The sequence below is a fragment of the Miniopterus natalensis genome, chromosome 20 (genome assembly GCF_054644295.1).
Source record: "Miniopterus natalensis isolate mMinNat1 chromosome 20, mMinNat1.hap1, whole genome shotgun sequence".
NCBI lineage: Eukaryota > Metazoa > Chordata > Mammalia > Chiroptera > Miniopteridae > Miniopterus > Miniopterus natalensis.
The window spans coordinates 16,427,922-17,581,354 of NC_142100.1; the positions used below are offsets into that span (position 1 = coordinate 16,427,922).

General features: G+C 43.3%; 16 protein-coding genes, 1 non-coding gene and 4 pseudogenes across 41 annotated transcripts; 10 read left to right on the forward strand and 11 right to left on the reverse strand.

Annotated features, from left to right (window-relative positions):
* Nucleotides 1-430: 430 nt before the first annotated feature.
* AP1B1 (adaptor related protein complex 1 subunit beta 1) lies at nt 431-45,961 on the forward strand. Of its 3 annotated transcripts, none has more exons than XM_016198599.2 (21): nt 431-510; nt 16,125-16,187; nt 19,154-19,259; nt 20,586-20,721; nt 21,487-21,732; nt 22,899-23,089; nt 23,927-24,148; nt 26,622-26,742; nt 27,203-27,298; nt 28,300-28,415; nt 28,736-28,901; nt 33,006-33,104; nt 33,542-33,801; nt 34,433-34,634; nt 36,022-36,165; nt 40,276-40,421; nt 42,161-42,290; nt 42,587-42,671; nt 43,387-43,473; nt 43,566-43,720; nt 45,285-45,961. In XM_016198599.2, the coding sequence occupies exons 2-21, from the start codon at nt 16,151-16,153 to the stop codon at nt 45,357-45,359; spliced, it is 2,820 nt and encodes a 939-aa protein (XP_016054085.1). In that variant the 5' UTR covers nt 431-510; nt 16,125-16,150; the 3' UTR covers nt 45,360-45,961. The 3 variants fall into 3 exon arrangements, with proteins under 3 accessions (XP_016054085.1, XP_087684807.1, XP_016054087.1); XM_087828681.1 differs by having other exon boundaries at nt 21,559-21,732; XM_016198601.2 differs by lacking the exons at nt 43,387-43,473; nt 43,566-43,720; nt 45,285-45,961 and having other exon boundaries at nt 42,192-42,290.
* Nucleotides 40,962-41,058, forward strand: LOC148090803 (small nucleolar RNA SNORD125). Its single transcript, XR_015716261.1, has one exon. It is a non-coding gene; the product is annotated as a small nucleolar RNA SNORD125 (small nucleolar RNA).
* Nucleotides 45,962-56,470: 10,509 nt separating the features above from the next.
* Nucleotides 56,471-58,818, forward strand: RASL10A (RAS like family 10 member A). The gene is made up of 3 exons (XM_016198662.2): nt 56,471-56,689; nt 57,710-57,834; nt 58,113-58,818. The coding sequence occupies exons 1-3, from the start codon at nt 56,471-56,473 to the stop codon at nt 58,378-58,380; spliced, it is 612 nt and encodes a 203-aa protein (XP_016054148.1). The 3' UTR covers nt 58,381-58,818.
* A 286-nt stretch (nt 58,819-59,104) lies between these two features.
* GAS2L1 (growth arrest specific 2 like 1) lies at nt 59,105-64,303 on the reverse strand. Its single transcript, XM_016198663.2, has 6 exons — nt 64,208-64,303; nt 62,635-63,283; nt 61,225-61,332; nt 61,033-61,129; nt 60,774-60,945; nt 59,105-60,234 (listed from the first exon to the last, which is right to left on the reverse strand). The coding sequence occupies exons 2-6, from the start codon at nt 63,262-63,264 to the stop codon at nt 59,199-59,201; spliced, it is 2,043 nt and encodes a 680-aa protein (XP_016054149.1). The 5' UTR covers nt 63,265-63,283; nt 64,208-64,303; the 3' UTR covers nt 59,105-59,198.
* Nucleotides 64,304-71,260: 6,957 nt separating this feature from the next.
* Nucleotides 71,261-96,798, reverse strand: EWSR1 (EWS RNA binding protein 1). Of its 3 annotated transcripts, none has more exons than XM_016198603.2 (17): nt 96,732-96,788; nt 93,020-93,056; nt 92,837-92,888; nt 91,450-91,573; nt 86,626-86,812; nt 84,265-84,432; nt 82,373-82,584; nt 81,227-81,407; nt 78,415-78,449; nt 77,852-77,884; nt 77,459-77,577; nt 74,498-74,627; nt 73,768-73,890; nt 72,935-73,097; nt 72,401-72,498; nt 71,826-72,078; nt 71,261-71,665 (listed from the first exon to the last, which is right to left on the reverse strand). In XM_016198603.2, the coding sequence occupies exons 1-17, from the start codon at nt 96,742-96,744 to the stop codon at nt 71,626-71,628; spliced, it is 1,968 nt and encodes a 655-aa protein (XP_016054089.1). In that variant the 5' UTR covers nt 96,745-96,788; the 3' UTR covers nt 71,261-71,625. The 3 variants fall into 3 exon arrangements, with proteins under 3 accessions (XP_016054089.1, XP_016054088.1, XP_016054090.1); XM_016198602.2 differs by having other exon boundaries at nt 78,415-78,452; XM_016198604.2 differs by lacking the exons at nt 71,261-71,665; nt 71,826-72,078; nt 72,401-72,498; ... (4 more) ...; nt 77,852-77,884; nt 78,415-78,449 and adding an exon at nt 78,459-79,590 and having other exon boundaries at nt 96,732-96,798.
* An 86-nt stretch (nt 96,799-96,884) lies between these two features.
* RHBDD3 (rhomboid domain containing 3) lies at nt 96,885-102,716 on the forward strand. Of its 3 annotated transcripts, none has more exons than XM_016198612.2 (7): nt 96,885-96,990; nt 97,513-97,656; nt 99,573-99,762; nt 100,440-100,823; nt 101,770-101,929; nt 102,019-102,306; nt 102,392-102,716. In XM_016198612.2, the coding sequence occupies exons 3-7, from the start codon at nt 99,615-99,617 to the stop codon at nt 102,567-102,569; spliced, it is 1,158 nt and encodes a 385-aa protein (XP_016054098.2). In that variant the 5' UTR covers nt 96,885-96,990; nt 97,513-97,656; nt 99,573-99,614; the 3' UTR covers nt 102,570-102,716. The 3 variants fall into 3 exon arrangements, with proteins under 3 accessions (XP_016054098.2, XP_016054096.2, XP_087684769.1); XM_016198610.2 differs by lacking the exon at nt 96,885-96,990 and adding an exon at nt 97,243-97,347; XM_087828643.1 differs by lacking the exons at nt 96,885-96,990; nt 97,513-97,656 and having other exon boundaries at nt 98,007-99,762.
* Nucleotides 102,717-103,496: 780 nt separating this feature from the next.
* Nucleotides 103,497-137,747, reverse strand: EMID1 (EMI domain containing 1). 5 transcript variants are annotated; one of them, XM_087828639.1, is made up of 16 exons: nt 137,647-137,747; nt 131,878-131,991; nt 131,283-131,386; nt 123,438-123,521; nt 122,311-122,372; nt 120,510-120,630; nt 120,211-120,261; nt 120,052-120,141; nt 119,089-119,235; nt 118,018-118,107; nt 117,686-117,738; nt 117,172-117,234; nt 117,022-117,066; nt 113,821-113,865; nt 104,329-104,586; nt 103,497-103,558 (listed from the first exon to the last, which is right to left on the reverse strand). In XM_087828639.1, exons 1-15 carry the CDS (start codon nt 137,745-137,747, stop codon nt 104,365-104,367), a joined length of 1,392 nt encoding a protein of 463 aa, XP_087684765.1. In that variant the 3' UTR covers nt 103,497-103,558; nt 104,329-104,364. The 5 variants fall into 5 exon arrangements, with proteins under 5 accessions (XP_087684765.1, XP_087684764.1, XP_087684766.1 ...); XM_087828640.1 differs by lacking the exon at nt 103,497-103,558 and adding an exon at nt 107,983-108,073 and having other exon boundaries at nt 104,366-104,586; XM_087828641.1 differs by lacking the exon at nt 103,497-103,558 and adding an exon at nt 108,988-109,072 and having other exon boundaries at nt 104,366-104,586.
* A 31,518-nt stretch (nt 137,748-169,265) lies between these two features.
* On the reverse strand, nt 169,266-218,634 carry KREMEN1 (kringle containing transmembrane protein 1). 2 transcript variants are annotated; one of them, XM_087828361.1, is made up of 9 exons: nt 218,538-218,634; nt 202,122-202,284; nt 198,161-198,252; nt 182,148-182,272; nt 181,641-181,794; nt 177,290-177,622; nt 176,204-176,362; nt 174,933-175,017; nt 169,266-173,436 (listed from the first exon to the last, which is right to left on the reverse strand). In XM_087828361.1, exons 1-9 carry the CDS (start codon nt 218,632-218,634, stop codon nt 173,268-173,270), a joined length of 1,377 nt encoding a protein of 458 aa, XP_087684487.1. In that variant the 3' UTR covers nt 169,266-173,267. The 2 variants fall into 2 exon arrangements, with proteins under 2 accessions (XP_087684487.1, XP_087684486.1); XM_087828360.1 differs by having other exon boundaries at nt 176,201-176,362.
* Nucleotides 218,635-220,420: 1,786 nt separating this feature from the next.
* On the forward strand, nt 220,421-228,462 carry C20H22orf31 (chromosome 20 C22orf31 homolog). Its single transcript, XM_087828636.1, is given in 3 exon segments — nt 220,421-220,462; nt 226,576-227,025; nt 227,977-228,462. Coding segments are annotated over 3 exon segments (927 nt in total). The 3' UTR covers nt 228,412-228,462.
* A 550-nt stretch (nt 228,463-229,012) lies between these two features.
* On the reverse strand, nt 229,013-363,286 carry ZNRF3 (zinc and ring finger 3). 2 transcript variants are annotated; one of them, XM_087828634.1, is made up of 10 exons: nt 362,987-363,054; nt 310,127-310,412; nt 283,227-283,352; nt 241,613-241,687; nt 241,078-241,209; nt 239,637-239,747; nt 238,530-238,697; nt 236,633-236,735; nt 234,133-235,872; nt 229,013-232,458 (listed from the first exon to the last, which is right to left on the reverse strand). In XM_087828634.1, exons 2-10 carry the CDS (start codon nt 310,193-310,195, stop codon nt 232,415-232,417), a joined length of 2,568 nt encoding a protein of 855 aa, XP_087684760.1. In that variant the 5' UTR covers nt 310,196-310,412; nt 362,987-363,054; the 3' UTR covers nt 229,013-232,414. The 2 variants fall into 2 exon arrangements, with proteins under 2 accessions (XP_087684760.1, XP_087684759.1); XM_087828633.1 differs by lacking the exon at nt 310,127-310,412 and having other exon boundaries at nt 362,987-363,286.
* A 41,911-nt stretch (nt 363,287-405,197) lies between these two features.
* XBP1 (X-box binding protein 1) lies at nt 405,198-410,070 on the forward strand. The gene is given in 6 exon segments (XM_016198664.2): nt 405,198-405,453; nt 406,494-406,590; nt 407,369-407,497; nt 408,498-408,533; nt 408,536-408,643; nt 408,957-410,070. Coding segments are annotated over 6 exon segments (1,161 nt in total). The 5' UTR covers nt 405,198-405,220; the 3' UTR covers nt 409,515-410,070.
* Nucleotides 410,071-413,085: 3,015 nt separating this feature from the next.
* CCDC117 (coiled-coil domain containing 117) lies at nt 413,086-423,565 on the reverse strand. Its single transcript, XM_087828369.1, has 5 exons — nt 423,296-423,565; nt 422,554-422,604; nt 418,875-419,099; nt 418,265-418,402; nt 413,086-416,034 (listed from the first exon to the last, which is right to left on the reverse strand). Exons 1-5 carry the CDS (start codon nt 423,475-423,477, stop codon nt 415,797-415,799), a joined length of 834 nt encoding a protein of 277 aa, XP_087684495.1. The 5' UTR covers nt 423,478-423,565; the 3' UTR covers nt 413,086-415,796.
* A 611-nt stretch (nt 423,566-424,176) lies between these two features.
* HSCB (HscB mitochondrial iron-sulfur cluster cochaperone) lies at nt 424,177-439,794 on the reverse strand. 3 transcript variants are annotated; one of them, XR_001602134.2, is made up of 8 exons: nt 439,559-439,794; nt 438,415-438,511; nt 438,003-438,092; nt 437,302-437,446; nt 437,008-437,055; nt 428,189-428,211; nt 427,846-428,005; nt 424,177-424,616 (listed from the first exon to the last, which is right to left on the reverse strand). XR_001602134.2 is itself a non-coding variant. In XM_016198625.2 (6 exons), the coding sequence occupies exons 1-6, from the start codon at nt 439,792-439,794 to the stop codon at nt 431,080-431,082; spliced, it is 708 nt and encodes a 235-aa protein (XP_016054111.2). In that variant the 3' UTR covers nt 431,033-431,079. The 3 variants fall into 3 exon arrangements, 2 of the variants coding, with proteins under 2 accessions (XP_016054111.2, XP_016054114.1); XM_016198625.2 differs by lacking the exons at nt 424,177-424,616; nt 427,846-428,005; nt 428,189-428,211 and adding an exon at nt 431,033-431,171; XM_016198628.2 differs by lacking the exons at nt 424,177-424,616; nt 427,846-428,005; nt 428,189-428,211; nt 438,415-438,511; nt 439,559-439,794 and adding an exon at nt 431,033-431,171 and having other exon boundaries at nt 437,998-438,087.
* Nucleotides 439,795-440,044: 250 nt separating this feature from the next.
* CHEK2 (checkpoint kinase 2) lies at nt 440,045-469,248 on the forward strand. 6 transcript variants are annotated; one of them, XM_016198621.2, is made up of 17 exons: nt 440,065-440,099; nt 440,437-440,498; nt 440,915-441,068; nt 441,668-441,998; nt 443,912-444,036; nt 444,155-444,302; nt 446,950-447,040; nt 451,201-451,309; nt 453,180-453,233; nt 457,551-457,612; nt 459,138-459,237; nt 461,098-461,184; nt 461,995-462,158; nt 462,390-462,505; nt 463,537-463,622; nt 467,469-467,549; nt 468,375-469,248. In XM_016198621.2, the coding sequence occupies exons 4-17, from the start codon at nt 441,674-441,676 to the stop codon at nt 468,459-468,461; spliced, it is 1,635 nt and encodes a 544-aa protein (XP_016054107.2). In that variant the 5' UTR covers nt 440,065-440,099; nt 440,437-440,498; nt 440,915-441,068; nt 441,668-441,673; the 3' UTR covers nt 468,462-469,248. The 6 variants fall into 6 exon arrangements, with proteins under 6 accessions (XP_016054108.2, XP_016054107.2, XP_016054110.2 ...); XM_016198619.2 differs by having other exon boundaries at nt 440,093-440,112; XM_016198622.2 differs by lacking the exon at nt 440,437-440,498 and having other exon boundaries at nt 440,045-440,112.
* On the reverse strand, nt 451,029-451,099 carry LOC148090804 (U6 spliceosomal RNA; annotated as a pseudogene).
* Nucleotides 469,249-474,099: 4,851 nt separating the features above from the next.
* Nucleotides 474,100-937,452, forward strand: TTC28 (tetratricopeptide repeat domain 28). Of its 6 annotated transcripts, none has more exons than XM_087828508.1 (23): nt 474,100-474,192; nt 493,597-493,875; nt 690,856-691,003; nt 700,449-700,721; nt 701,658-701,788; nt 788,733-789,240; nt 837,755-839,096; nt 840,379-840,902; nt 844,496-844,605; nt 846,333-846,462; nt 848,587-848,805; nt 850,749-850,914; nt 890,530-890,670; nt 904,327-904,471; nt 915,708-915,887; nt 918,065-918,785; nt 921,225-921,349; nt 923,651-923,882; nt 924,524-924,600; nt 926,170-926,193; nt 926,970-927,099; nt 930,058-930,165; nt 931,720-937,452. In XM_087828508.1, exons 1-23 carry the CDS (start codon nt 474,109-474,111, stop codon nt 933,342-933,344), a joined length of 7,422 nt encoding a protein of 2,473 aa, XP_087684634.1. In that variant the 5' UTR covers nt 474,100-474,108; the 3' UTR covers nt 933,345-937,452. The 6 variants fall into 6 exon arrangements, with proteins under 6 accessions (XP_087684634.1, XP_087684635.1, XP_016054116.2 ...); XM_016198630.2 differs by lacking the exon at nt 474,100-474,192 and adding an exon at nt 623,488-623,609 and having other exon boundaries at nt 493,791-493,875; XM_087828509.1 differs by lacking the exon at nt 926,170-926,193.
* LOC107526214 (RNA polymerase II subunit A C-terminal domain phosphatase SSU72 pseudogene) lies at nt 516,471-517,054 on the reverse strand (annotated as a pseudogene).
* Nucleotides 630,917-631,388, reverse strand: LOC107526216 (large ribosomal subunit protein eL21 pseudogene; annotated as a pseudogene).
* LOC107526219 (small ribosomal subunit protein uS5 pseudogene) lies at nt 727,932-728,613 on the reverse strand (annotated as a pseudogene).
* An 18,545-nt stretch (nt 937,453-955,997) lies between the features above and the next one.
* Nucleotides 955,998-1,017,132, forward strand: PITPNB (phosphatidylinositol transfer protein beta). Its single transcript, XM_016198633.2, has 11 exons — nt 955,998-956,056; nt 961,806-961,836; nt 965,039-965,184; nt 973,653-973,744; nt 974,533-974,540; nt 975,037-975,111; nt 976,741-976,824; nt 996,471-996,548; nt 1,008,687-1,008,797; nt 1,010,403-1,010,525; nt 1,015,166-1,017,132. Exons 1-11 carry the CDS (start codon nt 956,037-956,039, stop codon nt 1,015,214-1,015,216), a joined length of 819 nt encoding a protein of 272 aa, XP_016054119.1. The 5' UTR covers nt 955,998-956,036; the 3' UTR covers nt 1,015,217-1,017,132.
* Nucleotides 1,017,133-1,049,453: 32,321 nt separating this feature from the next.
* Nucleotides 1,049,454-1,092,062, forward strand: MN1 (MN1 proto-oncogene, transcriptional regulator). Its single transcript, XM_087828371.1, has 2 exons — nt 1,049,454-1,054,020; nt 1,091,245-1,092,062. The coding sequence occupies exons 1-2, from the start codon at nt 1,050,285-1,050,287 to the stop codon at nt 1,091,424-1,091,426; spliced, it is 3,918 nt and encodes a 1,305-aa protein (XP_087684497.1). The 5' UTR covers nt 1,049,454-1,050,284; the 3' UTR covers nt 1,091,427-1,092,062.
* Nucleotides 1,092,063-1,153,433: the final 61,371 nt, after the last annotated feature.

Genomic DNA, 1,153,433 nt, shown 5'->3' on the forward strand with positions numbered 1-1,153,433 from the left:
CAAGCACTAGGCTAGACTTGCAGCTCTGCTTTTGACTCTTCAATTCATAACGTAAGTGATCTTGAGAAAACCCAGCCCCTCTCAGAGCCTCGGTTTTTCAATCTGTAACACAGAAGGAAGAGATGGACCTCAAAGTCTCTACGACTTTTTCCATCCACGTTAAATTTCTTAGCGGTTAGCTGGCTGATTTTTCTAAAAATCAAGGGGACGCAGCGGCGAAACAGCGCTGCGGCTAAGAAGGGGTTAATTCCTATTGGCCCCGCCCCCTCCTGGCCCCGCCCCTCCGACCTCAGCGCTCGCTCCGTTTGCACCTTTGACACCGCCCCCAGGCCGTGCGTCCACCGGAAGTACCCACGCGCAAGCAGTTCACTTCCGCCCGGCAGGTGACAGCCGCGGGGCTCGGAGCTGCGGGCTGCACTGTCGCACCGGGAGAGCGGGAGGACGAGGCCGCGGACATTTTGCTGCCCAGCTGAGCCGCGCTGTGGTGCCGGGAGCCGTTCGGACCTGCGGGTGAGGAAGCAGGGAGTCTGGAGAGGCAGGAGAAGACGTGGGGCAGGGAGTCGGGGGTCTGAGGTGAGGGGTTTGTGGAGTCAAAGGTCATGGAGGGGTCGGGGAGCCAGAGCTCCGAGAGTGGCTTCCGGGGCCCGGACGGGGCTGGACTGCAGGTTCATTCATTCACGCCCACTTGGCCGCGGACCTGCGCCTCAGCCGCCCCAGTTCCACAGCTCCTCCTGAGGCGTCCTCCAGGACAGACTCCTAGACTTTGGCCCAAGGAGCTTGCGCTTGGCCAGAGGGGAAACTCCTCTTCGCGTCCTAGTTTCCGCCTTCACACTAACTCCTATGGCCATCCTGAGGCCTCCTGGTCCTTCAGGGCTTTATTTCTTTGCCAAGGATCGAAAAGAAAAAAGAAGAAATTCAAGAAACAGCCGCCTGCTCAGGGGTATACGTGGATTTGGTCTGTCTTTGGTGCCTCAGGACCAAGTTAACTGGGGACACCTGTAATAATGCTAAAAATACTGATGCAAATGCTCAGTACCGGTTATTGGGCCCCTACTGTGTACCAGGCACAGTGCTAAGCACTTTACTTACAATGCTGCATTGAAACTCCACAACAACCCTGTGAGATAGCTACTGTTGTTATCCCCATTTTATCAACCAGTAAACTGAGGCACAGAAAGGTTACATCACACATGTAAGGTCAGTCAGGTAGACAGAATCGGGGTTCCTACCCAGGCTGCCCAGGCTTTTCTGGGACCTGCGAAGTGCAGAGACAAAACAGAAGCTGGAGCAAGGTTGGGGTGTAGGTGCTATTTAATATCTTTAGCTGCCATTATATTTATTTGCAACTAGGTAAAGATGTAGCCTTACTGCTTCCCGTCTAATCTTCACAAGAGGAATTTGATTCACTTTCTTTAGGATGAAACAGTTTTGCAGGCTATCCCTAAAAGTGATTACCTTTCAGGGCAAGAGTGGAAGTTTTTCTTGACTCTTGGGAAGTGTGAGACACACAACAGTCTATCCATGAAGCTAATTTAAGAATATTCATAACCTTTCTTGAGAGTGTTTGAGTTGCATTTCTTTTGGAATAAAGAGGAACCACATGACCTCTGAGAAAAGCACAGGCCCCATGACTTCTTGGCTGGGGAGATCACATCTTGCCTGGGGGGTGGTAACAGCGTTTGATGGCCAGAGAACTAGACTCTGGGAGTCTGAGCCTCATTCCTTTGCAGACATTCACTTGCTCCAGTTCTACCTCAGGAAGACCTGCTGCTGCCTTCTTACCTACTTGGATGTTATAAGACTTAATGAACCCGGGAAAGTTTCCACAAGCTTCTGAAGAAAGCTGTGATATAAATATTACTGTACTACATTTTTAAAAAAACTCTACGATCTGTTCTCCTAGTTCCACTGAATTCACAGAAACTTAATATTGTCACTTTATCCCCATCCTTCCAAGAGAGGATTCGAGATGAAGTGACTTGTCACAGATGGTAGGAACATGAGCAGAGTTCAGAGCATCTGGCTCCCTGTACTGAGTTGAGCCCATCAGGCTCCTCTGACCTCTTACAAACTGTCATAAAGAGTAGCTTCACTAGTTCTGAAAGAATCATACCTTAGAGGTTATGTAGAGATTATCTGTTGAGAGTGGGTTGAGCAGAGGCTTCACCCTGAGTGGCTTGAAGGGCTCAGAGGTATAATGGAAAAAGCACTCCTGACTCCCCGTCAGTCAGCCCTGGGTCTCAACTCCAGCTCAGCAGCTTCCCGGTAGTGTAACCTGGATAACTTACTTAGGCTGGGCCTCCTTTACCTCAGCTCTAAAATAATATTCGCCACCACCTTTCTTTGTCTGCCCCCAGCACTGGTGTGTGTTGGGTTAGATGAGGAAATTTGTGCAGAACCTGTTATTGTTGTAGTGGGTGCCTGCAGGGGGCCTATGTCTGAGGAAAGCTGTCCCCCCTGGTTTGTGGAGTGTTACTTCCTTCTGCAAACAGACCTTTATATACATAGAATTTCTCCCACCCTCTCGTTTTCACTTCCTAAAAGTGTTTCCGAACAAGTTCAGTTTGTTGGTCCTGCTAGCTTTGAGCTTGGACTTTCATCTTTTTCTAGTCATCTTCTGAAACTGTTGCATGTCTTGACTGCTCACTTTCCCAGAAAACCCTCTGCCAGGCACCAAAGCCTGAGATGCTTTGGCTTGGGTATGGATTTTGCACTTTGGTGTATTTCTAAAAGCTGAGGGGGCATCTGTTACTTGAGGATGTTTCTTTTTCTGAATAGGTCTTTTTGCCTAAGATAGGTCACTGAGAAATTATCACAACCCAAAAATGGTGTTTGTGTTCTTTTTCTCTTCACACAGAGAGGAACAAATAACTCGAGAGAAAATGTCGCTTGAGCAGTTGGGGAATCCTTTTAAAAAAGTCCTGCTTGAATATCCATCAGTGGCTCCTCATTGCCTTCAAGCTAAAACTTACATTCCTTCGTGTGACATCCAAGGCCTTTTGGGCTCTAACCCCTGCCTGGTTCTTCTGCCTCATCTCTCTACCTCCTCCCAAGCTCTAATTAAACATTTGCTTTTCTGCAAAGCTCCAACTCTGTATCTCTGTTTTGCTGTTCCCACTGCCTGAACGCCATTTCCTGTCACCATCCTCCCTTTGCTGGACCACTACTTGGTGCCTCCCGTCTGATCATTTTCTCCAGACCTTGCAAGCCTGAACTAGATGCCCTTTTTGATGTCCTATAGCACTGATCACAATGGGTTGTCGTTGTCTGTTTACTTGGCTCTCTTCTAAGTAAATGGCTCTTAATTCTTGGAGAGGACTTATTTTAAGTGTCTGCATCTCTAGCACCTAGTGAAATGTCTGGCACACAGTAGGTGCTCAGTAAGTGTTCAATGAATGAACAGATGAATGGATATTGCATTGAATTGTCAGGATTCCTTGACTCCTAAGGAATTCAGAGCACTTTCCATATCTTCTGTCTGTCCTCATGTCACCAGGGGGATAGGGGAAACATGTCACCAGGGGGATAGGGGAAAATCTGACCAGTGCTGGAATTAACTACTCTCAAACTACTATTGCTACCACCCACCCAGCCATGAGCATGCCTCCAGAGACTTGGGAGCCTCCAGAGACTTGGGGGTTGGAGAGCAGCAGGGAGGTGCCTGCGGTAACCTCTCTCCTTGTGTAGTAGTAATAGTGGCTAACATAGTGGCACTTCTGAGGGCTTTGTATGTATTTACATGTTTTAGGTCACAAACCCCTCAGGTATTTGACATTGTAATTCTCATTTTACAGTTGTATGGTTGTGCCTGTTTTGTTGTAGACCTCTGGAGAGACCCCATCCTACCTGCTGCTGTGGCCACCTTTCCTTTCCCAATCCCTTGTTCTTGGATTATCTCCTGTTAATGGAGTTGAGGAGGAGCTTGGATTTGGTTCTAGACTCCCAAGTCTCATGCTTTTTTGAGTTTTTAGCCTTGGGCTTGACTTCTGACCTTCATTAAGAGGGCCTCCCTGAAGTCGAAAAGCGTCTTCTGTTTATGATAAGAGTATAGCTGGTTGACTCCAGAATACCCAGTGTTCATCATCAGCCAGGATGCCTTAGTCTGATCCCCCAGGTTACCATCTCCTCTGTTGACTTGAGCTGGGAGATGGTAGATTTGGAAGTCAGGACTCAAAACAGGGTCCCTTTTTAACACTGAAAATGTTAGTTACAGCTGAGCTCTGTAGACTTGGGTAGCACATTCTTTTTACAACGCCTTAATTGCTTTGGGGGTCTTAAGCATATTGAGAGCAGAATGACAAAATTTTATTACAGGCAGCTGTTGAGTCTGCCTCTATGGTCTTTATTCTGTGATCTCTAAGGGTTGGGTGGCTGGATATTGAGATACTGAGGACAGAACCTTCATATATCCAGCATTCATTCATCCAGTATTTATTTCATACCCTGCTCTGTTGTCTGGCACTGGACTAAGTGTGAAGGTAGGTAAACAAACCAGACAGTTTCTGTCCTTGACTTGCTTCCTACATTCTAATGGGTGAGAGAGACAAAGGAGAAATAGAAAACAAATGTAATTGGAAAAACTGATAAGCCATGAGGGAAATAGAAGCACAGCCCCCAGCACCTGTTGAAATGTAAGTCAGATCTCAGGACTCCTGCTCAGAACCCTTAGTTGGCTCTCAGCTCACTAAGAAAAAGCCAGAGTCCTTACCTTGACCTGGAAGGCCCCCTCCATTCTCTTCTGACCTCATATCCCCCCCCCCCATTGCTCACTCAGCTTGAGCCACATCACCTGCCTGCTGTTCCTCAAACTGGCCAGTTACACTACCACCTTTGCATTACTTCTTATGCCCAGACAATGTCACCCTATCACCTTCTCTAGGAAGCCTTCTGTGGCCACCCTGGTTAAATTTCAACCTCCCCCTCCCCCAAGCTTCCTATCCTCCTTCCCTGCCCTCTCTTTTTTTTCTTTTTTCTTTTTTTTCTCTGCCCTCTCTTTCTTCATAGCATTTATCACTATCTGAGATACTATATATTTTACTTATTTATCTTGCTTGTGGTTCCTATCTGCCATTAGGATGTATACACCCAGAAGTTCCATTCACTGTTGTATCCCCATGATGTAGACCTGTTTATGGCAGCACGTGGGAGGTGGTCAGAAAACATGAATAGCACTACTGGGGAGTGAGGACAGAAAAGTTCCACTTAGTGCGTGCAACATGGTATCTTTGAAACTATGTCATCTAAACTGAGATTTGAAGGATAAGTTGGAGCAGCCACTCTAGAAGCCAGAGAAGATAATCCAGGCAGAGGATCAGCAAGTGCAAAGGCAGTGAAGAGCTTGACAGTTAGACGAACACTGAAGGAGGCCTGTGGACCTAGAGGGTTATAGGCAGAGAGAAGGCTTAGCTGTCCTCACATCATAGCTTGTGTCAGAGCCCCCTCCTCACCCTTCCCTCAGCATTTGTAACCCCACCTCCCACAATTCTGGTCACTCTATGAGCTGATGCCCGTGGGAGCAAGAGATGGTGGTCTGGCCTCACTGAAGAAAGTGGCCTGAACATTTCTCTCATTGGAGATGTTGCTACCTGATCATCTACCTTTTGCCCTTTTCTTTTCTCTCTTATTGTGTATTTACTTACCTTACATTTATTGGCTGTAAAATGGCCTATGGGGTTTGGCATTTTCAATTTTGATTTTATCAAAATAGCTTGACTACGAGAGCAGATGTAGCTCTGATGCTGGCTAACCCTGTTCTCTAGCTCAGGTTGGTTTACAAAGCATAAAATTTCCCTGGGAGGAGAGTTGAACACTAGTCATTCAAATATCTATTGAGCACCTACTATTTTTCAAGTACCAATCTAGGAGCTAGGAATACAGTAGTAAACAAAATAAACAAAATCCTTGTCCTCATGGAATTTATATTAGGGAGAAAAAATAGACAATATAAATTTTATTCGATGTTAGTGATACATACTTTGAAGAAAAACAAAAGGGGGAAAGAAGGAGGATGGGGGGGGTGGATTGGTTGGGTGTGAGTACACTTTAAATAAAGTGGTCAGAGAAGGAGTCAGTGAGAAAGTGACATTTGAGCCAAGACTTAAAATGGATGTGGGACTGCCCTGGCCAATGTGCCAAAGTTGGTTTGGCATTGTCCTGTGCACCGAAAGGTTGCTTGTTCGATTCCTGGTCAGGGCACATTCCTGGGTTGTGGCTTGATCTCCACATGCATGCATAAGGGAGCATGCATAAGGCAGCCAATTGATGTTTCACTCTCACATTGATGTTTTTCTCTCACATTGATGTTTCTCGCTCTCTCCCTTCCTCTCTCTCTCTAAATATCAATTTAAAGATCTTTAAAAAAATAAAAGGCTTAAAAAAAATAAAATAGGAAGCAAGGGTAAGCCATGAGGCTATTTGGAGAAAGAATCTCCCTGGTAAAGTGAAACATGTGCAAAGGCACTGAGGTGGAAACATGTCTGTTTTGTACAAGGGTCAGCAAAGAGGCCCATAAGGCTGGAACCAAGGGAGTGATAGGAAGAGCAGGGGAGAAGACTTCAAAGAGGTAATGATGGGGAGGGTGTGTGGGAGACAGAAGGGGGTGTACATCTCGTACAGGGCCTTATAAGCTATGAGGACATATTAGGGACTTTGGCTTTACTCTGAGTGAGACGGAGAGGATTTTGAGAAGAGGGGTGGCATTGTCTGACTTAGACTATAATAGGATCATTCTGTCTTTCATTGAGGTAGGTTGTAGGGGACAGTGTGCAAGTAGCTTTGTAGCAGTCCCAATGGGAGGTGATAGTGGCCTGGAGCCTGGTGGTAGTGATGGAGCTGGTGAAAGGCCGCTTCATGGATTCTGGATTCATTCAGAAGGTAGACCCAATAGGATTTGCTGGTAGATTAGATATGGGATATAAGGGCGAGGGGGTATGTTGTCAAGGGTAACTGAGATTTTTAGCCTGAGAACCTGTTAAAAGATGATGTTGGCAGTAACTAGGTAATGAAGACTGCAGGATGAGCCACTTGGGGGTATGGAGGAAGCAAGTCAGTTTTTATCTATCATATTAAGTTTGAGCTATCAACCATATAGACATTCAAGTTCAGACATCAATTAGGCAGTTTAGGTATATGATTTGGGAGTTCAGGGGAGAGGTTGGGGCTGAGGATGTAAAGTTGTGAGTTGTCAGCATTTAGATGATACTTACAGCCTTGACACTGGGTGAGATCACCAAAGAGGTAGAGTAGATGGAGAAGAGGTACCAGGCCAGACCTGTGGAGCACTCCAGTGTTGAAGGAGAGGGAGAGGAGGAGGAACCAAAATAGGAGACTGGGAAGGAGAAGACATTGGGGTAGGAGGTAAAGCAGAGAGCATGGAATCCTGGAGTCCAAAAGAAGAAAGTGTATTGAGGAGGGAGCAATCCGCAGTGTCAAATGCTAGTCAGCGTGAGACTTCCCTTTAGACTGGATCACTGCATCTTCTGCTGGCAAGATCTAACACTCTGGCATCCAAGACCATCTTTGAATTTCATCCTTCCTTGCCTTCAGCCAAGTAGGAGGTCTCGCAGACTCCTAAACATGCATGCTTGTTTTGGCCTTGGATAAGTCACTCCTCTCTGTGTCTCTTAATTCCTCATTTAAAATTACCTTTTAAAGGAGTTAAAGGAGGGAATATAGATCACTTAGCACAGAGCCTGCACCCCGGCCAGTGTTGCTAGTGGTTTAGCTATTCTCTATTCGCTCTGTTAGGCTAGCATATTGTGGGTCTTCTCCATGCCAAATCTGACCCATCTTTTCACATTTAGGTAAGTCTTTCATCTAAGAGGGCTTCCATTTATGCTCCACCAGTGTCCAGAACCCTCCTCCTCTGAGCATTGGTGACAGTTATCAGGAAGGCATGAACACTCTGCTCTTCACCTGCAGTCTTTTACCTGGCCTCTGAATCTGTAAGAACTAGGGAGAAAAGACTGTCCTTTGTCTACTGTATGCATACCCCTGTGTGGGGCACAGTCCCAGTCTCAGAGCTGACAGTTCTCCACACTGTTACACATGCTGAATGGATGACTGCTAATCCCTAACAGATATTCAGAAAGTGTTCCCTTTGTATAGGTGGGAAAACTGAGATATTGAGCTTTGTTCTGTAGTCTTTGGCTTCTTTCTCCATGTCTTGATTAATTTAAGTATTGTTCAGAAGAAGCCCCTGTTACCTTGTTTTTTCCAAGTCCAGAGGATCTTTTCTTTTTCTTGACAGCAGATCTTTCCACATATTACTACTTATAGATAGTTGAGAACTGGCACCTGAAATTAGGTTCCAGAGACTCAGTGTTGATGTAGGAACATTTGCATGTGGTATTTGCCTGCCTTAGGTGTCTTTTTCATTTGAGCCTTTAATTGCTAGTGGGTCTTAGGAAATTGATTTTGACCAATCAATTTTCATCCAAATCCCAGGAGGCCCATATCTTAGCAAGCTCATCTAGACAGACTTTCACCAGGCATGTTACCAAACTTGACATTTCTACTGTCCAAACTGGATGAACTGGTTCTAAAATAACCTGTCATTCAACATTTGAGAGATGTGTGGCAACATAGTTTACCTACCCTTTAGCCTGGAGTGTGTGTTTTCTGCCAGGGCTTCTTTCAGAGTGGAGAAGTTGCCTCACTTGACAGAATGGGAATGTGGGGCCTCCTTATGGGGCAAGGGTGGAGAGTGTCAGAACTACCATTTTCTAGCTGTGTGACTCCAGAAAGATGCCATGACCTCTCTGGGCTTCAGTTTCCTTATTTGTAAACTTGTGATTTTATCAATACCCTTTACATGGTGTCTAGCTCATACTGCATATCCGTTTGCCATTACTGCTGCCACTGCCATCTGTGTTCTGAATTTCATGCCAAGTCTGAAGAACAGCTTATTTTCTCATAGCTATTGAGACACTTGAAAGAGTCTGTCTGTCTGGGTTTGGTGACTGCATTTTCTCAGAGAATAGGTCTGAAATCTGGTTTCTCTACTGCTGACTCACCTTTTAATCTTCAAGTTGGCCTTACCTGTTTCCCTGTCTTTAAAGTGAACTTGTGTACTTACCTGTGAGGATCTTTTTCTTTCTAAAAGGAGACTGTCAGACCAGTGAGGAGTAGCCAGTAGAGTTACAGGGTGGTGAGTAGAATCATTGTCTCTGTTAAACTCTAAGCTGCATAGGGGCTGGGGCACAATCCAGAGCATGCTACAGAGTAGGGGGATATTTGTATTCATGGAATAAAGGAGCCTCGCTCTTGAGACAGAACGGAAATGGCAAAACATGTGGATGATCAAAGTTGTTAGTCTTTTCTGTTCTAAATGAAGAAATGGTGGCACCACCCTAGCCCATTTTATTCATTCTTCCTAGCTTAGTCTTGACTAACATGTACCTTGGAGCAGATTTCTGAATACGTATTCATTAGGCAAGGGTATACAAGTAACAGTTGTCAACACTGAAGTTGGAAGCCACCAACACAGACTTTCAGGGATCACTTTTCCCTGCCTGAATATCCTTGAATTCAGAGATATGTCTTGGCAGGTGGATCAGACCTTGCCAAATATCTCTTTTCCCTTTTACTTTCCTAACACTTCTTCTCTGGCTGATCTCACAATACTAATTGTCTCCTTGTTAATTTACTGCTAATTTACTGAGCATGCAGTGTACTGTGCTAGTGCTGCCAACTTCATGCCTCTCATCCGATTGCAGAGCATGGGCTGCTCTGACATGAATCACTGTCCTGAGACTAGGATAGACCTTACCCTGTCCATTGGCTGGCCTTTTGAAGAATTGCTTGGTTTGTTACTATTTTCCTTCCTACTGAAGACCTAATAAGGTTTGCCAGCCCTGGCTGCATTCTGAATTTTTCTCTTTTGTCCTCTTGGAAATGTGTCTTGTCATGCTCTGAGAATAATCATGCTCCATTTCCTCGTTTCGTACCCAGGAAGAACACTCATTGGTGAGGAAATAGGTTTGTCATAGAATGTGAGGTGTGGGAGGGACTTTATCTGTCATTTAATAGACTAGTTTTCAAACTCTGTCCCATGGAACAGTGGGTTGTCTGAAGCCTGGAGGAAAGGGGAGAGTGGAATGAGCCTAGCTCCCTCTAGGCCCCCAACCCAAGTCAACCAGAGCAGTCCCACTTTTGTTTCTTAATGAGAATTTATCTTTATTTTTTAAATATATCTTTATTGATTTCAGAGAGAGAAAGGGAGAGGGAGCTAGAAACATCAATGATGAGAGAGAGCTGACTGATTGGCTGCCTCCTGCATGCCCCTGACTGGGTACCGAGCCCGCAACCTGGGCATGTGCCCTGACTAGGAATCGAACCGTGATCTCCTGGGTCCTAGGTCAATGCTCAACTGATGAGCCACGCCTGGCTGAGCACCCACCTTTGTTTTTTAAACAGTTTAAAAGCAAGGAGGGGCTTGAAAAACCATTAATCTGGTTGAATTTTTGTTTGGCAGTTGGTAAAAGTAAGGCTCAGAGATGGAGGGATTTGCCCAGGATCACGCAGCTGTTAGTAGCAAAGCTAGTTAGCAACCTGGCAGCCATCTTGGCATTGGATCAGCCTTGCCATGTTTGTTGAAAGTTAACTGCAAAACCTTATGTTCCTGGTCTGTCCAGTCATTGTTGTCTGGCACTCATCAGGGAGTCCTCGTCTTGATCTATTATGGGCCCTTGGTTTTGCAGCTTCTCTGAGAACCTGTCTTTTCATTCATTTTGTCAGCAAACATTTGGTGAGCTCCTGGAATGTGCCAGGCATAGTGCCAGTCACTGGGTTGACAGCATTAAACAGGACAGATCCAAAATTAGAGTTGTGAGGAAGGCTGTGGAGAAGTCCACAATAATTGAGTCGTGTGTTGGGGAGGCCTCAACCGTCTGGGTCCATAGAAGGCTCCTCTGGGCCTGATACCAGTGTTTGAGCAGAGACTGAAGGATGAGCACAGAGGTAGGAACAGTGCTTTGGATAGATAGATGTACCATTGTTAGGTGATACGGGCACAGGATATGGAATTCCCAAGATATAAAAAGGTGAATGATGAAAGTTCGGTCTCTCATTCATCCCTTGGTAGTCCAGTTTCCTTTCTGGAGGAAACCACTGTTAACATTTCTTATTTACCCTTTCAAGGATAGTCGATGCATGTGTAATCATGGTATTTATATTTTTATTTTTTTAATAGAAATGGTAGTAAACTACATATACTTTTAAATATGTTTTCACTGATTTTAGAGAGAAGAAGGGAGAGGGAGGGAGAGAGAGAAACATCAATGAGAAACATCAATTGGTTGCCTCCTACACACCCCCTACTGGGGATTGAGCCTGCAACCTGGGCAAATGCCCTCACCAGGAATCAAGGATGATGCTCAGCCAACTAAGCCACACCAGCAAGGGCTAGCTGGGGAGATTTTAATGAGTTTTTTCCCCCTTCCCTTTTCTCCTAGGGCCTCATTTTTACACGCTTAGATTGCATTACATCTATGTCCCTGGCCAGTATGTCAGTGATTCTCACCAAGGACTTCTTTTATAACTCTATAAAACATAAGAGAAAATTACTCTATTTTAGGCTTTATTCCTCAGTTCCTGTTTTTAAAACCTAGTGGCAGGAGGAAGCAGGCATGTCAAATGGATTTTTTTTTTAAAGTGAGATTAACAGGAACTGGTCCTGTGATTGTGGCATCAAAGTCATCTTCCAAGGATGGGTGTGGGAAGGTAGACTTAAGGTGAGAACAGCAGCAGTTGCTCCTGAAAGACAAAACCAGTCCTTCCAGGTGTGCTCCACTTTTAACTTGGACAGTGCCATCCTCTTGAGCCATTCTGTGGCCTGTAAATGCCGCAGTTTAGGGGTGTCCCAGCCCAGAATGCTGTCTTAGCAAAAGTGACTCATCACACTGGCCAGAGCAGTTTCCAAACCAAAAATTCCCTCGTTATTGCTTTTTTGAATGCGTCCCAAAGATGGAATCCAAACCCTAAGCTTTTTCTTGCCTTAGTGGGCAGCTTGCTTTCAGTGTGGTTCATGTACACAGTCAGATTCATCAAAGAACAAGGTCTTAGCCCCTTTGGCTTCCATTGGTAGGTATGTGATGTATGGTGACAGCTGAGCGAGCAATGCCAGCCCGGTCTTTTCTGTGGCATCTACAAGTCTGAGCTCCTTTAGGATTGAACTGTAGGGTTTTTTCCATTCTTGCAAAGAGAACGCAAAATCTCTTGCACTGACATCCAAGAGGCAACTGCAATGAAAGGACACAAGGAGATAGCCACCCTCGGTAGATCAACAGGGTGCAGGTGATCTTTCACAGTGAAATGAGGTTTTGAAATCTGTGCCCTGGGATGGCTTTGCAAAAGCATTTTCACTTCTCCCCACCTCCCCTTCCTCCTCTACTTTAATTTCCTGTATATAAAATAACTTCAGAGGGATACAGTTTCTGCATCACCAGTCCCATCTGGCCTCTGCAGAGAGATATGCGAAATAGATACTGCAGAGAAGTGGCAGCCAGACACTGGGTGGCAGTTTAAGTTTGTGAGTATGTAGTTGCTTAGCACCTATAAAAGGAAGTGTCATCAAAAGCTGTAGGGGTATCAGCTGCTGTGGTGGTTTGACTTGACTGACCCTACAACTCTGTTGCTTTGTTTAATCCCCCAAATTTCCCACCCTTTCCTCCACCTGGGTGGTGGCATACAACACAGATTCGGCACCAGCAGGTTATGTTCTGGAAATTTAGTGCCCCCGAAATATTGTGTTGTGTCTGCAAATCAGAGGAAAGCCCCTGACAGCCTCCTCTACTGGAGAAGGAAGACTTTCTGGGCAGTGCTAAAGTTAGACATCTAAGGTAGTTTTTGCCTTGTTCACTTTGATTTCCTTCTAGATTTAACATTGAAGGGATTTGTATGTTACTTTCTGTGATTCTTTTGGCCTGTGGTTTTTAGCCCTGTTTGCCTTCATTGATCTCTCTTAGACTAAACTTAACCCTGAGAAACAGGATACTCTGCCGGTTATGCTCTCATGCCTGTGACTTCTGAAGCCATGCAGCCCTTTATTGTGTGATAGATATCCCATTATTTAGTTTACCTGCTCATTCTCAGAGCTCCAAAAAGAATCTCTAGGTTGGTGAGGCTTCTCTGAGAAAGTGGCTTTATGTGCGCTCAAAAGAAAATTGTTTTTAATATAAGTAAACTCCCGTGGGAAACAAATGCCAAATAGTTACATAACAGAGCTGTCAGAGAGCAGTTCGAGGCTCCCTGGGATTTTCAGCGCTTCTTTTTCATTTCCTCCAATAACTATCAACTGAAACCCTGGGCCAGGCATGAAGGGGGAGGATGGATGCAGCTGTGGACCAGACCGATGTGGTTCCTCCCTTTGTGAATCTGCCTACACCCCTGACTCCTGCTGCCAGGACTGGCAATTAGAGTCCCTACTGCGGACTAGCATCATCAGATGCAGTGGTCTCTCATGCACTTTCCCACAGAAAAGTACCATCATCCCTTTTCAACCTCGCAAAGCAAAAGGAAAGTGGAATTCTGTCTTTTTCGTTATACCATTTGGCAGCCAAGCCTTTATTCCATTATCATAATGAGATCCACAAAGGACTTAAGGAAGCCCCAAGACAGTACATACTTGTTTTCTGCTGATCACTGAAACAAAATGTATGGGCATTTCATTTGGGGAACAGCCTTGTTGCCATCCTGCCATAGTACAAGCTTAGCCTGGAAAATTACAGCTGGGCTGAAGAGGAGCTATATTAGCTTTGTTTCCCAAGACTTTTGAAATGATCCTTGACCTCTCACATTCATCCGACCAGAAACCATCTCCCACATAGCAATGAAAAAAGATGTTAATGGGTTACATGTTTGAGACTCTTCCATAGAGGCAACAGAAGGGACAAAATGAGTAAGTTTTCTCCATTCAAATGTCTTTCTGTTGGGTTTTGTGGTTTTCTTACCATGTGAAAGTACATGTGGGACTGGAAGGCTGCACTTGAAAGTCTCATGGTTTTTTGAACTGCATCCTTAGTCACTGTCAGGATTCTGTCCTCCCTGTCAGATGGGAAAGCAGAATTACTTCATCAGTAGAGCACAGGTGCCTGGCCAGTGTGACTCAGTGGTTAGTGTTGGACCGCGCACCAAAGGGTCTCAGGTTCTATTCCCATTCAAGGGCATGTACCTAGGTTGCAGGTTTGATCCCCTGCCTGGTCGGAGCGTGTGTAGGAGGCAACCAATCGATGTGTCTTACATCGATGTTTTTCTCTCTCTACCCCCCTCCCCCCCGCCTTCCTAAAAATCAATGGGAAAAAATACCCTTGGTTGAGGATTAACAGCAACAGCAACAAAAAAATAGAGCACAGGTGCTGAGCTCAGGTGGACCTAAAATGGTCTCTTTTTCTAGCCACTTACAAGCCATGTGACCTTGGGCAAATTACTTAACATCTGTTAAAATATGGTTAAAATCAGTTACCTTTTTGGTAGGGTTAAATGAAATAATGTGTGTAAAAGCTCCCGACTCTAATAGGATCTCAATTAATGATAGCTTCTTTTTTTTTTTTTTTTTTTTTAACATATCTGTTGATTTCAGAGAGAGGAGGGAGAGGAATAGAGAGATAGAAACATCAATGATTAGAGAGTCATTGATCAGCTGCCTCCTGCACACCCCCTACTGGGAATCAAGCCCAGAGCCTGGGCAGGTACCCTGACCAGGAATTGAACCTCGATCTCCTGAATCATATGTTGATGCTCAATGGCTGAGCCAAGCTGGCTGGGCAATGATAGCTTCTTAATAAATGTTAGAATAATCCCAGAATCCCTCTGCTATGTATCCAGGGCACTTGGCTCCTTTTTTTTTTTTTTTCTCTCTCGACAGGTTTATCCTGGCCCCACCCTGGGCTGCCACTTTTTAAAAAATATGTTGTTAATGATTTTTAGAGAGGGGAGAGAAAGAAAGAGAAACATTGATTGCCTACCTCCTGCATGGCCTCTACTGGGCATCAAGTCTGCAACCCGGGCATGTGCCCTGACTGGGAATCGGACCAGCGACCTCTCAGTGCATGGGACAACACTCAACCAACTGAGCCACACTGGCCAGGATGGGCTGTAGCTTCTTTTATCTTTCAGCTGTTGACCAAGAGGAACTAGTGAGGTTAGGTGCTCAGTAAATGTTTGTTGAATAAACAAGAGGGCCTGGGTACTTTCTTTGTTCTTTTGCTTTAGAGCAGCACTTAACACTGTTTTACACTAGGAGGTATCCTGAGAGATGCATTGAGAAAACTGGCCATTCCTCATTGGGAGTGCTATAGAGCCTGCAGTGTATAGATTCCAGTCCTCTTTACAGACGAATACTGCATATCTCTGTTAGAGAAACTTGGAAAAGTTGGGGAGAGAATAAATCTCTGTAGCTTTTTAAACTTGGCATTTTCCAAGCTAATTTGACTTTATGGGGCAATGATAGTACTTCTATGAGACTGTGGTGAGGCTTTAATGAGTTAACATGTGTGAAGAACAGTGCTGGGCAGAGTGAGCACCACGAAGGGATTGCTATAACCATGATCGTTAGGTGCTTTTTAATCTGCGGACTCTTTCAGAGTATGTTGCCAATCCCTAATTAGTGGACATTTAAGTTATTTCCAGTGGTTCATTGGTATGGACAGTGCTGCAGTAAAAACCCGTATATCTTGTGCAGATTTTTCTATGGGAGAGATTCCTAGAAGTAGAATTGGGTCAAAGGATATGCACATTCAAACATTTGCTAGATCCTTCAGAATTACCCTCCAGAATATGATCAGCCCGTTATATAATAGTTCATTTGCCCAGTAAAGAGGTAAGAAGCTATCTTTGAGGGGTGTAGGAAGATAGAAGATATAGGGGGATAAATGATGATGGAAGAAGAATTGACTTGGGGTGGTGAACACACAATACAATATACAGATAATGTATTATAGTATTGTATACCTGAAACCTATATAATTTTATTAACCAGTGTCACCCCAATAGTTCAATTTAAAAAAAAGAAGCTATCTTCCTATAACACATGTGTGCTGGATCCTTTTCTCCTCCTCCTCCTGTGCTCTGTAACTGAAAATGGAGTGGAACACAGTGGAAAGTCACCCCTCTCTTCTGTCTTGCAGAGTCTGGCCACCGATAAGGGACCAAAATGACTGACTCAAAATATTTCACCACAACCAAAAAAGGTACAGTTTATTTCATTGTGGGGTCTTGACCTATTTTTTCCCTGTCCAGCCCTTCTGCTTGCTCCCTGCAGGGGTGGGGCATAGTGGTAGGGGTTGTGGAGGCCTGGAATCAAGTGGTGGGAATTATCCAGAGCATCTTTTAACCCTGTGGATCCAGAAAATTGAACTATTGATGGTGTAAGAAATTGATTACTTCTTTTAGAATTCAGGAAGGGAAGAACATTAGCTCCAAGTATAGAGGGAAAAAGCCCTCTTTTGTTCCCTATGGCTTAAAATTGTTAAGTATGATTTTTTGTTTTGTTTTTCTTGGAAGAAAGAAGGCACACAATGCTATCAGCAGTCCCACAGCAATATGTGTGCCTGGTCCTTATCCTTGGACACGTTTTATGTGGTTGAATTCAGAGTTTATATCCTGTTTTTCATTTGACATTATCGTAAACGTTTCCCCACAGTTCTGACGGCTCAGGCCAAGTCTATTGAGTTCCTGCACCGAAATTTGCTAAACTCGTCTTACATTGTTGCATATTGTGGTTGTTTCTGCTTTTTGGGAAATGGAGGTTGTGTAGCCGCTGACAAATATGCTTTGACCCTGTAAGCATTTACTGACTGGCCCTTCCTTCCTCCTTCCTTCCTTCCTTCCAAGTAAGATTGATACATGACTGTTCACCAGATGAAAAGAGTCTGTTGTTGGATCAGCTGAACCAGGACCTAAAGTCTGCCCCTCCTCAGGCATTTCATTTATTGATCCAGCCAGTTTTTATTGAACTCTTTCCATGTGTAGTAAAGGAGACAGGCAGTCTCTAAACTGGCTTTGCTTGTGGTTGAGTAGAGAAGACAGTTTATTAAGCAGCAGTTACTCTAAAGGGCTGGTGGTGCTATGATAAGGCAAGTGTTAGAGGCTGTGGGAGGGTCTTGGGTAGACCTAGCTTGATAAAGAGGGTGTGGGGGAGGGGAGGGGAGCTCAGTAAGTGCCCTGCCCATGGTACAATCAGGGAAAGGAAAGCAGTTGGGCACAAGTTACTGAAGAGTGTGATGGGAGGTTGGAAAGGTATGCAGGGCCTGGTTTTCTTTTGATGACAATGTCTGTGCCTAGATCCATATTTGACATCAGTGATGGTTTTAAGCAAGGGAAGTTCCAAGGCAGAAACTAATAAAGGATTGAAGGGGGTAAAGCTTGGCAGAGTCAGGGAAACCAGTACCACAGCTCTGATGAGAGATGGAGATGATGGTGCCTGAGCTAGGTGGGTGGCAGTACAGTAGAGAGAATCAGATACCTCATATGTGATTGAGGAGGTAGACTTGGTCACTGAGGAAGGAGATATTCAGGTGCAGGTACATCCCAAGTTTGTCTCATCAGCCTTCTTGGGGCCAAGGTGACTCAGGCCTGGATCCATCAATTTACAGCCAGTTATACTGTAACCGGCCAAAGGTTTCAAGCAAAGCAGGGGCAGCCCTGCAGCAGGGCCCCCAGGGTCAAAGTCATCATGGTCTGTTGGAATCCACAGCTGGAAGTCTGGGGCCCCACAGTCTCTTGGAGGAGAAGGGTATGGGTTCCTTCAGCCCTACAGAGCTATGAGTTTGAACTGCAAGGTGTGCAGATTCCTCCTGGCTTTGTTGAGCAATATCCTCAGCGTGGCCTTGGCGTGTGCTGTGCTGTTTGTTCTTAATTAACCTTGTTTGTGAGCACATTGTTCACTCGTGATAAAAACCTGCTAAGTTTTCTTTTCCTCGCTGTAAATCCATCTAGAGCTTCCTCAGCGCTTACATTCCACATGATAGTCTGCTTCACCCCCACCCCAAGTAACTTGAGAGGGAAGCCTGGGACTCTTATTTCTTCAGAAGAGATAGCCAAGACAGAGGGTCACGTGGTAAATTAATCATAATAGTGGCCACCCTTAATGCAGGCCACTGAGTGCCATGCACTGAAGTGAGTGGTTCACATCGGAGTGTTAAATGAGAGAATTCAGTGCCCTGGTCAAAGTAGAGAATACGGACAAGAAAACAGGTCCAGAGAAGCAAAGGCAATGTCCTGGGTCAGTCCAAGCATATGAGCTATGGAGCTAGCAGAGCTGGTTTTGAATCTTGGCTGTACCTCTTATTAGCTGTGTGTCCTTGGACAAGTTACTGATCTTCTTACAGCCTCTCTTTGCTCATCCGTGAAATGGGGGAAATGCAGAGTTGTGAGGATGAAATGAGAAAAAGTGTGGGAAGAAGTTAGTGTGGCAGGCTTAGAGAAAGGCTCAGGAAATGCTGGTGGCTGCTATTTTGAGGGCTGAAGGCCTGTCACTCCAAAGTCTGCCCTCTTAACCTTTTACTAGGGTTATTGGGGTCCTGATTATCTCTCCATGGCAGGGCCCCTAACAACCCTACTTCCTCATTTGCTTTTTCCAGGTCATCAAGTTCTTAATAGTTTATTGCATGTTAGAGCCCTCGTGGGGCAACTGAATTCCCATTTTCAGAGCTGAGTAACCACTTGTGGCTCAGGAAGTGAAACCCTGAGTGAGCTATTTTAACTGGAGGTTCTAGGAAAACAGAAAAGCCAAGTGTGGGAATCGAGCAAATCCTACCCTCTCCCCTCAAACCTTAAGTCCCCAGATTCCATTGCATGCTGCCTTGAGGGCTCTGGGTAGGGTGGCTAAGGAGGACTTTGCTGCCCTCTGTATGTTTTTAGCCATCTGGCTGAGCAGGACCTGCCTTCATGCTTTTTGTCTTTCTCAGAACCCTTGTAGCTTCCACGGTTCCTCTCTCCTCAATCCACTGTGACGTCTAAGCTTTCATCTTTAATATCTCTCCTAACAGTTGCTTCTCTCTGCTGCCTGTTCCACCCGAGGCCAGGGGCCTGAAACTGTCCTCAGCTGGCAGCATGCAGCATCTTACCCTCCTCCCTCCCACTCTTAGAAGTCGGGGACTGGGAATCACCCTCCGGCAGGTGGGAATGGATCACTCATGTGCACCTCCTTTTTCAGGGGAGATCTTTGAGCTGAAGGCAGAGCTCAACAGTGACAAAAAGGAGAAGAAGAAGGAGGCGGTGAAGAAAGTGATTGCGTCCATGACAGTGGGCAAAGACGTCAGGTGTGTGGGTGTAGGCTGGGTGTCAGCTGGGTCCCCTCAGATCCCTCCTTTTGGGCATTTCTAGGGATCCACGCCTCCCCTCATCTGCTCCCTTCATCAACCTTTCCAAAGAGAAGGCTTTATTTGCAGAGGGGTCCCCAGCTCAAATGTTGACGGGGTCAGGCAGTAAGGGAGTGAGTGAAGGGGACTAGGATGAAAGGGCAGTAAGCGATAACGTGGATGTGGCGCATGCCCTGTCAGACACTCCGGAGGATTGCTGCCAGCTGAGGAAAAGGAACTCAGTGTGGCCAGGTCCTCTGGTTTTTCAAAAGAATGGAAAGTTGGGTTTTTCATTTTAAATCTCCCTGCTTTAGATTATCAGGTGATAATAAATGAAATGAGCACTGCCCACATAAAACACACCTGCAGATTAAACTTGTTGAATTTGGCTCCAGTTTGCAGCCTCTGGTTTGCATCAGATCGCCTGAGCAGATCATGGGACTGTGGGTACCATGTTGGGAGGGGTTCACCCAGAATAAGAGCAGTCCTAAGCATGGGCTTTGGAGTCGGATCTGGTTCCTCAGGCAGGTTATTTGACTTTTATGAGCCTCATATTGTCTTCTGTAAAATGGAGATAATCCCCTGGCTTCTCAGGGCTGTTAAATGAGATCAAGTACACATGTAAGGACCTTAGTGCCAAGCCTTGCATATAGAGCACGCTCTGTGAATGCTGGGCTAGTTTTTAGTGGGCACCTGTGCTGGCCCCTTGTGAAAACAGCATGGCCCATCCCTGCTTCCCTACAACCCTCCAGAACCAGCAGCCCAATATAAGGGACCACGTTCAGTGTGAGGGGAAGGAAAAACAATCATTTTCATTTATTTAGCACCTCCCAGATGTCAAGGACCAGATACCTTAAGTATGTTGTCTTCTTTAATTATCACAAGGACCCTGTGAAATAGGGTTTTGTTGCACCTTTCTTGCAAGTGAGGAAACAGACTCAGGGTGGGCAGGGATGAAGGAATTTTCCCAACTTTGGACAGCTAACAAGAAACAGAGCTGGGTTTTAACAGGGTCTGATGGACTCCAGAGCTCAACTTTGAACCCTGGGAAAAGAAGAGAGAACTTTTATTGCTTTTAAAATCATCCTTTGGAATTCCCTTTCTACCAATAGGTGGTCATGGTAACAGCATAGTTGATGTTCTCGCTTTTACTAGGAGGTCCTGTTACCTTTCTCTTTCCCTCCTATTCACTGTCTCCCTGCATCCCCCTCCCCCATTATCTGCCTGAAAAATCTTCCTCTTCCTTTGTTCGGCCTTCCCCACACTGGTGCCATTTTGACCTTCTAGTGCCCTCTTCCCTGATGTGGTAAACTGTATGCAGACAGACAACCTAGAGCTGAAGAAGCTGGTGTACCTGTACTTGATGAACTATGCCAAGAGTCAGCCTGACATGGCCATCATGGCTGTCAACACCTTTGTGAAGGTGAGTAGGAGCTTAGTGAGAGGGAGCAGTATGGGTGCTCACTGCTCCGTCTCCCGTTGATCTCCTGAGAAGAAACACTCGGGCTCCTTTCCAGTCAGCCTCCTCTGACTCCTAGACTGAGGGCTTCATCTTCCAGCAGAGGGCTCCCACTCTCCAGCAAGTCAGATGGTACAGACCCGGCTAACTCATTCCATGTGAAGTTGCACAAGGCCTGTTGATACCTGAGTGCCACTGGGTGAACCGTTGCCTCCATCCTTTACCAGGGCAGGATTCAGCAAGTGTCTGAGAGCTTCTGTGTTTCCCTTCTAGACTTTGCTCCTTTCTGCATTTTCTGTCCTCCAAATTGAGGAGCAAGCGGCACTTGAACTGTTAACTCTGTGCACCTTTAGAACCTTACCTCCCCTATCCCCATTGATGCCCAGATATGGGCAAATGAGGGGTTCTGTGGCCCAGTGGAAAGACTGAAGGTTGTATTGCTAGATGGATGTGGGTTTGAATCACAGCTCCCCTCTGTGACAGGGTGAGGCTCGAAACCTTCCTGAGAGCCTCAGCTCCCTCACCTGCAAAACAGGAAGAGTATTGTATGGCTGCTGTGAGGATCAGAGGTGACAAAGCACAAAGACCCAGCACAGTATCTGGCACATGCTGGGTGCCCGTACACAGCACTTTTGATGCTGTTGACTGCAGTTGATGGGAGATCCCACAGCAGCCATCTGGTGTTGCTCAGCCCACTTCCGCCCCTGGCCAATGGCTGGTTCCCCTCAGGACTGTGAGGACCCCAACCCCCTGATCCGGGCCCTGGCTGTGCGGACCATGGGCTGCATCCGTGTTGACAAGATCACAGAGTACCTGTGCGAGCCACTCCGGAAGTGCCTGAAGGATGAGGACCCATATGTTCGCAAGACGGCGGCTGTGTGTGTGGCCAAGCTTCACGATATCAATGCTCAGCTTGTAGAGGACCAGGGCTTCTTAGACACACTTAAAGACCTCATCTCTGACTCTAACCCCATGGTAAGCTGCTGCTACCCACTGTGCCACCTCTACCACCTCCTGGGTTGCTTGGGAAGACCTTGGCTTGACCCTCTGCCAGACAGTCCCCAGTTCCTGGAAGTCAGAGCCTTGCTGGGTGGGGTAATTGTTTTTGTGCCTGCAGTGGTTTAACCACCACCTTTGGAGTGAACTAGACCTGGATTCCTTTCTTTGCACCCTCTCTGACAAGCTGTGTGACTTTGGACATGCTACCTAACCTTCCAGAGCCCTCTTTTCTTCATCAGTAAGATGGATCTAATTCTGCATAGTTGTCAGGAGTGCTGTGAGGCTTAAGCTTTAAAGGTAATGTGTCTGATAGCCTGGCACATAGTGGGCATGCAACCAAGACTAGTGCCCTCCTTCCAGTCACTATCATTGTTACTATCTTCTCAGCAAGACCATCGGTGAGCTCTTATGTGAGGTACTTTTCCCTTTTCCCACATGGAAGTAGCATAGCCTGGATGGTAGGCACCAGGGTGTAGCTGGGAGTGGAACTCGTCTCTCACACATGGAGGTGGCAGCATTTTAGAGGGAAGTTCACAGGCCCTGTTTGATATGAAATGCGCACACCTCTCAGCCCAGCCAGCCCACTCTGTGGGTGCTGAGTGGCAGTCCGGGAATGACCATTGGAGTACTTTGTCATAGGGGAAAGTTGAAAACCATGCAGAATACACAAAAAAAAAACAGCTGCTCTGGTGAAAATGGGTTGAGGGTCCAGAGCTTCACCTGGCAGGCCTCTCTGTACTCTAGCCCCCATGTGTTCCCAGCAGCCCCAGGGGCTCTGCAGGGATCTTCTAGCTCAGAGAAGCACTGTTGACAATCCCTAGAAGTGAGCTGTTTTAGCTGGTAGATAGGGGCTGTGTGTTAGGTAGCTGGGAATGCTTTCTATGGCCAGGCACCAGGAGCTAGATCTTTCTTTTGTTTGCCCTCTTCTTTCTCTTTAATGGCAAGTACACTTATTTTAGTTTCAATTTACAGAGGAGTCAATAGGGTGAGTGCTTAGAGTGGGTCTCTGTGCTCCAGATCCTGCCCATCAGGTCATTTTTTTCAGGATATTCAACCTCTGACCGACCAGCGTCATTAGCCCCACTGCCTCCTGGCCTGTGAGCAGTACCCTCAGCCCTTGCCCCTTCCACCCTTTAAACCAGGTGGTGGCAAACGCAGTGGCTGCCCTCTCGGAGATTGCCGAGTCTCATCCGAGCAGCAACCTCCTCGACCTGAACCCTCAGTCCATTAACAAGCTACTGACAGCCCTGAATGAGTGTACTGAATGGGGCCAGATCTTTATCCTGGACTGCCTGGCCAACTACACCCCCAAGGATGACCGAGAGGCCCAGAGGTGAGCAAGTTGCCCCTTGCCTGCCAGTCCAGCCAGAGCTGGTCCTCGGGGTGGCGGGGGGAGGCTCTAATCACAAGCTGGGCCTCAAGCCTCTAGTGGGCTCCTTCCCAGGGCCTTGCCCCACAGACCATCAGACCACAGACCTCAGATGCACCTTGGGGGAGGCCAGAGCCAGGCTGTCAGTGGTATTCCTTCAGGCAGTCAGCTCACTGCTCTTCCTGGGCAAAGAAAAAAGTCAGGACCTTACCTGGGAGCTGACAGAGACGCTGGTCATCTCGGGCTAAGAGAAGGAGGCAGATAGCATCAGAGCCACCATTCACTGAACTCCCCCTGGGTACCTGGGGCTCTGCTGGTGCTTTCTATGCATTTGATAATCTTTAAAGCAGCCCTATAAAGGCAGTCCCATTATTGTCCCCATTTTATAGGTAAGGAAACTCCCCTTAGAGTGATGGAGGAAATTGTATAGGTCACCAAGCTCGGTCTCCCCTGACCTTTTGTCCTAACCAACAAGATACTCTGCCACTTTTGAATGCCCTCACAGTGGGGAAAGGGAGGGAGTTGACATTTATTAAGTATTTGCTACATACCTGACACTCTGCTGGTGCTTTACATGTGTTTTCTCATTTAAGCCCCAGCTACTCTGAAGTTGGCATCATCTCCATTTTCTAGTTAAGAATACCGAGGCTTAGAGTAGTTTTCACATACTTGGGGCCAGTTTACAAGCAGCAAAACCAAGATCTAGATCTTCCACTACTGAAGACGTGCTATTTTGATAACTAAAAACAGAGTGTTTCCCTTTGTCTGTCTCTCTTCTTTGCCCCGTTGGAACGGACCTAGTATCTGTGAGCGGGTCACCCCCAGGCTCTCCCACGCCAACTCTGCTGTGGTGCTATCTGCTGTGAAGGTGCTGATGAAGTTCATGGAGATGTTGTCCAAGGACCTGGATTACTATGGCACACTGCTCAAGAAGCTGGCCCCGCCCCTGGTCACGCTGCTGTCAGCTGAGCCTGAGCTGCAATATGTGGCCTTGCGCAACATCAACCTCATCGTGCAGAAAAGGTACCAGACTGCCACACACATGCAGTGTTGTGTACTCCTGGGGTTCTGCTGCTGAGAATAGGGCTATGAAAGAAAACTGACATGTTCCCCATGCAGGAAGTCTCCATAGCTTACAGAGGTTCTCAGCCAGGGACAACTTTGTCCCCCAAGGGGCATTTGACAATGTCTAGAGACATTTTTGGTTGTCACAGCTGGAGGTACTACTGGCATCTAATGAGTAGAGGCCAGGGGTGCTGCTTAACATCCTGCAATACACAGGACAGAGAACTATTTTGTCAGTAGTGCTGAGGCCGAGAAACCCTGGCTTAGCTTAACCAGGTGGCAGGCCAGGTAAAGGCTAGCATGGAACTTCTTAACCACAGACAATAGATGGCTCCACACTCCACAGAGCCCTGTGGACACTGAATGGGGTGTAAGATTTTGTGTGTGTGCATGCATTTTTCCTGGGGGCAGAGTCTGTGGCTCAGTCAAATTCCCAGAAGTTGGAGAACTCCCGGTGGTGAGGTGGTGAGGTGGTGAGGCTCCGTGTGGACTTTGCATCAGCCTTGGGGCTGGGGGAGGGGTATGTCAAAGTTGTTCAGAATGGTGTGCAGCCTGATTCCATCTGCCCCGTGGAAACAATTGTGGCAGGAAGCCGCTGCTCCCAAGGGAAGGCGCCTGATGCCCGCATTGCTTGGGGCTGAAAAGCAATTAGTAGTGCCACTTCAAGGGGCCCAGAGTAGGAGGGGCTCTCTGGAATGATCCAGTGAGGAAGCCCAGCAGCTCTGCAGAGTAGAGCTGGACTCTGGAGTTCTACCAGCTTTTTTGATCAAACGGCTTCCTCAGCAACTAACTCACGATCATCTGTGTTACCACAGCCCCATTGGTGAGTGAGGCTACATGAACAGGGGCCTCATAGACATTCTCTTTTGGAAGACAGCACATGCTCCTTGTCATTCTAGCATCAGTCTGGTTCTTAGGACATTCTTGGGAGCCGAGATATCAGTGGAATTGGGACATTTCAGGTTTGGGAATTAAATATGGGAAAGCTCTCTGAGTGCCTAAGGGGTGAGATAGAGTCTCAGATGCAGGGTGGAATTAGTAAGGTGTAGTGATCAGCGAGAAGGGCTCCCTGGGCTATATTTAACATGGCAAATCTCTTAAGAAGTTGACTGTTACCAAGACACCACCTGGCTCAATCCTGACATGTGGTTAGGCAGCTTTGCCAAGTCCTAACTGCAGAAATCTCGTCTTCCTGCTCCCCCCCAGTTTGGATCCTGCCTCCCCCACAGGCACGATTGGAGGCTCTCTGCTTTGCCAAGATCTCCCTGCAGCTTGCACAGCAGCATGGAGTACCCAGGGTCCCTCCTTCTATCTTGTGTCTTCTCCCTTCATCATCTGTTCTCATTCCTTTGCCTTCCTCCTTTCTGTTCTGGAAAGGGCATAGGAGTAGTTGAGGGTGGTGACTGTCATCTTGCTCCCATGCTGTTAGCACTAAGTGTGTGACCTGGTGCAAATCTCTCCACCTCTCAGCTTTCCTTATCTAAGAAAAATGTGGATGGTGCCAGAGGAGCAGTGACACTGGTAATAGCACCTATGTAGCAAGTGCCTTCTCTGAGGCAGGCTGTTGGTCATGTAGATGCTTCACAACAGCCCTGCTATGTAGGTGTCTGTGCCGGGGTCCCAGGACCACCCCACATTCAGAGGCACTCTAGGACTCATGGGAGTCAGCATGTAGTTGTCCTCACAGCTAAGATTTATTATCGATGTAGTGAGGATATATAGCTGGGTTCTGAGGGAGAAAGACACAGGTGAAATCTGGAGGAATTCATGTACAGGTTTCCTTGCGCTCCCTTCCTTCCATGGGGGTGGGGTCACATAGAGCACGTTCCCCCTCAGCAACAAAATGCAGCAATATGAGTGTAATGTTTCTGCCTGGGGGTGCCTCTTTGAGAGTCATGTAAGTAGTCTTTGCCTGGCACCTCCCAAATTTCTGGACTCCTAGAAGGAAAGCAGGTATTTAGCATAGACCATATTGTTTATACAAACAGTCAAGGCATAGTTAATCACCTTTATCATTTAGGGAATGGTGAGAACACTCCCAAAAGCCGAGTTTCTGGACTCCGGGCCTTTCTAAGACTAGAGACTCAGGTCTGCAGTGGTAACACTTTCCAGCACAGGGTCATGCTTGTTTCATGGGTGAGGTAGTAGGGGCCTGAGTCACAGGCTGGGATTGGAACCAAGGCCTGATCCCCAAGCCCATTGCCTGGTGCCTACTGCCTCTTGAATGCAAACTGTCTTTTGCTTATATTCTCTCTTCCCTTTCTGGGGACAGTCAGAACTTTGCTCAAGCCAGTCAGTAGGCCCTCTGCCCAGAAGTGGATGTCAGGGTTCATCTCACACCCCAGAAATGTCCCAGCAAATGTGGAAGAGGTTTTCTCACAGGGCTTATGACTTGCTTCTTGCTCTTCGGGCAACCCTGCCCCGCCACCAGGCCTGAGATCCTGAAGCACGAAATGAAAGTCTTCTTCGTGAAGTACAATGACCCCATTTATGTGAAGCTAGAGAAGCTGGACATCATGATCCGCCTGGCCTCCCAGGCCAACATCGCCCAGGTCAGCAGAGGGTAGTGGCTGGGGGCATGGGCTTTGGTGTTGGACAACAGCACTGCCAATGAGCTGTGATCTTTGGGAAGGCTGCCTGGTCTCACTCTTGACAGTTCATCCATGAACAGTGCTTAGCACAGAGCATGGAGCTCTGTAAGCAAGCATGTAACAAATGTTAAGTAATAAAGAATTTTTTTTCCTGTTATTACTTATCCATCCATTGAAAAGTGGTAGTTAGGTGGATATGTTAGCTAGACAACTTAAACAAGGGCTGTCCAGCCCTACCAATTAGTTCTTCCCTGCTTTTCTCTTGGGATACCTGATAGCTTCCTCCCTCAGGCTTTCCATCTCCAGCAAGATGCAGAATCTCATTCTTCTAGGGGTCTGTGCATACCCATTGCCCAGGGGTGTTCCAGGTGATTGCCCCACTAGATCCCCTCCAACCCCATCTTCTCTATTTGGGCTACAGGTCTTGGCAGAGCTTAAAGAGTACGCGACAGAGGTGGATGTAGACTTTGTACGGAAGGCAGTGCGAGCCATTGGCCGCTGCGCCATCAAGGTGGAGGTAAGGCTCTGGGACTCTGTCCTCAGCTGGGGGAGGGGAGAGGAAGGTAGCTGAAACCAGGAAACCAGTCTGATTCTAGCAGAATCTGCCAGCTTCTTGTGGTCCAAGGCCTGAGGATCACTGCTGGAGTCCCCATTGTGCAGATTTGGTTGGCCTTATTCTCACTCTGAAATTTCCTTTAGCTCTTTGAGTTTTCCAAATAAAATGAACCCATGATAATCATGGATTCTCCTGCCTCATTAGCTAAGAGGATGGGGCAGCCCCAGCTGGTGGTGGTCCTGGTAGACTCAACTTTCACATTATAGAGCTTTGGGTCAGGGGCTGTGCCTGTCAAAGGTTCTGGCAAGGGTCATGATTCAGCCAGCACCTTTCTCCAAGCTCCTAAGTGCTCTACAGACCCCCGTGCCCTGACATTTCATCCGTCCCATTCTCTACATATGGAGATGTTTCTTAACCACTGAGCTGACTTTCCTTAAATGGGTCTACTGGAGGCTAGGGGATCCTGGGACAGCTGGTCACCCCAACCCCTTATGGCATTTTCCCCTTGGCACCTGTGATGACATCTTGAGAAGTCTCTCCCATAAGGCCATTAGCACAGCATATTGGAATGGGGAGGGGGATGTCCAGACAGCTTTTCTAAGCATTTTTGGTCGCAGGAGACCATTTTAGGAAACAAGTAGAAACGAGGTGAAGTCAGGCTGGAGTATGGTCATTCTGTCCTCAGGACTTGGCCTGGAGTTGCTCCAACGACTCTCCCCACTCTCAGAAGCTCTACTGGCCTTCTCCTCAGTCTAATTCTATCTCCCTATGTCCCTGCCGTCCCGAAGCCTTCAGTTTGTACTCATTCTTTCACCTGTTACCTGGGGTCAGTGTTCTGTTCTCCCACTGTGACAAGGAAGGTGGGCAAGGCGTGATTGAGCCCTTGGCCAAGGCATGGTTATTAGAACTTCTATTGGAAATGGGTGCAGGGGCCTTACTCACACTCTCCTCTTCCCACACAGCAATCTGCGGAGCGCTGTGTGAGCACGCTGCTTGATCTCATCCAGACCAAGGTGAACTATGTGGTCCAGGAAGCCATTGTGGTCATTAAGGACATCTTCCGCAAGTACCCCAACAAGTACGTGCCCATCCCTCCCAGTGAGGCTGATGTGACTGCTGGGAAAAGAGGAGCCTCTCTCTCCCCTCTCCTTACTTCTCAGCCACAAACAGCGTTCTCAAAAGAAACCCTTGGTTTTTTATTTCTCCCAAGCTGCCCCTTCTCTGCTCTCCAGACCAAAATAAGAACTAAAATGTAACAGATAAAACTCAAATCCCTTTACTCACCACCCTCTTGAGGTCTTGTGGGACATTTGCTTGTCTCTCTTGGCCCCTGCTGGGCCACCCTTGACTTACCCTGGCTCCTTCAGTGCTCATTGCTGGCTGTGTGCTGGTCTCCAGGTATGAGAGCGTGATTGCCACACTGTGTGAGAACCTGGACTCCCTGGATGAGCCTGAGGCCCGGGCTGCCATGATCTGGATTGTGGGCGAGTATGCTGAGAGGATTGACAATGCAGATGAGCTGCTGGAGAGCTTTCTCGAGGGCTTCCATGATGAGAGCACCCAGGTGAGCCTTCAAAGCAGGCCAACTTAAGCCAGGGTGTGGGTCATAACTGGCAGCAGCACCACTACAGTCCATCCTGCTCTGAAACCCTCCCCTCAGCCAGCAGGCCTCGGGTCCCTGCCCCTGCTAATACTGCATTGATGGTGTGGACAGACAGATAAGTGCTATGTGGGTGACAGGTGTGGCCTCTTTTTCTCCCACACTGCAGTACCTGAGGGGGATGTGTGAGAATGTTCTGTGATTCTGTGCACTGAAAGCAGGCAAAACTTTCTGGTTTTGTTTTCGTATTTCTCTTTGGATAGTTAATACATTGATTTGGTTCAAAATTGAAAAGGTACAAAAGAATATATAAAGTGAAAATTCTCTTTCCTACCACTTTCCTGACCACCAGTTCTCCCAGAGATCGCTAATGTTATTTATTGGTTTCTTGGGGATACTTCCAGAGATAGTTTAGGAATACACTAGCAGGCATACACATACCTCTATACATGTAAACATACACATATGTGATCAATTATTGTTATTTGTGGTGGTTATGTTCTGTTAGTCACCACAAACACTGAATTAGCAAGCACTAAATCATTGCTCCCAGAAGAAATTATAGAGTTGGGTTCCTATGAGCCTCTGGTTTCAACATTTTTGTCTGCTGGTTAATACATAACCTTGTTTTACTTGTGTTTCTGTTTAAAGACACCTTATTTAATATGCATTGTTGATTCATTCACATTGAAATAAAGGGAATACAATGAAAAGTAATCCCTTTTTTGGGAACTGTCTGGTCATGCATGGGGGCCTTTAAAATATCTGTCTGTAAGCACACACAAAAATCTCTGCTCTCCCAACTGAGGCATTGCAACCGGATGGATCAGAGCACAGGCCTTGGAATTGGAGATCTCAGAGTTCAAACCCCTCTTTACACCAATCTTTCACCCCCCTGAGGCTCAGTTTCTTATTTATAAAATGAGGTTTATAAGACTATCCCTCATCTTGCTGCTGTGAAAGTTGAAAAGTCCTTAACATAAGCCCAGCCCATGATAAGCATTCATTTATGGTAGTATTGGTGTTGGTCACAATTGGTTTAAAAGCAACTGGTCCAGGCAGAAAAGGGGACCGACTGTCCTCTGTAGCTGGTAAGTTCCAGGAGTGTGCCCTCCTGCACCCATGGGTGAGGGTGCTCAGATGGTGGCATCATGGCTGCCTCTGCCTTTCTGGGGTGGCTTCTCCTTCAGGCAGGCTTCCATAAGTGGGGCCTTTGAGGAGTCAACAGTTCCAGGCTACAGCTTAGAGACTCCTGTAATTACTTACCCCTCAGTAGTTTCAGCAACAGTCCAGGCCCATTCACATTGTCCTGAGCCAATCGCTATGACTCTAGTCCTGTCAGACACACACATCCCTGGACTGCAAAGGGCAGGGAGAAGGACGATTCTTTGAAGGAAAGCCAGCGTTTCTATTACCAGAAGACAGAATAGCTCCTGGGTGAGCAAAAACAACAGATGTTCATCACAAAATAATAGTAATAATTCCCACCAACACCCACTGCCACCTGTCAAGTCCAGCTGCCAGCCTGCCCTGAAGCTGCCTTCAGTTACACCACATGAGCCTCTCTCTTGTCTCTGAGAAGCAAAGCCCTGCCTGGGACGGTCTCTGCTCCTGTAATCAAGTCCCTCCTGGGATTACTGCAGAGGATGTCCTGAGGGGGGTGTTTCTATTCATATATTAGAGTAAATCTTTTGCAGCCTCCACTACAGAGCCAGGATTAGAGAAGTCAGACAAGGGAGAACTGAGCAGGAGACTGGGATGGGGAACTGATTCAAGGCTCCTCCCCTGTTGGGTGTCCTGAAGCGAGTTCAACTTACCAAGCCTGCTTCCTTGTCTCTGGCACAGGGCTCCTGCAAAGCTTACTGGGTAATGTATATAAACTGCCCACTCCATTGCTCAGCAGTGTGGTGGTGGTGTTTTAATTATGACTGGCCTGCTCTCTTTGTCTCCTGTGTTCATGACACAGTTCAAAGCTTTTATAAGAATACTTGTTTAGTATTTTGCAGTTTGGGAACTTATTTTATCTTTTAAAAAAAATTAATTTATTTTTTAGAGAGAGAGGAAGAAAGAGGGAGAGAGAGGGGAACGTCTGTGAGAGAGAGAAACATCAATCGGTTGCCTCCGACACTCACCCTGACGGGATCAAACCCACAACCCGGGTATGTGTCCTGACCAGGAATCAAACCAGCGACCTTTTGGTACACAGTATGATGCTGAACCAACTGAGCCGTACCAGCCAGAGCAGAAACTTATTTTAGATTGTCTGTTTGAGCCCCCTTGCAATAGGCTCCTTGGCCTCTTTAGCCATGGATGGGAAGCTCAGAAATTGTTAGCCAGGGTGGTATGTCAGCCCAGCGTGCATCTGGCCCCTATTTGGATGGCATCATTGTAGGAGGGCTGCTGGTAGAGGAGTTGAGCTTGTGGCCAGAGTTCCTAGGCAGCATAGCACAACAGACAATGATGAATGATTCTGGGCAACCAGCTGATCTGGGCTAGGAAGAACTTGGTAGAGTCCCTGTGTGGTGGTCATCCTGATATTGATGATGACAGCTGTTGTGTATTGAACAGAATACACAATAGGTTCTTTACCTTTGTTGTCTTATTGACTCTTCCATTAACCCTGTGAGGTATTATACTCATTGTATAGATGATGAAACACACTCAGAGAAGTTAAATGACTTGTACAGGGTCACTCAACTGAGAAGTGATAGAACCAGAGTTCAACTGAAGTGTGATCTAACTCTAGCTCCAAGACAGCTGCCAGAAATTGCCCTTTTCAGAGCTCACAAGAACCCCCTGAAGTAGGCCATACCTCTCCCTCACTGACAGGGTAAATGGCTTTTGCTATACTGTCCAGCCAGGGGCTAGAGCCGGGGCTGGAAGCCAGTCCCTGGGCCACCTCCTGCTTTACAAACAGCCAGCCCACTGCTCCTCTGCCTTTGGCCCACATGTAATCAAATCTCAAGGACTTGGGATCATCTAATCCCAGAAACAGACCACATCCCCTTCACCCTGCCTTCTGCTGTCAACCCACCCTGTGTACCTGGGTAATTAAACCATTTGTTTTTGTAAGTGCCCTCCTGCCAAACAGGCCCAGGATGTGCCGCCAGCCCCATCCCCACCCTCTTGCCCCAGACCTGTCCTTGGCACAGCCCTGGCTCAGGAGCCCTCAGGCTGCCCTCTTGTCCCAGGACTGACAAAGATGAGATGTGGCTAAGGAAGGACATGTGCAGAGAATTTTTTCGGAGATGTTTTTTTCAGTCAGCAAATTTTTCTTTAGTGCCTGCTTTGCATTGGGCACTAGAGTGCACAGTAAGCAGTGATACAACTGTGACAGACATGATCTGCCTGCCCTCAAGGGGCTCTCTTCATGGTATGGCCCGGTGACTGGAAAGCATTTCCAGTACTGTGGGACAGCGCTGGTAAGGGTCTGTAGGAGGCTGCAGAAGCGTGGGGTAGGGGCTAGGGTCAGCATAAGATCCAATGGGGTGAGGAGGTATTGGTCAGGCTGAGGACAGCAGGAGGCAAATTTAGGTGAAGGCAGCAGCCAGGTAAGAGGTGGAGGCTGAGAGAGGGCTGGGCAGGGACAGTTCCCACCCTCTGGTAGAAGCACAACTCCTCAACAACTGACTGGCTCTATGGGCCCTACTGACTTAGTCCACTGGGCTTCACTGGCACCATCTGTTTATTGACAGATGGTCCCTTTAAGAAGCATACCAGCTACATATGTTGCCTTTTTAAGCTGTGAGCTCCTTGAGATACTGTGAGGCCTGGAATTCTGATAGGTTTCTGGGACCCTAGGGCAGGGCAGCATCCCCTGGCCTGCCTAGTGTTGCCAAATAATACAGTGGCCAGCTTCTTCCTGAGTGGTCTAGGCTACTCAGCACTGTCAGCACCCTCTGCTGACCTTAGTCTGTGTTCTGTGGCCACCCCCAAACCTAGGAAAGCTGGTCTCTGCTTCCAGGGTCTTTAAACCCCCTCTTCCCTCTTCAAGGCCCTCACTTGGTTTCTTACTATCCCCACATGAAGCCCACACTTCTTCCTTGCCATTTCTCTGCCTTCCTGCAGGTCCAACTACAGCTACTGACAGCCATAGTGAAACTCTTTCTGAAGAAGCCAACAGAGACCCAGGAGCTGGTGCAACAGGTCCTCAGCTTGGCCACTCAGGTTGGTGCCCCAGCTTCGCTGCTGTGACTCTCACTCCACAGGGAGCGCTTCTGTCTAAGCAGCCAGACCTGCGTAGTCCTGCCCCTAAGACTGGTACCTTTGTGGGTTTGGCCCCAGAGTAATATATAATCCCTGCTCAGGGAGCTCAGTCACAAACCAATCACGATGGAATGGGGTCAGGTGGTGAAGTTGAGACAGACTGTAAATGAGAGAGGAGAGGGAAATCCATGAGAACCAGAGTGTTTATATGCATGCAGGGAAGGCAGACTGCCCAAGGAGGGGAGTGGGGAATGGAGATAGGCATGGGTATGGCCTGCTAGGGTGGGCTAGAGTGGAAAATGGGGGGGCAGGGAGCTGGGCCATGTTCATTTAAACTTCCCCTTCTCCTGACCCAGTTGCTGTGCTGAGTTTCATGAGCTTCTCCTTGCTTCCCCAAGGATTCAGACAACCCAGACCTGCGGGACCGTGGCTACATCTACTGGCGCCTGCTCTCCACGGACCCAGTGGCTGCCAAGGAAGTGGTGTTGGCCGAGAAGCCGCTCATCTCAGAAGAGACAGACCTCATTGAGCCCACACTGCTGGATGAACTCATCTGCTACATCGGCACGCTGGCTTCTGTCTACCATAAGCCACCCAATGCCTTTGTGGAGGGGGGCCGAGGCGTTGTGCACAAGAGCCTGCCGCCCCGCACTGCCTCGTAAGTGAAGTGGGACAGTTGCAGGCTGAGTGTCCCCACCCGGTTTCTCAGTTCAGTAGCTCAGGTGCTCAAGCTATATGTGGTGTCCCCCAGCAAGGCCTGAATCTGAGGAAAATTTTAAATAGCTACCTTTTATTGATACACACCAGGTGTTGACTCATTTGATCCTTGCAATAGATCTGAGAGATATCCCCATTTAACAGGCAAGGACAGTAGGCATAGAGAGTTTGAGTACCTGGTACAGCATCCCACAGCCAGCAGAGCTGGGCTCAGACCCCATTATGTCTGATTCTAGAGCACTGTTCTCACTTTCCTCCTCTGCCGCTCCAGGTGGTTGGATTGCCATTTTGCCCAGTCATCTGGGGACTGGCATCCAGTCTTCTCTGTAGAGTGGGCTGAGTGGTGGAAATACAGATGGCCCCTCCCTTCACTCATCCCCATGAAGCTGCATCTCTTGGAGAGCTGAAAAATGGATCAGGCAGGGGAGTGGGAAGGAAGAGGAGGCATGTAGAGGAGCCCCTATGGGATAGTGGAGACCCAGTGCCTATCCTGGGAGAAGAGACTGGGGACTGACCTCCCTGAGACAGTCTGCCCCCACCCTTCTGATCCTCTCCCTCCTGTGTCCTTGAAGGAGCGAGAGCACGGAAAGCCCTGAGACAGCCCCTGCTGGAGCACCCTCTGGTGAGCAGCCAGATGTCATTCCTGCCCAAGGTGACCTACTGGGTGACCTCCTCAACCTGGACCTTGGCCCCCCGGTGAGCGGCCCACCCCTGGCCACCTCCTCAGTGCAAATGGGATCTGTGGACCTTCTTGGTGGCGGCCTTGACAGCCTGGTATGTCCTGGGAACCCCTCTAGATGCCATTGATAATGATCTCCAGAGGAGCAATCATTGAATGCCCTCTCTGTGCTGGGCACCTATGCCTGTGAAGGTGATCATGTAGCTGCCTACTTATAGGTGAGAAAACTGAGACTTAAAGAGGTCAGGAGACTTTCCCTCCAAGAGAGCACAGCTGCTAAATGACAGACACAGTACTTAGACCCTTGTTGGGCCACTGTGCCCCAAGAGACCTGGGGCAATGTAGGGCCAGTCCTAGTCCCTTCTCCCGAGTCTGACCTTGCAGGTACCTTGGCCCTATAAAGCTGGAGGAGCCAGATCTTAGAGGTCAAGGATAGTTCTCCTCCCCTGTAGAAAGATAGTGGTGAGACTGTCCTGGGTATCTCCCTAGAACTTCTTTAGGCAGATGGTAGAGCCAGGTAGAGGGGGGAGAGCAGAGCCCATGCCACTTAGCCATGCCCAGCTCAGGTCCCCAAGGCTGTGGCACAGGGTGCGGGTGGGGGATAAGACCAAGGGACTAGTGCTCATCATAGAAACTGTGTAGGCCCCTCCTAGGCCTGGCACATCCTTGTACCAGACTCATCTCGGATGGGGCAGCAGTAACTAATCTTTTCTCTCTTTCCCTCTTTCTACCCCCCACCCCCAATCTTGTCTCTCTCTGTGTCTTCCTTCCTGGCTTTTCTCTCTGCATGTGGCTGCCTGTTCTCTTCACCCTGCCTGCTTCTGCTTGGAGATGGGGGATGAGTCTGAAGGGGTACGGTTCAACCCTTGCGTCACCAAGCCTTCGTCCCTGCTCCTCCTGAGAGCGCTGGTCTAACATCCCAAGGGTCAGATGATGTCAAAGCAGTCCCTCCCTGCTGAACCCTGGCCTCTGTCCAGTGTCATGGCAGCCTCTGCTTTGACCGCCTGGCGTCCAGCTGCCTCCAGGCCCCCAAATCCATGAATTTCTCGTTCTGTCCTCACTACCCTATGACAAAGTTGCCTTGTCATCCTGAGGATCACTGGCCCTCTCTGTCCCCATGGGCCCTCTCTGATATCCTGGAGGGCAAACTTCCATCTCCCTAGCATAGCCTTCTCACAGTAGTGTGCCTCCAGTACCCCTTTTATCTGTGGACTGAGTGTTAGTTTACAAGTGTCCCCAGCTTTCCCAGAGGTCACCCCTAAAGCTCAAGATTTGCAGGGCATAGGAGGGCTCAGCCTCTTTTCTCCACTCACCTCCCTCTTTCTTGTTTCTGCCACTTAGAGTTGATGTAACAGTAGCCTTGTGGGACCCCTTCCTTGCCCGCCCACCCTATTTCCTAGAGCCAGGTGGCTACACTCATCCCCAGCCCCTAATGACCCTGCCTCAGGTGCCTGCCGCTGACCCCTTCCCTTTCTTTTCCAGATCGGGGGCTCCAATTTCGTGACACCACCAGCAGCAGCAGTACCAGCTAACCTAGGTGCACCCATTGGCAGTGGCCTGAGTGACCTCTTTGACCTGACCAGTGGTGTGGGTACTCTGTCAGGATCATATGTGGCCCCCAAAGCAGTAAGTACCATGCCTCCTCTCGTGGCAAGAGCAGAGAGAAGTTAGAGACCTATGTGTGGCTCCTTAAATAGCTCATTCTGTGGAATCTACTCAGGCCAACAGATGGGCTCCAGGAACAGCAGTTTGCCAGCACTATGCCAAGGGCAGCTGGGGGCTGTGGGAGCACAGGGAAGAGATGCTGAGTCAAGCATGGGGGTGGGCCAGGGAAGGACACCCCAGAGGGAAACTGGAGCTCACGCCTGCAGATCAAGTCAGAATTAGCGAGGCAAAAGCGGGGAGAGTGCTCCAGCCTGTAGGAAAGCATGGAGGTGAGGGAGAACCCAGCACCTTCCAGGGAACTAGCAAATGTCCCATCTAGTTGGAGCAGCACTTCTGAGTGCTGTCCAGCCGAATGCCTCTCATTGATAATAGACATAATAAGATGCTACCACTGCATAGAGGAGACAAAAAAGGAAGAAAATAAAATTATATATTTTGATGTCATGAAGGCTTGGGCACACACACCCCAGAAGACCTGATGGAGCTGTCCAATGTTGACAGCAGTGCAAAGTCACTGATGGCCCCAGTTGGGTGCCATGAGTGGTGTGGCCAGTGGTGCTGTTAGTTTCTGAAACGGTGACTGACTTCTAGTAAAGTTCCAACAAAACAAAGGATGAGCTTCCCTTGATTTTCACCAGAGTTCAGTTCTGGTAGTTTTAGGGCATGTTAAAATCATGCAGAACATACTCAAGAGATGCAGGACAGTACTCATTGTGGAAACTGTTGTACCCTGACAGCATGTCCAGCATTCCTGACCCCAACCCACTGAATGTAGTGCCTCCCCCACATTGTGCCACCTGAAGATGCCCCACAAATGCCTCCTGTGCTACTAAGGGGCAGTACCTCCCTGAGACTCCTGGCTAGACAGAGATTAAGGAAGGAGGAAGCTGGTGAGGTCAGCCACTCCAGGCTGTAAGGAGTTTCTCTCAATCCTGGTGCAGTGGGAGCCATTGGAAGGTTTTAAACAGATGAAACATGTTTACACTTGAGAGAGATGCTCCTGGCTACAGTGTGGAAGCTAGGTTGGAAGGATAAGGCAGAAACAAGGAGCGCAGTGAGGACATTGGCAGGAGTTGATGTGTGCTGATGGCAGCCTGGACAAGGAAAATACCTTGGGGGATAGAGGCAAGAGGCTGGACTGGAGAGCTTCATAGGAGGTAGGACTGGACAAGGAGGGGGTGATTCTGGCTTGTGCATAGGGTAAAGGAAAGTGTGATTTTCTGAGATGGGAAGGGCAAAAGAAGGAGAGCTGAGTTTGGGGTATGAGAATATGCGGGCTTGGCACTAAGGAATGCACAGTGTCTCTTGCACTAGCATCAAGGAAGCTGCCAGTGGGGACAGACCTGACCTGACTCCCTCATAACACTCAAGTCAGACACTGTGTCTGCCACTTTGTTCCCAGCCAGCGCCCCTCTTTCTCTTCTAAGATCCCCTCCTCAGAGCAGCTGGCCTTCAAAGGTTCAGTGACATCTCCAGCATGAGTAGGGAGCTGTGAGTCAGCACCTGCCCTGGCTTCACCAGGTATGCCAGCTATACCTGCAGCAATGGTGGCTAGAGCCCCCAGGCAGGATCTGGGCCTCAGAGGCCCACAGCAGACAGCACATCTAGTGCTGACAGCTGCACACGTCTGTGCCAAGGACTGCATGAGCATGGCACAGCCCCATCCCATCAATCCTCCCAGCAGCCTTATGGTGCTGTTATTCCCATTTTGCAGTTGAGAAATCTGAGTGCTCTTGCCTAAGGTCACATAGCTGATAAGTGACAGAGACAAACTGAATGCAGGGAGGTGGCACCAAAGTCTCTGCTCCCAACTCCTATGTGATCACATCCCAAAGTGTTTGAGAACCTCCTGAGTGCCTGCCTTAATGTCATGGGTTGTCAGAATAAGTAGAAGTGAAGAGAACATACAGGTAAAAATGTTCAGTTGACTAATTACTACACACATGGACTCTACTGATGCATGAGACTGACGTGTATGTTAGAAGCCCAATATAAGACACACCCAATATAACAGGTATAAGAGCAGCAAAGACTCCTGTAGCCCTCTAGGCATTGCAGAATGGCCAGGAATATAAAGCCTGGAGCTGGCGCCTAGGGAGTTGTGTGTTCATTTTAACAGACGTTATTACCGCTTTGTCTTAGTGGAAGGCCAGATGGGTGTACCAACAATGAGTTCTGGAAGTGGGAGGTGAGGGGATCATGAGGTTAGGAGGAATCAGGGCAGGCTACCTGGAGGAGGATTCCTCACAACATGGGCTGGACTTTCCCCACTACCATAGTCACAGGAGGTTCTCAGACGTGGGTGTTCTCCTTTCAGAAGAAGTAAGTATGTCATCTACATTTTCCTAACAGCACTGTGACTACCCAGAATTATTGGTCCTGTGTGACTACCTAGAATTGTTTGTCCCCCCTGCCTGTGGGGATAAATATATTCTCCAACCTTCCTGGTCAAGGGGATGAGGCTCTCTGTGTACAAGAACTTGGAATTCCTCAAGCATGTGTACTAGTGGATGGTGACAGTACATTGGCTCCTCTAGTAAACGTTGAGGGTTAGTTCTATGAGGAACTGTGCTAGACTCCATGAATCCACAGTGAGCAAGAGAGATGAAGTCCCCACCCTCAGCAGTCAGGCACGGTGACAGAAAGAGAGCCAGTTCTACAAGAACCTGGGAAAGGCCTGGTGGAGGGGCAGGGCACAGCGAAGTCACCATACTCCAGCCCTCTGAGTTCTGTCTGCACGCCAGGTCAGAGCGGAGAACTAAAGCCATGTGATTCTACCCTCACAGTTTTGTCCAGGGGAAGCAAAGGATGATCAGGGTTAGCAAGTACAATGGAGTGGGGATGGGCCTCAGAAAGCACTCTCCAAACAGAGGGAGCAGCGAGTGTGGGCACTAGAAGAACAGGTGCCAGCTGAGCCTGAGTATGGCAGGGCACCACGCTGTGGCAGCCATGGACAGTGGAAGTCATTGCAGAATTGGAGGGGCTTTGAAGGGTGCCATGATCAGATTTGCATTTTAAAAGATGGCTTTAGCTGCTGTGGAAATTGGGAAAAGAGGAATTGGGGCAGCTGCAAGGTGGCTGCCATCTTACCTGGTAAACTCTGATGGCAGCTCAGGCATAGGTGGTGCCGGTAGAGAGGGAAGAAGCTGAGGACTTGGCAGCATATTGGAGGTGATGGCATTGACAGAACTTGGGCTTCATGATGGTGGCGTAGGGGTCAGGGTGGGCTGAAAGCTACTGTCCAAATGGCTCTGAGGTTCCTGGTGACCACTCGAGAGATGGTGGGACATTTGCTAACATAGGATGTGTTGGGGAAGCTGTCGAAGGGGCCTGAGCCTTTTGTCCTTGCTGTGAGCCATCTGAGTGAGAATGACAGACCTGAAAAACATTTGTATATCCACAGGATGACGCCAGCAGATGTCCTTCATGGGCAGGGCTTTAATTCAAGCTCTTTGCTCAGCAAACACTCCCTGAATGCCACTAGGGAAGGAGCCTGGGGGTGGGCTTCTCTGAGGAAGCAGCTCTTAAACTGAGACTTGGATGACAAAGGCAGCCGAACAGCAGAGGACCTGCCAGGCAAGGGGTCCTCTTAGGTTCTGTCCTTGGTCAGACCAGTTTCTACAATTAAAGGTTAGCCCTGCCTTCTGTGGGAGAGAACAGGCTGTGACAGCCAGGGAGGCCTAAGGCCCTGGCTGATGCCCAGGATGGCCTTGGGCTCTCCACTCTCCTTGGCTCATCAGGAGGCTGGCAGGGGCCTGCTTGTGTCCTCACTTTCCTCAGCCCTACTTCCTGTGGTCCTTCTTTGACCTCTGAAGATTTGGGTCAGCCTTTGGGCACACCAAGCACCTCCCTACCCAGAGCTGCTCCAGTGGTGGCCGCCCCAAGTGGGAATGGATGATTGTTCTCGTGCCAAGATGCACATGGTCATCATCCCCTGGTGGTAAAGGCAGGTGCAGTCAGTCTGGGAGGCACCTTCAGGGGGAGAGAGGAGAGAGGAGAGACCCTCAAGTAGGCTGTCGAGTTTTGGGGAAATGGCAAACTCCAGCCCCCTCCCCACTGTCTTCCCTGCAGGTCTGGCTCCCGGCCATGAAAGCCAAGGGATTGGAGATCTCGGGCACCTTCACCCGCCAGGTGGGCTCCATCTCCATGGACCTGCAGCTGACCAACAAGGCCCTGCAGGTCATGACCGACTTTGCCATCCAGTTCAACCGCAACAGGTGAGCTCCCCAAGGCCAGCCTGTTGCGAGCCCACTGGTGACTGCCTGTGGGAGCTGAGGGCTGCCAGGGGTCTGGGTCCTTTTTTCTAGTAAAGGTGGGTATTCCTCACCACCATACCTTAGGCCAAAACTCTGATTTCTCCCCCAATATCCTTAATGCGGACTCCAAAGTACCGGGCCAAGGCATAGGATTTCTCCCCTTTTATTGCCTTCCTCCCCTGCCCAAAGAGGTGTTTTACTGACAAAAATCCTAGGAGCCTACCTTTGGTAAGCACCCCACATAACAGGAGCTCAGAGCCTCCTTTCCAGCCCTGATTTGCTCCTAGCTGTAAGAAGCCTGATGGGGAGTAGGCCCACCTGCCAGCCTCCCCCATGCCACCAATAATTAAACTGTCAGACAGGGCCTATGGGAGTGGTGACTGCTTCAGGCTCCTCATCCCCACCGGGTCACCTGCACTGGGGGGTCAGTGGGGAAGGTCTCCTGTCTGGCACCATTGGGGTCTTCATGGACCAGGCTAGCTAGGCCCAAGCTCTCTGGGGAACCCAAGCAGCCTCTCCTGATGATTCTTCTTCCTGAGCGGCTCTAGTGATGAGCAAACTGAGCCTCTAAGAAGTTGACTGAAGGGGCTGCTTCCTCAGGAAGAGCCTGCAAGCCATTGGGTCCCAACCCTCTGTCAGACTAGAGAGGGTGGCACTGCTTTACCACTTACCCTCACATGACCCTAGAGGCCATAGAAACACTCTAGGCTCCAAGGGGTGGTCCCAGTGATCACTCATACCAAACTTACTGTGTGTTGAGAACTTCCTAGGTTCTAAGCCCTGTGCCAAGGGCTTTCAGAGTACTGTCTCACTTGAGCCACCTGACAGCCCAATGAGGTCAATGCCATTATTCCTCTTTCAGTAGGTAATGACACCTGGGCTGAAGTTACACAGCAGCAGTAGTAGAGCTCCCAGGAAAGCCTGGAATGCTGGGCCACCACAAGGGCGTGAGGTTCGCCATGTCATCTCCTGCTGTATCTCAGGCAGGCCTGATTGCCATTGTAGGTTGGGGTCAGATAGCTTAAGCTCTGGATCTCAGGGTCTAGGCATGGGCCTGCCCCTCCCTGAGCCTCCTTTCTGGAAGCTGGGAGACTATATACCTGTCACTCTTTATGAGGCTAGGAGTTGGTATAATATCAAATGCTCAGTTCATGGTCCCTGTCAATACTGTGGTGACACTGCCCCAGAGCCTGTGGTTGAGGTGTCTCTCACACTCATGGAATCTTTTTGATTTGCCCAAGTTCTGCTTTATCAAGAAGCAGGGCTTGTGTGTCACTTGAGATGGTCAGCTCCCTCCTGGGAGATGGGAATTGGCAGCAGTGACTTGGGCAGTCACAGAGTTTTCAGGTTCGAAGAAGCTTATAGACCCCTGGTATTAGATGGAACTCTCTGAAAGACAGGGCAAGGCTATGCTTACCTGGGTCTGCCCAGTGCCTAGCCCAAAGGAGAAAGAGGAGCAGAGATGGGCTTCAGGCCTGCAGCCAGCCTGAGACCCTGTCCTCCTGTCTATATGGCCATTAAGGGGTGGAGCGTGAGGGTCAGGAGTTTCTTTCTGGCTTAGGCCTGGGCCTGGGCCTGGGGTGAGGCCGGCTGGCTGGAGAGGCGTCTTGCCAACCACTGCTCCAGCTCTAGGGCCCGAGGAGCCCACGTGTCAACACCTATTCCTCCTGCCATCCCTATGGGGACTTCTCTCTCCCCAGCTTTGGTCTGGCCCCCGCCGCCCCCCTCCAGGTCCACGCGCCGCTCAGCCCCAACCAGACTGTGGAGATCTCCCTGCCTCTCAACACGGTGGGCTCAGTCATGAAGATGGAACCTCTGAACAACCTCCAGGTGTGTTCCGGGCAGGACCAAGCATCTCAGTCTTTACATGTGCACCCACCCCAGGGGAGGAGCCTGGTGGAAAGGTCTGGGGCCTGGCCTGTGTTGGCAAAGTGCTGTGTCTGTGGAATTGTGCTCTTGGTCACAGATCTGCCCGGGAGGCCTAACCCGCGGGGACACATGGGTGTGGCTCCAAGGGAAGGCATGTAAGGGAATCTGCTCATGTATTGGGCATAGGGCGTGGGCCCTTCCTGGGGCCTCAGGTGGAGCCAAACATCAGGGACTGACTCGGGGCCCCCTGTTCCCAGGTGGCTGTGAAGAACAACATTGACGTCTTCTACTTCAGCACCTTGTACCCACTGCACATCCTCTTTGTGGAGGATGGGAAGATGGGTGAGTCGTGAGGCACCCTGGGGTCCCTGGAATAGATGGATTAGCTTTGCCCATCCAGAGTCTGTGAATCACCAGCTTCTCTGAAGAACCTGGAGTGATGGGCACACTTCCATGGGAACCCTAGGGTCTCGTCAGGCCAGCTGTGTCCCACCAGGGGGCGTGCCATGCAGGAGTTGTCTCACTCCTTGGTTCTCTAGCTCTGCCATTCAGCCTTGCCTTCAGCCTCTAGACAATTGTCCCCTGGGCCCACTGAAGCAGGGATCCCATGCCATGCCTCAAACCTGATGCCTATCTCTTGTGCCCTGCGTGGAACCCCTAAGAGGACTCGTCCCAAGGCCCAGAGGACTCACTTCCAGCTCGGCGCTGCATGGAGCACTTTGCCGCCCCCCCCCGCCCCCCCCTCCCGATCTCTGTCACCACAGAAGCCCTGTACCACAGGCTAATGAGCAGGCTGCTCGGGGGCGGAGAGGGGGAAGGCCTGTATGGGTGCTGGGGAAGAGAGAACTAAGGCTCTGAGGCAGGAAGCCCAGGATCTTTTGGGAGCAGCATGGGTAGCCACCTTCACAGAGCTGAGGGTTTGCTCGGTAAGAAAGTAGCTGCTGTGGTGGAGCTACTGCCTGTCCTCAGCTTCAAGGCAGACCCATTTCCTGCTCAATGTTATTGAGCGGGGCCATGAGTTTATCAGGGTCCCATCTTTTTTCCTCCTTCCTCCCAGACCGGCAGATGTTCCTGGCCACGTGGAAGGACATTCCCAATGAGAACGAAGCCCAGTTCCAGATCAGAGACTGTCCCCTCAATGCGGGTAGGACTCCTGAGCACCCCCCACCCCATCCACACTGCCCCTCACCTGTACCCAGTCCCTCCCGTCACTGACAGGGGCCTTCTGACCCCCAGAGGCCGTGAGCAGCAGGCTGCAGAGCAGCAACATCTTCACAGTTGCCAAGAGGAATGTGGAGGGTCAGGACATGCTCTACCAGTCCCTGAAGCTGACCAACGGCATCTGGGTGCTGGCAGAGCTGCGCATCCAGCCAGGCAACCCCAACTTCATGGTGAGGGCCCCCGCTCCCGCCCTGCCAGCCCTGGGGCCTCTCCCTCCCTGTCCCAGGCAACCTCTCTTGCTCCCGCCCCCTCCCAGGCCCGGGGGCAGCTCTAATGGGGGATACTCTAGCCCAACTAGGCTGGAGTCCCTTTGAACCTGTTGTGAGCGAGCATCATAATTCTGTCCCTATAAAGGACCTTAGAAAGCTTTCAACTCAGTTCCATCAAGTTACCCAGGTAAGGCACCAAACTGGGTCTCAGAACAGTGAGTTGGACTAGAAGATTCTGTAAAATTGGGCCCTGTGAGGCAGCACAGTTGTCCTGCCTGAGTGCCCACCTGGGAGGATGGTGATTCCAAGCAGCTTGTCCTTCCCAGCCTTTGAGTCAGATCCCAGTCAGGACATGGCTTCCATGTAGTGCATGGTTGTCCTGGAGGCCAAGCTGCTGTTCCAGGCCCCAGAAAGCACCAGGCTTTGCTTCTTCCCCTGCACCCCAGTCTCTGGAAGGCATGGCCCTCTAGACACTGCTGCCCAGGCCCCACTGGCGGCGTTGGCTCTGTGGTTGGGTGGAGGCTGCAGCGGTGGCTTCGGTGATGGTAATTTCCGTCTCCCTGTGTTTGGTTGCTGCATGTCCACCTTCCCTGCTGGTGCCCGTGATGCAGGACTTGGAGGTTAGCAGATTGCTTTTCTCTTCCTCTTTCCCCTCCATCCCCCCCAGCCACACCTTGCACACCCCACCTCCTAGCTTGGCTCCAGTGTACCCCAGCTCTCCTCGCCTCTCACACCCTGCTGCTCCCCAAATACAGGCAGACATGCATGCAGACTGCAGGGAGGAGAGCAAACTGCCCTCTGCTGATACCCCTATGCTTCCCAACCAGGTGGCCCCCATTGAGGAGGTGGTGCCCTCACTTCCCAACACACACGGTGCACACAGAACCCTTCAGAGGAAAATGGGGCCCCTTGAGGCCACTGCTGCTGATTTCTGAGGCTCCACCTGCATCTCCCCCTTCCTAATTGCACCTTTAGAAGCAGCGATTTTGGCAGAAGGGGTGGTAGCACTTTCTCCTCTACCTGTGCTCTCCAGGCTCATATTGCAGTCAGAGCTGAGGCGAAGTCTTTGATGTGCCTGCTTCCTGTGCAGGAAATCAGGCAGAACCCCCAGTGCCCCCACCATCTCCCAGAGCAGAAACCTGCTCCCTCCCAGCCCCCGTACCTCCTCAGGAACCTTAGTCCCCCCATGGGCGAGACAGCTCTGCAAGGGTGGGGGCTGGGCGCTCCCTCATAGCCTCCGGCTGCTGATTCACGCTGCTTGCCATAGGGCTGTGGTGGCTGGGCTGACAGCAGGTGTGTGGGCTGCAAGTATATTTGGTCCACACCCGGCTGGCTGTGGCAGCCACCCCCTCTCCTTCACCACACATCTGCCCAGCCACACTGCTGCCACCAGGCCACGTGTGCACACCACACTTCCATCTGGTCTCACCCTGTCTGTCCTCCCCATGTGTTCCTTCCCAGCCTGGTAAGTGACAGCCTTAGAGAGGAGCCCAGGAATGAGTGCAATACTTCTCTCCCCCTGCAGCTGTCCCTGAAGTGTCGAGCACCAGAGGTGTCCCAGCACGTGTACCAGGCCTACGAGACCATCCTCAAGAACTGAGGCCCCAACCAGTGCCCGCCCCAGCCTTCTGCCAGCCCATTGAGGAGCCCCCTGTGGGATGACAGCATCTCCTCCTCCCAGGGGGGCCTGGCAAGGCTCCTAGCCACCCATAGGGCTCCCTGGTCCTGACTGCAGGGTCCGCCTGGGTCCTCAGGGCAGGGCGGCACCCCACCTGGAGTGAAATCTCAGTGTGCTCCCAGGCTCAGAGGCTCCCCTCTTCTGTTGCTGCTGACATTTAGGGTCAGTGAGGAGGAGACCAAAGGAGACAGAGCCAAAGTGGTCACAGAAGCTGGACAGGGAGACCCAGAGTTCTTTCTTTTCCTAGTGCCTGAGGGCAAGTGCAAGGTTCCCTTCTCAGGCTCCCAGCCTGGGAAACGCCCTGCCCCTCAGTCTCTCTCGGGTTGTTGTTAGCAGCCCTTCCCTACTGCCTACTCTAGTGGGATGGGCCCTGCTAGGCTGTCCTGGTGTGTGTGGAGGGTCCTCTTGGTTCCAGGAGAGCTGCTCTGTCAGGGGTTCCCAGGACCTGCACCCCCACACCCTCTCTCCCTGCATTCACCCAGAGTGGGGCCCAGCAGTCATGTCAGTCAGGCCACAGCCTCCCAAGAGCTGACCTGCATGGGGAAGACCAGGCAGAAGCTCCTAGAGCCCTGCCCAGGCTCCTGCTCCCCTGGCGTATGCTCCCCCCCTCCCCCTCCACTTGCTCCCTCTCTTGCCCGTGAGGATGGTCACTGCCTATGATACATTCCTTGGTGTCCCCTGAGCTCCCAGAACAAAGGGGGGCTGAAGTATGGGGAACACAGGCAAGCAGGGTGCCTCCTGCCCAGGGTTTCTTTGGGGTTTCTCCTTAGTGTCTGCTACCATCCTCCTGGCCTCCCAAGTGTCAGTTGTGTCTGACAGAGCATTAGGTTTTCCTGTTACTGCTGTTTAATAATAAAGAGTCTGCTTTTGGCAATCATGGACATTTTTTCCCTTTCCACCAAATGTCAGAATTGAAAACTGCCTCCAAATGGTTGAGGATGGTTTTCTGAGCCCTGCAGTAACTATATCTAATATATATAAATAGAGGCTATTTATTATATGTTTACTCTTATTTTCAAAAAGAGAAAGTGAATAAAAATGATGACATCAAGCATGTCCCTGGCCAGTGTGTCAGGTCCTGCCTGAGGATCTTCTGATCAGGGTCCGGAATCCCTGGAGTCCAGGGTCAGGCACTCCAGCTATGTGCCTGGCTCCTCCCCTAGCACTCAGGACAGTACATTTCCCTTCACCCTGTTCTTAAATACTGGCTTCTGAGGCCTACTGGTCTCCCTGGCACCTCTCCCACCCTTGATTCCCACTCTACTTGAGCAGACGCCGTCTGGCCTTTTGATGTTGGCCAAGAGGGCTGACATCCGTTTTGGTTTTCCTCAGCTTCCCACCACCAGGGCAGCTCCTGGGAGCGGCTTCAGGAGACAGCTCTGGCAGGCAGGCTGCACACCAGGCCTGTCTGGGCATGCTGTTCCCCACCTTGCAACTACAGCTGGCTGACTGTAGGTACTAAGCTGCCACCAAGGACTCCCCATGTGGCCTTAGCCCTGGCATTGTCCTGGCTTTCAAGGGAGGGCATCCAGACCCTGGGCAGGGCTTTGACAGCAGAGCTGCCCATAGGTTCTCAGTACCTTGTGGCTGGTCGGCCTTCAGCCTGCTTCTGAGGGAACAGCAGCCTGGGTGCCCTTGCCTGTTTCAGCCTCAGCTACTCCCTGCACCCTGCCCTCCTCTGCCCCACCTCTGACCCCTGGATATTGCCATGCTGTCCTCCCTAGGCCCTTGATTGCACAACCCTAGCTCCCACTGCACCTGAAAGTCTCCAGGCTCAGAAGGCCCTGCACAAGCAGCTGTAGTCCCCTCTGGCTGTGGACTAGAGCAGGGTTTTGAGCCCTGGAGGGGAGAAAGAGAGACTCATCCTGGCCTGCTGTGTGGCCTGCTGCCCCTGATGCATTGGGGGGCCCAATTTCCACTCAAACACCCTGTGAGTTCACTGCTGGCTCAGCCATCCAGGGACCTCACAGAGCTTTCTGTTCTCACCCCTCCTACACTGAGGTCAGAAGAGTTGAAGTGTAGGATAGCTGTCCTCAGTGGGGAATGATAGGTGACTTGAGACCCAGGACTAAGCACATGGGGTGAGGAGGAAAGTTGATGAGAAAAGCTGGCCTGGTTGGACAGAAGACCTTAGACTTTACTGGACATCTTGGATTTGCCCTCCTTGAATTAGCTGTGGCCAAGCCTAGGGCAGTTGTGAGCAGGACCTTGCCATGATCTTGCCCTCTCCCACCCACACAGCACCTGGTATGATTGGACCCAGCAGTCTTTATATACAAAGGGAGAAACTGAGGCAGATAGCATTCTCACTCCCAGTTCCCCAGGTCTGGGCTTTACCACATCACTACATCAGGAAAACATGCACCCAGGGCCATCATCATAGGCTCAGGGAATATACAACCTGTGCCTTCAGCTTCCTGTCCCTCCGTCACCTCAGTGAGAACCCATCACCGGCCTCCCTCCTCTCGTGGCACTCGCTGGTCCTGATATACTGAGGCTCCCCACTTTCAGGCCCTGGCACCTCTCAGGGACCTTGGCATCCTGCAGAAGATTCTCCAGCATCTTGCGCCTTCCCAGGCAGTTGGGGAATTCAACAGCCCCTGTGTGCCAACCACTTACTAAGGCCTGTGGCGTGACCTCCCTCATTTTACATTTTTTAATTTTTCACTAGTGGTTTGCTGTTTTTGTTATTTTATGGAGTGATCCTGGACCATGGTAAGATAGCCACACAGAGGATTGAGGTCTCCCTCCCACTCTCCCCTAGTTCTTAGTCTCCCCCCCCCCCCCGAAGTAAATTTCACTGCTAGATTTTGGGTTTCTCCCAGGAGTTTTCTGTGCATAGATGTAAGCAAATCCATGGAGATACTTACTGAACAAGCAGTCACACTCTAGACACTACCAGCACTGCTTTTCTTACCTATCTGTACAAATGGACCCACTTCAGTATTCCTTGTGTGGAGGGGCTGCCATTAGCCAGTGCCAGCTGATGGCATTCAGGCTGTTTCCATCTGCTGCCAGTCCAAGCAGCGGTGCAGTGACTATCTTCCCACATTCATCCTTGTTCGAGTGCACCCATGTCGCTGTAGGATCTAGCCCTGGAATTGCTGGACCAGGGGGTGTAAGCATTTCACATATTTTAGTTCTCATTTTGAAAAGGTAATGTATTCACATGGTTCAAAACCTTAAAAGATAGTGAAAATTTCTCATTTCCCCCCAAAGAAACCAATGTTACCTTCCAAAGAGACTCAGTGATATCTCATATGGTTTTTCCCCTTTTAATTCACAAATGGTAGCATGGAATACACCCCATTCTGCACCTTGTATCTTGGAGACGTTTCCATTATCAGTCCATCACAGAGTCCTAATGCCTTTTTATAACAGCTCCATGGTTTTCCAGTGAATGGAGGTACCATCATGAGCCAGTGCCCCCGAGGTGTCCATTAAGTTGTGTCTACACTGTTGCTAGTGATACTGCAAAAACTATTCACTTTCATACTTCAATAAGTTCCTGAGATGGGTATTGCTGGGTCAGAGATAGTCTCATTTGTAATTTTGATACCTAAAAATTCTCCCACTTACATTCCCACCAGCCAGGAATGAGATGCCTGTTCCCCTGTGGCCTCACAAACTCAGCGTATTGATATGTGCCAAACTGACAGTGAAAAATTGTACCTTACTGTGTTTTAAGCATACCTCTGTTCACGTATTTTAAATTATTATTACTTTAGAGAGAGAAAGGAGAGAGAGAGAAACATGGATTTGTCGTTCCACTTATTTATGCATTCATTGGTTGATTCTTTTATGTGCCCTGGCTGGGGATCGAACCTGCAATACTTGGTATATTGGGACGATGTTCTAACTAACTGAGCTACCCGGCCAGGGCTTGTTCATGTGTTTTTGAACCATTTATATATTTTTTTCTGTGAGCTGTTTTCATATTTTTTCTCATTTTTTTCTCTCTTTTTTAAAGAATATGTTTTTGATTTTTTTAGAGAAAGGAAGGGAGGGGGGAGAGAGAGAAACAGCTATGAGAGAGAAATATCGATTGGCTGCCTCCTGCACACCTGCTAGTGAGGATCAAGCCTGCAACCCGGGCATGTGCCCTGACCGGGAATCAAATCAGCGACCTCTCCACGCATGGGACAGCGCTCAACCAACCGAGTCACACCTGCCAGGCTTGCTCCTTTTTCTATGATTGTCCTTTTCTTCCTGCTTTGTCATTATTTCTCCCTATTTTGTTACTGTTTTTTACTTTTGCTGAAATTGTTTCTCTATGTAGCCCTCTTTTAATTTCTTCTTTCTAGTACTTACCTGATCTTCGTTTTTGCATTTTGATACTATTCCATGTGGGCTTTATGTTAGGGACAAGGGAGGGATCCAACTTCCTCTTTTCCCAGATGGTTACCCAGTTGTCTTCACACCATTTACTGAATAATTCATCTTTCCCCCACAGATTTGAAATGTCATCTTATCATATACTAAATTTCCACATATATATGAGTGCTTTTGTGGATTCTGCTCTGTACCAGAGAATCTGCCTATCCATGGGCCGCTGCATTTTTATCTTTATATTTTCATAATTGATGTTATCCTCTTATTTGCCCTCTTTGTTCCATTTGAACTTTAGAACTAGTTTGTCTTTTTGGTTGTTGTCATTAATCCTCACCCAAGGATATTTTTTCCATTGATTTTTTTAGAAAGGGGAAAGTAGAAGGGAGGGAGGGAGGGGAAGAGAAAGAAAAAAAGAGAGAAGAGGGGAAAGAGAGAAACATCAGTGTGAGAGAGACACATTGACTGGTTGCCCCTGCATGCCCCCGACCAGGGCCGGGGATCGAACCTGCAACCCTGTTTGTCTTTTAAAATTTGATGGTATTATTTTTATTTGGATCACATCAAATGTTTATATTAACTGATAGAGAATTGACATACTTATAATGATGTCAATAATAACTTTATATCTAAACACGGGAGTAGATGCCTTTCCATTGGTTCATGCTTTCTTTGATGTCTCTTTATAAGTTTTATTCATTGAAAGTTCTTGCGTGCATATTTATTCTTTTAAAAAATGTTTTTATTGATTTCAGAGAGAGGAAGGGAGAGGGAGAGATAGAAACATCAATGTTGAGAGTCATTGATCGGCTGCCTCCTGCACACCCCCTACTGGGGATTGAGCCCGCAACCTGGGCATGTGCCCTGACTGGGAACTGAACCGTGACTTCCTGGTTCATAGTTCGGCAAGGCTGCATATTTATTCTTTAAAAAAAATTTTATTGCCCAGCCGGCGTGGCTCAGCAGTTGAACATCAACCTATCCCATTTCAATTCAATTTCTGGTCAGGATACATGGCCAGGCTGTGAGCTCAATCCCCAGTAGGGGATGTGTAGAAGGCAGCCAATCAGTGACTCTCATCATTGATGTTTCTATCTCTCTCCCTCTCCCTTCCTCTCTCTGAAATCAATAAAGACATTTTAAAATATTTTTTTATTAAAGTGTAGTTGGCATACAATATTATCTTAGTTTCAGGTGTATAACATAGTGATTCAGCATTTATCTGATACCTTACGATGTGATCAGCACACTAAGCCTAGTAACCACAAAGTTATCACAATATTATTGACTATACTGATTTATTCTTGCATAGACTCGAGTGTTGTCTATTTTTTGCTTCTTTTTATAAATGGACCCTTTTTCATTCTTTTCCATATATAAAATATTTGTGACCTAAATCTATATTTATAAATATATAATATATAAATATAGGAATAATATATATTTTGAATGTAAAATAACGCAAATTATATAATACATAATTTCTGAACAAAACTATCGATTTTCTTCATATTTCACTAGTTTTCCCACTCACGTTCTCATCTGTTCCTGGATCCCACATTCCATGTGGTTGTCATGTCTCCTGAGTGTCCTCTGGTCTGACAGTTTCTCAGACTTGCTTTGTTTGTTTTAAATATGTTTTTATTGATTTTTTTTTTTTTTTTTAGAGAGGAAGAGAGAGGGAGAGAGAGACATTGATCGTTTGCCTCCCGTACGCCCCTTGACTGGGGATCGAACCTGCAACCTGGGGATGTGCCCTGACCCAGAATCAAACTGGCAACCTTTCTGTGCATGGGTTGATGGTCAACCAACTGAGCCGCACCAGCCAGGGCGACTTTCTTCATTTTTCATGACCTTAATAATGTTGAGGAGTACTGGTCAGGTATTTTGTAGACTAACCCTCCATTAGGTTTGTCTGATGTTTTTCTCAGGGTGAGACTGGGTTTATGAGTTTTTAAGACCAAAGTGGTGCCCTTCTCATCATATCACCTTAGGTACATGCCATCAACATGATTTGTCACTGTCACGTTAGCCTGGATCATTTGGCTAAGGTGGTGTTTGCAGCTTCCTCTACTGTGAAGTTACTTTCACCCCCCCCCCCCCATCTGTACTCTGCTCTTTGGAAGCAAGTCACTAAGTGCAGCCTACACTCAGGAAAGCGCGGGGGCAGGGAGTAGCTGCATAAATTATTTGGAATTCCTTTGAAGGGAAGATTTGTTTCTTCTCCCATACTTGTTTATCAAATCATTTATATTAGTTTGGAGTCATAAATATGTATTTTGTAATTTGGGTTTAATCCAAAACCACATTATTTTGTTGCTTAAATTGTTCTAGCTTGGCCCTAGCCGGTTTGGCTCAATGGTTAGAGTGCTGACCCATGGACTGAAGGGTCCCAGGTTCGATTCCAACCTAGGGCATGTACCTCAGTTGAAGGCTCCATCCCAGCCCTGGTTGGGGTGCGTGCGGGAGGCAACCAATTGATGTATCTCTCTCACATCAATGTTTCTCTCTCTCTTCCCCTTCCACTCTCTCTCTGAAAAGTGATGGAAAAAAATATCCTCAGGTGAGGATTAAAAAAACAGAAACTGTTCCAGCTTCGGCCATCGGGAGCCCTTTCAGGTAGTCTCTGTTCCTTTAACATGCCACCATCCTTTTGTTCCTTCTGCAACTTCCTTACTTTCTGGCACTATGAGATGCTCCAGGCTCATCTTGCATTTGTCCTGCCCCAAACCTAGAATCAGCCATTTGTCCAAGGAGTCTGGCTCATTTATTAGTGAGTGGAATTAGAAATCAAGGTCTGGGTAGCAGGTCTTGTTGCTCCTGGAATGGCACTTCCAGGCCCTCTCAGCTGACAGGCCAGGCAATGTCTGAGTGTATCCTTACCCAAGCATACAGACTTCCACTTCCACTACGTTCTGTGACTAGTAATCAGTTGCATATAAATATAAAATTGTTTTATATGTACAAATTTTGCCCCAGCCTTACTAAGTTGTCTTGTTTTTCTCTTTGTATTACCTCGTTTCATCCCACAACAACTCTATGAAGTTAAGACCATTGTTATCCCCTTTATAGAGAAGAAATCTAAGGCTCAGAGAGTTTAAGTAACTTGCACAGATAACACCCTGGGAGGAGCTTCCAAACTTGGGAGGTCTCACCTCAGAGGCCTGGAAGCCCTGTCTGTACTGCTTCCTTGTGTCCTGATGGCTGTAAGATCCTGCTGGCCTTCAGGAGGCTGACGAGCTATACTCAATGGGCAGCAGCAGCATTATGATGGTGACCAAGGACCCACTATGTGCCACACATCTGTGTAGTAAGGGTACCACCCCCCCATTCAGGGCCCAGGGAGGTAAGTTACTGCTGGGACAAGTGGCATGGAGCTGTCATTCATGGTCAGGAGAGACCATAATTAATGGTTAGTGAAGTGGCCCAGATGGCTGTGAAGTGGCCTAATCCTCTGAGGCCCAGAGGATTCCAGAGCAAATGCCCCTGGGAGCTGGATGCAGTCAGGGAAGGGCTGGAATTAGGCCAGTTAGGAAGAAGCTGTGTGGCAAAGGCCAGGCAGTGAAGTGGGGGTGGCTGCCTTTGGGTGATTGTCAGCAATGAACTAGGGGATGCAGAATTCCCCACCTGGTGCCTGCCCTGGCTAGGCCCTGTCAACCGCCTCCCAGCTCACCCTACTTTCTGTGGCTAATCCTCCAGGGCTCAGCTTAGGTGTGTCATCAGGCCCTTCCTGAACCCCCACCCTCAGCCAGGTTGGTGCATTCCCTGGGTCCCATCAGCCCCCTAGGCCTGAACCAGCCCAGTGCTCCTGTTTCTGTGTGTGCCTGGCTGCATGTCTGTCTCCCTCACAAGCCACAGACGGAAGACCGTGTGCCCAGCACCAGGTCTCGAGTGCTGAAGGAGCACATGCACAGGTGCTTGGTGGGTGCTCCCTGGAACACCCTTCCCGCATGGGGTGGTGCCACAGCAGATAGCAGCCTGGCTGCCTCTCCTTAGGGAAGGCGGGAGCAGACCAATGAGAGAAATTTTGAAATGTACATCCCAGGCAGACAGGCAGTCCAAGGTCTCTGGTTTGCTAGTCTTTGGGAAGCCTGTAACCAGCTGTTCACTCCTGTCACAGCTCAGCTCAGCCCCCACGGCGAGAGGAGCTTCCTCAAAGTCCCTCCTGACAAGACCACAGATGACCTGCTTCTGAAGCCCCCCTAGCTCCTGGGCCCAGACAAAATTGGGCTTCTCAGAAAATCAGGCTCAGTGGACCAAGGTCCTGGGTTCCAGTGCCTGTGCTGCCACTTTCCTGCTGGACAATGTTGGGCAAATCATTGCACCCCTCTGAGCCTCAATGAGCACGCAGCTGTGGGTCAGGGCTTTGCACATCACAGGTCCTTCATAAATAGGAACTGCTGATGTAAGAGTTTCCTAGGGAATATGTCACCCCTGCAGAGTCTATAGGACTTCACGGGAACTTTAGGACATTTCCTTGGTTCAGAGTGTCCTCCATCATTCCAAAACCATGAACTGAGAAACTATACTGGGACCTACAGATGCTGCCCCTTTTTCCCCAGCCCTGTTGATGGTTCCTGAAGAAGTCCTGAGCCCTGCCCAAGAAAGCACTCGGTCAGAAAGTGAAGTAACACAGGTTTTCCAGGACTCCCAGAGCTGACTCCCAAGGGTAGGCAGGAGCAAGAAGAAAGGGTGATCCAAGCAGGGGAGCGGGCCCCACTGAGGGCCTTAAGGAAGACCAGCCCTATGTCCACTCCACACCCTGCTGAGTGCCAAAAGGGAAGGGGGACTTAATTTACTCCCCGCCTTGTTCCCCAAAGGAAATGAGATGGTTCACAAAACCCAGAAGCCTGAAAAGTTAGAGTGAGAGGAAAAATTGGGTGAAGGGGAAAATCGTCACAAGAAAGGAACATGAAGCCAGGAGTCCCCATTCACTGAACTTGAAGACCTGGGACAACTGCCCAAGGCAGCCACAAGTCTGGCTCTGAGCTCCCTAGTGGCTGAGGAGAAGAGTGAAAACAGACCCAGGTCCCTCATCCAACATGGGTCCAACATGGGAGGAGGAAAACACACCCATGCTCCGGAGAAACAGCCTCTGGTTTCGATCATCTGCTCCCCGGAGGGTGTAACCCTCTGAAGGACAGGGTTTAGCTCCTCCTCCTTCCTCCACTTTTCCCAACCTGAGGTGTGCACATTTGTATTCGTAAAGCTCCTGGATCCCATGTGTTCTAGAACCTTCTCTCCTAAGGTAGGAACCCCCCCCCCCCCTTTCTTAAATTCATCTCAGCATCCTGGCAAGCAGTAAGTGAAACCCTTGGTCAGCGCAGAAACAGAAAAGCCTGTGCTTTTCACAGAGTCCCTGGGCATCTGGTCAGAGATGTGGGAGCCCCCTCTGTAGGGAGGAGGCAGGCAGAGGTAGAGGAGAGGAGAGCTGGGCAAACCCAGACTTTCCAAGCCTGAAGGGGAAGGAACCTCTCACCAGCTCCAGGCAGGGAGGATTTGGGCTTTGAGGGAGCTACAGGTGGAGATTCAGGCAGAAAACTTGGCCTTACCAGTGACGGAGGTGGTGGCAACCATTTTCTGAATCTTTCGGCCTTGTTTGGACAGGGATTTGGGGCTGAGCTGCTGTGACCTGGTGTGTGCTGGCTCAGCACCCTCTGCCCGCCCTCCCTGATGATTGCCATTTGACATATTGTTTAGCACTGACCATTTACTCATGTGGGCAGAAGAAGGTGGGAGGGCTCCTCAGAGGAAACCCCAAGGCTGGTCAGGGGTCACCCACTGCCCTCCCAACTTTGGAGAGTCTTCTCAAAAGGAGATACCATGTTGAGGCTGTAGATTCAGGGATCACTTACGTAATAGCTTAGGAAAGAGCCCGGCCCGTAGTAGGTTCTCAAGAATGATGTCCACTTTTGATGGATGCGAAGCCGCGAGCCAGCGCAGTGCGGTGACTCGCCCAAGGTCATACAGCTGGGGCGGGATCCGACCCAGGGCGGCCTGAGTCCAGCGGGCCGGGGTTTGTCTGGAGCCGGCTTCGGGGCGCGGTGTGTGGAGGAGCGGACGCGGATGTGGGCGGGAAGGGCTTCTATTTTGGGGCGGGTGAAAGGAGTGCGGCGCACGGAGGGGGCTGGGTCCCTCCCCGGGTTCGCTGCGCCCCAGTCACCTTCCCGCGACCCTTCCCGGGAGGGGCGTCCGGGGCGAGTAGGGGGAGGTGGGAGGGGCGGCGGGTGGTTACCTCATCAGCTCGCTCGCGCCGCCGGCTGGGGCGGCGACTCCGGGCGCCGGAGCGAGAGAAGGACAGAGGGACCCAGGCGCGAGAGGCAGCACGGTGCCCCGCGCCCCGCTCGGCGGCGGGACCCTCGCGGCCGGGAGGCCGGACCTCGGCGCTCCGCGCTGCCGGCGGCGCACCCAGTCGCTCCGCGGGGCGGAGGCGGTGTCTGCCTGCGGCGCGTCGGGTCTGTTCTCTCGGAGCTTCGGCGCTCGCCGGAGCTGCTCGTGCGTCCGCCGTCCGCCTGCTCGGCTGTCTGTCTGCCCTCCCGCCGCCCGCGCGGTCCTCCGACCTGGGCTCCTCCGGCCCCGTGTGCTCCGCGGGGCGATGAGGAGCGCGGTGGGGCCGGGACGCACCGGGCAGGGCGCGCGGGGCGCACAAAGCGGTGCCAGCCCATGAGGCTTCGCAGAGCGGGGCGCGGCAGCGCGCGCCGGCCATGGGGGGCAGCCTGCGGGTGGCCGTACTGGGAGCCCCAGGCGTGGGCAAGACGGCCATCATCCGCCAGTTCCTGTTTGGTGACTACCCAGAGCGCCACCAGCCCACGGACGGGCCGCGACTCTACCGGCCCGCTGTGCTGCTCGACGGCGCGGTCTACGACCTGAGCATCCGCGACGGTGACGGAGCTGGACCGGGTCAGAACCCCGGAGGTCTAGAGGTAGTGGCTGGAGGGGGAAAGAGGAGTGTGACGGTGTGTGTGTGGGGGAGGCGGGGAGGTGGTGGTGTCGGTGCACACGAGTGTGTCCGCCTGGACAGACCCAGGGTGCCCAACTGTGTCCCTGGGTTGAAGGATGAATGTGTGTCCTGTCGTTTGTGTGTCTCACCCCTTCTCTTTGGCCTGGAGGCGCCCAAGACCAGGCCCGAGGCCGGGCGATGTTGCAAAGTGGCTTTTTCTCGCCAGCGTAAGTGCCTCCATGTTTGCCTGCCTTGCTGGTGAGTGATCAGTGCGTGGTGGAGCATAGTCGTGCCTCCGCGGAGGCTGAGCTCTGTGTGTTTGGGGCCTTGAACAGAGCCGCAGTGGGAGAGTTGGGGCCAGACACAGGGGTGTACTTTGGGGGGGGTGTCATTCTCTGCTCCCTCATTTCTGTGACCTGCAACAAAGACTCGTGTAGTAATTTGTGAAAAGTCCAGGACAGACTTTGAATCCTTGGAGCTGGGTGCCTCGGAGGGGTGAGGTGGCAAGAGCAGGCAGGATTAAGCAGGGTTTCCAGGTGTGGCATTTGGGCTGAACCTATAGGAGGAGTGAAATTTTGAGTAAAAGAAATGGCAGAAGCATTGCAGGTGGAAATAAGAGCACGTGTTTAGGCCCCGAGGCCTAAACTTTTACAGCTGCCCCCAACAAGCCAGGTGCTTTGGATTAGTCTTAGGGGCAATAGAAACGAGGCAGGGCGTGGGAGGGGAGGGGCCTGACACGAGTTAAAAGCTGCAAGAACGGGAAGAAAGTATTGGGTAGGCAGAGAGGAGACGTAGAATTAAGGTGGGGCTGGTGGCTAACCAGCTTCTGGCACGGTTTGGAAGTTTTTACCCTGGTGGCCATGAGGACAGTCGGGCCCAGGGAATTTGGGGGACAGGGCTCGCCGAGGAAGAACTATGGGTTTAGTGTCAGGACCCCTGCAGAAGGTCAGGGCGCAGGAGAGTGGGAAACGGGCTTGGGCAAACCCTGGCCTCCCGCCCCCAGGAGTGGCCGGAGCCTAAGGACTGGAGCTTGCAAGACACGGACGCCTTCGTGCTGGTCTACGACATCTGCAGCCCAGACAGCTTCGACTACGTGAAGGCTCTGCGGCAGCGAATTGCGGAGACCAGGTGAGGACGCGGCGGGAGGGGGAGGGGGTGGGGGAGGAGGCGAGCTTTTGCCAGTCTGGCCTGGCCTTTACCCGAAGGGAGTGGGTGCGCTCTTTGGCCGTCTTCGTCGTCGGGTCTCTGGCCTGCTGGGCCAAGCCTTTGTCCATGGAAGGGTCTTTGGCCCATACGAGTCTGGTGTTTGCTGGGGGACTCTGGCCACAGGAGAGGATGCTCCTGAGTGTATATTCCCAGCGTGGGGGTCCCTGGCACCGCCGCCCTCATTACTATCTGGCCCCCAGGCCGGCAGGCGCACCCGAGGCGCCCATCCTCGTGGTAGGCAACAAGCGGGACCGGCAACGGCTGCGCTTTGGGCCTCGGCGGGCACTAGCCACCCTAGTGCGCAGGGGCTGGCGCTGCGGCTACCTCGAGTGCTCAGCTAAGTACAATTGGCACGTGCTGCGTCTCTTCCGCGAACTGCTACATTGCGCTCTGGTGCGCGCGCGGCCTGCTCACCCAGCCCTGCGCCTGCAGGGGGCGTTGCATCCCGCTCGCTGCAGCCTCATGTGACTAAATTGGACCGGGAGGCTGATAAGGGAACAAGACAGTTTAACTGGAACCGGGGACCTGGATTGGACAAGCTTGCCCAACTCCTTTCGGATTGGACAGGACAGTCTCATCCCTGATTGGATGAGGAAAGCTCCCACCCAGCTCCTGGGCAACAGGCCTCTCTTTGAATCTCATTGGACCCAGACAGGCCCCAAGGCCCATGGACAAAATCCTTTCTGGGACATCACGGAGTCACGATCCCGTTGGATGGAAGGGACTTGACCATGAATCTGATTGGAAGCTCTCACACTGCTCTTGGAGCCTCATTGGACAAAGACTTAAGTCACACCTTTCCGGAGCTAATAAAAGGGGAACAATTCAAGCGCACCTGGCATTTCTGGGATGGGAAGGGTAGTCTTATATCTATAAACTGGAGTTGCCAGGCTTTGCCCCTGAGTTAGCTCCAGAATCCCAACATGTAATGAGAGCTCCCAAAAGGGTGTGATGTCCCCAAGAATGAGTCCCCAAGAAGCAGACACAAGTGGCTGGAACAAAACTTTACTGTCAGGCTCTGCAGGGCCACAGGTCCTCAGGAAGGGTCCTTATTGGCCTGGCGCAGGATCCTCTAAGGCATTCAATAATATTAGTAATTAAATAGCAATGCTCATCCCCCAACTGGAATGTACAACAGAGGTTCCCATTGTGCCATGTAAGGGGTCTGGTCCCATGAGGTCTGGTACCCGAGAGGTGCAGGAGTGGGGGGTGTTCCCTGATGCGGAGGGGTTAAGGCCACAAAGGAAAAGGAGAAATGGGGGTCTGGAGGCAGCTGGGCTGGTCCATCACATCCAGGAATCCGGCTCCGCCCTTGGGCTGACTGAGTGCAGGGCATGCCAGGCTCCAGGCACTGTGGGTTCAGATGAGCGGCGGGGGCCCCTAGGTGTCGGAATTCGTGAGGGTTTTCGGTCTGGCTGTGTGTCCATCCGGCCCCGTGCCCAGGTCCTCGGGGGCTCAGGGCCTGCCAGGTGACTCCCAGATGCATCTGGCTGCCCTACCACACCAGGGCAGGGGCTGCCTTCATCGGAAGAGCTGGACAGAGCTAGACCTCGGCACCCGGGCAGCCCATTGGCCATCCGGCCAGAGTCTCCTGGTTGGCCACACTTGCCACCCAGTACACTGAGGGATGAAGAGGAGGAGCTGGAGGAACAGTAGGCTGAGTCAGGAGCTGGAGGGTCTGGGGCCCGAGCCAGGTCAGGGGCTGGTCCAGTGGGGGTTCCACCAGCAGTAGCCTCAAGGGCTCGGGCGTTGGCCAGGAACTCCTCTTCCAGGCGCTGGAACAACTGCTGCTCATGCTGTGGATCAAGCTGCAGGGGGGTGCGGAAGACACTGGCAGGTGTGGTGCCCAACTCTGGACTGGGGCTGGAGACCTGGGGAGGCCGGGGGGCTGCAGGGCTGCAGGCACGGGGAGTATGTGGGCTGCTCCTGCCAGAGCCCCCACTGACCCTACCCCGTGGCACCCAAGAGTGTTGCCCGTCTCGGTCCCTACGCACAAGCAACACAGCCTGCTGCTCACGGCTCTGGCTCCGGGCCCGCCGGGCAGGGCTGGGGGTTGACAGCTGGGCTCCCCTACCTCCTGGGGCCTCCCGGGACCGCCCCCGATCTAGCTGGTCTCGGGACTGGCTTCGAGGGGCAGGGGGCCGTCTAGTAGAGGCTGGGGTGCCTGTGGTCAGCCGCCTGCTGGGCCGCTCCCTCTGGGGGCCAGTGCCTGAGTCATCACTTCGGGCACCAAGGGGGCCGCTCTGGGCTGAGGAGGCTGAAGAGTCGCTGTCCCCAGAGTATCGTCGAGATCGGGGATGAGGGGGCAGTTGATCCCGGGCCCTGGGGCAGGGGAACAAGAGAGATGGGGCATCATGGAAAGAGGATTGGCATGCAGAAAGGGCAGGGAGAGGAAGGAAGCAGCAGATTTGTGGTTGGTAGGGGGTGGGGAAGACACCTGTGGTGCTGTGGGGGGTTTTGGTGGGAGTTGTCAAGAGCTTGTGTCGGTCCTGGGGACTTCCAGGGAGAAGTGAGAGGCTCTGCAGCAGCTTCCTGTAGCCAGGGCCCCTACCCCCACCCCTACCCCAAGGCAGCGGAAGAAGCTAGGCCTCCGGGACCCTAAGCTCCAGCCCTCCTGTTTCCTGGGCAGGCCAGAGGGAAGCAGGGTTGGTTGAACTGGCTGCCACCCAGCCACGGCCCGCCCCAGCTGTGTTGTTAGTTTGGTTGGGTTGCCATGGAGATGGGAAGCTAGGCCTGCCCCCACCCACGGGAACTATTCCCAGGGTGTGAGTCACTCCAGAGCACAGGCTCCTTCATCATCCAGGCCAGGGCTCAGGCCCCCACCCCCACCTTCTAGACCTCCATGTCCTCCTGCCTCTCACCTGAGCGGGGTCTCAGGACCCTCTTTTGAGCTTCGTAAGCTAATGGGTGTCACCTCTGGCCGGGAGCCTCGACGCTCACCCCCTGGGGCTGGGCTGCCAGGTCGGGGGCTGGGGGTGGGTGACACCCTCTGAGGGGAGAATGTTCCCGTCTTCAGCTGGGGTGGGCGGTGAGCTACAGGGAGAGAAGACAGGTAGCATATGAGGGGTGGAGCCACAGAGATGAGCCCCCTGTCTGCCTGTCCTCGCAGAGGGCACTGACCTGTGGAAGAACAGCGGCAAGGGTCATGCTTGTCCAGGTAGTGCTCCAGGGTGTCCCAGCCACCACCCACACGAACCATCACGTGGCTCCTCAGCACCTGTGGAAGCCCCCAGAGGGCAGGTTACAGCCCGTCCCATGGGCCTCAAAGCCCATCCCATGGGCTGCGGCCTTCTGGTAGCCCCTCACTCTTACCCGCACAAAGATGAGCAGGCTGGAGTCTCCCACGCGATACTTCCCCTCCGAGACCTTGATCATGGGAAATTGGTCTGGGCAGGTGCAGTGGCCCAGGATCTCCCTCACCTGAGGCCAGAGAGGAAAGGCTGGAGGTCAGGGGTTAAGTCCCTCCTGGAGCCTGATGTCAGCCACTCCAGGGTCAGGAGGAAGTAAGTCCTTCTGGGGAACAGGAGCATGGACTGTGTTGCCCTGGACTTGGTACAGCCTCTACACTTGACCTTTCACCAGCTCTCCTTCCCCTTCGGCTATTAGGGGCCAAGGAGATAACCAGATGGTGGGGCTGTGGTCAGGCCAGAACCTTGGGCCCCAATGAGGCACATCTCCAAAGCCCCAAAGCCTGGGGGAGTCCTGGAGCCATCCTCACTCCCCCTTTACCCACTTTACAGACTTCAAGACTGAGGCCCAGAGAAAGGCTAGGTCCTGGGAGGAGGCAGGTCATAGGACTTAAGTGCTGGGGACTCATACCACACTAAGGCAGGGGTGCCACAGACACACCAACATGCATATACAGGCCACCCACCCAGTGAGTGTACATCTGCCCACATATCCCTCCAGGCTTGGAGCTGCCAGGCTGGCTATGTGGGCGGCACCGCCTGCCTCCCTGCCCACTGCGTAGCTGGAGGAAATGAGCAGGTGGAGCCTCGGGTGACCCTGGCCCAGGACGGGTGGGGTGGCAGCCTCTGCCCACGCCATCCGGCTATTGCCCTCCAGGAGTGGCACATCATAGCCCCAACCCCTTGATAAGAAGGAAACTTTTGGCCTGGCTGTGGGGGCGTCAGGGACACCCAGGGCCTGGGAGGAGGAGGGCGCTGGGGGCATGGTCTGGCACCTCCTATGCTCAAAGTAGAACTAATTCTGCAACTCCCAGCAGCAGCTCTGGGCTTGGTTTCCCAGATAAATGATGTGCACAGAGTCTTGAGGAGTGGAAGGGGCCTGTGGAGCCCCTGGGGGCTTATCTAGGCATCACTGAGTACCTACTGTGTGCCAGGCACCTTGTCCAGGGCCAAGTGTCACAGGCACACACTTAACCTTGAGCAACATGCATGCAACTGCCTAGCACTCGAGTGAGGGCACACAGGAGGGGCTCAAATCATGTGGCCCCTGGATGAAGGAATACACAGCACTGATCTGGTGAATGGGGCTCAGGTTTTATCCCAGGCCAGCTGGGTCTTGTGACCCCATCAACACCTCTCCCTCTGTAGGCCTGCTCATCTCCTTGGGGCCAGGTATACACTTGGTGCTCAACATATGCACCCTTTCCATGGGATAGGCTGTCCTACAGAGGTTCAGGGACCAGTTGTGGGCACTGACTCTGCTGTCTGGTCCCTGGTACAGTGCAGGGTAAGAGCATAGCAGGACCAGACTCACCAGCTCGTCAAGGTTGCGTAGGTCCATGGGCGTCATGCGGGGCCCGCGGGTGGGAACCCCTGGTACAGCAGCAGTTCCGGTTGTGTCCTCAGCAGCGGGGGCATTGGGGGCCGAGGGTGCAGCGCGCAGCTCCTGCTCAATCTCCTGTTCAAACTGCACAAGGCGAGGGGCGAGCAAGCCGAGGCGTGCCCCACGCCGCGCCACCTCCAGTAGGCAGAGCACCACGCTTTTCTCGTTCTTCCGAAGCACCAAGTCCTCAGTTTCAAACATGAGCACTTCGGGCACACCCAGTTCCATTCGGCACCAGCCGATGAAGGTGGCCACGTTGTCTCGGGCCATGAAGGAGCCGGGCACCACGCTGTGAGCCTGGAAGGCCACACCTCGGGCAGGACGGGCAGCAGCCAAAGTGCGGGCAGCCTCAGTGACAGCGTTGGCATGTTGGCACAGAGTGGTGCCTGTGGCCAGCCCCATCAGGAAGCCATCACCACCACCGGGCAGACCTAGGCCGTACAAGGCATTGAGCCACTCGGCCAGGTCCTCCTTCATGGCTTCCACATAGGCCTCACTCGAGCGGAACGGCCTCACACTCTTGGCTGCCGAGCCTGCAATGCTTGCCACTGGGTCTGCCATGCCCAGGCCAGCAGAGTCACTGTGGGCAGGGACACAGATCAGGATTGCTGTGAGGATCCAGCAAGCACTCAATATACATTAAGTCACTGACCACCTGTATCACCTGTCATTTCAGGCCAAATGCCTGAGTTTGAGCCCTGTGAGAAATTTCTCTGTACCTCAGTTTCCTCATCAGTGAAATGGGCAAAATACTACCTTCTTCCTTGGACCTAATAAATTATTTAGTGTCCATAAGTGTTTGCTGTTTGGCTATTTGGGGAAGAGTGGATTGGGGGACCTGGCTGAGTCTTCCCTCCCAGGCAGGGAAGCACCCATCCTTACCGCCCTATGTGATAGGGTTAGAACTGAGCCCTACAAATGAAGCCCACAGCCTCAGACTCATACTGGGCAGGAGAAGAACCCAGGTCCTGACTCAGGGGTTAGCTCCATTGCTCAGGGGTGCTTTGGCCACCACCACCTGCTCTGGGAAGGTCCTGGGTCCTCCCTCAGCCCCTTTCCCTACGGACTGTGTTGTTATTACAAGGACATAGTAACAGTAACCGTACTGACCGTTGGCCGGCCATGGCTGAGAGGGCCATAAGAATTATCTCCACTTTACAGATAAGGAAACTGAGGCACAGAGAGGGTAACAACTCCATCAAGGTTGCAGACCAGTGGGTGTTGGAGCCCAGGCCCAGGGCACCTAGGTGCTTATCCCAAGCGTGACCGGGCAGCCCGCTGGCCCCGGCAAGGCCCCGCCTCTGAGGAGCCTCTCTAGCGCCCAGGCCGGTGGCTCAGGCCGGGACTCCGAATGGCCTCCTCCAGTCCGACCTGTCCTTCCGGACTTCGGCCCAGAGAGGGTGCGGGGCTGCCCAAGGTCACACAGCTCGGGGGAACTGAGGCTGCCCAGTTCCCCATCAATGCGCGGCGGAGGGCAGGGGTTGCTGGGGGTCCCCGCGCTCACCTGGCTCATCCCGCGGCCTCGGGAAGCATCGCCCCGGCAGGGTCCGGAGCCGGCCCGGCCGGGCCGCCGCAAAGAGGCGCCGCCCGAGCCACCGCGATCCGGCCCGGCTGCTGCGCCGCTGTGGCCGTCTCCGCCCCGCCTCCCTGGAATTCGGATCCGCCGAGGGGGCGGGTGGGGCTGCGCGCTCTTAAAGGAGCCGCGCAGTTCCCGTCCTGGCCGGGAGGCTGGAGGAGGAGCTGGAGTCTCCTGACTCTGGGCGGGCCTGGCCCTCCCGCCCTGGCAGAGGCGTCACCAGGGCCCCCAGGCGATCCTACCACCCCAGATGTCCCATCCTCACGCAGGCTAGTCCCCACAGTCCTTTCCACCCTCCTTGGTCTCCAGGGAAGGGGTTTGGGTGCTCCTAATTGCACCCCTCCCCCTTTCTGGTCTCCCTGGAGAAGGCAGCAGGGCCTGTTCCTGAGATGAACTCCGGAAGCGATAGAGGCTGGGGGACTGCAAAGTCACCTCCGGCTGGAATGACCTCCCTATGTCAGATAAATGATGCCACCCCACCCAGGATTTCAAGCTTTCTATTCGCAGTGCCAGCCTGAGAAAGTGGGAGGATGGCCCCCATTGTGCCCACTCAGTGCCCTGTTCTACACTGAATGTTCGTTTTTAACCCTGAGTTTAGGGGAACCTGTTTCTTGGATTGGGACACTGAGGCTCAGAGGGTGGGGGGCGAAGGCCTGCGGATCTGACCCTGTGATTCCAGCCCTGCAGGCAGGGGAGAGGCCAGTCCCAGCCACTTCCGTCCACTTCTGTTTGCCTCGATGAGGCAGAGTATTAAGGGGAGGAGGAGGGTATGAAGTAGCCTGATCAGCCTAGCTCAGGAGGGTTAACTCCCCCCCCCCCAGTCTCTTTTCAAACTGCAGAGGAGGGGCCTGGCTTCCATCTTCGGGAAATCCTGCCCCCTGCTGCTGCTGCTGGCTGGGCGGGGACACCAGGCCTGGCTGGCTGAGCAGCAGCCTGGCTAGCCAGGCCGGGCCAGCTTGGGGGTTAGGGGGTGGGGGAAAGCACTGTCAACAATAGCCAAGACTTAGAGCTTTAATAAAGCTCTTACTGTGTGCCAGACCAGCTCTGTGCCCTTGACCTGAAGTCACCTCTATGAGGGATACTTTTATGCCCAAACTAGAGTTCAGTCAGGAGAGCAGTTGGAGCTGGGGGTTTGAACATTATTATTAGGGGAATACCCTCATTCTAGGATCAGGGGCAGTTTTTGAGTACCTACTGTGTGCCAGACTTCCTGGTGCCAGGCTGCTCACATGCATCATCTCATCAAGTTCTCGACTTTCCAAAAAATGGGCTCTCATCCCAATGCCCTGGATACCTAGGTGGTGCAGGTCCCACTCTACCCTCTCCCCCCCTCCCCCCACCACAGAATGAGAAAGGCTCATGCTAGTTATAGTAATGGCTGACACTTGTGTCACCTGCTGTGTTCTGAGTCTCTTAGTACTGGAGCAAAAAGCAGGGAACAAAACAGAGCTAATTCTCAGGCTGCTGGGGAGAAGAAAGAGGTGGAGCCAAGTGAAGGGGAACAGGAGTCCAGAGTGGATTGGGGGTCGGTGGGATGGGCCTGCAATTTTGAATCGGTGATCAGTTAAGGAGGTAAGGAAGGGAGCTTTGTGGATATGTGGACAGAGGGCTCTTCAGGAAGAGGGGATAGTAAGTGCAAAGTCCCCGAGGTGGGCATGCACCTGGTGTGTTCAAGAAAAAATGAGCCCCGCCAGCATGGCTCAGTGGTTGAGCATCGACCTAGGAACCAAGCAGTCTTTGTTCGATTCCCGGTCAGGGCACATGCCCGGGTTGCGGGCTCCATCCCCAGTGGGGGGCCTGCAGGAGGCAGCTAATCAACGACTTTCTCTCATCATTGATGTTCCTATGTCTTTCTCCCTCTCCCTTCCTCTCTCTCTGAAATTAATAAAAACATATTTAAAAAATAAAAAGAAAAAACAAAAAGGCCTGTGAGGCTGGAGTGAAGGGAGGTGTAGGGAGGGATGAAGATAGAAAAATTGGAGGCAGACCAAGTAGATTCTGTGGGCCATGCCTCTTTGGAGGGACCTGGGAGCCATGGAGGGGTTTAGAGCAAGGGAGGGGTGTGACCTGACTTTGGTCTTAACAGGTTCCCTGTGGCTGCCGTGGTGGGCAGGGCAGGAGCTCCAGGGCAGGCTTGGATTCTGGCTGTATTTTGAGGGGAGAGCTGAAAGAATGTGCTGATAGACTGAGCAGGAATGTGAGGGAAGAGTCAAGAATACCTCCGAGGTTTGGGATTGCTAATACCTGAGGAAGACAGGACTGCTGGAGATGGGGCAGGGAACACAGGTTTCAGGGGGAAAATCAGGGTGTGGATACTAAGTAATTTAATCCTCAATAATCCTATAAGATATGTTTTTATATGTTCTCATTTCACAATTTAAGGAACCTGAGGCCTAGAGGGGACAAGGGGTGTGTGTGGTCAGCAGCTGTGCAGGCATTTGACTCCTGCGTGTATTTACCTCGATGCTCTGCAGGGCTCGGGACATAGGTTCACTACTCTGAGGAGGAGGGGACAAAGCGGGGATTTGCTTCTCCCTATCTCCAGTCCCCTGAGTTGTGGCCTGAGATCACAGAGGCCTACTCCAGACTATAGACTTCAACATTCCGATTCTAGAGCATGTAGCAGGTGTGATGCTGACTGGTGTGGCCAGACTCCTGGCCCAGGTTCTTGACTTTGACCTCTTCTGTTGTGTAGCAACCTCGCCTCTTCTTTGCAGGACCAAGGAAAGCCACAGAAACTGCTGGGGGGACAAGAGGTTTAGGCTAAGGTTGTCCTGAGCTCGTCCCAACAGATCCCAGAGGCCACCTTGGTGTACTGAATGCCGTGGCTCCAACGCAGGCTTGGTCTGGTGCTTGGCCAATGGGCACATGGCCAAATTTTTTGCTCCCCACTGCTGGATACTAGGGAGCAGCCTGCTCAGCCTTGGTTGCAGCCAGAGGTCAGATGGTGGCCATGCAATGTTCAAGCAAAGCCTTCGCTAACAGGCCCTGGACCTGGTGCTGGGCAGCTGGGGTGCTGGGCAGTTCTGGTGCTGGTTGGGCCCCCTCGAAGCTCCCCAGGCTAGACTGAGCTTGTGAGCACAGCCCAGGACTTATGAGTAACCCAGAGGGGGCTTCAGGCTGCTCTGTCCAGAAGTGGGTCCAACCATGACAACTGTTTCTGCCCTGGCTGTGGGACAAATGACCCCAAGGTTCCCTGAGCTGCCTCTTGTGCCCTCCATTAGAAGCAAAACCAGAAAGCCCTAGAGGACCTGTTTTCCAACCTGCCTCGTCACACTGTTACTGGAAAGGGGACCTGGCCCTGAACGGGTCTGCCTAGGGCCAGCCGGTAGTGTGTGGGTTCTTGACTTCATGCAGGAAAAATTTTAACGAGTCCAGGTGAATTTTAGAGGACGTTTATTAAAGCTGGAGACAGTGAAACAAGAAAGGGCTGGGGAAATGAGCCTAGGCTGGTTTGCTTTGGCTCACTAAGAAGTCAGAGAAAAGGGGGCCTTATGGACAGGTTCAGGGGTTTTGTCTGGGACAAACTGCTGCTGCCCATTGCCGCCCTGGTTGCAAGCCTTGTAGCGTCCCTCAGAGTTTAGGAGATGCCCTCCTATGGGGGAAGAAGGGGGGTGGAGGCTTGGGAATACTCCTGGGAAGCAGAGTGTGCACTGGGTCCTTTGTCTAGAGGGGTTTTAAAGGCTGGGAGTTTAGGGGAGGCCTTATGGGGAGCGTCAGTAGAATATTCATCAGTTTTATGCTGATGCACCAAAATGAGATTTATTCTCTTCATCTATCCTTGGGTGTGGTTGGAAAATGGCACTAGTTGCATTTCTGTTATCTCTCCCTGAGTTGGGTGATTTAAGTTATTTACCCTCTGGTTGGGGAGGAGAAATGCAAACCATTTACTCTTTTTTTTTTTTTTTTTAATATATCTTTATTGATTTCATAGAGAGGAAAGGAGAGGGGGAGAGATAGAAACATCAATGATGAGAGTCATTGATCAGCTGCCTCCTGCACGCCCCCGACTGGGGATCGAGCCCGCCACCCGGGCATGTGCCCTGACTGGGAGTCGAACCATGATCGCCTGGATCCTGGGTCGATGCTCAACCACTGAGCCACGCCCGGCTGGGCAACCATTTACTCTTGTGTCCTTGGTTTAGGGAAGATGGGATTTTCTAGATGGCTGTAAACTACTATCTGTTCCTGGCTTGCTGGCCTGTCTTAACACTGTTCACTGCTTGATCACCCAGTACCTGGCAGCTCTGTAAAGAGGGGGACAGGATTGGGACATCTTGAGAGCCAACTGTCACCCAGTGTCCTGGTGTCTGGGGGCTTGGCTCCCAGTTGCATTGGCCTCTGGCCCTGGTCACTGCTCTGTCCTTGGCCCCACAGCTGCTGCAGCTGCAGCCCTGGGGCCCCAAGTTCCTTCCGTGGAGCAGGTGAGCCACTTCCTTCGGGCCTCGGGCCTTTGTTCATGTGTGGAGCATAGATTAGTCACCCCACTGACTCCATAACCTTTGCGCAGGCCCTCTGGGTGTGGCTTAGTGGGACTGTGAGGCTGTGTTGGAAATTTTTATTTTCTGTGTGACTGACCGGGAGCTAAGAGCTTGGAGCTGGTTGTGGAAACTAGGCAAAACTTTTCTTCTGATCCCTCTCTCTCACCTCTCCTGCTTTCTCCCGCCCCTGCCCATTGCCCCCATCCTGGTCCCCAGGCACCAACCAGCTTTATATGGCCCTTTGAGACACAACTTGAGTGCTACCTGAGGGCAACTGAGGCCAGTGCAGTCCAGACGTTTCTTTTGGCTGAGAGAAACTGGCCTGGTTGACATAAACACCCTCCACCCTAGGCCTCGGCACCTAGGACATAAACACCTTTCTTACAGGGCCATTCATTTAGTGCTACTGACAAACCCCTCTCTAGGCAGGGACATGAGGCTACTCCTGGGACAGCCTCAAGTTCTAGGTGGGGGACAGGCAATGCCTGTCACATGCCATCCAGGAAGGGCTGCTTGTCATCTCAGCACTGGCTGCAGGCCAAGAGGTGGCTGATCCATACCCATTGCTGCCAGAGCACCCAGCCTTTCAGAAACAAGAAGCCCATGTGGGGAGGCAAGAGGGTGAGAGAGCAGGCTCTGGAGGGAGACTGCCCTCAACTCTCACTCTGGCCCCTCGATGGCAAGCCAGCCCCATTCTGAACAGCGTACTTCCTTTCTCCAAGGGTTATTAGGAATTAAATGTGCTGAGGCGGTGCTTGCACGATGCAGGGGTTAAGTTTGGGCACTTTTAACCCCTGCCACAGCTGAGGTGGGAGCATCCTTGGGTTCTTGAAGGAACAGCACTGGCCCATGTGGCTGGACTGGAGTGGGCAAGGCAGAGTGGGGCCCTGTGGGTCAAGGGTGGTGGGAGCCCCCAGGTTTCAACAATCACGGTGTCTTGTGGTGTTGAGAAGTCACTCTGGCCTCTATGGGGAAAGGGCTAGAGGGGAGAGAAGCAGGGAACCCAGCGAGAGGTGTGCAGCCTGGACTGTGCTGGGTGTGGGTGATTGGTGCTGTACTGTATTTTGAAGAGGACCTGATGGGTTGGGAGGGGCCTGGGGTGGTTTTGAGAGAAAAGGAATCAAGGACTCTTGAGGTTCCGAGCAAGGGGACAAGTGCTTATTTGCTGTGATGGGGTGGAGGGAGGGTGGAGGAAGGAGTGGAGCAGGATCCAGCCCTGCTTCAAGCCCAGCAGATAACCAGGAGCTAGCACTTGGGAGAAGGGTGCACCGTTAGTAGATGGTGGGAAGTCAGCCAGGCAGTGAGGGGGGCGTGAAAGGAGCCTTAACACCAGCTTGGGGCCCCTCCTATGTTTGGAGGTCAGAAGAGGGGAGGCAGCAAGTGACGGGAGAACTGAGAAGGAACAAGCATTTGATTTGGCAAGGCGTATGTGCAGGAGGGCTGGGGAAAGTGCACAGGACGGCGCCTGCCCACCTGAGCACAGGCGAGCAGTGCAAACCCAGTGGGCAGCAGCGAGCGGTGCGCCAGCCCCTCAGATGCTTCCCAAAGCCCTGCTCCCAATGGGGCAGGGATGGAAGGGAAGTAACTTGTTCCAAATTCTTGTTCCTTCCCCTGGCTAAAGGTGACACTCTCCCCTTGAACCTTTGGACACGAGTTGGTGTTTTTTCGACTCGATGTTAAGGCCTGCTAGTTTCTTGAACATGTGTCTAGTGATCGTCTTTATTAGACTTGGGAAAACCTTTTCCCAGGTAGGCATGCCAGGGCCTCAATCTTGAATGATGAACTAACACATGCACAGGTGGTAAGGCTTCAATCTACTGGCCAGGACTTGCGTCAGGTCAAGACTGATCAAAAAGGCCATGAAGGAGGGTCTGGGGCTCTTCTCATCTTGTGCCCGATTTTAGAAACATGCCCATTGGAAAAAGCCGACATTTGACCCTGCACAAGGCAACTAGGGACTAGATCTTAAATGTGGCCTTTTAGTATCAGGCTGTTTACCAAATTTGAAAACTCCAACCCTGTAACATTAAGGAAGCACCAGTGTCACGGAGCAGGAAGAGAATGACCCCTTCTTGACCTTTCCCTAGGTCTCCTGCAGTGCGCAGAGCCCGACTCACTGCCCATTAAGCTACACCACTGCCTGGGAGTGGCACCCGGAGGCCCCTGTGAAGTGAAAGGGCTTGGGAAGGCTTCAAGCCACAGCCACAGGTCGTCCAACACAGCAGCCCTCACTGCAAACGGCAAACCTGGGTGGTGACATTCCCTCAAGGTAAGGTCCAGGGTCAAAATGACCCGCCAACAACACCCCCCCCGCCCCGTTCCTGGCTAGCAGTACTGTGACCAACATGCGGTCTCGCTTTTTCATGTCAGGACCATTGCAGATTTTCCCTTACATGACACTTTAGTGAGCCGTTTGTCTGGATGGCACCCCACTCCCTGGTGGGACAGGGGCCTGCTCCAAGTAGACACGCAGCAACTGCAGAACAGAGGCCGAGAAGGATGACTGTTTATAAACATTTGGAATTTTATTTAAAAAAAAAAAAAAAAAAAGAAATCACAACCATGAACATTGTTACAGTTAGTTCGAGGCCCTCTTGGTTCTCCACAATGATACTGAGCATGCTCACAAGGGGTTCCCGTTTAGTCTAGTTAAACAGCCATCTTTAAAAGGAAAAGAAAAACTCGGCACACTACCATTGAACTTGTTTTAATGTTTCTTCACAAATGGTGAAAAATACTAAGTACAGACAAGGAATAATCATAATGTTGTGGCCAACATTATAAATATGGAATTATAAATTTAAAACATTTTCTGGTTTAAAAAATAAATCTGGTAGCCAACGCAGCTCTGTGGGGTCTCTGCATCTAGTAGGGCCGGTCTCTGCGTTCTTGACGGTGTTCGCCTCTGCAAAGAAAAAAAAGGGGTGTGTGTGCGTGATGGGTTAAAATGGGGAAGGAAAGGAAGCCCTTCCACAGACCTGAGTCCCGGGGGAAGCTTCCCGCCTGCTCAGAGCCAGGCTGCACCTCGGCCCAGTAGCCCACAGCCAGTTTTCACCATCACATACTTATCCATCTTTCCAGGTCCTCCACGTCCACCTCTTCTTCCTCCCATCTGTTCCATCAAAGGTCCAGGAGGACCCCCAGGGCCACCTCGCCGTCCTCCACCAAAACCGCCTCGGTCCATGCCCCGGCCGCCCCGGAAGCCACCTCTGTCTCCGCCACGGCCACCTCTGAACATTCCACCAGGACCACCACGGTCCATGAGGCCGCCTCTTCCTCCTCGCATGCCACCAGGTCCACCTCTTCCACGGTCACCGCCTAAGGTAAGGGAAAGTACAGGAGAGAACAGATCAGCCGCAAGACAGAATGGGTGGGTGCAGAGTTCTGTGAACACGCCTCAGAGGGTGCCTGGGATCTGCTCTCCTCCCAGAGCAGAAACAAAGTAGATCCTTTATTTGATCTGAACATCTGGGTTGGTCACCATTTAGAAGTGATGAACTTAAAGGGCCCCAGGGTTGCACTTACTGAAACCACTGACCTGGTTCTTAGCAGTGGGAAGCTGTAGTTTACCAAGCCCACCAAGTTAATAAAAGGTTTAGTACCAAGAAGCTGAGGGGATGCTCCCCAAACCTGTACCTACCCGGGGGTGGAAAGGGTGGCGGGAGGAAGCCTTCAGGCTTCGGGGCCTTACACTGGTTGCATTCTGTTCTCCAGGCGAAGTTCTGGTTTCCACACCCCCTATTATCAACAGAAATCACCAATTAATTGAACTAAGGAAGTTGAACGAGCAAAGGTGACATGTAAGCAGGCACACACTGCACTCCACTACCACAAACAATGGGTCCTGGGTCAAACACCAGTAAGAGGATGTGACCACAGAAAATGGCTTTAGATCTATAACCTCAGGCAGCACTGCACCCATAGGACCAGCGTTGGGTCCAGCAAAATGTCTGTACATCCACATACATGTGGACCCTGGAGTCCAGTGGAACTGACCTTCTTTAGAAGGTTCTGAAGCAGCTGGTAAATGACCGATTAGCCACCCTCCCCCAACAGGTCAGTGAGAATGATCATGCTCCTTTAGACATAGAACCCATTCCTCCTCTTCAGAATGGGAGTGGGGCAAGGTGTAGGTAGAGTGACTTCACTACCATTTGCCAAGAGAAGTACATACGGATTGGGGCACTGCCAGTCTCCAGCTCGGTGTTGGACGTTTCCTCCTCCGGAGGGGTTCCCTCGGGAACCCCGGGGCCCTCTTGGGGGAAAGCCTCCTCTGTCTCCTCCACGGCCTCCCATGCGACCCATGGGGCCCCCAGGACCTCCTGGGCCCCCAGGACCTGCAATAAGAAAGAGCAATCACTTCTTTATAGCACCAGATTTGGTACAGGGAAATGCATCACTAAGAGAATTCAAGGAGACGACAGTTGTCATTGCCCCACACTTTTCCACAAGCCCAAGGACCTAACTGCACTTTGCATGGATACAGCTGCCCCATGAACAACACGGATATGAACTGTGTGGTTGGGAATCCATGACAGTGCAGTCAGTGTAACCCCTGCGTTGTTCAAGGGTCGACTGTACAGTATTTCAGTTAACTCTCAACAGTTGTAGGAGGGCAGGCAAGTTTTCATAGAGATGAGACCAAAGCAGCACAAACGGCAACAGCCCCAAGGTTGACACCCAGGCAGGCCAGGTAGTGTTCAAGGGGGAGTCCAGCCTCTGACCAACCAAGCCATGCTCTCTGCTTCCTTTTACTCCCATAAACTTTTTTTTAAGAAAGGAAATAAGCGAGTGAGAGAGAGATACATTGATGGGTTGCCTCCCACACATGCCCCAAAAAGGGATCAAACCCTCGACTTTTCAGTGTACAGGACGACAGACACTCCAACTGAGCTACACCGGCAAGGGCACTCCCATCTATTTTTACTGTCAGCATTCAGTAGTCTAATTTGATTCTACACGCCTTTTTAGTATTTCTAAATAACAAAGGTACTAAACTTTGAATACCTCCACGGAGCGGCGGCGGCATCCCCCTGCCCTCTCGGGGTGGCATCCCCCCACGCATGCTGTTCATTGGAGGCTTCTTCCGAGCAAGGGAAACTTTAAGTTTGCTCCCTTGAAAATCTTTTCCTGGAACAAGATAACAGAACATCAAATTACTTCCAACCTCCAACTCTTCCTTCCTTGGGGGACTAGGCAAGGCTATACCACCCCTTTTCACCTACACCACCCATCCCTGCTGCACCAGTGTGCCCCTGCCCACAATCTTCTCTAAGAGCTTACTGGAAGGGCCACAAAAAGCCTTTAAAACATACTTAAAAACCTTTCTACCCTAAGGAGGAAAGTAAGCTGGGGGGAAATGGAGTATACACTGCACCCTTATCTAGTGCAGAGTGAAAAGCAGGGACAGAAGAACATGAAGTGGCCGAAAGAGGAGTCTCTGACAGTTTCAAGTTGGTTTTGTCTGAAGTGAAATTCCTTCCAGGATCAATATCAAGGCCATATATAAATTCAAATGTATAGTAGCTAAAATGTTTGTGGGGCTTTCTGTACCTTCTGATATCTGTGTTTAGAGAACCACTTCATAGAATGTCTTAACAGTCAGAGTTAAATATGTTAGCAAACCCTCTTTACCTGTAAGCTGACACATGCAACATCTGCTACTAGGCCTTCCATGTGCCCTGCAACAGGCAGCTAAGAATGCCAGTGAGCACACCCTTGATGCTAGAGCACCTACCATCAAACCAGTCCACGGCAGCCTTGGCAGTCGGCGGGTCTTCGTAGGACACTGTAGCATCGCCTTTGGGCTTTCCTGTTTCCTTGTCCAAGTAGATATGGATCATGGGTTGTCCAGTTCTCTTGTTCATCTAGGCATAAAATAGCATAGATAGGCTGTGATCAGAATATACTAGGCTTTTTGGAAAAAAGTCCACATGAAATTCAGAGAAGTCCTTCAAGCTGTTAAAAGCAACAATTTTTCACAGACACACAATCGGTAAGATGTTAATTTATCTGAGTAGTGCAGTTATGGGTGACTTATTTCCTACATTGCTATAACAACTATATGCTTAAACGATTATTTTCCCTTAGAGACTCAAAAATCCCAAAGTGTGTAAGCAAATAGTATGGGCCCCATTCCTTCCCTAGCATCCATCCCAACATTTTCTACCCCCACACTATAGCCACCTAGTGAGAGCAGCCACCTCTTGGGAGGTGGTCTGGCATTGATACCACCACCTAAGACATGACTCACACAAAGTTAAAAATAACCTTCAAATCATTAAGTACAGTATACAGGGCTGTGAGTGCGCTAAAAGTATTCTTAATTAAGTGCAACGCAGCTAGTTTTCCCTCCAGAGCTAGAACAGATCACTAGTTTTTCAGCTGAACACCAGATGCAGTTGGCTTGAATTCAGGACCCTCGTCGTTCAAGAATATGGCTTCATGTATGTATTGCATCAAATGTGAACATGACCCGAGTCTAATCTATGCACTTGTTTATATACCTAATGATGTGTCAGAGTCTGAGCACCGGGCTTTAAAAAAAGGGGGTGGTACTTACATATATGTAACTTGACACCTATGTTTTAATAAGGGACATATACATAAAGACTGAGAGTGGTATGAATGATGGGATATACATTTCAAAAACTTCTTTATAAAAATATAAATAAATGGAGACAATGTTCATGAGAAAAAAAAGACCATTCAGTATTATAAAAATGTCAATTCTCAAACTGTCTTACAGATTCAATAAACACCCATCTGGGGTTTTTAAGGACCTTCATAAACTGATTTCAAAATGTATATAGCAGTAAACAGCAAAACAGAAGAATTTGCCTTACTAGATATCAAGATTTAGCATGAAGACATAGTAATTAACTGTGCTACTGACACAGGATCATACAAATTAACCAAAAGTATGTAAGACAGCTAAGAAATAGATCCAGGTATGGGTGGAACTTTCTATTCAGCATTCAAACAATATAAAGAACTATAATATAAATCAACAAATGACAACCCAATGAAAAATGAGTATAAGATATGCATTTCATAGAAGACGGTGTACAGATATAATTAGAAATCAGGGAAAAAGCAAACTGAAAAACCACATTTCCATTTTCTTTTACCATGTCAGCAAAAGTTGAAAGACAGGATTTCTAGTAGTGGTGGGATGTGGAGAATGTATCAGTAATACTGTCGGGAGTCTAGGTGGTTGGCCATACCATCATCTTGTGAAGTTCAACATGACAAGATACCCTTAAGCAATTTTATGCCTGGGTATAGCTGATCATCATTCATGGGTTTAGTATCTACAAACCTGCCTACTCGCAAAAATTAGAATTTATAAACTCCAAAATCAATACTACTGGCACTTCTGTGGTTATTTACAGAGATGCACAGAGTGGCAAAAATTTTAAGTTGCCTGATACACATGCTCACTCAGCTGAAGTCACACAAGACAATATTCTATCTTCTCATTCTTGTTCTCTCTACAGATGACCAGAAGATGGAGACTACAGGGGATAGGCAGGCAGTACAAGAAGCTCCAACTGAGCCCAGCTGGGTAAATCTGAATACCAACTAAGGCAATCAACGATGCTCAATCTCCTTTTCTCTTTGTAAAACAGAGACTCTACTGGGATGAATTGTTTTTAGGATTTGATTATAACTTAAGTGAGATATGTGTTCATTAACTCAGTATTCATAGCAACTTTTAGAACTTAACCGTGAATGGCAAAGAACTATATACACACTAGAGAAACTAGTGCACTGTGCAGCAGCAGATGTATATAAGAATGCTCACTGCAGCATGGCTCACATACTAAAAACCTAGGATCAACCCAACTGTTTTTAAGAGAACGTAAGCTATCAATAACTTGGGATGTATTTATAAATGAAATACAGGATTCCCAAACTTTTGAGCTTCTGACCTAGGGACCCTACCTTCCTATCTCAAAATCCATTTTTTAGTCTTCCCCATCTAACAACCCAGCACTATTCCAGTAGCTTGGACCAAAACTTTCTAGTCATGCATTCTTCCTTGAGTTTGCCAGGCAAGCCCTGCCTTGCTATTCCTTCCATTATTCTGAAATGCCTTCTTCACTTCCACTCTGAGCTTTATGGATGGCTCCACTCTTTTTAAAAGAAATCTCTGCCCTTCTTGCTATATTATTTTCCTCTATAACACTCATCATCTAACATACTATATTCCTTTTTAACTACGTTCCCTGCTATATGTAAACTCCAAGGATTCTTTTCTGGTTGTTCCTGGTATATTCTCAGAATATACTGAGTTATCAATATGCTTAAACCATGTTTAACATTTTTAAAAAATGGCTTTTGCCCTGGCCGATGTGGCTCAGTTGGTTGGGTGTCATCCCGTGCACCAAGGGGTTGCAGGTTTGATTCCGTCAGGAAACATGCCCAGGTTGAGGGCTCAATCCCGTGGGGGGTGTGGAGGAGGTAGCCGTTTGATGTTGCACTCTCACATTGATGTTTCTCCCTCCCTCTAAAAATAAATATGTATATATATAAAATGTATAAAACTTTTTTTTTGACATGTTGTGTAAACCACAATACATCCAGAAAGAAAAGTCAGCCAATTTCTGAAACTACTTTTAACAGCAATTCATTCTCTTTAAAATGCTCTGTGGTTGGAGAACCTGCCAGGTTCCATGGTTATGCTTTTACTTACCTTAACAACTCCACACTGCTTAAAGAAGTCTGCCAGATCATCTAGAGTAACATTGTCATTTAACCCTTGCACATAAATTGCACTGTTGTCAGAGTCTTCATCTGGATCAACAGGTGGGCCTTCCAGAAAAAAGAAGGCATAAGGGAGTTACTGTCATGTATGTATAGCGGGGCTTATTAACCAATTGGTCCCTACTGCCTACTACTATTCATCACAAAACTAAGAGAACTACCAATCAAAAAACCATGGAATTTCTGGTTTACTTTGTTTAAAAACTGCCCTTGACAGCAAGAATATCACATTAATCTATCAGGCTGCTGAACTCTAACACACACTTACTTGTGTGCTATTCATGTGCAAAACACAATGTAAAAGACAAGAATTCAAAATTACCTAGATCAAGATCCGGTCCTTCGTCCATGGGTCCTGCCAACCAGGAAAGATCATATAAAATATTATTAGTGCACGTCTTGCAAGCTACAAACCTTACAAACACACATAACTATCTACTACACCACCATTTGATGGGGCTTCATTAAATTCAAAATGACCCGCACTGCTAAAATGGAGCAGTGCCCCTTTAACATTTGTGAAAGGTTTGCTAGGGTTTGTTTTTTTGCTGGTTTGCTTTTAAACCATTAACCAAATACACTCTCAATGCTTATGTGCCAAATTAATGTTAAATATAAGTCAAAAATTTTCCTCCAAATAAACCAAATTTAAAAAATGTATTCTCCCCCATATTACAGAAGCAGTTGATCAATACTTCAAGTTACCCTTCGTTTTGTAACCATAGGTTAACCTTATTACCCCTAAGACAATGCCGGCAGTACCCATTAGTCTCTTTTGTATAGATCATTTTTAAACCGCTTATGAAACTAATAAAAAATTATAGTTTTCTAAAAACTGACTGTATTTTTTTTAAACACTATCCATGGTAATACTCAAAAACTTACCACCAGGCTTATTGAAGCCACCTCGCTCTCCAGCGCTGCTGGGGGGATAAACGAAGAAATGAAGGCCTTTCCCTTTAAAAGCCAGTACCGCTCTGAGCCTTGGGGGGGCTCGTGGGGAAGAAGGGCACTGGCTAAACATCTCCAAACAACGCATCTCTCTCATCTTGTCACTATGCCTTTCTTCAGGGCAGCTCGCTCAAATTTCCTTTACATACAACCTTGCTTGTCTGATTGCACACCAGTGTGGCTGGTTCCTTTCATTTCGGGGGCTGGTATTAATAGTGCAATACTTGGCAAATGAGAGGGAAAAATAGATCCCAAACACCCACCCCACCAGCTGAGAAACAGAGAGAGCTTGGTGTAGAGAGAACAGCGAGCTGGGCACTGCTGCGATGGACCTTTTCATGTTCGTAAAGGTGCACCCTCAACCTCTCCCAAGGGAGAGCCAAGTGAGCCCCAGGCTTCCTAACAAGTAACAGTATAATAGAGCAGGAGACAACTACATTAAATGACTACAACACACACCAGAGGACGCATCCAGCCAATCTTCAGCATAAAGCCATACATTTCAGGGCACTAATGAATTTACAATAGCTGTGAAAAGAAGATTTACAACCAATTCCAAGGCTAAATGGACTGGGGGTGCAACTTTACAGACATATCAGTTGAGAATAACAATGGCAGTATAAAGTTACTGCCTTACATACTTTAAAGGGGAAGGAAATATAAATTGGGCCTTTTTTTTCTTCTTCTTTAAATTAAATAAAGGCAGCTCCTCAGTGGTAGGCCCTGAGCTTTTTCTAACCAGTATTGCACCTTTAATACCTCGATATACAATTTCAAGCTGTTGCATGCAGCTTTGTCTCCTTTTTAAATTACACACCATAAAATGTTCTCCCTCTTTAAACACAAAAGTTTACACTTTAATGTTACACAATTCTAGAGTAGTATTATACCTCCTCTGGTTTATTACCAAACAACAAGTATGCAGTTACCAAAGTTACAGAAGGATTCCATTTATACAATGAAAACATTTTGTTAAAAATATTCTATGTATATTTTTCCTCTCCATATGGACACCGTGTCTAGTCCCACTTTTCATTATGCTGCCGGCTGAGTACTGAGTACGGGTACTTTTTAAGTATTGAAGTGTATACAAGGCTCTCACTTTGTAACCTGTAGCATATAAATGCGACAAAGCATGTTAAAAAGTTTCCACGTTTAACAGCCAATGAAAATATCAAAATACTGAGGCAATGAAAAAGGGCACGTTAACAACATTGAGTGCCTTACCTGCAGAAGACACTGAAAACCATCACCACACCACAATAAAAAAGAGGGGAGGGGGGAATGCAACTATCCTGTCCCCAAAGGATCCAACTGACTGCTTCACAGTCTGTTGAAAAACCTACGGGGAAAGCCATGATTTTTTCTATGGCTCCAGGACAGACTTCTCATCCAGGAAGAGTGGACCCCTCTACTAGCAATGTCTAGCAAAATTAGAATTATTACTTCTGAAATATTAAAATGAATAAATTTGAAATTGTTTTTGCGATTGAAATATACTAATACTTCTGGGTGATTGGAGACGTGATGATAGTAATTTCAAGTGTCTATGTCTATTTTAAAACATCCATAAAGAAGTGAAACCTTTATAATGGAACGACATTCTCCAAATCAGAAGATTGATTTTACTTTATACCAAATTATTCAGAAAATTTTGCATGTTGTAAAATGATTGTTTCTTCCAATAAAGATTTCACCAAAGATTTTTAAGTTATGCAGAATACGCAAAACAGTATTTTCAATCAGTATCTTTCAACAGTAAACAGATTTAATACAAAAATTAGATAAATTTTGAAAAAACACTCTAATTTTGAAGCCCACTTCTGTGAAAAAGAAATCCTGTTCAATTTTTACTTGAACCAATAGTGGCATCAAATCCAATTTATACTTAATGTAACATTCTGCATAACTTTTTTACTAATTTATATCGGGACAGAACACACACACAACTAAGCCTTCTGGATTATGTTAACCACCAACATTATACCTCACCTTCATCAAGTACAGATACCAGAAAGGAAAGAGGGGATGGGAGAAGGGAGGGGAAGGGCAGGCACAGGTAGCAGGGTTATGTTATTGATCTAAACAAAGTTTTCTAAACCAGATTGTGCCATCAATCAAAATGGTCAAACCGATTTAGACTTCTCAAAATCTCCAATAAGGAGTAATCCTATAATTAATTATATACATTACTCTGCAAAAAGCTACTGGATTTTCCTGTGTACCAGGTGCACCTCAGGCTGTAGTTCAAGGGTTATGGGACCAAGATCTTCAGCATTATGTTCAACAGTTCCGAGTACAAACAGAAGTTGGGGACAAACATTGTGGAAAACAGCTGCATTCCTTTTCTGCAGTATATATACACCAGGTATTTCAAGACAACCATTCAGAGACAATTAGTTAAAAACCTAAATTGTTAGAAGGGTTGTGTGTGTTCCATCCCAAGTCTATTACCCATAGAGGCTTTTGACCTCTGGAAACCATGAAGGGAACTGAAAGCTCTAATTTCAAAACCATTCTTTGTTCTCCCCAACCCAACCAAGTAGACTGGCAGGGAAAAAAAGCAAACTGCCACTTAATATATGCCATAAGATGACATTTCCATGTTTTAGAAGATGACTTGTGCTCAACAGATTGTCCATGGAAATGTAGAAATAAATTTCTTATGTCTTTCAGTCCCTTCTTTCCACTGAAAATCCTATGGATGAAACAAAATTAGGTAAAAGGAGAAAAGGTTTGCTCTTACCCCATTCCACCGCGTCCTCCTCCCCGCCCACCTCTGCTCATGCCTCCACGATCAAATCCCCCTCTTCCCCTGCCCCGGTTATCAGGGCCACTCATGCTCCGGTTCTCTCCTGGTCCGGAAAATCCTCCAGACTCCTGCCCATAAACACCCATGCTACTGGGGTGGTCCTGTCGGAATGAACCTGAGGAAAGAGTCACATCTGTAAGCCATGGACCAGCATTTACAACCACTGCCTGTTGTACTCTCTCCTGGAATCAGAGAATTCTCAACTGCAAGGCACTAACCAAGGCCTCTTTACACTTGATAACGCACCCCTAATCATAGGCTCTTTTAAGTTCAACAAAAACTGCTGGTTCATCAAGGCTGAAGTAACCTTATACAGTCAGCCTAGAATAAGCCACTTCCAAACAACCAAAAGCCCCCTGGCCAAAAGTTTGTAGGGTTCTGGATTCTAAGATGTCTCCAAAAGCTGCTTTTAAAAACTACACTCAATAAACAAAAATAGAGCCAGGTCTCTTAGGGTTTTAGCACGTTGCTAAGGGTTGGGCTTCATCAAGCAGCACCACTCATTTCATAGTCATAACAAGACATGCCCATGAATGGAATTAAAAAAAACCAAAAACCCCAACCAAACAACAATAATAATCCATGTAGAGATTAAAGTGTAAAGACAGTTTGAGTTTTTGATTACTTCTCCACATGAATAAAACTACTGTGGGAGAAGATCTTTTTTCTTTATGGATATAAACAAGACAAAATCAAAACACAGATAGCATTTACTTGACTATCAAAATTGCAGTAGTCTTCAATAACTACCTGCTCGCTGTCATTGAGTTGGGGTAGACAGGCCATAAGGAATGATGGCATAACTTCCCCAAAAAGGGCAGGGATGAGTGCAAACCATTTTTTCTAGTCAGTTATGAAATATCTTATCTCTCTTTTTATTTTTTTTGGTAAGGTATACTAATAACAATTAAATTGAAGAAAAGCATTGAAGTCTTTATTGGGATATCCTAACTATCAGCCAGGATGTTATGCCCTAAAGATGCATCCTGGAGTCCAAAAGTAAATGATGATAAAAAACATCTCCCCATGTTCAAAAACTCCAAACACAATCACTCTTGTTTTTCTCTCTTAGCAACTCACTCTGCTGCCCGTAGCTGCTGCTCTGTTGGCTATATTGACTTGGAGCCTGGCTGTAGGATCCAGTTTGGGGGGGGTAACTAGTGGGAGGCTGCTGCCCATAGCTGCTTTGTTGACCATAGCTACTCTGCTGTCCATAGCTGCTCGGCTGCCCATAGGTGTTCTGCTGAGAGTAACTGCTCTGATCATAACTAGTCGGCTGTGTAGAGGAATAGCTGAAAGAAAAAAAAAAAAGCTTTTTAGGAAGGAGAGGCTTATTTCTTCAAGCCCCCTAAACACAAAAGACATTCATAGCTTGCACCATAGAAACCCTTAAAAATGCAGTTACTTTCTACATACCAACAGTTTAAATTTAAAATAAGCAACTATTTTTATATTCAGAATAAAACTTTAAACAAGAGGGAGGAGATAATTTTTTAAAAACCCATCTGTACAACATGCAACCCTCAGAGAGCCTCCCCTTTGACCCTCTAACCCATTAAAATAATTTATTCTCAACTAAATTTAAGGCAAATTTGGGAGTATTAATGGAAGAATATACACTCAGCAAAGGGTGCCCTAGTGAAAAAGGCACCGAGAAAAAGGAAGCAGAGTCAAGCGCAGCATTCATTCTAAGTCTGTCTTGAATGATGAGAGTGATTTTTCTGAAGGTACCAGGATGGTTGGTGTGTGTATGTACACATAAAAACAGCAATTTTCTCTTGAAGATTTATCTAAGTTTCAAATTGCTTTGCTCTATATATGTGTGTGTATATATATGTATATATATGTATATATATGTATATATATGTATATATATGTATTTTCAAGCTTTCAGAAATGCCAATCATCTAGGAAATCTAGGCATTCATAAAAATGGATAAAGAAACTTCAGAATCAAGGCATTGTATGAAATATGAATGTTAGATTGATACTCATCTTTTTGATATGAAAGGGAATCTAACCAAAGATACATTCTTAAACAGAAATAAAGCTTTAAAGAACTGGTATTAAACTCCTGATGAACCGTGATAACGAAAAACAAAACAAAAGCATTTTTTAAAGTACAATTAAACTAAACCTTTATCACCATATCCTTCACCACAGCTATATGGATTTCAGAGCCTCTCTTCACCAAGTGTACCTATTCAACTCCCTAGATTAACTGCTCTCAGCATAACAGGTACAGGTGGGATCTGTGGAAGTCCTGCCCACTGTTATCCAAGCTGTAGGGACACTTACCCCGTCAACTGTATTTGCTCCTAAACATGTTTATGCCTGCCGCACTGTAATGTGTAAACCAATGAAATGAGTGTAAAAAAGGAGAGCTGTTTCTTCTAGCAAAACTAAGTTAACACTTTAGCCCACAATTCAGGAAATTCGTTTGAAAATTTGCTTCAAATTGTGAGAGAAACAACTTGCAGTTCTTCCTACACTTTAAAGAAACTAAACCTGGACATTGTAGATGCTGGCGTGGTTAACATAAGACAAAGAATGCACAATAAACCCGTAATCAAAATAAAAGGCCTCAGCTCAACCATTAAAAGACTAGTGCATGAATGGACCTCTGTGTTAAATATCAAATGCTAAAAGGTGAAGTTTTTTTTAAAATAATGCCCTGCACTTCATCTGCTTTCAAATACTTCTGTTTCTCAGCCATCTGAATTAATAGAGAGCAAACTTAAAAGAATCTAGAGCAGTAAAAATAGTTTGTACTTAGAAGAGTTACTGACTGCCAAGCACTGCTATAGGAAGCCAGGACTAAGGTTTTAAGGTTAACAATATGTGGTCAGGCTTATCACTGAGAGTCAAGATAACATATATCACCCGAGGAAGCAGAAGCAAGCTAGTCCATGGCCTGAAAAAAACTTTTTGTTATTCTTCAAGCTCACCCAACACGAGGAGAAGAAACTGACCTGGTAGGAGGATAAGATGGTGGTGCCGTGACTGGCTGCATGGGGTAGCTCCCAGGTACCTGGGGATAACTGTAGTTACTCTGTCCATATCCCAGGCTGGGCTGGTTGTAACCTCCTGTGCTGGACTGAGGCTGACTAGTCTCAGCGGGTTTGTTACCATCCTGTGGTCTAAAAGAAATAAAAAAGTGAGAATTTTCATCCTTAACCACAAAACTCTTGGGTAAGAGCTCTAAATTTAAGAGCAACATGCCATGTTAGGAGAGAGTTTGGAAATAAGTTCAATTGTAAAGCAAACTACATCAAACCCAGTGTTGGCCCAACTATATTTGCTGGAAGAGAACACTAAGGAAGGCGATGAATTAATCACATCCATAAAACTACATGCTCCTTTAGTTCCATATTAACAGCTATAAAAGGTAATTATAAGATTTTGTGTTGCCAATTTAACTGATCTGAGAGAGGAGGTAGTTTGTCAGGAAAGAAAATGCTATTTCTTAAAAATGTCTAATGAAGACAAACAAGAAACTTGTAACAATGATGCAAGTTTTAGGTCAGAGTAATATTTATATAAGTCCATTGCATTTATAGATCTGGACTACCTGTAGATTTGTTTCTCACTTATTAAGAACAGACTTGAAAAAACATTGAACTTGGACTGCCATAACTTGCCTCAAAACCTCTCTATGGAAATACCATAGTAGGACAAACACCCCTCCGGCCCTCCTGCTCAGATGAACTGGGAAACAGCCTTGGTAAGTGAGGAAAACCAATTCCAATCCCAAGGAAAAAACCACAGTGGTTTCTATTACCTCTTTGCCCTAACATTTTGCAATAGGGCTGTAGCAAAGTGAACTTGAGCTATTTTAAGCAAAGCCCCAAGAATCGATAGGCAGACCAGAGAGGATGGGGAAGTACTGGTTTCTCCAAAGAGCTAAAATGGGTTACAAACTCCCCCTCTTCTTTCCAGTGGAAAAGGGAATAGTTGTCATTGATCACAAGACAGACAACTGTTTTAAAATGGTAAAGAATGAAAATTAAGAAAAAGGAACCAAAACGGATCATTCATAAAAAGACCAATTAATATATATAAAACCCTCCAGCTAAGGCTCGGGTATCCTGTTGCAATGGAGCATCAAATGGGACTTCAAACATTTGATAACACTCTAATACGCATAGGTCAACTGAAACAGGGCCCTATAGGAATCAGTTTACTTAACTACTGCACAGGCTGTCTAGCATATTTAAACTACCAAGTAGCCCTGACTACTCACAGTGCATTTTACAAGTAATTTCATGAGTGTTTGCCAAAACTAATTTCTTACCTCTACAGCAGACAAAAAGTCTAGGTTACAAGTTGATTTCTTGTTTATTCCCTAAAAAATCTTTCAAATCAGAATTCAATGTTCCTTCAAGATTGTATGCAGAAACCACCTAAGTGCACTGCCTAAAGCAAAAACCTAAAATCTTCGATTAAGTAATAATTAATATTGTTTACCTGCTAACCAGTCATGGAGTATGAACTCTGCCTGAATATTAACCTCATAGCAAGATACCCAGTTAAGAATTTATACTCGCCTGTGATTTTTAGGTTACCAAGCCACTACATAATACAGAGAAAAATCATGTCAACTCCTTAAGCTGACTTCCAGATGTGGGCATATCCTTTACTGAACACTGGATCACACGACAGTTTCTTAACTGTCACATTCCCAGCCCACCTTCAATTTTGAACTATGTTTTTCCCAAAGAGAAAGCTGTTATCCATTTATGGGGCCAATAAAATCAAAGGTAAGAAAGCATCAAAAATGCAATTCTATCAGTCGTTCTGTTGCGAAGGAAACCACACACTTGATTTTTTCCTGGGTTTAGAAAAGTTAATACAATAGCCTCCTCCTACCCTAGAAGGTCTCTTCTGAAACTACATCAACAATCCTTATTTTGGCCCCTGGATAGTACCACTTCTCTACTAGATGGAGAATAACATGTGGTGTGTTCTAGCGCATCATTTTAACAACCGTAAGGACACAGTCAACACCTAAGAGCACCCTGGCTGGGTAGCACAGTTGGTTAGAGCATCATCCTGATATGCCAGGTTGTAGGTTTGATCCCTGGTCAGGGCACATACAGAAAGCAACCAATGAATGCATAAATAAGTAGACCAATAAATTGATGTTTCTCTTTTTAAAAAAAATCAGTAAATAAAAACAAACAAACAAGGGAAAAAAACACCTAAGCATATATGAGAGCAACTATTAAAAAGAAACTAAGCCATTGATTCTCTAAGTGTGCGTAGTTGTCCTCTCTCCTGAAAACCCGAGGCTGATGCACTGTAGAGTTAGGAGAAGGTGAATGTGGCTTTACCTTGCAGGTGCAGTGGCTGCCGGCTGTTGCCCATAAGCTGGGTAAGCAGGCTGAGTGCCATACGCAGATTGAGCTGCATAGGACGCCTGGGTGGTAGTGACCGTAGCAGTGGTGGTATCATAAGCACCAGTGCCATACCCCTGGACAGGCTGACTGTATGCCTGGGGGGCAGTTGGAGTAGTATAACCTGGAAAAAAGAGAATAACGTCAGATTTCTGGCTCCTCAGAGATCTGCCTACACATCATTATCAGAACAATTTGTAAACCATCTACTTTCATTCATTACAATATTTAACCTCATTAAGTATTTCCCCTTCAGTAGGAGTAGCAACAAACTAATATTTAAAACATAAATTCTCTGAAAGTACAGTCTTCAGTAAAGCACTCTCATTTTGCTCTAAAATCTCACCTAACAAAAAGGAGAAGACATTGCACGATAAAAGTGTTGGTATAGAAAACAGGGTTCCCCTCTGCCCTCCTCTTCCCCAAGACTGCTTTTGCTAATTCTACACTGGTTTTGCTAACAGGCCTCTTAACAAGTTTCTCAGCTACCCCAAAAACCTCTCAAGCAGGAATAAAATGTCCTAGGAAGGGAAGTAAAAGGCAATGACGTAGCATCTTAAAATAGCTACAAATAAGGATCCAGGTACTAGTATTAAAACCTACAATTTGAAATTACTTGCTTTCAGTCCCAAGCACTGCATCATTAACAGTTCATGTTTAACTTAAGGAAACTGGAAATTCCAGCGAATGTTTGATTTTTAGTGGAAGATGTTAATGATTGAATATTTCTAAGAACTGCTAATTTTGTTTCAGGTAACAAACAACTAAAAAAAAAAGCTTATCATGTTAAGATGTGAAATGGCACAAGAGTTATAAAGATATACTAAAAATTATATTTGCTTAAGTATAACAAAGGTAATCCTATATTTAACTTTTTGTGGGAAATTACTTAAAAATTAAACTTAACCCCTCCCTCAACCTTTAAAAAGTAAATGTTTTTCAGATGATAAAACCATGAGATTCTAGGCTGGTCATCAAATGACCCAAACCTCCATTCCTCTCTTATTTACCTACCACAAGCAAAAAGGTATTTTTCTTGCTCATCAATACTGGAGTTAGACCCTAGAGCCCCCTTACTATTTCCCTAACCAAGTGTCACAAGACCTGCTCTCACAAACCAAGACAGGTTCTCTGTCTTGTTTCTGCCTTTGTGGAACCAGGCAGGATCCATGTGACCTTTCACCTGGAACTTGGGCTTGAAGCCTGACACCTGCCCCCAACGTGCAACTCCTAACTTGAGTCCCTTTCCTATGAGAGGTGTTACAACCTTTTCTGGTGCTGGGCTCTCCTCCCTCCTCCTGGTCAGTAAGCACAAGCAAGCCATACAATAAAAAGTTAGGTCTAGCTGTCAGCATTTACACCCATGAAAGGAAAATCCAAATCTCACTAAAAAAGTTTGATCAGTGCTAAAAACAAATCCTGAATCAAGACTGCTGATTTTAGTTAAGATTTAGGACCTTAAGTTTCACAGGGTACAATAACTTTATTCTACATACCAAACAGTTCTGGGAAATTCTGAAATTAACTATACACAAAGATAGTAATTTCGTTCTCAATACAGGAAACCTCATACAATGGAAGTTTTTTGAGTTGGCATGTTGTTCAGTTGAATGTTTATTAAAAGTTCTGTGCATGCCCTAGCTGGTTTGGCTCAGTGACTAGAGCATCGGCCTGCGGACTGAAGGGTCCTGGGTTTGATTCCAGCCAAGGGCATGTACCTCGGTTGTAGGCTCGATCCCTGGACCCGGTGAGGGGGTATGTGGGAGGCAACCAATTGATGTGTCTCATATCAATGTCGTCCCCCCACTCTCCCTGAAAAGCAATGGAAAAAATATCCTCAGGTGATTAAAAAAAAAAAGATCCTGACCAAATAAAAAAGAGGGCTCCACATCAAAGTTGAGAGTGAGCAAATATGAGACTATGTATGGGGTTGGGGAAGGTGCATTTTAAAGTTAAAAAAAAAAAAAAAAAGTTCTGTGCAGAGTCCTCTTGTCAATCATATAAAGCACTCATTTATTTACATTTAACTGGAATCTAATACCACCTACACTATTACTCCTACACAGATTTTTTTTCTCCCTACACGACAGGCCATCTATAACATTTACAAGAAGAGCAATTAAAAACAAAAATAACAAAAGAAACTGATCAGGGAAATAACTCATGTCATAAAACTACGCAGCAACAGAGCCTTGTAGTGCTAAGATTACAGTAAGAGACACCAGGTTAATGAATAATTTTTAAATTAATCTGTAGTACCAACACAAGCAGCCAAGCAAAATGAGCAAAATTGAATAGAGCAAAATAATTTAATAACAAAAAAAAGACCAACAGCAAAAGACAACATATCTATGTGCTGACAACTTTAAGGAAAAAGGTACTAAAAACAGTACACAAATCAACCAAAATTTTTGTCAGCCTGAATAGTAAAAGTTAGATTTCTATTCCAATTAATGAATTGAGATTTATATAGCCCTTTTTCATGAAATAATTTTTAAAAATTCTAGAAGAGAAAAATATCTCTTTATATATTCCTTCCAGTAATTATCCAATGACTTTTACATGTGAAGCAGTACAAGGTTAAGGAAAATAGTAAGTGTGCTTGAACCCACTTACTACCTATAAGGGTCCTACTTAGTTTGGTTCAGCTTCAGTTTGCTCATCAGATTTAAATTTGGTTCCTACACACCAAAGGTTCATGAGAGGATTAAGGGAGGTATGATGGTTCCTCCATAAACTATAAAGTCTATATAAAATTCCTTATTATTATAAAGTACAATCTCTTGCTCATCGAAGCTACTGGTTTCTGTATTAGAATGTCTTATACATTTTGTGCCCACAGACTCTAATAAGACTTTTTAAATTAATGACAATGTAAATACATGAGCCTACAAGACCATTGCATTTCCTAGAAATGATTTTATCCCTCAAATGATCTAGGGACTCCAAAGGCTAGATCTAACCAGTATTATTTATTTTTAAATGATACTTGTTTTTAAAATGGCTGAAAGTGGTAAAAACTTCATTATAAGATAAATAAATTATGGTGATGTATACCGTGGTGATTAATAATACTGTACTGTATATAGCTGTCCCTCAATGTCTGTGGGGGATTGGTTTCGGATACCCTGTGATCTGAGGATGCTCAAGTCCCTTATATAAAATGGCATAGAACAATGCATATATATTTAAAAGTTGCTAAGAGCACAGACCTTAAAAGTTCTCATCACAAGAAAAAAAAATTATAACCATGTGTTGATGGATGTAACTAGATTTACTGTGGTGATCATTTCACAATACGGTATATACAAATATAAAATTCTTATGTTGTACACTTGAAACTGTATGTCAATTATATCTCAATAAAAAAGTAACAGTTTAATACATGAAGTTCATCTCTCAATTTCAAAATTCTCAGCCAAAAATCCAACTGCATAGTGTTAGTTCCAACTTTTCCTAAAGTTGTAACTATAACTAACAGAAAGTTTAAACATTATCCAATCTATTCAAGATACGTATTAGATAAGATTAGCAAGTACTTCCCATAAAATCCAGCACACTGTCAATAAGGTAAATTACAAATAGGTTCCCCTCTACTAAAGACTGATAGGCTATATATAATGTACGGAACTGAACACAGTTCGAAAGTAAGTTTTTACATCTGTAAGACTTCTGCATTAAATATCCTTTAATAATAGTAGCAGTAGTAATAATAAAGATGTGAGTGGGTGGGAAGAAGGTAGGGAATCCTAAAACATTTACACAGTGCTAAACATAAAAATTACTGTAAAATTTTCATACTCCACTCTCAACTCCAGTATTAGGATATAGTTTATTCTAATTCTTAGAATAGTTTTTAGCTCCCTGGAATGCTGTTATATATATGACATACTATGAATTAAAATGATTCATTAACACTTAAGTAGAAAATAAAATGTGTCTGGACAGACAGACAGACATAATTAACATGCAGGGTGGCAGTCTTCACCTCTAAATAAATCTAATCATGCATCTATCTTTCAGGGAATATGGGGAAATCAGCTGGGGAATAGTCATCTGAAATACCTTTGGGAAGGCAAACTATTATTAAGGCTTGACACAGAAAAATGTAAAATAAAACAAAAGCAGAACCTCTCCCCAAATCACATAAAGAAAAAGACATGGATCTGTGAATGGCACCTGAAGCAGTTTTCCATTAGCACCTTGTTGTGTGTGATGTTAGAAAGTTTGAGGGTTAAACGAATGAAAACACCTAAAGGGTTAACATTACAGGGTTAAACGAGATGGAAAGCATTTCCCATGCAAGAATGAGCAGGATAGTCAAACCTGTACTGGTCCCTTCTACTGTGGAAAGCACAAAACAAAAAGTAGAGGGTACACTATCAGATGAAGTAAACAGCTATGAAAATCAGTTTGATTTTTTAGCAGCTCAGTTTAAGAAGGCTCATTCTTACCCAGTATTAGCATTAGCACAAGCTTTTATATATTCTCCATTTTGTTGTGAGATTATTCAATACACTGTATAAAACAGTTAAAAGGAAAAGTTCTTTTTTCCCTTGGAATTTATTCCACCCACATTCTATTAGTGATCTCTCAAGGAGAATATATGGGAAAAGGGGGAAAAATAGCTCCTCCTAAGAATAAAGGATCCCCAGATGCCAAGATATGGACCAGAATATACACCAAAGAACACAAGTAACAAGCTTCTTAGCAAACACTCTAGTTGATGTGACCCAAAAATATCTCCAAGGCAGGCTTTACCTGTGGGAGGCTGTCCATAAGAAGTTGCATAGGCTGTCTGCCCATAGGTAGCAGTGGTCTGAGCCTGGGTATAGCTTACATCAGTGGGCTGTCCATAGGTTCCATAACTTTGTTGCCCATATGCCTGCTCAAAGAAAACAAATGCAAAAACTTCAGATATATAAATGTTGTATTTGGGGGGGGGCGGGGGGGGGGAACACCACCACCCCACACCCGACTTACTTCTAAGTTTCTAAATTGGAGAACCAAAGTTGAAAATACTGCTTTCAAATAAAAAGATTTTTTTTTTAAAAAAAGACAAGTGATCACAGTATGGTACCTGTTTTCCCTTATCTGATTCACTCATATTTTCGTTAAGTTTAACCATAAAAAAGTTCCTGAGATAATTAGGCAAAATTGCAGTTAACTATATAGGACACTCTCAAGGGATAAGCAATAAGGGAATAGGTGTATAATTGCCAGCACTAAGTGTAGCAGTTTTAGCAACTGGAAACAAATGTTAGGAAGACAAAATGAACAGAGGGAAAAGGAAATGAAAATGGAGCTAAAATCTGCAGACAATTTTGAAAACCAGATTTTCAGTAGGACAAAGATTTCACTTCCAAGAAAATGAACTAGAACACTGCATGTCTCCTTAAGGTTAGCACATCAACAGCATTGTCTTTTGAACTTGGACATCAATAATACAGAAAACCTGGCAAGGAATGAGGTATTCTTTCAGATACCATGATCACATTCTAGATCTGAATGACCAGTTATGTAATATCTGCCAGAGACATCACATTCTGCTTGTTCTAGAATGCTTCTATGGCAGAGTTATTAGTACTCATTTTTATGCCACAGATAATTTCAGAATTTGAGGTGATCTAGAGAACACTAGGAAGCTAATTTCTAGAATCTGCTGGCTAAGCTTTTTAAACACAGACTCATGTACTGAAGAGCTCAGAAGTTCCATAGCTAGGTAGCCATAAGAGCCGACCCCTCCACTTACTGTGTGACCACTGGAAAATGCCTTAATATCTATGCACTGCAATTTTTTCATTTGCGAAATGTCATATTGCCTTCCTCTACAGAACTTGTATATGATTAAGTTAAATAAATTTAAGCATAATAAACTACATAAAAGGACCAACCATGGAGCAAGGTACCTAACTTGAGAAATGATACTAGAAAGGTATGGAAAGCTAGCACTCCTGGTTTGGGGATGGTTTCATATATAATGGCATTCCCACTGTGAAAGTTTAAAATATCTAGTTATTTTAGGATTACAAGCACATTACACTTTCTTATTAATTTTTGAAAAAGATCTGTGCTGGCTATTGTTTTAATGGCTGATAGAAACATTTTACTTGGGGATGCAGCTACATATTTTTATCTTAAAGATTACCTGGGTGGTCTGTGCATATCCTTGAGTGGGCTGGGCGGTGTAAGCACTATAGCTGTAAGAGAAATTAAATGCAAAAACTGGTTATAGAACATTTGATTCCACTATTAAATCCTCCACATTTATAGCAGGCTCTGTATCATTAATCAATCAAACACAACATACTATTGTACAAGACTGACTTACCCCTGCTGGGCTGCAGCTTGGCTGTAGGTACTGTAATCTAGAGGAAATAAGGAGAGAAAATAGTGTGAAGTCAGCAAAGACAAGAAGGGAAAAAGGGGGGAAGGAATCCAGCTGGCAGAAAGATGAATTCTTTAAACTGCTTAGAGAAGACCTACAGGCTAGCAGAAGTCCAAATGAGTACCTCTTGTTTCTTAACACCAACCCAAAAAATAAGTCTAAGCCAGTTCAACTCATAAAGTTTGAATACAGTGTCAACTAATGAGGTCAAGATCAGCTGATTTGGCAGAGATGCTTTGCATGTTCCCATGACCACAACCCCCCCTTAACCACAGGCTGTCACTTCAAATACATAATCGTCATCCTAAGACTAACAGAGAACAAGACAATCCAATAGGATCAGAAGTTCTATCTTCATATAAAATGGATGAAAGTGACATTACAATGCTCAACACCAGACTAATTACATTAGTAGCTACATCTCCTCAAAGACTAGTTTCTCTATTGCTCCTTCACTTTATCAAATTCCTCACTTCACCAACCTTAATTCCCTAGTAGGACTGCGAAATGGAATGGCAGAAAACAGAACAGTCACCTCAATCCAAGGTTTTAAAGGGTTTGCTGACTGATTATACCAGGGCTACATCTGTACAATAACTCAAAAGCTAGAACACTATAAATCCCAACAAAGCAGAGTGAAGGCAGAATCCTGATAATTGGCAGAGAAAGCATTTACTCTTTTGGGGAAGAATTTGGTTTTAGGTAAAATCATCTTTTAAAACTCAAAATGATTTCTACTTTTTAAAAAACAATTTCTCTGCCTCTCTTTTTTTTCTAGGTAAAATTTCCTGTAATTTTTCTTTTCATATAAAATTTACAAAACGGGACTAAAAATTCTGGCCCAGTAAAGGTGTCTACAAGCAGTGAAAAAAAGGAGAAAACCTTTCCCTGCACAGGACGACGCTCAACCAACTGAGACACTCACTCCACTCCAGCTGGGCCTAAAATAGTTATTTATAAAAATTCTGCCCAATTCTTTGCTTTCCACAAGAAATACATATCTTATTCTATGTTAGAAGACAGTACTGCCATTAGGGCCAAACAAAAGGATCCTTTCTACTCCATTCAGAAAATAGCCTCTCATCTGAAAGCAAACAGTTTGACATTACAGCTCTACATAGAGGGGTTTCTACCCCTACTCCACCTAAAGCCTGCCTCAGTCCAACTGGCCTGAGAGCATTTTGATGAATCCATTTGTTTTAAGTTGGCTCATCTTTCTACCTCTACTCTTTGACTACTTTCTTTCCTCGGTACAAACTCAACTCAGAACCGAGAATCATCAACATTATCAAATCAATTGCCTTAAAGCTATGAACTGATTTGCTCAAGAGAACCTTAAGATATCTGAAGGTTAACCGTTAAGGCATTTTCAATAGCACTACAAGTGTGCTCTTGATGTAGCAAATAAAAAGTAAAGGCAAATCACCCTCCCATGTGGTATTCACAAAATAAATACACCAACGAAGCATCAACAAATTGAATCAACCTACATTTTGCTGAGGTTTCTGTAAGAAATGATACTAAATCGCTGACATCTAAGTTCAATGTTTGCAAGAGGACTTTTATACAAGAACGGTTATATAAAACATAAAATTGGCAAAGCTGATATGTAACAACCAATGCTCTCAGTGTGAAACCAGAGCTTTAGCTCCACATTAGCAGTCCAAGGAAGGTAGCAAATTTGTTTCACGTTATCTACCTACAGCACACAAACACTAGATGGCCTCAAAAGTGCTAGTCACACACTGGTGAGATTATTTAGCAATCAGTTATGTTTTGTTTTTAACCCCCAAATAAGCAGCTGAGTATTTCACTAAAAATGGACGTGTAGAGGAGAGAGGGGGTTGTGTGATCCGAGTGGGCCTTTAGAGTGTGTGCAATGTTCTATTTCTTGGTCTGACTGGTAGTTAATTAGGAGTTTGCATTGTAGTTCTTTGTTAAAATGGACATATACTGAACTTTAGATACTTTTCTAATATATGATATAAATGAGGAGAAAAAACATCTAACATTACTCAAGGCAGTGGCTTTTAAATACTTTATTGTGGTCACTATCCAAACTGTAGAGATTTAGAGCTTCAGACTACATAATGAGTGAAAATCAGTATGGGGCAATTTTGTGGGAGCCAAAATGCTTTGCTTAAAGGTCAGAAGGGCTCAAAAAGCTCTTAAAAGGCCTAACCTAACTCCTTTATTTAAAGGAAAGGAAGTCAAAGTCCAGGTAAGTTATGTGAACCCCCCACCCCCACCCCACAGTCCCCCAACCGGGTCCACACATAAACAGCAATTGAAATTCTAATATAGTACATGGTGGGTAGCAGTAACAGAGACTGAACGAAGTAGACCAAAAAACTGGCGTATCTAGCCACACAATCTTTTCTAGGGGCATCCTGTACCCTGGCACCAACAGCCAGCTGGGCAGAGTTCTTAAACTGCCATTAAGATGCTGGATTCTGGGCTCTTTGAAATTACAACTCTGAAAAACTAGAGCGTTTCCCCGTCTTTCTCTTGTCTTCCCCCACTGCCTTCAAAGCCTGGGGTTAGGCCGCCTAAGAATACCCCCCACCAACAACCTCAGGTTAGTGCAGGAACTGGCTGCAAACTGCAGGTCACGTTTAGGCTACATTCTTAGAAACACCCCTCGCATCGGGGACCACCTTAGACACCACATTCGGCTCCTATCCCGGAGCTTGCTTTCCACTACTCGCCTCCTTCCCTCTCCTGTATGAAGCCGAAAATTAACAAGCCTCTCAGCTTAATTTAGGCAAATAAATGTGTGAGACGCCTGCTCAAGCATAATTCAAATGCCGACTAGGGCCTTTTGTTTCTCCTAGGTCAAAGCCGCCAGAAATTTCTTTCGGTGGAGCCCGCGATTCGGGCGGGTCTTATACAACGGATCTCCCTCGGCGTTGGCTGAAATATTGCCATGGGCAGCTACTTAATTGCTTTTTGGGGCACGAAGGAGGTGGGATTAAAGATAAAAACGAAGAAGCCAGAGGGAACAGCTGATTGGGGGCGGGGGGCTTTCAAAGGGGGCGCTCAACCCGTATAAAGCGCAGTAGGGTAGAAGTTCGGCCTAGGGCTGACGGGGCTCTCGCTCATAGGTCGGCGCCCCTCGGCTCACAAATCCGCTTGCCTTTTTTTGTTTATTTGTTTTCCCCCCGGGCTTCTAGGTGAAGCAAAACCACTCTCGGGTTTGGGCCGCCTCCCTGAAAATGGGCTGAGTGAGAGACAGCAAGCTCGCGGCTTCACGAGCCGCCGTCGGCCCCCCTGCAGTTTCGGGGTGCCGGGCCCTCGGCCTGACTGAACCCCCCCACCACGCGGGGCTCCCGAGGCCGCAGGCCCCGCCCACGTGGCGGGAGGCCCCGAGCGCGGGGCCGGCCAGCAGCCACACAATGGAGGCCAGCCGAGGCCCCGCGCGCCCCCGCCGCCGCGAGCCCCCCGCGCGGCGGGGGCGCTGGAAGGTTCCAGAACCGGCCTGCCAAGTGGGGGAGGGGAGGAAAAAGCGGGCCCTCGAGCTTGTTGGAGTGTGGCGGGTACCTCACACCCTTCTCAAAAACTCCACTCAGTCGTCCCGACCACCCCCAGGGACGAGCAGCCCCCGATTTGGGCGTCCTGACCGTCGACGGTGCGACCGCGTTTTCCCCACACTCACCCGTGGACGCCATTTTCTCTCCTTCCTTCTCGTTCTCTCAACGTCCGTCTCCCTCTCCCTTTCCCCCCTTAGGCGCCGCACTGCGCAGGCGCGAAACCCGCAACCTCGGGTGCTACCATCGGGCCAGGCCACGGGGGTGGGGGGAGAAGAGACGAACCATAGTTTCCTCTTCCTCCCGCCCGCAACTCTTGCCCTAATCCTCGCTAAAGAGCGCCGGCGGCGACGCGCGGGCTAAAGTAGCACCAAAGAAATAAGAGCGGTGGGTGAGCTGGTCTTGGTATCAAGGCGGAGTGATTCTACGCACGAGGCTAAATTGTTCGAAGTGGTCACGTCCGCTGGCTCTAGGGACCGTCTCTAAAGAGTGTGCCTTGAAGGGAAACGGAGGCCGGCGGGAGGGCTGGGGGGAAGGGACCTCGGCCTAGAACAACTGCTGACTAATTCGCGGGCGGAGAGGGTGAGGGTGGGGGTGGCACGCGGGCGGGTCGACCGGGGTCACGCGTCCGGGTGCAAGCAGAATGGGCTTAGGGTGCCCGGGCCTCGCGGGAATCGGGAGTCCCAACTCTCAGCCGGGGCCCTGCGCGGCTTTCGCGGGGCGGGGGGCGTGCTGCGCTCCGCAGTGAGTACCCCGGACACGTGGCCGGGGCGGGGGTCGGGGCCGAGGCCGGTGGGTTGGATGGGAGGCCCCCCGAACGTAGCGCCCGGCTCCGAGAGCCCTCCCAGTAACGGTCGAGGTCGAGAAAGCTCCTTAATCATCCCTCATCTAATACCATTGTTTTTACAGAAGGGGAAACTGAGGCCCAAGGACTTTGGGCACTTTTCCTAAAGTCACAAAGCTGAGTGCGACCCATACTTCCACTCTCCCTGTCGCCTGGAAGAATCTTCCTGGTCCTTGCCTTCCCATTCCGCTCTCCGTCTTCCCAATAAGGTAGGCCGGGCCTGATGGTGCACAGCCCCATTTTATAGATGAAGAGATTGCGGCCCTGAGGGTTCGAGTCCCAGTTCTGCTTGTCCTGGGGGACGTCCTCTGCCCTTGCTAAGGTCCCCGGTGAGGGTGGGAGGGGTTGTGAGGATGCAGGAGGGTGCCTGGCTCCTGGCAAAGGGAGCCCCTCTGTGTCTCCTTGGACTCAGCCTTCAGCCCAGTCTCACCCACCCCTCTCAGCCGGGTGTGGTGCCAAACCACTGCCTTTCTTCCAGTGAACACATACAAAGCACCCGCTATGTGCCAGGAGCACCGTGGGGAACTTGGGGATGAGTAAGAGGAGCACCCCCCATACACACACACACACTCATTCACTCACTCACTCACACTCTTCCAGCTCAGACTCCCCACCTCACTTGCCAGGGAGAAAGACAGGCTAAGATCCATGATGTAAGGGCCAGAAAAGGGGATGGGGACATTTGAGCTGGGCTTTGAAGGGTGCAAAGGAGTTTGCCTTTTGAATATGGAGGCAAAGAAGCTTTCTACATTTTCCTGCAGGAAAAGGTGGCTTTTGATGCCGAGGATCCCGCTGGCAAGGGAGCAGATGAGGCAGCCTTGTTGTCTCTCTGGGATTTTGCTTCCTGCCCTATGAAATCAGTTCAGTGGGACTCCTGAGACTGACAGGCCTGGCCCGGGGTGAGGGGGTTGCAGCAGGGCCTGGAGGTCAGGCTCGATGTGAGGAGAGAGAACAGGAGAAAAAGCCTTGCCGTATGGGCAGGGAATGGGCGTGTTTGAAAGAGTTTTAACCAGCAAGTTAGGAGCAGCTGCCTCGCTGTTGAGGCCTCCCCTTGTTGGGGAAGCTAAGTGGTTACATCTGCCTCCCACAATTAGCCCCGATGGCTACAGTTAAATGAGCAGAAGCTGTGGGCCGTCTTAGTCATTCATTTTTCTCATCCTTTGAGGAAAGGATTTTCTTTTCTTTTTTAAATAAGTTTTTATTGATTTCAGAGAGAGGAAGGGAGAGAGAGAGAGAAACATCAATGATGAGTCATTGATCTGCTGCCTCCTGCATGCCCCCTGCTGGGGGTCTATCCTGCAACCAGGGCTTGTACCCTGTCTGGGAATCGAACCTCTATCTCCTGGATCATAGGTCAATGCTCGACCGCTGAGCCATGCCAGCCAGGCAAGAAAAGGATTTTCTTAATCCCTATATTACAGAAGAGGAAGGAGAGGCTCAGAGGTTGGCAAGCTTGCCCAGGAATACACAACAAGAAGAAGGGAATACTAGAACGTTCCTATGAAAAGGGGGGCTAGGGCCAGAGGGGCTGTGCTTAGGACTTTGTGGAAGGGAATGTCTTAGTCTAGGGCACTTTGTATGTACTCAGGGTGCAGGGCTTCTGCTGCCCCTCATCAAATCCTTCTGCCCCACCCCCTAATCTGCCTGTTAATTGCTGGTCTCTACCCCTTGGTCTAGGGCAGCTGCGGCCATCTGGAGGTCTAAGGCTGGGCACAGTGGAGGGGAGGAGAAAGGAAGGTAGTTGGTCTGCAGCCAGAAGGAAGCTGAGGAAGGTTGGAGATGGCCCTGAATTTGTCCTGGGAGGCTGCATCCCTCTTTTTGAAAGTCCAGGACCCCAGTTCAACTTTCTTGCCCGCTACTTCCCACACCAGGCTCTTCTTCAGGTCCCATCAGTGCTCAGGTCCCTTTCAGCCTGGCTTCTCCCCATCCTCACACACAGATCAGTGGACTAGCAAGATGGCTGAGCACATGGTTAGGATCTGAGCTGCTCTATGGCCAAGTTGTTGGGCCTTTCTCTCCAGCCTCTGTTCCTACTTCTGTAAAATGGAGATGTTGATAGGGTAGTTGAAAGGAAGTCAGATAAAAGTGCAGTAGTAACTGTTTTTTTTTTTTCCTTTACCCATAGCACACAGCTTCAAGACTGCCTTTGACCACCTTCAGCCAAGCTATGTATGACAAAGACCCCCCTGGCCTAGTGTCCCCAGCGCTGCCTCTTGCCTCCTCAGTGCTGATGCTGCTAATGAGCAGTCTGTGGTTGGTGGGAGCTGGTCCCAGCCTTGCCTTGGCCCCGGAGCTGCTGCTGGACCCCTGGCAGGGTGAGGGCTGGCTACATGGGCCTTGGAGGAGGCAGGAGACTTGCTGTAGGGCCTGAGACCAGTTGGCCAGAGCAGCATGCCTCTTGCAATGGTCAGGCAGGGATAGGACCCAGTGCCCTGGGGAGGGGCAGCCTTGAATGGGAGCATGCCCAGCTCATCCACAGCCAAGGAGGGCAGAAGAGCCAGCAAGAGGGATGGGAGCCTGTGAGTAGGAATTCTTTTCAGAAGGCTTCCCATTCTAATGGCTTTCCCTTGAAGTAGGAACTAAGGCTTTCACCTAAGCATGAGAGTAGGGGAGAGGTACTGGGAGTTTAAGGAGTGACCCCAGCTGAGTGCATGTTTCCCAGTAGTAACAGTAGCTTCCACTTACTTTTGAGGAACCCAAATGATGCTCTCAGAGTTTAAGTGAGTCACCCATAGTTGTTTGCTTTTGAGAAGCCTGAGTGGTAGGTCTGGCTTGTTCTGTTTAATGTAGCAAGGAAGCAGCCATAGTGTTTGGAAGACCTTGGTTCCCTCTACAAGTGATTGCTGGTGGTGGGCAGACTTTGGCTTCTGGGGAGGGGAGGCTGGCTTAGGGGGTGGCCCTGGTAGAAGGTAATTCCCAACCTGGTACACATGGGACAGCCTTGGGGGTTTGGAGCCACTAACCTGGTACCAAAGCCCATTCTCTCTCCCAGCACACCGGTTGCTGACCCATGCTCTGGGCCACACAGCCCTATCCAGTCTGCTCCTGAGTCTGCTGCTCTTGCCCTTGCTGGGCTGGAGGCAGGAGTGCCACCTGGGCACACTGCGGTTCCTACATACCTCCACCCTGCTAGCCCTGGCTGCCGGGCTAATAGCTGTACTGCTGGCAGGCCTCGGGGTGTCCACTGCAGCCGGTGGCTGTGGGTACATGCCTGTCCACCTGGCCATGCTCTCGGGACAAGGTTACTGCCCTAAGGAGCTCCATGGGGCACTGCCGCCGTGGCTGTTGCCATGGTTGCTGCTTGCCCTGACACCGCTGCTCACCTCTGAGCCACCCTTTCTGCAGCTTTTCTGCGGTCTCCTTGCTGGCCTGGCCTGTATCCTTTGCCTGGACCCTGGGCCTGTGTGGATATGTGGGTTGTGGCTGGGCCCCCAGGGTATGTGGGAACTGGCACAAGTGGGTCAGGCCCCACAGTGCCAGAAAGCTGTGCACACACATTCCAGGAGCATCTCCGAGTCCTCCTCTAACCAGGTTCGGGGCTGCGGCTTAGGGGCCTTGGCCAGGTGGAGTTGCCAATTATAATTTAAAGGGGAACTGGGAGGGCTGAGGTGGCCCAAGGAGGCAGCTAACCCGGACCTCCTCAGTGGAGGTGGCATCTAAGCTGAGACATGCAGGATGAGGGGTTTAGGTAAAGAGAAGTGAAAAAGGAGAGTGGCCCGGCAGAGGGCGCAGAAAGTCAAAGGCCAGGGGTGAGAGTGAGCTGGGGCTCTGGACACCGCAAGGGCGAACCACCTGTGACTGGTGGTACATGTGCATTCAACACAGGCTTTGGTTTCAAAGATACTTAATGCCTATTGGGGAAAACAGTGGACACAGGCAGACACCCTATAGTTTAGGGTTGAGGATGCTAGCTGCTGAGGCCTTGCTGAATCCTGGAGTAGGGAGCACGCTGCCCTGGCTGAGGGTGATAGGGGATTGTGTCAATGGGCCCAAGGGTACGCCTTGAGTCATAGACCTGAGCAGGTAGATAGGGTTCTGGGAACGGAGTGGGGCAGCAGTGACTGAAACAGGACGAGACAGGTTTTTTGGGTGAGGCACAGCCAGCTCCACCTCTTACTGGCTGAGTAGCTTCAGGCAGGTCCCTTTTCCTCTCTGAACTTCCACTGCTGACTGGAGTGATGTCACATCCCTTGCAGGGCTATAGTGAGGAGACATGAGGGAATGCCCATCATACACTTGGCACAGGGCCTGGCATGCAGTGTGGGCTCACTCCTGGCTGGTTTTGGTTTTCCTTGACCAGCCGCCCTGCCCTGGGCAGACAGACACAGCCGGGGCCTTCCGATGGCTGGAGCTCTCTGAGCAGCGGCTGCAGGAGCTGCAGGAGGGCTTCCTGTGCAGGGTTTTGGCCGGGTGCTGGCCGCTTAGGCTCCTTCCCACCCCGGGCAGTGTGGCTGAGCTGCCTCTCACCCATCCTGGAGTGAGGTGAGGGTGATGCCGAGGACACCTGCCCTGGTGGCGGAAGCTGTGGCAGTGGCCGGCAGTCAAACTCTCTTTTGCTTCTGTTCCTCCAGACTTGCCACCCCTGGACCTCCTTACATGGCCTCCTCTAGCCTATGGTCCCACAGTGAAGGCTCAGCCCCATTCCCACCAGGCCTGGGGCCTGCGCAGCCCACCTGGGAGGGCTCCTCAGAGGTTGGCCTGGCCTGGAGCGGGCCCAGCTTCCCTCCAGGGACCCAGCTGTGGGCAGCCCTAGATGAGCAGATGCTGCAGGAGGGGATCCAGGCCTCGCTCCTTGAGGGGCCAGCCCAGGTTCCCAAGAGCCCACTGTGGCTGCCCAAGTCCTCCGTCTCTTCTCTACGGTAGGGCAGGGTGGGCAGGGGTGGGGTCCCCTGGTGTGGCGGCTGAGGTGACCCTGACAATCTCCTTGTCCCCTCCATCTCACAGGCTTCAGCAGCTGGAGCGCATGGGCTTCCCCATGGAGCAGGCAGTGGTGGCACTAGCAGCCACAGGTCATGTGGAGGGTGCTGTGTCACTGCTGGTCAATGGGGAGGTGGGCGCTGAGGCCCTGGTGACTCAAGGGAGGGGTGGGCCTGCCTATCCCGAGGGTCCTGGGCCCCCCTAGCACAGGCAGGCTGTCCGATGACAAGAGGCCTGGCCTATGAGCGGGTAGTCTGAGTCCCAGCCCTGTGGACTGACAGTGGGAGCAGGAGAGGCCCCTCCAGCACCCTGCAGTGGCACTGTTTAGAATAAAAATCAGTTTACTTTTCAACCTGGACCCCCTTGGGGGCAGCAGTTGTATCTGACTCTTCTGTGTTGGCATCAGGTGAGGGATGAATGAATGAACAGTGAACGAACAGCCAACTGCAGGAGAGCAGCTCCCTGATGTCCAGACGCAATGTTATTCCTGCACCATGCAGCCTCTTTCTCCAGGAAGCTATGGCCTCTACCTCTACTCTTGCTGGGCTGGACCCACTGTAGAGGAGCATTCTTAATCACCTATTTCCCAGCTAATTTCTGCCCATCACAGAGACAGTCCTCCAGGAAGCATTCCCTGATTACCCAGGAATACCATTTCTTCACTCCCACAGCCCCCAGTGTGGACAGGGGCCAATTCAGTCGGTCTCCTAGGCCTGGCCCGGAGCAGGCTAGGAGGCTGGTGGCTGTGTGAGCAGGAAGCAGTGGGTGGGGGGGTGGGGGGGGGAGAGGCTTCCTCAGCTTTGAAGCAGTAGCTCCTCCCTCCCAGTTCCCCTCAGTCCTTGGCCCTTCCCAGGGAGGGGAGGTGCAGACAGAGCTAAGAGGGCAGAGGGTTGGGTGTGAGTGTGTTTCCAATGGGCTGGGGGGAGGGGTAAGGCAGAGGGGCACCTGGGACGCTGGACTTTGAGGGGTGGTGCAGGAGGCTACAAGTCCTGGAGCAGACTACACTCTGCTTACCTGGAGACTGAACCTGCTGTTGATCACCAGCTGGGGGCCAGAAACAGACTGGGAACTCTGAGGGCCACGCCATCGGTTTCATTTTCTCAGTTGTGCAAACAGGCTCAGAAGAAGCTGCCCTCAGGTTTGGCAGCTCCTTGCTCCCCTGGCCTCTCAGAAGCCATAGCCATTGCTGGACACCTGGCCAGGGAATGGGGGTGGCCTGAGTCTCTGTTCTGCTTACTTACCCCCTTGCCCCAGCTGCCCAGGTAATGGCCAGGGGAGCACTGGCCCCCTCAGCTGTAGGCATGCCAGCCTCAAACCTGCTTTGCAGGTGGGCAGTGAAGGCCACTGAGAAGAGGAAAAAGGCCCCTGGCCTTGCCCTGCTCCCCCCCCCCCCACGCCCCCATCAAAGCACACACTGAGACCAGGCTCGGTGGGGAATCAGGCGGGGGGCCTTTATTGGCCAGTAGATATCTATCTCCTGGTGTCTGCCACAAATTTTATTGGAGCAGGTGGCTCCTCCCTTTCCGTACCCCTCACCTGGGACATAGGAGTAGCTTGGGACTCCAGGGACAGAATTGAGTCAAGGAGTCCACAACATGGTCAGCTCAGGCAGCTTGACCTCAGGGTTGGGAACCCAGCACCGGAAAACAAGAGGAGGGGTGGGGGTGCTCCTCTGAGGTTTGATGGGGAGAAAGGGAGGTACCCCTCCCTCACCCTCCCTGCATGTGCTGAGGGCTGGGCAGAGCTCCAGCTCCTGCAGTGCCTGCAGCCTGCACGCCTGGGCAGCTGATGGGAAAACAGAAACCCTGAACCTACTACCCCCTCCCTGCAGGCCTGCATCACCCCATTTCATGAGGGGAACAGGCCCTGGGCAAGGCCCCACCTGCTGCCTGGGCCAGCTCTCCCTCTCGGGCCCCAGCTCCTGCTCAGCTTCATGTTGCAGCGTGCCTGGGGTGCCTGCTTACCCCAAAGGCCTAGGTGGCAGAGGGACCCTGAGGACATTAATAAATATGGTCGGGCGGTCCCTGGAGGCAGCTGGCAGAGTCCAGGCTGGGAAGGGAAGCCTGGCTGGCCCACCCCGAGGGGCCGCCACCGCCCTCAGCCTCTCTCGTTTCGGCTCCTGGGGGCCACGATCTGGTAGTTGGTTGTGTGTCCTCCCCTCTTGCCCCGAAGGAGGTTGGGGGTGCCCATGCCGGCAGGGCCTGCCCCTGACCCCTCTGGTTCTGCCGAAGGGAAGGAGAAAGGCTGGGTTAGTGAGGTCTATGTGAGGAACCCACCTCCCCTTGGCCCTCTGGGGGTGGGGGGACTGGGCACTCGGCCAGATGCACTCTGCCCTGGCATCCAGGAGGCAGAGCTGTAGGGAAAAAGGGGGTCTGTAAACTGGTTAGTGCCCCCCTCCCCAAGGAATTTTTGGCTCCCAAGTCAATGAAATTTTGATTTTCTGTCAAGTGGGGATGAATGAACCCATCATGTTCCTGAAATGCTTAATGTGTGGTGAGTGCTCCATAAAAAATACAGAACTTTTTTCTATATTTTGGGGTGGTGTGCCCTGAATCACCCCCAGTTCACATCTGGGAAAACTAAGGCCTAGGAACAGACTCACTTTTCCTTTCTCCTCTGATTAGGCCACTTATATTGGGGAAGGGTTTAGGGAGGCCAGGCTCTGCCATTGACCTACTCTGTGGCTCTGGACTTCTGTCACAGCCTCAATTGTCTCCTCTCTAAAACCAGGGGGACAGTTCCAGACATACTCTGAGGGCCTGGCCAGCTCCCATAATTATTGAAGTCAGTTCTAACCTGGCTATGGTGAGATATGCCCCAACTTGGAAATAAGCTGGACCCCAAGAGTGAAACGAGTAACTGGCATTCTTGCTATCTAAAAACCTACTCATCCTTCAAAACCCAGAGCATGACCTACCTCCTCTAGGAAGCCTTCTGTGACTATCACTTCAATCCCTCGCAAAGCTAAATGAACAGGTCAGGCAGGTCGGGAGGATGGGCTGTTCTTCTAGGGGGAGAACAGCACTCAGGGAAAAGCCCCAGGATGGAGGACTTGACTAAACCTCCAAAATCCTGTTCACAGGAGAGACACTTGGCCTGTGGTGAACACCAGCTTCCCCCCGAGGGCACTGCCAGGACAGTGGGCTAGACCCTCATAATCGTAACTGTTAAGGGCCCTGGCGCTGTGTGCCCCAGCCTCCCATGTACCTCTGGGCTGAGATTTGGGGACCCTGGGCAAATAAGCATGTGCCATCACAGTCAAGGGGACATTTTATGCCCTAATCGGAGCATAGGTAGGAGGGAAGCAGAGCTCAGGTTCCAACATCAGCTAAGACCAAGTCCTGGCCCCATGTCCCAGTCATGTAGCCTTGGGCAAGTCACAGACCTTTGAGCCTCATCTGGAATTCGGCCTCAGTGGTGGTGGTGGTGCTGTGTTAACACTCCTGTTGTCACACCCTTGCTGTGTTTTAAGGACCGGGAGTGGAAAGTGGTTTTCACAGTACATGCTGGATTATTATGGTCACTGGGATGGTAAGCTTTTGGCCCAGGTCTCCTGCAGGCCTGGTCACTGAGTTGGTCACAGACGCTGTTCTGACATAATCAAATTCAGGGCCTTGGTTTCCTCTGGGCCCCACTCAGTGCCTAATAGAGTGGAGGTGTCAGTGAACCTTTGCCGGTGGAGCCAAAAGAGCCAGGGCTTTAGAGGAGACACCTGGAGTGGACTTTACCACTATGTTCCTATGACCCTGAGGGAGTCATATGAGCCCTCTGAACCTCTTTCCTCATCTGTGAAATGGGAATGGCATTTATCGCCCACCTGGCAAGCTTGTAAGGACTGGACATGACTGTAAACCCTCCAGCCCAGGTGGGCTGGATGTGTGACAGCTGTAACTGTTGTCATTATGGATTATATCCTAAACATGAGTCCCATCTCGGCTTTTAGCACCTGCTGTGCATGATGGGCCAATGGGGATGGTTCCATCTCCTCTGCTCCCCTCCTCCCACACCACCTCTCCCAGGCCCACAACCAGAGCTAGCCCGTGGGATCTCTCTTCTAGGCTCGTGGCCAGGGTGGGCGTGGGCCTTCCTAAGTGACCAGCACTTCCTCCCTGGGCTGCTAGAGACAGAGCTGGCTGAGGCCCTCCCTCAGGCCACAATGTGTCCCTTCTGGCTCCTGCTGCGATCTTCCTGAGAGGAGCTGGGCGGGGGGGGGGCACCTGAAAAGGTTCTGAGAGCCTGGGATTGGGTCCTTGGTCCCTCCTCTGTGAGAGATGGCCAGTTATGTTTCTAGAAGTTAGGAAAGCCATGTGGTACGGTAAGAGGAGCTTGAAGCAGACCAGCCTCCAGGCCTTTGCCCATGTAGGACTCTGTGAGGGCTGCCCTTCCCACCTCCTCTTGGCACACTTGTTCGGATCTTCTGTGACCTAACGCAAGTGTCCCATCTTCCAGAAAGCCTTCCCCACCCCTAGTGAGAAGTGACTGTTCCTCACCCACGTCCCTTGGTGCTCCTGTACCCCATGGCCCTCATCTCCATAGATACTAAGGATCCCCTGCCACTCGACAGGCAGCTCCCCAAGGCAGATACCCTTGGGATCTGCTAAGTACCTGCTCATACCTGGCATTCAGTAGGTGCACCCTAGAGTTTTGCTGAATGAAGGAGGCTTGGCTCTACCCTTGGCCCTTTTTGCTTGAGGGGCCTCAGTTCCCCCATTTGTAAAATAGATGGGAGGTTGGGCATGATGTCCGAGACCTGTGTGCATTGATAAGTTAGGACTTGGCTGTGAGATGGGGTGGAAAAGGGCAGCTGTTGAGGCCTCCTTAGCAATAGGTAAGGAATGAAGCTCAGCCCTGAGGGCAGCTAATTCCTGTCTCTCTCCAGGGCCAGCCACAGACTCCAGTTTAATGGGGACAAACCTCCTTGGCCCCACCTGGACGAACCAGGCATGGGGAGAGATAATATCCACTTGGTATCTAACCTCCTTCCCTGCCTCCCTGACTTGCCTTTTGAGGACTTTCTCAAATTGGGCCCTGCCAGATCCTGTAGCCAAAGCATTCACCTCACTAGTCTAGGCGGAACAATCCCTCTAGGCTCTCTTGGGCTTCTTGGCTTTTGCTTATGCTATTCTGCTGTTTGTTCACTTGCCCCTGATCCTTGCCCTTCAGGGCTCCACTTAGCCAACACCTCCTCCAGGAAGCCCTCCCTGAGATGCCCTCCTCCCCTCTACCCCGCCCCAGCCTGTGTCAGGGGCACTTCTGTGCTTTCACAGCTGCCTGTACTCACTCCACTGTGGTATTCCTCACCTTGGGTTTAATGGCCAGGTTCAGGGCTCCCTGTGCACCCCCATAGCCTAAACTCCATGGGAGCAGGAGTATGTCTGTCTTATCTCTTGGAGCCTGTGCCAGCAAGATGCCAGGAACAAAGGAGGTGCTCATTCACACAAGAAACTAGTTACCAGAGTCTTCTCTGTGCCAGGCACTGTCTGCCAGCTGGTTGGAAGGACTAAAGAATGAGTGTCCACTGGCCTGGGTCCAGTACTGGGAGTTGCCTTCTGTGACCCCAGGCCCTTCCCAGGCCCTTCCTGGAAGGGGCTGCCCCTGCCTGCCCACCCTGCCGTTACCTGGCCAGATGATGGCTTCCAGCAGGGTGACCCGTCTGGCCAGGAGCTCCAGCTGAGCCTGCTGCTGCAGGAAGCTCTGTAAGCTAGGAGCCTGATGGGAGATCGAGAAGAGCAGACGGTGCGAGTCCGGCCTCCGAGGGCTGGGCCGGGGAGCCAAGGGTGGGGTGTACTGGCCAGGCACCAGCCGGCTTCAAGGCAGGAGCCCGGGTGTGAGTCTCTAGGGGACAGGGCTTGCCTGGCTCCTCAAGTGACCACATGGATGACGGGTAGAGAATTGGTGGGTGAATTCCTGAAGTGAGGGTCTGGCTCTCTCAGGCCCCTAAAGGGACCCTCAGGGCATGTTAGGAGGACCAGAGGGGAAACAAACTGTCATGGGGATGCCTGAGGCCAGGAAGGCCTTCTGTGAGCGCCTCTGGGGGGTTATGGGTGAGGGAGGATCAGAATTGGTGGGTAGTATATTACCCAGAGTCCCCTCGGGCCTGAGCCTGGTTCTGTCACTCACTGTCCCCTGCATTTCTGGAGTCCAGCTCGATAACCTATTGTCCCTGTGGGCCTGGAGACTGGCTCTGTTACCGACGCTTTCTGTAAAGCTGAAGCCTGATTGAAGTCTGGATCGATTACCCACAATCCTCCTGTGGGTCTGGGCTCTAACTTTGTACCTACAATCCCTTGCACTTTTGTAGTCTGGCTATATTACCCCAATCCCATGCTGGTCTGGAGTTTGGCTTCACTGCGTATAATTTCTTCCAAACTCGAAATCTGTCACCTCTGGTTTCCCCTGCCGGCCTGGAAACCACATTACCCACAATGCCTGGAGGCCCAGGTCTGACCACAGAGGTGGGGGCCCCTTCACCTGTGTAGGAGGGACCAGTCATTGAGGGGTAGGTGGTCTTAGCCTCTCCAGCCTCATGACTGGGCCCAGGCAGCTCCACCCTGGAGGGCCTGGGGAAGGCTGGTGGGCAGGGGCTGGGCTGTCTGTCCGTCTGTCTGTCTGTCTCTACTCACCATAGAGCCCAATCATTGTTTCCAAGATTAAAACCCTTTCAGCTAAAATCTTCAAAGCCTCGCGTAGTTGGTGCAACCCCTCCCCCTGCGGAGGAAAGAGACAGATGCAGCCGTGAAGGGGGCAGGGGAGGGGGCCCTGCAAAGCCTGTTGGTGGCCCATGCCCCACCCTGGTCATGCACCTGCAGCCTGCACCACCTACCACAGCCCAGGGTCCATGGACAGCCGGGACAAGACCAGGAGAGGACAGGAGGGGGACAAAGCAGGCAGAAGCAGCCCCTCAATAAATCCTGATGGATCCCAGCTAGCTGCTTTCTCCCTATACCCTTGCAAATCCTGCTGCCCTGGGGGTGAGGGGATGCCAATCCCCAGGGCAGCGGTGCGGTCCCAGAGCCTGCCATGGAACCTGTCCCCTTGGGGGTTGCCACAGAGCCCTGCCACCTATCTCTAATATTCTTTAAACTGATATACTTATTGTCCACATCCATCAGTGGGATCAGACTACTTACCCATATTCTTTCCATTCACGTCAAAATGAATATATACAAGTAAAATGAGAAAATGTTTGAGTAACAGTGCTGTTGGAAAGCTGTGTTTAAGATGCTGGCAAAGCTGAGTTTCTGGCCCTAGGTCTCTCTCCCCAGCCCTTCTCATTTTGGGCTCACCCCTCCCAGGCTCCGACTGCTCCATGCCCATATTCTGCAGGTTCTGGATCCAGGCCCTCAGCCCCACCCTCTCTTTTAAGCAGCTTCTCTATTTCCCAGGCCCAGGGATGTGGCAGCAGGCCCACAAAGCCACCCTTGTCCCAGGCCTCCCTGATCTGGGGCTCCCCACTCACAAGCAGTACCAGCTTGAGCCCAGGGCTCATGTCAGAGCCCACCAGCTGGCACTCACTTTCACTTGTTCCCAAACTGTCTGTCCTTTCCTTCCCCAGCATAGGGTCCGTGGTCTTGCCCAAACTCATACTCCCTTACTCCCTTCCTAGTCCAGACTTAAGCTAGTTCTGGGATGTAGATAACAATTCCAACAGGGCACCAGGACAGCAAACAGAACTATTTCACAACTACACATTGGGGGTCTCTGTCCTTTCCCCAGTATGAAGTGAAGGGGTGATGTATACTATGCACACTGTTGTAATTACAATCCAGCCCTGTAAAGCAGCTGCTACTCCCCAAATATCTAACAACCAAGAGGCCTCCCAACATATTCATGAACCCACTGTGGTCTTGCTGTGACTGTCTGTTATGATCCAGGTGTCCCTGTCCACATCACATGGATTGAGCTTCCCTCAAGCCACTGACTGGCCATTGTAGCCTGGGGAGTCACAGGGTCACTACAGGCTGTACACCAAAGTAATCCCTCTTCACGTATTATAGGACGAGGGTCTAAAAATGGATGACCTTCCAAAATTAGGACTTCACTCCTGGCATGGACAGTGGGGCAAGCTGACATCATGAGCCTCCTGATGAGATGTAGTGAGAGGGCACCACATCCCCTGTAGGTGCCCCTGACAAGAGTATTGAACCTGTATCCCATCACCAGGAAACAATCAGACAAATCTAGATGGTGGGACATTCACAAAAAGACAAAGCTGAGAAAGAAAAAAAGGCAGGGGGCCCATTCTAGATTAAAAGAGACTAATGCATGAATCTTGATTAGAACTTTTTTTAAAAAAAAACAGCTATAAAAGGATTTTTGAGGACCATTGATAAAATGTGTATGTGTTATGTATTAAATGACATCATTTCACTGATTAATGTCAGCTTTCTTAGGTGATGTGGCTCTATGGGAGACTTGTAGTTTTCTGAGATACACACTGATTTGGTAGGGGAGATGTGGATGAAGTTTGAAACTTACTTTCAAATGGATTAGAAAAAAAAGATCTGTGAATATGTAAAGAAAGAGCAAATGTGGCAAAGTACTAATTGGTCAGTCTAGAGGAATGAGAGACTATTCATTGTACCAACATTTCTGCATATTCGAAAATTTTCAAAATAAAAGTCTTAAGGAAAAATGTAAAAAAGGATTCTGCTATTTGGATCCCTCCCTAGATGGGGGACCTGCTGTTTGCACTGATGACGCCCCCCCCCCCGAGTGGCCAGGGTCTGTTGGACACCTCCACTCGGCCATAATACAGACACCTCCCATTTTCCATGGACAGAACTCAGCGGGCCTGCTTCTTCCGGCTCTCCTTTGCTACTGTGTGTCTCCCCATCACAGCCAAACTAGCACCCAAGTGCTCTTAGCTCCACTGACATCTGCCCATCCTCACTGTCCCCACTCTCAGTTCCAGCCCCACAGCCTAGTCTGTTTCTGCTTTTCCCATCCATTCCCACACAGCAATAGAGGGTTCTTCTGCAAACAAAAATCTGACATCATCACTTCCCTGCTCATAATTATTACCTGACTCCCCACTGCCCATAGAACGAAGTTCAAGTCCTCAATAGGTCCTGAAAGCCTTTGACCGCTGTCCTGTCACACTCTGCCCCTCCAAGGGTTTGCACACGATGCTCTGCTCCTCTGCCTGAACGCCCGTGGCTTGGCGAATGTATCTTTCAGGCCTTAGCCCGCGTCTCCATCGGGAGGGGGCTAAGTCCTCCCCCATCCCAGCTGAGCTACCCAGGTCCTGTCGCTGCTGGTTATTAGTCTGTTTCTCCCACCCCACTGTGACCACCCTGAGGGCGGGGACTGTGTCCCAATTGCATCTGTGTCCTGGGGCCCCACACCCACCGAGGAGGTGCTTGGGGGATGCATGCCTCAGTCCTGGGAGCTGAGAAGCCTGGGCTTCAGTTCCAGCTCTGCCAACAATTCGCTCTGCAGAGTCGGGCCTCAGTTTTTCGTGTCTAAATAAGGGGTAGAGCTTTGTTCCAGATAAGCTGGCTCAGCTGTCACTCCCTAGCAGTGCCTGCACATGGCCACTGGGTGGCACTGCTGAGCCACAGGAGGGCCGGCGGCTGGGGAAGCTGCATTACGTGGGGTTGGTAGGTAGGGTGCCTGTAGGAGTCCTCAGGGCCATTCCTCACCCTGGACCCCATTCCCTCCTGCTCCCTACAGAGCTGCTCCCCCAGCCTGCAAAGCCTCATGCAGCCCCCAGCCCCGCAGGCCCCTCCCCCAGGCAGGCAGCAAGCAGGGGCAGAAGTGCAGGTGGGTGAGGAGGAGGCAGGTGGATGGGCAGGGGCCCTGCTACCTCTTGGGCGCCCCTCCCACAGGTGGTCCTGAGTTTGAGGCCTGACCTGGGATTCTTCAGGCATCTGCTCTGCTGGGATGGGGCTGCTTAGCCTAATTCAGACTTCACCTCGCTCTCCCAACCTTTCCTGGGCTGGGTGGAAACTGTGCTGGGAGAGGCCAGTGAAGGGGCTGAGGGGAGGCAGAGGGCTGGGCTCACACAGGTCTACTTGACCCCCAGCCCAGCTCATGCCCACACTGCCAGTATGCTCTGGAGCCACCCGGGAGGGTGTCGGGGAGGGTGGCGGAGTGGCAGCAAGGAGCTGGGAGAGGCTCGCCGGAAAGGTAGCAGGACCCCAGAAGTCAAGGAAAGACATGGGGTTGGACTCGTGCAGGGTGGGGGACTCCCACGGCTGTATCCATCACTGACCCCACAATCAGGAGCAGAGAGGGCAAGGCAGGCGCTGGGTGCTTCCTGTGTCCTCACTAACTAGTGCCTGCCAGGAAGTAGGACATCCCAGCCAGACTGCACCAGGGAGAGGGGCCGGGGGTGGAGCAGGAAGGCACAATACCAGTCTCCAAAAGAGCTTCCCTGTAGGGGTGTCTCTCCTTAGGGGTGTCTGCCCCTACCCCGCCCATCTGCCGAATGTCTCCTATGTCAGTGAGGGCTTCCAGGTCCCTGCATTTTGGGTTTTTTGTTGGGGTTTTTGGTCCTCCCCCAAAGTGCCTCTTGGGTGGTTAGATTTCTAGGCCCTGAATTTCATTCACTGCAACTATCTCCAATGATTGTGATGGTTTCTAGGACCCCACATGTGGTTTCTAGGTCCCCTTTCCCATTTACTCTGAATTCTGTGCATGTGACCTCCCTTCCCTTTCTTCATGAGCTTCCTTTGTGTATAGTGCTTTCTAGACCCCCTCAGCTAATTTTTCTTGGTTCTCCTGTGCCTATAACAGTTTCTAGGTGTCTCCGCCCACTCCTCCTGGGTCTCCTATGTATGTGATGGCATCTAGGACTTCATGTTAATTACAGATATTTTGGGCATAGTGGAGTCTAGGTCCCCTGACCTCATTTACCATGAACATTATGTACATGACAGTTTCTCGACCTCTCTTTTCATGCTTCATGGACTTCCTATGTGTATGATGGTGTCTAGGTCCCCTGCACCTTTTACCACGGGCTCCTGTGTACCTCAGCATTTCCATGCCTCCTATGTTCCTATGTTTCATGGCTTCCCTAAGGCCCCCGTGCCATTTTTCTGTGTGGATACTGTTTTCATGCTTCCCTTTCTTCTGCAGACAGGGGAGCAGAAGCCAAAGCCCTTGCTTGGAGAGGGCTATGGAGGCAGGGGATGCAGTCTGGACTGGGTCAGCCCACACTGCCCAGGAGGGACAGGCAGGGTCACCCTGGCCTGGAAAGGCCACAGAGGGAAGGGGGAGACAGGGATGTGAAGACAGAGACAGAGAGCGCGGGGTCTGCTGATAAGGCTGGCCCTGCCCAGTTGGGAGGGACAGGGTAAGGGAGGGGGCTAGGGCTGAGAACTGTCCAAGCTCCTCCCTGGGAGACCAGGTGGCAATGGGGATTTGGCTGGGGTGCCCCCACTCCAAAATAGTCTCCTGAGTGCCCAGGGCAGGAGGGGATAGTGGAAGATCAATGCTAGGCTGGAGCTTACCCAGTGGCTCTTCTCGCCAGGGTCTCCTTTGGGGCCAGGTTCTCCCTACAAGGAGAAATAGAGGTAGAAGCAATGAGAGAGGAAAGGAGAGAGGGAGGGAGGGAAGGAGGAAAGGAGGGAAAGAGAGAGACATATTGAGGGAGGTGGGGAGATTGAGAGGCAGAGACAGAGAGTAGCTTGTATTGGACTAACACTAGATAAAATGCAGACAACAACTGTTGGAAGGCAATAGAAAGTGATAAAGAGCAGCCAGGAACTGGAGGATATGTGTCCTTTGAAGGAGGAAACTGTACTGGGTAAAATCCATACACTTACAGCTTTTCCTCTGAAGGATCTATGTACCCCAGCCCCCTCAGTCCAGCAAACAGCTCAAGCAGAAAGCTTTAGTTTTACTGGCCTGAGGAGTCAGAGGTCAAAACTGATAGAACTGCAAGGAGACATAGATAAACCCACTATTATAGTTGGAGGCTTTAACCCTCTCTGTCAGGAATGGACAGATCCAGCAGGCAGAAAATCAGTAAGGACAGAGTTGAACTCAACAGTACCATCAATCAACTGGATATAATTGACATCTATAGACGACTTCATCCAAAAAAAACATTACACTGTTCTCAAGCTCACATGGAACATTCATCAAGACAGATCACATTCAGGGCCACGAAATATACCTCAACACACTTAAAAGCATAGAAATCATACAGTGTTTGTTCTCAGACCACAATGGAATTAAACTAGAAATCAATAACAGAAATATTGGAAAATCCAAAAATACTTGGAGATTAAACAATATACTTCTAAATAACACATGGGTCAAAGAAGAAATCTTAAAAAAGTATTGTGCACTAAATGAAAATAAAAATACAACATATCAAAAATTTTGGAAAGCAGTGAAAGCGGTGCTTAGAGGGAAATGTATCACATTGAATATATGTTAGAGGGAAGAAAGATCTAAAATTAATCACCTAAGCTTCCACCTTAGGAAAGCAGAAAAAGAAGAGCTAATTAAATCCAAAGTAAGCAAAAGAAAAGAAATAATAGAAATTAGAGAAGAAATCAATGAAAAGGAAAACAGGAAATCAATAGAGAAAATCAACAAAACTAAAAGCTAGTTCTTTAAAAAGATCAGTAAAATTTAGAAGCCCCAAGGCAGGATAACTTCTTTAAGAGAAAGACACAAATTACTAATATCAGAAATAAAAGAGGGAGCCCCGGCTAGAGCATCATCCTGATACACAAAGGCTGTGGGTTCAATCCCAGTCAGGGCAACTCATATAAGAGTCAACCAATGATGCATAAATAAGTGGAACAACAAATAGAGATCTCTTGCTCTCTCTCTCAAATCAATAAATTAAAATTTAAAAAAAGAATGAAAGAAGGCACATCACTAAAGATCCCCTGGACATTAAAAGAGTAATAAAGGAATCTTATGAACAACTCTGTGTCTACAAATTTGACAACCTAGATGAAACAGACCAATTCCTTGAAAGACAACCTGTCAAAACTCACACAAAAAGAACTAGAAAAGGCCTATACATATTAAAGAAATTGGATCAATAATTAATAACCTTTCAAAACAGGGAGCACCAGGCCCAGATAGGTTCACTGCTCAATTCTAACCAAACATTTAAGAAATAAATTATGCCAATTCTCTAAAATCTCATCCAGAGGATAAAACTTATTAAGTTTAGAGAGAGGAAAGGGGTGGGGAAGGAGGGGGGGGAGAGAGAGAGAGGTGGATTTGATGTTCCACTTATTTATGCATTCATTGGTTGATTCTTGCATGTGCCTGACTAGGGGTTGGCATATTGCAACGATGCTCTAACCAACTGAGTGCTTTTTTCTTTTTTTTAAAAAAATTATTTTTCAATTACAGTTGAAATTCAATATTATTCTATATTAGTTTCAGGTGTACAGCATAGTTGTTAGACGATTATATAATTTATGAAGTGATCTCTCCTCTAAGTCTGGTACCACACGTAGTTATTACAATATTGTTGACTATAGTCCCTGTGCTGTACTTTACATCCGTGTGACTATTTCGTAACTGCCAATTTGTAGTTCTTAATCCCTTTACCTTTTTCACCCAGCCCTTCAACCCCCTCCCACCTGGCAACCCTCAGTTTGTTTTCTGCATCTATAGAAGTCTTTTTCTGTTTGTTCGTTTATTTTGTTCTTTAGATTCCACATATAAGTGAAATCAAATGGTATTTGTCTTTATTTGACTTATTTCACTCAGGATGATACCCTCGAGGTCCATCCATGTTGTCACAAATGGTAAGATTTCATTCTTTTTTGGTGGCCGAGTAATATTCCATTGTATATATGTGCCGCATATATACAATGGAATATTACCCACTCATCTGTTTTTATCCACTCATCTATTGATGGGCACTTGGGTTGCTTCCTATCTTGGCCATTGTAAACAGCGCTACAGTGAACATAGGGGCGGCACACAGAGGATTTTTAGGGCAGTGAAACTATTCCATATGATACTATGATGGTGGGCACATGTCATGATACATCTGTCAACAGCCACAGGATGTACAACACCAAGAATGAACCCCAAGGTAAACTATGGACTTTGGGTGATGAATGACATGTCAGTGTGGGTTCATCAATTGTACCAAATGTGCCTCTGTGGTGCAAGATGTCAACAGTGGGGGCCGATGTGCATGTGTGGGGACAGGGAATAGATGGGAATTCTCTGTACTTTTTGCTTAATTTTGCTGTAAACCCAAAATAATGCTCTAAAAAAAAATTTAATTAAACAAAACAAACAGGAAAAACAAAAAGCAAACCTTACAGATCCAGGAATCTCAGTGAACCCAAAGCAGGCTAAACATAAAGAAAATTACACTCAACCACATCATGATCAATCAGCTGAAAACCAAGAGTGAAGAGAAAATCTTAAAAGCCAAAGAAAACATATACAGGGGAACAACAATAAGAATGACAGCCAATTTCTCATGAGAAATTGTAATGGTCTATGTAAGCCAGAAGACCATGGGACAATATCAGAAAGGGGAGAAAACTGCCAACCTATCATTTTATAGCCAGTGAAAATTTCTTTCGAAAGTTAAGATAAAGACAGCTTTAGATACACAAAAAGCAGTGAGGATTTGGCCACGGAATGGAGCCAGAGCAGGGATCTGCGCCTGTGGGGTCCTGGGGGGGGGCTCCAGCGTGGACAGCATCACTCACCTGCTGTCCCATGGAGCCTTGCGGGCCTGGCTCTCCACGCAGTCCCTGTGTGGGAGGGAGGAGAGGTATGGAGTCAGCTGTTGGGGTGTCTGACTCAGGGCCCCCAAACCTTCCCAGAATCCTCCACCCAGGGGCCAATTCAGTACTCACTCTCTCGCCCTTTTCTCCTGGTTGGCCAGAGATTCCTTTGGGTCCAGTGGGGCCTGGGGGTCCCTGAGCAACAAGACAGGGCCTCAGCCTTGTGCTGGGGCAGGGTAAAGTGGGCAGGGGCTTGGGGGGCAGAGGGGTCGGGAAGGAACTCCAACTTGGCCTGGGCCTCTGGGTCCTTCACACATCCAATGACAGGCACACAGTGGGAAGTTCATACGGCTGTTTCCCAACTACGGCCCTGGAATCAGTCCCCGCCTTAATCTGGAAGTTGCCATGTGCTGGCCACAGCCCTAGGGCAAGTGTCTCCATCTTTCTTGACCTTAGGTGATAATAACACTGCTCCTTGTTACAGGGACTGAATGAGAAGCTTTATGGAAAGTATTTTGCATATTCAGTACTCCATAAATACTTGAATAAATGAAGAAAGGATGGATGGATGGATGGATGGATGGATGGATGGATGGATGGATGGATGGATGGACGGATGAGTGAGAGTACTTGGAGAGATACTCACTATATGTCCAGGATTCCCAGGGATGCCCATGGGACCAGGAGGTCCAGGGGGACCTGGAATAAGACAGAATATCCTAGGAGACTTGACTTGAGGTGGTGAACACTTAATACAAAATACAGATGATGTATTATAGAATTGTACTCTCGAAACATGTAATTTTATTAAGCAATGTCGCCCTAATAAAAAAATGAAAAAAAAGGACAGGATATCCTCAGGACCAAAACAGAGTACAATGGCAGGAAGTCTACCATCAGTTCCCTCTTGATAGCCACAGTTCTAGTCTCTGCCATCCCTCAACTCCACCCCTTACCCCAGACCAGGACTCAACTTACCCATAGGCCCTGGGGGTCCGGGGAGCCCAGTTGGTCCCTGGGGCCAGCGGCTGCTGGTCTCAGTGAAGGTGTTAGACAGAAATGGGTCCCCTGCAGGAGGAAAGATGATGGGTGGGCGGGGGGGGTTGGGCAGAGAGGGGCAGTCTTCACCTGCTACCTGTGCCAAGCCAGCTATGACTGCCCTGTGGGACAGCCTGCAGAGCGGCTGGGGCCACCCCGCATCTGCTCCAAGGGTGGGGTGTGGGAAGAGTGTTGGCCACACAGGCCCAGGAGGCAGAGAGACCTGGGTTCTAACCCTGCCACAGTCTAGCTGGTGATACCCAGTAAGACTCTCCACCTTGCTGAGCCTGTACTGTCACATGTCGAACAGGAATAATAATAAAAGCTACCATTTATTGATCACCTACTTTGGGCCAGGCTTCTGTGCATGAGTGTCACAGAGCTCTGTCATTATCTCCATTGTACAGATGAGGAAACTGAGGCTCGCAGAGGGAGAACGAATGGTGAGATGGAATGAATGGGAAAATAAATGGATGGTGCCCGGTCATGCACTGATGTGACCCATATGGGGCTGAAGCTGGCACTCCAAGCTCTGCCCTCTGGCATCACACATGTAGGTTAGCCTGGGAAGAGGTGAAGGTTGCACCTCAGGGCCTAGCTGGGTGGAGGGGGCTGAGGCCTCTGTTAACACAGGGGCAGGCCTGCAGCCCTGGGAGCTCAGGGCTCACTTCCTGCTGCTGGGCCGTGAGCTTCCCTGTGCTCTGAGGGCTGGATCCTGGCCAGCTCCAAAGCTTGGCGGGAGGGCCTGACGCCCTCTGGTTCCAAGAACAGGCTCAGAGGCCTCCTAGGTTTGAAGCCAGCCCCCCATGCCCTGGCTGTGTGTTCTCCCCTCTCTGGCCCTCATCAGTGAACAGAGAAGGACAACAGTGCTCATCGGAGGACTAGGTGACGTGGCTGACCAAGGGCAAGCTATGTAGAAGGTGCCTGGTAGACAGCAGTGACATTGGGGTGATGGTTATGCCAGCCTCATCCCACCCCTACCTGGACCTGCTGTGCCCCTGAGGGACTCACCATGCTCAGAGATCCGGGAGTGGGGTGGTCCAACGGGGGCTGGGGGGCCAGGGGGGCCAGGAGGCCCTGGGGGGCCCGGAGGTCCCCTTTCTCCAGGGATACCCACAGCTCCGTCCTGGCCAGGGCTCCCTGGGGGGCCCTGGGGGCCTGCAACAGAACCAGGGGGGTGGGAGGGTACGCAGGAAGCAGAGAGCCCCAAGGTGGCTGCAAGGGGCAGGAAGAGGCAGCCCGGTGCAGCAGGTCCGAGGGAGCTCTGGAGGCCACAAGTCAGGGCAATTCCTGGCTCTGACTTCCTGGGCCATCTATTTAGGAGAAAACAAAAGAGCCTTCCCTAGGGGCTTTAGGACAATGGACACTTGGTGCTTAGTAAATGTTGTCTCCCAGAATGTTTCCAGAATGTTCTCTCCTCTCCCTTCCAGGCTTTTGCATGAGCTGTTTCCTCTATCAGCCTTCCCTTCGCTCTGCTCTGCGTGGTGTACACTTCAGGCCATCCTTTAGGCTTCACCTAAGATGTCACCCCCACTGGGAAGCGCTCTCCATCCCCCACCCTATCCAGGCTGGGTCTGAGATTCCTTCCTTGGGGCTCCCATACCTGCAACGGCCCCTATAAGAAGCCTGGTCACATGGGTGGGCGCTGCTGTTTCCCCTTCTGCCTAGCCCTACCCTTCCACCCATCTGGGAGCTCCAGGAGGGCAGGGACTGGTCTGACCCCACCCCAGAGCCCAGCTCAGAGCCTGTTGGGAGGAGGGTCCCAGAGAACATGGGCCAAGTGAACATAAAAGAGGGTTTTGAGGGGCCCAGGCTTGAGTGGGGCACCCTTGGATGGGTGGTGGTGAGACAAGCGAGTGGAAGGGGCCCAGGCCACCTCTGGCTATGTCAGGGTCGGGGAAGGAAGATTCCAGCCTGGGTCCACCTAGGGGTCCTGGCCAAGAAAGTTGGGGGGGCAGTGCAGTGGACACTCACCTGGCGGGCCTGTCATTCCTGTTGGGCCCCGGCTGCCAGTGTCTCCCTTGGGGCCAATGGGCCCAGGAAGCCCCCGGGCACCAACTCGGTCTAGGGGAGAAATCTCATCAGCTCTGGCCTTCCTCCTGCCCCGACCCTGGCCCCCCAGCCAGCACCTACCATCTCGAGGGAGCAGCGGGGCCCTTGTGTTTTCTCTGGCTCCTGGCAGCCCTGGAGTTGGGGGTGGGTGGGAGGCAGGGGTCTGTGTCATCCAGAGTCCCTGCCCCCAGCTCCACTGGAGGAGATGGGAGGCAAGGTCTGCTGGGCCTCCCAGGACTTCAGTGCTCAGGGGCCCCTGAGATCTGGGAAGACCCAGGCCCACAAGGGGGTAAGCGGGGACTCAACAGCAGAGTGGAGACTGGTATGCCATTCCCCCAACTCATTCCCACAGGGAGTGTGCTCCCCACTGACCAACTCACCTCGGAGGTCTCCATCGCCAGGGCTGCCCTGGGCAGCTGGGGAGCCCCAGAGTGGGGCCGGGTCCTTGGGGGCAGCTAGGGTTGGGGGCACTGTCTGCTCGGTGACAGTCAGCACTGCCACCTGTGGAGGAAAAAGAAGAGAGATAGGGTGGGTGCCAGGGCCTCACCAGGGACAGGCCGGCCGATGGGCCCCAGTGTGGGGGGCAGGAGCCCAAGGAGACAGCAGAGCCCAGTTCGGCCCAGAACCTCATCAGAAGTAACTGTGGTTTTCAAACTGCACAGTTCACGCCATTTGTTGTAGAAAAGTCATTACACACCACCACTGCCACCCGAGTTGAGTTCTGTCACTGTCGCCATGTGTGCTGGGCTGTGTGTTTTTTTCTTATGCCTGCCTCCATAAATCACGTGAAACTTCTCTTGGTCTGTTAAAGCACCACGGGCTGGAAGGATTTCTACTGAATTTGGAGGGTAGTTTGGGAAGGTCTGACGTGAAATACCACGGGGTGTTTGGATGTCGTGTGTGTTGGAGGGGCCCTCTCACAGGTCGGCAGTGCCTCCTGAGCCACAGGCTGGGGATTAAAGAAAGGCCCGGATGTCCGCTGACGGGGGGGGGGGGGCGGGGGGTTGTGTGGGTCCGTCCAGGGAAAAGCTGAAACTCTGGGGCAGACCCGAGAACCACACCTCAGATGTGGGCCTGAGCTGCTCTCCTGGCGGCTTCTCCTGGGGGGAGCATGGGCAGTGTGTGGGGTTCCTGAGGCTCCCACAGCTCAAAACTGGGGTGATAGTATATGCTGTTCAGAAGTTTGGCTTTTCCACCTGATACATCAGGGGCATCTTTTCAAGTTAGAAAATGGAGGTGTTGCCTGGCCGGTGTGGCTCAGCGGTGGAGCATCGCCCTAGGACCCAGGAGATGGTGGTTTGATTCCTGGTCAAGGCACATGCCTGGGTTGTGGGCTCGATCCCCAGCAGGGGATGTGCAGGGGGCAGCCGGTCAATGACTCTCTCACCAGTAATGTTTCTCTCTCTCTCTCCCTCTCTCTGAAATCAATAAAAATATATAAAAAATAAAAGAAAGAAAGAAAAGAAAATGGAGGTATTGTTCACAGCCGTCTGATATTCCACTGTGCCTTGCTCCCTCAATATGCGACCACCCATTCTGTTCTCTGGTTTCAAATTTCCCTGTGAATAGTTAACACTTTGGTAAACATCTTGACATCTAACCTCCTTAAGATAAATTCCCAGAGGAAGGAACAATGGAGGGAAGGATATGCAGACAACGGGTATATGCCAGACAATCTGGAAGGAAAGGTGCTTAAACGTTGACAGTCGCTCTCTCTGGGAGCACAGGTGACTGCTGCGAAAGGTTTTTTGGTAGGTTTTTCACAGTTCTGAGTTTTTCATGTTTCTGAAAACACAAGTGTCTTACTTTTTAATTGTCAAAACTGTTTTATCTTCAAATAATTTGAGACGTGCCATAGATGATTTGCTTTTGAAACTGGGAGACGGGAATAAAGGGTGAAGGTGACAGGGCAAGGAAGGGCCTAGCCACGAGCTCTAGGAGTGTCTACAAATATCTGACTGGGATGAAAATGGGGGTGCAAGTGGGGGGAACTTCATGGGACTCCTAGAGGAAGAGCAGGCTTCCCAGGAAGGGGCACTGGGGAGCAGTCCAAAGAGCTGGATGGGAACAGACAGGAGGGTGGTGTATGCCTGGCAGGGACACTGCCCGCCCACAGATGTGGGCATGGTGTGCAGAGAGGGGGTGGGGAAGCTGGGTGCGAGGGGACAGCTGCTCACCCACCTTGGCCTCTAGCACCTTGAGCCGCTCTGCCAGGTCCAACACTTTGCTGCAGTTGACACAACCTGCGGGAGGGAGGAGGCTGTGGCTGGGGCCAGGGGTCACCAGGGTCCCCTTGGAGCCCCTCAGTCCCTGGAGGCAGGATGGAGGAAGCAAACAGGTACCTGATGACTCAAACCCACAAGATGGCCCAGCACAGGGAAGATGCTGCAGAGAACAGCCTGTCCAGGGGGGACCATGCCCTGCAGGTTTCTCCCAGAGCAGGACCTGGGAGCCAACCCCGCAGCCTCGGGATCCAAAACGACTCCTTTCCGGGAAGTCAGGGCAGGAAATCCTGTTGCTTCCCACTGGGCAGGGCTGCCTGGGCTTGCTGGCTTTGGGGACTGGCACATTATAGTCTGGAATGGGCTGGCTTCAGAGGTGCCACCCCCTGACCCTTCCTCTGGCCTCAGCAATACCCTTCAGTTATTCTTAACAACTGGCCAATTGTGGAGCCTCCTGGCTGCCCGGCACTGCTGAGCACTTTCCAAGCCTGTCTCTCCAGTCCTCTCTGTGATCCCGTGTTTTAGGACAAGTGTCACCCCCCTTCACACCTGAGGACAGGAGCTCAGAGCAAGGGTGGACAAGTGCGTAACAGGCATAAAGCCTGGGGTCGAGTCCCAGTGCTGCCTCTTCCTGGCTGTGAGGCCTCAGGCAGGGAGCATCCTCTCTCTGACCCTCAACTTCTTTCTCTTTAAAATGGGGACAGTGATGCCTTCCTGGGGGATAGGGACACAGCTGTGAGGTTTAAACAAGTTGACGATGAAAGCACCTGGCACAGTGCCTCCCATACTGCAGATGCTCAGAGAAAGGTAATTTAAATAAAAAGAGAAAATGGGGGGGTTTTGACCTGTGTGGGCAAGAGTCTGGGGATCATGGGTCTCGGGGTGCCTGGGCCCAGGTCAGACTCTTCTCTGGGGCTCTTCCTCTCCCCCTCGAGGTTTTCTTTCCACCTGGGGTAGGCAAGGGCAGGGCTCTTCCTGACCCTCCACTGCTGGACTCACATGGCTTTTAGGGCAGTCACATTGCCCGTGCCCCCTCCAGGCCCCTCCTAGCCCAGGGGCACCCCAAGCAGCTGCTCCAGGACCGACCTGAGAAGGCTGTGGGCCGAAGAGTCATCCGCCGCATGGTATTTCCTGACCACCTGGGCTCCGCGAAGCCAGAGGAGCCTGCAACTGAGGGACAATGGGAATGAGAGCCCTGCTGACCTGCGCCATCCTTGTTTGGTCAGACCCCCTTGCCCCACCTGCCACTCTAGTCCCAGCAGGGATCTCTACTCTCTTAGTGTAGAGGAAGACAGAGGCCCAGAGAGGTGGGGCAGTTTACCTGGGTCACACAGCCTGAACTGTGTTGAGCTGGAACAAGGCTGCCAGCCTGATGGGGCTGGGGAGAGGGAGCTGGCAACGGGTAGGAGCCATGGGTGAGGCTGGGGGCTTCCCCAATGATGCCAGCAAGCTGCATGTGTTAAAAACTTAGAGGTAACAGATGCAAGGTTGGGTCCCAGCCCTGTCACTTGCTGACCTGTGTGACTTGTCCTCTCTGGACCTATTTTCCCATATGTAAACTGGGGTAATAATGCCACTACATCTTCCAGGCTGGTGTGAGGGCTGAGGCCTGTGATGTGTGCAAAGGGCTCACTGTGCACACACAGGGCCTGGCATACAGCAGGCAGTCAATAAATGGCATCTGTGACATTGCTGTCCACCCTCTCCCTGCCACACTTGGTAAGAAGACACTGAAGTGGATCCAGACCTGGTTTTAAATGAAAAACAGAGGGAGGCTGGCTGCCTGGGAGGGCAAGGGAAGCCTGTTCCAGGAGCCCACCCCTGTCACCACCCCTATGAGGAGTAGGCTCCCTGGCTGGTCTGGTTTTGGGGGCCTGGTTTTCTCCACAGCTGGAGGGATGGGCTGGCCAAGCCAGGGGCGGGGGTGCAGCTGGTGAGGCTCTGGAGCCAGCAGGGCAACTGCTCCCCTCTGCCCCCCAGACCTGCCTTTTAAGGCCACGAAGTATTGTCGGGGTGGGGGAGACAAGATCCAAATAAGGCGCAGGCCTGGCAGCTCGGAGCCAGGCTGTGGGTTCGTGTAGGGAGTGAGAGGCGCCAGGAACTCAAACCAGACTGGTCCCTCTGGCCAGCCCCCAGCAGGGAGGCTGCCAGACCCCGCTCTAGGTCTCACAATAGGGCCTGCACTCAGGCTCGACCTGTGTCGCCAGCATCCCCTCCCCAGGGACCTGTAACTTGACTCGGTGCAGGGGGTAAATCTCACCCAGGATGGAGGAAGGTGGGTTGGCAGCCCAACACTGAGGCAGGGGTTGGGGGCTCTGTGGGCAAGATGGGGGGATGCCACTGTGAGCCACGGCCAGCGCTAAGTGTTTTACGTAGCCCAGCTCGATCCTACAAGGTAGGTAATACTAATAACAGCTAACACTTGTTTGGCACTCACTCCGGGCCTGGCACAGTCTAAGCACTTCACATGCACAGCCTGAACTCATTACCCTCAAAACCCTGTGTGTGGGCGCTAGTATCGCCTCCACTTTACAGATGGGGAAACTGAGGCCCAGAGCAGATGGGCATTACCACTCCTCTGTCCCCCACACTCAGATAAATGGATGAGAAAAATGTAAATATTTCCCCTTGGGGGAAAGTGAGGCAGAGAAGTGAGGTGACTGGCCCTTGGTTGTCCGTCTGAAGGCTGGAGTCTGGATTCGAGCCCACATTAGTCTAACTCCAGGGCCCAACCTCCTCTTTCCTGGGCCACCTGGCACCTCGAGTCAGCCCCCAAGTCCCACTGGACGGAAGCCAGGAAGCCCAGCGGTAGCAGGAAAGCTGGTTTCTGAGGAGACCGGCTCCACCAAGCCCTCCTTTCTCTTTGCTCCCAGGTGAAGATGTCAAAGGCCATTTTCTTACTCTTTCCAGGAAGTTGAGCAAAAGAGTGGCCAACCCTCCAAGCCGGTGGAAGCTTGGATTTTCTCTGGAGGAAGCTTTGGCGCAGCCTGGCCTCCCCACTACCCTGCCATGGCTTTCCTTTTTTCTCTATGGCACTTTCCACTCCCTATTAATGTCACTCACTGTGCCAGTTCCCCAGTCTCCTGCCCCTTGTCTGCCCCGCTGGCTGGAGCCTGCACCCCACCAGGGCAGGGACTCCTCTGTCTTGTGCCTGGCCTGGAAAAGGGCCCAGCACACAGTAGGGCCACAGCAGCCTGAATAAACCTTCTGTTGATGGATGCATGAGTCACTGGTGGAAAATGAATTTAAAGCAAGCAAACAAAATAAAGGGCAAAATAATGGGACAGCAGACACTGTCCTGAAAATGAACATAAATGTTCTCATGTCCCATTAGGGTGCCCTTGAATTATTAATCTGTGAACTTGTGGTTGAAAATTCTTTTTCAACCAATTTGCTTTCGGACATTTCACGGGGAGCCGGAGAGAACTCGAAAACCTAATGGAAATATGGCCTGACCAGCAGCACAGACATAACTGGCTCAAAGTAATTGTGAGTTAAAATTAAAAGGAAAATACGAAGAAATAACAAAACTGTCAAAAAACCTAGGAAATGTTGGCTTTGGATTCAGGATTCACAAAAAATTATCCCCCAACTCCCTCAAATTCTGATAAATGGATAGAAATACTTTAAGGGACAAACCAGGTTGTGAAAGGGTCCTATAGCTCACAAAATTCCAGTAGGGAAAAGCCACGGGTTAGGGGGAGGTCTCTCGTAGGACAAAAATGTCACATCCCTCCCACTGGTGTTGGGCCAGGGCCCCTGGAGCAGGCCCCCCTCATCCCAGCCTGGTGGTCCATCCTAAAGAGCCTCTTCCCAGCCCCAATCTCACCCTCCCAAGAGCTCCAAGCTGGTCCCAGCACCACAAACCCCAGCTCCACTCTGGGAGCCTGACTGCAGGCCACTTCCCACCACCTGGGAGGTCCCTACTGGCCACACACACACACACACACACACACACACACACACACTGCCTCCCCACCTTCATCCCCACAGCTGCTGCTCCCATGTCATCTCCTCCAGGAAGCCTTCCTGAACAGACCAGGGCACCCATCCCCCGAAGCTCTCATCACTCACTGTCTTGATCTCCGTAAGGTCAGTGCCATCCGCAGTTTCTAGCCCTGTGGCCCCATAAACAGCTGCCTTTCCTCTGCCTAGTGCAGGGCCCGAGCTAAGAAGCCTTTGTGCCTCTTTTCATTGGGTCCTCATGAGAACACTGAGGTCCAGAGAGGTGCCCGTCCACATAGCAGGACTAGGGGAGCTGGGATTCAAACCCTGCCCTAAGCTGGGAATGGGTATGAGATGTTGAGTGCTTGTGGGCTCCACTTCTGACTTTCTCTCCCAGACGAGGAGCCAAGAGAGGGGCTTCCTTGTTTGCAGGCCACCCTCCAGGGCAGCTGGGTCCAGTAACCACAGGCCACAGGGGTACAGCCTCCCCAGCCCCAGCACAGGTCTCCTCCAGGGAATTTACTTTGCAAATGTAAATATTTGCTGCTGTTGGCCAGAGCCAGGGATTAGGGTCAGGGCTGGGGCCGGGAGCTCCAAGAACCCTCCAGCAGGCCTCTGGGAAGCTCTAGTCTGTAACTAGCCAGGCCCCTTCTTTGGGGTAAAATGAGGTTCCTATTCATTTCCTGTGCGCCCACTTTACGCCAGGCCCATGCCAGGCACTGGAGATGCAAGCATAGTGATGGCAGGGTGGGGTCCATCATAGCCAACGAGGAGCTCTAAGAAGGTCACAGGCAGAGAGGGGACAGCCATTGCCGATGCCATGTGTTGGGGGAAAAGGCCAGTGTGGGCTGGGAGTTAAATGAAGAGAGGGTGAGGCTGGGGTCGCTGGGATGGCAAGAGGGGACTGGCCTGGCTGGGGGTGGAGAATGCACTGGCCAGAAGTTGGGAGGTGGGGCTGCCAGGCCTCCCAGACAGGAGTGTGTGGTAGCACACATGGGCACATTCGTGCAGGGTTTAGCCCCAGGAACTCTGAATCGGCAGAGTAAAGCACAGCTGTGGCATCTGGTGAGTGTGTGAAAGATGTGTGTGGGACGGGCCCAGCCTTGGATGGCGCAGAGACAGAGGGTCAAGGCTGGAACCTCCAATCTGCTCTTAAGCTTTTTTGCTATGTGACCTTGGGAAACTTCTTCCCTCTCTGGTTCCCCATCATGGAAGACAAGGGCTGTGGTGGTGCACAGATGGGGAAGGTACATGTGCACTGAAGACAGTGGGACAGTGCGGGAGAAACAGAGGCAGCCTGGCTCCAGGGGGGCCCATGGGAGAGGAGGGCAAGGGAGCCCCCAATTCCTCTTTCTATCTGGGAGGGGCTGGGGCTGAGACTGGCTTCTTCCAGCCTCATGGTGCCCCAGAACACACTCCCCCTGGAAGTCCTCAGCCAGCGCTGCTACAGAAGATAGATCTTGGCTCTGGGTCAGACTGACGGGACTTTGAATCCCGCTGTGACCATGAGCAAGGCATTCCCCTCTCCCAGCCTCAGTTTCCACATCTGGACCTTCTGCACGGTGACACCATGACATGATGCAGGTGAGTACAAATCAGGCTGTTTAGCATGGAGGGTGGGGGCCACTTTCCTTCCCCTCGTCATTACTGCAGTAGGGTCTGAGGCAGGGGGATACTGCAGACCCCAGGAGAGAGCCCTGCGGAGAATCCTGGCCACGATGCTAACTTGCTGTGTGACTTTGTATGAGACCCACACCCTCTCTGAGCCTCACTTTCATTGTCTGAACAATGGGGCTGGTGGGCAAGAGATCTGTCTGCAGAGAGCTCCTAGAGGCAGGGTGAAGCTACAGCAGAGCTCACTAGCCAGGCCACTCAGCAGGTCAGGACCAGCCCACATAGTACATTAGGCCTTTGCTCTTCTTTGCTCATTGTTTTTGGAGGAATAGGCAGCCAGGTGAGAGCCTCGGCCAGGCTCCCTCTCTGCCATCCAGCCCCACCTTCCAAGGCCTGGAGGCACTGACTGATGCTTGGTCAGGCAGGTCCCAGTCCTGGCTTTCATGTGCTGAGTGGCCCCAAGCAGCCCCTTCACCTCTCTGTGCCTGCTTTCCCATCTATAAAATGAGGCCCATTCTAGTCCCTTCCTCAAGGGTTATCATGAACATCAAAGAGACCATCCTCCCACATCACAGTGAACATTCCCATCATGTAGATGGGAAAACCAGGGCTAAGAGCCGTGAAGTCCATGGTCTCATGGTCAAGTCTGGAGACTCGAGGCCTGTTTGCCGAGCAGCTGAGAAGTGGGATCTCAGGGGTGGGAGGCAGGGCAGTCCCTGAGAGCCACCACAGAAGCCCCAGCACAGGTGCCGAAGAGGAGAGGAAGAGATTTATGGAGCACCTACTATGGACAAGGTGTGAGTCTGGTCCTCATAATAAAGTACAAGGTGGGTATTTTTCAATCTCAGGTGACTTCCAGATAGAGACGAAGTTCAGAGAGGTGAAGTGACTTGCCCCAGCTCACACATCAGAGTGCAGCTGATCCAGGGGTAGATTCTGGAATGGTGGCTGTTCCCTCTCCTTCAGCTCACCATAGGCTGCTCTGAGCCCTGTCACCCCTGGTGACGCAGCTCTATGGCTCCAAGGTCATGCCACAGCACTGTGCAGACCACGAGAGCAGTCACCAGCAGGGGAAACAGCTGGGGGAACCTGGCCTGAACCTCCTGTCAGAGGAAGGGCAGGGCTAGGATGGGCCAGCAATGTCCCCATGCTTCCCCACCCCATTCCCAGGGCCCCAGCAGAGCAGTTTTCCAGAACATCCAGGCCTGGGCATCCCCTTACTCAGTCCCACCCTATGGGAGGGGAGAGGCTGACCCTTCCTATCCCATCAGATATCACCTGGTGTCCACCATGGGTGCCTACACCATCTGCAGGGGCTTTACAGCTTCATTTCACCCTCACAACATCCCTGGGAGGCAGACTCTACTATCCTGACCATTTCATAGGTGAGGACACTGAAACTCAGTGCAGGTGTGCCCTGGGCTGCTGCAAGAGCAGCTTGGTGCTCATTAGAGGAGGCGCCCTTCCCTCTGAGTGGGCATGAGCCAAGTGCTGCTTGAACTGCAGCCTCCCTGCCCCCCTAGACAGGGCCCTTGCACAACGACTTGCACAATGCATGGGGAGTCCCCGGCCCAAGGCCACACAGCTGGTGTGTGGTAGAGCTGGCCTGGCCCATGAAGCCTGGGATAACCCCTCCCCAGGCTGGGGCCTGAAGGCCCTGCAGAGGGAGCTGGCAGACATCAGGGCTGGCCTGGCCCATCCCGTCTTGTACCCCTGCCTCACCATTGGCAGAGCTCCCAGCCCTCAGCCTGGTGCCTGGATGCAGGGCCTCCAGCTGCTGGACTCAAGGGCATGGGTGCTGTCCCCACCTGTCCTCTGCCCTCACCCCCTCCATGATGGCCCACAGCCCCAGGAAGGTCTGCCCTTGAGACCGGAGCCAGGAACAGAGTGGCCTTTGTCTGGGCAGGCCCTGCCTGGGCTCAGGCTCTCTAGGCCCAGGTGGCCCCCACACCCTGGGGATTTGCCTCCTCCCCACCACCAGCTCCTCTGTGGCCTCCTTGGCAGCAGCCCCTCCTGGCTAGCTCTCCTCCTGGCCTCCAGGGTCCTGCCTTCCCCTCTTCCTCTCAGCAGGGAGGGGAGGGTGCTGCTCCTGGCTCCCCTTAACACCTGCCCCTTCTACCCTCCCAACACTGGCCTTGGTGGCTGCCTCTCTGTACAGGACCCCTGCTGGGCTTGGGGCTGCTTCCTTCTCCCTGGCCACCCCGCTCCTTCCCATTTCCACTGGGGACTCCTCCACCCCCATCAAAATCCATGAGGCCCTCTCCCTCTCCACTTTGTGGAAAGCCCTGCCCTCCACCCCATGGGACGGGATTCCACTCCACATGTCTGGGCCTCTGTTGACCCCTCTGTGAACCGGCGCTGTCGTGGGGTTCCAGGGAGGTGAAGCATGTAAATCTTTCAAGAAGCACCTACGAATAGTGACTCCGGTTAGCATCACGGTCCCTTGATTTGGAGTCTGTGTTTCACACGTTCATGTTTCTGGCATCAGAATACGTCTTGCAGCTGACGCTCACATTAACATGCTGCTTTGGGGCCCTCAATGTCTTTCTATTGAGGTGCTTACAGGCCTGGTTCTCAGGCTGGTTCTAGGCCAGCCCATCCTCTTTAAGGCCATTCTTGAAAACACAGCCCCCGGTGCCCCCAAACCTTCCTCTCACTGGGTTCAGCCAGGCAGCAGGGGTGGGAGTGGCCTGGACCACTTACCACAGAGGCAGGTGCCCTCCAGGAGAGGTCTCGCCGGGTAACCGTGTGGCCAGGCTCCAGGGAGGCTCAGGCTGCCTCCTCTGTGCCCCTGCTGGGTGCTCAGCCCCGAGCCACCCTCATGGCACAAAGAGAAGTAGGGTGGAGTGAGCAGGGACCCTCTGCCTGGGACACACCCCACACACTGGGTGACCATCTGAGTCCTCACATCCCTGAGGCTCTCGGGAGCCAGTAAGACCAGGGTTCCAGTTCTCACTGCCACTTAGGAGCTATGTGCCCATTGCCTTCCTGAGCCTCAGTTTCCTCCCCTGCAGGAAGGGTATAACCATCTCAAGCTTGCTGACCCGCTGACCTCAGTGGCCCTTTGCTTCTCATGCACATGCCCGGGTTTTCCCCATGTTTGGAGAAAAGGCTTGGGATAGTGCGACTTGAGCTACACAGCATGCATTAAATCTCTCAGGAGTCTTGAGAGTCTCCCACGAGGCAGGTGGTCAACACTGTGGGACAGCAGGCACCAAATGTATCTGAGCCATGCCTCACTGGCAGCTCTGTGCAGGGCACCACAGGGTGCACAGCACCTTACACTGCAGTGTCCACTGACTTAGCCACGTTTACTGCTCCCTCCCATGCACCCTCCAGGAAGCACATGGCCCAAACCTGGGGCAGTCCTACCTTCTTCGCAGCTAGCCCCCGAGTGCCCGGGGCAGCACCTCCACTCCCGAGCAGTCACTGTCTTGTACATCACCTTGTATGTGGGTCTCACCACGGTTCTGTAGCTGAAAGAGTGCCCAGGTGGCCCAGCTGAGACAGGGTCCTCTGCTGTTTCTCCCACTGTCTGTGGGGACAAAGCCAGAGCCCCCAGGGTCTTCTGCCCCCTCCAGGCCCCTTTGGAGCCTCTTTCCTTCTGCATATTAGGATTCAGCCCTTCTTTTCCTTCCTAACCTTCCCGCCGTGGGGATCTGGATACCAACTGGACAGGCAGCCCCTGCAAGCTGAGCCAGCCTATCCCTAGCAGTGAATGCTCACTGGGTGAAGGCATGTGGGTGAATGGTGGAACCCCTCCCCCAGGAAGCCCTCCAGGGTGTCCCAAGAGCACAAGGGGAGGGGCTGAGAACGGGCACAGGGCCAATGGTCCCTTTGCTCCACCCACCCTGGGGTCCCAGTCTTCCCCTTGCACACCCAGTGCACTCCCACCACTAGGCTTTCCCCCCTGCTGTGCCTCCACCTGGAATGCCATCAGCTCCTTCCCTACCACGGCCTCACTCACCTGTTCCCGGGGCAGCTCATGGGCCAGGGGCAATTCTGCAGCACTCGCTGAAGGTACGTGCCATTCTGCACATGGCATGAGATGGTGCGGGTCACTACATAAGAGCACCAGTTCCTGAAACAGACCCAGAGAGGAAGCTCAGGCGCCATGCGCAGCTCCCCGCCCCGGACCCCCGGAGAATGAGCGAGGGGGTCAGTGTTCTCTCCAGGATCCCCGGCTCTCCAGGCAGACAGACCTCTGAGCTCTGAGTCCTTTGGGCCCCAGTGGGAGTCTCTGTGCTGCTGTGGCTGAGGAGTGAATTGCACAGCCCTAGAGGGGGTGGCCATGCTGGGGGCTCTTGGGAGGTCTTGGGGAATGGGCTTTGGGGGACAAGATGGGAACAGGGCATTTTTGAAGCGACTCTCTTCTCAACATCTCTTTTCTCCAACCCTGACCAGTCCAGGCTGCCATTGCCTCCTGCCTCCCAGCTGGATAATAGCAGTGGCCTCTCCATCCTGCCCTTCAGTCTCCCCCCAGTAGGAGTATCATGAAATGGAAACCTGGGCCTGCCGACCCCCACCCTCAGCCCTCTAGATCTCCTGTGTCCATGTGTCCTTAGGTCCCTCCCTGCCATGCCTTTGCTCATGCTGGGCCCACTGCCTGGAGCACCCCTCCTCCACTTCTCCATTTGGCACCTCCTACCTTCAAAGCTCTACTGCGCTTGTCCTTTCCCACCTCCACTTCCATCTGAGCAGAACTGATGGTTCCCTGTCCCGGATCCTGCAGCACTTGGTATAGTTGTCACGCTGAATTAAGCTGGTGATTCATGTCTGCCCCCTCCCTCCCCTGGCATGTGAGAGGAGAGGCCCTCTCTCACTTATCCTTGTGTCCCCTCTGCGTGACAACCAGGATGTACAATGTCCCAAGCACGGAGGCCTGACTTCTCCAAATGCTAATAATCATATTGTGCTGCATATATTGAGCACCTACTGTATACTAAGGGTATTTACATCATCTTCCCACAGTGATCCAGGAAGGCACCCCCCATTTTTCAGAGGGGTAAACTGAAGCTCCAGGAGGGAAAAACACTGTTCATGTCCCAGAGCTGGTGCATGGTAGAGCCGCATTTGAACCCAGGAATACAGATGGCCCAGCTAGGCTCCCAACTCCATCTTGAAAGTCTCAGCTCCTGTCTCCTCTTCATCTCCTGAGCCATGGTATGTGGCTCTGTGAAGCCTCCAGCCTGGGAACCTGCTGACCCCGGGCTCCAGGCCACAAAGGAAAGTCGGGTGGGGTGGGGTGGGGGCTCAGGCTGGGAAGGGTCACCTGAAACGGTCCCTCCTTTCCCAGCCCCAACAAAAAACGCAGGGTCCATGACCCCGTGCAGGGCTGAGGGCCACTGAGCACCTGGAATGTCCCAGCCAACACAGAGGTGCCTGCCACCACTGAAATCCAGCCCCCTATCTACTGCCCCGCCCCCAGCCAGGCCCACCTGAAGGAGAAAGTCCTTGGCCAGGACCACTCTACTACCTCCATGTGGGACCCTGGGGAAGTCCCTTCACTGTTCTGTGCCACGCTGGAATCAGTCCAGCAGGAGGAAACAGCTTAGCCAAAGGCATGGAGGTGGGAAAGCAGGGAGAATGGATGGCAGAAGCTCAACAGAGCCGTGGGCCACACACTCCATGGAAGGGGTGACAGGTGCTTGCTGCAGTGCCATCGGGAATGGTACAAAGCAGAGAACAGCTTAAATAGGACCACTAGATACGGATGCTGTGAAAGTCTATCACAGTAAGAAAGGAAGAGAAAGCCAAATGGCTATTTATACATGTGTGCACATATATAGCTTTGTGTGCATAAAGTCAGGGGAAAAAATCACATGCTCACATCAAATGGCCACCTCTGGGGGCACGGAAGGGCTTTCCATAGGTTCCATCTCCTGTGCTCATGGCAGCCTCTGGTTGTGCTTGCCGTATGCCAAGAGCTGGGCCAGGTGGGGTTCAAGGTCATCCCCAGGGAGAGGGGGAGTCACCAATAACCATGCCTCAGCCCTCCCTGGCCTTGAAACCCTACCTCCGCTGCCCCCAGGATGAGCCTGAGCTCCCCCACAGCGTCCCAGCCTGGCCCCACTGCCCTTCCCACCCCTTGGTCCACTTTCCAGAGGCAGCAGGAGCTCTTTGTAAAGCACAGACCTAACATTGCCACTGCCCACCAAGAAGTCCGCAGCCCACCGTGGCTCCCCATCGCCCTGTGAGCCCTGACTGCTCAGTCCCACATGCTGCTCCCCTCTCCACACACTCCTGCAGCCCCCCTTTGACATCCCTGCCCTCCCTCCCACCTGCTGCATTCTCCGGCACCTCAGATCTTTGTACACTGGATTCTCTCTGCCTGGAGAGCCCTCCCGCTGCTCCAGCAAACTCCTAGTTATCATTAGGGTCTCAGTCCTGAGGACCCCGACAGAGTTGGACACCTCGCAGCAACCCTGAGTGTTTGGGGGAAGGACATGAAGCCAGGAGGGGTTCAAGTGAGGGAGCTCAAAGAGAGGTTTGCTGAATGACTGAGAGTCGTGGACCTGGAGAGAGGGGCCAGGACTCAGGTTCCCAGAGATGTTTGCAGCCCCTGGAAACCCTGCCTCAATCCTGCAGCCCCGGGGGGCTTCCTTCCTGGGGTGTGGTACGTGATAAGCTGCCCAAGAACCTGGTGAGGCTGGGCCACCTCCTATGGGATGGGGCAAGGGCAGGGGCTGGGAGGAGGCATCCCTTTTCTCCTGGGCCTGCCACTTCTGCCCACTCAGCACCTTCTGGGCCCCCAGCATGTGGGACTCAGCACCTTTCTCTCCCACTGGGGGAGAGAAAACAGGCCAGACCAGCTCAGCCTGGCACCAGCTGCCCCCACTAGTCCCCCCACCAACCTGCCCTCCACCCCCTGCCATGAGGGGCCCAGGGGACTTCGTCTCTGCGGGGCCCAGGGCTGTGATCCGGAACAGTGATAGGGGCTAATTGCAGGAGGCAGCCAAGCGGGCTGGGGGCCAAGGGCAGTTATGAAAAGGAGAGGAAAGAAAGGAGATGTACCGAGTGGGGGTGGAGTGACTAGGGCTAGAACCCTACACTAGAGGCGAAGTTCCAGTCCTAGCTCTGCTGCCTAATTCGGTGACCTTGGACAAGGCCCTGAACCTCTCTGGGCCTTACTTTGTCCATTTGGAAATAGGGACAGTGGATTCTCGTCTGGTAGGGGAGGTTTCACGCAAAGTGCTTAGCATGGTGCTAAGAGCTATTGGTAATTCTTGTTCCTGGACTATGACAGGGGCCCCACAGCCCACAACTGTGGTTCAGGGCCTTCCCTGGGGCTTGGGGACACCAGCACAGCATCTTCCACATGAAGTCCTTCCCTTGACTACATGATAGGGATTGTCAGGCTCTGTATTTACAGAGGGGAAAACTGAGGCTCTGAGAGAAGTCACCTATCTAGGTCACCTATGTGCGGGTGGAGCTGGGATTTGAGTTCTCTGGAGAGGGGCTGGGAAGAGAATTCTCCACTCTCCTTGATCCTAGGAATTGCCCACAGGAAGCTGGTATTGCAGGGGGAAGAAGCCTGGGCCAGGAGACTGGTGGTGGCTTTGAGTCTAGACAAGGATTCAGGCTGGAAGGGACCTCAGAGGCAGGAAGCAGCCCCAGCAGGGATGGGGGGACAGACAGGGGTAGGGGTGAGCCAAGTCAGCTCTGCACAGCCCCGGGGCACCCTGGTTCTGGGGGGGGGTCTCAAAATCTCACCACATTCCTGGGGCTGGGGGCGGCCCCTTGGATGCCTTCCCAGGCCTCCCCCTCCCCAGGCACAAAGCCTCTTTTCTGCCTCTTGTCCCTTGGCTGCCAAGGGGCGCCTGGGGCGCCGGGCTGGGGGTGGAGGGAGGGCTGATGGGGCGAGACATCCCCATGCTGTCTCCAACGATGCTGGGATGGGGCCACAAGGGGAAGTCCTGGCAGCCGAGGACTACAGATTCCTCCAGCTAGGGTCCCTTCCCCCACCTAATGCTGGTGATAGCAGGAACCACTATATGTCAGGGCCCGAGCTGGTCCTTTGTCCATCCTGACAGCAGGCCTGTGAGCAGGGGGGGATGAGGGAGGAAAGAGGGAAACAGTGAGGAAACTGAGCAGGAAAGTGAGACCCAGGGCTGTAAAGTGACCTGCCTGAGGTCACACACTCACTGAGTGGGTGAGAGAGTCAGGGCCAGAACCCTTAACTTCTAACCATGACCTGCAAACCTTTACCAAACCTGCAAGCTGACCACCTCTGCTGGGGTGCAAAGGACGCTGGATTTGAAACTGGCTGGCCTGGATTGAGGTGCTTCTACTCCTTTTTAGGCCTCAGTCTGTATCATAGAAGCAACAGCAGTGTCCTGGGGCTTTTGTGATGCTCAGGCCCCTGTGAGCCTTCTGTGAACAGGTAGGTTGACAGTCCTCAGTGACCACCAGATACCTACCCACAGCCACCATCCTGCTCCCATTCAGGAAGCCCTGAGGGTGAGGAACCCTGGTTGGGAGGCCCTGTCCTGGACTGGCTGGCTGGAGGGCAGTCTGGACCTTAAGTCCTCTCAACCATCATCCTGATCCTGACAATGAGAATTCCCACTTTAGAATCTTGGTCACCTTAGCATCTGAGATTCTAGGGGTTCACATCCATGTCCCAAGCAGGTTATATCCCCTCTCTGAGCCTCAGTTTTCTTCTCTAAGAAACAGGGACCATAAAAATGCATGCTTCCTAAGGTAGTTGGGAAGATTCTGAAAGCGATGGATGCAGGTGAAGTACCCAGCCCAGGCCTGTGGTGGTCAGCATGCAGTAGATGGTGGCTGTGACAGCTGCTACCTGTTGATGAAAAGGCCTGGATACTCCATACTGTCTGCTGGGTGGGCCCTTAAGAGGGGACCCCAGCATGGGTAGGGGCTGCAGCCAGGATAGGGGCCAGGCAGGTTCAAACAGTGTCATCAAGGTCAGAAAGACACAGATCTGGTTCCTAGCTCTTCTATTAATGGCCCATAGACCTAGAAGATTATGTTTATATTCTGGGGCCTCAGTTTGCTCATCTACGAAATGGGAATAAGTGCTCCCAAACCTCATTTAGTCTTTGCAGGATTAATGAGGACACTGCATATAACCTTACTGGTACTGCAAGATGCTCCACAAACACCGGCAGAAAGAATGTTCCCAGCTCCTGAGAGAGCGGCAGGAAGACAGAGTTCTCCCTCCTATCTCTGTCCGAAATGCCATGTCCCTGGGGGCCGACACTGACCCAGGGGCATTGAAACTCCACCCCAGTCTTTTTCCTCCCAGTGAAATAAATAGCCAGTACTAAAAAAAGCCAGCCAGGAGCAAGGAAAAGGGAGGAGAGTCCCCAAGTGTCAGCTAGGGGATGTCCTGGGTTTTCCTATGTGCAGGGCTGGGGAAGGAAGAATAAGGGGGGCTTGGGTTAGGGGGAGGGAAGTCCTGGGGGTTCTCCCCGTTGTTCTCCTTCCCCCTCCTCTGGGGCTCTGAGGGTGAAATGGGAGTGTGTAGAGGAGGCTGCTGGTTCCAGACACATGGAATAGGGGACCCCTGCACTTCTGGGAGCCTCTGCCAAATAGTGGGGCGGCCCCGGGTCCCTATCCCGCCCTGGGCTGGCACTGCGGTGGGGGACCAGGTCCCTTTCCCAATCCCTGGCTTGCGTGAAGGTTGCGAGGGGTGGGGGGACAGGGAGTGCCTGGCGTCCTGGCCCCCAGCCCCGGGCTGGCAGGGCGCAGAGGTGGCGGGGCCAGTCCTTACCTGCGTCCCGAGAACTGGGCTCCCCCGACGCTCCACGCGGCGCTGCCTCCCGGGAGCAGGAGCCCGAGGCAGAGCAGCGCCCAGGCCCGTGGGCCGCCCATGCTGCGCCCGGCGCCCTCCGCGGCCGCCCCTCTGTCGCCGCCCCCAGCCTGTCGCCCGCGCCGCCAGCCGCCCCGGACGCGCGGATCGCGGTTCCCAGCGCCGCGGCGCGAGGGCGGGAGGGAGGCGGGCGCGGGGCGGGGGCGCGCGTCCCGGCCTCGGCCGGCCCCTCGGCACGGCCCCCCGCCCCCTGCGCCTCCCCTGCCAACCCGGAAGGAGCCCCGAGGGGCCGGGCGCCCCCGCCAGGAGGCCCGCCAGGTGCCCACCTGATCCGGGCGCCCTGCGCCGCGTGGTCCTTTTGGGGGCGGGGTGCCGGTTCCCAGATGCCCTCCCACGGGCTGGAGGCTGGAGGACCGAGTCCCAGACGCATCCGGGCCGAGGCCGCCAACCCTGAACTAATGGTGCGGGAGCCTCAGCCCCTCTTTTTTTTTTTTAAATCCTCACCCGAGGATATTTTTCCCATTGATTTTTAGAGAGAATGAAGGGAGGGAAAGAGGGAGGGAGGGAGGGAGAGAGAGATATCGATTGGTTGCCTCCACTGAGCCAGGTCCAATCTGCAACCCAGGTAGTGCCTTTGACGGGGAATGGACCCTGGACCCTTCAGTGAACCAGGGCCAGGGCTCACCCCTTCTTTTTTGAGGGATCCAGTTCCTGAGGCATGCGGGAGGTGGGTCCGTCCATCCATGCAACAAAGGCTTCCTGAGCAGTAAGTGCCCCTGCATGCAGGACACTTCACCTCTGCTTCACATCCCATTTCGGTTTAATTTTCAAACCACGCTGAGAGAGGTGGGCACAATTATCCCCATTTTACAGAGAAGAAAACTGAGGCCCAGACACTCATAGTCTCCCCGGGAGGGGAAGACCTGGGTTGATCCCATAAGGTCAGTGTCCACTCATCACCATATTACAGATGGAGAAACTGAGGCACAGAGGGGAGACATCATTTGCCTAAAGCCCTCCATCAGTGGTTGGAAGAGCTGGGTTTTGAACAGAGATCTCCTGACTTTAGAGGGGGTCAGCTCTTAAGCCAATTAGGAAAGTGTGCAGAGAGCACAGTGGTCTGGGGCTCAGTTTTCCCATCTGTAACAAGGTATGGAGAGGCTTAGAGTGGGGTTCCTTCATCTGGGGTACATAGGTGAGCAAGCCATGTACCTTGAATGCCAGAAAGGTGTATGCAAATATGTTTTTGTGATGCACACGTGTGCGCGCGCATGTTTTTGTGTGTGTGCATGTGCATGTGTGCAGGTATGATGGGTGTGTGTATTTATGGAGAGAGACCACAGCTCTCATCAGAGGGGCCCAGAGCCCTCCAAAACTCCCGGACAGGCTCTAACCCCTTTCTGCCTGGATTGACGTGTATCGGGCAGTCCTGAGCTGGGGATTCCCTGTCCAGCTGGATGGTGCACGGGGGGCCTGTCCCTCAGAATCCTGCCATGGGTTTGTCCAGGCCCAAGATCTCTGCTGGGATACGCCAGTAGGAAGGATCTGCCAGCCCCACCTCTGCCTTCTGAGGACCGCCTCTCCTGGACTCACCGGGGCTGACAGCACCAGGTCCCCGGGCTGAGTCTGGATGAGGGAGGGTGTGCTGACACAGAGGACCTGACCCCTGTGCCCCTGAGAGGGTGGGTAGGCAGTGAGAGCTGGGTACAGACCCTGCTTCTGCCACCTCAGCCCGTTAGCTTGGGTAAGTCCTGCCCTTCTCTGAGCTTCATTTTCTCTTTGTAAGGAGGACATTGCACAGTCCTTATGGGTGTGTGGGCAGGAATGAGAAAATGCAGTGCTGCCCTGACACCCACTCTCCCCTGCTTCATATGGTCCCCCAAGGGAAACCCGCTTGCTCCAACAACATCATCACAGTGCCAACTTTGCCCCCTTGGGAAGTTCCCTCCCTCCTTCCATGTGAGAGTTTTGGGCATCTACTTTGTGCCACCTACCTGAACCCCAAGAAATGCAGCTTTGTGCCTGTCCAGTTAGCCCTTGTTTTTGATACAACTAGATCAGTGACTTAATCCCTTGGATGACTTGTTATTCTCAAAAGGCCATCTCCTAAGAGGCTCCCAGGCCCACCTTCAGCCTGGTCAAGTGGCTGGGATCAAAACCCATCTTTCCAAAGGGCACGCTGAGGGGCATGCAGCTCTTTAGGAAAGAGAAGAGCTGGGCAGTCTCTTGGCAGGCCTGTGAGGTAACTGGGACTCCTGATGGGTACTACAGACTGAGGAAGCACTGCCAGGTCTGTTTGCAACATGTTTGAGATGCCCCTGTAATTAAAGGCATACAAGATTTCTTTACTACCAAACTCATGGGAGCTTCAGGCTACTAAGGGATTTCTCCATCAAGGGACCATCTCGGTAAAAGCTGTTACCAACATTTTGATATCAGAGGGGATCCTGTCCTTGCTGAGGCTGGGATCTCTTTGTCCAGGGTATTTATTTATGACTACAGTCACATCCTGTGACATAGCCTGGTGGTTACTGCATAGGCTCAACACCCCATAGGCCTAGATGTCAATTCCTGTGTGACCTGGGATAAGACACCTCCCCTCTCTAAGCCTCATTTCCTTGCCGGAAAAAAATAAGTCATAGGACCTTTTAAAGATCCCTTTGGCTCAAGGGCCCATGCTTCTGGGAAAGATTGAAGGCTTTGGGTCTCCCTATGGGCACAGCCCAAAGCCCCCTTTTAGGGGCGCACTTTCCTGATGGATGTCAGCCTGTTTTCTGGTCTTCTTTCCTCCCTGAGCAAGAAGGGCAGGAAATGCCTCAGGGACCTGGGTCTTGGTCATTTGAGGTTTCAGTATTTGCTGAGACAGGGAGGAGAGGGGCCCGCTGGCTTGAGGTCTCAGGCCTGTCCCTGTGGGCGGGGCCTCCTCCCTGGGGGCTGGTCCTCTCAGCTGCCAAGACCAGACCACAACCGCCAGTAAGGACAGCAGCTTCCGCTCCTGAGCTCTGCCTGTGCCAGGCGCTGTGCTAAGCAGTTTGCTTGCATTGTCTCCTGCGCTCCTCTCCAGCGCCCAGGGGTTGAGGGTGCCTTATTACCCCCAGGTGTGGGGCTCTCCACAGGTCCACAGCTGGTGACTGATGGTTACCCACTAGGCCACACTGCCGCCCTCTGGCTGAGCCCCTCAGGAGAACTTCTTCAGGGGAAAAAAATGAGAACTCAGTTCAGATTTAGACTACCGTCTGGGAGCTGATGAGGTGAGAGAGAACACATGGACCACACAGGGACACGAATTGGACATGCAAACTACACACACACACCCACACACACACACACACCCTCCCCCAGCAGGCCTTCTGTTGAGGACTCACTGACACATCCACCCTGGCCTAGTCCAAACAGGAAATGCTGTTCTCCCCATAGCAAACAAACCTGGGTCACAGCCTCCTTCCCCTGTCACCTCCAACTGGGCCCGCACCAAGTGCCTCTTTCCTCTGCCTGTGTCCCCCAGGACAGCCTCCCCAGCTCAGGGTGCCCAAGTCAGCCCTCTTCACACACCAGTTTGTGTGAGCTCAGGCATTCCACCTGATCTGTACCCACATCATGCCCATTCTATAGGTGAGGAAGCAGCCCAAGAGGGCAGAGTGTTGCCCAGAGCCCTTGGTGGCAGCCCCCAGGGACCCAGAGCCTGTGGCAGCAGCCCCGGATGTCATGAAAACGAAGGGGCCATGTAAACGTCAGTGGCCTTCAAAGCCTCTGCCCAGACAAAGGGCCGGCCGGAGGGCGGGGCCTTCTAGGTTTCAGAACAATGCCCGCTTTCTGTGCCTTTGATCTGGAGGCCTGGCCCTGCTGCCCCTCAGTCCCAGAGCAGGGGCCACCCCGTTGGGCCACAGCAGGGGCACTGGGGGTCCCAGAGAGCCTGCAGCTGCCGGGCCAAGTTATTTATGCTCCATGGAGCTGCCCTTCTCACCCAGCTCATTCCTTCCTCACGGAACTGGGACTGGGGCTGGAAGGGAGTGATGGGAGGAAGGAAGCTGCCGGAAAATCATTAATTAGGGCTCTGAGAGGGCCTTCCTGCCCTCCCCAGGAATCCTCAGGCGGAGAAACTTACGCCGTTGGGGTTGGGGGAGGACAACAGCGGACAGGGCAGGGCACAGCAAGTGTGGCAGGACAGGGTGCCTGTACTTGGAGTCAGGAGACCTAGATGTTCAGTGTGATCTAGAGGGAGTCCCTTCTTTCCAGGCCTCAGTCCCCTATCTGGAAAATGGGATGATACAAGACTTGGGGACTTTCCTGTGACTGCTTTGCTGACTGTAAAGGAATGGACAATGAGAGGCCTTCTCCTTAAAGTTTGTCCCGCTTCCCTTCCTCTGGTCCCTTCCCCCAAATCCCCTGCTTTCTGCCCCACTTACCTTTGTCGGGTCCCTTATTCTGCTTCTCTTTCCACGCCTCCCCTCCTGCAAAAATGGACTAATGAAGTCTCCGTAGGCAGCATCCGCTTAGCTGGGGGATAGAGGGAGGAGCTGTTGGCTCGTTCATACTAAAGTGTTCAAAACTGATATGTTAAATGTTGGGAGGCAGTTAACAGGGATTCTTCTTCATTTAAGCCCTAAATCACTGATAGTGGAACTTCTGGGCTGGTAAAGGGGATGCTTGGGGAGCAAGGGCCTAGAAACAAGGTCTGAGAGGACCTTCTGGGTGGGAAGGTGTCCATCTCCCAGCCCCAGTGAGGTGAAACCCACCAGCTGCTGGATGCATCTGAAGCGGCAGCCAAAAGTCCCTCTGGGTTAGATGGCTCTGGCAGGTGTAAAGGACAGGCAAGAGGAGCCACTCGAGCAGATACCTTGGAGCAGCCCACCAGCCCTGCCCATGTCAGGAGGCACCTGCTGGACCAGGAGCACATGGGCCTATCCCTCCTGCCACCCCCAAATGAATGGGTTTCCACCTCTGAGGAAGTGATTCTGAGGGGGAAGAGGGGAATGAGAGGAGTAGAAGATGGAAAGAGTCAGGAAGAGAGAGAGAGAGATACTCAGAAAGAGAAAGAGAGCCAGCAAGTCAGAGATAGAGCGAGATAAGTGGGCCAGAGAGATGTAAGAGAGACAGATGGAAAGACACAGAGAGAAGGGCACTTCGGGAAGAGGACCCCAGGTTGTTGTTCTCTGCCCCTGTGGGAGCTGGGCAGGGGGGCAGGAAGGACCAGGTGTCAGCCCAGCACCACACCAGGGGCCTCATCCATCCCTCTGCCTCCCTCAGACCTGCTCCCCGACAGCCCCAAGGATGGGAAGCTGTCCTTCCTCCATCTCCGGCCCATGCCTGGCACTCGCTGACCAATGGGTTCTGAACTGCCGCAGGTATAAATTATGAATGGGCAGCCCTGTGAAGCAGATGGAGCCACTGGAGAAATGGATTCCTAGCCTGGAGGTTGGGCCGAGGACTCTTAAGTGGATGGACAGCCTTATGGGGGGATGTGCATTCCTCAAGCACCTGGACCCCAGGCTCTCCCTGCCCTGCCCTCCTGTCCAGCCCCGCAGGGCTAAGCCTGAATCCTCTCCATCTGCTCATTCCTTGGCTCCATCCCATCCAGCCTCCACCCCTTCCTGGGATGTGGCCTTGGTGGTCTCAGTGGCCTCTCACCTCCTCTCTGATCCTTCCAGTCCTTCAGGATCTTCCCAAAGGAAAATAGAGCCAAGTAACCCTATGAGGTAAAGCTTCAGCCCTTGCTGCTCACAGGTTGAGAACTGAAAGTGGCCTGGCCTGTTCATCAGCCCTCTGTCCCAGACCCTGGACATCAAACATCTCTCAGTTCCCCAGCCCACCCTGAGTTCTCCAATCGGTCTCAGGGCTTTCCCATCCTATCCCCTCTGCCTGCCAATACCCACTTACTCTTCAGTCTCAACTCAGACATCACCTGCCCCCCACCTCTAGGAAGGTGCCCCACATCCCCAAGACTGGGTCACGTGTCTACTGGGCTTCCCCACTCACAGCACTCTATGCTGGAGCCCTCTGTTGATTTGTCTGGTTTGCCTGATGGACCATAAATAGGTATAGATGCCGGGCCCTTTTTGGAATTTTCCTAGGAGTTTTAGGAAAGATACATACACCAGGAGCCATAAAAGATAGATTTGGGTACATAAAAATTTCTTCACCAAGAAGGAGTAATACGATTAACTGGAACATTTTGCAACGTATCAATCAGATAAAAAGGCTAATTTCCTCCTCATATAAAAGAGCTCTTACAAATCAGTAACATCAATCAGTGGCCTAACATAATAATAGACAACAGTTATGAGTAAATAGCTTGCATTATCACAGCCACCCATGCAGATGTATTTTGCCCAGGAAAGAGAGGCCGGGGAGACTAATAAATTGCACAGCTAGCAATAGCAGAGTAGGACTCAAAGTCTGGCTGCAGAACCCTGGAGCAGGAGGCCAGGATAGTCCAGGTCCAGAATTGGCCCTGAAACCCTGCATTGTGCCCATCTCCCTTCTGACAGGGGCGTGTTGGCCCCTCGGCTGCTTGTGCCCAGCCCTGGTGGGACATTCCTAGGAGCACAGCTTGGACTGCTCCAGCAAAAATAAATAAGCCCAACGTGGGGCTAACATTGTGGGGTCTGTAGCCCCAGCTTGGCCAGGAGGAGGTTTCAATCCTACTTATGTCCTCACTGTGTGACCTTGGCCAAGTTGCTTTCCCTCTCTGAGCCTCAGTGTTTTCACTTGGAAAATGGGGATAGCAGCACTTGTTAGGCAGGTTGCTATGAGGAACATTTAAATGAGCTCCTTGCTCAGGAACACATACTGCTCAGAGAAACGTACCCATGTTGAATCCAAAGAATGTTACATACAGTTGGCAGAATGAGAAATCTTGGCAGCCTCGGGATCTGAGGCCTGGGACAGACAAAAGGCTTGGTGTTTGGTGAGTAGAATATTAGGTAAGGATCGGGGGGTTCCTAAAGGCCCTTCACTACTACTAATTGTTGCCTGAAATGCTTCTGTTGGCCAATCACTTCACATAAAGCAAGGAAAATCCATGTTGAAATTCAAAACTCTTTTCTAGGAGGGTTATTGTATTTATGCAAGGCTAGACAGGATCGTTCAGTTACTGTCATTTTCGGCTTTGCTGGCTCGGGGAAATGTCTTCTTTCTAGGTACTCTGCCTGCAATTAGGAAGCTTCGCCACTAGGTGGCGCCTTTGGGCTTGTATCGCAAAGATGAGATTTTTGTTGTTTTTTGGCCTCTGATCCACAAAGGAGAATACAGAGAAAGTCTTCAGATTGGTGGAAAAGAGTGCTGTGATCAGTTAGAAATGTCTGCCCAGGGTGAATGAGTAGAAAATAGCAGCTTCTGAGCCAGGCATCCAGCCACCTCTAGACTGTGCTTTTGAGCATATAAGTATGTGTTTCAATTTAATGGTACTTTTTAGAATAAGTAGGACTCTTTTAAAAACACTTGAGCATTGCCCTAGCCGGGTGAGAGTATTGTCCCTACTCGCCAGAGTATTGTGCCCTGACCAGGTTGATTCCTGGTCAGGGCACATATAAGAATCAACCACTGAATGCATAAATAAGGGGAACATCAAGATTGATGTTTGTCTCTCTCTCTTTCCCTTCCTCTCTCTCTCTGAAATCAATAAATAAAACAAATAAACACTTGAGCATAAATGTTAGAATTACTAATTACTGTTTAAGAAGGGATGCTTATAAGAATTATTTTTGTAAAAAAGAACATGTAATTTGGGAACAAATAGGCAGCAAAATACTTAAGAAAGCAAACAGCCTTTCTCACTAGTCATGAGTGGTTAGGAATTTCTCTTTTTCTCACAACAGTTTTAAAAAGAGGAACCTGTAATACCTTTTTTTTGGCCGGCTTTCCCCCACGTGCGTTCATAAGCAACTCTCGTTCTCGCAGTTGAGACTCACAGCTTTGCTCGGGTCTGTGGCTGGCTGCTCGCTCGGCCTCTGTCTCAGTGAGACAGTTCTTGGGATAAACTATAAAGGAGCAAGAGAGCCTTTGGGCTGCATTCTTCTCAAGAATTGCTGAGTTTTATAAAACATTCCTTTTCATCAGTAAACCCTCAAAGGCTTCTTAGACTCTTTTTAGTGGTAAAACATTATAATAATATACTATCATTAAAATTTTTCTGAAAGAAATCACTTGTAATCCATTAACCTTGATATAATGATTCCCCAGGTTTTTGTTTGGGGTTTTTGCCTCCTTTCTTTTTAGTGCTGTTTTTTGTTGTTGCCAAAAAAAAGAGAGGTTCCACCCCCTCAAAAATCTTTCCCCTACCTCCAGGCACCTGAAAATCCTTCTTTCTCTTACTCTTGGCTGTTCATCCTTTGAAGTCAAAGCTGTCTTCATTTCTAATCTGCACTGAATGGTTCTTTATTGATAGTCACACGAGGGATCAGAGGGAGCCAGACACACAGGCTGCCTTCCGCAAGGGTAGGGAGCTGTCACAGTTTCCGCACACACGCTCCATGCAAGTGAACGTGGCTACAGGGCCAGATACCAGGTATCTTCGTTGGTGGGAATTATGGGTGTGTCAATATTTTCTCGTTTTTAACTTGTCGCTTTGGTGATCTGTACTGTATCAGGTGTGTAACTTAAAATATAACATATTTTTAATTTAAAAAACACATTCACCACTCTGAGGCTTATACCCAAGAGCAGTGAAAACATATATTCACACAAAAACTTGCAAGTGACTGTTCGCAGCAGCATTACTCATCATAGCCAAGAAGTGGAAACACCCAGATGTCTGTCAGCTGATTAATGGATAAATGGTCTATCCATACAATGGGATATTATTCAGCCATACAGAGGAATGAAGTGCTGCTGCATGCTACAATGTGGATGAATCTCAAAAACATTACGCTAAGGGAAAGAGGCTGATCACAAAAGGCCCCTTGCTGTGTGAATCCGTTGATATGAAATGTCCAGAACAGGGAAATCTGTAGAGATGATGGAAAGCAGATTAGTGGTTGCCGAGGCCTGGGGAGGGGGCATAGGTGGAGGGAAATGGGAAGCCACTGCTAATATGTATAGGATTTCTTTTCTGGATGGTGAAAATGTTTTAAAGTGGATTGTAGTGATGGGTGCACCACTCTGAGTTCACTAAAAACCATTGGCTTGTGCACTTTAAGTGGGTGAATTGTATGATAGGTGAATTACATCTCAATAAAGCTGTTGTATATAAAACACACACATACATTCAAACAGAACTTAAGATTTTAAAGGTGAGAAAAAGTGTTCCCCAAGACTCTGAGGAAGGAAGGTGGGCAGAGGTGGAAGGAAAGGTTCAGCCACGTTTGACCTTCATGCACCCTGTGGTGTGTGTCACCATTTGGTGGTAAACAAGATGGATTTGGAGACATGGGCCCTGCCCTGGCTGAGCTGCCAGTCCAGACAGCAAGAACAGGTGAACCCACATTATAATCCACTTGGAAAATTCATGGCAGTGACAGCCCAGGGGCTGAGGAGCCCTGGCCCCTAACTCGGCCTGGGCTGTCAAGGAATGGGGGAAAAAGGGGCATCTAAACTGTGGTGTCGCAGATGAGCAAGTCATCCAGGGGAAGAGTCCCAGGTAGAGGGAACAGCATGGGGGAGGCCTGAAGGCAAGAGGAAGCTTGGACTCCTACAGGAACCAAGGGGGAGGAGAACAGAGAGACCAACAGAGCCAGGCCGTGGGAGCTTCGGAGGCCAAGTCTGGGCTGCTTCCTGAGGCCCTACGGATCACTGTGATACCTTGAGGGAGGGACATGGGTCTGGTCTTTGCTTTTGAAAAATCCCTCTGGCTGCAAGGACTGGAGACCGGGAGACAGGGGTAGTTGCAGGGGCCCAGCTTGGACTATGGTGGCTGGGACTATAAGGAGGGGTTGAATGGTGGTTCCCCAAAAGATATGTCCATGTCCTGGAATCCATGAATGTGTCCTTATTTGGAAAAAGTCTTTGCAGATGTAATTAAGGATCTTGAGATGAGATCATCCTGGATTACCTGGATGACAAACGTCTCTATTAAGGACACCCAGAGGAGAGACCTAGAAGGCCATGTGCAGACGGAATCAGAGATTAGGGTGATGAGGGCCACAAAGCAAGGAACACCTGGAGCCACCAGAAACTGCAATAGGCAAGGAAGGACCCTCCCCTGGAGCCTTCAGAGGGAGCTCAGTCCTGCTAACATCTTGACTTCAGATTTCTGGCCTCCAGAAGTGTGGGAGATGAAATTTTTGCTGTTTTAAGCCACCAAGTTTGTGGTAATTTGTTATGCCAGCCCCAGAACACTAATACGGGAAGTCACCATGGGGATGGAGAGAAGTCACCAGATTCTAGAGATTTTTAGGTGGTAAAAATAAACTTCCTCCCACACATCTCCTCTCCTGCTGGAATTCCCACGCATTGCCTTTTGCTCCAACTGCAATCATCTGAGCTTCATTCCTCCAACTGAGAGCTGTGTCAGTCACCTGTAAGATGGGATGTTAACAGCTGCCTGGCAGCTAAGGGCTGGGGGAGTATATCCCTAGTGCCTGGCACACAGCACACATTCAGTCCATGACGGCAGCAGTTATAAATCCACAAAACCTTAGAGAGTACGTGAAATACCATCTCACTTTGCAAACATCCCTGACACTCAGAGCCTTCCCCACTGGCCTCCCAGGAGGCTGAGAGGAGTAGCAGCATCATGGAACTGAGTTATGGGATGAATTGTGTCCCCCCAAAATGCTGAAGTCCTAATCCTGGTGGCCTCTTATTTAGATATAGTCTTTGCAGATGCTCAAGTTAACGTCATCCGGTCCTGTGGGCCCTAACTCAAAATGATTGTGTCTTTATAAGAGGGGAAATTTGGACACTGAGAGAGATGCAGGCCAAGGAATAGGTGAGGCCGCCGGAGCTAGGAGGCAGCTGTGGGACCAATTCGCCCTCACAGCCCTTAGCCGGACCAATCCAGCCAATACCTTGATTTCAGACTCCAGCCTCCTGAACTGTGAGACAATGCATTCCTGTTGTTTAAGCCACCCAGTTTGTGTTCCATTGCTATGGCAACCCCATAGCACTAACATGGGCAGCAATAAGATGAGTCTCACCATGTGAGGAAACTGGGCATTCCAGGGCCTGCTGGTGCCACCCTCCCCTGCCCCCCACAATGATCATTGTCAAGGCCTGTGGTCAGGCTTGGCTGCCTCTCTGCCCCCCACTGCTCCAGCAGGAGGGCACCAGACACTTCCAGGACAGAAGTCTGGGATGCATTTGGAAATCCTGGCAGAGGGGTTTCAAGTTTAGCTCCATCTTGGTCAGCGGGGGAACCGCCATCTGGATCCTGTTTGCTGTCCCTTGGCAGGAAAATCTGAGCAGAATTGTGGAAAATGGTCTGGGAGGGGATGGCTCCCTCTGTGGCCTGGGCCCTGAGTGGGGAGACAGCAGGCCCTGCAGTCAGGCCCTGAGTTGGACCCTGGCCCTGCCACTTACTTGCTGGGTGACATCAGGTTGCTCATGTCACCTCCCTCATCTTGGTTTTCTCACCTATAAAAGAAGACAATAGTAGAATTTATCTCCAAATGTTGCTGCCAGGATTCAATGAGATAATGCAAATAGGAGGATGCTTGATGAAGGGAAACTTTACATAATTTTTATTCTTTTTTAAAAAACTTGATTTTAGAGAGAGAGAGGAAAAGCGAGAGAGAAACACTGATTTGTTGTTTCACTTATTTATGCATTCATTGGTTGATTCCTGCATGTGCCCTGACCCGGGATTGAACCCGCAACGTTGGCATATGGGGGTGATACTCTAACCAACTGCACTACATGGCCAGGGCCTAATTTTTATTATTCTTTTAAAAAATTGTGGTAAAATATACATAACATTAAATTTACCATTTTTACCATTTTAAAATGTGCAGTTCAGCGGCAGTAAGTACATTCACATTGTGAAATATCACTTCCATCCATCTCCAGAACGCTTTTCCTCTTGCAAAACTGAAACTCTGTCCCCACTTAGCACTAACTCCCGCTCCTCCTTCCCCCAGCCCCTGGCAACCACCACAGCACTTTCTGTCTCTATGAATATGACTACTCTAGTCTCTCATATAAGTGGGATCATGCAATGTTTGTTCTTGTTTCCTTAGCATAATGTCCTCAAGGCTCGTCCATGTTGTATCGTGTGTCAGAACTTCCTTTAGATTTTTAAAAAAATGAGAAACATATTATTAGCTGCTTTGTGCTGTGGAGAGCTCCCAGTCACCCTGGGTGGAGGTGCTCAATACCCCTCTGTTTATACTGCTGAGGGACAGCAGGTGACGTGGGCCTGGAGGAAGGAGGTCCCGTCACAGTGTCTACTCTTGGGGTGCCTGCTTCCCTGTCTGGGGAGCTGAAGGGAACTTTTTCATAAAGGTGCCAGACTCCTGACTGATTTCCCTTTGAGTTTCTAAAGTTTCTAGAAGGAGATCCCAGGGTTCTAGGGACCCACACTGGGCTGTGGGCACAAAAGTTATGAGTATAAACCTGTGTGAACTAAAAAGGAGGAGTGGCTAAAATGCTGGGGGGACCCAGGCTAATTTGGTTACATCTGATTTCAGGTTCTGCCCTAAGTGCAGCCAGGCTGGAGCCTGTCTGAGAAAACCCTGAGGTTCCCAGATATACGATGGAGCCCCTGGCCCCTGAGTCACCCCCTGCCTCACACATGGCTGGGCTTTCGCTGCTCCCTCCAACCTCCTGGCCTCCAGGGCCCAGTGGAGCCTCGTTCCCTGGATACTGCCCCAAGATGGAATGGTTCTTGGACGGATGGTGGACTCAAAGGCCTTGGGGTCATCCTTCCGCACAGCAATCTTTGCTGCCCGGGGAGAAAGAGATGCAGTGGAAGGTGGGGCCAAGCATGGGGCCTGGAGGTCAGGTAGGTGTGGGCCACCCACTGGCCTGAGCAGGGCCATTCACCTCCCTCTACCAGCTGCAGGGTTCTCACCTGTCAACTAGAGATAATAACTGTGGCCGCCTGATGGCAGGGCGAGGATTCAGCGGGGCGATGTACCATGTCCAGCCTGTGCCCGGTGGGTTATGAGTAAATGGTTCTGTTACCATTAGGAGGGAGGAGAGCTGCCCGGACTGAATGTGTGTCAGGACACTCCCTGGAATTTTTTTTTTTTTTTTTTAGCCACTGGCCTCTTCTAGAAGTTGCACACAGATAAAAGGTCCCAGTTAATGAGGATCCTGGTTAAAGTTTTAAAATTCACAGCAAGCCCACTCCGCATAATAATGTATCAGAAACACAACAATCCTTTAATCTAGAAGGAATTAATTGCTGGGCCCAGAAATTCAGGGCACGCTAACAGAATCCTTAATTTCTTGAGCTGATGGTTTCAAAAAGGGACTGATTTTAGACTGCTTCTCTCTACGAATAAGTGAGACTCCCACAGTTCTGACAAAGGGTGAGATTGTCTTGATGGCTTACTCAGTAAGAATCGTGTATGTGGGGTCTGAATTAATGTCAGCTTTGAATTTCGCCTGCTGGGTGGAACGTGGCAGACTTCAATCCCCAGGAGATTCAATGCCGGCTCTGTAGCCCGAGCATACTGGGCACTGTGCGGATAATGTCCTCACTCGTCCCACATGACTTTGCTGAGCCCGATTGGAGCCCAAGCTCAGGTTCGGTGTTGGCGATGCAGAAACAGGCACAGCCAGCCTCGAAGACAGACCAGAGGTAAACCCACGGTCAGATAACTGTAATGGCGCACTGTGATAAGGAAATGATGGGGAAGAATGAGGCAGGGTATATGAAAGAGAATGTGGGCCTAATTTAGACGTCAGGGCTTGGTGGGGGTTGGGAGGTAGAGATCAAAGAGTCTTTGTAAGCTGAAAGCTGAAGGATGAGGGGCATTAACTGGTGAAGAGTGAAGACATTGGTCACTCTGGGTGGTGAAACACCCTGTGCAAAGGCCCTGAGGTAGGAATATGCTGTTATAGGAGCTAGGAGCTGTTCTCCTAGCTTACAGTGATTGAGGCACATGGGACAGGAAAAGAAAAATGATCGTTCTCATCATAGTCAGATGAAGGTGAAGCACCATAACTGCTTCATATGGGCTCATGTGCTCTGGGCGCTGTGCTATGCCTAGGGGAATCTGAGCTCTGTTAAGACTCCAAAAAGGACCATCCTTGGTGCACACTGGAGTAGGAGACAGTTAAGGACACAGGCTCTGGGTCACATGACCTGGTTTTGTCTCCTAACTCTCCTTTTAAGGCAGGAGAGAAGGCCTCCAACTCTGATCACAGCATCTTCTTTATTTTAAAATTTATTTTATATTGTCATATATCACTCGGCATTATTATCTTAAACAGTTTTAATGAGATATAATTGACATACAATACACCGTACACACTTAGAGTGTCCAATTTGATATTTGACATATGTCTACACCTGGGAAACCACCTTCACAATCAAGATAATGAATCTATCCACCTCCCCACCCCTGAAGTTTCCCTGTGTCCTTTACAATCCCTTCTTCCCACCCTTCCTACACCCCCAGGCAACCACTGATCTGCTTTCTGTCACTACAGATTATTTGCATTTTCTAGAATTTTATATAAATGAAATCATACCATCTGTGTTCTTTTTTTGTTCTGGCTTCTTTCACTGTACATAATTATTTTTAAGATTCATCCATTGTTGTATATACCAATAGTTCATTACCTTAAAAAAAAGACACACAACTCGGGTCTTTCTTTCCTTCTTAAAATTAATTAATTAATTTTTAAATTTCACTCATTCCCCCACTTCTCCCTCTCCTTTGGCAGGCATCAGCTTGTTCTCTGTATCCGTGGGTCTGTTTCTGCTTTGTTTTTTCATTTGTTTTGTTTTTTTAGATACCCCATATTAGTGAAACATGTGGTATTTGTCTTTCTCTGCTTTATTTCACTCAGCATAATACTCTCTAGGTCCATCCATATTGTTGCAAATGGCAAGAGTCATTCTTTTTTTTATTGCTGAGTAATATTCCATTGTGTATATATATACCACATCTCCTTTACTCATTCATCTATCGATGGACACTTAAGTTGCTTCCATATCTTGGCTATTGTAAATAATGCTGCAGTGAACATAGGGTGCATATGTCCTTTTGAATTAGTGTTTTGGATTTCTTCAGATAAATACCCTGAAATGGGATTTCTGGATCATATGACAGCTATATTTTTAATTTTTTGAGGCATCTCCATACTGTTTTCCATAGTGGCCACACCAATTTACAGTCCCACCAACAGTAGACAAAGGTTCCCTTTTCTCCATATCCTTACCTTCTCATTTCAAAATCCTTATCTTAATGACACCTACAAAGAACATTTTCCGAAATAAGTTAACACTCACAAGTTCCAGGAATTAGGATATGGACATATCTTTTTTTTGGGGGGGGGGGGGCACACACTATTCAGCATATTATAATTGTCTCAGCACCATTTGTTGCAAATCAATTGACCATATACTTATGATTCTATTTCTGGACTCTGTTCTGTTTCATTAACTAGTTGTCTATTTTATACCAATGCCACACTGTCTTAATTGCTGTAGCTTTATAATAAGTCTTAAAGTCAGGTATTTAAATCCTCCATTCTTAAATACCTATTTAAGTCCTCTGCATTTACATATACATTTTAGAAAAAATTATCAATTTCTACAAAAAGGCCTGCTGGAACTTTAACTAGAATTATGTTGAATCTATAGCTTGATATAGGAAGAACTGACATCTTGACAATATGGAGTCCTTCAATCCATGAACATGGTATACCTCTTCACTTATTTAGATTTCTAAAATTTCTCACAATAATGTTTCGTACAATATTTCACACTATCTGTTGTAATTATCCCTAAGTTTTAAAATATTTTTTGTTATTGTAAATAGTATTTAAATTTTTTTTAACCCTCACCCAAGGATATTTTTTCTATTGCTTTTCAGAGAGAGTGGAAGCGAGAGAGAGAGAGAGAGAAACATCGATGTGAGAGAGACACATTGATTGGTTGCCTCCCACACATGCCCCAACTGGGGCTGGGGATCAAGCCTGCAACTGAGGTATGTGCCCTTGACTGGAATCAAACCCAGGACCCTTTAGTCCACAGGCCGATGCTCTAACCACTGAGCCAAACCAGCCAGAGCTAAAATTTTTTTAATTTTCAATTTTTGTTGCTAGTAATACTATTGATTTTTGTATAGTGACCTTGTATTTGCATCCTTATTATAGTTACCTATCATTCCAGTAGCTTTTTTAGTACATTTAATCAGAGTTTCAACATAGAAATGTTATTTGCAAATAAAGGCAGTTTTTATTCTTTCTCTCAAATATGGATGCCTTTTATTTCTTTTTCTTGCCTGGTTATATTTGCTAGAACTACCAGTACAAATATAAATAGAAGTGGTGAGAATAAACAAGCTTGTCTTGCTCATGATCTTAGGGGAAAAGCATTCAGCCTATCCCCATTAAAGATGATGTTAGCTGTATAGCTTAAAAATTTTTTTTGATAGATGTCCTTTATTAGGTAAGGTAGTTCTCTTCTATTTCTGGTTTGCTTAAAGTTGTTGTTGTTGTTTTAATCAGAAATGAATATTTTCCTGAATTTATTGAGATAATCTTATAGTTCTTTTTAAGTCGGTTAATATGTTGAATCCCACTGATTGATATTCTAATGTTAAAGCAACTTTGTATTCTTCAGAGAAAAATCTCACTTGGTTGTGATATATTACTTTTATTATATATTATATATTCAGAGATGGCTTCTGGAATAGTGCTGTGAGGAGCTCTATGGTCCCTCTTCCCAGAGAAACAACTATAATTGGTAAAAAATTATTTGGAAAAAAACCCCCAACATTTAAAGTCCCAGGAAATTTCCCTAAGGGTATACAACAAAGAAACATTAAATTAAGAAAATCCACTAAATCTTAGCACAGAAAGGGTTGGTGCATTAGAGCCATTCCTCCCCTCCCCCACTCACTTCAGCTCAGAAATCATCATCAAACTTGAGGCTAGACTGATAGAGATTATGCAATCTGAAGAACAGAGAGAGAAAAGAATGCAGAAAAATGAACACAGCCTTAGAGAAATGTGAGACACCATTAAGCGCATCAACACATGCATAAGGGAGCCCCAGAGGAGAGGAGAAAAAGGAGAAGGAAAACCATTTGAAGAAATATTGGCAAAACACTCCTCAAATTTGATGAAAACATTAATCTACATATCCAAGAAGCTTCATAGGCTCCAAGTAGAAAAAATGCAAACAAATCCACACTCAAATATATCATGGTAAAAATGTTCAGATAAGAGAAACTATTGAAAACAGCAAGAGAAAAACGAGTTATCACATACAAGAGATTTTAGACTAACAGCTGACTTCTCATCAGAAACAATGGAGGTGATAGGGCAAAATGCTGAAAGAGAAAATAAGTTAACCAAGCATGGTATGTTAAGCAAAAACTATCTTTCAAAACTGAAGGTGAAATAAAGACATTTCCAGATAAACAAAAAACAAGAGAGTTTGTTATGTTAGTGATTTTGATTTGCCAAAATTCTGTTAAGAATTTTTGTTTGTGGATGGAAAAGGTGAAAGGGTCAAGAACAAATTGGTGGTTACAAAAGAGTCACAGGGGTATAAACTACAGCATAAGGAATAGAGTCAATAATTTGTAATAACTGTGTATGGTGCCAGGTGGATACTTGAAATTTTGGGGGGATCACTTTGTAAATTATATAATTATTTAACTACTATGCTGTACACCTGAAACTATAATATTGAGTGTCAACTGTAATTGAAAAATAAAATTTTAGAGAAAAAACAAGATGGCGGTGTAGGTAACAGCTGCACCCGCCACCTCCCGCAACCACATCAAAATTACAACTAAAATACAGAACCACCATTACTCAGAGCCTCCTGAAATCTGGCTGAAAAGAAACCCTACAAGCAGGGAACTGAAGAAGCACTGAGACCGGTAGGAGGGGCACAGACGCGGTCGGATCGGGGCTGAATCCTGGAGACGAGGCCGAGGGCCCACACCCAGTGCTGTGGTTTAAACCCCGGAGGACATCTCCATGGGGGGGATTTCCCAGAGGAGGGAAGGGTCCCAGCCCCACATCAGGCCCCCAGCCCAGGGCTCCAGGGCCAGGAAGGGACATCCCCAGAACTTCGGGCTGTGAAAACCAGCGGGGACTGTCGCTGAGGGTTGCAGAGGCTGCGGGAACCCCAGGCAGCTCCAGGCAACTCCTCTTGAGGGGCCTGCGCACGGACTCACTAGGACGCGCTCCCGCTGAGCCCAGCGCCGGGCAGCAGCCTGAAAGGACCTGGGACACTCGGGGAGGAACTAACCTGCCTGAAATCCGGGTGAGAGTTGGAGGGGCGGCTTTCTCCAGGCAGAGAAGCTGGCGGAGGCCGTGGCTCCTTTGGCGAGTCCTCCCCGTACACAGCCGGCAGGCAGGCGCCATATTTGAATCGTCAGCACCTGACTCATGCCTTTGGCCCCGCCCCATGATTCCCCCAGGCCCTGCCCCTCCCCACCCTCAGGCTCATCCAGGCCATTTCCAGTGGCTTTTCTGTGCAAGTGGCCTCTCCAGCCTTATGCTTATGACTTTCCTAAAATCTCTCAAACAAGCAGCAGTGGGCCCCATAAGGCTTGATAAGTGGCCCAGGCCTGGCACTAGTGGCAGCCTGCATTGGTTCATAGCTTGGCCTCTCCTGGACATCACCAAGCCCAGCACAAGTAGCAGCCAATTACAGTTTGCAGTGTAGCTCATGCTGGGTGGTCCTGGACAAGGCACTGGCATAGGCTGACTTTGCACCTCCTGGGAGGCCCCAGAGTCAGTGCACCTGGTGGTCAGACTTGACCACACTGGATTACAACCCTACCACATCCATGAGTGACACTCAAGGGGTGCACTTGGTGAACACCAAAGCCCCACTGAAGTAAATCCTGCTCCATAGGGGTGTCTCCAGCACAGCAGCTCTTTGGCTGTAGTTGCAGCTGGTCCTCCCAGCTGACTGGCCGGGAGGTCAATTCCTCCCAGTGAAGCCAACAGCAACCAAGGCTCAGCTACAACAGGACAGTGCACACAGCCCACACAGGGGAGCACCTAGAAGGCCCAGCTCAGGTGACTAGGGAGGCTGAGCCACTGGACCCTACAGGACATCTACTACACCAAGCCACTCTGCAAATTCCAGGAGACATAGCAGCTCTACCTAATACATAGAAACAAACACCAGGAAGCAGCCAAAATGTGGAGGCAAAGAAACATGTCACAAAGGAAAGAACAGAAGAAATCTCTAAAAGAGGAACTAAATGAAATAGATCCAAGCAAGCTAACAGATACAGAGTTCAGAATTTTGTTTATAAGGGATGTTTAAGCATATTATTAGGGAAATAACTGAGAAAATCGATAACATAATAAAGTACCAATTTGAAATGAAGGCTACATGAACTGAAATGAAGAATAATTTACAGGGAATCAACAGCAGAGCAGAAGACGCTGAGAATCAAATCAGCAATTTGGAACATGAGAAAACAAAAAATACCCAACCAGAAGAGCAAAAAGAAAAAAGAATCCAGAAATATGAAGATAGCATCAGGAGCCTCTGGGACAACTTCAAGAGGTCCAACATTCATATTATTAGGGTGCCAGAAGGGGAAGAAAGAGACCAAGAAATTGAAAACCTATTTGAAAAAATAATTACAGAAAACTTCCCCTATTTGGGGAAAGAAATAGACTTACAAGTCCAGGAAGCACAGAGAGTCCCAAACAAGAGGAACCCAAAGAGGCCCACAGCAAGACACATCATAACTAAATGCCAAAGGTTAAAGACAAAGAATCTTAAAAGCAGCAAGGGAAAAGCAGTTAGTTACCTACAAGGGAGCCCCCATATGACTGTCAGCTGATTTCTGAACAGAAACTTTGCAGGCCAGAAGGGAGTGGCAAGAAATATTCAAAGTGATGAAAAACATGAAACTACAACCAAGATTGCTCTACCCAGCGAAGCTATCATTTAGAATAGAAGGTCAGATAAAGAGCTTCACAGATAAGAAAAAGCGAAATGAGTTCATCACCACCAGACCAGCACTACAGGAAAAGTTGAATGAAGGGTCTTCTTTAAGAAGAAGCTAATGAACAAAAGAATCTGACGAACTAAATAGATCCAGAGACATTGACGCATGCAACAGATGATCATATTTCAGAGGAAAGAGGGAAGGGGGGTGGAGGGTGGGAAGAGATTAACCAAAGAAGTTATATGCATATACGCATAACCCATGGACACAGTCAACAAAGGGGTGAAGGCCTGGGGAGGGGGTGGGAGCAAAGTGGAGGGGGTCAATTGGGGGGGAAAATGGGACACCTGTAATACTCTCAACAATAAAGATAAAGAAAAAAAAATAATAAATAAAATAAAAATTTTAAAAATAGAACTACCTCCCAAAAAAGAATTTTTGTTTTTATGTTCATGAGTGATATTGAATTATAGCTTTTTTATTCTTATAATACTCTTGTCTAGTTTTGGTATCAGTAAAATAATGGCCTCATGGAATGAATTGGGATATATTTCTTCCTGTTCAATTTTCTGGAAGTTTGTTTAGAATTGATATTGTTTCTTCCTTAAATGTTTGATAGAATTTCCAGGCCAAGTGAAGCCATTTAGTCCTGAAGTTTTGTATGTAGAAAGGTTTTTAACTACAAATTTAGAGTCTTTAATAGACAGGGAGATATTCAGGTTATCTCTTGGTTCTTGAATGAGCTTTAGTAAATCATGTTTTTCAAAGAATTGGTCCATTTCATCTAATTGCCAGTTTTATTACCATAAAGTTCTTTTAAATTCCATTTTTGTCTTTTAAATATTCATAGAATCTATAATGATGTCACTTCTGTAGTGGATCTTTTTCTACTGGCTGATCTGGCTAGAGGTCAATAAATTTTATTGATCTCCTTGGAGAACCAGCATTGATTTCAGTGATTTTCTCTATTTTTTTCCCCCACTTTTCATTTATTTGACTTTCACTCTGATTTTTATGCCTTTCTTTGACTTATTTTGAGTCTTTCTAATTTCTTCCTCCTTCCTCCTTCTAGTTTCTTAGGGTGAAGGGACCCACAGGGTAGGTGCCACAGACCTGTGACCTGCGCAGTCACGCAGGGCCCCATGCTCAGAACGGCCAGCCACATTCTTGGTTTAATGTTCTGCTCTTGCTATATTGAAATTCTTCCCAATTTTTGACTAAGGGGCCCCTCATTCTCAGTTCATACTGAGCCCTGCAAATTATGTAGCCCTGGGTCCTGGGGACCCAATATGGATGGATAGGCATCTAAGGACTTGGAGTCCTCAGACCTGAAGCAAATAAGTGTCACAGTAACCCAGGCAGAGCTGGAGGAAAGACTGTGTCTGAGAGCCCAGAGGAGAGAGAATGTGGGCTGTGCAAGGATTGTAGCTGGTGTAAGGTGGGGTCTCCCCTATCCTTGTAGAAGTTGAGAAGATGAAGTGAGTTAATAGATTTGGGGCATTTAAATAGTGCCTGGAGCCTGGTAGGTGCTATGTAAGTGTTGGCAATCATCATCATCATGTTGTTGTTATGATTATGATTATTATTATTACTATTAATGAGGTTGGAGAGGTCAGTTGAGGCCAGACAGATCATGGAAGTGTTAAGGCAGAAAGGAGCTGGTCAGCCTTGGGTTCAGGAAGGTCACCGCTGTGGGAGGGTGGAGTGTGTTCAGGACAGGGAAGATCATTGAGGACACTGCTGTGGTCACCCAGCAAGGGATGGTTGTGGCTTGACCTTGGTCATGGCAGAAGGATAAAGGGCTGTGGATGGGATTGAGAGAGTAGTGAGGACGAGGCCTGCATTTCTGGCCCAATAAGAGTCCAAAGATTGGATAGATGAGAGTCACACCTGCCAAGTGCAGGAGCAGCTGCCTCGAGAGGCATGAGCTTCCTCCCCCAGGAAGGTGCAAGCAGGGGTTGAGGGCCACCTGCTCAGGATGCTAGAGGGGTGCCTACAGTACTGGGACAGAGGGTGACTTCTGGCTCTGACGGGCAGACTTTCTGGATTGTGACTTTCAATGACCTGGCCTTGGCATTTAGGAAGACACCTGTAACCAGAGTTAACTTAGGGAGCCCAGGCTACAGATGAGGTGACGAGCCTCCCTCAGAGTCTCAGTGGGTAGTCTGAAGGTCATGAAGCTCTCTCACTGCACACATGGCCCCACCTACTTGTGCATGCTCTAGCTGGCATCACCCACCATCCTCATGTTCTGCTGGGTGCCCAGGCTGCCCAGTGGTGTCAAAGGCCTGTGGTTGAAGTCGTTGTGGGACCATGGTTCTTAGAGCTGCTATTCAGCTGGGAGCTCCATGAATGCCCAAATCCCATTTCCCGTGAGGTCCCCTGGAGTGATATACGCACAAGGATGTTGACAAATAGGAAATCAATATGCAACTTGGTTCTGGGACACTCAGAAAAGTCTGCACTGGGCCCAGGGCCCTTTGACATCACCAAGTGACAAGCCCCCCTTTGGAATTAAACGACTGTGACCACTGAGCCTGAGCAAGCCACACAAAGCTCTATGGTCACCTTCCAGATGGTAAGGCATATTGCAATCAGGGCTGAATTCCTGTGGGATGTCCCTCCTTCCGCCCTGGCAGCTGTGGCTTGCTGTGTGTTGTTTCAATGAAAGAACAAAGCAGGACTCACCTCTGAAGGTCCCAGGGGAGGGAAGAAAGTAGTGACCTGCCTCAGTGAGTCATACAGTTGGGACTGGCTGCTCTGAGCCCACCGTTTCTGTTGGAGGGGGTATAATGAAGACGTCCCCTCTGTCCTTTGAAGCTGACACCGGTGGTGCCCACAGAGCTTAGCTGTGGAGAGCTATGTCACTGCCGATTCCTGCATAAAGAAATCCCACAGCCAGCAGAAGGCAGGAAGCAGAATGAGTCATATCTAAAAGCTGCTTAGCACAGTCTTGGTCAAGGAAGGAAAAAAACAATAAAAACCCTTTGATCTTTGTCAATGATTTCTGGAAAGTTCCATCTCATTTTGACTTAAAGAGTCAAGAGAGGATGGGCATCTCTAGCTTTGGCAGGCTCTAAAATCATGGTATCATCAACTAGGCTAATGATCGATTCCATACTGTGGACTTCTGCCTTGAATCCACAAGGTCATAGAGCTAAAGCTGGAAGCAGTCCAGGGCCAAAGTTGCATAAGCAAGAAACCCCCTTAGCAACCGCAAGATGCCCTCCTCCCAAACTGAGGGCCAGGGAACACTCCAGGAAGGTCAGCTTTCTCCCCATTTTCCCATTCAAATTCTTGCCACTTGTTTCTTCTTCATCTTTGTTTTTTTAGGACCCTCCATGCAGCAATGGAAAGCACATTGACTGTGGAAGCCAAATCATGGCAGGACCTTGGGCATGAGTCCTGCTCTCTGGGCCTCAGTTTCCCCATTGGAAAGATGGAGGGGGCTGATTCTCTCAGGCCCCCCAGCCTCTCATGATGGGATTCTAGAGCTAGAAGCAGCTGACAGTTGCTCCTCTCACTCCTTCTGGCTACACCCAGGAGGAGACCTGATTGTGATCTTTGCCCTGAGCTCTCATGGATCAGCTCCTTTGAGCTTGGCATTGCTTCTGGAAGTCTGAAAGGTGATAACTGTCATTTGTGTTTGTGAACAAAAATGGATAGGGACAGGCAGCTATGACTTTGAAGGCATAAAGCCCTGGGTTTCAGTCCTAGCTTTGCCACCACTCACCAGCTTGATGACCTCGGGCAAGGGGCACATTCTGTTTGAAGAATAGAACCTACCAAGCTGGGATTAAATGATGTCAGCTGCAGACTTTATTTCTCTGAGACTCAATTTCCTCATTTGTAAAATGTAAATATAACCATACCCATCCCATGGGGTTGTTGAATTATCAAATAAAATAACACACAATGTGTAGAGTTTAGCAGGGCCCCTGGTCCTTAGGCATTTAATAGATGTTCGCCATTGATATGACCAAGTACCTGCCGTTCAGCAAATGTTAGTCTGTGGCAGGGCTGGCTTCTCCCAGCTCTGTGTGTAACCGCATCACTGGGGGGTCTCACCCAGAGTAATTTGAATGCTGTGGCTGCTCACAACCCTTCACCTGTAGTGAGTGCTGGAGAGTCAGAGGCTTTCTGGGGGTGGGTCCCTAGTGCCTAATTCAGAGTTTAAAGATGTAGCAGGTGTCCTTTCCAGAAAGCATTCCAAGGCCTCAAAGGCCCATCAAATACAGTTATAGCATAAGCCCACATCAGCCAGCCAGCCAACTTGCTGCAGACCCATTGGCGGAAGATCAGACACCCAGTTGCTGAAGGTTAATTACTGACTTGGCACCCATCTTCTTGGGGAGCCCTTGCAAGAGTCTCTTTTTTCTCTTTCCAAAGGCATAAACATTTGTACGGCAAGTAGCCCAGGGGGCCTGGAGATGTTTATTTTGTAGTTAACAAAGAGAAGGACCTTTTTGCTTGGGGACCAACTGTCTTGCTGGCCCAGGGGAGAAGCCTTTAGGAGACCCCCTGCACTACTAGCAGGTGTCTCTGGGGGTGATTCAAGGTGGGGTGGGACAGCTTCATTCCCCATTGATGGAATAAGTTCCCTCAATCAGCAGAAATAGGATGCTGTTAAATAAACATCTTCCTTTTGCTGGGTCCAGTGGGGCCAGAGCCCAGAAGACTCACCTTCTGGCAGAGTTAGCAAATCAGAGAGCTTCTAGGTGCCATAGTGAGAGTGAGAGTCCTGGGTTGATAACCAGGCTTAGGGCCTGGAGGGCTGAGTGGAGTCAGTGGTTCAGGGCCAACCTTCTTCCACAGCTCTCTGTTCTGACCACTGGGCGGTGCTGGTGAGCAAAGCTGCACCAGGATGGCTCCTGCGGAAAGGTGCAGGAGGCAGGGTCTGTGGTCTGTGTGAAGGGAAAAGCCAGCTGGCAGACAGCTCCTGCGTGCCTTCCCTCTGTGAGCTAGGCCTGGGGGCTTAACTTGCCTATTTGCCCACCTTCGGCCAGAAAGGAAATATGAGGACATCCAAATTCTGCATTTGCTCCTGACCTGAAGCAGCAGATAAAGAAATCCAATGCAGGCTGGACGCCAGCAGAGAAGGGTATCTTCACCCAATAGATATGTCCCTGAGAACGTGAAGGTCAGTAGGTACTTTTATAAAATAGGGCCACATAATGGATGTATTGGGCCAAACTTAGCCAGGAATTATTTTCTAAGGAGAGAACCACCCTTACTTTGTGCAGTATGTGCTTGGAGTTTGATAAATGGGTCCTCAGCTCCAAAGGCAGAGTGCACTGGAGGTCCCCCATACTTTTGGTGGTCCCTGTGAGGTCTGGTGAGAACCGTGTAATTCAGCTTCTATTTGCAAAGTCAGGACTATGGACCAGGCCCTTGACATTTTGACTCCTCTCCAGACCCTTGTGATTACGAATATCACCACCCTTTGTTCCCTAATAAAAGTTATTAAAATGCCAGGAACAGAGCTAGACACGTTACCTTTATTATTTAATCTTCACAACAACCCTACGAGAAACTACTGTTACACCTATTTTATAGATGGGTAAACTGAGATGAGAAAGGTAAAATAACTTGCCTGAGGTCTGGGAACTACAGATGGTAGCAACTGCATTGATCCCAGGTCCCTGAGTCCAGAGCTCATAGTTTCAAGGCTCCTCTGATGCAGAACCAAAGTTTCCTAAGTGAAGCCAGATGGCTTGGCCAAGGTTACCTACACATGGTGTGACATCAAGCCTGCTCCTTCTCTGGTCCCTTGTGCGACCACCTTCCTCAGCCCCAGCTTCCAGGCCCTGTCACCCTAAACAATACACAGGTACAGCCTGGAGTATGTTTCTGGAGTAGAGAGTTTGTTCCAAAGCCTTGGGCCTACGTTGCAAATAACTAAGGCGGGAGTAGAGAAATGGTGAAGTGCACCGAGAAGAAAGACCATCCTTGGCCATCACCCTGAGCCTGAGAGTCAGCCAGGAAGGCAAGGAGTTGGAGAAAGTTAAGCAGGTTCTGTCACCCTCTTTGCTAAGAGATCTGGATGGTGAATCTCAGCCGAGCACGGCAGCATGCAAAAGGGCGGGACTAGACCACCTCATAGGACTGAGAAGAAAGGCAAGCTTCTAAGAGACTGGGGCTCCCTACACGGGAAAGGGAAATGATTTTAGCTGAACGTTTGGCTGGGCATCTCGCTCACAGTTCCAACTCATGGGTATTAGCAAGGGAGAACAAGGAATTGCTGAGGGTGGCAAATTGGTTATAATTAAGAGAACCTGGGAGATGCAAAACAATGTCAGGGCCACCAGCTGTCCTGGATCTGGGTCTCTGTCTGGAGGAACAACAGCTCAGGAAACCAGCCGCCCTCCCCCGCAGTGCAGGCCATTCAAGCAAAGAGCCCCTCCCCGCCCTCCCTTATGCTCCCGGGCCCTGAGTGCTGCCATGCGTTAGTTAGGACCTCCCTTCCCGCTCCTCGAGCATCTTTTCCTTTCCTTTCTCCACAATTGAAACTCACCAGGTCTTGTCCCTCAGGAAAACAAACAGGCTTGGGGTGGGTTCAAGTCCTGACTCCTGTGCTTCTCACACGAGTTATTTAACCTGAGTCTCAGTATTCTCATCTGACAAATGGGGATAATAACAGTGCTTAATAGATACAGTTGCTGTGAGCATTAAATACCATGTGTGTAAGTGGCTGGCACACTGCAGGGGGCGGGCAATGATGGCCTGTGGGCTTGCCACCTATTGTGTATGGCCCATGAGCTAAGAACAGTTTTTACACGTTTTAATTGTTGGTGTAAAAAAAAAACAAAACAGAATGATATTATTTGCTGACATGTAAAAGTGATATAAAATTCAAGTTTTAGTGTCCATAAGTTAAGTTTTATCAGAACACAACCGACCATTTGTTTAGATATTGTCTGTGGCTGCTTATGTGTGGGCCCTGGTGTCTCCCCGTCCCCCAATGCCAATCCCTCACCTCTCTTGGAGTCACCTGTACGGCTCCAGGACTTGCAGTAATGGGGTCCTTGAGGGTCCCAGTGGATGGGCACTGACTCTAGTGGTTGGCCCCCAACAACCAGTGTGGGCAGAGTTGAGTAGTTGTGACAGAGATCGGAGGCTATATTGTTCAAAAAGAGTAAAATAGTTATTATTTAGCCCTTTGCAGAAAAAATTTACCAACCCCTGTAATAAGTGCCTCACACTTAATAAGTGATCAGTTAAATGTATCAATGGTTACTATTATTATATTAATACTCTTATTGTCCTCTTTTGGTCTAGTTTTAACTTTCAGGTACCAATGCTTATGGCTTCATGGAGAGATTCTAAACCTAAAGTCCATGGAAGGGTTTTAGGGAGGTCTTTAAATCTCCAGAATTTCTATGCAGATTTTTGTAGTGGGATCTTTTGTGGGGAGGGGCTTGATAGCACTCATCTCATTCTCAAAGGGATTTGTGTTCTCAAATAGGTAAAGAAGTGTAGGTTTGATGCCTTCCTCGCCCCAGGCAAATTGATCTGTACTTTCCCTGGGCTGTCTGGAGGCAACATCTGTGAGGGTGAGATATTTGGGGGCTTTGGGGTCTTCCTCAGAGTCCATCTGCCTGCTCTGAGGGGCCTGAAGCGCAACAGGAATAAGCTGCCCTGGCTTTGGAGCAGGCTGAATCCTGGCCTTGCCCTCCACTGGCTGGGCCCCTTGTCTGAGCCTCCATTCCCAGGCTGGGCTGTCATATGGGTGAATTCAGCGATGTCTGAGTGCTCACTAGAGTGTCTTGCACACATAGGTACTGCAGAAATGTTAGCTGCTATTATTATTACTATTATGACCCCCATCCTTGCATATTCAAAAGCTCTTTCCTCAGCTTGCCTGGGGCCATAGAAAGATGCCCCATAATTGGTTAAATATGAGGTCTGAATACCCCTTGAGAGCTCTTGATCTGACTCATCTGTGGCACTAGCAATTAAGACAGGTCCATTAAACATATTCACATGATCACTGTGCAAAATAGCAGGCCCCCAATTAAGTTTTTAAAAGTCCAGTGGCCTCACTTGAACAGGGACAATGGTAAACGTTCCTAAGAGTGAAACAAGTGAAATCTGAAACTTCTCTGTTGCAAAAGCCTTGGCTGTGTCAGACTTTTCTCCTTTTTTCCCCCTAAGGAGTGAGCCTGGACCTCAAACTTGGATCTATTTTCCTCCTAAAATGCTTCTCCGTGGAGCCTGGCTCCCCAGTCCAGTCATCCACAGCTAGCAGGTTCATTCCAGAGCCCAGTGTCCAGTGTCAGGAGGGCTGGGGGCATCCTTGCCCCTGGGCTGTCCTGGAGAAGGGCCCCGTGGACACAGTCTGGTCCATGGCCAGCCTGGCCGGGTGTTGCCTGCCCCCAGTTGCCGGGTGTAGTCCCATTCAGCAGGGGCCTGTGGCTCCAGACAACAGCTGGAGACCAGAAACGAAGACTTCCAGTTACAAGCAAATGTTGCTGCTTCCTGAGGTTGAAATAGTCTATCCCCCAAGTGCCCCTTTCAGCCAAGCAAAAACAATTCCCCACAGGGACCCGACCCTGCCACAGAGGAACAAAAGTTCTCCAGTTCTCAGAGTCCCATAGACTGTCTGCAGTTTCAGGCACTCACAGCCCAGGGGGGAGAGGAGATGATCATGTGATTTCCAAGCTTGGAGACAAGGTCACCCTTGTCCAGCCCTTTTTGTCCCCACAGGAAGAAGAGCCTTTGATTGCTTGACAAAGGATGAGGCTGATGCTGCCCTGGTGTTGGCTCCCAGATGGGTGGGTTTTACAATGTCCAAAGCTCTCAAAACAAGTAGATGAGGTCAAGGCCAGTGGTCCCCAAAGTCCACTCAGGTGGGCTTGGGGGCTCTTCCACATCCCACTTGAGGCAGGACAGCTGCACATTCTGGCTGCATTCATTTTTCTGCTGTAGGCTAATCTGTCTTTAAGAAACTCACCAGTGGGGCAACCCCATTTGTTTTCTACCAGCCATTAAAAATATTTTCCTTCAGAATATATTTGCAAATGATACATCTGATAAGGGTGGGTAACCAACATATATAAGGAACTCATACAACTCAATAACAAAAAATAAATAAACTATCCAATCAGAAAATGGGCAGAGGATATAGAGACATACATACAAATGGCCAACAGGCATATGAAAAGATGCTCAACATTACTAATCAGGAAAATGCAAATCAAAACCACAATGAGACACCATCTCCCATCAGTCAGAATGGCTATTATCAAAAAGTATACGAATAACATGTGTTGGCGAAAATGTGGAGGAAAGGGAACCCTTGTGCACTGTTGGCGGGACTGCAGATTGGTGCAGCCACTATGGAAAACAGTATGGAGATTCCTCAGAAAACTAAAAATAGAGCTGTCATATGACCCAGCAATTCTACTTCCGGGTATTTATCCAAAAACAAACAAACGCTAATTGGAAAAGATATATGCACCTTTATGTTCATTGCAGTAGTATTACAGTAGCCAAGATATGGAAGCAACCTAGGTGCCCATCGATAGATGACTGGATAAAGGAGATGTGATACACACACACACACACACACACACACACACATACACACGAAGATTGCTCAGCAATAAAAGAGAATGAAATCTTGCCATTTGTGACATGGATAGACCTAGAGAGTATTAGGCTAAGTAAAATAAGTCAGACGAAGAAAGACAGATATCATATGATTTCACTTACATGATATCTGGAATCTAAAAACTAGCACACAAATGAACAAAGGAAACAGCCTCATAGAAACAGATCAAACTGATGGTTGCCAGAAGGGTGGAGGGTGGGGGGAACCGTGAAGGGGAATATAGTCGGCAATGTTGTGATAACTTTGCATGGTGACCAATGACTACTAGACGTAGTGTGGAGATCACACTGTAAGGTATATAAATGTTGAATCACTATAGTGTACACCTGAAACTAATGTAATATTGTATACCAACTATACTTAAATTTTTAAAAAGTCAAAAAATATTTTCCTTCAGGGAAGGAAAGAGCTTCTGGGAAAGAGAGAAAGAAAGCTCAGAGAAGAGAAACACTCAAGTGAAGCCGGCCTTTCAGATGCCATCATATTGCAACCGCCACAGCAGGGTTAGGGCAGGCTGGTGTGGGTGCAGGCCAAGGTCAGCTGGGGAGAGGACAGAGGGGAAGAGGGGGCACAGACACCATGTCAAGGGAATGTGCCTGCCAGAGAACTACAGTAAGTCCTCACTTAACGTCGTTGGTAAGTTCTTGGAAACTGCAACTTTATGTGAAATGAAGTATGAGGAAACCAATTGGACCACAGGCTAACTGATACAGAATTAAGTTCCTATGGCATATTTCTAGTCACAAAAGCATCACCAAACTTCTAAATAAAGACCTTTCCAAACACTTCTAATACTGCACATTGAAATAAATGTGTACCTTAGGTACTTCCTTGTTCTTAACCCTTGCATCTACTCTAGAATAACAAGGAATAGCTACCATTTATTGAAACTATAGTACAGGTAATATAGTAATATAGTTTCAATCACAACCCTATGCGCAGGTACTATAATCGCCCCTGACGGATGAGACCGTAGGCACACAGGCTGAATCACTCACCCAAGGTCCTCTGGTACATGGTAGGGTTGGGATGTGAGCCCAGGTAGTCGGACCCAAGTGCCTACTTGGGGTCTATGTGTGTAGCCAGCTTACTCTTGCCTAGGTCCTCCCCTCACTCCACAGTGCTGGTTTGGGGGGCTCATTTATGCATCTATGAGCTTCTGATTAGCCCCCTCACCCTTGGTCTTACTCCACTCCAATCTGTTTTTCCTATTGCAAGTAAGAAATCCTTCTAAACTAGGAATCTGATGTCACTCCTCCACCGAAATCCTTCAAAGTCTCCCTGTTTTACACATCCTGGCCTCTCAGCAAATGCATGGTGGGAGCTGAATCCTGTAGGCTGACTCTAGGGCTGTGCTCTCAACTGCTATCCCAATGCTCTTCTCTAAGCCTCAGTTTTCTCACTGGCAAAATAGGGGCAACAGTACCTGCTGAAAGGGCTGTGAGGTTATGCACAGTGCCTGACAGGGGTGCGGGGAGCAGGGCAGGCAGCTCACACGGAGCTTCCATCAGTGTTATTGAAAAGGAAAGGGTGGGGAAAGGGAGAACTGGTCGCTCTGAAAGGCAAGACGAATTCCACGTGGGACAGTAATTACGTTAGTGCTTTAGATACATGTTCTCACTCTTCATCACCTTCTGAAGCACAGATATCATTACATTTTACAGGGAGGGGAAACTGAGGCTGAGAAGTGGACTGCTCAACTCAAGGTCAAATTCAAGCCCAGGTTTTTCTCAGTGCAGCCTCGTGCTTGTCCCCTAGAACTGCCCCCGTCTCCACTGTATGGGGTGTTGATTTGGAATGCCAACTCTTTCCGATCTTACTAACTGAAGAACAACTGTGGGCCAAAGCTGCAGAGAGGCTTGGCACAGAGTTAAGAACAGCAGAGGACTTTCCAGTACGTGACACCATCCTTGTTTGGGGGGCTCTTGGAGCATGCGCCCATAAAAACAACAAGCCAGGGCCCATCGCCCTGTATCTACAACAATGAGAATATTTATTTTCTCCAGGCAGTAAAAATAACATTTTTCTCTCTTTTGTAAAAGTTAAGTACCATTACATTCCATTTTCTTAAATAACAAAATCCTAAAAATATATATTAAATTGTATACAGTGCGTCACACTTCATTTTATATTTTAAAATACATGATGTTTCTATTTTATTCTCAAAGTTGCATATTAAGAGCATATTTACAAATAAAGCCTTGTCATCCAGAGTCAAGTTCCCCATGGGAAGGTGAGTCTGGACATGGGCAGGTCTGGATGCTGCGTGAACCCTGCGGCAGCAGCTCCTCACCACGTGCTCCTGAAGACACATCCTTTCTGAAGCAGTAGATTTGCCTAGGACTTCCCTCCATACCCCACTTCTGTCTCGTTGAGTATGTTGGACTCGGCAAGACAGAGGAGCCTGTGCAATGGGCACCCCCCTGGTGTCTGCAGGCAGAGGGTGAGGCCCTGTCACCCCTGAGCCAGCCAGCCTGAGGGGAGGCAGCTGTGGCTGGAAGGTTTGAGAAACACCCCACGCCAGGGCAGCTAAGCTGAGAGACCTGGCCAGGAGGTAGAAGGGTAAGGAAGGTAAACAAAGACACCAGAGGAAACGATAAAGGTTAAAAATTCCCAAGGTAGTAACAAAAGCAGATATCAAACACCAAATAGGAGATTCGAAACCCAAGAGGGTGCCAGCTGACTGGGCTATGGAGTAGGGAGCTGGGCTCGCTCTGTGTGGGACATGGGGTGGCCTCGTCAGGCAGGGGAGACGGGATCTCGGAGGCTGGCCACTAAGTGCTCGTGAGGATTAAGTGCCAGGACACACGGAGGCTTGGCGACACCTGCATGCCCTGTTGTGTTGGGACAGCCTGGCCAGATCCTTAGCTGGGTCAGGCCAACTCCTGCCTTGGGCTGACAATGGGCGTGTGGGTGAGGCCTTCCCCACAGGTTTGGCCTGAGGTCCAGGATAGCTGTATTCATTAGTGCTTTGATCTCTGTGGGTTTCTGGCTGATTGGAGTCTTGAGCCAGAGCCCACACTCCAGAAATTACAGCAACCCAGTTACCTCACTTACACCCAGAGAGGCCTCACCCTGTTCTGACATGGGGGATGTGAGGGAAGGAACCCGGGGTTCCCTCCTACTCCTCTGCTCTGTAAGCAGTGACACGTGGGGAAGAACACAGAGCACCGAGTGCCTTCTAGAGGGGCCAAGGACACTGTGAAATATGGCTGAGAAAAGGCGCATTTGCCATGGGAGGAAACAAGAGCAGCCGCCAGAGGCCTTCCCTCATGTTGGGATACACGCTGAGAGGGCCGGCCCTGGGTGACAGCAGGGAACGGGATGAAGAGGGCACACAGGTCCTGAGGCGCCCACCTACAGCATCCTCCACTCACCTACCTCAGGGCAGAGGCTGTGGACAGGGAGCCTGCTGTCCAGGGTGGTCCCCAGAGCCCCCCCCCTTCCTTTCATAATCTTCTGCTATGTGACCTATAATGGACTTTTCTCAGGGTCACCCTTTCTAATCACTTCCAACCCCACTTTCTCTCTTCTAAAGTAGTGTCTTAAAAGATCAAGCGCTTCCTCCTTCAATGCTCCTGAAGCACACCTCACCTCTTCTGGGACAATTTATTTCTCAGGTGTTTACTTAGCCACAGGGGACCCTCTGTGGGGTGTTGTTGATAGGTTCCAACCAAGACCATGCACAGGCTGTGGCCAAGGAGTGTGTGGAGGTTTGGCCTGAGACAATTTACAGCTCTCTCCCCCCATGCTGCTGAAGCTGGTTTGGGCTTCCCGTGGTCCCTCCCTGGACAGTAAGTCGATCCTGGTGGCACTGGGTTGTTCCAGGACCAGCCAGAAGGAGTACTGGGGTGTCACCAGCACTTCCAGGATCTCTGAGGAAGGGCTGATCCTGCTGCAGGCTCAGACAACACACTAACTTGGGGCTTGGCCCCTGTGACCAGTGTGAGGTGAGCAGGGCAGGCAGGTGGCCCCAAAGGCCAGTGATCACAATAAGCCTTGGGCAGCTGAACAATTGGCTCTCGGCTGGGTGAACCCTTTGCGAAATTCCACATTCCCTTGGTGCCACGAGTGGGTCTATTCACAGCTCAGTGCCCTTTGTGACTCCACACCTGACACTTTGTGTTTGAGAGGAGATTCCTCAAAAGCCAGGAATAGCTTTGAAGGGAGACAGCACATGTCAGTGTATATCCAGTGGTCCTTGTATGGGACAGACCTCTGTCTCCAGACCCAGGGGCCTGCAGACAGCTGCTCCCAAGTAATCGCCCTTTCCAGATCAAAGTGTGAAGACAGCACCAAGCAGATCCATGCTCATCGTGGGCGCCACATGGTGCCGGGGGCAGTGCCCCTACCCTTCTGTGGACACACTGCCCCATTTCCCTCTTCTGAAGGCCCCTCTGCTTGCCAGTTCTTAGCATCTCTCCTGGTTGCCAAGTGTCACCTTTCCCTGCAGACACCTCCCAGCTGTCCCCATTCGGCCCTCTGTTTTTCTGGAAGCAGCCAGTTAATGGCAGAACCCCAGGAAGTGCTGGGGCAGGCACTTGGGGACTTGGGGAATGTAGGCAGAGTGCTCCAAGAGGGAACCTGTGAGGCCAGAGGCACAGCAAGACCCAAGGCTTGAGCGCCTTAGGGAGAGTCATGTTCTGACCAAGGATCAGGCCCAGCCTTCAGAGGCACAGGCTGCTCTTCTCAGTTGCCGTTGACAAAGCCTGCTTTTGGGTGGTGGGCACTTCTAAATTGGAGATGGCACTGACTCTCACAAGCAGTGGCCACTGCATTTGCAGCTCTCAATTTTCAGAGGCCTATCTTCAGGGGGTCTCCAGTTACCAAACCCTCCCTCTCACTCCTCATGTCATCTCTGTGATTCACCTCCCCACCTGAAGGACAGGGTAGTGTAGGACTAGGGGTAACAGCCCACTCCTTCCCCACCAAGTCATTCCAAACCCCACTCTGTTCCCATAAGAAGGGGCAGGCTGAGGGGTGACTTTCATCTTTTACAAAGAGGGACAGCTAAAGGAGGGGCTGCTGGCATCCTGACTCACATTATGCTGCCTAAATGCCACACCATGATATTTATACTCCCTGTTCTGAACTGAGAGTCAGCTTAGAGAATCATGGAGAGATGAAGGCCAGGTTCAGGTGCCACAGGACCCCACGCTGTTTTGGGGCAAGGCCAGACAAATCCAATCCAACAAGGAATTACTGAGCACCTATAAAAGCTTCTAGCAAAGTCTGCTGTGTGAATAAATCAGTGGATGTTTTATAGGACCACTCCACAAGCTGGCTGTGCTGGTCACCAAGCTATGGAAAGAAGCCCAAATGTGGAAGATTTCAGGTTTGACATGAGTGGGGGTCAGCAGACCTAATTCACAGGCTGTCCAAGGTTGGAGGAGGCCTCTTCTCATCTAGCACCTGGAGAGCAAAGCCGCAGTCAGCACAGAGCACAGGCTCCCTTGAGGGTTTTGGGGATGCTAACACCCAGGAGTAGAGGACCAGGCCAACCCTCAAGAGAACCTCAGAATTCTCCATCTGGTCCTTTTCCAAACCATAAAGACTGGGAAAAAATGATCTGTGTGTGGAGAGAACAGAGAAGAAGCGAGTATGACTCAACACACACTACACTTACCCACCACCCGACAGTCACCTAGAATGTACCCGAGACCAGTGCCAGACACGGCATCTTTGTAATCTCAGCCCCCATGCCCTGACACGCCCACTCCTGGATCAGAGAGAGAGACACACGCACAGGAGGGTCCGGACCTGGGACCCTGAGTCTCTCCAAGTGCAGCTGAAGAAGCAGGATGGATCCGGGCTACGCCTACCCTGAAGCAGGGCGCCCCTTCCCAGTCCACTGGCAGGTGCCTCAGAAGAGGCCAAGGGAGGGGCAGGGAAGAGTTCTTCAGGAGACACCATGGGAGGGGTGGTCCCTGTGGCCTTGAGCTCAGAGGAACCTCCTGTCCTGGGCGTGGGGGGAGCTTTTAGTCACTCACAAGAGGGTTACGGTCATCTTGTTGACTCTGACCCTTGAGCTTCTTCTTAAAGATGGAAATCGAAGTAGAAGGCTTATAAAAAATGCTCCAGATTTCCCCTGACGTCCCTGGTTGATGACAATCCCTAAGGTCTCCTGAAGCAGGAACACGGTGTGATCTGTCAAACAAAAAAAATTGGAGTTCTCTGTGTCCAATAGAAAAAGCATCCCAAACAACCTACCATCTCATGAGACACCTGTACCTGTGAAATGGGACTCTCAGTGAGGCGAGGTCATGGGAAAGATCTAATAGCTGCCTTTAGAGATCTGAAGGACTATTGTGCCGACAAAACATGTCCTGTGGGGTGGGAGTGCAGCGGGGCAGATTCCAGCTCAGTTTAACAAAGAATTTTCTAACTCGCAGTATTACTCGAATCTGGAAAGGGCTGTATTGAGACACATTATGAGTTTTCAAATTCTTGGTGTTTTTTAAAATAGAAGAACTCTTTCTTTAAATGACATTTACCCAGAAGCTCACCTAGTTAAAACGGGACAAAGGCAGAACCACTCTGCTTGAAGTGGGTCCTGCTTTACCACCAATGCTGCATGGCAGGGAAGCTGCAAAGGGATTCCAATGTCAGATGGGAGGCAGACATGTAATTTAGGGCCTCAGCATGCTGTGAACTGCTGGGTCCTATAGGAAGCCTCCTGCTCTCCTGCTGCTGTAGGAGACATGTGGTCAGGACTGTGCCTGAGAGGCTTCCAGAACACGTGAATTGTGACTTAAAAAAAAATCATATATATAAATTGGCATGTGAGTGGGCTCAGTAAACAATAATGACAGTGTTTCCACTGAAAAATGTAAAGCGCAGGGTGGAGAGGCCTATGGGTGGACCCAGTGTGACCAAGGGCAGCCTTCCCAGGGCAATGGAGGAGCCATCATTTAATGTATAAAATGGCAGAGGGCTAGTGAGAAGGCCTTGAAATGCAGATAGCCTGTATATCAATTATATCTCAATAAAACTGAAGAAGAAAAAAAGGAAATGGAGAGAGCCTGGACAGGGAACCACAGGAAAGACAGAGTGGAAGTCTAGAAAAAAATTAGAAAGGACTCCCCTCCATAAATACACAAACTTCAGGAGCCCCTTCCTTCCCTTATGACATGTTTTTTTCCAAATGTTTTTTTCCAAATTGGTCAGAATTGAAGGACAATGCTTCCTAAGCTTCTTTAAAAAAATGCCTTAAAATGACTATTAAGCAATAGTTAATAAAATGTTAGAATTCTCTTCCTAATAATGTTTCCCAGTTTTTAGAAGGCATCAGGATATATGCATGGTATTGTCCTAGCAATCTTTGCTCTTGCATCAAGAACTCTTCAAGGCAGGAGGCAAAAAATGGAAACTGTTGGTTTTTATGTCCAGGCTATTTCAATCCTCCTTGAAATTGTATCCTTTGGATACAGGAGCAAACACAATCCTTCAAACCTTAGTGACATTTGTCCAGTTGTACATTTCACTCTACAGAGAATGAGAAATGTCTACTATCCGATGTTCCCTAGGACTAAGGGCTTTCGGATCATGTTCTGATGTTACACTTTTACCCAGACAAATGAAGCACAGTAGACAAGGAGCTCTGAGCCTTCACTCCTGGAATTGGGCAGCTCTGTCGTACTCACTTGAATGTGACGTGAAGAAGTATCTTTGCTACAATGGCTGTGACTGTGAGGATGAGGAGAGTTGCCAGGCCATACACGGTCCATCCTGCAAGTGCAAAAGACAAGGTTCATCAGACCTCTTTGAGCTCAGCTTTCAGAAGGAAACCCTGAGTGAACGCTGGCAGCCCCAGAGAGGCAGGTCTGGCCAAGGAGCTCCTTGCAGGTGGGAACAGCCACCAAATGTAGCTAAGAGCCAGGTGGGCATGGAGTCCCAGCCTTCTGAGCACCTTGCCTGGCTTTAGAGCTCCCTCTTGGAGAGAGGCAGGTGGTGTGGTCCAAAATGCACTGGACTCAGAGTTGAAAGTGGTGGTGCACATTCTGTCTCTACTACTAGATCCACTGCGAAACCACAGATGAGTTACATAAACTCTGTGGGCCTCAGTTTCCTCATCTGAGGAATGAGATGTGTTACCTGTGAAATCCTATCAGGATACACAAACAAATGATGTGGGGCAAGCAATGGAGAGGCTCTCATCCCTGACCTTCTGTGGAGGGTCCTGCAGAGGACCTGGAGAATAGTCTGAAAATCTCTAGGCTAACTAATTGCTAACAATACACTAGAGATCTTTCAGCTCATAAAGGCCCCAACTTCCTTGGCAGAAAAGAGAATAGAAGACTGTCCCAACCAAATTGGCCAGCTTAAACCACAAGACCATCATCCACTCTCTGTCCTTCCCCTGCATGACTTTTCTTCATAGCTCTTACCACTATCTGACTTTTAATTTTCCTTCTTGTCTTTCTCTTCCCACTTATAAGCTGCTGGAGAGCAGATTTTGTTTGGTTCATTGTATAGTCCAGTGCCTAAGACAGCACCTGGCACCATTAAAGCACTTACATATCTTTTAAATGAATGAATGAATGAATGAATGAATGAATGAATGAATGAATGAATGAATAGAATGCTTGAAATTGCCAATTTAGGGAGCTACAACTTGGGGCTCTAGAAAAATATTCTCAGTGTGATAAAACTCTGGATTAGCTGATTAACCACAATGTACAAAAGGCACACATGTTGGCTCTATGGAGGTGAGCACTTTTCCTAAGGACTAAAGAGTCAAGCTAACGAGAACATGTCTCTCAAAGGCCAGGACAAACATAGTGACAGAGCCAGGACCCCCAACCTGCCTTGGAATGAGAAATACTCAAGAGCTCTCTAATTCTGTAACTGCCAAGAAAGCTGCCTTCCAGCTCCTTGGCTTCCACCCCCTTTGATGGTGTTCAGTAACTGCTACCTGGGACAGTCTGTGGTGGGTGGCTGGGGCTGGTGGTGATGACGTAAAGGACTTTGGAGGACCGGGCAGCACTGATGCTGAGGTTTGCCTGCTCCGTGATCACTTCGGCTAGTGTCTGGTTGGCAGTGGGCCTCTCTTGTGGCGGTTCTTCCTTGATGGCTGGAAGATCAAAAGGAATTAACTGTGGAAAAGCTGATAAAGACAATAAAGAGCTATGGAGGAGGAGGCATTGGTTATGTAGAGGAGCTATTGGTTAGGTAGAAAGGTTGTTTTCATTGATCCAATTCTGGGTGCAATTCTCTCTACTGTTCCCCAAACAGAACCTATCAGTCCTTGGCTCTGAAGGAGGCAGAAGGAATGAGCTGTTAACTTCTAATCATTTGGTCTGTTTGTGGACATCTGAGCCTACTTTATCGTTTTCCAATCCTTGTACTTTTGCAGCTATGGCTCCTTCTGCCTGAAGCCCTCTTCTTTCCTATCTATCGACCCAAATCCTCCTGTTCTTCAAGACTGTCCTGCCTGTGGGGAGGCCTCCTCCCTCTGACTCCTTGTAGCACACGCTGACTGAGCTCTTCTTGAAACCCTTGACATCTAGGACAAAGACTAGGTCTTAGACACCCTGCGTTTCTCAAGTGCTGGCAGAGACATGCCCAGAACATGTGTCCACATTAGAGAGGCAGAGAGTGGGGTCCATCTAGGAGGATTTGAAGAAAGATGGGAAACCACTCTTTTGGGACTGGCTGAGATCCTGAGAGGCAGAAGGAAGGACCAAATGATCAGGAGAGGCAGAAGGAAGGACCAGCTGACCTCCTTAGAGCCTTCCAATTCTACCAACTTCAGCTCTTTCTTTTGGTTGTTCTTTTAACCCTCCCATGAAAACTGTCATTAGAACTACTAACATGGCAAAATTGACAGGCTTTACGTCTTTTCTGTATCATGAAACGTATACAAGTTATGAAATAGGAGATGGGAAAATCTGGAAGTTAAGTCAGTAGCTCCTGACTAAGACCTCCTGGCAAGAACTGCCCAAGGTCCACAGGTCACAGGGTGTGCAAGAGGAGCCTGAGGCATGCAGGGAAGTCTTACCTTGGTACAAGACAGCAAATCCTTGGGCCTGATTGATGCGATCAGAGAAGAAATACAGAATGACAAAATCCAGAGAGACATTAAAGGACAGAGGTGGGCGGTTCCTTCCATTGAAACGGACCAGGACTCGGTGGGTGTAGCCGTCCAGTAGCTCCACCATGTCTGCAGAATCCCTGATGTCAAATAAGATGAAGTTGAAGTGGATGTGGGAGGCTCCTGGCACCCTAATGGTCCAATAGCAGACCCTCCCTGTGGCGTAGGTGTCAGGAAAGTCAGGGGAATAGACAACAGATGTCATGGCCGAGTAATTTCCACCGCAGGCGCCAACGAGAGCTGTGGAAGACAAAAGGATACCGGCCCTCAGCCTGGGACTCAGCCACAGGGCTCACTTTCCAAAAAGTTACAAACAAAACTCTTCTGAATGAATGTGATCCAGCTTAGGATATTGTTTTTTGTCTATAAAACCAGACCGTCTTCTGTTTCAGGATCAAATCACAAAATGAATCACTTAAACCCTGAACAAATGACTTTGGAAGCTTTTTTTTTTTTTGCCCAGGAGATCTTAGAATTAGCACACAGTACAGTGGTGTGACCGAGGTGGGGGCCAGGCTGGAGTCAGAGAGTCTGGGTTTGGGACCAGCTGAGCCATGTGATCCTTCACTTCCAGGCCTGTCGTTTCTCTCAGTTTTGAGGATGGAGAGATCACCACCTGCTCTTGTATCACATGAATATGTGAGGACAGATGAGATAAAGCACATGAAAACACTGGGACCTCTTTGCAGAGGAGGAACTCCATGAGGTAAAATCATGAAAAGAGAAGGGCTTTACAGCACTGGGGCATCCCTGATACCTTAGAGGTGAAATGCACACATGAGGGTCCACACGAAAAATTACTTCCTGCCTGGAGGAGACTCACTTGGTTCTGATCACTCTGTATTAATTAGCACATCTGATTTCTCTGGATTCTTGTTTTTGACCTGCAGGTTCTAGGAAGGGTATACACCCACTTGACCGTATCTTAGGTGGTGAAGTGTAAACAAGGCCCTGGAAGTGAACGTCCTTGAGAGGGAGTGTAGGGCTGGGATTTAAAAAGCTTTGGGGGAGTTCTGCTTCCCTTTAGGATGTAGAAAGCAGTAAGAGGATGCTGCTTCCATCCAAACAACAAGAAAAAGCTCAAAACTTTACCAACCTATCCGAAAGCTGAAGTCTGCAGACAAAGGGAATTTAATTCTAAACAGTAAGAAGCCCCTCCAAGCAGAGTCAGGCCACACAAAAGTGTTTCATCTTTGACAGAGCAGGAGAGGAAGAGGTAGCTGCCACAAAAGCAAGTAAGAAGAAAGCAGCTAAAATTTTAACAAATTCCTAAAGTTCGAGTGTGGGCCAGCCTTTTAGTCTAGAAAACAGGGAGCCCCAGACCACAGGGGTCTGCACTCACTGCAGGCAATTCTGGGCAGGCCTCCACCCAGAGCCCACCAGAGTCCCCCTCCCAAAGGTACCAAAGCCTTACGCTACTGGGAGAGGGGCAGCAAACCCTCTTGCTCCCAGAGCCAAGGTAGAAACAAAACCTGTTTGCCCCTGGGGAGGAGGGAGTAGGAAACTCTCTCCTTTCTGCCAAAGCAACCAGGCAAAGATCTGCTTCTGGGGGAAGAGCAGAGGCAAAAACCATCAGCCCCTGGTTGCCCTGAGCCCCAGGATCCTGCACCAATGAAAGCAGGGGCAGGAAACTCTCCTTCCCAAGAGCCACCACAGATGCAAGACAGTGTTTAGCTGCCAAGGAGAGGGAGGGAGTGCAGGGATGCTGAAAAGGTCCCACCCTGAAGCCCAGTAACATGTCCTGTCTAAGACTGAGGATGGACAGGAGAACCAAGACAGTCTCCACCCCCGGCCTCACAGAGTAACAGCAGTCTACCATTGGTGGGGGAGATCCTCTCTGTGGCATAGGCATATAGAAACTGCTCAAAGCTGAGGGTGAAACAGGAACACTGAAAAAAAACCCACTGGCATCTCAGGCGCCACACTAAGCACACAGCAACAGCAGCTCATCACTGAAGGAGTCTGAAGCCTCATGTGCGTTGAAGGTGATGACAGAAACAAGAAAACCCAACCCAGCTCACCACTGACAGGAAGGCTCAATCCCCACTAAGCAGGCCTGTCCCTTTTCAGGTGTCAGTTCTATTTACCCTAGTCTCTGCTTTCTTCTATACATCATTTATGGCATAAAATATTACAACACACACTTAAAAGCAAGAAAGTCAGCAAGCAAGAAAGAAAAAGGGGAAAAAGACTCATTGTCAAGAGACAAAACATCTGGTAAATATATATATATATATATATATATATATATATATATATGTATATATACCTCAAATCATTATGTTGTAAACCTAAAACAAACACAATGTTGATTACATCTCAATTTTCAAAAAGGAGAGAGAAAACAATCCACAGAGCCAGACTCTATAATGACCCAGACATTAGGACTACCAGAGACTACATGATTAATACATAAAGTACCTAGTGGAAAAGATGGACTTTGTGCTTGAACAGATTGGAAATTTCAGCAGAGATATGAAAACCATAAAAAGAGTCAAATGTAAAGGCTAGAAACAAAACAAACAATTATCAGAGATTTTAAAAAATTCCTTTGATGGGCTTATAAACAGACTACACAAAGCTGAGGAAAGAATCAAAACATTGGAAAATAGGTCAATAGAAATTATCCATAATGAAATACAGAGAAAAAAAACAAGTGAAAAAAGCAAAACAGCATCCAACAGCTGTGGGACAATATCAAGTGGTCTAACAATATGTAACTGGAGTCTCAGAAAGAGAAGAAAAAGATAACAGGGCAGAAGAAATATTTGAAGAGAAAATAAATGGCTGAGAATGCTCCAAGGTCAATGAAAAGTAATTTAATAATCTCAGCAAACTCCAAGCAAATAAATAAAAAAATAAACATTAAGAAAAACAGCCTAAACACATCATAGTTAAATGTTGAAACCCCAAAACAAAGATAAAATCCTGAAAGCAGGCCGAAGGGAAAAGACCATGTACAGGGGAACAAAGATAGCGCAGACATCTCTAGAAACTATGCAAGTCACAAAGAAGAAAATTTTTTTAAGTACTAAAAAAAGAAAAACTGTCAGTATAGAATTCAATATCCAGCAGAAATACTTAAAAAAATTGAAGGTGAATTAAGGCTTTCTCAAAGCTGAGAGAGACCACTGACAGCAGACCTGTGTTAGAAAAAATGCTAAAGAAACTTCTTTAGGCCAAAAGAATTTGATACCAGATGGCAAATAAGAACAAGAAAAGATGTTCAACATCATAAATAATTATGGAAATGCAAATTAAAATCGCAATGAGTTACCACCACACACCTGCAAGAATGGCTAAAATTTATTATTATTATTTTTTAAAAATATATCTTTTATTGATTTCAGAGAGAAGAAAGGAGAGGGAGAGAGAGATAGAAACATCAATGATGAGAGGGTCATTGATCGAGCCTGCAAGTGGGCATGTGCCCTGACAGGGAATCGAACCCTGATCGCCTGGATCCTAGGTTGACGCTCAACTGCTGAGCCATGCCCAGCTGGGCTAGAATGGCTAAAATTTAAAAAAGAGGCAATACAGAAGTTCATGTGAGAATGTAGAGGAGCAACTGGAAGTCTCATATGTTGAGAATGCAAAATGGTATGGATAGCCACTTTGGAAAACAGTTGGCAGTGTCTTATAAAGGTTAAACACTCACTTAGCATATGACCCAGAAATCTTGGAACTACTATTTACCCAAAAGAAATGAAAACATATGTCCACATAAACGCCGTACACCTATGCTTTTAGCAGCTTTATAGCACTTCTATCATAGACAGATCAATGTTTATCAACTGTAAATGGATGAAAAAATTGGGATGCATTTGTACAAAGGCATGCTTTTTAGAATAAAATGGAACTACCGAAACAACATAGGTGCATCTCAAAATCATTAGTTTAAGTGAAAGACGCCAGACACACGTTAAGTAACGTATGATTCCACTTATATGACATTTTCAAAAGACAGCACTATACACATAGAATACAGGTGCCCCAACAACTGAGCCACGCTGGCCAGAGCAAGCGTCCTTTTAAAAAAAAACAAGACAAAACCAGAGGGGCCCTAGCCAGGTAGCTCAGTTGGTTAGAGTGTCATCCTGATACGCCAAGGTTTTGGACACAAGAAGCAACCAGTGAATGCATAAACAAGTAGAACAACAAATCGATGTTTCTCTCTCTTCCTTCCTCTCTCTAAAAAAAATAGATTTAAAAACATACACAAATAAACAAGAGATCTTATTTGACAGGGCATACTCACTGTCAAAGAGGATGATCCGGCCATCCCCACCACAGGGCTGGGTGTGATCCCCGAAGCAGACGCTGTTGCACTCAGTACTGGCTGCCTCCCCATACTTCCAGTAATCAGGATTGTTTCCACAGAAGCAAGCATAGCCTGACTCCATCCCAGCGAACTGCCACAACAAAGACATAGTACTTAGTAAGTGTCAATCAGGGATGTCAAGTGACCTGAAGGAGCCCAGCAAGGTTGGTCCCCAGCAAGCAACCAGCCTCATCTTCCTAGCCCACCCATCCCCTGAGACCTCTCCCTTTTCCCATTCCTATGATACTGTATTACACACTGATCAGTAACTATGCATCACCACCGTGTTTCCCCTTCAGTGAACATCCCTTTTAAATGTCTGCAGTTCTTCTGAATTCAAGTAAGTTTTAAGGGGGGAAATCCCAAAAGCTTGAAACATTAATAATAGTAACAGTAAACATTTTATTGAATGTTTCTATAGATAAATAGCCACAGAGCAACTACCTTGAACCTCTGACTCCGACAAAAACTGATGCAGGTTTGTATGGTGAGTTTGTTAGATGTTTTACTGGCACCAGTTAGAGGAGGTGGGTTTCCATGATCCTTGTAGCAGCCAAGGTTTCCAGGCACTGGAGAAAAAAAGAAAAACAAAAGAATTTCACAACATCTGGCTGTGAAACAACAAGAAGGAAAAGCGTTTTGTGCCAGGTACTTTCATCTCAGCCAATATTTCCACTCCTAAGGCACAAATAAATAACAAGCAACAAGCTTTAAAAATGGAAGCCTTAGTATCTTCTGCTAAATGCCATGGTTTTGTTTATTTTGAAGAGTATTTGAGGCCTATATAACTAACCCTATGACATTTTTTTACCTGCTCATTATTGATAGAATTTAGTATTAAAGAGAACTAGAAACATTTTCCTAAAAATCGAAGCTACACTATGTAAATTGTTTCAGAGTCGTTGGAGGGCAGGGAAATCCCTTGGAAGCCCATCGTCCTATGCCTCGTGCCTCCCCTTGATCCTTAAAAAGCTCCCCAAGTAGGTTTCCTCAAGGCCTTTTGGTAAGTGTATTAGTTTCCTATTGCTACTAGAACAAATTGCCACAAACCTAGTGGCTTAAAACAGCCACTCCTTATTATCTTACAGGAACATTTAGGTCAGAAGTACTAAATGGGTGTTATGGGGCTAAAATCAAGGTGACAGCTGATGTTCCTTCTCAAGGCTCAAGGGAAGAGCCTCTGTTCCTTGCCTTTTCCATCTCCTAGAAGCTGCCCCTATTCCTTGGCTTATGGATGCACCATTCCAGCCTCTGCTTCCATCATTACAACACCTTCTCTACCTCTGATCCTCTGCCTCTCTGTTATAAGGACCTGTGTAATTACATTGGGTCTTACCTGGATAATTCAGGATAATCTCTCCATCTCAAACTCCTTAACTTAATCATACCTGCAAAGTCCCTTATTCCCTGTAAGGGATTACATAGACATTTTTTCGGGGAGGGGGGCACATTTTTTGGCCTATCACAGTAAACATATTATTGTTTCACAATTGCACAATCAGATGGTTTGGTCTAGTATAAAAAGCTGTATCTGACAGTAAAGAAACCTGAATATAGCCCGGCCGGGTGTGGCTCAGCGGTTGAGCGTCGACCTGGGATCCAGGCGATCGGGGTTGGATTCCCGGTCAGGGCACATGCCCGGGTTGCAGGCTCCATCAATGACTCTCTCATCATTGATGTTTCTGTCTCTCTCTCTCCGTCTCCTTTCCTCTCTCTGAAATCAATAAAGATATATTAAAAAAAAAAAAAAAGGAAACCTGAATATATGTACCAACCGTGGTAGATGGCTTTTAAAGATGGCCCTCAATGATCCCCACCTCCTGGTGGTCATCCCCTTGTGTAATCCCTTCCCCTTGTGTATGGGTTGGAGTAGTGACTTGCTTTTGATCAACAGAATGTGGCAAAGTTGATGGAATGCCACTTCTGTGATTAGGTTACAAGAGACTGTGACTTTTGTCTTGCTAGTAACTCTCTCTATTGCATTCTTGGCTTATATAGTTTGATGAAGCAATATGCCATGTCAGAGAGGTCATGTGGCAAGGAACTGAGGATGCCCACAGCCAACAGCCAGCAAGAAACCAAGACTTTCAGTTTCCCCAAAGACTGAATCCTACTAATGATTATGTATGCTTGCAGTAGATCCTTCCCCAGTGGAGCTGTCAGATGTGACTCTAGCCTAGCAGATACCTTGACTGCAGCCTAATGGAAGACCTTGAAGCAGGGAACCCAGATAATGCAGATTTTCTGACCCACAGGAAGTGTGAGACAATAAATGCATGCTGTTTTAAGTCACTACATTTTGGGGTAATTTGTTATATAGAAAGAGCTAAATAATACATCAATATAATACATATTAAATATATGTTTATTGAATGAAGGAATGAATTTATTGTAGCCCATGGACATATCAACCTCTCTGGACCTTAGTTTTCCATCAGTGTTATTAATTTATGAACCACTCGACTATCAGATGAAGCCCTTTTCCTACTTTCTCTGTTTGGCTCCCCGCAATTTATATAACTGAAGCTATAATAAGACATGAATGAGGCCTGGTCCTAGAAGCACTTCTAAGTCAGTTAAGAGTCATATGTTATTCAACTCCAAAGTAAGCCATATAGACTCTAAGAAAGTTTTTTCCCTTTGTGTTCAAGCCTGGCAAACTGCATGGTCCAGTTTAATAAGCTTTATATCCACATTAGTCTTTTGACATCTAAAAATATACACACATATATGTGTGTATGTACACACACACACTTTTAATTTCTGCCACCATCTACATCTAACCAGCTCCTTTTAAATTGGCAGGAAGTTTCTCTGCTAACCCAGAGAGCCCCCCTCCCCGTCTAAGCTAAATGGTTACTCTTCTTCCTTACGTCACACGTGGTTCAAATATAACAAATGTGGCTCACCACACAAATGCTAAAATGCATCTTTCGGAAACAAACCAAATCTCTATAGTAGCAAATGTAAACAGAAAAACTCTGGCAGTAGAAACCTAGTGTTCAGGGGGCCTGGTTTGGGAATGGCTGGGTTTTAGAGTTTAAACAAATGTAGTGAGTTAAGCATCTTTAGTGGGGAGCGTATCACATAAGCCAAGTTTGTTAAAGGGACCTTGCATATGAAAACCCAAGCCATGCACTTAATGGTTCTTAATAAGAGCTACTTGATCATGATTATCTTGGTCATTTACTTTGATTTTTGTCTCATTTATTCCATTATGCTCACCAGAAAGCATGTTATTAGGTATTAGTTTATAGAGAGCCCAAGGCACATAATCATAAATGTGAAGATTAGACATAAACAAGGCCATGGGTTGCATTTATGCAGCTGGAACCTATTCACAACAATTCAGCAAGCAAATCCAGGCAGCTCATGTTCCACGCAAGCAGTGAGGTCCTAAAACACATCGTGAGGTAGATCACTGGAAATCAGATCACACCAGGTTGCTAATCCATTTTTGGAATATCAGTGGCCTGAGGTATCATCCTTGCCATTCACGTCAATCACTTGCTGGACACTGTCAGTTCTACCTCCTAAAATATTGCAGACATCTGTCCATGTCTCCCTGTCCACACTGCCACTTACTTGCCCAGTTTAGATCCTCCCTCTTAGATCGTTGCATTGGCCCCCTATTCAATCGCTGTTTCTAGGCTCACCCTACTCTAACCTAATTAGTACACTGCACCCAGAATATCTTTATAGTATATTCCAGGCAGAAGCAGTGGCAAGAGGCCTAAGGTGAGAATGACCTTGGCCTTTGCAGGAACAAAAAGAAGCGAGTATAACCAGTGACAGAGAGAGAAAAGAAACAGGAGCTGGAGAGGTATGCAGAGGTCCTGCTCAAAACCCTCAAATATCCCTGGCCGCCCCTCGGGGTGAAGTCCAAACTCTCTCACATGTTTCACAAGGCCTTGCCCCATCTGTGCTGCTCCCCTTCTCCTTCCCTATCCGGATCACCCCTCTATCCCTGGGCTCACATTATATAAGTAGGTCAAAATAAATCACAGTGTATTTGCAAGTTTCCCAAACACACATTGGTTTCTGGCCTCTGGACTTTTGCACATGCTGTTCCCTCTGCATGGAATTCTCTTCCCTACTTATGACTGTAACCTGAGCATCATTTCCCTGGTGGCTTGAGATCATCAAATGTACTTCAACAAATGGCCCCGACTGGTGTACTATTTTCTTATATTTTTAATCCTCACCTGAGGACATGCTTAGAGAGAGGAAGGGGGAGAGGGGCAGAGGGGGGAAAAGAGAGAGAGAGAGAGAGAGAAAGAAACACTGATCATTGCCTTCTGTATGTGACCCTACCTGGGATCAAACACACAACCCAGGTACGTGCCCCGACCAGGAATTGAACCGGCAACCTTTCAGTGCACGGGGCGATGCTCAACCAACTGAGCCACTCCGGAGGGGCCTGGTGTCCTATTTTAATGTTGCTGTGTCTGACTTTAATATTTAATCTGTCTCCTTGGTTACTGTCATAGCTGCTGAACTCTCAGAACATTTGAACTGGAAGGAGTCTTAGCACCTGCTTCTTGCTGCTGTCAGTGCCCGAAGTCTTTGCTTATGCTCTTCTTAATTTGCTGCTTCTTAGGCTTAGAACAAAACCAAGCTTATCAGAATTGTGTGAAAAATAAGAATAGTTTCTAAAGAGGACCTTTTTGCTCCCTACCTTCTGCCATCCATATTAAAGCTCAGGAGTTGTTTTTCCCTGTTCCCTTCCCAGTACCTGGCACTATCTTGAAGGGCAGTAGTGCTATCTTCATCTGCCCAGAAGGTGACATCTGTCCAATGGTGACAAACGTAGGCTTTGGAATCAAACCCTAGGTGAATTGTAGCCCCTTCACCACAGCCTTTCCAAGCTGTTTTATCAATAGTGGAATGAGAAACAATACAGGCCTCAAAGAAAAATTAAAAGAAGATAATATAAATAAAGTAGACACCACAAGACCTGGCAAGATAGTATGTGCCAAGTAAACAGTGTTTATTATCATTATATGGAATAAGGCTTTCATCATTTGCCACACAAACAGGAACAACTTGCTTAGTAATAGAAACATAAAACAGTGTTGACTTAAAAGACAGAAATCAAAGGCAGCCACTCCAGAAAACTGGGTTTGATTCCAGATATTCAAATATTAATCTCTTATATCTATCTGGCCGGCAGACAGCGCACTTTCATGTAAGCATCTTGCATGAAGCCAGAGCCCTTCAGGAAGGCAGGACAGAAGATACTATTGCTGTGTGACAGAGGAGAAACTGGTTTAGTGACGTTAAGGGCCTTGTGTGGGGGCATACAAGATGGAAATGCAGTGAAGCTCTAGGGGTGCAGATTCTCACACCAGGGCTTTTTTCTTGGTATTCCTGGCCCCTTTTCCTGATAGGCCCAGTCTGGGGAGCTAAATGAAAACAACTCCCTGACATTAAAGACAGAATCCTCAAACACGTTAGTCCTTCAACACTCTGCACCACAAAGCCAGCCTCTGAAACAACGGCCAGCCTCTGTGCAGATGCCACTGCCCTCTGAGTTGCACTGGAAAGTGTGGCTCGGAGTCTCGCCGGAGAAGACACGTCATGTAGTCTTCAAAAGCATTACTGGTCAACTGAGTGGATTTCCAGGCTGTAACCCACCCTTCACTCTTCCCAGAAGCAGGGAAGAAAACTCCATTTGAAAAAGGATATTTGTTCTCAAATTCCTTTTCACTTCCAAGACCACTGTAAAGTCCTGTGGCTTGGTGATGCATTTTTTGTCTTACCAAAGAGGCTTCATCACTTTCAATTTTTAAAAAATCATCTTAAGATACAAACAGACCCCTTGTTTATCATAGTTGATGCTTTAAAACTCATGATGGTTAATTACCATCATTCTCTTCAGATGTTCAGAGTTCCTGAAAGACAAGTCTTAGAGGCGGCTGAGGGGAGACGGCCCTCTATTCAGATCAACCCAGAAACTATTGTTCTTTGACTATCATAAGGACCTGTTGGGAAAGCAACCAGGCAGGCTTATTAAACACGTGTTACATTTGAATATAACTATGGCCTCACTGTGAAGGTGCTACACACATCTCCCTGGGGCCTCCAGAGCTGACAGCCCTTTTCTGAGGACCACCTATTGCCCACAGCACCTTCTCAGAGGATTTGCTCCCACAACTGCTGCTTGTTGGGGACAGACCAAAGAACCCACTCCTTTGGCCACCACTTACTCCCACTGGGGCCACCAGATTCTCTCTCCCAGGAAGCTGGAATTGGGATTCCCGTTAGTGAATTGCAGACACTGGACTTGTAGGGTTCTGTCAAGTAGGGATTAAAGTGACCAGCCGTGCCTGAGCTGCGTGAGTTGATGGGTGAGCTGATTCTGCTGGTCCACAAACAGGAAGAATGGATGCCATGCTGAGAGAGAGGCAGAGGTGGGAGACCATGTGGCCCCAGAGAGAGTTGGCAAGAGTGGAAACTTTCTTCCCAGGTTCTTGGGACTCTGGGGTTGGATTTTGTGATGTGCTCCTAATGTCCTTCCAATAAATCCCTTTTGCTCAAGTCAGCTTGAGGGAGTTCTATTCCTGGCAATCAAACAATTCCTAACAAAGACATAAAGCTTGCCCATTATGGTAAAAGCTCAATTTGAATATGCATTTGCAGATAGTAATTTGTGTAAGAAGTTCTGACTGTTACTGTGTTTTCTATTCTAGGGCTCTGGCCAGATGTGGGACATTTATTTAAGAAACTAAAAGCGAAGTTCTTGTCTTGTGTTTTAGAAAACTCTTCCCTGGGTCTACAGAATATCTTTTATTTTTTCTCATAAGTAAAATCTGCTTCTTCAGAAATGATGCAGTGACTCTGCTTATTTTAAATGTCATTTAACCTTGTGTGGCAGAAACCACCTTCTGCCCCAGGCACTCAGCATTGGTGACTTGGTGGCATATTTCTTCCTTCTGTGATAGGCAGACAGACGTGGGCAGAACAAAGAAGACAGGCCAAGTGCAGAAGGCCACCAGGGTGGAAACCCTGGGTGCCTAGCAACAGGCAAAACTGGGAAAACAAGGACCTCGCCCCCAGGGTAACCTTTTCTTCCCTAGCATATCGCTGTTCAGGCGGTTTGGACCCTTCCCTGACCTTTCCTCCCCTGGCATGTTGACAGTCATGTGGTAGACCCCCTTGAAGAAGGAACAAGGGGCCAAAGAGTAGCCTCATGAGCCTCCCATGTGGGCCCCTTCAGGACCACTCCTTTAACATTAACCCCTGAAGATGACATCTAGGCCTCAGATGTGTTTCAGCTCTAAGCCCAGAAAAGCAGCAAAACTAGACAAGTGATGCCCTGGCATCGACCAATCAGTGGAGACCTCCACCCTGAAAGGACACACATGGAAAGCTGATGAATATTCTACTAAGATCCTCCCCTGGGACCTTCCCTAAAGTCCCCACTCTTAAAAGCCCTTAGGATGAACGACCAGTGAGCTCCCTCCCAGGAGCAAGACTAGGCCTTTCCCCTCCCTGTCTTCTTTCCCCTCAGTCTCTTTACCTTTCCCTCTCTCTCTCCTAAGCTCTAAGGATCCTTCTTTTGCGTCTGTAATTTGTTTTCTGAGCCCATTTCTTCTATTGCTCACTTCTACCTCTGTGACTTCCTAAATAAATTTTTCTTATAGTTTGAGTCTTAGCTCTGAATTCTTTTCTAGCCAGAACTCAGGTACTGAGGTTGTTGAGCCAAGGCCCGGTCTGACCCCACCAGTCTGACACCTGATGCCATTCTCGACATGAGCACTTCTGTGGGAACAAGGACTGAGTACACACAAGACTTTGCTGCTCGAGTCTTATCACAGGACCAGTCATTTAGAACACTTCCATCAGAGAATCAGTTTGGTAAGTGTAGGTTTATTTACATTCTTAGCCTGTGACCCTGAGCATACTGCGCCCTATCCCGCCCATCTAAAACCATTCCAAATCTGCCAGCTGCCATCTTGGTCCAAGTCCTATAAAAATATGGCCCCACCTAACACCTATCAATTTATTCCTAAATACCAACTCTCCTTTTCAGTCACTCTGAATCTTCAAGCAGCCCCACATACGTCTTCGAGTCTATAACAACTCACCCAAATAAATAACCACCTTTTCTCCCCTATAAAATTTTAGCTTTAGGGGAAGGTAGTAAAGAGTTCCTAAGGATTCTGATCCCCATACTGCCCTGATGTGTCACAGTGGCACTTCTCTTCTGGTGGGAGTTCCTCTTCGAAACGTAATTTCTGGTTATTTCATGTGGTAGACAGTCTCCAAAGGAGGCTCTAATAATTTCTTCCCTCCCACCATACATGTGTGTCATTTCCTACTTTAATAGTTGGAATCAACTTCATATACTCTTGAATCTGAGCTGGCTTTTTGACTTGCTTTTATCAATAAAATGGGGTGGACTTTTGAGTTCATGCCTTAAGAGAACCAGCAGCTTCTGCTTCCTCTTCCTTGGAAGCTAGCCACCACAGAAGAGGTCTGAATTTGCTGCTGAAAAGAATAGTCACCCAGGTAGAGCCTTGAAGCCATTCTGAATGTCCTGGCCCCAACAGAGCCCCTGATGAATGCAGCCACCTGACTGAGCCCATAGGAGAGTAGCAGAAGAACAGCCTGGCAGAAAGTCAGCCAACCCACAGAATCAGGAGAAATGATAATCTGTTGTTGTTTTAAGCCACTAGGGTTTGGGGTGGCTTGTTAGGCAGTAATAGACACCTTACGTGACAAAAGGTCAGTTCAAGTTCAAGAGGAAATACTGCTGTGTCTCTGGGAAGAAGAGCTCAGTTTGTTGACTTGAACTTTCTTCCTCAGGGACACCACAAATGCCCGAGGCAAGGAACCACAGAGTCATCTTTTACTTTTTCTGCTGTTTCATCTCTTATATATTCCACTTGTCATCAAGTTCGGTCTTCTTCCTTAATGCATCTTGGATTTAACCCTTCCTGACTTATTTCACTGCTGCCATTATAGCAGTGAAAATGACCAGGGCCCCTATCCCCTGGATTTAGAAATCCATACCCATCTTCTCCTTTCCAAACTTCCTTCCTCCAATCCATCCTATAAATGTACCCTGGGCTCATCTTCCCAAACCAGGGCTTTCAGCATGTCAGTCCCCATCTAATCAACTCTAGCTTTCAAGGTCTGATCTGGTTCCTCTCTGTCTACTTTTCTACTTTGGCAGCTTGGTTCCCAACCCACAAGCACAACAATCCTGTGTCCTTCCTCCAAGTCTCTGTCAGCCTGTCCCTGACCGGGTGTCCCCTAACCCATCCAGCTCCATCTGCTTTTCTCCATGACAATGCCTCTAATTTCCACAACCCACCCTGAGCCCTTTCATCTTCAAAAACTCAAAGCACTCTACCTCATAATTCAAACTTATTTATATAATTGGTGGGCTGGTCTCCAATTTTCTCCTATGTTTATAACTCAGATTCCTAATTATATCATAAGATTGAGGGTAGGGACTACTTCTTATGTTTATACACATCCTTTACAGGCAAGTGCTGGTGTGAAGATTTTCAGTAAAATCATCCCTTTTTAAGTTATTAGTATGCTTTATACAACTGTGCTGTGGAACATTTTAGAAATACAGTATATATGTCATTGAGGAAAATGTCCATTTGGTTCAGAAAGCCTATATTTTTTAATGGAAAATTAAATAATATCCACTGCCCAAAACAAAAACTAATTGAGTAGATGCCAGATCTGAAACCATAAAACCGCCTGGCCGGCGCTGCTCAGTGGTTGAGTGTTGACCCATGAACCAGGAGATCATGGTTCCATTCCCAGTCAGGGCACATGCTTAGGTTTCAGGCTCAGTCCACAGTAGGGTGTGTGCAGGAGGCAGCCAATTGAGGATTCCCTCTCATCATTGATGTTTCTATCTCCCCCCCTCTCCCTCTCCTTCTTTCTGAAATCAAAACAAAACAAAACAAAAAAAACATTTAAAAAATAAATAAATGAAACTATAAAATTGCATTGTAAGAACAAATGCTGGGCCTCTTGTGTCCCCGGAGTGCAATGCCACCACAAATGCTGCAGCATGCTACTGAGCCCCATGGTCAGTCAGGTGAAAAAGGAATGAATGGAAATAACACACTGGTTAGGAATGGCCTATTTAGGAACTGGATGACAGGAACATGCCAGTGGTAGTCTTTTCTTGGGGGAAGACAGAGGCCACCTCAATACTGCCAGTACTTCCCTGCCTACCATGCGCTAGGTCCTGGACTGAGGGTAATGTATATTTTACTCATTAATCTTCAAAATAACCCTGGAAGACACAGATGAAGAAACCAAGGCCTGGGGAGAGTCATTTTGCCTAAGCTGGTGTGATTCTCAAGTCTGCATTCTTTTCACTAGTTTGTGTTTCCTTTCTTATTGGAAGACGCATGGTTTCACATCATCAAGAATATTTATGAGCACCTGTTATGGCCTCCACTGTTCTAGGTGTTTCTCCACTGTGGAAAATTGTTAATACGGCTTGACAGAGGAAAGCCTCCATAAATTCCACCAGCACCCCTCCATAAGTAGCATACAACCCAACTACAATGAGGGTGCCTGCTACGCAAATACAGCTTTGAAAGAAATCCTTGAGTCCTCCTTCCTACCTTAAGCCTCTCCTTCACAGAAATTCCAGAGCTACCCCTGCTCCTATCTTTGAAAATCTTAGTTTAGTTGGGAAAACAAAACTACTCGTATAAATCAAGAACAAACAATAAAAAACAGGATTCTGACAATGCTAACTTGGGCAGTCTAAAGGGTTCAATTAAAAACATTACGTAATTGTAATGGAAAGACAGAAGAGGTGAAAGAATTAGTATACATAATTTATATTATTAATGTTCACTTCAATATTGCTTTGGCTATTGGTAAAGTGTGAGGTTTTGTTTTAGCTGTACAGTGTTGACGCACAGTATCTTTCTCAAGGTGAACTTCAGCTCATACCATGAAGACACTGGGAGACCCTGACGCCTGGACAAGGCTGCTTGATGCAGTGTTTCATGCAAAGGGTCCGACTCTGGGAGCCCTTTCCCAGCTGAGAACAGCTGGGCTAGGAACACCCGCGGAGACAGTCCAACATTCTACAGAGCCGCTCTGCTGCGCAACAAATGCTTCCTGGATACCATTGCAGCCTGCTTTACTCCTGGGGCTCGGGAATTCCCAAACCCAAAGAAGAAAAGAAAATGACTTAGAGCTAACAGCTTGAACTGCAGACCCTCTGTCGCCACTGAGTTAATCCTTTGGTTTCCACAATGTCAAAAAGGCAATCTTAATAATTCGGCATACTATCAGAATTTCAAACTCTAATTCCCAAACAATCCACAAAGAAAATTCTCAAGAATGACCTCAACAGTAGCCTGGATCCATCCCAGGGCCCCTGTTTTCAAGGAAATAAGAGAAATGGGGCTTGAGTACTGGAAGGAAAGGGCACTGGTCTTGCCATTATGAGTCCTAGATTCAAATTCTGCTTGGCTCAGAGTGCAGTCCTCATCAAGTCACTTAACTACTCTAGCCTCATATTCTCATTTGAATGGGGGCGGTGGTTAGAAGAGGACAGGGCACTCGCCTCACAGGACCATTGAAAAAGTTAAATAAGATCATGTGAATCTAAGGGCTTTGTACATGGCAGGCACTCAATAACAGCTCAAATAAAAGCTAAAACATACTAAAAATCAGTGCTGACAGTAAAATGCAGAAAATGCTGACAGAAACAAAACATTTCCTATAACTGAGAGACTGCCTTGACCACCACTGCCAAAGTGCCCTTGGCTTTTCACTCAAACTCTGAACATAGCTTTAAAAACTCTTATTAGGGATCACAACTGGAAGCTTTCAAATCCGTTTTTTGGGCTGTGTTTTTGTAAGGAACACAGACCTGTTTTAACAAGGCCATGGTGCTATTTAATTAAAAGGAACTTGAGCCAGTGAGGTCACTGCCAGAGATTGACCAAAGGCCCCATATTGCACAGGTGCTATCACTGGCATCCTCGCAGGGATGGTCTGTGTGAATGATACAATCACTAGAGAACGTCTCACAGATTAACAGGAAGAAGTTTCGCCCTAAATCCTTAATATGGAGGCTTAGGAAACTATGGAGAAAAGTCTCCTTCTGACACTCCATGCTCCTCAGCCTCATCACCATCTACCTGGGTCAAGTCCAGGCTCCAGACGCAGACCATAGACCTTCCATTATCAGGCTCCACTTAATTCTTCTCAGACCTCATCTCCTGCCTTCCTTCTTAAAATTTCAGTCTCAGCAACAATGACTTTGCTTGGGAATTTGTGTGTCTGTGTGCACACGTGTGTGTGTGTGCGTGTGCACACAAACCGTTCCCTCTGCCTCCAATGTCCTCCTTGCTCGACTTGACCTAACATCTAGAGCCTGGCTACTAAAAAGTGTGGCCCTGCAGCTCCAGCATCCCAGGGGCTTGTTAGAAATAGAGAGTCACCAGTGGATCCCAGGCCTACTGAATCAGAATCTGCTTCTGAGTAAGATCCCTGGTGACTGTACGACTACATTTTTATAAGGAAACTTAATGTTGGAGAAGCCCTCTGTGACAAACAGATGTCAGGGCAGCTGCCCCTCTTTGGTGCTCCCAGCCTTTTGCTCAGCTCACTTATTATAGAGTATCTTACATATGCCTATTGTTTATGTGCCAGTCTTCAGTTCTAGACTAGGGGCTTCCCACCACAGGCTGCAGACCATGCCATCCTTGTATTCCCTATGCTGTATAAGGTTTCACATACGGTCAGAGCACAAAATGTGTTATTTGTCACAGCCAATAGCCTCTAAAGTCCTTGTGATTTTAAACTTTAGTAACTAACTTTAAATAACTATCTTTAATAACTAGCTTTAACTTTAATAATAACTAACTTAAATAACAGTTTTAGTAACTTTAAATAACTAATAGCTTTATTAACTTCAATAACAAAAACTGTAATCACTAATTTTAATAACTAACACAGATGCCTGTGAGCTACATGTAAAAGTATTACCTTTTAGGTTACTCTTGTTACACATTTGAATCCAGATACTTTGAATGTTGTATGTACGTATTTTAAAAAAATACATATTATAAAATTTATATTTTGCAATGGAAACTTTCAAATATACACAAAAGTAGGAAAGAATGATGAGCCTGTCACCCCACATCAACAAATGTCTACTTTTTTTTTGATTCTCAGATTATTATTTTTTAAATAGATTTTTAGAGAGGGAGGGAGAGGGAGAGAGAGAAACATTGTGAAAGGGAAACATTGATCGACTGCCTCCTGCACATGCCCTACCAGGGATCAAACCCACAGCCTGGACATGTGCCCTGACTGGGAATCGAACTGGCAACCTTTCAGTGCCACACCGGCCAGGGCCAAATGTCCACTTTTTTAAAAAAACATTCTTGTTACATCTATTTCCCTCACTCCACCCACTTACTTTTGGGGAGGCTGGACTGTTTTAAAACAAATCCCAGATATAATATTATTTCAACCACAAATATTTCAGTACGTATCTATAATTGAAAAGAACTTTATTATACCTAATAAAATGAACAGTGATTGCTTAATATAATCTAACAGTCTATATTCAAATTTCACTAATTATTTCAAAGATGAATTTTTATAGTTGGGTTTGTAGAAATCAGGTGAATGTTTTATAGCAAACGAAAACTAGCTCTCAGAGATGAGAAGGTAAGTTTCTCATGCCTGTGGCCTAAATCAGCTGTGTGTGAAGAAAATTATACTTGTCTTTAATGCCATTTGCAGGTTCCTCTCCCTGCTCACAACTAGATTATTTACTTAAAAAAACACACCAAACTGTTATAAAGAACCCATAGATAAAATAGAGCAAAGCAAAAGCAATGCTGAGGTCCATACAAGCATGTCCCTCAAAAGCAGTGAAATAAATGGAAATTAGAATGGTGCGGATAGTTTTTTACAAAAGAGAGATATGCAAAGGATAGATTTTAAGTCAAATGATTTCCCCCTCAACAGTCAAACCAGCAGGACTTACAGATTTAGAGTGGAATCTAGAAGGATGATAAATTTGATGGTGTTGGAATTTGCTTTTAAAAATCTGTGTTTTTTTGCCTGCACTAAAAACTTGGGGTTTCTGAGAAACACATGGGCAGAAGTGGCTTAAAGAGCAAATCCAATTACCTCAAAGTGTTATCCTTTTAACAGTAAGTTCTGATCTGTGCTCCGTAAGTCACGAGCAGTTCAAATTTCCCTGGGCCCCCTTTTGAGTGGTCCTGCCTCTCTGCCTCCCTGCCCGTTTTAGCTCTCTACGTAACACGCCAAGGGGCAGAGATTCCAGTCTTCACACAATGGCCCACCATTCAACCACAGTCTGCTTTGTCCCTAACCATTCACTCCCCCTGGCTCCTGCTGGGTCTGTTATATTCAGATATGAACTTTCCAGGAGTCTGATCATGTCACAGGCCTTTTCCTGTATGACAAGTTCAGTGCTAATCATGAATAGCGGGCTTCACACAGAGGGTTAGTATTATTCATGAAAATTATGACTCCACATCCAGAAATAGGGCAAAATGTACTAAAATAGGCAGGCTGTATCTCAGTTGAGCCCACTAGGCAATTACCAAGGTCTCTTGCTGCAAATATCACAGGAGTTTTTCTCAACTATGTTAATCAGATACACGAGATGCACAATGTCCTGCCAGACTCAAGGTTTGAGGCTCAGCTTTGGTGGGGAGCCGTGGTGCCCACAGGGTGAACGTAAGGCTTTTCCAAAGAACCAAAGCCAGCCATTCCCCACTCCCTCAAACTAGGTACTCCCCAGTTCTTATTCCCAGTTTCTGTAAGTCTCCCTACTCAGACCATTTCAAGGCCAGCTTTAGAAGCTTTGAGAGGGTTACCAAAGGGCCATAAAAGAGGAAATGATATTAAATTTTCCTTTTTTTGGAACAGCAAGGCACATCCAACAAATATTATGAATTAGAGGGGTACTAGGTGGCTTGTACCACTTTTGCTCTAATTCTCTCTTCTGAAACTTAGTTTTCAGTGACCACATTGAGTCAGCTCCCATTGGCCCAAATTATATTTTATAAATGCAAGTTGAGGATTATCTTTCCAAATAAAAGTGCCCAGATTGAAATCCCCTCTTTGCCATTCCTGAGAGAATGACATAGGCTGGTACTAAAAGACTATCTTTGTGTCGAACAAATGGACCGAGGAAAATCTGCTTTCCTCTCCCCCTGCCCCTTTCTTCTTTACATAACTAGGGCCAAATGAGATGTTTTTCATTTAAAAAATTTGATTAAGCCGACTGAGCAAAAGCCTTTTCTTCTGGTCTTTACTGTTTTCTCAATTCTGGGACTGAATCAAGACATACTCAGGTTGGAAGGATAGGGAAGCTAGGGCCTCACTGCCAGGAAGGGGTGACATTTGGAAGTTTAGCTTATGAAAGGTGAGTACTGGGCCTACAGCACTAGTTTAGGGGATGCCCTTTCCCCTTGAGGCACCAGAATATGGATTGCTGCAGTGAGAGCAAGTGAGGGGGTCCCCGGTTCCATGCAAACCACCATATCCCTCTATATACACAGACTCTTGACCTGAGGGGTGAGGAAGGAGGCAGGGCAAGGAGCAGGTTTAAATAACAAGGAAAAAATAACCCAGGTAGAATTATTATGATTATTATTATTATTGTTATTATGTCCTGCTCTTCAGCTCTAGTAACTCAGAAACCCTGCCCCTTTGGCATATTTAGAAAGATATTACAAACACTACATTTGTAACCTCCTTATAGTACCATGTTTAGTTTTGGTTTCTGTACTTTAAATCTTCCCACAATATATTCTATCTTGTTTTAAAGTACCTTTCTACGATTCCCTGCCACATCCTATATTTTCTGAGGGTCAGGGCATCTTCCTGCCTTTGTATCTTGCCTATCATAAACACGGAATATAGGAATAAATGAGTGAAACTGTTAGAAAACAGGCCTCATAATAAAAGACTGAAGAAACTGGGGGTTTTTTGGTAGTAAAAGGGACAAGTTGTAAGTTTTCATGAAAAACAACAGAACCTCTTTATGCTAATGTAAGGAAAAGAGCTATCACATTGGCTTTGGAGGGTATCTAATTAAATATTTACTAAATATCATTTTTCAGGGGATATATCACATTAAATCCAAATAATAGGTAGTGTCATAAGTTAGTTTTACTGTCTTCATTCATTCTAAAAAAAATTCATTCACAAAAGTACACGGTACTTTCTTTGGCTGCTACAGAGCTACTGTTGCCACCTCTACCTGTGAAATAAGAGCAAGGAAACTGGGGAGAAGTAGACATTTCGGTTGAGTTTATCCATCAAGGAAATGGGATCTCCCTTCACCTGCTTCATGAAATCCACCTGCCTGAACTACCTGCCCTCCGGCAGCAGCTTTCCACTCTGCACTCTTAGTGTTCAGTGTCATGAAACTTGCAGGTGGTGCATTAGGGTCTTACTCTGGCAAGCAGGTATCTCGCAGTACTTCCAGTAGACACCGTCCTCATGCTCTGCCACGTAGCACCAGGGGCTCACATCTCCATCTGGATTTCTGTTGGGGTAAAGAACATACCAGTAACATTTCCATCATTTTAATTCAGCTGGCTCATTGCTTTTCCATTTTACCAATAGGAATATTTCAACTTTTGTTATTTCTCATAATTGGTATGTATCTCAATGCCACCTCTTATGAAGAAAAAATTGGTAATATCTTTCTCCTCCAACATATACTTCAAAGTTTGGGGGCAGGAGGGGATAGGGGAGAGTAAGCAAAGGTGATACATGTTTATACAAATTCAAAACAGTGTAACCAGGACAACTGACCACTGAACAAATCATGACAAACAGCATTGGCACTTTAAGTATGAACATGGCAATTCCCACGGCTGAAAGGGCACAGGTGCTCTCTTGATACTGTGGATAGAAATGGGAATGATGCGAATGGTCAGGATGGTGATTTGGTAATCAGAGTGAAAGGCCCTAAAATAGGCAAACCCTCTTTACTTGGCAATTTCTCCTTTAGTACTTTATTCTAAGAAAATCTTTATTATTTATAAAGATGTTCACCACAGCATTTTTATAATACAAAAAAAAGTTAGAAAAAACAAGTAAGGATTGGTTAAATAAATATGTTATAGCCACATAAGGGAATGCAAGGCGCTAGTTAAAACGTGGTGTAGAGACACATTTTATTAATATGGAAAATTTACATAATGTAGGCTCTATTGAGGAGCTTTCACCAGGATCAGGCTGGTCAACTTATGTTTCATAGAAATGGGTCCCTGGGGTGGTGAACACAATACAATATACAGAAGATGTATTAAAGAACTGTACCCCCGAAACATATATAATTTTATTAACCAATGTCACCCCAATAAATTCAATAAAAAAGAAAAAAGAATGGGTCCTATTCCTACCCTCAAAATACTAACTTCTCAGAGAGTTCTGAAGAAAACTAGGCCAAAGCATTTCAATCAGAACCTACAATCCTGTAATCCTGGTAACGACTTCTGATATAGCAATAATATTTTTAAAAGGTTAATTTCACATTTCTAAATGAGTGGCTTGGAATAAATGCCCTTTAAGGTCTTTTCAACTCAGAGATGCCATGACAATAAACGGCAACACCGAAGAAACAGAACAAAAAGGGGCAGGGGTTACTGGACACACAGAAAAGCCTCCCTCTCTTCACTGCTTTCCAAGCTCCCTTTATTTAGACTCAGAACACTGGAAACCTGACACTCCGGTTAGGCCGGAAATGGGCATAAAGACCCAGCAGCCGGAGCTTTGGAGCAACCCCTATCAGGCCCGAGAGGGATAAGTCTATTGTGTGGCCCAGAAGATAAGCCGCGCCGAAGCACAAAGGGTCCTTTTATTTTTTGTGCCCAAAGGCAGGTGCCAGTGCCAATTCTGCTCTTCCCAGTCTGTCTGTCTTCCCTCTAATCCAGATATGTCGAGCCCAGAAAAGTGCGTTCCCATCACTCGCCATCTCTCAGACATCTCAACTGTGATGGATCTGGAAACATCACACAAGACAAACAGTGTCGGATGTCAGCTGAGAAATCAAAGCAGGAGAACTTGTACAAAGCCCTTCTTCAAACAGTATTTCACTGTCATTTTCCTCCCTCTATTCAGTACTCAGCTTTGATGTAGTATTTGGTAAAGGCCTTAGAAAACAACTGTTTGTTATCAATGTCAAAACCATTCTGAAAAGCATCAGAATAGCTTAATAAAGAAAAAGCGAATTCATCTTTGACTTCACTGCAGTGCTAAAAACAAAAGGCCCAGACTCTCTGATGTGATAACAGTCAACAATGTCAGCCTCTCTTTTTTGAAGTATAAACTGGGAGATCAGGTCTGGTACATTCCATCAAATCAATGCAGGAGAGGGCTGCAGCCAGCTAGGGCTAAGGAGGAAGTTGGTCGTCCCTGGCTCTCACTGCTCTCTTAATGAATACTACTGAGTTTGTGGGAGCCTATGGGGAGAACATGGTGCTGATCCATGAAAAAAGATTTTTTTCATATAAATTAAACCCCATTGGAAATTTCAAATTTACCTTAATGTCAGACTTAAAAACAGGAGCTCTTATGAGAAGACTTGCTTGATAGAAAGCAACAGAATAATAGGACAAACCAGTGGCCCACTACTGAGATACACTTTAGAACAAGAATATATAAGTAAGTCCCCAGCTGGCATGGCTCGGCGGTTGAGCATCAACCTATGATCCAGCAGGTCACGGTTCAATTCCCTGTCAGGGCACATGCCCGGGGTTGTGGGCTGGATCTCTGGCAGGAGGCAGTCGATCAATGACTCTCTCTCATCACCGATGCTTCTCTCTCTCTCTCTCCCTTTCCTCTCTCTCTCTGAAATCAATAAAAATATATTGAAAAAAAGGAATATAAGTAACTATGTAAAAACAAAAAACAAACACTGGTTTCTCTTCCTAAACACTCTTCCCAACCCAACTGTTCCTATGAATAGAAAAACTAGGGGAAGGAAATAAACCAGAATGGAGTGGGGTTAAATTTTTAATTATGAAAAAAGTTTTAATGAACATGTATAGCTTTAAAAATAAATTGTAAAAGAATTTCTTAATGAGCACGTGTAACTTTAACAATAAAATACAAGAGACAGCAAAATGTGAAGCAGCATATATACAAATTGTTACCTCTGGGAAGTGGGGCTTGGTGGGGGGAATTTGCGGGGAAAGACGTAAAATGGGGGACTTTATTTAAACAATATATGCCTGTAGTTTTTGATAATTTTTTTGGAAAAGCTTTTAATATTTTTATAGTAACAAACTAGAAAATAATGCAACACAACTATGGGAGAATGGCCAGTTGGTACAAGTTAGGACAGAGGTGAAGGAAAGAGCTGAATGCACAGGGATAATGAACATGGACTACAGGCCTGGTGACTTCAAGACAACCACAAGGGTCCTAGAGTGTTAACAAAAACATGTAGAGAGGGCAAAAGGTAAACAGTGTGGCCTATGCAATGCAAGTATAAATAGTTGGCTCAGCTGGGTCAACATGCCATGGGTGAGATTCTAACATACTGGTGGAACCAGGGACACTGTGTATAGCTAGAAGTGTAGCTCAAGAATCATTTTTCCCTGTCCCAATGGCTCAAGAGGCTGCCTTTGCACCTGTCCCAATAATAATTAAATTCAGCACATTCCTGAACCATGAGTCACATTACCAGGATCTTGGGTATAAACATCTAAAACAAAACTATACCCAAAAGTGCTTAGAATTTTTGCTCTGGTCCCTACAGACCAATAATTCTTTACTTGTTTTGGATCCCTAATAACTGAGAATCTGATCAAAGTCATGGATCATCTCCCTGCAAATTGCAAGTACACACTCGAAGCATCGTGGATCTCAGGTTAAGAGCCCTTGCTAGAGTTAAACAGGTGAAAAGCAAAGAAACACCTGTCTATTGAAAGGAAGGAAACAGCACAAATTTGATGGCTTCCGCTGCTCCCAGAGAAAGGCTATCCTGGGCTGGCAAAAAGTGGATAATGCAGGGCAGTTTTTTTGCTCAGAAGCAGAGGGAGATTTGGGCCACAGATGGTGCTTTTGCTTGATGGCAACATTCACAGCAGCTTAAGAAGCTTTGCTGTCTGTGATTGCCCGCTGGTGGAGGGGCCAACTAAGAAAACCGTCCCAGAGAGACATATAAGTGACCAGACAGGAAAGTAGAGCTCTGGAAATCAGTGTCAAAGCAACCCAAGTTGAAACGAGTGGGAGGTTGTATGTGTGGGTGTGAGAGAAAGATTTAAAAAATCGTAACAAGAAATGCCTCTGAGTTGGCCAAAAGGAGACAAAGATGCTTTCCCTAGTTGTGAGCAAGGTTGTAAAAAATTGGAAGAGGAGACCAGAGATTTATCTTTTAAGTACTGTGTGGCCCCATCTTACCTGCAATAGTTATGCTCGCCAAGGCCCCCCTCCCCGTTGGGGTATTTCAGAGTATTGTATGGATGCTGGAAAGTCTCGTTCCAGAAGAGACATGGCTTCCCGCCTTGTAGTGCCGTCCAGTTCTGCGTTCCCCTATAATCTGCACCATTGGCTGTGAAACATTCTAGGAGAAAGAAAAGACAGAGCAAACTAATTTTTTGGCAACATCTATGGTCTCCTCCCTCTCTGGTTGATGTTTTATTTGTTTTGTTTGGACCAAGCTGGAAATGGATAGTGTCTTGCTAGATCCTGGACATAGCAAAATTAAAATTGCTAGGGCTGAGTAAATCTGAATCAAGGTGCCTTCCAAATGCTGGGCTAATCTTGGCACTAGTTTGTCTACATACACTAGAACATTTTCCCTTAAAGTATACAGATTCCAACTAAGATATAAACATGTAGTTGAAATGTATTGAAGCCCACGAAGTGAACCAGGAAACCCCCAAATCTGGGAACAGTTGGTAACAGCCATCCATGAGGAATTCTGGGTGCTCGGAGGGGGTCACTGTTCTCGCCAGTGTCTCTGTGTGGTAACTAGAACCAGGTCACCAGCTGTAACTGAGCTCTCCCCTACAGTCTGAAAGGCTGCACTGACACTTGGATTTAATAAGACCATCGGATACAGCAACGCTTTGGAATCCCAATCACACAAGTCTGGGAATGACTCACATTCCCTGGTAATGAAGAACAGTCCTCCCCATGCTGTTTGAGACAGAAGTGCAACAAAATAGTCAACAGCAGGGAGGCAGGGCCGAGTTGGCATTTTCTCTCACCTGTTTCTGAAATTCCTTCCTACAAGACACACTGAACAGGGTCTCAGGTCCATTTTGTAAAATGACAAAATCCTTGCAGGTGCAACAATGTACTTCTAAATAAAATCTGCTTCTCAGACTTTGGGGGGGGGGATGGGAACTGAGGCTGATAGGATTTCCCCCCACATATTGCATGCATTAAATTCACAGAGGTTCATGAGAAAGGCACAGTACAAAGAGCAATTTTTAAAAATTAGCTTAGTTGAAACTGACAGATAGAAGCACTTCAAACACTTCTTTAAGATGTATCACTAGGAACCTGACAATATAGGGGAGTTACACTAACATTCTGAGCTTTATTTCTTCCCTCCCTTGGCATGCACTGACCTATAACTTCCGGTGTGAAGGACTCCTGTTGCAGTAGATGTGCCTGCTCCAGCCTACGCATGTACATGACATGAGCATATCTATATTCTAGAAGATATTTCTTTTAATATTTAAAAATCTCTCTTCCTGGCCTGGCTGGCATTGCTCAGTGGTTGGAGTGTCTGCCCGAACACCAAAGGGTCATTGGTTTGATTCCTGGGCAAGGGCATGTATCTGGGTTGCAGGTTTGATCCCCAGCCCCAGTCAGGGCATGTACAGGAGGCAACCGATTGATATGTCTCTCTCTCTCTCTCTCTCTCCCTCTCTCCCTCCCTTCCATTCTCTCTGAAAATCAATGGCAAAAATATCCTTGGGTGAGGATTGATGAAAAAAAATCTCTCTTCCTGTACCCCTTTCTCTCACTATCTGGGCCCTGTGTTTTGTCTGGGATAACATGGTTTATATGGAATAATATGGAATTCTGGGATGCACAGAACACTTGAGTAATTTATCATGTTTGTTGCGACATTCATGTTATGATGTGTGACTCTTTAAGTACCACAACAACCAAACCCTCTACCAGAGTCTGCAAAAATAAAAAAGTTCAAAGGTAATTGAAGGAGGCAGCTCAGTGTAGCATAAAATACAATGAACCAAGAAACTAAGCCTTGGCTTCTAGTCCTGGACCTGCTGCTGACCAGCTGTGCGACCTTGGACGAATCACCGTCATCCGCATCACCACTAATACTTACAGAGTGTTTTACTGTGTGCCAAGCTCTGTTCTAAGTGCTTTACAAATATCAATTCACCACTGACCCAGTGGGGTGGTCCCTTAATACTGCCATTTTACAGATGAGGCGACTGGGGTGCTCAACCACACCCTATACTGCCTCCAGTAGAACCCCCTCGGCATCATTGTTTCCCCCACCCTCTCCCTCACCCACTCATCAGAAAATTCTGTTGACTTTCTTAAACTACATGCCCTGAAACCACCCTCTCCTCTCCATCTTGGGTGCCAGCACTTTAGTCCCCTTCACCATCAGAGGACAGTATAGTCTCACAGCTTCCACTTTTGGGCTCCTGCAACCCATTCTCCAGGCAGTGCTCAAAGTTCTCAGGGAGACATGAGTACTGGGAACAAAACCCAAACCCTTCAACCTTGTCTGCAAACCTTCTGTGATGTGGTCTGTGTCCTCCCTCCCGCCACACCCCAAGCTCTTCCTCTGGTCACTCCTGTGCTCCAGCCACACTGGTCTCCTTTTAATTCCATCAACACTCCACATTATGTCCTGCCCGAAATGTTATTCCCCTAATATTTGCCATGGCACACTAAATGTTACCTCCTCAGAAAACCCTTCCCCAACATCTCCCCTCCTACTTTTCCTGCCCTTAGTTGGTTTGCTTCATAACATTATACAAGATCTGCTAAAGAAAGAGAGGAGATGGAGTGAGACTGTGTGTATAGATGTGTATACCAACCACACCACAGCTCTTTCCTAGCCGCAAGGTTAGAGAGAAACCTGGGAACCTGAATTTCTCTAAAGCTGCCCAGGTGATTCTGTTAACTAATCAGGTCTGAGAACCACTAGACTAGATGATTCTAAGAACATCAAGCCAATCTTTGCCAATTACTAGGATTTTAATTACTATGTGTTATGACATCTTTTTCTCCTACTAGCGGTTGAGGAGTGGCCCAGGAGCCAGAAATGCAGGCCTTAGCAATAGACAGCAACCTGTAGGGTGGTGGGGTCAGTGTCCCCAGAGGTTCAGATGACTTGATTTGTAACACAAAAGAATGTGGCAGCCATCCACACATGTGTCAGTCCTCATGAATGGGGATGAGGTGGCATCTGAGAGAGAGAATGGGAAAGTATAGGCTTGTCTGCTTTAGTCTACTTCTCCCAGGCCCCATCTTGTTCTCATTACACTAGGGAAACTGAGGCAATATACAAGATTATTTTTGAACAGACTTGCCCAGAGCATGTCAATTGTGAAAAACAAGAAAAACAGACTTGAGTAGTTTAGATCAAAGTTATGAGTGCATCTTGATTTCATCAGGATACTAGGGTGTGGTACTAGGTAATGAGGACCCTGCCTCCCTTACTTTCTACTGCTATGAAATGGCATAAGCTTTGGCTAGATAGTCAGGGAGTAGCTTAAACCAATAAAAAATAAAATATCACATGGCCAGCTGTACACTTATGCATTCAGTGAAAGAATGAGCAAAGGCAGTAGATCTAATCTCTAGGACAGTAGTCATTAATTCAGTCAACAGATATATATTCAATACTTACTATATGCCTTGCAGTCATGGAGCTTACATGCTAATTGCAGACATGCTCATAATAAACAAATCAACATCACATAGTGAGAAGGGCTATAATGAAATATGGAGTAAGTAAGGGGATGGAGATTGAATGGTGGGGGTTTTCTGGAAAGGAGACATTTGAGCGGAGATGCGGACGAAGGGAGGAAGCAAACCACTTAAGTGATTTGGGAAGAGTGTTAATGGCAGAGGGCACAGCAAATGCAAAACCCCTGCAAGCAGCAATGTACCTGGCAGGCTTGGCAAACTGTAAGGCAGCTCCGCTAATCTGACTGGAGTAGGGTGTGCGGTGGGGAAGGGTGGGTGGGAAATGAAGAGGGGGAAGTGGGCAATGGGAAGACGGGTAAGGTCTTGAGGGTTATGTAAATTAGGTTTTGGCTTTTGTTCTAAATGTGAGAGGAAGCCATTGGAAGGTTTTGAGCAGAGAAGTGACAAGATATGACTTATTTTTTAATAGAACTGTCTAGCTGCCGGGTGGGTAAAGAACAGTAGAGAGGCAAGAACTCAGCAGGGAGAACAGTTAGGTAGTTACTACAGAAGACAGGCTAAAAAGAAAGGATGGCCTGGACCAGGGTGGTAGCTGAAGGGTGGTGAGAAGTGACTGGATTCTGGGTATATTTTGAAGCTGGGGGTTTGAAGACAGGGAAGACAGGGTCTGAGAGAATGTGGAGTTGGGTTCAACACCAGGGATTTGAGTCTGCACAACTGGGTGAGTGGTGACACCATTTACTATATATAGTGGGGGGGGGGGACACAAGAAGGGCAGAGTATCTTGGGGTGGAATCAAGGATTTGGTTTTGGATCAGTTAAGTTTGAGACACCCTTCAGAAAATTGGATGGAGACAGAGAGTAAGCAGATTGTTAGATAAGCCTGGAGTTAAGGAAAAAGCCTGAGGCTAGAGCTAGAAATGTGGCGGTAACAGCGGTTATGTGTAGAAAGAACAGGATTACTGTGTGTGGAGAGCGAAGACATCTGGGGCTGAGCCCACGGCCCTCCAACATTTCAGGCTTGGTAAGAGGAGGGCCTGGCAATGAAGACTGAGAAAGTATAGCTGGGGAGGTAAAAGAAAAGTTAAGAGAGTGTGTGGGTCTTGGAAGACAAGGGAGAAGGTGTTTGAAAAGAAAGGAATAATAAACTGTGAGAACAGGAACTTTTATTCCCTCCCTATCTTCTCTAGCTAGATCCCAAACACTTCACAGAGTTAATCTCTGTTTGACCCTACCTTTCCATCGAAAAACCAAATCTTTTGTTTTGGGGATGAATGAAAACAGCCCTTTAGTTACATATAAGCCTGGCAGAAACTTAGTAATACAGCAGAAAACTTCCCTGATAAAAACTTCCAAGGCTGGCATCAAAGCATTCAGAAGATTAATTCTACCTTTCCAAGTTGAAAATTCTTATCTTTTCCCATCACCAAAATCCTTCAAAGTATGGCAGATGGCATTCATTTTAAAATTTGGAAATGCTAATTTTATTAAAATTCTGAGATAAGTAGAATCACATTAGGGTATACAAATCATCAGTTGAGAATCTTGAGCACATGGTTTTGTGTAGATCAATTGTTTTCTGTAGGACCTGCTACTAGAAGGCCTGGAGGTCATTCCCCTGGGAGTTAGATCTGAGGGCAAAAACTACATTTGGGTGAAAGCTCAAACTCCTTCATGGCTAATAAAAGCTAGCTGGAGTTTTTCCTCATAAGACTATTATTGTTCATTATGCTTGGAATTTAGAAGGGTTGGGTATAAAGAAAAGACTGACTGACTGATGGCATATATATTCTAAACTTTTATATCTATACTTAAAATTCTGTAGGATCTCACACACTCACATGCTGTATGTAAAATTATGTGAAGATTTCAATTAATTTACAGGACCGGCCTACAGAAGACTTAGAAATTTAATGGCCAATTGTTTAACGTTTATAAAAATTGCACATACTGAAATAGAGGGCTGCGGCTAGTACCTTGTAAAGGGACAATAGTTTTTAAGCAGTGAAACAGGCTTGGACTCACACTAATATGGCTGTCTGACTGCAGAGCTTAGCATCACCTCTCTGTCAGGATAGGAAAAGCACTCATGGTCAGGAAAGAACACTGATGAGTGAGAGGTCTGCTCTGCTCTGCTCTGCTCTGCCTCTGGCTTGGCCACTCTCTGGGGCCTTTGTGCACAGCACGTCCTTTCTGCAACTCATGCTTCTTAATCTCTGAAATGAGGGGGCTGACTAGATCAGGAATCCTAATTATTTTAGGTACACAGACAGGCCTCTAGGAGAATCGAATGAAAGGGACCTACTCCCGGACAAATATCACATTCACAACATTTTATAACTTCAGAAGTGTTCATGGAGCCCTGGAAGCCCTTTTATGCAGCCCCAAGATCCATTAAGTCTAATTTAAAGACCCCTCTGAGCAAGTGATATTTACAGAATACACACACACGCACACACAGAGAACTTAATAGGATTGAGTATTTAATTTCAAGAGTTATAAAGAAGTTTTCTTCACAGAAAGCTTCTAGCAACGATATGGTACAGTATGGAAAGCACATATTAGGGGTTGGAGTCAGGCCTCAGCTTTGTGGTTTACAACTATTGGTTTCAGAGAGAGGAAGGGAGAGGGAGACATAGAAACATCAATGATGAGAGACAGCCCTTGATCAGCTGCCTCCTGCACACCCCCTCCTGGGGATCAAGCTGGAAACCCAGGCATGTGCCCTGATGGGGAATTGAACCATGATCTCCAGATTCATAGGTTGATGCTCAACTACTAAGCCACACAGGTTGAGCTAAAATCACATTTTTGAGAAACAGAACATTTTTCTCACTTTGAGTCTAGAATATTCCTAGTTTTCTGGGAGAATTAGTTTGAGTCTTTATATGTGGTGCTTATGAGAGTCACTATTTTTAACCCATCAAAGTCAAGTCTCTGTTCTACATAGGACCACTCAGCATTCCTATTGATCCTATGTTGGAAGAATCTGCCTAGTTTGGAATTGACATAACTAGATAAACATTAAATTCAATTATGGCATCTTAAAATAAGATAGCTGAAAACATTTTCCAATGGGACTATTTTCTATTCTCTTAAAGATGTCTCTAAAATTTGGTAGTTAGGTAGATTATAGACATACAAGGCTTAGGTGGAAAGAGTACCTTTTAATATTTAGAGGACTACGTGACAGTGTTGTCAGTGTTTGCACAACACATGTGCTGCTCTGCTGGGTTTCCAGTACAGACTGGTGTCCAGTGGGAACTTGTGGTACATCTTCAAAGCCTATGCTCCTGTACAAAATTGCCTTTTGCCCTCACACATTCAAAAGCACTTTAGAAATACTTATTTCAGTTATGTATAACCTTATAGTAAAGAGGCACAGAGCCCTGGGAAGGCAGTAGTACCCAACTTTTTCTCACCCCAACACGGCTGAGGCTATAAGACCCATGAAAACACTTCAGAGAGGGGTCCTTATTACTTGTTATATAAAAATTTGAAAACCACATAATTATCAAGGCAGAGAAGCCCAGAATACAGTGCTCCTTGGGTACCACTCTTTTCCCATCTGGCTCTCATCTTGAATACACTTCACTTCTACCCAGGCAGGACCTATTGGACATGGTCATCACTATGAAGTACTACAAGTGTTTTTGTCAGGTACAGTCACCACAAATATGCAGTAATGTTTGAAGAATTTATATTTACCATTTAGGATATTATAAACACATACAATCATCAAATTGAAAACCAAAAGGCAGTTTTCAAGAAAGAATTTAGCTCTATAACATATACAGAGAGACTAGGGCAAGACTCAGTTAAAGAATGGCCTGGCTGGGCGTGGCTCAGCGGTTGAGCGTCGACCTAGGATCCAGGTGATCAGGGTTTAATTCCCAGTCAGTGCACATGCCCGGGTTGCGGGCTTGATCAATGACTTTCTCATCATTGATGTTTCTGTCTCTCTCCCTCTCCTTTCCTCTCTCTGAAATCAATAAAGATATATTTAAAAAAAAAAAAATGAACTCAGCAGAACTCTATGGATTTTACTGCCAATACCACCAAAACATTTTCTATCACACTTTGGTGATGGTACCACTCTTGATATAATATTTGAGTACAAAGAGATCTATTTCATTCTTGAAAAAAATTCACACTAAAAAAACTCACACTAGTTTTCACATAAAGAAGTAGGAACCATAGATGTTTTAAAGCCCAAAGTTCAGTTCTGATGGACAACTTAGTGCATTTTGTAAGTCAACTCTAAAGGAAACAAAAAAACTAAAAGTAGACAAAAGATGGAGCACTTTGAAAGCACAAGATCTAGAATAATCAGCACTATTCTCCTATAGAAACCAGGGGCTCTAAAACTAGTCCTGATGCCACAGCTCTTAATGACTTGATCACCTTGAACTGTAATTGCTCAAGAAGCACCTGGCCCTGCTTCCACTAGCTTGTGAGTTTCTTGAGCATCTCACTCATCTTTGAATCCTCAACAACTACAGACCACACAGAATGTGCCTGGCAAATGCTAGTTTAATGAGGGAAGCGGGTGTTTGGGGAGCTAGAGGGTAAAAAAGACAAAAACCATTACAGACATATTCAGAGTGCCCCATTTTCCTTACCAATTTATATCTCTAAGCTAGTAATCATGACTTACATAGCAATGACCTATGAGAAGTGCCAGGGAAGTTTATGTAAATTAAGTATTTGAAAGTAAAATACTTGCTATTTAAACTGGGGGAATCTGCTATTTAAAGGAAACCGATGGCCCCACCCGACATGGCAGTTGAGCCTAGGATCCAGGAGATGGTGGCCCCATTCCCGGTCAGCATACATGCCCTGGTTGCGGGCTCGATCTCCAGTAGGGGGCGTGCAAGAGGCAGCCAATCAATGACAACTCTCATTATTGTTTCTCTCTCTCTCTCCCTCTCCCTTCCTCTCTAAAATCAATAAAGATATATTTTTAAAAATTAAAAAAAAGAAATTCAGATATTTTTTTTAAAAAGAGAAAACCTGTGAAGCCACTTGTAATAGGGAACCAACAACCCTTTTGTAATGAATATGTATATTTATATTCTGAGTTTGCTTTAAGGCAAAGACACCTGGCTCAAATCTACACTTTTCCTCGCCATCTCTTGAGCAACCCTATTTCACACTGTCTGAAGCTCTCAATCCGTCTAAAAGGAGATAAAATAAACTGATATAATCCAGCTTCTGGGCAAGTTCTATCAGTATTGCCTGTGCTCTATTTTTAATTTCAGATGGCTAGAAATTTCCCCAGTAGTGGTGTCCTGGAGGGCAGCCAATGCTCCATGGAAGCCAGCCTCTGGGCTATTCAGCTTCCCTTGGTTGATATGAGATGGCCAAATAATACAAGAGTTCTTGGGTGGTGAGCTGACTGCCAGAAAGACAGCATATCTCTAGAGCATGTCTTTAAAGTAAAACCTAAAGCAACAAAGTGTAGTCTTCTGTGAAAAGGCAAAGGGATGAGTCCTAGTCAAAGATATTGGGCATGTAGTAGGCATTTGATAAGCACTTGTTAGTTGGTACCAAGATAAAATGACTTAAGTGACAGGTTTCCAAGTTCTGACCAGGGAGACAGCTTGGGGCAGAAGGGAAGACTCAGTTGTAGCAATGACTTATAAACAGGAACAAGAAGTGCTGTCATCTCTAGCCACCCAGAGCAATAAGGGCAGCGATAGCCAACAGTTTGATTTGACAGTCAAAGGTTTCAAGTTTCATGTAATGTTTCATGGCTACAGAGTAGGGTTGCCAGATTTAGCAAATGAAAACACAGGATGCCCAGTTAAATTTGAATTTCAGATAAACAACAATCATTTTTTAAGATGTTTAAGTTTCACCACATAGGACAGGCTTATAAAAAAAATGATTCACTCTTTATCTGAAATTCAAATTTAACGGCGTGTCCTATATTTAATCTGGCAACCTTAGTCCAGAGAGTAGAAACATACAGTGAATCACAGATCTCCTTATTCCTTTAAGATTTCTGAAACACTGTTCACAGAAACGCTTAAGGAGCTTAATATGGATAATGAAGAATCTACTTTCTTGTGTGAAAAAAAGATGTTGATCAGAGTTGCCTACTTATGGGTCACGGTGAAGGGACGGGTTTAGGACAGGGTTTCTCAACCTCAGCATTATTGACATTTTGGACTGGACAATTCTTTGTCCTGTGCATTGCAGGATGTTTAGCAGCATCCCTGGCCTCTTACCTGCTAGATGCCAGTAGCACATCCCACTCTACCCCGAGCTGTGACAACCAAAAATGTCTCCATTTAGTGCCAAATGTCCCCTGGGAGCAAAATCTCCTCCAGTTGAAACCACTGAATTAGAAGAAATGGTCAAATATACAGACAATGTCATATCCACTAACCAGCGATCATATAAAAGATCCTTCTCAAGGGAGAGATTTTTCGGCTTGCCCCAGATCCCTTCAAGCTCCTAACAAGGATGAGAAGGCCTAGTGGCTTCAGCTAAGACAATCAGAAACCCTTCATCTGCCAGAAGTGCTCAGGAAGAATCTTTGGTGAGCCAAGCCAATGAAGTTCTGCATGGCAGTGCACACATCACAGCAAGCAGGGCGTCGCACCCAGCCTTTGAAGACGTTCCTTTTAAGTTAACTTCCCTCCCAACTAAACTTTTTCCAAATCTCTTCCTGCCATTTGGAAGTTGAGTGATTCTCAGCTGAAAAGGCCTGTATATACGAGGTGCAGATGGCAGCAGTTACGGCCCTCACCAGATGCTGCAGTCTCTAATTTGATTGAAAGGATATAATTAGACAACAGAAACACTTTAATGAAAGAGCAAAACATGGAGGGAGGGAAGGATTGAAGGCCCTTAACTGATGCCAAAACACCCACCAGTAATAGAGGCTTTGAGTCTGGGGAAAGGGAAGGGGAAAGCCCCTTAAAAGGACAGTCCCCATCCTGTTTATTTCCCCATAGAAATAGGAATAGGGATTTTATTATTGTAGATTTCCACTGTATTTTATGTGGGAACAATCTGATTAAAACCAGAAGGGTCTTCGGAAGAACATCAAAGAAAAACAAATATGGCTTCTGTGGTCATTATTAAAAATATTTTTACCAGCCCAATAATTTTCTTTGAAGATGAATTTTTATAGATTGAACAGCAGCAAGTAATTTACATACTGTGATGGCATTGGTTAACAAGCCCTGCTATTCTAGATGAGGACTACTCAGTCGCCATATTTTTATCCAACTTTAGGACACTAAGGAACATGGACAGCCACTTAACATAAGTTTGGGAGGTATACAGAAACCATGGAGAGCTGAGTCCTACATATGCTGATGCTGCAACCTTTTTTGAATCATCTTTAAAAGTTGTCTATGCTGCTTTCAGACTTTTAGTGTGAGTAAACTGTTCTGGTTCTAACCAAGAATGTAACCAAACTGAAAGAAATCCAGCCCTTGAAATCTGAAGTTGCTAATGTGGTGTGACACTTGGTTTGGAAGCAGCTGCAGCCTCCTCAGCCCACTAGAAGCAAGACCCCACCCTTGTGGCAAATTGAACAATAAAAGTTTAATGCTTTGGCTACTTGCCAGGGATTAAATCAGTGGCAAAAGAAACTAGACACTGGGCCCAGCAGAAGCGCAACCCTGAGAGGGTCCTATTATCACTGGGAGGGAGAAGGGCAGCCTTGCATGTGAGGTGGCCGAAAATCTTCTGTGTGCCAGGTGCTTCCTAGTACCCAGCTTCATTCCTCTAACTCTAACCCTCTTCAGACTGGTGCAAGTTCAGGCTAGGGAGATATTTGCCTAGAAAGAAGATTAAAGGGAAGGGGGGCTTCCTTGCAGGAGGAGAAGGAAAGTTTCTGTAGAGTGGCTGTTTTTGAGTAGTATGAACACCCTTACGACATTTCTACAATGGCCTCCTTCCTTTCCCTGTTCAGTTCAAATCCAGGATATCTCAGAGGTGAGGTCTGGGGAAGCACTGTCATATTGACAGGAAGATACTGAAAACAACAGAGAGAAAAAACACACAGAGTAACTTTGGGCTGCTTCTCCTAGATTAATACTTCCAGGTTCCAGCTGATTCTCAAGGTTTAACAGAATATGGAAGGAATGTCAATCATTGATCCCACCCACTCAGGGACTGCACAGTGAGCCAGCCAGGAATGGGGGACTTGAGATCTCACTTCAAAACTTGCACAGGTAGTTTTTTAAGGGACAAGTTCACTTCCTCCTCTGTTGTCCTTATTCAGGGAGGCCACAACTCAGACAAAAGCTACAGATCCAACTTCCGGCCTTTCTCAAGTGTTTTGCATTAACTGTTCCACAGTACAAACACAATCAACTTGGTATGTTTGAATGTTTCATTTTGGTTTTTAAAAAATGTTTTAATTAAAACAGAATAATCGGCCATGCTAAAGAACATTGTTGTTTTTTAAAGGCCACTTCAAAAATGATGATAGACCCGTGGAAATAAAATTCAACTGTTTAGGAAAGTGATAGAAGTTTGTTTTCTTCTTTTTTCCTTGGCTGTTTCTCTAAGTCTCGGGGCTGGTGCCACCTGCTGCCTGGGCTTTCCTCTGAGAAACAGATCTCTCAACGGTTTGTTCCAAGCAACATCTGCATAGCTGAACAAACCATGGGCCTGTTCCAAGGCAGGCACTATTTTCTTTAGGTAGTGTACACTGAACCATACTGAATTTCTTTTTAATGCATTTTTTTAAAGTTTTATTAAATATCCAAATGTATGTGAATGAACATCCCCCCACATGTATCCTTTTAAAAAATTGGTGGTAAAATATACATAACATAAAATTTACCATTTTAACCATTTCTCCCATATGTCTTTTAAAGTTAGCTAATAGTAAAAGGTAAAGGGGTTCATTCATTCACCAAAATCAAGACTCCTTGTCACCTTTCCAGCCCAGTGAAAAAATCAATACATATGGACCTAGAACAGGACTTGGCAAAGTATAGCCTGTGGACCAAATCTGGCCCACTGCCTGTTTTTGTATGGCCTATGAACTAAGAATGGTTTTAAAATTTTTAAATGTTTTGAAAATAATCAAAAGAACAATTTGTGTAACATATAAAAATTACATAAAATTCAATGTCCATAAAGTTTTACTGGAGCAAAACCACACTGATTCATTTACATTTTGTCCATGGCTGTTTTGTCCTACAAAGTCAGAGTTGAGTAATTACAACAGGGAGAGTATGTGGCCCATGAAGTCCAAATTATTTAGTCTGGCCCTTAACAAAAAAATATTTGCCAACGCCTGACCTAGATTGGATTATAGGCTCAAAAATTCTAAACTACAGTTGGTTATAGCCTACCACCAAAAATCCCTAATCTGTATTATGAAGCTATCTGAAGCAATATATTTTATCTTTATTATTTGTTGCTATTGATTCAACTATGCTAAATCATATGTAAGTGTATCAATAATATCTATATTAAGTACAACTTGCTGTTTATTAGTAATGAGCCTAAGTGGAACTTCTTTTTGTGTTAAGATTTATAAAAGGTCTCATTGCATATCTCAAACATTTAAATAGTTTTGTCTAGGGGCCAAACCAAATTTTCACAAAAAGACCAGGGTTCTTTGGTATCAGGTGAGTTTTGACAATTTTGTGTTTCTTTTTCCTTTTTTTGTTAATCTTCACCCGAGGATATTTTTGTCATTGATTTTTTAGAGTGGAAGGGAGCGGGAGAGACAGAGAGAGAGAGAAATCTATGTGAGAGAGACACATCGATTGGCTGCCTCCTGCACATGCTCCAACCCCGGGGCAGGGGGTCTGCAACCAAGATACGTACCCTTGACCGGAATCAAGCCCTCAACAGCTTCTGTCCATGGGCCGATGCTCTACCCACTTAGCCACACTGGCTAGGGCACAGTTTTATGTTTCTTAAAATAGTCAAAGCATAAAAGTAACTGGTATGCATGTCAGTCCACTCAGGCCCTATGTTGCATACAGGTAATTCTATTAACATGAATGAAGTCCCCAAGAGGGACAGGGCTCTGTACAGTGTGAAGCTCTCACTGTTAACTGAACTCATAGGCAAGACATACTACTAGCTAATGGGGTGAATTCTAGATGAGGACTTAGAGGAGAGTGAGCAGCAACTATAAAACACTGTTCACAGCAAATGTAACCTGAGTTGAGAAACTGCTACTGCACACCTGATAGTCAAATGTAGTGAAACACCCAAGCAGGTAGTTTGCCTTTGGCAGAAAACTCAAATAGCCGAAGTCTACCCAGGCTTCTCTGTTCTTCCTACCTCTTGGCTCTCCACTGCAGGTCAATAAATTCCAGATGGGAGCTCAACTACGAAAAGCCCATCAGCCCCATGACCCTGGCTGCTTTCCTCTTTGAAAAGGGAGTCTTGATTCCATCATTAACCTCTATCTTCCTCCTTATCAGCTGTGAAGGAAAGAGAGAGTCTCAAAGGAAGAATGGAGAAGAGAAGGGAGATCATTTGGGGTTGGCTACACACTGTAATTAGAAGTAGCATTGATGGGGAATGAGCTAACTGTTTTTATAAAGTCAGCATTCAAAAATGCAAACCACCAGTAATTTAAATATTACAAAATTGTACAGAATATAAGACTTGAAATAATTTTTTCCATCCACAAAATTCTAGAGAAAATTACAGTATCAAAAGTATAAAATGGTAAGTTTGGCATATCCTCAGAATAAAACGTGTTTATTGGAAAGGATTTTAAAAACTTGTGGGCAGGCTCTAGATAGGATGTGATGCTTAAGGCCACATGGTATCTCCCTAAAACTTTTTTCTGGAACTAAAAAGGAAAAGTCACAGAAGCTCTGATATACCAGGATAGAAGAAAAAAGAGCTGATGAGGTTCAATGAACTGGGATTTAGGGCCACTTATCATAAATCATTTCACAATGATTTTTTATTTGTCCCTATCTCAGACTCCCAAATAAAAGCACACCAAAGTTTGAGGTTCAAACCTCTTCAAAGCTACTGCATTTGACCCTTCCTAGGAAAGCAAAGGTGCCTGAGGAAAGGATGCCACCTTCTAACAAGTGTAAGCACAGAGTTGGCTCATTTAACACTTTTTAGAGCTATTACTCTGCCCTTTCCAGAAGGGGAACCAGTTTATTTCCACCAGTACCTCTCTCTCCTCAGAGGACATTAAATCCTGACCACACAGATGGCAAAGTGGTGCTAAGGGGTTACTAGGTTACAGTTATGTTGACATATCCTGGCTCTTGGAAAGGCCCTCCTTCATTCCTCACATATGGCAAACAGTAGAAGTGATCAAACTTGTGTAGAAGTTTTTGTAGAAGTCCCCTAGAAGGCCACCACCAATCACTCAGAAACCACTTCCTAAGCCTAAGGTTTACAGTACTTGGAGACACCCCCTCTTTCCCATCTAGATCCAAGCTTTGCTTTTACAGGGATTAATCGGACTGCAAGCTCAGAGCATTCTCAGGGCAAATGAGGTGTCTAGCACTTGGTGAACTGTGAAGCACTATAAAAAGTATTAAAATATGTTTATTGACTGCCTTCTATATGTGGGTGTGTACCTGCAATATATCATTTAATCTTCACAACACCACATAAGGGAGTTATCATTATCCCACCTTTACAGATGCCGTGAGCAAGCCTCAGAGAGCTGGAGGCATGGCCCAAAGTCACACTGTAAGTGACAACACCAAGTCCTATCTTTTGCACTAATCCAAGCTGGTAAAATAAACAGAACAACACTGAGTTTTCTTTCAGCAGCAAAATCCTGTCTTTCCAACATCACAGTCTGCAACTTTGGGTGGACTTCCTACTTGGGCAAACCGGCAATGAACTCTTACCTTCTTTTTTGCTAATGCCCAAGTCTCAACACCCAAACAACCTGCAGAGAAATGCAACTGGGCCAGACAACGCCCTCTTGCCTGCTCTTCAATTTGGAAAGAGTTCTGCTGCAAGGAAGGATATGTACGGAAGCTAAGCAAAGTCCCAGCTTCCATCCTGGTCCAGGGCCCCACTTCGGGAAGACCTGCCCTTGGCCTTGACCTGGGAGCGGGTTACCCTGTTCAAAGCGCGGGGCTACCCGGGAAACGGAGCTCCGCACGGCACCCTCGGGATAAGCACCCTAAGCTCTGGAGCGGAGTTCCCATCACCCCTTCCTTTCTTCTCTTTCCGAGCATCTGAGTCACCGGGAAGTTCAAAGCGGCCCCGGGGGTAGGGAGGGGGCGTTCCGGCTGGTACGGCAGGTCGTCCGGGGACCCGGATCTGCGTCCTGCAGAGCCGGCAAGTCAACTCGATTCCTCGCGAGGCAGAAATTACAGTGTTGGGCCAGAGGAGCCGAGCGCCCGCTCCTCTCCCCTCCGCCCCCGCCCCTGAGCGGGGAGGCGCTGGGTCCACGAGTGTAGGGGGCGCGGGGGTGTCTCTGAGGGGCTTGCGGAGGAGATCCTGGCCCGGGAGGGGGTGTCGCTGAGGGACCTGGGGAGGGGGTGCAGTGTCTTGAGGCGGGGTGAGGGAGAGTCCCGGCCCGAGGTGCGTTGGTGAGAGACTGAAGGACGCGCTCCCAGAAGCTGAGGGGGCGTCTCGGCCCGGGGGGCAGGCGCTGAGGGGCTCGAGCAGGGGACCCCGGGTCCTGAGACAGAGGAGACGTCCCAGCCTGGGGGCGTCGCTGAGAGGTTTGGCGAAGGGGTCTGGGGAGGTACTGAGGCACAGAGGGAGCCCCCGCCTGGGGACGTCGCTGAGGGACTCCCAGGTCCCCAGGCAGGTGGGCACCAACTGGGCCCGGGGGCGTCGCTGAGGGGCCTGGGGGAATCCCGGGTCCTGAGGCGGGGTACCGGCCCGGCCCGAGGGGGCGTCGCCGAGGGGCTTGGAGAAGGAGTCCCGGAAGGTAGTGGGGACTGCGCCCCCCAGGCGGGCCACTCGGGCTGGCTCTGCACAGGGCCGGCGTCGGGGTCCCTCACTCACCGGGTCCGGGGCCGAGGCCGGGGCTGGGCGCGGGCCGGGCCGCCAGCGTGAGCGCGGCGGCGGAGAGCAGGGCGAGACGGGCGGCGGGCGGCGCCATGGGCCGTCAGTGCGGGGCCCCGGGGCGCGGCCCGGGGGAGAGGGGGCAGCGCCGGGAGCCGGGGGCGGCCATGGGAGCAGGACGCGGGGCTCGAACGTGGCCCCGCCCCGGCCGCCCGGCTGCCCCGCCCCGGCCCGCCCTCCCCAACGCCGCCGCAGCCCGGGCCGCCGCCGGGCCCGCCCGGCTACTCCGTGAGGCGCGAGAGGCGGAGCCGACTGCGCACGCCCGCTCCACCCCCCCCGCGCCGCGCCTGCCACTCACGCGCCAGGCCCCGCCCACATTCTCCCCCTCACCTGGGCCTGCCCGGGAGGAGCATTTTATTGGTCCGATCCAGGGGCGGGGCCAACAGGTGAGGGGCGGGGTTCGGGACCCCGCCTCCGAGTCTCTTCGCGAAGGTTTGGCTGGGCTGGAGCTGGATGGGCGCCCAGTGACCCCTGTTCCACCCTCACTCGGGTTGTGACCCAAACGCGGGCTCAACCGCAGGGGTAGTAATCAGAACAGCAGTTTGCAAACCGCTTTTCCCTGCTTGGCTCATCGTAGTGGTTAAAGAAGGGTGCTCTGGGGTCAGCCTGTCCCGGTTCATATCCCACTCGGTCACCTGTAGGACCTTGGGCAAGATTAAAGGGAAAATAGCTCCCTTACTTCAATGTCCTCATCTGGTAAATGGAGGAGTTGATAGTAACTGCTCCCAAAGCGGAGGTACTAAATGAGGCGATGCGTGGAAACTTCCACACGCGCACAGTGGGCGCTTGGAAAACGCTGAGCTCCTTTCATCATCCCGATTCTTGCGGCCACAGAGGCAGCATACTGCTGAGCCCGGTTCCGAATCCTATCGCGCATCATTTACCAAATGGAGCAAGTTCCCGACTCTGTCTGAGCCTCAGTCATCTGAAAAATGGGCATCATCGAAGGCCTTCACAATATGAGCTGACATAGAAGCAAGTAAAGCGCCCGACACATGGAAAGTCCAGACCCGTGGATGGGGCAATGACTTTCCTACAGACTGAGGCTCAGAGAGCGCAGGTTCCTTCCGCTCTCGCCTCCCCTCCCGCCCGTGGCAGGTCCTTTACCCTCGCCACTCCCCCAGGTCTTCCCCAGCTGCACTCGAAGTCTGCGGTGGGCCTCCCGCCTCCCCCGCACTCCCCCAGGCGGAGATTTTCCTTCAGCTCCCGCCTAAAGTGCCGCGGTGACGCCCCGCGAGGCAGGTCCGGGCGGCGCGCCGGGCGCTTTCAAGTCCCGGGTCCCGGACGGGCAAGTGCGGGCCTGCGCCCCGCGCGGTGGCGGGAACATCTGCGCCCGTGCGCCGGCTCGCCGCGCCCAGAGCGGGGCTGGCCCGGCCCGGCCCGCCGCAGGCGCACCGGCTCCTTCGCCCCCTCGCCACCCCGGAGCCGCCCCCTCGCCCTCTCTCGGGGTCCGCCTCCCCCACCCCACAAGCTGTTCCCAGGGCTGGGCCTCAGCTACCTCCCACGAGGCCTCTCAATCTCTGTCTCTTTCCACCCGCAGGACCCAGAGCGGCTGTGGCAAGAAGCATCTTGTTCTGTCATTGTTTTCACTGCGTCTCTCCGGAGTTCCAGAAACCTCGGGGCTCCTTATTGGAGCAGAGGGACACCCCCCACCAAGCGACACCTGGTCCCTGAGGACACACCCTCCGCATCCCACCTGGCTCTCACCCTCTCTTCTCCATCAGTTTGGGCCCCTCCTCCTTGGGCAGGACCTGGGAACTCTACCTTTAACTTGGGGCTCGGGGGCGCAGGCAGGACACGTGGAGGGTGAACGAAATGAGAAGATGCAGGTGACGCCATCAGCACAAAGCGAGCACCCAGTGAAGGTGAACCTGCCTCCACTCGGCATCCGTGAAGGGAACGGCAGGAAAGTAGACTTTGGGTGGTGAGCATCAATAGAGTATATAGATATGGAAATATAACGTTGTATAGCTGAAATTCATGTTATTAACCACTGTTACTGCAATACATTTAATAATTTAAACAAAAACAAAAACAACCTCAGTGAGGAACATGCCAACAGCAGAAACAGCACAAGTTTACATTCTAACAGAGGGGAGGGGGCCAGCCAACCAACATGAAAATCCCATGACTTTCAGAGGGCTTAAAGTACTGCAAAGGCAAGAATATGATGTTGACAGAGAATGACCTGTGGGCTGTTTTAATTAGAGAGCTGGGGAAGGGTTTCAGCAAAGCAGGACACACGCCGCTCTACAATTTACAAAGTTCTTTCTCATCCCAGTATTTGAGGGGGACGTAGGAAGGGGCGGACAGAAGGTTCAAAATAAGGTTTATTTGGCCAAGTCTGGGGATTCATGCCTCATGATAGTAGCTTTGACCTGTCTTGCCCCACTGCAGGAAGGCACCCCGGCTGGATGGGTACCAGCCGCCTTCCTACCTTTGGCTCTCTTGGCTTTGTGTACAAACAGAAAGGGCTATGTGATTTGCAGGGCCCAGTGAGACATGCAAATGTGTAGGGGGGTGTCCCTTGTTCAAAATGATTAAGAATTTTAAGATGGCAACCACAGGGTATTAAACCAAGTGTGGGGCCCTTTTAAGTTTGGGGACCTGTGTCACTACAGAGGTTGCGTGCCCATGAAGCTGGCTTGTACAGCAGAGCTCAGAAATAGTGTGCAGGCCCCTGCCCCCACTGGCTGCTATGAGAAGCATCCCTCATGCCTTCTCCAGGCCTCCCTCCCCTCTTTTCCAGCTTAAAGCCCAGCACAGGTGATGGAAACAGTGCACAGAAGCTAAAAATACAGCCGAGCCAGTCTAGGTCAGGGCACTTAATGGCTCAAGGTCTTTTGCTTAGTTATGTGGTCCTGGCCCCTGGCAAGGAGCAGTCTAAGATATTCATTTCAATGCTTCACATACCTCTGTCGGTTAGCAGCTTTATTTCATGGAAAGAGTGAGGACACTGGCTATAGCCCCTGGGCCTCCAGGAAGATGTTGGTATTTGTCTGTTTGCCGCTTGTGTTCTGCAGTTGGACACTTGGATTCCTCTGTGCGCAGCAGGATTTGCCAAGAAGCTGGGAGAGCCCTGGCCGGGTGGCTCAGTTGGTTGGAGAGTCATCCCGTACATCAAAAGGTGTACGGTCTGGGTGAGTACAGGAGGTAACCAAACCATGTTTCTCTCTCACATCCATGTTTCTCTCCCTCTCTAAAAAAAAATCAATAAACACATCCGAGGATTTAAAAAAAAATGCTGAGAAATCTCAGCTGGTAGAGTTGGGTGATCCTAGTATCTTTGAAACTCCAGTTGGGGTGACTCCTGCTCACAGGGCAGTCATGTTGTATATCGAGCACTGGGTGATGAGCCTGATTATAATAATAACAACCAAAGCAAACATTTACTGAGGACTTGACTAAACTCTAGGCAGGGTGCAGTGTTTGCCATTGCATTTCACATAATCCCCCCAATAGCCCCCATGAAGGAGGCATCCTTACCACTCCCCTCATACAGAAAAGTTAAGTGGTTCATCCACAGGTCATATAGTAGTGGAGCTGGGCTTTGAACCCAGGCAGTAGAACTCTAGGAGTACACTCCTAGTCCCCGTGGTGATTTGCCTTCTTGTCCTTAAAGGGTTCTGGTGACAAATGTTTAATGAGTGGTCCATGGCCAAGATTAGGCTGAGGTGAGTGAGACATTCAACTCAGGCACAAAATTTCAGAAGGCCCCAAAAACTCAGTAATCAAGATAAAGAAATAAATATCATTTAATGGGTTTTTAAAAATATATTGAATATACTTAGTAAACAGTGTCTTAATTAAATATCTTTTAAAAAATCTAAACGAGTGACAAAAAATTCAAGATGAACAAAATATCAAAATTTTAAATAAAAACAGGATCTAGATTTCTGATTTTCCTTTAGCCTCAGGCTCAGCTCAGCATAGTGCTGTTACTGATCCTGTCTCTCAGGTTTCTGGGCCAGGCAACTAATGATGGAAAGTTCAAGAGAAGCAGTAGTTGGCTTGTTCTAATGGGGGTGGAGGGCGAGAGAACTGGGTTTGAACATAATGAGTTAGAGGTGTCTGTGGGACATCCAGGTGGCCGTGTCTGAGAACTCAGTCAGGTGATGAGGGATAGCAGGGTGGGTGGGGCACCCTTATTTCATATGCTTGGCCCACGAGAGGTGTGTGCTCAGCACATGTGGTCTAAATCACTGGTCCTCAGAGTTTGCATCATGGTTCAGGAATCTTTGCAAATTTTCTCATCCAAAGTTTTCCTCTTCTTTCCCAAACCTTCTACATCACAAACCTCAGCTATGTTCCCATATGGGTGTGGAAGTTTACTGCTTGGGTGTTAAAATAAAAACATCTTCTGAGAAGATTAAAAACAACTAAATTCCACTAGAATTTGGGAGTGGGGCATGAAGGAAAAAGACAAGAATTAATATAAATTGGCTCGGTTTCCTCTTTATTAACTGATCCTCCAGAAAAAGAAGAGGAGCTAAGAGGAACTAAAGAGGAGAAAGGTTGTAGGAAAGGAAAAAAGAAAGAAGAAACATTATAGGAGCTAAAAATACAGTGAGGAGAGCTTGGCTAAGCATCAAAGAAGGGCAGATGTGTTTCCAAATAGAAGCGGTGGTTTAGAGATGTCAGGAAGCACAGCTCCAAATGATGGGTGGAAAATAAAAGTTATTTAGACTGAGCTCAGCAGAATAAAAAAGGTTCAATGGCGAATCAAACTGAGGAACAGGCCTCTGAGCAATATGGGAGCCCTACTGCCTCAATCCCAAGTTCGTGAATCAAGTGTTGGCACCAACAATGGAAACTTGCCATGGTGTCAGAACCCTGAACCAAAGAGAGTCTTTCCATCTTCACTTTGTAATACTGAACCACCTTTGACGGAACAACTTCTATTAAAGACTAGTCACTTTCCTTAGCATACACTTGGGTACCTGCTTCCCTTTCCGTCTAATGAAGCACGAACCACGCTCATAACCAGGGGGAAATGTTCCTCCTGTAAATATACCGCTTCTGTGAAGTCGATGAATCTGACAAACGCTTAGTGAAGATGGTTCACAGGAAAAGAAATGTCGGGATACTCAAGACAGATCAGAGTCACTCCCCACTTCAAGGGGCTCGTTGCTTGGCCAGAGGATGGGCAAGAAGGACCTGAGACAAAGTCCACATCAAATGTTGGGTTGCATCACTTAGACCATGGGCAGCAGGGGCTCAAGAAAGAGTCAGACGGGTAAATGGGCCACAATATTAACAATGTTAATAAGAACATTATTTATTGAGTGCTTATTATGTGCCAAGAGCCATGCCAAGTGCTTAGCGTGCATTGCCCCATTTCATCCCAGTGATCCTGGAGTAGGCACTATGACTATCCTCATTTCACCGATGAGGGAAATAAGGTTCAGGGATGCGAATCCACTTGCCCATAGAGAGATGGATCTGGGATGCCGACTCAGGCAGACCAACTCCTCGGCCCAGAGGAAGTCTCGTGTCCAGGATAGGACTAGAACTGGGCCCGGGTGTGGGATGTGGATGGGCTGACCAGACAGAGGCAAAGCGTCACAGTAATAGCTGGGGAAGAGCACAGCAAGAGCAACGGTGGCGCAGTGTACACCTTGGTTGTGCCCAGCCTTTGTTGGTTACTAGCTTTGGGGCATGGTTCTTGAGCAACTTGTGCCTCAGTTTCTTCATCTGTACAGTAGGGATGGTAACGGTATCCAAACTCGTAAGACTGTTGGTATCATTTCATGAGATGATGCCTGTAAAGTGTCTGAAACGGTGCTTGGCCTATAGTAAGCATTCAATAAATACAGAATCTACTGACATGGGAGAACTGCACAGGCCGAATTACACCGTGTTATTTCTAAGGAACATCAGGGTCTCTTGTTGGGGTAGAGTCCATTGAAGGGAGAGAAGGCAGAATTTGGTGGAATTTGAAGAGTGTGTGTATCAGCAGCCGTCCACATGAACAGGAGATTGAGTGTGCTCCTCGGAGCCAGAGCAATGTCATTGAGTGAAAGGCTAGGGAAGTGAATACAACAGGTGAATGAATGGGAAGGCCAATCTCAAGGTGGGGAAGGAGAGAAGAGAAACAGAAGAGCTACTCCCAGGATGCCTTTCTTGTCCGACTTTTCCCTTCTGTCCCTGCCCTGCAGAGTAAAGGGAGACAGTAGCCCAAGAGCCTGGTGCCACCTCGCTGGGATTCTCCGGCTTTGAAGGGATGCTTGCCTGCGCAGTCTCCAGACGTTCGCAAACCCTTCCCAAAGACAAGCCCTTTCCAACGCCCTGCTCTAAAACTGACCCACCTCTCTGGAGGTGAGGCCAGGGCTCGCCTCTGAATGGGCCCCATTGTCCTCGCAAGCGCCTGTGGGTCCAGATGCCGTCGGCCTGGAGGTGGTTCTACCACGGCTTGCGGTGCGGTCTGCCTTCAGACTTTGATTCACTCCAGGGACAACACTCGAAAAAATCAAACAGGCAACACATGCGATTCCAGGAACGCCTGCCAGGCTCACACTCTGTTTTTCCATCATCTCGCTCTCCTCCCCCTCGGGAGGGAGCCTCCTTTGGCATTTTGTGTATGAAAAATCGAAACCACCAACAGGACAAGCACCTGATAAGGAGCTAGGCATTGCCCAAGAGTTCCCAGGAAGAGGCGCCTTTGTTCTCGTTTCAAGCCCTTGACACTGCTAACAGCTCTAATTACTGCATTTGCCATGGGATGTAAAATAAAACCACATTCCAGAAACCATGTAGTCTCCCGGGGAGAGACACGAAGGGAGAGGTGCCCAGGGCTGCAGGAACGTGTTCTTTCATTTCTGGTCCCTAACCTTGGCAGCTATTCTGAGAATCCAACAGTACCTTCTTTATGTGCACGAAGGGCACTTTTGCACATGTAAGAATGCATCTCACTACCTGTATCCACAAATCTGGTCTGCATATTTGACTGCGTGGCGTGCAAGGCATACTTCTTCAGAACGTTCGGACCTTCCGAATTCACTCAAGCCACTTTTGGGGGAAATGAGGACTTCAGAAGTCCCTGAGGCTGTAAACCCAACAAAATAGAACTTCTTCCAACTTAATTTAACTATAAAATTAGATGATGTAACACCCACCTACACCCACATCACAAAACAAAGTGACATCACAAATACTAGAGATAGTGGTTCAAAACTGCCTGTATGTGAGCCAAAATCTAAACAAACTGCAATTTGCCCGTACGTGACTGAGGCAGAGAAAGATAGGTGACTAGAGCTATCCAAAAAAATAAAATAAGAGAGAGAGAGGGAAAAAGGAAAAGAAAATACATATTTTTTCCCCCTACTAAGCTAGCTAAAATAAAATTTAAGGCAACAGAAATATGGTAAGGTGATTTTATTTTTTATAGATGACATTTCTTAGAAAGCTAGGTTTCTCTCAATGTGTGATTCTGATCTATCCAGATTGCTCTCTTGCTCTTGGCTGGTCCCAGGAAATGGAGGCCAGCTTCCTTTACCTCTGCTTGTGCCTTTATGGACTCCAGCGTGTAGGTCCCTATTTAGTAGCTTTTCTTGGCTCACGGCAGTCTGGTTAGAAAGTGTGCTCGGGGTTTGGCAGGACTTTACCTGCTGTCATTTCTGTGAGGCAACATGGCTGAGGAGTGACTACAGCTCCTATAGGAATCTCGAGTGGTCCTCTCTGCCACCCTTTTCCTGCCCCTTTCCAGCAGGTAGCAATTGTTTTGATTCGTTGTAAAGCTCCCTGACCCTCCACTTCCAGCCCTAGCCTGCTGTGCTCTTTGAGAGGCTGAGTATCACCGTGACCATGGTACAGAAGGCTTTGGTGAGCAGGAGAGAGTATGTGTAGAACGATTTTTAAGATGGGTGTGGAAGAAATAGTCTCTAAAAAGATGTTAATACTTTACCTCCAAAATAGACCTTCTGGTCTCTGCTTGAGAATTGGTCTTTTTTGTTCCCCTTTCCCTTCCTTATGATTCTAGCATCCAATCTATGTGAGACGAGACCCCAGCATCCCCACCTATGGACTCCGACAGTCTATCTTACTGAACACCAGGCTTCAGGACTGCTACGTGGATTCGCCAACTCTCACCAACATCTGGACAGCAAGGACATGTGCAAAGCAGAACAGCAATGCCCCAGCACCAGGTACCACCTCTTCTTGGGAAGTTGTAAAGAACCCGTTCATTGCCAGTTCGCTCTCCCTGGTCAAGCTGGTGCTCAGGCGACAACTGAAGGATAAATGCTGCCCAGTACCATGCAAGTTTGGAGAAGCAAAACCCTCAAAGGGATTAAAGCCCAAGGATGATTCAGCAATGAAAGCCACCCGGCGGGGCAGGATAAGAAACTCCATCAGGTCCAAGAGCAAGCAGCCCGTGGGGCAGCAGCTGGGCTCACCTAGGCGCAGGAGGCCTGCAGGAGGCATCAGCGAGGTAGATGATGGCTGGTGGTGGAGAAAACGTGAGGGGGTGGGGAGAGGGAAATGTCATCTAAAGAACACTTAACGCTTAAGAGGTTTATATGAAGAGAAGGAGATCCTAAAGTTGAAGACAGGATCGAGGGAGGTGGAGTGGGGAGTGGGGAGCAGCAGGATACGTGGAGAGAGCACCAGAGCATGTTATTTACGTTCTGCCTACACCCTGACTGCTAGGATTGACTATCTGTAGGAGGGTGAAATGGTTCTCATAAACACAGATGAAAGGAGCTTGGCATGAAGGGAAAGTGAGGGTGGGAAAGGCCAGGCTACGGTTAGAGCACACAGGCATGCACACTGGCACAGCAGAGGTGACCACGGCCTGGCTCTGAACTTCCATGGAGAACCTGGCTTCTAGAGGCCTGATCGGAGTCTAGCTCCAGCACTCATGGTGGCCTGCAGAGCTCAGAATGCGCCCTGGAGCTAGCATGTTGGGTTCAAAATCTCAGCTTTGACTATAATTAAGGCCAAAGGTGGGCTTAGCCTCTTTCTGCCTTGGTTTTTGTCATCTATAAAATGGGGGATAATAGCCCTTTCCTCATGGGGTTTTGTGAGGATTAAATGAGTAAATACATGCAAAGGGCTTTTGAGCAGAGCCTGGCACAGACTAAATGCTTAGGATCCTGTGTGGCATTCAACAGACGACAACTGTGGTTATTAACTTTCTAGCTGTGTGGCCTTGGGCAAACCAATTCCAGTTTCCTTGCCTTTAAAGCTGTCTCCTGCTGACCTTACAGGGTTATGGGGAACGCACGCAGTGGTATACATGAAGGAATTCAGTAAACTAGAACACACTAGACAAATGTTGGTTGTGGCTGTAACCAAGACTCTGGGACACAAATCCCAGATAATTATTCTGAGCTCCCTTCTCAAGTTTTAGCTTTGACTTCTCTGCTTTCTTCCTGGCTAGAGTAAAGAAAGTTCAAAGGAGAAAAAAGTAACAGTCAGCCAAGATCTTGAGAACAGATATGCTGAACATGTGGCTGCCACCCAAGCGCTACGCAGGGACACTGGGACAGCAGCCTGGAAGGGCCAGGCGTTGCTTCCTGAAGCCAGAAAGAGACAGCAGTTGTCAGACATGCTAACCATCCACGGCCTCCCCACAGAGGGTTACCGGGCTCTGTACCACGCTGTGGTCGAGCCAATGCTGTGGAATCCTTCAGGGACCCCCAAGAGGTACAGCTTGGAGCTGGGCAAGGCCATCAAACAAAAGCTCTGGGAGGCTCTGTGCAGCCAGGCTGCCACCCCCTAAGGTGCTCAGGACCCGCTGCTGGGCAGGACGTGGCTGGAGGTCGACAAGGAGCCTGTGCCCAAGAAATGGCCCAAGTTAAAGAGAGAGAAATAGAAACAGGAACTCACCGGATGAGGCTATTCTCTCCTAGATGTCTAAAAAATAAACACCACATTGCACCTTTCATGCTATTTTGAGTGCTCTACCAATCAGTAACCACCCTCCCTGGGAAACATGACAAATGGGTACGAGATTCATTTCAGATGAAGGACCCCCTCCACTCTCATGAGCAGACCATTTTGAGGGCTAGATGCTTGGGGCTTTTTTCCTACAAGCCCCTTTCCCTTGGGGTTTGAGGGTCTCTCAGCCTCCCAGGTAGGAAAAATCCTGGCAGATGAAGCCAATGGTTTACATCAGCCTATGTTCCCAGTTTTTAAAAAGTGGACTGCTAGGACTATCACTTCCCTCCCTCCATCCCTCCACACAGGGGTGAGTAGAAAAACTACCGTCACCTGAAGGACATAATCCCACACACACTCTATTGGATGCTCTCCCGTGACGCCACCTAAATCCCCAATAACCTGAACTCTACGTTAACAGGAGAGGAAATTATATGGGTGCTCCCATGAGTGGGCTGAAGTTAAGGCACCGCTTCACGCAAACCTCTCCTTTGTGGAATGTGTAGACCTTTACCAAACAGAGCAATGACAACATATAACACGTACTTGATAAAATTGTATTTTTTTTACAGTCATTTGTACAATTTGTTACAAAACCATAGAAGACTACAACTTGTTTTAAATCATTTTTGGTCGGCAAATATGTAAAATCTGTGTGCAATTATCATGTATTTACAGGGCCTCATGTTAGTCATTTTCAATGATTATTCCAACAATGTCACACTCTCAACATAAGACATGGCTTAAGATAAATATATTAGTAAATAAATATTCTGAGAACATATTTCCATAAATGAAATGTGCTGCTATACATATACAGAATATACATAAGTTGTTTTCTAGCCTTTAAAACATTTTTTAAAAATGGTAATGTTGGAGAAGGAGCCCTTAAACCATTTTATTACAAAATCTTTACAGCAAAGTCTTTACAAAATATCTTTTAAGTGCTATGGGAGAAATTTTTTAAAAACATTTTAAAATAGTGCCTTGTTAGACCAACACAATAGAGTTTATATAAAGAATAGAAAAAGGCAGTTCTGTTTAAAAAATAATACTCTTGATTAGTAATTATTTTTTAGACCTCATTTTAAAAGCATTAGTCCTGCAGGAACTTTGAGTAGAAACTAGCAGCACAAAAGGGAGGGTCTGAGCAGTGGGACAGCAGATGGGGCTTCAAAAAATGGCTTGGGTTCAGAGGAGAGGGGGCAGAGACTGAGTTAAAGCCAGCATACTGGGGCAGTGTCTACAAAGAGGTACCTTGTTGATCAGAACTCCCAACCCCCCATTTGGACTGGTTCTAGCCCTCTTCAGTTTACATGGCTGTCACGTGAGGGCTGGGCCACGGAACCACACCCAAAGGTCACACCCCGGCTGGGGTGGGGGGTGAGGACAGATGTTCTCAATGGAAAATGTGATGCTCCCAGTTTCCACAGCTACATAAGCCCCACACGCCACTAAGAGGTCACCAGAAAAGGTACTTATCAAGATTGGAGTCTTACAACTTCACAGAAGGTATTTTGATTTCAACGGTGAGGCAGTAATATAGTTGGTTATACTCTATTCTGGTGACCTTCCTGTCTGATAAGCCAACACAAATTTAAGACAGTGGCTGATATTCAAAGTTTCAAAATTTCATTTTTCTGTTCCTACCACCCTGTAAACTACCAACATTAAATGTGCTTCTTTTGCCATCTGTAGCTTTTGTTCTTTGAAATGAAAATTGGACGCATTTATTTTAATAAGCCCAGTTGAAGCCACATTCTTTACTCATCTATTCATTGCTTAAGGCTCTTGAGGAGGGGTTTTTCCCAGCTGGGGCTAAAGAAAGCCACTTTGGGGGTATGGTTTCAGACAAGGAAGACAATATGCATTCAAAGGCATTAAAAACAAACAAAACCACAAACAACAACAAAAAAATCTAAACAATGAGAAGCTGCTTTTTGCAGTTCATGTTAAAAGCCATACCCTCAACCCCCCTTCCCCAAAACCACGTAATGCAAGCTGTTGTCCTCAGCAGCTGCTAGTCCTGGCCCGAGAAATAAAGGCGGCCCAGATCACATGTCAACAGCTTAGGCGCTTCTCACACCCTCGCCAACAGGTGTGCTGGGCACAGGCCTGGGGGGGAACCACTCCCAAGGGACTGCACCTTAAAGGCTGGAGGACAAATCTCACCAAATGGCAAACGGGTAAGTTTCTAAATGGCAAATGGCTCAATCATCTGACACTGGAATTTCCTTCTGTCAAATCCTGGCTAGAAGTAAGTAAATTTCCTCATCACAGGCCGCGGTTTTTAAGAAAAAGGGATTCTGATACAGTGAGATTCTCATTCAGAATGTTCTGGTCTGGACCCTGGGCTGACTACCCCCAGCCTTACTGGAGAGGAGTAATCACAGTCTCCTGGCAACCCAGGGTGGCCTCTATTTCCCCACCTATAGGGGGCCAGCTCCCAGGGTTCCTATTTCACAAAGGAGCTTTTCAGGTGGCACCAACTATCTGCTGAATAAATGAATAAACATAAGTGACCAGAAGAGTTAGTGAACACAGGGCTAATGTGATTAGTTTCTTCTAGAAAAAATTTTTTAAAAAAAAACAAGAAATACACTGGACAAAAAGGATGACAATCCCTGATCTGAAATAGCTTTAAATAGATTCTCCCCTTTATAATGGAAACATCGTTTAAAAAATGGGTTGGGTTTTTTAAACTCTCCCTCCCTCTTAAAAAAATAACTAAAGGCTGGAAAAATATACAAAAAACCTACCCTTTGGGTCTAAACTATCTGATAGTCTCTTTCTCTGTCTCATGGAGAATCAATACATAATAGTGCATTAGGTAGAAAGGATAGTAGACATTTGCAGGCGAGATGAGCAACTTCAGCCATGAGCAGAGAGCTGAATAACCCTGAAGCAGTGCTTCCATAGGGAAATGGATGGGAAATGCATCATTCAAATGAAGCTTGGTGCAGACCCGACGGGGTCCTGGCCATGCGCCCCCAGGAAGGCAGCCCAAGGATGCAGCAGGTCCGGGGCGCCCTGGGTCCCCAGCCCCTTCAGACACCAAAGCCGCAAACTACATTCCTCCTGGGTGTTTGTCCCCACATACCCCGTCAAACCATTTTTGTAGCCAGTGGCAGGAAGCCCAAGATCATGACTGTGAACTCTGTCCTTTACTTCAGGATGATTCCAGAGGACAGACTGAGGACACTGGGCAGAGCCGTCCCTGTCACCCTGGGGCTTCCGCAGCAATAGCTTGTCCCAGCTCCCCAGTGCTGCAGGCTTTCTACCCTATTTCCAGCTGTTCCCATCAGCTGCCTACAGGTGTGGGCTGGGGAAACATGGCTTCTAAGAAGACCTGACATTCTGTACGTTGGGATTTGCCATGAGAAAGAGGCAGCATTGCATCGTTCCTCAGAGTTTGTACCCATATCGACTAGCTTTACTTCAAGTTTCTGGTTCATTTTCTAAGGCAGGTGTAGCCCTGAGCTTTTCAAAGGCCTGAGCTCCCTCCAGGGAGACAACAGTATCTACACATGATGTGGTTCAATTAATGCAGCAGTGATTTTTCTTTTCAGCAAAAGTTGGCGGTTAGGGTTCTTTAAAATATATATATTTAAATAACTTTTTACATTTACATATAATATCTTAAAAAACAAAGCCGAGAACTCAATCCCACACACCTTGGAACCCCAAGCACACACACTTTACAAAACAGAGTAACATGTTATCAAGAGGCAAAGACTCAGAGAATTTTGTCTGTTGGTTTGTTAATGGGAGGGGGGTTGCCACAAGGGGCTCACATTTTGGGTTGAGGAGGGCTCTCTTTATTACCACTTTTGTGTGTTTGTCAAAGCTAAAAAAATTTTCTTTTTTTAAAAATTTCTGAAGAAGTCAGAGTTTGGAGTCTCCGTACAGTTCCCATTTCCACATAGTTCCTTCTGGGCTCACGCTCCTGTGCCGCTGCTGTCTGCTGGGCGAGATCTCTGTCCTGGGAGAGAGAGAACAATCATCAGGAGGGAGCCAGCACCGGGGCTTCGGGCACAATGCACAGGGACCAGGCAAGGGGACGTGGGTGTCCATCCCCGGTATGTGGCAGGCTCTCAGGAGGTGCCAGGTCACAGCACTGGATGGACTGTGCATATGGTAAAAAGCAGAACTCATTCTGTACTGAGAGCACAGGTGCCTCCTAGAAAGCGAGCCTCCCTCATCTAGACCTACAGAACCTTCTGGAAGCCCTTAGGTAGCATGGAAACACAATGCACAGATGTGTACCAGGCACTGTTGCAGGTGCCGGGAAGAGCAGGGGAGAAGACACCTCGCCTCCCACAGAGCTTACAGGCCTCAAAACAAAGTGATTTTAGGTTGTGATGACCTGGGAGGGAAACAGGGTGTGAGAGTAATCTCAGGGGTAGCTGGAGGGAGCCATTTAAGCTGAGATCTGGGGGAGAGAAGCAGCAGAGAGGTCTGGAGGCTGGAATGAGCTAGAGGAATGTCGGAGGAAAGGATGGAAGCCATGGGGCTACAATTTCAAAAGTCCAAGGTCATGGCAAGTCATTAAAGGGCTTTCTAGTGCAAACACAGACTTATGTTCAAAAAAGACCACTCTGGCCCTGGCCGGGTAGCTCCGTTGGTTAAAGCACAGTCCTGATACACCAAGACTGCAGGTTCGATCCCCAGTCAAGGCACGTACAAGAATCAACCAATGGCCCGGCCGGGCGTGGCCCAGCAGTTGAGCATTGCCCTGGGATCCCGGGCTCGATCCCCAGTCAGAGGCATGCAGGAGGCGGCTGATCAATGACTCTCTCATCATTGATGTTTCTCTCTCTCTCTCTCTCCCTCTCCCTTCCTCTCTCTGAAATCGAGATATATTTTTTTTAAAAGAAATCAACCAATGAGTGCATAAATAAGTGGAACAACAGATGACTGTTTCTCCAAAAAAAATTAGAAAAAGTAGGAAAAAAAAGACCACTTCAACTCCCATGCAGAATAGAGAGCAAGACCAGCAACAGGAGACCAGTCAGGCGGCTACTGCCTTCACCCTGGGGAGAGGGTAGCGCCTGACTGAGGGGACAGAGGTGGGGATGCAGAGGAGACAAATACAGGGTATACGCTGGAGGTGGAACTCACCACAGTCCTACTCAAAGATGCTGGATTGCATTGTTTATTACTGAGACAGAATGTTTGGAAACTTTATAGCAATCTGACGATGTCAGCTGAATCTAATACTAAGAATTCTGGAGTTGGATTTAACGCATCTTTCGCGAAGTTTCATTTTTCTGGGAATTAGATTTTCTGAACAATTCTCACAGACAGGCTGACAGGCCCAGGACACAAGTATGAGGGGCAGGGCTGGCTCAGGGAGAGATGGTGCCTGAGCTATGGGTGGAGAGCCTTGAAGAAGGGGGTTCAGAGGGAGGAATTTGAGAGGGCTGCTGTGGACATGACAGGCTGGGATGCTTGTGTGGCATCTGGGGGCAGATCCTGGAAGCAAAGGGCCCAATGGGTCTGGAACTCAGAGGAAGGGCTGAGTTGGGGAGTAATATTGAAGTCATTAGGTACAGATGGTGTTTCAATTCAATGGCACAAAGGGAGACCCTTAGAAAAAGACTGCGGAGAGAGAAGAGGACCCTGGCTCTGGCCTACTGTCATCTCCTGCTCTCACCTGCAGCCTCAGTGGCTGTGGCCTTGGACTCCTGAGTGTCCTGGGAGGCACTGGGGAAGCTGGCCCTGGCAGCCCCTGCCTCCTCCAGAGGGCAGATAGGTGGCAGTGGTGCCCTGGGCTGGCAGCACAGAACCCGCTCTTCTTCCTGGGCTACTCCCAGGCTCCTGTGGGGCTGCAGGGTGTCAGGGCCCAGCATCCCACCCCAGGGGCTGAGGCCATGGGTCCCTTGGCAGTCTGAGGGCAGGCCCAAGTCACAGTCCACATCCTCTGGAATGATGGGGATGCGCTGGCTCAAGTCCCGGGCTCCTGGGTGGCAGCTGGGTGGGGGCTCTTGGGCAAGCGTGTACTGCACGCTCACAGAGCAGTCCTCAGTGTAGCAGCCGCTGCCCCCTCCGCTGCCGTGGGCCACCTGCTTCTCTTCATAGAAGCAGCAGGGCAGGCCCTCATATTTCACCCCATCTGTCCTGGGCAAATGGTCTGGGTGAAGGCCATACAGGCCCTGGGAGCTTCCTGGCTGTGACTCCACACCTGTGGGGCCACAGCCCTCACAGAGGGGGGGGCCCAGGAATAAGGTGCTGCCCCCGGCCGCTCCTATGCTGGGCTCCAGTGCGGAGGGCTGGGGCTCGAAGCAGCAGGCACATGAAGGCCCCTCACGGCCCCCCTTCCAGGTCCTCCTGAGGTCTGGGGCGGCCCCAGAAGCCTCGAGCCCCACTTCTGAGGTAGAGCTGTTGGGCCCCCTGTGCTCCAGGGAGGAGTTGCTGCTATAGTTCATCTCCAGGCTGCAGGTGGACAGCTGGTCCCCCGAGGGAGAGGCAGGGCCAGGCCAAGGCTCTCCTCGCCCAGCACCTTGACTGTGGGCTACTGGGAGCTCCTCAGGTGGTGGGGAGCCCTCGAGGTGCACGACAGGCCCCCGGCCTGAGCCCCCCACGTCACTAGTGCGACAGGGGCTCCGGCTGCGATAGATGAAGGGATCATAGTCGCTGCTGAGAGAGCTGCGGAACGTGGAGCAGCTCCCATACACCCCCTGGTTGCTGACCTCAGTGCAGTCCACCACCGAATCGCTGGAAGAGCAGTGGCACTGGCCGGAGCTGCTGCTGCTGCTGCTGTCGCTGCCTGGGCAGTCAGCCAGGTAGCCACTACACACCGAGCGGTGGCCATGGTAGCAGCTGAAGCTGGACGTGCTGCCACTCTCCAGGTGGGAAGGTGGGGCCATGTGCACCACGGTGGGGAAGAGCAGGCTGCCACTGCCATTCGGGGGAAAGGCACGGGACGGGCCCCTGGGAACGAGGCTAGGTGGGGCCTGACCCTCCTGCTCAGGGTAGCTGAGGCCCTGGAAGTAGTAGTGTTGGTACATGGTCTCATACTGGGAGAAGCAAGCTGCCTTGGAGAAGCTGCGGCTGCTGAACTTGGGCCTGCGGAAGGGGTGGGCTGGTGAGTAGGCCCGGTGCTCTAGGCCACAGCGGTGAGGGGCCAGGGTGTGGTCCTGGTGGAGGGGTGGGTAGCCTCGGATGTAGGTGGGGGTCTGTGGTGAATAGAGGCTCTGTTCCCTGTGCCGGTCCACAGTCAGCAGGGTGACCGGGTTCCCATGGGAGTCCATGCTTGTTCTCGTGGGGTAGGCTGGGATGGCGTTGGTCCTGTGCACACGGCCGGGGTAGTGCACTGGCAAGATCACCCTCTGCTGCCGGCTGCGTGCAAGGTTGCTGGTCTCCACGCATACAGTGCTTGGGTTTCCCTTTTGCTCTGGGGAGAGGTGGAGGAAACAAAGTCAGCAAGGCTGAGCACAACTGGTGCCAGGGTCTAGAGAGACAGATAAATCAGGGCAAAGACTGCAGCTGCAGGGTTGGTCACATGCCAAGGTACCCAGTTTCACGACCCTGACCTGCTCTAAGCTGTCACCAAACTTGGCCGTGCCAGCAGAGACTGACCCACTTCTCTGAAAGGCAGTCACTCCTGTTACGGTTCATCTCCCACCTCCCCACTGCTCCATCTGACAAAGGCACAACAGGAGTTTGCAGAAAGCCACATGGCTACCAAGATGAAAGGCACTGTTCCTCATTGAAAAATAGCTACCTGGAGTGCACCCTGCATTCCAACTCCTCATCCAATACCAGTGATGCAGGAGCAACATCACAACCCTACCAATCACAGTCATCATCTCCTATGGTCCAGGAACAACTCCACAGTACCAGGCATGGGCAAGCACTGTTATTGTCTTTCCCTTTAAAGAGATTGTGAGCCTAAGGCCTGGAAAGGCCAGGACTCTGACTCATGTGAAAGCCAAAACTCAAATTCAGGGTGATTCTTCATGCTGGCCTCTCCTAAGAGTTTGGAGGCCTGGTGACCTTCAAAACCTGAGGCGCCTACACCACACCTCCAAGTCCAGACAGCGATGCTGTGATGGTTCTGCTCGCTCGCCAGCCTCTAGCAGGTGTCACCCTCTTGCTAGGCACTTGGTAGGGGCAATGACTCTTCAGCAATGACAGAGGTAGGTGACAATTACCTATGATGTTGTGCCGACAATGGGGGCAGGTGTGGTGCTGCAGCAGCCATGGGTCCACGCACTTCCTGTGAAAGCGGTGAGTACAGGGGATAACCCGCAGCTCCTGGGAAGGGAGAGAAGACACACAGGTTGAAGGCAGGGAACAGGTAAGGGCAGTTCTGTCTTCAGCCCCGCATGTGCTTCTCCCTGTGGGGCCCAGCACATACCGAGGAGCCCTCCTCACCATGCCAGTACCCAGAGGCTCCCTCCCCGCCTCCTCCATCTCTAGCTACAGGTGGGCTCCATTCCCTGGAGTCAGAGCCCACGCATGGGTCCTAGGGAAAAGGAAACAGGGAACCATCCATGGCCCTCAATATTGAGAGAGGAAGCACAGAGAATGGCACATTCATGCAGCACACAGGGGAAGACCAAAGCCATGTGCTAATGCAGATAGATGGGCAGCCTGGGGGTGTGGAGAGAGGACTGGGTACACCCCAGTACCTTTTGCATCTCTGGGATGGTGCTGCCTCTGTGTACTCTAATGGGGACAAATAGAAAGAAGCCCGGGACTTGTGACTGACAGGTGGGGCAGCAAAGGGGCAAAGCTGTCTTATCCTCTCCTTTGCTGGACCCTGCACACTCACCTGGGGGCACGTGATTTATAACAAAGCAGCCTGTGTGGAGAGGAGGTGATGAGGTTTTCTGAGGCACAAGCACCTCTGGAATTCCTGAGCCCAATCACCCTCCAAACTTGCTAATTTACTTTGTTTTTCCATTCTCTGACCAGCTCAATACAATGATATTCAAACTAATACCTAACACTGAGTCTGACCTTGGCAAAATACCTGTATTTTCTCATATAACCCTGTGATCACCTGGAATGCAGGTCAGTCTTGGGCCCATGTCTTGGGCCAGGATTAGAACCCAGGCAGTATGCATCCAGAGACCATGCGAGACTCTTATTAATGTAAAGGTCTCTGCAAAAACTCCTTTTTCATCCAATAGTCTACACAGCAGTGGAACACATTCATCAAAGGGCTGTCAAATGTCTGCAACTAATTCTGAAGTGGTTCACTCCCCATACGTGTAGGTATGTATGCCTCAATCTGGAAAGAGATTGAGCAAACACGGCACAATGTTAACAATAGGTGACTCTAGGTAGATGGTACAAGACTCATTGTATGGTTCATGTAACTGTTCTGAAGGCTTGAAGTTTTCAGAATAAGAAACTAGAAGAGAAAAAGGGGACATCACATCCCTTTTCTCTTTATAAGTAAAAACACCAAATGTTCCACACAACTTTGTAGGAAACGTTTGTATCAAGTCAGATTTTAGACACTTCAGAACAATTCTAAAATTAAGTCAACATGTGAGAATGTTCTTAAAAACAGACATTTTTTTGGCTTTCCATATATTCCTTTTATTTTTTTTTTAAAGTTTTAAAATTTATTGATTTTTAGAGAGGGAGGAATAGAGGGAAAGAGGAAGAAAGAGAGAGCCAGAGAGAGAGAGAGAGAAAAACATCGATGTGAGAGAGACACATCTATTGGTTGCCTCCCACACATGCCCCAACCAGGAATCAAACCCACGACTGTGTGGTGCACGGGATGACACTCCAACCAACTGAGCCACAACGGCCAGGGCTGGCCTCCCATATATTTCTGATCAACTTCCAAAATCACCTACATTCAGCAGGATTCTCTGGAGGGAGTGTCTCTGTACCATGGCCACCCCCTTCCAGGGGCAAACAGCAGTTAGAATGTCTCAGGCCATCCCCTTGAGATGTAGGTGTTGAAGCCCCTCTGCTCCTGCAAGGCTGTGGGAAAGGATATGGAGCCCTGTCCTTTTAAGTCCTGTGTTCGGGTGCTGACCTATTTACCTCAACCCCACCCAAGATGGGCCCAGCCTCTGCTGTTACCTCTCCGTCGATGTACTTCTCAAGGCAGATGGCACAGTCAGATGTGGAGCTGCTGCTGAGCGTGTCCAGGGCCCCACAGCTCCCCTCCCGGCGCCCCTTGTTCTTGGAGTTGAACTTTCGGGTTTCCATCTTCTCCAGAGCCTGCACAGCCAGCCTGTTCATGGAATTCTACATGGCAGAATGTGGTCCATGTTAGGGTCTGGCACATATTAACAGTTGTAGTTACCCCAAGGGCCACAGCACTTGATAAATCAGGACAGACAAATGCTAGTCTTTATTAGGCCAGAGCAGACTTTTGGGAAACTGCTAAAAATTCAGACTGCTACAGCACAGACGTGTCAGACTCCCAAGTGTCCACATCAGCCCAGGCTTTTCCCAGTGGCAGGACCAGCAGAGGTCTACTTCAATTACTCTGCAAGACCCTGCTCTATGTCAAGGGTTCCTCCTTTTTACCCTCAAGAAAGTTCTAAGGGCAAATGAGACAGTGCACGTGAGGGCTCAATACTTGGCAAATCAGACGTGCTCGGCAAACACCAGCCACTGTTCTGTTGGTGATGGCCACTCAGCCCTTGTGAGAACTTGGCGATCCTACTCTCAACAGATTGCCTGCCAAGGTCCACCATCGCTCCCTTGAGAGAGCACACTGCTACCCATTTGAGAGTCTAGATTTCCGCTTAGCCTCTCATCACCTTCTACCCCCAAATCCTTCCTACACAGTGATGTGCCAGCTGAGGCACCAGAGTGCCCACTCCGTTTATTGAGAATCACCTAGAAATCACAGAAGATGGAGATTTAGATTCAGCAGGTCTGCAGCGGGGCCTAAGACTGCATTTCTACCAAGCTCCCAGGTGATACTGATGCTGCTGGTCTCCAGATCAACACTCAGGGTTCCACATTAGTATTTAAACATTTCTTTGGGAAAATGTCTGCCTGGCAACACCCCTAATGCTTGGCCTTTGTAGGACTGGACCTTTCAGAACAGAGAAGACACAGTGCTATAAGCTTTGCTCTCATTTTTCTCTGCCTTTGCTGTTTCTAGGCCGTTAGGATTTTCACTAGTGTCAGGGCAGCTGGCACCAACATTCATGGGCTGCTCTGAGGTATTACCTGACTGCGTCGCTGTTTCAGCTTGATTTTGACAAGGAGGATGAGACAGACCAAGGAGACCACGACAAAGAAAGCCAGGAAAATCCCCATGTCAAAGTACTCCGTGGGTTGCTGGAACAGAACACAGACACGAGTCACAGCTCTCCTTAGCCGAAGGTTCGGCGCACGGGCTATGTGGGCTCAGGTAGGGATAAGGACAGGGCAACCGGGGTGCATTATCCCCATCTGCAGGGAACACATGGGGTTCTGCTAACACGCACCCAGCGTGCTATTCAGGCCCAGGCAGTACCCTCCAGTGTGGCAGGGGGAGGCCTGCGGCGATCTCAGCAGGCCTCCTAACAGCCGAGAGAACTCAGTTCACAAAGCCTCGCTCCCTGTGGAACAGTGCAAAGTTCGCTATAACCGGTAGGAGAGGCCCTTCCAAATAAACACAAATATCACATTTTTGGGACAAAGGAATGAGTGTCATGTTTTGAGGGAACAGTGATTACTAACCATATAATTAATGGTTTACAACAACTCAGAAAATTGTACGCTGCTTCCACAAATATCAGCTTCCACTACAATGAGTCATATTTACCAAAGCGCTCTTTTTTCCTTTAAAAAGAAGCCAGCATGTCAGCTCTTCTGCAAACTCCCTCTAGTTTTAGCTCTTACCTTTCCTCATGTCTCACTGCCTCCTAAGACCTTGAAGTCACCTCATCTAGGACATGCCTTCACCAATAGGAAAAGAGTTTTGCTAACTGAATGCTGCAGGTATCCAGATATTATGTGCATGGAAAAGAATCATCCTAGACGTGACTATCCCGATATTTGTGAGGAGGAAATAAACCAGATATGGGGCACCTGTCCCAGGTTCCTAGAATCTTCAGAGGTTTGGGCAGAAGATGCCAGACAAGAGTTAATGGTCAGCAGTGTCAGCACACTTAAGAGAAGCCTTAAATACTATTCATTACCACCTAGAAGTCATGAACTCCAATCCCAGTTGAAAGCTAACTTTTCCAGAATCAAATATCAGGGGGTTTTAATGACGCAATTGACCCCACGGAAGAAGGAAGCCCTGGCTTTTTTCTCTAGTCTAGGTCACATGGAAGGAGGAGACATGGGAGGCCCAGTGCTGGGTATCCCTTCCCTTCAATCCTCCTCAGTTAGCCTTTCAGAGGGAGATGGGACAGAAGAGAAAGAAGAGTTTCCCAAGAGGGAACACTGGGTAGAAGAGACCAGAGAGGTTTTAGCACAAATCAGCTATTGCTGACAGGACTTCTCAAATCCCTGCTAAAGGAATAGGCAGCCGTTTATCTGACCTAAACCTACAGGAACCTGAGGTGTATCAGCATTTTATCAGAAAGTAGAAAGGAACAAAAGCCCAAAGCCTAAAGGGAATAAAGGTTCAGGCTGCAGCACAGAAGGGGCTGCATGGCCGGCCAGGGTGGAGGCTCACTCGAGGGGGGCGGTGCTGAATCCTTGCTCGAGCCACTTTCTGTTTGTTGACGATGTTCATCAGCTTGATGGCATCTGCGCCCTTGACATACACCACCGGCCTCTTGAGCGGGTCTTCCGAGCCCTGGTTTAGCTAAGGAAGAAGAGACGCTCCTGGTTAGAAGATGTGCTTACTTTAAGAAGCAGGAGAGAAAAAGGAAAAGGACACTAAATACCCATTTGGAAATCATCAAACTCCTCAAGCATTACAGAATTGGAGCTCCCAGATGGCAAGGCTGAGGATGATGCTTGTTCTAGGATGGACTAGGCATACTGAAGGGTCTTTGGAGATGTCCCCCAAACCCCAACTTTCCTGGCTTTTAACCCCTCTCAATAGTCTTGCCTTGGAGTATGATACCCAAGCACGGATAGCTAACATTGGCAGACAAGTGCAAAAGGCCCTGAGATGAGGGTGACGTGACTATGACAAGCCAAGCTAACTAAAGGCAGTGATTCTCTCAGGAAAATGCAGTGTTGGTGTGTCCTGAGGAGTTTACCTGGTCGATAGCTTCTGGGTTTTCAGACACATCAAAGATGACTGCAGTGGCTCCCCGTTGCACTGCTCGCTTGGCCTGGCAGAATAAAAAAGAGCAGGTTGACATTCTAGTCCTCTTACCTTTCCAAAGCTGGCCTTGGAAATAAGACCTATATTCAAATACAGAATCTGACAGTTACCAACTTATGTGACTTTGGGTAAGTTACTAACTTTCCTAAGCCTCGGCTTTCCTACCTGTATAAAAAGGGACAATGCCACCTACCTTAGGGTTCTCCTGAGATCCAAATGAATTAGAATAGGTGAAAATAAAAAACTGGGTACTCAATTAACCTTTGTCCCCTATACAGCTTAACTAAACATTAAAACTAAGCTACAAACCAACAACCTGCCCAGTCAGCATAAAGGTATTGGTTTCAGTATTTTCTGCTATGAACACAGAGCCACTGGCAACCAAAGCAAATGCCTCTGGTCCCTCTCTTGTGGTCCTTCTCTCTTCCCATGTCACCCAGCACTGCAGTTAAAATAGCCTATGGAATACTTCTGAAGGAATCTCAAGATGGTCAATTTTAATAACTGACGCATGATGAAGACCTTTGGAGACACTGTCACGAGGGAAAAGCTACAAGAAATAATTGTAAATGGGGATTTAGAGCAGTTGGCTGCCAAACCTGGCTGCACATCAAAAACCACTTGGGAAGTTTGTAAAGCAGATTTCCTGGCTCAAACCACAGAGACTGATTCAGCAGGGCTGGAGTAAGGCCCAGGAAACTGAGTTCTGAAAGTTTTCTGAGGGATTCTGATGATTTAACCACTTGGGAAACTATTGATCAGAGAGATGAGATTAGAATGTTTTAGGAACAAATGAGAAGTGGTGAGATTCTTTTTTGGGGAAAAGGATTCCTTTCCATCCCAACATACCTTCTAATTTTCTGTCCAGCTAAGTGGACAATGGGGTAGAAGCTACAGAAGAAAAAGACATAAGACATAACTTTTGCTTTTAGAAACCCTAGTCTTTTTAGGGAAGTAATACAACCTCTAACACAAGGGGGGAGAGGGGGGAGTGACAAAGACCAAAACTTCCTATAAGATGGGCAAATGATGGCTAATGCTTAGAGGTCAAGATAGTCCCTAGGGCCAGGGTGCTTAAGAAAGAATATAATTTGAATTTCTTCCATAAGAATAATCACTCTAAGCCCTGGGCAGTAGTAGCTCAGTAGGTTAGAGCATCATTTCAATCCCCAAGGTTGAGGGTTCGATCCCCAGCCAGGGCACAATGAATGCATAAATAAGTGGAACAACAAATCAATGTTTCCCCCGTGCCCCCCCAAATCAATAAATTTTTTTAAAAAAAGAATCATCACTCTACATGGGTGCAATATAACTGGGTGAGAATGTGACTAGACCAATGGCTCCACCAGCCCACTAGAGGGCAGTCTTATCCCACCGTTTTTACAACAAGTCCCTTCCCTGTGCTTTGTACTGAACAAGCAGGACAGTGAAATCCTCAGGGATATTGCAAAGTCCCCTTCAACTAACAAACTCGGGCACCCTGGGTGCTGCAGAAGCTGTCTTAGTTCTGCTGAGGGCTCTCTCTTGTTGATCTCAGACCCAATTTATTACTTTTAAATACATAAAGTCTCCTATGCCATTTGTTCATCCCACCCCATTTCATCACCACGCTGCAATCAGGAGTGACTGAACTGCTTTCAGCTTCAGCCTCAGTTTCCCCACCTGTAAAAGGACACAGCCTATGTCATTAAGACCAGGGCCCTTTCCAGTTCCAGTCTTGGGCACTCAACTGACTGTCCAGAGCAATGGGGAAAGAGCCGGAGTTGTCCTATCACCTGCCTCCAACAGGAGAGGGCAAGATGGCACAGTGGAGTCACTTTCCTCCATAAAGCTCTTTAGGGGCACAGACTTCTTTGACTGCAGCCAACAGCTCATGGACCCCAGAGTAAGTTAGTGCTTGTGTCTTTCACACTCTCCCAAGATGTAGAAGCGCCCCAAGGAACAGCACCAAATGTGAGGTAATAAACAGGACCTCTCATTCCTTTATTTGGCTTTCATTCCACGATCAAACACATCAAACAGCACCTGAGGGGAATGTGCCTCCAGAAGCATCTTGATCAGGAGCACCTCGCACCTCCTGCTTTGATGCCGGCGCACCTGGAGAGTCTAATGGCTATGGGACAAAAGCCTGCAAGATTGGGGAAATGTAGCGCCTTCAGCCACGTGGCTTTCAGGCTTCCCTGCTCCACAAGAACGTGGAAGTCTTAGAGCTTTGGTGGTGAGGCAATGGCCCATTTGGGCAGGCACTTTCAAAAAGACATTTTAAGCATAATCTAGGAGGGTGGCCAGTCTCCTGGTTTCTACAGTGAAGAGAGCAGGTCAATATTAAGGTGCTTAAATCCCATTTATAACCTGACTTCAGAAACAACCAGGCTCATGAATGGGACCCAAGCACAAATATTTAGTTTGAGAACATGATCCTTCTCACAGTTGACTTAACTTTAAAAATCATGTTTAATGTAAGCTGCTATTAAAAATAAGGCTGCATTTCTGCATATACCAGGACTGAGCAGGGTCCTCCTGGGAACTTGATTGTTAAGAGCTGGCTCAGGATTTAAAATAGGCCACAAATAACCCGTATTTAGAAAATGACACATGTATTATACTATTCTCAAAGCAAATTAAAAAACACAGAATACTACTTGGTCACACTTTCCCCTCGCCACGTTTTCAGTTTGATTGATGATACATATTCCTTAAACCGATCTTCCTATGTTAAATCATTTACCATTTTACCCAGTCAAGCTTGGGCCAGACCATTTTAAAACCAATCTTAACCATAGTTGGGAGACTACCAGTCTTTTGATTGCCAGAAATCCTATCTTTATAACACCTAAAATTCTCAAGGTAAGAAAGGATGGGAAAGATGCACCCTGGAGGATGTTGCTAGATGAAAGTCCCTGGAACACTGGGCAACACTAGCAGAGGGCAGTTTCCACTGGACTGTGCACAGAAGGGAACAGAAAAAAGAGTATGAGAAGGGTGTGAGCCGCAGAAAACAGGTGGGGAGTCTCAGCAAGTCCTTCCAGAAGCAGCCAAAGGCTTTGCCTTACTGACCTCTGCATGCCCTTCCCCTCCACCCCACCCACACAGGTATTTTTCTCATCTTTCATCAGCTTTGCTGCTTTGATCAGGCCAGGGCAGGTCGGCACCAGCCAGTAGGTGACCAGAAGCCCAGCAGCAGAATGTAGAATAAAAGGCTGTCAAGGTTCTTTATTTACCTTTCCAGGCCTGCAAGGCCCGAGGCTAGACAATGCCCATAGCCACTGAAACAAGTATCAAAAGTGCAAACATCTGCATGCTTATAGTTTGTAAAGTACACAATTTCAAGCCCTAGAAGACAGGGTCCTACTATGGTTGGCACTTACAGCAATGCAAGACCCCCATGATTATTCAATAAATGTTTATTCTAAATGAAAGAAAGCCTCTCTGAGACCATACTCTTGGGTTATTGCTCCCTGAATGTGAATGTGGTTTTCCCCAAAGAAGTGCTTATATCAATCTGATTGACTCTTAAATTTCTAGATGTGAACGGGGCATTCTGATGATAGTATTCCTGTTGCTACCTGTGGATGGGAAAACAGTCTAGAGACTGCTTTAGTTTTAATTAAATTCAGGAATTCCAATCAAGAATGGATCTGGCACTCTCGGTATACTCAGACTTAGTTTGGGGCTGGGTCCCACTCTATATTTACTCCCTGGAGGCCCTGGGCATGGACTCCAGTTTTCTTTTCTTTTTTTCAGATTCTCACCTGAGGATATTTTTTCCATTTCTTTTCAGAGAGAGGGGAGGGGGAGATGTGAGAGAGACACATTGATTGGTTCCCTCCCGCACACGCCCCAACCAGGGCCAGGGATTGAGCCTGCAACTGAGGTACGTGCCCTTGGTCGGAATCAAACCTGGGACCCTTCAGTCCTCGAGCCGATGCTCTAACCACTGAGCAAACAGGCTAGGGCAAGAGGCCATTGTTCACCTGTTATTTCTTTGTCAAGCACTGAATGTGTTGTCCCCAGTGCCTAATCTTTATTGTATGAAAATTTTGACAAAATACAGCCTTAATGGGAAATAACACAAGAGATGACTAAAAATGTCCTTTGTCCCAAACTCCTAACCATGGGAAAAGCAAGGAAACTGGAGTGTTAGCACTGATATGAAGACATGGGTCTTCAACCTCTTACAGGAAGTTCTGATATATAGGGGCTCCAAGTAGACTTTTTTTTAATTTCATTCTATTGAATACAATTTTTGTGGGGGTTTTTTGTTGGTTGGTTTTTTCTGCACTTATCATAAGCTTCCAACAAGTCATTAAAAATTCTTTGTAAATATTTTAAAGGCTGTGATATACCCCTTCACATACTCTACTTACGCATGTGTTTTAGATATTTGGGCTATTTCAGATTTTTATATTAACACTACATTAAATAAATCTTAGCTTACATTTTCAATTTCCTTAGGGTGGAGGTCCAGAGCCAAAGAATATGAAGATTATTAAGAATCTTAATATTATTCACATAGGATTTTAATGCCCCTCCTTATAAACTCACACAACTCAATTTATCTGCAGTAATGACAAGAGAGGATGGCACAGGCAATACAAGACAAATTTATCAAGAGATTTAACTTTTGGGTAAACTGACCTGTTGGTAAGCTGGCTAGGAGAGGGAAGTCAGTTTGTTAGTATTCTGCATGATACTTTACATGCAGAAAAGATAATCCAGAGTGAACTATGAGTTGGTCATACCTATCCTACTGATTCAAGGTCAAGTTCATGTGCAACCCCTCCCATAAGACTGACAAGTACTTCTCTTTAGTCAAAACAGCTCTTATCCCTTTCTAAGCTCTAATATCTCTAAGGATTTCTCCTCTGCTTACCACTTTCTGTGATGCATTTTCCCCCAAATATGACCATCTTTAGTGTTTTTGCTACTTACAGAAGTAATATGTGCTCAATGTGAAAATTTTAATACAGCAGGTCCTTGAATGACATCATTTAGTTCTAATGTCGATGAGAGAAAAAATTTGATTCCCAGTTGGGGCTGCTGTGTGGAGTTCGCACGTTCTCCCCATGTCTGTGTGAGTTTTCTCTGGGGACTCCAGTTTCCTCCAACATTTCAAAGAGGTGCACAAGGTGAAATGATGTGCCTGTGATGTCCCAGTCTGAGGGGGGGTGTGCGCGCACATGCACTTACACCCTAAAATGGATGGTGTCCTGTCCAGGGTGGGTTCCTACCTTGGGCCCTGAGCAGGCTCTGGCCACCTGCAACCCTAAACTGGAATAAGCGGGTTGAAAAAGAATTATCTTCTTGTTTTTATTCATCTTTCTTAAATGTTTATTTCAATGATTAATATTAGAAGTGTTTTAGGTCTTTATTTAGAAGTTGGGTGGTGTTTTGTGACCAGAAATATGCTTTAGGAGCTTAGTTAGCTCTTGTTTATATAAATTAGCCGATGGTCCAATTAGTTTTGTTATCTGTCGTTTGGCTTAAAGTTGTAGTTTCCAAGACCCTATGGATGACGTTAAGCGAGGACTTACTGTGATTCTGAAATTAAAGCAAAATATAGCTCACCTATACCCGTTTTATAACAACAGTGTGGTTTATATACTTTCATGTGGTTTTTTTTAATCCATACATTAGCAGTAATAAAATGCATATGTACATATCAAAATAACACTTAAAAATAAATTGAATGTATATACTGTTCTGTACTCTATTTCCCCCCTTAATGCAACAATTTACTCAACAATATTATAAGCACTGATGTAGAAAAATGTTCATTCTTCTTACCAGCTAAATATATCATTCTATTATATGGTTGTACCAGAGTTTAAGACTTGCCCCCTGACAGGCATTAGAGGATTTCTAACTTTTCTCTATTATAAACAGTGCTGTATTTACATTCTCATACTTACATCCTAGTGGCATCCATCCTTAAAATAAATAGCCACAAGAGATCCTGCTCAGTCAAAGGGCACAGACATCTTACACGTGAATGCCTCATGTTGGTGCTAGGCTAACCTGCCCTTGGGGTCTAATGGAGCCAGGAGGTAGCTCTTCTGACCAGTCTGTGTGCCCCATAAAGCCTAGCAAAGCAGATTGCCCTGGGACTGTCCATACTAGACCAATTAACATAGTAGGTGGGAACAGAGGTTAATTCTATTTGTAGCGCCATTTATGAATTTATTTAACAGTAGTAATTAACCAGTTACTATGTGTGCTAGGCCCTGGGGATACATACAGCAGTGAGCAGCAGGGTGGCAGACCTCTCTGAAGAGGCCAAGGGAGTCATAAGGAATAGTTTTGACAGTTTAGTTTCATGGACAAATGAGTAAGATATTACAACTATGGGATCACTTAGTCCATGTCCCTATAGGAGCTTTTCCCAAAGTACGATCAGGGGATGGCAGATTTTCTTGGTTAGTGTCCTTTGAGAAATGCTGAATATTCTTGAGTTGTTACCTCTGACACTTACAGAGTACATTAGTATGCTAGAGGCTCTTTGTACCTGGCATCCCCAATTTTCTGGACATAGATGCTTCTTACAGCAACTCCCATCAACACCCTTCCTCCCATGGGAGACGTTTTGAGACCCACTGTGTATGCTTCATGGTACACTAAGATAAGAGGAACTATCATCCCCCAATCACTCCGCTGCTCTAACTCACAGGAAGAAGACTGAGGGATGTGACAGAGATCTACATTTTGATCTGGAAAACAATGATGTGTAAAGAATATACACATAGCAATTTTAATGAGATGGTTATTGGTATGAAAACATTCAATTATACAGTTCAATCTGCAAGTATTTAAGAGGGCCAACTGTCTGCCAGGCACCCCAGGAAAGATACAAGCCAGGACCTTCTATAAGTGTCTGTCATTACACACCTGCTGCTGTCCTATAGGGAGAGAGAGATCTTGCTTAGCATTGAGTGCGCAGAAAGGTCTCTCCCCTTCTTATCCAACCGGGAGTTCACTTGTGGCTCCCCTCTGACATGCTTCTAACAGTATGACCCAAGGTGGCAGAAACCATAATTGTGGAGAATCCAAAATGGCACCAGAGGCCAAGGTCTTGGTTCCTATGACTTGGCATCAACATTTTGCTTCAACTTGGGTTCCCAAGTTCTTTCCATGGCTATTCCCAGAGCAGAGCAGACTGTCCCAGACATCTATGGGTCATTTCTTGCTCCGGCTGATATGGATGCATGGAGTCTTGCAATGAGCTTACCCTTCACCCAGTGCTTACCTTCCTGCAACCTGGGCTCCCTCCTCAAGGAAGTGTCCTCCCCCACCCCCGGAGGGGGCCAAGCAAGCTCTCTGTCCTCACCCCTACGCTCAACTGCTTACCACGTTTTGCTGACTCCATCTTCCAAATCCATCCACTGTTTTTCCATCCCCACTGCTGCCACCCTGTCTAGGACACCAAACTTTTCACATGACTCACAACATCCTCCCTGCCCATCCCGCCTGCCCCCAGTATGGTCTTCATTCAGCAATAGAAGGACCTTTCTAAGTCACTGATCTGACCTGTACCACTCTCCTTGAATGACTCTGCGCTACTCTTAGGATAAGACGTGACCTACTCACTGCTTATCACAAACTCAACACTCCAGGCCCAATCTAACTAGGCTGAGCTTCTATGAGTTCTCTGACCACCTGCATCCTTCCCACTGAGGACTGCACAACCTCCCCTGCCCCGACACTGGCCTTTATCTCTTCTCCTTCGGCTTAGTTCTTACTCCCTCGGCACTGTCAGTACCTGCGCCCCACCATTGCGGCGCTTATGACATCACACTGTAATTGTTGACTTAAAGGGCCTCCCTCACTAGAGGGCAGCCAATGTGTCAGACTTCTTTCCAGCTGAATCCCCAGAATCCAGCAAAGGGCCTGGCAGAGGGTAAAAGGTCAAGAAATGTTTGTTGATTAACCTAAAAAGGATCAGCTTTTGCCCTCGGGGTTAGCATCAAACACCCTGGGCCCTGGCCTCTAAGCACAGACTATCACTCCTGGCCACCTGATCTTTGACTCTGAAATTGAGAAAGTCCATTCTCTACCAGACCTTCTTGGAAATCAAGATTGTCTGCACTTCAGATTTCCAGGATTTGCTTTCTTGTTAACCAAGGCAGATCTTCTGCTATAGTGTTTGCTGGTGGGCCTTTGATTGGTGGTTGGTTCTCATGCAGGTTTCACTGTCTCCAGGCAACTTTGGGCCCAGCCACTGAAAGTGTCTGCCTGGTTGTAGATCTTTATCAGGCCCCAGGCCTCTGTGTGAGCACATCTTTGAATTCAAAGCTCATAGAAAACAAGTCTGTGCACTTGCAGTGTTTGTTCCTTCCACTCTTGGGAGGAATGCAAGCCCCCTTTAGAACTCTCACCAAAGGAAAGTCGACAAAATGACCACCCCTGGGCATATCCACAGGAATGAGTGGCACAAGATGTGGATTTTTAGTTTCCTTCCATTATCACTTAGGTGACCTAAAAGACCAATGGAGTCAACCCTGAAACTTGTGGAGAAAGATGACCTGCACCAAATAGGCCCATCCAGGAAAGTTCTTGGACGCTGGCCTGCCTTCCCCACCTGATGTGAAGATCTGGAGCTTGGCTTTCTGGGTGAACTGGTGGCAGATTCCAAACTCCCAACTCAATGGTTTGGGGTAATGAGACTAAAACACAGGCTTGAGAGGCACGTCGCCTAAGGCCTGAGCCTTACACACATCATTGCTATAAACGCAGGGAACCAGTAACAAGCCCTGCTTATGCTGCCACTGCAGGAGGGCCTGCTCCTGTGGTCTGGGAGAGGCAAGGGACTGTGAACACCGATGAAGGCCAACCAGCCAGTCCCAGAGACTGGCCACGCCTGACGCCCATCAGTCCCTCTTGGCTGGTCCTAGCCAAGTCCAAAGAGCGGGGGCTCACAGGGTCCCTTTATACCCCTCCCTCTGGAGGCCACTAAGTGGATTTCAAACCCTCTCTCCTCACTTTTTCCTTTCCTCCTCCCCCATGTTCTTCACTTAGTGACCACCCAGGCACCAGGCTCTAGATCACTCTGGTCGCTGCTGTTCCCTGAAGCATGAGTCACTGTATGACAGGGGACTCTCCTGCCTGGTACAGGGGCTTGTAAGGCCCGTCTCACCCAGGCCCTGTTTTCCTACAGAAACCTTTCATTCCATAGGAAATGAGGTCACACACCACAGCACATGGGTAACTGGTAAGAAAATCCTGGTGCCCAGAATGGGGCGGGTGTCAGAAGAAAGTGGGAGGGGAAGGACCCTAACACACACAAACCACCAGGGGAACCACCTGCCACTCTGGGGGAATTTGGATGGAGGGAGTACACACAACTTAAAAAATAACCTGGTTTCTTTTTTACCAAACCAAACTTGTAGGGCGTTTGCTTAGTTTGCTTTCATGACTTGGAGCCTCTAATCCACCACCTAAAGGAGATCAACACACAAAACAGTCGCAGGAGAACCAGGGCATGGGTGGGGGTTTGTTGGGTGGCCTGGCGGTTTCACTTTCAGGGGGGGAAAGGAGCTGGGCTCAGGGTAAGGGTGGGTGGTGCAGCACTGTCCGCTCCACTGGTTCCTCGCTCCGGGGCTTGGCTACAGCCCGGCCTGACCTTCCAGGTTTCCCTGGCAGAAGATCAAAGCAATGAAGCCACAAACACAGCTCAGAACTCCGAGGCCCCCACGGCCTCCCCCGGGGTCCCTCCTCCCCTTCCACCTCTCCAGCCAAGCTTCTCCACGCCCACCCCAAGGTCCCTCCCCCTCTGCTTCCCCACGCCCCCCAGTCCCTTCCCCACCCCGTGGGGCGGTCTTTGGGGGCGGGCTCCCATCCGGCCTTCTATGACCCTACCCGGCTGGCCGCACCCCTCCCACCAGGGGAAGGTATTTCTCGGCATAATTAAAGTCATTAAGCCTCCAAAGGCTCCTGTCGGCTGCTGGTTCTGAGCTCCGGAACGAAGATGATGCATGTTAAGTCCTAGTTAAGATTATGCTGATCTATTTTGGAGACATGTAGCAGCGAGAATTCAGCGGTTAAGTTAGTGGTTAAGGCTGCCTAAGTTTAAATAGTGTTATTTATTCTCAAAATATGTAGCAGCCCCACTTAATTTCTCCTAATTAAAGGAACCGGCAGAAGCGGCTGCAGTCCACAGCCATGTCACGGCGCCATTACACAGGTTGGTACCCTTTTCACAATCAGAAAATACTGGGTGTCAAAAGGAAATGCGTTTCCCTAGATCTTAATCTTAAACATAGACATTTAGACTAGTTCCAAAAAACACAATGATCCTCTTTGTTTTAACACCTGACAAGGAGCACCAAAAACCCAGGAAGCCTGTCCACACCCTCCTTTCCACTGCCACTGCTGGGTGAAGGGGAAAATGTCTGCAGTTGGGTTGTTTCATGAGATGTCTGTGCCTGGAAGAGAAACTTCTGGAAGAACTTGTTTGCTGCTATCTTGAGTTCAGTTTCCAGAAGTCCCACTTCAGGCCAAATTGTATAAAGTCAATTAAAAACTTCAAAAAGGACCACCCCCTTCTCTGCATATGGCAGCTAACACTTGTTTTATTATAAACAAGTGTTAATTAGGTGGCGGAATCAGGCTTAACAAGGAACAACAGTGTCTGCAAAGTCCCTAGTGTAGCCTCCCTTTTGCCATGAGAGGTGGAGGACAGGCTCTCTTTGAAGGCTGAGGACTGAGCCCCTCCCTGCTGGAGCCATCAAGCAGGGCAAACTTGGTTCTTAGCCTTGGCCCATTGAGGAGCCAACTGGGGAGATTTAAAAAATATCCAGGCCTGAGCCCTGCCCCTAGAGATGATGATTTCACCTATGTGGAATGGAACCTAGGCAGCAATATTTTTCCAAAAATTTCTCAGTTTTAAAATTTAGGTAGGGCTGAGAACCACTGGGCCCCAAACTGCGCGAAGCCTCTGGGATGGGTGTCAAATGCACAACCTGGGGACCCTCTCCTGATGCAGTTGGACTGGTGTAGGTCCAGAAGCTATCTGATCAGCACCCCAGGCAATACATATCATGCTAAGGCAAAGGAAAACATTGGAGAATTCCTGAATCAGGTGGTAAACTGGAAGAAAAAAAAAGGATTATTTTGATTATATGATATTCTTATTTTTATTAGAGATAGGGAATCTGAATGAAAAAACTTTTGCATGTCCAAAGTAGGCTTGCTCATAACATTTGTGGGACTTCGGACAAGAGCTAACAAACCATTAAATAAAATATATCCTACCCTTCTATCTTGATATATATATATGCCCTTATAAAGACCCGAAAGGTCAGGTTCTATGGGATTTCTCTCCTTGGAGCTCCTCAATAGAACATGTCAGTGCGGAGAAAGCTGACCTCCTCACCATCACTTTCAATAGGGACTTAAACATGAGTGGACCCCCCAGCCTAGAGGCCAAGGTCTGTCTACCCTTTTTGGGAAGAGGGGTATGCTGCCAGGCAGTCTGCCCCCAGAAGGGTGTCCTGGAGAAGTGGTCTACAAGGTCTGCAAGCCAGCACAGGGTCATCTTGGGGGACTTTGGGGATCCTGGGAATGGTTTAGAAAGGGGCTTCCCCCTTGACCTCTTCATCGGGTGAGCCAGAAGTTTTAGAAGCCGAACCTTACAGCAGGGCCTCTCTTGCCTGGTCTTGGGGCAGTACTGGCCCAAAGCATCAGACTCCAAGAGGGGAAAGTAAGGAAAGGACCTGTTATGCACCATGCAAGGCAGTGAGTGCTTTCAAATGGCACTGAATCTGCACAGCAACTCTGCAGGCACGGTGGTGTTGATCCCTACTTGACAGCTGGATGCTCAGAGGTTATGTTGCACAGCCACGAAGTAGAGAGGTGACATTTGACCTCAGTCTCTCTGTATAATCCCAGGCTAGAGAAAACTCGTGTTATCCTTGGGGTTTCCAAAATCAAGCATGATGGAGATGTGTGCACATATATAAATATGAATGCTGAAACTCCAAGCAGTCCATTAAGCTTATCTAAGTGTTGCATTTCCCAATCTCACAAGGAAATTCCAGATCACTCTTAGCCTAACCCATTTGGATTCTCATTTTTAAAATTCCCTTTACAAATGTCGTGCAGCTCATATATATAGTCAACATAAGGAGGGTTGGCAAGGTGGAAAGTTCTGCTTTTGTCCAGGATTAGCTGCTGAAAGCTCAGGTCTGTTTCGTCGGAGGTTATTCCATTCAAAGAAGTTCTATCAATTGCCATTTTAGCCAATGCAAGCTCACAAACAGTACAACTTCCCCTCCTATACTTCTTAAGGACCTATCTAGATTGTTTCAAAATGGTCCTCCATGTATCCTATTTTATGGATTGACTCTCTGTATCTGTGACTTTGTATTATTAGAATACAAATCTCTTCACAACAAAATCAGTAACAGCAACAGAACCAAATCTCTCTCCCCCTCCCTCCCTCCCTCCCTCCCTCCCTCCCTCCCTCCCTCCCTCCCTCCCTCCCTCCCTCCCTCTCTCTCTAACAGCAGAGTTGCAAGGCCCCTCTCACCTGCTATTCTAATCTGGGTGCAGTTTGAGGACACCCCTAACCAAGGTGAGCTTGAGGAAGAAAACAGCCTGAAGGTGACCCGTGAATAGGTGGGCCAACCCAAGTTCTTTCTAGCACTGCCATGGTGGTTGGGCAGGGGGAGGAGTTGTCACCTGGCATTGCTTGGGCTGAAGTCCTGGCTCACCTTACTAGATCTTGTGACTGAGCAGACGTGATGATCTTTTGGTGCTTCCATTTGGTCACCTGTACAATGGGATAATACTAATAGGAAGTGCTCTCACAGTTGTTGGGAGACTAGATGAGAAGATGCCTGGCACATGGTAAGCATTTAGGCACAATCTTCCTCCTCTGGACATGGCATATACACTATGTGTGTCTCCTTTGGGCACTGGGCCCTTCCCTTGACTGTGTGAGTACAGGATTTTTCTCTTCTCCAGGAAGGAGAGTTGAGGCACCGTGTCACCTCCTGCAGGCCCAATTCCCAGAGAGTAGCAGGCACTCAAGAGTCACAGTGACTCTACCTTCTGAAGGGTTCTGGAAGATGATGTGACTGTGCTGCACTTCATATACACACAGAGCATCAAGGTTAGGTCAAGAAATGATGCCATGGCACAAAACAGGAAGAAGGTGGTCAGTGGCTGTCATCCCAATGGCATATGGGAACATCCTGGGGAGTTTTTAAAAAAATACAGGGTCCGACCCCTCCCTGGAGACTGAGAGGCGCTGAGATGGAGGTGGACCTGGCCTCTAGGTTTGAAAGCTCTCTGGGCTGATTCTTAGGCACAGCCAAGATGGGTAACCACAATACCAGGACCCTAAGGAAGTCAGGAGACAGGGTGACAGAGAATGTACTTTCTAATCCCAACTCATCAATCCCTTGTTCCTCCCCTCCCAGAATTGCCAGATTCCTTTCTCAGTTATAGTACTTGGTTCTAGAAACCCACTAATGCTATTCTAACTCAGATGTAAGGAAAGCCCTTTTTTAGAAGAAAAATATGTTTCAAGGCAGTAAAAAACTGAGGTTCTTGTGATGTGTGGCTGTGGGAATGATATCCCCTAAAGCAAAAGCTTGGGTTCCTCACAATCTTGGAGTCTTGGGGTCAGCCCCTAGCATGGCACCTGGAAGCCAGCAGGTAGCAAATGCTGCAAGGCACAAATGCTGGGGGGAGGGGTTGAGGGCACAACAGCCATTGTCTGTCCCATATGGGGCAAGATTTTGGGGTTCACAGCAGAGGTTCCCTCGGCTAGGCCTTTGGCTTCAATGATGTTTGACTCCACAGGGGTCCCAGGACCTTGAACAAGGGCAGGACAGAGCAATAGAATGCAAGTTCCAGAAGTCTTCTGTGATAACAAGACGATAAAAATTCAAAAAGATGAGAATCTGAAGGATACCATTTTCAAGTTTAAGTCCCATTTTCTTCACAAAACACATGCTTTCAAACATACTTTGAACTGAGTTAACCAAGTCACAGAACTTGGATGCCAACTGCTCAATTAATACCCACTTCTCTGCAATAAGTTATGATAGCTTTTGCCCTTGGGAACAATTCTAGTGACAGGGACTGGGGATGTGGAGAGGGGATACTGGCTCTAGCAGCTGAGATCATAGGTTAGGCTGTTAAATACAGTATGAGTTAAACCCAGAAAGGCCATATTTTAGTGTTTAATTAAAAGAAGCAGCCCTAAATCCCATTTCTAGAGGCCAACAAATTGAAGACCATAATGAAACTACAGTCTTTATTTTTTCCAAATGCATTCCAGTCCTGGTACTCAATAAATAGTCATCACAATGGTAGTGATGATGGAAGGGGAAGGAAAAAAGCCGAACAAGCACCAGGCTGGCCTTCCTCAGGCCAAGAACGGACATGAGCTGGAGAACCAGATGTTCTTGGGCATCTCTACCAGGTGTCAGGGTTATAGCAATAGTACTTTCTGTTCCTGGGTTAACAGTCCCATCCATGCCCCTTTGCCTGGGCTGCAAAGCAGTTGGGGGGAAGGGGTGAGTTCTCACCTGTACAGAGTGAGCAATCTACTGATTTAGAGAAATGGAGTTAGACCAACAAGGAAAACAAATGAACCAAGAGCTAGAATTGTGTGAGACCACCTTGAAAGATGCTCAAAACAGGGCTGAAATAGATGAGCTTGGATGGGCGTGATGTGTTATGGGCTGGCATGGTCAGGAAGGGCTTCATAAAGACCAAGCTGCCTGAATGAAGGGAAGGCTGGCCAGGAGCTGGGTACACAAGGTGCTGCTGAGGCTGCAGACCCTTTGGTCACACACCAAGTATCAGAAGGAAAGAGATTTGCAAAAGGTGGTACTTGATTATGTATCATTAGTCCATTCTCAAGGCCATTATATAAATGTTGACTGCTATTTATTGACTAGCCTTTTTTTTTTTTGGTAGCAGTCAGCATGCCCACAGGTTAGTTTCTGATACACAGCATCCAAGCAGCCCCTGTGGTTTACTGCAATTTTTTCATCACTAACTGAAATTTTATTTTCTCTGGAAGGGGTTTCCTGACCCCTATACAAGGTTCAGTCTGGGAGCTACATTGCTTCTAGGCAAGACACTTAATTGTAAGTGATGTCTTTCCCAGGATTTGTTAATTTAGCATGTATTTACTGAATACCTACCCTGATGGTATAGTCGTATGCTGAAAAGACCCAGTCCAAAAGATCTAGTCTCTCTTTTCAAGGAGCTCCAGTAGTCACACTAGGGGCCCTGTGAGCACAACAAATACTCCTTGAAGAGAGAGGGAGAGAGGGTGAGGAAGAGGAGGAAAGGTACTTGCTGACAGAGCCCACATGTCTCTACCTTATGTCAGATCTCAATTCATCCTATGAATGGCACACCTCAACAGTACAGGCATGCTGCCTCGGAACCCTCACTCAGCAAATATTAAAACATCTACTCAATATGAACACTCACATCCAACAACAAATATACAGGCAATTATTATTTCAAGAAGACAGATTAAATTTTTTTTTTTTTAAATATATCTTTATTGATTTCAGAGAGAGGAAAGGAGAGGGAGAGAGAGAGACAGAAACATCAATGATGAGAGAGTCATTGATCGAGCCCGCAACCCGGGCATGTCCCCTGACCGGGAATCGAACCCTGATCACCTGGATCCCAGGTCGACGCTCAACCGCTGAGCCACCCCCGGCCGGGTGAGACAGATTAATTTTAAAGTATAGTTTGCTAGCCTTTAACAGTGCGGAAAATTGGGGGGAAAAAAACAAAAACACCCAGTTAATGCCTTTAAAAGTCATTACAGTGAAAGATACTAAAAGGGACTATGAACCACAGAAAGGTGGAGTTGGGCTAGATCACTTCCTTTGGTCAATAATAGGTTGATGACTGTCATTAAGAAAAGGACTTCTTGTTAAGGAACACCTTAATCCCAGGAAAAGGAAAGAGTAAAAAGGTTATATTAAGGGAATCAGGGATAATCTCTATCAATTACCCAGAGCCTTTCCTGTTGGGGAAGTCTCAAAAAGAACAGGAAAAGAGCTGGGTCATGATCCAGGTGCTTACCCTTTGTTTTATGATCCAGGAGTTTGGCAGTCTGGTTTGTGGGTAAGAGGAGACAGCTAAAAGACTACAGGTGCTGTGTAACCCCCCAGAACACAGATAATTGAAGACTACGCCAACTATCATGAGGGCATGGGGACTGGCTGGCATCATTTTGAGGCTAAACAAGTCAAAATGCATACCCTCCAAGTGGCTGATGAGCCAAAGCCAGAAGAGAGACTGATCCTACTTCTGGCCCCAAGAGCCAAGGTGGCCCCCTGAAGAGTCACTGCAGTCCTCATGCACAGGGACAAAGGGGGCCGCTTAAGCAACAATGACCTCGACTATGGTCCACCTGAATCGATTAAGGGCCTCTCTGTCCTGGAATGGGATTAAAGAGCACCTAGTCCCATGTCCTAGCTTTTCAAAGGATGCAGCGACTTCCCAAGGTCAGAATATGCTGGCAGCAGGGAAGGGTGTTCAACTCAGAACTGACTGTATCCTGTGAACCCTGCCCCCACTACTTTATAGTCCATTAAGTTTTGTCATGTCCAAGTTTTTACTTTTGGGGGGGAAATAATAACTTAAGGGAATCAAATGTTAATTTTCCATAAATATTAAAAGGTATATTTAACCAGTGCCTATTAGTAAGAACATAAATATTTTGTATATTATTTTAAGCAACCGTTGCTAAAACATTCCTATACTAAGAGATCTGAAGCAGAACATTTAAGGAAAGAATTTTAAAAGATGATTTGTGAAAGGAAGAAGGTTGACTATAATGGTCATGCTTGAGGACAGGTGTACCTACATTAGCTTAGAAAGATAGAGTCTTGAAAAGTAGTGTAAATTTAAATGATTTCAAGTGTACCAATTGAGTTCACTATAAAATAAATCCTCAAGTAAGTACTTTTGAAACAATAACAGAAGTCCCCTCATTTCCCCCCCATATACTGAGTTTGCTTCTACTGAGGTTAGGGCATAATTCAAACTTCTAAAACACAGAATTAACTGAAGCCAGAGCCTTTCAGAGAGCACCCAGCCCCTGCTATTTTGCGGGTAGCACCATCACATACATAGTCCTATTCTCATTATGTCATGAACATATGCTACATTAAGATATGATGGTGGGCAAGGACCAACTAAGACTTAGAAATACTAGGTACCCCGGGGCCCCAAGCCCTACTTCAGTTTTAGCCTTGGGAGAAAGTATCTCCAGGATCAGGGTCTGACAGTCAAGAAGAGGTAAGGTTTGGGGGTCACGTTAACAGCTAACAGATGAAGTTATAGATTAACTCATCACTGGCATTAGTTGGTTAATGTACAATTTTGTAAGTAACTTCAACAGTCCTGGCCCAAGTTCAGAGTAAAAAAAGCAGTGTTCCCTTTTCTTATTTAAAATTTTAAAAGTAATAAAAAGGAATAAACTACTGATACAACCAACATGCGTGAATCTCAAGGTAATTATGCTGAGTTGAAGGAGCCAGATAAAGAGTAGGTATTGTATAATTTTACTTATATCAAACTATAGTAGGAGAAAGAAGAGAATGGTTGGGGATTGGTTAGGGACAAAGAGGAGAGGGAGGGAAGGGCTTCAAAGGCACTTGAGGGAACTTTTTTTGGAGGGATGGGAAGTTCAGTATCTTGATGTGTGTCAAAACTTATCAAATTGTACACTTTAAATATGTGCTGTTTATTATTATCTATTATACTTCAATAAAGAACTTTTTTAAAAAAACGGGTGGTGGGAGACAAATAACTATCATGTGAATGCTGTTAATTTTAGTTAATAGAGGAAAATTCTAAAGAGGGGAACGGAGAAGGATAGACAGAAACATCGATGAGAGAGAAACATCGGATCGGTTGCCTCCTGCACGCCCTCTACTGGGGATCAAGCCCCAAACCCAGACAAGTGCCCTGACAGGGAATCAAACCGGTGACCTCTTGGTTCATGGGTCAATGCTCAACCACTGAGACACTCTAGCCGGGCGGGTCCTCATAATTTAAATTGCTCCATTGTGATCTTCAGTTCTTCCTGGCTCAATTGAGAGATATAGGATTGACCCAAAGAATCACATAGCTCCTGCTGCCAAATGTTACAAGAAATTCACACCTGTCAGAGCAGACTGGGGGGGGGGGGGGGGGGGGGCGCACAATACTTTGCAGCTCCTTCCATCAAGAGGTGGAGTTTATTTCTACAGCCTCTGAATCTGGGTTTGGCCATGTGACTTTGGAAAATGGTTCATTAGCAAATATGATGCATGCAAGGGCTTGAAAAGTGTCTGTGTATTGGGCTTGTCCTCTTTTGCTGCTGGGAAGCAAGACTACCATGTGATGAAGCCTGGGCTAGCCTTTTGGATGATGAGAGACCACATGTCGAAAGGGCACAGCTGTTCCAAGTGAGGCCCCAGAAAACCAAAACAGATCACAGAGATCAGCCAAGCTGGCCCAGACCAGAACTGCCAGGCTGACCCACAAAATCATGAACAAATGAAAACCATTGCTGTCTTTAAAATATGAAGTTTCACAGCAGTTTGTTATGCAGCACAAACTAATTGATACACTTGTTAACTGAATGCTCAACAAGATCATGCTACCTCACTTGGGTTGTCCTCTGTGCTATTCCACAATCCTGTTAACACTGCTTTGTGCTCATGAACCTGTTTCACTTCTCTCTCGGATGTTCAGGTTCCCTTTGCTGACTCTTACACGGCCCCACTCACTCACTGCTTGCCGCTGGACATTTCCATACACTAATGTCCTATTTACATCTCTCTCCTTACCTCCTCCTCAGTCTCTATTGGCTTTCTCCTCTCATCGCCCCTTGTTCCAAGCTTTCCTTGAAGCCCTGGGCTGGTCCCCTTTCTCTTCCTAGTCTACACTTTCTTCCTGGACAAGCTCACTCAGATTCTTGGTGTGAATACACACTCCCACCTAATGATTTCCCAACTTCATCTCAGCCCTGACCCCTTCCTTGAATTCTAGGGCTCCATTCCATCCAACACAACCAAAATTGGTCACCAAGTTTCTCTCAAAGCAACATTACTTGTCTCATATTAATGGAACAGCCCTCATGCTAATCCAGAAACCTAAGTCTTCTTTCCTTCCTCTCACAGACCTTTTCTCTTCTGCCCTCCACTTCCAATTTGCTTAATTCTGCCTCCATAATGGATCCCTCTTCAGTAGGTTCTCCCTTTGCATCTATGCTACCCTGAATCGCAGGAGTTTCCCTGCCTCCAGTCTTTTTCCAGTTCATCCCATACATAATATGCCCGGTTACTCTCTTGCCCTTTTCAGATTCTAGTCCCATTTCCTCTCCTTAGTGATCAAAACTCACCTTAGTTTGGATTCATTCTACCTGGCCTACCTCTTCTCCCACTGTATACCTCTGAGCACTGTGTGCTCCAACCAGTTACCCCATTTCTGAAAATTAAGACACACAAACACTTTCTTGCTTAGGTTATTCCTTTTACCTTAATTGCTCTCCTAGACCCTTTTCTATCCTTCAAAGCACTTTTCATGCTCAAGTACTCACCGAACAGTCTTTCTCTGGATAGCCCTGCTCAATTTTTCAGAATCATCTCTATAGCACTGTAGCCTCCATGGGAGGCCCTCTTTCCTTCTTCGTATTTGTGGTTTGACCATCAAAAAATACTGGTCTGTGCTCACACTTGATTCACTCAACCTTCCACAGACAACCTTGATGGTATTTCCCCAACAGTTTCAAATCATACAATGGTGATCACAAACTCAACTGCCCACAGGGGCCAGGTGTAAGACTGATGGCAATGGATATGTTTCTATAGCGTGAGGAAAACAGCAGAGTGGTGGGGACTGTGGCAAGCCGGACAGTGCATGGCTGTCCAATGGAGGCAGCTTCCACACAGCTCATGCTACCTTTATCAGAGGGATGGGGCACCAGCATTGCCAGACTTTCTGATTTGTCAAGAGAAGGTAGAAATGTGGGTTTTTATATTAAAGCTTTCAACGTTAGTGTTTACAATTGATTTATACTTCAGACATTGTGCAGGTATACCTCGAGTGGTCAATGTCTCACCTCTCAGACCTTCAACAAGCCCACAGATCTCTGCCTGGAAAACATCCCACCTTCAGGAATGGAAATCAATGAGTGGGCTCCAGAAGAGGGCTGAGTCTGTCTCTGCCACACACCAGCTCTGCCCCAAAGATCAGTTTATCTAGAATACAAGGAACTAGATAACCTTTCTTTCTAACGAAGCATTACTTTTCTTTCCCATTTCAAGTTTCTTGCATGAAACATGTTGCAGAGGTGGCTTAACTGTCCCACTGGGCACAACCCCTAGGACCCTTTGGGGAGCTTCATATAGGAAGGAAGTTTCTCCAGCAAAGTCACAATGATCTAAGATACAACAATCCCACTCTGCTCACAGCTCACCCCAACATGAGCCAGCACTTACTCAGCTGGGGCAAATTCTTTAAATCAGAATATGAATAACGTCTCATTTGAAACTCCCTGGTTAATCGGTAATCACCCTTAAATACTAAGAGGTCACTCACATACGAAGGAACAAATACACTTCTGTTTCCATTGCCTCTAACAGGTAATTTGCAAAAATCCCTAAATTCAAACTCTATCTCAAGTCTCATTAAATTAACCCTTAAGTTTAAGTCCCTTAAATTAACCTTCATTGAACAAGTGAAAGGATGGCCTCATTTAGGCTTTTCCTACTATAATTATTCAGTGTTAGCAAGACTTTACTTAGTAGAACAAACAAAGGAAATGGGTTCTAGTATAATCTTTTATTTGCTAGAGTTCCCACCTCTTGCCCTAGCAAAGCCTTGTTTTTTCATTCACTTTTTTTCTAAAGAGAAAGTTCTCTAGCCCATTACAACCTATCCCCACCCTTTCATCTTCCTTAGGTGGTCAAATAGCACTTCACCTTCCCAAATGCACCCATCATGGGCTGAGAGGACAATTCATTCCTCTGTTCTCCAGATTTTCATGGGAACATGAGGTCAATGCACTGGGAAGCTCTGCGTGAACTGTGACAACGACCTTTTAGTAATGATCAGTTGACCTCTTGCAACATTATTTAGTTTGGAGTATAAAATACAACCCTCAAAAGCCAAAGCAGCTTTAGTTTTAATCATTTCTCCCCCTTTCCTTCCTTCCTTCTTAAAACCACTAGGCGAGGGAAAGAAGTCTAGAAGGAAGGATATTAACCCAAAGCAAGACACTAAAACCCAATTTTGATTAAACTCTGGATTTCTTAGGCGACAACTAAGCATTAAAAAAAATCAAGTGGTGAGTCTTAGCAATTATTAGAATACAGGTTTTGCATACATGTCCTTTTACATCACACAGCATATTCTATTAACTTTCAAAGAGTTTAAAAGCAATTGCCACAAAAGTAAAGTAAGATAATATTTAACAAGACACCTAAAATAAGCAGTTAACTTTGGCAGAATTTGTGTGCCCTCATTTTATTACTTAACAGATAGGATATAAATGCTTGCATGATGGTTAGAAAAATGACAGGAAGCACAGGAAACAAGAGAGCACACTTCACAGATGTGCCTGAGGAACAGATGACGGAGCTGGTAGATGAGCAGAGGTAGGCAAGCTACGATGTGGTAAGGGGTGGGGACAGTCTTCTCTTCTTCCAGGAGCCTTGACTCTGGGCTCTCAGCTCCAGGCAGCCTACGCAGAGACTCCCCACATACCCTCTTATCCATTTATTTCGCACTACATACCACAATCTGCAGTTAGCCTGGTGTGTGTGTGTGTGTGTGTGTGTGTGTGTACTTGCTATATTGTCTCTGCATCCCTGGTGTGTGTGTGTGTGTGTGTGTGTGTGTACTTGCTATATTGTCTCTGCATCCCTGGTGTGTGTGTGTGTGTGTGTGTGTGTGTGTGTGTGTGTGTGTGTGTACTTGCTATATTGTCTCTGCATCCCCTCTACTGACTGTGAGCCCCATAAGGGCAGGGGACTTGTCTATTTGAGTCACCACTGTATCAGCAGCATCTAGCACATGACCTAGGACATAAGAGGTACTTAATGAATGTAGCATCTAAAAATGAATTCCAAAGAAGTAGTCCGTTCTTCTACACGGAGCTACAAAAGGGAACTGCTTAGAGTCAAGCTCAATGCATCTTTTCAGGGAATTCTGCTTCCTGTCAAATGAAGAGACTGCAGTAAGACGGTCTGCAAGCTCTTGTCCCCACCCTGGCTTTTGTGCAGTGCTGCTGAACTGCCCTTGGCTCAGGGATCCCATATACAAGAGTCACATCACTGAAGCCTGTCTTATAGCTCAAGCAGACCAAGGGGCTTCTGCTACCAGGAAAACTGCTGAGGGCTTGTGGGGAATTAACAAATGACTTCAGATGACTGAGTGACATCAAAGATGCCACTACTATTACTTGCCTTGTTCAAAATAACAAAAATAAATGCAATTTTTTTAAATGGGGGGGGGGGGACAACACAACCCAAAAGCAAGAAAAATAACAGTGTTAATAAGAAGCACATTTCTCAGCTCTTCCTGGGTACAAGGTTTTGGCTAGGATCCTCACTGTTGTCTGTTGTCACAGCAGCACTTGAGATATCTGTATAACTTTATGGCAACATGGAAATGACCGGGGCAGAGGAAAAATACAGGGAAAAGATATTTAGGGAACAATATAAAGACTATTAAGACTTTTGCACAGTTTTGTTTGTTTTTTTCCTGAGCATGGAGATAATTTTTACCATTTTTTACATGCTCGGCTGTACTGGAAAGCTACCACCGATATTCTGTGATCCCCCCTGGTTGTTAATGTTGCTTATGGCCTCCACAAGCAATCTAAAAATCTACGATAAAATTTGGTTCTTGTCATCTGCGCCCCTTTCCAAACCCACTGTCATTACAAGTTTAACAGGTAATGATCCAAGCTGTTCATTAGGTATAAGTGCAAGCTAGCAAATTATCAGATCTTCACCCCCACCAATTTCAGTTCAATACAGCTTTAATTTAGCTATGTGTAAATTGGCAAAGATTTTTTTATAACCACAAAAGTAAAGTTGCTACCACACCCTGCCGTTAAGAACCACACTTCCCAAAGAACAACAGAATAAACAAGGACATATTGGCAAGGTTTTCTTTTGTCGTATCTTTTTAAAAGGATCAATGTAGCATCTAAAAATTCAGTTTTCTTTTTACTCCCAGATCTACCTGTTTCCTAATAACTCTAAGTAGTTTCTATGAGCCCCATTGAAAATTAAACCAAGAATGAGAAGTTGGGACAGGGACAGTTACTAACACTAAAAGGATACTCTTCATAGTCATCATTTTGCGAGGCAGCCAACAGATTGGCCATTTTGCTCTAAAAAGCTGCAGCAGCCTAACCACAAGCATAGAGCTGAAAAAGAAACATCTTGGGATTCCCTGAAACCTAACTTCAGACAGTATGAGCAAGCTGGAGACTTCTGGGAAATAAATGCAGTGGACACATCCATCTGGCATGTGACAACCAAAAATGGGTGGCTCTTGGGCAGCACTGGGCTTCTTAAAATGGTGGGGTAGACTGTTGGTTAGAATCTGTTAGTCTGTCCTTTTACATATGTGTAAGTGGGACAACCACTATTTGTAGGCTTAACTTCTAATTCAAAGGACAGAAGAATTGAGGGGGCCCAGAAAGAGCAGGTCTGAAGTTCACTTGGGGCCTGGACAGAGCCATGTGTGGTGGCTGCAGCTAAGTCTCTTCTCCCACGACTCAGTGTCTTCCTCTTAAAACAGAGTATCAACCAGCTCATGAAGTTGTGAAGATTAAAGAAGACTCTACCTGGACAGAGCCCACCGGTCTCAGCAGGGATCAGCTGTTCAGAAGAAGCATCCTTTCTATATTTGACTCAAAAATGTGTAACTTCCCCTCCCAAATTTTGAAGTCATTTGGGTACAAACATCCTGTACTAAGCAGTGAACTTAATGACAAGTTAACAGCCCTTGATAAAATACTCAGAACCACAAAATTCTCATGCTCCCTTTCACCTTTACCAAAGTGAAGGACGACAGATGCCTCAGAGAAGACCAACTACCCTGAAAGGCTGAAAAGACACATCACTAGAATTGTCTAAAATTGGTTCTGAAATTTACCGACAGCCCGATACTCTGGGCCCCCAGAACAGTGCTCATTTGTCTTTCTAGGGCAAAAGAAAACTTAAAATGAGCAAGATCATGAGTTCTAAGCCCCTGAGGGTACCTGGGTGAGTTGATGATGTACCCACATCAAAACAGAACAAAACTGGTATGTGCAGGTTCTCCACATATGTGATAATTCTGGATATTTTGAAAACTAAGTGGTGATTAATTTGAAATGAAAAAACAACACACAGCCCGTTTCACTGTCTAGATCTAACAGGCAAAGAATCATGTGGAAAGCTGAAAAGATAAGAGGGTCCCGCCACCCTTTTCAAACTCAACCTTGGCCTTGGCGTCTCACAGCTGCAATTCTCTCTTACTGTTCTCTGCATTTTGTTCACACTTGGTTCTCCTTTGGGACTTAAGAAACTTTACTTGCAGTCTAAGCATGGATTTGAGTGTCTCATGGGGTGGCGGGGTAGGGGGGTGGGGGGCAGGGAGGTGCATGAGATCCAGCTTGGCCAACAACTTCAAACGACCGGCCAATCCAGGTGACCCAGACTCTCCGGCCCAGACCAAGCTCTTTGTTTTGGGTTAGGCTGGTGGCAGGGTCCCCTGGCTGTGGTGGGCCCACATTGTCAGCTTGTTGCTTCTTTCCCAAAAGAGGATCTTGTTACAAAGAGAAGCTGGAAATTTCTTTGCACACAAGCAGAGACATGGCGGCCCTGCAAAGGCCCCAGGGTAAGGATTAAAGAAAAACAAAATAGAAACCCTTCCATCTCTAATTAGGGTCTTCATTTGCCAAAGTGCCATTCCCCAGCAGGAGGATTTACATTCAGGCCGTTGCTTGGAGTTACTTGGAAAACGTCTCCCAGCAGGTTGGTTCCTCGGTTCAGGCTCCTTTGAGCCAACAGTTTCTGGTTACTTGGAGGAGAGCTGCCTGCATATTGTTTTAACTGGCCTGGCTTCTGCAGCCAGCTTAGCTGTGTGAACAATCTCCCATTCAGAATTCAAAGATAAAAGCACAGTTTGGTTGAAAATCTTTTTTTAAAAAAACTTGGGAATTATAGGTTTTGGAGCTAGCATTATTTCTCTCACACACAAGAGTGTTTTTTCCCCCCTCTGCCTTGGTTCTATGCCAGCAAAGGCTGCATCCTGGAGCCCAGCCAGCCGCCAGCCCCCATTTCCTCACCATTCACACCGTGGGGCTGGTGGCAGCTGGCCATGGAGGCGGACAGGAGCTCCTCATTTGCAAGAGGTTGACCACAGAATAGTGTAGTCAGTTTGCTGGCCCCCTGCGGCCAGCCTAGGGCACCTTCTGTGCAGTTCCTTATCATTCGTTGTATCCATAACAGCACATCTTTCTAACATACCGACTCCTAAGAGTCTGGCCCAGGATGTAAGAATTCTCTTCCTTTCTGGAATTCTCAGGAAAACAGTAAATTATAAACCAGACTTAGTAGTAAGATATGTTTGTATAACCTTCTATATGTTAGGTGAGGATGAATTAAGGTGCAAACATAAACAAGAGAGAAGAGACATCGAAAGAAAAAAAATAAAGAAACTGAACTTCATCAAAATTAAAAACTTTTGTTTTAGTCAAAGGATACTACCAACAGAGTAAAAGGGACTCACAGAATGGGAGAAAATATCTGTAAATCAGTTAAGTCATTAATATATCAAATTAGGGATTAATATCCAGAATGTATAAAGGACTCCTACAACTCAACAAAAGAGCAAACAACTCAATTAAAAAATGGGCAAAGGGCTTGAATAGTCCTTCTCCAACTAGATATACAAACAGCCAGTAAGCACATAAAAGGATGTTCAACATTTCTAGTCATTAAGAAAATGCAAAAATCAAAACCACACTGAGGAACTGCCTCAAAGCCCTTAAGATGGCTATTTTATATATATACAATCACACACATACAAAAAACAGAAAACAAGAAGTACTGATAAGATGTGGGGAAACTAAAGCCCTTTTATACTCTTGGTGGGAGTGTAAAATGGTACAACTGTTGTGGAAAACAGTATGGTGATTTCTCAAAGAATTAAGCATGAATTACCAGGTGATCCAACAATCCCATTTCTGGATATATACCCAGAAGAACTGAAAGTAGGGTTTTGAAGAGACATTTGTATACTTGTGTTCACAGTAACATTATTCACAATAGCCAAAAGGTGGCAACAACTCAAAATGTCCATCAATAGATAAATGCATAAACAAATGTAATATACATATACAATGGGATATTATTCAACTATAAAAGGAAGGAATTTCTACTACATGCTACATGGATGAACCTTGAAGACATTATGCTAAGTGAGAAGTATATAAAAGGACAAATATATGATTCGACTTATATGAGGTACTTAGAGTAGTCAAATTCACAGAGACAGAAAGTAGATGGTGGTTGCCAGGGGTGGGAGAAGGGGGGGAATGAGGAGTCGGTATTTGACGAGTACGGAGTCTCAGCCGAAGAAGATGAAAAAGTTCTGGATACAGATGGTGGTGATAATTGCACAAGGATATGAATGCACTTAATGCCATAGAATTGTACTCTAAAAAATGCTAAGTTTGGTAACTTTCATGTTATATATACTGAACCACAATTTAGAGAGAGGATTTAGGGTGAAAAGAATTAGCACCACAGAGAAGGTAAATTAGAGCCCTGCTTATGTTTTATGTTGGCAAGTTCTACAAAGTAGCAACTTAGTCCATTCGTGTAAACACTCTCCTTGATTTTATATTTTAAGGTCTCTAATATATTAAGTTTTATTCTCCTTTACTTAAATTGCCATAGAACAGCAATTTCAATGAACTGTCCAAACTGACCATGTATTTCTGAGCCTAAGCACATCCTGTTCCCTCTGCTGGGAACCCCCTCCCCTCCACCGTACGCTCCTCTTTTGCACACCTCTTGATGAATTCTCTGGAAATGCCTTCCCTACCAGGGGGATCTTCTCCTGCCCACTGAAATGATGAGCCCCAGTTAAGTCACTCCTCCTGACTGGCCATGGGACATACCATGTGATATTTCTGCCCCTGTTGGCCCCACTCCTGAAATTTCCTTCTCCATCCTTGCCTTACCAAGTACAAGTCCACCCATTTTTTTTCCCACCTTTTTTTTTTTAAGGCATCATGCTTTATTAGTAGTAATGCCTCTTAAAGGTAATGCTTCTTATGTGCATATGACAATTTTGGTTTCTTTTCACCAATGGTCCAGCAAATCATATTTAGTAAAACTGTGAAACATTATAAGCTTGATGTAATGAATATCATAATACCCAGTACTGTATGAAAGTGTAATCTCATTTATGAATGGCAACTGATAATTATAACTTTGCTAACAAAGATAATAAAAATACTGCCAATGCTTTGAAAAATTACCTTGGCCAACTTGTAGAAAGTTATATACTAAACTATATATGTATTAAATATAAGTTATTATATTATACGTAAAGTAGGATAACTATTTCTTTTATCAGCCTATTATTAATTAGCTCAGTAAACCCTTTATAATAGAATTTAAAAGGCACATTTTGGCCAAAATGTTATTCGTTATGTTAATGAGGTTTACTGTCCACCCAAAAGTTCCCCAAGCCCACTCATTCTAGAAAGTTCAGTTTCATCTCCTCTGTGACACCCTCCCAGCAAAGACACTATTCGTCCAGGAAGACTTTCAGGAGAAGGTGATGTCTAAGCAAAAACCCGAAGGAGCCTGTCCCGACTCTTCCCCCATGATGGCTCTGCAGTGCCTTGAAGGGTGATTGGAGCACTGTGGACACTCCAAAGCTGCCTGCTGAACATCAAGGAACCAGGGCAACCACGGCAAAGGAATGTTTGGATAGCTATAGTTCTGAGATATCAAGTAAATTTAACATCCTGTATGTGTCCATACCTTAAATTACAAACCCTAGCCCAATAACTGAATAAACATTCTTGGTTAACAAACAAGATAAATTGGTTACCGAGATTATCACAGCCAGAGAACCTGGACAAATAATAGACATGAACTGGAGATTCAACTGCAAATGGTGAGAGAACTCCAACTTCCCTAATGCTTTTATTACAGCTGCCAACAAAAATAACCATTAGTGTAACTGATGAAAAACCAATAACCTTACGAATTAAATTCAAGTCAAGAGCCATTACCAATATATTTTCCACCTGCACGGATCTGAGGGAGACCCGGGCTTTCCCATGCCCCTCCCCATTAAGTTCTGTCCCAAGAACACAGAGAAAGAAAACGATGCTCATTCATTCAGCCTTGAAGAGCTATGTCGTAGTTAGATAGGCTTGACAGTGGGGAGAAAGAAAAGAAATAAAACCCGAAAGGTTCAAGTGAATCAGCCCCTTTCCTAGTCCCTTCAAGACGTGCCGGACACTCAAATAAGCCAAAGTAAATCAAGCCACTATTAATTTCCGCATGTTAAGTTAGATAAAAATCTCAGGGGAGTGAGCTCAGAACATGGAACGAGCAAAGCCATCACCTCCAGGGTGAGCACAATCAGGGCAGTGGGCAAACTTGTTCTAAGAGGATTCCATACCCGGCTCGGTGCTCTCAAACACATGGCCATGATGCCCCAGCCAGACCCTAAATAGTTCAGGGTCTTCAACTCCCACTAATAAGGATTCAAGTTGGAGCATGTACTTTGCCCACCAAAGTGGGACACAATGGTGAAAACATTTTTGAATATAGAAAAATTGTGCCATCCTCATATGTCCTTCCTCATCGTCTGAGCATACAAAGGAGAGAAGTGCAATTTCAGGTAGTTTTGTACAAGGAAAGAAATATGAGTTTTTATAGAAGCAGCAAATGAGCAAAAGAAAAGAAAGAGATATAATCAAAATATTAACAAAAGGTAGAGATTGGTAGCAAATTTACTGAAGAAACTGTAGTTCAGTGAGCCCAAGGCAGATATTAACATCTTAAGCTCCAAGCCAAGGGGGCAGCTTGGCATCTAAAATGTAAGCTCTTTAAAGGATATTCACCTTTTAATTCCATCATCATCACGTAGCAGCCCTCCAAGATCCTTAAAGCACTGGTTCTTTCTCTCCAATCAGATGTGAGAGGTTTCATTCATCTGCATTACTCAACAAGCAAAAACAAACTTCAAATCTGGTGGGCGACTGCTCAGGCATCCGTAGCCCTGGAGGAATGAGCAGATACCACCCTCACTACCCCAGATCCTGGGACATCAACAGTGCCACCTGTCTCAGTTCCATTCTCTACTGGCGCAAAAGACAGGTCTAGCTGAGAAAGTCCCACCATAGCTTCCAGGTCCCACTACTTTCCTCAATCCAAGTCTTCTTCCTTCCCCTTTCCCACACCAAACGAGGCTACCTCTTTTCCTATAAGGAGCTTAGGCTTTGTTTGCTCTTTTCATCAGTTTCAGAAAGGCTCCCAAACTGTCTCACCAACCTATAATCTCAACATCCCATCCAAATCTGCAAGGGGGCAGGTGAGACTCATGTGCCATCAAGTGCGTGTCTATGTGTGCCTGCTCTCTGTGCACTTCCACATGCTTTGCTAAAAGGTTATGTCTGTGAGGTTTCAGAGCCTCACTCAGCAAAGGCAAGGTTTTCCTCCTGGCAAGCAAGGGTCAGAGGCCTGGCTCCGAGGAGCAGCTTATTGTGTGGCCGCCTGGGGCAGGCAGCGGCAGTGCTGGGAGGGGAAAGGTTCCCTTTGAAGCACATGGCGCTAAGAGCTTCCCAGTGACCATGGAAACAGGCGCAGTGGGTTCCCAGCCTGAGAACCAGGGAGAGCAGCCATGATTCAAACACAAAACACACACAGGGTCTGAAAACCGGAGACAGGAGGGGCTGGGGTGAGGGGCAGGCAGCCCAGGCTGGCAGGAACTGAGCGGCTCCCTGGTAGGAAAATCCGGCCAATGAAGCTGAGCAGGTTCACGGGGTTTCCTTTTCATTCCCGAGGCTTTCTTCTTGCTCCCGTCATTGCCCCTCGGGTCCTATTCAGCACCTCATCAGATCAGTAGAGCCGGGCCTTTGGCTGGCCTGCTGGCGGCAGGGCCTGGAACCGGACGGGAGGTGATCAAAGGAGCCGCCAGTGCAGCCGCCACCCTCCTCCCCTCCTCCCCGCCCGCCTGCTCTCCCTCCTTGGATGAGGCCCTGCCAAGGTGATCCAGTGGAAGCCACTGGGGGAGGGCGAGGAAGAGAGGCAGCTTTTATGTCTGCCTTTATGTTAGAAGAGACACAAAGCACAGCTTGAACAGAGACATGCCACTAGCAGGTCGGAACTCCCTCCTCCTGGGATGTCTCTGTTCTTAAACCAGGCAACAGAGAAGTGACCTAGTCTGCCCTGCTTGGGCTACACTTGGATGCCCAGATCCTAAGCCCAAAAGACTAACAGCCTTGTCTCAAGCTGCTTCCAGGTCCTCTTTCATAGCTATCCACCTCCCAACCCTCACACCAAAGAAGTTCTCTGAGATACTGTGCCCCATTTCTTCAGGGTTCCAATTTAACGAGAAAAAAGCTATCTGGAACTTTTTCAGCAAGGAAGAGGAAGCAATGTGACTGGAGTCTGCTAGGGAGAAAAGATCTTCCACTACTGATGAGTATCTTTTCTCTCAATCAGACTGAACCAAAGTCCAACAGTGTGCTGTTGGGCATAGGGTCAGGACCAGTGAGAGAATAGAGCCCACTTCTCAGCCAGGCCTTGCTGCCACTGTGGAGCAGGCTTCGACCTTGACCAGCGTCTCTTAAAGAAGGCAGTGTTTGGACAGGCCTGTAATTCGAGAAGCCCATTAGGTGCGTTCTCCCTTTCTTACCTTTGTTGGGCTGCCAAAATATTTACTTGACTTCTTAACTCTAAATCTCTGAAACACACCTGCATTGCCTAAAACAGGCAATTTTCTTATTTTCTTGTATTCATAGAAGAGAGCCCAACCTAAGCAAAGATGACAATAGCACAGAGGGATAAAGAGGGTGGGGGCTTGGTAAGAGATGCAGGCTTATATAATACAATCACTTCTTAAGAGATGAGTGTATACTGCATTTGTCTCTTTTGGGGGGGTGTGGGGTGGGGTTGCAGGGCAGTGTGGACAGTTGAAAGCAATTCTACAGGTAATCCTTTTGCAAAACAAACTGATTCTATCTTGACCTTTAGGGAAGAGCCCATTTCCATGCCAAGTAAAAATTCCGTGTGACAGTCAACTTCATTTATGTACTTATTTTAACACAACCATGATATAAAAGCCAATGCACTATAATATCAGCAGACAGAGTAAAGAATATATAATAGGAAAACTGGGGTACTTAAACAAGAAACAGTATTTGCAGGGTTTTAGGTAAATTTCAGATGATATAAATGACCAGAAACAACTGCAATTTTTTTTTTCCCTTTCCCAGTGCTTCTGGCATAATGAAAAAGAACTTGGGAAGACAGTCTCAGGTCTAATAAGTGTGAAGCCACTGTTCAACCATTTCCCCTTGCCACGTGCTCCTATCAGCCTGTTTCTGCGAGGAGCTTTCTGAAGCACACACTTGCCAAGGCTGAGTGGTCCAAAGCCAGACCTTCCAGACAGGCTGTGGTTTGTGGGTAGAACTCAACGAATGGTCCCTGCACTGCCTGTTGGTGCTGTTCTTCGGAGCACAGCATCCTCGTCAATGACCCTCACCCCAAGAGTGACATAGACCTCCACTTTCTGAGAACAAGGGTTTGGCCATCAGTTAAGGGAATAATTTTCAGTTGGGTGCTCATCAGCAAACCTTTGAAAGAAAGATATTTTGGCTGTTTTCAGATCTTGGCTGTATGTAAATAATGCTATGAACATAGGGGTGCATATATTCTTTCTGATTGGTATTTTGGGATTCTTAGGATATACTCCCAGAAGTGGGATCACTGGATCAAAAGAAAGTTCCATTTTAAATTTTTTGAGGAAACTCCATAGTGTTTTCTACAGCAGCTACACCAGTCTGCATCCCCACCAACAGTGCACTAGGGTTCTCTTTTCCTCCACATCCTCACCAGCACTTGTTGTTTGTTGATTTGTTGATGGTAGTCATTCCGGCAGGTGTGAGATGATATCTCATTGTGGTTTTAATCTGCATCTCTCTGATGATTAGTGATGTTGAGCATTTTTTTCATATGTCTCTTAGCCTTCTGTATGTCCTCTTTGGAGAAATGTCTATTCAGGTCCTTTGCCCATTTTTTAAAAATATGTTTTTATTGATTTCAGAGAGAGGAAGGGAGAGGGAGAGAGAAACATCAATGATGAGAGAGAGTCACTGATCGCCTTTGCCCATTTTTTAATTGAATTGTTTGTCTTCCTGGTGTTAAGTTGTATAAGTTCTGTTTTTTTAAACGTAGTCAATTTTATTCTCCTTAAACCACAAAATAGAGTCTTTGGTTATAAGTTCGTTATATATTTTGGAAATTAACCCCTTATTGGATGTGTCATTAGCAAATATGTTCTCCCATACAGTGGGTTCCCTGCCCAAGTGACCATTAGTAGATGAGTGGATAAAAAAGCTGTGGTACATTTATACAATGGAATACTACGTGACTATAAAAAAGAAGGAACTCTTATCTTTTGTGACAGCATGGATGGACCTGGAGACTATTATGCTAAGTAAAATAAGCCAGTCAGAGAAAGACAAATACCACATGATCTCACTTATATATGTGGCATCTAATGAACAACATAAACTGACGAATAAAACAGAGGCATGGATACATGCAACAGACTGACAGTTGACAGAGGGAGGGGGAGGGGGGACTGGATAAAAGAAAGTGAAGAGATTAGCCAAAGAATATATATGCATAATCTACAGACATGGACAACAGTGTGGTGATGGCCAGAAGGAAAGGGGGTGGGGGCTGGGTAGAGGTGGGCGGGGGGGGGGGGTGAGATCATCTGTAATAGTGTTAATAAAAATAAAATTTTAAAAAGTATTTTGGAAACATTTTCCAGGTCTTGAATATACTAAAATGGAATCTTTGAGTTATCTTTTCAAAGGCACCAAAAGCACTGCAAGGGTAGAAGCCTTACTGACAGCTGTCACTCACCTATATCCTTTCTGTAGCATTTCAAAAATGGCACCTCTCGTGACTGTATTTTGATAGACTATCTTGTCTTCCCTGCCTAGACCTGACAGAATACAACCATAAGCCCATCAGAAATTGGGTTCCTAAGGCTGGCAACAAGAGCATCCACAATTCATGGGCTCTTGCTGAGATTCTAGAAAGTTCTTCCAGAATCATCATTAGGAAAAAAAAGAGGAGGGAGATGGGCAGTAGCTCTGCCATTTTTCTATATTTTTAACCCAGTTATTTAGCTACTAAGCTAGAACTGAGGAGTTATGACCACTGGCATGTCTAGTGATCCACCATCATGATAATTACATTGGAAACATGGTCCAGGGAAGCCTGGAAGGGAGTAAATCAAGCTAGCAGTACTTGGGTTAAGGGTATAGATTAAAGGTCGTTTTCTCCTTCTATTTTCAAATTCTCCATAATTAATTGTTTCATGCAATAAATATGTACTGAGTGCCTGCTATACGTGTTAGGCACTGTTCCTGGTACTAGGAACGTAAGAATGTGGTAAAGACTATTATATTGCTCACACACTTTTAAAAATTGGGTATACCTTTAAAAATTAGGGTTATAAAAAATGTTAAGATTCTATCAGTTGAAACTTTAAAAAAAGAAAATAACCCATTAAAAAAACAAACACCAATCTACTGTTTACAAATGAAAAAGAAAGCTTTTGAAGCTAAACACTTCAAAAATTCTATTTCTAAAAGTCAAGCCAAGGTAACAAAAGTTCCTTGCATATTCCACATTCTTTTCTCTGAGGTTCATTTAAGAGTTGATACATTTGTGAAAATCTACCAGCAACAGGTTAATGTGTAATACTGAAGGCCAAGTGCCTTTGCACGTTCCAAAAAATAGCCCACACTCTTAAGACTGACCAGAGCTTTATTTTATCCGGCAGTGCTTAGAACAACTGGAATTCAATGAATTGCTTTTATTATTTTTATAACTAGCAAAAATGATGCAGAATTTAAAGTATTTCAGTATCCCAAAGGAATTGTTTAGACTGCCTCAAACTTAAAACAGAGCACAAAAAGCATTAGTCAGAACACGTAACTGAATGTTTGATTGGAAAACAAGATCACCAAAGCAGACGGGTACCTTTTATCAAATAAAAGGTAGGGACTTTTCCAAACGGAAACAAACATAAAAGACAGAACAAGGAAAAAAAATTGCATTTGTCTGCAGTCTGAGAGTCCTATGACCAAGGATAGCAGACAGAATCTTGCCAATGTACCCATTCCTCCTACTTCTGCACCCAGTGGGAATCTCTGCCCAGGCTGGGGTGTGCCACTCTCATACACAAGTGCAACTCAAGTCCTTTAACAGGTGCTTTAAAAAAACCTGGTGTGTAGGATTTCCGGGAACTTGGCAGATAGTGAACCAATTAGTTACACAGAGTCACTGTTAAGACAGCCCCCCAAATCTGAAATGCCCATGGACGTGATAGCCCACTGTTGCTCATTTGGATTAATTCACGCTGATGGTCAGGCGTGTGCAAGACCCCTCTATCTGAAACAGAGAGAAGATGGGACTTTGGTCCTTGTACCCAGGTATGAGATTCAGTTCACCTGACTCAGTACTGATACTATACATATTACAATGACTTTATATGTTAGGTTCTAACTTCTTTCATACTTTAAAATGGTCTCTCAAGCCTGGCCAGGTGTGGCTCAGCAGTTGAGCATTGACCCAGGATCCAGGAGATAGCAGTTCAATTCCCTGTCACGGCACATGCCCAGGTTGCAGGCTCGATCCCCAGTCGATCCCCAGTCGGGGGTGTGCAGGAAGTGGCTGATCAATGACTCTCTCATCATTGACGTTTTAACTCTTTCTTTCCTTCTCCCTCTCCCTTCCTCTCTCTGAAATCAATAAAGATATATTTTTTAAAAAAAAATTTTTTTTAAACGGTCTCTCAAAGGTAGACAAGGTCATTAACTACTTTTGATGGGCTTTCCTGCTAGCCTGTCACACCATTCCTAGTTTCCTAGGACAGCCTCATTTGTGGCCTTGCTCTATTGAGAGCCTGGTTCAGTTGGCAAGGACAATGGCCAGGAGGAATGTTACGAGCCAGGCTTCCCCCAGGCCCAGGAGGTGGCCAGGAGGTGCTCCTTGGGTTGGCAGACATTATTTGTTCCACTCACTCACTCTATCTTAAAAACTCCCTTAAGCCTCTCAGTGGACTTCAAATAATGGTTTTGGTTAGCCTTTTATAGCTGAAAATGTCTCAAATCTAGAAAAAAAAAAATATTGTGCTTAATATGGCCTTTTAACCAAGAGGTTCCTAGAAGATTTAGGTGTAGAAGAAAGGCATCAAATTAAAAGATTGTGACTTTCAAATCAGACACATGACCTTAGAAGAAAAGTGGCGTTCCCTAAGTTTTTCCCTTTTCCATTTATATCATGTCAATCTTTTCCTCCTGATCCGATTTCTCCTAAGTTCCTTTCTTGGTTTCCTTTTTAACCAAATATGGGAAGTATTTACCCAAGTGCTCCTTAAAATAAATCTGAAGAGCGTTCCAAACTTCCTCTGCAACAAGAAAACCACCTCAGCTCACCTTAGAAAAGGGATTCTATCTGTTTAGTAGAAGTATGCTTACAGAGGGGAGGAATTTGCTAAGCTGGGTAATCACACATTCCAAGAACTTAACGTACATTATATTTTAATCATCACGACTATCTTTACAGAGGGGGTGGAGAGAAATGGAAGCAAAGAGAGGCTAATTGGCCCAAAGTTACCCAGCTAATACCAAAGTAGAACTACCATTTGCATCTAGGCCACAGATTCCGAGATCTGAGCTCTTTATACTCCTCACGTGGAAACACGAACGTGCTCTAGCACTGATCATGCACTTCAACAGAACATACCACAAAGGCTGCCACGAACCTGTCATTATACTGAAGGGCAGTGGGGCAGAGAAAGGAATGGAGGAGGAAAGAAGTGGAATTTAAGGTCTTCTTGGGGGATAAAACTTGTAAGTCATGGTAAGACAGGGTTTCTCTACTGAGACACTACTGACACTTGGGGCCAGATAATTCTTTCTTTTTTTTTAAAAAAAATGTATCTTTTATTGATTTCAGAGAGAGGAAAGGAGAGGGAGAGAGAGAGAGAGAAACACCAATGATGAGAGTCATTGATCAGCTGCCTCCTGCACACCCCCTGCTGGGGATCGAGCCCGAAACCCGGGCATGTTCCCTGACCAGGAATCGAACTCTGATCACCTGGATCCTAGGTCGATGCTCAACCGCTGAGCCACACCTGGCCGGGCTGGGGCCACAAAATTCTTTGCTGTGAGGGGTTCTCCTGTGTTGAGCAGCATCTCTCGCCTCTACTCACTAGATGCCAGTAGCACCCTCACACCATGGCCTCCTGGATATTTTTGTCTAAAGACCAAAACAAAAATGTCTCTCTCCAGACACTGCCAAATGTCCCCAGGGCCTGGGGAGGGCAGGAGATGAGAAACAAAACACCCCCAGTTGAGAACCACTGCAATTAGAGGACTCAGATCACATGCCCTGGGAAGGTTTGACACAGCTAAGTGTCCCAAGCACGGGGTGCTCCCAGGAATACCATAGCAGTGTCACAGTGCCCTGTGCTCAGGTATGTGGCAAATATCACACTCACTTCACTGACTGAAGGAGGACAATGCCCGTGATGTGGAGCAGCTGCCTCTGAGACCCCTTTCCCACAGCAAGTCAGAATCCAGGATTCAATTCTACCACCCCACTTGAGACGGGAATCTCATACTCAGGAGTGCTAAGCTGGGCTCAGCATAAGGACCAGGACACTCAGGTATCACAGGAAACGAACATCTGTGACCAAAAACCCAAATCAGAACAGCATAATAAAAGATAAGCTCCCTTCCCCCTCCACACCCACGTGGCTCCTAAATAACTCAGCAGCTTTACCCAGGTTCCCAGAGTTCCTGCCTCAAGTCCTCCCATCCAGATCAGCCCTGGTCAAGAAGGTCAAGGCTGAAGGTTAAATCCCAATGCAAGCCTCAAAGATACTAAGATCCTTTTCACTTAAGTTTTTCAAATTCATCACTTGGTTATTTGTTACTAAATGTGGAAAACAGCAACCTATTGGCTTTATTCAGATTACTAACACTTCAGAACCAACAATCTTTTGGCTTCAATACTGCCAAACACAGTAATTTCATGACAACACATTCACCTTTATGTCCTGTATTGTTCCCTGCTCATTTCCACTAACTTTATAACAGGATTTCTCTCTCTCCCAAGCTCTGTGAAATAAGAATAGTGGGAACACAGTGCTAGTTTGGTGCACTCAAATCTCTGGTCAACTTTCACATTCTCAAAATTTAAGAACCCCAAAGCACTTCTGTTTCTGTGAGTTATATCTATTGATATTTTCCATATTAGGGTTTAAAAGTTAGAAATCTTTAAAACAGAATATATAAGCACACTTCCATTAGCTGTCAGGGAAATGAAGTCACCATACAAAATGATGCCACCATACACTTGAGAGAGAATGAGAGAAAAGCAAGTGACATTTTAGTGTTACGAAAATAGCTCTGATCTGGTGGGTCCCCCTGGGAAAGATCTTGAGGCTCCCTAAGGGTCCCCCAACCACACTTTGGGAACCACTGTGCTACATTAACACTTACACCATGATTTTACCCATCATTATGGATTATTCCCAAGCCTTTTTCTTCCTTTAAGCACTCACTATCATCTATCACTGTACTTCATCTCAGGTTCTAGTTAGTATTTGGTGAAGTGCAAACATCTTTGGATTGCAATTAGTGTCGTTTTCCTGTTTTCCATTCTGTCATGAAAAGAGGATACAAATAAAATTCTGGTTTTCCTTCACTCAAATTCTCTATTATGGCAGCTGTTCTTTGAAAGGTGAGAAAGACATTTTCCTAATGGCAGCTAAGGTGCAAAGGAGGCTGTGGTGTCTGTCCGAGCTGCTCCTGTAACATGTCTTCTGGGACAAAGGCTTTTCTTCCCACCAGGACTCGGCAGAAGCAGTCATTATTCACGATGGGACTATACTCCATCATTTCCACTGACAAAATGCTTACTTTATAGGAACAAAATGCAGGGCGGGGGGAGTCAGTGTTTAATGGGATCAAAGTTTCACACTGTTGTGTAATCATCACCACCATTCATCTCCAGAACTTTGTCATCTTCCTCAACTGGGCCAGGTGGGCTTTGTTAGAAACTCCAGCACATCCTGTGTGCTCCCTGCCATGACTCTCCAGGAGGCTGACAGATCATAGAAATAGGCTCCTGCACTTTGGGGATGGTTTAAGAGCCTTACTTTCAATAGTGACCTGCTCAGAAATGTCAATTTTATTCTATTTTAATTCCCTAGAACTTAAATTGTCACAGGAAACAAAGTCTGTCTTTCAATGCTGCAATTCCACTCTCCCCAAACTAGAATAGCAAGGGACGGTTTTACATATGATACAGCAGCTCAAAACATTAAAAGAGCAAGGAACCCAGGAAAGCCTCTTCACATTCAGTGAAAAAGGCTCCAAAAAGCTAAGATTTGCTCCGAGCCTGGGGGGCTCACCCTCATCCTACTTCTGCCTCCCTAGCTGATCCTACTGTCTGTCCCACTCCTAAAGAATCAAAAAGGTTATGAGGAGGGGATCATAAATCACTTTTCTCTCCTGAGTTTACAGTGTTCCTTTTTGAGGAGTTCAAAAGCACTCAGTAATAAACGAAGGTGATGAGTTTATGTCTTTTGCTTTTAAAATGAAACTTTATTTGAACTCCTGGAGAGGCATTTACGTTTTTTTAATTTAGAACATTCCTCTCTTAGTCCAACTTTTCGCCCCATGGCATTTTATGTGGGCGGGTGGGTAATGAGGGTGGGTTATGGGGGAGGGAGAGGGGTTTGTGTCTGGCCCTCCCCTACTCTCCCACAGGCTTTTCCGAAAGCCTGGAAGACAGAGTCTTCTCTTCTATGGTTTCTAACAAGTCTCAACATCCATGCAGAGAAGTCCCTCCCCCCACCCCCACACTGACTTGGCTGTTTCTCCTTTTGCACCTCTCTCCACTGCCCACCTCCTAGCCATAGCCACTGAGAGCAAAGAAATGATGGGAAGGTCATGCTATCTGCAGGAGATCAGGCTGTCCATGAGGACCACTTTGCTTTTCTTTACCCTAGTCTCTCAGCACTGCCCTTGGGGGATCGGGGAAAAATCACAGTTAGCAAAGTTAATAAAATCGAAGCTGAGAACAACTATACTTCAAGAAGATGAAACAGAAAAAGAGAGAGGGAGGGAGAAAAAGAAAGGAAGGCAGAGAGAGATGCCTGACTTTTCGCACCTCCTGCACAACTCATTCTTAAACAAATGCAAAATTGTCTTGCCCAAGCATTTTTGCTAATGATTTTACTCAGGTGTTAAGCCAAATTTCAGAAACTAACCACATGTAAATACCGCCTGGCCACCACACCACCTTTCTAAACAGAAACATGGGGGGGGGGGGTATTGCTTGTAAGCAGGTAGAACCACACGCTTAGATTTTGGGCCCCTGCATGCAATAAATATTTGGTGAATGAATAAACCCAAGAAGTACTTAATGATTCGATATATATCTGGGTTTTTATTCCCCCTGGGTTCACAGGCCAGCAGGCCAAACCACATAAAACTCTCCAAGTAAGACCACTCACTACAGGGCTGTTTTAGGTAGAGGAAGAAACAATGGGACAAGAAGATGGGGGCGGGGGCGACAACAACATGACGGTGTCCTGGGAGCTCTGTTCCCACCTTACAGACACAACAAACACAAAGGTAGAGTCCCACTGAACTGGGGCAAAGCAAATTAGGACAAGCTGCTGAGCCCTGCATAGCAGCAGCTTAAGTAAAGGAGAAAATATTCTATTAGGAGGGTAAAACCTACAAGGAAAGCACTGTTCCTACAGCCTTTGGATATAGCTGGCATTTCTCCTAGGAAAACACTAAAATATTCTCAAGGGGGCCACTGCTCTCCTAGCATCATTAAGCAGTTCTGGCCAACTATTTAAACGACGAAGCATCAGGGCCTGGGCCACCTAAAACACCTTCATTTGACTTTGTGAACTGTAAACCAAACAGGTAATAACTTCTGTGTTTGTTTGTTTGTTTTTTCCTATAAAGGGGCAAAAGAACTTGACAGGTGCTGGGAAGCTACCAGAAGACAGGTGGGAAGCAAAAAATCACAGATTAGACGCATGAGGGTCTCCTGGGCCAAAAGTCTTTCAGGAGTCATTGGTTGGGACATCTTCAAGGCTAGAAAAGGCTCCCTCTCAAGTACCCTGCATCAAAACCACCTCTTTTCTTGCCTGGATCGCCAAAAAAATCCTCAAGAGCCCAGGGACTAGTACAGTTTTTCCCCGCAGCTGTCTCCCCACGGTACCTAGAACAGCAGCTTCTGAGAACATAAAAAATATCCAGGCAATAACACTACCCTTAGGAGATACCACCTTTCCTCCAATCAAAATTCTAATAACTTCCTCCAAACCTTTCCCTTTCACAAAATGATCCAGTTTAAAACAGGTTGTTACCTGACATATTTTAAGATCACTGATGAATGGTTTTACAAAATAAATTTATTTCTATCTTACACTGCAGTCAGAGGTAATGCTGATACTCTTGGCTAAAAAAAAAAAGTCTTTTTTAGTACTTCTAAATGGGATAACAGCGGCCGCTGGTAGCAAACATGTTTTGGGAGGGTACTCTGTGCTAGACGCTTGCTCCCGTGTCCCCTCCTAACCATCCTATGAGGTAAGTTCTAATACAGGAGCATAATTGCTGTCTGCCATTCCAAAACCAAAAAAGCTCTAAGACCCAAAAGTTTTTCCATAGCTTACTTGGCAGCAAAACTTAATGGACCTGAACTCATTTTGGAGGCAAAGCTGCTCTGAACTAACATGAGGCTATTTAGATTTCAGTTAGCCCACTAATGTGAATATCCATAAAGTTTGTCCCACAAATATGTGTTTGACACCTTAATACCTTTCTAAACCCTCAAAGTCTCAGAATTCTGAAACATCTGGCCCCAAGGGTATAAGTTAAGGTATTTGTGAATCTCTATTATCAACCCATTTCACAGATAAGAAACTGAGAGTCCTTGAGGAGAAGTAACTTGCCTAAGGCCACAAAGTGGACAAAGGCGGAGATGACTGAGGCTGGCAGTCTCCATCAGAGTCCAAGCTTGTAATACCATGGTGGGCTGCTACAAGACGTCTTAGTGCTCAACCCACTCAACGTCATCTAGAAAGGAGCACTGTGCCGGGATTTTCTCTGTAACCAACTATCTGAGGAATTGAGGAGATGGGAGAGTGGAGAACACCAATCAGAACTGGAGTGATTCAGAGGGCCTGGTACTTACCTTGCCCAGGACAGTGAGGCATGGTTTCGGGTCCAATTCTGGCTGTTCCAGCTTCACCACTCCTACCCAGCCATATTCATACAAGTCCTCTTCATCATTGTTATTACACAGGCCCAGTGGGTGCATCTAGGAAACAAAAGGGAAAGAAAACTTCAATACACAGGCTGCAGTTTGATTGACTCACACTGTGTATTTTTCAGACTCAGTGGTCAAAAATAACCTCAACTTAAAATTATATGGTGGGGGGGGGGTGCATCTTTCAACCAATGGGGAATTCTATCTCGGCACAATGAGCTGAGCACTGGGGAGAAAACAACAGAGTCACTATAAATATGTTTTATGAACGCTTTCTCACTGCTTTGTAAACAGTGGTCAGCCAACGTGGACATCACCCCATGGGATGTCAGGAAAAATAGCATAGCACCCATGCGAATGCCAATCTAATTTGCTATGTAACACTATAACATTAAGTAGAAGTTACAAATGAAACTAGTTAGGTTAGTATCCAAGACTATTTGGCTTCTAGACCTTAACAATGGATCGGCTTCAACTTATGCAAGAGGACCTGCAAACACATTCAGGCATTTACAGAGAGACCAATAGAAATAGCAGAATCACCAGTAGAATTACTAAGCTGTTTAAAGACTATCCCAGGTTACTGGGAAACAGATTACATTCTTTGAGGCTTTTTCAGAACTTACAAAGCACAAACATCAAAGATAGGTAGAGGAGCATCATCAAATTTTTGCTAATAAAAGTACAGTCCATGGAAACCTAAGAACAGAACAATCCTGAGGTTTGCACTCAGTTCTATTACTGAGTTGTATCAGGCCCTAGAATCCCTAGTAACAATCCGAGAAGACAAAATTCTCATGGAAAAACATAATTAATCAGCCTAGTATAATGCTAAAGCTCCTTAAATAACTAGGAGAAATCTGTCTTTAGATTCATGGCATGGCAGAGATACAAGAGGCCTAAAAACCCATTGTGGTAGACAGAATAATGGCCCTATGTCCAAATCACATCCTAATCCTCAGAATCTGTGAATGTGTTACCTTACAGGGCACAAGAGACATTAGAGATGTGATTAAATTTGAGGAGGGGAGATTATCCTGGATTAACTGGGTGGGTCCGATGTAGTCACAAGCGTCATTATAAAGAAAAAAGGGAATCATGGACACAGGGAGGAGATGAAGCAATGAGCTTTGAAGATGAAGGAGGGAACCATGAGCCAAGAATGCAGGCAGTGGGCCTCCAGAAGCTGAAAAAGACAGGGAATGGATTCTCCCTAGAGCCTCCAGAAGGCATGTTGCCCTGCCAAATTATTTTTGACTTCTGACCTCCAGAACAGTAAGAAAATAAATTTGTGTTGCTTTAAGCCACTAAGTTGTAGTAACTTATTATAGCAGCAAACAGGAATCTAATACACCCTCCTTAACCCCCATTCATTTTAAAGATGAGAATGAAAGTTCAGGATAAGTAGTTTTGCCAAGGTAACACACAGCAAGAAGCTGCACCCAGAGGTGACCTGGATCTTGAATTCACAGTCCAATGCCTTCCCACTTTATCTGCTTAACTTTATTGTCCCTTCCTCCGAGAGCAGGTCATCTAATTGGGAAGAAAAGATTAAGTATATAAAAAAAAAGTTGCCCACCAGCTCTAAATCCTATGGTGTTAGAGTGCAACACGAGTTTAGTATCAGAAGCAAGGGTTGCTAGAATGTTTGGGAAGCTTTGTGCAACTGCTGAACCTTGAACTGAGCTAGGTTACACTGGTCAGGGAAGAAATGAGAGACACCAGGCAGTCATTCCAAGCCCAGGGAGGAGAAGCTAAGGGCTTGAGAGAGAAGAGGAATGAGACCAACCTGATCAGTATGAAGGGAGGTAGTCTACACCAAAAAGGAAAGAGATGGACTAGAAAACTAAATAGGAATTTAGACACCAAGACAATAGTACAGACTCTTCAGTAAAAGAATGGCACATTGAAAACAGTGTATTTTAGGCAGATGGGTGACACACCTGGTAGTACTGTGCCTGGACTCGAGGCATCAATGAATGGAAGACTGAAGGGTGCAGCTCAGAGAAGAGAGATCCTGGGCAATTCGATGGAACCAGGAGATTGCACAAGCTTGTAAGGCAGATGAGCACAGGATGCTACAAGGGGAGGCCAACAGCTGTCTTTATAGTAGATGAGGGATAACCAGCCCCTGGGAATTCCAACACTTGAGACAGAGAGCCCTGGGACCTCCAATTTCTGCATGAGCCCTCAGGCTTGAAGGGTGTGCCCAAAGGCAGGTTCTGCAATGCAGTGGATGGCACAACCTGCCTGCCAGCTGCCCCTGAAGAACCAGCCCACTCTAGAATGCTCAATGGTTATTAAATGACGAGAAGCTTGAAATGTAGACCTCACACTGGAGAGAGGATGGGGTGAGGGTGGTAAGCCAATCATACCAACAGCTCAGTCACCTCTGACCTTCAGGAAAGGGCTCCCAGCCAGGCTCAAGTCAACTTCCTGAAACCCCAGGTCAAGTCATGTCAATGGCAACCATCCACACTATTGACCCTTTCTACAGCATTCCACGATATTTTAAGCCTAGCCACATGACTTGGAGGTTTCCAGAGGCAGAATTGCTTTTTTACTCAGTTCTATGGAGTCTGGCTAATAATAAAGAGATGTGTTGGGGGAGCAGAGGTATTACACAGTCTATGACCTTATACTTCTATCGAAGAAGCCAGATACAAAAGGCCATGTTTTATATGATTTCACTGATACGAAATATTCAGAATAGACAAATCCAGCAGATTAGTGTTTGCTGAGGCCAGGGAGGAGGGGAAATGGGGAGTGACTGCTTTGGGGTGATAAAATCACATGATGGTGATAGTTGCAGAGCACTGTAAATGTACTCAATGCCTCTGAACTGTATACTTTAAAGTGGTTGAAATGGTGAATTTTAGATCAATTTTACCATAATAAAAAAGTTTTTAGAAAGTGTCCCAAGAGTTTTCTCAGAGATGACAGCCCTCAGCTTATAACAGGGAAATCCACAGTGGAGGGCAATGTGGTTTCCACCCTTCCAGAATCTAAGCCAATTACCACAGCCCTTCTGCAAATGGTATCCTGCAGAATACTAGCCCTGTAAGATGAAAAACAGGTTCCTATACAAGTAAATACTTTGAGAAACACTTCATAGGGATTCAGGATTTACATTTATAAATTAAAGGTATGCAGAGGCCTAAGGTTTAACAAAACCAAAGGTTTTTAACCTTTATTAAAACCAGCATTTCCTACCCTTTGATTACAACCCATTGGGTGTTTAATTTGATCACACTGCTTCATGGCACAGGCTTTGAGAAATGCATACACGCATGACAGAGTAAACCTAGAACAAATATTACTCAAATGCTGAACACCCATGATGCAAAGAATAAAGGCTATGGTGAAAGACATGGAGGGACAGTCGTGGGCAGCTGGAGGCAAGGGGAGGCCTAGGAGTATGTGGACAGAGGGAAAGGAGGCGGATCAGGAACAGACACCAAAAGCAGGAGAAGCAGAAGGCAAAGCTGAGAGCCGGCGCTTTCAAGCCACTGTGAGGAGGAAGTGGGTCTGATCAGACCAGAGGCTTATACTGTGGAGAACAAAACTCATGGCCACATTCAAGAATGTCCCTGAGTATATAGAATCTGAACGATGTAAGCCTCAAGCACACCTGCTGGTCCCCTCGGGTCTAGCAGGCCTGGTGCCCTGGCTGCACTCTATGGCAGGCCCTCTGTACCTCCTCAGCAGTCGCGCCCTCCATTCTCCTCCAAGACTCCCCTATCAAACCATCCACTGGCGCTGGGGTGAATGTTAGCAGCTCAAAATGTCAGCCCTGTCAAGGGTTTGACTTCTGAACAGAGATCAAAGACTTAAAAACCAAAAGGAATTTTTCTAAAACGCCAGTGGGTGTGATTGATTGGCGTGGGTTGTTTATTTTCCCATGGAGGGCAAAAAGGCCACCAAAATCACATTTCAGAGGATCGAAAACCTACCTCACAATTTCCACCACCTTCCCAGCTCCACTTTTGAGTTCCTTCTCCAAGTTTACATCTCCAGCTGCCCAAACTACCAGTCCTGTTAATTTAATCTCAACTAAGTTTCAAGTATAACTGGCCTCTTTGAACCATATCGCAAATATCGTATGATTCAGATCTCTGTCAGCTCACCCTGGTGGCAGTATCAGCTTCTAGAAATGCCCACCACCCCACGCCTCCAACCATTTACACGCTAGGGTTCTCTTTTCCCAAGGGCTCTAAGTTACAAGCTCATAATAATGTTTTATAGGAAAGCACAAGTAGCCATAACATGAAAATATTCCTTTGTGAACTGACCTGTCTCAAAGGATGGAAGAGTCTAGGCAAAGGCATAAAGTGCAAATGGATACACAAAGTCTGGGGAAAGTGAAGAAGGGGATGGCTTTCCCGTTAATTGAGCATCTACTATGCTACTATGTTTATATATTTTATTTTATTTTATTTTATTATTTTATTTTATTATTTTATTTTATTTTTATTTTATTTTATTTATTTTATTTATTTTATTTTATTTTATTTTATATTTTATTTATTTTATTTTATATTTTATTTTATTTTATTTTATTTTATTTTATTTTATTTTATTTTATTTTATTTTATTATTTTATCCTTTTAGTGACCTCTTGCAAATTGTTAAGATATCAGATGGTATAATGACTAGACCAAGTAAATAAGTTGCAAACTAGAACTGCAAATCAGCCACTGATACAGAATACAATGGGAGTCCACAAAAATCATATCAGTCAATGACAGGATTCCACTCAAAGCCAATGACAACCAGTCTAATGAAGAATTAAAGAAGAAGAAATCCACACGGGAGTTTCCATTGAGAATGACCAAAGGAGTAAAACAGAACTTTGGAAAAAGTGAGAGTCCTCTAATATTTTTGGAAAAATGACTTTTGATGATTCTGTAGCTGAAGTCAAACATAAGAAGGATGCCACATCCATACTCTCATACAACTTTGCTGAAAATATCCCAACACTACCCACATGGGATTCATTCTTTGTTTATTCTCAGAAATCAGTGCTAAGCTGCTATTATAATTTAACTTGTTAAATTAAAATACAAACTATCATTTTCAGTTTAATGAGGAATTTCTACATATGGAATGCATAGACTCTCCGGAGTGAAGATTCAGCTCGATACTGCTTCCACACTATCACTAGCAACAGTCGTCACACAAAAACCGGCTTGTTAATTCATACACGTTAACATCAGCTGATGACACATAGGCAGTGACTACATATAAGATTTGTGTGCACTTTTGAACATGTGATCATTCAAAATGAATCTTAGGATTCTTCAATGAGTGGTGTTCAAGCATGTTAACTTTGAACTTAATGTGGCATGTAAGCATTTAAAAATTATAGGTATTTCTTAGTTTATTTTCTTAAAATGTTTGACTGTATGGGGTTTACCTGATCAGATGTTTGAAATTTAAGAAGTTTTTGTCTTAATATTTTTAAGAAGGTTAAAAATGATTGACCTGTGTATAAGAACTCAGGGATGCCAGAAAGAATTACTAACAAAAACATAAAGATAAAAATCAAATAAACTTGAAAGTCTAGAATGGATCTTGAGAAAGACTCTACTGGACAGAGATCACGAAGAAAGGGAAGGATGGCCTGAAATGAGAAGACAAGCAAAATCTTGAGACAGACCCACAGAAGAACAACATAAGTAATTAACAAGATACAATTAAAGTATAAGGATATAACAGAAAATATGTCCTGTGTTATACCTTTGGCCTTATGCTATGAAACAGTAACTTCAGATGCTCAACATCCTTGCTTGTCAGTTGAAGGGACATGCCCAGTGGGTTCTTTATCATGAAGTTTGACACTATTATAAAGCTATGGTTCCTGCTCTCTTCCTCCTGATTCTGTTCCAAGGAGTGTTTGGGGATGAAAAGAATAAGAGATTTGGAATCACATAAGCTGTGTTTAAAACTCCTGCCTCTTATGAGGCACATCTCCTTAGGCAGATGATTCAATTTCTATAAACCTTGACTTTCCCATCTATAAAACAGGGACAACAGTATTTGGCTCAACAGGGTGCTGTTGCAAGGATTAAATAAGATAAAAATATATAATCACAGTAGCAGAGTAGAAGCTCAATCAGTGGGAAAGCCCTTTCCTCCTTCACTTTCTCTAGACTTGTCACGTTTGCTTGTCTTTATGGCTTTGCTTAGAATACTCTGTCCTTTGATACCAGCTTAAATGTCACCCCTTCCATGCACCAATATAGCTAGTTGCTTCCACCACTATGACACCAATTGCTTTGTTTGGTGCTTACCACAATTCTTTCAGCCTCCCCTCTAAGATGGGTACCTGCTTCTAGAAGGACAGTGCTTCCAAGAGGTCCCCTTATACCCCACCCAGAGCCTTGTGCCCAACAGCTGCTCAATAAATAACTGCTGGGTGAGCAGCCTTCGGCCTGCTGCCCTGTCTCATGCTTTGTTTTTAGTAAGCCACTTGGATCTCTGCTCAGCTAAATGAGGGACCACAGTAAATAGGTCAAGATTAATTAAACTGCTGCATGAACTTCAAAAGACCCAGCTCTTACAGTCACTGATGACCAAGTCACCAAGGACATTCCTGGGACAAAAAAGACTCCCTGGCAATGGCACAGGAACAAAGACTGATCCTTCTTGGTCCTGCTGTCGAACCATAGAACCTGGGCATGCAGAGGCAGCTAGCACTTTCTACATGAAGAGACCACCACACAGCTGCCCTTTACTCAAGCAGGCTCGTGACAGTGCTTTGTAAGGGCAGTGGAGGGGAGAAAAGAATAGAGGATGTCCCCTGCTAAAATGCAAAACCTCAAATTTTCCCTCCCATGTCCGATCTTGGAAGCTGCTATCAAGTTCCAAAAAACAAACAAAAAACAAAAAAATAAACCAAGGAAGAGGCAGGCATGGGACCCAGGACACAGGGAATCCAACAAAGAAGAGACATAGAGGGAAATCCCAGGGTGACTGTCGTGCAACTAGCCTGCCCGGTGACCAGTCCCACTGGGGCCACAAGGCTCAGGGCTGCAGCAGAGCCAAAACAAACAAACAAACAAACAAACAAATAAACAAACAAGCAAATAATAGTAACCTGAGTCATTACATAGTGGGTTTTACAGTTCCAAGAAGAATGTTATAGTTCTGAACAAGAACATGAAATGTGACAGTTATATAGCAAACTAAAGTAACGGGGGGGGGGGGGTGCAATTATTAACTCCAGGAAAAAAAATACAGAAAGTCACACCAGAATTATAAGTCATAATCAAAGTATGGCCTGCATGACCCAGTTGAGAAGAGTGACAAACATAATAATGTAAACCCTGATCTAAGCAATAATTGTGATTTAACTATAATGCAAAAGTGTAGAGATGGGAAGTAGGGTGGGAAGGAAAGGGGAGCAAGAGGAGAATAAAATCTTCATCCTTCACAGAAGAAAGCCAAAGAAATTTTTCATGGACTAAAAATATGAAGCAGCGGTATAAACATGTTATTTAGAAATCACTCACAAAAAATTTAGAAATATTCAGAGGTGACTAGCAGAAGAAACTACTAAATAATTGAAAATAGTTGCCTCTGAGAAGAGCAGACAGGAATGGCAAAGGGTGGAAGAGAAGAATGCTCTTTTTAATTATAAGCCATGACGTACTCTTTGCCTTTTTATAAATATATACATGTATTATTTTGAATAAAAACTTTGTATGTACTGCTGAACAGAAGTCCCTTCCTCCAGGTGTTCCAGTAGATTCCATGGGGCCTGCAGGAAAGCATTCTGTTAGGCCAAAAAGAGATGCCCCAGGCTCCCTGCATAGGACAGTGGACACTTGGAGGGAGTCTGTCTGGGATGGCTGCTCTGGGAGCCATCCAGGGTCTGGGCTGGGGATGGCTAGGAACAGCACAGGGATGACTCAGGGAGACATGCTGTAAGAAAGAACCAGCAGCCTTCACCACCCCCACAACCAAAAATAACTTTCAGGTGGCACCAGAGTGTGATGTGGATTTGGGCGTTCCAGAGATGACAGACACAATAACCAGGGTGATTGTTCTGAGATGCCCCAATTTTCTCCCAGACACAGACAGGTCCTATAACCTCTAGAAGAGGCACTGAACACCCTACTTGCATTTCCAAATAGGGAGCTGCTTGGGCAAAGTGGCTAACAACAAGGCATATACCTGACTATCATCAGTGCCAGGTATCCAACATCTGGTTTTATGTTGAAATATGAAGGTAAACCGTCTTCAAATTTCCCTGAGCCCAAAGAGGTGGGCTCTCATGGTTTCAACTGTTTTCTTAATGGACAAAAAAATCTATGGGAACTTCAAAGCCAAAGGACTATGTCAGACAAGGTTAAATATCTGAAGAAACAGAACTATGTTCCCTTGAGTACAGGACATCAAGCCAAGCTTTGAAACCAAGACCCGCTCTTTAAGAAGCTTTCAGTACAAAATCCTTGAGATATACTGGTGCACTTTCCACATGTTTGAAAGGGCAAAACTGAAACCCGGGCTGGTAGTGCTCTTATCCAAGGTTACAATATCTCTACACTCCACTGAAAGTTTAAAATAACTTCAAAAGGGCCGCCTGCTTCTAAGTGGGTTACTGTTACACAAGGAGCCAAGCACAGAACTAATAGGAGGAGAGACATTTCACTCTGTAATATTATCTCATCAAAAAATTCCTGGGGATTTAAAAGGGAAACTTCCTTCCTTTTGTCCTTTTGCCGCTGTCGGCCAGGGTAGGGTGTCACTGTGGTACAGGGTTTCACATGAAACAACAGTCCCAGATCTTAAAAGGTGTGGTGGCTAGATCGAGACTTGTAATTTATGTGGAGGAATGGAAAAGGATAGCTCCGCCCATTTTTCTCTTGAATCATAAGGATTAGTTTTTTTCCTCTTCTATGTGCAAAGAAAGACAACTCTTTTGCTTCTCGAACAAAGAGCCTGAATGTTTTTCTGGATCCAGAATCCAGAAGTACCTGAATATAGTTTTTCCCCATCATCATAGCAATGGGGCGGAAACTGCCCAGACACAGAAAAGGAGCTGGCGGTTGCTGCTTTTTGCTGGGAACATCCAAATGGGAATTGCCTGAGGATGAAACCAGCATTTCTTTGCTGAGGGCTCTGGTTTTCAGAACACTAAGCTGGACTCTCCCACAGTGGGTGTCACCTTTTAGAGAAAAACCAAGAACAGCTTCTATCCTATTTGGTTCCTCTGTATCAAAAGAAAAGCCAAGAAGTTGCCTGTCACCTGGGTATATCAGCAAGTATTTCAAATCCACCTTCTCACTTGACCATCTCCCATTCCCTGAAACTTCATTTTTGACAGATAATTATATGGGAACTTAGATATGGCCCTGCGTATATCTCATGTCTGACGTGATGAACCTCCACTTAGAACTTCCATGTCTAATTTCAAATAGGTTAGGAGATGTTTCCTAAGTTAATTTTTTTGGGGGGTGGGGGGAGAACCTAATAAACTATAGAAAAGCATCTGAAAACATTAAACAAAAGCTGATTCTAAATCCAGTCTTAAAGTGACTCATATGGCTACCAGATGATAAGTATTGATCTGTGCGTAGAAATTCACTGACACAGTTTCACTACAAATTGCAGGACAACTTAATAAAGGACACTCGATCTTGTTTTTAAAGGGTGAGGCCTAGGTGCTTACACACACCAAATAGTTATTAAATTAAGAAAAAATATGCTGGAGGGGAAAGGGTAAAAGTGGAATCTTCATTCTCCTGGATTTAAAAAAGAATACCGTAAGACAACACGTCAATAAAACTACATGGTGCTGGCCTGAAACTAGAAAAATGAAACAAGTAGAAGAGAAATTCCAAAAAATACATTTCAATTGTGGTAAGGTCTTACCATGACACAAACCAGGACTAACATATGGATATATAAAGGATTCATTTAATAAATTCTGTTCAGACAGGTGGTTAGCAATGTAGAGAAAAGTTCAGTCTGGCCATCCATAAATTGTTCTGAGAAATGACGAGGCAACACGAGTTAAGACGATTCCTATAGGTCAATTATCATGCTAGACAGCAACGAAGGGCACAAAAAGAACAAGGTGTTTTTTGTTTCTTTAAAAAATACATCTTTATTGATTTCAGAGAGAGAGGAAGGGAGAGGAAGAGAGAGATAGAAACATCAATGATGAGAGAGTCATTGATCAGCTGCCTCCAGCATGCCCCACACTGGGGATCGAGCCCCCAACCAGGGCATGTGCCCTGACCGCGATCTCCTGGATCATAGGTCGATGCTCAACCGCTGAGCCATGCCCAGGCAGGCAACAAGGTGTTTTTAAAATTTCTCCATATGATCAGTAACAAAAAGGAATGAAATATATATATAAATAGTTTACAGTAAGAAAACAGACAAACCATCAACCTTGTTGATGATTAATGCATGGCAAGATCACCAAAGTAAACCCAACTGCTAAACCCCACTGAGGAGGGCTGCAGGGAAAGATGCATATGAACACACCTGGCCAGGCTGCAAATAGGCTCAATTTGGGTGGAACTGGTCAGGCAAGATGCGACAAAGCCCAAGATCCTTATGTCCTTCTTTTCCCATAATTCCATTTTTAGAATAGAGTCTGAAGAAGTAATCTAAAACAAAGAAGAAACTTCATATGATGAAATCTTAAGTAGTCCTCCTCCAAACCATGAAAATGTAGAAAGAAAGAAAAATGCCAAAGGCTACACCATCAAGCAAAAAAATCAATGTACATAACGTATGGGATATATAGTCACAAGAAGATAATAATGAACATACCACTGTATAAAAAGTACCACACACAATGAAGTTTGAAGTTTATGTGTGAAACAATACTCCCTGCCCTTTTTTAAAGAATACCTATTTTTAAAATATTATTTGCAGATGTGTCAAAACTGAAAGAAAATGAGGAATTTAAAAAGTTAATGGGTTAGAGAGGAGGACGGCGGGAGATTTTTCTTTTGTGGATTCCTGTTTTCATTCAAATCAACATTTGCTGAGCAGGAGCCAGACAGTGGACAAGAAAAGGTAACTAAGGCCTGGGTCTTCCCCTTGTTGAATTGTTTGATCAAGATTTTTAAAATAAATTCTAAAATGTACGTGCATATCCTGACACAACAGATGACTGAAACTTGAAGCTCACTAGGGATTTTACCTACTAATCAGCTCTATGTATAACACAATTTAAAAGTAACAAAAACAGCAGTACTAGGTGGTAACATACATCCTCAAACAGATGTACTCCTTTTCCACAACACATCTCTAATGGACTGTCCAACCAGGGCTGAGGGAAACCACCGTTGAGAAAGCTCTCTGTATGAGAAGGAAAGCCAGGCACCGTGAGCATGTGCTAGATGCCACAGCAAGTACAGGCTTCCTACAAGCGCTTGGCAAGAAGACACAAGAAAAGGGTATAAATCAGCATAGGGTGGATCAACAATAAATACTATTTTAATTGATGATGGCAGCAGTTTAGCTCTGGTTACCCTAACACTTTGAACTTGCTCAAGAGAACCACCTGATCATAGAAATACTTTATGAGGTTACACCATAATTTTGTTTTATTTCTTCCACATACAAAATGGATGGACAAAAACACTCAAACCAGAAAGCTAAAAAATCCTTTTACCTTAGGCCTGAAAACACACATCTCCAAATATTACAATTAAGTATAGGTCAGGGGTTCTTTATAAAGTAAAGATAATGACTCCTGAAATTTGAGAATTTCGCACAAGGAACCAATGAACATAATAAGCCTGGCTTGCTGTAATCTTGAGTAGTTTTCTGAATGCGGAGGAAGGCAGGCTTTTGGAGAGGGCACTCTAGTGTCCAGCTTCAGAGCAGAGCCTGTCATTCTACAATGACACCATCATGGAACTGTGGCAGTGCCTCACTATGTCGGACCTGGGCTTTGAGCCACTGGCTGGGGGGGATCCTGGCACTGCCACTTAACTTCTGTGTGGCCTTAGAAGAGTCATGTAATCTGCAAGCCTTGTTTCCCCATCTGAAGGACAGAGCTGATCCTGCCCACCATGCAAATATTCCTTAGAATAAGTTACAAAGTGGGCCTGTGGGCCTGGCAAGTGGAAAGTGGGGCAACAGAAAGGACACCACAAGCACAAGCAACCAAACAGAAAAATAGATCAATTGGACTTCCACCAAAATGAAACACTTTTGTGCTGCAAAGGACACCATCAAGAAAGTGAAAAGACACCCCATAGAATGAAAGAAAATATGTGCAAATCATATATCTGATAAGGGACTAGACTATAGAAAGATTTCTTATAACTCAATAATAGAGAGACAAATTATCCAATTTAAAAATGGGCAAAGGATCTGAATAGATATTTCTCCAAGAAAGATATGCAAATGCAAATAAGCACATGAAAAGCTGCTCAACATCATTAGCCATCAAGGAAATGCAAATCAAAACCACAGTGAGATACCACTTCACACAGCTAGGATGGCTGTGGAGAAATTAGAAACTTCGTACACTGCTGGTGGGCATGTAGAATGGTGCAGCTGCTTTTGAAACAGTCTGGTAGTTCCTCAAATGATTAAACATAAAGTTACCACTGACCCAGCAATTTTACTCCTAGCTATATAAAGAGAAATGAAAACATACGTCTACACAAAAACTTGTACACGAATGTTTATAGTAACATTATTCATAATAGCCAAAAGGTAGAAATAACACAAATGTCCATCAATGAGGTGAATGGGTAAATAAAATGTACTATTATTCATACAATGGAATATTATTTGGCCATAAGAAGAAACAGAGCACTGATCCATGCTACAACATGGATGAACCTTGAAAACATTATGCTGAGTGAAAGAAGCCAGTCACAAAAGTCCACATCTTAAATTACTCTATTCATATGAAAGTCAAGAATAGGAAAAATCTACAGAGACCAAAAAAAGAGGAGCGATTTACTTAAGGCTGGAACATAGAGGAATGGGAGGATAGGGAGGTAAGAGCTCAAAGGTACAGGGTTTCTTTTTGAGATGATTTAATTGTTCTAAAATTGACTGTGGTGGTGGTGTACAACTCTGTGAACATACTAAAAACCATTCAATTGTACACTTTATATAGGTGAATTGCATGGAATGTGAATTATATCTCAATAAGACTGTTATTAGAGTTATGCAAACAAAAGGCAAGTGAGGGGGGGAAAGGAAAAAATAGGGCAAGATTCTAATTATCAGCTGGCATCGTGTGATGAAAAAAAACACAGCCCGAGGTTCAGTTTCTTCACCCATAAAATAGAGACGGTGCCTTCACCACCTGAGTGAAATGGCACAAGTCAATGTACTTAATACATTAGGATTCCAAGGTTGGGGGGTAAGAGGGATAGATTAGGGCAGACAGCCTAAGAGGCAAAGGGCTCTAGCTGGGGGCCCAATGCCACCATGAATAGAGTAAAATCAGGAGGATCAGTGAAAGGGAAGTGAGGTGAAAACTGAACTACCCCCATTCAACACCCCAAGAGCATGTAATCAAGCAAGAAACCCATCACAACGAAGGAAGGAAAGCAAGACACAGTGATAATCCAGAGAGGGCAAGAACTGCCAGGGAGGGGAAGGGCACCTTGGGTTCCTTGAGGACTCACTAGCTACACCCACAAGCTATAGATTCACCCATTCCATCCCTGCTTTTCTGTAATTGCCCTGGTGAGTTTCCAAACCAGAGCACTTCAGGAAGGGACACTTGATGAAAATCACCTGATTAAATATTCCTGCGTAGTCTGTTAATAGCTGGGGAAGTGGGGAGAGGGTGGGGAGAAAACCACAGGCTCAAGCATTAAAAGCAATAAATTGTATGCTGGGCTTTGCCACCCTATATGACCTTGGGCAAGTCGCATAAGGGCCCCATTCTCTCTGATCCTGAGAGCAAGGGGAATGCCTGCCACCTGCCTGCCCCATGGGGGTTTTGGGAGGATTAATGAGATAATGTCTGAGCTCTGCCTCAGGCTCCTTGGAGACAGTCACTATATATCAGGAATTATTAGCACAAGCTAGGACAGTTTCTTGCCCATTCCTCACCTCATTAAGCTACCTATGCTTTATTACGTCTGCTATAAAAGCTCTTGCTCAAAGAAGAGTGGGCTGGGGAGGTCACAACCCAGGCTGGGTCTGCCCTGGCCAATCTTGTTATAGCCACTCCTTAAACCCACACTTGTCATCAAGAGGGTACCTTGAAAATTTAGCACTGCGCAGGACATTTGATATCAGAGATGAATGACTAAAAAAGGTCCTCTGGACTTTTTGTTTTTAATTGAGATCCTTTGTTTTGTGTTACCACTCCCTATTCTCACCCCCAATATTCTAGGGCACTAGGGTGGTGGGAGTACACAGGGGACAAACTCCTGGAGTCTTCAACTACTCAGTTCTTAGATGTAAGACTGATGGACGGGTTTTTGCTGTGTCTAATTTCAAAGAAACCAGGTGGCTCTCAGTTCACCTACAAAGAAACTTATATTTATGGCGTTTCTAAGTGAAGGCAAGTCCTTGTGTGTGTATACTAGATACAAAAAACTCTACTCAATGTGAGTCTCCATCTTCAAGGGTCTTTATTCAGTTGGGTGAACTTGACATTTATTCCTAGAAAGCTTACTAGCCTTGGTATGTACGAGGAGAAAAGTCAGAAAAGGGGGCCCAAGAGCTTCAGGTCAAAAGATGAGAGACTGTGGGCCTGTGGGCCAGAGAGGAGAGGGGAATGGCTCTGCCATGCCACCCTCACATGTATCCACATGGGCTACACAGGCAAAGGTTTGGACGACGTGATCCTCAATGAACAGAAAAGGATTTAAGGGAAGGCAAGATCTTGAGATGCACTTCAAGGCCATCTCCCTCTCACCTCTCGTCTCACCTGAGAGGCTGTCATGAGACAGTTTCTCATCACCTCCCAAGTTCTGATTAGGAGGAGGCTTTCTGTCCCACCCACCTCAGAACTTACCCATAATCTAGAATTGACTCCTCAGCAGTAGGGTATCCCACAATTCACAATGCAGTCATGCAACCCCTTCTGTTTCAGTGTTACACTTTCTTGGTGTGTGGGACAAAGACCATGGGGAGCTGGCACCTTTGGCTACTCTTCCTTTTACTTCTGTGTAAGTAACAAATTGTGTGACTCTGAAAGTGGCTCACTGTACCTTTACCAGTTGAATTGGTCAGGCCCTGGCCTTGGCCTTAGCTTGCTTTGTCATGTGTTCTTGACTAAAGAGTGGATCTACCTCACTTTGATTGCACCAAAGCTTTAGGTCAAGAGGACTTCCCAGGACCTGTCAAAAGAGAATCCAGGGTAATCCAGTGGAATCCAGGGTAATGAGCAAAGCCTTAGGCCACACAGACCAATGCCTCCTCCTAGCACGGATGAATTCTTTCCATCTGTTTTATCATCCCCACAGAAGGATTCCTATGCTGACAGCACATGTTGAAGTTCCAGAGCAATGCTCGGCACTAAACACCAGTGATAATAATAATAGCCACTAACACTTAAGTGCTTGCTGTGTTCTATGCACTATTTTACTAGTTTCACAGGTGTTAATTCACTTGATTGTAATTTTAAGGTAGGTGTTCTTAATATTCTCATTTTATAAATGAGGAACTCAAGACAGAGAGGGTCAGTGATTTGCTCAAAGTCACACACGAATAGGTAGCAGAGCTAGAATTTAAACCCAAGCAGCCTGTGAGCATGGCTCTTTAACACCCTGCCACAGTAGACATCAAATACAGGGTGGGGCAAAGGAAGGTTTACAGTTGTTCTTATGGAAAATAATACAATAATAAATAATAATACAAGAATAAACTCTGTGTTTTGCATACTCACAACTATAAACCTACATTTGCCACACCCTATATTCCTATTACTTTCTTGCTGCTGAAAATATAGTATGTTTTATCCAACCAACTGCTAATTATGGTTCTTGTCCTAATATCTCTTCAGTTATTGGATTGAGCCTGAGAAAAACAAAAAAACAATGAGAAAAAGAGAAGGGCTGGCAGGGATCTAGAGAACAAGGAATTCTAAAAGTGATGGGTGATCCTGTCTAGGGGGTGGCAGTGTATATACATCAGGTTCACAGTTAAGGAGAAGCCCAAACTAAGTTTCATGACCCCCTGCCTCCACAGGTCAAAGGCCAAAATTTAGGACTGTGCAAACATCCATAATACATTCAGCCAAATGCTGGTCCAATTAGACTAGATGCAGCAATGGAAATGAAAATACCAAATTCAAGATAGTGATCACATTTTGTAAGAAAGGAGAGGAAAATATTATTTATAGGCTAATTCTGAATACCTAAGTATATGATATATTGTTTTATATCTCAATCTCTTGATTTCTTAAGAAAGCATAAACTTGATGTCTTTATGACATAATAGATCCACCCATAGCACCATCTTTAAGCACATTCTACCTACTTTATAAACCAGTGATCTTCCTAACATGTCTCCAGTCTACTTGCAGGTATTTTCCCCCAAAGCCCTGACTGGCAAAAGCCTAGTTCCTACCTCTGCATAACTCTTACATCTTTGCTTAACTGAAGGGAAAAGATGTAAAAATTAAGTGTCTGAAATTCAACAGGGTATCAAAAGGTACTTTGGAAGGAAGAAAACTACCAATCTATGTCAATATTCCTACCTGAAGAAAAAAGTAATACATAATAACAAATAGTAAGTGTATTAACTTGGTATAGCAACACATTAATAAAGGAAATAGGTCTTTTTTTTAAAGCTGGGAGGTGGCTGAAGAAGTAGGGAATATGCCAGATATTTAGCTAGTCTGTTGGTACCAGAGAGATAACCAGCCAATCTTTCCATCTCTATCATCAGGATACAGCTGACCCGTACCCAGAAGCTAGGAAACTACTCACAGCTCTGGCAAAAAAGATCATCCGCCACAATAGAAGCCCCAGCAAGAGATCTTTAACTCACACCCTTAGCTCAGAGAACAAACTCCCAATCATTCAGGACATCCGCTTGGCTGGTTTACCACCCTCAAGAGAGGTGAACAGAGCAGGGCTCTGGGTCACAGTCTCTTTTAGCAGTGGCCTTCAGCCTGTCATTTAGCCTCTTTGAGCCTTGAGGTTCTTCATTTATAAAACACAGGAAGAAACACCCTAATTTGTATAATTTCCAATAAATGTGTAACAGAAGATGCCCACTCAAATGCAGGTCCCCTCCCTACGCAATGGGACTAAATTTGTGGCTGCCTATGAGCAAACCTTTTAATTGGGGTGTAAGCAAAAACCTGTTGCCTTAGTATGTAGGAGGTAAAGCTAGCAATGAAATAGAACTATAGACAGACTGCCTTAAAATACCTATTTGTAATTATCTGTCTTCTCTCTTTTGGTAGTTTTGGAGATTTTTGTTTTATGCCTTGTTGGGCTATTTCACTACAAAATGTCTGGGGTGGGCTTGTGGGTTTATTTTAATTCATCTTGTTAAGCAAAGCACTCAGAGAACAAACTGGTGGAAGCCAGAAGCAGGGGGCTGGAGGTGGAAGAAATGGTTCTTCATGTTTCATAAATCCTAATTTTGGTAGAACAGAATACAGACTAAAATCTAGAGAAGAGCCCTGAGACTATCTCATCATGCACTCAGAGGCAATGTGCATGCTGAGACACAAGAGCCCTCCTTGCCTCGCCCTTCCAAAAGGGTATCCACAGTATAAGCAACTGAGCAAAAAATGACTTAACTTGATGCACTTGAATTAAGAGCAGTCCCTCACCTGTAATGGGGTTTTATTCTTACAGACCCAAAGAACTTACAAACTGAACTACAGTCAAGACCAGCAGCCACAACAGAGAACATTCTTAAGGGCAGAGACAGCAACATGGCAGCTCATTCCTTCATGCAGGAGCTTTTCCAGCTGCAGCTGTCCTCCCTACCAGGCCTCCCCAAATGCAGGCATATATCTTCACACTTAACGCACTGATTCATCCACACATGACCGTGTAAATATGCACCACTACTAGCACATGTAGCACACCACATGTAATTGTGGAACAAATTGTAACACCCTGGTTCTAGATTCTATCGTGGCATGCTGCCCAACCACAGGAGCACCAGTGGAAGAGTTGGCACAACAGCTAAAGTTGGAGTTTTTCCCTCTCCGTGAAAAGCAAGTGACTGATCATGTCTTTTAAGGAGATGAACCAGAGAGTGTAAGAACATGGTCTGAGACATGTCTCTACCGCAGACAACGTCATCACATCTCTCCGCACCCCAAGCCTACTTTGTAAGATTAGAGGTTATGCAGAAGTTAGAGGTTAGAGATTACAGAGGGGTCAGAGGTTAGGGAAAGATCAGTGTTGTCCAGCAGAACCTTCTGCAATGATGCTAATGTTCTGTTTCTGCACTGATGATCTAGAAGCCAAGAACCACATGTGACTATTGAAACTGGGGCGATTGAATTTTAAGTTTTACTTAATTTTAATTAATGTAAATGTAAGTAGCCACATCTGGCTAGTGACTGCTATGTTAACTTTAGACTCTGAAATCTATTACATCCCTACAATCTCAAAAAAGGAAAAAAGTCCAAACACACTCATACTCTGTCCTTCTCAAGTTATCTTAAAAGAATCAGATTAAAGTCAGGATGTGCTCAAACCTAGATTAAAAAGAAAAAGTGTTTGATGCTACAGGTTACAGGAGAAATGTTTTAAATAGATTTTGTTTTAATAGCACCGTGCAGTGTAGAACAAAACAAAACACAGCAGGAAACCAGCAATGAAGGTGTTCTGGGGTCAGCGACCAGTGCATTGTCAGGTGACACAGGAAATTCAAGATAGCAAGGGTCAGAAGCTCAGGCTACCATTAATCTCATTGTGTAGTCTTGAGCAAATAACTATTTCTCTCTGGTCCTCAATTTCTCAACAATACACAGGATTTAACCACCTGCCCCATCTAATTCACAGAAAAGGTAAAGAATGCTAAAGAGTATCAAATACTACCTAAAATCAAGATATCATCATAAACTCACCTAAATCATCTGAAAGTCTTTATGCTCCACTTCCTGGCCCCGCCCACTTTGTGGTCCACTTCTAGCCTCATACCCTCTGAGTGATCTTTCCAGAATCCTTCAGTTCAACGTCACTGTCCCCACCTCTAAACACCTACCTGCTTTGGACTCTTCTAAGCTTAACTACTGCATGTGTATTCTCTCCCAAGTTGGAAGAGGGGAGAGGGGAGGTGCCAATCACTGGCTCTGGATCAAATAAGATAATGCATGTCAAATGACAAACTCTTGTATTACAAAAAATAAACGGCGACATCAAAAACGAAGGGAGACAATGCACTCAAGTGAGTCACCAGGCTGAAGCCAAGAATGATATTGTCCTCTATACTTAGAATGACTGGAAACAGCCACAGAAAAGAAGCAGGTGGGAAATCCTAACCATGGAATTGCAGGGGAACCTCCAAGAGGGGGGTCAGAGCAAGTAGGAGCCTGACAGACAATGGGCTCTACTATGGTCTAAATGTTTCTGTACTGCAAATTCCTATATTGAAATCCTAACCCCCAAAAGTGATGGTATTAGGTGGGACCTCTTGCGGGGGGGGGGGGGGGGGGGGGAGATGTGCTTAAGCCATGAGAATGGATCCCTCATAAATGGGATTAATGCCTTATAAAAGAGGCTCCACAGAGCTCCCTAGCCTCTTCTATCATGTGAGGATACAACTGGAAGTTTATAACCTGAAAGAGGGCCCTCATCCAACCATGCTGGCACCCTGATCTCAGACTTCTAGCCTCCAGAACTGTGAGAACTAAATTTCTGTTGTTTATAAGCTACCCAGTCTGTGGCATTTTGTTATAGTGGCCCATAGGAGCTGAAACTGAACAACAATGTAGGCTCCACCAGAACTGAAAACACCCTGATTTCAGAAGAGACAGAAAGGCGGGCCCAAAGGTGAATTTCCTTCTAACCAAGCTGCCAAAATATCTCTTCTTAAAATATATCTTATCAATCTGATCCAAGATCTACAGAATTCAGAATGGTAACCTCAGTCCCCAGCCTTCCCTGCTAGATCTAACTTCTGAGCTGTGTTGTCATTCATTAACAGTGACTCTGGTTTCAGCCATTATTAATAAGAAGCCCTGGGGCACTGTTAAAAAGTGGGGATTGACTGTGAAAAGGCATGAGGGAACTTTCTGTACTACTTGGTCAAGTTGTTCTTTATATTTTTCTTTGTTTTTTTCCTTATCCTCACTGAGGCTATTTTTTCCAATGCTTTTTTTTTTTTTTTTTAATATATCTTTATTGATTTCAGAGAGAGGAAAGGAGAGAGAGAAAGACAGAAACATCAATGATAAGAGAGTCACTGATCGGCTGCAGCCCGCAACCCGGGCATGTGCCCTGACCTGGAATCGAACCCCAATCACCTGGATCCTAGGTCGAAGCTCAACCACTGAGCCACACCCGGCCGGGCTTCCCAATGCTTTTCAAAGAGAGTAGAAGGGAAAGGGTGGGAAAGAGGGAGAGAGGGAGAGAGGGAGAGAGGGAGAGAGGGGGAGAGGGGGAGAGGGGGAGAGAGAGAGAAAGAGAGAAACATCTATGTGAGAGAGACACATTGTGGTTGCCTCCCGCACACAAACCGACCGGGGCCAGGGATCAAGCCTGCAAGAGAGGTACATGCCCTTGACCAGAATCTTACCCAAGACCCTTCAGTCTGCGGGCCAATGTTCTAACCACTGAGCCAAACCAGCTAGGGATGTTCTTTCTATCTTGACAGAAAAGATAAAGGTTGAGTTACACAAGGGAAACATTTGTCAAAACCCATGGGACAGTATATTTAAGATTTGTACATTTCACTCCATGCAAATTTTACCTCAAAGGAAGAAAATGTAAACAAACAAAAAAAGCACAGTCAAGCCACACGCACTACCCCAATCAGAATTTCTGGGGCTCGGACACAGACTTTGAGTTTTTAACATGCTTCCCAAGTGATTCTGATGAAGGTGAACCCCTGACAATACTCTGAAAATTACGTGCCTAGAACAAAGAAAACAGGTCCAGTATAAACAAGGAACATACTCAAATTAGGCTTTCCACTTTCTATCTGAAATTGACTGTATGACAGAAATCATAACTCAACGCTCAACAGGTGGCAAGAACAATATGAAAAGGTCACTATTTGCCAACTTTATATTTGCAAAAAATGGCACTTACATATGGTTCTAATATTATTATGGTAATAAGATGCTATCACTTCTAGACACAAGCATGCACCTCGGTGAATGGGTAACATCTTAGCCATAGAAAAGCATAATCTTATTTGAGAAAAGTCCGCTCAAGCCAGAGGTTTATGTCCATCCTGAACTATACCACTCCTCCTGGATAAGGAGAAGAGGCAGCAGCTATGGGGTATGACAGTCAGGGCAAAGCATTCATCTACCTGCCTTGTTCCACAGCTAAGGGGTCACTTCCCATGTGGGGGAGTCTTGCTGCTGGGTCAGAGGCTTGTGTAAGGCTTCCTACTTCCTCCAAGAAGACCAGCTTGTATTTTCTTGTTTCTGAGCTTCAGCTTTACAACAAAATCAGAATTCTCACCCCAGTGGCTACAAAACAAACTTGAGAAGCAACTCAACCCTCCCTAGGGAAGGATAGGACAGACAGTGAGTACACAAAAGGTAATTTTCACAAGCACTTGTGATAAGTGAGAAATTCCCTTGAGAGGGAAAGGGTGATCTCCTCCAGGGCTTGGCCTTCCCATGCAACTATGTTCTTCTCTGGTGGTGAAGCTGGTGCTCACTTCACCAAGCTCCCAGAGAACGATTTAGTCCTTACTGTGAAATGCAAAGACAAAATGTACCAGATGCAATTCATTCAGTTTTGAACAGACAGTAACTTGTTGACCTTGAGCTAAGAGAGAAGCCAAACTGGGAAATATGCCAAATGAAGGAAACTGGGTGAACTGGTACCCAAGGAGGACAGGAGAACCAAAGGCAGCTAATCAAAAGCCTGAGGCTCTTGGGATGTCCTCTGTGACCCAGAGAGCCACTCTTAAGTTCTCTCCCCCTGTGAGTGGCAACCACTTCAGGGTGGACAGTCTTTAAAAAAAAAACTCTTAATGCAGGTCATTTCTGGTTCATTCTCTGTGAGGTCTATAAGGCAGAGATTACTGCCCCTGTGTGATAAGGAGGAGCCTGGGCTGAGGAGGTCACCTACCCAAAGTCACCTGGACCAGCGTTCAAACCACCCACTCTGCCCCTACTATGCCCCTGAGTCACGGTATCATACATCCTTCCCAAAATAAATTACTTTTTAATCATTCTCTGGATTTGAGGGAGACAAAAGTAAAGCCAACTGTTTTATCCATCTCTAAGTCTATCAATCACTGACTTCCGGCCTACCTAGTAGGCACTCAAATAGTTGTTGACAGGTCAACTGGTTAGTACATTTCAGCAAAGACAAAACTCATTCCAATGAATTGTAACCTCAGCTCTTATTAACAACTGGACAGTATAGTCATTCACTTTTCAATGCATCCATTTTGACGACTCCATCCCCTATTCTCCATACTCCCAAATTGAACACAACAATGTGTTCCCACCTGTAAACGTGGCACAATCTCAGGGGATGCAGCGTACAATCTCGCTAGACACAGCACAACGGACAAGGTCTCGGAAAGACTGAGCATTATTGCCTAATCAGAAAGCAATTTGTTAACTTTATAAACTCATTAAACAAATGTGCTGAGCACCCTCTGGGGGACATGCACTGTGACAGATGCTGTGAATGACACAGTGAAGAGTCAGACCAAGGATCCAACTCTGGAGTGGCTCCAGATGATAATTGTCAGCTTGGAATTTTGTAACTGTGAATCTTATCTTGTAACCAGTGCCACCAAAGCAAAATCTCAGAAATATAAAGACCCTTGACAAAGACAGAATTTAGAAAGCACTGTTCTGGCTCCAAATCATACGCCTGGGGTTGTAATAAATCCAAAGATGCTACATGTAAATCTACACTGCTCTATAAATTCAACTTCCAAATGCAGGCAGCCTTGAACAAAAACCCCTGTATCCTGCACAATACGCACATTACTTTCTAGACCTAATTGAAATCCACCTTCTTAACAAATCAAGATGTATTTTAAGTGGGTAGTGGCCCTGACCCCACTTGGCTGCTAAGACCCTAGAGCTAAAGACATTTTGGGGTGGAAAGAGGTCGTGGCTGTAGGCCCCATCTTCCCTCCAGAATTGACCTGGACTGATTCCAAAGCCCTCTGGCACTATTTATATCCCAGGCCTGAAGGGATGGAGCCCCTCCCTCCTCTACAGGATGCCTTCATGCCCAGGGAGGTCTCCACAGCAGGAATGCCTCACTCAGTTCTCAGCGCTCTCTGAGATAAAGTTAGAGAAGGAATGTGTGAAGTCTTCCATACTAACCTCACATACTGCTTTGGGCAATTAAGCAATTTTTTGCTCAGTTCAAGGTTCAAGAAGCTAGCAAGGTGACTTGAAAGGACTGAAAGACAGGCCCCTTGCCCTGTAGATAAGCTCTCTTTCCTAGGAGAAAAGGCAAAACTAGCTTCCTCAAATTTGCTAAGCTGTACCCTCGGTCACAGAGAAAACACCAGCCCCAGAAAAGGGAAGGGAAGAAGAAACAGGAGGTCCCTTTGTTTCTAGGACACTCAGAGTTTCATCCAATGTAAGAAGCTGCTGCTTTAAAAAAAAAAAAAAAAAAATCAAGAAAAAATAGAAGCTGCTCAGAAAATCTGAAAAATGTCATCAGACATTTCCATCTAACAGGACGGTCTACAGGTATTATTACAGGAACTATCAATCACCCCTCCCTACCTTATCTGTACTACATACCTATCCAGTCCCTTCTATTTGGGGGTAGGTCTCACACATCACTTTACCAGCTCACCTCCACCTCAGAAAGCAGCCTGCAAAGAACACACTCCCCCTTGAAGGCACCCTTTGCCAGCCAGACATCCCTGTCTCTAGCCATCTCTGTATTTCTTAATAGGATCTACAAGTGGACAGAGCTTCCTCCCATCAGCCAGGTGGGCCAATGTGCTCTTCCTGTCCTAGGGACGGAGAGAACGTGCACTCCCATCCTGCCCACCCTGTGGGACCTCAGCACAGGAAATAGAAGGATGGCTTACTGCTGGTTTTCAAGTCACGCTTAGTACCGGGTGTCCTTTCCATAAACCAATGCTTAAATAAAACTCTAATACGAACGACAGGCAAAAAGCAGGGCCACACTGGGTAAAGAGGATCCGAAGCTATTCCTTTAGTTTCCTTGCTTCTGGCACAGGCCCTGAAGCAGCTCCACAGAACGTGACTTGAAAACCATCCATGGCACATGGTGCTTCCCAAAATGCAGGCCACGAGCCACTGCCGATCCACAGAGGATTCTAGGTGGTACACAGGGGGACTTTTAAAAACAATAGACATCTACTCATTTTAGTGAATTAGAAAAGATAACCAGCACAAATTATTGATAAAATCTCCTTCAAAAAAATTGTAGATGTCATCAAATCTAAAATACCATCAACCATAACATCTTTGAATGGACAAGGGAAAAATTAAACTAGGACATGCTGTGGACTTTTAAGACATTCCAATTTCAGAGATGATAAGATACCAAAAAAAAAAAAAAAAAAAAAAAGCATCTAAGAATCAACAAAATAAGTTATTTCTGTTTTTAGAATTGTAGTAACTTTAAAGAAAAATAAATGACTAAATAGGTGGCAAACAAATGTGGCAAAAATTGAGATGGTGTCTTAAGAATGAGTAAGTAAGAAATAATAGTACACAGAGTGTGTGTGCTGTGCCCTACTCTACGTGCTTTATATACCTGGACATATTTCATCTTTAACACAGCCCTACAATGTGGTACCACAATCATCCTCATTTTCAGAGAAGTAAACTGCAGTACAATGAGGGTGGGTGACCTGCGCAATGTCACACACAAGTGCCCAGGCAAGAATCACAGCCCAGCACAAGGCATGTGGGTCTCAGCTTCCTGCTCTTCATAAGCCTCTCTAGAGAACTCCTGGTGGGACCAGGAGAAACTGCCAATATTCAACCATTTCTGATTTGCAAAAACATCAAGTTCATAGGACCCAACCTAACAGACATATGTGCCATTTGCTAAATGTCTGGTTAATGACTGACAAGTGCCTGGCTGAAGAGAAACATCCTTTCAGAATACAGTGGAACCTGGGTCGCCAGTGGTGCATCACTAACCTCAATCCAAGATCTGAAACTATTGAAATATTCTAGAATGTCTAGTCAAAGCCACCTTCATCTTCTTCACTCAGATTCCTGTCTCCAGAATCAATGAAGGTCAGGGATACTCCTAGCAGAAAGGTGAGAGATGAAGAAATATAAACACACTCTTTTCCTAAACTTGAGGGTTGGCCCTCAAGCAATTTTAAAGCAACCTTAAGAAACAACTAATAATTCTCCAGATTGATCTTTCACCGGCTGTGGCCTCACCCCTGTCAAGCTGTGGCTGAGCCAGCGGCTGGAGGGCAAAGCCATAACCCAGAGTTGGCCAAATACTCCTCAAAATAAATGATTTGGATGAATGATTTGGGTTAAGGACACAGAATATCAGGGGTTATGGCTAGGGTCAGTTTCTAAAAATAATCATGTACTAATAAACCCAAGAAGCAGGGACCTCCACCAACCATGCCTTGCCTGTCAGCACCTGTGCGCAGGGCCACACACTACTCAACTCTGTCCCATACCCTTCACACCCCGGTCTAATCCATGCACTCTAAGATGAATGGGGGCCCTGGAGTTGTGCAACATGCTGGCCCTTCTTGCATGTATGTAGAAGTATCTCAGGTTTCTAATAACAATGGGCAAATGCCCAAAGAAGATCTGAAGTTAAGCAGAAATCTGATACACACTACTGTGATCATCTAGGAGGAAGACAAGGAAAAAACCTGGATCTTATTTTAGGAAAATGCAATCTTATTCTGACATTTAACTCAAAATACCTAATAGTCAAGGACTTTGAGTGGGTTAATACTCCTTCTGGTTTATTTCTTTGAAACTTCCAAAGCTCATTCTCATTACTCATATAACTCCATTAACTCTTAATTCCAAAGAAGTTTTAAATACACACATTCTCAAACATGTTATTTTTTTTTTTTAAACCATCAAGCTCTGCACAAGGAAAAATTAACTCAAGCCAAAGAAGACGATCTTCCTAAACATTATGTTCCTAACAGAAGTAAACTGCTCTTTCCCCTTAAGCAAAATAGAACATAACCATGCAGCGCCTTTTGTACTTGGTTTCCAAAATGTGAATGGGGACACTTTTCTGAAGTCGCAAATATACAAAAGAACCAAATAAAATCACAAAAAAACATGGAAATGAAAAACTTCACTCTGCTGAAAGGAACTATTCTTTGTTGGTAAAGGGAGGTTCAAACATATTTTAAATATTTTTAAACAAAGGCCTAGCTGATGTCCCTTAATCCATCCATCCAGCTCAACTTTCTGCTCAGGCAGCTGCTGCAGCCGAGCGCCCATCCAGAAGGGAGGGCCAGAGGCATTCCCTTAGCATCCCACATTCCTGGGGGACATGGGACTTAGCAAAGTTAACAGCAATTTTCAACCTCCAATGCAAGTAGAACAACATCTTCATAAAAGTTTTACAAGGACATCCTGGCAAGAACCAAACTACCACAAAGGGTAATGTTTCGGGGCCCTGAGCATTCCAGCAGCTCGCTTTTCTTGGCCACCTCTTCTAGTTGTGTGGTGCAAATAGGCGGTCAGCTGGGAACCCGCAGGAGGGTCCCATGGAGAAAGCACTTGGAGAAAATAAAGCCAAATATACCCATGCTGGCTCAATGCTCCTTGCCCCACAGGGAAGGGGAGCAAGTGGAGGCCGGTCAGATTTCAACATCTCCAATCAATGCAGGGAAGAGGAATGGCAGAGGGATGGAAGCAGATACACGGAGCCGCCTGCCTCCGGGTCCGATACCATCTCTCCATCCTTCCAGAAGACACCACTCTCACCCTTGCATTCCTCGTTAATGTGAGCATTAACAGAGCATTGCTCTGAGCAGGACTCTCACACAGTGGGGGAACAGGTCACTCTCAGAGACTATCCGTGGTGTGACCTGTAAAACAAAGGTCCAAGGTGAGTAACAGAACCACGAGGTCATAAGAGACAGCAGTCAGCCTTGAGGCCAGGGTTAGTTTCCCAGGGTTGCCGTAACAAAGTACCACAAACTTAACAAGAGAAATGTACTGTCTCACAGTTCAGGAGGCTAGAAGTTGGAGATCACAGGCTGAGAGAGAATGGTTCGAACGGTTCCATGGCTCCCTGGCTAGCTTCTGGTGGGTTGCTGGCAATCTCAGGCATTTTGTGGTCTGTAGATTCATCACCCTTATCATTGCCTGCCATCTTCACATGGTTCTCTCTCTCTCTCTCTCTCTCTCTCTGTGTGTGTGTGTGTGTGTGTCTGGGTCCAAATTTCCCCATTTTATAAGGACAGCAGTCATATTTGATCAGGGTCGACCCTAATGATCTCATTTTAACTTGACCACCTCTCTAAAGACCCTATCTCCAAATAAGGCCACATTCTGACCCCTCAGGTACTGGTGGGATAGGACTTCAATATATGAATTTTGGGAGGGCACAACTCAACCCATACGAGGGCCATAAGGAAAACCACTGGTGGTTGAGAAAGGAAGGGTCCTATATGAAGATACTAGCATTTTCATTCTTCAGCAACTCTTTCACAATTAAGTTAACTATAGAAGCCAAAAGTCTACATCACAATGCAGGAATAAGTTAAATGAATAATTTTTAAAGTGGGTGGAAAGATGTGGGAGAGAAACACAGGCAAGGTGCCATCACAGGGGGAAACGGGGAAAAATGAGGTGTAAAATGATACATTCATAGACTGTTTTTGGCAGAGGCCTGTTGCCAGTAGCTATACAGTAGACTCTCAGAATTTGGCAAGATATAAAAGAGGACAAGGCCCAAAATACATTAATGGCCCAGCTATGGCTTTAGATGGAGTCATAATTGGCTGGGAAACAGGGCTCACCTTACAATTCCATGAACTGCTAAGTTTGAGTCTCCTGCCATTCAGTGAGGATTTACATGGCAAGGATTGGGTCCCTGCCAGCCACTGGCCTGGGCTTGAACTAGACACCAGTCTAGGGTTTTCAGAGTAAGGAGTGTCCTGAGAAATAGATGTATAGAGGAAGGCCCTAAAGGGCCACTACCTTTCCAAACTCAAAACATGAAATAAGGGAAACACCACATTTGGCAAAGGTAGGTGACGAAGAGGGTCCTTTTCTTGGAAGAAAAGAAAAAAGGAAGAAGAAAATGGGAAAGCACTTTATTTTCCAAGAAGCCTCAATGGTAATGGCTTTGTGGTTTTGAATATTGCTGAAGACTGGAAAGAATGATGTAACTACAAGGTGCACAGTATTCTCACTCTCTCTCTCTCTCACTCTCCCTCTCTCTATATATATACATTTAGTCTTTATCACTATACAAGTTTATGCTAACATTCTCACATATCAAGCACCTTCAAAACATTTTTTATCCCAATTTCCATTAAATGCCATCTAACTCAACAGTTCTCAAAGCCATCTGTCACTGCTCCCTACCCCAGGGTGGGGGGCAGGTAGGATCCTTAAAACCTTATGAGGGAACCTGTGAGGGCAAAACTATTTTTATAATAATACTAAGACATTATTTGCCTTTTACACTGTGCTGATATGCCCACTGATGGTGTAAAAACAATGGTGGGAAAAACTGTTGCATGAATCAAGGCAGTGGCATCAAGGTGCACTCTTGATTATTGTATACTTGCAATTAAAAAAAGAAGTTTCCTGGCCCTGGCTGGGCAGCTCAGTTGGTTAGAGCATCATCCTGATACGCTAAGGTTGCAGGCTCAATCCCTGGTCAGGGCACATACAAGAGTCAACCAATGAATGCATAAATAAGTGAACAACACATCAATGTTTCTCTCTCTCAAATCAATTTTTAAAAAGAAAATACAACTTAAGAAATAAAAAAATTACAAAAGACGTTTCCTTAAGAATGTTGCTGAAGCAATATTGATGAAGAATACTGATGAAGTAATTACTTAATTGTATTAGCGCTCAACTCCTGAATACATGCTCATAACTATTCTGTGTAACAAAATGAGAAGTATGCAGAGGGCACTTTCACTGCATTGAACAATGGTTGCCTCACAAAAACGCACTTGTATGATTGTGAGTTGCAAGCCAAACTAGCCACTTTTTTATGGAACACCATTTTTACTTAAAAGAACAACTGACCAAGTATAGCTATACAGACAGACATAGGGCAGACATTTTTCTCAACAATAAATGAAGTGAGTTTGTCACTTCAAGGAAAACAATTGACAATATTTGTTACCAATGATAACATGTGAGCTTTTAAGCAACATTAGAATTTTGGGAAATTTGTATTTATCACCATAAGCTTGAAAGAATCCTAATACTTAAAGACTTTTCTATTGAGATAGATGAGGGTATTGACAAAAGTGATTTTTTAAAAATACTGTATAATGAAATATCTCAGCATTTGGAAGAGCTGCCTGACTCGGTGAATCAGTATTTTCTAAACAGTCAATGCATGATAATATAAAATAACTAACTAGTAAAAGATCCATTCAAAGTGCAACAGAGATCAGTGGATTTCAATGTAAAAGGGTATGAAGCATTCACCCATATGGCTTCAGATTACACATTACAACTAACCTTTAAGAAACTCTCTCTTGTTGATGAGTTTTGATATGGTATTAAAGAATACCACAATTATCTTAAGAAGCTAATAAAATATTCCTCCCTTTTCCAAATGCGTATCTGTATAAGGCCAGATTTTCTCCCTATACTTCAGTCAAAGTATTTCGAAGCAGAATGGGTACAGAAATAGATGTAAGAATCCAACTGTCTTCTATTAAGCCAGGCATGAAAGAGATTTACAAAAATATAAAACAAAGCCACTCTTCTCACTGTACTTTGCAAAATAAATATTGTTTCATAAAAAGTGTTAGTTTTGTTAACATGTACTGGGTTTGCTATTATTTTTAAATGTATTTTTAAATTAAATGTTTTTAAAGTTTCTGTTGGCAAATATGGGTAGGTATAACCCACATAAAGAAAATCTATTGTGGTCTTTACTACTTTAAAAGTATTAAGAATTCTTACAATAATAAATTCAATAATAAAAAGAATAATCCAATTTAAATGGGCAAAGGATCTGAGTAGGTATTTCTCCAAAGAAGATATACAGCCCAGCCAGGTGTGGCTCAGCAGTTGAGCATTGAGCTAGGATCCAGGAGATCGCGGTTCGATTCCCAGTCAGGGCACATGCCCAGGTTGCGGGCTCAATCCCCAGTGGGGGGCGTGCAGGAGGCAGCCGATCAATGACAACTCTCTCATCATTGATGTTTCTATCTCTCTCTCTCCCTCTCCCTTCCTCTCTCTGAAATCAATAAAGACATTTTTTTTTTAAAAAAAGCCTTCATTATTCAAAAAAAGAAGATATACAAATGGCCAATAAGCATATGGAAAGATGTTCTATATCATTAGCCATCCCAGAAATACCAATTAAAAACACAGTGAAATACCACGTCACACCTACTAGGATGACTATAATCAAAAAGGGTAACAATAAGTGTGGATGAGAATGTGGAGAGAGAGAAGGGTTCCAATGTAAAATGGTACAGCTGCTTTGGAAAACAGTCTGGCAGGCCCTCACAACATGAAACACAGAGCTACCATATGACCTAGCAATTTCACTCACAGGTTTATAGCCAAGAGAAATGAAAACATGTCCACACAAAGACTTGTACATGAATGTTCATAGCAGTATTGTTTATAACAACCGGAGTGGAAACAACTCAAATGATCGTCTATTGAGGAATGGATAAACAAAATGTGGTATCCATACAATGTAATATAATTCAGTAATGTATAAATTATTACTGAAGTTTCCTGAAAGGAAAGAAAATTCCTTTCAACTGGTACCCTGTTAAACTTAACCCTCTCAAGAGAGCCAATACTAACTTCGCCAATCCTTCCCACATGATGAACCAAATAGAAGCCAGTTTTACCCACATTCCAGCATTCTGGGCTGGCCTCTCAATGCCTTCCGAGGAGGTGTCTGCTATATTCGCCATCCTCACAATCTTACGGATTTCTCAAGTAATGGGTGACAGTGAGGGCTGAAGAAGCATAAGGCTTGTGAGCCCATGATTTCATAGGTACTTATCCCTCTAACTCAACCAACCTCAAAGTCAAGTTCACCTCAACAGACATAGTACAGGCCATTCTACCCTCAACAGCCATCACCTACTACTGCCAAAGACAAATGAAACCCATCCTCCAGTCCCCAAAATCCTCTCCCTCCATTGCCCCTAGAGAACCTGCTCATAAAAACCATTATCTATTAACATGTCTTATTCTTCCCGTATCACAAATTTTTCCAAATAAAGATAGGGTCCTTAACTAGTGATTTCTACCACTAACAAGCAGAAGGGCTCGCAAAGCCCACTGCCATTCATTCACCTTTAACAAATGAACAGTCCATCAGGACTGTGCCAAAAACAACTGATTCGAACACCAACACCCATATACTAGTAAGTCATTTGGAAGTCAGGCATCACTGCATGATTACAAAAGATGGTATATTATTTGATTGAGTCCCTGCTAAGGGGTATAACTTCCTTTTGGCTAAAACTGCAACTTCTTAAAGCCGCAAAGCCATTTCTCTCACACAAAGAATGATGTTGGCATTGATTTAAAAAGAAAAACAACCACAAGCACATTCTAATGACAAAAAAGCAAAGAAGAGAAGCATTTTCTTGGTTCACCTATTAAAAAATACTTAGCTTTAAATGAAAAATTCTCAATGTAGTTTTCTGGAGGTGGGGAATAAATTTTTTAAAAAACTTTCTTATTTTAAAAAAGTAATGCTTGATCATTGAAGAACTTAAAATCTGAAGAAAATTACTGTACGCTAAACTCTCATTACCAGAGAAAAACTGGGAGGTAGAATCTCATTATAGTTGTTTTTTCTCATTTTTAAATTAAAATTAGTATTCTATGATACACTGTATTAAATTCTACTTTATTCACTTAGAGCATTTTCCTTTGACATTAAATACTTTCCTCAAACAACTGTAATGTATGCATAGTGCTCTATATTCATATCACTATCGCTTAGCCAGCCCTGATTGCTAGATATTCTCAATGTTGGCAATTTTCTATCATAAATACATGTTAGTGAACATCCTCACACAAAAATCTCGATATACATCTCTGGTGATTTTTTTAGGCTAAGTTCCTAGAAGAAAAACTGTTGAGTCAAGGAGTATGAATACCTTGATACATGTATTGCTACAAACAATCCTCCCACCAGCAGTGCATAAAAGTGTCTATTGTCCTTAACTTTTTACTAAAATGGGTGCTAATATTATTTTAGCTTTTACTACTTGGATAGGGAAAAAATAACTAGTTTTTGTTTTAATCCAGGGTTCTTTTGGCATCCCTGCTGTCCCATAAGATCCTTGTTTCAGCTTTGTCCCCACCTCATCCAAGGCAAGTCCACTGAGCTAAACAGAAATCCACACACTAGCAGCGCGTGCACATCAGGAGCTGTTTGAGCAGGATGGGGCCACATATTGGGGATCCTGCTGTTTAAAAATAAAGAGAGAGAAAACTTGGGGAGAAATAGGGGTGTTCAAATGTGTGGAGATTTCGGTAATTTGGCAATTCCTAGAGCTCAGAGTACATCAGGAAGCAAATTTAGTGCCAACACACAAACACTCAGGGAACAGAGCAAATGATGCCCTCCCCCTCCTATGTGTGTTAATCACATTGTAATAAAAATGAGAAATCAAATAGCTTCAATAAGGAATGACTGCAGCATCTATTTCCAAATTATCTCACAACTTGGGCAACCCTACACACTTAAAACTATGTTTGAATCAGCATAAATATCCCCTACACACGCACGCACACACGCACACACCCTCCAAACCTCATATTCTGGAAAGAGAAAACAGGCTGGGAACCCTAAAAGAAATGTGCTAACAGCGGGCCCCTACCCCCGGCCTGGTAAATCTCTCATCTATAATCCAACATGAGAGACAACAGGCAAACAGCAAGAGGTCATCTTCAAAGAACCGGTTGCTACGGGAAGCAAGTGTAGAGGCAGCAAGCATGTCCCCATCAAAGTCCGGCAGCTGCAGAAGAACCACAAAGGTACAGCTCCCCTCAGAGCAGAGCAAGAATGGGGGGAGGATGGGCCTCTGGGGGAGGGGGGCAGGGGGAGGAGGAAGGGATGAGAAAAACATCGGACCAGCAGCAGCTGCCCAGTGGGACATAAAACCTGGTAGTTTTGTGTTGTTCAACCACTGGAAAAGCAGAAGGGAAAAGAAAATACATAAAATAGCATTTCCTGAGGTTGCCTTTTTAAGTGCTAGTCAAATCCTTTGGCACACGGAAAGATAAGGCCCACAGCTATGGAAAGAGAAACACAGCCGTTGATACAATGGCAAGTACCAGGACAAATATGATCATCTCTTGGTAGAAAAACCTCTAAAATCCTTATCTAAAATGACCCCTTTCCAACAGGACTTCCAATCTAAACAGGGGAATCTGAAGGTGGCCCTTAATTTGGGTAGAAGCTGCCCTTATTTTTCCAGGTGAAAAACACTAGAGTCAATAGATTTCATAGCCCCTAATGGACTGCTCAAACAGTCTCTTGCACATTTGAGACCTCCAACCCCAAATGTAGCACTGGGCCCTGGTAATCATGCAGAACTCAAGGGGAAGAGACTGCTAGAGAAGCAAGTCCCACTCCCTCATTCTGAAGACCTTAGGTGATTAAGAGACTTGCCAAAGGTTACCCAGCTCGACTAGAGTCTGATCTCCCAACTCCCAGGCTGAAATTCTTTCCACTGGTGGGCAAAAGCCATAAAGGTTAGGGACAAGAAGAGGGGCTAAAACCTTGGTCTTCCCTCTTCACTTAGTTTCTGGCTGCTACTAAATGGCTTGATGTACTTATGTGAAAGTGCTGGGTCTCTCTTCTCTTCCAAAGAAGAACTGTCATCTGTTGTTTTTAGTGGGTTTTCACAGAAGTCAGGCCCAGGCAGGTGGACACATCTGTATGTCCTCGCCCCAGCTCTCTGCTGAGAAAGTGCTCAGTCTCTCAAAGAAGGTATCATTTTGCTCAAAATGATTTTCTGCAACAGGTGAGAGGTTCATAGGGCTAGATGTACACACACAAAGGGTTCAGGCTTGTAACTGTATCACAGAACCAGAGACCATGTGAAAGGGCAAAGCTAAAATAGCAGGAGTGATTTCTCCCATCATAAACATTGACAAATCAAAGACTTATACAATCTGATTTTATCAATGGATCTGTGTTCACTACATTTTGCAGATATAAAACATCCCCTGTGTTAAAAACAGAATTTAAATGGCTCTTTCAATAGGCCAAGAATTGATATGCATTTGTCCTCAGCCAAATGGAAATGTGTAAACATGAAATTTTAAAAATATATAGAAAAACTTCTCTGAATTAAAATCAGTAAGTATACATTTGCACTTACTTCAGACACCTTACTGCCACACAGCTAATAAACAAGCGAGTACACCAAAGCAAAGGCCTCATAACTTTCTTCCTTGGCCACCACTGCCACCGTCACCACCATCACCACCATCACCATCGCCTCAAGCTAATCCTTCTTGCAGTGATGGGATTTCTAAGAATCCTATTTCTACTCTTGTTTTTTAAGTGTCAGAGGAAAACAGAAGTTGAGGAGAGATGCAGACACTTATTTACATGAAGAAAGCCTTCCTAAGGCTCTTCTACTTCTGTCACTAAATTGTTAGAAAACTAAAGACAGAAAAAGAGGGAGGGAAAGCAAAAGAAAGGATTTCATGACAGTGATTCAAGTGTCTGAAAACACACACACAATTGTCCATAAAATGAACAACCTCGGTGAAATAAATTTCTGTTGTATTTGTGAAGCTTCTGGCTGCAGTGGTAAATTATGGAGAGGGAATCCCTGCTGGTGGGTCTCCTTCACAGTTCACAACTGGAGATTAAGAGACCCAACCCAACCCCCTATCCAAAGAATCAGACTTGTTCCTGCCCTCTTGAGCCTTCAGGCTGAAGGCAGAAGAGGAAGACCTCCGTGGCCCCAGGTCAGGCACAGGCAACCTCTGAAGCAAAGGGCAAGGGCCTCTGAATGACCAGATTAAGTATGAATGGGAGAAGAACCTGTGATTAAGTTTTCTGAATAGTTGGCTCTCTGAGGGGGAGCAAACGCCTTCAAAAAGGGGGGGAGGGGACAGGAACCTAGTGTGGCTCTCTGTTACTGCCCCTCAGAAAGGGGCAGCCTGCTTTTAGAATCTAGGAGAGTGGGTTTTCACATACTCAACAAGTCAAGCCTACTTTCCAACCAAAGTGTGGAGTTCAGCTGATTTTCCAGGGGAAGGAGGAAAAAAATAACACTGTCATACTTCTTCTCAGGATTACTGTTTAGACAGTTCAGGTTGACATGAAACATGTTTTAACCACCAAATCCCCCAGGACAAACTTAGAAACTTGTCCAAGCCATTACACAGCAAAGAAACTAGTCTTTCCTTTAGCTCAGCCTCATCTTCTACCAAAACTTCTTTATAAGATTATTCCAGCTTTGCTGGCACAGAATCCTTGCCAGAATGCTCTCTACTCCAAGCATGGAAATGGAAGGAAAAGAGCAAACGGCATTTTATCTAACCTGTGGCAGCTGGGTCAGAATTGTGCTGGCTACACAACACGTAGGCCTGCTGAGATTTTGTTCTGCTTCTCTAAGTGGGGGGGAAATATCAACATAAATCTTTCCTCCCAATGAAAGAGCCAAGGATTAAGTTAATTCATAATGCAGACTACTCATATATCAAGATATAGTTCATTAAAAATCTTGTTAAACAAAATGTTCAATGACCCGTCTATGTTAAAAATTCAAGTTTGGGTGTAAAAGGCTAATAATCTCTAAAAAACCAGGGGGGTAGGGTGGCTGGGATAAGTGGGGGGGAAAAACTCTTCAAAACCCTGTTTAAACTTGACCTGTCCTGGCATGTAGGATGTGAGCCCCTTCTACAGCATCTGGTTCTGCAACTGATATTTAATGTGTTTCCATTAAACTGCAGGAGACTCAAGAATGAAGGGCACAGATTCTGCCCTCCAAAGAGACTGTAGTTACACAGAGAGAAGGCAAATAAAGGTATATGGGAGTGAGGGTTAAGTGTCAAGAGTGAGACCCATCAAGAGAACGCTGTGAGAATGCAAAGATGGGGCCATGAGGGTTTGTGGGAGGGCTTCAGGTCTTGGTCTTAAGAGGTAAACGATAAGAAAGAAGACTGTGCGATTTGGTTCCATACTTATTTCTATCAGGAACTTTCCAAGGATTTTTAAAGGCAAGGTTCCACTCAGCAATTGATGGAGCAGAGATTAAACATTTATATTTATTAAACCCATTAAATACAGGGTGGGGGCAAAAGTAGGTTTACAGTTGTTTGTATGGAAAATACAATAATTAATAAATAATAATACAAGAATAAACTGTTTCACGTACTCACAACTGTAAACCTATGTTTATCTGACCCTGTATATGAAATATATAGAATATATTTATGTATTTATTAAGCATTACAATAGCTACTTCTTTTTTTTTCCCAGATATCCCTTTTTTCCCCCATTGATCCCCTCCCCCCCACATCCACCCTCCCCCCAGGCCTTCCCCATACCAATGTCTGTGTCCATAGCTTATGCATATAAGCATATAAGTTCTTTGATTAATCTCTCCCCATCCACTCCCCCACCCCCACCTTCCCTCTGAGATCCCTCAGTTTGTTCCATGCTTCTATGTCTTTGAATCTATTTTGTTCATCAATTTATTTTGTACTTCTTAATATGTATTTCTTTAATCATAACAACCATAAGAAATATTTTGAGATATTCATAATAAAAACTCAGAGAAGTGAAGTGCCTTGCCCAGAGTAACTCAGCTAAAAAAGTAACACTCAGAATTCAAATTCAGGTCTGATTAAAGTCTGATGCTATATTTTCATTTCTTAAGGCATCAAAAACCCACCAGCAACTTAAAACCTCCAGTATAATACTTATGTAACAATTTATTTATAAGTATGTCTTCTTAACTAGATTAAGTTCCTTCGGGACATCCGTCACCTTCATCTTCCAGCACTGGGCATGGCACATAGGAAAGCTGAACAAACAAACAATGTTCACATTAAGCTAAGTGGCTCACAGCACTGGAAATGCCTGAGAGCCTGCTCCAGTTAGAAAGTAATCAAAGGGGGGAAAAAGTCATCAGAGGATTTTCCTTGCTTAACCTCCCTGACCCTCAGGTTTCCTCATCTGTTAATAGGGATAATAATGACACCTGTTTCATAAGGTTGTTTTGGTAACTGTGTTAGATAATATATGCTAAATGCTTGGCAGTGCCTGGAACATGCTAAGCACCCCACAAAGGAGGGCAAATAATCTCTAACCTCCAATGCAAGATAAAAGGAAGGTGTGCCAGGCCTCACCTTTAATCTACTAGATTTAAAATCCGGAAACTGATAAGATATTATTAAATTCTGAAAGGGTACAAAACAATGTATGCTACCCATTAAAATACAGTGGGAGAGATCTAGATATACTGATATAGAAAAACTTTCAAGACATATTTAAATGAAAAACATGTCCCAAATGTGTGTGTGTGATATTACATGTGTATACGGTGTATAGAAAAATACTCTGAAATATATAAGGAGTGGGATGGGAAGAGTGAAAAGGTCTTTCACTTCTTTCTCTATGCAACTCGAATACCTGAATATGTATAGCATAGAATTCTCTTTGCTTTTAAGAATATGCCCAAAATATAAGTATTTACACTCTAAAATGTTAACATTGTTCTGAGTGGTAAGACTAAAGATGATGCTCACTCCTTGTACCTTCTAGATCAGTGGTTCTCAAAGGGTGGTTGCCAGATCAGCAGCAGCATCTGGGAACTTAGAAATGCGAACTCTCGGGCCCCACCCCAGAGCCACTGAATCAGACACTCCAGAGGTGGGGCCAGAAGATTTTGATGCACACATAAATTTGAGAACACTGTTCTAGATCACAGAAACTGGTTTTGTAACAAGTGTCACTTTTATAATCAAAACAATAGAACAATGAAACTTGAAAAGGGGTCAGTATGTTGATGGATGAATAGCATTTTAAACCAGACACATGCCCTGACTGGTACATGCACTGGGAGGCAGGCACAGACCAGTCCCAACTCAAAGGGAACTGTTCTGTCCATCCCCCTCTCCCCGCCACCCATCAGCTTCCGTGGGGGCCCCTGGGAGACCTACAGAGACAAATCTCAGACAAACACGTCTGGCATGGGTTTTTTTCTTTTTAAAAAAAAATTTATTGTAAGAGAAAAGTTTTGTTGGCAGCAGCTTATCATCTTCATCTTCAAATTTATGGCCTCCAGCCTCAGTTTTATATTAACAGCACCAGCCAGGGCATGACAACTAACAGTTTAAGAGGCAGAGACTCTCATCTTCATAAGAAAATAAATTTAAAAACCTAAGTCTGTATGTAGTAGCAGCTCAGGTGAACAAGGTGCCATGCCCTGGCTTTGGGAGGGCTCCTCAAATCCTTCTTTGATCCTATGGAATAGAAGATCTGTAAAGTTTGTACTTCAGCTCCATTTTCAGAGGTACTCAAGGGGCTGCTTTTGTCTGCTGGCTAAGCTCTATGAAAGCCACGGTAAAGGGGGAAAAAGGCACAGAAATTCAACTTTAAAAAGTTACTTTAAAGATTACCACCTCTTAGAGCCAAGTGGGTTGGAGTGGGAAAGGAGTAAGAGTAAACTGATTGGAAGTAAGCCAGCCATGCATGACCAAGCAGCTACTTGGGCACCTTCATGGGCCCAGGGAGTGGGGGGCCACATTCTCAGGTACTGAGCCTGCTGCTCTGCGCCAGGGCAGCTGGTGAGTTGGCCTCAGGAACCCAAGAGAACTGATGTACTCCTGGGCTAGGGGACAGTTTGCCATCAAGGTGGGAACTGCACAGGTGTGCATGTTACGTGGGCAGGACAGCCACAAGACCCAGGCTGTACAGGTAGAGGTGAGAGATCTGCTAAGCCAGAAAGACCACCATGGGTCATGGCTGACTCAGGTCAGGACTTTCATCCAGAGGATAAGGAGAATAAAGCTGGAGTGCAGACAGACAGGAGACTGTTCTTGATCAGTCTGAGCACCTCACCCTCAAATGGGTTCAGCAGCAGATAGGCCAGCTTCTAAGGGTACACAGGCAGCAGTCTTGACTTCAAGCAATGGAGCCTGGTGAGTATGCTTCAAGTGAAGAGCCCAGAATGAAGAGAGATGAACCAAGGACATGGGAAGAGCACCCAAAAACCAAAGCCGCAGGACAGAAATGCTAAGGTCAGGACAGAGTGACCGGAAACCTGAAAACAACATGGGACACTGAGGTGGGTTGCCTGCAGGATCAGAGCAGATCACATGACCGGGGCTCTCACAGTGGTGCCTCTAGGAACAAAGGGTAGACACACATGGGCAGGGTCTGTGTGCTCCTATCTGAGGTTGAAGGAACTGAAATATTCAGAAATTTCATTCTAGAAGAGCCTCATTAGAACAACACTGGAAGACTCAAGACTCTGTTAGCCATATCAAAAAACGGGGCAGTGTCTGAAGCTTAAAGAGAAGTGAAACCTAGGAGCTTAAGATCAGTGCCATTCCCCAACAAATGGCTCGGAGTGTGTCCCTCCAAGTGTGTCCTGCCTCACCCAATCTAAATAATAAAATATGATTGGGTTTGGTTTTGGTTTTGGTGCACCTAGTGCATCCTACTATAAAGATGAAATCAGAGAAGTGCTGGGTCAGCAAGTCAAGGAACAGGGTGCATAGATAAATGTGCAGAAAAGAAAACCAGATACCCAGCTGGTCACAGTGGTATCTACAGGAAGAAGAGTATGGTGAGAGGGCTTCTCCTTTTTAATCTAAATACTTTTAATGTGTCTGTCTTCTTGCATTCCTTTAAGAGTAATTCCTTAAAAACAAAAAAAAATTTTTAAACAAAATTTAAGGCCAAAAAGTACAGGGGAACCCGAGTGATGACTGTCAGTGAATGCTTTTGATACCAAGTCTCAATGCACCTCATCAGCTCTTTTTCCAAAGGGTATTTAAGAGTAAATAAGAGGCATAGAGAAATGGCCACTCCAAAGCACTCTATATAGAAACAGGCTAAAATTTTATGGGGCCCGCTAGGCTGAGAAGCTATTAGACGCCACAGCTCCAAAGCAGCTAGGTGGCAAAGAAAGCACTCCAGAGGAGCTATTCAAGGGCAGCCAAGGTCTTCCCATTTGTAAGTTTGAAAGTACTTTTGTTCTTCTCTGGGTTTAAGTTTCTGGGTCACCCAGCCTTTTGTAATAACCAAATGAACACATCTGCAGTAGAGCAGTCCCCCCTTTATTTGTCCCAAATATGAGTGACCTGGAGAGCATTAATACCTTCGGTTCTTAAGCAGAAGCATTGACTGTGTTTAACTGCACCTTGTCATCACTCCATCTCCCTGAAACAACTTTAATGACTGTCCCAAATAGGAAAAGAGGTACCATTTATCATTACACAATAAAATAATTACTACAGCCCTCTCCTCTGGATCCAGGTAAAGGCAGTGGTGGTGCTGGGGAAGCAGGGGATGTCGACAGGAGTTTACAAAATGTCAAGACAACAAACTCTATGTACCCAGCGTTTCTTTGGACATAATCAAGAATCTTCCTTGGTTGAGGCCTAATGTCTATTTTCTCATCCTGTTCTAGTATCTCCTTGGAAGAAAAACAAAGCTCGACTGCCAGAAAATGTTCCAAGTAATTGCTGATAACAGATAACAGCAGAGGAAGCCCTCTGGTTAATGTTTAAACATGGCAAAGGTAATGTTAACTCCTTAATAGTTATGATGCCCACCAAAGACTCGAACACATGCTCAGTGGGCCAGTGGTTCATCAGGAACACTGCCTGCTTCATTCAGGTTCAGGAACACTCTTATAAAAAAATCAGAACACCTAAAACTCCTTTTAATTATCATACTGCTAGGCTTGAATTGATTCATTTTTTAACAATTATAATGTGCAATGCCCCAGTTTTTATAAGTAGATTCCATTAATTTCTAGAGAAATTAGGAGATTAAGAGAAGATCATGGTAGAATTGGGGTGTAATTGAGAAGAATTATTTGTTCATGAGTTTAGATGATAGTTTTAAAACCACAAGCTATTAAAATAGAGCTCTGCTAGAAGTCTATATACTTCAGTCAGATGATGTACTTTGAAAGATTTGGCCACTATTATAGGTGAAGCACACACATGCTACTAAACCTTGGCAATCTTTGTTTCCATATAGATAGAAGTTTTGATTGCTTTCTTTAAGGGAGAGGAAGGAGGCATGGGGAAGACAGAAGAGTGGGAACAGTTTATCTTGGAGAGACACATACCGAAGATTTACTGTTGGTAAAGAGAAGGCTGCAGAGCTCCTGATGAGCAGATAGATATCTGGTGCGTTTCTTCTATGAGGGTTCTTAAGAGGAGCCAGCCACAAGATGAGGATTTAAAGGAATATAGGTCAGCCCTGCCCAGGCTTTCAGGGTTCTAGTGGCAGAGGCCCACTGCTCTGCTCAGTCTTGCCTCTCAGCTGGAGTTACTGCAGAGCAGAGAAGCCTGGTGACAGATTACGAGTACATTCACACAGAGACCCAGGGTCGCTACTACACTCACACTGCATGAGATTCTGCACACTCGGATAGGGAACCGGTGGTCTGCAAAATACACATTCTGCATTCACTCCAAAGACAGTGGAAACCAGGAAAAGCCAGGTCCCTTCCACTCATGCGGATCACTAATCAAAGATCAAAGAGGCAACTGGTTACGTTCTTAACAATGCTAAGATTTTTTTTTTTTATTTAAATTCAAACCAAGAGACTTTCGTGATGCAGGCTTCATTTTACAGATGAGGAAACCAAGCCCAGGAGAGGGGACAGAGCTCTCCCTGGCTAAAGTAAACATCAGCTCTTCCACCTCCCACTGCCCCAGGTTGACCTCCCTGCTTCCATGCTTTCATCTTTTATTTCAAATAGGCACTCAGCGATGAGTGTGTGTTAGCTAAACTGGTCCCCTCCACGCTTGAGCAGGGAAAGTTATCTATCAACTGAGCCTCAGCTACAGGTACCACACATACCTGTCCCTTCCATAGTCTTTGTTCCAAATTGGCCCAACGCCTAGCTGATGACCTGCACTGTCCTTACTGTAGTTCTCCTAGGCTGTCTACAGTGATGTGTCACTGAGCTCAAGTGTGTCCCCATCACGCCTTCTGCCTTTTCTGACCATAGGAACCTCACCTGTATTTTGCCATTTTACCAAAGCTTAGCTGTTCCTCAATCATACATTGTCTTTACATGTCTGGCCTGGTGAAACTGGGCAGAAACAGTCCCTCTGACTCCAGAATGACAATGTGCTGAGACCTAGATGAGAGCAGAGATTGTTGTCTTTGCCTTGCCTGGCATGGATGCATAGATGGATGGGTGGGTGGGTGGATGGGTGGGTGGGTGGATGGGTGGGTGGATGGATGGGGTTCCCTAATAAAGCAGCAGCCTCCTTGAGTGTTTCTCCTTTAGTCAATTCCCATACCAAAACAGTAATGCTGGTTTAAGGGTAGAATTTGTGCTATACAAATAATTTGTGTTAATAATCCCAGAGTTCCCCTGATGCTAAGTGCTACATAATTTCAGCCTTCTTCAGGTGACACAAATACACACAAAGTAATGTCTTCATCTACTAGGTGGATTCTAACTTTCCTTGGGGGGCAGGGGAGGAAGGTTACAAAGAGCAACTAGATCCACTCCATTTATGCAGGCTCCATTTCTTTAATTCACAAAAACAAAAGGTCCTTCAAGGTATGAACATCAGTGCAAGATTTATCTAACCATTCAATGGCACAAGACTGGCAGACAGTTCCAACCTGCTGGTGAAAGAAAGAAGCATGCTGACAAAAATAAATAAAATTTCTTACTTTCCAGAAGACTCTAAAATGTGGAACTGAAATTATTTCTTCTTTTCCTCCAGGGTAGTGCAGTTCTCACAAGTCACTCACTTTGCATTCATGTCAAAGCATGGGTAAAGGACCTGTGATGGGCCTGGCTGCCTCTCACACTCCAAGCCAAGCCATCGGTCCTCCTACCTCCTGCCCCCTCACCCCGGCATACTCTCTAGGTTCATCACTGAGGAACTAGAAATCTCTATTCAAGCAAGACCTATGACAAAGACCCAGCCATGCCATATGGCTTCACCATCAGTGTGGTCAGGAATGGGTATGAATGTGCACTGGGCAAAGCCTCCTCCGTTTCCTATTCTCACCAAAAGCTCTCACTGGGATTATGCAGGTGCTCTGTGGTCAAAGAGCAAGAAGCAGCCAACACATCCCCAAAAAAGCAAATCCATTCTCGGGCTCAGCAACAAGCTGGCTCATTAATAATATACTATTGTCCCAAGGAACATTTACAAAGGCATGTCCTGTTAAGTGACCTGCATGTAACCTGCAGGTTAACCTGCTCAGCAGTTAAAACAAGCATTACTATCATTACCACTTGACAGACGAGCAAGCAGAAGCCTGGAGCCACTAAGGGGCTTCCCCCAAGACTTCCAACTCCTAAGAAGGCACACACTTAGAAGGGGTACCACCTTCCTCTGGAACCTCTCCACACATTTCAGAATATAGTAGGAACTATAAACAGACCTGCCCAATGAACCACTAACTGGTACCTGCTCCCACCACAGACGTCTGGCCAGGAAACTACGGTACAGCGCTCATACCAGCCAAGATGCACGTGTTTCTAGATCTGTTTAAGTTAACTCTATCTGCTATAAGTATGTAACTAAACTAAATCTTAAACCATGTAAAAACTGAAGTTTTATCCTAGGAAAACTAAGTCCAATATTTTGGGAAGAAACATCAAATGAAGGCAAATAACTTTAAAAAATGGCTGAGAACTCAGTGCAACTTTTAAACTGGATTGGGGGGAAAGGCAAAATTCTAGAATTCTGCTGATAGCTTTACAAGTGTCTATAAGTTTTTTCTTCACTTTAAAAAAAGAACCCAGGACTGTAATTTTAAGTGATAGATCAATGGTAAGGCTAAAGGAAGACTAGGGAGTAGAAATCAGCAGTCCCATTCAGAAAGGCCTGGGCTTGAATGCCCACTTGTAGGCTTTAATTAAAGCATAATTTTAAACTATCATTCTTTTTAAATCATTCCCTGCTTCAACTTAACTGACCTTTTTCAATTTACCCAACCACCTACAGGCCCCAACAGTATCAGATAACAAGGCTCCCGCTAAAGTGTGAATCATGAAAGGCACACACTCAGTTGTCATCTGTTAACTGATTTCAATCCCTTGGCCAGTAACATCTAGAAATTTCTGGGTTCTCAAATGGGAACAGGGCTTAACATAATTTAATTCTCATTATAACAGGAAGCATTCCTCCTCAGAAATTCATGAGTAACACAATCAAACTCAACTCAATAATTAAACCTAAAGGGTTTCTAGAGCAATGGTTCTTAATGAAGGGCAATTTTGCCACCACCACCCTGCCCCCATTCAAGCAGGGGACATTTGGCAATGACTGGAGACATGTCTAGTTGTCACAACTGAGAGGGGAGTCTGCTACTAGCATCTAGTGGGTAGGGGACTGGGATGCTACTCAACATACTCCAATACACAGGACAGCCCCCCACAACAAAGAATTAGCCAGCTCCAAATGTCAATGGAGAAGCCACCTTGGGAAAAAGGAGTCCTGAGACCTACAGACAATGATACATTATCAAAAAAGCTAGCCTTTGAACAAACAAAAGAAAGGTGACTGTTCACTCTTAATTCAAACTTTACTCAAAGGCCACCAGCTTCCTGGTATTCTTAATAAAACTCCAAACTTCTCAGCAAAAATTTTCATAGATCACAGTTTTTGGTTGTGTGGTGAAATAGCATAACAGTCTTGGTCAGTTTTTTTTTTCTTTTACATTCCACAATACCTCCAATTATTTCATGGATGGTTATAAAAATGAACACCAAAAAAAAAAAAAATCTGCCCAAAGCTTCATTTTTAAGGAACATAAAAAGAGATGGAAAAGTGCAATTGGTTTGGTTTATTATGATAGTAGGATTATGGGAGAAGCTTTCCTTTTATTTTGCTTCCCCTTAGCATTATAGTATCTGTGCATCTATGCAATATAACTACTTCAAGTTAAATACAGGAGGAACCTTGAATGGATCCTGCATTTTTTAAAAGCCAGCTACGAAAGATACTTCTGAGACAATAAGAGAAATTGAAATATGTCAAGTTCATAGGTGTGATGATGGCATAGTGGTTAGGAGAATGCCCATAATCTTAGCAGATGTATGTTGGAGTATTGAGGGATAAAATGCCAAGATACTGGCAACTTTCAAACGGCAAAGCCACACACACACACACACTCTCTCTCTCTCTCTCTCTCTACGTGTGAGAGTACATTGTTAACATATGGCCTTAAAAACTCCAAAATGAAAAATAGGTGGGCAAAAATGAAATACTAATCAAGATAGTGGGAAGGGCCCAGGCCGGGTGGCTTGGTTGGAGCATCATCATGTACCCCAAAAAGGTTGCTGGTTGGAACCCTGGTTAGAGCGCATACAGGAGCAAACTGATTGATGTGGCTGTTTCTCTCTCTCTTTCTCTCTCTCTTTTTCCCCTTCTCCTCCCTCCCTTGCACTCTCTCAAAAAAAAAAAAAAAAAAAAAAAATCAATGGAAAAAATATCCTCGGGTGAGGATTAAAAAAAAAGTCCCTAAACAGAATCAAACTGGAGATGGTGGTCTTAGCTTCATTATTAAAAGACTGTGTAGCTGTCTTCCATAGCTACAGCAAAATAAAATAGGTACACCACCAGCATAAAAGGCACAGCCAGCAGGTCCACTATATAGCCCATGTCACAGAACTCTTGGCACCCTGGAGGCCATGGGAGGCCACTGCAAACTCAGGTCATTTTTCTGCACACACATACACACCTAAAACTGAGACCTATCCAAGCCCAAGTCCCTTAAGTAGGGAAGCCACAGGTTGGAATAAAGTATGGTTGTCATTCAAGAAAGGAAGAGCTTACCCATTCAAGGAAGAGAAGGAATCAAGCTTTTGTGGACCTTGTCAATTTCCTGCTTAAAACCATGAAAGAAAATGATTCTTCTCTAAAAGACTTGACACACACACACCCAATTGCATCTGCTTGTTTTGGAGGAAATACAAATCAAAGCAAATCAAAGAAAAAGAAAAGTTCATGGGAAGCCAGTCTAAGTGCAACAAGTTGTGGTTTATCTTAACTTTACAAAACTTAATCATTTTTACATATATAATAAGCCAAAAGATTCAAGACTCCCAGGATCCTCTGAGCAGATTTACAAGTCAGAGCTAAAGCCTTTCTATGAATAGGATAAGCTGACTTTGCCAATTCCAATGAAATTTCCCCCAAAGCACAAGTTCATACTGATATTTCAAGAAACGTGACTTGTCTTACTCACTTAAGAAAAAACACAATATTGTTCAAACTAGAAATTTTTCAAATCAGTTTGTTTAAAATCTACCAGAAGTTCCACCCAGCTGGCTAACTGTACACCCTACAGTAGAACAGTTGTACAAAAATCTCTGAACAAAATGAGCCCAAACTCACTGCAGCACAAAGCACACCACCAGAAGGCAAAGGAAGGGACCCAAGATGAAGGAAGGGCAATGGGCTCTGCTCCAGGAAATGCGAAGGGGCAAGTCATTCAAACACAACAGGGTTGCCAAAGCAAACTCCATGCCCCAGGCGGTCCTCCAGCCGTAACCTCCTCCCCGGTTCTCCTTTGAGTGTCTGAATAATGAACTGAGATCCCTAGGGCTGTTCCCAACTTGAGAGATAGAAATTTAGATAGAAAGAGACAGATATCTAGACCTAAAAGTAGTAAGAAACAGAATAAAAAAGGAAATCTCAAAAAAACCATCACATCCATTAAAACATCTGAGCACCTACCATGTACAAGGTATATGTGTGCCCAAGTCTCAAAAACTAATGAAAGACACATCACATGCACAAATGGACAGTATAATAAAATATTCATGGTAGAATACAGGTGGCGCGTATATGAATGTTCACAATAAAATTCTCTCACTTTTCCTGTATAACTAAATTTTTTCATAATAAAATATGGGGGAAGAGCATTTTTGTAAAAGATGTGGAAAATCTGATTTGTAGTTTAAAAAAGGAAAAACAAAAAACCTTCCAGTCTTGCCTTTAAGGAGCTTACAGATAATTTGATGTGCACAGACAGAGGCATCTTGGGGCCAGAGGAGGAAAGACAGTCTAGAAAGACAACAGGTATTTAGCTTGAGTAACAGACAAAAACCCACGAGAAACAGATTTAAGGAGGGAAGAACAATTTGGCTTTACATATTGGGTTTGGTTGGATGCCTATAAGATGCCAAGGTGGACACTGGTCACCATGACTTAAGACTCGTGAGCACCTCGGATCACATTGATCCTGAACTATGATGTGGGGAAGATCTTGGGAAGGAACTCAACGTCCAATAAGCTGACTCAACAGATAAAGGGCTGCTTTGTCTGTATAGGTATTTGTTTATAAAACTTATTAAGAAAGAAAAGGGAATATGACTGACTTTGCTCAAGAAGGTATACATGGGTGCAGGGTTTCACCAATGGGTATACTCAACAACTACTAAAGGCAGGGACACCAGCTTAAGCTGGGAACACCCGGATCGAGCACAAGTCTGATTTTTATAAAGACTGGGAGAATATTCAGGCTGAGGTAGTGAAGATCCTGGCATTCAGCTATATTCTTGGGACCACCCCCAATGGGATGTCCCTACTTGCCAGCCTCAGCAAACCTCTCACACCCCCTGGAAAAGGGACAGATGAGCTTCCTTTCTAGGGGGCAGGGGCAGGAATGAGTAAAAGGAGCACAAAGACCCCTTGCCTACTTCACCAGGTGTGCTCCAAAGCCTGACTCACCCACCAGAGGACACTGCTTTCAAAACCTCAGGAGTCCCTTGGGAACAAACCCCACCACGTTAAGGGACAAAATTAGCTGCTCTTAACAGAAGCAGTTTGTCTTTCACGGAAAGTCTGCAAGTCCATCAGACAACTCCTGACACTTGCAACATTCCTGCTCTACCGCGGATATACCAGCCCAGAGTAGAGCCCCTCCAGATGCCGCGTGCCCTCTGCGGCACACGCTTCACCTCTCTAAACAAACAACGGGTGTCTTTGTTTAAACTTTTTTTAAAAAGAACCTGTCTCACAGGCTGAGATTACATCAGCAGAGTGCTCTCATTCTCTGCATCAATCCCGGCTGCTCGGGCGGCTTTGAAGCGCGGCGCCCTTTGATCTTGAAGTTCCCGCCCCGGGCAAAGCCGATACCATCGCTGCGCCCACGCCGGGATCCACCATCCACAATCGGATCTCCGGCCAGCGCCCTGACCATCCCCACCAGCCCGTCCCCACCAGCTCCGGCTCAACCAGGACGCTGACCTCTGAACCAGGCTGCTAGTGCAGGGGCACCCCAGTGCACACTCGCAATGGATCACTTACACAGTGAGGAAGGGGGGGCACGTCCCTTGGGAGGAGACATCACTAACTTTAACACTGTTGTGGGAAGAGCACTGGGATTTTTTTTATAGGAATCTTTATCTTTTAGAGATACTGAAATATTTACAGAAAAAACTGATATGGCTCACTTTGCTTCAAAATAACATGGGGATGGGGTACAAATGAAACAAGGGAGCCAGGAGTTGACAACTCTTAAAGTAGGTGATGATGAGGGTGACTGCGGAGGTACACTGTGTACATGACACAGTTCTGTTAATACATGTAACATTTTCTATAATAAGAACCTGAAAAAGAAACTAACCTCTAACCCTTTGCTATTTTTAAAGGTTATTCAGCACAGGCTTTTAATTTAAGAAGGAATGTGACACTGGATGGGGTGAGGGTAGATCATATCTGACTTTCCTCCTTGCCCCCAAAAGCAGCCACTAGTGCTACCAGGACAGCATGTGGCCCAAAGGGCCAGCTTCTCCAGTGCAATCCCTGCAAGGGTTGGGGGACCCCTATCAGGGGCTCTTTGCCTATTTTGGAATCTCAGATTTCTTTAGAGATGCATATGAGTCCACCTCCAGAAAAGTGCCTACAAACATAGCAGAGCCTAGAGGAAATACCAAACCCACTCTAAAAATTCATTACTTTCAGAAACTGGATAAGACATAGTCCCTGGAGTAATCACTGCAGGTTGCTTCATTTGGGCAATTCCTTTCGTCAAAGAGCTACAGGCACTTGACTAACCAATAGACTCCCAAGGCTGCCAGATGGGGCCATGGCACATCCCTGGGCTGCCTCCCAAGGCCAATTTTGCTCCTTACTGGCCCTGTGGCCTTGGATAAGTCACCTAACCTCCAAGCCTGTCCCCACATTTTATAAACAGAAAGCTATTAATGGTCCCCTGTGCTGCCACCACATCTTCTGCTATACCACTTAACTGGAATAAAGTGGAAAAAATGCCAAGAAGGAAAAGGTATATGGGATTCTACCCGCAGCTGCAGCTGAGCAAGCCACACAAAGATCAGGCACACAAGAGTTAACTGGGAAAGAGACATGGTCCAGGACTGTTAGGTGTGTTCAAGGCCAGAATTTCATACACACAGGCCAGAAGGCAGAGGAAAGAACTGGGAGGGGGTGGGGAAGGGAAAATAAATCCTTCCCATACAGGTGGCTCCACCTTTGGAAGGTCAAACTAAAATTCCAGTGAAGACCATCAATTTACCTGAACCCCTCAATCAAGAACACAACCACAAACTATGGAAAGGGTCAAGGAAACAAAACACATTATAATAATAGCTAAATAATTAGAGATATTTTTAAGAGAAGAACCCAGTTTTAACAGTATGATAGAGATTCAAGAAATGAGTTAGGAGGAGAAGTTTTAAGAACACTAAAATAAAAGCCTAAAAATAAAAGAGCAACTAACTGGGGAGTGAAATATCAACAATAAAAGATTTTAAATAGCATGTACAGTAGCTTTCAGCTTGAAGGGGTCTAGGTCAAAAATCCCTACTTTAGACTGTTTCCCAGTAAAATCACACATACAGAAATGTATACTAACTCCCTGGTTCATTTAAGGATTCCTGATTTTAAAAATATATTAATTCTGGCACAGCACAGACCCTATAAAAATCTGTTACTCATTTTCTAAAATTTTTTTTAGAAACTCATTTATCAAGTCTTCCACTGATCAAGTCTTTCATTCTTATTAACAGAAAAATGACAGTGTTTCAGCCCCTGGTCCTTATATAGCATCCAACCTAGGCTCTAGGGATATAAATACTGGTGGAATACAAAACAGTTCATAATGCATGCCTCTGACCTCAGTAGGTTTACAACCTAGTGAGGAGATAGACACATCTAAAAATTAAACAACAAAAAATATTATAAAGTATCAAATGAGTGTCCAGACCAGGTTGTCTCAAGTTCAGAGGCAGCAGAGACGACTGGGTGCTGCAATGGTCCAGGGTGAGCTCCCTGGAAGTAGTAGCCTAGAAAGATGGCAGAATGTAGATAAAGATACAAATAAAAGCCAAAGCCTGTTTGGAAGAGCCATTTGACTAGAGGTGAGGGCTTCTGCAGTAGGATACCAAACTACAAAACGACTAGGGACAGCATGTCAAGGGCTTTAGAATATTAGGGTAAGACACCACCCTATGAAAAGTAAAAAAGCTCTTAAAGATTTGTCAAGAGGAACGTGACATCTGGCAGTGGAGTAGCTGAATGGGAGAGGGGGTTTGGGCCCTAAGTGAAACAGATCACTGGAGGATGGGGGACTTCCTGCCAAGAGAGAAATGACTGCCCCTCAAAAAACTAGAGCAAACCATGTGCTCAGGCTACCAGTTGTGGGGTTTTTGGTGTGTGTGTTTCTTTTTTTTAAACAAAGGGATGAAGATCAAAAGAAACTTCGAAAATGCGAGCCCTCCTACTCCTCTGACGTGTCATTTCTATTCCTTTCATCTGCCCTCCTGTTTGAAATCCAGGTGAAAAGGCGAGGCATGTGGCCGGCCAGTGGACTGCCAGCCTGGCCCTGGGTCTGGCCCCATGTGCAATGGGGGCAGATCATTCAAGCTTTCCTGATGCCCTCCCTCCCCTGCAGCTTAGGAAGGTCAAGGATGGGACCTCAAGTCTCTTGAAGTAAGTAAGTGCCAAGTCTGGATCTAGGCTGGAGAAAGACCAAAGCCTACAGCTAAGGTTTCCTAGAGGTGCAGGCGACCCATCCATCCCCATGACGAAGATCTTCCGCTGTAAGAAAGCCCTGGTTACAGAGCCCTGCAACCATCTCCCCTCCTTTCCAAGAAGAGAGAAAAAAGCATTTGTGTTATGAAGATAACATAGAGAATTCGAAATTAGAGCCCAGCCGGGCATGGCTCAGCAGTTGAGCACTGACCTAGGATCCAGGCAATAGGGGTTCGATTCCTGGTCAGGGCACATGCCCAGGTTGTGGGCTCGATCCCCAGTCAGGTATGTGCAGGAGGCAGCCAATCAATGATGACATCCTCACTGATGTTTCTATCCCTCTCTCTCTCTCTCCCTTCCTCTCTCTGAAATCAATAAAGATATACTTAAAAAAAAAAAAAAATTAGAAAAGTTCTGTTTCAGAAACCACAAGGCAAAAGCATTTATATTTATTCAAATATAACTGATCAGGCAGGAGTCAATTGATGAACATAACATGGGTGAAAGCTGCCAGAATGAAAAGGTTCAATGTTCTACTTCTTTCCCTAAAAAATACTTCTGATCACAGAATTAAATGTAATCCTCCATCACTTACTGTAACTTGTAATTATTAAGAGTAAAGGGTCTAAAATCAGCTTGGCTGCTATTAGTAGATAGCAAGACCTTGGGTATGTCATTTAACTTCTTCGAGCCTCAGTTTCCTCACCTATAAAATGGGGACAAGAGCACTTAACAGCACAGGACTGTTATGAAGAACAAATTGAGATCATTCATGTTGGGTGCTTAATGTAAGGCCTGGTACAAGTCATCAATAAATGTTAACCATGTGATATTTTAAATCAGTGGTCCTCACCCCTTGTCTAAGAGAAATAGGAGGTAGTATAATAAGATGCACGAAATCCATATAATAGCATTTCCCAGGAAAGAAGGGACTGCAAACCCCAGTTCAGAAAGAACTTGTGTGGCCCCATCTGTGGGGAGAAACAGGTTGGCATTCTTCTCGAGAATATAACAGCTGCCTCTCCTCCCATCTCACCCCAACCCCTCCTCGGCTGCAAATACTCAAGGATTAAGGAGACATTCAAGCTTTGTTCCGTCTCATTTCTGCTCTGGCATTCTTCTCTTTGGCCCCTTTATCCTAAATGCCATTTCTGTTCAACAGCAGGCCCTTCGTTAGAGCAGTGTCTTGAACTTTCTCAAGGTGCTCCCAACCCTTTATTTCCCCTGGTCCTTACTTTACCTAAGGGGAACCCGAGATTTTAAAAAAAGTCAAAGCATCATACTGGGTCTCAGCAAGTCCCAAGGGTTAGAGCCCAGAACTTCGGACTCCAGAGATCTTCTGGGCTGCTATGCTCCGATCTGACTAAATCAAAGATGGGATCAGCTTTCCCACTCCAGCAGGGGGGCAAGAAGCAGGGCTGGCCGCTTTAGGACCAAGTGGAAACACTTCAGTTTCACACATACCCCGGGATACCACCCCCACTGGAGCGGCCCCAGGGAGCAGTGCGGTCAAAGGGATTTCAGCCGCCAACTTTGGCGGCTGCCTTCTAACTCTCTCTCTTGTTGAGAAATACTCTTTTTGGGGAGACTTTAAACACAAACACACATACACAGAGAAAGCCAGCTGTGACTGGGCTGAAAGCTGTGAAATATGTGAGCAGAACCAACCAGCCCAGTGGTTACAATGAAGGCTGGGGGCTAAGTCTCACAGCAAACTCCCTGGAAGAGAAGTGCATTCAAACCCCACTCCAGGTTTTATGCTTCACCAGGTTTTACCCTTCACCGCTTCTCCCAACACTTCAAAGGAAGTATTTTTGTACAGCCCAGGGAGGAGTGTAAACTGGCCAGCTGCTTCCAAAGCAGAGATGTTAACCCTGAAAGGGCCGCTAGCCTCACAGGGGAGGGGGTGAGGAGAACAAGGCCGGGGAGCCTAGTGTAAGTCCCCACACTCGGCCAGGCCTGCCCTTTCAGCCCACACCAAGGGCACGGCTCTTAAACCACTACAGAAAGGCAGGGCCTCAGTTCCTCTAAACACGCAAACAGCTAGTTATAAATACCCTCCCAGGCTGGAGGTTCAAAGGATCTAGCAGTTAGCACTTCAATGGAAACTCCAGCTAACAGAACAGCCCTCTTTCTCAATGTCCCTCCCTGAACCATGCAAGGAACTGAAGCGCCCAAAAGCTAACACAACAAAACCTGCCCCTAAAAGTCCTACTTCAGGCTTGGCAGCCAGGGGAGAGCATTCTAGCAACTGAGCCCTTTCTAAAGAGTGCCTTGAAGAGGGGGCTAACCCTTCCCATGTACTCTGAATGGCAGGCCAGGAAATCTTCCTCAAGGGGGGGCAATGGGAAGATTAAGACACTACACCCTAGGAGTCCTTTTTAAGAGCTTTTATATACTCTTAAAATTCTTTACCTTACAGAGATTCTATCATATCCATATTTAGATTCAACATTCTGCAGTTACCTTGTTGAAATTCATGGGGTCCTGCCTGGTCAAATTAAATAGGCACAGCACTAGAGCCTCCTCTGTTCACCAGTGATTTAACTTGACAAACATTCCTGCACAGACCACCAAAAACACAGCCACCTGTGGAGCTGGCCATTAGATCAGCATGGGCCTCTCTCAAGAGCACACATACCTTGGCGCCTTTTTTTTTTTTTTAATTCCCAACGATTCCATCTCAAAGCACACTGACTTTACTAGAACCCCCCGGGGCATCCCTGCAGGCCTTGGCCCAGTGAGGCCCTGAAAGCTCTCAGGTGGGGCTCAGCTCCTACCACCTGGCTCTAAGCTTCTTCTGGGCAATGGGAGAGAAGCATGCAGGTGGGTGTTCGCCCCATCCCACTGGCAAGAGCATCCTATAATTTACTGACACTGAAAAGTATACTATAAATAGTTGGTGTTTGTAATGTTGTCGGGCCTCCAGAACAGAAGGGGCCTAACAGCTGTGTGGGGCCAGAGCTCTAGGCATCTCAGGGCTACAATTTGGAAATCCTGGGTGGTGTAGTCAAAGCACCTTCAAAGAAAGGAACTCCAGGAGTGTCACACGCCATCTGAAGAGACTGAAGTAGAGGGAGAAAGTCTGTCAAAACTATCAATCAGGATTTACAAACCATAATTTAGCAGGAAAGTGAACAGCACTAAGGGTCTTTTTGCTCCATAATTCAACAACAAAAGAGGAAGTGGCGAGAATAGCCCCCTAAACCTCAAGATGCCATTTCTGACACATTTGCCTCTAAGATAAAACAGGACGCTCCTGATTAAACAAGCACAAGATAATTAAAAGAACTCGTTTAGTCATTCAACAAACTTTTTTTTTGAACTTCGCTCTAAGTACTGAAAATACAAAGAAAAAAAGAGATGTGCCCTTTTTGACACAATTTCTAGTGGAGGAGATGAGCAATAAAGAGTAAAACAATCTCCAAAAGTGAAGAGGATACCTTATAATTTTAAATCTAATTACACTACAGTTTGGCATAAAAGTAAGTTCCTAAAAGAAGTTATATTCAAATAACTGAGTTACTTCTAGGCTCTCAGACAGCAATTACACTTCAAAAGAATAAATACATCTCTACATTTATTTGTTCTTTTGAAATAACTATCCCCACTGGCCTTCCTAAAACTGAAGAAGTATGAAGATGAGCAAAAAGTGGTGAATAAACTTAGATCCTGAGCACTTGACTCTAAACATAAATGCCTGAGTCAGAAAAGACTAATGGTTAGCACTGATCTCATGGAGGGTGAGGGGGTTGCATGCGTGTATTTGTGTACATGGATAATGGTCACGATTAAAAGGCAAAAGTTACTTTACGGGTCTATTTTTAAATCTTTTAATTTTCAGAAAACCATCAAAACCACTTGCTGGCACAGATATTAGAATGAATCCTATCTGGAATGAATCCTATCTGGAAACAGTCCAGGGTACTCTACTTTGTCTCTCTTTAACTGAAGCAAGTCCAGAAGACTCCAAGGGTAAGGGACCTCAAAACTATCTCATATAATCAACTGAAAGAACTGGGGGTGCTTAGCAAGGAGAAAACAAATTTTTTTACTTTTACTAGTAGTGTGGAGCAGAGGATAATTCCCTTCAAAGCTCTGAAGAGCCACCATGTCTCAGTGGCTCTATGTTATGGACTGAGTTGTGTCACCCAAAAATTCATTATGTTGAGGTCCTTAACCACAGGACCTTAGAGTGTGGCGATCTGGAGACAGGGTCTTTAAAAAAGTGATTAAGTGAAAACAAGGTCATTCAGATGGGCCCTAATCCAATATGGCCAGTGTCCTTATAAAAAGAGGAAATTTGGACACACAGTTAGAGGAAAGACCATATGAAACCACACTGAGAAGATGGTCATCTATGAGCCTCAGAGGAAATCAACCCTACCAATCGCCATGAGCTCAGACTTTTAGCCTCCAGAACTGTGAGGAAATACATTTCTGTTGTTTAAGCCACCTAGGCTGTGGCAGCCCTGGGACACTATTACTAATACACTGTAGAAGGCACAACGAGAACCAAGGAGCAGAAGTTTGGTACTGTGTAAGGAAGAACTTTCTGACAATCAGCACCCAGCAAAAAGAGGATGTCTCCTTGGGGGGGTGGGGTGGTGAGAAGAGACTGAGCCCCACCTTTAATGCAATAGCAGAGCCTGGGGCCTCATCAAAAGCCAATGAGGCAAAAGGCTGGATGCCCCAGGCTAGGGAGAGTTTAGCTGCTGACAATATCTATCTGGTAGGTCAACCCCAATTTAAAAAGTTTAAAAAAAAAGTCCTAAGTCAGCACTCTATGAAATATGACACAGAGTTAAAGAATTTATACTCCTCATCTCGGAGTCTCCTCTTAGTACATCACAGGGGGGTTATCTCAGCCCTCCCTGTTCATGTCACATTCTTCCTACAGGCAACTATAGTCATTAACCAAGATAGACAAACCTAAAAAAAATGTATGTTCATTCAGCTCAGCCCAGTACCTCTAAGACAGCAGGCCCCCAAAACCTGGCAGCCAAATTCATAGCCTACGAGTCAAGATGGGGGAGCACAGCCATCCCAAAGCCAGGATGTTAACCCAGCAGAGGGTGGCTGGCAGATGAGCTAGAGAGCTAACAAGCATTTTATCCAACACAAACATGCCAACTTTTGGGGGAGTCTAAGAGACGTACATGTGTAAAACATAGGGGTAAGCCTAACTAAGTGTCACTTAAGACTTCCCAACTACTCAGGCACTCCTCTATCTTATCTTTTTCCCTTGCTCATAGTCCTCATGGTCCCCACAGCTCACCAGATCCCCACATCCACTAAATCCCAACAGAGGTGCTCCTTCCTGCCCTCCTCCCTGACAAATGCCCATAGGACAGGCTCTTTGGGGCTGGGGCTGTGCTTGCTTTGGTATCATTTCATACCCTCTTGGAGGGTATTTCTGTTTAACTCTTTCATGACACCTCCCCCCCCCCCCAAGAAATTAAATTCCTCAGAGAGGCACTGCTTCTTGGTTCTTTTATACAACTCCCTACCCCAATATCCAAGTACAGAGAAGACCACAAACCTGCTAAGCTGAAAAACTAAAGAAATAGTCCTCTCACAGTCAAAAGGCATTCAGGCCATTTTTACTGGCGATGACTATATCCCAGTGCTCTGTGGGAAGTTGTAAGTTAATGCGGTCTTGGCCTTCCACACTCGTAATTCAAAGGGACACCAAACGGACAAGCACAGACCCTAAACCAACCTAGTACCAGCTAGCTGGAGCAGAATTTCCCCCAGCACCTTGGGGCCTTTGAGAGAAAGGAATTCTGTGATCAAACGTATTTGGGAAATAACAGATTAAATAGAGTTCATTTATATTTCTTTTCAGCAGGATGTCTCAGAACCATGAATTCACTACTACACAGCAGGAATCTCCAAGAGGGAATGTGGATAAACTGCGCTCCCCAAGTGAGTTCACCAAGGAACCCTTTCCAGAGCATTCTGCAGGACTGGCATTCTTCAGAAGATGCTTTGAGAAAAGCTCATCTGCAGGCATAATCCAGAGAAATCTGCATCTGGCTTTAGAAAGTGTTCTGTTTTAATACAGGTGTGCCTGAGGCCCTAAAAATTCACAACATTCTCAAGCCAAAAATAAATCACAAGTCACTCAGTAAAGATTCAAATCAGCAAGAGCTGGGAAACTGTCCCTGAGCCTGATGGTCTTTGTCAATCCTCAAAAGAACTGTCTTACTGGGACAACAACAAAGGCAAGGTAGAATCAGCCTCCCTTCCCAGGAGTGTTTACTCTGCACCTGACATCTTTCCTAGGGACAGAGAAGCAATAATTGAGTGCTCTGGTTAAGAGGAGGGCTTCTTGGTGCCCAGATGCAATCCAACATAGCTAAAAGATAAGAGATAGGAATCAAGCTTTAAAAAAAGCCTACTTAAGCAGAAAGGAATAAAGGTCACAAGAAGCTGGAACTATGAGAAGCAGGGCAAGATGAAAGCAGAAAATTAAACATCCCAGGGAAAATTTCGCCTGGACTGGCCCAGTTCATTCTGCACCTCTTGCCCTAAATAAAAAAACTGACACGTGCTTTGGTCCTGGCTAGAGCAAGCAATGTTTTCTGGAACAACTTCACCTTGGTTACATATTTCTACTTTAAACATTCCAAAGCTGCTAAAGGCCTCCCAGGAGCATCTGCTCCTGTTTCTTGGGAGGGAGTTAGTTCCTGTGGAAAGTGTTTGTTTAGTTTGATTACAACTTTGAAGAGGGGCAGGAATTCTGGCCCAGAAGAATTTAATGGCCAGGCTCTTCTCTTACATAATTTGTAAACAAACAGAGTTTATCCCAGTGTGGCTCATTTGGCTCAGTGCTGGATTTAGAAAAATATATTCCTCATTCATTTGGGAGAACCCACAGTAAGGCCTGTCAATAACCAGAAAAATATCCCAACCAGCCGTCACTCTATTGCCAAATCCTAACGGACCTCGAAATCTCTCTTCTGAAACCCTGGACTATCAACAGACGGAGCCCAAACTAAAGGGTGATGGGCAGAACCTGAATAGCAGCTGAATTGCTCCCCCACGTTTCTACACACTTGGGGTATATTAAAAACCCTCAGAAAAAAAGGCCACAACAGCAAATTTCCCCAAGGTGTCATGAATGGTCAAGTGTTCGGGTAGAGAGCAATTTGTTACTAATAACAGTTAAAGGCTAAAGTTGGCATGTGATTTATTTATCTTTAATAAAGTGAATCCAAGGTTGTCACTAGAAAGTCACTTACTCCCTCACATTCCAGGCTGCTCTCGGGAGAGGAGAAACTGCCAGGGCCCCAGACTGAGCCCCCTGGCTGCTGTGATTACAAACCACGGCTGCTGGGGAACATGGGAGCAGGGGGAGATAGCGTCATCAAAAATCCAGCCATACACATGGACATCACCACTCCTGTGTGACTACAGGACTCACTGGTCTCTATAATAAATGTCAAATGCCTTTCTTAGCATTCAAAGACCCTCCCTTAGTCCATACCCTACTCACTCTGAAGTCTGGTTTCCGCCCTGATTCTCCAGTTAAGAGTGATTCTCCCTTTCCTGTTCCTGCCCAGCCCAGGCATGCAAATCCTCCCTACTCCCTTCCAGGGATTGCACCCAGCCCCCACGCCCAGCTTACAGATGCAAGGGCTAAAGAAAGAGAGTGGCTCCCCTAGGGTCGCACTTAAGTGATAGATCGAGAGCAGATAAGGTCTCTTGTCTCCCAGCCACCGCTTCACTCTGCCACTAGCACATTACACACATGGCAGACTCTCGGGATCTAGTCGTTATACCCAGGAAAAGCACTGTCAGATGCCAACCCAGCTTGGCTCTCAGAAATAAGAATGCCTTCCCCCCCACCAAGGACGGGCAGGGGCAAATCTAAACACCAGCCTTCTTTAAGAACCCAGCTGGAGACCGGCCCTCAGGATGATTCTCAGCATTCCAGGTACTCTCAGTCTCAGGCTTTTTGTGGTGCTCACCATCTCAGCGACACATTCTGTCTTTCCCACTGGCCCGTAAGCCCACCCCTACAGACACTCAGGAGGAGGCCAGCAGTGATTCTATGAACACTATCCAGAAAATGTCAAGCTCCACATCCATCAAACCGCTCCAGAGAGGAAGGCATTGAGCACAGCCAGAAACACCTTTAAAAATCCAAAGCCTATTGCACACACTTTCACCTTCATACCCATGAATACAGTAACCAGCAGATCACATCAAAGAGGTCAGGGTTGCTCAAATCCACAAGAGGAAAAGAAAGCACTAAATTACTTTGCTTTTTCTTACTATCTTTCAGATACAAAGTCTAATAGAGAAATTGAGGCTCCCCGATACAAACCAGATTTCATCAAATTCACTATGTAAATGAGGAAATTACAAGGGTAAGGTGTGCTTTCTTCTTTTCCTTGGATGACATTTCTAGGAACATAAGCATTTATAACAGCAGGAGCAAATTTCAGTTTGATTTTTTTCAGAGAAAAGAGATACAGTGAAAATCATCCTGCTTTAAAGGTAGAGTCCACAGAAGGTCCAACAGGAAACCCCCAGGACAGATCAGTGCTTAAAGGTACTGGCTCCTAGTTGATGCTCATCCCAGAAGGGCAAGTTTTCCACAGGCGGCAACCAAAAGCTACAATCAGGAAGGGCTGTGAAGCTTTGGAAAGTGATTCAAAACCACTTTCAGACGAGTGTGCCTAAAAAGCCCAGCTGAGACACTAGGCCCTTGCCGGGGAACTAGTAGTCTCCACTAGACTATTAATTTCATCTTTGCTCCCCACCCTGACAGCTCTAATCACCAATTTAAACAACCCAAATTGCAAGCACAGGTCCTATCAGCATATTATCAATGCTGGCTTTCCCTTTCTTGAGCAAAAACAAATTGCATCCAACTGACCGCACATTCAGCAATCCAGCTAAGCCTGAGGAAGGAGTGTCCATGTGGAACGGATTTTGCTCCTAGTTTTGACAGCCAGAGGGGAGGGACAGACACGTCCCATATGACATGCGGCAAACTGATGCTTCACAAGTATCGTTAGAAAATACAAACATCACCACAAACAGGCCCAGTGGTACTAATTCAACTCTCTTGGACTTCTTTCTGTCCAAATTTTGTTAGTGACACCCACTGATCCCCTCCATGAAAATAAACTTGTACACTACCCAACACTACTTCAAGATGCGTTAATACTCCCAGACACCAGTGACTTATCCATAGCATGGCCAGTGTGCGCCATGGCCCAAGCACAAAAGGATGTCACCAGGACGCCCAAAAGAAAGTAAATAAACATAGAGGGTTGTCTGGGGTTCTCTGGAAAGAAATCTGGGCTTCCCTTAATTCTCAATTAACTCTATGGAGCTGACATGCAGCCAATTTCAATTGCATGCTTCCCACTCTCTGTCATTTACGCTTCTTCTAAACCACCCTTTCAATCATCTGTCGTTTTAGCTGAATATAAGCTAGTTTTAATGTGAAATTAAACATGCTATTTAAAGAGTGTATGGGTACCAAAGCTGAATATAAATGACTTACGTTTGTGGTACATTCAAACAGAGCCAAATCAAAAATTAACATTACTTTCATGGTTTGAAAGTAGTAGTTAGAGCATCACCTTGACTTCAAATCAACAAATTTAGAAAAATCCAGTTCCCACTGAAAGCTCCCTAACTCAACAGAAAACACACAGAAATGACCTTAAATCTGTTTTCTCGAAAAGGCTCATTTGGGTTCTTAAGTATATAAAGACAATAGAAACCACCAGTCAACGGTATCTTTTGTTCTAGATTAAATATGTTATCAATCCATTCAACAAGTGAAAGTATGCTGACATCCACTCTGAACCGTGCACTGTGGGTAGCTCAAAAGTTCTACTGCACAACCACCCCCACTAATGCAAAGGGGTGGGCAATGTGGCGAATGGGATTTATGTTTCGAGAGAGCCAATGGCAGAGACAATGACACTAAAAGCACAGAAAAAAGCTAGAGGGCCAGTAATCAAATCTGAATATGGCGCTGGGTTGGAAAACCAAATCAAAGCAAAATCTTATCAACAAATCCCCATGGAACCAGATCATGAGAAGGCACGGACACCATCTGGGCACTGTGGGGAACAAAAGGATCACCACCTGCTCCCTCAGCGAGGAGCTTGTCCATTCTCAAGGACCGTAAAGCTCTCATGTAGAAGAAGCCAGAAAAATTAGGGGAAAATTAGATAAGATTAAAATAATAGTTGCAGGATAAAATGAAACCATACAAGATAAACTGTCCAATGGAATGCCATTTGGCATCTTGGAGTTTTATGCAAAAATGACTTCAGGAAATCTTTCTTCAGGTGGCAATTAACATTTTAGTTCAAATTCCCCCAAGGGAAAGGGAAATTTTGGTAGGAGGAAAGTAATCAGTGGCTCAAAGGCTCTGCCTAGCACAGAGTAGCACTCAATATACATAGCTGTTGAATGAAAGAACATAAAATCCAAGCCAGTGGCTCTGCCCTGGGCCCCTACTAAGCATCAGCACATCTCTCTGCTATAGCTGTCAGGTTACCTGGTTTACCTAACTAATACCTGCTTTATCGATTTTTTCTGTAGGACTCTGAACAACTTGAAGGTGACAATTCTATGCAGCAACAGTCACAGATTCTAACATACATTAAGCACTTACTATATGCCTTACATATATTATCTCTTAATCCTCACAAACCTTTGGAGATACAAGCTATACTGTCCCATGTTGATGATGAGGAAACAGAGGTTTGAGAAGATTGAGTGACTTGCCCAAGGTCACAGAGGCCGGCTGTGACAGAGCCTAGATACAGAGGCTTGTCTGGCTCCAGGGCCTTGCTCTGTGCCCTTTGCATGGCAAGAGCCTAGTCAGCTCTGAACTCTCAGAATGCAACACTCAGTAGATTTTAGCTTCATGAGGTTTTTAGCTATAAGAGGTTAGCAGACTGACATCAGATTTACCTGCCTCAAACTACCTTACGGTGAAGCTGTAAACACAGTCATGAGCTTCAGGCCAGCTTCTCCATTCACTAGTGGTGTTAAACCTCGCTACACCATGGTGCCCTTATCCAAAAACACAGGGATGGAACCCCTTATCACTGAGAATCCTCCTGAAGATCTAGTGGGAGAAATAGTGTAAAGCACCAAGGACAGTGTCTAGCACAATATTCTTTCATTCAAATATCTCACCAACCACCTATGTAACCTTCAGCCCTAATAAGCTTCCATGTAGGAGGCAGAGCCAGCAAAGATGGAGGCAGCCATGAAAGGTTCCGAGTCCAGGTAAGTTACAGCAGCTGTGAGTTCAATAACTTGGATTGTTTCACAAGCAGAACGTTTACCCAGCGTCCAGGCTGGAGAAACCACTGTCCTGTGTTCTGTCATTTGTTTTGACTGGTACAAAGTTTCCTTTTCCTTTTTCTTAATGGTTTAACAAATCGACATCACAACTCCGTTTTTCCCATCCCTGAGACTGAAATCTATGACTCTCTACTACTTTCAGTCAAGAAGTCCAGCAAAAGCAAAAACAGAGCAAGCCTGCAAAGATCAGGAGAGGTTTCTGTCTTCTACCAGTATTCCCTACCCTGTATAAATCCTAACTTGCTGAGGCCAGGTCAACACGCACAGGCAGAGTAGGATGTTGCACCCTGGTCATCCACAAAGAGACACCTCCACACACACTGTCCAGGTCTCCACGCTGATCTGAAAGCCTTTAGGTCAGTGAGAAGGCAGATTCCTGAGCCAAATCAGAAACTCAACCGCTAGAAAGTCAAGGGATGAAGAGAAGTGCCTTAAGCAATCTCAAGCAAGCACGATAATATGGAGAGGTGGCCTTTCCTAAAGAAGCAAAGAGAAGGGTCAACCTCGTGTGTGTGAAAGTAGCCAAAGAGCCTTCGCCAAAGCTGCAAAGGAAACAAAAATAAACTAACAGGATAAAAGGAAGGCTGTTGCATGAGGAAGAACTTTTGCTCCAGTTTAAAAAAAAAAATAAGAGAGAAGAAAAGAAAAGAAAAAGAAAGCACACACTGAAATGATCTAAAGCTGCCTATAAATATTTGGGAACATCAAAGGCAGTCCTGTTAAATTAAAAATGCTGTCACACAGATAGGAACTAGCCTCTAGCACTGCCAGCTTCAACATGTGAGCCTGTGATCTGAGGAGCGAGGCTCAGCTCCTCGAGAAATCTGATTCACTAAAGAAAAAAGTGAACGAGCAGTTGAGTTTTAATAAGGGCATTAAATACCTTAGGAATGAGCTAATTAGAGTTTAACTCTTTCAAGATTGTCCGAGCTCTTAAGAATGCTGTAAAGTAAGTTCCCTCCAGAATCTAGTTAAATCGGCCTCGAAACCTGCAATGTAAAAGAAAAGTATTAAAATAGCACCTTAGGACTTCAAAGCTGGTAAATCCTACCAGGTTCCCTCAGACTTCAAGGCAGAGGCCAAGTGAAGAGAAGGGAGGAGACTAAGCCAGAATTGTTTTCCGAGGTGATATTAGGGTCCTTACTTATTTAGAGGCTTTTTCTAGTTTTGACTACAAAAGCTCACTTTCTAATAAGAGACTCCTTCTACCCTATGAGTATGTCCTTTACCCAAGATGCTTTGAGGGTGTCGAGGGGGAAGCCCTTCATCTACTGATTTTGCTCATTCGTCTTGTGCTACATTAGAAATTGTGGCTGAGCCTCCCCAGACACACTCAAGGTCACTGCAAGAAGTCACCCAACAGTTTCCCTAACATGAATTCTGGATCCAAATCCAAAGGAAACCAGGAAGAGTCCCCAGTTAGGGAAGTTCCATCAGTACGGCAAATCCTTTCAGAAGCAAGACTCTTTGGTCTTTACATAGACAGAAGTGAAAGCTCTTAGAGAGAACAAGGAGAAAAGCACACCTGCACAGGAGAAAGGGCATCTTTCCATGAGCCAGTCTCGGAAATGTGTGAGAACATGGTACAGAGAGATGGAAACTACCTTCTTCATTCAAGGAGAGGAGTGCACAGCCCAGTCTCGGCAGAGGAGGGTAGGGGAAGTTAAAAAAAAAAAAAAAAATGAAGAGGGAGGGAGGGAGGGAAAGAAGGAAAGAAGGAAAGAAGGAAAGAGAGAAAGAGAGAAAGAGAGAAAGAGAGAGAGAGAGAGAGAGAGAGAAGGAAAGAAAGACCACAATGTACTCCTATCATTTCCATTTTCAGAAAAAGTCAGTGTGTCTAATTTGGGGGGTTAAGATTAATAAAGTATTTGCTTTGGCAAAATCGCACACTGGATCAAACCAAGCACTGAAGTCTCTTGTGCTTGCCACAGGTCCCATATAATTAGGCCCCCAGAGCACAGCCTTAGCATATCACAACATTCCACGTGTCCTGGCCAGCTCCAGAGAGGCAATCAGCCACCCAGCTTTCCTTCGGAGCACTCATGCCTGTATGCAGGCCATGTGGCCTCAGGAACAACAGGCAGGCTGGCCTAGAAACCCAGCCTTCTATACACTGGACTCGCCATTCACATGTGTGCGTCTGTGTGTGCACATGGGCTCACCTGACAACACTCAGGGCCTAGACAATGATCCAGCTGTAGAGCTTAGGGAAGAGCAGACAAAGCTACAGCAAAATACCCCTCTGAGAAACAGAGTTGAAAAAGGGAACGGGGAATTAGGGGGGAATGAATACCCAAAGCAGCTCAAAGAGGGCTTGCAACAATTCTAGGAAAGGTTTATCTCCATTACAGATGAAGAGGCTTAGAGCCACAGAAGCCAGTCACCTTTCCATAGCAGCTAACTGGCAGAGTGCCGATCCAAACCTAGGCAGTCTGGCTCCAGACTCGGCATTCTGCTGCCTCTCCTGTCAGCAAGGGAAATCCAGAACCACTTCCTTCTGAAAAATTTACAACACACTTTAAAGGAAACTGACAAACCTTGGGTATCTGCATAGCATGGTCGAAAACTACCGCTTCATCTGATGACATGGAAGTGCCCTCCCAGCTCCTCCCAAATACAACTGGCTTAAAGCTGTAGTAGTTATAACATAGAACTAAAGAGAGAACTTATACCCAAATCTGACTTATAAGTTTGTTATTAGGAATACATGTGTATATTCTCCTATAAAATGGCAGTGCCACTTCTGTTCCATAAAGGCCTACTTTTTAATTATAATGTACCCCAGGTCTGAGGACCCCACTCTAGTCAGCACAAAGCAGATGTCAAAAATCTGCTCATCTCCCAAGAAGACATACGAACTACGAACAGATACATGAAAAGATGTTCGACCTCACTAGCAATTAGGGAAATGCAAATGAAAACTACCATGAGACACCACCTCACACCTGTTAGAGTGGCTGTGATCAACAAGACAGGCAGGAACAAGTGATGGAGAGGCTGTGGGGAGAAGGGAGCCCTCCTTCACAGCGGGTGGGAATGCAGAATGGCGCAGCCACTATGGGAAGCAGTCTGGCTGCTCCTCAAAAAATTAAGAACAGAGCTGCCATACGACCCAGCCATCCCTCTCCTGGTTACATACCGGAAAAACTAAAAAACATGTATTCGCAATGCACCCCTGTGTTCAATGCAGCATTATTCACGATAACGCTGTGCACCCCTGTGTTCAATGCAGCGTTATTCACGATGGCCGAGACACGGAGACAACCAAAGTGCCCTGCGATAGATGACTGGACAAAGACGATGTGGGACATGGACACAATGGAACACCACTCAGCCATAAGGAAGGATGAGATACTGCCATTTGCAACATGGATGGGCCTTGAGAATATTATGCTAAGTGAAATAAGTCAGAAAAAGCTAAGGACCATATGATTTGACTCATATGTGGGATATAAAACTGAAATTCATGGACACAAACAGCAGTGTGGTGGTTGCCAGAGGGAAGGGGGGTAAAGGGGGTCCTAATATATGATAACAGATTTGACTTTGGGTGATGGGCACACAGTGCAATATATAGATCTTGTAACATAGAAACCCACACCTGAAACCTATACTATATGTACATATTAACGAATGTCACCCCAATAAATTTCATTTTTAAAAAAGAATCTATGTCCTAAACTACTTACTCTCCCTTGGTATCTTGTTTCCTAACTTTACACTCAAGTCTAACACACATGGTTCCCTGGTTTTCTGGGAATGGACTACAGAAGTCAGAAGTAGCAAATCAGAATTGCTGAGAGAGGAGCATTGGAGAAGTGGGAATAACTTCTAGACAGGTGCCACATCAACCAACAGAGATATGGCCTCGTGCACTGCACAACTCTAGGGCGCACCATTGACACCTGTGGTCATCCTAGATCCACATTATTACCCATTTATGGCAAACAGAAGTGAGGTAGCTTGAGGAAGAGATAGCTTTCCCTGTGAAAGACCCACAATATAACTTCTCCAAGTCTGTGAGAAGACAATTAAAACCTAAGTAAATTAAGAAAATTAATGTTATCTGAGCATATAGTAAAAATTCTAGAGTTTTTTATATCTTCTTGTAGGGGCATGTATAGGCAATAATTTCACTCGGAATATTCAAAACTATTCTACCCCATCCCATTGCTGTTTTAGAGCCTCCCCCTTCCAAAAACAAGGTTGGCAAGGCAACCAGAGCACCAGTCACCGTGGTCCCTAACCACATCCGCCAGGGCTTGGCATGCTGAGACGTGTGCCAATTCTGTTGTCTGTAGGGCACTCCTGGCCACAGTACACAGCAAGCTATAATCAAGTCAGAAACCACCGTATTCGTATAGAACTCAGCTCAACATAAATATTCATTAAATGTGAAAACCTATGGTGATGCAATGTTGAGACTGCAAATTTAAACACAAGAGTCAGGAAATACAAAAATTACCACTGCCACTGGAACTTGAAATCACCCGCATGGCACATTTAATGCCACAAGCGAGTTTATTTGTGTCCTAGAGATTTAAACCTAATAACATCAAAACTATACATAAGCTGTTCATTTAACTTCCTGGATGAGGGTAACATTTACTGATGGGCATTGGAACATCTCTGAAGTGGAGATGCCATGAAAAGGCATGAAAATCCTCTTGCACAAATGAAATATAACACATCATGGATAGACTCTGGAATATTCCTGAAGGTCCCAGTGCCCATATAATAGCCACTGTTACACAAAAAACAAAAGACCTAACATGCTAACGTACATAACTAAGCAATATAGTCCCACCTTATCTGCGGTTTCACGTTCCACAGTTTGTTAGCCACAGTCAACTACAGTCCCAATATGTTAAATGGAAAATTCCAGAAATAAACAATTCAAACGTTTTAAATTACACACCATTCTGAGTAGTGTGACAAAACCTCGCACCTTCCCAATCCATCCCACTGGGGACTCAAATCATCCCTTTGTCCAATGTATCCATGCTGTATAAGCTACCTGCCCATCAGTCACTTAGTAGCCATCTCGGTTATCAGATGGAATGTCACAGTATCACAGTACCTGCCTTCAAGTAACCCTTATTTTACTTAATAATGGCCCCAAAGCACAAGATGTTGGCAATTTGGCCCTGACTCAGTTGGTTGGAGCATCATCCTGCACACCAAAAGGTTGAAGGTTTGATTCCCGGTCAGGACACATACCCAGGTTGTGGGTTTGATCAATGTTTCTCTCTCAAATGGATGTTTCTTTCTTTTTCTCAAATTAATAAAAACATATCCTTGAGTGAGGATTAAAAAAGTAAATTTTAAAAAGATGCTGGCAATTCAGATATGCCAAAGAGAAACCATAAGTGCTTCTTCCTTTAAGTGAAAAGGTATGCATGTATGTATGTATAGGAAAAAACAGAGTATGTATAGGTTTCAGTATTATCCACAGTTTCAGGCATCCACTGAGGGGTCTTAGAATGGAATGGGGGACTACTGTAATTTAATAATTCCTAGATGTTTATAGTGGGGTCCATAAAGAGTAGAATATCACTTATTAAAATGAAATCTCAATTTCTTTCACAGATAGCCTGCTTGCCTCTTTAGAAATAATACTGTATTCCTATAAAATTGCTTCCCATCAAACACAGGATCAAGGCCCACACCAGAACTTCCAGAGTAGGGGAAAATTTTGAGAAAACAATATGGTACAAATTTCAGTAAGGATCCACATACAGTTGCTTCTGATGGGTCATTCTGGAGCTACATATAACTTTTGCTGTTGCCCAAAAGTACCAGTTTTCTGAGTGATATAAAAATATTATTCATATTTAACTAAAACACACTCCCTAAAAGTCTACAATCAGACTGAGATGTTCTTTTCTCCAGCCTTCTTTGAACAATGTACCCAGGCAGTAACATGCCAGGCTTGGAGGAGTTAGTCCCACTTCCTTTTTCCAGACCTCCCTCCTGGAAAGAAGAGGCAAAGTGAAATTATTTTGAGGCTGGTCCATCCCAGCTATTTAGAATAGCCCTAGGACACACCCCTGTCTCAAAACTGCTTGTGAATTATTTCTACAATGATAGAAAGTTCTGCCTCAAAAGCCAAGGCTTTTTCTAGCAACACTAACATTTCCAAAGTATTTTGATCTAGAAGAAGAAGTTCAATTCACTAAATATTTAAGAGTTTTATTGCAAGGCAATAAGGGAAAGAGTAAGGCACAATCCCTATCTACTGAGAATTGTGATCTTGTGAAGAAAACATTAATGAAAGAATATCTACAATAAGGGATTTAAGACCAGCTGAGACATAAAAATGGAATGCTTTGATTTGAAGGAACACACCAGTAGAACTTACCAATGCTTGATGGGAAGGACTGGAAGTGTGAGTTGGGAGAGGGGAAAGGAGAGGGTAAAGATGGGGGTGAGGAAAGTGGAGGTGTAGAAATGTATTATAACAGAGAAGGACAATCCAAAATGAAGGGTACAGAGGGAGGAGAGCTCAGGACCCATTCAGAAAATAAGGGCTGAAACACACTGGATCCAGGCCCAAGTCCCAAAGGCAACAGTGAAAAGAGCCTAGAGAGAGACAGAGACCATCCAGGTCACCTCTGTACTCAGCTCGGTAGTAAACCACAGGACTGCACTGAAAGATTTTGACCAAGGGAGTAAGGAGATCAGAAGTTACTTTAGAAAGATGAATGGTGGCAAGGAATGAGAATGTGAGGCAGGGAGACACTTGGCAGCATCTAGCATGAAGAAGTAGTGTCAAAAAGGAAAGAGCCAATCAAGCATCATCTTGAGTGGTATACCATTTATTTCCCTTTGACTTGGCCACAAGCTATCTTGATTTCAATTTTGAAATGGCTTTGCAAGTCAAGCTTGCAACATTCTTTACATGCCATTAGCTGCCTGCTTACCACCTACTCCAAGGCACTGAGGCACTTTCAGAAAAGATGCCAAGTCTCTGGGTAACCAGTGATAGTTCCAAAAATGGCATAAAAGTGTTGAGCACACAATGTAAAATGCATTTAAGTAAAAGTGTACACTTAGGTAGCACGAAAAGCATTCTATATCAAGTACGGAACAAGCCTTGGCAACCAGTAGAATCTGAACAGCAGACGGCCTTCTGGGGCAGAATCCAGGAAAGGGGCTCCTAGCTGAGAGGGTAAAACAAGATAATGCAAGTGAAAGTGCTCTAGGGACCCTAAAGCACCAGCTACATGGAAGATTTTCTGGAACTCAACCATCAATGTTGGATGCCATTCTAGAAAGACAAGCATCTGAAAGCGCTAAGACCTGAGTTCTAATCTCAGCTCCTCTTGTGACCAAAGGCCTAAAACCCTTGCTCACAGTCCTTTCACTATAAAAAGGGCTGAGCCACAGCATTTTCAGGGTGTCCTTCAGTTCAAACATAATTCTAGTAGTCAAAAGAAACCAAGGAGCAAAAAGAGAAAAGGGACAAAGATCTTTATGAAGGCGCAGGCCAAATGGCTCTGAAACCTCAGCCTTCGAGAAGAATGAAAATGAAAAGAACACTCTGGTCACATCAGCGACAGTTCAGCCTTCTCCAGTAGCATAACTTGAGGCTCATGGGGTCCACTGAAGTGTCATAATGCCAAACGAACATCAGACACACTGGATGGTTGGGGAAGGAAAGGACATTTGCCAAGTGCAACTTAAAAGCTTTCAGCTTCAGATCTTTCAGAGATAGAAAGGATGGCAAACCCCCATGCCTACAAGACACTGGTAAATGTAATTACCAGTGAGCTAAGTAAGCTGAAGCAATGCAATAAGGACTTGTGAACTGGAGGGTCCATGTCCCATTTGAAAGGAACAGCTATGACTCCACTGGACCAGGCCAGGCTATGGCCCATGCAGGAAGGTGAACATTTCTAGATTTTTAAGAGGGATCAAACAAAACACCATGAAGTCATTTTTAGCCCAGGGACCTGCTGTTTAAATGTACCCTTGGTACTCTGGTACATGGCTCTACTTGCATCTCTGCCTACCACAGGTTGACAGCATCACTCTGAATTGAGAGGAGAGAGTTATACAGTCTTTCCAAACCCAGGCTGTTCATAAGCAGAGAGCCTGCATTATGGGAAAGAGGCAGGGCAGAAAACAGGGAGTGCAGCAGCACCCTCCTGAGCCACAATCTGCTGCCCCGCAGTGTGCAGATAGCACAGTGGTCCTTCAGTGAGGTCTTCTCTAGGCCTCCAAGCACGGCCATCTGCCTGGACAGCTGCCGTGTCCCTACCCAGAACACAAGGGCAGCTTACTGCTCTTGAATTGTGCTCAGACACACCTACAAGGGAGGTACCCAGGTACCATGCCAGGTACCTTCCCTTCGATGCAGACATTAGTCATAACTCAGATCCTCATGGCAGAGGAAAAAAGCCAGTATTTAGTATTCACTAAGTGATGGGAATATATAGACTTTTATTTTTATGAAGTTTTTTTTTGGTTCTGGGGCTTTTAAGAAACAGATACTACCCACTGTGAGCAGAGGAACATGGGAACATGCAGACCTGGTAAGGGAGTATAAACTAGAACTGCCCTTCTGCAGACCAAGCTGACAACATGTAGCAGGAACATTCAAAATGTTTATACCCATTGGCCCAGTGGTTCTAATTCTATAACTTTATCCTATGAAAATAATCAAGAGATAGAGAAAGGATGTTCCTCACATCATCACTTATAATAATAACACAGACACTAAAAATGTTTCAGAGCATTTAGTAAAAGGAAAATACCCAAGGTGGATGAAGGGTTAAAAACACCATGTAATATTTTTCCCAATTTTCTTTAAAGTCCCTCCAAGCTCAAGATAAAAAAAGAAAGTTATACCAAAACACAGAAGGTTAACAGAGGTTATCTGTAGGTAGTGGGATTGATTTTCTTTTTCATACTTTTCTATATGTATAAACATGTACTATTTTTATAATTAAAACATAAGTTATAAATGATTTTTTTAAAAGAAGATCTTGACTCCAACTAGAGGTAATGGAAAATGAATCTATTCTAACATTTATGCCTAATCTTACCAAAATATATCCAGGTCTCAGGCAAGTGGGTCAGTAATCTTTCACTTCAGGTGACCCAAGTTCAATCCCAGTTCTGTGGCATTAAGACTCTCTGCCTCAGTTTCCTCTGGGGCTAACTCAACTGCCCATATTTGTATGGGAGAAATCACAGAAATGACATCTGAAAAACACATATTATGGGTGCATAAAAGCTATGTTTCATCTCTAGGCTGTATCCACAGTAGGAATTCAATAAACATCTGCTGACAAATTACTGTACTCAAATTAAGTTTAAGTAAAAACTCAAGTTTTAATCAAATTCTTACAGCACTGGATGGAAACCTATACACACCAAGCTGACCATGACTCCTACTCTTTTATTTTAAAAATGCAACAGCTTCTGCACCAGGAGACCAGAAGTCCCCATTCCAACATATATTTTCACATCAAACTTATAGGATCATCAAAGGCTGTTATCACTGAATCAACTCTACACATTGCGTTTCTAAACAACCATATCACACTGGCTGCTGGGGAGGGAAGGGGATTAATATCATCTTACAACACATCTTAAGGGTAATAAAAATAAAATGGTCTCCCTTGAACCACAATGGGTCAGCTGACCTCATTCTCTGTACACTATCATGAGTCAACAGAGCCGCTAAAAGTCAGGTTTTAAAACATCTCATTTGAGCTACAAATGGAACAAAGAACCTCTGCTCTTTACCTCCTCCCTATCCTGTCTGACAGGTATAAAGGCACGTCCCCACAAAGGGGTTATCAGCTTTAACCTCAAAGGTAGGTAAAAATGAGTTGGAAAAGGCCAGAAGGCACAAATCCACACACTGTGTCATTAAATACATGTTTCTTCAGAATGGGTTACCCAGACCTAAACTTAGCACCCTGGGCCAGGTGCTCCTCAGTATCCTATGAATGTGGTCTGCCAGATAGGACTGTGGTTTACATGCCATGCTGTCTGCCCCTACACTCAGCTGCCTGCGGCCAGGGACAGCATCTTACTCATCTCCACCTGCTGCCTCGCCTCGCACAGCGTCTGGCAGACAGAAGGCAGCAGTGAACGTCTGTTCACTATAGGAATGCAGCGCCCATAGTAAGTCTTAACAGCCAGGAGGATGGATTGAGCAGGAAGAATCCACAGCTTTAGGTTTTTAACAATCTTTTAAATCAAACAGTAAGGGAACGTACAGCCTGTGTGAAGAAAGGTGATGACCACAGACATGACCTCTTTGGAGAAAGCAATGCCGAATCCAAAATGGCTCTTAAAAAGTCAGCCACAGGAAGGAGGTGTGTCTCACACCAGAAATCCCTTTAAATACCAGAACGCTGCCACCGTTCCAACCTTCCTGATAGGAAAAAAAAAAAAACGACACGGAAGTGGCATCGAGTGACAGCTGGATACTTCAAGTCACTGGTCCCTCTTCCCACTTACCAGACTGGCTCTTCATGAAAAAAAAAAAAAAAAACAAGTTAGAATGAGACTTCTGTGATTTAAAAAGAAGGGGGGGGGAAGGAAGGTAGGTGTGAAATAAATCTCTGTAAGGGTAGTTTTCTCAGTTAAAGTTATAGACTCATTTCTTGATCAATCAGTCTGGGTTTACACCTCACTCTCAATTCTACCATCAATTCCTATATTTTCATTTGAGGCAGAAGAAAGTGCCAAGTGAAGCCCTCTTGTCAAAACAGAAACAGCTTACAATCAGACATACCTGGATTTGAATCTCAGCCCTACCACCAATTTACATTGACTTCAACAAGTAGCCTCATCTGAAAACCTGGGGCATGCCACCCACCTACCTTGCCCGTTAAATGTGAGCCAAGCAATATGATTATCTAACCAATATGCTGTACACCTGAAACTAGTACAAAATAATATTGAATGCTACCTGTAATTTTTTTTAAAAAAATCAAAAAGAAATTTAAAAGAAATGTGAGCAAAGCATTGTGCCCAGTGTCTGACACATAGGAAGCACTTGATCATTAGTAGCTATTTTTGAAAGCTCTGATAGAGAGGAAAACAGAGGAACTCAAAATGTAAATTACAGGAGAAAAGAAACTGCTTAAACCCAACGTACACTTTAAGAAGAACTGGCTTTCCCCAATTAAACACCTGATCATAATGCACAATTCTGCATCTGCTCTCCCAGGTATTCTCAGCCGAGGTGCAGCTGGGGATGACAGACAGGCTCCAAACGCAGGAGTCAGGCGACCTAAGTATTAACCCAGGTTCCCCTCTCCCTTGCCACATGGCCCTGGGCAAAGTGTTTCACTTCTTTGGACCTCAGTCTCCTCACCTAGCACATTAATGGGCTGAATCTGGTTCTTCTGATTATTAAAAGTGATTCAAATGTCACTTTTGTCATGAACTACAAGTCCATTCTCCAGACTTGGGAAACACTATCAAGAAGCAAAGTTTTCACATGGCATATATTCAAGATAAGATGATTCTGAATGCCAGGCCTTTACAGTTATTCCCAGGGACAGCAGGGCTTGGCCGTGAACTGCTTTTCATGTTATATCCACCCATAACAGCTGTCTACGTTAGGGCTTTGTCAATATGCAGTATTTTATCAAGCAAAGGTCACCTTCAGACATTTATAATGACAGGTATCCTCCTCCTGAATACACACACACACAGGGCACTCGTACAACTCCGTGTAATAATACCAGTGGGTCTACCAGAGCCAAAGAGAGGTCCATTCATTCCATCTAATGAAGCAAGTTTCTGGAAAAATAACCACCAAATGAAAAGAGAGCCCCAGAATTTATTAACCAAACCCAATGAAATTATTCTCATCAATTAATCCAAACCCATTAAGACCCACTGCCTGCCTGATATCCACTGTAAATCCATGATGCATTCACTAATTGTCTGATAAATAGTAGGCACTGGGAATCCAGGGGTAGATCCAGGAATGAGCAAAAACAGACCCAGCCCCATAGAGCCCAGGTCCACAGGGAAGGTGTGAGGAGTTGCTCTTAAGGTATTGCAACACTGTCAGATGCTCTGTTTCATTTTGCAATGAACAGTGAAAGAGAATACATTTACACACTGCTCTCCCACACTCTGCACTGTCTTTCTTGCACTTCCTATCTAAATACACAAAACTCTTTGAATGACTATTTTTTCACTTCTCCCAAGGATGATGCATTTAAATAGTACCAGACATATGCACAGGAGAGAAATTAATCCATTATAGACAATGGATGCCTTAAGGACTAAGGGCTCAACTCTGTGAGGAAACCCGGTTGGGAAAGATTATCATTTATCCATACACATCTGTAAGAGAGAGTGAACTCCAGAAGACAATAGCATTCCAGTGTCTGGCACAGAACAGGGCTTTGGTAAACAGCTATCAAATAAATATGTCAATGGAGGCATGTAAACCTATAGTCTTCTCTACAACTCTTGCCAGCCTGAGCCTGACATCACTCCACTCAAATTCTTAGTAATGGACTTTTTGATGACAGGTACTAGATTAGTGCCTCCTTATTTTCTCTTGGGGAGGAGGGACATCACAGAACCCTCCAAGAGGCAAAATTGCATATCTTCTCAGGAAAATAAAAGTGCACATACACAAGACTGTACGCATAATTTCAGGGGTTCATGTGGAAGCCTGTGACTCTCAGGTTAAGAACCCCTCTACTAAACTGTTAAAAAGTTAGACTTGAATTAATGTCAAAATCCTACCAGCGAAGTCTATTTATTTGGCAAAAATAGGAACAAAGGGGCCAAACAAACCTGGGTTTTAATCTAGATTTTATCATTTGCTAGCTGTGTAAGGATGGAAAACTCAACCATCGTTTCCTCATATGTAAAATGGGTTAACAATAGTTGCTAATTCCATGTTAAAGTCAAGATGAGCCGAGCAAACATGTGACATGCTTGCCATAGTGCCCCATCCACAATAAATGCTCATAAATGGAAGCCACCACCATTTTCCCTTTAGTCTACACATTCCACACTTACCTCCCACTTCCATCTCATCTCCATTAAGAACTCTACTAGCAACTCCCATGAGATTTCAGGGGAAAAGACAGGAAATAAGAGCGCCTAAGAATTCATAAGATCACAAAACACAGTCTTAATGTTTTCTCCCCCAATAAAATGCTTGATTTTAACCTATGAAGGCCCTTCTGACAAGACAGTCAGCACTCCCTTTCTGCATAAATCCAGGTCAGCTGTCAGCACACAATTGTTCTATTAGACCAAGTCAATTTTTAGAGGCAGGGCTATTAACTTAAAATGGAGATGAAAAGAACGTGTTTGATCAAATGCTAAACTGCAGAAATACACTGACAGGGAAACAAGGCAGAGGAATTAGTTTCCTAAAATTATTCTCTGTGATACTCTTTGTTAACATTGGATATTTAAGGACCTCACTCAGCCTTTCTAACCCACCACCCAGCTCTCCTCCCAACCCTCATAGCTAAAGGCACCAGATTAGCTCTTAAACGTTTTCAGTTCTCCTCTGCTTTCAAGACCCATTGAACACTTAACCCAGGATCCAGAAAGGTGGATTTTAAAGTTACACAAAACCTATCATTCAGATTCCTTCTAAAATGAATTTCTCAAGCGTTTCTAAATATTTGACTTCAAGGAAGAAAGAAAAAAAAAAGCAAGCATCTCCACTTTAAAACAATCTTTCATCTCTAGCGATGCAAATTTTCTTTGTTTAACCAATCCACATACCACAAGCCAGTGTTTAATCAACCCTTTATTTAACATCACTAACCATGTGAGTTGCACAGCCAAGTCTGAAAGTTTCAGATAATGATCTCATTACTAGCAACAAATTGGTTCAAAGATGAAATATGTATCAATATGTCTAAGAACCCTGTACAGCTCCACACTTCAAAACTACAGGAAAGGAGTAATTAATTCCTCCAGCACTCACACAGTATGCCTGACACTCTTATAAGCAAATGGACTTTGATGCTTCATGAATAAGAAAATAAAAGTAATTAATAGCATTTCATATCCACACATTGTTTTCACAATTTTCACAGATGAAGACGTCAAAAAAAAAAAAAAAAAGAAAGAAAAGAAAAAGCTCTCTGTTCTCACAGAGCACACTGTGACCTTGGGAAAGTTATTTAAACCTAAGATGCACATGGAGAGAACCAAGAATCCTGTGACTAATCCCAAGGTTTGAATTACTTACTCTCAGACACACACACACACACACACACACACACACACGCACACTCTTAACCAGGCCTCCCCCCTGCCCTAAACCATGCAAATGACTGAGCAGGTACTCTACAGACTACGATAAGGTATCTACTGTATAAACACACACGCACACAAACACACACTTTCATTGTATGTAAAAGGAGGGAAACAAATCAGTAATACAAACCAATTTCCTATCTTAGAATTCTTAAAAGGAGAGGGACTCCCAAACAGGGTTTTTTCTCCCCTTAAACCATGAACGTGCGACCAAACCCCACTGGAGATAGCCAAAGCAATGCTGCAGTGCTACTATTTAGGTTTAGTTGTAGGAAAATGAACTCTGCTCTGAAGACCAGAAAGCAATAAAAGGCAAATCCTGCAGTTTTTTTTAAAGATAGGAAATAAAAGGAGGTTTGAAAAGTTCAACAAGGGCACTTAAAAGACATGATTAATGTGAAGCTGAACACCAATCTGTTTCTTCTGCATTCTCATTTCTCATGAAAATGGTACATTCCCTCTCAGCAGTCCCAAAAACATTAGCCTTCCTTACAAAAACCTTTTTCAGGGCTGACGGGGGCCACACCAGTTCCTTAAATTGAGCAGTGTATTCGAAGAACTAATAAAAGCATGCCAGCCTCTGTACACACACAGTCCTGAAAGCCACGCTGCGCTCCCTCTGTGCACAGAGAGGCTCAGCGAGTAGGCCCTTACAATAAAGTTATTAAAGATATAGAGTGAGAACACCAAGAAATGACTATTCAAACAGCTCAGATAAACTCACTAACATTACTGCAGTTATAAGGGAATTAAGGACATCTATTAGTGATTGCTTAACAGGTAAACTTATTAAATACCATTTAAGTCATTTTTCTTTACTTAGCAATTGTTGACTTACTTTTTTTTTTGGCTAGGCTAATGGACTACAAAAGAGTTAGATAAGCACTTCAAAAAGTTTCAAAAGAGAATAGATTCCTTCTGCCAAATTCACACATTATCTCTCTACTCGCAAGGATAAAATAGTTACAAATGGTGTGTTTAAACTGCTAATTTTGTATTAAATGGTGAACCCAACATTATCTCCAAAGCATAGCACTACTCATAATGGATAGCTCACCAAACTACTATGGAGAAAGAGTACAAGTTAAAACACTGCAGATAAAAATCACAAACTTCAAAAGTCTCCTTCAAAAAGTGAAGTGCCACGTTAAAACATCTTTTCTCTTGGGTGGCTGTAAATCAAACATTTCTAAAAGCCATCAGGGCACAGTGAAATCCTCAGAGAATCAGAGTCACAAGCAGCAAGCTCTCTAAGATTCAAACTAGTCTCCCAGGCTGCGGCTAAAATGTGTAGGAATCTGCAGCAAAGCATCGTCTCTAAAGTTTATAAATCTGTATATATATTATCAAAGAAAAACGTCCAAAGCCTTTAACTACACAGTCACAGGACTCAAACAACATGTGTTTCCCCTTCTATTTACCCCGCAGTTTAAGATGGGACTAAAAGCCCTGTAAGGCAATGCTAATTAATCCTCCGGCAGAGGTGCCTCCCCCAGCTTTGTAAAGACACACCTCTAAGGAGCCAAGCGGCACAGCTCCCGGCCCCATTCACTCAAGAGCTATGAGTCTGCACCAGGGGAGGGGAAAGGAAGAGGCTGCTATGAAGTCATTCCATACAGTCCCCTTCTCTTCATTCTCTTCATTTATAACTCATCCAAGAGTAAAGCGCAGAAGGCCCAAAGCTTGGGCCCTGCAGCCATCACCATCACCTGAAGAAAAGGTTCAAAAACGAGCCAACCATTTCAAATCGCCCCCATCCGAGGCATGCATATTAACCACTATAAGTGCACTGGCCGTCCACTAGCAAGTTGATAAAATCATAGCCAAGGAAGGAGGGAAGGCATCGCTACCTAGCTCACCATCCGCGAGGCTTGAGCTCAGCTGGAGGCTCTCCCCGGTAATCCTGCTGTTTTGAAATGCAGACCCCTTTCACTAGAAGCAAGGTGAAGGCCCTGTCAGCGAGCGACCCTGTCTCTCCATTCCCAGGCCCTCCTTAGAAGTCCTTGGCCCAGGAGCGCAGGCAGTCTCCCTCCCACCTTCTGTAACCGGAGGCACGCAGAGAGGGCTGCCTTCCACGGCCACTCCAGGGCACTCCTCCTCGGCCAGCTCCCCCTGCTCCCCTGCCTGCCGCGGTTCGGCCCTAGTCCTGGACCAGCCCCCAGGTGAGGCGGACGGCAGGCTCCAGGGAAGAACCTGACTGTACAGCCCCTCACACAAACCTGGCTGCTCCCAAGACGAACACGCATGGATGGGAAGCAAAGCCTGCTACCTGCAACAAGCCACCCCATCCTTCATCACTCATCTTTCCAAAGTTGGCATTCAACAGGTAGTTCCCGGGACTTCCACCTGAGGCAAACCAAAATGCCCAACCCGCCCAAGGGGGCCGCCCCAACGTGGGTGCCCGGATCCAGGGTGGGTTCTCCTCACCGCCCCCGAACTCACAGGAGGCCGAGCACCCACGTGCACTTGCCCCCCGCTTCGGAGCCCCGGAGGCCGCGTCCCGCCCGCCCTCCCGCCGGGGAGGGATGCCGCCGGCCTCCTCGCCGCCCCTCCCGCCCGCCAGCCCGCGGCGGGGTCGGCGGGCGCAGCCCCCGGAGCCATCTTGTGGCGGTGGCGGCGCGGGGCCCGGGCGGCGGGCAGCTACCTGCACGATCTCGCCCTCCGCGCTGAGCGTGGCCCCGGCCCGCGAGAAGCGGCCCGTGAGGCCGGTGGTGTAGGTGGTGTAGTCGCCGCTCGGGCTCGACTCGAACAGCACCACCTCCACGAACGCCGTCTCCTTGGCCCGCGCCGCGCCGGGCCCCGCGGCCGCCAGCAGCAGCCCGAGCAGCAGCGGCAGCGGCGGCGGCGGCGGCAGGCGGTGGCCGCGGGGGCCGCGGGGGCGGCGGCGGAGGCGGCGGCGGCGGCGGCCCGGGGCCCCTGGGCGCCCGCCCGAGCGCGGCCTCATGGTCCTGCGGCGGGAGGGCGCGGAGGGCGGGCGCGGCCGGGCATAGTCGCGGGCCGGCGGAGGACCGAGTGCAGGCGGACGCCTCACAGCCCCATCGCGGCGGCGGTGGCGGCGGCGGCGGCGGCTTTGTGGGTCGCAGGCTCGGCTTGGCTCCCCCGGCCGTCGCGCCGCGGCCCTTTCATCTGCTCCACGTGAGGGGTTATCCCCGCCCCAACAGCGTCGTGACCCGCTCTCCCCTCCCTCCCCGCGCTCGACCGCCGCGGCCTCCCGGGGGAGCGGGAAGGCGGGACGGGCGCGCCTGCGGCGGGGGGCGGGGCCAGGCGGGCGGGCACGCCCCCGCCCTCGCTCCGCCCCGTCCTGCGCTCCGCCCCCTCGACCCAGCTCCGCCCCCGTCTGCACTCCACCCCATTGTTCTTGCACCGCCCACCGTCTTGCTCCGCCCATCGTTCTAGCTCCGCCCCGCCGGCTCTACCCCACCCCTCGCTCCGCCCCCACGCTCATGCTCCGCCCCTTCGTCCCCGCCCCGCCCCTGCGGAGCTTAGCCCTCCGCGGCAGACATTTCTCTTCGCGGTTGCCAGGGTTCGGCGGGAATGGGGATCACATCCTGCTTCTGAGAGATACGCGTCCTCTCTGGAGGCCCCACGCCTCCTGGTCCCGTACAGGAGTTAGGAGGGCCTTGTCCTTCCCGGCTCCCCGGTCCGGGAGCGGGGCGCCTGCACGCGTCCCTCCACCCTCGCCCCCACCTCCAGGATCAAATGGGAAAGGCCCCGATGGCAGCTCAGCCTTGCTGGGACTTGTCCAATTCTTGCACCGGTGTCGCTTAGACAGTTACTATCAACAGGGTGCGGGGTCGGGGGCTTTTAGGCATTTGGATTTTAATGGAGTTCATTTTTATGCAGCCCCAGAGACTATAGTCAAACACCCCCCTCAAGAGAGAAGTTCTGAAACTTTGAGCCTTGCTGTGTGCAGAAGGCCAGAGGATTCCAACACCATCACCTCATGCACAGATTGATGGCTGCCAAATTAATGTACCAAAAACATGGGCTGCAGGCCCAAGGGTTCCCAGTCACAGATGAACTTTCAATTCCCTGGCCCTCTTTGGAACATGCCATTGCCTTCCTCACCTAGACCTCTATGAGGATGGAACCCTTCCTTTAAAATTCAGATACAATTCTCACTTCCTCTACGGAGTCTTCCTTCACCCAGCGGAATGGCTTTGTTCAGATATTTGCAAATATTTAATTAGGATGATCTGCCTCTACTTGCTACCACACCCAAAATATTAAAAAGGCCAAAAAAAGAAAAGAAAAGAAAAAAATAATTGAGAATTTGCCTTGGGTAAACAACTTACCAAGGTTACATTTTAAAGTAGAAAAAAAGATTTTCAAAATAGGAATAGAAAATATGCTTGAAAAAAATCCACAGATCTGCAGTGCCACATTTGGACCACCCAGAGCTTCTGCTCAGGAGGGAGGTACTTGGGAAAGCAGGGATCTGTGTAGGGTGGCTTTTTAGTTTTTCCAGAACCAAGCCTAACTAGTGCTAACTGGAACTGGGCAACATCAGTCATGACAATAGTATCCCCCTAGGTGGCACAGTCCAGTCCTTATTGGGGAGACCAAAAATGACACTTTTGCACTATTTAAAATTCAAGGTCACCATCAACTTATGAACGGATAAACAAATGTGGTATATCCATAAAATAGAATATTATTTGTCAAATGAAATACTGACACATTGATGAACCTTGAAAGCATTATGCCCTGAAAGAAGCCCAGTCACGAAGGACCTTATAGTGTATGATTCTGTGTATATGAAATGTCCAGAATAGGCAAATCTATGGAGACAAAGTAAACTAGTGGCTGCCAGGGGTTGGGGGAGGCAGAAATGGGTAGTGACTGATAATGGGTTTCTTTTGGGGGTGATGAAAATGTTCTGGAATTAGATAATGGTGATGGTTGCACAACTCTGTAAACATACTAAAAACCACCGAACTGTTCACTTTAAAAGGATGAATTTAATGTATGTCAATTATATCTCGACATAGTTGTTTTTAAAATTCAAAGTCATTAGTGGTATTTTCATGCAAATACATAAACATGCACACAGGATACTTTGTAAGGATATTCTCTGCTCTTTGACATCTTAGTTCAAATGTCACACCCTCAGCAAGGCCTACCCAAGCTAGTCTATTTAAAATGGCAATGTACACCCTGTCCCTGACGCCCAACCTCCTTCAGCCTGCCCCATCTACCCTCTCACCCCCACCCCCACTGTGGCACTTACTACCTTCTAACAAACTAATTTGCTTATTTATTTTTGTCTCTCCTCCACGCCCCACATACATACATACCAGAGAACAAACCATAATGGCTCGGATCTTGTCTTGTTCACTGACTTAGGCCAAGTCTGCCTGGCCCAGAGTAGGCACTCAAAAAATATTTGTTGCATGAATTAATGACTAAATGACTTAGCGATAAGCTCATCATCGTGTATTCCTTCCACTTTATAGACATTTGGAGCAGCTTGTTAACTAACAGCTGCTTAGGAACACTGGGCTTCATGAGACCAAAATAAATTCTGAACACGGAGAACAGTCCTTCCTGCAGGGACTTCAGTGAAAATCTAGATAAGAGTCAAAAAAGAAACAGGTTTCAATGTCTAAAACCCTGCTTCAAGAAAGATGTGGTTAATAAGACACAGCCCAGCAACATGAAGGTAACATGATTCATCTCTCAGCAGTATAAAGCTGTTTAGAAATGGAGATATTTACTGAGTAATGAAATTTCACCAAGATCTGGCAGGCAATGAGGGGAGAAAGAAAGGAATTTCAAATAAAAGATAAGACCCATTGGCTAGGAGCAGGGGACTGGGTAAGCGAGCTGGATCAAGTGATAGGAGTGAAGAAAAGTAATGCACATTCATTATCTTTCATGACACATCCCTAGTAGACCATCCTGAGTAAAACTTATCTTGTTTCTTTCTCTACTTATCAGACTCAGATGAAAATAACCGACAACAGGTGCATCAGCATCAGTTAAAGCTGCCAGACCTTTAGCAAATCTCATTGACTTAGGGAAAAAACACGCAAAGCTTCGGGAAATTTTCTACCATCAAAGTTCTATTTCTATGACCAAATAGGGAAGGTCAGGGATTTCAAATCCATAAACATATGCCTTAGTACCCAAAAAGACCATGTGTGTTTGCAAGCTAAATAAAAACAGACATGGAGCCCTAGCTGGTTTTGCTCAGTGGTTAGAGTATCAGTATGTGGACTGAAGGATCCCGGGTTCAATTCCGGCCAAGGGCACTTACCTCAGTTGCAGGCTCCATGCCCAGCCCCAGTCAGTCAGGGTGCATGTGGGAGGCAACCAATCGATGTGTCTCTCTCACGTTGATGTTTCTCTCTCTCTCTCTCTTTCTCTCTCTCTCTCTCTCTGTCTTCCACTCTCTCTGAAAAGCAATGGAAAAATATCCTCGGGTGCCGATTATAAAACAAAACAAAAAGCAGACATGGATATTCACTGCAGTATTGCTTTTAATAATAAACAACCTAAATGCCCACCAATAGGGGATTAGTTAAATAAATTATAGTACAACCATTTAATATATGATGGAACACATATTAAATAGCCATTAAGAAGAATGAAGAAGCACTCTATGAACCTATACAGAATGATTTCCAACACACACTGCTAAGTGAAAAAGATGTGCAGATGGTATGCTGCAGTGGAAGTGGGGTGGTGAGGAGACAACAGATACATGAAGGTTTGCATACATTAACTATGTGTGGAAGGAGACATAAGAAACGAAAAAATGGTTGCCTCTGGGTGACTGGGAGGCAGGGGGAGGAGGGAGGCAGACCTATTTTTTGCTGTGTAACCTTTGTACCTATTGAATTTGCTCCATGTACATATATTACATACACAAAGGTAATAAAATAAAATAAATAGACTAATCTGCTAAATCAATAAATGATAATATTAGTTTCTATACAAAAGCATATTCACTCAATAAACATTGAACACCTACTATGAGACACTGGAATACAAAAAGGAGCTGGCCTGTAGTTATGGAAGATGCTAGCACTGGGGGAAATCTAGGTAATAGATACACAGGACCCCTTCGGTAATATTCTTGCAACTTCTAATTTTTTACAATAGAAACTAAATTTTTAAAAAATGGATTAGCCAGTCCCTGTGTTCAAGTAGTTTCCTTCCGTTTTCCCCTCCTGCCTGTTTTCCTTCCTTTCTTCTGCAAATATTTATTACTATATGAGACAATTAGAGAAGTCATACAAGATGACACTAAAATACACTTTAACTGTTTTACACTGATTATACCTCTATTTGAAGATGAAGAAAAAGAACTGAGGGAAACTTCTAGAAGAAAATAATGGCCAATCACTTGCTTTTGTCCAACTGTATAGGACAGGTTGGTGTAGCATGGGGCAAGTTCATAGGAGAGAAGAGGAAGTTTGCATGAGAACGTAGAAATGTACACTCCATTCACACTGGGGGGGAAACAATATGCAGGGAGGTGATAATAAACAGGAATTATTGACCCTGCATCCTTTCCCATGAGTAAAATTACCCCTTCCTGGCCCACATCAGCTCTCTGGAGCTGTCCATCACAGAACTCAGCTTTTCAACATAGGTGGGCATGTAACCCAGAATGCCAATCAGAGTAAGCCACTCCCCTAGCTACAATGATTGGTTCAGAAGTAGGTATGTGGCCAAAGCAAGACCAATCAGAGTCTTCTCTGATATTTGATCTACTGAAAATGGGGGGAAGGGCAAGTCTGTCTTCTGTAGGACCTCAAACTGTAAGGATTATGTAAATTTAAGTTGTTTATGGATATTTCCCCCAAACACATAGAAAATGATGCTGCTGGGGGAGAAGAAAGAAAAGTGGGGACAAAATGAAATGAGACAAAGAAGAGGGAATGTACTACTGCAGCCATTGAGCCCCTGGATCCATCCTTATCACAAAGACCCCTAACAAATACCACAGGAGAGCTGACTAGTTCAAACACCCCTGCAGCAACAATAAGAAGCACACAAACACACACACACTCAGTAAAAACCAAAGAAACTCTGAGGTGGAAGTAGGCCAAGAAAACAAAATTTTGGTAAAAGCAACCTGACTTCTCTTTTTCAAAGCTCTAATGAGCCCTCATCCCCTATTGACCTTTCTTGGTCAAATAGCCATGGGATTACATTTCCAATTTAAATATTGCATCCTGAAGACAGGTGTCTCTTGAAGTCAAGGGTGTAGGCCATTTATACAACTATCTCCTTTATATAGTGCAGTATTTATACTTATCAGATACTGCAGTTTCTATCTCTTCCTCCACCTTAACAGTCTAGAAGTGATAGTTTTACCACCTGGTCCATTCAGAAGCTATTTCATCAGACTTTTCTTCCATGTCTTTTGGGCCAAAAATGGCCTGTAGATGTGTTTATTTGACCCCACACAACAACATAAACCTTTAAAATCTATTATAAACATTTAAAAACCAGGAGATGATTTTGTTAACCAGTGTCACTCCAATAAATTCAATAAAAAGAAAAAAATAATGAAAAAATAAAAACCAGGAGATGCTACAAACATATCTGGATTTTTGCTTCTTTTGAACAAATCAGAAGATCTATGAATCATGGAACATTGCTGCCCATGTTCCCAAGAGCAGCAATGTTCCCTCCGGACTTGCCGTGTGTTCCCAGGCCAACACTCCTAAGGGTGTTCCTGCCTGAGGCACCATTTGCCATTTACCTTCTCACTTGCTGGTTATTTTTGCTTACACCTGGCCCACCTCACTCAGTCACATTCCCTGCCTGGCCCCTGGAGCTTTGTTTGAGTTTGTGACTCCCGGTTGGGTGGCCATTGCAAAGCAGGAACAGGTTGAAGCAGAGTTTAAATCACTGATGAATCGGGGCCCAGATTGGCCTCTGCCTCAGGCTTAAAGTAGACATAGATTGATGGTATACTTCAAAGGCGGAAGAGACGCTTCTAAGAGTTTTGAAAGAACTGCCGCTACTTGTCTGTATTACATCTATTGTACCTTTCAAGAGAATTATATGATGTTTAAATACAATAAATGAAAGTTTCCAGAAATAGATATAAATACTGTGGAAGAATGCTATCATGTCTTAAATTTGAATCACCTTAAAGAAGTAAAATGAGATTTCAAACTCTTAAAAAGGGGAATTTAATGATTCACGTATCCGCAAAATCCGAGGATAATTTTCGTTTCGGGCAGAGCAAGGGCTTAAAAGGATGTTCTCAGGCATTTTCTTTAGCTGTCAGCTCTGCTTTCCTCTGTGATGTCACCTTCCTCAGTTTCCACAGGGCAGGTCCCTCTCTTTCAGGTTCATGTCATGCATGCTGCCAGCACGCCCAGTGAAGAGAGAGCTTTCCTCTAGACTCTAGCCCAAGTCATGGGTTGACTCTCATTGGCCAGAGTTGGTTTAGGCACACCTCACTGAGCCAGTCACTATGGCCAGGGAGATGAAATTTGTGGATTGGTTAGACCTGACTCAGTTGTCCTTCTCTGGAGCTGGGCAAATGGATCAGTCCCTTTCAACCAGACAGACTGATGACCGTTTCTTCTTAGGAAAGATGGAATGGATGCTGGGGCTGCCAGAACCCACAAAAACAAAAATAGATGAGTTAGTTACCTCCTCCTTGCCTGGTTCCTACACCTGGGTGGACAGATGCTCCTCCCTTGGCCCTACGACATCTTCAGCAGATCCTTTTTGGAATTTGGATCATGTTGCGCAAATTAATCCATTTATGTGCTTGTTTCCTACTAGAATCCTACTAGACCATCTAACTCCTTGAAGAAAATGACTATGTTTTCTCTTAGGTAGGTAATTCTGGGCAAATGGCTTGCACAGAGTTGGCACATGATCAATATTTGTTAAATGAATTAATGGCTTTCCATCTATGCCAAAAATAAAGTCCCAACATTCAAGGCTTTTCCTGATTGGGTCCCAAACCATCCTTCCTGCCCCTTCTGCACCTTCCAGCAGCCTCTAGGTTAGCAGCTGCTTCACACACACCAGGCCCTTTTCACCAGTTCCATTTGTTTTGTTCTGCCACTGACAAGCTGTGTGGCCAGGACAAGTTCTCTCCTTGGGCTTGGGTTTCCTGCTCTGTGAAATATGGGCAATCCTCGCCCTACTTCAGAGAGTTGGCATAAGGATTACATGAGGTGATGGATGGGCCATGGAGGGCATAGTCACTGGCACATGAATGTTCATAATGGCTTTGATTCTCCCAGTTCTGAGCTGAGGGTAGGTTCTGACTGTATATTTCTGTCCCCACCACACCTGGCACTGTGACTTGCCTGTAGAAGGTTTTCAGCAAATGCTGTATTAGCCTACAGGAACTTGAGTGGCAGACATTCCTGATAAGCAAGACTTCTTAACTTCCATGTGGTTCTCAAGTCCTGGTGCTGAAGATATGCCCTACACTCCTGTTTATTTCTTCAATGAGTTAATCATTTACCTCCAGTGTTTAATTTTGTTTAAACGAACATGACCTCATTGGTGCTCAAGGCTCTGTCTCTGCCAAAGTGGCTCAGGGATCAAAGAAGTCCACAGACACAGGGAGCCCTCCCACTGCCCCATCCCGGAATTGTCCTTTAGCCTGCTGGCATCTACCTCTGCACCATTGCCCCCTTGACCTTACCCACCTGCTTTAAGCCATGCTCTGGTTAGCTCTCAGCTTCTTTTTGAGATTAGCCTGTCTCTTTCTAGCCCACTGCAACAGCTACCCCCTCACTGCCTGGTGCTCCTTGGGCTGCCCTGGGTTCCCTCTGCTTCTCTCCTCTGTAGATGAGGTATCTCAAGGTGTAGATTCATTTATTCCACTGAAGACTTTGGGAGCCAAAGATCCTTTCAGTGTGGCTGTCACACCTCCTTCGTGGGCACTGTCCTCCCTCCCAGACCTGGGGGAGTGGATGTGCCTATCAGCACAAGAAGTTCAGGGCTCCTGGCTGGGGGCTTGGACATGCTTCATCCCACCACCTACCTCACCTTCTCTGTCTTCCAGTCTCGGTTCTCTATCCATCAGCTTCTCTGGCTCCCCATTCCAGCTACCTGCCTATGTTAGTCTCCTAGGGCTGCCGTGACAAATTACCACAAACTTGGTGGCTTAAAACAACAAAAATATATTCTCTCAGAGTTCTGGGGGTCAAAAGTCTGAAACAAGTTTATGTCAGGGCCACATTCCCTCCAAAGACTCTATGGGCTAGAGTTCCTTGGCTTGTGGCCGCATCAATCACTCCAGGCTCTGCCTCTGTCTTCACATGGCCTTTTTTTTCTCTGTGTGTGTTTTTCTGTCTTCAATCTCTCAGGAGGACACCTGTCATTGGATTTAAGGTCCACCAGGTAATCCAGGATGATCTCACCTTGAGATCCTTAACGTCATTACATTTGCAAAAACCCTTTTTCCAAATAAGATCACATTTACAGTTTCTGGGTGGATATATGTTTTGGGGGACCACCATCCAACCCACTACAGCTAATATTAACTGAGACCAGGAGAATATGAGCATGCCAGGTAATAAGAACAAAACAAGCGAGCCCTGGCCAGTGTGGCTAAGTGGTTGGAAAGTCACCCGTGCACCAAAGGGTCTCGGGTTTGATTCCCAGTCAGGGCACATACCCAGATTGTGGGTTTGATCCCCAGTCAGGGTGTGCACGGGAGGTAGCCAATCAATGTTTCTCTCTTACATCAATGTGACTCTTTCTCTCTGTCTCTCTCTGACTCTGTCTCTCTCCCTTCTTCTCTCTCTAAAATCAATTTCTAAAATATCCTCAGATGAGGATTAAAGTGAAACAAAACAAAACAAAACCAAAAAGCAGTGAAGGCTGGAGGTCAATGTAGCTAGAGCACAGGAGAACGATGAGAGGTGAGCTAGAGGACCTGGGGTGGGGTAGTTCATGCAATACCTGGTAGACTGAGGCAAGGAGATCAGGGCTTCTCCTCATGGCACTGGAGAGCCATGAAAGAAAGGGTTTCAAGTAGGGGAATGACATTAGTTCATTGTCATCGATTATTGAACATCTGGTGAACAGACAACTTGTTATCTGAATAGAAAAAGTGGGGGAGGGGCTCCCTGCATCATAACATACCCAAAAATCAATTCCAAGAAGACTAAATACCTCAACTTGAAAAGCAAAACTTCAAAAGGCAAATATTGTTTTGACTCTAGTGTAGGAAAATTTCTTAAACAAGTCATACCATAAAGGAAAAAAGAGAGAAATCAAACATTAAGTCTTCTGTTAAACAAAAGACACCATTAAAAACGGAGAGCATGAGCCACAGATGGGAAGAAGATTTTTGCAACATGTAATCAACAAGAGGCCAGTATCAGGAAAACACAGAGCAGCTATAAGTAAATAGGGGAAAGATAAGCACCTAATAGAAAAGTGGGCAAAGCATCACTAGGCAAACCACAGAATAGGCAATCTGAGTGGCCAATAAATGTGTGAAGAAGTTCACTTATAAACAGGGAAGAGTAAATTAAAACCACAACAAGATCCATTTCACAGCCATCAGATTGGCAACAATTAACAAGTCTGACAATACCAAGTGTTGATAATGCTGTGGAGCCACAGGAACTCACACTGCTGGGAATTCGTAAGTAGGCAGGGTAGGTTTGGAGAGCAATCTCATAGTGTTTGGAAAAGCTGAGGATGCATACCCCCAACGACCTGTCGATTACACTCCTATATGCAAATATCTGCAAAAAATCTTGTTCATGTGCACAGGGAGACAGGTACAAAAATGTTAAGAGAGGATTGTTTGCAAGGGCAAAAAATAGGGGAGAAAATGACCCTTAACAGGAGAATGGATAGATGTGGCACATTCACCATGAAATACCATAGAGCAGGGAAAGTGCATGAACTATAACTACATCCATCAACTTGGTTGATTCATAAATGTTAAATAAAAGGTGAAGAACACACGTTGTATGAATTCACTGAAGTAAGCTGTACAAACATGCAAAACAAAACCCCTTCTTGTTAAGGTGTATGTACAGATGTAATAAAGTTCCAAACAAAACCGGCCATGGGATAGTAAACACCAAGCTTGTGGGGAGAGTGGGAAGCGTGCAGAGGAGAGTCTGCGGTTGGAGATGTTTTATTCCTCAAGCCATGTGGTGGGAACACAGTGTTTATTATATTATCCTTTATATCTTTTGAAATGTCAAATATTCTATACTTTAAAAAGAGGTGACACCACCCTGGCCGACATGGCTCAGTGGTTAGAGCATTGGCCTACACAATGGAGAGTCGTGGGTTCGATTCCCCGTCAAGGGCACAAACCTGGGTTGCAGGTTCAATCCCTGTCCCTGGTCAGGCCGCATGCGAGAGGCAACAGATCAGTGTTTCTCTCTCACATCGGTGTTTCTCTCTCACATCGATGTTTCTCTCTCTCCCTCTCCCTTCCTCTTACTCTAAATCAATAATAATAAAAAAATTATCAGTGTACAGCTTGATGAATTTTTATAAAATGAACACATTTGTGTAACCAGCTACTAGATCAAGAAAGCCCTCTTAATACCTACTCCAGCCCCTACACCTTCCCTTTTAGAGTAACCAGTATCCTGACTTTGATCACCACAAATGAGTTTTGTCTGTTTTTGAACTTACTATAAATGGAATTCTATGGCATATAGTCTTTTGAGTTGGCACTTTTTTTTTTTAAACATATCTTTATTGATTTCAGAGAGAGGAAGGGAAAGGGAGAGAGAGATAGAAACATCAATGATGAGACAGTCATTGATCAGTTGCCTCCCACACGCCCCCGACTGGGGATCGAGCCTGCAACCCGGCATATGCCCTGACCGGAAATCGAATCGTGATCTCCTGGATCCTCTGAGCCACATTCAACCTCTGAGCCACACCCGGCCCGGCTGAGTTGGCACTTTTAATTCAACACTAAGTTTATGAGATTCATCCTACTGTGGCAACAAATTTTAGTACCTTTATTCTCCCTGCTGGATAGAAGAATCCCATAATGCAAATATACCCTCCTTTATTTATCCATTCTACTGCTGATGGGATTTGGGGCAGTTTTTAGTGTTTGCCGTTACAGAGAGTAGTGCTGTGATCATTCTAGTACATGTCCTTTGGCGCACATGTGTACACATTTCTGTTGAGTGACTACCTAGGAGTGAAACTGTTGGGTCATGGGGTGTATGTCTTTTGTTAACTTCAATAAATACTGCCAGTTTTCCAAAGCAGTTTTCCCAATCATCACTCCTGTCAGCAGCATGTGAAAGTTCCAGTTGCTCCACAGCCTCAGCCACATTTGGTATTATACCCTTTTTTATTTTCCCCTGCCTAGTGGGTTTGTGGCATGCATAGTTTTAATACCTTTGGTTCGTGTGGCTCAAATGCATCTCTGGAACGTTGCCCTAATTTGCATTTCTGCCAGCAATGCATGAGAGCTCAGAAATCTTAACTTCCTTCCCCTGACCAGGTAGCTCAGTTGGTTACAGCATCATCCTGATACGCCAAGGCTGTGGGTTCGATCCCTGGTCAGGGCACATACGAGAAACAACCGATGAATGCCTAAATAAGTAGAACAACAAATCGGTGTTTTTCTCTCTCTCTCTCCCTTACTCTCTCTCTCAAATCAATTTTTAAAAACAGAAAGAAATCTTGAGTTCTTTGACAAGTTCAAGGTGATAAATATGTCTCTGGGGTCCCTATGAAAGTCTATATCCTGTTCCCTTGAAGTCCTATGATGCATTGCCTTTTGCATTGTATTTTCAGGTATGTGATCTCTTTTGACCTTTACAACCTGAGATAGGTAGAGCAGGTATAATTATCCCCATTTCACAGGTAGGGAGACTGAGGCTCTGGGAGATTTAATCACTTGGGTTGCAAAGGGTGAGGTCAGGAACAGAACCCAGGTCTTCTATCCCGGTAGTACTAATAACAGGACACGTTTAATGACACCCACTTTTAAATGGTTGGTGGCTAAATCATACAACAGAGATATTTCCCAGGAATGAAGCCTGAGTTAATTCCAGATTTACTTAGAAGAACCTGATTTTCGTGTCTAAATGTAGCCATGTTCTGTACCTGGATCTGAAAATTCCAAGCAAAGTTCTAAAGGTCAAGAGCTAAGTTGAGTACATGCTCTCCTACCTCTTAATTGCTTTGAGACATGTTCACCAACCTCTCCATACAAGGAAAGCCTTTTTACTAAGCCAATGGGCTAAGCATCATGTTCTTCAACCCTTGCTAAGCGTTATAATCACGTAAAGCAGAAAACTTTTCTGTCTCTACCCAATGTACAAAGTCATTGAAGTATTGACCCCAAGCCACCCAGAACCAGCCTGAGTTGGTCAACACCAGAGAGATCTCTCATATTAAAGCTCCATTACATAGAATATTGACACTAAAAGTACTTTTAGAAATAATCTAAGGTCGACAGAAAGGACAAAAAGATTTCTCCTCATGGGCTAACTCTTACTAGCCATAATGTTGAAAAAGAATCCAAGTTTGGCCTGGCCGGCGTGGCACAGTGGTTGAGCATCAACCTATGATCCAGGAGATCTTGGTTCGATTCCCCGTCAGGGCACATGCCTGGGTTGTGCCTCGATCCCCAGCAGGGGGCGTGCAGGAGGCAGCTGATCAATGACTCTCATCATTGATGTTTCTATGACTCTCACCATTGATGTCTCTCTCCCTTTCTCTCTCTGAAATCAATAAAAATATTTTTTTAAAAGATTCCGAGGCTGTCAGGGCTCAGTGGGAAAGGCTCCTGTGTCTGGTGAGAGATACCTGCCATGATACAAAGGTGGTGGGAAGGCACACAGGACATACATTTGCTATGTATAGGCCTCTTCTTCTCATTTCAGAGGTGGAAGCTGATATTCAGAGGTGAAGTCACCTTCCCAAGATCACACAACATGTCACTGGACAAGCTGGGACTTCACTGTGGGTCTTCTAGTTCAGGCTGTGGCTCTTTTTCTCTGTGCACAGCCTCAATGGACCTTCCCACCATGTGCTCATCTGGACATCATAGCAAGACAGTATTACTAAACTGTTTTCTCCCAAACAAAATCTCAGTCTATGCCTCACTTTTCCTCCTTCTGAGTGTCTGTTTGTCATTGACAGGCAATTTGTTACCCACATACAATCTCCCTAACCACATACGTGATCCATGACAGAGAGAAAAGTGATGGATCCAAGATTTCATGGGTTATTCAGCCCTGTTCCCTTTGATGAAAGTCTGAGTGTCTAACCAGCTGGGTAGAAAGCTCGTATTTGTGGGCTTAATGTTTTGGAAGAGGTTGGGGAACCAAAGTAGAGAGCAATCATCTTTCTGAATCAACCCCTTTATCTAAACATAGGAACTGCAACAGCAGGATGCTGTCCCAATGTTCTGATTGCCCCCTAGTGCTGGAAATAAGAACAACACAGTAGGAGAGTAGAAACATTTTCCAGCTGCAAAGAATTGACCTCAGAGATCTTAATTCAATCGAAATCCGTTATTTCAAGTTCTCATAAGGAGGAAGTTGAAGAAGGCAAGATCCACAGAGGGAAAGGGAATCACTAGGACATACATGAACTTAGTGGTAAAGTCAGGACTAAAACCAAGTCCTAAACATTCAGGCCACTAAACACAGAGTGATAAGCTAAGAAATAAATTTCTTTAAAGAAGCTATGACCCAACATACTACATGCTATAAAACACACAGCAAAATGCATCTAAAAAGTCTCTTTTTTTATTTAAAAAAATGTTTTATTGATTGAGTTTTAGAGAGAGAGAGGAAGAGAGAAAGAGAGAGAGAGAAACATCTATTTGTTGTTCCATATCTTTATGCATCATTGGTTGATTCTTGTATGTGCCCTGTCCAGGGATTGAACCCACAACCTTGGCGAATCGGGACAATGCTCTAACTATTGAGCTACCTGGCCAGGGAGCTTACATTCTTCTTTTAGAATGTAAGTTATTTGAAGGCAGAAACTTTGGAAATGTACTGAGTACCCTGAAGATTAAGAAATGGTAATGACAATGATGATGGCCCTTAGCATCTATGATGCTACTCCCATGTGCCAGACACTGGGTTTGGTAGCACTTGGCCACTATGACTACTACGCCAGCCTTTCACACGCTCAACAATACCCATAAGCTCCTCCTCTGTACAAAGCACTGTTAATTGGTACTGGCAATGCCAAAGTGGCCAAAACAGAGTCCATGCCCTCAGGGAGACTACAGTCTAATGGGAGAGTTGGATGATATAAGTCAGTAACCATACATATGGTGTGTTGGGGTTACGGGCTGAATGGGAAAGCCCTAAGCCCCAAGGTGACTGTCTTTGAAGATAGGGTCTATGAAGAAGTAATTAAAGTTAAACGAGGTTGTAAGGGTGGGGACTGGATCCAATAGGATTAGTATCCTTATAAGAAGGGATACCAGAAAGCATTCGCTTGCCCTCTCTGTGTCCGTGGGCACAAATAGGTCACGGGAGCACACAGCGAGAAGGCAACTGCATGCAGGCCAGGAGGAGAGCTCTCACCATGAACCGAATGGGCCAGAACATCGATCTTGGACTCCCCAGTCTCCAGAATGGTTTGGAAGTAAATGTCTGCTATGTAGGCTACCCAGTTTATGATACTGTTTTGGCAGCCCACGCTGACTAAGAGGGTAAAGCAGTCATAATTACTGCGGAGAGAACTAAGGCAGGGCCAGGGCATCAGATGGTGGGAGGTGATATGCTACTTCCACTAAAGTGGTATGGAAAAGCCTCTCTAATAAGGTGCCAGTATGTAGCTCAAGGAAATTTGACACATATCACACTCAGGTAACATCCACCCAGATCAAGACATGAAACATCTCTAGCAGCCCAGCACACTTCCTTGCGCCTGACGCCAGTCAGTGCCCATCTAAGGGTAACCGTTATTCTGACTTCCATCAGCACGGATTAATTTTGTATGTTTCTGAAGTTCAGAATAGCGGAATCTTACGGCACGGTGATGGACATTTGGGTTGTTTCCAATTTGAGGCTACATGAATAAAGCTGCAAAGAACGTTCTTGAACATGTTTTTTGGTCGACATAACACTTACTTTTGTTGCACATATGCCCAGCAGTGGAATTGCTGAGTCACAGAGTGTACATATGTTTAGATTTAGTAACTACTGCCAAATATTTTTTCAAAGTGGTGGTATCAGTATATGTTTCCACCAACAAAATAAGAAAATACCGGTGCTACTCACCAATACTTAGTATGTCTGTCAGTCTTTTAAATTTTAGTCATTCTGGTGAGTATGTCATGCTATACCTTTGTGGGTGTAATTCACATTTCTCACATGAAGAAAAAAAAAAAGATGTTGAGCACCTTTCCATACGTTTATTGGTCATTTTGGTATTATTTTCTGTAGAATATCTGTGCAAGTCTTTGCACATTTTAAAACTGGATTATTTAGCCCTGGCCGAGTAGCTTAGTTGGTTGGAGCACCATTCTGATACGCCAAGGTTGTGGGTTCGATCCCCCATCAAGACACATACAAAAATCAACCAATGAATGCATAAATAAGTGGAAAAACAAACAATGCTTCTCTCTCTCAAATCAATGAACAAAAATTTTTTAAAGATAATAATAATGTATCAATATTGGTTCATTAATTGCAACAAAGATACCATACTGATTTAGGATATTAATAAAGAAGGACACTGGGTGTGGAATATGTACTATCTTTGCAATTTTTCTTTGTAGATCTAAAGTTGTTCTAAAATTTGGGGCTTTTTTTAAAGTATTGTGATCAGAGTTAGCAAAAAACACAGAGTGCTGTGAAGTTGTCACAGTAGTCACTGGTCTTAAGACCTCACCCTCATTTCTTGATGGGATCTATGAAAAGAAGAGAGAGCTTGAACTGCCTGCTCAGGTATTCCACAAGCAGATTCAAGGGCCAAGAACAGCCCTAGAGAAATTCAAGCTAAAGAGAGTTTGCATTTCTGAAACTGAGAATTTTAATTCAATTAAAAAATCCCTATAGTCTGTGGTAGACCAGGTCAACTCTGTTGCATTGAAATCTCAAGGAGGCCTAATAGAGCAGCAAGAACTAAAATGTGGAAATGACTGGTAAGTGAGGCACAGCAAGGAATTTTGAACTTACAACTCAAACATTAGACTCATCATGGTGGCTGTCATGATCCGTCTCCCAGGATAAAAAGGGGTAAATGCCCCCTCACCTGCCCCCAGGGTTGTAAACTCCTCTGAGGGGCACATTCCTCATTCCACTAGGACAGCTGAGGCCACTGGACTTCAGTTGCACCTGAGGACCAAGGATTCATGTCTGGGGCCAAGTACCTGCAATCTCAGGCATCCCCTTCGTATGGCTCTTTGGCAGCTGGGTCCAAGTCATCAGCCTCACCATTCCTTGAAGCTGGACCAACTCTGGGGACCTGGCCAAGCTCATAGTCTCACCCAGGTTCGGGTGTCCCAGACCAGACTATGGCTGAGGACGAGGGTGAGGACATGAGTTGAAAAATGAGACACCTCTCCAAGCAGAAGCCCTCTGAGTGGGACCAAGTGGTAAGTCGGAAGCAGTCACTGTCAACTAACAACAATGATGCTATCAAGCCTCTTGCTTTTCACTGTATGATACAATTTGTCATACAGATGTTTTAAATTTTGACACAGTCAAATTCAACAATCTTTTCCTTAATGGTTTGTACTTTGTGCATCTTATTTAAGAGACCCTTTCTTCACACTGATGTTCTAAATATATTTGTTAAAGTTTCTTCTAAAATTGCAAGGTCTCTTCTTTCATATTTAGAGCTTTGATGCATCTGAAATTCACTTATGGTCTGATGTGACATAGGGAGCAGATGCTATTTTTTTCCATGTAAATAATCTGTTGTCCCAACAGCATTCCTTCCCATTGCCCTGCCGGCCTGCTGTCTGGGCTGAGTCAAAGTGAACCAGTTCAGCAGACTCACTGGAGACCTGTTGACGCCGAACACTGGCCTGTAGCGCTTTAGGAGCTGCATCAATGAAGGGAGATGCCTCTTACGGTTTTGAGAAAAGTTGCCGTTTAAAACTGTAGAAACTCTCCCAGCCAGCATGGCTCAGCAGCTGAGCATCGACCTAGGATCCAGGAGACAGAGTTTCAATTCCCGGTCAGGGCACATGCTGGGGGTTGTAGGCTCGATCCCCAGTAGGGGGCGTGCAGGAGGCAGCCGATCAATGACTCTCATCATTGATGTTTCTATCTCTCTCTCCCTCTCCCTTCCTCTCTCTGAAATCAATTAAAAAATATTTAAAACTGTAGAAACTTTCTAGGCAGAAGCATGAAGAGTGGTACAAGGTCACACTTACAGATCCAGGCTTCTGAGTTGGCCAGACAGCATCAGACCCTACTTTCCCTCTCAGACGTGTTTCCTCTTCCAGCTCTAGGGCCAACCCTCCTGGGGAACCCCTGCTCCAACTACACCATCACCTCCAACTCTTCCCTGGCTGCCTAACTGTGCATTCCCTCCCCACATCTCAGATGGACGAAGGGAGCCCACTCTTAGAGGCTTAAGTCAGGTTTGCTAGAAGCAGAGACTGAGGCGGGCAGGTATTCTTGTGTGCATGTGATTTATTGAGAGAGGGCCCTAGGGAGAAATCTGTAAGGAAGCGAGGGAAGCAGGACAGAGCCGGGAAGAAGCCAAGCACTTATGTGCTTTCAAGAGAGGCCTCACCACAGCCTGATCGCACAGGGATGGACATTTTTTATACTGTAAAGTTCGTCCCTCCTTGAGGCCAGGGAGCTGGGCTTTAAACCCCACCCTATTAGTCAGCTATTGGCCATGGGCCACCCTGGCTGTGTGTGTAACCTCCCAAGCATCTCCTGGCAGGGCAGTTCCCATTAGCTAAGGGAAGCCGCCCAAGAAGGATGGAGCCATGAGCTTTTAGCAGCCAACACCCAGAGCAGCTGGGAAATGGGTGCACTGATAAAGAAAGAGGGCCTGGGCAGGGCAGGAAGAGCATCCACCGCAGAGACCACATCACTATATGCTGCAATTCAGTGTGAATTAGAAAGAAATACTCTAAGCAAAGATGGAAGATGTGATGATGGGAAAGGATTAGTGACAAATATGTACTCGGATGTATCTTCACAAAGCCTCATCTGAGAATGATTGATTTTGCTATTTGATGTTTGTTTCGTTTTGCTGGTTTAAATTGTCCTTTGGCTTTATTTTTTCTGATGCCAAAAGAAATCTATGCTCACTGTAAATTATTCAGATGCTAAAGTGATTTATAGCTTAGAAAGTAAAAGTTTCCCGTAATGTCACACAACCTCTCCCCACAGCCCCACCCAGATATAACCACTATTAAGAGTTGGAAATATATATCTCAGCTTTTATATATAGGAGTCATTGTTTCTGAAAAGTCAGAAAACAGGAGATCTCATTAAATCTGACCCACTAAAAACCCTGAACAAATACACTTAACAGTAAATTTGAAAGCTCTCTTTCTGAGATAGGGAACCAGATAAGATCCCTGCGTGCATCACAAATATTCACCATTGTCTTAAAGGCCTTAGGCAATGCAATAAGGCAATAATTAAGCCATAAGATATGAACAGAAAGAGGTAAAACTGCCAGTATTCAATAGTGACATGAAAGCCCAAGTGAATCTAAAAATAAACTATTAGAATAAATAAGTTAATTGAGCAAGCTTGCTAGCTACAAGGTCAATCTAAAAATATACTTCTACACACAAGCATCAATTATAAAATGAAATATTGAAAAGCACCATGTACGATAGCATCAAAAATATCTAGAAATCAATATAAAAAATTGTGCAGATCTCTATTTAAAAAGCACACACACATGCCTGGCCGGCATGGCTCAGCGGCTGAACATCAACCTATGATCCAGGAGATAACAGGTTTCGGGCTCAATCCCCAGTAGGGGGCGTGCTGGAGGCAGCCGATCCATGATTCTCTCTCATTATTGATGTTTCTCTCTCTCTCTCCCTCTCCCTTCCTTTCTCTGAAATCAATAAAGATACATTAAAACACACACACACAGATCCCACCAATACCTATAGAAGAAATGAAGGACTGTTTGAGACACTGCTTGGTCTTCTCACTTAGGCCTGTTTGGGGGGTTTCTATCTGGACTACACCTCACCTTTCTCTAAGCACTGAACGAATTGGTAGCAAACACTTGTCAGCAACAGTGGCACATACATGACATGCACACTTTCCTGTATCATAAGAACAATCCTGTCCTCTGTTATTATCTCCATTGCACAAGAAGAATCTGAGGATCAGAGAGTTCTAGTACCTTGCCCAATGTCACCCAAACAGGAAAATCTAACCCAGGCCTGTCTGACTCAGGAAACAGGGCTCAAAATCCCCATTCAGTGACTGGAAATTCAATCAGATTGGTAGTGAGGCAATCTTTTTAAGTCCAAGCTCGTAGGAACTTTTGTCAAATGAATCTCAAAAATTCCACAAAATGGTAAAGGTTGATCTTCTTGCAAGTAAACTTGGGTGTGAGTTAACCATTTTGGGGAACTGAAACAAAACACTTGCCTGTGCAGTGAGGACAATGGACCACGAGATGGCGTTGCAGCTCATCGTTAACCTCTGCCTAGTCGTTCTACTGGCCAAACCGCGCCGGAGAGTGGAGAAATGAGAAAAATAAGCACAATGTAGGGCCTTTAAAAAAAAGCTTAATGTACTAAATTTGGGGATCATGTTCTTCTTAATCTTTTGGGTGGTAATATATTATTGTTCCTATAGTGAGCGACACCCTCTCCTTAAAAAAAATCATTTTGCCTGGCCGGCCTGACATCAACCTAGGATCTAGGAGACAGAGGTTCGATTCCCGTCAGGGCACATGCCCAAGTTGCCCACTAGATCTCTTGGGGGGGGGGGGAGATGCAGGAGGCAGCCAATCAATGACTCTCTCATCATTGATGTTTCTACCTCTCTCTTTCCTGCTTCCTTCCTCTCTCTGAAATCAATACAAATATATATATTTTTTTAATTAAAAATAAAATAATTAAAATTTTAAAAAATCATTTTGAACTGTGAATTCTGAGTCTGGGATCAGTAAAGTACCAGATTCCCATGAAAAGCAGGTCCAAATCAAATATCTTAATGCAGTTTAAAGATTTCCAGCCCTCAAGCAATGGCCCTTAAAATAAACAAGCCAAAGGTCCTGCAAAAGTTAAATATAGTCATGAACATTCTACTTAGAAGCTTTTTTTTTTTTTAATGGTGAAATGAAAAGATGTTGATAAAAGAATCATGAAGTCAAGGAAGTGCAATCAGCGGGCATCTCCCAAGGGAAATATTGACATCAGTTGTTAAATAGTTGGAGCGTCAGTAGGCACAAAAATATGGGGAGTTGGTTCTAGAGAAAGTAAAGCCAGAAGCCTTTCAGTACATTTGAGGGGCAGACTGAGAAAGCTCAGAACTGCTGGGGGGCCAGGGCAGGAGGTGGCAGAGGGAGGGTTCTGAAAGGGAAGAGGAATCCTGAATGGATATAGTCTTTTGTTTTGCTCTTAGGATGGTGTCTATCTCAAAATACATCAGGTGGGTGTGGTTAAAATACTTCAGGGCCCCAGGGATGGGTGTAGAAAACCTTTCCGTTGTGGACACAACTCCCCCCTCCCATCCCCCCCACAAGGACTTGACATCTGAAACCCTCAGCTCAGCCTTCTGGAAATCTTCTCTGACTCCTGCTGGCTTGCACACACACCAAGCCAGCTAGCTGTCTACTGCTATTTCTTGGCATTACTTGAAATTCGACTTCAGTGTTCCTTTGGCTAATAATAACTGCAGACCTACTGTATGCCAGTCACAGTTCTAAATGCTGCATTTCTTGAATTTCCAGTGTAAATAATTTCTCCCACATTACCAGTGAGGAGTCTGAGACTACAAAGAGATGTGGCAATTTTCTCAGGGTGACTTTCCCTCTTGGTCACACAGGTGGATCCTGAGTTTTACGGCTCCAGGAGCTGGGCTGGGCGTGGGTGCCCTGCAGCTGTGAGTGTGCGGTGCGAATGACAGAGGAACTGGCACCTGAGCCCTGGGTGAGGAAAACCAGGGAAGTCCCAAGCATCAAGTTAAGGAAAGTCGGTGTTGGGCAAGAGTGAGATGGGAGGCCAAGGCTGGCATTTGAGAGGAAGCAAGATGGGCGAGCAAGCCCAGGAAGCAGCGCAGGAAAGATTCCCAGAGATTCAGGGGTCCAAGGGCAAGAGCATTCTGGGGGGGGGGGGGTGCCACTGTACCAAACCTGGAGCCCATAACCTCGAATGGCAAAGGGCAGCAAGAAAAGAAGCTGGCTCCAGGAATTGGACACAGCTGGGAAGGTGGAGGAGACTGTCCCTTGCTTAGGACAAGGCTTCCCAATTCTCCCACGTCCCTCCCCCCCTCCCTCTAGGTGCTGGGAGCTGTAAATTAGCCCGTCTTTCTGAAGAGGAAATAGGCGTGCAAGAGAGTTCAATAGGCATGCAATTTGATCGTTCTAATTCTAGGTTCCCCTTTTTAAAACTATATTTTAAGTCACATGTGCTTATCGTTTGTTTTGGTTTTAGTCAAGGCAGATTTTAAAGGCTTACAACAAAATCCAGGTGCCTGCCCCTCCCCACCCTCCTTCTCCCCGGCCTTACCCCTCAGAGGCAACTTTGCCGCTGCATAGGACGTCATGCGTTTATCTTCATTTTCCTAAATGATAACCTTACATCGTTCATCTTGGTTATCAATCTTTGATTTCACGAATTGACTTCCAGATGAGGAATTGATTCCTTTTACAATCACCTCACTCTCCCCCATTCTCTCTCTATAGTTTATATCACCATTTTTATTAATGGTGTTCATTATGATTATGGAATTCACACTGAGGTGCATAGTATATGATGATTAAATTTTCTTTTCCTGAACTTAATAACTGCCTCTATTTTTATTTCTTTACTTTCCTATGTACCTATTGCTTTTTTTTTTTAAAGCAAATACTTCCGTGAATCTGTTTTTAAATCCCTACGTAGAGCCCTCCTGCTCCAATGCAGACTGCTTGTTCTCACAGCCAACGGCACAACCTTCCTCTTCAGACCCTCTTCACCTTCTCCCATGGGGGGGCCCCTATTTCTTGGATCCCCGGTTTTCCTCTTTCTTGGAATATTCCCTTATTTTCCTAAAGCACATCTGGCATTTAGTTTCTTAAATATATGCAGCATACATCTTAAATGTGTTGATTTAGATATAATTCACATACCATACAACTAATTCATTGAAAGTGTAAAATTCTATGGTTTTTGGTGTATTCAGAGTTAGGAAACCATCACCATAATCATCACCCCAAAAAGAAACTCCATACCTCTTAGCCATTACCCCCCAACCCCTCTCACTACCCTAACACCCCAGCCCTAAGCAACTAATCTACTTTCTGTCCCTGCGAATCTGCCTGTTATAGACACTTCATAAAAATGGAATCACACAGTACGTGGTCCTTTGTGACTGGCCTCTTTCATTTAGTATAAAGCGTCCAAGTTCCATTCATGTTATAGCATGTATCCGTATTTCATTCATTTATTTCTTTAAAAATCTTAAGTATAATAAAATACACATAACATAAAATTTACCATCTGAACCATTTTTAAGCGTACAGGTCAGTAGTGTTACTTATATTCACATTGTTGTGCATCCAATCTCCAAAACTCTTTTCATCTTGCAAAGGTGAAACTCTACACCATTAAACAGCACCCTATTTCCCCTTCCCCATTCCCTGGCAATCATCATTCTACTTCCTCTATGAGTTTCACTTCTCTAGGTACCTCATATCACTGGGATCCTACAGTATTTGTCTTTTCGTAACTGGCTTATTTCACTTAACATTATATCCTGAAGGTTCATCCATTTGTAGCATGTGTCAGAATTTCCTCCCTCTTAGAGGCTGAACAATATTCTATTGTGTAGATATAGCCATTTTTTTTACCGATTCATCCGTTGATGGATGCTTGGGTTGCTTCCACCTTTTGGTTATTGATGAATAATGCTATGAACATGCTGTACAAATGTCTCAAGTTCCTGCTTTCAGTTCTTTTTATTGCCAAATGCTATCCCATTGCAGTGTTATACATTTTATTTACCCATTCATCAGTTGCCGGACATTGCACTGTCTCTACTTTTTGGCTGCTATATATAATGATGCTATGAACATTTATGTCCAAGTTTTTGTGTAGACATGTTTTCACTTGGGTACACACCGACGAGTGGAACTGCTGGGTCAGATGGTAACTCTATGTTTCACATTCTGAGGAGCTGGCAGACTGTTTTCCAAAGCAGGTGCACCATTTTACATGTCTATCAGCAGTGTGAGAGCTGGTTCCTACCTCTCCACATCCTCATCAGCGCTGTTTATCACCTGTCTTTTGTTATTACAGCCACCCTCGTGGGTGTGAAGTAGGGCCTCACTGTGGTTTTGATTTGCGTTTCCCTGATGACTAATGATGCTGAGCATCTTTTCATGTGCTTCCCGGCCGTTTGTGTATCTTCTTTGGAGAAACGTCTACTGAGATCCTTTACCCATTTTTAATTGGGCTCTTTGCCTTTTTATCAATTTGTGACAGCTTATGAATTCTAAATACAAGTCTCTTGACAGGTACAGATTTGCAAAAGCTTCCTCTCGTTCTCTGGGATGGCTAGATACATTTTTTGAGTTCTCGGATGCTTGAAGAGATTCTTTTCTCCATCCTGGCACTTGATCAGTGGGTTGGGCTGGGTCGAGAAATCAAAGTTGAAAAAAATTTTTTCTCAAAATTTGAAGACATTTCCTGTGACGTCAAGATTTTAATCTTGCTGTTGAGAAATTATCTCCATTATGATTGCCAGTCTGCTGTATATGATTGTTTTTCTTTCTAGGAAGTTAGTATTCTCTCTTCACCCATGGGGTTTGTAACTATAACAATGCCTTCATGTGGCTCTTTACATTCTCTGTGCTGGGTACTCAGAAAACACTTTTATTTTAATTAATTTTTTTATTGATGAGAGAGATCAATTTGTTGTTGCACTTATTTATGCATTCGTTGGTTGATTCTTGTAGGTGCCCTCACTGGGGGTGGAACCTGCAACCTTGGTGCATCGAGACAATGCTCTAATCAGTTGAGCTACTCACCCAGGGCCAGAAAACACTTTTAAAATAGAGATTCATGGCCACTAGTTCTGGGAAAATTTTTTGTGTGTATTTCTCTGATAATTTCCTCACCCCCATTTTCTCTGTTCTTTTTTACTGGAATGCCTATTAGTTGGATGTTGGACCTCCTGGATTGAGCCACAAATATTCCTACTTTTTTTTTTCTCCTATTATCCATCTCTTTGTATTTTTGTTCTACTTCCTGGGGAAAACTTTCTACTATTTTATTTTTTTAACAATCTTATTTCTTAATATCAGGAGCTCTTTCTGCCTTTTTCATAGCATCCTGTGTGGGTGTTATGGATGCAATATTTTCTGTCTCTCTGAGGGAAATAACTGTAGGTTTGGAGGTATTTGTTTATTGTTGTTGTTTTGTTTTCTCATGCCCCCTGTATTGCTTCTGGGCTTTTGACTCCCCTTTTCTCTTTGTTTGGCTCTCAGTCTTTCATATGGAAGATTTCCCTCAAATGTCTGGGAATCCTTAACTATCAGTTTGAGGTTAAGAGTGGGGAGCTAGAAACCTGACTGAAGGGTCTGTATTTGTGGAAGGGGCTCGTGAACCACTTGGTTTTCCCTGTAACACGAGCAAGGGAAAAGCCTGTCTTTTTCATTTGCGGACTCCCAAAATGACAGTGTGGGGGTCATTTACCTGGGACAATGAAGTTTTTCTAGAGAAGAGCCTCTAGTCTGATTGAGGATAAACTTTCTGGGAGTAGGAGAGAGAAAGAGGCCTGGAAATCCAACCATTTATTATGCAGTTTCAGCTCATCCCTTTGTTCTTAGTTCTGAGTCTTATTTCCACCTCTTGCCATGCCTAAGCTCCCTAAATTTGGGACCTCTTACGTTCTATTTTTCCAGACTCTACATTTAGCTCCATGAGTGAGGTTTCTAGGGGATCAGTTTACTTTTCATGATGTATTATTTTATTTTATCTCTTAATGATGGCAAGCCTTTCTCTAATGCTTTCTATAAATGCAGGATGCCAGATTTAGCAAATAAAAACACAGGTTGACCAGTTAAATTTGAATTTCAGATAAACAATACAATATTTGGGACAATCTCTGTATTAGTCAGCTTGGGCTTCCACAACAAGATACCTTAGATATGGTAGCTTAAGCAACAGAAATGATTTTCTCACATTCTGGAGGCTAGGAGTCCAAGATCAAGGTTCTGGCTAATTTGGTTTCTAGTGAAAGCCCTCTTCCTGGTGTGTAGAGTGTTTCTTTACCCGGCAGGGAAAGGAGAGATCCAGCTCTCTGCTGTCTCTTCTTATAAGCATACTAATCAATCAGGGCCCCACCCTTTTGACTTCTTTAACCTTAATTACTTCCTCCTAATACAACAACCCTGGGGGTTACAGCTTCAACATGTGAATCTGGGAGTGGAAGAGACACAAACATTCAGGCCATAACAATCATATACTAAAAATTATTGGTTGTTTGTTTGAAATTCAAATGTAACTGGACGTCCTGCATTTTACCCAGCAATCTTACCCGCACAGCCGTGCTTTTTTATGGCCTTCACTGTGTGGGGCTCTGGGCATCAGCTCAGTCCTCACGACAGTGTTGCTGGGGAGGGCTGTTACCTCCCTGCTTTTACCCCAGGAGGAAGTCATGCCTTGAGAGGTTAGACAACTTGCCCAAAGTCACGCGAACTACCAAGTCTGTGTGAACTTGGCAGCCAGATGAAGCAAGAACCAGACTGCTGACGCAGGATGCAATCGGGAGCATCTGACTGCAAAGCAAGGCTGGTAACCACTTTGTCAACATCGTTCTCCAAAGAGGGCTAAACCCATTGCCATGCTCGGGACCAGACTCCTATAGCTCAAAAATCATAAAGGTCTCCAAAATGAAATGACAGAAAAGCCCACATATGAGTAATAATGCAAGCCAAATTCATAAAACCAGCTATGAAATACCAGAAAACAGTTCTTCAGGGCAACACACTTAAAAATGGATGACTCGACTCCAGGGAAATTGCCACAGCCTCTGCCTTTTTTCTAGGATATTCACCTTTACCTTTAAAATTTTTGAAAAAAAATTTTAATGAGGTATAATTAAGTTCAATAAGATGCATAGATCTTAATGTACAACTCAAATACTCTTGACAATTGTATCTATGACAATTGCCCAAAATAAGACATAGACTATTTCCATCACCCCAGGAAGTTCCCTTGTGCCTCTTTCCTGCCCCACCTGCAACCACTGTTTTGATGTCTATCACCATAGAGGAGCCTGTTCTCGAACTTCAGATAAATAAATTCATACAGGTCATACCCTTTTGTATCTGGCTTCTTGATGTCACAGAACATTTTCTTCTGTTTTTGATGGAGGTGAAATTCACATTTTGAAATTCATCCCTTTAAAGTGGAGCGTTCGGCGGCATTTGGTACATTCATAATGTTGTGCGACCACCACTCTGTCTCGTTCCCATTTTCACCCCGTCCCCGAAGGAGAACCCGTCCCCAGTAAGCAGTCCCTCTGCAGTCCCACCCCCCTGCAGCACCTGGCAACCGCGAATACGCTTTCTGCCTAACCTTTACTTTTTATGGTTCATCGGTTCTCGACTTGCTGCTAAAATTGTACAAGTAGAGAGGAATTATTTAAAAGAGCTCCAAGCAAGGGAAGGCAGAAGGACAAAAGCAACACTAGGTAAGGCAAAATCAAGCCGGATGGTGAAGCCACAAAGGACAGTGTACCTAAGAGCACCAAGATAAAGCCTCCTGCTCCAACCAGTCGTGAAGGCGGCTCTGGTGCTATCTAGGCGAGTGGTATTTATTTTCTTATCAACAAAGCACAACTCAGTGTCGATGATGAAAGAGGAAAGCCCACAGCTGCTCTGTCTACAAAAGGCATTGACATAAAGACCAAAGTAAATGTTAGGATCCTGGAAACAGCAGCAGGTGTTTCAAATACAAAAATAGCAGCCACTGGGCAGAACTGTGACCACCTGCTAAGCAGCAACCACTCAGAATTCCTTTGAAATGGCCATTCTAGGAATGATTTTTGACTTCTAGGTGCATTCTATCATCGGTCTTTTTGCTAGATCTTTCTTTGCATGGCAGGGGATTTCTGGATAATTTCTGATGTCTTCTAACCGGGTTCTTGCTCACCACCATATCCTTAGCACCTAGAATCTGGTGTGATGCTTAGCACATAGTAGGTAAACAATAAGAAATTTTGGAATGAATCAATGAATCAATGGATAAACTATCTGCACTACTAATTACAAAAGGGGAATTATAAAATCACTGCTTTTTAAACTTATAGGAAAACCAGAGAGAAGGAAAACAAAATAAATGGCTTCTCACAAGGGACTGTGCATGGTGGTTTCTGTACATTACCCCATTTAATTTTCACAATTACCTTAAAAGGTATCATGATACCACTTTTACAGATGAGGAAACTGAAGGTCACAGAGGCACCCTGCTGTCTCCCAGGACTCAGAGCTCAAGCTTTTCATTTGGTAATTGAAGAAACCCCGGCCCAAAGCAGTCAGGAGTCTTGACCCAGGTAACAGAGCTAGCCTAGTTAGCAGCCTGCCTAGAATGTTCCCAGGAATGTTTCTAGCTGGGCTTTGAGACCTGGGACAAATCGCTTGGTTTCTCCGTCTGAATATCTTCATCCATGTGTAGAGGACAGAGCCCCCAGGGTCCCTTCCAGGTCTAAGATCTGGGCTTTCAGGACTAGGAGTTCAGGAATTGGGAGGATCAGGAGGTACCTGAGGCCTAGGAGAGTCAGGGAAGGGAAAGGAAGGTAGCATGTCTTCTTGTCTACTTTCAGAGAAATAGAACCAGGAGGATATTTCATATATATGTATATATGTATATCTATTCATGTACATATAATTTGTTTCAAGGAATTGGCTTATGTGACTGTAGGGCAGACAGGAAGGCTGAAAACTTTGGGCAGGTGTCAACATTGCTGTTCCCAGGTGGAATTTCTTCTTCAGAGAAACCTGTTTGCTCTGAAGGCCTTCACTGATTGGACGAGGCCTTTCCATACTGATGATCTCCTTTACTTGAAGTCAGCTGATTGTAGATGTCAATCACGTCTACAAAATACCTTCTCGGCAACATCTAGATTAGTGTTTAATGGAATAACTTGGTATTTTAGCTCAGCCAAGTTGACTCATAAGACTAACCATCACAAGAAGAGAAAACTGTTTAGAGAAGTTAGGTAAATTGTCCAAGGTTATCCAGCTGATTGGTGTCAAAGTCAGGACTGAAAATGTGCTATGTGTGACCACAAAGTCCTCATTCTCCCATGAGTCTTGCTGTGTCTGGGCCTCTGGTGAAGTTCCTAAAGCAGCAAAGCAGATTTTTTCTTTTTTAAAAAAATTGATTTGAGAGAGAGAGGAAAGGAGGCGAGAAGAGAGAGAAACATTAATTTGCTGTTCCACTTATTTGTGCACTCATTGGTTGTTTCTTGTATGGGGATTGCCTTGACTGGGGATTGAACCCACAACCTTGGCATATCGGGACAACGCTCTAACCAACTGAACTAGCCGGACAGGGCTGCAAAGCAGATTTCTAATCTTGTGCATGACGCTGTGTCACAGTCATTTGCGTATAACCCCTCCTGGACTGTAGGTTCTTTGAGAAAAGGTCCATGTGTAAATATATTTTTGTCATCTGCAGAACTAGTAAAGAGCCCTGCATGTCCCAGGCATTCGGTGAATATTTGCAGAATTAGGGAGTCACTAATAATTCCCGACATGTTGTGTTTCCTGTGTACCAGCAACTGAACTAAGCTTGAACTCTAAGGCGCTAACTCTGTGAAAATGAAGAAAGAAAACCACCTAAAATGGGGTCAGGAGGTCTGAAAGGGGAGTTCTCAGGAACAGGCACTCTAGGTCCATTACAGACCCCAAAAGGAAGAGGCTACTTTGCATTCCCAGTAGGAAGTGTCTCTATTTTACTGCCCCAGCAGAAGGAAGGAAGGTTTTCCCCTTGCCCACCAACAAGCCCAGCCAACGGGATCCATGCAGCTCAGCCAATGAGAAGCCATCAACACCCTGAATTCTCGCTTTCCTCCATGGACTTTCGTTAAAATCACCCCTTCCCAGCTTCCTCCTTTGTCCCTATAAACTAACTATTCCTCTCCTTTATTTGCTGAACTTGCCTATGGTTTTGGCTATAGCAGAATTGCAATTCTATGCTATTCCCAAATAAACCCATTTTGGTGGTAAAATAACTTTTACTTTTCAAGATCAACAACTCCTCCTCCTCCTTCTAGATAGTTAACTTTTGTTTTAATTGAATCTCAGCTCCCTCCCACACACAAAAAAAGCCAAAGGAAAGAACTCTTGTATATTCTAGAATTCTGTGGCACATTCTAACTCTGATTTCTTGACAAGAGGTGGGTCCTACTATTATTCTTAGACAAATGATAGGAAAATGAAGGGCTTTGAAAAGTTAAGGACTTCTCAAGTATCACAGAGTTTGTAAGTCGTGAAGCTCACACTTGAACCAGGCAACTGGATTCTATCTTCTGCCTGCCTACTACCATGCTGCACTGCCCAAGCTAAACTGAGCCAGATTGGACCTCAGATGTCATCAAGTTGGTTTCCTCTACTTCCAGATGAGGGACAGAGAAGTCCAAGTGTTAAAAATGGCAGCACCAGGAACGGAGCTCCAGGCTCCAAGCTCCCAGACCACGGGAACATTCTGGTTCTCTCTCAAAGTAAGGCCTCGTTGGGGACCTTGCATGCCCTGCTTGGCCCTCCAGATGCTATTTACTCAGCTAGGTGTGGGCTCTGCTTGGTTCCCAGTCTGTTGTTTGCAAAGTAAATGTCAGCCAGCCTCCACCAGTTTATACCCCCAGCCCAGGAATGGAAACAAAGACTGAAAGGAACATTCTTTTGCTGGTTTCAGACACCTTGACTTGAATTTTCAGTTTCTATCTAATAAAACGCAAATCACTAAAAGTGGGGGGTAGCCTTAGAATCCCTTAGAAGTGTCACATCCTAAAAGCAGTGGGCCATCCTGGGGTTCTTTTCACGCCTGTGCAACCTCCAGGAAACTGGGCAACGTCTTAAGTCACAGGGATCTAGGTTTCAATCCCAGTTCCACCGTGGACGAGTTGCATGACCTTGGGCTTAACCTTTCAGAGCCTCACCTTCCTCCACTGAGAAATGGAGTCAACTGCAGGAATACAAGAGACAATGGATGCCAAGTGCTTTGCACAGTGCCTGGCACACATTCCATACACACCAGCTACTGTTCCTGACACTGACTTATTTTACACAGCTCTCACTAGTTGCTTTGAATAAAACAAAGGGAACTTTAGAGTAAGGAGGGTAAAACCAAGTCTTAATGTTCTTTGCTACTTTGATTTCCTACTACCTGGCTTCTTCCTGTAAAAGGGTTCCGAGAACTTTGGGAGTAGAATGTGAACAAGGGAGATTTTAATCGGCAAAAACAGATGTGCAGATTTCACCTTTTCTCAGGGAAGCCACCGCCTATGGCTCAACTCAAGGCTCAATCAGTAACTTTACCTCCCAGATCAATTTCCAACAAGTGGTTCCTGTTCTTGAACCAGGATATACAAACAAGGGCGCTTACTGGAAGGGAGGTGTCAGGGCCTCCAGATTTTGTCAGCTGCCCACTCTCCCAGGAGAGCTGGTGGGACCTGTCAAGCCAGCAGCCAAGGCCAGAAGACAAGTTGAACACTTCAAGGTCCACGGGGCCTTTCCCTTCTTTTGAGTTTTGAATTTGAGCAGGATACATTTAAGAAATGCCAAGGAGGAAACAGTGTTGATTTATGGCTGCCAAGCGAAGTGGGGTGCAGTGAAGAAACAGTATGAGATAGAAAAGGTCAGCTACCTCATTGTGCAAAGTGAGGAGGCAGGACAGGTGCAGGGAGCACAGCCTCAGGTCTCAGGAGCCCTAGATTTCCATCCCAGATCCTGACCCTAAGAGAGAAACTCTCCCTGGGACTACAAGGGAGAGTGACAATAAATACCGCCCAAGCTCAGATACACTAAAGTCCCTTCTGGAGGGAGGAGAGCAGGGAAGGGGGCGGGTGACTGTGCAGAACTAAAATCAAACAAGGGGGTGGGGGGCGTTGGGAAATCCCCTCCCTCTTTCATATTTCTGACTCCATTTTTAAAAAATCTTCACCCAAGGATATATTTTTATTGATTTTGAGAGAGAGAGAAACATAGATTGGTTGCCTCCCATACCCGCCCTGACCGGAGATGGAATCCACAACCTAAATATGTACTCTGACCAGGAATCGAACCCGAAACCTTTTGGTGTACCAGGCGATGCTCCAGCCAACTGAGCCACCCGGCCAAGGCTAGACTCCTTTTTTTCTTTTTTTGGTGAATCCTCACCCCAGGATATTTTTTCCATTGATTTTTATAGAGAATGGAAGGGAGAGAGACACATCGATTGGCTGCCTCCTGCAGTCACCCGACTGGGGCAAGGGATTGAACCTGCAACCCAGGTACAGGCCCGTGGCCTGGAATTGAACCCTGGACCCTATAGTGCACGGGCCGATGCTCTACCACTGAGCCACACTGGCCAGGGCCTGACTCCATTTTTTAAATAAAACTTGTTGGTGAAAAAAATTTAGGGAAGTTTTGAAGGGGGAGGGAGTGAAGATGAGAGTAGAAAAGAGAAAAGGTATGTTCCAGGAGAATTGAGTATACAGAAATCCAGAAGGATCTTCTTATGCATTAATCTTGGGAATGGTAGCAGGTGTTAAAGGTTGAATATATTTTTGGCACCAGATGAACTATTACTGTTTTCCTGAGATTCTTTCTCAGGGGCCAGATGGCGTCCAGCAGGGAGAAGGGGCAAGGGGGAAAGAAAAGCTAAATCCTATGCAAACTCCTACGTATCCTTCAAGGCCTACATGATCACCTCCTTTACGAAGCCTTCCCCAAGGGCCCTGGGGAGTTAGGCCCTCGCTCCTCCCCCAGTACCACCACTAAGGGCTGGTTACAGTTATATTGCATCATAATTATTTACCTGCCTCTGTCCTGTTCTGGACTGTGCTACCCTGAGAACAAGACACAGGCAGCACAGAGTTCAGGATAAATGAATGACCCCAAATCAAGGATTTCTGGCCATGGTTCTGATCATGATGCTGGGAATATCAGTTTATTGCATGTCCTAACCCCTGGACACCAAGTTTAAAAATCAGTGAATGCAAATGGTTGAGCACAGGTGAAGGTTGGAGATTTTCAGGAGAACCGCAAATCAGCACAAAGGCAAACTGTCCCCTTCCCTCTGCTCCAACCCATCACAAATTGTGCTGGTACCTGGGGGAGTGTGGGACACATGCCTGATCAAGATTAGGGGAGTCCCTTTAGAAAACTTTGTTTTCAATTTCCTCCAAAAAATTTTGAAGTAAAACTTAGAATTAGACAATCCACTTCCTGCAAGCCTGAACAAGTCTGACTTTTCAAGACACTGATGAGAAACACTTCAGTTGAGAAATGTTTCTTTCCATCCAAAGCTGTATCCAGGGCAGCTATCTTAACTCCTTTATCTGTTCCAGAAGGTTAAAAAAAAGTCAGACTTACATAGCCTTTGAGTTGTAAAGCCACCTGGTCACCTGGAGGGCGAATGTAAAGGACCCCGTCTCCCCAGTATGTATTTCTAGGATGCTAAGAATCTGCATTCATTCCTTCAGCCGCTGCACCTGTGTCTGCACAGAGCGGGCCCCCTGGGTGGGTGTCAGAGACTGAGTGGGTGTGTGCTCCAGGCACCTGCACACACCGTTCCCATGTGCCAAGGAGGCTATCTGTGTGCAGGGAGGGCTCACAAGTTTCACAAACACGTTTGTTCCAGTTGCTATCATTCCCCTTTAGCTATTCAAGGCAGAACTTCCTAGAGTGAAGTCAGAGTAGCTCAGGCTGGGATGGGCAGCCTTTGCTCTGGAGTTGGGAACTAAATGAAACAAGCTCCTTCCTGTGTGCCAGGCTCTCTGCTAGGTTGCTTTCATGCACATTCCTGCCCCTTCTAGTAAAAACAAACAACAACAACAAAGGAAGCTCTTGAAGAGGTTTGTGGTTTCTTCCAGGTCAACCAGCAGAGCCAAGTGCTAACCCCCACCAAGCTTAAGTTCAGTGGTCGGTCCACTACCTCTCAGCTCTGCAAGAGGCTATAGATCACTGCAGGGTATAGAAAAGTATTTTTGAACACATATTGTGACTCCTAAGGACTATAATAAATTCTATAATTCTGAAACTATATGCTGGAAATTACAACTCATTTTCATACAGAAAATTAATGTGTTTTCTACAAAACAACTGGGTCCCATTTTAAAATTGCAGATCCCAACTTTTTCCCTAGACCCACAGCCTCACTCACTTGTGTGTAGAGCAGCTCCCACAGGCCACCAACACTAGTTATGGCATAACCCAAACGCCTCCACCCCTGGGATCTCACAGTAGGTCATGGGTCTATGTGCTCAGCAAATGTTTGCAGCCCTCTGCTGGGAATGATGTCCCAGGTCATAATAACAGGAAAGATCACTGGCAGCCTGGGGCCAGGTCTGGCCCACTCAGGGGTCAAAGGGCGCATTTTGTCCTCAGGTTGGGGGAGGGAGCAACTGGGGAAAACTCATCTGGTGTCTATGGTTATATTTTTCCTGCTTCATGGACCCCCATCCCTGCTTGTAATCGGTGGTTAAATTTTACACTTAGAGATATTTTAAAGACTTGGACACAGTTGTTTCACTTAGCCTCCTAGGACCTGTTGAAATTCTTGGTTACCAAATATGGAAAGATGGAAGACAGGATAAGATTAATGGTAGAGTGGGAAGAATTTGGGAATGTCCAGTGGCCTTAGGGTAAACTGCTTTTGGTGACAATAATACTTAACATGCATTACGTGCTCTTTGTGACGCACGCTGTGTTAAATACAGTTTCTTGTTCAATACTTGATTCTCATTTTTCTCACAAGGAAACAGGCTCAGGGAGATTAAGTAACTTGTCCTAGGTTACCTAACTAGTATGTGTTAGAGCTGAAAACCTACCTTATGTCTGTCTGACTTTCACAAGCCAAGGCCCCCAGCCATCAGGTTGTAATGATGGGTCTTACAGGTCTGGATATGACAGACGGGTGACCTCTGTCCCAGTGTTCCTAGAAGCAAACATCATTCTCCTTTCTTCTCCACTCCCAAAGCTTTTTTCTTCTCATATCCCCTTCATTCACCAAACCTGGGGTGGGTCTATATTTTACCCGACTGGGCCTAGAACCACATAAATCCTGGCAGTTTACATGGGGGAGGCGGGGAGTGAGAGAACAGGAAAGGTGCAGCTTGCAGTCTTTCCCCACATGTATATCAGATGTACAAAGTCATAAATAAAATGTATAAATAAAAGAGAGGATTTTTTTTTTTTTTCATGTTGAGAATCTCTAGACCATACTCAGGAAATCCAGTCTCTTTTGAAGCAGGTGATGCAAAAAACTCACAGCATCAGCTAAACGCAAGGTCCAGCTTACCAAAGGGGGAAAGAATTCAGTTGTTATTTTGGAGTCAGCTCTTCAGAGTATGTATGTGTCTGGGGAGGTTCAACTTGAGTAAATTTAGCTCTCCAAATAAATAGTATTTACTGAAATTAGTCATAAAACATTTTGCAACAACACAGGTACCATACAAAAGCAAAACCAAAGCAGGATCCTGGAACAGGCAACAGACGTTCAGGAAAAGCCTGGTGAAATCCCAATAAGGTCTAGAGTTTAGTTAATAGCAATGTGCCTGCATCGGTTTCTTACTTTTGACAAATATAACATTGGTAATGTAAGTGAATACCATTAGGGGAACTGGAACTGGGTGGGGGTTTGTATGGGAAGTCTCTGTGCTGTCTTTGTAACTCCTCCGTAAATCTAAAATTACACCAAAATTAAAAGTTTATTTAAAAAAATTCAAAACCAGTGAACTGATATTTATTCTAGTATAAATGAAGGGGGCCTGCTGCACTTAAACTTCTTTCAAGTAAGATAAAACTTGCTTCTCTTGCCGCCTTTGAACCTTGGTGTCAATAAAGGGACCAACAATGGAGAGTTTGTGCTTTCTTTCAAGAGACAAAACCAAATGCAGAGCCATTTACTGCTCTGGGTCGATGCCAAGTGAAAAAGAGAGCTTTGCACTTTTCAATCGAATCTTTTCCTTTTGTTGTTGTGTCCTTTTAGGCTCTGTTTAATTTACTGGGCAAATGAACTGTACCATTTTACAGAAGCCAAAGGAGTATTGAATTTCTTAGAACCCTGATACACACAACTGAACTTCAGGAAGTGTTGCAACTCCTCTTCAGAAAGGGGTGGGCAGCCACAGGGCCAAAGGAAACATTCATCAACACGACCAGGAGGATTTCCTGCTTGGTGTCTCAACTTTACTTAAACGGTTCATAAATGTCCTCCTTTAAAAAACATGTTCTTAAACTGAAAGCACGAGTCCTAGCAAACCAAACAACTTCATTCATTTCTAGAGGGTAACGAAGCCCTGTGCATTCAGATTGGTTTCTTAGCAGTGACAAATGTACCATGGTTGTGTCAAATGGCATCAGGAGAAACTGGAACCCGGTGAGGAGTGTACATAGCACTTTCTGCATGACTAAGAAGAAACTTCGATTCCATTAAGGAAACAAAAATATTATACAGCACTTTGCTCTTCACTTTTTCTGTGTCATCTGAAGGTTTTTCATTTTGCCTTGTGAGAATATAAAAAGTTGTCTTAAAATGTTTGCTTTTCTTTTCCATTTTAATTGGTGTCTAGAAAAATGAGCAATGTAGTACTTTCTTGCTAGAATCTGTCTCTTGACCACAGCATGGGAGTTTATAAAATATGACACCAAGAAATGGCATGGAACACATGAGTCTTTAACAGTGAGTGTCAAAATCATAGCATGAGGAAGCAAGAATTCCTGAATTCTATTCCTATTTTCCTGCTGAACCATTTTGAAATCAGCTTAGTTAGTAAGCAGGGGGATACAAAGATGAATCAGCTGCAATCCCTGACTTCAAGGAGCTTACAGTCTAATATGGAGATCCAGGCAGGTGCACCTGTACCACCAAGTGTCACAAGTGTTTTGCTGGAAGTCTGGGGAGGGCTGCATGGGAACAAAACAGGTGCAGAGCAGGGTGTTGTTTGACGTGAGTTTAGAGAAGTGGTCTCAACCGGGGTAGATCTTGGCTCCCAGGGAACATTTGAAAGTCAAGATAATTTTGGTTGTCATAACTGGGGGAGAGGGGGGGAATGAGGTGCTATTGGCATCTAGTGGGTAGAAACCAGGAATGCTACTAAAACCCTACAGTGCACAGGACAGCCTCCCACTACAAAGAACTGTCCAGCCCCAAAAGTCAATAAAGTGGAGGTTGAGAAACTGTGGTTTAAACAGAGAGATGAACAGGGGTTTGCTGGGAAAACTCAGGGGAAAAGTATATTCCAAGAAAATGATAGGACTGAAGTGTGGGACAAACATGTAAACTGGAAAAGTAATCTATAGCCTTAAAGCTGATTAAGCTGATTATTTCTTCCCTTTGAACTCAGTTAGTTATATATCAGTAAATAGTGATGTTACAATGGTATATGACTATCACTCTTCCTAGTATCAGAAGGAAGTGCCACTAATAAAAATTATGTCCCTGAGAGATAACTACTCAAGTTGCCCTACTCAAGTATACTTGTTCCTCAGCAGTGCCTGTAGCCCATTCCCAAGAAAAACAAAGCCAGTGTGTGAGAAACCTAACAGGGCAATGTGGTAGGTAAAGTGCCTGTAAAAGGGAGGCCTGTGCTGTATGGGTTGTGACAAGAACCCAGTCACTATGGTATTAATATTTCTCATGTAAGTTGGGATCTGGAAGTGGGCAGTCTGAAGCCAGGTCAGGGCTAGACTGGCACTACATAATGCCATCAGGAACCCAGACTTCTTTTGTTTTTCCCTCCTGACATCCTTAACATGTGGTTTCCTTGCTCACGCTTACAAGATGGCTGCTGAACCTTCTCAATCTTTTGCCCTTTCATCAGTATTCCAGGTAAAAAAAAGATTTAGAGGAAAAGGGCAACAGGCAAAAGGTGAAAGGCTTCCTAATTGAGTCTTCTCCATTTAACAAACTTTCCTGGAATCCTCTCTGCCTAGAACTGTGACTTATACATTGGCCTGAACTGCATTACATAGCTTTCTCTCCAAGGGAATCTGGAGGCTGTCTTCAGCAGGAACTAAAAAAAAATCTTTTTAAACAAAGAAGATTAGAATAGATGTGTAGGTAACTAAAAATATTGCCTTAGTGCATTAAAATGAACATATTCCAGGCTTTTGTTATGAGAATTCTGCTTTCAAGAAAATAGTATTATGCAGCAGTCTTCCAGGGTAATTTAAAAGATGTTTGGTCTTTTAAAGCATACTTTAGACAACCTAACAGTTCAATAATTATTAACAAAATATTTACTGAATGCCTGATATGTACTAAACACTATACTAAACACAGAAGACCAAAGAAGTGTTAACACATGGCTTCTTCTATTTCTAATGAGCTTGTTGAAATCCAACTAAAAAAACACATATAATGTAAACAAATGAAAAGCTGGGTAACAATAAAAGAGTTAAATAACAATCCAAAATAGTAATATAAGAAAGCAGTTCATTGCTGGCGGGAATGTAAAATGATAAAAACACTTTGGAAATCTGGCAGTTTTTTTAAGAAGTTAAATATATACCTACCACATGATCCCACAATTTTACTCCTAGGTATTTATACAAGAGAAATGAAAATATAAAGATTTCTTTCACATAACAACTTGTACCTAAATACTCACAGCCGCTTTATTTACAAAAGTCAAAACTTGGAAAAAATTCTATTTCTAAATTTAAAACACAATGGTCAATCTCACTCTTCAAGAGTAAATGGGATCAAATTTTGTGAATGTTTCTCTTTTGAAAAAAGCATGTGTTTTTGGTTGAGAGGAAAGTCCTTTATCAGATCAAGCTCGTTAATTGTGCTTCTCAAATCTCTTTTGTCTGCTCCATCTGCTGATTCTGAGAAAAGTGTATTTGCAATTATGGACCTGTCATTTTCACCATTTATTTTCAGTTTTTGTTTTACACATTTCAAAATTATATTACTATGTTTCTAAAGATTTATGACTGGCAACTTCTACCTTAATCAACACATAAATACCTCTCTGTCCTTGCTAATACCTTTGCTTTAAATTCTATTTTGTCTGATATTAATGCTGCTCAATATGCTTTCTTTTTGTAAACATTTTTCCTGGTAAGCCATTTTCCATTCTTGTGCTGTTTTGTTTAGTGGTGTATCTCCTATAAACAGCATATAGCTGGATTCTGGATTTTTCATTCAACCAGAGCTTCTCCTTGATAAGAAGCAATAGTCCACGTGTGTTTATTTTTTATTATATATTTGGACTTATTCCTACCATGTTACTTTATGTTTTCTACACATTATATTTCTTGTGTTTTCTGCTTTTCTTACATTTTCTGGAATGACTGTTTATTTTCTCTCTCACCCTCTTTCTCTTACTCTTGGCCCTCTTTCTCTCTCCCAATGTTGTTTCTATTCTTCTACTACAATGGTCTTTAAACTTCTTTGTTCACATGGTCCCTAAAATAATTTAGTAAAACTATATACCCCCCATTTTAAATTTAGCATCTAAAATTTTTCATGGGCCTTGGCCGGGCAACCCAACTGGTTGGAGCGTCATCCCGATGTGCCAGGGTTGTGGGTTTATCCCTGGTCAGGGCACATACAAGAATCAACCAATGAATGCATAAAATAAGTGGAACAACAAATCGATGTTTCTCTCTCAAATCAGTAACATTAAAAAAAAAATTTAAATAAAATTTCTCACTATAAGATTCAATAATTGCAAAGGATGTCACTTCCAATGCAACTGAGAGTATTGACATTTTAAATAAAATTTTTGTATCACTTTCATAGATGTGCTCAATAGAATTTAAATATCATAGTTACAGTTATTTGCTATCCATTATCACACGTTTAAATATGAGCTGGATTTGTCGAAGAATGGTCGGTAGGGTGGGGATTAGCATGTTTAGGGCTGAGGATTCAACCAGCCATTGTTAATAGATTGGTTACATATATTTGCATACATGAGAATTCAGCAAATAAGCATATTGAGGTTAATGGGTGCCTGTTTTCTTGTTGTCAGAGAATGGAGTTGATATTATGAAAAGAGGAAAGGCTAAAATAAACCCTTTGGTACTAGACTGGAATTGGAGTTTTTGATGTGCACTCAGGAGTTTTTAATACATACAAATAGACTGATATAAAAACAGGTATATACATACATCTATTTTTATATCTTTCTAAATATGTGACTATGTATATACACATAAATATATTTCTGAGTTCTAGTCACTGAGACAACTTAGAAGCAATGGTACCCCAGTAGCAATGAGCACACCTAGCCCCCAGATCTTTGTCACTAAATATTGTCCACTAAAGGGAGCCGGAGCTCCTTGGAGAAATGACTGATTCTAGGGCTGGGCCTGGGAAAGAATAGATGAATTTGTATATCTGCTGTGCCAGAAAATGAGGACGTATTCAAAGTCACACATGGTTAGTGACTACCACATTAGAGAAGCAGTTCTTAAATTTTAGTTTCAGTTTGTTATTGGGTTTTGTTTTGTTACATTGACACTTATTTAGACTTAATGACCTACTGCTTCTCATCAGTGTCTTCTTACATTTCACAAAGACTAAGAACTTTGCATTTTATATGCATTTATAGCTCTTATCACAGGTGCCTAGTAAATGTTTTAAAATACTAATGGCATCTGATGAAAGAATTATCAGATTAATCTTACATAGAGGATATGAAACTGTTCAAAGGTTTGCAATTAAGTGTTCGAGACTTCATGGATAGCAATCTGCAGTGTGTCAAATTACTGGTTTTTGTATGATTCTAAATTTTATCAAAAAAATAAAAGCCTTGAAAACAAAACTAGGGGAGTCAATTTCAACATTCTTTTTCTTCTACCCCACTAACCAAGACCAAAATGCAATCCATCCACTTTTCTCCTCTGCACCAGCATCTTGTGCCTTCTCCACATGGTTACTCACTGGGCTCTAGAGGCCTCACGCCTTTTCTTTTTATGCCTAAATTATTTAAATTTCTTTTACTTTTTCTGAGACTTCTTATACAGTGTCAGGCAGTTAACTTGGTGAATAAAAGGTTGCGTGACAATTACATGACTTTTCTCAGAACGTCTTACAACTTTCCAAGGTCCTTTAACCTAGATGTGAAGTTCTCAAGCAGAAGGAACTCCAAAATTTCTCTCTAAAGGCCTGGGTGACCAGGAGAGACTCTCCTACCCCTGCAGGCACGTTAGGACCCTCATAGCTTAAGGCTGATGAGAGTTAAGGAGTCAGGCTTCTTGGTCCTGCGAGTCTGGGATCATTGCCACCTCTTTTCCTGTCCACAGAAGCAGCGAGTGCTCAGGACCCCAGTGAGCTGGGTCAGCTCACCTTAAATAAACTGTCACTTATCTCACTCTGCCAATTTGGAGGAAGAAATACCTCTTAGGAGACTCATGGGGCAGCCCTGGGAGGAGCAGGCACTGTGCCCCTTTAAGGGGCCTGCACATCAGGAGACTGAACTGCTTTCGTCCCTTCTTCCCATCCTACTCCCTACCCACCACAATATAACTGAAGAGCTAATCTAATACGATTTACTAACGCCGTAGAATTACCTAAAAACCTGTCTACCTTTTCACTTTTTGCATATATTCCAGTCACTGGCTAAGAGTTTTACTAATCTTTGCATCCTTAGAACCTAGAACTGTGAGGAGCACAGAGGAAGCAGGGAGTCTAGGGAACTTAACAGTTTGTAATTTGCTTTTTAAAAGTAAACCTGGATGTGTGCGGTGTTTCCTCATGTGTTTTTTCCCCCCTCTCCAGTGTTAATATTCGTGTATCTCAATTGCCCCCTGCTGCTATCCCGGGGGCCCCTTTCACATGCGCCGTCCCCCCACCCCCACTTGCTCCGCAGCCGCCAGGCAGGAGCCTTTGAATTTCCCTTCGTTTTTACACACGAAGTATTTTTTTTTTCTCATTAAAAAATTATAATATACGCTTATACTAGAAAGCTTAGAAACGCAAAGAAAAATTAAATTACATGTATTCCTCCCGCTCGGAGACAACGCCTACCGCTTTGCTGCGCCCTAACTAGCTTAACACGCGCGACCCCGGCTTCTAAAGGCTCTTATTTCGCGGGATTTCTTCACAGGCTTTTTTCAAGCCCAAGGCCCGATTCGGCTCTCTCTCGACTTTCCGTCCACTCAGGTACGAAGAGGCGCACGAGATAAAATTCTGTCAGCCACAGATAAAAATCTGTCAGTCTCGGTGAAAATTCATCAGTCTGGAAAGCTCTCGGTTTGGAATGAAATTCTGTCATTACGAGTAAAAACGCGTGAGCCTCGGGGGGGGGGATTAGTTTGATAAGGAAACTCCGCCGGATCCCGACCCTTCCTCTCGAGCCCGGGGCTCCCCCAGCCCTCCGGGTCCCCCACCCGCCCAGACCTAGGTCTCGCCGGACGCCCCCGGGGAAAATGCCCCCGCACACCCTACCGGGAAAAGCAGCCGCCACGCTGGACGCCTTGGCCCCGCCCCCGTATGGGCCTTTGAACCAATGGGCGCCGAGATACGCTGTGCGTCACGCGGCGCTGGCCAATCGCGAGGGGCCACGATCGTAGAAAGGCTGGGCGCGGCGGGTCCAGGCGGCTGGGCGGCGGCGGCGCGCACTCGCGTAGACACTTTCGGGCCATGGTGGTGGTGGCATCCGCGCAAAGCCCGGCCGTCGGGGCCCCCAAAGTGCTGCTTCTGTCCGGCAAGCCCGCCGCAGCCGCCGCCGCCGGAGCCCCGGCCGGCCGGAATGTGCCACTCATGTTGCCGGGCCAGCGAGGGGCCAGCCCGGAGGCAGACAGCGGTGGGCCACCCCAGGCGCGAAAGCGACAGCGCCTCACACACCTGAGCCCCGAGGAGAAGGCTCTGCGGAGGTGGGCAAGGGGCCCGGGTCGGAGATTGGATCCGAAACCGGGACAGGGGCCTGGGTCCGGATCGGGCAGCGCTCGGGCGCCCTTGGCCTGGCCTGTCCAGTGCCAGCGTGGCGCGGGGCGGGGCGGGGCAGGAAGTCTGGGCTGACCGGATCCACCGCGCTGAGTCGAGTCCGGGCGGCTCAGGCCTCTTTTATTTTCTTCTTTTCTATCTCGTTAGAGATGCCTAGAGCTGGGTAATGGGGCACCTGGGTTCCAGGCCGTTTTGCTGTGTGACCACAGACCGGTCGTTCAGCTTTTTTGAACTTGGACTCGATTATCCTCTCGGTTTACCTACTTCATTTTGAGGGGCAGCTGAAATGACAGCTGTTGAAAGGGCTGCGAGCTCTCTAAAGGCAGAATTCAGTCTCTGCAGCCTTAAAATGGTATTTCATGAGGTCGTCGGGGAGAGTGAGAGATAAATGCCTATTGCTTAGCCCTCTGTAATGTTAGTTGTTTCTGAGCAGTGTGCGCTCTGTGATTAAGTGCCTCCTGGCTGCCCAGGATCTCAGCACTAGGGCGAGAGGCATAAGCCTCTCCCTTATTGCAGTTGCGCTGGGGGAGAGAGTTGTTTATGTCGTAGCGCGATTGAAGCCTTCACTCGATTTCATCAGTCCAGGTTGGATCCTGTTTGAGGGAATTGGAGTCAGGAAGCGACGGGGGAGTGGAAAGGGGAGGAGGAGGTTTCTTATGTTACAAGATGAATATGTGTGTCCAGCCCCCGTGCTGGGGCCAGAATGAGACTGAGGTGGATGATGCAACATGGGCGAGAATAAAGCAATATGGGGTAGAATAAAGCAGGCTTTCAAGATAGATTGAAAGAAGGCTGTATTTTTGTTTCGTTTTGTTTTGTTTTATTGAGGGGAAGAGCCTGAATTGTATTTTTACCATTAGTCTACCTTATACTGTAAATTTATGTGAAAGCACCAGCTGGCCAAGTTTTCAAATAAAGATATAAATAAGGTTTGAGATGACTCAGTGTGGCATGTCCCTTCTGTTCTCAGGAAACTGAAAAACAGAGTAGCAGCTCAGACTGCCAGAGACCGAAAGAAAGCCCGAATGAGTGAGCTGGAACAACAAGTGGTAGATTTGGAAGAAGAGGTAAAAATACTTAAGGCTAAATTCTTCTTTTTTATTCATTGTATATCCTTCCTTGGTAAATGTTCTGATATTTGCTCCCCATCCCAAGTTGTTTCAGTCCTTTTAGAATAAAATTCAACATGTAATTAAAAGTTAAACTAAGTTAGAGTAGATGGGTAGTTGGTTAAATGGTGAAGCTTGATGAGAAAAATGATTGACCCTCTGGCAGGTGTTGCTAGATCCGTTTAAAAGTTGGTGAATTACAGCATTTACAGCAATGTTTATCGAGTTAGTACCGAGAAATTATTCAGAGCAGATAGGAAATCATTGCTTAAACTCGAGTCCCTTCCTGACTTGGCCAAAGTCCACTAACGGTTTCCTTTCCCTTCTAGGGTCCACCTAATCCTAAATTGTTGCCATTTACACATTCTAAATAATAAAGATTATTTATATTGTTCTTATTTCTTATATTTTTATTTTATGGCCTACTTTTATTGCTACTTGCCAGTTCAAGATAGGATCTTTTTTTTTTAACATCATATCTAAATTAAAGCTGCAAGTCACCCTTTGCTGAGGTCTGTATTAGGTGGAGGCATTGTGTTGTGACCCCATGAGCTGGCACTTCTTAAATAGCTTACTTTTAGTAATTATGACCTTGCCTTCTAATACTTAGTATGAACTGGATAAGCATAGTTTTCCCAAAGGAGTAGGAAAGGAAATTAATTGTGGTGAAACTTCATCAGGTGTATTAAATGAAAGAATTAGATATTTTAATAGACTCTTTCAAATTTTATTACAGAACCAAAAACTTCTGCTAGAAAATCAGCTTTTACGAGAGAAAACTCATGGCCTTGTAGTGGAGAACCAGGAGTTAAGACAGCGCTTGGGGATAGATGCCTTGGTTACTGAAGAGGAGGAAGAGACCAAGGTAAGTATCTCCTTTATTTGGTGCCCTGTGAGAACTGGTTCTAAGTGACATGACATGACTTCTTTCTTTAATGACACTTATTTTCAAGGGTGTATTGAATAGTACTAAGTCCTAATACTTAAATCACCTGGCTCTCTCAGAGCAAGTACTAACAAATGCTGATAGCCCATAATATGTGCCAGTATTAAGGAGAACCAACATAAGAGAGCCAATCAAATCTGACTTTGAATGCTACCAAAATTATAGTAGTTTTGTTGTTGTTTGTTTTAAAATATACCTTTATTGATTTGGGAGAGAGAGATACAGAAACATCAATGATTTGATTGACTGCCTCCTGCATGCCCCACACTGGGAATTGAGCCTGCAACCCGGATATGTGCTCTGATCGGGAATCCAACCTCGATCATAGGTCGATGTTCAACCGCTGAGCCATGCCTGCCAGGCTATAGTAGTTTTTTTATGACTATGAATTGAGTAGGGAAAGGACTCGTGTTAATAGTGACACTTCTCTGATAGAAGATTTATGGCTTTTAATCTATGGATTATGTCAAATTCAATGACAATACTTAAGGTGGTCCAAGACTGACAGGAGTGCAGTTCTACTCTGTGAAGATAATATTCAGGACAAACTTTAAAATAATTACTATCCTAAGAGATTCTGGGTCTAAGTTTACTATACTCCTTTATTACTTAGGAACATTATTATGATGGAGCATATCATTAGGATATTATTTAAGAATATCAGTACTACTTGAATCCTTGAGGAGTAAAAATGTTTCATGGCATACAAACCACAATGAAAAGTTAGTCTTACTCCCTTTTCTCATCTTTTCTGGAGGACTCAAGAAAATGGAAATAACAAAGGCAAGGGAAATATCTCAGCTCTAAAGATTAGTTTTCTAAATTTCTGGAAAGTTGAGAATCACAGCTGCCTGGTGAGCATTTCCTTGGGGATTCTCAGCTGTCTGAGCTGTTTATTGACTTTGTTTTTTTCTCTCAGGGGAATGGATCGAGGCCAGTGGCCGGGTCTGCTGAGTCCGCAGCACTCAGACTACGTGCACCTCTGCAGCAGGTGCAGGCCCAGTTGTCACCCCTCCAGAACATCTCCCCGTGGATTCTGACAGTGTTGACTCTTCAGACTCTGAGGTAGGAGTTACTTGGATTTACTAAAGAAGTGTATAACTAGTTAATTCCATCTGTTTGATGCCCCAGATCCCTACCAGACACATTAGGGCAGAAGTTAGTTTGGGTTGGTTTAGGGGTGATCATTGACTACCTTCCTGTTTCCAGGTGATTCAGGACATGGAGTGAAGTATAGATAATTGGGTCTGGTAGGTTCCAGAGGTTATCCTATAGTATAATGATTAATTTATATTACGGAACCTAGTACTTAGTGTTCTGGGTAGATTCTCAGGTGCATTCTAATAGTTGGACTCTATTTAACTTGTGTCTTTTGCAGTCTGATATCCTCTTGGGTATTCTGTTCAACTTGGACCCAGTCATGTTCCTCAGATGTCCTTCTCCAGAGTCTACCAGCCTGGAGCAGCTCCCAGAGGTTTATCCAGAAGGACCCAGTTCCTTACCGGCCTCCCCTTCTCCATCACTGGGGACGTCATCAGCCAAGCTGGAAGCCATTAATGAACTGATTCGTTTTGACCACGTATATACCAAGCCCCTAGTCTTAGAGATGCCCTCTGAGACAGAGAGCCAACCTGATGTGGTAGTGAAAATTGAGGAAGCACCTTCCAGCCCCTCAGAGAAAGATCACCCTGAATTCACTGTCTCAGTGAAGGAAGAACTTGTAGAAGATGACTTCATTCCAGAGTTGGGTATCCCAGATCTACTTTCATCCAGCCATTGCCTGAAGTCATCTTCCTGCCTACTGGATGCTTATAGTGACTGTAGATATGAGGGCTCCCCTTCCCCTTTCAGCGACATGTCCTCTTTGCTTGGTGTAGACCATTCTTGGGAGGACACTTTTGCCAATGAACTCTTTCCCCAGCTGATAAGTGTCTAAGGAATGATCCAATCCTGCCCTTTTCCTAATTATTACACTGCCTGGAAGATAGCAGAGAAGCCTGTCTGTGCTTCATTCAAAAAGCCAAAGTAGAAGATGCACAGCAAAATATTTGTCTGTTGAAACCTCACAGGTCACCCCAAGTATTGTGTATTCAGCAGTCTAAGGTACTCAGATATAGTACTATAATCCAGAATTACAGCTTTTGCGGTTGTACCTTTATCTTAAGGGCAGTAGTTTGCTCTAAAATACTTAAAAAGGGACATCAGACAGGGAATTTATGAAGGGCCCTTTATCATTTTTCTTCTCAGCATCCCAGGCTTGCTTCTGATTTTAGGTCCTTTAGTTTGCTTCTGCAAGCAGAGAGAAACCTAGCTGAGGGGGCTCCTTTTCCCTCATGTACAGTTCAAGTAAAGATCAAGAATCTTTTGTAAAGTTACAGAAATTTACTATGTAAATGCTTGATGAAATCTTTCCCTGCTAGTGTAACTTGTGGAAGGTGCTTTTTCCATTTATTTAAAACTACCATTTAATTGCAATTAAAAAGTGCAATGCAGTGTCTTTGTTCTGATTCCTTCTCAGACCTTGTCTTACTATGTTCTCCCTAGGTGTTTCACTGTTTGCTGTGGTAATGGTTTATTCAACTTCAGTAAGCATACCACTTTTAAAAGTGACTGAAGGTTTTTCTCCCTTAATTACTGCCTGCTTCAATTCCTGGGTGGCCATAAGTGACACAATCTACTCTTTGAGCAGTTGCTATATTTCTGAGACAGTTTTTTCAGGCTAACAGACCAATATCACAGCTAGTAAGTGGCAAAGCTGGAACCCTTAACCACTGTTTTGTTATATCATCTCATGTGAGAGAAGGGCATGCCATTAAATACCAAGATTTTCTTTCCATTATTAAAAGGATTCAGCACTTTCTAGAATCAGACTCCCTGGATTCAACTCTGCCATTGGTTAGCTAGGTAACCCTAGACATGTAATATCACTTATTTCCTCATCTGTAAAGGGGCATAATAGTCAATATCTCTAACAGTTGCTAAAGGATTCAAAGAGATGGTGTAGTATAAGCACTTAGGATATTCCAGGCACCATCCCAAACACTAAGAAGTTGGTTATTATCTCCTAATCCATTTTGGAAGGGTTTTAATCTCTTACAGAATTAGGTATATTCTCTAGAATTTGTTTCACAAAGCAATGAACCTGTTCAAGGAAGAACCCTAGAGACATCAACACGATCCCAAAACTAGAGACGATGGCCTCATCATTCTCCACGGTGCTCCTCTTCCTTGGGAATCTTCTTACAAGATAGTAAAGTTTCCCTCGTTTATTGACATTTCACCTATGCCAGCATTCTGTGCCAATATTAAGACAACTGGGGAGGTCAAAGAGAGTAGACAAAAGGAGAAGGGATTCAGAGTTCCAAACAGCAAGGCAAACAGGCTATAGTTTCAACCAAGTACAGGGAACACTTTTGGTGTGATTGGAAGCATGTCCACAAGCATACATGAAGGCAAGACAGCCTAAGGTCCCTGGTCACTGAAGCCAGAGCCCAATCCTGGTGCATGGCATGCAAGATTGCTTAGACTCTGAGTTTCTGCATCGTAAATGTAAAGACAGTTTCCAGGTGTCCCCATGATTAAAACCTGATCACCTGATTTTCTATAAAAAGCTGAGAATCTGTGTAGGGATTGTGTAGGAAGATGTAATTAAAGATGCATTTAAAGCCTCCATCATAATAGCAGAAGCATCTGGAGATTGAGGCTCAAGTAATTAACATTCAATGACATCACATGAAAGAGGCAGCTGTACTAACAGGAATAACACACAGGACATATATAACCTGTGTAGAGTATCACAGTTTTCATTTCCTGCACAGATGGGTGAAAATTACTAAACACTACTCAGTCTTGAGAAAACCCCTGGTATTCGGGGACATCATATATATATACATATATATATACACACACACACACACATATATATTTTTTAAATATATCTTTATTGATTTCAGAGAGAGGAAAGGAGAGGGAGAGAGAGAGATAGAAACATCAATGATGAGTCATTGATCAAACCCATAACCCGGGCATGTGCCCTGACCGGGAATCGAACCCTGATCGCCTGGATCCTAGGTCGACGCTCAACCACTGAGCCACGCCCAGCCAGGCAAGGACATCATATTGAAACACTAAATTGAATGGTTAGAAATTAAAATCAAGACCTTTCCCTACAAAACCAAAACATTTCTATTACATGCAGAGGGTTATCCATAATTGAGATTAAAAGAATCAGGTGACAGATGCCTGCACACCACTTCCCTGGGCCTGGTAACACCAATCTATGCATTTCCTTGCTTTTCTAGGACTATTACTAGAGCCGACACAAAGTAGGCACAGAACTGTAGGCAGAAGGTAATACTGCCTATTCCAGGAATATTTTATGGCATAGGTTGAAGTCTAACCTCCTAAGAATTAAATCAACCCTGTAACTTCTAATGTTCTTTAAGGGACAGGAAGACTGGCTTAATTTACCCACTAATCAGTTGTTGAAAGACAACATCCTTATTTTGCTGTAGTTGTCACCTCTAAAATGCCACTGGTAGAATATTTGAACCAAACTGATCTACACAAAACTAATTCCCCCTCAAGGAATTAAATGTGGTTTTTAAAAATTGATTTTAGAAAGAGGAAGGGAGAAGGAGGGGAGGAGGGAGAGGGAGACCCATAGATTGGCTGCCTCCCGCATACACCTGGACTGGGGATGGAAACCTACAACCTGGGTATGTGCCCTGACCAGGAATCAAACCAGTGACCTTTAGGTGCAAGGGACAACTCTCAACCAACTGAGGCACACTGGCCAGGGCTCCCCCTCAAGGAATTAAATGTTACATTGCCTAAACCACATTTTATTGTAGATTTTAATGAAATCTAAGTGATATTTTACTGAGGTTTTTTAGTTTCTAAACCTGCAAAAGAACTTTTAAAGATAACTATTAGCTGTGATTTCCAAATTTTTATGAAAAACAAAACAAGATCCTGAGTTTTCTGTACCCTGCCTGCCCATAAATCAGGGATCCACATTTATCCAACAACGGTCGTAAATATGTAGGCAATACTGCCACCCAGTGACCTGTTAAGGAATGATCATGTAATTGAACATCATGGAATTTTCCTATTCCTTATTTTTAAAGGTCCTAAACCTATAAAAACAACACAACTGTGAATTCTATACACCATTTTTAACTCCATATTTGAACATTTTTGAAGACTCAGTCAACTGCCACCTGAATACTGGCAATCAATCGCCATTACCAATCAATGCTGTTGATACTACAGTAGTGAATTGCTAAGAGTGGAAAGCATCCTAAGGGTTTTAGAATGGCAAGACACAGTATGCCTGCTTTGCAAATAGCTAATTCATTTATGAAACTTACCTTTAACCCAACACATTCTCTTCAGACTATATTTAAGCCTCTCAGTGATACGAATGCTACTTTGAATACAATTCAGAGGAAAGCAAAGTAGCTATTATATTTACTTAAGTATAGGAATACAAATATCTCAAAAAGTCCAAAACACTTATGAAGTTTTATTGAAAACAAAGTACAGAAACACCAGATTCTCATTTTAAAGTAAAATTGACAGCACTTTCCAGAACTTTCCTAGTACCGCACCATTCTTCTCACTATTCAAAAACAAAACCAAGTTCCAAATCCAAAATAATTAATGAACTTGCTGGTAAACATTCTTCTCATCATTCTAGTTATTTTCCTAAATTTTACATTTGCACCTTTTCAAGAATGAGGTTTTTTAAATCGACTGATTAATATTTGTGAGAACTGGACTTACTTTCTTCATATTATTATTTTTTTAAAAACCCACACACACCCTACTCAAACTCAGAGAAAATATACATTTGTTCATTAAAGCTCACCTGCTTTAGATAATTTTTCCTCTCCACACATTAGCATAGAAAGCCAGTGTTTGATCCATGCTGCAAAAGCTACACAAGATGAAAAGACCTGCACTCCCCTAGGGAAACCTTGAGGCAAAATCAAGTCTTATGCTATAAAAGAAAAACTGCGCAGAAGCATGGGGACTATGGAGACGGCTCAGATGTATAAGCACCACAAAGATGAAGACAATTTTTGTACAAACATATGCAAGTTTAAAAAGGAGCATTAAACATCCATTTTCCTGCAGAAATAATTGTCATGTTAGATAGCTTGACTCCTGAAACAAGCTCTTTAGATTTTAAGGAACAGAATCTTAATTCTCTCCTATATTTACCATCTCCTATGGTATCAGAGCCTTGTTGGGGGCTCTTCGTTCCTCCTCTTCATCACACAGACCTTTGCTCAGAGGCCTGCCCAACAATTCCTATAGAAGACCATCAGTGCGTCTGGGTGCTTCTTGGGAAAGCTGTCACCTCTTCTTCCACCCTAACACTGGGACTAACTCCAAATTCCAGGCAGTTGCTTCATATTTTTGGGTTTTACCAGAACAGATTTTTTAGCATGGAGATTTCTTTAAGGCTACAAACTTTGCAAGTTGGTCCCATTAAACAACGACCTATAGGCAGGAGTTTTTCAAATGGCATGAATCAAACACTTGCAGATTTCAACAGAATACAGTTTACATTCAATCTCTTAAATCTGAGATTAAGAAACTATTAGCTGGTTTCCAACTGGTTTAAATACTGGTTTGAAGTTTGAATAATTTTATTGTGTAGACATTAAATATTTTGTTTAAATATTAAACATTAAATCTTTTCCTGACTATCCAGACAGAAATAGAGAAAGCAGAAACAAAAGGCAAGAGAAGAAACAGTCCAATAAACAGACTTGTGACTTCTACGCCAAATGTAACAAGGGGAGGGATTTCGGCATGTGTTTCAAAAATGCCTGGGAGCTAGTTTCTAAAAAGTTACCTCTATACTTGGCATAAATCATGTTTTCCTACACAAGATATCTGATTCCTACAAAGAGAAAAGAAACCCAGAAAACAAAAAGAACTGGGGTGGTCTACTGTGTGAGGAAAGGGCCAGTATTACACTATTTCACTCATTTAATAAGTTACAGTGAATATTCTGTAGCATTATAGGAATTGTCACTTCACTTTGCACTACTGAGTCCTTGCCTCACAGAAGAGTTCTTCCTGAGAAATAAAAAACTTCAATCCTGGTTATCCCCAAAGGACACCTTGAGCTGGTTTATGTCCAAAAAATGAAGACATCCTGCTAGCAGGAAGCTATTCTCTACTAACCTTTAGGCTGCTGCACAATAACTGAAGCACCAGGCAAACTGGCTAGTTCAGTAAATCTCAGCATTGCCGGCCCATATGTTCTCAGTTAATTATTCAGTCAGTTTTCTAAATTAACATCTAAAACTCAGCTTGTTCATACAGGTACAATGTTTCTTGAACTACTGAAGTTATCAATGCTGGGTTTACCTGACACAGTACTTCCTTGTGACTGCCTAAGAGATGCTTTTCCCACAGCCAATTTGCACATGGGTTACCTCAAAATCTTTTAAATTATCACTCAAAGTTAATCAAATTGTAAACATTACTGGATAGATCACCTTATCAATTATGCAAGGGAATCCAAGGAGCTACAGTAGCACAAAGCAAAAAGGCCTCAAAGGAAAAACCTTCTTCGTATTTTCATTGCATCTTCAGAGGCAAAGCGGTGAGCCACAATGCTACTGGCTATTCAATCAATTTAGCTACACGGAAATGACAACTAATGTACAAGTTTCAGAGCCTCTATTCAATTTCTTAGCATTAGGCTTAAGCTACTGCTTTCTTCCCTCCTTCTCCCTAATCATAAAGTCACCACTATAAACAGAGCTCGTATCTACAGATGAAGTTGTGATTCAACTGTCAGGGTGCAGTTGTAGTAGCTGTACCCTTTTTTCTTAATGCATCTTTTTCAACTCAAGTGTCTGAGTATTATCCAAGTATCTGAATGGTTTAGACAATGTAAGAGATTATTTAAGTCACCCTTACACATGTAGTTTCCGTATTTGCCTGTGCAGACTGTAATCTCACAAGAATAATCCCTCTAAAAAAATAGCTTTTCCCTTGAGACAAGCTTCCTTGGCAAAAAGTTGAATTTAAGAAATGGCTACCCAAAATGAGAGTCCCACCCCAAATCACAGGCAGAGATATTCTTACACCCGTTTCATAAAACTTTCAAGTCCGTATACTATATAAGCAGGTTCACAAATGAACACATGAGCCTTCTAAAATTTGACAACTTTAGTATAGAAACAGGCTTCTAGAGTTCCATCTCTTCTTCTGTGCAAGTAGCTGTCTCCAAACTACTGTAAACAGGAATCCCTGTTTGCTGAGGTTCCAAAAATAGTTCAGTTCTCCTAGGGAAGGTAGTGCCAGCAGCGGCATGCTTAGTTTGGCTCTCCCCTGTGTAGTTCTTAGCATTAGATGATGGCTTTGGCTTATCAGAAAGGAGTTCAGGGAGAGGTTTCCATAGCACAAGCTCCATGGAAGGACGGCTCCTAAGACATAAAATACAGATTTTTATTAAAAGTTTTAGGATGTGAAAATAAAAAATATATGTTAAAAAGCTAATGTCTGCTATCTAATATGTAGAATTAAGCTATGGCATCAAAATAAGAAATTTATAATAATCCAAAGTAATCTTTAGAAAGGATACTCCAATACATAAAATTTTACAGTTCTGCATGCATTTTTTAAATTATTTTTTAAATATGTTTCATAGATTTCAGCGAGAGGAAGAGACAGAGACATCAATGATGACAGAGAGTCACTGATTGGCTGCCTCCTGCACACTACCAGCTGCTGGGGATTGAGCCCACAACCTGGGCATATGCCCTGACCGGGAACTGAACAGAGATCACCTGGATCATAGGTGAACGCTCAACCACTGAGCCATGCCGGCTGGGCCTGCATGCATTTTTTTCTTTTTAATCCTCATCTGAGGATATTTTTTCCATTGCTTTTCAGAGTAGAAGGGGGGGAGGGGAGAGAGGGGGAGAGAGGGAGGGGGAGACAGAGACAGAGAGAGAGAGAGAGAGAGAGAGAGAGAGAGAGAGAGAAACATCAATGTGAGAGACACATCAACTGGTTGCCTTCCGCATGCACCCTGGCAACCAAAGTATGTGCCTTCGGCCAGACTCAAACCCAGGACCCTTCAGTCCATGGGCTGACGCTCTAACCACTGAGCAAACTGGCCAGGGACCTACATGCATTTTTAACCAAACCAACTGGTTGTACTGATGCTGTGATTAGAAGTAATACAAACATCCACTGTGAAAAACAGACACCCTTGATTTAACTTTGTAACTTTTTTAATAGTATAGTTAATATTAGCAAATGTGGGCTACTATCTTGTACTAAACCACTATAAGTAAAAAATGAAACACTGGACAAATACATTAAACATATTTCAGTATGCCCTTTGCTTAGCACAGCTATGCAGCACAGTGCTTCTGCAATAACCCAAAACGATTACGTGCCCAACGCCTGTGTCCATCCTCCCTTCCCCACCACACGTCCCGAATCACAATTGGTTTGGTGGTTTCTGGAGCACAAAGGCAAGTAAGGCAAAATTAAACACAAACAATGAAGAATACCTCCAAAGGCTAGCTTCTGGAAAACTACTCAGAGCAGAAAATGCTATACTTTAGGCTGGAGGGCCAAGTGACGTGCTCACTCTTCGCTAAACTATGTATCCACCCTCAGGGTTGGGTAGTTAATTATAAGCTCAAGCAGGGGCTGTGATCTAACATCAAGCAGCAGCTGAACCCACTGTGGCCAAAGGCAATAATGCTTCATCTACCTAGCATCACTGTGATGGTGTCCTAAGAAAAAATTTCAGATATATGACATGTACCCTCATTATCAAGTCTTATCTAGGCAACAGGTAAATGGCCCTTTATAACCTGCCTACAGCAGATACTGAGGACTTGAGATCATCTAGGCTCAAGGACTACAAGAATTGCCGAGCTATCATTAGTTCTTATGTTAATAAGCTCCAGGATGTTTTGCTTTTTAGGTTCTGTTTGCTTTCCAGTTTCCTCTCTTGTCCTCACACTATACTTTTACTACTCAGTATTACAAGTTTGTTTGTTCTGCTCTCACTAGCTGTTTCTATGCTTGTACTCTAATGATCTAGGAAACCAGAAAAATGAAACTGTATCTTAATTAGGGGCATAATGGTTCTTAGAGCTAAAGGCCTGAGAGGCTATATACACTATAAGACAAATATATGACCTTTGATTTGTAGCCTCTGTGATAACTATTTTGACTGCTGGGAGACATTTTTTTGTTTCCTAGGTCTCGATGGTGTTGTTGGATAATTGAGAAGCTGGGTAAACAAGAGGTTTTGAAATGTGGATCCTATACCCTATCACAAGAATTTAAGAGAATGGGCTCTTTGTTGCCAATCCTCCCATTCCCAAATAGAATACAGTACATTTTAGGACTTCAAAAGAGTTAAAGTTAAGTAGGCAAAGCCCAGGAGTTAAGTAGGCAAAGCAGCCACTCCTGCATACTTCAAACTCATGCTTGCAGAGCATTTTGCTCACCCCCAATGAACTGAAAAGGTCTGTGTGCAACCTGGGCTAAATACAAAACCTACTGTCCTTTCACTTGGCTGGTGATCGGAAGGTGAAGAGATGGCTAGGATAGGACAGGCAATGTCTAGAGACACTGTGTTTCCCCTCCAAGAGCATAATTAAATGGAAACCAGGAACCAAAACTTACATAGACTCAATCATTTTCTTTGTAAAGACTTCATCAAATTCCCTCTTCAAACCTGTTTTCAAGGTATCAGAAAGGACGAGACTGGGGAGATGGTTGATATTTCTGTCAGCTTCAACTTCTTCATCTTCGTCAATTATCCTAAATAAAGGCAGCAGAAGCAGAGAAAGAAAACATATTCAGTCAAGCTATTATATATTCTAGTAATTGGCCAAAATTTTTAAAATAAAAAAGGGTAAAAGTAACAGGTGCTATACAGCAAAAGGTCAAGCAAAATATGAGGCTATACATGAGTGAAAAAACTATATACAGAAGAGTTATTCAACATTTCATTTAACAAAAGTTTTGTATTACATGCAATCAGATTTGAACAGCGTGTTCCTAAAAACTCCCATAAACCAAAAATTAAATTCAGAGATAGTAAGTGAAAATATTCTGTACTGTTCTATGAGAAGAACTTACTTTAACATTTAATGTGTACATTTTGAGTTCCCTTATTTTTACAGTCTCTCTGAGAGGTTGAGGATCAAGGTATCATCAAACAATGAATTAGGCCAGCTTAAAAGAGTAGAGACATTACACAGGAACAGCAACATGCTGCCCATTTATTTACCTGTCCTCAATTTCTTGAAGCCTCCTTCTGGCAACTTCACACTGTGGTTCTCCAGTTGTCTGATCCATTTCTTCACAAATAACATCTAACATGCCAGGTGCAGAAAGGCCACTAGTGCATGGATTTACTCCATGACTCTCTATATCCTGATGTGCACAAAGAATCCAGTCATTAGGAGCAGCACAGAGCCCTGCTTCAGTTAGCCTTTTCTTTCTTACTGGGCAACTGGAAAAAAAAATTTTTTTCAATGAAAATCCTGAATATAAATTAAATGTATATATCCCCATTTCTACTCAAATTCTTGTATGAAAAAACTCTAATAACTTTTAACAGTGTGTGATTACAAGATGGAAAATCGCTCATTTTCTTTTCTGTCATTCTCATAGCCTCCTTGAGATGTTTTTTTCTACTGCTCTCTCTGCCAAACTAAGTTGTACCTGCAAGATTTTGCTTTTTTCAAATCAGAAGTGTTCAGTGTGGAAACTTAAAGTCATTCCTATTTATTTGGCTATGGAATAGGTTAAATGGGGGTAAGAAAACATGATTTGGACTAAATTATTTCATGCCTATCGGTCTATTTTGCAAATAATTAATAGATCAATGATGATTAAGTCCCAAAGAAAATGTAATATAAATGACTTCAAAGTACTGACAAGAGCTATGGAAGTGGTAGCTGAGCAGCATACTTCAGGGCATTAAGGCACCCAAATGCCAAATCCCTCATCCTCCCAGGGCTTCAATCTGTAAGTTAAAGGTGGTGACCTTTTAAAGCCAATAGTTTTTATACTGCAAAGTTTTTATTGTTAACACTAGGATCCTTTATTCAATAATCTCTCATAGGGAACCCCAAAAGATAAAAGCAAAGAAGTCCCTGTGAATCCACAGCAATCCCAAGGCAATAAAGAAAAAAATATTGTCTGGACTAGTAGTTATTAAACTTTGGCAACTTTCAAATCTACTGTCTTATTTGTCTATGTATCAACAAGTTTAGAAAATCCAAAGTTTCTGCTGGCCAAGAAATAAATCATAAAGTCAAAAGATAAACGACAAATTTGGGAAAAATATAACACACATACGCTGCTGATTTAACAAAGATTTCTTATAGATGAATAAGAAAAAGACCTATAGGCCAATAAAAAATTTGCAGAAACATCAATGATTCACACAAAATTAAACACACATGGCTTAAGTGAAAAAATGTTCAACATCACTTATAATTTACAAAATACAAATTAAAACAGTGATTAATTTCTTTTTAACTATAAAATCCTATGCTCATAAGAGAACAAACATACAATTTAATGAATAATTGCAAAACAAACATCCATGAAAATAACATTCAAGATATGCTGCCACCATCCCAAAATGGTATTCTGTTCCCTCTTCCCTACAGGTAAACACTGTCTTTTATGGTAATTACTTCCTTTTTTAAAAAAATCCTCACCAGAAGGTACTTTTTCCATTGCTTTTCAGAGAGAGTGGAGGGGACGGGGCCAGGGGAGACAGGACATCAAGGTGACAGAGACACTGTGATTGGTTGCCTCCCACGTATCTGACTCCAATAGGGGATTGAGCCTGCAACCCAGGTACGGATGCCCTTGAAATCAACCCTTCAGTCCGTGGACGATGCTCTAACCACTAAGACAAACTGGCTAGGGCAGTAATTACTTCCTTTAAAAAAATAATACATTATGCCCTGGCCAGCATGGCTCAGTTGGTTGAGCATTGTCCCAGGCATCAAAAGGTCACCGTTTTGATTCCCAGCCAGGGAACATGAGTAGGTTGTAGGTTCGATCCCGGTGGAGGTGCATGTAGGAGACAACTGATTGATGTCTCTCTCATCAATGTTTCTTTCTCTCTCCTTCTCCCATCTTCTCTAAAATCAATAAAAATATGTTTTAAAAAATAGTAATACATTAACACATATACAGATATGCATCCCTAAACAATGTTTAGTTTTGCCTGGTTTGAATCTTATATTTAGGGAATTATAATGTATACATTTTTTAAAAATGTTTTTATTGATTTTAGAGAGAGAGGAAGAGGGAGAGAGAAAAACACTGACATGAGAAACATTGATCTGTTGCCTCCTGCACACACCCCGAACAGGGATCAAACCCTCAACCTAGGCACACGCCCTGACCTTTCTGTGCATGGGATGATGCTCAATCAGCTGCGCCACACTGGCCAAGGCTACACTGTACACATTCTTATATTTCTTCTGCTTGTATTACGCTTATAAAACATATGCATGTTGATAGGTGTAGTGTTTTTTTTTCTTTCTTGCTGAACAGAACTCCATTGTATGAATCTGTAATTTAATTGATCCATTTTACCATTGAGACACATTTGGACTGTTTTCAGTTTTGAGCTGGTGTAAGCAAAGATGCTATGAATTTTCTTGTGTTTCTTGATGTGCACATGTACATACTCAGGAGGGGAACTAGTGGGTTAAAAGGTACATGTGCCTTCAACTTATTAGATAATGCCAACCTGTTTCCCAAAGTGCTATACCAATTTACATTCTCATCCATAGTGTTTGAGAGTTCCTGGTGCTCCATGACCACTCCTATATAATTGTGGCTTCAATATGCCCTTCCCTAGAAACTGATGAGGTCGAACATCTTTTCATTTGGCTGGTCATCTGTATATCCTCTTTGGAGAATTTCTTCACTTTTTTTTTCTCCCATAGACTACCTATCTATGAGATACAATTTTTTGCCTATCAGATCAAAAAGTATGAAAATACAGATGTGGCAAGAAGATGGAAAAACAGACATTCCCACTGCTAAAAGGAATATAAGCAACAACTCTGGTTCAACATTTAAAATGCACACACTTTAAGACCCAGCAATTACCCATCTAGGAAATCCATTCACCTACTTGCAAACATATACAAAAAGCTTAAAAAGAATGGCCACAGAAGACTTGTTAGTAATAGTAAAAGACTAGAAATAACTTAGAAATCCATTAACATATGCATATCTGCACAACCCAAGGACACGGACAATGGTGGGGAGAGAGGCTGGGGAGGGGGAAGGGACAGGGTGGAATGGGTCATTGGGGAGAAAAGGAAATCTGTAATATTTTAAACAAAAATAAAATCTAAAAAAAAAAATAAAATAATAATAATAAAAAGAAATCCATTAACAGGAAACTCATTAATTATCTATACCTAGCCTTACAAAAGGATTCCATTCAACCGTTGAAAAAGAAATTAGGTGGAATTCTATGTGCCTATATGCAACAAGCTACAATAAAGTTAAAATAAAAAGATTAATGTGTTGCACACTGTGAACAATATCTTCTTACAAATGAAGATATATACAGTTATAAGCTTTAAGTTTTAAAATTATCTTCCACAACACATACAGGAAACAGGTAACAGGGGTTGCCTCTGGGGGGGAACTGTAAGACTTTTCAATATGTATCTTTTTACACAATTGGAGTTCTTTTACTTTGTGTCTGTAATAACATTCACATGGTTCAAAATTCAAACTTTACAATCCATTATAGAGTGAAAAGTTTTCAGACTCTGACAGCCACCTAGTCGCTTTTTCTAAAAGGCAACCAATGTTATCAGTTCCTGTGCCTCCTTTTATCTTTTCACTTAAACTGAGGATATAAAATAGGGTAAATTAAATGACAATTAAGCAAATAAATGACACCTGAAACTTACTCATCATCTTCCCGCTCTAGCTTGTGTTTCTTTTTGCAGGGAACTGAAACACTGTTGAAACAAACAAAGAAAAAATAAATCAGTCTACTGAGAAATGTACTGAGCTTGTGCTTTCGGCATCCACTCTTTCTTGCTCCAATAAGCTTCCTACCCCACAGGTACCCAGCAGTCCCTTTCCTTGCGCAGTGGGATGGATATGCAGGTCACAAGGTCAATCAGGTAAATGCTGGGTGGTCCTGACCTAACCAACGATTGAAATCTAAACTCTCATTCTGTCACGGTAATGGGAGATAAATTGGGGGAGACCCACATAGGGAAAAAGTATTCGGGGCAAGCACGGCGATGAGCACTTTATTTCCAAGATCCCACTAAGAGGACCCATTTTTGTCCCACTTTGCAGATGAAGAAGCTGACTGTCCGAGAGGCACTGAAAGTTGTTCCCATCACCGGCTGCGCAGTGTCCGCAAGAGGAGCGAGCCGTGAACCCGCCAAGCGGACAGACTCCAGTCGCCCCGGGTTCCAATCCCGTCCCGACCTGGTCGAGTTGGGTCAAGTCTCACTTTCCAGAGGCGCAGGCAGGCCGAGTCCCAACGGGACTCCCAACGCGGCCTCTGGCGACTTACAGTTACGGTCTTTGGAGATCAGTTTCCTCAAATGTAAACCGGGGCTGAGAAGCCTCCAGCGGAGGGTCCTGAGGAGGGAGCGCCCGGCCCGCCCGCCCTGCGCCCGCCGGGCTCCTCACCGTCCGCGCGCCATGCTCCCGCCGGGGCTGTTCGGGGCAACCCGGGATCCCAGCCGCGGGGCCAGCTCCGCACCGTCCGGCCCCGGCGGGAAGGCCCGGCCGGAGAAGGCCGGCGGCGGCTGCAGGAAGTCCGAGCCGCCGCTCAAGGGGAGGCCACTGAAAGGCCGACCGAGTGCAGCCATGGCCGGAGAGACGAGGAGGCTGCGCCCGCGGCCCCGGCCACCCGCTTCCCCAGGCCCGGCAGCTGCAGCCACAGCGACTGTCGAGAGGTGCCCGCCTCTGAGCCCGCTCTTGACCTCACGTCACGCCTTCTAGAACCCTCCACCCCGGGCCGCCCCGGGGCACGCCGGGATTTGTTGTGTGTGGAGAGCTACTGCCGCAAGGGGTGCTGGGAGTTGCAGTTCTTGCGACTACAAACAAGATGGCTGCCTGGCTTTGCGGGCTAAGGCGTGAGGGTGGCTCTGCCGGGCTTTGATGTGACCCGGGTTCCAATCCTCCCGCCTCGCTGTGCAGTCTGTACCTTAGGTTTCTCAGCAGTAAAACCCGCTAATAACGGTACCCCTCTTCATAGTGTTGACGGGAGAAGTAAATGAATTAAACATATAGCGCCCTGAGAACGCTTCTCAGCACATGGTACAGACTCATTCAGTATCAGCCACTAAGTCCTTCTATGTTTTAATATAAATGAGGTTGCCAATGTCAATGCCCATCAGCCAAAGACCACCAAGGTCGTATCTATAATTGAACGAAGGTGTGTTTATCGACTCCTTCGGGTGAGGGAGCCTCTCCGGCAGGGGAGCCTTGGGCGACCGGGGGGCGGTTCCAGGACGCAGAGCTTTGCCCTGGAATTAACGTTGTCGGGAAGCAGGGACAATTCTCTGACTGGGTGTCTTTAGTCAATCTTTTCTAGAAGGTGCGAGGAATGAAAGTCAGCTAACCCCGTAATTGGCAAGGAAGCAACAGTCCTTCCTGTTGGCCGGGATCGGGGATATTTGGTCATTTTCGTGGTTGAGACAAAGTGCACATTTTTGTGTGTACTCAGGCTGCAAAGGAGTCTTGCTTTTATCTTGATCCGTCAAAGCCACATCTTGGTCCCTGTTTGATGTTGACATTCTGTGAAATTGTTGAAAAGGAAGACACCAGATCCCACCTGACTGCTGGCTGCAGCTGCTGGGTGATGCTTTTCTCTTTCTCACCAAAAACCTAAGGGAGGCCTCTGTCCTGCTTGCCCCTGGGTTTAATCAGTCAGCGAGTCCCACGGGCTTTCCTTGCGAAATGCTTCCAGGTCATCTTTCTCCATGTCTGTTGCCCTCACAATGGTCTAAGAAAAATAAAAATAAAAATGAATGAACCCCTTTTGCTTGATTCTATACCAGGTTGTACACCCCTTAGCAGGCAATGTATTAGAATGAATCGTTTATTAGGTGCTTCCTAGTTGTAGCAGCTTTTTGCTCAGAAAAAGTCAAATATTCCTCACAGGAACTCTAAATTCGATGCTTTTTATTGCGCCCGTTCTACAGATAAGGAAACTGAGGCAAGTTGTGGTTCCCAGCGCCCTCGGCTGTCGGTAAAGGAGCTCAGCCCCAGGTCTGAGGCTTTACATCCTGCCCCAGCCTTGCTAGGCTTCGCTTCGTCTCATCGAATTCCCTGGGAGAAAGTGCTTTGGGGGAACCGGGGAACGTCTCACAACAGTGCGTTAGAGAGGCTGCTTGGGGCGTCAGGCCCCTGGAAGCAAAAGACAGGATTATTGTGCATTATCTCCTACACTAGCCTGGGGAGAGTGGCAGAGAACTGGACAGCGGCCACTGAGAGCGTCTCTTTTTCTCAGTGACGGGACAGGCCTGCCTCTTTGAGGTGACTCCCAGCTCACCTCTCATGGGACTGGTGGGTCAGAGACATACAGACGCTTGGAGAATCCCGTCCAGACTTCTTTCTCCTGGTGGCCTATCTTACCTGTTATGTTTTTTTTAAAAAAAAAAAAAAAAAAAGACGACAATGTTTTCTGGCTATAAAACTAACATAGGTTCTTAGTAGAAAATTTGTGGAGGCGGTGCTAAAAGTATAGAGAAGCACATAAAAATCGCTTGGATACCATCCTGCAGGAAGCTCCATTGTTCTTCCAGTCTTTTTTTTTTTTTTTTAATCTTCACGGGAGGGTATTTTTTCCATTGCTTTTCAGAAAGAGTAGAAGGGTGAGAGAGAGAGAGACATTGATCAGTTGCCTCCTACACGTGCCTGATGGCGCCAGAGGTCGAGCCTGCAACCCAGATACATGTCCTTGGTCAGAATCGAACCCAGGACCCTTCAGTCCAAGGGCCAACGCTCTAACCACTGAGCCAAACCGGCCAGGGTTTAACAAATGCTTTTCAGAAAACCATAACCACAATGCTAATATCACACCTCACAAAATTAGTAATAATTCTTTAAAATCATCTGGTCAGCATTTATACTTTTCCAAGTGCCCCGAAATGCCTTTTTACAGTTGGGTCAATGGTATCGTGATTCAACATTGCATTAGGTTTGCCTGTCTCTTGAGCCTCCTTTAGTCCCTGTCTGCTTTCTTCCTTGTTAACTATTTGTTGACTCACTAGGTCTTCTGGACATTGGCGTTGTCATCATGAGCACTGATGGTGGCAAGGGGGCATCTTCACATGGCATCTCAGGTCCACATCAACAGGGGGGCCTAGAGTAGAAGAGAAAGGACATGGCAGATACGACCACCCGCTTGGTAAGCAGAGTCCCAGTGGGCGGTAGCTTCCTCTTAAAAGCAGGTAGGACTTTGCAGAACTAGGGATATCGTTATTACCGTGACCCGGTTCACTATGTCTTAACTGCTGGAGCCTCCTAGCTGGTCTCCTTGCTCTACGCTTGCCCCTCCAGCCCATTAGTCACAGTACAGCCCAGAGACCTATTTGTTGGCTATGCCGTCCTGACGTCTCCCTTCCCTGCTGTAAACCCGCCCATAACTCCCTGTTATTCTTGGGGGGAAGGTAATAAATACCTTTTTCAGGCTCCACATTCCCTTAGGATCCCTCCCCTTCCCGCCTCCCCAGCTCCATCTCTTCCCACTCCCCACCCAATGTCTGCATCTAGCAATTTGGATTTTCTTCAAATTTCTACTGGCTTTCTCTCTATTCCTCTCTCTCACCTTGAACCTTGGATACATCTATCCTTCTCTTGGTAACCACCACCACGTTTTACATCCAAACAGACCTTTCCAGTATGTGGAATATCTGTGATGCTTTTGGAGCCAGAAGAAAGGAGCTATTGTTGATCGCAGACAATGACAAGTGGTCCTATTTTAAACTCTTGCAGTACCTTCTGGAATGTATTCGGTCAAGAGCAGGCTTGAAAATAGGAAATTAGGGGTTTTCACACGGCTCTCTGGGGTTAACATCAATGAGAAGGCCCACAGTGTTCCTTGGTTTCCTTGGTGCCCATGACTGGGGCAGGATAAATGGGCAGTTGGTCTGAGCAGTGAACCATCTCCCCTGTTTTCACGTTGTCCCGAGGAACAATGGAGTGGCTCCTGTGCACTTCTTGGCTATTTATTATACTTTGTTCTCACAGCTCTCACACGTGTTTAAAAAAATGAAACTGGGTTTATTAAGAAAATTCTGCCCCTGCGTTACACTGTGATGTGGTCCACAATTTTCTTTATATTATTTCTGCATGCAAAGTGTGATAGAACGTGCGTGTTGGCATTGATCCACCCCAGGGCAGGTTATGCTCCTCCCTAACTACAAAGGCAAGGAAAGTTAACCAAAGTCCACCTTAGTCGGTTTGGCTCAGTCGTTTAAGCGTGGGCCTCTGGACCGCAGGGTCCCGGGTTTAATCCTGGGACCAAGGGCACCGTACCTCTGTCCATCGCAGGTTGGATCCACGGGACGCGTGCAGGAGGCAACCAATCGATGTGTCTCTCTCACATTGATGTTTCTTTCTCTCTCTCTCTCTCTGAAAAGCAGTGGAAAAAAATATCCTTGGGTAAGGATTAAAGAAAAAAGTTAATCAAAGGCAGCTCTTACAAGTGCTTTAGCTATCTTCTGTCTTCTGAACTCTAGCGGTTTCTGCCCATTAACATTAGCAATGTTAGAATGAGTTTTTCATGGGTAAGATGAGTGGTGTTTAAGATATATATATTAACTAGAATTACTAGAGGTGTTTTCATACTGACATTAATAAGGTATAAAAATCCAGCGAGCTCTTCAACCTCCCACACTCAAGACGGCACCCCAGGTTTGATTCTTAAGCGGTCCTGTGCCCCATACTGGTGGGGAGGGTTCTTGGCCATATCCTGCCACTAGAATACTTTTCCATTTGCCTCAGATGAACCATATGGGTAAGGAGTTTTGGAGAAACAGAGGAACAGAGCTGGAACTTGGATATTCTAGAATAAGTTGTTTGACTGTTTCAGTCCTGCTTGCTAAATGTCCTTTAACACAGACGGATTTCTATGTGAAACTTGCTTTCATTAAAACCTGGTTGAACCAATGGGTGAAAAAAGAAATCACAGTAGAAAGGTGATGGGAGAGTAGCCAACTCTTACCTACCTCATACACTTAGTGGTTTGTGATACGGAGAGGAACCTGATAGTTATGCACAACCAAGGTGGCTTAAGGCAGTTTGCAATTCAAACCACCTTGTCTGCTACTGGTGTGTGCTATTGTGAGCAGGAGATCCATGAGGTCCTAGTGATGTTTCCCCACTTCTCTGAGAAATTGAAACAAAGGAAGCAAGACAAAATATAAAATATAACCATCCAGCCAGGCCAAATGACTCCTCTTGTAAAAGTTGTTTAATTCTCTCGGTTTAATCTTGGTGGGTTCAGGCTCCCTAAGAGCACAGGCTTTGCAGACAGATCTGGATTTGAATCCCAGCTCTTGACCGTCTTACCTTCTGGGAACTTGTTTCTTCATCTGTAAAAAGAGTTGAATTGGGTTTAATTTGAGGGACTCATGTGAAGTACTGCACACAGTGCCTGGCACGCAGTAACTGAGCAGCAAATGGGAACTTTTATTATTGTTTCAGTTGTTGGTGTAAAAGTCCTCTCCCGAATTAGACAGGAAGCATCTAACTGTTCTGTGCATCTCTCCAGGAGTGAGCATTCTCTTACACAAAGTAGGTGCTTGAAACTTTGTTGAAAGGCTACCCTGTGTTGCCAAAGTGAAAATAATAAAAGTAGCCACTATCATTGAAAAAAATCACATTTGAGTGCTTACTATGTGCAACTCACTGTGCTAATTTGCATAGATAACTTATTTCATTTAACCTTCATAACTCTGTGAGATAGGCACTATTGTTATCACCATTTTTAAGAAGAAATGAAGCTTAGCACAATGATGGACTCACAGCATATAAGTGGCAAAGCTAGGACTGAAACCCAGGCATATTAGTCAGCCCAGGCTACCATAACAAAATATCATAGACCACGTAGCTTAAACAGCAGAAATTAATTTTCTCAGAGTCTGGAAGCTGCAAGTCCAAGATCAAGGTGCCAGCACTGTCGGTTTCAGTTTCTGGGGAGGAGTCTCCTCCTGACTTGTCCGTAGCAGCCTTCTTCCTGGCTTCCTCGTGGGGCCTTTCTGCAGTGCATGAGTGTGGGCAGAATGAACCAAGGAGCTCTCTGGTTTCTTTTCTTATAAGGACACTGATCCTATCGAAACAGGGCCCCACCTTTATCATCTCATTTAACTTTATTTCCCTAGAGACATCATCTCCAAATACAGCCCCACTAGTGGCATGGGCTTCAACATAGGCATTTTTTTTTGGGGGAGCACACTTGGTCCATGACACCATGCCTGTCTGACACCAGAGCAGACATAGTCTCAAAATTAGTCACGACCTCTGATTTGTTGTGACATTTTACTAGGAATGATGTGGGGTTGGGAGGTGGGTGCTTAATTTGCTTCACTGAGTCAGAAACTTTAATCCAAGTAGAGCTGCTAACCTCTCAGATGTCTAGCAGCATACCTTCCACAGGGCTTTGTCAGGGAACACTTGAAAGCATTCCTGGCTTTAGAAGTCCAGCTAAACTTAAGAGTTTAGACTGAAAGAGAAAGAATTTGGAAGTGTATGTGTGTGTGTTAATCCCACTGACTCAGAAGCCATGACTCAGAAATAAAGTCTTTTTTATTTATCCCCCAAGTCAGAAATGATTTGCTGGAAAGCCCAGTGACCTTTCCAGTTGGTGGCAACAGGTAAGGGAAAGTTTCTTTGAAGTTCCTCCAGGGTTGTCATTTGAGGCAATATTTATGATTTCTTTTTGTGGTCGGATTGTTTTGGTCCTGATCATTCTGAAGAAGGAATAAAGATTGTCTATGGAAGTATATCAAACACTTCTTTCATCTCCACAGAAGGACCCAATTTAATCAGGACATTTGCTTGCATTGTAATTATTTACTTAAAGGGCTCCCTGTGTGTTTGCAGACATGTAACTCATTTTTGTAAACTGTGAGGGGTTGGAGATTATATGGATGTTCCCAAGTAACATTAGGCCAGACAGCTGCTGTGGTCAATTTTCCTTCAGAAGACCCATAAATCCTTAAATGTTACTGAGTATAACTGGATTGGGATTCAGAAGATAAATTTTTTTAATCCTCACTGGAGAATATGTTTTTCATTGCTTTTCAGAGAGTAGAAGGGAGAGAGAGAGAAACACTGATGTGAAGGAGACACATCAATTGGTTGCCTCCTGCACGCGCCCCGACTGGGGCCGGGGATCATGCCTGCAACTGAGGTACGTGCCCTTGGCCGGAACTGAACCCAGGACCCTTCAGTCCACAGGCCGACACTCTAACCACTGAGCCAAACCTGCTAGGGCAGAAGATATAAATTCTTAGACAAGGATGAGGGAGGGCTGCAGTTTTAAGCTCTGGTAGTATGTAAACCGTGCTTCAGACTCTGAATTTTTACGATTATAAAACAAGCAATTCTCTACAAGAGTTTAAATGTTGTTTCCTGGAATTTCTAAATCAGAAATTTCTATTTTAAACGTCTTTGATTCAGAGACTTAAAAAATACTTTTTTAAAAAAAATTTTTGGAATTGAATCAAGACCTAAAACTGAATTTCCAAAGATCCAAAAGGGGAAGCAGAGTTGCTTCAAGCTGGGTTAGAAGAGCATGGAAATCATGACAAGATTGTCAACTGTCCAGAGAAATTAAAAATGCTTTATCCCAGGGTGGAGTTGAAAATGTGGTGTTTAATACCACACTGATTCTTGATAGTATTAACTATACTTTGAAATGTAGGCCAGAGACCCTTAGGCAGATTTGCATGATTACCAAACAGAATGCCCTGAAGGCCATGCAAACAAGAGGACTATCTATCAGTGAAGGTCTTGCCTTTAGGAAGATGTGATTCTAGGGCAAAGGCTGGCAAGCCCGTGGCCAGATCTAGTCCAATGCCTGTTTTGTAAATAAAGTGCTACAATGGCAAGTCGAGTAGTTACAACAGAGGCAGTATGGTCCATAAGGCCTAAAATATTTACTACTCGGCCCTTTGCATAAAGTTTGCTAAACCCCTCCTCTAGGGGCCCTAGCCCCACCTCCTCACCCATTGGTCCAGCTGGGGGAATGGTGTGTCAGCATTACACGAAAAATTGAACACTCAAACTCTGGCTAGGCTGTTTTCACTGGCATGACAAACTCTGCCATCCATTAATGCTTGGGCCACAGGTTTACTTAAGATGATGGAAGCAGTTAAAGCATATCTAGTCTCAATTAGCAGAAGCCAGAAAAGAAATATATAAGAACTTTATTTTTAAAACTTTAAAATTAGAAACAATTAGAGGGGAATCATCTTTAGCTTGATCTTTTCTTCTACATTTGAAAAGTATCTCATCTTCGTTAAAATTTCCTTGGCTTTTTCAAAATCATCTGAAATAAACAGAGACATTAATGTGAGACTTCATTTCAAGCAAGAATAAAACTAAATCTATTGACTAAAGCAGCTGGATTCAAGTTGAGCCCCTGCCTCTGGAGGGCTGATCAGTTACTCAGTAAATCTGAGCAAGAGAGGGAGAACATCTGGGTTGTTAAGGGGACAGAGGGTCTAATCAAATGAAGGCAAAAGCATGTTTATTTACAGGGTTCAGATTTTAAATAAGAGAAGCTGATTCTCTCCAGGACAGTCCCCAAGTTATAAATGGGTGTTTTAAGAGTTTTCCTATATTGTACATGGTGGTCTAACCCTGAGGAAGATGGGGAAACACTGGGGAAGGGCTGTTTCTGTATCTCAGTTCTGGGAATGAAGCCCTTAAACCAGTGGTTCTAGAGTGGGGGTGATTTTGCGCCCACTGGGACATTTGGCAGTATCTGGAGTCATTTTTGGTTGTCTCAACTGGGAAGATAATACTGACATCTAGTGGGTAGAGTCCAGGGGCACTGCTAAATATTCTATAGTGTAGGGGACAGCCCCTAAAGAATTATCTGGCCCGCCCGGCTGGGCGTGGCTCAGTGGTTGAGCGTCTACCTAGGATCCAGGTGATCGGGGTTCGATTCCCGGTCAGGGCACATGCCCGGGTTGCAGGCTTGATCAATGACTCTCATCATTGATGTTTCTATCTCTCTCTCTCCCTCTCCTTTCCTCTCTCTGAAATCAATAAAGATATATTTAAAAAAAAAAAAGAAAAAAGAATTATCTGGCCCAACATGTTCACTGTGCCAAGGTTGAGAAACCCTGACTTAGATATATGTAAAACTAAATAATATACCATTATATTCATATATGGTTAAAACTATCAAGAAAAGCAAGGAAATGATTAATAAAATTCAGAGGAGTGGTTATGGTAGAAGCAGGGTGCACCTGCAAAGCGCCTAATGGGGGGTTGGAAGGCAGTGGACATGTTCTATACTTATTTTTTTTGTACTTTAAAAATTCTTTTAATTGTGACAACATACACATAAAATTTACCACTGTAACCATTTTTAATTGTAGAGTTCAGTGGCATTAAGTACATTTACATTGTTGTGCAACCAACACCACAATTTAGCCACAGAATGCTCATCTTGCAAAACTGAAACACTGTACCTAGGAAACTGTAGCTTCCTATTCCCCCGTAACTCCAACCCCTGGAAACCACCATTCTACTGTCTATGAATCTGACTACTCATGTAAGTGGAATCATGTAGTATTTATCTTTTTGTGACTAGCTTATTTTACTTAGCATAATATCCTCAAAGTTCATCCATGTTGTAGCATGTGTCAGAATTTCCCACCTTTTTAAGGCTGAATAATATTCCATTGTATGGATATACCGTGTTTTGTTTACCCATCAACCACTGATAGATACTTGGGATACTCCCACTGGTTAGCTATGAAAAACAGCTATGAATGTGCAGCTGCCAAAAATTCTGTCCTCAACCCAACTCCAGCCAGGTTCTTCTGCGCTCTCCTCTCACCTAGGCCTATACTAACCTTGACCTGTACTAACAGACGCTAGGATAATCCTAGTCCCCCTTAAAATGCCTGCCTGAGTAAATTCAAGGCTGCCAAAAGAATTTACTATTTATTGAAGCCAATACTTAAAGATAGAGCCCCTGCTTCCCAGGCTCTGTGGGAGGGTAGGAGCCTAATTTCAATGAGTGCCAGTTAGCAAACCCAGACGGGTTTCGCATAGACCAGCTTCTTCCTTTCTGCTTTTGGAATTTTTCACTTCCCTGACTCTACTGCCCCCTGTGCCGCACCACCCCACTTCCTCTTTCTCCCGTTAACCTGCCCAGTCACAAACTGTAGTTTTGTTTAGTTTCCACTGGACTCTTTTCCCTATTGCAATAGTTATTACTGATTCAAATCTCTACTTAGCACTTTAACTAATGTTTGGCTTTGTTTATCTTTGAAAATTATGCAGCACAGTGACTCAGATCTGGATCGGAAACACCATTGAGCTCTTGGTTATAACAACCAGACCTTTCAACATGCTGAGGCCTTTGTCTAATCTCTAGTCTGATGCTCGTTTGGGACCTGGTGGTGAGTCCAACTTCAGTTCTCTAGACAAATGTCTGTTGAAGCTGCAGAGTGAAGACAGATTTTGATTCTTACAATTCTGATTATACTCTCTGAAGCAAGTTGGGTTAGAGTCCCAGGCTTCTTTTGAAAGGTACCCCTGGGCTAAGAAGTCTTCCTGGATCCTTGTTTCAAATAAGGAGTGACTTCCGGGCCTGAAATTTTCTTTTTCCTGGCTCCTTGTAAGGCCTCTTTGTTCTCTCTGAGTCAGCTCCGCCACTGGAACTTCTCAGTCGACTGAAACCTCCCTTCTTCTTGAACTCCTGCTGACTGTACGTCACCATGTGCTCTGTCCATTTCTTAGACAGTATGACTTTACTTAGGAACTTTTGTGGCTTCTTTGGGAAACTTAAGATCTCCTCAAACTATCGCCTCCAAGGCCTCTCCTTCCTTCTTTACCACCTGCCGTCTTCTCTTCAGCTTCCCTGTATCCTATGATATGTCCCCCTTCAAGCCCCTACCTCCTCCACCCCTCTGTCTACTCTGCCAGACCTTTCCCTCCCACTCTCACCCCTCAACTTCCTATAATCCCTGGAATTTTGGACTCAAGGGACTCAGGTGCTCCCAAAAGCAACAATCTGAAGATGAATAATAAGAAAAAAGCTAATTGGAAACAGATACTTAGTCTACAGTTTACATAAGATTACATATAAAGGCAAAAAAACATCTTAAAGGTATTTTTCACAAATATTGGTGGAAAGCTTTGGCCTTCATGTTGAGGAGGTAACCTTTAACTTTCTCCATTACCAGAAATTCAGTCTAGATAAATATACAAAATGGGGCAAAAATGAGAACCACTCTTCTATGTAAACTAATGAGTTTTATTTTATTATATTTATTTATGTCTGACTTATGCCTAAAATCTTAGAATGAAAAACCATAAGATGTTTATTTGCATTGGCCGGTCTGTTATGTTTATATATATAAATGATATTTTCCTACCTCTGGATGGTCTTACCAAGTTAATTTATAAAATCCCTTAAGGGAGTTGTATCCTAATTGGATTAGAGAGAAATAAGATTTGTATAAATGAAATCTTAATAAAACATCCAAAAATATAGGACCTAACTCAAATGTTTTTCAGTTTCACATAATTTGAATCAATCTTTGGTAAAGACTTAGTTTAATATTGTCGGTTTAATAAAACAGGTGTTTTCAGAGTTGTCAACAGTAAATATAATGCAAGCACACATGTTTATTCTACTTGGATTTACTAGTCAAACTAATATTAGATATTTAAGATTATAGAAATGATAAAGTTGATATTACTCGAATTAAATTATTTTGAAAATCTATTTCAATGATAATTGTGTTTTATAATATGTCACCTAAAATCCATTTCTAAAATCTTTTTGGCAACTTGCAACCTTAAAGATATGCTAAGTTAAATAACATATTCATTAAATATCTAATTTCTAAATAAGATAAAGTGCTACAACATTCATTATTAAGCATTAGTTTATATATTTTGGCTTCTTATTTTTTATTTTATTATTTTTAAATCCCCATCCAAGGGTATTTTTGGTGTTTTTAATTGCTTTTTAGAGAGAGAGGAAAAGAGAGAGAGACAGAGAGAAACATTAATGTGAGAGAAACATCAATTGGTTGCCTCTTGCATGCACCCCGACCAAGGATTGAACCTGCAGCCTAGGTATGTGCCCTGACAGGAAATCAAACCCGCAGCCTTTTGGTGCACAGGATGACGCTCCAACCAATTTAGCCACCTGGCCAGGGCAGCTTATTTTCATATGGTCTAGAGAAGCCAAAGATACTTGGGTCTGTTAATAAACATGTTCTCACCACATTAAAAAAAAAAGTGTTATAGCTCTGGCTGGTGTGGCTCAGTGAATAGAGCGATGGCCCACACACCAAAGGGTGACGGGCTCCATTCCCAGTCAAGGGCACATACTTGGGTTGCAGGTTTGCTCCCTGGCCCTGGTTGGGGGGTGTGCAAGAGGCAACCAATCGATGTGTGTCTCTCTCACACAGATGTTTCTCTCTCTCTCCCCCCCAAAAATCAATGGAAAAAATATCCTCGGGTGAGGATTAACCAAAAAAAAGAGTGTTATAAGAAGCATATACCTCTAGAGATTATACGATGGTATATTCATAAAATTTGCTAATCTGCTTATGGAATACCGGTATATAATAATTTTCCATTATCTACTTCTTAATTTTCTTTGTAAACTAAAGATTACTAATAGTTTAAATTTAAAATAAATTAAAAAAAAACACACAAAAACCAAAACTACTACAAACAATGAGAGTGAAGGGAAACAACTTTGTATACAAAGTATGGAAGAAAAGTCGGATGTGTTTTTATATGAAAAGTATACAAGGAATGGAGAAATGTGTTTTTGTTAAGATAAAAAGGAGAGTGATTTTGTCCTAAAGTAGGCTGTGAAAGAGGGAAAGAGTTGGAGAAAATCTGCATGGATATTAAACAAAGTTGTAGGTTTGTGGAAAAGGAAATGTTTATGTTGTGAGGTCAAAGCTGGCTAAGATTAAGTGGATTTACATATTAAGTGTGTTTTTGAAATGAACTTTAATATCAATGCTCTACTGATATAAAACCAGAGTTTGTTTTTCTCTCTATTAATGACAAAGTTTCTTGGATTGTTGGTCTGCTCTTAATAAAAGATTGTAAGAGGCTTTTCTTTACCTTTTGGAGACATATATTCTTTGTTTTCTCAAAATAATTTCCTGTGGCCCTGGGCGGTGTGGCTCAGCTGGTTGACGTCGTCCCGTGCACCAAAAGGGTGCCGGTTCGATTTCCAGTCAGAGCAATTGGGTAGGGAGTGTGCAGGAAGTAGCCATTCAATGTTTGGCTTTCACATCGATGTTTCTCTCTCTCACTCTCCCTTCCTCTCTCTCTAAAAATCAATAAAAGGCCCGGCCGAGCGTGGCTCAGCTGTTGAGCATCGACCTAGGATCCAGGCGATCAAGGTTCGATTCCCGGTCAGGGAACATGCCTGGTTTCAGGCTTGATCAATGACTCTCTCATCATTGATGTTTCTATCACTCTCTCTCCCTCTCCTTTCCTCTCTCTGAAATCAATAAAAATATATTAAAAAAAAAAAAAATCAATAAAAGTATCTTAATATTTTTCCTGTGCTTCATGTTGTCTTGATCCTGTCCTTGATTATTTAAGAGAATCAAGTCTTCTCACTGGGAACTATTATTGAGTATTCTTATTTTCATAGCAATACAGTTATTTGCATTCAATAAGAATCTGTCCTCTTTGTGATAGAACATAATTAAAAACACCAGTTGCATTATGAAAGCTCTGACTGGAATGTCATATTTGAAAATGATGCATAAAATCAGATATGACCAGAGAATTTTAAGGAACTAGGGTTGACTCTTTGGAGCTAATGCTTACAAAGCCCTCTTGAAAAAAATCAGCCTGGTATCTGGCTTAAAGAGTTCCCAGCCTTATAGATGAGTAAGTAAGGTAACTTCTGGAAGATCCAGGAAACTTAGGATATTTTGGGGACCTTGAGAAGAGAGGAAGTCACCCACTGAAGGTGAAGCCTGATGGAGGAATCTTGGCTTGAAGGCAAAAATGTACACTCACCTATATTTAATATCTCCCCATGTAACTATCACAAGATGGGTATATAATAGCTACTTGTTGAATAGATGTTTGTACCTCAGTGTTTACAATTTCTTTCCATTTTTGAGAAAGCCAAGAAATGAAGACAGTACCTTGTTCAAAAGCCCTGCTCACACAGTCAGTCAATTCTTCCTGTTTAGCTGAAAGAGAAAACCATTCTCTTAATTTTTCTATTTAAATAGACTTGTGATATAAAGATAAGGCTGCATTCCAGATGTTACAGGTCTAACTTCCAGACAAAATTGGTTTTAGTATACTCAAGAAAAAAAATACTCCCTGAATCATTATGATGACCAATATGTATTCTTTATATTCATTTTTCACTTAACCACAGAAATGAACTCATAATAGCAATAAAATACATTCGGTGGTATTTTATCTTTTACCTCTTACAATATATTCAATCTCTTTCATGGCAGCTTCACTTTGAGCTTCTGCGAGTTTTTCATTAATATCCATTATTTCCATGAGGAATTGCCTGTCCATTTCATAATCTGTTCCTTCAGGAATCTCTACTCCATGGAGCTTTAGCTATCGGGGCATAAAGCAGGGGAAATAAGTTTTGTTCAACAAACTGTGGCCAACATCATAAATCTTACTCACCCTTCTGAACAGAATACCACTCAGCCAAAACTTGAACTGTCCTAATAATGAAAGTGTGAGGGCAGTGTGCTGGAAACTTAGACTGAGAAAGGAATGCTTGGAGGGGATCCCTTTCTGCTACTTAGAAGTGTGTTACCTGGGGGAGTCATTCCTCTACTCATGAGATTTAAATATTTGTAAAGATTCTATTAAACCCTAAAATTCTAAGGTACCTCCACCCTCCCCACAAGCCCCCCAAATTGCTTTCCTAAAAGCCATCTCCATCCAATCCTTGAAATTTATAGGAAATGTTTTTTTAAAAATGCAATTGGTTAAGTAATATTTACAGATAATATTCAGAAAAAACTATACTTGTGTAGTATCTCTGGGTCCCTGGACTGGCTCAGGGCTCAAGCACTCCTCTGCTGAATATGGGGGAGCAGCTGTCCCTTAGTGCAATGGATACCAGGTAGTCACACATAGAGGGGCTGGAAAATCACCTTACAAGGTATAGTCCCCTGCTCAGGGGGGCCAGAAGGGTCTTATAGGCGTCATTCACCAGGGTCGAATGCTTCTCTGAGAAGTCCTTTTCAGTCTGTTAGTGGAGATGAAGTTAGTCTTATTACTATCCAAATCAGCCATCTTACATGAACAAACTGTTTCATAAAATACTGATGGGCAGGAACCTAAGGCCGTGGCTGAAGTAGAACTGCTGTGGGATGAGCTGTATTTATTTTCAACTGATGGGTTTTAATTCTGCAGCACAGGTCCAGGGCCTGGCTAGCTGGGGCCTGGCTACCACAGGGTGGAGCTGGCTGTCCAGCTCTGTCCCTGATAATCAAATAACCACAAGGCCACCGCCACCCACCCAGAATGCGCATGTGTTTCATTATGATTAAGGGTGGCCAATAAACTACCTGAGACCGCTGGCCAAAGAAATCTGGATGGACGAGACGCTGTAGTTGCTGGTACCTATGCTGGAGCTTTGCAGTATCAACTTTGAAGGAACGATTGCTGGAAGGAAATTGGGAGATGAAATTCATGCATCAGATATTTATAGATTTTATGCTATGGGCCTAGTTCCTGTTCCCATGGGAGAATATGCAATAAAATTGCAGACAAGGATAATTTCCAAAAGCGGTAGGTTCTCTGAAGAAAAGCAGAATAGGGTCCAAAAGAGTGGTAGGTGTGGCGGACAAAGAGATGGCATTTGAGCTGCGACCTGAATGACGGTGAGCAATCAAAGATCATAGGAAAGAGTCATCCAGACAGAGGAAATAAGCTAGTCTGGCACCCTTGAGGGACTTACAGAGGTTAGTTTTGTTACAGCAGCCCATCCTAAGCGCTCAATGACTGGTCGGGGCAGATCCCAGAGTTAAGGGGCATTCCTGAATCCCACCCCATCTTTCCCAGGTCCCGGCCCCTTCGTCTCAATCACTCACCTTGTTTTAATCCAACCCCTTTTGATTTCTATTCCCGGATCCCGCCCTATCTAATCAGTTTAGCTCTGCCCAAACTTCACCACCTCTCAAACTCCTCAACCTTCAGGAGAAAACAGGAAAAACACTCATTTCTCAGATCTTCTCCCTCCAATTCTCACTTTTCCTTTAGACTCCGCCCATGATATGAAGTTTTTTTTATCCGTGTTTTTACTCCCTTTATCTTGGATAACACCTCGGTATTCCTTTCTTAAAAGTTTCCACTCAAATTGAATCGTTCGGACCCCATCCCTCAAGTCTCCTCGCTCTCAGGCCCCGCCCCCCGAGTCCGCCTCGGGGCCGCCGCCGGAGCTGTATTCCCCGCCCCTGCCACCCTCTCCTCACAGTCGCCTCCAGCCCTGGAAGCCCTTCCCTCCTCCGGCCTGCTCCTCAGTTTCCACTTTTTTTTGGTCACACCCTATCCTCCATTTTCCCAGGCCCCGTCCTCCGGCCGCTAGGGCTCCGCCCACCCATCTAACCGGCCCCACCTTCCTCTTCCCCAACCTGCGCGGCCCTTCCCTCTCGCACGCCAGCTCCTGCGGTCTCTCTCGCCCTGCGCGTTTCCCGAAACCGCCTCCCGTACCAGTCCATGAGGCTGAAGTGGTCTCGAGTGGGGTCAGGCGGCTGCAGCGCCCGGCACTGTGGGCAGAAGAACCCGTCCCCCCGAATGGGACCCCCTGGGCCGCCGCAGTTCCAACACTGGGGGGAGTTGCTTCCGGCTAGCGACGCAGCATTGCCGCTTAGCGGTCGCCTTCCGAGGACCCCTGTCAGCCACAACCCCGACACCCGGGGCAAGGCCCCGCTCCTCCCGCCCCACATCTGGCCCGGGGCCTGTTACGCGGCGGTCACCTGTTGGGGGTCAAACGAACCAGAGCCGCAGACCAGACTAGCGCTGCTGATTGGCTGGAGAGCTGAAGATCACTCGGGAAACCCGGACTCTGAGTCCCGCTCTATGTTATAAACTACAACTCCCAGCAAGCAGCGAGGCCACCCTTGGATGACCACATCCGCTGCTTTTCATTGGTCCGGCCGCGGCAGAGAGGTGTTTTGATTGGTTGAGGGTGGAGTTTGTATCTGTTGAGCGCCACGCGGCTCCTGGAGCTGCTGAGAGTGCTTGACTCCAGGTGGGCTCACGCGGTGAGTGTTAGTGGGAAACATCTCCTCGGGTGTTTGGGGTTCGAATCCCGTCCTTAGGGTCGTAATGTGAGCTAAGTTTCCGCGAGTTGAGCTCCGGCGGGGGGTGGGAGAGGAATGCGTGGGCGACTCTCTTCCTTCTTTGTAGATGAACTTCCAGGTGAAGTTCATTTCCCCTGTTTACTTACAAGCTGCAACTCGCCCAGACGTGCATGATAAGAAACAAAGTTGTGCTCTTCAAAATCAGAGCAAAGTTGCTTCGTGAAGAGTTCTATAAGTGTTAATAATTTAGGTTCAATCTCGAAAATACCCACTCTTACCTGCTAGGCATTGCAGGAACTGGAAACACACCAACCTGTGTAGGAGGATCCCGTGCAAAGTGTCCGTAAGTAAGTGTGTGGAATGGGGTGGCGAGGAGAGGGCAGGGGAGCATCATTCCTCCTTGGGATTAGGATTCTCTTGTTTGGAAAAAAAAAAGTGTTGCACTTGTTAGGTGCTCTTGGATTCCTTAGGACTGGAGTTCTGTTCTCCCAATAATCAAGCATTGCTGGGGGAGGAGTGTTCGTGCATTATCTTATTTAATCCTCAGTATCTACTTTTATCAGATAAGGTTCCAAGAGGTTGTGATCTACCTAAAGGTCATGCAAAGATTTGACTCAGGCACTTGACTCCAGACCTATTTGCATCTAAACACTCCCCTGTACTTTTTCATGGCTGAAGCCAGTGTGGTCCCCACCTGATTGACCCTTATTTATCATATTCGATGATAGATACCTCTTAACACACTGTCTTTTGCCAATTTCAGGGTGGAGAAGTCTTGCTCCAAAAACTGCAGAAGGACACAGCCTGAGTGAGATAGCTGTAGTGGCAGACTCAGCTCTGGCATCACCTTCCTGGTGTGCTTCAAGGAAAACTCATCAGGACCTTTGTATCTGGAAAGCTGTGTAAATGCAGTCAGTGTGAGTAATGCTTATTAAGTTCTCCTGGAAGATTAGTCTGAGTGTGGGGATCAGGAGAGAAAGTACCTTTAAAAAAGAATCAGATTAGGGATTTAAAGTTTGAAATTGAAAATTACTTTGACTGTACTATAGGTTCAGAGTTTACCTGGGCATCAAATTAATTCTAAAGGAAGGGTGGGAACCTCTTTAATGGTCTTTTGTGGCTCAAAGAATCATTCCTGCAAGATTCTGAAGGGCTGGCCAGCCACTTTTTAGTTACTTAGCATCACAAAAAGCTAGATGGAGTTGTTTATAGCAGTCTTTGTGTTGTCTCATTAAGTGGCCCAGCATTTAGCTGTAGAGGAATCTCTAATCTACCAACAGAACTTGGTCTTTACCTTCCGGAACTGGTTTGGGGTAGGAGGGGTATCAGTGACCTTTTGTGTAAATGTTGCCCCCTGGAGTGGTGCAGCAAATAACTGGAGTTGCGCACCGAAACCTTGGTGTTGGGATGATGGCTCTAACCAACAGAGCTACCCTGCCAGAGCCTCATCCTTCACTTTTGAGCTTTAAGTCTTGTTCCCTGAAACTCACCTTATTGCTGGATGCTTATTTTTGAGGTCGTGATGTCTCGGGAGATGGACGTGGAGTGTCAGCAGTCCCATGGCAGCAGTGCCTGCTCGCAGTCCCAAGGTGACTTCTCGCAGTCCCATGGCCCCTCCTCACAGACACAAGGCTCCTCCTCACAGTCCCAGGGCACATCCAGCTCCTCCACCAGCACAGTGCCAACGTCCAGCCAGTCCTCTCACTCCAGCTCGGGGACACTGAGCTCCTTAGACACAGTGTCTACTCAGGAACTGTATTCTATTCCTGAGGACCAAGAACCTGAGGAGCCGGTCCCTGCCCCTTGGGCTCGATTATGGGCCCTTCAGGATGGATTCTCCAATCTTGGTAAGACCCTTTGTTACATAGTGTAATATTAATATTGTGTTCAGAAAAACAATTACAGATATTTGTTGCTGCAGAAAGCTCAAGACACTGCCAGTTGTGGGGCCTGTACAAGTTGATCTAGGACCACAAGAACCTGTGCTGAGACTTGAACTTGTGCCATTACCTGTCATCTTCCCTGTACTAAAACAGCTTCTACTCACCTGATGCTGGGTGGAGTGTTGGGACTATCTTTTTAAATTTCAAAATAATCCTATGAGGGTATTAGCCTTGCTTCCATTTTACAGAAGAACAAACTGAGGCTTAGAGAGAAATGGATAAACTTGTCTACAGTCATACAGCCAGTAGTTGGTAGAGGAAAGATATGAACCTACAACTTTTAGACTTTAGACTTATGTTATTAATGTGTCATTGTGAAAGAAGTGAGTAGGGTAAGAAAGGTAATGAAATTAGCAACCAAAGGGGACTGTGCAGCCTAAGGAAGGCTTGCTACAAATGAAGTGAGTGTGAGAGAAAAAGGTAGAGAGAGAGATTTAAAATGCTTGAGTGGGGTCTTGGCCAGTGTGGTTCAGTTGGTTGAGCATCTTTGGTTCCATTCCTGGTCAGGGCTCATGCCCAGGTTTCAGGCTTCATCTCCAGTAGAGGGCATGCAGGAGGCAGCTGATCTATGTTTTTCTTTCTCCCTAAAATTGATAAAAACACATTTTAAAAAAAACTGCTTGAGTGGGAAGAAAATAAGAGTATAGTTGGGTGAGTTGGGGAAGGGTGAGGGTGCTGCCATCAGAGGGACATGGGTTCAAGTCCTAGCTCTAGCTTTAGCTCTGTGACCTCAGGCAAATGATGCTACTTCTCTGAGCCTCACGGCCCTCATCTGTTAAATGGGGAAATAATTTTAAACCAGAGGTGAGGGAGATAAGCCAAAGGTTGGGACTGAATGGGACCAAAGGGAGAGATAGGTTAGTTTTTCCCAGATGCCCTTAATTTTTTCAGTGATAGAGTATCCTCTGAGAGGAGGACAGTGAGTTTGAACTTTGAAGAGGCCTAGATTCCTGGCAAAGAAAAGAATTTATCGGAACTTTCAACTCACATGTCAAAAACAATGTATCTCTTCCTTTCCCCACATGCCCTTGACTGGAAATCGAACCCCCTTTCTCCTGGATCCTAGTTCATGCTCAACCCCTTGAGCCATGCTGGCTGGGCTGGAGCTGTACTCTTAAACAAGAGACCCAAGGATGCCCTCCTGGAGTTTATGTTCTAACGGGAATATGGGGAGACAATATACAAATAAGATAATTTCCAGTTATGGTCCATACTTAGAGGGAAACAAAACAGGCTATCATCATGATAACAGGTGGGTGGTGAGGTGGGGGTCTGCTTATACAGAAAACTGAGTGGGAGAATATAATTTGAGTCGAGACACAAAGACAAAGTGGCCATTAAACTCACTGGGAACAAAAAATGCAAAGGCCACAAGATAGGTTCGGCCTGACATCTTTAGCCAATGGGCCTGGCTGGAGTGAGTAAGGAGAGGGGCACAAGGTGAGGCTGGAAGGGATCAGGGGCCAGATCCTGAGCATCTAACCTGCCATGAGGAGTGCAGATATACTAAGTTTGATAGGAAGTCTCAGGAAGGTAGGGAGTAGAAAATTATAAGTATTTTCCCGATGATTAAAAATGGTCTGAGGACTTTTAATGACTGCTTGTTATTTTGTGGTGTGTGTAAACCGTAATTTATTAAACTCATTGTTGGAAAGTTTTTGTTTCTTCTCCCCCCTCATTTTAATCTTATAACATCTTGATAAACATCTGTAATTTCAATTGCCTCCTTAGGCTATTTCTCTACTAGTAGAGCAATTTTTAAAGGTGTTTGATACATGAAATTCATCATCCCTCTGGTGTGTGCTTCTGTGTTACAGAGTGTGTTAATGACAACTACTGGTTTGGGAGGGATAGAAGCTGTGAATACTGCTTTGACGAGCCACTGCTGAAAAGAACGGATAAATACCGAACTTATAGCAAGAAGCACTTTCGGATTTTCAGGGTAGGTGACAAATAGCCACGTACTGGGGAGAGCTGGTAATCTAGTGTTCACTGTTAGATAGTGTCCCATGGTAACTCCCCACTGTTAAAACTTTGAAATAAAATGTTCTCTATTTTAGGAAATGGGTCCTAAAAACTCTTACATCGCATATATAGAAGATCACAGTGGGAATGGAACCTTTGTAAATAGAGAGCTTGTTGGGAAAGGAAGACGCCTTCCTTTGAATAACAATTCTGAAATTGCACTTTCAGTGTGGAGTAACAAAGGTAAATCATTATTTTATGGTTATTGGATTCTGTTTTGTCCCATATAAAAGGAAAATTGACATTGTGTTTTTTGCAGAAAATGATTTAGGTTAAAAAATAAGTAGCTTAGCATTCAAGATTCTACTCAGTCCTAGTTGCATTTTTAAATTATGAAAAAGTCCTATCCAGTTGGGTTTCCTAAGGCTTAATTGGTTTATTAATTTTATTTTAAGTCATAGGCTATTCATTTAATTAGCATATTGCTTAAGATAGTTCGTAGTTCATTGGTTGATGCATTTTATACCACATCAGCCTTAGCTATGAGTTGTTTTAGGCCATTAATTCATCTCCCTCATTCTTCTGTTTCTTCATTCTTTCCAGTCCTTCCTTCCTACATATATTTAATGTACTGTTATTTTATGCCAGGCATTAGGCTATGGATTTTTTTTAATAGGAATCTCAATTTAGATCTTCTTAAATACCACTTGGTTATCCTCTGAAAGTGGAGGTGTTTATCATCATCAGGTGGCATTTCATAAGTACCCATTCCTACAACTTCATAAGTATCACATGTAAACCCATTAATTATCATTCAACTCAGAATTATTGACGGAAACAACTTACAGAGTTAAACATAGCTCATAGTGATTTTAAATAATTGGACAGCAGGAATACTCTTGTTTCTTTAGTAATAATTTAAAAAGCTCCACAGAGGCCTGGCTGGGTGGGTTAGCTGGTTGGAGCATCTTCCCATACACCAGAAGGTTGTGGGTTTGATTACTGGTCAGGGCACATACCTAGGTTGTGGGTTCAATCTCCAGTCAGGGAGCACAGAGGAGGCAATGGATTGGTGTTTCTCTCCCCTACCCATTTCTCTCAAGTTAATACAAATATCTTCTCCAGTGATGATTTAAAAAACACAAAACCCACAAAACTTCCCAAAACTATGAGAGTTGAATGACTTGGAAGGGTATGTGTGTGTGGGTTTAACACCTTGAAAATACAGATTCCCACATACTCTGATTCAGTAATTCCAAGGATTTTAAAAAATCCTGCCCAGGTGATTGTCATGCAGTCTTCAGACTGGCATCTGAGAACTATGGCTATACTGGGCATCCTAAAATGTATTTCATGATCGATTTAGTTTTTCCTGCTGTGACTATTTTGTTTACTGTCTGATATAGGCAGGACAGCTGCATAGGTTTTGCTGTTTGAGAGCACCTGGTCGAGGAGCAGCTGGGCACTGAAATTTTACCTTTCCTCCATTTGACAAGCTGTGTGCCACCTTTTTCACTTGGCCTGTCCATGGGGCACCTTTTCTAATTTGATCGAAGGTGTTGTATAGGCTAAAGTTGGCCCTGATTGATAGGTCAAACTGGTACTCTACAGACTACTAATTCTTACAGACATTTTATTAGGCATTTGCTGATATTTGTACTTTCACATGAAATTCTAGATTTCTTTGATAAGGTGGAATATCTGGTCACATAGAACCTAATCCTACACTGAAGTAGAGGCTGCCTCTTTTAGATGGACAATGTGTTTTCATGTACAAGTCCTATTGCTCCCAGTTGTCTTAGATACTCAACCCAGTCTGCTCTGTGTGTATGACCTTCCTGGCTTGTGTGGACAACTGGGTTTATAGCCCCTGACGTAGACCTGGACATTTGTGAGAAATACACCTCCAGAGCCCCTCAAATTCCCAGATTCTCAGATGCTACTGGGACATCTAGGTTCATAAATGTCCACAAGCATAGAGGGACAGTTGTATCCGTGGTGGCCAGCAAACCTCATTCACTAAGCAAGTGTCTGCCTCGTGTGGACCAGCCTGGAATGAAGCATACCGAGGGGGCTCAGGTTTATGTCAGAGACTGACTGGTTCTCTAGGTGACTCCAGGGAGGTCAAAACCTATCACCTCAAATCTGAGAAACGCAAGGGTCTTAACAAATTTTACTCTTTCAAGATACTATAGGCAGTTACAAATTTATTGATGACTTAGTAGGATGGAAGTGTTTGCAAACTGATTGCAGGCTTGGCTCCTGTGGGTGGCTGAAAATGAATAGGGTGTTTTATTGTTTTGTTTTCACTTCTGAAATACAGCAGGAATAATGGAGAAATAAAGGGGAATTTTGGGAAAATTGCTATTTATTTAACTTTACAAATAGGTTCTAGATGGTTTGCATCGTAAAATACCAGGTATGTAAAGGTATAAATGGCTAAGAGAAGATAATTCTAGTATGATAACATATGGCCTAATTTTTATTTGGGGTGTTTATTTACTTGCTTAGAACAGTTTTTTTCTAGGCTCAAACTAATGGCTTTTAGGTTCTGGTTTTGTGCTGATCAGCACGGGTATTTTATATTAGTGTAACTGATTAATATTTTGAGGTCAAGGAATAAGACTAGTACTTATGTATGGATTTTATGCACTATAGTGAGAACGACACTGTATTTTCATTAAAGAGTCACATTTGTCATCATTTCCCATGAATTTCCTGATATGTTTTAGCCTAGCTAAATAATTCTTTAGGATTAGATATATGTAATTAAAATAATTGGCTTATATTCTGTATGTTTACTAAAATTTTGGACCATTTATCTTCTCTATCTAATGAATCTTCTCTTTAATGAATTAATGAGACCTATTTCTGCCCCTTTTTTCCTTAGTTTTTGTGTTTTTCGATCTGACTGTAGATGACCAATCAGTTTATCCCAAGGAATTAAGAGACCAATACATCATGTCAAAAACTCTTGGAAGGTAAAATTTTTTTCTTCTTAAGGAAATTGTACGTAATTTTTTTCTATTGCTTAGTTTTTTGTTCCTGGTTTTATTATTATTTTTTACATGCTTAGAGACAGGAAGGGAGAGAGAGAGAGAGAAACATGAATGTGAGAGAGAAACATCAATCGGTTGCCTTCTGTACGCTCCCCAACTGGGGATCAAACCCACAATCCAGCTATGTGCCCTGACTGGGAATCGAACTGGCAGCCAGGCTCGTTCCTGGTTTTATAACACTCATTATCTATGCCTAACATATTTATAGGCCACTGATGTGTAATAGGTGTGTTAGTTATTGATTTACTTAATAATCATCAATTGAAATTAATACTTTGTCCTTATACATTTTATCTGCAATAACTTTTTAAAAGGAGTTTTAGTGAGATATAATTCACGTACCATACAGTTCATACATTTAAAGGACAATTTAGTGATTTTTAAATATATTCAGAGTTGTGAAACCTTTCGCATAATCAATTTTAGAACATTTTATCACCTTCTAAAACAGAAATGTTTACTGTATTTTTGCCCCGTCAGAACTTGTGACATCTTGGGAAGTGAAATGAAACTGATCATTGAATAGGGCAAAGTTCTCAAAATATTTGGTCTCTGGACCCCTTCTAGTCTTAAAAATTACTGAGGACCCCAAAGAGCTTTTGTTCATGAGGCTTCAATCTATTGATATTTACTGTATTAGAAATTAAAATGGAGACATGTTAATATTCTTTAAAAAAATAAACACGTTTATGTTAATATAAACAACATTTAAATGAAAAAGAATTATTTTCAAAAAGATTAATGAGAAGGGCATTGTTTCACAGTTTTGCAGGTCTTCTTGCTATCTACATCTAGCTTACTAGAAGATGGCTACATCCTGATAATTTCTTTATTTGGTCTGTTTTAATATATGCCACGTAGCCTCTGGGGAACTATATACTTATGAGAGAATGAGAATGAAAAAGGCAAATAATGTCTTATCTCAGTATTATTCCGAAAATAATTTTGACTTTGTGGACCACGAGAAAGTCTTTAGGGTCCTTTAGGGGTTGCCTGATCATGCTTAGAGAACCGCTTCCTTAGGGAAGGTATTCAAGACACCTTTACCGTATTCCAGTGTCCTTCACCCTACCTTTCCTTCCCTGCTCCCAAAGACCTTTCTACCTATTGATATTTTTACTAACGTGAAAATAAAAGGAAATAGTCACCCATATTCCTGCCACATAGAATCAAGCACAGTGTATTCTATATGGCCATCTAAGTGAGATATTTTAGTTTATGGACATTAAATTGAGTAACTCATTATGTTTTCATATTTGCATTGTCTACTCGGAAGCTAATAGCCAAATTTGTGCTAACCCTTAAGAAATATGTGGGATTCTATATTTTCTAAGGGAAGATTCAGTACAAATCCTTGAACTTGTAGCAGGTGACAGAAACTTAAATGAGTCAGTTAAGACATTGATTGGCTCTTGTGGCCCTGGCCACCTAGCTCAGTTGGTTAGAGCATCGTCCTGATATGCTAAGGTTGTGGGTTTGAGCCCTGCTCAGGGCACATACAAGAATCAGCCATTGAATGCATAAATAAGTGGAACAACAAAGAGATCCATCTCTCTCTAAAAAAACAGCAAATTTATTGGCTCTTATAACTGGGAAATACAGGGGCACAGCTTACTTCAGGCATGGCTGGGCCAGGAGGCCTTTGAGCTTTATTTCGTTCTTTGAGTTCTGATTATCTATTTGGCTTTGTCTGTGGCTAGATCTAAGGGCTGCCACGGTGTTGCCAGGGCTCTGGCTTCATCTTCTGATTCAGCTACTCTTTGTTGCCCTCACAGAATTGCTCTCTCTGTGTGGCAGGAAAAATGGCTCCCAGAAGCTCCACGTTCATGTTTTCTTTCTTCTAGAAACCACAGCATCAGCATCAGCATTTGAGTCCAGGGAAACCCTGATTAGCTTAATTTTACATGTCCGCCCATCATTCTAGCAGTGGATGTTGTACTGTCAGACATCCCACTGGACTCAGGGAAGATTTCTCAGGCAAAAGGTGACTTATCAGCAGAAGGGGAATTGGAAAATGCTTTGAGCATTTGAAAAAGTAATGGTTACATGGACTATTCTTATACCATATGCAAAAATTAACTCAAAATGAAACAAAAAAGCTAAATGTAAGAGGTAAAACTATAAAACTGTAAGAAGAAAACATAGGGACACCTCTTCATGGCCTTTGATTTGGCAGTGGTTACTTAAATGTGGCACCAAAAGCATATGCAACAACAGAAAAAATAGATAGATTTCACCAAATTTAAGAACTTTGAGCATCAAAAGACTGTCAGGAGATTGAAACACAACTCACAGAATGAGAGAATATTTACAAGTCATATTTCATTAGGATCTTGTATCCAGAGTAGAGCACTCTTAACAACTAAACAACAAAAAGGTAACCCAATATAAAAATGGGCAAAGGATGTAAGTAGATGTTTCTCCAAAGAAGATATACAAATGAGCAAAAGCCACATGAGAAGATGTTTAGCATCATTAGTCATTAGGGAAATGCAAACCAAAACCACACTGAGATACCACTTCACACTGACGAGGATGGCCATGATAAAGAAATGGAAAATAGTAAGTGTTTGTGAGGATGTGGTGAAATTGGAACTCCCCCATCCACTGCTGGTGGGAAATGTAAAATGGTGCAGCCACTGGGGGAAATAATTTGGTGGTTTCTCAAAATGTTAAACATAGAATTACCACATGACCCAGCAGCTCCCTTTGTAGGTATATTCCCCCCCTCGATTGAAAACAGGTGTTCAAACAAAAACATGTGCATGGATCTTCATTTCAGTTCTATTCACAATAGCCAAGAGGTGGAAACCACCCAAGGGTCCATCAACAAGTGAGTGGATAAACAAATGTGATATATTGATACAGTCAAATATTATTTAGCTATAAAAAGGAATGAAATACTGATACATGCCACAGCATGGATGAACCTTGAAAACATGCCAGGTGAAAGAAGCCAGTCACAAAAAGCTACATATTGTATGATTCTATTGTTAATGAGATATTCAAAATAAGCAAATTCGTGGACAAAAGGCAGATGAGTGGTTGCCAGGGTCTGGGAGCAGGGCGGAATGGGAGAGTGAATACTTTGTGTGTATGGGGTTTCTGTTTGGGCTGATGAAAATATTCTGGAGCTAGATAGGGGTGATGGTTGTACATTATAGATGTACTTAATGCCACCGAATTGTACACTTTAAAATGATTACAATGGTAAATTTTATGTTATGTATATACACAATACACAATAAAAAAAGATGTCTTGGCAGACCCTTTACACCACCCCAAAACCTGTAATAGTTATAATGGTCTACTTCAACCAGGTTAAGTAGGCATGACCTTGGGCTGACCCAAGCTTTGGCGAACAGAGCCTACATAGGATTAACTACCCTAGGTTAGCATTTCTTCTCTATTATAGTATCGCAATTAATTGCAAATTTTTGAGTTTGCTGCAAGCAGGTTAATTGTGTAATACCTTTGGCTTCTTAGGTATTGTGATATTATTTAGGGTGCACTTCATGGCATCAACTGCTTATGCACTTTCTTTGAAAACAAAGAAAGAAATGCATCTATGAAAGTAATTAATTTGCAAATACTGTTTGCTGTAACTCGTTTCAGGCACTCATTTTTGACTAGGACTCTGTTTTGTTTGATGTTTCTGGGATAAGTCATTTCTGTTTGTTCTTAGTTTTTCTTAGTGTCTTTATGAGAAGTTTACCATGTGGAGTGACAGGCAGACAGGCCTGTATCAGCTTAAAAGGTGGAATTTGGAGCTGACCCCGGTCCACATTCACTTAGGCCTTTGACATGTTAGGTTGGTGAGGTTTCACCCTGTTCTCTACTAACAGGGACAATGGAAAGATGTGTATTGACTGCTTGTGTATGTGCGCACATGGGGGGGAGGGAGAGAACATGTGCAGGGGCCATGCTAATGCTCTCTGTATTGTTCCAAGTTTTTAGTATGTGTGCTGCCGAAGTGAGCACTGGACCGCCTTTATCTTGCAATAGTTGAGGCCAACTTGGGAGTGGTGGGTCTCCTGATTAAAAACTTTCTGACAATCACTTTCTATGTTTTTCCCCCTTAGTGGTGCCTGTGGTGAGGTGAAGCTAGCTTTTGAGAGGAAAACATGTAAGAAAGTAGCCATAAAGATCATCAGCAAAAGGAAGTTTGCTATTGGCTCCGAGAAAGAGGCAGTAAGTACCTGTGTTTGGCTGCTCAGCAGTTCTTAACACTTCTTAATTTCCCAGAATAATTTTGGAGTGGTGATTTTCAATGTCAGGAAGAATTTACTGCTCAGGTATGTGACTTTGTATCAAAGAATGTTGAAAACTCTTTAGTGTATTCAACTAATCTAGAAATTTATAGATTAATTTGGTTCCAAAAAATAATTGGTTGTATATAATAATGTACTATCAGGAAGTTGGATTTTTTTCCCTTCTAAGTTATCACAAGACTGTTTTTACAATAAATGAAAGAAAATTAGGGGGAAAAAAATTCCAGCCATATTCCCACCACTGTAGCCCCACAGCTGTTTTCAGTTTTCTTTTTCCTTTCTAGTCTTTGTTCATATGAATTCATGTTTTTAGATGGTTGAAATCACATTGTATATACAATTTTGTATTCTGCTTTTCCATACAAGCATTAATGCATACATAAACTTTTCCCTAATATATCCTTTTTGATGGTCAAGTCTCTATTTTATTGAGTTTATCATAATTAATTCAACCATTTCTCTGGTTGATCATTTAGATAATTTCCAATTTTTTGTTCTTCTGGTAATGTGGCAATAAATATCTTAGTGGTTATAGATTTTTACAATCTTAATTAAATTATTTTAATAGTCTCTTTATATACTAGCCATTCATTTTATTACATTTTATGTAATACACTTTTACTGCATGAATGAAATAGCCAAATGTATTGGACTTTCAACACGACTCAACAAAGTAATGTAAAATGTGACCGGTAATCTTGTTTCCTCTGTGACCAGCTGTTTCTGGCTATTATACTTTAACATTCTTTAAAAATCAATTTTTTCCCCCCTAAGACAATGCCATTCTCACATGGCAAGAGGAATTTCCTTTCTGTGTTCACTTTGTTATAGATCTTTTCCCTTGTGATTCTGGATTTGTTTCCCATTTGTGGAGAAAGAAAATACCTACCAGATTCTTAATGACTTGCAGCAAAATTTTAGTTCTTAATTTCATCTTTCAAATCATTTTGAACTCTCTTAGACCTCTATCATCATAGCACACCCTGACTTAGTAATGAGTTTAACGGCTTACAGGAAGAGGCAGGCTTTTAAAATTAAACATCTGGGTTTCTTAGCTGAAGTCCATTTTACATAAATATGTAACTCTATATCCTCTGTGCTTTCGGAGGGTGTAGTCCATGAGGTTGAGTAACACTCGATTCATCCTTTTGGAATTGTAATTGAGAACAACTCCAGTACCCTGAAGCTTCCTCTAGTTAAGAGTCTCAATAAACATGTCAGCTTGCAGTTGAAATTGAAACCTGTGTCTGCTCTATTATGAGATATTTGACTTGACAGTTTCTTCATATAGTTCAATTAAATAACATTTTTGTTAGTGGTTTTGTTTTTAAATGATTTTTGTGACTGCCAACAATTCCACAGCTAATGAGACAAGAAGAATTTAGCAGATAAGCATGAGACAGTGGAAATACTTGTTTTTGGTTGTGGGAACTGGAGCAAGTGGCTTCCTTTCTCTGAGCCTCAGTTGTTCCATCTTTAAAATGTGGATTATTATAGAACCTTGTTCACTTGAGGATTATGAGGCTTATGTGACATGACCCTTTTAAATAAAGAGGTTGGCATAAAAGCCTGGTCATTTATTGAATGCTTCTTACTTGCCATGCACTTAACAGTGATTTTAAGTGAGTTGTTTAAATCATTCACTCCTAGGCTTTGATTATTCTATCTGAGTAGGGCTGGGTTTGGAACTAGGCAACCATTACTCAACTAAGTTTAACTGTAAACATTTTCTAAATATTGGCTATTATTATTATTATTAATAAACTCTAATGTTATTTTATTTATCAAAGGATCCGGCTCGAAATGTTGAAACAGAAATTGAAATTTTGAAAAAATTAAATCATGTAAGTATTGTTGTCAAATATGGCCCATATTTAAAATCATTTATCTCAAAATACGGGAGGAGTGCAAAACATTTAAATGTAATAAAGCTGGTATTAACCTGAGTTCCTTAATTGTGTGTGTACATGTGTATACACATGCATGCATTCGTGTGTTGTCATTTAGCTGTAAAGAGCTTTACCCTGAACTTTTGAAAGGACAATACTGTGTAATGATTTCATAGTTAAGTAATTATGTGATATTTGTACTGATTTAGTTCTTAACAGGAAACATAGTCAATCTCCTAAATTTTATATCCCATACGGACTTTATCAACTGATTATGTTTGGGAAGACAATGCTAATTCAGTAAATTTGGTTTGATTACACCTGAAGTTTTAACACCTCTAAATACCTTTTGATAGTGCTGGTTTCCATTTATCTCAGTTGGAGTAAATAAAACATATTCAAGGGTATCCAATATGGTTGACAACAACTTGTGTTTAAATCTGATTAAATGGCGTCAGTGTTAATAGTTCCTATCTTTTTTTGTGCACTGATGACCTTGTTACAATGGAAAGTGTCTAACTTTAAAGATGTAAGAAGAGAAGTTAGAGTTATGGGACTGATCCCATCTTTCTTTATTTTGTTCTTTCTATTTCTTCATTAATTCATGAGCCTCCATGAAGTCATAAGCTAGCTGGGTACTGGAGTTAAACTTGAAACAAGACCTCCCAGTCTGTCCAGCTAAGGATGATCTTATTTTAACCTTCAGGCAACAAAAAGATTTCTTCTCTTTTCTCTCACCTCCTCTACAAATAGAAACTTACAGAATCACTGTCATTGACCCAGCCATTCAACTGGTTCCTTTCGAACTCACGGGTAGATCTGAAAACCGGTGAGAATCCAAATGGTTGACCCTCCTGCTTGGCTTTCTTCTAATTCCCTTGCCACTCCTTTCTCTTCTCTGAACTCTCCTTTTTCCAAGGCATCTGGAATCTCTTGTTAAAGAGAGGAGCCCTCTAATTTTCTGGGGTGGGATTGTCTCAAACATACCCCTAAGATAAATACTTTGAATGCTCAGAGAATTTTCTGATGTTGAAGGATCCCCAAACATAACATTTATATAGATCCCATGTCCATTGTAGTCGAGAGAAATTTAGAACCCTAAAAATGTCCTTGGAGATATTACTTGGCAATGTACAAGGGCATTTGGAAGCCCTTGGGAATTAAATAGGGGCTCATGAGTTCGTTTTCAGAACAATGGGTAGAGCCTGGTAGCCCAGTAGAGCCTGGCCTTTGGAGTCAGACACTGATTCACTCAGTTGTTAGACGTATTGTGTCAGGCATTGAGCACACATGGACTCAGCCATCCCTCTTCTCCTGTGGCTTCAGCCTGGTGGAGAGACAGACCTGGGATTCCGTCTCCTCTCTGCCACCTGGCTCTGAGAAGGTCATTTTGCTTTTCAGAGCCTTCCTCTGAACCTCATCTGTACAGTGGAGGGAATAAAGATACTTACCTCAGAGGTCGGTGTGAGAATGAAATGAGATGTGCTTGTACAGCTTTCAGCACAGAGAACACACTTGGGGAATGATAGAGATCCGTGATTCCTTAAACTTCTCTCTGTCTGCCCGGCCAGCGGTTGAGCATCGACCTAGGATCCAGGAGATCGCGGTTCGATTCCCGGTCGGGGCACATGCCGGGGCTGCAGGGTCAATCCCTAGTTGGGGGCATCCAGGAGGCAGCGGATCAATGACTCTCATCATTGATGTTTCTGACTCTCTGTCTTCTTCTCCCTTCCTCTCTCTGAAATCAATAAAAATATATTTAAAAAACAAAACAAACTTCTCTCTCTCGACCTAGTAGCCTCTGGTTCCTGAGATACACTTTCAGCTGTGCCAGCTCCAGCCAGTGACCCTGGGCACCGCTTTATGCTTTATCAGCTTCCAGCTACACCCATTCCCAGGTGGGTACTGCCTGTTAGGAAGCCAAGCGGAACCAAGAAGTTCTCATTTTTCCCTTTAATCTCTTCTTTTTCCATGTTCTCCTTTTTATTTTGTCAAGACACCACAGGCATATAACCTAAAGAGTGCTAAAAGGTTTATTATGCAAGCAGCAGGTGCTCATCTCTCCTAATCTCCTTCTCTGCAAACATTTCAAAACTCTTCAAAAAGAATTTACCTCCATATTCCTACGTAATATACTTAGACTGCTGTCTCGGTTTATTTTCGGTAGCATGTTGCTTTCCTGTGATGGTTACATGAGAATTTTTTTTTTTTTTTTTAAATATATCTTTATTGATTTCAGAGAGAGGAAAGGAGAGGAAGAGAGAGAGATACATCAATGATGAGAGAGTCATTGATCAAGCCCACAACCGGGGCATGTGCCCTGACCGGGAATCGAACCCTGATCGCCTGGATCCTAGGTCTCAACCCTTAAACCCCTGAGCCACGCCCGGCCGGGCTACGTGAGAATTTTATCTGTCCTTTCTAGTCCCCTTAATCATACTGCAGCCCATATTCAGTGTTTTCATTACTGTGACAATAACAAATGTTCCCGCAGAGCTGAGTATACTGTGATTGTAGGTAAGGAGTGGTGGAACTGTTTGCTGTCAGCCTGATGCCCATGGCCACACGTTCCATGACCGAACTGGCTGGCAGTCTAGCATCAGCGGGCGGCGTATCTGATACTGACGTTATTGGTATTAATCGGGCGGCCTGTGCGTGTCTCCCGTGTGCCTACTGCTATGCTGAGTGTTGGTCCTAGAAAGATCGATAACTTGACTCACCCATGCAGAGCCTGTGCTCTGTGTGAGTTTCCTTTGTCTGCCCTCCCGGAGCGTCCGGCCTGGTGGGGAGTCAGCTGCTGAGGATGCAGCGTGGGCCACGGATTCTGACCGCTGCTGGATGTGTGCGTGGGTTGTGCGGGGGATATTTTTAGCTGGGGCCTGAGGCCTGAGGCCAAGTGTGCCCAGAGGGCTGGATCACCAGGCAGGGGTGTGACACCGGGAAAGAGCGCAAGGACTCTGGGGTGACTGCCGAGTTTGGTGGCCTGGAGAAGAGGGGGTGTGGGACCTGAAGCAGGAGATGAGGCTGGGTGGTGGGTGGGATTTTAGCCTCCAGGCAGCACAGAGCCAACAATTTTCTTCGAGTCTGCCTTCCCACCTCCTCCCTTCCCTCTGGGTGCTCTCCTCCCTTCCTTCCTTTAAATATTTTGTAATATTTGACACATGTAAAGTAGTACATGTAAATTATAAAGCAAACCGGTAAGGTGAACACCTTTGGATTTGCCACTTAAGAATGAAAACATGAGTTTTCACGGAAGTACTTCATGCTCTTTGACGCTTCTCGTGACTTGCCTTTTCCTCTCGACGTTGTGTTTCCAAGATTACACAGTGGTCATTCACTGCTGTGTAATAGTTCACCATGGGAAGGTACCCCTCGGGGGATTTTAATCAGAGTGACTGATGTGGTGAAATTTGCTTTGTAGGAAGATTGCTCTGGTGAATTTTGCTACTCTTAAATCTAAAATCTAAAAATCTTATAGCTCTCTCCCCTTTGTTCTGATACAATCAGAGTCCTCTTTGCTGGGGAGTAGGGGGTGTCCCTGATAGATACCACAGCTTTTACTTACCCTAACCACTGAGCTTTATTGCCTGTCCTTTTTCTGTTAAAAACAAGAGGTTTGTTTTCCAAGCATAAAAGTCATACTATAAATATGCATTTACACTATACAATACTGTTCTTTAATGTTCTATGCCTCCTGCATTGATCAGAATCAAAAACTTGCCAGCCATTTGTGTGTGTCTCCCTCACCCCGTAGATGTGATTTAGCGTTCTTATGAAACTGGAATTTCAATTTTCCTCTTCCCTTGAGAAATGGGAGGATCTTGTCACATGGGGTTCCCGCTCCCCTGTGGTTGCAGTCACGCAGAGCTGGATAGCCCGTTGTCTGGCAGGATGGCCGGCACCCACCCGGCCTCGATACATTCGTGCTATTTGTTGGGCTCCTCCAGGTTATGAGAAGTCCTTGAGTAGGCTCTGGGACAGTGAGGAGGGCTGGGAGGAAACCCCCCAGCCTTCCTTGGTGCCATCCTTATGTGTGAGACGTGAACCGGTCCCTCGCCAACTTGGTGGGGTGGCGAGTTTCTTTTACATTCACACTGAGGAGCCAGATTCATTCTTTTCTGCCTTCTCTGCATGAACTTCACAGTGTCCCAGGTCGGGGCCAAAGGCCTGGTCTTGGCCTCCCTGACCCTCTGGGCAGATGCTGCGAGTCCTACTCTTGTGGTTTTCCTCTTGTGGGCTTCTCACTACTTTTCCTTTCCCCCCCTCTTTTAGCCTTGTATCATCAAGATTAAAGACTTTTTTGATGCTGAAGATTTTTATATTGTTTTGGAACTGTAAGTAGTAAGCTTTTTTTATTTGTTTCCATTTAAATCCTTATTGAAAGACTAATGCTGGCTTGTGTTTCTCATCCTGGGGACGCTCAACCTATGTGTGTGGTCGTGGGGCCCACAAAGTGCGTGAGGGGCTTAGTATCACATCTGAAACCCTTCCAGTATTTCCAAAGGCAGGTAGACGCTCCAGCCCTGGATCTGAGGCCTGGGTTTGAACCACACTCTGCTGGTGACTAGCTGACTGCTCACTGTTAGTTGACTTCACCTGGTGTTAAATGGGGTACTAATGATTCCCCATTTGCAGAGTCATAAGGAATAAATACTGTGAAGGGCAGAAAGCCCCCAGCAGAGCACCTGGCACACGTAGGTCCTCAGCCACAGGTGGATGTTATTACTCTGAAATACCTGCCTTGATGGACTTAACTGCTCGGGATCATAGTACCAGGTTGCATGGAGACACCTGAGCGTCTTCAAGGTGCTGGTTTATTTCAGTGGCGATAGAGTCCTGTTTTATTTGGTATGACCAAAATAATTTTCTGTCTCATTCCTGGAAGAAGCCTGCCTGATGTCCATTCCTGCATAAATATGTCATGTTTCTGGGAGCGGCTGTTGGGGCAGACAGGCAAGGCTTTGCTTCCCGAGTGGCAAACACTGGCTATGCAGGTTGTCTGTTAAGATTATACAGTAAACAACCGTCCTGATCAAAGCATTAGGAGAAACTGGACAGCCCTTGTGGGGCTGGAGGGAATATCTGTTGCTGTTAACAAGGAGAATGGTACCTGACTGGGCCTAGTTAAAACAGTTTAATAATAGTAAATAATAATACAATAATTGATACTAATTAAGCACTTTCTCTGAGCCAAGTACTGCTGTAAGCACTTTACATGGATTGAGTCATTTAACCTTCTTCATAAGTCATCAGGTTACTTACAAGTTACTGGTGGGTAACTACTTTTAGCCCCACTTTACAGCACAGGAAACAAGTGCAGAGGGATTGAGTAACCTTGCCAAACATCTGCACTGTGCCGTCTACATCAATTATCTCTTAAGTTTTTCAACAGCTGTCAAAGTATTTGGTGGGATCATCCCCCTGTTTTTAAGAGGCAGAAACAAGATCAGAGAGGTTACCTAACTTGCCCAAAGCGCCCCCAGTGGGGAAGTTGTGGAGTTGGGGTTTAGTCCTTTGATTATCCGATTATATACTCTTGCTTGCTGCCCTATACCAGTCTCAGAATCCTCTGGAGAGTGTGATTAAAATGCACACTCCTGGGCTCTGCCTCCGATCCACTGAGTCAGTTTTAAAGCTCCCCAAGTGTCTCCAATGCCCACTGCATTGTCTTCCCATATTCCCTTGTTCTTAGTTTCCTCTGGGGACATCTTCGTTATGGATGAAGCTTATTACCTAATTGATTTACAATCAAAGTCAATAAATATGGCTTGTCTTAATGACTGTGTTTTGTTTGTGTTATTGTCCACCCAAGTGAGTTTCCCTCCAGGCACAAACCCCCACTATGCCTATGTGTTTCAGGATGGAAGGAGGCGAGCTGTTTGACAGGGTGGTGGGGAACAGACGCCTGAAAGAAGCTACGTGCAAACTCTATTTTTACCAGATGCTCCTGGCTGTACAGGTAGGAAGCCCACAGTGCTTATGGCAACTTTTCTTGTAGGTGAATTACTCTCTGAATTAGAAAGTGAGGCATGGATGGATGAAAACTTGGAGAACAGAGTGTGTGTGTGTGTGTGTGTGTGTGTGTGTTGTTTGTTCTGTTCTTGGCAAAAACATCCCCCCCTTTGACTCAGATGAGAAAGCTCTTGCTGTGAAGTTTGAGAGAGAGAAAGAAAGGGAGTTAAATAAATAAAAACATGGTCCCATGGGTCTTCTCTTTCGCTTGGAGGCACCTGTGGAGGAGCATTGATCTCTGCTTCTGCCTGACCCTTGTAGAATCCCCCTTATCTCTTTATGAGAGGAGCAGGTAAGAGGACAAGGCTGGCAAGTTGGGGGTGACTGTGACACTCTGATTGCTCCCCTTCATATGCAGCATCCTGTTAACGCAGGTGGGCGGGCAGGCATGTGCACTGCCTTCTCTTGATTCCATGAAAGTGCTGCATGGAGGAACAGCGGGTGGCAATTCTGCCCACTTCAAAGAACACCAGCCTTTCTCTAACCAAATTTGGTTGTGATTCTCAGCTAAGGTTTCTTCTTTGAAAATGGGGCAGGAAAATGCTTGCAGGAAATGCGGAGGTTGGGACCAGCTCTTGCACTGAGTGAGGATCGAGGGACATTTTCCTGGGGCTGGTCCACCTGGGCTTGCCCTCCCTGGGGCTTCACCAGGTTCCATTCCCAGTGCATGTGTTCAGAGGAATTTTTGCTCTAGGCCAGAGGGATAGCCAGGGAGAGAAAATTGAAGCCTATGAACAGCTAACCAGTTCTTTACTCTCTCAATGATTTATTCCCTCCCTTATATCAAGAATATTAAGCTGAAATGAGTGCAGATTAGTGCACTTGGGAAATTATTTTATTAATGAAATATGACTTAGTGTACATATCAACATACTACAGGTCCCCAACTTAAGGTGGTTTGACTTAAGATTTTTTGACTTTATGATGGTGCAAAAGTCATAAAGGTTCAGTAGAAACCATCATTCCAGTTTGGAATTTTGATGTTTTCCTGGGCAAGTGATATGCAGTAGGAAACTCTCTTGATGCTGGGCAGTGGCAGGGAGCCACAGACATGACCTCCAGGGTAAGCAACTGATACTCTGCAGGGTGTTCATTGTGTTAGATGATTTTGCCCAACTGTTGACAAATGCAAGTGCTCTGAGCACATTTAGGCTAAGCTATGATGTTTTGTAGGTTAGGTGTATTAAAAGCTTTTTGACAAGATATTTTCAACTTACGATGGGTTTATCAGGATGTAACCCCATTGTAAGTCAAGGAGCATCTGTATTTCAGACCATAGAGTTTTTGAAGGCTAAGTAATTCTTTGCATCGACGCATTTGTTAACTCTGAGTATTTAAACAAATAATTTACAATATGTACTTTACAGATTCCCTTTAAAAATATTATTCTCAGGGTTGGAATAAGCAAATATATCACTTTGGTGGCATTTTTATGGTTTACTTTATAATATGGCCTTCAAAATGTTTTATATCACCCATTTATATTTTTTTATTATTGAAATTGACAGCTTATGTTTCTGCCAAACTGAAAGGATACTTATCTTGAAAAGTGAAATAAAATGTCCACCTGCTATCATAAGTTGCCTTTTTCATTTCTGTACTTTTTAAAGATTTCTTGAAAACAAGTTGTAAACACTAACCCCTTTACCCAGGAGTTTTCTATGATTTGGGGCAATATATTTATGAGTAACATGGCTTACAGTTTCACCCAGATGTAAGACGTGTGTGTTTGTGTGTATGTGTGTGTGTTGTCTCTACTCACACGTGTACTCCATAAATCTAAGGTCTTGCCTCCCTTTCTGTGTAGTACCTTCATGAAAATGGTATTATACATCGGGATTTAAAGCCAGAGAACGTTCTCCTCTCATCTCAAAAAGAGGACTGTCTTATAAAGGTAAGAAATGTATGTTCTGTATGTGGCCATTCCAGTAGATTTCTGTTCAGAGACTTTTTTAATTCATCAAGTGAAAAGTAGGAGCACAAAGAGGTGGAGAACTTGGTCTTTCCACTTTTAGCAATTAGTTTTACAGATCAGGTAGTATTGCTTCAATCCAGATTCTAATGAGCATTTGTTGAGCTCCACTGTGTACAAGCCAAGCCACTTTTGTGTTCAGAGGGAGGGAGGGCTGTCTAAATGGATGAGTGAATTACATCCCATCTTCTCCTTTCTGTCTGAGGCAATGCTTCCTAAACCTGGCTTCATTTTGGAATCTCCTATTGTTTAAAAAATATAAATAAATAAATAAATAAATAATAAATAAAATGACATCCAGGCTGGTCCTCAGGATCCCTGAAGGTGACACCCAGGAGTAAGTGTTTTTTCCAAGCTCCTCAGATATTCCAGTGTGCAGCCAAGGTTAAGACACGGGTCTAAGAAGAACCATGCATAACTAATAAGAATCCTGGAATGTCTGTGATAAGGGTAATAAACCTTTTGTAAGGTTACAGAGAACACAGATAAGTTGGAAAAAAGCCTGGGCCTTGAAGCTTCTTGGCTCAGGAATTTTAAGCAAAATTAAATAACTTGCAAAGCTCAGAATTGCCTTAAATTAGACACAAACTTATAGATTTCAGATTCACAGTAGACATGAACTGTAGGATAGAAACTGATCTAACCTGCATGCCTTTTGGGACTGGCAGATTATATTTATCTTTTTATTTTATTCTATCATTAAAAATGATTCCTTTTTGTCTTTAATTTTAGATTACTGATTTTGGGCAGTCCAAGATATTGGGGGAGACCTCTCTTATGAAAACCTTATGTGGTACCCCTACCTACTTGGCTCCTGAGGTTCTTAATTCCTTTGGGACTGCCGGATATAACCGTGCTGTGGACTGCTGGAGTTTAGGAGTTATTCTTTTTATTTGGTAAGAAAGGTTTTCATTGCTTCAGAGTCTGGTTGGAGTTAATTAGGTGAAATCAGAAACGTGTCCAGGTAGAGGGCTGTGTTTAAATTAGGTCACTTTTTTTTGACCATTGATTTACAGAAAAGTCTAATTTTTCATTATACTGAAAAAAAAAAAAAAAAATCTATATATCCAAATGCCACTGAGAATGCCACTTGATTTCTTTTCCTTTCTTTCTTTACCAATATTAAGCCTTAGTGGGTATCCACCTTTCTCTGAGCATAAGACTCAAGTGTCACTGAAGGATCAGATCACCAGTGGAAAATACAACTTCATTCCCGAAGTCTGGGCAGAGGTCTCAGAGAAGGGTATGGATACGAAAGGGTTAAGAATTTATGGTTTGCTGACATGTGTGTGTGCTGTGGTGGGAGAGTTTCTTTTCCAATTCCATTATGTTTTTCTCCTGTCAATTTTGTTGTTATTTCCTGTTGTTTTGCACCGTTTGAGAGGCAACGGAAGGTATTAAAGAGCACAGGCTCCAAAGCCACACAGATCTCAACTCAAGTCCTGAGTCTGCTACTCCTAGCTATGTGACCTTAGGCAAGTTGCTTAAACTCTCTGAGTCTCCATTTTTATTTGTAAAGGGGACACAGTAAACCCCTACCTTAAAGTGTTTTTGTAAGGGTTAAGTGTAACATACACAAGTACCTGGTACCTATTTAAGTGTTCAAAATAGTAAGTAACTTTTAGTTACAAGGTTTCCTTTGAATAAGTAAACACGTAAGAGTAAATGTAATTAGTTACTTTGTGTTTAAGAATTTAAATGTGTAACTTTGTAATTCTCAAAGAAAAAAGTAGGAAACTAAAACTAAATGACAAATAATGTAACGTAGATGTAGATGATCGTGTTAAATGTCAGTGTCTAAGGAATAATATTGTTGCACTAGACAAGCCAGCCTCCACTTGTTGCTGGCCGTCAAGCTTTCTGTCTGCCAAGCCTGCAGTTCCAGGACCCTCTCCCGGCCTGAGGAACCATCAATCTGTGGGTCTCAGGGAGAGCTGGCTCTGTATCCTGAATGTCTTAGAACTGGGTGGAAGTTCAGCTTTAATTAGTTTGAACTTGCATCCAGCAATGAGAGGAGGGTCAGAGAGGAAAGAGGTTATGATTTCTGAGCAGAGAGAGGTGGTCATTCCTGGTGTGCTCAGAGCACTCTGATGAATACAGAGAGTGATATTATATTAGGGGGTGCTGCCCACCATACCTGCTGACTCCTCGATGACCTCAGCCCCTCTCTCTTCTTTTTGGATGTTGGCCTGTGCTTCTGGCACATTCTAATATTGCTGATTGAATGTATTTACCCTTCTCACTGTGATTTACCAAATTTTCTTATTGCTTTAGCTCTCGACCTTATCAAGAAGTTGTTGGTCGTGGATCCAAAGGCACGGTTTACGACAGAAGAAGCTTTAAAACACCCGTGGCTTCAGGTGGGTGTGGGTCAATGCCTTGTAGCATAAAATACAGGGCAGCCCTGAACTGTGTCCGAGAGATGAAGAAGATGGAAACCTTTGCCTTTTGGGTCTGTTTAATGACGCAGCTGTTTTAGATTAAGCTTTAGGTGTGTGTATGTGTGTGTCTTTGTCTTTGCGTGGTGTTTGGGCGCAACCTTTTTTAACTTGATTCGTGGGTCTTGGATGAACAAGCTCACTTCATGGCCTGTCTTGGTTCCACTTGGCTTCCCTGGGTCTGCAGTTTGGCTGTTGTTCCTTTGAGAGGTGGTTCTAACTGCGAACCTCTGTCGCCCGAGCTGTGTTCCCCTCTTTCCTCAAACCCTCTACCCCGAACAGGTGGGATGGGCTGCATTCCAGCCATCTTCAACTTTAAATCAAGGAAGCAAGGGGTTGGAGGGGGAGGGCAGCCTCCCTGGGGGAGAATCTATTTCTTAAGCCCAAGGAATTGGATATCAAGGGTCCCACTTGTTCATGGAGAGGAAGCATGCCATTAGTGTAGACTGTCACCTGTGCATTTCAAGTGTGCATTACCTCTGTGTCCCTGCTGGGAGTTGTGGCTGCCATTAGATTATGCGCTGACCTCATTCCAGCTGCTATAGTTGGAACTCCTCTGTGGCTTTGCTGGGGTAATCTTTGGTTTAGGAATTAGCTACAGCATCGGGCAGGTTTTCTGATGGATGTCAGGTCTTAAGTGCAGTTCCATTCAGCACAGCCATACGCCTTTCTGTGAACTTTCATTTGGTCTGTTTCCTGTGGGGTGGAGAAATTAACCATCCAGTCTCAGCGCTGTGCTTCTGGGACTCTGGGAAGACTGTCTCCATTTTTTCTCTCTCTGCTAATCCTCCACACCTAACAGTTTGGCTCAGGGCAGCTTAGGTTGAGAACAACAAATCCTTAAAAGAAAAATTTAAAAAGTAGATATATGTGTTTGGGATGTTGTCCTGGAAACAGCAGTCCCCCCCTGAAGAAATCTGTCAGGTGATTTAGCACTTAATAGACCACACAGATTTGAAATAGCAGGACACCGGAGAAAAAGGCATTTGGAAACAAAGGGTGCCTTTGCATGCGGGGATTTAATTTTGATGAAAAAGAAAAACATGTCTCTTGGCTCTTTTCATGTGCCCTAATAGGGAAACTATTGGGGGCCAGATGTGGAAGTAGAAGGAGCTGTGTTAGTCTTGAAAAAAAAAATGGAGCTGCCTAGTTAGGCCTGGGAACAGGGTGTGCATCTGTCCAAAATTTATGAGCAAGCATAGCCTATTTTTCTTGGACTTTTTTGTTTCAAAAGAAAACTGTTATTAACAGTCCAGGGAAAGGTGAAGTTCAACCCAGCCGCAGGGGTCTCACTTGAATACTCTTTTGTCTACATTTTGTTTTTCAGCAAAAGGTGGAGTGAACATTGAATGAAGACAAGAATGCAGATTGCTCACATAAATCATCTGCTAGTGATAGTTTAGGTTTTATTTTGGGAAAATTCAGTGTTCTTGAAGAAACCAAATGGTTTTGTGGGTCTGGCATTGGACTGAGCACTGGGAATCTGAGTTCTGGTCTGTTTTGTCATTAGCCGAGTCTCCAGTTTTAGGAGCATCCTTTAGATCCACTTTTTGCCTCATGTTTACTTCCTGAAATAGAGGATTCCTTCCTGCTTGCCTCTGAGGAACATTACAGTTTGTATTTTTGAATACATGTGGACATTTCAAAGAAAGGGTATTTACAGATACACATTACTACCTGTGATATGTTAAGGTAAAGAGCTCTCTTTACATAGTATTGCTAATTGATGACTTGTTTTAAATATAGGCCTAAATAGGCTTGTGGTCACCTCTGTTTGGCTGCACTGAAGAGCTGCCACACGAGGGGTGTTTCAGTGTGGTTAAATTTCTTCATGCATTTATTTTTTCAGAAGACAGTTAATGAGCTCATGTGTCAAGCACTGTTAGGGCACTATGGATGCAAAGAAGAATGATTTACGTCCTTGCCTTGGGGAGCTGACAATCTGGGTGGGGCCAACTCTGACCACAGTCACTACAGAGCATTGTGATACATTGATACATGTGGTAGTAGGAGGTGCAGAGTATTGGGGATCCCTCGAATGAAAGGGAGCCACTACACATGGCTTTAGGTCTCCACAGGTTCACATGGTGTAAAGGGTGTCTAAAAAAACGAGTCACTTGGGGATGATATAGGTATATTAGTTTTTTAGGCCTGCAGTAACAAAATACCACAGACTGGGTGGATTAAACAACAGAAATTTATTTTTTCACAGTTCTGGAGGCTAGAAGTCCAATTTTAGGGTGCCTTCAGGTTTGGTTTCTCTTGGGGCCTCTCCTTGCCATGCAGGTAGCTGGCTTCTTTCTGTCCCAACACAGTCTGTTCTCTGTGTATTTACATCCCTGATATCTTTTTCTATTCTTATGAGTTCACCAATCATATTGGATTAGGGCTCTACCCTAACAACCTCATTTTAACTTGTAATTACTTCTTTAAAGCCCCTGCCTCCCATTTCAGTCCATAACAGTGGGGGGACAGAATTTTCAACATTGATTGAGTCCCTCTGATATGGAAGCTACTGTGCCTTTTACAGTGTCTGACGTCTAATGGTGCTCAGGAAAATTTGTTCATGGAATGGATAAGGCAGGTGAGTGAAGTAGACAGGCAGGGAGGAAGACAAGGAGGGCAGTTCTGATGGAGGCTGTGAGTGGGTATAGGAAGAAATAAGGGATGGACCTTTGAGAGTGGTACTGCATGAGAAGTGGGATCCCAAGGGACAGTGTGCAGTGGAATCCAGAATGGGTAGTGGGGAGTCACACTGAGTGATGCAGTGAACAGTGGTGGAAAGCAGGTGATTCTAGCTACTAGGTATAGAACAGGTGAATGAATCCTCGAGCAGTGTAATTTTTCTATAGCCATAAAGTTGCTGAATGTTGGGGGCCTTCATTCCTATGTCCTTCCCCCACCCACTGTGGTGTACTTGGCTTAGTGGGAGGAATGCCAAGTGGGGGGAGTTGGGCTGGAAAGTACATCAAGCGTTGCAATCAGGCAGCGTTGGGTGTGTATTCTGCACACACTACTTATAGTGGCTGAGCTGGGCTTCCAGCTGGCCCCAAAGCCCACATCCTTAGTCATGACGTTTCACCTTTCTGAAGGTGGGGAGAGGTGCACCAGGCCACCTCTCAGTGCTACCAGATGCAAATCCTCGAACCCTGTAGAAGTGTGTATCCAGGGAGGTGAGGTGGGAGTTCTCTGTATACTTCCTACCCCTACCCCAGGCCGCCTCTTCCAGTAGCAAGAAACACTTTTAATGCTATGACCTGTTCACGTGTCTTCCTTTCTTATTAGACCCAAGCTCTGGGTGGGCTTGAAGTCCCTTCTGGCGACTTGTACAGCACTCGCTGGGTGAATTTTCCCAGGGTGCCGGGCTGGTTTGTTAGGAGGGCCCCAGTAACTGGCCTCGTTGTTGGCAGGGGGAGGGGGTGACCTCCTGGAAACACTCAGATGCTGCATGGAGTGAGCCCCAGCCTCTGGCCTCCTGATTGCCATCTCTGTCAGGATCTGGGATGCTGGTTCTGAAAGCCTTCTGACTACTTAGGTCTGTGGTTCTCTCTGACCCGCCAAGAGCTCTTAAGCATGTGGTTTTGATTCAGCCAGTGTTGATTGAGCAGTGCTGATTAGACTGCTCTGGGAAGGCACGTGGTCTTCCCTCTCCCAGAGCTTCAGCAAGAGCATGCCCCTCGGTCGATAGACCGGACGTCTTTGCCCACTTCTCTGTTTCCAGGGGCTTCCCTCAAACATAGCCTACTTATGGTTTTCATTTCTTTACAGGATGAGGACATGAAGAGAAAATTTCAAAATTTGCTTTTGGAAGAAAATAAGTCAACGGCTCTACCCCAGTTCCCAGCCCAGGTATTCCAGATGATGGTCATTAAGTGGAGCCTAAGTTTAAAGAGCCAGTGAGCGAGGGTGATGAGTTTGAATAGTGTCTTTGATAGCAATTGTATAATATTATGTTTTTTTAAAAAAGAATAATGTAGTAGATACTTTGTTTCAGCGTGATCTGCTCTAGCACCCTTAGAAGATTTAATAATAAATAGTATGCTTAATGCATTAGAGGAGCACAGCTAGGGATTGTCATTCAAAAAGTCTCCTGCAAGGCAAGATTAAAAGACTGTATTAGAGGTTCAAAATGAAATTTGTTGAAAAATTTGGGCGAGTCGTTGATGATTTATTGATTATAATTTTCCTTTTCCAAAGTTCTTTGTTAAGTATAAGTTAATATCTGTTCATTCCTGTCCTGCCTTCTTTTGGTGAATGATAACACTCCTCTCCCCCCTCTCCCTTCACAATTTTATAAATGGGAAAACAAAGATGCAATAAAGACTGTCTTCCCATAAAAGAGCAAGACTTAGGGCTCCCAGCGAAAGGCATCATCACCTCTTTAAACTTCATAATTTAGGAGAAGGTGACCAAGAGGAGGCTGGGTGTGCTGCTTACTGTCCGTATACATCACTGAGCGATCGGAAGCCACGGAGAAAAATGTCATTTTGATGAGCATGTTTGAATCTGGGAGATGTGGGGATTCAGATGTCAGTGAGGATGACCAGTAATTCTTGGTACTAGAAGTTTCACATGAAATGCCCCAAATTTACTGGGAGCGTACTGGGAAACTTTGATAATCTTAAAGAAGCCAGTGGTTTTATTTGAACATATCTCCCTTTTCCATCCTTCCAGCCTTCTACTAGTCGAAAGCGGCTCCATGAAGGGGAGCCGGAGGATGCTGGCACCACCAAGTGCCTGGCTGTATGTGCTGCTGTCTGATGAACACTGGTTTAATGTGAAAGATGTACCTTCTTGAACTCTGCTGCCGTTTTATTTGTATTTGTGTTTTCTTTATGGGAACAGCTGCTTTTCCAGAGTCATCAATACACAGTTCAAGACCTAATGGATCCTGGGGTTTGTGCTTTGGCTTGATCCGCTCTTTAGTTGCATGCCTTTTTGTGTGTGTACTTGAAATCATGTGCCTTTTGTCTAACACTCTACCTTGGCTGTTGCCAGCCAGGTTTCTCAAGATACGTCCTTGGTCTCAGCCTGGGCGAGACGCATACAAATTCTAAAGGGTCTTTAGAAAGTTGCAGGGAAAAGGGCACTGCAAGGTTGGGGTGGAGTGTGTAGAGACTGACTGGCTGCCAAAGTCCTCCTGAGACAGTAGGTACTTTGGTGCACATACCACGGGCCTGTTTTAAATTCTCATCTTCACCCTCATAAAGATACAGGTCCACAGTTATGCTCAGGGAAATAAGTCAAATATTATAGGATTTCACTTATAGGAGGTACCTAGAGTAGTTGAACTCACAGAGAAAGTAGAATGGTGGTTGCTAGGAGTGGGGTGGGGGGTGGTGTGTGGAGTTGTTTAATTAGTTTCTATTTTGCAAGATGAAAAGAGGTCTGGAGATGGATGGTGGTGATGATTGTACAACAGTGTGAATACTTAATCCCACTGAACTGTATGCTTAAAAAGTGGTTAAGATGTTAAATTTTGTTATGTGTATTTTACCACAATAATAAAAAGATACAGGACCACCTTGGGTCCAGATGAGTTGTAAAATCCATTGTTTTCCTGATTTTAGGAAGGGGACATGGCACATCAACTGTATTATGTGTAATACCCAGCAGAGTCCTGTAACCAAGCATTAATATTTCTGTAGCAGATATTCACAGTAAAAGGGATAGAGAAGACTTTAAGGCATATAAGTTCAGTCTTTTCTGTCAAATGAGTTATGGGTGACTCAGTTTTCAGAGATGTTTGGGTTTTAGAAATGGGAGTTAAAGCATGTGGGTGTGTCCTGGTGATCCAGCAGTGACCGAGGAGGCCCTTTGTAAAGCCCTTCCCTTGGTTGGTCTTGTCCAGTCCTCAAAGTGATTCTGTGGGCTAGGTCCTCTGACCACCCTTATGTTTTAGGTGAGGGACCCAGGCTGAAGGAGTTAAGGTGATTTGTCCAATGTTACACGGTTAGTTAGTGTCAGAGCTGGGACCCAACCCGGTCTTTCTGACTCTAATGTTCCTCATCTCCTTATTCCCATATTTAGACTCAGAGATGTTGACTGACAAAACGCAAGAGATACTGATGTCTAAATCTTTAGTGTTAGTGTTAAATTATAGGTGGGTACAGCCCTGTGATCTGGAAGTTGGGACACCTTGGTTGCAAGGAACAGGAAACCCACTCAAGTTACTTCATGGGAAAGGGGATTTGTTTTCAAGGTTGTATATGGCTGGATCTGGGAGTCATCACGACCCCAGATAGTTCTAATGGCTGCTTCCTCTTGTCTCATTGACCCACTATTTCCTTCTCTTGTAACTTTGGAGGGTTCATGCTAGGCCACACTGTAGCTTTCTGGCCATGTCATAAATTGAGTGCTTTGGTTCAGATGCCACTGGTGAGCCAGCCAGGGCAAGGTCAGGGGTACACAGCTGTTGGCCCAGGAAATGGAGGGTAGTAGTCGGTAATTTCCATTAGAAGGGTGTGCAAGCTTTCTGAGGCTTGGCTGGCTTGGTGCCTGGAGACTAGATGGGGATTTAGGTGTTTTTCATATTTAAAGGAATGGGGCTGAGATTGCCAAGTTAGATGGGGTTTAGCTCATTTGCATATTTAATGTTAAGGCTATGGTTTCTTAGGGCATTCTTCCCTCTGGGGCAGTCAGCCCTTCTTTGTTTCCAGAGCACTTTGTATTACCTCCCTCAGATTATACCTACCATAGTAAGCTGAATAATGGCCCCCAAAGATGTCCTCATCATAATCCTCAGAATTTCTGAATATGTTCCTTTACATGGCAGTTAGGGATCTTGAGATGGGCAGATTATCCTGTCTTATCCGGGTGGGCCCAAAGCCATTACAGTGTTCTTTTTAAGGGGGACAAAGGAGGAGTCAGAGTGACATAGAAGAGATGGAATGAAGTGTTTTGAAAATGGAGAAAGAGGCCATGAGCCAAGGAATATAGGCTTCCACTAGAAGCTGAAAAAAAAAGCAAGGAAATGGGTTGTCCCCTCAGAGCCTCCTGAAGGAACCAGTCCTTCCTTATACCTTAACTTTTGCCAAGTGAAACTAAGATAATGTGTGTTGTTTTAAGCCACTCAATTTGTTACATCAGCCATAGGAAAATGATATACTCATCAATGGAGTGGTATCAGCTGCTAATCTGGGGCCACCCAATCCACTTTCTAACCTCACTCTTACTTTTTGTGGGGTGATTTCATAGAACCCCCTGTTCTATGAAATCATGGGGCAAGGGGGAGATGGTAAAGCTAAGTGTCTGCCTGCCTGACCCCCACTATAGAAGCTGAAGGGGGTCCCTGGGGGCTCTTTCCCTGGTAGAGCTCTTTCCACTGGCCACCCAGCTGGAGATGATAGCAGGACTTTGAAAACTAAGCAAATGGGGATGAAACAAATGGATGACATTAGTGGTAGGAACAATACTGTGCTAATCTGAGCTTTCTTCATTTCCTGACTTTGGCTTTGGGCAGGTTACTTTAAAATGGGTGCAATAAGAGTACCAACCTCCACACCTGCCAGAATGGCTGCTATCAATGAATCAACAAACAAGTGCTGGTGAGGATGTGGAGAAAAGGGAACCCTAGTACATTGTTGGTGGGGATGCAGACTGGCACAGCTACTGTGGAGAACAATATGGAAGTTCCTCAAAAAATTAAAAATGGTTCTGCCTTTTGACCCAGTGATCCCACTTCTGGAATATATCCTAAGAATCCTGAAACACCAAGAAAGAATATATGCACCCCTATGTTCATAGCAGCGTTATTTACAATAGCTAAGATCTGGAAGCAGCCCAAGTTGCCCATCAGTAGATGAGTGGAATACTATGCAGCTGTTAAAAGAAGGATCTCTTACCCTTTGTGACAGCATGGATGGATCTGGAGATGATTTTACTAAGTGAAATAAGCCAGTTAGAGAAAGACAAGTATTACATGATGTCACTTAAAAGTGGAAGCTAAAAAACAAACTGACGAACGAAATAGGTCCAGAGGTATGGATGCATAAAACAGAATAACAGATCTCAATGGAGGGGTGGGAGAGGGGAGAGGAAGAGCTTAAGCAAAGAACATTTATGCATATATGCATAATCCTTGGACACAATAGCATGGGGAAGGCCAGGGGTGAGCGGGGGTGTGTGGGGGGGTGGGCGGAGGAGGGCAAAAGGGAGAAAATGGGAGAGATCTGTAGATCTGTAATACTGTCAATAGTGAAATAAAATTTAAAGAGTACCGACCTCATGTTGTTTATGGGGATTCAATGGTAGAAGGTCTATTTAAAGTGTCTGGCATGTAGGTGGTAAGGGATCCATCAATGTTGGTTTCCATCATTATAGGTGGGAGGGCCACAAAAGTAGCCAGAGGGAGCCATACAAAGTTCTTGAGCAGGGAAGTATCTGTTCAGCTTTTTGGAGGCCACACAAGATGGGTAGATCATTGAGATGCCTTTGACAAGGCAGATTTGAGAAATGCCAGGCCCAGGGTGGGTGGTAGGAACAGAGGTAGAGGGGCATTTCCCAGTGGCTGAAGTAACTGCCACTTCTCAAGAACAAGCATGTTGCTTCGTGGTGTACCTGCTGTGTGCCTAGGTGCCGGTGCAGTGGACGGCTCTTATTTGTGCTAGTCCTGCACCTGATGCTTCTTGTGCTAACTGCATCCCTGTTTTTCTGGGGCAAGCATCCCTCCTCCCACTTACCCCCACCCCATGTCCTCCAGGAGGGGTTGATCCCACCTGGTTCCTAGAGGAGCTCCATATAGCCAATCTGGCCAATGTTGTGATTGGCTCAGGCAAGGGCATGTGACCCAAATGGATGCAGTGAAAGCCAACTCTGAGACTTTGGAGGGAACTATTGGGGATCCGCTCTTGCTTTCCTGGTCAGATATGAGTTAGGAGCTGCATGGGACACTATGGGAAGAGAACTGTGAGAATGAAGCCATCACAGAGGGAAGCGGAGCTGAGATCGGAGAGACAGGTAATTGTTTGAGCACCTGGATCTAGTTATTCCCGTAATGAGGTACTACCCCAGGACTTTTCAGTATATCCTCCCCCCCTTTTCTTTTAACTTCAGGTTGAGTTATTTTTGTCACTTGTATCTGGAAAAGACCAGACTAATAAATTCAACCATTTACAAACTCCAAGAGACCCTTGGAGATTCCTTTTTTTTCCCTTCCTATTAGGGAAAACATTCTCTGCTCCTGTTTTTCTGCCAAGTTTAGGGTTTTCAGAGAGGTTTGGGGCAGAGAATGGAAAGCAAAGATGTGGGAAGTAACAGTCTTTCCAGCTCCAGCGTTGAGTTAACCCCTCCCAGCTAATTATACCACAGGGTTTGGGAGCAGAGCCCTTTTCATTAAACTTTTAGGAGTTTTGGAAGGATAGGCTGGAGTTACACCAGTGAAGCTGGGAGAGCTTGGTGTGTGCCAGGCATTGTGCTCAGGGACATACATGCATCATCTTCTGAAAGCTCATCTCAACTTCGTGGGGCATTACTGCCAGTCTCTCCTTTGCAGATTAAGTCAGGGCTCTCTGGCTCAGTCAAGTGACTTACTCAGGTTTTCCCAGTTTGTAACAGGTGAAGGCAAGACTTGAACTGAGATTTCCCTTCTCATAAGCCCTTGGTTTTTAACCATTAAACAAAACTGCTTAAGAGGTCTTGTCACCGATTACTACTTGGTACGTTTTTGGATTGGTGTCCACACTTTATCTGGATTATTTCATTGAGCCCTCCCAACATGCCTTAGTTGTTGGACCTTCCTGATTAAGGAGAAACAGACCCCTGGATACCTGACCTAAATCACGCAAAGGTTAGTGGAGATGCAAGACTCAACTCAGCGTCTCCGAGGAGCCTGGCTCTCCCAGAGACGTGGGCATTCACTGTGCCGCTTGCTCGCGCACGTGCTTGCACACCTCCACGACGGGGATCTCATCATCTTAGAGACGTCCTTCGCCCGGCACTTCTTGGGAGAAATTGCCTCCTGGCCCACACTCTCGCTCTCGCTCCAAGCCCAGTGCAGAGGATTAAGCAAAAGGAGCAGTGCGGAGAAGGGGCCAAAGAACCTGCCCTGGGGTCGTCCGTAGTGCGGCAGGCGGCGGCGCCTAACCCAGAACGGCGAGCGCTCCAGTCCGGCTGGACGGGTGCAGAGGGGGTGGGCGCGACGCCGGGAATAGCGGCCTGCTCCCAGGGAGCGAGGCGGGGCACGCGGGGAGGGGGGTGCGGCGAGTGCGCGCTTGCGCGGTGGTGATGGTGGGGGTCCGCGGAGGCGCGCCGGGAGCGTGCGCGGCGAGTGCGCGCGTGCGCGGTTGGGGGCGGTGTGTGTTGCCGCGGCGGCGCGCGGCACGGCGGGAACATGGCGCGCGGATCCGGCGCGCGCGCCTAGCTGGCGGGACCGTTAGCTCGAGGCGGACGCGGCCCGGGCCCCGTGGGGATGGAGCAGTCGCCGCCGCCGGCGCTCGAGCCAACCCCGGCGCGGAGCCGTAGGCGGCGGGAGCCCGAGTCCCCGCCGGCGCCGGTGAGTACGTGAGGGGCGCGGGCCGGGAGACTTTCTTTGTGAAACTCCGTCGGTGCGAGCCGGGCCGGGCCTCGGCGGCTGACGAGCGTCCGCGAGGCAGAACCCGCCCCACCGTACGGGTTCGAGCTCCGCCTCGAGTGGCTGGGCGGCGGGAACTGGTCTGTCGCCTGTCCGCCTCAGTTTTCGCGGGAGTTTGTGCGCGCGCGCCGGGGCTGGGGGAGCGGTATACAGTCGGCGCCCAATGCGCGCGGCGCCTCCGCCCTGTCTCAGTTCTTTCGGAGCGGCGGGCCCCTAACCTGGGCCCACGGGAAAGGTGGACAGCAGGCTCTGGGAGACAGGTGTCCGCGCAGTCGCGAGAGGCTCAGGTGCAGATAGCCCCAGGTGGAATCTCAGAGAGTGAGCTCTCCGTCTCAGGAAGGAAGCAAGTCTGTCGGTGGCTTAGTTAATGATTTGGGAATGCTTTACATCCACCTCATCTTCGTGGTGTGTTTGGGATATTGGTCAGGGCGAAGGGTGCTTAGCTAAATGGACTTTGGAGGTGTGGCATCTTGCTGGGTGGGGTGGGATGGCCCTGAGCATTGGGCTCTCAAAACAGCTGGGGTATAGGAGCGCTTGATGAAAATACAGGCATCACAACTCACCCCAGGCCCACAGACTCCCCAAGGCATACAAGCAGATTCTGAATTTTAAACGAGTTCCCAAGTTGTCATGATCAGGCACATTTGACAAGCATTATCTTCCTGTGAGCAGAGGGACCTGTTCTGTTTATAGCTGACCATGGCATCCTGGTACCATGGCATCCTGACCATGGCATCCTTGGCACATGGTGGATGGCCAGTAAATATTTGCAGGAAGTCTAAATGACTTGGGAAGTTTCCAAAATAGTTCTTGAGACATTTTCAGGAGCTTAGCTTTTTGAGATTAATAACCATCAGATTACTGTATAATGTGATTTTTATCAGGTCCTGACATAACTTTTGTGACTGTTTATAATGCCCTGTTTTTAGTGTGTTGTAGGCAAAACAGGATATACATTGCTTAGAGTAAGCTATCAATTATGTATACCCCAGCTAGGTTAAAGTTAATTCTGAAACAAAATTCTGAATTACAAAATGCATGTTTCTTTCTTCCATCATTTGGGAACACCAGGCTTATAGGATTTTGTTCTTTTGAAGCAGGTAAATATTTACATTTTCATCAAAGCAAATCTGAATTAGTTTATTTAGAAAAGTTGGAAATTTGCTTAAACCTCTGAGTATTTGTCCTCTGTATGTGGTATTTTGAAATTGAGATTTATGTTTAGTTCAGAGTCAATGAAAAAATAGAATTGTTTGATTGAAAGTTATTTGATATTTCAGGGGCTGTTCTTTGAATTTCAATAGTTGATTTCATTTTATTAGTTTCTTTTTTGTTCACTGACAAAATATGAATGTATGGGAAGACAAGACTTTAAGAGTTGAGATTGTATCTGAATAAGTATTGAAAATTAAATGCTTTATTGTCTCATTGTGGCATTTTTGTAGTTTGTGTGGATATTTTTTAATGTTTAAAATTGAGATATAATTGACATAACTTATTAGTTTCAAGTGTACAACATAATAATTTGATATTTGAATATATTACAAAAAGTTCACAATAAGTCTAGTAAATATCACCACACAGTTACACACATTTTTCCTGTGATGAGAACTTTAAGATGCACTCCCTTTACTTTCTCATATGCAATACAGTATTATTAACTATAGTGACCATGCTGTATATCACATCCCCATGACTTTTTAAAAATTATCTTTAAAAAAACCCAGCTTTCGTGAGATATAATTCACTTACCATAAGATTAATTTCTTTAGTGTACAATTCCTGGTTTATAGTATACTCACTATATGTCCAATATCACCATTATCTACTTTTAGAGCATTTTTATCACCTCACAAAGAAATCCAGTACCCATTAACATTCTTTATTTGCCTTTTAGCCTCTGTCTCTGAATTTAACTATTCTGGACATTTAACATAGTATAACTTACAATATGTTGTCTTTTGTGACTGGCTTCTTTTACTTAGCACAGTTTTTTTGAGGCTCATCCATGTTGTAGCATGTATCAGTACTCCATTCCTTTTTATTGCTGAATAATATTTCGTTGAAAGGATATACCACATTTTGTTTATCTGTTCATCTGTTGATAGACATGTGGATCTTTTCTACTTTTTGCTTATATTCATCTTTTGGTATCTGTGGGAGATTGGTTCCAGACTCCCCACAGATAACAAGTCCCTTATATAAAATGTTACAGTATTTGCATATAACCTATGCACATCCTCCTGTACACCTTAAGTCATCTCTGGATTACTTATAGTACCTAACACAATGTAAATGCTATATAAATGTTACACTGTATTGTTTAGGAAATAATGACAAGAAAAAAAATGTCTGTATATGTTCAGAGGCAACCATCCTAGGCTTAACTACATGGTCATCCCTGATGACTGATGATGTTAGGCATACTTTTCTGTGTTTATTGGCCCTTTATGTATCTCTTTGGAGAAATGTCTATTCAAATCCCCATCCATTTTTTTGCGGGGAAGGGAGAGCTCATTTTTTAAATGAGTTATTTGTCTTTTTGTTATTGAGTTGTAGGAATTCTTTAAATATTCTGGATACTAACTCCTAATCAGATATATGATTTGCAAATGTTTTTTCCCGTTCTGTGGGTTTTCTTTTTTTTTTTGATAATGTTCTTTGTTGCAAAAAAAGTTTTGTGATGAAGTCCATTTATCTATTTTTTCCTTTGTTCCTTATGCTTTTGTTGTTCATATCTTAGAATCCATTGTCAAATCCAAAGTCATGAAGATTTACCTCTATGCTTTCTTCTAAGAGTTTTAAGTTCTTAGCCCTTATGCTTAGGTTGTTGATCCATTTTGAGTTAATTTTTGTGTATGTTGTAAGGTAGTGGTCCAGATTCATTCTTTTGCATATGGTGATCCAGTTGTCCCAGCCCTATATATTGAAAAAAACTGTTATCTCACTGAATGGTCTTTATACCCTTATTCAAAATCAACTGATCATATGTTAGTTTTATTTCTGGACTCTCAATTCAATTCTATTATCTATTCTCATGCCAGCTCTACAATATTTGATTACAATAGCTTTTTAATAGGTTTTGAAATTAAGTGTAAGTTCTTTAACTTTGGTCTTTTTCAAGACTGTTTTGGTTTTTCTGGGTCCCTGGATTTTAAGATCAGTTTATCAACTTCTGCCAAAAAATACCTGGGATTTTTATAGGGATTGTACTTAATCTGTCCTTTTTTTTTAAAAAAAAATTATTGATTTGAGAGAGAGAGAGAGAAATAGCAATTTTTATTGGCCTACCCATTTATGCATTCATTAGTTGACTCTTGTGTGCACTTTGACCGTGGATCGAATCTGCAACCTTGGTGCATAGGGACGATGCTCCAACCAACTGAGCTACCTGGCCATGGCCTAATCTGTCCTTTCAGTGATGTTTTGTTGTTTTCTGGTCCAACTCTTGCACTTCTTTCAAAAATTTATTCCTGCCTGGCTGTGCGTGGCTCAATGGTTGAGCATTGACCTATGATCCAGGCGATAGTGGTTTGATTCCCGGTCAGGGCACATGCACCGGCTGTGGACTCGAACTCCAGTGGAGGGCGTGCAGGAGGCAGAGGATTAGTGACTCATCATTGATGTTTCTGTCTCTCCCTCTCCCTTCCTCTCTTTATGAAGTCAATAAAGATATATTTAAAAAAAATTTATTTCTAAGAATTTTATTGTTTGATGTTGTACATGGAACTGTTTTTTAAAATTTAATTTTGTATTCATTTTTCATTACTAGTTCATTGCTAGTATATAAAAAAAATACAGTTTAGTTTGGGATGTATCTTTTAACTTTATCATTGAATGGTAGACTGATCCACTTTTCTGTTTCAAATCTTTCCCCCCAAAATAGTGAGGAAGAATGGTTTTTGAAAGCTTAAGTATGGATACAGATCTAGATTCACAGCTCTAAGTTTGGCTTTGCTACTTACTAGTTTGTATGCGTTTTGACAAATTTTAACTGTTATACATCTCAGTGTTCTTATATCTGTAATGGGACAGTAATATCTATCCCAAAAAATTAAGTAAAAGAGACTGTAAATAGGTATTCAGAACAATGCCTTGCATGTGGTAGGGATTTGGTATTTGTTGTTTATCTTCTTGTGTTAATTAACTCCATTTAAAAGCATGCCAAAAAACAAAAAAACAAACAAAGCACCAAACCAAAACAAAAATAACCAAAAAAAACCCTCCCTAAAACAAACAAACCTCAAACCACAGACCCACAGATACATTAAACACACACAGACACACACACACACATACACAAAACCCACAAAGAAAAAAACCACAAAAACCTCAAACCGCTTCCCGTCCCTATCACTTTCTGTGACCCAAGAAAACTCTGTGAGTGCTTGAGGAATAAGGAAAGACAAAACCTCTCACACTGCACTGTTGCATTGCAAAAGCTTGCTAAATCTAAGCTGTTTATAGGGTATTTGACAATGTATTTGTAATTATTATTAAAAATGATAAGTATATCTCAGAGCTGTTTGTTTTTATCCTATAGTTCTTATTTAATGTCCTGTTCTTTCACTACTTATTTCTTCTAAAAGCAGAAGCAATATTACAATTAAATTTTATGATTAACATTCTTATTTCTTTGGATGGTTGTATAATAACAACAACAACAACAACAAACTGTTAGCGACAAAGGTTGATATTTGAACTAAATAGTGCTTTTGGTGTCTCTCCAGTAGGTAGAGTAGATTGCTGTTTTGTACAGGAAGAAATCAGAGACATAATATAAACCAAATATGATGCTTGGGACATATCATGTTCATTGAATGTGTATTCACTATGAACTAAAGAAAATAATTGTTTACCTGAGAGAAATAAAAGCATTTGTCCACATAAAAACTTGTATATGAATGTTCATAGTGGCATTATTCATAATAGCCAAAAAGTGAAAACAACCTATATCTTCATCAGTTAACTGTTGAGTGGATAAACAAAATGTGGTATGTTCATACAATGGAATATTATCCAGCTGTAAAAAGGAAGAAGAACTAATACATGATACAGTGTAGATGAACCTTGAAAACATTCTGAATGAAAGAAACTAGCCACAAAAGATCATACATTGTATGACTCCATTTATGTGAAATATTCACAGGCAAACCCATGGAAACCCAAGGTGGATTAGTATTTGCCAGGGGCTTTTGGAGGAGTAGTAGGGAATGACTGCCACTAGGCATGGGGCTTCATTTTGGGGTGATGGAAATAAACTTGTGGTAATGGTTATAAAACTGAATAAATTAAAAAACAACCATTGAACTGCATATATTAAATGGAATGTGAATTTTATGGCATGTGAAATATATCTCATAGTAGTGTTATAAAAGTAAATTAGAAAATAAAAATGTCTAATATTTAAAAATGCTGTTCAAGATATTCTCCTAAAGTCTTCATTTGCACCCCCCCCCCCCATTTTAATTATCACGAATACATGGTAAAATAAGTAGGGTTATACCTGTCATCTAAGATGATCCTTGTCATTTAAGGCTGTTTTATGAAGTGACAAACTAAATCCAAAAGTAATAGTTAAAATAGAGTGTATATGAATAAACAATTTTAAGTATATGAAAAACTACATTAAATCCAACAATAAACCATTATATTATTTCATTACTTTAATATTAACATTTTGCTAATAATTGGATGTGTTTTACAAAGTAGTTAAGATTTATAGAATCTGTCTTGACATTTTCTAAAATAAAATAAATGTTTACTAAGCATTTATATAGAGAACACCAGAAATTAAGATGGATGAGAAAGTTTCTGTGAATTAAAAATGTCATATGAACATTTCAAGGTGTCTGAACTTTCTTTGAAATCATTAGTTTTTTTTTAATTATTTATTTTTAATGTTTTTATTGATTTCAGAGAGAAGAAAGGAGAGGAAGAGAGAGAGAGAAACATCAGTGATGAGAGAGTCATTGATTGGCTGCCTCTTGCATGCCCCTACTGGGGATTGAGCCTGAAATCCGGGCATGAGCCCTGACTGAAAATTGAACCATGATCTCCTGGTTCATAGGTCGGTGCTCAACCACTGAGCCACCCCAGCTGGGTGAAATAATTAGGTTTTTAATGCAAATATGCTAACCTTTGTGTGTTTATGAGATTACTGTGCCAAATTGTATATATAGAACAGAGGAAACTCTCAACTCCATAGGACTTTTTCTGTGACCTATTCTCTACTAGGAACTTAGTTTCCTGATATTTTTGCTAGCATAGTTTGATATCGAGGAGTATATATACGGTGTCCCAAAAACTGTATACGCACTTTGAATGATTATAAAGTCAGTGTTTATTAACATACAGTTCATTTTTGAAATTTAAAAGAATCTGTAGAAATGAATAATTTTTTTTGTCAATGCCTGTTTTCAAACTGATGACTGTTCTGGTTCAGGCACTGCTGATAACGTGAAGCATTGGAATTGCAAACATCAAGAATCATTTTGTTTGGTATTTGTGTGCCCTCAATTCGTTGACTGTTGCCAGTTTTGTACTGTAAACTTTATCTTTCATGTATCCCCATAAAAAAAAAGGTTCTAGTGGCACTTTAGGATAAATTTTCTTTATTCAGAGCTTAGTCTGGCTTCACCCATTATTTCAAATCAGTTAAACCTGAAAAGGAGTGAAAACTAACTGAGTCATCAGCTGTTAAAGTATGTGTACATTTTTTTGGTACACCCTATATTTAATAAGGCGAAGCACTTAGGATAGGATAGTACCTTTTATTTTGGAGTTAACTAGTATATTCTCTTTCTCCTCTCAGGGTTTTGCATGTTACCAATATGAATTTGGAATTCAGGCACCTTTATTGGACATTTGGCCCTGTGTGTAGTTTCTTATCATTAAGAAAAGTATACTGCAGTGGGTTGCACAATTTCCTGATAAGGTCCTAAAAGCACTGCCACAATTGTAGTTCTCTATATATTGTTTTGTATTGAGTGCTGTCTCGGATCCTATGGTTTTAGCTTATGTAGAAACATGATTTTTGAAATTTGCCCCACTGTCAAATAATGCTCTTGTTTAAATTCATTGCTTCCTAATCTCCACAAAGATTTATAAAAACCACATATAAAAATTGTTCAGGAAATTGGCCATAAATTCCAAATATATTTTATAAAAAGTAAAATTTTCATTAGGCATATTTGGAAGTTTTATGTAAATTATAGAGTACTTGTGTGGTTTAAGTATAGAGTCTGTTGGTTTCAGATTATTATAGCTAACATAGTGCTTACAATGTATTAGGTACTCTTCCAAGTCCTTTATGCATATTAACTCACTTAATCCTCACAGTTACCTTATGAGGTAGATACTGTTGTTATCCCTGTTCTACATATAAGGAAACTGAGGTACAGTGAGGTTATTAAGTAACTCACTCAAGATCACACAGCTAGTAAGGTGAGTTGCTCTGGATTCTAATTTAGCAGTCTAGTTCTGGAGTCTACATTATTTCCCCCCCCACCCCCGTATTTTAAACGATGTATTCTAGTTTGTATTTTCTCTCTAGACCATCACATTATTATTCCTTCTGAAACTATCACTATTTAGTTAACTTTGTCACATTTATGATGCCATTAAAAACAATGCATCCAATTCATGCAAAATAAATTCAGAAAGCCAGTTGGTGAAGCTTTTGTGGCTTTCTTTTCTTTTACAGTCTTTGGGTGATAGATGAGGCGTTGCACCAGGGCTATCCACACGAATAGCCTCATTCTGTTCATTACCACCCACGTGGTCACCCAGCAGCCAGCACATAATTTTCTGGCCACATAACTTCCACCTAAACCACACTGTTTCCATCTGTTGTACGTAGCATAAGTATCCTTTTGGTCTTGCTTTTATGCTGCCTGATCATCCAGTGCCTATGTGCACATGTCATCGCCAAGGTTCTCCACTGTTACTACCGGTTCCCCCTTGGTGTTTCCTCCAAATGCCCTTTCACATAGAGAAGGAATGACACCCTTTGGCAAACTGTACAGCCGTGAACCTTGAGCCTACATTCTTAACCATTACACTAGACTGTCTTTGATTTGAATGGTCATTAAGCAAATAGTGATCACTTATAACTACCATTTGCTACTGAATGTTAGACTTATTATAGGACAACATTACCCTGGGGATCTTGTTAAAATCTAGTTTTTATTGTGAGGTTTAAGGTTATGTTAGCACAGTAGTATTCTGGAATTTGAGTCTCTATAATGATAGAGCAGAGGGGTGAATATATGATGCTAAGTTTACTCTTGAATTTTTATTATCAATTAAAAGATAAAATTAGCCTGCCTGGCGTGGCTTAATGGTTGAGCATCGACCTATGATCTGGATGTTGTTGTTCGATTCCTGGTCAGGGCACAGGCCCTGGTTGCTGGCTTGACCCTCAGTAGGGGACGTGTAGGAGGCAGCTGATCAACGACTCAAATCATTGATGTTTTTATCATTCCCTCTCCCTTACTTTCTCTGAAATTAATAAAGACATACTTTTTTAAAAGAAGATAAAATTACAACATAAGCACTTTAATTTTTAAGTATTTCAAGCTTGTCCTGGCTAGTGTGGCTCAGTGGTTGGTGCATCACCTGCACATCAGAGGGTCTTGGCTCATTTTCCAGTTAAGGGCATACACCTGGGTTGCAGGTTCGATTCCCGGCCCCAGTCGGGGAATGTGCGAGAGGCAACCAGTCGATGTCCCTCTCACATTGATGTTTCTCTCTTTCCCCCTCCCTTGTTCCCTTCCACTCTCTAAAAGTCAATGGAAAAAGTGTCCTTGGGTGAGGATTAACAAAAAACAAAAAAAGATTTGAAATAGTTGAATGTCTAGGATATTTTACACTGCTATGTTTTTTGATATTTTTTAATACAAGTATTTTTCAATTATAGTTTACATTCACTACTTTTTGTATTTGTTTCAGGTGTACAGCATAGTGGTTAGACAATCATCTATTTTATAAAGTGTTCTCCCTGATATTTCCAGTACCCAACTATCACCATACATAGTTATTAGTGTAATTGACTATATTTCCTCTGCTGTACTTGACGCATCCCCATGACTGTTTTGTAACTACCAATCTGTGCTCAATCCCTTCACCTTTTTCACCCAGTCCCCCTCCCTCTGGCAACCATCAGTCTGTTCTCGTATCTGAGTCTGTTTCTGTTTTGCTTGTTTGTTTATATTGTTCTTTAGATTCCACATCTTACTGGAATCGTATAGTATTTATCTTTCTCTGACTGACTTATTTCACATCCATGCTGTCGCAAATTATAAGATTTTTTTTTTTTTTTATCCTTACTCGAGGATATTTTTTCCATTGCTTTTTCTGAGAGAGTGGAAGAGGGAGAGAGAGAGAAACATTGATGAGAGAGACATATCAATTGGTTGCCTCCTGTACGTGCCTTGACCAGGGCTGGGGATCCAGCCTGCAACAGAGGTCTGTGCCCTTGGCCAGAATTGAACCTGCAACCCTTTAGTCTGCAGGCAGACACTCTAACTGCTGAGGCAAACCAACTAGGCAGATTTTGTTCTTTTTTGTGGCCAAGTAATATTCCATTGTATATATGTACCATAGCTTTTTTTTAATCTCATCTTTTGATGGGCACTTAGGTTGCTTCCATAGCTTGGCTATTGTAAATAATACTTCAATGAACATAGGGGTGCATATATTCTTTTGAATTAGCGCTTTAGGTTTCTTTGGATATATACCCAGAAGTGGGATCACTAGGTCATAAGGCAGTTCCATTTTTGATTTTTTGAGAAACCTCCATACTGTTTTCCATAGTGGCTGCACCAATCTGCATTCCCACCAACAGTGTATGAAGGTTTCCTTTTCTTCACATCCTCACCAACACTTGTTGTTTGTTGCTTTCTTGGCGATAGCTATTCTGACAGGTGTGAAGTGATTTCTCACTGTGGTGTTAATTTGCATTTCTCTGATGATTAGTGACGTTAAGCATCTTTTTTTAAAAAATATATTTTTATTAATTTTAGAAAGAGGAAGGGAGAGGGAGAGAGAAACATCAGTGATGAGAGAGTCATTGATTGACTGCCTCCTGCACTCCTCCTGCTGGGGATCAAACCCGAAACCAGGGCATATGCCCTGATTGGGAATTGAACTGCGTTCTCTTGGATCATAGGTTGATGCTCAACCACTGAGCCATGCCAGCCGGGCTGAGCGTCTTTTCATATGTCTGTTGGCCATCTCTGTATCCTCTTTGGAGAAATGTCTATTCAGGTCCTTTGCTCATGTTTTAATTGAATTGTTCTTTTGGTGTTGAATTGTATGAATTGTTTATAAATTTCACATATTAACCCCTTATCAGGTGTATCATTGGCAAATATGTTCTCCCATTCAGTGGGTTGGTTTTGTCATTTTGTTGATGGTTTCTCTCTCTCTTGCTCTCTTTTTTTTCTCTCTCTCTCTCTTTCTTTCGTCTTTACCCCATTGTATGTTTTTGTCTCCTTTTTAAAATATTAATTGACCATATAGACGTGGGATTATTTCTGGGTTTTCTGTTCTGTTCCATTGATTTATGTGTCTGTTTTTACGCCATACCTTGCTGTTTTGATTACAATGGCTTTGTAATATAGTTTTATAGGTGGTAATGTTATTCTTCCAACTTTGTTTTTCCTTCTCAAGATTGCTGTGGCTATTTGGGGCCTTTTGTGGTTCTGTATAAATTTTTGGATTATTCTATTTCTCAGGAATACGTCATTGGTATTTTGATAGGAATTGTGTTGATTATAGATTGCTTTGGGTAGTAGGGACATTTTAACAATGTTAACTCTTTCTGTCCATGAGCACAGTATATATTTCCATTTATATGTATCTTCTTCAGGTTCTTTCTTCAGTGCCTTATAATTTTCTGAGTACAGGTCTTTTACCTCCTTTGGCAAATTTTTTCCTAGGTATTTTATTTTATTTTTAGATGCAATTGTAAATGGGATTGTTTTCTTAGTTTCCCTTTCTGATAGTTCATTATCGGTGTATAAAAACACAACTGATTTCTGGATATTTGTTTTGTATTCTGCTACTTTAATGAATTTATTTTTCAGTTCCAAGTAGTCTTTTGATGGAATCTTTAGGGGTCTCTATATATCATGTTATTTGCAAATAATGACAGTTTTACTTCTGCCTTTCCAATATGGATGCTTTTTATGCCTTAATGTCTGATTGCTGTGGCTAGGACTTTCAGTACTATGTTAAATAAGAGTGGTGAAAGTGGACATCCCTGTCTTGTTCTCGATCTTAAGGGAGATGCTCTTAGCTTTCCCCCATTGAGCCTGATGTTAGCTGTGGGTTTGTCATATATGGCCTTTATTATGTTGAGATACGTTTCCTTTCTTCCCACTTTTCTGAGAGTTTTTAACATAAATGGGTGCTGGATTTTGTCAAAGGCTTTTTCTGCATCTATTGATATGATCACGTGATTTTTATCCTTCATTTTGTTTATGTGGTGTATCACATTAATTGATTTGTGGATATTGTACCAACCTTGCACCCAGGAATAAATCATTCTTGATTATGGTATATGATCTTTTGTTTTGTTTTGTTTTTGTTAATCCTTACCTGAGGATATTTGTTCCATTGCTTTTCAGAGAGAGTGGAAAGGAGGGGGGGAGAGAGGAGAGAGAGACACATCAATTGGTTCCCTCCCACACATGCTCCAACCAGGTCTGGGCTTCAAACCTGCAACCTGATTATAGTATTTGATCTTTTTAATGAATTGCTGTATTTGGTTTGCTAATATTTTGTTCAGGATTTTTTCATCTATGTTCATCAGGGATATTGGCCTATAATTTTCTTTCTTTGTAGTGTCTTTATCTGGTTTTGGAATTAGGATAATGCTGGCCCCATAAAATGGGTTTGGAAGTCTTCCCTCCTTTTGAATTTTTTGGAATGTTTTGAGAAGGATAGGTGTTAGTTCTTTTTTGAATGTTTGGAAAAATTCACCTGTAAGCCATCTGGTCCAGGACTTGCTTGTTGTAAGTTTTTTTATTTCTGCTTAAATTTCATTAGTTGTAATTGGTTGTTCAGATTTTTGTTTCTTATTGATTCAGTTTTGTCAGATTGTATGTTTCTAGTAATTTTTCCATTTCTTCTAGATTGTTCAATTTGTTGTCATATAGTTGTTCATAATCTTTTCTTGTAATCCTTTGTATTTCTGTGGTGTCAGTTAACTTCTCTTTCATTTTAAAATTCTTTTATGTTAAATTATTGATGAGAGAGAGAAAGAGAGAAACACTGATTTGTTGTTCCACTTATTTATGCATTCATTGGTTGATTATTACATGTGCTCTGATTGGGGGTTGAACCCACAACATTGGTGTATCAGGATGACATTCTAACCAACTGAGCTACCTGGCCAGGGCTTCCTTCTCTTTCATGTCTAAATTTATTTATTTGGGTCTTCTCTTTTTCTTGATAAGCCTGGTTAACGGTATATCAATCTTGTTTATCTTTTTAAAGAAACAGCTCTTGGTTTCATCTTTTGTGTTGTTTTTTAGACTCTATTTCATTAATTTCTGATCTTAACTTTATTATTTCCTTTCTTCTACTCACGTTGGGCTTTGTTTGTTGTTCTTTTTTTAGTTCCTTTAAGTGTAAGCTTAGATCATTTATTTGAGATATTTCTTGTTTCTTAATGTAGGCCTGTAATGCTATGAATTTTCCTCTTGGGACTGCTTTCACTGTGCCTCATAGATTTTCAGTTGTTGTTACACTGCTATGTATTAAGTCATGTGCTTTAGTACACTCAAAGCTATTTAGAACCTGGCCGGGTGTGGCTCAGCGGTTGAGCGTCGACCTGGGATCCACGCGATCGGGGTTTGATTCCTGGTCAGGGCACATGCCTGGGTTGCGGGCTCAATCCCCGGTCGGGGGCCTGTAGGAGGCAGCCAGCCGATCAATGACTCTCTCACCATTGATGTTTCTGTCTCTCTCTCTTCCTCTCCTTTCCTCTCTCTGAAATCAATGAAATCAATAAAGATGTATTTAAAATAAATAAATAAATAAATAATTAAAAAGAAAAAAGCTATTTAGAGAATAATTTTAAATGAAAGGTTTTTAAAAATTTTCTGTGAGGTGGGTTGTAAACAAGTTGGCAGGTATAGGGAAACTGATTGATGTCATTGATTTTGGTCCCCTGAACAAAGTTGTAGATTATTAAACATAGTTTATGTGACCTTAAAACAGAAAGTATTTTAACAATTATCTCTTACCTCCACAACATTCTGTTTATTCTGCTTTGTGATCCTGGAGTCTGGGACTCTGCAGGCCACATTTATGCATTGCTAGCTGCTCCCTGTTTGGCTGGCAAGTGGGGGGCAGTAAAGGGCAGGAGGAGGGAGAGACTTGCTCTTCTTTGCTTCCAGTGTCCTATCTCCCTGGTCTTCCTGTGAGTACCATGCTAAAAACACTTTTCATCTTGGCAGTAGCAGGATCCAGTTTGAAGTTTTTCTAACACTTGGGGACCAGTTTTATCAAGCTTCCTTCAGAAACCACTAGGATCAGCCAGCCAGTGCCCCTCTTCAAAGGCCTGGGTTCCAGGTCGGTGCAGCCTCTCCTAGAAATCAGACACTAGCACCATTTGAGCAGTGTCTTCTCAGAGGTCTGAGTTTAAGTTCCCTGGACCCCTCTTCTAAGCTTTTGGTAGCCTAGACCTGGGCTTGACAGCTGCTTTCTACAGTTGCTATCTCTGTGATTCCTTAGAGTTCTCTTTTTCCCCCTCAGCTAAAAACTTTATACTCAGTTAACAAACCTTACATGCCATCTGCCTGTTCCAATAACTGGTGTGATTCTTGTCTTCTGGCTGAATCCTTTGACTGATATATAGAGGTGATAAGGGCTTGTAGCCAACATAGGTTTACTTAAGAACTTCTCAGTACCTTTTTTTTTAAAGGGTAATTCTAAGATGACATAGTACATTTTGATTTTCCTAAATAATTTTATAAAGTGTCCCATGATAATCTTATGGACAACATGAATCTTGTAGCTTTAGTGATAATAAAGTTGTTGAATTAGACAATCATAGAGTTGATAGAAACCTGTAGGAAGTCTACCAAAACACAGGACTCTTTCTGTTTTTAGAACAACATATTGATTGGCTGCCACTTGTATATCCCCTACTGGGAATCGAGTCCACACCTGGGCTGGGAATCAAACTGGCAACCTTTTAATGCACGGGACAACCTCCAGTCAGCTAAGCCACATTGGTCAGGGCAGGACTCTTTTTTAAAAATTAGTCTTATTTAATAATACTGTATCCTGGATAAAGGCATGAGAGTTTCCACAAATATGAGGTGGATAGATAATACTTTGAAAGAATTAAGATGAGGTGGATAGATAATACTTTGAAAGAATTAAGATTCAAAGAGATATTGATGTATTAGATCAATAAGATGAAACCACAAAGATAATTTGTAATCTTGACAAGAGCAGGGACCATGTCTATTTTCTTTTCTTTTTTATATTCAACCCTTTGTAAATGCCTGGCACAGAGTATGTGCTCAATAGTTGAATATGTTGATAAATCAAGGTAAAATTAATCAATTACAAATGAGGTTCTGCATTTTGATTAAATACATATGAACAAACCTTATCAGTCGTTTGTGGGAAAACTTTTGGGTTGTCTTTAAGCTTAACATGAACTGCATATATTCAATCACTAAAAGCTAGTGAGTGCAGCCTTAGTATTTATTAATGAAAATACTGTTGTAGTCTCAGAAAGCTGCTGTTGGTTCTTTTCCATTCTGAGTTTGATTCTAGTTTTCAGAACTATATTTTTATTTATTTATTTATTCATTTAATTAATTTTTTTCAGAACCATATTTTTAGAGGAACATATTAATTAACTAGAGAGCATCCTAAAAAGTAACTAGGTCATATGATGAACATTTATGGGAATTTGAGGTTTTAGAGAGGAAACATCAATTCTCACCCCTCACCTAAAGATATACTGGCCCACTGGGGATGATTGAAGCAACAAATTTATGATAATTTGTTTTCCTAAAGGATGTGTTAAGAAAACACCTTACAGTGAGGGAAGGGAGAAGGACTACGCATAAAATTTCTTTTTAAGCCCGTGAGCAGTCACTCCTGGACAGTTTCTGACCAGAGCCTTAGCAGAGTCTCAGTTCTGGGAAGGCATAAGCTGGCTTGGGTGTGCATAGTTCTTAATTAAGGATTTACTAGATTGCTGCTTTTTAGCCCTTACAAGTTACTGAGTGCACTTGGGCTTTTTTTTTTTTTTTTTTATGTATCTTTATTGATTTCAGAGAGAGGAAGGGAGAGAGAGAGAGAGAGAGGGAAACATCAATGATGAGAGAGTCATCATTGTTTGACTGCCTCCTGTATGCCTCCAATTGGGGATCAAGCCTGCAACCTTGGCGTGTGCCCTGACCAGGAATTGAACCATGGTCTCCTGGATCCTAGGTTGATGCTCAACCGCTGAGCCACGCTTGGCTGGGCTGCACTTGGGCTTTTAAATGGAGAAGTGGTGGGAGGAATACAGCTTATCAAATAGAAATGAGCAGGCACACTAACTCCCCTTCCTTGCTCTTTCTCCCAAGTGAAAAGGAAATGTTGCAAGGTCACAGTTCACACAATAGCCCTAAACCACAGATGCTATAGCAGCACATAAGAAATGTGGGAACTGTGTACAATATCTGAGGGCACAAAACTCAGACCAATGGCTGGAGGTTTTAGGGAGCCACAAAGAAAAACCTTTCTAGACAACAAGTAATAGAAAATTGTATATCTGGTGAGGGCTTGTAGGCATTCAGCAGTGTATCCTGAAGACATATTATTATACAGTAGGGATCAAATGGGCAAGTGGTAAAGATGCTGTCTGTTTCCTTTTTGCAGTATTGAGATGCTTAGTCTGGTGTTTCATCTGATTGAAGGACTATCCTGGCTGAGGGGGTACCTGCAGTCAAAACTAGTATTTTATGAAGAAATATTTCTGTTTCAGCCCAGAACAAGTGATATTCTCAAAGTTCTGCAATATAAAACAGCTAAAAAAGTTTTGCTCTGAAAAATTTGTACGCAGACATCTATCAACTATGGAACAAAATTTTACAAATGTTTCTATGGACTTTTAGTTTTGAGCAACATAACTTCCCTTTGAATTTTCTAGGTCAGATTATTATAAAATATTCCCTTAAATAAATAAGTAGACCAAGATTATTGAATAGACCAACATTTTGAAAGCTCTCTGGCAAAAACAATAGAATAATTGCTGTCAAGACATTGTTTCTTATAATAATTAGATAGCAGAACTGATTAACGAGCATAACCTTTTATTCTCTGTAGCTAGGAAACTTCTACCAGATCACTGCTCCTACTGTTTTGTGGACTCCAAGGGAGGTCCATGGCACAATTCAGATGTAAAGCAAGAATTATCTGTAGACCGAATAAATGAAATAACTTGTTTACATACATGCTTCTGTTGTTTTCAAAATATGTATAGATACTGCTTTGATTCGTGAAATTATACATGTATGTAAAGGCAATACTGAATTCAGTGTAGACTTTGCTATTTATTTGTATTTTTTCAATTAGCAGTCTTAAACTGTACAACTAAGAGATTAGAAAAAGGTTTTGATGCATAAAAGGGCTCAAGAAGCTAGGAAATACTGGCAATAATTGATCTGGATCAGAGGTTGGCAAACATTTTCTATATAGGACCAGATAATAAATATTTTAGTCTTAGTGAGCCATACAGTGTTTCAACTACTAAACTCTGCCATTGTAGTGTAAAAGCAGCCATAGACAATATATAAATGAATGGGTGTGACTATGTTGCAATAAAACTTTCTTTTCAGAAGTAGGCTTCAGACCAGCCGATGTTTGCTAAGCCCTGATCTAAATCTTCTAAAAGTACTTTCAAATTCCAAGAATTAACTTAATTTTTTTCCAAAAAATTATTTATTGATTTTAGAGAGAGAGTGAAAGATCAGTTTGTTGTTCCACTTATTTATTCATTCATTGGTTGCTTCTTTTATGTGCCCTGACCGGAGATCGAACCTGCAACCTTGGTGTAGTGGGGCGAAGCTCTAACCAACTGAGTTACCCCGCCAGGGCCCTTTAAGAATTAACTTTATATATATATATATATATATATATATATATATATATATATAAAATTATTGATTTCATAGAGAGGAAAGGAGAGGGATAGAGAGATAGAAACATCCATGATGAGAGAATAATGGATCGGCTGCTTCCTGCATGCCCCCCACCGGGGATCGAGCCTGCAACCTGGGCATGTGCCCTGACTGAGAATTGAACCCCCTTCGCCTGGATCCTGGGTCGACGCTCAACCGCTGAGCCATGCCTGGCCGGGCAAGAATTAACTTTAAAATGATGGAACTGAGAGTAGGGGTTAGACTATAATCCTCTTTTAAGCCTCACAGAACACTTGTCTGGTGGTCAAGGATCATTCTTGACAACTGTGACTCTTACATTGGATTAAACTGTAGGTTTTGTAAAAGTATTGGTGACTGTGAAGTTCAGAATCCTGTACTTCTAATGCTTTGACCTTGGTCTCACTCTTCCTGACTGATGTGAATACACAGAGTATGTTTTCATTAATTATGAATGTCTAGGTTCCTGCTGGATTGAGTGTGTTTTTCTGAGCACCTCTCCTATTATCTCATGACAGCCTTCTTTTGATCATATTTATTTCAATAAAGGATAATTCCTTTTCCCTGATGCTAGTATACTTCACATTGGGACTGTTGGGAAAAAATGTAAAATACTTGAAATGGACTTGGAAAAAGATTGTTGGGTATCTTCATTGGAAAACTAGCTTGTCTGGAATGCAGTGTACCCTTCTGGATTATCTGATTCTATGAAGTTTGTACCTTTTATGGTCTTTGAACTACTTTATATTGTCCCTGTACATTGTTCTGGAAATCTAGGATATGATATGCTTGTGAACAGAGGAAAAATAGTGGTTGCCTATGTGGGAGATTAGCTCTGCCTTTCTTTCTCCTCTCTGTGAAATTTGTTCTTTTAAAAAATGCAGCTATCTCTGTGAAGAGTCTATTACTTTTATACAGGTTGACGTGTTACATATTGGATCTGCCCTCTTTTGAACTGAGGGACTGGACTTAGTCTTAAAGGAAGACATGGGGAAGAAAATTACACTTTTTGTTTTTATTTCAGTTAGGGCAAGCCTTTTTAGACATGCAAACTGTTTCTCTTGATACTACTGTCTTAAGTTTCTTCTGTTAGTAGTCTAATGTAGTTCATAATTTTCATGTTTTAAAAATGAATAACATTTGACTGAGTCACTCCTTTTGGTTTTAAGGTCACTGCTATAAAGTCATAGAAAATTTAGTGAGTTGGAAAAATCATAAAAATCAGAAATTAAATTGCCAAGATATAATTTCTAGCAGATTTTTCTTTTCTTTTTGGTGATCTCTAAAACTGGTTTTGTCTTAGAAATTCCATGGTAGTAGCCAAATTACAGTTACCAAATTTGCCAGTCTAAAAATATTCATTGGTACATTAAATTTTATTTTTTATTTTAAAACTAACATATACTCATTTCCTAATATTTAGATAAGAGGAAATTTTAAGAAAATAAAAATAGCATGGCCAGCATGGCTCAGTGGTTGAGCATTGACCAATGAACCAGGAGGTCACGTTTCAATTCTGTGTCAGCGCACCTGCCTACGTTTCAGGCTCAATCTCCAGTAGGCTGTGTGCAGGAGGCAGCTGATCTATGACTCTCATCATTAATGTTTCTATCTCTCTTTCCCTCTAGCTTCTCTTTCTGAAATCAATAAAAACATATTTAAAAAAAAGAAAAGAAAAATAGTCCATAATCTTAGCAGAGACACATCGGTTTGTTGCCTCTTGCATGCGCCCTGGCTGCCTAGGGATTGAACCTGCAACCCAGGTACATGCTCTTGATTAAGAATCGAACCCATCACCCTTTGGTGCATTGGCTGATGCTCTAACCACTGAGCAACACCGGCTAGGGCTCCCTTAGTATAACTTTAAATTGAGTACTCTTGCACTCATTCATTCTCTCAATCAAAATATATATACATATATAAGTATAAATATGTAAGTTTATAACTATGCATACACATACATATATACATATGCACTCAAGGCACTATGTTGGCTGCTTCTTGGAAAGCTTATTGTCTTTCAGGGCACAAAAGTTAACTATAATATAAATTAGACCATGAAGAATGTTCATGTTCTCTTGAAGTTCAGACAAGGAACCCCTCTGGATTATCAGAACTTTCTCACACAAAGTTTCTTTGTTTGTAGATTCCTCTCTTTGGTGCTAAGACTATTGGCCAGAGAAGTCCTGATGGTCCAGTGCTGAGCAAAGCTGAATTTGTTGAGAAAGTTCGTCAGAGTAACCAGGCCTGTCATGATGGAGATTTCCACACAGCTATTGTTTTGTACAATGAAGCTCTGGCTGTTGACCCTCAGAATTGCATTTTATACAGCAATAGATCTGCAGCATATATGAAAATTCAGCAGTATGACAAGGCCCTGGATGATGCAATCAAAGCTCGACTTCTCAATCCCAAATGGCCTAAGGTAGAAATTTTATTTACTTTCATAGAATCTTTTGTGCTGATTTTTAATTTTAATGTAATATTTTATTGACTCAGGGCAGTTATTAATACCTCAATAGTCTATGCTTTGGCAAAATGTAGAATGGCTTTATTGAGTTGGTACACTAGTGAATGGCTTCCATTTTATGCTTTGGAAGTATGCTTTCTATGCCCAAGTTTAATTCTTTTCCTGTATGTTTGAGATTTGAATTTTTTCATTCAGCTTTTTGATAGGATACATTCTAGTTATTTAGTAGTTTTTGGACATATTTTTATTTTTGCAGAGATGCTTTAGATCAGGGGTGGGGAACATCTGGCCTGAGGGCCATATATGGCCCGAAAAATCTTTTGGTCTGGCCCTGCCAAGATAACCAAAGTTCCAGCCATCACATTAGGGGTGAGTTAATTAAATGTTTGACCAAATATAGCAGGCTCATTTTTAAATTGATAATTTTATATGGCTGGAGAATGATGTTGTAAATATCCAAATGGCCCTTGGTAGAAAAAAGGTTCCCCACCTCTGTTTTAGATGGAGTAAGATAATCATTTTTCTTTCCTTTGATTTAATTATTCCCTGTCAGTAACTGCTTATTTTCAGAATGGTTTTTAATCAGAGAAACTTCTTTTTCTAATAAATTATTGCAATTATCTGTATTCCCTTGAATAGTTTAAGGATTGCGTTCTCTTTGTTTTGTAAATATATCTAATTTTCAGTGTGCCTATTTACTGCCTAACCCCCAGTTTATTTTAGAAGTGACTTTTTAAGCTTTGATTGAAATGTTTGAGATATTTTTTATTGAATGCAAAACCATTTGGTCCCATTCTTGGATTTCTGTTGGGTTAACAAAGGTTAATGGCTATTTTCTAGAGATTTAAAAAAGATTCTTACTGTCTTAATGATATGTGACAGTCATATTACTTTATACTTCAACTCTGGTAGGTATTTTTGGCCTCATTTAGTGGAATTTCCAGTATTGCCACTGCCTCAAGAACTGTTTAGTATTTTGTAATTCCCTAATGGAGTTCTTTTATCACTATAGTCATTGAAAATGAAACAAAATCTTTTTAAAAAAATGGTTACATGACAACATTTGGGAGTTAGAATGCTGCTTTCAAAGGACAGACCTGGGTTCAAATTCTTTTTCTTCTATTAATGACAATATGGCTTTGGGTAAATCTCTTGAACCTCTCTAGGGTTCGATAAATGAGATAATACCTATCTTGTAAGGTTTTTAAAGAGTTAGATAATTTGTTACTTGTACATAGTAGGTGTTTGGTATATAATAGCTATGCTTGTGACTGTTTAAAAAAATTTGATTAATTAGTAAATTGTTCTAGCATGGATTGGCATGTATCTTCTCTCTCTTTTTTTTTTAAAGCCTGTGGTTCACTTATCAATTAAGTTAAGGTGATTGATAGTGTTGTTCATGTCTTCTATGTCTTTACTGACTTTTTTTTTCCTAGTTATTTCATCAGTTCCTGGAATAAGAAATTAAAATCTCTAGCTAAGATTTTGGAATTGGCTGTTTATCCATCCCTTTAATATTGTCAATTTTTGCTTCATGTTTTTTGAAGCTCTATTATTAACATATATACTTTTATTATTATGTCCTGATGAATTGATCCTTTTATCATGATGCAAGATCCTTTTATATCTCTGGTAGCTATACATAGATATATTTAACTTATCCTCACCCAAGGATGTTTTTTTTGTATTGCTCTTTAGAGAGCTTGGGGCTGGGGGAGGAGAAACATCGATGTGAGAGAGACCATCAGCTGGTTGCTTCCCTCACATACCCGGACCAGGGGCAGGGATCAAACCGGCAACCCAGATATGTGACCTTGATCAGGAATTGAACCCATGACCCTTCATTATGCAGGTCAATGCTCTAACCACTGAGCAATACCGGCCAGGGCTCAACTTCCAACATTTTAATCACTGAAAATTCCTAAATTCCAAAATTTCTGCTAGCATCACTTTATCTGGACTATTTTTAGTCTTTTTTCACAACTACTTTCCTCATTTATGCTGATAACTTCATCTTCACTAAGTTCTTCTGACTGAATCTCTCATATGGTGTGTCAGCATTTCCACTGTCAGCTATTATGTAACTTCTTTTACATTTGATTTGACTTTGACCTTCAGCATTATAATTTTTTATTTTTTTTGCTGCATTCATCTTTATTGGTCAATTATCTCTTTCAAAAATCAATTTTTATAAAATGGGTTTATCACTGAGCTGAATAACAGATGTGCAGTGACCAATCACCGACAGACTTTAAAACAAGTGTTGTGATTGGTCACTAATCATGATGCACATCTGTTAATTACAAAATGATTGTGTACTGAAGAGCTAGCAGCAGAGTTTGTACTTTATGTGTTTATTCACAGTTAATATACTATGGTAACTGAAATTTGAACTGAGTTATTAGGGAGCAGGTGTTATTTAACTCTGGTAACTGAAATTCATGTATATTGAAACAAGATACATGCCAAGCGAAGGCTGCTGGTTCTTTGGAGTTGCACCTAGGTTTTTTCCCCCCCTTACATGTTACTTTGCCTCTATAAGCCTTAGTTTTCCCATTTGTAGACTGGATTAACATTATAAGCCTTGAATGGTTGTATTGAGGATTTAATAAAATAATTTTAGGTACTTAGCACTGTTTTTCATATACAGGTTACTTAATACATGATGCTCATTAATGATAATGATCATCATGATATTAGTAATTTTTCTGTATTTATACACACATAATTTTTAGTCAGACTTCCCAGTCTTTGAGAAATTTTCTTCCCCTTATAATAATTTCAGTAATCTTCTGAATCCTTTTAATTTTTGCTGATCACTGTAAAAAGTATGGTGCTAGAATGAATAAAATATTTCATTAATATATATCTGTTGCAGAGAGAAGAGGAATGATTATATTTATTTATTTATTTATTTTTAAAAGAATAGTTTGTTGTTTTCTAGGGAGAGAGGAAGAGAGAGACAAGAGAAACATCGACGTGAGAGCATAACGTTGATCACTGCCTCCTGCACACCCCAGTTGGGGATTGAGCCCACAACCCGGGCATGTGCCCTCACTGGGAATCGAACCAACAACCTTTCAGTGCACTGGATGATGCTCAACTAACTGAGCCACACTAGCGAGGGTGGAATAATTATTACTTTTTTTACCTCATATATAGTACATATACTCTTGAGAATAACTTATCAGATTCTATTGCTCTTTCATATGTGGCTATATTTCATTTATTCAATTCAGTAAATATCTGTTAGGTATTTGCTATAGGTAAGCATAATTCTGCTACTGTCTTCTCTGGTAACAGTATTTAATTGGTTTTTAAAAAATTAAGCATATTGACTTTTTGTTCATTGTTTTTGTGTTCTACCTCTTCTCCATGATTTAGGGAAAAATGGGAATGTATTGATGATTTGTATTTGTATCTGCTAGCTTTTTTCTGTAACAAATCACTCCAAAACTTGGTCACTTAAAGTAACAACCATTTATTTAGCTTAAGATTCTGTATGTCACTCAGGTGGTTCTTCTGGTCTGGGTTGACCCATCTGATTTCTTCTGGACGTGCTCATGTGTTTGAGGTCAGCTAGAGGTTTGACTGGTGGTTGGATCATCTAAGGCAGTTTCAGTCACATTTCTGACAGTTGATACGCTGTTGGCTAGTGGAACAGCAGCAGCTGGGCCACATGTGTCTTTTATCATCAGCAGGTTTTCCTGGGCATATGACAGTTGTAGGATTCCAAGAACTGCAAGAGAGTGGAAGCACCAATGCCTAAGCATTTTTTGAGTCTGTATCACATTTGTTATTGTCTCATTGGCTAGAGCATATCACATGGCCAAGCTCAGAACCACTATAGGAGGGGATTACCCAAGGGCATATTGAAGGGAAGAATTTGTGGTCATCTTTGTAGTTTACCTCAGTATTCTTCGTCAGTTCATATACATAGTATGGTACATATTCACGTACTATCATTTCTAGAAGATAGCTCTTTTTAGTTGTATCTATTTCAGTTTGACATTTTTTACCCTTTATTTTTCTGTTCTGAAATTTTCTTGAATCACATCTTTTCAGACAAGTCAGTTGTGAAGTAGTTACTATCATTTTAGTGTGAATTATGAGTTACAGAAATAGTTATATTCTTCTAGGGTACCATAAGAGGAGAAACCCAAAGGAATGGTAGATTTTCATATGGTATAACACCATAGAAGGAAAGATTTCACAGGGGGACTTTCCCATAAATTTTAAAGCACACAATAAATACCTCTCTTCATGGATATAAAGCTCTTCCCATGTTCTCATTCATTGATTCTTCCTGATGACAGAATTCTGTCATCGGGTATAATACTTGATGACAGAGTATTATACCTTATTTGTCAGGTATTATACCTGATGACAGAGTTATATATAAGAAAAAAATAAAAAAAAGTCTTGGCTGCATGTTTTATTTTGGCTTACCTATATTATAATAGTAACAAAATATAATAGCTCTTATCGAATGCTTATTTATTGAAGGATCACCTGAATCCTTTTATTTGTGATAGCAGTTTTATATTCACAATAATCTTATGGAGTAGATATTATTATTATTCCAACTTTACAATAGAGAACACTTATACTTGGTGAGAGATTAAATAAGTTGTCCAGGACATCCAGCAAGAAACTGGGAGAGTTGGACTTTAACTAGGTCTGTCTAATTCTAAAGAATTTTTCCTGTCCTAGCCAGGTGGCTCAGTTGGTTGGAGTGTCATCCCATATACCAAAAAGTTAAGGTTGTGTGTTTGATTCCCGGTCAGGACACCATACCTAGTTTGTGGGTTGGATCCCCTGTTGGGGTGCATACGGGGGCAGCTGGTTGATGTTTCTGTCACATCAATGTTTCTCTCAATCTCTCTCTCTTTCTCTCCTCCTCCCTCCCTCTCTCACTCAAATCAATACAAGATATCCTCAGGTCAGGATTAAAAAAACACGGAATTTTTCCTTAATCAGAATACTATACTGAACAAAGGAATTCAATAATTAAGAAATCTTAAGAGTTCAGAATTCTTTAAAGTTTTAACACTGACATCTCTATATGATGAGACGATTTAATTTCAGTTTCCTATTATATAAACCAAAGTCTGAGTTGCAGCTTATTTACCTTTTGTCATTACAGGTAAACAAAGTGTTTTAAATGCCTTGGAGCTTAACAGAAATGCACAAAATAATGTTTTTAAGCTGCATATTTGTAGATAATCTTAATAGTGTGCATTCCTTACACACTTTTTCGGTATATGTACTTTTCACAATTTCAATTCATTCCTTCAACAAGAAATGAATTTATTTATTGTGCATTTCTAAGTGCTAGGGCCTGTTCTAAACCTTAGTGATTCAGCAAAGAGCAAGGTGGAATAAAGTTACAAATAATATTCCAGTGAGGAAAAGCAGAAGATAAAGTTATAAATACATAGGAAAACTGAAAAGTGATAAGTGTTCTGAAGACAATTTAAAACAGACTAAAGGGAAGAATAATAATAAGAGAATAACAGAGTTAGAAGAGAGTTTATGGGAGGAGAGGATTTAGTTGAGACCTGAAAGAACAAAATGAAGATCTGGGCAAAGTGCATTGTAGGCAGAATTAACAGCTAGTTTGAACTTGGCTAATTGAAGAAAATATCCCAGAGGCCAGTGGAGCACATTGAGTAAGTGAAAAGAAGATGGTAGGAGATGAGATTGTTGAGGAGGGCAGGAGCCAGTTATGTAGTGCCTTTTAAGCCACTGTAAGCAGATAATATTTTATTCAAAGACTGATGGGATATCATTGGAAGATTTTAACTAGAGGGATGACATGTTTAATATATGGTCAATCTAGTTAAAGGTTATGAGTATGTTTAATTTCCACTGATCCTCATTACAATCATCTGTTATAGGTGGTGCTGTCTCTGTTTCATAGGTAAGATGACATTCAGGGAAATTTTAGTTTGCACAGAGTTAGAGAGTAAGAAAAAATCAGGATTAGAAACTATTTACGTGACTCCACATTTTCTTAACATCTCTGCCTTATGACATTAAAATAAAAGTTATAAGTCAAGTACTAAATTTGTAATAAATACTTACAATAAAGTTCACTATCTTTCTTATTTAATTCTTTTGCATAATTTTATTCTTGTTTTTAAGGTGGTGAGAATTTAGTTATTCAGAAGTTTCTATAGACAGTTGGGGGGATAAGCAGGAAAGGGGAATTTTTATATGCAGGAATGTGATGCTTCCCTTAAATTTAAGTGAAACTCTATATTCTACCATGAGCAAAATTCATCACAGCCAGCTGTTACTTCTTTTAATATTACAAATTGAATTACCAAAACAAGTATTATTACCAATTTATCTTTGGGAGTAAATGGTTTCTTGTTATTAATATAGATGATCGTGTCTTAAATACATGATTTTACGATAGGCTTATTATTTGTATGCCTTTGAAACTGTTTCAGGTGTTTTGGGTCAATCTATTAATTGTACATGCACATCCACATATAATTTTTTAATTTCAAAATTATATTCTTAATTCCTTTTGGAAAAATCTCAAACAATAAAAATTATATTCCTTTCATTTACTGCTCACCCCTTTCCCCACCCCCCATTCTAGTCTTAGAGTTAACTGTTTTTGTCCAATCTGAGTATTTTTAAAAATTTATCTTGCTTGGCTGGGCGTGGCTCAGCAGTTGAGCATCGACCTAGGATGCAGGCAATCGGGGTTCGATTCCCGGTCAGGGCACATGCCCAGGCTGCGGGCTCGATCCCCAGTTGGGGGCGTGCAGGAGGCAGCTGATCAATGACTCTCTCATCATTGACGTTTCTCTCTCTCTCCCTCCCTCTCTTTTCCTCTCTCTGAAATCAATAAAGACATATTAAAATATATATATATAAAATAAAAATAAAAATTTATCTTCATTGTTGAAAGTATTATAGATGTTCCTCTTTTTTTTAACCTGAGTATTTTTTGAGACCTACAACTCTACACAAATGTACATATGTGCTCACACACATACCTATGTACTTTTTAAACAAAAAGGATACTTTTTAAATGTTATATTTGTAGTGTGTTTATTTTTCTTTGTTAATTTATATGCCTATTTTTATTAGCTATATAATAGTCCATATTATGAATATGCCAGTATAATATTTTTGATTTAGGGAGAAGATAAAAATCTATAATAAGAGATGAGGTAAAAGTGGTTGAAAGGTTTCTATCTTTTTGGGTACATGTATGGAAGCACAAAGTAGTCTTTGTTTCTTTGTTATTCAAGAAAAGACTACAGAGACGACAACAAAAGTACATTTTCTAGTTGGCCACCATTTGATTGGTAGCTTTCCCTATTTGATGTTGATGTGAGTCTCTCTTAAGCTCACTGGTCATTGCTTACTTATTTATACATTTAGTTTTTATTTTACTGTTGTTGATTTGAGATGAAAATCACAGTTTTTTACTGAGAGGAATTTTTCTCATAAATGTGAGCCTGAGGTAATGCAGAGTCTACAGCATCTCCTTGGAAACCAGGCTTTTGTGGGGTAGAACCAACTACTTTGAGTTGGGTGCTTTGTCTTTAGGAAATGATTCAGGAAGTCTGGCAAGAAGAGAAATCTTGTTGTAAACGAAATTCAGGAAATGGGAGCTCAGTTATTTAAATTCTCAGTCATAATTCATTTTAAGAATGTTCTAATGACCAAGTTATAAACATGGTAAGTAACAACTTTCACTTTCAGCTCTAAGATGATACGTATTTATCACTAAGGAATGTGAATGCATTGTTTTAAATGAAGTACAAGTTTTGTTGTCATTTATACTTGAAAGTTGATTAAATTGTAGAGATACTCTTTGTGGGTGATATTATTTAAAGTGTATTAGGACATTCAACTTTTAAAGGTTTCTATTTGTCTTGTCTCTTGTAATAAAAGTTTGATGGCATTTTTTTATGTTAATGAAAAGAGAAAATGATTCTAGAGATTTACAGTCATTTCATAAAAGAATTTTTCAGTAGTCTCAAAAACTTTCAGATTAGAAGTTATGAAAGCAATTTCAGAAGACAGTGACAAAAAAATAGTTTTTCCAAAAAATAGTAGATGACCAGCTTACCTAAATAAAATTAATCTTTTTTGGAAATTGAAGTATCACTACTACCAAAATTGGAACATTCTTCTTATATTTGTATTATTATAGCAACACTGGAAATCTTTGAGTAAATCTAGTCATTGATTAAATTTAGTGATATTTTTCATATAGGAGATTAGCTTATATTTCAGAAATGTTAATTATAATGTTTTAGTTTTGAAGAGGGCTTTTAAAAGAATTATTGTTACATTATATATTCTAAAAGTTACCTGTAGATAACTTTCTAGGATTTTTATATTACCTTCATTTGAATTCTCTGGAAGGAGTACCTTTTGGTTTAATTTAAGGAAAAAATTTTTTTTTCTTGTTAATTGAAGTCTATAGACTTTTAAGAACTGAAGTTAGAATTAATTGCCTCATGTGCTTATTAGTTTAAATAAGTTTTGAGATATATTGTACACTGTTGTCAAAGCATTTTATTTTTAATTTGATTTTAAAATAATTTTGTGTTTGTTTAGGTATATCTTTTAAAATATACTACACTCCATTGTCAAAGTATCTGTAAATTTTATTTACTTACATGTTTTTATTTTTAAAGTCCTCACCTGAGGATATGTTTTTATTGATTTAGGGGGGGAGAGAGAGAGAGAGAGAAACATTGATTTGAGAGAGAAACATCGATCCTTTGCCTCTCGTATGAACCCTGACGGGGGATTGAACCTGCAACCTTCTGGTGCACAAGAGGATGCTCCAAACAACTGAGCCGCCCTTCCAGGGCTATTTTTAATTTTGGAATAATGTGAAACATAGAGAAAAGTTGTGAGATTATTTCAAAGGACTCCTGAATATCCTGCATCTAGATTCCCCCAATAGTTAATAATTTTACCATATTTGGCCCGGCCATCATGGCTCAGTGGTTGAGCATTGACCTAGGATCCAGGAGATCATGGTTCGATTCCCTGTCAGGGTTTTAGGCTCGATCCCCAGCAGGGGGTGTGCAGGAGGCAGCTGATCAATGACTCTCCCATCGTTGATGTTTTTCTCTCTCTCCCTCTCCCTCTCTCCCTCCCTCTCTCTCTCTCTCCGTTTCTCTCTCTGAAATCAATAAAAACATATTTAAAGAAAGTAAATATTTTACCATGTTTGGCTTATAATATACTGCACATCAAATAAATTGTTATTTTCTGAACCATTTGAGAGTAAGAGCAGACATGATGTCCCATCACCCCTAAATCCTTCAGTATGTATTGAGAATACTCTGATATATAACCGCAGCATAACCATTAAATTCAAGACATTAATGTTGATACAATACTGCTATTTAATCCACAGATCCTATTCAAATTTCAACGATTGTCCCAGTGATATTCTTTATAGGCACTCTTTCCTTTCTGGTCCAGGATAAAGTACCTGGCAAGAAATATATTAGGAGTCTGTTCAGATAGATAGACTATAGTATCAGGTCAGTACCACCTACTCATATTACAAATAACTTACTTGATTGACTTGATTTTTTCCACTCTTTGGTTCTTGATTGTCAGTTCCTTGGTTTGTGCCCTTAGTTTTGATCACTAAAATAATATATTCCTTATACTTTGTTCTGGACTGTCAGCCTTTGCCCATACTCCCTATTTTGTTCCCTTATCATAATAATATGTAAGGGATAAGTAATATTTTTGTGCTTTTGTCTACCATGCCAGGTCCTCATGTAAGGTGCCTCTTCTTTGTAGAAGTTGGACACAATGTGAAAATCTTGACATTCAGAATAATTTCATGTGTCACAGCCAGCATTAGGACTATATAAAGCTGAACAGAGCTACACACCTAGAACTGCATGTGTGTGTATGCGTGTGTGTGTCTCGATTACATTCTGTGAATCTTGAGGTAGGCAGAATGTTAGATCATTGTGGATAGAATATTTACTGCTTGAGAATTAAATAGCTGATATTATTATGATACAGATTTTCATCAGTTTCTAAAAGTTGGAGATCTATTTCCTGTAAGTTAATTATGATTCTAATCATTCAATGGATGTTTTAATGATATTTGAAAATAGGAATTTAAAAAGTTGGCCAGCATTTAAATAGTAGGTTTTCCCAGTTTGGCAGTTAAATATAATTACCAAATGACCTGGCAATTCTACTTCTAGGTATACCCAAGAGAAATGAAAACATGTCTACACAAAGACTTGTACAAGAATATTCATAGCAGCGTTATTTATATTAGCCAAGAAGTGGAAACAACTTAAATGACCATCAGCTAATGAATGGATGAATAAAGTGAATATCCCTATAATGGAATATTATTCAGCCATAATAAGAAACGAAGTACTGATACATGCTACAACATCGATGAATGCTACAACATCGATGAAACTTGAAAACATTCTGCTAAGGTGTAAAATCATTGTCACAAAAGACCACATATTATATAACTCCATTCATGTGAAATGTCCAGAATAGGTAAATCCATAGACAGAATCCATGGATTGGTGGTTTCCTAGAACTGGGAGAGCTGGGGGGAAATTGGGAGTGATTGCTAATAGTTGCTTTTTGGAGTGGTAAAAGTGTTCTAAAATTAATTGTGGTGATGGTTGCATGCACAACTCAGTGAATATACTAAAAACCATTGAACTGTACACTTAAATGGGTGAATTTTATGGTATGTTAATTGTATCCCAGTAAAGTTATTTTAAATAAGCAAAACAAAAAAAGCCCTAAAAAATAAAAAAAAAATTAATAGGTTTCTGAGATCAGACAAGATCTGGCGCTTTCAGGATGGTATGGCCGTAGACAACGTTAATAGGTTTTTCAAGGAGAAGTTAGATTAAAAGGTGGCACAAACTTCTGATTAAAAGTCATTATTTTTCTTGCCCTGGCTGGTTTGGCTCAGTGGTTAGAGTGTTGGCCCTCAGACTGAAGGATCCCGGGTTCCATTCCCACCAAGGGCACGTACCTTGGTTGTAGGCTCGATCCCTGGCCCTGGTTGGGGTGCGTGCAGGAGGCAACCAGTTGATATATCTCTCTCATATCGATATTTCCCTCTCTCTTTCTCTCTCTCCCTTCCACTCTGAAAAGCAATGGAAAAAGTATCGTCGGGTGAAGATGAAAAAAAGTCATAATTTTTGTCAATGATAAAACAAAGTTAGGTTTAAAGTCAGTTTGAGTAAAGAATTTGTGTTATCTGAGAAGCAGTGATTTGGTTTCTGGAAAGTATTGAGAAAGGGAAATATTTTCAGTGCAATTGACTCAGAGTACATGCATGAGGAATCTTTTATAAATATCCATGTGACCATGCCATGCATTAAGAGCTACAAATTGTTGAATAAAGTGCACCTTGCATTTGGCTTTTTAATTTCCCAGACTTGTGCGCCCTCTTGTGTTTAACTTACAGTTGAGACTATTCTACATTATGTGGCTTTTAGTAGTTTGATGGGTTGGGTAAGTATATGTGCATTTCTGAAAGAGAGTAAAAATTTTCAAGTATAATGATAAATATTATAAGAGGAAAGAATGTTAAGTGCTTTCCTGGTTCTGTTCCCTACATTTACTTTACCATACTCCACATCAGATTTTATTCTTTTAAATAATGTATTATTGAGGTATATGTCCTTAAACATAATTTTTAAAAAGGCTAAGAAAATTTAATTATACTGTCATTTTTATTATAAGCTCTAGCTGGTAGCTCAGTTGGTTAGAGCATTGTCCTGATACACCAAGGTTGGAGGTTTTATCTCTGATCAGGGTACAAATAAGAAGCAACCAGTGAATGCATAAATAAGTGGAACAACAAATTGATGTCTTTCTCTCTGCCTCTCAAAAAATCAATAAATTTTTAATATGTTTTTATTGACTTCAGAGAGAGGAAGGAAGAGGGAGAGAGAGATAGAAACATCAATGATGAGATTGATTCATTGATCGGCTGCCTCCTACACGTCTGCTGCTGGGGATCGAGCCCCCAACCCGGGCATGTGCCCTCACTGGGAACCAAACCAAGATCTCCTGGATCATAGGTTGGTGCTCAACACTGAGCCACACTGGCCAGGCAATACATTTTTTGTTTTAAATTTCTGTTATTATAAAAATACATTAAAAAGGTAGAGAAGTTTAATACATTACATGTTCAGAAACCTGCTCCTACAGTGAACAAATGATGATAGTTTCTCTGCAATGACTATTTGTGGGGTTAAATTAACTGAATCTTGGTGTTATAGCTTGCTATTTGCCTGGAGGCTTCTGCAGCACTTGTATCATCTCATGTGAAATATAAACCTGCTCTGAAGTTTTAGGCTGTTGCTATATTTTGTTCAGTTAATGTGGTGAGAAGTAGATTTGATTTTAAATGTATATTAATTATTTCATTCTGGTTTCTCTGGTATTAGGAAGAGATTTGTTTTGTTTAATGACATTTCCATAATTTTACTCAGGAACGTCCTCTCCAGATGTCTGTCTGGCACTCATCATAAGCTGTATTAGGAGATATCTTAGGCCTTGCAAAATTAATAAGTCATTAGCATAAGATCCTAGTATAGTCATTTGTAATGTACAGGTTTTAATGCAGGAGCTCTTCAATTTCTTCAAGTAATGACTGTCAAAATCTAATTATTCTAACTTCTATTAAAATGTTAGTAGACACTGCTATTTTATATTTTAGTCTGAAGATTTAATTATAAAATAACTTCACTAAAAAGAATTTAATTAAAACAGAAAGGTTCCCAAACCAATAGCATAGTAATTTTCTTTTCTCAGTATTAATTTTCCTTTTAGTGCTACCTACTATGCAAATGTAGCAATTCAAATTGGCAAGTACTTATTATGTAACTTTAAATAACTTCCTATCTCACTTAGATTAAAATTCTTATCATGGCCCAGGAACATCCTGATCTGGCCCCTGCCTACCTCTTGGAATTCATCTTTTATCACTCACTCATTGGCCCACTGTACTCTACCCACAGTCCCCCCCCCCCCCCCCCGTTCCTCAATTATTTGCTTTTCTTGTCCACTTTGAGTCTTTTGCATTTGCCACCTGGAATTGTCTATCTTTTCCACGTATAGTTATGGCTGGTTCTTCCTTACATTCAAATATCAGCTTGAATATCACTGCTTAATCTAATGTAACTACTTAACCATCCATAGTCACATTGCCCTATTTTAATTTTCTCTGTAGCTTTTCTTTCTACCTGATAGTTTTGTATTTCAATGTTGGTGTTTTGTTTTTTTTTCATTATCTGCTTTGCCTACTAGAATGTATGCTCCATGAGAACAGGGGGAGGGAGCTTGACCTTCTTTTTCACCACTGTATTCCCTGTGTTCAGAACAGTGCCTGACTTGTAGTAAATGTTTAATAGTTGGACCAATGACTGAATGATTTGTTGTTGTTTCTTGCTTTGTGCTAGAGACTGTGCCAAGTCCTGTGGAAGATGGATAGTTAAATAACTATAATATAAAAATGTTAAGTCTTATCATAGAGGGATGTATAAAATGCTCTGGGCCACAGATAAAAGAGTGAGTAATTTCTCTTAGAGGTAGGTCATGGGGTATGAGAGTTGAATTAATGTATTAGTGCTTCATAGTTCACATGAAGCCATTCTGCAGCACTTTGCTGATTAGTAACTGACTAGTTCTTGAATTTCTAATACTTCATGTAACCTTGTTTTTTACTTTTCTTTAAAAAGATGGTGGTTATATTGACCTCAAGAATGCTGTAAAGATTAATTGTTTAATGTTGGCTAAGTGCTTTGAAAATGCAAAATGCTATATAGCCCTGATGTTCTTAATCATATTAACAACCACTTTCTATAATTAAATTTTATTATATAATTTGTTCCTAATTATTCAGATAGAAATAAATATGACACTTTTTAAGAGAGATTATTTAGGAAACGCCTACTGTTATTTGACATGGACCTTTTTTTAAAAATGTTTTAATTTATTTTTATTGTTAAAAGTATTACAAATGTTCCCCTTTGCCCCCATTGATCCCCTCCACCCTGCCCCCCCCCAGGCCTTTATCACACTATTGTCTGTGTGACATGTACCTTTTTGCATTGTGTTTTTAGTAGAAAATAATATCTGTATTTTCTGTGTACACCAATGATTTTCAGAAGAGTAGTAATGTTCTATAACCCCCAGGAGGCAGTAGTATACTAAGAAGATTATGTGCTTGGGCAAGCTTAAACAGCAGTGCAAGTCTGTTAGTGATTAGTGACTTGATTTAACATGCAGAGACTTCCCTTCTCACTGATCAGATACTGAAGGTTTCAAGAGATATTTTAACTTTCCTTTTCCCATAGTATTGTGTTCTCTTGTGTTTAAGAGTTTTTATTCTTCAAAGAGAGGATTCTATCTATTTCAGGTCTTAGAGTATAATGATATCTAGGGATTATTTTATATATATATATATAGGGGTATCTCACTTTATACTATATTGTACTATCTTATGCTATGTTATAGATTTTTTTTCTAAAAATAATGAACAGATTGGAAAATTAATAAATTGAATCTTACTTTAAACTTATTTTGGCAATGAGTTTCAGCCTTTGTTTCTGCCGTGAAGTACTATGGGATAAGATACACTTAAATTCTAACAGTGGCTTGCTGCTTCAGTGATTCTCAATTTATGGCAATTTTTTTCCCAGATCTTAGAGAACTTCATGTTTCCTTATCTAATTAAAGAGTTCTACTTCAGAGAGTTAGGGTTAGCCATCTTCAAAGAAATTGGATGAGTGGACATCAAAAGGAATGTTATTCTTAATATTTTACCCTGCGTCCCATTTATCCTTAAGGGTTTTTTGTTTTGTTTTGTTTTTTTGTATTAGCATACCACAACAGTATTCTCTAAAGTGTGAAAATTAAAAATTTTTTTAACAGTGAAGCAGTTGGACATTTACAGGTTCTTTGTGAGAGTCCCTCTGTTTGCTCCCATAATACTCTATCCTTATCCCTACACTAGGTACTGACTAATCACACTGTGTTTTAGCTGTTAGTTTTGTCTGTATCCCTAGACTGTGAGCTTCCTGAGGGCAGGGACTTTGTCTTTGTTCACTTACGTGCTCCAGGCCCAGTTTGCTGCCTGGCACATAGTACGTGCTCAACAAATATTCTAGATGAATGCTGGATTTGTGTAGACTTGAGATATTTTATTTTATTTTAATCCTCACCCGAGGGTATTTTTTCCATTGCTTTTCAGAGAGAGTAGAAGGGGGAGAGAGAGCGAAACATCGATATGAGAGAGATACATTAATTGGTTGCCTCCCGGATGGGCCCCGATGGGGGCCAGGGATCCAGTCTGCAACCAAGGTATGTGCCCTTGGTGGGAATTGAACCCAGGACCTATCAGCCTGTGGGCCGATGCTCTAACCCTGAGTCAAACTGGCTAGGGCAACTTGAGATATTTTAAATAAAAATACTTAATGCAGAAACAGAAAGATGCCACTTACAAAGGTTTTCTGCTGTAGAGGGTGTATGGGAGTTGTATTAATAATGCATTTTGCCCAGCCGGGCGTGGCTCAGCAGTTGAGTGGCGACCTAGGATCCAGGCGATCGGGCTTTGATTCCCGGTCAGGGCACATGCCCGGGTTGCAGGCTCGATCAATGACTCTCATCATTGATGTTTCTCTCTCTCTCTCTCCCTCTCCTTTCCTCTCTCTGAAATCAATAAAGATATATTAAAAAAAAAAAATAGTGTATTTTGTTAGTGAAATTTTAGGAAATTCTGATTGGGAATACTGATTTCAGAGCTTCTTCAGGAAGCACCAAAGGACACTTAAAACTGGTTTTAGTCCTCTGTGACAAAGATATAGGTGCTGACAGGTAGATATTAAGGGTCTTTTTTAATATACCATTTCATAAATTCATCAAAATCACTTTGAAGCTTTGAACTTTAGTTCTACTCAATATACTCTCAATATTATGTATAGACCAAAAACTTGCAGTGGGTTATGGTCCATTTTGGATAAGATTCATATTTTTATTTTCTTAGGACAATAGCTTGAAGCTGTCATTTGCAAGGCTTGTCATTATTTGCAGGGCCAGTAGATCTTATAATCTACATGTTAGGCTAGATTGAACAAAAAAGAATAGGGCCTTATGGCTCTTAGCGGTTGTAGTCCATTATACTTCCTGTGTTGTAGCCACTTGGGATACATCTGTAAACCAAAAGAAAAACTGAGATGGAGCTTTTAATGGGCAAGAGAGAAATAAACACTAATAAAAAATATATATGGTACATTAGAAAGTGATAAGTGCTGTAAAAAACAAAAAGAAGCAAAGCAAAGGTAGTGTTGATAAGATAGGTGGGAATGAGGGTAGGTTTTATGCAAAACATAATATTTACGCAAAGAGGTAAAGGAAATGAGGAAGTTAACCATGAAGTTATCTGGAGGAAGAGCCTTCTAAGCAGAGGGAACAGCTAAAGCAACGGCCCCTTCGCAGGAGGGCACTTGTCTCATTTGAAGAAGGAATTTCACATGGCTAGAACAGAATGAACAAAGGGGAAAGTAATAGGACATTAGGGAGCCCAGATCATGTAGGTCATTGTAAGCCATTATAAGAACTCTGGTTTTTACTTGGGAAATGTGGAGCCATTAGAGAGTTTTGAGCAAGGAAATGATAATCTAACTTACCTTTTAAGAATATTATCCTGGTGCTTTGCTGAGATTGAACTGTGGTAGGGTAAGAATAAGGGCACAGAGACCTGTTAGGAGGCCATTGCAGTAATCCATGTGAGAATTGATGCTGCTAGTGTGGAGATAGTGATGTATATGCAGGTATATCCAGGTTCTGGATTCATTTCAGAATAGTACCAACAGTATTTTCTGACAGTTTGGAGGAAGTAAAGGATGATTTCAAGGTATTTTGCCTTAGCAACTGCAAGGATAGTTTTGCCATCAACTGAGATGGAGAAGGTTATGGTTGGAGTTAAATGGGGAAGATCAGGAGTTCAGTTTCGGACATGTTAAGTTTAAAATACCCAAAAGTCATCCAAGTGAAATGTTGAGTAGACAGTCAAATATGTGTCTGGAGTTTTAGAGGGAGGTATGAATTGGAAATATAAATTTGTCTTTGAAACTATGATACTAGGTGTAATTACTGAGGGAATGAAGGTAGAAAAGAGAAGAGGTCTAAGGACTGAATCTGGAGGTGCTCTACTATTCATAGGTCAGGGAGAAGACAAACAACAAGCTAAGGAGGTTGAGGAGGAGTGATGAGTGATGGAAGAATAAACGAGAGTGTGGCAACTTGGAAGCCATAGTATACCTCATTGGTCCATTATCATTGGGCATGAGCATAATCAAGATACTGAAAATTTATATATCAAAAGATGCTTTGTGACTGTATTGTTTCTGAAAGTAGTGGGTTTACTTTAAGTGGGCATGGAAGTTACTGAAAGCATTTTATAAATGTCCTTTAATTGAAAATTAAAGTAAATAATAATTTCTATAATTGTTTTGGAAAGGTTCATTGATCCTGCTAATTTATTGCATAAGCAAATATTTTGCATCATTGCTGAAGATTTTAGGAGTTCTTGCAGATTTGCTCTAAATTTTTCATGGGGAAGATTACTGAGGCCCCTTGTAAGATTTAGAATTTGGAAGATGCCCATGAGATCAAATAGGAAGTTATGGGAACCTTTTTAAGTTTCCTGTTTTTTTAATAATTTAGTTAGGGATAATTGCAGGAAGTTGCCAAAACCCCATAGACTCCGTAAAACTGTATTTACATATAACAGTCCCTTTTAGGAAAAGTGTCACTAAGAATGTACACCAAGATCATTTAGATAAACTAGAGGAGACTGGTAGTTTTATCTTTTAGGACTTAGGAATGCTTGAGGTAAGAATTGGAGGGTCTCATTTCAGAATACCTTAATGCTACTTTATTTTCCTTAAGTGGTAAAGGAGAAATGAAGAAGAAACTAAGAAGGCTTGAGCATAGTATATACATAAGTTCAGTATGATGCTCAATGAAAGATGCATAGTTTTTTTCCCTCTAGGATCTGAAAACATGAGGTTGATTGTATAAATATATCTCAAATTACTTGTGAAATGTTACTTTAAAAAATTATTTACTTAGGGTTTCGAGTCTTCAGAATAAGAAAAAGGTAATTTCATAGTATGAATGAACAGGTTTTCATGAGCCTTGGCAGCAGTATGTAGACCTTGGGTTTAGGCATTCCCAGCACTTTGTAAAGTTAGGAGTAAAGATGTAAAAGTCCATCTAAAATAGATGCTTTTTCAATGGCTCTTGGATAGAATGAAGTTTGGCCTAGTACCTTGCCTGCTCATGGTTGTTGAGGGTCTTCAAGTTCAAGAAGGTATTTCATTTTTTGTATTATTGTGCTAATCTCAGATCTGTTGGTATTTGTGCTGGATGCTAGGGAAGCAGAGAGAAATGAACTTGGATCCTTCCTTAAAGGAACTAAGAATCTAGTTGGTGAGATACACATAAAGCTATACTTTTTCTAGTTCAACTGTTCTCTTTTTTTTTAAAATTTAGTTCTTTTTTTTAAATTTTATTTTTGTTTAAAATATTACAGATGTCCCTTTTTTCTCCCCAATGACCCATTCCACCCTGTCCCATCCCCCTCCCCAGTGCCTCTCCCCACCATTGTCCGTGTCCTTGGGTTGTGCATTTATGCATATAAATTCCTTGGTTACTCTCTCCCCCTCCACCCATCCACCCTCCTCCATCCCTCTGACATTTGTCAGTCTGATCTATGCTTCCATGTCACTGAATTTATTCCGTTCATCAGTTTATTAAGTTCTTTAGATTTGACATATAAGCGAGATCATGTGATGTTTGTCTTTCTCTGCCTGGCTTATTTCACTTAGCATAATTTTCTCCAGGTCCATCCATACTGTCCCAGAGGGTATGAGATCCTTCTTCTTTACAGCTGCATGGTAGTCCATGGTGTAAATATCCCACAGCTTTTTTATCCACTCATCTACTGATGGGCACTTGGGCTGTTTCCAGATCTTAGCTATTATAAACTGCGCTGCTATGAACATAGGGGTGCATATATTCTTTCTAATTAGTGTTTCAGGATTCTTAGGATATATTTCTAGAAGTGGGGTCACTGGTTCAAAAGGCAGCTCCATTTTTAATTTTTTGAGGAACCTTCATACTGTTTTCCATAGTGGCTGCACCAGTCTGCATTCCCACCAGCAGTGTACTAGGGTTCCCCTTTCTCCACATCCTCGCCAGCATGAGTCTTTTGTTCAACTGTTGTCATTTTTAAAAAGGCTTTTTCCATGAGTCTTTTACATGTTAATCATAGTAATTTTAAATTCCCTATGTGTTAGTTCCAGTATGTGTACTGATTCTGTTGATTGCATTGTCTCTTGACAGTGTGTTATCTTTTTTGTTTCTTTCTGTGTCTCATATGTTCTGGTTGAAGACAGACATCTTGTGTAGAACAGTAGAGACTGAAGTCAGTAGTATTTATGCCTGGAAATAGTTATGCTTTTTCTTCTCCCCTCTTCCTCTTCCTCTTCCTCTTCCTCTTCCTCTTCCTCTTCCTCTTCCTCCTTCTTCTCCTCCTCTTTTTAGAATTTTTAAAATTGATTTTTAGAGAGAGAGGGAAGGAGAGAGAGAAACAGATGTGAGAGTGAGCTACCTCCTGCACTCCCCCTACCGGGATTGATCCAGAAACTTGGGCATGTGCACTGCTGGGAATCGAACTGGCAACCTTTCAGTGGTCATGCCTCTTTCTTTGCTTGGTCTTTGTTGTAGGAGTTGTGTCAGGTTAGTCAGAAGCTGAACTGAGTTTGGGTTTGTTGTTGCTATTCTTATCCTCAGTCTAAAACAGGCTTCATATTCATCTAGTGTTACCTTGTGCTCAGGGTGAGGGCAGGTTTACCAGAGTTTATTTTCTCAAAGTCTGATCCACTCTCAACTTCTCTTTGTACCTGCCTCTCAGAGAGGGCCTCTTTCCACATTCTTGCCTTCCCCCCAGCAGATCTGCCATTATTTATTCAGTTCCTCCCAACTTGGTATTGGGGGCCAGGGAAGTGGTGTTTTCTGTTGTTCTGGTTCAGCCTCAGCCTTAGTGCTGTGTTGGGTCCCTTCTTGATGTTCCTTACCCAAGTTCCCTCAGAGGTAGGAAGTGATCTGGACCTAGAACATTTTTCTGTTTCTTCCCTTGCCTCAGATCTTTTTATGATCCCCTTTCTCAGCTTCAATCAGCTTATGACTTTTGTTCTGTAGGGGAGAAAGATTCTGATAGAGCTTCAGGGCTTTCCTTGGAGCAGCTGCTTTCCTCTTCTGAACGTGCACCACATAGGAGTCCTTCTCTGGTTTCTCACACTGTTCCACACTTTCTCATACTAGGTAAGGTCTCTAGGGAACAGAGTGTAAGTGGTTGCAAATTCCCCTTGCTCTGTGGCTCCCAGGGGCTCTCTACTCTCATGGTTGACCATACTTGGCTTTTAGCAATCTGTTAAAAATTTTAGCTGATCCCCCCCGCCCCCCCACTGTGTGTATTGCTCCTGATATCTGCTCCAGGCAAGCAAGTGCTTGTCTCCTGTTTCTCCTTGGAGGCATCTGTTTCTTTAGATTTCAGGGTCATTGGTTGGCCTACAACCTTAGCTCTCTAATAGTTTCTACAGAAAAGTTATATTTGTTTAGATTATCCACTTTTATTCTTGTTGTAAGAGTCGGAGCAACTCTATTTCCAGCATTCTACATCCTAAATGGAACCCAGAAATTATTTATGCTGTTGTAAAATTAAGTTTTGTTTTTTCTATCATAGCCAACTTTAAGTGACATTTAAAGATAAATTAGATTCTCTTTAATTAATTTAAAGATAAATTAGCTCTAGTGATTAATGACAGAAAGTATAATGCCTTATTATTGAAGTTGATAGCTATATACTTATTTTAAATTATATCTTATTCTTAGTAACATCATGTTTTTATAAGTGGATTTTATACTTTAGGGAAAATCACTGATAGTTTAGAAAATTTTAAATTATTTGACTTTGAAGTTTACTTAAATTAGGAGGATTCTTTTACAGTTTAGAATTCAAGATAATAGTTCTGAAAGGTCTTTACAAAAAATTTAAATTGTGGTACAAATGCATGGTTTTAGGATTAATTATAAAATTATCATTAAACACATTTAGTTTCTCATAATTTGCAATAATAAGTCCAATGAAAGGTGATGCTTCATACCTTTGTGTTATTTATGAAAAAATATAACTATGTTAAGTATATTTTATTACAAGAAAAAATTGGAAAAATATAGCTGAAAATTATATAAGTATCAAATTTGATCTCACATAAGAAAACATTGGTTTAAGCACTTTCTATTTACGCTTTTAATATGTCTGGTACCCCACATTATTAGCTATACATCAATATTCAAGGACTGATGATAAAAGAGAAGTACCCTTTCTAGTCTCAGGTCCATTCCTCTCTTTCTTTCCATTGTTGGTAGGCCAAACTCTCATTTTTAAACTTTTACTCTTCTCACACAAGGTCTTACTTTCTGCTTTGAAGAGAAAATAGAGATCATTAGGTTTCAGTTTGATCTATCTCTTGTCATTCCTAAACTCCTTGTATTATAAACATGTGTACATTCACAGTTTCTTGATTTCTATCTTTATATCTCAAAGATATAAAGATCCTGTTCTCATCTCAGATTAATATCTCTTGCCTAGACTCTGAGTTCCATTTCTACCTGTCTTCTCTAGAGCCTTGTCCCATCAATTACTTTATTACTTCCTTATAATTTTATTCTTTCCACAGATCTCTTACTGCTTTAACTTTATGTTTTCTCATCAATCCTACATTGACCTTTTAAAGAATGAATTTTGGCCCAAAAAAGATCCTAGTTTTATAATCCCAGCCCTACTAGAGTGTAACTGAGCAGGACACTTAGCCTCTGTGAGGCTTAATTTCTATAAAATGGAGATGAGGTTTACTACAAGTTTGTTTTGAGGATTAAGTAAACTGGAGTAATCAATATGAAGCTCCCTCCTTCAAATCCTAGCATATGATAGCTTCTTCATGATGTTTGTTCCCCACTGCCTTCTTTCTTCCTTCAGAGTCAGACTTCTTTTTTTTCTTCTTTTGATGACCAGCAGCATCTGTTTATTGGACAACTGCATGTTTTTTCCTAATAGGTACATCCTGTTGCTTTATTCAGGTGTTTGTACATTCTAGCCAGGTAGGGGAGAGGAGGGAAACGACAGTGAAAGACACATATATTGCAGGGGAAGGAACTATATACCGTTTTTCTTTATTTTTTGGTTAAAGAAAAACTACATAATATTGCACTCATAAGTAAGAGTGGGATACGAAACTTGATTGTTGTGGATGTGCACTTATGTCTCTCTTCTCATCTCATATATACAGTGTAGGGGGCTGCTGCTGGTGGATGACAGCAGCCCTCAGAGTAAAAACAAGGGTCAGGAAGGTAAAAGTATTAACAAAAGGAAGCTCAGGAAGGTGGCTTCTGGAGGCGCAGCCAGCTGCTCAGTAGAAGAAGACTGTGTACAGGAAGGTCCAGCTGCTCTTCTCCTTAAACTGCAGTGGCTCATCGACCTTGTTTTCCATGTCCTCATTGTGCTGAATGTCCTGGAAGAGCTCACAGCGGAGGTATATGCCCCCATGGCGGCCTCTTTGTGGTTTTCGTGGATGCCAGTGTTGATCACGTGCACTGGCTGGCAGGTCTCCTGCTCTCTGGAATTCAAATCTTCCACCAACTGGTCCTACACTCTGTCTTTTCAGGTGAGGATCAGGTCAAACAGGTCTTTGCTGTTCTGGAACCTTTCTGGCCAGGGCTTGATTTGCTTATTTCTGTCCAACATGTGCAAAATGCTGTTCTGCGTGTAGAATTATTTGTCTTTCCTAAGGAGATCACTGTACATCTGATCATACACAGTTTTGAAATCATAAACATTGGGCTTGTCGGGTGCTGATCCTGGAGGCTTCATGTGTGTCCCTTTTCCAAAGGACTGGACACTGAATCTTTGTTTGCTGAGGATATTGTGCACCTCCATGCTCTGGTTATGGTTGCTTGAGCAGACCACTGCTACCTACAACTGTGACAGTGGCATGGTGGCGGCCACATGGTCCACACTCTCCCACCCAGAGCCAGACTTCTTCAAAAAATGGTCTATATTTGTAGGCTTTATTTCCAATGAGGTTTACAACCCCACTGCTGTACTATAACTTCTCACTCTGATATTAATCAGTGATCTCCTAATCTAGTGAACACTTTTCAGATCTTCAGCATTTGCTTTCTCTTTCGAACCCCTAAAATTATACTCCCACAAAACAACCAGAGAAAGCTTTCTAAAGTATAAATGCAACCTTTTAGTAACTCTCATCATCTGCAGGGTAGAGTATTTTCGGGAGGAAAAAAAGCACTCTTGCTCTAGATCTGCATTGCCTAATAGGGTAGGTTACTAGTCATATGTGGTGATTTAAATTTAAATTCAAGTTAATTACAATTAAATCAAATATAAAAAGTCAGTTTCTTAGTCACACTAGCCACATTTGAAGTGTTCAGTAGCCACATGTGACTAATAGCTATAATAGCATATTAGTCAGCATAGATATAGAATATTCTCATTGTCACATAAAGTTCTATTAGATAGTTTGGATCAAATTCAAGATATTTTTAAAAAAGGAGGACAGATTGGCATTATACCAGACCTAGCTGGGCAAGGGAAGCAGAAGAGATATTTACAGAGTCAAGGTTCCTTGAAATTAGTAATACTTGGAAAGATTAGATAGCAGGACTGATGGTGGTATCAGGAGAAGCAGGAGCTATTTCTTTCATTATGCAGGACTATGGATAAAGAATAAAAGGAATTACATTGCTTAAATGAGAGAAAGAAATGGAAAACTGCTTGAAATCTTGCTTTTTGCATCTGGTTCAGCATTTATCACTGAAGGAAAAAAATGATGTGTATTTTTATTTTTAAGAGAAAAAAATAGATGATTGAGAAACAGTTTCTTGGGATTTTAACCTTTTGATAAATGAAACCTCAAACCTGATACTAATCCGTAGGCTTTTTTGGTTTAAAGGAATTTTGCAAGAATATAAGCCGAAAGAGATATTTTTATTCTCATATTTTGTTAATAGTCATCTCTAGTCTTTAGATTTATTTTCTGTTCAGCTCATAGTCAAGAATTCTGTGACTGTTTTACTCCCATCTGTATAAGTTATTAATGCTGTGATTTTTTTAAAGCTCCTGGATATTAATGTTTTAAGTTTCTGAACTTCCACAAGACAGGATCCATACTGAAGGAGGCAGCTGTAAAATGCAGATGCTGACAAGCAGAAAACAAAGAGATTTTCACAAGGAATTATGGGTATTTAATGTAACTCTTTAGTTCACAGTTCAATAAAACTGGGTTGTTTCTGTAGTACTGCATTCTGTATTAATCTTCTGCTGTATTGCACAGCTAATGTTAAGGGCGACAGAAGTGTTACATTTGCCATCTTCCTATCCTGCATGTTAGCTTTCAGTCCTCAAAAGGCAGGAATTCTCCTGTCCCAGCACAATTTAATCCTCTTCAAGTAGTTTGTACACATTTGTAACTTTTACTGAATTATTGATGAGGAAACTTCAGCTTTTATTTTCTCATGCTTGTGAAAGTAAAAGTCACAAGTGAAACTGACTTTATATTTACACTTGCTTCATTTCCTATTTATGTCCTCCAAAAAATGATTTTGTAAAATAAGAATAATGAAGTGGTATAGAGGAAGAAAAGGAGAAGAGGTGGATAAAGGGCAGTCACTGAGATCACTAGGCAGCAGGCTGTGAGAAATGTAACATTTCTCACTTGTGTCGTCATGTAACTATGGAAGAACCACCATAGAGCCTAACCTGGTATTTATTTTTAATCAAGTCCAGCTGTTGGTCATGTGAATATACTCTTTCCTTTGGGTGTTAAGGGTGTGTTTTCTCCTTTCGTGTGGTATCTTAAACGGCTACTTACATATCACCTGAAATGTACTTGTGCTGTTAGGAGCCTCTATTACACTGGTCACTTTTCTTTATGAATCATAAGTAAAATGTTCATCCCAAGTTGAGTAAAAAAACTTTAGAACAAAGAATGTGACTTGACCACATAAGTATTTTTTTTTTTTTTTTTTTATGAATAGAGCTCTTGTTTTTAATTTGATGAGCAGGGAACTTTCCAGCTCTAACCCTCTCTTTACAATCTGTCTTTAATTTGTGAAAAAGATGCATTCCAATTTTTCAGACATAAAACTGTTTAATGGATTTTTTTGGATTCACTAGTTCTCTAGTCATGTTAGGTTATCCTGAAATCCAGCATATGCTATTGCATGGATTTCAATCTCCTTTTCACATTTACATTTACTATTTGATATTAAAAAAGAATTAGATGGCATCTCACCTTAGTCCTCCTTAAATAATGCACAGTTGCAGCTGTTAGACTGTTTTTATAGTGCTGTTACCAACTAGGTCTTCCCTGTAACAAATATAAAAGCATTTTCAACATCTTGGATCCTTTAATTCATTTTACTTACCCTCTGTGAGACATAATCTAAGTGTATTTTTGTTGCTCTGTGTTTAAGCATGGAATCTTTTATTCTACTGTATCTTCTTGATGGCACTAAAACAAAAATATCTTTTTCCTCTGTTTTATGGGGTCTTTTCCCCATACCCCTTAATGTTGTAGCAGATATTTAAGACATTCAAAGCTGAACGCTGGACAGAGCTTGGTCAGTTAATCATTCTAATATATTCAGGTAAAATAAATCTAAAAACTTGTAATCACCTATTCTTAGCTAAGTAAACTGAGTAGTAATTATAGGTATGAATATTTCGTTTGTAGGCCACAAAATTATTATAATATTGCTTTGTTTAAAATAAACCACTTAATATTTTTGAGATAAAAACACTGTGTCTGCCACAGCATTCTCAATATCAGCTGTTAAAAATGTGTATACTTTTTTTTGGGACACCTTGTATTTATTGTAAAAATTTAACACTTAGAAATGGAGGCAGAATTGACATTATATAAAATTAACCATTTACAATTTTTTTATCTTTATTGTTGAAAGTTTTACAGATGTCCCCTCTTCCCCCTATTGACCCCCTCCAGACAGTGGTTACAGATGAGGCAGAAATCATATCACAGTAGGTTTTATAGCTCAAGTTAAATAGATTGGACTTTCTCTCAAAGCCAGAGGAAAACCATTGAGGGTTTTTTAGCAGAGGAATGGCATTATATTTATTTAATACCTACTGCATGTCAGATGCTGTTCTAGGCACTGGGGATGCAGAGGTGAACATGACAAAAGTTTATTCCTCCTGGAATTTGCATTCTGTTGCAGGAGACAGACAAATATACAGTAGCATTTCAGATAATGATAAGTGCTATAGAAGAAACAAAGTAAGGTAAGGAGATAGAAAATGAGAGGGAGGTAGCATTTTAGGTAGAGGGATCAGGGAAGTTCACCCTGAGGGGGTTATCTGAGATGGTCTCTCTGAGTATACACTTGAGCAGAGACCTGAATGAAGTAAGGGAGTGAGTCATATGAAGATCTGAAGAAAGTGTTTCCAGGAAGAGAAAGCATACAGTGAAAAGTACCTGGGTAGGAATGAAATGCATATATTTGAGGAACTGCAGGAAATTTATGAGTGAGAAGACAGGTTAGGCATGAGATCAGAGAAGTGGACACAGCCCAAGTCCTAGCTTATATGATCTTGTGAGCCATGATAGGTTGAATTTTATTTTAAATATTGTTGGAAGCCATTGGAAAGTTTGGGGGGGGGGAGGGACAATGTGATTTATGTTTTGAAAACATGAATGATGGACTACAGAGAGGCAAGACTAGAAGCTGAGAAATAGAATCCTATTGCAGCTACCAGAAAATAAATGATAATTAGTGCCTTAGACTGCGGCAGTGGCAGTTGGGATGGAGAATTGTAGGCAAATTCAGGAGGCACAATTAACAAACTTGATAATTGGGTATGGGGTGAGTGTTACCGGTCTTAGGTGTAATGTTTTAAAAGATTGAACTTTAAAAACAAAAGTATCTAAACAAGCAAATAAATGAGAAAAATGCACCTCTGACAGGGCATGGAAGCTTGATTAATTGTTCACAGTGTCTATTACAGAGAATATACATTTTAATTACAGTTGATTCCTGAACACTGAGTTATTTGAATAGGTATGTAGAATTTTTGCGATTGATGAAATGGCTTAAAACAGTCTCTTCTTGAAAGAATTGTAGTTTCAATAAGAAATAATGTAGATAAACCTTATTGACATTTTATACTTTTGAAGGGAAAACAGGTCTTAAGCTTCTTTGGCTAAAATTTCAAAATGAATTGTAGTCATAATTCTGACATTATGGCTTTCTGTCCCTAAGAAAGTCTTTAAAAGAACTTACTATCTACTTGTGCAAAATGTCAATAATATCATTTACCTCTTTTTTATAGGAACGGAGTGAGGATTAACTTTTTGGAAATGGAAAAATGTCATCTCTTAAATTGTTATACCTTATTACTGGAAAATATGTTTTCACTGAACAACTGTAGAGAAGATAGTTATTATTGATCTTAAGAATTTATCACACACCTCATTGCACTAAAAATATTGGGAAATTAAAGTGCAGATCTTATTTGTGAGCAAAAGTAACTTCAAAACTGGCTTATTAAATGCAGAAGTGTGGAGATTTGAGGTTATGATATAATCATTTATAATTGTTTTGTAAAATTACTTATCTTTAGGTTAAGGAAAAGGGTTAAAGGTCATGATTTCTACAGTTATTTTTCTCTTCCAGTTGACAAATCAAGCACATATTTTGTTTTATAAATGTGTTAATTGTAATAAGCAGATAACCACATAGCTCTTCGTTGAAAAGGGATCTGAACTACAAAATACCCTTAAGTGTTTTTAAATTTGAATATGTTCTTGTTAAATTAATTGGCAAATGCTTGATTACTTATTTATTAGCATTATACTAGACATTGTGGTCAGTCCAAAAGAATTAAGATAGACTTAAAAAGCAAAAGAGTAGAATCTAAGTCTTAGGAGAATAGGACCATTTGTTTTTGTTTTTATATGCCTGAAACCTAGCACAAGGCCCATTAATAATAGACATTTACTAAAGGTTAGATGAATGAATAGAAGAATGAGAAGGACTTTGATTGTTGCCCTTAGGAATCTTAGAGCCCTTAGATATAATAAGATGCATATACAGAAAACCAGACTAAATAATAGACAATAACATTTTTGCTAAATAAACAGAATTTAGAGGTATTAGAATTTGAAGGAAACACTAAAATAGTTTTCAAACATGGTATTTGGAGTTCTGTTGTCAGAATTTATAGTTGTAAGGTCAGGTGAAGTCTTCTTGAAGAAAGTGAGACTTGAACAAATTCTAAATGATTTGTAGGATTTGGATGTGAATATGGAAGGCATCATAGGTGAGAAGAATGTCTTGACTGATATGAGGATGAGAAAACATGTTTATGGGCCAATGAGAAAAATGACCTTATTGGAAAACATTAAGCCGTAGTAAGGTTGCATTGGTAGGTGGTGGTTAGACGGAAGAGTTTAGATTCCCAAATTGCAGTTTTGCTGTTTACCACCAGAAATGATCTGAATGCTTCTAGCCATATTTATCAGCCAGTAGTCTGCCTGGCATACTGCCTCTCAGCTATTTGCTCAGATGGTTTGACAGATGCATAGGTGGCAAGAAATGGTGCTGTTAGTTTCAGTAAACCTGCCCTCTGTGAAAGGTGCCAAACCAGCATGACTTTAAGCTTTATGACTAATGATTCACGATGATGTTGAATAAAAAAATGTAACTTTAAATGGTGTGGGATAGGCTGGGCTTGCCTTATTATTCAGAGTTTACCATTGTGGTTATGTTACCAGGTTGGAAGTTCTCTCTGCTCAGTCCACACCCTATTTCCTCAACACCTGGTGATGCCAGAATCAATTGATGATTTCTTTGTCCACTGACAAAACATATCTTTAGAGAAGGGACCATGCTCAGCTTACCATGAATGCATTTTTCAGTCTTTTCCCTGAGACCGGGATTTAATAGAAAAGTAGGTAGAAAGAGCATAAGATCATTGAGTGCTGGTGAAGTAGAAAAAATAGTAAGGGAGCAGAACAGGTTGGAGAGACAAAGGATAGAGACGAGGCTTGAAAAACCAATGGCAGATTTCATCTACATTACACTTTTGCTCAGATCTTCACCTGGAGATAATTACAGATTGGTTTAATATTATCATGAATACTTGTAGTATATTAGGATTGAACTTAGTGATTGAATAGAACTGTGCACTATGGACTGGTGAGAAGAATTGAGTTCTTATTCTGCCTTTGCCTGTTAATTAGCCATATGATTTTCAAACAAAATCGTTTATTTTCTTTATTGAGAAAACAAGATTACAAGAACCAAGTGAAGTAACTTTTGAGTTCTCTTTTAGTCCTAAAATTTTGTGGATCTCTGAGCAATAGAGCAACATAGCTTGGAATGAAATTCATGGATACATATAATAAAACCCCTGATAGCTGCAGTTTGGATAAAAGTACTTAATTGAGGGATGTGTTTCTAATAGAGTTAAGCTAATAGTTGTTCACAGGGTATATACTTTCTCTTTTATAAGCTAAAAGTATCTTTCTGGTGTTCTGCTCAGTTCTTGGTTAGCTTTATTATATTTTATTTTGATTATATAGTTTATTCATTTATTTTTTAAATATATCTTTATTGATTTCAGAGAGAGGAAAGGAGAGAGAGAGAGACAGAAACATCAATGATGAGAGAGTCATTGATCAGCTGCCGCCTGCATGCCCCTGACTGGGGACCAAGCTCGCAACCAAGGCATGTGCCCTGACTGGGAATCGAACCCCGATCGCCTGGATCCTAGGTCGACGCTCAACCACTGAGCCACGCCTGCCTGGGCTATAGTATATTTAAAAAGCATACAATTTGTATGAGCTGTCCAGGTACAAGCATTGTTGATTGATTTTAGCTCCTCAGTAGTTTTTATTGATCTAGTAGAAGTAGAATTAGATTGTAAATGCCTGAACACTGAGATATAGTAACAATTCAATACTAAATACACCTTTAAACAGCTACTTATAAGATGTCTGATTTGGTAGAACCTTCAGAATGCTAGAATAGGTCTGGGATGTCTAATCTAGCTTAACATGTCTCTGGTCAGACCCCTATGAAGATATTTTAGTTGGAGACTGATGACTGAGGCACAAGGCCAAATTTATTAATTCTTTATGCTGGAGTTAGCCTCTGCCCTGCCCCAGAGCAGAGTTCAGTTCTCAGATTTGTTTGGGGGCTGGGTTACCTTGTCTTTCCAAGATGATCTAGGGCTAGTCTGGATCCCTTAAGGTGACCACAAATTGTACTTCTCTCCCTCTGTAATTCTGTACCAAGGACATGGGTACTGAGGTAGGGGGAAGAAAATCAAATGTCACTTGATCAAGCATCTGCCCTTTGTTAGACAATATTTAGGTAAATGACTAGTAAATTCGAATTATGTGACATAAAAGAATTCCAAAGAGAGCAGCAATGTTAGGTGATTAGAAATAGATTAGAGACCTATAATTTTCATATGTAGTATTCTTGATGGAGTGATTAAGTGTTAAAAAACTATGATTAAAGATGCCCTCATTTAAACACTAGCTAAGAATTAAATAATTTTAACAGTTTAACAACTGTTAAAAACACATATATTTAGAGAATGGTGTGTGTTAAGCTTATTATGAATGAATTTCTCAATATTTTCCTAAGACCAAGATTTAATAGAGAGGTATGTAGACAGAACATAAGCTCTGGTTTTGCACAGTTGATTTTTTTGGCTAGTGAGAGTTAAATGATACATACCTCTAGAATTGTTTTATGATACTTTTAAAAAACATGCCTCAGCATTAAAATGTCCTTAAGAATATTGCATTATATCATAAGAGTCTGACTGTGGAAGGAATGCAACCGTATTACAGTAAATAAATTTTTTATGACTACAGCCAATGGATGTTAAATAAAAAATGATAGCTTCTTGGATTTGGTTGCAGTGTCAAGTTGTGACTCAAAAATACTAGATTCATAGACTGAGGGTGGAAAGATAACAGTACACTTAGTTTGAGAGGCAGAAAATGTTTTGCATACTTTATGAGAGAGAGATGAGAATGTTAAGTGTAGTTTTGCATCATTTATTAATGGTAGAACCACTTAGTTGAAATGAATGACGAGTAGAGTTTTACTATTTTATCTTCATTCTTTCAGCTGGTGTTTAGGAGGATGATTGGTAATTAAATGAATCTTTGGCTGCATTTGTGTAGGGAACACTAATTTGGCATTCACAATCACTGGATAGCACAGCCATAGAAGGCTGTAGCATTACTACCCGTGTGTGTGTGACACACACACACACACACACACACACACACGCGCGCGCGCGCGAAAGGGCTTGGGTGGACCTGCAAGTTGAGTGGGGTGAGTCTTGAGATCACCAAGGTGGGGCTACAGTGTTAGCTAGGTTGATGGAGACTCAGATACGCCACCTGCCTGCAGGCTCTGTGAGGGAAGGGCTCAGCAAAGGAACAATGGCCTCTGCAAGCATTTGTGTTTGGGAGAAAGCTACCCCTCCATCTCTCATACTGATGCCAAACAATTCACGGAGCTAGGAGCATGGAACATGTGGATGCCAGGGAATTGTGAGTGAGAAACAGCAAGCCTCCATCAGCTGTCCTGGAGAAGGGAGGCAAGTCACTCTCCAACACAGTTCTGAGAATTGATGCTCTGGAGCCAGACTGGCGAAACCTGGATGATTCTGTGATTCACACAGTTGTGTGGGTCTGATAAATGATATTTTCTGGATGTTTGAATCTGGGCCTTTGCATGGGTTGAATCTACAGGGTGGTAGAAAGAATGTCCTTTATATTATTTTTCTGGCATGACAGACTTTCGTGATGGGCAGGAACCTTCTTCTCCTCACTTTCACTTTGCAGCTGCTAAACCCACTCCTGTCAAAGTCATGATGACCAGCTGCTTGGTTTTGCAGAAGCACCTGGAGACCAATTAGGCAGCCCAACCAGTGAAGAGTTGTCCTGGCCTAGAGCTGTTTCTGCTATGAGGCGGGAGGATGGGAAGAGGACTGGGGGGCAAGCAGAGGAAGCTGTGGGGAGAGGGATGTGTGGGAAGTGACTCACACATTTTCTTGAGGGACCTGTGGCCTAAGGCTTGTTCCCCACTCATCCTTTTTGCACATATAGGTTGGACCCATCAGGCAGAAGCACAGCAGCCAGCTGACCCTGCCAGTGACTCTGTCTCCATCACACATTTGTCTCTGAAATTGTTCATTACTAGGAAAATGGCCCACCTGCCCCCAGTTCAAGTTTCATGCTCCTCAAAAAGTTAATTGTAGAATTACCATATGACCCACAGTGTGATGATGTGATATAATAAGAAATATGTATTTGGTCTTCATCCCTAGTTTCTGGGACATAGCTCCTAAAACCCTAGTAATTTCCTAAGTGATGGAGGTGAGAGGAGCATCTTTTGCTAGTCAACAATAAGCCCCTCTCGACTATACCAGCATTTGTGCTAATGAGGTAGCTGTTGGAGGAGCATCTTTTGCTATTCAACAATAAGCTCCTCTCAACTATATCAGCATTTGTGCTAATGAGGTAGCTGTTGGAGGATGGGGACTGGTTGCCAGAGGAACCAACCAAATGATTAGAGAGTTGAAACTATTGAGTTGAATCACCAATAGCCAATGATTTAATCAATTCACTTCCTCCTCATGTCCCTGGTGCCTTTTGAGCTGCTGCCCTATTGCTGGAGCTCAGAGCCAGTGAGTCCGAGTAAGTACATGTGGGCCCTTTAAGAGGAATGCCTGGGACTGCAGCAGACCTTCATCTCACTCAGCCACAATCTCCACTGGTTTTTACAGCCAGAAGTTATGGGGACTTCTCTTCCCGGCGCTGGAACCCTAGACTGGGACCCGTGGCTCCTCAGGGGGCACCTCTGCAGCTGAGACATCCCTCCCAATTTTAAACCACCACAGGTGGAAGCGAGACCAGCCTGTTTGTAACCTCCGCCTTTTCTACCAGTCTCAGTGTGGCCTCTTCTTTATGTCCTTAGTTATTAGGATTTCTGTTCAGCTAGATTTCAGGCAGTTTTTGTTTTTTTTTTTAAAAAAAATATATCTTTATTGATTTCAGAGAGAGGAAGGGAGAGTAAGAGTGAGAGAGAGAGACATCAATGATGAGAGAGTCATTGATCAACTGCCTCCTGCATATCCCTGACGGGGGATTTAGCCCACAACCCTGGCATCTGCCCTGACCCGGAATCGAACTGCGATCTCCTGGATCCTAGGTTGATGCTCAACCACTAGCCACGCCTGGCCGGGCAATTTCAGGCAGTTTTGAATGATGGTGGTTCTGTAATTTAGTTTATTTGTAATTTGGATGTAGTTGTGGGAGGTTCCGAGGATCACATTTACCTACGTTGCCATCTTGACTGAAAGGGCCCATTATATCCTTTTAAAGTATACAATTCAATGTACTTTTGTTGTTTTTAGCATTTTTATACAGTTATGTATGCATTACCACTAATTCCAGGACATTTTTTTCATTCCAAAAAGAAGTCCTATACCTATTACAAAGTCACTCCCATTTTCCCTATCCCCCTGAACCTCCCAGCTCTGGCAAATACTAATCTCTCTCTCTCTCTATGTATTTGCCTATTCTGCACATTTCTTATAAATAGAATACAGTATCTGCTCTTTTGGCTTTTTTCACCTAGATTGTGTTTTGGGCTCATCTATATTATAACATGTATTAGTGCTTTATTTTTTAAAGTATTTTCTTATTCTGCTTCAAGTCATTTACTATTGGCTTGCTTTCTAGTTCATCAATAATCTGCTGTTAAACTCATCTATTAGAGCCAAATTTCAGTAGTTTTTCATTTCTGTTACTTTAATTTTATATTTTAATTGCTGAAATTCTCAAATTTTTTCTCAATATTTTCCATCTGTTTCTCCATTTTCTCAAGCATATTAATCATGGTGCTGTACTTTAAAAGTTCTTATTTGCTAAGTCTATTTCTGAATCGCCTGTGATTCTCTTTGTTTTTTCTCATTTGCCGGTCTTGTCTTTCTTGACATATCTGGTAAATTTTGATAGAAAGGTGGACATTGTGTATAAAATTGGTGAGTCTACAGATACTGTTTTTTTCTGGAGAGGTTCTCTCTTCTGCTAGGCAGTAGAGTGGGGCTTGATCATTTTAATTCAATCAGAGACTGAGCTGAGGCTAGCCTTCTAGAACTTTAAACTGAGAGCTCTGTGTTCACCAAGGCTTCTTGCCCTGAATGGGTTCTGAGCTCTAAATCTTTTCTCTTTAGCATTTGGAGACTGCTGAAAACTTTTTCCTGCTTTTTGAAGGCTTTCTGCTTAGCCTCCTAGTCCTGCACTGTTTGGCAAATGTATTAAGGAGAAAGCTGGCAGTGTGTCAGGCTTAGTTCTCTACCTTTCTCTTCTCTCTGGATCTTGGCCCCTCAAGTTTCTAATTTTGTTTTACTAGTCCCAGGAGACAAGCAAAAACTCTGCTTGTTTCTGTCTTTTCCAGAAGCATCCTTTTGTCTGGAGGAAACCTGGATGGATTCTCAGCCTCTTGACCTTTGCCTAGAATTAGCAATGCCCCCAGGGAAAGAGGGGCAGCAAAATGCTCAACTCTGTTCATTTCTCTTCTTTGGAATCTTGGCTTCTTTAGTTCTAGTTGCTGTATCAGCTCTGATTCCTTTAAACAGACAGTTAAAAAAATATGTATTTGGAATTTTGAGAACATTTTTGATGGGAGAGTTGATCTGCCACCAACTACTCTATCAATACCTGAAGTTAATAGTTTGATCTAACTGGATCATTTCATTGCTTTTGTTTTTGAGGGAGTCAACAGTGTTAGTCAGAGAAACACACTAACTTTTAAAATATGTTTTTATTTGTTTTTAGAGAAGGGAGTGAGGGAGAGGGATAGAAAGATAGAAACATTGAGAGAGAAACATCATTGATCGGCTGTTCCTGCACACCCCCTATGGGGGATCAAGCCCACAACCTCTCATATGCCCTGACCAGGAATCGAACCCGTGACCTCATGGTGCATAGGATGATGCTCAACCAACTGGCCACACCAGTTGGGCCACACTAACTTTTATAGTTTATTCATATCTGTGCAGTTGACCTTCCATTTTTAGCTGTAAGAAGGTAAAGTGCTGATATGAATTACTCCAAACTGTGGAGATGGAGATTTATAAGATTATATATATGTGTGTGTATGTGTGTGTGTATAGATATATATATACACATATACACACACATATAATCATATATATATATGAGACACTAGTTTGTGAAAGGATTTTATATAATTACAGAACCTTTTCAAAGATTTCAGTTCATTTGGCACTTTTAACTTTGTGAGGGTAAGCATTATCATCTTCCAATTATTCAAATAAAAGTTGAGCTTGAAAAGACTGTGATTTATCTTCCATCTTTCATTTGCTGCTTTTGGGTAGAATTAGGTGTCAAACCCAGATCATATGACTCCAGATTCAGTATTTTCCCCCACCTGCATGCATTTGGAACTCTAGATGCTGGTTTTTGTGTAAAGCAATTTGTCTTACTGCCTAATAGAGCACTGTCAAGTATTATAACTGTAAAGTAGTGTATAACACAGATATAGTCAAAGGATATACTTTCTCTTTAATTTGTTCTAAGTAGAACACCAGCTCACAGATTGTTCTGTGCTTTGCTTTAACTGTCAACACTGGATGTGATAAATTTTACTTTTATCTTGTCTGTTTTTATTCATCCTCTAGTTTATTAAAATGACCAAAGCAAAATTGAAGTGCCAGAAGAGAAATAAGACCCTAGGAGAGCTGTTTTCTTCTATTCCTTACAGGCTCAGATTACTGTGAAGGTTCCTGCGTCTGACTGTTAAAATATTTCAGTCACCTCCTCCTTTGTCAGCTGCTACTTAATACAATTATCATTGGTTTACTGCTGCTTATACCTCCCTCTTCTCTCTCTAATTGCCTATTTTTGATCTGCTGTTTATTAGGAAACTAGATAACCAAGGGTGTTAAAATTGTCTTAAAAAATAAGGATACCATTTTAGGACTTTGAGGGTTGCTGGAGTAGCTTTGCCTTATTTTATAATGAAATTGAGTTTCAGAGAAGTTAAATGCCTTCCCCAAGATACACAGCCAGTTAGTTAACATAGGACAAGAAGTATAGGTCTTCTTTTCTATGGACTATAGCATGGTGTTCAATTTTTCCATCATTTTTATATTTTAGGCCCTGAACACGAGGGCCTAGAAACCTCTAATGAGTAAAGCATGCCATTCTTGAATGTTTAGACACTTTTTTACTTCCTTCCTAATTGATAGATGAATTCTGACATATAATATAAGTTTGGTTTGTTTGTGTATATCTGTTTTATACTTATTTAATCTTATATACTAATTCTCAAAAACTTAAGTCTGTCATCTGTGATCTTAGAAAAGGTATTTGTTACTATAAACACCCCAGTTAACATCTCAGTTCACTGAAACCTGTGCCCCTGAAACCCTTTAAGCAATCTTCATTTTCATGAATCTGATATTTCCATGCTGAAGTCAGAAAAAGCCAATGATAGGAATATTTGAAGATTTCTGCTCAGCCTGGCTGGGCGTGGCTCAGTGGTTGAGCGTCGACCTAGGATCCAGGCAATCAGGGTTCGATTCCTGGTCAGGGCACATGCCCGGGTTGTGGGCTGCAGCCGATCAGTGACTCTCTCATCATTGATATTTCTATCTCTCTCTCTCCCTCTCCCTTCCTCTCTGAAATCAATAAAGATATATTTAAAAAAAACCCAAAAAACTCAAAATTGCAGAGCATAATTTATAGTAGATATATCATAGATGCTTAATAAATGTTTGAAAAAGTGCTCTGTCTGAAAACTTCAGAAAAGACAAAAATTGCTTAATAGTCACTTTGAATGATTTCATACTTAACATATTATGAAATACTGACTTGACACATTGTTCATGGTGTAAAGAGTTGAAAGCATATTCTTCCTATGGTCTTAATTAGAATAGTTATAATGTTGTTTTAATAAGTATTTAACAAGTATACTTAAGAAATTTAAATGACTTTATGTAGTTTTCTCAGGATGAACTGTGGGACTTTAGGTTATCCTGGCTATTGGGAAGGAAATTCTTGAAGTCTGATGGTTGATATGTTCTGTAGCCTGTAAGAATTTCCTTCCCACAGAGATAGCCTTGCTGCTGACTTGTATACTGGACCTTATTTGAAGTTCACTGGCTAAGATTAGGTCTCTGCTAGGCTCTGCCTAGAGTTCTCTGTTTCTATTCCTTTTTGGGGTGGAGGGGAGGGTGAGTACTTTACTATCTTTTATGGAATTTTTTTTCTTGATTGCTAATTTTGTTGGGCTATGCCATGTCTTTAATGATGCTCTAATTTGCCTATAGTTGGGCAGAAGCTGACTGAAAGAAACTCTAGCTACTTATTTACACTTGTTTTAATATTTAGGACCCATCAATTTTTACCTTTGGGAAGATAATTTTATCTCTTAGTTTTAGGGGACTGTTATCCTCAAACACTGGACACAAATAGAATGGTAGAATTTTAGAAATGGGATCTATCAAGGATTCCACTAAACATGGCAATTTGGAAGTAGTTTGTTATGTACATATATATATATTTTAATCCTCACCCAAGGATATTTTTTTCATTGCTTTTTGAGAGAGTGGAAGGGAGGGAGCAAGGGGGAGAGAGAATGAAACACATGCATGTGAGAGAGACACATCAATTTGTTGCCTCCTTCATGAGCCCCCGCCAGGGCCGGGGATTGAACCTGCAACCCAGGTTCCTTGACTATGTGTCCTTGACTGGGAATTGAATCCAGGACCCTTCGGTGCACAGGCCAACACTCTAACCAGTAAGCCACATTGGCCAGGGCAGTTACATATATTTTAACCAAAAAGGTAGTATATATCTTTGATCTTAGTTAATAGATTTATCTCTACTTTTGGCTGTCAGAGAATGCTAGAAGATTTCTGCTTGTATTCTGTTTGCTTTCTTATTATAGAAACTATAGTTCTAGTTCCAATCTTCTCTGCTAACTGGTCCTTAGAGAATTTGAGCTTTATCCTTTTATTGTAAATCTCTTTAAATTTGGCCAGTTTGATGTAGAGGAAAGCTTTAGAGTCAGAAACAATTGGTTTGAAAACCTAGCTCTGCCACTTACTAACTGTGCAATTCTGGGCAAGTTATTTATTGTTTATGAGCCTGAGTTCCTCAACTATAAAAGGGGTTGTAGTATTATCTACTCATTACAGAGTAATGAGTTGTAGTGAGTATTATTGATAACATATGAAAATTATTATCTTGGAGGATGGCATGTATTTTACAATTTAATCATTGATTTTTCAGAACCATTCTTGTGTCTTACATTTCTAAATGGATTTTGGTTTTGAAATGCTTAAATAGTTCTTAAGTAGTATCACAATGTCTAGCAGACATGCTCATGTCTTAGAAAATTGATAGCATTGCCATATTAGTTCACTATTTACATTAAAATGTGGGTAATAAAATCATCTCTTTTCTAAATCACATGAATTCACTGAAATTTTCTTGTAAATGGAAATATGTTACTCTCCATTTTTATAAAAAGGATGTAACAAGCTTGTTATGTAATGCCTGACTTATTTTATAATTTACAGAATTTTGGACCTCACAACATATACCATTTACAGTGGCTAGCCTGTATCCCAACCTCAAGTAAGAAGTGTTAAACGAAGAGATACTGAGGCTTTTCAAAAGAGTGCTCTACTTTGTTGCATTACCCAAAGATTATTAGCTTTCTTGACATTTGCTTTCAAACCCAGAACCGTTTGTGCTAAGAGCTCTCCTATTTGCTAAACTACCTCTTTCACCAATATTTTTAAAGTTTTCCTGTACTCACATGTGTGGTTGTATATGTAGACCAATGGAAAAAAGAATTTTTTGTGTAAGTAATGTTGCTTTTTCCTCCAATTTTCCCACTGGATTATAAGACAACTAAAAAGGACATTTAATACCTCTTTGAAAATAATTATCAAGGTTTTTAACTATCTTGAACATAAAGATCATAGAATCCATTATGTAGTCATTTAAAAATCTTTAAGTGGGATGTTTAAATTAGAAAATCAGAATGTTATTGAAAGCTTTTCTTTGCTAGAAAACCTGTTTTGATTTTCATTTCACAATCATTAATTAAAAATATCAGTTATGTGATTTACAACTCACATAGTGATTTTAATTTATCTTCATAATAAAAATTTAATCTCTTGCATAAAAAGACAGTAAACAGCACCTGCCAGAGCACTGTAGCAATCAGAGCCATCAAGTGCATATTCACTTCACTATGCAAAACAACAGTGAAAGAGTTAATAAAAGCTGAATACATTACAAGATTACAAAGGTTTTTATTTATTAGGGGACAGGGAGCATATGGAATATATGGGATGAAACATTAATAACCTCTCCATTCTGCAAGACTGACCTGTTGCTTTGGAACTACTCTCTTAGCTCCACTGGGACTGTGAAACTGTGTTTTGGTGGTCTATAGGAGAGGTTCAGTTTGGCAAATGTAATGGTGAATGATGTCATGGAATGCATACCATATGTATTGAGAGTAAGTGAATGCTCTTCTCACTGCCGTGCACAGGCATATGTAAGTGTTGGAATGGAAAAATCATTTTTATGAAAATACAGAGAAGTAAAACAAGAATGTTCTGTCCTGGGCCTGATCAAATCACCAGTAGCTGCCAAGTACGAAAACTCCCTGTAAGGTTTTTTCTTCTTAATTCTCCAGCTTCCGGCCTTTTGTTGGCTCTCAAAGTAGTCCATTCAGAAGGCCTTATTCAGCATGTTCTTTCTATTGATATGATATGAACACCAAATGAAAGTTCCATTTTCTCCATTAAAGCAAAGCTGGGAGACTATTTTAGTGTGCATGATTTGCAGCAGATGGAAATGATTAATTGATTTAGCTAACTTGCCAAATTGTTCTCTTTTTCCCCAGTAGAGCAGCGTTATCTGAGAGATTTGTACTGCTAATCATTTTTGCACTCATTCATATATCAGAAAGGATATAATTGTTTTGTTTTAATTATTATCATTACTATTATTTAAGACATTATATTCTAATGGTACAGTAGTGGATATGTCAAATAAATAAAGCAATTGATTCCTATTAGGAATTTACAGCCTATAAGATAGGAGAATACAAAGAAATAAAAAAAATGTGAAGTATCTGATTATTTTATTCTTAAATTTTTATTAGCCAATTCACAGTGTCCTTAGTAAAAACCCAATGTAATTTTTCTTAAGCTTGAATCTTAAACGGTTTTGTATTATATACAAAGACTGTCTCATGTAACAAACAGTATGATTTAAAAATTATCTAAAATAAAAGCAATATTTATATATATAGGACATTAGAACATATATGTATAAATAATAAAATATATTATTATGACAGGAATCTGTTACCATTTCGATATTTTCCTTCTAGATTTTTTCTGTATATGTACACATGCATATATGCATGAACATATACTTATGTCTATATACCACCTATATATGTCACTATACTTATAAAATTTGGAAACCCTCTGAAATTAACACTTTCTTGACTAGTAAAATGTTTTTAGTATCTCATTTTTAATGAGAAATGAGTTTTGTTTTAAAAAGGAAATGCTGCCTTTTGGACTAGAAAATGGTCAGATATATCCTTTCATTTCAGCTTCTAAAATTTTAACCAAGGGAGCAGTGGGTAGGATTATATAGTGAGGTGGTTGAAGCTGTCACTTGACACATTAACTTTCATATTGGCTCATTTCATTCTGTATTAGGGCATGACTACTATAGGTAAAAAGCAAGAGCTAATATCCTTTTGACTTTGCATCAGAAATTCAAAGTATGGGCTGGTTAATAACCACTGTTTACTGTGTTGTCCTGAGTGTGAGTATTGAGGAAGAAATTTTCAGGTGGAAATATTAAAAAAGAAAAAAAGAAGCAGCACAGTATGCAAAATTTATGTGGACAATTAATTACATTTTTAATGAAAAAGTTTCACTATGAAAGTTTTCAAACAGATAGAAAAGTAGAGAGAATAGTATAATGAATCTATATCAAAAATTATCAGCTCATAGACAATCATTTCATTTTTATGTCACTCTATCCACCTCCTCCTCCCCCCAGTACACACACACTGGATTTTCTTTTTCTTTCGTTTTTTAATCTTTACCTGAGGATATATTTTTCCCATTGCTTTTCAGAGAGAATGGAAGAGAAAGAGAGAAAGAGAGATAGAGAGGTAAGAGAGACACATCGATTAGTTAGCCTGCAACCAAGGTACCTGCCCTTGACTGGGAGTCAAACTTGAGACCCCTTCAGTCTGAGGACTGATGCTCTAACCACTGAGCAAACTGGCTAGGGCTGGATTTTCTTGAAGCAAATAACAGACTTTATATTAGGAAAGTATTTTTATTAAGAGCATGTCTTCCTTCAGAACTGGAAACGGACAACCCCAGAGATTGACTGTTGCAAAGTGTGAGTCAGGTGTTAGAAAAATATTATGATGGAGAGAAACTATAAATTCCATTTAGCAAACATTCACTGAGTACCTATTATGTTGAAACACTGTACTAGGTGCTGAGGATGTAGTTCAAAGACTTGGACCATGCTTTCAAAGAGCTCACTTTTTCAAAGAGCTCACTTTCTAGGAGTGAATACACTCCTTTGTAATAAACATTACATTCTTATAATACAATAGAGCACATGTTGAGTTTTTGTACAGGTGGGGCAAAGTAGGTTTACAGTTGTGAGTACCCAAAACACAGATTATTCTTGTATCATTATTAATTGTATTATTTTCCATATGAACAACTGTAAGTCTATTTTTGCCCCATTCTATATATACATGTGTATGTATAGTATCTTATATGTGTGTGTATATATATGTGTATATGTGAGATGAGCGTATACACATACATATATACACACATATATGTATTAGATACTATAGGAATACCTAGGAGAATTATATAGCCCAAGGTATAAAATTACATGTGATTAATAGTTACTCTTTGTGTATCTTGGTTTTAGTTGTTTACATGTAATTTTTTAAGTCTTCTCATGAAGAAAGCTGCCAGAAAGAGCTACCTAAAAGAGATGGTTTGTATTTATTACACAGATGAGAGGGAAAATATTTTTTTCTTTACCATATTCATAATCAGATTACTGTAGAACATTGAAAAAGAAATGTATGTTGTTTATTGCCAGGTTTATATTAAAGATCAAGGTCTGTAAATGTAGAAAATACAACAAATTATTGATTTACATGAGTCTATTGACTCAAGTGTAGTTGTGAGTGAATTGGAGAAGCTCATCTTTCCAGTATTGATCCATACTTTAAATGGTGTATTTGTTCATGAGGCTGACTCCGTAGGAAATGCTTCTTTCTGAAGCATGAATTTACAGTAGGCCTGCTAGGCTTTTACGTGAGGTGGACAATTATTATGAAACTGGCAGTCGTTAGATCAGTGCTTAGAATCTGTCACAGGATGCTACTGACTGGAACTAATGACTGTTTATTAATTTTTGTCAGATAGCCCCTTTATTTATTAGCATCTTGATAATCTGTAAGATTTTTAAAGACCTTAGCTAATACTATTAAGATACAGCTAAAGACAACATTAGCTATAATATGTGAGATACCCTTGCTAAGAATAATAATAGGTTAACATTTTTATTTACAACATTAAAAAAAAAATCCTTACCTGAGAATATTTTTTCCATTGCTTTTCAGAGAGAGTGGAAAGGAGGGAGGAAGGGGGGGAGAGAGCGAGAGAGCGAGTGAGCGACACAGAGAGAGGGAGGAACATAGATTTGAGAGAGACACATGGGCTGGTTGCCTCACACACACGCCCTTATGGGGCAGAGCACAAACCCGCAACCCAGGTATGTGCCCTTGACCAGGAATTGAACCTTCGACCCTTCAGTGTGTAGCTGATGCTTCAACCACTGAGCAGCACCGGCCAGGACACAACATTTTAAAGTTTGCTATAAATCCCAACAATTCACTAATGTAACCTTTTTATTATCATTGTTTCATAGATATGGAAACTGAAGCCTATTGATATTAAGTCACCTTTTAAAATTTACCTAGTAAGTTGTAAAGCTAGGGTTCAAACTAATTTATCAACAAATATTGATTTGGAGTCAACTTGTAAAAACCACTGGGGATGAAGTTATGAAAACTCATGGCACTTACATCCTAAGGGAGAGCCAGATATTAAACTAATCAATCACGGGATTAATTATTTAATTACAATTGTGATTAATGATGTGAAGGAGCACAACACAAAATGAGAGCATACAACAGGAAGACCTGACCTAGTGTGGAATTCTCTGGAGAAATATTTCACCTGTATTCTGGAGAAAGTTTGGAGAGTGTTCCAGGTGGAGGGAGCAGCATGGGGAGTAGTCTGGAGAGACGAATATTGTTATGTTAAGAAACTGAAATTAGGCAAGTGTGTTTGCATCACAAAGAATGAATGAAAAAGATGTCTGGTGAGGTAATTGGGGGTCAGGGTCCAAATCTCTTGCTTTTTAGCAGAAAAATTCAACAAATTGTTTAGTGCCTACCATTTATGAGGCAACTTGTGATGAAGTATGAAAGAATACAAAACCCTCAATCTACATTAGAAAATGGAACCAACAAACGAACTGAAAAGAAAAGTGCTGCCAAAAGCCAGTCATGAACTTTTACGGGCATTGTTGTATTATATGATCAGTTTTTAAAATCATTTTTTCTTTTTAAATTACAGCTGATGTACAATATTACATCAGTTTTAGGTGTAGAACTTTGTGATTAGACCTTTATATAAATTATGAAGTGGTCATCCTGAAGTACCCATTTGACACCATATATAATTATTACAATAATATTGACTATATTCCCTACGCTGTTCTTTCCATACCCATGACTGTTCCTTAACTATCAATTTGTAGTTCTTCATCCCTTCACCTTTTTTACCCAAACACCTACCTGCCTCCCGTCTGGCAACCGTAAAAATGGTCTCTGTATGTATGAGTCTGTTTCTGTTCTGCTTGTTTATTTTGTTTTTTAGATTCCACATATAAGTAAAATCATCTGTCTTTCTCTCTCTGACTTATTTCACTTAGCATTATACCCTCTAGGTCCATCCATGTTGTTGCAGATGGCAAGATTTCATTCTTTTTTTAAGGCATCATAGTCCATTGTATGTATGTACCACTTACTGATGGACACTTAGGTTGCTTCCATATCTTGGCTATTGTAAATAATGCTGCAATAAGCATGTGGATGTCTGTGTGTTTTGGATTTAGTGTTTTGGGTTACTTTGGATAAATACCCAGAAGTGGAATTGCTGGGTCCTTCTTTATTGTTATAGCCTTTGTTTTAAAGTCTGTTTTGTCTGGTATAAGTATTGCTACCCTAGCTTTTTATTTTGTTTGGTTTCGATTTTCATGAAATACCATTTTCTATCCTTTTACTTTCAACCGTGTGTGTCTTTCTATTGAAGAGAATGTCTTGTAGACAGCATATGTAAGGGTCTTGTTTTGTTATCCATTTAGTTACCTTGTCTTTTGATTGGAGCATTTAATCATTTGCATTTAAAGTAATTTTTGATAGATATATACATTTATTGTGATTTTATTAATATTTGTGATCATTTTATTTTCTTTCTCTAAAAGAAGACCCTTTAACATTTCTTATAATATTGGTTTGCTGGTGATGAACTCCTTTAGCTTTTTCTTGTTTGGCAAGCTATTTATCTGTCCTTCAGTTCTGATTGCTTTGCTGGGTAGAGTTATTTTTGTTGTAGGTCCTTGCTTTTCATCACTTTGAACATTTTGTGTTAATCCCTTCTGGCCTGCAAAATTTTTGTTAAAAATTAGCTGAGTCTTTTTTTTTTTTTAAATGTGATGACTAAATTAAAAAAAAAAAAAATCTTTATTGATTTCAGAGACAGGAAAGGAGAGGGAGGGAGAGAGATAGAAACATCAATGATGAGAGAGTCATTGATCAGAATCGAGCCCTGATCGCCTGGATCCTAGGTCAATGCTCAACCACTGAGCCACGCCCGGCCGGGCTAGCTGATAGTCTTATGGGAGCTCGCTTGTAGATAACTAACTACTTTTCTTTTGCTGCTTTCTTTGTCTTTAACATCTGGCATTTAAATTATGATGTGTCTTGGTTTGGGACTCTTTGGGTTCATCTTGTTTAGGACTCTCTGTGCTACCTGGACTTGTATGCCTATTTCCTTCATCTGGTTAGGGCAGTTTTCTGTCATTATTTTTTCAAATTGATTTTCAATTTCATGCTCTGTCTCTTTTCCTTCCTGCACCTTCATGATGTGAATGTTGGTACACTTGAAGGTATCTCATAGACTCCTTAAACTATCCTCAATTTTTTGGATTCTTTTTTCTTTTTGCTGTTCTGATTGTGTGTTTTCTCCTTATCTTCCAACTCGCTAATTTGATTCTGTGCTTCATCTACTCCACTGTTGATTCCGTGTAATTTATTCTTTATTTCAGTTACTGTAGCCTTCATTTCTGACTTTTTTTTTTTAATGATTTCCACGTCATTTTCAATGGTGTTGAAGTTCTAAGTTCATTGAGCATCCTTATAACCAGTTTTTTGAACTCTGTATCTGGTAGTTTGCTTGCCTCCATTTCACTTAGTTCTTTTTTAAAAAAATATGTGTTTATTGATTTCAGAGAGAGGAATGGAGAGGGGGAGAGAAAAGGCGGGGGAGAGAGAGAGAGAGAGAGAGAAACATCAATGATGAGAGTCATTGATTGGCTGCCTCCTGCACACCCCCTGCTGGGGGTTGAGCCCACAACCTGGGAGTGTGCCCTAACCAGGAATTGAACAGCGATCTCCTGGATCATAGGTCAGTGCTCAACCACTGAGCCATGCCGGCCGGGCAAAGTATAAAAACTTTAAATACAAAGGTAGACATCTTTGTTATTAAAACTAGTCATTTCCAAGACTGAGGATTTGGTTCTATAAATCATAATCAGGAAGGATATTTTGATATTAGTGTCTATAACAAAGTATTTCGTTTGTTATATTTTAAGAATTTTCATGAAGCAACAGAGAATAGCTTACAATGGATAAGGAAAGAATATAAAATTGTGTCTTTTATAATTTATATAATTATTAATTATGTCAATTACAAATTCATGTGGGTAAGCATTAAAAATAGACATGGTAAAAACAAAGGTAAAAACACTTGATTTAAGGTGCCGAGACTATGGAAGTTTTGTTCATTTCATTCTAGTGTTGTCTTATGATTGTACAGTTAATAAAAGACATCTAAAACTTATTCAGAGGATATTAATTTCCAAGTCTTTATTCAAATCTATTTATACATTTATACAGAGAAAGAAGTCAAAGATGTGTGTGTGTGTATGTGTTAATATAGCAAATTCTTAACCACTGTTATCTCTGGTTGGTAGGATTTCAAGTGATTTTTTTATAAGTATACTTTATGATATTTTTGTAATATCCAGGTTTTAAAAATAAGGATAATTTATTAATTTTGTAATTATAAGAAATGACAAATCTATTTTCATTTTGGAATAAATGTCCTGTGTACTATAAAAACTAGGCTTTGATTTAAAAATTGTCTTTTATGGGGACTGAAGATAAAAATGCTTACGTCCAAAGGGAAAATAAATTTACAACGAATCTTTCCATCACTCTTACCTCTGTGATGAAAGTACAGGAAAATTGAAGACTAAATTTCTCAACAAAATGTTGAGAGTTACTAGGTTTCAGAAGTTCACATAGTATACTCAAATTTTTTTTTTTTTAATTTTATTTTTGTTTAAAGTATTACAGATGTCTCTCTTTCTCCCCAATGACCTGTTCCACCCCATCCCGTCCCCCTCCCCAGTTTCTCTCCCCACCATTGTCCGTGTCCTTGGGTTGTGCATATATGCATATAAATTCCTTGGTTACTCTCTCCCCCTCCACCTACCCACCCTCCTCCATCCCTCTGACATTCGTTAGTCTCATCTATGCTTTCATGTCATTGAATCTATTCTGTTCATCAGTTTATTAAGTTCTTTAGATTCTACATATAAGCGAGATCATGTGATGTTTGTCTTTCTCTGCCTGGCTTATTTCACTTAGCATAATTTTCTCCAGGTCCATCCATACTGTCCCAAAGGGTACAAGATTCTTCTTTACAGCTGCATAGTAGTCCATGGTGTAAATATCCCACAGCTTTTTTATCCACTCATCTACTGATGGGCACTTGGGCTGTTTCCAGATCTTAGCTATTATAAACTGCGCTGCTATGAACATAGGGGTGCATATATTCTTTCTAATTAGTGTTTCAGGATTCTTAGGATACATTCCTAGGAGTGGAATCACTGGGTCAAAAGGCAGCTCCATTTTTAATTTTTTGAGGAACCTCCATACTGTTTTCCATAGTGGCTGCACCAGTCTGCATTCCCACCAGCAGTGTACTAGGGTTCCCCTTTCTCCACATCCTCACCAGCACATGTCGTTTGTTGATGGTAGCCATTCTTACAAGTGTGAAGTGATACCTCATTGTGGTTTTAATTTGCATCTCTCTGATGATTAGTGACGAGCATTTCCTCATGTGTCTCTTGGCCATCTGTCCTCTTTGGAGAAGTGTCTATTCGAGTCCTTTGCCCATTTCTTAATTGGGTTGTTTGTCCTCCTCTTACTGAGTAATATGAGTTCTTTGTGCACTTTGGAAATTAGCCTCTTATCAGATACATCCTTGGCAAATATGTTTTCCCAGACCCTGGGGCTCCTTTGTATTTTGAGGCTGATTTCTTTTGCTGTGCAGAAGCTTTTTAGTTTGATGTAGTCCCATATGTTTATTTTTTCTTTTGTTTCTCTTGCCCTAGGAGATGTATCATTGAAAATTCCACTACGTGGGATTCTGTGACTTTACTGCCTATGTTTTCCAGGATTTTTATGGTTTCGTGACTTACATATGAGTCTTTTATCCGTTCTGAGTTTATTTTTGTGTATGGTGAAAGTTGGTGGTCTAGTTTAATTTTTTTGCATGTATCTGTCCAATTTTCTTAGCACCACTTATTGAAGAGAAAGTCTTTACTCCGTTGGATACTCTTGCCTCCTTTGTCAAATATTAACTGACCATAATGGCTTGGGTCTATTTCTGGGGTCTCTGTTCTGTTCCATTGATCTATATGCCTGTTGTTGTACGAATACCAGGCTGTTTTGATTACAGTGGCTTTGCAATACAGTTTGAAGTCCAGTAATGTGATCCCTCCCACTCTGTTCTTTTTTCTCAAGATGGCTGCAGCTATTTGGGGTCTTTTTTGGTTCCATATAAATTTTCGAAATGTTTGTTCTAGGTCTGTGAAATATGCTGTTGGTATTTTAATAGGAATTGCATTGAATTTATAAATTGCTTTGGGTAGTATGGACATTTTAATGATATTAATTCTTCCCTTCCATGAGCATGATATATTCTTCCACTTGTTTAAATCTTTCTCTATTTCTTTTTTTAGTGTCACGTAGTTTTCCGAGTACAGGTCTTTTACATCCTTGGTTAAGTTTATTCCTAGGTATCTTATTTTTTTAGTTGCAGTGGTAAATGGTATTGCTTTTTTAGTTTCTCTCTCTGAGAGTTCATTGTTGGTGTATAAGAATGCCATTGATTTCCGGATGTTGATTTTGTATCCAGCTACCTTGCCAAATTCGTTTATCAAGTCTAGTAGTACTTTGATGGAGTCTTTAGGGTTTTCTATGTACAATATCATGTCATCTGCAAATAATGACAGTTTTACTTACTACTTTCCTCAAATTTTTGATCATTTAATAGTAAATCTCAAACATTTAAATCTGCCTAAGTTATATACTTTATTAGAGGAATTAACATTTACTGAGAAAAGAGCCAGGTACTATTTATATGTGATATTTAATTTCACAGTCATTTAAAAAAATTGATTTTAGAGAGAGAGAGACGGAGGAAGAGAAAGAGAGAGAGAGAGAGAGAGAGAGAGAGAGGTAGAGATAGAGAGAGATTTGTCATTCCACTTATTTATACATTCATTTGTTGATTCTTGTATGTGCCCTGACTGGGGATCCAACCTGCAACCTTGGAATATCAGGATGATGCTCTAACCAACTGAGCTACTTGGCCAGGGATGTCAGAATCATTTTTATTCTAACAACCATGCATGGTGTATCCTTCATTTTGTAATTGTGAAAATTGAGACTCAAGAGATTAAATAATTGGGGCAAAGTTATTTAACTAGGAAGTGGAAGAGTCAGAAATTAAACCCAATTCTGAAGGATTTGAAAGGCTTTGCTCTTTCCAGCATGGTCTCCCATAAAGAGTAGGCCTTTCCTACTGTTTATCTTATTTGGTTTTGCTCTGTATATATACCATTTTCACTTGGCACTTGGGTATTTCAACAAAGGAAGATATTGAAAAATACACACAAAAAGTTGGTTGTAATTCTCATAAGATTTGAAGGACCCCTCCCTCGGTTTTGGCAGTCTGCAAATGGTTAAACTTGATGAAATACTAATGAAGAATTACAGAGTTATTTGTTTGACTTTGCCACTTGGGACACTTGGCAAATGAGACAATTCATCTCAGTGTGCAGCTAGTCTAATTTCTTAAAGAAAATTAATTAATGCAGTTTGTCTTCCTTCCATATCTCTGATTATAGTCCTTTTATTATACCTTCACTTTCCTGCTTTATTTTTCTTCCCTGGAAATATCTGTTTTTTTAGGCTTTTTTGTTTCTTTCAACCTGATAAGTAAAAGCAGTTTTCCCAAGTTATGAGTGTGTATTTATAATTTTAGTACACTTTAGACAAGACAGAGACATTTGTGCAATATCCCATAGGAGAAAAATTTCAAAGACATCAACCCCTTTTATGAAGTGATTTAATCAATTTTCATTTATAGTTGTCTTTATTACTCTTTGTCTTCTTGGCAAGGTGGGTTAGTATTGTGTATATTTTTACCACAATTGTCTTCCAGCACAATAGCTCATTACTTAAATTTATTAACAACATAATTTTGTTCTTAATACCTTTACATTTAAAAATAATAATACCTATGATTTGGGGTCCATTGTAAAAAGTGGTTTTTTGAAGAACAGGGAGTTGTTTTTTATAATTTTAGTTAAAGTAGAAATGCAATATTTTTTTAAGGAAATGACTTGAGCAGTTTGTTATTCAGTCTCTTTGAATATATCTTTTCTCTATTTTCACAGTGTGGACTTCTCATTTTAAAGGTAGAATGATTACATGCTCATTTTGTTTCTCTTTTGATATTCATCTGAAAAAGTGGAGGTTCAGAAAATCTAGCTTTTAAATCACTTTTAACATTTTTTACCCCACACCACAGACCTAGGAAGGAATCAGTTTGAAAAAAGTAGTTTGTTATCAATCATCTCCCATACCAATGTTGTATAAAAATTTTTTAATCATGTGGCAAGAACATGGAGAATTCAGATGAATATATTTGAACCAATGGAATGAGAAAAGATATGGGAAAGAAAGGATGGAAGTGAAATTAATTAGGAATTAAGCAAATCAGATACCAGTTTGTATTTTTATATTAAAATTATATAAAGGCAATATAAAAGTCACTGTTATAGATTATAATGGTTTTCAGATTATTTTATATTATGTATAGGATATTGACGTCTATATAACTAAAAATGAAATGTGATGAAATGGCTTGATTCAGTCATGATATAATACCAGTTTAACAATGGAAGGATTTAATTTTCCTAATTTTTAGTTTTTTCTAATTTTCTCAGCAGACTAGGTTTTAGAATTATCAGGTCATTTCATTCACTCATAACCTTTTAAAAAATGTTGACTCTATGTAGATTACAGAAATACCATTCCATTATTTACCCCTGTGATAGCTGATATCTCACAGTTGAAGGAATGGTAACCTTTAAAATGAAATAACTCTGTCATCATATCAAGGCAGAAAACTGACAGGATAGTAAAAATATACTAGACTTTGAGGGGCATTCTAGGGAAGCAGTTTAGATATTTTTATTAGGGAGATTTACAAATGCATGCTGTTTGGAATACTTAGTGTTGAGCTGAGGAGGCAGATAAGACACTTAAATCATGCTCAAGGATTCTAAGATAACTCAGAAGAGTCTTCAGATTTGAGAGAACAGTCATAAGGTTGGCCTGCTATTCTTTTCTCTTCACCTTTGCTTACTTACTCCTCTTACTGTGTGCTTTCATTGAATTATTTCACTGCAAATCTATATAGTTTTGTCACTTGACGTTCTTTTCAGTTGGAGTTATGGAGTGTTGTTTTTTTGATATCCCCCCCCCCCCCCAGCCTATCATGTATTTAGTATCCACAGTAGAAGATCTGGGGAACAGAAGAAGAGAATAATTATAGAGTTAGTTAGGGAATGAGTATAGGGGACATTTTTGAGGTGTCTACCCTATCTTTGAGGCTTCCAGAGAGGGATCATAGGAGCTCCAGATATTAAAAATGACAAACCATGGGGTTTGCCTGTTTTTACAAATGTTTGACCTTCTGAGGTGCTGGGGTCATAAAGCTTTAAAAAAATGTTTTTTCAATTGCAATTTACATTCAATTTTATTTTGTATTAGTTTCAGGCATATAGCATAGTGGTTAGACAGTCATATACTTCACATAATTCATAAAGCATAGTAAAGTTCAATAAAACTTTTGAGGTGTTGGGTGATGAGTGTTGCAGAGGTTTTGTAGAGCAGGGACAAAAGGCTATTGCTTGTCCGTCTTTACAAAGTTGAATTATATATTATGAAAAAAATAACCTTATGTTAACTATTCACCAATTCTGTTGTGAGGTAGTATGTTTCATGTTACTTTTTGTATGTGTAGGCAAACATTTCAGAATTTCTTGCATTCCTTCAGTACCTTGTTAAATTTCATTTGTATCATATACTTAATAGTAAGCTATAAACCCAAATTCTCCCTCCAGTGATTATGAATTTAGTTTATGCTATACAGTTCTTTCATTGTACAGAGATCTTCTGGCATTGCCCTGGACCTCATAGCAGAAAAAATTATTTTAGAAGGTTACCCTGTTCTGATATTAAGTAATGATTAGGTAAGATTGTGTCACAATGACCAAATAAACTTTTGACATACTTCAATTTAGAAGAACCTCAAATTCTCTGAAAAATCATGAGTTCAAATGGTTAAAATGGCAAGTTCTGCCCGGCTGGTGTGGCTCAGCAGTTTAGCATCAACCTATGATCCAGATCTTGGTTCGAGTCCAAGGACACATGCCCTTGTTGTGGGCTTGATCCCCAGTAGGGGGTGTGCAGGAGGCAGCTGATCAGTGACTCTTACCATTGATATTTCTGTCTCTTTCTCTCCCTCTCCCTTCCTCTCTCTGAAATCTATAAATATTTTTTTTAAAAAAGGAAAAAATAATGGCAAGTTCTTTTTTTAGAATATTTATGTAGCTGATACCAATACTTGTCTTGAAGAAGAATGTCTAGGTTCAGATTTCAGCTCTGCTACTTAATTACTAGTTGGGTTACATTGGGCAAGTTACTTAAGCTCTTTTTGTTTAGATCCTACATCTGTGAAATATGGATAATAATATTCCTTACCTGATAGAGTTGTTAGAGTATCAAATGAGAGAGTATGTAAAGCATTTAGAATAGGACCTGGTACATACTAAAGGATCAATAAATGTTAATATAGGTATATATAATTAATAATAATGTAAGTATATAATTAAGTATAGTATTCTCCCCTTTTCCACAGTTTCGTTCGCTGTGATTTCAGTTACATCCGGTCAAGCACAGTCCAAAAATATTAAATGGAAAATTTCAGAAATAAACAATTCATAATTTTTAAATTGCATGCTATCCTGACTATCATGATGGAACCTCAAATGTCCAGCTCTGTCCAGCCCAGGACATGAATCATCCCTTTGTCCAGCATATCCATGCTGTATATGCTATAAGTCACTTAGTAGATGTCTCAGTTATCATATCTACTGTTGTGGTATCAGAGTGCTTGTGCTCACGTAACCTTTATTTTAATAATGTTTCCAAAGTACAAGAGTGATATAGGCAATTCAAATATGCCAAAGAGAATCTGTGAAGTGCTTCCCTTTAAGTGAAAAGTTGGAAGTTCGTGACTTAATAAGGAAAGAAAAAAAGTTGTATGCTGAGATTAGTAAGAGCTACAGTAAGAACAAATGGTATATCCATTTAGTTGTGAAAAAGAAATTTGTGCTAGTTTGTTGAGAGAGAGAGAGCGCGCATTAACATAACTTTTATTACAATATATTGTTACAGTTTTCTAGTTTATTAGTTATTGTTAATCTTTTATTTTGCCTAATTTATAAATTGAACTTTAGCATAGGGTAGAAAAAACATAGTATATATAGGGTTCAGTACTATCCATGGTTTAGGCATCCACTGGGAGTTGGAATAGGATAAGGAGGGACTACTATATGTTTTCAACATTTTAGAATAGAATTTCTTTCATTAATTTTAGACATTATTTTTTGGGCACCTATAATATACAAGGTACTGTAGAAATTCTCTGACAGTGGAAAGATAAATTATAAGATTCTGCTTTCAAGTTGATGGGGGATTGAGTAGTAATAATTTTGACTTGTAAAAAAATACGATGTCCATAAGTTTATTTGTTCATTTATTCATTTATTTAATAAATATTCACCAAATGTCTGCTATGCAATAGGGATTTTTTTAGGTACTTGGGATACAACAGTAAACAAAACAAACCAGATTTCTGCTCTCAAAGAACTTAAATTTTTGTGGGAACAGTCTAGTTATAAATACACTAGAAAAACCATTCCAGATAGTTATAATGCTCTAAGGAAAATAAAGTGTTTGATGAGCTAGAGAGTGATTTGGTCTCAGTTAGGAGGTAACATTTAAACTGAGACCTGAAAGACAAGATGGAGTTACCTATATAAAGGTTTGAGGACAAAGCTTCCTGATTGAGGAAACAACAAATACAAAAACCTTGAGACAGAAATGAACCTGATGTGCCTGAGGAACAAAATGACCAGTGTGCTGGAGCACAGAGAATGAAGAGTTGTGGTAGGAAATGGTCTCAGGGAGTTTGGTAGAGACCAGGTCATGAGACTGTGTAGTAGAATATAGCTAGAAGTTTTCATTTAAAAAGATTACTGTGGCTGCTGTGTGGATTATAGGGGTTCAGGAAGGGAGATCAGTTTAGAGGTGAATCCTATTGCAGTAGCTTGAGTGATGGTTATGAGTTGACCTAAGGAAGTAGCAGTAGGGAAGAGTCAAGGACAGATTTCGAATATGTTTTGGTTGTAGAGCTGATAGGACTAGGTAATAGAATGGAAAGATAAGAAGCAAGAATGAATCCTAAATTTTAGCTTTCAGTGATCAGTTGAATAGAGGTGCTATTTATTGTAATAGGAAGACTGGAAGAGGAACAGTTACGGCAAGGAAAATTTAAAATTATGTCTTATCCTTGTTAAAGTTAAGATGCTCTGAAATATCTAACTGGAAACGTTTTGGATGCAATTGGATATAGGAGCCTGCACCTCAGTAGAGATGTTAAGGCTCAAGATATAATCTGGGAGTCATAAGCATGTAGATGATAGAACTGAATGAAATCATGTGAGAAGAGAACATAGGTGGAAAATACGTTAAGACTTAGTAGATTTCTACATTGGAGAATTTTGTTCTAAAGAACATGTTTGTGAAAAAAAGAGTTCAGTTAAATAGTTGATAAAGGTAAGTTTTGAATTTAGATTGAGGAAATAACAGAGGCAACTTTTAGATGAAGAAACTTAAGAAATTTGATTTTAGCTAGAATTTGGGATTTTATTTACATCTTGAGTTTATTTACATAAATAAAATATTAAAAAATGTAGAACATCTTTAGTCATATTGTTAAGATCTTTATCATGGTGGCTTTTTAGTCACTCAGTCCTGTCTGGGTTAGAATCCCACTTTACTGTGTGCATCTGTGTGATCTTTAACATATACTTTATCTCTGTAAATTTTCATTTCTTGTGTGTAAAATGGGAATAAGGATGCTTTTATCCTTATTAGAGAGATATATATTTCTCTCTATATATTCATATACATGTATATGATATATATTTTTTGCCTAATTGTACCAGGCATGTACTAGGGATTCAAAAGATAGCTTTATGGTATTCTGTGCTGAGCTTATAATTCTTTCTATATATTACTGCATTTCAATATATGTTTTGTTGATCTAGAGTTCCTTAGAAATTTAGATAGTGAACCTTGGTTTGGAGTGTAAACTTCTGTTTAAACTGAGGCTATTCGCTAAAGTAGTATTATGGATAGCCATTTTTTCACTCAACTAAATTGACTTAAAGACATCCAATGCACTGTCATTGCAACTATGTTTGAGTTCCTTTAGAGCAGGGGTGGGGAGCATCCGGCCCTGTACAGGCCCGTGAAATCATTTGGTCTGGCCCTGCCAAGGCAATTGCAGGCGGGACTCAAAATTCAATAAATCTAGGAGCTTTTTTCATAGCTAATTTTTTTTTTTTAAAGTAATTGCTGCTTCCTTTTTTTTTTTTTTTTTTTTAAATATATCTTTATTAATTTCAGAGAGAAGAAAGGAGAGGGATAGAGAGATAGAAACATCAATGATGAGAGAGTCATTGATCGGCTGCAACCCACAACCCGGGCATGTGCCCTGACCGGAAATCGAACCCGGATCGCCTGGATCCTAGGTTGACGCTCAACCGCTGAGCCACGCCTGGCCGGGCTCATAGCTAATTTTTAAGTTGATAATTTTGTATGGCCCACGAATGATGTTATAAACATCCAAATGGCCCTTGGCAGAAAAAAGGTTCCCCACTCTTGTTAGAGGAACCCAAATCTTTGAGGCTTCCAGATGTACTATTCAAAATTTATTTCTTAGACTGGTCCATGGGCATCATTCCTCTTCCTTTTATCCGCTCCTCTACACACTTTCTGAAAATTGATATCCAGAAAAGTTAACTGACGTGCCCAAGGTAGCAGAGCAGGAAGTAGGGTTAAGTAGTCCTAACCCTTAGCCAAGTGTATCTGCCCCACATTTGGGGTTTGATACTTTAACTGAGTTATTCATAATTCGCTAGTTACATTCTTCTGGGAAATTGATGGTTTGAGATTGTAGAGTCCTGAAATTCCACAACATTTTATTTGATGATTATCTCTAACTTTAATCATAAATGAAATGTAGGTTTGTTGCTATAGGGCATAGTGGTGATCAACAAAATTCACCAGATGGGTTTTGTTTTGTGTTGGACAAAATAAATAGCATGAATCTTTATGAAATTACCAGTCGGAATTAACATTCAGAAAAAAATCACAAAGGGAGCATAAGTCAAAAAGATGAAAGTATTTTGGGAAAATGTCATATAAGAAATAATGTTTTGCCCGGCCGGGCATGGCTCAGAGGTTGAGCGTCGACCTAGGATCCAGGCGATCGGGGTTCGATTCCCGGTCAGGGCACATGCCTGGGTTGTGGGCTTGATCAATGACTCTCTCATCATTGATGTTTCTGCCTCTTTCTCTCCCTTCTCCCTTCCTCTCTCTGAAGTCAATAAAGATATAAAAAAAAAAAGAAATAATGTTTTATAAAAAAATAAATAATGTTTCACTGACTATTGAGGTGTCTAAAAGTACTTAATGATCTCATTTCATGTTCATGTATCAGAGAGGCCTTTCCTGACTACTCTTTATTAAATTGTTCCCTCCCATAACTCTCTGTACTCTACTCTGAATAATGTTTTCATATCATGTACCACCATCTGACATGACATTTATATGTACATACATTTACATATATAATATAATTAGTGATTAACTTGTTTATTATTTTTCTTTTTCACTAGAATGTAAACTTCATGAGAGGAGGGACTTTATTTGGTTCATGCTTGGTGCTCAGAAATGCTTGTTTGGCTGTGGGAACAGTTTGGTAGTTTCTCAGAAAGTTAAATGTGGAGTTATCATGTGACCCTGCAATCTCACTCCTAAGTATGAATACATGTACATACATGTTCATAGTAGCAGTATTTAAAATAGCCAATAGGTGGAAATGTCTATCAATGGATGAATGGATAAACAAATTGTGGTATATATATGCAATGAAATATTATTCAGCCATAAAAGAAGTGATATGCAGCATGAATGAATCTCAAAAATATTATGCTAAGTGAAAAAAAGCCAGACATACAAGGTCATATTGTATGATTCCATTTGTATGAAATGAACAAAATAGGTAAATCCATAGAGAAAGAATACAGATTGATGGTTTGCAAGGGGCTAAGGAAGAAGGGACAATGGGGAGAAACTCCTCAGTCAGTATGGGGTTTTATTTTGGAGTGATTGAAGTGTTTTGGAGCTAGATAGAAGTGGTGGTTGCCCAAATTGTGAATGTACTAAATACCACTGAATTACTTTAAAATGGTTAACTTTATGTTATGGGAATTTTACCTCAATAAATTATTTTAATTTTTAATTTTATTTATTTATTGCTTGCTTGCTTGCTTGCTGAATAATGAATGTAGTCAGTTTGTTTTGGATGCCTGATGTGTAGGGTATTATTGTGTAAGACTGCCAATTACTAGCTCTGTGATCTGAGCAAAATGGGACAGTGGGTACAAGCAATGATTAGACTAAAATTCTACAGAAATTTTTGATTCATATGGGGGAAGGGAAATATTTGACATGGAGCACAGTTAGAAATAGTAGTTCCTAAAACCTGATGTAATATGAGGGACAGAGCAGAATAAGATTGCTGGTGCATATAGAGTCTCTCTGTGACTGTGACGTTCACTTGTCAAGTTCAGAAATGCTAATTCTTTGGCTCCTTCCTTCCCATGAGACTGACTGCCAGTATGACAGAGCTCATTTTACCTGCTCTTTCTTTCTTTGTCCTTATTGTAGACCCTACGTTACAGCTGAAATCTTTCCAGCTTGGAGATGCAGTGGAAGCATTGCAGCCTCAAACCACCCTTTAATTGGCTAGAAGTATCACTGTTGAGTGACATGATCTTTCTTCCTAGGGGAATGAAGATGGAGAACAGTACCGAGAAATTAATCCAATTCTCTCAACATTTAAATCCAGTCATTTTATTGCAGCAGCTGGAAAAGCTTGCCCGTCTTCAAAATAGGACAAATTTCCAATTCTATCTTTTCACTTAGTTTCATTCTGTAGCTTTGTTGGGGTCCACAATGATTGTCACATGCAGACTTTGTGAGTTTTGCTAATTAGAATTTAGATATATTTGGATTATTGTAAATTATAAGCAAGTGCCCAGACCTTGTGTTTTCCATACTAAAGTACAGCCTTTTATGTACTATAATCACAAAGTGCTTTAAAATTTTTACCTATGTTCCTTTTTTTGTTTATATTCCCATGTATTTAGTTATTAGCAATGGTTTCTCTATTATAGGCATCTCTCAAAATGGGGAATAATCTAAGCAGTAAGTCCAGGGTTATTCTCAAATGTAGATTGTAACTGCTTTACTATGTAAATTAATAATGAACAACCAAAAATTCTGTGGTATGTCACCTGTCATATAAGTGACAGAATTAGAAGTTAAAAGGATACATTTCATTTTTTAAAAGTACCTATCTTGCCCAGCCGGGTGTGGCTCAGCGGTTGAGCATCGTCTTAGGATCCAGGAGATTGAGGTTTGATTCCTGGTCAGGGCACATGCTGGGTTGTGGGCTTGATCCCCAGTCGGAGGCGTGTAGGAGGCAGCCGATCAGTGACTCCCTCATTGATGTTTCTATCTCTCCCTCTCCCTTCTTCTCTCTGAAATCAATAGATATATTAAAAAAAAAGTACCTATCTTGAAATAGATCTTTGTTTTGGGTAACTTTTATAGATGTATGTAATATATAATGAAAAGTAGAATAACAGAGTAGCATAGTGGTTTAGGGCACAGGATTTTAGAATCAGACCTGAACTTGCATCCTATCGCTGCTGTTTGCTGGCTGTGTCATCTTGGAGAAATAATTTAACTTCTATAATCCTTAGTTCATCCATTTATAGAATGAGGATGATCATCCTATCTTTCTAGTGTGTAAAGCTCTTTAATTTTATTGATTGATTGATTGATTGATTGATTTGAAAGAGAGAAACTGATTTGTTGTTCCACTTATTGATGCATTTGTTGGTTGCTTCTTGTATGTACTCTGACCAGGGATTGAACCCACAACCTTGGCACCTCGGGGTGATACTCTCATCAACTGAGCTACCTGGCCAGGGCCTGTAAAACTCTTTAAAAAGTAGAAACTGATATTGTCAGGGGTGATTATTCTGAAAATAAAGTAGAGGGGAGGTGGAAGTCGGCAGAGTGGATAAATTGGGACTGAAAGAGACTTGACTGGGTGGTGAGCGCTGATGCAGTATACAGATATTTTACTGAGTTGTACACTTGAAACTGTATGGTTTTATTAATTGTTGTCACCCCAATAAATTCAGTAGAAAAAGAAAAAAATAAAGTTTGCAAGGTAACTTCTTTTGCAGCTGTGAATGCTTGATTGCATTTTCTTTCGGTTTGCTTTCCTTCATAACTATTTTCACCATTGTCTCATTTGATAGGAAACAGCATAAAAAAGCATTAAAAGCAATAGAAATAGGCTAATAATGAAATGTCTTTTCCTCCTCTCGTATCTGGAACCTCAGCTTTTGACTTGGTTCTTATGTATGTATGCAAATGAAACACTGTAGAACTGTAGAAAGGACCTAAATAAAACTTTGGTTTTACCAATCATCAGATTGTTAGTATACTAGAGAAATGTGCCAGACTGCTTTTGACAGAACCAGAATGAAAGGTTTTTTAAACAGCACGCCAAATACTAATTAATTTTCTGAACATTTCAAGATTCCTACTGAGTTTATATTCCTAAGTTTTTCTGTAGTCTTTCTCCTGATATTATTGCCAGAAAGTTGATGGTGAGTTCACAAGTGTAACATTTTAGTTTTATGGCAAGATAGTTGGCATAAAACCTTAGGATCTATGTATAGCTTTGTGACATGAGAAACAAGAGAAAGAAAATGATTGGATATGTTTGCAAAAATTTCCCCAACTCATTAAACAAGTGCTTTTAGAACGAATGCTTGTAGCAGCACTCTTGTTTTTCATATATGGCCTTTGTGAGATTGCTGTGGTAATCATTGTGAATGACAGTTCACATCTGGAGACTTGTAAAATATGCATATTGATAACCCCTATTTGACTTTGCTTCATCTTCTGTAATATGAGCTTGCTGCTTGCCTTTTTCTCTCCCTCAGGAAGGAGATGCTCAGTCTCTTAGGTAAAAATGCTATCTTCTTATAGTTTTATTTTTCATTTCTTATGTTATTCAATAAATATTTAAAAATATGAATGAGTTTATTTTAAAATAATAAACTTTTATTTATTAAATATATCTTTATTGATTTCAGAGAGAGGAAAGGAGAGGGAGAGAGAGACAGAAACATCAATGATGAGAGAGTCATTGATCGGCTGCCTCCTGCACACCCTCAACTGGGGATCGAACCTGCAACCTGGGCATGTGCCCTGACCAGGAATTGAACCACAGTCTCCTGGATCCGAGGTTGATGCTCAACCACTGAGCCACGCCTGGCTAGGCTGAATGAGTTCATTTTAATGGGAGCTTGGAGGGGAAGGGAAGAAAGAGGGGCTGTGACAAGGGGATTGAAGTGGGTGTGGAGGAAAAGAGGCGAAAGGGAAAGGAATGGAGAGTGGGTAGCAGAATGACAAAGATGAAGAGACTGGAGTGTCTGGATAGGGATGGGGGGGATGGAGGGAGAGAACAAAGATGATTATTTTGATGTTAGTGTCAGTGAGAATTTATATACTTCTCATTTTAAACTTTAAGATTCTGATTATTACCTGTTACCTACTGGTTTAAAAAAAATATTTATTAATTGATTATGATTCACCAGCTCTAATATTTTAGAGGTTTTATTCCAAATTGAGGACATTAGAGCAGCCTACTAGAATGGAAATTCTCTGAGAAGCAACTGCAGTGACTAGTGTAAAATACCCTTATGGTCAGATTTGTCATTGTTTTGTGATTAGGTAAGTCTTTATATTCCCAAAGAAAAGAAACACATTACCTTTTGTATGAGAGTTTATTGTGAGGATACAGGTACATAGCACTGAAAGTCACCCTAATGGGGTTGTACTGACCCCTGGTGCAAACACTGGAAATGCGGAGGTTGTTTTGGAGAAACCAGCCTGCTTGTGGTTAACAGCTTAAGCCAAAGGGCTCTCATCGTTCTACCTACTGTTTGTATATTTTCAAGAGAGATAATTTGATTAGTTCAGCTTGCTTCTCTTTATTGAGTACCCCTTTTGGTTGTAATTCTGTGAAGACATCTCAGAAATGTTTTTTCTCCCTTACATTGCTTTGACTTTTGCATTTGAAACTTGGTTCAGTCAGCTGTTGGTTTTCTTTCTTTCTTTTTTGAGCACCTACAGTGAGCCAGATGTATGCTAGATGCTGGGAAGTAAGAAGTGAGCAAGGTAGGAGGGCCCCTGCCTTATGGAGTTTACATTTTGGGAGTATGGAGACTGTGAAACAGTAAATAAACAAATGAACGAGCAAGGTAACTTCAGACGGTGGTAAGTCCTGAGAGAACAGTAAATCAGGGTGATGTGATACAGACTGGGGAGAGGGTCTGTTTTAGAGTGTATTCAAAGAAAGTTACTCTGAGAAGTAACTTAAAAAAAAAAAAATCTTTATTGATTTTAGAGAGGGAGGGAGAGGGAGAGAGAGAGATAGAAACGTCAATGATGTGAGAGTCGTCATTGAATGGCTGCCTCCAGCACGCCCCGACTGGGGATCGAGCCTGCAGTCCAGCAAGTGCCCTGACTGGGAATTGAACCACGGTCTGGATCCTAGGTTGATGCTCAGCTGCTGAGCCACGCTTGGCCGGGTGAGAAAGTAACATTTTAACTGAGGCCTGAATGAACTGTGGCAGAAGGAGTAGTAGCTAGTGCAAAGGCCCTGAGGTTTGTTGGGTTGGATATTTAAAAAACTCTTTTATTATGGAAAATTTCAAACATATAGAAAAGTACAGAGAAAGTATAATGAACCCTCATACTCATCATTGGTTTCAGTGATGAACGTTCCCAACCCACCCCCTTATTTTGACAACATACTATTTTCTAGACATCATAGTATTTTGTCTAAGAATATTTCATTGTGTTTCTAAAATATAAGGACTCTTTTTAAGAAGAGTTATGATAATGACATTATAGTTAACAGTGGTTCCTTAATGTGATCAAATACTGAGTCATTGTTTAACTTCCAGTTGTCTCATAAATGTTTATCAAGTTATATATTGTCACAATTATGCAGTGTAACAATCACAAACACTCAGAGGTGTACAAGAGTAAACAGAGAGTCTGTGGATCAGCTGGGTGGTTCTGTTGCTCTAAGCTGGGCTTGGAGGAACTCATGTATTTGTGGGTAACTGTGGGTGGGCTAGGTGATTTTGTTAATCTTGGTTGTTCCCCCCCCCCCCATATTTAGGGCCTCAACTGCGCCATCTTGATTATGCCCCACCCACATCTCCTCCTGTAGGCGCTCTTGGGCATGTTTTCATGGTGAAAGTGGGGTGAATTCAGGGAAGCCATTCGAGTTTATTAATGCAATCAGTCTAGCAAATGCTGTAAATGATTTTCTTTTACATTTTGTTTGAATCAGAATTCAAATAAAGGTCTACACATTGTGATTAGTTGCTATTTCCAGGTTCTCCAACCTTCTCTCTTTCTTTCTTTTTTACCTTGTATTTTATTTTTTAGAAGAGAATTTGGACTTTCTAATTAATATTGAGAAGGTCAGTGTGACCAGAATGTAGTAATGAGGAATGGAATGATAGGTAAGGTTTAGAGAGCACAGTTTAACTCATTTGGTGCCTTGTGGATCATGGGAAGGAGTTTGTGTTTTATTCTGGGCTTTATTCTAAAAGCAGTTGGGAAGTCATGCTGGGTTTGGAGCTGGGGAATACATGATTTGATTTATGTTTTGTTTTTGATAAATCTAAGGTACATTTACATATAGTTAAGTACACAGATGAGTTTCGACAAATGTGTACACTCATATAACCACTACCTCACTCAAAATATCAAACATTTCTGTTACTCCAGAAAGTACCCCTTCCCCTTTGTAGCCAGTCTCTCCTCGTCCATTCTAAAATCCACTGATCTGATTTCTATCATTGTAGATTAGTTGTACCTGTTCCAGAACTTTGTATATGAATGGAATCATACTAATACATTCTTTTGTATCTGACTCCTTTCACTCAATGTAATGTCTACACAGTTCATTCATGTTGTTTCAGGTATTAGCAATTCATTTATTTTTATTATGTAATATGTAATGGTTTGACTATCTCACAATTTATTCATCTGTTGATGGACATTTGGGTTGTTGCCATTTTTTTGACTATTATGAATAAAGTTGCTATGAACATATGTATACAAGCAAGTCTTTCTGTAAACATGTTTTCATTTTTCTTGAGCAATTACTTTGGGGTAGAATTGCTGATAAATGATTCTCCATTTATCATAAAATCATATATAATGACATTATATTATCATTGACACTAGTGATTTAAAAATTTGTTTTAATGGTGGAACTAATTTTTTAATACAGTGGGAGATGGAAGTCAGTTCCATTTTATTTTTCTGATCTAGATAATCAGTTACCATAGCAGTGTTTATTGACAATAATGCTGACATAAATCAAGTAGCTATGTATGAATGAGAGACTAGTTCTTAGCTGTTCAGTAGTTATACCACACTCACATAACTACTGCAGCTTTATACTTAACAAAGGCTGCCACTTGGTGACATATTCATCCAATTTGTTCTTTAGAGGTGCTTTGGCTTTCCTTGGGCATCTAACCTTCCCTATAAAAGGATGAGCTTTTCTATTTCCACAAATAAAACCTCTTATGATTTTTATATAAAAAAATTGTACCACCTCATTACTAATCAAGAAAATGCAAATTAAGACCACAGTGTGATACTGTGTTCATCTAATAGATTTATAGAAGTGTCATTTAACACAGTTTTTTGGGGGATGATTATCACTAGGAAATCTTATACCTTGCCAGTGGGAATGTTAACTGGTATAACTTATTTTGAAAACAGTATGGCAGTATTTTACAAGTTGAACTTTAAACTTTACACTCTACAACCAAGCAATTTCACTCCTAGAGAAACTCTTAGATAAGTGCCCTAGCAGCTATGCATTAGAATTTTGAGAGTAACACTGTTTATAATAGTAACAAACTGGAAACTACCCAAGTATCCATTGACAGAATAAAGGGTAAATTGTGCATTTTCACACATCACAGTACTTTACATTAGGGAACATGAATTAACTACAATTACATGCATCATTGGTAAGGTTAAACAAACAAAACTAAATACTTTATTCAGGCATAATGTGATAAAAACTACATCAAAAAAGGCAAGGAGATGATAAACACAGCATTGAGAATATTTCCTCAGGCAGGTGAATGGAGTAGCAGAAGTAGATGCAAGTTACTGGTAAACTTCTGGTCTTGGATTGCCTTATAACAAATAAAATCTCTAATATCTCTCGGTATATCAAATAATACATTTAAAAAGATCATACAAATTAAACAATTATTCTGGCTTTTGTATAGAAGGATGGATTATATGAGGCACAGAGGGACTGATTTCATTCAAAGCAGAATTTGTTGCAACTATTTCAGGAAAAAATTAGTTCATGCCTTTTCCTTGGAAGGGAATACTGTATTTGACAGGAGTGGACAGACTTGGCAATCACTTGGGTTAGTGATTCCTCACTCATACTTCTTCAATGTGTAGGTCCAAATACCCATTAAATGGACATTTAGAAACAATTTACTTAAAGTACATTTATAGCTTAATTCATTGTTTATTAATTCATTCAGTGTCTGGCATCTCCTTAATTATAGAATTTATGTTATTACTTGGAATATAAGTAAGAATAAACCTTTATTGATTGATTGAGACTGATTTTTTACATATACAAGAGCCAGCTAAAAAAATAGTATTTTTAAAGCCCTCCTTTCTCTCTCTCCCTCCTCCCCTCCTTTCCATCTTCCCTCCGTCCCTTCCTTCCTCCCTGTCTCTCTCCCTCTCCCTCATTTTATCTATTGTCATAAGATTGTTATCATCATTTGGGGAATCTTACTTCTCTTCTTTTTGGATTTTCTTTTTCCTGGATCCCACGTCTCCATCTTTTGTGGTTTACTCTCTCGTTTTGGTAGAGCACATTCTCCAGTACCTTCCTAAGAAAGAAAGTGTAGGAGACACAGTTTACTCTCATGATTAATTTAATTCTAGTTTAGAAATTATTTTTCCTCGGAGTTCTTAAGTCATTGATTTGTCGTGTTCTCATTTGCATTGTTGCAGTTGAGGTCTTGATTCCATATTCTTTGTATGAAAGCTGGGTTTTTTCCTTCTCTATTAGATCTTTTCTTTATCTCCAGCATCCTGCAGTTACACAACAGTATGCCTTAATATGGATTCTGTTTTGATTCTCTGTGTTCAGGTAAGTTTTTACAGAACTTACAGATATATAGTTAGAAGAGTTACCTCTTTCTACTTTTCTCTGTTCTCTCTTCCTAGAATTTCTGTTACTTGAACCTCATGGACCTGCTGTATAATTTTTCTCTCTCCTTAATTTCATTACTTTGTCATTTTGGAATAAAATGTCTGGAATTAGATGGTGGTCATTTTGCTTTACTTTCTGGGGCACTTCCTCTACCTTACCTTTCAAATCTTTTATTTAATATTTAATTTTTTCTTTATATTTTTAATTTCAAAAATTCAGTTTTAAAGAAATGGAGATATTCATATACCATAAAATTCACCATTTAAAAAGTTTACACTGCCTGGTTTTTAGTTTACTCACTAGGTTGTACAACCATCACCATCATCTAATTCCAGACATTTTATTCCAAAAAGAAACTGCTTACTTCCAATCCCTGCCAACCTCTAATCTACTTTCTGCCTCTATGGATATGCCTATTTAGGACATTTTATGTAAGTGGAAACATTTAGTGTGGCCTTTTATTTCTGGCATAATGTTTTCAAGGTCAGTTTATGTTGTATTTTGTATGTCTTTTTTTTCCTGAGTGGTCTTTTTTAGTATACCCTGTTCTTGTTTCATTCAAGCAATGTTTTATCTTATTATTTTTTGAGGGTATAAGGGATAATTTTTTGAAATTTTTACTTATGTACGTAAGTAAAAAGTTCTCTATTTTCCCCAAGTTACAGTTTTCTGTTTATTTTGGTGTTTGCTTTTTTGTTGTTGTTGTTAGTCCTCACCTGAGGCTATTTTTTTCATTGCTTTTTCAGAGAGAGTGGAATGGGGGGGAGAGAGAGAGACAGAGAAACACTGATGTGAGACATTGACTGGTTGCCTCCTGCACATGCCTCAACCAGGGGCAGGGAGTGAACCCACAACCCAGGTACTTGCCCTTCACCAGAAATTGAACCCATGACCCTTGGGTGTGTGGGCCAACGCTCTAACAACTGAAAAACAATGGCAGGGCAAGGTGTCTGCTTTTATATTAGGTTTTTTCTAGAAAATGTCTGTTATCCTTGATTTTCTGCTTAGATTTAATAGTGAGGTACAATAAAACTTAATGCAAGCTACCTAAGCAAGGGTGAGACTGATTTGACTGTGGTTTTCATCACATGGTTATCTGCCTGAGCTATAGAATTCCTTTAGGTCTTTTTTTCCCTCTCTTGGGTTTAGTTAGATTCTTTAGCACCAACTCTTCCATTTTCTGCCTGAGGATTTATGATTGGCTGTCTGTCAGAGTTATGAGAGCCAAACATGTAAGCCTTTAATTCATCCACGTGTTTGCAGTATGGAGCCCTCCAACCATGCCTGTTATCTTCCAGCACAGAGACTTGTTTTCCTTTCTCCAGACTTCTGCCAGAAGAGTGAGGAGCATTCATCTGGGAGTATAACTGTTTCTTAAATAGACTTTCATCCTGTCTTCCTGTTTCTAACCTGTTTTCATCTCACCTTCCAGAGGTACATGGTGCTGCCACCTTCTGAGCCCAATAGGGATTCGGCAATATAAATTGGGTTGTTTCATAGCTTTTCTCACTGGTTTAAGTTTTGGTCCTGCTAAGTCAGTTATTACTTTCTGACTTTTAAAACTTTGCTGTTTTTGCCTCTTCTACTGATCTTTTTTTTCATTGTGAGTTTATGTCATTTATAAAGTCTTTTAATGGAATCATTTTAGTGGAATTTTGGTAGAGAGTCAACCTAAATGCATGTATTTAATCTACTGTGTTTAACTAATAGTAATTATTTTGGCAGAGCATTAAGAGAATTGTATTAACTTGCTGGAGCTGCCATAACAAAGTACCACAGACTGAATGGCTTAAAAAACAGATTTTTTTTTTTTTTTTTTTCACAGTCCTGGAGGGTAGAAGTCTCAGATCAAGGTTTCAGCAGGATTGATTTTCTTTTGAGGCCTCTTTCCTTGGCTTGTAGATGGCCATCTTCTACTGTCTCCATGCACATGGTCTTTCCTATGTGCCCGTCTCTATCCTAATCTCCTCTTATAAGAATACTAGTCATATTGGATTAAGCCCATCTGTATGACCTCATTTCACCTTAATTAACTCTTTAAACATTTTATCTCCAAATACAGTCATATTCTGAGATACTAAGGGTTAGGACTTCAACATTCAGCCCATAACAAGAATATTTTTTAACTATCAAGTGAATTGATTTTATTATTTTTCAGCTTGACTACCTTTTCATTTTCATTTCATGATAGTATAAAGAAGTCTTTCATGTTTTTAGGAATAATTATGGGTTATTTTTATTTTTTTATTTTTTGAGTTACAATTTCCGCAAATACAATGAGATTAGTAATGTTTTAGCTAATACTTTTTGCCATTCTTTTGCAAGGATTAGAAATTCACCCAAACTAGCTTAAATAGAGTGTTTCTCTTGAAAAGTGAAAATCATTCTAATTCCAAATCCTTTCTTCATGAACCTTTAGTATTTTCCTTTCTCTAAAAGCTTATATGATTTTCACTGTTCTGAAATTTCTTTAAATTATGCCCTGATATGAGTGTATTTTTATTCATTGCATTGAGTACTTGGTGGATTGTTCAATCTGGAAATTAATATCCTTTGGAATTTTCTTTTTCTTATCCTCACCTGAGGATATATTCATGAATTTTATTTTAGGGAGAGAGTAAGGAAGAGAGAGAAAAACATTGATTGGTTGCCTCCTATATGCGCCCTAACCGATTATTGTACCCGCAGCCTAGGTATATTCTGTGACTGGGAATGGAACCTGCAACCTTTTGGTGTACAGGACAGTGCTCCAACCAACTGAGCCACCTGGCCAGGGCCTGAAATTTTTTTGAATCATTTCCTTCATGATTTCCTCCCTTTGTTTTTGTTTGTTTTTTTCATTCTCTTTTGCTGAAATGTTTGTTATGCAAACATTGGCCTTCCTAGACTGGCCCTTGAATTTTTTATTTTTATTTTTTCTCTGGCTTTCAAGTACTTTTTATTTTTATTTTTTAGAGAGACTTCTTTATCTTACTATCCTTCTGTGAGTCCTTAATTTATATTATATATGTAATTTCCAAGAGTTCTTTTTTATTCTCAAGTGTTTTTTGTTTTTAAATAACCTGTTCTTTTTTTGTGTTTGCAGTTTCTCTTTTTATATATTTGAGGATAAACACACACATTTTATTTTTGTCAAAATGTACAAACACAAAAGTATACAAAACAAGATGCATAATTTATCATTAAGCTAACACCTGTGAAATTATCACCCAGGGCAAATAATAGAATGCAGTTCTTCTATTTTCTCTTTTTGCCTCCCATCCACCACAAGAATTATTTCTTCACTGCTTGAGACTCGGAACCTTTCTGTTAAAAGGACAACTTATGCAAGTCAGTCTTTACCATTATTCTTTATAAAGAGACTAGCACCCATTTAACCAAAGAAATGTCATTGTATTAAAAAGGAAAAAAGAGTGATAGGGACATCAGGAAGAAAATCATCCAGGGTGGAGAATTGGAACATGAAACATATAAATGATGTTTAATGTAAATTAACATAAAGGAATGATAGATAGTAATAGATACCTTTTCGTGTTTTTTAGTTGGTTAGAGTATGGTATTGTATTTGGGGCTTTAATTAGCTATATAGGAAGGAAAAGCAGAATCTGCGAAGAAAGATTTTTTTGATATTAACTTGTGTCATTCATTTATCAACCAACCATACATCATTTATTAAGCACTGAAGATTCCAAGATGCATGGAGCACAGTCACTATCCTCCAGAGTCTCAAAGATGCTCCCTGACTTCAAATGGACCTTTATTTAAAAGTTAGATCTGAATAAAGGTCAGAACATAAAGCATTAAGTTTTTACCCAAGCAAAGGAGATGTATCTGAGACTGGCCTGGCAAGAGATTGGAATATTATGTTAATGTTCCCAGTATTCTTTCTCATCTTATGTAGAAATCACACTTCAGTGATTCCAAGTTTTAGTGGATTAGAGGAAAATCTGAAACCAGAAAGATTAATTCAAATCCTGTATTAACCTCTTTGATCATTTCACAGTATTACTGGATAATTTGTAATTAGTGACAAGCGTTTAGAGTTCATGAATAATCCTGTTTGGGTGATTGCTCCCCTGTTCTGACCTTGCATACTCCCTGTTATTTCCAAGTGATAAATGGACACTCTGCTTTTTCCATACCAAAAGATACAGTATCTTCCCAATTTATGTTAAGTATGCATTTTCCCCTCTAGGTCTTTTCTTTGTCACAGTAATTTCTAACTAAGCATATCTTTATTTCCTATGATTGTAGCATTTCAGCCTGGATTAGGTTTCTGTTAGGTTAGGGTTTTGTTTTTCTGCATCACTAATCAAACGGTTCTTAATGACATCTTGTCTTTTTATGTAACTTGAAGACTAAAGTACTAGGAATTCCGGCACTATAATGAACTATCCTGTAAAGGTACTACAAGGAAGGATAACACATTTTGGAAAAAGATATATATTAAAAAGGTAAATAAAAGACTGACAGGCTAATGATTATTTACAACAGTACAATTTCCCAAGCTTTGAAAGATGAAAGGATTGGTGAACCCATCTGTTTCTCATTGTTGAAAATGGAAAACTGCTTCTCTCACTTACTGAGATCTAGTGATAATGTTGGGAGAATATAATTTCTGTACTGAGCTTTTCAGATAGGTTTGATTTGTGAAGCACATTTTGGATTCTCTGTTGATCCTCTGTAGGCCTTAGGCTGAAATGTAGGGAAAATCTGCTTATTTCATCTCCAGGTTTTGAATCTAACCTTCCCTGGGTACCCACTTCTCTTGTACTGTTTTCTATACGCTAAAACATCCTCCTTTTTTTATTGGTAGTGTGTGGATTTTCCCCACACCAACAATCAATTCTCTGATTGATTCTCTAGATACCAACTGGGGGTTCTACAATTCATTTCATTTCAATTCTTTTTAAAAAAAAAAAAATCTTTATTGATTTCAGAGAGAGGAAGTGAGAGGGAGGGAGAGAGATAGAAACATCAATGATGAGAGAGTCATTGATCGGCTGCAGCCCGCAACGTGGACGTGTGCCCCGACCAGGAATCGAACCCCGATCTCCTGGATCTGAGGTCGATGCTCAATCGCTGAGCTACGCCCGGCTGGGCTCATTTCAATTCTGATACTAATTACAGAGTTAATATAGACCCCATAGGTTAAAGGCTTAGTCCCCAAAAGACTGCTCCCACCTCAGGTGCCAGTCACAAGTCCCAGTTTACCACCTCTACTTCTGAACAACTCACTATAAATTGGGGTTTCCTATGACCCCTCCTCAGGTTTGATAATTAGCTATAATAGTTCACACAACTCAGGGAAACACTTTTTTGGAAAATATATATAGAGTAAGGTCTGAGGGAAAGGGCGGGCGCAGAGCTTCCATGTCCTCTCTGGGCATGCCATCCTCTTAGCACTTCAATGTGTCCACCAACCCAGAAGCTTTCAGGATTTCATCATTTATGGTTTTTGTGGAGGCTTCCTTTTATAGGTTTGATTGATCAGATGATTGGCTTGGGTGATTAACTCAGCCAAATCTAGAGCTACATTTCTTGTATTCCTTGGATCATGTTCCCTTCCTTCATCTTCAAAGCACCATGACATCTTGGTTCAGTCATCATATTACCTTCTTCTGTAGTAAAATCTCTTTAAAATTGATTTTAGAGAGAGAGAGGAAGGGGGACAGGGAGAAACATCGATGGGCTGTCTTCTGCAGGCCCCCTGCTGGGGGTTGAGACCACAACTGGGAAAGTGCTCTGACCAGGAATCAAGATGGCGACTTTTTGGTGCATGGTATGACACTCAGCCAACTGAACCACACAGGCCAGGGCTGTCTGCCCCTCTTTTATAGGGGCATTTGTAATTATAATTGGGGCATACATGGGTAACCTAGTATACTCTCCCCATCTCAAGATCCTTAATTTTCTGCCTCCCTCTCCCTTCCTTTCTCTGAAATCATTTAAAAAACATATTAAAAAATACTGTTTTTAAAAAAAGATCCTTAATTTTCACATCTCTCAAGTACTTTTTGCCATGTAAGGTAACATTCACAAGTTCCAGGGACTGGGACCTGGATATCTTTGCAGGCTGTTGTTCAGTTTACCAGTCTCATATCACTGTTCCTCTATCTGCAGTTCATGCTTTTCCCTTTTTCTGAAGACCAGCCTTCTCTGTTTTGGCATATCTAACACACAATGGTGGCCTTAGGTCCTGGGTTCACAAGAGAATAGTCCAGACTAATAGAATAATAGATAATGGAATTGAATATCAATTCCAGATTCCTGCAAGAGGTTTGAATTCCTAACTTGGTCAGATGTCCAATACTGGCCCAGCTTTCTACAGCCAGGGGGCAGATTCATGCAGAACAAACACACTTCAGACTCTCAATTTTATTGAGGTGCAGTTCTCAGAGAAAGAAGGAAAAGTAGGGGATCTAAACTGAAGTTGTTAATTTAGCCATAGACAGAATAAATACATGTTCTTCAGAGTCATAATTGGAGTGTTTTTTGTTTTTTTTAAAAAATATATCTTTATTGATTTCAGAGAGAGGAAAGGAGAGGGAGAGAGAGAGAGAGAGAGAAACATCAATGATGAGAGAGCCATTGATCGAGCCCACAACCCGAACATGTGCCCTGACCGGGAATCGAACCCCAATTGCCTGGATCCTAAGTTGATGCTCAACCGCTGAGTCATGCCCGGCCGGGCATGGAGTATTTTGATTGTATCAAGAAGGATGAATCTAACAAGCAATTATTATCTCTTTGCTCTCAAAACCAAATGCAAGTGAGTCCAATAATGTGACCCTCAACATAGCATCAAAAGAGGTAAACTCTTCCTTTTTTTTTAGCATTTTAGAATTATTATATTTTTGGTAAACTCTTATATGTATAAAAGGAGTAGAGGATGAAAGAAATGATAATCCAAGTTTAGAGGAGGTCACATAAAATGAAAATTAAATAGTTGTGGGTCTGCTGTTCATATTTCCCCTGAGATTCTTGATTTAAATAGCTTTTGCCATTACTCAAATATATTTTGTGGGTCTTGGTATTGCAGTCTGGGCCTTTCCTAGTTGTGTTGCGCACCCAAAGATACCCTTCTTTTACTGTTCCCACCATTTGTAGACCAGCTACAGATTTGCCATGGGACCCATTCAACTTCTTTGCAGAGTACATGCTCACATTCTTTGGGGATGTTTTCCTTTTGGACACATGATCATATTTTCATAGCATTCTTACTTTCTCTAAAATATTCTCTAAAATAAACAGATCTTTTCTGGGATAGTTCAGGTTTATTTTAGGATATAAAAAATATTAAGCTTGTGAATGCTTGAGGCATATCTTTTTATCTCTGCTTGTCATCTATAGTTTCTAATATGACAGTTCCATACTGAAGACTAATTGAGGATCCATTAATTGTTGGTACTTGAGATAGTAGAAAATGACCATAATCAACAATATATTGTTACTCTAGAAACAAATTGCTGTCACAGCTGCCTTACTGAATAGGCTAGTCTGGTTGGAGCTAAATGCCAACAGATCAATAAGTATTGAATTATTATAATAATTGAAAATCAGTACTAAATTTTAGCAAATAAAAGCCTTGGTTTTATAATTTTTATTGAATTTTCAAGAATTCCAGTTATTAGTGTGGATTATTATTTAAAATGTGGAATAAGATTTATACTAGTGAAATGTATAATTCCCATTTTTGGTAGAGGTTGCTAATTTTTTGCAAATTGAATAAGGTGCTCATTTAAAAAGTTGTCTTCCTAATCTATTCTAAGTTAAAGTAATAGTTGTTTGTTCACATCCTCCTAATATATTTCTTAGCAAGGTTATAGCTGATGTTGGCTTAGGTATATTGGATGTTAGAATGCTGATTATGAGAAGTTGGGTAAAATAAGAATAAAGGGGCTATACTAGGAAACTAATGAAGGGTAAGGGATGGGTACTGCCAGTCTGGGCACCCATAAAGTACAGAAGATGTGGGTGCCAACCCACGAGTATATGCAGAGTGCTAGTCTCTAAAGCCATCTGGCTTAATGCATTTATATGAGCAAATTAGAGATGTAAATGTAGCCATGCAGGATTAATCACACAATGTGCTGCTCTTTGCTAGTCTTATTGCCAAATCACATCTCACTTTCTTGGTACTCTGTATGATTTCTTTAGATTTATTACTTTTGTTTGGTACACCATCTTTTATACAGCATTAAAGCTTTACAGTGGAATTTTTTGATGTTTGTACCTGCAGCGTGGAGGAAAGATGTCTAGGGAGAAGAAGAAATAGTATCAAGTCAGCATTGCTCCATTTCCTTTCATTGCTCAAATTTACTAAAATCCTTAGTAAATTTACTGCTTCCTCTAAGTGAAGAATCTCTTGGCATTCTTAGGTACAACCCTATATCTTCTGTCATTTTTCTTTATTTTTTTGCCCCCAGCTTTATGAAATGTAATTGACATATTACATTATGTAAGATACCTATATATTACAAAATGATTGCCACCATAGCATTAGCAAACATCTCTATCACGTTACATAATTATCTTATTTTTTGTGGTGAATCAATTTAAGATCCAATCTCAGAGCAACTTTCAAGAATATGATACCATTTTATTACCTGTAATCACTATGCTATACATTAGATGCCAAGAACTTATTGATATTATAACTGGATGTTTATAGTTTTTACATTTTTCTAGTTGATACTCTTCTTCATGCCAATAGTTGAGAGACTTTTGAGTGAGAAACTGTAAATTGATTTGCCTGCAGTTACAATTTAAGTCCTGGTGCTCAGAAACAATGAAATGCGGTCATCACTGTGGCAGAAATTGCTAGCTGTTCCCCAATATTCACTTCCTTTTCTTTTGTAGCAATAAACTTGGCAATTATTAGCTGGACCTTTGGGCACCCAGAATAAAGGCTACATTTCCCAACCTCGCAGTTAGGGTGTCTTGATGAAACTAAATTTTGGCCAGTGGGATGTAACCAGAGGTGTAAAGTACAATTTCTAGGACATATCTTTATAGAGAGGGATGTGGTTTTCTTCCCGTCTTCCTCCTTCCTACTGGCTGGATTGTGACTGGTGCTTAAGTAGCTGTTTGGACTATAATTGAAAGCTATGTGTTGAAGATGGGGGGAAGCATGCTAGGGAGTGGATGCTTGTGATAGTGAAGATGATAGATCATCCTTGGATTTCTGATCTCTGGACTTTTTTTATATTTGAGAAAATTGAACTCCCTTAGTTAAGTCGTTTTTTTTAAAATTAAAATTTAAATTTTTAAATATGTCTTTTTATTGACTTTAGAGAGGAAGGGAGAGGGAGAGAGAGATATATAGAAGCATCAATGATGAGAGATTCATCATTGATCGGCTGCCTGCTGCATGCCCCCGACTGGGGATCGAGCTCACAACCTGGGCATGTTGTCCTGACCAGGAATCTAACCGAAATCTCCTGGATCCTAGGTTAATGCTCAACTGCTGAGCCACGCCAGGCTGAGCTAGCCACTGTTATTTTGGGTCACCTAATACTTGCAGCTACATCTAACCCTGACTAATGTAATCTTTCGAGTTAAGACTTATTCTCTGACTAGTATAAAGTTGGAGAATTTACTATTTCTAGAATTTAGATATGTATTTTTAAAAATTAAAATTTAGCTTCTGGTTTTCTTCTCATTACCTACATCTAACCTATTGTATTTCTGCAGTTTTCCTACATGCAGAGATCACCCTCGTAATTGTATTTCAGGAAGACAGCTGGAGAAAATAGTTTTCTCCCAAATGAGAGTAATCAGTTTATCAGTAAACCTAAATCAGTAACCAGAAAATGTAAATCTATGATGTTTTATAGTTTTTCTCATTATGTATGATCATTGGACACAGAGGTGCAGAAGTACAGTAAGAAATTGAAGTTTTGGGGGAGTCTATAAAATGGAAAGCATCTGGTGTGAAGTCTATAAAAGACTACAATATCAGGTCATTTCAAGTTCTTTTGTAAATAGAAATTTGGCTTAATCTAAATGGCTTCCAAGTGGTATTACTTCCTTCTGTTCAGGAAAAGGATATTAAAGCAGTGAGGAATGGTGTAGTTCAGTTAGGTGGATGTAAAAATCTTTGGAGGGTCAACACTGCGTAAGTGTCATCTCTTCCAGCATTGAAAAGGAAATGACAATGGGGGGAACTTAAAGATAGTAAAAAAGTAGAGATAAAATGCAAGTCTTGATGCTGAGAAAGACTTTATTTTTAAAAATTCTCTTCTCAAGAAGATACAAATCTGATATTTTCTTTTCTGAATTGAGTAAATGAAGACCAATAGAATCTCATCATACTCTAATTTAGTCTTTTTCATCGGTAAGAAAACACTTTCTGAAGAAAATTGAAAAGTAAGCATCATTAAGACGCTATAAAAGATACACATCTAATGCGGAAAATGGAGGTGCTAAATTAGCATCTGGCTTCCTCACCAATCTTATGGGGGTATAAACATGACAAAGCTTTATTTTTCTGTAAGCACTTCTTCAACCATGCTCTACTAAATCTCTCTTTCTGATCAAATTCCAGATTCCATAACTTTGTGTGTGCTTTTGGGTATTAAAAAATTCATTCTGGCTTAATTTAAAACTCCAATATTATATCTAGTTTAAAGTTCTTCCTTTCTCCTTTTTCCAGAGCGAGACTTCGTCAGGAAACCTTTCTTCCCCATCTCTTCTGGATCTCTAGCTCTTCCAGTGTATTATTAGAAGGAAGGAGATAGAAAGTGTTAAATGTCTTTCGCTTTATTGGTACAGTTGTAGATCACTCACTGTTGATTGTTGCAGTTTCTCTGGTCATCATTGGCAGGTGTCCAAATGCTAGTTCTCTTATGGAAGCATGTGTATGAATATTTTGAGGATCCTTTAGGAGCATCTCTGTTGCAGTTTCTTAATATGAGAAACTAAGTTCCAATTCTGTCTTTTCTAGCCTCTCTGTGTCACCTCTGGTGGTACACTCTAAAGTCTCCTGCTGCTGGAATCCTTTGCCTCCAGGTTGTCTTCTTGGGCGGCATACCAGCAAGATCTCCCAAGCCACCTTCTATGCTGTCTAAATTTTGGAAATTCTTGCATCTTCACCATACCAAATGATAGGTGTTTAAGCTATTCCACTGTTGCCTCATTTCTGCCAGTTCTCTCAAATTATCTGGGCAGATCAACTATCACTTGCCTAACCCAGTAACTTTCAAGATGTGTTCTTTAGACTAGCAACATCAGCATCATTTAGAAATTTGTTAGACGTGTAAATTCTTCGGCCTGGTGGTGCCTATTGAACTGTGTTCTTTTTTTTTTAAAAAATATATCTGTATTGATTTCCGAGAGAGGAAAGGAGGTGGGGGGAGAGAGAGAGAGATATAGAAACATCAGTGATGAGAGAGTCATTGATCAAGCCTGCAACCGGGCATGTGCCCTGACTGGAAATCAAACCCTGATCGCCTGGATCCTAGGTCGATGCTGAGCCGCTGAGCGACGCCCGGCCGGGTGAATTGTGTTCTTAAATGCCCCAACATGTGATCTGATTATCCAAATGGGGAATGAGATGCCAGTCTTCTTTTACCACAGATACTCTTTATGATTAATTTTCTTGGAAGCCCCCAGCCTCACTTTCACTAGGGGTAGGGAAAGCCATAGACCCCCAAGTAACTTCTTGGAATTTCTAATAATGTTGTAATTATATAGACTGGAAAGGTAGGGGTGATGAAAGCAGCAGCAGGAGGAGTATTATTTAGGAATATTAGCTTGTGCTATGTTGTGCTGGAGTAGCAGTCCCAAATCTCAGTGGCTGACAAGTACAAAGGTTTAGTTCTCACAGTTCTTACTCATGTTGGCTGCAGGTAAATTGCACGCCTGCTCCACAATTTTTTTCTTATAGGACCCAAACTTATCTCAGCCCCTATCTGAGACATGCCCATGTCATGGCAGAGGAAAAAGAGGCATAATGGGACCATGTGATAGCTCTAAAAATTCTGTTCAGATGTGGCATAGCCACATCTACTCATATTCTATTGGCCACAGCTAGTCCTATGGCCAAAACTGACATCACTGGAGCAGGAAGTATACTCATCTCAAAGAAGGGGATATATATATTGAATGGGACAGGTAGAGAAGAACAATGAGTATTTTGAACACATAATACAATCTATCACAGTTGCTAAATAAATTGTAGCTATTACATTATTATTAAAATACAGTTTCTACCTTCAAGAAATAATAGGAGAGGAAATACCAATATGCAGCCATCAGTGAAAAACTAATACTAAACTATATACACTGAATATAATTTTTATAATGTGTTTAGAGAAGATATTGAGACAAGCTGTGAAGTGAATGCTGGCTGTGATTGGGGTGGCAGGATATGAGAAAGGAAGGAATTCCAGAATAGGGCAACAGGTTAAGCTATCACCTTGATGGGGGTAAGTGTAACTGGTGTAAATGACAGAGAGGAGGCCACTATTACTATTTATAAACGAGAGTGACTTGATTTTAGAGTTAGGGAAGATAGGGCTTGTGAGAGAGGGTAGGCCCAGATTATGAAGGACCTCAAAAACCAAGGGAAAATTTGGATTTGATATTACATATAGCAGGGTGTTATACATTTTTAAGGTAGATTCAATAGAACTATGTGGTCCATTGGAGATAGAGAACTAGATTGAGAATTATAACGGCATTTCTGCTACTTATTAGCCATTTATCTTTGGATAAGTCAATGGCCATTCATTCAACAAAGTAAATATTTAATATTAACTGTGTACTAGTCACCATTGCAGGCGCTAGAGATATAAAGACGAAGTGATAGAGATCCTACTTTTAACAAAGTTTTAAGCAATTGGAAAATAACTGTATAAAATGAAATGATGACAGTAGGCAAGGAAGCCACGATAAGGAACAAGCATGGAAATGTGTCAGGTACTCTTTAAAAGGCAGGGCACAGGTAAACAGATTCTATCAGTGGGTCAGATAGTTATTGTATTTAGATTATGATGTAACCATTTAAAATTAGAGGAGGTAGCTCATGAGATGTTCTAGATATCCTTTCAGGTAGAAAAGCAAGTTGCAGGTGTGCATGTAAAGTATTATATCATGTAAATTGGAAAAAAAATTATCTATGCATAGAAAAGTTCAAGCAAGGGATGAATTTAATTTTTTGTTTTATATCCTTCTGTTTCCATTTCTGCCACAATATATTCCCACTTTATAATTAAAACTAGTTAAACAGAAAGCATCTTACCATAATTAACATTTACCCATGATTTTATCTCTGGACTTAAATATCCTAATACAAAGTGCTGACCTGGTCTCTTTCATTTATTCAGCTTTTGTTCTGATAATACTAATTGCATTTCCTTTTAGAGTATCATCCAATAGCTATTCTTTTTCTGTAGACTCTGAGGTTCTACTTCTATTATTTTTTTCCTTTCATTTACATTTTTATTGTGGCAAATATACATAAAATTTACCATCTTAACCATTTTAAAATGCATGTGTGTTTATATTTAGCCCTTTTTCTCAAAGGACATGTTCTCCCACCTCTCCATCCTTTTTCCTCAGGACAAATAACATTTCCTGAAAGGACAGCCTTGAAACTGATTGTTACAGCCAAGCCTTGGGTATTTGAGAGCAGGACAGTTCAGAATAGGAGACACGTACCAAAGATCAGAACCAGATGTCTGGTGTCAAGATGTTCTTGAGATCAAGAACCAGGCATTGGTTCAGATTTCTGGCTATTCAGAGACAAAGAGTAAAAACCTTGAATAAGGAGTGGGTACCAAAGAGTCAGGATTCAGCTTAAGAGACTGAGGACAGAGGCAAGATAATTGCATCGTTAATATGGTTCATTGGCAATAACTAGAAAGAAAAGAGACTAATACATACTTTCTGCAAAAAGTAGGAACTGGTCTTGGAGTGTAGGTGAGCCTTACTTGGAAGGTGGCAGCAGGTGGCACTTTGACTGTATTTTGAGAGAAAGGTTGGCGAGCAAGGCAAGGCAGTTTTTGTCAGGTTCTATTCACCTTCTGTAGGCTTTCTGTTGGAAAAAGCTGGAGTATATCATCATTATTTTGGTAAATATTTTAATACTGCCTTTCATAAATTAACTTTTAAAAAAATATTAAGTCTCTTATTTAGGAACAGATCTTTTGATGTTTCTGTTTTACCAGATCCTGGTTTGTATTAGAATTTCTGTTTCATTGGAGAATATTGAGAAAGTAATTGAAAAACAGGCTTAGATATATTTGGAATTTTTCAAATCATCTCACCCATTTCAGATTGGTTATTAGATATGAATTTGAAATGTCTATAGAACCTCAGGCTAAAATCTTTTGTACTTTTGTTTGGATAAATTTCTTACCTTGTTTGTTTTATTTATTTATTTTTGTATCTCTAGCAATCCTCAGACATGGCTCTCTTATTCATTTAAATGTATTTTATTATTGTTTTGAATTGAACTCTAAGTTTTTTGAGGCAAAACTTTTAAACAGATTCTTGTATAAAATTAAGACAAAAATATTTACAGCAAAGATATTTTATACCTAGAAAGTCCAAATAAGTTGACTAAGATACTAGAAAAAGTAAGAGTTCAATAAAATAAGTAGTATTCATCTAAGTTAGAAAATATAATGAAAAAAAGGCACATTTATGAGAGCAAAAATTACTTAATAATGCAAATAAGAACTATGTATGATTTTATATTTTGAAAACAGTAAAAATATCAACTAAATTTGTCCTCACACTTGACAGGATTAATTTGAAATTTATGTGGAAGAATCATTAGGTTAGAATATCAAGATTGGGATGTAAAGTACAGCATAGGAAATATAGTCAACAATGTTGTAATAACTTTGTATGTTGCCAGGTGGGTACTTGAAATATTGGGGGGATCACTTTGTGAAGTATTTGATTGTCTAGCTACATTGCTATCCACCTGAAACTAATACACAATAATATTGACTGTAAACTATAATTGAAAAACACAATTTAAATAAAAAGAATATCAAAGATTATTTTAAAAGATAAAGCTAATGAAAGGGATTAATCCTACAATATAACAAAGAATATAATAACAATATAATATGTTTTAAAAAGCTATAATTAAAACTGTATGATAGTATTTTATTTGATTATTATAGAAGTCTAATAAGAGTAATTATGAAAAGAATCTAGAAATTTCTATGGCCAATGCTAGTTTTGGATTTTCAGATGTAAGACCTGACTATGCTTCAGGAATCTAAGGTGCCTTAGTTTTTCTTTATTTGGTTGGTTGGTTTTTAGGTTACTTTTTAAGTTGGAACTTATTATGACATGTAGAATAGTAACTGTGTTTTAGGAAGGGAATTTAAAATTTTTTATCTTTGAAGTGGTGGTGCTGTAATTGGTGAGAAACAACCTTCTCTGTACTCTTTTTTGGGGGGTGGAGTGTTGAGAAAAGTTTTGGACGCAGGCTTTTTTTTTTTTTAAAGAGTTTATAGTTATAGATGAGCTATGTTAAGCTAGCATATGTTGTTATAAAGATAAAGGTTGGTTTCGTCTTTATTTGTCCTTATTAACTTTTGTCCTGTTTCATTGGTTCTAACGTGTCTAAACAAGACACCATATATGGTGTTCTTAGTGGAATGCCATGAAGTATTGACATATTTTATTATATCTTTCAGTTGTGCTATAGACCATGATAATTCTAGAAAATGATTCTGTGGTACATACTTATAATAAATTTATATCATCAACGTATCTCCATGAATAAAATAACCCATTCAACTAAGGATGCTGATCTGTTTTTTCAACTTTTCATACTGACATTAGTTTGCTAATTGTTTAATTTTGTTGTCTAGTGCTAGAAGATAAGTGGTAGCTCAAGCCAAAGACAAAAATATTATGAGAGAAAATTTTCACGTAGACAGAATTATATATTAACCTAATTTTTTTGTAAATGGGGAAAGCTGACCACATTTTTAATAACAGCTTTATTGCGATATAATTCACATAGTATACAATTCATCCCCTTAAAGTTTTTTGTATATTTACAAAGTTGTACAATCACTAATTTCAAAAAATTTTCATCTTCCCCAAAAGAAAACCTGTACTGATTAGCAGCCACTCTTTATTTCTCCTACCCACCAGTTCCTGGCAATCACTAATACACTTTCTGTCTTTATGAATTTGCCTGTTTTTGGCATTTCATATAAATGGAATTATACAACATGTGATCACTTTCTCTTTTTAGCAGCTTTACATCTGATTCCAAGTTTAGAAATACCAGCTTTGTTACCAAAGCAAATTTGAGCAAAAGGGATCAAAAGAGGGAAATCTGTAATACTTTCAACAATAAAGATAAATAAAAAACCCCACATTTTTATTTTATTGCTAGACTGGATTCCACATCCCAGGAAGTGGGGTGATACATGAACTCATCAACCCAATGGAGGGGACATTTCAAGGAGATGCTCTTTTGTTTAGAATTATTAGTGTTGCAAGAGAGAGGAATGCTTAGGAGAAATGTGAACAAGAAAACCCTGTAAGATACTACATGAAAAAGGAAAATAATTAAAAATAATATTTGTACATTTTAGTTAAGTTTTTAATCCTATTTCAGTGATTTTTTGCTCTTTGATTTTTGCCATTTTCAGTATGTAGCTAATAACCCCAGCCACTAACATGGAAAGTTATCTTTTATACTGTGTTCTATATGCAGAAGACTGACGATTGTGTTGGGTGGTATAATTGATAAAGAGTTTGTTGTGGTGGGTGGGATCTTCTGAATTATTGCCCATGCAGGTCAGTTAGTAGTTGTCTTTTATGTGCATTCAGAACTTAAATGGAAAATTCTTTATCATCTTAATTGCTGTTTCCTAATTTGGTAATCAGAGTGTCCACTGTCTGACCCAACCATATACCTTTTTTTTTTAATCTTTGCCCAAGGATATGTTTATTGATTTTAGAGAAAGAGGAAGGGAGAGAGAGAGGGAGAAGTATAGATGTGAGAGAAATATCGATCAGTTGCCTCCCACACGTGCCTGACAGGGGATTGAACCCACAACCTAGGTATGTGCCCTGCCCGGGAATCGAACCTCAACTTTTGGTGTACGGGATGACGCTCCAACCAGCTGAGCCACCTTTCCAGAGCCCAACCACATACTTTTGAAACAGGAAGAAAAGGCCCTCTGATGTTTTTATATGGATGGCCAAAATAGACAGCACTTTAAAAAATTACCATACGAATGTTTTGACTATCTCACTTAAGATGGCCTGTCAGTTTGGCAGCTCTGAGTCTGTTATTTCCGTGCCTTCTTTTTCTTCCTTTTCATGTTTTGACAAATGAGATTGTACTTTTGACAAGTGATTTGTATTTCATCTAAGGATTTCAAAGCATTTTTAATTTATTAAACTATTTAAAGATCATTTTATCCACCCATTTTGGGGTAATGTAAGATTCTCCCCAATACAAATGAAAATAGAAAGTGATAGTACTAGAGTTCTTGCAATAAAAACATTATTAGACAATAATTATTTTTCAGAATAATTATTGTTCATTTTTTCAGAAGCTTATATTTCTTTCATTTGAACATCTACAGATGTAGGCCCGAACATATTACTGATTTAAGGGGAATGGTTCTTTTTCATGTCACTTGGGAGAATGTATCTTTCAGAAGTGAAGGTACAGTGGTACCATGGTTTTCAAACGTCTCCGTTGATGAATATTTTGGTTTATGAAGGCCATAAACCCGGAAGTAAATGCTTGGGTTTTCAGGCATGCCTTGGAAGTCGAACATGCCACACGGCTTCCGCTGAGGGCAAGATCCTGAGGCCTAGCTGTCGGCTGTTGATCTCTGAGTTTTCGAACGTTTCAGAACTCAAACCGTCTTCCAGAGTGGATTACATTTGAAAACTGAGGTACCACTGTATTTATAAGTATCCCTTGATAGATGAATACTCATGCTGAAAACTTTACTACAAAAGGAAATATGTATTTAATCTTATATAGCAGACATTAAATTTGCTCATTCATTTAATGAATAGTAAGAACCTAATATGTGTTGGGAACGGTTCTAAGTGCTGGACTTACAGTGATGAACAATACATATACCACTCCATAGACCTTACAATCTCTTGGATGACATAGAGATCAAATGAGTACATAATGCAATTTTATGTCATAAAATGTGGTATGAAGAAAACAAAACAAAGTAATAGAATATATAGTAAATGTAGAGAGGGGAATTAATTTTGGTCAGGAGGCCTCCCTGACAACTTGCTATTTGAAAAGAAACTTGCATATTGAGAAGGAAATACCTATTCTAGAGGAAGAGAATTCCAGGCAGACATAACTGCAACCACCAAGATCATGAAAGGAAGCATAAGAAGGCAGATCTGGCCACAGCACAGTTAAAAGAAAGTATGGTAAGAGATGAAGGTGAAGGGTAGAGGCTAGATCATGTAGGGGCTTGTAGGCTATGGTAAAGGCTTTCTCTTTTATTCTTTTTGGGAAGGGAAGCCTTAAGTGGATTTTAAACACGGGAAATGCATGATCTGATTTACATTATAGAAAGATCATTCTGGCTACATGGAGAGACTGAATTACAGGAAGCGAAGTGGAAGCTATTGTAGTAGTCTAGTTGATATTAATGATGTCTGTAGTGTATAAAGGGTAGAAATGATGAGAAGTGGTAGGATTTGGATTAGAATTTGTAGGTAGAGAGCCGAGGACTTGCTAATGTATTAGATGTTGAGGGCAAAGAAAGGAGAGGAATCAAAGGTAACTAAAGTTTTTGGTCTGAGCTGCTGGATGAATAGAGATGCCATTAATTGAGATAAAATAAGAATGAAGTAGAACCAGTTTCTTGGGGGGGAAATCAAGAGTTTTGTTTCGACTATGTAAGTCTGTTAATGTCTGTCAGACATCTTAGTGAAGATGTTGAGTAGGCAGTTATTTATACAAGTCTGGAGCTCAGTAGAGAGGTAGGTATGTGAAGCATAAATGTGGGAGTCATCAATTGGTATTTAGAAGGTTGGGACTGGCTGAGATCTCTGAGGGAGCCATTATAGGCAGAAAAGAGAGCAGAAGACTGTGCCTTGGAGCTCTCCAGCATATACACATATCTGTTCAGGTATATATGCTCATGCAAGAAACATTTGTATCCCAATATAAACAAAATCATATGTCTCTGTATGAGTCAGCCAGGGTTCTTAGTTGAAAGTAACAGAAAACAACTGTGACTGTCTTAATCAAAAGGTATCTGGATCTCAGCCATAAAGGTGCCACAGCAACTGCTGTACCCTGAATGATAGAGCTGGAACCACCAATTCTGGAGCGGGATTTTGGATACCAGGATGAGCTCCATTGGCACTGATGATTTTATTTTATTTTTTTATTTTTATTTTTTAAAAAACATATCTTTATTGATTTCAGAGAGAGGAAAGGAGAGGGGGGGAGAGAGAGAGAGAAACATCAATGATGAGAGAGTCATTGATAGGCGCCTCCTGCACGCCCCACACTGGAGATCGAGCCCTCAACCCGGGCATGTGCCCTGACCCCTGGATCCTAGTTCGATGCTCAACCGCTGAGCCACTCCCGGCCGGGCGGCACTAATGATTTTTAGTAACTGGATGTTGCTGTGCCTACTACCTGAGTAAATTCTCTCTTTCACGATTCTTTGTGTCACTTGCTTCACATTCAAAGTTCTGGCAAAGAACTGAGCCTACGTGTTGTGGAAAGTAATTATCTGACCTTTTTGGTTTCTGTCATGAGAGATATATCCTACATTTTACAAAGACTCAGATAATGAGGGGACCAAAACAGAAGATGGGGTTCAGATACCAGGCAGTTCAATAGCCACCATAATAAGTGTCAGGTTTGTGAATGTAATTCATTTGATCATTTATGAATTCAGAAAGTTAAGCAGCAAGTCTTTAGAGGGCCTCCACATGGATCTCAAGAATAATATTTTATCTCTATTGACTTTCTTTTCTCATAGCCTATTTCCTGCCCTAGGATAGAGAAGAGATCCACTTTCCCTACATTTCTTTTAACCATAGCCAGAGAAATATAGCCTCTCTTGGTTAAAAACACACAAGTAAATAAACCCTCAGTTCAAGCATCTTTTAAAGTAAAACACATATTGAAACACCCTACATATAGTTACTACCACTGTACACTCAGGATTTCTTAGAAAGGATAATAGATTAAAATTACATGTTCTGTCCTAAATATTAGATCACTGAATTTACCCTAGATAAAGTCTATAAATTTTAACTAAAGATAACATATGCTAAAAATTTCCCCAGATTGATAAATTATATAACAGCAGAATTATGCATTAGCCCAGCCTGGCCGGTGTGGCTCAGTGGTTGAGCATCGACCTATGATACAGGAGATCCCGGCTTAATTTCCAGTCAGGGCACATGCCCGGGTTGTGGGCTCCATCCCCAGTAGGAGGCATGCAGGAGGCAGCCGATCAATGACTCTCATCATTGATGCTATCTCCCTCTCTCTTCCTCTCTCTGAAATCAATTAAAAAAAAATATATATATATATATATATAGACTGTAGCCCAAAATAATGTTTCATAGTCCATTGATCTGTGAAAATTTGTAGCACAGTCTTAGCATTCTTATGATAGAAGATTAATTGCTTGCTAAAGAGAGAAAGTATTTCCAAGTTAGTACCCATGTCCTTTAATAAGTATCACAGGAAAATAATTGAATGCTGGACTTTTTCTTTGAGTGTTAGATTTTGTTGTCTTCCTTCATAGTGTTGAACTTTGTTCTAGCAGATAGTTACTTGTAGTTGTTTCCTTTTTTCAAGATTTGTTTTTAAGTTTTGCTGGGTGAGTTTAGAGTGCACTTTGGGCTAGTTGACCTGTCTTCTATAAAGACATGACTTTTTTGAGGTCTCAACTGAATGTCCCAGGTGTTCCCTTCTGGCTGGTTGGAACTTGAAAGTTTTGCAGCCCTCGTGAGCTCTGGCAGTTGTTCAGCTTATAGCTTCCCTTTGCTTAGCCTTGTGGAGTTTCACCCTACATTGGGCAACTTTGTATTCAGCTAAAACTCAAGGAGACCCCTGTGTTGATTTCTGGAGCATCTTATCTGTGTAGCCCCCTTAGAGTTTATCTTCTCCATTTTTTATTCTGAATGTGCCAGCTACTTTGTCCTCCAAACTTTGATCTGTCTCCTCAACTCAGCAAGATCATTTTTCTCTGTTTGGGATCCCCTTCCTGCTCTGTGGTCCAGAAAGTATTTCCAGGCAGAAAGCCAGGATGGTCATAGGGCTCACTTCATTTGTGTTGTTTCCCTCAAAGTTCATATAGCACTGTGCTGCCTGTTGTCTGAAACAGTATGAAAACAGTGTTTTTCCTATATTTTATCCAGTTTTCCAGTTATGCCAGGTTCCAGTTGCTCTGTCATGAACAGAAGCAGAAGTCTTATTAGAAAAATGATTATACCTCTGAAACACATCAACATTAGTTCTGGCAGTTTGCTGCCCTTAAAATAGAATTAACACAAAATTCCATGGTATGATGAAAAAAGAAAAAAAAATCAGGTTTAGCATAGTAAAACAATAACAACAATACTAAACATATAGCAACAGTATAGCATGTGTATGATTACACATATAATTTAATCCAACAGCCATATTTAGGTAGGTGCTATTAACTCCATTTTACAGAGTTGGAAGCAGAGGTACAGAAAAATGAAGCGACACAAGGTCGTATAGCTAGTATATGGGGATCTAAGGTTTGAGCCAGGCTGTATTGGCCAAATAAAAATTGCCACTTGGGTAAACCGGGTAGGTCTCTCACCCATCCCAGCTAGGCAGTACATTACATTGTCTTTAGAAGTATGGCATTGTTCAGGATTTAGTTGTCACCCCCCTCCCCCTTTTATCTTTTTGCTCCAAACTCTGTTCCTGGGGGAATATTTTTTTTTAACTGAAAGCCTTATACATATTATGTGAATGATCCCCAAATCTCTTTATAGCTATAGCTATAGATATATATCTTTAACTCCAGACCATAATTCTACCTACCCACTCCACATCCCTGTGTATCTCTTATCACTACCTCAGACTATACATTTCAAACTGAATTCAGTATCTGTCTGTTCTTTCTGTCGCCCATACTTCAGTCACTGAGGTATCTCTTTTTCTAAAAGGTGATGAAAAATTTTGGCATCATCTTTAAATTTTTCTCTTTTTGTCCCTTTTATTTAACAGGTTTTTAGGACCTATTTTACTAGTCAAATGTCTTTCAAAAAGATTATTTTTTCTGTTTCTGCTGCCCTAATTCAAGGCCTCTTTTTTTCCTTATTGATATATTCCAACAGAAACTTATTGGCCTTCCTGTCTTTCTTGTTCTATTCTTTCTATCCTTCACAATACTTCCAGAGTTAGCATAAAACTCAAATAGATTTGCCAGTACTTTGCTTAAATCCTGTGCTCGCTCATCATTGTCAGGAGTTAAGAACAAGGCTTTGGAGTTCAACTGACTGGAATTTTCTTTCTGCTACTTTCTAGCCATGATACTTTGGGAATTTTCTTAACCCTTTAGCCTTAATTTCTTCTTCTGTAAAATGGGTATAATAATAGTTCCTTCCAATAAAGATGTTAGGAAGAATCAACAACAACAAAAATATAAAAATACTTCAGTGTCTGGCATATACTCAATAAATGATAGTTATTATTAATATTGTTAAGATAATAGCATTCATAGCCCTCTAACCTTAACTCTACTATATGTTAAGGTTAGACTGCTGTGAGTGCTATTTCTTAACAATATTAATAATATTGCTAAGGTTATATTAATAATATATTAATAATATTACCTTGCATTATAGGTTTCAGATCTATTAGATGACTTGTTAATGTGGCCCATATTTTCATACTTCCATGTTTTGGCTCTGTTCCTTTAATCTGGAACAGTCCTCCAAACGCTTTCTCTGATTTTTGAAAGGATATGTTACCACCTGTCTTGTAAAACCTTTTTTAGTTACCACAGTCAGAATTAGTTTTTGGGGCTTCCATAGTCTTAATGAGAGAATAAGTGATTAGTTATTCATTCTTAATCCATTCTTCTAGCACTTAGTTTGCACTAAGAGTTTGGGCTCTTAAAGAAAAGGAATAGCAGGACCAGTAAGTGTTAGGAGCCGTTGTTGTTTTTATTATTTGTGTGTTTGTTTTCTCTTTTGACCTCCACCATACTTTTTCCTCCAGGGCAAAAGTCATCTGATTTATTTTTGTCTCCTTTCACAGTGCCTAGTATAGTCCCTTGTATAGAATGAGTACTCAGTCAATGTGTGTTGACTTTAAAGCACCGGGCTTTAGCCTCTCTGACACTGCCTGATAGGTGAAGGAAGCGAGGTGGGTAAAGACAGAGGTGATCCTCTCTGGATGTTGTGGAGCAGTTTCCCTCCCTAGGAATGGGAGCATGGACCTGCATCAACTGGGCATGTGTAGAATTCTTACTGTAACAAGTTACAGTATTCTGGTTTTAGCAAAGCACCCGTGTGTGTGAAATATCACTAATGAGGCAAACTATTTTGGTCTCAAATCTTCTTCTACCTTTATCCCTTTACTTTTCTAACACCTCTTTAGATATTTGAAAATAATTTAGATGTCTTTAGGAATATTAATATATTTTTCAAATATGGTTTCACATTGAATTTAATATCCTACTTCTAAAACACAATAAATCAAAATGAGACTAGCTTTTTCAGGTATTTACCCTATGAGCAATGTCCAACATATCACTCCTTAGGAAATCCTGAAGAAATCGACAATGAAAAAACTATTTTTTCTTCATTTTCTCTTATTTTGCTTTTTGTTCAGATTTGAATTGGCAACTAGTTATTGAGGAAATACTATTTTAATAGACTTTTACAATATCTGCTTTCAGGGAAGTGATTTGCGAAGTGCTATATTAAAAAATGAAGGAGTTGTAAAAATGTCTTTTAGTAGCTGCAGATCTGAGAAATTGTGTTCTTACTGTTTGATATTGGATCTTTGAAACAAAAGGCTAAGTTACACCATTTTGAACTGTGTTAGCTTGATAGCGCTATATAAGTAATCCTAATGGAGAAAATATATTGGTATAGTAGTAGCTCCTTAAATATTTCAGGTATAATTACTGATTCAGTTTGGAATAAGCAAAATAAATAAAGACTCAAAGAAAAAAATAAGGTGTTTTAAGATAGTATTGATATTTAAAGGCTCCTAGATAATGGTCTTCTTTTGAGTGGTACCTATTAAATGAAAGCTAAAACACTTACCAGACAGCAGGGGAAGAAATGACATACAAATAAGTGACCCAAAGGAACTATACCTAAAAAATTGAAAACCAATTTAAAGCCTTGTATCACTTTGAAGTTTTAGATTGATTTTGTCTTTCTATGGCAACATAAATATATTTTCTCTCTCTTCTTTCCTGAGACAGCCTACTGTTCTCAGACCTCTTCCCCCCTGCCTCCAATTTAAATAACTGTCTTTTATTAAGTCCAATAACATCTGAGCACGGGAGACTGCTCTTTAGTCCAAAGACCATGCGTGGTATGCATATGGATTCACAGATGCCTTCAGAAAACCACCCCACAGATTAGGAACCATGTAGGTCCCTTAATTTACATATGGGAAAATGAAGCCTTGAGTGGTTTAAGTCAGCAGTCACAAATTATGACTTGCAGATGGAATTCAGACCTACAGGCATGTTTTGTTTGGCCTGTTAGGATGCATTAAAATTTTTGAGCAAACAGTTAAAAATCAGGAAATTTTTAGCATCTCGTGAAAATAAGGGGATCTGGAATTGTTGGAGTGATATTCCTGCATGACTTTAATTGACTAGAGTTACTTAGCAGCTACATCTTTTACAGGATTCATGTATCTCCAAGTTAGCAATTCTCATAATTCCTTTTTGTCTTATATCTGCTTCTGTTTCACTTATTCATTCACCTGCCTTGCCATTCTGAAAATTTTTGTTATTAGCAAGTCAGAGGCAGAGTGGAAAGTAGAACCTTTTATCCTGAACCTAAGCAACTGTAGGTTCCTGCTGTCATCACTCATGCATTGGTTTATAAACCCTGGGTTCTTGCCCTTCCATTGCCATTGACGCCATGTGGCATCCAACAAGTCATTTAACCCCTCTGAATTTCAGTTTTTTTTTGTTTTTAAAAATATCTTTATTGATTTCAGAGAAAGGAAAGGAGAAGGAGAGAGAGAGATAGGAACATCAATGATGAGAGAGTCGTTGATCGGCAGCCTCCTGCAAGCCCCCGACTAGGCATCGGGCCCACAACCTGGGCATGTGCCCTGACCGGGAATTGAACCCTGATCGCCCGGATCCTAGGTCGATGTTCAACCACTGAGCCACGCCCGGCTGGGCTGAATTTCAGTTTTGATATCTGTCAAATGGTCATAATAAGCATTTAATCATGTAAACAGTTTTAAAAATCTAAAGGCTATATTAAAACAGCCTCATAAAGTCACAGTTAATATTTTGTTATGTGTTAGATTGCTTAAAAATGCTGCTTCCACCATGCCCTTTGCCTATGGTTAATACCTTCAGTGCCCTGCATTCTATAGGATAAAATCCAAATTTCTTTGCCTTACAATGTTCCCTACCATTTGGTTCCAACATACCTTGCAAAAATATCTTTTACTTTGTATGAAATGGAATGGAATTTCACTCATTTACTGTTCATTCTCCACCCTCCTACCTGTACCCCTCATTACCCATTTTTTTATCCCCTAAATATTAAGCACCTCTGCTGTGCCAGGAACTGTTTTGAGCCCTGGGGATTATAAAGCTGAACAAGACAAAGTCACTACCTCTAACATTCTTATACTTAAGCTTTATATTTTAGGCAGGTCATATATATATCTTTATTGATTTCAGAGAGAGGAAGGGAGAGGGAGAGAGAGAGAGAAACATCAATGATGAGAGAATCGTCATTGATCAGCCACCTCCTGCATGCCCCCGACTGGGGGATTGAGCCCCCAACCTGGGCATGTGTCCTGACCAGAAATTGAACCGCGATCTCCTGGATCCTAGGTTGATGCTTAACCACTGAGCCAAGCCTGGCCAGGTGGCAGGTCCGTATTTTGTATCTTGAATACATCTTACGTATACTTGACTCCCTTGCTCACGCTATCCTCCTTTTTCTTTTTCCTTTACTCAACAAATATTTATTGATTGCTTATTGTGTCAGGCACTATTCACTGGGTGTTATAACAGAGCAAAGTCTCTGCTTCCTTGGAATTTGTTTTTTGTGGGATGAATAAGACATTAAATAAATAAACAAAATATATGTCATTAGGGCTTTGAAGTAAAATGTAGCAGGGCAAGGAGGATAGGAAGTAATTGTGTGTGAATCATGGTGTTATTATTTTAGAATAATGAGAAGGGATGATGAGAAGCAGCCTTTCTTATATTTGAAAAGAGTCCTGAAGGAACTGAGGGAACCAAGAGGGTATCTAGTAATTCAGGCAGAGGGTGCAACAAGTATATGCTTAACATATTCAAGGGACAGTGAGGTGGCCAGTATGGTAGGGGCTGAGAGAGAAGTAAGAGATGAGTTCTGAAAGGTAGAGGGGTACAGATCCTGAAGTGCATTACTGGCCATGGTACCTTGGCCTTATGCTCTAGAATGAGTTTTATCATCTCTGAATTTTTAATTCAGATTTCTTTGTATAACCTTCTTTGACCATCCCTGTTTACAGTAATTTCTCATTCTAACTCCTGGAACACTTATTGACCACATAACTCATGTTGGTTAGCTGACTAAGGCAATGCCCGACTAAGGCAATGTCGTCTTACAGGTCTTCTGTTCTTTCCTAACTACTTTGTAACTTCCTCTAGCATAGGGATGTAATCTTCATCCTACATGATGCTTTTCACCTTGTTGGTGCTTAATATATACTTGTCTTATGAGGCTCTCGCCTCAGATGTCAGCAACAGGAATTTGAAAGCAGTGTCTAAGAAAGAAGGGAAAGGACTTGGTGATAGATTAGATGTAAGGTTTTAGTTTGTTATCTGGAAGAGTAACAGTACTATGGACAGATAAAGGAATATTGGGAAAATAAGCTGAATTTGGGATAGATTGATGAATTTGGTTTGGAATTTACTGAACTTCCCATGCTAGTGGGATATCCAAATTAAGCTGTACAGAATGACTTGGATATGTCAGAACATATAGAGAGTATTAGTATTATTTGTGACCGCTGCCAGCAGTATGCAATTACAAGAACATGGACAGCCTGTTACTCATTTCTAGTACCTGAAACAGGGGCTGGCAAATAATAGGCGCTTAAGTCATATACATAATACTGTTATCAAGATGAGAGGTAAGGTAGGTGTGTAGCTCTGGTGCACATCATGGAAAGGGCTTAGGCTCTGGAGTCAGTTCATTGTGGGTCTGAATTCCAGCCTCTCCACCTTCTGTGTGTTGTTGTTTTGAACAAGTGACTTCTTTGTATCTCAGGGCCCTCATCTGGAAAATGAGGACCTTCCTTTCAATGCTGGAAGGAAGACCTTGGAATAAGACCTTCCTTGCAGGGCTGTGAGACAATGATTGCAGGCACAGGTCCTGGCATAGAGTAGTGGCTTAAGAAATAGTACCGATTCATTTAGGTATAATTATTATTATTATTACTACAAGATAATGTATGCGCCCTTGGCTGAAATCAAACCCAGGACCCTTCAGTCTGTGGGCCGATGCTCTAACCACTGAGCAAAACTGGCTAGGGCTCTATAGCAATATTTTTTATAGTAAGAAATGCTAAATAGACGCAGAGTCTATTATCTTTTATTTTTTTTATTTTTTCAAATACCTCATATCTTTTTTCTTCAAATCACACATTAAGATTTTGTAGCCTTTTGGTTTAGAGTCCTTTCCTGTTTCTTTTTTCTCTCAATGTAAGACAAATCTAAGTGCACCTTTTGAAGTGGTTTCCTGCTTTTGTAGGTCTTTTCTGGCTCTGATTCCTTAGGAGCTGTTGGGTACCTCTGAAATGTATGTTTTACTTTTTGCTTTGAAGCAGATGTCGTGGCACTAAGACCCAGAAACCGTTTGCTCTGTGTGGCTGGAGCTGGGCAGGCTGTGCTCTCGCACTGAAGGGAAGGAAGTCATTAGTGCAGACTGAGCTGTGGAGTTGGGTTCTTGCAGGATTTCCTTCCAGCCTTTCCCCACTAAGGTTCTTGGGAATTAAAAAAAAAATCTAAACACACAAAACAAGTTTTCCTATTTACAGTGTTTAGGGAAGGTAGGCATTTGGGGAAGGGCAGATCCTTTCCCCAAGTTATCCAAGAAGGAAGAGAAAACAGCGTAAAGAAGCTCTGATTACAGATCTTTGGAATTTTCTTTGCTAAATTTTACAAACGAGAAATACACCCAGAATTTTGGGAATTGCTCCAGGCTGCGCGTGAGGGTTTGATTGCTTGTCTAATCTTTTTTTTTTTTTTTTTTTTGGAGAAGAGGAGAATTCGCGAAAAGGGGTTTGGATGGCAGAAGCCCGGCTGGGTTTCTGTAGCTGCTCGTGTTCTCAAGCTCTTCTCTGAGGGAGGGTCTCTGCAGCTGCTGGGAGACCCCCTTGTCACAGGCTCCTTTTGCAGGCTCTGGCCCCGGGCGGAAAATGCCCCACTCTGGCAGGAGTATGCTGGCTGCTGGGACTTCCTAGCCCAGTGAGAAGTGTGTTCGTGGTTTGGGGATACTTTTCATTGAACTGAAAGCGAAAAGACTGGACTCTCCTGGGCTTTTTCCCTTCGCAGTGAATATGGGAAAGAATTAGGGGGTGGGAGGGAGGCAGCATGACTTGCAGTCGCTGCTGCCCTGCATCTGCCCCCAGCCCCCAGCCAGCATCTTGATGTTCCACGTATCGGCTGTACAAATATGATGAAATGGCAGCCCCGGAAGAAGGTAAGTGTCCCGGAGTGGGGACGGGTCCCTGATGCCCTAGGGAAGGGTTACAGGGAGCGGTGGCCTTTGGGTCCCTCCACCCCTTCCGTAGTTTGCTGGGCTGGCCGGTTCAAGCAGCTCTGTCCCCTTAGGGACTTGCGCCACTCCCTTAGGGACAAGTTACCAAGTCTGGTCTGTGTCCACTGCCTATTTAAGTTTTTCCTTCTTGGTATGCCTGGACTGAGTCTCAGGGGCGACAGCTCAGAAACAGCCATTCGCTTTAGAAGCCCTGTGGAGTCAGGGACATGATTAGCTTTGCAGGAGCCAGCCAAGAGCTGCCAGGGCCAAGGACTTGGTAACGCCCCATTCTCTGGGGGCCATTTGGAGCTGTACCCCCGACACATTCCAGTGTCCCCGCAGGTGGGTGGTGTTGTAGCACCTACTTCCCCAAGGGGTTAATAGGCTCAGATCGGCTGGCAGCTGCTTCCCCAGGGCCCCGCTGGGGGGCGAGCATCCCCAGCACAAACTGCCCAGCAGCTGGTTCCCGGGCAGCCAGGCTGCGAGGCCTCCTGCCCGAGCGCCTGGGGCCCCGCCCAGGAGGGCCTTCTGCCTGCGGGGCTCCCTGGCTGTAGTGTGGGCCCGCGCGAGTGAGCTCGCCGGCCATTGTGCACGGGTGTGTGTCTTGTGCGTGTCAGCGTGCACGGGCGTGTGTGCATCGATCGTGGGGAAGAGGGGGAGGGGGCACTTGCTTTTTGCAAGATTATTTCCTAATATGGCTCCTTTGTTGAGAACTCAAGAAAAAAAATCCAGTGGTTCTATCAAAATAAATTACTATTGGTCCCAGAAATAACGTTTCTAAATGTGGGACTGGTCCCTACTCCCGGACGTTCAGGGAGAAAGACAGCTTTCTTCAAGTTGTTGGCGGCTGTAGGTTTGGATAGGGCTCCCTTTTGCTAACTTGTCTGACGGGCGCTAACTGTTAGATGAACCCAGTGGTTCACTGCACAGCAGGACCTCTCCCCCGCCCCCGCCCCCCCCCCAATACCTCAGTTGGCCGTGGTTTTTATTGACATTCTTCTGAGGGAAAACATAGTGAACTGAATGTGCTGTGCCCTTCCCCAGCCATGACCTGTCTCTGTTAGCAGCTGCCTGGTGTTTTACTTGAACTAGCTAAACTGACTCTTTCTTTGTGGCATGATGTGTGATACCATGTTTTACATCAGAGCTGAAATAGAAATGGTGTGAAATGCATGAAAAGATATTATGCATTTGTTTTATTGCTGAAGAATCTAACAAACCCTGTTTCAGTATAGCCTTGTGAATTGGAAGGTTTTCTTTGATATCTGATTCAATTTTGACCTCTGACACTAAGTCATTTCTACCTCATCCCGAAGTCAGAATCTCTCATATATTAGTTCTCATCATAGAGCTTCTTTCAGTGAGATTGGTTTCATTTATTTTAGTTAAGACATCCATGTATCTTCCCCCAGATCCTCATAAAAATCAGAATTAGGATGAGGAAAACCCATGGAAGAAACCATATAGTTAAGCAGTTTAAACAGATGCTGTGTATTACTGAAGCCCCCCCCCCCCATTTATTCTATATTTGTAAATTGCATATTTATGAGTACTTTTAAAATGTCTGCAAACTCTGCATTCATAAATGTCTGTTTTTTCTATTTTACCCAATATGCAGTAACTCATGTGGTTATGTCTGTGGAAACCCCTCTGGGGTACTGGTATTGCTTGAACCACGGAAGTATTATTCTTGGCAGTCAGGTGGATTTCTGGACTCTGGAAGATTCTGTTTCAAGTGTTAGGATTCACTCTGCAGTATTTACTCTCTGATGCTTAAATTGCTATACCAGAAGGTTGTGTTTATTCACTGTATTCATAATCCCAAATCATGTTATAAGGATCCAGATATAATTCTGCAGAGTTCATAGAAGATTAAAAAATAAGCTGAGCCATCAAATATTGTATGATTATTTGGTGGTGGCTTGAGAACAATTCTTGCTTATACATTGGAAATGGAAGCTTCCATGGAAGAGACTCAATATTAAACTCTGGTAGGGCACCAGTAAGTCTTTACAAAGATTAAGTTTATTTTCTTACTCTTGTAAGAATACTCACATGATCAGATCATTGCCATGGTTTCTGGCTGAGTCTGCTAACACATTTGTAGTGGTACAGTCACATGCCATGTGTTTTGCCAAACTGTTTCATAAAAACCATTTACACTACAGATGAAAAGTGAGACTGCATTGATGTGATTTTAACAAAGCTAGGAAGATCATCCACAGAATGCTGCTCTAAGCAACATTTGTCTGTAGCTGGGCGTCATGACTAGGATTGGTTGGTAACTTGCTATCATGGTGCCCGATCAGCCTCTACCATTGCTGGCTTTTGTTCATTCTGGTCTCACTGTAAGAGAATCACCATAGGTTCTAGGTGTCTTTGTTTCTAACTGAGCATGCAGCTGGGGTACATGATTGAAGGGGAGCTCTTCACTCTGCTTTTCTCTGCATAATTGCTGGGTTAAAATAAATACTAAAATTTAGAATGTGGGCTCTGGAGGATTCAATTAGGGTCTGCCACCTTTTTACAAAGAAACTACCAGAACATAATTAATCATGTTACACTTTCAGGACTAGTGAGGAGCTTAGGCCCAGTCTTCCAGAGTACAGTGGGCCGCCCACTAAGAGCCCTGTAATTCCCCTAATAGCAAGATTCTGTGCAGTTGTGATTGCATCATGGTAAGAATGGAATTTAATATCATGCATATAGCAGGTGCCATTTTTTATGTACCTGGTCTATGTTAGGCATCTCTGCTTGTTCTATATCTATCTAATGAAGTGGTAGGTGTTACAATTTGCATTTTGCAGATAAGGAAATAGATTTGGAGAGGTGAAATGACTTACTTAGAATCACACAGCGTGGCAGCATCAGAGCTAAGATTAGCCTAGGCCTTATTTACTTTAAGACATGTGTTCTTCACTATTGTATTTGGGAATTTTGATAACCAGGGCTCTTTATTCAAGAAAGATAAAGCCTGAGAGCTCAGATGATCCCAGTATATGAAGGTTAGCCATAGCTTTGCTCCCTCATTTCTTGATATCAGCACCAAGATGCTCTTCTTCTCTACCCTTCTTCTTGAAGAAACACAATGATTTCATCTACCTCTGAATTCTTGGAGCATTTAGAATCTATGCCTTTTTAGGCTGATGGTCTTTTATTGATAGTAACCTTTATATCTCTTTATGTATACCTTTATCTCTTTATGTATATATCCTGCCTCTCAATTATACTTCAAGCTCTTTGAATATAGGAACCATATCTCACACCTCTTTTTTTGTGCCAAAGATAATATAGTTGTTCAAAAAATATTTATCTGATGTAAAAGTAAACAAGAACTATTTGTAAAACTTGTAATTTTAGACTTTATTCTAAGAGGTGGTATGAAGTTTAAATGTAAAAAGGTTAAAATATTTCAGTTGATTCATAGATATTAGACTGTAGTGGATTATTAAAGAAACCAGACTATTTGGGCACTCACTTCTAATCTTTTGTAGACACCATCAGGGAGGGAGGGGGCAAGTACACTTTTCACAAAATCTCCATGGCAGTCATTGTTAAGACACACCACCAGGCTCCATGGACCAGACTCCTGATCCATGTCATGATCTGTTTATTAACATAATCTTATTGGCCTGGCAAGATATACTTCCCCCTATTTTTACATTAAGAGGCTATCATGTAGCACATTATTTTTATCTTATATTTGAAGAAGCGATAGTAATTAAAATGCTCATCTCATAGGAACATGTTTGTTTACAATTCTGAAGTGATTGATTTCTGCCCTTTAAAATCCAGGGATTAGTATCAGATAACACTGTGTAAGTAAGACTACAGTCAAAACCTTTAGGAAAGCTGCTGCAGATTGGATTTTTTTATTGCTTATCTAATGTTATTTTACTGTTCACACATAATAAAAGATCATTAATAGGAATGTGTCACATAAGCTACATTAATAATGTCATTTTATAATCATGTGATGTATTTATCTTGTAATACTTGTCACGTTAATATAATGTGAATCTGGCTTCTTAAATGACTTCTCTGATGGAGCTTTATTTAAAAAGCTTGTTTGGAAGCTCACTTGTAAGGATTTTGTCCTGTAAATTTGTGTCTTGGAATAGCTTATTACTTTTACAAAAGAGTACATTTCAAATCCTAGCACTTTCTCTGTGCTAAAGTATTTTCTTTCTGGATTAGGAAACTTAAGTTTCATATTTTAATACAGCTATACTAAATCACGTAGTTACCTGCCTGAATTCTGTGCTGGTTGATACTATTAAATTATTCATTTAGGGCCACGGTTTGTTTAATAGCATGAAATTAGACCTAAAAATAATCAAGCATTGTGGACAAAAGTAGTTTTAAAGAGAAGGCTTAGAAATTCCATGATAAAGATCTTTCTGCAAAGCCATTCTGTATACCATTCCAAGATCAGTGAACTAGAGACCAGGTTTTGGTTCTGACAGTTCCCGTGACATGTGTCTGACTCCCCACTGTTACAGTTTAGCTCCTCATTATCACTGCTGGGTCTGTTGCAAATGGCATCCTGATGACTTTTCATCCCCCACTCCTCTCTTTTTCCTTCTTATTCCTTTTAGAGTAATTGTTAACACACATACTTCTCACATCATCCACCTTCTTCCCTGCCCTGCCCACAATTAGGCAAAACTATGTATTTATTTTTTTTAATCTTTATTGTTGAAAGTATTACAGCTGGTCCCCCTTTTAAAAAAATACATCTTTATTGATTTCAGAGAGATGAAGGGAGAGGGAGAGAGAGAGAGAAACATCAATGAGAGAGAGTCATTGATTGGCTGCCTCCTGCACGCCCCCTACTGGGGATCAAGCCCGAAACCCGGGCATGTGCCCTGACTGGGAATTGAACCTCGATCTTCTGGATCATAGGGCGATGCTCAACCACTGAGCCACGCCGGCTGGGGAGATGTCCCCCATTTTTATTCACCTTCTTAAAGTCCTGCCTAGTCTCTCCATTGGCTAGTAGAGGTTTCCAAATTTGGCTTAGAAAAGGTGTGCAAGAAAATAACTGGGTTATGGGGAAAATATGAGAACTTCTGTTTTTATGTCCTTTTAAATATAAAAGAATAATGAATAAATTAAGCTTTACTAATCTTTCAAGATAGTTTGATACTTGTGTCCCTATTTGTTCATAGGCCACAAAGGGTTCTTAGTGGTGCTCACTCATTGTTCATGTCACCTTCAGTGTACTGTAGTTTCCATCATAAAAAGTCTTGCCTTAAGTGATAAATTTTATTAAACAGAAGAAAAAAAGAATGTAGTGTAGGTTATATAGTGATGAAGAGGATGGGCGCTGAAGTCTGGGTTTGAGTTCCAGCTCAGCCTCTTAGTAGCTGTGTAGCCAAGTTACTTAACCTCTCTGTACTTCAGATGTTTTATCTATTTACTGTGACTGGCACCTAGCTCTTAATGTGACTTTGAGGGTATATAATGTGAAATGTTTACAAGCAGTGCCTGGCACGTAAATGTGCTTGCTACATTTTTCCTGTTTGTATGATTGTGCCCTGCAATCTAGTTGGATATGGTTCACCAGGCTTCTGTGCATTTGCATGTACTCCTTCTTTTGCCTAGAATGCCTTCTCCTCATACTCTGCTTAACTTTTCTTCCTTTTGTCTCTGGTTATGCCTTAAGAACTAAGCCTTCTCCGTATGAATTCTTTTATAATTGCTGGGCATAGTTGGCTACACCTCCTTCGATTATATTTGAATAGGCCACAGCCATAGCCCTGTACTGTAACTGTTAGTATGTCTGCCTGTCTCAATGATTGTAGGGTTTTGAGGGACAGGCATGGGGTAGGAATCCAACAAGTGAATATTTGAAAAAATGTAATGCAGTTATTTATGTACAGTGATCTTCAACCAGTTGGCAAGATTCTCTTGTCAGTTACTGGGAATGTCTAACTTGCAAGTTTATTTCTACCTATTTCTCACCCTCCCAGAACACCATATTGACTATGAGTGAGGGTAAATTATTAAAGGGATATTAACTATACACCTGTTAAAAATAAAGTCACAGTTATGAGGTGGTGATTGTACATTGTGGGTCTACTAAATGCAACCGAATTGTACACTTTAAATGTTTAATTTTATGTTATATGAACTTCACCTCTATTGAAAAAAATAGGAAGAAATTGTAGTTTTTATATATATATATATAAATATATATATATATATATTTTAAGTTTCTTTATCTTTATTGTTGAAAATATTACGGATGTCCCCTTTTTACCCCCATTGATCCCCTCCACCCTTCCCACCCCCAGGCCTTCCCCAGACCAGTGTCTATGTCCATGGGTTATGCTTATGAACATATAAGTTCTTTGATTAATCTCTCCCCACCCACTCCCCCCTCCCCACCTTCCCTCTGAGATCCCTCAGTCTCTTCCATGCTTCTATGTCTCTGGATCCATTTTGTTCATCAGTTTATTTTGTTTATTATATTCCACATATAAGTGCGAGCATGTGGTACTTGTCTTTCTCTGACTGGCTTATTTCACTTAGCATAAGCATAATACTTTCTAGTTCCCTCCATGCTGTCCCAAATGATAAAAGAGCCTTTTTTTTTTTTTTTTTTTAACAGCTGCATGGTATTCCATGGTGTGAATGTTCCACAGCTTTTTTATTCACTCGTCTACTGGTGGGCACTTAGGCTGTTTCCAGATCTTAGCTACTGTAAATTGCACTGCTATGAACATAGGGGTGCATAAATTCTTTGTGATTGGTGTTTTGGGTTTCTTAGGATATATTCCTAGAAGTGTGACCACTCGGTCAAATGGCAGGTCAATTTTTAATCTTTTCAGGAAACTCCATACTGCTTTCCATAGTGGCTGCACCAGTCTGCATTCCCACTAGCCGTGTACTAGGGTTCCCTTTTCTCCACACCCTCGCTAGCACCGGTAGTTCATTGAGTTGTTGATGGCAGCCATTCTGACAGGTGTGAAGTGATACCTCATTGTGGTTTTAATTTGCATCTCTCTGATGATTAGCGACGATGACGTTGAGCATTTTTTCATATGTTGCTTGGCCATCTGTATGTCCTTTTTGGAGAAGTGTTATAGTTATTTTTGATGTGTCTCACAGCTTATCATGACATCAGTGCAGCAACAGCATGGTTGTAAACCATTGGAGTAAATTTTTATTTTCTTCAGCCCTAAATATTTTTGATTTTGTAAACTAGGTAGGGAATGGTCATCTGTAGAAAACTACTTCTAGGAACATTTGAGAAGCTGGGAATGGTTGACAGACTTGATAAGAAGTGAAGGAAGTCAGTGATGAGGAAATTTGATTTGGCACCTTTACTGTTCAGGAGATAGCCAGTAACTATTGCCATTGTAAGAGGCTACAGAGTTTAATTAGCCCAACTTCAAGATAAGGAGCCAGCAGCCACCTTCATTTTGCTAGTCAGTCACGGTGATGACATGCTGTGGAAAACACAGCGGAAACAAGAGAAAACCTGAAATCCCTGTCATCTTTAGCTTCCACAGTGAATTCATTATATCATTAATAATAACAGTGTTATGTCTCAGTTTTAAGACTTTGCTTTATTGATGTGCTAAAACCGTATAGTTTTATTGAAAGATATAAAAATTATATCATTTAACTGACATTTTCAGGTTTATATGAGCTTTTGTCCTGAACTTTCTTGTTAGTCCCTTTTAGTTTTTTGTAGTGAAGAGGAGTATTTTAATATACAGTAATTGAGCCCTTCATGCAGACTGTTATTTAACCTGTTAGTGTTCCATCTTTGTTATTTTGAATATTCTATTCTTTTAGCATGTATTTTAAGGAAAGACATAAAATTGTATCCTTTGGCTTATACCTTTTGTGTAATGAACTTAACATTTCTAGAAAAGGTACATGGAGTAAGTTTGATGGCAGCTGTCAAAGCTGCATATATGTTTTTTGATGGTAGATGTCTCTCAATTTGGACTCTTAAAGGACTGCAATTTCTCTTGCTTATTTCTTGTTATGTAAGCCAATGTCCCTTCATGAATGCACCTGTATTTCCAGCATTATTTAATTTGTGAGAAGTAGTATTTCAAATTTACTTCATGTTGGAGGACTGAGACTTATAGAAGCACAGATATTGAGGCAATAATGAGTTAGAGAACAGTTAGCATGTGGAATAGGATCAAAGTGGAGTTGGGAGGCAGGATGTCATTGTGGGAACATGTGTTTGGATACATATTCTCCCAAACATGCAGTGTACCTAGATTTGAACCTAGAAATGTAATAGTGGGGAGTATTGAAGGAAGAAAACAAGGAAACTTTGTAGCACATCCTGGAATAACTTTGTTATAACCGATATTGGCATAACAACACTTACTAGATTAGAAATAGTTTCTTTTTTTAATGGATAAATGCTTCCTGATTTTGATTTATCCAACATAGGTATTCCTTGTTTTAAGGAAAATAAAATACAATATTTTGAATCTGAAAACAGACTGAATCCACTTGTTTTATATAACTGAAAACCTTGAATGTCCATTATATTTATCTGGATCGTTGCTTCATTACTCTGATAATTAATTGTTAAGTGTGTTGAGCATATTTTACATTTTTAATATTTATAAGTGAACATAACAAGAATGCATACACACATTTTCAGGATCATGCTAAATTGTGATATCTATCTATCATATGCTTAAGCCCAGACCTATCAGATATTTTTGGAGCTGTGTTGGTGGAGTTGAAATTCTCAGGCGTAAATGAGATTGTTATGTTTTTGAGGAGTAGAAAGAAAATGTCATAGTGAGTGGTGGTGGACCCATTATCATATTGGTGGACTTTGGGTCTTTATTACTTAATTATTAGTTATTTCCAACAGAAGGTAGGCTGGAAAAAGAAAAGATAAAATGCAAACTACTTTATTTTATCTTTAAGAATTTTGGTAAAGATGTTAGGTTGAACCATGTGAAATTGCTGATGTATGACCATCTTTTATGTGCAAAAATAGAAATTTACTATGGTTCAGTGAATATTTGAGGGGTTAGGAATGGTGGTGAGAAGTAGTGAAATTAAGACTACAACGTGTTTGAGGGATTATGAATTTTAATATTCCACAGTCACCATGGTTTCCATGGGAAAATTGCTACACTAATATTTAATTTATCTGTAGTATTCTTGCAAATTTCCTGTTAACTCAAATTTAATTCAACTGCCAGCCCTTGTTAAATTTCAACCATTTTTTTTAATGTGAAATTTTCTAAAATACATTACACATTTTCTGCCTTCTTACACAGAAGGTACTAAGCATGATTTAAACTCCTCCTGATTAATCAGGATTATTGTCACAAACATGAATTATTCAACTTTGCTATAATATAGCAACATTGTAGGAGCTTTTAAGGAATGTAGAATTATTTGTTCCTATTCTGACTGACCTCAGATTGCCCTTTTGTTTCTTTTAAAATACTTTCGTGTCTTTTTTGTACAGTTTTTATCTTTCTTTACATGTTGCCCAAAGGAATGCTCTTGTCATGTGCCTACCTCTTGCAATTCTCTTTTATATATGTTTCCTCTCTGTGGTGGGTAAGATATGCTACTAACTGAGCCTTAGCTGTGACAGATGAAAGTAAGTAGACACTGAATGAGGGCTTCTCTTAAGAATATATGAACTTTAGAGTGTGAATTGTGGCTTTTCATTTTGACTGCTTAGAGATTTAAAAAACAACAACTTTCTGGTTTGAGGCTGGGTTTTAGATAGTTGAGATGTTTAAATAAGTGACTTTTTTTTTTTCTAAAATATATCTCTATTGATTTCAGAGAGGGGAAAGGAGAGGGAGAGAGAGAGAGACAGAAACATCAATGATGAGAGAGTCATTGATCGAACCTGCAACCTGGGCATGTGCCCTGACTGGGAATCGAACCCCGATCGCCTGGATCCCAGGTCGACGCTCAACCGCTGAACCACTCCCCGCTGGGCAAAATAAATAAGTGACTTTTTATAAGTGGGATATTTATGACACTATTGATTATTGAGAGGCAAATATATTTGAGGATGCATGGTCACAGAGACTGAATGATTTGATAAATACCACTGTAGTTTGCCCTTTTCTGATTTTACTTTGTTGTATCTGGCTTGGCTTTCTTGCCCCCCCCTCCCCCCCGTAACTTGTTTAAATATATACAAACAATAAAATACTGTAGTGGAAGGAGCTAGTTTTAGTAGTTTATGTGAAAGGTAGAATTGCATATCCTAGGGAGTGTATGTGATTGCCTTTGAGAAAAAACAACCAAGGAGTGTGGGATTTATTTAAATATTAATTAGGTATATACTAATTAACCTAAACTTTTTTTGTGACACAAAATTATTTATTTTAAACAACTCTTTTTGTTTTAGCCTAGACTTTTGCTAGACAGTATTTATGATACTGAGATTAAAACAGTTTTAGAAATGAAAGCATTCTGAAGGAGCATTTAATTTTATAGATTAAGGTATACTGATTCCTTCAGAAGAAGCATGTAGCTCTTCAGAGTCTGGCCCTAGCCTGAATACTGTAAGGAGAGGGCCATATCCACTGGGCTTATAGTGTTTCTACTTCCCTAGGAGTTCAGAATCTAGGGTTGAACCTTTTTTTTTTTTTTTTTTTTAAAGACAGTTATATATAGATGGTATATTTCGAAGACAGAAGAAATCTATTTGCTTTCAGACACATCTTTTGTGACTTATTTTCCTAAAATCCTTTATGCTAATGCTTAAGAAATCCATGATAAAATGCAAATAGAATAGTAGCATTTGTTTGCTGTTTGTTAGCTTTGCTGGCTTGTTACCCAGCATGACATTCAGAAATGTTTTTTAACTTCTTGAAGTAGCTGGTCTGAAGGGATTCATGAAACATCGGGATCAGAGTCACTGAGAGGCCTGGTTTGAGGTCCAGGATGGGGTCACTTGAGTGGGGAACTTGAGTAGTCAAAAAGTGTGTTAAGGGGGTGTGTGTTTTCGGGGGACAGGAGAAAAAGATAGTTGACAGTGGAAATAGAGATGTTGACCACAAACTTAACATATGTCATAATATCAGGGGAGGACCAGCTCTAGGTCAGGATAGGTGATGCAACAGGACGAAAAGTAAGGGAAAAAATGAATGACTACTATTAGTAAAGATAGAATAGCTTATCTGAAAAGTAAACAGCTATGTGGATTAACACAAATATGAAATAGACCTCATTGATAAGTAAATCATTAGGATGTACTTGTCACTGTTTTAATTGTTTGTGATTAAAATGTCTCAAGAAATTTAAATGAACCATATAAATGCTATCCCAGCTATAGTGATCACAAAACAAACAATTTAGAAGAACTGGGCTATTATGGAACCAGTGTTTCTAGTAAACAACTGGAACTATGGGTAAATTATCTGTGTCAATTTGAACAGAACTCTCTGACTTTATTTTTTAAAGTGGATCCATAATATACATCTTTGCATTGCATCATACTGGATTAAGAATGAATGAGAATGTAAAATCCTAAAGCTAATTTTTAAATTATTGCAAATCTATAGAATATACTGCTGACATTTATAAATTGATTAAAATAGGGTAAAATTGTGGAGAAGTGAGTAGATTTATTTTATCTTTTGTTTAAAGTTCATATGTAAAAGTTTTAACTATAAGAGATACCAGTTAAAGGAAGGATCTTAAATTATAGGTTACTGACTATGTGTAATTAGATATGCAAATATAATGAACATTTATACTGACCAGATAAACCAGGGAAGATTAATAGGCACAGAAATTGTAATATCTGACTATGGATAAGTTTTAAACATGAATATAAAATGTAAAAATTTTGGTTGAATAGAACCAGATATTTGTTCAGAGTTTAAAATATACATAATTTAATGTACTCTGCAGTCATTTTAAAGGCTTTTTCAATTATATGCTTCTAAAGGGAATAATTTTAAAAATCAAATTTCTTTTAAATGATTAAATTATTAAACATTTACTGAAGTTGTTTGGGATGCAAATATGAATAAAATACATTTCCTCTAGAAGGGAGGATAAGACAAGTGACAAATACCTGAAATATGTAGTGGCACATATTAAGTATCGCCAGAGAGACTGAATAAAAGGAGAGGTCACAACTGAGTTAGTGGAAGAAGGAGAAGGGCTTGGAGTCTGGGATAAGAATGAGTAGACCAAAAGAGCCTGCATGGTGGAGTGGCATTTCAGCTAGACTTGGTGGGCTCATTTTTGCCAGATGGAGACAGGGAGGCCAATCCAGGCAGTGAGAATAGTATCGAGAAAGGCAAGCTCTGAGCATGTTTTTACATGGTAAGGAATCCCAATTTGGCTGGGGAACAAACTTCAAATGCCAGCTGAAATCCAGATGGTAATTGGCCCCTAAGATGGTGAAATTAGGGTTTCACATGCTTATTCTCCTCCTAATGCTTGGTGAGTAACCGGCTTTTCTCACACTTCCTTATTAAAGGAAAATGAAAAGCTGAGTAGGTTGCAAATGGTGGGATTTTATTTGGCTCTGCAAGGATTTTTATAAATACTACAGCAGCTGTTAACATGTTTTTCATGATTGCCCTATGCCTATCAGAATGAATCTCCTCATTGTTTCATGCATAAGTCTCCATTTGACTCAAGTTTATCTTTGAGTGTTTGCCATTCTCTTTAGTTTGTACTCCTTTGGGTAGAATTAGTTACCTGATGATAAGAATATCATAAATTTGCAATTCCAAGCACTTCCAACTTCAGAATGTCATCTCTTTACTACACATATTATGTAGGACTGTTAAACAACCAGTTTGAGGCCTGTAGCACAATTCACAAAGCAACAATTTCTCCTGTTTTTCCAAATAAAGTATTTGAAGGGAATGATATTTGCAGAATGTGCTATAGTGGTAAATTTAGAGAGTACAAGATAATTACTTGTAATTATGGCAATTTCTGTAAGGGAAATCATCTTAATTTGTTCCTACCAAGAAACAGAATTGCTCTACTCATAGCATTTGAGTCTTTTTAGGAGATTAATGCTGTGTGCCTTCATTACTTTGAATGGACATTATAGCTTTTCACTGCATCTGAAATTACCCCTTTAATTCAAGCTTCTGTTTGAATTTCTGTTGAATTCAGTCTTCATTTAAAAAAAATGATATCCCAGAGCCCTTCTTGAAGAGAACTTACATGTCCGTCCTAAGCAAATTGTAAAAGAATAGTACATCTCTACTAGGAGAATAAATTCCCAAAGAAGCCATAGTCTGGATGGTGAAAAGAGCCTTTAACTCATACTTGGAGCAGTCTCCTGTCATGCTATTCCCTGAAGATTTTAAAATTTAGATGGCCTTAAGGCTGATGGGTAATTGCTATGGCTTAAAAGGAATGCTGTGTCTCTGGGCATTTTTATGAAGACAGAATTCTGACTACTTTTTTATTTTTAAGTATTTAATTATACCATTTGGGAAAGGTAACTTGTATGTAGTTAAGACAGAGAGAAAATTGGAAGGGGAAGAATGGGTTTACACCAGAATATAATTAATTGGAAAGAATATTGAACAAGAAATGATGGACATATGTCTACATAGGTGACAAAGGTGCTAAGTATGGAAAGTTAACTCATTGTTAGGCTATGATTGTCCTAAAAAATAAATGATTTCAGTCTTCAGAGCTGCTGTGTGACTTAAAAAATTCTGAGTTTTTCAATTAGCACCTATTTCTTCACATTATATAGGAATTTCTTTTGGCTTCACTGAGTTGAGGATGGTGCCTTAGTGCTAAAATTTCTGTCTTTCCTGTTGCCAGGTACAGTATTCTAATAACTTATGAAGCAGCAGTCATAAGCTGTGTGTGAGTAAAGCAGCTTTTAGGCAGATCAGATAGAACTAGTGAGATGTAGAAGCCACAAGTGACTCAAGGGTTCTTTGATTTTGAGCTTCTTGTCCCTTCCGCTAAGGCCTAAACTTGCAGTCAAACTTGGATTAATTGATTGAATAATTATTTCAATATGTATTTATTAAAGGTCTGTTACATGTCAGGTGCTGGCTATTTGTATCATACATAATGAGGAGGAAGAACGAGTAATGCTTAATGGTGACTTTCAAAATTTGGGACAGTTCAGTTTATCCTTATGAAAGTTTACTAAGTAAGTTAGTAATTACTAAGTTTGAGAGAACCAACTAATTTACTAATTATATGCACTCTAATAATTTATGAAGTGTTAGACTTTGAGGGTGCAGATTTAGATATAATATGAGTCACATTTTCAAGGAGCTTACAGTCTAGACAGGAAGTCAGATGAGAAAGTTTTGCAATACAATATGATAACAATGGTACTGTATACAGGGTGCTATGGGAACCCTGAAAGCAGGAGAAAGGAGGAGGAGGAGGTGATGTGAGCTATGCATGGAACTATGTGTAGAAGTTGTCTAGGTTAACAAACACCATGTATTTTTATATAATAGACTTTCTCACAACTTATCCTTTCATTTTTATTATAGTGATTTTGAAAAGTAAACTAAAATAATTTTAAAAAGGTTCAGTATTCCAATTTCATTTATTATTTTCATTCTATCACATTGTTGGTCATAGCTTGATTTCCTCTTAAATACTTTTGGAACGTAAATGTGCATTTCCTACACAATCCCCACCAATTAGTTACTTTTACAGTTGGATTCTTAATAAAATGAGTGGTACCTCTAGCCTTTTTTAGTTTTTAATTTTTTGCTTTATGGTATATAGTCTTTTTAAAAAACAATATTTTTATTGATTTCAGAGAGAGGAAGGGAGAGGGAGAGAGAGATAGAAACATCAATGATGAGAGTCATTGATTAGCTCCTTCCTGCACGCCCCCTGCTGGGCATCGAGCCCACAACCCAGGCATGTGCCCTGACTGGGAATTGAACTATTATCTCCTGGATCCTAGGCCGATGCTTAACTGCTGAGCCACACCAGCCCGGCTAGTGTCCTCCTTTTAAAAAAATATTTTAATATACAGACCTTTTGGATATATTATATCCATATTAATTTTTTTCTTAGTTTATTTTAAGTTTAGGAAATCAGTTCTTAAAGTATATTCCACTAGTCACTGAGGAGGAAAATATTCTGTGGTTAAATAAATTTAGAAGTGTACACACTGTCTCTTTTTTGGAGATTCATTTGGCATATTGTGAGGGTTCTCAGGAGGGGAGGAGAGGAGAGACTTCTTTATCTTTATTTTACCAAGTATTTCCTAAATATTACCTCTTTTTAAAACAAGTATGAAAATATATTTTGGGAATTACTTTCTTAACATATCTTTGTTTTTGGATTAGATATAAAAATTCACATAGTCAATATGGAAATACTCTTTTCTTATTAATTAGAAAGGAAATTAATTAGAAGGAAATAAGAAGGCAAGAGAAAGAAATAAAATGAGAAGAGTATAGGAATAGAGAGCTGTGAGAGAAAAATATTGGCAGCAGCAGAAAAGGTAAAAAGGAAACTTATCTTGTAAAAGTTACAAAATGTTATTAAAATGTGACATAGTGAAATCTATTTATCAGGTTCCTGGATTTAACATTTCCCCAGAGATATGAAAATACTGGTAAGTGCCAAGGTATTTTTCTTTTTTCTCACATTTAATTTTTTACAGTGTTTAAAACATTTCCTTACTGTTTTTCCTGAAAAATATTATGAGGGTTTCACTTTATTATTAAAGAACTAAAATTTTAACAATATAAAGTTAGATAAGAGGGCGTAGTTCTATTCATGAATTTCACACTTGGGAAAACATTTTCCCTTCTTGACTTTTTTAAGGGCAGATAAGTTTGAGGTGGTATAAAAAGAATCTCTAAGTGTGATGCTGCCTGATAGTGTGAATTGTAATAGAATTTCTTTAAGTCTTCAGTGAATATAGGAATTGTTCAGTTATTTCGTTACTTTTTTTTGACAGAGTGCTATTATTCTTTTGGACCTCTACAGGGATAAAAGGCCATTTCTGAACTTGATTAAGGGGGGTTAGGGAGGGCCATTGAGTCTGACCATCCTAGTTTTGCCAGATAGTTTATAGAGAAGAAAAAGAATTAAGTGGGAGGAACATGCTCTAAGTCTTTTCAAAATATTCCAGTTAGCTCTTTCATGGTGCATCATCAAGTAGTCACTTTACACCAAAGCAGCCTTAGGAGATAGGGGATAAGAAACTTTGGAAATTGTAGAGATCCTTTGGGGGTTATAGTATAGCTATATTAGGAATTAGAATGGCCTGATACAACTCCAACTAACTACATGAAGATAGATTTGGAAACTGTGTAAGTCAGACTTTTTATTAAATTAAATTAATTCATAATATTCTCTGCTTAGTTTTTTTCACCTTGACATATTAAGTTTTTGTTTTTTTTCTAAATGTCATCAACTGTATTGAAGAGAACCAAAGGAAGGTTTTATTGTTGTTTTCCTCCACTCCCACTAGTTTGGGTCATTCATTGAATAAATATTTACCAAGTGCTTATTGAATTTTGATAAGAGAAGCAACACACTTCTTGGTGACAGCCATTATCAAAGTGAATGGGCTGCCCGGCCTGTGTGGCTCAGTGGTTGAGCATCGGCCTAGGACCCAGAAGAGAGCGGTCTGGTTCCCAGTCAGGGCACATGCCCAGGTTGCAGGCTTGATCCTCGGTCGGGGGCGTGCAGGAGGGAGCCGATCAATGACAACTCTCTCATCATTGATGTTTCTATATCTCTCTCTTCCTCTCCCTTCCTCTCTCTGAAATCAATAAAAGATACATTAAAAAAAAAAAGTGAATGGGCCCCAGGAGAAAGTGAGACTAAGAAGTTATTGTTGGGCTCTGTTGTTTCAGTGAGGAAGAGTGCCCCTTACCCTTTCTCCAGCATTCCCCATTCTGTTTCAACTTGCCCAAACTGAACTCATTCTTCAAGGCCTTACTCAGGCCCTCCTCTCCACGAGGCTTTGTGAGATTCACTAAGTTGTAATTAATCCCCTCATTCACTGCACCATTTTGCCCTTATTAGAGCAGTCATTGCACTTTGATCAACTGATCAATGAATTGACTAGTTTATTCTTTCAATATGTTTGTTACACATTGTATCAGCTATTCGGCCTATCAGGGAGGGGGGCTGATGAGTAAGACTCTATCTCTGTCTTCAGTGAGCTAATTGTGCATTGCATATTGCTTGTCTATCTTGGTTTCTCCCACTAGATCTTGAACCTCTAAAGAGCAGTGATGGCTCTTATTCATTCTCTCCCTTGCGCCCAGCATTCTGCCTGACTATACAAGATATTCAGCAAGTGCCTTCGACTATACTGAATTTGTTTTTGTTTCTGGCACACAGAAGTGAAAATTCGTGGATATTGCTCCATTATAGTTGAAATTTGTGTAATAGGCTTATATAGGAGGAAACCAAAGTTCTGACAGCTTATATTAAGTGACATATCCAGCTGTGTTTAGTAAGTCAGTAACAGATGAATTCATATTCTGATACTTTTTGTTAGTTTGCAAGCCATTGAACTATTGTGCCTTACTTTAGCTTATTTTAAATAAACCAAATAACTGAAGAACTATGTTTTAGAAATATAATTTGTAGTAGAAACAAAGGGTTGGAACTTTGTTTATATGTACAGTGATTTAGTAAGCAATAGAGTCAGATGTCAAAAGGCTTTTAGGTCACTGGTTGAGTAGCTTTGTGGTTTATTATTTACCTTTTGTCTACCACAAATGTTCTTCTAATCCAAGAACCCAGAGTAAATGTTTGCTGAAAGTCTCTGAAACGCCTAAACAATGAAATATTCACATGCTTTAGTGGTAGCAAAATTGAATGGCCAACAGCTGCCAGCAGCCATTCCTTACTGATCTGATCCAGGAGGTTTGTGAAAGGGGAACATATGGATCAGGCTAACTGGAAATTAGCAAAGATCTAAATGTTTGACTAAATGTGGTTATAGTCTGGTATGGTAAAAACCAGAGGTGAGAAATGACCTCATATCAAAGCCTAGTGGTGAGAAAGAACTTTACTGGAAACAGCTATGGCACAAACACAGAACTGGGTTTAAGATGCCTTTACCTGGTACTATAAGGAAGTTATCAGCTGTATACTAGGGCCTGTATAAGGAGATAATACTTTAAAACTACATAAAAAGGCATGATTCCTGCCAGGGTGTAGTTGGGAAGCATATATATTAATATTCAATTAGATTACAATATTCTAAGTATTCTAATGGAAGTATGTACTGCTAATCATGGGAACACTGAGAAAGGAATGTGGAGGAAATAGAGGCTTCCCATACTTGAGGGTTTTGTTTGAGTCAGGGCATCACCATAGGCAAAGGCAGGAAGATGTGAAGCACTAGATTACATTTGTTTGTTTGCTTATTTATTTATTGTGAGAGTGTAAAGTATGATGGACAAGTAATTATAAGAGCCTGATTTCCTGTATTCCCTGATTTTTTATAAAATGGTACCAAAAATGACAATCAGGAAAATAAATTTTTCTTTGGGACTTAATAGTATTTCCTAATGTTTAATGCAGTATCTGTTAAATGAGTGAAAGGACAACCTTTTTTTGCATCCTTTTACATGAAATTATTTTATTAGATGTTTTTCTCAGTTATTTCATAAGGTTAATTTTACATGAGTCAGGTATACCAAAGAACCTGGCATTTTCAGATGTAACATTCAAGATTAAAATTGTTCTAGTCATCCCAAAGAGTGATGTAGAAATTTGTGATCCTGATAAAGCACACAGTGGCCCATGCGACACCTGTGAGTTACTTAGCTAATAAATGAGCATAGCTGGCTACCCAGCAACCTCCAACTACTTTATAAATACACATATCTGGGTTGCTGCTAGTGTAATTTGACTTCTCCCTGCTATGCAGTGTCCACCGTTCCCCATCCTCTGTACCACGAGAGCTGATGTGTTGTATATAGTGGCCATCACCAGCACTTGGAAACCTTGTTCTGGTTTTGCAGAGACAGATAAGGTTAATGTAGCAGTTGTAGTGATGTAACTTAATGGACTTTAGAGTTTATTTACATGACAGGATTTATTTTCATGGCATATAAATTACTTTATAATTATTGAACCATTGAAGAACTGAAGAGGGTTACCTAAAATCTTCAGTTATATTTTAGTGACTTTTGTGGGGAAGCTGTATGCTGTAGTATCCTTTACAAATGTGGGGAGTTAGAATGATTCAGAGATCTTTAGGAATGTCAGGGATCTATAGCAGTTTTAAGTTTTTCACTATTAATGTGGTTCCTTTTCATCTCAGATACATGATATGTAATATATGTATTTCTTCATTAAAAAAACTGGACTATGGCCCGGCCTGTGTGGCTCAGTGGTTGAGTGTTGGCCCATGAACCATGAGGTCCCTGGTTTGATTCCTGGTCAGGGCACATGCCTGGGTTGCAGGCCCAATCCCCAGTAGGGGGCGGGCATGAGGTAGCCGATCCGTGTTTCTCTTTCATCATTGATGTTTCTATCACTCTCCCTTACTCTCTCTCTAATATCAATTAAAAAAACACCCCAAATCTGAACTGTGCTTTCATTATTTTGACTGAAGAAGAAGATGACTGGAAATAAAAATTACAATTTGTATTATTATCCATTGATAGGAATTGTTAATGTTAAAATAAATACATTTTAAAAAGATAGTGAATTTTAAAATTAAAATTAGACTTGTAGTGTTTATGAAATAAGGGCTTGCTCTCTGAGTTTTGTGGCATTATACATTTGAATATACATCAATTCACATAAAATGTAGCAAAAAGAGGGCATCTCTTTTCAGGTGTGTCTTGGCTAAAATTGTGGTGTTTCTTGGTTTTGTGACTGTAAAAACAGGATTAGAGTTGCTTTCTTTCAACTGCTTGAGGAGACAAAAAAATCTAGAAGATCAAAGAGCTAAGGCTTGTGCTCTCTGTCTTTGTATTAAGTGTGATTTTGAGAATCACTGCAGCTGCAGAGAAGACTACCAGGAAAGTACTTAACTTTCACCTGGTGTTTGTATTTAGTAACTTCTAATTGGTATTGAGGTTAAAAAAATAAAAGTATTTATTCAAAGCGTTGCACATGAAGTTTTGTATTATCCTCATACTTTTTTTTTTTTTTAAACTACAACCCTAGTTATTAGTTAATAGTGAATTAAAAGTAGATTTTTAATATGGAGGGAGAGAAGTAGACATGTTTATTACTTAAGATGAATAGTTAGTCATCCAGCCAAAAGCTTTCATCTGTCTTCTTTTACAATTAAAACAAAATCTATTAGTCCTGTCAATCAGAAATCATCTGGGGTGATGACAAGGGCTGTACAAACACTAGTAGCAGCTGCCAAACAATCAAAGATGTAACTTTTCAGAATCAAGCTTGCCTAAACCTGAAATAGATCAGTCTTTCATAAGATTGGTAAGTTGGTTGCTCAACTTCTGATAAATCTATAAATTAATATCCTGTAATATGGATTTGGGGACATTTTCCTTTTACTTAGAATCATGTGCAGCTTTTTTTTTTTTTGAAAATGCACTGAGTCTCATTCTCATTTTAGAGCTATATTGGGAATATAGCATTCTGAGCTATCTGGATATTTATAATACTTGGAAAAAGTGAAACAGAGAAACTGTACAGTCTTACACTTTGAATATGACTCAGATTTTATTTCAAGTGAAATAAACAGTTTCTTTTGTTATGGTAAATTTGCTTATAATTGAGTATTCTGGTTTAACCAGAATGCCAACATACCATGCCTAGAAGGTGGTGGTTTTTAAATTTATGTTGTTGATTTGCTGTTTCGTGTAATGTTTTCAGCAAGGGTCTTAAATTAGCAATGCTTCTTAACATTGCCCTCAGACAGTAAAAAAGACTAAAGTTATCTTCTGGTTTGTAAGTTTAGTTCAATTAAACAAATATGTGTGGAGCATCTACTTTGAGCAAGGAATTAGATGCTGAAATAGGTTCAGATTCAATAGGTGAGGTCCAATCTATTACAGAGAGGTTAACTTCTTGTCAGGGTCACCAATGCAAACAACCGAGGGTAAAACAAGACAGAATATAAGAAACATAAAGTGCTGTGCAACACAGTTCCTGCTGAGGGATCAGAGAAGTCTTCTTGGAAGAAATAGCATATTAATTTGTCATGAAAAATGGGTAGAATTTCAACAAGTGGATGTAGGGTCTTGAAAGTATTTTAAAATAATGATATTCAGTTTTTTCAAGTAATGAGTTTGAAAGAGGGAAATATTGATAAAATGAAAAATTATGGCCTCAGATAGTTATATAGAAATTTTAGTTATGATTCCATATTTAATGGGCGTCATTTAGCTTTTAGGTTCTTAATAGAGACAAATATTCAATAGAATGATGATTTCTAAACCTGGTTGGTCATTATAATCATATAAACCTAGGAAGTCTTAAAAATTACATGTTTCTGGATTCTATTCCTAGAGAGTCTGCTTAGAAAATCATGGTAGGTTCAAGATTCTGATTTTAGTTTGCTGTGGTTCTGTCCAGCCATGTTTGGAAGATAACCTTCCTCATGAGCTTTCATTGCTCACTAAAAATACAACTTTCCTCTTATTTCTAAGTTTCCAAATAAAAACAAAATAAAACAAATGGACATTTTTCAGTCTATGCTTAGTTATTTGATCCTTGAAATTTCAAGTGGGATTGGAGCTTATTTTTAGCTGTAGGCACATGGATACTCAATACGTATTTGTTGAATAGATAAAAATGTACTAAAGAATCTTAAGGTTGTATTAAAGAGTACCCTACAATAAATTCCTTTAAGGGGCTCACTGGTTTTTGTTTTGTTTTGTTTTTGTCTGTCTCTGTTGACCACAGTAGTATATAACGCTCTTAGATTTTTGGAAAAGCCCTGCAGGTTCCTTGTGGTCCATGCTTTGAGCATCACTGATAACTAAGTTCCTATAACATTATGAAGGACAGCTAGATAAAGCAAGTCTTATTGCTGAAAATTTCTATAATTTTAAGCATCTTCTGTAGTCTGTATTTTTGCTTCTTCACTCAACCAAAAATCTGCTTTCTAGAGAGTCTGAAAAGGGAATGTATGCTGATGGGTATTTTGAAGTTCTAAGCAGTTCAACTGCTGTCATTGGGGGTTGAACTGTGCAGTCTATTTGATTTGTTACAGCTTCTTTATTCTACTCACTCAGCATTTTCCTGGCAGTTAATTACATAGTGGCTTTAGGGTGCATTCCATAAGATGCTGAGGACACAGCTTCACTGAAGTCTGACACACTTTCCTCCTTGGTTACATAGCTAATGGCCACTCTGGGATAATTAGTGAGAAGAAACTCCAGTGGCCCAATTACTGTCTTCTCAAGGTTTTCCCTCTTAATTTTTCTTTGCTCAAATCTTGAGAGATTGACTCCATTGTAGATTATCTTGTGTGCTGTTTAAAAACTGGGTTTTCCTAGTTACAGTCAGACAAAAGATCAAAGATCTGTATTTTCACTTGTACTGTAAGAAGTCGATTGTATTTTAGAGAAACCATAGAGTAGTACCATTCAGAGCAAGAGATAGCTAATATTTTCAAAGCCACAGTAATTCCTGGGTTAAGACTCATACCAACTGTCCTCATCTGTCAGTGAGAGGACTTGAAGTTTTAGGCTCAGAGCTATTAGGGTTTCCAAAGCTTGGCCTGCTATGTAGATTAGTAATCAAATGCTGTGCCATTTTTCTGTCAGGAAGCTTGACTTGGGGTGTTGTTACTTACTAATGTAATGAAAATGCATATGCATATGCCTTGGTAATAAAACTACATGAACATATCTACCACAGTGTTTGGTAGGTAGATAGAATCTAAGTGGTGTAAATTCCTGAGTCATCTAAATCAGCCATATGTCTGCCTTTTAAGAATTTCTTTCCAACATGGAACACGGTGATTTCATTCTTTTTCCGAAGGTCTGTGTCAACATAAGGTACTTCTCATTGGAATTGTGCAAGCAAATGTCTGTTTCTGAATTTTGTCTAAACTGGGGAAAAAATGACTATGTTAAAAGAAACATCTTTGAAAAATCTCTTTATGGAAAGTTATTAATATTATGGCTATGCTATGGATGTGCCATTTACTATGAATGTGTTCTTTACATAGAGAGAGGTACTCAGTGAATATTTGTTGATTGAATAAATGTAATGCAGCTTTATCATAGGAGTTCTAAATCTTTCTTTTTTTTGCAGTCTTCCTATTTGGTTCATGTATTCGCCCAGCTCTCTTCACAGAGCATGTTACTATCTCACTGAGCCTTTGTTTCAGTGTTGTGTGCTGTGCTGTCCCAAATGACTTGTGAGGATTGGTAGGGGTAACTTAAAACCCTGCAGTGATGAAACTGAGCCAACCCATGTTGCTGGAGCTCACCCTAACTTGTCATGTTTTATTGAAGCAATAAGATTGATGGACATAAGAAAAGAATATTCTAGGAGTATAACAACAACAAGTTCTGTTTTATAGCCTGGCAAATCTTCCTCTGGTTTGTCTCCAGTAAAGTAAAAGTTCTCGGGGTGTGGAGGTGTGTGTGTGTGGATTGTATTCAGTATGTAATAACCACATAAATTGTGACTGTACCAGTATGATATATTCCTTTAATATCCTGTCAATTAATAAATATTTTTGCTTAGAGGAAATTTTTCAAAGGGTAATGGAAAAACAACTAATCAATCCATAGAATGTTGCCATCTGCTATGCTGCAATTAAAGGACCAGAGGTGGAGAATAAGACAATTGAATATACTCCTTATAACCATAGAGATTGGCTTCTCCAATGTGTTTAGAGTTTTGTATACTTGCATAATGAAAAATCAGGCCATTTTTTGTTGTTAATCCTCACCTGAGGATTTTTTCCCCATTGATTTTTAGAGAGAGAGGGAGGGAGGGAGGATGAGAGAGAGAGAAACATCGATGTGAAAGAGACACATAGATTGGTTGCCTCCTGCACACGCCCCAACTGGGGTCGGGATCAAACCTGCAACCCAGTTATGAGCCCTTGACCAGGAATTGAACCAGCGACCCCTTGGTGGGTGGGCCAACCCTCTAACCACTGAGCAACACCTGCCAGGTCAGGCCATTTTTAAAATGGAATCTTCTTTCATAGGTAGGGAGATAATTAGGAAAATTCAAATTTTAATCTGGAAATGTTGGAACTTCTTTAAAAGAAAGCATTTAAGCCCTTCTCCTTACTCAAGGACTTTTCCAGAAATTCTATGCTCTTTGAAAATATGTACATTCTTAAACTTTTTATTGAAAGTTGCAAAATATGGAAAATATATGCATTTGTATTTGCAGTGTTTAAAAAATTTGTTTGAAGTTATTTTGGCCCTTTTATATGTATATATACATAACCCTTGGACACAAGACAATAGTGCAGTGAAGGCTGGGGGGAAGGGGTAGAGGGGTGTCACTGTGGGAAAAGGGGACATCTGTAAACTGTCAACAATAAAGGTAAATTTAAAAAAAGAATTACAACACAATCACAATAACAAAACTCAGCAAAAAAGAAAAATATTATTTTGCCCCTTTTAATAAGTTGCATTGTTATTTGGATTTTGCCCAGGTTAGTGGTTGAAGCACCTGATAAAGCACTGAAGGAAGATTTACAACTCTAGTAGCATAAACTTTTTGTCCAGTGATGTGACCCCTTTCCTTTCATTGGAATAGAAGTCAGCAGGTAGAGGTTTTCTGGCATTTCTTCTGTGTCCTATATATATATATTTTCTATTAAAAATTATAATTGCTTATCTGCATGCCTCCAAAGAATAGTCTCCACTTTTCTTTGATTGATTGATTAATTGATTTTAGAGAGAGAGGAAGGGGGGAGAGAGGCACACACACATTGATTTATTGTTCCACTTATCTATGTATTCATTGGTTGAGTCTTGTACGTGTCCTGACCAGGGATCGAACCCTACACCTTGGCGTATCAGGATGACATACGACCAACTGAGCTACCCAGCCAGGGCTCCACTTTTCTATAATTATTTCTTCATTTAAAATTTCTCCTATTTATCTCAAGGGAATTTCATTTATCTGATATTACCTTACATTTCTCTTGTCATTTAAGGAATGTGTTAATTAAACTCAGACTCAATACCAACCCTGGCACATGCAGCAGATCGCCTCCCATTTGACATGTTTCCCTTTATCATTTTCCTGTGTGATCTCAGAGCCACTTTTCAATCCATCTGGCACTGCTCATATTAGGCCAATTTTAATTAAACTTGTGAATTAGACTCTGAGACGCGGTCTCCGATATTTTAGTAGAATACAGTTTTAGATCATTGGTTTTTCCATAATTCAAATTACGCAATTAAAATACTAAAAGTAAATCAAGTCTGTCTAACCTGATTGCATGTTTTTTAAAAGTTGTAAATATTTTACTGATTATTGCTTACTACATTTATTTCAAAGGAAGACATTTCTGTATAAAATTAGAAATTGAACTATACAGCTTGTGAATTTTTTGGACATTTAGCAGGATTTTGCTCCACTTTTGGTGTTTAGATCATTACATATTCACTTTTCCTCCCTCAGGGGTTGGCTTACATCCCTGTTTTGTCCTCTCTTCAATTCTTTTCGCTCCCCACCTGCTAATATAAATGTTTGGACAGACAATCTTGGCTTTTTCAGTACTTATTCCTGTTCTATCCAGATTGTCTACAATGCTTCTTCATCTCCAAAGCACATGCCTCCAGTGGTTTGTCTCCAGTGAGAATGCTTTTCCCACCATAGGCAAACTTTGTTGCAGTTTTCAACTCAGAACCGACTTTTCAATCCTGAGATACCTTAGTCTGACAAGAACCATCTCCTTTGAACATAAGACATTGGGCCCTTCCCACACTCTCCATCACCTTGCATTATTTTCGAGGGTTGCAGTTAGCATCCCAGATGTTTCAAATATTCCTTCCTGCATGCACTCCCCAGTTACAGTCTGATCAACTTCAGATTTACTGTTGCTCTCTAGAGAGCTATGCTGCATCCGTGCAGGGTGTTTGTTTCTGAAAGGTCATTTCCTGGTGTGAATTCCAACCAAAGGAGATCAAGCGCGAATACAGCCTTTTTTCTTTTGTGTACTCATTTTACTTGGAAGAGAAATTAAGGCTCCATTCAGATGTGCTGCACAGCACACACAATTAGACAATGATGTGGCATATTAATGATTGACAGGTGAAAAAAAGAATATTTAAGCTCATCTAAACTTTGACATGTGCCTGGGTTTTGTAGTGAATTACTTCTGAGTTTGAATTAGTCAGTAGTTTATTCTCATTATTTATAATATTTCCTCCAAAGCTTTAAGATAACTTGGCTTTCTACCTCTGTTGGTTTTAATGTCATTTGGCTGTCAATTACTTTGCTTTAGAACAGCCCAAAGCAAATAGTCCTCCTTCATTTATTCATCATAATGATATGAAACACAGCTCATGGAAATGGTGGGGGAAAGTTTCCCAGTTATTTTTTAATCCTCAATCTTAAAAATTTCTGAAAACATACATTTTTTTTAGCATTCTAAATAATTTTGACAAGGTATTTTGAAGTATAAGGCTTTACTCCTGAATTAAACATTTAAAATAAGTTTTCCTGTAACAAAATTGATTCTCTTTAACCCCTGTGGCTGCCTTCCAGGCTGCTTCTGGTATCAGTATAAGTACCAGAGTTCATTGTAGCATTTAATTTTGTATCTCTTTGTATTTCCTGAAAATAAGGTCCAATTCACATTGTTTTTCAATGATACATCAGATGCCTAGAAATAGTCTGATGTTAAAGGAGTCATTAGGTACACTGGTGCCTGAATTCTTCATAGAAGCCCACCTGAATGTGCTCCCAGGCATAGCAAGTGAAATGAGTTTTCAAAAAGCTGGCAACCAACGGTTTAGATAAAATACATTAAATGGAGAGAATTTGTCTAAAACTCTTTTGTATTACTATCCACTTGGAGCCCATCTGACCCATTCATTCCCTGCCTATCCTGTCACCAAGCATCACCATTTCTAAATACAGAAAAAGTATGATAGAAAACCACAGTATGTGCTAATACTGTGGAATGAACAGAACAGCTGCAGAACAAGAAACTTTAACTCAGAGCCAAGCTGGCACTAAAGGAGGAGTAAAATTTTGTCATTTGGAGGAAGGATGGGGCGGGGGAGGGTTTATCTGGAACAGAATTTTGAAAATACCTGGCATATCTGGTAGGTGGAGAAGATCACTGTGGTGGGATCTTAATGAGTTTGGTGGGAAGTTATAAGGAGGGAAGGCAGGAAAGATAGATGGGGTCATATTGTGAAGGCCTTGTATGCCAAGATAAGGAGTTTTGTTTTTGTTTAGGAGCCAGTGAAACATCCAAGAAATGTTTTCCAAACTTGGCAGGGAACTCTGAGCATCTTTTCTCTCTGTTTCTCTGTCTTTCTCTTGCTGCATGGTGGAAGATGAACTAGAAAGGAGTAGCTGTGGAGGAGGGGTAGCAGGAAGATGTGCTAACCACCTGAGGCACTTTGCAATATAGTTCTAATCAAGGGGTAATGAAGTTGGACTAAGATGTTGATTCTGACCATCTGGCATAGCCTTCATTCATCTTCTGCACAACAGATCTTCAGGTGTCTGAAGTCAGTCTTGTGTCCTTTATCAAGGCATGTATTTGGGGGATTTATGAAGTCCCAGCAACTAGAACCAAGGTATAAGAGTTAGTGACTTGTCAACCTTCTTGTAGAACTTGCCTTACAATTTTCTTCCCATAACTTTTATGCGACTGTATTATTCTTATTACTTTGAAATTACAGTGCTTTAAAATATTTGATTATTTTGAAATAACTCCAGCAGGGCCTAGACTTTTGGACAGCAGGATCCTGGAGACTTGTGTGTTATAATTCTGTTGCCAGATCTCAGACTGGCAACAAAGAACTTTGGTTTTGGTTGCTTTTCATATCTCTTATAAGGAAAACTTAAATGTTTCAGGTATAACATTTGTTTCTGCTTTTATACTGCTACCTAGCAGTAGTTGCAGTTCCTAAAGTGGTTGGACATATTCTTTTTTAAGGCACTATTTACACTATCTTTTGCAACCAATGGAGATCATCAGTAGTAAAGGCCATTAAACTGACATTACAACTGTTGCTGTGAAACTAGTACTTTCCTACAGGCATCATTTAATATTGTGTCTTTTTGGAAAGGTTGTAGTTTTCATTTAGTCATGAAGGAACATAACATGGTGCTCTTATGAGCACTGCTTTCTGACGAACTCTTGCAGGAGGGACACTTTATTTGCAGAACCTCTTTGAGGTTCTGAGGATGAATAAAGCTGATCTTCTGAACCAAAATTCTTTGGACTATTGGAAGAAGCTTGCTTTTAGGTTACTAAATATGATAAACATGGCTGACCTGTGAGTGAGAATGGCTTCCTTTAAGAGCTGAATTCTCTGCAGTTGCTTTTCTTGGCTCCAGATAGCTAGGATTTCCAAGTGTGGCTGTCATTGATTGCAGCTGGACTTGAGAGACATTTAAAGGGTGACAAAACAGCATAAAGATATAACAATTTTATCCAAAATCTGTTAGAAGAATTTAATCTGGAGTTTTGCTGAATATGTTTAAAAAACTAATGTCTTCTGAACAAATATTCATTAGATTATTTAAAAATTTACCTATAAAGCAAGAGAATTTAATCCATCACTTTTTTTACAAACCTGAAAATAAAGGAATTGAGTAAACATTAAGTCTTACCTAATAGCGTACCCAAATTACTGTTTTAGAAACAGTTAATAGATTATCTTTTTGTGGTTTTAAAAAAAATTCTGTCCAAGGAGAGGAGAATTATTAATGAAAAAATTGTATATTAAAGTTTACACCATTAAAGATGGAATTCTTTTCCTTCAAAAAGATTGAAAAAAAGAAAGAATTCTACCCTATATATACACTTTACTTGCTAGTTCATTAAATTATTTTTTCCTCTATTTATAGGCATTTTATCTTTTTATCCTTACAAATGTATCCTAAACTCTTAATTTGAACACTTTTCCAATTTCGGTACCCTCATATTCCTTTAGTGTCTCTTGGCTACTTTCTTTTTTTGAATGAACTCATTTTTTCTGAATCCCAGACATTATAGTTAATTACTAGGGTCTCTGCTTAGAAGTCACAATTTCCTCTTCTCTCTCACATTTATGCCAGTCTGTGTTCCTTCTCACAATGAAATGTTCACTAGGGTGCCAGAATTTATTTGTATTCATTATTAGGAATGTTTATGATAGCTCAGCTGGAGTAACTCAGTGGTTAAGCATTGACCTAGGATCCAGGAGATCGAGGTTCGATTCCCAGGCAGGGCACATTCCCGGGTTGCAGGCTCGATCCCCAGCTTGGGGTGTGCAGGAGGCAGCTGATCAATGACTCATCATTGATGTTTCTATCTCCCTCCCTTCTCCCTTCCTCTCTCTGAAATCAATAAAAAAATATTTAAAAAAAGTGTTTATGATAAAGTAACTTTAAGATGAATGCAGATAAACTGGAGTATGCTCAGGATATCTACCACAGTCAAGATAGTAGAAGACAGGGGCAGCTTTTAAACTATTTCAAATGAGGAATGACAGAAGGAAATGGATATATTTAGTAGTAGGGAGGGGCATGTAATAATTATCTCAGGTATTTGAAGGATTATCATGTTTCACATTGTCTTGAAAGGTATGCAAGGGGTAAATTTTATGCTATTCGAATTATATCTTTAAAAATATTGCAAGGATCAGTTGGTGGAAATAACAGAACATGTTTTGGCTCATTTGTTTCATTTAAAGGAGAACTTTCAAAGAGTTAGAATGGTTTTAAGATAGGGTGCTCTTCCTCTGTAAGTAGTGTTTTCTGTTACTGGAGGTACTCAGTTGTGCTGTAGGACTGCTGTGATGGGATTTAGGCATCAGGTAGGAGGTTGAATTAGATGACCTCTAAACTGGATTTCTTTGATTCTGAAAGACGCACTTTTCCCAGCTCTTGAGTAATATAGGAGTTGCTAAACAATAGGCATAATTATGAGAGTGACCTCTCTTTTAGTTTTAAGAACCATATTATTTAACAATTGTTATTTTTCTTTCCATGATTATCACCAATTTTTCACAGTAGGAAAAGGGTGGAGTGAAACTCCCACATCTTGAAGGCAGATATTGTATAACATTGCAGGGAGGACAAGGAAGCAAGAATAAGAGTCATAAATTGCAGCTGGAAGCTTGAAACTGATTTCTTTACCGTGCAGTAGCTCTGAAAGGATTCAGCTCCAAGTTTAATGAAGAATGAAACATGATCTGAAGAAATTCTATGCAAGAAATACTCTGTTGCCTGGTTCTTAAGTGACTTCCAATAACTGTGCCTTCTGTTCCACATGAGAAACAGTTCTCCTTATTCACCTTCTTTTTCTGTTTGAGGTGATAGTTCAGGATTCGATTGAAAAACGTATTATAATTGCAGGTTAATTTCCAACACGTGTTGGTGGCCTGTGGTCATCTGCAGAACAGATGTAGAAAGCACTAGCTTGAAGACTGAGTTTTTAAAACAAAAGTTGGGCCCTGGCTGGGTAGATCAGTTAGTCAGAGCGCTGCCCTTACATGCCAAGATTGTGGGCTCCATTCCTGGTCAGGGTGTGCATAAGAAGCAACCAATCAATGCATAAATAAATGGAACAACAAATCTGTGTTCCTCTTCCTCTCCCTCCCCCAAATCAATCAATCAATAAAAGTTGAGACTTCTTCCTCAAATGTTTGCTGATTGTATTATGAAATGAAACATTACCATGAGGATTATGGAATCTCCTAGGTGGAAGGAACCATAGAAGACACCTAATCCAATCTCTTTGTTCTTCCTATGGAACTAAAACAGCTCATTGGGAAATGGGACTGAAAAGTTGTTTGCCACACGCACTAGTGATGTTTTAGGAACTTCCTTTATTTATTATTATTATTTTTCAATCGTTTGCAACTTTTAGGAAGTCCACTTCCTAGCATTTTATTAATTAGGCCTACTCTATAAAAATGTGTTTACAAATCAGGAAAAATAGAAACTATAGCTGACTTTATAGTAATTCTTCCATAATGTAACCAAAATCTAGGAGTAATTACTAAGAATTCGTAAACATCTTTTCTGGAATACCCTTAATGAACATAAGCAACTCTATCTATATCTCTACTTGTCATTCTGAGAGTTAATTGACACCCTGTGGCCTTAACTTTTCTACTCAACTCATTTCCCTTAGAGAGGATGTTGACTTTGTGGCATTCAATTCAGTTCCTTAGGCTGTGGTACTTGGCATTGTACCAGATCCAATAGAATGGCCCTCAAGGACCAAATGAAGTGATTGGCTGTGTGAGAATTAGAAAACCAGAGGAGATAAAAAATTTGTCACCAAAGTGATTCAGTCCTTGTATTCATTATATGTAAAAATTACAATGCATATTATACCACAAAAGTACCTAGACCAAAGATGTTATAATACCTTGTAACAAATGAGAGTTTTTTCTTCTTGTAAAATAAGATTAGAACTCTGAAGTGTTTAATCAGTGAAGCAGTTAAGTGGATTACTAAGTCACAACTACTTTGGCCCTGAGCCGTATAGAAAGCAAAGGCATTCTGTCTTGTCCAAACACCAAAACCTTATATAAAACACTGTGTATGTATGTGTGTGTGTGTGTACACTTAATAATTCTTTCATATTCTCAAACCTTGGAGCCCAGGAAGCCTGGGCATGCTGGACAGGCATGCCAGGGAAAGACCATTGTTTATCACTACCTTGGGGAAATACCAGGCCCGGAATACAGTAAACCTTGGAATTCTCATTCCCTGTACTTGTGATTTCCTCCTCCCTACTTTCTCCAGAAGTATGTTTGTCCCAGGTATAGGAAAAGACTAGACAGGCTGGAAGAAAACTCTATTACTTTTCTTCCTAATTAGGATAGACAATAAGTTAGAATAAATGAATTTACACTAGTGTGCCATTTTTTGACATATTTGCTTTCAATAGACAGGTAAGGCTTGCCTATGAAGTACCAAGAAGGATTAGTATTTATCCAGTTGCTAAAACTAAAATATGTTTCTGTTTAGTTGTTGCTTTTTGACACATCTCCATCTTGCTTCAGGCAGGCCACATACATACTTCCTTAATACAGGTTAGAATTTCTAGGGCATGTGCCTCCTCAGAGGGACAAAACTGAACCTTTATAGATTTCTGTAAATTTGTTAACAGCCTTTTCAAAGATTTAAAGCATTTCCATGAATTAATAGTAAACTGAAAACCTGATTTTCAAGAGGAAGTGAAACATGTAATGGAACTCCATTATGAATCTGGTTTTTTGTCCAAGGGAAGGGTGTAGAAGAGGTAGAACATAAACTCACCCAGGTTAACCAGAAGACTAAGGTTAGATCTTGACTCCTGATGTTCTCATTAGGTGTTAAAAGACTTTGAAATTTAGAGACTTGTTTCTGAGATAAAGCATTTCTTCCCATAATTCGATGTTTACTAGTGCCAGGTTTTGAACTTTTAATGTAGCAGATGTTATCAAAGTTTCTGAATGTTTTTCTGGGTGTCTCTAGGATTGTTTTGCTGGATCCCAGTGGAAAATGCATTTCTAGGCTACAAGGCTGTTCCTCTGCTACACAGCAGGGCCAGGCTCTTCTCCATCTGTTTCAATCATAGATTTCCCCCTGAAATTCAGGAAAACGTTTGCTGTGTTAAGTCATTAACAACTGTTTCAAAACAGTCTGATTTCTAACAGTTGGTGCATGTGGAGATACCTAATTAAAATAATTCCAGTCTTGTTAATAAGATAAGTGTGTTTTCTAGTTGCTGTGGGATCGTTGCTATCAAACACAAAGGACATGAGGTTTAGCTGAGTGAATTATGCTTGTATTCTAGTCCCTTTACCAACTTTATTATAATTTAAGAGTTTAAATCCTTAGGTGTTTCCCCCTTATATTTTCATTTCAATGAATGGCAGAAGTAACTAGAGAAATGTTATGAAGAGGATACTAATAACAGATGTAGTACTTGTAAATTCCACAGGAAATTTAGCTACCCAGAGAGGTTCACAGAAACTGAAATACCAGTACATGGTGAAATAGCCTATTATTTGAACTGTCCACTATCACTATCTTTTTCACAAGTCTCCCAATTGAAATTGATCTCTTCTTCCTCTGAACTCTCAGATTGCTTAATATATATCCTTCTTATGATACTTTCTTCTTTCTGCTGTAGCGATTTATATACACATGTTGTATAAATGGTTCTCCTTGAAGGCAGGCTCTATTACTGACCACTCTCTTTGTCTTCCATGGATTCTAGTGCAATGGCTTGCACGCACATTGTGGTTTACTCAGTAATATTTGTTGAGTGAATGACCAAAAGTAAGGAATAGCATTATACTGCAGACTTGAATCTATTTTACATAATCATATTCTAAGTCTTGAGGAGGGACATAGAACCTGTTATTAGGCATATAGGGATGTTTTTAATTTTTAAATCTCAAAAACATTAAGTTAAAATCATTTAAAAACTTTTGCATGCTGAATTTTATATGAGAAACTGACATATGATTTTCTTAGTATGTTCAGCAGAATCTTGCAGACCAAATACCAAGTATATCAAACCTTCAAGAAAACCCTGCATGAAATAAGCCAGTTAGAGAAAGACATATATCACATGATCTCACTTGTACGTGGAACCTAATGAACAAAATAAACTCTTGACCAACAAAATAGTTCCAGAGGCATGGATGCATGGAATAGAATGACATCTCAGAGGGGAGGAAGTTGGAGGGATGGGAAGAGATTAACCAAAGAATATATATGCATATATGCATAGTCCATGGACACAAACAGTAGTGTGGGGAAGGCCTGTGGTGGGGTGAGGGCCGGTGGAGGGAGGGCAAAGCTGGGAGGGGGGAATGGTGGACATCTGTAATACTGTCAACAATAAATTAAAAAAAAGAAAACCTTGCATGAAGACTTCTTCATTAATTCTATAGTGCTCAGAGCTATCACTAAAGTCTCCTGTCTTGACAACACACACACTATTAAATGGTAAACTAATGGGCAAACAGTAAAAACTGCCATACATTTAGGAGGCATTAGATACAGGGTCCTTCCTAACCCTGTATTACTCTGAAAACAAATTCTGTCCTTGCTGTCTGATTCTCTTCTGACCCTTGATGGCGATTATCATCCTTATTTCCCCAGACTCCGTCTTCCTTAAACCTTTGCCCTCCCTTGACAATTTTCATGAAACGAACATTGGGATTTTGTCAGCTAATAATAATGCCATTGTTTATGGTCCTAGTAAGAACTCATATAGGGACACCTGAGCAGATAGTGGGAAAGAAAACCAGGAATACGTGGGGGAGAGGTGATGGAACGAATGACTGGAGAAAGGGAGGAAACTAGAGGTTAGGTGCTAGGATACAGGCTGTGAGTGAGAAGCAGCAGGAAAGAACAGGATGGGCTGACAGATAGGCAGGCCTTGGAGAAGGTAACAAATGTGTATAGAACAGTGGTCCACATCTGCCAACAACACTTCGTTTTTGTGTGTATGTCTTAAAAACAATACATATATTCTAGTTGTCTCCATCTTATTAATATTCAGGATGTGTTTTTGTTAGTGCTGTGTTTCTTTTGCTTCTGGAAACTCATTTTAGAAGCCAAGAGATCAAAAGCCATGTCATAGTCATATGAAGATGGAAGCTTGTTACTTCAGCTTTTTGGACAGATGTTTCTTTACTTAAAAAAGAAAGTGTCTGTCTTCCCTATTGCCTTTCCAGCTCCGACTGACCCTCTCAGACTTGTGGTGTGAATGGCTGCAGAGATTGTTTTCACGACAAAATGAGACCCATCACGGCTTCGAACCACACAAAGTTGTTTACCTCTGATGACAAGAAACGAAGTAAAACCTATCTAATGCTTTCTCATAGCCTCTCATACCTTGTTATATGTGAAGCAGAAAAAGTTGGACATTTGTGAGGCAGGATGCTATTTACAATTAAGAGACAGCTTTGATTGGATGCCAGGTATGTTGGGAGTCAAAGAGGCCCTAATTTAATGCTTCTGAAGCACTTGGGTATGGTAGCTGGAGGAAGAGCTAAATGGGCCTTTGTGGAGATAGCTGATAAGATAGTATCTGTACAAAGGGCCTAAACAAGGTAACATGAACAAATATAAACCATGCTTTGACTTTAGAACCTGGCGTCATATTTAACAAGGGATCAGGGCAATTGTCCACTTAGTGAGTTGAACTGTCACTGTGGAATCCACCTGGCCATTCACAGCTACATCCCCATTTGGACCTTAATATCACTATTATTGTAAGTGGGGAACACCTTTGTTCATAACCGAATAGTCTGTGGCTAGAACAAAATGTTTTAACCAGTTATTTTTCCACGTGTCAGCCTTGTAGTAGTTATGTTAGGGATCTAGCACCAGTGACAGTAGATAGTTGGCCAGTAGCAAAAAGCAGTGATTGTATTCTGTGGTTCTTTTGATAAGTTTGGCAAGAGTCTGTTAGTGACCTTTTGTGTATGTCTTTTGGTTTACATAATAACAGACTAATGTATAGTTAAGACATAAAAGCACAGTATCTGTAACCCCTGAGATTGACGACTTTCATAGGTAGATTACCTTCTGGAAATTAAGAAATTGTATAGAAGTTATATGGACCTCTTACTAGTCTGTGATCCCCAAATAATTAGACTTACAATAATAAAAAAGAACATCTGAAATCTTTTTTGTAAGACCATGATTGGACATAAAACTTTTGCAATTTTTTTACAGTTTTGCTAAAACAAAGGCATAGACAAATTGGAGAAAGATATTAACATTAATGATAGTAATAGCCTCCATTTACTGAGTGCCTCTTATGTGCTAGACATTGCACTGATACCATTACCTACTTCATGTCTTAACAGCACTGCAAGAGGGTGTTAGAATGACTGTTTTACAGGGGAGGACACCGAGTCTAAGACTGGATCAGTAACTTGCTGGTGATCACAGAATTAGGAAGTACTTGTAGTGATCTGGGATTTGAACCTGGATCTGACACAGGTGTGCTGCACAGTTTCTATCGTTGTGTCCTTTACGATGGGAAAAAAATTAGTCAGGCCTACAAAGAAGTAGTGTTAAAGCTTCTAAAGCATAGAAGCCCAGAAAGCAGAGCTTTTAACATGTTATTGAAGATCAAAAACCAACATGTGATGATCAGAATGAATTATGGAGTGAGTTATTTAACTGACATTCTGGGGTAATTTCAGATAAAGAAAAATATTAATAGCTCTTATTTTCACATGTCTCAGCACAGGATTTTTATTGAACTGATTTTCTGTGCTTTAAAAATGACAATACTTGTAAGCACTGTGTCTCCTGTCACCACGTTAGGCATCATTCAGTGCAGACGCCAGGAACTTATTTTTCTCTTTCATTCATCTACCTCTGCTACTGGAAACAGATGTTCCCCTAAGCCTATCATCCCAGTGCTTCCTATGACAAACTATATAAAGTGGTAGTATTGTGTTTGTTCTTCCCGTTCTACTATTTCAGGGGTTAAACAGAAGACTTCAGTCTCCAGTGCATCAGCATTTATAAATCACTGTACTGTTTGGAGCCCATATTTAAGTTTAATTAGTATTGAAATTAGACTTTAAATTTGGACAAGTTTAGGGAACTTGACCAATAAGCAGGTGGGTGGGAGTTATTATACTGGCACTTATCTAAGAAAAGGGTCAACAGTTTAAAATTATATAATGTTGCCCAGCTGGGCGTGGGTCAGCGGTTGAGCGTCGACGTGGGATCCAGGCGATCCGGGTTCGATTCCCGGTCAGGGCACATGCCCGGGTTGTGGGCTGCAGCCGATCAATGACTCTCTCATCATTGATGTTTCTATCTCTCTCTCTCCCTCTCCTTTCCTCTCTCTAAAATCAATAAAAGATATTTAAAAAGAAATAGATTAAAAAAGAAATAAATAAAATTATATAATGTTATTAACCAGTGTTACCCCAATAAATTTAATTTTAAAAATTCTTGTGTCTAAAACATAATAGCTATGAATTAAAAGCACAGATCTTTTCCAACAAATTGATACTTAGGTTTGGCATCATGGATCAGTAAATAAGTTGGTTATGTCTGTGTTCTGCTGTGAGTCTAGTGGTGTAGTTTGTCTAATGAATGAATTAGGAGACGAGCCCACTGAGAATATTATTTGAGCTGGGTAAAATGATAAGTTAGTTGTGGTGGTGGTAATGATTCTTCCCCTTCCTCCTCTCCTCCCCCTCTTCTTCCTTCTTCTGCTTTTTAAACTTTCATTTATTGATTTTTTTCTTTAGGGAGAGAAAGGGGGGAGAAGAGCGGGGGGAGGGAGGGGGAGGGAGACACATTGATTTGTTGTTCTGCTTATTTATGCATTCATTGGTTGATTCTTGTATGTGCCCTGGCCAGGGATTGAACCTGCAACCTTGGCATATAGGGGGTGACACTCTAACCAATGGAGGTATCCTGCCAGGGCCCTTCTTCTGCTTCTTGTCTTAAGGATATTTTATTATTTAAGAATCATATTCATATGCCAATTAAGAGACCATTAATATGATAACAGTTATCTTGACATTAGGGTATGTGACATATGCATGTTTATTGCTCGGCATAGTGCTTTCTACATTGGGAGTTGCATTAAATATTTGGGAATGAAAGAGTACAGATTTGACTTCTGTGAATTTCTTTTAAGCACATTTAGAAGTTTTGGTTTTTATTTTTAGTTTGTTCATATGATTTGAATAAGCACTTAATGAGTAATAATCCTGATTCTTCTAATCTAAGGAGGTGCCTTTAGTGGAAAGGCCAGTTCTGCCGCTATATATCTGCTTCTCTCTCATTGGTTCCTTGACTGGCTATAATATGCCTTTGAATTTTCCCTTCTACCAACCTAACTTTCTGCTTCCTTTTTATTTATCTTATTTATCTTATTTATTTATTTATTTATCTTATTTATTTATTTATTTATTTTTAAAATTCTCACCCGAGTATATGTTTTTATTGATTTTAGAGAGAGGTGGGGGGAGAAGGGGGAGGGGGCAGATGAGGTAAGAGAGAAACATCAGTTGGATGCCTCCTGCATGCCCCCTACCCGGGATTGAGCCCATAGCCTGGGCGTGTGCCCTGACTGGGAATCAGTTGGCAACCTTTTGGTGCACAAAATGATGCTCAGCCAATGGAGCCACTCTGGCCAGGACCAAAACTTCTTATCTTTTAACTGATAGTATTTAAATTTATCAATTCGTATCAAAAAATAAATAAATAAAATTATATAATGTTATATAATTATGAGAAATTTACTTATCAAATTATAAGAAATTTACTTATCAGATTATATTTTAGAGTGATAAGAATATTCATTTTTATTTTCAGATTATACACAGATTGTATTGGAGAGAGCTAAAAAGATGAGCTGGATGACTGAGGAAGCCAGCCTGGGATTTAAATTTTATAGAGATAATGCAGAGTTCATGGTGTTAAGAGTTTGGCAGAAATCCCCAGGAGTTAAGAAATTTCAAACAAAAGCTGACAAGAGACAGTTGGCTGGAAAATGAACAAGTCTTGTAGAATTGAAGTGTATTAGGATCATCAGCAATGCAATGAATTTTCATTGCTAAATCACTAAAGTTAGAAATTAAAACTTTTTTTGTTTTTTTAGTCCATATTTAAGCTTTTAAAAAATCACATTATATTTGAACCAGCTATTGCAGTTTTGTTTTTCTAAATTGGAGTAGGAAGAAGGTATAGAAATGATATATTGGAATTAGAAGAAGGAATATTGGCAAAAGGCTGGAAATACTCAAGTGGTAGGGAAGTTACGTTTACTCTGAAAAAAATATTAATATGAAGCTGCACCCTACTTGGGAAGTAGGTTCCAAAGTTAGTACCTAAAGTGAAAAATGGAATAGTAAAAATTACCTTTACAAATTTCATGTTAGAGATTAGTTAATTCAGTACAGCACGTTTTTCCTCTAGTGTTAGAGCAAAGCAACAGTTCTTTGATTGAGCCCCAGATATACTTGGCTGGCATTTTCGCACCATGCTGTTTAGGGAAAAATAATGCATGGGAGCCAGTGTTCTAGCCAGACAGTTTATACTGCACCTTATAATACCTACGTTTCTGGGGCCATTTATTCCTGGGGCAACTGGTGTCACCTTGAAGATTGGGTCTAAAATGGGCTCTCAAGGTCATCTACTCTAGTGCCTTTACAATGTTCATACCTGGCTCATAAATTCTGAAGATGTGTGGGGATTCTAGGGATTGTTTTGGGGGCTACCTGAGACTTGGGATATATGCAGGGATCCTGGATTGAAAGGCCTCCGAGGTAATAGAGGAGTTTTTCCAAAGTGAAATTGATGTGACCTGGATTTCCTTTTATAGTCTGAGACACTATATTTTGCAGTAGAAAGAGCACTGAATGAGAGATCGAAAACTTGGTTCTGTGCCACTACTTATTTTCTCTGTGTTCTTAGGTCAGTGCTTCTTAGCTTTTTATGTTTGTGGCACATTCTCTAATTGAGTTTTGGTGACATAATTGAAGGGAATAAAAATCTCAAAACAGCACTAAACAAACCAGTAACAATTCAGTAGTGTTACAATTAGAATGTCACTGAGTCTTGGAGTCTATAAAAGCATCCTTGGTTGGTATATTGGTCAGTCTTTCATCACTGTTCTGCTGTTAGAGCTGTTGACTGCGTGACTTTGCTTGCTCGTATAATTACAATGCAACAGTATTTGCGGTTCTATTAAATCACTTTTTCTTTGGCACTAGCCATGTGGTTTGTTACTCCTCTTGCCTCTTGTTCATAGCAAATCTGTACTCTCAATTTGTGTTCTCGCCTGGTAAGAGGGGAGTTAACGAACTGTTGTACCTACCTTAGGACTGTTGTGAGGATCAGTGAGGTATAAAGGATGAAAAAGTTGTATAATACTTTTTATAAAGTTATGAAAAGTTTAAGAACTGTAAGGGATTTTTGTTTGCTTGTCTCTTTGCCTTATTAGATAGTAAGATTATTGTAACTATAGTTTGGAGTGGGTTTTTTTCTTTCTTTACTTTGTTCCTAACACATGGCTCAATCTTTGGCATATAAAAAAATAGTAAATACATACTGATTAAATTGAAAAATTAAATTATTTTTGTTCTTAATATTGGATTGGTTTGCCACATAGCCAACCTATTCTGTGCAAAGTGGCATCAGTTATACAGAGACTCAGCTCTGAACTGGTAGATCTCATCCTGTGTATAGAGGAATAAGATGAGTGTTTGGTGCTTCTGGTGGGTTTAAGTGGGGAGTAGGGACAAAAACAGTCAGATTTAGATGGCTCCTTCTGAGAAGCATTCTTCCTTAACGTAGTCAGCTGGATTATTGCATGGCTGCTGTGTGCATGTAGCGTGCAGCATTTTGTTTAGTCTGGTTCGAGATGTTCTGAGTGGTTTTTATTATTATAGTATGTCAATTTGAGGCTCTTCCATAGCCTTATAGATTTCTTTTTCTTTAATTGGGATGGGGAGGGAGAGAGAGAACAGCATTTGCTTGGCATTCTTGCTTTTTAGAGCTGTGGGTTATTGATTCAGGGGCCTAGAATAGTAATGCTTGAAAGTAAAGGTTCCCTTGGGAGCACCAGTGTTAAAGGGCAAAGGGAAAATGATTAGAATTTAAATCTCCAGACTCCACTGAATTTGTGGCTTCATTAAAAAAAAGGGGGGAGGAGGAGGAAATGATCTGGGCTGCTGCTGTAGGCTTTGTTTAACACTTGCATCCACCAACTGATAAGTCCGAATTACAGCCTTTACCACTTGAACTACATGGCCAAGTGTGAATAGCCAACCAGTGGACAGACTGCTTTTACTGCCAGGCATCATTTTGGGCCAGTTCAGTTAGGGCCAATCAATTCTGGAAGAGTATCTCTTATTTTCTAAGGGAGAATGTAACCTTTGGCTTTGGCTTTCTTTGAACTAGTGAAACCTCTTTTGCCTGTTTGTGGAACATGTAATCACCAAATTACACACATACTTTGTTCTTTGATGTGTCAGTCTTTAGAAATTCTTCTCTGAGGTCAAGTTTTCCTTTTAGACTATTTGATACCTAGTATTGCTACTTAACATTCATTTATATCATTCATACTTATCATTTATTGTTACATTATTATTTTATGAAGTGAAATGTAGTCTAGTTAATCTTTCAATTTCAGTTAATCAAAAAATTTGTTTTCTTATGGAATGTATGATTTCCTTATAAAGAGGCCCTATGTATAGTGGTTAAAAGCATGGGCTCTAGAGCTAGAATGCCTGGGATGGAACCCTTCCTTTGCAATTTACTAGTTGGTAGTCGATCCTACCTATTATTTAATCTCTGTACTTCAGTTTCCTCATCTATAAAATGGTGATATTAATAATGCCCATCTCCTAGGATTGGTAAAATTTAAATTAGGTAATAAATGTAAAGCACTTATTACAGTGCATGGTACTTAAATACTTAATAAGTGTTACCATTATTAATTTGTTGTTTCTCCAATGAATTTGCCTCCCTAATGATTCTACTTCAATAAATATTTAATGTAGCATGCATTTGCCAAGTATATCTTAATGGGTGGAAAGGCTGCCAAAATTGTTTGAGTTGTAGGGGAATGTCATCATGGTGTTACAAATATGAAACAATTTATAAAAGGAAAATACAGAGTTAACTAACAAGTATAGTTAATTATAGTAGTATAATTAACATATATTTCAGAAACCTGCAAAAAGTTCCTATCAATTATCTTTTACCAGTGCTTCAATTTACTTCAAAATCTGCTTTAATGCCCGGCCGGGCGTGGCTCAGCGGTTGAGCGTCGACCTGGGATCCAGGCGATTGGGGTTCGATTCCCTGTCAGGGCACATGCCCGGGTTGCGGGCTAGCCGATTAATGACTCTCTCATCATTGATGTTTCTCTCTCTCTCTCTCTCTCCCTCTTCTTTCCTCTCTCTGAAATCAATAAAGATATATTAAAAAAAAAAATCTGCTTTAAGATCTATCTTTCGCTCTTTTTTATTATTTTTATTTTTATTTTTTATTTTAGGACACAAAGTTTTCTTTATTTTTTTGGGGGAAGGAATACCACACTTCTACCCAATTAAGAGAAACATTTTTATCAGTATGGAGGTCTTTTTTTTTTTTTTTTTTTTTAAACACTTATCATACCATGAATTCATAGGGAATGGGTTCCAGCAGCTCCTTTTCATTGGTTCTCACAAAGTGTGCTTCCCTGGGTGGAGCGGGCTGATGCTTCAGTTGAACCCAGGTACCTTTCTCTTTGGCTTCCTTCTTTTTCTGATCATTTCCCTTCACACATTTCAGGAAGCTATCTCAGCTTTTAGAGTGCTTAATATGCTCAATATGTACATTAATTCTCTTGGCAAGAATCTTGCCCTTAACTCGTTTGTTCACAACAATGCCCACTGCAGGCTGGGTGACATTGTAGACTCTTCCAGTTTTGGCATGGTAACATTTGTGGGACATTCCTTTTTGAACAGTGCCCATTCCCTTGAACAGTATCACCTTTCTTGCAGATGTGCATGTATGTGGCCAAAGGAACAACTCCATGTTTGCTAAAAGGTCTAGAGAACATATAGTGGGTGCTTCTGCTCTTTCCCTTTGTGTTGGTCATTTTGGGGAATTACTGGAAGATGACTGTTCCCTCCGAAAGGGTCTTTTTTTTTTTTTTTTAAAAATCTGTGAGAAGAGGCATCATGGTGCTTAAGAATCAGCAGACCTGGAATTGTAGCATTGTGACTTTAGACCAGTTACTTCCTCACTATGAAATTTAATTTCCTTATGTGAAAATGAGATAGTTGGAATATCTGACCTTTAAAGTACCTTCAGGTTGATATTTTAGAATTCTAGGATTTAAGGCCTAAAATTGTAATTTCAAGGTGCTTTATTATTTGTCTGTATTAGCCATAGTTGTGAATATTTTTCAGATTCTAAGATATATGAAATTTATCAGTGCCTTTCCTTATTTTGCTTGCTTTGATGCAAGAGAAGCCACTGTTCATATCCAAATGGTGATTAGGTCGTCGGTGCATGGTTTTTTAAAATGTTGCTTTTGTTTGGATATATATTTTGTAATGTAAATCTTTTGGTTGATCAGCATATGTCAGGGATAAAATAGCCCTACAAGGACATAAGGGTTGTTTACACAGGATTTATATAAATATACAATAACAATGAATATTGGAATTGTTGCTGTTTTATAAAGGAAAATGTTTTCTGGCACCACGTCTGCCTCCCTCAAGAAGAAAGAAAGAAAGAAAGAGGAAGAGAGTGAGAAAGGAAGTAAAATTGATTTGCTCTTTAAGAAAAAAACATTATGAGCTCCGTCCTGGTAATTCAGTTGGTTTAGAGCATTGTCCCAATATGCCAAGGTTGTGGGTTTGGTCCCCGGTCAGGGCACATATAAGGAGCAACCAATGAATGCATAAATAACTGGAACAACAAATCAATGACTCTCGACCTCTCTCAAAATCAGTCAATAAAAACTAAAACAAATTATGTATGCCAGATTTTTGTGTATATTAAAAACAAGTCATGTTACTCTTACCATGAAAATATGCACATTACATTGCACATCTCTAAATTGGGTTTAGGAGCTTTGTCAGGCCTGATTGGGGATATAGTACATTGTACTTCTGATCTCCAAGATTTTAAATTGAAACTTAGGTCCCTGCCTGGGGACTTGAAATTAAAGATAAAAGTGTGGAGGCTTTCACTTAAAGTGGTATGTTGGTTATTGATCTTGTTTACAATAAGTAGATCATTTCGATGGTTCAGTAGGAGTCACAGTTACTGTTACAACACCAATGTGTACAGACTATTTTAAGGAGGAGAGAGACAAAATGTCGGAACCAGGAACAATATAATATCCTGAAGCCTGCACTATTGAAATGCTGTGTTCTATATACTATAGGTTTCATGAAAACAAAGCAAGAGATCACTCTCATTATGGAGATTGGGCAGTAGCCCAAGCAGCTGTGAAAATGAATAGGAAACTGTCCCTGTTTGTCTCAGTTTTTCCATTCATTTTGTCCAGAAGTTTAGCATCACCAAGCAGAGACGCCACATTGCTTATTGGGGTTTGAGAGTCATTCTGATATTGTTGCAAATTTGATTTTTTAAATAACAGTAAGTTGTATCTTGTATTAGCAGAAGCTGTTTAATTTAAAAAGTGATTTTGGTGTGATACATAGAAACCTTAGCAGGAAGACTGACTCCTCATTTTGGGCTGAGGGTTTTTAGGAATCCTAGAATTTGGATTTGAGATTTAATATCATGGGAACAATGGCAAAATAAAATGTTAATCATTTATTGTTTTAAAAATTAAATGCAATAGCCATTAAGTGTTCCATTCAAGGCACTGTGTTAGTGACTGTGGATCATCAGACATTTTACTGTAGCATGATATATGTCTGTTCTACAAAGTTGTACATTGGAAATAATAGGGTTTATGGGAAAAATAGGCTAAGTGTAGACTACTCAAAATCTATGCAGCTTTTAACCATGGAACCACAAAAACTCCCAATAGCTTGGACAGCCTAGGCAGGCAGCTCAACATGGGTGGAAATTGCCATAGATATTAAAAATGCACACAAAAAAGTGTTTTAAAATGCTGACTTGCAGAAACGTGAGATAATGCATTTGAAAGTGGAACCCTGAGCCAGTGGGGTTGCCATTAAGGTGGGCTCAGAAGGAAGTAAGACTTGCCCTGAGATGAGAACCAGAAATTACACCTCTCTTAACCTTCTGTGTAAGCATTCACTTTTCATATTTCTTAAATAGAGCAAAGAGCCTTGTCTGTGTAGCAGCCTAGCAGAAGCCATTTTACTTTTCCTTTGGAAGGTTACAATTCTATTCTATTCTAGCTCCTCTTTACTAAGAAAAACATCACCTATGAACTGTGGAACCAAGTTCCATGTTCTATTGACATGAACTAAATGGTGCTGTAGAAATGTTTTGTAGTGAATGGACTGTAAAAGTGCAGATATGAGCTCCACCTACATGGAATTGATAATCTAGTTGAGAATATGAGAAATAAAGTTAAATGATGAAAGATTTGAAAATGACTCAAGGAAATACTGTAAGAAATAACAAAATGCAATATATGAATATCAAATGGTTAATGTAAATGCAATTGCTCTAGGAATTTAGAGATGGGGAAAGAGCTCTTTAGAAGGGGGTGGTCAGGGACAGTTTAGGACAAGGTGGATCATTGATTTTAGCATTTTGGTTTTTTTTAACCCTTCTGGATGGAGCTAAATCAAAACATTCAACTTGATGCTCTTGAGGAGTTATGCAAGTCTTAAAATTTTATAGCTGTTAGATATTTAGTGTTCTCTCTCCCTCATATTTCCTCCCTTCCTTTCACTCCAAGGCATTTTTTTTTAAAAACTCTCAGTTTTAGTATGGAGTTATAGTATAGAAAAAATAACTTATATCTGACTCAGTACCCATTCAAAGATACATATTTTAGAGCTCACTCTTTAGCTTTCTCTTCTGGTATTGAGTAACTTGTGATTGTATAGTTAGTAAGTTCAGTTTAACAGTTTTTCTGAATAAAACTGTTGCATAGCGCTGTGCTAATTCCTGAATAAGATGTGGCTCTGGCTCGGCCGGGCGTGGCTCAGCGGTTAAGCGTCGACCTAGGATCCAAGCGATCAGGGTTCGATTCCCGGTCAGGGCACATGCCCGGGTTGCGGGCTGTAGCCGATCAATGACTCTCTCATGATTGACGTTTCTATCTCTCTCTCTCCCTCTCCTTTCCTCTCTCTGAAATCAATAAAGATATATTAAAAAAAAAAAAAGATGTGGCTCTGTCCTCCAGGAGAGATTAGGAAAACAGGTATAAACAAAGTAACATGAAAGTGTAGGAGAAAGGAAGAGAAATGTGAACTGGTAAAACTGTGGATATCTTCTTGTAAAAAATGGGATTTGACCTGGGCTTAGAAGGATTGCAAGATTTTGTCAGACATACTGGAGAAGAAAAGTATTTTTGGCAGATGTGGAGCAAAGAATAGACATAGGAAAATGCTGAATGTGATCAGAAATAGTGAATAGAGTTGTGATGTGGGTGGAGTATAGTTTGCATGGGGGCTAGTGGTGTGTTTAGTAAAAGATAAAGTCGGAAAAATAGGTTGGAGCCAAATTGTGGAAGTCTTTGATAGTAGACTGAAGAATTTGATTTGCTGTATATGTAGTCAGAAGCCTGTTAAAGTTTTGAGCCAGGGAATACATGGTCAGTGTTTGGAAAAGGGAAAACCCCCCACATAACAGTTGAATGCCTGCTTATGTACAGTGCTACTAACATTATATGCTTTCTATTCTTATTTTATTTTAATTTAATTTTAATTTTATTTTCTCCCCATAATAGTCCTTAAAAGTTGTTATTATGTGTATGGAGGGAGTATGTGGGAACTCACTGTACCTTCTGCTCAATCTTGCTATGAACCTAAAACTATTTTAAAAAATAAAGTCTATCCTTAGTCGGTTTGGCTTAGTGGTTAGAGCGTTGACCCATGGACTGAAGGGTCCTGGGTTTGATTCTGGCCAAGGGCACATACCTTGGTTGCAGACTCGACTTCCGGCCCCAGTCTGGGAGCATGTGGGAGGCAACCAGTTCATGTGTCTCCCTCACATTGATGTTCCTCCCTCCCTCCCTCCCTCTCTGAAAAGCAATGGAAAAATTTTCCTCCGATGAGGATTAAAAAAATAAATAAATGAAGTCTATAAAATTTTTAAAGTAGATTTTACCTTCATTTACAAGTGAGCAAACTGAAACCCTGAAAATTTCAAATAACCTATCCTCAAGTGAGAATAATAATAAAAAAAGAAAATGGGAGACGAAATAGTGACAGAAAGAACAGATAGAGCCCCACATTTTGAAGTTCTGTTATTAGGTGAATTAACATTTTTTTAATCCTCACCTGAGGATATGTTTATTGATTTTCAAGAGAGGAAAGGGGGAGATTTAGAGAGAGAGAAAGAGAGAGATTGGTTGCCTCTCTTACATGTCCTGACCAGGGATTGAACCCGCAACCTAGGTATGTGCTTTGACCAGAAATCAAACCCACAACCTTTTGGTGTATATAAGACGATGCTCCAACCAACTGAGCCACCCGGCCAGGGCAGTGCATTAACATTTTTGATGATACTGCCTTTCTGATGAATTTGCCTTTTTGTAATTATGAAATATCCCTCTTTACCTCTGGTTTTATTCTTTGTTTTAAAGCTTACTTTAATATAACCATTTGCTATAGCCAGTTGGATACCGATTTGATCTAGTTTAGCTCTCATTTTCATTTGATAATAAAGATTTTTAACTTGAAGATATTTGCACTGTGATATGGGTTTGTTTAATGTCGTGCATTCTAGCTTACCTCTTCATTTGCTCATTTATTTGTGTTGGATAGCTGATGAATTTAGGAGCACTTACCAAAGGTCAGGTCCATAGATAATCCTGTCAGAGAATCAAATCTACTGTTATGTATACTTTGAAGACAGCACAAGGTGAATATCATATTTGCTGTGCCTCATTTATATCAGAAACAGCTTTGGGGTTGCTAGAAATACGCAACTAATGATTTGGAGAAAGCAGCTCAAACCTCTTGCCCACTCTAATAGAGAGTAATAAAATGCCTTTGTATAGTTTTCATAATTGCTAATATGCTGCTGTAGATTAGTATATTCATATTTGTGTCTTGAGGGAAAATGCAGAGAATTTACTTGAATTTGACATTTGGTTGGTTTGGATGATGGTTTGCTTTATTTCTTTTGATGCTTGGATCATACTAGCAGTCATGTTCCTTCATGACTACTGCACTCATCCCTTAATAAGGTTCGTGTTGCTAGTTAAAATAGAATAATTAAGTGCTTATCTTTTAGCTGTAAATCTGAATGTTGGGCTGGCTATCTACTGGTGTCCATTTTAGCCTCTAGTTAAATAATGAAGAATAGATACTTTCTCTTTCTCTGCCACTATATGTCACATATATCTTATAGTAGCAGGGAGGTTGAAGGGATACTTAGTTTTTAATATAATATATTGAGGTATCAGAGAAATATATATTTTGAAATATAAATAGAATATAATTTTTCGACATGGACAATGGTGGGGAGAGGGACTGGGGAGGGGGAAGGAACGGGGTCATTGGGGAGAAAAAGGGACATCTATAATATTTTAAACAATAATAAAATTAAAAAAAATATATAATTTTTAAGAAAAAAGTCTTTAACTCTTGCATTTTTCTTTGGCAGAAGAATAATATTAACATCTGGTTACCAAACTGTGGTACCCTTAAGAGAATTGGAGGTGGCCCAATTTCCAGTAAAATATTGGATTAAGTGACTTCACTTGAGTTTTTATTATTTTTAAGTACATTTTAAAACTTCTGTTTCCCCTGTAATTTGCAGTTTGCATTTATTTGCAAGCAGTGATTTTAGTTTACATGATGAATCACTCTCTATACCAACATTTGCAGGATACCACAAAAAAATATTGTCAGAATGAAAATGCCAGGTTACCAAAATGCAGCAGACAGGAAGGCACCATCTACTAATAAGGCAGCTCCATCTTTGAATCCTTGTTTTGGAAGGGAGAGAACTGGTACCAGTGGTCACTGATCTTGTACCATCTTTACATATTTTATCTCTTTTAGGAGTGCAATAAGCCTATTCAAGATAGGCTCATTCATTCTGCACAACAACCTGCTGAATCAAGAAGGGCAGATACTAATTTCTATTGCACTGGTTTGGAATCTTAGAGGTTTGCGAGTTGCCTAGGACCACATAGCCAGTCAGTAGTGGAGCTGGTACCAGACCCCAAATTTCTCATCCCTAATCTATTCCACTGGGCCTCCTGATGCTTTTTTGGGTGAATATGATGGTAGAGTTGTAAGAAATTTTAGTGGTTCATTTTTCTAGTTAGTTCAGCCTTCTCACCTAACATTCTCTCTTTCAACAATTGCACATCTAGTGCGTGTATGTTTCTAATCCCAAGTTGAATATTGCCCCACTCTGTAGGACAGGTAAGGCAGACATGGAATAAATGCTAGCAGAAACATTTAACAGGTGTTGATTTCCAAGGGCACAGAGAGGTTGTGAGTCATGTAAACTTTCCCAGTGACATACAGAGAAAGCCAGGACTGATGCACTCATTTGTAAAAATGGGGATAATAGTACATTCCTCTTAGGCTTGTTGTGAGGATTAAATGGATTATCAGATAATCCATGTGTAAAGTATTTAGAACAGTACCTGACACAGAGTAGCTGATCAATAAATATTAATTTCAGTTTCATGCTTTTTCTATTCCATAAAACTGCCTCTCCAGATTAAAGTGGGTAAGAAGGTTGAGCATTAAATACATGGATTTCATGGACAGGAAAAGTAGACGAGAAACATGTTTTTTTTTTATTATGGAAATTTAAGCAATAAGTTATTACTTTTTAGCAGAAGGGATTGATTATAAGTGATTGGATGTCATACAACACATTCCTTATTCTTAGCTCCTTCTATAGTTCTTGTGTATCTAGATCTTCACATATGTTGGGTTAGTTTTGGGTTTTGTTTTACTGTCTGTCACATGTGTCACAACTTTGGGAAGGAGGCTTTTTAAAAAAATTGATTTTAGAGAGAGAAAGAGAGAGAGAGAGAAACATTGATGTAAGAGAGAAACATTGATCAGCTTCCTCTTCCATGTACCCCAACTGGGGATTGAACCTGAAGCCTGGTATGTGCCCTGACCAGGAATCGAACGCACCACTTTTGGTGTATGGGGCAATGCTCCAACCAACTTAGCCACACTGGCCAGATCCAGAAAGAAGCATTTTGTATTTTTATGTGTAGATCATGATTTTTATGCTGTTCCAGCAGTGTTTAATGACATTATTCTCCCGCATACTTTGTCTAAAATAAACAGAACAAAATTGTTTTTCTTTCCTCTAAGTTATATCTGAAATGTGTTCACTTTGTACTTAATTCACTTATATTAACAGTGGCATTTTTAACTTTTGTTTGAAAGTGGTATGCTAACCATGCTTTTTTTTTTTAAAAAAAAGTCTTATTTTGAAATAATTTTAATCTTACAGAAAAGTTGTAAAAACAAAATAGAGTTCCTGTATACCATTCACATAGCTTTCTTTAATGTTAACATTTTGAATAAGCATAGTATAATTTCAAAACTAGTAAATTAACACAGGTACAATACTATTAACTAAATTATAGCCCATACAGATTTCACTAGTTTTTCCACTAATGTCCTTATTTTGTTCTAGTATACAGTCCAGGATCCCACATTGCACTTAATTGTGGTATCTCCTTGAAGTTGCCTCTAATATGTGACTTACCTTCTTTGTCATTGTCAATCTTTCCTTTAACATTTTTTTTTGTAGTGCAAGTCTGCTGATGATAAATTCTTTCAGCTTTGAAAACACTTTTTATTTATTTTTAATTGTGGTAAAATACACATAACATAAAATTTACCGTCTCAGCCAACTTAAGAGTATAATTCTATAGTGTTAAGTGCATTCACATTATTGTGCAACCAGTCTCCAGAACTCTCCATCTTGCAAAACTGAAACTCTCTACCCATTAAACAACAATTCCCCATTCCTGCCTTCCCCCATTCCCTGCCAACCACCATTCCACTTCCTGTCTCTGAATTTGACAAATAAGTACCTTATATAAGTGGAGGTATCTCATATTGTAGTTGTCTTTTTGTGATGGGCTTATTCACTTAGCATAATGTTCTCAAGGTTCGTATTTTATGTAGCATGAACTTGTGCATCAAAGTTTCCCTTCCCTTTAAGGCAGAGTAATATTCCATTGTATGTGTATGCTTCATTTTGTTTATCTGTTCATCTGTTGATGGAAACATGGATTGCTTTTACCTTTTGGCTATTGTGAGTAATGCTGCTATGAGCATAGTTGTACAAATACCTGTTCAAATCCCTGCTTTCGGTTCTTTTTGTTACATGCCCAGAAGTGGAATTGCTGGTAATTCTATTTTTAATTTTTTGAGGAACCACCATACTGTTTTCCATATCAGCTTTTATATGTCTGAAAATGTCTCTTTTTTTGCTATGATATTTGAAAGATATTTTCACTAAGCCTAGCGATTTCTTTCAGAGATTTAAAGATGTTGCTCCATTTCTCTCTCTTCTCTTGTTTCCAGTGAGAAGCTTGCTGTTGTTCTTAGCTTTGTTCCTCTGTAAGATCTTTATTTTCTCTGGCTGCTTTTAAGACTTTTCTTTATTAATGTGTTTAAGAAAATTGATCATGATGTACGTTGTTGTAGTTTTTATTGCATAGTTCTTATTTATTTTTATATGTTTTTATTGATTTCAGAGAGAGGAAGGGAGTGGGAGAGAGAGATAGAAACAACGATGAGAGAGTCATTGATCAGCTGCCTCCTGCATGCTCCCTACTGAGGATCAAGCGTACAACCCGCAACCCAGGCATATGCCCTGACAGGGAATCGAACTGTGATCACCTGGTTCATAGGTCAGTGCTCAACTACTGAACCACACTGGCTGGGCTTAATTTTTTCTTTTTGATATAGTTTTAATTTAAAAAATAATAGTTTTTCAATGGTGGGGAGAGCGACTGGGGAGGGGGATGGGACGGGTGGAACGGGTCATTGGGGAGAAAAAGGGACATCTGTAATATTTAAAAAAAAAATAAAATTTAAAAATTAAAAAAAAAGAAAAAAAGAAAAAAATAGTTTTTATTAAACCTGGAAAATTTTCAGCTCTTATTTCCTCAGATATGTTTTCCTGCCCTCTCCTCTCTTCTTCTTTGGAGACTCCAGTTTACACATCCAATAGGCTGCTTGAAGTTGTTCACATAGCCCACTGGTCTCCTTTGAAACACTGTTGTTTTAATTGGTGTATCTTCAAATTTACTAATTTTTTTTTAGTTCTAATTTGCTGTTACTCCTATTTTCTGCATTTTATTATCTGAGATATGTTTTTGTCTCCAGACTTCTGATTTGTACCTTTTTAGAAATATCTTCCAGGTCTCTCCTTAACATGGTCATGTTTTCCTTTATTTTCTTGGACACATGGAATATTATTATAATAATTCTTTTTTATTTTATTTAATTTATTTTTTGGAATCCTCACTTGAAGATATTTTTTCCCATTGCTTTTCGGAGAGTGGAAGGGGGAGAGAGAGAGAACCATCGATGTGAAAGAGACACATTGACTGGTTTCCTCCTGCATGCACCCCAACTAGGGCCAGGGATTGAGCCTGCAACTGAGGCACGTGTCCTTGGCTGAAATCGAACCCAGGACCCTTCAGTCTGTGAGCCGATCCTCTAACCACTGAGCCAGATCAGCTAGAGCTATAATAACTCTTTCAATATTCTTTTCTGCTAATTTGTGTCATTTCTGGTTTTGGTTCCTGTTTATTTGTTATTCTCCTCGTTATGAGTTGTATTTTCCTGCTCATTTTCTTGCCTGATAATTTTGGATTGGATGTCACACATGGTGAATTTTACTTTGTTGGATGTTAGGCATTCTTGTATTTACAAAGTATTTTTAAACTGTGATGTGGAGCTTTGTTGCTCTTAACTTACTTGGAAATGGATTGATCTTTTTGAGGCTTGCCATTAACATTTGTTAGGTGGGACCAGAACAGCCTTTCCACTAAGGCTAATTTTGCTTCACTATTGAGGCAGTCCTCTTCAGAATACTTCATGTCCAATGTGTCGTGAGGAATTTTCATTCTGGCTTGTGAGAAGACTATTTATTCATTGCTCTGTGTGAGCTCTGGACAGTGTTTTACCTGCTTCTTTCTGGTGGTTCTTTCCCCAGCCTTGGATAGTTTTCCCATATGGATGCACTGATCAGTTCTCAGATGAATACTTGGGGTGGGAGGACCCTCTGAAGCTATCCACAATTTTTTCTCTGTTCAGCTCTCCCCTCTCCAGTATTCTACCCTGTGAATTCTACCCACCATAGCCTCTTTGAGCTCCCTACTTTGTCTTCACAACTAAGGGAGACTGCTGGGCTCTTCTTGGGTTTTTCCCCCCCAGAGCTGCTGCCTAAACTCTCTGTGCAGTGAACTTGGGCAGTCATAGGACTTACCTCTTTCTTTCTCCTCTCTTGGGAGTCATTGTTCTTTGCTACCTCTTGTCCAATGTCTGAAAATTGTTATTTCTTGTATGCTTCCCATCAGTTTTTTAGTTGTTTAAATTAGATAAATGAAATTAGGTAAATAAGTCTTGTTCCTGTTACTCCATCTTGCCTGGAGGCAGAATTTGAGCAAGTTATTTAATCTCCTTATGTTCTAGCTTACTCATCTGTAAAATGAAGATAATTATGGATCTGTGAGGATTGAATAAAATAATAGACATAAAGCACTTAGTACAGTTCCTGGCACATACTAAGTGCTCAGTAAATGTTAGTTGTTATTATTATTGGCACCAAAAAGGGGAGAGAATGTCTTGAACCAGTCTGGAAAACTAGGAATGTGAGCCAGTTCTTTTTATTCTGACTCACTTTCTCTGATTTGTAGGTATTAAAAAGCAAGAGCTATTAGTGGAAGCGTTTTTCTCCCTCCCCTTCCATCCTGTCCCCTTTATTTACTTATTTTTAAACCAGGCCTATAACCATAATTCTTAATACTCTAATGACTATAAAGTAGTAAGAAACACTTTTTTTTTTCAAAGTCAGAATAGTATAGCGATTAAGAGCACAGTACATAGAGTCAGACTTGAACTGAAATCCTTGCTTCCCCTTTTACTAATCTGCAGTTTAATTATTCTGCCTGCCTAATCCTCAGTTGCTGTATTTGCAAAATGGGGCAACACCACATACTTCATATGGCTGTTGGGAGAATTAACTAAGTTAATGTATACAAAGCCCTTTAGCACAGTGCCTGTTATATAGTTAGGACTTAGCTTTACTAGTAGTAAAGTTCACACTAGAGATCTAAAACTCAAATGACTATATTTAACTCCAGCTTTCTAGGCCATCCATGGTTTCCTTTTAGTGGTCTTTTCTTTGTAATATACAACTGAATAATATTTGTATATCACTTTATAGTTTACAGAATGTATTCACATACATTATCTTATTAGGTACTTGCATCTTTGTCTTTATATTCCAGTGAAGAACTTGAGACTCAGAGAAGATAAGCGATGTACTTACAGTCATACAGCTAGTAAATGACAGAGCCACAACTAGATAGTGATGAAAGGACTGTTTAAGTGTTCTTTGCACTATTCATGTGGCTTCCTAGTGAAACATTTTACTTGTGTCTAAGTTTACATACTATGTCATCAACAATGGGCTTTATATTCTTTCAGGGCAAGGATCATGAAGTATCTTATGCTTTTTATTTTGCTTAGCAGCCAGCATTCAATATAGAGATATTTTTTACATGTTATCTGTGAAAAGAAAAACAATTTTTCTTTTACTGTTTACTTTCTACAAGTAAGAGTGATTATTGATACATATTTGTGTAGGATACTGTTAAATGGTAATTCTTCAAAATGTAGATGTGTAACTACACTCTTGAGAGATTTTTAATTTTGAAAGCAAGTGTCTTCTGTGTAGGCAAATTTACTGAATTCTCTTTTTAGGGCAAAGCTTTTCTAGAATCAGATTAAAATTGAAATATTATTTGCCAATTTCATGGAAGTTGTAGTAATTCCTTTAGTAATTCCATTTACAGATCAAATGTCTTGGACTAAATATAATTATAGCTAAATCTTATCAAAGCAATAAGCTCAAAATAACTTCTATGGAATTTAAAGCAAAAAAGAGAGGCAGGATGTTTCAAATAATGGACATTTCCTACTGCTTCCTTTGAAAAATAGTTCTTATTTTGAAAACTGTCGGTGTTCCTACCTGTTGCTTTCAGAAAAACAAAACAAAAAGCACCTTCAACTTTTATCTCATGGTTCTTGTCTACAGTTGCATCCTTATGGGGAAATAATTTTTTTTGGGGTTTTGTTAATTATATGTTATATCACCATGGCCTATTTGTGATAATTGATTTTTTTCCTTTTACTTCCCTAGTATTAGAATAGTGGTATTCTTTCTTTCTTTATTTTTATTTATTGCTTTTAGAGAGAAGACAGGAAGGGAGGGAGGGAGGAAGAGAAAAGAACATCGATTTGTTGTTCCACTTATTTATGCGTTCATTGGTTGATTCTTGTACCCCTGATCGAACTTGCAACCTTGGTGTATTGGGATGACACTCTCACCAACTGAGCTACCTGTCCAGGGCCAATAGTTGTGTTCTTTTAAGGAGTCTATTTTTGACCAATTGTTGTTTTATTATTTATACTGCTTATAGATTTAGGCAGAGGATTGCTATCATTTTCTTAAGCATACTGTAAACTTCGTACAGTTATTTGGTAATAGTCTTATTTATTTCCGTAACTACTGGCTGTATATTACTCTAGTTAATAAATCTACATTTGGTGGTCCTTGCTCTTAGTTAAAATATCTAGTGAGTGCAGACGTTAAACAGTGCTATTTTGGAAGATGTGTTTGGCATCTATAGACCCTAGTGTTGTTCATCCTTTCTTGTCCAATGGAAGGATTCTGTCAATAGCCCTATAATACCCAAGGATGCTAAGTGTTATTATGTAAGTAATGCAGCCTGAGCATTTGGGATCCTCTTGATTTGCTCATCTTTTACAGAACTTTAGATGTTTATAAGAAATAAAACCCTGTGTACCATATGAAGGAAGGGCTTCATAAAGTGTCTGAAGGGTTTAAAATCAAAGTCAAACTCCAAGGTTCTTTTTTTAAAATTGTAAAATAGGAATAAAACTTGCCTTATATTTTTATCTTTTCTGTATATTGAACATCTGGTACAGTACTGGCATTTTAGTAGGTGCTTGATAAATATTTGTTATTTGAATAAATGAAAGGATTCAGTAAATATTGTGAAGGTAACGAAGGGTAAAGTTATCTTTGGGGGTGAGCTCACTAATATCTACTGTTCTTATACTCTATCTTTTACTTGCTCTTTGTGCTCTTCTCCCCTGCTCTGTGGTATTCTTTACCCCTCAGCCCTTTGCTGTATGTTAGAAAAAATGGGGGTTCCGCAAAATGCAAACTTCAGCTAGAAACATAGACTGTTCTGGAAGGGATTTAGCTAACCCACATTTTACTGATGGAGGCATTCCTAGTTTTGGAAATAGCTTGTGCAGTGTCAGTTGGTCAGTCAGTGTGTGGTCTACATCTCTGTTATCCTGACTTCAGTGTTTGTCCCCTATAGCACAAATCTTGCTGCTTTTCACATTTTAGATGTTTGCTACTAAGAAATGTTGGCAGGGGTGAGGGGTCACTGAGATTGATTGAGAGGAAAAAGGAAGGAGAAAGAGAAGGAAAAGCTGACCATCAGCATCCAAGAGTCCCCCTCCTGGTCCTTCTGTTAGGAATAGTTATTGTTTCTACCCAGGGCATAAAACAAAGAGCATAATCTTGGGAAAAACAGACATCAGTGTCTTATACTTATTTTCTTCCTTTTAAAAAAATGATAAATAGGACAAACCATGAAAATAGGGATGTGGGGAGAGAAAGTGGCAGCTGGCAGAGGGTTCAGAGACTATGGCTAGGACTCTAGGGAGGGAAAAAACATTGCCGTGTGGGGGAGTGAAATGCTGGAGTTTCAAAGTGGCAGTAATTTTACACTGGAAATCCTGTAATTACGTGCTTGGCTGTTTAATAAAAACATCCTGTAGTGAGATTACTATATATTTACGTTGTACCTGAAGTGCAGAATATCTTGAATACACATGTTGTCATGGGATGGGTGCTACATCTTAAATTTTTTGAAAAAGGAAATTAGATATTTTTAGTAGCAGCTGTTCACTAATTTTTCCAACTAGAATGATCAATTCAAAATTACCTGATTAAATCTATCATTTGTCAGTTTTGACCGTTTCCTGTTTTCTGAACTCTTGAAAGAAAGTTTCTGTGGAAACAAATGGTTGTATTATTAATTTCTTAGATGTGAGCCACCTATGAAAAACACTGGTAGCAAGGGTGGTTAGGTTGAATCTATATGTCTGCTTTCAGGCTTCCTGGCTTGAGATTGAAGTTTTTCCTGGATTTATAAGTTATGGAACCTTGGAATTTGCACATAGGAGCAACCATTTTACTGCTTTAATGATAGTTAAAATGATTCTGAGTAAATAGAGAGTTAACTGAAGTAGTGCCTGAATCACCAGGGAATGTTCTTAAAAATAACAGATTTTGATTCGGTGGATTTGGGACAAGACTTGAGCTACTGCCTTCTAACCAATTCTCAGGTGGTGCTAATGTTTCTGGGCCAAGGACAGCATTGGATAACAAGGGTTTATAGTATTGTTTGGCTGTCTTACTCTCCTCCTCTCTGTAGTTCTTTCTTGATCCGAATGTCTCTCCATCTCTTTCTCTCTCTGCTCTCAGCTTCTGTCTCTTAGTGTTTTTTGCCTTACCTTCTCTTTGTATCTCTGCCTTTTTATCTTTCTCTCTGCTTCTGTCTGCTTTCTTCTTCTCTGCTTTCCTGTTTTCTGTCTCCTCTCTCTGACAACTTGCCTCTCTGCTTATCTCCTCTTTCAGCTTTCTCTTTCTCGCTCGTGCATGTGAATGCTCATGCCCACATAACACACATACGCACATGCACACATACTCAGCACATTCAGAGAGTTACAATATATATCACAGAAATGTTCAATAAGAATGGTCCCCAGTATTTACAGTATTTAATGATGTTTATGTTCTCAGAGAGAATGAAAAATGCCAAGGGATGATGTGTCTGAATTTTTATTCACCATTGGGATTCTGGACACTGAGAGGTGAACATGGTTCCCTCACAAGGGTTAGAAAAGCACATAAATCCCCCAGGCTGGTTTGTTTATTACAGAAGGCTACAATGGTAATTCAGAATCCAGCCATCTTAGCTGATAAGCTGGATTCCTCCCCCTAATTTAATCACAACCATTCAAATAGCCATATATGTACTTCCCCGCAAGATTTAGTTCTGATAGAGTTCAGACCATCTAGCTAGTAATTTTGAACTCATTACTTAAACCTTGGGTAATAAGTGCCTCACTTGTAAAATAAGAGAGTTTGACTAGGTGGTCTCTAAGGTTCCTTTTAGCTATGATATTCTATGGTTTTAAAAATCATTAGGTAAAGAATATTTTACATATGAGCTGTTAGTTCAAGTAATTGGATCATTTTCCCATCAAAATATATTTTTTCCCCCAGACTAGACTTGATATTTTATGAGTTTAATGTGAAAATTAATATATTCATTCATTTCTCAGTGGTCTCTGGTAATGTAGGTAATGGATAATATAAGCAAAACATAATTTTTATTTACTTTAGAACACATTATCTAATTACAACAGAATTTTCTTCCTGGTTGCTTTGCTTGGGATGTTATTAGACGTGGTTTGTATTTGTGGAGCCACTTGGAGCTATCACTATCTGGACATAATATCTAACACTAGGTAATCTGAAGCCTAAAAAGCCCAGATGAGTGTCTTTTACATTTCAGTGTTCTGCATACTCTCTACTTATTACCACTAAACAGAAGTACAACTAATAACTGTTTAATAAGATATCATGGATCTTGGAAACATCCATTGTATTTTATTTTGATTTTGGTGGAGAAGATATGAGGATACAAAGTAGATTGAATAGGGCCTTGAAGAGCTGAATTTTTTATGCATCTAAGTTTTTTTCTGCTTGTTAGATGCAGCACTCATATATTGGTGCTAGGTCGAAAGTCCCTTGGATTCAGCATGTCAGAGTTTCACATATATGTTTTCTATAAAATTATTTAATTTGACAGATGATTATGTATCTTCTGAGATAAGACTTGTGTGTGTTTTTTTCTTCTTCAGGGAAACCTTTGGATAAATATATAACTGTAAAGATAGTGATAATGCAGGTTGGTATGTGCAGTTGTTGATATCACAATGAAGGTTCAGATTGTTGAGGAATATTAGATTGGATGAGGTGTAGAATAGCCTTTGTGTAAAATATGCATTTATTCCTCAAAACAGGTTGTCTTGCCTTAAAGAAATGCAGTATGCAGAAAGTCAGAGTTTAACTGAAGAGAAATTGATGGCATTACTTACAGAGGCTTGGGCAGGGTTAAGGAAACTGAAAAAGGATAGTGATATATTTGAACTAGCATCCCTGGGAAGCTGTCACCACTTCCTCTAGACCAGGATTAAAAAGAGGAAACAGTGTTATTGAAGCCTGATAAGAGGTGGCGTTGTTGAAGAGCTGTGTGATAGAAGCTGTAGCTGCAGAGGAATGAAGGCACAGAAGCAATTGTGATGAGGCAGAAAGAGGGAGCTGAGGGGTTGTGGGAGAGGGATCAGGAATAAATACTGATACCTCTCTCCTCTTGCATACTGATCTCTTGCCAGTGCCTCCCATTTGCTAAGCTCAACCCGAAGCCAGGGGGTAAGGGAGCCATAGTTTTCCACAGAAGTTGGTCTCCTGGTGCAAAGAGGGAGCTGACAAAGCAGGGTAGGATAAGAGGTGGGGGTGGGATGGGGGGACAGCAAACAAAGTAATCAGCATAGAAAGGATATATTTTGATTTATAGATAGAATTAAGTCTTAATGTAAAATGAAGCACATCTATGATTTCATCTCATGTTTACTATATATTACTGTTAATCTTATTTATATATTTTTAGCATTTATCCTTTAAGCTTTTTACAAATAATAATTTTCACTATGCCTTATAAATACTGTAAGATGGGGGCATTGCATATAAATGCTAAAAGCCAAAATCAGCTTTTTCTGTAGAGTCTGTTTATTTTCATAAATCTTTATTACACTCAAGAAAAGGAGACATGCCAGTCATGTTGACATTTTCTTTTAAAGGCGATGAAAGATACTTTAAGCATGAATCTTTGAAGAACCTGTGAGCTAATTTTTAAAACATGACCAGTTGTCAGATGTACATGGACTGTATACATAGGATTCTATTTTAGCACCTGATCTTTTGTTTTGAGTGATACGTTACTAATCTAATTACAATACTTGTTAAAACTGATCACATGGAGGATAACCTTTTTCAGATCTGTCTGTAATCAACGTACCTTCATGATACAACTTGGATCTCCCCAATATCTACTATTTTTCTAGAGGTTTACAAGCCCAGTTTTGTTTGTGGCCCATTAGAGTCACATATGGTGCTATGAGACCCTGTCCCTTGAATGAGAAAGATTTGTGTTAAAAACAAACAAGCCCCCACCCCCACCCTTGCCCCAAAGCCCAACAACTGTTTAGTAATTTACCAACAAATAGTGCGCTTCAGTTTGCCCTTAAATGTAGCCATTTTGTGTTCAAGATATAAGCGTTCTCTAGCCTAGCTAGTCTCCCTTGCACTGTCTACTCAGAGGGAGATAACGCCCCCGGTAAGTAATACCCCTGGGGCTGATAATGAGGCCAGATACCTTGCCAGTCACCTTGGTTCATTTCTAGTCCCTGATCATCACACTCTTTGGAGTATACTACTACTCTAGTATTAGCTTTTCAAATCTAAACTTTTAAGAAAAGAGCTGGGTGTTTTGTTTTTTTTCCTCAAAAATGGTTTAGGACAGACAAAACACAGTGGATAGTCTAAGTAGAGTCCTTGAAAAGCCAGACACCCTTTTAAGTCCTTGATTCAGATCTAAAGTACATTGGCTTACCATTGTAGTTTGAGAAAGTAACTTCAGGTGTTTGCACCCTAGCCAGGATGTGACCTCATCCTAGACTGTGGGATCTCTTTCCCTTTTAATATTGTTTAATAGTTATCTTTTTTAGAATCTTTTTTTTTTTTTTTCAGGGCACATAATGAAAAAGCTGAAGCACTGAATGGTATTTATTTTGTTAGTATATTTTTATAAACTCTTAAAATGGGTGTTGTTAAAATTTTTTAAGTCTTGTCACTCTTTTAAATGTTTTCTCACATTCTTTCAGCACCACCCACTGTTCTATCAGTTTAAACTCTCATCTTACTAGACAGAGTCTTTACATGTTGTAGTATATATACAGTATTCAAACGTGATCTCACAGTGCTATTGAAGCATCCTGTTGCTTTGACTGGATGGAAACATTCTTTGTAGTTTAAGGGAAAACAAAATTAGGAAAAGTAGCTACTTCATAATTACCAGCTTTTTTCAGGAAGTACATGAAAAGTTTGGTCTCTGTCAACTTGCATGTTTCATCTTTGTCTATTTTATTCAGTATGTCATGTGTAACCTTGTCACAAATATGGAAAACTACCTGAAAATGCAAACCTCAGATAGTGTTTTGTATTTTATTTTATTTTATTTTATTTTATTTTATTTTATTTTATTTTATTTTGTTTTGTTTTGTTTTGTTTTGTTTTGTTTTGTTTTGTTTTGTTTTGTTATTTTATTTTATTATTTTATTTTTAAATATATCTTTATTGATTTCAGAGAGAGGAAAGGAGAGGGGGAGAGAGAGATAGAAACATCAATGATGAGAGAGTCATTGATTGAGCCCACAACTCGGGCATGTGCCCTGACCGGAAATCGAACCCCGATCTCCTGGATCCTAGGTAGACGCTCAGCTGCTGAGCTACACCCGGGTGGGCTCAGATAGTGTCTTGGTTGTACTGTCTCACATATCAGTTCTCTTACGAAGAAGAATGAAATGATTGTTAATACTTGAATATAACTCTTTCATGTTTTTAAAAAAATAGCTTTATTGAGATAATAATAGCTTAATTACACATATTTAGAGCGTACAATTGAATAAGTTTTGGCATATGTGTATGCCCATGAAACCACCATCACAATCAACATAGTGAACATACCACCCCCAAGAGTTTTCTGGTGTGTGTCCTTTGTAGTTTTTTCTAGCAATGCCCTCCCCAGACAACAACCAGTATCCTTTCTATAAATCATTTTGTATATTCTAGATTTTTACATAAGTAGAATCTTATAGTATGTACTCTTTTGTGTCTGGCTTCTATCACCCGCATAATTATTTCAAGATTTGTCTATATTGTTGCATTTATCAATAGTTGATTCCTTTTTATTGTGGAATAGTATTCCATTGTATGGATATGTCACAAAGTAGTTATCCATTCACCTGTCAGTGAACATTTGGGTTGTTTCCAGTATTTGGCTGTTATAAATAAGTCTGCTGTAAGAATTTGTGTACAAGTCTTTGTATAAATATATATATTTCATTTTTACTTGGGTCAATACCTAGGAGTGGAATGGCTGGAAAGTGGTTAACTTTTAAAGGAACTGCCAAATTGCTTTTTAAAATGATTGTCTTATTTTACATCCTCACTGTCAATTTATGAGAGTTCTAGTTTCTCTATATCCTTGCCAACACTTGATATGTATTGTCCATCTTTTTAATTTTAGTCATTTTAATAGGCACATAGTGGTACCTCAATATGGTTTTAATGTTTCTAGGGACTAATGATATTGAACATCTTTTCATTAGCTTATTTGCCATCCGTATATCTTCTTTGGTTATCTTTTACCATTTTTTTCCATTGGGTTGTTTGTTTTTTTATTGTTGAGTTTTGAGAGCTCTTTTTGCCCTAAGTATAAATCCTTTATCAGATACGTGCTTTACAAAGATTTTATTTTAGTCTCAGGCTTTTTTATTTTTTATTTTAATTTTATTTTTTTGGTTAATCCACACCCAAGGATATTTTTTCCATTGATTTTTTTTAGAGAGAGTGGAAGGGAGGAGGGAGTTGAAGAGAGGGAGGGAGAGAGAGAGAGAGAGAGAGAGAGAGAGAGACATGGATGTGAGAGAGGCACATTGATTGGTTGCCCCAACCAGGGCTGAGGATCAAACCTGCAGCCCAGGCACATGCACCCCTTCCATGCTCAGGCCGACACTCTAACTGCAGAGCGACACTGGCCAGGGCAGGCTTATCTTTTTATTCTAATTGCCTTTTGAGGAGCAGCAGTTTTTAATTTTGACGAAATTTATTTTTTCAATTAGTTATTTTCATAGATTATGCTTTTGGTGTCATATGTAAGAAATCTTTGCTTACTCCAAAATCACAAAGGTTTTTCTCCTGATTTTCTTCTAGACATTTTATAGTTTTAGGTTTTATATTATACTCTATGGTTGATTATTAGTTGATTTTTTAAATATGGAGTGAGATATGGATCCACATTCTTTTTTTTGGCATATGAATGAATATTCAGTTGTCCCAGCACCCTTTGTTTAAAAGGTTATCCTTTCTTCACTGCATTGCCTTTGTCTAAAAACAGTGGAATTTTCTTATTGTGCTCTTCTGCTCTTCCACTGTGTTGTTCAATATTGTGAATAAACAGAAGAACAGATAAAGCCTGTACTTTTTGGAAAACAAACAAGACTTTTAATAATCTGTTCCCAATTGAACTCTCTTTGTTCGTATCCTACCATAAGTGGTTTCTTCCCATCTCCCCTGGTTTTACTGTGTGTCAGTGGCTTTCATGCCTCTACTTTTCCGCAGGCTCTTCCCTCTGCCTGAGATATCCTTTCCCTAGTGAAGCATCAAGGCCTTTTAGTCCATAAAATGCTACCTCTGAGAAACCTCCCTTTGCCTAAGTTAACTCTCCCTCCTTTGTATCACCCAGCACTGCAGACAGACCTCTGTTGAGTACCTATTACTTTCTATTGTGATTATCTGCATATCTGTCTTTCCTAACAGACTGTGAGCTTCTGAGAAGACAGGGACAGGGTTCATGACTAATTCATGTTTGTATCACGGTGGCTAGAACTCACTAGTAAGAAAATGTTAGGAGATTGGATGATTGAGAGGAAATTAGAAGTGAGTATTTGAAGAGAAAAACTCGTTGAGAAAAAAATACATTGTATTTAGATTTGGTTTGCTTTTGTGGGCAGAATGTCATGTGGGCTGTAAGGAATATTAGATAGGACTACATATTTATTTGTCCATGGGTTTCTTTAATAACTGCATAGTCTTCTTGGTTGAAATTTGGTGGTGTTTCTTTACACAGTTAAATGCAGTTAGCAGATGACAGAGGAAAATAGCTAAACACAGTAATCAAAAAGGGTAGGTTGAGAATGATATTTCCAACATATATTCACATAAAAGAAGAGGAAAGAAGTTGTTGAACTGACAGCTGCTGAATTGTGGCACATGCTTTCCTTTTGGGTTCAGTTTTACATAGTATTTAGCACTTAACCATGTGCAAATTGGTGTTTAATAAATATATGATTAATATATGCTGTAGTTTGTGTTATTGCTTTTTAAGCCAGTTGTGAATGACAGACATTAAATGCTACTGCCTTTTTACAGATAGTTTCTTAAAATTTTTAATCCTGATGAAAGGGATTTAATTAGAAATGTTTGTGGGATCTAATTTTGGTACTGTTTTTACATTGTATTACTCAGTAATGTTTGGCAGTATTTCTAATAGACTAATATTTCAAATTGAAGAGAGAAGCTATTAGAAGTAATACACAGACAAATATATATGTGTACATGTGTTAATATCCACACAGATTTTTTTTTCTTGTTTATGAGAATGGACTTCACCAAAGAGAATAAGATTTGTGTTCTTCCAGCATTTGCAGAAACAGCCTCCAAACAGAGGTCCTGAGCCCCATTAGCACTAATGAAAAGAGTCACCCAAGGGAATAAGATGGATATCTTATAGTTGCATGTATGTTTTCATGTATGTTTTCTGCTACAAAGAGTTTCCCAAAGCTTGCTTCTATGTTTTCAGGTACCTTTTTCCTGGTAGCTAAGCTGTTAGGAATGACACTTATATTTCAGAGCTGTCAATCATTTCATAACCTTATTTTCTAATATTGAATATCACCTAAATAAATCTATTACATCAGAGTTGTTCATGTGTGCTCATGGTATTGAAAGAAGATTAATGTTTCTGAGTTTCGGATTTAGTATCCCTGTCTTTGTTAGAAGGGTACCCTGTACCCAGCTTTGGGAATGTTGGACTTTATTTTAAAACAAACTAAAAAATAGGTGTAATACAGAGGATTTTTAGGGCAATAAAGTTATTGTGTATGATATTATAATGGTGAATGCATGTCATTATACATTTGTCTAAACCCATGTAATGTATAATACCAAGAGTAAACCCTAATGTAAACTATGGATTTTGGATGATAATGATGTCATTGTAGGTTCATCATTTGCAACAAATATACCGCTCTGGTGGGTGATGTTGATAATGGGGGAAGCTATGTGTGTGTGGGATTATATGGGAAGTCTCTGTACCTTCCTCTCAATTTTGCTATCATCCTAAAATTGCTTTTAAAAAAGTCTCTTTTTTAAAAACCAACAAACTTAAGAAAAAGAAAATGTCATCCCAATGTATATTTTACCAGTATTCAGAAAATAGTAATTTTTTTTTTATCCTCACTTGAAGATATCCCCCCCCTCATTGATTTTTTAGAGAGAGTGGAAGGGAGGGAGGAGAAAGAGAGAGAGAGGGGGAGAGAGGAGAGAAACACATCAATTGGTTGCCTTCCACTTGAGCCCCCACCAGGGCCTGGGATTGAACTGAGGTATGTGCCCTTTACCAGGAGTTGACCCTTGGTCCTTGGGCTGACACTCTAACCACTGAGCAAAACCGGCCAAGGCAGAAAATAGTAATTTTATGTAAAAATATTATGATCCTAATTAGTGTTTGAGACTAGCTTTATTGCACTCTATCAAATAAGACTATCCCATGATCTCAGGCCCTTTGTTCACAATGTTCTGCCCAGGATCCCAGAAGAGGCTACAGGCTCAGTTAGGTAGGTAAGATTCTAGATATACACTCTGTCTCTCTTCTTTGCATCTAAGCAGCCCCCCCCTCCCGCTTTTTAAAAATCCTTACCAGGGGATATGTTTTTACTGATTTTAGAGAGAGGGGAGGGGAGAGATAGAGAAATATCGATGTAGGAGAGAAACATTGATCCGTTGCCTCTTGACCGGAGATTGAACCCACAACCTAGGAATATGCCCTGATCAGGAATCAAACTGGCAACCTTTTGGTGCACAGGACAATGCTCCAACCAACTGAGCTACACCAGCCAGGGCAAAGCAAGCCCCTTTTAATCTGTTTTGCATATTACACTTCTGGTTAAGATTTTGTTTGAAGAAAGATATTGGATGCTTTGTGATGATGATGATGATGAGGGGGATGGAGAAAAGGGGGGAGAATGAGAGAGGGAGGGAGAAAGAGAGGGAGAAGGGTGGAGAGAGGAAGGAAGGAGGAGGGGAAGTAAATGTTTTAGATTAAGGATCAGATGTTTTAGAAGCAAACCTGACTGTGCTAGTTCCATGCCATCTTGGGAAAATGACTTCTGGGCCTTGATTTTTTATAAATGGGAGGGTATGTAGTATCTCTGTATCCTCTGCATTGCTTGGAATAGGGGCAACCTGAGCATACACAGGTTAGAGCTCTCTGCCCTGTCCCTGCCAGTCTCACACCCTAGGGGCCAAACAGTCTCATGAAGAAATATGGCAGTTTGACATTGATAGCAGGCCACTCCATTGTTGAAAAATTTCCATCTGGGCTAAATGGCACCCACTATGCCAGTCTGTCGTGATTTATAAACATAGTTTTTCTGGTTACCAAAGTGCATCTGTTTGACAGTTGGCAGGCGGCATGTGGTCTTATCATGAACCAGGTTTTGTTTCTTGGGATCTGCCTATATATTACAAACTACTTGATAGGCAGGTGAATGTGTTGAATCCAGGAAGAATTTCCCCCCAAGTGTCTTAGACACTAAGAAAAACTCTGAAGCATACACAGAAGCCTTTAGTCTCTAACTCTAGTAAAATGTATTTTATATGAGGAAAAATAGATTATTAAATTCTGACTGGGCAGCTCTTTTCCTTAACCCAATCACTAAACCAAATTTGCTAGGTCAACTCAGAATCTGATTTGAGAGGCTATCAAGGACAAAGGTTGTTGTTTAAATGGCAGGGCACCTGATCATAGTCAAACAAACCATTTTTTTCCTGATATTATCATGATATGACACCTAAGATAGTCACTGAAAATAATGGAAGAGATTTTTAAATAGTCTTTTAGACTTCCTTCCTTTGCTTATTATTTAATTTTAGTCATTCCAATCTATATTCTAGGATTCAGTTCATAGTTTCAAACCTGTTAGCAGTTAAAATTATACCAAATTGTTTTCACTCTTGCAGTGGGGTGTTCTTATTAATTAAATAATCCAATTATTAGAATTATCATTATTGTGATCTTAGGAATTAATTTTGTTATACAGCTCAATAATTTTCTAGGTTAGAGGCAACAGTGTACTTCTCAAGTAAGATCCTGTGCCATTTTGCTTAGAGAAGTGAAGACAGGAGATGTGAAGGCCATATAGAAAGGGGGAGAGCAGCATAATAAATAAGGATGGAGTTAAGAATAAGAATTCATTGAGAACTGAATACAAGCTACAAGTGAGGAAGGTCAGGAAACATAGTGGTCCTCATTTACTCACTGCCTGCAGCTCCTCCATTCTAGGCCAGTGGGAACATTGGTACATCAGGCTGGAGAAAGACAATTACTTCAAAATAATAAGTTCCTTGGCATAAAATGTTTCATCTGCTGCGTAAGAGAATGCATTTTGTGATATATGAGGATATTATTGGCTTAGGACAAGGCTTTCTTTCCTAATTGGAGGTGCTTTGTGGTCCCTCTATTAGCATACCAGCTGATTCCTCTTGTGCTGCACTGCAAATTGCTGATTAACTGCTTTTAAGTATGCAGAGCTGACAAGTTGCCTCATTTAGAAACAAACACTAGTGCTCTATGGAACTAGTCAGAAGTTCAAATTGACATTTAGAAATTGTAAACCCACAGACTTCATGATAAGTAATGCTGTCAATTTAAATTATAGCATTTCTACCTAGAGATAGGATAAAAAGAGCTAGAAACACAGCCTGTGACCAGTGTATTAGAGACGATTCTGCTCTAGTGAGCTGAGAGATTGTGCTATTTGGATCTAACATTCAGTCGCACTTCTTTTTTGCTTGGATATTTTCTGGGTGATCAGCCCGTGTGAAGGGTTGACACTTCGAATGGTTGTAACAAATGCATATTAGTTCAACCAAAAAAAAGCTTGATTCTTGCTTTCAGGGGAGAATTTTGAGTAACTGAATTAGGAAACAAGTAAGTTGAGAGTTCAATTCTTAAAGTACTTTATGTTAACAGGAGGAAGGTTAGCAATAATTTTACTGACCAGAAAGATTGAATTATATAAAGTATGTGGAAGGAGGGTAAGGAAGAGTCACGTTGAAGAAAATAGTTCCCTCCTTGATTTTGGTATCTCCCTATCATCCTGATATAACTATCTATCTGGCATTTTGATGAATTTACCCCCAGCTAAATCAAGGAATGAGCTCTCCTGTAATGAAAGTATATTGTAATGTAGAGTAGTATGGTCTTACCTGCTGGCTATGGAGTCCTTTGTGACTGACTGCTGGTGATTTGGGGTGGTGGTGGTCCTGATTGGTGAGTCACTGTGCACACCGGATGGTGGTACATTGAGCAAAAAGCTAACTTTATACCTGTTACCTTTTCTTTTTTTAAGTCTACATGTTTACATAAAGCTATTGAATTCTAGGATGTAAAAAAATCAATTGAAATTTAAAAAATATGAGTGGAATGGACAGAAATAATTTCTCCCTATTCACTAAACCAGTGACTTATGTAGAGAAATGGTCACTGTTCTAGCCCCTCCCATCTGACCTTTGTTTAGGAAGCTTGTTACACTGGAAAAAATTCTGGACTTGGAGTCAGGAGTGATGTCTTTAACACCTGCTCTTCCATGCCTTGGGAAAGCATTTTACCTTCTGAGTCAGTTTTTTCATCTGTAAAATGAGAATGCCTATTCATATCTATTTATAGATTTATTGTGAGACTATAAATGAAGTTGGAACTCCTTTGTGAACTAGGATTTTTTATGCAGATGTAAGGTGGTATTATGATTATTGTGTAGTATAGCCAGGATAGGCTTCCAGTGCAATTACACAAGATCTCATGCCCAGAAGGAGGTCCTTTGCTTGGAATTCAATGCTATGTGGTCATTGTCCTGAAATTCTGAACAATTGTATCTTTCAGTTTGTGAAGTCAGATAGGGAGTGGAGCATATGCTGGGGCATGGGCTGCTCTGATCTAGCCTCTTGACACTTCTTACTTCTGTGGGACAATTCTCATTCCCTGCCACTGCCCAGAGACTGCTGCCACCCTCAGCCCCTGGCAGAGACTTGGGTGTGGGCACAGGAGGAGTGGGATTTGGTGTATCTCCTGTATACCAAGTCATGGTTGGTTCCTATGAAAATATGCGTTGCTCCATGAGCTTCATCATGCCCTAGGGAGTACACTATTAAGTAGCAAATTAAAAAAACCAGCATAACTTTTTTAGAGAGAAAGCACAGAAAATCTCTTTTCCTGCTTTTAAACAAGAGCACCCATATTTTCATTTTGCATTGGTCTCCACAAATTATGTGGCTGCCCCACAAAATATGTAACCAGGCCCAAGTATACTAATTTTCAAATTCTGCCCTTCAGAGCCCCAGAATTTCTCAGCTCCCCTTCAGAGTCCCCAAGAGATAGGTAATAGTGACTTTGACAAGAGCAGTTTGGTAGGGGGTGGAGTAAGGAGTAGAGGGATAGGGGTGTATAGAAGAGTGAGTGAAAGGTGAAGGTGTAGACAGCAATTGAAACAAACTTACTCAAAAGACTGGCCATGAAGAGTAGGGAAGAGAGTGGTAACTGGAGTAGGAGATAAAATAGAGGGTTCTTTATTTTGTTGGTATTTTTATTTAAAGAGAACTGAGCATATTTAAATGTTAGTAAGATGAAGTTAGTTGAGAAGGAGAAATTAAATATAATTTCCAATATATTTACTGAAGATTTATCATGTAGTTTTTCTGTACGTTCTTGAACCAGATTTTAAGTTTTTATTTCCAAAGAACAGAAGGTGCCTTAGATTCTATTCTTTATACCCAAATAAGAGGAGGGCAGTGTAAGCCCCCTCAATGTGGCTCAGGGCCATTCATATTTGGCTGTCTTTTCAGCTGTCATGACTGATGCTGGAGCAGAAGGCCACACAATTCCTTCTTCTTGACTCAGTAGTACAGCAGGGTGATCTTATGCCCTGCACAATGTGTTTGGGTGTGAGATCTGTTGGGGTTTTGAATACTCAGCTATGCAGCATGCTGGGGCAGCTGTCATATTGGCTCCTTTAGGTATCTGGGATAGCTTTTGGCAGTGATTACTATTCTTTTACTCCTTGGGGAATTGAAATTAATTGGCTCCTGCTTGAATAGAATATTTAACAAAATTTGAAAGTACAGTAGTCCCCACTTATCTGTAGTTTCGTTTTCCATGGTTTTAGTTACATATAGTAAACCTCGGCCTGAAAATATTAAATGGAAAATGCCAGGAATAAACAATTGATAAGTTTCATATTGCATACCATTCTGAATAGTATGATGATATCTCTTGCCACCCCGCTCCAGGGCATGAATCATTCCTTTGTTCAGGGTATTTAGGTTGTGTGTGCTACCTGCCTATTAGTAACTTTGTAACCGTCTCGGTTATCAGATCAGTTAACATATTTTGAGAGAGAGAGAGAGACCACATTCACATAAATTTTATAACAGTATATTGTTATAATTGTTCTATTTTATTATTAGTTATTGTTAATCTCTTACTGTACCTAATATATGAATTAGACTTCATCATGTGTATGTATGTAAGTATAGGAAAAAACTTAGTATATATAAATTCAGTATTATCTGTGGTTTCAGGCATCCACTTGGGGTTTTATAATATATCCCTGTGGCTAAAGGACTACTGTAGTGGATAGCAGTATTTTGGATTACTATATTTTTGTTTATCTATAACATGGGAATAATAATCCCTACCTTACAAATTGTTGAGAGAATTAAATGAAGTAAGATATGTAAATGTTAGTACAGTGTCTAGCACATGATTAGATACTTAAAAAATATTAGTTTCCTTCCTCATTCCTCTTTTTCAAAAAATTAAGTGTTGTGTGCATATACCTTGTATGGATACACATTTCCTGATGCAATAGAGATGGTCACAAAAATTATGTGACCACAATTTTTAGTTTAAAGTTTTTAATTATGTTGGATGACATTTCCATTGAAAGAAAGCTTTCAGTGATAATTTCTTTACCAAAGGTGGCGAGAAGGAAAATACTTTTATAAAGAAAATATCTTCAGTTTTTTAAAAAAAATATTTTTCTCTAGCATTTATTTAAATAAAGGCAAATAGATTTTAACCTCTATGCATCTCCCTTTTCTTATTTGTGAAGTTGGGATAATCACAATGCGTAACATAGTGTTGTTATGACATTTATTCAAGAATGGTGGCTAGCACATTTGGGGTCCCATGAGATTTCATACAAATTTTAGGATGGGTTTTTGTTCTGCCTGCATTTCATACAGTCATTCATTTTGATTTTAAAAATAGTAGATTGAAAAACATTGTGAGTACTTCCCAAAATACAATTCTTAAGGCTTCCTGTAGTTGCCAATATATATGATAGTACAAAATATACTTAGTTGACTTATAATACTTTTTAAAACTCATACTCTATGTGTACAGTGAGACTGTGATGCAATGAAATTGATCTTTGTGTGTAACTTTTAGGAGTGCTTTGTTATTTTAAAGCTATATCACTATGGAGTCATATAGTGATTAAGAGGATGGCTTTTGGAAAAAGACACACCTTTGCTTGAATCCTGGCTTTGTCATTCACTACTTGTATGACTTTGGGCAAGTTATTTCTCTTTGAGCCTGGGTTTCCTTATCTATAAAATGAAAATAATAGTAGAGTTGTTTTGAAAATTAAATATAATGATGTACTAGGATTTTAAATTCTTTTTTTTTTCTTCCCAAATATCTTTATTGATTTCAGAGAGAAGAAAGGAGAGAGAGAGAGAGAGAGAGAGAGAAACATCAATGATGAGAAAGTCATTGATCAAGCCCACAACCCGGGCATGTGCCCTGACTGGGAATCGAACCCTGCTTGCCTGGATCCTAGGTCGACGCTCAACCACTGAGCCACGCCCGGCCTGGCTATACTAGGATTTTAGCACAATGTTAACTATAGTTAAATACTCAGGTAGAAAGATAGCTAAAAAAAAATTAGGCCAATGTGGTTTCTTTTTAATGGGGCTCTCCTTTTGGGTAGATGTTTGATAGTGGAAGAATGGGCAGCTGGTGGTCTGTGTTCTGCCATCTTTGCCTCTAACAAGCTGTATGATTGAAGATGATTCTGGGTGGGATTTTCCCATTTGTGAAATAAGGTGTCGTCTAGCTTATAATTCTTTAGTTATATATTTCTCTCATTTTTCTATCTCTTCTGGAACCCTTGTTAGATGTATTTCGAACTATCTTATTCCATCTTCCTTGTCTCAACTTCTTTTTCCTATATTTACCTCCTGTCTCTTCTGCATTTTGGGTGATATCCTTGTGTTATTCTTTCTAATTACTAATTATCAGTTGTGTATTGTTCAGACTACCTATTAAGGTTCCCTGCCCCAAGTGAGGTTCCTCCTTCTTTTATTTCTAGAATCTTCTTTGATTCTTTTTCAAATCTGCCTAATCAGCCTGGCTGGGGTGGCTCAGTGGTTGAGCGTCAACCTATGAGCCAGGAGGTCGAGGTTTAATTCCTCCTGGTCAGGGCACATGCCCAGGTTTCGGGCTCGAGCCCCAGCAGGGGGCTTGCAGGAGGCAGCCATCAGTGACTCTCCCTTCATTGATGTTTCTCTCTCTCTCCCTCTCCCTTCCTCTCTCTGAAATCAATAAAAACATATTAAAAAACAATCTGCCTGATCATTTTTCATACTCACTTTTCTTTTTTTAATTTTTTTTTACTTTGTTCTCTTCCTTTATCTCCTTCCACATTTTAAACATAGTTGTTTTTAAGTTTCTTTTAGTCTGTTAAATTATGTCTTACTCTTGTGGTGCAAATTCTTCCATCTACATCACAACTCTGGGTGGTATTTTTCCAGTCCCTATTTTACAGGCAGACCTTGTCAACTCTTGATTTTATTCAGATAGGTCATGTCCACTGAGCAGCATGCTTGAGGCCTGCAGCCTGGGCACCTCTCACTGAGATGGCATCAGGATGTCCCTCCAGTAGCTGAAGCCTATGGATTGATTGATTTTAATACTCAGTATTCCTGGGAGCTTTATTGGCTTAAGGTCCTGCTCACCACTGTCTTTATTTCCTCTTTGTTTCTAGCGCTTGGGGGGGTTTTCTTTTTTTGAACCTGAGCTCAAGCATATAGCCTAAAATGATTTTCATGTATTCTACCCATTCTGTGTTTTCACATTGAGAGCTGTCTTTGTCTTTCCACAGTAGCCCAGCACATTAACTGGAAGCCTCTACAAATATCTAGACATGTATATGTATATGTCCCTGTCTAATAAGTCTTTAGAATCTTTGATTAAACATCTCCCCTTTTTTCAGCCCTCGCTTAGTACTTTGTACAGAGTTCGTTGGTACTCAGTTCCTAGCTGTTGAATGAGTGAATGAATGAATGAATGACATCTAAGGCATTGATTTCCAGTTTTGAAGTTTATAGACCATTGGTGAAACTTTATTGTTGCTTAATTTTTGTTTTCTTCTGCCTTTTTCTCTTTTTAAATGAACTATGTAACCTATTTTAGTTAAAGTGAACGAGTTGGAGGGTGGGTCCTAGAGGGCAGAATACCCAGAAACTAAAACATAGCAGAGAGATCAAACTCTGCATCAGGAATTAGTGATCCAAAGAGGGACATAAATATCAATAAGTCACTAAGAGATATTCTTAGACAGAATCAGTGAAAGACCCTCAGGGACCCTGCTGAAAGGAGAGAGCAGTGTTTATCAGCTCCCTCTGTGTCAACCATTTGTGTTTTCCCATGAAATTCAGCTCCTTATCTTTATAAGCAGACACTGATAAAAGATTGCCGACTAAGTAGTGTGTTTTTTCTTGATTTCCAGAGTTGCTTTAATTTTCTCATAAATACCAAGATAATCTCAGTTAAACTAAGTGCCTCCTTCCATCTCATACAGAACCTATTTTCCTACTCTTCAGCTTGAGGAGGGTTAATATTGGCTCTGAATGAACATCTGCTGGCCCCATATTGACACAGGAATAAATTATTCAGCATGTAGTATTTGGGAATTTAAAAGCTCCATGATGAATTCTACAAAACTATATTATGTCTCTGACATTCTAGGGTTTCATTATTTTGTCTTCAATTATTCACAAAGGCTATTCACCTCTCAGAGCTTATATGGAATTCTTCACATCAAGTGAGCCCAAGGCTGAAACGATGGAGGACTATATTAAGACATGATGTTCTCCTTTTTGTTTTGATAGTATTTTTCTTTTTAGGTGGGCTAAACAACCCTTTCTCTACACATATAAAACTGAGAACTGTTTATTATGGAAGTGACCTCTTTTGTTTGTAGAATACAGGTTATCAGGAGACACTCTATGTGCAGTGTTGCTAGTCCTTTCCTGACAGCTCTGGAGAAATTTTTCTTGAGTATTGTAACAGTAATTCTCAAACTTTATTTACTATAAAAATTATCTTCTTCCTATATGTGCATAGAGTGGTGCTTTAAGATCTAAAGTTAAGCAAGGGGGTCTCCTAAATACCTTTTGAATCATTTTCATTTCTCCACTATCAGTGCATTAACTCTGGCCCTCTTTGTTTTTGATTGCATGGTTGTGATGGCTTTCCACTAAATCAGGGATTCTCAAGTGTGTGTGTGTGTGTGTGTGTGTGTGTGTGTGTGTGTGAGAGAGAGAGAGAGAGAGAGAGAGAGAGAGAGAGAGAGAGATGGACCCCTTTAGCAGTCTGGTAGAGCCTATGATTACAAAAAGACTGATTATAGAAATACAGTTCTATCTGTGGATTCCTGTATTGCTCAAAGTGTGAAATATCTTCCAGTTTAACTTAATCCAAACCTCAAAATATATTCCATCAAAACTAAAATTTTCCATTCATTGATTAACCCCAAAGTAAATTTTTAGAGTTTGAGCAAAACACTTTAAACTACAAAAAAACTTCTTTTTGATGAACAGATAATGAAATTGTGTTAGTACTTTAAAAAGACTAGAAATCAGCCCTGGCCAGTGTGATTTAGTTGGCTAGAGCATTGTCCAGTGCACCGAGGGTTGACAGGTTTGATTCCTGGTCAGGGCACATACCCAGGTTGCTGGTTCGATCCCTGGTTGGGGCACGTACAGGAGGCAGCCAATCCGTGTTTCTGTCTGTCTGTCTTTGTGCCTGTCTCTTTCTCTCTCTCTCTCCTCCTCCTCCTGCTCCTCTCTCTAGAATCAATGAAAGTCATATCCTCCGTGAGGATTAAAAAAAAAGACTAGAAATTAAAATAAACATCCGGATTTTCTTACAACATTAATCATTCACACAATACATTTGATTTCTAAAATTGTTAGTAAATCTGCTAGATGCACAGAATTTATAATAGAAATATAAATAAGTTGATATAGCTATGAGAAAATTATATGTTATCTGGAATGTAGTTAATGTTTAAACTGGCCACTTCAGTACTGCTCTTATAGCCTCCTGTAGGTGCTATTTTATATACAGTGTATGTAGGAAGGGGCAGAGAAAGGTGAGAGATATGGATCTGTTTCTCTCCAGTGCTTATACCGCTCTCTGTTAATGAGTTAGATAGGAAAAGAAGTACATTTATTTACTCTTTCAACCTTCCAGGTACATACTGGACAGATAGGCTGGTGTTGTACATGAAGATAACATTATTCTCTCATCTTCGTTCTAACATAAATGCTGGGTACTCTGGGGGATTAATAGTAATGCACTGAGATCATGTTATCTCCCCCTTCCCCCGTTTTTTGTTTTTTTTAACTAACCTATTAGTGGAAAGTTAATTTAAATCTTCTCTGGGTTACAGTAAGAAATTATTTGTTTTTATATTTTGCCCAAAATATATAATGACATAAATTATAATAATTGCTTACATTTGTATCTGACTGTTTACAGAAAATTTTTACTTGTTTGGTCTCAGTTTACCCTCCCTAAATGGGAGACACGTGTATGTCAGGACTGTTTTTCTGTTTCACAGCAGAGGAACCTGAGGCTCAGAGAGGCTGTGACTTGTCTAAGGTCAAAGAGTAACTAAATGGTAGAGCTGAAATGGAAAGCTGGGTTTTTTGGATCCTTTATACTGATCTTTTTTATAACTCTAGTCAGCGGATTTGCTCTTTGCTTTCTCTGCAGAATCCTTTTGTACCGCTCAGGCAGATGGATGGGCGTTTGTTCAGTCTTGGTAATGGACATGGATTATGTCCCCATCTGCCTGGTAGAAAATCAGTGACTGTACTGAGCATTGTCCATGTAAAATATTAAATTGCATCAAAACTTATGACATTTAAAGTGCATTTACAATGTAGTTAAGATAACAATTTCATCTGTTTCTATGTAATTACAGAGGTTTTCAGTCACTTCAATTTAGCAGGCTGGAAAAATATGACCTCTGGCTATGTGGCCTTTTCATTTTGTGAGTGAGTGAGTGAGTGTGTGTGTATGTGTATGTGTGTGTAACTAATGAACTTGGAGGTTTCTTTACTTTCTGCCCTGCTTTTCCAAGGGCTCTAATTGTCTCTACTGCAACCCCCAAGCCTCTTCCTCCTGTCTGCTGACAGCAGTCAGGATTTCCATGTGACACAGAGTAGCAGATTATTGATTTTGTTTTTTGTGTCAGGGCACTGTGTGTGTCACTGGAGGTGGTCTTGTGGGCCTTTAGTTCATTAGTGATTATGCACAGGGCCCACTTTAACTGGAGCTTAGAAGGAAATGTCAAACAGGAAAGGACTAAGATGGTTCTTTTAAGAGTTAACATCAGGGAATGTATACTAGAGAGAAACACTGAGCTGTCACTTCTCCTTCAGCATTTCACTTTGATTTCCACTTGGCAGGTTTAAAGAGCCTGACATTTCCTTTCTTTGTGTTCACTTGCGCAGGGAATATAGGATCAGAAGCCATCGATTGGTTAGCAGTAGTCTATAACTCTTAAGTAGCATTCGATCATGAATGAAAGCTCCACATGTTTGGAAGTCAGCCCCCAAACAATTGGGTATATCTATAGCCTGTGGAGGTCTGTTCTGTTCTGACTCAAACATGGAATTTGATTTGGTTCCACTAGGCTTCAGGGAAACCTTGCTTCCTCTCATATGAGAGCTAATTCTAGCGACTCCAGGGAATCTGTGTGCTTAACTTGGCTCAGATAACATCTGGAGGCTTGCTAGGCTAGGTTACCACCTAGTACCCTCTGGGATCCCCAGTGAGTCCTGAATATCATCTCTTTCCCTTGATCCCTCAGCTATACTCTACCTTTCTTTGATGGGAGGCATATAGGAGGACTTGAGAGCCACAGTGCATGTGTGCAAATGCTAGAGGTGCATCTATTGCTTTCATATTTTCTTTTGACAACCTGATGACAACATTTATGAGCTCTGCCATTGTTCCCAGTGTCTAAGAGAGTAACAGTTGTTTTTGTCTATAGATTTTACGTGAGGGAGACTCTTCTGTCATAGCCCTCAAGCAGTATGTGGACAGTTGGAAATCAAGGTGCAGGTTCTAGACTAACTTGGAACAGTAAATAGGCATGTGCCTGGTTCTTTCCTGCTTGCTTCATCCTCGAGTGGCAACCTGCTTTTGGTTTTGATTGGTTGATACCAACCTGATAGTTCTAAAGGGCGATGTCAAAACTCCTTGCTTTAAGTCCCTCTCCTAAGATGTGTGAGATGGCACAAGTGGCTGTTCTTCCTGCCACTATTCTCAATGGGCCTCACCCACTGAGTGCCCTGAATAGGTTAGGACTAAATTTGATGGTCTGGGGCATTAGGTGCTTTATGCATGTACATTGTTGCTGAGTAATATGTTGATTATTGCATCTCAAGCTACCTGTGGTGAAACTGGAGATGAAATTTGAAATTGAATGGAGTGCACTGTAAATGAAGAGAGTGGTAAGCAGAAGGAACTGAAGGTGCATGTACTAAGGAGAAAAGGGCAGTGACTTTCAAGAGCTTTTCCTTTACAATTTTTGGTTTGTTTTACCCTGAATATATGTATTTTTTGCTTGCTTGTTTCTTGACTTGTAAATTTTGTGTGTGTTTATTTTTTGTCCTTTTTATTTAAGTTGCTTTCTTTATTGCTGTGCTAAGCAGTGTGCTTGTCCAGTACTGTCCCCCAACTCCTACCTGAATTCTTGTAACAATGGTTTGGGCATCTTAATTTTATCCTATTCTTTCCCTACTCCCCTTCCTCTCAATTATCTGCATTGTCTGTACGTAAAAGTCTTATATGTTATACAAGTGTGTACCAAGGGTGACTGTCAGGTAGTTTTCTTGGGTATTTAAGGAGGTTCTTTCTGTAAGTTCCACTGGTTGTCACCTTGCAGGGGCTGTTGTCAGCCACCTGCCCTAACAGGTAGCTTTTGGATTCTTCCCTGACATTCCGTGGCCAATTATTAGCCAGTGTGGATTCCCTCTTCTCAAACTCTGGTGAAAGTTTGGAGCTGGTGTCCACCCTCCTCGCTTTCAGAAGTTTCCAGTGAGCATAAAATGACCCAGTATTTCAAATAAGAGCTGTTGGCCAGCAAGTTTTCATCCCAGATATTCAAGTTGCTGTACCTAATCTAATCTGACACATTAAAATGAAAGCAATGTAAAACTTAGGTACCCCATTTTGACAGTGTTGGTGATATATGGTATAAAGAATGATGAACTGTGAACTGACATGTGGAGAGTTAGACCTGAGGTCATGTCCCAAATCTGCCACCTTTTATGTTATGGCCTTGGGCAATTTATTTATCCTTTTGGACCTTAATTTCTGTTAAGTAAATGGGTTAATAGTACCTGTTTCACAGATTGTTGTAGAAATTAAATCATGATGTATATGAAGAGCATCCAGGATAGTGCCTGGCACTTAATGTTTATTTTCCTTTCATCCCACAAACCATCTTTACCACTGACTCCCTCCTGAAGATTTAATAAGAACCTATAGGTTTATGAGGCAGAATGAGTGATTCAGGTTAGTTATATGAAATGATTTCTTCCCTATAAATGCTGATTTTTTTTTTCTGAGAGAAGGATTTAACATGGAATGAATTCCCTGTTATTATAAACACTTTAATATAATTTTGTTTGAAGTGAAGATGATGGACTAGTAACTATTTAAGATCCCCTCAAGCACTATAGTTTTATGTTTCTTTGTTGTTTTTGAAAAACCAATATAATACGCCTTTCTGGATTTTAAGTTCTGATTTCTATTCTGTAAAAGCCTTTGAAAAAAGGAGTGAGCTTCATAAGAAATTTTTCTTGTTTATGTAACCGGAACATTAATGTTTTTGTGATGATGTTTTCTCTTAAAAATAAAAACAACTAAAAATGAGTTTCTCTGCCAAACTCTCAAAGTTGCTTTGCCTTGGACTCAGCAAGCTCAGGCAAATCCATAAAAGGTCATTGCTGGCACCTCTGCTAACTCAGTGTCCTTAGCTGTCTGAGGAGAATGGGGCTGGGGGAAGCAGGAGAACTAGAAGGCTGGGAAAGGAGATGGTTCTGGACTTGAGCTCAGATTCAATAGTCCATGTACTATATGAGGATTTTTAGGGGGTGATTATTAGCATTTTGGCAGTATTTTTTCCTTCCTGTGAGTTTTTATTTCAGGGGTCTAGCTTTGGAAGTTCTGTTACCCAGAACTTTATTGGCTGTAGTATGACATATTCCTTTGTGGTTCCAAATATTTGTGGCTCTTGTGGGTTTTTCTTTTTGATTTCAGTTCCTGTGATATTAAGACCAGCTGGTTAAAGTTATTTATTTTGATACAGAAAGGTATTATGACTAAACTGTGCTGAATAGAACTTTAGTCAGGGAGGCTGCATATTACCATGTTAAGTAGGTGCTTTGAAAGTTAGATCTGAGTTTGAATCCCAACTCAATTGCTTGAGGAATGTGTATGATGGAGGGCAAGCTGCTCAGCCTCTCAGACGCTTCCCTCCATTACTGGAAAAAATGAATTAGCAATTCAGATGTTTCAGGGTGGTTGAAAGCATTCATTTATATAGTATCATATATGTAAAGGTCTGTCCATCTTAATAACTTCCTTTCTACTCCTTCTTCTTCCACCCATTATTCAGCCTGTGATTGTGCCAGAGCCTTACCAGCAACCATGGACATGAAATGAGAAGAAAATCCTCCCTTCTTCCTCCTAATTAAGGCCAGGGAGATTCATTTTCTCACTCTTTTGGGAAACTTCCCTATTTCAGTGGTGGCCTATATCTTACTTCATGTAGATTTTAGAATTAGGATGATTATAATATAAGTTTGAAATGGAGCTCTTTTAGGTTGTTAATTGTAATAATCTCCATCACTAATAACACCAGTCAGAGAATGGATTTATTTTTTTAGTTAGATTTCCTTTAAACATTCTACACTTTCAGCATGTTAGAAACTTATTCCTACAATTTACTTAATGCTTTTTTTTTTTTTTTTTTAAATCCTCATCCAAGGAGTGAGGATACTTTTTCCATTGATTTGAGAATGGAGGGGAGGAGGTTGGGGGAGAAAGAGAGAGAAACATCAATGTGAGAGACACATCAATTAGTTACCTCCTACATGCACTCTGACCAGGGGCAGGGATCAGACCTGCAACCCAGGTACATGCCCTTGACCAGGAATGGAACCTGCGACCCTTCGGTGTGCTGGCCAGCACTCTAACCACTGAGCAGTGCTGGCCAGGGCTACTTAATACTTTTAGATTCTTGGGTTTGGCAGGTGATACCATGGTTCATTACTAGCAGCAAGGTATTTGTCATGTGTTAATTCTTCAGCATATTTCAAAAAGATCTTGACACCAATTCTTTGGATCAGGAAGAAAGCTGAAGAAATTTTGAGTTGAGATTACTTTAAAGAAAGACTATTTGAATTTGCTGTTGTTTTATTGGTAATGTTGCTTCAGGGAATATATGTTTCATTATTCTCTGTGGTCAGTGGGTCTTCTTCAAGACACAGCTTGAAGCCACTTGTTTTGAATATAGTCTAATATCTGTGTTATGTTGTGAGACACCACACTAGACTGCTGGACTGTGGATCACAGAACTGGTATACATTCTTTCATAGGCATAGACCAGGTGCCAGATGACTGGTAGAATGACTAAGGCTGTTTTAGAATAGTAAACACTATTTGTTTCTATTGAATTTTATAATATTGCTAAAGAGTGATAGTGTATATATACATATGTGGTTATGTTCATACATAAACATCACATATATTTAATGTTGAAGTAAAGAATCATTTTCTTTATCCTTCCTGTAAACTCCCAAGGAAGTTAAAAATACCAGAACATTGGGTTAATCCAAGTTTTTACTATTTGTGTAATTTTTTAAATAGATAGAAGCTAGTTTTATATCAGCATTTGAAAGCTGTAGAGCAGCTGTACAGGTGTGCAGAATACATAACTCAGTGAAAATGTTGCTGCAGAGAGAACAAGCTCCAATAGATGTGTATAGGTGTTTGCACATGTTCCAAATTAAGTTATATTCATCTCCAGTGCCATATTCTATAAATCTCACCAAAAGAACTTACCTGTGCTCCATGAAAGTAATCCATTGGAATTCTTGCATTAGACTGAGAACATTGTTATTCCTTTATATCAGAAACTTTTTAAGTCACATGATTTTCCCATCCAGGTTTTCCTGTCTAATCTCTATTGTATTGTATTTTATTCTATATTTAAACAACTTTGTGGATTATACATTTTGGAGAAAGTTCTATTAGGTAAATCTATAAATGTTATACATATCATTCATAAGGTGTTGTGCTTTTTCATTATGTATACATGTGTATGTATGGTCCCTTCTGCCACCAAGTAGAAGTTGTCATAGTGAAAATATTTCTTTTCACTTAACTCTTTTATTTTGTGAGAATAGCCTGGTTCTTTAGTAGCAGAGGCTAATGTGAATTAAAAGGTGTTTGGAATTTCCTCTCATGGGTCTAATAAAAATTTTAGTCTAGGTCTGAGTATGTGTATGTTAATTTCTCACATTTATTTGAAAAATACTTATACTTTGAGTTAGTTTCTCTTATCTGGTTAGTCTTCATTGACGACCAATAGTTTGCTCTACAAATTAGATATGCTGTGTGGATACATTTATTTGATAAACTTATGGTATGACTTCAGCTCTGAAATATAAATTTGATTGGATCTGAGTTTTTAACACATGATTTTACATATATGCACATGTATGTAATTATATACACTTTTTTGTGTATCATACATATATAAAATCATAAATGTCTTGAAATTAACTTCATCTTGCTTTGTTCACTTTTATCTATGAAGAGTGTAGAACCAAATTTTAAACCAATTTAAGTGAAAATCCAAGTGTTATGATAAATATATGTCTGAATAGAAAAATACAAGAAATACATAAGCTAAAATGAAAGTGGTGATCTCTGGGCGACAGAAAACTTTTGTTGTGCTTTAATATTTTTCCTAAATTTTCTAAAATGAACATATATTCTTTAATTAGAATAATATAAATCTTTAAAATAAATGTACTTTCAATCTCTTCGAACGAAACATTTAAACTTAATTTGGTCTGCCTTTTAGTTGAGAAATACATGTTATTTGATTAATAATGTATTAGCGTAAAGAACTTAGAAGTCAAAATTGCAAACTTGACGGTAAAATAATTTTGAAGTAGTAGTACCTTTTTATTTCAACATCACATTAACATCTTCATTATGATCTGAGAACATAGTTCTCTAACTCAGACCATAAACAACAATTAGGAAATTTAACACACGTAAGCCAAAGATAGATTACATTTTATTATAGAGTTTTAAAGTATGTTTGGAGTACAAATACATTCTGAAATTTGCTAACATTAAAATGCCTTTATGATATAAGCTGAGCTAGTTCAGAATTGCAAAAACCATTAAGAAAAGAATCAGGAAGTCTGACAAATTCCAAAAAAACCATGAAATTTACCCATGTTATTTTGACTTTGCAGTTAATGAGCAGCTTTTTTTCTTCCTCTGTTGTTTTGATGTATTGGTCTCCAAATGCTCACAATTTTTGTTTGCATTTATCTTCAGTTCATCTTAATAAGCCAGTTGACCTTAGAGGTAGTTGCATGTTAAGATCCTCAGGGCATTAGTCGTAAGGGATTGTTTTATTTTCTCTTAATAGTCATCTAGTTTAAGTCAATATTTCAGGGTATATTTAATGCTAGGAAAAAGGCATCTGAGCAATAAAAAATGTGATATTTTCAGAGCATTCATTAACTTGTAAAATGTTATTTTCTCTACTCCGGTCATTTTATAGAGGACCTTGAATATAGACCCTGTTTATTAGAGACTCCTGAATGCATAAATCAATTTTGGCATTTTCTTTCGTCTAATGATAATGTGACTTGTTAATAAGTACAGTAGTAACTTCCAATTAATGAGAATTGTGACTTCAGATTAGGTTCCTTCTAATTAGTATTTTGTCATTTTACGTCATCAGAAAATGGTGTTTGCTGGCCTGGAATTAAGGAAAGAGTTCCATTTGGCAGTAGGTGGTTCATTAACACATGGAAAGAAATAGACTGGCTCACACCCTTCTTGCCAATTGCAAGTGTTTTTATTAAAAGGAAAAGCTTGCCCTGCTTTGGGGGTGGGGATGGGAGTGGGGTGGATGGGGAGGAGGATAATCATGGCAGATTCTTATCCAAAACTTGTTAGGTTTTCTTTTTAGGAAAAAGATGTTTGAAAAGGAGACACTGAAATGAAACAAGGCTCTAAACTACAGCAAATGTAGAAGTACTAAGAAGAAATTTGAGATGCCTCAGCAGTTAGCCACTCTATAAATAATGAAAGAAGACTGCATTTCATAGCATAGGATTTTAGAATGTTACAGTTATAAAGAACCTTAAGAGATCACTTAACCCTAACCCTCCCTTTAGAAATGGTGGGGCTGAGGGAAAGTAATTGAAATTCACATAGGTTGTCAGTAACAGGTCTAGGACCAGCCCAAGGTTTCTGTCTAGTGTTCTAGTTCACTACCATATATTATTACTGTCTTAATTAGTGTGCTATCAGGAAGATTAAATTAGTATAATGCTTTGCAGAAAATGTGATGATTGAACTAGAGGCTGGAAAATATAGTGATTTATTTTCTTTAGGCTTGTCAAAAGTTTGGTACAAGATTATGCCAGAGAACTTAAACTTCTTTCACCATAAGGAACAAAGTAAGTGATGAATGAGTATAAGGATTTTTAAATTTGGCATGTAAATGCTTTTTAAATTAATGTCATTCAGCATAAGGAGCCCAAATATATAAGAGGTGTAGCTCCTACAGAAGTGTGGATAGAGGCACAAAATGATCAGGTTAGAATTGAATATTGGCAGAACAAAGAACATAACCTAGTTCATTTTCATATAGAAGTCATCCCCTAGTGTCCTAGGGACATTCTTACCTCATCTCTTGAAATGCTTTCTCTCCTGTTGCAGTGTGAGACAAACAGCTGAAAGGATCAGGTTTTGAGTGGATACTGATGTCTCCAGACTTTTGATTTCAAGTATATTCATATCTGTATACTAAGTTATATCTATTTATGTTGAAATCTAGAAGCCTGCACTCTCAGGGGAGGATGAATGAATGAGACAGTAGGAAGAGATCAAGTTTCTAAGCTCCCTTTTTGTATTTATTACAAGGTGTTTTTAAAGTTGTTACTTTTGTCCACTTTTAAAAAAATAAAATTTCAGGTTGTTTGAAATCAGTAAAAGAAAATTTGAATGATTTTCAAATAGACTAAATTGAGCTTTTATGATTTCAAATCATATTTTTTTTGCCTTGTCTCTGTTTATTGCACTTAACTATGTCTTTAGGAATCACCTATTCTGATCTGTGATCTCCCTGGCAAAATCAGTGTAAATACTTGAATTTCAAATACATGTTTTTTACTTTTAAGTTGCAGTTCTTTGCAATAGGAAGAGCTCATGAAAACCAGGTATAGTTCATAAGGCTGGTCTGTTGCAATGAAATTAGAGGCCATTAGAACTATTGGTCTTATTTCCAACTGTATTAGTTAACTGCCTGTTAAGGTTCAGAGCTTATTGACCAATAGGCATTTATTACTCTGGCCATAATGACACAATGATTTCCATTAAATTCCAGAGTTTATGGAAATAAAAAGGGATCTTGCAAAGAAAGTGGTTAGTGGTTGCATTTAATTATTAGGATTAATTAGGCATTTAAATATAGATATAAAGTATATTTCAAAAACAAGTATTTCTGTTTCATTGCTCTGAGCCAGTTGTGCTGAAGGGAATGAAGATATTGTTGTTCTTTCTTGAAAATACAACTGGTTTGCTTGTTTCACAAAGTGTATGCACTGCAATTGCTGAGCTATATCTTAAGAGAGTACTTATAAATATTACAGAATATTTGGTAGTTTAACATTCTCCATTAATAATATTCAGGATAATTTTGAAAATAATCAACATGGTTGCTATAGGACATTAAAAGTACTCACTTGGGAGCTTAAGAAAACGACTTGGCTTTTTTTCCAAGGACTTTTAATGTAATAGTTTCAGAACCTATATTTCCATTACTTCTATATTTTTATTTAATTCTGGTCACAATTTTATAATTGACAAGGATTCTTTACGTAAGATATCAATTGAATTAGGGACTTTATGCATTATTTTTGAACTTGTAGTGGTTAAAAATGCATCTTAGGACCTAGTTAAAAGAACTTATTAAAAAATTAATGTATCCTGAAAGAAGGTAGAAAAAATGACAGATTATGAAGTGGAACCTAGTTTTTAAGCTTTTGGGATTTTATCCATTACATTAAAAATTGATGTGGGATCTGAATATTCATCTCCAAAACCATTTGAAATGATAAGCTGCAGAATTAGGGCTACTTCTCTGTAGAAGAGTCATTTGCAGTGTCAGCTAACATTCTTTTCAAACAACGTGAAATGGGTTTCTTAATTTGCTTTAGAAGTGTGATTTCAGAAAGTTGATGCAACCAAGTTCATTTGCATTTCCTCTGGACAGGATAAATCCACTTCATTGATATTAGTTTGGATAATTTCTCCCCAAGGGGCAGTGCATCTTTTCAGACTCAGAGATCCAAGAGCATTATGGGTAAAGCTTTCTGGGTTAAATTCATATCTGTCCTGACTGGGGAGCATGCTGAGCCACATAAAAGATGTAAATATGGATTTAGGCTCTCTTGGGTTCAGCATCTAAAGAAAAGAAGGAGAAAACAGATTTTGAAAGACACTGATTTCAGGAAATGAACTTGAAAGCAGTCAGGATTGATAATTTAGGAAAAGCAGAATGAGAGAAGGCATGCTAGCGGTGTGGACTTTTTTAGTTAGTTAATATTTCTTTATGGATAGATCATATATCTATGGTAGGCTATAGTGTATGAATATGAATAAAAAATAATCCCTGCCTTTGAAGAACTCATTTTCTGTTAATTTTGTTCATTTGTCCATTTGTTTGTTTGTTCATTCAGTAATCATTGGTTATCTACTCTGTCTCAACACCATACTGGAGATATAAAGATGAAAAGGCATTGTCTCTGCACTTCAGAGCTTTCAGGCTGTGAAGCTTATTCCTGACATTCCCATTGGGAACTCAGAAAAAAATGCTTCTTTATGAACAGTTTTAAAGGGAAGCTGCATGCTGTAGGAGTGGAGGAGACCTGGCTTCAGAGCCAGATGTTTCTGGGTTTGAATTTCTGTTCTGTCACTCACAAGCTATTACCTTGGGCAAGTTATTTAACCTTTAGCAGCCTCAGGATCCCTATCTTTAAAGGAAGATATAATAATCTACTTTGTAGGATTACTAAGACTAAATGACATTACTTATATGTAAAAGTGCTTGTTACATACTAATGGATAAATCAGTTCCATTTCTTGTCCTTTCTGTAATACTGCTAGTCCTATAAACCAGTGACATTATGTATGAACTAGGTCATTGTGAACTGGGTGGATAATATAACCATCCTTTACAGCATAATTTCTTTGTATGGAAAAAAATGCTTAAAATGTGCTTAAAAAATGCTTAAAAATGCTTAGCAATTTGACTTGAAAATGAACTTTTAGAAAACAATTCCTGTGTAAGTTGGGGAGGACCCATATTCAATTTTTATGTGTACTTGTTTGTATGTTGCCTTGAAACAATTCCTAAATTATTTAACGTGCAGCTTTTTTATATATCTCCCCACGCTGAGTACATACATACTTTCTGAAATCTGAGATTAATTATCTCTTTTTATATATCCCTGTAGCACTGAATACTTTTATATGTAGTAGGTAGTGAACACATTTTAAAAATTAAATTTATTGGGGTAGCGTTATATAAATTTCAAGTGTACACCTTTATAATACAACATCTGTATACTCCATTTGATAAGGCATTCTTGATGAAATGTGAAACCATTACAGAAAAAAATGCCAAAGGTGAATTTAATTAAAAATATGAAATCATTTCGATTCTGCAATTTAAAACGTCGACAAATAATACTAGAAAATGTTTCAATTAAAAGTGAGACTAGCCTGGCCAGGCATGGCTCAGCAGTTGAGCATCGACCTAGGATCTAGGAGATTGTGGTTTGATTCCTAGTTCAGGGCACATTCTCGGGTTGCAGGCTTGATCCCCGGTTGGGGGCGTGCAGGAGGCAGTCAATCAATGACGACTCTCTCATCATTGATGTTTCTGTCTCTCTCTCTCCCTTTCCCTTTCTTTCTCTGAAATCAATAAAGATATATTTAAAAAAAAAAGTCAGACTAAAAATATAAAAGTTTTATAGAAATTTAAAGCTTTAAATGATGAAGGGAACAATGTTAGCAATGTGTGGTCTTTGGAAGAGGGTGTGGAATCACATCATTCCTGCACAAAAAGTACCTGTCAAATAGTATACCCGAATTATGTGGTGTAAGAGACCCTAATAGGTCAAAAAAGAGCATTAGTCTGGAAGTATTTAGCCAACTGAGGCACCAGCTATCTGTCAGTGTTACTCTTTATGCATGATTATCAAGACCTAGATTTATTGATAGAGTTATCCATTTGTATTTGGTGGTTGTGCTTGTTTTCAAAGGATTTTTGTAAAATATAAATAATCCAGTGAATAGGTAATTTTTAACACATTGATATTATACCTGAATAAAAATCTCTAACCATTTCTTAATCAAAATAATTTATTAAGTTTCTAGGTATGTAGGAACTGCTATGCAATTCTGATGGCTTTTTTGAAAGGAAATTCATCTACTCTATCTCTGCTGTTTCTTTTTTGGAATTGCTGCCATAATTTCATAAGAATGCATCACCAATAGGACTATTACTCTGATGAATGAAAACTCCTGCGCCTGTTGACAGGCACTAAGTAGGCTCTAAGCAAACTGAAATTCATTGAATCTTAGCAGAGCTATTAAGAAAATAAGTGCAAATTGTCAGGAGAAGAGAGATTTGTTCCTTAACATCATCACTTGACTCTTGGGTAAGAAATGTTAGGCAAGAAAAAGACTGTTTCAATTTGTCATCCTCTTGAGACCTCAAGATGTTATCTTCAGTGCTGAAATAAACCATTCCTTCCTATGAGCAGAGAAAATGAGAAAATGGTTTATGCCCAGATTGGTCCATTTAGTTAGGAGGACAGTCACATAAATAACTACTTAAGAAAACAAAAGCAAAGAAAGAAAATGGGAAACCTGAGTCCCTGGCATAGACCCTTTCAGGATTAAAGTCTCTGTAAATAGCATGTACAAAACAGAATTCTCTGTTTAGCACAACTATAATGGGCTCAGAGGCAGACACTGTGAACTTTAACCTCTGTTTACCTTAGTTTTTCTATCTATAAAATAAAAGTGATTTTTTTTTTCCATGTCTTGTAGGGGAAAGCTAGATTAGTTCATGATTGAGAGAAAGCCATGGCATCAAGGGGCTATAGAAATGTAATGAGGATGATAATGTAATTACTGAACATGTGTCAGCAGTTTGATGTGACTGTTTGGAAGTACATAAGATCCCTGGATGTGCACAGGCAGAAAAACAGCACATACATCAATGGCACTTGTTGTCATCAAGTCCTTTTTATTATGTTTTTGTGATTTAGTTATTTTTCTTTTTAAAAAATCTATTCATCTATCATCTGTCTATCTGTCTATCTATCTGTCTATCTATCTATCTATCTATCTATCTATCTATCTATCATCTATCTATCTATCTATCTATCTATCTATCTATCTATCTATCTATCTATCAATCATCTATCTATCTATCTATCTATCTATCTATCTATCTATCTATCTATCTATCATCTATCATCTATCATCTATCTATCTATCGTCTATCTATCATCATCATCATCATCATCATCATCATCATCATCATCATCATCATCATCTACCTTGTTGAAAAAGGAGACTCTTTGTAAGTGAGCCATAGGACACCAGTAAGGAAGTGGGGAGGCATACAGCATGATGTAGGTGAAAAGAGCTTTTGATTTTTTTTTTTCATTTTTAAATAATTTTTATTTTTCAATTACAGTTGACATAGATTATTATATTAGTTTCAGGTGTACACTCTAGTGATTAGACATCACATAACTTACTAAGTGATCATCCTGATAAATCTCACACCCACCTGACACCATACATAGTTATTAGAATATTATTGACTGTATTCCCTATGCTGTACTTTATAGCTCCATGACTATTCTGTAATAATTTGCACTTCTTAATGCCTTCACCTTTTTCACCCATCCTCCCAACCCCCTTCTGGCAACCATCAAAATGTTCCATGTATCTATGAGTCTGTTTCTGTTCTGCTTGTTTGTTTATTTTGTTTTTTACATTCGATTGGGATAGATATGTATTTATTGCCATTTTATTGTTCAGATTTAAAAATAATATATCTTTATTGGTTTTAGAGAGAGGAAAAGAGAGGGAGAGAAAGAGAAACATCAATGATGAGAGAGTCACTGATCGGGTGCCTTCAGCACACCTCCCACCAGGGACCAAACCCGCAACCTGGGCATGTGTCCTGACCAGAACTGTGATCTCCTGGATCATAGGTTGATGCTCAACTGCTGAGCCATGCCAGCCAGGCCATTGTTCAAAGTTTTGATCTCCTCCCCTCCTCCACCGCCCCGCCTTCTTCTTAAAGAAGATCCTTTAACATTTCTTATAATTTGGTGGTGGTGAACTCTTTTTATCTTTTTTCTTGTCTGGGAAGTTCCATATCTGTCCTTGAATTCTAAAGGATAGCTTTGCTGGGTAATCTTGGCTTTAGGTCCTTGCTTTTTATCACTTTGAATATTTATTTCTTGCCAGTCCTTCTGGCCTGCAAAGTTTCTGTTGAGAAGTCAGCTGAGAGTCTTATGGAAGTCCCTTGTAGGTAACTAACTGGAAAAGAGGATTGATTTTGGCATCAGTCCACCCTGATTGAATTTTTTCCCAGTAGGTGTGCAATTTGACCAAATCTCTTTACTTCTCTGAACTTAGTTTCCTCATTTTAAAAGTGGGTATAATAATGTCTACTTTCCAAAGTTGTTATGGGAACTAAATCAGTCATCTCATGCCATTCTTTCCCAATGTAGTACTTTTCTGTATAAAATTTTAGACTCATCTCTCTATATGTACAAATAATTTGATTTTGGTTGGAATTGCATTAAATCTATTTGTGCTGGTTCAATTTGAGCTGGGTTGACATTATAACTATATTTAGTCTTTCAACTTATTAATATGGTATATAGGTCTTCAGTGATTTCTTTTATGAGTATTTTGTAGTTTTCATATATTTTGCAGCTTACACATATTTTGTTAGATTTACATCTAAATATTTTAACTTTTTAAAAAATTTATCTTTACAGTTGAAAGTATTACAGATGTCCCCAATTTTCCCCCCATTGACCCTTTCCAGCCCCCTGCCCCCACTCGGCCTTCACACTATTGTCTGTGTCCATGGGTTATTCATATATGCATATAAATTCTTTGGTTAATCTCTCCCCACCCACCCACTTCCTCCTTCTCTCTGAGATTTGTCAATCTGATCCATGTTTCTATGTCTCTGCATCTTTTGTTCATCAGTTTATTTTGTTCATTAGATTCCACATATGAATGAAATCATGTGATACTTGTCTTTCTCTGACTGGCTTATTTGCTTTTGGAGCTATTGTCAATGGTATTTAAAAAAAAAAAATCTTTATTGTTGAAAGTATTACAGATGTCCTCTTCCCCCCCCCCCCATTGATCCCCTCCACTTCACCCCTGCCCCCCGCCTCCTAGGCCTTCACCATGCTTGTGCATGACCATGGATAATGCATATATGCATATAAGTTATTTGGTTAATCTCCTCTCCCTCTTCCCTTCCCTTCCTTCCCTCTGAGATTTGTCATTCTCTTCCGTGCTCCTATGTCTCTGGGTAAGTTCAGTTTCTAGTTATTCTTTGCTGTTATAAAATATGGTTGGTTTTTGCTGTTAATCTTGTACCTATTGACCTTGCTATGTTCATCAATTAGTCCTAAGAGTTTTTTTGTATTTTCCTTAGGATTGTTTATGTTGATAATCATATAGGCTGCTTATAGGAGTAGCTTTATTCTTTTCCAATTTGTTTGCCATCTATTTATTTAGACTTAATGCACTGCCATCTTTCCCTCTAGTGTTATTTCTCTTGTCTCTGAAGAACTTACTTTAGTATGTCTCACTAAGTTTATTGGTAACATATACTCTTCAGTTTTTCTTCATCTGACAATGTCTTTATTTTAGCATCATTTCTGAGGATGTTTTCCTGAAGGATTACAGAATTCCAGGCTTATGGTTTCTTTCTTTCAACACTTTAAAGATGTCCTTCCATTGCTTTCTGGCCTCCATGGTTTGTGATGAGAGATCTGTAATCATTTAAATTGTTTCCCTACATGTAATATGATGTTTTTCTCTGGCTGCTTTCAAGATATTTTTCTTTGTCTTTTGTTTTCAGTTATTTGATTTCGATGTGTGGGTTGATCCTGTTTGTGGTTTGCTGACCTTCTTGAATCTGCAGGTTTATATGTCTGCTTATATCTTTCACAAAAGGTGGAAAATATTCAGCAATTATTTGTTTAAGGTTTTGGGGGTTTTGTTTTTTGCTCCACACTCTTTATTGTCTCCTACTGGGACTCCAGTGACATAAATGTTAAACCTTTTGTTATTACCCAACATATCCATGAGGCTCTGCTCATTTTGTTTTTCAATTATTTTTCTCTCTGTTGTTAAGGTTGGATAATTTCTATTGATCTATATTTGAATTCACTGATTCATTTCTCTGTCTTTGTTGAGATGAGCCCATTCCTAAATATTTTACTTCAGTTATTGTATTTTTATGTTTTATATTTTTTATTTGGTTTGTCTTTTTATCCTTATTCCTTTCCTGAGACTGTCTATCTTTCTTCTTGTTGCAAGAATATTTGCCTTTTTGTAATGTGGATATAATGGTTACTTTAAAAATATTTGATAATTTTAACTTCTTTGTCATCTCAGAGTTGATATCTGTTGATTGCCTTATTTTCTTGTGAGTTGAGATTTTTCTGGTTCTTCATAGGCTACCGAACTTTGTTTATATTCTGGATGTTTTGGCATCATTTTTTGCATCTTGTTTACATTTTAAGAAGAATGTAGTTTTTGTTGTTTTGTTTTAATAAACAGTTTACCTGGTTGGTTCAGTCCGTAAGTCCCAACCCACATTTTGTCGACTTTGGTTCCAAAATCAATGAAGTTTTCAAAGCCCTTGTAGTTCTACTAGGACCTTTTGTATGTATCACTCAATATTCAGTCTGAGAATTAGGTGTTAGTCTCTCCTGTAGTTTAGTTCTGAAAACCTTTGGTATTCAGTTTAGGGTCAGATCCATACACCTCATAAGTGTCCTCCTATATCTGATCTCCCCTACACTTTCCAGTTATTTGGCTTCCCCCTTTCCGTCATCTAATCAAAAACTAGAACTTTATGTAGAACTCCTGTATCCCAATATTTAGCACTTACAGCAATATTTTCTGATAGACTGCTTCTTGAGGGAGTGGGTTCCCATTAATCTGACATGGTTTGGGTATATCTACATTATGGGAGGTGAGATGCCAAGTGTTTTTTTCCAGTAGTTAGGAGAATTCAGGATCCTTTAATTTTCACATTGTTGGTTTCCGTGTTTTTCTGAATCCACCATTCTTTCTGCTCACTCTTATTTTTTTCTATTTTGCTTCTGGTCTTAACCATATTCCCCAGAACCAGGTGATGTGTGTGAAGGGAGGATTGTTAAGATGGGCACTGAACTCATGCTGAAGCCAGATGATTCTTGGAGAATGTTCAGGAAATTCTTTTGGTTTTCTTCTTGGCACAACTTTATACTCCTCCTATGCCACACCCATAGAATGAGGGTATAAGATATAGGAAGTTCAGAACCATTGCTCTAGGAGACTTCAGACTTCTTTCATTGTTTATTTTTAAAGCTTAGAAGAGAAATTCCAGATTATGGTACACACATTTCATAATCTGACACAGACTAACATTGGAATCCCTCCAGTGCTAGGAAATGACTTACTTAGTTATTTAACTCTTGGTTGTCATTTCATCTTTTCTTTATCTTACCAAGTTTTTAATTTCTTTTAAAAATATGTTACCTTGACACTTTCGATACAATTCATTTAAAACTAATTTTGGGAAAAGAAATAGCTGATGTGATATGAAACAATCAGGATTGAGAACAGATTTCTTTTAGAAATTGATATCAAATGTACCAAAAAGCAGCGCTGGGGAGAAAAGCAATTCACAGCTGCAGCTTTGGTTAGAACATTACGTTGAGGCCATTTGGACCTCTGACTCTGGCTTGCAAACTAAATAATGGTGTTTTCTAAAATAGCCTCCAATCTCTTACATGTGCTTTCAGCATACAATAAGACAGACTAGTAAAAAATAGAATGTAGTTTTCTGGAGAGATAGGAATGATTACTCCCAGCTGAGCAGGTAAAACACATTGCTACATGAAGAATGTGTTCTATGCTGATTCTTAAGGTTTTATTTTTATTTTTAATGTAAAGTGTCAGCAAATAGAAGCTGAAATTTTCACTTGAAAATGTCACAAAATAAAAGAAGCATAGCAAATTGTATTGCAGGTAAAAATTCATTTTAGCTAGCAAACAACCAAGCATTGGCTGAGAAGCTTGCTGATGGCTCCTTTTGTTTCTCTTTGATTTAAAGCCTCAATCCTGTAATCTAATTAACATCGAACTGAGTTGCAAGTACAGTGGCCTGTTTGGTTCAATAATAATACATTTTTATGAAAGGTTAATGAAATGAATTTTCCTTCCATCCAATTCATTAAAAATTGTTCTACAATCAACGGTTGCTAATGGAATAGAGATTAAATATTCATGTTCATAAATTTTCTGTGTCATTTCTGATTTTCCTTCATTTCTGCCTCTATAGGTTGGATTTTGCAAGTACAAAAATTCCCAGACAAAAGGCTTGATTTAGAGGTTAATTACATACCATTAATTTTTTTTGTTATCAAAGAGATAATATGGAATAGTGGTAAGAATTTGGTAGCAGGTTTGTCTTTCTTTGTAGCGGTATGATTTGGTGCAGGTTACATAATCACCTCTTTTTGCAGTACCCATCATAAGAACTTCTTGTGGAATATTGTGAGGGTTAGTGATAAATTATGGAAAGCACCTACCACAGTGTTGGGCACAGATAGTGTGTGGTGGTTCAACAAATGATAACTAGAAAAGGTGTTGGAAAATAAAACACCTACATATATGCGCTAAAACTTACGGTACTTTATAGTGACAGGATGGAGATAGTAAGACTGGGCTCTTGTTAATTCTAAGATAGGTGTTAGGCTTGGGTATCAGAACATCTTATAATAATTGTAATAATCAGGGTATTAGGAAAAACTCTGAGAGGAAGGACTGTTCCATGTTTTGACAAATAAATTTTTGGTTGTCTTTTACACTTAGACCAAAGAACCTTATTTAACCTGCATGTGGTGTTTTCCCCAAATAATGAATTTACTAGATAAGTGAAGCTTACACGAGCAATTGCCAAAAGTGTGAACATTTTTGAAAGCAATTTAAAATAAAATGTTTATTATTTTCAATTTTAGTTTATATTCAATATTATTTTGTATTAGTTTCAGGCACACAGCATAGTGATTAGACAACCATATACTTTACAAAGTGTTCCCCCCAATATTTCCAGTATCCATTGATACCATACATAGTTACAATTTCTTATGCTGTACTTTATATCCCCACGACTATTTTGTAACTACTAATTTGTACTTAATCCCTTCACCTTTTACACCCAGTCTCTCAACCACTCCTCCCCCTGTCCCCTCTAGCAACCATTAGTCTATTCTCTGTATCTGTAAGTCTGTTTCTATTTTGTTTGTTCATTTATGTTGTTTTTTAGATTCCACATAGGAGTGAAATCATATGGTATTTGTCTTTCTCTGACTGACTTATTTTACTTAGCATAATACCCTCTAGGTCCATCCATGCTGTCACAAATCGTAAGATTTCATTCTTTTTTATGGCTGAGTAATATTTTATTGTATATATGTGCCACAGTTTTTTTCTCCACTCATCTATTGATGGGCACTTGGGTTGCTTCCATAGCTTGGCTATTGTAAATAACGCTGCAATGAACATAAGGGTGTATATTTTTTCTTAGTATTTTGGGTTTCTTTGGATAAATCCCCAGAAGTTCCATTTTTAATTTTTATTTTAAAATTGCCTTCAAATGTATTACCTACTTTATAGGCTTTTGGAACAGAAGATGCCAAACCTAAGTTTTAACTATTTCCTTAATGATTCAAGGTGATCATTCAGATCATTAATTTTTGTTTTGGGCTTAATTTTTGTCAGATTCCTAATCTGCAGGCTGGTAAAGTGGATGAGCCATCTGAATAAATAGAAAATACCAAACTGACAGTAACATTTAGTGAGAAATTCACTTCTGTTCAATTTTTTAAAAACTACTCTCCCTGTTTTATATTTAATATGTGATGCCATTAGCAACTACTGTTATAACCCTTTGAGGTCATCAGTATCATCCTCTCTGTAAGTGAAAATAGAACAGGAAGTGTGGTGAAGTTAAGTGCCTTGTCCAAGGCACACAGCTAAAATGTAACTGGGATAGGATTGCAATGTCAGCCTATGAGTCCTTTCTCTTTCACCACATCTGCCTTGGGAGTAAGTCACATAGCCTCAGTTCAGAGCTTTGGTAATAGTTACTTCACTTGTTTAGCAGATTTCACTTTCCAGTTTAGATTTGTGTTTGGAGGTTTGTTAGAGAAAGACCAAACTCTAGAACTGCGCTGTCTAATTCAGTGACTACTAACCACTGTCTAATTCAGTGACTACTAACCACATTTAAGGTATTTAAAATGAAATTTAAAATTTAGTTTCTTAGTCACACTATCCACATTTCAAGTTCTCAGTGTCCACATGTGGCTGGCTAGAGGCTACTGTTATTAGAGAACTGTTCTGTCATTGCTGAAAGTGCTATAATTTCTCCATTGTTCTAAATGAAACATGCATAACAAAACATAGCAAAAATAATTTGCATGTATCCATACAGGTGACTGTTTGATGCAAGATGGTAAAAACTTATTGAGGGCATGTGTTCTATGCCTTCATTTTTATGTCATATATATATTTTTAATCCTCACCCAAGGATATATATACACACACACGTATGCATGTATATGCATATGTGCATATATATATATATATTTTAGAGAGAGAGGGAGAGAGAGAGAGAAACATCCATGTGAGAGAGAAGCATAGATCAGTTGCCTCCCATAGGCTCCCATATGTACCCCGACCAGGGATCAAACCTGCAACTAACAGAGAATCTAACCCACAACATTTCTGGTATATGGGACAACGCTCCAACCAACTGAGCCACCTGGACAAGGCATTATGTCACATTTACGGCACAGAATCCATGTCACATTTTTATGTTACCTAATGTATAATTTGTAATATATAATAAATTTTATAGAGGTAATATGTGTATATTTATATTTTACTCATAAGATAGATATCTGTTTTAAGTACTGCAAGCAGTCTTTTATTTTCCCTTACAATGGGCACTTTCCTTATAAAGTACACGAAAGTGAAATATATGAAATATCAAATATGAAAATATTAAACAAAAGATTGATATGTTCAGTGAGTCAGAAGTGTTAATTACTAGAGAAATAAAATACAAAATCTCAAATTGTGCCTTTTGAGAATCATTTTTATAGATTCTCTAATTATTCTTTCCTGTCATGACTGAGTCTAGTTAGTTCTGTGTATATCCAGTGATGTTAAAAGATTTTGTGCTTTTGACATCCTATAAGCATTTTCATTTTTGGCCCACTTGTGTTAAATTATAGATTAATGATGATTTTTTTAAAAACTAGTATCAGCATTATTTCTATTTTCCTCATTTAGCATTTTTAAATAAAATAAGGGAAATTCGGTAAAATAGTTTGTAATTTTTAAATATTGCTTTAAAAGATGGTAATGGTGTGGTAGCAGGTGATATGATTGGCTTACAGGTATATCACCATGCTGTAGTTACAGATATTTATTCTTCAGAAGATGTAAAAAAAGTTGGAATTCAAACAGTGAAAGACAGATTAGGAACATTAAAATATAAAATTTGAAAATATAGATTAAATTGAAGGCACAATATTTGTGAGTGCCTGAACTAAGTAATAGACTATATATTGTACATGTAAGTGAATACTCTTAAATATCATTACATATTACATATATTCTATATTTTATTATGAATATATGTATGTAACTATGAGCATAGTAGTTTACCTTGTAACTTATTTGAGCCACAGGAGAGTAGGATGTTAGATTATTGAGTTTAGTGATGTTTTAGAATTATGAACCAGGAATGGAGTGTTGAAAGTAAAAACTTAAAGGTCTTTCATTGCTTCTCGTGGTAATTGAAGGGTGAAAAGCTTCCTCTTTCACATGTATAGTCTTTGAGTGTTTTTATTTTAACCCTGCCTTAGTTTTTTTGGACGGCTGTAACAAAATAGAGGCTGGGTGGCTTAAACAACAAACATTTATTTCTCACAGTTCTGGAAACTGAGAAGTCCAAGATTAAGGTGATGGCATATTTGGTGTCTGGTGAGGGCCCACTTCCTGGTTAATAGATAAGTATCTTCTTTGTGTGTCCTTACATGATAGAAGGAGAGAGGGGGCTTTCTGGGATCTCTTTTATCAGGGCACTAATCCCATTCATGAGGGCTCCACTCTCATGACCTCAGCCTCCTCGTAAAGCCCCACCTCTAAATACCATTACATTGAGGATTAGGTTTCAACATTAATTTTGGAAGGACACAAACATTTACTCCATGGCAAACTCTCTGAGGTGAGGAAAATGGCCACTTAGTAAAGAACAGATACCAACAGTTTTAACGACAGGGCAGAAGTACTATAGTCATTTGTTATATTTTTATTACTGCTTAAGTATTACAAAACCTTACTAGTAAGCAGTTCTATAGGTAGCAGTGAGGACATTTATAGCTTTTTATATTCTTCCCTTCTAGATTATGAGCACACTGAGGGTACGAGTCCTCTCTTTGTTTTTTTCTATTTGTGGTACACATCACAGTGCCTGGTGCTGTAGATTTTTAGGGAATATTAATTGAAGGAAGGAAGGAATGAGCTTACTTTTGTAACCCAGTTGTATTTATGAGGTGACTTGGTAGCATGTGTGGAATAATCACTGAGGGTTCTTTGTGGTGAACAGCAAAAAATAAATGAATTACTCTGTAACACGTGAAAATCTAGATATTCCACCTTTAGTCCAGTGTATTAACCAGCTCCCTATATGTTTATCTTCTTGGCTAAAGCTTCAGGTTAAAACCATTGTTCTCAGGGCATAGGTGCTCTCAAAAGTCAATTCACGTTGCCCTTCCCTCCCCATCTGTGACATAACCAGTGACCAGAACATAGTGTATGCATGGGGGGTGGTGCTTAGGCAGGGAAATATATTTTCTGAGGTTGGCTGGGCACCACGTGTTTAATATTGCTTGCCTTGGCAAGCTGCACATATATTGCCTCTGCTCAATCCTAAGTGATCAGAAATTTCCCCTTTCTCAGATGAAGCAGCTTCTTGTGAGACCTCTGAGTCTATGAGAAAAATTATTTAGCAGAATCAATAGGGGTGAAGCAGATAGGCTACAGCAGATTACATCAATTTTCCTGAAGCTGTGGGAAACAACTGAATCTCAGCACATTTTGACCTCTGCTTTGGAAGAGACTGGCAGAGGATCCTGTGGGTGGATGCTGCATCTCCCAAGACCTGATAGTACCAATTTCTTTTTGTTGGGTGGTTCAGATTTTTTTGGCAGCAGTGAGTTTCCCAGTTGCCAACAGTCTTTTATGGAGCAAGGGGAGGAGTGAATGAAGCAGTGATAGGAATTGAATAATACTATATTGAATAATAAAATATTTGTTGAAGTCCTTATATTCTGTAAGTTTGTAATTATGTGTTCTTGTTAAGATTCTTTTCTTATTAACTAATAATTAAAATAGTTAATTTTTTTCCATTGTTTTTTCAAAGAAAGTGGAAGGGTGAGAGAGAGAGACAGAGAGAGAAACGTCAATGTGAGAGAGACACATCAATTGGTTGCCTTCCGCATGTGCGCCAACCGGGGTCGGGGATTGAGCCTGCAACCGAGGTATGTGCCCTTGGCCAGAATCGAACCCCAGGACCCTTCAGTCTGTGGGCTGACACTCTAACCATTGAGTCAAACCGTCTAGGGCTCAAAATAGTTATTTTTATTGAGTACTTACTCTGTCAGGCACTGTGCTGAATTTTATTTTTATTCTTTTACATTAACTCACAGTCTAGGTTATATTTTCATCCACTTGAACCTCATAGTGGCATACCTCTCACAGAAGTATTGATAACTAATTTTTATTCAACAGCTATTTGTACATGCAATGAATATTTCATGGAACAAAGTTGGGAGAGCCCCACTCTGAGTTAAGAAAAGGGGTTTGTCAGAGCTTGACTTATTCTGTCTTGGCAAGGGTATAAACTAAGCTTTTAGCTGAGAAAAATATTGTGAAGTTGGGTTGGCCATTGTGGAAGGGAATGAAGGACGACCAAGGGAGACCTTGGAGCCTTCTATACCTCTTTGCAAAATCTTCTCCTGAAGAAAGGAAGCTAAGATTGTGGGAGACATGGTCCAGTCATACCTTTTCTCGTCTAGTTACTGAGTATCCTAAGAAAACAAAACGTGCACACTCTTTAACTGCTGTGTGAACTTGATACCATGTTTGTGTATTTTTAGTTTTATTGAGCTATCACTGACATACAGCATTGAGCAAGTTTAAGTTACACAGTATAATGATTTGACTTACATATGTTGTGAAACGATTGACATATAAAGTTTTGTGTTTTTTAAAATATATACTGAGGTCAATAACTAAAAACATCTTTTGTCTCTCGTCATAAATTATAATACAGTTTATAGGTATTTGGCATGTATATATTATAGAAATAAATTTAAATTCTTTTAGTTTAGTTTTGATATAGCATTTCTAAAATTATGTAAACTATAGTTATTTTTAGTTGGACTGTTGCATATATTGCCTCTTGGATTTTAGAAAGCACCTGAAATGTGAAAGGAAAAGGATTGTGAAAAATGCCTATAAAACACATTAAAGGTTAAAACAGTGGCTGAGTCCAGTGAAAGGAAGTGAGCTTATGAATTTGTAATGACAGTACATTTACAGCTTATTGTCTTACTGGGGGTCTGAATTTTAACAGCTGCTGATAGTTTAAACTAAAATAGAAGTCTAAATAGCCTGTAATAATCTATGAGTGTTCATTCTGTTTATGGATTGTTTCTTAATAGAAATACCGAATAGTATTGCCTATCTTAAATTACCTCAAAGGGTAGTTGTAAAAATGAAATAAGATAAGTAAATATGTTTGTAAACATTAAATGTGCTCTCTCACTCTCTGTGTGTGTATACGTAAAATAAAATTATGAAATGTGTTTGGTGAGTAGTCCTTTTAGGAGTTGTTTGAAACTTCATTTAGATTCCATGAATACAGTTTCTGACAACCCAAAGTGTATTGGTCTGAAAAGTTAAAATTGTGGTATAAACATGTAGTATTGTAAGAATGTTTAAGTTAAATAGGAGGCTAAGTATTTTAAAAGCAGATGTTATATAAACAGTGAATGAATTAATATGTCATTTTTATGTGTTATTTTATGCTGGTTATATACTAGAAACACTGTGTTCATTTACTTGTTTTTACTCCGTGTGCTTGAAAACGAACTTTGCTTCCTTAAGACTATTCTGAACTTTAAATATTTTATTAATTTTCTGGTTCTTTCTTCAGTTAGCTGGAAGGAGGGATGTTCTCCTATAATCAACAACTGATACTGGTTTTAAGACTAATCCAATTGAAGAATACAACAGCAATCTTATTTTATTTCTAAGAAAGCACATATATTTTAGATAACAGCTTTTAAATATTATGTCTGAAACACTACATTAAATATGTTAGGTTACTCATTATTAAAATTGTTTTAATAATCACATATTGACTTTCCCCATTAATTATATAAACGGGGAAGATATAAAATAAGTGGAATTTGAGTATCTCTCATTTATCTTGCACTGAACCACATACTCTGGTGAGATATAAAGAAATCTCCAAAACCCTGTCCTTGAGGAGCTTATGATATTAAAGGTGGGATAAGAAATATTTTTTAAATCATCAAAAATTATAAAAGCAGTATGTGAATAAATGCCAAGGAGTGTGATAAAATTTATAAGTGTTCTAGAAGTAAAAAGAATAAAATATATTTTGCCTGAAATAAGTATGCTTTCATTTTATGATGTTTTAAACTGTTTACTAGATCTTTGAATCAAGACCATCTCAATCATAGTTCAACTGACCTGTTTTTCTAATAAAGAATCATCACCAGCCTTGATGGAGCATAGTGTATAAGTAAAACATGCATTATATTGTCTTTATTTTCAGGCATACTTCCGACAGGGTGTTGCCCTCCAGTACCTCGGACGTCATGCCGATGCCCTGGCAGCCTTTGCATCTGGACTGGCTCAGGACCCCAAGAGTCTCCAACTTCTGGTGGGGATGGTAGAAGCTGCCATGAAATCTCCCATGAGAGGTAAATATAAAAGCATTTGGTCTGACACTAATTTAAAGTAGAACATTTCTAGCCTTTGAAGACTTTAGACTCAGGCATTGAGAATTGATAGGTTATCAGATTTGCTAAGTTGTATGTTTTATTTATCTATTTAAAAAATTTAGGATATTACCTTTATTAAATAAGTTAGACTGGTTTTTATACCCTGTTGAAAGCAATGGCTTTTTTGTTTATTTGTCTAAAGTCAGCGGTAGTTCCCATTTCTCTCTCACAATGTTATAGTTAAGCCTTAATTTAGTTCCAGGAAATAAGTAATAGGGTAGATTTTTCATATTTCTCTAGATCTGTCTATTAGAAAGATATTTCAGAGCATGAAGAAGAAATAAAAGAACATTTTTAGATACTAACAATTTATCCTTAGAACTTGGTTAAATTTGGCTTTTTCTCAAAATTCTGTGCTCATCGCCACAGAAATTTCTTTTGCAGTAGCCCTAGAAGAGATTATATATTTTAGACAAAGGAAGATTAAGAATCACTGTCAGTAGCTGACAGTGATCCAGAATAGGATGGTATAAGGCTACTGGCCTAGGAGTTTGTGAACCTAGATTACATTTTTGAATTTTGTATTAACTAACTGTATGGCCGTGGGTAAATGAATCGACATCTCTGGATTTTAGAGTTATCTGATGATTCCTTATGTTTTTTATAGTTCTAAGGTTCTGTACTTCTAAATCATAACACCTCTGGTAGTAAATTGATTTGTCTATTTGAACCAATATGCCATCTAGAAATATTCAAATAAGAGAAGACATTAATTAGACATTCTAATATTTTGTAAAAGGAAATATGGATCTAACTGTTGGCTGTGTGTGTAGTATTTTTCAAAGGAGCATTACAAGATTATGTTGTATTAAAGGAGAGAGAGAGGAACAGACAGACACTAGTTTAAATGTTTTTCTCCTGTTATTCTACTTTATACCAATTGGTATTCTGGAAAACAATGGATTGAACATAGTACTGTGGAGGTTGGAGAAGTTCTAAAGCTTGAAACAGATTGGCTTCACTTTGAGGAACATTGATTTTTGAGGAATGAGCTCTTGGGAAGATTGGGCTGAAAGTGTACACCAGTTGTCATCTTTGCAGAGTGATGGAGACACTAAGGTAGATTGATGGCATATAGTGGAAAGCTAATATTGTTTTGTATTAATTAGATTATATCAAGCAGAACTCTATTTTTGTCTCTGAAAAGGGATGTTTTTGAATGAACCTAAACATTTTGATGGCAGTATCATTAGACATATTCTCTTGTTTTGAAAATGTTTGCAGTATTAGACAGTTTTAATATACTGGCTAATACAGTATTTGGCTCAAAATGTATGCTAAGTAAATGTTTGATGAACTAAATGGTACTTATATGGTCTCTGGGCAATTCATAGCTATTAAAAATATTTTCCTGAAAGTCAAAGATTTCTTGTTTTAGAAAAAAGTGGTAAGGAAACCTCTCTTCATGTGATTTTATAACCCCATACAAAGCTGAGTCTTTGCTGCAGGAACTAATGGCTTCTCTCACTGGGGGACCTGCTGTTAATAAACTCTGACTTAGAGCAGATGCGCTTTAGAGCTCTAGGGCTTAGGGGTTGGGGGTGGGGTGGGTATGGACAAAAAAAATCAATTTGTCTCTCCCCTTTCCATTTTTCTAGTAGTTTCTCATTCTCTCCCTGTACCCTTCCACAAGTAATTTACATGGAACATTTTTTATTTAGTACATGAAGATATAATTTCTTTATTTTGAAGTGTTTCTGCTGCTGCCTTAGAATATTGGAGTGAACATGTTGAGATCAGCAGAATCATACTTACTGTTTTGCCTTTGAAGCAATATGTTTAGACAAATGTAAGGAAATCTTCCCTGTACTGTCAGAAATAGCTCAGTGTTGTTGTCACCCTTAGGGTTTTCTGTGCCATGTTCTTTCCCAGCTTATACTGTGTGACCTAAGGCCGACCCTGGAGAAAGCTGCAACTTACAGGTGCCTGGAGCGCTTCAGTATTTTCTTCTTTTCCTTAAGGCAATTTAATTTATCTCATTTATTTTTAGCATTGCCTTTACCACTATATCTACTCCAGGTGGGCTTTTCTTATCAACATTTTATAGGGATACTGTTGCTTTTCACAGTGTTATTCTATGCATCATTTCACATCTTAATGACCTACCTCTCTTTTTGTCATATGGTTATAATTCACAAAATCTATCATTATTTGCTTCCCATTTTTTACCCATTTTAGTTTAGCCTCCTGCAGCTTTCTAAGTTTCTGCCATTGTTGCATAGCAGTGCAGTCTGGGTCATTTTACATATAGGTCTGATCTGTTTTTGTTTTGTAATTCTTAAATGCAGCAGAGAAAACTCCCTAGTCCGGGTACTTGTGTCAGTGAGCAAAGCTCCCATGATAGGCACAATGTTCCTGTGATTTGGCCTTTTTTGGAAGTTTCAAGATTACATTTTTTAAAAAGGTAGGGCCAATCTATATTAATATACCCTTGTTCCCAAATAAATGTTATATTTATCCACATTGAAACTTACTTGATTTTTTTATATTGTTGCTGCCTAGATTGCTAACTGAATTCAGTCTGTTTTTCTTTGTTTTTATGGTTTCACTCATGCTTACTAACCAGATATCCAGATATCAGTTAAACTACTTCTCCTGTGGTTATATTTACATCATTATATATAGTGTATTTCCTTTAAATCATTAATGAAAATACAAAAGTAAGTATAAGTATGAAATGATACTCTCTTTTTCATGACTTCTGAAGTTATCCTGTTACTGTTTTTTCATTTCTCCTTTTTAGGTAGTCTTTCAGCAATTTCAGTTCATTGTATCTTGTAAATGTTTATGCAAATTTGGATGGTGTAGCATAGTACTACTGCCAACCACAGATTTAATAATATAATTACAAAGTGAGATTGAGTTTACATTTATTTGTTCCTCTAAAGACACCAGGGCTGCTTCTTGCCGAGGGTTCTCTTGTGTATATTTTCTCTTCTCCTGTTAATTCAGTAATCTAAAGACTATTACATTTATGGGCTATCACCTGTCATGGTGTTTCTACCAGCACCGGAGGATCCAGGGAAGCTGATTTTATGACATGCTAGTGGCAAATGATTGTTGAATGTATAAGCTTTTATCTAGGGGTCAAATTGGGGCTCACCTTTTATTTGCCTACACTCAGTGAACTCTTTCAGGAGGCAGTTACTTTTTACAGGAGGCCCCTTTCTGAAATATTATGTTAAAAATACAGACTCCCCCCCAAAGGATTGGAATCTAATTTCAGCGCTGCCACTTGCTATTCCATTGACTGAGCAAGGTTGCTTACTTTCTCTACACCTCAGTCCTTATCTGAAAAAGGGAAATGATAATATCTACCTCCTAATGTTGTTCGGAGAATGAACTACTAGAATGTAAAGGCAAACACCTTGTACTATTCCTTTTCCTCTGCAGTGTGAGTCCCTTCTCACTGAAGAATAGAAGGAGCTGCAGTAATGATCCTGCTCTTGTATTTATGGCAGGCATAGTGCTGTGGGTGTGGAATGAACACTGCACAGTACACACGGTCTTTTTGCTGACCACTCACTAGAGGAATTTCCCTCAGTCTCAGTTTCAGGAAAAGCTGAATTTCTTATGAATGTTGGTATATTTTTATCTGAAAGGTCTGGGAATTTTTAAAGTGAACATTTATCCTTTTGCTTTGTCCTCTATGAAGCATGGAGCCCAGTGTCCTGGCCGTCCTGGCCACCTTTAGGAAGCTTGTCAGGGCTTACAGTCTTGCCTGTCTATATGCTGAGTTTTATTGTCTTACCCCTATTTTCTACTCACTCTGACTTCAGTATTTTCCACCTTATTTCTATAGGACGCTTTGAATCCTTTTTGAATGAAATAGAGTATAGTAAATAGATACACAAACCGAGTACAATGTGAAGTGGCTTAGACAGAGTGCAAAACATGTCAGTTTTTATTTTGATTGTTTTTGAGGAGGGTTAAGTTTTGCTTTTAGTATGAACCAAAACCAAAGTTTTTTTAACTGTTGTAAAATATATATAACATAAAATTGATCATTTTAAGTATTTTTAGTTAGAAAATTCAGTGGCATTAAGTACATTTACAGTGTTGTGCAACCATCACAACTATCCATCTCCAGAACTTTTTCATCATCCCAAATTGACACTCTGAACTCATTAAAATCTAACTCCCCATTCTGCTCTCCCCACTGCTCCCGGCAAATACTGTGCTATTTTCTGTCTCTCTGAATTTGACTACTCTAAGTATCTTATAGAAGTGGAATCATACAGTATTTGTCTGTTTGTGACAAGCCCAATGGTTTTTAATTTAATTCCCTCTTTAAGAAATTAGCTTAAGAAAGGTAAAAATTAAAATTAGGCGAATATTATGAACCTTACTCCACATTTTATTTTTTTGGGGGAGTCTTTTACCTTAATAATACTTCACTTCTTACCTTATCAATAGTTGCTATTTTCTTTTTGGATCCCTATTTTAGAGATTCATTCCAGGATTGTTTCTCCCAGTCTTCTGGATTGAAAGTTATATCATTATTTTATGTATTACAAAGAAAAAAATGCTGATGATTAAATGATGACACAATTCTTTCTTATCCCTTAACTTTTTATTTTTATATAAACAGAAAGAGCTCTTTTAGTCCCATTAGGACACAGAAGTGACAAACCATTGTGAGGTACGATTGAGTTCAGAGATATTAAACTCCAAATTCAGAGATGTTAATATGTTAGTAAATGTGGATCTCAGAATTGATGATATATAGTATAGCAGGTCTTCACTTGACATTGTCACTAGGTTCTGTGACTTTAAGCTAAATGACATATAATTTTTATTTTATTTTATTGATTTCAGAGAGAAGAAGGGAGAGAGAGATAGAAATATCAATGATGAGAGAGAGTCATTGATCAACTGCCTCCTGCACGTCCCCTACTGGGAATTGAGCCAACAACCTGGGCATGTACCATGACCAGGAATTGAACTGTGACCTCCTGGTTCATAGGTCAGTGCTCAACAACTGAGCCATGCTGGCTGGGCTAAATGACATATAATGAAACCAACTTTACCATAGGCTAATTAATATAAATAAAATTTACGTTCCACCCTAGCTGGTTTTGCTCAGTGGTAGAGTGTCGGCCCTTGGACTGAAGGTCCTGGGTTCGATTCCAGCCAAGGGCAAATGCCTTGATTGCAGGCTGGATTCTCTGTCCCAATGGGGGCGCATGCAGGAGACAACCAATCGATGTGTCTCTCTCACATTGATGTTCCTTTCTCTCTTTGTCTTTCTCTCTCTCTCTCTCTCTCTCTCTTCCTCTCTCTCTCCCCCGCCTCCGCTCCCTTCTACTCTCTCTGAAAAAAAAAAAAAAACAATGGAAAAAATATCATTGGATGAGGATTAAAAAAAAAAAAAGTTCCTACAGTATCTCATCATCCCTATAATGAAATGATGTTGAATGAAATGACATTATTTGAGGAACTGATGTATAACTTTTAGCAGAGTGTGATTATTTGTTTATTGTTAGCCTCTGCTACATTCCTACAAACTTTTTAATTGTCAGGAAATATGACTTGGTTCATCTTAAATTCTTAAAGCCTTTACATTTTGAAAGAACATTATTGGTGTTCAGTGAATGTTGCAAAGGCCCTTTATCTTTTTATGGAGTTGGTTTGACATTGGCTATTTCTTATGTCATGCATAGTTTCTAGAAAGGAAAACATCTTAATAACTACAGGCTGCCAAAACTCTGTTCCACCTAGTCTGATAAAATCATAAAATTAACCTCTTTACTAACAGCCTAAGTTTACTCTAGAATAGGAATTAGAATAATAGAATAATATAGTTGGAAAGAATCTTAGAGATCGCCTAATCTAGCCTATATGTTTTTATACATTGAAAAAGTACTATACCACTTTTATTCATCAAAAGCATGTACAGCTGGCCCAGCCAATGTCATTCAGTGGTTGAGCATCAACCCAGGAATCTGGAGGTTATGGTTCAATTCCTGGTCAGGGCATAAGCCCAAGTTTTGGGTTTGATCCTCAGTGGAGGGCATACAGGAGGCAGCCAGTTGATGATTCTCTCTCATCATTGATGTTTTTATATCTCTCTCCCTTTCCCTTCCTCTCTCTGAAATCAACAAAACATATATATGTATATGTATGTATATATGTGTGTACATTTAATATATATATTATATACATTTAATATATATACACATTTAATATATATATACACACACATTTAATATATATATATTAAAAAGCATGTACAACTGCTAATCAGAGCTTCTGATTTGTGAGTGTGGACCAAAGAGACATAATTATAGCCAACAGTAGAGAAATTTGACATTGGAAAAATTTTTTAATTTACATTAAGGGAAATGGACTTTGTGTGTATATGTGTACACATGCATAGATGCATGCATAGGTACATACATGTATACACACATTGCATATGTGTATACATATATGTACATAAATGTGTGTGTGTATATATATATATATGCCACATAATATGTGTGTGTGTGTATATATATATATATGCCACATATATTTATGTAACCATCACACAATTGCAGTCTATACATTTGACAAAGTGAAGAGATTGAGGCTATGTGGCTTTGAAATCCAGGTCTTTTTATCCTTAGTTCAGTATTTTCTCCATTTTTCCACATTGTCCTTCTTTCCTATAAATATTCTCTGTTCCACTCAAGCTGGCCTGTTCATCATTCCTTATCATTCCATGTACCTATCTTCTCCTGGACATTTATTTAGAATAAACTTTCTGCCTAGAATACTCTCCACTCTTAGAAAAAATGCATTGACTTGTCTAAATCTTACCTTTTCTTCAAGAAATCAAGTCCTGCTTCTATGAAGCTTTCTGATTACCCTTGGTAATCATTCTCCTTTCCAAACTCTTATAACATGTGTTGTGTATGAGCTTGTATTATAATTTATCTTTTAGTGTATTTATATTCTCTTTCCTGTATACTGCAAATGGAAATTTGATCTTTTACCTCTTGTTCCTTCAATTTTATTTTTATTTAATGAAAATTTGTACAATAGATTCTTTTTTTGGGGGGGGGGGGTTGGGGAGAATATTCCTAGTATTTCCCTCAGTCCTCTGCGGGAAATTTTTTCCAATCCTCTAACTTTCTATTATTGTATAGTTTTTAGAGGTTCAATTAGATGGCTCTTATTTTGAACTTAGCCATGTTTGCTATGATTAAAAAAATTACCAGTGGAAGCATAGTATCTTTGCTTGCCATCAGTCATTTTGGGCTGTCAGTGTCTGAGCGCACTTCCTGTGTTTTGGGAATTCCCTCTTATACTCTGCCTCCTGCCTTTCACTATAAAAGCTGAAAACCTCAGATCCTAATTTTCCCATCCTCCTTTGAAGCAAGGACCCCACTTTGATTCAGGAGCTAAAAGTTCAAACAGAATTTGTCTTGGTGGTGGTGGGTGGCAGTGGTGACATCCATTTTCTAAGGGTGGCATTCAGTAGTGGTGAAGGCAGCATTGGAAGCTGTGCTGTCCTGTGTTTAGTTGCAACAGTTATGTTGCCTTTACTTAGGAAGGTTTTGTGACATGATTTCGACTGTGGGCCTGGAGGCCTGGTTTTCCACCCTTCCCAATAGCCACTTAGTGTATTTCTTTTCTACTTAAAACCAGCCAAGATTGATTTCTTTCGTGAGCAACTGAGAATTTGCCTAGACTTAGAGCCCTGCAGTGGGTTCTTGTTTTGGCTCTGTCCCACGCAGTCTGACCTTGGGTGAATCACTTAAATATTCAGATTCTTTATTTCTAAAATAAGGGTATTTTCAAGGTCTTTTAAGTTCTAACATTCTATTATTTTACTTCTGTTACATTGGTCAGTGGGATGGTATGATCATCATTGGCTGCCAGACTCATCAGTGGGTACCATCAAAATTCTCCTCAGTTATTTCAGTATAGCATTATTCTTTTCTATTCTAGCAATTCCAGGGTCCTTGTGCTTGTATTTAACCCTATTGGTTAGCTAGTATTTACTGGTTCTATATACTGCTTGCATCTTGACAGGTGTAAAAATGTTCTTTGTTTTCTGTTTAGTGATCTGATTGAGGGGAAAAAATTCTTTAGGCACCAGAAGGTTTTAAGGTTTACATGGAAATGTTGATTTAAACGAGAGCTCCTTAGTGGAGAGTTGAGGTCTGAAGTCATAAATTGTAAAAATTACATTTTAATGCAGTACTGTTGGCTGAGAGATTCACTATTTAAAGAGGCCATTTTTTTTTTTATAGTTTTCACATGTGCACAGTGGAACAACTAATGTGAAATAGGTTTTCAGGAAAGCTAGCAACAAATGTGCTGTAGGTGCAGCCTCATTGTAGGGTTATAGTTATTAGCTCTGCAGTTGTGTTGTTGTTTTTTAAAAAAAAGAAGGGGGAGAAGGATCCACATTCAAACCTCACTTCAAATGGAAAGAATCTCCTTTGGCTTCCTGACAACTAATCTGTGTCTTTGCAAATACCACATGAAAATAAAATGAGATCAACATTAATATTGTCTTCCACCTTCCCTTAGTAAACTTGAATGACTTCTTTATGGTTTCATTTGGCACCACAACAAAAATTGACAATATTCTTTTAATTTGGTCATACTGATCTCAGAAGCAGCAATGGACACTGGGTGGCTAGTGAGGAGGACAGGTATTTTGTTGGGAGGGCTTCTCTTACTGCATCTTCCAGGGAAAAAATGTAGATGGGTTTATTAATCAAGTCATTCAGATTCAGGCTTAACAAATGTTTTTTGAACTCCAAATATGGTAGGGTCTTTTACCTTTGTGGCAAGGTCAAGTTTTTTATTTAGTGCCAATTGCCATGGAGTTATAATAAAGTATTAAACAGTCCTACAGTGGTTTTCAGATTTAGCTGGGAAAATATTTTAAAAATTAACACACATGGAACAATTCTGAAATAGTTAAGGGCCAAACTGCACTACTAACTATAAAAGTGCAGCAGAAGTTTAGATACAAAGATTAATGTGGACTGGAGGACCGGGGGATACTATATAGTAGAGGTGGAACTTGAGGGATCTACTTGTAATGTTTTGAGAGGACAGCAAGACAGAGAGGGGAAAACCATCTTGATAAAGTATTGTGTCAGGTTCAAAGAAAGACCGAGAGAGAGGAGAAGTGTGCCATCTGCATTTGAGAGTGAAGAGAAGGAAGTGACTGGACTGAGGTTGGTGTTACTGGGTCATGTGGATAAATGGACAGTGAGGAAGTGCTAGATTAAAGGTTGAAGAGTTTGTACTTGAAATAGGCCGTAAAAAGATGTGATAAACATTTGTTTCTAGAGCATACTAGAAAAGATTGTCTTGTGTATTCTACATTTTCTTATTTTCTTTTGTTTTTCTTCAGACTCCCTCGAGCCCACTTATCAGCAGCTTCAGAAAATGAAACTGGACAAGAGTCCCTTTGTGGTCGTGTCTGTGGTTGGGCAGGAACTCCTGACAGCTGGCCATCATGGGGCCTCTGTGGTTGTCTTAGAAGCTGCTCTGAAGATTGGCACCTGCAGCCTCAAACTGAGAGGTTCCGTTTTCTCTGCCCTAAGCAGTGCTTATTGGTCTCTTGGAAATACAGAGAAGAGCACTGGATACATGCAGCAGGACTTGGATGTAGCCAAGACCTTAGGTAGAGTTATGCTTCTTTCCTTTATTTCAGTACAGAAAGGAAATAAAGAAAGCTGATTAACTTGGCATAAATGGGAATAACATGCGCAATGAAAAGTGAGTGTGTCTCTAGAACATTCTCCGTTTTAGAGCACTCAGGTGTTCAGGGCTTTTTGAATAACAAGGTACCAAGGTTCCCAAAAGGCCAAGAGATGTGAATTAACATATTCAGTCTCCTTAGAAATTTGCGCCCACAGATACAATATTCCAAATGATAGTTTCATCTTAATTTTTATTTTTGCCTACATTAGACTACATCATCATTTTATTGGAGGAGACAGTATAGTGCAGTGGTTAAGAGTGTGGACTTTGGAACCAGACTGCTGTGTTTAGAATCCTGGCCTTGCTACTTTCTAGCAGTGTGACCTTCAGCAAATTGCCTAAGCTCTCTGTGCTGCCATTTTCTCATTTGTAAAATAAGTGTGGATTATGATTATTGTTATTGTGATTATTCAAGGACTTGTAGGATTGCAGTAAGAGCAGGTGACTCTACCATCAGCGTACTTGTAAAGAAGCAATATATTATAGTAGGTTTGGAGTCAAATGACTGAACCAACAAGCTGATGGTTGTTCAGAACCAAAAGTCATTAGCAGAGCAATGAAGTGACTCAAACAGCAGCTGGTTTGTGTCAAGGTCTTTAACACAAGGTCTCATTTCCAGGACACTTATGTCTTTGACTGCAGTTGTATGACAGTAATAATAGTTGTTAGCCAGAGATTTAAGTTCTAGGACCATAACCTCCCACATAGAGTCTTATAGAAGAAGAAAATACTTTTCTAAAAGAAGACAAGTGAAATCTTAGCTAGTAAGTCTATGGCTCTTAAATTAAGATGGCCATTATATATTAAAATAATGCTATAACTTAGAGAAGTTTTATCTTTTTTTAAACCCAATCAGGTGACCAGACAGGAGAATGCCGAGCTCATGGGAATCTAGGCTCTGCATTCTTCTCCAAAGGAAACTATCGGGAGGCTCTCACTAACCACAGGCATCAGTTGGTGCTCGCCATGAAACTCAAGGATCGAGAGGTAGGAAGCTTACCTGTAGACCAAAATCATTTTTTTAAAACATGGAGTCTTTTTTGCTGTTCAAAATGTTTTAGGTAACTTAAAAAATTACTTTCAGAAGTGAATAATTATTGCTTCTATCTTTCACCAACAACCAGATGTTGGACATCTACCATTTATTGGCCTTGGGGATATAGAAATAAATAAGACACAGCCCTTGACCTCAGGTTGTAACAGTTTGATCAGATGCCTTGTTCTTATTCTATTCAAATGTGCTACGGAGTAGACATACGTAAAATTAGCAAAAATCTATATCTATATCATCATGATATATTCGTTAAATTAAGCACACATTATGCTTTGAGATGGAGCATTATTACTGCAAACTCATCACATTTCTTCTGTGGATTTTTAACTCAGGTGATAGATGTTAAGTCTGATTGAACAGACCTGAATTGTAATGATAAAGAAATATCATCCTAGTCTTTATTAAAAAAATGAAATGTGATATTCTCAGAGACTTGATATCTATAGATGTGATATGATGAGAAAGTGCCTACAGAGTAGGAAGAGGTGGGAAGGAGGGAGGGAGGGGGGAAGAGAGAGAGAGAGAGGGAGAAACATTGATGTGAGAGAGACACATAGATTGGTTGCCTCCTGCATGCACCTTGACTGGGGCCGGTGATCAAGCCTGCAACTGAGGTACATGCCCTTGGCCAGAATCAAACCCGGGGCCCTTCAGTCTGCAGGCCGACGCTCTAACCACTTGGCCAAATCAGCTAGGGCTGTAGTTGATTCTTGAACACCACCATGTTTAGGGGTGCTAATCCTTGTGCAATAGGAAGTTGGAGTATAACTTTTGAATCCCCCAAAACTTCAACTGTAGTTGTCCCTCAGTATCCACAGAGGATTGGTTTTAGCACCCTCATGGATACCACAACCCCTGCGTCCTTTATATAAAATGGCATAGGAAATGCATACAGCTGGCCCTCCCCATTCACGGATTTAGAAAAACAGTATTTTCGATTTGTGGTTGGTTGAATCCACTGATACAAAACCCAGTGATGCTGAGTGCTGACTGTATCTCTATTGAAAAAATCCACATGTAAGTGGACCCATGAAGTTTACACCCAGGTTGTTAAGGGTCGACTTTATTTTGATACTGAAATAAAATATGGGAAACTGCCTTTTGAAGTAAAAATTAACCACTGTGAATGCTATGACTGGCGAGGATACCAAGCTGCATCTTTCTGCCTCTTACATCTTTGGTTATAATAACTTTTAAGATTTTTCCCAAGTAGCAAGATAGTAGCCTGAAACCACTTTGCCCACTTACCTTAAAGAGCAATAGGTTTTTGCTTTTTAAAAATATATGATTACTCAGACACATAAAGGGGAAGTGATACCTTCACTATAGGATTTTTCATTCTCTCTAACCTGTCTTCTTTAATGGTTGCAGAATTAATTTCAGGTGTCCACAAAGACCTTTCTGTGAGCTAATATTAATTGTCAGAAGAGTGCATAAATTATATCGTACTTGAGATGTTGTTCTCTGTTCAGGGAATCTGATATGCAAATGTACTGATGACTCTGAAGTTTTTTTTATCAGTCTGATTTCTCTCCTGAGCTTCATATTTTTTTATTCAGCTGCCGCCTGGACACCCACCTTCAGTTCAATGTTCTTGACTTAGCCCTCAATCTATACCTATTTCTACATTCACATTTTTCCTATTGCCCCCACTACCTCACTCTGTTTGGCTTGTTGCTGGACTCTCTGTTTTTCTCTAATAGAAATATCTTTTCTGGCTCCTTCCTTCTGCCATCTATTGCCTGGAAATTTGTAGTAGCCTTCTCTCAGAATTTTAGACACTTTTTAACACTCTCCTGCAGGCAAAGGAGAATTGGTGTCTACTATTTGGGACTGTGAGAGTAGCTTGAAATTGCTGCCAAAAAAGATAATTTCTTTCAACTGGTTGAGAATGTGAATTTAGATATTAGACAGACCTGGACTTGAACTTTGGCTTGGCTACCTAGAAATGTGTGAGCCTTAAAATTACATAACTCTTCTAAGTGTGATGAACATGTGAGTTGTTTCCAATGTATGATTTCACTTATATGTGGAACCTAAAAAAACAAATGAACAAACAAAATGAAACAGAAACAGGCTCGTAGATACAGAGAACAAACTGAAGCATGCCAGAGAGGAGGGGGTGGGGGGTGGGTAAAAAAGGTGAAGGAATGCAAAGGTGAAGGGGAATGCAAAGGTGAAGGAAGGGAAATGCAAAGATGAAGGAAGGGGAATGCAAAGATGAAGTGAAGGAAGGGCAATGCAAAGGTGAAGTGAAGGAAGGGCAATGCAAAGGTGAAGTGAAGGAAGGGCAATGCAAAGGTGAAGTGAAGGAAGGGCAATGCAAAGGTGAAGGAATGCAAGTACAGACTTGCAGTTATCGAATTAATAAGTCATGGGGATGTAATGTACAGCACAGGGCATATAGCCAATAATATTGTGATAACTATACAGTGACAGACAGATACTAGACTTATTGTGATGATCATATCCTAAGGTATAAAAATGTAGAATCACTATGTTGTATGCTTGAAACTATCACAATATTGTATGTCAACTATACTTTAAAAAATGTGAGTAGTTTGAATTGCAATGTGCTTTAAATGTAAAATGCACACTGGACTTCAAAGACTTAGAATGAAAAAAGACTAGAGTATTTTGTTACAAAGTTTTTATATTGATTACAGTATAATGATAATATTTTGGATACATTGGATTAAATGAAATATGTCTTTAAAATTAATTTCGCTCTTGTTCTACATTTTTATGTGGTTACTAGAAAGTTTAAATTATATTTGTATTATACAGCATGGCTCTAGCCCATTTTCTCTTACTGTTTTGTTTTTCAAATGTTGGAATATATTGTTTTCCAAATTTTTTTCCACTTAATAGTGTTGAACCTCTTTTCATGTCAGCACATACAGATCAACTACATTCTTTTGAACTTCTGTGTAGTGATATGTATTACGGATGTACCATTCATCTGCTGATGGAATGTTCAGGGAGGGTTTTTTTTCCTTTTACAAATATGGTTGCAGTAAAAAAGACCTTGTATAAATCTCTGTGTATACATTGAGGATTAGAGCATTGTCTAACAAGTGGGATCGCTGGGTGAATAGGGATTATACATATTTAAAAGAAAAGGTTTCCAAAAGGCTGTTTTAAACCCATAAAACTGGATATCAATCTAGGATTTTTTCCCCCTAATTGATTGACAAACCATAGCCATGGTAATACCTCAGTTGCACTTACTGTTTACTTTTTTGTAATGGTGGTCTTCTCCCCACTTTAACTGGCAGCTTCTGGAGGGAAAAGAGAATTTTGATACTCATTCATTCAATTCATTCACTCACTGACTCATTCATTATTCATTCACACATGTTTTAGTGGGTGTTTACTGTGTTCCAGGTGCTATAATGACTTTGGGCATAAAGATAAATATGGCATTGTTCTTGCCCTCAAGGAGCTCAAATCTTCTGGCAGACCTCCTGTAGTGTCCTAGTCTAGTGTTGATAAATGCTTTTCGGCCTGGAGGAAAAACACTGAGGGCTTACCTTAGGTAAAGAGTGCTCTCCTCTCCTTGGTTCTTATGAATAGTAGTCTTTGTTTTACTTAGAGCTGAAGAAGAAGTTTATGAAGCCTTGTAGTAAATGCCAACTAAGCTTACTCATCTTTACTTTTTTGTACTTACTTTGCTGTCATAACTAAAATCTAAAATTGACATTCAACAAAGATACTTTTTATATTCCAATAATGCCTCCCACTTGAAAGAAATGAAATTTCATTCGTGTAATCTTTTTTTTGTTTAAACTGTGTTGAATGTTTATTTATTTTTTAAAATATATCCTTACTGATTTCAGAGAGAGGAAAGGAGAGGGAGAGAGAGGGATAGAAACATCAATGATGAGAGAGGACTGGGGATCGAGCCCGCAACCTGGGCATGTGTCCTGACCGGGAATCGAACTCCAGTCGCCTGGATCCTAGGTCAATGCTCAATTGCTGAGCCACGCCCGGCCGGGCTGTGTAATCTTGAAGATTAAAGGTAAATCATAATCATTATCAATTTATGACACCTGTGTGTTCACAGGAACAGTTACTGACCCATTCACCCCCCAAAAGACTACTTGACTTTGTGAGAAAACTGATCCTTCTGGATTTTCTTTAGGATGTGGCTACAGGAAATTCATTAGATGGTTTTTGATGACATCATCCTGACCATAGCACTTTCTCCAAAAGCAGTGCTATTTTTCTTGGACCTTTTTGCAGACATTTTCTACACCATGTATATTAATATATTAGTAGTGCTAATATGAAATCCACACAAAGGTTTATGGTGTGTGTGTGAGAGAGACAGAAGGAATGTAATGAGATAATTGTTTTACTTCCAGTAGTACAGGAGAGTGGGATAAAAGGTAAAAAGCATTCCATTTTAGCTGAGAACCATGTCCTCATAGGGAGTATTAAGTTCAGGAAGGGAATGCTTGACAACCTTTCCAGTGGTGTGTATCACAGGCTTTTGAAAAACAAGTTAGATTGTTAAGCTGTAACTCTTCAAATCACTGAAGACTGTAGGATTTGGAAAGTAGATACTTGTGAAGAATGGAGATAGGATATACATTTTTTTATTATGCTCTTTGTACTTTGTATTATAAGTCTGCTGAGCCATACCTTTTGGGCCTGTAATGGGTAATGGAATGTTCTCTTTTTCCTACTGATAAAATAGTTATCACCTCAAAAGAACTCGCATAGCCAGTGAATATGTGTGTATGTACAGTAGTCCCTCTTTAACTGTGGTTTTGCTTTTTATGGTTTGTTTGACTATAGTTGACTGCAGCCCACAAATATTACTTGGAAAATTCTAGAAATAAACAATAAGTTTTAAATCGCATGCCCTTCTGAGTAGTGTGGTGAAATCTCATGACTTCCCGCTGTGTCCTGACCGGGATGTGAAGCATCCCTTTGTCCTGTGTATCCACGCTGTTATACATTGGCCACCAGTTATTCACTTAGTAGTTGCCTTGGTTATCAGATTGACTATTGTATAGCAGTGCTTGTGTTCAGTTAACCCTTATTTTACTTAATAATGGCCCTGAAAAGCAAGAGTAGTGATGCTGGCAATTTGGATATGTCAAAGAGAAGCCATAAAATGCTTCCTTTAAGTTAACAAGCTGAAAGTTCTCAACTTACTAAGGCATTTCATCATCTCACATCATCACAAGGAGAAGGATGAGTGCAGTACAAGAATATTTTTGAAAGACCACATTTACATAACTTTTATTACAATAGATTATTATTCTATATTATTGTTTTTAATATCTTACTGTAACTAGTTTATAAATCAGTCTTTATCATAGATATGCACATATAGGGAAAACATATTAGGTATATGTTGTGTTTGGTCCTATGTGCAGTTTCAGGCATCCCCTGGGGATCTTGGAACTTATTTCCTGCAGTGAAGGGGGACTGCTGTATATGTAATGTGTGATATGTTTACAGATCATTCTACCCTCAGCTGTTCCATTTTTTTCAGGTTCTACTTTATCATCACTCCACCTGTTATATTTTTGGTTTTCCTTTTCTAGGCCATAGCATTTTGTAGTCTCTTCCTCTACAGAGTAGAAGGAACTTCAGACTAGGAATTGGGAGATCTAAATTTGATCCTGGTTTTGCCACTACTGGCTATATATTATGCGTAAACTGCTTCTGGAAGCCCTCTTGGTTGCTGGTTCATCATCTGTAAATAGGAACACCAGGTCAGATGGTCTTTAGAGCTGTATTGCTCAATGCAATAACCATTAGCCACATGTGGTTATTTTAAATTAAATTAGTTAGAATTCATTAAATTCAGTAAAAATTTCAGTTCCCCAGTCACAATAACCACACTTTAGGTGTTTCATAGCCAGTGTGTCTAGTGGCTACCATATTGGACAGCACAGAAAAAAATTTCTCTGGTAGTTCTATTGAAGAGTGCTTCTATAGTCTCTTGTAGCTCTAATCTTTAATCAGAAGGCAGTAGTACATCAGTGTCAATGATAGACTACCTTCATTTTCTATAATACCTGCTATTTATACTAGAATAATCTGTATTCTTTTTAGATACACAGGGAAAGAGGGAAGGTCCTGTTTCTAATAATGGCAAAGTAACTCATACCCAGCCACATATAACAACTATAAACTCTGGACAAAATATAAAACAACTGCTGGAAGGTACTGGAGAGTAACCAAAGCAGGCCAGATTTTGAGGACCTGGAGAATCCGGAGAATTTTTGCCAGCCCTAGACCCCACAGTGTTACTAAAATATGTATAAATACCTGTAGTCTTATTGGTTGTGGAATCAGAAGATAGAGTTTAGGCTCACAACAGCAATCAGAAAGTGAGGAGCAAATCCTGGAAAGGAGAGAGCTGCATAGAGGAGCCTCAAGTTCTGTCTGTAAGTTCTGACCAGCTCTCTGGGTAACCCTTGAAGTAAGCATTTGAGGGCGGATTCCAAGTAACTCAGTTAATGCTGAAATGACTGAATTTCAGCTACTGCTCACTTCAGGGGAAACAATTTGGTGTTTGAGTGCATTAGGGTTAACTGCCTGAAAAAAGATGTTGATACTCTGTAGAGTAATATAACAATAATATAAAGTAATATAAAAGTTATACTGTCCCTCTTCCCTTCCACTTATAAAGGGGAGAGGGACAGTATAACTTTCTCTGCTTTAGTGAAGGTGGGAGTGCCCCCCTTCATTGCGTGGCCAGTGGCCTTTTCTTACAGCATTGGCTGTGGGAAGCCACCTCTTCCTTGCCAAAAGATGGTGGGATGGGGCAGGAAGTAAGATATAGATCTCAGGGAAAAAGTACTTTATGCAAATTATTAGAAATCACCACAGCTAACCTGTTCATTTTATCCTAAGAAATAGGAAGCCCAAGTTTAGGTGAATTACTTCAATCTGTTTTATTAAAGAATTATTTTCTTTTGTGATTAAATATGGCTCTTTACTTCTAAAGATCCTATATTAGTCAAGTGTTTTCTTGATAATGATACAATTTGTAGAATATTAACTAAGTTCTACTCATTTAAAATGATGACCAGTGATAATGAATTATTATATGTATGTGGTTAATGTTTACTATTTACAAATAAATTTCTTAGACATTTTTTAATGTTATTCTTACGAAAACCCAGAACAAGTATTTGCGTTTTAGGAATGGATTTTTAGATAGTTTGATATACTTCAGTAATTTCCCAGAGAGATGGCCTCCCTGGGCTATACCAAAAGCCTTTTGCTTGAAAATACATGTGGTACCATTTTTAGGACTGTGAACTGAACCAAGTGCTTGCTAAGAGATTTGAGCATAGAGTCAAAATTAAAGGATTCAAACAGATAGAACCTGACATATTGGAGATTGCAGCATTATCTAAGGACTAAGAGGCATTTGAGTGCTATTGTTCCTGAAGGTACTGATGACCATCTGTAATGCTAAGATGCTGTTATTACAGTGTGACAGGTGGCAGGCTGCTCTGACAGAACAGCTTCTGGATTAATTTACACTTTTTTGATTTTTAACTTTGGATTTAACTATTCTGGAGACCATGGAAACTTGGAGAAACTGAAGCAAATTGGTGTATTCCTGTTTTATAGTTGATGAAATTAAAACTTAAAGAGGGAAGGGTGATTTTGCTTGAGGCCACACAGCTTATAAGTGTTAGAATCATGATTTTGGAAAACAAATGAAATACATTCTACTTGCTACTTGGAATAGAATTTTTTGGTGTAAATCATTAATCCTTGCTGAAATGAAACCAATTCTGTGTGTCCGGTTTTTAAAAAGATAATTTCCACAAAACAAACAGCAACAAAAACCATAATTACCTACAGTCCATTTTAATTTTGTAAGGACATCACCGAGGTTTGTTTAATTTTATGTCATTGTGGGTTAGAACAATTAAAGTCTGATGAGAATAGATTGTAAGAACAATACTCTTCCCATCTACTGCTGCAGATGATACAAATTAGGAATCCTTTCTTATTTTCAATTTTAGTTCACCGTAAAAAAAACCCTCTGTTTTCAAAGCAGTAATCAGAATCTTTTATTCTTCCTGAATAAAAGCACTTTCCTCTAATTACCATAAAACACATATGGATTTCAAAGTTCTTCTTTTCTCCAGAGAAATTGCATCCCAAAGAAATTATCATTGGATTGCTTATTGCTTTCATTCCTTAATCCATATTCTTCTGCCCAGTCACTAACCAGGTGTCCACTGGTTTCTGGAGGTATGTTAGAGCATGGCTTTGGGCCTTTCTTGGAAGATAGAAGTTGAGAGTGCCATGAATCTTCTAAATTTTACCATTTCAATCTCCGTTATCACTAATCAGTTAATTAAATGAACTGATTCTATTTAGCATTTGTAATAATTGGTTAAGCCTAAATTTTTACCTTTTAACTATCTTTTAGGAGGTTTTACTAGGCATACCAAAAGGCTTACATGATTACAGGATGAATAAAATCCTTAAGATAATAAACATTCCCCAAATCTCCAGAAATATTAGGTATATAAAGAATTAAGTATGCTGATCTGAATTTATAAGCAGAGCATGGTTAAGATCAAATAGACTTTGGTTGCTTCCTCACTCTGATACTTACCTAGTTGTGTGACTTTGAGCAAGTTACTTAAGCTTCTTTAAACTTCAGTTTCCTAATCCATAAAATAGCCATAATATGTAATAAAGTATTTAGCACAGTTTAGCCTAAAGCATGTGGGTGGTTGATTGGTGTTAGCTGCCGCAGTCAGTGTCACCATCCTCATCATCTTTGTTATCATCCTCCAGCCACTGAAAGCTTTTAGAGAAGTTCTAGTTACTGTACCTACTTGACAGTATCATAATCACCTATTTATTTAATCAAATCTTATTACTAATTCAGATCCATCTCTTTCGTGGGTCCAAATCAATGAGGTACTTATTTTTTCCTTTGATATATAATTTTACTCTCTTACTTGATCCCAGTGGCTTAGACTAGCCAAAATGTGAGTGCTGATACATTCGAAGTATTCCTATAATGAAAATAGTGGTGACAGTCCCTATTTTGTTGATCTTTTAGCCATCTATAAATCTGTCCTCTACAACCTGTTACTTTCTGTATATCACTTTGCTTATTGTAGTCCAGTGCTGTTTCAACTGGGGGATCAGCATCACTTGGCCAGTCTTTCTAAATCAAATCTACCAGATCCCACTGTTTAACCCACCTACTGATTTGATGTTCTCAACCATCATAACGTAGTGGAGTGGTAGACAGCATAGTTTGACAAAATCTTTTTTAAAAACTTCCTCTTCTCCCACAGTTGGTTAAAAACCTATTACTTTGCTCTACTGTAGAATACCTTCACTTTCTCCAAAAAACAACCATTTGTGCCTTCTTTCATAAAGGAGAGGAAGAAAAGGACATTTTCACGTAAGAACAACTTTAAGTTCCAGTTTGAATGCTTCTATCGGTGACTGTCTTTCCTAAGGCTCAGCAAAGTCTGGTAAGAGTTTCTTTTCTTAAGTAATTGAAATGGAAGAATATTCAATACCTATAAAGCCCAGACTGAGTTTCTGGTTCCTAAGATTGTTCAGTTTTAACGTCATCCTCACTGCATATGAGACCCTGTAAGAAAATGATTAGGAAAAACAACTGCCACATCAATAAGGTTGCTTTATTAACAGTTTGTATCACAAACCATGTACTGATTTTATTATTTTAGGCAAACCCGTGGTGGTGGATGGAATTTAAAGACCTTCTCTTTGTTCCAAGTGAAATATGCATGAAGTGCGAAAGGGTTTTGCTAAAGCTTTTATGCCAGACTGATAGATTTTCTAAAAGTTGCCTTAGAAATGTACAATTTCTTATTAAATGCATATGACACAGCCTGAATAGTCCCTCCTATTTTAAAGTTCTCATTCTTCTAGTGAGTGCTTATGTTCAGTCTATTGCAAATGGATCCCTTGCTGTGAGGTTCAGGATATTGTGTTTATTTTCTCGGTCCATCCTATCAAATTTCTCATTTTCTAATACATACTTGCAGTTTTCCTGCAGTCCATACTTTTTTTTGTTACTCTTACTAAATAATTCTTTTGTTCATGTCTTAGATTCTTTTTGTTTTGCTTACCTTTAAAATTGGTTTCTCATAGAAAAAAATGTCTTATGAGATCAAGTGCCCAGCCTGGCCCTCAGTACCTCATTACTTTATAATCTATAAATGAACTATGAGCTTATTTAATTTTAAACCCTAGCTGTAGAAATCATATCCCACTCTCTATATGTACCCTTCAGAGACCTAGCCTTTCCCCCAGATAATCAACCAACCCCTGAGGCAGCAGAAGACAGTAGCCAGGACCTTACTAATGGTCACATGTCCAGACCTCTGGCAGGCTAAAGATAACATCTTTACCTAAGTTACATTTCAGTTCCTGAACCCTAAGGTGGAATGACCCCCTGACTTTTTTACCATGATACTGGTTGGAGGGACACCAGAAAAGACCTCAAAACTGTCCTCAAGACCTGAAGAAATGATTTATTACCCTTACTTCATCTCCAACCAATCAGTTCCCAGCACCCCCCGGATACTGTGTCTTGTGATTTTGCCCTATAAAACCTGTAACCTACATGCCGTTGGAAAGTATGGGCTTTTGAGTGTTAGCTTCTTATTCTGGAATGGTGCTCTTCACCAGTAAAATAGCCAATATTCTCCCCTGCAATTCTTGATGTTTAGTGTTTGGCTCTCCTAGTGCCAGGTAGATGAACTCCTTCTGTTCTATAACACTGTATCTGAGACTCTTATTTCTGAGATCTTCTGAACCCAAAGAATGGATAGTTGAAAGATTCATTAAGTAGTGAGTAGAAAGGGGAAAGAAGTTGTGTGTGGATCACTTGTAAAATGAATTTGCAATTTGAGTAGTGTTATATATTGATGTATGTGTGTTGTTTAGCCTCTATGTGTTGTTTTTCCAGTTTACTTCTTGTAATTGATTTCTAGTTTTATACTGTGGTGATCAGAGAAGATGCTTGATATAATTTCAGTCTTCTGAAAATTTATTGGGATTTGTTTTATGGCCTAACATGAGATCTATCCTTGAAAAAGTTCCATGCATACTTGAAAAGAATGTGTATTTTGGTGGGTGAAATCTTCTAAAATAGCTATTAAGTCCATCTGGTTTAATATATTATTTAAGGCCACTTGTTGATTTTCTGTCTGAATGACTTATCCATTGGTGTAAGTGGAGTGTTGAAGTCCCCTACTATTATTGTATTTCTGTCAATCTCTCCCTTTATATCTGTTATTATTTGCTTTATGTATTTAAGTGCTTCTACATTGTGTGCATAGATGTTTACAAGTGTTCTATATGCTTGTTGAATTGATTTCCTTATCATTATGTTATTCCCTTTTTTGTCTCTTGTTATAGTCTTTGTTTTTAAAGTCTTTTGTCTGATATATGTGTTACTACCCCAGCTTTCTTTTTGTTTCCATTTGCATGAAATATTTATTTCCATTTTTTCACTTTCAGTCTGAGTGTGTCTTTTGATCTGAAGTGAGTCTTGTGGACAGCATATGCACAGGTCTTGTTTTTTTTATCCAGCCACCCTATGTTTTTTGATTGCCACAGTTAATCCATTTACATTTAAAGTAATTATTGATAGAAATGTAGTCATTACCATTTTATTATTTTCAGCTTGTTTTTGTAGTTTTCTATTCATTTTTCTTGTCTTTTACATTGATGTCTTTCTTTAGTGGTTTGTTTTGGCTCCTTTCTCTTTATTTTTTGTGAATCAATTATAGGTTTTTTTGTTTGTGTTATCTGTTGAAAGCCTAGAAATAACGTTGAACCAGAAAATTGATCTGATGAAACCCAGATCTGAATGAAATTTTTAATGCAATTTATTCTAGTTGTTCTTAGTAAATGAATTCCGCTACAAAATAGTCTGTCATAGTTGAAAGTAGTTTATTATGTGCTTTTTTTACTAATGAATATTTTGATTCCTTATTTTTAAAATTTAGAATCACAACTTTTGGGTCAGATAAGGATCTTAGAGAGCACCTCATTTTATAGCTGAGACAGCGAGGGCCCTGAGATAGATCTACCTAAGGACACGCAGCCCATTAATGGCTGTTCTTATATCCAGGACTCCCAACTTCTAGTCCATTGGTTTTTACACTGAATCACTGGTAATATAGTATTTGTGTCTTCTCACTTAGATCATAAACCATGTCTAACCAGCATTATATAAAATCAACTCAACCTTGACCTGGTTGAGTGATGATAGTGCACTGGCAGACTTCATATTATGAGAAAAGAGCTTACATTTTTAAAATGTGGTAACATTGTCAAATTGCAGGGCACATCCATGAAGCCCAGTCTATGCTATTAATATACCCACACTTAAGACTCTAAAGCTTTTCCCCCTTTTGTTAGACTCTACATGTAAAATGAGGGTTTTTTCCCAATCTAAAGAGGATATTTCATGAAGAACATTAACAGATTATGTCCATCTGTAGTGCTGTAGAGAAGTATATATTAATTACATTAGCTCAGCTCAGCAAGTGTGCCAGAGAAGAATAAGGTATATATGACTATGGAATCACATTCAAAGAATGCTAAACCAAAGAATAGTGTTTTGGACTTTTGCAATTTACTTTTGGACTTTCGCAGTTTACTTTCAGAATGTTTGAGTAATCTTAATCTCCTTTCTCTCTCTCTCTCTCTCTCTTCCTTCCTTCCTTCCTTCCTTCCTTCCTTCCTTCCTTCCTTCCTTCCTTCCTTCCTTCCTTCCTTCCTTCCTTCCTTCCTTCCTTCCTTCCTTCCTTCCTTCCTTCCTTCCTTCCTTCCTTCCTTCCTTCCTTCCTTCCTTCCTTCCTTCCTTCCTTCCTTCCTTCCTTCCTTCCTTCCTTCCTTCCTTCCTTCCTTCCTTCCTTCCTTCCTTCCTTCCTTCCTTCCTTCCTTCCTTCCTTCCTTCCTTCCTTCCTTCCTTCCTTCCTTCCTTCCTTCCTTCCTTCCTTCCTTCCTTCCTTCCTTCCTTCCTTCCTTCCTTCCTTCCTTCCTTCCTTCCTTCCTTCCTTCCTCTTTCAAATTTATCTTTATTGATTTCAGAGAGAGGAAAGGAGAGGGAGGGAGAGAGAGAGACATCAATGATGAGAGAGTCATTGATCGAGCCCGCACCCTGGGCATGTGCCCTGACCGGGAATCGAACCCTGATCGCCTGGATCCTAGGTCGACGCTCAACCGCTGAGCCATGCCTGGCTGGGCGATCTTATTTCTTTTATTAGTCCAGTTGATAGCTTCTCTTACAAAGGATAAACTTATTTGTAAATTCAGAGGATACATTGTAGAATGAATGGAGCTGACTCTGGCTAAAAGGTTTGATCTGGTTTATGATTCCATAGAGGAGTCATTGACAGTAGCTTTATAGTAACACAGCTTGATTTCCTGGCTTTGAATGGTATACAGGATATATAAAGTAGTATTTTGGTTTCATATCTTTTTACCCTTTAGTTTTTTATCTGAGGAAAAGTGAAACATAAGTAATGGAAATAGGTAAATAGAAAAGGACATTAATGGGGAATAAATATTACTTGGCATTTGACTTTTGTACATATAAAAGCTACTATGCTAAGCAAAATAAGCCAGGCAGAGAAAGGCAAATATCACATGATCTCACTTATATGTGGAATCTAAAGAACATACAAACTGATGAACAAAATAGATTTCAGTGACATAGAAGCATGGAACAGACTGATGAATCTCAGAGGGAAGGTGGGCATGGGTGGGTGGGGAGAGATTAACCAAATAATTTATATGCGTATACGAATAACCCATGGACACAGACAATAGTGTGATGAAGGCCTGGGGTGGGAAGTGAGTGTAGGGTAGAAGGGGTCAGTGGGGAAAAAAGACATGTAATATTTTCAACAACAAAGATAAATTAAAAAAAATAATACTATGGAAAAAGAATGCCATAGGAAATATGAATAATTCTTTTACACTGAGAAATCTGGTAAGATACTTGTAAAACTTTCATATTACATGGTTGTGTAGTATATGATGTAGATCTGCTTTTGAATATAATATGAAATCAATCATGTGGCTTTGGAATTTTTTTTTTTAAATAACAAATTTCTAGAGTATATCATGGTAAGAAAAAATGATAAAAGTTAGCATATAATTGATATCGAGTCAGCAAACTATGGCTCATGGGCCATATCTGCCTGCTGTCTGTTTTTGAATGGCTTGTGAGCTAAAAATGTATTTTGCATTTTTAAATAGTTGAAAAAGTAAAAATAATATTATTTTGTGAAGTGAAAATTATGCAAAATTCAAGCTTCAGTGTCTAAAAATAAAGTTCTATTGTAACACAGCTACACCAATTCATTTAAAAAAAAAAGGCTACTTTAAAGTGTTTTTTGCTTTGTTTTTAAATGTCAAAGTGTAATCTGTACTTGATGACAGTCTGGAAAAGAATTCTAGTATTGCTTTGGGTTTTTAGCTTCTTCAAAGTACGTTTGTTAGGCAATGTCTGATCTGGGGATTATTGCTACTTAATAGTATTGCCAGAGACATAATTTTATGTGCTTGTGACTTTTCTCATCCTTCTCTATTTTGTTTTAGAATGAATGTAGCCCCAAGGAGTAACATTTCTAATATTTGCTCTTTTTAAAAATGCAGTTTTAGGATTTAAATGCTTTCCCAATATGTCTCATTTTGTCTTTCGCCTTTTGCTTTTTTCACAAGAATTAAAGGAATAATAAACGAAGATAGTTAAGGTAAGCAAAAGGAAATAAATCAGTAATTTCTTTGTATCCAGGCCTGGGGACACATAAGAATTCTAGAAATTGAGTTTTAGAGGTGGAATGGAGTTAGGAAGATCATCTGTAGCACTCTTCTCATTTTATAGATGATGAAACAAAGGTATATGAGTTGTCTATGTAGCTGATTAGGAGTAGATTTGGAACTAATCTGCATGCCTTCTGACTCCCAACTTAATGTTCTTATTTGGTCCCTACTCTTCTGCATCTGTTTTCTTCCACCTTAAAGTCAGGGTGCTTTGGTATTTATCATTGTGCAGCTTGGGCTGTATCTTGGGTTTTCCCCCCCATTTCTGATTATATTGTTGTCACTTTCCAATTGAGATCTCTGCTTATCTTGGCTATTAAAAGTAAGCTTATAAGAAAATCACATAGTTCTCACCCCCCCATTATACCATTTTATAAATATCTTTCTTTATCTCAATAATACCATACTTGAAAACCACTCTACTTCTCCAAACTGTTTTTCTGATTAGCATAAATTCAGAGCCAGTCTTTCTGAAAGCTTCACCCCAAAGTTACATGTAGAATGACATCTAATAAATTTGGCATTTCTTCATGCAATGTCTTGTTCACATCTTGAGCTGTTTTATTGTGTTACAGAAATTAGTATTGGCACATTATGCAAGAAGTCAAAAACTCATCCCCCAAGACAGTGTTGTTAAATGTAGCTAAATAAGTCTGGCAAGAATGAGCAATGTATAAAAATAACTTTAAAGAACAAAACTGGGAAGACTGTTGAGAGACCACAAGGACTTAAAAGCAGAAATTAAAAGGAAAATGAAGAGAGCAAAGCAATATGTTTCTTGTTGGGCAAAGCTCCCCTAAGGGACCCCGTATTCAAATACTCTTTCACATTGCATTTGAATCCTTAGCTTCTATCGGCCACTGATACCACAGAGACCCAGCAGTGTGTAGTGGTTCCTTCATCTCCTGGTCCTCTAGATGCCTCCTATTACAGCCCTACATTTAAAAATAGCAGGGAAATGAGGGAAAATCATAAACTAGCTATAATAAAATTAGTGCTTGCGTGAAAGACTATTGCCAGAGAACAGCTTTTAGAAGGCCCAGTACTGCCAGAAGGCCGCTGGGTGTTGGCAGTGTTCAAGCATTCACTGGCCAGCACATTGAGACCCGAATTGGGCGTTTTATTAAAGATAGTGTCTTTTCTTCATGATCATGAGTGTGAAGAGGTGTTTTTTTTGTTTTTTTTTTAAGTAATAGAAAGTAGATCAGAAAAAATATATATTGTCATAATAAATAAATATTACTCTTTCTTGCCAACATAGAAAAGTAGAAATTAAATAACTTTGACTGAAGGGTGTCCAAGGGTGTCTAAGAAACTAGATGTATAGATAAAGAACATCACCACCACTAACAAAAACCCCGATTCTTCATTAATCTGTAAAGGGGGGGAAAAGCAGGAATTGGGCATGAAGGTATGGTGAGGATCATTGCATTTCCCATTAAATGCGTACTTGTAGAAGACCTGGAATTCTCATTATAACTTGAAAGGAAAACTGATTCTTTTAGAATCAGATATTTTCAAACTAGTATGTCACAGAGCCTGCTCTGGTTCAGTGGTTTCTTGCTACTAAGTTTGCATTACCATGGCTATTGGCTTTCATTCCCACATATATCATTAACATAGATGAGTCTTGAAGTCAGTCTGCTTCTCAAGGGTGTGTTTCAGTGACCTGGATGAAAAGATTTTTTAGCTAACCTCACGAATCAGTCTTTTAAAAGGACTTTTGTTGGCATTCGGCCTCACCCTGTCTCTGCTGTTGAACTTGTAGTACTCCTTTCCTGCACCCACTGCAGGCAGTAGTCTGGATCACATTTCTCTGCAATAATCTTGTTTCTAGCAGCCTTGGAAAGAATGAGTGGAGGATTTCAGCACTAATACTGTTATGAGGGCCATTCTAGTGAGAACCTTGGTTAAATCTAAAAAGTTGGATGGGCACCCAGGGCTTTCATTTTAAGTAAACTCCACTAGGGCTACAGGGGGCAGACCATTAATCTGGTTCATATACTCCATTTGCTTTTTAATCTCTTGAGTGTACGGAGTATGCATGTCCATTCTAAATGGGGGGAAAAAAAGCCTATCCTTGATGGTACACTAGACTTTGACATGCCCTTTAGGTTTAAATAAGGTAAAATACTTGCTATTGAACTTTGAAAATGTCAGTAAAAGGATTTTACTGCAGCTGACCAGCTCTAGTCCCCAAAGGACTAGATTGCTGTCCTGTATCTTCCATAGGAATGTGGTACATAAATCATTTTAGAGAGATTGCAAAAAACAATTACTGAAACCTTGAGGAAAAAAACATTTGAATTTAGAAACTATAATTGATGTTATGGGCTTTAATGTGTTTAGAGAATGCCTATTTCTGATTAGGTGCTATAGGTTTAATTCATGTGCACTGATTGGACAGCAGGATTAATAGTACTGGGTTATATATAAGATGATCTTCCACTGAAGAACTTAGTTTCCTGAGTAGCTATTGAAAGGAATGGATTTCCTAGTTTGTAAAGTTTTTTTCTAGATTGATATGGCAAGATTAGACTCTTGAATACTGGAGAAGCCTTTCCAGGAAATAGGAATAGAAATCCAGGTGCTTTTTCTTCCCTCTAGAAACCAGTGTTTCTGTGTAGTTTTCCAACTGATTTCTTTCAGGATATAGAATAAAAAATCACAGAAATTGGAAATAGGAAAGATACTGTAGGTCATTTAGCCTAGCATTTAGTACAGTACTCTGCGACTCCCTCACAGATACCTAGAAAGTCAGCTGTTATACAAGATAATTTTCTTAAATGAATGTAATCTTAGCAACTCAATATCCTTGATGCCTTCTGATTTTGAGTTTAGAAGTAGTAAAATGGGAAAGGCCCCAAATTTGATGCAGCTCTATTAAAATCTAATTGCTTTCAACATTTAAACATACAACTCATGTCATTGTTGAGATGTTGTCATGTAGTCAGTCATTCTGGTGGGGTTTGGGCTTTTATAGGGTTAATGAATAATCGTGTATATCACTTTTCTATTGCTATCGTAATACTGTATGATAAAACAACCACAAAACCTCAGTAGTGTACAAAAATACGCATATATTTTTGCTTACATATCTCTGATCAAAGCTGGGCTCAGTGGGGCTTGTACGTTTGCAATTAGCTGAGGTTATGTGGGTGGTGGTAGCCTTGGGTGGTTATCAGGTAGCTTCCCTGATCTTGCCCAGCCTCTCTCATGTATGTGAGACCTCCCCTGGGACAACTGTGGGTCACCCTAGGCATTCTCTTATGATGAAGGCAGAGGAGCAAGTGCTTGGCAAGCTTCTGTTTATATCACATTTGCTAACATCTTATTGTCCTAAGCAACTGAACTCGACTTAGCCCAGAGTCAGTACCATGTCTTCAGTTGGAGGAGTGAAGCTGTCTATGCAGTCACTCTACCACAGTGTGATGGCTTAATTATCTCATAAATGATACACCCAGGTTATAAATACCTTGATATGTATTGTTTTCTATATGATTCCTTTTGAGGAAGTAACAAACTTACTGTTCATGTCCTCAGAAGGAAGAGTGGGACAAAGGGTGACTAGGATCAGTTTACCTGACACTTTCACATTTTTGTTTCCATTTAATTCTCACAAAATCTATAAGAATTATTTTAATAACTCTAATAATTATTGCTATCCCTGAAATATTTGGGCTGCCTCACCTCTATCTGGGTACTATTGAAGAAATGTTGATGAGAACTTTTAAAGGCCATTTCTACTCTAAGATTTTTATGATTCAGTGGTTACTACATCGTTTTTCTGAGTATATATATCTCATTTATTATGTTATCTTGGCCAAAATGACTTTGACTTTTTGTTTCAAGATTATTCTCTCTACTATTTGTCCTGTCCCAAGAATGTTAAGGTAATTTTTTAATTTAAAATTTTAGTTTTCAATTACAGTTTACAATCAATATTGTTTTTTATTAGTTTCAGGTGTATAGCATAGTGGTTAGACAGTTATATAGTTTACAAAGTGGTCCCCCTGATACTTCAAGTGCCCACCTGACATTATACATAGTTATTACAATATTATTGACTATATTTCCTATGCAGTACTTTATATCCCTGTGACTACCAATTTGTACTTCTTAATCCCTTCACCCTTTTCACCCAGTCCTCCAATGCCTCTCCCCTCTGGCAACCATCAGTCTGTTCTTTGTATCTTAGAGTCTGTTTCTATTTTGTTTGTTTGTTTGTTTATTTTGTTCTTAAGATTCTACATATAAGTGAAACCAAGAATTTTAAGTTTATAGATAAGTTGAAGTAGGGCAATCATCAACAACAACCTTGCATAGGAGATGATTTTAGAGTAGTGCTACTGGTCATTTAGCAAAACTGTGACAAAATAACAATAGCTATTATTTACTAAACCTCTCTTGTGTCCCCTGGGTTACATGCACTATCTCCTCTAATCCTTAAGGTAAGCCACAGAAGTAGGGAATACCGTCTCTACTTTGCAAATGTGGAAACTAAGGTGCCTTCTTTGAGGAAACATTTCAGCAGGTGATCTGGTAATCACTTCTTCTCATTTCTTCCTTCCACAAAGACTGATTGGGAGGGAGTGAATTAATGAGCAGTGATAAGCCATTTGAAAAGCTGTTGTTACTAGTTCCTCACATATGCCAAAAAGTAAATAAATAAATAAATCAAAGGATGGATACATGGTATGCATGGCCCCACAAAAGACATTTGCTTGAAATTATAATTGAGCAATCCATCAGTCTTTCAGTTTCATTAATTGTGTAATTTGTGCAAGTTGCTAATAATAATAATTTCTCAAAATCACATTTTAGAAATGGACACAAGATATATAAGTGTATATTTAACCACTTTATTTCTTCCAGGCTATTTGTGAAATATCTGTTGCAGATTCTGTTTTACAAATACTGTGCATTTACATATTGTCTTATTTTCAAGGAGCTCATGGTTAAAGTAGATTATCTTGTTGAAATTACCATTTTGTAGGTAAAAGAAAAAGAATATTGGTAGTTTCATATGGTTTGACATAATATTTGGTACTGTTATATGAGAGAGAAAATGAGGAATCACTCAGAAGTCACTAGAGATATTTTCATCCTAGACCTTGCTCTTAAACTTCAAACCCATATTTCTGACTTCCTTTCCTTTAGCTCTATCAGTGTGTGTCATAGGTACCTTCAGTTCATCAGGTCTAAACCCAAACTCTTCATCTCTTCTCCCTCCTGTGTGACCCCTCTGATTCTCCTGGTTTCCTTGATGCCCATTGCAGAGACCTAGCAGTCATGCTAGCCTCTCACATTCTACACAGTCAAGGCAGTCTTCAAGCCCTATCCAAGCTCTATCTCTGTTTCTGTCTCTCTCTGTCTCTCTCTTCCCCACCTCCCTACATTGATATACATCATACATATGTGATATATATGTATCTATCTATAGCTTTTAAATACCTTTTGCTCTTCTTTCCAGGAGACTCTCATCATATTCCCCTGAACACATTAAAAATTTTTTTTGCTTATTTCTATGTTGTTCCACAAATGATGGAAGGCACAGCAACCGCTGAGTTGGTCCTTTTGCCTACCCACTTTCTCATTTTGACCCATTCTCCCTAAGACTTCAGAGCAGAATTTCAAAGTGCAAATCTAAACACAGCATTCCCCTGTATCAAATTTACCAGTGACTCACCACAAATCAAAGTCTAATCTCTTTAGCCCTGGCCCTTCCTCATTCAGCTACTAATTGCTTTTCCAGGATCATTTACTACTATTCTGTTTGTGGATCCTATCTTCTAGCTGGAACTAACCTCCTACTCTTTTTGTCCTAAGATCAAGCCTTAGATCAAGCTTCATTCATCCTCTCTGCTTAGCCTCCCCTAAATGCTGCGTCAACATGATCTCTCACCAGATGGACTCTGAGGAGGGTTTAATGAAAGACGTTATGTACCCCAGGTTCATTGATCTATCAACTTCTCTCCATTAAGAGTACAAAGCACTACATTCTTTTATCTGTTTTGTTCCACATGTATATAAAAATTGACACAGGAACCTACTGAATAGTGTAGATATAGGAAAGTAGGAGGATTATATGAAATAAAAGGCAGACTGCATCTGTATGTGGTGAAATTGTCCCAGTTCAGAATTGAATGTTCTTATTAAACAAAAAGTAATGTACATATTTGATTTTTTTTGCTCGCTATTCATTTTTGTGTCACTAGCCATGAGATATTTATTTCAGACTATTTCATATAGTAATGTATTGTAATATGTGAAAAACAAATGTAATAGATTTATTAACATTTTTTTGATTGAGGTATAAATGACATATAAATTGTATTAATTTCAGGTATACAACATAATGATTTAATATTTGTATACTGGGTGGGGCAAAAGTAGGTTTACAGTTTGTATGGAAAATAATACAATAATTAATAATAATTCAAGAATAAACTGTTTCGAACACTCACAACTGTAAACCTACTCTTGCCACACCCTGTATATTGTGAAATGATCACCACAGTCAGTCTAGTTAACATCCATCACCATACATAGTTATAAATTTTTTTCGTACGGTAAGAACTTGTAAGATTTACTCTCTTAGCAACTTTCAAACATGCAATACAGTATTATTATCACCATGTGGCACATTACATCCCCGTGACTTATGTATTTTATAATTGGAAGTTTTCATTATTTTGACCATTCGTTCTTCTCTCACCTCTGGCATCCAGTCTGTCCTCTGTATCTATGAGCTTGCTTTTATTGTTTTCAGATTCCACATATAAATGAAATCATACAGTATTTGTCTTTCTCTGTCTGACTTATTTTCCTTAGCATAACACCCTCAAGGTCCATCTTTGTTGTCACAAATGGCAAGATTTCATTCTTTTTTATATGATATATGTTCCATTGTACATATATACCACATCTTTCTCCACTCATCTATTGACGGACATTAGGTTGTTAAGCATCTCATGGCTATTGTAAGTAGTGCTGCAATGAATATTGCGGGGGAGGGTGTATGTGTGTGTGTGTGTATGTGTGTGCATATATCTTTTATAAAATATATATATATATCTTTATTGATTTCAGAGAGAGGAAGGGGAGGGAGAGGGAGAGATAGAAACATCAATGATGCAAGAGTTGTCATTGATTGGCTACCTCCTGCACAACCTCAGCTAGGGATCAAGCCTGCAGCCTGGGCATGTGCCCTGACTGGGAATCAAACTGAGATCTTCTGGATCCTAGGTCAATGCTCAACTGCTGAGCCACGCCGGCCAGGCTATCTTTTTGAATTAATGTTTTTGTGTTATTTGGATAAATAGCCAGAGGTGAGATTGCTAGATAATAAGGTAGTTATATTTTTAATTTTTTGAGAACCCTTCATACTGTTTTCCATAGTAGCTGCACCAATTTATACTCCCACCCACAGTGCACAAGAGTTCTCTTTCTCCACATTCTTGCCAATACTTACTTTTTGGTCTTTTTGATAATAACATGTTACCAGGTGTGATGTGATATCTCATTGTGAATTTGACCTGTATTTCCCTAATTTACTGATTAGAGATCTTGAGCATCTTTTCATGTACCTGTTGGACAACTGTATGTCTTTGGGAAAATGTCTGGATCTTTTGTACATTTAAAAAATAGGATTGTTTAATTTTTTTGCTATTGAGATTTATGAGTGAAGTTTTGTTATTTTTCAAAAAACTTCAGTTAGCTGCTCAAGCTCTCTAAACCTTTGTTTATTCATCTGTAAAGTGGAGATAAAAACTGAAAATATTTCACAAGGCTATTAAAGAGATAAATGCATGTAACACACTAACATCATATGTAGTACACAGTAAGGATGTAATAGATGTTAGCCATTATTATTGTTTATTTCTTTATGCCAGAAACTGTATCATTTATCTCTTACTCATCTCATTTAACATCTAACATAAAGCTTCACCATGAAAGCCTGTCTCATGGCTTCCTTAAAACAACTTTGTAGCCCTGGCTGGTGTCGCTCTGTTGGAGTGTTGTCTGATACACCATAAAGTTGCGGACTCGATTCCCAGTCACGGCACACACTTAGGTTGCAGGTTTGATCCCCGGTCCGGGTGCATATGGGAGGCAACCAATCAATGTTTCTCCCCCTCCCCCTCCCCCTCCCCCCTCCCCCTCCCCCCTCCCCCTTCCCCCTCCCCCCTCCCCCTCCCCCTCCCCCTCCCTCTCCCCCTCCCCCTCCCTCTCCCTCTCCCTCTCCCTCTCCCTCTCCCTCTCCCTCTCCCTCTCCCTCTCCCTCTCCCTCTCCCTCTCCCTCTCCCTCTCCCTCTCCCTCTCCCTCTCCCTCTCCCTCTCCCCCATCCCCATCCCCATCCCCATCAGTAGACATATCCTCAGGTGAGGATTTAAACAAAACAAAACACTTTGCACATCTTAACCCTTATTCTGGAATTCTTCCAGACCACCTTCTCTACTTGCCTGCCTTCCTCTTTCTGTCCTTGTCACTTCTCATTCCTGACCCATCCCTGCCTCCCATCCCTTATTTAGGCTCTATTACTTGCATCCTATCCTGCACCTAGTATGTTCTATTGTCAGTTACATTGGATTCTCTTGTGGTCTCATGAGGAGCTGATTTCTGTTAGTCATTCTCAGATCTTGTGAACCCCTCACCATAAGGAAAACCCTGGTTTTTTATTGCCAGTTGGGGCTTATGGGATGACAGATTTGTCATCTTTACCTGCCCTTAAGACAGAAATATCAGACTCCTCAGGCTAATGTTTGGTCAGTCCCTGCCTTAGGACTTGACTGAGTGATTTGTATATAACATATGACTCCTTGGAATTCTTAGCAAATGGCAGTCTTGTTCCTACATCTGTTAGTCTAGGTTTCTTCATTAAGACTGATTTTATTTTACACATATTTTTAACTTTAAGAGGGAAGTCTCATAGTTATTTGTATCAGGGATGAAGCTGTAGAAATAGTTTATTAGTTTATGTTAAGTTTCAGTGACTAAGAGATATTGTGGACCTATGAGACTTGTTTGAGATACTTTGATGTGAATAAGAGATGATCAAAGAAACAAATTGGATGATGAATATATTGCTTTGAAAAATGTAACTTTAATTTAGCCTGGCTGCAGTGGACAACTCTATTTTTCTGGTTTAGTGGCTTAGAACTATTGTTTGCATGAAGTCTAATTTACAAAATCAGTAGCTGAGATAAACATTTGTGTCAGACACAGATGGCTGCAGGGCTGTATTAGTTGTAATAGTTCAAGCTATAGAACTACTCTTACGTGACAAACAAGAGCCACTGGGAGATCTCTGTTCAAACTGATGACGTTAACTTTGATTTTCCCTACTCTCACAGTATGGTGAGGGAGAGTCTAGCCCTGGTTTTGCTTCCAAGTACTGATTCCCTTCTCTGTTATTATTTCATTGTAGCAAAAAGAATAGATATCTAAGGCCTGAAGTTGTTTCATTTATTTTTCATAACAAATTTTGTTGATCCCATGTAATATAAGTTTAGTTAGGAATCTTCTATTAAAATGTTTCTGATACAAAATCTTAGAATATTAGATCTTAAAGGACCTTAAAGATCATCTACCCCAGTGTTTTCTGGACTGAGTTCTAAACTATTTTGTAAGATGTTAGAAGGTGTTCCAATAATAAAAGGGTTTTATGGGCACAGTTAGTGTATGATATCCAGAGTTTAAAAAGTAAACTTAGTAGGCTTCTTTCTATAAGAGTTCTCAGAGCTTTAAATGTGCTGAGATACTGTGTTAATCATAAAGGGATTAAGTGAGGAGCGTTGGTTAAGTAGGGAGAGTGACTCAGATTTATTTGAGTTCTTTTTCTGTGGAGCACCTATAAACATCTATCAGAAGGATCCAGTTAAAGTAGTAACACAGAGTATACCTCTTTGCTGTTCAGAACCATGGAAATAGGTTCCCATCTCACACAGAATAAAAGCCTGGATCCTTTTTAAAATTTTTGTTTATTTATTATTATTTTATTGAATTTATTGGGATGACATTGGTTAATAAAATTATACAGGTTTCAAGTATACAGTTCTACACAATACATCATCTGTATGTTGTATTCAGTGTTTACCACCCCAAGTCAAGTCTTTCATCATCATTTATTTCCCCTTTACCTTCTTCTACCTCCCCCCACACCCACCTCCCTCTGGCAATCACCATAGACTCATGGATATAGAGAACTGTCAGCTGTCAGAGGGGAGGGACTTGGGGGCTGAGTGAGAAGAGTGAAGGGATTAAGCAAAGAAAAAGAAGAAAGGCTCATGGACAAAGACAATTCCAGGCTTCTTACAGTGGCCTCCAAGACCCTTCGAGGTTTGAGCTCCTGACTCTCTAACCTCCCTTCTTGTGACTCCCTACCCTGCTCCAGGCACACTGGACCTTCTCAGTGAGGCCTGCTTGGATTATCCAGTTGCCAATATTTCCTCTCCCCCTCCCTGCTCTTTTTCTTCTAGTATACTAACTCCGTCATTGCCTTATTTAATTTTTTTACTGTGTTTCCTCCTACTGGAGTGTTTGTTGTTCAATGACAACAGATTTTTTTGGTGTATTTTGTTCTCTGTCGTACCCCTAGCATCTAGAATACTGCTTTACACATAGTAGATACTAAATAACTGTTAAATAAGCTAATTGTCCTTGAGAGAAATCAAAAGTCTAAATTAGGGTGACATTCCTGAGACTTGGAAGAAGGTACAGATTTTTATCACCTCCATCCCCAGTGGAGGAGAGCAGAGGCACAAGCAGAGCAGGGGAATCCTCTCTAGGAAGTTCCTGTATGAGGAAAGAGTCTTGTTATGATCTTATACAGTGAAATATGGTGACATTTTCCTTTCCTGGACCAAGGGTGAGAAGGGGAAGCAGGGGGAAAATAGGACTGATGCTTCTGAAATAAGCATCAGTAGGTGATATTGCTCATCTTACTGTGCTACACTCTCCTGTAATTACAGCCAGTGTCACATGAAAGGACAAGGGCAGCCCTCTGGTGTGGCCTGACAGTGAACCCTTAATCTAGAGCTGATTTAGTCCTGAGTTTAAAAAACACTGGCCTGTCATTCTTTAAGCATATATTTGCAGGACACCAATTTATGCCAAACACATTGTACAAGGAACAGTTTTATTTGAGGGATGCTGTTTCTCCAGTGACAGATTTTATTGTTGTCCTGGTTTTTTATTTTTTAAAAAACAGGCTTAATTCACTTTATTTTTCTTGTATAAAATTATGTGGTGGCCACAGCTGGAGCCTGGGTCCTCTGCACAGAAACTCTGGAGTGGGTCTTTACACAAGATGGTCAGTGAATTCCTGATAGGGAGACTTGGTAAACATGGTCTCTTTCCAGAGATTGGGGGTAAGATAGCTGTAGATCTTAGAGATGGCATCAAAGGTGGCCTTGGTGAGGTTACTTAGGGAGGCAGTGCAGCCCCTGCCTGAGGTATAGCAGGTGTTGATACTGCCATCAGCAGCAGCTTCTTGGGCACAGGGGCTGAGATGATGCCAGTGCCCCTGGGTTCAGGGATGAGGCCCACCAGCACAGCGCCACAGTAGCCAGTTACCTTGCAAGGGACAGTGTGGGGCTTGTTGATCTTGTTCCCCCAGTAGCCTCACCCCACAGGCACAACAGAGAGCTTGGCCAGGATGATGGCCCCGCGCATGGCAGTGGCTACTTCCTTGGAGCACTTAACACCCAGACCAGCATGTCTATTGTAGTCCCCATAGCGATAAATGCCTTGAACTGGGTCCTCTGGCCAGCATCGGTCTGCTTTTGCATGGGCATAATCTTCAAAACCTTGTCCTTGAGGGATGCCTCCAGGAAAACGTCAATTCAGATTCCTTGATGGGCAGGGAAAAGAGGTCTCCTCCAGGGACTTGATCTTTATGTCCTCCCACAGAACCTGTGCCATCCACCATTTGATGTTCCCTCGGAGAAGAAGTGTTCTGTTGTGTGTGTTCTTGCAAAGCTTGTTCATTTGGTTTCAGGATTTTGATAATTTCACTTTTTATTTTCCAAATCCATCATGTTAAAAATGAATTCCTTTTTTGTTTTTCAAAAAACAATAGAAGGCGAGGTTGGAGACTCAGTACTATAATAATAATTCTAGTTCTTGGCCCAAAGAAATAGAGTTTTATCTTTTAGCTGTCTGGCTTGTTGGGATTCCTATTACATATTTATCAAAAAGAAATAAGAGAAAAACTTTTAACTGAATTCTTTTCCACATGGGTAAAATACACCAGTTGTGTTTCCTTGGCTAAAAAGAATGGATAAAGTAGTATCCTGGAGAATTAGTCCATAATTTGACCCCTGTAATGCAAAATGTTATAATACAAAATCACCACTACTAGTTTTCCACTTCTGCCTCATGAAAAGAGAATTGTTTAGAGGTATGTTTATGTCCCATGAGATTATGCTTTAGGACATTATTGCTCTAAACAAAGCACAGCTATACTATTCCTAATAAATTATTATGTCTTCCACATCTGTTCTTGTTTTTTCTCTGAAGAATTCATCCAAGAGAACACAGCATTAACTGAACATACCAGCATTGTGGTAAGACATTTTGCTGATAAATGCATTGACAGTTGATTTGTTGTGATTGGAGGAAAACCTCAGGAGTAGAGGGTTTGGGGCTAAAAACTGACTTTCTTTCTCTACTGCCAGACAGTGTCTCCTTCTGCCCTTTTCCCCTTTCCTTGAGATTTCCTCTGAGAGAAATCATGTGACCCTGTCACTACAGTTTTTAATGCCAAATATCTAAGTGTCTTTAAATGCAGCAGAACACTTTTAAAGGCAAATAGTGAAGTAGCTTCACCTGACATTTCCATTATAACTGCTCTTAGTGGATTCTAGACATCATACATAAAGGTGGCTAGCTGATTCTTTTTTAAAAAAAATCATGATGCAAACCCATTGAGCTGTCTTTTCATATTTGATGCTCCATCCATTGAACATGCAACACATCTTTTTCTTAGAAATGTGATTTGATCAGAGGATATCTATAATAGCCTGGACTAGATTTTTCTAGCATTTGTCTTATATTTTAGAGATGCAGCCATTTCTCATAGTTTTGTGACATACCTAAGTATTTCTGAACTAACATCAATTGCTTTGTTATCTCTAAGACTGTGAATCAAACTGAAAAACACACAGAATGTTAAATTGCCACCATTACTGTCAAATTGTTCTTTCAGTTTGTAGAAGTTAAAATTGTATTCTCAGACTTTGTATACACTGTTTTTAAACCTTAAAAGTTTTATTAAATTTATTTTTACTCATGCATTAAATATTTAATGTATACCTATTATGGTCTACAGACAGTGTACAATGATTTCAATACAAATATGTACAAGATTCAATCCTTGCCTTTGAAGAGCTCACAGTATAGAGAGAAAGGCAGATGGGTAAATAGGGAAATTTCTTTTAACAAATTCTTTGACCACATTTTACCAATCGACTCCCCCCAGTAATGGACAATAATGGGGGACAGTAATGCCTTCAGCTTCCCACCAGCACAGCAGTGCTTCTATGACCTTTGTATTTATTCCCGTCTGGGCCTGTATGAGAATTTCTTTAGAATATATACTGAGGGGTGGAAGTGGAAGTTCATAAGATATATAATAGTTGATTGAACCCAAAACTGCGAGATTCTTCTCTGGGGTGGATGTATCAATCTGTACTTCCATATGTGTGTTCCCACTTCCCACATCTTCATCAATACACTTAGCATTTGTCATCATTTTAATTTTTGTTGGTCTAAGAAGTGTAACATGCTTTTTTGTTTTTTTATTTTGTATTTCTTTTACTACTGATGAATTTGAGCATCTTTTAGAACTATGTATTAAAATATATTCTTGTTAGCCTTCGAGTTCCCTCTTCTATAAATTGTTAGCCATTCTTTGTTGTTGTTGGGGTTGCTGTCGTGTTGATTTGCAGGCATTCCTCTTATGCTCTAGAGTTCAAGTCACTTGCCAGTAGTAGACACTGCAAATATCTTCTCTTATTGCATCATTGTTGTGAGTTTATGCAATTAGTTCTATATTGCATTTTTTAATTTTGTAAAAATGAGTAGAAAATTTAAATATAAAAGTGCTACACAAAGGAGCCCACCTTGCCGTCAGGTTGTGAGAATAATTCCAGTACTTACGTTGGTAGGCTTATATCCCAGCCAGTCTTTCAGTTGCTATGCTGCCTCACCAAATTAAGTTACCCGCCTGCTGCTACCTCGTTGCTTTAAAAGTTTATCCTCAATATTGTTTGGGATGACATAAAATTATTTCCTTAGTGGCTATCTTTTAGAACTATGTATTAAAATATATTAATGATTCAAATTCAAGTATTAATATTTTTATGTTAGGGAATATGTACTTCTAAAGTTTAAGAGAATTTGGCCTATTAAATTAATGAGCCAGCCTTGCGATTCTTAATATATGTAATTGAGTAATTAATTAGACATGATTTTGAATTAGAACTCTAAGTTTGTAAACAATATTGGAATATTTTATAGAGCCCAAGAATCATCATGTTGGAACATTTATTTATAAGAATTATCTATATTTTTTGAAAGTGCTTGTTTATCAATCAGTTAACTAGAGAATTTAAAGAGAACTGAATATATTAAATTTCTTAATGTATTTTAAAGCATTTAAGTGAGTTTTAGTTAACATTAGAATAGTCTCTCTCTCTCTCTCTCTCTCTCTCTTTTTTAATCCTCACCCGAGGACATGCTTGTTGAGTTTAGAGAGAGAGAGGGTGAGGAAAAGAGAGAGAGAGAAACATTGAAGTGAGAGAGCAGCATCAGTCATTTGCCTTCTGAAACAAGTATGTGCCCTGGCTGGGAGTTGAACCTGCAACCTTTTGGTGTACAGGATGACGCTCCAACCAACCTAACCACCTGGCCAGGGCAGAATAGTCTCTTTTTAAAAGTGATAGTATAAAGAGAATAATAAAAAAACTAAACTTGAAATCTTAAGAATGAATAGAGTTTTTGAATTTTGAAATATAACAAATGGATAAATAAACTGAAGAATGTCTGAATAATCTTTTCTGTTTACGTCCTTTAGGACATTAAAAAGAAAAACCTCACACTGAAATGGTCAGTACGAATAATCATTGTGACTGTACTGTGCTGATAGAATTCCAGGCGCAGCAAAGAAATGTGACATTTAGTTAGACTGCACAGTTTATAGTTTCCTAGAGGCTTTTGAAATATTGAAAATGGTTTATGAATCTCCACGACTTGTCTTCCAGGAACATGATTTGCCGTTTACTTACATTAGACACCTCTCTTATGTGTAGAATTAACTTCTTAGTTGAGTGTTAATTGAAGTGCTTTATTTAAGTGGCTCAGAGTCCTCCTTTTAATCACAACAAGAGGAGTCAAACCACAAAGATGCTGCTCTGAGGATAGTGGTCTCAGCATGAAATAGCGAGTGAGTGGCTGGTCTTCAGGCCTGACCTCTGAGGTAATGTCTCAGAACTGAGTTTTCAGTAAAATAGATAAAGAATTTTTATTATGTTTCCTGAGCTGGAAACACATCCATCCTCTAATTTTGCTGGACAATGTGTTTACCATTAAGGGCCTGCCAGTCTCCGTGAGAACTCAAAGCGGCCATGGAGGGCATGCAACCCTGCCGCAGGGTGAAGTGAAGCTTGGCTGAATCCCAGTTGCATTACAAGTCCTGGTGGAGGTGCTGCCCTTTTGCCCTTGTCCTTGGGAAATTCATCAGTTCCTAGAGCTGCTAGAGATTGTAAGACATTATCTCATTCAGCCTTCTGACTCCAAGTAAGAATTTACTTAAATTTTCTCTGGCAAAGGAGAATGTCTTCATGTACTACTTGTATAATTCAAAATTAATTTTAAAGATGGTATTTTTTTTAATTACCTGTGGCAGATTTTGTTCTACCTTCTCCTACAATCTGCAGGGATAGTGAGTCACCTTGCTAACCTATGGGAAGTAATGATAATAAAGATAATTAGAGCTTACATATTTTGAGCATTTTCTGTGTGCCAGATACTGAAGTAAAAACTTTCTATGCATTCACTTATTTAATTCTCACAGCTACCCAGTGGGGCAGATACTGTTCTTGTCTTCATTTTGCAAATGAGAAAACTCAGGGTTAGGGCTCCCAAGTGGTGGAGTTGGGATTTGAAACCTGGGTTTGTCTCATTTCACAAGCTGTGCGCTCAACCTCTGTGTTATTCTGCCTTCACCAGTTATGGTACTTGGTTTGTCTTCTAATTGTGTTTTTCTTCCGGGAATAAATAATTAGGCTATATAAAGAACTATATGAGGCAGCGTGAATTGAAGGATTTGGGCGATTAAGGAATTAATGTTAGTCTTATAAATCCTACCTATTAATTAACATGTGCAGTATTTGTGATTAGAAGGAAGTATTTACTCACATGGTGAAATTGGTGTAAAAGTAAACCATTTGCATAGTTCTGCATTTCTCCCTTTCCCACATACCCCATACTGCTTTAAGTTTTAGTTTTTTCTTACTCTGTGGAAACGTGGAGAAGCTAGACTAGTGAATTATCAAGCCTTCATGAAAAGAGTTAGTAAACAAACTTACAAGAGAACTATGATTTGAAATAAAAGTGTGGACTTTTATTCTTGGCCCCAAATGAGTTAGAAGCTTTATAGGTTTACAAGGCACTTTGGGTAGGATCTTTTCTCTCTCCCTAAGTAAACATCAATGGAAAGCAAACTCCAGTGTGGCTTCAGTGCGTGTGTATTATGAAGGGCAGAGCTGCAACCAGAAAAGTGGGATCACTTTTGAACTGAAAAATAAAAAATTACCTGTTTACTTGGTTAGTGCATATAATAAGGAATATATGGGTTACCTTCACAATATTTTTATAGTTGTCAGTGTTGAGAATTGTGTTCTGTTTTAAATTCTGACCTCCCCCTTAATGTAAGAGCACCTTTGGAATTAACTCTCATTTTTCCATGGCATATAAAAGTATGAGAAAGTAGTAGAGATTAAAGTAAATTCAACCCCCAGCCTGGCCTCTGGTTTCCAAGCTGGCTACAGTGAGAACTGTCAGGGAGATAGATGGGGGCTCTAAGGTTTCCTGGAGTTTTCAGCCATGTGTGGGCACCACATGTGGTGTGTTCAGTGAATACAAATACAGGAACACATGCTGTTTCCATTAGGGACACTTCAGACCCCTCTCTGTCCCCAGCCTTACTGCAGAGTTGAATGGGTCATTTATCATAGGCCACTTACTGATACTGACTGGTGCTCAGGCCCTGCTATAAGCAAGCAGCAAAACAGTGTGACTTAGTTCTTTTTAGAATGCTTATCATACAATGGTGTTATTTCTTAACAACTCACAAGTTCATATGCAAAGAAGAAGCATTTAACTAGCTGCTTATAGAGTGGAATGTATTTAAAATGCAAATCTGACTATAGGTTTACCTTCCTTAAACCTTTCAGTGACTTAAGAGAGTCAAAATCATTCAAGACTGAGTTCTGTGTTCTCTGCAGCCTCATCCCCTTCTATTACCTGTAGAAAGCTGAACTGCTATTCACTCTGCACATATATTATATAAACTCTGGCCTTCTCTTGACCTCTACTTCTTTGTTCATTTTGTTGACAAGGCCTTTCTCTGCCTTCTTTGTCAAAGTAAAGCATCTCATTTTATAAGACCTACGTCAGATATTACCTCCTCCAGCATATTTCTCTTCCCCCAGTCTGGGTTTGGCATTTCCCTCTAAGTGCTCAGAGAATGGGGATAAGTCATCTGTCACAGGTAGCTCTTCTCTCAATGTATTGAAACAATGTTTCTGTCTCATGGTGTGAGCAGCCTCAGGTGCCCAGCCCAGTGCTTTGAGCAGTGAGGAGGCAACCACTACTGATTCTTGAACTGAGTTGAACTGCCTTGTAAGCAACTCTGCGCTTCACTCAGACACAGTCACATATGATTCTCATTATATTCCTTATCCCAGTGCCTTACACACCCACACCATGAGAAAGTTCATACTGAAGAACTGGCCGACAGTGTGACTCCCTCAGTTTTCCATGATTGAAGAGCCCAGATATACAAACTGTACAATCTGTTTTCCTATGTGAGTGTTGTCATTAGAAACATGATTGAGTATTGTCTCTGGTGGTCCTTGCAGGCAGCTAGTAGCCACATCATCTGTTGGTTACACTTTGGAGAAAAATAGCATCTTAGAAAGAGTGCCTGGTATCTTGATGATCTTAAACATTTCCCTGTTTTATTTGGCATAGCTGCCCAGGGTCAGACAGATCTTGTCCTCAGCCAGAGTTCTCATAAAATTTCTCACTGCTTCAGTGTGTGATTGCATGCTGTTTACTTTCAAGAAATGCATTTTCTTCCTAACCAGGTGCTGGGATGTGTGTAGAACAGTTTAAGAACTGTTTCCATTGAAGTGTAGCACAATCCCCACCTTTTATTCTATCTAATTATTTTTACTAGTTTGCCATACTTGGTCTTTCTCCTCCTTGTCATTTCTTAAAGAGGCCACATTAGCGCAATGAGAAAAATAGGAGCTTTGAAGTCTGAGACCTGGGGGTGAAAGCTGAACTTCACCACTTAGGAGATTGTGATTGTCTGGTGCCTTAACCCCTTTGAGCCTCAGTTTTCTCATTTGAAAATGGGGATGGTTCCTGTGTTATTAGGTTGGTGTGAAGATTCAGTGAGATAATTTATACACATAAAGTGCTAAGTACTTGATCACTGTGATCATTACCATGTGCAACTATGCTGGAGTCTATGTGGGATATAAAATACTGACACATGAAACAAGTAAGTAGCAATTTACATGGTATTATATGAATGGTGGCAAGATTAGCTTCTCAAAGAAGCACAGAATGTTTAAAGCCCAGAAAAGACCCTCCGGTTTGATCTTATCTCCTAAAAGACAAGGTTTAAGTTCTGACTGTATCATTAACTGTATCACCCCCGATTCACTTCCTTATCTATAAAAACAGGGAAAATCATTAATATGTAGTTCTCTACTTTACAGAAGTGGCCTAAGGATGAAACAGAGTCACTACTATGTGCTAGTAAACAATGGTATTTGTATTACTGTAATTCTGATTAATAGGAGATACATAATCTTCCTACTGCATTTTGGTTTTGTATTAAATATAGTTGAAGTTAATGATCCCCCCCCCATCGTGAATCATGGAAAACTGTTAAAATAGCTATTCAGTTCTCGTACATCTGTTAAAGAAAATTTTTGCTTCTAAACATTATCAAAACCCCAAAGGGAAGCTACTGTTCCCTGCCATTTGTGAATGTAAGCATGGCCTCAGAAAAACAACTTTCCACAACATAAAAGTGAAGGTCTGGCCTGCTTTCTCTTTCAGCATTCTGTTCTAGCGAGCTCTAAGGGCATCTGAATGATAACTGCTTTCTCTCTTAATACATAATGTCCCCACTTGAACTTATCTTGCTTGTAGGCATGACACAAGCAACATCAGGCTGGGCATTCTCAGTAGACCTCCTCCTAGGTGTGTGTGGACAGCCAGCTAGATCACTTTCACTTCACTGAGCTGTGAAATTGACACCAAATTGTGCCATTAGCTTATTTCTGAAGGGTATGTTGTGCTGGATGTTCTCTTCTTGCTTGCATGGTACATGAAAAAAAAGTGACAAGATAAAAATGTCCCATAAATGAACACGAGTGAAGAAATTTAGATGTAATTTGTCATGAGTTAAAACATTGAATAATGTATTAAGAGCCCCTGGAAGCAGAGGTGCTGAGAATTCAGAGCATGTATTCAGTACTTGGGGAAAAGAAAATGTAGAGCTTTGGGTTTCTCTTTGGAAGATTTTAAAGATTTTCATTTGCCTTTATACCCTAATAGCAAGAGAACAGTCTCTTTTGCAATCAATTAAGTCATTCAGTTGCACTTATCTATATTATATGTTCACTGATTTAGATGTAATCGTGTGTTTATGCTGAGTCTTTTCCCTGCCTATAATTGAATCCTTTTTTGCCTACCTTTTGATTAGAAAATCAAGATAACTTCTTTAACTTCTTTCTCGGTAAAATCTTCCCCCTATAGTTGAAAGACAACAAAGGGTAACTGTAAATGTGGTGGTTGGAAGAGTTTTCTCTGAGTGGAATCCACATCATCCTGGTGAACGCATCCTGCATTGTAAATCAGTGCTGGTCCTCTCTAGAGCATTCGTGCTTTCCCTTCACTCTTCTCCCAGATACCCACTTAGCTCACTCTTCCCTCCTTCAGGCTTTTACACAAACCTACTCCAATCCTGCCTGTCTGCCTTCCCTGCTTTACTTCCCCTCAGAACTTAAAGCTATCTAACTTATTGCCATATTTACTGCTTCTTGACACATTATATATTTCACATTTTAACATCTCTGAAATTGGGAGGTGTCTAACAATCAATGACATCTTTGATTCTGAAAAATAAATATGTATATTAGTTTCTTTATTTTATTTTTCTCATTTCTAGAATATAAGCTCCATGTGGGCAAAGAGTTCTATTTATGCCATACATTTTGTATCTCTAGCGCCTGTAACTGCCAGTATTGTAATAAGTGCTCAATAAATATTTGTTGAATGGCCTGTCTACCTGCAAGGGGTGACAAAGAGAAAGATCTCCAGAAATCAAGGGGACATGTGGATCCATTGAGTCTTTAGATGAATACTAAGCTCAATTTGCATAAGGTTGGTTTCCATAAAGCCAAACAAAAATAACTACGGGGGAAAAACACAACTATTTGTGGGATAGATTGAACAACTACCAGAACGGCTAGACTGGAAAAACTTTCTTGAGCATCCCGGGCATTTAGTAGGACCCTACAGAAAAACTAGTGGTAGGACTAAATATCCCTGGTAAAGGCTTTGCTGAACCCTAACACACTGAAAAAGAAGTCTTGAAATAAACTGATCTGCAAGTAAGTGATACAGGTGATGGAATTAACAGACAAGTACTTTAAAACAGGTATTATAATTATGTTCAAGGATTTAAAAGAAATAATGAAGTAATTTGATATAATGAAGAGAGAAATGGAAGGTATCAGAAAGAACCAAACGAAACTTCCAGGTTGGAAAAATGCAATATTGAAAATAAGAATTACTGGATGGACTTAATAACAAATTAGACACAGCTGAAGAGAAGATAAAAGAACCTAAAATTGGAACAACAGAACCCATCCAAACTGAAGAAAAGGAAAAATGGCCAAGGAAAATGAATAGAGCCTCGGTGGACTATTGGGCATGTCAAATGGTCTATCATACGTATAACTGAATTCCTAGAATAGGGAATACAAATATTGAAGAAATAATTGCCAAGGAATTTCTGAATGGTATGAAAATTATACAGCCAAGAAGCTCAATGAATCCCATTCATGCAGGATAAACATAAAGTAAACCACACCAAGGCACAACATAACCAAACTTTTGGCAAAAACATTATAAAGAATGAAGGGCAGCCAGAGAAAAAACATATTACATACAGGGGACCAAAGATAAGAATGATTGCTGACTTCTCATCAAAAGCAATAAAAGCCAAAAATCCCCAATAGAATGACATCTTTGAAGTGTTAGAAAAATAAAAGTGTCACCCTAGAATTCTGTATGTAGCAATAATATACTACAAAAATGAAGATGAAATAAAGACATTTTCAGGCAAACAAAAGCTGAGAAAAATTGTTGCCAACAGACTTTCACTAGAGAAATGTTAAAGGAACTTGTTCAGGTGAAGGAAAATAATACGAGAGACGTATATCTACAGAAAGAAGAGAGCTTAAAAATGCAAATATGTAGATAAATGTAAATAACTTTCCCCCCATGTTTCCCTTTTATTTAAAAGATAATTGACTTGTGTAAAGCAGAAATAATAGCAGTGTATTGTGCGGCTTATAACATGTTGAAATAAAATGTATTACAATAATAGCTCAAAGAACAACATGGGGAAATGAAAGTATATTGTAAAGTTCTTACATTATACATGAAGCATTGTTCATTTAAAGGTAGACTGTAATAAGTGAAAGATGTATACTGTAAACCCTAGCAGGCTTTCTCAACTGGAGTTCCTCATGTCAACCACAGAACACAGAAAATCCAGTAACTGTTGTCTCAATTCTCCTAAGAATGGAATGTAATTAGCACCATTCTGCTAAGCATAGGAGAAGAGTTAAAACATTACATACAGTGGATGCCTCAGGGCATTAGGGCGTAATTCTGTCGTAGAATCCCAGTTGAAGAGAGCTGTGAGAGCAACCGCAAAGAGAAAGAGGGGGCGAGAGTTGGGTATAGGAACAGGAGAGAGTGAGACAGAACATGAGAGAAAACTAAGCTAATAGAAGAGAGAAAATGAAATCCTAAAAACTGATTACTTGATCCAGAAGAAGGCAGGTGTAGGGGTGGGGGACAAAGTAGAGATGAAAGTTCCAGGATTTAGTCAGTCATCCAGATTGGTAGAGCCACTCCCAGTTGCTTCAGCTTACTGAACTTTTGTGAGTAAATATGTCCTGCATTACTATATCCCTTTAATTGACCTTAACACCATTAAGATCAGTTCTTATAGGTAGTCCTCAGTCTTCAGGTTTCTGCTGATAGGTATTGTAAAATCTTGAAATTCTACTGGAATTTGGCCCCTCTTCACAAGTTGCACTTTTGTACCTGACCCCCTGGAGCTACCAGGACTTAAGACTAGTTATTTGACTGTATTGTTGTTTTCAGCTGGAGGCAGTTTTGCCCCCATGGAGACATTTGGCCATGTCTGGAGACATTTTTTTGGTTGTTACAACTTGGAGTGGATGCTACCAGAATCTAGTGGATAGAAGCCAGAGATGTTGCTAAACATTCCACAGTGCATTTGCATACAACAAACAGTTACTCGGCCCAGAATGTCAGTGGTACCACATTGAGAAATCTTAGTCTAGTAGCAGTGAGAGGTGATGGGAGTGGAATAAGATCTCAAGGAGGATTAGCATCTTCAAGGTAGTTGCTTCAGGAGAGGCTATTCGTTATATGTTGTCAGGCAGAGGAAGACTAACCGTTGGGAGTCTGAGGTCCTCAGTTCCATCAGAATATGCCCATATGTCTTCCCTGTTTGTTTCAGGGTCCCGTTTCTTCATAGTCATTGCCGTAATTAGTTTTCAATAATCTAAAATCTCGGTTCGGAAAATAGGGCTTCTTTCAGGACAGTCATAGAAACTTTCTGGGCTGGGAATTTGAAGTGCTAAGCTCATAATTTTCTTTCTTCAAGTTTTTTACCATACTTAAGCAACCTACCAAGTCTACAGTCTTGATAATCTGTTTTCGTTTATATGGCAGCAGTTTCTTGGTTATCCAGTGTTGTCCTTTATTGGCACTTGAGTTCAGGTGACTACAGGTAATACTTTTATAATCGGTTGTGCTACTATATGCAATACACTGTCAGCATTCTATTTAACACGGGCAACAGGGTCACTAGTACCTTTAAGTATAATCAGATTAGGGAACCAACTCTAGATTCCTTTTTGTTCTCTTACCTTGGAGCTCCACTTTCAAGACTAATAGTTATACCAGTCATGCAAGCAAATCCACTCCCATGTTAGGGGGTAGGGATTTTATGTAGAAATTAGACCTTATACAAATGTGGGAATAGCTAAGGAAATGAAGGCCCAGAAATGGGTGTTGGAGGATCAGTGGGAAAGTCCCTACTCTGCCTTCCTTAAGCACTGGCACAGGTGGACAAGTTGGAGCTTGCAGAGGAATCCAGGAAGCTGAGCATGTCCAGCTGTTGAAGTCGGGTTGTGAAGGGAGAGTTCATGGAGGGGCCTGTGGGAAGCTGTTGCCTCTTTGTAACTACTGGCAAGTATCTGGGGATGGACCTCAGACTGCTGTTGGTCAGCAAGGCCAGCAGATAAGAAGAAAACCTGGATGTGGAGCAGAGGAGGAAGACAAGCTTGAATATACCAGGCACCTCTCTATCTCTTCATGATCATATTAGACCATTAAGACTTTCAAAGTATTAGCTACTTCTACCTCCCAATTTCTTACAAGTTCCTTTTTTTGGCCTGAAATCATACCATACAAGAAAGGGGATTCTAGGCAACGTAGTTCCAAGAATAATCAGGTTAATAGTGGAACATATATGATTGCAGTTTTTACATTTTTATCTATGACCTATTTTGAGTTTATTTTTGGGTATAGTCTGAGGTATGGATTGAATTTTACCCTTTTCCAGAAGCTATCCAGTTTTCCTCATCAACATTTATTAAAAAGTGGATCTCTGCCTCAGTGCCTTGAGATGCTACCATTATCATATTCAAAATTACTGCATGTACTTGCATCTGTTCTGGACTTCGTATTCTGTTTTATTGTTCATTTTGTCAGTTGAAGTGCCACTACCACACTGTTTTATTCTGGAGACTTTTAATGTGTTCTATCTTAGAGGGCTAGTTTTCCTTTATAGCTTGGAACTTCACTTAAATCAGTGTTTCACCTTGAATATTAGGAGAAAGGTAAAATTTGAGATTTAGAGGTCAGTTAACTTTGCCACTGATTACTGTGGACTTTCACTGAGAATGAAACTGCTTTTCTATATAGAGTTAAGTGAAGGCAATAGGCCACACCTCAAATGCTAGTACAGATGTTACTTCCTTCCCTGGTCTTTGTTCTTGCTGTTTTAGAATGGAAAACAAAACAAACCAAACCAGTAAAACCAATGAGGATATCATGAGAATAACTGGAGGAGCAGTAAAGTCTGGACTAAAAAGAGTGATCTGGAGACTGGTGGTGGCTTTGACACTGACACTCTGTGACTCTGGGAAAGTTGTTTTATCTCTTTGGGCTTTGATTTCCCATTTGCTAGATTAAACACCTCCAACAGTCTTTCCTTTTCTAATATTGTATGACATAACCTCATACTGTGTATCAAAAAGCCTTGGAGAAGAAGCACTTGTAATATATATTAGCCCCTTCCTTGGAGATGAAGACATCCAAGAACTCAACTTGGAGGTAATTATTGTCTATCAGTAAGTATAGTTCAAGAGCTTGTTACATATAAATTCACAACCCTGCTGGAAGAAGTAGGCATTATAGTTCTAATTTAGAAGTAAATTATATATGTGTGTGTGTGCTTTCCTAACATGTCTCTTAAGAGTTCAAGGATTTTATTCACCCCTTTGTTTTACTGTGTATAGATAAATACTTCAGAAGATGTCAGCCTGTCCCTAATTCTGAATAGTCTTGAAGTTAGGAGACGAGACCAGTGTAATAGAAATGGAGTTTTGGATTCTGGTGAATTCCCTTTTCCCTAATACTTCAGCAAATTCTTCCATTGTCATTTAGCCAATGATGTATTGGACTGTAGAATGCACATTAGTTATGGCTTCTTGTGCTCTTGTAACAAATACGAAACATGGCTTTGAGTAGGGTGATGTATTGCTGGTGAATTTTTAATGTCTGAACAATATTTGGAATACATATGTTCAACTAGGTAATCAACCCCTAGGTTGTTTTATTTTTCACTATTTTACTAGTTATATAATGGACACATATTTACATACTGAACAATATGGCAGTATTCTAGAAGAGTGTATATAAATAGTACATTAATCAAAATGTATGCATTTTGTGAGGTATAGAGACATGTCCTTGTAAAATTAAAATATGAGCATAATTATGTGATATATATGTATATTCATATATAATTACAATTTAAAAGCAGGAAAGTATGAGAAAAGTTACCCAAAACTCAAATATAAATTTGGAGCATTTTAGACCACTCTTTCTACCAATGTGCTTGATTTTTCTCCAAAATTATCATTGAAAAAACCCAGAATTTTAATGGTTAAATAATAATGTATTATTAATAATTATAAAACACTAAAGGAAATACAATTAAAAATTAAAATGAAAAAAATTTAAGTACATAAACAATGTTATATTATCATGGGAACCCCAAATAAAAGAAAGAAAAAAACATTTAGTCATAAATCTGCAAGAGACATTAGTCAGATTATTCATGTTTTCACACTAATTTTTCATCTTGAGCCACATACAGGTGTCAGTCCTAGTTCTACCACTCAACTGGTTATTTAATTACATTGAGTCTCAGTTTCTTCACTTGTAAAATGAAAATTGTACTTCTTTTGGTTTCAAGAAACAGAAATTTGTGAAAAGCATGTTAAGAGAAAGGGAGTTTATTATGAGGATACATGTACCTTGGAATGGACCAACAGCTTTCTCTATCCAGTGGGCCAGTTAGTGTCTCTGCTGAGATCTCTGCTGCTCTCTGAGAATCATTCTATTATTTGGCTTTTCCATGAGTGCCTATGCCCCAAAGGCTACCTCATGAAGCCTCTCTTTTTATGCATCCTTTCAACTTTGACTTTACTCTTAACTGCCTCATTCTCTTAATATTAGTTAACATTCCTGAAAGTGGTTTAATATGATTGGATAGAACTCTTTTTTTCATTCCAGACCACAAAACAGGTCATCGGTCATCCAATTGATTGGCTGTCTTTCAGTCAGATGCCTACACCTGGTTAAATCAGCTCTGATGGGGTGATTGAAATACTGTGGTACTCAACATGGCCAACTGTGACTTTCAGCAGGGATGAAGAAGCAGTTGCCCTTAAAGAGGACTTGCGGACTGGCATTCCCCATGTCTGATATAAGAAAACTGATACCTGACTTACATGGTTATAGGTTAATAATTTTAAAAAATTATCCATGGCTCCCAATTCTCTGCTGGATACTTTCTCAAGCATTATGAACTACTGTGGTCCCCTACGTGTATGAATCTAGAATAACTATTTAAGCCTTGCATTGAATCAGAAAGAGAACTTCTCTTTCATTTTCAAGATGTTGATTGATACTTTAAGTTTCATGTAAATAAATTAAACCATTTTCCCATGTTTCTTTGCTTTTGTCAAAGCTGGAATTAATGTATGGTTAGAAGGTAAATGATCTGTTGGTTGACTTCTTTGATTCCTTGGAAAAACAGATATCTCCCTGCCAGACATTTATTTTCATGGACGTTCCTAATGGCCATTCCTGGTCTTTTAGAGCTGAGTTCCTGATGGCTCTTGCTTAGCCTTTCCCCATCAGCCATGTGTAAACAAACATTCCATAATCCACCCACCCCCATAGGACTTGTAAACCACACAGAACCCTGAGCTGTTCCCAGCCGTGATCTACAGACACCAGCCCCTCTTGTATTGTAATTCTAGGAGTTAGAAGAATTACAGATACAATCTGTGTGTTTTGACCCCTGCAAGAATTTAGAATTAAAATTTAGAAATAGGACTCTAGGCTTATTCTCCTGCCTTGTGTTCAAAACCCAGTCTCAGATGTTCTCTTTGAGTTTCCTTAGCTCCTGTATTCAAGCACCTATGATATTATATGTTTACATATGTTTCTCCTCCTATAGTCAGTTGGTTTCTCAAGTGCAGAGACCATGTTCAGTTAATCTGTGTGTTCTCCTCTGTCCGTCTCACACTCCTGCTCTGTCTCTAGCACAGTAATATGTGCTGGGTTCTGTAGTCAACATTTGTGAACAAGTAGCTGAAAGAAAGCTAGAGATACTAACTTCAGAACATACCTAAATGAGAGCAAATGGATCACCAGTGTTATATACTAATATTTATTATAATTCACACATATATCTCTCTTACAGATTTTGCCTAAAACTCACAAGAAGAATAGAGTCATGAGGTTAGACTTCCTATTAGGTTGTTTTTCTTGGCTGAGGAGGCTAAGAATCCTGGGATTGGAATGAATGACAGCTCAATAGTTTGCAGTTATGGGAAGCTTTTCCTGCCCATAAAGAAAAACATTTGATTCAACTCACTCTTGACTTAATGTTCAGACCCTTTCCAGTTGGCACTATAGGGCATACTTCCAAGAGAAAATATCCCATTTCTGCTGAACCCCTCACAGCCTCTCTCTGTGTCCCAAAACATTAGTATATACAAAATAAGCCCCTGGATTAATCTGTCATGGCCTGTGAAGGGAATGCTGGGGAGGCATCTCCTTTGAAGACTCTCCTGTGATGTCTGGATATGAGGTTAGAATAAGAAGGTTGTTTTCTAGGCACTGAAAAGACAACTTCCCCCTGGTGTGAAGGTGCAGTCCTATGTTGCAGTCACCTGTGAATGGATTGTAATAAGTCTTGTCTGGATCTCTTGAGTGAGATTTAATAACTTGCAGAAAGCTTCAGCAGGATCAATAAGCCTTTTACAGCCAATAGAGCTCTATGCGTACTGCTGCCAGTCCACAAGAAAGCCTGCCTTGGCCTAGCTGGAAAGGGCCTTTCCGGGGCCAAGGATATTTGCTTTCACTCTTTGGCTGTGTCTCTTGTACATCATACTGCCACTTGGGCTGCTGTGACCATTGCAAGTAGAAAAAAAGCCCACATTTTTCTTTGTCAGGTTTTGTTACCTTTCACAGTAGAAGTGACACCAGTCAGAATCTGCTGTTGTAGGATGCATTGCAGGCTACTGCCACAATAGCTGTTTTCATTCTCTCATTCCAACTGGTGTCTGTCATCTGGTGACCAGGCTGGAGAGCAGGTTCCCACTATTTGAATGTTCTGTCTGGAGCCCAGACACATTGTATGTGTGCATCCTATTTATTACCACATCATGAGGCAGTCATTAGAATTTTGCTCTTTAGAGTTTTCAAAAATTTTAAGCATCTCAACATGTTTCAGGGGAAGACATCATCATTTATATCTGGTACAAGAGGAAATTTTTGAGAAGTTGGGCTGTGCCTAACCCAGAATGCTCAGAATGAGGCTTCAGAGTTCTTGCCATCCACCCTGAGTGATCATTCTTAACCCCTGATTCATGTGCTTGGAGAATGGAAGGGGGTGTGGGGATAAGCTTTCATGACTAGCAGCCTTTAGGAACCTGCTTTTTGCCTCTCACCCTACTAAACTGTAAATAGCGTTGGTTTGAGGACCCCTTGGCTTTAATGATACAATCTTAAATAAATAGAATGAGAAAATAATGAAGTTAGTTGAATCTGGAGTGTTTAAATAAGCTAGTTGGTTTCATAGTTTATTTGTTTACGTTAGAATGGGCTCAGGTGAATTGAATAGTTTTAGAGTTGGCCTTTGCTGGGGACAGTTGCTAGTAGTTCATTATGATAGCTGTTAAAAATTAATTATCTTCTTGAGCTACTTGATCTCTCTTATATTAGCTAGCTTAACTTAATCTTTTTGGTGTTTTAAAGCCAAATGGAGGGCTAATTTGTTCTTTGCGTGAGTTTTAAAGGTAGTAGATAATCTATTCAAAATTTACAAGATTAGCTATCATTTCCTTTGAAACTAACTTTATGATCTTACTGGGGGTTGCTTTTGTTTTTAAACAGTCTGGAAAATACTTATATTTTGTTTGTTGATTTAAATAAAAATTTAAAAATAGTTCCTACCAATAGAGAGGAACCTTCACTGTCTGAGAGTGACTCCTCAGATCTGGGGTGTAATCTGGCCATGTCTACTTTTTACATTCTGTTTTTACTGTGATAAAATATAACATAAAATTGATCATTTTAACCATTTTTAAGTGTACAGTTCAGTGGTATTAAGTTTATTCACATGTTCAACCATCACCACCACCCATTTCCAGAACTTTTCATCTTCCCAGTTTAAACACTGTGCCCTTTTAACATTAACTCCCTATTCCCCTCCCACCACCTTACCAGTCCCTGGCAGCCACCATTCTACTTTCTGTATCTGTGAATTTGACTACTGTAGTTATCTCTTATAAGGTAATTGTATACTTGTCCTTTTGTGTCTGGCTCATTTCACATAGCATAATGTCTTCAGGATTTATCCATGTAGTAGCATGTGTCAGAACTTCCTTCCTTTTTAAGTATATTAGATATATTAATATTCCATTGTATGTATACTACATTTTGTTTATCCATTCATCTGTGATGGACATTTAGGTTGCTTTCTACCTTTCGGCTGTTATAAATAATGCTGCTATGAACATGGCTAAAAGAATTAAAAGCAGGGACCCGATATCTGTTCAGGATTCCTGCTTTTAATTCTTTTGGATATATACCCAGGAGTGGAATTGCTGTGTCATATGGTAATTCTGTGTTTAACTTTTTGAGGAACCACCGTACTGTTTTCCACAGTTGCTGCACTGCTTTATATTTCCACCTCAGTGCACCAGGGTTCCAATTTCTCCACATTCTTGCCAGCACTTTTTATCCTCCCTCCCTCCTTCCCTCTCTCTCCCCCCACCCCCATCTCTTTCTTCTATATCAAATGGCTCTATTATAAAAGGAGAAGGGTCTCAAATAAATGACTTCGGCTTCCACCTTAAGAAATGAGAAAAAGAAGAGCAAATCGAACCCAAAGTAAGCAGAAGAAAGGAATGATAAAGATCAGGTCTGAAATCAATGAAATAGAAAAAAGAAGAAAATATGAAAACCAATAAACCCTGAAGCTAGTACTTGGGGGGAAAAAATCAATAAAATTGATACTCTAGTCAGACTGGTCAGTAAAGAAACAGAAGACACAAATTACCAATATCAGAAATGAAAGAGCAGACATCACTGTAAATATTAAAAAGGTAATAGGGAAATGTTATGGTTATGGGAATTTATGCCAGTACATTAAGTAACTTAGGTGGACTGGACAAATTTCTTGAAAGATGAAAACTACCAAAACTCACTGAAGACTAAATAGAGTGCCTGGATAGTCCTGTATTTCCTAAAGAAACAGAATTGATAAATTGGACTTTATCAAAATGAAAACTCCTTTGTTTTGAAAGATACTGTTGAGGGGTTAAAAAGAAAACAAACAACACACTTTAATAGCTGGCAAAAGAGGTGAACAGATACTTAAGCTAAGGAGGGAAATGAATAGCAAAAAACGTAAAAGTATGCTCAACACCAGCAATGTTTAGAGAAATGTAAATGTAAACCCTGCATGCCTGTTAGCATGGCTAAAATGAAAAGATTGTGCCAAGTTTTCGTTAGGATGCGGAAGTGCTGGAATTCCCATACGCTGCTGCGAGTGTAAACTTGTACCACCACTTTGGAAAGCAGTTTGGTAGTTTCCTAAAATCATTAAACATATACCGATAATACTACCCAACCATTTCATTCTAGGTATTTACCCTAGAGAAAAGAAGGCATATGTCCACACAGTGACCTGTACATGAACATTCATAGCGGCTTAATCTGTAATAGCAAAAAACTGGAAACAATCCAAATACCCCTCAACAGGTGAATGGATAAACAAGTTGTGGTTATATTCAAGTTGTGGAATGCTTTTCCTAACAAAAAGAAACAAACTATTGAAACATGTAACAACATGGCTGAATCGCAAAATAATTAAAATAATTATGTCGGGTGAAAGAAATACCCCTCCCCACAAAAAGAATACATACTATATGATTCCATTTATATACAACTCTAGAAAATACAAACTAATCTTCAGGCACAGAAAGCAAATCGGTTGCCTGGGGATGGGGCCAAGTGGGGAGGGGCTAAAGGCAGGGATTACAAAGTGGCAGGAGGCAACTTTGGGGAATGATAGGATATGTTCACTATATGGCCTGTTGTGATGGTTTCAGAGGTGTATACATATGTCAAAGTTTATCAAGTTGTACACTGCAAAATATTTATTTTTTATTTTATGTCAGTTTCCTCAGTAAATAAATTGCATGCTATTTTGAATTATCTGTGCAGTTCTGCCCTTCTTCAGATCATTATTATACTTTCCCATTGTATTTGTGTTATTGTTGGTTCATGGCAGATAAGTCAGTCTTAATTTGAACAGTTGATTGGAGACATTTCCCTAGGTGGAAGCAGGAACGAGTAACTTGGGATCATGGAATGAAAATATGAGGCACTCTTGTTTTTTCAGTGAGATGTGGCATAGTTGTGAGGTTTATTATGGGATCATTAATGTGCAGACAGTGTAGTTTAAGGAGCATGGGGTTTGGAGGCAAAGAATGTGTATTTTTTTCATTTGCTGGTTCTTACTAACATTGAATATGTTTGTTAACCTCCAAGCTGCTGTTAACATTTTAGGGTTTAGGACAATTGCTGTGAACACATTTTTTTCAGGAGTCAATTGTTTTAAGTGAAGGAACCTCCTTAAACTAATATAAGCAAAAAAAAAAAAAAAAAAAAAAGAATGTAGTCACAGGATATAAAGGTACATAATGAATTCTGGGGCTGGGAGTTCAGTGGGACTCTCAGGAGGGACTAGAACAAAGATGATTTCACTCTCTCAACAGTATTCCCTCCATCCCCCCCTTCCTTTCTTCCTCCTCCCTCCCTACTTCCCTAGTTCAGAACCTTCTGTTTCTCTGTGCACATTGGCCAGACATACAGCCATCCTGAAACCTAGCTCTACCTCTGTCTCTAGCTCCCAGAATTGGTTGCTAGCTCCTAGTTGTCAGCAGAAGCTCTAGACTCCCTGAAGCCTGATAACAAATTCTCAGAAGAGGTCATCTGACTCAGCTGGGTTCTGGGGTCCATTGAGGTATAATGAGCCATGGCTGGCCGTGGTTGGAAGGGTAGAGTCATGTAGCCCACTGACTAGGGGCTTTGAGAACAGATTCTTGAGAAGGGCTCAGACGGGCACATTAAAAGCTACATGTATTATAGAACCTTGCTATTCCATAGACCAGCATTGTCAGCATCACTTGGGAACTGGTGAGAAATGCTGAATCCCAGACCCTGTATTTTTACATGACCTCAGTTGATACACATGCACACTGAAGCTCAAGAAGCACTGCTTAGAGCAGTATTTCCCCACCTGGATCATTCTTTGTGGTGGAGGGCTTTCCTGTAGGGGGTCTTGCAGGATGTTTAGCAGCACCCTTGTGCTATACCCAACTAGCTGCGAGTAGCAACCCCCACCCCTACCCCACTTGAGACAACCAAACACATTTTCAGACATTACCAGTTATGCCCTGGTTGAGAACTACTATTATAGAGGATTAAAAGAAATAACATGTAAAGTGTTTTATAAACTATTAATATGTGTACAAATATTAGTCAGTTAGATGGGATTTGCCCTCCAGAAGCCAAAGGCCATGTAAAAGGGTAGGTTTACTATCAGGATTTAAGTGAATTTTTCTTTCTTTATTATATGAGGTTTTGTAACACTCTTACACACATCACTGCATTAATTTATAAAGAGCCATTTCTTTTCATTTTTCTGATACAGTGGTAAAATATTTATTCACATGGATGTCATGTACCCATTAAATCTTAGCTACTTATTTAATTGTATTTCTTTTTTATAAAATACCTTTTGTCATTTAACAGTGAGACTCTTTCAAAGAAATCTCTTTGGGAAGTTTTTTTCTTTTCTTTGGGAAGTTTAAGCTCTAATCATTCAGGAAGTTCCACTGCTGTGGCCAACTGTGGAGATGTAAAAACAGATCAAATCCAGTTCAAATAATTAAGTTCTAATGCACAGATGTTTGAAACCCATGCAAATGGATTGTAGAAGCCAGAATCATTACAATAGCTTTCCTTAAACTTTTAACAGTGAACAGTGGAAGTAAATATTTTCTCAATTTCAGTTTCTTTTTTTGGAGAAGTAAGCCAAGTATGCTTTCTAAAGAGACTTTGCTGGCTTCACCTAATGTGGTTTAAAAGTTCCTTTTTTACATCCTTAATTACTTACTTATGCTACTATATAAATTCTGTTCTTGGAGGAAGGAGTCTGTTGTAGTAATAGCATTGAGTAAGCTTTCAGTGAATATTTGTGGAATGGAAAGAAGGAAGGATCGAAGAGCAAGCAGACAAGCCATGAAGGTACAGGACATGCTGGCTCTGACCGACTATCCCCATGGAATGCACCTGCTGTGTTCAGTGTTGTGCTGAGAGCCTCTTGACAGAAGGGCCTTACAGTTCCTGGATATGTTCTCTCCATAAGTCTGACTCTAAGGACATATTAATCAAATTAATTCTTTTTTGTCAGCATGTTTAATGCTTGTCCCTCATTAGGAATGGAGCTCTTTGATCGTCGTAGGCCAAAGGGCCATTTTAAAATGTGGATCTATACATATTTTAAAATAAAATGAAAGGATCTGTGCATAATTTGTTCCCATTTCCACAGTTTAATATTCGTATTATGGGACTGAAAAGGGATCATGCAGATTAGCTGAGACCTTGTTTCCAGCCACTCCTTCTTGGGGTCATTTTGAGCATTAACAATCAGATTTGAAGGATTCATTTCAACTTACAGTCTTTCACCATAGAAAAGAATTGACTAATACTGTTGTGCATGTCTGAGGATGATGAATAGCCCTTTTCTTTCTTGCCCAATAGAAGGTAGCTAGCTTCAGAATATTTCTTAGTGCTGAACTCAATGGCTGGACTCAGAAATATTCATTGCTGTGTCTGCTATCCAACTTTGTGCTTGTACATTAGGTTTAGTCATTAAAATCTCACATGCAAGTGCAGAGGAAGCCATTCTCACATGCAGAATGAATTTTGAAGAGGAAATACTTTTACTTTAGCTTCGACACTAAAGATACCAAGTGCCAAGGCTTATGTTTTTCTTGTCAGCAAAGGGAGAGGGACTTAAAATCACCTTCAGGTCATGTGGATTTTCTGGGTTACCCACAGTGGCAGCTGTGAACTACACTTGGGATTTTCTCTCTTTTTAAAACATGTGGGTGTTGTGTTCTGCTTTACCTCTCACATCTGGTGATCAGAGCTCAGGGTCAACAGGGGAAATGTCTGACTGCACGCAGATTTGCAGTTTGTCCATAAAAGATTTAGTGCTGTTTTTTCAGCTCTCTATGTCAGGCTTCAACTGCATTAATGCTCATTAAAGAGCAGCAGTTATGTGAACCCCATCAATATTGCAAGAAGTGGGTTGTGTAGCAGGGGGATGAGAGGGTGTCGGTGAGGGTGGGGGAATAGAATTAGGCTCCTAAGGCAAGATCAATAAAGCATGATTTAATTGCTTCCTGTATTTGTTATTCCAATAATTTTTATTGAGTAGCCATGAGATACCAACCACTATTCCAGGTGTTAAGGATATAAAGTTAAATGGATAGATAAAGCCTTTTTCCTCTCATACTTATAGTCTATGAGGGTAAAGACAGTAAACAATCATAACTTGATAGGTGCTACAGTAGAGGCCTGGATAGTGGGCACATTTTAGAGGATGGAACATTTGAACTGGGTCTTAAAAGGGAAATAGGAATACTTCAGATGGAGACGGGGGATATAAGGCTCACCAGGGTAAACAAAAGATAAGTCTTAGAGGCATGCAAGTTCATGCCTTGTACAGGACATGGCAGGCCGTTCTAGTAGTTTCAACCTAAAGAGTGTCAACATGGAGGAAGACAAGACTAGATGGGCAGACTGAGGCTGGATCATGGTGGCATTCATACCATACTGTGGATGTAGACTCTAACCAGTGTTCTAAGCAATGGCAATCTATCAAAGCCAGCTTCTGTCTTCTCTTAGCCAGCACCAGTATCTTAAAGTTCAGCCTCACCTAAACAAGTCCTTCACCAAGCCAGTCTCTGGAGCAAAGGTGGTTCTGGGTTATCAGCTCATGGAATCTAGAACTAGTCTTGCTTCCCTAAACTGTGGTATGCCCAGACACTCACACCCTCCCTGAGCTCTTTTACTGGACCCTCACTCTATTCTTGTTTACCTGGTCCTTGTGACAGCCTTTTTTTTTTAAACCAATGTGTTTTTTTGTGTGTGTTTTTTTTAAAAGATATATTTTATTGTTTTCAGAGAGAGGAAGGGAGAGGGAGAGAGAGATAGAAACATCAATGATGAGAGTCATTAATTGGCTGCCTCCTGCATGCCCCCTGCTGGGGATCAAGCCTGCAACCCTGGAATATGCCCTGACCGGGAATTGAACCACAATCTCCTGGATCATAGGATGATTTTCAACTGCTGAGCCATGCTGGCCGGGCATGACTGGGCTTTTATCTGGTTTCCTAATCAGATTTCCAGTTCCCAGAACTAGAGCCTGCTCCAGGCCTCTGCCTTCTCTGGTAGAGCCCAGATACTGAGTCTATCTCTTACCAGTCCCCTTCCTTGAGCCTAGATTCTTCCTTCCATGTTCTAGCTGCTTGCTGGGATCCTGCTGCATCTGACAGCTTTCCTGGAGCCACACTGTTGTCACCTACTTACTGTGAGTGCCTGTTAACTCTTAACAGTTGTACCCAACCCACCAAGTCGTACCTCATATAGCACTACTGTCTCAGTTCTCACCTGGATTTGTTGCATCTCTGTAGATATAAATTTTTATTGATAATAGGCCTATACTCCTCCTCCATAACTGTCAAATTAATTAAATTTTCTCACCTTGATCTTGGCTTTTGTCAACTTCTTCTTATTCCCACTAGCCACATTGCATGCTCCAGCATATCTGTGGTAAACACACTCTTAAGGTGGTCCCATGACCCCTGCTTCCTGGTTTCATACCCTTGTATGACCCCCTTCCTTGAGTATGAGCAGGATCTGTGACTTGCTTCTACCAATGGGATATGGCAAATAGTGACAGAACGTACATGATTCTTTGTATGTGATTATCTCATACAAGATCATAATGCCCATCTTACTAGAGTCTCTCCCTTGCTGGCTGTGAGGGAGCAAGTAGCCATGTTGGGAACTCCTTGTGGCAAAAAACTGCAGGTGGCCTTGAGGATCTGAAGGCAGTCTTCATTGACAGCTAGCAGAAAATTGAAGCTCTCAGTCATATAACTGCAGGAACTGAATGCCACCAATAGCCACAGGAGCAGAGAAGCTCTTCCTTCCCCAACTGAGCCTCCAAATGAGAACCTGGGCGTGATATACCCTGATTGCAGCCTTGCAAAGGACCCAGTTAAGCTGTGCTGGGACTCCTGACTCACGGAACTGTGAGATAATAAATGTGTGTTATTTTAAGCTACTAAGTCTGTGGTAATTTTGTTACGCAGCAGTAGATAACTAATACAGTGTCTCAGTGGAGCAAAACAAGATACGGCAATTAGAATATGTGTTCTGGAAGCACTTGACATCTGGTAATTAGATGTGTAATTGTGCTTTATTAAACATTTTTTTCCCTCTTCTACTAACATTCCTAAGAAAATGGGAAATTTTTATTTTCTACAAGGAACTGGTTCATCACTTTAATTGTCTCATTCCTGAAACAGGTGTCCTAGATAAAGGACACCAGATGGGATCCAGCAGCTGGAGTAGGAAAACTAAAATCACAGAGTTTATATTGAGTGCAACCTTGTGTGTAGCAGAGAACAAAGGAAAAACAAATGAATTCTTAGAGATTTTCTTGCAAGTGTTGGAGAAGGTGTCAGTAGTATCTGAAGTGCAAAAATAAATGGTTCAGGATAAAATTTGCCATCACTTTTGAAGTTGAGACAGTTTACAAATGTTTATTGGCAGAAAATATAAACATTTGTCCAAAGCATTTTAAAATCTCTTCATTTCAGAACAGTATTAGATTGATCTGTTATTTCTGCATCATCTTGATAGTAATTTATCCATTTGTTGTTAGCTTTTCTGATCTTTGATTGTTTAACTTCTCATGGCTTTTGCATATGTGCAAAAATGGGATAATTTCAATTTTATGTTGGGGAAAGAGAGTTAAAAATAACATTTTGTGAACACCTACTAAGTACTATGCTACTTGTTTCAAATCTCATATGATCTTCACAGCAGATCTATGAAATGGGGTTATTTTTAAATCTTCATTTTGTTAAGACCAGAGAGTTTAAGTAATGTACCCAAGAGCACATAGCTAGTATGTCTTAGAGACAAAATGTAAATTCTAATGACTTCAATAATGTTTTTCCTCTACATCTGCAGTTTTTTTTTTTTTAATATATCTTTATTGATTTCAGAGAGAGGAAAGGAGAGGGAGAGAGAGAGATGGAAACATCAATGATGAGAGAGTCATTGATCAAGCCCACAACCCGGGCATGTGCCCTGACCGGGAATCGAACCCCGATCGCCTGGATCCTAGGTCGACGCTCAACCGCTGAGCCACGCCCAGCCGGGCTACATCTGCAGTTCTTAAAGTCTAATGTGTGGAACCCCTGTTCCCTGAAATCCTTTCAGGGAATCTATGAGGTCAAATTATTTTCATAATAATACTAAGATGTTATTTGTGGGCTTTGTTTTGTTTTTTAACTGTGTTAATGTTTGTTCTGATGTTACAAAAGCAATGGTGGGATAAACTGCTGGTGCCATAGCATGAATCTGGGCACTAGCACCAAGCTGTTCTAGAAGTCATTATACTCTGTACTGTTGTAAACTTTCAGTTAAAAGGGGGGAAAAACAGTTTCACTTAAGAATGTCCTCAATGAAGCAATAAAAACAATTTTATTTAAATTCTACCCTTCAGTACATACCTTTTGACTATTCTGTGTGACCAAAGGTGGTGTGTATAAATCACCTCTGGTGCATACCAACCAGAGTACCATGCTTGTCTCAAACCCAAAGCACTGGTGCAGTTGTTCGAGTTGGAAGCTGAGTGGCTGTTTTCTCATGGAACATATTTTTTTATTTGAAAGAATGACTCACAGAAAAACTGTGATTATACAGACTTGATTATATGGAGAGATTTCATGAAAAATGAATGAGTGAAATAAAATGAATGAGTGAGCCTGTCACTTCAAAGAAAACAGTGCTTCTTGCCAATTCAAGGTTTCAAGGAGAAATTAGAATTTTAGAAAACTTGTATTCACCATTGTGATTGTGAGCTTGACAACTTCCTAGTATTTAAAATTTTTCTGATGAGATTGGTGGCGAGTTTTTTGATGTTGTATAATGAAATGTGTCAACATTTAGAAGATCTATAAACTCAGCTAACAGTATTTTCAAATAACTAATGTCTGATGTTACCAAGTCATGAGTAGGTGAAAGATCCATTCAAAATGCAAGATAGACCAATGCATTTTAATGTAACAGGGTACAAAAAGTTTGTTGATACAGTCTCAGATTCTTTAAAGACTAATATTCACAATTTTTTTCCAGTTACATATCTGTATGAGGCTGGATTTTACTCTTATATTTCAGTCCAAACAACATATTGCACCAAATTGAATATAGAAACAGATATGACAATCTAGCTATTTTCTATTAAGTAAACATTAAAGATTTTTTTAAATATAGTGATGTCACTCTTCATTATTTTGTTGTTTTAGAGGATCTAGTTACTTTTCATAAAAATGTTATTTGTATTAACCTATAATGGATTTATAATTTTTAATAGTAAGTATTTAAAAGTTTTCACAATATTAATTTCTCACATCTTAAATATTGAAATGTAAACCCTACATAAACAAAAGCTCTTTAGTGTTGTATTTGTTAAAAGTATAAAGAGGTCCAAAGACCAAAAAGTGTTTTTAGAACTGATGCTTTATATTCTTTTTCTTGTTACCTACATGTCTATTCTGAAACTAAAATGAAGTGTTATAAGCAGACTAACTTGATAAGGCACTTTAAAGATGCATAATCCTGTCACTAATGATGATGAGCCTATTTCACCTTTATTCTAACTATTAGCTTGATTTTGCTGTTGAGAAAGAAATCTCCTGATGATATTAGAAGATTATATACAATTACCACTTTCCTCTATCACTGCAATTTCTTTTTCCTAAATGGAATCCATAAATTAGACATGACTTGGCTGAACTGATATAAATAGGTGTGTGATGAAACTCGTTTTATATTCATGTCTGAATTTATTGTTAAGTCATTTGTAGATTTTTCTGGCAAGTTACACTTAATTTTAATGGTGTAAACTGTAGACTGTTTTACTGACCAGTTTAGGTAGATTGCTATCAAACTTGCCATTGAAAGAATTTCCTTAGCTCTGCAGTCTGGAAGCAATATAAATTGGGGTTGTTATTAACCCCCTTCCATCTTTCTTGTATAGTAGAGTGATTCTTGGGACCACAGATTTAGGAGGACATGCATCTTTTGTAGTCATTGACACTCAGCTTTTGGGAGCAATGAATTCTCTAACTTGGACCATTTAATGACACGTAATGAATACGCTCAGACTGCCTGCAGCAAATATCTTGTCTATATCTAGGGGTATTTAATATTTTCTCCACACTTGAGCTAAATGTTTTCATTACTTAGAGTCTATATTAAATTAATATTTATTGTCATCAACATCTTTAGTGGACCTCAGGATCAATAACAACTTTGTGGAAGCTGCCAATATCCTTTCTTTCTCATTGACTGCCTCTTGCTTTTCTTTATTCTTTTTTTTAACTTTCCTTCATATATAAATGAGGTTATGTAAGGCATATACATTCATTCAGCTTAGCAGGATTAGGAAGAGCAAGGATGATATAAATACAATCTATTCCCTACTACACCCCATTTTGCAACACATAACTCATGTGTTACCACATACCTCACTCCAAATACCTTATGGCTAAAGGAGAGTTAGACTCATTAATGAGTTTATGCATTGAAGGCTCAGCCCAGGCTCACCTCCTCTCCAAAACTCTTTCTGACTTTCTTTCCGTACCCCCTCACTAAACCCAGTCCAAGTTGAATTGATCACTCCCTCCTTCATGCTCTATTTGAACTTTTTTCCAAATCAGCTATGATAATTACTGCACTTCTTATGTGCCAGGTCCCCATACTGTACTGGAAACTCTTCAGCAACAAGGGACCATGCCTCATTCATTCATTTTGCAAATGTTGAGGGTCTCTCTCTCGTAGTTGCTGTGCCATCTGCTGAGGATGCCTGTCCTCACAATTTAGGCATGTGTGTCCCCAGCACCTAGCCCCATTGGGTCTGCTATATAGTAAGGGCTTAACAGAAAATGTGTATTGAAAGGTACCATGCTTTTCATTCACAGTCTTTTTTCTGGTATTTAAGTTTTCAGCCACTCAAAATGTAATGAACTTGTACTCTGTGTAAGTCTAACATTTTTCTCTCTGATTTCAAGGGATCTTTTGTATATAAGAGTAAGAAAAGTTAATAAAAAAGTCTTGTATTTGCACTATGCCCAGTGATTAACAAGTCTTTTCCCATACCTATTTCATTTGATTCTTAATTGACATACACAAAGCTGCACATATTTAATGTATACAACTTGATGAGTCATACCCTTTTGTTTTCAGGGTATCATCACTCTTCCAGAAGAGTTTACACTTATAATCTATATGCTTTATTTAAGTGCATATTTACACAGAGAATTCCTAGGTCCTACACCAGGTGCAGTGTGAGCAAGGCCAGTTCCTTGATGGAGAAAATAAAGAACATTCCTGTGTGTTCCCTGAGCCATGTCTCTGTCTTCAGCTTTACAGTGTGTCTGCAGCCCACCTTTTGATGTTAATATTGATGGTTCTAAGACTAAGTTAAGAAAATGTTAAGAAATCTTTTTCTTCTTTATACCCATTTTGTTCTAGGTGCTCTGCTATGAATTTACATAGTTAAGAGTCTACAAGGGCAGGTAGCATTGGCCTCATTTTATAGCCTGAATAAACTGAGGCCCAGAGATAAAATAACTTGTCCAAGGTGATGAATATTAAGTAGTAGAGCCAGGATTCATTTCCACATCCTTCTGATTCCAAACATGGCCACTTGCCGTTTTTAGTATGCCATGCAGCGAAGGATAGTGTTTCAGGATCACTGTTTTTTGAGTCCTTTTGTGTTCCTCTGGTGCCATGCTACAGTGATTTTGGAGATGAATTAACCCATAGTGATAATACGATGCCACAGAAATAAAGAACTATTTATTGAAGGCCTGTTTTTGTGCTCCTTTCTATAGCCACTCAGCCCCCACAAAATCAAGTGGCATCCTCTTCAAAAGGCTTAGTGACTTGTTATTTGCACTCAGAATTTTCCCCATAAGGGCACTACATTCAACTCATACATAACCTCAGTAATAGATAATCCCCAACTGGGACAATCTAAATATCATTTACATTTGGAGGATTGTCCCAAATTTACGTTCCTAATAATATTTTATATTATCCAGTGTTGAAACGTTAGAATGAATTACTTGTCTTGACTAGTCCTCTTTGTCCTTCAAGTTTTACTGCCTTTGCCCCTCCCTTTCTTCTGCCCAGAGTACAGACTCTTCCCCATTATCTGTAACAACATGAGTCACTTGCACTTAAATTATTTTCGAAAGGCTGTTTCTTGTAATAGTGCTGAGTAAAGTACTAATGAGTACAGCAACTAGAATGTAGTATGGCTCCCAGGGTAGAAACAGGTCAGTTTTCTTTTTCTGGCTTCCCCATAGCCAAAATTCAGTGACTTTTCAAATCCCTGTTGAGAGGACCCATCTCTTTTGTTTATGAAGCCCTAGAGCTATTTGAGGCAAAATGCAGCTTCTAGATCTTAAATGATTTAACAGAGATAATACTAATCAGAGCTCATCTACTGCAAGGGACATATTAACTAGATTTGTACATCAGCAGAGTAGGCTAAATTTTCCTTTATGGCCTAACGTCTGAGCAATATGATAAACTAGGTTCTCTTATACTAGCTGTGGACACTTAACTGCTGCTTGGGCTAGCACAAATATTGTAATTAGCATCGAATGTTATTAAAGTAGAAAGATGATTAGAAAGTGGATCCATTATGATACATCTCCATAGAGTTAAAGAACAAAAGATTTGGAGGTGCTGTATGACCATAACTTGTGTCAGAGCCCACAAAGAAATCTGAGGCTAGAGCATTTGTTAACCAAAATCTTTTTAGGTTTTTCCCTTCCTTCTGTAAATACATTTATTTATCATCACTTACCAGTCTGTGATTATGGGTTTTTGTATTTTAATTAGGAATTACTGCAGAGTATCTCACAGCTGACCCAAAGCTTAATTAGAATAATCATGGGAGTAGATTTTGCAAGCTGGCTTGCAAAAGGGACTTAGTTTGAATTTTAAAGTAATGATGTGCTTTAGATCCTGGGACTCTAACCTCTCCCTTACCCAATTTCCAGTAATGTTCACTCTTTCTTGACATCCTGTGGCTGTTTAGGTGTTTGTGCAGACAGGATCTGTGGTGTCCCTCTTTTACTCATCAGATACTTATACCTTAGCATGAATCAGTAGGGGGAAAATCAATGTTATTTCATGAAAATCAGTGTGTTACTTCTGCCAAGGTGTTCTTTTCAGTTAAGCCTCATCTCTAATGGTGAAATAAATGATTTTGTGGCTTGTTAAAGGAATTCGTGCATAGGGAAACGAAGAGGATTTGGGCTTATGTGGACTCCTTCCCTGATCTAGGAAATCATACCTTAATTTCAGAGCTGCTCTCAAAAGTTTAATTTGCTTGTTACTGAATTTATTGGAATACAGGTTTCAAGTGCACAAGTCAATAAAACATCATCTGCACACTGCATCCTGTGCCCATCGCCTCAAGCAAAGTCTCTTTCTGTCTCCATTTCCACTCCCCCCTTTGCCTACCTATTCCCCACCCTGCTTTCCCTCTGGCTATCTATTTATGTGTTTTTAATTTGAATGTATTTATCCCATCAAATGTCTTATTTTGTTGTTCACTTAACAACTTCTTCATTGAAAATTCTCATTTAATTCATAACAGTCAAATAGGTCAGTGATTCATCTGTCTAATATTTTTCTATGTTAATCTCAATTCCCTCAGTCCTTTGGAAACCACTAGACAGAGGTGTTATTTTAGTAAAATTTAATATCAACTTGACCCTGGAGTGTGGGCAGCCAGGCAGAGTTATCATCAGGTGTAAATTCTAGTCTGGGGTTCAGGTACACATGATCTTTTTTGGTCTTGTCACATGTGTTAATTCCTGTGCTGCACCACCTTGAACAGAATTTCTGAGAAAAATGAGTCTTAAGAAATTTGAGGATATTTTTAAGGAAAAATATCCAACTCTACTACAGAGAAGCGAATGAGGGTGAATAAAGTCATAAAATAAAAAGTCATTGTTACTGTATCCTTCTGCAAGGTTTAAACTCTTTTTATTCCCTGTTTCAGTCTAAGAAGGAGCAAAGAAACGTGAAACACTACAGGTAATATTTCACAAGGACTCTTATGATGGAGATAAGGCCAAAGTGAGTTGGTTGTATGCTCTCTGTTAAGATCATATTTTACCTGGAGCACATATTAGTTTTGGGCATTTGGCCTGAAATCTAAGAGACTAAATAAATGATAAACAATTTTAAGAGAGGGGTAGGGAACATGCAACTAATAAAGTAGTATTTACTGCTACCAGGAGTCCTCATCATTTAGACATTTAATTTTCTTTGAATAAGAGTGTAGATACATAGCAGTGTTTTTCTAGTGTTCCCTGTAGTGTGTAGCATTTATGAGTGCTTAATAAATTTTTATCATAATTAATATCCCAAATGGTTGGGATTTTCTCTGGGGATGGAAGGACTAGAGGCTTAGGAATCTTGGGAAAGATTAAATGTGTTTTTTATGTTACTGTTTGGCTGTGTCTGAGGGCAATCCTGATTTCCTGTGTTTCTTGCCTCAAGCCCAGTTCTGTATAGCAGAGTAGTCGTTTGGTGGAGTAATGAGTCAGGCTAGTGTTTGTAATGTTGGATACATGGTGTGAGAAGAGCATGGACTTCAGAGTTAGACAGACCTGGATTTGAATTGTAGTTCTATTGTAGTGTAGAAAATGGAGACAATCCATTTTTCTTGCAGGGTTTATATGAGAATAGAACTAATGCATGTAAAGGACAAGGCATAGCAGAGGCTTCTGATATTAGCTATTACTAATACCCTTTAGATAGAGATATTGAATCCATGTGGACACCAGAGTAAACACATTGGCCTACTCTCAGGGATAGTTACAGTTTGCATATTGGCTAATGTCCCATCACAGTGTACCAAGTCCTGATAGTCCTCAAGTTCAATCAGCACATTTAAAAATTTATTATTTTTTCAATTACAGTTGATATTCAATATCATATTAGTTTCAGGTGTAAAGCATAGTGGGTAGACATTTACATATATATACATATATGTGTATATATATATATTTTAAAATATGTTTTTATTGATTTGAGAGAGAGGAAGGGAGAGGGAGAGAGAGATAGAAACATCAAGGATAAGAGAGAATCATCAATCAGCTGCCTCCCTCACACCCCAAACGGGATCAAGCCCAAAATCTGGGCATGTTTCCTGACCAGGAATTGAACCATGTCTTCTGGGTTCTTGGGTCGACACTCAATCACTGAGCCACACCAGCTGGGCAAGTAGACATTTATATAATCTATGAAGTGATCCTCTCAGTAAGTTTAGTACCCACCCGCCACCATACTACAGTTATTACAATATTATTGACTATATTCTCTGCTCTGTACTTTATACCGCCATAACATTTTTGTAACTGCCAACTTGTACTTCTTAATACTTTCACCTTTTTAACCAGTCCCCTAACCCTCCTCTTCTCTGGTAACCATCAGTTTGTTCTCTGCATCTATGAGTCTGTTCATGTTTTGTTTGTTCATTTATTTTGTTCTTTAGGTTCCATATGTAAGGGAAATCATAAATGTCTTTCTTTGACTGACATATTTCACTTAGCATAATACCCTCTAGGTCCCTCCGTGCTGTTTCAAATGGTAAGATTTCATTCTTTTTTTATGGCCGAGTAATACTACATTGTATATTTGTACCACTTCTCCTTTATCCACTCATCTGTTGATGGGCACTTAGGTTGTTTCCCTGTCTTGGCTATTGTAAATAATGCTGCAGTGAACATAGGGGTGCATATTTCTTTTTGAATTAGTCTTTTGGATATCTTCAGATAAATACCTAGAAGTGGAATTGTAATTCAGCACATTTTTAATGAGTACTTTTGAATCCTATGAGAGAAATGAGTAGGATGTCTTTCCCTGGAGGAGCTTGCAGTTTAATCAGGGCTATCAGGGCTATGTAAGCTAACTACTTGCTCAGTTCTGTGCAACAAGCATGTACTCTGATATTCAAAGAGAGCGATTACAACTTTGGGGGTGGGAGGAGTCAAGATGGATTTTATGAAAGAGTTGAGAGTTGGGAGGAATCATGAAGAATGGGTGATGTTTTGACAGAAAGTGGTAGGTATGAGAATTGGGATCAAGGTATTAAAAATAAGGCAATGAATAACATTTTTGGGGGGAGCAATAATAAGAAGAGCTTTTGAAGGGATATATCAATCTCCTTTTGGTGGGTGAGGCAGAGATGACATAAACAGCAGTACCTCTGCTGGTGTCAGACCTGAGCCTGAGTTTAACAACTGTATTGAAAATGCAAATGAATGCTCATCAAATTTATGGATAACACAGAATTGTAGTGGGATGGGTTAGTCTGCAGGAGTGGTTGGCAGGAAAAAGGTCTGAGGCTGGGGGACAGGATTAGGCTTTAAAAAAACCTGCAGGTTAAACTCCTGATCACAGTCATCTAGAATGGAATTCCATAGAGATCAGAGAATTAGCAGTTTAATTCTGCCATTAAAGTAAACAAGCCAAGCTGAGCTGGATAGGGGAACACATAAAAATTCATGGAACTTGACCTGGAAATTATCACACCTCCTGTTATAGAAGTACAGTCAGGCACAGGGGACCTTAGGGCCATTCTAAGACAGGATTCCTGAACAAATATGAAGAACCTTTACAGGTTACAGTAAAAATAGCTACCATTTATTTAGTGTGTGCTATTTTATTGTGACAAATAATGGTTAACATTTATTGACTATTTGCTTGGTGCCAGGCCTAAAGATAGTTATTATCTTATACCTGCCAATAGCCTTGGAAGGTAATTGTTTATCCTTGTTTTACACAGCAGGAAGCTGGAGCTCTGGAAGGTTCAGTAGCTTGCCTGCAGGCCTAAGTGAAAAAGCCACAGTACCCCTCTGGCTGTTCCAAAGTCCTGCTTGTCTGACTTTACCTTGTTGTCTTCCACCAAAAAATACAAATACGTGCAAATAAGTGTAGAAAATCAAATCTGCAGAATATGCACAATATGTTTCCATTTATATATAATTTGAAAATAGATGAAAACACTAACAATTTTTATGGATGCATAATATACAGTGATAGTATATTATGTATGGGAGTGATAAACACCAAATTCAGGATATTGATTACTCTGTATCTGTAATGTTTATTTTCCTTAAAAGAAAAGAGAACAAATCTGAGGCAAATATGGGAGAACGTTAAGATTTGTTAAAGCTAGATCATGGGTATTCGTTATATTTTTTTTTATACTTATCTCTGAAAAATTTTAAAAGTTGAAAAAGAAAAAACAGGCCTAAATTACCACATAGAAAGCTTTGGTAGCACTTGCATTAGAAGAAGGAAATAGAGCATGAACCTCTCAAGTCCCTCTAGGACAGCTGTAAAACTCTACGGTTCTCTGATGACAGGCTCTCTGCTAGTTTACATCTTTATAGCATTATAAATGTAAGATATAGAATGATGATGCAAAGAAAATTCTTTTACCTCTCCTTTTCTTGTTTTTAAACTATTGAATTAAAGCAGGATTTTGAAGTTTCTGAACCTATTCAGATGCAGTATGGAATTTTGAAAATAGCCAGGGCTCTGTGCAGTCAGACTGACCAAGGTCTGAATCCCAGCCCTGACACTTGACAACCATGAGTCTGAGAACAAATGACTAGACCTCCCTGAGCCTTTGCTTCTCCTGGGAAACAAGGAAAACACTACCTCATAGAATTGTCATAGGGATTAGAGATGACATGTGTAAAGGGTTGAGCACATAATGGGGACTCATGATAGGTTATTTCAATTGTCCTCTGAAGCTCTATACAAATACTAATTCTATTCAATTCTGTTGTTCTAAATATTTCTTGTATCTGCACACTTCTCTCTAAACCCAGGGCCATCATCCCTCTTCTGACTACATTCATCTCTCACCTGGACTTGATAAACAGCCTCCTAGACTATCATGTTCATGCTGAACTTTCCAAGTTTATTGCTTCCTGTAGTCAGATCTTTCAGAAACCCAAAATAGACCACACCCTTTCCTTGCTTATTTCTTCCTTTCCTGCTCCTTGCTGGTTGCTTCCCAGGCGGCTCCTGCCATCCTTTCATCTTCGTTCTCATTGCTCACAGTTGATTCCATGGCCCATCCATACTGAGTTTTTGCAGTAACTTGGAAGGTCCTTACTCTCTCTAGCCTCTGGCTTCTTGTCCTTTTCCCTCTGTACCTTGCCTCATCTCACCTTTCTTTTTTAAAAAATTTATCTTTATTGTTGAAAGTACTATAGATGTCTCCCCCTTTCTCCTCCCACTGATCCCTTCTACCCCATATCCAGCCCCCCTCAGGCCTCCTCCACACTTTTGTCTGTCTCCTCACCTTTCTAATTCTCACACATTCTTCTGGCTTTATTTTTTTCTCTTTTTAAAAATGAATAATTGAGATACAACATTGTATTAGTTTCAGGTATACAATGATTTGATACTGTATATATTGTGAAGTGATCACATTAAGTTTAGTTAATATCCATCACCACCCAGTTACAAATTTTTTTTCTTGTGATGAAAACTTTTATGATCTACTCTCTTAACAACTCTTAAATATGCAATACAGTATTATTAACTATAGTCACCATGCTGTACATTAAGGCCTCATGACTTATTTATTTTATAACTGAAAGCTTGTACCTTTTGACCCCCTCCTCTGGCAACTACCTGTCTGTTCTCTGTTTCTATGGGCTTGATTTTGTTGTTTTCAGATCCTACGTGTAAGTGAGATCATGCAGTATTTGTCTCTGACTTATTTCACTTAACATAATGCCCTCAAGATCCATCCATGTTGTTGCAAATGGCAAGATTTCCTTCTTTTTTTATGGCTGAATAATGTTCCTCTGTGTGTGTGTGTGTGTGTACCACATCTTCTTTATCCATTTATCCATTGATGGACACTTAGGTTGCTTCCATATTTTGGCTATTGTAAATAATACTACAGTGACCATGGAGGTGTAGATATCTTTTTGAGTTAGAGTTTTTTGTTTTCTTTGGATAAATACCCAGAAGTTGAATTTCTGGGTGATAGGGTAGTTCTGTTTTTTTCTATTTTTAGTATTTTGAGGAACCTCCATGGTGTTTTCCATGGTGGCTGTACCAGTTTACATTCTCACCAACAGTGCATGAGGGTTTCCTTTTCTCCATATCCTAGCTGGCACTTATTTCTTGTCTTTTTTATAATAGCCATTCTAACAGGTGTGAGGTGATATTTCATTATGATTGCATTTCCCTGATGATTGGTGATGTTGAGCACCTTTTTATGTACTTTTTGGCCCAGGCTTCATTTTAAATCTCCGTTTCTCTGAGAGGTCTTCCCTGATTCCTGCCTTAGGTTAAGTCTTGCTGTTTTCACCTCATCTGCTGCACTTCCCCAGTCTTCATCAAACATTGTGTTTTCTTGTTTGAAGTCTGTGCTCTAGCTAGCTTCACACTTTTAATGAAATCAAAATGCATCATGGTCTGGAATATGATGCAGCTATAAAGAAGGAGGATCTCATACCCTTTGGGACAGTATGGATGGACCTGGAGAAAATTATGCTAAGTGAAATAAGCCAGGCAGAGAAAGACAAACATCACATGATCTCGCTTTTCTGTGGAATCTAAAGAACTTAATAAACTGATGAACAGAATAGATTCAATGACATGGAAGCATAGATCAGGCTGACAATGTCAGAGGGATGGAGGAGGGCTGGTGGGTGGAGGGGGAGAGAGTAACCAAAGAATTTATATGCATATGTGCACAACCCAAGGTCACAGACAATGGTGGGGAGAGGGACTAGGGAGGGGGATGGGACAGGGTGGAATGGGTCATTGGGGAGAAAAAGGGACATCTGTAATATTTTAAACAAATATAAAATTAAAAAAAAAGCATCATGGTCATTGTTATATCCCCAACTTAGCTGGCAGATAATAGGTACTCAAAAATATTGGTTTGGTTGTTTAAATAAATGAATTTTGAGGTTGAGCAAATGCTGTCCTATACTTTTACTCACTGTGTGCTCTTGGTTAAATGACCCTACTTACATACCCTCAGTTCTCCAACCTTTGAAGTTATTGTGATTTGCAAGTGAGCCAATATATGTAAACTGCCTGGTACATAGTGGATGCTGAATGAATATTATTTTTCCTTTGTAAATGGATAAGCCAGAAGATAAGATATTTTCAAAGAAATATAATTGTGCTTTTTAAAAATAAAAACAAAAACATTATTTATATAACAGCACATAGTATAACTTTCTAGTTCTAAATCAGGTAGAGCAAGTCTCTGAGAACCTATTACCAGCTGCTTATCTCAGCAGAGCTGGTAATCTTCCTCCTAGGCAATGTCCAGCTTTCTAATCTGCCACTCTGTTTATAGTGCTCCTTAATTGCTAGTCGGAGATGGAGTGTTTAAGACTGCATTACTCCTGTTTGTTTATTCCCCATTCTGGGCCCAAAATGCCCTCCAGTGGTTCTTAAGTTCTCAAAGGAGGTGTTTTTCTAGCCCTGCAATTTAGAACTGTTCTAAACTGTCCTTTCCCAGGCTTGGTGTCTGATCTCTGTGGCTGGGAGTTTGAACTGCCTTGTAAAGGGAAGCCACGTACCAACACTATCTCTGAGCCAGTTTGGTCTTAACTTATTGTTTTGGGATTGTTCTTTTTAATTCTGACTTAATAAGACTAGGATTTTTAAAAAGCAAAGAAAAAAATTTTTGATTGTAAATTAGTACATGGTGCTATAGAAAAGTTGAAAGCAGTGATCAAAAAGGCAAACAAAAATGACATTTTATGTCATTTCCCATCCTCAAGTGCTGTTAACATTTTGTATTTTTTCCATCTTTGTCCCTTTCTTAAAAAATAAAGCAGTTTATTTTTAATTTTCTAAATCAATATTTATAGATAAGTTAAAAGAAACAACAAATGTCATCCATAATTTCATGACTCAAAGATAATTACTGTTAATAGTTTTTTGTTTTTTTTGACACATTTTAAAGTAAAAAGTATAGAAATAATAATACACAGATTCTCATGGTAAATTTTTTAAGCATTACAGGTAAAGTGAATGTACCCTTTGTTCTTCCCCCAATCCTCCCCCTCATCTTCACAGAGTAACAATTTAGTCCATTTAGTGTGTAGTCTTCCTAAGGGGTGGGGAGGAGGCAGTTGTTATTGGCATCTAGTGGGTAGAGGCCAGAGATGCTGCTAAACATTCTCCAGGACATGGGACAGCTCCCCTCCCCCCAACAAAGAACTAAATGGTCCAAAATGTCAATAGTGCCACTGTTGAGAAACCCTCCTCCTGACCTTGTTCTATGAATATGCACACACAATTTATTTCTGTGCTGGCACCATACTTTCTTTTTCTGCCTCTTGCTTTTTGCTCTTAACAACGTGTCTTAGAGATATCTCCAACTCAGTTCATATGCCCTTGACCCTTGAACAACACGGGGATTAGGGGTGCCTCTCCCCTTTGCAGTGGAAAATTTGTGTATAACTAAAGAGCTTATATACTTATATGCATAGCCTATGGACATAGACAATAGTGTGGTGAAGGCCTGGCGGGTGGGTGGGGGAGGGCTGGATGGAGAGGGACAAAGGGGGGAAAATGAGGGACATCCGTAATACTGTCAACAATAAAAAATATATATATTTAAAATAAGAATATTTTTTCTATGCTTATAATTTTTTTCTTATAATGTTATGACAACTTACCTGCAAAAATCTTCATTTAATTTTCTCATTACTTTGTTTATATAGAGAAGTGGTTCTCAGCTGGGAAATTCTCCGTGCCACCCCCCACCCCCACCCCACCAAGGGACATTTGGCAATGTCTGGAGACATGTTTGGTTGTCACAACTTGGTGACGGGCAGTGCTACTGGCATCTAGTGGGTAGAGATCAGGGATGTTGCTAAACATTCTACAATGCTCAAGACAGCCCCTCACAGCAAAGAATTATCCCACTCAAAATGTCAATAGTGTCAAAGTTGAAAATTCCTGGTCTTTTGTCTGTCAAGTTGCTTTCAGAAAGGCTTCAACAGGTTATATTCCTACCAGCAGTGCATGAGAGTACCCACCTCACTCCATTCTCACCAATATGGTGAGGTGGTGTGCTTTTTGAAAATGGTTATTTTACACTTTGCTATTTGAGAGTTGAAGTGAAATCTTACTTCTTTTGTGTTCCCCTAATTATTAAGGATGATTTTTTCCATGTTTGATTGTTTTTTCCCCCAGAAATTTTTTTGCCATTTAATTTCCTTTATGATGCTTGCCATGTTTTTGACAACAGAAATTAAAATTTCTTATACAGCCATATCTTTTTATTTTATTCTTTGGTATTTCTATTGTTTTTAGGCTTAGAAAGTCCTTCCCCACTCAGAAATTAAGCAATTACTTATATTTTCTTCTAGATTTGTGTGTTTTATGTTTTGTTTAACCTTTTTATCTCTGATATTTATTTTGAAGAACTGTATATTTTTAACCAAGTGTTCCATTTCTATTTCCTTAAACATAATTTTTATTTATTTATTTATTTTTAAAAATGTATCTTTATTGATTTCAGAGAGAGGAAAGGAGAGGGGGAGAGAGAGATAGAAACATCAATGATGAGAGAGTCATTGATCAAGCCCACAACCGGGGCATGTGCCCTGACCGGGAATCGAACCCTGATTGCCTGGATCCTAGGTTGATGCTCAACTGCTGAGCCATGCCTGGCTGGGCTAAACATAATTTTTAAAGAAGATTTTAACACAGTTTGAAAAAAATAAACTTGCACTGAAATATGTTTCTTATGATTAAAAATTTAACCCAAATATTAACCATGGCCTAGAAGCAGGAAATGAAGCAGATGTTTAGAGAACAACAAATATGCAGGAGGTCTACATTATAAGGAGGGAAATAATAGTAAAAAAGAAGATTGGAATTACATTGTGAAAATCATTACATGCCAAGCCTAGGGGTTGGATTAGTATGCATTGGGAAGACATCAAAGTTTTTAAGTGAAGGGATGGCATGATCAGACCTATGCTTTAGGGAAATTAATAGAGTAGTAGAGAATGGAAGGGGTAGAGATCAGAAGACCTGTTAAGAGGCTATTAAAGCAATGCAGGTGAGAGATAAAGAGGCCCAGAGTAGGAAAGGTCTAAAGTAAGAACAGTGGTCTCAAAAAGCAGGTGCCTGAAGGAGCAGAGGCAGTACTGCAAATGAATGAAATGTGTTTTGATGTGGGGAGTAGAGTTCTATGGGGAACTTGAAAATGCACGCACACATTGTCTGATGGGGACAGCCATTATTCAGTTAGGTGATTTTCCTATGTGAGAATATGGGTCAGTGTTGTCAATTTTTAAATTATGTTCCTAGGGAAGTTGAAAGCCTGGATTTTCTATGTGAAATTTCCTAATTAAAAAAACAAAAATCACACACTGTGTGAACCAAATAAAGCATGTTTACTGGGTACTCTGTGCAGCATTAGACATACCCCAGAGGTAGATGCAGTAGGACTTGCTCATCATTGTATATAGGGAAAGAAGATTTAGAGGAATCAAGATAGCTTCAGAAAAGGTGATATGGTCCAGTGCAATGTGGGGCAGCACACTATAGCACAGCTCATTCTTGAGCTGGAATAACTGGGCTTGAATCCTTGCACTGGATGACCTTGGACAAGTCACTTCATCTCTCACCTGTGAAATGGAGATGATAATAGCATCTATCTCATAGTGTTCTTCTGAAGATTAAATACGTTAATCAAGTGAAATGTTTAGGCCAATGTCTGACACAAGAGTACTCCTTAGTAAGCGATCATTATTATTTTAAGTAGTTATTAGAATGAACAATACAGTTAAGAGAATATGTTGTGGGCACAGCCAGCTTAGGTTTAAATCTGTTCACACTTTCCAACTGTGTGACCATGGATGCATTATTTTGCCTCTTTATGCCTCATTTGTAAAATGGGGAATAGCAATACCTTCCTAATTCTATTGCTTATAAAGGGTCCGGCACAGGGAAACTTGGACAGATACTTGGAGAAAAGAAAAGAAAAGAAAAGAAAGAAAAGAAAAGAAAAGAAAAGAAAAGAAAAGAAGAAAAGAAAAGAAAAGAAGAAAAAAGAAAAGAAAAAGAAGAGAAAATAGGCCACTTTCTTACACCATATACCAAATTAAAGTCAAAATGGATTAAAGACTTAAATGCAAGACTCCAAACCATAAAATTCCTAGCTAAAAAACATCAGCAGTAAAATCTCTGACATTTCTGTTAGCAGTATTTTTTATGATATATCTTCTCAGGCAAGGGAAACAAACAATCCAAATAAACAAATGGGACTACATCAAACTAAAAAGCTTTTGCACAGCAAAGGAAACCATCAACAAAATAAAAAGACAACGTACTAAATGGGAGAACATATTTGCCAATGATACATCCAGTAAGTCGTTAATATCCAAAATGTACAGGGGTGGGCAAAAGTAGGTTTACAGCTGTGAGTATGTGAAAGAGTTTATTCTTGTATTACTTATTTATTGTATTATTTATTATTATTAACCTACTTTTCCCCACTCCTGTATAAAGAACTCATACTACTCAACACCAAAAAAGCCCCCCAAAAAACCAAAAATCCAATTAAAAAATGAGCAGAGAACCTGAATGGACACTTCTCCAAAGAGGATTTACAGATGCCAACAGACATATGAAAAGATGTTCAGTGTCACTAATTGTTAGAAAAATGCCAGTTAAAACCACAATGGCTGTCATCAGTAAACCCACAAATGACAACTGTTGGCAAGGGTGTGGAGAAAAGGGAACCCTCATACACTGTTGGTGGATATGCAGATTGGTGCAGCCGCTATGGAAAACAGAATGGAGTTTCCTCACAAAATTCAAAATTGACTTATGACACAGTGATTCCACTTCTGGGGATTTATCTGAAGAAACCCAAAACACTAATTCTAAAGAATGTATGCACCCCTTGGTTCATTGAAATGCCATTTACTATATCGAAGTTACAGAAGCAACCCAAGTGCCCATCAGTAGGCAAGTGGGTAAAAAAGCTGTGTGTGTGTGTGTGTGTGTGTATACACAATAGAATATTAGCCATAAAAAAGAATGAAATCTTACCATTTACGACAGCATAGATGGACCTAGAGGGTATTATGCTGAGTGAAATGAGTCAGTCAGAGAAAGACAAATACCATATGATTTTACTTATATGTGCAATTTAAAGAACAAAATAAACTAACAAAACAGAAACAGACTCATAGACACAGAAAGCGAACTGGTGGTTGCTAGAGGGGAGGAGGGTTGGGGGACTGTGTGAAAGAGGTGAAAGGATTTAGAAATACAAATTGGTAGTTACAAAATAGGGGTGTACTCAATAATTTTGCAATAACTGTGTATGGTGCCAGCTAGGATACTAGAAATATCAAGGGGAACACTAAGTAAAGTATATGATTGTCTAACCACTACGCTGTACACCTGAAACCAATACAAAATAACATTGAAAGAAAAAATAAATAAATAAAAAGAATTTTGATGTGCCAAAAATAAATAAAGGGTCTTGCACAATGATCTAATTGTAACTAAATTTGTTGAGTCCTCTTGTTTTCAAATCCAGGGGAGAGGAGGAAAGGGGAACAGGAGAGAAGAAAGGGACTTTGGAAGGAAGAACAGAATCCTTTAAAAGGAAATTTTAAACATTGTTTCATTTGATATCCAAGAAATCTTTAGTTGAGTTAACATTATTTGCTAATTTGTGTGAGTTTGGAAGTGGAAGTGAGGCTAAGGAAAGTGTGGTATGGCATGAACTTTTAGTTTCACGTTCCTGTAGTTCATCCACCACCCCACCCTCCACCCGTGTTTTTGTTGTTGAGTCCTCTTGAAATTATTTAGGCTTTGTAATGAGAAAAGCAAAACTGAGGGCTTTCCCAGTTAATTAACTGTGATTATAATCACTCTCTTTTTCCCCTCACCTTTTAAAATATTTTCTTTGCTTTAGCTCTTTATCAGCAAGACTCTGGTTAAGGTTACAGATTGAGTTTGTATCTGAATAAATTACCCTCCCAGCTCTCCATTCCCATAAGTGGGCCCCACCTCCATCCCCACTACTGTTGCTCTGGTTCAGGCCCTTACAAGTTCTTCCAAACTTTGTCACTCAACTCCTAATCTATCTCCATTATTTCCAGTTATGCCCCTGCCACAGGTCATCCTTTACACTGCCCCAGTGATCTTTCTGTTTTACAAAACCGGAATTATAACTTTAGTTCTTATTGCTGTGGTTTTGCTTGCTTTTTTCCATGTGCCAGTCAATAAGGCTTTACAACTGAACTATAAAACTCCTTTCTAGAATGCCAAATATATCAAGTAATCTATACCTCCTCCACCCCTCACCCCTGCCCCCAGAGAAACCCTTCTTGCCAGTCTTTGTGTCCTGCTCCAAACTTGACCAGTTGTTCTGTAGGACCCTGCACAGCTGCCATTCTGACACTTCCCTCCCCTGTGATCTTGAGAATTCCTGTTACTTCTCCCTATCTTGTAGCCCCTGTTTCCTGCATTGCATCTTTTTGTTGGGTTTACACCTCAGTGTTGCCGGAGCACACCCTCATCAATTCCCTGAGAAAGGAATTTGAATATCTCAAAATTCTCTAATCTACCCTCAGCCTTGATTGACAGTTTGGCTAGGAAAAGGGCTCTAGGTGGAATGCTGTTCTCCCAGAATTTGACAATATTTGATCCATTGTCTTATAGCTTTCAGTTGCTATTTAGAAGCCAGATGCTGCTCTGATTCCTAATTATTTGTATATTAGTAGATTTTTCTCCCCAGAATATTTTGGGATCTTTTCTTTATACCTGTTGTCCTGAAATTTCAGAGTGGGTCTTTCCTTCTTCTTCATTGTCCGCACTCTCATGTGTTTAATTTCTGGGAAATTTTCTTTAAAAAATTTGTTTAATAATTTATTCCTCTCCATTTTCTTTGTTCCCTACAGCTGTCACTTTTGTTAGTCACATGTTAAGCTTTTTGGTTTGATCCTCTAATTGCATTATCTGTTGTTTTTCCTCTTTTCTGTTTCTTTTTTATAATCCTACTTCCTATGAAGTAATATTCTTCAATTTGTTCTACTGCATGTGCTACTTTTTGCTGTCATTAAACATTTTGAAGACTTCTCTCATATTTTCTGAATGTTCCTTTTGTGTGGCACACAGAAAATTCATGGCTGCAGTATGATATTTTATGTCCCTAAAGACTTTTTTTGAAAGTTTTTCCCCAGTCCTTTCATTGTATCTGTTTCCTCTTGAATTCCTTTTTTGTTGTTCATTTTGGTCACTGTCTTTCAAGTTGGAGGTTTCCTCAAACGTCTGCTAATCTTTGGCTGACTGCTTATATTAGAAATGAGGCACTAAAAATTGATTAGAGCCTCTGTATGGTTGGATGGGTCTTAGGCACAGATAGATTTCAGTGCAGCTTGAAATACAGTGAGGTTGTATTTTATTATTTTATTTTTATTTTTATTTTGGGAATCACCTCATGCTAGTATATGCACATCTTTTGTTTGGGACGGTTTTTACAGAAACTTCCAGTTTGCTGCCATATGTAGCTGCCAGTATAGCAGAAACTGATCAGAGCAAAGGGACTTGTAATGTGGAGAGGGGTGCCCAGTGAGGAGAATCTCACCATTCAGAATGCAGATTTTTCACTGATCTCCGTTTTTAGTGTAGCATTTTATTTCTCTATCCATCTCTAAACATCTGCAGAAAGGAGGCCTCAATCTTTTGCCAGACTGAGGGAGCAGATCTAGGCTCTAATTGCTTCTTATATAAGTTTATATCCCGTCCTGTGTTTCAGCCCTGCACCCCTTCCCCTGAACTTCAGAAGCCTTAGTGCCTCAATTCCTGCTCCTTTCCAGCATTCTGCAGCTGGACTTGGCACCCCTCCTTGCAGGCAGTTTGGTTTCCGTTTTCCCTGTCCTACTAAATCAGTTACCATTCATCCATCTGCTTTCCATCTTCCAAAATTTTGTGGATATCTCATCTGCTGGCATCTTTCTCAATCTTTTTGTTTTTATGGGCTTATAGCTTTAAAAAAAAAAATTCTTTCACTGTTCTTTTGCTGGGGTCTCTGACAGAAGTTGAGGAACTTGGGTGTTTCCACTTGTCCTAGCCACCCAGATGTCTGTTGCACTTACTTTTTTTCCAGTCTGTCTCCTAAGCTGTGAGTGGCTTTGCAGCAGATGTTTTGTCTCATTTATCTTTATATTCTCAGGGCCTAGGACATAGTAGGCACTCAAATGTTTGTTGAATGAACAACTGAATAAATACGTTTTAGCTATTCTTTGTTAGCTTTGCAAAGCGTTTATTTTCTTGATGTTTCTGGAAGTAAGTACCTACAGTGCCACTCTAGATTCTACCATAGTGGCAAGTCCTGTCTCCTTTGAATGCAGCTGGTATTCACAGTATACTCCAGTTACTTAGAATTCCCAGTGGACATTGTTATGCAGAGGATTTTATTAAGTATCCAATGATGAATATATCTCCCAGACTCTTATTACCAGCCCCCTGAAGCACATCCTTGATGCCCCCAGCTGACTTAATCACCATGTTGCTCTCAAGTATGCAACGCATGTTTAATGCACTACTCTAGTTTCACCTCTGATGGCACCCGTGAGAAGTGTGAGGACCACCATTTATCTTGTTAGAGAGAAGATGTTGGAAGAAGCATCCCAGGGAAAATGTAACTCACTGGGGCACATCTGGATTCTGCTATAAAAGACTGGCAAACCCCTGACGGGAGCCAAGAGTGAGGTTGTGGATGGTGTCCTCTGCCTGGTATCACTGGTTCAGCAAGTTTAATGTCCTTATACAAAAATTAGAATTTAAAAAAATAAAAGTTCTGTCTCTTTGACAAGACATCGGATATAAATTAAGGTTCTTTGTTTCTTTTCAATTAAAGTAGTCACACTTTCACATTTATGGAAAACTATTTCTGATGGTTTACTGTTTTAGTACTGGTGTTTTTGCACTTTCCATTTTTTATTTTGTATCCCTTCTATACATAAGAGATTAATTTTAACCTTCACTCTCACTTAATGACTCCCTCTATTCAGCATTTTTACCTATTTTTCTTAGATTCCAGGCACATAATCAAGTACTGAGTGAACTCACTACAAGTAGAGTAATCTTAGAACTTGGGAGGCAAAGCTTTATCTTCCTGTTTTCTCCTTCATTTCCTCCCCCTCTCCTCTTCTGGACTATTAAATTAAGTAAAATAAGCTTTAGGTGTAATCAGATATGATACAGCATGTGCTTTATTATGGGGAAAATGTGCTACTACTTTATTGGGAAGAAGTCAGAGCAGGAAAAGGCTGTATCCCACTCCATCTGGAAGGGACATCATAAGAAGTATCATCACTCATCACTTCACCTTCGCCCTTTCACTGCTTTCTCTCTTTAATAGTGACAGAATCATCACCTCCCCTTTCACCGTTTACTAGAAGCAAAGTAAACCAATGCACTCCTAATCCCAGATTTTTCCAGAAAGAGGCTTTTGAGGTTTCTATAAAACTACATGATTTCCAGCAGTTTCTATTTTAATACCTTAATGCTTTGAATGGAACCTTCTGGACATGGGCCCTGCCATTCTAGGAGCTGGGCTAATTCTTTCTTCCTGTTGAGCTCCCAGGACACATATGTTACTAAAGCACATTTAAATGGTCCTGCCTGAACTCATAGCCCAATACCACTGTTGTAAACTATCTCTATCCCTAAATGGAATAATTGTAAACCTGAATCATAACCCATCTTTTGAATGTCTGTAATTATAGACATTGGGAGCAGCTTCCTGGGATTTTTCAGTCATGCCAGACACATTAACCAGTCCAAGACTTGGCATATTCCCTAAACTTTTCATTTCATCCCTCAGCATTTATGTGTAATCCTGAGGATAATATTAATAAAACAAAATACATCTCTTTTTAGGTTCATATGGAGGTTGGCTAACTTGGAGAATTTCAAAGGTAGTTTTGATATCTGGGATGGGGGTGGGGAGTAAAAAATTGTAAGGTGCTAAAAAAATAACAGTGTAGTAGAATTGTTGCAGGTTTCTTCTACCTCAGAGTTAATAAAATTCTGAGTCTGTATCCAGTTTGTGATATAGTTTGACAATAGCCATTTAAAAAAAAATACTGCAAATTAGAAACACCTGTCTGCTAAGCTCTTCTAAGCACCTAATTGTAAACAGCAATAATAACCAGCCCTTTTCTCAGCCAATGCCCTTGCCTTCTTCGTGACTTTTTGTCTGGGATTTCTGGAGGAGGCAATGCAGTGCAATGGAAATACTCTGATTTGCAGTTAGGTAGGCCCGGAGTTCAATCCTAACCTTGGCTTTTAGTAATAATTATTTGACTTTGGACCAGTTGCTTAATGTTGTCTGTTTCCTCATCTGCAAAGTGAAGGTAAAAATTCCTTCCTCATAGGGCCTGGTGGGGATTTGGAATAATGGAAATAAAGCACCTGATAGATCATAATTCATTGATTCTAAGATGCTCATTTTATTTTTTATCTTTTATATTTTATTGTCTCTGAAATAAGTATGGTCTTACGAGCAATAAGTCAGCATACTATCATTGTTTAATTGCAACATGCTTATCTCTTTATTTGTGGTACATATTGTAAAGTGCTTCTTAAATTCATGGCAACTGTGATTTGGTGAAATATGGTATGCCTGGCTCTCAATGAATAGTAGTCATACTTATTATTAAGATATATTTTTTTCTAATGACGATTTTAATGATATCAGAAAGAATCTGAATTTTACTCGTTTTCCCAGAGCCTAATTTGGGTTACCATTATAATTATTCTTAGGAAAAATAGTATTATAACAAAAATAGTAGTGGCACCTCTTTAATCATTTCATATCTCATGTGAACAATGCAAAGGTTAAAGGGAGAGTATTTTGTAAGACTTAGCAAGAATGTGACTCATTGGATGAGGAGTAGTGGATAGAAGAATAAGGACAGATATGAGGGACCATGAGTCGAATGCAGACAGACAGCAGGGTGACAACTGAGAAACACCTGTGTCTATAGTTCCTATATTCCTGTAGGTGTAGGAAAGTTTTAATGTACCAGAATTTTGCTTAAAGAGAGCTAGAGGTTGAGAGATACTGGTACCACACAGTCCTTCTGGCATTCTTATGTTGGAGGGGTAGTTTTCTTCTTTTATATCCTGTGCAGATTGAAAGTCCCAAGACTATCAGTTTGGTTCTTCAAGTGTTTGCTGAGTGCCTGCTGTGCACCAGGCGTTGTGCTAGACTCTAAAGTTATGGAGATGAGTAAAACACATCCTGGCTTCAAACCCCCTAGTCTGATCTGTCTCGTGCTATGCTTCCCTTTCCTCCATCCATATCCTGTATCTTTTCTTATTGTTTCAAATAGAAAAATACACAAATCATCTCTTTTTGCTTTAGAACATATTTCATTGACATTTTAGTACATTTTCCGGTATTTACTTTCATCCTAAACAAGCATACCACTGAAAAACCAATTTAAAAACTAACATAATGAAGAATTTGATCACACTTGTAATTAGAAATTTTACTTATCTGTGTAACCTATATTTAATGTCAGGTTGGAAATTTTTATAGTAAGCTAATATATATATATTTTAATATATCTTTTTATTGATTTCAGAGAGAGGAAAGGAAAGGGAGAGAGAGATAGGAACATCAGTGATGAGAGAGTCATTGATCGGCTGGCAGCCCGCAACCCGGGGCATGTGCCCTGACCGGGAATCAAACCCTGATCGCCTGGATCCTAGGTCGACGCTTAACCACTGAGCCACGCCCGGCTGGGCGAGTAAGCTAATATTTTTTAAAAATTTAGAATCTTAATTGAAATTTTAGTTTGTCTTCAGTGAACATATTGTTTGTTTTTTAGACCTCGGTGTAATGTCTTTGTTTGGGTATCCCCAAAAAGAAATGTCTGTGTGCTTGCATACCCAAATAGTTTCTGTGCCACGGGGACAGTGACAAATGCCACACAAGGGAAATGAAATTGTCAGGTTTTTAAATTTATATAGTGAGAAGGGAAGGAAGGCACTCATTTAATGCATTTAAGTTTTAAATAAATGTACAAAATAGATTAAATGAATATAAATATAAAACTTTAAAATTACTTAATTTACTCAGTTTTATTGGTATTTAGCATCTATAATAACAGCAGTAATTGAATACTTGTTATGTGCCAGGCACTATTCTAAGCTCTTTAAATGTATGCTCATAACAATCCCATGAGATAGATATCATTACCCCCACTTTATAGGTAAGGAAACAGGACAGAGAGTCCGTAACTTCCTTAAAAGAACATAGGCAGCAGAGACAGGATTTAATCACTGTCTAATCACTGTATTACCCTGGAATTGCTAAGTCCATTATTATTCAGGAGACAGAATCAGTAGCTGTTAGAAAAGTTACTAACATTTGATTAAAGTTATTAAAGTTTGCCATTGAATTTGTCACTGAATACTGGCTTGTATTTTAGTGAGAAAAGCAATATGTATTTAAAATATATTACAAACCTAGTCTGTAAACATTGTCACATAATTTAAAAGGTAATATTATTTAAAATAAAAACATCAGAAATAAATTTTAAGTGGATCTAGTATATAAATAATTGGCATTAAAGTAAGGATTATGAAATAAAAACTAGCGCAATTATAATTTTAGGAGTCCAATAAAGCTGCTCCTGGGTGCCTGCTGAATATGAGGGCCGAAAGACAGGGAAAAGTCCATGATAACCCTGAGCTTTTGGCTGGTTGTTAGAAGAAATAGTGATAACATTTACTTCTCTTATTAATCACGGAAGTCACAAAAGTAAGGGAGACTTGGGAAAAGCAATGCAAGCTTGAGCTTGAGGTGACTGTGAGGTGTGATGGAATGTTGGCAAAGCAGAGTGAAGAGACTATCAGCTGGGAGCCTGAAGACCTGGGCTCTAGTCCTGCCTTTGCTGGTCATTACCAGGTTGGCCTTTGGCCAAAGTACTTGACATCTCTTGGCCTCAGTTTCTACATCTAAAGACACTGAGGAGTTACATTATTAAGTGGTTTTCAAACTGTGCTCTAAAGGAGTCCCACAGGGTACCATAGATTCTCTTAAGGTTATTTGGGGAGAAAATTGAACCTAAACAACTACACTTTTATCATACAAATCATGTGTATTTGTATTTTGGTTTAAATAAAGTTTGAAAACCAGTGGATTAGGTAATCTGTAGGGCCTCTTCCAGATCTAAAATTCTGTCTCTTGTTCTGAAATATGAGTTTAGGATTTCCCAACAGGAATAGAAGTTGAATTTGTGGGAATAAGTGAAAGTACAGAGAGCTGAGATTGTGGGTAGTTTATTCCTGAACCGTCAGAAGCCATAAATTTCAGAAAGTCTCAGCCTTCATTAGGACCTGTAATGATATTCCTTCATGGATGGTTGCAGAAGTTCTCAGTTGTTTCTTAATTTTGTAACATCTTTCCAGGTTCCTTGAAGACTCCTTTCCATCCATTTTAAAGACTTCTTTTTTAAATTGTCATCTGCTGGCCCCTGCAAATAAGCTGTCCTTTTCTTTTGGGCTTCTTTCCTTCTGAGAAATGTCTCTTCTGCCTCTTGTATGTGCACTTGCACACGTCTGTGTTTTCCATCCCTCTTCATCTCCAACTTTCTCCCTTATATCCTGCCCAGCCAATGCCAGATTTTATGATTAAAGTAAATACTATCTTCAAAGGATGATTGATTACATTCCAACCCCCTATAGAACAGTGTTTTATAGCTCACTAAAATTCAGGTTGGCTGGCAAATGTGGAATGGAATGGTTTTGATTGAACTAAAACAGTATTATGGTAGAATGTCTCCTAACCCAGGTCAAATGATTGCATAAGAAACTTGAGTGACTTGTATCATAAAAAACTCATTACAAAATTTTATTTATTGATTGATTTGAGAGAGAGAGAGAGATTTGTTGTTCCACTTATTTATGTATTCATTGGTTGCTTCTTGTATGTGCCCTGATGGGAAATCGAACCTGCAACCTTGGCATATTGGGATGATGCTCTAACTAGCTGAGCAGCCCAGCCAGGGCCAAAAACTCATTTGAGACTAGGTTATCTGCCTACCACTCTCCCAAATAAAACTGAAGGTGTAGGTGAAATTCAGAGTGAGAAATAAGTTTCCAAAAATAATCTTAACTGATTATTTCAAGTGAGTGAGAGAATTTATCCTCAGTCAAACTCAACTTTCTGATAGGACTACCAAGACTCTAGGATTTTTATTTGGTCATCATTTTGTGTCCAAAGAGCTTTGTAAAATGAAGTTCTTTGTAAAAATCTTCCTAGATGGATAGCATGTGCCTGCAGTGTTAGGCTGTAAAGGAGGGAGGAGAATCCTTAAGTAACCTGGAGGAGATGTTAGGGAGTAACATTTCTGTCCTCTGACATTCAGCATCAACCTTCCCATTCACAGTCCTTCATGAGAAGGGAACACACACTCTCCTATTGGCTGCAACTTGGCAGTTACAGCACATAGCACAGATGCTTATTGTATTGCATCAAGTTTACATGGAGCATCAAGTTTTTAAAAAAATGAAATCATTGTAAATTCTGGCAGTTTTTATAGTATAATTAAAATGTCTAACAGGATACCTCTGGGAAACTAAATGTAGTTTTACTGTTTATAGAGCCAGCAGAGGTAGTGTTTCTTGCCAACTTTCATATCTTATGACCTATAAATTGCTCTTAATAGCTAATCTGTCATCCCAGCTTCTCATACAAGAAAGGTTGTTTCCTTATTAATCTGTTAATTTGCATCTGCAAACAACATTTACAAATTCTTGGTTTGAAAACATTGCTGTATTAATGCTGGGCATTATAAATAATTTATCACCTGTGATAGCAACTCTTAGGTCTAGGTAATAGATCTCTCTGACAGTGTGTTATTCTTCCAACCCTAATATAATTTTGATAAAAATAATTATGAAAGCTCCTCTGGCCCCATAGAATTAGAAAAGGCTGGCATGTTACCATGGAAAAGCTATAACTATCACTAACCACTCTCTAAGCTCATAGTAATAGATTCAAACCAACTGTTCCAACTATGGTATAGTATAAAGGTAGAAAGAATGCAGGTGAACACAATTACTTTCTTACCTTTTCAGTAACAACTGCAGAATATTCCTCCAACCCTAGGTTTATGTAATGGGACAAACTGGTTAGATTGATTGTAGTAAACCTGACAGCAATTATTAAGTATTTACAGCATGAAAATGATTTAAGACTACTAAAGACCATGTAATTAAAATTTTCCTTGTTTGTGTGGTGTGTAAGCCTCTTCAGTTTGTGGCTGTAAGTTCAGAATTCTTAGAGATCCTATTTCAGGAAGCTTTCTCCCTGCCAAGAACCTTAATATTTACTATATTTTGTTTGTGTTTTGTTGATTTCCCCCCTCTATTTTAATCCAAGAAGAATTTTTAGGAGCAGGAAATAAAATATAAATAGGAAGAAATCAGAGTAATGAGAGGATTAAGGTCATATCATAAGCAGAAGCCAGGGCACAGTTTGCACACATTATGGGATTACACCTGGTTGTTACAAGAAGGTTCTGAATCAAGCCATAAGCTTCCTAGTGACCCAACAAAAAGATAAATTTGACTGCTTACAAGATTCGCATTTTTCTTAAGGTAAAACCATAGCAGTTGCTTGGTAGAAACAATCTGAAAGATTTCAGATTTCAGAAGCAATCTGAAAGAAATTTTTCCATTGGTCCTTATAGAGATGACATTGGGTAATGGTAATATCATGGACAATGTCCTCAAAAATATAGATTATAAATATTTTTATTTTTTATTTTTCTGTAGTTTTTTTCTTTTCCAAAATGTCATATAGTTGGGATCATACAGAATGCAGCCTTTTCAGACTGACTTCTTTCATTAAGCACTATACATTTTAAATTTCTTTAATGTCTGTTCGTGACTCCATAGATCATTGCTTTTTAGCACTGAATGATGCTCCATTTAAGGATGTACCACAGTTTATTTAATCATTCATCCATTGAAAGACCCCTTGATTGCTTCCAGATTTTAGCAGAGGTGTTATAAACATTCATGTATAGATTTTTGTGTGCACATGAGTTTTCATTTCATTAGGATAAATACCTGGGAGCATGAGTGCTGGATGGTATGATAAGAGTATGTTTAGTTTTGTAGGAAACTGCCCAGCCATCTTCCAAGTGGCTATCCTATTTTGCATTCCCACCAATAATGAATGAGAGTTCTTGTTGCTCCACATCTTCACCAGCATTTGGTATTGTCAGTCTTTTTGGATTTTAGCCATTCTAATAGGTGTGTAATGGTATCCTGTTGTTTTAATATGCAATTCCCTGATAACATATGATGTGTAGCATCTTTTTATATGCTTATTTGCTGTCTGTATATCTTCTTTGGTGAGGTGTCTGTTCAGATCTTTTGCCTGTTTTAAAACTGGGTTGTTCGTTTTCTTATTGTTGAATTTCAAGATTTTTTGGAGTATATCTTGGCTACCAGTCCTTTGCTACATACGTGTTTTGCAGATATTTTCTCTCAGCCTGTATTTTCATTATCTTAACAGTATCCTTTGCAAAGCACAGTTTTTAATTTTAATGAAGTCCAAGTTGGTGTTATATCTAAAAACTCATGGTCAAGCCGAGGCCTTCTATATTTTCTCTCATGTTCTAGGAGTTTCATAGTTGTGCATTTTACATTTAGGTCTCTGATTTAGTTCAAGTCAATTTGTGTAAAAGGTGTAAGGTTGTGTCTAGATTCACTTGTTTTCATTTTGTTTTGTTTTTTTGCATGTGGATGTCAGTTGTTCCAGCACAATTTGTTGAAAAGATTTTTCTTTCTCCACTGAATTACCTTTGCTCCTTTGTCAAAAATTAGACTATGTTTGTGTGAGTCTAGAGAATTTTCTTGAGTATACAAATGAATGAACAAATGAACTAACCAACCAACAGACCATGACACTCCAAGGTCCATAAACTTTGACCACTTAAAGTGAAGTGCTTTTACAGTGTCATCTCTTGGAAATACCAGTGATTCTAGAATGCCCTTGGGTAAAGGTGAATTTTCTTACACCTACATTTGCAGAAGGGTAATATGAGTAATATGCTTTAGTACATGAAGAGGATGACTCTGCCCACCACTAGTGGGACAAACTTGTGTTGTTTTGTAGTTGTGGTGACATAACTTCATGTTCTGTTTTCTAGTCATCTTCTACCACATCTTTGAAATGAATAAAGCTAAGTGACTTATCTTGGTTGGGGTAGGAAGAGAAACTAAAATCTAATTTTTTCTTTGTTTTGTTTTATTTTATTTTATTTTTCCCCCACTACCATTTATCCCCTATACCCTCTTCCCCGTCTACCCCTCCACCATTACATAATACAATTAAAAATAAAACATATATAAACAGAATCAATATAGTCTTTCAGTAGAGATGATTTAAAAAAACTTAAAAGAATTTTTTTTTTTTTCATTTTAGAGAGAGAGGAAGGGGGAGGGAGGGATTAAGAGAGAGGGGGAGGAGAAACATTGATCGGTTGCCTCTGGTTGCCTCCAGTTGCCTCCAGTATGTGTTCCAACTGGGGATAAAATCTAAAATTTTTGAGCATCTTCTGTGTACCAAGTACTGAACCAGGCAAGTTCTTTACAAGTACTATCTTAATTAGTATTCATCAAGTCTCTGTGAGGTTTACAGATGAGGAAACTGAGGCTCAGAGAGATGTTGCAAAACGCATGCAGTATCACAGTTTGTCATTTGAACACGTGCATGTCTAATTAGAGTCCCTATTATTCTATATCCTTCTGTCTCTTGAGTTATAGGTGGTTAACCCAGGACCTTGAATTTGTGGGCACTAAACTGGCAGGGAATAAAAGGTACATGTGGACTTGGGCAGTAAAGAAGAAAAACCATGTTTCTGGTACTAACTGCAGGTTCATTTCCCGCCTTTTAAAACTACATGCAATTAGTCAACCAGCAGTTATATCAAACATTCCCTATATGTGCATTTAATTCTTCCACAAAATATAACCCTATGAAATACAATAAGGGGGAAAACATGCTAGATATAAAGGAAAACATGTTTCAGTCTTCAAAATAATGTTTAATGATAGTGTCATTAATGTGGTTATAGTTTGGGTAGTTTAAACTCTTCTATTTTATGCCTCAAACTAAAAGTCCTTAAAGATGGTTTCAAAAAATATGAGTGAATTTTTTTCTTTAGCTCCGTGTCCCATGAAACTGACTTGTCAGATGTAGCTCTTTTGCAAATTTCCGGGTCACAGAGCAAGGGGTGATGACTCCTGTGTGCTAAGGCTGCAGCTGGGAATCATGCTTTGGCAAGAATATGAGTAATTTATATCTTGTAAAGAGAAAAGTATTGTCTTATTCCAACCAGATAGTTTGTTAGCATAACTGTTTGTGTGCATTTTAGTATTCAAATACAGATGTTTCAAAATGTTTCCACTGTGGGAAGCAGCTGCTGCTATTCAGGCACAAAAATCTCAAAGAGATTAATATACAAAGGCAGTGTGAACCTTAGTGGCAAATGCAGCATCTGCTTGAGGTGGGGCTTGTGATTCCCCATAGATATGGGTCTTCAGATTCTCGTTAACAGCCTGAAACCATGTTTCAGATCTAAGCTTATTCTACAGGAACAGGAACAAAGACAAGTGATTAATTTGTAATTCACTTAGCTGATAAATATCATCACGGGTTATTTGCTCAGGGGCTGTAAAACACTGGACTTTATTTCCTGTGGCAACTGATAGGAATATAGATGTTTGGTCATAATGACTAATGTTTTCAGTTGCCATTACTAGCTTCTGCTTGGTAACAGAGTTCAGCCCAGCCAGCTTGCAGTCATAAAACATCCATCCACACCATAGAGATGCATTCACAGAGAACTTTGCAGTTTACTCTGGGCACTCACATGCACTGCTTCATCTGATCCCATCCTAGCCCTGGAAAGTGGGTACTCTATCATTATCAGCACCATTCATATATAAAGTAAGAAGTGAAGAAGTGAAATGACTCAGACAGCCAGGGCCTCTGACTGTAAATCCTGTTCTATTCTTTAAAAAAAAAAAAAGTTTATTTATTTATTTACTTATTGAATTTATTGGGGTGACATTGGTTAATAAAATTATATAGGTTTTAGGTGTACAATTCTATAATACATCATCTGTATGTTGTATTGTGTGTTCACCACCTCAAGTCAAGTCTCCTTTCATCACTGTTAATCCTCCCTTTACCCTCTTCTACCTCCCCCTACCCCCTTTTCCCTCTGGTAATCACCATACTGTTGTCTGTGTCTATGTTTCTATTCATTTAAAAAAAAAATCATTATTGATTTCAGATAGAGAGGAAGGGAGAGGGAGACAGGTAGTTGAAACATCAATGATGAGAGAGTCGTCACTGATCTGCTGCCTCCTGCATGCCTCGACTGGGGAGGGCATGCACTCTGACTGGGAATCGAACCTTGATCTCCTGGATCCTAGGTCGATGTTCAACGGATGAGCCATGCCTGCCCAGGCTCTGTGTTCCATTCTTATACAACATCAAACTGCCTCTCGAATTTCAGAGACTATTATGTGTGCTTCGTAAATTATATCATCCTTTCTAGAGATGTTGGTTTCTAGGACACTGCCATGAGATGTCCCCAGCCTAGCTGCACTGCCTGGTAACTGGAGGGTGCCAGGGGAGAGCTAATGCAGTACTCCTTCCCTCTCTCCCCCACATCCCAGAGGGGAAATGCCCCAATACTCACTTTCCTTATGTTTGGAGAGCTTCAGCAAATGAGCTCCTATGTCTCCCTGGCACTTAGAGAAATGAAGACCCGGAAGCTGAAGATCCCAGGGCTGTCATTTGGAGTTGCCATAAACCAGAAGCTCTTAGGAACAGTTACGCCTGGGGTGTTGTGCCTGCCCCAGGCCTTATAAATCCATCCTGTGCTGTGTTCAAGGGCTCATTACCTCCAACCAGATCTACTGTTTGGAATTATCACATGAATTAGGTATGGTTTGCACATTTGACGAAGGTACATAGCTGAGTTTCAAAACACTCAGGTCCTGGCTTATGGCTTGGGCCTAGAAATGTCTGTCTAGGAAACTGAGGCTCAGAGAAGTTAAATTTCTAAAGGTCCCCAGAGCTAGAAAGGGCAGTGCAGTTTTGAACCTAATGTGTCTGATTCTAGGTTATACTAGCTCCACAGTCACAGAGCCATGTGTTTTACTTTGAGGGCAACAAAGATTTGCAGGTAGGAGGGCTTGTGGACTGTGCCCTGCTCCCTAATCATGCTTGTGTGGAGAAGAACCCAGACAGTGAGGTGGGGAGAGCCAGCTACAGAAGTAGAGGAAGGAGGCTGAGTCCCTGAGCTTGCAGCAAAGGAGGAAGAGGAGGTTGCCAGGCAGGGGAGAGGAGCTGTGAGTGGCAGAAGGCCTATGCACAGTGAGTTGATGTGAAGTTCTAACCTCCAGTCCCGAAGAAGCTCCCAAAGTGGGAACCTGAGGCCAGTACATCTTGAAGTGGCATGCTCTTTGGTGAGCATCACTGCTGCTTCTGCCAAAATTACACTGCTACAGCATTGTGACTGTCATGGAATTGTTTCTGCTCAGAAAAAAATGAAAATGTAAATTTGTAAGTATTTATTTCCTCTCTCTTTCCTAAATCTTTTGTTGAAACATCCGTGAATGATAAAAGCAACTCGAAAGGGTAGGACACACCCTTTGCAAACACATAATTTGCAAGCATCATAAAGATGGTCAGTGCCTCAGTTATTTTGATCAAGAACTATTTCACAGGCAAAGAAATAGGGTAGCAAATCACTCATCTATAGAATATTAATAAAAGTGTTCTGAAGTGTACAGACATAGAACATATCTCATAAAGGAACACTCTTAGTTCAGATGGGACAGCATCCTTCATTGTTCCTCCCTAGCCTGGAGGCCCTTGTGAAGACTACTTACCTACTTGTGACAGGGCATCCTTTGTTCTACCAGAACCACATGTGCATGTTAGGAAGAGGAAACAATATGAAGAAAGGGGGCTACATGGCTCTAGCTGTAAGCACATTATAAAGGAAGCCTCTAACTTACAGAATGAAAAGAAAGGCAGAAAAAGCCCAGTGTAACTCCCTTTAGAAACTAAAGACAAGAACCTAAGACTGTATGCACTTGGTAAGATTTTAGAACCTGTATAACATCTCCTTTATTATTTTTGTTGTTTCTATTTGGTTTACTGTCCTTATATAGAGTCATTTTCATTAAAACTTTTCACACAAAAAGGGCTAGTGCACTTTTCTTTAGACAAGAAATGCACTAGTAGCAAGCACTGTTTGGGGAGTAGGAAGATAGCATCTTTCTGCACAGAGGCTGGGGTCAGAAGAGCCTCTGGGCAAGAAAAACAAAGCTGGAAGAGCCAATGTGGGCCTGAAAAGGGGTGGTGAGGTCCAGTGGGGACCACTCCATTCAAAGGTATAGTTTGTAACCCACCCATTACTTTCCTTTGGGGTTTATCTAAACCTAAGCCCTCCACAGTTACCAGCACTGGTGAAGTCACATTAAAGGAACAAAGATAAGGAAACAGGACCCTCCAGTGGGTCTTAAGTCACAAAATTATCAATCATCATTCTGAATTTATCCCTTACCATTAATGTGTCCATTTACTTTGGGAGAAGACAAGGCTAGATAAATACCAGGAGTGCAAAGAGCCAAGCATGTATTTCTCCTATGAATGTCCTGTGCTATACTATAATTAATTTTGGTTTTCTTCAACATTTTCTTCAACTACAGAGGTTAATAGCTATTAATATAGCTGTAATATCATAATACTAGAAATATCATTAAGTCTTTAAGATGAAAGTTATATGGAGTACAACCTGTTTCTGTGAGATTAGGTATTGAAAGTTACTGGTTAAATTACCATTGTCTTTTATTAGGAACTTGCTGTTTGGATGGGCTCTTTTTCAGTTCTGCATAGGTCTGTGAACCACTGATATAAATCAGGGGTTGGATTGGATGGTTACAGGCAATCTCTGTAACATTTTATCTGCTGAAACAAACCAAAGCCATTTTCTGATGTGCTTTCATTTCTCTGCCTTGTCCTTCTCCAGGCAGCTTCATCTGCCCTGAGCAGTCTGGGCCATGTGTACACAGCCATTGGAGACTACCCCAATGCACTGGCTAGTCACAAACAGTGTGTTCTTCTTGCCAAGCAATCCAAAGATGAGCTTTCTGAAGCCCGAGAACTCGGCAACATGGGAGCTGTGTATATTGCCATGGGTGACTTTGAGAATGCTGTACAGTGTCATGAGCAGCATCTGAAGATAGCCAAGGACCTGGGCAACAAACGAGAGGAGGCCCGGGCCTACAGCAACCTGGGCAGTGCCTATCACTACAGGAGGAATTTTGACAAGGCCATGTCTTACCACAACTATGTGTTGGAGCTGGCACAGGAGTTGATGGAGAAGGCCATTGAGATGCGGGCTTATGCTGGCCTGGGCCATGCTGCCAGGTGCATGCAGGATTTGGAGAGAGCTAAACAGTACCATGAGCAGCAGCTGGGCATTGCTGAGGATCTTAAAGACCGGGCTGCAGAAGGACGAGCTTCCTCCAACCTGGGTAAGGATAGAATTGCTTGCAAGACCCAGGGTCAATTCCATGGGCTGGAAATAGCTGGAGTAGTCCACCATCTTTTACAGAAATCTGTGTGTTTATATTCAAAAGAATCTCCTCATTGTGTATGCTGTATATTTCTTTCAGATATATTTCCTTGGAGCCTGCCTGCTCTAAATCACATGATCCTTCCTGTCATCACAGTGCTCTAAGGATTAGAACTCTGAAATACTGGAAAAACAAAACACCCCAACCTTTTAATCTGTCTAGAGAGAAGAGTTACCAGATTTATCTAATTAGAGAGAAGGGGAATGAAATGAGGATATAAAGCTATGTTTGGTTTAAATGAAAGAGAAGCTGCTAGGAAATCATCAATGAAAGAGAATTTGAGACGATTTTTGTTGAAAGGGGTTTCTTTACTTGGTGACTTTAACTCCACAGGAAGTGTATTTTTCCTCAATAGTATGTATATTCACCAATGATACTGATAGTTTAGTATAAATGCAAAATTATGTTTTGAAAGATCTATTGAAATAAGATTTGCAGTCGCTGTTTTAATACTACTTGGTTACAGTTAAGACTTACACATTTGGGTGAATTTATATAGTAAGAGAAGATAAATATTGATAACTGGCTACTTTTTAGGAAGATATTGTTATCTTGCCTCTATACCCAGATACTGGTTCATAATGAGTGGAAGGAACAGATGTGTTTGGAAGTATAAATTGAACTCATTCCTGTGCCCACGCCCCGTGGTTTGTTCTGTTCACAGAGACGCTCAGGGTGGGGCGAGGACAAGGAAACAGTGACCTTTTTGGTATTAGTGTAGGTTTATCAGAGATTAGTAGCAGCAGAATGTAAAATCAGCCTCTTATGTGACCTACAAAACCAAAGTGCCTCATCTCTATGTAATTTAAGCACTGCTCCTCCCTCTCCCCACCTCTGCTTATTGTAACCATATGTTTCATGAATATGGTTGTTAGAAAAAGTCTGGAAGATCCCTGGGGTTGACTCTGACGATGGTATTAAGATCAGAATGAGAGTCTAGAGAGTCTGTAAGAACTATAGAAATAAGATCTTGGCCTTATATATTCATTCAGTGGAGCAGGTATTTATTGAATCAGTCATTTATTGAATCATGTGCTAAATCCTGGAATAGTTGCCTTAAGGGATAGAGAAGTTAAAAAAAAAAAAAGAAACCTTGCCCTCAAAAAGCTTATAATTTAGTTGGGGAAATAAGACTAATGCATAGGACAACAGTGGCCTCCCTGCAAGACAGTGTAATGATGTTGTAGTGCCATGAAATTCCTAGAAGGGAGACCATGAGGGCTGGAAATAGTCTAAAAAGCTTCTTGGTGATTAGACCCAGGTAGACCTTGAAGAATAGGTGAGATTTGGCCAGGAATGGAATGGCATTGATGGTAAGGAATATGGAAGAAGGTATGAGATGCAGTAGGTTGGCATATCTGAGGGATGGTGGCATGATTAGACCTCAGGAATGTGCTAGAGGGTGGTAAAAGATTAGTTTGAAAACTAGGCAGGGGTTATGCTAACCAATAGGTACTCCTGAAGGCTTTGAAATGTAGGCCTAAGAAGAAAGACTAGATATTTAAGGAAGACAAGTCAAGTAGTGGCACATAGGATAAATTGGAGAGCTTAGAACCTGGAGTTTAGATGGCTGTGTATATTGGACTATTCAGATTTTCTTTATCATTTTGTATCAGTTTGGGTTAGTTATGTTTTCTAAAGACTTTGTTCAGTTCATCTAATTTATTGAATTTATTGGCAAAAAGTTCTTTATAATATCCATATTTTCCTTTTAATGCTTGCAGGATATATAATGATGTGCCCTCTTTCATTTCTGTTATTGGTTGGTTGTATTTTTTTACACTTGTATTATTTTCTAGATCATTCTAGCTTGAGATTTATCAATCTTCTTGAGCTTTTTAAAAACTTGAGTTTTTGTTACTTTTTTCATTGCTTGTCTATTTTCTGTTTCATTTATGTCCAGTCTCTTTTTTATCATCTCCTTCTTGCTACTTACTCTTTCTCGTTTCTCAGAGTTGAACCTTAGGTCATTGATTCTAGACCTTCTTTCTAAGACAAGTATTTAAAAATATAAAATTTCCTCTAAACACTGCTATAGGTACATCCAATAATTTTTGATGTATTAGGTTTTTACCTTCAATAAGTTAAAAATATTATCTAAAATAATTTGTGATTTCCCTATAACCCCTATGTTATTTAGAAGTGTTTTTAATTTTAAAATATTGGGGATTTATTGTTATCAAATTTTAATTTCATTTCATTGTGGTCAGAGAACATATTTGTAGGATGTATATTGTATTTTTTATCTCTAGAATTTACAGTTGTTTCTTTTAATGATAATTTTAGTTTAACTGCTAAGATTTATGTGTTTATTCATTACATGTATATTTTTCTTGACATAGCTGAGCCTAGTTATTATGAAAGATTTTATTTTATTTTATTTTTCATGTGTGGATATTGCTTTATTTTATTCTTTTCAAACCTATTATAGCAGCAAAGAATAAGCATTAGAACACAGCCCTCGGTGGTGACTGCTTCATGCCCTGCATAATGAAGGGGAGGAAGGCTTTCAGCCATTCTCAGTTCAGGGAAACAAAAGCTTTTAAAACTGTCTGCTGCCCTAGCTGGTTTGGCTCAGTGGTTGGAGTGTTGGCCCCGGACTGAAGGGTCCGGGCCTTGATTCCAGCCGAGGGCATGTACCTCAGGCGCAGGCTCATTTTCCCTGGCCCAGATCGCAGGGCGCATGTGGAATTCTCTCTCTCACATCGATGTTTCTCCCCGCCACACATACTCTCTCTGAAAAGCAATGGAAAAATATCCTCGGATGAGGATTAAAAAATAAAAAGCAAAAAACTTTGTCTGCTAATTCTATGGTCCTTTTGGAGTTAGCCCATTCTGACTACCTGTGGTTTTGTAACAGCTTGTTTGAGATGTGATTCACATAGCATACAATTACCCATTTAAAGTAGATAATTCAGTGGTTTTCAGTATATTCACTGAGCTGTGTGTTGATTGATTGCCTTTTGTACTGAGTATTAGTGACATTTTATTGTTTCTTTGTATATCCTGTATCCAGTAATGTGGGATTATATCCAACACTGTGAATGATACTTTATAGAGATTCTGGATTCTGATATATTTCTCTTAATATTATTGATTTTGTTATTGTTTTACCAGTTAAGTTGACTGAATTTGGGCTCCAAATTCAGTCTTCCCTGTGGTGGGTGGCAGTTGAAATCTCTGTTCAGGTCTTTTAGCTTTAACTGGGCTGCTTAGATTCTGTCTTGCACATGCATATTTCAAGAGTTAGACTGAGATTCAGTTAAAATTTATACTCAGAATTCAAGGCTCCCCACTGTGGCTCTCTCTGGGATTTTTCCTCTGGTTCTTCAAGCCAGTAAGACTCTGTTTCTTCCTGAATGTTAGCCTCATCACACGATATTGAGGCCTGCCCTTTGGGAAAGAAAAGATGCTCGTTGGCATTTCAAAAATGGGAAGCTTACTCAATGCCATTCCCTTCTTCAAATGGTCAGCTCCAGCCTCCCTTCAGTTTCTCACTGCTTGTGGTTTTGCTTCATTGCCTTTAGATAGATTCCTCCTCCATGCCTGTGACCCTCTCCCTGCACCAGACTTCATAGTTATTATTTATAGGAGGGTTGGATTGAAAGGAGCTACTCTTCCATTACTGGAACCAGAACTCTTCCTATTCATTTTTAACCCATTGCAATTTGCCTTGCTTCTTTTGTTCCCTGAAAAAGATCAACAGTGATCTCCTCATGCTGACTTTTGTGATCTTTCAACAATTCTAAATTTTCCTAATCAGTATGCAGCATTGGCATACTTTACTGTCTCTTGAAATTCTCTCCTCTTCTAGTTTCTGTGAAGCATGCTCTCCTAATTTTCTTCTTGGCTGCTCTTTTTGTACCTTCTTCATTGTTTTTTTTTTAAAAATGGACTATTTTTAAAAGTTACAAAAGTGGTGCTTTTGTAAAAAAAAAATTCTTATATACATGTAAATAGTAGAAAAAAGAGAGCCACTCCCTTACATTTTTACCTTCCCCTTTCCCACTCCTCAGTGTTAACTACTATTAACAATTTAGTTAGAATCTTTCCAGACCTTTTTACTATGTACATAAACACATGGCAGTACAATCATATATGTAAATATACACGTGTGTACAGATTGTTCCTGTGTTTTATTCCTTGATTCTTTCTGTTTTTTCTGTATGTATCTTCCTTTATCATTTTCACCACCATACCTTTAATTACTACTTCAACTGTGCACTGTTTCTAAATCTATATTAACCAGCTCTCACCTTATTCTCTTACAGTTCTGGAGGGCAAGAGTCTGAAATCAGTTTCACCAGGCTAAAGCCAAGGTATCAGCAGGGCTGTTTCTTCTGTAGACTCTAGGGGAGAATCAGCTTCTAATGACTGCCTGTATCCCTTGGCTTGTGGCTTTTTCTTCCATCTTGAGAGGGCATCACTACAATCTCTGCTTCTCTTGTCACATTGCCTTCTCTTTTGCCCTGACTTCTCTCTCATCCTCTTATAAAGACTGTTGTGGTTCTGTCAGGCCCACTTGATAACCCAGGGTGATCTCCTCATCTCAAGATTCTTAATCAAACCTGCTAAATCCTTTTTGCCATGTAAAGTAACTTTCACAGGTTCCAGGGAGTAGGATGACGGCTTTTGGGGGAGGGGGGGCGGCATTATTCAGCTTATCATACCATACAAACTTTGAAATCTAAAGTCATCATTGATTTCTTCCTTTTTATTTTTCCAGTTTACTCTCAGTCTAAGAGTTTTCAAATAAATACTCTCATAAAGGTTCTTTTCTTTCATTGCCTCTTCCTAATTGCCCAGTCTGTTGTATTAACTTGCTAGTTGGGTTTTCTTCACAACCATCCCACCTTCCTATGTTTTTTCCATCCCACATATCGGTAAGACTGATCTGCCTAAAGCTATATTCTAGGCAGTAATTGCTGCACATGGCATACCACATTATGGTCATAGTCCTCACCTTTAAACCTGACATCCTTTCCATTCTTTAATTCCACTACTCCTCTGTACATGCTCTTTACCAAAAACTGCACTTTTCCATCTTCCATGATCTCATCACATTGGCCATGCTTTCTTGCTTTAATATATTTCCTCAAGCTATTTCTTCCACTGAGAACTTCTGTGTCCCTGTTTTGCTTGTTTACTCTCTTGATAACAAAAGTTTCTTACCTTGTTTGGGCCCTAATAACACTTTAAATATTTTTTATTTTATTTATATTCAATCATAAATTATGGTTACTCGTATACTTGTTATATTCAACCATAAATTATGGTTACCACTCCTGGGTTAAAATCATTAGAAGTATGAACAACATTCTCCTCTGTAGCCTCTGCATCACTGAGCATAACCCCTTACACAATATACATTCATATGGTTAGATTGAATGAGTCAAAGCTTATAGCAAGATATGTGTCCAGGTGATTGGAAGAATAGTGATGCCTTTGGAAAAAGAAAGGAAAGCTGGGAGGAGTTACTAGTTTTGGGAAACGCGTGATAAGTTTGATTTTGTACATGCCCATTATGTATTTCTCTCACGATGTAATATGAACAAATAGAACTGGAAACAACTATTAAAATGGCATCATCCTAATGACATTTATGAGATAGGGTAGGAAAGCCTGCCAGCGAATCTTAGTCAGGATCACAGAGAATGGAGGGGATCCAAGTAGAGCTCAGGGAGAAGAGAGCTTCAGGATGTGGAGGGCATGCCACTTACATCAGAGAAGCCAAGGAGAATGAAATTTGAGGCACTGTGAAGGTTTTTTCACAATAGAAGCTGCGGAAACGGAGAGAGAGAAGGTAGAAATGACAAGAAATCTTTGTCCTTTGGTGGTCAGCATATACTAATATTTATTTATCCAACTTTTATTTGCTCTTAAGTAAAACAAGTTAGAAATAATTTAGACTCTTTAGATTTCTTTTGAACAATAGCCTAGCAGTTTTCTAAGCATGTCTTACTTGTGAAATGTTAATGTAAATTTTGGCTTGGAAAATGTTCATCTTTTTCTTTTATGCTCAAATCAACTGTAGTTGCATTGCCTCTTCCTAATTTCCCAGTAGCCTCAGTATTGCTGCAGCCTCTGTGGTTGTTTTTTTTGTGTGTGTGTTTTTGGTGGCCTTCTTTATGGTTCTCATTTAGGCATTTGGGAGTCAAACCTCAGACTACAGAATAGGTCACTGGATTATAGCTTCAAAGCCCTATCACCCTGATCATCACAAATCTTGTCATTCTCTGGGGCGCCAGAGAGATAAACTGCAATTAGGAAAGTGAGAAGGGAGACAATTAAAAGGATGGCTAGTTTCATTTCTCCCCTCCTCTTCCCTCCCCTTCTTACCTCTCATTTTTTCTATCATTTTCTTTAATTCTTTTTCTCTTTCTTTCTCTCTCTCCCCCTCTCTTTTCCCTCCCTCTCTCTAAATAAAGGAGCCACTTCCCATATACAACAGTGTTGGGATTGGCTCTGCTTAGTATTGGGTCAAATATAAAAAATGGAAAGTGCTTCCCACCAAGGCCTGGGGTCAAATATCTAATAATTCATCTATAGAAAATAATTGAAATTTTAAAAAATAGCCGTCCTTTTTAAGTAAAAAAGACATTTTATATTTACAAAGTAACTTATTTGAGAAAGAGAAATGGGACTAACATCTTGTTCACTTAATCATTCATTCTTTTGCTCCCCAAATATTTGTTGAACATTAGGTATGTGACAGGCACTGTACTATCTTTTAATAAATAAAACTGACATAGTTCCTGCCCTCATGCAGCTTATAGGTTTTTCATTTAACAAGCTTATATTGAGACCTATTCTGTGCCACATGTTTATATTTATTTTCATATTTAATTATCTCCATAAGCCTATGAGATCAAGAGCATTAATTAATTTTACATATGAGAACATCAGATAGGTTAAAAAAACTTGATCCAGTTAGCCTCAGGAGACCCATAGCATAAAAGACTCATTAAGATCTCACAAAATGATGCTTGGCCTCTTTTCCCCATGGCTTCAAACCATCTTGGGAGTCATGTGTTAGAGTAAAAGTTTGGTAGCAATTCTGGTGGACATACATAATTCCTCATATTTACAGTGTACCAGAAATGGTGACACTCAGCTATTCTAATTCTAGGATTTAAGAAATATCACCTAAATAACTTTTATAAAAATTATATTAAAAAATTAAATTCTGCAAATCTGAATGAGAAAATTTTGAATTCCTAAGGAAAGAGGTAACAATATTATATATTCTCTACATGATACACACACATATTTCACCTTAATTATATATTACTCCTAAATAGATTTTATAAATTAAATCATTGTTATGAACACATGTAAAACTCAGAATCTTAAAAAAAAATCTTTTAATAAATTTCTTTTGTAAGAGAAAAAACAGTTTTATAATGTCAATCACTCTCTTTTACCTGTTTTTCATATTTCAGTTTTTACATGTTGAGTTTTCTTTAGGTGGAAAGAGGCATAGTTTTATAGGTAAAATGTTTATAATAATCATAGATAGTAATTGATTTACACTAATTGGGGGTGTTTCTTTGTAAATCCACAATATGTTTAACGGGCTCATGTTTAAAATAACCGCTCAAGGTATCAAAGGGTCTGTGAGACCTCACATAGAAATTCTTGGTATAGCAATGTAATTCCATTATATTTGTATTTTACAGTACTTGTTTGTTTTTCAAAGACCCCTATGAAGTAAGCTATTATTATTCCTTTTCACTGATGAGGATTCAGAGATTATATCAGGCAGAGTGGAGGCTACACTCTGGTAACGTAGAGTAGTAGATTCCAGTCAGTGGGAGCTATGCTAGGATTTCCTGTCCCACCCATCCTTCTACCTTTCCTCCCTGTCTCCCAACCATACACAGGAAGATGAAAAAGAAGAAGCACCACTAGAAGGGTTTATAGGCCACTTTGAAGCACTGGCCCCTGCTCATGCCAAAGTATAAGGCAGCAAGCATTCCTAGAGAAGTATTGGCACTGTCAGGATGGAACAACCCTTTCTTCTTTCCTAGAGAATCTATTGTCTATTGGTTACTAGCACTGAGCTAGACACTGTGCATACATTATTTCATTTTTTCCTCATTACAAAGCTATGTGGTGGGCATAGAATTTGTCCCAAATTCATACAGTTTATAAGCAACAGAGGCAAGACCCAAACCAAGGTCTATGTGCTCTCTTCTACTATAACCCACAGGATCCCTCTGAGATCTACACATGTATTTATTGAACATGTGTAGCTCTTCTACTTGAAAAGCATAGATGAGACTATACAGATTGTCAAAGTTTAATAATGTCCATAACATAGGAAGCCAAACCACACATCCTAGCTTTTCATTCAAAGCAGTTCGTATTAAGGGTCATGAAAAGGGAAGATATAAATATGGGGGGGGAAATGTGTCCCAAAGCCTGAAATGGATTTTTCTAGACATGTAAAAGAAAGTAACAAGAATATGCTTTCCCTGTTTGAAAGAAATGAGAAATGGACAGCATCAAAGCAGAAGATTTTTCTGAGCAAACACCAGAGGACTCACAGAAAATAATTCAGACCCTCATTAAGGTTATGACATACACATCCTGTGCTGTGGCCCATACCTATCAGTGCCTAATAAATATTAATAATATTTATTCTCTCTCTTAGGTCAAGATTTGTTACCCAGCTTGTCTAGACATTGCTATTTAAAAAGAGCTGTGATTTGCTTACAGATACAGCACGTCTGTAAACATGTGAGCAGAAACAGACGGGGCAGTAAATCTTGGTCAGAGCTGCACTTTGGACTGTTGCAGAAGAGGCTGCAAAACTGTTGTTGGAATAATGAAGTAGATGCTTGCTGCCAGGTCCCGGAGTTCTGTCTCCAGCAGGCAGAGCCTAGCAGTAAATTAGCTTATGTTTCAGCTTGGCAGTTGGCACTTGGTTCATTTGTAGATGCTAATTGTAATCTGATGTTATCAGCAGCAGGTAATTGAAATGGGCTTGATGAATTACTTAATTTCCTTTAATAGCTGAGTCTTCAAGAACTGAATAAAGAAGATAAGGTGATCTGGAAGAAAACACAACAGCTCTATCTTTCTAATTAGTGCTTGGAGGTTTTTTCTTCTTTATACAAATGATTATGAACAAGTGAGGCTGAATAGGTTTATGAGTCAAAAGCCCCCATGGGGGCATTTCCCATTAGGCAGCCCAGTCCTGAGCATTGATAACACTTCTGTTAGGACTTCAGAAAGGAACACTTGAGCCATAACTTTGAAGAGCATTGATTTCTGAACACAACTTTGTTTTCTCAGACTTAGGTGTTACTACCTGCTGGGGGTACTGCCACTTTGGCACTCACCCTTCCTTTAGCCTCTATTTTGTGGCCATTTTCTGTGAGCAGTGCAGCCTGGCAGCATGCAGTAAACAGGGGAGCCTCTCAATGATGTTAATCATTGGCTCCTACCACCTGGCACTGGCACCTTCCACACCTGCCTGTACCTATGTCTTTCCATCTGTAGCAGCTCCTGTCTAGCCCTTTGCTTTGCCAGCAATGGTGAGTGCAGATGTGACCCTGGGTCCTACCATCTGTGCTGGACACTGTATACTGGGCCCATGCCACATGACTGTGATAAGCTTTAGGGTCTTTCTCTGGAATCATTTGGCTTTTAGTTGGATTTTTGTTCCTTAAGGAATCCATCTGTTGTGAGGTGACTTTGGAGGAATTTATTTTTGACTGATTTCTTGAGAAAATCAAAATAGCAGAAAATGTAGGGTATTAGAATCTGATCTCTTAGACATTTGGAACAGCTGTAGCAAGTGATTATTCAGATCACCCCTATCGTTCTCTACAGCAAATTCTATTAAAGAGGGCTTATTGTTAAGAGGTGAAGATTCTACGTCTCTAAGCCACCAGCATAATTGTGGCAGTAAATGCCTTACAAAGATTCTTCTAATATTCTACTTCTTGATCTGAGTGGGAGAGTTACGTGGCTGTTCTTGCTTTGTGAAAAACTGTATGCTTAAGATTTTATGCCTTTCTGACTATATGTTATACTTTAATTAAAGGTTTACTTTTAAAAGGACATTGTACTCTAGGGCAGAGTAGAATTGGAATGTTATGCCTTTCTTGATCCCAACCATGCCCATGCCTTTCAGCACCATAAACCAACTCCCCAAATCCAGAGCTCATTCTGACCAAGATATCTATATATTCCTGCTTCCTATACCTGCTTCCATCTACCCCAATAGGCCTCTCTCCAAGTCTGTGATTTCATGTTGTGTATTCCCTGTTTTTGAAAATGGCAACACAGTCTCAGTGCCCAACCTAGAAATCTCAAATTTATCCTGGGATCCCTGCCTTCTTCCCTCACAGCCCAGAGCTAGTTGATTGAAAGTCCTCAGAATTCTGCTTCTCCTGGCAAGTTTTAATATATCTACAGGGCTGTGTTATCAGCTTCCCATCATCTCTTGCCTTGATCATTGCAACAGCTCCCTCTACACTGGTCTCCCAGCTTCTCTTTCAGCTCATTTTCCACATTGCTTCCATGGTAACCCTCTTGGAACCCCAACTGCTTAATTTTATCATGTCATTTCTATGCTTAAAATCCTGCAGTGGTTCCCCATTACCTTTAGGATGAAGTTCAAAATTCTTGGCCTGGTGTGAAATAATAGAAAAGAAAAATATTATATATATATATATATTGGTCTCTGCCTCCCAATTCCTAACACAGAGCTCTTAAAACCCTTGTGGATTCCTAAGTGATAAGAACACTAGGAGCATCTTTTGTTCTAATGGCTCCTGGATGGGGACTGGTCCCCAGAAAGACCAAGTCATGATTAGAAGCTTAGAATTTTTAGCTCCCACCCCTACCTTCCAGAGAGAGGAGAGAAGTTGGAAATGGAGTTAATTGATCATGCTTACCTGAGGAAGCCTCCATAAGACCCTAGTAGTAGGGGGTTCAGAGAGCTTCCAGATTATCGAACACACCCAGACTGGAAGGTGACGTATTTCAACTCCATGGGAACAGAAGCTCCTGCACTCAGGACCCTTCTAGACCTCACCCTATGTATTTCTTCATCTGGCTCTTCATCTGTATCATTTATCATATCCTTTAATAAAATGGTAAATGTAAGTATTTCCCTGAGTTCTGTAAGCTAATCTAGCAAATAATTGAACCTGAAGAGGTCACAGGAATCTCCAATCTGTAGCCAGTTGGTCAGAAGTACAGTTGATAACCTGAGCTTGCAACTAGTCTCTGAAGTGGGGGTGCAGACTTGTGGGACTGAGCCCTTATCTGTGAGATCTAATGCTCTCTCCAGGTAGATAGTGCCAGCAGAACTGAGTTGAATTGTAGGACGTCCAGCTGGCAATGGAGACTTGCTTGCGGGGCGGGGGGGGGGGGATTCCACATATTTGGTGACTGGAAGTGTCGGAAGTGAAGTATTCTGTGTGAGTAATAAAAGAGACTCACAGGAGAGAAGTAGTAGGGAAGAACCAGTTTTTTCCCTACATAGGAAGGAAAAAACTGAGTTTTTCTGTTTGTACCTGGCATATTTACTTTCCAACAACCCTCAACATTCAGGAAGTATTTATTGATCACCTACTCTGTGCTAGAAACTATGCCAGTGGCTGTTTGATAAAGCAGGCATTTCAAGTGCTTGAAGTAAAAGTGATTTCAGAAAGTATTACATGGGGTATAATTTTAATTGAGGGGGTGTCAGAAAACTCTTCCCTGAGTAAGTGGCCCCAATTTATCTTAATTATACCATTTTCTGCCATTCCCACCCTTCACACTCATGTTCCCCATACCTCTGAGTCCTTGTACTCCTCTCTGGCTTTCTTCATGCCACTTCTGCCCTGAGTACTTTTCTCCTTCTGTCAAGCCTGTGAAATCTTACTTATTCTTTCAAACTTCAGTCAAATATCTCTTTATTCTTAAGTCTCCCTCTCTGGCTCTTCCAGGAAATTTAGTGTTCCCCTACCATTTTTGTACATAGCACTTATTAAGTATTGTAATTATTTACCAACTAGATCATAAATGCCAAGATTGGGTAGGATATGTATCTTAGCTTATTTGTGGCCTGAACCTTGTGGCTAATGCTTGCACTCCGTGGGTATACCATGTCTGTATTTTGATGGATGAAGGGTGATGTGAGGTCGGAAACTAATAACTGGAGTCTAGGGTTCAAGTAATTACTCTTTTATATTTACTGTTTTCACCCATTTGTACTTTACTACTTTCTTTAAGTTCAGATATCATTCCTGCTACTTCTGATTCCATAGCCCAGGGTGACTAATTCTGGGGACCAGTGGCAATTTCTGTACATTTATGTTGGATCTTCACATTCTTGTCAGTGTAAATGATGTCTAAAACTCTTTACTACTCTCAAAAGCTCAAATTCTATTATTTTTCTATAGAAAGACCCTGTATATGGAAGCTGAAACTTGATTCCTAAAGCCTTTTAAATGAACCAAAAATATAATCAGTTTGAGAAATAGTTAAACCAGCAGGTGGTGATTAGGTTTTATGATATCATTTTAGTTTTACTCCTTACTGGTAGTAGGAATACTGAATTGAGTAGATTTTTCTCCTTCTTTTACATAGTTCTTTGGCCTGTAGCTAAATGAGATAGTCTGATTAGCAGGCTAACTAAAAATATATTAACCTTTTTGGATCTTTATCCAAGAAGTTTACAAAGTACGACTAAAATGAGGCCCTTTGTGCAGGCTTGAAGAACCCTAATATTTATTACTTTTGGACAAGAAAATCACTAGGGTCTTACACTGTTTCTTCTTTTAAGTACATGAACTTAACAGTCTATTCTCCTCTGCATTTAACATCTAGCCTTAGGAAACTTTTTAGGTATTCAAATAACAGGTTCCATAGAGAATATATGAAAAGCCTTTGTGATCTCTTCCACACACCTTTGAAGTGGCATAGAAGTCATTATAATAAGAAAAGGGATGACACTTATGGAATGCCTGCAGGGTGCCAACACTATACGTGGTGAAAATTCTTATGCAGTGTTTCATTATTTCATTTAAACATTCAGAAAGATAAGACTTATTATTCCCAGTTAGAAATGAAAAACCTAAAGAACAGAGAGGTTAACTTGTCAGAGGTCCCACAGCAAGTGTGTGGCAGAGCTGTCTGAATGGAAAGTCAGTGTTCTTTATACTGTGTCACATTGCTTCTCTAAAGAGAAAAGCTAAAATTATTTAGGAAAGAACTAAAGCTCTAGTGTTTTTACATGACAAGGACAGTTTGACATTGTAACTGGAAAAAAAAACTGGAAATTGAGCATTTCTTTTTGCCCACAGCTTCTGTTCATTCTCATTCACTGATCCCCGTTTTATACTGGGTGCTCATAAGCACACCTACAGACTGAAGGCAGTGCAGAAGCGTGGCTACTTATATACCACAACTTGAACTCTCCCCCGCTCCCCAGCATGAAATCCGCAAGAGGCTCAAGTGTTTAAGACTCTCTTCAGCATAATTAGTAATTTCAAGGTACCTTCAAAAAGTAGCTTTCACCAAGAACCATTTTCAGCATGTTGTTCCAGAAATCCTTCTTAAGGCTCTCTCTGACACAGCAGAAAATGCATTTGTTGAATTGGATTAAAGCCGGAATGCAACTTTTAGTTGGTAATGCTGACTCAGCCTGTCCCCACTTGACTTTTAAACAGCTTTGTTAGCTCCTGAGTACAGGCTCTCAGTTTTCAACGAATTTTAGAAAGTGGTCCTTTCTGCACTTCTTTGAAGAGTTAAGTTACTCTGAGAATGAGTGCTTTCATTTTCTCTTAAAAATTGCATTGGTGCCATTTAAGATGCTTCCAAGAGCAATTAAAAAGCAAAATAAATGCTTTGTTTCTATGTTTCCAATGTGCTTGTAAAGGAAGCCCTCATCAGAATAGCTTCAGTGGCAAAAAGTAACAGATTTGTGTTCTTGAGCCAGAATGTCAGAATTGGCCACTTATTTGAAACAACAGCAATTTTGTAATTGTGTTTTCCTGATTCAAATGGAACGTCCCATCAAATCCATTACCTAACACTGAGTAAGACAAAGACAGCTTATAACATGGCCCAGCTGTTGGAGTGCTCTGGAGGGAGGTATAATATGCTCTGTGACTCAGTAAGCAGAAGGTAATGGACTAAAAGTTATCAAGCCCTTCACAAGGAGATCTGGAGTTTAACCAGAAATTTCAGACTGTCAACCTTAACAAAACAGATGGTGTGCTCCAGTTCGAGGCACCATCCGGCGAGCTGGCATGTCTGCCTTGACAACTCCTGGTACTTCTTAAATGCCTGATGGAGAAAGACATTCTCTTTGTCATCAGTGAAGAACTCACTCTACTTTGTGTGTGACAAAGAAAACAAGAAGTGCCTGCTTACTAAATCCTTTACTAAACTTTTTATGATCTTTCTGCCCTCCGGGGCTTTGGCATTTTGCATAAAGAATCCTGTTGGACTATTCTTTTTCCTTCTCTTGGTACCATAGAAACCACTCAGATCGTATGTTGACTTCTTTTGATTTTGATCACCAAGAAGCCCCACCACCAGTGTTATGGATTTTTGCAGTGTTATTTAGCTACAGTGACTGTGTTATATAATTTATCACTAGGACAGTTTCAGGCACCACCAGGATATAGAATATAGGGTCACCCTACATCTAACATGCATGCGATGAACCTGACTGCTGGAGTCAAATGTGCTGGCTGTTGGTCTCTTCAGTGGTGAAAGCACTTGAGTCGTCTACACAGCAGGTCACTGGGAACCATGGACACTCTCACTGTGTGGCTGACACTGGTAGCTCTTGGTTTTCCTCCTTGTTCCTAGCCTCTGTATGGCTCAGCTTTGCCTGTTTCTGGGTGGGGTGCATGCAGTGCCCCAAAAGGCTGGTGAAGCTGGCGACGCACTCTGCTCTTACTTTCTCAGTGAAGGGCACTCTCTCTAGTTGGAGTTTCCTCTCGGCACTGAGCAGTGTCGGCCTGGAGAAGGGGAGTGGTGCAGGCAAATTGAAACTCTTCTTCCTTCCCTTTTTGTGTGATTATTCTCAAGTTGTTTGTTCTAACATTTTGCTGAAATGCCTTAAGTGGACTCCAGAGCTCTCCCAGAGCTGTTTTTGTTCATGGATAGTTGTCTAGTTGTTGGTCTTTGTAGGGGACAGAGGCTGGGGGCTCCCACTCCTCCATCTTGGTGGTGTCACTTCTACTTCCGATCTCTTCCTCTCTTACTGACAAACTCTGTTATCATTGGCTGTCATGCTTCTGACAAGAAACATTTCAAAGGAAGAGACCCATAAAAGATATCCAAAGTAAAAAACATTGACCAAAGAGAACGAACTCATCCCAGATTCTAACTCTGCCACCCACTGTTCACTGGTCTTTGGAGTGAGGCAATCAGTTTTGGATTCCAAGAAAGAAAAAAAATCAAGCACAAATGATAAGCTAATGTTCTGTGGTTCAGGGATAGACATTCAAGGGACTTAGACATTCAAGGGCCCCAAATAGCTCAGAACCTTACCTTTTGCAAGTTGCTTTCCCTTCCTGGGCCTTAGTTTTCTGACATACTAAAAAAGAGCCATATAATATATTTGTTCTTTACAATATGGTTATTAGACTCAAAATGAGAATGTGAATGTGAAAATGCTCTGATGACTATTAGGTACTAAACAAGTAAGAGTCACATTGGTGTGATTTGACTAAGAATCTAGAAGTTAGTGTGTGTGCTTTTGTTGTTGTTTAGTTTTTCCTCTGTGAGATTCCTCCTGTGGCAGAAGCTTTAAGGAGAATATTTTCCTGTGACACTACAGCAAGTGATGGGCTGAGTAAAGCTTTGAAGTGAGGCAAACATTGGCTCAGCCCACTTCATAGCTATGTACCTTTGTATTACTTAACCTTTCTGACCCTCAGGTTCCATCCTCAGGTGTTGTAAGGAGACACTACCTTTTTAAGAAGCTTTCTCACATCGGTGTTCTTCTGCATCCTTGCAATGCTCTGTGCCTGACAGGCAGGGAGCACATTTCTTACTGCCCTTGCATGATCATCTTCCTTGTCTATCTCTCCATTCAGCCTGCAAGCCCTGGAGAAGCTCTAGGCTCCCCATCTGATGCATTTGTATTCCCAGTGCTTAGCTCTCTGCTTGTTAATCTTTGATGCTGTGTGAATTGATGAGTAGTGCTTAGCACATAGCAAGCACTCAGTAAATGGTACTGCTGTCATTATGCTCCGAGAGATTTGTCTCTTTTAAAATAAGCTTACAGATGTCTCCACTCATCTCAATTAGCTGCATGTTAAAATGCAGACTTGAGTAGGGAATGACCATAGCACAGCAGTTTTGGCTTTCCAGAAGGTTTTTACCAAGGAAAGACAATAACTGCTAGTTATTCTGTAATGGTAAGCCCAGATTTTTGAAACTCTGACCAGCGATCTCAGTTCATAGTCTCGAAAGAACTTGAACTTGAAGGTATACCTGGTAGATATCCAAATCATCTTCCACTGTTAAGCCTGGTAAACCCACAGCTTCCTGGGATTCTCAGAGGGGAGGGACTGTGGCAACCAGGACACAGAAAAACCTGAGCCTGGGTGTCAGATAGGCCTGGATTTGAATCATAGCTCTGCCATTTATGAGCTGTGTAGCCTTGGGGAAGTTATATCAGCTCTTCAGGCTTCACTTGCCTCATCTGTAAAATGGAGGTAAGAATAGAACATCTGGGGTGGGTGTAGGAGCTGCAGCTCTTCTGAAGATTAAATGAGAAAATGTATGTGAAGCGCTTTGCAGGAAGTTGTGGCTGGTATTGCACTGAGACCTCCCTCTGTCTCTGGGCACTGCTGGGACCACTAGGTTCTTTTCTTTCTTTCTTCTATACTCCCTTTCCCTCCTGCTCTGAGTGATGTCAAAGCTCTAGGAAAACTAAAAGTATGTAGTGCTTCTTTGTAAAAAACTTGAAGATTTCTGACCTAGACAGATGATTGGAGCTAGTTCCTTTTGTGCTGTGGGATTAGCTAGAAGAAAAGTTTCCTCCCATGCTGGTGAAAAAATAATTTTCTTCCCTTACATGGCTTTAACTTGCATTGAGCCCCTTTTTCCTGTTTTAACATTTTAGACCTTCTATGCGACCTTGAAAAGCATTTTGTTTTCTTCTAAATATGTTTGTAATAATTGCAGAAACAGTGATGTGCTTGTAAAGTACATGCCTGACTTTTAGTACATCTCTGTGCTAGGGCCTTCTCCCTCTTCAACTTCCCTGTTTTCCCTTGAAGAAGACAGTCATACTAAATGTGTCAAATAATAGCAGTTCTCTTTAAGAAACATGTTCACCTATGTTTTTTCTCACACTCATTATTCCTTTTGGGATACACACACACACACACATATATATTAGTGCTCTCCAACACAAAGTTACACTTGAAAGAATTCTTGGAATCAAATTGGGAATGTTTGCTAAGCTTGATCCATCTGGCTTTTCAGTTCTTTATTTTATTTCTAAAGTATTTCAGTAGTGTGTTCTCTTTGACCTTTTCTGACTAGGAACATTGACCCACAGAAGATGGTTTTATTATTTCATTAATTTTTCCATTTATCTATTCATGCATCCATCTATTCATGCATTCTTCATACATATCAAATAATTGTCATATACCTACCATGCTTGAGGCATCATTCTGCAAAACTAAACTCAGTGGGTTGGGAGTCAAGAGATGTGAGTTTTTGTTCCAGCTCTGCCATTAACTCACTTTCCACAGAGAGGAGAAATGACTTACTCTAGCCCAGCCAGGCGTGGCTCAGTGGTTGAGCGTCGACCTAGGATCCAGGCGATTGGGGTTCGATTCCCGGTCAGGGTATATGCCTGGGTTGCGGCCTCGATCAATGACTCTCTCATCACTGATGTTTCTATCTCTCCCTCCCTCTCCTTTCCTCTCTCTGAAATCAATAAAGCTATATTTAAAAAAAAAAAAAAAGAAATGACTTACTCTATAACATGGTAACATAGAGCTCTTTCTCCCTCTGACATTTTATAATATATCCATATAGAAAATTTGACTATTGCCCGTGTGCCATGGTTGGACATTTCACACCCCTTGAGAATCACGAAAAATGTACAGATGGGTCTGTTGTACATTTAGGCACTTTATGTCAACATTCAAGCTTTCTTTAAAAAAAACTTCACATAATTCTAGGGAATCTCATGGTGGTAGTAGTGTTTATGAATGACAGTATGCTCATCATACCATTTTGGGCTTGTCTGATGGTTTCCTGAATGTTACATATTCATTTTGTGAAACCATTAACAATGGTGGACAAGGAATGTCAGAAAAGTCCAACCCTGGTTTTTCTTCTTTGCCTGTCCTTTGTTCTGTTTTTATGGCTCTAGTAACAGGGATTTTATTACAGCAGTTTGTGTCTTCAGCTCTTTTGCTGAGGCTCTGCATAATTTATGATCTAGATTCCAAAATGTTAGTGAATTGCTCCACCAGAAATAATGGAATGTGACAGCAATGGATTCCACATTCTTGGCCCAAATATTTGTGTCTGTGGTTTACAAGTCATTTCAGAGCACGATTGCTACATTGTTCAAGCTGTTACTGGGAATGAATTCTGACAAAAGAAGAGAATCTGGGTAATTATAAAAACACAGAATGGGTCTATGCAACAGTATTGTGCTTATGGGTATCAGGAAGAAGAGCATACCCCCCCCCCTCCATCTTTACTCCCTCCCACAGACATTGTTCCTTCTTCTATTCTAGGCCACACTGCTGAATATTAGCTATGTGATTTAGATTTCAGGGTATCTATTATATGAAAGGTATACATGATTGATGGATCAACATTTACTGGTCACTTATCTGCCTGAATAAAGTAGGTATGTGTCCTAATGATGTACCTTTGGAGGCGTGACTTTTTAGAGTTTTATCTTCCTGGGGTGAATGCTTGCTAAGATAATGAATGATAAGTCTCACATATACCCAGATGTCCCCAAAGCTCCATAATCTGTTTAATTATTTTTTGTTGAAACACATTTTTATTAGCTATATCTCCCAACTATTTCAGAAAGATGTGGCAATAGAGCCTACTTTAAATTCAAAATCATTTAAATGACCAAAAATTGCAGTTACTTGACCAAAAACAGTACTAAAGAGACTGTTTTGGTGTAATAAATGATTCCCTTGCTCCCATGTTGATGTGGCTTTTGTTGGTGAGTCAGAAGAGGTTTAGTGGGTGTGGAATTAAGTGTATGAAGGATCTGGGAAGTTTGTTTGGTATTAAATTGTCCTTAGAATGGCAAAAAAAAAAAAGGTAAAAAATCATTTTAACAAATTCTTGGACTCTCCATGAAAAGAGTCCTGTATATTAATTCTTATAACAGCTGATAGAAAGGACAAAAATACAGTATGGACAAGAGCATGCTTCTGTAGTTGTAAGGGTGTCCTCCAGTTTCTAGGAAATAGCTGCTCTTTTATGTTAGTAAAAATATTGATGAGTTGTCTCCACAACCAGTTTGAACCGTTACTCTGTAATCATACCACCCAGATCATGGACAGAATTATGAAGCAGAACGTGTGTGTGCGTGTGTGTCTGCTTTCCTACTGTACCCTCCAGTGAGATGTGATAAAAAAACGTGCGCACTTAGGATTTTTTATTCATTTGTTTATTTAATATTTAATGAGCACCGTGTCTCAAGCACTATTCTAGGCATTAGAGAAAAAGCAGTGAGCTAAACAAAATCCCCACTTAGCTTTCATTTTAATACAGGAGACAAATTTTTAAATAAACAGTTAAAGCCAGGGAAAAGAATAGAAAGCGGACGGAAAGGAAGGAAGGAGTCAGAGTGCTGGCTGGTATTGCAGGTGGTGAGGTCAGAGAAGGCCTTTATGAGGCCACAGTGTCAGAGCAGAGACCTGAATGAAGCACAGCGTGGACTTCAGGGTTTAAATTCCATAGTTGTAACGGGCTCGCTGTTGGACCTCTCTGAACCAGTCTCATCATATGTTAAAGCACAGTTAATCAAACCTTGCTTGCAAGAACGTATTTATTGATATTTCTCCTCCTGCTCCTTTCTTCTTTTGCGTTTAAAAATTAAATACAGTTTCATATTCTCTGATCATGCTGGTTAACCCAGAGTTTACATATTTACAGTAACCATATTTTCCAAGTGAAAATTCAAGATTCAAGAATCTGATCTGAAAAATACTTATTTCTGATTTATGAATTTATTTATATTAATAAATGTCCAAGGGGGTTATAAAAATTAATTATACTTAGTTATACATTTAATTAATATTTTTCTTTATTGAGAAGAAGGTGACATGAAACTGGTCATTTCTGGAAAGTCCAGGCCCACGGATACCTTAACTGTGTTAAATGCCCACAGCCCCAAAAAACTCTTCTGGGGAGTCCAGAAGTCAGTTTAACAGATCTTAACTTCTTGGAACTTTAAATGGGACTGTGGGTGGCATGAATGTTGACCTAAATGGGAAGTGACAGAAAAGTTCTACAGTTAGAGTTTCTAATGTGGTGTGTTCCAGAGACTGTGATCTGAGTGGGATTGATGTGGACAGCATTACTGTCAGTTCACAGTAACATTAAAAGCTTCTTTAGAGAAAGAGTCCACTGGGAACTTATTAGTTCTAGAGCCACTAGCTGCTCTGGGGAGAGATTCAGAGGCATATCAGCTTCAAGGCTCTGTCTGTTTTACATCAAGCTTCCTCTCAGGGAGCAATACAGCACACAGCTCAGTCCTAGCAAGACTTCCGGCTGAAGGAGCCCCTGAATCTGGAGCATTTAGTTATCACAGTCATCATCGTAATACTCTGTATTTACATAGTGCTTTATTTTGACCCCATTAACAACCCAGCAGAGAGTCAGGGCAGACCCTCTTGACCTGATGGGCGAGGAATTCACATGTCCAGGATCACCCAAGAATCCAGGACTACACCCAGATCGAAGCTTGTGAGCAAGGTTCCCCTGGACCATTGTGTTAGGAAGGACTACCCTCCTTAGCACTGGAGCCACTGACCTGTGGCAGATCCTTCTACAGAATATCATCTGGGTGGTTGTAGTTGGTGCTGTGATCCTGGTCATTTGTATGAGGTAAGTCAGGAGAGGAGAGAAATGAGGTTTGGCTCAGGGCCTGAAGCAGAAGAGAGCCATACCGGGACAGACCTAAGAGGGCTTTTAAAAGAGACTTTCCTTGGAACATTAGGATCACAAATTTTAGAGCTAGAGAGGGACTATAGTGATTGTATTATACAGTCCCCTTAGTATTTAGAAAAACAAAACCAAACCAAACTATAGCTCAGGGAAGTTGAGGGATTTAAATCACAGAGCTGGTTTGTAGCCAAGCACTGTGAGAGCCTGGTGTTGCTAATGCCAGGCCAACAGGTTTCTATAGTTATTTTCCTTCCTCATATCAGGCTTACTCTTCTTTATCTCCCTCCTGCAATGGAAAGCCTTTATTTTTGACAGTTTTATATTTTAAATTGATCATCTAGTGCTTATGGTTCCTAAAAGCAGTCCTGATTAAAATGTCATTAATTGAAATAAGAGCAGTGATTAAGGCCTCCTATCCTTGTTATAGTGGGTTTATCTTCCTTACCGTCATCTCCTTAATTTGTGAATGTACCACAGAAATGGAGCTCCCTGGGTGCTGTAGAGAGTTGTTCGTTTCATAGAGTGTGTTTCATTTTCTATTATTTCATGTATCACAGTGTGGTATTCTTATTTCTTTCCATGTCTCTCCTACCATCGAGGCTGTGACCTCCTTGAAGGCCTGGCATCAGACCTTTTACGTTTGTAGGTTGCGTCCCCTAGCACAGTGTATGACCCTCAGAGGCATTCATTAAATATGTTTGTTTGGGGAGCATGTTTACACTGCCTGTCCTTCAGCCCCCTCAACCTCACCTCATCCCCTTCCCCACACCCCGACCCCCTACCCCTGCCCTAAACCCAGGATGAAAGCAGTTGTTTTACAATCCTAATAGCTAACAGGGAAACATGGAGCCTCATGATTCATGCTCATGTTGTCCTTTTCAGTAACCTGTATTTTGAGAACTGGTCATTGTTATTCTTTGTTCATTTGAACTGTCCTCTGTTTTTGTTCGTTATCTTTGAGTTCAGTTCAGCGATATTGATTTCCTTTTAATGGAATAGAAGCCACCTCAGATCTTTCCTGCATATTGAGTTATGTTTTGATGTTTAGGGAGGCAACGCCGCCTAGTGATTAAGAGCTCAGGCTGTGGAGTCAGAAGGGGCATGGGGTTTCTCTAATCCTGCCTGTGGGGTTATCTCTGGGCAAGTTGTTTGGTCTTGATAAGTCTCAGGATTTTCCCAGACTATTAAAGCCAGAGCTGCACTGACCAAATCAGTATCATTCCAATTCTAAACAGCAGCATGTTCCCGGGTTTTTTTCTTTTTCGATCATCCATGCAGATGGAGAGATGGGCTCCTGCCAGAGTGGGCATCTTGATTTTTCCAAGTAGGAGGAAAAATACAGAGTCTTACACTTTCAACTCTCTTGTTTTATTAGTTATTAAAGCTTCCCTTGTGCAAATACTTGTAAACATTTGCTCAGTGTTTTTAAAAATTTGTAGTGGAAAGAGATTTATTAGAGCATTCAAAGATTTTTTAGATCTCATTTCCCAAGAGTCTAGCAGTATATCGCTTTACTCATTATTAAACATTTATAAAAGCAAAACTTTTGACTATATCTTGAGATTATAATGATTTTGGTGTCAGACTTTTATTTGCTTCAGATTGACAGGTTGATACTATAGTTCTTTTCACTGATTGAATTAGAAAGTGTTTAAAGAGTGTGGTGGTTTTAAAATCCATCCACAAATTCATTGACACTTCTCCCTTGAGAAAGTGGAACCTGATTCTCCTTCTCTTGAATGTGGGCCAGACTTAGTGACTCTCTTTTAACCAACAGATTATGACAAGTGTTGCAATGTGACTTCTGAGGCAAAGTCATAAAAAAAGATACAGCTTCTGCTTGGCTCTCCCCGTCTTGGATCACTCATTCTGGGGGAAGTCAGCCCCATAGTTTAACAATGCTCAAACTTAACCTCCCAGTGGGGGATAGAAGTGGGTATTCCCCTCCAAACGAAGAGGGAGCTTCCAAGAGAACTACTTACAGTGTTTGAGGTACCTGCAGGAATGGGAGTCACATTCTTTAGATAGATTTCTGATTATGTAATGAACTTGCTGGTCTCGTCCCTGTACCTTCCCTAGAGGGAGAGGAGAAAGGTGCAGGCAGGGGCCAGTAGCAGAAAACTGGCACTGCCTATTTGGCAAGTCAAGCACACACGAATTTCCCATGGACCAGAGTGTAGAAGTTGACTCAAGACAGCTTTCCAGATCCCTCCCAATGAAGGCTGCCTCTGGATGAGGAAACCCAAGCAGCACGAGGCTGTGGACTGTAACTCTAAGGATGGGATCTGAAAGAGGGTTTCCACATCAGTAAGCTGTGCAATGGGTAGATCTCCCACAGGGGCTCTAAGAACTTATACAAGACCCCCACAAATGGGGCCATTATTTGGATATCTGCATAAAGACAGTGTCAGTAGTCAGTCTTGGGCAAAAACCCAGCAACAGCCAAGAGAATGCTAGTTAAGTAAGAGTCACCTCTCCATTTCCATGCCCCTTGTCCCAACACACCGGAGGAGTGAGGGGAAGAGAGAAGTAGTTCTCTACTAGTTGCTTTCCAGTAGAACTTCAACAGACCTTCCTCTGTGTTGTTATGGTTGAAGTGGTATGCCTAAGTTTCCCAGCTTCCTTGGCAAGGATATGTCACTGTTGCTAGCCAGTAAAATGTGAGGCCCTGGAAAGTACACATGCAGTTCTCCACTTTCTGTTTCCTGCCACAGTCACTGAGGTGGTGGATGTGCAGAACAGAGCCTCCTGCCAACTCAACTTGGACTTGCAGAGTAAGAAACAGACATGTAGTAAGCCTCTGAGACTGGAGTGTTCTTTGTGACAGCATAACCTAGCCTACCTTGGTTAATACAAGCAGGGCCACGGAAATGGAATGCCCTCATGTTAGACATTTCCCTGGACATCTGGAGCCCACTTGAGAAGTGAGATTTTGAATTTGAGGTCTATGCAGCCTGAGTCCAGCTTTAGAGAGCATTGCTGCTCCAATCATGGGCTAGTGCCAGTTCATGAACTATCTATTCCCTGTCCACGAGAAGATAAGGAGAGAGAAAGCAAGAGGAAGCATTTCAAAACTTTCATAGTGCCCAGTGGGCATGGCTCAGTGGTTGAGCATCCACCTAGGATCCAGGAGATCGCTGTTCGATTCCTGGTCAGGGCACATGCCCTGGTTGTGGGCTCGATCCCCAGTTGCGGGCATGCAGGAGGCAGCTGATCAATGACGCTCTCATCACTGATGTTTCTATCTCTCTCTCACCCTTTCCTTTCCTCTCTCTGAAATCAATAAAGATATATTTTAAAAACAAACAAAAAACAACAAAACTTTCATAGCAGTTGAACATACCTGTGATATTTTATTGCATTTATAGTAGTATTAGTCTGCAACATACTGTAAAAAGCAAAAACCCCCTCAAAAGTGCCCTTCACCAAGATAGTTTGAGAAGCACTACTTTATAGTATATTCAGATTAGTCTTAGCTAAAAGAATAATCAATTTTGGAATTATTTCTCTTTTGTATTTATTCCATATATCCATTCTGTTTTAAGGCTTCTTGATCTTTGTTATGAAATAACTCTAATATAATAACAATTACAGTAGTAATATCAGAAGCCATCAAATGTAAATGCCTGTATTTCCTCCTTTCACTTTCAAGCTTGGCTTTACCTCTTCATTCCTCTTCTTTTCAGGTTCTCCTTCCTCAGCATTTACTTCTCAGCTACCCTAAATCTGACTGCTTCTCCCACCACTGTTTTATATTTCTTTTGTTAAATTCTCCAGTGATCTTCTAGATGTCAGATCTCTCAGCCTCTCCTTATACTGAATTTACTTGAACTCCTGCCCTGTCTGCCACTCCTGACACCCTTCCTGAATTCCTCTGCTTGGCGTCCCGAGCTCCTTTTTAGCCCTGGGGTTTACTTCTTATCAACTCTGCTTAGTAAAAACTGGGTATAAATCAGTAGGAGGGTACTTTTTTTGGAATTTAGTTCATTAATGGACTTAGTATTGTGCTTACTTTGTAAAGAATCCTTTTATAATATGAATAAGCATTTTCTTAGTTGTAAAAGGTAAGTTTTTTATTATGCTGTTGTTTTTAAAGGAAGTAATACTGGAAATGAAACACACACAGTAACATATACTGGTTCACTCTTAATTTATCTTCATCTCATGGCATTATGAAATTGTGTCTTCACTTTGAAACATTTCAATTTTTAAAAAAATTTTCTTCAGTCATTGTTAATTGTGTGCTTTCCATTAATTGAGCACTAGGCACATTAATTCTTTATTAGAGAGGTGAAATGTCTTGTTCAAGATTGTATCACCAACTTCCATTGGTAGAAAAATGGAATAGATATACTTTTCCTGTTTCTCCCACTAAGTATAACTAAACACTCTAGACATTACATATAAAACAAACATAAGAAGATTAAGAAAGGTAGAGAGAAGATGAGCCAGGGACCTCAGGACCCAAGAAACATGATGGTGAATCCCCTGGGTTTTCTTTTTGCTTACTATATATCCAGCAACCTGGACAATTCCAGTGGGTGAAGATAAAAAATAAAATAAAATAGCCTGAGAAAAAACTTACTCTCTAGCTGAAGCATCAGTCTACCAAGACAGAAAACTTTTAGACAGTCTGCTCCTATCCAGAAAAACATCACAGAAAGAATTGAGGCCTCACCCCCACCAGCAGGACTAAATGGAGATCCTAAACTTTCACCTTTCCCAGTCTAGAATGAGGTACCCTAACCCGCCTGCTGGGGTGTGTGGGTGGGTGTGTGTGTGCGTGCGCCAGAGAACACCAAGTGAGGAGCTGGAACTTTCCTGCAAACAAGAAATGAATCCTCCACCCCCTCAAGTACAACAAAAAATCTTGGGTATTATATATGAAAGAAACATAAGGGCCCTCAGAAAAGTAGAGAGAAGAAGGTAGGCCAGATAGCGACCTCCAGGACCTAAAGAATGACATGCTAATGAACTCCCTGGTAGTGAGTTCTCTCAGCAGAGACTAAGTGGAGAGACCTGGATTTCCTCCCCTACCTTGCAGTGACAAGGTAGTATTGCCCTCTTCACCTACCAGAGTGATGTCAGAAGAGACCTGCTAAAACACAAGATTAAAGTAAGATCCAGAATCTTATTATATAATACCCAAAAAGACTAAATTTCAATTGAAACTCATTCATCATACCAAAAAAATGCATTGAACTGAATGAAAATGAAAATACAGCATATCAGACTCTGTGGGAATCAACTAAAGTAGTGCAGAGAGGGAAATTTATAGCAATAAATTCTTAGTAGACAAGAGGAAAAGTCTTGACTAAATCATCTAAGCTCCCACCTGAAGAAACTGGAAAAACAAAAGCAACATAATCCCAAAGCAAGCCAAAGAAAGGTCAGAGCAGAAATCAGTGAAATTGAAAATAAAAAAACAGTAGACAAAAATCAGTGAAACAAAGACCTGGTTCTTTGCAAAGATTGATAAAATTGGCAAACTGTAGCAACATTGACAAAGAAAAATAGAAGACACAAATTACTAATGTTGGGAATGAAACATGGAATATCATTATAGTCCCTTCTAACATCAAAAGGACAGGGAAATACTATGAACAACTCTACATTCATAAATTTGACAATTTACATAAAATGGACTAATTCTTTGAAAATTTCAAACCACCACAACTTAACCATTGTGTACTAGATAATTTCAATAGTCCTATAACTACTAAGGAAATTGAATTTTTCATTAAAAACTTCCCCCAAAGAAATCTCCAAGCCTAGATGTTTTCATGGGGAACTCTACCAAACATGTGAAGAAGAATTAACACTAATTCTGCAATCTATTCCAGAAAATGGAAGAGAAGGGAATACTTTCTAACTCATTTTATGAAGCTGATATTACCCTAATACCAAAATCAGGGGAAGATAATTTTTTAAAGTTTTATATGCGTATATGTAACACATATAGATGTAAAAATCTTAAAATATCAACCCATAGAATTCATCAGCATATAAAAAGAATCATACAACATGACCAGAAGAGTTTATATCTGGAATGCAAGACTGGCTCAATGTTTGAAAATCAGTCACTATAAGTCACCATATTAACAGGCTCAAGAAGAAAAATCACATGATCATATTAACTGATGCAGAATGGAGAAATTAAAACAAAAACAAAAATACCTGACAATACCAGATGATGGTGAGGATGCAATTGGAACTCTCACACACTGCTGGTAGGATTGCAAAGTGGAACAGCCACTCTGAAAAAACAGACTTACCGTATGACCCAGTGATTCCACTCCTAGGGAAGTAATGTCTCTATACTATCTTTGCAAATAGGAAGTTTCAAAGATAGGAATGAAAGTATAATTATTTTGAAGTAAAAGATTAAAAAATAAAAAAAGATCACAGAGTCAGCTAAGATCAGGGCCAGGATTCAGAACAAGGTCTTTTTGCCTTTATCAAAAGCTTGGTTACCATTTTGAACCCTCAAGAAACAACTGATTTTACTCTTGCAATCTCAAACTGCCAAATCTGGATGCCAAAACTGGTGAACTCTTTTAATGCATCAACCTTCTTGACTTCCAGACCACGCAGAGACATTTTCAAGAGTCAATGGTATTTTCTTTAGGTCACTGCACTTGTATTTGCTGAAGAGTTTGAGATGGCCTCTGCTCTTTGGCGCTTGTGACCGGAATCATGCTGTCAGTGGAGTACTTCCAAGCATTGTCAGAGTCATGTTAGGAAATCAGAACATTAGGTTATCCTAGCATTAAATGGATCTTAGAACCCTAGAATGTTTGAATCAGAAAAGCATTTTGTAAAATATTATTCAGTTTAACTCCTTCACTTTACTGATAAGAAAACTTATGTTTCAGGAGATGTATTGACTAACCTGAGATCACACAACAGATTCATGGCTAAACCAAAAGAAAAACACATTTCTCCTGGCTGTTAGTATGTTTCTGTGCTGTAATGAGGGTCCTGTTGAATTCACCAGGCTGAGAGTTGTGCTTATGAAACATGTTGAGACCACTGGATGAGAGGTTATGAATGTCTCTCACCATTCAGTATTTCCATCTCAAAAGGGTTGCTTTATTAAAATGTGTAATTTTATGGAGTAACAAATCTGATAGAGCGTGATGGCTTCTACCATGCCACCCTCAGAGATATACATCTGTAGCATTCACACATTGGACTCCATGAGCCCAGAGCTGGCAATTGTGTTCTAAATATCTTTTCATTCTCTCCTTTCCTGGTTGTTTGTTTTTTAATTGCGTATAGCTGAACAGTTTTCCTTTTCCCTAGAGTGTGACCCTTGGAGACAGTGGTCACAGATATATCACAATACTAATGGTTTGCCTCTAGCTTACTGGGCATAATGGCCACAGATTTCTGAAATCAAAACTTCTGAATCTTTTGAATAATGAATGGTGTCTTTCCTCAGTGCCGTTTTAGGGATTAGCCCATGGACAGAAGAAACTAATTAGAACAAGCAGTTGAATATTCAGTGCTATACAATAAAAGTTATAATAGATGCCATTTATTGAGCATTGATTCCCTAGCAGGCACTGTGATAAGACCTTAATGTGCATCTCACTTAATCCTTACAGTACCCTTGTAGTACATATTATTACCATTTTATGGATGAGGAAATTGAGGCTTAGTGAGGGTAAGAAATTTACTCAGGGTCACAGTTAGTACATAGTAGATGTAATTATTTCACAAAATTGATCAGGAACTGATCTTCAGCCAAAAAATATTTACCTGAAAAAACTTTTTGTTTGTTTGTTTAGAACCAGAACCAAGCCTCTCAACATACACTTGATAAATCTTTCACATTAAAAAAGGCCTATTGAACTTATTTTACTCACAGTCCTTACCTGAACACCTCCAACACCTAGACTGAATTCCATACTATGTAGCAGGCACCACCAATGTTTATTGGGCATCCTGGCTATTATCCAAAGGGCGCTATTATCCTTGGTGCTATTACCTAAAAGCACTCAAATACCTACTCCTCTTTGGTGACAGACAAAGTCGTGTTCCCCCAAGAAAGTAAGAAAACAGAATGCATAAGGCTGGAGGTACCTTTGTAGAAGTGACTACTTAAGTGAGGTGTTTCAGTGCATTCATGTAACAAAATGGAAATCCAGATTTTCCAAAGACAAAGGAGACTTTCAAGGATGGTTTTTAGGATTATCTTACATAGAAACCTTAACTAGCCAGCTGTCTTTCTGAATCTAAAGTAGGGTTTGACTCACCTAGAAGATTTTTATGCCTAATTTTTGAGGACATATTTATATGTAAAACTGGAAAACAAAAATTCCACTATCATTCTGATAGGACACATCAGGACTAAGATTTTTATGCTAAAACAAAACTGTTGATGTTGAGAAACACCATTGTTATTACGAAGATAAAACTAGGGTAGTTTCTGAAGCATCAGAGAGACAGTTTATTGTTATTTTTCTTAAAGTGGTGAAAGAAGCCCAAAGCTCCTTGGAGGTTGTAATTGATACTCTGCTTTTCCTCAGGAGCAAACAAAGGGGTAAAGATGTTTAATTTCTGGGAAACTGGAGGGCAAGTGTGTTCTTTACACTCTTGTGATTCAGATGTGTGTTCAATAAATTGAATCAGATGTGACTAATGGCCAAAAGAAGACTATAAGGTGAAAAATAATGAGCTTAAACCTTAAGTTTTTCATGTAGGATCTCTGATGTAGACTGGTTCCTTTATACATGTTGAACTTCCTATGAAGTCCATCAAAATAAAAACCATTTTGAAAATTCAAAAGAGTAGGTAATACGATAATATTTCCCCAAAGTATATTAAGGAAATAGTAGTAGTGTTTTACTCTGGAAAGATCTTTACAAAGCATTTACAGTCTTGGTACTCAGAGTATGTCCTATAGATCAGTAGCTTCTCATCTCCTGGGAGCTTATTAGAAATGCAGACTCTCAGCCCCACCTCAAACCTAGGAAATCAGCTTCTGTATGTTAACAAGGTCCCTTGTGATTGTTATGCACATTAAGGTTTTAGAAGCCTTGGTCTGCAAAATACTTTTATGTGCATCATCTCCCCTGCCAGCATGACATGAACAGAGGAGAAAGTGATACTGACCTAAGCACACACAGGACTCATTTCCACTGAGGTGCAGGAAATGACGATGGCAACTGCTTTTCCTTAGGTCCCCGCTGCATAGGTGGCCATTTCCTTACCCTCCCTCTCCTTGTGATGGGGGGACGTTAGCTCTACCTCATAGCTGAGAAAAATGAAGCTCAAGAGGGTAAGTAACTCACCCAAGATTGTACCACCAAGAAATGCTACAGCCCAAATAGCTCCCTGACCTCAGAGCCCCTGCTCTTTCCAAGTGTTCAACAACATGCTAGAATGAGAAGGGGATTACCACAGTGGACTTCAGCCTTGGCTACATTTTAGAATTGCCTGGGGAACATAAAAAACCACTGATGCTCACTGTCTTAGTGTGTTTGGGCTGCTGTAACAAAATACCACAGACTGGGTGGCTTATAAACCAGAAATTTATTGCTTACATTCCTGGAGGCTGGAAGTCTGAGGTGAGGGTGCCAGCATGGTTGGGGTGAGGTTGAGTGACCCTCTTCCAGGTCATGGCAGAAGGGGCGAGGGATCTCTCTGGAGTCTCTTTTAAAGAACACTGATCCCGTTCCTGAGAGGTGTACCTTCATGACCTGATCATCTCCCCAAAGCCCCACCTACTAATACCATCACCTTTGCGGGTTAGTATTTCAACATACAAATGTTGTAGGAATACAACATTCAGACTATAGCACCCACCCTCAGAGATTCTGATTTAATTGATCTGGGTTCTGGGCCTGGCATTGGGACTTTTAAAAGCTCCCTGGAAGATTCTAATGAGTCCCACTGGTTTACAGACTGGCTAAATGTCTCTCTGTTTGGCACTGTGGACAGGACTTTCATCCAGAACAGCTCACCTGCCTTGGTTCACTTGTTGCATTGGTAGACTTTGAAGTTGCTGTCACTAATAATGCCAGAGTAGTGGCATAAATACCTAAGGCATTTGATGCATTGTTATATGCAACAACCACATTATGCTCAGGGTGAGAGAAATTGATTATGGCCATCCAGGTCTGGCTGAATGTCTAAAGGCAAATAGGTGTCTTTCCCAATCTTTATGATGAGTACATTCTTTTATCTTACTACTTACATAGCCTGGCCCTTATCGTCAAGGGAGGAAGAGAGAGAGAGAGAGAGAGAGAGAGAGAGAGAGAGAGAGAGAGAAACATAGATGTGAGAGAGACACATCAATTGGTTGCCTCCCACAAGCACCCTGACTGGGGGACCAGGTTGGAACCTAAAACCCAGGTACGTGCCCTTGACCGGGAATCAAACCCATGACCCTTGGGAGCACAGGCTGAGGCTCTATCCACTGAACCACACTGGCCAGGGCAGCAACAGGTGTTTTTAATAGAGCTTGACTTTGTAACAATTGTAGTAATATCAAACCTTTTAAGAGTCAGTGTAAATAAGTGTTTCACTTTATTAGAATATCTTCAAAATTGGCTAGATCACAAACTGTTCTATAGAACCCGTCTAACTGGAGATGTGGATAAGGCTGTCTTTCTGTGATAAAATAATTTGGGATATTAGATTCCCCTCCAGGAAACTTATCCTGCACATTAGCATATGAAAGGCTCTGAGAAGTCCTGTTAACTTTGTTTAACCCAGTGTTTCACACTCATTTTACCACAGAAGACACATGTGTTTTGACATCTATTAGCATCTTATAGAACACAGCTGCTCTGTGGAGCAAGGTTCAAAAAAACACAAAACTAGATGATTACTTTGCTATGACCCTGTATTTACATGATTGCAGCCTTTCCCACTAGAAAGGTAAGGCATAAAGCCTTTCCTTTTTCAATCTAAATTTACATAGTATAGACTAGAGAGTGAGTCTTCAGGCCAGGGCACCTTGAGGACTCTCATTATTTTTGTAGAAATACTGACTTTGTACCTCCTTATATTTGAATCTGTCTGTCTTTAAGTGAACTGTTGTAGAGAGCAGGACTGGAAGAGGAATGTGGAGCATGGATTAACTGCAAATACCACAAGAGGCTGGAAATGCTGCCCAAAACTGGGTTGCAAAACACTGGAAACCCATAGCTCTCTGTGGTCAAGCCCAACTATAGTTAACTAAATTTGTGATTTTGAGCAATCTGAATATGTCCAGGGTCCTGCCCAATAATTAGATTAAACTATTTCATGATTAGATTATTTTACTACATTAAGGAAAGGTCACTTGTTCTTTTGGGGAACCATGCTTATCCTTCACCGGCAAGCCCTAGCACCGTGTAGTTTAGGAACCATTATCAGGATGTTTAGTTCAGAAACCAGGGGAAATTACTTCATAAACTGGTCAGTGTAGAAACCATTAGGTGCTACTGAATTGTTTCACATCTGCTTGGATGGAGAGCCAAAATCGTTCTTTCTCTTTATTGCTCTCCACTCCTCTCTAGGACCAAAGTATTTTCTCTTGTTTTGTATGTTATTTTTTTGCCTCAAAGATACAGTGTCTTTCAGTAATAGAGAATATAGTAGTGACTTTGCTGCTTTCTAATTTTCATTTCCCCGGATCCTCTAAGGATTGCCGATGGGTATGTGCAGTCTCTGAGCCCCCAGTGTGGTAATTTATGCAAATACCTCATAAAAGAAAACTCACCTTTTGTCTCTTACCCAGTTTTTTGTAATGAGCTATGCAACATTTTTTAAATTTAATGGGTGGGTATGTTTAAAGCATTTGTGAATTACTTGTGAATGTATTTTTATGCTGAATAAATTTCATTAATGATATTTTAAAAAATCACTATTAAGCCAATTAGCTTATCTTATTAATGATTGGTGATAATCCCTTTTTCAAACAGACCTCTATGAACTATTGCAAATAAAAAGCACATTATAAATAGAAATATGAATCCTCTTGCTGCAGTCCTACACAATATTGATCTGTACTGTTTTGTGTTAGCAAAGTTCAGGGAGTAAAGCTTTTTTTCCTCTCTCCACTAGAAGAGCCTTTGGCAACATCAGTGATCATTACAGTAAGCACCTACGTGCTAGAGGGCTTTGTGTATTGTTTGTGGTGCTTCCATTCCTATACCTATGACCCTGTGTTATGATCGTGCCTCCCCCACCAGGTCGGGAGCAGGCACCTGTGTTCATCATCTCTTATCCCAGATGCCCACTATGGCACTACAGTAAATGTTTGCTGAAAAAAATCATACAGGCATTTTACTAAATTATGTCCAAGCCAAAAGAGAGGCATAAATAAGGTTACTTTTCACTCTCAGAGCTCAGGACCTGGTTCTGAGGAGGTGAGATAGGAAACAGGTATACACTGACATTAACCAGCTGTCTGACTTTGGGTAAGTTGCTCCCCTTCTTTGTACTTCAATTTCTCCACCTGGAAAATCAACGATGAATAACTTTGCCTTCCTCCGAGTAATACTGTAAAGACAAAGGGGAGAGAGAGATGAGAGCATAGTGAGCTCTTTGGAGGCAAGATCTATGTAACACTCAGTCATTGTAATTGCCACTGTTATTATTTCTCTAAGGTGTGCAATGTATTCAGTTTACTCCTTTCAAGAACACAAAGGAGAGAGCTGGCTGGAGTGGAGGGTTCATACTGGTAAGACATGGACGATGAGGCTGGTTAAGCCATTTAGAATCCATCTTTTCAGTATTAGGGTATCCTATGGGACTTTGTCCTAAAGAATTACCCCAATACCCCCATCCGAAGTTGATGAAGATGCAACTGTAGATCCATGGCTAGATCTCAGGTGAGCAATCTAGATATGATTTAGAAGTCACCTCCCCAAATTCCACCTTCTTTACCTGTAATTTGCTCCCTGAAGCCTTGGTTCACTGCCCAGATGCCATTAAATGCTATCAAATATACTGGTTAAGATCTTAAACTTGAGAATCAGACTGCCTGGGTTCATACCCCAGCTTGCTACTATCTAGTTGTATGGCCTTGGACAAGTTCCTTAACTTCTTTATGACTCATCTGGAACACGAGTTGACCCTTGAACAACACAGGTTTGGACTGCATGGGTCCACTTATACGTGGATTTTTATCAATAAATATACAGTTAGTCCTCTGTATCCCCAGGTTTCACATCTGTGAATTCAGCCAACTGAATTGGGCATCTGCAGATGCAGAGAGCTGACTGCATTCTTCTGCACCATTTTATATAAGGGACTTGAGCGTTCACAGATTTTGGTATCTGTGAAGGGTCCTGGACCAGTCCCCTGTGGATACTGAGGGATTACTATAGTTACGTTTTAGGGCAGTCAAAGGTTATATGTGAATTTTTGACTGTGTGGGGTAGGGAGGGTTGGTGCCCCTAACCTCCATGTTGTTCAAGGGTCAACTGTACTTAACTCATAGCTCTTGTGAGAATTACATTAACACATGTAAAACACCTAGAATAGCGCCTGACACATAGTAAGTCTTCAATAGTTTTAGCTATTAAAATGGATATTATTATACATTGGGAGTGGAGCTAGGTACTATACACATCATCGTTCTGTCATCTAGCTATAGATCTGAGACCAGGATTTGACTAGCCCCCAAGCTGGAGAATGGAACCAAATCCCATTAGAGCACAAACCACATATTTTATGTATGAGTAAATATTAGACACGGCTTGCTTTATTTGAAAGTCAAACAGAAAAAAAAAATAGAGATAAATGAAAAATTGCTACAGAATAAGGGAGAGGCAGCATTGATTCTCAGAAGGTAAGCAAACCTTTAAAAATTGTTTACTATAGGTACTAAGATAATGTGTATACAAGTTTGGCATCCTTAATAGATGCAAAAAGACATGAAATAGGAGTAGAAAATAATAATGAGAAAGCAGGTTGGAGGGGTTGGGGGGAAGGATCAGAGGAAAAAGAAGATGAATGAATTGCAAGGAATCTAAAAATGTAAAATCTGCAATGAAGTTAGAACCGAGCAGTATTGATATAGTGGGAAACGGAATCAGTGAAGTGGAGAATCAGCTCTGTTAGAATATAGAAGAAAAGAACAAAGAGGTGAAGATAAGAATTAGGAAGTGTTAATAGGGTTTTGAAGGTCTTTTTCTTGGGTTCCCACAAGTGTTGTAAGGTGACTTCTACCGACAAGAGAAGTTTGAACCGGTCATTTACCTGTGAACTGCCCTTCTTTGACTCCTTGACCAATATCAGAAAATGTGTTTCTTTCACCATACCCTTCACTCCTCATTTAGAATGAAATCTCTTGTCTAGTGTGATACCTCTGAAAGCCATACTGATAGAGTTCTGTCCCAGCACTTCCAAGAATGGCTTAGTTATTTTTCCATTGTGAAAACACTATGAGAAGAGCAGCTGAACTAATAACATTTTTTTATTCTACAGAACAGAGCTGTAGAGAGCAACATAATGACTACTTTCAAAACCAAGAAACTATCAAGACAAGAAATGATTTGTCTACATCCTGTAAACCCATACCGAATGACCTAATTCTAAGCAAAGAGCTAACGGCAGATATCTGTCATCAAAATACTTTTTATTACTATCTTCAAGAACCTGGTCTTCTTTTAATTTTATTTAAAAATCATTACATATAATATGATCTCAATAATATAAACAAAACAATCCACACCAACACAAAAACAAATCTTCAGTAACTATACTAAAACGTTAACAATCTCAGAGAATCGTGAAGATATATTGATAGATGAATAGATAGATAGAATTTTTCTGTATTTTATATTTTCTTCATTGAATATAGTAACTGTTTTTTGGCTAAGAAACAGAAAATCTGATTTATAATGGCTTAAACAAATAGGGGCTTATTTTTCTCGTGCAACAATAAGAGTGAGGCACCCTATCACTCTGCAATTCTCTTGTCCTTTCTCTCATGCTAGTCCCTTATGTGTCATGATCACATGATGGCTCCTGAAGCTCCAGGCATCAGGACTTACTCAAACCAGGTAAAGCAGGGGATGCTGAGCCAGCTGCTCTGTATGCTTTTATCAGAAAAGCAAAAGCTTTCCCCAAAATGCCAGCAGACTTCTGCTTTTGTCCCCTGACCACAGTAGTGTCACTTAACCAACCCTGGCTGCAAGGGAGTCTGGGAGAGTGAATATTTAGCTTTCCAGCCCTACAGCCAAAGGCAGCAAGGGAGAAGGAGGAAGTTGAAATGAGTGTTGGGTGAGCCAAACTTTGCTGTCTGCCAGAGCATTTTTTCAAACATGTATTATTTTTATAATTGAAAACATGTTTTTGAGATTGTTATGTTCAATTTTAATCTATTATAGAATCTCAATAATGTAAAAATATGCACACCAAGAGGACAAAAAAAAGCCACAGAAGCATTAAAGTTGTCTGCTCTGGGTCTTGACACTAATGGTATTCTACATTAGCATTTATATGTGATTAGGGTGGAGAGATGGAGTGGTTTCTTATTTATATTTATATAGAAGAAGTGGTTGGCTGGAGATGGGAGTGTAGATGGACAGGTGACTGGTCTGGGAGAATAGACAGACAGGGACCCAACCCTTCCTGATGTAGCAGGGTTGCAGTGTGTGAAGAACCAACAAACGTTTTGGGAAGCTCTAGGTGATTTCTACAGGTTTCTGTGACCTATGAGTACACAACTGGAATAAAGGAGGTAAATGGGGTTTTAGATTTAGAGTGGTCACAGAGCTTTCTAGGAAGACCTGTTCAAACATCAACTCTGTGTTGTACATGAGTAAGCCAGCCTCAGGAGCCTCTACTTTCCTAAGTAAATCTCTCTCAGTTAAACAGAAAGGGAAGAAAAACTGAAAGCAGGAAATGGATTCACAGTTTCAATCCCATTTTGCTCTTTTCCATGTTTTTGAAATTGCCCTAACCAAAGCCCATATACTAATAGAAAAATGAGCAGAATATATGAATCACTTGTTTTGATAGCATTATGCTTAATCTAGCTAGAACACTTCACACAGTCATAGAGTTTGAGTTTTCTATCCAGTGTGAATTTTTAAAATGAAGCTTTTCAGTCCTGATTGCCTTGGGAAAGCAGATTTCATAATTTGCTCTCCAGCCTTGCTGGAAAATCCATCTGTCTTTGCAATTGAATTTGCAAAGTGAAATCATTTTGAGGGGCTGTTCTTTGGCCAGCTTCTCTGCTCCTCCTCCCTTTCCCTGTCTGTTTCCAGGGCTTCCTGTGGGCCTGGGCAGACCACACCGTCCTCTCATCCTCCCTGGGCTGCCTGAATGATGTGCCCTGGGGGATGGGCTTTGTCCCCCCCACAGATTGCACAGCCGAATTCTGCAGCAGTTGCTGCCTCAGACTCTCAGAGGGGCAAAGGAACCCAAGAGAAAAGTGCTGGGCTGGGAGGGGGTGGACCTGAGTTCATCGTAGCTCTGTAACTTAGTGACCATATGGCCTTTGTGTCTTCAAAGCAGATCGAGCCTTTGTCCTAGAGTCAAATAAGATAATGGAGACCCAAGGACTCTGAAAACTGGCAAGTGCCATAAAATGTTAGGTTTAATTCTGTTCCACAATTCACAAACATTTTTGGAAACCTTGAGTTTTAGGTTATCTGTGGTATATCCAGTAGGCAATTAGATTTATGAGACTAAGATTTAGGAGGGAACTCTGAACTGGAATTACAGATTTGGAGTCACATAGTTGGGTTTTGGTGTCATGGTGTTAAATGAGATCACCAAGGAAAATTTTGTATATTATTATAATTATTATTTCTGCTACTATTTTTATTATTTAGGAGGGGTTCCCTTCGCCCTTATTAATTATCATAATGAAATTGGGAAGAAGCCTATATATAGGTGTCTTTTAATTTATCTTCTCAGTGAATCACATTTCACAGGTAAAAAACTGGTGAAGGCAATCAGTCAGTAAGCCAGATTTTAAAATTAAGGTTTCCAATTTCTCAGTCTTTTGCTTAGATTATTGGATACCAGCCAAAAGACTTACCAAGTAATTAGCTTTTATGATTAATTTTAACAACTTCAACTGGATGACAGTTCAGAAATGAAGTTGTGGGTTTTTTTTCAGACTATTAATTAGTGGCAGGGTATAAAATTACCTCAGAGCACCCAGTATTTCTCAGTGTGGTCTATTGGCATTTGGGGGTGTGACAGTTCTTCATTGTTCAGGACTTTCCCACATAGTACAGGTTGTTTGGTAGCCCTGAGCCAACCCACAACCCGCCAGTGTGGGCCTCCAGATATTTTGACACCCAAAAATGGTTTACCACATTCCCAAATGCCCTTGGGGGCCTCTTGTCTCACATGCACACACTGAGAGCTTTAATGAAATGGGTCCTATTCTCACACATTCTCAGAGCCCACGACTTTTCCTCTCCTTAGATGAGATGATCTGGTATCAAGTTCCCTTTGGTGTACTCACTTTGGAAATATGATGGCATCTGAGACTTAGAGTGAATTATATTCTATAGTAAAATAATGCTAGAGGGAGTGGCATATTTTGATTTTGTTATCTGTAATATTGAGGACTATAGTTATCAAAGCTGTTTGCAATAATTATAGCAATACCCTAGAAAATGGCGTATCACACAGACGAAAAACTTGAGGCCAGGAGAAGTAACTTCTCTAAGACCACAAGACAGTGAAATGGCAGAGCCAGGAATTTCCAATTCTGGTCACAGTGCCTTTCTACCATAAAATACTATTTCAAAGTCCTAGCTGGTTTTGCACAGTGGTTAGAGCGTTGGCCCATGGACTGAAGGGTCCCTGGTTTGATTCCAGCCAAGGGCACATACTTGGGTTGCAGGAGGGCATGTCTGGGAAGCAACCAATGTGTCTCACATCGATATTTCTCTCTCTGTTTTTCTCTCTTCCACTCTCTTTAAAAAGCAATGGAAAGAATATCCTCAGGTGAGGATTAAAAACAAAAAACACTGTCTCTAAGCAACTGGTACTTTTGGGTTATTAAAATTGATAGAACAGGGCCCATGAAACAAATTGTTGTAAAATCAAGAGGTGGCAGGCTATGGGGGTAGGCAATTTACCAAAGGCAGGCAGTAGAGCATGCAACAAAGGTCAAAGGGTTTTTTGATTGCTTGCTTCTTTATAACTTGATTCCATAAAGGATTTTACTGAGCTTACAATATCAAATGATGATACAATAGAAATAGAAAATTAAGATCATGGAAAAGAGCCAGAACATGTAGCTCATAAAGGCTAACCGTTGTTATAGTAGAGTTTCATATCCAGTCAGAGCTTCCTGGTGGCCAAAGCAAAAAGAGTAACACATAATTCTCATCACCCAAAAGATGGGAACATAGAATTCCTCAGAGGAAGGACAGCTGAATTCTAAAAGGGATTTCATATAATGTATTCTGGTAACAAAATTTATAGTATCAATAAAATTTTAACAGTAAAATTATAATAGATTTCTGTATGCTTCTTCTAATAGCAAGCTTGAATGAAAACCAAATCAACCCTGGCTCTGGCTGGGTAGCTCAGTTGGTTAGAGTGTTACCCAATATGACAAGGTTGTGGGTTTGATCCCCTATGAGGGCATATACAAGAGTCAACCAATGAATACATAAATAAATGGAACCGATCAATGTCTGTCTGTCTGTCTCTCCCTTTCTCTCTAAAATCAATCAATAAATAAAAGTAAAGAAAAAAACAAATCAACCCTAGGGCATTAAGATTAAATCTCAATTCATTGAAGCCAGTTCTATATGGGTCCAAGTTAATTTGGTTCAAGTTTATAGATTTTAGTGGGCTCACTTGATTCAGGGCTAGAATTTAGAACATCCAGAAGCGTGGATGACTCAAAATCCCCTCAGGAAACTTCTATTAATAGGTGTCTCTCCTCTCAGACTTTGTTAGGACAGTTTGAAATTGTAGGTTATGACAAGGGCTTGGAGGATTGATGTTATATAGCACATCCATCAGCATGTGCTAGGATCTGGTATGGTGACAACAGTCCACAAATCTTAGTGACCCAAAATAAGAAAGTATTATAATTCATACACTGCCTACCACAGGCTCATATAACCTTCAGGGGTAGCTCACTAATCCAGACCTGCTATGGCTCCATCTTCCTACAGCGGGATCATCTGGAACACATAGCTTCCCCAGCCAGTGAGGCAGCGGGAGAGAGAGCATGGAATATTGTACTCTAGCTCTTAAATGCTTGTCTGTGGCAGTAACACATGGCTTGTACTCAACATTGCAATGGGCACACCTAACCGCCTGAGTAGGGAAATTTATATCTGAATGTAGAAGAGAACCAGGGAGTATAGATTATTAATAAAGTCTGCCACAGATTGGGGAGACAGTCCAAGGCTAGCAGTTAGGATGAGAAAGTCAGGCATACAAAGCAGGGCAGGATTGAGTAGAAGGGCTAGTGGGGCTGCTTCGTGGCTGGCATAGCATAGGGAGCATGGGGCAGGAAGGAGTGGGTTAGAGCCAGATTCGGAAAGCTCGTAAATGCATTTAATTGGTGTACACTTTACTCTGCAGGCCACAGAGACCCTTAGAAGGTATTCCAGGGAGGTGGGATTGGCCCTTTTTTAGAGACTCAGCTCAAGGGAGGAGCAGAAGTGGCTATCTCTGCATTTCAGTAATTCTACCTCAGACTTTAAAACAAAAGAACTGTTTGTTTCATATTGAAACGAACTCCCTGCAACATTCTCTGCATTGTTAACTTATGAGGGTGCCTCCCACCTCTTATTGTGATCCAGAATGAAAACCAGGCACACTTTGCCTTTTCCAAACAGTGACTAATGGCGGAGCTTGGCCAGGCAGGCCCAGCATATTTTTCACTCTGCTCTGGGCTTCCCACCAAGTTCTCTCACAGTGGCCTGGCCACAGCCATTAGGGATGATTGTGCCTAGCACTTCCTACCTCATCCATCTCCAGAGCACCCCTCTCTAGCCACCCCCTTTTTAAACAGGTTTAATTATTATTTCCCCTGCTTCATGGCACAATTAATCTTCCCTACTGCCTCAGGATTTACGGCCATGCAGAACCAGGGAATTTCTGAGCTATTCACCTGCAGTCTTGGTTTTTAACTATCTGAGGGAAGTAGGAAGTGGGGCCATGTATGAAGGCAGTGAAATATCTCTGGGCTCCAGTGGGCTGCAGGCTGGCTTCTTGCCACTGTTATTCACCCCAGATTTTTAGGACAGTGGTAGGAGGGGACTAACTCTGCCTCTGTCCAGCCTCACTCCTTGAGGGCCAGGGAGTGAACAATTAGGGGCTCTCTGTTTTTACTACATTTCATTTCCTCCAAGTTTGGTTATAAGATGAATAAATTCTGGGGATCTAAAGTACAGCAGGGCAGCTATAGTTAATAATACTTACATATTTGAAATTTGCTGAGACTAGATATTTAACATTTTCACCACAAAAGATGATGAATGTGCTATTTAACTTGATGGTGACAATCATTTCACAATGTATATGTATATCAGAATCATCACATCGTATACTTTAAATATATACAACTTTATTTGTCAATTATACCTCAGTAAAGCTGGGAACAGGGAAAGACAGGTAGTTTCTAATGAAGTGTGTTTGTGGGAGGGAGAGGTGGCATCCTTGACCTTATTATAGCGGGCTCCTCAGAATGGAAACAGAAGGGAAGGGCAGTTGGGATCTGGGACAGAAGTGCCATTGAACTCTCCTTGTCACTGAAAACATCCTAAATTGCTGCTGAAGCAAAAGAAGATAACAGGCTCTTAACTTCACTTATCCTTTGGAGGAGCAGGAAGAGCTGGTGGGTTTAGTAGGAAAAGTAGACAGATGTAATTAAGATAAATGATGGCAGAAGAGACACGGGATGGCCCAAGAGGTGGCACCCACACAAGTGATTACATCTGCCTCCTCCTCCCACATTCCTTAGGAGTTTCTGGTCTCTAATGGGTACCTCTTTGCTCTAGATACGAATTTAGCCAGACCATCAGTGTATTCTTACGTAGCTGCCACAAGGTTGGTTTGGCATGACGCTATACTGTTAATAAAGAAGAAATGGATATAAAATCATGACCACTTTTCACCAGCTTCATTCCACAAGGGGAGCAGGTGAAACAGCATGGACACCTGAGTCAGAAGAACTGAGGTTCCAGTATCAGTCCTGTGCCTTAGAGCTGTGTGGTCCTGAGTAAATTCTTGAGTCTTCTGGGTCTTTCAGACCACAATATTGACCTCATGGGACTGTTTTGAAGTATGAATGACATCGTCAAATAGAGAGCCAGGCACAAGTTCTCAGGAAAAGCTTCCCTACTGGGAAGATGCTTGTAGCTGAAGTCCTATAACTGATTTTGGAATTTCTGCCATTTAAAAATATCTGTACCTTTGCTGTCCTTCAATGGTAAAAAATAATGGAGACTTGTCTCCAGGTCCATAAATAGTGACCAGAAAATGAGTTAGAAAACATCCAGTGGTTGCATTTCTAATACAGAGCACTTTGATTCCAGCCATCTGTTTACTAATCAGATCTGTCTCCTCTTTCCCACCCCAAGCTTTGAAATATTTTAGGTACAATATATAGGGAGTCTGTATGGAAACGTGAGAGGGAGAGGGTCCAGGGAACCTAAAGATGTCTCCAGCTGGAATAATGGGTGCCCTGGAGAAACGGCGGCCACTCCTGGTTAGGAGCAGCCTTGGGAAGAACAATTGAGAATGTGCAGTGCTGTTCCTGTGGAGCAGGTGTTCTCAGCTGTTTTCACCATCCCTCCCATGCTTCCTGTTTGATAGACAAATTATCATCCTATCCTTTAAGATCATTTGAAATGAAAGGTACAACTAAATATCATGATTATAAAATTAAAACAATGAGAAAAAGCACTGTGTTGTTTTCAGTCTATACATGTCCTCCTCCAGGCCTGGCGAAGAATATGGAGGTGGTTGTAGCTACAGAGGCTGGCAACCAGCTGATTTCTCTCTGTCCCAAGGTCCCAAAGACAGAAAAAATGAACTTAAACATCCACATCAGAACTTAGCTGTGAGAGTTTCCTGGTCCAGAATGGGCTACAGAAGAATGCACAGTACAGCTCTCTGCATATCTTTATTATTTGATTTAACTTTCTATTGTGGAAATTCATACACACACACACACACACAGATAGAACGGTATAATGAACCCCCACTTATCAACATTTTGCTAATCTTGTTTCATCTTTTTTCATAAACACACATGCCACACATGCACGCATGCACGCATGCACACTTGCTACTTTCCAACCCCTGCTAGAGTATTTTAAAGTAAATCATAGACGCCATGCCATTTCATTTGTAAATGCTTCCATATGTATTTCTAACAGATGAGAACTTTTAAAAACATAGCTACTGTCCCATGTCACACCTAGTGAGACTAATTAATAACAGTTCCTTCATGTCTTCTGCTTATTTTGAAAGCAGATAGGCTGGTACAGCTGAGGGCATGTGGGTTGAGTTTCTTCCTCAGCTCTGCCACTAACTCATTTCCTCTCACTGGGCCCAGGTCATGTCATGTATAAAGTGAGCCTGTGAGAAGGCCTCTTCCAATTCCCAAATCTTATGTTTCCCCTGAGAATAAAAGCTAGTAATATGGCTAGGATGAAAGCAGTGAGAACAAGTAGATGAGCTCTTAAACCCTCATTTAGATTGCGCTCTGTTAATAATCAGAACAATATTTTCAGTAAATGGGAAGAGCACTTCCATTGTTTGTGGAGGCACACAGAAGCCCTACTTTATAGAATTCACAAGTGAAAAGGCAGCCAGCATTCACTGCTAAAATGCTATACATTCTAGTTTCAGTAGAAATTCTTCTGCTTGGCTTGTCCTGTTTGCACCTCCATTGGTCTTTGCTGGTAATGGTTAATAAGAAAAGCAAATTGCATTGAGCACTTACTAAGTCCCTGGCAGTTGTGCTATCTTCTAGTAAGCATGGTATCCTTGGCTTTTACAATGGCTCTTTGAAGTAGGTATTGCTATTCCCAGGCAGTGACCACTCCTGACACATAGGTGGAGGCCTACTGTGCTGATACATAAATCCATAACCATTCGGCCTTTCTCCACACCCCCTGTGAGAACTCTGCTTTGTGGAGGATCTTCTGCCCCACTAATCTTCATTTAATTCCCCTCCCTGCCGCCCGTTGTCACCTAGCTCACCCCTGCTGACAGGCCCTCTGTAAGTCTTCATCTGAGTGACGGCCCTGGAAAATCAAGCTGTGGTCTCCAAAGGGAAGGAGGATCTGCAGATTATCTCCTCAGCATGTGCAGTCACTCTACTGGCAGCTCTCAGGCGCTTTTATGTTGCCTCAACAAAGAGAAAGGCTGCCAATTGTGTGTAATGTTCCGTTCAGAATTCTCCAGACTGGCAGCGGCCCGGACAGTAGAGACTCAGGGCAAATGAAAATTCCCACTCAGCCAGATCCATCCCCTCTTACCTTTGCCTGTGTCTGAAAGTTGTTGTTTTGAGAATTTTCCTATGATTCTTTATAGATCCTTTGAAGTGTCATACCAGGAAGAAGGGGACAAGAAAATGGGGGTGCACGGGCAAGCTGGCGGGGGGGGGGATCATTTTGCCATAACCAGCAGGCAGTTTCTTTCACAAATCATTGAACCCTGGGTAGCGATGATCATTCCAACTGCTCCCTATTAATCAGGCCAGACTTAAGGCCATGAGAGTAAGAGACAGCATTTCTTTTCCTTTCTCTCAGTCTCTAGATACTGCTCATACCATGTTTAGAGAGCATGATATAGTTTACACAGATTATTGATATGTACTGTTATGTTTCTCATACCATTTCTTTGAGATGATTATAACCTGGCCTTATTAATAAGAAGGCAAAAAACACCAAAAAGTTTTCCATTTAAAAAAGGAAGAAAGGCCCAGAGACATAAAGTGTCTGCCTCAAAGATGCTCAGCTAAATGAGGTGAGAGCCAGGCTTGTAAAACAGGCCTTCTCACTGAAGTTCTGTCCTTTTCCATTCTAGCGTGCCTTCTAGATACTTAGCTTCCTGGATGATGGGGTACAAGTAGGGAGAGTGGGGGCCAGCAAGGAGACCTGTGTCTTTGGTGGTAGGGAGCAGGCAAGAAACCCAAGCTTCCTTTGATTGCCTTCTCTGAAGGTCTCAACACCTCCCAGCAACCAACTAGTGATCATATTTGCTTAAAAATCATTACAGTGAAATCCAAAAGCTGTGTGTGTGTGTGCGTGTGTGTGGGGGGGTGTCAATGCGGAGACATCGTTGGGAGAGAGAGTGCTCAGAGGGAAATGTGGGCACTGCTACTGCCCTCCCCAGCTCTGGCTCTATCCATAACTATGGATTCATGGCGAGGCAGGTAGTTTGACCCTCACTTCAGAAATGCAGAAGCTGAGGAGAGAGGGAGTAAAATGATTCATTTTCTCTAAGGATACCTGGAAATTTGAAATCAAAATGTTTTCTCTTTAGATAAAAGCATTTTAAGGGTACAGGCCAAGTGCAGGTCTTTAGAGCTGAAACATTCTCATCACTAATAAGTTTTCGCCACTAAAAGGGGTTCCAGGTCATGCTACTACGGTACTGCCTCTCGAGCAGCTCAGAGTTTCTAACCTTGAGACAGGTTCTGAAAAATCCTTATCCTTCCAGCTAGGATGCTGGTGACATTTCCAACCCAGGGGAGTGGCTGGACCCAATCCCCAGGAATATTACTCCTCTTTTTGGATCAGAGTTTCAAAAATACTTTCAATAATTTTTAAACCAAGGTTTATGCATTCATTATAGAAAAAAACACTTGCAATACAAATAATCAAAAAGAAGAAAACTGCCATTCCATCACTCAAAACACTTAAATAAATTTTATGTTGTATGTGTGTATAAGTGTAAATATATACATTATAGTGTGCCTTCTAGATACTTAGCCAGCTTCCTGGATGATGGGGTACAAGTGGGGAGAGTGGGGGGCTAGCAAGGAGACCTGTGTCTTTGGTGGTAGGGAGCATGCAAAAACCCCAAGCTTCCTTTGATTGCCTTCTCTGAAGGTCTCAGTACATCCTGTTAATACTTTTATTAAAACATACTGTTTGTGACCATATATCCCATTCATATATAGTATTTTTTCCCATGTCAATATGTAAACTTCTGCTTTACCATTTTTAATGGTACCATTTATTACATTGCATAGAGTACCATGATTTCTTAGTTATTTTTAAATTATGAAATATTTGATTCAAGCAAATACACAGAAGAATTCCCATAGTTTATTTAATCTCTACCACTTCCAGAATTCCTTTTCCTGGAAGCATCTAGTAATTCCAGTAGCTAATATTTGAATTTCACTTTATAGTTTACAATACATTTGCACATACATTATTTCATTTGATCTTCACTACCACCTTGTAAGGTCGGTATCATGATTATTATTTTCCTCATTTTATAGATGAACCTTAAAGCTCAGAGAGGCTAAATGACTTATCCAGTACCCTAAGTATAGTTAATGTCAAAGAGATGGCTGGGCCCAGAGATAGGCACAACTCCTGTGGCAGGGCAGACCTCCATAGCAGAGAGGAAGTGGGGACCAGAAGAGTGGCCCTGACATGCTGTGTCCCCAGCTCACTTCAGCATTTATTATGTGTACTGACTTATTTCATGACTGTCTCCCTCATTTCTTTCTCTACCCCTGCTGCCCACCACAATATTAGTATACAATACTCAGTTAATGTTTCCTGGGTCAGTGTGCAAGTGAATGAATGAATAAATGAACAAGTGAATGAACAAATGAACAAACAAACTGATGAAAGGTGTCAGAGAAAAGCAAATTGTGGAGCTAGACTTTGACAGCTTTCTTTCTCAGTGCCTCTATTTTCAGTTCAGATATTTTAATAAGAACCCATCTTGGTGTCTTTGAGTTTTTACTTCTGCAGGTTTTTGTCAACACTGCAAAGCTCACATTTTCATACATGGAAAAGCATGTTTAAAACCAGGGGCAAGGAGAAACATGTTTGCATACTAGATTCCCTTTAGCTTTACCAGTGTCCCCACTTCAGCCCCAACTGGGATGAACCAGGCTCACCTTAAAGGCATCTCCGAAGTTACTTTTATAATGTCCCTTATTTGGAACTACTTGATATTTATGATATATCTCATTTGAATTGCTTGTGAAAACAATAGCTTAGCTTAGCAGCTTATAGCATAGTTTATGAGGGTTGTTTGAAGTGCTATTATTGTTGACAGTAAAAGCTATATAGCATAATTACAAGAAATTTTGGAACAAAAATCATTCAAATCCCATCACCTAACAAGGCAGCTATTTCTATTTTTGCATAATCCCCTCAAAGTCTTGTCTACGTGTGTACATTTTTCCCCCTAGTCATCACAGGGAGTACGCAGCATTGTTTTCTGCCTTTTCCACTTTTATTGTAAGAACCTCTTCCCCCCATTTTTCTGCATAGACTTCATAATTATCTTTTTAATGACTGCATAATCCTCTTTTGAATTGATATGTGTCCCTATTGTTTGCCATTTAAGATGTTTCTGATTTTCCACTAACCTGTGCTGTGGCAGTAAACATTGTTGTGCATATAGCTTCTGTATTTGTCGAATGATTTCCTTAGAATGCCGTACTCCCATGAGCGCATTGCAGTGTCTGAGTAGGACTGTGTTTGTGGTTTTTGCCATGCTGCTGCTTCAAAGGCTGTGCCAATTTGTGTCCAGCAGTTGATGTGTTTACCAGTTTCAGGGCAACCTCATCAGTATAGGATGTTGTTTAAATTTTTTGTTTGCTAATTTAGTAAAAGTAAAATGGTACTTCTTGATTGCTTTATTTTGCATTTCTTTGATTATTAAAAGAAATTAGCATTTTTCCCTCTGGGTGCTTTTTGGATTTCCTTGGATGTGAGTTGTCCGCTCCAGCAGTGCTTTACCTATTTCAGTAAATTTAATTCTTGATTTTTAAAAAATCAAGTAAAATCTTTACACACAATAGCTATTGAATTTTTAGTATGTTTTATATATTTTCCAGTATTATGTTTGCCTTTTAATTTTAGATATATATTTGTAGTGGAAAACATCTTATTTTTATAATCAAATCTGTCAGTGCTTTTGTTGTTGTTGCTTTGAAGCATAGAAAGCTATCCTCCCCCTGGAGACCTAATAAATATTTAATTCTACCTTCTGTTATTTTAAAGTCTTTAATTCATCTGGAATGTATTTGAGTATAAATTAAATTGCAAATTACATTTTTTGTCCAAATTGCTAATCAGTTATTCCAACCTTTTTCTGTTCCTTTAATTCTTTTTCTCAGGAATTATACACCAGATGAAAGGTGATTATGATACCGCACTGAAACTCCACAAGACCCACCTGTGTATCGCCCAGGAGCTGAGTGATTACGCTGCGCAGGGCCGTGCCTATGGGAATATGGGCAATGCCTACAATGCTCTGGGCATGTATGACCAGGCAGTCAAGTACCACCGGCAGGAGCTCCAGATCTCCATGGAAGTGAATGACCGTGCCTCGCAGGCATCCACACATGGGAACCTTGCTGTCGCCTACCAGGCCCTGGGTGCCCACGACCGGGCCCTGCAGCACTATCAGAACCATCTGAACATTGCTCGTGAGCTGCGTGACATCCAGAGCGAAGCCCGGGCCCTCAGCAACCTGGGCAACTTCCACTGCTCTCGGGGGGAGTACGTCCAAGCTGCCCCCTATTATGAACAGTACCTCCGGCTTTCTCCAGACCTTCAAGACATGGAAGGAGAAGGGAAAGTCTGCCACAATCTCGGCTATGCCCATTACTGCCTTGGAAATTACCAGGAGGCGGTGAAGTACTATGAGCAGGATCTGGCACTGGCCAAAGACCTTCATGACAAATTGAGCCAAGCAAAAGCCTACTGCAACTTGGGCCTCGCATTCAAGGCTCTGCTGAACTTCAGCAAAGCTGAAGAGTGTCAGAAGTACCTGCTGTCCCTAGCTCAGTCCCTGAATAATTCCCAGGCTAAATTCCGAGCCCTAGGTAACCTGGGCGATATATTCATCTGTAAAAAAGATATAAATGGTGCAATAAAATTCTATGAGCAGCAGCTGGGCTTAGCTCACCATGTAAAGGACAGAAGACTGGAGGCCAGTGCATATGCAGCCTTGGGCACTGCATACCGAATGATCCAGAAATATGACAAGGCCTTGGGTTATCACACGCAGGAACTGGAAGTATATCAGGAGCTGAGCGACTTGCCGGGGGAGTGTAGAGCTCACGGACACCTGGCTGCTGTCTACATGGCCCTTGGAAAATACACAATGGCATTCAAATGTTATGAAGAACAGCTGGATCTAGGGCAGAAGCTGAAGGATCCAAGTCTAGAAGCCCAGGTCTATGGCAACATGGGCATCACAAAGATGAACATGAATGTGATGGAAGAAGCCATCGGCTACTTCGAGCAGCAGTTGGCCATGCTGCAGCAGCTAAGTGGAAATGAGTCTGTGCTCGACAGGGGCCGGGCCTACGGCAACCTGGGGGATTGCTACGAGGCTCTGGGTGACTATGAGGAAGCTATCAAGTACTATGAACAATATTTGTCTGTTGCCCAGAGTCTGAATCGCATGCAAGACCAAGCCAAGGCTTACCGGGGCCTAGGAAATGGACACAGGTAAAAGTGACAGAGACACGTGTGGTTGGTAAACCTGCACAAAGAGCAGTTGTGACAGTAATGGCAACTTAATGTCTGTATGTGTTTTATTAGCTACAAAACATTTTCGTACATATCTCATTTGGTTCTTCCAATGATTCTGTGAATTTAGCAGGGGATAGTATTACCCTTATGTTATGGAGGAGGAAACTAAGGCCCAGAGAGGTTAGGTTTATCTCCAAGATTACATGGTTTAAAAGCAATAGCTGAGAATCAAACCCAGGGCTCTCTGACTCCAGCTGCATTGCCTTTTCGACTACATCGTAATGAGCAAGATAAAAGAAATAATAAGAGTGGGAAAGATGAATGAATCAATTTAACTGATCTTTTTTTGAGTGCCTCTCATGTTATGTGAATGTATTTTTTAATACATCATCTGTACCCACCAATTATTTGGTCCCCGTTTTTTTTTTGCTTTTAGGGAAAGCCACCTGATAGTGGCAGGAGTGAATAAACATATACTATCATGATGCTAGGTACCTTGCATAGATATCTTGCTTAATATTTATAGCAATACTGTATCACTCTACATGTATTATCATCTGCTATGGGATGTGGGATTTATTATCATTTAGAAACTGAGACTCAGGAAAAGGAATTCACGTGCCTCCACACAACTGGTTTGGTCTGCCGCCAAAATCTGCTCTTCCCAGTCTTATCATGTCATCTCTTAGTAGCACAAAGAGACACACTGTTGGCAAAGGTGATGCTTTTCCTTCTGAATGTGGGGAGCCCAAGAAGGTGTCTGTGTCTGCAAAATATACGGCCTTTCCAGATAGGCAGGGGATTAGGACTCCTGGAGTGGAGGAAGGGCAAGGGTCAAACTAAATCATCACCCACAGAGTGCTCTGAGGAACTCAGGGTGAAAGATTTATAGGCGTTGTAAAGTGATTTCAAAAACATAGTCTAAGCGGTAGTGGAAATTGGGAGGCCCAAAGAACCAAACAGTTCACTTGCTATCATTGTGCCTATTAATATATTTTATGTTTCCTCTGGGGTGTATATCCCATTGAATCTCAAGCTCTTGGGAAGGTCACTAAGGGATGACTTTTGAATTGCTTTCCAGATTATGAAATTCCCCTGCATCTCACTCTAAGGGCACATGATAGATTTTAGCTAGAATAGGAGTTAAGAGCTTCTATAGTAAGTGACAGTGACAAATGCTTTTCATTTTCTCAGGGGCTTTAGTATGTCTGCACCTGCACAAAATAATATCATTGCTTTTCTGTCTACATCCCCACAGGGCAATGGGGAGCTTGCAGCAAGCGCTTGTGTGCTTTGAAAAGAGGCTCGTGGTCGCCCATGAGCTTGGGGAGGCCTTTAATAAAGCCCAGGCCTATGGAGAACTGGGCAGTCTGCACAGCCAATTAGGGAATTACGAACAAGCCATTTCCTGCCTTGAACGCCAGCTGAACATTGCTAGGGAGATGAAAGACCGAGCTCTGGAAAGTGACGCAGCCTGTGGCCTGGGGGGTGTTTACCAGCAGATGGGGGAATATGATACAGCCCTGCAGTACCACCAGCTTGATCTGCAGATTGCAGAGGAAACCAACAACCCCACATGCCAGGGCCGAGCCTATGGGAACCTGGGTCTGACGTACGAATCTCTGGGCACCTTCGAGAGGGCCGTGGTCTATCAAGAACAGCACTTGAGCATCGCTGCCCAGATGAACGACTTGGTGGCCAAGACAGTGTCATATAGTAGCCTCGGAAGGACCCATCATGCTTTGCAGAACTATTCCCAGGCAGTCATGTATTTACAGGAAGGTAAGTGCAGATCCCGTTGTGGTCTCTGGGTCCACTCTGAGATGGAGTTCAGAGCCTACTCAGAAGGAAGAATACACCATCTGAGTAGCTACCTCAGCTTGCAGTGAGAATCTCAGAAGCCACTTTCGTTTTACTCCAAAACCATGGTGTGCCCCCCCCCCGGGTGTTCCTTAATATTACAAAGGTGTTCTAATGTCCAGAGTGCATTACCCAGCTTGTCTCACTCTGCCAACCAGCTGCCCAGTAGCAGATACCCTCCTTGCTTTTCAGAGCCCTCTACTGTGTGAACACATTCTCCCAAGGTGGATCAAATAAGATCTGACCATGTAAAATTTAAGGGTTGGAATCAGAGGAAAACGCCCATCTATTTCAAACCCTATTGTCCCTCTAGAAAATTCCTAAAATACAACACAACTATATAGAAGTCAATTTTGATGTAGCAGCTGAAGTCTAATCCTGAAGCATCAGTCTGAGGGTCACTCAAGCAGTTGACTGGACTTCCTCCCCAGAGCGTATTACCTTCAATGCTTGGGATGGTGGCACAGTAGTCTTGTTCCAGGCAGGCCCAGAAAGTGGCTGCTGCTGCTGTTCCTCATCTCTGCCCCCTCCCCTCTTCCAGGCTCTCCCCCTTTCCTTCCAATGTCAGGTTCCATGCAGTTATCTGAGCAGTCAGTCCTTGGAGGCTTCCTTCCTCATGAAGCAGAAGTCCCGTAACAGTCTGTTTACCCTTCACCTCTTTTCACTTCTGCTCTGGAAAGGAAAGCTCTTCTCTCAGAGGCACATTGCATCCTCTCATCCTGGGAAGGGAAAATGGCAGGTGTAATATTCTCTGCTCACTAGTAAAATGAAATTGTTGTTGATTTCATGCAAAAGCTCTCATTTATAGTTTCCAAGGGTTTTTACATATACATTTTATTTAATTGGATTTAATTCTCACAGTAACCTTGAGAGGTTTTTATTCCCATTTGCAGCTAAGTAACCTGAGACTCAGAGAGTACAATGACTGGATCCTGACCACGCAGTCAGTCAGTGGTGGAGTGGGGCTCAGCCCAGGTTTTCTGACCCCAGGAACCATGTAAGACCCTGTGTGGAGTTGCTCCTAACCTCCCAAGAACACAGCAGGGTTGGGGCAGTCATATTCTGTATTCCTGCTGAGCCCCAGCTGGGAAGGCAGCAGAGAAGGAAGCAGGAAGCAGTGTGGAAAATGGGCCAGAGGCTGACGTTTCTTTGCACAGACCAGGGACTGCTCTGGCCTGCAGGCTGAGAGGTTACTGAGAGGCTGAGAGCCACTTCCCAGACCTTATTTGGCTCCCATTCAATGGGAGCTTGCCTCAGTGCATTAAATATGAGAATTGGCTTTTGGTTTCCTGAAACTTGACTGTGGTAAAATTCCAACAGACTGGGGGCGATTTTCAGTTGAATTTGTGAAAACGATTAAATTCAGACCCAGCATATGACAACCTTTCAGCTGTGTTCTTTTGTGCTTCCTGAAATATTGTTTCCATAAAGCAGCTGCTTTGCCTGAGACATTGTACCATAATTCTATATTTATGGGAAACTCAATTTCATTTTTATTGTTCCATGTAGTTTTAAGTCTTGCAGAGACCTAAATTTTTATTGTGGCATCTCCACGATGTCTGTTTTGTGGATGTGCTCCACCAGAGCGCCTGGGTGCCCTGTGGGTCAAGCAAGATACCTCTTCTCATGAGCTGTGACAGAAGCAGGACACCTGGAAGAGTTCTCTGAGTTGGGTCTGTACCCTCTTGCAATGAGGGAACAGTTTAGTTGGAAACCACCTCAGTGCTTTCTCTCTTGGTTTTCAGAGGGGGCTATGGATCAGCCTCACCTGGCCCCAACTGCAGAAGAATCTCACAGGTGGAGCCTGGTTCTGAGTCTTTCGAAAAAGCTCTCCAGGTGACTTACATAGATGCCCCTGGTTAAAACCACTGGGTTTTGCAAGTGAAGAAAGGGAGCCTGGAACAATTTATTGACTTTGCCTAGAGTCATGCAACTAGTTCCTAGCAGACCAGCTCCAGGAGAGCTGGATGGGTGGATCAGATTCCTAAGAGGTAGAAGCAGATAGAAACTGAGGCATAACAGATATGATGCCTGTCCAGTGGGCTTTTAGGTCTTCATTGTTGAACCGCTGACTATGGGCCAGGGAGTGCCCTACATGGTGAGGACCGAGCAGGGAACAAAGCAAAGTCCAGCTTACATAGAACATACCTCAGAGGTGGGGGGAGGGGGGGGACTACCCCAATGAATTTTACTTCCAACTCACAGACCCAGACCTGGCAGGGATAGCTGTATTGAAGAGTGAGTATGGTTGGCTTGTTGAAGGTTAAAAGAACCAGTATCCTCCTGGTTTTCATCCAAGAACCATCTTCTTTCATTCGCGTTTCTATTCTGTGAGGTATTTTAAAATGTGAATAACTTGCAAGTATTATTTTTGTTACCCAGTGACATGATTTAAACTTAAAATGCTATTTCTAGATTTTCTGAGTTATGTGCATTTTGAAATGCATGATATCTTATGAGCTTGACACTGAGTATTGCTTTTATTAGCCTCTCAACTGACTCAGTTACTTTTCAAAAGTCTGAACTTCCACAGGCCCAGCATGCTCAGGGGCAGGCTCCCATCCACCCTGAATTAGGTTAGAAAAAGGAAGTCCTTCCTTTGTGTGCACAGTTGCAGTGCGGGAGCCTTCATGCTGACTTCTGAACAAGCTAACGCCTGTGTACAGAGAGCAAAGTAATGAGGGCAAAGTAATGCTGAGAACTGCTTAGTGGCCAATACAATAAATGATTGCCCTCCTGTTTGGCTCCCACAAAGCCTTGGAGGTTGCTGGTGTCCTGAAATTCAGAAGCTTACTGTAGGCAAGTGACCCACACTGCAGGTGTTTATCTGAAACCCATTAGAATGAGGACAGTCTCATTTAAGACTTTGGACTCATAATAGCACTTGTTCTGCAACCCCGCTGAGGCACATCAGAGTCTCAGCCTTAACGGAAAAACAGATTGGACATGAATTTTGTCAGTAACATAAGTAATAGGCAGTGTTAGGCAGTGTGAGTATGTGAGTATTCTACTTTTGGGAGGACATTAGATATGTCCTCCCATCAACACTGATTGGATCCTGTGCACGTGAAATAGGAAAATGCATCAGCTTGGCTTCTGTGCTTGACTATGGCACTGTCAGGAAAAGCTTTTGCCAGCAAAAGAATTGGGTTAGATCAATTTATAGGCCAAGGGTTTTCATTTGCAAAGCTAGGGATTTCACATCTGGGAGGGTGGCAGGTTAGGTTCCATTCGTTTCAGTGTTTCTGCCTGCCACGCAAACCTGTCTTCTTCTGATAGCCATCACCTGAACTCTTACTCAGACATCTTGGGGTGTCCTGGAAAGTTTGCTACCATCACAGAATTTGAAGAGAATGCTTACTCTGCTTTGGCTGATTCTATTCTTGTCCTGCACTTTATCTAGCTGTGTTAACATATTTTATTTACACCTGATGCAGAATTACCCTCCTGGACTCCTTGGCAGGTGGAATTGTGTATTTTCTGTGTATCCTTAAAACTTCTCTATCTAATTTCAGGTTTAAGGTTAGCTGAGCAACTGGGCCGAAGAGAAGATGAAGCCAAAATTCGCCATGGTCTTGGCCTCTCCCTTTGGGCTAGTGGGAACCTGGAGGAAGCTCAACACCAGGTGAGTAGGAGAACCCTTGCCCCAAGTGGATTTTCTTTTCAGAAGCATGGGAGACCTTGGGATTACTACCCTAATAGCAATGACATTGGCCAGAAGGTGCTGACCTTTACACTTGGGTTGACTTACAGGATTTCTAGCCTGTAGCAGCCCAGAAGTGTCAAAGCATAGTAAAGATTCTCACTCAGTGGTGTGATGGGTTTCTCGATAATTTCTTTGGTATTATGTGCTACTGTTCCTCATGAATCCTTAATATGAAATTATATATATGCATTTTATGACAGAAGTAAGTAATCTGACAATTCATAATTATTGGATTTAATGTCCTTCTGGTTTCTATTTATACCAATAGATACCTCCCCCCACCTCTCTCTCTCTGTCTCCCTCCTTCTCTCTCTCTCTCTCTCTCTCTCACACACACACACACACACACACACACACACACACACACACACAGATTTCACGTTTCTGCCTATGTACAAATACTTGAACGGAAGCCTGCTCTCATGCTGCTCTGGAGATTGGAAAGATCCCTAGAGTTATGGGTTCCTCTGGCAGGTTGGAGGACCTGTGAGATGGCATCATCTAAAATCACGCATTTAACCACTTAGGCAGTGTATGAGTGATGACTGGGGAGGGCATTGTGCTAGGCAGAGGGGGGAAGGATGAGGAATCAAGGCTCCTATCAGAGGTGCTCACAGGAATTGAGGACATGATGTGACTGAATTTGTGCCATAGCATCCTAAAATGTTATGATATTTTACTGTACTTTTTAAACTATTTAAGGCAATTTAAAGAATTCTCCAATTTCCTAGATTTAAAAATTAAAGCTTGTATTGATGTAGTGATTTATAATTTTCAAAATACTTTTTCACTTACTGAATGTATTCCTTAAGTGACCATGTGAGGTATAATGATAACTGTCCCCTTTAGAGAGAAGAAACTGAGGCTCTGAATCTTACCAGAAGTCACATAGCAAATCAGTGGCAGAGTTGGGAATACATTCCTCTGTCCTAATCTAAGTCTCTTAGTTTTAGCATTCTATTTTTTAAATTTGCATGAACTTAAAATTTGATACTGTATTTTCAGCATATAAATATCAGAGAAAAGTTTTGTGCTCTCACTGATAGAGAATCCTTTAGAGCAGGTGTCCTGTGAGTGTGTGTGGCTCCAGGGAAGCTTGTCCAGCAAAGACCTGACCCTGGGACACTTGCAGAAGTCAGTGTTTGACTTAGCTGAACCGCCTACAGAAAGCTACCCCTCTCCTGAGAGTGCACTCCATCTCATTTTCCCCCAGCCTCATCTATTCCCAGCCTGCCTGCACCACACCTGTTCTCACTTCAATCCTTCGGCACTGAGAGGTGTGTGAGTGCTGAATTATGGTTGCTTGATGACAAGAAGAGAGGCATTTTTTAAAATTCAAAATCAGCGCTTGGTTGGATTAGTAGCTGCTTTTTTTGTTTTACAACTTTCAGACTGTAAGTCTATAACTCATGTCTTTTAGACCCCTTTATCTGTCAAAAATTGATTACATAAACTATAGTTTACCAGGTATATGATCTGCTGCCTTTCTACTAGAACCTATCTGGAAGTAAAATACATCCTTTCAACCCTTTAAAAATTGTTTTTAGGTTGTATACCAAGATATGAGCAGAAGTTGTCTTTAGTCAGTGAATACCTGGAGCGTGGCTTCTGGGGAATGGATAACGTTCTTTGTCCCCTACTTGCAGCTCTATAGGGCATCGGCCTTGTTTGAAACAATCCGACATGAGGCACAGCTGAGCACGGACTACAAACTCTCCCTCTTTGACCTACAGACGTCATCCTACCAGGCCTTGCAACGGGTGCTCGTCAGCCTAGGTGAGAGCAGCTGGGGTTCCCACTTTGCATGTGTGCACTCATGTATCTAAGTCATTTAGCGATTGCTGTGATGAAATATGATTTGTTACAACAGACTATGAAACCACAATTTAGCCATTGAACATTTGTTCATTTACTCAACAAATTTTTGCAGAGCACCTACTATATGCTGTGTGCTAGCCCTAGGGATTAAAGTCAAGAAGGACTGGTTCCTGACCTCAAGAAGCTCTTAGCCTATTGAGAGACAAAAGTCAGTGAGACCAGTATGGTGTGATGGGTGCTAGGATAAAAGGAACTCAGGTGCTATGGAAAGAAAGATGATTGGCAGGCAGCCCCAGGGACCACAGAAGCTGTCCTAGAGACAGGGAAGCCTGAATCAGGTGTTCCCCCCAGGTTCCCTCTCAACATTAATAGGAAGAACCTGAGATGACACCTGGCCTGTTCTTTATTTCCTGTGCCCACACATCTTTTAGTTCCTGTCTAGTAAATGTTTTTAATATATGGGTCTGCCCTCTAGACTGTGACATAGTGATAATTCTCCCAGGCCTGTGTGCTGCATTGCACTGGAGCAGCATGCACCTTCCCTCACCTGCGCTTTAACTGTCTCAGCCACCCTCTTCTGGCTGTCCTGTTCTCTGCCTCTTCTCAGACAGACCTGTCCATCTCTGCAGACCATTTCCCCCAACCCAGTACTTGGGTTGAGGAGGTATTTATTAGAACTAACTATGTCATTGAAGTTGAATATTGAGGTCTTGTCAATAATCTGTCCTTTGCTGTGTGTGTATGAATACTCAAACTTCCCCTGGAAAAAGTACTAAATGTACTCATTGCCTGGGATTATAATTTATATCTATTATAATCACAGTGTTTAGCCTGTCTCACTCTTTGGGGCGGATTTTCCAATGTGCACAGAAATCATTCCTGCTGTTCCAGTTAATAACTTAATAGAGTAAAAGGAGATATTTGCATATACACATATAAATCCCCAGTTTCTACTGATACTCAAACTGCAGGAGGCGAGGAGGTATCCTTGAAGTGCTATCAAAGCTATTGCATCTGGTGTCCTTCCTCAGTCTGTTCTCTCTTTGGACCCTAGTTCTAGCAACTCTTACGTAGTTATGCTTATGACACAAGCAAATCCTTTGCATCATGTTCCTTCAGCACCTCTAAACAATTCTCACTTGAAAGTATGTTGCTTTGTATTTTTGTGCTCTCATATTTGTGCATTAGCTTTTAAATTAGATTACAGACTAGTTTCTTACAGAAAGTGGATTAGGAGTTGGATTGAAAGACTGAGGAAAAACTTAAAAGAGAGAAGCAATTTCAAACAACTAGAGACCTCAGAGGTTTAAACTCTTTGCCCATGGGGATTAGAAGAGCGAAGAGAAGTGTGTGGGAGCCCAGAATGGAGTTAGGTATCAGCTCTAACAATAATCACCTGTTTTATATATGGTGCTTTGAATAATGCCTACCAGGCATCTTCACATTTAGTGCCTCTTTAATCTTTACAGTAGCCCTTTAAGATGGGCAGGACAACTATTAGGATCCCTCTTTTTGAGATAAGGTCAATGAAAGGAGGAAGGACATGCTTAGCAGAGGGACCAGCATGTTTAAAGGCACAGAGATATAATTTGGGGGGATGAAGAAGTGGGGTTGAACAATGTAAAGTGTAGGGGGCTGCATTGAGGAGAGAGAAGGATAGTCAAGAGCCAAGGCCTGTAGGACTCATCTGCCAATGTCAAATTAGAATCAAAGTCAAGCAGGGAAGTAAGAGGGTAACCAGAGTCCAAAGAGCCAAGTGAATGCAGTCAGAAGCCAGGAAGCTGGAAGGCAACTCAGGATGTGGAACAGATGCTGAGGATGAATCCCCTAAACAAAGTTGGCTTTCTTGTGGTGTGGCTTCAAGATAGGGGAAGGCCCAAGACTTAGGGTGGCCTTACCTGGGAGTTTTATAAGAGTGGACACTACACCTATCATTTGAGGCAGGGGGTTGAATTTGAGATACTTCCACACATTGGAGTGCAGTGGTAGTGAGTTTTCTGCCCAGGACCTCTGTAGCTGATGGCCCTCTGTTAGTAAGCACACTCCCCATGAAGTCCTCTGTCTGTCCTTTTTGTCTTGTAGGCCATCATGATGAAGCCCTGGCTGTGGCAGAAAGAGGACGCACGAGGGCATTTGCGGATCTTCTGGTAGAACGACAAACAGGACAACAGGACTCTGACCCCTACTCTCCAGTCACTATCGATCAGATCTTAGAGATGGTTAATGGCCAGAGGGGACTAGTGCTTTACTATTCTCTGGCTGCAGGCTACCTGTATAGCTGGCTGCTTGCTCCTGGGGCAGGTAAGATCTCTTTCTGTAGGAACGGCAATTATACACTAGACTGTGAACGTCTAATGAATAGAGGTGGAAGAGGTGCATTACCGTAGATCAGACTAAGAAGCTGATGTGGGCTTTCAGCAAAATCTCAGCCATGGTGGATAGTCCGTGGTGGGGCATTCAATTAATAAGACAGTGCAGCTTTCTTGTTCTCCCAAGAAATCGTTGCTCCTCACCGGCAAATGTGGAAGCATTTATCAAGGAAGACTAAGAGCAGGAGGATTAATTTCACTAGCGGTCCTGTTTTTAGGCAGCTGTTGTTCATTAGCTAATAAAGTGATGACTGTAAGTCCTAACGAGTTCTTTCTAGATATGATTTAATGGTTTTGACCCTATGTCATGGTAAAGTTAAAGAGACTGAAATGATAATGGCAGCTCTTCTCACAGTATATAAATGAAATCTTATGCTTGACATTTCTGAGTTTAACAGAACCCATTTTAACCAGTTTTGTCCATTGTAAATCTATTTCAGAAATAAAAATCCCCTTTGATTAAATCGGCATTAAATGTTCAGGCTGTAACAGTTTCACTAAATACAGAACCACTAATTAGCTGTTAGGGCCATATTTTTTGCATAATAAAATGCTGATGGCTTTACCATCTTGGAGACACACCAGATCCAATTAGAGTTTATTGACTGGGGAAGTGAATCTTCTAATTGGGAATCTTGAAGAATGAGCTTCTTGAATATCTGTAAGCCAATTTCAAAAAGTTCAACTGCCAGGAGAATTGATTTTCTTGATTATGTTTCTATTTCTTTGATTTAAAAAAGTGATGTTTGAATGACAACTCTCAGATGCTTCTTGGGTTCTAAGCACTGCTGCTTGTACATTCTGTGCCTCAGCATTATTGTTTATAATCTTTTCCCCTTAATTCCATGTTTTTTTTATGGCTTTCAATATAGAACATTTTTACCTCTGACCTTTTTATGCTAAAGGTTTTAAGCTGTGATGTTCATGGTGACTTGGCAAGTGTCATCCACAGTGGGATGAATCCCTGTGTATTCCAGCCCCCAGCAGGGCACTAATACCCAGGAGGACACGGTTGACAACAGAGATACCAAGCTCTTTCTCTCTGTGGCTGTTACATTTTGGGAACATGATTTGACAGGTGGTGTATCCAAATCCCTGTAATAATGAGCCATGTATAATGAGGCTCCTATTGTTTCCCTTTCTGTTCCTCTTTGCTCTTAATGAGACTCTGAAGCTTTCACTGGAGCTCTAATCAAATCAGAGAGGACCAACATTTTCCAGGGCTGACACACCTCATTACCATTTGAGAATATGTCCTATGTTTATTGCTAGAAAACCACTATGGATTCTCTCAGTTTCATGCAGCCATCATTTTTTGCTTCTTTAAGCAAAAAATTGACCATTGACCAGTTAGTCTTATATAAAAATAGTTTTAAATGTTTTTATCTGGCCTTTGTACTACATATTTATTTTGATTTGCTTTTGTGAAATCCAAGGTCTTTGAGTAACACAATTTCCACTTGGCTGGTTATATTTTTATTTAGGATTTCAGTTTCTGGGGAGTCTGCGCTGGCATGCTCATGTACTGTTCCTAAAAGAAAACTTTCCCTAGTTGGTGCTTCTCAGAAGTGTCTGTTTTGAAATACCTAGGAAGTAGTCATTTTAGGGACTTCTGAATATATTGTCAAAAGCAAAAGCCCTGTCTTGAATTCCCTGGTTTCAAGCACCAGACCTGATGGTGAAAGCTGCCAAAAGGGTACTGTCTAAACTTCTGAAACCCTCTTGAGATCTTGGATTTCAGGATTTTTTCACATGGTTTGGAGGAAGGCATGCTTGTCAAAGAGGTTACATAGAGTTGGCATTGCTGTCCCATCCTTCACCTTTCCCTCCCCCAGCCTCAGTTGTATAACATTGGCTATGCCTGTCTTGTTTCAGGAATTCTGAAGTTTCATGAACACTACCTGGGTGACAACACAATGGAAAACACCAGTGAGTTCCAGGCTGGCAGCAGTGCAGCTCTTCCAATAGCCACCAGCTCAGCCCTGGAGCAGCACATCGCCAGTGTGCGGGAGGCCCTAGGGGTGGAGTCTTACTACTCAAGGCAAGTAGTACACCACCCCCAATCCCATCTACAGATACAGTCTCAGGGTTTTGTTTGTTTGTTTTTGTAAATATCCTATTTGAGATCTTTTGGAAGTCACACTTTTGTGCTTAGTCTGTTCAGAGTAGCTACAATGGAAAGAAATATGTCTGTGGAATACAAACCTTAGTGGGCTGTGTTTATTCTTTCTGGTAGTTTCCTTTCAAACAGGTAAGGGCCTCATCGGAGATGGCCATTTCTAAGGAGGGTTTGTAGAATGTTTAAACAGAAATAGGATTTTTAATTTAACATACTAGCTAATTAAAACTGAGAGGAGTTTTTGTTATAAACAGATTCATAATGAGTTTGTACTATAGCTGAATGCCTGTTTGAGAGATCCAATGTATGGATCTGTGCATTGAGGGGCAGAGGTGCAGGAAGTTGAGTTCCCAATATCAAGAACAGGGAAGAGGAGTGCTTTTTGCAAAGACTGTAAAAGTTATATGCTTATGGAAACACTTAGTATAGATGATTGACTATTTTACATATGGAAAATAATTTACTGGGGAAAATCAAAAGAAGAGGGTCCCTTAGAGCGGGTTGTGGCCAGATTCCCTGGCGTTTCAGTCCTCCATCCTGAGATTAACAAGTGTTGAGAAGGTCTGTGTGTCACAGAATCTGCTGTGTTAGCTGGTGTCAGGTCCCTAGGATATCTGCTTGTCTCTTGAATGATTTCATTTGTAATCATGAAAATCCTATGCTATCGTTGTGATTTCTTTAGAAATGCTTTTCCCAGGCTCCTGGGTGTGTGGTGGTCATTGCCAGCAACTGGATTGACCTTTGAGATGCTTAAGTTGAGAAGTTCTTAGATGAAAAATAATGATTGGATAATATAATGTCAAGACTGGAAGTGATTGTAGTGGTCATCTACTCCAACTCCTTCGTTTAACAGAAGCCAGCACTGTATCAGACTTGCTGACAGCTGAATTAGTTTCTGAGCCAGGATGAAAACAATCTAGATCTCACCCAGACTCGCAGGCCAGTGCTCATTTTGTTTTTAATTATCAAAATTAATATCATATTTTGAGAAAATAGCTGAAGCATGTAAGAATGCCATCTCTAGCTTCTGCTTGTATGAAGTCTGAACAGGCATCAGCCACATGCATACATTGTTGTCTTATTTTTTCTATGACTGTGGTGCATCCTGGAGCATTCCCATTAACCCTGAGTAATGGTGTGGCAATTACAGGGGCTTGACAGTGTAGAAATCCCAAGGACTTGGAAGCAAGGCTACTCCCTGAGATTTAACTGACCATAAAATAGGTCAGGTGAGGGGTATACAAAGCTGCTTCAGCAGACAGAAAGGCACTTAGGCCAGTCTGATTAAATTGTAACCTGACCAAAGGTGTTGCATGTCCAAAGCAAGTATTAAAGTGGTTGGCCAACAGTGGAAACACACAGAAAAGGAGAGCAAGCAGGGCAGACTTGGGCAGTTCCCATTTCTGATACCATCAAAGGGAAAGAGAATCTTGACTAAGGGACTAGAAGCTGTTGGAAAGCTGTTCCCATGGTGGACTTGCAGTCATCATACTCTCTTATCCTTCCCCCTCTTCCACAAATATCTGAGTGCCTACTATGAACTATGTACACTCAAGATTGAGAATAAAGTGGTAAGTAGACAGGCATGGCTCTGGCTCTCAGGGAACTGAAAAATAATAACAGAACATACAAAATCTTTTAATTAAAATTATTACAAGCGCTTAAATGAAAATGCAGAGTGTAATGAAAATGTATAAGTGGGAGTGGGAAACCTATACTGGGAGCTGGGGAAGTTTCTTGGAAGGAGGACCAGATATAAGACGAAGGCCATCCCAGGCAGTACATGCCAAGGCTTTCAGTAGCCCTCGGTGGAGAAGACCTCATAGGTTGTCCTAGTGCCTTCCCTTGTTCGGGTTCCATGCTTCTTGTGAAACTTTCTAATTGTTATGTGGTTTGGTTTCTTATGTGAATCTACTTGCAGATAGAGAACGTACATAATTAACTAGCATTATGGTTTGTACAACTCTGGATCTGTAGGTACAGCTGCCCACTAAACATCTCTGCCTGGCTATCTTCCAGGCACCTTTAGCCTAAAATATCTAAAGCCCAACTCTTGGGTTTCCCCATTTCTTCTCCAAATCAGTCAGTGTAATGCACCGCATTAACAGAATGAAGGACAAAAACCACATGATCATCTCAGCAGATTCAGAAAAAGCATTTGACAAAATTTAACACCCTTCCATGATTAAAAAACACAACTCTCAACAAACTAGGAAAAGAAAGCAATTACCTCAACATAATACAGGAAATATATGAAAAGCTCATAGATAACCTGTTCATTGTTGAAAACTGAAAGCTTTTCCTCGAAACTCAGGAGCAAGGCAAGGGTGCCCATTTTTGGCATTTCTGTTCAACATAGTATTAGAGGTTCTAGACAGAGCAGTTAGACAAGAAAAAAGAAATACAAGGCATCCAAGTGTAATTATGTCTGTTCATAGATAACATGACATTATATATAGAAAATTCTAAAGATCTGACACACACACACACCACATACACACAACTGTTAGAACTAATAAATTCAGCAAAGTTGCAGGATACAAAATCAACACTCAAAAATGGTTGCATTTCTATACACTAACAATGAACAATTCAAGAAGGAAACTAAGAAAACAATCTTATTTACAATAAGAATAAAATACTTAAGAGTAAATTTAACCAAGGAGGAACAAGATTTGTATACACTGCAAACTATAGAACATTGCTGAAAGAAATTAAAGAAGACACAAATAAATAGAAAGACATTCCATGCTAGTGAATTGGAAGATCTAATCTAAAATATTTATACTACCCCAAATAAATTACAGATTTGATGCAATCCCTGTTGAAATCCTGATGGCATTTTTTACAAAAATAGGAAAAAAATTCCTAAAATTCATATGGCAACTCAAAGAACCCTGAATAGCCAAAAGAATTCTGAGAAAGAAAAATAAAGCTAGAGGTTACATACTTCCTGATTTTAAAACATATCACAAAGCCACAGTAATCAAAACAGTGAGGTACTGGCATAAAGACAGACACATAGACTAACAGAGTAGAATAGAGTAGAATAGAATAAAATGCCCAGAAAGAAACCCTTACATATATGGTCAAATGATCTTTGACAAGAGTGGCAAGGCTACATATTGGGGGAAGGATAGGCTCTTCAACAGATGGTATTGGGAGAACTGGATTTTCACATGCAAAAGAATGAAGCTGGACCCTTGCCTTACAGCATATGTAAAAGTTAACTTGAAATGAATTAAAAACCTAAACATAAGACTTAAACTATAAAACCCCTAGGAAAATATTCATTACATTGGATTTGGCAATATTTTCTTGGATATGATACATAGGTAACAAAAGAAAAAAAAAAAAAGTGGGACTACCTTAGATTTAAAGACCTATGCACAGCAAAGGAAACAACAGAGTAAAAAGGCAACCTACAAAATGGGAGGAAATATTTTCAAGCTACTTGATAAGGGGTTAATATTTAGAATATATGAAGAAGTACAACCTAACAACAACAACAAAAATAATCTAATTCCAAAATGGTCAAAGGACTTGAATAGATATTTCTTCAAAGAAGATATACAAATGGCCAACAAGCACATGAGAAGGTGCTTGTCAACATCACTACTCGTCGTGGAAATGCAAGCCAAAACCATGGAGATACCACCTCACATCCATTAGGTTAGCCACTGTCAAAAACCCAGAAAATAACAAGCTTTGGTAAGGATGTGGAGAAATTAGAACTCTTGTGCACTGTTGATGGGAATGTAAAATGCTGTAGCCTCTATGGAAAACAGCATGGAAGTATGTGGGACTTTTTCCCACAATAAAAAAAAGTATAAAAAATATATTTAGACACACCTGCCAGAATGGCTGCCATCAATAAATCAACAAACAACATGTGCTGGCGAGGGTGTGGAGAAAGGGGAACCCTAGTACACGGCTGGTGGGAATGCAGACTGGTGCAACCACTATGGAAAACAGTATGGAGGTTCCTCAAAAAATTAAAAATGGAGCTGCCGTTTGACCCAGTGATCCCACTCCTAGGAATGTATCCTAAGAATCCTGAAACATTCATCAGAAAGGATATATGTACCCCGATGTTCATAGCAGCACAGTTTACAATAGCTAAGATCTGGAAACAGCCCAAGTGCCCATCAGTAGATGAGTGGATAAAAAAGCTGTGGGACATTTACATCGTGGAATACTACGCAGGTGTAAAGAAGAAGAATCTCGTACCCTTTGGGACAGTATGGATGGACCTGGAGAATATTATGCTAAGTGAAATAAGCCAGGCAGAGAAAGACAAATATCACATGATCTCGCTTATACGTGGAATGTAAAGAACTTAATAAACTGATGAACAGAATAGATTCAATGACATGGAAGCATAGATGACACTGACGAATGTCAGAGGGATGGAGGAGGGCTGGTGGGTGGAGGGGGAGAGGGTAACCAAAGAATTTATGTGCATATATACACAACCCAAGGACACGGACAATGGTGGGGAGAGGGACTGGGGAGGGGGAAGGAATGGGGTGGAATGGGTCATTGGGGAGAAAAAGGGACATCTGTAATATTTTAAACAATAATAAAACTTAAAAAAAAAAATTACACACACACACACACACACACACACACACACACATTTAGAATCCACCCACTTCTATCTCCACCGCTACAAGTGCAGTGCAGGCCCTGGCCTCTCCACCCTGAGCCCTTGCTGCCGCCTTCTCTCTGACCTCTCTGCTCCTTCTCCCTCTCATGGCCTTCCAATCCCCTTCAGCCAGAATGACCTTCCATAGATGTATTTTGAACTATGTCTCTTTGTTCTTCCACTCAGCACAAAATCCCCAAACACACGTAATCCCTTCAAAGGTACTGATGGTCTTTAGACTCCAGCTCACATTTCGTATGCTGGCCCCTAAGCCTGTGAGATCTAGTTTCTGTCTACCGCTTGAATGGCACTTCTAGTCCTTCTGCAGCTTGGCATCTCTTTGTGCTCCCACCGCACCTCTCCTAACCTCCTTTCACTGCCTAGGATATACCAGGGTTTTCCCACCTTAAAGTTTTGCACATGTCCTTCCGACTCTCTGCAAAGTTCTGCCCACTACTCTTGGTATGGCTGGTTCCCTCTCATCCTTCAAATTCCTGCTTAAAGTAACTCCTCAGAAAGGCCTGTCAGAAGCTTCACTGTTGGTTTTTTTTGCCTCTGTGTACACAGTCCCTAGGGTAGTCTGCGACATAGTAGATGCTTAATAAATGTTTGAGTGAACAACTGACTGACTCAGAATGAATGAAGTACTTCTTCCTTCTGTCTGGAACTGTACTCTTTTTCTGTAGATAGTCTAATCCCCCCCTAGAGCCCTGTTCAAATCTTACAGTGTTTCCATTAGGAACACCCAGATCGCTCTAAGTCCAAATCAGATTTTTGCTCCCCTCTGTGGTGCCTAATGATAGCACTTATTGTGTTCTTCCTTGTTTATAATCACCTGGTTTGGGTCTCCCCAAGCAGATGGTGATGCCATGGAAAGCAGGTGCTGTGTCCTTCTCTCTGAATTCTCACTGTCTAACACAGTTCCTGGCCCATAGTGAGATATCCACACATTTGAAATTTAGTCACCAGAAGATGTGCTGTGAGCAGACTCTCTGTTCATGCTGGGCTAGTTTACTGATTCTCTCTTTCTAGTGGATGTAGAATACACTGTACCCCTAGAAATTGAGTCTCCGTGCCTTGGGGAACACCGTCATTCAATTATCCGCAGCCTGGCTGTGGTGCCCTTGTTGTTCTACAGACCGTGCTTCCTCTCCTTGATGGCATTTACTGCTGAGAGGAAGTACAGTGTCACAAAGGAGTTTCTGAAAATGGATTTAAAATAAAAGAACTGCTTTTATTAAGTGTTTAATAAGAACTCCCTCTCCCTTCCTCACAGATCAAAAGAGGCGTAGATAGAACACAAACCTCCCATAAGGGATATGTTATGAATTTCAAAACACATCTTCAGTTTTTAATTCTGATATTTAACTAGAGTCTTGCTGCTTCCTGGGCACCTGGGACAGTGCAGGAGCTCTGGGGATGCTAATCTGACTGGTTAGAACACGCATAGGGCTGTTTTCAGTAGTAGGTCAGATCTGGAAGGAGTACTCCCAAGGGGTTTTAAATAAATTATAATTGTAGACTACCTTTATAATGGGGTAAATATTCCTCCATTGTAAATGAATAGTAAACATTATGGTTTTTTTCTTTTGGTGCTTCTCTATATTTCTAAACTTTCTGCAGTGAAAGTTATTTTTATGGTCAAATGCATTTCCTTATTTCAAAAACACTGATTAATTTAGATTGCACCAATTTATAAATCCTGGTGATTCTAGTTGGTTCTAGACTGATAATAAGTGGCCATTGTTAACAAGTCTGACAATGCAAAGTGTTGGAGGAGCTGTGGGTCCACAAGATATCTTATTTGTGGCTGGTGAGAAAGTAAATTGGCATATCCACATCAGAGGACAGTTCGGCATGCCTTCTAAAGCTGAATATTCACATACTGTTTGGTCCAGGTATATACCTTAGGTATAATATTTACGAGAGGCTATTGTACATGAACAAGAATGTTCATGACTGCACTATAAATAATAGCAAAATCCTGGAAATGCCCACATGCCATCAGTGAGAAAGTGGATGAGTATATGGTGGTATAGTTCCCAAATGAAATATTAGACAGAAGTCAAGAAGAAATGAGCCATAGTGAACTGAAAGATGTGGCTAAATCTTAGAAATGTAGTAGTAAGTGAAAAAGGTAGGTTCCAAAATACTACCTACAGCATGACATCCTTTTAACAGTTAAAACAACTAAAATAAAAGTATGTTTTTAGGACTATAGCTAGATGCAGTAAAACTTGTATAAAAAGGACAGGCAGGGAGTGATGGCCATGGGATTCGCGGGGTGGGACTTGCCGTGGGCTGAGGAGGCAGGGAATGGGCTTCATGGAAGTTAACAAATAACTTTGTATGTTATTCTCCAGCTTTTCTTTTGAGTGGTACTTTTATAAGCATTTACTGCATTATTAAAAATTACTAAATAAATGAAAGCAGGTTGTGTGCATGGATCAATGATGAAAGGGTGTCATGACCCAAAGATCATGATTAATCAGCCCCAAAGAGATTCCACCCCCTGCCCACCCCCCCCCCCCCCGCCCCAGAAGAAGAGAGGGAAAATGCAGGGATAAAAAAAAAAAAAAGAATTACAGAAGCAGGATTTCAAGTAGGACATATTTCATCAATGTAAATGGACAATTGATAGACTGATTTAAATTATTTATATTTGTCCTCCTAATCAAGTATACCCAAGCACTGGTCCTTGCTGCATTGTTGGCTTATATTAAGTGACAGTGAGTCTTTGAAAATTTAAAACCACCTTTCCCATATTTTCTGATTCTGGCTTTTTGCTAATCAAGGTTGACCTCCCAATTAATCCAAACTAATAAGGTTTTATTTTCCAAATCAAATATTTTTTCCAGAATTTTGTAGAGTGAAAGTAGATATAATACTTTGGACATTTAATTTTTCCTTTAAAACAAAGGGTTTTCTATTTCATTCTAAATTAAGATAATGCCCATTTGAAAATATTTTATGAGCATGTAGTCAGTCTGTGCCAAAGCTGGCACTGAGCCTGGAGATATATGCATGAATAATAGCTGAAATTCTTGGCCTTACAGTAGCTCACAGTATGGAACAATCAACAAATATGTAAATTATTAATCCACCATGGGCAAAATGTTACTGTAAAGTTCTAAACAAAGAAGGCCGTGCCTTGCTCTGCCTACTTGGGGGCAAGTCAGTGTTTCATGAGAATTCTAGGGAAGTGACCTTTGAGCTGGGCTCTGAAGAGCGAGGGGAGAGAAGTCATTCTAGGCAGAGGAGTTCCTCACTGGGCAACATCATGGAGGAAAGAAAGGGCCCAAGGCCTTCAGAAAACGAGTGGCGATTTCAAGAGGAGGATGATCTGTGCTTTGCTGTAGGAGTTGTTATCTTCTACATCAGTCACTCAGCTGCTGCCTCCTGAGGCTCACCTCTTTCTAACAAGATCTGAAGTCCTGGGGTGAGTTTGCCTGACTGAGTCTCTTCTGTACTGTCCTCTTGTGACATGACTGAGCTCCAAAAGGCAGGCCTTATCTATGGGGTGAGTCACTCAGGCTCAGCTATCTGTTTGAGGAGGAAAAAACAACAAACAGATGATGGCAGGTTAGGGATTAGAGCACTGAAGAGATGCAGCTGCAGAAATGAGTGGAACACACCGTAGACTCTGGTCTTAGGCCCCCGATTCCCGAATTTGGATTCCTTCCAAAAGGCTGAGTACAAAATAAGCTCAGAAGGCTTTTGTAAGCTTCTTAGTATAAGTCAGCAGCTTAGCAAGAAGGATAAGTGTGGTTGGTCGTCTTGTATGACCTCTGAAATAGCCTCAATTGAACCCCTGTTTGTATTGTTCATGAACTTTTTTTAAACACAGAATTCTTGAAATTGCCAGAAATGAGTTTTCCCATTTATGCATGGGAAGGATAACCTGGTGAATGGTAGAATCAGCCTTAAGATAAAAAGCAGATAGCAGCGATGTAGGGAAAACCGTTAGTGCCCGTCATTCTGCAAGGGTAAGTTAAGGGCCTGGAACTGGGAATGGCCTGGGCTTCCTTGGGTCCAGGGCCTGATAGTTCTACACCTGGGCCACAGGGCAGGGGCTAGTTTGGTAGATGCCATGAAGACCTGTCAGGGCACTCTTGGACACCAGACATTTCTTTTATCTCTTGTGCCAGATCCTTTGTTCATAGTCCCAAAGCCTAGAATGGCATTCCTGTTAGAACAGGGGTTGAAGGGAGAAAGGATGGGGCAAATCCATTGGCCACTCTGGACATTCAGTGTTTTCCTCTCAGTTTCACATCAACTGTTGGCTGGCTGATGCCATAACCAATTTTGTAAAAATTCTTTGAACTAATCAAATTTCAATATCCCTGACTTTGTAAATCCTTTCCTTTACTCCAGTGAAATTTCCTGGCCTTTTCTTTCTGATTATGTGTAGCTTTATCTAACAATCAATATTTAAGGCATTTAATATATAACTCTTGACTTATCTTGCTTTGGGAAAATAAGCCCAGTATAGCTACCAAGTTCTTCTTTGAACTTGCTAAAATAGGCATTGTTTTTCATCCCATTTGTACTTTTTTGATTTGAATACAGTGGTAAGGAGGCTCTGGAAGAATGCTCTCTTTAAACCAGCACATTTAACTGTGTCAGACTCACAACTCACGCTGTGCTAGCTGGGTTTTCCTCCAGTAATGCCATGTAACTCCTCAAAATTTCAGACTTGTAACCACAAACATGTATTTCTTGCTCTAGGTCTGCAGGTCACCTGGGGTTCTGCTTTAGGCTGCCTGTGGGGCTTAGGTCCCTGTGTCTCATCTTTCTGTGACTGGCAGTGACCAAACAAGACTCTGCATAGCAGAAGTCAAGATCACAAGAGACCAGGCAAAGCAATTCGGGCATGTTTAAAGCCCTGCTCAACTCTCGTCCTTTCATGTACCATTGGTTAAAGTAATGGAACTGCCTCTACATTTCTAACTCTTAACATATCAAGCTGAACATCAGTGGGGCTCGAAGATGTATCTCTCATGAGTGACTGTGTGCTGAACAGTGAGACATTCTCCCACTCCCCCCACCTGTGGAAACCCGAAGAGAGATAAGGATGATCTACCTGCAGGCTTCATTCTCTTCCCTGCAGCATCTGATGGCTGACCGTTTTCCGCTTATATCTCTTTCCCCTCAACACAGCACACACCCAGGTGTGGGTGAGCTCTGCAAACACTCTTCCATCTCTCCGGATGGTTCTCATCTTCCTCTTGCTCCAAAACCATGGGCATTTCCCCTCACTCACACCTGTTACTAGACTCTTTCCTGGGAATGTAATCTTCATCAAGGACACAGATCTACACCCCAGATCTACACCCCCAGCCCACTATCTCACTTGATTTCTGTACTTGACTTTCCTCCTGTATAAAAGCAGCTTCGCTGGAATTCATCTCAAGCTCAGCACATCCAAAATTATACCTTTTCTCAGCCAGCTCCCCAATCTGGCACACTTTTATTCCCAGTTTTTTCTCATTTATTTTAAAGCCTCCATCTTTTCTACCCAAGTTTGTTTTGAGACCTTTGAGTCATTTGTCCTTAAATTTCCCTTTCCTTTGTTGCAGTTTATTTAATCAGTCACTAAACTCTCTTTGATCTTACCCATTTGCTCCCTACTTCTCTTCTCCCCTACTTTCACTCTTTCTTCTTTCCTACTCTGGGCCAGGCTCTTACAAGAACGTGCCCACATGACCAGCCTGGCCTTCCTGCCTTCTGCCTCCTGATTCTCTTTCAGTGCGTTTGGCTGTCTACTGCCTGAGGAGGTTGCTAAAAGCTCCAGTGTTATCTGAGTGCTCTCACATACATCAGAGCCCACAGAGATAAAGTTGTGGAGTGCCTGGAGATAACGTTGGTCATCAGGCCCCATTGTTCCATACAGCCTGTCCCACTCTGTCTCCTGGTGTAATCCTTCTGTTCCAATAGGGGCCAGGTTTTCCCCCTGCCATCTGCATACCATGCACATTCCCATGAGTTTGCATTCACTTTCTTCTTCTGTCAGTGTGAGACCCCCTGGAGTTCTGTCCCTGGGACATTGCTCTTCCTCAGAGTCTTCAGCACACATTGAAGGCAGAAATTGCTCACACAGGTGATTAGAAGCCAAGATGGGGACGGCATTAAGGAGACTGGGTGAAGGGGAGAGGATACCTGCTGTGGAGCGGACCATCGGTGCTTTTCTCCATTTCCTCTCCCCCAACCAGGATTTAGAAACATTTGGGCACACAGTACATAGAACTCTGATACTTGCTGGTTAACTAGATTTAAATCATACAAATTACCCCAGTCCCAATGATGATGTCCCTGAATGCCATGTGGTCATGTCTTGTCTCTACATTACCAGCTATTAACAGTGCCTAGCACCTAAGAGGCCCACAGTGAATGTTCACTGGATGAGTGGATGATTGAAAGTGAAAGAACAAAGTGCTGGGAGCTGGGAGGACACCGTCTGAACACACCATCAGTATTAGCATCATTGATGTATGGTCAGTGTGTCATCATCAATGCAGCAATGCATCATGACACAGTGAAAACCTGTTTCATAGTTATTGCTCTAGCCTTTTTCCACTTTCACCTCTGTGAAGTATCATGAAAGCACAATATTATCCAGGAAGCTTAAAGAGGTGGACTTATCCAGATCAGGTAGTTAATGCAGACCTTGCTTGAACTAACATCCACTTTACAAAATTTGACCCCTGTGTAGGCTAGCACATGAAACGCTTCTGTTTCCCAGTAACACATTAAGTTCGTTAAGGCTTTAAAAGTAATGAGATGTTCTTTCCTGGCTTTTGATAGACTTATGCTAATATAGTGAGGAGTCACTGCTAATAAGCAGGGAGAGGTGGAATTGATTTAAGGATCTGTCATTTCAAAAACTACTGTCTGATGGAGACAAAGTTATCATTGTAAACTTGTCTTTTTCTTTATTCCTGTGTGTGCTGCTGTCTCCTCACTAATTAGAAACATCAGGAGATAACACTTCATTTTCTGGCAGCCCTCATAAAAGCTTCCTGCTCTTAGGAAAGACTGAGTACCCTCCCATCTCAGGAATTGGCCCACAGTTGTTCCGTTTCTTCCTGCCTCAGCACCAGGACTTCCTTCAGGCACGCTGCTCGTATGGTTCAGCCGTTTTCTGCATCCTCACCTCCAGTCTCACAGGTAGATCAAGCAACAGTGGAGCTTCCTCCTAAAGCCAGAAGTCGGATTGACATACCCTGTCCATGAACAGATATAGCATGGGATAACTTTCAGCTCATTGTAGTTTAACGTGTACATTTATGAATTTAAACTGATGAACCAGGTTTAAACTGGATGTGTCACATATTGATTGTCATCTCAAGGTTGGAGACAGCCTTTCTTGTGAAAATCAAATGGAAAGACCAAATGATACACAACATTGATTTCCTTTCCTTTAGCTATCCATTGCAAACCATCTCTTCTTCTTGACTTGTTTCTTAATGAAGCTTTGGGTGCCACATCCTTGTAGAGAACTTAGGAAATCTCTTTGGGGTTGTTTAAAAAATAGCTATTTGTTATGTCGGGTAGTTTTGCTGCTGTGGGTTTCCATAGTTTCTTCTACTTCAGCACCTGTTTCCTTCTTGGCTGTCCTTAATCGTGGTATTATTTATTGCGTGGAATTTGTTTTGGTAATGTCTGTCTCTCCCACTAGAGTAGAGCCCATTGAGGGTAGGTATTGGGTCTGTCTGATTTACCATTAATACAGTACCTGGAATGTAGTTAGTGCACAGGGAATAGTTATTGAATGGCTAATTGAAATGGCCTACTTTCCCCTCCCCTCCCGCCCATATAAACACTGTCTGTTCATAATTATGTTAAAAGCTGAAGCTAGGAAAGTTTCCAATCAATGCTAGAACTGGTCTGGCAGTGTACAAGGAAAAAGCATTTTAAAAAGAAAGACACAGAATGAGCAAACTGGGATAACTCTAGATCGACATGAAAAAGAACAAGAAGAGTGTGTGTGTGTGTGTACAGACTTTCTTTCAATCAAGCAGAAGCTAATGCTTTACCATAATTTTCTTCTTGTCTGCTTCCCCCTACTTTGGTTTAATGTTGAGTTTTAAGTCCTCCAGATAAAAGCTCAGCATAGTTTATAGCGAGTAAGGACTTAGGATTATGGTATGAAAATGGATAAGTTTAAGAGAGAGAGAATTATAGCTGGAAGAAAGTTAGAAGGAGGAAAAAAAAGATATTTGCCTAACTTGTATTTGAAAATGAGTCAAACAGGCAATAGAATCCAGATTCTGTAAAATATGAGTTTCCCATGGTAGAGGCTTTCTCGGTAGAGGGATACAATTTTGAGTTCATCTTATACTACTTAATAATATTAGTAAACCAAGATGCGTAAGATTCCTTGCTGGGTGCTCTGCTGTGCCAAGTTAATGTTCGTGTTTTAACTGACTCCCTATTAGAACCTCCCAGGTTGCTTCTTTTTGGACAAGGAAGAGAGAAATGGCCTCTGTTAGCCATTTTTCATGTGCTAGACACAGGTGTATACACTCATTATCCGTGTGTAATATCCTCTGAGGCAGCAATTGTGGTCCCCATTTTACATAGCAGGAAGCTGAAACTCAGAGCCATTCAATGACTTGTCAAGGGGTTCACGGCTAGTTAAATGGCAGAACTGAAATTCATGGGGCTTTGGAAAGGGCTTCTCAAAAACAAAGAGTGCCAACATGCCTCTCAGAGCTCTAGAGTTGCTGCTTTCAAATGAATTTGTTTGAGGATGAGAAAAAGACCAGACAGATAGAAAATGGCTCATTCACTGCCTGCCCAGACTTCTAGTGTCTCTTTGGAGATTTCGGTAGACTTTTCTCCTCCCCTTCTGGAAACTTCCACTGAGTCTCCAAGTACTAGGTATTCTCCACTGGCCTCAGCAGTAAAATGGAGCAAAGAAAAAATGTAGAAAAATATACAAAATGAAAAAGTAGAGAAACATTCTGTCACAGTGTAGTCTAACACATCATTTTTAAACATTCTGAGTGTAGTGAACTTGAGAGCAAGGAGAATGGTTTCTCATTGAGAAATAAAATTCCTTTGGCTTGAAGAGCATTTTCAATAAATAAACTCTTCATTACCCTAGATAGTTCTTGAAATGAAAATAGTTCATATCAAGCCATAGCATGAAAGACATAATTCAGCAGTCCTTGAGAATTTACCTATTTTCCATTCAAACATTAAAGTGATCATTTAATCTTACATACAATTCCCTGAACTCTCCCTAATAATTGCTTTGGTGATTTTAGCTCAACCTTGAAACAGACTTGGATCTGTTCTGTATTTGACTTCATTTGAAAGAGAGAGGAAATTTTAAAGAACTAGAGACTTCAGAGGTTTAAACCCTTTGCCCACGGGAACTAGAAAAGAGGAAAAGAGAAGTGTGTGTGTGGGAGCTGAGAAGAGAGTGAGGTATCAGCCCTAACAATAATAATACCACTTGATATATGTGGTACTTCAGATAATGTCTACCAGGCATCTTCACATATAGTGCCTTAGTAATCTTCATGGTAGCCCTTTGAGATAGGCATGGCAACTATTAGGATCCCTCTTTTTGAGACAAGGAAATTGAGCCTCAAAGACTGACCTGTCCAAGATCACACAATTAAAGAATAAAGTCAGAACTTGAACCCAAGCCTCCAGGTACCAACCTACTGCTCTTTCTGTCAAACCATTTGGATAAGCTCTTGTTAGATTTGTTAAGGCTTGTGCAAAATTTTTTATTATAATGGAGCTTTTCCTGTGTTTGAGATGGTTGGGTGTTGCCTGGAGTTTGTAACAGCATTTATAGAATGGAATTTGAGTTATAATAGTGCAGTTCCGAATTACTTTCTGTATAACACTAAGCTTTCAGGTGAGCTAAATATAAGTCAGCAGTATATGAATAAACTGGTCTGCTTCTACATAGCTTGGGCATGAGGGATCCAAGAAAAATCTGAAGCCGTTTAAATTAAAGTGGGATAAGAAAAAGGCAGAAAAGAAGAAATAAAGAAGATGTCACTTAATGTGATACAACTCTTAAAAAAACAACTGTGAAGTGTTTGGAATGAATATAGTGGGGACAATTTTAGAAGTACTGTTCTAAGTAAGTTAGTCTTGTGTCTAAATAGAGTTTGAAATCTTTTATCCATTCATTATTCATTTATTCATTCAGCAGCTATTTGCTGAGTATCCCTAAAATGCCAGTCACTATGCTGGGCCCCAAAAATTTAGAGAAAAGACACATTTCCTGTCCTTGAGGAGTTCACATACTGGTAGGTTTGTGGGGGTCATGAAGGGAGACACTCAGAAGCACAGGTATAAGAATGAACAGGCATTCATCTTCTGATGGATACCAACTTTACCTGCCCCCTAAATTTCCAAATCTTTTATTCTCTTGCTGTTGGAATTTTCAGTATTTCATATTACAGGAGATATTGCAGTCTAATTTGTAAGAAACCTAGTTGTTGAGACGTTCGTTCATTCATTCATTCCTTCGTTTGTTCAGTTTGTTAGCAAACATTTGTCAAATGCATACTATGTGCCTGTTCCTCTACTGGGTATTGAGGTTACAGAGATGAAACCAATAGATTTCCTGCTGTAAGGAGCTCTCAGTCTAACAAAGAAACAATAAACAAATATACATAATCTGGACTCTGCTACTTACTAGTTGCATGACCTTTGACAAGCAGTTTAATCCCATGGAATTTTTGTAACAATAAAATAATGCCTGAAAAGCAGTAGGATAGAGCTGGGCACATAAGAAGCCTTCATGTAGTCACCACTGTCAGTTATTATGAGAGAAGTGGGAGAGGCACACAGAGGTCAGAGGGGCTTCTTGTGCCTCAGAAAGGCTCAGTCAGGAGAGACTTCCTGGAGAAGGTGCTGCTCGAGCTGCATGAAAGGCACAGTGGGTTTTTCCCATGCCAACGAGGCAGCATGAAACTGAGGTGTAGGGTGCAGCACAAGCTGCATGGGATGGACAGCTCCCCCACTTAGGGAGATGCAGGGAGGGCAGCACAGCTGGAATATAAAATACAGGGAGAACTGTCCCGAGCACTCCTAGAAACAGGGTGGAGAGGCGCAGAGGTCCAGCTGCTGTGTGTGGGCATGGAGGTGGGGGTGTTTTCCTATAGCCAGGGCAGGAGGCTTGCATTTGAGAAAGGACACATGGTCCAAATTGTCCACTGAAAACTCAAGATCACTTTGCCCTGTTGTCTCTGAGGCCTTTGAGTTGAATATTCTACATGGCCTGTTATTTTAGGGGGAAAAAGAGAACCATTTAAAAAACCCGCTGGACAGTTAAAAGTCATTTTGAGCATCTACTTTCAAGAAAGGAATACAATGGAGAAGGCTCACTTTCTAATTCTAGAGAAAACTAAAAAATTAATATTCTGATTTGGTCCAGCAAATGCTGTAAGAGTAAGTCAAGTATAAAATATGTACATTTCCTAGTAAGGTCTTTGATTGTTTAGGCAGAAATTACCTATTTGGGATAAATGTTCAGGGGGACAGGAAATGTTTTGGGTTTGTACAATCCAAACCAAAATCCCTTCTCTTTAGACCCATCTGACACAGCTAGGGCCTGACTCAGTGACAGCCCACAATCTGAAATGGTATCAAACTCTCTTTTTACCATATTTTCTTTGAGAATTAAAATCAAATACTTTTGTCATGGTGTTAGTAAAAATAAATAAAAAAGAGAACAGTAGAAAGAATGGTCTCCTTTTTCTGAAGGGCAGACAAGGAAGGCTTTGACACTTTAGCTATCTTTAAATATGGCAGAATCAGAACTGACAAAGGAGCTCGCTGGCCCTCACTTTGACCATAGAAAACCATGTTTTCTTAAATTGTTTTTGCCTTAGAGAGTGTTTTCTTAAATGAAAAATAATCAAAGTTAGCATGCCTGGCCCTTGTCGGCGCAATCATTTTATGAGGTATAATAATATTATTATGGCCGAACAGCCTGGAACTAATGTCAACTTTCTTAAAGATTCTCAGTGGCCTCGGAGCATTCACTAAGTCCATGGAGAAAGAACTGAGGGCTAAGTATGTAGATTGTGAACTGTGGCAGAGTAACCAGTACTTTCTTCAGCATCCACGGGTTTTCACTTCCTTCTTTGGAAGAGTCTCATCTTGGTGGGAAGTGTAATTACCCTTGCATATGCCACTTTGGGAAGAGAACGTGTGTCCATAATCACTGAAAGGAAATATCCCAGCATGGTATGAGTCTGCCCTGGCTGGTCGAATGAGGTTTAGCAGCTGCTGCCAAGATGCTGTGCGAGGGGGGTGGCCTGGCTGGAACACCAGAGGCATTGTTGGTTTCTGGATGAGATAGGGAAAAACCACACATTTCTATGCGTAATGAATCAAAATGATGCATTGATGCACTGAGAGCTCTCTTATATGCGTCTCCTATTCAGTCACTATTTATATTTTTATTTTAGATTTTCAGAGACAGTCTCACTCATTTACTCTTGATATGACTGTCTCCTTGCTTCGTGAGCATAGCGATAGTATTTGACAATAGGTATGGAAAACTACTTTGCAACCTTAGTTCTGAACTTAGAGCTGATGTTGAAAGTGTCACGTTATTTGGGGAAGGGGTAAAATCAGGCCTGTTTAACAATAAAATGTTAATTTTACATGATATTTTATAGTAGTAAAATATTTTTATTTTATGTCTCATTTACTCATATTACAATCTCGAAAACAGATAAGAGGAGGTATTATTATCTCCATTTTATAGTTCACAAAACGGAGGTGGAGAGAAAGTAAGGACTTTTCATTATGTAGTATAGCTAATCTAGCTGAATTAGACCAGAGATGTTCTACTGATTCCCTTTGTGTCATACTTTTGTCCAGTGTTGCAAGCCTGATTTTAGGGGGATTCTCCATTCCTGTATATTTTGAGTTGTAAATGGAATCTTTTCTGATTTTAGGAATACTTTGTCTCTCACCTTCAACAAAATATTAGAAGAAGGACTACTGTGAAGGGTTGTTAAAGACCTAAACTGAGAAAGTATCTCATAACCAATATCTGAGCCCTTCTTTGTTCCAGGCATTGTACTAGGTGCTTTATGTATGCCATTTACTGCCACACAGCTTTGTGAAGTGGATGATATTGATCCATTTTACAGTTAAGGAAACTAAGGCATGGAGAGATGAAAAAAACTGCTAGTGGTTATACAACTAAAAGTGGTAGAGCTTGAATTCAAACCCAGATCTGTGCCTGTTTTGGCCAAGCAGTGATGATCTCCAATTGGATGCCCAGACCAGAAATGGTTATTATCTCCACAATACACATATTTTATTTATTTAAAGATCCAGCAAATACATATGGGTCTTGATTATTAACAGTTATTAAAAGATGACAAATTCAAGTGCCGAACTCTGTTAAAAATACCATAGAATATTAAAGAAGTAAAAGCTTGCCTCCTGCTTTCAGGATGTTACCATCGAGTTGAAAGCATAGCAGTAACATAAATTAGCTTTAGAACATAAATAACATGATCTTAAAACCACACTCGGAAACATAGAATCAGAGAGGTTGAAGTTAGAGAGGTTACTTAGAGACTCTGTCCAAGCCTGAAGTCATCCTTTTCCCTCTGATTTGTGTGTCAGTGATACCACTGGCCTCCCAAGACACCAAACCCACAGATGTTGAGTTCTAGTACATTCCTTCCACTCTTTCATCTCCAGTCTTCTGAGGAGCAGCCTTGCAAACTAAATTTAAAGTGATCATCAATAATATTGCATCCCTCCCTCATCCACAGGAAAAGTAATAAGCCCATGTCAGTTCTTTCACATCCATCCCCAGCCCTGCCTATCCTGCTCCTTCTGGTTCATATTCTGTCAAGCCTGGGCTTACAAAAGGATACCAAACCAGAATCCTAGACCCAGGAACTGTGTGATACAGGGCAACAAACTCTCTGCAGGCACAGGAGCCTTCCTAAACCACAAACCTCCTGCCACTCCCTGGATGAAGGCTGCAGTGACTCATTTCTGCATCAGTCCCCACTTCATTTTCTCCTCTGCCTCCCCAACACCATGCTAGTCTTCTCTCCATCTCCTCATGTGGCAGGTTCACATGCCTACCTCTTTGCTTTTGCTTGGGGTGGTATCCATCCAGATGCCTTCCCTCCACAAAGACGTGGTAAAAAGGACTGTGTTGTTTGTGTCGGTGGGGAGTCAGAGTCAATCAGTGTCCATCACTGGTAGAGCAGATAGATAAAATGTTGAGACACACCATGGCATATTATGCAACAATGGATATTGCAATGGCTCTATGTCCAGTGTGATGAAATAAGCTCCCTCCAGGACTTAAGGTCCTCCCACAAAAAACTAAAATCTTGGGGGGGAATGCCAAACACCTGAAGGTACTAGAGAGGTAAACAGATCCTGGAAGGGTGTCAAAACATGGAAGAAAAGCAATGGCACAGAGTATGTTTCTCATTTTTATGGCTGTTAGCCTAAGGTCAGACCACAGTCAGCAGCCACATTTGGTTTAACACTCCATTAGAAAACTATAGCCTTTATGGTCTGAAGAACCAGGTGACAGTGTTAAGGGGTACCACAGCCTCTGGAAAGTGAGGAGGTGCATGTATATGCTGGGATGATAAGACTTAGAGAGTGGAAGACCCAAATTTTGTGTATAAATTCTGTCAGAATCTCTGACTGACCCCTGAACTGCAAACGTATGGGACAAATTCTAGGTAAAGATAGAAGAACTGAGCTGAGATATGAATTGTCACTCGAGACAGACATTTCCAAAATCAATACTCTTTAGAGGAAAGTAACAGAATTCACATCGTAACTTTGAAAATGTTCTGGATACATTGAAAAATTATTTGGCATGCAAAAAACTTGAAAGATGTGACTCAATTTTAAGAGAAAAGACAGTAAACTGATACCAAGCCTAAAGATGACTCAGATGTTGAAATTAGCAGACAGGGATTTCAAAGCATTTATAACTATGTTCAATGAACTATTCCCACAATGAATGAAAATGTAAAACAATAATATATAAATATATAATATATTATCAGTATACTTCAATTATATAATAAAACATACAATTCAGCGGAGAACTAGAAACTTTTAAAAAGAGTACAATGAAAATTCTAAAATTGAAAAGTACAATATCTAACATGAAAAATTCACTGCATGGGCTTAACAGAATAGAATTACCGAAGGGAAGGATGAAACTGAAGATAGATCAAGTATCTAATCTTAAGAAAAGAGAGATTTAAAAAAAAAAAAAGTTGGACAAAAAGAATAGAGCACCACTGAAGGGTCCCGGGTTCGATTCCAGCTAAGGGCACGTACCTCGGTTGCAGACTCAATCCCTGGCCCTGGTTGGGGCATGTGCAGGAGGAGGCAGCCAATTGATGTGTCTCACATCGATGTTTCCCTCCCTCCCTCCCTCCCTCTCTCTCTCTCTCTCTCTCTCTCTCTCTCTCTCTCTCTCTCTCTCTCTCCCCCTCCCTCCCGCCCTCCTTTCCATTCTCTCTGAAAAGCAATGGAAAAAAATATCCTCGGGAGAGGATTAATAAAAAAAAGAATAAGGGAATATTGTGAACAACTTTATACCAGTTAATTTGGCAACTTAGATGAAATGGAAAATTCCTTGAAAAATGCATTTTACCAAAAATAACACTAGGTGAAACAAAATATGAATATCCCTATATATATTAGAGAAATTTAAATAATTCAAACACTTTAACAATAACAAACTCACTTAAAGCCTGGATGGTATCACTGATGAATTCTATCAAATACTTAAGGATAAAATGCTCAAATGTACACAAACTCTTCTAGAAAATTGAAGAGAATGAGACACTTTCCCACATGTGTTGTGAGGCCAAAATAACTTTCATACCAAAACCTGACAAGTATATTAGAAAAAAAGGAAATTATAGATGAATATTCTTTATGAACATAGGTGCAAAAATATTTAGCAAAGTATTAACAAATTGAATATGCCATGACCAAATAGGGTTTATCCTAGGAATGCAAGGCTGGTTTAACAGCTAAAAATCAGTGATCTACTTTACTATATAAACATATTGGAAGATTTAGTATTGTTAAGATGTTAACTCTCCCCAAATTAATTGTTGGTTCAACACAATATCGATCATAATCCCAAATTGGTAAGTTCTAAAATTTATATGGAAGTGCAAAGGACCTAGGACAGAGGTTCACAAACCAAAGATTGTGGACCAGCTGCAGTTTTGTAAATAAACTTTTATTGGAACACAGCTACACCCATTTGTTTATATATTGTCTGTGACTACATTCATGCTACAGTAGCAATGTTGAATAGTATGACAGACACCATATGGCCATCTGGCCCTAAAAAAAAAGTTTGCTGATCCCTGACCTAAAATGTCCAAAGCAATATTGAAAAAGAAAAACAAAGTTGGAGAACTTACCCTACATGGCTCCAAGACTTACTCTAAAGCTATAGTAGTCAAGACAGTGTGGTGCATAAGAATTAACAAGATCAGCAGAGCAGAACAGAGCACCCAGAAGTAGACCCACACATATATGGTCATTTGATTTTTCAACAAAGACACCGAAGCAGTCCAGTATGGGAAAGGAAAGTCTTTTCAACAAGTGATGCTGGAATAACTAGGTATCTGTAGGGTAAAGAAGGAACCTCAGCTCTTACCTCATACCAAACACAAAAATCAATTCAAGATGGATCATAGACTTAAACATAATAACTAAAACTGTAAAGCTTGCCCTGGCTGATTTTGCTTAGTGGTTAGAGCGTCGGCCCAAGGACTAAAGGGTCTGGGTTCAGTTCCAGCCAAGGGCACCTACCTCAGTTGCAGGCTTGATCCCCAGCCCCCGAGTCAGGACGTGTGCAGGGGTAGGGCAACCAATCCGTGTGTCTCTCTCACGTCAATGTCTCTGTCGCTGTCTCTTCCTCCCCTTCCCCTTCCTTCCCTCTCTTGCTTTTACTCTCTCTGAAAAGCAATGTCCTCCGGTGAGGATTTTAAAGAAACCACTATACAGCTTTTAGAGGAAACCATAGGAGCATATCTTCCTGACTTAGGGGTAGATGGGTCATAGAAAACAATAGCCATAAAAGAAAAAACGTATAAGTTAGACTTCATCACAATTTAAAACTTACGTTCCTCAGAAGACATCAGGAAGGAAATGAGTAATCAGGCCACAAAGCATGCATTTGACAGAAGACTGGTACCCGTAATAGGTAAAGAACTCCCACAATTTGGTAATAACATGGCAAACAACCCATTTTGAAAATGGGGGAAGAATTGAACATACGAGTCACAAAAAATTATGTGAATGGCTGCGGGCACATTGAAAAATATTTAACATCACTAGTTATCAAGGAAATGTAGTTTAACCACAAGAAGTGCTGTGGGATGTCACTCCAGAAACACTGGACTCAAAGACAGGGATCCTCTCTTTACTGTGGGTGCTCTTTCAGCTATTCTGTTGAACTATGGATAACATTTTAGAGCTGGAAGCGATCTTAGGTTTTATGTCTTCAAAACCTCAAATGCTAAAAGTTAGATGAAAGGATCTGGATGTTCAAAACCAAGTGGGATTAGTCAGAGAGATTGCCTCCATAGAGGAGGTAAGTATTAAGCAGAGTTTATTCGTGGGGAGAGATGTGGGTTGCCTAAAGAGAGGGTGGAACATTCCAAGGGTATAGAGTGACATGAGCTAGGGATTGGAGATGGCAGCAGATATGTGCTAGACGGGAGCCCACAGTGGGGTGTTGGCTGCTCATCAGGATCATTACATGACGTAAAGGGGGACAAAATGGTGAGTGGATAAGTTGGAAGCCGTCACCACTCCCCCTCTACTCTGTCCTGTGCAACACCCTTATCTCACCCTTGATTTGGTCCTGACCCCCTCTTCCTTTTACCTGGGCCAAAGGCAGGCTCAAATCCTTTGATTTTAAAATGAAATTCAAATGATACATTTGGATTCCTATATTCTAGCTCGGAAATGTTGGTTTTGCAATGTGTTTGGGGCAGAGAGCAGCAGCTGAGATGGCCCCAAACCCAGAAGGGACCTTTGGCACCATTTCAGCCTGATATTTCCGTGTTTTCAAATAAGTCCAAACTACTGATTAGGCGGCCTCATTCCGGCCAAGGTTCTGCTGCATGTGGGACTGCTCTGGTATCACCAGAGCCTTTTCTTTGGTCTAGCTCACCATCCCCTCTCCATTCCTGTGTTCACCACATTTCTGGATCTTGGAAGACAGCTGAGGAAACCAGCCTCTTTACTTTCTCTCTGGGAGGACCAGATACCCAGCACATGGGCCCCTCCTTCTCCTAAAGAGGTCCCTGTGTTACTTTCCTAACCCAGATCATCCCCTTTACTGGGTAAATACACTAGGAGTTTGTTCAAGCCTTCATTTGAATAGCAGGCATCAGAATGCATTTATATTTAAAAGAATTGTTTAATGTATTCTAAAAACTTTAAAAACAAAAATGTCTGTCAACGAGCATTACTTTTTGCTCCAAGTGATATTGCTGAGCAGTCTGTTTGGGTAAAAGCTCTCTCTCCAGAAGAGCTTGCTTCACTCTTGCCTAAGAATTCTTAGCCTATCCTTTTTCTTTTATCAAATCACTACAAAGGAAAAAAGAAGCATAGCTGCCCCAGTTAACTACTTTCTTGGATATCATGGCCCCTGGAATATGTGCAGTCGAGGGCAGGCAACCTGTGAAACACTTTTGAGTTAAGTAGGAGAGACCAGAGTTCAGGGTTTTAGGGATTCCATTTAATGGGCAACAGCATTTCTCCATTTAACATTGCTTCGCAGTTTATGCAATAAAAATAGATTTCTGGAGAAATCTAAGTTGTTATTACCCTGCTCTTTGAATTTGGATTTTCCAATATTCTATCTTGAGTCTTAATGATGCAAATTATTGCAGTATGTCACTTCTCATGATGCACATAGTAAATCCTAGATTCAGAGGTAGCATTGCTCAACCCTGTCCTATCTTGAATGGAAACTACTTTTCTTATTTGGTTTCTCAGCAGCGATAATCAAGTTATGCTTCTGTAAGGTTAAAAAATAAAAAAGACCACCAGCAGAGTAATTTTGGTCCATGCAGATTCTCTGCAGATGCCCAGTGGGAGCAGATAGGCCATTTTGATCCAGGGGGATGATGGATAAAGCCCCTGCCTCACAGGACTCACCGAGGCCTGGTTCTTAAGCTTGAAACAGCAGAAGCCATTTCATTCTTTGCATTTCTTTGTGACCAACATGCTGATACATTCACCGAGCTATGCAGACTGTCTCTCTAGCACCAACAGCTTTTATTCCTGCTCCTACCCTGTTATAAACCTAGAAACAAATATTTAGCTGGCTGTAGAGTGCCATCTACATGAGTGCTCTCCCTCTAGGGGTCTGGTGCACACACGGCGCCTGGCTGATCCTTTCACATCGCACAGGACGTATAATATATTTACGTCTCGCGTAACCATAGAAACCTGTTGTGCTGGAGAAGACTTTATGATTTTGCTGCTCTCCGGAAAGAGATGAATAAAGCCACAGGGCAACCTGCCACCTCTTGTTTAGTTACTTTGTAATCGTTTAGCAATTAAGACTGCAGAACATATTTACTATAATTTTCACATCTGTAGGCATTTTATGGAGTATTGAATATACATAAGGAAATAAAAACACTTGAAACATTATTTTAGAAGCCCCATAGTCAACTCAGTTTTGTTGGTATTACTTGCACAATTTGTACTTCATTAATTATTCTTGTAATTGGCTGGGTTTTGTGTGTTGTTTTTCCTCCTACAGTAGAATTTCCTTTAGGGAATCCCTACCATGAAGAATTCATACATTTTGTTTTGCTGGCTATACAGCGGGGCTGTAGAAAGAATACCAGTATGGGAGTTGGGAAGAGTTGGATATAAAGCCCAGTTTAAATCTGGGGTCTTCTACTTACCAGCTGGACTTCCTGGGGCAAGTGACTGAATCTCAGAGTTTTAAGGGGTTTTTAACAAAAACCTATTTAATGGAATAATAATAATATCTACTTGATGGATCTTTGTGACGAAAGCAATAACATAGGGAAAATACCTAGCACATGAAAAAGGATCACTATATGACACTATTATCATTTCTCTGATTCTTAACTTTCATGTCTTTTGCTCTAATACAGAATGTATTGCAAGTGCATTTTGATGCCTGCAAAAGGGTGTTTTGTTTAGCACATATATGATACTTTATACTTATCAAAGGCTTTACAAATATTTATTAATTATAAAACCCCCAAGGGGGCTGAGGAATACAAATTTCATCTCTTTTTCAATTAATTCTGCACCTTTCCATTTGGCAAATACATATGTTTCAGGGCTTTTAATAGAGCAAAGAACCCCCTTGGCTCTTTTGTCTATGCCTTGGATTGTTTAAAGGAATTATCCACGATGTCACTGAAGCTTCGTTTAGCTGCTAGATGACTTGGGCGACCCCTGCTGGCTGGCTGCAAAATCAGGAGTGCCCACCAAGCCAAAAACTGTGCCCTCACCCTCAGGCCCTATATGAATTAGCTGTGGACTGTGGGTGATAGTGTATAATCAGGGCTGACGAAGGCATGGAGTTTACTCTTATTGTTATTATTTTCTTTATTATTGTTATTTAAATGGAGTATTAGAATTCAGGGGATGTTTCCCACTAGCTAATAACCATTTAAGTTGCATTTGGGGGCTTTCATGACTTGACAACAGCTTTTCAAAACCTTGAGCTGTTAAACCCCCTACTGGGTTAATGCGGCAGAAAAAGACAAGACCGACATCAGCCAATGGCTTTTGTACAGTGCTCGCTGTATCACCAGCGTGTGGAATAGAAAAGGGGAAACGGATCCTTTTAGAAAACCCAATTAGAGAGAGAAGGAAATATGTTTTGGGGGGGGGCAGATTCTCCCCCAGAGGTACAAGACTTCAGTATTAACAAAGGAAAATCCTATATTACTTTGACTTGTTTCAGAAAACTGGTGTTTCTGGATATCTTCTCTCGAAACAAAGACTGCAAGTGAGCAGGGAACTGTCTCTACCCAAAGTTCAATTTAAATAGTAACAAATATGACTATCCAAAACCATCACCTAGTTGGGGCAATCAGAGACTTTCCACGATTTCTCTTAGAAACGTAGGGTTCACATTGCCCCTTGACTCTCATTCCCCCATTTTAATTAAAGAGTCTTATAAAAGATGGAGGGACAGGGAGCGGTTTTAGAAACTACCCAGCCTTTTAAAAACTGCACCCCGTATGATGAAGAACTGCCCTCCCCACAGCCTTTCCCTGGCATTTAGTCACACCTTGACTTTCTCTGTTTATAAGTGGCCTCATTACCCACACCACATAGACACGGTTTGGTAGCTCTTGGTGACATTATTTGTATAGAAATTTCAAATATGTGCAATTTACCTAGATTTAGAGGATTATAAATAAAACTACCACACAGCCCCTCCAGTGTTCCTCATTAAGGGGATCACGTTGTATTAGAACATGCATTTTCATTATGACATATTAGCACTGGTTGCATGTATAACAACTCTGAGGGAGCATTCTCACAGTGTTCCAAGGAGGGTTAGCTGCAGGACTGCCATTACAAGCAGACACAGTAGGAGCTTTGCTATAATATCCTCATTATCCTAAACCCTCATTTCTTTTTCATTTGTTACAGGGGTCATTTGGCTTTTTAATATAACTTGTATTAGTGCAATTGTAGGAAACAAAATTATTTAAACACTGGCTCAGGCAGGTCTCCCTTTCCCAGCTAGTAAAATATATGCCCATGCTCTACACTTTCCCTTCATGCTGCTCAAACCCCCCATGTGTAAGTGCTCTTAAATGATATGTAGCATGCACATCATGTATGCAAATGTTCCTCCCAGAAACCTTCTTGGCTTTTAGTGGACAAGGGAAATGGACCTCATGGTGATCTGTGAAGACCTTTTTCCGTCATAATAGCCTGGGTTTTACACAAGAACATAGAATCAAATGCAGTTAAAAACCATGCATAGCATGTGGGAGCTGCTGCTGCTAAGAGGGCCAAGGTTGTATATAGAACCACTTCTGTGAACTTTGGGCTTCTCAGTCCCTGATTGCCTTTAGAAAATGTATCCCTGGATCAGGCAGCTTTTGAGCCTCTAGAGGCTAGAACAGTGGCATGGAAAGGCATAGGCTTAAATTCAAGCCCACCTGGCTCCTGGGCCCCATTCCGCTGCTTATTACTGGTGGGGCCTTGGACAAGTGCCTGAACTCCCCTGAGCCTCCCTCTAAACATATTTCACAAAGATGATAAGATCTGCCTCCTAGCTGTGCTACAAGGATTAATGCCAGAAGGGCCCTGGCACTCAGTTATTGGCTTCTGCTGATATTAATAACATGTGTCAACTCCATTGCCCTTTGGATTTGGAATTGGGAGGCCCACAGATAAGAAAGGGTACCTTATTTCAGATTCCCAAGAGAAGGGTTCAGAGCTACTTACCTAATAGAATGCTTCATCTGCACACACCCTCACTTCCCCTCACACACCCTCACACAACACACCCCTCACAAGACACACCCCTCACACAATGTGCACGCTATACACACACTCCTTTTGTGCCCTCACTACCACACACTGTAGACACTCCCGCCCTCACAAATACACCCTCTTACCACCCCACCCTCTGCAGACATGCATACACACATGGCCCATGATGAAGTGAAGCAGGGCCACCGTGAGCCCTTAGACAGTCCCCAACCAGGGTGGGGAAAGGAATAGCTAAGGCCTGTTCTAGAAAGTGCCATGGGTTTGGGACCAGTCTCCAAGGGGTGCAGCATCTTCCTAGTGCTCCAGAAATCTGGTCCTAAAACCCAGTCCTGCTTAAAAAAAAAAAAAATTCTATAACAGTTTTCCCTTTCTCTGGTCACCTCACAGGAATAAAGTTCAAGATTCTAGGAAAGAAATGGAAGAAAGGTATTTTACAGTTTCTGTGAAGGCACTGTTTACTTAAAGGTGCACATTTGTTTTCTCAAGGACTGATTTGGTTCTCCGGGGAGGGGACAGAAGTTAACCTGTGTGGTGGGGCTTTGTGCAGTAAAAGCATTTCATGGCATTGTTGGTGGTGCAGTGCTGGTGTAGAGACAAGTCTCCCAGGTGCTGGGATGAGCCCACAGAGATCCTCAGTAATCCTTATGTAGCCACTCAGCCAGTGCTGAGCTCTGCCCTGTGTTAGGCCTTGTGAGGACCAGAGACATTCGAGAAAGGGCCCCTACCTTCACACCTGTCCATCCAGTGAGGGAGTTCAGATGAGCAAGCTGCAAGGCCTCTTATGTTTGGAGCTTGGGAGTTGTCCACTGGAGGTATGCAGAGGAGGGAGAGCTCAATTTTAGAAGCGTTCAAGAGAAGCTTTCTAAGAAGACATCTGCGCTGGATTTGAGGGAGAGGCATAATTTCCATATGTATAGGTGGGTCAGGCTGATGTAGAGGGGGAATCCAGGTCGAGGGCACAGCCAAAGAAAGCTGACAGGTGGCAGGTGTGTTCATGAAATGGAGAGTACCAGATCTGAATGGAGCAGGCTATCTCAGGTGATGGTGGGAAATAAGACAAATGGTAGACTGATGACAGTGGTCTTGAGCACCATGCTTTTGCACTCTTCTAGGACAGCATTTGTGGCACGCAGGCAGTTAATGCCTCATCAGGGAGATTAGTCTGGCAATATGTATGTATTTTTAATGCCACCTCTATCCTTTTGCATTATCTGTTTCCTCTCCCAAAATACCCTACTCTGTCATCCCCACCTTCCCCAACCCGAGATCATTCCTCAATACATCTAAAGTGCCCCTTCCTCTGCGAGAACATAGAGGGTCTTCCTCGACGATAGTCACCTCTCCTTCTCCTTAGCCCCCGTGTCCTTCTGTATGGGATGCTTTGTAGCTTCTGGCTTGTGGCAGAGTCACATGTTTCTGCATTTCAGCTCCCCATCCCCCAAGCTCCTGAGGCCACAGACTCTTACACTTGGTGGGATCTCTCTTGGCATCCTGCACTTTGCAGGTCCTTCAGAATATCTGAGTGAATGAGTACACCCTGTTTGGGACTGTTCTTCACACTTCAGCTCCCTCTTTTCTCAGAGTCCCAGGAGCCCAGTCATTTGTGGATTTACCCAGGCAGAAAAAAAGCTCCCCCACACATATACAAACACATCCACACATATGTACACATATAACTATCATACAAGTTTCTCTATTCACACATTGGGAGCAGTGTTCACAGGGGCTTTACATTTTCATTGGTTACCTTTTGAACCAATTTAAATATTTACAATTGTGTTTTACTTCTTGAGTTAAAAGAAAAACAGGATTGTCACCATACTACTTTTTCCTCGTTTTTGGCTTTTTCACCAAGGAAAGTACACATTGCTGCTAAATATTGGTATGGCTAAGAGTTCCCATAAATGTTTATAGTAACAACACAATGATAACTGTCATTTCCACAGTCTACCTTTTACAAGGGGTTTCTCCTATGTTCTCATTTAGTGCTCAAAACAATTCTGTGTAGTTGGGATGACTATCTTTCCTGGATGTATCTTGGCATGTGAGTGTGTGTGTCTCATTCTCATACAACACACATGTGTGTTCACAGAATTGGAAAAGGAGAAGTGTCCATTGAGTGCCCCCCAGGTTCCATTAGGTGATATACTCCCATAATTTCATCAATCCTATAATTATCCCTACTTTACCTGCAAAGAAAAGGGATCTGCTTGCTCTAGGTGACACAGGTGGTAATCCCCCCAGGAGGGATGGGGTTCCAACCAGGTGTCCCAGATGGCAGGGCTTTGACTCTTTCCACTGTAACATGCAGCAGCCATATGGGTTTAATTGGGCTGTATTGAAGTGATGGTGGAGAGGGTTCCAGAGTCATCGTTAGGGGAGCACTCCATTGCCAACACTTTCTCAGCAAAGATTTCAAAAATAAGAGACCAAGTAATGGAGACTTCTGATGGATTACAGTCTTTCTGTTTTCATGTGCACAGGCTATTGAGCTAGTTGGAAGTGAAACCTTCTCATTTGTTTGATCACTGTGTTTACTGAAGGAAGAAATGCTAGGAAAAAACCCCCACTTCCTCTTCTTAACACTTAAGTACAGACTAAATAATTCCAGGCCATGAGATAAGCAGGGTGTTCACAAGATGCTTCCGAGTTAAAATCGCACAATTGTAATGGATCCCAAAGGCTGGAGGACTTTTTGTTTTGTTTTCAATTCAAATGATTATCTTGAGAGGGAATTTCCAAAAGGGACTTTTATTATCAGTTTAACAACTGTAGCACAGACCAGAGCTTATTGATTCTGTGTGTGTGTGTGTGTGTGTGTGTGTGTGTGTTTGTGTGTAGATTCCTGGCAGGTAAATATAATAATTTGTCTTCAGACCAATAGAAGGTTTGTTCTATAAATAATAACTCTTAGGTAATAGTATTGATTACAATATTGAGGTGATACTGAGAAAAGCAATTTCTAGAGGGATATACAGAAGCAAGGAATTAAATCTAGTTTCATCTAAATATAAACGTTTCCAGAGGACAAATGAATGACAGTGATTTTGATTTTGTGACAAGAAACTGTAATACCACTTGGGCAGTGTGGACAGTGAATGCTGGAGGGCCACACTGCTAGGTGGGTTTGAACCAGTGGAACTGACTTTAGAGTCTGAGCTTGTGAAGTCTGGAATATGATGTGAGTGGACTCACTGTGAGGGTTTTTCTGAGGAGAACAGCCTTCATATTGTTCTCATGGGTGATTCTAGCACATTTTTCTCTAGTGTTACAGCTCACACCTTCCTACCCTGACTCTTGCTGGCCTACTCTCCTGTGTACTCCACAAATTTGAACGGTACTGGGGCAGCTTGGGCAGCTGTGGCACCAGCTCTCTGCAATAAGGCCGCACAAGTCTCTGAGGACAGCTCTTAACCTTCCTCTTCCTCTCCCCGCACAACAATCCTCTCAAACGATTGCTTAAACCAAAGGGGGTGGGTAGGTTATAATAAGGTTATGGGGAAAGGAGTCCCATAAAACCCAAGGGCAAGCTTAGAATGGAAAAGGAAAGCTGTGGGGAGCCCCTGGGCTGCACAGGCCAATCTGGTTCTTATCACTGCTCAGTCACTTCATTTTGTACCTCCTACTGCAAACCTCCAGTTTGCAGTTGGAGTTTCAAAATGCTCCTTTCTCCTAGTCCCTAGGGTGGGAAAAATGGCCACCCTAAACCGCTCTTATGTTCATACACGCCTGCAGAGCTGGCCACAGGAAGTCGCACTCAGCAATCCCAGAATTCTAGTGTACAAATTTTGTGGAAAGGAATCTGTTTGGCCTGCTTAGGGCAGATGTCCACCACTTGTCCAGTCAGCAGTGGGGATTGTCGGGTGTAAAGTTGGCACTGGGAACTCACCCCTGTGACCCTGTGGATCAGGGAGGCAATTTCTAGAAGTAGAATCTTTATGTTCAGGGCAAATGCCCTGAAGCTGTCTACTACACCACGGCTTTCTCCCATCCTGAAAATATAGCCCATTTTCCTGCTTTAAAGCCTCACACTAGCATCTCTGTTTCTTGGGTTCTTCTCTTTCTTGAGACAGCCCCATGGAAAAGGATGCTTTTGCTCCAGCTCCAGCTCCCCCTTTCCTTGCTGTCCCTAAAAGTAAGCCTCAGGTGCATTTCATCTTAAAGGTTTACTTATAATCACTATGAAAGAACAGACAGGGACTGACAAGTAATTCACATGGGAAAATTTCAAAGGTCTCAGAAATCTTGAGTTCCCAACGTCCCATGTCTTTAGTTTCTGGGACTCTTGCTAAGTGGCTTCTGGAATAAGTGGGTTCTTTCAGCTGCCTGCAGACTGGCCATGCAAAGCCCCAGTAAATACCCATGGTACTTGTTATCTGTATATCTTCATTATCTTATCTCTAAGACATTTTCTGCTGCCTAGCTCTGGAATCCTGTAACACAGGGTGTTGGCACAGTCAGACCTAGCCTCTCATTGTTAGGAAGGCCAAAATGATTATATGCAGTAGCAGCAAATGAACTAACTTTGCTTCCTCAAGTTTTGTCAATTGTAAAGAGGTTTTTGAAAGAAGGAGCATTTTTCTGCTTTTGACTCCATCGGGCCTGGCGCTAGTAGTATAGGAACTTCCCCACTGCCCTGTGCACTAGAACTGAAGATGGGGCTTCTCACCCATTGTTTCTAGCTTCAGGGTTGCAAGTGGTTGGTCTTTGGCAACTAACTGGTTATCAGTGCAAAAGAAGCCTAGAGATGGGGGTGGGGGAACAGACTAGAAGAAAGAATGAGTTAGCAAGGGGATGTTGAGACATAAATAAAAGTGTGCCTATGTGGAGCTTCAGTCGCAACTGTCAGAGGGATGACGAAGAGTGTGTACTTGGAGAGATCAGGAGGCCATGCTTGCAAATGAAAATCCTCTCTGGAGCCTCTTGCCAAGCCCTGTCCCTGAGGATGGGATGAGCTCTGGCACGACTCCGTGGCGCTTGATTCATGGGCTATTCCCATCTCTCTGGGGAAAGCTGCATGTGAACAGCATTTTGGAGCCTGCTTGGTGATGGCATGATTTATATTCCCCAGAGCAAGCAGAGGCTGGACTTCTCCCAGGGCCTCAGGAGCAGATGCTGGCAGGGTAGGTGGGCACCGTGAAGAAGTTGCTGCCCACCTGCTGGCCTCTCCAGCTCCCCTCTCAGTCCCTCACCAGGACCCATGCTGCCATCCTGCACTTAGGCCAGCTTGTATGGACTTTATTTTTTCATTTATTTAGGATAAATAGTGTAAATAAATTCATTTCTTCAGGAATGGAATTGCTGGGTCATATGGTAAATAATAAGAAACTGCAAAGTAGTTCCCAGAATAACTATACCTTTTTGTATCTCCACCACCAGTATATGAGAATTCCAATTGATCTGTCTCCTCAGCACCTGGTTATCATCAGCATTTTAAAATTCGAGCCATTCAAATAGATGTGTAGTGTGGTATCTTGTCATGGTTTTAATTTGCATTTCTCTAATGGCCAATGACAGTGAACTTTTTTTTTTTTCATGTGCTTATTTGCTGTCTTTATATTCTATTTGGTGAAATGACAGTTCAAGGCTTATGTACGTTTTTTAAATTGACTTGTAAGTTTTCTTATTGTTGAGCTTGGAAGTTCTTTGTATGTTATGAATACAAGTCCTTTGGCAGATATGTAGTTTGCAAATATTTTCTCTCAGTCTATAGCTTGTCTTTTTCTTTTCTTAGTGTCTTTCACAGAGCAAAGTTTTTAACTTTTATGATATTAGTTTTTTCAATTATTTATTTATGGATAATGCTTCTGGTGAAATGTCTAAGAAATATCACCCCAGGTCAAAAAGTTTGTCCTATGTTTTTCTCTAAGTTTTATAGTGTTACATTTTTATATTTGGATCTGTGATACATTTTGAGTTAATTATAAAGTGTGAGGTTAAACCTGTGGTTCATTTTACAAGGTTAATTTTTTTTTTGCGTATAGACATGCAGTAGTTCCTAAGCTATTTATTGAAAGGACTGTCCTCTCTCTATTAAACTGTCTTTGCACCTTTGTCAGAAGTTAATTGGACATTTTCAAGTGGGTCTATTTTTGGACTCTATTCTGTTCCATTGATCTGTATGTCTATACTTTTACTAAACCACACTATATTTATTTCTGTAGCTGTATAGTAAGTCTTAAAACCTGGCAGTGTCATTCCTCAAACTCTGTTCTATTTCTTCAAAATTGTGTTACCTAGTCTAGTTTATTTGCCTTTTCATATAAATACTCAGCTTCTCTGTAGCTACAAAAATATCTTAAGGTTTGTATTGGCATTATGTTAAGGTTATAAATCAGTTTTTGGAAAAATACTATCTTTGTTGAGTCTTAAAAATCCATGATCATGGTACATCTCTTCATATTTTTAGGGTGTTTTTTTGTTTTTTTTTTATGTCAGCATTTTGTAGTTTTCAGCATATAGATCCTGTACATGTTTTGTTAGATTTATACCTAAGTATTTAGTTTTGGGAGCTATTATAAATGGGATCATTTTTAAAATTTCAGTCTGCAGTTGCTTGTTACTAGTATATAGAAATACTGATCTTGAATCCTACAGCCTTAGGAAATTCACATAATGGTTCTAGGGGTCTTTTTGTATATCCCTTGGCATTTTCTACATAGACATTTGTGTCTTCTATGAATAAAATTTCTTTTCTTCTTTTCCAGTCTGTGTGCCTTTTGTTTCCTTCTCTTGCCTTTTTGCACTGGCTAAGACTTCTAGTACTGTGTTCAATATGAATGTGTGTGAGCTGACGTACTTACCTTATTCTCCAGGTCTTTCATCATTAAGTATGATGTGAGCTGTAGACTTGTTGCAGCTGCTCTTTATCAGGTTGATGAAATTCTCTTTTATTCCTAGTTTGCAAGTTTTTATCGTGAATTGGTGTTGGATTTTGTAAAATTCTTTTCTGCATCAACGATATAACTAGGTATCGTTTTCTTTAATCTTAATGTGGTGTATTATATTGATTGCTTTTTTTAAATGTTGACCAAGCTTTACATTTTTGGAATAACTCTATCCCCTTTAATTGTGGTATATAATTCTTTATATATGTTGCTGAATTCTGGTAATACTTTGTTGATGATCTTATGTCTGTTTTCATTTGACCTGTGGAATGTTGGTGTAAGTAGTTTTTCCCCTCTGTTACCTTTGTCTGCTTTTGGTATCAGGGTAATATAGGCCTCATAAAATGAGTTGAAAACTGTTCTTTCTCCTAGTTCCTAAAGGAGAATGTGTAGAATTAGTATTATTTCTTCTATAAATGTTAGGTAGAATTTGCCATTGAAATCATCTGGACTAGAAGATTTTATTTTGGATGGTTTTCAACTATGAATATAATACTTTAATAGTTATAGGACTATTTATATTATCTGTTTCATTTTGGATGTGTTTTAGTGGTTTGTGGTTTGTTAGTAATTGTTTTATTTTATCTAAGGTGCTGAGTCAATATTTGTAGAGTAGTTTGTGGTATTCCTTTGTTATCCTCTTAGTTTCTGTGGGATCAGTAGTTACATTTCCTCTTTCATTCCTAATATTGATAGTTTTGCCTTTTCTCTTTTGTTCTTGGCTGCCTGGCTAGAAGCTTATCAATTTTATTGATTTTTTTTCCCAGATATCCAACTTTTTCTTTCATTGACTTTTTAAAGATACTGATTTGCTCTTTTAGTTTCTTTGATTCCTGCTCTATTATTTTATTTCCTCTGCTTGCTTTCATTTATTTTGCTGTATTTTATTCTAATTTCTTAAAGTGGAAGCTTATAGCCCGGCCAGGTGTGGCTCAGCAGTTGAGCATCGACCTAGGATCTAGGAGAGCGCCGTTCGATTCCCAGTCAGGGCACATGCCCGGGTTGTGGGCTTGATCCCCAGTCAGGGGCATGCAGGAGGCACCCGATCAATGACAACTCTCTCATCATTGATGTGTTTATCTCTCTCTCCCTCTCCCTTCTTCTCTCTGAAATCAATAAAGATATATATATATTTTAAATGTGGAAGCTTATATTATTTATATGAGACCTTTCTTCTTTTCTTTTTTATTTAAAAAATTTTTTTAAATTACAGTTTACATTCAATATTATTTTGTATTAGTTTCAGTTTTTCAGCATAGTGGTCAACCAATCATACTTTACAAAGTGTTCCCAGATATTTCAGTATCTTCTTTTCTTTTTTTCTTTTTAAATATGTCATTATTGATTTCAGAGAGAAAGGGAGGGGAAGAAGGAGAGAGAGAAACATCAACTTACCACACAGTTAGTGGCTTGAAACAACTTCTACTTTTAGTTTCTCTCTTTGCCACCAGTTGCCCATCTGCCATATTTTGTTAGTTGTCTTTTTCCCTCTCCCTTCAATGAGTTTCCCAGGCAGATAAGTTCTTTTTTGGGTAATATTTCTCCTGTCAGTTCCTACTTTTCCACTCTCAGCCTTGCCACCCTGTCACATATCTGGACTAATGGGATAGCTGGCCCAACCACAGGACAAGCCAGAATCATCGTTGGTGATAATAGAGACCAAAAAATGGTGAGGAATCAGGAAGGTAGGGTTAGAGCCAAGCTAGTTTGTTTGCAGATAGGGGATGGGAGCTCAGGGCAGAAGAGAGAGCCACTATCCAGATTTCAGAGCCTAGGGGCTTATGGAAAACTTGCCTCTCCTGGCATGTTGAATGAGACCTAAGCACCTTAATGTATTAACACAGTAACTCCTCTGAGAAAGGGGCTTCTAGTAGGTGTGAGGAGCCAATTAGGATTCATTGAGCTTTACCCTGGGACTTCAGGGCTGCTTCTGAGCAGGTACTGGTAATAGCCATCTAACTCTTCTCCCCCCTCCCTATTTAATTGGCATTCTCCACTCTGGTCTAGTGGACTATCTCCCAAAGAGCAGCCCTGAGCCTGCTGACCCCCCTCTTCAGAGGCCTGGAATGACAGCTCTCCCCTCCACATTATCTCTTCTTTCTCTCCCACTCTTACCCTCTGCTCCAGCTCAACTAGGCTATTCTCTTGGCCCCGGATAGCCCCCACGCTGTCTTATCTCCACACCTTAGCTCATACCACTCTATCTGCCTGGAAGCTCCCCCCCCCCCAAGTGTCTACCTGTCAAAGTTATAGCCTTCAGAACACCTCTCAGATGCAGCTAATCCCAGGAAAGTTTTTATACCCTCCCTCTTTTGGTTAGGGGCTGGTGCCCTCCCCTTGCTCCTTTTTTAATCCACCATTGTAAGTGCCTTGAAGACAGGTATAATGTGACTCTCTTCCGCTTAGCCTCTAGTTCTTTCACATCAGTCTCACTCAGTAATCACTGTTGAATGGAAGTGAATGGAATCAGGGCCCGTGGTGATCAGACTAGGCCATCTCTAGAAAGTCTCTCAGAGAAATGGGCATGGGGATTGTGATATGAGGACCACCAGTGGCAGTGACTCTTGGGATCCCTGCTATATGCTATATTGATGAGATTTGTTTTGTAAAAGGGAGATTCTCTTATCTGTGACATAGCCTGTTTGTTTTTCCCTTCAGTGTTAATACTGTGAAGAGTCAGGAAATAGGAAACAACCCCATTAAACATGAGATTCAGAGGGCTCAGCCTGCTGCTGACTGCAGGAGTGGAGCTGCGAGATAACTGAGGCTGATGCAGTTCCAGCCCTTTCTGCTCTCCTTGCAAAGCGCTGAATGAAAAGCAGGTTTCCCAGCTCCAAGCAGGCAGTCACATTCAGGTGATAAATGTGTCCCTGGACAGAGGAGCTTGTTGAGTGATATTTACCAGGATCTCTGTGAAGGGCCCTCAGCTCCCAAGGGAGCATTTCAAGCCTTCAGCTGCTCAGCTGTTCAGTTGATGCCTGGGGGAGGTGAGAGGAGCAAAACTTCATTCTCTGCTCTCCAGCAGGATGGAAGCCGCAGCGATTGGTTCAGGTTCTCAGAAGCTTCTTGATTTCTCTTGCTTCCTATATTCACCCTCACCCCTGCCGTAGTCAAACCCAGCAGAGAGAGAAGAGGTAAGAAGCTTAGAGCCTTAAAGTGGGAGGGGTGGGGAAGTCAGTGCCAGGACCCGAGCTGGGTTCAGCCCTGGCTCTACCTCTTAGTGCTCCTTGGCCAAGTTCCTTGGTTTCTCCAAAGCTCTGTCTCCTCAGAAATAAGATGGAGTTGATGAGAGCTACCTCACAGGGTTGTCATACAGGTAAAATTAAATCAGTGTACAAATACTTTGACAAATGCTCTCTGGTATAAATCAGTCATTCATTCAGTAATTCCTCGTGGCATACCTACTGCATGCCTGCCATGCCAGTTACTGTGCTGGGTTTGAAGGGTTGTTTCCAAATTGTGTAGGTCAGGAAGAAAAGCAGGCTAATGGCCTTTACCAGCCATCAGAGTGGTTCTGGGGCAAAGGCTTGCCCCAAAATCATTCCTCTGTGCTGTCCCTGAAGACTACTCCATTCTGGACACTTCTCTAGGGCCTCAGCTCCTAGGAACCTTTCCTAGTGTCTGAGCCTTTGCAAGGAACCATGGCTGAGTCTGGACTCCGGTGCCTCATTACCAGGCATGTTAGTCTGGGTTCTCCAGAGAAATAGAACACACACACACACACACACACACACACACGGGTTTATTATAAGGAATTGGCTCACATGCTTATGGAGGCTGAGAAGTCCCAAGGCCTGTAGTTGGCAAGCTGGAGACCCAGGGTAGCTGATGATATAAGTTCCGGTCCGAGTCCAAGCCTGAAGACAGGAGAAAATCAATGTCCCAGCTCCTAGACAGACAGGAAGGGATTTCTCTCCTACTCTGCCTTTTGTTCTGTTCAGGCCCTCAATGGATTGGATGAGGCCCACCCACATTGGGGAGGGCAGTTTGATTTCCTCTGTCTGCTGATTCAAAGGTTAATCTCATCCAGAAACAGCCTTACAGACACACCCAGAATATGTTTGACCAAATGCCTGGACACCCTGGGTCCAGTCAAGTTGACAAAAAAAAATGTACCATCACACCAGGGTTGATGTTCATAGAGAAAATTCAGGCTTACTAGGCAGCTTCACATGCTGTGTCTCATTTGACTCCATAATGACCGTTCTCTGTCATATAATCCTGATGTCACAGACTCACCAGCCTGGCTGTTTGAAGTAGGTCATGTTCACCTTAAACCTAAATCTTGATGCAAGAACCTCTTCCCTCTGGGCAACAGGAAGTCCGTTCCTTTCCAGATCCCACTTCTCCAGCATGTGAGAGGCTGCATATTTTTGAGTCTGTCTTTGCCTCCAGTTCCCTGGTGCTCTCCACCCTTCCACACTGGTCCTTAGACAGCAGAAAACTTAAAACAGTCATCATGTTGGCTGAGTGTTATCTGCAGATTCAATGCCATCATCATGCTGAAGGAAGGTGGGGGCTCGGCACAGAGATCTGTCTTTGCTGACTACCCCATAGGTTGGGATATACGGTGAAGACCGCAGGTGGCAGCGCTCCCTCGGACAAATGTGCTCCTGTGGTATCTGTCATGGTCTCATAGGGCCACAGTGCACAGCTTTTACGTTTAATAAGTCTTTTGTCAGTTTAATAATACTGATGAATCAGGGCACTCCTGGGTATTTCTGTTTATTTAAAACCCATTGTGAGATGTTCTATTACATTCTGTCATAGGGGAAATATGAATTTGTTAATTCAAATACTGTAGCATCCCCATGCTGAGCTTGGAAACTGAGCTCCAATCAGCAGTGTCTCTCAAGCCTGCATTTCACACAGTGCTGCTCTGCCTGACATTGCAGCCACTGGTGTGCATGTCTGTCTCCTTGTCTGGAAAATGCCTTTTGGGGCTGTGTATCCCCCAGGCTTAGAATGGTGCCCAGCACATGGTAGGTGCTTAGCTACTATTTCCTGAATGGAATGGACTAGAACTCCTGCTAGGAGGATTCCCACACAGCCACACTCACCTGAGCAGAAGTCTGGGAGGAGTACCCCTGCCAGCCCACCACAGGCGCAGCAAATGGTGCTGTTTCTTCACAAACAGTTGTCGAGCACCTAGTATATGTCCGGACATGCTGGATGTAGGGAGTGCAGTGCTGGCTCCTGCACAGCAACTTCTTGTGGGTAGTTCCAAGCCCAGTGGGGGCAACAGCTAGAAGAAACAACCAACCAGAGTACATCTGGAGAAGCTCTGGACAAAAGAGGGAAGGCCGTGGGGACACCAGAGGACGCGGGTGACCTGGCCTCAGGGAGGCACTCAGTACCAGGATTTGTTGGGCAGGGGAATGGCACAGGGCCTCGAGGTAGACTTCCATGCTCAGTGCTCCCTCTCTCTGATTGGCTTTCTCTGCACTTTTCCCACAGGGCCTGTGCCAGCAGCGAGACAGAGAGTGAAGCCGGAGACATCATGGACCAGCAGTTTGAAGAGATGAACAACAAGCTCAACTCGGTGACTGACCCCACTGGCTTCCTTCGGATGGTTCGCCGCAATAACCTCTTTAACAGGTGAGTGTAGGCTCTGTCTTCCAGGCCAGTGCAGGGCAAGCTGCCCTGGACGCAATAACATGCTTTTGACCGATGCTTCTTTCAGCTGGTGGGCTTCTGGTCCATATCATGCATTTGCAGAAGTGAGCATGACACTACTATGGGTCCATGCTCCTAAGGGCCTCAGTGTCACAGCATCACCTCTGGGTCAAATAAGAATATAGTGCAGACTTGGTGTGACAATCTGCATTTGGCTGTGATGGGAGGTGGTTGGCTGCTTCTTCACAGAGCCTTGGAGCTGACTCCTTAAATAGTAGGCAAAGCCAAACAGAAGCATCACATACTTCTTTGCCAGCTTATGCTTGTAACGCATAGGCTGGCACCTGTGTTGACTCCCCTGGCGTGAGGTTGAGGGAGAGTGGGGATGCTAGCATTGCTGGAGGAAGCACTTGTCCAGACCCAGGCCCACATGTCTGCCTGAGGCCCCTTCTCCCTATTACTTGATAAAATAGGTCTTAGTAGTTTCGAGATGAGTTGATGTTGAAATTGCCACCAGCACACCCCTCCCTCTTTTCATCAGGGGTGATAGCTGGGCTGCATCCAGAAAAACAGGCAGGCAGTTGGGATTGAGGGGCACCTGTTCCATTGGATTTGGTTACCTGGCAACAACCTGGGAGTCACATTGGGGTAGACCTTTCCAGAAAGACACCTGGGACTCTCTCAGGCCTCTGCCACATCCCGACTTTAAAGGACAGCAGGTAAGACCTAGAACACATTGATGGTGCTCTGGGTGGAGGCAGCCTCTGCCTGGCGGCCCTGCCATGCAGGGCATTGTGTGCCCTGTCTGTTCCTGCTCCAGGCCTTGGTTTCCTCTCTTTATTGTGCTGTCAGAGTGACAAGTGTGTGTTTACTTTCCCAGGGGTGTGCTGAATGGGACTGGAGCCAAGGACCAGGGATGTAGGAACTGGCAGCTTGATTGAAAGGAGACCAAAACTTTAAGCTGGTTCACCCCCAGTTCCTCCTCCTTCCCTACCCCTTTAACAGGGTCCCTCACGACTTTCAGTTTTATGTAGGGACATGATCAGGTGGGAGGAGGCATGGGAGAGGGCCTGGGCTCATGTCCTCCTAGGCCAGCTTCTTGGCCTCTGAGGCAGGTGATTCTCGACTATACCAGGAGATGGGGTCCATGGTTGTAAACTAGAGTGGGGAGCGCTCAGGGCTCAGGTTCTGGCCTTGCCACATACCAGCTATAGGACCCTGAGCAGGCAATTTCACCACTGTCAGCCTCAGTTTCCTCATTGCTGAAATGGGTACAAGCTTCCTACTTTACAGTGTTCCTTTAATGTGGAAACTAAAGGAGTGAATATCTAAATAACACTGACCAGCTTCCTAATGCATAGACAGCACTGTACACACGTGGCTTTTTGCTGTTTTGCATAGTGGGAAGGACAGTGCTAAAGTTGTATTCTTAGGGTTATGTAGGTGGATAAACTTGGGAAAGGATGAAGTTTGTATGTGTTTGTGCAGCAGGTGTTGGCCACCTGGCTTGTGGCCTCACCTGCCCTTCCTCTTCCTGTCCCACCTCATGTCCTTTACATGAGTGAGTGCCAAAGGCAGGCCATCTTGGCACCATGGCAAGGAAGGGTCAAACCAGTGCACCTGGGATCCTAGCTTTCATCACCGGGTGGGAGGTGGTGTGGACTTTGCATCATGTAGTTGCTTTTTTTGGGAAAATGTTTGTCCTTCTGAGCAGCTGTAAGGTGGGCCCTATGAGCACAGCACTCTAGATTATATACTGGTTCATTTAAACAATGTCAGCTATGCCCCCAGCCAGATTGAAGACTTGGCGGGGAGCAGCCACGCTACAGCACTGGAGCCTACGCCTCCCTGTCCCACCGCTTTGCACCCAGCTCCCTCAGCAGAGCCTGACACGGCTCAGGACCTCAGGCCTGCCCTCAGGAAAGAGAAAGATTTGGAAGTGGTCTCCGTAGACCCTTCCAATCATGACCTTCTGGAGGCTTCTGAGGCAGTTTGAATGAGGGGAAATAGCTTGCATTCATTCAGCTTCAACATAGCGAGCAGTAAGACCCAGGACAGGTTGCCCCGCCATGTGCTTTCTGACACTTCCTGACAATCCCAGGAAGAAGGGGTACTCTGGCCTCCATCCAAGGGGAGCAGAGCTACTAGGGGAACCACAGAGGCAGAATCATCCTTGTCAGTCAGAATGGTGTGGGTCCTTGCAAACTTCCAGTCCAGCCTTGCATCTCACAGCTGAGGGGCACATGCAGGCTAAGGAGGGTGGAGACCTGCCCAGGAGGGTCCCAAAGCTGGGTTTCAGGTTGTGGCTCCCAGCTGCTTTGTTTGCCGCCTCCCTGCCTGCCATGTGTGCTTCCCTGCCCTGTTTGGGGTACCAGACCTCCCTTTCTGTCCTGTTCCATGTCCAGGGATCTCTGCTCCGAGGTGCTGCTTTGCGACTAAACAGGATGGCTAAGTAGTAGCTTTTCTGCAGACTCCCGGTATTGACTGTGGCTGATAAAGCCCTCATCCTCTGAGCCCATGGAGGTGAAGTGGAAGCAGCCATGTGCATAGGGCCTTGTGCACGCTGGAGCAGCCCCAGCTTCCCTCTGCAGGCCTCTCCAGCTCAGTGACTCATGGGTTCCTTGGCCCTTTTGTTCCGGGTGGTTTGCTGGACCTGTTTTGTGATAAGGCTGCTGCAGCTGATGCAAGTCAAGAGAGCATTGGCTTTAGAGATTTCTGTCTTGCCATTATAGACTTGGTCTTTGTTCTGCCTTTGCTTTTGAGTCTCTGCAACTACTCTTTTTCTTCTTGCTTGTGCACTTGGGCAGAAAACACACGTGCATGCTGAGCCCAGGGCAGGTACCATTCGTGAGGAGGAATGAGGATTCTTCTCCTGCTTAGCACCCTGAGCCTGGGCCATGGCTGGGCCTCCAGGGGGCAGAGAGCAGCCCTCAGAAAGGCTTCTGCCTCTTGTTCCTGCAGAATGCTTTGAAAGTAATGCTGAGGGCTGGAAAGCCTGTGTGTGTGTGTGTGTGTGTGTGTGTGTGTGTGTGTGTGTGTGTGTGTAACCTGGGGCAGTTAGCAGATCATAATTGCTGCAGAAAAGAAGAATAGGACAGGCTTTCAACTGCACCTGGATTCTGGGTCCTAAGGGCAGTACCTTGACACTGAAGGTGTACCCATCCAGGATCAATTAGGACCAGAATCCCAGAGCAATGTTCTTACTTCTGTTGCCACCGCTGGTACAACACACATCCTAGGTCTTTACTTTTCCATGTTATGGCTATATGTGTGATATGATGTGGAGAGGGGTTTTCCTAATGCCCAGAGATGAGTGACTAGAGCTGAAACAGAGGACAAAAAATTGTTAAGTCTCCCCATTCTAAAGAGAGGTGCCAGAGCCTTCCTTCTAGTTTCTGTGACTTCCACCTAGCACCTCAGCCACATACCCCCACCTCTAAAAGAAAAATGGGCTGAGGAATTGACAACTGGGATCCTTTGGCTTGGTTAGGGGTCTTCTAAGATAATCAGTCACAAAAATTGGGGGCCCTGAAAGAAGAGCAGAGAGACATCACCATCCCATGGGACCAGCCTCTCGTGACTGGTGCAGGGAGAGGAGAGACTAAAGACAGACCAGGCAAGAGTGGGCCTGCCATGGCATGGTCTGCATGCCCATCTCTGATGTGGTACAGATGTGTGCCTTTTCCAGTGGGTAGGTCACCCAGGCTCAGCCAGCACTGCTTCCCCACCCAGGAGGCTGCCTGTTGCGAAGAGGACCTCGACAGTAAGAATTATGGGGTGTATAGCCAGTGGTAGGACTAGGGGGACAGGGGAGCCAGAGCAGGCTGCCTTTTTGGGGGTGTGGTATGCATGGGGAAGCCCCTGGGCCTCAGAAGCCAGGGGGACACATGAAGGTATGATAGCAGTGCTTGCCTTCCTATTTCCTCACCACATCTACCCTCAACTCCAGAGCCAGGCCTTGACAATGGGGAAAGAGGAGTGCTTCCAGAGCCTACCCTGCCCTCCAAAATCCATGAGCAAAAGGCTGGCCTGCAGTAGGGGTGGGAGGGGATGTGGTGTGCACTGCATAGGAGGCTGGCGACCACTTCTGCCCAGGATTCCTAAAGGCCTGCGGAAGAGCACTGACTAGAGAGAAATAAAACTGTTCCCGCAGGGCCAACCTAGTCAGTAAACTGGAGCCCGTGCAAGCCTGTGTCCATCTTTCATTTGTGTGTGTGTGTGTGTTTGTGTCAGAGTCTACGTGGATGCATCAGCATCATACCTGCCTCCAGTGCCACCTTGGAGCAGCTGTGCAATGCCATCAAAGTCCATTGTAGGTCGGGAGGCTTATACAGATGGTGTTCTGTGTATCCTGTGTTCCTAGGTCTGAGCATTTTTCTGTGGTGAGGCACAGAGTGGAGGGGAGAAACCTTGGTCTCTGGGGCCAGACAGACCTGGATTTGAAACCTGGCTCTACCTTTTATTAGTTAGTGGGTAACCTTGAGCCTTTAATTTTTTCATCTGGAAAATGGGGGTAAAGATGCCTGTGGGTAGAGTTATTACGAGGGTGCAGTAACTGTGATGATGAATAGGCAGTCCCTGCTATGTAGTAAGTAGTTTCTTTCTCTCCGTGCTTGGGTCTGAGGTTTCTATGGCACCAAAGTGGATGAATCAACCACTTTTTGAATCAAATCTTTACCCCAAAACCTGATTGAATAGCTTGATGCTTCCTCCCCTCACAACCTCTCTCTGGCCCCCAGATACCAGAAAGCCTTTGACTAAATGCAGACTGATGATCTGATTGGATATCAGTTACAGCCACAGCTCTGGCCTTGTGTCTTGAGGTTCCATATTCAATTCTGGCTGGTGTCCCACCAGTCCTGTCCTTTGCGCTCTGTTGGTGGCCCCAAGGCTCCGGGCCAAAGTTCTGTCTGCCCTCCTGATAGCCCCGACAAGAGGGCGGAATGTTCTTTCCAATCCTGACCTGGGCCAGCTCTCATGGTGGTGGTTCTGGGCAGGGGCCTTCCCTGCCAACAGTGGCTACACAGGTGGGCCCAGTCACTGTTCTTCTCAGGGACCCCTGCCTGTCCCCATGCGCTGCCTCAAGGCTCCCACCAGGTTAACAGAGCCCTCATGTGTGGTTTCTCCATCTGTGCTTCTGTCCAGATGAGGTGAGGTGTGAAACTAAGAACTGTATCAGAAGTCACTCTAAAATCAGACCCAGCAGGTAGTGACAGGTTTGTTCAGAATGCAGTTGGATTCCCACAGGTTGCGTCTAAGTATCAAGCTTGCCAGTATGACTTAAGGCAAATTTAATTTATAAATAATTTTTTTTTAATGCTTGTATATTTGTTCACTTTCTTGTTCCACAACTGAAGACAGTTTACCAAAACATACAAATGCCACCAGATATATATTAAAAAAAAATCAATGGATGAGAAAACCAAGCTAGAAGGAAAATAAAGGTAAAAGAGAGGGAATGAAGTTTATATACATGTGTTGGACACTGGAGACGGATACAGATTGGACCCTGAGATTTCCCAGCAGCCAAAGTGGAGAAGGCAGCCCAGCCACTGTCTGCCCTGGTCCTGGCCGAGGACTGGACCTTCTACTCAGTCTGCATTCTAACAAAGTCCCCAGGTGCTTCACTTGGAAAGTACAGCTGGAGTTGAAGAAGTGCTTCTCCTCCTGCACTCCCCACAGCTGTTCTACCCCCAGTGATCTCACGCCCCAAGTGCAGTTTATCGTGAAGCCCTGCCACGTCAACCCTGTAACGTTTCTGGAGTCCACCCCTCTGTTTATTACCATTGCTACATTTATCCTTGAGACTCACTCTTCTCCAGAAATCACCATTTAACGTGACCCTAGGAGCATGCTCACAAGTTGCAGATGCTCAGCGAGATCACAGCCCTGGGTGCGGAGCTGGGCTCCCCCCATCTCCCTAATCCCCTGGCTGAAACTCCATTACCCGCACTGCTCTTCTTACCACTCACCTCACCACCTCCCTCTGGATGGAGTGCAGTTCTCATCACTCCCTCTCTTACCCATGGTCCCCGAGGCTGCCAGTGGAGTGGAGTTGAAGTGGCAGAGCTTGGCATTTGAGTCCTTACAGTCTGGCCCTGCCATCCTTCCCACCTCCTGTTACATTCTTCCCTTACCCTCTGTCCTAATCTTTGAGGACCCTGGACCTGCCGTTTTCTACCTCAGGGCCTCCACTTGGGCATAGGGACATGGCCAAAGAGGGCTTTCCCCTGAGGTGCCCTCTGAGACAGCCTCTTTCACGACTCCATCTTGGATCATCCTGACTGGGAGTAGTTTTCTACTTCTCTGAAATTCCCTGGCACTTTATCTGTTGGATAAGGAGCCACCACCTTTTGTCTCAAGTTTTAGTTATATGTATCCATGTCCTCTTTATCTCCTAGGTTGCACCTTTGCTCAAGGCCCGATCATGTCTGATTTCTCTCAACCCCCAAGGTGCCTCTCACTGTACCTTGTGTTAGGTAGGTGTAGATACTTGCTCATTTATGGAAGGAGGGAGGGGGGAAGGAAAGAAGGAAGGAAGGTTGGCCAGGATTGAGACAGACATTAAAAACAGCAACAATGGTGATGTTGATGACAAAGATGATGATGAAGGTCTTAGTGGGGACCATCTGATGATCACTTACCAAGAACCCAGAACTTTATGTGCATGATCTTAGTCAAGCCCTCCAATAGCTATGAAGGGTACTACTGCAACACTTTTGAAATATGGAACTTGAGGCTCAGAGAGGTTAAATTAGTTGCCTAGGGTCACACAGCTAAGAAGTGACAGAGCTAGCATTTGGATCTAGAGCTATCAGTCTCCAAAGATAGGGCTCCAGCCCCCCAGACACCCATCTAACACTCCTGCCAAACAATCACTTGGCCTTTGCTTGAACTCCGCAGGGACAGGGAGCATACTGCCTCCTGAGGTGGTGCATTCTGTCTTTGGACAACACTGACTAACATAGCTCTGGAGGTTTTTTATGAGCCAGTAAATGAAACTAGCTTGGCGTTTGCTCGGGGGGGGGGGGGGGGCATGCTTGGACCCACAAACTGCCTATGGCTGCAGGGCCCTTTTGAAGGGGTTTTTGCTGTGTTGCTGAACATGAATCAGCTGCGCAGGCCACCTTTTCTCCTCTCCATCCCTGAGCACATGATGAGCCCATCCCTCACTCCCTCACTGACTTCCAGCTCTGATCATTTGTCCTGATGTCTGAATGGGGTCAGCAAGTAAATTCTGTGCAAGACTGGCCTGGGCATCAGGTTTTCCCAAGGTGACCATCTCCAGGCTTGCCCGTGGAGCCTCATACACATGAGGCTGGCCACAGCAAAGTGCACTGAGTGGGCAGAGGATGTGGCTCCCGTGGGAGGGTGGGCCCAGGCCTCCTTGTGTGCCACAGCCCTTGACCTAGGCCATGAACCTACCCACAAACACAACATGCCTGGGAGAGCCTGAAAACCAGGGGAGAGAAGCCACATGCAGCCCAGATTCATTCCTGGTCTGGAGAGGAGCTCTGCTAAGCCCTCCCAGCCGCAGGCTCTTCTCCCAAGGAGGGAGCAGACCTAGTGAGCAGGCACTTGGTAATTAAGGAGGTGAGCAGGCAGAAGTGCCAACAGCTTATTGAATAAAGGCTTAAGATGCAGCTTTTGACAGCCTTTATCTCCCAGAGGGGACAACCCTTCGCATGAGGATGTTCATAGGGGAAAGTCACTGGCATCAGAGTCCTTTTCTTAAATTGAATTGAGGCAGCTCTGGCTTGAATATATAATGGATTTGCCAATTAATTTTTCCATTGGAGCCTTAAAACCCAGATACTTGTTCAAATCTGAGGCCAGCCATTATCCTCAAAAGACACAGATCAGCGTTCAGAGCCCTGGAGGGGATTTTGGAGCATCTTGGGCTGAGGAACCAACCATTTACAGGCAGCAGATCCCAATAGAACAGGAGCTCTGCTCACTGTCAGGTGCGCTCCCAAGAGCAATCCTCCTGTGAGGCAGGAAGTCCCCATTGGAGGGTGTCTGAGGCTCTTGAGGCTCATGAGCAGTAGAGGCAGGACCCCACCAGGCACAGGACAGGAAGCCTGGCTTACCCTGTGGCTGTGAGCGCAGATAGGAAGCCACCCAAACTGGCCATTGGAAAGTGAAAATGTGATAAAGACACCCTGAGAAGGTGAGGAGCCATGCGCCTGAGCAGAGGAGGAAATGTGGGTCTAAGTAAAGGCAGCTACACCTCGAATGAGCTCACCACCACTGAAAGCAGCCTCCTTCCTCCTCCCTGCTCCCTGCACAACCCTGGGAACAGGTGCTCTGTGCAGTGCTTGTCATCCTGGGGGAAAGGGAGCACTCCATATGAGTGCTCAGGGCCAGAGGTCACAGCAACTCTAGGCTTCAGGCTCCCCAGAGAACAGAGGCTGTAGGCTTCCTGGCTACCTAACCACTTTGAGGAGTAGGGCCTTGCTCCTGACATTGGGCCTTAGGTGAGATGCTTAACCTCGAGTCCTGTCTACTCATCTGTAACAGTGAAGGGAGCTGGGGTACCTTGTGGTGAGGATGCCACTGATGTACACTTGTCACAGCCTAGATCTGGCCCACATCAGAAGATGCCCCATATTGATTAGTTCCCTTTGTCCCCTCCCTTATGGTAGTGTGAAAGATGTTATGGTCAGATGTGCCCTGAGGTTAGTGTTCCTGGCTCAACTTATTCCATTGCCCTATATCCTGACAGGACTCTCGTGCCTGGTAGAAGTTGAGATCAGGAGGATAGGACATGGGAAAGGAGAAGACACTTGGTGTGCCTCGGCTCTCTTGCCCACATTCAAGCTTGAAGACCATGTACATGCACACTCATAGCAGCTCTCAGGCCTTGCTGCGTCCTCATGAGATCATAAGCTCCAGGAGGACAGGGACCCAATCTCCCTTTTGACTATGTCTCTCTGCAGTCATCCTGGGCCAGCCTCTGAAAGCATACATAGCTGAGGGCGTGAATGCCATCACTTCTCTGTGGTGCCACAAGGAGCAGAGCCCTGGCAAAGCTAGTCCCTGTGTCAGGTTGCCCCTTTGCGTTTTCATGAAGTGGCACCTTTCCTAGCTGCTCCCTGCACTCTGCCGGGGTCTCCTGCCCCTCCCCAGACCAGGTAGTCATGTTCGTTCATAGTCTACCAGAGTTTGCCGCTCGCAGTTTGCCCCTGCCTGCTTCCAGGTTCAGGCATATGTAGGGGAACGCGCAGCCAGCCTGTCCATGAGCTCTGCTGCCTCGCGATTCTTTCTGGTTGCGCCAAGCTCTAGGTTGCTGGTTGCTCTCTCCAGGTCTCAGAGACAGGTGGGGCAGACTCTCAGGGCCAGGTCACTCTGATAATCCCTGGAGTCCTCAGGGTTGGGGGACCCCTCCATTAGTCTCACCGAAGGGGGTGTCAAGCCCCTGCTCATTTCCGCCTGCTCATTGAGGCCTCCGTCTTTGGATGTGAACACCCAGAAACCAGTGTTGTGGTGGAGGCTCACCATGCTTTGCTGTCTGCAGTGGCCTGTCTCCCCTCCTAACAGAGCCCTGCCTGGAAGCCAGAGCAGCTAACATGTGCCCGGAGCACTGCAGTCTGACTGAGACTTCCAGCACGCGTTCCGCAGGTGACCCACAGCATCCCCTCATGGGGCTTGTTCACACCTGGCAGGAACACCATTCCCCATCATTGCCGCATGCGGGGCTGCATCAGTGTGTGTGAGTGTGAGTGTGAGGCCAGCACACAGGGTCTTCTGTGGGCCCAGCCCAGTTATAAATCTTCCTGCCTGGGAAATAGATCTCTTCATCCCTGAAAGGAGATTCATGAGCAGTGAGTGCTGCCAGGCCGCCTGGTGTTTGTCATCATTCCAGAGACATCAACTACACCCTGATGCTCTGCCCTCCTCGGTAGCGCTTCACATATCATCTCTGAGCTTTGCATTTTGTACGTGCAGGGACCAGGCCCCTTCCCCCTTGCCTGCCAGCCTGGACATGTGCTTGCTCCCTCTCCTTTTCCCATCATCACACAGATGGCTATGCAGTGGAGAAAATGAATATTTCTCCAGAAGTAGATTAATAAACATCATCTGAGGAATGAGTTAATAAAGACAACGTGGTGTGAGAAAATGCCGAGAGCTAGACTATCCATTAGTCCGACAGGGTCCCTGGCAGTAAATGGACAGGCCTGGAGGAAAGTAAGCCAGTGCCACCTGCTGGAGCTATGTGGTGGTGCAGCTGTGAATCGAGCCTGGCCCTCCTTCAGAAAGCTGCACAGGGCAGATGTACCTGCTGTCAGCTTCACCCTTACAGACCCAGCAGCCAGGAGGGCAGGGGTAGAGGCTAGTGTAGGCCTACAGGTTTCTCAGTGTGTCCTGAAGGTTGGGAAAGCAGAAAAGGTGAGGAGCAGCAGCAGGGAGTGCTGCTGCCTGAGGCTGGGAGCTGCTCGAAATAGATGCCTCCAGCTCAGGGAAAAAAGAGTCTTGATGAAAAAGTCTTTGACCTAAAATTATTGTTTCAGGTTGGTTGGTTATTTTTGTTTGTTTGTTGTTTTATTAACCACAAGCTGAGCATTTTCTGGCTTTGTTTACATTGAAAAGGACATCTTTAGGGCTAGATGCCTGCCACTGAAGAAGAGCACAGAGCAGAGGGGCAAACTCAGGACTCCCGCCTGACCAGTGAAAGAAGCCTTGTGACCAGGTCCAGGTGTGCCACCCAGCCTGGGCTAGCCAGGCTCAGTGCCCAGAATCTACTTCTTTAGAGACAGTTCATCTCTGACCTGCAAGGCCTCAAGAGGGCCCAGGGTAGTAGGCTGAGAGCCAGAGTTCATGCATCATCTGGAAGCAGAAGTCAGCAAATGTAGGTGGGGCACCAGGGGCTTGACAGCCTGGGAGAGAACAGGACAAAGTCAGGTGCCACAGGCAGGGTGGCTCTGCTGAGGCTTGAACATGACCACTTGGCCTCCATGAGCAGGTTTACATGCCCTGGGGTACCCTGCCCACCCCCAGAGGAGAGCTCTTGACGAATCTACACTGGCTAGAAATATACAGATACCCAGAAGGGTTGTCCTAGGAAACCTCTGCAGGGTAAGCAAATGCTTTGATCTACCTCATGTTCACCAGCTCTGGTCAAAGACATCTGGCTTCTTAACAGAAACTGGCCAGGAGTGAGGTTGGGTGTCACATGGCCTGATGGTGGATGCTTTGCACAGCCCTGTAAGACCTGTTGGAAAGTTCTCAGGGATGGGCGTATGTTGCAGTCAGCCTTAGGAAGGAATCCCTAGGAAGGAATTGGCCTGGAGGAAGAACTTCTGTTCAGGCTGGTGAACTTGGCCCAGTTACCCCTCCAGCCTGCAGCCCCATCCCTCTGTCCACTTGCCCCAACACTTATGGCCCCAGGCACCCCAGTCTCCAATCCCAATGTCTATGCCTTTTCCCATGTTCTCTGGGTTTGGGAATGGCCTTTTCCTTGTTGTCCACAGGCAGGATAACTCCAGATCATCCCTTGTGCCCATATCAAATGGTCTCTCCAGGAAGCCCTCCTTCTGCTCTGACTGACCAGCTGCTGGTCAGGGTCTGTGCCTTGGTTCCCATCTATAGACTTGTGTGCCTGGCACATCATGGGCAGCATTGCATGTGGAATGGGTTAGTGTTCTTGGGCCCTTTTAGATGCCTTGGGCACTTCATGGGGCTCAATAAAAAGACACCACTGCCATCCACACTTGCACTTGAGTCCCCAGTGCTTCTCTGCCCTCCCACCCAGACCTCTGTCCTACTCACTCCCCCATCAGCTAAGACTCCCACCGCCTTTCAGGTTCTGGATGCTTTGCAGTCATGCTCTCCAGTCCCCACACTCCTTGCCTGTGGGCTGCATTTCCCCTTTGGGCTGAGGCAGCGAGGGTTAACCAGACTCAGGTCTGTGAGTGAGGTTACAAGCCCACAATCCAGGCAGACACACTTCTAGGGAGTGAAATGAGAGGTGCACAAGGGAGAGCACTGAGTGGTCCTGCTCCTGTCCCATCCTGCTGGCTCTCTAGGCTGTGATTCGTCTAGAGATGTAAGCGCACACACAGACACTGTGTGTCACACCAGAACATCCCCTGTGGAGAGCAGTCTGCTTCTCTCCCCTTCAGGGGAGCATTGCTCTTTGCAGTGTGTTCTGTGGAATTAAGCCAGCCTCGGAATGTCACTCCAGGGTTATCTGTGCTTCACTGGCTCTGATGGCAAAGACAGGCCTCAGCCTCAGTCACTTGTAATTATGTATTTCCTGAGTGAGAGAGACAGAGGAGTGGACTGGAGCAGCTCTCAGGCCCCCCAAGTCCTTGGCACTTTCTTCCCTGGCAGCGATCAGGGTGGGGGGTGTACTGAGAGGGCTCACAGCTGGCTTTTCATAACCCTAGATTTAGGTCAAGGGGGACATTGCTGAGAACACCAAGCAGGATTGGGGAAGACCAGAGGGTTAAAGCCAAACCTGGAAAACACAACCGAATCTTTTAAATCATTCCATCTGAAGGTCGTGGATCCTGGCCTCGCCCTGGAGGGAAAGCTGCCTTCTGTTTTTTTCTTAGGTAACAACCAAGGAGTTGCCACTACTAGCAGCCCAGGATACTTACCAAAGCTTGGCAGTGTGTCTGGTATGAGAGCCGGTCTCTATCCTTAAAGGTCCTTGAGTACTCAGCAGAAACCCCAAAACTGTGCCGAGTGTCCTGATCAAAGTTAAAGACTGATGACTGTCCACTAGCCATGCAGAAACCTTATCAGAGACTGTCCTGGGGCCACACCAGCCAGGCTGTGGGGCAGGTCCAGATTGGAAATGGGTTTGTTTCCTCTCCTGCTGCCTCTTCTGCTCACCTGTGTGGTTTGTCCTTTGCAGGTCCCCAGGGCCTGTGGTAGCGCCCTGCAGGTAGCTGGTGCTAAGGAATCATTTTCTAAATGAAGCAACAAATGTCCTCATCCTCTGTCGGGAGTGTGAAATGGGGTCTTTGGGATCAAAAGTACCGTCTGTATTAACATAACATTTCCTGCAAACATTGGAACATAAATTAAAAAGCAAAACAAAGCCCTGCAGCCATGCTAGAGCTGACCCGCTCTACAGATGCTGCCCGGTCAGCTGTTCCCAATGTCTCACCTGATGGGATGGGGCCTCAGGGCCTGGAGCCATGCTGGGCTCATGTGGCTGCCCAGTGACTGACCTGAGGCTGAGAGGTTGGGGCCAACATGCTCCTTGTCTTGTCTGAGCCTCCTGCCTACAGATTAGTTGGCCTTGGGGCACTGTCCTCCCTGTCTGTGTGGTGGCTGCTGCTGATTCTAATGGTCCTCATGTTTGCCTGCACAGTCATGCCACACAAGGATGTAATTATATCCTGTGAACAGCACTTTGCGACATTTTATTATTCAGGAAAACTCCATAGAAATGTAAGCTGTTGTGTACAGCTGGTTTACCCTGCAGTTTCTGTCAGTGCTCACTGTTCTGTGAAAATTACCTGAAAAGGAGGGAGGAGAAGGGGTGAAGCTGGGAGGGAGCTGGGCCTGGCCCTGCTGTGCAGCCTCCACCTGCCTCTTCCAGGAGCTGGAGTATTGAGGGGTGAGTGGTGAGTCCCTGCCAGCCCTGCCTGTGCCCTGCTTAATCCCTGGCCCTTCTCTCCCCAGGAGCTGCCAGAGCATGACGAGCTTGGTCAGCAACTCCATGTCACCCACCAAGGATGGGACCTCCTCTCTTCCCAGGAGGCAGAGTTCATTCGCCAGGCCCCCGCTTCGTGCCCTGTACGACCTGCTCATAGCACCCATGGAAGGGGTAAGTGCCCCCTGGGGCTACAAGGCTTCAGAATGCATCATTTACTGCTCACTGCCCACGTGGAGGTTTTCCAGAACACCAGTCTTCTCTGTCCAGCTTCTCAGCCAGCTTTTGAAAGTTGGCTGCTCATTTAGACAAGGCCCTGAGCTTCCAATCCAGCAGACCTGGGTTCAAGCCCTAGCTCCGCTTCTTACTGGCCTGGTAAATTCGGCCTCCATTATCTCAGGTGCAAAATGAATGATGTTCCCTTCCCAGCTTCCTCAGACATTGGAAGGCTCAGGAAGGCACAGGGCACCCCAGCAGTTGTCAGTAGGAACCACCCGAGTAGACGTGATGGGGGACGTGTATGTGGCTTGCTACACCCTGCTGGGGGTCCTTCCCACAGCCCCACCTCTCATTTGAGGGTCTTGCCTGAGCAACTTTAAGCCAGGTCTGTGTTTTCTGGTGAGAACAGAGCCCTCAGCTTGTGCCATCGTCAGGAGTCGCTGACTCCGTCAGAGTCTAACATCTAAGATACTCTTGCACTGCAATTTCTCGAGGTAGTTGAGAGCAGCGGCTGCCAGGTTTCTGTGGCCTTGGTCTTTGCACATCATTTTCCAGTTCAGACAGGGCTCTCTAACGGTGGGGTGCTGAGGGCTCGGGGTTCCTTATGAACCTGAATATTGAGCCTATTAGATGCTTTTGTACATGTGTATTAGTCTGCTCTGGCTGCTGCAGCAAACACCATGGACTGGACAGCTTAAACAGCAGACACCGATCTCTCATGGCTCTGGAGGCTGGAAGTCTCAGATCAGGATGCCAGCATGGCCAGTTTTTGGTGAGGGCTCTCTGGCTTCAGACAGCCACCTTCTCATTATGTCCTCACATGGTGGGGGGGAGGGGGAGAGCACTCTTACAAGCGCGCTAATATTATGGGGTTCCTGCCGTCATGAACTCATCTAAACCAAATAACACCCGAAGTCCCCACCTCCAAATACCATCACACTGGGAGTTAGGGTCTCAACATATGAATTTGGGAGGACACAACCATTCAGTCCATAACAGGCTCCTGGGAAAGCGCAGGGTACCTGCAGCAAGTGGAGGCTGCCCCAGCCTCAGGTGGGGAGGGGCGTGAGTGATCCGCTCTCAGGGAGCAGGCAACGAGCCTTAGGGAGATGGGGGTGGGGAAAGCACAGAGCCTTTGGGAGCCTGTAGGATGGACTCGAGTCTGGCACTGCCCATTCCTGGCTGGGTGACCTTGGCCAGGCTCCCGTCCTTGAGTACTTCTGTCCTCATTAGAAAATGAAGATGCTGCTGCTGAACATGTCAGGTTAGAGCAGGGATGGGATCAGGTGAATGTGAAAAGCATGCAGGGCAGTGGCAGCAGCAAGCGTGCACCTGGCCAGTGGTAGCTGCTGGGAGCCAAGGCTTCCCGTACCTGGAGCCTCCAGTCACATCAGCACAGCCAGCAGCCCAGCTCTGTCCTCTCCTTCCCTGCAACGCACTCAGCCATCCTTTCCTTCTTAGAATTATTACCTCTCAGTGTCCTCCTTTTACTGAGAGGACCAAGATGCAGAGAACGCTCAGAGTGTCTCAGATGCCCTTGTAACAGCCTGATTTATGTGCTGTACCTCAGGAAAGAAACACACACATGTACCTTTAGGCTGATTTTTCAACTTTCCTTTTCTGCCATAAACCATCATGCACACCATTTCAGTGACTTACTACCAGCCCTGACCCCTGCATTTCGCAATGATCCTGCAGCTCCTCTGAAGGCTATTGGGACCCTCCATCATTTCATTCACTGGGGCAGTGAGTCCCTTTGCATTTTCTCTTTTGCTTTCAGGTCCCACATTATTTGCTCCATGAGTGTTGACTCAGTGGGACTGGGTAGAGCAGAGGGCAAAGATGGAGACAGGCTGTGACTGTTGGCCTATACCATGGGTCACTTCAGTGTGTACTCAGAGGTTCAGGCTGTCTGGAGCTGGTGAGCTCTTTGCCTTTCTCTGGCCCAGCTCTGGTGTCCTCTCCACTTTGAAGCCTTCCTTGCCCTCTTCTCCCCATACCCCACAGCCTTCATCCCTTCCTATCCCTGGGCCCCATATGTTCCTGATGTCTTTCATGGCACCTGATACTTAGACTCAGGACTTAGCTCTTGGCATGCCTCTCATTCTCTCCCTTGCTGCCCACCTCACTCCCTCAAGGCAAGGATGCCCCCTCAGTTCTCTGTCCCTAGCAGCTGGCATGGCCTGGTACATGTTGGCACTCAGCAAAGTTTATGCTACATGTTCCAAAGCTGCATTTGCTTTTTGGGTCTAGTCTGGCATAGAAAGCAGAAGACCCATGGCAGAAACCAGCTAATAGAATTTTCTGTGGCCCCTCTTGTGTGGCACCTGGGTACTTTCTGAGAGGTTATGAAGCAGAAGGAAAGGGCTGGGCCTGTTCTTGAGCAGCTTTGAATCTGGTGAGCCCCTCAACCCTGCCAATGCACAGTGCCAAGTTTCTGGCATATTCCACGGTAGGATCACAAGTCCAGCCAACATGCCTGCAGTTGACCCACAGCTGAGCATTGTTTCAGTGGCTGATGCTGCCCCATGACTGGGAAGGGGCTCTGCACCTGAGGCAGAAATCCTATAGGTGGAGAGCATTGCAAAGCAGCAGCTGGGGAGGGAGAGACAGTCCTTCCCTCCCCACCATAGTGTTTCTACCTGAGAGGAGCTGCTGCAGTGCTGGGAGTCATCCTTGAAAAGGATTCTGTGAGTCTATAAAGTCTGCACTGTGTTTTTTCAGACAGATTTTCTCCCTGAGGACTTTCCCCCGTGACTTAAAAAATAAAACTATGCTAATGAGATTAGTGGTAGCTTGTGTCTAGACATAACGTGTTCCTGCAGAGGTGCTAGGAAAGGGAACATTTATGGATTCGAGCCTTGAATAAGTTAGGACATTGATGGAAATCATCTTTATAAAGTTAACTAAAGAAGGGTAAAGCCCTGCCCCAGAAACGAGTCACAGAATACTAAAGGCAACAGTGGCACCCTGTGCATCCAGGAGCTACATTGTGTGAGCCTCTGTGACAGGGTTGCAGAATAATCTTGAGGTGAGGCATCTCGTTGCACATCCTTAGTTTCTGATATTTACAGCTGTTCTCTTTTGTGACTGAAGTGTTTGAATACAATGGAGGAGTTTGTCTGCTTCAAATGTGACACAGAATGAAACCTCTCAGAGACAATTGAAGTAAATGATCAGAGCAAGTGCTTTTCCTGGACTCCTAAAGTGATCCACTGTGCTTCACTAAAAACACTTAGCTGAAAAGTTGGGCTCTAATCAGGATTTCCTTCCCCTTTCACCCAGTCATTCAATCATTCATTGGCACGGTTCCGTTCAGGTGGGGTGGGTCAGAGTCAGAGGCGATGAGCCTGGGGAGGTCCATTAGCTCCTCCTCAGTGGGGCTGCCCACCTAGAGGAGGAGGCCTGGGTCATCCTCAGGCTTCCCATGGCAGGCACATCCACCTGCTCTGGAGGCCACTAGAGGGCGACACGACACCGTCAGCCACTCGCGTGCTGGTAGCTCCAGACTGAGCCAGATCCTCCTCCACATTGTCATTGAAAATATAAGTCAAAACCGAAAGTCCAAGATTATGAATCAGTGACACTTTAAGACTAAAACGATTAGCCTCTTCACATGGGCCTTGTAATTACTTGAACAACTACCTTTGTTTAGCCGCAGTCCTGCTGCTAAGGGACTAGGTCAAACAATATGAAAAGTGGAACAGAATAATATTTTACCCTAGGCTTGCACCAGTGTTTGATTTAATTTGGCTTAAGGGAAATGCCACCGTGGCTCTTTCCTGGAACTACACTGTCCTTTGCTGTCAGGATGGGGTGAGCATGTCCAGTTCTCTTTAAGGAGGGCCCAGTTATATCTGATGGCACATGAGCCATCACCAGTCATTAAGTCAAATCCTGTCTGATACCCAAAGGAGAAAATGGTACCAAAGAAAAGTTGCAAGTGTCTAGTGTAAAAGGGACTGGGACCCTGTTTATGTCTGTGGCATTTACTTTTAATCAAATTAGAGTGAAGGATAGTAACCCATGCCACTGAGCCTGGACTTCCCTGCTTTTGTGAAAGGTCAGACCCCAGACCACTCTTGTCCTAGCAGTGGGATCACTCAGACCACGCGCTGACAGATGTGATGAAGCTGCACAGGGCTGCTCTAGGGGAAGCTGCTCATTCACTCTGATCCCAAATCACCCCCTCAGTTTGCAGATGGCGCTTCATCCAAAGCCGAAAGCTGATTTAATCAAGGAACCAGATTTAGAATAGGAAATTCCTTATATTACTCCTTAAAGTTCCAGATTTGGGGACTTTCGGGATCCTTGGAGTTAGTGTTTCTTCTAGTCTTTATTATCCTTATTGCTATTGCCATTTCAGTTCCCTGTTTCCTATATGTACTGTCTGAAAAGCCAAGGCTATAGGACAGGTAGCCAGAGTGCAAGATTTTGATCAGAAAGAAAAGTGCTGCTTGTCCATCTCTGGTCTTGACAAATGAGGCTGCCTGTTGAAGTGGAGTTACCTATTTCAGAACCCCCAAAACCTGCTTAAAACTTGCTGATTGTGCTGGTTAGGTTGGTAAACTGCCTTCCTAAACACTGGAGCTCTGGGAATTCACCCCAACCTCTCATCTAAGAATGTGAGGCAGAGCTCTGGCTCTGCCAAGGGTGCAGACATGAGGAGAGCTTGGCTTTGGCTGGGTCATGACTGTAATAATTACTGCTCTGGGGGAAAGGACTCTTACAAAATCAAGTAATGTAATAACCAGCTTACTCTTGAACAGATGCCCCAGGAGACGAGACTGACCATTCAGATGCCTATTTTCTAAATAGATTGGAGGGTTTGGAGACAGCCAGGGAATGTTTGTCCATGGAAACAACCAGCCAGCCTCCGTGGTGTGGAGTGGAAGATTAGGCCCTTGAGACCGGCATGCTTGGGGCTAGCAGCCCCACCGCCAGGCTATCTAATTGATTTCTGATTGAGACATCTGTAGTAATATTCAAGTGAGGACAAACATCACCCAAGGACAGAGGCATTTCCACAGCTGATTAGGGGGAAAAATGGAAGCAGTTTCTCGCAAGCTATCTGTCCACTGGAACCAATGGTGAGCGCTCCCCAACCAACCAGCAAGTTCCCACAAGGTAAATGGTTTTCTCACCTAGGTCAGTGCTACTGGGTGAGAGTCATCTGGGTTCTGGCTCTATCCAAGCTGATGTTCAACAGCAGCCATCTCAGCCTTACCTGGCAGGTTCTGGGTAAACTGGGGCACCCCTGCCATTCAGGGTGCATGGGCCCATTTTGATAAGGTCAGCCAAGAAGGAGAGAGGGCCCCTATTGCACAAAGGCTCCTGCAGCGTGAGCAGCCCCTTTGGCTGATTTGGCTGAAGTTGGTCCCTGGATGGAGGCAGGCCCTTCTGACTCTTGCTGGCCATTGGTAATGATTCACCAGAACCCAGATTCCTCACCCCTCTCCTTCTTAGGTTTTGCAGGCAAGCCAGTGCTTTGTTGTTTGGTTGGCAAAGAATACAGTTGAGTGGAAGTGAATTTTTATTTTTGCATTTCTGGTTGGAATACAGTGTCTATAATCCTGGTAGATTCTATTTTATTTAATTAATTTGTTTATTTTTAATCCTCACCCGAGGATATTTTTTCCATTGCTTTTCAGAGAGAGTGGAAGGGGAAGCGGGGGGCAGAGAGAGAGAGAGAGAAAAACATTGATGTGAGAGAGACACATTGATTGCATGCACCCCGACTGGGGCTGGGGATCGAGCCTGCAACCAAGGTACGTTCCCTTGGCCAGAATTAAACCTGGGACCCTTCAGTCTGAGGGCCGATGCTGTAACTACTGAGCCAAACCAGCTGGGGCATCTTGGTAGATTTTAGTCATGGTTTGAGGGTTCCTTACAACAGGTACAGTAGTCTCCCCCTTATCAGTGCTTTTGCTTTCTGCAGTTTCAGTTACCTATAGTCAACCATGGTCTGAAAATATTAAGTGAAAAATTCTAGAAATAAACAATTTATAAGTTTTAAATTGCACACCATTCTTAGTATCATGATGAAATCTCACACTCTCCCTCCCAGGATGTGAATTATCCATTTGTCCAATAATTCTACCCTATATATGCTGCCCACTATTAGTCACATAGTAACTGTCTGGTTGTCATATCGACTGTGTTATTGCAGTGTCTGTGCTCACGAAGCCCTTATTTTGCTTAATACCACATTCACTTAACTCATATTACAGTATATTGTTGTAATTGCTCTATTTTATTATTAGTTATTATTCATATCTTGCTGTGCCTAATTTATAAATTAAACTTTATCATGGGCACGTATATATAGGAAAAACAAAATATATAGGGTTCGGTACTATATGTAGTTTCAGGCATCCTTTGGGATTCTTGGACTACTTACTGCATGTGATATGTGCTGAAACTGTATCCATCCATCCATGACGCCAAGATTCTTCTAAAGCATCACAGAAAAGGTTCCTTTACCTTAGAAGTTCTTTTTGATTAATTCAATCAAAAATATGAGTCAGGGAAAAATCCTTAGGCCCTGTACATGGATCTGGGGTATCCAGATTCTCAGCAGTTCTTTGCTGTTTGAATCTTTGTTATAGACAATCAAATCCATTTTATCCCAAATCCGATCTACCCAAAAGCTCACAGACCCAGTTTTCTTTCCTGCCCCCACAATGATCAGGGATATTCATTTCTCTGTCCTGTGATGCTGTGACACTCTGAGGGTTCTCCTGTGAGAAGGGGGAGGCTAAAGGGTTTCCACAGCACCAGGGCATATGAGCAGGTGGAGAGGACAATGTCCCCAGATGTCTGTGGATCAAGCCAGTTGGTGTGAGCAGTGGGCACGATATATCGTGTCATACAGATGGCTGTCTGAACCCTGGTGATGTGCATGGAGCACGTAGTTCCTAAGCCAGAAGTCAGGACACATGCGGCATCACATTTCTAAACAGTTCAGGCCTCCTAGTCACCATGAGTTTACATGGGAGATCCCCACGGACTAAAATGGCAATCAAATCAGAATTCGCCACCTATGCAAACATTCGGGACAGTGGGGGCTGCCTGGGAGAACTGCAGACTCAGATATTTGACTTCAGGGCAGTTGGTTGGTAGCAGATCTCACACGTGTGACATGTCATGGACACTCAGGAGTAGCTCTGGATGATGATGATGATGGTGATGAAGGTGAGGATGGCAGTGACATTGGTCTTCCAGTTCCTAGGTTAAAATTTGAAGCTGGATCCTCCAGAGAGGCCATTTACATGTTTTATCCACATGAGTGTTTATAAACACCAGAGGGAAAGAGAATGAGCTATTCTGGAAAACAATTGAGGCCAAAAGGAGAGAATACATTTGTGAATTCACACTTGGCCAGTATGTACCAAGTGCCCACTGGGTGCCAGGAACGCGCCCCACACCCTGCTGCAGCCGGCACTGTCCCACAGGCCTGTGAGGCAATGGAGATGAGTGTCTTTGGGTTTGGAAACTGAGGCTCAGGGAGTTTAGTGTCTTGTCCAAGTGCTCAGAACCACCACACTATCCCCAACCCTCAGCACATGCCCCACGATCTAGCGATTCCAGGTCCCCTAGAGCTCCTCACGTAGCAGACCGACCCTATCCCATGGTGAAGGCCTCTCGCGGATTGTGCCTTTCCTTCTGGTCAGTGGAGAAGGCTTTCCATCCCCTCAAACCCAGCTAGACAGACAGTAGGGTCCAGTCAGGAGACAGAAACCACTCAGTAGGTCAATCAGGTAAAACTTAACATGAAGGCTTATTCCCTGTGGTAAAAGAGTAACTGCGAGATATAAGAAACACTCTGTGGTTCTCTCTGGCTGAGGGTGTGTGCCCAAGAAAGGACAAACATTCGAGGTGTGGCTCATGGTTCAGCCCACTGGATAACGGAGATGTTGGCCAGGCCCGAGCCAATCTAGAGTTGCTAGGCAAACAACAGGCCACCCTCTCAGTGTAGGTGGGAGAGCTGGTGCTGACCTAGGGAGTCCAGGTGCCCGTGGGGACAGGAGGCCTGCAGAGTGCACAGGTTGTACAGGCCCTGGCTTCCATGCAGACAAAGCTGTGGAAAGGTTATTGCCACGTGAAGACTGCAAGTCACAGAAGGACCATGTTCTGGGCTTCCCTAGATGTGTACACCCCCCACCCCCACCCCACTCCCCGACCTAGGTCACTGGCAGGAGAGCCTCTTCGCCCGCACCCCTTGGGGGCCCTCCAATGAGAAAGCTCAGCACCTGCTCACCTGACAGGAGAACTGGCTGCAGGAGTCCAGTGTATTGCAGAGCAGGTGTTGATGGGGCATCAGAAGCTGAGGCTATAAACTAATAACAGCCAGCCAGAGCCATCTCCAGGGTGCCCACCACCCACCCCGTGTAAAGAACCACCCTCTCCCCTCTGCAAAGATGGGGCCTTAGCCGAACCTGTCTGCTCATTGCCGGGCACTCGTCCCTCCCCTTCCCATCCCGCTGGCCCTCAGCCAGCTCTCCAGTGCTATTCGCTGCCTGGACTCACTCTGTGATGGGCAGGGTCCCAGCCCGTTGGTGATGAAGGGGTGCTCCCTGGGGGAACAGATTGTAGTATACCTGGCCTCCTTGTCTTGTTCTACTTCAAAAGATCCATTTGTAGAAACTTCAGAGGTCAGAGAGTGTGAGTGTTTGCTGGAATTTGTTAGACTCTGTTAGCTGCAGGTGCAGGGGTGATGCTGAGCCCTTTTATCTTCCAAACCCAGGACTTAAGAAGCCAGCAAATACCCTTTCTAGACTGACGCGTGGAGGTGCAGAGTAGCATTTTCTTAAATTGTCTCTCCTTTTTCATCTAACAGGTGATAGGAATTTGGATAGAGATATCACTTTATTTTCTTTTTCAAGTTCACATTGGATTATAGCTCATCTTTCTGTATAAGGGCAATGCTCATATATCCTGGAGGCAAAATTCAGAGACGGTTTCCAGGGCATCCTTTCCAACACGCTTGATCGGTTTTCCCACTGCCTTTTAACGTGCTGTCATTGTGCCGTGTGACCTTCTGCCCACAGGCCAGTGCTGCTGTCACCCACCTGCTGCCTCACTGCCTGGACAGGGGTCCCATTGAGGGCCTCACCCAGGGCTATATGCATGTGCTATCTCAGTGGCAGCTACGAGGTACTGTCTCAGGAGGACCCAAATCTACAAATTGGGACATGCAGTTCAGAGAAAAGTCTCCCACTCTCCCAGGCTAGGATTTCAGGGACTTCTCCCTTTCCTCTCCATTACTCATTTCACCAAGTCCTGGCAAGTCTCCTTGTCCCTTCTCAGTGTGCGTCTCTGGGTCTGAATTACCACGCATAGTCTCATGCCGTGACGCAAGCTGTCAGCCTCCGTGTTATACCTCTTACCTTACCCATCACTCCTTGATTTGTCCTCGATTCACATGTGTAGGTGTTGTCATGACTGGGGACTTGTCCTGGGGAGGTCAGTTGCCTGTGGGATGATACCTGACAGAAACTTAATTGGGATTTGGGTCCTGCAGAGGTGGGGTTGGCACCTTGTCTAACAACCCCTGGTGACTCTAGATCAGCTGAGGATAGGTTTGGTGTTGCATATGGCAGGTGGCCTGAGTTCCCATGTTGCCCACAGTAGGGCTCTCGCTGAGCAGTGAGCAGGTGTCACTGTCATAGTTGCTGACCCATCACTGAGGTCAGGACATCATCAACCAGGCTGCTCCAGCTCAGCTTCCAGGTCCACTAGGAACACTGCAGCAGTGCAAGGCACAGCCTCCCAGAGCAACTTCCACCTGCCACACCAGGCAGGGGGCTCAATGTGGCCCATAGTGGGGACACCGGACCTGGGAGCTGACAGATGGTGTGAAGCAGGGCTGTGGGTACCCAGGCCTCCCCACCTCCCTGTGCCAACCCAGAAACTTACCATGGACAGAACTGGGGGCACTGTGACACCCCATTTCTTTCTTCCTGGATCCTACAATGATTTTTTAAAATCCCTTCTTGGAAAATAGCTCTTAAAGCAAGCAAGAAGCAAACTGGCCTAATAATTTTTATTTTTTGCTTTATTTAGATACATCTAGAATTTTAAAAAAAGAAAAGGCCACAGGGTGTTTGTACAAACTGAATGTCCTGCCAGGCATGTGTCACTTTGGGTTAGCGAGTGCCTTCTGCCACCCTCAGCCAAGCGCCCCCAGCAACACCTCAGTGGACTAGGCATGCACATTCGTTTCTCCCTAGGGGGTGCTCCAGTTGGTTGACAGACAGGGTTAGGGGTGAGGGGATCCTGGCTGTGACTCCTGCAGAGCCAGGGACAGGCAGCAGCCTCCGCTTCATCTCTTTATTCACGCTCAGCTCACCGAGTCCAGTGTTCCCAGTTGTTTCTTCTTTTGTCAAGATTCATATGGCCTTGGTCTTCACAAGCAATTCTTTTGGAAAGAAATGCATCTGTAGAGAATGGGAATGAGGGAGTGTCTGTCTGTCTGCTCAGGGTCTTCATGTACTCCTCCCTCAGATCCTCGAGACAGGCCTTCAGGAGTGATGGGGGTCACATCCCCCTGACAGCACTGCAGAGCCCCAGGCCAAAGGGCCATCCTCTTCTCAGAGGAGCAGCACAGCGGTCCAGAGGTCACGAAAAGTCCCAGAATCCAGAACTCTCTTCTCCAGGGGATGTCATCCTAGTTCCCAAACTGTCTCTTTGCACTGTGGTTTTCTAGCCTCTTGTCCACAGAGATGGACGACACGTCCCACTCTGGTTGAGTTCTCACTGCCTGTTTTGAGAGCAGTCATTCCCTGCTTCAGTGCATCCCCTGCGGTGGCCCATGACTTACAGAGCTCTTTCTGGGATAATTGCCCTTTGCATTAGTTCCCTGACTCCTATAGAAATATCTGGATCTGCTGGGGCTGGTCCTGACTTTGTGAGACGTCTCCTTTGTAACTGGTGACCTATCTCCCACCTTCCCCTGTGGACTTGAAGTGACTGTCCTCTAACCTCCTCCTCAGGGCCTGTGAGATCAGTAGAGCCCCCACATGGTGATGCTTCTGTGAGCAGCACCTAACCCATCACCCACGTGACTGTGTGGACCTTCAGATGTGCCTGTTCCTCCAGGCGTATTTCAGTCCCTGCTCAGGGTTGGCCTGGTGTGTGCAAGCTCAGGCCCTGCCAGGCCCCGTGTCAGCCCTCTGTGCTTGCTCTGCAGGGCCTGATGCACTCCAGTGGCCCTGTGGGCCGGCACCGGCAGCTGGTCCTAGTTCTGGAGGGGGAGCTCTACCTCATCCCTTTCGCCCTCCTGAAAGGAAGCTCCTCCAATGAGTACCTGTATGAGCGCTTCGCCCTCATCGCCGTCCCTTCCATCCGCGCCCTCGGCCCCCAGTCCAAGGTAAGTCTCCCAGCAGGCCTATGGGTGCCACGCTCTTGGGTCCATGAGGCATGCATGGTCTTTGGCCAGACTGGGCTCTGAAGTGATAGGATGTGCTCTTTTCAAACTGTTAATTGTATAGTGTGCAGCTGGGTAGAATGACTTTAGATCTATTAGAAGGCAAGAGTGTAGCCCTCCTGACCCCTGACAGTTCTTTGCTATTTCAGGAAGCCACAATTTGGGTCATTTATCTTTCAGTTTCTTTGCTGTGACATCAGGGTTGTGAGCTACTCAGAGGCACTAAGCCAGGCTTGAGGCCAGACTGAGTACCTGAGGAAGCTGGTTACCCACGCAGGACCCTAGTGAGGGGTCAAGGCACAGCCAGTGCCATGCTCATCCCACCCTCACGCTGCCCAGTGGAGGGGCCCAGGCAGCAATGGCAGGCAGACAAGAGTAGTGTCAAGTGGAAAAGAGTTCCATAGGCCAACAAAAGAACTGAAAACAAACGAGGCAACTTTCAGGGAACAGGAAAGGTCTCATTCAGCAAAAAAGTCAGTATGGGAAGAAACATTTGAAAATGAGGAGGGCAACAGTGGGCCATCCATAGAGTCGCAGGTCTCACCCCAGTCACCCTTGGCCCTGCCCACCTGATTAGAGAGCCGTTTGAGCCAACCCTAAATTATCTTCCCCTTTTCCAAACTCATTCAGAAACCCCAAGACCCTGGCTTCCTTCTGGCCCTTCATGGCCCCATGCTCCCTATCCACCTGGCCCAGTTGCAGGACTGTCATTACCAGCAGGACTTGAACTGCTCCAGCTTCAAACCAGAACATGCCTTCCGGATGCCGGCTGCTCTCAGGGCCCCTCAGACCACCAGGCAGGGCTTGGTCAGATGGGCCTCCTGCGGTGAGAGAGTGTCAGCAGGCTTAAACACCCAGGCCCGGCCCAGGGTGCAGGCGGCCTCCAAGGGACCTGCCTTGACCGTTGGCATAGTTTAAACCAGGTCATTTTCTGCTTCACGGGGTTCTGGAGATCTTAGTTTTGGCTACTTTCGTTGCTGAATCGTACCTTTCTTATGGGACAGAATCAATTCAACGCGAAAGAAATTATTTTCCCTGAGTTTTCCTTCTGTTCTTGGTTGACTAAATCCCAGATGTGAAGTGAGGTGGCCTGGCTGGATGCTGTCCCACACAGGGGCAGGCTCACTGCACCTGCTGCCAGGAGCACCCCGGGGATCAGAGATCACCTCTGTTGAGAGAGCTTCATGTTGGAGACAACAGTGAGCTGGCTGTTTGCCAGTGTCACCAGGAGATGGAAGAGTCTCATCTCCTGACAGGCACCCAACAGGCATTTCTCTTACTGAAAGTTTAAGACATCCCCAAGTGTAAACACCAAAAAGTTATTATTTTTTAATCCTCACCCAGGGATATTTTTTCCATTGCTTTTCAGGGAGGGGAAGGGAGAGGGGGAAGGAGAGAGAGAGGCAGACAGACAGAGACATCAATTGGTTGTCTCCTTCACACACCATGACTGGGGCTGGGGATCGAGCCTGGAACTGAGGTATGTGCCCTTGACCAGAATTGAACCCATAACCCTTCAGTACATGGGCTGATGCTCTAACCACTGAGTCAAAGTGGGTAGGGCACCAAAAAGTTATTTTGGAGTAATTTAATACTTGATTTTCCCCAGAAAGCACCAAAAGGCATCATCATGGGGGAGGAAATCAGAACTTTGTTGGACTTCTTTATGGTGATTTTATAATTCACTGATGTTTTTATTTTGCAGCACATAAATGGAAGGGAACTATAATCTTTTCAGTACACCGTGCCTATAAAGGACTTAATTTGGCCTTGTCGCCTCTGAGTTTGACTTGCTTTGTAAATAAAGCCACCCCCACATCCTGACTCATCAGGAGTGGGTTTCCCCTTATTTAGGGGTGAGAGACGAGGGTCAGGCAGGCACCACAGACCCTCACCTCCAACACATTCTGTCTCGTCAGTACCTCCTCCCCAGGCCTCCTGGGGTTTGACAAACGGGAAGCTCCTTTGTCAGTGGCTGTTGAAAATTAGAGTGAACAAGGTTATTGGGGAACAGGTAGAGCCAAGGTAGACCCAGCCCTGACTGAAGAGCTGACTGTCCCTGTGCTTCTGGAAAGTCCGGCCGGTCTGATGGTGGTGTGCTTGTCCTTCCTCCCTCCTAGTCTCACCTGAGGAAGACCCCACCTACCTACTCCAGCTCCACGTCCATGGCAGCTGTCATTGGCAACCCGAAGCTCCCTTCAGCAGTGATGGACAGGTGGCTGTGGGGGCCGATGCCATCAGCTGAGGAGGAAGCCTACATGGTGTCGGAGCTGCTGGGCTGCCAGCCCCTGGTCGGCAGTGTGGCTACCAAGGAGCGGGTCATGAGTGCCCTGACCCAGGCTGAGTGCGTCCATTTTGCCACCCACATCTCTTGGAAACTCTCGGCCTTGGTCCTCACGCCCAGTGCCGATGGCAACCCTGCCAGCAGCAAGAGCTCCTTCGGCCATCCCTACACAATCCCAGAGTCCCTCCGGGTGCAGGATGACACCAGTGACGGCGAAAGCATTTCGGACTGCCCACCCCTGCAGGAGCTGCTGCTCACGGCGGCCGACGTCCTGGACCTGCGGCTTCCCGTGAAGCTGGTGGTCCTTGGCTCCTCTCAGGAGTCCAACAGCAAAGTCACAGCCGATGGGGTCATTGCGTTGACACGGGCCTTCCTGGCTGCTGGTGCACAGTGTGTCCTTGTGTCTTTGTGGCCTGTGCCTGTGGCTGCTTCCAAGATGTTTCTCCATGCTTTCTACTCATCCCTGCTGAACAGCCTGAAAGCCAGCGCTGCCCTGGGGGAGGCCATGAAGGTGGTGCAGAGCAGCAAGGCCTTCTCACACCCTTCCAATTGGGCAGGTGAGAGCACGGCCACCAGCTGGCACCTGTCAGGGCCTCAGGTCGCTCCTCACAGCCCCTGGGAGGGGTGGGCAGGACAGGGCGGGGCACTGGGTAAGGCAGCATGGGAAGGTTCAGGGAGAGAGCCTCCTTTCCTGAGACTTGCCCTCTGCCAAATCAGTCTTACTACCATGGTATTAAAATCGGTTTTTGACCAAGGAGCAGCAGAACAGGTTGCCATCGGAGTGTGAATGTAAAACTCCTCCTGAGGTGTTTGCTGGATGACCCATTTTATGGCACCCTTGTGTAAAATCCCATGACTGTAGAAAACAGTGGTGTGGTAGAAAGACCCTAGATTCGGTATTCGGAAGACTTGGGTTTGATCTAGCTCCAGGTCCAGGCTGTGTGACCTGAGACAGGTTACTAACCCTCTCTGAAGCTCAGTGGTAACATGGGGATGATGGTGGCGGTGCTGATGATACCTCCCTGTCCACGTCTGAGGCGATCTTTGAGGAGTAGGTTGACTGTCTCGTGATGCGTGAGGTACTGCACATTCTGGAGGGCCAAGAGCGCATGCTCTGAGTGGGCCTTTCTGCACGGGGGGAAGGAAGGATGTTCCTGTGACAGCTGGTCACAGGAAGGAGGGCAAGGGACTCTGTCTCTCAGCTCTGTATAATGACCTTCATCCTCCAGGGTCCCTGTTGACCCTCCCATGCGGGAGGCCCCCCTGATAGGCTGCAGTCCAAACCCAACTTGAGGCCATTCTTCCACCAGCCTTCCACCCAGCTGGGGTGGTCTTGCTGACACACCTCATGACCTTCAGTCTGTGGTGGTCTGTCAGAATTGGCCCCTACACCTCCTAGGACTCTGCACCAATGCCATAACCATAGTACTGCTCCATAAAGCAGTGTCTTAAACCTTGAGAAACAGAGAAACATCAAATATACTATTTTCAAATATTTACAATTTGTTTCAATGGCAAAAAATGTACCATCCATGGGTATATTTAAAAGTTGGGAACAAAAGAGTAACTTACTCTTCCTCTCAAAATCAATCCAGTTGACATGTGCTGATATTGGTGCCATTTTCCAAAGTTGGATAAGCCCTGAAGTGGAGCCATGGTGTTCCCAGGCCCGGGCGGCCAGAAAACAAGAATGCAGGGGTCCTGGGTGCGGAGCTGTGCTGCCTGGTGCCAGGCACATGAGCTGTGTTGTTGATATACAGGAACATTTGTTTACATCACCAGCACAACACAGCTGCAGTAATTTTTCAAAAGGGCATCCAAAGACTATGTAGAATCCCTCCTGTTTCTTCTTGTGGCTGGAGAGAAACATTTAGTTGGTCTAACAGGTCTACTCTTTGGCAGCCCTCACCTCACGGGTGGGTAGGCACTGAGGGTCTGGGCCTGGCTACATTGCTGAGCTGCTTCTGCTGCCAGATGCAGAAATCAGAGGCGAAGCCAGTGGTTTCCATGCAATCACGGAAATCTCAGCACACGATGTCTGTTTTACATGCAGTGCAGTAATCACAAGGGGCTTTGGCCCTGCATAGTTGCACAGAACATACTGCAAGTTTTGTGGGAACCTGGTCCGTGCTTGGCCATTTATTCCTGATAGGTCCCCTGCCCCTGTGCAGGCCCCCTCCCTGTCTTCCCAATGTGCTTAGGGACATGGTAGTTTTGCCTTTTAGTTTTAGTGACAGATAAAGTCACCACTTTGTTCTGGGGAAAATGATGTTTAATGATGCTGTCCTGTTACCCTTAAAAACAGCCGTGGCTCATCTGTTCTTTTAGAAAGCCCCTTCCCTTCATTATTTGGGGGTAGGTTCGCCCAAGGTTGCTTGGTGGCTTGAGGAGACTGCTCTGTCTGTACCTCCTCCAGGCCCTGCTTACAGAAGCGGTGCTGAGAGGAGGGATGGGGTCTTGGTGGACATGCGGATCTTCCCAGCCTGGCTCGGTCTGCTTGCTCTTACAGCTGGAGGAATACCTTCTCTTGCCCTCTCATCCAGTGGCCCCAAGGCGTGGAGCATACCTGTCCCTCTGTCCCTGGGCATGTAACCAGACACAGAGGAATTTCAGTGAAAACAAAGCAGATTATTCCTTGGGATGGTGGCCAAGCCAGGGAAGGGCCCTGGTGGGCCCAGGACGTCCTTTTCCTGCCTTTGCTAACGGCACAGTGGGAAAGCAGAGAGTTTCCTGAGCAACTCCCATTGCAAATAGCATTGTCCACTCAGTTCTTAAAAGGGAGGGGACCAAAGGGTGACAGACTGCCCCTGCGCGAGTTAGATATCCCACAGTCCAGCCCATAGAGCAGCTGTCCTGGGCGGCCCCCCTTTCTAGCTGGGTAACTGAGGCATAGGTGAGCTCGAGACCAGCCCAGGCTGGGAGCAGGGGGGCAGGGTCTCTAAGCTGGCCAGCTGCGGTGATGATGGGCTCTGAGGTTCCCTCTGTGCTCTTCACAGGGTTCATGCTCATTGGGAGTGACGTGAAGCTGAACAGCCCCTCTTCGCTCATTGGCCAGGCCCTCACTGAGGTCCTGCAGCACCCGGAGCGTGCGCGGGATGCCCTGCGAGTGCTGCTGCACCTGGTAAGGGGATGGGGAGCCCTTACCCAGGCTCCCATGGAAAAGCCGCTGGACATGCACGAGAAGGGGGAGGCTGAATGGTTTCCATAGCACCAGGGCACATGAGCAGGTGGAGGGGACATTGTCCCCAGACGTGTGTGGGTCAAGCCAGTTGGTCCAGGCAGTGGGCACAACGTGTGATGTCACATAGATGGCTGCAACAGTCCTCACCAAGACCCTGGGGAGGAGTGATCTGGAGCAGGGGCCCACACCACAGCTATTTCTGGGCCATGTGGCTTTGGGCAAGTCACCTTGGTGCTCTGCGCCTTTATTTCTTCATCTGGAAGTGGGGATCAAACTTTAACTTTTCAAGGTTATTGCCAGGATTAGAAAGGTGAGTAGCTGGCACACAATAGGGTTCCAGTAGCCGAGAGATGGTATTTATAGTCAGATGACATTGTCCTTCCCCTAAGTTTAGTTGGAAGAGTCCAAGCCTGACCCTGACCTTGGCCAGCCAAGAGGGCCCATGACATTTTATATATATTTGTTATAATGGCAAGGAAGAGTGACATGAAACTTGATTCACCCTTCCACCTTGACAACCTGAAAGGCAGTTTCAAATAATTTAGAATTCTTAGCCTCCTTGGAGTTCTGCCCAAGACAGACCAGCCCAGGGGCCCACACCACATCCAAGCTCTTTCCAAACCCCATGCAAACAGCTGCCCCATGGCCACCTCACAGACATGTGCATGAGGGTTCTGTTCGTGCTCAGGAGGGTGGGCCCAGGGAAGTGCTTCACACAGGCCCTGGGAATGGGAAGTTTAGAGTCTGGAGGCTGGGATCTAGGTGGGCATGTGTAACCTGGAAACTTCTGACAGCTCTCAGGCCAGACTTAAGGTAGCCCACCTGCCTGCTCCAGGGTAGATGTGCCCACATGCCTTGAAAACTTACCTGCACCGGGAAACTGTGCAGAGCCCTTACGTTGCTCAGCACTGGGGCCCTTCCCAGGTCCCTGTCACTCCATCACCCTCCTCCTTGCAGCAGCTCCCAGACTTTTTTTTTTTTTTTTTTTAATACATCTTTATTGATTTCAAAGAGAGGACAGGAGAGGGAGAGAGATGGAAACATCAATGATGACAGAGTCATTGATCGAGCCCGCGCATGTGGCCTGACCGGGAACCGAACCCCGATCGCCTGGATCCCAGGTTGACGCTCAACCGCTGAGCCACGCCCGGCCGGGCCCAGACTGCTTTTCTTAGATAACTGCCCTGTTTGGCTTGCTTCTCTCTGGCCAAGTTGTGGAGCAAGAGCCAGGCTTCTCAGCTGCTTCCCATTTGGCCTTGAGGCTCCTCAGGCACATTTAAGGCTTTCTGTTCTTGGCTTTATCTGGTGTGACTACAGGGCCATAGGTCAAGTTCACCAGCCCTTATGTCCTTTTAATCATTCTGAGTGTGCAGTGTCTCCAAGGCCTGCCCAGCCTGATGGACAGCCAGCTAGCTGGTCGTCTTGCCCAGGAACACTCATTTCTTGCAGCCTATGATGTCAACCTCCAGCATCAGAATATTTCACTGTAATAATAAAGTGTCAGGTGACATCTTGGAATGATTTTTCTGTCCCTCCAGTGATGGCACATGTGCCGCAGGGCACACAGCATTTCAGGATGGACTAAAGTTCTCTAGCAGCTGGCAGGGGAAGCCCTGAGGCAGTTGGGAGTGCTGTGGTGGGCTCATGGAGAAAGTTAACATAGTAGTTACTTGATGGATTCAGCCCATGTGTCCCAGGCACCAGGTTAGGTCCTGAAAGGGGGGAGGGCCACTTGATCACGGAAGAGGAGGTGCAGGTTCTGGAGGCCAGTGCTGTGGGGTGAAGGAGGAGTTGTATGAGGAAGGACGGGTACTGCCAGTCAAGGCCCCGGGAGGGGCATTGCTTGGTGTATGGGACAGTGGATGGGGGTCTTGAAGGTCTGAGAGTTTATCGTAGTCATGGGGAGCCATGCATAGTTTGGGCAGGCCCCTGACTTGAGATTGGCTTTCAGACAAATCACTTTAGTGTCTGTGGAGGAGGGCCTGGAACAGGCGGTGGAGGGTTAGGGGAGGGGCAGAACTCCTTGTTGCACCAGCCTTTGCTGGCTCTGATTATAGCATCTCTTCCCTCTGTGCCCTCCCTTGCAAGAAGCCAAGCCTTATGTAGCTGCAGTGTCATGGTCCTCAGGGCACGGTGCCCTACACTAGCTTCATACATGAGGCGTTTTGTTCCCCAAAGCCACTTGGAGAACCAGGGCTGCCCCTGAGCAGAGCAGCGCCTCACTCCCCCTTCCCCTTCCAGGTGGAGAAGTCCCTGCAGCGCATTCAGAACGGGCAGCGCAACGCCATGTACACATCCCAGCAGAGTGTGGAGAACAAAGTGGGTGGCATCCCCGGCTGGCAGGCCCTCCTCACCGCTGTGGGCTTCCGGTTGGACCCCCCAGCCAGTGGCTTGCCTGCAGCCGTCTTCTTCCCAACCTCCGACCCAGGCGACCGGCTGCAGCAGTGCAGCAGCACCATCCAGTCCCTGCTGGGTGAGCCTCGGGCAGGGCAGGAGGGGCTGGCTGACTGCATGGGCAGAGGGGTGGGAGCTGTGGCCCGTGTACTCACGAGGTTGCTGGATCTCATAGCTGGGAAGGAGAGTGTCCTGAGAAACGGTAGAGCCCCACGCCCAGACTTCCGACTTGGAGGAAACCAGTGCTCTTGACTTGATCTTTTTATCTGTAATGGCGAGGCATTCTTTGCATAGCGGATGCTTCCCTGGCTCTGCCTCTTCCTGGGTGACATGAGGTAATGCTGGGCAAACAGCAGCTGCTATTATTTAATCAGCAACTTCAGATCTAAGAGCCATGCAGCCTCTCCAAGGTGAAGCGGGGTGCAGAAGCTCAGGGCTGTCCTTTGTGCATCACTCAGAGGGGTGATGTTGCCTCAGCAGCTGAGATGGGGTCCTGGGAATGTGACTGTGCACCTGGAGGACTGCAGCAGGGTCAGGACTGCCACCTGACCCCACCTACCTTTCTTGGAGACCATTCTCTGCTAAATCGACATGGATGTACAGGTCTGGCTGCCTGAAGACCACCAAAGCTGAGCATTTGGGGCTTTTTCTCCTGGGAAGGCAGCAGGACTGTGGGTGCAGAGGTTCCTCTGGATAACATCCATCTCCTTCTTGGTTTAGGTCTTCCCAACCCTGCCCTCCAAGCCCTCTGCAAGCTCATCACTGCCTCAGAGACGGGCGAGCAGCTCATCAGCCGGGTGAGTCAAGCCAAGACGGCTGAGCCCAGGCCTGAGGGCTGTGTCCAGTTGGAAAGAGAGTGACTTGGCCCTAAGTAGGAACCTGCAAGTAATACAGTCTCATTGCTCTTTTCAGCCTTTGTGATTAGAAGGAAAAGGCAAAAGATGGGAGTAAAGAGAATATCTCTCCCCAGCACATGCTAGACACAGGGGAACTAGGTCCCAAGAACTTTAGGGCCTTCAGAGGACACTTAAGGGGCTGCTGTCACCTGTAATCTCAGGGCACTTCCTGAACTCTCCATTCAGTGGCCTCCTTCACCTTGTCATCCCACCCACCAGTTTTTCTGCTGACTGACAAGTGTTAAACAGCCACCTTCCCTAAGCCAGCAGGTATAGGGCCAGCCTGGCTACAGGTGTTCCAGTACTTACTCTCAGATCAAAGTATGAACTCCACTTGAAACAAAATAGCCACTAAGGCACAGCAGTGACCCCACACAACTCTATTTCAAGATACCACTTACCAGGTGTTTAAAAATGTGCTTTCTTTTAAGAAAATATAGATCTAATGTATCTGGAGGATTCTAACTCTCTGCACCATGTAGGCCCTTCCCAACTTGGTCTCAGAGCTTCTGATCTTCCTACTGGCCAGAGGATCTGGCACATGCCCCAGCATGACAGCCATGTGTGAGGGCTTCTGGAGGGAGTAGCAACCGCTGAAGAGCACGGAGCAGTTTTCTCTGGTCATCCTTGTGTAATAATTTGAAAAAAACAAAAATATTATATATTTATCAGCAGATATCATTTTAAGCAGAAATATTTCTATGTGGAAATCAAGCTCCTCCATCTAGGATTAACCTCTGAAAACCTGAGTGGTGCCTGGAGTTTTGACATACCTGGGGTTGCTTCCAGCCTGGATTTGAACATAGCTCAGTGATCTGGCTCCTTTGTTAAGCGCCTACTCATTTTGTAATAAGTGTGTTACATCTGCTTTTGAATAGAATCAGGATGACACTTCTGGAATGTTGCATGTGAAAATGAACCCAGGTGGGCTAGAAGCCTATGCTCTACAAAAAGAGAAAGTGAGAATTACACTTGCAGCACAAGACTGAGAGTCTAAAAAGCCAGTTGCTTAATTTCTTGCCTTTGGTGGCAGTATAGGGACTTTCCACCTGATATCCTGCCTGGCCCCACGGAAGTGTCCTGGGCTGACCACTGTGGCTGGTGGATGGTAGACATTTCCTGAGTCACTGGAACTATGGACTTTGGTTTACAGAATGGCCTATTCATACCCGCTGTGCCCCTTCCCACTTGAGTCTGGCCTGCCCTGCTCCTCTCCTGGCAAGGAAGGGCAGGACCTGGCTGACCCTCAGCCCCTTGACCCCGGAGTGCTTCTGGCCTGGGTGTGGCTGTTCATTTTCCTGTGTGTCCCTGCTGACTCTTGCTCCTCTCCCCTCCCGGTCAGAGCCGCGGGCCTGGTGTGGCGCTTCCTAAAGCAGTGATCAGCTCGTGTTGCATAACAACCTGTGCTTGAGTCTAAACTGTCTTCTTTCTCTCTCTTTCTTTCTTTTTCTTATAATCTGCTGGCCGAAGGCTGTTAAAAATATGGTTGGAATGGTGAGTACTACTTTAAGTAGCAACTGTTGTCAGGTGAGCCCCTCAACCCACCCACCCCCGAGGTCCCCTTGGCATGTTCTGAGCTCAGTGCACACGTGCACATGCCAACACGCGCTCGGGCTGGGATGACCAGTGCCACTGGCTCAGATGGTCCATCCCCTTCCTCTGCTCTGGCTCCCTTTCCTGCTCAACCCTCTTGTGTTCTTGATTTGACCTTTCAGTTCCATCGGAACAGCAGGGGCAGAATCCCCTTTAAGTGAGTGACACTGTGAGCCCACACGAGACCCCTGAGTAGTGTTCATAGTCAGGAAATCTGAAACACCAGGGCACTTCAGTGGGTCCTGTGGGTTGAGTGCTGAGGCTCTAGAGAGTAACCTGGGATTCCTCTTCACCATTTACCTCAAAATCATACGGATGATTGTAATTAAATAAACAAAAGAGGGAGATGACCAGGCCTATGACCCACCCCTCTTCTAGGCCCCAAGCCCCTTTCTTGCATTCAATAGCCCCACAGTGAGTGTGCTCAAGGGAAGACGTGAGGCTGGAAGCAGAAACCCTGACTGTGGGCCAGCCCATGACCTTTAACACCCCACTGCCCCTTGAGCTTCCCACAGAGAGGACAATAGGCATGAAGGCACTATACAGAGAATTTCATATGCTATACACATGTAAGGTCATTAGTGATGACAATACAGGTGACACAAGAATAACAGGTGGGCCGGAGGGGAAGTAAATGTTGGGAAGGAGCAAGAACTCACATGCTCCCCCTTACTCAGCTCCACCAGGTGCTGGTCCAGCTGCAGGCCTGCGAGAAGGAACAGGACTTTGCGTCGGCTCCCATTCAAGTCTCCATCAGCGTCCAGCTGTGGCGGCTCCCGGGATGTCACGAATTCCTGGCGGCTCTAGGTAGGACAGACTTCATTGGTTTCTTTAGTTCCATTTTTAAAAAATCTACTTTTCTCCTAATTTCTGTTGGGTAAAGTTGGTAGACTCTTAGGGGTTTTCTATCTTCTTAGATATTTTATTACTCAAAAATAGTTTCCTCAGAGGTTCTAATGCTTTAGTACAATTCCCAAATGGCCCCCCAGCTTTGTCCCATTTCCCTTATATTATGACTTCATGTTTCTCATTTGTAGTCATCATTTGAATATGAATCTGCTAGATTCAGTATTGTTGGGAGTCAGGCTGTGATTAAAAGTTAAGAAAAGAGTCATAAAACAATGGTTTTAATTTGTTTTCTATCACTCTCTACTGGAAACCGGGAGAACGGATACTATTGAAACCACTTAGATTTGACTGTGGGGACCTAGAACTGCATGTACACGATCCTTGTTCAATCCAGGATGCTCACTTTTCATTTTTTAACACTGTGATTCTGCTGGGGCAGCTCCTGACATAACTCCATGGAGCCTATAGGCTGCTCTCCTGCTTCGCTCGAGTGCCTGTGTAACTTGCTTGGGAGCCATTCACACCATAGCTTTTTTCAAACACTTGTTATGTGCTAGGCAGTGTTCTAGGCACTGGGGATGCAGCAGTGAGCAAAGGACAAAAGGCCCTGCCCTCTTAGAGTTTTCATTCTAGTGGGGAAGACGAACAGACAGTAACTACCTAATCTAAGGGAGGCACCTTAGAAGGTGAGGTGCACCGTAACAGAAGCAAGCATCCAAGTCCTAGTGATTGGCCTTGGGGGGGAATGGGGCAGATCTGGGGGGCCGAGAGGACATGGGAAGACCTCTGGTTTTTAACCTGAGAGATGGAGAACCTTTGGAGGATGACACAGCCTGAATTCACTGTTACAGGGACCAGCCATCAGACATGGCAGGGCAGCAAATCCTTAAAGAATTTTTCTTCTGCTGTGAGGCCCAGGTATTCAATATTGGACCATCTTTTCTAACCCATTTTGTAGATGACCTTTCCCAGCCCACCTCAACTTAGTGCTGGCTCCATTTGTTTTTGACCCACAAAGCCCCTGCCGCTACATCCCCTGTGAACCGACACTTTATTGTCCTTTATGATTTGTACTATTTGTTTTCCTGTGGACTTAAAGCAGTCTTCTTGGTGTAAACATAGTAAATTTATATCTAAGTAAAAGTGGTCAGTAGCAAATGGAGCAAGAGTGAGAAAGGCCAGGTCTATACCCAGGATGCATCTCTTTTCACTTCCATGACAGGCTGTAGGGCTAGTGTTGGGGCAGTGACACAGGTGAGGTGAGAAGATGAAGCTAAGACCTTTCTTTATAAAGGAAAAGCTCTTCCTCACACAGGACATAAGTCTCCCTTGGGTGTGGGTGTGACCGAGCGAGCCCTCCTCACCTGTGAAGTGGATGTTTTGATGCCCTTTGCCAGGTCTGTCACTGGCTCTCTGGTCCTGGGGTTGTGGGTCATTTTCACTGATGTTCCTCTACTTCTCTGTACTTTCCAAATTCCACTGATACTCAAGGGGTCAGTCGCTATGCACATACTTATAATTTTCAAATTCTCTGGACTGAGATTGCGAGGGAGGAAGTGAGGAGTCTCTGCAGGCCAGGCATCTAGAGAGGTGGCTCTCATTCCAAGGGCTCCAAGGCCCCACGAGACGCCCCCTTTCCGGCCCTCGACTTTAAGCACATGCCATCACAACCCATCACAGGGCTGTCTGTTCTTTAGAGGACTCAGTTCTATTGGAGCAACCAATTAAATTATTTTGGCAAAAGTAGAGGTTTCTTTGCAAATTAATACATTACATTTACATTAATTTGTTTTTAAATGCTGAGTTCTCTGAGACATCCCTGTTGCTTTCAGGCACTGTTTGGATTCAGAGAGGAGAATGTTCCATAGCAACCAGAATGGTGACTCCTTGAGTAACCCTAATTCTCAAAGGAAAGACAGTGTCACACCAGTGTCAGAGCCCTTCAGGAAGAATAAAATATAGACATGGACAGATTTCTCCTTTAGTAGCTACTCTGCCATGAAATGCATAGCATGCCGACATGGCAGCATTACAAAGGACAGATCCCTGTCACTGGAACATTGTGAGATCAGAGGAGGGGAAGGGCCTGGTATCACAGGGCCTGTAACTCAGCCTTCAGCACCAAGTGTTTGTGCGGTTTCAAGTGGAGCTTAGTGATCTGCTGAGGAGGCTGAGTAAAGATTCTTCAGGCCCTACCTTCTTGCTTGGTGGTGCCTTTCTGTGGACACAGCCCTTAATCACAGGGTGTTTGGCTTCTTCCTCCTGAGTTCCTCCTGGGGCGATGTACTGGGTGCCTCTGCAACATCTCTTAATAAGTCTGAGCGCTGTGGCAATAACTCATTAGCCAGCCTCTGGCTCCGGAGGCTCACACCCTTTGTTGTGCCTGTTCCAAGTCTCAGTAAAACCCCTAGACTTAGGGAGGAGCCCCTCCTGGCCTTTGGCAGAGTGGAGTCCCTGCAGGGTGGTTCAGCCAAGATAGCAGATTCTCCACCATCGCAGACAGCTCATTCCAAAGCCCTCAGTGGTGGACACTGAGCACGTCTGAAGACATCGTCCTTACCCTTGAGAAGCTTCCACCGTCCCACACACCAGCTTTACATATTGGACCCAAAGCCAAAGACAGTGGCCAGTTTTTGTCCTGGACAGACTCCCTTAAGTGGACGGTTCTACAAAAGAATGGAGAAAACATGTTAATGAGCCTTACTACTAATTCCAACCCTCAGCTCTCAAGAAGGGAATTCAGGCAGGAAAGCAGCGTGCTCTATGAAGGGGCAAAGGGAGCCCCAGGTGGGGCACTTGCTGAGGGGCCTGTGGGGGTTCCCATGACACTGTATGAGGAACCCTACAACTCTCATCCTTTTCAGCTTATGGAATCTTCCCTAAGGAAGCAGATGTTTATACCCTTTGTTCCTCTAGGTTTCGATCTCTGTGAAGTTGGTCAGGAGGAAGTAATCCTGAAAACCGGGAAACAAGCCAGTCGAAGAACCATGCACTTTGCACTCCAGTCCCTACTCGCCCTTTTCGGTAAGAGCTCTGCCCAGTGCCCCTGGGGTCAGACACAAGCCCACCTAGCAACATTTTGGGAAGGGGAAAGAAATGTGGTGAAGTGTTTTTGTGTGTGTATGTGTTAGGGATTGTTCAAGAGCCATAAACAAAAACTCTCTGCTCTCATGGAAAGTACAGTTAAAATACATGTCCTGTATTAGGTGAGGTGCTGCCAAGTGCTATGAAGAAAACAAGCAGAATATACGAGACTAGAACGTGAGAGGGTGGCTGCAGAGCAGACAGAATAGGGAGGAGCGGTGCTCAGGTCACTCAGGCCTGGGAGGGACACCTGCCTGCCTGCCTGCCCTTCTCAAAGAGCCAAACTGGTGCTTGCTTCGGCAGCACATATACTAAAAGGACCAAACTGGCTGCAGCATGAAGACAAAATGCTGGCGCAGAGGGTAGCCATGGTTTGAAGGCAGAACCAACAGGGTCTGCTGAAGAATGTGTGTCAGACAGAAAGAGAGGATCAAAAGTGATAGGTACCCTGTATTTTGGAACAGCTGCCAGAAGGGACTACCTTTTGCTAAAACCTTGAAAGTGGCAGAAGGAATGAGTTTGAGTTTCACCTTGGACATACTCAGTTTCATTTTGTTTTTAATCCTCGCCCGAGGATATGTGTTTTTATTGATTTGAGAGAGAAACATCGATTAGTTGCCTCCAATACACGTCCCAACTGGGGATCAAACCTACAACCTAGGTATGTGCCCTGACCGGGAATTGAACCTGCAACCTTTTGGTGTCCAGGACGATGCTCCAACCAACTGAGCCACCCAGCCAGGGTGGACATACTACTCAGTTTTGAAGTATCCGTTAGGCACCTACATAGGCAGCTGGTTATACGAGTTTGGAGTTCAGGGAGAAGCCATGGTGGAGATAATACCATGGGGCATCATACAGGTCCAAGGGGAAGAGGGCTGAGTCCGGTGAGCACACCGGGGTTCAGAGGTCACAAAGATGAGGAGGGGTCTGAGAAGGAGCCATCATAGAAGGCAGGGTGCCACTGACTATGCAGAACTGAACTGTGAACACTGATGTGGTAGCATGGACATCACTGGTGACCTTTACAAGAACTGGGAGGACAAAAGCCTGAATGGAGCTGGGAAGACAAAGTGGGAAGAGAGACTGTGGAGAGTGACTCCTGAGGAGGCTGCTGGAATGTGCAGTGATGGGGCTGGAGCTGGAGGGATGGTGGGTTTGGTTCTAGGACGGGGACATCACAGATTGCCCAAAGGCTCCAGTCAGAGCAGGAGCAGATGTGGGGTCCTAAGAGATAGGGGGCAGAGTGGAGAGTGCATGGTGGTCAGCTGCAGGGCTGCAGGGTCTCCTAGGGTGTTTCTGTCCCTAGGAGACAGAAAAAGAAAAGATTTCCTTTTTCTAATAGGACTGTGTTTCTCAGGATTATAAGATGAGTTCAAGTTGTATATAAGTAGCAGTTGTATAATTCTCTGCTAGCTTCTATGCATATAAAGAAGAAAAATCAAAACCATGTAGAATTCTAACTGCCCTCTGGGCGCATACGTTTTGTCTTAGATTCTACAGAGCTGCCCAAGCGCCTCAGCCTTGACAGCTCATCTTCCCTGGAGTCCCTGGCCTCGGCCCAGTCTGTCTCCAATGCCCTGCCCTTGGGCTACCAGCACCCTCCCTTCTCACCCACCGGTGCAGAGAGCATCGCCTCGGACGCCATCTCTGTGTACAGTCTGAGCTCCATTGCCTCCTCAATGAGCTTTGTCTCTAAGCCTGAGAGTGGGTCAGAAGGGGGGGGCCCCCGAGGACGGCAGGACTACGACAGGTCCAAGAATGCTTACCCACAGCGATCCACCCTGCCTCGGAGCCAGCTGTCCCCCCAGACCCGCCCTGCAGGCAGCAAAGAAGAAGAAGAATATGAAGGGTTTTCCATCATCAGCACTGAGCCTTTGACAGCTTACCAAGAAAACAGAAAGACAGGCTTCTCACCAGATCACAAACAATCCCGAGGAGGTACAACTGGAGGTGTGAAAGTTTCAATAAGCTCCAAAGGGAGCATAAGCACTCCAAATTCTCCAGTTAAAATGACTCTGATTCCCAGCCCAAACTCACCCTTCCAAAAGGTTGGAAAACTAGCAAGTTCAGATACGGGAGAATCAGACCAGTCTAGCACAGAAACAGACAGTACCGTGAAATCCCAAGAAGAAAGCAACCCAAAGCTTGATCCACAAGAGTTGGCCCAGAAAATTCTAGAGGAGACACAAAGTCATCTTATTGCAGTGGAGCGTCTTCAAAGGGGCGGCAGTCAGACCAGTAACAACCCAGAAGATGGCATTTCCATGCCAAATAACGCTGCCATCTTCAGAGCGTCAGAAACAAGTGCGTTCAGCAGGCCTACCCTCTCCCATCAGAAGAGTCAGCCATCACCAATTACTGTTAAACCAAAGCCCCCAGCCAGAAGCTCATCCCTGCCCAAGGTGAGTTCAGGATATAGCAGCCCCACCACCTCGGAGGCGTCCATCAAAGACAGCCCGAGCCAGCACAGCGGCCGGCCATCCCCTGGCTCTGACTCCCAGACTTCCCTGACTGACCAGCCTCTCTTCAAACTGAAGTATCCCAGCTCTCCTTACAGTGCCCACATTTCCAAATCACCAAGGAACATGTCCCCAAGCTCAGGCCATCACTCTCCTGCTGGTAGTGCACCGTCCCCAGCTCTCTCCTATTCCTCAGCTGGTTCCGCTCGCTCAAGTCCAGCTGATGCTCCCGACATAGACAAACTGAAAATGGCAGCCATTGATGAAAAGGTGCAGGCTGTGCACAACCTGAAGATGTTCTGGCAGAGTACACCCCAGCATTCCACAGGACCCATGAAAATATTCCGGGGGACCCCTGGAACGATGACTTCCAAAAGAGATGTCCTCAGTCTATTAAATCTGTCACCTCGGCACAACAAGAAGGAGGAAGGAGTAGACAAGCTTGAGCTCAAGGAGCTGTCTTTGCAACAACACGGAGAAACACCACAAAAAGCCCCTCCCAATGGACACTGGCACAGTGAGACCACCACGTTGAGCACGCTGCCACTGCCCGCCAGCCCTCCTGCTGCAGCTCCCACACGCCCTTTGAGACTTCCTTCTGGAAACGGCTACAAGTTTCTGTCCCCAGGAAGATTTTTTCCTTCCTCCAAATGCTAAAGCATCTTTATGCCCAGTGACTCAGAGTGCAGCAGCCTTGCAGAGGATCTGTTGTTCACTCGGCCTACTCCCTTGTCTGAGTGCAGTCACCCCACAAAGCCACCAGCCACCTCACGAAGGGTGCACTCCAGGCAAGGGGCATTACCATGCCCAGACACCACCACACAACACAGCTGGTGGCTTCTCTGGGACTCGGGGCCAGATTTACCAAAATCCAGGACTTCTGTGGGATTGGTACAGGAGGCTCATGGAATTTCCTACACACTTCACCAAATGTTTACCTTTGAACTCTCTGCTTCTCATCTTTGACATGATTCTTCAACAGGATTTTTGTATTAAAAATGGTCATGGTTCTGGGGTGGGGAGAGGAAAAGGAGCACATATTTTGCTAAGAGGTATATATGCAGTACCTTTTATACACAGAAATTCAAATAGGCTTTTTTAAGGCTTTCAGGTGCTGGTTGGGGGTGGGATATATAAAATCTCTCTAACTTGAATTCTACATGAAAATGTTATATTAGCCAAAAACAGAATAATGGTTTTAAAAATGCCAATGATTTGAAATTAAAATATAGCAATTTTGGTCTCATGATATTGTAATATCACGGTAACAATGCAATAATTCACATCGAAACAGTGCTTCCATCCTGAACTCAGCTTTGTCGAGCTCTACAAATGTCCTTGGGGCCCACTGTCAACCAAACTTGAATTTTCTTAAAAAATTTATGTAACTCGGATCCAGGCATTTTAGAACTATGCAATTGTGATTTAAAATGCAACTTTGTGCTTTTAAAACGTTACTGACCTTTTTTGTACATGGATAAACAACTTGGTTTTATTATCAATAGTACTTTGCATTTATAGCTGTTATTTTTTAAAGCTCAAAAAGTTTTTTAAAATATCAAATTTTGAATAGTCATCAATAAGTAATTATCAAACTTTGGGATGGAAAGACTGAAATTATTATTTCCTTATAGGAAACAAACAAACAAAAATCCTCTGGCTAACTAGATTTAACCAGAATCTAGCCTTCCAGCTCCTATTCCCTTTATTAGCTGCTTAATTTTTTTCTCTTTTCCCATCTCCAGGCCTCTAAAACCACTTCTAACTCTGTTGGCAGGTTCCCACAATTCCAGCACCCCGGGTCTGTGAGCTACACAGGGACCCTAATCTTAGCCGTGACCAGCTCCCCTTGCTCCTGCGTCTGAAGGACAAGCCCCTTCCCTTCCCACAGAAGGCTTTAATGTCCATAGCCTGAGAAATGGGGCCTTTGCTAGGATTTACATCCAAATATTGAATAGGGAGAAACAGATATCCCTGAAAGTACTGTCACAGAAAACAAAGGTGGACTTTTCCTACAGCTGTGACAGGGCACTGAAAAGTTTTGCCAGCTGGGAGGAGACGAAAGAATAGTCTAGGGAGGGGTAACCATTAACACATCTGAATAAAGAAATGAAATGCTGAAAATCACATTAGTACTAAGTTTAGGTGGAGAATTTAAAGAAGCCTCTCTTAGGTTATTCTAAAATGAAAAGCCTGCTATCCTCACTGTGAGGGTATATGTATATCACACAAAGGTGGGCTTGGCCCAGGACACCAGCAATACAGGGAGTGAACATGAGCAGCCTGGCAGGAGGGACACTAACATCAAGACCCACAAGGGAGAGTTTTTAACCTTGGGTAGATCTTGCTTTATAAACATACACTGACCACTCGCCCTGTTCCTCAGTGTTCTCTGGAAAGAGGAATGGATAATATTTATTCAATTTGTGCTCTTCTCTGCCATGCCATAGAGGTTTTTGCACTTAACCCAATAGTCATGCTGACAAAAGCAAACAACAAGGATGTCCCATTTTAACCCTGATGTAACACTGGAAGAGAAATACTTTATAAAGCAAGCAAGCAATTATGAGGTTGTCTTTATAGGGAAAAAAATAAATGGTAATAAAAGTACTAGTGTAGCAAATGAAAGCCAAGTTTATAGCACTGTGCATTAGATAGCAAAATGAGGTCCTCAATAATGAAGACTGAACCTCACAGTAAATTTCTGAATCCATTCGTAGATAGTTGGGCTGTTCCTTTCCCAGCAAATCTCAGCCTCAGCCTCTTTCCCAAGTGCCAAGGAGCCCTGGAGGAAAGGCCTGGGGTCTGTGCTCCGTCTGTGAGGACGAGAGTGCTGCCCCATTTGCCCACCTCTAGCACATGCCCTCCACCACCAGACCGCTTCCCAGGGTTATCAAGCCAGCTAGGAGGATTTGTGGACCCTAACCTGGTTTTAGTCCTACGTACATTGTTGTTATAAGTCTCATGTTGAAAAGCCAAATGGTATGTGTGTGTTTCTGTTCTAGATATAAGCTTCAATGAAGGAAAGCTAAGACGATAAAATAATAGGACCAAATTAAAAATCACGGTAGAGTCATCACTTCTTTATGTTTATTGTCAGTCTTGGTATTTTCTACATGAGTGAAATGGATGTAAAATTAGAGTGAAATTTTCAGGCTACACTGAAAAAAGTATGCACTTAAAAATTATGTGAGATTGTATAATTCACAGATTTCTTTGTACAGATCAGGAATTGGCAAACTACAACCCACAGGCTAAATCTGGTCAGAGGTGTGGTTTTTTTTTGGTGTTTTTTTTTTAAACATATCTTTATTAATTTCAGAGAGAGGAAAGGAGGGGGGAGAGAGAGATAGAAACATCAATGATGAGAGAGTCATTGATCGGCTGCCTAGCCTGCAACCTGGGCAAGTGCCCTGACTGGGAATCGAACCCCGATCTCCTGGATCCTAGGTCGATGCTCAACCACTGAGCCACGCCAGGCCGGGTGGAGATGTGGTTTTTTTATAGCCATGAGCTAGGAATGAATTTTACATTTTAATGGTTATTTAAATACCTACATAATAATCTTGATTTTGCCTCTTGGCCCACAAAGCCTAAAATATCTAAATACCTGGTCTTTTAAGAAAGTTTGCTGACTCCTGGTATAAATAACAGAAAACACAATTAGAATAATGTGTTGTTTCTACAATCTAGGGGAAGTGAGTGTCAGGTTATGGACAAAATTGATTGGTATGCATGAGAACCCTGAGCCACATGGATAGAAGCGAAGGACACGTCTATAGTCTTTGGCCCTTTGTTTCACTTTGGATGTGGGTAAAATTTACAAAAATATTTTTCCTACTCCATATGCAGATACCATCAGATGCAATTCTTTTTCAGCTCAGGAAACTGGAATGCCCTGCCCCTACTGTACTCCATCAGATGCAAATATACTGAACACAAGCAATAAAATCTCCCTTTCCTAGAAACTTTGGTATGACCACAAAGCAAGGTAGTAGTAGACTATCTTAATTCTCACCAGTGAACTACTCAACTACTTTGCCAGTTTTAACTATGTCAAAATACCTAGATACAATTGGATACTAAAATTTAATTTTGATTCACATTAGTGTGTAGTAGAATGAAAAAAATCTCACATCCATCCCATTTGAAAAAAATGGTCCACACTGATACTTGCTGGGTCTCAGCAGGAGACCAGGTGCTGCACATACTGTCCCTATCCTGACCTTGTCTGTCCCAGTGACTCAGTAGGTGATCACAGTAGCAAGTCTCAGTATGGTGCCTGCCTGTCCCGCCACCTCCCATCACAAGAATTGTCACTTTGTTAGTTTCAGTTCAGGCTGGAAAAAATACCACACAGTAATCTGGTTTGCTTTTAATAAGTAGGCAGAAAGTGAAAACTGTATAATATTTCATCACATATTTTGTTGTTTTATCTAAAATGATTGTACATGTAGTTTGTGAACTGGGCCCTTGTTTGTGCCAGAACCTTCAAAGATGTTCCATGTAAAGGACACATGGGGTCACCTCTCCCTTCCTCAGACCCCTTCCCCACTTGGCACTCACACCCCTTGTATGCAGAGTTAGCCATCTTTGGCCTATGTGGACATTTTTGTAAATTACAGTTTCCAGATGGCATTAAACTTTTTATATTATGAAATTTATCATGTAAAAAGAACTTCATATTTTTATTGAGATTGCTAAGGCACTTGGCCTTCCTTTGTGATTTCAGTGTCTATTAAAGCATGAGTTCCCTCGGTTTTAAGTGCTGTATCTGAATCATTTTCTATACACAAATCACACTTTCTAGATGTCTTTGCTGTGTCATTAATGAGCCTGTATCTCTCTCTGGAGGTTTATCCTTATAAATACACTGGACCCTCACTTTTACCAGGAAGAGAGCCAGAGAGAGCGCACAGTGGAGCCAACCTGCATGCACGTTTCTCCAGCCCCAAGGCACTAGGTACTTGCTAGTGGGTGGTTATTTAGATGCTAAATGCTTCTGATCTTCTGTGATTATACTTGGAGGACTAGAAAATTCCACAGTTGTATAAGTATTTAGATAAAACTAAACAGAGTTCATTACAACCAGGTCCCTGTATCTAAAAACTTCCAAGGGAAGTATTTCATAAAGAAGGAAACCAATCCTGAGAAAGGGAGGGAACAACAACAAAACTATTTTAAAAGCAAGACAAACATAAAGTAAGATGAAAGAAACAAATAAAATTACCAATAATCACAAATTTCAGTGAACTAAAAAATCAAAAAGGAGACTGACAGATGATAATAATATGCTACATGCTCTTTAAGAAACTATGCTCTTTGGAAAAAAAGTTACCAAAGCATAAGGCCCCAAAAGGCTGACAGTAAAAGGGTCAGCAAAATAGATATTAAAGTAAAAGGCACTAATAAAAACAAAGAAGACTCATTTTCTAATGTTTCAAAAATACTTAGCAGAAAGGCAAAATTCTAAATTTGTGTGCAGATAACCATATAGCTTCAAAATTCATAAAGTAAAAATGTTCAGAACTACAAGTTTAGAAAACTACACTACCATAATTGGAGATTCTACCCTCTACTCTCAATTAGTGACAGATGAAACATAAAAATTTAGAAAGCATATGGTAGGTTTAAACAAATTCAGCAAACAGGCTTATGAAATGGAGGAAACCTGGTCTCTGATAGTAAATCTACTCTCTTCACAAGCACACATGGAGTATTTTATGAAAAGAGACCATGTACAGGCCACATAGCAAGTCTCAGTAAATACTGAGGAATCAGTGCAATTGCCACCATTTCTGCTACATGCTACTTTCAGGACACACATATATAGTATCTAACAGCTTAAGAATAAAATTAACTTAAAATCCCATGAAAGCTGATGGGATACAGTTAAAGTGGCATTTTAAAGAAAAATGTATAGCCTTAAATGTTTATATTCAAGGGTGGTAATATTCAAAATACATAACTGTATGAGCCCCAGCCAAGGACTGCCCATCCTAAGCAGCAGCGCTATGACGCTAGTGTACTGGTGTACATTAGGAAAGGGTGATAACCAAGCTAGGTGACCAATCCAAAGAGTTAGCAAAACGGCAAACCCAGAGAGAAAAGGAGGAGTAAGAACAGTCAGAAATTAAGAAAATATAGAAGATCAAGAAGGGCAAAGTTTGCCAAAAAGACAAAATATACTAATTATTGGGAAGGTTGTGTGTGTGTTTGTGTGTGTGTGTGTGTGAGAGAGAGAGAGAGAGAGAGAGAGAGAGAGAGAGAGAGAGAGAAAAGTGGGTATTGCTAAAGATGTAGCATGACTTAAAAAGAAAATACTAAGAACAATTTTATGCTCATAGATGTAAAAAATGCAAAATAAGACCTAATATGGTGTTGGCATACAAACATAGTTGTGATATTTAGAAATGCAGGGAATGCTGGACCTTAGCTGCAGGAGAGTGGTGCCCTGTCAGGGAGGGAAGCCATGGTATTAGAATCAGGAGCTGCATATAAGTAACTATATACAACTTGACTTATTCACAGATATGAATTATTTCATAATAAATTTAAGAATGAATGAATGGCCTAGAGAGAAGGCAGCTCCCAAGAGCCTCCCTGACCTGCATGTTGCATGCAACACCCCAGGTTCCCCCCCTCACTGAGAGGGTTCAGGCTGGAGCCCACATTGCCAGGGTGTATCACTGCCCACCTCACTGTCCACAGCAGAGTGTATCCCCAAGTGCCCAGGGCTTTCCTCAATGTCATGGCCCTCTAGCTGAGGGTCAGATATGGACCTCAGAAATATCATTTTGCTTCTATCATGGCAAAGAAGTCAGGGTGGGGGGACATTGGTGGCAGGGAGATGGAACACACATGTACTCCCCCAAGTTCCCAGCCTCCCCGTGTAGTCAGTCACTGCAATGTGGGGCTCCTTTACTGCAGCCCAGCCTGGGCACTGCCAACTGAGACAGATGCAGGGAGGGTGTGGGGTAAGAACATTAAAAATAATAAATGAAAAGTATCATTAGCAACTATACAGCAATAAATTTGATTATATACACTTTTAGGATAAAACTATTAAAAGTTCTGGTACAAGCAAGAAAACTTAAAGAAACGGAAGCCCGTGAAACTGAAATGGTAATCACAACAACTTGTCCTTTACCCAACTCTCCAAAGAATACAGGCCCAGATGCTTTTCATGTATTTCACCAAACTCATAGGCCAGGTAATCTCTCTTTTTCATACTGTTTAAGGAAATACAAAAAATAAAAGATGTTCAAATAATTTCATGGTGTTTTTCTTAATTCTAAGATCAATAATATAAGAACACAGTAGGTCCATTTCATTTATGAACCTGGACAAAAGTCCTAAATAAAATATTGCCCCTTCAATCCCTGTATTTTTAAAACTAGGAAAACAGATTGAACGTGAGTTACTGGGTGGAGCCCTGGCCCTAAGGGGCATCTATAAACACATTCACATATGGAAAACTAATAAGCACTAAGTAATGGAGAACATAACTTCCCTGAGAACTGGAGTAGCTGAATTCTATGGTTTATACCGTAACTAGACAAGAAGTAAATCTATTATACTCCTACTACAAGCACAATGCAATATATATATCAATGTAAAGGAAATTCCAACCAGTTCTACCAGTTCTCAAGAAACAATGTAAGAGCTAGACCCTGCTATTACTGTTAAAGTAGAAACTGACTTCAGTACAATAATCTATAGAGCAAATCTAAGGATGCAAGGTTAACACAGAGCTATACAAGGATTTATGAGCACAACAGAGTGGTCCCTATTACCTGAGGAAATACAATTTATGTTCTCGGTTACTGCTAAAGAATTTGCATATCCAATTGTGGAATACATGTTTTGTTACGTGCTTCCCTGGAAGGACAGAATGGCCCTTAAAGAAGATTTGGTTATGTGCTTGAGGACCTCATTTGATAGCTAATACAAAAGACATGTAAGTAGGACAGCTCTGAGCTACTGCAGCTGCTTTTTAGTGTTAACATTCTAATGCTTTATTTATAGTCACTTTGTTTTGTTGTTTTTAATCTCAGAATTTCTGGATAGGGACCACAGCTTGGTACCTTTCTCAATTTAAAGCCTTTCTTCAACTTCCCCATTGAGTACACATGCTTACAGCCTCTAATAATACTAAATAATGGCAAACAGCAGGAAACTGACAGGCTAATGCTGCATCCACTCCAGCAAATGAGGCCAAAACATCTGGGTCCAAATACATTAAAGGACATGTAGGCATTAAGGAAACATTTTGCCTCTCAAATGAATTTACATCCAATCTCAAAATATTTATTAAATTTGTAGCAACTGTGCATTTGAGCTTCAGGGAACAATAATATTCTTAAAGATATAAATATTTTCAATATATTAAGTAAAAAGTTTTATGATTCTAAGTAACTTTATGTCCCAGCAGCAGAACTCGGACTTTACCCTTTTAGTTAACTGGGTAAATGAATTTGATTTCTAATCTGCCTGGCAGCATTTGGCCAAAGTCTGATTTTTTAATACAGAGCTTTCTGAAATACGGAGCCACTTTCTTTTTGTACCAAAAATGCAAAGAGGCAATTCTTATTTATTTCAAAAGTGTTTCATTCCATAAATATTTGCTGAAGGTTTGTGATAAACAGAACATAGTCAATAAGCAATAAATAAGCAGAAAAACGATAAATAAGCAGAAAGTTAAAATAGGTGTTAAAAAGTCCATAAAACAAAGCTGGTGCACTTCCCTTAATCAGATGCCACTCTCCCCTGTATCACACACAATTCACACAGCCTGAAGAAGAATGCCAATTACCATGCCTTCCCCTACTGCCCCGCCTAAGAACTGCCTTGGCCCAGGCCTGAGGGATGAGACAGCACACCGGGCAACTGACCCTGTGGGGGGTCAGACCGTTAGGAAAAGTCCCTGCAATCACTTTCCTTTTCTCATGAGTCCAACCCAGGAATCTTGATCAGATCAGGTCTTTACAGCTGCAGTAAAAGCCAAATGGTAATGATGGAAACAGGTCAGTAGGACCAGCACGGGTATGTGAGGTCAGCACTGCAGAGGAAGCCAGCAGCAGAGAAAGGTGAAAAGAACGGATGCAAAGGCCCCTTGAGAGAGACAAAGAAAGCCCCTGACGCAGCCAAGTTTCAGGCCACTTTACAGTTCCATGTTCACTTACTTGCCACTTGGGGTAACTTGAAACTTTTTTCCCTTCTGATTTAATGGCCCTAATTTGTGGATGTCTGGACCTATGGTATAACAGAAGTTAGAACTGGAGTGTTGCTGAATTACTAAGTAGAGTGAAAGAGACCCAGGACCCTCATGTAGAAAGTAATAAAGCTTTATTAAAAGACGTTAAAAAGAAAGATGAATCATGTTAAAGGACAGCAAGCCTGAATATCATAAAGGGTCAATGGACCCAAAATTAGTCTGAAAATTAGGTATAAGTCCAATTAAAATCCCGAGTTTTTCATAACATTTAACAAGATCATCTTAAAGTCTGAATGGCAATGCGATGGACTCAGAATGGCCGTGACAGTATGAACAAGGGGTGTGTGTGCTCGGAGGGAGAGTGCTGTTCTACCAGATAATGAGACTAATTAATAAGAATCTGTGCCAGTATGCCTGTAGGCAGTTCATGCCCTCAGCCCCTTCCCTGCCCTCCTCTAACTCACAGGGCCTGATGTCAGGAGCTACATTTCCCCAGACCCTGCCTGCAAGTTTCTGGTTAGATTCTCAATGAAAGGCACTCGTATAATGAGGGCAGAAGAGATGCAGAAGAATATACTCGTGCTCCTTTGTCAAGGATGGGCAAATGCATGACGGACTTCGGCAGATGAGATGTGAGACTTTGCAGCACCCTCAGGTGTTTCTGTAAGTCACCAGCCTAAGTATTGGTGACAACTGATTATTTCCAGAGGTTTTCTGTAGTTTCTGCACCTTCCTGACTCCCTGAAAGTTAGTGGCAAACCTTAGAAGTAGCAGTCACTTCCTGCACCTTTATCCCTCCAATCCTGCCACTGCTTTTGTAAACAAACATCTAATTCTCCAAACTAAATCTGCTCTTGCTTGAAATACTTACAGGGGTTTGTTTTCCTAACTGGACCCCAGCTGAATGAAAAGTTATGGTAAATAACACAGTGTTGGAATGATTAGCACAGAAATAGACAACCAGACTAATGAAAGAGAAAGCTCAGAATTAGACCCATGATATATGGAAATTTGATATTACAGAAATGAAACTGATCAGTTTCTTAGTTTATAGATCAATAGCCCATAGATCAAAATATGAACTATTTAATAATACTTCTATAACCCATTTCATAATAAATACCCATCTCAAAAGAAAAAGAACTGGATCCCTACTTCTACCCATACACAAAAATCAATTCCAGGTGAATTAAAGCCTTAAATGTGAAAACAACTTTTATAAGCTTTATAGAAGAATATTTTTATGATTTCAAAGAAAAGATTTCTTAGTAAGACACAAAAAATCATAAACCAGAAAGGAAATTAACCTCTGCACATCAAAAAGCATCTTAAGCTCTCTCCCTCCCAAAACATTCAGAACAAAAGCCTGAGGTGGTTCTGAACCAGGCAGGTATCAAAAGACAGGAAGGAGCACAGTGGCCCAGGGAGGTAAGAGTCCCATCAGGGAGAGGAGGGCATCCCTGAGGGGCGGGGAAGGAAATGCAGGATGTCAGAGCTCAGGCAGGCTGAGGAGGATGTCCAAGTGGAGTAGTGATACTGGCCCCATGTGGGGTGCTGGGCCTGAGAGGGTGTGGGGAACAGCCACTAGAGCAGCGGTGGTGATGGCAATAAAGATGTGGTACATACAGTGAGATGACACAAATACACAAAATATTAAGGATAGTGGGAGTAAGGTTTCTCACTGTTGGAAATGGAGTTACAAATATAGAAAGGCAGAATGACCCCAAATAGTACTGGATTGAAACTGGAGGTACTGATGTAAACTCATGGCTGACTGACAGACATACAGATATATTTCCTACCTCTGACTGGGAGGGCCTGGTAGCAGCACCCCAATACGAATGAAACACCTAACACTCAGATTTGGGCTCCTAAATACTATTCTCCATTAAAAGGACCAGGGTTCCTTGGAAAATTGCTGATTCCAGGGGTAGAACATTTTGTGTATCAGAAAGTTAAAAAGTACACCAAGACTGTTTGGGCCATGTCAAAAGTACAGAGGACAACTTAAAGGGGCTCCCACTGGCCAGATCAGGTACAATTTGAATATCAAAATAAATATGCTAGTAACAAATTATACCGCATTGAATAAAAAAGGAAATCGTAAGTCCATACTGATATTAAAAAATGAAAGTCTGATGAAGAACAAGACAGTTTCCATCTGTAGAAAAAAAGTTTTTTAAAGATGTTTCCATGTTACTCCTTACCATGTTCATGCTCTCATCTTCTGGGAAATATTAAGTATACTTATAACTCCTGTTTTAGTGTCCTCGTTTATTTAATTCTATCATCTGTGACTTTCCTTGTCAGTTTTGAAAGAATTTTCTCCTCAGTAAAGGTTATTTTCCTACTTTGCAACCCTGGTAATTATTGATTAGATGCTGGACATTGTAACTTTCACGTTGCGGGATTTTTAGGAGGAGGGTACTCCTTTAAATATTCTTATGCTTTGTTCTGGGACATGGTTACTTGGAAACAATTTGATCTTTTCAGGGCTTGCCTTTAAGTTTAGTTAGGTTAGAACCTGAGCAGCCTCTAGTCCAAGGCTAATTCAGCTCCACCCAGGTGACTTCTTCTGAGAATCTATCCAATGCCTTATATTATCATGAAGTTTCTCCACTCTAGCTGGTGGCAACATGAACTATTTTCATCCCCGTGAGCTCCTCACATTGTTCTGTCTGTTCATTATGGTGGCCCTATCCCCAGTCTCAGGTAGTTTCCTCACAAATGTGCCAAAGGCTTGAGAACTCTCTGCAGATCCCCAGTGTTCTATGTAGCTGTCTCTTCTCTGATACTCTGTCCTGTGAATTTTAGCTGCCTTGACCTCCCCAAATCCTTAAGCTCAACTCAGAGGCCACTGAGCTTTTATGAATTCCCCTTCCTTGTGATGAGGCCTGGCAGTAAGTTGGGGCAATCATGGGGCTCACCTCATTTGAGAGATCAATATCTAGCACTGCTTAGCATCCAATGTCTCTGAACTACTATTTCCCATATTCTGTCAGATTTTCATTATTGTTTAAGACCTTAGGGGGAGTCTGGATCCTGTTATTCCAACATGGCTGGAAGTGGATGTGGAGAATGGGATATTTACATTGTTTCAAAGTAGCTCTCCACAAAATATTTGCCAGTTACAAAGAGAAAAAAGAGTAACTTAACATAGAGAAGCCTGGCAGACATCATTTTAACAAAGTTACCAAAATAAACATCATCAGAAATGGGACAAATTGGAATCGTGTGCCACTTTATGATGAAGGTCCTTATTGGATACACGAGGATCACAGCATTTACTTTTGTGGTATTCCTGCCAAAGATGTACAACCTGAATCTAATCACGAGGAAACATCAAACTCAAACTGAAAGACATTCTACAACACCACTGGCCTGTGAACTGTATAAACATTTTGGGAAGTAATTTGAGAACAGCTAGGAAAGATGTTTATACCTTGTGACTCAGCAATTTAACTCATAAATATATATTCTGGAAAAATGCATACATGTGTACAAGAAGAGACCTATTGGAATGTCCATGTGGTATTATTACAGCAAAATGTTAAAATCAACTTAAATACCTACCAAGAAGAGAATGATGAAATGTACAAGAATGAAAAAGAATGAACTAGATCTATACATAGGAACATGGATAAACCCCATGAACAATGATGAGAAAAACAGTCTATTACAGATATGCATGGGAATTATAACAGTGAATTTACAGGGCAGGTACAAGGAGAGAATACAATCTTGGAAGAATATACCAGCAGTTTCAACTCTACTTATAATGTTTTATTTCCTAGGATAGATGGTAGATGTGGGTTTGCATTATGTTATTTTCTTTCCTTTATGTCTGAAACATCTTTACTGAAAAATGTTAATAATCTAAGTTGAAAAATTCCATCCAAATTGGTTAGAACAAAAACACTGGTAGAATAGGTTTTCTGAAAAATGTACTCATAAGGAAACTCTATGCAGATAATATCAGATAAACTTTCACTGCATTAGTAAGTAATTTCCAACACATTTGGCTAGTTTTGACAGTGTAGCAAAGGCTATCAATTTCATCTGGAACCAGACAAAGCTGATAATTCGGCCAGATTTGAATAACTGATAAAGCTTTAATACATCCTGAAAGACTGAGTAGGATGGCTATTATCAACCAGCACTGACGAGTAATAATATGTACGTTATTTGCCACATAGTTGTAGACAGCTACATATATTCAACTTCATCCAAAAAAATTTAACTTATCAACCAAAAATTGTATTTTTAATTGGGAGTCATGCACCCATATCAGATGAGGTATAGGATAAGAGTCTAAAGTTTCCTATCAGAGGTAATAGGGTAGAGGTGTTTCTTTCCTAGTCTTTGGGCAAAAATACCTGTTTGAGAAATGAAAAATTCGTTTAGGTTGGCTATGTGGAATGCTTACTTTGATTTTAATGAGAAAACATATAAACAGAGCCATTTCAAAATGGAGTTGGAGTTGTCATCCCAGAGAAAAGGCCTTGCAGGTCTTGCTCCTTGTGAGCCTTTGGAATGTTTGAACTGGGCAAAATAACCTTTGGACTGGGCCAAACTAACACCGTATTCCAAACAACTGTTTGCAGACATCCTAAGAGGACTGGAATTTAAGGGCATTCTTGAGAATCAGCACCACCATGTAAAGCTAAAAATTAATCTTATTAGCACCTATAGAAATCCCTTCCTTCTATTCATGTAATTATTTCCCTTCCCTTTCTCATAAAAACCCCTTGCCTTCACCCTGTAATTGGTAGATAATTTGGGTTTCTGCCTGAATCAATGCCCCCGGATTGCAATTCTTTATGATATCATATCAAATAAATGCTTGTTGCCGTTAACTTTTGGCTTTTTAAATTTTTAGGTTAATTTTAATCTTTTAAAAAATCAGTAAGAGTCCTTATGTGCGCAGGGTTCTACAAAAGCCAATGACTTCAAAACTGACTGAGAGGATGCCAGGTTGCTTTCTGAGATCATCCCAATTCCCAACCCTCTATACCCCATTCCTACCCAGATCCTGACACATACAGAATTGCATATGGGACTGTTCAAACTTTTAGAATTCACTAGGATGTTGAAGTTCCTACAGAAGGATGTGTTTTTGATACATCCTCCTGACCACAAAAGAGCATCTGGCATCTAGCAAATTCTTTTTGAAGAGTAGGTTGCAAACAATGGCTTTTTTCTCTGAAAATCTGTAATAAAAGAATTCTTTTGGAAGAAAACCCACATGGCAATAAGATTGGCAAAATGCTTTCCACAAATCATGAAAACGCTGTTTGTATCTGTGTGTCAATTTGGAAGTCCTTGTTACAATAATGCACACAGAGACACACATACACGTGCGTTCTTCAGTTTCCAAAGGTTTTGAGATGTTTCATATAAAAGTGCAGAATAAAATCCATAGAAACGAAAATTAGAGTTGAGTAATGATGAGGGCGAAGGAAGGAAATGAGGGAGTTGCATGCACTAGGGGGTTTTATCAGCCTGAGGTCTGTGATCGTTCCCACAGTTTCTCCCAGGGGGTCCTCTGAGGATGGAACAGTGTGCCGCTCTTCTCTCTGAGACACTCCCTGAGTCCACACCAGTGACAAGTGGCAGCCACTCTCTGTACCCAGAGTCTTGGCCTGTGGCCCACACCCTGCTCTTTGGTGGAGTGCTTCTGCCAACCACCCCAGACACCAAGGAAGGATCAGGTGAATCCTCCTACACAAAAAGCCAAAGCTCTTTTACTCTTCGCTCTAATTTTTTTTTTTTTAAACAACTAAGAAGGCTTTGGGATGACTTTCAGAAAACAAATGTGAGGAGTCCCTGAATCCTTCAGACCACAGCCCTGAGCCACTGAGAAGTCTGACCGCAGCCAAGTTCTGCTGTTCCCAGCAGTGCACTCAGCACTAGACATCTGTCATCAGTTTGAGGATCAAAAGGTTACTGGGCCCGCCCCCCTCCCAGGAGCCTGTGCCTCTCCCTGCCCCCTTTTCTTCCCTCTCAGCAGCACATCATCTAAGCTCCAAGAACGCCACAGAGACTTGCAACCAGGGGAGCAATGGGCAGTAACAGCTTGTCCCAGGCTAACCCCCTGAACTTGTCTCCAAGGCCCCCTTTTCTCTGACTGCTCCGAGATCCAAAATAGCCCCGCCAAGGCTCTGTCCTGTTGCCTCTTCTATCCTAAACACTTCCTTGTTTCACTGTCCCCAGCTTTAATAAATGTACTATCAAAAAAAAAAAAAAAAAAAAAAAAGTTCCTGAACATCTCCCACTTACTATTTCCTGGATTTTCTGTTCTGGCTTTCCCCTCTCTCCCTTGCTGTGCTCTGAACTCCAGGCAGAGGATTTTATGTTCATTGTAGAATGAACTGATAAAGGGAAATGGTGGAGCTGAGAGGGCTTTCTGTTAATGTGACTCATAAACTTTAATGGTTTATTATCCTGAAAGAAATCTAATTACTACAGCTCTAATATCTTGTTAATCTTGTATTAAAAAGTTTTTTAAAGGGCAAAATGACAATGAAGAGTAGTATCTCTACTTTCCATTTGCTGAAAATTTGGCCGAACATTAAAATGATACCATGAAAGTAAATTTTTTAATTCATTAGGCTTAGAGAATGATGAACAGATAAACAAACATTTCCCTACTTTTTATTTTCCAGATAAGCTTAGAACCCCTCTTTCAGAGCATTATATCATGGAGTAATTTTCCAATAAGGACATTCAGCACGACTTAAGGGAACATCCAGGGTGTTCTAATTTCTTAACTTGAGAACACTCTGGATTCGCTGTCTCCACAGTTCACAGAAAGTAGAGCCTACATAAACTGAGAATTTTTTCTCAACTGGTCATGAAAAAGACATAACACTGCCCTGTGAGATAGATCTACTCCTTTTTGTGAAACAGATTATGTTTATAGATGCATACGTAGAAAGATAAAATAGAACCAAATCAAAACAATGTTACCTCCATCCCATCTTTATCAACTAATTTTATCCAACTCTAAAACTATAATTATGCTTGAAAAAGGGCAATAAAAGCTATAATATTTTTCTGTAATACTCCTCTGTCACAATCAAGCACCAAGTGGTGGTTCTGAGACAGGCCAGTCAGCCAGGACAAGTGGAACAGGGAAACTGAGACAGACAGCTGAACAAACTGACAGAGCAATTTGCAGCAGACACAGAAGGTCACCTCCCTGGAGATAACATCGAGGCTTCAGTTGTATTTCAGCTCCAGACACAGAAAAGCAGCAAAATCAGGTGGGAGACACCAGGACCAGCTGTAATGACTAAATGACCCACAGCCCTGGAACTGACCAATCAGTGAAGACCATGACCCTGAAGGAGCACACCTAGAAAATAGATGAATATTCTGTTGAAAACCTTCCTTGAGACCTCCCCTAATATTCTAGACTGTAAGAAAGAGATAAAAGCCTCAAGACAAAGGATCCAACAGGCACTCTCCATTTGGGGAACAGCCCCTGACATCCTCTCTTCTTCCCTCACAACCTTTCATTCCTGCAGTAAATCTCATTTGGTCTTTCTTCCTAAACTCTAAGGGACCTCACGAGATTTGCAACCAGGAGAGCAACAGGCAGTGGCAGCTCTTCCCAGGCTAATCCCTTGAACCTGTCCCCAAGGCCCCCTTTCCTCTGACTTCCCAGAAAGCTAAGGCAGCCCAGCCTAGGCTCTCCTGCTGCTTCTGTTCTAGGCCCTTTCTTGTTTTACTGTCCCCGGCTTTAATAAACACTCCCTCATAGTCACCTGGATTCGTGCTGTGAAATTTTTCCTGCAGGAAGTCAAGAACCCACATACTACTGGCCGGTCCTAGGCAGACCTGCTCAGGGTCAGGTCCCCTTTCAGAAGGTCGCAGTTCCAAAGGTTGGATTTATTATAACTAAATGATAGAAATTTGGCATTTCTGTCCATATTCTCTAAAGGTAAATGAGAATCTAAATTTGAAATTACTTCTAGGTTATGTTTTTAACACAATAAAATGGCCCATAGAATTGGCACCCTTTACTAACACCTAACAGAAAATTGTTTCTCATTTTGAAGGATATATTTTTAAACATTCCAAGTTTTGAATTATGAATATCCAGACTCCTTAAAGAGGAAAACCAACATTTTAGGGTGGAAAAAGTTTCACTGAGTTTCCTGTTTTATCAAACTAGATGTCATATACGCTCTCTCAGGATTAACTCTAAAAATAAGTATATTTTCTATTTACAAGAAATACATAGATTACAGTGAAGACAGGAAAACTCACCCAAAATACCACCACCATTTAGGTAAAATTACTTTTAACACTTGTTAAATAGCCTTCTAAACATTTTTTTTTATTGTGGTAAAATACACGTAACAAATTTACCATCTTAATCATTTTTAAGTGCACGATTCAGAGGCATTAAGTACATGCATGATGTTGTGCAACCATCACTACTACCAGTTTCCAGAATTTTTCATGGTCCCAAGGAGAAACTCTGTGCCCATTTGTTACGGGTTGAATTGCGTCCCTCAAAAAAATAAATAGTATTGAAGTACTAACCCCCAGTACCTCTGAATGTGGCCTATTTGGAAAGAGCATCTTTACAGAGGTAAGAAGGTTAAGATGAGGTCATCAAGGTGGGATCTAATCCAATATGACTGGTGTCCTTAAGAGGGAAATTCGGACATGGGCACAGACGTGCACGGGAGGAAGACGACATGGAGAGACACAGGGAAATGCCACGTGAAGATGGAGGATAAGATGGAGTGCTTTTTATCATCAAAGGTGCTGAATTTTGTCAAATGCCTTTTCTGCGTCTACTGAAATGATTATGTGCTACTTGTCCTTTATTCTACTAATATGGAATACTACATTAATTGCTTTTTGGATGTTAAACCAACCTTTCATTCCTGCAGTAAATCTCATTTGGTCTTTCTGTCTCCTGGAAAAATACTTGTTGGTGTTTTTATTGAGCTTGTTTATTTTTTAATATGGAGAGAAAATGGTATGCTGTGACATTGAAACAGCCTTTTCAAGAACACAGGACGTATTTCCTTTTGTTCAAGTCTATATTTGTGTATTTTGGGAATGTTGTAAAGTTGTCTTCATATAACTTTAAAGCATTTGCAATAACTTCATTCCTAGGTATCTTTTATTGCTATTGAAAATGAGAATTTCTCTCCCAGTATATCTTCAACATGGTCAGTGTTTGTAGATACACGAACATTACAGATCTGTGGGTTAGTTTGAAGAAAACACACTTTCAACTATACAACTTACAGTAGTTTGATTTCAAACTAGGTTAAAAATTGTCTGGTTCAAAAGACTTCTACATTTGCATTCAAAGCAAATTTAAAGTTTTGGTCTTGTTCTGTGTAGAAAGTATTCGTATCACAAAATGCATCCACCACTAACTACACATTCTATTAATGTCGGGAAGAAGTAAAAGACAAAATAAACCTAAAAGACAGAACTAGACATCTTTTCTTCAATGACAGTCTTCTGAGGCTAAAATTAGTGAAACGAGAGAATGCTTATGTTATCATCTGTATGAAGAAAAAACTTTAGAAGCGAGCATGTTAATATTATCACTTTTAAAAACATGGAATGGACTTAATTAGTGGGGGGGAAAAGAGGATCTCAGTGCCTGTATGATAGTGATACTAATAAAAATATCTGAATGAAGATCTACCTTAAGATAAGTCAATACAGGGTGCTTAAAGGTAACACTAACATTTAATCTAAAAACCTTTTCATCTTATACTAGACTCACTACAGACAAGTCACAGAAACGGGGACTTAGAATCCCAATGGAAAAAATCATAACACATAACACATGAAACATTAAAGACATGTCCTATAAGAAGTTCACTGTTCATACAACAGCAACAATTTAACTATGTTTCAGTTTTTATAAGGCAGAACATGTTCTTATTGGCTATGATTTTATGTTACCAACAATAAAAAAGTATATAGTTTGTTTCCCTTTCTTCTTTTCTTTCCCTACCTTGTTTTGTTGTTTTTAACTTTAAAGGTATGCCATCAAGATGCTCTAGTGTTGCAATACTAGAACAAGGTATTAGTTTTGCAATCAAGCTCAATGATTATTGATTGATTCTTAACCACTTTAATGACAAATATTTCAAAATTTGACAGTTTCAACATAGTATATGTTCTGGAATGTCTCTCCTGCCACTGCTTAATGTTAGGAGAAGTGAGTTGTAAAAAAAATTAGAGAGACCAGAAAATGTTATTTATTATGAATGGCAAGGAAAGGGAAACTCAAAAGTCACTGTACTACTCCAGTTTAACAGAATGTTCCCTCTAGCACCAAGTCTTATCTCTCATAGTTAATATGTGAGAAGATTCTAGCAAGTGAAAACAAAATGCAATTACATTTTATTGCAAGAAATTTAGAAACGTATTTTTAACAAAGTTAGCTATTCAAAAGTGTTACCTTAGGCTGTCTCTTAATAGCTCCTTCTCACAAGTGTGAAATTTAATGAAGGCAACAGCATTTATAAGCAACACCAAAATGGTATCTTAATTACTAGCTGCATTTTCTTAGGCAGCAACAGATTAAATGGAAAGAGAAATTAGTTTTACAAATGGCATCATACATCTTTATGTAACACCCCCCTCCATCAAGTCACAGATGGTGATGTATCTTGAACTTCCTAATAATGTAGGCAATTTTCTTTTCCTTGGGCACACCCAAATCCATCACTACTCTAAATTATATATTATTTTTGAATCATTTACAAGAACTGAAGATGTTTATCATAACGATTTAACATGAAATGGACCTTTCCCTTAATGGGCTCTACATGACTACGAAACAAGGCTTGTTGAAACTGCTGGTCCTGTAACTTTGCAGTGTGTTCATTACATCCAGTTTGGAGGAATACCTCCACCTGATCTAACTAACTCTAATTAAGGTTCCTACTTCCAAATCTAACAGCTAAAACCTGGGGTAAAGTCATGGCTAATGTTATTTTATGTCTTAAAATAGGGACTCATGAGGGCCCATGTAAGACTGTGCTCTTCAGATGAGTGTCTATAAATCTCACGCCTTAAAAAGAGCCCAGAGATTTTGCTTCTAATAATGGCCAATTAACTCATATTAGAACAACAATTCCACATATAACGCCTATGAAGTCTGGACAAAATATTTAAGTAAAACCACACAGCTACCTGAAAGCACTGGAAAGCAATCAAAACCAGTAAGACACGGTAGTGGATTGAGTACCGAGTTGAGTTGTCCATTTTCTACTGTGGGCAGGCCACAACCCATGCCAGCCAAGAGGCTAAAACTCGAGTAGAAAATCTATAGTTTTACTTTCTTGTCTCGAAGGAAAAGATTTCAGGGCAAAAGTAGCAGCTGATGAGGAAGAAAAATACTACAAAGAAGAGAGCAAGGAGTACCCTCAAATTGTGTTTATAAACAATCTCCAGTTAACCCATAAAGTACATACGTAAAGAGCAGATTCCCAGTAGCCCAGGTAAGGCTTAAAGGACCAAACAAAAACTCTAGCTACTGCCCACTAAAAAGTTTCTAGTTACAGTTCAGCCAATCTAATGGCCTGATTTAAAAAAAACACACACACAAAAAAACAATACACTTAGGAACATAATAGAATCCAAAGTCTTTACAATACATTACTCACAACGACTAGGATACAATCCAAATGTACTTCAGAAAATGTGGACCACACTGAGACATTCAACGGAAAGTGATCATGAGAGGACTCCAGAAGTTAAAGTTTACATACAAGGAATTGAAAGCAGCTATTACTACTATGTTCAAAGGAGATGATGTCCATACTGTATACTAGTTCAGAGTTATGCAATATCCAGCACATCATCTCTTCATTCATTTTATAAACATTTGAGTACTATGAGAAGCTGTGCTGTGCAGACAATGGAATTAGTGAACACTTGTGGGAAGACTCAAAATTACAGAAATGCTCAGCGGTGTCCTAAGTTTCCTTAATCATTGATAAAGCATGTGAACCACAAACGTACCCATGTTCTTAAAGCTAGTTATATTTTCAGCCTACTTAACATTTAGGGAGAAACTATAACATAAAATGACTAAAGTTTGGCAATTCACATTACCTCCTTGAAGCTTAAATAACGTCTTCTAACTCTAAAAATACAGGGTATAGTATTCAAATCTGTAATCTATTCTTATCTCTAAGTACCTTCTGATTTTGACTGTAACACCCTTCTTTCCATAATTAAGGACAATTATATGTCATAAAGATTGTCTGCATGCCTCAACTTTTAATTTTTTTTTAATCTAGAAAAAAAGTCAGGGTAGTGGGAAGACCCCGACACTGACGTTTTAAAAACCTGGACTTGAAACCTGGCTGCGTAAACAAGCTAGCTAAGTGATTTTTGCACGAGTCCCTTAACTTGGCTGCCTGAACCACCCTTTTCTAAAGAATGCTAAAATACCTTTCCTATAACGATGTCCTAAGGGTAAAATGAGATAAAGCATCTTCACTACCTAGAAGGGTACTTGGCGTATCCCAGGTGCATAATCAAAGTCATTTCCAGTTTCCGAGCTCCCTGAAAGAGCATGTATGCCTTGGAGTCCTCGCCAGCAACCAGCACAGTGCTTCACACGTCACAGAAACTCAGTGAATCCCAGGGACTGCCTTAGGAGGAAAGCTTCTAGCTCTTTGTTAAATACTTCACTACTACTTTGTTTTATTTTATTTTATCATTGAGGTAGCCCTAATTCCATAGGTGTATTCCAGTATCAGATATGCCACACAGGTTTATGTAGACGTGTTTTAACGACACTCTTATTCTTTTAATAACCTTTCAGTGGCTTCCCGTGGTTCTTAGAATACAATTCAAACCCTTTACTATGGCCTGGTGATCGGTTTAGTCCCGGCTTATTTCCCCCTCTCACTTAGGATGTTCCAGCCACACCTGACCTCTCCTTGCTCCTTAAATACTCAAAGCTTATTCTAGCCTCAGGATTCATTTCCACCCCCTCCCCCTCCCGACTGGAATGCCTCTCCCTAGCTTCACAGGCTGGTCTATTTATAACACGAAGCTCAAAAGTGGCCTCCGGAGAGTCCTTCCCTTGTTTACTCTGCCTCCCCCATCACTCTCTCTTATTTTATCCATAACATAGCACTTAGCATTACGCCAAATTCTCTTGTTCCTAAGTGAGGGCAGGAACTGTCTATTTTGTTTCCAGATGTTTCCCCAGGACCCAGGCCGGCCCTGGCGTGGAGTTAAGATGGTGACCCCCGGGCTTCAGCTCGTCCTCAGGTCCACCTCGCGGCCTTTCAGGCTGGAGCAGGGCGCGGGCGGGAGTGCTGCGGGGCATTCACCGGGGCCGCGCTAACGTCCTCCCAGAACAGGTCCCTTTCCTGGGTGTTAAGGGGGAGAGCACCCCTCTTCCCCACGGGGGGCTTGGTCGGCAGTGCTGGGAGCACCTCCTGTGAGTCACAACAACTGAGGGACTCTGGACTCCAGGGCAGAGGTGAATGTGGGCGCGGGGGACGCGCGTGGCCACAGCTGCATGCCCTCGCCAGGTGAGCGGTGGCCAGACGGCTGCGCTCACGCGGGCTCCGAGGCACGCACGTGAGCGGCGAGCCAGGTGAACCTCTTCCCGCGGAATCCGACGGGGCGCCTGAGGGGAGCGGAACCCGGGGCGGCGGCCTCCCGAACCCGTCAGAAGTTCTTAATGTTTACTTCGAAAGTGAGGTGTACGTCAAACAGGCGAACCTCTCAAAAGCAGCGAGAGAGTTTCTTCCAGGGAACCGACTGCTACACTCACCGGAAAGCGTAGGCTGCACAGACGCCCCGAGGGAACTTGACTGGAAGGAGGAGCCTTCACCGCGCGGACTTGGCGCAGCCGCAGTAGAAGGAGCACGCCCTCCCGCCGGCCGCGCAGCCTCAGTGGAGGCCTCTTGCGCCCAGGGTGGAGCGCGGAACTGGGGCGGAGCTAGCTCCTCTCCCGCGCCGACGCGACGGCTCTTGGCGGAAGGGTGTGGACGCGCAGGCGCGGCGGCCGCTCCTTGGTCAGGGAGGCGGGGCCGCGCAGGCGCCGTGAGCGGCGGTAGCGGCGGCAGTGGTGGTGGTAGCGGCAGCAGCTGTGTGGGGGTTCCGGAAAGATGGTGCTGATCAAGGAATTGTGAGTGGGTCCGTGGGCGCGAGCGAGGCTCGGGAGGGCCGTGGTGGGAGGCTCATTGATTGAGAAGTGATGGGAGTACTCCAGAGAAGGAGCGAGGCTCGGGCCGGCCGCTCCCTTCGCGCGCCCCCTCCCCCCGGCCCGCGCCCCCGGCCCACTCGAGGCTCCTCCACGGGGCTTCCCCAGGTTCCTCCTCCAGGCATTACTGTGGTAATAATTCTGCCCACTCCCCAGGGGTAGAGGCGACTGTGTCCCAGTCGGAGCTCGTGGCTGGGGAAGGCGCGGCCGGGAGTTTCCGCTGGGACCCGCCTTCTCACCAACCCCCTGCTCCCAGGCCTGCTGGTGGGACCGAGGGTGGGAGAGACGCGGTGGGTTTGACTGTGATTTGTCGTCTTGGGTGGAGCCTGCCTGTAACCGGCGGGAGATGGGCTTGCCGGTGAGGGCAGCACTGGTATCTGAACTCGAGGTGGGACCTAGGCGCCCTGAAGTTTACACCGGAGCCCGGGGAGTCGGGAAAACCTGCTCTCCACTGGGCATCTCAGTTGACTTGACAGCGTTGACTTGACAGCAGAGCCATTTCTCTGTTCTCAGTCTCAGTTTTCTCATCTTTAAGGCGGGGTGACACTCTAGGCTCCACCTACTTCACGGGGTTGAGATGAGGCGATAACACGTGGTCTGTCAAACAGAGGGGTTTCCAGGTGCATTAGACTAGCGAAGTGATTTTGTTGAAAAATTAGGCGTTTCCCACTCGCAAGGACTGACTATCACAGGAAATCTGGTTGGCAGTGATTGTTGAGCTGTCACAGCTGGTTCGTTTCGTCATCGTCCCTTGGGCAACTAGGGATTTCGAGTATGGTCCTTCGGTTTTTCAAAGGCTCCTTTCATTTTAAATTCTTAAATAAAAGTTTTGGTTTAATTTAACCATCTCCAGACACCTTACTTTTATTTTAGTGTTAGTTCTCAAACTTTCTTAAAATAAGAAGCAACTCCTGTCGCTTCTCTGCTTAAAACCGTCAAAAGATTCCCTATCTCACTGAGAATAAAAGCCAAAGCCTTTACAATAGCCTAGAAGGTCTTACACTGTTTTCTTTTCAGTGCTGATTTTATTTACTACCCTTCCCCTGCCTATCCCCAACTCTCATGCTTCCTTCCTGTTCTCCCACTACAGGAAAAAAAGCTTCTGCCTTCAGCTTGCTGTTCCCTTTGTCTCAAGTGCTCTTTCTGCATCTCACTAACTCACCTCTCTCCTTCAGGGCTTTTCTTAAATATTGTATCACCTTAGGGAATCCCTCTCTGAAGACATAATTGTAACCCTCATCTTTTGGTAACTGTTTTCTATGGCATAGCAGTTACCACCATCTACCATATATTTTCTATTTTACTGTATGTATTCTCTGACTACTGTAAGCTTCATGAATTTGTCTTGCTCACTCTCATATCCCCAACTCTTAAGAATAGCCCCTGGCATGTAGTAAATGCTCATAAATGTTTGTTAAATAAATTAATGAAAATTGTAACGTTAGTCAATGACTGGGATCCTGAGAAAAGACACATTTCAGTTAAAGCTTATTTACAGTATTGAACTTTGGATCTATATAGAAAACTTTTCCAAGTTGCTTATTCAGTGTATCATGCAAGTGTTATCTCATTTATTACTCTGAACATCTTTGTAATGTAGGTAGGTGGCAGATATTAAGACAAATTGAGGAAATGAGACAGAAGGAAATTGACTTGGCTCAAGTCACATAGCAAGTGAGTTGCAGAACTGATTTTAGATCACAAGTCTAGTCATTTTTCTTTTATTATAGTTATTTCCTTCCTCCTAAAATGTGAATTAAGTGTTCAGTAGATTCTGTTGACAGGTACGTGAAGAGTATCAAGCTAACTTACGGAAAGCATTTCCCATGGGGAAGTTACACACTATGTTTTTTGTGAACCATTACTCTCATTATAAAAATTTAAGTGCACTGAGGTAACAAATGTCAAAATGTGCCCAAAGTATAATATTTCCTAAAGAGTTATAAATTACATTTCTTGATATTCACTCCTCATGTATGTCTCCCCTAGAATTTATTTCCTCCTAGACTTTTTGAAGGTAGAGACAATTGTTTCTTTTTTTTTAAGTACTCCCAGTATCCAACACAGCATCTAGATTAGCATACTGTAAGTACTCAGTGTTGTTGAATGAAAAAAATGATTCTTCCTATTTGCAAGGCAACTTTCTAAAAGTGTTTTTGGTCAGGAGCAATGAATAGGTCATTCCTATGTGAAGATGTTGTTAAACTGTAAAATACTTTGCCAAATATTTGTTGTCTTTAAAAATGCCATCTATTTTTGACATGAATTAAAAGGTTAGAAATAACTTTCCAGGGTGAGGTGTTCCCTTTAAATTGTTACTTAAGCACTAGATCAATTTTCCATTAGCATAAAGTCCTGGTTTTAAATAACTAGTTGCTAGTTCCATTTGGAAAATTATTTTCATGAAAATTTTTAGAGAAGTTTGAAAAATTTCAAATACAGGCATCCCTCAGAGATACTGTGGGTTTGGTTCCACACCAGTGCAATAAAGTGAATATTATAGTGAAGCTAGTCACATGATTTTTTTGGTTTCCCAGTGAATATAAAAGTTATGTTTACCCTATATACTGTAGTCTGGTAAGTGTTTAATAGCATTATGTCTAAAAAAATATATACCTTAATTAAAAAAAGCTTTATTGCTAAAAAATGTTAACCATCATCTCAGTCTATTGGAAAAATGGTGCCAATAGACTTGCTTTTAACACAGGATTTCCACAAACCTTCAATCTGTAAAAAAAAACCACATTATCTGTGAAGCTTAGTAAAATGAGGTATGCCTGTTCAGGTTCCCCCCACTATCCGAAAGTAGAGCATTCCTATGAAACCTTTTGTTATGGTATAAAACAAAGAAGCAGTTACCATTAATACAGTTGACTCTTGGAACAATGCACAGGGTTAGGGACACCAACTCCTCTCCCCAAATAAAAATCTGTGTATATAACTTGACTCCCTCAAAACTTAGTGGTCCCTTTGGACCCATGGAGGATTGGCTCCAGGATCCCAATAATCAACTGATGCTAGGTCCCCTATATAAAATGGCGTTGATCAATGCATACAATAGGTGCTCTGCATCTTTGGGCTAACAACCATGGATTAAAACAGTACAGGTGTTTATTGGGAAAAAATCTGCATATAAGTGGACCCGCGCAGTTCAAACCCATGTTGTATATGAAAAATTTTTGAGCATTCCCAAATTCTCTCCCAAAACCTACACAGTCATATTAAATATGCTTAATTGCATCCAGTTTTACACTAAGTGTAATTAATAAACTTTACAATCTCTCTCAGGCTTCTCTCATACCTAAGGACACGTCTTGCTAACTGATGCACAAAGTAAATTGAGATAAAGCACAGATGCTCACAGACACAGTTGAAAGCTATGGCAGCTTAATGCTGAAATCCTGAGTGTAGTTCCCTGGGAGGGAGCTTGGTGGGGTCACTCTTACTGCCCGGGGTTGCATGCTCCTCTATGACAGTCCTGCAAAACAGACGCCAAACACTATTTTCACTTTTTTCCTTTATTTATGATAGGGAAAATCCTCTGTGTATTTCTTTCAGTTAGCAAAAATCGGTTCTAATATAGGTCTTTCCTAAAAGTGAAGTGGTGAACATTCAAAATGTGGGGGAAATCTGTACTGTTTTTAGACTAAAGTTGAAACTCAAGACCTTCTATTCCCTCTCTCTTTTATTTTTTACTAAGTAAATCTTGAAGTTACTCATAATTCATTCAGAATATCTTAATCTGTCACTTTCATTTTGTAAAATAAGTTTTCCTAGAAGTGTTATATAAACATGGATCTTCCTGCTAGTGAGTAGTTCCTAAAATTACTCAGCAGAGATGGTTTGGTTTTGTGACACTTCAGGGAAGTCTTTAACTCTCTCCTTTGTATTCCTTCCTTCCATTTCCTCTGCAGCCCATCATTGGTTCAGGCCTTTGTAGGGCCTTGCCCAGCCTCCCCAAAGACGGCTCTTCCCCACACTCCTGCTTCTCAACATTTTAACCACCTACCGATGACTTCTTCAGGTTAGCTGTAGTTATGTCTCACCTTTTTGAACAGCCTCCCAGGATTCCTTGTTGCTGACTAATAAATTTAATAGATTTCTTACCATTATATTGCAGGCTCTGATAATATTCTCTCAATTTATATCTTTGTATCTTCCTATATCTTTCAAAATACGCTCCCAACCTATAACCTAGCCTTCTGCCTGACCACTGCACACTCTCCACCCGTTTATTTTCTGTGACTGAGGCAGTGAGCAAGTTAGTGTGTACCCCGGGAGAGAGCATGAATGTTGGAGGAGAAAAGGGAGAGAGGTGGGTGGGCAGTGCAACTAAAAAGAAGTTGGAATGAGGAAAACTATTGGGAATTTTCTGTGAAATGAAAATCGAGCTGAACGTCATGAGATTTTTTTCTCTCCTTAAATGGAAAGAGTTAAAATAGGATTTTAAATCACTGCTGTGCTGGCTTAATGGTTTGGAGGGAAAGTCTTAGAAGGACCAGGCCAAAAAAATGTTGCTCTTTTGGACATCAGCTATTATGAGACAATTGATACTCAAGACAGTTTTCAGCGTTTATGGTGAGACTACATGAAGGGTACTTCCTTATAAAAATCTGGAGGTAAAATGCAGTATTCTGATGTAACATAATTCACCAAGGTATTTTATGGAATGCAGCTTCAGGAGCGGTAGCCTCCATATCTGTCCTTTTGTATGTCCAATAACAAACTCTGTTGGACAGTATCAAACAAATATCAATCTTACATTGAATCTACCTTGGAAGGGGTTGTTATATTTATAAGGCTCAAGATATTTTCCATAAAGTTTTTTCCTATTAAGTTTAAAGGTCCGTTCACTTGTTTTTCTGTTAATAAAATTGAGAAATAGCCGGGTAGTAGGGATCAGTTTTGGGACGCTTTCATTCATGAGATTCGACACATCTGTTGTGTGAGAAGTGTCAAAAAATACTTAGTATATAGTTGAAGAATGAATGAAATCATACTAAAAATTTCATGACGGCAACCTGACCAGACAATGTACGGATAGACAATACATTTTGTATCCTGCAGTTTTCAGTGATGAGTTTTCTCTGTTCTTTACTTCTCACAAGAATCTCTGCAACTGCTTTTTGGGGGCCCTGGTACAATTTGGATGCTAAATGCAGTGATCCGTTGAAAACCTGGAATGGTAATTCGATTTCCCCAGTTTAAAAAACAAACAAACACTTATTTATCCCTGGCTGGTGTTGCTCAGGGGTTAGAGCATCAGTCCTTGCATTGAAGGGTCTTGGGTTTGATTCCTGGTCAAGGGCACATAACCTGGGTTGCAGATGCCAACCCCGCCCCAGTCAGGCTGCATGCAGGAGGCAACCAATTGATGTGTCTCACGTTTTTCTCCCCCCCTCCCCCTCTCCCCCGCCCTCTCTCTCTCTCTTCTTCTCTCCCCCCCTTTCCACTCTGTCTAAAAATGAGCGGAAAAAATATATCCTCGGGTGAGGATTAACAAAAAACACACACTTATTTAGAGCTGTAGGCATTGCAGAGACACTCTTCCATAAATGATATCCTTGTACCATGCTATCATTGGATTTACAGTAGGTCTTTTAAGCGTAGAGATGTGTTTTAAAGCCAACTATTTCATGTGTCACTTATATGCTTTTTCCTTTTGTTTTTTTAGCCGTGTGGTTCTGCCCTGTTCTGTTCAGGAGGTAAGTCATGCTTGCTTCTGTATTATTTTATTGATATAGTTCATTTTGATATGTTAATCTAAAGTTATATTTTTGTTGTGTTTATTTACCTTTACATTTCAGTTTATGTGACAAAATGAATTAAAGTGTGTTACAGGTTGTTACACAGATAATTACAGATAATTGTAAATGAATTTCTGTTCCACTGCTTTGTTTTGGAACAGTCTAAAGAATGTAGTTTAACCTCCTGTCTAGTGCAGAAATTCTGCACTAAAATATCCCAGAGAAAGGAGGTCCTAGCCTCAACTTAAGCACTTTAAGGTTAAGTAATTTGCTGCTTAAAGAAGCAGACTATTTTACTGTTGGATTTTTTAAAAAACATTTGTCTTCATTTTAAACCAAAATCTGCTTTCTTATACAACTTGACTGTTGTTTAAGTTCCTTCCACTTGAGCAATAAGAAATAGGCCTGTTCTGTCTTGCATATGGTAACCCTTTAGGTTTTCTTATGGCAATTCTCTCTCCTCCCCCAGCCCCTTTTGTTCCATTGTCTCGAGGTTGCAAGGTTAAAAATTTCCAGCATGTTCATTTGGCCTGATATAACATGACCTCTAGACTTCCTCACCAGCTGATCTCACTACTGCATGGTTGTAGTTATTGCTTTCAACTGAAAATGGTATTCCAGACATGTTCTGACCAGCACTTAATGTGAGAGATAATTATCTCTCTTGATCTGCACATGATACAGAAATATATCTATCACCTGTTCAGAAGTTGCATATTTTGTAGTTTTACTTATCTGTAGTTTTATTTACCTGTAGTATAGCCAAAAATGAGGATAATAAAAGCAAAGAGACTTCAGAGAAATTAAGATATGTGTAGCAAAACATAAAGCCCTCTGGGTCCTTCTGTAACTTGCACACAGTTTGCCCTTGCTCAGTTATCTGGTTTTCTTAGAGCTGACAGTAAATTAGAAGCAGTGAATTGGAAGTGGGACAAAACAAACTGATAACCTTAGAAGTGACAGGTGACAGAAGACAGAAAGAAAAAAAGTAAAATGCAGTAGTAACTAAAAATGAATAGCGCTGTTTAATGTAGACTTGAACACAGCTGTATATATCTCAGTAGTGCCTGAGGTTTCACTGTAATAAAACACTCAAGACAAGCCAGGCACCCCTTTTCTTTACTTGTATAATTGATTGTTTGAACTCGAATGTGGAAATTGACATTTGCTTTTAATTTTTTTCCTTTTGGTTTTGGGTAGTTGGATCAACTTGTTGAAATCTTTCTGAATCTTGGTATTGTCACAGAAAATAATCTCAGCTCTTTGTTGTACTCAGACTTAATAAACATGCCTCCTGTCTTTATTTAGGTTAGTCTCTAAAATGACAATGAAAGCCTAGTAGCGTGCCATACATCATTAGTCCATTAAGAAAATTTTTTTGATACTATTGTTTCTGTGTAAATTTTTGTTACTCTGTTCCTGACCAAGATCAAATTTACCTTTTGACTTATTTTTGATTCATTTAAACAATGTGCTTGGTTCCAGCTTCCTGAGAGAGAGAGACAGAGACAGAGACCAGCTGAGAGACTGGGAAGGAGGGAAGAAGAGAGAAAGGAGAAGGGAGAGAGAATGAGAATTAACCCTCAAGATAGTATCATTCTCCCATGGGCTTTTTAGATATGAATATTCACGGAGCTTATCGCTACCCCAATTTTTTGTCCTTCAAATAAAATCTTGGTTTTGAATTATTTTTATAGGTAACTTTTCTTTGAAAATATGCTTATAAAAAAGAAAGCTATTTATTTCAGGCTGTCTTTGGGGAGGAAGAAATTCATCCAGATTTGAAGAGATTGAAGATACTGCCATGGTTGAGTCACTAGGAACAAATTAGAACACAAGAACTTTGCTTTTTATCATTTATTGGATTAAGTAGTGACTCCAGACTGGCATAGAATAATACTGCCCACTTACAGGTATTGGAACAGACCACTGAGAATTCTGGTTCACTTTAAGATGAAACCACTGTCAGCAATTTCTTGCTTTTTCTGGTAATACTTGTGTATTTATAATATTTTACAAATAGTTTGTTTACTGGAGAACTTTACAATTCACAGTTCTGATCCTGGATACCCAGTATGATTTCTGTTCAGACAAAAGTCAAATTGGGTATGTCATATATAAGTCATGGGGGGAAGACCCAGGGGTCTACTGAAATCTGGACTGGAATGGTTCTTTGTATTTTCAGGCCTTTATTATTATACTTTATATCCCTCCCCTTTATTATTGAGAATGGTACTCTGGTTGCTTAGCTTTCTGGTGTTTTTTTTTTCCTAATATATTTTTATTGATTTCAGACAGAGGAAAGGAGAGGGAAAGAGAGAGACAGAAACATCAATGATGAGAGAGTCATTGATCGGCTGCCTCCTGCACGCTCCCTACTGGGGATTGAGCCCACAACCCGGGCATGTGCCCTGACCGGGAATTGAACCCCGATCGCCTGTGTCCTAGGTTGGCACTCAGCCGCTGAGCCACACCCGGCTGGGCTGCTTAGCTTTCTTAATTGGCAAAGTGATAATTATATACCTGCCATACCTTCATCCGAATTTAGTAAGATTGATGAGATATAATAGATATGAAAATACTTTGGAAAATACAAATGCATATTTATTATTCAAAAACTTGAACTAAGTGTCAAGATGTTTTCTTGATAAGTGGGTATTGAAGTACATATTAAAGCACCAGAGTGTTGCCCAGCCAGTGTGGCTCAGTGGTTGACCTATGAACCAGGAGGTCACTATTTGATTCCCAGTCAGGGCACATGCCCCCGTTGGTTGTGGGCTCGATCCCTAGTGGGGCTGTGCAGTGCAGGAGGCAGCCGATCAGTGACTCTCATCATTGATGTTTCTCTCCCTCCCTCCCTCTCTGAAATCAATAAAAAAACACTAAAAAAAAAAATAAAGCACCAGAGTGTTTATACCTAGCAATTTTTTTGAATAATGGAAATCTTGTAAAATACTATTGAGTTTCTTGAAGCTGTATGAGCATCTGATGTTTGTCTTCCTAAACATTCATTTCTAATTTGAGTCACGTTTTCTCGTAGAACATATGTGCTGAGTGATTTGGATTTGCTTTTCTCTATCATTTGTGGTAAGATTTTAGCATAGGAAGTTTCCATAGTTACTACTGACTTACTGAAATTCTGTACTCTTTGAAATTTCAGTATCAGGTTGGGCAGCTTTACTCTGTTGCAGAAGCTAGTAAGAATGAGACTGGTGGTGGAGAAGGAATTGAAGTCTTAAAGAATGAACCTTATGAGAAGGACGGAGAGAAGGGACAGTATACACACAAAATTTATCACCTAAAGAGGTAAGCTCGGTGTTCACATTTGATACATAATCATTATGTTAATAATTAGGCTTCGACCACTCAACTTACTTAATTAAGCATGTAACTACCTAACTTACATGTGCTGAGGTACTTTTTAAATTTCAATGTGAAAATAAGTGACATTTTAATTTTTTGAGAGAACTCTCCTCTCCCTTTATTGGTTATTTTTAAATTGTAGAAGAAATATGTCTGCTTATAAAAAATTTCAAACAACAGAAGATAAAATAAAAACAGTCTCTACCTCTTGTCGTCATGTATCTGTATCCCCAAGGAAACACTACAATGGTTCAGAATTATTCTTCTAGAACATTTTCTGTCATTTTCAATTAAAACAACAACAATCCAGATATATCACTTGTATCATTTTTTGTTTTCTACAGCAAATGAGATCATACTGTGCATATGGTTCTGCAGTTTGCTTTATTTTTCATGAACATCCTTCCATGTTATTACTTAATGTCCATTTCATTCATTTTAAAATTGAGTAAAATTTCTTAGTATGGACATGGTGTAGTTTATTCTCTAAATGATAAGTTGACTTCGGGTTGGGTTGTTTTTTTGTTTTTGTTTTTTTTTGGTGTTTTCCAGTTACAAATAATATTTCTCTGAACATGGTTGTGTATGTTGTTATGCCTTAGGTTGCTGTTTCTGTAGAAGAAATTCGTAAAAGTAGGATTGCTGAAAGGACATCCTCATTTTAAGTTTTGTTATTATTGCCAGCTTGCTTTCCGAGGGTTTGATAGTGTTCATTTTCCCATATTTTTCAATCTTTTAAAATTTTGCTGATTTGATATGCAGAAAGTAATCTTATTTAAATTTGCATTTCTTTATTAGTGAGGTTGAATGTCTTTTCATATTAATTGACAATTTGAATTTCTTTTGTGACTTGACAGTTCAAATCCTTTGTTCATTGTTTTTATCTCTGATTCGTAGAAGTTCTTTTGCACATCTCCTGAGTTTGGCTGTCTAATCTCTATCTTTGGCATAAATATTTTAAAATAGAAAATTCACCAATACTTATTCATGGCCAAAAGATCAGTTATGGTTTTTAAGAGTCTTTTATCAATAGTTTTCTTAGTTTATTAAAAGTAGGAAGGAGTCCTTGCTTTTCTCTTGCCCTTATTATTGAAATGAGCAACACCCATGTTTTGTAGGGCTCTTTAAAGTTCTAGATGAGCTGTGATGATCAGTATTTTTCATGTTTTCTCAGTTTAAGGCTACTGCTTACTTTATAGGGACATATATTAAGTAGGTTATGTCACTTTATAGAACCTTAAATTTTATTGTTATTTTCTCTTAGAACACAGCATTTCTTTGTTTCTGATGCTGGTCTGAATGAAGGCAAAAACTCTGATCAATCAGTTACCCATAGAGACTGTCTTATTCATCTATTAATTTGTTTGCATCCTAAGTATACATTTAAAATGTGTCAATTAAGAGAAAATTTTGACATTCTAGATCGTATAATCTATATAATATTTATAGTATTGAACTTACGTATGTATAATCAGGTTTCTTTTCCTAGTGTTTTACATCTACCCTTCAATTGAAGTTTACAAAACTTCCTTTATTGTAAACATTCAATTCTGGGTGTTCTAAAATAAATCAAAAAAATTTGTTATATAGAATAAACTTGAAAAAGATTAAAAATATCCTGTATTTGAAAACTAAGAGTTTTGGGGAAATGTTTGATATATTATTACATGGAAAAGACTAGTTGCTAAATATATACATAAATGTAAATAAGTAATAGGTTACATGTTTTTTAAAAATTTCTTTACTCTTTTGTAATGAGAAAAAAAGAGTGATAAATATTACTTTGAAGCATTTGAATTAGGTGACACTCCAACCACAAATAATGACTCTCAGGTTGAAGAGGGATGTGTAAATACGGTTAGTGCAAGAGATATTATTGTTCTGGAGAGCTTACTTATTTGAAGATGAGAGGAATTTCTCTAGGCTTATAATGGACTAAATAAAGGAAAACCTTGGCTCTCTGGAGGCTTGCTCCCAGTGCAGTCAGCCTTCTGGAGCAGCTTCATGCCTAAAGGAGCCGAAATCATTCTGTAGTACCCTCTGGTTTTGCCCTTTTATGCACTCATTTGTACCTCACTGCAGTCCTGAGAAATAGTCAATATGCACATTGTACATAAGAAGACACTAAGGTGCATATTTATCCAAAGTCACACAGCTAATAAGTGGTAGAATGGTAACTGAGACCTGCATTTTCTGATTTCCAACCTCATGCTTTTTGGGTCACAAGTAGGCAGTCCCAAGTGCCTGACAGCAAGCACGCAACCTGATGAACACAGGTGTCCCATGAGAAGGGAGGGAGAGGGTTTGATTGGATGATGAGGGCTGAAGACACACCCATGGTTCCTGGAGAGTTTAGAGCTCTCTCCTTGAGGAAATTAAATGTGTCCAGTAACGTATGTTCCCTTTTCCAGTATTTATTCCATTGGATAACCTATAGTGCTCAGTGCACTGTCATTGTATAGCATCAATAGAATTGCAGACTTGGCAAACTTGGATGGCTTAGGTAGCTTACTAAGGCCACCAACACCTTATTTTACATTTGAGATACTGGAAGTGCTGAGGTCTACTTTACCCATTGTAGATAACATCTCTGGATTCCCTGGCCAGTATGCCTTCCTATTTCAGCAAAAACACTTTGCTGGTAAGGTGTACATACTTCATCTCTGAGTGACCATCTCAAGGGACATTTCTTTTATTTTTAAAAAAATTTTTAAAAATATATCTATTGATTTCAGAGAGAGGAAATGAGAGGGAGAGAGAGAGAGAAACATCAATGATGAGAGAGTCATTGATCGGCTGCCTCCTACACATCCCCGACTGGGGATTGAGCCTGAAACCCAGGTATGTGCCCTGACCAGGAATCGAAACCCGACCGCCTGGATCCTAGGTCGACGCTCAACCGCTGAGCCACGCCTGGCTGGGCTCAAGGGACATTTCAAATGTCTGGTTTCCCTCACTCTCAAATAATATTCTTCTTATGGGATAATGAAGTTCTTTCTATATCTTTTGATGACTTTCACTAGTGAGTAGTTGCCCATGGTAATTCTAAGCATAGGATCTAGTACTTGGTTTATTCTTACAGTGTGCTGATCACTGTAAGTGCTCTAGGTGGAAGCTCATTCATTCCCCATAGCACCCACTTCTAGTGAGGTAACTAAGATCCAGGAAGGTTTAAGTTGCCCTTGTGTCACTGCTATTTGGTAGTAGCGATTGACCATAAACCCAGGCAGGCATTGTGACTCCAGAACTTGTCCTCTTAATCACTTTGCTCTGTTGCTGAGCCCTGTGGGAGAGTTAGAATATTTTCCATTTCCTTCAGTGAACTGCAAAGGAGTCTACAGGGAAATTCTTCCAAAACCACTGTTTCACCATATCCCATTTTCTTACGTCTTTAAAGTCTCAAGCCTTCTTCTAAAATAAAGTTAAACTTAACATGGTACTCAAGATTATCCACATATCCTCAGTTGTAATAGCTGTCCAGAATACAGTCCTTTGGCTCTAAATAAGCTAGTCTCTTTATTGTCTTCCAGAGTGGTCTGTTCAGCCCCTTAGGCTATTTTTCCAATGATTCTGGGTCCCTCATCACCCGCTCAGGTTGCCGAGCACAGCTCGTGAGGCATTCCTTGGCTACCTACATTCTTCCCTAAATGTCATCCCTTTCATCACTGTTCATCTTGCTTCCTAGTCATGTATTTCCATGGCTTGTACCCACTTAACATGAAAGTTCGAGTATGTTTCCTCAAGTTGTTTAATAAGCACTTAATGGTGGATGGCAGGGAGGGAGGGCAGAATTTATTGGGCACAAAATTTGGAAGCAAGGGAAGGAAATGTGTTGCAATTTTTGAGATGGTATTTCAGAGAAAAACTTGCAGTTCTGAGACCTCATCAGACCTTTTGTTTTTTTCTTTCCCTTTTTGGGGAAAATTAGGTTTGCTGTTTCTGACTTCTCATGAGCATTATGCCTTCACCATATTCAGTCAGTCTGGCAGATGGAAAATTTGTAAAGCTTTGCCCACTCTAGAATGCCTTGTTCCCCAAAGGTTAAAAGAGCAGAGGTTTTATTGAAAATTGCTTTAAAAGTTCATCTGGTTCAAGTTAAGAGTTCATTTTTATAAGCAAAGAGAGCCATCTGCCAGGAAGTAAAGTTATGTTCACATTTAAAAATGAGATTAGCCCTGGCTGGTGTGGGTCAGTTGCTTGAGCTTTGTCCTGTGCACCAAAATGTCACTAGTTTGATTCCTGCTCAGGGCACGTACCCAGGTTGTGGGTTCGATCCCTTGTCTAGGTGTATATGGGAGGCAACCAATCAGTGTTTCTCTCTCATCGATGTTGATGTCTCACTCTCTTCCCCACTCTCTCCCCCTCCCTTCTTCCCCCACTCTCTCCCCTTCTTCCCCCTCCTTTCCTCCCTCCCCCTCTCCCTTCTTCTCTCTCCAAAATCAGTAGAAATATATTTAAAAAAATAACAAAAGCATCCAAGTATAGATTTTTTCATTGTTGTTAATCCTCACCCCAGAATATTTTTCCCATTGATTTTTTTTTTTAGAGAGAGTGGAAGGGATGGGGAGAGGTGACACAGAGAGAAACTGATGTGAGAGAGACACAGTGATTGATTGCCTTTCGCACCCACCCTAGTGGGTGGGGGATTGAGCCTGCAACTGAGGTACATGCCCTTGGCTGGAATCGAACCTGGGACCCTTCAGTCTGCAGGCTGATGCTCTGTAACCATGGAGCCACCCTGGGGAGGGCTCTCCCCATGTCTTTGTGTGGTTGGCTCTCCTCACAGTCAGATCACCATTGTAATGTCGCTTTCTCAGGGAGGCCTTCCTGAGCACCCTTGCCCTATGTACTCACTGCCCAGTGTGCTGTTCCTTCACTGCATTTCAGGAGAGGTAATTCTCTGCTTCATTTTGTTTGCCAGTCTGTTTTCTTTTCCCCTCCCTGAGCTCTGGGTAGGGACTATCCCTGTTTGCACACCATTATTTATACATCTCCTGGCACAGTGGACACTCACTAAGTACTTGAGTGAATGAATGAAATGCCCAGTGGATTTAAGGTATATTTCAGTTAATTGTAATATGAAAGTTTACTTTCTTTATTTATGGCAAAGTAGTCTTCAAATTCTGTCCCATGTTTTTCTGCATTTTGATGTTTTTCCACAGTAGGATGGAGAAGGATGGAAAAGTAGAACTTTGAATAGTTTTACTCATTTTCTTTACAAGTAGATGGAAACATTTTATGGGAAAAGTACAGTTTGAAATGATTTGCCAAGGTATTTCTCAGGAACAGGATTTAAACGAAAGCAAAAAAAAAGCTCCTAGATCAGAAGTTCAGTTGTACATTATGGTCATTTATTATGTATCTTTTAAGCCATATTAGCCCTTTGTTTTCTGGTACCACTGTGACAAAGTCCTCTGGCTGCAAAACAGACAGTTTCACAACCAGAGTTTAGATTAGATCTTAATATTATCTCCTCTCAAGACAAGCTTAGATTAGATCTTAATATTATCTCCTCTCTAGACACTTGATAAAGCACTTGGGTTGATTTTTACCCTGAAGTTAAATATTCTTAAATAACCCTCAGGTGGGGGGAGGCTGTGTATTGGCAAAGAACCTTGTACTCTTGGGCATTATGCTATGGCTGACTTTACCAGCTGAAATCTAGATATGTATCTATTGAGGTAGGCACTTTCATCAGTATTGGTTTATCATGAAAGGACATTTTGTGAATAGCTTGGGATGAACAAAAGGGAAAAATGTCCTTCCTAATTTGTTTTGTAGACCTAACTCCATTTTGTTAATTGAGCTAATATATGGCCCTTTTCTGAGACTCTCTAACCTTCCAAAACAGAATTTCTTTCATTTTACTAAAGTGATTTCTTAAGTAATAAAAATCTCTCCTGTACAATAGAACTGAAATTTAATTTTATTTACTCCATTTATGCATTTTCCTCAAGTTTAGTCAATTACTTTGATTCATTGAGGGAGAGATGTGCTTGTTAATGTTCTCATGTTAAATGTAAAAAGCCAGTAAACTTGAAACAAAATTGGCTCAAAGGTTTGTTGGTACGTAACTAAGTCAAAACATAAAATGAATTGTTAGAACTTATACTGTGGAAGAAGCATCCTGGGGGTAAGATAATAGGCAGTTTGGGGGGCAAAATGAAGAAATATTAAAGCTTTCTTTTAGATTTGGCTGTTGGGGGCCTTTCATGACTGACTACCAATTTTCTTCTGTTTGGGCCAGCAAATTTTAGAACTTTTGATGACTTTTAAGGTTTTCAGAATATTGGCCACCCTAGAAATAAATAGGATAGTGTTAAAATATGATTCTGAGCTAGTACACAGCTATTTTTCCCCCTGCCTTCTTCTAAGTTGACCAAATGAACCATTAATAGATCTGTTTGTCAAACTCAGAGAGATTGGTGACCTTGTAGCTTGTATTAAAAAAAAAAAATTAGCCCGGCCGGGCGTGGCTCAGTGGTTAAGGATCCAGGCGATCAGGGTTCGATTCCCGGTCAGGGCACATGCCCGGGCTGCGGGCTGCAGCCGATCAATGACTCTCTCATCATTGATGTTTCTATCTCTCTCTCTCCCTCTCCCTTCCTCTCTCTGAAATCAATAAAGATATATTTAAAACAAATAATAAACTCATTAAAAAAATAAAATAAAAAATAAAAATTACCCACATATGTTATATTATACCCTGATCACACCTCTCCCACATTTAAAGGGGTTTTAGATAACGGAAGAAGTAATTCGAACTGCTAGATGTTGTTTGACTTTTAATGTGATATTATTTCCAGTTATCCCGGCTTCATTTTTCTGTAGTGTTACCCCTTTGCACGAATCTTCCCAAGATTTAAAAAGAATAAGTGCTCACAGAATGAGCCCTCCTTCATTATTGTCTTTTAAGGATGTAAAGGCGCAGGTTAATCTCTTTATGCCTTTGGAATCGAGCTTGTACTGCCATATGTAATAGGAGTACTTCAGCTTTTCTTCTCTTGGGATTTTATTTGCCACAGTAATGGAAGCTCCAAATCACGTACCTGCTTTTGTGTTCTGAAGAGATAACAAAAGGACTGTGCACACTACCTCTTCTGTAACTTCACAGCTCTCTGGCTGGTATGGGGTTCCTTTCATCTTGTCTCTGGTCAGCTGCTCAATCTTATTATGGAGCCAGAAGTCCATTCTGGGCTTTATGTTTCCTTAGTTTAGGAAATTAAGTTGTGCTTGAAAGTTCTCAAAGAAGCAGCTCTGGTATAGAAAAAAATATGTAATAGGGCTTGTAGTTGGAGGATACAGTTTTGACATACAGTTATTTAGCCCTTAAATACTGGTTATATGAATGCTTACCTCACAGTGGTATTAGAGGATTTAAGTGAAGAAAGGCCTGTGAAAGTACCCAGTTCCATGCCAGCTTATAATTAAAAAGCGGTAACTACCATTATTGAGCACTCCTTATACTGCACAATGTGTGAAGCACATTGCAAGATATTATCTGATTGAATCCTCTCAATGGCTCTGCAGAGGAGGTAATATGAACTCCAACACATGAAGTTCAGAGAGCCAAGTAAAGTGCCCAAGGTCACACATCTTCCAAGTGGTGATGTTATGATTTGAATCTGATATGTGTGAAAAGCCTGTGCATGTAAAACTGTTTTTACATGATGATATCATTAATAATGGTCGTTTCATTTGCATGTTTGGAAGACTGGTAAGACTGATAAATCCATTTATTTGTTAACCGAATTTTCTATTTGTAATGTGTTTGGTTATCTTTTGCCTGTTTTATCTGTTGGGATCTTTCCTGATTATCTTAGGAATATGCACAACCTCATCATATATATTTAACCCTTCTCTGACCATACTTGAGGCAGCAAGTGACGTTCATCTTCCAAACCTGCAAAATTTTACACTTGGATTTGTAATATCTCATTTTTTGTGTGATTTTTTTTTTTTTTTAAAGGTTTATTCTGTAAAGTGTGTGAAAGACTTTTACTCAGGGATATTCCTTTATTCTGGGGTTTCTTTTTGTGTGTGTTAAGAAACAATGTAATGTAGTCTTAACTACACACGAGAACTTCTGTGTTGTATTGTGTACAGATTGAATGGATTCAGTTAACTCTTAGATTTCACATTAGGGAGGTAGATCAGAAGCTCGTAAAAAAGAATTGCTTCTATTTTTTAAAAATGCTGTATGCAGTTAAACATATTCATAATTACTTGGTGATTTTTACATTCACTTTCCACTTGATTACTTTGGGAGTGAGGATAAAACTGTTGAGTTCCTAAAGCTTAGACTAAACATAGTCACCTTTGATTATAATAGTCTTTGAAGCAGTGTGACAGATGCCAAAAAAGAAGTGATGGTGCTGTTGAAAATATATCCACTGTTTCTCTCCTCACAGCAAAGTTCCTACATTCGTGAGGATGATTGCTCCCGAGGGCTCCTTGGTATTTCATGAGAAAGCCTGGAATGCATATCCCTACTGTAGAACAAGTAAGCCTGCTTCCCAGTAACCATTCCCCCCAGGGAGGACACTTTTGAGAAGGGTGGCACCAGTCAAGGCCTTTTGTGGGTTCTCGGGCTGTCACTGCACTGTGGCAAAGGAGAGGTTGCATTGCATTCCTCATCCCAGAGCTTTGTGAGGGGCCTGGGTTCATTCCCAGATGACAGCACCTTGAGGTCCTTGCTGACTGCATAGGCTCCGGGGTGAGCAAATGAAAGGAATAGAGCATACCTTGTTTTATTGCGCTTCGCTTTAGTGCACTTCACAGATGTGTTTTTTACAATGAGAAGGCAAGACCCTCCACCAGCAAAAAGATTATGACTCACTTTGTTGTGGTGGTGTGGAAATGAACCCACAATGTCTCTGAGGTATGCCTGTACAGAAACCTTAAAGAGAGGCCATCCACACTCAGAAATGTCTCCTGGTGTAGTTTTAACAGTATTTTACGTATTTTGCCATGTAATAGAGGAGGGATATGGCAGCCTTCTGAAACAAGTTGTTTGCTAAATTAGTAGTATAAATGATGTTTTGCTTTTGTGACTTTTAAATTCCCTTTATAATTTAAATTTCTTTTAAAATAAGATTACTGACTCCATACTCTAAAGTATCCTACTGTGTGACTTGTATAGAAACTGTGCTTTGTGGATGTAAACTACTAAATGCTCTATTTTCAGGTAGTTTGATCTTGTGACATTAAATGTTGTGACAGATTGTTTTGACTCCGATTAATTTTTGACATTTTCCCCCTTTTATTGCCTACCTGTCCATTATGCCTCAGTTGTAACGGTGAGTAAACTGTTTTTGTGTCACAAACTCTTCGTTTTTAGACTTTGCTTTACATAGTAATTATTTTCAACTATTCCTTGCTTTTTTATTAAAACTGCCCACTGCTGCATGACTTCTCCTCTGTGCTTCTTCCAGCAGCCTATACTCTACCACATGTTCCCAGGTTTAATGGGCTCTCTCCAGCCATGTCTCAAAATCTCCCTGTTGACTTTATTTTGCTTCTGTTACTTTCTTTGAATGCTAGCTTTGCTCACCAAACCTCATAGCTTCTTTAATATTAGCCCTGTATGCTGCATGACAAGTAGGATTGTTTAAATTATTTAAAAGCATGTAGCATTTGCTTTACCCGACAAGTCTACAAAAATAGGTAGCTAATGATTCTTTGTCACTTGAGGATCAGGCTTGTAGAGTCAAAGGCATGGATGCGTATGCTGGGGAAGGCTCCCCAAAGAACTGGTGAAAGATAACTGTCATTTTACTGTTGTGTTTTCTGCAGAATGAATATATGAAAGATGACTTCTTCATTAAAATTGAAACATGGCACAAACCAGACTTGGGAACATTAGAAAATGTAAGTCTCACCTCTGAACTTTCAGTGAAGAAGCCCCTGGAAATGAGAATACTATAGTCCATTTTGTCATCACCAAAATGATGACACGTGCGTTAGACTAGTACCCGGCCACCCCAGGGGCGTGTCAGATTGCAGTGAGGCTAGCAAGCAACCAGAAACAAATGGCTTTTCCTGGCCATTCCCCTTTAGTTGGTGCATGAGTGGACTTTAGTGAGGTTGCTGTTTTTATCAGCAACTCTTTCTTTGGGACAGGGAGAGCACAGATAAGCAAAATTCACCGATAATCCCCAAACCAATCTTAGCCATTGAATTTTAGATTTTTAAAATCTTTTCATCCTGTTTATTTGCCAGAGATGCTCTCCATTGCAAAAATAGTTGCTTTACTTTTCACCTCCATTCCACTTTGCTGGGATATGGGTTGATGTCAGAGAAATGGCCAAAAGGAGGGAGAATGTACTTTGGATAATTTATAATAATGTTGACGAGTTCCTGATTTTTACAATTTGATACACATTATCTCTAAAATAAATTTCAGGAAAATCAGTTAAGACTCACTGTAATCATTAACTTTTGGTAAGATTTGTCAGGGAATTTGGGAGGGCATCTGGTATAGGTTCTTGCCCTTGGGCCAGTGGTTCTCAAAGTATGGTCCTTGGACCGACCAGCAGCAGCATCTGGGAACTTGTTAGAAATGCAAATTCTCAGGTCCCACCCCTTACCTACACAGTTAAAATCTCTGGGGATGGGGCCCAGCAATCTCTGTTTTATGGTGTACGTTTGAGTACTGGTTCCAACCTTAGGGTAGGTTTTTATGTATGAGAGTTAAGTTAATGGTAATTTTGGTAGAATCCGTTTTTACTGTGCTTTTTATGTTATTGGTTCCAATTAATAGAACTTTTGGATTATAATTTGTGGTATTTTGACTTGAGTTTTTTTTCAACGTGATCACTTAACATTTCATGTTGTTTTTTCATAGTAACTCTAAAATGTAGAGGGTCTAAATAAGATGATTTGATATTTTTAGTCTGTGTGTGTTTTAATGTTTTCAGCTTTCAAATGGGTATATCTTTGGCAGTTTTTAAACAATTCTTAATTAGTTCATAGATTTAGTTTCAGAATAAATAATTGAACAACATGAAGTATAGAGGAGTTAACATCATTCTGAAACTGAATAGCTTTAGGATAATCAAATTCAGAAGAGGTTTTAGACCATACAGTGCACCTTTTGAAATCTGATTGTAATGTCACTTTATGTTTATCTGTAATTTGGAGCTTACAAGGTCTTTGTCATGTATTATTTGAGTTAAACATGGGCCAGGTACATTTTGTTAAATAAATCATCTCTATGGATTACCAGAAAATATTGTGACAGATTTCTGTTGGTTTGTCAGCATTCTCACCCCACCCACCCCCTTATTATTTGGGGTTTCAAGGGATAATAAAAGATTTCTAGATCCCTCAAGACTTTGGATGACTAATTTAATTAAATAGCAATTTGGATTTTGGATTTTTTATTCCTCATAATGTACTCTAAGAGACTCAAGATAAAGATTATATATGTAAGTATGATAGTTTTGCCTAGCAAGAATAGTCTATAGTTTTTGTTTCATTTCTCTTTGTCATTTATAGGTACACGGTTTAGATCCAAACACATGGAAAACTGTTGAAATTGTCCACATAGATATTGCAGATCGAAGTCAGGTTGAACCAGCAGTAAGTACTATGAACTACTCAATGACATTTTAACCTGTTGCCTCTTACATCTAAGAATTATTTTATTTATTTCTTGTATGGCCTACATTTTTACACTGAAATGAGCCTGGAGCTTGGGTCTGGACTGTGCAGCAAAAAGACCAGAGAGTAAGAGAGAAGGTGATTTATTTTTTGTGCAAATTTCACCTTTGTACAAGTGTTCCCTTTAAGAAATTCAGTGTACCTGAGATATATAGATCATGGGGGAAAACGGTATTGTACAAAAGAGTAAGAAAGCAAAAATTGATTTTACGTACAAATTTTCAGTAATTTAGGTTACCCTAAAATTGTCATTTGTGGGAAATGGTTGATGGTAGAATATCTCAGTTTAATAGTTGTGTACCTTTCTGTTTTGATTTTTACTAGATGTAAATATTTGTACTTTAGGCTTTTGACTTAATGAGAAAACTTGTTTTCAAGAGTATTAAAACCTTTATTTCACCATCACCCCCTGCACATCTCCCCCCTCCAAATTAAGGCCCTTGTATTACTTTGCCACAGTTTGTAAATATTAACTCACTACTTGCACTATGCTTTGTGCTGCTTTGGTGTTGCTGTGCACAGCTGTGGACTTTTTATATGTTAAGACAACCTGTGATCCTCTTCTTGCTAGTCTAGAGAGAGATAAAGCTTTGAAATAAGAGCAATGCCCCTTGTTTTGTCATGAAGTGCAGCGTCTTCAGTTAGCAGTTCATTTCATTGCCTTTCCATTTCATTTTCGGTGCTTCCTCCCTGAACTTGAGCATTGTTATAAGCTGGACAGAAATAACTCAAAAACTAAATGTCTCATGTTGTTGAAATGTAAATGTAAACCTTCTAGAACAAAGGCCCCTGCCCTTTTCTCAGAAATCACTGCCAGCAGTGACCCTCTGCTAGGCTGGATCCTGTTCAGCTAGGGCCCCCTCCCCAATTAGAAGTGGGAGCACCGATAAGGGATCTTTGTCAATTTTAGTTGTGCTATGATTTGAAGTTGAATATTTCAATTTTAGGGCTATTTCTGCTTTTAAAATTATATAAGGCTTTTATCCTCAGAAGTAAAATGTATGTTCTATTAGTGTCTGTTTTGCCTTTTTATTTCTCTTGGTATCTTTTCCAGCCATGATTTACTGGTGATAGGAAGAAATATCATTGGGAGTGAGTAATGAGTGAGTCAGTTAATGGCTAGGTCAGGACAGCTTACATGCCTTGAGCAGCAGGTCACCAGATAATACCGAGTAGCAGTATGGCACACGGGGATTGGTTGGCCTGGGGAAGTCATTCAGATTATATTGTCAGTTTGAAAAAGGTTGTGCTGGCCAAACAAAATGGTCTGATATTGTGGCTCATAGGTTTGCATTCCATGTTGCTCCTCAGCAGTGCACAAGGCACCTTTGGTTTTGCTGGGGGCATGAGAGTAGTTCTTTGTTCTTGTTCTCAGGCTAAAATGTGCTCTCAATCAGTGTTTGTAGGCACCAATGCAAGACTGCACAGGCAGAGGCTGAGCAGGTGGCTCTCTGTGGGTAGACAGTGAAAGAGAGAATGGATTCGGCCCAAATGAGGAGGGTGTGAGTCCATGGAGCTCTGACTAAGCACATACATTCTGAAACTAGATTTAAATTCTGAGGTTTTGCCACCTGCTGGCTCTCCAATCTTGGGTGCCTGTTTTGTCTTGTGTAAAATGGGTAATTATCTCATAGGATTAAATGTGAGTACTTAGAGCAGTGCCTAGTTTAAGAATTGTTTGCCATTATTGTCATTATTAGTTATAGTTTTACAGGAGTTCTGAGAACTGTGTCCAAGCATTGTGAATAAGTGTTAACAACGTATGTGTGATTTCAGTGTGCATGGTTCCTGTCTTCCAAGTTACATTTTAGAAATTAGTAAGATATAATTTTTTTAGAGTTTATTGGATTCACAGTACCTTTTTTATTGTGATAAAATACACATAACATAAAATTTACCATTTTAACCATTTTAAAATGTACAGTTCTGTGCAGTTAGTACATGCACAGTGTTGTACAGCCATCACCACCACCCAATTCTGGGGCATTCTCATCATCCCAGTGGACACCCTGGGCCCATGAACAGTCAGTCATCCCTCCTGCTCTGTGCCCCCAGCCTTTGACTACCACTCATCTCGCTACCTGGGGGTGTATGAAGGCTGAGCTGGATATGTGTGGTAGGGAGAGAGTTGTAGGGCCTGACACTCATTCCAGCAAGGAAATGGGCAAGAGACCTAGTGGTCCTTCTGTCTCTGGATTTGCCTATTCTGGATATTTCATGTAAATGGAATCATAACAGTATGTGGCCTTTTCTGTCTGGCTCTTTTTACTGTAGCGTAATGTTTTCAGGGTTCATCCACGTTGTTGCATGTGTCATTACTTCATTCCTTTTTATAGCTGAATAATATAGTTCGGTGTATGGGTAGACCACATTTTGCTTATCCATTTATCTGTTGATGAACATTTGGGTTGTTGCCATCTTTAGCTATTGTGAATAGTGCTGCTGTGAACATCTGTGTCACAGTAGCTTCTGGTTTATGTGTTTTCTTAGTTGTGGATACTAAAAGTACAACTTATGTCATGCAGGAAATTCTCAGACTTCTTGACAATAAAATAAGAACCCCGACATGCACATTTTCTGCTATAAAAGGAGAGGGGGACTCTGTGGTGGGAGGCAAGGGTGCCCTTGACAGTTTTTAAGCCTGGGGGTGAGGAGCAGAGCATCAAGCTACCTAGGGATATATGAAGGCTGTGGTGGGTATGTGTGGTGGGGAGAGAGTTGTAGGGCCTGGCACTCACTCCAGTAAGGAAGTGGGCAAGAGACCTAGTGGGCTGGAGAAGCTGGGTCTGCCCTTTTCTTCTGCACATCTCATTTGTTCACTCTGCTTCCACAGGAGAGTTGCCCTAACACTCGTCCTTCTGGTTCCACCCCATCTGCTTGGCCTTGTCTAGTTAATGTTTGTCTTAGGATTAGCTTCTATGGCAAACACCTGCACCACCTGGCCATTCTTACTTTTTACCAGATCTAGTTTGGTTTTCTGTTGAGTTAATTTTTTCATTTGATTCTGCTTTTTTATGTTCCTTGAAAATTCTAGTCCAAGGTGTTGGGAAAGGGAAGCTTTAAGATGATACTTACAATTCTAAAATATCAGTGTTGTCATAGCAATCAGCTGGTATTTGGTGGATGCTCAGTCTGTGCTGATTGAATAGCTCTGCTGTAACTATCCAAGATTAATATAGTACCTTCAAGAGGCTTACAATCTGGGTGACACAAACCCAGTACAGTGAAATAGTTAACAAATGGCAGAGGCTTATGCATGGTCCAAAGTGCTGCAGGATTTCAGAGAAAAGAACAAATAATCTGTGAGGATAAATCTGAAAAGACTGAATGGAAGAATCCTAACATGCGGATGAGTAGAATTTTGTTGGCGGAGCAGTTCACCCCACCCCTATCACTACACTTTTCCCTCTTAACTCTCATTCTCCTCTCCCTTCCAAATAGAAATTGAACCCCAGAGGGAAGAATCATTGTACCGTTAGCCATTATCTCCCCGTCTCTTAGCACAATACAGATATGTAGTAGGTACTCGTGAACTGTGTTAAATCAGTATGAATTGTAGGCAGTGGAATAGAAGTGAAGGTACAAGTGCGTTATCCAACACAGAGAAAAGTTGGAATAATTTTTGGAGTTGAAGGGAACCTTGATGACTTAGGCCTGGTTGCTTTCAAACTGTGCTTTGCATAATTCTAAGTTTCTTGGAGCCCACTTGAATTGTCAGGATGGAGCAACTGGAACATGGAGCTGAGGTTCCCTCTGTCCCCTTCTCCCAGCACAATTCTGCTTGTCTGGCATTAGTCTTCATGCTAAGATTTACTTTGAACACACTTCTGAAGCTACAAAAAGTTTAGTTTCAGGGCTAACCTCTCTGTTTTCCAAGTGAGGAAACTGAAACCCAGCTAAACTAGTCTTTCTCAAGATGATTTAGCTAATGCCAGAAGTAGAAATTCTAACTCTCAATCCAGTGTTCTTTCCACTCTCTTGATTCCTTCCAAGCTAACGCTGTGCTTTGTCACTCTTTGAGCTGCCCCTTCAGCACTGTCTTCCTCTCCTCAAACTGATCCTCCATTGACCATGTCCTGGACTTTTCTGTTCTGGTGTGCTGCCTGTTTTGGCCTCCCTTCTGGGTCTCCTTCCACTCTGTCCACAGCTTTTGTCCTGCTGGACCTGAGTCAGATTTCATTTCCTGCAGGGAGAGTTCACCCAGGTTGGAAACAGTCTTTTCCTCTGCTGAATTTCAGCTGTTGTTCATTTCATTGATGTGTTTTGTTCTCTGTGTTCAGGAACCCATCCCCTTTTCACAGAATGGGCACCTCATAAATATTTGTTGAATAACAAATTTTAAGGGTAATGATGAAACTAACCTATGTGAGTGAAGAATTTGTCTAAAATCAGTTGGAAGTCAGTATGTTAACATCTGGATTGTCAAGGGGTGAGGAAACAGTCACTCACATACATTTACACTCCTGAGGGGGAGTATAAATCGGTACAACCTGTGTAGCAGAATTACAAATGCGAGTGCCCTCGGACCCAGAAAAATTCCACTTCTAGGAACTGAGCCTATTCATTTGAAGCGACAAGTAGGTTAACGTACCATTGGAAACAGCCTTAAGTCTAAATGTCTCTCCATCAATGGAGAACTGATCGAAGACACAGTTGACCCATATGATGGAGTTCCGTGTTGTCGTGAAAAGGGAGTGAGCTCTTTGCACTGATACAGAATCCTTTCCAAGGTAAAGTGAAGAGAAAAAGATGAAGAAGGGTGTGTATAATATTCTTCCATCTGTAATTATAAAAGGGGGGAGAATATATCTACATGCACTTGCTTATATAGGTGGTCAAGAAGACAGTGTATATAAGGCAGTTGTAACAGTGCCTTCTTGAACTGGGGACAGCTAGATGTGTGGGGAACAGGTGGAAGAGTTGAGGTCTGGCAGAGATGTGCGCAGTGGATTGAGGGGATGCCCTCTTCTCGCTAATCATATTGGTTTTTTATTGCTGCATGACAAATTACCACAAATTTAGTGGTCATGTAATGTAACCTAATCAAAGGAATGAGAGCCATCGCCTTTGCCATCATCTGTTGGTTAGAAGCAAGTCACAGGTTCCACCTGCTCTCAGGGGAGGCGATTATACAAGATTATGACTCATTGGGGTGGGGGGGTCGTATTAGGATATGTCTGCCATACCAGCAGTCAATATTTAGTGCCTAAAACTTTCTCTTCAAGGATTTAAGTGCCACTAGAATTGGGAACTTTGTAACTATGAATAGGCCAACAAAGTGGAATTTCAATAGGAAGGCCTTCTGAAGGTGTGGTGATCTCTCAAAGTTCAGACTGTGACACTCTAACTCCTGGAGATGTTAGTCTCAGTATGACTTATAATTCATTGCCTTTTTTTTTTTTTTTTTTTAATGAACGCTAAATTTGTCTTGAATGAGCTAATTTTTCTAAAAACTTCTTATTACTTGCTTTAAAAGAAATATAGTTAATTAGTAATTTTGAAAAGATAAGTAATCAAGCTTCCTTCCATATCAGGACAAAGGTGAAGTAGTTGGGAGGTCAAGAAACCAAGAAGTTGGAAGTGAAGCTTGAATCCTTTAACTCCACCTGGTGGGGATTTTCTGTCACTGCAGATGAATATAATACAAACAGCCCTAAACATTTTAATTCAGAATGATTGTTGATTACTTTTAGGGTTTAACTCTCTGCTGGGTTGCTGGTGTCAGACAGCTTGTATACCGCTCTGTCATAGACTTGCTGTTTTTTTTGGTTGTGCTTATGAACTGTACTTCACCATGCATAGAAGGGATATGATTAGACCCACAGTGTAACTGGATACTTGGGGAGATGCTTTGACATGTTTACATAATTGAAGGGAAACATGGGCCCAATAACTAGGAACAGGATTTATTGTAAGAATCTGTCAATATGACGCAGGGTTACAGAGTAATATGCTACAGAAATCATATATATTTAAATATGTGGGTTATTCAGGGTTTTTTGTTGATGTTTATGGAAAGTATGGTTGGGACTATTAGTATAGCCACTATTGTCTGTAATTTTCTAGACGATGCATCATTGCCTAATGAAAGAAGCTAAGCAGTCTGGGATTTCTGCATAAATATCCCTACCCAATTTCTTTTGGCCACCAAACAAAACAGATTTCCTGTTTGAGGGGAAAGAGGCATTGTAGTGAAGTGTTAAGATGTTAATTCCTTTAAGAGGGAAGGCTTTTTCTGCTTGGCATTGAAGCAGCCAGGGAGCACACTGTGTTCCAGTAGGACAGACCCCCTAGTTCTCACCCTCTTCCCATTTCAAATCTAACCTGAGTATCACTCCTGAAAAGGCTTTTTTGGTAAATTGAGTACCCTTTGGGGGCCTGGCCTGTACTGTTCTCATCATGTCTGTGTTGCCAGGACCTAGCAAGATACTCAATATTGAGTCTGATGTGGAGTGACTTTTCAATAAAGGCTTGATGGATCAAAGAGAATTTGCAGATTTTCCCCCCTCTGTGGTGTTAAAGGAGAAAAAAGTTTGAAGGAATTGAAGTTTTTGTTGTTCAAATATTAAATTAACAAAATGCTACTTTAGGTCCTTTTTGTAATAATCCTTGATGGTGAAGTGTATATGATTACTTCAGTTCTAAAAATTCTGTCATTTCTAAATGAGTTATATACCTTTCTGTCATATTAAAAAGTGTTTTAGATCAAATTGTAATAGAAGTCAAGGTATTCAGCATTCAGCATAAAACACCAGAATATAATTAAAGTTTTTTTAATTTCTAAAGTTGTCGTAAATACATAACCACAACAAAAAGTTGCGAGTTCTTTAAATGTCCTGATGAAATGCACATGCATATCTTCAACTCATTTCCAAAATATACACAAATGAGTCAGTTGACATCTGCTTCTGCTTTTTTTTTAAGGTATAAATTTGAATCTGGCCCTTTTTAATCATCTCCAGCACTTTGTCTAAGTAGCTTTCCATGATTTGTATACAAAAGTCACTTCCCAGGAGAGGAAGACTCTTTAAAGTGTAAGCCGAAGTGTACACACGATTAACATCAGAGAGACCTTCGTTTTTGGAAGTAATTTGAAAGAAAATGAGCAGGTTTTGTTTTTTTAAAAAAAGAAAGAAATTGGAACCATATTTTCAGATATTTATGTGAAACCAGAAAGGATTGTATCAGCCTCCCTCTATAGTATATGCTTCCTCTGTAGAACATCATATGTGATATTCTTATAATTTCCAAGGTTATTTTAGCAGAAATGTTTCATTCAAATTTGTAAGGTCCACCCACAGGTTTAAAATTGATCTAGCTTAACATCTATAAATGTCACTATTTATCAAATATTAATGATACGAAAGTATTACATTGTTTGGGAGGCTTAGTTTAAAAATATAGATGTATTTCATATTAAAATGCAGCAAGTTTAAAGAGGGAATGAATTTTTCCCCCTTATGTTTCAGCATGTTGGAGTGTACTAATTTGTGATGAAAGATTTTTCCCAAATGGGGCATTTCAAAACCAAGAGTTGCCCAGGTTTGTAACTGAAGTGGTGTTTCACTGAAGATGGTATTCCTAAAAGAAGAGACAAAAGCTAGAAACTCATATGCCATGTTGATTCTGGGTCACAGGAAGGATGTGCCAGGTGTGCTCTGATTGATAGGGTCCTTCACGGGCACTTCCCTGCAGAGCGTGAGAGCCCTGCTAGTGCTGGTGACTCAGTTAGCTTGTGCTCTTAATTTGATGAAGTTCAGATTTTATTCATACCTCTCCTTTGGTCCTTTTTAAACCTCTCCGCCCCAATTCTTTCTCCCATATCCCTCCTTCTTACCTGCTCATGAGTATAATTGCCATGTCATATTTACCTTAACTATCCATCCTTTTTTCCTGCTCCGTTTGCGAATGTCCCCCTGGGGAGTGATGGAGTCTCACACTGTGGGCTCAGAGCACAAAACCACCCTGATGCCTGCCCCACATAGCTAGACTTCTGTCCCTGACCTATGGTCCTTGGGTTGTCACTGCTGCTGGATTCTGGACTGCTTTGTCCCACCTCTCTCCAGCAGAACACTTTTCCTGAGCATCTTTTTTTAGCAAGAGCTCCTGGAGCAAAGTGGGGCTCCACTTATTAGTCACAGTTCTTTTCTTGATACTCTGGGGGACACAGGTACTCCCAAGTGAGAGGATGGGCTGCTGGTAAATCTCTTCCTCTCTGCTAGTACCTGGGATCACCTCCATTCAGAACTACTCACTCAGCCTCTCCCCGGTCTGGTTTCCTTTGGAAAACACCCCCACTATAGCCGGGTAGCAGGGTCTGTACAGGTGTGAATCCCTGTTTGAGGCTGGATCTGCCCATTGATCCTTGGAAGTTAAAAGGTTCTTTTTAGGGCCCTTGAGGTCCTCTGGGAAGCATTGTGGACCAGGCCTAAAGGCTTGAGCCCCTTTCCATTTAAGCAAGGTCAGCCCACAGGCAGCTTGTTAGAAATGCAAATTCTCACCACCACCACCCCTCCACCCATTCTCCGATGATTTCTGTGCATTCTTAAGCCTGGGATGTGCTGTACTACACTGTTAATGGTGAAGATTATAGAGGGGCATCCTTCTTCTAGGATTCTGTAAGCAGAAGAAATCTCAGTTGGAGGCCATGGTTCAAATCATTCACCCCAACCTTTATGTTTACTAAAGAGTTTTTGAGCCCAGGGAAGTGCTGCATCTTCCCCTGAGCCACATAACCAGTAGAAGGGGAGCCAGGACTCAAAAGCAGGGCTACTGACTTATTTTTTTCTTTCTAGAATGTTTTACTATATGACGTGCCTTCCTTTGCAATATGTTGATTAAGAGCATTCTTAATTCAGTTAAACAAGCCTGCTCTTCTGTGTGTCCTCCCAAGTCCCCCGAAATAGCAGTTTTCATCGGTGGCCTTGGTCACCTTCTCCCATAACTGCTGTATTTTGAAATTTGCATATGTACAGTTATAATGAAGGATTGAAGGCCCTAAGATGTCTTTTGGTGTGGATACTTAGAGCTAAAACCATTCCTACATTTACTCATGTTCATTTAGCCAACATTTATTGGAACTTGCTATTTGCTCTTTGGCAGTATGGTAACTTTTTCCAGATAAAGGAATAATTGTGTCTGTCTGAAGAGAGCGCAGGATTCTTAATCAGTGAGCAGCTAAAGTGTTTCTAAATGACTTTGGAGTTTGTCTGGTCCAGCTGTAGCTTATGTAGTGCAGCAGTGCTGAGGGCCCTTCTTCCAAAGGGCTTTTCTCTCACAGCTGATAAATACCTGTGCTGGGCTTCAGGCTGCAGCCAAAATCTGGGTTCAAAGGCTAACTAGAACCGGGAGCTTTGGAGTTTTGTACTTTATTAACTAAAGAGCCCCTGCCCACTTCATTGTATATCAAAAGACAATAATAGGATTGTTGGGCTCATCTAAGCTGCACATCTGTGTGTTATCGGTGGAAGTGGGGTTCTTGGGGTACCACTGGAACAGGCATTTCCAAAGGCCCCCATGGGAAGATGAAATATGATAGAAAGCTTTATTTCTGTGGAGTTACATCCACTCAGTAAAGCTAAAGCCAGAGCCGTTTCCAGAGTTTCCGTTCCATGTTGGAGCCTAGTCCAGTACAGCATTAGTGGTCCAGTACAGCATTAGGCTAGTTGCAGTCCATTAGTCCATTGCATGTGGGGTTCGAGTGGCTGTGGGTCATGTGGGTGAACACAAGGGGTCCGTACAGGCTGAGTCACACAAGTCCCAAGAGCACAAGAGAGTGAACTCCTTTGTCTAGGGGATTAAATATCCCAAATTTTGCTCCTTTGCAGTGGCCATACCCATTCTAGCCAATGACCTTTGTTCTCAGTGTGACCGACAGCAAGCACCTTCCCTGTGCCACCCCAACTTTACTGGGCATGCCTCTGTCTCCCCTTTGTTGGGCCCCTTGGGAGTATAAAGTTGTAGTTTCTTGGTGAAGCTGCCCAGATGACATGCCTATAATATCTGGCCTTCCCTTTGCTCCTTTCCTATTATTAATAGCTAGCTAGTTACAACAGTATGGTAGCCTCTTGTAGAAGTATCACAATTGCCTTCTTAATGATTGTGGTATCAAAGAAAATGAGTTGGCTTTTAAAGTTTGTGCTTTTTGGTTCTAGCGTTGACCCTTTCTTCTTTGATTGTGGTTCTTTTAGTTGGTATGTTTTGGGGGAGAGAACAATATCCCATTTTAGTTGAGAGCAGAAATATAGGGCGTCCCAAAAAATATAAACACACACTTGGAATAATGATAAAGGCGGTATTTATTAAAACACATTTCATTTTCAGAATTGAGCTCTCAGCTGTTAAAATGTGTATGCATTTTTTGTGTGACTCCCTGTATTCTAAGCAGTACCTGATTTTCTGAAAGTGAACACATAAGACACTTTTCTGTTCACTTAGCTGTTTTCATTTTGAACCGCCATTCCATTATTTGGGTGTTGAACAATCTGACACTTTTTAATTGTTACTTTTCCCCAAATGTCAGCCTTGGCAAGCTGATGAAGCTTAGTTTAGTTTGTTTAGGCATGCAAGTTTTGGTCACACCTTAAGCAGTGCTTGTTTTCTGTGCTCTACGAAGGATTCAGGCATATCTTTTCTTTTGATCAGACATTCTGTGAGGCAGTGCCCAGATGTTATATATTTGAGTAGATAGTCTTGGCAACATATGCTTTACTGCACTGCCTTTAGAAAAAAACTTCATAATTTTAAAGAAATGTGCTTTCTAAATGTACTTTCTAAATCATCTTTATAAGATTAGTTTTTTTTCCTTTCTTTAAAATTAAAAGCATGATGAAATCTGGCTGGAAAAAGTTAAATGTTAGATCAGACTATGTGTAATTGTTAATATTTGTCAGCTTTTGAGCTATGAAAATGACCTTGTTTTAATGGGTGGACCTAATGGATCATTCTAATTAACCTTTGGTAGATGATAACCTTAAATGGTCAGCACTGACCGTCGCTCTAGCTTATTCTCTCTCCTAGCTTTCAAAAAGCTGCGGCATTTTAGATGTTACTTTTGTTCCAACTGCTGCCTTGTACTTCCTAAGAAGGGCTTTCTGCTTCTCAGAGCTGTGCAGTGGCTGGCTACCCAGTCTTTAGCCCTGAAAAGAGCTTTTGTTTATTAAGTCTGTGGCTGAGGTCCAGCAAGTCCGAGGAGAGCCTGTGGTTGCCAAATGCTTCTTCAGTACTCTTTGGCGTGAGCATGCACTAGGTCTAGTTGAGTACCTCTTCCTTTTGCCATTAAAATGAACCTTGACATTCATTTCTATTTTTAAAGTTTGTAACTTATCTCTGGTGTACGTGTGAGAGCCCCAGACGATTTTTATTAAAGTGTGTGCATAACTTTATTAAAGTGTGAATTGTGACCCAGGTCCTAACTTGTAATAGGAGCCTCCTGGAACTCAGGAACAAAACAAAACAGCTCAAATTGAGGTTTTGAGGTAGCTGTGATTTTGCTTTTGCTTAAGAAATTTTCACTTGTGAAATGCTCTTCTCAAGAATCTTGCCTTTGCTATGCTGTGAAGCAAACCATTGTCAAGATCCTTTTTGTGGTAGTTACAGAGGTTTTTCCCCCCTATCCTCAAGGAAGATATAAATAAATGTTAACATGGTGTTTATTAAAAGAAGTGTAAAAATGTTTCCCACTTTCTTCTGCTGCCTTACATGGTCAAGTACTTGGGGAACACTTAAAATATTTGCATCCAGTAGTGGATTTAGAGAATGCCCCATAGACTTGAAGACATAGTTGGGTAGCAGTGCCCTCTTGTGGGATAATAACATACTGCTTATTTCATGCTTGCTTAAATCTTAGCAAGGTTTTTTAAATTTCTCTTAAAAATCTGCATGTACGAGCATATTTTGCACAAAATACCTTTACACTAGAACCTTGAACCCATTATTAACTTAATGTTTATTTCTAATCTCTTCCATCTTTTAAAAGTAAAAAGTAGGGATGGTGATGGAATGAATGGTAGGGTATTTAGTAGAATTGCTCCAGTTCCTTCCTGGCTGGGGGGAAATTTTCTGGTAGGAGTTAGAAAATGTTTTTGTGAGCAGCTAATGGAAGATATTTTTAAAGAAATTCATGTAAACGGCTCCTTAAAGTGAATTCCTTATAAAAGCCCCTTTTTAACAATGTAAACTCTTTCCTTAGGAAAGGCTTTCTGGGCTGAGATCCCTTCAGGTACTTAAGTCTTATCAATGATAAAGTGTAAATTATATCACATTTTTTCAGTAAAGTACTGTGGTTAACCTGGGTGTTGAGAGAGCAGCATATGAGTCCTGGCTCTTCTGAAGTAAGTTCTCCAAAAATAGTAGCAAGAATGATGCTTCTTATTGTATTTTGTTCTTGCTGTAAAAAAATAATGTTTTAATTTTTCCCCTGCAATTATGTCCTATTTGATGTTTGTTAAATTGGTGCTATGGGTTAAATGGGGTTCTGGGACTTAGGACCTTCTTTGTCTGAAGGCCAGATTGTGAACCAACATGGACGTTTTACTGGAGAGGGCTCAACCTATGAATTTTAAATAGGACATTCCCCTCCCCCCCTCCAATTTTAGTTTAAGGTATTTGTTGTAATATATTCTGCGATCTACTTTCATTTAAGGTAACAAACCCATTTTGTGTTAAATAAAACTTTCCTAAACATACTACTTACATTTTTCAGGGGCATGCAATTTAATTTTAAAATAATGTTTAACAAGCACCTTCAGCAAAATTGACTTGTTAATATGTTAAAACTTCATTGGAGTCAAGAGTTTATCTTCACTTTTAAATGCTACAATAAATATATAAACATATAGTAATAATAAGTATGTGGTTACAGTAATAAATATATTGGATATTTGTGCGTAAAACACAGGCTTATCCAAACCAGTAGCCCATCTGCCCTGAAGAGTAGCCCATCAGCCTTGGGCTTGCCAGGAACCCCCTTTCCTGTCCTTCAAGGACCTTTTCCCTTTTGCTTCATCTTCCCATCGGCTATTTGGTTTTCCTGCTCGGTTGTGGAATATGGAGTCTGTCATGTCAGGCCTTTGGTTGTAACCTCTTTTCACAGGTAAAATCCCGATATCTTTCTCTTTATGTTAATTTGTAACCCTCCAAAGGCTTAGGAGGCCTGCCTTGCTAAACATGACAGTGTTGGCAGTCTCTCTGGCTGTGTTATGGATAGAATGAGAAAGAATGGAAGAGGCGATTGGCCTCGCTGTGCTCTAGCCTAGCAGTGCTCTAGCCTAGCTGTGGCCACCTTTTAGCATAGAGCTTTGTTGACAGTTTCTGCAGGGTCTTTGTGAGATTAGAAACATTACAAAAAAGTGTTCTGTTCGGGCGTACAGGTTTGATTGTATTTCTCAGTTCTCAGTGCAGTTTAAAATTCAGCTTTTAGGATTCATTGGTGGAAAGCCAGTAAGGATTAATGAGAGGACTGAATTGAGAATATTTTTTAATGCAGTTTTGTTCCTCTGAGGTACATTCAGTAACAGAAACTAGGCCAACAAGTTATTGACAATTAGTGGTCCTTTGGGAATCTGCTTTAATGAATAGATAAGAATGATTTGTAATTAGCATAATAATTATATGCAAATGAATGCTTCTGAATTGCTCTAAAACACTTCTGAACTGTTTAAACAGCCCTCCTGAGATCTTGTTACTCTATTAATTTGTGTAGCAAATCCTTTTTTCATAGATCATGCAAAGATAAACTTCAGTCCAGCCCCTGTCCAAATTATTATGAATTCCAAGGTGGTAGGACCTGAATTAATGAGATTTACTTACACTATATTAATGGTACTCTGTGGGAACCTGTGAAATGGTGAGGAGTCATTGGGGAGATGTAATTAAAAATAGAAAAGAAAGCTGCTTATTTGAAAATAACTGTTCAAATGAGTTTCTTAAACAAGTTAGTAAATGTTATTTCTCTTAACACCTCTGTTATTTGCTATTGCAAAATTTAATGCAAACATTTTTTATTAATAGGCTTCCCCTTTGGAGTCTGGCTTGAGTTTTGTCAACTCCAGTTAGTTATGTACTTGGGTCAGTGGGGAAAGTATCCAAGAATCCCTTGTTTTCTAAGTGCCACAGTACTGAAAAGTGCAGGGCAGTGCTAATAAATGATGTTTGATTTTTACTTTTGTACTTAATTCAGCCTTTCCTCCATCCTGGTCTTCACTTTTAGGATGTGATGAGAGGAAATAAGCTTTGCTAAATTGAGCAGCAGTACCTGTGCATTTTAAACTTAGTGATTATCTTTGAGCTATTTGAATAGACACCTAATTAATCATGTTATGCTAAAGGAAAGCACTTTACAGCAGGCTGCAGGATCCTAATATCTCTCTCAAGTTTTTATGTTTACCCTGTAGAATTGTTTATCTTCTTTGGGGGGTGGGGGGATGCTCTTTTATAAGCAGGTGTCCAGGATTTACTAATGCTTGTGTTTGGGCACACTTTTCCTTAGTTTACACTTAGCTTTACCTGTGGGAACCCATGTGTGGTTCTTTAAGCAGTTTCTGGTGTCTGGAGTGTATTTTGATTTTTCCACAAGCTGTCAAGACACTCCTACCAGTCTGCCCTTCACCTTCTACTCACTTTCCCATTCATAATCATGAGTTAAATCTGGATTCAAGGACATTTAGATTGCCTCAGCACAAATTTTGCACTTGTATTTTGGGGGACAGCCACTATGCTTAAAGATTCATAAAACTAATATTCTTTGTCTTCAAAATGAATCTGGTTTCTGTTGAGAGTTTCTATTGAGAGCTGTAAATGCATACCCAAGAGGCAGCGCAACTTTTATATTCCAGTGACAGAAAATAGGTATTTATAAGAATTGAATGAAAATATTCTGTGGCTCCAGCTTGGAGACTCAGTAATCCATTTATTTACCATATTTTATGTGTTCTCCGAAGGGTATCTTGACTTTCACTTGTCTCCTTTTCTACTTAAATAAGAGTTTTCAATTAAATAGAGTTGTGGTAACACTAATCTGAATCTACCTAATGCTGATACCATTGTGTTTTTCTGTTGTTCAGGCACCAGTATTAGTGGAGTGAGCAGTGTCTAGGGACATTACACCTAACTTGATAATGATGGTTTTACTAAGCCCTTGTCCTGGCCAGGCCTCTGGGCATTATACAGATAATTAAAATTTGATCACAAAAAAATTTAAACACAATGCACCTTAGCAATAAAATTTTTCTACTTTTAAACATGATTTTAAAACCCATTTTACAAATACATTTCCTTGGCCTAGTGAATTTGCTTTCTTTTTTTCCCAAGGATTACAGAGAGTGCATAGCAAATTCAGCCTTCAGAATGCCCAGGAGCTGAGGACTCAAGTAGGCTACAGCTGTCTTCACCCACTGTATTCTAAAAGAGCTAATGAGATGAGAAGTCTGCAGCTGGTGGCAAGCACAGTAAACCGTGAGCCAAGGGCTTCTCTTCATCAGAGCCGCCCTTTCCCCATGGGATCCCAAAGGAGACAGAATACTAACAAAGCCAGCAGGCTGTCTCATTCCACACTATTGCTCATTTGCAGCTATAATTGGTAGCTGAGGTTGCATTCTCTATGCTGAAACTGTCATACATGAAGGAATATATTTGTTCATTGTGATACGGATATAAATCGGCCAGTTTTCAAATCCAGAAAGACCAAGCTAGATACCCAACAATAAAACTGCAGCAAAGAAGATACCATTTAATAAATTAAATGTTTGTTACGAAAATACGAAACTGAGGTTGCTAAAACTAAACCTGCTTCCTGCTTTTAAATATCTTGCTACTTAATTCAACTGATTAAACATTTACATATTCAAACTAACAAAAAAGCCCAAAAATTTCTAGGTTTTGACAAGATGCATTATTCTCATCTGTCAAGGTTAAGGTGCTATTGTTAATAATTGGCTTCTGTTACATTTTCAGTATATCTTTAATGTTTGCCGCTTTATATTCAAGAGAAAAAAGCAGAGAGGGAAGAACACTTAGCTTTTGAGATATGTGTATATGTAATATTTTATATGCATACACTCATTTCTTATAGGAAAATCCACTTTGGTTTCTGGTGCTGCTTTTTGGTGTTTTTGAAACGTGTTTTTGCTTATCTGGCATTTGTAGACACCCTTCTGCCCCTCCCCTGTGTCGTGTACCAGAGTGAGCCCAGAACAGAGGCAAGAAGCCTTGTGTTGGAGCCCTCAGTGAGCCATATCACCTCCTTCTCAGACTGTAGTGTCCTCATCTGTAAAGTGAGGCGGCGTGGATGGTCTTCAAGGTTTACTTCACCTGTATAATTCTGTGAATCCATAGTTCAGAAAAGCATCCAGTGAACAACTAGCACTAATAGTGAAGGCTCAGAAATACACTTTGTGAAACTGTATTGGTTAGGTCCAGAGTGAAGTTTTAAAGTGTTATTTCATGTTCTTCGGTTAATTATGCCAGATAGGTATGGAAAATCTGAAGTTGTCGCCCTCATGTGGAGCTGGGTTTAGGAAGGAGAGGGGTGTTGTCAGAGAAGTCCATGTAATCCATCCACTCACATTTTCACCTTCACTGGTGCCGTAATCATGCTTAGTCCCATCTCCTGGGGCAAGTCACCTTCTGAATTCATTTTCTCCTACATGAAAGTAATTTATGCTGGCCACAATTTAGACTAAGTTCGCTTTTCTTAAATCAGTTGTTTCTTGGTTTGTGTACTACCCTTATTGTATTCATTCCATCAGTGTTTTTTTTCTCCCATTAGCCCTACTGATATTTGTGTACACTTTGTGTTGTTGATTTTGTGGTTTTTGCCTCTGTTGGAGTGAGCAAGTTTCGAAGCCACAGAGGTAGTTCTGCAGTCTCTGGTTCATCAATTCTAAGATTCTTGCTCTTTGATTTTCCCCTCATATTTTATTCAAAATCAGAATTTGTCTTTCAGTTATAGCATGTTTTATTAGCTGAATGTTTTCCTTCTTAATGGTACATAAAATAATGGAGCATCCTCTCTTAGATTTAGGAAATGTGGTGTTGTTCAACTCACATGAGGCTCTATAACATTTTAGATTTTGAAAGACAAAAAAATGTGAGCATTGTGCCCACAGCGAGGTCACACTCAGTAAAATACAAAAAGGAAAGTATTTTCCCTCAAATGTGATGAAATACTAGCCAAACATCTGGGCATTGTACAGGTAATTAAAATTTAATCATAAATAATTTTAACACACTGCACCTTAGCAATAAGATTTTTCTACTTTTGAACATGATATTAAAACTCACTTTAAAAATACATTTCCTTGGCTGGTATCGGTTGGTTTCAATTCTCCATTTTTAGTCAACTCTCCATTTTTTCTTGGCAATTAACAGTTACTCCCTGGGCTTTCAGTTATGTTTATTTGTCTCTCTTTCTCCCAGCTAGACTGACTTTTCTAGGACCCAGGACCAGATGTTGGTTCTCCTTAACCCCTTGAACTACCTCTTAGCATCCTGTGCACTACCTTCTTCTACATGGTGGCTGATGAATAAATAGACCTTGATTGAGGGAGATGATGTCACAAGTGACTTATGATATGATGTTAAATGTTTTCAGTTTTGGAGAAAAGTGCGCTGGTCTCTGGGTTTTAATTCCAACCCTCTGAGATAGAAGAAAATGTTTTCTGGAGTCCATGATTATTTGTTAGCACGATGGCCGGTTTCTCACTGAACCCCGGGCTTGAGAGACCACTCCTGGGCAGTTGATTCTTTTCTCAGTCAGCAGTGAAGTTGTTAATTTTGAGGGTGTGGTTCTAAATAGGAGTTTTAGAATTCATTTTAGCTGACAGTAATTGATCCTTCTGCTGATGCGCCCAGACACTTGAAGTAACCCCAGTTGTCCGACCCCTTGCAGTCGGCTCATCCCTGTTTGTCATTCCTGGGTAACACTGACTGACCACACTGCATATTCTAAACAGTAAGACCCTGTGTGGCCTGCTAAGTTTGCTTGTGTGGTAATTTTAGCCCATTGTTGGGCCTTTTTATAGCTTCTTACACAACATTTAAACAGGCTTTGAGTTCAGGGTCATACATTTAACCCAGTTATCTTTAAAGTTTTGTTTTTTATCTGAACCTCACATTTTTTCTTCCTCACATACTTTATGTATAACTTTCTCTTTAGGAATTATTAATATGTCGTATGCACTTACTAACTGGCTGTTGAGGTTTTTTTTCTTGAGGATATTTTTTTCATTGATTTTTAGAGAGAGTGAGAGGGAGTGAGGGAAGCTAAAAGGAGAGACAGAGAAATATCGATGTGAGAGAGACACATTGATTGGTTGCCTCTCACACACACCCAGACCAGGGGATCGAACCTGCAATCCAGGTACGTGCCCTTGACTAGGAATCAAACCCAAGACCCTTCGGTGTGCAGGTCAGCACTCTAACCACTGAACACACCGGCCAGGGCTAGCTGTTGAGTTTTGATTGGCTATTTCTCAACATGTTTTCATTGATTTGTCAAAGTTTGTATTGTACTTTGGAGTATATTCAAAGCTAATTTCTAGAACAATGATTTTTGATATTGTCTTGTCTGGGCACTTCCCCCAAAGTGTGTGGTCCCTCCACAGTTGCTTTGAAGGACTTCTGGTTCAGAAGTTCTACTTGAGAAGGGAAGGGCTCTTTCTTTGTAGTATTTTCAAATGATCTCTGTTCACTGTTACTATTACAACTCATCTAAACCTGAACTTTAGCTCTTCAATGGTAATTTTTATTTCTTTCTGTAGATTGTCTACATATGTGTTTGTAAAGACAACAGAACTTTTGTAAAGCAGACAGGTTTAAAAAGATTTACTTCGTTCATTTTCTCTGTTCTATCAGGAAGAGTATATTAAGGGAAATAGAATTTACACCCACTAGAGGCTTGCATAAAACCTAAATTTTGGGGCGGTTCCCCTAAGGAGTCATAAACCCCTCCCTTATCTCCTTTGGCAGTGAGAGGCTTCCTCTTCCATGAGGAAGCCAAAGTATGTGTACCCTATGGCTCTCTGTGGACTCGGGTTTGGAGAGGCTGGCTTCCTGGTTGAGGCATCCACCATAGACCCAACCATGGAGGAAATGGGAATTGCCATGGAATCAACAGTTCTGATCTGTGTTCCCAGTTACGGTAGTTGCTCTCTAGGAGGGGAATTAGTCCAATGCCATCATCTATGGGTATTGGCAGAACTGGAATGGGTATGTTTTATTTCTCGAATGTGACTATACATATATCAAAATGCTGGAACTATTGAAAAATGTTTGGAGATTTGTTCTTGGAGATAGCTATCCAGTAACCAGTGGACAGCTAGTCAAGACTTTTGTTAGCTTTTATTATGTAGTCATTTTGCCTTAAGGTAAAAGTTTAAAACAAAGAGAATCAAAGTGAAAACTGAATGTCATATAGAAACATTTTCCTACTTTTATTTTATACAAAAGCACAGTAAGCCTAATGAGTTGCTGTCGTCTGTTCTAGTAGCTGCAAAGCGCTGTTCCGGCAAGGTTAAAGAATTTTCTCTGGTTTTCTTTTCTGCCTCTGACTTTGTTTTGCTTTGCAGGACTACAAAGCTGATGAAGACCCAGCATTATTCCAGTCAGTCAAGACCAAAAGAGGCCCTTTGGGACCCAACTGGAAGGTACTGTATGCTGACCTTTCTGACAGGCAGAGTCTTGGCAACAGAACACTTGACAGGTCTTGAGTCTGGAAGAACTGGTGACGTTTAAGTGAAAAATAGAAATGGCATAAAAATAGTTTTATTTGCGATAAGGACTTACAGCCAGTTGCAGTTGGCCAGCAAGTCTGCGTTGCATTAACAAACAGAACAGAGCCAGACTGTCGCTTTCAGCATAATGCTATTCTGATAACTCTTAAAAAGAGACAAGTGATTTAGTCTTTGGGGATTGTACTGTTCTCTTTTGAGACTTGAAGCAGTACAAAAATCCATGTTAAATGAAGGTTTATAGTTTAAATTTTGTCTTAGTAAAAACTGAACAAGCTCCCTTCACCCGAGCTTATGTTCCTGGCCTTTTAATAGTTATATTTTGGAAAGCAGGACACCAGAGAACAATTTCAATGAAGTAGTTGTTTTCTAATAAAGAGCACATCCTTACTTTATTCAGGGAATTAAGAAAAGCACCGTCCAGGTAATCATTTAAATTGCTGTAGAAATATAATGCATTTTAAAGACATTCACTAAACTAAATGACAAACCCTTAATGTGTTGATGGCAAGTTATTACAGCTAATTTGACAGGAGAAGAGGAGCATAGGAACTTAAACCTGCCCCGAGCAGATTTTCCACCAACAGGATTTTACTTAGTAACGAATCTGTTTATGTTGAAGCCAGTCACAGGTCGTCAGTAAAGGCTGTCGCTAGTTGTTGCTTGCGGGTTAGAGAATTACGGTAACAGCCCCACAAGTAACCCATTGCAGGGTTCTTCATGGGCGTCAGACTCTTTTGTAGACTATCTTGCATGTCAGTTAGAATGAAGAATGAGTCTGACTTTCTTCTATAAGAAATGATTCATAATTATCTTATTTTCACATTTGTTCTCTGGGTAAGTTCAGTTCAAGATTCTCCCAGTTTAATGGCCATGATTAGAGACTTTTAACTTAATGTCCAGTAAGTGATATATGCCACTTACAAATCAAGGAACAAATTCCATATGCAGGATCTAAATTTAAATGGAATTTAAAAAGTCCCCGCCCTTAGCCAGATTTCTAGCTGTGGACTTCAGAGGAATCTTAAGAGATTTAACAGTGGCCTTCTAAAAGAGAATGCTGTGCTAGGGCAGCAGGCAAATGGCAACTTCTAAGGTTGCCATATCTTCTAAAAGGCCATCTTGCTCCAATAAGTAAAAACTCTCTAGTTGATAATACTTGCATGAGGAATGAAGGACATGAGATTGAGACTCAGAGGTGCTCAGAGGTGAATTAAATACTGAATTTTCTTCAAATTATCTGTTTTTCAAGTGTAAACTTTGAAAAGGCATTGCTACATTACATGGTGGGCTATTATATTTGGGCTCAAGTGTTGGCTGTAGAAACTCCTAACCAGTTTTATAACAGGCAAAAAAGATAGTTTGACACTATGACTTTTACCTAATTTGCAATCTTTTAGGACTTGGAGTATGATTTTTATTCCTTTTTTATTTACGATTTTTACCTTTTTAACAAACATTGGTTTGTCTTTTTTATCCATTAATGATTATTTAAAATTCTCGAATAGGTTTTTGAAATAATGTGATTTTTACATTGTTTCAGGTTGTGGTATAGCAGTCTTCCCTCCCCCCCCCCCCTTTGTGGGTATGCATGTGTGTATGTATTAAACAGTACCTTATTATTTTTCTGGGAGAGTGCTGGCTGGTTGTGGTACCTTCCTACCCATTTGCCTGTTGGTTGTTAACTTAGCCAAATGATGGTGGATGTAGCTACTCTTGTAAATTGAGTTACTGCTTAACTGAGTTTCAGTGAATTACCGTGATTAGAAATAACTAGGGTAATCAGGTTTAACTAATTAAACCATCTGTTTACTGCTGTGAAGGGAAAGTAGAGGAAGAAGGATGACTAACTGATAATAGAACAGAAACATAGGGACCTATGGACTGACTTGACCTTGCCATGTTCAGGCGGCCCTGTGCGTCAGTAAATGTACTCATCGAGGCATTGAAGGCTGCGCTGGGGAAGGATGATAGTTGGAGATTTCTGTACTTTTGAAATATGAGAGCAGGGAAGAAATGCATGGTAGTTAAAGCAAAAGGGAGGAAGCAATCCTGTCCTGGACCCACTTACCAGGATTGTGTGTAAAATGCTTCTGTGTAAGTGCTGCCTGGCTGTTCACAGCTTGAAGGCTTTCCATGCCCCTCAACAGAAACTCACCTTACCAGTACACGTTCCAAAGTATATTCACAGCTAAGTTAAACCTCGTGATCTCTTGGAAACTTTTTCTTACTTATCCCACAGTGGTGTTTTCCTTCTGAATTATTGCAGTATTTACTGCTTGTCTACACCAGACTGGAAAGGGGGAAAAGAAACTTTTCCCTGGTGCCAGGCACTATACAAGGTCGTATTTAATCTTCACAGCCTTCCTGTGGGGTAAGTACAACTGCTTCATTTTATAGATGAGAAACTTGGCTAGAGAAACACGAATAGTAGTTGTAGAAGAAACCTGATTCAGTGTTAGTCGTAGAGATGTATAAGGTGTGGGTATGTTGCAAATTCCGACTCTTAATCCAGTGTTCCCAGATCACCAATCTGTACTTTTTATGCTGTGTCATATCGTGACAATTGTGTGTATCTCTGTATTCATGTTATTTGTTAGAATTTGATAATTCCTGTTAATACCACTTACATGTTCCAGTGGTCAAGGAATTTGTAGGTGACAGTGGCATTAAGGGAGATCCATTAAACACCCTTTTGTGAATCTGTTACAAACTGTGACTTAAATAACTTAATCGTAACTCTGAGCCTTTGTTTCCACATCTTTAAAATGGGAATGATATTAGTAACTACCTTAAGGTTGTTGTGAGGACTAGAGGAAGTAATGAATGAATATTACATTCCCAGCAGAGAGGAAAACTACACAGTAAGTTGTAGCTCTCATCGTTGTCACCATGAAAAGCCATCATCTGTTGGTGTCGATGAGATCAATATCTGTGATATCCTATTTATGACACATTTATTCTTTTTCTCTGTCTAGTATCCAGGAGTTCCCTGGTTCTAGTATCTGGGGATTGTCAAATACACCCTGGTTTACTTGTCCTTACCTCCCGTGGTTATGTGTTTAATGAGTGCTTGATTTGGGTTGGCCCTAAAGCAGAGGCAGCACAGTTTAGAAAGCCTTTGCTAGCAGGAGATCATAGGGTTGCCAGGGAGATTTAAATATTTTTCCACGTTGGTTAAGAATACAGACTTTTTTTTTAGCGTATGGTACAACGCATACTTTTTATTTTTCAAAAACTACAAACCGGGAGATGCAGACCTTAGTTGTATATTCATTTTCCCTTTGAAAACAAGAATTTTTAAAAATCTGAGCACATGAATTATGTTTTGTTATTTAGGGTTCAGCACATGATTAAGTGACTGTGCATAGTAAAAGGAGAGCGGTTTATAACCTGATAAAGATTTTTGCTTCAGGCAGAATTGTGCGTTGTTATGGATGTAAATGTCTTGCTTCTCTGTAGCACCTCACATGCATGAGTGTTGTACATGTGTACGTATTTTCGTTTGTTTGTGTTTTGGGGGCTTTGTGTGTTTTGTGGCATTGGTATGACTACCTGTTCTGATGGTTTATGAAAAACAATTTACATGTGGATTCCTTTAGCTTTCTAGTTTGCCTGCTGATCTGGTGAGGAGTTGTCATTTTAACAAATTGAAACACCACCTTTGAAGATTATGATGTCATTTTTATCCTATGGCAAGGCCTCATTTCCTTCTTCATTTAATCCAGATGCTTCTGAAGACTTAAGCTTTTTTGTGTCTGCATCTGTACGATGGCTAAAAATTAGGCCTGTAAGGGTCTTTGTAAGAGTCTTTGCCAAAGCATCTGGCCCTTACAGTGCTTGACGTGTCTCAGAAGACTCAGCCATTGTCTGAACGTTGGAGTATAAGGGGATCAGATAAAATAAAGAAGTTGATCCAGAAATTGTGGTGACTTTTATATTATCTGAATACAGGGTGGGGCAGAAGTAGGTTTACAGTTGTAAGTATGGGAAACAGAGTTTATTCTATTATTATTAATTGTATTATTTTTCATATGAAGAACTGTAAACCTATTTTTGCCCCATCTTATATGTATGTATATATTATATACACATATGTGTGTGTGTGTGTGTGTGTGTGTGTGTGTGCTGTTTCTAATCATAAAGGCATGTCCCGTTTCTCTTCTGCGTTAGTTAACTCCAGTCAGCAACAGTTCTGGCAGTTGGAGCTTAGTCTTTCAAAACAGTTTGTCATACTGTTTACCTGCTCAGTCACGCTTTAGACTCATTTCAGAATTGCCGGAAAAGCTGTTCTGGATCCTCCAAGCCAGTGGAGGGCAGCCATCTTTGTCTTTGTGGATTAGAGGGATGCTAATGTGTTTCCTGCCATACTACCACGACTACTTTCTCTTCCTACCTCCTATCTGTATAAAGAAGGGGATAGCTTTGGTTGTCGGTGACCTAAAATAAAGATACCACAAGGTTCTATTGGCTGGTGATTGGTAGAATAAAAGAAGGGGTGGGGGGCAGGAGAAGTTGAAATCTAGCTGTGGAGATCCCTTTGAGATTGAGACTGGCAGGAAAGTGGCCCAGAGAGTCCTCAAGATAGCCACCCAGGGAGAAAGACTGAGGGCGTTCTCGTGCGTCTTTATCTAGACATGGCTGTGAGTTCCAGGAAGGAGGTGAAGGCATTTTAAAAGCTGTTCCCTCCCCGTAATCTACAGTTGAAACCCCATGTGGGTGGTATAATGAGGCTTAATAATTAGTTTCTGATTAGACCACATTGTGGATTATATATAATAAAGCAGACCTTGAAACCTGGCTGATTATTTTGAGTACCTGGTTTGACAACTAGGTTTTTAAAAATATGTATTTAACACAGTATAAATTATGCAATTCCTTTAGAGGACACCAAAAAAGCCATTGCATGTCTTCAAGAAGCTAAGTGCCCAAGAGCGGTACATGATTAGTTCTAGACTTATATTGGATAGTGAATGCCTCTGTTCTCAGGCAGAACTGAAGGACTCGGGCCTAAAGGAATGAAGTGTCCTACTCAGGTTTGAGAAGGGATTTGGCAGGCTGGGCTTCTTGCAGAGTGTCTCACTAGCGCTATCAGGGACATAAAGTTTTCTTCATGAGTTTTATTTCAAGGGTGAACTTGTGGTTTCACTTGTATATAGTGTCACTCCTAGAGTAATTGGACACAAACATGAAGCATGTCATAGTCCTTATTAGTAAAATGGGTATGAGCTCCAAAAATATTAAGTTTGGAGACATGGAAAATGTGCATGATTATCTTCTCACAAGCAGTAAGCTTTTCTGCCTTAATTTCATTTTGCTTAGTTTTGTGACATTAGTGTAACTCACAGTTAGTTTAATCTTTTGAACTTTATTTCACATTTACTTCTTCCATTTATCAGTTCTCATTTGCCAAACATAGGAATCTCCCACCTCTGAACCCTCTTGGAGGCCTTTGTTGATGACCTCTCATGGCACTTGGTGTGTCTTGTGTCAGGGCCGGGGTTTATGTTTTCAACTCTGTCTTCCTTCTCCGACCTCCTGTGTTCGTCCCACATTACTCACTGAATTTTTAGCCATAGGCTCTGTGTCTCACTTAGCTTGCCTAGCACAGATGTTTGCTCATAGTGGATACTGGGTAAGTATTTGGTGGATTCCAGTTAACTATTTTAAACCAAATAAAAATCAAATGTTGGACTTAATATATGTCTAGTGTAGGTGTATCAGAATGGCTACCAAAATCTAAACAGAGGTGAGGGAATGGCTGTGAGTTGGGGAATCGGGTTTTGCTTGAAATTTCAATACACATACTTCACATATATTCTGTAATCCTGTTTTGATATTTACTGGTGCATGCACTGGCAACAGCCCCAGCAGATCATTTATTTTTAACTTGCTTAGTAAAACCTGGGTTGGAAACTTGCATTACAAAATTCAACAGCTGAAATTGAGTATTCAGGCTGCCTTAAATTGAAAAATTAAAATATGAAGAAAATGTGAGTCTTTTAGAAACTCCTGTGTCCTTGCAAAGTGTTACCTCTGGTTGAATGTAGCATATACCTATTCCGTCTTCATCCCAATATATTTTAAATAGGAAAAAGTGTACGGAGAGTTGATCTGTAGCACGAGACTGCGCGAGAACAGTATTTTTAGAAAATGAATTTTCAGAATACCTTTGGTTGTGGGTTTGGTTTTGTTTTTTAATTCTCTTACATTTGTATATATTTGTTTGTCATAGATACAAGCAGCTAGTTCCTGTGGCTAACGGGCTGATTGCTCACCATCCAGTTGAACATGCTGGGTTTTGTTTGGTTACACCACATGGCTCTAGTGCCCAGTACTCTCCCGTAGGGCTCATCCGCATACCCAGAGGAACCTGATAGGTGCTGTTAAATTAGAAACATGATTTCAGTTTGGGGGCTTCATTTATAGTAGAAAACATGAAATGCAAAGAATTCAGTGAGTACACAAACTATTTAAATACAGTTTGGGGAACATTTCACAACTGGCTATGTTACAGGTGAAATTTAAATTATGTAAAGATGAGCCATCATTTTGAGTTCCTCTGTTAGCCCATAATTTCCATTTTATAGAGCGTCTGATGATTCTTGTCTTCTGGTGACCAAGCATATTTTACCTTTTATTTTCAAGTATTCTTTTATGTTTTTATGGTTTAATCTATATAAATCTTGTGTTTATCAGCAACATAATTTGTTCACTGGTAGATTAGGAGTGTTAATCCTGTTTTGCCTTAGGTTAGGAAATGTTAGGTTTGGACTGGGTAGGAATTTATGTGTGAATGATCTGAATTAGGTTTTGGCTTTCTTTGCTTTCTGGTTATTTTTTCCAACTGATGAAGAGAAAAAAATCAGAAAACATTTGTATGATTTAAGGCCATAGAAGAAGCTTTGCCCTGCCCCCTAGCAGTGAGCCTCCTTGAGAGCTGGGAGACAACGTGGAACTCCTTTGGGTTCTGGGGATCTTGGAACATTGCTCTGAAGGGAGGGGGAATCCCAAATATTTGTCCCACTGAGATTTTTCACACTTTAAAAGTTATACATTTTCTTAAGAATATTGCTGACAACTGAGAATTGATTATATTTTACTCTGCATATATACCTTGTTTTTGTTTTAGAAGTTTGATTAGGAAAAATTAAATTCGGATTACACTAAAGTCATATATTAAAGACCCTAGTTCAGCTTTCAGCTTGATTTTGTTTAGCTTTGATTTATTAAACATCAAAAAGTAGGAAGGCAGGAAAACATTTAGGTTGTTTATAGTCAAAGAAGAATAAAGATTTGAAATATTACCCAGGTAATTTAGGGCAAAGTAAATCTTTGTCCAAAATACTCAGCTGAGGGGAAAAAGTTTTTTAGAGTTTTTTATGTATATTAGTTTTTTTATAAAATTATATTTATATATTAAGTTTTGAAAATAAAGAATTGCACACAGGAGAGAATAAAAATCAATTATAAGCTCACTATTTAATTACTGTTATATTTCCTGATTCATGTAGTTGATTTTGTTATAAATGTTTATATCATAGATACCTATTTGTATTCACATTAAGCTTTTTTGTTCTTTTTCACTTTGTTAATCGTTCATTAAAAAGATGGTTTTTAATGGACATTGTTTGGAAGGCCTCTGAGGTATTTCATCACTTTTCTTCAGTACATGTTGAGTTTAATATGTCTAGCTTTTTGCTGTTATAAATAAATCTACAGTGTTGTTATTTTCTTACCTGGTGAATTGGGATACATTTCTGAAAGTAGAATTACCAGGTTAAAAGTATATGATATACATAGGATATGAGCAGTTTTGAGGCTTTTAATTGCGTAGTGTTAGATTCCACCGTAGAAAAATGGTGCCAGGAGGGTTCCTTTAGCCTTTATTTATTGCATCTAGGCAGTTTCACTATTTTCTGTTTCATCGTTGTAAGTGTGGAGACTTTTAAAAGTTGTTTCTTTTATTTACTCACTTGTTTTAAGATCATAGCTCAAACTAAGAGGTGAATTGTGTAAGTCATTTTTAGGATTGGATGAGACTTCAAATATCACATATATTAATAATAATAATTGAAGAAAAAGATATAGCTTCTATATCCTCAGCTTTCTCCTGGGGACATTAGAGAGTCTGTTTCTGTAAGTGACCTATGCCTCATACTATGTGAGATATTGATACTGTGAAGGGTTAGGCCAAGAAATAAAGGCAGCAGGCTATTGGTTTAATTGGTTTACATATTCTTCCCTTAACTTTAAAAAAAAATTTAGTATTTTTTAAAATACATGATTTTAAAAATTTTGAGAGTATGTTTATTTTATTTATTTTTTAAAAATGATTTTTTATTTATTTGAGAGAGAGAGAAACATCAATCAGCTGCCTCCTGCACACCCCGTACTTGGGGATCGAGCCTGCAATCCTGGCATGGATTGCAGGTCATTCCCTGACCAGGAATTGAACCAGTGACCTCTCAGTGCATGAGACAGCACTCAACTAACTGAGCCACACCGGCCAGGGCTGAACTTTTTAAAAAATAATTACTTATTAGATGGAAAACAAAAAAACAGATTGAAACTGACTATACATTTTAGATCTGGGGAAGATAGCTTAGGGAGAACTAGTTCTTTTTTGTCCTATCCTAAAACTTACAGTTTTTAAACTAAATTTTATAGGCCATTATTACTTAATAAATTACCAGTATTACCATAATTGATTTGAGCAGCCTGCCAGACTCACTAGAAAGAATGTGAGAAACGATGTAGGTAATTGTTGAAGTCACATGTGTGCTCTGCTCTTGGAGCCCAAGTTTGGTATAGGCATGTTCATATTAAATTTAGCTTATTCTTTAATTAGAACCATGCTTGATCCTGCCGTTTTTATAAACTTCTGGAGTGGATGCTCTACTAGAAATACCTAAGGTTTTCATTTAGTACGGGGCGTCTAATGATTTGGAGTTACAGAACCAAGTTATCAGTAGCCCGTACTTAGTAGGACCTTGGAATGATTCATATGGTTCTCAGCCACAGAGGAAATTTGGCCTGAGTGTGTGGGCAGGGAGATATTTTGTTAATAAGCCCAGGAATATTATGAAGGGAAAAAAGGCAAAAATATAGGAAGTTTTAAGACAAGGCCTTGGATGTCTAAGCCACGTACGTTACCCCTGGGCTGACCCTGACTCTTCAGGAGGAACTAAGTTCACTCACTTCTAGGATGGAAAGCTCTGATAGAGCCCAGCTTTCCTTTTACTGACAGAGGAGGAAGCCCAAAGAGGTTAAGGGCCCTTCCCACCTTACATAGGAAGTTACTTTGCATAATGGGAGCTATTTGGCAGGTGTATCTCACAATTTTCAGTGCTGTATTCTACATATACACAAATTGTGTTTCATATGAAGGTTTTCAGTGACACTCATTGGATTAGAGAATACGTCAGAGAGACTGGCTCATTGCTTATCGAAAAGTGATCTCTGAAAGACCAGTTTTGTCATTATTTCAATAAGGCTGGGCACTCAGAAGCTACCTGTGTGCTGTGTAAGACTGGTTGACTATTTCCATAAACAGTAGTGCATGGGTCCTGTAGGTCGGGGGAAGCGGGGGGGGGGCGGGGGGGGGGGAAGACGGGACAGTTGCAAATACATGATTTTTGCCCAGCGCCACAGCAGCCACAATAGAAGGGTGTCCCTTCTGATTGTTGGCACCAAAAGAAGTGGTTTTATCATTGCTGATAAACATAATTTACTCTCCTCTCTGCCAGTCACTTTTGTGTCCTCTGGCAACACCTAGCACAGATTGGGTTGTAAATGGCACCCACTTAACACTTAACTGAATTAAACTTGTTCATAAAGTATGGGTGTGTGTGTACTGAATTTTCACAGTGGTACTCTGTTTTATGGGAGGGAAATCATGGAAAAATAGAGCTAAGCTAGCCAAGTTCCTCTGTTGACATAGAACTTACCTGGAAAAGGATGGTTTGCTATATGTAATAATCTTATTTAAATGCTGTGGTGTTACCCCATTGATTTAACCCATGTACCAGCTCATTATTCAGAAGATGAACTGTTATTACAGAAGAGATTTTCTGAGAAAAGCTGATCAATCATTTAGGACTCTATAGAACATTGAGTTCTATTAATAATACCAATGTAGAATTTTTTTCATATATATTATCCTTAGAATTCACTTGAAATGGAACATTATTGAGAGTTCAGGGGGGGAGAAAATGTAGTGTGGTGCTGTAATTCCACAGATGAAGAATAATCTTGAGGTTTTAGAATAAGACCTAGAAATTCATTTTTTGAATTTATGTATATGTGGCTAAGTGGAAAGAATATTTGTTCACACAACGAACTTATTGAAAGTGGGATAGGTGAGTGAGTTGAAGCTGACAGGAAGTGACAGTGGCACACAGTGTGACTGATGCTGGCATTGTAATGTCTTGAATGCCATGTGAAGCTGAGAACAATGGTAAAGAAGGGGAGAACGCTTGTAAAAAGGCTGCTTTATCTTTTCACTCAGTAATGTAGTTTTTATAAAAAGAGTTCCCATAGTGTTGCACATGATTCTCTACTCCTAAGAAGCTTTATTTGATTTTTTCCCCCAAATTCAAAGTGGTAAATACTACTATAACAGAAAGAGAGGACGGATATGTATTATGCCCTTGAGTTCTACCAACTAAGCATGGCACATACACTGCCTTATGGAGTCCTCACAACAGTTTTGAGATGCAGCTCTTATCTTGTAAGTACACCAGCATTGGGGCTTAGAGTTTAGGGATTGGCCCTCTCCCTAGGCCCTACCTGCAGTCCCCTCTGCTATCTGATTCTTTGATAAGTACCTGCCTTGGGCTAACCTGAGCTCTGCAGGCAAGGCCATGTCTGCATTTGCTTGCTGCTGTGAGCCCACCCCAGGCTCTTCTGGATCAGCTCAGAAGGATTTTGGTCTTTCGTACACACCAGCTTGGAGAACTCATGTGCTGCGAGCTCCTGGTTCAACCCCACATTCACCTCTTCTGAAATAAACATGCTACTAAGGCAGAAGCCTGCACTGAGTGTCACAGAAATGGATTGCAATCCCCCAATTTTTATAATCAAAAATTGCAGAACTAGCCAAAAAGCTGAAAGAATAAAACAGTGAACACCTCCACTTAGATGCATAACAGTTGTTAACACTTTGGCATATTTGTTTCCCCTCTCCTCTTTCTCTCTCTCTCCACACAAATACATATTAAAAATTTTTTTGACTGAATCTAAAAATTCTGAGTGACTTTCTATACTCTGAGTCTGAGGATCCAAACTCTTATTGCTCCCTTATGTTTTCTTCTGAATGTAAATTGTAGACATTATGTTTTGTTTCTTTAGTCTCTTTTAATCCAGATAGTCTCCCTACTTCTCTTCTGTGCTGTTTTGCTTTTGCTTTTTTTAAAAATATTTTCCCTTTTTTACCATAACAACTCTTGATTTGATTCCCTGACCTCACCATTTAAACTATGAGGTGTAATCATTTGTGGATATTAAAGCCCAGATGCTTGGGATTTTCCTTTGGAGACTTGATGTAGATCACATTTGCTGTACATCCCCTTGTATACTCCCCTTCCATTGAGAACACCTCAGTTAATAAAACACTGCCGTGCCACTTGCCAGTGTTTGAGGATGCAGAAGACAACTAACTTCATCGCTTCGTATTGTGCCTCAGCACATTCATGGTGGGAGTACAATAATGGCTTTATGAGAACACTTATGTATTAAAGGCTCACTATTGATAAGATGTGAATAGAATCTGGTGTTTAATATGAAATCTGAATAGTGTAATTTGAGACAGCAATGCGCCTATTAAACTGGAGAGTCAGGAAGTAACTTCGTCTGTGGAAGGAGAGTTTGCAGCAGGGGAATACTGCTACTTTTGCTAAAATGATTTCAAATTTCCAAATATCTGAATTAAACACCTATATGAGATTGTAATTTTCTTCATGCAAGTCTGTGATGTCGTTACACAGCAGTCAGTTTTAATCAAAACATAAATATTTAAGTCGCAATTTCTCCTTTTCATTGTTCCTCATCTAGAAGGAGCTGGCAAACAACCCTGACTGTCCTCAGATGTGTGCCTATAAGCTGGTGACCATCAAATTCAAGTGGTGGGGGCTGCAAAGCAAAGTAGAAAACTTCATTCAGAAGGTAAAGTCTGTTCAAAATGCAGTGACTGAAATTTAGGCTAAGATTTGAGGTAGCTACTTACCACTGTTTTATTTCTCTTGAGATAAAAATTATTGTTCCTGCATCATTCCTCTCTGCCCTTCTTTTTCTCCTAGGAAACAGCACAGTCAGAGGCCAGCACAGGTTTTAAGGAGCCTGTTTTAGGGAAGAGCCTTTTCTGTTCCGAGTGCTTTCCTGATGGGTTGCCCAGCTCTTCTGTAGAGAGCCTTTTCCACATACAGCATGTCCCCAGGGGGACCTGGGGTCTCAGCATTGGCTGGAGGGAGAGGCCAGGCCTCACCTGCTGAGGCTCTTCTTCGTCCCAGCTCAGCTCCCCTCACCCCTTCCACAGATCTCTCCCAACATACACTTTCTTGTATACTTTGTGCTCTCCTGTGGCATCTTCTTTAGGGATCCTCGCTGAGAGTAGTTACACCCTGAACCTAGGGTTTATGACTTCTTTATTGAAGTGAAAGCAACAGGGACAATTGAGGAGAAAGAGGAGAGAATTGCAGTTGTATAAAAGTATACATGGTTGTAAGCACACGAGGAATATGGAAAGTTCTTCGGTGTTTACTTTTCCTGTAGGGTGAATGTTTATCCCATTATCACGATAAAGAAGTCCCCTTTATATCTCTGAACCCACACTGGTTGTGGTGGGGGAGTTTCACCATAATGTTTTGCTTTTAAACTGTAACTGCTCTCACACTTTAAAAAAAAAAAAGGATCGTAAAGTCTGGAAACTGGTTATTCTTGGGCCTGCTTGCAGTTGGCCCACAGGAGGCACTCTGTAAATATTGGCTTCCTTCTTTCCTCTAGGATCATCATAATAGATGAACAATCTAGTTCTGATAAATAGAAGTCACACATATAATTGATGAAGTCCCTTCTGTTCATGGGAAAAAAATGGAGAAGTTGAGTATACAAAAATACTGAAGTACTCACTTTTCTCTCTCCTTGGAAAGCTTAATAAAACTTAATCTAGCAATTAAAATCACTGATTATACATATGGTTTATTTATATATACATATACTATATATGTTTATGTATATATATATATATATATATATATATGGGCAGTAACAGAGTAGAAAAATTAACTCTGGAGGGTATGTAATAATTCTCAATTTAATAAAACTTATTCCAAGAACCCAGAACTCCTCTTTCAGAATGTTGTTGTATCCCTCCTCACAGTATTTCTTTGAACTGCAGAGAAGTTAAGGATGGTAGTTTTACAACAAAAGAAATTGAGTTGACCTTTGGTGATTGACATTTAGAAAAGTATAATGAATCGAGTCCAGCAGGAGTTTATGCAGGATTAGAATGTACACAACACGTGTTTTTCAGTTTCTGGTAAATCATACTTCCTTCGCAAGGAGAGGTTGTTTCACATTCCACAGGGAAATCTTTATCTTGTTTTACAAAATGTTGTAATAGTGTGAAATTAAGATTTCCACTAATCGGCATAGTCTTTTCAAACCAAGTGTATATCAATTTCACGTGTTAATTGGGACATATAAAGTTAATGTGTCGTTAATCTTAAGAGTTTTACCATCTTACACTACTTTTCTTCTTTGTTTTAAAAGCAAGAAAAAAGGATATTTACAAACTTTCATCGCCAGCTTTTTTGTTGGATTGACAAGTGGATTGATCTGACAATGGAAGATATTAGGCGAATGGAAGATGAAACTCAGAAAGAACTAGAAACAGTAAGACTTCTTGTTTGTGGAAATTCTCTAATTTTTCCTCTCTAGTACTGTGTGTGTGCTTAGTAAGTATAGACTTAGAATTAAGAAGAGTATTAGAAGCCGTTCCTTCATCTATATACCCTCCTCAGAGTCGAGTTTCTCAGGCACTAATATCTCTTCAAGTGTTCTGATTTCTCTCTTGTTGAGCATCTTTTCATAAAAGTAGACTAGAGCTTTCTTGATTTAGAATTTGTTACCTGTAAGATGTTCAGTGGATTGCTTAATTCCTTTTTATGCATTAGTTCTCTGTGATGGAATCTGGTTCATAGCCTTTTTAGACACCCACTTTATCAGGCCAAGTTGCCTTTGGCTCATTTTGCTGTCATAGTAAGTTACTAACGTTAGCACCGGAGGTCCTAGTTCCCTCTTCTGTAGAAAAGATAAGAGGAGTGGTATTATCACTGATTCCAGAAAAGCCTCCTTCCCTCCCACAACTAGCAGTGAATCTTACTTCTTTTTAATAAAGCTTTAGGCACAAATACAGGTAATCCTTGGGCTGGAGGTTAGCTGGCCATGTTTCAAAGTTAAAGCCCACCCCAGCTCCTCACCACCAGTGAGCAGGCCCTTCCGTGCCTGAGCACCCCATTTCTCCCAGGGACAGATTCTTCCCCAACTTCCTCTTGCTTTTGCTTTTGCTCTTGCTCTGCGCTGCACTTCTCAGTTGGAAGTGAGGCCCCACGGGAGAAATGAACCCAAGGAATGTCCAGGGTAGGCTAGTGGTTTCCATGCAGTCATCTCGAGTCCTGCCAGCAGTTTCAGTTTTGGAAGCCCTGAAGGCGAGAGTGTTTGACAAACGCCTATGTGTGAGGCAGGAACTCCATTTAATCATAGGAGAGTGGCAGCAAATCAGGTTCTTTGGCACAGAAAGAAATCTATTTGTCTGGCACAGAGCATCGTAAAGAATCTGTTTAAAATTGCTTACTTTTGGTGATTACGGCAGATCTGCTTCTAATTAGCTTTATACAAACCTTCTGAGAGGGCTAGGACATACTTTCTTTATAAGGCAATAAATGTTTTAACCTTATCTTACACATAAAGTAAACTTCAGGCCGTCTCCAACTTATGAATGGATTTTGTTCCAAAAGTTTTTAAGTTAATTTTTTGAAATTTGGAACATGATTTCCCATAGATTAAACAATATAAATTGGGATTCGGTTTCTAGGCCAGCCAGTGGAAGCCTCTTAGACATCAGTTTCTCCTACTACTGGCCTGACTCTTGAGTTCTGGATCTTGGGAATGGGGTGATCGAATGGCAAGCATGGAAGACTCTCCCTTATGACCTTATTTTTAGGCTGGCCCAGTCAAAATATTTAAACAGGCAGGAGTAAGTCATGGGTATGTCCTGTCTTTCTTTGCCTGCCTCTCACCCGCTTCTGTCTTCCCTTACTCAAGAACCAGGTGCCCTTCTCTTAGAAGCACCCACCACCACTCGGTTTGAATCCCTTTTCCCCTGCCTTGCCTGGTTTCGCTTCCTCCCGGTGCTCCAGGCCCCAGCATTACCTGCTGGCTCTGTCTCTGGCCTTTTTGAGCAACTGCGGTCAGCCGAACATTAAACAGAAAGCAGCATGGTTACTCTCATTCTCACTAAACTCATGGTACAGCCTTGGCATCTCCAAAAGTGATTTACCAACACCAAGATAAAACAAAACAGACTTCTTTTTATTGATTTGACCTCTCAGGAAGGAGGCTTTTTTGGTTTTGATTTTTATGCTAAAGAGGTGTCCATACGTGAGGAAGAGTGGTCACAGTTGAAGTGATGGATGGAGCCCTCCGTGGTTTGGGCTCTGAACCCTGTCTATCTCTCACCCCTTGAACAGACCTTGGCTGAGACCCCAGGGAAGTACTCCTGCTTCCCTCACAAGTTTAGTCTCCTGATACTTGAACACAGGACAGCCCCAGTGTCAACATGAGAGCCCTACAAGGAGGTGATGACTCTCGCTCCCACCTATGGCAGTGGGTCTGCAGTCTCAGCTGCTGCTCCCTGCAAGGCAATTATTTGTGAGCTGGCAATTGCACTTGAAAAGGTGTAAGATAGGCAGGTAGTTTCACAGAAGCCCAAGTTATTAGAAGCTATCATCTATTGTATCCATATGACTCAACCTAATTCCCCCAAGAAGTTGGTAGGAACCTATCATTGGTTCAGGGTTGGGGGTACATATTTCAACATTTTAAGGCAAATTTCAGCATTAAGTACTGATCATCTTAACATAAAAATCCCATTTCAGTTATTTTGCTCTAGGTCATTGGGGAATGCTCTATTCCACATCACATTGCTACTCTTGAGTCCTAACAGTTGGTCCGTGAGCATCTTCAGAATCTGGGCATATCATGCCTGTAGGTGAAACCGCCTCCGCAGAAAGCACGTGCCTCCTAAAGAGGCTTAACATTTTCAAGTCCTCTTTACCACAGAGGAATTTCCCCCTTTCTTCAGGTCCTGTTTCCTGACACCTTGTGATAGAATTTGATACATTGTAATTCTCTTTTTAATTTGCAAATATTTAAGAATTGGATTTCTTTCAAATGTCTTTTGGCCCTGGAGAGAAGGAATAGCATCTTGAGAGGTTAGGCATGAGAGGAATGCCACTGCCTGTAATCCTGCAGAGAAATCCTGGGTTTAGGCTCAGCAACTGAAAGAATACTTTGGGCAAACCTTTTGTGTTTGTTCTCAACTGGCACTGCCATGGGGTGGGGGAGAAGGGTTGAGTTTTAGAAGTGTGTTTATTGCATTTGTTCCTTTCTATCCATTCTTTTGCTTAATTTTCTCATTGAGTTTTTAAAATTGTCTGTAGGCTATTGTTGTGAATGCCTGTCCTTTCTGATGCATCTGTGTCTGTTTTTCATTGTTTCTCATACATTGTTCCTGTGCTCACTTGTTTTTCCTTTCCACTTACCTCTTTTCAGTAAACTTCCCATAAAGAACTCCTGTGAGGGACCCTAGTCTCAAAAGCAGCAGAGGTGGCCATTCCTCATGGCTTCCTGTCTGGCCTGGGACTATAACAATATGAGCCAGACCATCTCACCTCCTGTTGGTGAACAGTTCATTTACCCTTGGCTGTCTTTGATAATTTCACATCATCAGTCCGCAGGCTTTTGTTTCCTAGATTCAAGAATAGATACACATTTTTTATGCTGTGTAAGAAAGTCCATTTGCAAGATTTTCTTTAGACCAAGATTACTAAACGGGCCTCAGAACTTCATTCTCTATGTGAAATGGTTATAAATAGGCAGTGGTCACTTCCCAATCTCTTCTAGATACTTTTTTCTCCCCTTGCTTACTAACCCAATGTAGTCTGTGATTTCAGCAGCTCATGATTTTATTTTACGTTTAGATGCGTAAGAAGGGTTCCGTCCGAGGCACGTCGGCTGCTGATGTCTAGATGAGTCCCCTGTAGGGTCAGAGACAATATCAAACTGTGTAAGTGAAGATCTGGGTAAAAAGGATATTTAAAAACCAATACCTTTTTGGTAATGGGTAGTTAACTTGCTGAGGAGAGACTGTTAAATGTGGTTTAATTTTTAGAATTTAAGAGATTATATTTTAGAAATTGACAGTGAACTGGAGTTACTGTTCTGTAAAAATGGAACAGGTTGGATTTAGTAATCACGAACTACGTCTAAGTGTTACTGGGTTAGAAACCAGCTGCCTGTCGAGTGCACTTATCCATCACATGGCATTGTCCTAGAAGGCAGCTGATTTTTCATCAATAGCCAGTTAATTGACCAATTATTTCTCAGTATGACCTTTTGTGGTTAGTAGGGAAATATCTTAAAGCATTTTAAGTCAAAGATCTTTTATCCCACACTATAAGGGCCAACCTCAATAATTCGTTTTAGTTGAATTTTTTTTCTGAACACCAGAAAGTCTTCCTTTATGTATGCTCTTCAATTATCTTTATAGTTAGCTTTAATATGCGTAAATGTACTTCGGTTTTCATTTACAATGTAAAACATTTCTAGGGTCTTAATCCTCTTAACACAAATTTATTTGCTCAAATTAAAGATTTTCCTAGAGGGGATAAAAGAGCCTCAAAATCTACCCCACACATTGAAACCAGTGTGAGTAAACAAAAATTGACTGTACACTTTTGTCATTTGTTAATAGTAAACTATGGGGTCTGTCGAGGAAAAGCACAAGACAGAACACTTCTCACTCCACTGTAGTTCTTGCTGCCCCCTTACATGTGATACCTGCTCTTTAATTATAAGACATGGGAGACATGATGTGTTCAGTAGTGAAGAGAAGTAGTTGTACCTAATAAGGATGAATAACCCTTGCCAGGATCCCCCAAAGCCCTTTCTTTAAATTGAGTTTTCCATTAAAAAAAAATTTCAGGTTATTATTTTTATTAAGTTCTTCTAAGTTTCTGTGATTTATATTTGCTTCTAATTTATTTTCCCTCTGATGTTATGTCAACATGTTAGACTAAAATCTTCAAGAGGTTAAATTTTTTAAGTGCAGTAGTTGGGGTCCATGTTCTGTCAAAAGTTTTAATACATTGAGGGTTTTTTCCAGGAGAATGTGTGCATCAAGCTATTGTCTGAAACATTTTTTGCATCTCTCTGAATTTTAACACATTGCACTCCTTTCACTTTCCTTGCAGTTACGTAATCAAGGTCAAGTGAGGGGAACAAGTGCAGCCAGTGATGAGTGAAGAAAACTGACCAGTATCCTGCAGTGTTGGTGTTTCCCAGACATGTGCTTGTGATTATGTATTCACATGCACAGGTTCCCAGCCACGTGTATATATATGTTTGTGTGTGTGTGTGTGTCTGTAGCTGTATATAAAACGCATGTAGAGCTACAGATCAGAATACACACACTTGTGTATATATGTACATATAAACCTACAAGGGATTAGTACAATTTCTCCAAAGTACTGTACCTATCTTCGTCAAGAATGCAAAAGAAAATATTTTCAGTATCTATACCTGAAACAGATTTTAATAATCAGAGTAATACCATTAATGGACAAATTAAATTGACTGCAGTGTAATACTAGCTGGTATGTTTCATAAATGTCAAGTTGTGGACCAATATATATATATAATATATATAGCCTTCTATTACTTTTCTGTTCTTTTAAATCGGTCTCTTAAAATTTTTATTTTAGTCTCATAAGCAACAGACTCCCACAGAAAAATTTATTCAAAATCTATTGGTATTCCAATGAATCTGGAATGTAAATGCTGAGTGTATATATAACGATTTATTTCTGGACGGTTATTATCTTACAGCCAAATTGGACAATATCTATCAGTAAGGAGTAAAGTTATAGGCCAGTTTTTACTTGTTTGCCCTGAGGGACAAAATCCTTTTAAAAGAAAAATCCAGTTTTTATTGGATTTTTGTATTTTAAATTTCAAGTATTTTTCTACATCAGACTTAGCAAAAAACAGAGATGATGGTTTGTGATGTATAATAAACACTATACAATTTTCAGGCTCCTGTTAGGCAAACAAAGAAGTTGATGAAGAAATTAATAGCATTGTAGGCTGTTCAGGAACATGGGAAGTGCACTGCTTCCACGAGTCTTGTTTTAGAAGAGACTGTTTTCTAAAATTACAGCTTGGAAACTATGCAAATGATCTAGATTCCTCACAGCTTACACGATAGACTATAGATAGTGACGGTGTTTTGCTCTTTTCGTGTTGCAACACACTTTAAGGAGGAGATACTGACTTTGAAATAGGAAGAATTTAAGAGGCAGCATGAGTTTGCCTGCACACAATTAGGAGGCCCTGCTGAGGGGCCAGTGCACCTCCACCCATTTGGCTGTGCTTTCAAGTAGGATGTCATTGGAACAGACCCTGAATAAACATCATGAAAATGCCTGTTAGAAGCTGCTGCCACCTTTTTGTTTTAAAGAAAGGAAGGACAGCTAGGTATGAATTTTATCAGCTTGCTTTGTCCCAATCCAGTTTTTCTCCTGTCAGTCCTGGAAGCTTGAATAGAATGATACTGTTGAAGCCTTCAGGTTACAAACTGTCCTCTTTAACGTCCCGTCCCTCCTACAACACACCAGCCCCTGTAGTCACATCACATTAGTAATCTGATTTGCTGACAGTCCTGCTCCCCCCACTTTCGCACATGTCATGTGTCCCCACTGAAGTGATCGTAGTGACTCAGACAAGGATGTCTTCTGCATTGTGGTGCGCTTCTCCTCGGCTACAAAACCACATTGCGTATGTCCTCTGTGTACTCAGGATCAAGACTGATGTTTACTCTCTGAGCACTGTTGTAAGATAGGTTTTGTCAACGCATAATCATTGTCTGCAAAATGTTTGATGCGAGGAAGATTATTGCTAATTTTGTGAAATAAAGAGTCTAGTCCTCCCTCTTAATGAACTTAACTCTCGCTGGCATCTGTAGCATCGTTGGGAGCTGGGGCGCACATGGAAATGAGAGCCCAACGCATGGATTTTAATGTTTTTCTAACAACTGTGGAGATTTGAGGGAATGTGTGGTGAATGTAAAATATCTAGTTTACTTGGCAGTCTCTTGTGTAAATTACAGTAAAACAAAGTAAATGAAATTTAAACAAAAAATAAATTTGATCACAAAATGCCACTTGTGTGCTTGAGTGGTTGTTTCCCTGATGCCACGTCTGCTTCAGAGCACTGCAAGACCGCTTCTCTGCTCTCCTTTCAAGAATTCTCTCATTTGCAGCATTGCCACTCTGGGAAAAATAAAGAAAAAAATGGTTTTTTTTGCTTTTTTATTTTATTTTATTATTTAATTGCTAACTCCTATTCTTGAAATGAGCCTGTGCCATATTAACTTGTTACATTTGGCTTTTTAAGTAATTTTCTGTCTTTAAAAGCTGAGCAGCAAACTAAAGAAGGATTATTTATTATTAGCCTCAGAGGCTTTTTAAAAATTATTTTTAAAGGGGAAAAATACAGAAAACCCATAGTATTTTTAAAAGCACTCAGTAAGGATTTTGCTTTGTTTTACCTCTCCTCTTTCAGGACTGCTGTTTTTGGACATGTAACAACTATCTTTCTCGGGGTTCCAGCTTACATTCTAGAGCTGCTCAACCTTCAGAGAGGTGGCCAACTATGTGGATGTACTTAATGTATAATGTTAAATTTCCGGGGTGTTCTTGTGATCGTTTTCCGAGGTAATTTTCTCAGTGTTGTATTTCAGACAGTGTTTCCATTCACACCGGCAGTCTATCCATGTGTTCAGCAGTCTGAGCACTTACAGTTGATTTGTCCATCCCTCTGCAGCCGAGCTGACGACGTCAGCATGAAATGCCTTGTTCTTAACCGTTTGGTGGGAGAACCTTCTGACTGTTCTTAGTCCTTCAGACCCGAGAATGCCACTGTGTTAAGAGATGGAGTTCAGTGGATACAAACTGAGTTTTTCAAGTTACCCTCACAGGCAGTTTTAGAGCTTGGGACTTCACATGATGAGAGAGAGGGAAAGTGCTAGGGGACAGGTTAAAGGTTGTCCCGCTGAGCTTGGAACTTCTGCTGATGGGGAGTGCTTCCTAGGAGCCTGGCCAGTGCCATTTGGGGTTTCGCTTTCTGACTTGGAAATAGTAAGCAACAGCAGTCCCTTCGAAACCATTTCTTCAACCAGATTGGATTAGGAAAAGTAGAAATTGCAGATATTCTTGAGCTGCCTCCCAAAACCAGTTTTGGACACCTGACACTTGGATGTTCATCGCCTCTTTCCTTTTGGAAGTACCGTGTTACAAGACATCTTTTATTGTTTGAAAGGAATGCAGAAGTAATTGTTTCTCCCACTCCTTCAAGATTGCTTGCACTCCCTGGAGGGGGTTGCGTGGGGAGCCTCTGCTTCCTCGTGCATCTCCCAGAGTTAGTTCATGAGTTAGAATGTGTCCTTCATCCTAGCCAGGCTTCTCATTGTCTCCAGACTGCATCTGTGGGCTCCCATATCTTGAGGGTTTATTTTGTTATGATAGGCTACTGGTTTGCAAAACTTCAGCTCATGTAAACCAGAGAGGTTCTCAACCCTGGCTGTACCTTAGAATCATGTGGGGAGCCTTTAAAAATAAGTTGCCCACCAGTTGCCTTTCTGTAGCTTGGGTTCTGTTCCCTGTTTGCAAAGGACAGGCAGAGAGAGCTAAGAATCCCTGCTCTTCCTGGAAGATCATTGAGAACTCTGCTTTCTCTCCAAGTAATCAGGTTTCTACCCATTCTTCAAAGCCAAGTGCCACTTTCCACACCGCCTTCCTTCACCTGGAGTGACCTCTGCAGCAGTCCTCAACCTCATTGGCTCTTACAGACTAAGCTGCCTTGGTTAATAGATGACATCTTTTGTTATGTATGGTTTGCATCCCAACTTAGCTTGGGAACTCATGGACAGGAGTCACACTTATACCCAAAAGTCATCTTCCCCGATGAAAACTTTGAAACTGCTCTGTTTGCCCATATCGTGTACCTCCCTACCTTTTTGAGTCTGGGGTTAGAGGAGAGGAAAGTATAACCAAAAACATCTTAAGATCTAATTTCTGCCCTCAGAAGCCTGACAACTAGCTGCAACAGGAGGTGAAGTTCTGGCTGCTAATAGTACAAAGTACAATGAGAGAACAGAGGAGGGAGCTCCAGGTCTGCATTTCCTCCTCGCTTTCCAGATACCCAAACCAGAGCTTTGGTAGGCTCTTCAAACGAGAGGAGCCTGAAACCAATCCATTTTCCCACCTTCCCCCAAGTGTACTAGCTTCTCCCATCAGTTAATTGCCTCACAGGCGGTGCTGCCTAAGCCAGAATCCTAGTTGCTCGCTGCGTCTTAAAAGTGTCCCCAAATGCCTGTGAAGTCCTATTGCTTTTGTGTGTCCTGGTCTAAGCCATGCTATGAGGAGCTGGCCTCTCATCTAGGGCAGGGGTCCACAAACCTGTAAAATGATAGGTAGGCCACAGCTCTCCCCTTGTAATGCAGAAACAGCCATAGACAACACATAAACGTAGAAGCATGTCTGTTCTGATAAAACTTTATTTACACAAACAGGTAGTGGGCCGGATTGGGCTGGTGAGGCTATAGTTTGCCAAGCCCTGGACTAGAGCATGATAACAATCGGCGTCAGCCAGAGGTGACTTTCTAGAACACCCCTGGTCGCACTGCACCCCTGCCAGAACACCTGAATGGCTCCCTAAGGCCCAAAAGGCCAGTGCAGCCGAAACCCGACGACAGAGCCTCGTTCCTGTCTATAAAGTGGAGCCAGAGATGCTCGTCCCCATCTTGGCCATTGGAGGGCCAGGCATGAGTGAAAGGGACTGAGCCGGTCTCTCTGCTGCCTGTGACCTGTATGTTGTCCTTGGGAAGGGCCCTAAGCGTAGGAAGACAGTCGCTGCACTTTGCCATTAGACTCCCAACCAGCACCAACCAGAAGTTGAAGGGTAGAGAGCGGTGATGGGCTAACAAAAGCTGGTGCTGTATGAAATAGGCTCAGATAATGCTGGCTGGCCAGGCTCTTCTCAATTGGCGTATTTTGCTTTACTATACGTCTGTTGTCCAGAAAATACCATCTGTGGCTGTTAAACTAAATGCTGTCCTTGTGCAAACGCTCATAGATGTCCTATACATAGCCCACGATTGCAGTTTACCACTGCTAACGTGTTAGCCTGAGCTTGGCTTCGCGGCTCCCAACGGGGCACGGGAAGGCCGGGTCTTTGCCTAGAAAATCACCCCAGAGTTTCCCCGAGTCAGGGACACTCGACCTTGGGTCGAATCTGTTTACTCCTTGAATTCCGAGAGGCAGCCAAGCTCCGTGACTGCCTCGGCCGCGTTGATCCCGTATATATTCTGACACCACCTGCTAATGAGTCCCGAGCAGAACTGCCTTGCGCTCCAGACCGAGGGAGGCTCATGAAGTGGAACGGAGGAGTGGCTTACGGTGTTTGTTAATGTATGTGCTAAACAAAAGCTTCGCCTCTGGGCATCCCATTGCACGCTGGCTCCCTGCCGCCCAGAATACTGATGGCATGTTCTCTCAGAGCCGCCTCCGCTTTCCCAGGGCCCCAGCAGCCCTGCCGAGATGTCCTGGGCATGTCTCCCATCCATGGTGCTCTGTAGCCATCACTCCAAAATGTCACTCCCAGAGAGGCACTGTGCAGTGCGACAGACTCCTCCCAAGTAAGGCTGGAGGGAGGCTCAGGATTGGGCCCAGAACAGCCCTGCGTAGACATCACCCAGGCCATTCACTTAGGTCAGGGCTTGGCAAACTCTGCAAAGGGCCGTATAGTAAATATTTTGGACTTTGTGGGACATGCAGTCTCTCTTGCAAATACTCAGCTCTGCCTTTGGAGCTTGAAAGCAGCTATAGAGGTTATGTAAACAAATGGGTGTGGTTGTGTCCCAATAAAACTTTATTTACACAAAAACATGGTGGGCTGGGTTTGGGCCAAGGGTCATAGTTTGCCAATCTCTGCTTTTAGATTCTTCCATCCCAAAGCCAACGCTTTATAGCATTATGTCAGGCACTGTTCTAAGCACAACACAGAAACACAGAAATCAGTGGCCGCCTCTGATCTTCATGACCACTCAGTAAAGGTAGATCCTGTTATAAGCTCCCTCTACAGATGAGGAAACTGAGGCCCAAATAAGGGTAATTTACTAGGTCATATTTCCAAGAGCGGTGGCACCAGGGTTATAATCCTGGGGACCTCTAAAGAGTGGGGCATCACCACTGCTCACTGAGCCTCCCTGTCTCTCAGAACCACAAAGTTCCATGCCTGTGGCATTTACTGAGGGTCCGTGTAAGGAGCAGCCATAATGATAAGAATTCTTTTGGGGACACCCTCTGTTCCTAAACACCATTTAGGGGCCAGCTTCCATGATTGATTCTTCCAAGAGCTTGGAGCCAGAAACACATTTCTTCCTACACAGAGTTGAATTCCCCTCAGTCCTGGTGTCAGGAAACACCCATGTTGCTTTTTCTGTCCCACTGAGGCAGCCTCTTTAGGTGGGGTTTCCTGACATGACTCCTTCCCCTTCCCCATCCAACCCCCCAGCCCATGCCTCATACTTGATTTTTGTGACGGCTCCCCTGTATCTATCCCTCCTCTGTAAGTCACCCTGGGGTACCTGGGAGTAAAGATTTAGCCATAATTCTGAAATGTGTGTGGAAATACAAACAGTCTGCAGCGTGAGAAGTCAGGACTGCAGTCACTGCTCAGCTGCAGGAAATCTCGGGCTGTGAACATCTGGAGGGAGCCGCACAGTTGTTTTGCTAGTGTGGCGGGGATTGTGGGCAGTTACCCTTCACCCCTTAGAATTGTCTTCAGTGTCTCACTGTACAAGAGGATCTTGGTTAAGACTATTTTTGTAACACACAGGCCTTGAGAACACTTCCCCATACACGACTGCTCAGCAGGGCCTTCTATCACTGGGGATAAGATTTTTCCTTTCAGCATCTGGTGGGCCATGAGCTCACTCTTCTTCCTAGGCGTGTGCCAGAAAGCCGTCTGGGGTGGGGGCTGGAGGGTGGGATTCAGGATTCCTCCTGGCCCCTTCCAACCCTACAAGCTCAGATTTTCCACTTGTGCGATTGAGGTCAGCATTCCGGCTGGCGAGCTCCCCACACATGCAAGCGCCGGGCCTCCAGCAGGGGCTTCTCCCACTTGCCCTGGAATTCTCCCCCTTCGTTGGTCCTCTGCATCCCCAGGCTGTTTGAGCTCTGCCTGGCACCCAGTTTCCTGGGGATGATGGGGGTGCTGGGGGGGGGTGTGTGAGGAAGGCTTCATTGATGACTTGGGCCAGCCTGGCCCAGCCTTGGCTCTGGGCCACCAGGATGAGATGGTGGCCCATGTGTTTGCTCAGGCCTTTGTGTGAGCAGGGAAGGGTTGTCTGGCCAGGAGAGAAACAGTAGGATTACTGTTGCTTGCAAAGAGCTTCGTTCCCTTCCTTGTCAGCTTACCAGAGAATGTGGAGCTCAGGGACCATGACTGCTGCCGTTGGGTTTTACAGCTGGTCGCTGCCAATATCTCCCTCCGAGAGGCCACGTTGAACACGGGGGCTTTGGCACCCAATGCCTGCATTCCAAGCCTGCCACGTCCACTTACTGAGCAACGGCCAGCTAGTAAGTCTTGGCCCCTCTGAGCCTCTGTGTCCTGCCCGTGGAGATTTGGGGTAATTATACCAACACGGAATGCAGTCATGAGACAAGTAATGTATAAGTAATGCGTGAAAAATCTCTCCAGCACCGGGTTTGCCCCTTGGTTATCCTACTAATCAGCTAGGGCGACTGGCCATCCCAGTTCGCCCAGGATGGATGGGTTTCCTGGGAGGCTGGACTTGGGATGCTAAAACCAGGGCAGTCCTGGGAAAACTGGGACAGTTGGCCACCCTATTTTTAACCCTGAATGTCAGCGTTCTTTAAGCCAGCACCTTTCATTTAAAAACAAATTTAAAAGCTGAGCTGACATTGTATAGGAGGCAGGCAACCTTGTTTTATAGTCCGATGTGCCCCAAACCAACCGCTTCCTCGAACCCCAGCCCTAGCAAGGTGTCAGGTGGGGGGGGCAGGTCATGTGGAAGCCAGTCTCTGAGGAGGTGCAGACCAGGAGGGCCCAGCAGGACGACTCCTAAGGGGGGAGTGCAAATCTCCCCACCACCCAAGCCTCCTCTGCTCCAGCTCACGGTTCCAACCTTGACCTTGTCCGGGAAGCCAGGGGTTATGGCACTTCCCTATCTTTGAGGAAACTGGGGTGCACATAGGTCAAGAAGCTGCCCTCAGCTAAAAAGAGGCTGAGCTCCCTGCAGCCAAAGGACTTTCAGAGGAAGGTAGATCGGTCTTTCCATCTTTGCTCTCAGGACAGAGACAAACCTTGCTGCACCCGAGGGGCCCTGGGTGTTGGTTTGGACACCCTCTCCATCCCACCTCCTCCCCTGCCTGCTGCAGCCACTCTTGCCTTGTCCCAGGTTCTCCGAGACCAAAGCCCACAGGGTCCTCTGGGCCTGGAGCCCTTTTCCCCTCCCCTGTTCAACCATTGACCTCAGCCCAGGGACCATATCCTCAAAGACACCCAGTTAGGCCAGCATCTTCCCTCTGCCATAGGGCAGCTACCAGGAGGGCCAGTGCCACTGGCCAATGCAGGCTCAGGGCCTGCCCACTGCCTGCCACGCACTAGTCCACGCTCCACAGATCTGTCTCGGAGAAGCCCAAAACTTAACCCCTCTCCTCCCACACTTTTCCCACTGAGCATCCGGGCAGTCAGTCTCCCTTAAACTCACTGCTCACCATTCCCCCGATCCCGCTTGCAGCCCAGCCGAGGCCCCAGCCCAGCAAGAGCCACACCACCTCGATCCCCTCCCATCCTTCTCTAGGAAATATTTCTGTTTTATGACTACCTCTGCTCCTCATTTCTCTCGCGTTATCTTAATGAATTAACTGGGTCCCCATCGCTCCCCCGGCCCCCCACAGTTTATGGGCTCTACAGCGATATCTGCGATCTTAGTCAACCCCGCGCAGTTGTTGTGCTGGTTCCTATTACAGTAATTGGCATAAACTTTATTCTTTTGCAGAGAGATTTTTTGGCCCGCTGAGACTGCATAACCATCTGCCATAAATTGAGACTAGTACGGCTTATTTTGGTGAATGCAAAATTGGATTCCATTCTTTACTCCGTGGCTCAATTCAACTTCCAGATGGTTAATCCACATGAAGTAATAGGAATGCACCACGGCTCTGCTTAGTTGAAGATGGAGACGTAATATTTATTTGCTGATGTGGAGGCCTCCGCACGCTGCCCTGTCGGGATGTCAATATATAACACAGCCGCGCAAAAATGTCAGCCTGTTCTGCAGGAGCCACAGCGTTCCTCCCAGTTGCCATGGGGGACCCCCGATGTCCTTTTTTTTTTTTTTTTTTTTTTTGGTCTGCCCTTGACCTAATCTCAAGAGGTTTCCTTCTCTCCTGGGCTGGTTCTTATCAGCTATGTCTGCCCGTGTAGCCGGCTTCACATCTGCTTTGACTTTAGTGCCTGTGACATTTTCATTAATACTTCTCCAAGGCTGAGCGTTTATTCCAAATATCCTGCAGCTCACGGAAGCCGTAGCTCAGCTGCGCTCAGCTGGGGGCTGCGGGGAGCTTGGCCGGGTGACATCCAAGGGCTCGGCCTTCTCCACCCAGCTGAGCTAATCAATCCGTTTTCATTTGTGCCTCTCCCCACACTAGCCCACCACACTGAAAGGCATCCAGGTCAGCAGATTCCGGGGCTTGGACCCCATGGGTGCTTGCTTGTACTCCCAGGACTCTTGCCTGTCCCCCTACCTGGATTACCCACGCCTGCCAACCCTGCCCTTGCAAGCTTCCCACCTCCTTTACCTCTGGACTCCACAGCCTGGCCACGTTTCCCCCCTACCCCAGGGAAAACTGGGTCTCAGGGCCTCCTCTCTGGGCCCCACGTGACCATCTGGACCACCTGCGTTTGAATCACTTGCGGGACATTATAAAAATGCAGACTCACCAACAATTCCAGTTTGCTCAGGACTGTCCTGGTTTTAGCACTGGAAGTCCTATGTCCTAGGGAAACCCCTCAGACCTGGGCAGATGGGGACGGTTAGTCACCCTACTGAGCCCTACCCCAGACCCCAGAATGAGATCCTCTGAGGACTCAGGCCTAGGGTTCTGCATTCTGATCCATTTTCATGGGTGATTCTGATGCGACTTGAACTTGGGAGCCACAGCAGGAAGCCTCAAGTGCCCCCAGGGCCCATGCTCTCTCGCTCACGTGCCTGGCACACAGTGGATGTACCGAACATCTTGCATGAATTTAGCACGTAACACCGTCATCATCGACTTATGTAGAATATTTGCTTTCTGAGCCTGAGATCCTCAAGGGAAGGGTTGGGCCCAGCTCACTTTTGCATTCTCAGTTCCCAGCTCTGTGCCCGGCCTGCAGTCGAAGATGCAAACAGACTGACTGAAGGAATTAGACACAAGCGATTATTCACGGAGGGAAGACCTGTTTCCCGCATACTTTTCCAGAATTCTGGGGCAGACTCATTAGAAATCAGATCAAGGAAATTCTAGTAGGGCAGGGATTAGATGTAGGATATTTTTTTAAGGGAATGAAAACCTTGAAAGCTCCGAGATGGAACAGATAAGGAATTAGACCTAAGACATTCTAAAATGGAATGGACTGAGCCTGCGAACGTTCTGGGACACCCTTGTTCTTTCTTCCTTAATCGTCGCTTCTACAGGCAGAAAGAACATGAGGCCGGATGCCTTGTGCCCGATTATCAAAGCCCAACATCGCTTAGTGCTTTCAAATGTTGAAAGTCTGCAGCTCCCCAAATAATCACAGCTGCGCACTCAAGTGTGAGGTCTCCGGACTGGGTAGTGGGGACCAGGGAGCCCAGGAAACAGGCTCAGCCAAGGGGGAGGAGTGGAAACCAGTGTCTGGCCCTGAAGGTCTCAGAACCACGATCCTTCACTCCTCAATCTGGGCAGGGCTCAGCCAGGTGATAGCTGCCTCCCTGCCACCTGAGCATAACCCCAGCTTTTTCCAAGTAGCCCCGCTGCCTTGGGCAGCAGCTCTCCTCACCTCTGAGTTTACTTTCTCATCATATCATAAAGATGGAAAGACTCTCCTCTTTTCTGGGTTGTGGGTTTAAAGTGGGCACAAACGTGGACATTTGGGGTGGGCTTTATCTGGCTGAAAACACTGTGGTTGACCCAGGGCCTGGTCCCACGCCTGGCTTGAGATCATCTTCTTGCAAAAGTGAGTGGATGCGAGGATTCGCGTTTGCAGCTGCAAAAAGGAACCCAGAGATCACCTTAACAGGGGAGGGAACCTGCTGGCTTGAACCCACTGGGCGCAGTGGCCGTCAGCAGGGTTGTCTGAGTGGATGGACTAAAGCTCCAGTGACAGTGGAGAGAGTCTGGGCCACAGCAGAGCAGGATACTCGGTTCAACCCCCTACTCCTTGGCTGGGTCAAGTGTGCCTCTCATGCCCCACATCGGATCCTCTCTGCTCTACCTTCAAAATATGTCCAGAATTTGACCCTGCTCACCATGTCCATCACAATGACCTGACCTAACCTGGCCACGCTCTCTCTTCCTGAATTCTTGCTCAAAACCTTCCTGACTGGCCCTCTCCCCTCCCATAAAGGAGTCAGGGGCTTCTTTTAAGTATCAAACAGGTCACATCCCCCTTCTGCTTAAAGCCCTCCCATGTAACTCAGAGTGACATACAGATCCCTTGCTGTGACCCCCCTCTCTGTCCCTACCTCCTCCCAATTCTCTTCTCCATCACTCCACTCCAGCCACGCTGGCCTCCTGCTGGCAGCTTCTCCAACACACCAGGCAAGTCACCCCAGGGCCTTTGCACTGGCTGCTCCTGCTGCCTGGAACACTCTTCCAGCAGAGCCCCTCACAGATCCCTCCACTGCCTCACCCAGATGCTCCAATGTCCCCTCTGCAGGGGGGCCTTCCCAGGCAACCTTATATAAAATAGGTCCTCCTCCCAACGGTCACAGCGCTCTATCCTTCATCGCACTTCTCTCTACCTGCTGTGTGTGCGTGTGCATGTTGCTTGTCTCTCCTGACTGGACCATAACTTGTCCTCAGAGCCTGGAACCGGGCATGGTCTGTACTAGCAGCTCAGTGAGCGCTTGGGAGTGAGTAACACCGATGTTTCCCCCATGTTAGGATAGGCGGGCAACTCTCAGTGAACCACACGGTAGTTGCAAAGATCACAATATAACCGAACAGGGCTGTCCAAATGTAATCATGGCCATTAGCGTCTCGGCACCCCAGAGCGACGATTCTGGGGCCCTCTGTGTAATTGGAGCACAATTAAGCATATGGCAGCGCTTCCAGCGGCTGTAGATCTGATTCTGAGCTTCCTCGACGTGGCTCTGGTTTCTTTCTCTCTCCCTGTAACAATAAACTTGGATCGGCCATCGGGCGGGCCCCGTGGTCTGGATCACAGGGGAATACTGGGGAATGAGCTTCATGCTTCCAGGGCTGAATCCCGAGACGCTGGGCTATATATTCAGTGGCGATTTCCTGGATTTTGCAGCCAACATAAATAACGGTGAGAGGATTCCCGCCGCGTGACGCGAGGCGCGTCCTGCTGGGCCGGGGCAGGAAGCTGCCCAGCCTGCGCGGCTATGGATGGATCAGGCCGGGCCCCCGACGGACTCAGCAGCCACCCCCGGCTCCCCGCCCGTCTGTGTCAGACCACTCGCTGGCCTCGCTCGCTCATCTGGGGGTGCCAGGCACGCTCAGGGCGAGGACGGTTGAAAGGCCAGCAGCAGAGATAGGAATTAAGACACATATTTGGCACCCGATTCAGCTGTGTAAGAAAATGTCTGTACGTACAAATCATGTCTTTCCAACTGGACGGCGAACTTCCTGGGGGTGAGGCCTGCGTTTTCGGCAGCTTGCTTGTGAAACTTGGAAACCATCTGGGGCACCTCATTTTTATAGGAGGAAAGCAAGGTGTCTAGTAGGGCAGGGTTAGAAGAAACACATGCCCCCATCTGTGGGGAAAGGGACAGGTAAAATAAGGGATGTTCATAAACTGGAATGTTATCCTAGGATAACACAGTACTATAGTAGTTAAAGGGAGGGAGCTACCCCTGTGCTTTCTAGCAAGGATGAGCCTCGAAAATTAATGTCGACGGAGAGAGGAAATTGCAAATGAGCCGTAGAGGGTGATATCAGTAATGTTCATTTAAAAACCACCTACTCAAGACAATGTTATTTGTTGTTCCTGGGTATATAGGTGACAAATGTCCTGGAAAGATGAAACTATGTTAAATACATGATGTCTATAGCATCAGGGAGGGGAACAGACGGCCGGGGGAGGGGGGGTGAGGGGTCTGCCTAGGCCTCTGATAATATTGAGCCACTCACGGATGAGTGTCCTTGAAGGCATCAGTCCCTTTTTTAAATTTTTTATTCAACCCACTTGTCTTGAATAGCTTCCCTGTGCCATGTGCGATGCTGGGTGGGATCTAGATGTCAATGCAGGTTAGCTTCTCCCCTCGAGGGACTTCAAATTCAATAGTCCCCCTTCCCCAGGTAGGTCAACAGCTTTATAAGGCCAGACCAGGCGTGGAGGAAAAGCAATGTCCAAAGAGAGGGGTCTGTTCCAAGCAGAACTTTCTCAAAAGACCATCAACGCAGAGGGAGGGCAGAGGGGAGAGGGAAGTGGGAACTGGGTTTATGAGAAACGGTGGAAGGACCTGGAAGTCCACATTCCATTTAGAGAGAGGTATCTCGCCTCTGCAGCCCTCAAGGATCCAGTCATGCAGGTTTGGGGGGTGGAGGGCCCCAGCTGGGAGTCCACGCAGGTTGAGACAATTAGGGGGATAATTTGGGCTGAGTCATCTTGGCGGAGGCTAGGAGGGCTGTGTTCAGTGGGTGGGGGCCTCATAGGCATAATTGCTCCAAATTTCTGCTGCTTTTTGACACAGCAGTAAAATAAGTTAATACATGGCTTGAAAGGGGCTGCGTCTCCTCTTGCAGTGTGGCATTCATAGTAAAATCTGCCTGAACTTGACACCGGGGTGACCTGGTGAGGACCCTGTCCCAGAGCAGGAAGCAAGGAACATAGGGGGGAAAAACAGAATTATATCCCTGCCCTAATATTGAAAACAGGAATAATGCCATATTTTATCGATTCTAAGACGACCTTATTTTTCTCTCACATTTTCATATTTCTAAAATTGGAATGTGGTTTATAACTGATGGTGTCTTAGATTTGGTGAAATATGGTGATAAGAGAAAAAGAGAAAAGTCAGCACTGTTTATGGAATGCTTCCTCTGAGCCAGGCACTGTCACCAAGAATATTCCAGTTTCACCCTTACAACCACCCTATGGAAATGGATACTGATTCCATGCCCATTTTATGGCTGGGAAAACTGAGGTTTTGAGAGTGATTCACATGCCTTGGATCCCATAGCCTTGAGTAGGGGATGCAAAATCTGGTGAAGTGGTTTTTGACGTACACCCAGGCACAGGTCATTTAAAAAGATAGTGTATTCAAATTTTTTCAGCTTGGTGCTTGACATATAGTAGGCGTTTGATCGTTTTTACTCCTTCAGGTTGTCTCTGTTCAGAGAGCACCCAGTTCTGCCGCTAGAGGCTGCTTAGCCCGTGGATCTTCTGAGGCTGCAGAGAGAGCCATAGCAGCAAAGATGACAGGGGATCAGACAAAATCCCTCACCCACTTCAGTGCATAGGAACAGAAACAGCCTGGACCTAGGGACAAGCCCACCTGGATTCAGATCCCAGCTCTGTGGCTTCCTGGCTCTGTGGCCTTGGATGGGTCACATGCTCTGTCTGAGCCTCACTTTTCTCATCTGTACAATGGGGATAATAAAGGTCCCTGTGTCATAGGTGCTGAGAGGACTCATGGAAATAATGGGTTTAAAGCGCCTCACACAGAGCCAGGCACAGAATGCCCCTCCACTCCCCCCTCCCAGTTAACTGCCAATTTTGGGAACTGCCCCCATCTGAGTTTCCATTTCCTTCCACTGTACCATAGGGGAAAATACCCTCATCCTGGAAACACTGTAAGGATTTAAAAAGATTACGTACAAGCAGCTCAGCGTCAGGGTACAGCGGCCACATGGCAAATGTTAGCTGGAACCACAGGTGTTACGAGTTCATCAAAATTTACTTCATTCCCTGGACACTCCATGTGGTCCTGTCACACTGACCTTTTTGGGTCTCACCACGGGACCTTTGCACGTGCTCTTTCTGCTGCCTGGAATACTGTTCTCTCCTTTCTTTGCTTTGTTACCTCCCCCCACCTCAAGCTCTTACCCCCTTCGGCAGTTCCCCAGGGAAACCCACCAGGACCCCAAATTCTCAGGGTGTCATGTACCCTCCTTATCGACTGTTCAGCTTCTTATGCTTGTCGAACGGTGCCTCTCTCTTTAGTCCATAAGCTCCATGAGGGCAGGAGCTGTGCCTTTTTTGCTCATGACACCTTCCCATCCTCCATGTCCAGGTCCTAACATAGTCAGTGCTCAGTACATGATTGTTGAGTGACTGTTTGAGGAGGGGGCTTTTGTCTAAAAAAAGTCCTGAAGGAGTGACTTGAAGGCAAAGAATTGGGGCTGGTTGGGTGAGGGACGTGAACTGGGTTGTTTAGGCCATCTCTGGGCTGGAGAAAGGGACATGTCTGGGGCCAGACAAGCCTAAGTTCAAAGCCCAGCTCTGGCTCTTCCAAGTACAGGGACATTGTTCACATACTGAGTTTCAGGTTCCTCGTCTGTGGAACAGGGAAACACAAAACTCAGTGAGTTGTCAGGAGAGTAAATAAGATAATGTAAGTTCATGGCCTCCAAAGCCAGCTCTGTCCACAGATACCTTACTTCGTCTGCTTCCCTTATTTCTCTTTACCCAGCGCCTGCTGCTCTAGAATTCTCCAGGGAGCCCGGAGCCTGGGGATGCTCTGCGGTTATGAGGCCGTCGCCTACCGCGAAGTCATAATTGCTGGGTCAGATTTAATTGCGATCGAAAGAGCAGATGGCCACGCCGGGGCAGCCCTGACATATCGTTCTGTTTACTCGCCTGGCAGCGCGGCCCGGTGGGCACAGGGGCCTTTGTTCCTAGGGTTTGAGCAAAAGTCAGGCTGCGGCAGTTGCGGGTCTTTTCCAGCCTATTCTTGTCTGTCACGGAGGCTTCTCCGGCCATTGCTCCTCCTTGGTCTATGGTGGGGGACTTGACACCAAGTCTTAGGGAGGGACAGTGAGGGGGTGGGAATGGTTGGTGAGGAGGAGAGAAGTCCCCAGAAGCAAGAGTTTTGCCTTTAGCTCTCAGGAGGGCTGTGGAGGCTGCAGCCCCAGGCAGGGGACAGCAAACAGAATCACGCAGGGGCTCAGTGTACCAGCTCGGAGCCAGCAGCCACCACGTGCAAACTGCTTTCCCTTCCTGGGCTTCGCTTTTCTCATCTCTAAAATGGAAATAATAGTAATATAGAACCGACTGCCTTGAGTGGCAGTGAGCCTCTTATGCCTGGAGGTATGCAGGACAATTGGGGCAGCCATCCACTGATCTGACAAGTATTTGTTGGGCCCCACAGAGTGCCAGGCCCACATTAGGTGCTGAGGACACGGGAGACACAGTCCCCACCTTTCTGAAGTTCACAGCTCAGGGGAGGAGACAGACGGAAAGGGCAATGGCCTTAGGGCTGTTTGCACCCCTGCTCATGCCGTGGGGGCCCCACTCCAGGCAGCCACAGCTCCGCACATCAGACTAAACTGTGACTGGGCGACAATTTACTGTGGTATCACCTGCTTAAGGGACCTCGGCTCCATCAACTTGCAGCTCTTTCTTCATGTGTCACACATGTAGTGATTGGTTCTGGGGGCTTCCAGGCCCTGTTCAGTCCTGACTCTAGACCAGAGGTTGTTGAGGCTTCCCCACTTCTAATAGTTCCCTGAAGAAGCATTGGTTTTTGAGATGGGGCTTGCAAGAGGGTAGCTTCTCTGGGCTGATTCCAGGGACTAAACAGCTCCCACCCTGCAGGGGCCACATTTGTGAACTGTTGGCCTTAGTGGTTGTCTGAAGAAGTCTGGAGACCCGACGTCCTTGGGTCTCTGTGTGATCTTCCACCGGTTACCTCACCTCTCTGTTTCCACTTCAGGAAGTGGGGATGGTAATCCAGTGGGCTGCTTCCCCCTTTCTCCCTCATGGTCCATGATCAAGTCTCCCGGAAACAGAATCCAGATTTTCCTGTGGGACCAGTCTCCCTTCCCTCACTCCCTTCACAGACTGTGGACTGGGGTGGGGCTGATCCCACCCCCTAACTCCAGGTGTGGGCCTTGGTGTAGACCTGGGCAATCACCGATTGGCTGAGAGATGGGCCTATCGAAGTCAGCAAGTGGCAGCATTATGACTTTGGCTGAAAGTATTATGTCACAGGCATTCTCTTTCTGGTGGGGTTGCTAAGCAACAGGAGGCAAGCCTTAAGTTTCTGGGGGCTCTCTCATCATCACACAGGGAGGATCTGTCTGGGAAGTTGCAAGAACAGAGCCAAGACCCAGAGAGAGACTGGTTTCTAAACTGAGCACCTGGATGCAGCCATGCCTGAAGCTAATTATGTGAATCCGTGAATTGGCATTTTTGCATCAGCCAGTTGGAGCAGGGTTTCTCTTCCTTCCTAACTATTCTGTCTCTGTCCATACCCTTTTCCAACATAACTGCTGTCCAAGAGCTGGAATCATCTTTCCAGTGTATACATTTGTCACCACTGTTTAAATCCTTCCTTTTCCTCTCTGTCCCTCCAGGGTGTTCTTTTCAGTTCCAAGGCCACCAGTCTCCGAAACTTTGTGCCCTTCCTCACGCTGTTCCCCAGTGCGGATGCCTTACCTTTCCACGCTCAGTTCCAGGGCCGTTCCCAGTGGAGCCTGCTTGGGTTTCGCACATTGAAATCATTCGCTCTTAGTACCACCGGAAGAATGTGTTATAAATTACTGAGTGGAATTCTCTGGAGGAGGAGCCCAGAAATCAATTTTAAGAAGAGCCCCGGAGGATCTTCTGCTCGGCTCCCTTGCTGTGTGACATCCCGCTCTGAACCTCAGTTGCCTGGTCTAGACAATGGGCATGATCTACCTGAAAAGGTCGCCAGGGAAATGGTGTGACAGTATTTACATAAAGCCCTAGCGTGGTGAGGGGCACTTTGGAGATGCTCTGTAATTCTCTCTTGTAAGGTGCCAACTGTCCCCAGTTGCCCTAGACCCAGAGGTTTCCTTGAATGCGAGGCTTTCAGTTTTACTCCTGGGAAGGTGTCTGGCAAATCAGGACGAGTTGGGTGCCCCCACCTCTTGCTTTCTTGTTCCCGGATCAAAGACCTTGCGTGCCTGCCTTGGCCCCACCGGCCAACAGAAATCGCTAAACCTGGGGCCCCAACGGAAGGGCTGGAGTTGAACCTCAGTGAACAAACAGTTTTGAAAATACTAAGAATTGGTGTGTTTTTCCTTCCAGGGGTGATGTAGTCTGCGTGTTGCCTTTGTCCCACTGAAGAGGTCACATTATGTGCCACCCCCCTCCCGGCCTCCCATGCTTGATGGAGCCGAGAAAGCCACGTTGGCCAAACTCCGGCTTGAGTTTTGAGTTCTCGACGCTCCAAACTATACATCTAAATATTTCCTCCGCGAGAGTCTTAAGGATTTATTTTTTTCTGCATTGACTTCCTGGATTTATTTCGAGCCAAATAGCTCCTCACCCAAACTCCTCTGCCTCCTTTGAAAACCCAAGGCCACGTCCAACCTCGCAGGCCCAAACCGCGCTTACATAACCCGCAGTGACACTAAGTGTTTGTGAGGCCAGCGGAGCGGGGCCGGGCGGCCGGCTCTGGAGCACAGGGGACATTTTGTCCTGCAAAATGATGCTGTTTGGGGTGTGTGCGTGCGCGTGTGTGTTTTTCCTCTCTTGAAATTCAAAAACAGCTCCTTTTGCTCAAGCTGTCAAAGAGAAGAGAAAGAAGGGAAAAAAAGTCTGCACTAATTTCACTGCTGGGCCCAGATCAAGAATTGCAAACGCTAAGAGAATATTTTCCAAAGTCATGAGGCGAGGAGGAGTTGCCGAATTATGGGAAATCAGAGGCCCACCTTGTGTAATTTCCAGGGGCTCTGTCTCCTGTCTGGTTCCTCGTGGCGATGGGGTTTTTCACGATGATCTAGTCCTTACTGTGTGCCAGGCACTCCCATCCCCTAGCTTATTTCCTCCTTACACGAGCCAAATCAAGTTCAGAGAAGCTGAAGGGACTTGGCCAAGGTCAGTATATTGATTATTGGAGAGCCATGATTTGAATCCAGTTCTACCTCTCTCCAAACACCAGACTTTCACCACTGTATGTAAGCACCTACTGTGTGCAGATGGATGTGTTTTCATCTTTCATGTGCCTTTCTTGCTGAATATCCAAGATTAAGTTTTCAGGCTTCTAACTAGTCCTCCAAAGGTGGCATCTGGTACTTCCACAGGCTGAAGTTATGTTCAGGAGGGTGGCACCTGTAGCCACACTGTGCTGCTTGGACAGCTGGGCTTATAACAAATGATCCAATCTATGTCTTTCATGGAGAAATCCAAGGCCTGGGATCAACCCCAAAGAGTTACTTAACTCAGAATCTGTCTCCATGAAACGGGCCAAAGAGGTGCCGTTTGGTTGAACACCTACTATGTGCATGATAGACCTGGTCTGGTTTAATTCTTGCAAGAATTTTAGAAGCCAGGTGCTGCAGCATACACACACTTTAGAGCTGGTAAAACTGGGCTCAGAGAGGGAGAGGGATTGCCCAAGACCACACAGCCAGGAAGTAGTGGAGCTGGGATGGAACCCAAGTTCACACATTCAGCCAACACTGTTCTGAGTGTTCACATCCTAAATCCTGGAACCTATGAAATATGCTTCCTTGCATGGCAAAAGGGTCTTTGCAGATGTGATTAAGGTTAGGGATCTTGAGGTGGGGATTATCCTGGATTATCTGGGGCAGGGGGCAATGTAGTCATACGAGCCCTTCAAAGCAGAGAACCTTTCTAGGCTCTGTGCAGAGGGAGCCACAACTATGGAAGAATAGTCAGAGAGATGCAATGTTGCTGGCTTTGAAGATGGAAGACAGCCCACGAGCCAAGGAATGCAGCAGCCGAAAGAGGAAAAATACCAAAAACCAGAAAACAAAAATGATTCTCTCCTAGAGCCTCCTTCATTTTAGCCCAGTGAGACTCTACCCTCCAGAACTGGAAAGACTTCCAAGCTTCAGGACTCTGAAATAACAAGTTTGTGTTGTTTTCAGCCATTAAATCTGTGGTCATTTGTTACAGCAGCGACAGGAAACTAATACAGTGGAAGAGATTTCTAGGCAGAGGGAACAGTGTGTGCAAAGGCCTGGAGGTAAGAAGGAACATTCAGAGCCAGCAGGCAACCCTGAGGCAGGTGTGCCTGCTGCTGCTCCTTGCCCTTACTTACCAAGACAGATTGCCAAGGAGACAGGCGGACACTCACCAGCACAGGCAGGCATCTGAAGGCTCCCCTGGGTCCTCCATGTGCGCGCCCATGGGACGTGCTCTGGGAAGTGGGCCAGGGCTGATACATTGGCAGGTTGCACTCCCTGCCTTCTTTCCAGGGATTTTGTGAGAAAAACGTGAGGTAGGGCCCTTAGGAAAAAGGAGAGAAGCTTGACCCGTGAAAGGACGTCAGCTGTCTGCGTGGAGCCCACAGGTCCTGTTCCTGTCTGCTCTCATTGTCATAACACTCTCTCTTTAAACAACACGGGCTCCTGCATGAGCTTCCCCTGAGCCCTGTGAGGTCTGCAGGGCCAAAGGCAAATAGGCCTGACCCACAGAGGAGAACACAGACGCTCAGAGAGGTGCACTGACATACCCAAGGTTGCCCAGCCTGTTGGGCAGAGCTCAGCTGGGACCTGCCTCTTTTGATATTCTCTCCTGTCCCCCATGCCACCTCTTGCCTAAAACGGAAAGTGACCTACAGGTTTTTTTAATTTATTATTGTGATAAAATACACATAACGCAAAATGATCATTTTAAGCACTTTCAAGTGAACAATCAGTGTGGCATTTGTACATTCACCCTGTTGTGCAACCATCGTCTCTAACTAGTTCCAGAGCATTTTCACACCAAAAGGAAACCCTGGGCCCATGAGCAGTCACTCCCCATTGAGTCAGCTCTCAAATCAGTAAACATCTAGAGTCTGTTCAGATGCTCACGATGCATAGGACCCTGATCCGATGAGAAAAGTCAGAAGCAACGGCCAGACCAGGCACAGGGTCTCAAGCTGTGGCTTGACTTTGTGCTAAGAAGATCATTGGATGGCTCCTGACAAAGTACCCAGCCAAGGGTAGGGAGCTGGCAGCAACTTTTAATTCGAGAATCCTCTTTTCAGGAGATGTCCTTTCTCTCGGGCGTGGACACCGCTGAGGTCCAGACAGAGCTGGGTTTGAGGTGTGCCACAGCCCCTGCCTAATTGTGTGACTGGCCAAGTCACTTCACCTCTTGGCAACGAGGCTGGCAAGTGGTTTTCAGGATTAAGACAAAAAGAGCTGCCACCATTCACTTAGTGTCAGGCTTTAAAAATATGTCATCTTGTTGGGTTCTCACAATAGCTGTGCGAAGGTAGAGGAAACTGAGGCACAGAGAGATTAAATTAAATTTTTATTGTGTTATAAAATTCACATAACAAAATTCACCATTTAAATTTTTTTGAATTTAAAATTTTTCAGCTTTATTGAGGTATAATTGACAAATTAAATGTTAAGAATTTAAAGTGTACATTGGGATGATTTGATATATATATGCATTGTGGAAGGATTCCTTCCATCTAGTTAACTATCGTGACCATCGCCTATCATATATACATATTACTTTTTGATAAGAAAATTTAAGTTCTATTCCCTCAGCAAATTTCAATGATACAATAAAATCTTATCAACTATTCTCATCATGTTATACATTAGAGCCTCAGGCCATAATCATCTTATAGCTGAAAGCTGTACCCTTTTACCAACCTCTCCCTATTTCCCTCTCCCAAACCCCCACCATTTTAACTGTTTCTAAGCGTATAATCCAGTGGCATTTAGCACATTCATAATGTTGTACAATCACAACCTTTATCTAGTTTCAAGGTGTTTTCATCACCACAGAAGGAAACCCCGCACCCATTAGCAGTCACCCCCCATGTCCCTCTCCTCTGAGCACCGGGTGGCTGCGAATCTGCTTCCTGTCTCTGTGGATTTGCCTGTTCTGGACATTTCATGTGAATGGAAGACTACAATATGTGATCTTTTGTGTCTGGTTTTGCCACTTAGCATGTTTTCAAGGTTCATTTTGTAGTTTGTATCAGTATTTCATTTTTCACTGCTGAATAATATTCCATCCTATGAATACACCGTATTTCCTTTATCCATTCATCTGTTGACGGGCATTTGGGTTGTTTCCACCTTTGGGCTCTTATAAATAATGCTGCTACAAGCATTCATGTCCAGGTTTTTGTTGGAATACTTGTACTCGATTCTCTTGGGTGTGTATGCCTAGGAGTGGAATCCCTGGGTCCTATGGTGATTCTAAGTTTGACTTTTTGAGGAATCTGAATGAACGCCAGCTTGCCCTTGGTCACACGGCTTGTGAAAAGCAAGGTAGAGCTGGTATTTCTGACTCAAGTCCAAGTTCTTTGCCACAGCTGATTCTGAGAGGTATAGAAGCATCTGGATGCTTCAGGCCACTGCACAGGCCTGAAGAACTGTCCCTGTCATTTATTAAAATCTCAAGTATAGGCATGGTCTGGGATCAATGAAGTTGCTTCAGAGGAGGGGAAACTAGTTGGCTGGAGAGGTTCTGGGGGAGGTGCTCACGTGGGCACTTGAATAGGGTGTGTGGGGTCACGTGGCCATCAGATTTCCTCCTGGGTGACCAATGGGGTAAAGGCCAGAGGTGAGAATGTGACTGTCAACAGCATGACAGACAGGAAGCAATTTAGAAGATACAGCAGACCCAGTTCAAGCCTGGCTCTACCACTTGGTACAAGGCTCCCGTAAACCTCAGTTTTCCCATCCACAGACTGGGACCATCCCATCTAAGTCTCTAAGTGCTGAGGACTGGAAATAACAAGCATCGGCGGGCCAGCACCTGTTAAGGGCTCTGTAAATCACAACTGGCATTGTTGTTATGAAGGCTGTTAGGGTTATTTTGCCTTAGAGACTTCCTAGCCCGGGCCTGAGGCCCAAGTCTTCCCTGAACTAATCTTGGTCCTGATAAAAAAGCATGGGGCAGATTTCATTTAAATGATCGCTCCCAAATTTAAAACATGTTCCTTAAACAATTTCTGAACCGTTTCACAGTGTGATCTCCCTTGCCCTGCTAATATCTTTAGGGATTTAAAAAATATATTTGCAACAAAGACGCCTTTGTCTGCTGAGCTGGGGCAGCCTGGCGGGGATATTACTCGAAACCTGATCATCAGACGCTGGCCACAAACCTGCTGCACTGTGCCCCAGCCGTGGCAGCGGTGACGGCTGCTGGATTAAATTGGGCCTTTTGTCAGGGTGGAAGGGCCACTAGCCGCATGACATGGTGGGACCTTAGCCCTGCACGGGTCAATGACCCCCCCCTTCCCTGGAGTGTCCTGGCCATGGTGATCCATCACAGCAGCCCGGGGAAGGGGACCAGCTTCATACCTGCTTTCCAGATGGGGAGAGGACCAGGGACTTGGTCAAGGTCATCCAACATGTGAATGGCACAGCCGGGATTTGAACGTGGATCTGAACAAAAGCCCTGAGCCACTCCGCGAGACCAGGCATTGGGTTTTAGGTCCAGTCATTTAGCAAGTGTATGTTGAGCACCAACCACATAGAGCCCCTGTTCCAGGCACCTGGGATTCAGTAGTAAATAAGACAAAGACATTGGTTCATTCATTCATTCAACTGATATTTATTGAACTCCTACTGTGTGCCAGGAGCTGGAGAAGCAAAGGGGGAACTGTCCAACAGGTAACCCACTTCATATTTCACACACCTCATCTCATGTTGTGTTGCACAAAACCAGAGCTCAAGGGAGCAGCCATATTTTTAGCTTTTACCCTGTTGCTTTCCTAGGGCCCAGCACTATGCCCACCACATAGTAGGTTGCTTCAGAAAGGAGCAACTCTGTGTATATGTATGTTCCCAGCAGCACCATTCATATTAACCAAAATGTAGAAATAACCTGTGTCCATCAATAGATGAGTGGATACACAAATGTGGTCTGTCCACAGAATGGAATATTATTCAGCCGTGAAAAGGAATGATGCATGTTGCAATGTAGATGAACCTCAAAAACATTATGCTCAGTGAAAGAAGCCTGGCACAAAGGTCATATATTGTACGATTCCATTTATATGAAATGTCCCCAATAGGCAAGTCCAGAGACACAGAACTCAGATTGGTGGTTGCCAGAGGCTTAATGGGTACAGGATTTCCTTTTGAGGTGATGGAAATGTTTGGAAGTAGATAGAGGTGGTGATTGCACAACATTGTGCTGGTAGGCAAAAGTGTCTAATAGGTCTTAGAAATGTTGCTCTGGACCTCAACCTTGCCATGTTGTCTGGCTGGCACAATGCCTGCTTCCCTCCCTCCCTCCCTCCCTCCCTCCCTCCCTCCCTCCCTCCCTCCCTCCCTCCCTCCTTCATCAAATGTATATTGAGGACCCATGTGGTGCCAGCAAATAGTGGGGACCCAGAAACAGGCAGAGCACCTGCCTACCTGGTTGGTGCTCACTATTGGGTGGGGCAGACAGAGATTCATTAAAGAATCCCATGAGATAATGCCCAGTCCTCAGGCCAGGTGGTCATCCTGATGTGGCAGGAGTGGCTGGGGAGGACTTCTCTAAGGATGTGGCGACTGAGGTGAGGGATGGCTATGCCTTAACTGAGCCAAGAGGGTGCGGACAGGAAGGAGCCCTCCAGCCACTGGTATAGCGCCTGCAAAGCCCTGTGAGAAGCGAAGGCCAGAAAGACCAAGTAAGGGCTCGTGTGGCCAGGCTGGGGAGCAGAGCGAAGTCTCCAGGGCCGGGTGCAAAGGGCCTCTCAGGCGGTGGCGAACAATTTGATCTTTATTGCCAAATGATGAGATCCTTTGACTTGTTTTAAGGATGGGGCTAGGGTGGGGTGGAATGGGCGGGAGGAGGGACGTGTGTGACTTGCCTTGATCAGATTTAGATCCTGGGCTGCTGTCCAGGTGGGGAGGGCGGTGGCCAGGAGCAGGGGAGGGATGGAGCTGGGAGAGATTTCAACAGGACCCGGGGATGGACAGGATTAGCGTGTGCACGCGTGTGCATGTGAGTGTGTATGTGTGCACACATGCAAGCACCCTAGTGAGTGTCCAAGTCAGACCAGCACCTTTCTCCTTCCACCCGAGACTTTCCCCAAAGAAGGGCTGCCATGACAGCGATGGCAGGAGGAGGTCCAGTGCCTGGCCGTGGTCCCCCCTTAAGGCCCTACCTTTGAGGCATCAGGTTCCTGCCCCTCCTGCCCCTGATGTCTCCTGGCTCCCTGTGATTTAAGAGGCATTTTCCTTTGGGGTGATATAGATTCCAAAACGCCACATCCATCTCCTCGGCCTGGTGAAGCCAGCCTGTCTGAGTTATAGCAGATTGCTTTGCTTTCTGCATGCGCGAGGGGGGCGGAGGGCACCCGCTTGCTCTCTCTGCTCCCTGCGCCTGGAACATTTGAGCAAACATTCCTGGCTGCTTTGGAAGTTACCAAACCCAGATGAGCTCATCCGAGCCAGAGGTGGGGGCAGCTGGCGCCTGGAGCCTGCCTGGAGCTCACCAGGTGGCCCAGTGGCAAAAGTCAGAGGCGGCTGGGCCTCAGCTGGGGAGGGTGGGCCCTGCACAGCTGGGCCTGGCCCAGAGAACCCTGGGTGGGGCCGTCTGCGCTCCTCAGACCTGGCAGTGTGTTGGTGTTGCAAGGTCTCTGGATGCAAGCTGGGAGCCTGGGACCGCACAGCCAGGGTCTGAGAGGGAGCAAACGTGTGATACAGGCACCTCATCAATTCTCAGGGCTGCCCTGTGGGAGCCCGGCCCGCCCTGCAGGGGCCTCACTCCATGTAGTAGCACTGCCATTTATTGAGTGTTAACTATGTGCTAAGTGCTCTGTGCCCAGCTCACCCGCCCCGACAACCCTAGGAGTGGCAGATGGGGAAACTGAGGCTCGGAAAGGTAAAGTGGCGACTAGGAGTGGCCGAGCTGAGGCTGACCCTATTTACCTCTAGACTGTACAGTACCGGTCTTCCTGTTACATGGAAAACAACGTTCAGAGGAAGAGCTGCCGGTCCTGTCAGGGGCCAAACAGTGATCGTTCACGAACTGTTCCAAGGAGCTGACTCAAATAAGCACGATGCTCTCTCTCTCCGGGCTCTGGGCCCTCATTGGGGTGGGGAAGGCTTTCACAGCCCACCAGGCCCTGGTGCACTTCCCAGCCTTATGGCAGGGGGCTGGAGGGGCTCCACTGAGCCTTCCCTGGGCAGTTCTGTTTATTTCCTACCTGGGTCCTTTGGGCGACAGGAGCAGGCTCTTATTTTGAAGAAACTCTCCTAATGCTCCCTCTTTAAGCCGTGTGCCTTCCTCTAAGTTCCCTTCTGTAAAATGGCACATGCATAACCCTGCTGTAGGGTGGGTGTGAGAATTACAAATAATCTCTGGAGAAGACTCAGCACGCGGGCGAGGGCTCAAAACCGGAGACCACTTCCCTCCTATTGTGAGTGGCCAGAGTCCCCTTCCCCTCCCGTTTCCTACAGGGCCCACACTTCCAGGAAGCCCTACAGAGGAGGCCTCTGTCTCCTCATAACCCCCCACTTACCGCCTAGGGAGGGTGCGAGACTGTGATACATGACGGCATCGTTTCATTCCTTCCTCACAAGTGCCTTTTGGTGTAGGTACTGCTTTTACAGATGAGGAAACGGAGGCACAGAGGGGGGAATGGCCTGTTCGGGGTCAGAGATCTTAGACCTGTGTGACGCCTTGAGCCACTCGAGCCCGAACCTCTGTGGCGCACAGCGAAGGGGAACAGGGCAGTTCTGAGCACACCGGGACGGGCCTGGCAACTCCCGTCGCTGTCGCTGCTGCTCATACACAGAGCGTGGCTTCAGATTCCAGTGGCTCCTGGGTTCCTTCCTGGGAGACAAGTCCTCGGCTCTGGGCACTGAGGGGCCGAGTCTGGGTGACCTCCCCCTTGCTTTGGGGTGACTCTCCCAGTCTCTTCCCAGCCCCAATGGAGACACCACCCTGACAAGGCCTTCCCCATGGGGGGGGGGGGGGGGAGGAACAACGAAGGATGGATTTGAAAGGCTTCGGCTAATGGCAGGTTGGTCCAGAGTTTTCCCATCATATATGCTTGTTTAGTTCTGTTTATGAGGCTGGTTTTCCAGCCAGATTCTCCATGGTAATGAGCCCCTATTGCTGATTGCTGCAGGGAGAGGAAAGGAAGAGGGGTGTCTGTGTGTGTGTCTGTGTGTGTGTCTGTGTAGGTCATGCTAAATAGGTTTGTTGAATAATTATGAACCCTGCTGAACTTTCACATTTTCTGACTAATTGTGTGGTGCATGACGCTTTATGTGTGATGCCTGGTTTTTGTTGCCGAGTGGGAACTTTTTCAAGTGGAGGCTGGACTGGGCCATGGAGTCGCCGAGGCCTCCGCTCCAGCCGTGGAGCTGGTTTGAGTTATTTTGGGACCGGGGCCTGGGTTCAGCGCACTCCACTTAGAAAATGGAAAATAGAAGCTCATAGCTGGATGCTGTCTGAGGAAGAGAAAGCCTTGTAGATGGAGAGGTTGGCTGAAGAGCTTTAGGATCCTACAGACCCGAGTTTGAGATGGGGCCCTGCCATGTACAAGCTGTGTGGCCTCCAGCAAGTTCTTAGGGATAAAGGAGGCTGATCTCCCAGATGTTTTTCAAGATCAAATGAGGTCTAGGGGTGCTTCTGTGCTCAGTGAAGGGGCAGCTTGCATCAATGTTGCTATTCACACTTTCAAGCAGTGGTCCAGTTTCTCATCCCCCAGGTCATAGCTGAGCATGTTGGTGCTGGCTCTGAGCTAGACTCCTGAGACGGGAGCATGCCCAGGGGAAGGTTGGGTGGTCAAGGAGAGCTTGATGCTGGAAGCAGGTTTTGGAGCCCTGGCCCCTGTGTGTTGAGTCCCTGGGAAGCTGAAATGCCTTAAGTTGGCCAGAGCTCTTTTTCTGTGCAGGTTAGCCTCCTGGCCTGGCCAGGTGAGCTGGTAAATAGTTACTTCCCATTCCAAGTATCATTCAAGGGGCATTCAGTGGTTCCCTCATATTAAAACCCTGTGGTCAGGCCCTGGAGGCCTCTGGGAAGCAGGGAGGGGGCCGAGTGTGCTGGGGGAGAGGGGCTTGCAAGGAGGAACAAAGAAAGAGATGATCCCTCCCCAGAGTGGGAGTCTTCAGGAGCAGCGGCTGGGCCTGGGGGAGGGTGGGGTTGGTGGTGTCTTGGGCTCTGCAGTTGATTGCCCCTCCCCAACCCCCTCTCTGGGGCTCAGACCCAGGCCCAAGCTGCATAGGCTGTGGGCTGGTATGTGGGCCCATGGTGGGGTCATGCAGGCCTGATGTGAGTCTGGTTCTGTCTCTTACTTGCTGGATAATCTTGGGAAATCCCTCACTTCTCTGTGCTTCAGTTTTATCCTTTATACAATGGGAGAGGAAAACAACAACAGCTACCTCACAGGGTCAGTATAATAAATATAATAATATAATATAATATAATATAATATAATATAATATAATATAATATAATATAATATAATATAATATAAATAATATATATAACATATATAATATACAATATAATATCGATATGTTATATATATTACAAAATGTGGGCTGGGTGCATCCCCACACTTGCAGCCTCCCTGACACCATTGGAGACAAGTGTTACTATAGATCCAGAAATGGAAGCTCCCATCTAGGTCTTACGAACTGTATGTGGTCAGGTGAGGGAGGATCTGGGCTTAGAACCTAAGACGTCCAGCTCTCTTGTGAATACCCCTTGGCCTCAGCTGAGGGACTGGTGGGAAGTCCTGCCCAGTACGGAGTAGCATCTGAATTCACTGAGGCAGGAGGGACCCTGTCGGTGCTAACAGCCCTGAGTGGGAGAGCCAGTGGGTACTGCCTTGCTCTGTGCTGGCTGCTTAGGGACAAACTCAGGACTTGAGCTCTCCCAAGCCGTTTCCAGAAAAACCAGTGAGATAGCTTCTGGGACCACCTTGAAAGGCAAAGAAATGGGAAACCCTCAGGTCTCCGAGGACATTTTTAAACTCACCTCTGACTATATCACTTGACTTTGCTTAAAACCCTTTCATGGCTCCCCAGAAAAATGTCCAAACTTTCCCACCTGTCTTTGTGGTCCTCTCGATTTGGGCCCTGCTGACCTCTGGAGCTTCAGACCCTGCCCCCCCCCCCACCTCCCACCCCATCTTACTCTAAAAAACAACAACTGTTGCTGGAACATTCCCATATCTCGTTCAACCTGATTCCTCTGCTTGACCCTGATTTGGTTATTAAACTCCTATTCCACCTACAAAACCCACCTCTGGAAACCCTTCCCTATTATTCCTCCCTCCCAGCACAGTTATTTTATCCCTATAGTGTATAATGTGTTCCTGTTAGAATAGAATACTAGGTTTACCAGACTCAGGGCTGGGATTGGGTCTTCCACTTTTTTCTTGAGTTCCCAGCCCGAGCTCTAGCACATAGTAGGCACTCAATGTACATTTATTCAATGGACAGATGGAAGAGAGACCCCCAAAAGATAAAAATGCATTGTGCATAGAGAGAGGGAGGGGATGCTGTTGCTTAGCAACTGGCAGGTCCATGAGGGTCTCATCCTTTCCAACCTCTAGGCAGCTCCTATCCTCTGCCCCAGCAATAGCTAGACCTTCCCCAGAGGCTTCAGCCTTGGGTGCTCCCTAGACAGATGCCAACCAGCACCCATTTATACCAGCACAGTGTGGGGTAGGAGAGGTGGAGGTGACCACCTGAGAGAGTCATCCCATCCCTGGGGAGGCAGGGCTGACTTAATCAAGGAAACCCGATTTCTCTGGGATCATTGTTCTGCTCTCCACATCCCTGGGTCCAAACGCAGAAGAAATAATGATAATAATGGTAATAAGAGAGGCTACCATTTAACCAAGGCCTGCCATCTGCCACGCTCTGTGCCACTTTTAAACATTGTCTCCAATCCTTATGCTCCATATGAACTGGCTGTGATTCTCCTTTCCAATGAGGGAAACTGAGGCTCGGAGAAAGAAAGGATTTCATCCAAGGTGGAGCCAGATGGTAAACGGTGAAGACCAGATTTGAATCTGGGTATGTCATGCCAGAGTTTATATCCTTTCTACCACTAATTCGTGAGAGGGAGTCATTCTGGGACCCTCTACCCCAGGCATCAGGGGAAGTAGGTTCCCCTCCAGGCCTCCTAGGGGAATCTGCCTGCCAGAGAGACTTGGTCTGCGGGTGTCCAAGCTCTAAAGGATACAGGATTAGGGGGGAGAAGGCTGAGGCTATAAGTGCGTGTGTGTGCGCGCGCGCTGGTGTTGGGGGCCTGCTGGGCTAGCATGAAGGCTGTGTGTCTGGTGGGTAAAAGGTGTGAGTGCAGGTTGTTTTGTGCCTTTGTTGAGCGGGGCTCCCCTTTTGGACTGGAGCTCCTGGGCTGGTTCAGGTATGTCAGGCTCTCAGCCCCAGGTAATTCCCTCGGGGACATCCCAGGAAGCTGGGAGCAACCCCCTTCAGCTCTGGGGCCCCAGTCCAGCCGTGTCTCCTCCTTCCCCTGCCAGGAGGCCCCTCGGACTGGGGCCAGCACACTCCGTGCCCCTAGAGGGGAGGGCCGAAGGAAGGGGCAGAGAAAGGAAAAGGCCCCGGGGCGCCTGCTGCTCCGGGCTCAGTGCCGGCGGGCGGGAATTGGAATTCGTCTGAGCGCTAGGGGGCAATGTGTCTGTTCCGAAGAAACGGCGGGCCCTCGCAGGCCTGGCGGGCACACAGGCACATGCAGGGGCGCCCACACCAAGGGGGCTCACACACCGCGTGTCCATGGGCGCAGATGGGCACAGGCAGGGCACTGGCTCTCACACTCGCAGAGAAAACAGACACATGTGAGCAGAGATGCAGGCGCACGCGGTTTGAGGCGGCTGCACACACAGGGACAAACACGGCTGCGTGCACACAGAGGCACAGGGTTGGGGGACAGACCGTGCTCCTCCCCCAGGGACACTCACACCCAGAGACACAGGAACACACGCACACACAGGCACGCACACAAACACATGCAGATGTCCTGCCACCCCCACACAGGCGAAGACACAAATGCAGGCACATGCCACAGACTTGCACAACATTTGTAGTGTTACGGAGAGGCGACCCAGACACACAGCCTGAACAGAAACACAGCCGGGCCCAACCAAACACACCCTTCTTTCAGACACTCACACACCTTGTAGACTGAACTCTTGGAAACGACCCCAGAAACAAACTCCCACACACCCCTCCCTGGAGTACACAGAATTATTCCACAGGAAACCTGCCCAGGTGTTCAGGGGACCCCCACCCAGCGCAGTGTGAAGTCATGCCTCAGGAGAGAGCACATCCCAACAGGGGTCTCCCCAGACTGCTGGTCTGTGGGCCATTCTTCCCACTGCCCTGGCCCACCCAGGGCTCTAGACAGGTCCCAACTTTCCCTCTTCCCTCTAGACACACAGCGGGACATAAGGCTCCTCACATAGGTGCCTCTTAAGATACTCCTAACCCAGAACCAACCACAGTGGACCAGTTAGGTGACCAGGTGTCATGCACTTTGCACAGGCTTTTGCCCATACAGGGGTCCTCCTCCTGGCAACCGGTCCCCCTACTGGTCCCCTTCCAGCCTAAGAGGCTTAGTGTCTCCCAGGCTGTGGCCTGGGGCCTTGTGGGTGGGAGGTGTTGCTGGAGGCCTACCCAGGCCCTTTATTTCTTTGTGCCTAACTCAGCCAAGCCTCACTCTTTTTTCAGTCTCTCACTTCCCTGTCACTTTGCTAAGTAATAATTTCCATGTCCAATTCCATTTCTTTTCTAGTTCTGAAACCTCTAAGCTATCAGCAAGAGGATAGTTCACATGAAAACTAATTACACAAAATCAATATTTAATCACAGACCAACAACCTGATCCTGCAGAAAAATCCTTTTAAAACTCCACCGCCCTGTACAAATACTTCTCCATGCTTATTTATGGACCCCATTTTTGGTGGGGGTAATTTTCATTTTTAATTTCAAAAAGAAAAAAAATATCTGTCGACATCCACAACAGGGAGGTCCCACGAAGGACCTTGGATCTGAGCTTGCTTCAGCTCTCTCAGTTTTAAAGTTGCGCGTTTTTATTGTTTGGTTTTTATTTTTATTCTTCTTTTGGGGGGTGGGTGTCATTTTCTTCTGGAGTTCCCTGAGATTCCGTTTCCTGCATCCTCTTGCCCTAAGTCGAGCCCTTTCCCCAGCATTTCTGAAAAATCCAGCATCTGTCTTCCCAGCAGCAACTCCGGGGAGCAATGAATCCGCCTGCACGAAGTGGTAACTTTTTAACTCCCTCCCGCGTTCGTGGAGTGCTTAATCTGAGGTTTTTAAATAAAAAGGGCTCAGGGGTTGGTTTTATTATAACGTTTATTTCATTTCAGATTTCATGCGTAATTTAGCAAACGCTAGACAGACTCGGGCGATAAACACTTTCTTTTGTGGGGGGAAAAGGCATTTTTATACACCATGCTTAATTTTATTTAGATTTAATAGCGATATCAGGGGCACTTCAAAGAAAGTTCTTTTTCTCTCTCCCCTTCTCCTAAGAATGCTGGTCGGCTCACAAAATTGCCTCGCGCTATTTTACAGCAAGGAAAAAATTAAAGGCCCTCCCCCCCTTCCTTCCCTACACACACTTCAGGGAGGAAAACACACACAGGCAGGCACACAGGATAAACACCCCCTCTACCCTCCATCACCTCGAACTTCCAACTTCCAATCGCAAGACAGACTTCAGCCTCAGTGGGGATCAGGAAGATCTAAACATTTTAACTAAGATTATTGGGATAAATATTTCATAAAGAGCAGGGCAGATATTAAATTACTCCTATTGATTTTAGTATCACAACCCAATTCCGTTCCTTGGCCTCTTCAGTTTAATTGATCTCTTCAAGGAGGTCAACCTCGCGCCCACCGAGGGCCTGGGCCCGGGCCGGGGTGCCAGAGCGGGGTGCTCCACCTGGCCCGTGCGTCCTCGGCGCGCAGGTCTTCCCTGGGCTCCTGGCTGCTTCGCGGCTCTGCGCAGGACTTAGCCAAAGTGCCCCCCACACATCGACCGAGTGGTCATGGCTCTCCCCCGCGGAAGCCAGCGACGGAGAACTGGGAACCCCAAGCAGTGGGATTAGGGAACAATTGTGCGTGCCCTAGTGAGGGAGGAGCGAGCAAGAGCCCCGGCCTCTGGAGGAGATCCCTAACTTCGGGGTTCCCAGCCTGCTTTCACCTCCAGGAAAATCCGAGGGACGGATAAGTCGGGCGCCACTAGTAAGCAGACGGCGGTGGAGAGCCAAGGGCTCTCCTCAGGCTGAAGCACCGTGGATACTTAGTGACTTTACGTGGCGAGTCCAGGAGCTTTGCCTGGCGACCCCATTGTCTGAGCGCCCCGCACCGCTTACCGCCCACCTCCCCGCCCCCTGCCCACCCCGCAGGTCTCGCTTCAGTTGGGGGTGGGGAGTTGGTAACTGTGTGAATAGGAAAGGGGGTGAACAAAGCCAAGCTCCCGCCATTCTAAGCCTGCGCCCTCTCCACCCTGACGCGCCGGGAGGCCAGGGCGCGCCCCCAGCGCGCTGGCGCCGGACCCCCAGGCGAGACCCGCGCGGGGGACCCCGGAGTTGCCCAAGTGCGGGTACGGAGCGGGGGCCTCAGCAGCCAGCACCCAGGACCACCTTAAGAGCGAGCCCCGCCCCGGACCCGGAGCTCGGGCTGCGCTGATTGGTGCAAATGTAATGGCTGAAATTGATTGCTGAAATGCAAAACTTGTTGCTGCTTCTCTCGGCGCTGGGCTAGAGGCAGACACAGAGAGGGGAGCTGAGACCCTCGGAACGCCCCACGCAGAGCCCCCTCCCACTAGCCAGGAGAGGGGTGCGCGGACCCCCCAGAGCTGCCCCCGCCCCCCATTCCGGGCTCCGAGAGCTCAGCGGGAACGCCTTAGTCGGCTCGCCCGGCGTAGTCCCCCCAACCCGCGTACGCCCCCCTCCCCGGGTCCGAGGGGGACTTGCGAAGCACCTCGGCGCGGAGGCAGGGAACCCGAGCCTTGGAGAGACCCAACCTCTTGTCTCGCTGTCTGTCCGTGCCTGGAGCCGGGCGCAAGGACCCCAGCAAACTCAGAGACCAAACCGCGAAGGACCCAAGCGGCAGGCGGCTGACCTGGCAGCGAAGCGGCGCGCGGGGGTGCGGCGCGCCGGGGTGCAGCGCACCCGCCACGGAGCAGGGGAACCGTGTCTTCCCCCAAGCCCTCGGCTCCAACCCTGGGTGCCCGCCGCCTCCCCAGCTCCGCTGCGCTCTCGGCTCTGGGGCCAGCGCCGGTGATGTCGAGCGGAGCCTCCAGTCCTCCGACCCGCTGAAGAAACAGTAGCCGCTAGCTCGGGGCCGACGGGGACTGTGCGAGCGGATCGTGTTTGGCAGAGGCTCGAGCGACGGAGCGCGGGGACTCCGGGGGGAGGGGGGAGGGACCGCTCTGTCCGCGCCCGGTCGCCAGCCACGGCTTTAAAGGGTCTCCTTGCCCGGCCCCTTAGCAGCTCCGCTACGGACTCCGAGAGGCTTCGGGCGGCGTCCTGGGGCTCCCCACCCGACCCGATCGGACTTGAGAAGGTGATCGCTCTGCTTTCCCTGCCTCCTTCCCGCCTCCTAACCCCCACTTAACTTTTTGTCTCCACTCGCCTGCAGCTCTGTTCCCTCCCCGCAAACCCACCCGCGGCTGTGCCAACTGCCTGGGGCATGGGCCCTCCAACGCGGCTCCTGGAGGCCCCGCGGCGCAGCAAGATGTGAGAGGCCGGTGCGGGGCAGAGCCAAAGCTTCGGGAGAGGAGCTGATAGCCCCCAGCCTCCACAGGCCAGGAGAGGCGGCGGTGCGCGCTGCGCCCCCGCGGTGCTGAGCGTCCCGGAGCGCCCGACCCAGGGCCGGAACGAGTAGCTGGCCGGCGGCGCGCGGCGGAGAGCAGGCTGTCATGCCCTACTGATTCCCCCACCCCCCGCCAAGTATGTTTGGGCTGGACCAATTCGAGCCCCAGATCAACAGCAGGAACGCTGGCCAGGGCGAGAGGAACTTTAACGAGGCCGGACTAAGCATGAACACCCACTTTAAGGCCCCGGCTTTCCATGCGGGGGGACCCCCTGGCCCCGTGGACCCCGCCATGAGCGCGCTGGGCGAGCCCCCGATCTTGGGCATGAACATGGAGCCTTACGGCTTCCACTCGCGCGGCCACTCGGAGTTGCACGCGGGGGGGCTGCAGGCGCAGCCGGTGCACGGATTCTTCGGAGGCCAGCAGCCGCACCACGGCCACCCGGGAGGCCACCACCCCCACCAACATCACCCTCACTTCGGGGGCAACTTTGGTGGCCCGGACCCAGGGGCCTCGTGCCTGCACGGGGGTCGCCTGCTCGGCTACGGCGGCGCCGGCGGCCTGGGCAGCCAGCCGCCCTTCGCCGAGGGTTATGATCACATGGCGGAGAGCCAGGGGCCTGAGAGCTTCGGTCCGCAGCGACCCGGGAACCTCCCGGACTTCCACAGTTCGGGCGCCTCAGGCCACGCCGTGCCTGCCCCATGCCTGCCGCTGGATCAGAGCCCTAACCGAGCCGCCTCCTTCCACGGCCTGCCCGCCTCCAGCGGCTCTGATTCCCACAGCCTGGAGAACCGGAGGGTGGCGAACCAAGGAGCCGTCGACTCTCTGGAATACAATTACCCGGGCGAGGCGCCCTCGGGACATTTCGACATGTTTTCGCCTTCCGACTCCGAGGGGCAGCTGCCTCATTATGCGGCGGGTCGCCAGGTTCCCGGGGGCTCTTTCCCGGGTGCCTCGGCCATGCCCAGAGCCGCGGGCATGGTGGGTTTGTCCAAAATGCACGCTCAGCAGCAGCAGCAGCAGCAACAGCAGCAGCAGCAGCAACAGCAGCACGGCGTGTTCTTCGAGAGGTTCGGCGGGGCCCGCAAGATGCCCGTGGGCTTGGAGCCGGGCGTAGGCGCGAGGCACCCGCTGATGCAGCCTCCGCAGCAGGCCCCGCCGCCCCCGCAGCAGCAGCCCCCGCAGCAGACTCAGCCGCCGCCGCCGCCGCCGCAGCAGCAGCCTCCGCCGCCCGGGCTTCTGGTCCGACAGAATTCGTGCCCGCCTGCGCTCCCGCGGCCCCCGCAGGGCGAGGCGGGCACGCCCAGCGGCAGCCTGCAGGACGGAGGCCCCATGCTGCCCAGCCAACACGCGCAGTTCGAGTACCCCATCCACAGGCTGGAGAACCGGAGCATGCACCCTTACCCCGAGCCCGTGTTCAACATGCAGCATCCCCCGCCGCAGCAGGCGCCCAACCAGCGGCTGCAGCATTTCGACGCGCCCCCCTACATGAATGTGGCCAAGAGGCCGCGCTTTGACTTCCCCGGCAGCGCGGGAGTGGAGCGCTGCGCTTCGTGGAACGGCAGCATGCACAACGGCGCTCTGGACAACCACCTCTCGCCCTCCGCCTATTCGGGGCTCCCCGGCGAGTTCACGCCGCCCGTCCCTGACAGCTTCCCCTCGGGGCCACCCCTGCAGCACCCGGCCCCGGACCACCAGTCCCTGCAGCAGCAGCAGCAGCAACAGCAGCAGCAGCAGCAGCAGCGCCAAAACGCGGCCCTCATGATCAAGCAGATGGCGTCGCGGAATCAGCAGCAGCGGCTGCGCCAACCCAGCCTGGCCCAGCTAGGCCACCCCGGGGACGTAGGCCAGGGTGGCCTGGTGCACGGCGGTCCGGTGGGCGGCTTAGCCCAGCAGAACTTTGAGCGCGAAAGTGGCGGCGCGGGCGCGGGGCGCCTGGCTACCTTCGAGCAGCAAGCGCCGCACTTGGCGCAGGAGAGCGCGTGGTTCCCAGGTCCTCACCCGCCCCCGGGTGACCTGCTGCCCCGCAGGATGGGCGGCTCGGGCCTGCCGGCTGAGTGCGGCCCGCACGACCCCGGGCTGGCGCCACCCCCTCCGCCCGGTGGCTCTGGGGTGCTGTTCCGGGGCCCTCTGCAGGAGCCGCTGAGGATGCCCGGAGAAGGCCACGTGCCCGCGCTGCCCTCCCCTGGCCTGCAGTTCGGGGGCAGCCTGGCGGGCCTGGGCCAACTGCAGTCCCCCGGGGCCGGAGTGGGGCTGCCTAGCGCTTCCTCCGAGCGCCGCCCCCCGCCGCCGGATTTCGCGGCGCCCGCGCTCGGGGGCCAGCCGGGCTTCCCGTTCGGCACCGCGAGCCGGCAGGCCACGCCGCACAGCGGCCCCGGCGTGAACTCGCCCCCGAGCGCGGGCGGGGGCGGCGGCGGCCCGGGCGGGGGCGGCGGCGGCGGCGCGTACCCGCCGCAGCCCGACTTCCAGTCCAGCCAGCGCGCCTCGGCCAGCAAACTGGGCGCGCTCTCGCTCGGCTCCTTCAACAAGCCCAGCTCCAAGGACAACCTGTTCGGCCAGAGCTGCCTGGCTGCGCTCTCCACCGCCTGCCAGAACATGATCGCCAGCCTCGGCGCCCCCAACCTCAACGTGACCTTCAACAAGAAGAACCCGCCTGAGGGGAAGAGAAAACTGAGCCAGAACGAGACCGACGGCGCGGCCGTGGCCGGCAACCCGGGCTCGGATTACTTCCCCGGAGGGACTGCTCCTGGGGCCCCAGGGCCCGGAGGCCCGTCGGGGACCAGTAGCGGTGGCTCCAAAACCTCGGGGCCGCCCAACCCTCCCAGCCAGGGGGACGGCACCAGCCTGTCCCCCAACTACACCCTGGAATCAACGTCGGGGAACGATGGCAAGCCGGTCCCCGGGGGCGGGGGCCGGGGCCGGGGTCGCAGAAAAAGGGACAGTGGTCACGTGAGCCCGGGGACTTTCTTCGACAAGTACTCGGCGGCGCCGGACAGCGGGGGCGCGCCCGGGGTGAGCCCGGGGCAGCAGCAGGCCCCGGGTGCGGCCGTCGGGGGAAGCTCGACGGGCGAGGCGCGCGGGGCGCCGACGCCGCACGAGAAGGCGCTCACCTCGCCGTCGTGGGGGAAGGGAGCCGAGCTGCTCCTGGGGGACCAGCCGGACCTCATGGCGTCCCTGGACGGCGGAGCCAAGTCGGATGGTAGTTCCCCGCACGTGGGTGAGTTCGCCTCAGACGAGGTGAGCACCAGCTACGCCAATGAGGACGAGGTGTCATCCAGCTCTGACAACCCCCCGGCCCTGGCCAAAGCGAGCAGGAGCCCCATGGTGACAGGCTCGCCCAAACTCCCTCCCCGGGGGGTGGGCGCAGGGGAACACGGACCGAAGGCGCCCCCGCCCCCGCTCGGCCTCGGCATCATGTCTACCTCTACCTCCACCCCTGACAGCTACGGCAGCGGCGGGGGCACCGGCCACCCCGGCACGCCTGGCCTGGAGCAGGTCCGGACCCCTACGAGCAGCAGCGGCGCGCCGCCGCCTGATGAGATCCACCCCCTGGAGATCCTCCAGGCACAGATCCAGCTGCAGAGGCAGCAGTTCAGCATCTCCGAGGACCAGCCTCTGGGGCTCAAGGGGGGCAAGAAGGGCGAGTGCGCCGTGGGGGCCTCCAGCGCGCAGAATGGGGACAGCGAGCTGGGCAGCTGCTGCTCCGAGGCTGTCAAGAGCGCCATGAGCACCATCGACCTGGACTCCCTGATGGCAGAGCACAGCGCCACCTGGTACATGCCGGCCGACAAGACCTTGGTGGACGGTGCAGATGACGACAAGACGCTGGCACCCTGGGAGAAGGCCAAACCCCAGAACCCCAACAGCAAAGAAGGTATTTGCGCTCTCGTTCTGGTCCCTTTCTTACCTCCCGCAGACCTGCCCCGCCCCCACTGCGGGCCTTACCCTCTGCCGCCTTGACGTCTCCATGAAAGGGGAGAGTCCTCTGGGATTAGGAGACCACAGGGCCTTCTTCATGCCCAGCTTAGAGCCGGATACCCTTCCTTTTACCTACACCAAGGGCTCTGTGAGCCTGCCCCCCCCCCCCCCTAGGTGCTGCCAGGTAGATTCTAGTTCCACTGGGTGGTAAGAACTTAGGTGGTAGCCCTTTGGGGACTGTTGTAGAGTCCCCTCCCCCCTTAAGCACCCAGCTGTGTTGCTGGGTGCTCAGAGGTCTAGGCGCCTTTCCTTTCATACGAAGACCCCTCATCACCCTCCGCCTTCAGGCTGGTTCCACTTTTTAGGGATTGTGTGCCCCCCTCCTGGTAGGACACCTGAGAAGTTATGTTAATGCCTCCCCACCTTTTCCTAGTCAGCCAGCCTCTAGCTCCAGCTCCCTTCCCTGTGCCAGCATCTTTAGAAAAAAAAGTTGCCAGCTCTGTCGCAGCAGCATCACTCAGAGGCAACGCCTAATTTGACATTTGTTCCTAATGAGTAGCTGTTTTGTCTCTTCTTAACGGTGAGAGTTTCATTGAAAAACTGGATACCTGTAGGGGCTGTGGGAGGCCGGCAGCCTTTGCCAGGTGCATCTTCTTGACATTTGGCGGGGCCGGGGTGGGGTCTGCTTGGCTGAGGCCAGACCACTCAACCGGGGCATCATTTGTGTATGGGGACATGGATATATATTCTTAAGACACAAAGGACCCGCGTTTGTCAATATCTCCCTGGCTTTGGTGACAGATGTCCGGTCCCAGCTCTCCTTTGCATTCTAAACACTCCCTCCCCATCAGGCCTGGAGGCTTTTAAGGTGGGCGGGGTGGGGGCTAGTCAATGAACTGCCACTGCAGTTAAAGTAATAACAGTTTTTTAACCTAAAGAAGACTGGGCTGCTGTAGATATCAATTTTATTTTAATGGGACCTTTTCCCTGCCCCCACAGATAATGGCTTCTTAAAGTTGAGTAACATCATTTCTTTTTCTTTTCTTTCTTTCTTTTTTTTTTTTTCCATTCCTACCTTTTTCTTTTAAACCCTAGTTGAATCCCCTTGGTTTCAGCAGGCTGAATATTATCACGAAGCCAGTGGCTGGCGATTTAAACCATGTCTTTAAAATTACATCCCTTGATTCTTGCCCTCTCTTAGAGTTCTTTCCCTCTGCCTTCGTTTTCGGAGTCCTCCCCACATCCTGCCTTCTCTTGACCCTGGGTTTAAGGTGTGGGTAGGTCTTAGGTGAGTGGGATGGGCAGGAGGGGGAGGGGAGGTGCGCAGGAGTTGGGTGGCTCAGAACTCAGGGCTTTCAGGGCGCCAGCCCCGGGTAGCTTTCCCGCTTAGGTTTTCTAATTCATGAATGCGGCCTCCCTGCTTTTCTCTTTGTTCGCCTACTGCCCAGCCCGGGATGCCGCTCTCTCATTTGAAGCCGGGTGTTTAGCATGCACAGCAGACGCTGGAGCCAGCATCAGCATTCTCCAGGCTTCTCCCAGGCACGGCCATAAATTGGTTAGTTTGGGACCCTCTGCTTCTTCCCTTTTCTCCCCCCCCTCCTTTTAAAAATGGAGTTGGACACAGCATCCTGCTTGCTCGGCCCTTCTTCTCTTTTATTTTCTTGTATACAACATCTCGATCCCTGCCGATCGATAGCTGGTTAGCACAAATCCAGGCCCCTGTCACTTCTACCTGGCTTGGCCTGGCTGCCCCTCTTCCCCTCCCTTCTCTCATCCCCCCAGTAATTAAGAACATATTCACCAAAATGGGGTGAGAAAAGTTAAAAAAGAAATCCCGATTTAGTGAATTAATAAAGAAAAACCAGTAGCACTTTGCCTGCCAGTCTTCAGAAAGATCTTAGGTGGAGAGGAATTGAGTGATTTTAATGAGTTTTTTAAAGGTGTCCCACCACTCCCTTCCCAGTCCATGCCACTAATCTTCCTTCACAGAAAAAAAATAAATGAAAAGATGCAGGCTGTGAATGAAGAAATGCCATTGAAGAAACGTGTTATTTTGCTTGTTTCATTATCACAGTCAGACGAAGGAAAATGTTTTCTTGGAAACAGATGCTAGTCACTTTAGGCTTGATTTGCCCAGTACGCCCAACGCAGCCCTACCCTGCACCCCGGAGGACAGGGACTTCCTTACACCCACTTGACCTCCTTTGTTTTCCACTCTGTGATGTGGGAAGGACAGTTTCCTAGATAAAGCCCTGAACTGAGGTCACTTGCAGCTCCTGCAGCCTTGGGGCTGCTAGTTAAGGCTTTATAAGGCATTTGCGTCCGATTGCTGCTCCCTTACTGATAGTAAATAAAGATGATTAAACTTTTCATTATGATAACACCCTACAGTTCCATCTGCACATGTTGTATAAATAGGTACACAGAGACTTCAACAGGCCCCCGAGAGTCAGTCCCCTGGCTGAAAATCAGAGTGAAGTGTGCCACTTCGAAGCAGAGTGAAAAAACACAAAAACACATTAAAGTAAAACGTTCCTCTTTTTCTTAAGCACATCCCCGTATGGTCCCGTCAGCCAGGAAGCAGCGGTGCCCAGCGGCTCTGAATGAGACCTTCTCTAGGTCCCAGCCCCAGCAAACACTTTCCTTCACCCACCCCACCCCCCTTTCAGGCAGAGCCCGTTTTTGTAATGATATTTTATTTTGTCACGCCGTAAAACACGCCAGTACTAATGTGATTAAATATTAACACCGTTTCTGAAACCCTTCGCTCCGATGACAAAATACTAGTAGGTATTTAGCAAAATGATCCGTGCTCCGATTGGAGAGCACGAATAAGTCTTCAGAACTGCACAAGCCGTGCAGCCACCGGGACGTGCCCAGATTGTCTTATGGGGTTTCGATGTCCTTCAGAGGGGAGGAAACTCGACTGGCAGGTCGCAGCTCTGGAAAAGTCGAGGCCAGCACGACATGTGATTATGATTTTTTTTTTTTTTTTTTTACCAGGAAAGCGAGCTTCTCCTATTCATGCCTCCCCTGACTTCTTAATCAACCCACCAGACAACTTTTATATAATGAAACTCTGCGGCTCATCATGAGGTTCTGTTTGCACAAAGTTGGGGTGGGGGAAGGGTGAGGTTGTTGGAAGGAAAAAAAAATATATCCAGCCTGGGTTTGGGCCTATTCAGACATCTCTTAAATCAGTGAGGGTGACATACATTTGAAATCAGCTTGCAGAATTGTCCACCTATCTTTGTAATAGGTGTGTGGCTGTGGAGGAATTTCAAAACGGAGAGAGAAGGGAAAGTAATGGTAGATTGGAGATGAAGGATGGATGGAGCGCAGAAAAAGCGTGCTTCTCCCCCCTCTTGCCCCTTCCCCAGAATTTTCAAAGCTTAACTTCCTATTCAGTTACAAGTTTGTCCTTGCCAAACTTCCATTCCGTTGGTTGCTCTCTATCTTAAAATCTGGAGCAGTCTAGAAACGCTCTTTCACATACATTGAAATGGGAGAGGTCTCGGTATTTGCTCTGCATGCAATGCTGCCCTTTTTGGAAGTCTGACATTTTTACAGTGATGCGGGAGAAATTTTTGGAATTTCATGCTCCCCTCAGTGTTCCAGTCGGAACACGGTAAGCCGTGCTGAGAAATAATAGGCAGGCAGGATTTGAACACCGACTTTTCTTAGACATGGGGCAGGCTGGGGGAAGGGGAGGGGTGGGGGTGGGGGTCCTGGTGCCGTTTTTTTTCCCCCCGAATCGCTTCCTTCCCCCACTCCCTGCACCTTGGAGCGAATTTTAAGGCTCACTCAAACTTGTTTGGGGGAGGCAAGGAGCCTTGCATTCCCGTTTCCCTGTGAAATCATCCAGCCAGGGTTGCATGCCTTCGTGTGACTTTTGCAGCCTCCGGAAGATGTAACCCAAAACTTCGCAGGTGTTAATCGGGGGTAATGTAAACAGGAGCCCCCTTTGTGCAGCTGACGTTAGGGCCTGCCTGCTCCCTGGCTAGTCTGGGACATACTACTACTGTTCCTGGTGCTTGTTTAATATTTCATGGCTGTAATAAACCTGTCTTCTTTGCCCGCCTCCCGACATAAAACCCCAACCTAGCACACATCTGCAATTATACATTTCTACTAAATATTAATAAAGCACAAGGATGTATTAAGGGGCTGAAAGCTTATCAGTGTTGAACTTGTCATGGTTTCTGCCACTGGATTTTTTCTGGCTGTTTTGATTTTAAATAGCCACTGCCTTCTAATATGTAATATATACTTACGTGTTCTCCTCTATATAAGTATATACAATTTTTGTAGATTGAAGGGTTTTCCTCAAGGATAGCTTTCTTTGGTATAAATTCATGTAGATTTCTTGTGAGGCCCCTGCAGACCGGAAGTAAGAGACTGTTGAAATGTACTTCTATTTTATTGAGGTTTCTAGGAAAGGAGCGAGGGTTGGTTAATCTAATTTCTCTTTCTAGCAATGAAATTCTATGGTTCCTGATATGATTTTGTTTGCCTGACAGAGGTATTTAAATTTCCACAAAGAATCTTAATAGGTCCTGAAAATAGGGCTGCCCTCGCCAAGAAGTTACTTGATACTCTGTGCTGATATTAAATCTACATCTTTAATAAATATTCTGGGAGGACCAGGTGAAATTAGAGGAGGGAATTTCTTCCCACTGTGGAAAGGCAAACTTGAATATGTATCCTTGGAATTTCACAAGACCCCCTCAACCCACTGCATGCTGGAAGATTTAGCAAAATCACCTTCCTCTCCACTTGAGTGACAGTAACTTTGGGGTCGTGTTCTTTGCCCTGGGAGTGATCTCCTTTGCCCAAAGCATTTAGGAGATAAATACTCCTAGAAAAGAATACTGTATTTAGCTCTGTCTAGTTAATTTTAGAGATGAAAAGGCTATAGCTTTATGTCATAGGATCAAATGTTTGGGGAGTGTGTGAGGACAGGCAGGCCTCCCAAGCACATTGGAACGTAAAAAGCATCAAACCCTCTCACGCCAGAGGGGACCTGGGTTTACTGGGGGCCCCTGTAGCCAGTGGATGACCTCCTTATAGCGTTTCCCTGCTGCCCCCCTGCTTATTCCACCCACGGCTTCAGTCTGGAGGGGCTGGAATAGCCTCGCTTCATCATTTTGACTCAAGTCAGGATTTTGACTTGCCCAGCGATGTGTTTGTTTTAGGACGATGTCTATTTTTAGGCGCGTCTTAGGCCGACAGATTTGAGTGTGGGTTTTGATTGCTAGTGGCTGAGATGTTGATATATACATGAGTGCGTGATTGAGAAGAGAGACATTTGGGGGAACATTTTCAAGTTTCCTCACCTTCTCACGCACACTGGAGCCAAACGAAGTAGTCTGGGGGCCGGCTTGGGAGAGTACGGCCGCGGTGGGTGTTGGGTCTGGGTCTGTCTGTCGTCCACAGAGGAAAGCAGGGCCCTGTGCAACTGCGCTGGTGGAGGAGCCCCCCCCAGCATACACACATATCCATATGCATGGCCAAGAGTATTTCCATCAAATCACCCAGCTACTCCCCCACTTTTCCCTCCTCCGCTTTCTGGAGGCGAGCGGGGAGGAAAGCTAAGTCTTCAGTCTCAATGGCCTTAACTGGCAGGTTCTGATTCTGTAAGGGACTGAATGAGTGCAAGTCCTATAAATAGAGGGAGGAATGTGAAGATCCCAATTATGAAATCTGGGCCTCCCGGCCCTCCTGGGCTATGGGTGACTCCGATCTGGAGTATTTCGTAGCAGACGTACATCGCCTCCCGCCGGGTTTTGTGCGTGAGCGCGCGTGGAGGTGTCCCTCCGGCCGAGCGCAGCTAACGCTGCTCTTGGGCCAGGAGAGGAATCTTTGAATCGGTGCCCACCCGCCCAGCCCTCCGCTCCCCCTTCTCAGCTGTGGGAAGCGGACGCCGCTTCTCACTTATGGAAATTCTTCTCCTTTATTGTCATCTTTTGGTACCAACGACGTGGCACGTTTGGCTCAATGGGTCGCCCAGCGCAGAGGTGGCCCTGATAATTTTCTGCCGTCTTCCGATGATAGGACAGCACGCATCCAACACGCAGCCCCACCCCTGGCAATCCGTTACTGGAGGGTGCGAGTCAGAAGGTGCCTGTGGGTGTGCGCCTCAAGGGGCTCAAAGTCCATACTTATTTGTGACCGGATTGAAAAGCAGAGTTAAGTTTAATTTACTTGAGCAAGGAGGGACGTTTGAGAGACACCGTTCTCACGGGGTGTAACCGTCACAGGCTCGCTTTGTTTGCTGGCCTGCATTTTAATCAGCGGCCTCTGAGGTTTGGGAAGCTAGCAGAGGATCTGCTCCCAACACCGTGTTTGCCCAGAAAGGACATGGGGGGGGGGGGGGGGCGGTAGAGAAAATGTTACAGGTTTCTTCCCATTTTGAAATCCAAGGGGCTGTTTCTAACCTGTTCCTGATAGCTTCAAATTTTCACTGAGCAAGTCCATGTTGGATCAGCACCCCTGGCATCTACTGAGTGGGGGGTCTGTCGTAGCCACAGTGCCCCAAACTCTCATTCCCCCACTTGGCTGAGAAAGCCGGTAGATTTTCACAATCCCTGCTTTCTTGAGAAGCTGGCTCTGAGAGAGAAGTTTATAGCGATTGTGTGAGTATCCCTTCATGATTTTATACATCATCGTATGGACCCTAATGCCCTTTAAACATAAAGGCGATTGAATTTAATAGTTTGGAGGTCTGAGTGCATTCACGATAACAAATTGGCTCTTTCTGAATGTCCCAGAAGGAACATCATACATAGAATAGACTTGTCCAAAAGAGGGCGAAAACTCTCAATAAATATCCCAATACAAACTCACATTGTTGGGGTGGGGGGGCGATGCAGGTTTTTTATGTTCTGATCTTTAAATAAAAGCTAAGGGGTCCAACCACATCAGCTTTCCCCATGCCCCCCAGAGCTGGTAGAATCTGCTATGTGACTCCAAGCTGCCGTCTCCCTTCCCGTCTCCGATCTCTCCGTGGAAGGTCTTGAACTCCTTGTGAAATGTTTGGCTCTGGGATTCCGACCCTTGGAGCGGTCTCAGGTTTTCTGGGTTGCAGTCTGACTTACTTGTACTAGTGTTTGGTTTGGGTGAAATGAGGTGTGTTGGACAATGGTTTACGGAGGCAGGGAGACCCTGTGTCAAAGGCATATTTGGGCTTCATTGCCATGGATGGTCTTTAGAAAGTCGAGTGCTTTGAAGATACTGGGTGAGGGGAGGAGGGGGGTGCAGCTCTTGCTTTTATCCCGCACATCTCAAGAACTATCTCTGTGGTTTCTCAGAAATAGACAGCTTTCGGAGGAAATGTGGACTTTCTCCCCTGCTCCGTCCCAGCAGCCTGTCTTGTGAGAACTAAGTGGTCCGGAGATGCGTTCAATTCCGAGAGTTTAAAATGAGTTTTTCCTTTTCATTGCTAATCATAGTTTAAAGAGTAGTGTTGGGGTACAAAGATTTCATTTGATCTTAGAGCTTGGCTCAAGAATTTCGCTGGAGTGACACGGTCTCAGGCCCTCTGACGCAGTTGGCTTTGGGTGATGTGCCTGGGGAAGTCGTCTGCCCCAAGTTGAGGGCCCCAGTGCTGTGTTCCTGGCCATATTTGGGAGCTCCTGGAATGTTAGTAAGTGAACAGTTAATGAGTGACGGTTAGTGAGTGAACCCCTCCACACACACACACACACACACACACACACACACTCCCTGTTCATCCAGTCACCCAGGGCAGGGTGAGATGTCAAAAAATATGACCCTTTTCAGTTACCGTGAAGCAGTGTTTTCAGGCGCCCTTGGATCTTGGAACACAAGCATTGTCAAGTGATTGGCAACGACCACCAGGAATAAAATACTTCTGAGGGACCATCTTATGATTGGAGAGGGGGTGGGGGAGTTTGCAGAAAACATAGCGGCTTTGAATTCCCCAAGGCTCAGCCTTCCAGAGAAAGCGAGAGTTGGTTGAGATTTCGCTGAGAAGTTAGCGGGTTCTACCCTGTCTGGGGGGGGGGGGGGCGGGGGGGGAGGGTTGTTTAAAAAGTCCTTGAAAAATGTTAGGGCCCGAGTCCTGACGTGGACACTCCGGCCTCCTTTCCTATGAGCCCGAAACACCCTCAGTTAGGAAGACTGGATGGAGATTGTGGTGCAGTTTATTTTTTTCAGGGGGTGATAGTTAAGGGGGGGAGAAGTGCATCCATATGAGTTGAAAGCTATTTACTGATACTTGTGGGGTTCAGGAGTGGAAAACAACTTATAGATGTGGAAGTCATTTATATAGCCCCTCCTGGGCAAGGCGAGGGTGAGTGAATTGTTTAGGGGCCAGTGTAGGCCATTGTAAAGGACAGAAAGTTCTTGGCCGAGCTCTCCCTGTTGGGCCTGGGGCTTCCACATGACCGCAGATGTTTTGGGGGAAATAGATGCGGAAGACCCAGTCGGAGACTGCTGACCGCGTCGTGGGTCTGTTAACAATCAGGGCCCGTTGCTGTTTAGTTAGTGGCCGAGGCAGACACAAGGGGCAGGGGGGATGAAGACCCAGATGGGGTGAGTTGAGCCCTGGTAACGTGCCTGTGGCTAACTTATCCTGCAGAAGAGCCGACCCCACGAGGCCTGCTGCAGACACATCAGGTTTCCCAGATGCGCCCAGATTGTTCCATAAGAGAGGGATGATGGGGGTGAGAAAAAGGAGTGACCTTTCCCCTGGTGACCCTGTTAAGTGACCACCGAGGTTTTCCGCCCAACCCTGAGCCTCTTCGGGGAAATCTTGCCTTTCACAGACTTTGCAGGCAAGGTCCCACTGCCTTGAAACGCAGGCAATGCCCTCCCACACAATATACTGTATATATATATTTTTTCATTTTTCTGAATGGTAGGCTGAAAGAGAACGAAAGTAAGTGACGAATTCAGCAAGAGGAAGATTTCCCTGACTTGAGATAAGCCAAGTGTGGAAAGGAGCTGGAGAAATTAGAGTCTCTCCTTTCCTCCCCTTCAGGGGACCCACGGCCCAGCCATCAGCAGCCCTTAATGCTTTGGTAGCGAGGCTTAATTGGGGCTCAAAACAAATCGACCATTTTCATCCCCTGCAATGTAACTTTTGGTGGTTGTTTAGTATTTGAGGGGAGAGAGGCTGCCGACCAGAATTTGGCTTTTTTAAACAGGAGCAATTTCACGATCCTTATGCCGTGACTATTTCTAAATTGTCTGGGCATAAAGCTTTGGATGCCTTTTGCTGGTTTCGGCTCGTAGGCAAGCAGGCAAGCACACACCCACCCACCCAGCCATGTACACACATACACACACAGGCCTGAGAAGTCTTTTTTTAATTTCTCCTCTAAGAAGAAACTCATACCAAGTTTTGGCCTCGTTTAGTTTTAAGTAGAAGCTTATTGATCTCATTGTGGTCAATTTTTGCCGAATTTGTAATCCTGTTAGGCCTCCGGGAGAGGCATGATTAATTTACTTGTATGTTTCACTATTTTGGGTCAGTTGAGTTAATAAGCATTTATTTTGTGCTCAGTGTGTGTGAAGCATTTTGCTGGGATTGGAAGTACGTGTGTGCGTGTGTGTGTGTGTGCACACTAATGGAGCTGCTTACCCAACAGGGAATAAAGGCCCCCAGTCTTGGTTCCCATCACCTCCCCAGGAAGAGAGGGCGGGTGGCCCCTTCAACCATCACTCGGGGAGGAGGGAGGGAAAAGCCCGACGGTCAGGCAAACCTGGCCCCTCGGAGACTTGGAGACAGCCAGGGAACATGGACTTCCTTGTGGTGTCCTGGTCCCTGGAAAGTTTCTGAGCATGAATTCTTAATAGACTGGGAGCTGGGCGCCGACATGGAGAAGTGTTCGGAATCTTAAACCGCATTGGAGCACCTTCCATTGCTGCTGGGTGCTGGGGGGGTGGGGGTGGGGGTGTAACTTTTAGAGAAACGCATGGTTTGACTTCCAAAGAAGGAAGAAAAAGTATGCACACTGCTCGAAAGCCGGGATAACGGAAAACAGAGCAAAACAGCCCGCAGCTCCGGCCTTCCCGAACACCCAGTCTCTCCGAAGGGGAGCGTGTGTCATTTTGATGGTGCGGGCCCTTCAGCTGGGGGTCTCTGGGTGCCCCCCTCTTCCTCCCTGGGCTCCCCACAGCCTTCCCGTCTCTCTGTTTCCAGATGATGGGCTAAAATCCCACTTTTATTAATATTATTTTTTTAAAACACAGGTTTTGGCCATCACAGTTTTAGAGCAAATGGTTTCCTGAGCACCCCTACCCCCCCATTTGCTTAATTCCTCGCACACATTTTCTACTGAGGTCCTGCCTTTGCAGAGTGAGGGCCGGACAGAGTATTTTCGGCACCTAGCCAGCCGGCCGTGAACTTGAGGCGCTGAAGAAACAGGCACTGGGAGAGATGAAGATACAATTTCTTTTTTTTTATGTTGGCCCATTAAAGTCTAATGGACATCGGTGCCTGACCTTAAGTTTGGAGAGGGTCTTCATTTAACCCTAAAACCAGAGTCGTTTCCGGTAATTATGACACCCCAGGCTAGACCACTAAATCTTCCAGAAGCTTGTCTGGAAGACCCTGGCGGCAGGTGTGGGAGGGGACCGAGGGGCACACCTGTTACCTGCATCTGCTATAATTATGACATTTCTGGACTCCTGGTTTGAAAGGAAGAATTTAGGCACCGAGCAGTGCCAGAAGAGAGTAGCCCGAGGCGTTCTGGCTCCTGGCAGCGAAATCACAGGGGCCCCCACGCCGGGTGCCCATCATAGCCTCTGCATTTCCTAAATGAATTAATTTAGCTCCCTGACATTTGGTATTAAGTAGTTATTTTGGGAATCCAAGAGAGAAAGAACTGGAAGACTTTTTTTTAAAAAAAAACTTTTTGAAAAAAGAAGAAGTGTTGCATTTTGAAGTTTGAGACGACTGGGCCTTCAGGCGAGCGCTGTCACCGGGAGGACAAGTTCGGTGGCCTGTGGCCTGGCCCCATCCCTGCCTGTGTGTTTTTGCTTCTCTGCGGAGGGGATTTTTCCGTTGTTAGGCACGGCGGAGGCCCCGACACCCCAACTCCCGGCAGTGTGTTTGGAAGTATTGTTTAGATTACTCTCGCTTTTCAAATTGAGAGAAACTTAGTTTAATGGGAAAATAGCAGTATTGCTATCTTGGTGTGTTTGCTTTAGTGTTTAAAAATAGTTTGTTTTCATATCCTGAATTTCATCCTTTCTTGTTTGCTTGTTTGATGGAGTGTGTGTGCGTGTGTGTGTGTGTGTGTGGTACCAGCACACACATCTCTACACAAGCAGGCAGCCAAATGGTTGCAATCCTGCACCCCTGAATCGGTTGCAATTTCACAGCTGGCTAAAGGGATCCAGAGCATTTGCTTTTAACTTAAACCATCTTGTCCCTTCGTCTCCCATCAGCAGACCACTCCCAACACCCCCACCTCCACCTCCACCTCCCTCAGAAATATTTATTTCTTCCTTAAAAAAGGCATGCCGGCCTGTTTGCTGAGGTCCCTGTTGGAATCGATTTTCTGGGGTTATGTATTAAATGTGTTTGAGGGCGATTTCAGCCCTCAGCCCAGTCGCCCCAGTACTAATGGTAGCAGGGCCGATTATAGAGAGGCAAAGAATATTGTAAATGGCTTATGCAGAAAAACCATTTAGATAAAAATGCAATTTTCTCTTCTGCATAGAGTGTTAAGAATTAATAGCACATTCTTTCTAAATGGGTATTTTTATATTATATTTTCCTCCTAATGAAATTCTTTTCCCAAACAGGAGCATGTTTCATTTGAAACTTTAGAGTAAAATTGATCTGTTTTTAAGCCTGCAAAAACTGGTGTCCTTTCCCTCCCCCTGCGCCCACGATTTGTGAAGTTGGATTGTGCACAGGATGGGGATGGTGGTTCTGTCATTTTCCTGTCCGCGGTAAGGCTGAGGACAGGGAGAGGGGCTGGTTTGCCCACATTTTGTTTTTCCTTTCTTCCTTCCTGGGGTGGGTTTGCGGGTATTTGGCGGTTTCAACACATGGAGGAAAATGGTGTTGAAACTTGAGCTCTTTGTGCTTGGTGCCCCTCGGCCCTCTCACCTGCCCTGAGCAGGAGGCTCACCTCCCTTGTCCCAGGGAATTTCCCACCATCCTCTGGGTGCTTCCCCCTCTCCCTGGCTTCTCCACTACTTTGGGGAACACCCCTGCCCAGTGCCTGCTCCTCAGTCCATGGCAGCCGTGAGAGAGGGTGCTTTTAGCCCCAGCACCCTCCGAGGGGCCGCCCTCTGCCAGGGCCTATGTGGCCACTTGGGGAGGAGTGGAAACTCAGAACTTCTTAGAAGCCCGACTTCATGCATTCCAGCAGGAGCTTGCGGTGGCCTCGTTGTGGAAAGTCTTTGAGAGTTTATTGTGCTGGCTGCCACGGGCCAGTGTCTGCTGACCCAGTTTTCCTGCCTGGGTGTGTATATGTGGAGATATTGGGTAGACCTGTGTTGGCAGCTCAGACGGCCAGACGTGCGCCAGTCGAAGCTGCCGTGTCGTGGTAGATGACCATTCTCGAAGCACGTGCTTAGTTTTCACTACTGACATGGCACTAAGGGGAAAGTTTAGGTAAAACTTCAGAACGGGAAAGAACTTCTCCCATTTTCATGCCCCTTCTCCACAACGTTTTCCAGCTGAGAGGTCCAAGGCCCAGAGAGGGCGAGCAACTGGGCCCAGGTCACACAGTACAGCTGCGGAATAAGGATCGGACTGGAGCTGACCCTCAGCCTTGGCCTTCCCTGAGTGCCTCTTGACCCCCTTACCTGGGAGCTAGGATCTGATTTTCTTGGCTAAGCCTTGTGCAGATCGGGGCTGGGGGCTCCTTAAAGCAGAAGTTTCCAGACCTTTTGTAGAAAACACCACGACATACATCCCTGATGACAGCAGCACTGGTTCCCCTTCCTCTTACAGAGACGGACATTGTATAGCACACAATTCTTGACCTTGGAGAAACCGTGGTCATACCGGATCCTGCCAGACAAGTGGTCTAGGTTTCAGGCCTGGCCCTTTGACTGTTCTGAGCTGTGAGGCCTTAGCTACTTCTGTGCTCCCAGCTCGGTTTCCTCGTTGATAAAATTTTAAAAAGGGGAAAAATAAGTCCTTACCTCATAGAAGTATTTTGAAGACTAAATAATATGATTTTAGCTAAAAGTAGGATTAAAGAGGATGATCATAATGATGTGGTTAAGAGCATAGGCTCTGGAGCCAGACTACCTGGGTTCAAACCCCAACAACTCTACTTCCCTGCTGTGTGACCTTGGACAGGTTGCTTAACCTTTCTGTGCCTCCCTTTCCTCATTGGTGAAAAGGGGACAATAGTTCCTACCTCATAGGGCTAGGTGAGTTAATGTATACATGAGCAGATACTCAGAAGGCCGCCTGACACAGAGGAAACGCTATGTCAGGACCAGCTTTTATTGACCACCTACTGTATGCCAGATGTTTCATATGGAGCGTCAGATGACTCTTCAGAGTCCATGATGGCTATTGTTTGTCCCATCTTGGGGATGAGAAAACGAACTGCAGAGAGGCTAGGTGGCTTGTCCTTGGGGACTGAGAGGCTGAGGCTGGCAGGGAACCACATCAGGCTGTGCATCAGTTAGCACAGGGCCTGGCACCTGGGACTTGCTCAGTAAATGTTATCATATCATAGGGCAGGGTTGGGCTGGGCTAGAACCCGCTGCTCCTTCGGCAACAGTCTCAGGCCTCGCTGTTGGGTCCTCTCCTTGTTTGGGGCAGTCAGACCCTGTGCGGACCCTGGTGTGCTGGTCCCAGCCTGGTGCGGCCAGCCTTGGTCAGACACGGGTGGCTGGCAGCGGATGGCAGCGCCGAGGTCTTTAGGTATTTATCTTCCTCTTGACAGTTCTCCCTGTGCACTGAAGGAACAGTTCCCTGATATGAGTGAGTAATGGTCAGCCTTCTCGTTGAAGGAATTCATGAGATGAGCTGGTCCCCAGCCTCCGAGCACTTTGCTGGGAGCCCGCACCAACCATAAACAATCTGGGAGCTGGCAATAGAATATTAAACTCCTGTGTTGGAGCCTAACACAGGTGGGGCCTTGGGAACCTGGCAGGCTTGGGCTGAATAGGGAGAGTGAGAACAAGAGAGAGAGTGAACTTGAGAGTGAGTGAGCATCCCAGCCCCAGGTGAGAATGGGAGGGTCTAGGACCCAGCAGGCCTGGGTTCAAATCCCAGCTCTGCTACTTGTGTGCTGTGTGACCTTGGGCAGGTGGTTCAGCTCTCTGAGCTTGGGTTTCCTCACCTGTAACACAGGTGTAATCCCTGGCCCCTCTCAGAGGGTCACTGTGGGGCTGATGAACCCTGTGCCCCGGATGCAGTGAGCAGCAGGATAGGTTGGTGACAGAAAGACCTTGGAATCAGCTGGAGGGGAGTCACTCTCTGCTCCCACTTGGGGCCGTTGGCCAAGTCTCAGCACCTCTGCCAGCCTCAGTGTCCTTACTGCAAACTGGGGAGAGTAACACACTGTCCTGAGGGCTCTGGCTGTGGTTCTTACTCTGGGGACACTTGGCAGTGTCTGGAGATGTTTTCAGGGGTCGCAACTGCAAAGGAGGGAGGGTACTACTGACAACTAAAAGGCAGGGGCCAGGGATGCTGCTAGAATCCTCCCACGCACAGGACCATCTCTCAGCCCCCCTCCTCCCAGCAAAGAATTATCCAGCCCCAAATGTCACAAGTGCTGAGGTTGAGAAACCCTGAACTACAATGAGGGACTGAAGTTAGGTTCAAGATAATGCTCAAAACATGATAGTCAAGTCTGAATTTAAAGCGCTTGGCATATTTATTCATTCAACAAATGCATACCCAGCGCTTATCACATGGCAATACTGTTCTAGGTGCTGGGATGCAGTGGGGAACCAGATAGAAAAAAGCCCCTCCCCTCACAGAGTTTACATTCTAGGGGAGGGGCCAGATGGCCAGACAGGCAACAAACAAGATTAATGTCACAGAGCGAGCAGGGCTGGGAACAGAGAATTAGAAGGGGGTGTGCCTGAGTTTCTAGACTGGGCCATCAGGGAAGCCTCTGTGAGGCAGTAACAGTACCCCGAGACCTGAATGATGGGAAGGAGCCAGCCAGTGGTGTGCTGGTAACTGCTCAACAACCGGCTCTCTGGGGGAGGCTTGAAGGGTTTGCTAATTCCCCTGGTGTAAATACCCCCACCATGGCCAATATCAAGCTCCCAATGTAATGTCAGCTGTCAACCTGCTTGCAGAATTCCTGGATATTTAACAATAGGTTCCCACAGCCGGAGCCAGCCCTGTCAAGCTTGCAGGAAGGGTGTTCCAGGCGAGGGGACAGCAAGTACAGGAGCCCTGAGCAGGACTGAGCTGGCTGTTGCAGAAACAAGGAGGGGCAGGTGTGGGGGTAGAGACGATCCAGGAGGAGTAGGACCTGACGGCACATAGTAGATGTGCAATTAATGCCGGTTGACTCAGCTCAAAGTATATGAGAAAATGTCTGTTTCCTTCTCTTTCTTCATACCTAGCCCCTTCTGAGGGGGCAGAAACTCTTCCAATAGTTTGTCGGTGCCTGGGCCACAGGTTAGGGCAGGGGGTATCCTCTCCTTCCCAGGACAGGGTGCTCAGGTCACAGGTGGGGGGCTTAGGGGATGTCTGTCATCTCCCTGATCTGGGCAGGCCACGATTTATGTCCCGGCCCAGGGAGACTCTGCTTCCTTCTTTTCCCAGGCATTGTTTTCTAGGCCCGACAGAGGTCACCGGACAGGAAGGTGCAGGCCCTGGTGGGGCCTGCCTGAGGAGGAGCAGGGGGCCAATCTCTGGGTGACCTGGCCTGGCATCCACCCTCTGGTAGCTTTTTTTTTTTTTTTTTTTTTTGCTTTCCTCCCTGACTCTCTTAGTTGCAAAGGAATCATAATAGTTTGTGGTCATGAGGGCCAGTCACACCAAGCCCCGTTTTATAGATGAGAAAACTGAGGCTTGGAGAGGCAAAGCGATTTGTTCAAAGTCTCCCAGCTGGGAGGTGGAGTATAGATTCCCAGCTGGGCCTGTCTGACTTGGGAGCTGTGCTCAGAACCACTAAGGACCAGAAGGGAAGCTGATTTCCTACCAACAGATGCTCGAAATGAAAACCGACGCGCAGTCTCGCCCCCTCCCGGCGATTGCCAGCCATGTCATTGACTATTCAAAACTCTACCATCTGTTCCCCACGATTGAAGGGACAGCGGCCAGAGCCCTGGGCCTCGGCGCCTGGGAGGTGGCTTAGTGTGACTGGGGCAAGGCCGTGCACCCTCGCGGAGCCTCGATCTGCTTGTCTATCAAATGGGTCAGTTCAGGTCTCTTCTAGGATTCCTGTGAACAGGGAGCATCTGGTCCCTTCTTTCGGTCTGCCCTGCACCACGCCAGAACCATATCTGTGAGCAAAACAGACATCATGCCTGTTGGGGGAGGGAATTACCCTGAACACATGTAGATAAAAAGCACAATTGCATTAATGTTCCACAGGAAACTGGCCAGTGTAAGGAGAGAGGGTCTGGGGCGGGCCCGTTGACCAGGTGGCTCTGATGTAAAATGAAGACAAAGTGGCAGCTACCCCCAGCACCTGGAACTGGCTCAGCCAACAGTAGGTGCCCTACGGTTGAATGAATCAAGAAAGGGGCTTTGTCAGCTGCAGGGGTGCATACCTGCCCGGCCCCAGGGCTGGGGGTGAGTGTCCTGTCCAGAGACAGCGTGCAGCATGGCCACACCAAACCCCAGAGACCCGGGAGGGGTGATGGGTGTTTCTTCCAGAGGGGCAGGTGTGGGGGTGGTTCAGGGTCGAAGATCCCAGCCCCATTTCTGCAGGGGTGAGTAGGGAAGGGAGGGGGCCTGGGCATTGGATTTCCTCCTTCCAGACCCTCTCTCCTCCTTTCTCCATTGCCAACACTGGTCCCTGCCAGCCCTTCCCTTCCATGGATTGTGCTTGCCCGAGACCCAGTGACCCTGGACACAGCCACTGTCCCACCCAAAGCATGCTACAGACATCAGGGTGGGCTATAAGAGGATGCCAGAATTTCCTTATTAGTCACCCAACTGCTGGCCTCTGGAGCTGGTTTATTACGTTCCAGACCTCAGGGAGGAAGACAGCACAGGAAGCCAGGGCCTCGGCTGTAACAGCTCTGCCTCCCCCTGGCCTGATCCCTTCACTGCCCTGGGCCTCAGTTTCCTCATCTGTTTTTTGGGTTAAATGGGGTCATGGTGAGGATCATGGGAGAAAATGAAAAGCACTCAGCCCTGTGGCTGGCATATCCTAGAGGTCACCAAACCTTGACACCATACAGAGGCTTTCTACCTCCTGGGCAGGAGGAATTGGGGACCCAGGACGGAGAGGGATGGTGTGCTGTAGAAACCGGGGGAGCGGGCGCCCCTCTACAGGATCCCTCTGCCTGTAGAGTTTTGGAGGCTGAGCTTGGGTGCCGTGGAGGGTAGAGAAGGTGGCCATTGTGGTTGGCAGAAATTCCCCAGATGGACTAGATGTTTTAGAATGTACGTCAGCAAGAACATGGATTTGAGGTTTTAAAAACTGCATTTTCTGGAACCCCTGAGAGTTTTCAATCCCCTGGCTCCATACACCCACTTCTTAGATTCTCTGTTTGTATAGGGTTTGGAAAATCAATCCCTTGCTAGTGTTAGGAAGTTTTTCTAAAAATCATCACTCCTACTCTGTATGTGGATGGTGACGTGTTCTCCATGGGTCCCTGGGCAGTTAACGAGACAAAGCAGGTGTGGCCCTTAAAACTGTGCTGGCTGGTAGGAAGCCCCAGTAACTGTTGCCTGCGACTTCGTCATGGGCCTGGGTCACCCTCTTGGGACAGACCCCGTAGGATTTTTCCTCTTGATTCTGTTTCTCCCCAAATCCACGCGACGGCATGCAAGCCCTGCTTGCTGGAGACCTCTTCTTGATTTTGCTTTTTGGAAAGAAATCTCGTCTGATTCTCCTTCAGCGTTAATTTACAGTTTAATCAAACAAAGGCGGGGTGGTGAAGAGGCTGCGTAGGGAACGAAACCCTGCCTCTGCCTAGACTGGGGTAAATCCTCACGCCCCTTGAGTTTTAAGGACCCGGTGCATCCACTCTTTGCCTGCCCGTCCCTAGGGGACAGAAAAACATCTCCGGCTGTGGTTCCCCAGGTGTTGGCTCCGTCTCTCTCCCACCCCAGCCATCCCCCCTCCTCTTTTCCCTTCTCTCCCTTTCATTCCTGGAACAATTGTCCAGGCCAGTTCCTTTGGGCCCCTGCGCATTCCTGGCCAAAACCGAAAACCATTCTTAACCCCCATGACCAGGCCTGCAGTCGTTTTGTCTGGTATGTGGCGTCCGCCTGGGGTGGGGTGGGGGGCGTGCATGCTTCCAATTTATATCCCGGCCTGCCAGCCTCAAGGGGAGCAGGGGCTGGGGTGGGGGGAGGCCTGAAGGAGCAGGGAGTCCAGAACCACCAGATTTCAAGAGAAGAGAGAGAGGGCGAGGGAAGGACCACAGCTCAGAGGTCTCAGGCCAGGGGCACCAGGGGATTCTTGGTCAGGCCAGGCCCTGGCCCTTCACCTCCCCTCACCCCCACTTGTTAGCCATGTTGTGTAGATTTTGGATTTCACTCTGTATTTTATTTGGTTTATTATTATTTTTTAATGAGGTCAGACTGGAAATCCATCTGCCTGGGCTGGCCTGCCTAGGTTTGAAGGCAATTAAACTGGAGACTAACCTCTTAATTAGGGTTTCCCTGTGTAAATCTCATTTGATAAATTCCTATCATCCTTGGCTTTAACTCCAGCGAGGCCCTGAGAGAGGGGATTGGGCTCCCCCTGGGACCTCTAAATGAATTCCCCCAGAGAGGCCGCCCCTCTCTGCAAACGGGGCGCCGCCAGCCAGAGCCTCCCCCAGGAAAGGCTGGGAGAGAGGCCCCTTTCGGGGTTAATCAATCAGAAAACGTGGTGGTGCCTGGCGACTCCGCGAGCCTGTCTGCTACCTTTTCATTCTCCTGGTCCCCCGCCACCTCCCTTCCAGGTCTTTCATTTAAAAAAATTTTTTTTGGAGGGAGTGAACTGCACTCTGCTAAAGGAAATCTGCACCTCCCTTCTTTGCCATTCCCCGTCTACCCAACCTGTTTGTGTGGATGGTTAGGTTTTTTTTTCCTTCCCTTTTTTAAATGCAAGTGCGGCTGGGAGTGGAAATGTCAGGGGTCAGGCTTCAGGCAGCAGGGAGCAGAGGGGCGGCCTCAGCCGCTCTCTTTGCCTTTCTGGAGAAATCAGAGCTGAGCTTAACCCCTTGGAGCCCAGCGCCTGCCTGTGGGTCCTGGGCACCTCCTACTCTCTTCACTAGAGTTCGTGGATTTTGTCACCAGGACGCCTTTTTTAGGAATGGGGTGGGGCAGTCACAGCAGCCTCCCTTAGGTGGACCTGTGGTCCCAGCGGCATGTGCTGAGCACCTAGGGTGGGCTGGGGACTGAGCTCAGGTGCTAGCCATTCGGCCAGGCCACTGTCAGCATCCCAGGAGACAGGCCATTTTACAGATGGGAAAACCAAGGCCCAGGAGGTGTGATGTGGTAAGGCCCAGCTGATAACAGGTAGGGGTGGGATTCTGGCCCAGCCCTTCCTGTTCCAAACCCTGGATTCCCTAGTACCAGACCTCCCCCCTGTTCTCCCACCCCCCCCAACCTCTGGGAGCAAGAGGAGAGGCCCAACTCAAGGATGGTGTTTGGACTCCACACCACTTCGAAGCCATTAAAGGGGCAGGGGGCCCGTTTGAGAGCCGAACATGACTCAGCTGTGGCATCCTCATGCCCCTGTGAAGCAGCTGCTTCTATTAACCCATTTTACACGTGAGGTGGGTGAGGTTTGGAGAGGGAAAGGACCTGACTGTGGGTGTGGTTGGTGCCAGGTGGGAAAACCGGCTCTGCCCCCCATCTTTCTGCCCACTGGTTCAGGCTGTCCCTCCACCTGGAGATACCTCCAGGCCATGGAAACAGGAGAAGCAGTAGAGCTCAGGTCTACCTGGTCTCCTTCACCTGTGGAGTTACCCAAGGGCAATGGCATGTGGATGGTCTGAAATGGGGCTCAGGGCTCAGGGGAATGTGCAGGGGGCGGGCACAGGGCCTGGTCTACCTGTGGCTTAGGTCAACCCCTGGCTGCACTGCCCCCAGTCCACAGGGCCTATATGGTAGTGATCACAAATGTTATCGCCAAGCCTCAGTTTCCTCACCTGTGAAGAGAGGGTAATGGCAATATCATCCTCGTGGGTTCCGTGGGGAAGGACTGCACTGTCCATACACATAAAACCTATGATCAGTGACTCACACCTGGTGTCAATACACCTTCACTGTTATTATTATTATTTTTTATTATTTATTCTTAAGTATGGAGAAAAAAATGTAGGTCCCAATGTAGTCCCAAAGGGAACAAGCCCCAGGATATGACTGGTGCCTCCCCCTGCCCCTCAGATAGCCAGGAGTAGGAGGGTTTTCAGTGGGAGTCAATGAGGTCTGGGAGGTCTCGGAACCAGGGCTGTGTCACTCTGGGCAGCTCACCTCACCTCTCTGTGCTCTGGTAGCATGGAGCACATGCCACTTTCCTCAGTCGGAAGTGGGGTGGGTCTGGACCTGGAGTCAGCAGGGGGAGCAGAAGAGGGTTTGCTTCCTGCCCCTGCCCTTAATGGGTCAGTCAGTGGCTTTGGGACTCACTCTGCTGGCTGGGCCTCAGTTTCCCCGTCTGGAATGGGGAAGCTGCGGTGAAGCTGAGAGGAAGCCATACACCCAGACGTGTTTTGCAGCCTCCAAGAAAGCTGCTCAGATATGAGGGGTTATTATTAGAATAATTGAAAGTGGGATTGTTTCTCTGCAGAGAGGAGGGAAATCTGAGCACACGGCAGGCACAGCACCTGGGAGCTCCTGGTTTGTCCAGGGGTCCATTTGCTCGGTGTCTGCCCTGGAGAAGGCACCGTGGGGGTGGTGAGAGAGTCATGTAGATAAAAGGACCAAGAGGATGTTTGGGGTTCTGGCTTTTAGTCTTGGCACCTCTTTTGTTGTGTGGCTTTGAGGGAGTCTGCACCTCAGTTTTCTCATCTCTAAAATGGGTATAATAGACTTCCTACCTTGTAGGGTGGTTGTTTGGACTAAGTGAAGTGAGTCATTCAAGATGCCGGCCTGGGCTCCCAGGGGATAATGCATGTTCTTGGTCACTGGTCACCTGTCACCATGACAAAGACTCAGGCAGAGCTGAGCCTGGAAAGGTCTTTGGAGCCGCCTGAAGCGGAACTTGAATTCTCCCCTTGCCAGCCTGTGGCCTCCCTTCCTCCCTCCCTCTGAAACCAAAGCCCAGCATCTGTTTCCCCAGGAGCTGTTTAATATTCTGCCGCAGTAAAATGAACTCACTGGAGCCACCCGAAAACAGCTGAATGAACCCTGGGCGCCCGTCAGCCTTTCAGAGCTGCTCCAGACCCCCTCGGGCCTTGGGAGGCTGGCAACAACAGCAGCTGTGGGAGATGGGCCCCTCTCCTTCTTGATGCCCCAGGGAACCTGTGCCCCCAGATGGGGCTCCTGGAGCGCTGGGTGGGGAAGCTGGAGCCCGGGGAGGGGCGGCCTGGGTTTCCTGGCCTGTTCAGGGCCTCATCTGTACTTCTTGGCTCAGAGGTTCTGTGCGTGGGGCCTCCTTAGGGGGGTGAGAAAGCTTGTCCTTCCCCCAGTTCTTTTCCTGATCCTCTCCTACCCCAGCCTCAAACTGGGCCCCGTAGAGGCAGGAGGCCCCGGCCTCAAGTAGCACTGTTTGATGACAATGATGACAGGGATGCTGATGGTATAGTGATAGCAGCATCCAGTGAGCGCTCGCTGAGTGCCAGACACTGCAAGCGTGTCATCTGTGCTGTCAATCGACCTCTCAAAACCACTGGGGCAGTTTACTATTCTTATTCCTATTTGACAGATGAAGAAACTGAGGCCTAAGAAGTGAACTGGCTTATCTAAGATCACGCAGCTAGGAACTGGCCAAGCAGGGCTTCATCCAGAGCCCGGTTGTTTCCTTGATGGCACACAAATGTCTGCCCTTGGTCCTTTGGGACTCAATGACCTCATCTATAAATGGGGGGCAGGAGGGTCCTAATATGCTCATCTGCGGGGTTTTCTGAGGTTAAGTGATGTCATGCTGTGGAGCATTATTTTTTTTTAATTCTCCCCTGAGGATATTTTTTCCATTGCTATTCAGAGAGAGTGGAAGGGAGACAGAGAGAGAGAAACATCGATGTGAGAGAGACACATTGATTGGTTGCCTCCTGCACATGCCCTGGCCAGCGCCAGGGATCGATCCTGCAACTGAGGCACGTGCCCTTGGCCACAATGAACCTGGGACCCTTCTGTCCACAGGCTGATGCTCTAACCACTGAACCAAACTGGCTAGGGCCTGTGGGGCATTTTGAACAGGCATACAGTTGGTGCTCACTTAAGTGCTAGCTGTTATCATTACTTGATCACTGTATCACCCGTGGCTTGTTCGGTCCAAATCTCAGCTCGCTGTCCCTGTCCCCATCCCCAGTTGCTCCTGCGTGCCTCGATTTTCACCCTAGCTCCCTCAGAAAGCCAATGGTAATAAAGTGCTTCCAGGTAGAAGCTGAATTAATTTTATGTAATTATCCCTGATAAAATTAAACATTACTTGCAATTAGTCTTGGGCAATTTCTCTATTGAGAGGCAGCAAAGCAGTAGGGTGAGACTGGGCTGAGTTGGAGCTCACTGGGCCTGGTACTGGGCCTGTGGGCATCTGGGTATGAGCTGCCCCATCAACGTCGCCTTCACCAGAACTTAAACCCACAGCGGTGATTTTCCCCCCAGGCAGAGAATGCTGGGGAGGGCCAGGTGGGAGCTTGACACAGCCCCTTTCCACTGTCATTATATCTGAGGAACCTCAGCTAGAGTACCGGGCTTGGTTTTTCCAGCAGGTGGCCTGACACGTGTCTTGTCCCACAACCTTTCTGGACTATCCCAACAGTGGATCTCCAGAAATAGAATCCAAGGTTTGCTGTTTTCTCTCCATTGTTCAAGTCCCAGCAACACCATTTTCCAGCTGTGAGATTTTTGGCCAAATCACTTCTTTTCTTTGAGCCTCAGTTTTTCTCATCTGTAAAATGGGGATAATGTTGGCCATCCAATGAGTTACTGAGGGGGTCAGCAAACTTTTTCTGTAAAGGATCAGATGATAAATATTTTGGGTTTTTCGGGCTATCAAGTCTCTGCCACATTTACTTAACTCTGCCCTTGTCATGGAAAAGCTTCTACGATGTACAAATGAACAAGTGTGGCTGTGTCCTGGTAAAACTTTATGGACCGTGGTATTTGGATTTCATATTTTCACTTGTTAAGAAATATTCTTTTGATTTTTTTCAACCATTAAAAATGTAAAAAAAAAAAATTCTTAGCTTGCAGGCTGCTAAAAAGAAAACCCCAAACCAAAACTCAGGTGGTAGGCTGTATGTAGTTTGCCAGCCAGTGAATTCATACATGGAAAGTGCTAAGCACAGTGCTGGGCACAGAGAACAGACTACTCTGATTATTTTCTGGACTTGAAATACCTTTTATTGGTATATTTAAGAGTAAGTTCAAAACAGGTTTGTACTGTGGGGTTTGGGTGATGATGTTAATCACCCCTTTTTACTGTTTATACGGCATCTGTACATTTTTTTGGTATGTGTTCTTTGTCCAAGGCAGGACTTATTACCCTCATTGCAGGGAGACTGAGGCCCAGAAAGGGAAAGTGCCTTGTCCAAGGTCACACAGCTGGAAAGAGGCAAAGGTGGGACCTTTGCCTAGCCGAGGGCCTGTCTGGGAGGGCCCCAGGGTCACTTCTGGCCGTTTGTGTGCTGGAAAGCTTGCTGTCTGGGAGGCAGAGTTCTCCTCTAAGCCTCAGTTTCTCCACCTGGGATGGCTGCCCTTCCAACCCCTGTCTGTCTACTAGAGTCCCCGACTGAGTACTTACTGAGCGGTGGGTGGTAAGGCTCTCTTCCCATCCTCTTTATAGTGGTTCTGAAATCCAGGTTACACCCAACCAACATTTTCTCCACCTTGTGGCAAAGGACTGTGGGATCTGTCTACTGTGCTGGCCAGAGAGGACTTTGGGGGGCGGGAGTCTTGTAGGCTGAGGCTAGGGATTGTGTTCATGGGCTGGGGTGAGGACTGTGAAATCCTGAGTGGTCAGCAATGAGTGCCAGTTATCAATATCAGATTATGATTGCCACTTAGTGATTATGTGACCTTGGGTGGGTCCCCTCGGTTCTTTGGATTTCCTTTCACTCAATATCAAGAAAATGGGGCTATTCACGCATACATTGTAAGTTGTCACAAGAATAAAGGTGAAGGCTGAGGCTTGGGGCTGGTCACATAGCAGGTGATCATTACACAGACATGTTTGTTATTATTATTGCTATTATAATCACCATTCTCCCTACTCTTCCACCACTGCATTTCCAGGCCCCTTTTTTGAGGATTGTGAACTTTGACTATCCAGAGCTTTAATAGGGGGGATGAGACAGGAGAATAGGAGGCGGGAGGCTCGAGTTTTAATCCTGGCCTGGCCTGGACTCACCGTCTGACCTTGGGCAAGTCACTTGATTTCACTGGGCCTCAGGTTCCTCCTCTCCGTGGTTGGACGAGGCCAGATTTACAGATTCACTGTCACGTGCTAATCTGGATGGATTACTTCTGGCCACCGGGAGCATTGTGTTGAGCAAGACTCTGAGGCTGTGTCTGGGTTCCTCTGGACGGAGTCTGCAGTCGATAAGCAATGTCTGCTCAAGGGGAAATAAGTCTTGGTGGGAGCCCCAGGTGGTTGATAATCCTAACCAAGATGACCCTTGTGGCTCCTCCGGCCCCAAATTGACCTCAATCTATGGAGCCTTCTTATTTGAAAAATGACGGGGGCTTGGCTTTCGTGAGAAAATTGGTAGTCAGGGCAGTTGGGGTGAGACTTTGTAGATTATGAATCTAGACGAGCACTGTCAGATAGGACTTTCTGTGATGATGTCCCGTATCTGCACTGTCCTATACAGTGACCAGTAGCCACAGATGGTGTTGAACACTTGAAATGTGGTTAGTTGTGAAGGGGGAATTGATTTTTAAATTGTATTTCATTTTAAATTTAAATTTGAAAAGCCACTTGTGACCAGTTTTAGATTCCCAGAGCCCCTGAGCCTATAGGAAAAAGGAAGGTGTTTCCAGATGTAGAGTTGGTGGGCCAAGAGGGGAGACAGGATGACAGTCTTTAGGAGAGTAGGAATCCGTTTTTAGTCTTTCCTTCCCTCCTTTTCTCTCTCTTTCCCCGATCCCTCTCCCTTCCTCTCCGCCTGATGTGCAGCAAAAGTAGAAGAGTTTTTGGAAACTGCCTTGGCTTCATCCTGCCTGGTCGCTCACTAGCTGTGTGGCGTTGGGCAAGTCACCCTACCTCTCTGAAACCGTTTCTGCATTCTTTATAAAGGAACAACATGTGTACACACAACCAGCCAAACAAAAATGCAACGGCAAACACTTAAGGAAAAAACAAAGGACTAATAGTCCCTCCCTCTGAAGGTCAGCAGGAGGCCCTGATGCAGTTGTATAGATGAACCGCTTAGAAGGGAGTCTGGGATGTGGTTCCCTTCCCTGGAAAGATAGAAAAAAGATAAGACGGTGTCAGAGCTTTGGAGGGTAATCAAAGTGATTGCCATGCCTGGTGTCAACTTAAAACTCATCCCAGAGGTTACCCCAGTGGGTCCAGACTCGGGGTCACTAGGCAGGCACTGTGGGCTGGGTGGGAGTATTGGATGGGGGCCTCCCTGGGTCATATCCTTGGGCAGGAGAAAACTCCTGCATTCGTCAGCTGACCCCCTGCCCCCCCCCCCCCGAGATTTTCTCTCTATTAAAGGCACCTGCATCTTAGAGTTTTCTCATATTGAGTTGGGGTTCTAGAGAGTCAGTGGATGTGATTTCTGGATGGTCTGTGGGAGGGTGTGGCCCCTCTCAGTACACTTTGAGGAGGAATGGTGAGCAAACCTCCCAATGAAGCCTTTTTTTTTTTTTTTTTTTAAATATATCTTTATTGATTTCAGAGAGAGGAAGGGAGAGAGGGAGATAGAAACATCAATGATGGGAATCATCATTGATCGGCTGCCTCCTGCATGCCCCCGACTGGGGATCGAGCCCCCAACCCTGGCATGTGCCCCTCCCTATGAAGTCTTGTTTCACTGGTGCCCAGGAAGCCTTGAGAAGCCCCTACTCAGGCTGGTCTGCAGGCCCAGCTGATGTGGTCTGAGTCTTCCTAATTTTAGTGATTTTTTTAGGGTTCGTTCCTGCTCCCAGGAATTGATGCAGTCAGCATATATTGGGTGAGAGCCTACTATGTGTCAGCTGCTGGCACCACCGTGGTGAATAGGAGAGACAAGGCCCCTGATTTTGTGGAACTCACATTCTGGAGGCTGTGGCGGAGAGCAGGAACGATTATGAGAAGTTGGGGTTAGCACCGGGCGTTACAGTGTTGAGAGGTCTGGAGGGACCTACCTGGGGAAGGAGGCCGTGGAAGAGTCAGCTAGGTGAAGGAAGTCACAGTACTGGTTGAGCAGGAGGGGAGAGCCAGCCGGGGCAATGGTGCTGCCGCTTGGTGACTGTACTACAAAGTGTTGTCAAACCTTCTGAGTGAGGAGAGGACTGAGTGCTGGCTGGGCAGCCAGGCTTGAACCCTCTGATCCGGTCTTCTTCTGCCCCTGACTTAGCCTTCTCTGGCCTCAGTTTTCCCAACATACAGCACCAGCCAGCCCGGTGTTTCTAGGGCCCAGTTCTGCCTTCCTCAGAGGACCCCAGGGACAAAGGGCTGTGATCTGTGCCATGGGAGGAGAGGTATTGGGTCTTAATCCTGCTTCTCTGTGCCTGAGACATAGGCCAAATCCGGAAAATCCTTCTAAGAAGTGGGGTGTGGGTGTTGCAAAATGTGTCATGTCTCGTGTTCTGGGGAAAATGTGACAGAAGGTGAGGCCAGGGCCGATTTAGTCATTTATCCCTCACCTGTGCCCATTTCTTCCTACGCGCCCTGCCTGGAAGCAAGGTGGTAGCCCCTGCCTTCCCTGGGAGCCCACACCCCACTTCCCAGATCCACCCCAGAGATGTATACTCAGGGCGCTAGCAGGCGCAGTGGGAACATTAGGGACAAGCCAATCCCCTCTCCTGCCTCCAGGGTACAGATTAGCCAACATTTCCCATCAGTTCACAGCATAATTTGGGGTAGGGACCACCAACCTGGATGGCCTCTTAGGTCAGAGTCACAGGCCTGGCATCTGGGACTCCCGCTGCTTACAAAGGGGATGGCAGACCAGAGAGGGCAAGTAATGCACCTGAAGTCACACAACCAGCTTCTGGCAAAGTTGGGCCTCAGTTTCCTGGAGTAGGGGAGGAGAGCCCAGCCTGGAGGGAAAGCAAATTGGGTGTTGTTTGTGGCAGACACACCTACCTCTCTGCAAAAAACCGAGGCCTGATCTGTTGGAACCCTTAGGCGATGGGGGCTGAGGATGGGCGTGGCAGCTAATGGGCAGCCCTGGAGCTTTGTTCCTTATTGTTTTGAAGGGAGTGACCAGTTCCTTCTAAGCCCAGACTAGCTTCTGCTGCCCCACCCAGATCAGGCGGACTCTACCCAGGCGTTAAGAAGGCACAGGCTCTGGATTTACACAGACCTGGTTTGAATCCTGGCTCTCCAGTCTCTAGCTCTGTGACCTTGGCCCGCGTAGGGCTGTGGCGGGGATAAGTGAGATCAGCCAGTGAGCAGACCCTGGGCAGCTCAGATCCTGCTTGCCCGGCCTGTCACTGTCCACTTTGCCCATCACTCTGTCCTTCCCTGGGTCAAGGCTGAGCGAGGCCGTGCAAGGAGTGAGCCCTGAGGCCACCCAGCTCCCCTGGCCTGACATGTCCAAGTTTTTCTTCCTTAGAGAGTTTACCTTTTCCCCCTTTTGCTGCATTTATGGACACATTCTGAAATGATATTTCTTTTTTTTTTTTTACAACCCTCACGTTCCCCAATCAATGTTTTAATGATTTTAAAGTAGGGAGGCAGGGGGTTTCTGCTGTATTTGGAGAAGGGAGACCCGGGCCCCAGTGAACAGGGAGGACATTTCTGATTCCCTGAGGGTCACAGCGCGAGTGTTCGCAGATCAGCAGTGTGGTTTACACATAAACACATATCTAGGGAGCGTGTATTGAGTGCCTCCTGGGTTCCTGGCTTCTCCTTCCTACTTGTGTGAACTTGGACAAGTGATGCCACTTTTCTAGGCCTCCGGTTTAGGCAAACTATCAGGAAGGAGAAAACTGAGGCTTGGAGAAGTTCAAGTCCTCAGAGCTGAGGCTAAAACCTGGGCGCTCCGGACTCCCTGCACAGTGCTCTCTCTGCACGCGCACCACTGTGGACGCGGTCAGGAGGAAGGTGCAGGCTGAGGGGTCTGTCCGCGGCCCCCCTCAGCCTGTCACATCTCGGCAGCAGGCAGACCAGGAGAGGCCCGGGGGGTGCGCAGGGCTGCATCTGTCACAGGTCACTGGCCACGTGGCCGGAGGCACCAGGAGAAGGAGTCCAGCCGGGCTCAGGCTGGGGTTAGGGGCCTGCCCCGTCCGTCCTGTGGACTCCGGTCCTCGTGTGCCACCCTTCGTGTCACCTCCATCAGGGCTGGGGAAGGGCTCGGAATTCGGCCCCCCCCCGCCCGCCCCCAGCGCTGGCCGCCTGCTCCCAGAGATGCTCTCGCTGCTCCGCCTCAGTGGAGCCCTCAGCCAGTTCTCAATCTAAATGACAGTCGCCCTCAGCCAAGTCAACTCCAATTAATTTCCGAGGGCGTCCAGGGGCCGGCCGAGCCTCTCGCAGACGGAGCGGCTCTAGCGCCTGGCGTGGGCTCCTCCACCCTCGTGGGGCCCGGGAAGGTGGGGTCCCAGGGGGCCCCTTCCAGCCATTGGTGGGGGGCCCTCCCTGCCCCTCAGGAGCCCCCGTGCATGCCGTGTGTTGTCCCCTGTCAGATGGGGCTGATGTGGAATCTCTCAGGCAGCACCCATGGGGAAAGCATTGAACGGGCCTCGGGTTTTGTCTTTGGCTACTCTGTCACCTGGGTCATTTTTGTCCCATTGGTGGGCGTCAGGGCCCTTTCCAAAAGTTAGAGTGTTGACCTCAGAGAAGGAGAGGGGAAGAGAGGAAGGGAAATGACAAGAGACATAGAGAGATTGAGAGAGCATGGGGGGTGGGGACAAGACAGAGATGGAAAGAGGGAACAGGGAGGGGTAGGACCTACCACTTTGGTCCATGACATTTTACTTTTTCATGTGACTTTGATAAAAACCAGACACTTTGGCCTCAGACAGACCTGGGAATGACTCTGTCTCTGCCATGGGTCGGCTTTGTGACTGGACCAGTGACGTTCCTCCCCGAACCTCAGTTTACTCTCCTGTAAAATGGGCTGGAGTGTGGGGCCCTCTCTCCCTGGGTGTTAGGGTGACCTGATGAGAGCAAACGAAGCCTGGCCTGTAGGGAGCCCAAGGTCAGGGTTCGCTGTGACAGCCCTGGAGCTGACCGGCATAGAGACGTGGTCAGGTCCCTTTTTCTGTTTCGCAGTTGTCATGGTGATGCCATTGCTAGAAGTTGATGGGAGGGCAGAGAAGGGGTGGGGGATACAGATAGAAAGCTGGGCTGAGGAGCGGCCAGTCCCCTGACCCCTATGAAATGCCCAGGTGGAGTGTCACTCAGGCTGCCAGCTCTCTGTCCCTGATCCCTGGTTCCCGGGGCTTAGGTTAAGGCATCTTAGTGTCTCTCATTTTGGGAGGGCCCCAACCTTCTGTCTGCATTGAATGTAAAATCTCATTGCCGCAGTGGGATAGAGTCGGGGGGTTGTACATCCATCTACCACCCTTCATTTTGGAGAGGATCCTAGAGAGCCCTGGCTGGTTTTGCTCAGTGGTTAGAGCATCAGCCCTTGGACTGAAGGGTCCTGGGTTCAATTCTGGCCAAGGGCACATACCTCGGTTGCAGGCTCAACCCCCAGCCCTGGTCAGGGGTGCATGTGGGAGGCAATCAATCAATGCGTCTCTCTCACATCGATGCTTCTCTCTCCCTCTCTCTCCCTTCCACTCTCTACAAAAAAGCAATGGAAAAAATTTCCTCGCATGAGGCTGAAAAAAAAAAGAAAGCCCAGAGAGGGGGAGCGACTTGCACAAGTCACACAGCTAGCAGGTGAAGAGCTGGGATGAAAATGTATCATTTATTAAAATATGTAACAAATCTTTATCAGGTGCCTCCTGTGTGTCAGGGACCAGAGAGACAGCTGGGAGCCACATGGGTGTCCAGGCCGGGCTCCTCTGATCTTTCCAGGAGGGAGTGTTATCTGCTTCTACAGATGGGGAAACTGAGGCTCAGCAGGTTGAACTTGCGCAAGGTCACAGAACTGGTAAAGAGTAGAGTGGGATTTAAATCTAGGCTTCTGAATGCAGACTAGGGGCTCCCCCAAAGCTGCCGAGTGTTGGGGAGGAGTCGAGTGGGAGTTTGGCTTTGCCGTTTTTCTGCTTGGTTGGTGGCTGTGTAGGCCCCCTTTGTGCTGCCTGACATTTAGTGTAGATTTTCTGTCCCTGCCCCTGAGCCTAGAGTCGGCGAGTCCCCGTCTACCACATGGCCCAAGATAGAGCATGGCCAGGCACTGGGGTGGGGTCCTCCTTGGGGTTGTGTGGCCCTGAAGAAGGATTCCAAATGGGTGTGGGGACCAGTTTCACTGGGGTTGGTTCCCCCACATCCCCAGCAGTGGGTTATTGAAGATGGGCCTCAGTGCTGTATAAAAAGCCTTGTGACTTCGCTTACCACTGGGCAGGACACTTTACTTCTCCTCTGACAGCTGTTGACCATTACCTGGTGTGATAGAACCTGGGGTGATTCAGCAAGGAGCTGGATGCTAGCGTTATCCCATTTTGTGGAGAAAGAAGCTGAGGCTCAGAGAGGGAACGTGACTTGACCAAGGTCAACCTGCTGGGAAAACGTCCTAGGCACCTAGATGCAGACCTTGGTCACCTGACTTCAAAGTCCCCCACGATGTTTTCCATCTTTGGCAGCCTGTGGCCGAGGGGCTCTGAACTCAGGACCTCCCTCTGCCAGGGTGAGGTGTGTCAGCACATTCCTGCAGCACATTCCACATAGGCAGTGGCTGCCAGTCTCATTACCATGAGGGGGGCTGGGGGCGGGGTGCCACCTGAGAGCAGGGAGTGGGGTTCGTGTATATGCCTCAGAGTAGGGGCGTTGGAGAAACATCGACACAGGGCTGACAGCCAGGTGGGATGGTAGGAGTGAGCAGGGATAAGAGGGGAGGGTGTTCCAGGCAGAAGAAACATCAGGACCAGAGGTGCGGAGCTGGAAGGATCAGGGTTCCCACGAGGGACTGTATAGCTGGGGCACTGAGAGATGAGGCTGGAAAGAGACTAGGTCATGTGAAGCCAGGGACTTTATCCTGGGGGCACTGGGGAGCTATGGAAGGTTTAAGCAGTAGAGAAGGTCTGCTCTGGCTGGTGCTTCAGGAAGCTCACCTGGCTCACAGGGAAAATGGGCTTGGGGACCAGCGTGGAAGCAGAGATAGTAGCAAGGCCACTGTTGCAGGCATGAGACAGTGGGGACCTTGACCAGGGTGGGGACAATAGAACAGGAAGCAGCCTCTTCCTTCCCTGGTACTTGGACTCTGGGGCATGGGAAAGAGTGAAGAGCGACATTCAAGGCCCAGGGCTTGCCTGGGTGCAACGCCCAGCCTTTTTTGGAGATGAGGGATAGCAACCACGGGAGTCTGGGGACACGATGCGTCTGAGGGACCTAAGGGACTCCCAGGCTGCAGGACAGAGGTGTCGAGAGGACGTGGTTCAGCCTTGTGGCTCCCAGGCCTGCCTGTGCTTCTAGGCCCAGTGGCCCAGCCCCCCAGCTGAGTGGCAGCTGTCACAGATACCAGCGTCTCCCCCGGTCAGGTCCAAATAAAGAAAAAACCAAAATACATTTCCCTTTGTCGGAATCCAGCGAGGGTGAGTGGGGCGAGAGTCATTTGCTATTGTGTTCTGGGGCCCACACTGCTCCTTACATAAGCTTGGAGTTAAAAATACACACGGAATTCTAATTCGCCTGCTCTGCCTGGGATCGCATCCCGGGTACCCAGCCCCCACCCCCCAGTCTCGGAGGGCAGGGGTGGGGCGGGCCCCTGGGACCCACGGAGATGAAGAAACTGTCCCATAGCACAGAGCTGGCACATGGCAGCCCCAACTCTGGCTGCCTCCAAAGCCTGGGGCTGTTAGAGAATAGTAAGTAATAATCCTGAGAGCAGCACACCTTTTCTGCAGGTTCATCATGTGCTAAAGTCTTCACCTGCATTATCCGATTAATCCTCCAATGGCCTGTGAAGTAAGTTCCCATTTACAGCCAGGTTCCCAGCTTGCCCAGGCCACACCCCACCCTGGATTAGCACCCAGGGACTCCTTGACCTGGGTACTAGTTGGAGCCCACTTTTGACTCCCACCGTCTCCACCCTTCCTTTTGGTGGGCGGGGGGGACAGGAGGAGGCCAGGCAGAAGTCCCCTTTCTGAGGGTTGGGGGACAGAGCAGTGGCTGCAAATCCCACAGAGGTAGTACTTCATGTGTGGGGAGTAGCAGCTGCCCCCAGCGAGTTCACCACACCTGAGCACGTGGCTCCCCCACGTTGGAACCCAGTCCCAGGAACGTTGAATGCGGAGCAAGGTGGTGACAAGGCCTGTCTCGCTGACTTGAAAAAAGAAAGAAAAGTTGGCCTCCTGGGTGGGCTGCAACTCCAGAATTGAAATTAACCGTGAGATGTCCCCAGGTAAACAAATGCGTGTCTTTTCCCTTCTCCCTTCACCCTGGTCATGCCAGCAAAAGGGTCACTGAGCTGACCCTATGGGTCCCTATTCGGGCCTGCAGGCTGGTCAACAGCGCAGGGCCGCGCCAGGCTCCCAGCGTTGGCAGGAGCGCGCTGCATGCTCGGCGGCCTGCTAAGCCCTTTCCTTGGATCATTCCTCCTAACTGCCTCCGTGGCAGCCAGTTCTGTTATTTCCCCCATTTCTTGGACTGAAGTTCTGAGAGCCCAGATGATGTGAGCAGAGTCCTGTGCTCCACAAGCGGCAGGCGCTATCCCTGTCGGACCCCGTAAGAGAACTGGAATCACCTTCCTTAGTCACGCGCTCGCTTTTCTGGCCCCGCTGTGGCCCTCTCCTCCCTTTCATGGAAGTTACTGTCCCCGTTGCGGATGGAGAGGCGCCGAAGACAACGTATCCGAAGCAGGGCTCGTGATCTCGGGGGTGAGCAGGAGGCCGCCGGTACCTCCATAGCGTGATGCAAAGTTGGTGGCAAAAACGATTGAGAAGAGAACTGTGGCATCCAGCGAGGGGGCGTTGGGGAGGGCTGGAAGGATCGGCGAGGACTTGTGCACATGAAGAAGGGGGGAGATTATGTGGTGACTGATGTGGTCCCTTCTGGCCAACAGGAGGATGTCCTTAAAACTACCCGAGTCCTTCCTTGCTGGGTACACACTCTATCCTGTGAATTAGAAACCCCTCACCTTGGCCCCTGTGCCACCTGCTCGGGGTGAGGCACAGTCAGGGTGATACATTTTGAGTTGATGACACCCCTGCCTCCCTCTGGGACTGGCTCCCCCACCCCCGACATGCACGATATCATCAGCTTTTTTATGGTCTCCCCCAGCTTCTCTGCACAGGGAACAACAGGAATCACCACCCTAAGTTATAGATGGGGAAACTGAGGCCCTGCAGTTAGGGGCCAGCTGCCCAGGTATGGGGGATCCAGGAATCCACCTTGACCTGACCCACCGCTAAAAATCCTGGGCCGAAAGGAGAGGGCAGGCCTCATAGGTGGTAACCTGGCGCCAGGTGACCCCTGGACAGCTCCCTGCTCCGTGGAGCCTCAATCTTCCCATCTGTCAAGTGGGGGTGAGAGTCACTTCACTGTCAGCACGTAGGCCCCAGCTGAGTGCCGGGTGCTGCTCTGAACATACCGAGCCTGGCCCTCCCCATGCAGCCACAGTCTTATGGGGGAGGCTGACAGCTAACAAGTGGAAAACATGACAACACCCATCAGGTTCCATGGTGTCTGCCTGTGCCAGCGCTGAGTAACTCCAGGGTCTCCCCTCAGTCCTGGGAGGTAGGTGAGGGGGAGGTTTATCTCTGGGTCCTGGCGTGGGGGGCCAGCGTGCCTGCCGCCCCAGGAGCAGAGACTGAGGGCCTCTCGGGAGCTGGGGCAGGCCCTGACTTGAGGCGGCTTCCGCAGGACTGATTTATCGGCAGCCACTCAGCAGCCTGGGGGAGCTGCGGTCCTAGGGCGTGTTGGGTCCCCCCAGCTGGAATGAATCCGGTGGGAGGATGAGTTTGGTCATGCTTGGGTTGTCAAGAACTGAAGAATAATATTCTCTCTTAAAAATATTCCCCGTGGATACCAAACTCTTGCTCGTCCCAGGCAGAGGCTGGGGAATCCTGCACCAGTGCTCTGTGACGTCAGGCAAGCCCCTCACCCTCTCTGAGCCCCAGGGGCTTCCTTGAAAGTGGGGAAAAGGGTCACCCAACTGCTGGGCTTGTGAGGGGATGGAATTAGATAAGTGTTCAGCTGTGTGCTGATTAAATCCACCTTACGTAAGAAGAGCAACTGTCTTGGGTGTTGGCGTAGAACTTACTTCTGAGTCATCTATAACTTGGGAACAGAGTATCTTTAGGAAATCTGGCCGTTTCGGTCAGTCTGGCATCATCACTCAGCAAACCCAGGTCGCAGAAAGAGTCCCTAAGTCTCCTTGTAGCTCAGAAAATGCTGATGCCCCTTCACGACCCTGGCACTGCAGCCTCAGAGCAAGGGGACCAGATGGCAGGAGCTTGGGTCTGGGTCTTGTTTTTCTTTAGCGGTGCAAACATTAGCAAGAGGTTTCTTGTCTGTAAAATGGGCACACGTGTTGCTGTGTTGGTTCCTGAAGATCATGTGTGTAAAGTGACGTGAGGAACCCCTTTCAGAATTGCTCTCTTTGGCAGACGCCGTCCCTCTTGCCAATCCAGATCTTGCAAGGCTTGGAACAGAATGCCTTTGGGGGTGCTAAGCAGTGGAGTGTCACTGGGAGCAAGTCAAGCGTAGGTTTGAAAGCAGAGGTGTGAAGGCTGCGTCAGCATTGCTAGAATCCAGGGCTTGCTGTGCGCTCGGGACCCTGAGGCTGATGCCACTAGCTTCTGGGTCATCTTCTCCCCGGGGAGCCTGGCTGCGGTGTTTGTGGCATCCCAGCTTCACCACTGCTAACCAGCTTTGAGACCTCAGGTTTCTCCTGTAAAATGGGATGAAGACGCCAATTTGATGGACAGGAACGTGTCTGTCTGGCCATTCCCAAGAAGGGGAATGAGGCTTGGGGGCTTCTAGATGGCTGCAAGGACCCCTCACCTTCTGACCTCCCCAGATACTAACAACAGTCCCAGTGGCCCTCTCTGGGGATCTCTCTGTATACCAGGCCGTGACAAGGCCCCAAGGGAGATGACATCACCCCGACTTCAGTAATGAGGAACTGAGCCTAGAGAGGGAAAGTGGCAGACACCTAGCCACATAGTGGTGAGACTGGGATTCAAGCCCCAGTCTGAGACTCCAAAATGACTGTGCTATGACTGTCTCCTGGCCTCCTCAGCAGGAGGAAGACAGTGTCTGCCTTGTTTCCTGCTCGATCCGCGGGGCTAGCACCACACCTGGCACATGGTGGGGACTCCATAAAGGCTTATTAATTGAATGAATGAGGGAAGGAGCAAAGGAGAGAACCTTCCTCCCCAGCCCCAGCTCCTCTCAACATCCCAAAGCTGAGTGTCTCTAGGGCTCCAGGGTGGGGGCCCCAGACCCTGTTAGTCACAGCCCGGCTTTGGCTGCCTGGGCCCGTTCTTCTGGGAGGATTTTCTCAGCTCCTGAGGGAGGCCTTGCTCTTAATCCCAGAGGGTGAGATGGGTGAGGTAACTCCTGCCTGGCACAGGGCCCTGGCTGGGCCTGTGCAGCATACTGAGGAGGGTGGGCCAGTTTTGGAGTTCAGTATCTGGGTGTGCTCTCTTGGCCCAAGCTGAGCCCTCACCCCCAATTCCAGCTTTTCTCACATCTACTGAATCAGAAATTCACCATCAGCCCATCTTCAAACCCAACTGTGCCCCTTCCTGGCTATGTGACCTTGGGCAGGTCACCCCTCCTCTCTGAGAGTCAAGCTGTATAAAAGGAGGTTAATGAGAATATTCATCAATATACAGTGGGTCTAACAGCAGAACCATTGGTCACCAGCCACAGTAAGTTAGCAATCCTCCAAAATGACACCTCCATTCCTTCCCTCCTCAGAACTCCCAGTTCTTGCTCGCATTGAGTCTAATTCATACTAAGGTGTGAATGGCTGTCAAACTACTTTCCCCTTCAAGTGTGTCTAACCCTGACATCACTACGATCTGTGGTGTTTCTGGTGCTGTGTGACTGAATGAGAAGGAAATGGAGGGGATTTTTCACTAAGGGGGTAGGGAAGGAATAGACTCCCTCACCCTTACCGCCCAAAGTCCCTTTATGCAGCAGTTGGGGATGGGCAAAGGGCAAAGGGGGAATCCGGACTTTTAGTCTTTACTGCTCTGAGCAATTTGGCTCCTTGTTAAGGAAGTTCCCAATACATAGTAGACCCTTAGCAAATGTTTTTCTGGAAGATGACAAGAGAATTGGCTGTGGTCTGGACCTGGACAGTTTTCCTGCCAGCCTTTCACTGCATCTAAAGAACTCCTACACATCCTTCAATGCCCAGTTCAGATGCTCCTTCTCCAGGAAACCTTTCCTACTTTGTTCAGGTCCAGTGAAACTTTTGGGAACTCTAGTTCATCAGAGATGGGCAAACCCTGTCCAACAATCCTATTTCCCAAGGGTGGAAAATTGTGACCCAGGAGGATGGCTTCCCTTGCCTGAGGTCTCACAGTCGAATCAAAGGCAACGGCAGGGGGATTTTACCTAAACACCTCTGGACCTCTTCAGGAAGCCTGTAGGCATGAAACGAGAACACAGACACTGCCTCTATTCTCGTGCCTCTCCCACTCTGCCCCCAGTCGGGCCTCCCGCGGAGCCGAGCTTGCTGCTAACATCCTCTCTTCCTTCTTTCCCTGCAGCCCATGACCTCCCCGCGAACAAGGCCTCAGCAGCCCAGCCTGGCAGCCACTTGCAGTGCCTGTCTGTCCACTGCACAGACGACGTGGGCGATGCCAAGGCCCGAGCCTCCGTGCCCACCTGGCGGTCCCTGCATTCTGATATTTCCAACAGATTCGGGACATTCGTGGCCGCCCTAACTTGAATTGACGAGAATGCCCCCTCTCCCGCCAGGCCCTTCCCTCCCCCCTCTCTCTCCCTCCTCCCCACCCCCTGACCCCCACCCCTCTTGATAATTTGAAAGGGCCACTATTGCTGAGTGGATGAATTATTTTCTAGATTGGTACCTGCTTAGTGGCATATGGACCGGAAAGGGTTAATTTAAAGGGAAAAAAAAAAAAAAACCTCAAAAAATTTTTTTAAAAGAGAAACTCTGTCTGCCACAGTATGTTACCAGTGTTAACCCTGCTGCAGTTAGCAAACTTTTGCTTAAGCCTTTCCCTGCTAGATAATTCCCGTTTTTCTGTCATCTTGGCATACGTTTTTTAGATGACCTCTCTCTTTGTTTTATTTCCACGCTGCTGTATGTCCAAGTATCGTTACTTCATAATCAGACAAGAGTTGCTTTCCTTTTTTAATCTCTTTTAGTCTTGCTCCTCTCCCCACCCCCGCCGTTTTTTTCGCTTTTTTTTTTTCTTCCCCTTTTTTTCTTTTTGCTTTTTGCTTTGTTCACTGCTTATTAAAATGGAAATCCTGGAGCAGAGTAGTTCTGGAATATTGCCGGGTGAAAGTCAAATTGTCATCACAATATTATATATTGACATCCAACTGTCATCAGGCAGGCAGGAGCCAAACAATGAATGCCCCCCTTAGGTATTCCACCGGGGATTTTGTTTTGTCTGTTGCCTAAGAAAATAGAGAGAGAGAGAGAGAGAGAGAGAGAGAGAGATTTTCTTTCTGACAAACACACGCGCAGCCTCCAGCTCCCTTCTCTCTGCCGCTGGAAACTGCCCCTCTCTGCGATCGAGGTGATGACTGTGGGAAGGAGTCAGAGAATTTGACAGTGGTGTTTTCTCTCCTTTGCTGGGCCTCTCCTCAAATGCCGGGGCTCTGAATTTTCACGCTATGCTGAGCAGCCCCGGCCTGCGTGGGGGATGGTGGCCTTCCAGTTTGCAGAGTCCGTGGGGCTGGGGGCTCCAGACTCCAGCTCTGCTGCAGCCAGGCTGCTGGGTCTTGGGTGCTGGAGTCGGGAGCGCATCAGTTCTTAACCCTTGATCTTTCCTGACAAGCTGTTCCTAGCCCTGCATCCCTAGGGAAGGAGGGGGGACTTGGTGGATCTCCCCCACCTTTCCCAGTCGGTCCCTGCTCCCATCTATTTTATCACCCCCAACCTGGGCAACCCCCCGCCCTGGAAGGGATGAGGGAGCCCCAGGCTCAGCTGGCTGAACCCCCCTCTCCAAGCCTGGGAATAGCTCTTGGCCGGGTTTTGCAGACTGCTGAGGGCCAGAGCGGGGAGAAAGGGAACATAGCTCATGACTTTGATACCCGGGCCTTGTTTTTTGAACCCTGCAATTCCCCCCCCTCCCTTTTGATTTAATCTCACTCTATTGCAAAATTAGAGCCACATCCCATGTGTCTCATGAAGAAATGACTTCTCCTTTGAGAAGTGATGAGGGGCGGCTGGGTGAGCAGGGCTCCTGGACCCAGTGAGGCATGTTACCTGGTCCTCCCAGAGCGGTGGTTACCAGAGGCTCACGGTTGACAGGAGCGGGCACCTTTGGGTGCTGTTGATGCCTACGAAGGGCTTGAATGATTTATGGGGGGATGGGGGGCACTGAGACTCCAGGGTGGGTCAGACAGGAAGTGGTGGATATCACTTCACCCAAATCGGCGACCCATATTTTATTTGTTTTTGTTAGCGACCACGTCTTAATAAATTCCCCAGTCTGAGCCTCCCCCCTTCCCCCCCAGGTCCTCAGTTTGCAGACCTGGCTTTTTTTTTTTTAGCAGGTGACCTGAAGGCTTTGGGCTCACCATACAACACCCACATTGTTTATTTCAAAGAACTTTTCAGCCAAGGGAGAAGAGCGTCCAGAAAAATCTCGCTCTTTCCATAGCCCCCTCCTTCTTTCCTTCTGCCGGCCTTTTTGGCTCAGGTCAGAGTCTGGACAGTGTGAGGTTCTGGCCTGGACAGTCTGACCAGGGGCTGACCCCCGGCCCGCAGGAGCAGGCGGTGTGAACTGATCAGAAGGAGGTGTGAGCTGATTCAGTTCCTGAGCTCTGCCGCCAAAGGAGAGAAAAGGGGAGAGATGTCCCCCCTCCTGCCCCCCGCCCCTGCCACCAGCTGCAGGAGAATCAGCCAGTCTGAGCAAAGCCCCATGCCCCCTCTGATTCTGCCATGTACAGCTGTCTGAGAGCTTCATCATTTTATTTTTTTTAAAACAGGAACGATTTCTCCTTAATTGCTTAAGGCCGGGGAGCCAAGTGTCTTGACTTCTGTCTTTGACTTTCCCTGCGTTGAGTCCATCAGCACTTGGCCACCAGCTAGCTCATGGTCTTAGCAACCTCGGAAACCCCTGAAGTTTAAAACTTTCTCGCTCCCCATGACCCCAGAATGGAACAGCTTTAAAAATAGCCTTAAGCAAAAGGATGTTATTTCATTAAATTTGGTTAAATGGAAAGAATAAAAGCAAATTAAAAACACACCCAGCCCACGAGACTCCGAACACTGGTAATTGGTACTGCATAGCAAACTCTTTGGGAAAGAAAATGAAACGTTATTGCACATGTAAAATATGAAAACTTAACTCTGCTGTGTGTTAGGCAATCCTGTAATCTTTTTTGACTCTTAAAAGAAATTCATTTCTGAAATGCTTGGTTGGAAGACTGTGACAATAGCTCATGAAATTGAGTGTTATTTTTTTCTTTCTTTTTTAAAAAAATATGTAAAGTGCAGTCTTCTGTATTCATGCATATTGTATATACCTGTATATGTTTTCCTGAGCAGCTAAATAACAATAAATATGACGTTAATGGTGACTGTGGTACATTTGTGGGTGGGGCTCGCTTTGTTTTTCCCCACCCCTCCCCTTTGTGTGTAGGTCTTTTTTTAAAATCCACAGGGGATGGGAGTATAGGCCTGGATGCTGCAGTTTCTGTGTGTGAGTGTGTGTGTGTGTGTGTGTGTGAGAGTGAGTGTGCATGGGTGTGTTGATGGTAGTCCAAGCGGGGTAATCCCAGGATTTCTCCACTCAGCATTATTGACATTTGGCAGGGTAACTGTGGTGGGGTCTGTCCCGTGCACTGTAGGATGTTGAACAGCATCCCCGGCCTGAAGATGCCAGTAGCATCTCTTCCCCTTACACCCCGTCTCATGACAATAAAAACATGGGCCAATGTTCCCTGGGAGGCATCTGAGAGCCACTGGTGTCTGATTAATGCAGGAGGGGAGACCCAGGTGGCTGTGCTGTGTAATGGTTATTTTTTGGGTCTTAGAGCTCAGTTTCAGAAATCAGTAAGCTTTGTATCCTCCTGCACATTACGCCACTTCTCAGTTCCTCTTTTTTCCTGCCTGTGAAATGGGTCTAACTTGTGGAGTTGTTATAGAAGACAATACAGTATGTGTGGACACAGCACATAGGAGGGCTCCAAACGCATAAATTGTTAGTGTCGAGCCATGATCAGAGCATGGCGCAGCCGACAGCGTTTTGGAGTCTGTTTATCTTGGGTGGGTTGCTGCTTCCTCCGCTTATAGCCATGGGCTGTTGTAGACAAGTGGTTTTCACCCAGTCTCCATTTTCTTGTCTCGAAAATGGAGCAAATAATATCTAGCTTGAAGGTTTCTGTGAGCACCAACCAGCCCTGTTTCAGGCCCTGTAGAAGCTCTGGCTGTCCCATGGGCCACCCTGTGGGCAGTAGCTTCACTCTGCCACCTGCAGTCTTAGGCTTGAGGCCACTGCAGAACCTTAGTCTACAAAGGGGAGAATGGAGGGAAAAGGTAGACAGGTTAAAAGGGAAGGAAATATGCACAATAGCCCATGGTACAAAGAATGGAAGATACTCTGAGAGATCCATGAACCCCATGTAGGAGGCTTGGGGAAGACTTCCTCCAGCAGGTCATGCCCAGGTGGGGTTTTGAAGGATGACTAGGAGTTCATCCCAGCATATACATTGACCCTAATTTGGCAGAAAATTTTGTTGTATTTCTTCCCTTCAGCTTTTAAAGTTTTCTTTATATGTACAATGACCTATTTGTCAGAATAGAAAGTTTTAAGGACAAGGCCTCTATATTCACTTTAATTTGGTGGAGCTTAAAACTCTCTTTAACCTTTAAAGGTCTCCTGCTCAAAGTGACAGTGGTATATGATCATGTTCGGTACCCAAGGAAGGGAAGAAACGTGAAAGAATGATGAGCCGTTGGTGTGGGCATTTGGGAGGCTAGAGGTTGGTGTGAAATGAATGGATGAGTGAGTGAATGAATTCACCTCTCAGAGGACCCAGGACCAAATGGGGCTCATGACATGGGGCTGTCACATCGGGATGGATATTGGTACTGGGGCTCCAGCAGCAGGCTGGTACATCTTGCAAGTTGGCCTTTTCATGTTGGTAGAGAAACTCCATCTTAACCAGACGTCCCACCTCAGAATGGCTGCCTCCTTCTCAGGCGCCCACAACTCCAGAGGGCTGAGAGGCTGTCTCATGGGAGGGGGTGGAGGACTAGTCAGGGGGACCCTCAGCCCTTGGAGAGCTAGGGGCAGGTGTAAGAAGGGTGCCCCATCCCACTTTCTTTGAACAAAGATTAGAAATATTCACAAGACCCGAGTGAAACACGGATTTCTGTAACTGACAAGGGGATCAGCAGGAAGGACCTCACCTGGAGCACCCCAGTTGGGTGTCGTGGAGACCTGAGCTGGAAGTAATTGAGGGTGAGTACAAAACTCTGCAATCACATATTAACACAGTGCGATAGGATGGATTTAAGACCCCGATTCTGCCATTATGTCCTGTGGGCCTGACCCAGGAACCTTGGGAAATTTTTGTTATTGATATGAAATTTACACAACACAAAATTCTCCATTTTAATGATTTTAACGTGCACAATTCAGTGGCTTTTAGTATAGTCACAGCGTTGTGCAAACACGATTCCTATCCAATTCCAGAACATTCTTATCACTCAAAAAAAGAAACCTCATAGTCATTTTCCGTTCATCCCAATTATCCCCTTTTCTAGCCCCTGGCAACCACTGATTGACTTTCTGTGGCTTTGCCTATTCTGGACATTCCATATAAATGGAATCCTCCTGATTCGTGGCCTTTGGTGTCAGACTACTTTTACTCAGCATAATGCTTTCAAGGTCCATTCTTCTTTATGGCTAAATATGGCTCCACGTTTTGTTTATCCATTTCCCAGTTGATGGAAGTTAGGGCTGTTTCACCTCTTGACTATGACACCTAATGCTGCCACGGAACATTCGTGTACAGGTCTCTGCGTGAACACACATTTTCAGTTCTCTTGGGTATGTATACCTGGGAGTGGAATTACCTGGCTGCGTGGTAACTCTGTGTTTAACTTTTTGAGGAACTGCCAGCCTCTTTCCACAGCAGCTGCACCATTTTACCTCTCGGAAAGAGTTCTTTGTTTATATAACCCGATGGTCCCCAGCCCTTTTTCACATGTTAAAAATCGAGGGATAATTTTTATACAGTGAAATGCACAGTTTTTAAAAAAATTGACTTGAGAAAGACAGAAAGAGGGGAGAGAAACATCGATGTGAGAGGGAAACATGGATCGGCTGCCTCCTGTATGTGCCCCAACTGGGGATTGAACCTGAAACCTGGGTATGTGCCCTGACCAAGAATTGAACCCACCACCCTTTGGTGTATGGGACGATGCTCCAACCACTGAGCTACACTGGCCAGGGCTGAAATGCACAGCTCTTAAGTATATAATCTGGTATGTTGTCACCAATGTCTACACGTGTGCAACCGAAACCTCTGTATAATTTTAATATTATACAATAGGACAAGCTCCCAGAAAGTACCCGTCAGCTCCTTTCCAGTTAACAACCTACCCCTAAAGCAACAACTGATTGTATTTCTATCATCATTGATTAGTTTTGCCTTTGTTCTTGCATCTTGAACGTCATAAAAATGAAATCACACAGCCTATTGATGGTTTGGGGTTTCTGGTTCGATTTCCAGCTTGCTGGGATAGCGAGGGGACTGTGAATAACAGTGCTGACTGCCATTGATTGAACACATGCCCAGAGATGTCCCCTCATTTTCTGGAATTCGAACCCAGGCCTGACTCTCCATCCAAAACCCTGCCTGCTTGGTCATCTTTTATTTGTACCTATTGTAGGGATTTGAGCAAACAGGGATAACCTCCCAGCTCCCAGCAAGGCCCTGTGGCCTTGCTTTTCTAGGGAGAGTGGGAACCCAGGAGGAACTGGAACTGGGATCTGTCAGGATCCCCTTGCTTGTCCAGGGAGGGATATCAGCCTCATTCTATGATATGGGAGGTGCTGGGAGAAGATAGGGGCTGGGTTGCAGACAGTCCATTAGCTCTAAATCCTGTTCATTGAGTGGGTGGCTGCTCTCTGAGCCTCAGTTTCTTCATCTGGAAAATGGGGCCAATTTTAGCCCCCACCACATAGAGATGTAAGGATTCAACGTGGTAAGGACTTTGCACAGGAGCTGCTCTAAGCAAACATTCCATCCGCATCAGCTGCTCTGGTGGTAGAATGCACCATTACGTGCCTCAGTTTCTCCCTGTGCAAATGGAGGCACAATAATTAATAACAGGAAACACTTGTGTGATGAGTTACAACAGCAGAGGAGGCAGGCTCTCTGATGAACCCTATTTTCCAGAGAAGGAAGCTGAGACAGAGAGGTGAAGCCACGTGGCCACGGTCACCTGGGCACCTGGTGGCAGCTCCTTTTCCGAGGACCATGAGGATTCAATCATGCTAAGCACAGGGCCAGGCTGGGCCAGCTCCCAGTGAGTGACACAGATGAGGCTCACAGAGGCACCACCATCTACCTGAGGCCACACAACCTGCCAGTGGCAGAGCCCGGGACCAATCTGGGCCTTTCAGTTTCAAGGGGCCAGGTCTTTTTTGCTCTCCCTGCTCTGGTCTGTGCCCTGCGTAGAGTAATTGCTGGATAAGTACTCTGTTCCCTGCCCTGGGCAGAGCCCAGGCGAACCTTCTCCCATCCTTTCGGCTGCTGTTGGCTAAGGAGGCAGGGAGGGGGGGCTGGGGAGGAAGAGGCTTTGATTTTCCTGCCTCCCTTCGCTTGAGCACAGGTATGGGCTGTGGGCTGAGCCAGGAGGTGCCCCTGGCAGCTCCCCTCCAGCCCTCGGACAGGAGGGAAGATGATGGGAGGTGGCTCCAGCCCCTCCTCTTGGGGCTGCCGTCCTGCGAGGCTGGCTGGCGGTATGGAAGCTGGGGGGCCGCAGGGACCGCCCGGATCAATGCCACCGTGAGCTGTGGCTGCGGCCTTTGTTCTTTTCATTATAGCCCCTCCCCATGGGCCGGAGGAGCCTGACCCCACGGGAATCTCACCCGCAAGATCGCATTCTTCCTGGTGGCTCCCGAGCCCCCTCCAGCTGCCCCAAGCAGCCCCCACTCCTCCAGCCTTTGTTCCCAGGAGGAACCCTCAGGAGTTCTGAGCCCCTCAGAGGACAAAGGGCCCATTGAGGCGCCAAGGCCGGGCAGGGGGGGAGGAGAAGGGTGTGGAGGCCGAGTGGTTGACAATAGCTGACAAGGCTGGAGCGCCCAGGGACCAGGTTCAAATCCTGCTCCTGCTGCACAAACCCTGCACGGCCTTGAGGACCTTGCCTCTGGGAGCCTTGATTTACCCATTTGTGAGATGGGGTGAATAGGGGATAGTGAGAGTCCACAGTGGCTGGACATTGCCTGCAACTGTTATTTTCATAATGCATGGGGTTGAATGTTGTTAATACAGACTCTAGATGTGGAGTCTGGAATTCTGATTTCTGGGCCAGGATAAGAACCCCAGCTGGCCTATCCTGGTGACTGCTGACCCTTTACAGCGGGGAGGCGGGCGGTGGCCAGGTCAGCTGCGGATGGGGGACCAAGGGCTGTGGGCCGCGAGCTCAGACTTGGCTTGGCCGGCCTTCTTGCCAATTCAGGGCAGGCCGGCTGCATAATTGGTGGGGCCCAGTACAAAATTAAAATGTGGGCCCCTTGTTCAAAAAGCAGGACCCCCCCCCCCCACACACACAAAAAGGCACTAAAATATAAAGCTTTTCTCTTCCACAGTCTCTCCCTCAACTTATGGAGTTCTTTTTTGCTATTTAATGTGGCTCTAAGTAAAGAAAAATTAAATTTTAAAATTATTAGCATGAATTTCACCCTTCATCTGCATATTGCACAATACCAGCTTTAAGTACAAATATGAGAGCATTTAATTCGTGTGCGGAATCATCGAAATTACACAATTTGTATTTGTAGTTCATACATGTATTTTGTTTGAACCAGAACAGTGGAAACGCTGCTCATACAAACCCAAACATTTTTATCTCACGTCTTGATACACACACATTCTAGCAACACTCAACCTTCCACTTTCCTTCCCTTCTATGTCATCATTTCAGCATCAGTAAATACAAATCAGAAAGGATACCATAAAAAAAAGAAAGAAAGGATACCATAGAGTTTCCTGGTTGTTTGGGTTTCCTAGAGTATCTTTTTTCTGCATTAGAGGTAAGTTTGGGTGGAAAGGGGCGCCCCTTGGGGCTGACAGCACCCCCACTTAACCTTAGATGTAAACTGCTTACCTCGTACTTGCTTTACATCTCACCAAACTCCCATGCATAGTGGGTCCACTGGCTTCTGTGCTCAGGAAACAGCAGTGGACACGAATATTGCATGTCCCTCATTGGTTCCCATGCATGCTCCAGGGCCCAGTGGGACTTCACTTACAAAACACCAAGTTCAAAGATAAAACTATCAAGAATTTTAAGACGGTGACAGCAAAGCATGAACCCAAGTGTGGGGCCCTTGTGTGTGTTGGGTCCTGTGCACTGTATGAGTCACATGCCCACGAAGCTGGCAGCTACAGCATTTATCACCACCCTTACAACACCTTGGCCATGCACACTTGATTTGGCATTTATAGTCTAATGATGTGGGACTAAGGCTCAGAGAGGTTGAGTAATTGGCCCAAGACCACACAGCTGGGAAGTTCTAGAATTTAAATACTAGGGGTACTGCTTCCCTTTCAGATGGGGAAACTGAGGCCCAGAGAGGGGCAGGGTCCCTGATGAGGTCATAGGTGGCCAAACTAGGACCTCCCTGAACCACAGTTTCCTCGTGATTGGTTTAGAGGACATCAGATTTGTCTCATGGGGATGGAGTGCTGGTTAGGAACAGAAGTGGAATTGGGTTTACAGAGTTCAATTACTCCTCTCTCTTCTGCAATTTTAGCACTTGCTCATTCATTCATTCATTCATTCATTCATTCATTCATTCATTCATTCAACAAATGTTAGTTAACTACTTACTATGTGCCAGGCAAGACTAACCTGGTTGAGGAAGTTCGAATCTAGTGCACAGGCCCTCTCTTCCAGGCCTAGATTCACTGTCTAGAAATTTCCAGATCCTGAAACCCTGAGACCCTGAGACCAGAGGCCATGACTCTGATCACTCCTTGATAAGTGGCCAGAGAGTGGGGCATAAGTGACAGCATCGAGCCGAGGTGTCATTGGAGAGAGGCTGTGGATGTGCTGAGAGTTTCAGTAGCTAGAGAAAGGGCATTCCAGGAAGACGGCGTGGCCTGGGCAAAGGCTGAGCAGTTAGAGAGGGTTTCACGGGAAAGCTGCCAAAGCCTAGAGCCTTGAGGGTGAGAGGGAAAAGCAAAGAGGGAGATTTGAGCCAGAGGCGATCCTCAGGGGTCATGTGACTCTAAATCCCATCCCCCACCTCGTCAATTCTTGGGCCAGGACCCCAGCCAAGGTTTGTCCTTGGAACTTGGCTTTTGGCACAAAGCTGAAGGAGTCCTTGACAGCCCTGCCTCGTGGCCTAGATATGTCAGGTTCTCTCTCTCTTCACCTCTTTTCTTTTTTCTCTCCTTCCTTCCTTCCTTCCTTCCTTCCTTCCTTCCTTCCTTCCTTCCTTCCTTCCTTCCTTCCTTCCTTCCTTCCTTCCTTCCTTCCTTCCTTCCTTCCCTCCCTCCCTCCCTCCCTCCCTCCCTCCCTCCCTCCCTTCTTTTTTTCCCAGGCCTGGGGTCTAGAAGACCCTTGACTGAGTTTCTGCATGAATATATCGGCTACTCTGTTTATGCAGCTGACAGTGTGTCCAGCACTACATCAAGCCCGTGCATCTTCTCACCAAATTCTCCCCTAACCCTATCTTCTTAGAGATGAGGAAACTGAGCTCAGAGAGCTAAAGCGACTCCCCCAAAGTCATTGTGAATGAGGGAACTGGATTTAAACCCAGGCCATTTGAAGCTCACTTGTGGGCCCTGAACAACCAGGCCATACTGCCACAGGCCTATGTGCTCACATCTCCCTGTTCTTTCTGCCTCCATTACCTCTTGGGAACTCCTATTCATCCTTCAGAACCCTGATGAAATGGCCTTTTCTTTGTTTCTTCAAACCTCCAAGCAAACGACATTCTAGTTCTCCATCCCACAAATATTTGAGAGCCTCTGTGTTCCAGGCATGGGGATAGGTCCTGGAGAAACACCGATGATTGAACTAAACTGGTTCTGCCAATTAACAAGCAAACACAAACCAATACATTGTTACTAGTCGTGAAAACAGTATGAAGGACTTGAATTGGGTATTCTAATAAAGAATAGTGGGTTGGGATTTCTATGTACCGGGTGATCAGAGAAGTTCTTTTGAAGAGGTGAGATGTGACAGTGACTTTCAGGCAGAGGAACTGGAAAGTGCAAAGGCCCTGAGACAGAAAAAGCTTGCTGTGTTCAAGGAACAGCAAGGAGGCCAGTGTGACTAGAGTGGAAGGAGAAAGGAAAGGGTGGAGAGTTGGCTCGCTCTGCCTCCCTCCTGGGGCTGAGGGATCAGATCAAATCCTCAGGGCATTCCCAGAGCAGGCCTGGCACCCAGGAGGTGAGCAGCTGAGGTGGTTTGCATCATTGGTGGGTCAGCAGGCAGGAGACAGACAGCTCTGCCCCTTCTCTCTTTTCCTCTGCTCAGGATGGTGGCTGGGCCCTCCCCACTTGGCTGGCTGCTTCGGGACGCCCTCCTGAGGGGCACAGTGGGTCAGCTGGGCTGGGGGCACATGAGAGATGCTGATGGAGGACCCAGGACGGGACAAGGACAGCACTGGTCGGGAGTCAGGCACCGTCTGTAGTTCATTTTCTCGTGTCATTTGCATTTTCTCTGAAATCATTTTTTTCAAAGGTTCCAGCCAAGCGCTCTGTCATGCGGGCTACAGCTTTAAAGGAGCATCCGAGGAGCTGGTGGGCATCAGGTGTGGCCCCTCCAGGCCTCGAGCCTCCCTGGGATCCCTTTCCAACCCCCTCTCCTGCCCGAGGCAGCTGGACTTCTGGAGCAGAGTGGGTAAGAGGCACAGATAATGCACAGCTAGTGTGTGTGGAGGCTTCCCTCGTGCCAGGCTCCGGCTTCAGAAGGCACCCTTCAGTCCCCCGCAAGAGCCCCATGCGAGGGGGAGGCCATCCTCCCCACAGAGGCTCAAAGCATGCTCACAGTGAGCAGAGTCGAAGCTTCCAGGGAAACTGCAGGGTCGCTCCGCTCTCCAGTTCAGGCTGGGCCGCCCTGCCAGATGGAACCCGGGTCCGCCAGGCCCGCAGGCTGCTGTCTCCCTGCGTTGGACAGGAAGGGTCCTCTGAGGGCCTTCAGTACAACCAACCATTGTGTAGTCGAGGAAACGGAGCCCTTCAAATAGACGGGAAAGGGTGGGGTTGGGATTTGAACTAGGAATGCTGGCTTCAGGGAAGGATTAATGATGTAACTTCAGCCATAAAAAAGGCAACCCCCCCGAAAGCGTAGGGCTGGCTCTGTGCATCTTAAATGGCAGGGTGTAGCTTTGAATTCCCTCGTGAGACGGTTATTTCCTCTCCGTTCCTCTCATGACATCAGAGCACGACTCCTGTTTATGCTAATGTGTCTTTAACACCCCTCTCCAGCTCTTGCCCATCTCCCTTTTAAACAAAGAAGCTCAGAGCCTTCTGTGGGCAATGGTCTCTATCAGAATTTACTGGAAGTTCTTTCAAGAAGGAGCCTTTTGAGCAGAGCCCAGGAGGGGCCCTGGGAGGTTGACAAGCAACAGGGGAGGGGCGTTCTGGGCAGAGAGAACATCAGGCACATAATCCCGGAGGCATGAGGGAGTGTGACGTATTTGGGAGAGTGGGGAACCATTTGATGGGACAGAGGCTGTAGGGTGTGGGTGACAAAGTGGGAAGGGGTCTGAGGGGGAAGGACACCAGTGCCATATGAAAGATCATAGGATTTGTTCTACGGGTGACAGGCATCGTGAAAGGGCTCTGAGCAGGAGCAAGGGTTTGGAGGGAGCGAGACTGGAGACAGGCAGGTAGTTAAGAGATTCTACTAGTGCTCCGGGTAAAAGATGATGGTGGTGATGGTGATGGTGATGATGGTGATGATGACGGTGATGATGATGGTGGTGGTGATGGTGATGATGATGGTCATGTTAACGATGATGGTGGTGATGGTGATGATAGTAATGGTGACAATGATGACTACTATGGTGATGGTGATTGTGGTGCTGTTGATGATGATGATGGTGGTAATTGTAATGATGTTGGTCATTGTGGTTCTGGTGGTGCTGGTGGTGGTGATGAAAGCAATGATATGGTGATAATGCTGCTGCTGGTGCTGATGATGATGGTAGGATGGTGATGATGATGGTGCTGGTGATGATTGTACTGATTTGATGGTGATTATGATGGTGATGGTGATGGTGGTGCTCTTGATGAAGATGAAGGCGTGATCATTGAAACGGTGATGATTATGGTGGTGACAGTGGTAGTAACATCACGAGTAATACTATCAACTAACATTTAGTTTTATATTCCTCATTTCATTCTTACTATTAAAACAATATCCCGTAGGATCAGCACCATTTTTATGCCCATTTTTTCAGACGAGGAAGCAGGCTTGTTCATGGCCACCCAGCTAAAGAACGGCAGCGTAGGGACTGGGTGCCGGGCTGGCCTGTTTCCTGAGCACCGTCCTCTGGACTCCATGCCTCCTGTTTCCAGGCAGCAGATGGGAGAGGCTGTGCCCCAGTCTGCCCCCATGCCCAGGACACTGAGATAGCAGCTTTCTCTTGTCCCTGGTTTTTGTCCTGCTCTGACCCTACGGGTTTAGACTTTGAAGGCACTGGCTGCATCTTTGGCTGGGGACTTGTCATTCCCTTGGCCTCGGTGGCTGCACTCTGGTCCCCAGGGAAGGAGGAGAAGCATTTCCACAGCCCTCGGTCCTTTTGTGCCAAACCCTGGCCTATGTGAGATGAGCGCTGGAGGAATTTGGCTCCATATGGATCCAATTTCTTTTGGGATATCCAGCAAATGATGCTGGACAAAGGCAGGCTGCCTTGGCCAGACCTAAAAGATGTGGGTGATTGCTTCTGAGATGTTTGACAACTCCAAGACTCAGCAGAATGGGCCAGCCACCCTGGGCTGTGGCAACTGGTTCAGAAGTGAGTAACCAAATGCCATAGCTCATCTTGTGAGCGTGGCAGGGACACATGAGCAGGGATCAAGATGCAAGGGAATTCGGCCAGGTTGGGCAAAGTGCTGAGCAGGGCTGCCTGGGGCATGAGAAAGTCTTCCTTCCAGGAGACACAGTATCACATAGTGTTGGGAGTGATGTTTTATTTTCCTGCTGCGTGACCTGAGTGAGTCTCTTGACATTGCTTAGACCTAAGCTCCGCTCCCTGTCAAGTGGGGCAAGCAGACCAGCCAAAGCGGGCCTTTTGGTTTTATCTAATCTCCCTTTCCTTCAGGAATGTGCTTCTGGTGGGGACTGTCAATCATAACATCCCACCCTCTGACTGCAGTGGTTGGTCTAAAGATGGGCATGTGAGCCCCACTGGACCAATTAGAGCCCTTCCCTGGGATTTCTGCTCCTGGGCTGGACATGAAGGTAGCTCCTTTTCCATAGAGGTGAGCCCTGAGCTGCCTGTGACTGTCCCCCACTCTGTGAAGAGGTTGATCTGAGAGAAAGAAAGTGACCAATAATAAAAGAAGCAGGTGAAAACAAAGAAAAAGTCCAGGGGAGGTTGGCATCCTGGAGGCCTGCCTCACACCTGTCCTCCTCACAGAATTTTTGGTGACAAGAGCTAAGAACATCTCCTGTTTTGCTCAAGCTAATTGGACTTGTGTTTCTGTGTCATGCGACTTAAACTGTGTGATAAATGCCGGCCTTTTCTGGCTTACGAGGCGCCTCCGTGGTTCATTACCCTCATTGTTCCTCAGAGCTGCTCTCTGAGATGGGTATTAATATTCCTATTTATAGGTATTAATAATCATAATCAACCCCATTTCCTGAGAACTCAGTGCTGTGCCGGCCACTGAGCTAAGCAGGCCTCTCGTAGGAATTATTTTATTGCCTCCTACAGTGCCCTTGGTGGTGGCGTTTATCAATGTCCCTATCTGACAGGTAAGGAAATGGAGATACAGAGGGGTCAAGGGACTCACTTCAGGACATACAGCTGAAAAACGTGTGAGTCCAAACTCAAGCCGAGTTTTCAACCCCCCGTCACTGACCTGTGAGGGTGGTGTTGATGAGAAAAGATTTATTGAGCACCTACTGCGTGGCAATCACTTCCAATGCATTGTCTATTTTAGTTCTCATGATGGCTCCGTGAGATAGATATCATTTCTATCCCCATTTTGCAGATGAGGAAAGAGAGGCTTAGAGAGGTCGAAATGCTACAAGGCTAGAAAATGACAGAGCCAGACTATTGCGCTATCCCACAGCTGGTGCACGTAAATTCTACGTATGCTTGGTGGAGCTGCACTGATTGAGAAAGGCCTCAGCTCCCTCTCCCTGTCCCTTCCCCCATCTCTGCCTCTGCGATATGGCTCTGTAGCCCATTCCATCCAGAGGGAGAAGCTATTTCCCATCCCTTAAGCAGTGTGGCCACGTGACTTGTGTTAGCCAATAGAATGTGGTGAAAATGACACTCTGTCCGTTTCAAGCCGATCTTCAAGGAGGGGGTGCAGGTTCTACGCCTTCTCGGACCCCTGCCCAGCTGCTATTGGGAATAAGCGTGAGCCGGCCGGCTGGGGGTGAGAGGCACGTGGAACAGAACCAAGTCGACGAGGCCAACGGGAGGATCGGCCAACAGCCAGCCGAGCCCTGGACGTGATCGTGAGCTCGGCCAAGGTGAGCGGGGCCGCCTGACCGGCCGCTCTCGATGTGGGAGCAAGAACGCTTGGCACTGGATGCCACGGAGGTTATGTCATTATTCTGTGACACAGATTTATTGTGACAAAGAGAACGGGCCGCGACAGTGGGGGAGGAAGGGAGGGTGTTTTCCTGGAGCCATCTCTGGCTGTGCCTACTTCGCTAGATGCCATAACGAATGTCCGAGGGACACCATCTTTGTCCCCCCCCCCCCCCACCTTTCAGCAGCTGCGAAGGTGTGACATAAGTTTCTGGAGCTGTGCTGAAGTGCCTGTAATTAATAGCAGGGCAGACTCAGAAGGGCCGTCCTGCCTGCCTGCCCCTCCTGCCCACCCCACTCCGAGTGGAGTTTGCAGGAGTTGAGTAATTGTATTGTTTATTGCACTAAATGGGACATTAATCAAGCAGCTGGAAGGCGCTCGGGCTCCTTCCATGGGCCGTGCTCTCTGCTGAGCATCTTGATGGGAAGCAGGCACTCGCTGGACCAGCATGGTGGACACGGGGGCTTCCAGCTCCATCCTTCCAGGTGCCCTCCCCCCTGTGTCTCCCTGGTCTTCCTGTGTTATGGGTCCCATTTCACAGATGTGGAAACTGAGTTCCAGAGAGGTCAAATCACTCTCTTAAGATCACCCAGCAGAGGGAAAGGATTTGAACCCAGGTGTACCCATGTCCAGAGCCAAGCTGTGAACAAGACCCCTGCAGGCTCCCCAACACCAGCTGACCCCCTGAGGGCTGCAGGCATTTTTTCTCAGCCCAGGAGGAGACAGAACAAAACTAGGAAATGTCACTGATCACAGAGATGATTTACCTAAAGCCCCAGAAAGCCCCACCCAACACGGGCACCAGTAATTCTCAAAGAAGTTTCTACAACTGGGCTCAGGGTGGTGAGGAGGGGGTGGCGTTGAGAAGTGTTGGTGACTTTTCACCTCACGCCTGTGGGGGGTGGTGGGTGTCTCTCTTCCCTACAACTCCTACAAAGTGACTATTTTTAAGCTCCTCTTTTTATAGTTGAAACTCATGTCATAGCCACCACGTAAGGGACACCTTGGGCATCCTGGGAAGTGACGTTCAGGAAGACAGGACCGGGAGAGGCCTCGGGCTGACGTGGGAGCAGCTGAGCTGGCAGCCGGATTGGGGCTCCGATGAGTCATCCCCTCTTCCTCAGGTCTCACGCTCCTCTGTCCCTGGGAGTTGCCTTATTGGAAGTTTCCCAGTGACAGGGAGAGTGGCCCCAGCCAGATCTGACCATCACTCCATCTCCTAACTGGAGCCCTAGGTGCCCATTCCTCACCTGCCCTGGTGACCGAGGGCTGAGGGTGCTGCCTCCCTCTCCAGCCCCAGGATGACTGAACCCCCTCCAGCCTAGCATCCTTCCCCACTCTTGTCCACACCACGGCCTGAGTGCTCCTTCTACCAACCACGTGTGGTCAGATTCTCCCCTTTCTGCTTCCCTCCCTCTCTTTCACTAATCTTCCCTGGAAGATTTTATTTGGAAGAAATGTTTGGAAACAAACAAACAAAAAAGTTTGAAAATCTTAGATTTTGAAGCTAGACTGCATGTGTTCAAAGCATAGCCACTTAGCTGCGTGACTTTGGGCAAACTACTTGTCTTCCCTGAACTTCATTTTCCTAATCTGTAAAATGGGAACGATAATCGTACCCGTCTTGTTTTGAAGAGCATGACAACTTGTAGTTTCCAAAGATGGTCATGACACTCACTCCCTTGGAGAACCTCGCCTCTCCCACATCGAGAGGCCGAGTCGAAGCGCCCTTCCCTCGAACCTGGGTGGGCATCTGTGTTGCCTCAACCTATAGAATAGAGTGGAGGTGCTGCTATGACTTCCCAGGCTAGGTCATAAAAATGTCATGCACTTATGCTTGCTTCTTTTGGGGTGTCCCCTCTAGAAACCATGGGGTGAAGAAGCCAAAGCAGCCTGTGGAGAGGAATGGGAACCCCACCCATTATATTTTGGGGTGATCTGTTATGTAGCAGTAGAGTACTGGAACCGTTTTAGGGAAGATGGTGCACATAGGGGACTTAGCGCAGGACCATATGCATTGTAAACACTTTTTACATGGGAAGAAATTGAGCACAGAGACGGTAGTGGCTTGGCTCAAGGTCACACAGCTCTTGGGCATCCATCTGCTTCTGCTTTTTCTCTGAATGGAGGTGGTGAGGACACAGCTGTTGGGTTCTGAGCCCATCCTACGGCTGGGGCTCTAACATCTCTCCCCCAAGACTTACCTTGCAGCGGTTGCTCAGAGCAGGGTTTATCAACTGGACGTAGGTGCCTCAAGACGGGTTTTCTGCAAGCCATCTCCTCTCTGACTCTTCCCTCCCAGGCCCTCAGTGGCTGCCCTGGAAGATGGGGCCAAGCGGTCCAGCTGGGCATTGGCAAAGTGAAGGGCCTCGGCGGCGGGGAGGGGGGCATCTCCTGGCACCGGCCCCTGCTTCCTGTCTGCTGGCCGCTTGTACTCCCGGGCGTGAGTTGCTATGAGAAAGGATCTGGGTGACTCTTTCCTCTCGGCATTAATAATACTGTTAATTAAGCAGCCGAGAGAAGAGCACGGCTGGCGCCAATGAGAGGACAATGGTCTGAAAAGGGAACAGAGACACATCAACAGCTTCCCATGCAGGGCTTTCAAAAGAGCAGCTGTAGGGAGCAGGCGGCTGAGAACAGAAGGGACGTCGCCAGTGTGGCGATCACAATGTGGCCGGGCAGGGAAGTGCCGCGAGGAGCCCATGCCAGCCTCCCAGCTGTGCTCCTCCCTGGCACCCCCTGCCTGCCCAGCTGGACGAGGGCTTCTCTGGAGCTCCTGGAGAGGCCGGGCGAAGCAGGCACCAGCTGGTCCACAGAGCCTCCTCATGACACCTCCTTTGCTTTCATTTCCTCATCTACAAAACAGGTTGAAAGAAATCCCACTTCTTCTTATGTGTTGATATTGATTGGGGGTGCTGCCTCCATTGAGAACAGAGAAGCCAAATCCATGCTCCACTGAAAAGCACGCTGGAATTGATTAGTGATGTCTGCTGCTGGTACGGGATTGGCAATTTATGGCACTAGTGTTATCCACGGATTGGATCTCCAAGGCCCACTTGTTTACCCAGTAAGTAGTTAAAAAAACACCCACTATATCAGTCATTGTGGGCTGGGTTATGCCCTAGTATTAAACATCCCCACGAGCCCACACCTCACTCACACAAACACTGTCTCACTGACTCACTTCCATACACTCTCACATCCCCTCACTCAAACTGACATGTAGTCCCTGTATCAGTCAGTGTGGGCTGGGTTATGCCGCAGTAACAAACATCCCCAAATCTCAGCATTGCATAGCATTAGAGGTCTGTTTCCTGCTAACACTCTTTCTCCATCATGGCTGAATGAAAGCTCCACTGCACCCCATCTTTCTCCCCATCAGGCTGAAGAAGCAAGTTCTCTCTTCCAGTGGTCATAGCAGAGGAAAAGAAGACAGAGGGCCATGCACACATTCCCACACCCAGCCTTGCCCACACCTACATCTACCCACACTCACAATGACATCTAGCTCTCAGACACAAACATGCACACTCACACCTTCAAACATGCACCCCTCCGGTCACGCCCCCGCCACACCTGCACACATGTGCTTGCAGTCATGTCTTCTGCACACACACACACACACCCCCCTCATACTCTAATGCTCACATACAACAGCGCACACAGATATCAGGCCATCTGCTCCCTCCCAAGTGAAATGGTCTCACAACCTTCTGCTCTCTGGGTCTGAGTGTTCAAATCTGAATGTCTTGAGCCTGCTGGTACCACACCCTAAGGTCTGGCAGATGGGTCTGTGAGGAGCCTTGCTCCGTGGGAAGTCCCCAGAGCCAACCCCCATCTCCCTTCACTGGAGCTGAAAGCTGTCACCTCCCTTTGCCACCCTCAGGAGCCTTGATGCGGAAGTGCCTTCGTAATTGGCAGCTGGGGGCAGATCGATCAGCTTCTGTGTACACTGACCATGGGAAACATAATTAACAGTGTTTGGGATCCATTCATTGCATCAGGTAGGAATTCCAAACGGTTTAACTTGGAACTTCACTTGTGAGTGTGTCTTCAGCTTGGTTGCGCACAGGAGGCTGAAAATAGCTGCAGAGGGCGAGTCATTGGGAGTGGGAGGCAGCAAACCCAGGCCCAGGTCTTAGCCTGGCAGACAGAAGTCTGACTATTGTCTTGGGGGGGAGTGGAGCTCACTGAGGCATGGGGAGGAGAGACTGTCCTCGAGGAAGTCTAGCAAAAAGCTAGGCAAGCAGGCTTCCTCTGGGGCCCACAGGAGAGGTGAGCATGGCCTGCCTGGGGTGCTGGCAGAAGACGAGTGTGTTCCAGCTGCATTTAGGGGCCCTGACTTCCATCAGGGCCCAGCACACACCCTGCACTTTTGCCTGGCTTGAGCCACCTATTTACACCTCCAGCCTTTGCTCCTGCTGTTCCCTCTCCAGGAATGCCCTTCCTCACTTTGTCTTCCAAGGACATTCCCACTCATTCCTTGAGCTCCAGCTCAAGTCTCTTTTTCTGGGAAGCCTCCCTGGTCTGCCTTCTCCCCACAGGCCAAGTTGATGCTCCTTCCAACCTGTCACTGTGCATGTTCATCTGTTATTATATAAATCAGACCACATTGAGACCCGGAGCTGAGGCCGAGGACTCCTTCCTCATCTCCACTTCCATTTCCACACACAGGTGTCTGATCTGCACCTCGGACCTGGCTGTTGGTTAGTAAACATTTGCTGAATGGACGAATGCATGAAAGGAGCCTCAACCTGTCTTTCTCAGCTTCCTGAAATCCCCCCGTCAAGTATACATTTGGGAGCGCACACAGGTTGTGCACAGATAGGTGTATGAATGTGTGCTGTGTGTGGGCACCCGGAGTACGTGTCTCCATGCCAGTGGGAAATGGGGCGGGTGTGCACCCAGGTGGGGAGCAGAGTGTGGTGCGTCTCTGTGGGGGTAGGAGGGGGCTGCTGATCTGCAAGCCTGCTTTTAGTGTGAGTCTTCTACATTTTTAACCATCTCCTAGATTCTGCTGCTCCACATACCATACTTGGTGTCAACCAGGCTTCTGGCACCCAGGATGGGCAGCTGGCCCAGCCGGCCAGTGCTGGGATGGAAACCCAGGCCTCTGCCCCCAGCTCCGGAGGCTGTGGCCGTCCTGGGGGCTCTGCGGTTCCCAGGGAGGCCCCATTCTCTGCCACCTCCATTTTACAGGCTCTGTGAGGGTGGCTCTGGCATCGAGGGGTGTCAGTGGATGGGTTTAATGTGCCTGGGTAATTCTCGCAGCTAGGTGCCAGCAGCCATAATTCACCTGCTAAATTATAGCCATAAATTTCCTCTAAGAGATGGGTCCCCAGGCAGGTGGGTGGGGTGATGCTGGTATCATTGAGCAGAGTTCAGTCTTTTATTTTAATTAAACAAGAGCATGGGCCTGGGCATGGCCAGGGTAGCCCTGATGGCTGGGCCCCACTACCCCCGGGCCCACTGTGCTGGGCATGAGGGTGGTGGGCCAGGCAGCCCGTGGCGGCATGGGCAAGGGAGGGGAGCTCTGATGTGTGTGTGTGAGTGGAGAGTGGAGAGAACCAGGAGGCTGTGCTCTCAGCATCGATCCTGGTCCTGCTTGTCGTGGGTCGAATGGTGGTCCTCTGAAAAGGTGTCCTAGAACCTGTGAATGTGACTATTTGGAAAAAGTCTTTGCAGATGAAACTAAGTGAAGAATCTCAAGATGAGATCAACTTGGATTAGGGGAAGGCCACATGAAGATGGAAGCAGAGACTGGAGTGACGCAGCCACAAGTCACCGACCGCCTGGAGCCCTGGAAGCTGGAGAAACAAGGAACAGACCCTCTCATAGAGCCTTTGTCCCTGCCGACACCTTGGTTTCGGACTTGCAGCTTCCGGAGCTGTGAGAGAAGGAGTTTCTGCCGTTTTAGGCTACCATTTTTGTGGCAATTTGTTATAGCAGCCACAGGAAACACATACCTTGCTCTGTGACTTCGGGCAAGTCCCTCAGCCTCTCTGAGCCTTGGTCTCCTCTTCCAGCAGATGGGTTTGTGTCACACCCTCCTTGGGATGTGCATAAAGTGTAGTCTCATAATGCCTGTAAAATGCCCCTCACAGCCTGTGATCAGCAGTAGGACGCCTCACAGGATGTGGCCATTGGCGAGGCCCTGTAAAGTGGGGTCACTAGGCGTGGGATGCATGAACTGAGATGGTACTTGGAAAGGACTTTTGCAGATTGTGAAGTGTGGGGTTGTTGTTAATGGCCATGGAGCTGGTAGCCCCCATGTTCCCCAAGAGAGGCCCTTGGCCGAGGCCCTCCCACATCTAACATTCACCTTCGACTTTGCAAGTTTCCCCAATGTCATTTCCACCAACACTCACATTTATTCAAAGCTTTTCTTTATATCAGCTCATCCTTCCAAGCTGAAGGAGTATATTTGAAGAGGGCATTTTACGCTGCTATAGCAAATGAGATGTGCTTTTCACTCGCCCTATGTAGACGGTGCCCTTAAACCCAACTGCAATGAAAACAGAGCAGAGGGATATTATGAGAACCGGCCAGGTCCTGCTCTGAGCCTGAGGCCCTCTTGTTTTTTGTTAAACAGGGCGATTGCCAAAGGAGATGTCAGCAGCAGATGGAGACTTCCTTCTATTAGTAATCAGGAAAGTGATCAGAAAGAAGACAATGCTTTCATTAGGTAATTCTTAAAGCTGGGTCCATGAGTCCCCCTAAAATGATCTCTCAGGGCACATCCCCCTCACCGTGAGAAACCTGCTCTAGTCCCACCCCCTCCTGTCTCTCTCTGCTCCTGGGACACTGGGGCCAGGGCCGGAGTGGGATGGACTCAGTCAAGGTCATAGTTGAGAGCACAGCTACCACTAGAATCTGAGTCCTTTAGCTTCTAATCCAATGCTCTTTCTATTGTGCTAGACTCTCTTGCTGCTACTTTTAAGAGGCCTTCAGACAATACATTGCTCTGTCCCAAATGGGTGAGACTAAGGGTGGGATTTTAGGCACTGGGTGGCAGACTAGTCACTCCTCACATGCAACAGCCTTGGAAGAGGTCCAACCCCTGATGATGACCCTTCAGAGGTGGGGACCGGGGTGCTTAAGGCTGAGCCCAGTGCCTTTATCTCTTCGAACCTTAGTTTGTCTACCAGCTAAATGGTCACGATCATCCCATCCTTGAAGATTTTTGAGGGACTCAGTTGTGATAAATGGGCAGTGCCCCCTGAGGCACTTGCAGGGTAGCTGCTGCCAGCATGGCCCACAGATTCCAAGGCCGTTATTGCCATGGGCAGGGGCCTGGACCTGCGACAGGGCAGCCTGTGTCATCTATTGTGGTTTAATGGTGAGCAGTGTTGGTTTGGTAGACTTGCGAGTTTCTGAGGTTGACACAGAAGTAGGAAGCCCCTGCCCATCCAGGTGGGCTCAGGGGGCTGGGTCCTCAGATGTGGGTGGTCTGTGTAGCTGCAGAAGAAGGAACACTGGGCAGGGGGCAGGGCAGCGTTCCAGTGCTTTAGCTCTGCTCCAGACTCCCTGGGGACTTGGGCTCGTCATTTCTCCTCTCGGGCCTTGCTTTGCTCATCTGTGAAATGGGGACTAATCATCAGATGTCCTGATTCTCACTCAGTCACCCGTTCAGGCAACTGACTGAGCCCCTCCTCTGTGCAGAGTCAGGTGTTGGAAGAGAAGTAGAATAATAACCCTGGGTCCAAATCACCGCTTTAGGTGACATGAGTGAGAAATGCCAGGAGCCATGAGGTGACCTGGCCTCGAAGCCAGGGCGATGTGCGGGGAGTGTGGAGGCCCCAGGAGATCCTGGGCCTGAGATCTGGGAATCCCAGGGGGCCAGGGTCAGTGCTGATCTGATGTCAAGCTTAGCAGCGGCTCTAAATGCCCCCACACGAGGAGAAGGGGTGGCACAAAGGATCTCGGGCCGTGAGACTGAACTTGATACCACTCCAGCCTGCTCCCCACAAACCGCTCCTTAGGGTCCTTACTCTGTCATACGAACAATGGCTGTTCTCTCAACTTTCTGGGAAATGTGAAGAGCCCTGTCTCCTGTTACTGAGCTGAAACGCAGTGGGCTGGCGATGCACCTGGGCTTCCAGATGGGGCCACCGGCTCCCACCCCTGGCCTGGGTGCCACCCCAGCTGCTAAACAGAAGCCTCCGGGCGGCGTATGGGGCTGTGAGGTTCAACCGCAGAGACTGTCCAAGGAAGAAGGTGGTTCTTGAAACCCTCTTCCAGGCCCTCGGTCTACCCCAAGCAGAAAGCCTCCGCTCCAGCCCTGGCCCACCTCCCTTTACAACAAAGAGAGAGAGGAGGCTCAGGCTCGGAGCGTTAGGCAGACTGCAGCACTGGTTGGCTGGGATTTGGTGACATTCTCTTTTTTCTTTTATATTTATTTTTATTTCCTTTTCAGAGGTTATTTTACTACTTTTCCAGTTTTCTGTAATGATGAGGTAAAGTTTCCTTTCAAAATAAAGTTATTTTTAAATGAACCGATTTGAAGAAAACATAACACCCAGACACGATTCCTTCTGGCACCGCGTGATAAAGCAGGACTCCGGAGATGGGCCTGGAGCTTGGGAACCACTGTCCTGGGTGGTGGGAGCCACTGCAGGTCTGAGTTCCCGGGAGGGACCACCCGTGACTGTCCCCCTGGAGGCTCAGGGTACCAGGCCTGTCCTGAGCCCACGAGGCCCCAGGCCCCGAACTTCTACGGTGATGGAGAAATATAGAGAGACAATAAGGCAGTGAACCGTGGCGGAGGGTTTATGAGGCGGCCATGCTCGAATGGTTGAAAGTTAGGGAAAATGTATTTATTACAACACTTTTCATGGGCAAGTTATCATTTTGTCAAACTTTATTAGAGGGACTAATTAATGGGTTGTAAAAAGTACTAGTGCGTGGCCAGAGAAAGAGCTGGTCCCAGGGACATTGGCAGCCCCAGGATTTATGACCCCTTGGTTCCCCATTTATTAACGCGAGAAGGCACGTGGGGTGGGTTATATATGGGTTGGTGCGGGGCTGCCTCCCCTCCCCAGAGGCTGAGGGCCCGGGAGGGGGGTGGGCAGGGGTCCTCCAGCCACTGCCTTCTGGGGAAGGTGGAGAGGCAGGTGGGGAAGGGCAGGAGCCTGAGTTAGGAGAGGGACGCCCGGCTGTGTGACCTTGGATGACATTCTCCTTTCTCAGCCTCAGTTTCCTCATTGTGCACCTCTGGGAGGATGTGAGGAGCCAAGACGGTCCTGAGTAGGGTCGTGCCTTGTAAACTGTGAGGGCCCCTGCCATCTGAGACCAGCTGCTGCAGGATGGTGTGGCCAAATGGCCGGAGGTCAGGCAGACAACCATGACCTTGACGGAGCCCCACTCTCTGGCAAGGGCTGGGCAAATACTCTCTTGCTCCATTCCCCTAATCCATACTCTTCCCCCAGCCCTTCCCACGGTGGCTCCTACTCATCTCTAACTTCTCAGCTCAGGGGCCTCCTCCTCTGGGCAGCCCTCCGCCCGTGACTGTCCCCATGTGCTGCACTCTCTGCCCAGTGCTCAGCTCATTTCTCCCACGCCTTGTGCAATCTTTACTTATTTAGTGATGGGTTTGCCTGCCTGTGTGTTGTTTCCACATGATAACAGAGCAGGGACTGTGTCCATATGTGCCTTGCTCTGTCCCGAAAGACGGGGGGCACAGTAGGGGCTCATGGAGTTTGCTGGGAGGATGACGGGGGACCTGTGGGCATAAAGGCTGGGAGGTGGGACCCCAAGGGACACAAGTAAGGAAGTGCCAAACAGCCACTCTCTGAGCAGTGACCATAGTAGGCATTCAATAAATGCAGGTCATTGGGTGGGAGAGTGGATTTGGGAGGGTAGATTTGGGTGTGGGAGAGGGTGTCCCTAGGCTAAAAACACTGGCACCAGAGACTCACCTAGGTTTAGAGGCTGGCAGGATCAGAGTATCCTGCAGACATGGGTTTAAATCCTGGCTCCCCCACTTCCTAGCTGTGAAACCTTGGGCACGTCACGCAACACTCAGTCTCAGTTTCCCCATCTGTAGAGTGGGGATGCTAAAGGTATGCACCTCACCGGGCTGGTGTGGGGGTTCAGGATGACGTCTGGAAGCTCCTGGCACCCGCTGGAGTGCCTTGCCCTGCTCTGTCCCAGTCTTGGCTGGGCTGAGGGCAGGAGTCAGGAGCCTCAGCTACTCTTGGGCTCAGCTTTCATCTGTGTGGAGCCTCGTGACTTCTGTGAAGACAGCTGGCCCCTGGCTGGGGACAAGTTCTCCTTTTGGTCTCTTGACTGGTGCTGTATGAGGTCAGCGAGTGTTAACCTGGCAGAGACCACTCTGAAGAGTCAGGGGCAGGACAGGAGGGGAAGGTGGCCTTGAGGAGTACATGACCCACGGTCTGCACTTCTACTTGTCACCTTTGTTTCCCCAGCAGGGGACTGATGCCCACAGGTGATGCTCTCACCCCTCTCCAGGTGGGGGCTGTTGCTGCTCTGGCCTGCAGGCTACTGTGAAGGGCCGCTGGTTGCTTCTCCTGTCCCGGCATCTCCCGTGTGAAGTTTCCTGTCCCTCCTTCCCCCAATGCTGGGTGGTTGGTGTGATGATCCCATTCTTTAGCTGAGGAAACTGAGGCTCAGGAGTTTAAGGCATGTGGCATCGAAGGACCGCTGGTACCAGGCGCTGGCAGACTATGAGGGTGTAAGTCTTCCCCGCCCTGGAGGACTTCTTTGTCCAATGGCAAAGATAGACCCTGAATGACAGGCCCGGATCAGAGGCACACCCAAGGCAGAAGGGGGACATTTGAGCTGGGTACTGAGCACGAATTTTCTAGGGACAGAAAGTGGGGAATGGTGCTCCAGACAGAGGGGCCAGCATGGGCAAAGGTGCAGAGGATGGGGAGGAACTTGACTGCTTTGGTGAGGCCGGGGTGAGGAGGGAAAGTTGGGATATGGAAGGAGCTGAGGCAGAGATCAGCAGGCAGAAGCCATGAAAAGCCGGGAAGGGTGGGCCAAGGGGTGTGGCTGAGAAGAGAAATCTGATGGAGGAGTCGACAGCCTCACCATTGACTCATCTGTGCCTAAGATTATTCCGGAAGGAGTGTGCCCATCTTCACCGGCTTCGATAGATTCAACTCTTCCAGGCTCTGTGGGCAAATCTTCTAATTCCTGGTGAGGGGAAGGCCTGGCAACAACTCACACATCCAAGTCTGGGGCCACAGGTGGAGGAAGAACAGGGCCCCCCGATATTTCCAAGTCACCCACAGATGGCTGGAAACGTGTCTCCAGGAGATCTCTGAATTTCGATTGCCCACCACTTCTGGCGACCAAGCTTCATCATGGCACGTTCTGGGCAGGTTTGGTCAGTGGCGAGGACCATCTTGTGTGAGAAGCCCGTAGGAAGTAAAGCCCAATGCCAAGTTCACCCAAAGAATTGGGCACCCACTAGAACGAGCCAGAGCTGTCCTTGGGAGTATGTAAGGCAACCGGGGTGGGCAGGGCAGGGCACTTTCCACCCACCGGATGCGTGATGTGACGGCTGCAAATTCTTTGTTCCACCGTGTTGTCATTCTCACCACCATCCCTGACTTGTTTAGTGTTGTTTTCAGCGATTTAATTCTTTCGAGAGGGCGGTTGAGGATTCTAGGTTTTGAGAGTGTGCCAGGAACAGTCAAAGATTGTGAGCAGCCGCCCGTAGGAAGGGTAGGCAGGATTATTTGGGGAGAAAGGGCCAGATGTCCACAGATGCCAAGACGAGCAGACACGCGCTTTAAGCATCTCTGATGGGGGGCTTCCTGTTGTCTTAGGAATCAAACCCCAAACTTCTGACCTATCTGCCAGGCTCTGGGGGACCCGAGCCTGCCCACCTCTCCCTCCTGCCCTCAGACCAACTGTCCCAGCCTCTTGGATCTCCCTCCTCATCTCTCTTCTCTCCTTCTAGAGACATCTAGGAATCTTCCCAGCGCTTCGCTTTGGGCTGTCCAGGCTCCAGCTGTGGCCAGCTGCTGGACTCAGCACCCACCGTGGGGTAGAGGTGTGGGGTGAGCCTCCAGGCCTCCCAGGCTTACAGCGGAGGAGGGAAAACTGTATGCGTCAGCAAGCATTAGGCGCCTACTGTGTGCTAATGGAGATGAATGGATAGGGTGGGGACTGTGGCACCAAAATTAGTGTCAGAGGAGCTGGATAGCGAGACTGCTGGGTTGTGCAAGAAAAATGCAGTAAGGAGGACCCAGAAGGGTCCTGCTCGACGTGCGTGTGGAAAGATATATCACTGTCACATCAGATGAGCAAAAGGCATTCCAGGTGGGGGCACGACCTGGACAGACACGGAGGCAAGAATCTACTCGCTGCCTCTAAGGGACTTTCCCGAGTACAAGGGGACCAGTGGCAGACGGGCTCTTTCCGGGGACCCACATCAGGAGTCGGGGTGACCCTCCCTGGGTACCTTTGTACTATCCACAGAGGTCAGGGAGCCTGGTCTTCACAAGCAGGCGCTGGTTGCAGGGGGCACATTTAATCCATTTAGGAGAAGAAACTCCCCAGGTATATTTTGATGCCTCCGTTATTTGCATGCAAACGGAGGCCGCTAATTGTAGCAGGAACTTGGGCTCCATGAAAGCAGCCCCCAAGGACTAGTTAGAAAGCTGTTGGCAGTGTGAACGCCTCGCACCTTCCGGAGGATGCCCTGCGTTCTCTAAAAAGCTGATTTATTCAGCCATCCACTCAACAAACATTTATCCAGTGTGCCCGGCACGCCAGGCTCCGTGCCAGGCTCCAGAGACACGTGGTGAGCGGGACGAGCCCAGCCTTGCCTCCGTGGGGCTGACAGTCCCAGCGGGAAGACGCAGAATTACAGCTGTGACAGGCGCGGGGGACAGAGGAGAGGAGTGGTGAGAGAGAAAACGGGGCAGGAGGGGACTTGGTTTGGGCGCATGATTTGTCTGAGAGATGATTCTAGAAAGCACCTGAAGAGGACTGAGGCAGCGGGGAAGGGAGGGAAGGCAGCTCATACAGGGGCGTGAATCAGTTAGGTGGCAACTGGAGTTCCAGCCTGAGGGACCTCGGGGACCATGCCGAACATGCCTCTAGAGACGTGCCGGCCGCAGGGAGAGGGAGCTGGGGTGTTAGCCACCAGCTCCTAGAGCCATCAGCTCCCCAGCGCTTCCAGATCCTTCTGCTGTTCTGGAAAAACCCTCCGGTGAGCGATGCCGGGCTGGCAGCGGGACGTGCCCAGAGACACGGCGACGGGCAGGCCTGAGGAAGACGGGGCTGGGGGCACTGTGCTCATTTCTCGTTGTCGCTGTAACAAGTTACCGCAAACACAGCACCTTGAAACAACGCACATTTGTCCCCTTAGAGTTCTGCAGGCCAGAGGTTCGAAAATCGAGGTGTGGGCAGAGTGAAAAAACACAGTTCAGCTGAGTCCGTTTTAAAGATCTTAATGGTTAGCAGTGGCCTTCAGGCTCCCGGGGCGGGCCTCGTCCTGCCGCTCACTGAGGGTGTGACCCTGGCGCCCTCGCTGCTGAGCTTCTCTGAGCCTTGGTTTCCTCATCTGTAAACTGGGGATGACAGCAGATCCTGCATCACAGGGTTCCTGCCAGGGTTAAGGGAAGCAATGAATGGGATGCACCCGGCCCTGCCTCCGTGGGGCTGACAGTCCCAGCCGGAAGACACAGAATTACAGAATTGCCTGAAATAGAGCACACAAACTCACTGATAACAACTGGCTACGATAATAGGTGTCTTTTAGTTTTTCACAAATGGAAACTTAGGAGGTTCATTGTTCTGCAGCCTGCTTCTTTTTTTTTTTGTAAATTGTTCCATATCAGCCCAAATGGCTCCAGGTCATCCTTTTTAATGGCTGCATAGTACTCCCTCGCCATGAACGCACCACGGTTTATTTAACCCTTGCTTTCTCGGTGGGCATTTCAAATGTTTCCAGTTTTTCACTATGACCAATAACACTATGATCAGCATCCTTCTATGTCCGTTTTCACCATACATTCATTCCAGCTCACCTCCAGATCAAGTCCACGAGGTGGGATTGCTGGGGGGAAAACAAAGCTTCTTTTAGAGACAGTTTCCCTCCATCATCATTTCTTTGTCTCCTTCCCTGACCGAGACCCAGGGGATGCAATAGCTGAAGGAAAATGCACCAGGAAGGACCCAAAAGTTGGGTGCATGAACATTTCACCCTCTCTCCAGTGTTGCTGTTTTACTGCAGTGAAAGATACCTTGATTAGACAGTAATTAAGAGTGCTTTGGACAGCACGAGGCACTAACAGCCTCCCAGGTGTTTTTAAGTGCCAAGGCTGCCAAGAAAAAAATTTATTTAGCATCATAACAGGCTCTGTGGGTGCCAAGTTTGCCTTCAGCCATGGCACTGTAACAGTGGTGAATGGAAACAGGGTCAGGATTAATGCCCACTGGAGAGGGCAACTGAGGCAGCAGGGTGGGTGAGGCAAGCCAACAGGTGGGAGCCGGGCAAACTGGGTTCTAAGCTAGTCACTGCCACTTACTAATTCTATTCCCATGGCTAAGTTGTGGACCTCTTGTGAGTCTCGGTGTCCTCACTGGTAAATCAGGGCTTGTAATATCTACCTCATTGGGCTCTGATATGCCGTGAAGGGGAGCAGTTAAGAATGTGAACTCTGGGTTCTAATCTAGCCACTTGCATTTATTAGCTGATGACTCTGAACAGGCTTCTGAATGTTTTTATCTTAGTTTCCTTGTCTATGATATGAGAATAATAATAACCCTATGAGCCCACCTTCTGGAATTGTGGTTAAGCTAAAGAAAAAAATAGATGCAAAGGACTTAGCCCAGTGCTTAGCACAAATTATACGCTTAAAAAATTAATAGTTTGCATTATTGGTATCAGAAGCTGGCTGAGTAAAGAGGATAATGTATATGCACCTGAAAAAAATATGTATAATGTATATATAATAGTTAAGGCAATGCTGGTTGTATTAACAGATAAAATTGATACTTCTGTGGCTTAACAATAAAAGTTGATTTCTTACTAATGGTACAGCCACTGCCAGCATTCCTGTTTGGGTAGCCATCCTCCATGCAGTGACTCAGGCACCCAGGCGCCTTCTATCTTGTAGCTCTTCCATCTTCAACATGTGGACTGGAGTCCACTCTGTTCAGTTGGTGGCTTTGGAAAGAAAGGACAGGGAGACACACCACTTGTTAACCACATCAGCCAGAAAGTGATCCCTCTCTTCCTCTCACAGCCCATTGACCAAAGCCTGTCACATCACACCACCTAGATTCAAGGGGTATTGGGAAATGTAGTCCCCGACTCATCAGTCATTTCCCAGAAACAAGTCTATTATACGGAAAGAGAGCAAGAATCCTTGGTAGTGACCTTGACTTAGCCCAGCACCCTCATTACTAGGGGGTGACCTGGAAATGGCCCACGAATGGGATAGCCCTGCCCAAAGCCATCTAATGGGTTGGAGCTGGGTATGTGTAGGGGCTGTCTCCCTTCCTTGAACTAGGGTGATTCCCCTTGGAGCCTTGTGATCACACTTAACCCTCTGAACAGTCCCAAGAGAGTGTTTTTATTATTACCACCACTCATGTCACAGATGAGGAAACGGGCACAACACAGCTAAGTGCCCCTTCCAAGTCATCACAGCACAGCAGGGGCTGACCCGAGACTTGAACTCAGATCTTGAGATGGATATGATCATCTTGGGAGGCCAGGGTCATGGCAGAGGGTCCCACACTCGGGGCTGGGGAAGGGGACCCCTCACCTCCCTCAGCAGATTTCAGACACAAAGTCCTGCTGGATGAGGCCTGGCGCCTACAAAGCTGAATAAACAAACTGGTGGTGGAACAAAGAAGAGCAGTTGTTCTTTCTGGAACCTCTGGCCTGCTCTTTGAGCAGGTTAAACATGCCCTCGCTGACCTCTTCATTGGCTCTGTAAGCCGTTGGGTGGCTGCCGTGGGCATTTTTGGACACCCAGCACTTAACATGGAGCCAAACATGTGAAGAGGCTCAGCAGATACTTGTGGATGAAAGAAAGGAAAGCCTCAAGGGAAAGTTTATCTAAATGACAACTATTTCTACGTTTGTGTGTATAGCTGTGGACTGTGGAGGTTAGCCAGAGCTCTGGCTAGGTACTGTGCCCTTCTCTGAATCCTCACATAGCCCTGCCTTGGCCGGTTTGCTCAGTGGTTAGAGCATCCTCTTGTGGACTGAAGGGTCTTGGGTTTAACTCTGGCCAAGGGCATGTACCTCGGTTGCAGGCTCGATTCCTGGCCCTGGACAGGGTGCGTGAGGGAGGCAACCAACTGATGTGTCTCTCTCATATCGATGTTTCTCTCTCTCTCTCTCTCTCCCTTCCATGCTCTCTGAAAAGCAATGGAAAAACCCCTCAGGTGAGGGTGGAAAAAAAAAAGACTCCTCACATAGTCCTGGGAGACAAGTCCCATTGATATCCACACTTAGCAGACAGGGAAACTGAGGCACTCCCTTGCATCTCCTCACTGGTCAGGCCAGCCTGACTCCTTTCCCTCACGCCATCTGCTGCCTGGTGTTGCCTCTTACTGGCCAGGTCCTTCGGAGCTAGGAGTGAACAGGGAGTGAGCCAGCCTGCAGGCATAGACCGTGTGACCACAGGGAGACCCTCCCTTTGGTGGGTGGCCCAAGCTTCCTTGGCCCAGTCCAGAGTCACAAGGGGCTGAAAAGTGACCTCTGGGTGTTTATAATTAGGCCTCGGTTGGCACCAGGGGTGCTGGATTTTCTGTCTGGGCTAATGTTGGCTGAGAGCTCACTATGTGGCAGGCACCATGCTAAGCCCTTTACACCCTTGCTCTGACCCTCACTGTAAGTCCCCGTCAGATACACTAACCTCTCCATTTTCCAGAGAGAAACTGAGGCCCAGGAGGGGCCTTGCCTGAGATGGCTCAGTTGGGAGAGGATTGAAGTAGGATTTAAACCCAGACCCAGCAGCTGCAGCCCCCAAACAGTAACCAGCAGGCTCTGTCATGAAAGTAGCTCCACATGTTTAGAGCAATGCAGGGTTTCAACTGAGTAGGCAGGAAAGAGGCATGCTCAAGGCTGCTCAGCACTGACTGGTCTCACGGGCTTCCCCTCTGCCTGGAATGCCCCTCGTCCAGATCTACATGTGTCTGGTTCCTTCTCCTCTACTGGATTTCCGTGTAATTGTCACCTCCTCCAGGAAGCCTTCCCTGACCACATCCATTCCCAGTGTGCCTGGTTATTTTCTTCTTTGAACTGATCTCCAGGTGAAATGATTTTTACTTATTTATTGTTTGTTGCCCCAGCTAAATGCAAACTCCATGAGGGTAGACTGTGTTTCTCTTCTTTCCTGTGGGACCCATACTGTCATATAGTAGGTGCCCTATAAATAGTTGTCAAGCGAGTAACTGACTGGGGGTGAGAGATCCCCAAGGGCAAGAGGCCACCAGGGTGGAGGGGCAGGTGATTGTCTGTGGAGACAGAGCCTCAGGCCATCTGTGTGCTTGGAGTGGGATCTCCTCCAGCTGTGGGGGGAGAGGGAGCAGGATCCAGCCCCCTGGGAGGGGGAGTCCGGGCTGTGTGCAACAGGATGCCAAGGGCAACTGGGCCCAGCTCTAGGACAGAGTGACCTCTCTTTGCCCCAGCTCACTTGGGAACATCGGACACTGGTAGCTCCTGGAGCAGAGCCGGTTCCTGAACTGAGGCCGGGGTGACCTGATGAGTCACTGGACGACTCACAGGTCTTTGTTAAGACTGGTCAAGGCTGGCTGCAGGGACCTGGAGTTTGGGCAGCTGGAAAGTTAAGATATGGCGGGACCTAGGGGTAAGGAAAGAAGGGCATTTGTTGTGACTTGGGCAAGCTTCCCCCTTTCCCAAGGCCTGGCATCTCCATCAGTAAAGATTGTTGAAGAAATGAATGAGGGGTTGGTCCTAGACAGAGCCCAAACTGCTCTTTCTTTTATTTATTTATTTTTTAATACTCACTCAAGGGCATGCTTGGGGGGCAGGGAGAGAGAGCGGAGCATCAATATGAGAAACATCAATTGGTTGCCTTTCATACTCTTCCTGACTGGGGATCAAACCTGCAACCCAGGTATGTGCTCTGACCTCTTGGTTCCTGGGTCGGCATGCAACCACTGAGCCACACTGGCCAGGCAGTATTCTAAATATTTCTAACCTTCTAAAGAACTCTCTAGAACAGGAATCAGCAAACTATGGCCTGTGGGCCAAATCTGGCCCACTGCTTGTATTGTTAATAAAGTTTTATTGGAACATGGCCACACCCATTTGTTTACCTCACATCCATGCTGCTTTTCTGCTATAAGGGCAGGAGTTGAATAGCTGTGATGAGGCTGTATGGTCCACACAGCCAAAAATATCTGGCTCTGTATAGAAAACAATGTGTCTAACCTTGTCTTAAAGCAGCACTTTCTTCCATGATGGAATATTCTAGGCCCGTGCTATCCAATATGGTAACCAAGTGTGGTCACTGAGCACTTGAAACTGGCTTCTCTGACTGAGAAACTGAATTTTAAAATTTTTCCTAATGTAAATTAATCTACATTTCAACTGCTTGATGTATTTTCAGTGCTAATGGATTCTAACATGGGGACACTAAAGGTTCCAACACCACACATCCTGAGGGCAGCTAGCATTCTGAGCAGGGGCACCAATGTGTCCCCAGGCTTGGGTCTCCTGGAAGTGGCCCCCTGCTCTCAGGCCAGCAGCTTTGGGGTTAATGAAGCAGTTTGGGACTGCTGGAATTTTCTTCAAAGATGTTGTTTGTATTGATAGATTTTTGGATGATGCTATAGCATTTTTTTAAAAAAGAGAGAGAGACAGAGAGAGAAGGGGGGGGGATAGGGGAAAAAAAAAAAAAAAAAATCAATGCTGGGCTGATTGTACCAGGAAGGGCAGTCGATTGGTGAGAAAGCTCCAGCCGCATATTGGGAAATAGATTTTTCTGCCCTCCAGACATTAGCTTGAAATTCTTTGAAATGAGGGACCACAATCTGTGTCAGAAATGAAAGATTAAGGAGGTTAATATGCTGAGCCTTCCCTCCTCCCTTTTAATTTCCACGTCCTGGGTGCCCTTGGCCTCCTGAGGAAGACGCACAGGTTCCTGCCACACTCACCTGGGTGTCCCCTTCCCCCATTTCTCTGGGGGCTTGTGGAGGGGCAGATGCCCCATCACTTGCTCCTGAGGCTGGATGCAGACCGAGGGAGAGGTCGGCCGGCCTTTGTTTAGGAGGAGGGTGGTACTCAGGGCCTCCAGATCTGGCGGCCTTCTCCCTGGAGGAGCTTTTCTGCGGGTTGGTGGCCGGGCCTTGGTCCCACTCTTGGCTCCTCACAGACCTTCGGGGTCCCTGGGCTGCAGGCATCCTCAGTGCAAACCCTGGGGAGGCCCTGTGCTGATAACACGGCTTCCCCCAACCCCCCAATTTCTCGAGTTACAGATTTGCATGCATGATATGAATTCACACGCGTGAAAACTGAGCACTAAGCTCATACATTATAAAGAAGCGAGGATTTTATTCCCCGACAACTGAATGGTATGAGTCAATCCCTGAGTAGACCGTGTTTAGGCGAAATTGTTAATAATCTCTTTCTAGAATTTTGTACGTGTCCACTTAGCTCTGTCCTTTAACAGCTGAACATATAGTCAGGGGACTTTCTAGCCAACAGGCAGCTGATGGAGGTGAAAGATGGGCCACTTTGGGCCTGCTCCGTGGAGTTTCCCTCCTGGTCTGGAAAATACCAGGGTTACGAGACCCGCCCTCCTTGGCCCTCGGCTCAGGCCTTCCGCGTGCCTGCTTTCCACTCATTCTGCTCACACCGTAGCGAAATCAAGGGCAAGGTGATACTCGCCCAATTTTGCAGAAGGCTGTGCAGAGTACAGCAAATGGAGAGAGGGGGGCTTGAGGGACTGAGCTCAGGATTTGGACTCTTTGGGAGGACCCAGGACCCCAACCAGCCGCAGCAGCTGCCTGGCATGTGCAGATCTGCAGGAGGAAGAGACTCAGCTATCGGGGTGCACAGCGAGGAACAAACGGGGCCACTAGACATTTCCTCGGGTGGGTCTGGGCGCCTCTATCTTGGGATCCAGAAATAGGAACTGCCGAGCCAGCCTTGCTGTCCACTCCATCCTGTCACCTGCAGCCACTGAGCACCCCCTGGGGTCGAGTCCTCCCAGTTCAGCGGGGATCCCATTCCAGAGCCACTGCAGCAACACTGGGGAGGGCTGGGGAGGGCCAGACTGCGGATGCTGGAATGGGCTGAACTCCCAGCTTCAGGCGGTTCTGGGCATCAGCCAGGAAGAAGGGTCCGTCCGGGGGCACATGCCCACTGCAGGCACACCCCAGGGCCGACCGAGGGTGTGTGTGAGATAATCAGGGAAGGGAGGCAGAGGGTGTCTCCTGACCCTTCCCCTCCACAGGCCAGGTCAAGCCCCGTCTCTCTCTAGCAGCCCCAGCACCTTCCACGTAGCAAATCCTACCAGCAGTTTTTTTCTGTGGTTTCGGTTGGTGCCATTCCTGGGTAGGGGGGTCTCCCCCCAAGACTGGACGCTCCCCGAGGGCAAGGCTGATGTCTCTCCTCACTCCCCACATTGGCCTCTCCATCTCTCTCGTTTGTTGCCATGTTCTCGGAACCCAGCGAAGCGCAGGGACGTGCAGTAGACGTCAGGCGGCTGAACCAATGCGTGGAATCGCTGTGAGGGGCCAGCAGCTCATCCAGTGCTCGCCGTGTGCCAGGCGCTGCTCCCCGCAGTGCCCTGGACTAACCCCAAGAGAAAGCACGAGGCACAGGAGAAGGTGCTCAACGAATGCTTCCTGACGCCTGGGAGCTAAATTCTACTAGGGGCCCTGGGGAGACCCCAGAGCGCCCCCTCCCCCCAGACTGCTGTCTCCCAGATGGAGCCCCGTGTGAGGTCATCCAGAGCAAATGGATTCAATTCTCCCTTGCTCTGTAGGAGTGAGAGCTGCTTCACGCAGCACCTCTGGGGAAAGTAAGGCTCTCTGGGCTGCTTTGACCTGGGATCAGCAGGCCCCGGAAGCTCTGTCTGTCCCTCAAGCTGTACATTTCATCCCGGAGCCCTGACCTTCTGTCATTCCAGCAGCATGGAGGAAACAGGGCAGGCGGTGATCAGCATCAGGTTGCCTGGACCGGCAGGACTTGGAATTTTATAAGGGATCTTGAACAGAAGGTATGTGAAAGCTCATTCATTCATTCATTCATTCATTCACTCTTGTGGCCAATTCTGGCCAGCTGCTCACTAAACCCATTTCCCATTCTCCAAGGCACACAGATAGCTCCCATTTCCAGCCTCCTTCACACTTCGGTGCAGCCATGTGGCTGGATTCTGCCTAATGGAATGTTGGCAGGAGTATCATAAACCACATTTAGGCCTGGCCCCATAACCTCCTGGCCCCTAAATCCTTTATTCTCTTTCTTTCACCATCTACCAATTAAATGTAGGCGACTCTGAGATCCTAGAGGAAGGAAGAGTCACAAAATGGAAGGAGCTTGGGTCCTTGGATGGCTGCCTACTAATTTAAAACACCATGTGGCCTTCAGGGGAAGAGAATAGAGTCATTGTGTAAAACCGATGAACTGTTGAAGCATCTAATGTTATCCAAACTAACAAAGCTCTTTGTGCAAATATTTACTGAGCATCTACTATGTGCCAGGCAGTGGGCTAAACGCTGAGACTTAGCAGTGAACAGGGCAGACAAGGTCCCTGCCCCTTGGGGGCTTCTGTTCTAGTTAGAAAGACAGAAAATAAACAAAAAGAATTATTTCAGACAGTGACAAAGGCAACAAAGCAAGAGAAGAGATAATGGCCTGAGGTTTGAAGTCTGGCCATGCAGGATCTGAAGGAAGGGCATTCTTGGCAGGGAGAACAGCATGAGCAAAGGCCCTGAGGTAGGAAAAGAAAGGAGGCCAGGGAGGCTGGAGGGAAGTGGGGATTGGGAGGAGATGGGTTTGAAGCCAGAGGTGGTAGTCAGAATGGCAGAAGCATGGAGTACGTAAAAAGAAATTTGGTTGCTTGTCAAGAGTTTGTTCCGTATCTTATGAGCCTTGTGTTTTGCTAAACACTAAAGTTAAAAGATGAGCAGAAATAGATGCCACCCAAGTCTCCTGGTGCTCAGATTCTAGGTGACCGACTGCCCATTTGAAACTTGAATCCTCTCAAGTGTCTCTGTCAAGTTGCCTTTGTTTGTTTGCCTCCAGTGACAGGGAGCTCATCACCTAACAAGGCAGGGCATAGCATCTCTGCACGGTTCTGATGGTTCAAAGTCCTTTCTTAAATTGCTTCCTGAGAATTTTCACTTTTACTCAGTGGCCCTAGGAATAAATAAGGAAGTCTCTGCCTGCTTTCTTATGGGAGCAGGGCAGCTACAGTGCCAGGCATTAGGGAACATACAGATTGGCTCAGGGTGAGTCCCAGCTCCGAGGGTGGGAACTGTGATCTGAGGGCGTCAGGGAGATGCTTCGATGTCCCGCCCCCCATTCCCACCCCCACCCTTCCTCCATTTCAGGCAGCCACAGGGCCCTCGATATTTTCTGCCTCAGGGATGGTGGTAACAGCAAAAGAAGAATAAAAAAGAGTCAAGTTTGTGGTTTTTGGATCTCAAAAGTCAGGTTTAAATCTCTAGAATCTGGCGTTTGAGCCTCAGTAGTGTCAGTCTTAAAAGACCTGGGGCACAAAATTTGGAATATTATAGACAGTGTGGAAGAGCGGTTATTATCATCCTGGAAGAAAGGGCGGCATTTCCTGGGCTGGGGGCAGAGGGAAGGGCAGGGAGATGGGACATACCCCACGGAGGACAGTGGGAATCTCACCAGGTAAGCAGGAGGCTTGGGCCTGTTGATGAGCAAATTCTCTTTTGAGAGGCTGCCACGATTGGTGAGGGTAACAAAAGCAGAGGCTAATATCTCACAAATATCCTGCTATGTGAGTCTGGGCATTTCTTCCCACCTCCTGCTGGTCTTGTGGCTAATCAGAGTTTTCTCATGTCAGTCCAGGGCCTACTGGAGAGATCTCTCTTCTGCTGGGTCTTCTAAGCTACTCTGAGGGACAAGCCTGCAGAGAACAAGGCAACCAAGAGGAAAGTTGACTTGAAAAAGCCAGGCAGTAACTTATACAATGTCATATGTCAATTATATCTCAATAAAACTGAAACGTAAAGAAAAAAGAGACAGGCAGCTTCTTGTTGGCATTGTTGTGGCCCTGGATCCAGCCATACCTGAAGTTGTAGCTTCAAAATTTTTTCACATGTGTGAGAAAATAAATTACTGTTCTTGTTTGCTTGTTTCTTAAGCGACTGAGTTGGGTTTCTGTCACTTGCTACCAGGAGTCCTAATCATGGTGTGTAGCAGTAAGGAGTGCGACACTGAGTCAGGCAGGATGTCTTCTTATTCAAGTCTCCCCTCAACTCTGTGAGCCGGGGAGCTCTCTCAGGTTACAGAAAAGGGGGCTGGAACTCAGAGGCTGCATGGCACCGCAGTGGTGTGCCCAAGGTTTGAACATGGCTCTGCTCTACAGTCCAGATCCGCTCCGTGCTCCGAAGTGCTCCTCCCGGGGGCTGCCCTGCTGCTGACACTGCAGAGAAAAGATGGGAGAAGGCGGGTGTCCGGAGCGTGCAGTCTCGGAAGTGAGCCATGAGGAGGCGGTGAGCCGCTGCGCGCATCTGGATCGGGGAGCAGAGCAGATGGCCCATCTGACTCCAGCACATCGTGTAAGTTTATGGCGTCGTCGGCAGGTTCTCCTCCCTGCTGCGTTTATAGGGATGTCTTCAGGATTTCCTTTTTGATATACGAGAGAGGCTCATCGGCTGGGGCCCCCTCCGTCAGAGGGTAATCTGTGAGTAAATCACTACAAACCAGCCGCAAGTGTTTGCGCGGGGCCCGCGGCCTGTGCGCGCTCTGGGATAAATCTTCCGAGTAACGTGCTTACACGTGTGACCCTGGGGACCAAACAGCATGGAAAGGTCAAGTACAAGGGGCAGAAGGGAACTTGTCCTTTGCTCCCGCTCTGGACCAGAAGACAGAGCAGAAAGGAGATCGTAGGAGGGTGTATTGGTTTCCTGCGGCTGATGTAACTAAGTACCACAAACTGGGGGAGGGGGAGGGGGGTATAAAACAACAGAAATTTGTTCTCTCACAGTTCTGGAGGCCAGAAGCCCAAAATCAAGGTGTCCATAGGCCTGTGCTCCCTCCGAAGTCTCTACAGGAGAATCCTTCTTTGCTTCTTTTATCTCCTGGTGGTTGCCAGCAATCCTTGGTGTTCCTTGGCTTGTAGACGCATCACTCCAATCTCTGACTGTCATCCTTAGGTATTCTCCCCTGAGTGGGACTCTGTCTCTGTATCCAAATCTCCTCTTTTCTCTTGTAAAGACACTGGTCACCAAAGAAGGGCCCACTCTATCTGTATGACTTCATCTTAACTTGAACACATCTGCAGAGACCCTATTTCCAAACTGAGTTGCATTCTGAGGTCCTGGGTGGACATGAACTTTGGGGGGACACTATTCAACCCAGTACAGAGGCAGATAGGGCAGCTCTTGCATGAAAGAAGGGCTGGTCTGGAGGTGGGAAGGGCTTCAGAATGTGCACATCCCCCTCTTTGGGGGATTTTCCTAGGATAACAAATCTCCTAACAGCTTCTGTTCATCCTGAGAAATAGTTAGGCCCCCATGGGCCTATGTAGGCTAAGTAAAAGCATCCTCTGTAACCCAGCATGTGCAAAATGGATGACTGTTTTTTAAAGCACAAAGCTTTGGGAAGCTTTGTTACTCAGCCATAGCTAACCGGTGCATCACCAAGAGAAAAATGGATACATTGTGGTATAGTCACACAATGGAGTAACACACAGCAAGGAGAATGAATGAGCTATTGCCACATACAACATGAATGAATCTGATATACTGAGCCAAAGAAGCTCAACACAGCGGAGGGTGTACTATATGATTCCATTTAGGCAAAAAGTATAGAGATAAATAAGTGAAAATAGTCTATGGTGAGGTATGTCAGAATAGTGGCTACCTTGGGAGATAGTGACTAGTAATGGGGGCGGGGGTACTTCTTGGGGCTGGTTATACCAGTATATCCACTTGGCGAACCTTCACTGAGCTGTATACTTGTGATGTGTGCATTTTCGTGCACATAGGTTATGGCTTGGTAGAGATTTAAAACTCCAGATCTTTTGTTTCTTTTCTAATTGTCAGAAAGTCAATGGGATTGTGTCTTATGTGGAGATCAGGTGCATATGGGAAAACCACACACTATAGTCAGAATGCCCTTGAATATACCTTGGGACGCTGTCATATAGGAGCCAACTGTCATCTCTCAGTAAATCCAGCATGGCCAGTTTTTCCTCCTGTGTCGGGACAGATTGCTGTTTCTCTGTCAGACTCCAGACAGAATAGACATTTGTGTTTAGGGGTCACGTGTTGTGACTCTCACGGGGACCCAGAGCAGCCAGGTGCTCACACCCAGAGGCGTGTGGGACCAGAAGAAAGGGCTTGGCTCAGGACAGGGGCCCTTCAAAGACAGAGGTTTGGGGAATTCCCCCATCCTACAATCTCCCCTCTTTGGAGGGGGGAATAAATGTGTTTAGTTGAGTTGACCTTAACCAGAATTAGCTAAATTAAGTTAGATTCGTGTATGTTATGAGGCCAGCGTATTACGGACTTAACTATTGATTAGCCTACTATTCTTCACCTATCACCCCAACACCGGCTGCGTCATCCTGAACTTCAGGATTTGTCAGAAAACCTGAACTGTGGTCCTCATGGGATCCTAGGCAGGGTCACCTCATCTGTCTGGAACTTGGAGTGGAGGGTGTGGACTTGGACAAAATGGGCACCCTTTGTCATTTTAAGAGCCTGGGATTCTCAGCTGTACTTTGGGAGATAAAAACATCCCATGACCCAAGTCCTAAGGGCTGTCATGGACTTTCTAGGTGACTCTGGGCCAGTACTTCCTTTCCTGCTTTATTTTTTATTTATTTTTATTGCTGGCCAAGGCTGCAAAGAAGGCTGTGATGGCCACGTGCAGGAAGGAGGGGTTGCTTGAAATAAAGACAGTGGCCACACTCTGCAGGAGGGACGCTCCAGGTGCAGGCAACGGGCTGGGGGCTCTGGGGTGGGATCAGGGATGGGCGGCTTCCTCAGCAGGTCGCCTTTCTTCATTCCTTTCTGGACTCAGCCCTGGCTGGGGAATGGGCGGTTCCAGCTGCTGGGGGTGGCCCTGGGGGAGCCAGAGACACAGAGAGCAGGGATGGAGGGGAGAGAGGGAGTGGGAACAGACAGACAAAGGCGACAGAGAAAGCAGAGGAAGACCACCACACAGAGGCTTTCTTCCAGTCAACAAATACTTACTGAGCACTTCCTCAGTGCCTGTTGTGCTTGAGGCAGACGGAGAGCTGGAGGGAGGGAGAGAGAGAGAAATGAGATTAGACCGAGAATAGATGAAAAGACAGAAAAAGCGACCAAGAGCAAAATGGAGATGTGATTCACGCATTTATTTCACAGTATTTTTTGAGCACCTACTATGTATTAGAAGCAGATAGAGGCAGAGTCAGAGAGAGAAAGAGAGAGACCAGGGAGCCTAGAGGGCTGAGTGTGTAGCTGGACGGTGCCTTCTGGGTCCCGCAGAGTGTCACAGAGACACGCACAGAGCCGGGTCTGAATGCCAAGCTCCCCGAGCTCCTCACCCCTCATCTTCGGCCCTCAGGACCTTACCCGGGCCTGGGTGGGAAGCACAGGGGTCCCCAAGCCTGGCTGCTCCCCAGGAGTGTCTGAGAGACCCTCAAGGGAACTCTGGACTCGTGGGCCCCGACTCGGGCCTTGTGGCTGCGGGGTCCCGGGCTGGGGCTGCGGCCCAGCGGGTCTGGGAGCCCAGGTGGTGGACACGTGTCCCTAGGGGGCCTCCCCCGGGGCTCCGGCTGCTGTCACAGCCACACACGTCCTTTGGCAAACACACACGGCCCGTGATTGATTCTCTGCCATCCCCCTCCCAGCCCAGCGGGCCTGATTGAATGGCCAACGTGCCGCCCAAACACCCTGCTGGAACCACTTCTCTGCCCTCTGCCCCGGAAGTCGTTTGTTTGTTTTTAGACACAGCCTTTATATCCAGCTGAAAGGCCACCGGCCTCCCCGAGCCCGCGTCCCAGCCGGAGCCGCGCGACAGGGCCCGGGGCCGGGGGTGCTGTGGGGGACCCTGACTCCAAGCCTGGGGCTGGCTGGGCGTGGGGCCCGGGGGAGCCACTCACACTTGAGGGTGGCCATGCGGTCACCCTGAGTCCAGAAAGGACACCCCGTGCCTCCTAGATGAAGGCGGCCCTAGACTTACCGGGGTACTTGTCCTGGAGGAAGATACTTTCATCCACCGTTAAGCTGGGTGGCTCCTGGGCAGCCGCGCTCCCCCCACTCGGGCCTCTCCTCCCGAAACCCCTATTTATGAAGTGCCCACCGTGAGCCTGGGCTGGCAGGCCCAGCGCCTTCGTCTCCCTGTCCCTGTGAAGGAGTCCGTGGGCGACCTGTTGTTAAAACTCCAGGCTGCAGGCAACTCAGAAGCGGGCTTGAATCTCAGTCCAGCCCTCCCCCATGCCTCAGGTTCCTCACCCACTAAATGGAGGTGATAAAGCCAGCCTTGGAGGGCCCCCAAGATTCTGGGTGAGAGACAAATGCCTGGCACCGGCCTGGCACACAGCGGGTGCTCAGAATGTCTTCCTTTCACCACCCCTCCTGTCCCCATCTCTCTTGGTCTCTGTCACCTGGCCTCCTGCCCACCTGGACATGAAGCTCCCTATTGTAGAGAAGGGAGCCCCAGGCCAGGCATCTAGGACCCCCGGTCCTGATTCTCTGCTGTGAGACCTTGGGCAGACATCTGCTCTTCTCTGGCCTGGCCACATCATCTCAAAGGCTCTTTCTTGGGCTGTGTGTCCTGGTTGTGGGTTTATGGGGACACTGGGCTCAGTTTCCCCTTTCTGTGCCCTTTCTATCTTTTCTGGTACACAGTGGGTGTCCAGGAAGGAACACGGGGATGAGATGCGTGGGCCATTAGCCATGTGCAGGCACCAAATAGTGCCGATCTCGTTGGAGGGCTCTGGCTGTGGGATTGTGGTTGTTCTCCTGGGAGAGCTGGGCCGGGGTGAGTGGAGCGGCATTCTCTGCTGCATATTTTCATGGAAACACCGCAGCCTTGGCCTCCACCACTGGTGAGGCAAAATGGGGATGGGCCTGCTCTGGCTTCAGAGACACCCCAACCACCTGGTGGCTGGATAGACATCCGGATGGTCCAGCCCTTCCCTCCCCTCTCAGGGGCTTCATCCCGCCGCTTTACTCTCTCCCTTCCTGGGTCTAGCAGGTCCAGGAAAACAGGGCCCCACAAACTCACCTGCTACTCCATCCATCCATCCATCCATCCATCCATCCATCCATCCATCCATCCATCCACACGTCTGCCCATCCCACAAGCACTGGCTGAGCCAGGCAAGGCCTGCGCCAGGCTCTGGGGATGCAGGGGGAACAAAACAGCAGAGGTTTTGCCCTTTAAGGTCACTGATCCTGGGGGCTGGGGTGGCGGTAGGTGGTGATAATTCAGGGTTTGGGGGGCTGTGATGGGGATGCACAGGGCACGTGGGAACCCACAGTAGACCCCTAAATCAGCCAGGGTGGTGGCTTTCAGGGAAGGCTGCCTGGAGGAGGGGATGTTTGAGGAAACATCTGTAGGAGTTAACCAAGGGAGGACTTGAGAGGTGGAAGCGCTCGGGACAGAGGGAACAGAAAGTTCAAAGCTCTGAGAGTGGCACTTGCAGCCCAGAAATAACCACCTTCCCCATGTGCATTATCTCACTGAGTCTGCCCAGGCATCCACCCCCATTTTACAGACAAGGAAACAGAGGCTAGAGAGGTGGAGACTTGCCCAAGATCCCTAGTGTGAAGGGACTCAGGTCGCAGCTGCGTGAGTTCACCTCATCCCTGGGACAAACAGCCCAGCTCCAAAGGGGGCTGGAGAGGCAGGGTAGACAGGCTCCCTCCCAGAGCTACCTTGGGTTGGGCTGGAGGTCCCAGGAGGCCCCAAGGGTGGGGGTGGGGCGTGGGAAGGCTGTAAACTGGTTTGGGGCGGTAGGGCTTTCCTGTCGCTGCCGGTGGCCCCTGCCTTTGTCCTCATGTGTCACTGAGGAATGCAGCTCCAGTCTGGATAAAGGCAGCTTTGTTTGGAGGCCTCCGGAGGGGGTAGGGGGAGGGTGATGGGAGGGAGGAACATGGCCAGGAAAGGGTTACTGCCCTTCCCTCTGGCTGGCTCTGTCTCAGCTCTGGGCAGGAAGCACCTATGCCCTATGGACACCCACATCCTCTGTTGTGCCCTTAATGTACTTCCTGACCTTGGGAGTAGCTTCCCTTTTTCTTAGCCTCAGTTTCTACATCTGGAAAATGGGGATCATTTGCCAGCCTCTCGGATGGTTTTGAGGTTCCAGCCAAATAAGCCACATGGTTAACTGTGTCTGCAAGGTGTACTGATGAAAGAGAAAAAGGCAGCCCAGAGAGATGCAGTGTCTTGTCCAAGGTCACACAGCTTGACCTTGAAGGGGAATGAAGTCAGGTACTTGCCAAGGGTGGTGGGCAGCCAGATGAGCACCTGTTTGTCTCTACCTGCAAGTGACCAGAAGCCAGGTGGCACCTTTTGCCTTGGTGAGGAAGGGTGACAGGAGTTACTGCATGCATCCACTTGGTCACAGCAGCCTCCTGAGGGTGCGCACTGAGCTTGCCCTTGGTCACTGCTGCCCCCCAGTGCTGGCACAAGGTGGGCAGGAAAGCCCAGTGGTTCAAGCCTAGGGGCTGTGTGACCTCAGGCTGGTGTCAGCCCTCTCTCTGTCTCAGTTTCCCCCTCTGCAAAATGGATCTACCAGGAGCACACACTCGACAGGGTTGTGGGCAAGTTCAAGGAGATAATGTGTAGTCTGCTCAGAACCCTGCAGTGGTTGGTAGGATTAGTGAGACAATGACGATCTGCTTGTTGGCTGCACAATTTTCTCAAGGTCACAGTGGAGGGTGAGCTGGGATCAGCCCAGGGCTCCTCCTGGCTCTTCCTGCGCAGGAAGGAAGGGTGTGAGCCCTGGAGGGGCCATAGGCCTGGGGTGGGACCATTGAATGGAGGAAAAGTAGGTGCCTCTGCCACTTGTGTGGAGGTGTCATGTGGGCTGGAGCTCTAGGACAAGGCCCCCCGCATGTTCCCCATGGTGACGGATGTGGACAGACAGATGGGGCAGGGCTGAGTGTGCTTAGTCATAGCCCTGATATAACCTTGGTCCCGGGGGGCGGCTACCTCTGTTCCCTTCTAGCAGCTTTAGTCAATCCCAGTGAGTCTGAGGCCTCACTTTGCTCAGTGAGTGGGTCTGAGCTCACTCACTTTGGGTACAAGAGGAGCCCAGAGAGGGGGAGTGATTTACCCAAAGCCACACAGCAAACAAGGGCAAAATCATTCTCTCTCTCCCTCACTCACCCACTTGGCAATACTTTTGGGGTACTGAGGGAGGGCAAGTCCTTCAGGGAAGGCATTCCTGGGGAAGTCTTGCCTGTGCAAAGGTATGGAGGAGAAGTCCTAGGATCGTTAAGGGTGTCGCTGCTGGAGCTGGTCTGCAGGGTCAAATCCTGGCTCTGCCACTTGCTGTGTGACCGCGAGCAAGTGAGTGAACTGCTCTGGCCTCCATTTCCTCACTTATAGGTTGGAGATATTCATGGTGTTTATGTCATGGGATTGGTTCGAAGACAGCAGTGAGAAATCCGTGTAAGGTGCTTACAGTGAGGCATGGGACATAGTAGGTGCTCAGTAAACAGGAGCTGTTAAGAGGGTGTGGGAAATGAAAGACACGTGGAGCTTGGGAACTGCCAGCCAGTGGTTGGCAGGGAGTGTCTGGAGCTCAGAGTGGGAGGCTGTGGACCAGTCTGGAGGTTTGGGGAACCACAGAAGGAATAGAATGGGTCAGGTGGGTGGACTTGCCACTGTGAGGCGAGCGGGTGAGGGTAGGAGAGACTAGAGGCCTAAAGGTCGGGGGGGGAGGCAACCCAGGGGGATAATAATAAGGGACAGGGTCCAAGCAGAGGCAGGGGTAGGGCAGGGAAGAGAGGGTGGCATCATCCAGGATAACACCCTGGGTTCTGATGGAGGTGAGATGCCCACGGAAGGAAAGGGGAGATGGAGCTCTTGACCGGAGCAGGGGCCACTCCAGGGAGTCTCCTAGGTGCCCAGCTAGGCCTCGAAGGGATCATTATGCCCATGACTGGCTACATAATTTTTGGGGCCCAGTACAAATAAAAATTTTGCGCCAATAAAGGTGCTAAACTATAAAACTTTTTTCTTCTATTATCTCGCTTGCTCACACACAAGCTTTATTGTCCCATCTGACTTCACTTACAAAACACAAGTTCAAAGATAAAATTAAGAATTTCAAGACCGCAACAGCAAAATGTTAAAGCAGGTGCGGAGCCCTTCGGAGTGCAGGACCCTGTGCGACTGCAGAGATCACAGGTCCATACATACAGCTGACCTTGACCATGCCCATTTCACAGATGACAAAACTGAGGCTCTGGGGAGGGAAATGCCTGGGACTATTTCTGATTTCAGAGTGTACTATAATTTTCCCCATCTGTGTCTACTCATGTCCAGTTTCTATTTACCAAACTCCAAAGAAAGGTCTGAGGCAATTTGTGTAGAACACAGGAGCTTTTAACCTGGGCGCAAAGAGAGAGGCAAAGAGCCCTGTGGGAGGACCTGGCCTAGGAGCTGTGTGACCTTGGACAGGCCACGGGAACTCTCTGTGCACGCAGTCTCTTGACAGAGACAGGCTTCGAGACCAGAACCCCTGCCTGCAGCCCCTGCCCCCACAAGGCTTGTCCACCTCCACCCGCATCCCCCTCAGCGTCTGAGGCTTGAAACAGACATAAAAAATGAAACCACAGCCCCCCAATGTGCTTGCCGGCTTCTCAGGCCTTATTTTTTTTGGCCGCTAAGGAGACTAATAAATGGTTTGCCACTTGACGTAATCATTAAGAGCTCCACTGAGCTGTGGGCAGCGTTTCCTCCCCTCCTTGGCCGGGCCTGGGGCACCCAGCCACCGAGGGTGGCAGTGATGGATGGTGTCATCACGGGGCTTGCCCAGTGGGGAGTGCGGGCGGTGGGCGGGCACGGCTCCCTCTCCTGCGGGCTCCCGAGCTATTCATTATGGGAAGGGGGAGTTGATGTGTGGGGACGACGGCCAGCTTCCAGACCGGGGGACTGTGGGCCAGGGTGGATCGCAGGACTAGTTTTTAGGTGCAAAGAGTCAATTGATAAATGGCCAAAAAGCAGATGGAAGGAAAAAAGAATGATCTCTTTTAGGTAATCCAAAAATACACCTTAAAACATATTTTTTAAAGCTATAAAACTTCTAAAAATCTTTTAAATTTTAATTTAAAAATATATGATAAATTGAATGCAAAAACATTCTCAATTCTCTAGTTCTTCCTGTATCTTTTTTTTTCTTTTTTTTTCCCCAATGTGGCTTTGCAGGTCTTCATATCAAGAGATGGTGTCTATTTCCCATCCTTGAATCAGGGCTCAGTTTTTTATTTTTTTAAAATATATCTTCATTGATTTCAGAGAGATAAAGGAAGAGAGAGAGAAAAAAACATCAATGATGAGAGAGTCATTGATCAGCTGCCTTCTGCACGCCCCCCACTGGGGATTGAGCCCACAACCCCGGGCATGTGCCCTGACCGGGAATCGAACCCCAATCTTCTGGATCCTAGGTCAATGCTCAACCCCTGAGCCACACTTGCCTGGTGGTGGTGTGGGGGTAAATGGGCTTTCTCACACATAACCAGCAGGAAGGCAATTTGCTAAAAGTTTGCATATCCATTGAAGTCACTAAAAGATGAAAATGTCTATAAAGCAAAATGATATTATAATTTTGTGGGCCTCAGTTTCCTTGTCCAGAAAATGGGCATAATAGTACCTATCTCATGGAGTTATTGTGAAGATTCAATGAGTGGGTCAAATGCTTAAAAAATGTCCCAAACATACTGTTCTTTTCTGGAAGCTTGTCTCGGGGGCAAGAATGCTCAGGGCAGCTTATTTATGGTCTCAGTTTGGGGGATTAATTCCTTTTTAAAAAATTGATTTTATTGGGGGCGGGGTTAATTCCTTTAAAAATCCTGGAGCGTGTGTTTCTTGTGGACAAAGATCTATCCTCACGGATGCCCGTCACAGTGTTATTTATAGGGAGCAAATGGAAACCGAATGATCAGCACTGAAGAAACCATTGTTGCTTAGGTTCTGTTTAGGGTGCTTATTGCTCACTAATTTTACCTAATATTGCTTGAATAAATGAAGATAAGGCCATAGCTCAACCACAGTTCAGCCATGAAAATCAGGTTTTAGAAGAGCACTTACTGACATGAAAATAGTCAGGCTGTTAAACTGTAAAAAAGATCATGTTACAAAATAAAATTGTGTGCTCCTCCCAATTCTTGTAAAAAATCGTGCTCTCTCTTTCCCTCTCCCTCTCACTCAATCTGTGCAGATAAAAATATCCTGAAAGATAGAACCCCCAGTGTTGTCTGGGTTTGTCCCTGATGGCGAGGCTCTGTGCTTTTTGTTTTTTTTGTCTTTTTCATATGAACACATTTATTTTGAGTTTCTCTCATGCCAGGTACTTTATTAAATGCATCCATCTGCGGTCTAGTTCTTGCAGTGAACCTTAGAGCTGGGTACTAGAAACTGTCCCCATTTCTCAGATGGGAACATTAAGGTTGAGAGGAGCTCAAGGAATGTGAGTTAAATTAGAGAACAAGTGAGTGAATGAATGAATGAACGAATGAATGAATGAATGAAACCAGAAACCTATGGCCAAGATGAGGGGGCTCAGGAGGCCTCAAATGAGAAATAGTGAAGATGCAGGTGGTGGTGTCTCCCCCGTGAGTCTGCTGTACTCTCTGACACCCCCCAGTTTGTGTTTCCTTCTTCCTTTCTTTGGAAATGGACCAGGATCCTCCTGCCCTCTTTTGCTCAAACCCCAAGCTGCATTTTTCAGACCTGGAGGAACCCTGAGAAATATCTAGCTCTACATTCTCGGTTAATTTTTAGAGTATTTTTAAAAATAACCTTTTCACTCTGATGAACAAAGACCTATTCATTGTGGAAAAGTTGAAAAATGATAAAAGTATGAAGCACCAGGACTCCCCTCCCCCACCCCATATTTCCCCCACTAGAACAATCGAGGTTGACGTTTGGCTGTATTTCCTCCCAGGATTTTTGCCTCCTGCGTTTCTCTTTACATGGTTGGCATCATGCTGGATGGACGATCTGTAACATGCTAGCTTTACATCATGTCAATAAAAGGCCACATGAACAAAAAACAGCAGTGGGATATTTCAGTGTGTGGGAATCTCGAATCAACATGTCCCCGGGGTCTGAGGACCCCACAGTTTTGTAGGGAAGGGTGGCCAAGGAGGGACTGGGCATGTGGGGCCCCAGATCTCCACTCTGAGCCCAAACAGCTCTTGTCTTTGCTTAAAATACTGTGTGTGGGGGGGATCCACAGTTTTTATCAGAAAGGAGAATCCTTTGTTTCAAAAAGGTCCAACCCTTTCATCTAGAGAGAAGGTGAGATTGGTGCCCAAGCAAATCAGAGGCAGGCAGACCCAGGCCTGGGACCCAGACCTCTTGCGTGTTCATGGGAAGATCATTAGCGGGCACCATCTGTATGCCAGGAACTGTGCTAGGCCCCGGGAATCGGTGCTAAACCAGCCTCAGACCCTGCTCTCCTGCAGCTTCTGTTCTACCAGGGAAGCTGCAGGATCCCGGTCATCACACAAGTGATCACACAGTGGTACTGTGATTGGAGCTGTGGGAGAGGAAGCTGGAGTGAAGCTGGGGAAGAACAGAGCAGGAGGGACGGAGGGAGGGTCTCTGGGAGGTGACCTCTGGGCTGGAGCGGGGGGAAGGCCAGAGGGACCGGCAAGGGCAAAAGCCTGAGACTGGCTAAGTGTAAGCCAGGGAAGGAGCTGGAGGAGACCGGGTCAGCGAGCTGGGCCCTGGTGAGAGGTGAGCAGAGGGTTTCAGCAGGGAGGGTGTGACCAGATTCACGTTCAGAAAGGTCACTAACTGCCACGGGGCCGTGGCTGGAAGTCTGCCTGGGCCCTGCAAGTCCAGCCCCCTGGTAAATGGCTCTGAAGGGACCCTCCCCTCGCCATCCCTCTGGCATCCCTCCTGGGTGGAGTGCCCAGTGAGTGGGTCCATCAGCTCAGCCGCAGGCCAACTGCGCCCCACCCTGCACCTGTGAGGGTTGGGGATCGCCTGCCCCCACTGCAGGGAGACGGGAACAGCAAATCCCGTCCCTGGCCTGGCCTAAGGCCTGACTGTCCTATAAGGCCCTGGTGTCACCCCTTGTTCTGGGGCATCAGCCAGAGCCAGGCTGGCTGTCTCTTGCTTTGCCCAGCCTCCCAGTGACCCTCTGACCTCAGTGATATGGCAGGATGTGCCTGATGACCAGAACTCACCAGGCATGCAGGTTGGGACAGAGCCTGAACCATGTGCCTCCCTTCAGCCCCACCAGCTCACACTTGCCCCACATGCTTGGACTCTACAGATAATCAGGGTCACGGAGCCCATCAGGGGAACAGCTGGCCTGTAGGACAGGTCTTGGCAGACCCCATGTGCCCCATCCTAGTCTCTGCTTCTCGGTCCCTAAGGGGATGCCTGCCATTGGTCAGAGGAAGGGAGATGGGGAAGGGTGTTTCTCCAGTGGGAACAGCATTTGCAAAGTCCTAGATGCCACAGTGTGTAAATATGTGTGGTTTTTTTTTTTAGAACTTCTTTATTGAGATGTAATTCACATACCATACCATCTATTTGAAGTGTACAAGTCAATAGTTTTTAGTATATTCAAGAATTCTGTAGCCATCACCACAATGAATTTTAGAACATTTCATCACCTCAAAAAGAAACCCTGTTCCTTTAGCTCTCATCTCCCCCCCCCCCCCCAGTTCCTTCATCCTTTCAGCTCCTGGCAACACTAATCTACTTTCTGTCTCTGTAGCTTTGCCTATTCTGGATATTTCATATAAATGAAACCATCCACGATGGAATCTTTTGTGACTGGCTTGCTTCTTTCACTCAGCGTGTTTTCAAGGTTCACCCACGTCAGAGCATGTGCTAGGGCCTCATTCTCTTTTATGGCTGAATACTATTTCGTTTACGAATACACCACATTTTGTTTACCGTTCATTAGTTGATGGACATTTGGATCCTTTCCGCCCTTTGGCCATTAGAAATAACGCTGCTATACACATTCATGTACATTATTGTGTGTTCATGTGTTTTTATCTCACTTGGGTATATTCCTAGGAGAGAAATTGCTGGCTCAGATGGTAACTCTGAGTTTAAATTTTGAGCAACTGTCAGATGGATTTCTGAAATAAGTGCTTTTAAAAATAACGAATTTGTGGGCATGGACACTTGAATTTGTACATGCTTGTTAGGAATGTAAACAAATTTGTACATGTGTCTGAGTGTTAAATTGCCCTCTTAAATCGTAGCTATTGTGATTGTTTTTGCCCTACATATAGAGCTCGGTGGGTCAGGCCTTCCTGGCAGGGGGATCAGTGTGGACAAAAGCTGGGTGGTGGGAGTGAGAGAAGTGAGCTCTCTCTTTCGAAAGTACTGGAAAGTGACTGGGTTCACAGCAGACCCCCACCTTTGAGACCATGTCTTCCTTCCACCCTCCCAGCCTGGGCCACCAAACCCACCAGGCATCTCATGCAAATCATATGCAAATCTCCCCCCTCCCATCAGCCCTGCGGCACCCGGAAGAGTGGGAAATATTCTCGGTTGTGTCCTTCCCTTCATTAATTTCCGAGCCGTAGTACATTACTCATGGATAATTAAGAGTGAGCTATTAATACAACATTTAATATTCAAGTGCAGCGAAGAGGAGAGACCCGTAAGTCACAGAAGCCTATTCCACAGGATGCTGCGGTTTAGCAACGAGAGATTTTTTTCAGCTTGCAGATGCTCAGGACTGCTTGGGTGGAAACGTGGGCCAGAGAACTTCATTTATTGATAGAATACGAAGAAGGACCTTAAATCACCAGGAAATCCATCCGAAGGGCCCAGTGGAAACTGCCGGGCAATAATTACACCCAGGATTGTAACTGTCTCCACGGGCCATGGCCAGGGCCGGGAGATGGCCCAGTCAGTCATCCCACGTTGGCAGGGGGACTGATGGCAAGGAGGTGGGGCAAAGGTAGAGACAAAGGGAGAAAGGTGGAGATGTCACTGTGCTCAGCCACACCTGGGCCAGGGGAGGGGATGGAGTGTGCAGCAGCTGGATTCTCACCACCCGCATACAGTGTTCTTCCTGGCCAGAGGCTGAGGCAGTCTAGACTGGCCAGCCCCCCCCCATGTGACCCTGAAAATAAGGATGCTCCTGTGGTGCAGCCTCATTGATCCCCAACACCTGACACAGGAAAGGAGCTCAACTAAAATGGGGCCGCAGGTGAGATGACTCAGCACTTTAAGGCCTCAGTCTCCAAAGCTGTGAAATAGGCTCTCTGTGGGACAATCTCTAAGAACTAGTTTCTACCATCCTCTGCCTTGAGGGGGGTCACTGTGTGTGGTATGTGGGGGGGGGGGTGACTTAAATGCCAACGGCTGTCAGTCATGGAGGCCAGGTGGCGCGTGTGGGTGGCAGACCTGGGTCACTTCTTGGGCCTGCTGCTCACTGGTTGTGAGTGAAATCCTGTCCATCTCACTGGGGTTCCCAACTCCCCATCTGTAAGGTGGGGATAAGTTGTCCGCAGTTAACACACACACACACAGAGCTTGGTGAGTAGGTGATATGTGCTGCTGGTAGTAGATGATTTGGTTCTTTTGGCAGTGGTTTTGGCTGTGGGCTGATTGAGAGGCCCAGGGAATGCAGGGGTGGGGTGGCCAGTGGAGGGAGGTGGGCCTGCAGGCAGGGATGGGGAGATGGAAGGAAAGCCACTCTTTGCCAGGTGTGAGCTGGGTGCTTCCACGCGGATGGTCTAACTCTCACACCCAATCTGCAAGGCATGTCACCTTCCTTCATTTTATGGGTGAAGCTGAGGAAGCCCAGAGACACTGAAGAAGTTGCCCAAAGCTGCCCAGCAGAGCTCAGTTTGGGGACTCTTTGATCTATGTCTCTGGGACCTGTGCTACGTGCTCTCACTTGGGATCCAGGGGAGTGCTTGGTGGGTGGCAGGGGCTCAAAGTCAGACTAATCGGGTTCAAATCTCAGCTTTGCCCCGTTATATCCCGGTCACATTTATTTCTTATCTCACCACTCAGGGCCCTCGTCTTGAAGTGGGAATAACTGAGTGAGAGCCAACCGGCTGGGGTTGTTCTGGAGGTCAAATGAAGCAGCGCTCTCTAGGCTGTGTGGGGGCCCAAGGGAATTGCCCAACGCACCTCAGCATTGTGAATTATCCCTCTACCCACTTCACAGATGGGAAAACCGAGCCTCACAGAGGCAAAGCAACCCTTAAAGTCATGAAGTAGCAGATCTGAGTCCAAAGTGAGCCTTATTACACACTGGCCATTATTCTATTAGCTGAGCTAATAATAACAGTGATTTCATTATTGATTTTTCTCTCCCGCTGACCCCTAGGGAAGCTCCTCCTCCTCCTCTGCACCCTCAGAATTTGTTGCTGATAAGCCTCTGGGGGTTGTCCAGGGTAGGAATCCTGTGGAAGCCAAATCTTGAGGGACAGAAACCCAGGTGGACAAAGCAGGCCTCTCTCTAGCCCCACCCTGGTCCTACCTTCCCCCGGCCAGAGCAGGAAGAGGGATCTGTCACTGGTCCCCCTTTCTTTGCCCGCCAGGCCTAACAAATGGTCTGTCACGTGTTTCCTCCCTTTCCCAGGCTTCCTGGGCCTCTTCAGGCCTCACTGCCTGCCTTGGCCACTGCAGGAGGGTGAGAAGAGAAACTGTTTTTCTCTCTGTTCCAACTCCAGAGAAATGGTTTTGGATGCAACAGGAATTTAGCAGAGGGAATGGGGCCTTCGGCAGTGCGGCCTAATAATCTTAGAGTGCATATTGAATCTCTGAGTCAGAGATGAGCCACCGATCAGTCCAGGAGATCCTCACCCCACCTCGAGTTAGTATTTGGAACCTATCTGATGTTGGCTCAATTGACTTCAAAACATCTGCAACCCCTTGGTTCAGTGATGAAACAGCCCCAGAGCCTGACGTGGTTGCCCAGGCTGCAGGGCACGTTGGCTGCACAGTTAGAGCATGTGAGCCCAGATGGGGAGTGTCTGCAGCCCAGTTGCAGAGCTGGGACTGTATCTCAGGGTGCCCTACTCCCTGTCCAGTGCTCCTTGCTTCCTTGGATGGCTCACTTTGTAGAAAGTTGGGGGAAATTGATTTTCAAGTGGGGTACTAAAGCCTGGCAATGTAGTAATCGGGATATAAATGGACCCCCTACGTAGGGTGTGCACAGGGTGAATTTGCATCCATATGTTAAATGAGAAGCTCTTTGCACAGGTCACGAGCTCAGGGACACTCACTGGAGGTGATGGGGAGGGAGCTTCCCAGGACCCGTTAGATCCACCCCAGGGACCCTGTGGCTCTTTGGAAGGTGGAGAATTAAAATTAAATAACTCTTGCCCTGGCCCATGTGCTCACTAGTTAGAGCATTGGCCTGTCACAGCCTCACCCCGCACCACAGCACTGCTTAGGGCACATCTCAGCCTGCTCTTGGGACTCAACCCAGGGCTAGGATGGGACACTTCTGTAGACTTCCCACCCATGGCACCTTACCATGGTAATCTCTCTTACTCAGATGTCCCGCAGGGATATCCCGTTAAGTCATCCCGAACTTACCCTCCAAATTTGATTAAAAAAAAAAATCCAACCGCCATTGCACCATGAGGTACCAAATAGAAGATTAATTTTATTTACATAAATAGGACTGATTAAAGCCCAACAGCTGTCCAGGTAGCTCATGCTGCAGAGGCCAGGCTGGCCTGGAGGAGCGGGCACCTGGGGCTGGCAGAGGCTCCCAGCAGCCTCTCCCACCTGCTCCGCCTCGGCCTTCCCAGGCCTGCTCGGGGCAAATCGCGCAGGAGCCTCATTTGCATACACACCAGCTCATTTGCATACCCCCAGCCCTGGGTGGCTGGGCTGCCACAGGCCTGGCTGACAGCAGCCCCTTTTGTTTTCGCACGCCATCCAGGGAGTTGCTCCTTCATTCTTCGAACTGGGGAGGGAAGAAAGCGAGGAAAAAGAAAAAGGAAGGGAGAAAAACCCTCAAGACAAAGAGACAGGCACCATCTGGGCAACAGGAAGAAAATGCCACTGTCTGGAGTTTGGGCCCTGGGGGAAGCAGGCGATGGAGGGACAGGCCTGGGGGCTGGCGGGAGCAGAGCTTAGACTTGCCAGAATTGGCTCCAGTCCCGGCCTCGTCATTTACTTGGCTCTGGCATCCTGGGCAGGTGACTGTGAGGCTGGTGCCTCTGTTTCCCCATTTGGGAAATGGGTCCCTCACCCCAGCGTGAGCTTGTTGCCTGGCATGTGACAGCCCCCAGCCTCTGCTCCCTGTGTATTCCCGCTGCTGCAGACCCTGGGAAGGGCAGGGACTGTGAAGTACGTGCAGACAGAGCTGCCCCTCACACCCCCTTCTGTGGGGCAGGCAGTGTCCAGCTCTGCCCTGCCCCTTCGTCTCTCTGCGCCTCAGTTTCCCCCAGGGTGGTAGGACCTCCAAGGGCTGGTTCCCTTGAGTTCTTCCCTCCTACGACTGTTCAAAGAGTAGCAACAGAACCCAATGTGTATGGTGGTCACCATAATGATGTGTGACGATGATGATAATATGAATATTAATAGCATATCTAAGTGGAAATCTGGCCCTGGCCAAGCCCTGTACTTAGATTTTCTCATTTCACCCTCGTAACTACCCAGTGGCCCAGGTTTTACTGTGATCTTCATTTTATAGATGAGGGCACGGAGGCCCAAACCGAGGCCTCAGCTTGTGCTTCCTGCAGGCTTCAGGGAGCCAAAGCTCTCCCCTCCTAGAGGAATTTGCCTGCCCTCCACTCCCACCCCCTCTATTTGCCTCCCCACCCAGAGGGCGAGCCAGGTCCTTGCCTGAGGAGCAGAAAACAGACCCCCTGTGGTGCAGGAGTGGGGTGGTGTACCACTCTAGCTGTGCCAGGGTGCTGGTGGATTGGGCCTGGGGCATAGGTAGGCAAGAAGTTGGGGTCCCTTGGGGCGGGGGAAGGAAACCAATGTTTGATCCTGTGCTTTGTCCCTGACCTTGTGACCACTGATCCCAGACCCCAACTCTGAAACTGTCTGCCCCCCACATTTCTCTCTTCCTCCAGGTTCCCGGATGGGTGAATGTTGTGCAGATGCCCTGTGGTCCACACCCCTGGGTCCTTTCTGTCTCCTGTTCTCACACACTAGTTGCCTTGTGTGTTTGCGTGTGTGTCCGTCTCATGAGCAGAAAAAACATGCTTCGGTGCATGTGTGGTCATGTATATGCAAGAGCCCTTGTGTCTCCATGGTGATGAAGAACACGGATTCTGTTGCGAGCCTTCCTGAGTTCAAATCCCAACTCTGCTAGTTGCCAGATGTGTGACTTCAAGCAAGCTGCTTAGTCTCTCTGAGCCTTGGCTGCCTCATCTGTAAGAGGGGATAATATACTTACTGAGCCTTGTGGTGAGAATTGAATGAGCGACATATATAACTATGGAGAACGGTATTTGGCCCATAGTAAGCTATGAGTTAGCTATGAAGACGGTGGAGTGTGTGTGCGCGCGCACCCACTGCAAGCTGGGTCCAGACCCTTACACGAGTGCACACATATGTTATGCTCATCAGTGCATATTCACACATGCCCACATGGGCAAGTGTCTGTACACACATATGCAGGCACACATGGGGCACCCGGACCTGCGTGCGTTGTAGGTGAAATGTGCATTCCTGATGAGCCAAACCTAGTAGACAAGAGACACTTGTAAGGTATGGATTTGAGGTTGTTTTGAACATTTCATATTAGTATTCATTAACTTGATTAATACCTTAATTTGTGTCAAGGGTTTGTAGGGAAATATACCTTCTCCTTCTGTAGGAAGTACTAGTATTTGCCTCAAGGGCTGCTAAAGAGGGCCTCTCTCTCTCTCTCTCTCTGGCCCTCCTGCTCTCCTTCTCTCTCTCCCTCTCCCTCTTTCCTTCTATCCTGGAATTGGGAACAATGCCCCCCAAGGCAGAAACCAGAGAGTCGATCACATGACCAGGACAGGCTGGCAAAGCCCTTTGGGCGGGCTGGTAACTCTCCTGCTATCTGCAAGGCTGGCTTCGGGAGTCTCTCTCCGGGTCCACCTGGGAACTACCTCCCTCTGCTGCACTCAGAGGGCCTGGAGAGATGTCCGAAGCTCTCCATTTGGCCCCAGCCCTCCCCCCAAGTGATTTCACTCTGTCCCCAGGTTCACATTGCAATTTTAAATTTAGCAACATGCAAAGCCTTGTGTAACCCTGGCTGATTTATCTTTTCAACCCTGGCTCCTATGTGGGATCTAGGGATCTCTCAGAACCTTTTTGGAAGGGGTAGAATTGGAATGATCAGGAGGGGGATGAGAGGAGCAAGAGACCCTCACGTCCCTCTCAGGTCCCCACGAACACGCCCCACTTCCTAATCATTCCTCCTTTTCCAAGAGCCTCGGGGCCACCTGACCACTTGCTTCTCTTTTGGTCAGATGAAGCTGGGTACCAGGACAGGAGCACTGAGCCAGAGGTCAGAAGATGTGGCTTTGAGGTCTGGCTGACTTCAGAGTCTCTCTGAAACCTGTTCAAGACCCTTCAGCTCTGTGGACCTCAATTTTCCCACCTATCCAGTGGGATTTTCCTTCCTCTTCTGGTTGCCTTAAAGGTGGTATGAAGATGAAATGGATGGGAGGGTATCTGTGATCTATGATTAACTGTGTCTTCTCTTGAGTTGCCCCAGAAGCCCTAGCTCTAGAAATCTGTGTTGATTCATCTGTTGCTGGGGAGGGGAGTATGGGGTGGCAATAGGGGACCCTGCGGGGTACATAGAAGGTGCCACGCAAGTGGTGGTCCAATGAATGACGCCTTCCAGGACTGATAATTTTCTGGAGTGTGGCCCGCCCAAGGTCACTCGGCCGACGAAGGCCAGCTGATCACTGTTGTCTCTGCTGTAAGCCCTGGGAGTGACACAGGCCACCGTTGTGCAAGTCCTGTGTGTGCCTGTCCGGGAGGAGGAGGGAGAGGGATTAGCACCCAAGGGCACATGGCCACTTGAGGAGGCCTCCTGCTCCCTGGGAGCCAGCTGGTCTCAGAGGGAGGGAGGAGGGAGAACATGACACCCCCGCACACTTGGTCCTGTCACTCCCAGGGGATTTGGTGAGCTTTGGGGGAAGCTGGTCGGGTACATGCCGTGCTGGGTGGCTGGGAGGTGGGGGAGTTGGTACATTTTTTGTGAGTCCAGCACAGTGCCAGGCACATAGTAGGCATCCATACATACTTTTATATGAATAAATAAACAGAAGAATTCTTCACTTCCACCTGAAACCTCAACCATTCTTTCCCAATCAATATATGTTCCTACCATGATCTCAAACCCTAAATGCAGAATCCTGGGGTCACCCTCACTTCCTCTCATTGGCTCACTCTCCACATGCCCTGTCTCCAAGACGTGGCAATTCTACCTCCAAGCATATGGAAACCCACCTTCGCCCCCCCTCCCCTCCCCGCCATCTCTCGCCTTGCTCCCTCTCTTGCTCCCACCACCCTCTCCTCCACCAGGAGTGACGCTGATCCTGGCCGTGTAAGTGGTCATGTCAGTCCTCTGCTCAGAACCTGTGCTTTTAGAACCCAATGCAAACTTCACCTGGAACACCCCCTCCTCTCCTTACTCACAAGGCCTCACAGCCCCACCACTCTCGGTTCTGCTTCTTAAATGTGCCAAGTGCAACCAAGTCCCCACTCTAGGCCATTGCTACAACTGTTCACTCATCTTTACGGTCCCAGGGTGGGTTTCTTCTTGTCTGGCAGGGGCCACCAGTGTTTGAAGCTTTGTCTTCCCTTGTTTCCTTATGGTTCCTTCTTATAGTCATTATCCTGATATTAAGTTGTACGGGCATGCCTTGATATTAAGGATTGGGATGAAGAAAGTGGAGGAAGGTTGGAATGATTTGGAAGGAGGAGAGAGGTATCCTTTCCTAGAACGCGCTGTTTGCCATGTAGTCATTCATTAAACCATCCCCCCTCTCTCCTTCCCTTCCATTTACTCATCCGTCCATCCATCCATCCATCCATCCATCCATCCATCCATCCATCCATCCATCCATCCACCCACCCACCCATCCTTCCATCCATCCACCCATCTGTCCATTCATCTTGCCCATCTAGAAATAGGGGCATGGTGGACATACTTCTCTCCTGGGCTGCTGTAAGGATTAAAGTAGCTGGTTAAGGTGGGCTGAAGGCTTTGAAAGGTTAGTAGTTCCTCCCGACCTCCATGCTCCAGGCCATTTGAACAGCTGTTCCAGGCTGCATGGGGGAGGTCCCCAGGCCCAGGCCCACCCAGGCCTCCCACACCACTGGTGCCCTCTCCTCCCCCTGCTCAACCTGGCCCAGGTGGGAGCCACTCAGGAAGCCTCCCCTGAGCTGAGCCCTGTGGGGCAGAGGCTCAGGGAAATTTATGGGCCTGCAGTTCCCTCCTCCCTGATTCCTCCAGCAGCTGGGCTCTCTCCTATCCCTGGCTGTATTTCATGCCCACTGAGATTTAGGGTCTCACCATCTTCCTGTAGGGAAATCGGGCCGAGGGGAATTTTAATGCAGTTTTATCAGCTATATCACGCTCACTTGTAGGGGGAATTACAGGTGGCGTTGGACAAGTGCTTGGAATAGGAGGTAAACTTCCCATGCCTTTATTCCCTGCAAAGAGCCGTGGGCCCTGCGGACCTCAAGGAGGCTGCGACTTCAGGTGGTTTTGAGTATCTGCGTGTAGACCTTGCAAAGGATCCTGGGACTTATCCAGATGTGACAGGTGTGGTTCATTCATTCATTCATTCATTCATTCATTCATTCATTCATTCAACCTGTCTTTAACCAGTGCTTGCCCTGGGCCAACAGAACACTGTTCCTGCCCTCCTGCAGCTCACATGTGCAACAGGCTTTGTCTTGGGAAGCCCAGGGTGCACTGAGAGCCCTTAGGAGGTGCCTGGCCCAGGCTGGGAAGTCCAGGAAGGCTTCCTGGTGGTCAGGTGCTAAGAGAGCATGTAGGCTGAGTTACTGAAGGGCGAGGAGGAGCTGTCCAGGCCTGATGGCTGGGAGTTGGGAAGGGGTGAGGGAGAGAAGGAGTGGAGGGAACAGCATATGCAGAAGCCCAGAGTGGGGAGAGTGAAGGGGGTCCTTGAGGAAGCGGTCGGAGCAGAGTGTGAGTGGGAGATTGTGGGGCATGACCCTGGGGAGCAGGAGGCAGGGCTTTTGGCCGTGGCAGGGACTGGGTCCAGAGGGCCATGGCACCATGGAGGCAAGGCAATGACCAGGAGAAGGGCCTAGTCAGCTGTGAGAATGGGGTTTGGAGGGGTCAGGATAGTCATAGGGGGACAAAGTGTCCAGGAGAAAAGGGGACTGGGGTTGGAGGGACACACTTGGAAAAAATTGTGGGGGGAAATCCACAGGACCTGGGCATGGGATCAGAGGGTGTGTGGCTTGACAGGTACAAGCAGAGCAGAAGGCCTAGACCTCAGACCATTGGGGAGCTTGGGGCACGGGAAAGAGCATGGTGGAAAGAACCTAATTCTTCTCGGCCACGTCTCATTGAATTTTTATATCTAGGGCTACCCTGACTCAGATATGAAAAATCTCTTTTATACCAGGCAGGCAGGCTCACCATGGCCCTCATGGACCCCACCTCCTGTCTTCTTTCCCAGCTGACTGGGAGCAGGACTGTCCTTGAAGCATAGGCTTCTCTCCCAGCTCCAGGGAGGGTGTTGGCGTGGGTCGTAGGCATCCTCAAGCCACAGGATGGGGCAGAGGTGATGGAGGAGGTGGCCTTTCTCCATCCTCTCGGGCTGCTGTCTGATTCTGTCTGGGGCTCTGTGGTATTGTATTGTGTGTCCTTCAGCAATGCTAACTTGTTCCTTCTCATGCATTTTTTCTCTTCTCCCTCCTTTCTTCCCTCTTTTCCTTCTTTCCATTCAATCTGTATTTATTGAGAGCCCATGATGTTCCAGGCACTGTTCCAGGCACTGGGGATACAGTCAGATCCAGATCCCTGACCTCATGGAGCTTACAGTCTAGGAGAAGAAAGGCCAATGATAAACCAAATGGTTAACATACAAAATCTGTCTGACGGTGATAAAAAGCAGAGAAGGCTGACAGGGAGCCCCAGTTCCCCGAGAGAGCCGCTGTCCTGAGCTGGTTCCTGTCCTGCGCATGCCTGGTCTTCACTCCCACTACCTGTGTGCAAACCTCCAGATGCGATAGGCGTGGGGGACACGGCCTAAGCTTCCTATAAGTGCAGGCCTCCCGCGTGCATCTTCCGTGTTGCTTTCTTGGCTCACCATCTTCGTTTGAGACTGATCCTTGTTGATACGTGACGCTCCAGTTGCCACACTGTCACCATGATAGGCTATTCCGCAGTATGAATATGTCATTACTCATTGAGTCATCCTCCTGGTGATGGACGTTTAGGTTCTTTCCAATTTTTTTTCTCTTACCACCCAAGCTGGAGTAACTTTCGTGTACCAGTCGACATCCCCAGCC

Bases quoted from the DNA above. Each gene is read 5' to 3' on its own strand.
- AP1B1 (XM_016198599.2), top strand. From the start codon at position 16,151: ATGACTGACTCAAAATATTTCACCACAACCAAAAAAG. The intron at 20,722-21,486 runs GTGAGTAGGAGC...GGTTCCCCTCAG, and splicing joins CTGTCAACACCTTTGTGAAG to GACTGTGAGGACCCCAACCC. The intron at 27,299-28,299 runs GTAAGGCTCTGG...CTTCCCACACAG, and splicing joins GCTGCGCCATCAAGGTGGAG to CAATCTGCGGAGCGCTGTGT.
- RASL10A (XM_016198662.2), top strand. From the start codon at position 56,471: ATGGGGGGCAGCCTGCGGGTGGCCGTACTGGGAGCCCCAGGCGTGGGC. The intron at 56,690-57,709 runs GTAGTGGCTGGA...TCCCGCCCCCAG, and splicing joins AGAACCCCGGAGGTCTAGAG to GAGTGGCCGGAGCCTAAGGA. The intron at 57,835-58,112 runs GTGAGGACGCGG...TCTGGCCCCCAG, and splicing joins CAGCGAATTGCGGAGACCAG to GCCGGCAGGCGCACCCGAGG.
- GAS2L1 (XM_016198663.2), bottom strand. From the start codon at position 63,264: ATGGCAGACCCAGTGGCAAGCATTGCAGGCTCGGCAGCCAAGAGTGTG. The intron at 60,946-61,032 runs GTCAGTGCCCTC...CTCTCCCTGTAG, and splicing joins TTGCCGCTGTTCTTCCACAG to CTCACCGCCCACCCCAGCTG. The intron at 60,235-60,773 runs GTGAGAGGCAGG...CCCCTGCCCCAG, and splicing joins GGTCCTGAGACCCCGCTCAG to GGCCCGGGATCAACTGCCCC.
- EWSR1 (XM_016198602.2), bottom strand. The intron at 81,408-82,372 runs GTGAGTTGCTAA...CTCTTTCCTCAG, and splicing joins CAGCAGCTACGGGCAGCAGA to GTTCATTCCGACAGGACCAC. The intron at 72,499-72,934 runs GTATGTACTTCT...TGTTGATAATAG, and splicing joins GACTGGCAGTGCCCCAATCC to GGGGTGTGGAAACCAGAACT.
- RHBDD3 (XM_016198612.2), top strand. From the start codon at position 99,615: ATGTATGACAAAGACCCCCCTGGCCTAGTGTCCCCAGCGCTGCCTCTT. The intron at 101,930-102,018 runs GTGAGGGTGATG...CTGTTCCTCCAG, and splicing joins CTCACCCATCCTGGAGTGAG to ACTTGCCACCCCTGGACCTC. The intron at 102,307-102,391 runs GTAGGGCAGGGT...TCCATCTCACAG, and splicing joins TCCTCCGTCTCTTCTCTACG to GCTTCAGCAGCTGGAGCGCA.
- EMID1 (XM_087828637.1), bottom strand. From the start codon at position 137,747: ATGGGCGGCCCACGGGCCTGGGCGCTGCTCTGCCTCGGGCTCCTGCTC. The intron at 117,739-118,017 runs GTAAGTTGAGTC...GTCTTATTCCAG, and splicing joins CGGACCCCCAGGGCCTATGG to GTCCCCCTGGACCTCCTGGT. The intron at 117,235-117,685 runs GTGAGTATCTCT...CTTGTTGCTCAG, and splicing joins CTGGGAATCCTGGACATATA to GGACCCCCAGGCCCCACTGG.
- KREMEN1 (XM_087828360.1), bottom strand. From the start codon at position 218,634: ATGGCGCCGCCCGCCGCCCGTCTCGCCCTGCTCTCCGCCGCCGCGCTC. The intron at 202,285-218,537 runs GTGAGTGAGGGA...TCTTTCTCCTAG, and splicing joins CGGCCTCGGCCCCGGACCCG to AATGTTTCACAGCCAATGGT. The intron at 176,363-177,289 runs GTAAGACTTCCC...TTGATCTTCCAG, and splicing joins ATTTGCTGTCTTGTACCAAG to CCATCAAGGAAGAACCGCCA.
- ZNRF3 (XM_087828633.1), bottom strand. From the start codon at position 363,286: ATGAGGCCGCGCTCGGGCGGGCGCCCAGGGGCCCCGGGCCGCCGCCGC. The intron at 283,353-362,986 runs GTAGCTGCCCGC...TTTGTTTCCTAG, and splicing joins CGGAGGGCGAGATCGTGCAG to ATGCACCCACTGGGCCTGTG. The intron at 236,736-238,529 runs GTAACAGCAGAG...CTCCCTTCCCAG, and splicing joins AGAAGTACATCGACGGAGAG to GAGCTGCGGGTTATCCCCTG.
- CCDC117 (XM_087828369.1), bottom strand. From the start codon at position 423,477: ATGGCTGCACTCGGTCGGCCTTTCAGTGGCCTCCCCTTGAGCGGCGGC. The intron at 418,403-418,874 runs GTAAATAAATGG...GCCTTTATTTAG, and splicing joins CTTCAAGAAATTGAGGACAG to GATAATTGACGAAGATGAAG. The intron at 416,035-418,264 runs GTAAGTTTTGGT...TTTATGTCTTAG, and splicing joins AAGAAAATGATTGAGTCTAT to GAGCCGTCCTTCCATGGAGC.
- HSCB (XM_016198625.2), bottom strand. From the start codon at position 439,794: ATGTGGGGCGGGAGGAGCGGGGCCTTGCCCCGGGTGTCGGGGTTGTGG. The intron at 437,447-438,002 runs GTAAGGTGATTT...ATGCCCCGATAG, and splicing joins TGAGCAGGGGACTATACCTT to CTAAAGCTCCATGGAGTAGA. The intron at 437,056-437,301 runs GTAAAAGATAAA...TTTCTCTTTCAG, and splicing joins GATTGAATATATTGTAAGAG to CTAAACAGGAAGAATTGACT.
- CHEK2 (XM_016198622.2), top strand. From the start codon at position 441,674: ATGTCTCGGGAGATGGACGTGGAGTGTCAGCAGTCCCATGGCAGCAGT. The intron at 441,999-443,911 runs GTAAGACCCTTT...TCTGTGTTACAG, and splicing joins GGATGGATTCTCCAATCTTG to AGTGTGTTAATGACAACTAC. The intron at 447,041-451,200 runs GTAAAATTTTTT...TTTCCCCCTTAG, and splicing joins ATGTCAAAAACTCTTGGAAG to TGGTGCCTGTGGTGAGGTGA.
- TTC28 (XM_087828508.1), top strand. From the start codon at position 474,109: ATGGAGCAGTCGCCGCCGCCGGCGCTCGAGCCAACCCCGGCGCGGAGC. The intron at 700,722-701,657 runs GTAGAGTTATGC...AAACCCAATCAG, and splicing joins GGATGTAGCCAAGACCTTAG to GTGACCAGACAGGAGAATGC. The intron at 904,472-915,707 runs GTAAGTGCCCCC...CTTGCTCTGCAG, and splicing joins TCATAGCACCCATGGAAGGG to GGCCTGATGCACTCCAGTGG.
- PITPNB (XM_016198633.2), top strand. From the start codon at position 956,037: ATGGTGCTGATCAAGGAATT. The intron at 976,825-996,470 runs GTAAGTACTATG...TTTGCTTTGCAG, and splicing joins GAAGTCAGGTTGAACCAGCA to GACTACAAAGCTGATGAAGA. The intron at 1,008,798-1,010,402 runs GTAAAGTCTGTT...TTGTTTTAAAAG, and splicing joins TAGAAAACTTCATTCAGAAG to CAAGAAAAAAGGATATTTAC.
- MN1 (XM_087828371.1), top strand. From the start codon at position 1,050,285: ATGTTTGGGCTGGACCAATTCGAGCCCCAGATCAACAGCAGGAACGCT. The intron at 1,054,021-1,091,244 runs GTATTTGCGCTC...CTTTCCCTGCAG, and splicing joins GAACCCCAACAGCAAAGAAG to CCCATGACCTCCCCGCGAAC.